Here is a 1,153,433-nt window from a genome sequence, read left to right as displayed (position 1 = left end):
AAAAGCTTATCTGTTTTTTACAGTTGTATTAGACGGACTTAAGGTATGTGGCTTTACTGACAAGCCTTGCCCCATGTATTTTAACTGCATCAGAGAGTGGGACCTGAAGCCCAGGACAAGCCTCCCGCAAGCCTTATGCTTGGCATCAACAGGATTGAGAGTGGAATTAAAGAAAGCAGGAGAAAAAGGCAGGTGGATGAAAACTGCAGTGCATCAATACTGGGATTTTCCTCAGATGAATTTATTCCCTGGAATACCAGCAGGAAAAAATTTCTCCAAATCTACAAGAAAGTCAGAGAGGGCTTTCACCGGCAGCAGCGAGGTCAGTGGCAATATCTTGTGCAACTAAACAAAACAGGCAGAACGAAGCAAGCAGCAATGTGCTTTCTGGTTTGGGTTGATTCAAAAGCCAGGATTTAAGTGGCTGCAGGACTGGTAATCAGTGTTTTGCAGAGCTGTGGTGGGGCCAGGGCTCCCACAGGGTCTCAGCGAGGGGGTGGTGGGGCTGAGCTGGGCACAGCTGCCCGCTCAGCAGCTGGCCCACAGAGCAATAAATGCTCTATTTTATAGCTTGGGGTATGGTGAGCGAAGGAAAAAAATGCTCAATATTTCAATTTTGGTCCTAACCTGACCACCTGCAAACCCAGGGCAGGGCAGGAGGCAGGGATGGGGCTCCGGTACCCGCAGCGGGGAGGACGCTCATCGCTGGGTGGAGAGGACCGGGAATGTCAAACGTCACCCCAGCCTGGCTGATCCCAGTACCCACATCACCGCCGGGAGCCCCCCTGGGCCTGTGGATTAAATTCAGCTATTATAAATGCATGACATTCTGCTGATACCCAGATATCAATCAATGTTATTGACTTCAGTAAATTTTGCTCTGAGCTTATAACTGTAATTTAATTTTGCCCAGACCAGAAAAAAAAAAAAAAAAGAAAAAGCACGCTGCATGAAAGCAATATTCCTAAGGCTTCATTTTGGAAAGACATTCGGATCTCAGAAATAGGACTTGAAGTGTTTGTGGCAAGGAATATGCTTAATTAGATTCATGTCTGAGAAGTCCCCAGCTGTTCTGCAGACAAACAGAAATATCTGAGATTTCTTCCAGCTCTATGGAGACACAGAGATTGGCTCCTCTCCCTGTTGCCCCAGTCTGAGAGATTTGCACGTATGATTATTATCTGGTGCTGTTTCAGACAATACAAGATGCCACACAATCTCTGAGCACAGAGCAAATATTCCAGCATTTTGCTTCATGATTACTTCCACCCTGTTCGCTCCAGCGTCTGAAGAAGTCTGCTATTATTTTTTTTTTCATGCGAAAGGCTTTCTGGAAGTTGGACATAACATGCATTCATTATGAAATGAAAATACCTCATGTGTTCAGGATGGAAAAAAAAAAATCCCTGGCTTTCAAGAAAGCTTTGTGAGCTTATTAAAAACAAGAGTGCTTGCTATGCGTGTCGTTCTGCCAAATGAAAAATTCCCTCCTCTCTTCTCAGGCTTGTAAGCTGCTTTGTGTGCTCAAGACATCTCTTTCCAGTGTCCAGCACATTTTCATGGTTAGTCTCACTTGGAATAAAATATCAGCTGCCTTGTAATGACAGAAGGGGACCACAGAGCAGCCACACCTCGGCTCCATCGTCATCGGAAAGGGATGCTGGGGAAGCCACCAGCAACAATGCCCTCCCAGGCCTTGGACCTTGGGAGCGGACCCCTGTGCCGCGGGGAATGGTCATACCCAAACCACGCGTCTGGGGAGACGCTGAAACAGGAACCGTGTGCCAAAAGCATAGCCGGCCATAAACACCACAGCTTGAGATGCAGCGAGCCGTGACCGCTCCTAAAATCCACATCCCTGGGGCACCGGGGCAAGTTCAACCACACGCGGAAAGATGCAATTTGGGAGCTCCAGCTCCGGCCGCGATTCCCAGGCCCATCTCGCCCACCTGGACGCTTTCCCCTTCTCTTTCTGGCTCCCCATCACTCACCCCACCCCTGGTTTTAGCAGTCCCACCCCCAGCCCCACTCCTGGCGAATGCTTTGAGTCAAAGCTGCAGGGCACGGTGGGGTGGTGAGTGTAGGGGTTGGTCCTACACTGCCTCCTTTCCTCTCACTTCTTCTGCCACCCCTTGGACTTCTCCATAGCCCATCCCACCAGCTGGGCTGGCCTGGGAAGAGGTGCAGATAGGCACTGTGCAAATCAGGCAGCTGGCCACTGCTGACGGAAGAGCCCAACTGGGCACCTTGGCACAACCAGCTGCTGGGTACAGCCCTAAGCACGTGGCATTTTGGAAACGTAACTCTTACCAAGGTTTGTCCCAAGGCCCTGGGGTTGGATACACAGTGGAGCACGAGGACAGGAGAGCATCAAACAGTAGCGACCCTTGGGAACGTGAGATTAACTTCTTGCTGGAGCTACCCACAACAAGGACTCTCCAGGTCCCGGTGAGAACATCAGATAAGGAATATTGCACCGAGACCACTGTGGCTGGGCTGGACCTGACGGTGAACAACATATATTGCAAGGATCAGACTAGCAAAAGTGCGCCTGTGGAGTCACCTCCAGCAGACAGTGATACAAGTCAAGGCTCTAATCGGCCAGTCATTTAAAAATAACTTATTTCAAAAAAAAAAAAAAAAGAAAAGCCTTCCAGAGGGAGAAGCAGACTTCTTGAGCTAGCTGGGAAAAACTGCACCGAGCAGCTCAATCTCACATATCACCGAGATCTCCCTCCCCGCCCAAGGAGGGCCACCCACCGCTGGCAAGCACCCAACGGTTTTGCCAGAACTGGGATAATTTGTTCCCACAGGGCGGAGCGATTCACCCAGCACCGCTGCAAAACTCTGCTTTTCATCTGACTAAGGATGAGAGATGACTAAGAGGAACTAGGAGGATGAATAAACACTTACGGAGCTTTGAAGAGCTGCTCTGGGTAGCCAGCAGGAGCATTCATTATCCCATAACTACCTGAAATGGGACCTCTCAGTCTCCCTGGCACACTTTGAGATGGGTTGGTTGGTTGGTAGGTGCCATTTGGGCAGGCGGGTTGGGAATTCGGGATGATTCAGTACTGGATCACACACAGCTCATTTGCTGTAGCAGATCCCATTCTCCACGTGGATTATCTGCAAGGGTCTCTCCCCTAGTTCTTCATTCCCATTTATCTTACAAGCAATTAAGGCTGTTTAAGAAGATGATCACTTTGGACTTTGAAGCTTTTTTCTCTGATCTGCTATGTTTGTTCCTTAAAATATAACTTCAAATATTGTGGCATTCTGGATGTTTTCTGTTTCAGTAACAGGCTGGTAATTGTAATTAGTTTTATCATGGCGGAAATTCAAAAATCTGCTCTGAATGCGTTCCTTTGAATTTAGTTAAAAGGGGCTTTTTGAGCTGACAATCATTTTGACTGTAGTTCGTGAGACAGACTCAAATTTTAAACTTACGGGAAAGGCTCATTTTACTGCAGGGTTGAGAATCCACTGTCTCAGAGCTCACTGGCATCGCGAGGTGCTAGCGAGAGCCAGAGCAAATATTTCTCTGGGCTTCCACTTTCATGCAGTGTGTTTTAGATTACACTTAAGTGGATTCAGGAGAGGAAACTGGGGGTGGCGGGAGGGAAGGACACAAGAGGGTAAGAATGAGAGGAGGCAGCACTTGGAAAAAATAGGAGGAAACGGTCAACTAAAATAAAAAATGATGCACAGAAAGGGTGAGGAGGTACTGGTAGGGTTGAGAGTAGATCATACAGAAAGCTCAGAGTTATTTGTACCAGACTGAATAGATAGGGCTAACAAGGCAATATATGAGGATATATATATATATCAATATCAATATATCAAAGGATGGCTGCTTGGCATTTCAGGAATGGCTGAGAGTCGTAGAACTACAGAATCACAGAATGGTTTGGGCTGGAAGGGACCTTAAAGCCCATCTAGTTCCAACCCCCCTGCCCTGGGCAGGGACACCTCCCACTAGACCAGGCTGCTCAAAGCCCCGTCCAGCCTGGCCTTGAACACCTCCAGGGATGGGGAATCCACAACCTCCCCGGGCAACCTGTTCCAGTGCCTCACCACCCTACAGTAAAGAATTTCTTCCTGATATCTAATCTAAATCTCCCCTCTTTCATTTAAAACCTCATCCTATCACTACACTCCCTGATACAGAGTGCCCCCCCATCTTTCCTGTAGTCACTAGAGTCACTAGAGGTGGGATGGAGAAAACAGCAAAAGGGGAATGAGCCAGAAGAAAACACCAACAAGATGCTAAAAGCATTAAAATATGTTGAAATATCCAATATACGATTCAAAATATTCAAAGTACTTTTTTCACATTTGGACGACAACGCAGTAGGAGAGCAGCAGTTGAGCAAAGTGCCCAAGAGGGAGGACAGGGCTGTGTCTGGGGGGGGCGAAACTGGGGATGGCAGTGGGGACAAGAGCCAGCCAGGGCTCAGGCTCTGCACAAACCAGCACCCACACATATCCCAAACCTGCTCTTGCCACCCTCCTCTCTCATTCCAGCGGGTACCAAACCTTCCATGGGTGACATGTCCTCTTCCACTATCCAGAATACGCTGCTCCTTTTGAGGATGAGATGGCTCTGTCCTCCGAATCATTTCCATGGCAATATGCTGAATGCAATACAGAATCATAGATTCGTTATATATTACGGTAGCCTGCAGCACCCCACTACTGCTAGTGGGACATACAGCAGATATGAAAATAAAAAATTGAATTGAGCATGAACTTCTGCAGTCAGATCCTCAGATGGACAAGAGCAAGGGCAGCTTTGCAAAACAGCAACCGAGGGCAAGGCTGCCTCTTACTCTGGGGATAATTGTCATGGAAACTACCAGTAAAGTAGCACAAAACACAAGCAGGTACGAAAAAAGTAGCTGAAAATAGCTGCTCCAGGAGTGTTCTTTGCAAAGATTCTAGACGTTAAAAGTCAATTGAATAAATAGTTTAGTAATTTTTGATGTTCTTGGAAAATGGATTTTAAAGGGCAAAATGGGGCAAAGCAGAAAATTATGGCTCAGCGAAAAACTCCAGGAGAAAAAAGCTGAGAGGAAAATGAATGCAAGTAAGACTCCTGCAAGCTTTATTATATGCATACCTTCATATGTATAGATAGATAGACTCGTGCATGTGTGTGTGATTACGTACCGACAGTACAGTGTGCATATATCGTTATATGTATAACTATATAGAGTATACAGTGTGCGTACATATACATGTATACACTGTAGACATACACTACTGAAAAAATAACACTGAAAAAAGAAGCTGGCACAAACCCAATACTTCCTGCATCAAACCAAAGCTGAGAGGGTTTCTCAGTGGTTAACTTGACTGAAGTCCAAGGCCTCGAGCAGGAAAGCAAGTTGTTTGATGAGTTGGACCAGTGTCTAAATGGCATCTGACCAAGGATGGCTATGACCAGAAAATACACACTGAGGGTGAGATCCAGCCACCCAACAGCAGAATGGATGGGTGCCAAAGAGCTGAAATAATCAGAAAACGCATGAAACAGGGCGTTCAGCATGTCTGCAGAGAGCCCCGATGGGTGGAAAGCTGGGGTACAGCCTCCAGCCGACCGGGAGGTATCCTGCAATTAACAGCAAGCATTTGATGGCCACAGACCGGGACACCTTTGTCTCTACTCAAGAGAGCAGCAAACCGCGTTTCACAAAGTGCCTTTTCTTTGCTGTGAGGAACACCTCCCCATGCCAGACGGACGCTGGCACGTCTGGGGTTATTCTTCCAGCCCAAATTGCCGGTGGGCTGATGTACGTGAGCTGCAGGGGCAGGGGAAGGAGCACGGGGTGCCAGCCTGGAGAGCAGAGCAGCGGGTACAACCTCCGTGGGACAGGGCTGGGAACGGCTGGGCAGGATTCAGCGCGAACGTGGAGGAAAATAGATGAAATGAGGAGGTACGGCCATGCAGGTCATGGTAGGAAAACATTAAAGGGCAATTTTTGCACTTAGAAAGGAAAGAATTGAGTTGTAACAGGGAAAAATGTTAGTTGGAAGATGCAAGAAGTAGCAGAATATATGTTTTATCACTCACCAGCACACGCTGCTGGCTGGGGCCAGGATAATCCTACTCCATTTTTTATATCACATTGGAATAAGCAGTGAATAAACGGGAATAATCCTGCAAGAGCGAATGGTGTCCGTGCACTAATAACTGCCAAGCGGTTTGTCTCAGCAGGCAAGACGAAAAGAGGAAAAGAGTCTGGCTCAAGGACGAATATCTGAGATATTCACGATGCTTCAGCATCGCACCGGGTCCACGTGAGTTGTGGGGGGGGATTTTAGAAGCTGGCCATATCCACACCATGTAAAATATAACCATCAGAAACTCAAACTACACCCCGAAAGGAGGCAACAGCAGGAGAACCATCTCATTTACCAGATGAGGTGATTGCTACCACCAAGCGCAAGAACAGGGGAAAAAAAGAAAGGTCCAGAGAGCAAGAGATGAGGAGGGGAAAGTCAGGGGAGAGGTGAAAGGAAAATGGAAATCAAGAGAAAAATAACCCCCACCTAACAGGCAACTCTAATCAGCTACAAAAGGAGAGTTAAACGCAGCCCCAGTTGGGAAATGGATGGATAAAAACCACGGCAGCAAAGGCTGAACGCTGCAGCCAGCCGGGGCTTTACAGGGCACTAACCAGGCATTTATCAAATACCATCGAGGCACAGGTTTCTTTACAGCAGTTACAACATAGCAAGACACCAAAAGGGAAGTAATTACACAGGGTTTTTTCACCCAATAATGTCAAATCGCAGCTGAAGAAGATTAAATATGCAACCAAAAGTTACCTACATTGCTGTAATACCACTAATAACACTAGCATTTATAAAGGGCTAAATCATGCTTTCCTTGCTTAAGGGCCTTCTCTCTGACCTTTGAAGGTTTGATCTTGAGACACGATGTAAATCATCCGGAGAGTTTTCTTCACCTCTACAGGATGAAGGATATTCCCGTTCTGGTAAAGCAGGGTTAGCCTTCCAAATAAAAGAAAGAAAGATACTGGAGGTACTTGGGCATCCGAGCTCTCCCCTTCCCAAGGTCACTCAGACCCCTCCGTGCAATGGTGAAGACATTTCCATCAGCCGAGGAGCATCCTCCACCACTGTACGCAGAGGTGGACTCTCAGTTCCAGATGGTTTGAATTTTCTGCACACTTATTAAAAGCACCATAACCTCCCCCTAAGGTAATAATCCAGCTATTTTCACCCAAACTGAAGTTTCTCAGGCTAGCAATTTGTGCATTAGTAAAACACTTTGGGTGATCGGTGCCGGGGCAGAACAGCACAGCGCTGTGTCTCCCCTCAAATCCCACTCACGCTGGGACTCGTGGTGCACTCAGGGGAAGGAAACAAGAGCAGCTTCTTCAGTTAAATTGATGTTCAAGTCAATGGGCATTTGGTAGACGCTCTCCAGGTACACCAACAGCCCTCATCAATGGCCAGAGCCACATTCCCATATGTTTTAGAGAAGTACCTTGCCCTGTGAACTTAGCAGGATGTTCAGACTGCATCAGCTCCATCATTGGGTTTATTTTAAAAGACAACATGATGTTAAATCACCGCACTGGTGTTTGCATCAAATACCACTTCCCTTGATTAATAAACGTGTGCCTGGTTTGCTACGAGATCTCAATAGAAGTTAGAGAACGCTTCTCAGGCAAGCGCCTCTCTTTCCATGATGTGAAAACGACTTGTCGTTGTAAAGATTGAAAAAAAAAATAAATAAATAAATGAGGCTGTGTGTTTGAAAAGCAGCTGTGGAAAACACATCAATATTTGTAATTACAGCGGCAGCTGCTGCTCTGGGAGCAGTCAGGGATGAAGGCTGCTTTCCCACAGATCCCATACCCCTTCTCCCCACGTCACCCCCATCCCCACCACGGCAATACTCCCAGCTCTTCCTGCCTATGTGCCTCACGCCTATGTATTTCCCATCCCTCCGTGTAGCCTGCGATGGCCACACAGCAGTCCTCGCTGCTGGCCACGTTCCCTAAGTGCCAGCTAAATAAAAGGCATTGCTAGCACGGGGTGCTGCAGCCACAACGGCTGGTCCTCTCCTGTTGGGATCTGCCCTACCCGATCCGCACGTCACTTCAGGGAATCGGACATTGTGGAGAGCTCACGGCATCTACCAAATTTTGTTCAAGTTGACCAAGGGATTCAAACGCATTAGAGAACAGAAAGACAGACTGACGGGCAGAGGGTATAATCGCATGAGACTATTACCTTAGAAAAAGAGGCTTAAAAAATATCATCAAAGGACAAAAGGCACGAAGGCACCGCAGGGAAGGCTGACAAGGCTGAGCTGAAGAGGAGGAAAATGGAGTAACGCCCCAGAGGACTGAAATACTTCAAAATCCTTGCTCTCCATTTCAAATTAACTCAGTAAACTGATAACTATCAAATCAACTGGCCAACAACCTGAGGATTTAAATGAGCTTTTTGCTAACGGCACATGTAAACCCCAATGAATTCCAAACAGATGGTTTATTTAAAGATCACGTTGTGTGTACTATAATCAATATCCAGATTACAGCACAGTTGTTGCAAGGAAAAAGATATAATTGTAGACATGTAAAAACCCTCCAGTTTGGACAGAGACTGGGCAAGAGTAATCAGCACTTCTTAAAGTCTTAGAAATGGAGTGAAAGAGCTGAAGTGTGTGTAATTACCAGTGAGGAGCATTGTAGCAAAGCAGATAAAGTTAATTATATAGTACAGGAGCATTTTCAGTTGATGCAGTAGTAATCGTAGTCAACAGAGAAGTGCCCAACAGAAGGAACCGCATACAATAAGAGCAATCATGTGGTGAAAGTGTACAGCACAAATTACCTAAAAAACAAAGGTAGATACAGACACACAGCTGGAGCTGACGAATCTTAATAAAGATTTGTGGATTTCTACGTGCAATACGATACCTTAAGAAGCAGCAGACCTTACCCCGTGGATGGTAAACCCCAAAAATCGTCACGTGAATCTGGAGGAGGCATCAATATTTGTGCTCCATGTGGGGAAGCGAGGGCCAGATCCAGCACCAGTCTGGGACAATATTCACGCCGTTTGTCATGGGAAACACCGGTTATGTCCTGGGCACTCCTGCTGCGTATGAAACAAATACACCAGCGGGTTGGTCTAGAGTACCAATTTTCTGAAAGTAAATCTGTACTTAGGAGAAGAGACAGAGTAAATAGACCTCACGTTGAAATTCAGGCTCGCAGGCCACCATTTCCTACAGACCACGCAACACCTGCATCCACCAGTCTGCGTTAAACACAGTGAGGCTGGAATACAGGACCTCAAATAAAAGGTTCAAGCATAAAGCATTTGCATGTGCACACGTTTATGCACCTCCACAAACATCTTCTCAGTGTCTCTTGGTTTGATGATGGGACAGACACCAGAATTTCCCTTCCCTGTGCCAGCAGCGACCCCTCCCACTCCCCATTACAAGCCATTTCACCCAGGGGTTGTCTCTTCCCGTATGTTTTCGTGGCACCAAATAAAGTGGGCTCTCACCTGTTCAAAAAGAGCTTTCCCCCCCAAGATTTCCCAAAGAAGTGGTGTTAAATAAATCCAGGCTGAGGCACCAGCACACCATCACCCCCCCTGCACCCAGGGCTGCTGCGGGAGGAGGCTCCCCCGCCGTCCCATCCCCACCTGCCAGCTGGATTTCTCATGGCCCTTAGATATTAATAGCTTTTCAGGTCTCTATTAACGATGCAGTTTTATCCTGCCTTCCCAAGGTAATAAACTCCCTCTAACATACTGCTTGTTGGAACACCCTGACTAACAGATTTTTAATGCTGTAAAAGACTTAATTTGGGGACTACGTGAAACCTTGTCCTTCGAAGCATCCTGATGTGCCAGTGGGGAAGGATTTACTGATTCGAAAAGCTCCAGATAAATAAATAAAAGACACTTCTAATTGCAGTGAAACAGATACCTGGCTGATCAGCTGCAATTAGCAACACAGAGGGGGTGACAAAACACCACCAGGGAGGTCAAGAGATGCAGAAATCCCACTCCAAGGGTGTTTTCTAACTCTCCTTACACTTGTGGCAGGGCTTGTCTATGGCAGCCGGCCAGCGGGACTGCGCTGGCAGAGGGCTTGACCTGTGCCTTTCACTGCTCGCTAACACAGACTCTTAATTTCTGAGAGCCAGGCTTCCAGAGATGAGAGCCACGTTTATGCCAACAATAATTATGAGAACAGGTAACTTTTAGAAGCTGATTGGGAAGAAATCAATGCCTAACACCTGTAGGTTTAGATAGTGCAGCTGTGCGTATCGCTGTCAACACTTCCACAGCTGAAGGATGAAGCCAGACGTGACTCAAGTGCCATCTTTTCCAAAGTTAAGTTAAAACAGCCCTGGAAATAAAATGAATGCATCGGCCTTGAAGTCTGAGGATCACAGCAAGGTTAAGAAAGGGTAATTGGTATTACTGAGGTGAGCCTGCACCTCGCGGTGTGATGGCTGTGCACACGGAGCTCTTCGTGACAGCAGGGACACACCAACCAGCGCCTCCCAGGACCCTTCACGCCTTTCGCGCTGGGAAAGCAAAGTTGTTCAGCAGCACTTGGGTCCCACCCGGGTCCCGTCTGCTGTCAGAGGATGCTCACAGCGCCAGGGTGGTCCTGGGAGAGGAAAGCAGAGGACTTCTGTGACCTGCTGCTGGCAGGTGCCACGTACCCTGAGGTGGGGTGAGCTTTTCTCTTCGCGGGCAGGGAGAGAGGAGCCCCCGGGCCCAGTGGGGTGGGACGAGCAGAGGGAGCGGCAGAAGCCGGGGTCCAGGCTCCACCAATGGAAATCGCAAGCCACTGCCATAGCGGGTGTCTCCCTGCAAGCAGCAAGTCACCGTCTGGCCGGGCACAGGGTCCTGGACACCAGGCGGTGGCTGGGGAGGGGGACACGGCAGGTTTCGGGTGGCCTGTCCCAGCTGTGCCCCTGCAGAAGGTCCCCAAAGCTTTCGGGTAGCGTTTAGCCATAGCAGAGCTTCACTTTGCACGCTGGGGAAAAAAAACAGTCCAGCAAAGCAAGCACCCAGCGGTTGGAGACGCGGCGCAGTTATTGCTCTGAAACACTGTCATCTTGTGGCTGCTCAGCTGCCATCAGACACGCTGCAGCCCATGTGCCTTGATGGACATCAGGGTGGCCTGGGCATGGCTCCAAGGGCGAAGGGCTGGCCAGGACATGACAAGAAGCAACCCCACACTGGGGCATGGGGAGCTGCTGTGCTCCAGGTAGCATTTAGTAACAGCTGTTACTGGAGGAGGAGGAGATCTGAAAATACGTTTGCACTTCCAGCTCCGTCTGTGGCCTCCCACGGCTGCAAAAATGATAACAGGGAGGATGGTGTTCACTGGGATGATCACCTGCCACTGCCGGGAGTGCTGACCATGTAAGATGTGTCCGCTCGGGACCTGCAAGGAGCAACCGAAGCTTGCCGTGTGCACGAGCATCGCTGGGGGTGCGGGGTCTGCACCGCCCTGGGAGAGGGAGACACCGCCACAGGAGGAAAAGTCAACCTGTCTGTCCCTCCTAGACACCGGAGAGCCACGACACCCCTTGATTTGACAAGCAGGTGGGAGACCTCCGCTCCCTGTGAGAGGAGTGCAGCCATCAGCTAGACGAAAAGCAATGCTGGAGAGCAAAGCAGCGGCTAATAACACTATATTTTACTATTTTTAAGCTTGACTGCGTGGCTAGAAGGACTGACAAACCTGTCCTGCTCCAAAACTGCCATCAGGCAGAGGAGACCTCCTTGGATGCCCTGGATGCCATCGGAGCCACTTGTGGGGTTGGTGGGAGCAGGAGGGCAGGCAGGATCAGTGCTTTGCGGGTGCAGAGCCATAGGGAGGTGCTGAGGAGCTCCTGCCAGCTGCTGAAGAGGCTGGCCCCTATTTTCAGCCAGATAACCTGGCTATTTTATGCCATTAAAAGAACCTGCAGCACATCCGTGCTGTCACTCTTCAATAAAACAGCAGCATTAGAGTTCCTAGGAGCCACCACAGGAGCCCCGCCGCATCTTGCAGGGAAGGAAGCAATCACTTGAGGTCCGTTTTGAGGGGAAAAAAAAAAAAAAAAGAAAAGTATTTATTCATTTGGATCCATCTGAATGCTGTAAGGCCACGTGAGAATTACAGTCACCACAAGGCCTTATTTCTTCACATAAATATTTGAGATATAAATATTCTCTCTGAATTTCCTTTCATGTTTAGCAGGGAACGTCACGTGCGCGTAGCCAGCTCCCTTGCTCCCAGTTATTGCTTAAACATACATAAATACGAAAATGCGGGCAAATATTTACAGACAATGAATGCCGGGCTTTTTAATTAACTAGTGTTTCATATGGTTACAAAACAAAACACAACATTTTAGCAACAACTAAACCCAGAAAAATTAAAATTTGCCTCCCTTACTTTTCTCCCACCTAGCAACTTATTCTGGGGGCAATTAACAAGCGGCAAATCCAGAAAAAGGAGAATGAAAAACTTCTTTCTCCCACAGCACGTAACGAAACTGTGGCTTTTACTGCCACAATGAACAGGGGATGCCAAAAACCACAGCAACATTGACCGGGCATGGGTATCTCAGTGGACAGTAAGAATGGCCAGAGCTATAATAGTTATGAATGACGTGAATTTTGGAAGAGATGGGGACCTCCAGCTGTGGCTGCAAACCAATCTTTATTAGGGATCAGGAAAAGAGCTAAGGTGACAGCCAGGTTATCTGCTTACAAGGGAGCTGCACATACTTTCCACCTTCCACCCAGTGCTGGAGAGATCGGCTGCAATAACTGGACGTTGGACAGGATTCAATTTTTTTTTCTTCTTCAATTTTTGTGAGCTAATCTCAGTGCAGTGCCTGAGCGTATGAAACATCAGCCTTACTTAGCAGGAAAAAAAAAAAAACCAACACCCAACCGGCCTTTTCTTCCTAAACAAGGCACGCTAAGAATAAACAGCATACCGCGGTGCCAGAGCACACTCCCCAAGAAATATAGCTGGGGACAAGATTCAAAAGAAAAATATGCGAGAGGCCTAAAAGGGTCTGTCATAAAAAAAATATAATTAATAGGTCTCTGAGCAAATGCAACGGCCAACAGGCAAATAACATAAACACTGCTGCAAAAGATCTACGTGCAGTTCTCCGCAAAGCAACAAAGCAATTCCTTATTGCGCAATCAATACAAAAGAGTTTGCAACTCAAAAAAAAAAAGAAACAGAAGACAAAAAACCCCAACCCTGCTCCTAAAGAAACAACGGAGTTACTCAACTTAAAACACAGATTCTCCTTTATTTCGTTTTGAACCAATAGAACTACAAGCCAATGACTCAAATGAAGGGGAAAAAAAATCCAAATCAACAGAACAAATATTAGCACTTACCAAAAATGCAGCAAACAGTTCCTCCCAGCAAGCTTCTGAATAACTCCCACCCAATATAAAGAAGCCAATCTTAGGAATGCACCATGCCGAACAGTCGAGGGAACAGTTTCTCCCATGACCTGGACCAAAAACCCAACCCCAAAATAGAGGCATCATCAAAAAGCATTGTGTTTCACACACAATTCCAGCAAAAGACATCACTTAAAACCAAAAAGCACCTGGTGGAGCCCAGCTGGGGGTGGTCCGTTGGCAGGACCGGGGCTGATGGGGGGGTGACCTGTGGTGGCCACCCATCTCCATTGCCACCTGCCCATGGGCGCAGCTTGGCCCGCCGCGGCCAGGACCTTGGTACCAGCAGAGGCCAGAAAAGATAGAATGTTTACTAACGAGATGGAGAAACGTTAAGAAAATCTAAATGCAAAGTAGGTGGCAACGTGGGACAGAGACCAGGAGTGACACCTCCCCAACCCGGGTGAGATATAACCAGAACATGGAGGGTTTAAGTCCCTTTTATTTGCTTTTCTGAGCCACGTGCGTGCTTTGGGGTAACACATTCCAGCTTTTTTTCCTACAGCTATGAAAGCTACCAGCCTACTGTTTATTTATTTTCCACAGCAGAAGCGGGGATCCCGTCTAAGCTTCTCTCGCTGCCCCGTGTCCAACGCACCGAGCACCCGAGAAGCCGTTTTTAGACAAACCAAAGCAAAACGCACCGGAGCCGCGGGGACAGGGACAGGGAGAGCGGGGACAGGGCAACGTATGTCCCTCAGAGACCGCGCCTTCAGGCCCCGGTACCCCGCACGGCGAAGCGTCCAGCTCCTGCAGCCTGCACCGGGCGTGCCCGGCCCCTACCGCCTGCACTGTGGGTGCCCAGCTCCTATAGCCCGCGCTGCATGCCCCCGCTGCCCCGCCGGTGCCCGCCGCACCTACAGACACAGTACCCTATGGCCTGCGCGCGCCCGCCCCCTATAGGCCGCCCTGCGCGCCCTCGCAGTGCGCGCGCACCCCCCGAGCAGACACCGCCCTGCGCATGCGCGCCCCCCCCTCAGCACGCACAGGCCTCCGGGACGGCAGGGGGCGCTGCGAGGCGGAAGCGCCCCGCCGTTTCCGCCCGTCGCGGCTGAGTCACTGGGCCGCGCCGCCGCCGCCGCCCGGAGCCGAGCTGCCCGGTCCCGTCCCGTCCCGCCGCCGCCATGCCGCTGGAGAACCTGGAGGAGGAGGGGCTGCCCAAGAACCCCGACCTCCGCATCGCCCAGCTCCGCTTCCTCCTCAGCCTCCGGCCCCGCGCGCCCGACCCCGCCGCGCGCGACGAGCTGATGGCGGCCGTGCGGCTCCACAGTGAGTGCGGCCTGGGCTGAGGGGAGCGGGGGGGAGCCTGTCCCTCCACGGGCTGCAGGGGGGCTCTTTCTGTCCTGTCTGTCCGTCTAGAGGCGTGCGTGAGTAGGCAGGGAGCCGGTCTGACTGTCTGTGTTTATTTGTCTCTGGCGTGGGTGAGTGTTTGTGCGGGTGTGTACACGTTTGCCAGCTGGAGGGCATCAAACTACCCCTGGGGCACGGCCAGTCCGAGAGCAACAGGGGGTCAGGTGGGAGAGGAAGGGGGTTGGACGCTATCAGCGTGGTGCCTTGTCCCCAGCTTTGCCCACTGGGGTCCACTGCACTCAGGGTGGGATAAACAGTGAGGAAAGTGAAGTGGGAGAGCTATAAAAAGAGCGGTGATGGAAAAGAGTCAGCAAAAAGATGTGTGGCAGGCAAGGCCTGCTGAAACACCAGCTCAGTCACGTCTGATTTAAAAGTACCTGATAGTAGAAAGGATGGAGTTGGCAGTGACAATCCGTGGTGTTGTCTTTCGGTGCTCTGCACTAGAAACAGGCACACACTTGTTGCAGCAATTAATAGCAGAAGTCTTCCTGCTTTTCTTTCAGATATGGCTCCATATTATGAAGCCCTCTGCAAGTCTCTGGAATGGCAGATAGACACGGATCTGTTGAACAAAATGAAGAAAGCTAATGAGGAAGAACTGAAACGTCTTGACAATGAGTTAGAAGATGCAGAAAAGATCTTGGGGGAGAGTGAAATCCGAGATGCAATGATGGCCAAAGCTGAGTACCTGTGCAGGATTGGGGACAAGGTTGGTTCATGGCAGAGGCTTTACAGACTCATTCAAAACACTGCATCGTAATCTTCTGAGCTAGGCAGGTTCCAGTGGAAGTTCACAGGGAGGAAGCTGGGTGACTTACAGTACATTTTCTCTTTGGCACAACTGAGACATAGACGGGAGATACGGGAGGGTGTTACTGAAATTTAAATTGTCTAGAATAAAAACAAGTGGCCCTTGAAAGAAAACATTTTTTCTTGAAAGGGGGAAGTTATTTTCCATTTGCAGATGCTATTTTTCACTTTCCATGTGTCTTTAGACTTTTGTAAGCTATTTACGTAGTGCGACTTAATTTCAAGTTACAGATCCTTAGATTTAAAAGATAGATAAGATTGGCTCTTTTAACTTAATTTAAACTTTGATTCTTTAAGATTATTCAGAATACATAACGTTGAAGTTCTATGGGAAACTAACAAAGTCACAATTATTGGCAGAAAAGAATGTGCGTACTTATGACAGACATTTTGTAAATATTCTAGGTGCTTTTAACATTCTTACAGTAGAAAATACTGTCTTGTTAGGAGGGAGCTTTGACTGCGTTCCGCAAGACTTACGACAAAACTGTGGCACTGGGACATCGTCTGGATATTGTGTTCTACCTTCTAAGGATTGGCTTGTTTTATATGGATAACGACCTCATCACACGGAACATTGAAAAGGCAAAAAGGTACTGCTTGGGTAGTTTGAGTGCACTAAAGCACTTTTGAGACAACTGTAACAAAATAAATAGAAGATAAATATCGTGCTGTGAAGAAATTATACTGTCTCACTGGTTACAAGATGGAATCACAGAGTGATGGGTGTACTAGAGAGTTTCCTATTCCTGGATTTTTTTATGAGGGGGAAGAGAAAAGAAAGGTTAATATTTTGTGCCAGTTATTTTCTAGCAGCTGACTTAATTTGTATTTGTATCCCACCCTCCACTCCCACTTATCTGTTCTGTAGCTGTTAGAAGACAAATAACTTCGGGTGTCATTAGATTGTACGATCAAGTGCAGTGCAGGACTGCGAGCTGAGTCCAGCTGCTGCCAGTGCCACCCAGCTGGTTCTGTGAACTGTCAGTGTTTCCTCTAGAAGCAAGAGCCCGGTGTCATCACGGTGTGCTTTGGTGCCGCTCTCCTTCCCTCATTTCCACTGCTAGCTTCAGTGTCTCTGTGCTGTCTGCATTTTGAACATGAGTCGCTCCTGTAGCAAGCTGCGGTTCCCAGTCTCTTTGCTGGTGCTATGAGTAACCAAGGCAGAGGGTCTTCCCAGTTATCATGTTCCTTGTGTTGCCGCCTTAGCAGATTTTGTCTCGGCCTCTGCTCCTGCTTATAGCCACATAAATTTTACGTTAATGTTATCCTTGAGAAGTGGCAACTTTTAATTTTTCTTTCTATGCTGCTAGTTGGATGGCTTTGATTTTAGCAGCATAGGCAGTTGAAATAAGCTGCCACAGCCAAGGTTGACAGTAATATTTACCTGCACATCTCAAAAGACCGTGGTCACAATTTTAGAGGCTGTAAACTTTTCCTTTCAGTTGAAGCCTGCCCTGTGCAAAAGCATCTGGCCTCTCCTGTTCCAAGGAAGCCCCAGGTGTACAAAGCCTGGACTGTTTCAACAAGCTGTAACATAAAACAAGTTATTCTTCTCTAATCACATGGTATCAGTTGATTTACTGTACTTGTTTCATGTAACTTATTACATAATACATTTACATAAGTAAATATTTCTTTTTGTTCTATTTTAAGTCTAATAGAAGAAGGAGGAGACTGGGACAGGAGAAATCGTCTCAAAGTGTACCAGGGCCTTTACTGTGTAGCTATTCGAGATTTCAAACAAGCAGCGGAGCTCTTTCTTGATACAGTTTCAACATTTACATCCTATGAACTTATGGATTACAAAACATTTGTAACGTACACGGTCTATGTCAGCATGATTGCATTAGACAGGCCTGACCTCAGGGAAAAGGTAAGGAAAGCAGATGAAAACACCAGTTCAAACAGACACAGCCTTTCTTTAACTTGTTTATCTCCATGCTGAAAATGATGGTATTTAAACATGGTTCTTTGCTTTCAGGTTATCAAAGGAGCAGAGATTCTGGAAGTGTTACACAGTTTGCCAGCTGTACGACAGTATCTCTTTTCTCTGTACGAATGCCGTTACGCAGCCTTTTTCCAGTCACTAGGTAAAGCTGTGTTCTTTCCTACAACGCTGTTTCAGGTCGTTCAGTTATTTGTTTCAGATCATACACAACTTTTGTGGAGTAGCTACAGTCTAGAACTAGAGCTACTTCATGCAGAAAAAGAAGAGAGGTGTGGGGGTTTTATTGACCAGTGACCTAAAATTTGTTGCGGTTTGATTTCTAAAACAAACAAATGAACCTTCATTGCATACAATAAGCTTTATGAATGCTCCTGCCTGATTAGGTAGAAAAGCATTTTGAAAATGGCTATGGAACACCGTCTTACTTGGAGAGCTGGGTCAGATGGGAAAGCTTTGAAAGGTTTTATCTTTGAAAGAAGCGATAGGACTTGTAGTCTAAAGGCCCTGAAATCTCAACCTGTGAAAGAAATTACATAGAAAGTTTTCATTGTTGTTACCATTGGCTTTCTGGTCTGGTTTCTGGGTGAAAGGGTGACAACTGAAGAAAAACTTCTCAGAAAACTCCCATTCTTGCCAGTATTCAGACTGCTTGTTTTCCTTCAGTGAGATTTAGAATACAAGAAAATAAGGTATTTAGGAAAAAAAAAAAAAAAACCACAACACAAGCCCCACTTCATTTTGTAGAAGTCTAGGCTTGATGAGATTAAAAGCTAAAGGCAGCATTTTTCTATTGTTGGTCTTATCACTAGCTGAGAACTGAAACTGTCAGGAGAAAGTTACTTCAGAGCCTGGAAATCCTTGTAACTAATGTGAGAGCTAGTACCAGAAAGTTAATCTTATTTCTTTACAACTTCGGATAATGATGTTTCTTCAAGTAGTTACATACCAAGTACTGTTTGTTTCCCAGCACTGCGATGCTCCTGTGTGACTGCAGACCCCAGCACGCACCTTTTATGAGGTTGTCCCCTGCAGCGGGGGCACGACTTGCTCACACCCTGGCGGAGGGATTCTCTGCTGACAAACAGGGTCTCATTAGCTTTGCCGCGGTGTTGGTTGCCTGTTAGTACTGCTTCTGGTTCCAGAACTGATACAGACTATATGAGTTTACTTCTCTATAGTAGAATACCTTTCCTGTCCTGAAGTATGCAAGAATACGATATAATTATGTTCACACTGATTACTTATTAACTGGTGTTACGTGTTTTATGTACACAACTGATATTTTACATTTCCTAGAGATTACTGACTCTCTCTTTTTTTTTTTTTTTTTTTCTTTTCAGCTATTGTAGAGCAAGAGATGAAAAAAGACTGGCTGTTTGCACCCCACTATCGATACTATGTACGGGAAATGAGAATTCACGCATATAGCCAGCTCCTAGAGTCTTACCGGTCATTGACATTAGGATACATGGCAGAGGCATTTGGAGTCAGTGTAGAATTCATAGATCAGTAAGTTATTCAGCTTTTTAAGTTCATAAAGCTCTCACTTTACACCTTAATTATTTATAATGATCCCACTACGAACAAAAATCTCTATTCTACTTTGATTCTAAACATACCTAAATTTAAGTGAACCTTACAGAATCATAGAATTGTCTAGGTTGGAAAGGACTTTTCAAAGAAAATTATTTGATTGCAATCTCTCATGATGACTTTTCCAGTGTTTCTTTGACTCTAAATGCCATATGAGAAACTAGTCTTTCATTAATAATTAAGAAAAGCAGCATATTTAGAGCTACTAGAGAGTAGGGATGTATTAAGAGACTTTTCTAATGAATTGACTGGCATTAAGATCTATACATCAGGATAAATTCCGTATAGGAACACTACATGACAGCTGCCTTTGAATTTGAAGAGTAGTTGATGCTAAGCCAAGTGATAAATTTCACTAACTCAAGTGATTCTTTGGCCTGAGAAGAAAATACTAAGACATTTTGTATTCAGATCACTTGAATGATTCTTCTTGTGTGTAACATCCAAGCTTTAATAAGACAAGGATGCATAGGAAAGATAACTTATGAAAATATATAGGCTGTTGTTTCAGAAATATAGCGTGGTGATGATGTTATTTTGTAGTAGCAGGTTCAGTACTGAGTCTACAAGTTCTTGGTGAAACATGATTTAACCAGCTGCCTTTTTTTTTTTTTTTTCCTTAGGGAGCTTTCAAGATTTATCGCAGCTGGGCGATTACACTGCAAAATAGACAAAGTAAATGAGATTGTAGAAACTAACAGGTAAGCTCGCAATTCCTAGAAATCGTTTTTGACAACCTAGTTGAATTCTATACATTTTGATCACACTTATTACAGAAGTGTAAGTACCTCAGTGTAAAACGTGTTCTCACTTCTAAATCTGTTTTTTTTTCCCCCCCACAATTCCTAGGCCTGATAGCAAGAATTGGCAGTACCAAGAAACCATCAAGAAAGGAGATTTGCTGCTAAACAGAGTTCAGAAACTTTCCAGAGTAATTAATATGTAATTTTTTTAATGCAAGGGAATGCAAAATTTAGATGTTTAAAACATTTTGGAAGTAACCTATAAATATATTGTATAACTTGGTATACTGTAGGTAAAAAAAAAATACTAGCAAGAGAGGTAGTGTTTTTGCTTTCCACTTCATTATGTAAACAATGTTCTCTTTTGGTGAATGGATCCCAGTTCATTTATTAAATGTATGATACAGTTGGTGATCTCTTGTAATATACTTTGTTCCTTTACTTGACTGTGTGCAGTATTTAATAGCAAAGCGGGGTCAAGAACAGAGAGAACTAATGGCAATTCTGTGCTTGTTTTTTTAAGACTTCTGTTTTCGCCTTTGATTCAAATACAATCAGTTGCATAATAGTAAAGTAGCCAAAAGTTTTAGTTTGTGCACTGTCCAGGCAGAACAACCTCTTGTTATGGGAGGATTACAGCTGAAGGGAGAAGCAATAAGGATACAAATGGCTGTGGTGAAGCAATAATACAACCACAAAAACTCTAAGGACTGTAACTTTGAGAACATCTTTAACTGAAGCAGCCTCTCCCTTAAACCAACATTTCTTCTAGCTGTTGAAAAGACAGTCAGCACATTAGCAAAGCATTACCTTTGAAATTACTTCCTCTGTTAGATTTGCAGATGTCAAAATGACGGTAGGAACAGTGGAAGATACTATTGCAGTTGGACACAACTGATCAAATACTGGCGGGGGTTACGTTTCTTCCTTCACAGTGTCTGAGGAATAAATGTTTCAAGTGGGCTGCTGCCATACTGATGACACATGGTTTCTGGCCGCAGCGGAGCCTGGCAGCAGCTGTTTACGCGCTGGCTTGGCTTGGCTTGAGGTTTCTTTTTTCCTCCCAAAGAGAGTCTGTGACTTAGTTCTGTTCGCTGTTTGATGCCACTGCACTTAGCAACAGAATCCATTTACTGTCTGTGCTCATTGCGACTTTAATGCTCGAAGTAACACCAGCAGGTAGATACACCCACTGAATGGTCCCGATGTTTGGAAGCTACTGTGCAACAGCCAGGACAGCCTGGAATTTCACCTGCCCCCTCCTCTTACTGCCACATCACGGAGGATCTCCCCTCTTTGAATTGCTGCCACCTGCCCCAGGTTAGACTCCTCAGCCACAACCTTGAGGGTCCATTAATTTTCTTCTCTGTTGAACTGTTCTGAAACCCAAAATATGACTTTTGACTACTTAGTAGAAGCTGGTTTGGTTTTGCGTTGGTTCCCCCCGCCCAAGAAGTAGCTATTTAGCTAGAGTTTAAAGATTTACATTTTGGACAGTACAAACTAGAAGAAAATTCTGATCTTTGCTTTCTTTAGAACAGTGAGAGTAATAAAAGAACGCCCTAGCTCATTTACCATGTGGTCAGATAACCATTTTATATTTTGTGTGTTCACACACATATCACTTCTTATAAAGTTCTAATTCATTTAGGCCAGTATTCAAATTTTTCAGAGCTGCAATAATCTCTCTCAGGTTTTCTAGGTCTCTTCCATAGCAGATAAAATACAGCTAGCTGGGAAGACTTTAGTTCTGCCTGCCTTTTGGTAACGCATTTTCCACCTTCCATACATGCAAACGTTAAGCGTATCAGAAGACCGTACTGCAATGGCGTGAGCCACAGGCATCACTGAATTGAGGGATTTCATTTCTGGTACACAGATGAATTTTCCTTTCCAACATATTTGTACCTGAACTGGCCTTAATTTACTGTATCAAAGCTTCACAAAATAAATCTCAGGATTTCCATTCAACTTCTGTATTACCATATATATTTTTAACTGTAAGTTGAAGGGAATAGAAACTTCCTCAAGAAAACCAGACTAAAACGGAGGCTTCATTCACTCAAGAGAAATCTTGCTGCTCTTTTAGCGTAGGTAAGAACAACAGGAAAAAAAAAAATGGAAATATCTACTTGGTGAGAAAAATGTTACTAAAGATTTTTAGAGTACTGCAAAGATATTTGCAGAGCTTTCATTTTTTATTTTATTCTAACCATCACTATCATCCTGGGGGAGCCAAGCATCTAAAAACTGGGTGTTCTCTGCTCAGGCTGGTGAAAAACCAGAACATTCAAAACATAAGTGCACATATCCTGCCAGAGCAAAGGCAGAATTCATTTTCAGTGTGCCACCAATAAATTAAACCTAGTAGGAATCTTTGTCAAGATGTCAGCATCATCTAGAAAAAAATGTTAATTGCAGTAGAGACAGTTTTTAAAGACCTCCTTTAAAGATCCCGACTTGCCTTGCCTATTTCCTGATCTCGGCCTGTGTCCTGCGAAGGAGGATCCTGCAGAACTTCTTGACAAAGCCTTTGGGGCCAGGCAAGAAAGTTGCAACAATTTTTTTACCTGAACAATTTTAATGCTTTCAGCAGCGGTTCAGCCTCTCAAGCCATGCCAGATAGCGGTGGGATAAGTCTCTGGACAGTTGTAGGGAAAGGCAACAACCTCCTGACGTCCACAGCTGGGCGCACACAGCCACGGCAGCTAGCTATTCTCTCCTGAGAAAAGAAAAAGCGATCCGGCACACAGCCTTTTCCAAAGAGCAAGGATGCCATGGGGGGGGCAGGTCTCAAGCTAACCAATGCCATAATTTTTTCTATGCTGTCATTTTTAATGGCCTACTTCAATTTCCACGTCGAATCAGAAGCAATAGGAGTTCCGCTTCCTTTAAACCCTGAAGCGACTGCAAGTTACCTTTCGCTGTCCTGTGATCTTGTTAGTTTTACCTTTGGTTTATTTCGGCTCACGATTTCCGTTTATTTAACTGCGATTGCGAGTGGCACCGCAGACGCACCCGGTCGTGCCTCAGCCTTGACACCTCTCCACGGATTTATAGTCCACATGCCAAAGTTGTACATTCTCTCTCGTAATTTAAGCCCGTGCAGTTCCTTGAACTAATGCCATTCTCCAATTTCGCTTTGGAAGGCTGACTTCATGCTGGCACCAAGGTAGCCAGAATCCAGCAGGGATTTCAAGCTTACAGCCACACCAGAGGGACAATTTCCACCGGCTCTGCAACACACGCGCTGCCCTGAAGCGGTGGGAGCACAGGGGGAAGGACAGGAGACGGAGCATCGTAGGGTCTGGCACTAAAGTTCTGCTCCAAAATGGTTGAGATCTAGTTTGTGCACAAACCAAAGGCTCCATTTCTTCTCTCGCTGAAGGCTGGGCTCCAGAGTTTAAAGTCCAGCCTTGCAGAGAAGAGACAAGGCACTTGGTTTTGGAAAAATAAGTCACCTGCTCTGGATGGGAAGGGACACGGATGGAGGGAGCTCAGCTGTAAAAGTGGAGGACAAAGGAAACTTCCAGCACCGTGTTGGCGAGCAGCTAAGCCCAGCAGCGACGCGCTGTCCCGGCGGATGCTGAAGGAAGCTTTTGTACCGATTTAGACGTCACCTGCAGTCATTCCCTGCGGGCTGGGACAAGGCTTTTTGCCTGACCGCATCTCTCAGGCCAGTTTTCATCCTTTGCAATGGAGTTTGACTCCAGGTTAGTTTGAACAACTTCACCCAAGGTTTTTGAGATTCCCCTGAAGTTTGGTGGGCCAGAAAAACCCAAACCAACACAAGCATATGCTGCTTTTCCACGACAAAGCTCCCACGCTGCTCGTTAGGAACAAATCCAGCAGCTAATGCAGTTCCCAGCCAAAGCGCTGCGAAAAGCATTCAGTCAAATTAAGAGTCCCACAAGCCACGTGTGTTTGATTATTTGTTGCAGCAGAATGCGATAATAATGAACCAACAGGAATTTGCATTTAAATAAAGCCAATTGCGAGCCCTTGTATCGGTTGTTTCGGTAGCTGGCAGAAGCGAGCGTGGTACAAAGGCTCGGAGCGTCGGGGCTGTTCGCGGGGGCGGGGGGCATGAGGCCGGCTCCATTCCCTGCCTGCAGCGCTGCGGGTGCAGGACTGGGATTGAGGAGTTTTCCCACCCAAGGTGGTTGCAACCTTTGAGCCCAACACATCTCCAGCAGGAGAAGCCTGACGCCTCTGGGCTCAGAGGACACGTCACCAGCTTCCATTTGAAATCACAGAAGTGTCCAGGTTGGAAGGGACGTTTCAGTTCACCAAGTCCAACCATCAACCCAACACTGACAAAACCCATCACTAAACCATGACCCCCAGCACCACGTCTACCCATCTTTTAAATACCTCCAGGGATGGTGATTCCACCACTTCCCTGGGCAGCCTGTTCCAATGCTCAATAACCCTTTCAGTGTAAAAATTTTTCCTAATATCCAATCTAAACCTCCCCTGGCGCAAATTGAGGCCGTTTCCTCTTGTCCTATCTAATGCAAAGGGCATCGACAACACACGCACGTGCAGAAAAGCGCAGGCACAGAGAACCTCCGACACCCGGGTCTGCATTGCCGGCACTATCAGGCTCAGGCTCCTTCATCACCAAGCAACTCTTCCTGGAGATCAACTGGAGTATTTTCCTATGAGATAATCGGTGATGGGAGAGAAACTGCTTTCTACCCACTTCAGGGAAGTCTGTGTCCATGGGGTTCTACTCCAGCACCTGGCCGGACAGGTGACATGTCCCTTTTCCATGACAAACCCCTTTGAACTGATCGAGTCGTTGGGAGAAGCAATAACCCACAGAGCAGCTCTGCTCTGCCCCAGGGCAGGCTCCGGGCTCCGTACCGGTGTCTATCCCCGCAAAGGACGGGGAGAGCGGGGACACCCCAAACCTGCAGAGCTCCGAGACGCCTCAAAGAGCTCAGGGTTCTACGGGATAAACGCAACTTCCCCCCCCCCCCTCTTTCTTCACCTTCCCAGTTTTAGAGGCTACAGAACCCTTTAAAAGCAGAGTTAAACCTTCAGCATTGAAGCAGAGACGGCTCAGAGTCACGGACGTGCCCAACTGATGGCGAGCGGAGAGCTCGGCTCCGCTCCACCAGCTCCCGTCTCCGGCGCCCGCAGCTCACAGGGTGGAGCAGACATCAGGAATCGCTACTGGAAAAGAAGAGGTATTCGCAGGAAGGTGAGACAAGAAAATAAATAAAAATCTTCGATACTAAGTGTAGAAATACGATAAGGACTTGTAAAAAGGCAAAGCAGAAGCTGCTTGCTGCCCGACCCTCCCCATTTGCGTCTTGTAGCATTTATTCCAAATACTAAAGAAAACTTTTTTTCTTGCTGCTATAAGAGAGAGAGAGAATAAAGGAAGCATTGCCATGGATGGAACTATGAATTCCTACCCCACGAACAGGAATTTTACCAGCTCCTCAGAAGGCATCCACCGCACGCGAGTCCCATGCAGAAAAAAGCCCGCAGGAGTATTTCAACCTGCTGAATTCACACCCTGGGTCTTTACACTGTGAAAACATGGAAGATGCTTTTTTTTTTAAGGAAAAAAAAAAACAAAAAAAAAAAAAAAGGAAAAATGATCATGCAACATACCAAATTTGGGGTTGTAAGAGCTGCTTCTCATTAGTCTATTTAGAAAACAATAAAGCATGAACTTTAAATAACAAACCGTCCTTGGCACGGGATAACCACCGCGGGGTCGATGCAGGCACCGCTCAAAACCAGGTCCCAGCCCCGCGGTAGGTGCAGCCGCGACGCCGACGTGCAGCGACAGAATTTGACCAGGTCCAATTCTCTGAAATTATTTCACATAGGCACCGATACAGATAACGTTTTCCTTTAATGGTGAATGATTTTATAATGAAGCAGAAACATATAATGTATTCCATGCAACCAACCTCATTTATTGAAAAGTCCTAATTTTATTGCCTTGTTTAGTAACATGTTTGTTCAACAAACTAATCTTTTTCATGAAGCAAAGCACAACTTTTTCTTATAAATAGTATAAATTATTTTATTTACAGAAACTTGTTACAAAACAAATAGACTATATATTTATTTTTTTCTTTTAAATATCCAAAGTAATTTTTTCTATCCCATGACATTTGTTCATGTACTATACAGCAGCCAACACAGAGTTCAGCTGATCAGATGCTCTTGATTATGTATACAAATTATCAAACTATTCACACATTTTACACAGGAGATTGCTTTTAGAACCAGGCTCAACACCGAGCAAGATGCTTCCGAGGCCTACATTCACATTGACATTATGTAGTGCTCATTTTCAAATTGCCCTTAAAACGTAAAATATCTTGCACAAAAGGTAAAAATGATTATTTTCTGCTGAGCAGTGAAACATTTAAGAATCTTTCCAAGCCCAATTCCCTCCTCCGGGACAGAACGAGTGAAAGACGAGAGAGAGATTCCTTGGCAAGAGAACTCTTACAGGAAGACAACTGCCTTAGAAATGCCATGTGGAAATCACATCTTTATTTTCTAATGGTTTTAAGAGGTACTTACTCGGGTTTTTTTGTTTGTTTGTTTTTTCCTGGAATACCGACTATTTCGAACGTTTTCTAAATTATTTCATGTATGAATTAATACCCCTCCCTTCCCAAAATGAGGCAGTTCAATAAACTGCTGGTTAAAACCATATTTCGGCGTTGTATTAAATATGAGTTATCGATGGGATCGTTCCAACACAAGGTACTCTAATTAAAAGATTTTACAAAAGCTACCAGCATCATTCGCTTTCGTTTGTCAACCCATCTCATTAATTTCAGACTATATATATATATATGTATGTGTATATACATGTACACGCACACATATGTATATACGCGCACACATATATTATATATCGGTGGAAAAAGCAAGCTCCAAAATTTCAACTGAACATTCAAGTCTTTTAAGGAGAAGCTGTCTAAACAGTCCAAGCTTAAAACTAGTTATATCAGGCACTTTCAGTTTTTCCGTTAGTTTTTAAACCACATGAGACCCACACGAATGCGCACGCACACGCACACAAACACTAGGGGGAAAAAAAAAAAAAAAGAGAGAGAGAGAGAGAGAGAGAGAGAAGCAGTGTGTCACTTAACTAAATGTAGTCCTCTGGGAATCAGGCAAGTGGATAAGCGATGCCGGATGGACCAGTTCGGCTCCGGTCCCACGCTCGGGTTCCGGCGGCAGAAGGAGAAGCAGAACCCGAGCGCGGGACCCGGGCGCCGCTTCGCGCGTCTCCACTCCCCCAAGACGTGAAAAGGGACACAAGCTTTCACAAAACGGAGGCATCCCTTAAAAGTCGCAAAGTAGGCATGTTAGCTATTGGCTTGGCAGTGAACCACTTCAAATTATAAAAAGGTATTTGCTTTTTTTTTTTTCCTGCTTTTTTTTTTTTAATTAATTAATAAATAAATACTAGATGATCTCAATTGTACCAAAACTGGATATAAGAAAAAAAGACCTGTGCAAAAATACATATTTAAATATGTACAATCAATTAACAAAATATGTCTTCTGAAATAGGGATACTTCAATATTTATAATAGAACAAGAAATTCCAAAATAAAGATACAAAAGTATGCTTTTTTTTTTCTTGTATAATTCTTTGTTCATCATTGCAGCAATTTTTTAGGTTAAGAAAACTGCAGGAGTCATAACGAGAAGTTGGAAAGACTATAAAAACTGTATCTCTTAAATTAATACCAAAATCTGTCTAGAAACAACCCAGCCACTGCAAATTCAATTTTGCAAGGAAAATTAATTTTAAGCTTCCTTAATTATTTACAGTAAGAACTATGTGACAATAAAAGCTTCAGGAACAACGTTCTGCTTATAACCAAGATCTAAAACATAACAACATCGAAGCAGGTCTATGCTCAAGGGCAGACGGGATTTCGGATGTTCTACCTCTCGGCTCCCAATGGCTTAAACCCGCAGGACACAGGTGACGGCAGACGCTGGCTCCGTACGAGCAGCCAGCAGGAATTACACTTTTTAACGCGTCTGCACGCTATCGAAGGAGCACGAATTTGCCATTTATGCTTTCAGATCAACAGAACCTTAAAAAAAAAAAAAAAAAGGAAAAAAGGAGAGTTTGATCACAAACTCGCTAGCGTTCAATCTCGCCAAATTTGTGTTTCCTTTACCTTTGTGTCTATCAAGAGTCAAATTGCACTTGTGAGTGACGCTATCCTGACGTGGAAGCTCTGCCCCAGGGGCTTCATCAGAGCCTGGATTTCACTCCGAACATGCAGGATTTAATACTCTTTGATTTCTCTTTGTGGCATATCACTTTGGTTCCTTTAACGCTAAACCAATCGCAGTTCTAACAATCCTTTCAACAGGGCATCTTATTAAACACGAATCCTTTTGTTCCTGGAAAGTCGTCTATTTATTATTTGTTTTTGTTTTGTGTTTTGTTGGGTTTTTTTTGTTTTGTTTTTTTTTTTTAAAGTTTGCATAATAAGCGTCTGTAGTACGTTGCTTTCTCAATGGGATCTTTTGTATGGATTCAAAGCTAAAGTGTCTGCATAGAGGCTTCTTGTTGTGTTGCTGCGTAAGAAGGGTTTCGTAGCAAGTTCAGGTTAAACTGAAAGCATCGTCAGGTAAACAACTAAAGCAACTGCTACTCAGAGTGGCTTTGGATTCCCTGATGTACGACTTGCCACCAGAACTGGGGAGAAGGCTGGGCTCCACGAACAACTGGGCAGGCTCAGATTGTCTCTTCTCAGCAATAGCTGGTGCCCCTTTAAGGCAGAGGAAAAAAAAAAAATAATAAAATAATATCTTCTTGGTTAGGAATTTGTTTTTCCTTTGCTTTGCCCCTTAATAAAAGTTTAGTCAGTTTTGAGACTTCACCTGATGTTTAAAAACTTAACAAAAACATCCAGACGGATCAGATCACAATACGGTAAGCCCTTTAGCAGAATTCACTTTTGAGGTGTTTTGAAGCAAGACAAAATAGTTCATAAAAATTGACTGGACTATATAAAACTGTGTAAAGCCCCCTTTATTGGTAAAGGCTGGGTAGGTGTGGGATGACTGATGCATAAATCCGCGCTTTGCGGTGAACTCGGCTGTCAAATTGGCCTTTATTCCAGAATTTTTGGGGAAAAAAAAAATAATAATAAAAATCTTACTGAGCGGTTGAAAGCATAACTTGTTAAGGATTTAGTTATACAAACAAGGCATAAAGTAATTGACTTTTATATTTTTTAGAAAATACTTAAATACTTTAAATACTTAGTTTTAAAAGGGCTTTTTTTTTTTTTTTTTTTTTTTTTTTTTTACAGGCTGGAAGACAAATCCAGCCTAATTTAACCAATAAAATTGTTTATTTTTTTTAAAATAACAAAGGCCTACGGTATACAGTATAGGTCAATAAATACGTTCTTTGGGCATATAGTTTTAGAGGTTATTTTGCCTTTGTCCGTTTGATGGTTTTGGATATTTTTAAAAAACAAAATTTACTTTTATTTTCTTCTGCAATCAAATCTCATTCAAAAGAATAGAAAACAGGTTTTGTATCATGCAAGTACGACATTTTTATACTTGTTTTCTGAGCGATGGCCTCAAACAAGTTTTTCTGGGTTTTGTTGAGTTTGTTTCGTGGTTGTTTTGTTGGTTTTTTTTTTAAACTCCTGATAGCTTCTTATCCCAAATTACTTGCAAAAGGCTGGGCAAAACACAGACTATTTTTTGAATTGTGCTATTTTTCTATTCCATTAAAGGAACATTGCTATAAAAACACTAAAGCCATATTTCCCTTCTTGAGGGCTTCTTTCCATTGTGCCTCACACGTTTTTCCCCCCTTGTCGCGGGGTCCTCTCCGTTGAGGGTGTCTCTCTGGTTAGCTATCACCTACAAAAGACACCGTCAGTATAAAAATAAGTCCACAGTAATGTTTATTTCCCCCCAGAAAACATTCGTTTGCCCAACCAATCTATTGTCAAATAGTGGCAAGATGATGTACTCCTGTAAGGAAAATCTCACAGGTTTGTAGCAAACAGTCCAGACCACCCTTAACACTGATAAGAGCAATTACGTGGCTGAACTTCATCCAGTGTCCGTTTCTAGTATATTCGCTGCTACAGACATGGCTTCAGGGAAATTCCTTGTTTAAGTGACAGTCCAGTAGATTTCCACACCTGAGGACCATGGGAAGTTGGGAAAACTCAAGGCATCTTGGAGTCCAGAAATCCAGATGGAGGTTTTGCTTGTAGTGAAAATTGTCCAGTTGGTTTCTCACCGCGGTGCGCTCAGCTATCAGGGACGTGCCTTCGGCTTTTGGGCAAGCAAAAGAGAGAGAAGGATGAGTGAGCCAGGCTGATAGCGCAGGTGCCCTTAAAAGTCATTTTCTGGATAACCAGAGCATATTTTGGGGAGAATCAGCAGACAATGGAACACCACTAACATGCGGTGGGGCTTCCCCGAGACTTGACAATTCTCAAGCTAAAGCTCCTTAAAGTTATAATGGTTTCAGACATGATTTCCTTCCTTAATTCACTCTAATTATATTTCTCCTGTATTTATACTGCAGTTCCATCTTCTATACTCTCCTCGAGTTGTATCAAATTATTTTTACCCCTCCGAGTGATCCGCCAAGTCAATTTGAATACTGTTATTAAGAATTCTGAGCTACCGGTTTCTAAATTACCTCTCATCCTAACTTATCAAGAACTTTCTCTCCCAATATACAACTTTTCCAGTGTGACTTATTTCAAAAAACAAAACCCCAAACTAATTTTTAAAATGGGATCTCGCATAGTCACGAGATCTGCTTCCTCTATAGTACATCTGCTTGCTTTACTGACTAAAAAGGTTTCTATCTTATTTATAACATTTAATCTTGTTATTACTAAGAAGTTAGCCAATGACACCTTGGGATAATAGGCTTATTTTATCACAGTATCACAGTTCTGTTATCAGCACCGCTACGTTCCACTTTGTAGACTGTTTATTACTGACACAGAAACAAGAAGTCAGGCTGAGACATGCAGCTCAGTTCCCTGGCTGGCTGGCAAGATTTATTTTTGAATTTTTTTTTTTTTTTTTTTTTTAAAATGTGAGGACTGAATTTCATCCGAGAGCAATTCACAGGCAACATCTAAGGTACTTGGAACGTTGTATTTAAGGTTACTTTATAAAAAAGGCTACACTTTATAAGAGTACTTATAAAAATCTTGTGTAAATGTACTATAAAAACACTCAAAATGCGTAGTGGACAAATAAGAGAACTATCTTTTACTTGAACAGGATCCGGAATTGGCTAGCTAATAATTAAGGGAACACATGTAAATAAGCATGCGAAGAGGCACGATCATATTGGCTTAGGTTGAGACAAAATTTCATACCTGATGAAAAAGAGAATTGTTCATCAGTCCTTGCGTCCCTGGGATTGCACCAGTGTGTTTTGCATGAACATTGTTCACCGATGTCAATTTGGCAACTTTGTTTGATTTGCTGCTGCTGCTGCTGCTGTTTATGCTGCTTGAACCAGGTGAGCACTTTCTTTTCTTTCCTATTAATTTGTCAAGGGAAGTATGCGAATGTGAGAAACTGCTGTGTGAGTTTACAGTCAGCTCGCTGGACTGATGAACAAACGGCCCCAAGGAGAGCGTGGAGTCGCTGCTGTTCATCATCACACTCATCCTCTTTATGGATTCTGCAGGGCTTCCAGTCGGAGGACCCCTCCCTGATTGGTCGTGTTTGAGGCTAACGGAGTTAGCTTTGCTAGTCATACAGTTGAGGCCAATGCTGTGGGACGAAGCCGTCACCGAGGGATGATAGGAGGTCCCCGAGTTTCCAGAGTTAACCACACAGTTTTTTCTAAAGGACTCTGTGGAATGAGAAGGTGCTAGCAGTGCGGAACTGTTTTTACGCTTCTTTCCTGAGCCGCCGCTGCTACTGACGCTGCCGGTACTGTTACAGGTGCCACTGCCAGCAGAAGATTCCTTAGGTTTAAAAGATTTGCTGGATTTCATTTTCTGAGGTTTGCTGGGCATAGGTGAAGGTACAGAGGAAAGCACTGTAGGTGTTGAAGGGGACGAAGACACTTGTCTTGATTGCATACTGCAGACAGGATCCACTGCACCCAAAGTAGCAGGATTGGCATTTAGTGTCGTTCCATGTGATGGTACCGATTTATTATTCAGAGACACACAGGAAGGAGATACCAACGCTGGCGAGGACATAACCGTGGTGGGTAAGAGGAAACCTGCCGCGCTGACACCGTACTGTGAAGCAGGCATCGAGTTTGTCCGATGTGGTGCACGAACTGCTGCTGTGTTGCTAGATGCTGGGGGAATTTTCCTGCAGGTGGACAGAAAAACAAATAAACACCTACATAGCTATCATTCTTTGGAGTAACAACCAGTCTAATGATGCTACATTAAAGTGCCTGTATCTTGAGGCCTGTTGATACTACTAAAATATTTTCTTAAATTAATTATTGCAAAAAAATGTAAAGCATAAACTATCAACCCTTGATCTGATTAATCTGAACACAAGATTCCTGTTCTTTAACTGGAATCACAGGCTTCATCTGCAAATACCAAGAAGAACAAGAACTCTTTCACTTCTACTCACTTCCACATCTGTGAATTAAGATGCTTCTCCAACATGAAGTCAAGTGCACATCGAATATGGTTCCACCGCTTGTCAAACACGTAATAACCTCTTCCAATTTGCCGACTACCAAATGTGCAAAACTGAAAAGACAGATTTTTATTGGGGTTTTCTACTTTCCGTAACAACTCTCTGAAGAACAACGCACTTGTTTATAAATAAATATTGCAAAATGAATACGCTTTTAGAAGTTTAAATGAAGGATAAAAAAAATATAAATTAGAATTTTTATTTCTATGGTATAACAAGTACTTTAAAATTTTCAACTTGATATATTTGGATCATTTTCTTATAATCTGATACTTCCATACTTACGACCAAAAGCAGCAGTCAAATTTGAATCCCTCTGACTAAACAGGTAAGGACAGTAGCGTGTGTTTACAAAAACATTATATGTATATATGTAACACCTACTTCTGAGGAGCTATCAACTATCTGCTCGTAGTTTTGTTTTTTTTTTTTTAAAAAAAGATAATTTGATATATAGGCTAGGCAACAAAACTTGTGCTTTTATTGAGACTGACTAGCTTTGGTCAAGATTTAAATAACAACAAATGACTCCTACCTTTACTGTGATGACTGGCACCTTGAGTAAAAAATGTGTATGTGTGTGGGAAGTGCAATAACAAAATCTCACCCAAAAGGCACTGTTTACGTGCCGTCATTCCATGACCACAGCCCTTCAGAGCCATTACCAATTTCACCTTCAGTATTTTGGCATTTTGATTTCTTTTGTATTGGGAAAGTGAGCTCCAAACAGATTTTTTTAGTACGTTTAACTTTGCAACTACAGTTAAACCTTCACTGCCTACTAGGCAAGAAAATATTTTTCTTAAAATCTAGGCAAAAAATTTTCACATATTCAGTAGAAAACCACCCTGAAAACTCCCAAGTAATTTGTTTACAAGTTCAGAGCCAGCGAAAGACCAAGGTTAACTTTTACTTAGAACGTACAGCGGCTGGTTGAGGATGATGACCTGAATAATGACAATCCAGTTTTTCAACAGGCTCTTCTTTTTCATCACATTCTCCCTCATCACTGGATAACCGAGATGCTGGCTCAGCTGCAGGCAAGGGAGGGTGCGGGGACTCGTGGACAGAAGGAGACTCGCTGGGGGCATTTCCACTGTGCTGGGCTGGACAGCCTGGAGGCCTGGGCAAGGCAAGCATAAAGGTGTTATTGAACTAAGTCTAGTTAAAAATTCCAGGCTTAAGTGCTTACTATTACTAACAGAAAGAAATCTACATTAACAGATTTCTAATATTTTCCATAGTCTCATAAGACATCTAGCGAGAGGAAGGACAGGATGGTGCCCCTGGGAAAGAAGCATTGCCCAATCGTTGCTGAACCATTTTCACTGACGCAAGTCAGATTTTATTATTTCAAACATCAAGCCCTCCTCGCTAAGAGTTACAGCTCAGCACGTTAATTGCTAATTGCAGGCAGTCACCAGGCCTAGAGCAAAAATACTGCCCCGTCCAACAGGTGCATATTGCTCTTCCAAAATCCACCTGATGAAGCTATCAGTATTAATTCCATACCATTGGATCCGCAGGTTTTCCTTACCTTGGAAGACTGGGGGGGTGAGGTTTGGGTTTATTAGGTAATAAAGGCTTTGATTCTGTAAGAGTAACTCCATGAGAATTTTGGTGCAGCTCCTGGGAAGTTTTAGTAGGTGAGGGATGTGGTTCCCTGAGAGGGGGCATCTGCTGATGATGATCCGAATGTCGAAGAAGTTCCTTTTCCCTGGTTTTGCTTTTGTGCTCGGCTAATAACACATCAAATCGTTTTCTTCGACCCTGTACAGCCCTCCGCTGGGTTAAGGAATGTGTCTGCAAAACCACGAATAAATCATTAATCCCAGGCTATTAGATTTGTGGAAATCAAACACTCAAAACACGTGTCTGGAGCTCAAAAACAGAGAAAATCATCACACTCATGGTTTAGTAAACAAACGGAAGAATGACTTAGAAAACAAACTTTGAAATCGCTTGGTGGTTGACTATATCTCTGTCTGATACAAAATAACAAAAATCAGCAATTAAGCAAAAGGCTTCTTTTGAATTTCTTTTCAAAAAAGAAACTGCCAAAGTTCTTACAAGGTTAAGACTAGAACTGCAAATCTTTTTTACATTGGTATTTCAATTGCCAACTAGTGCACAACCAAAAATACGAAATATTTACTTTCATTTATGAAAATATTTAACGCAACAATGTTTAAAATCAGACTTCTAATGGGAGACACGAAAAATATTTATAAAAATACTTTGGTTCCTTCTATATACTATAGAAGGAACCTATTTTCCTATTCTTGATCTATTTTTCTACTCCTGGAAAATGAATGTAATCAAATAGGTATTAAGGAATGCAAAAAAAATACAGCAGAATCCACAGTCAGACAGAACCCAAAAGTCCTTTTGAGTATCCTGAATGCTACACAGAGCAAAATGTATACGTATATATACACGGCACAAATTCCAGGTAAAGTGAAATAGATAGAAATTATTTTTCTGAATTGTTAAAGTCACATACTTTTTTTTTCATATGGCAGAAAAGGTTTGACCAGGCTCATTTTAGTAGCTAAAAATTATTATTATGTAATTCAGACACAAATAGCAATTTCAAAAAATATTTTAGGAGTAGGTATAACATAAGGAATTGCTGAGGAATGTTTTTACTTTCTTTCTTATTTACACTTTTGATTTGCATAGTTCTCTTGTAAAATCTTGACGCTCTTCCCTCCTCTATTACCAAAACAATTGCCTCCCCCCTGTAATTCCAAAAGGGCAATGTGTCCAAGTTCAGCTCCTCTGGGTCGTTAGTACCAGCTTCATTTACCTTTGTTCCGTAGGTGGTTTATTTACCAGATGCTTCCCCTACTGACAGGTTAGCTGCTTTGCAGGAAAACAGCTAAATGGTACACAATTGCAGGGGATCTGGATTTTTCGTTCCTCGGGACTAAGCAATACCTCTCTGTCCCCCAAAATTTTTGAGCCGGGGGAAACGCTTCATCTGACTGAAGGTTTTTACGGCTTGTTTAATTTAGAGTGTGACTCTAATCCGTGGCTTTTTCAGAAGACTCATTTCTGAGTTGGCCAAATTTACACAAATACCTCCTAAGTATCTGCTTCAGATTCTGCTGGGGGGAAAGCAGGGGATGTGAAAGGGGAGGAGCTTTATTTATTGAAATCCTGCATAAGCAAATAATACTTTTAATGCTTATGAGGAATTTTAAAATTCATGATCTATGACCCAAAGGTTTTCCCTAAAAAGAACAACGCACCAGGCCCCTACTACCTACATGAGGAGTAACATCATCTGTCCCACGTCAACATCCACGTTTAAAAGGTTTATACAAAAATACAAATCTCCAGGTTACTTTAAGAAATATGTTTTTGAAAAAATAATTAACAACTTTGAAAACAATCCCTTCTTGGTTCTAGGCAACACGTTTTGAGAGGTACCATTTACAGTGGTAACTACTGCCAGCAAAAATTTGTAGTTTTCTGTTTTCTATCATATTCCTCAGGAAAATGAATTAAAACTTTACACGATCTTATTGTGATTAAGATATCCTACCTTGCATGTCAAAGACCTAGTACAAGGTTTCCTGGTTTCCACATCAATGACACCACAGTATATATCAGGATCAAATTCTCTCTCTGTCAAAGGCACACAGTATTGAAAAGTTATCAAAAGACATTTTGAAATACTAATGTTTATTTTCATTATAAAAATTAACTATTTTGGAAACCGTTTTCAAAAGTAACGCAGGCAAGCGTACAAATAAAAATGCACAATGAAATTGTACAAATAAAATTTTCTGCGCTCTCAGCAAGTTTGTGGTGTGCTGAAATACAGATCTTAAGTCTACCAACTGAATAGAGAAATTTACAGCCGCAAGGGACCCCAAAGGAGGAGCAGATCCTGCACGTTAGGATTAGAGGTCACCATCAATGCGAACTGTGACAAACAAATGGGGGTTTCTTTGTTGTTGCTTTTGGTGCTAAGACCTTTTCTACCATTCTACTAACACTCAAAGTTATTGTGTTTTAAAAGTGTAAAGAGCAGACTGGGTTTACATTTTTGAGTTTATGAGGTGCTAGCTGTTCTGTTTTCTATATATATTTGGACCTTCCATATAGTAAGAAGGAAAAGAAAAATCTTTAAAGATAGTAGAAGTGCGCAATTTTAAAACTAAGACTTGACAGGTCTTTGACGTTTGCATGGTTTCTGAAAGCCATAGCCCCATTTCAGGTTGTTTGCATCCTTTAAGAGTATGTCAAGTTATAGATCTAAATTCCAATACACAAAACGTACCTAATTACAAGTAACAGTGTTATAAAAGTGTTCAATTTACTTCTGAAACTTTTTTCTATATATTCTATATAGAAACACTACTAAGAGGAACACAGCAAATAATAATTAAAAACAATTACCTGACAATCTTTTATGTAAAAATTTCCTATTATTTGTATTTTCTTCAGGTTTCTTTTCCAAAAATGGAGGCACAGAGAGAAGACCTTTACCATTCAGTATCTGTCCAGGGGAAGGCAAGGGTGGCTTTGGTATTGAGGGACAATTAAGGCCAGTCTTTATTGAGGAACTCACAGTAGTAGAACAAGTTGGACCAACAGCAGCTTTCAGTTGGGCACCATCTATCTTTGGATGAATCTTTTCCACTTTGACAGATGGAGTCATACTATTATTTACGAAAAACAAAGGGGGGAAAATTGAAAATTATAGTAGTAAATTATCAGAAAATACTTAAAATATGTTATTACTCAACAATACGCTGATCTATGCACAATGCAAATAAACGTAGACCTTCCTCCTTTATTCCCAGTTTTCTTACTCGTATCTTTTTTATTTTCACATTTTTTACGATGTCCCTTCTGTCCTCTTTTCCCCATTTCCTTGTTAAGTATTTCAGGGAGTCATCAGGGACTTCAGAAACTGTTATTTGGATTTACGGATACAGCATACCACCAAAGCAACTGCAACGAGCCTGGTATGTCCAGTGAGAAATGTCCCGTTCTGTGACAGTAAATTATATTATCAGGTTTGCAATCTCCTGTGTGCAGGTCAAAAATCACCTGAACCAGAGCTAAAACTCCCTTATGATCAAAGTATGTTGATTAGATCAAAGAATTAAGAGCCCCTAGTACAATGACCTTTATCATAGTGATTTAAGATGCAGCTTTGCAAGAGTTCTTGTTCAACACAGTCCTGAGTATTATCTATAATCGTAGACTAGGCTGCTGGAAAAGATCGGGAGGAGTTTACAGTGAGTACCTCTTAGACGAAAAACCCTCTGAAACAAAAGGAAATTCTACTGATATAGCAGTGTCTACGCAAGTAATAACATTTAATTCTTTGTCAAAACGCATACTCACATTTTATCATGGGGAACTTTGCTATGCTGTACCGAATGCATTAACCTGTTGTTTCCGCTGATCTGCAGCTTGTCTTTGGGTGATTTCAACAACTTGGAATTTGATGATGGTGCACTAGTACCTCCACTGGATGAACGATTGCTCCCACTTCCACTGCTACCTTTGTTTTTTGAAGGGAAAGATGGAATGAGGGAAAATACTGAAGAGGAGGGAGGAGTCAAAGGCGGCTTGCTGGAGGAGCTGTGTCTTCTTTCTGAAAAGGAGGGAAAAAAGGCGTGTTTAAGCTCCCATACAGAAACAGTTCTTAAATGCTTCCATGTTGTCATTTACTCCATTAACATTTTTCCTTTATTGGCTTGGGAGGTCCCCTGCCACACACAGAGCATAGAGGATTCAAGTCTTGTTGTAATCCATGGGGCTCCAACTCATTGCTGGTCCCGAGCCGGTTACAGGAGTCTCTCTTAACTTTGGGAGCCACCAAAGCTTAGCTTTTAATAACGCTCCCCACTCTCTCTCCATCTTAAAGAACAAGAAAATGAGAATCAGACCTAGACCTCAGACACACAAAGCAGAGAGACCCCTATCCTCAGGCCAAGGAAGCTTAAATATCACATTTCCTCAAAGGCTATCAATTCTCTGTATGTCTCCTAAGGGTCAAAATTATATTGGAGCCAACATTTTAACTTTCACTTCATGACAACCTTTTGGTATGGTCTAATAGACCTTCAGTGCGGAAAGACCCTGAGAACAGCAGCTCAAGTATTGATCTACATTGGGTTTTGGGGTGTTGTAGCCTTTGTTTTGATTTTTTTTCTTCTTATTAATTCTGTAGGATTTCTATTTAGGAACAACACCAACAACTCCTCAAAAGGAGCAACAGATATTCTTCTACAAAAAAAAATAATAAATCTGACCATTTGAATTAGAAGTGATCAGGTTCCATCAATGAACGTGTTCGAAAAGGAACTATTTAATTAACATTAAACCATTAACATTAATGTATTGCTGGCACTGTTTCAGTTTAAATGGTATATATTATACAGGTGGTTCTTTGGAACAATGAATTCTCAGTCACAAAACACCTGACAGCTTCAGGGAGTACCCAGCTCTGCCTACACACGGACACGTTAATTGACCGCTTGCTTGACTGATACTTGGACACCTGTGATTCCTCGATGATCTGTGTTATCAACACCTGCTTAAGAGACATGTCTGGCAATCAACTATATGCAAACCACAGATCTAAGAGAGAACCAAGAATTAGCAGGGCTATCAGGGAGTGGAAAGGCACCTTCCCCCTCCACAGCGGTAACACCTCTTTCTCAGCCAAGTATTGTTAAAAGTGCCCAAATCCACCACCCATCAATCCCAGGATCAGCTTACAGATTTTGACTTAAGTATACTTAAATTGCCAAAGAAGCAGGCTACTCATGAACTTGCAACGACGACAGCCAAGAGTGAAAGTCAAGTCCAGTGCAACCTGTACGGAAATCTGTAACGCTCTGGAAAATGTAAATTCATACATCCGTGTCCTGCTTATATGATCCATTTCCCCCAAATCCCAAATACAGCAATCATACGCCACTCAGACGATGACCAACCAGGACTCCGTCGGTATCTGGAAGCCATGGAACACAACAGCACCAACTCCGCACCAATGTCCTTGGGTGCATCACCTGCTGCAGGACCGTAACAGAGCGCAAGAGCAATAGCTGGGGGAAAAAGTCAAGCTGCTCCAGCAGTGCAAGAGGAAGACAGAGGAATCTAACACCTGGCAAGCTAATTTCTTAATTTCTTAAGAGGTGGGGAAGCAGCATTTTAAATATGTTCATTATCTCGGGGGGGGGGGGGGAAATAAAATGAAAAAGCACAGAGCTTAGATGAGGAACCTCCAGTCAAGAAACGATCTTGGAGACTGAACCGAGTGATGTGTTTTTCTCTGTTTAACTGCAGAATGGATGCAAACTACCCAACGAACCTCCTGCAAATGAGTCATCACTTCTTAATTAGTATTTACCAAAAAGCTCTGAGAGGTTAGGTGAAATGCTCAACAGAAGTACGTAACAAACGCTGCAACTGATCACCTGTCTCAAGAAACAACTGCTTTAAAATGATAGTATGTAGAAGAACTAGTTATCGGTGATGTTCAAAACCACCTACTCAGTTCTCCAGATGCCACTGAAGAGTTTGTAAGTGAAGTATGTTTGCACATTTATGTTCTAGTAAATGGCTGTGCTTCTAATATGCCATACCACTTATTGCCAAACAGCTTTTTATAGCAACGGCAAGAATCCCTGAGCACCTCTGATAAGTTACTATTTGAGAGCCATTAGTTCAGCGATGCTACACCCTGTGAGATTACTCTGCGAGATAATGAGAGAAATTGCTCAATACCCTTCCACCTTCCGTATATTTAGAAAATTCAAAGTCCAAGTTCTTATCGCAGTTACGAATAATCTCTAATAATCCAGTGGATGACTAATGCAATCTTTGGGAGTTTGTTTTGATATTTTCTTTTGAAGGAAAAGAGGGTGTTACTTCCCTGGAGAAAAAACCTGGCAGGTGAGAAGAGAAAGGGACTAGAATAAGACTGAGTACCTCCTTGCATCCCATCATTAGGAATAAACTAGACAAAATATTAATCTGAGCTATTAATCCAAATGATATGAACACTTCTTTTCGAGCAATTTTAACTGGTACTCTTCTGGTACTAAACTGAGATGTGACTAACTACTATTTGCATGAATGTCTCACAGCACCAGTGAGTTAATATAAAAAGAAACTGTTTTAAGCTGCTGATAATCAAAAAATTTGACCTAAGAGAACTCTGGCTAATGGCTGATCACACACCAAGATTACTGTCTACCTGTGAGAGACAATTTCCATTCTACAGACAGACGGATGATTAGGAACACACAAAGCCAAATAAGCTTTTTCTGTACTTTTGGGACAATTTCTGAAAGAGATATTATAATAATTTAAGTCTGTGAAACCTTCACTCGCTCGTCCTGTATGTAGCCACGACTTGTGTAGCTTATCAACAAAATGAGAAGACTTTTCAGCTAATTTTTCATAAACTGCCTGGACCTCGTTTCATGTTGACTTACGTACAAGTAGAGGTAGGGCTGCTACTAGGATTTGCTTATATTTGATGTTTCAATCTTTTCAGAAAATTCATGGTTTTAAGTGAAATCTGCTTAGGGTCTGTTTTGTAAACCATCTGAAGGCTACCGATGTCTCCTTTTATTGGGGAAAGCTAATATTATTTTTGAAACCAGATGTGTGTCAAGCATGGCACACTTGCTCTACTGAATGTATTTATTGACAGACTGACACAGGCTTTTAATGGAAAAATTACTACACAAACTGTCACCGAATAATCAAGACCACCATGCTTATTATGCTAGGCATATTATAATGATAAATTCTACTAATCATCTGCCAATCTAATATGGTTCCCATTTGCCATTAACTCTGACTCAGCCTGAAAACATTTTAAAATATAATTATCTCCAGGTGTTCAGTTTTCAAATTTTAAAAGTTAGCACTCACGTCCCTTCCCTTCACATAACTCTTGAAAGAAAAAACATTTTTTTTTTATGTCATGATTGCTTTTACAACACATCAAAGTGGTATTTCAAATACTGCACCTGTGTGACACGGTTCTAAACTCTAAAATTTGGGGGGGAGGATTTTATTTCTTTTTTTTTTTTTAGTTTTTGTTGTTGTTGTTTATTCTTCATTTTTGTTTTTTTTTAAACATCAGAAAGATGCAAGTTTTGACTTTGGACAAAGAATCAGAAAGTCTTCCTTGATGCCACAGCACTGGGCAGAATCTGACCTAAAATGAAAGCTGCATTCAACACTAAACCTGAACAAATAAACTCCTCCCTAAATATCTTTGTATTTATATAACGTCTTTGTGACCCTAAGGAGAAGGGCTGCACAGAGCACTAGAAAGCTGTGAAAAGAGATGGCAATCCCAGCTCAGTGACCGAGATATCTGTTAACTATCAGTTTGGAAAAATACAGCGATAGTTCGTGCACTACTGGACTTACGGTTGAGCAAGAATTATATACGCAGACTGCCAAAGCACACAGAGCTTCCTGATAAAAGGGATATTGAGAATTTAAATCTCTTCAGGAGCTTTAAAAAAAAATAAAAAATTAACCAGCTTCACTTGGCCCTTAGTCTGGCTGCCAATCTTCTTGTGTTTAAAAAAAAAAAAAAAAAATCTTATTTTCCATTGTATTTTTCCCTCTAAACATGGACTGATTTCTGACAAAACACAAAAAACGTAACCTGGAAGGGGAAGAAAAAAAGGGGAAAGAAAAAAAGAAAGCTTCTCACCATGTTTGGCTACTACTTATTCTTCCATCAGTGAGTAAACACTTGGACTTACTGTGCTTTATAACCTTATTTCTGTATTAGAATAAAAGAAGATATCCTTTTATAGAGAAAAATATTCTGGTTTTCATAAAATGCTACTTTCTTTGCTGTATGCTTAACAACAACAACAAAAATATGTTAAGAGTAAAAATAGTCTTAAAATTTTTCAAAGTGTTCCTCACAGGTCTACACTTAGTTCCCAAAATCTAGGAAGCATTTTGTGCTGTTCGTTCTCTCTGGGCATCAATTAATAGCTTTGGGCAGCAAATACAAGATGTACAGATCAAATTTCATAAACTCCTTTTTTTTTTTTCTTTTTTTTTTTTTTAATGCTGGCTTCTTACGTAAGTACTGGGCAAAAAGTCAAAGTGACCTGTGTCAGTGGGAGCAGAGCCGTCATTAAAAGTGAAGCACACCCATTTGAGCACACACAAGTTTAGTTCAGTGAAACACGTTGCAGCTTCAGTTAATATTCAGAAAAACAGTTTTTAAGACAGGTTAGCCTGGGGGTAAGAGCATCACTCAGACTGCAGAATTAAATCTGTATATTGAAACACAGCACGAAGACAACTTTATGTTTCAGTAATTATTATTTCACATATCTGTCTCACCTAAAGTATAAGCATGATAAAAGTGCAACTTAAAACAAACTTATCTTTTTTTTCCCCCCATCATACACAGCTACTGTTTGGCTTGTCGTTTGAGAAATTATTTACTAGAGCTATATTAGAACAAACATCTTTTACCTGAGGATAAAATTTATTTTCTCTCAGTGTGACTGTTACATTTCTAGAGTAATTGCGGAGAGCTAATTTACTTGATCTTCTAATTTCTCCAGACGGATGAGATCCGTGGCGTGACAGGAGCACAGACTGTGACACTGCCCTGGCAGGGCACCTCACCCTGACTATAGATATTACGGCAGCAAGCAACTAAAATCCCTTTTGCGGCTCTAACGCAAATGCCTGTGTCGGGCTCTGTCACAGTGAGGTCAGAGGGATGGTGGATCAGAGAAAAAAGAAAGAAGTTAGATCCATGAGGATTTTGCAGGGGAAACTCGGGAGCTAAAGCAATTACGGGCATAGCAGGCAAATTACTCCTCCTTCGCTGCCATCCTGGCAGGGTGCAGCTGCTTGGGAGCAACCGCCTGTGCAGGATCTTCATCTGCTGCTCACTCACTTATTGCTGCTTCATTATCCTGCTCTAATCACCGGGCCTAGATACCAAGGATTCTGCCTTAATCTTCCACTGATGTCCTTTTAATCATCCCATCAGTTCTGCTTGCACTGTAAGTCAGGATGAGGTCGCTCCATCTTCCGTTGTCTGGTGTTTAAGTTTACACCCTTAGCTGAGCAGGCAGCATCTAAGCAAAGTTATACTTTTCACTCCAGCAAGAAAGTTATAGAAAAGAACATTTCTGGAGTCCAAGCTACGAGTATGACAGACTGCCAAGGCTTGATTGGCACCAGCACAATCTGCCATGTCTCGAGCGAGAATTCTTCTTACTATTTCATAAAAAACCACTGCTTCGCGACTGGCAGCTGATATTATGGTTTATCACTCAGTGTTAGCAAAACCACTAAGAGAATCTGACTGATAGTCACATATGCTTACGGCACTCCATTCACAGAGAAATAACACTTTAGCAGAAGAGAAAGGGAGGAAAAAAAAGGAAGTATATAATTTATATTGCAGGATACCGAATGCAGGACAGGGTGGCACATACATTGCTTTATGTATTTACATCACTTACCACAATGGTCTTCCTTATCTTGACCAGAGGAGTTCCTCAATATTATAAATAAGTAGTAATAGGTATAAACTAATTACCTAAGGAATAGGTTTTATATAATATCTGTTATACAGGCTATGGCCAAGTTGGCAATACTGATGCAACTTTATGCCCTGCACTCCCTCACTTCAAAAGTATTCAGCACAATTGCAGTACAGACTGTTGTTATCGGTGTAGATACCATCATCTAAGGATGCAGTTAAGCTACAATGATAGAATGTGTTTCTTCTCAAAAATCTATAAAAATGCAATACTTAGCCAATTTTGAAGAGCGTATTTTAAAACCCAAAGGTGACCTCCAGAACTTGAGACGTTAACAGGTTTGCTTTGCCTAGCAGAGATTTAAAAGATGCTGGTTTATGTTTTTACGTTACATCGTCACCACGTACATGCTACAGCATTGTTCAAAGACAGTCTTACATTCACATTGAGACGGTTAATACACAAGAAGATAAAATAACCTTCTTAGGGGCAAAAGATAGAACTGAAGTCACACAGTGCAGAGCAAAGCATAATCGCAGAGATCGATGATTTTTAAAATTCCCTTGAAAATGCTCTTTCACATGAAAGTAATTTGTGGGGGCTTCAGCTTGGTAAGCGCCATGCAACGTTTACGCTCTCCCACAAAAGAAAATTATCTTCCTCTCAGAAAATCCTTTGTTGAAGCCAACAGACAAATAAAGCAAATACATCAAGACCGTTCTAATTGCTGACGAGGTACGCTCCAAAATTATTTGTTAGTTCCTAGAACATTTTTACCTCTCAAATGAGGGCTGTGCCACCACTAGGCTTTACGCGTCATCTCGTTTCTGCATCTTTGTTAAACAGCAGCGTTGGTGTGTGCACTCCCAGCACTCCTCGGGACGAAGGTCCCACTGTTCCAAGTACAAATTCCTGCACCATTCCCTTCTCAATCACCTTCAAAACACACACTACAAGTTTCCCTAAAAAGCATATAAAATCTGGCTATGCTTTCAACTGGGGTGCACTGATTTATTACAAAACCGCATAATTATAGAGAACAATTTTTTTCTTAAGATATGCTTTGGTTACAAACGCTCAGTTCAGAGCCCAAAGCTCTCATACACAGAAATATTTGGGTTTCAGTGTATCACTCCAGTTCCGAAATCCCTTCACAGTAATTCACACCAATTTAAGACAAGTAAATAAAACATATCCGGATGTTTCTGATGGTCCAGCACATTTCACTAATCTTCCTCCTGAAATCCGAACTTCAACGCAACCAAAAGCCACTGATGGTTTTGAATGATGTATTTTTACTTTAACTAAAAGTTTCATGTAACCTACTTCCTGCGAGTCCTGAAGTCCTAGACTGGCAGATTTTAGCTCAACTTTCACTTTGGTTTGTTTTTAAAAGCAGGTTTACCAGAGCAATTCACAGGAAACGCGAGCAAAGTTGGGAACTGGAAAACATCCTCTGAGAAGTATTCCTGGCTCTCGTCTCCCCCAGCCTCACCGCGCCACTTCGACCCCGCTGAAGTTTCCCAACATTTCAATTTGAACATTTGCAACTTATTTACTCAACTCCCAAGAGGTGTTATGATGGTTAGTCAACCACATCCCTTTGAACAGGAACAGAATGCAAACATTAGCTATTATTATTATTTTGCTCATTTCATTACAGTAGTTAAGGAGAAGCACTGGCTACTTTTAAGACTGTAAAACCAATTACTTGACTTCCGATTTCTAAATACGTACATTTATAATTTTTCGCGAGATTTACTTTAGAGAACCAAAATCCACTCACAAGTGATCACTGTGCAACATACGTTAGATAAAGGAGCGTGAAATTCTGCGTAACCAGGTTCACAGTTTTGTTTCCACTATTGAAGAAAATATAGGGAGGAGTGAAAAGCAGGGAATTTTCACTAATAAAATTCTTAATGCCAGCTTCAGTACTTTAAAATCATATTTCAAAAAGGAGATGATCCTGTAACTATGATTTAGGGTATTTAAATTACGCTTTTCAAAGAGTACAACTACAGCGCAGCCAGGATGGTGGTGTAATTCTCTAATGGCACCAGAGTAACGGGGCAGGAACAGCCACCTCCACTACAGTTCCCTGCTGCAAAACGGCCCCGGACCCCGCACAGCTCCCCTGCCCCGATGAGATTAACACCACAGAAAGGAGGGCGAGCAGCAGATTGCAAACACAGTTATTAAGAACCTAGCAAAATAAAATGTATTTAAATAAATAACCTTCAAGTACATCCCTTTCTCTAGCACCACCTCTCCACAACTCTCTGTATACTACTAAAGCTAGTTTTTCAATTTTTCCATATTTGTTACTAATCCTTTCAAAACCCCTTGTATTCAGCGCACGAGTAGTTCTGTAATCAATTTCCACAGGATTTAAGATTCCTCTTTAAAACACACCGGGTTCGCCCCCACGAGATGGAAAACAGCCTTTGAAGCACAAACCAATCCATACTGTCACCCCAAGCCTGCAGACAGACAGGGGTTTTGCTGTGTCGCGCAGTGGCAAACTGGATTTAGGGACGCTCCCACCACGTTTGTTTCAGCTGTTCGGAGCCTCCTGGAGACCAGTAAAACCCTCAAGAGCAATGTCGGAAAACTAACAGAGGCAGGACATTAAATTATTTACAGAGCAGAACCAGAAGCAAAATGGAGCCAGGGAGACTGGCTGTTGGGAGGTCTCCTTTGTCACCCAGAGGAGGATGTTGTCCCCATCTTTCTCCATCCCCCTCTTCGCTCAGGTAAACCCAAAAGCGAGGGCTTTAACATCTCAAAAAGACTCTGGCATAATATGCAAGACCAAACTTCTGGAACGCTTTCCCGAGCGACTTCCAAGAGGTAGAGGAAAGGACGGATTTCTCGCCAGGGAACCGGCCCTGGACCTTTGGGTCTGTAGCCGTCTTGTAAATCTGTCAAGCGCTGGAATATAAATTGTAAAGTTATTACAGAAGGACAGTAGAGTGTCTTAGATGGTAATCGGGCCATGAAGAGATTATAATGTCCACATCATGAGCACTAATCTCTGTGTAGCCTGTTGACGACATGACAATACCTGCACTGTCTGATTAAAAAGCAAGTATTGACTAAATCCTTTTTTGCTATTAAAAAAATTTGTAATTTGGAAAACAACTTTGGAGAAGGCTCAGTGACAATAAACAAAAATATCAAACAAAGGAAACCAGCACAGATCAGCATCGTATGAAGATACAGCATGGGTCAGCTTCCTCAAAAACACAGCTGGAAAACTGGTGTCCCATATACACTTACTCTGAATGACACTAAAGAAAAGCTTCCGTTTTTCAAAACGAGCATACAGCAAATTAAAAATAAAATAATTAAAAAAACATTATTCCAAACTTTTAATAAAAAGTTGAATAAATAGAAGTTTAATAAAGAATTGTGTGTTGAAACCATGGGAATAAAGAATTAAGGGAAGGGCCACCACCTAATTTCTGACTATTTTTTTTCCTCTCTCTTTTTTTCCTCCTTTCTACCCAGAAATCATGTTTACACCTTTAACACCATGTACTTCCCCTTCAGCATCACCAAGACTCCTTACAAGGCCTTATCACATAGTATCATAATATTGTGTAACGTATTCAGATGAGTTCACATATCCAAATGTCTGTCTAGCTTTCATCTTGCTAACGCTTCTATTCAAAGCCATAATCAGGAATTTTAATGTTTTCCCCTGTAGCTATTTCTTTACATGTAGCAAACTTCAATCATCATATGTTGACTTTCAGACTCTGCTCCGCTACAAAAAATTATGCTGAGATTGAAAACTTGCTTAAAAGCTGTTAATGAACCAAAATACAAAGCGGGTTATGGGCTAACTGATAAAATTTCTGCAGAGGGGTGTAAAAAAGAAAAAAAAATAAATCTTGAAATGGAAAGCTCTCCATATGAAAGAGATCAAGAAGAGAGAATTGACTTTGTTTTGAGCAGGAGAATAAGAGGAAATATCACAGGATATACAAAAATAGTAGTGTCGGCTAAGTAAATCACATTCTTTGATTTTGTCATTAAGAAACGACAGGATAAAAAGACAATGAGCACAAATATTTTTCTTACGTACTGTGTGACTAATGAGTGACATCCACTGCCACCCGAATGAAAGCTTTGTAAGATTAAAAAAAAAAAAAAAAAAAAAAAAAAAGAGATAAGCAGGTACATGGGTACTTATAAGTAGCCACACGCCAACTACAAGAGCCCCTCCTCTCCCCCGAGGTGTCACTGCTCACGGCAGCAGGAGGAAACGCTGAGTGACGGAGCAGGGAAGGACGCTCCTGTCGCTATCTCTGACGTTACCCGTCTCTCACCTCTGTTTCCGCACGTACGGCACCGACCGCGCGCACCCTGTGGATGTGACAAACGGGACAAAAGCGTTACCGAGCCTCTGTACCTATGGGCAGTGCCCCCGTGCAGGAAAATCTCGTGGGGGAAATGAGAACGGAGTGAGGGATCCAGGCCAGGCTCCTTTCTGTCCACGTCTTTAAACACAAGAAATGTTGAACTTTTTCAGGATGGAAAATGAAGATGGGAAGCAAACCTGGGGTAGGGCGAATTGCAGTATTTTTAAAGGATGTTTCAGGAGTCGAGTAACTTCCCAAAATTTGAAATATCTTGGAACATAAGTACTCAATCTGTAACATCAATGGATAACAGAGAATAAATATTTTGGTTTCCTGTTTTAACTCAGGTCCTTACGTTATTTTACACTGATTTAATGTTTTTAGGCATTAGTCATTTTTTCAATTATAAAAAAGGATCATAACGGCTTATTTCATTAACACTGGTCAATCACAATTGGCATGAAACAACTGTTTTCATGTTTAAAAACACTGACCAAGTTAACTATACACTAATTAAAATTTTACAGCAGCATTAGCACAGCAAAGTCTCACAGAAATCACTAATACAGTCAAACGAGGGCAAGAACCCACTGTGCTTGCACAATAATGTCTTTCAAATTAAATAAACCAGCCTTTTCACATTACACTTTGAAAGACCCAAGCAATGCTGTAATTAGGATGTGCTAACTAAAATGTTTGTGCAAGTTTAACCTCTTAAATAAAAACACAACTGCACTTGACACATCCAGGCTGCGCCTGCGTTTCCCGTTTCCTCCAAAACGGAGCTGTAATGGCACAGACCATCCTGCCCACGGCCAGCCATCCACAGACCCGTAACAAGGAATGTATTTGCCCTCTGATTTATAAATTACACGGATGAGCGCACTCAGGAAAACAAGCTAAAACGAACACGGTCTTAATAGTTTCTTTCTTTAATTAGCTCTTTGATTAACAGTCGCTAATCCACCCAGAGGCCTGAGAGGATTGCAATCGGCTGTCTATGTTTTTATTGCTGTTTTCTCCCTTTCTCCACTTTATCTGCCAGAGCCGTGGCTTCGGAGCGCTTTTTGAGGATTTCAAGTTCCTGCGGACTGTGTCTGGAGCGGGGCCAGGCAGCGCGGGTGACATTTCAGCAGGGCTCATGCCGGCCGCTTGCAGCACATAATCCCTCGCTGCGAGATGATCCACGGCGCTCGCCGAACTCTGCCGAGGCCTTGTGACACCCGTGGGCAACGCCACCATCCACGCCAGGCCATCTGGCCACCGGTGCTGGGGTCCGGCAAGCATCAGGCACCCTGCGTCAAACAGCTGCCCCCGGCTTCTGGCCAGCCTCAGCTTGCCCTACAAGCCTGCTGCCAACCACGGGCACTGGGGCCACCGAGGTGGCATCAGCACCGGTCAGATACGGCCATGGCAGGACACCACGTGCATGAAGGCTAATCCCCTCTGTGATTCCCCCGGTGAGCTGCCAGGCCCGTGCTGGCAGCACTGGGATGGTTCCTCCAGCGGACGGTTCCTCCACGTTGGGACGGTTCCCCTGCGGCTGCATCACCCAACCTGGGGACATCCAGCATCCCCAGAGCTGCAGCTCCCAGGGATGTTGGTGGCCAGGGGGGACACGGCCCCTCCCGCCCCGGAGACACTCCTGTATTTACACATTCACTCTGGTATTTACTGTCCTGATCTTCCAGATCATCCTTGACATCCTAAATTTCCAGGCTCTGAGGTGTGAACGTCATGGTCTGATTTCCACCCAAAGTCAGCACATGGATACGGAAATCTAATTTTTACCTAATTACTAATTTATGGACCACTTCCTAAGTAATCACTTGTAAAAATTACAGTGTATCTGCTGACAAAAAAAAAAGAGTAAGAAGAAACAGCTTGCTATTGGTTTAAATTACCATAATCAAAATTGAAATTTCTGGTCTTTCCTCCATTATTGAATTACACCCAAAATCGTTTTTAAAACCAAGCCAGACACTTTTTTCAATAAAAAGTTTGCCAAGAGGAAAGGCAGTTAGCTTGTACAAACGCCTTTGTGTACTAGTATCAGTGTGTTAGCATATTACTCTCTTTTCATTACGAAGGGTCAAGCGCAAGCAGGGAGCACCATTTCAGCAGACTGGGTTTTGTTTGGGTTGGTTTTTTTTCCTTTTTTTTAAAGGAACATACAGAAACCTGGAGACCACTGCTCCCATTAACGAGCTTAGAAATGAATACCAAATCTTAAGCTACAAATACTAAATACGACCTTTCCCATGTCTACGCACTCAGAATACGAGGCAGCAACTGGTTCCTCTTTTGCTCTGAATTTCGAGAGAAGTTGACAGCTCATGTCACCTACCCATTAATTGTTAAGGACAACTCAGGAACACAAAGACATTTCCTTGGATTAAGCTGGTTTTAAAAGACATCTCCTTCCATTGCTAAAATTAGTACCAGAGGCATGTGTGTTTTTGGAGGATTTGTTTTTATTGTATACTCTTTTACTTGACACCCATAATTAAAACTGGGTAAGTCTCCAACAGATTTTAGTGGTTCAGAAAATTCTTTACTTTAAAACTACCTCGTGGGGAACCAGCATCGATGCGTTTGTTTTCTTACCAACTATATTTTGCCCTTCCTTAGTCTTTGATTTGGTCTAGTCTTATTTTAGGACCAAAAGGGCGAGTAACTTTTTTTTGGGGTTTTTTTTTTTTTTTTTTTTTTGCTTTTTCCACAAATAAACCGACCAAGATCAGGCAATTTAATTCCCATGTGGAACAATACAGAAAAGCTGTCTTCCTTCTGAGTGAGAACAAAGAGCCCCATCGCTAAGAAACCCCAGCAGCTGGGCGTCAAGGCAGGAGCTGGAATGGAAAGGAGAGGCATGACGGAACATTCTCCCGGGGAGAAAACGGCAACGGCCCACAGGAAGGCACACAATGGCCGAGAGAGAACGCCACAAGATTTTATGCTTCCTTATGCTATAGCAGCAGCATAGATGCCATCCCTCTCAATCTGTGCATTTGTTTTTATTTACTGTTTTCCAATGAGTAAAGGCTTCTAAGTAACTTCATACAGTAAACATTCGTGGGGTTTCATCTTGAAATGGATTGATGCACGGGCCACAGTTAAGTCACATGCTGCAACTGTATTCTGACAAACGCGAAAGTAATTTTACTTAATGTGGTAAAACCAACCCATTATATAAGCCAATGAAATTATGAAGTTCTTTTCCTGGTGCTAAATACCATAAGAGGTTTTAAGTTTTATTTTCTATCAACTTTCTATCAACTACTTAAAGTCATTACAAAAAAATCCCCAAAACACCAACAGCATTAGATTGAATATAAACACTTGTATCATCAGTTAATACCTGAGTTCAGAGGCCTAAAATTAGCCTTGCAAGCTGTGATAATACTTTCTGCAGCTACATGCACAAAGGGACGTACACCTGCGCACGCTGCTCGCTCCCAGGGAATGAGGCCGAAGGCACGGGACTCCTGCTCGAGCGCCAGCTCAGAAGGACAGGACAGGCAGGGCAGAAGGGACAGAAGCAGCTCAATATGCACCGCTGCAGAAAACCTAATTCCCAGCCTTTGGTGTCGCAAGATCATCCGGGAAGGACAACTTGAATTGTGTAGAAACCATGTAGGAAGTTTCCTTCCTACTACTTAAGATAATGTAAAGAAGAGCATCAACCCTCTCCTTTCTTCTTTTCCTCACTGAACACGTGTAACGTGAAAAGATATTTACCTCATGTGTGATGTTATCACTACGTACACACATACAGTAGCTCCCGAGTATGAATGAGTTCTACATAATGTTAAGAAATACCTAAAAAATATATCTAAAATAATCATTCTACAACCTGAATTATTCTGCACATTTTGCATTGCCAAAAAAATAGTTTTTAAGATTGGCTAGAGGATGTTTAATCTTTTACTTACATTATATTTTCTTTTCTGGTTTTGCGAAGTGAGATAAATGCAGCTCTAGCGTGTCTCCTTCCACTTATCTACATTGTAGTGTTCTGTATTTTGAAATGATAGGTTAATTTTAAGAAAATGTGAGAGCTGGATTTGAGGTGGTGTACCCTCCTGCCCCCCGCCCCACACCGACACATGTCCTAAAGATACCGGGGTTTATCATTAGCATTAAAATCAGCATTCAGACAGCAAAGGTAGGACCTCTCAGTGCTCTTATGGAAAGAGGGCAGGAAGATCTTCCCTGGCCGGTCATCACGTGCACACTCCAGCCTAGCTGCGGCATGCCTAAGTCATAGTAAACTGGCAGGAAAAAAAAAAAAAAAAAAAACAGAAAAAAAAAAAAGAGGCAAAACATGCCCTGAAACCTGAAGCTATGTGTGCGCATCGAGCAGGAGGTGTTGCAACGGGTGGGAGAGCAATGGCAAAATACACAGGACAAAGCCACAGACAACCAGGCTTCATTATCTCCACTGCACACGGAACAACTCATTTATCCTTTCGCAAAATTCAGCAATCTCAGGCACCAGTTTCCCAATCGCGTTCAGCTGCTGCAGGCTAACGCCGCCACTGCAGAAAGCATCCCTGCCCTCTCCCCCAATCCCGACCGCTCCGCTTCTGCCTTCCCACCATCTGCTCTCTCCGTAACAAAGAGCAAAACCATCCCTTCAAAGACCTGACAGTCTCACAAACCGCAAACCTTCCCGTGCCAAAGCTCGCAATTAACAGAGCGAGGACCAGCAAGAATTAAAGTGTGACTTGATCCCAGGGAACGGGCTGGAGGCCTGAGCAACTGGGGATGACAAAGAACCGGGTTGTGAGCTGCAGGAGTGATCAGTTTGCCAGTTCCTAGTTTTGAGGGTACATAAAAAAAAAAAATAAAATAATTGAGATTTCCAAGGAATTTCATCTGATTGATATCAACACTGCATAAGCCGGGCTTGCTTACACTGCTGCCTGCTTATGTTTACATTTAGTACTGTCTAACATGATTTTGTTGTAAATATTTTGCTTTAAAGAGATTGTTTGGTTACTAGCTACTATTATTACTCTTCCTGGAAGGAAGAGAATGATGGGCCTTGAGCCAACACCGAAATTCTTCAAGTTGATCAATCGAGAACTCCAGCGTGGTTACTTGGAAAACCAACTTGGCTGCTATGGGGGTGCACGGAAAGAACACTGCCACGCGCTGTGTGACACCACGAAACCAGCCTTAGGTGAAGGGAGCAGCAAAATTCATATCAAAAGTAGTGCTACTGTCTTGTATTTAAGGCTTTGTGTGTCCTTTTTTCTAAAGCTAGGAATGAGTGCTCCAAAGTACCATCATGAATGAAATTCCCAGAACCTCCAGAACCATGGGGCAACAGATTTTGAAATCAGTGGATTTTTCCTCTCTAGCAGCTGCCACTTTGGAGAGTGTCTAACGTGCTACAGAAAACACAAATATATTGGGCAAGATTTCTAGTTTTGGTGTTTTATTTTCCAAGTGAGCATGCTTAGAAGTTTCTCAGGTTTCAGAAAAGTGGAGAGTCTCCAAAATAAAATGGATGACTGAGTACAGAGGAACAACTTGACGGGCTTCTTGGTGCACAATCAAGTGACAGCATTTTATGCCTTAGTATAAACTCCACTTACACAACGTGCTTGTTTACACCAGAAATACAAAATATAACTGCTACCCATATCATACGCGCGTACACACCGAGAGCAAAGGCTGAAAATGCCTTCTATATAGACTTATGCTATTTTCAGGGACTAAAAACCAGAAAAAGACATTTAGTATGTTAGATTTCAAGCGTATAGCCACAGCTATTGTGGACCACTGCCACCTGGATAACTGGGCCAGGGCAGAGGAAATAGCAAGCAGCCCAGGAGCTCGTCAGGGCTTTCAGCACGTCCTAACTACCTGCCAAGCCTCCAGCCTCCCCGGGTACATTCTTGTGGTCCCACAAAAAGGTGACGGGTATGGTCCTACAGGTCAGTACCCATCCTCATTATGAACACCGATCGATCCTATGGAGAGCATGCTGGACGGAGAAAGGAACTGGCCGCTACCAAAATTAAGTGACGCTAGCTGTCATTCTCAATCGTGACAAGTGAGATGTGAGCATCAAGCCTTACAATACTATGCACACGTTTACACCACTTCTATGGCTACACCAAAGCAGTCATGGGTATTTTTAGAAGCTGGCCGGTGGATAGCTTTGTGACCCACATGACCTTTGGTCAAAGAGTACATGGCACTATGATGGGGAAGGGACTGAACTGTGGCAGTTTTAAAACCTTTCCTTTGACCTTAGAGGCCAGGAGAGGGCCAGCATGGCATGCTTCCAGGCTTATACATGGTTACGCGTGGCCTGTCAGAGGCTGTAAGCCAAAATGAAACTGAAGAAAATGAGAGTGCTAGCGAGTCCCATGCCAATGATGAGAAGGGCCAGAGCCCTACGGAGTACTGTAAGGTTTCTCATTGTGATCTAGAAAAGCAAAAGAAATGAAAACAACTACTTCACTAAGTCCATCCTAATGCAGCAGAACATCAAAATGCTTAGCCTAGGAACTCAAATGAAGTCTTCAGCCATGCAGTAACAAAGAAGACACAGCCAATTTTCCTCTTAGCAAGGACAGAAGCTATGAATTCCATGTGAGTGTCTATGGACAATAATGAACAGCTCTTAAAATTATCCAAGTATATCACATGAAACTTCAGATCAGCTCAAATCCAGCTCTACAAATAATCCACAAATATCTGAAAGCTTCAGGCTCAAAGGTGGGAGGGCACACTGGAAGGGGTACACCTTCTACCTACCCCACAGAATTAGCAGAAACACACAGCCCTTTTCCCAGAGCCAGACGTGACAAACAGGTTCTGTGCAACCTGCGGGGTCACACATAGAGGACACGGCACAATGCAACTTCTGCCTGGCCGAGGAAGAAAATCCTATGGGGTAAAAACATAAGAAGGTGATCTGGCTAAAAGAGAAGGCTTCCTTGTGAAAAGCTACTTTATATAGAATTGTGAGTTAAAGCTTTTCTGACAATCTTGCCAAACAACAAGGAAAAACTCAGTTATATAGGAACTGCTTCAGCCCTCCAGGAGCCTGGTCTAATTGCATCCTTCACAAACCAGCGTAAAGAGTGAGAGTTTCATACCAACACGGGCAACTCATTATCTGGGGAACACAGAACAGAGGACAAGAACCTCTTGATGACGGCTCCTCTTTCTCTAATACAACCTGGGGAAAGAAGTTAAAATGTAATTGCAACCTTTGTGGCCAGCAGCGATCTCAGATATTGCAGAAGTTGTATGAGGCAGCAAAATAGGCAAAGTTTATTAGGAGTTTACATATTAGACACAGGGATGGCCTTTTCTCCTACATCAATTTGCTATTGTTCAAAGGATTACCCTGTTGCCCTGCTGCACGACAACTGGAGGAACATCTACATAAATTATAAAGTAAAAATATTGATTTTTATACAAGCATTACATTATGGTTTTATCAGTAGCAGACAATAGGGTTTGGAAGTATTTTGGCTGTTACTGCCCGACAGCTAATGATGGCCTATTTAGTCAATAATAATATCACAGAATTATTTATCTATCTCTGTTATTTTTTACATCTTTAGAAGATATCTGTAATTGTTTTCAAGTTTCACATTGTTATGGAGCTCTTATAGAGCTGGGTACTGCAAGAGCTGATCCGAGACTGCTACTGAAAAGCTGTTTGCATCTTTTTGTTACAGGTAGACACAACACAACATTTACGAATCTGAATTGACTTCAAGGCCATTTACATTACTTGGATATAATTACTTAGTTTTAAACTGAATTAAGCCTAATGAGGAACTTAAGAAGTTGGCGTTAATTGTGCTCTTTTGAAAGTGAATTTCAGGCTGCATTTTTTAACTTACTATGCAAATCGTGTGGTTATTGATTGCTATTCATCAATAAACTTACAGGTTTCATTGTATACAAAGTGTTATACACTCCCTCTTCTGGTAATATCTTAAAAACACAGTTTGTAGACTTTATGTGTATTAAATGTTAGATTTTAAGTGATCATATTGCCTGGAAGAAAACCCACCAAAGCGGTATCACGTCAAATTTGTTTTTAAAAAGCCAGCAAACCAGTCACCAAAAACGAGGGAGTAAATAAATAACAGGTGAAAATTACTTGAGATAATGCCTAAGTAAACTACATAGCAGCCTACCTACTTTGTAGCTGTGCCTAAACCCAAAATGTTATCGGTATCTTTTAATTTGGTAAGAATAATATTGTCTCAAGTTTTTCCAAAAGCACAACGCTCACATACACGCCAGGTTACCGTTTGGTGCACTATTGCTGTAGGGGAGAACAGAGTTTTCAGAATGCTGCCTACTTCTCCTGAGGCAGCAGATGGAGAAGTTCCTACAAAACACTGCTTTTATGTAGGTCCAGCATGGGTAACTGTCTTCCATCTTTTTCTCTCAGCTTGTAGAGAACTGGTGGGCATTCCTCTTACTGCAAAAGCCGTGTGAAAGCTACACGTACAGCCCATGCACCTCCTACTCTCTAAATAATATTATTTAGAGTATGGAAAATAAGACTTTTTAAATAATTTGAGAGTCCAGCAAAAAACAGTAAAAGGGATGTGTAAGAAAGCAAGCACAAGACGACCCATTAATAAGTGCACATACATGCATATATCCACCTACGTCCTTGACGGTCAGTGCCTCATAAAGCCGGGAGAGGTGTCTCAAGTAGGACGCACCACTGTTCCCCCTGCCCCCCACCAAAATGTGCAAAATCCCAGAATGCCATGACGTCACACAAACCACACTAATAAGCATTGCTGCCAAATCATTAAGAGGAAAAACTGGTAAAAAAAGCTTTTGTTTGTTTCACCCTGTTAAACATCTCCTTTCTTTTACTTTCCCCCCCTCAACACAGAGCAATAAAACCAGCCCCATACCTACTTCATTCTCCCTCCCGCAAGGTCATTTTCTCCTACCTTCCTTATTTAGCTTCCTCCTTATTGTCTTCATCCGTTTCTTTTCATATGTGTTTTACTTAAGTTCTTTGTTTTACATTTCCCCTTTTAGCTATTCCCCCGCGTCCTCTCTTTCCCCTCCTCAGCCACACGCCCCCCCAGACTGCAAACCACTTAATTCCAGCTGTGCTGAACCAGCCCTGCCAAAGCTGCCCCCCTCCTGCCCGCTGCCACCCCAGCCAGGTGCTGCACAGCTCTGCGCTGGCAACAGTGGTATCTTGGCAAAAAAATTAATGCAATTGATGGCTATTGATGAGATTTCCTATCTGACCTTTGTAGCTGCAGAGAAAAAAAGACTATGTGCAAATCCTCTCTCTTCCAAGTGCAGCAATTGTTTGAGAGTCGGATGGTGGGATGAGAGGGTACAGTCTGTGCCACTTGAAACTATGTGCTTCCATGGAAAGAAAAAAAAAAAAAAGGGCAAAAAACAACCCAAACTATTTTGTTCATGGCAGTTCAATACTCAACACTGTTTTACAAGCTTCCCAGAACACTTCTGCCTGGAATCATGAAGCGCTGTGGTGTTCATCTGGGGTTTTGCAGTTCTTGGAATAATCTACACAGTTCATAAGAACACATACTTCTCCCCCAAAAATAAATTAGGAAGTCCTTATAAATAATTGATCTGCACATGGTTAGCTTTTGAAAGTAAATTACTCCTAGCAGTTTAATTTCCAACACCAAGTTCACATCTCGATGGCTCTGACACATTCACAACTCTCCTCCACAACGGCAGAAGTCCTGCCTTTTTTTTTTTTTTTTTTTTTTTTTAAACCCCAGTTCAGGCTTCTTCCACCTCCCCAGCTCTTAAACAGGTTGCAGCTTCATTCTTCTGCGCTCAGCTTCGGGCTGCGTGCCAAACCCTGTGTGCCCACGGCCTGCCCTCGCAACGCGGGCCACCTCCGCTGGCCCCGCTCCAGCCTGAAGGAGTGGCTTAGGCGTTAGAAAGAACCCTTTTAGCTGGGAAGGAAACCTTCCAAGGATACGGAGCATGTAAGCCGACGCAGAACAGCCTTCCCTGAACCTGCATAAAGTCCGAAATGATGGTTATGACAGCTGCATTCTGCTCCACGTGCTGTTTCATCACTCAAAATGGATTTTGAATGATGAAACCTAACACTGACTTTTAGATTGGTTAACTCTCTCATTGTCAATCATTTTTAATCGTAGACCTGATGCAACTATTCCAGCTGGCTTCTTCCAAAGTGAAGCTGTAGTCAAATATACGCAACAGCTGCTTTGTATTAGAACTACTTGTTCTCTTTAGATCTTGCTCAGATCTATTGATCAATACACTAACGTTCTCCCTCTTGCTGGACAACTATTTCTGTAAGCGACAGTGAATGCCGCACTGCTTCCTCTTTTCCCACAAAGATAAATATCTTTGTTTTCTTTCTTTGCACTTGTTCTTCCCCGTCAATGTTTACCTCGAAAAGGGAGCAGTCGGTCCCAGTCTCCAAATGCCTGGCAAGAAGATCACTGTAAGAGAACAGCATTCTCATGGAACCCTTGGATAATTTTGTGTGTTAGCCTTCTTTCAAAATACTTCAACATTTTAGTAAGAGTAGAATTAAAAAAAAAAATATATGCTCTACCCAGCAAATAATAAAACACAAGGATTTCTGCACGTAGGTTTTTTGCTATGGCAGAATAGCATGAAATTTGATTCATGCTAATCAAAGGTAAGAAAAGCCAAAAGCACACCAAAGGACTTTTAGAATTTGAAATATTTTAGCACTTATGGTGCTGTAGGTAGAATAACGTGAGTTACACGGTAAGCGGTAAACTGAACACTGAATTTCTTTTTTAAATCTGAAACTGAACATCACCTTTTTCTGTTAGCTGATACTTAAAAGTTGCTTTATGTCTTCAACTAAAGGTTGACAAATCCATGTACCCACAAAAAGGAGGAAGTTTCACTAGAAATCTGCCATCAACTTCTCAAACAGACTCCCTAGGCTTTCATGTAATAAACAAAGACCACAGCCATTAACCTTACAAAAATAACCTTCTGCACGTGAACCGTTTGCAATGTTACGATTAACCGCAGCACCTACTTCATCGCTTCTTAAAATCTGCACGGCAGAACTTGTTTGTGACTTTAAATCCCAAATAGCACATTTGGTATTCAGCTCATGGCTTTGGGGTACACATTTCAAACCCCAAAATATATTTACAGAGTTTCTTTCCAGGTGGTAATACTTCCTTATTTAACAATACATTATTTAAAAATAACTAAATAATCAGCTGAGAAGTTTTTTTCTGAAACGAATCCTGTGCTGACCTCTGAGCCCATTCCCTTCTGGGAATATGCCAAGATGGTTCTTGCAAAAGCTACAGAATTTCTCAAATCTCTGCCAAGAAGAAATTAAACTAGTTGTTGCTGGACCCGGAGACTAAGATCCAACTCCTGGAATCCAGACTGCGCGAACTACTGTGAGAGGGCTGTGTATTTAAACAGAAGCTGCTGAAGCTGCCAATGATAATTTGTTAAATCATATACATCAACTGCAGCCATAATATGCCAAATACCACCTGCGCACGTTTGGCAACACGCTTTGCAGATTACTCCAGCACATCTGTGACACACCACATAATATTCAAGTTTTATTTTGGTTATTAGACTACTACATAAGATTACTGATACCCAAGAAAATTCCTGTGATTTAAATAAAACGTTTTCATACCGCTTTAAAAAGACATTAGCGAACAGTGGACACTTAATTGCTGAAACAAATTGCTTGCTGCCAAAAGTATGCAGGCCATAATGAAAGCTTATCCCTTCAAAATGCAGATGAGCTCAGGCAATCTCCTGTGAGGAAAAAAAACAAAACAAAACCAAAAAAACCCCCAACACAAAACAAAACAAAAAAACCCCACCAAACAACAAACCCCAAAATCCTCAGGTCCAATGGCTTTGGAACAAGATTCAGCACATTCCATTCTTTTCCTATCTGCTTCAAATGCTGCCTCGTACAGACACTTTATCTTTGACTTGGTAATCCATGCTAAATACTCTCTATTCTATTCTAAACAAACACCATCTGCAGAACTTCGAAAAATAAAACTTAAAAATATTAAATACCCATGTTAGATTTTTCAGAACAATTAGCTGATGCCAAGTTTGAGATAACAGAAAGAGGGTAGGACAAATTCAGTTCGGTGCACAGTACATCAGAAGAAACCAAATATGTAACGCTGCAGGGACTCTAGTACTTAAATTACATATGATAGAACATCCGAAATACAAAAGCATATTAGCAGGGATAGTTAACGGATCATTTATCCCAATTAAAATCACAGTAAATATCACATGTTCTCTCAGAATCCAAGCACTTAACACCAACACCAGAAGAGCCCCTTAGGACTAGCCAAAGCAGTAAACCTGCTAACTAAAGGTGGGTGTGAGAACCGGCTGCGGGAGGAAGGAGTACAGTTATACAATTAGATGAAGGAGATTCAGGAGAGCCCTGACGCTGACTTGCAGGATGGAGCCAAGTAACACAAGCGACCATCTTTTTCTACTGTCAGGATCTTCCCTCTGAGTCTCTCCGTGCTCAGTATGAGGTTGTGTGATGACCTCCTCTATTCCAATCTCACAGCTTCCTAGAAATCCCACAAAGTGAGCAAGTCCGTACGATTATTCTGTTTCTGAATCCTACACTTCAGGTTTAAACACGCACCGGTCAGAACCTGAGATACTTAAGCGATTCCCCACCAGCTCAGGGCAGCAGCACGCAAAGCTTGCAGCATTGCTCACCTTTGCCACTGTACGCCAAACCCATGGAAGTTAATCGAAACACTCGGCATAGCTTCTTAATGACTCAACAGCCCGACACACTATCATCATCTCTTTCCAATATGTACTGTATTAATGGTTTTCACAATCACTGCATGACTCACAGGCACTCTCGGTTTAAGTTTTGCCCGTAGCCTTCATTATTACCTGAGAGTTTAACCCCGTTTTGTATTGATGGAAACCAAGGCACAGAGGAAACAAACAACTCCGCAAAAAACCTAGCAAAAATTAGAAGGAAGAAACCAAACATCTCTACACTGATGCTACCTCCAGACCGCTGAGCTGCCTCCTCTCTCTGAGCCCCAAAGCAGCCCAGATGGTGCAGAGCAGCCGCTCTCCTCAGACGGGAGGCTGATAACCACAGGGAGATGCGATAAACCCCGGGAACGGCTGAAATACCAACGAAAGGTCATACAGCCCCAAAACCCACGTCACTTCAGGGTTCCCACGAACAACCTGAAATAACTGTCGCAATGGCTTCCTCAGCAGCCTGTCGGTGCAGCACAGGAACCGTATTTAGCATGTTTTTTGTGGGAAGGAGAGGGAGGAAATAAAAGGGACGCAGACACATGCTGCTGTCTGCCGAGGGGACATTCTTGAGCGTGACAGTTAGCAATTTGACAGACAGCAAAGTCATCTTTACTGTGAGAATTTATATATTAAGAGAGGAAACTGTGCAGGGACTTAAAAAATATACCTGATTTGAATACAGAGGGAGGGTCTACCTGGCATGGAAGTCAGAGAGGCTGGCACACGATCATCAGAGTGTAGGGAAACACTCCAGCTGGAGAAAAATACTGTATTTTCTCATAACAGGTCATCATGACAAGTGATCTCAGGTGCTTCACCATGAGACTGAATGCCTGAACATTATACCTTTCCCCCCCCCCATTTTTCACCTCTGAACTGATCTTGAGCCATCCAAGGAAGATGCTGATGCCAGGAAAGCGTAACCGCTCAAAAAGCGGCACCAAGAATTCTGGCAATAAAGGACTTAAATCACTTGTCCAGCCCCGCAAATAAAGCGGCTGAGATCTGACAAACAAGAGGATTTGGGTTGAAACAACTCTCCTCGTCTGCCTGGCCTGGTTCTGCCCCACCAGATCCCCAGCATCGCTGCCAGCCCAGGCCAAGAGGGGAAAACCATTTGAGTGTCCTGACCATCAGCTGCTGTTCGCAGGCTGGCAGAAATACCAAAAGCAGATTTCAGATATCTCATTGTTTTTAAAATTGCTTTTGAAAACTAACCTACGTCTGGTGTTATGCATACCAAATACGTCACCGAATTTTAGAAATCAATCTATACCAGCAGTATAGAATAAATTATTAAAATGGCAGTTCATACACCAAATGCATGCTTAGATTGCCTCAAAAAGTAGAATTTAATTTTGAATTAATATCTCTCTAGTCAAACCCATGAAATATAAAAGTATCAGTTACATATAAAAATCTGTGATTTGTATCAATAAAGTATTTTACTAAAAAGGTCAAATATTTCGATGAACAAGGTTACATTTATTTCTGACTACTTGTGGTCCAGGGAAAAAAGCCAGATTATGTCCTGCGATGCACTTTCAGCCTACCTAGTTAAGTAGTTCATCACAAATATGCTTTGGAAGAAATTAATTAGCTCATTAGGTTTAGCTAATAGTTTGTTTAGCTTTCCTTTGACAAAACTGACATTTTAAAAGAGCATATTCTACTTCAGAAAACAAAATCCAACATGACAAGTTTCAAAGAACACCAACTACGAGCCACACATACCACCAGGAGTTGCAGAATATTTTAAGAGATTACTATTTCTCTGGTAACAATTAAAAATAATTTTGAAAGACCCTAACAACAACACAAAGGTACGGCTTCATTGATGCACTGTAATTTTTCAGAACTTGTTGAAATAATCTCTCCTTTACCCATCCCTGAAATAAAGCCACAAATACAAGACTTAATTCAGGGAAAACTGACTGTGATAAATCCAAAGAGTGTTTTATTTTGTTATCATGATAGTGTACTTTGTTTTATAAGAACTGTGTGTTTTGAGGACTTCAGCAGTTTCCTTCTCCTGAAGTACAGCGTGTTAAAAAAAAAAAATAAAAATACACCATTGCCTGGTAATCAGTCACCTGCCATATTTAGCAGCTTTCACATTCAGTTTGCTAAAATGAGGGACAACTGCAGAAGGATTTCCAGAATGCGAAGGCTGATAAAAAGCAACGCGAGCTAGCACTACACAAAATCACTAAGTCAACTTTCTTACCTCTCTGAGGCTATTATAGTTTGGCATACTAAAGTCCTTTAATGACGTTCACCCCACCCAAGCCTGTTTTTCTCATCAGAATGACCCCGCCTGTTTCCTCTGCACGCCGCAGCCCTCGCCGAGCGTCTTCATTGTTCAGAATGGGCTTAAGAAATACTAAGAATAGCCTCGTCATTTCCATCCTCTCCTTCCACATTTCTCTCAAAGTATCAATCTGCCATTGATCTAAGGTTTGTATTAGAGAAAGTTTCACATTTAGAGATCACGCTCCTACAACGTGATACAGAATGGGAACATTACACTACTATTTATTTTTTTAATTTTTTTTTTTTATACTTTCCATACCTTTGTTTTGTAGTTCCCTCTTCACTCTGTCCCTTTTAAATGGCAAGTATTGCTTACAGAAGAGTTTGAATTAACTTCACATAACAAGTTTAACACCAGTACAAGCAGCATTACACCTACAACACCCCGTGTTTTCGTGCCCGTGGCCAAGAAGCAATGCCATACCTATTCAGTTCTTGAACCGCTTCTTCAATCTGCCCACACGGCCGCCATGCCAACAACTACGATGCTGGCTCCTACAGCACAGACACCTGTTTGTTAGACAGTATTTGGCGATCAGCTGCTCATTTCAGAGGGACAACCCGAAGTGCCTGCTCTCCATCACTACCCGCCTGAGCCAGTTCCATATTACTGACCTCAAGACGGAAGATTCAATATGCCAACACTCAGAACGGGGTACCATCCAGTCCTCCCCCATAAATTTATTTTTAACTGTCAGAATCAATTTAATATGAAATTTTAGAAGGACTTATTGGACATCCCAATCTGATATTCAGTGACAGGTGAGGAAGCGTGCTGGCAAGGGGTGGACTTGCTCTCAGCTGATACAAAGGCTTATAGCAACCGGAGTAAGAAAAGCTGATACCCTTCTGTTCTTCCACCTCCCTGCAGCTCTGGAGACTTACATCTGCTAAATTGTGAGTTTTTAAAAAATTTTACCACTACTGCCATCCACAGAATAACAACCAAACTAGTAAGAATTATGTCATAAGACCTATCAGATTCTTCTCCAAGACACTCTGTGCGACACGAGTGCAGAAATCCAGCAGCAAGGGGCAGAGTATTATCCATAAGGCATCATAACACAAAAACACCAAGTGAGAGGTGGAAAGGGTAAGAAGTTCACCCTCTGCACAGCATAAGGAAGACCCCTTCCCAGTCTCTAGGAAGCCGCAGAAGTGAGTATGACTTTTCTTGCCAAAGGGCTCGAGTATTTAAGATGCAAGAAAAGTTACCCCTCGCTCTCAACACTGGAAGAGCCTCCCCACCCATATCCAACATTTTTATCCTTTTAAACACTGTAGGTGCACTGGGCTAGGAAAAAAGGGGACACACACAAATACGCAGAGGCAGAAGGAGGGAGGAGTAGTTCAGAAGATGCTTTGCCCGGCTCTTCTATTAGCACTTGGTTAGAAAACATCTCCTGAATTTCTCAGGAAACAAAAAGCTGAATACCCAAAACCTCTCACCCAAATATTGGCATGAAGTTGTTTGAGATTAATTTCTAGTCTTGAGAGGAGTGTGGAAAAGAAGTGCCAGCCTCCCCCAGTTAGGTTTGTAGGAAGTAACGGAGCCCTTGAACTTGCATAGCACTTCACATTTTTGCAGTCCTCTGTAAACACTGGCTAACACCAACCAACACAACAAGAGCTTCCTAGCAGAGTTTATATACAAAGCCATCGGGCCAGTAAAACAAATACAAATTGATACTTTTGAAAATAAATAAGCAAGCTTGCTGGCCACTGGAAACATACTATGTTTTACAACAAAATTTCTAAATTCAGCTTTAAGCTCAAGTTCACAGTTCACAGCGTAACAGAACCCGTGTAAAAATAATCTGTATAAATACACAAGAAGAAATGACACACACAGGTACAAACACACTACACGTACTGTCTGTGAAATACACTATATATATATAGTCATTTCAAAATTGAACTGTATGTACGCAGCATTTCAAGAAGGCATTAAAAAAATTAAAAGGAACAAGATCTTTACATAACTGCATTATAATGTATATAAAATGATTAAACACAGGTTATGTTCTTTGACATTATTTATAATGTTATGATCTATGTACCATCAATTTTAAAAAAAAAAAAATTGCCAGGCTTAATCCTGATTTAACTTCACCCTTAGTTATTAAAAATAGTTAAGCACTTACCATAATGTGATTGAAATGCCTGTGGTTTTACGACCTGATTACAGTGGTTACACATCACCAAATAGAAATCATCATGAGCCGGGCAAAGACCAAATATTGGCATATCTAAAAACAAAAAGACAAAATGGCATCTCTCAGCTGCTGACAATTATTGAAAAACAGTTTAATTACAGAGCCATGACACTAGTGTTGAATCATAATTTTAATACATTTGTATCAAATTTGAAAAGGAGGAAAAAAAGAGCATATAATGCAATAGATAATTTTGTGCTGGAGTATTACAAAAGCAAAAAAATCTTCCTACAAAGATAAACGTAAAATGAGCGATTACTTGTAGAAAACATCTATTAGGAAACTGATTTAGGACTGATTATCTTACACCAGATGCAAGAATGTAATAAAAAAAAAGACTGACTTCAAATGACAAACACAAGATAAGAGGGGACATTTTACATATTCTGAAAGGGGGTTGGATTTTATTCCAATTTCATTAAATGAATTAAAAAATGAACTTTATTTTCTCTTTAATTTTTTTAAACCATTTTAAACACACAGTCGTTTACCAGGCAGTATTACATGCCTAATGGTTTTATTTGTTTAACAGTGCATTATAGTCCAGCCATCTGCTGCCAGAGATCTGGGTAACAGCTATATAAGAGAGAAATAGAGATAACAGTACGTCAGAGCATGTGTGGATTTCAGAGATAACACACATACTTGCAGACTTTTACTAATAAAATTAGTTCCTACAATTTTAAGAATACAGTTTCTTAAGAATATAGCTTAACAGTTAAAACTGCATTCAAGACTACTGAAGCATTAAATACAACATTTACTATGCAACTTAAAGGTATATTACATTTATAAAACTAAAAATGTTATTCAATCATTAGAAGACAAAAAATAGGACACTGCAAACACAAATAGTATAAACTCATTATTGCCAAAACACATGGCTAAGGGATCTAGAACACTATTTAAAGGTTTAAAACTGATATAAGAAAACCTATTTTCTTAAAAAACTTACTCAAGTAATCAATTTATGTTAATAGCAACTTAGAAATTAAGTTAAACTTATTTACCTCTGTGCTAGAAGTGACCCCAGAGTTTTGTTTTAAAGCTACTAATATGCCCATGTGTATTTTTTAACACCAGCCATATTTTTGTTCATTATCGGAACCTGGATTATGAAATAAATTGAGTGGGCTGCATAGTAAGAGTGAATGTGCCATGACCCAAGGTAACCGCTGGCAGCGCAACGCGCTCAGCCCGGCAGAGCCCCACGGATCCACTTTGTTCCTGGCAGACAAAAGAACGTATCCACACCGAACGGCTTCCAGAATTAAGGGCACCCTTTGTAATAAGTATCTTCATAAAAATTTCATTACTTTTCATTTAAAAATAAGGTCTACCCCAAGTTTTGCAAAAACCTGATTAGTGCTACATTAAAATTAAGCGTGATGCCCAATAACAGCAACAACTGGATTTTGCAGTTGGACACAAATACAACGACCGTGGACATCTGACATGGATCTGATACATCAGAGAGCTACACTTATCTAAATCCCAAGCCCCTTTTTGCAACTGAGGTTACATTAAATAAATAAGTTATAAACTGCTTTGCACTTCATGAAGTAGTGACTCTTGCTTATTTTTTTAAATAATATTTACTAGGAAAAAAAAAAAGTATTAAGACCTCAGGCACACCTAACTTACTGCAAACTAGGCAAAACTGAGTACATATCTGCTAGGGTGGGAAAAAATCAGACAGGAATAAACTTCTATTTTTCAATATCTATTTTCTGTAATGTAACATTAAGCTAGTTAAGGGAAAAAAAATAAATATGTCATTGCTAATATTCCATGCAGGAGTTCTTTGGGTATGCCTGCGTAAAAAAGTATCCACACGGCAAGCAAATCCTCCAGCGTCACTGCCATTTGACTAGTTACACACCGTGATGAATGGGACAAGAACAGTGCGCGCTGCCTGCTATTGACACTGTTAATAGCACACAGACAGGCTACTACTGTCTAATACCTAACCAGCTGTGGCCTGTTCTCATAACCGTACCTTTTCAGACAACACCGGATTCGCAGACTTTACACCAGCTCGGAGGGCGCACAGGAAATCGTTAACACGAGGGAAGGACTGCCTGTTTCTGTGTCCCTCACCAGATAAAGCGGCCCTTGACACTAGTCTGAGACATCCCCCTCGCTCTATTTAACTACCCTTTTATGAATATTTGCTGGCAATGCAGAGCTGCAACTTTAAACGACAAGTGAAACAAATCGGCAAACCAGCTGACACAGGGGGGGGAAAGAAAAAAAAAAAAGAAGGATTTGCTGGACACCCAAAACCACAACCGTGATTTCAAGGAAGTCACGCGCAAGACTCCAGCCAGATCACACAAATCAGCGTAAAAGATCTTCTACCCCCCCAGCACTCCCCTACAGCACAGGTAACAGAGCAGCATCTAAACATAACCAGCCAGGGAGAAGCGAAGGTTAGAGTCGTAGAATGATAGAATGGTTCGGGTTAGAAGGGACCTTAAAGATCATCCAGTCCCACCCCCCTGCCCTGGGCAGGGACACCTCCCACCAGACCAGGCTGCTCCAAGCCCCGTCCAGCCTGGCCTTGAACACCTCCAGGGATGGGGCAGCCACAGCTTCTCTGGGCAACCTGGGCCAGGGGCTCACCACCCTCATGGTAAAGAATTTCTTCCTTTTGTTTTCTCATATGAGGTAAAATAAACATCAGCTTTTTATTATCAAAGCATTTATTTAAAATAGAATCAAATCCTTCTGTTAGAGAAACCTCCAGGGCCCCAAGTAAGGCTGGAACCCGACTGCGCCGAGCACTGCACGAACACGAGACCAGCCTGCGAGCGCCACAGGCTGGGTACCAGTGGGCAAGAAGTAGCGTAAATGCTTCACGGGGACCTGAACATTAGTTTTAGCAATGACTTTGGAACTGTAAAAAGTTTGACCCAACCCAGATCAATTGAGAGGACTGGAAGAGGCCCAAATCCGTGCTCCCCAAGCCAGCAGCCCCAGCCTTAGGCAGGCAAAGCCCCAGGCATTTAACGTGCTTCGCTCTCATTTCAAGCAGTGCACGAGCAGGTTTCAGGGAAATTTTATTTCTGTCTGTGTTCCAATGGAGCAAACACCTAAGTGCTATTGTTATGAAAATGACATAAATTAGACCATGCAAATATTAGGGAATATACAGAATAGTTTATCAAAACTTACGTAAGAAGTATGTACCAAAAGCTTAGGAGAAGGATGCCTAATTTTTCTGTTCCCCTTTCAAACACTTAGGAAAGTTCACAAGTCTTGCAGTTGATATTTTTATAATACTTTATACCTATTTCATTTAATGACATGCAAAGTCTCTATTTAAAAGCCTAATGACATTTATAGTATTTCACCAGTGTCATTTCAAATGCACCATTCCTCTGAGTTTAAAGATTACTTTTTGAAATACTTCAGTGCAAATGTAAAGCCCATGCCTCTCAAGGAAGAGCCTAGCAACCGTGATTCACATCTTCCTCTTTCAAAGCTGGGCTTATTTAACTCTCTCCATCTGGGAATGTTTTTCAAGGTCAAACTAAAAATTTAGACCAAGACTACCTCGGACTTTCCATTTATTTTTCCATAAATGCAGTATTTATACGTTGTCAACACACAAATACTGTTACAGGAGCTGCTAGCTAGATTAATTCTATTAACGCCATAAAGAAAAACAACTTCATTTACATAAATAATATGAAACCTCTGAATACTGTGACCTCCAGTATTCACTTCTCCTTTCACGTGTAACTTACACTGTTTTAAAAAAGGTAACTTTAAATAATATATTGCTGCACTCTTCGCCAAGAGTAGAACAAGCCTGTGCCATAGGCAATTCTGAGATATCTTAACTGCATTATTTATAGAACACGTAATAAGGAAAATCCTTCTTATTTGGAAAAGTCCAATATAGCATCTTTTCTAATAAAAAAAGGAAAAAAAAATAACGGCCAATCTGGCATATCATACATCAAGTAACATGAAGCTGAGCCTGTCTATTCTAAAAAAACTTTCTTAAACTGAGCTGCCATCTCTTCTCCAGAGGAATGTAGAAGCACTGAAGACGTCTAGTAATTTCTTAGTATTTCCAGCATTCACTTTCAGGACTGTTACACTACAGAAATTCATGCTTGTGCTCATTAAAATTTAACCGTGTCTGTGTACTCAATTCTATCACTTCAGATCACAGACAACAGCACAAATAAAACAAGTTAAAAATCACGCAGCTAGAGAACAGTCGGCAGTTTGCGTTTCTCGAACCACTAAATTCAGTGACTCCCACAGCTCCACTGTGCATTTTTATTGGATTGGGTTTTTAACCCCCAAAATTGATCAAGTTTCTTACAAATCTTGTTGTCGCTTTTCAGACTGGGACCACTGCACAGTCCATCTACCCTAGCATCTAACAAGACAACATCCCTTCTAGAAATGAAATGAAACATCACCAAAAAAAGTGAGGTCAAGATCTTGTCCAGGACAGCAAACTCTAGAGGAAGAGGGTAAAAGGAGCCCTAATCCTGGCTGTTTGCAGAGACCAGAACACAAGTTTCCTATTTTGCAGAAGTTTGCTCACTGCGACTGCAAGAACGAGGAGGAGAGTGAAAACTGAAACAGAGGAAGAGAAAACAAAACTAGCAAGGGCTGAAGTGAAAGGGCAAAGAACAAACTCCATCAGAGTTAGGCCAAAAGAATAGAAAGCTTGGTCAAAAAAAGTGACAAGAATATGTAGAAGTACTGCAGAAATATTTTTTAAACCATAACACTGCTAATGCTCACTTCTGCCCTACCCATTCCCAGCGTAAACATCTGCTTATTAAGATTATTTTTAAGTCTGAGTTTGATTTATCACAAATATGTACATGCTGCTTGCCATTTAGTGTAATTTGACAGTGGACGTTTCACGCCGATGCCCGACGTGAACAGTAAGATGTGCTGCCTACAAAGATCCCCGTGGCATAGCGTAACGCGCCTTCCGCACAACACCGACCTGCTTATACTTCCAGAATATTTTTAATCACTGCGGTTAATATTAGCTGCATTAAAAATGCGATGCCCTGTACTATTAACTTTACACCCACAACAGATATAACTCCCTAGTATCTTTACAACTCCCCAAACACAGAATTTATGTTTTCTTTTTACTGGGGCCTGATCCAAATCCACCCTAAGTAGGCGTACCAACTTTTATCGATTCCCAAGGCTTTCCATTAAGACATCAGGGAACTGTTCTGAAGGTGCTACATAAGGAAATTGTAAATATATCCTACTATTTTGAAGTGTTGCCAAATCTGGATCGTTTGAACCATTTACTTCATGGACCAAGTATGTTCAAATAATGCCCACAAAAGCTATCTTGAATATATTTGCTCCATACTAGCTGTGTTTTCTCTTCTCTTTAGAAAACAATTAGTCTTGATCCTACTAAGGTAAAAACCATGTGAGTAATTCTTGTTTTAACTTGACTGGTAAATCTTTTTCTCTAAAGTTTTTATTAGAACTCTTCTTTAAGATAATACAACTCGTCACTAGCATCTGAAAAAATTCCTAAAAGGCAAGAACAAACACAGCTGCAGTAACTTAAAACTAGTTGGCATCTTGAAGGAAAAAAATTTTGGTGCCACATCCCGTAATTTGCTTATAACACTTGTCCCAGCTACTGTCAGATCCTGTTAAAGTAATAAAGACATTCCTATTGTTTTACCCTTTATGGTTGTGGAGAACATGAACGTCATGTTAATATCTGAAAGCAGACAGAACCTCCCAAATTACTGTTTCTAAGAGCCTGTGATTTGGGGGAGAGGCAGGAGGAGGGAGAAGGGAGGTGACTAACCAGCGTTTAAGGCCACATGAAACAGCCTGCACCAAACCGGGCAGATGCCAGACAAAAAGTTGAGTTTGGTTACAACCAGATTATCAGATTACAGTCAGCCCAAAAAGCTACAATTCTGCCAAGAATTGCGCACACCAGGAGCCCTGCTGGATCTATTGCTGACATTAGTTTTTTTACAGTAAGTAAAATCCCAAGTAATTTTCAGGTGCAAGGAGCGTCTTAGATGTATGCCTAAGGCAGCAAGTTTTCCACGCAAATAACACTACAAGATATCTTAACGAACTTAGTTATCCTAAGTAAAGCTCCTACCAATTCTAAGTCATATAGTCCCTTATTTTAATTGACGTGAATGTTTTAAAAAAAAAAGTTAGGATCTCAAAGCTTACCTCTCATACACAAATACTTCACTTTCTGCAACTAAGATGTTATTTTTCTACACAATATTTCTCCAAACTATTTTCCAGAAACTCTCAAGTGCTTATCATTCATGAGCACACGTGTGTTTGTATACTTATCAATGTTGAAATTTAACTAAACTATTGGCAGCTTTTTTAGTGTGTACTATGCAAGATGATAATAAAAAAAAAAAAAGAATATTCCTAAATAGATACTGCGAACAAAATAACCAAAACTGGTTTACACAAGTTTTAAACCAAAAGAAGAGATTCTAGTAAAATATACATATTTGAGGGTTTTCTGCAAAACTTCAAGTAATGAACACTTAGGTATTAATAGAATGCAAGTATTTTATGAGCCATATGTGCAGGCATAACAAATTTGTGCTTGCGAAGAACATATGCATAATCAAACAAACCCAACATAAAACGATCAAATTTACATACAGAAACACTTCTTTAAAAAAATCTCTCCCATAAGGCTAGTGCTCATGTTGCCTCAGATAGAAAAGAACCTTTTAATACAAAATAAAGCAAAACAAATGGCCATTCCCATACCCGAGCTGTTTCATTTAGGCTCAGAGGGAAGCATTGCTGAAGTATTTTCTGCAGGGTTATCTATTTTTTTAAATTCTGCTCTGTCCATTGAGTAACTTACATATTTTTTTTTTTTGCACGTGCAGCTTTGAAAGCCCAGCTATTTGAGGGGGCATTTGACAGGCACAGCTCTCCTTGGGTCCTGAGCACAAGTGCATGAACTTTGTTTCACCGTGCAGTCACTGATTGATCGGATGAAGGAAGGAACAGCTGAAGACTTGATTAAATATTTTCGCTGCATTTTCCTCTTTGGCAAATACAGTAATTACACAGCATTTTATTAAAGTCCTAAGAATACCCAAACCTCAAAGTTTTGGCTCAGAGAAATGACTTTCACTTCAAGACCAAAAAAAACCCCACAATCGTGTTGAACTGGGCACAGGAGCTGCATTACGAGATCTGATCGGTCGTAAATCTTTACTAGCGTTAGAACGCTCTATCTCCAAGCGCGGAGTCCTCTCTGCCCGCTCTCCTTTTGAAACTCAAGACGCTCTCTTTTTCCAAAACTACAGTTCTGTAGTTTTTATTTCGCTTTCCCAAATTCAAGGCAGAATTTTGCCCGGTAAAATCTGAAAGGGTGAGGGAGAACCTACCTCTCCTGGCTCACGTTTTCTGCGGGTTCAGCCATGCCGCATTTCCCAAATCCCATCCCCGGCGCCACCCCCTCCAGCAAAAAGGTTTGCCACATGGTGCAGGCAGTAACGCTCCTCCCCGCAAACCCAAGCGGCAAATCCAACCACCAGTCCTTTGGCAAGGCTACGAGCACACGGTCACTCCAGTTCCCCTGTAGCCTTTTCTCCGTCTCTCTCTTTGAGGGTGCAGGATGCACCACGGACATTCGCTACGTCTCCCGGCCTCCAAAATTGAACAGTCTTGGGAAATTCCTGCATCGCACCCACCGATCAAAACCAAGCAGCGGATACCAAAGAGAAGTATGTCATGCACACGTGCACCTGCAGCCTAGCGTGCAGCTGGGAGATCTAATTTTAGGCTCCCACTATTTGAATGTGCCTGTAATTATATCTAAAACACGTATTAAAGCAGACATCTAAGTATTTAGTTAACTTCTTTGTATACAAATTCAGCTACACGCAATTAATCTTTTAGAAAGTCTAACACAGAACGTATGTCAAATTGTTCATTCAAAACTATTAAACAGTTTTTCTAAGTTTATTATACAGAATACTACAAAATTTCAGTGAGCAAGTTTACGGAAGATTGTCTGTACAAAGACTGATTAATAAATTTCTCTGAGAAACACAAGTAATGTATTGAAAGCTTTCCAACAGACAAAAAAAGTCTCCCCCCGCACATTGTATTCTGTTACATCAAGTTTTCATCAGCAATTTGAATTGTTAGTCATCTGCAAAAACTATTCCCATTTACTCATTAATTAGTTTTCAGAGTTGAAGATATTTTAAAGTCCTCCAGCCAATTTGTATAATATTACGTAAATGCTGAACATACAGTTTGTCATGTAAGAAATGTTCAAAGTCATGCATTATTTTTAGGTGATATGATCTCACCATGCCACGGCTGTATTTTAACCAACAAGTTATTATTTATGTTTTTGTGGCAAAACCCCCTATTTATTACAAACCTAACCCTAAAATACCTTAAGGAACCCTCAACATCGAGTTTAATTTTGCAATTACGACACAAAAATTAAAAAGAATTCAGGAAATAAAGTTGGGGTTTACCAGTAATATTAAAATCTGGGGTAATTTAACATGAAAGGGTACACAGAAACACATCACTTATTATGCAGAAAAACAGGGTTTATTACGGGGGGGAGGGGGGGGAATGTTTTGGCCAAGAAACTAGTTATAATCCTAGCCTCAACTAAAATTAACTGTATCATCCAGAGAATCTTCTGAATTGTATCTTAAGTCATATACACCAAAGCCATGCTACTGTTATGAATTGTTTTAATATCAACAGTTTGGGTACTTTTCTCCTCTTTCACACGCAGCACTCCGTGTGCTTTGCAGCAGCTGTACTTTTGTAGTAGGAAAAAGGAAGTTTGTTTTATTTAAATCTAAACTCACAGTTTACATAAAACTGTTCCTTGCAGCAGAAGGATTTTGATACATCGTGACTGCAAATGGCGAACGTGTTCCAAGCTCTTCATCCTTCCCCATCTCTTATCTAGCCTTTTGAGGAAAAAAAAAATTTGGCACGTGTGGTTTTTGCCGTCTTTCCCTAAGTAACCTTCCATATCACAGAAACACAACCAGGCGCTGGCTGTACCTCGGCACCCAGTAGCTGAGGAAGTAGAGTGGTAACAACCGTATACTTTTAAATTTACGCATTTTCTTACTAACTGAGAACTGAAGGACTGCAAGGTACCCATGACTATATATATTTTGTGACAGGAGAATAACGACAGGCCACAGAATAACATTAAAAAATAAACAAAAGTGACATCAGAAACATCACAGCCAATATAGTCTTTAGAAATACAAACTCTTTCAAATAAAAATAAGAACTAGAGACAGTTATGCATCTCTTGCACGATGGCATTATTGCAGTCCTCATATTAAAAGCATCATCAATTAACACATGATTTTCCCTGCCACACAGGCCATGCGTAACACTTGTCTTTAAACCTCTCCCACCCTCCTCCCTGCTCACCACAGCCACAAATCCTGCGCGACAATTCTTTAATTGTGCAAAGACAACGCATCTTTGCACAAGGAATACTCTGCATATATTTCACATCATGCACCTGATACTTGAGGGAGCAAATCAGCATATGCAAAAAAAAAAAAAAAAGAAAAGGAAAAGAATACAGATGACCTGTCAACTGAATTCTATTTCAGTATTTTCTTTTATTAGGCAACCCAACTACCTAAAACCACCCCACCCCTGCCACTCCCATTCTCCATGCACTGGAACATCCACTTCAAAAATAAGACTGTTTCAATCACGTCTAATATAGCTGTAAGGAAACTGATGCCTGTCGATTTTCACATACCAACTTACATTTATTTCCGCACCCCTCTCAATTTGGCAGGCACTATTAGCCTTCCCATTAAAATCGACTTCCTTTGCTTTACAGATTTACTAGCAGTTGATTGGATACAACTAAAAAAAAATAAAATATGCAAGTTGCACAGCAACAGGCATATAAATGTCCTATAGCGGAAAAACCCCAACAGCACTGTGATATTTAATAAGATTAAAAGATAAAGTGGAAAATAAAACAATGTTTTTGTTGTTGCAGTGAAGTAAAAGAACTAACCCACTTCTTATGTATTTGAACACACATGTAGTGACCCAAAGTATTTTAAACTTGGCCATGGCGTACCTTCAGAGAAATAAACATGACTGAGTATTTCAGTTATCTAGCTGAGGAACCGATAACACTTACGTCTTTACTTCTCACAAATGATATATTCCAGCACATACAGAGCTACAGTCGTCAGAGCTTTCCTTCCAAGAGGGGATCTGTCTGTTCAGAAGTCTTAGGCTTTAAACCAGCGCTAGTTGTCTTCTGACACACAGTTGTATTAACTATATCGGTAAGCACTGAAGAAAATCGGGCTACCTGCTCACCGTATAAGGTCAATAATTCCACTGCTAGCTGTTCGGTATACAACACAAATCCAGTTCTGCCTAAAAACTCTTTATGGAAGTGAATATTATTTTTTTATTGTTATAGAATTTCAAGTTTTTCTAAAGAAGAAATTTAGGTTTTGCCTTTTTACATCATTTCCCTTTTAGAATAAGCCCATCACCATCTTCATTTCAAGATGCATTTCTTCACTGTTCGAGTGATTCGCCTTATTTTAGGAGCCTGCCTTCACAAAATTTTCCAGAATTCCATCTCCAAACAGTACGCATAAAATACATGATACCTGTTACAGAATAAAGACGACTTTGAAAACACTGGCTGAGCAAATCTGTACTAGGTATTATTCTTCCATATCTGGCACTAGTTCTCTGCTACTGAAATCACCCATTTCACACTGAAATATAAACAGGTTGGGAAGGACTGCAGCTTTTAATATTTTTAAATTTAGAGATCTTCAAAAATGAAGATCACTTAGATCATATTATACATGCAGCAGATCTGAAAGGGCTGACATGCTTTGAACTAATTTTTCTGCTCTTTCATGGTCTGGCCCTCTATAACATAACCGGAACACCAGCCCACTTGTGATGTACACAGAAGGTAATACCTGTAACAAAACAAAAAGGAAGGAGAAAAGAATTTGCTCAGAGTACTGAATGTACTGATTTGGTGGGTTTGGTCTAAGTCACATTTTTGACAAATATTTTTAAGACTACTACTCGCCTCTGGTCCCTCTGCAGCTAACAGTGCTCATCACACTTGGGAAGATCGTATATGGATACATATCAACGGACCTAAATACACAGGGGGATGGGGGAAAAGGAACTTTTCTCCCTTTTACAGGCCAGCTAGGACGCAAAATGCTCTGCTCTTGGGGGAAAAAAAGCACTGAATTGAGCACACGTTTTAATATTTAGACATCTCATGTCAAAAGGACATAAGAATAAAACCGATTATACAAGCAGCAAGACAGAGAAAGTCATCTTTATGCAGGTACAAGAGGACTAGACATATTTGGTGTCTGACTGTGCAACGAGATGCAGGCAAGAGGTGTCCTGCACCCCCCAAGAGCCCCACAGACCTCAAGCAGTGGTCCTGGCACATCGCGTTACAAGACTAGGCCTGTTTGCAAAAGGTCTGTAGAGGAGATGTCACAGAAGACATATGGAGGCAGTATTAAGCAAGAGGCACAGCAAAAACCATACGGAGTTGGCATTTAAAAAAAGGCATAGAAAAGAACATTTCAGAGCACTAGTTAACTGCCCTTAGATGACTCAGGATGAAAACGGTAAGTAAGATTAAATAGATACCAGAAAACTGAAAGGTAAACAGGATCCTTAGATATTATAACAAATTTGTAGAGTTTACCACCCTCCAGTACACTGAAAACAAACAACACATCCACCTTCCCAAAGCAGACAAAAGATAACCACTGCAAACATATCTAGGATAACAAAACCATGGTTTACAACAGAAGCGGATCCTTTGCCAGACGCAGCAGTTGCACGCACATGAGTTTCAGGACCTAGGCTGAGGTCTTCAGCTCAAACCCGCCCCAAGACTCCGGCAATCTCTTACTGGTGCCTATCCAGGGTAGGCAGGAAGCCAAAGCCACTGCTGCCAAACTTGTTGGGCCAGTCTTCCCAGCGCTGGCCCACAATGCACCGCTTTACGTTTGGAAATCGCTCAAAAGCTTTTGCTTCCAGCAACAGCACTGAGCACTTGGGGAAAGATGCCAAAAGAGTCCAAGAAAGGGTATCACAGGGCCACCGTAATAGTACGGACACCCCAAATGCTCCCGTCAGTTGGTGACATCACCCCAAATCACTGCGATGACGAACAACCCAGCGCTTCCAGCGCAGCCTCGATCTCTACACTACTCACAGGAGACCAGGAAAACTCTTAGCGTGATTAAATTATAAAGAAAACTGCCGATGCTGCACCTTACTGTAATGTCTTCTCAATTTACAATGAAGAGCACCATCTATCCAGACTGTGATTTTGGTCCTTTCCCAGGACAGGGGACTTCCTTCGCATCGTCGTGTTTATCTACGAAAACTCTGCACAGTGTCCAGGAGGACCGAGCATCGCAGCGTTGCACAGAGAACCCCTTTCTCTTCCCAAGCAGTTGTAAACAAGCCTCAGACGAGACACCCTGACAGCCCACTGAAGATTTTTACTCCTGTGCTCTACCTACTCCACAGATAAAAATAGTAGCATTCTTATCCCCAAGGCTATCAAGCTAACACTTCAGATCGTTAAGTTCAGGCCACAAAAACAACAGAAGAGAACTGCAAGTTTTATTCCAGCACAATGGTCTATGCCCCTATATTTCAGGGCACAAGCCAACAGTCAGGCAGAACCAAAAGGAAATTTCCCAAACAAGGGCCGACGCGTTTCGGACTTCTCCAAACACCCCATGGAAATAGCGGTGTTGAAATAACCAGGCAAAGCAAACCAAGTCAGCTGGTTATTAAAGCAGGTCCTACAGAAGGAGCAACAGATAAAGAGAGGGCTCTGCCCAGCCTGGATACAAAACATAACCAAACCGTAGCAGGAATAGTTTAGACATCGGTATTTCCCCCAGTCTAGTAACACAACTGGTAGTAGAACTCTTCCTTCAATCACTTAGCCACAAAAATAGAGTATTTAGGACAAAAATTTGCAATCTATTATATAAGCACATATTACACTAGTTTTGGTAGGCAACACAGATCTATTGAATTTGGCTCAAAACTTCTCCTCTGTAAATTATGAACTACAACATGGAAGAGAAGCTCCTTAACAAGCACGATTGCTAGACCACTGCTTTGGGTAACACAACTTACACAGAAGTGAAAAACAAAATTGCTTTCCGAAATTTGTCTTTAAGTACTTTTATAAAAAGTAAACGCTGCTTATTAGGAAATTCACTTAAGCCTTTCCTCTCAAATATTTCCATTTACTACCAGCGAGAGCAGGACGACTGCCATCTCTCTTAGCAGAGCAGAACAGGTACTTTCAAACACAGAGTCTACATTTTAAAAAACAAGTTATCTAAAGAAAACATGCTAAACCCCCAAATTATATTCCTTAGAAACCAAAGTCCAGCAAAGACTTCTAGTTGTCAGAGGCAAGTTAAACTCCTTTAATACATTTCTAGACCCATTCTAATTGAACAGGATTCTAGACCCGTTCTAATTGAACAGGAGTGAAATAGACAATTTTAACACTTCCTGGGAAAATTCCTGGCAAAGTTGATTATTTTGAAAACTGCTTTCCAAATTATTTTACATGACTGTCTCAATACTCCAGCACCCACACTGTCTCGACTACTGGCAACACTTCTTGCTCCTTTGACATACCCATCAAAAAGTATAGCCAGTTAACCCAAATCTTTGCAGAGTTTGAGGCCTCTGGATATTCCACACTGCTATAGATTTGTTCTGAAGGGATAAGAATATTTGGTACGGTTCACATTTACGTATAGTGTACAGATGATGCCTCTTTCTCCTTTCGGCATCATTTGCAACAGCTCTCCAATAAGAGATAAAAATAAATGGTGCCATAACTCTTCCTCAGCAGAGTAACCCAGATACAAGCGGTATTCTCTCCACTTCACGAAGTTACCAGGAACCACCTTGGGAATTTCAGTCAAAGAAACTTTTCATTTCTATCACCTAGTTTTCCAACATAGCTGATTACTGAAAATAAATTTTAAAAAAATCAACCGTGCAATAAATACTATAAACTAATTCTTACTTGGTGTTTACTTTTCAAAATACACTTACACATTATAACAGATCCTGATTTACACTGCAGTTATTCGCTGATACATCTCTAATGCTCTTAAAGACAACGAAGATACAAGATCTATACCATACAATCACGTAGGTAGCCATGTAAATATCAGATCAGGTTCACTCTGAAAAGATACGTAAGTAAACATGGCCCAATGGATTCTAGGATTACCGGACACAAACATGTGCCGGAAAATTCACTATCTTCTTTAAACAACCATCACCTTGTTTTGGAAAGCAACTTTAAAGTTAGAATGCAACCCCTATTTCACAAATGTTGCACTCAGCAGAGATGGAGGAGTAATGCTTAATCCAGCATTACTGGGAGGAAGTAAAAAAAAAAAAAAGAAAGATTGTAGAACCACACCCTAGGTGTAAACTGATACAGATTTTCTTCTGTATTTTAGCCTGAAACAATAGCCAGAGGGTGTCATTTAGGCTATATACACCTTGACAAAGCAATGGCTACAATATCTAGGGACTGACAATTAAAATGTTTGCATAGAGAAGTACTACCCTGCTGGCTGATCACACGCTTGTAGTGAACGCGGCTGTCTCGCACATGCAAACTCTTGCCCGTCGAGCCCCACGACCGGGTCCTGCGTCCTCCCTCCTGCCACAAGCAAAACCCTCGTTGACTTCAGTGGCTCACGACAAGACCTCACATCCCCAGATACCACTTAATAAACTGGTAGAACTCCAGTTTTCCCACTGACAACATCTACTACGTTGTTTATGCAGTCGGTGAAAAAAACCTGTAGACAGAACACTGAATTTATGAAGGGCAAAATACAACAGAATTTGATGTTAAGGGAAAACAAACATCCAATTTACTGTGTATTCAGTGTATTATTTGCTTTTCAAATTTAACTCTGAGCTTCTACACTTCATTTTAATGCAAGCTGCTATAGGACTTTCAGGCCACCACATCAGTGGGAAATTGTCCAACAAACTTTCTTGCAGACAAAACTGCGAGAGCTCTAGATTTCAGAACAAAAACGCACATCACGGACTTACAACCTCAGAGCTGCTCCCTATTGGATTTTCAGCTGCTTTGTATACATTTTTTCAGTGACAGTTGAAAACACGGCATTTCCTATTACACTACAAGCAGTTAGTGGAAGATGCAAGTCCTGCTTAGCCACTGAAAAGCAGATCGAGAACACTGTGTAAGTTTTCTGGCTGTTACTATCCCAGTGGCAGAGAAGGGAGGCATAATCAATTATCCCTTTAATTATCAAAGAAGTTTGGCCATGGGCTATGCTAAAGCTATCAAAAGTCAAAATCAAGGCGAGGGCGAGCTTGTAAATAAATTATCTTTCTCATGGGAATACAGGTTACCACAACAGCTTATTCCACCAGGGCTGGCAAGCAGCGTTTACAGACAAATAACTGAGCATTTGAGTATTTATAATCTACTTGAGCCGATAACCTAGAATATTTGCTGTCACAGCGACCATTGCCAAAGCTAGCCATCATGACTCCAAGTGATGTGTGAGCAGCTGCGCGTGGAGTTTACTTTGATGAAGTCATACCCTATAGTGTCTGGGTTACCGTGAGTATCTGACTTGCCACGAGAATCAGTTTGAGAGCCACTGGGCCACCGGTGCTGGTTCACAGCTGCACACAGCCTGCACAGGCAGGGAGAACTTCTGAGCGTGCAAAGCCTTCTAGCGACAGGAACACCGATTACAATAAATTAATTGCCTTCCATGACAACTGCTTTTACAGTTGTGCTACTCTTATCCGTTATACTTTGAATTCCCTTTGCCAGATTTTAAACGCTTGCTGCTAAAAACTTAAAGTCTAAGTACAAAGCTGTGTTCATCTCTGTGCTGTCACCTACACTGAAAGAATATCAGGAAATAATGCTGAGTGTCACACATACGGGCAACTTCCACAGCAGTGGTGATCTGTGTGCATTGAAAGGGAAGAGAAACAATTTTTAAGCATCTTATAGAGTATTTAGAATACTTAATGACAAATCAAATGTTAACATGATTTGTGAAACGTGAAATCTTTTCTGTCTTGTAAGTGACAAGAGATCACACGTATCCCCAGTGGGCCTTTGGTAGTTACAGTTGTAGGGTAGGCATAGTCAGAAAAGGTGTAAGAACTATGTGCATGTTCTTTTATAGAGCCATTGCAATGGAAGAAATAGCTTTTAAAAGAGTTACCTTAGAGAGAGTAATCTGCATCCTCTTAACCCAATTTATTTAAAAGTACCCTTCACTAAGCCTTTTTGTCTTTCCTGCTCTACTTAGATGATAGTGTTATCAACTCATATGAAAGTCATATTTCTACACAATATTTGTCACATTGTTCTTCTCTTACTGAGCATTTGTTGTTAAATATAGAACAGAAACTATAGGAAAAGCAATATTTAATCGAGTATTATCAAGACGTCACCTGTTCTGCATAGGGATAACCTAACTAATCATACATACCACTTAAGAAGCATTAGAAAACAGTGAATTCCTAACAGTTATGTGTGTGTATAGGCAACAATTTCAAAGGTTCTTATGAAAAAAAAAAAAAAAAATCCTGCGTCCTCACATATTATAGATAGATTGAGGCAGTTTTGTGGCTGCAGTTCCAGTGGAAGTCCCTGAGGCCTTGCAATATCACACTAACACTGTGGTAATACCTAAAACCTGCAAAGTATCTTTAAAGCATAAAAGATGACACAGTTCTAACTTGCAGCCTAACATCACAATATTCTATTTATAACATGTGACTCATCTCACCAGAAATAATTAAATATTGTAAACAGAACTTGGATAAGGGAAAAAATAACAAGAAAAAGAGGGCCAGTCACTGCAGATAATCTCAAAAGTAGCATCCTTTCAAACTGCATGTTTTTCCAAGCTATCTCATAAAATCTCTACAATTTTCTTAAACAGTTCAATGCACTTCTAAAATCTCCTTGTAATTGTTTTACGATAACAAGTCCACAAATTCTTAAAACGCCTTGTGTAAATAGTCAATTAAAATGCAATGAAATGAAGAGGAGATTTATCTGATTACAGACTGCAAATAGCTATGCAGAATGTCAAAAAAGAAGCATGGCACTTTGTACTGCTACCTTAAAATATTTATTTCAATCTATTAAAAATTCTCACAGTGTATTTGCAGGCAGTCAAGGACCATAGAGCCCTCTAAGCATCTTTAACATGATTTAACACAACAAAAATCAACTCAACTGAGCACCTCCCAAGACTGAATAAAAACAAATTTAAATTTGAAATAAGATGCTGTCTCTTACTTGTATTTACAACTTAATATTGGAACAAAAGTTTCACCAATGCTTTAATTATTTATTGAACCTGCTGCTGGGAAAATTCTAGACCTTGGGTCTATGTGATAAAGATGCTTCTAGTGAGCTTTCCTGGCCTGGTCCTGGATTTCACTGCTCATCCTGCCCGGCACGGGCTCAAGAAGAACAAGGGTTCATTTCGTAGCTGTTGGTACCCTCACAGCTCCGGTAACTTCCTAACATAACGAAATCTCAAAGCTTCTGCTGAGTGCCCTAGAGGTTCATGGAGTCTCTCTTTTCCTGCCTCCCTCCCCAGGACATATTACCTGTCCAAGACCAGGAGTTCAACTGTTATCAGGTGACATGATGCTGAACAGAATTTGCTCCCACCCGCTCTCCTGGCAGATTCCTATCTTCACAAAGTCTTGCTGAATGTCTTCTGAAGGTGCCTATGAAAAACTGACAATCTGCATTTCCACAGAAAATTCAACACTTGCTTTATTAAGACCAGTATAGTCTAAAAACCATAAGACTGGTACCATGCTACATCACCATACAGCCAGCATCGATTCTGACCTGTAATACCTCCGAGCACATCTAATGTATCTCAGTGACCATCACTCAACTAACCCCACCCTACGATAAAGTAACTGCCTTCTCGGCATCTCCCTCCATGACCATCGAGAGGACCACCTCACAGAAAACAGCTCAGTTACGTACAGGGTGCAATCAGAAACTTCCCTGGGATTCTCAGAAGCCCCACGTACAAACCAAATAAATCACTGGCAGACTGTAGATGCTGTAAGGGTGGCAAAGACCTCTTTTTAGCCGAGATCCAATAATCTTGATCAATGACAACTGATCAAATCAAGCTCAAGACCCAAGTTACAAATGTTCTGTCCTCCTATCCTTTGTTGCCAGTTAGCTATAAGTATGGCGACAGCGCTAGTGAAGCTTTTGAAATAGGCAGCACCAAGGGATTCGCCTCTCAAAGGATGTTAAAAAATAAAAAAAGGGGGGGCTGCATCTGTAACTGAAAGAATGACACGCTCAAGCTCTAGTAAAGACACCCAATGGTTTTGGCACGCACCAAATGCACTCAAACAATTTTAAGCTGTCTAACCAAATCTCTCGTCTATTCTCCACGCTTTTATTTTCCATTCTGAGATGCTATAGTTTGCTTTGCATTTTTATTGTTATACATATTTCAAAATTATTTCATGAGTCAATATAAGAATCTAACAGACTTTCACCCCAGCCACTTCAAAAGGGTTGCATACACTAACAAGTGTCACTGCAAGTAACGACGATCTTTGTTAAGAGCAGACAGGTTGTTTGCCTCTGTCACTCCACTACTGCCTTGGGGGGGTGGTTTGGGGTTTTTGTTTTATTTAAAACAACATACAAGATAACTGGTAGCAACTGGAAATTTACTGTGGGGAGAATTAGAGTTTCTCGAGGGGGCGGTGAAGGAGGGTCAAGCCCCCAGTCCCAATGAACAGCTTTAGGCATCGTCGTTTCTACTCAGGGCTTCTCTACTCTTCCACAGAGCGGAATGAGCCAACCTGCTGCCCAATTTTGCTAGAAGCAAAAGTTCACCCTGTTGAAGCCTGTCAGAGTTACCATGAATGAACTCTATGCTTACAAACACAGCTCTATTTAGACATCATCTTCACAACAATAATGGGCTAGAAAAATTTTTTAAAAGAAAACTGAATTCACACAGGTTAGCAAGAATCTCCTGAAAAAATGAACTTGTTCGCCAAAAACGTTTCAAGCGCAAATTACAAAGTTTGACACTAAGAATCATTTTCTTGAAATGAAAAAGTGTCAGATGCTACAGACACATCAACCTCCTTTGAGGTGTGCTGCATCTCCGAGATGAACTGAGTATATGTGAGCACGTTGGCTGTATCTGATGACGCACCCAGCATCACACAAAATAAGTTTAAAAGATGCACTTTGGCAAAGTTTCATTTTAAAGTATAAGAAAAATGCATGAAGGAAGCTAGATTTTCTACGTCGCTGTTTTAGAATGCATTTATAGATTACAATGCAATGTGCTATACTTGCTTCATCAAAGCAAGATCTGTGTGGCAGAGGAATCGCACCTTTAGCTGGTTCACAAGCAGTGAGTAATTAAGTGACTGCATGAGCTAAAAGATTTGGTCACGTGAACTACATATGAAAATAACTGAAATACAATTGCTTCTAACACGCTCTTACATTGATAGGATTGCTCTTCAAAAGAAGACTTCAGTGTACAAAGTCACAGTAAATTATAAAGGGTACTTTAAAGTAAAATTTTCCCATGATGAAGGATGCTCCTTTCTCATTTCCATCTGTTGAGGATTTTCCGTACCAAAAGCGAGCCGGGTCCATTGGGCCTGTACCTTATTTCTGCAACTCTAATTTCTCCATGAAAGCTCAGCGTGGACCGTTACTGCCTCAAAAAGCAACATGTAGGAAAGCATACAGCAAGTTTCTTGCTTTGGTGAAGGTCTGCCAGGATCCCAGCAGGAATGATTGCATATTACGGATTAGCAGACTGGACAGCTTATAAGAACAGTGAAAAAGAAACAGGGAAGCATGAGAGACAAACATTGGGCGTTTGGGAAGCCCAGATTCAATTTCTAGTTCTTACTTCGATGTGAGCTTGGTTACGTCAAGGAGGGTTAGATACAGAAAAAAAGTGTTTGAGACTACGAACTAATTTTAGTTTCCTGATCCCTACATGGAACTAGCATCACTGACAGGTATTAAGGACTCATCAGGCTTCACAACCACCAGCGCGCGGAGAGAGGAGCTGCCCGATCAGCAAATAGGAAATGCCAGTGACAAAGGTGTGTCTGAAATCCTGCCTCTCTCCAAAGCTTGCAAATGTTGTCCTGGAATTACATATTTATGTCCTTTACTCCTTTAAAAGAATAACAGGCATCACTCTTTCCCTTTAAAGCATAACAAAAGGAGGAGCTGGTAATGTTAAGCCCCTTTTTAATACAGCGTTATGACAATGGGAACGCTCGCTCTGCATTCAGGAGACCCAGACTCTGCTGCCTGCAAGCCTGAAATCCACCTCTTGCCGCCAGGCAGGCTGACGATGAAGCTATTCCCTCTAGAAGACACAGAGAAATGGCATGTGGGGAAGGAAACAACTACAACCCATGCCCCAGTGGGTACGCAGGCAGGTGGGGGCCTGACCTGAAAGCTGACAATTGTTAAACAAAGAAAATAGTTCTTGGTTTTGAACCCAATTCTAATAAGTGGACTGTAAAGTCATGTTCCCTCTTTCACTCCCTCTCCAAGCCATGAATATTTAATTCTTTTATGCAAACTGGAAGAGTTGCAATGCAAGGTTAAATTAGCCTAAATAACCTTGAAATCCTTTTGTGAAGTTGGGCCTCTGAGTCAACTCACAATCTGTAGAGAAATAACTTTCTTACACAACGAGTTCTGTTGTTAGCTGTATTTAAAATACTGTGTGGTACCACGACAAAAATCTTGAGGTTAGAGTTGATTTGACAAAATGCGTACCTTTGGTTCACCTTTAAGATCCATGGTTTAGACAATCCAATTATTTAATAAATGTTTGTTCCTCAATTTTGAATGCAAAATTCTTCCTGGGAAAAGGTATCAGCTACAGTATTCTCCAAGTCTCATTTGATAACACAACACACATATATGCTGGCATGTTTTCCCACTCCCCTAGTTCTTTAAGTGCAAACTTAATTAATACTACTTTTTCTTTATTTTTGCAGTAGGCCAAGCTCCCTACAGACCAGCTACAGGTATACGCCAAGTCAGTGTCTCATCTATATGTCATAAAGCAAACAAAATAAATAGACTTCTGGAAGCCTGACAGAGCTACCAGGTTTCACTTTTAATTCTCAAAGTGTTTTATGAACTTTCAACTCACAACCCTATAAATCATTCACATGATTGGAGTCAGTGCAGAGAAGCTGTGTCTCAGTGGTCAGCCTATGCAAAAACAGTTGCATGATCTCTCTCCAGAGGGGAGAAAAAAAAAAAATTATTCTTCACCCTGCCAGCTAATCTTTAAAATCTGGAAATCTTAGATGCTTGTATTTTAAGAGGTAGAAATAAGAAAGAATGTTTGAAAATCCTTATTAGTAAAATCTTTACTAGGATAATGTGTATGCTTATTGTTACAAATGCTGTTTTAGCACTTGAATGATTTGCCTATTCAGAAAAATAAATATCCAACACAACTATCAGATTGGAACTCAGCAATGAAGTAATAAAGTGATTTTTCAAATGCCTAAGAACTTAGACATACACTTAGAAGATGGCAAAATGGCACACGTGATTCTGAATGTCGCAGCACAGCTGTCTATTGCATCTCTCTTACAGGTCAGCGAACACCGACTCTGGTCCTAGAGATTGATTTTTTCCAAAATTTTAGCAACACTAGGAATTCTACAATAAACAGACATTTCGATTGAACCTCAACATGGATCACTGCCTCCCAATCTTACTAGCCTGCATCACCTTGCTTTAGGTTTCATTTGAGGTTTGTAGCTCACAAGTTGAGAAACGCTGAATCAGATAATCTCCTAAGGTCCCTGGCGAGTCCGGCCTTCTGCGATTGTAAACCAAGTTTACAAACTCAGTCTTCCACCTCTAACAGCATCAAATAAATTATTCGGGTCTAACCGATCTAGAATTTAAAACAGTGAGGCCTATTCTACGGCACACTTCTCATAAAGTCCGACAGAAGCAAGCTAGCACCAACAATATTAGGCAAGTTTTAAAACATTTCTCTGCTATAAAACAATTGTTAAACTGGAAAAACAGAAGAAACTGAACATCACAAATGAGAGTCATCACTGTGGGGTTTTTTTCCACTCCTTGTTACAAAGTTACCAACAATCTGTAGCTTTCATTCATCATCTGCTTACAACTTCAAGTAGCATTGTTACTCTTCAAACGAACTGGGCCATTAATGGGCTTTTGCTAATCACAGGTGAAAGGTCACTGTCATTTAGCAGTACATTAAGAAATAAACATAACATATAGGTATATCAGAGATAGGGATGAGTGTTCAAATACTGACATGGATTACATTAAGAATCATATTTTAGCTCAAGAGAAGATATTATCGGTGCTGGTCACACAGCTTCCTCAGGACTATTTATAGTCTTAAAGAAAAAAAAATCCTACTAGAAACACAGTAAAGACAATAAGTAACCTATGCCTTACCTCGTAGTTTTGAGATTATACATTGATTTAATAATAATGCTAATAACACCACTCACTGACAGGCCGCAAGTCCCAAATCCAATGTGACAGGATTGTAGTTTCCTTTCTCCTTCCCATGCACGTCCTCTCGTAACTAGTTACGAGCAGGGAAACTTTTCTCCAAGAATGAATCGCACTCACCTTCTCGGCAAAGTCGCATCGCTTCTCGGTTTCTTCCGTATTCTTTGAAACTTTCTTCTAATGCTGTTCCTAAAACCAAAAAGCCACAAGATCTCAGACCCTGCAGGAGTCACAGAGTGGGGCTGACCTGTAGCCCGTTCCCCCACGGGAATAAACCAGCACATCAGGGATACGCGCTCCTAAATAACAGCTTCGGAGAGTCACCGATCCGCCGTCCCGTCCCCGGGGGTCGGGGGGGGACGCTGTCAGCGGCGGGGGCCACCTCACCTGAAGCGGGGGCTCCCCCCGCCCCGAGCCCGGGCTGAATGGAGGGCAGGAGGTGCCGGCCTCCGGGGACTGGCTCAGACCTCCCCGCACCGTGTCCCGGATTACAGGAACTGGGGCAGGCGCTGCCCGCTCCGCGCCGCTCCCGCGCCCCCGGGAACCGCGTACCGGACAACGAACTCGGCCGCGACATTGGAGGCGGAGGCGCGGGGGGTGGGGGGGACACGGACCCAACCGCCTCCCCGGGCCCGGGACCCGCGGCGCCCTCCTACCGTGTCGTACCGGCGCCCCGCGGTCTGTCCGGCGGCGGGGCCGCGCCCGGGGCACCCCCAGCCCGGCGGGGAGCGGGGGCCGGGCCGGTAGAGGCGGTTGGGGGGGGGGGAGGGGGGAGGCCGCTCACCGTCGTTCCCGTGAAGTTTAGCAGCATCGACCCAGTGGCTCCAGGGCTGCCCCAGCATCGCCTCGGGGCTGGGCAGGGACCTGCGCTCCCCGACGGCCGCCATTGCCGCTGCGGTGGCGGCGGGGCCGGCGCCGCTCCCGCCTCCTCCGCCTCCGCCTCCTTCGCCGTGGCGGGGCCGCCGCTGCTGCCGCTGCCGCTGCCTGGCCGCCGCCGCGCTGCGCTGCTCCCTCCTGACGTCACACGCGGCCCGCGCCGACATTCTTTCCGCTGCTATAATGTAACGAGAAAAAGTCATCGGGCGCTTAAGGTGGCGCCGGGGTTTTAAGGTGGCGCCGGGGTTTTAAGGAAGCTCCGCGCCGCTGTCAACCCGCTCGCTCCTTTCCTTCCCCCACCCCCCCTCACACCCAGCCCCCTCCGGGCGGCATCGACTCACCTCTGCGGCGGCCCGGGGGGCAGGAGCCGGGTGCCCATTATTGTACTGGGGGGGGGGGGGAGGAGGGGGTGAGCTCTGCCTTCCTCTGCACCGCGTTTGCGCGAACAAAGCCGCGGAATGAGGAAGAGGAGGGAAGGAGTAGGGGGGAAGGCTAAACCGCGACCCTACAAAAACAACGGCCGCATCACAACCCCGCCTGGCACCCGCTGCCCCGGGAAAGGGGGGGGGGGAGTGGGGGGGGGGGGGGTGGGGGCGGATCAACGACGCGACGCGGCGGGGTGGAGCCGGGTTTGCGCGTCCCGCCCCCTCCTCGCCGGTCCACCTTAAAACCGGCGCCTCCTTAAAGGCGACGGTGGCGGCGGCGTCCCCCCCCCCCAACCCCTCCCCGTCCGGGGCCGCCGAACGGCGGCCTCGGGCGGGGGGGGGGACGCCGCCGGGAGCGATTGGAGCAACTTTACTGATGTATGTCAAATTACACACAAGTAAAATGGCTTAATTTGGCAAAATGACATCGATTAGCCAACTGTTTTTTTAAAAGCCGATATATCAACTTCTCGGTTTCGAACTCATCGAGGCGCTCACTTTAAAAGCGGGGAAAAAAAACAAACAAAAAAAACCCAACCAGCCAAACAGGTAAAGCGCACACCGCCGCTATTTTGTACAACTTTGATTATCCCCTTTCTTGCTCTTTTTTTTTTTTTTTCCTCTTTCAAACTGGTTGTTGCATTTTTTTTTTTTCCACCCCCCTCCCTTTTTCACAGCTTTTTTCCTCACCCCCCCTTTATTCCCACTCAAGATGTAATTCTGCAGCCTGGGCCTCAGGCTGTCCTTTAGTAAACCTTCTTCCGCTAGTAAAATATTTTCCCACTGTGTCGTGAGTACATCAATATTCCAGTAGAGGGAGGAAAGTGGCAGCAGAAAGATCAGTTCATCAGTTCAATGCACAAGACGCATTAGTCAGAGCACAGGAACGGGGGCAGATGAAAAAAAACTTCATTTTACAAGGACCGGAGGTGGAGAGAATTTTCTTTTCCCCACAAACTCACTAGGCTGAATATGTGTTTTGGGGTTTTATTTAAGCACGCAAGTTCAATTCTCTTAAATTGTTTCCATAGTGCTATACATGGGTGCATTGATGATTTTAGGGAAAACCCTGAAAATCCATCATGTTAGAAGGAGATCAGAATCGAAAACACATGTACAAGTTGTAGACTTCAAACAGAGGTGGCTATTACGAATTTGAGACATCCAAGTCAGGAGTACAGTCATCCAAAGCTCCCTTGGCAATCAGGGATACTTTTGGGATCAGTTTGGTCCTTTCTGCTCCAAAGCACTTTTTGAAGCATCCCCTCCCTTCCCGCTGACCACAGCAGTAGTCAAGGATGACCGTGCGCATAAATTAGACACCTTCATTAGGCATCCAGAATTAAGCGGGACGAATCTGCTCAGGAGTAGGCAGAAGAGTTGAGTGTGGAAAGCGCTGCCCAGAAGCCAACACTCCTTTAAGAGAATAAGCACTGGTCCAGAAACGCTACAATTCAAGGGGCTTAACTGAGGAAGCAAAATAGCCCAAGAAGTAGCACTGGGACTGACATGGTGTGTGAATACCCACGGACTGCTCCTACGCGTGAATGAGAACAGGTACGCAGAAAACGGAGAGAAAACACATGGAAGAGTTAAGTTAAGCACAGATGGAGAGTGAACAAGGAAAAAGGTGGGGCAGAAAACCAGCAGAAAACAGTGGATGATGTAGAGAAAACAGCCAAATAGTGGGGTGAAGAAAGCATAAACAAACAAATGAAAACATAACACAACCTGAAAATGGAAAGAAAGGAAAAAAGGAAAACCCACAGTTTTAAACCTCACTAAATAGATTTAACAACATATTAATCATGGTTGGTAAAACTATGATTAAACGTATGCCTACAAACAGCATGCAACTGCATAAAACTGCAGAGGATGGTTATTTTGTGGCGTGAGACTGCAGGCATTTTTTCACCTGTACCAGCAGGTTTCATTCTTTTGCCGGGTGGTCCGGGAAAGCCATTCCAACAGGGAACACCCAGCTCAGCTGCTCAGTGCGAATCCGCAAGACAGTCTCCGGGTAGGACCTGAGGTACGAGAACTCTTAACGGGAATGAAAAAGGAAGGATGAATCTGCATCTTCTAAGAACAATGATAACGATTCACCGATGATTTTCCACAATGAAAGTGAAAGGATGCAAGAACTGAAGTGGGAAGGGACAGACGGGGAGAAGCTACACAGGTGTCAACTTTATCAGTACTCAGAAGAAAGAAAAACAGTGAATTCACAAAAAAGTCTGTCAAGGAAAAGAACTGAGGGGCATTACAGCATTAAAGAAAATCAAGTAAGTCAATTCTAGCCAAAAGGTACAAAATGATCAAAAAAGGACTTAAAAACTAAGAACAAATATTATTAGTGAAGACTCTTTGGTAGATGAGGTTCAGGATGAAATGACAACTCCCGTAGCTGATGCGCTGAAGTGAAGTCCTGACCCTCCCGTCAGCTCCTGCCGACAGCGGTGGGACTGGGAGTACATTTTGTGCATTCTAAAAATATGTCTCCAGTATGAGAGGTATAAGGATATAATTGGGCAATTAGGGAAGCAAGAGATAAAAAGTTCATATAAATCAGGATGTCCGGATGATGAGAGAACTATCCAGCCATAACAAAACAGACCATTTAATTTAAGACCCACTATAGAAAAATATTAATACATTAAGAAAAACTCATTATGGTAATCTGTAGTTCACTCTCACCTCCAGTGAAATCAAGCAACTTCTCCCTTTATAACTATACACAGGACCGTGATCCCGCAGAACAATAATCATGAGCAGCACACAATAAAAAAATTCTACAGCAAATCATGGTGGTCTATTATCCTTTTCCCACAGATCCTGGGAACAGGTTGATGTGTATAATTTTGTTTATGAGAAACACTTCAAAGGGGAGCTGAAGATGCTCAGAAGTGCTGGAAGACAGCTACTTTAAATACTGGAATATGAAATTATTGTGGATACCTACTATAAACTACCTGTACCAGGGGAAAGAACGATATTGTTAAGATTAGAAGAGTAATTTAAACTATCCTTTTCCGAGGAGAAGGAATAGGAGAACGGAGGCTAATAAATGTAAGTAAATCTGTGAAGAATTCTGCATTAGGATGAGAATGCAATAGATGCCCCTATCTGTTTATGCTGAAGATCGTATAACATTTTTACACCCAAATTACAAGCCAATGTCATTGCCATGTGTTAATAAAATACACAGTATCTAGCAAACATTGCAAACTCTTCCTTCTTTACTTAGCTATCAAATATGTCTTAAATGCAAGTCAAATTTCTGCAAGAATTGATGTCATAGTGATCTAAAGCAGAATAAGGAATACAAGGAATACAGGAAAATATATCTTTGCCCTGCTTAGACATCACCAAATACTGTAAATTCTTGAAGAGAATTTTACAGAGAAAACACCAATAGCGACACAAAGTTTTCAAGTGTTAAAGGTAAATAGATAAAACTGCACAAAATACATCCAGTTGATGATTTGGAAATCAAACTAATGTTTATTAATTTTACACAAAGTATTAAAATCACCTTTTGAATTTGGAAACATTAAAACGATTTCGGCAACCTAGCTAGCAGATGAATCATTTTAATCAGAGGAATCAGAAATGGGTATGACCTTTTAAATTCTCATTTATACAGAGAGAATACAGTATTACAATTTATAATGATTAAAATACACAGCTATTCAGGTCAATTGTAACAAAACATTAGTGCTGAATTTCCATTTATTGAAATCAAAGCACTCAATGGGAACAGTTTGATATCAATGCTCTTCCAGGAAGCTAACTACCATGCGAGGTTTCATAACCCTGCCTGGTTTCTTGCCAGCTTGTCTACACGGCTCCTTGGCAATTCATTGAGGTAGACGACCCAGGGTTCAAGCACGGCCCACAGGACTCAAGAGTTCTTGAGACCACAATGATGCCTACCTATGATGTGAAGCTGCCTGAGACCGCATACCTCAGAATTTTGGCACGCTGATTAACATCAAATCAAGGATCCTGAGAACCCTTCTTCTCACATCCAATTGCTGCTTGCTGATGCTGCCTGCACTGACCACGTGCTTACCAAGTTAGCAACAAAATACCATACAAATTGGACATGGACAGGCCTATGGGACTTGACAGGATGCACGCAAGGGTGCTAAGAGAGCAGACTATGAGATTGCTGGCCAACTGGCTAACCTGCTGTGCTCAAAGGGTGGTAATGGCTCAACATCAAACTGGCAATCAGTCACAGACAGGGTTCCTTGGGCGTTGACACTGGATTCAATCCTATTCAATATCTTTTAAAATGATCTGTGTGACGGGAGTAAATGCATCCTCGCCAAGGCTGCAGATGACACAAAACTGAGAATACAGGTAGATACACCCGAAGGAAGTGCCACTATGTACAGAGACTGTGACCAGCTGAAAGACTGGCCAGTTCAAGAGACACATTAAAAAAACTGGACAGGGTCCAGCAGAGGGATAACAATTGATTAGAAGGTTGGAAAACTTACTAAGAAATGAGAAGGAGTTGGGTTTGTTCAGCCTAAAGAAGAGAAGGCTCAGGTGGGATGTAATCACAGTCTTCCAATAAACAAAAGATAAAAAAGAGAAGATGGAGGTACTGTCTTCACAAGAGACAGTGTCAGGGCAAGAGGCAACAGGGTACAAGTTGCTTCAGAAGTTCTGTCTGGATACAAGAAAAAAATGTTAACTGTGAGAACAATTAAATATCGGAACAGGTTGCCCAGAGAAATGGTGGACTTTCCTTTGCTGGAGCTATTCAATGCTTGGCTTGACCAGGCCTTGGATAACCTGTTTGCAACAGAAGAGTGGACCAGATGATGTCCAGAGGACTCTTGCAATCTCAACTTTCCTATGATTGTATGAAAATATGCCAGGTACTGCAGCCCTATTTAGTGACGAGGAGCAAGGAAGTAGATAAGAACAATGCCAACTTCAGTTTGCAACCCCAGGCACTCTGCGTTCACTAATACAGCCTCTTCTCAGGCTGCTGGAAAATCCTCAGGAAGCATTTTGTTATAGAAACCTCAGATAATACAGTTTCCAGTGTTACATATAGCAAGAGCCACACCATGACAAACATTCCTCACTTTTCTGTAGCCCAGATTAACTCTGATGCTTAAATAAATTCTGTAGACCAGCTCCATGTTAACTGTAATGGCCCTTTCTGCTGCAATCTATTTTAAAACGTATTAAAAGATGATTTGCACAGCAAATACTAGCCAGACTATAACAGACTGGCTTCTTCAAGAAAAATGCAAACTTAGAGTGAAGTCTTTTCTTTCATGATATCAAGCAAAAATACACAGAATAGTGAAATGCGTATGATGATAAAGAGTAGAGATAAGTGTAAGGGAAACAGAAAGAAACAGATACTGTTTCAGTGAATCAGCAATACCTGAAAAAATAATTTGCACTAGCAGCTTTTTAGCCAAAGTTTCTATTTATCATCATCATTTTCTCTTTTTCCTAACATTCTGCCAGGAACGCTAGTCACGGAGAATAACCCCACTGTGTTAGGCAACTGTACAGGCTTTACCTCAGTTTACAATTCTACTTTCTGAACTTGTAAGATAACAAAACTGTTGCAGCTGGTAGGCTATGGTATATACCAGAGCCTAACAGCCTTCAAATGCTTTAAAGTATCATGGAAACATGGAAATAGACAAAAATAATCATTCAGAAAAATAAGTTTACTTCTTCTAAAATATAATAAATAAATCAAAAATTATGCCTGCCTGCCACATCTTACTTGTTCAAATCAATTCATCTAAGTCATTGAGATATATTATCCAGCTCACTTGTATCTTTTTAAGTCTGACTGTTCCGTGCATTGAACTCCCTTTAGGTTGATTGTAAGGTTGCTTTATTTCCCACTGAAACATATATTAAACACCTGCATTTTTAGGAGGAAAAAAAAAAAAAAAGTCTCCCCACTGCATCTGGTAACACTTCAGACTTGCTTTGCAACCCTGCTAATATCCTGTTCTCCACGCTTCTCACATCTAAAGTATGTGAATATTATGCTTAAGGAAAATATTTGGGTAAGCATGTCACAGTACCTTGAATGTATGGTGAATCGCTGCGTTGATTTATCAATTGATCTTCATCTGTTCAGATTTTGGAAGCTTTGTCTAACTTGTACCTGATTAATTCTGAAAGAAAACAAAACAAAAAGCACAGCAGTAAGACATTGGAAACCTTATCTCCATTTCATAACTATAAATGTATCTTTTTAAAAACTAATAGGAAGCATTTTATCAATTTTGCAAATCCAGTTTCTGCAATGGATTTAAAATTGAAAGGTAAGCAGGGAGCTGTTATGCACTCTTATGCACAGAGCAGCCCTTTAAATGGCAGCCTGACATTACCACAAAGGTATGCATTGGATGAAATCTCAATCTTCAGCCCAGTTACTGCACTTACATCGACTATTACTGACCAGATTTCCAAGCAGACGGTTGTGTGTCTGTATCACAAGCTGGTAACACCACAGCGCTGGATTTTCTACACAGGATTTTTCTAGAATGTAGCACGACTCCAACAACAGGGGCTCCCGGTGCACAGTCATTGACATTTTTACCACCATGTCATAGAACGCGGACAGCTAAAAATGATCCCTCACGTAATAGTCATTAGTGACTATTACTGTATCGCTGATGAAGAATTTAAGAAAAATTAGAGAGATGTGCAGATTGAGGCCTTTCCCACGAAAGGAACTTTCATCATCTCAAGCTCAGGTTTTCAAAATCCTTTTGTTCAATGCTTGTAAACTTACTGTTTATATAAACCAAATTTAAGCCCAGTTTGCTTTGGTTTAGCATAAATCGATGTCTCATTGGTTAAAGCTAAACCAAAGCCCTGTTAAAACTTTAAAAAAATTTCAAGCACCCTTGTGCACAGGTTATGTTAAAGATCAAATAATTGATTTTTATAAGTGCTTTGAAGTTTAATTGGTGATTTTTTTTTCATCTACTCAAAAGTCATGAAGTTAGATATAAATAAGCCAATCTAGCGCTGGGACCGGATGACACTTCAGACAAAACTATTTTTTTCCCCTCCAAGGATTAAAGTCCAGACAAGAGGAATGCAGTCCAAGAGGGCACCCAAGCTGTCCCACAGGCTGCAGGGCTCTGCCCCAGTGGAAGGTGCAGAACGAAGCTTTTCCTGGCTTCTGCTGCTCCCCTGGGAAGCTGTCTGCAAACCAAGTTCATGTCTTTAAAGTCTTCTTATGCACCGAGGGTAAAAGCCTTTTTATTTTTTTTTTTCTTTTCTTTTAAACTGCAGCTTAGCAGCTGACGCTATCTTGACTGAGATCACCTACACATATATTTACAACTTCAGAGCTTTACCCTGCTCAGTGACATACTTGATCCTAAGAAACACATCCGAGCTTAATTATATTCTAGTTACTCAATGAAATCCAAAATTTTCTTGTCTGCAGTGGACAACACTTGAGATCAAGTCCAGTACTATTTTCTCTCTCTCCTGTGTAGTCATTGTTCCGCTTTATGGTTAATAAAAGTGATTGTTAACAAATTTCTACACCAGTAGAAGTCTCAGAAAGCATTGTGTTTCCTTATTACACATACAAATCTCATTGAATGCTACAGTATAAAATTTTCTCTTCAGCTCTTGCTGCTCCTCACTGGGAAAGGCAACGCGGCGTTTGTCAAAAATCCTTTTTCTCCTTTGTTTTTTTTAGGACAGGAAACTGAATTCATATGGACCATTCCCTTCACGGAAGATCATTCCATGTTTAGCCTCAAAGTCCCAATTCCTTCAAGCATATGATCTCCCTGCTGTGAAATTAACTCACTTCTTCATTTCTACCCTAATTTCTTTAGGGGGCATGAGAGCTCTGCTACCAAAACACCCCTTCTTTTACCCTGACGTAAATGTTATTTGTTAGATGAAAGGCAAGTTCCATTGCTTCATGCAAAAACGAAAACAAAAACTACCTATAAAACAGAAGACTTCTCCAGAGACTTTAAAGTCTAGGAGCAGGGCAATAAGTAAGTGGTAAGTACAAAAAAAAAGGACCAGATGAGGATGAAGGAAGGATCAGCAAAAATTTCATTCCTATATACAAGAGATCAGAGCGTACTATGTCACCACCTGTGAATTTTGCTGTAGGGATTACATCTGGAGTTGAGTTTGAAGGAAGTTAAGAGAATAAGTTTCAAAAGAGTAAAGTGACAGCTTAACGACCCTTTAAAGAGAACTCTTTCTCTGGATAATGGGTGGCAAAGAACAGGAATGATTCTTGTTGAGAATTTACAGCAGGTCAATTACAACCACAACTGTCAGCGAAGAGTAATGCAAGGAAGCGATGGGATGATTGAGAATAAGCCAGGAGGAGCTCTCTCTCCAGAAGGCAAGCGCTTTGGTACCCTGGAAAAGGGAGAGCCAGTTGAAAGATGGAAAGATGACAAAAATAGCCAAAGCAGCAATCCAAGAAAATGGAAAAAGGCCTGCATTTTCAAACCGGGGAAGCGGACTGAGCATTATGCCACTCTCGATGCCTGACTACCCAAGAAACTTGGTTGCAATTGCTATTTAACACTTTGAGGAGTTACTGATATGCAAGACAGGAAACCACAGCCTGGCAGAGCAAAAGCTACATCCCAGTCAAAATCGTATCTACACAGGCATATATAATAAAAACATAGTTACAATGACTAATGCATATTATCCATTTAAGGGGAAACACATTTCCATGAGAATTGTAATTGCAAATCAACTTATTAAAATAAAGGAAATGTAAACGTATGTGATAAAGCATCCCTAACTTTTGAAAGTATCACAACTAATGCCTCAGCTATCCAAATTCCTTTAAGCCTTTTTCTTTCCAGCTGTCAGAAATCTATGCCAAAGGATGCGCCTAAATTTTGGAACATTCTCGTCTGTTATCTACTAAATATCCAAGTTTAAGCTAAAATACCATGGCTACACTTACACAAAGATTTGGACGTGCTAGGTATAATCACCCCAATACTGGGCTTCATTTAGACATTTTATAATTATGGGGATAACCTAGTGAGGTCTTACTCTGTCCCTTCGAAAAATGCGTGCAGGAGGCGTGCATCGAAAGAACGCGAGCTGGCCAGCAGAAGGCTCGGGGCTGTGGTTATGGCTAGTGAGTAGCTCAAGGGTAAATCAGAGCAATTCTCAGGCTAATCTCATTTGTGCTGGAGACTGACTTGGGACCCACCAACGGCAGAATCTCAGGGGGTCAAAGAGGGTAAAAGAACTGGGAGCTCTACCAACTGCATAATTGGCCCTCCCATTCCCTTCGGGAGACACAATTCTTTACATCTTCATAGATTAAAAAAATAAGTACTAGCTACACGCTTCAAATAGAGACTAGATACTAAACATCTGTAAATACCAAGTACAAAATTGTAGCATCTTGACATTTCATATAGTTCCTATGTATACCAATATAAAATATATCTCTGAATTACCTGATTATTTGCTACTATTTGTGCAACCACAAATGCAACAGAATATTCGGTGCAAAATATAATAATGATACAAGTTATTCTAAAACTACTTCAAACATGCATAGGTATCTTCATGGATAATGAGAAGGGTCAAACTTAAATAACTAATATCTTAGTTACTAAATAATTAATATCTTAGTCAATGGAGAAGCAACAACACCTTTCGGGTATTTCTAAATAAATCAATAAAAATTGTAAAATAATTATGCACAACAAAGTGCACTTGAGGGGTCTTAACTTTGACTACTGTCATTTTCCTTTGTCTAATGGCAACAGGGAAAGATTTGCATTCATTATATTGCTCAACAAATCATGTTATCCCTAATTTTAGTTTTACCTTCCAACAATTTCTCTTTCAACTTCGAAGTCTTCTTTAGCAGCAAGATTAACAAAGTCATAAGAAGCCTTTGGATATTGCATTTCAACAGCTTAAGTACAACCACACAAAGCAAAGAACAGAAAGGTTAAAAAAATACGTGGTTTCAGAATTAATGAAAGATATTCTGTAAGCGAGTATCCTGTCTTATATTTCAAAACACCTGCATCTTGCAGCATGATTTATATCACCATTTGAAAGTTCAATCCATAAAAGACGTTAGCTTACTGCAGCAAACTAAGATAAATAAGGACAGTTGAAATTATATTTATCCATTTCTTTAAAAATGGTATTTATATACATCTATAGAGAAGAAAAAGATATATTCTGCATTTTGTGCCACAGGAATATTTCATACCAATTACAACTTGTATTACATCAGAAACACAAACAACAAAAGGCTGGTAGCAAGCAATAAGACACTGGACATCAGGATTTTCCACTTTTTTAAATAAATAAAATCCTGATTGGCTCATTTAAAAGCGTGCATGAAGTAAAACAGTAGTGTTAAAAAGAATATACAAACGTATAATATAAACATACTTTTCAAGGCAGAAAGGCACAGCTAATCAAGACAATGCAAAGTACATGATTAACATGATTTGCAAAATTTATTACTGAGCTTCACTGTTAAAGGTAATATTATTCAAACTACACTGTCACGGTTATTGCAGATTAAAGATTTCAAATTAGCTCCTCATGTATATCATTATTGTGAGTGGCTGCATTTTATCTGTCTAATTTTAAATTACTGCAGGCAGATGAAAGTCATCTTAAATTCTGACTCATAATTTAGGTACCATACCACTAACCTTAACAGAGATGCTGGTTCTTACACAGGTACACCACTATTCTCAATGTAAACAAAGGACACTGGCATGCACCCCGGGCTAAGGATGTCAGCATTTTTCAAACACCTTTCTGACTGTTCCATGTTATGGTGATGCAATATGACCTACATTTTCAATGGCCAAAGAGAGAGAGAGAGATAGAAAGGGAGGAGATAGAGAAAAGAAAGACAGACAGACCTTTGCTGTCCTTATCCTCCATTAATTACAGCTTTAACCATCCCTCGTGGGGATGGTAATGGGCAAGAATAAAAGCAGAATAACCTTATGCTAAATTCTGAATAAGAAGCTGAAAGATAGGCTAGGGTAAGAAATTGCAAGATTTTTTTTCTACAAGCTTGTGAACAAGTATGTAGTAATACCCTCGATGGGAAAGAACAGTAGAATCAATAATTTTATAATCAGTTGCCAGTATAAAGCTGTCTGTAATACAGATGCTTATTTTACCACCTTGTTTTTAACACCTTATATTTCCCACCCTGTCCCTACTGCTTCATTCCTATGTATTCCCTTTAGATCTCAAAATGAAACACAAAATAATCCACATCATTATCATCATTTCTCCAGACAGAGAAATTGAGGGAGGAGGAGTGATTTGCCCACAGTTACCTACCAGGCCCAAGGCAGGGCTGGGAACAGAAAGCATCACTCTTCATTATCTCTGTACTGTGCAATCTATTAGGGACTGTGATACCTGTCATCCTAATATGTAATCTTGACATAATACCAGAATTATCTCTATCTTGTCTTTCTTGCACATGAACTTCACACAGAAAACTGTACTAAATTACTGCTACCTCTCAGAAAGCTTCCCCTCAAAAACCATAGCCCACATTTCTCAAACTGGCGCGGGAAAGGCACTTGACTGTGAATTGTAGAGCTTTGCTCAAAATGTCAATGGTATTTTTCATTATAAACATGTAAAAATAAAGACATAATTAAAACTTTGGTTGCTTTTTCATTCTTCTGCAAGTAAAGCACCTTTCCTTTCAAAAATCAGTAGTTTTCCACAATTAAAGTAGTACATTAAGAAATTTTAAGCTTGTTGCTAGGATTGTATTAAGGACAAATCAGGATTTGATTTCCAGTTACACTTTCTTAGTGCAAAAAATGTCCTGCAGAATATTTTCAAAGCGCTTACAGGATCACAGCCCCTTTACTAATGCTGGTGGTTAACAGAATACACACTGTAACAGTAAATCATTTTCTTATTATTGAAACAGAAGGCCAAAACTTGATCTTAAGTATATCTCTATAAACCCGGAACGGCTCCAGCGCTTTCCAGAGAGTTTCTGGGGATTTGCATGCATGTAAACAAGACTGTAATTTGGCACTGCGTTGTAAACCAGACATCAATAAAATGTATAGATTAATTCCTGGTTTGGAACTGTATTTATTATAACAATAGCTTTCTTATCAAGCAGTATTCATCTCATGAAGTGCAATCAGCCCTACACAGTAGCGAGTGCTGAGAAACTGTTGTTCCTTTGCTTGGGTGCTGCTGCCTTTTCTAACAGCAGTGTTGCAACAAACTGGTTAGTAGTGAGGAGTTAGGAAGGCAAACAGCACCTCTGTGGAGAAAGGGAGAGAAAAGCCCACCCTAACTTTAAAGAGAAGAGACAGAGTGGAATGTCAAGAGACAGACTGCTAACAAGCATGAAGGAAAGGAATTACCTGCAAAATGATGGGAAGGAGTTTGAAAATTAGGTGAGGATGGACACTGCAAAGGGAGGATGGACGGACAGGGGGTGGTGGAAGACACAAGGTCTTAAGCAAAAGGAGAACTATTTCTTCAATAACAGACGCTCCTGAGACTGTGCGAAAATCCTCACTCGATTAAATGAGATTACGATCACGCATTCCTCCACTCCTGTTATCCCTGGTTGCACCTTGGTCAATCTATTTTACTCTTTGAAACTGAATTTAGCCGGAAACTGGCGTTTCTCCCATTATAAACAAATTTATTTTTATTAATTAAGGACAAAGTCTCACCGATATAAAAAAAGTCTCTTCATTATTGTCAGCATTACTAAAGGTCTCTTTAGTCAATGTTTCCCTGCAACATTTTCTCAGTTTCTCTTATTTTTTTGCACCCCCCCCTTTTTTTTTTTCTTTTCTTTCTTCATAGTATCTCTGTTGCAGGGAGAGAAGCTGAGGTGACACTTTTATTGCTGTCCAACACCATAAAAATTCCAGCCAGAGAAGCCAACCGGTGCAGAGACTTGCAGGGTCCAGGCCAAGCAACCCAGAACGATCCTTCCCTTTGCCTACCGGTGACTGCCATCTAGAGACAGAGAACACCGCCTCTCGTGAAACACAGTGCTGGTAACATGGAGAAAAATGTTACGGCAACGAGGGAAATGTCAATCCCACTCAAAAAACCCAAGAACTCATATTCTAGGAAGTTGCAACTAGCTTAAAAAAATTAAATTCTTTGGGTTTCTCTTCTTAACATGCCTTCTGATTTGGCCCACGCCTCCCTGCTTTTCTCTGAAAACTGCAATTGCATTTTGTTATAAACACTTAAGTTGTACACCTGGGGAAAATATATATAAGATAGCACTACACTGCTTTCCAAGTAAATCCTGTGTTTCAGACTGTTTGCTAAGAAACATGCATGCTAAGAAACTGATACAAAATCTCATCATTAGCTAAAGAAGCAACAGCCGCATTTCAAAGACTACCTGTGTAAAAATGCTGACAAAGCTTTAACATTAATGGCATTGGTGATATCAGTGAGATTAAAAATGTCTTTCTAGTGGCATGAAACTTAATTTAAAAACCTTAGCATTTTCATTTTAATACATTCATACTGACCCAAATATACTAGTGGCTTAAATGTCTACAAAAGCCCACCCAAGCCAATGTCACTTCTTACACACTGTAAATTTGACACATACTTATATACTATATTAATTCACAGCTGTTTATTATACAATATGAAATCATATCTTTTTCTAACTACTACTACTTATGTAGCTATTAATAGTGCACTCAATACTCAAGCATTCATCAACCAACCACTATATACTCTTTAACTGAATAAAAGGAAGGCTTTTTTGTTATTATTTACCTGGAGAATGTAACTATTTGCATTTTAACACATTCCCAGTAGCAGTTACCTTCTCTGCAAACCATACACAGATATGAAGCCACAGCTGTGTAAGTAAGCGCAAGCATACTCTTTAGCAGTGGCTAATAATGCCTTGTCAAGAAATCAGTTCTCCACTTTCCTCGCTCTTCTGCTCATGGTCAAGAAGACAGGTAATGAAGCATTATAAAAACACACGATTTCTTCTCACATTTATCATTGCAATAGACACACAACCGCCAGGTCACACATTATACCTCCTCTTATTGCTAGTCCCGCTAAGAAATTAATTTTTCCTAAGGGGATACATATTCACAGATAAAATGAAATTAAGTGGGATCACAAAGCTTGCTGTTGAACATGGCTGCCTACCTATGAACCAAATGCCAAGCTGTAGTCTAGTGAAATCGGCAATTTCTACCTCCTGCATGCATGCAGCCAGCTGGAACAATTGCTCATTCTGATCCACACTCAGGCCACACTTCTTCCCTACAAGGCACTCCATGAATCCTCTTAGTTTTTCCAAGTAGAATAACAATTCTATAACTGGCCTGGATGCAACATTACAGCAGAGAAGAGTAATTAAATGGGAGGAGAACAGGTACTCGGTACAGCATGGTCCTGCAAGAAACACCCCCCAAAAAACCAAATCCACTGAAAAACATAACCTTCACTTGACACCTACCATAGCCTTTCTTACAGATATAAAAAATTCCAGTTGAAATAGAACCGTTAAACAGGTCACAGAGGTGGAAAATAGGTTTTCGCATGTATCAATTACGTACTCTGATCCTATTAAAATCTGCGCAATGTGTAGTTAGAGGTCTGCTAACCGAAGGAGGGGTGGAAGGAACCTCCAAAGGTCAGACAGTCCATCAACTCAGCCCCAGGGCGTGATAACTAAGCTATCTGGCAGGAACAATACAGGTACTCCAACCTGTTCTTAAACACCTCAGGCAACGGAAGCGCCATTGTCCCCAGAGGTGATTATTCCAACCTTTCAATACTTCCAGTAGACAACAGTGTTTGTCCACGCTGAATCTTCATGGCTGCAATTCAATCTATTTCTTCCCCTACCTGCCATACACCCCCCCCAGCTTTGCAATGCTCTTCAATATATCTGTCTTCTCACCCTCTCAATCCCCTCTTACTTAAGGAATCACCTTCTTTTGCCACTTGTTTATGCATCATGTTTTTCAGATTTTGAAGTAATTGCACTGGCATCTCCATACTTCCTCTTTCCTAATTTCATTCAATACAGACCCTGTTGTCCTGCCTGTGGGCAGTTAATTAGAACTTTATTTCAAAACTAAAGGAGACTGAGCAATTTGATTTTCAGAAACTCAAGATCCTTAATAACATACGTATTTTTTTAATCTAACAAAATTTAGGAAGCTCAGCTGGAACACAGTAGGCACTCCTTCCACATGTAGTGTTTTGTACTTAAAAATAAACCAAGCAAAAGTATACGTAATATTCCTATCACTTTAAAAATTCAAGTCATGTTCCAGAGATGATAAAATGTCATTATTATGGTGTGAGCACAAATATAAAAATGAGGTTGGCCCCATTGCCCTGCAGCAAAACTATGCACTTTCCTGTTGATGTCAGAGCTGGTGCACAAAGAAGAGCTGGTGAAGCACTAAGAACACAGAAAGATACTTGCCAAATGGCAAGAAAAAGGAAAAAATAAATCTGAAAGCATTCAAGTAAATCTTTATAAAATATGACCACATAAAAGTGGGGTTTTTCTTTTATATATCCTCAAATATTATATTCATGTGCATAAACTCTCAATAGCTACATTTTCTATTTTTAAAGTGTTTATATTTCTAAAGCAAATTTTACTCTTAAGCTTTAAACTCTGATAAGAACAGACAACTGTATCACAGTCTCAATATTCCTCTTGATGGGAAGATCTTTGACTTGACATCAGATGATTTTTGGCAAAAGAGATCATGGAATTTCCAATGACTCTTTTCTCCTTTCTCAACCAAAAGGACAATGGAGCCTAGCAAAGTCTGGGCCCTGCTGACAACTGGATTAACAGAAATCATTCTTCTTTTACTACAGTGACACATAGTTAAGGTAATATTTTCCTATTTCTACAGCTTTGTCAAGAAAAATTCACATTTTGACGTGAATTACTATACTACTTTTCTCGAGCGCAACAAACAGCACTGTACCCTACCCATATCTACTAGAAGCTTTTTTGTGCTAGGGCTACCCCTTACTTATTTTTCCCGAAGCAACGACAGTATTGCAGCTGCTTAAGAGACAGCGCCTGCACAGAAGCCAACAGAGGAAAAACTGCTTATTTAAAGATGACGACTATACTTGTCGAATAACTTTCAGAGGCTTCTTTGCAGGAGCAGCACGTTCTGATAGCAACCATCTCCACAGAAGAGCAACAAGGAGAAGCACCACCAGAAAAAAAGATACAGAATAGCAATTGTACTCACTGATACAAGCAGAAAAAGAAGAAAAACGTAGGTTGCAAAATAGCTGTCTTAGAGTTGTAATTCTCTGTGCCAAATATAGTAGGCCAGTCCTAGAAAGACACAATGGGGAGCAGACAATTGACTCTATAAAGAGGCAATTACAAATAAAGAAGATTTGATAAGACTAATCCAGTCATTAGGAAACTCGTTACCTATATTATCATCATATTACAAGTCTACGCCAACATCGGAGAGGACTAGTCAAGTTCAAAATCCCTTCGAGAGCTCGCAAGGCCAGGACTGAGCTCTTTAACGTCTACATTTGAAAACAGCAGCTCTTGAGCTATTTCCTCCCATTTGTTTGATGACATAAACTACAGTTGCAGTCAGTTGCACCTCTTTGTGCAAGTCTTTCACGTAACAACAGGAAAGAAAAACTTCACTAGAAAACCTGACTGTAAATATCCTCCTATTGCAATCCCGGCAAAGTGGCTGCAGCTCAAGCACAATTTAGGTTCTTTTAAAATGAAATTTCAAATTCATGACATTTTAAAAACAAAATCCCATATGTTTTATTTTAATATACGTGCGCACAATTTTATTTCAGGATATGCTATTGTTCAACACCATCCTAACTTTACATATATATATATATATACACACACACGCCCCAAAAACCACAAACAGATCTCAAAAATGAAAAAAAACCCCAAACTGTAACTGCCAAAGCGACACTGGAATGAAACTGAAGTGAAAATGTTTACAATGAACCACTAAATCACAGGTGTACACTTGTAGTTATTATTAGCAAGGCTTTGTTTTACTCTCATCTCTTACAATCCAATCTTTATTCATTTAAGTTATAAAATCCAATTTATCTGCCTTGCCTCTTTTATTAGTTCAATTCTCTCCGTGTATAATCAACATTTAAATTTTTATTAAAATAAAGGCAAAAGGCAGAGGACCAAAACCAACTCCTCCTCGTGGTTTTCAAACATCCTGCATCTAACGTTTTGCAAAAGAAAAAACAAGCAAACCTGAATGCTGGTTTACAACAAGTCTCTACTAAAACATTGTTATAACAAAAGTTACCTTGGGAGTTTTGTAAATACTGTTAAAAGAAATAACATTTTGGACTTAATGGTTTGGGCACACATATAACTACTTTCATACCTCAACTGAAAATTTACGTGTATATGTAAGTACATATGTATATACACACACTTTATATATAACATATTTTGTGACCAATTTCTCTTTTTCCCCAATGACATTAAGTTTTCTTTTTACCTTTTGCAATCCACCACAACAGTTTATGAAGCAGAAAATTTTATTCCACTACTTGTTTTCTTCTGTTTACCTATACTTTTCAAGTCCAAATTCTATTCCTGCTTGCACATAAAATTTGGCAATTACCAGGAAGGCACTCATACATCTTTGAACAGAATCCGATCTTCAGTTCAATACATTTGCCACACTTGCTTGTTTTTCTCTTGCACTTCTGAAACTACTTGTTTGCTTTTATGGATTATTTCCTTAAATGCCTTAGTCCTTGGTCATCTAATATCTCTGTGTTGGGCCATACAGTCGTGTTCAGACTTTCTGACAGCAACACCACCTCATACTGGTCAACAGCCCGGTGATTACAAAATTCACTCTGATGGAAAGAATTATGGGCATTAATCCCCTCAGGAAGGAGGATAGCTGGGCTGAAGTCTCCCACACATGTGGTGAGCAGTCTAGCGGATAACAGCTCTGTTAATGATGAAAAAGGGAACCAGAACCATTGCCACCTCCTGGGTTTTGAAAGCAAAGATTGACCTTTGCTCCCTCTTTGAAAGAAAGGGCTTATGATACTAATTTCAAGAGAGCGTGAATCCGAAATGCTCCCTAGAGAAAGGTGCTTAGCCCTGGATATAGGCAGGATTTAAGCACATTCCTACTTTGGCTACTGAGTAGAAAATGTGCAGATTCATCATTTCCTTCAAGCTGCTCCGGCTGGTACAATTTTAATGAAACACCAGCAAATACTAAACCATTTGGCCCCCTCCACCTTCATGGAAACACAATCCAAGTGGCCTCAACCTTCCCTTTGGAACAACCAGCTTGAAAAAGGCAAGGAAATGCCATAACCTGCATCTGCCCCTTCTCGATCTGAGAGTCTCTGCTGGAAAAGACCAGTTATCTTCACGTCATACACCTCTTGAAATATTTGTTAAACCATATGCTTTCATGGCAACTGAAGCAACAGTTTAGAAGCTACATTTGGCCCACTCGAAAAAGAAACTGAGGCGAGCGTGCCTTCTTCCTAAAAAGGCCACAACTTCTCTTTGGGGTTTTACCCTGTTTCCAGTCACTATTGGTAGGATAACGATGGTCAGAAATAAAGTTCAGCGTTTTCATTCAACATATGACATACTTAAACCTAAAACTGAGCAGGCATCACCAAAGCAGGCGAAAGTGCCCCCAATTATTTCTGTTACACTGCTCAGGCTTGTACTTCACTCAGAAATCAGGGGGTGAGAACAGGCTTCAGTGTATCATGTTTTATGGGAACTGTAAATTGGAGCTGTGGTTAAACACTACCCACTGACAGAGTTACTCTGTTAAAAGAAAATAAATCATAAAATAATCCAAAGCAAACTATAAACCCAATTTAAAAGCAGAAATATATGTTTATTGATATAGACCTGATACTCTCTTCATCTTCTGAGATAGAAGTGTTTCTTCCAGCATCTCTCCATGACGCAGCCAAGCTTAAAGAAGCCTTGTAAAATTTCTAGGTCTTCTTTTACAGATTTGGACTGCCTTTATTTTTTTTTTTTTTTTTTTTTAATAAGACAAAACAAACCCAACCAACCAACTTCTATTAAACTTTGAAAAGCTGACTCAGAAGCTGCGCAATCGCTCCGGTTCAGCTTTCTTAGCCGAGTCAAAGCATCTGGCCACGTGATTCAGAAAACACCACTCTGAAGTCAGGCAAGAGCTGCTTTCCAAAGGAGGAAATGCCTGTTTTCCCTTGTAATTTCTGTGCAAAATTTCCTCAGTAGCACTAACAGTTATTTATTTAAATACCCTATGAGTAAATATGATATTCACAACTCTCTCACTGTTCATCCAATGTTTCAAGCCACAGTTAAACACAAACATTTACCACTTGGCCCAATGCCCGCAGAGACAAATTCTTCTTCTTAGTCAGTGTAAAACCTCATTCAACATCCACCTCTTCCTCTCAAAACTAGCACGCCACCGATGATCCTCACGGCCCAATGTAAATGCTACCAAACCCAAGAATTGCAGGATTGGGGAAGAAAAAAATAAAAATATGCTCTTTTTTATTAGAAAAATAAAATAAAGAAAGCCACACTGAGAACATCCTGCCAACAAACTAAGAGGCTACTAGATAACTGACTAATCCTGCCAACAATAATTCCAAAAGAATAGATGGCTGCTTCCTTACAAAATACACAAAATACAAAATGCCATCCTAAACTTACCTGACAGTCATTTTAAAATCACAGAATGCAGACACCATGTGGGATCTCCGAGGCATTGCACAGGCATCTGGACTACGGTGTTAACGATTTTTAGATTAAAAGAAAAATCTAACCATCTGATCTGTCTGGCAGCAGTTTCATGAGACTGAGTTTCATGAGATACCTGCTAAAAACCCTTGACTTTCTTGCCAAGTGGGAAGCTACCAAATCACCAGTAATAGGTACCATGACCCCGTGGGTGTACCACTTCTAACTTCTGATAATTCCACTGCCTCAATTAAAGCACCTTCTGACACACGTGCGAGGCATGCTTTCATTTGCTGGGAGCATCCCTGCCCCTGTAAGCTCAGTTTTCTACACCGAATACCTAAATTTCCAGTATCATGCAGTTCCAACTTAAGTTTGACATGCTTTAATAAAATGTACAATAATTAATCTTCACCTTCATACATATTCAGTAGGATCCAGATCCGAAATGTAGAAAGCTGTTACGTAGTTCCTGTGACAATATCTGGAAAAGGGCAATATCAGAATGCCACCTGTATAATCTAGATTAAGCAAGAGACAGAGCCTTACTTAGGAAAAAGTTATTTAAAAGGACAATGAAGCACAATTATATTTTTTTTTTAAGGGACTAAGACAAGCTTTTGTCTCCTTTCATTAGAAATGTAGTAGTAGTAATGAAATGTCTTTATAACAAACACAGTGTTTCCAGTACTTGTATTTTTCAACTGGCTTCTGTCCAAAATTCTAGAATTTTACATGCTTCTTTTACTTACAAAGTGAAAAATAAGAAATAAAAATAATCCTGCAGCCCATAACGTGTGGTTACGTTATTATCTGATAGGAGCCTGGTTTTTAAAGTACAGTATTAAGAGTGCATTTAATCAATCTTGGTAACACAGGCAGAAGACAGCAAAATTGATTACTGTTCAGCTAATAAAATGTTGCATTTTAAAATTATTGTTATTGTCACTACAGTTGCAACAAGTATTTTCACTCTCCTTTCCCTCGTTACATTGTAATTCTGTGAAAATGTGCTAGCTCTGCAGAAACACAAGGGTCCGAGTCAGGAAAGCTTTTTACAAGGCTAAAAACCACATTGCTTAGAATCCTAAAAAAAAAAAAAGAAAGAAAGAAAAGAGAAAAAAGAAACCCTACTACTTTTTTTTTTACCACAATCATTGTATTGAAAAATTTCAGTTTTATTATTTTAGTATCTGCAGAACTAGACAGCCAGTGTCTAAGAAATTTTACAGAATGAGATGACAAGCTCTTGAAACACTGATGCTAGTTTTCAGTAAACGCTGAGGCAAGAGAAGGCTGCAAAGAAAATATAACACACTAACATAATTTAAGACGAGAAAGCAGGGTGACACCAATAGGTTAGCTTGTTATCAGTCTTACACAATATCATGGTACACAATCAACAAAGAAATAAAGGATGGTGGTAAAAAGTAATGCTAAACATAGGCTTACAGAAAGTAGGTCTCGCTAAATAAATTTGGTATGGCTTTCTGACAAGAATATAGGTTGGACTGGATAAAAATACCTTGTAGTTTCTGACCTACTATACTTAGATCTCTGTAAGATTTAGCGCCACATAACAGTCTGATTTAGAAGTTATTCAACACGAAGAAAACCTGGAATCTAAAACTACCTCATAAATTATTAGGGAGGCTTAGGAAAAATATTTTAAATCCACCTCATCAATAGTTAAAGCTGTTTTCTTAGCTCTAAAAATCATAGCTCATTATAGCCTGGAATACTATAAAAAGCTTCTTCCCCTTTAACTTTTTCTGCAGTTGGAAAAAAAAAATAACCACAGTTAAAGAAAAGGGGAGGAGGTATAAAGTCACTTTAGACTTTGCCTTTCATAGATTTTTTTTTTTCAGGAATGAAAACTTCAACATTAACAGATTTCCTCAATAAAAAAAAAAATCTGGTGTACTTAAAAACCATTTTCAGCAAGGAAAGGATACTGACAAAAAATCTGAGCCAATTCCGCACACATGTAACATCTTGCAGTACTAAACTTACCTAGCTTATACTTCTTGTATTCAGAGTCACCTGGAAACATTACAGAGGATCATTTAACACTTTTGACAAGGACAGGTGTGCAACAAATTATTATGTATAAGCTGCTTCAGGGTCTTACCATATGGCACACATAAAGGAGTTCAAGGAAAGAGGCAAAACTACATCACATTTAGCTTAGTTGAAAGCTTGCATGCACAGGTACTTATTCCAAAAGAGCTGGCATGGAGTAAGGTGCTATATACCCTGTGCAAGACATTTTTTTCCTACTGCATGAATCTCCAATACTGTTGCCGTATGGAAGGTCGAGTGCTACTCAGTGTTTTTGCCAGTCAACTGAAGGATTATTCTATATAGAAGACTAGCTGATCGAACCTGCACAGAATACACAGACTGGTGAACGACAAATAAATAAGAGCAGGTCAACCCTGCTTCAGTAATCTACATCACATGTGACACTGAATTAATGGAAAAAACATGCTCGTATACAGCCCAGTGCAACATATGCTCCATATATGTGAAACAAGGGTTGTTTCATACTTAGAAGATGAGGAACTCTACTTGGAAATGGAGCAAATTGGAAGAAGAACACAAAGACACAGCAAATAGCCAAGTGTGTATAGAAACACAGCAAGATGGAACTGGCTTCCTCGGCAAAACCATCTCGTGGATGTTTAAAATGGCAAAAGAGAACACGAAAGAGAACAGGCCATTAAATCAACACGGGGCCTTAGTGAGATTCTTGATGATCTATTTACCAAGTTCTACTTCCCTTTCTAAAAGAGAAATGAACATTGATGAACACTGATGATGCCTCAAAGCCCTGTCTTAAAAAGAAAAATAATGGCTTTGTTCCCTAAATTGTGCTTATGAGCTTAAGACCCAGAACAGAGAATCTGTAAGAATCTTGTAATTAGTAACACATATGAAGACAAGAATGGCACAAAAAGTCATTAAATATTATTAACTAATCATATGAACTGCTGTATTCTAAATTAATTACTCAAGGACTATCTATTTGTCATTGTGGAGAGTTTAATAAGACTATCTGACCAACACTGGAATGATGAACACAAAGTGAGAAAAGATTACATTGGATTAAGTGACAGAAAATAACACAAAAGTATTCTAACATGACTAAACAAATAACTGTGGATTTTCATCTACAAGAGTCTTCAGTTCAGACCAACTTCTCTCTGTGGAAGAAACAGAAAGGGCAGAGAAAATAGAAAGAGCTCAGGGAAGGACAAGAAAAACATTAAGTCTTGATAATATTAAGTCTGGATGTGTGAGGATGCTTAAGAATTCCAAGAGATGATCAGTGGGTAAAGAGGGAAAGGCAGCAACAAACCGCACTGTCTAAAATTTATGTAGATAAGTTCAGCTAGGTCTTCTTCTCACCCTGTGCCAAAACACTAAGGCTATGTCATAGTGACCAAAGCCTTAGGAAAAGCAAAGGGTTTTGTCAAACCAACTATATTAAATGGCAACAAATCCAGAGTTCATAAAAGTGAGGGTTTTTAATAGCACATACATAGCTCATGAACTCATGGCCTGTTCTTTGGCCCAAACTCTATATAACTGAATAGAGAGTTATATTTTCACATATAATTATATCACTCACAAATCACATAATAATACGTACAAATTTCAAGAACAGAAATCACTTATCCAGGTTTTCTATATTGGAAACTCTTTATTCTCAAAAGTTTTGGTGGAGTTTTAATGACCGCTCCCTGTAATGCTTTCTCAATAGCACCTTCCAAAGAATCTGACCAGTTGCCTATTGAAGACAAAGTACTGGCTTGAAACAATCTACAAATCCATGAATAGCTGTTAAATGCCGCTATCCAGAACAAAAAAGCACCGCCTAATCACTCACAGCTCTAAAACCAGGAAAGCACAGATTACAGCACACACCTACTTTGTTCTTACCCTGATTTTCTCCACGACCCTAAAATTGCCAATGCAAAGCGCTGAGCGAAACAAGCTACTTAAGTGTCCAAACCACAATGAAGAGGGAATTATGAGGGTGTCAGGCTCTGGACATATGTCTCACGCACCATGCCATGTACTACAATAACATTGCCAGCTTTAGCACTGCCCAAGTGTCAAAGTCTGTGGACCAAAAGCCCATAACTCAACACTTGGTATCGGTAACACCTTAATATCTCTTTTCTCCAGACACCTCTAGTCCTTTTTTCCAGTGCCAGCTTAGTTTTGCAGGGTAGGAAGAAACAAATTTTGTTCCTATCCACTCGTGATAGCCAAACTCCCCAGGAAACGTATCAGAATAAGGATTTTTTGCACACCCCGGGCCTTGCTGCTCGTCCACCCAGCACGAGCAGGGATGAGCCCAATGGCAGCCCAGGGGAGGCCATGCCTGCTCCCTCACGCCTGCGCCATGGGCACGTCCTCCGCACCCTCACCAAGGAGCCATCACCACAGGGCCAGTGCTCCCTGGCCACCACCAGCCTCCAGCCACCACGGCGGGTCCCAGTGCCCTCAGGGTGCCATGGCCACCATGGTGGGACCCATCCACCTGTTCCCCTGCACCATCACCGCCACCGTTGCAGAGACGAGCCCTCTGAGGGGAGGATGGGGCCACCGAAGGTGGTGGCGACGGCGGCCCCGGGAGAACGCTCGGAGGCGGGAGGGCGGCCAAGGTGCAACCCCTGCCCGGCGACCTTCCCGCCGCGGCGCGTCGAGGGAGAGGGAGCATGTGCCGGGGGCATGGCGGGGCGGCCCGGGCAGGGGGCGGCGGGGCCGGGGGCGCGGTGGCGGGGAGGTGGAGCCTGGCTGCGGGCGCGGGGACCGCCGCTTCCCTCCCCCGTCGGCCCCTCACCTGGCGGGGCCGCCCCTCGCCAGGGGGCCGGTTCCACGCGGGGAGCAGGCCTCGCCCGCCGGCCCTCCCCGCCGCAGCAGCCGCCGCCGCCGGGCCGCGAGTCCGCCGCCAGCCGGCTCAGGCCCCAGCCGCCGCCGCCGCCGCCTCCCCCTCCATGGCCGCCGCTCTCGCCGGCTGCATTGTGGGAAGCTGACCTCACTCGCTGCTGCCGCCGCCCCGCCGGCTCCGGCACTCACCGCCATGGGGGCCGTGACCGACGGTGAGACCTCCCTCCTTCCTTCCTCCCTCCCTCCCCGCGCCCGCCGCCCCGCTCCGCGACCCCCTGCCCGGCCCGGCTCGGCTCCCTTCAGCGCCGGGCCCGCCTCGCCTCCCGCCCCTGCTCTCCGAGGAAGAGCTCCCCGCGCCCCGGCCTCAGGCCTCCCTCCGAGCCCGTCCCCCGGCCTCTCACCCCGCAGACGGGCCTCCATCCTGGCCCTGGCCCCGACCCCGCAGTCCCGCTCCCGGGCCCGTCATGCCGGGGCACGCCCGGGCCTTGGGCGCCCCCCGCCCCCAGGCCTTTCCGCCCGGGCCCCAGGGTCCCTCAGCCCCGGGGCCGCCTCCTTTTTAACGGATCCTCCCGGTTCAGCCTTGGGAATGGCTCCCTGAAAGCCTGGGGTGCGACCCGCGCTCGGCCCTGGGATGCGGCTGCCATTAAACGGGAGTTTTTTCCTCAGATGAAGTTATCCGCAAGCGACTTCTGATCGATGGCGATGGTGCTGGTGACGACAGGCGGATCAATTTGTTGGTGAAGAGTTTCATTAAGTGGTGTAATTCCGGATCTCAAGAGGAAGGGTATTTGTTTTCTGTTTTGTTTTTTGTTTTTTAACTCTTGGAACTGATTAGCTTGCATTTCAGTGGAAAACTGGGCTTGATCTGTTTTGAAACAACTCGTGTTAAAATGTATACATCTGCTTTTCAGTATGGCTCTGTGGCGTTTCCAGCACAAACGCCGAGCACTGGCATTAGAGATGGGGGCTACAGAGAAATTGAGGACTAGATGAGGACTACAGAGGGGTCGGAAATTCCTGAAGGCTGCAGGCTGAAATCCGCCCGCGCAGCTCGAGTGCCCTCAGGATTGTCGTGCTGCTGCGTGATCCGTCTGGGAGTCCTGCTATTATAACAGGATCACGACTTGAATATTTTAGTTGGCAGTTCTGCATTTGTTCTGTTAGGGAAGGGTAATACTGCTGGTATTTCTGCTGCTGTGGTTCTGTTTCTCTTTTTTTTTTTTTTATTAAATAAACAGGCTAAAATAGTAAGGGATGAGCAACAGCATGGTGTTCCGCTGTGGGGTGCTGGATATAAATTCCCAGAGGACACGATAGCACTGCAGTATTACAATATGAATCTCGGTGGTCACAGAGCCAGCCCTAGCTGGGAATTTTATAAGCCATGGACCAGCCTGCCCAGTGCTTCAATACTCACTTTGCACCTTTAAGGGCATGGTAGAATTAATGGGTGCAATGTTTCTAACTGCACTTTCAAAAAATCATACATTGAATCTTTGAAATATTTTATTTCTTTAATAATTGTTATTTAACTGTTCCTTATGCTACATGAGGCTTTGTTTTCTTGTTTTGCAAAGGTAGGGGGTATTTTTATGCTGCTTAGGAATAAATATCTTGTCTCTTTGCAGTTACAGCCAGTACCAACGAATGCTGAGTACTTTATCCCAGTGTGAATTTTCAATGGGAAAAACTCTTCTGGTGTATGATATGAATCTGAGAGAAATGGAAAATTATGAAAAGATCTATAAGGATATAGGTAAAGATGAGAAAATATTACTGTTTTCTGTTTGTCAATTTCTCTTATGAACAAGCTTGAGCCAGTTCTGCTGAACATAATATATACACATGATGAGTGGTTTCTTGTTTTTCTCTTTTTAATAGATAGCACTCATACAGATGCTGCAAGCATCTTAGCGGTATATAAAACACATGCAAATAAAAGCTTTTTTAACCTATTGAAGATGATGGAGCTAGCAGGCCACCATGTCACAAACAGCTCTCTATCTTTTTATAGTTTATCAGAGTGGCTTGTTTACACGTATTGTTAGATTTCAATATAACTCTGTATATCTCTTCTTTTTTTTTTTTTTTAAAGAAAATAGTATAGCTGCAGCACATGAGAAGATTTCTGAATGCAAAAAACAAATCCTGCAAGCAAAAAGGATTCGAAAAAATCGCCAGGGTAAGGAGCAATATCTGTATTTACACTGGTTGGTTTCATTATTTTATTGTCTTTTAACATACATTGTATCAGAAAATAGATTGCAAATGTTTGAAAGTGCAAGGGAAATATACTGGCATCATGAATATTATATTTAGTTTGGTGGGTTCCACACCCACTACTGAAAGTTTTTGGTGAATGAGGCAGGCAGGATTCAACCAGTAGATCTTAATGACACACAACATCAGGAAAACCTAAAACAGTAGTTCAGAGAGATGTTTTCAGGCCGAAGAAAAAATCCCCAAAGCATCCTATCACAGTTCATGTGACTTGAGAAGAACTAAAGCACGTTATTAATGGCAAAACAAGAGTTGAATAGACTTACACCCAGCACTGCAGATTATGCAAGTGTATTCCTTCAGCTCTTAAGCGAAGGTAATGTTCTGGCATACACAGAGACGGTGGTGCCAGTTACACACCCAACAACCCTGTGTCTGTCCTTACTGATTACCAGTTATGAGAGGTGTATTTTTTCCCTACTCTTAAAAGTATGCGCTGGTAATTTCAATTGAAACTTAAAGCACTTCCCTGTAATACTGTCTTATCAAAACATTAGCGATCGAGGAGAAGCAAGAATTTGTTTTTTCTTGATAAATGAAATGCAAAAAGAAAATGTTTAAAGGTATAACAGATAAAAGGTTTTAAATACAACTGATCAATTTCGTGGATAATTTTAGACTTAAGTGGAAATTAAAAGAACCTTAACCAGTAGGAATGTAGACTTCTTATGTCTTCACAAACCTAGGTTTGAAGTGTTTGCCTTTTGATATGTTCTGCCCTGAGCCTGCAGCACAGATTTTTTCCATGTGAATGAGGTAGTTGGTACATATACAATCTTACTATCAGGAAGTTATCAGGCTATGTTAGTTGCCTATATAACCATAATATTGTTCTTAATATGTAATACAGTTTAAAAAAGAAATCCTGTTGTTTCTCATGCAGCATTTCATACTTTTTTTCTAAAAAAACTTTAATGTTTATGCGTAACATCTTATCAGCACCATTTTCTGTACATATACATTAGATTGTATCTAAAACCAGTGCTTATGAATCGTACACAAAAGACCAAATGTGCAGCAGTGCAGAGCTATCTAAAGGTTGTATTTTCTGGCCTCATCCTTTACGAATCGCTAGCACTAGGTAAGTTTGAGTAGATAATGTCCTACAATCATATCTGAAGTTTATTTAAAATCTCTTTCAATGTAATCATCTACTTTGAAATGTTATAGCGTGGTATAAATTATATACATTTTTATATATGGATATTTGCATGTACTTTTTAATATATGTAAGGTGTTATGTACAAATTTCAAAAACATTAAAACAGTTTTTCAAGAAGGAGAAAGAATCTGCACCATTCTATGGTAGCTGATTTTTGGGTCTTGAATCAATACTTTCAGAATTATTTAGGCTATTTAAATTTCTTTCAGAATATGACGCATTGGCCAAAGTCATACAACACCATCCAGACAGACATGAAACACTGAAGTAAGTATGAGACTACATTAATTTATAATAAGCCAGGAAGCTGGAATTCACCAGATTTGACATTTCCTTGGTTTCAGTTTGACCTTTCCTCACTTTCATATAATTTCTTTGGACACAAGAAAAACTTGGGTTTCATTTTAAAATTGTGCTCTTATCAGCTTTCTTTAATTAATCTCCATCTGTAGGGTTCAGAAGCATTGCTAATCGTTTTGTATTTGAAATTTTTCCATTGTTAGGGTGAATAAGTGAACTCAGACATAAACACACACCTAATGTCAGTTTACCAGGAATGAGTTTCTCAGAACAGAGAGATAGTGGGGAACTGCTGTAAAGTGTGCCAGCAAGGGATTCAGTAGTCACACAAAATACATAACACACAAGCAAGTTAAGGTAGCAGGAGAGAAAGCTTTTAGGGTTTTTTTGTGTGTTTTCCTTGTGGTAGTTGTTCCTGCATGCCCGGTTATAAATTACTACGTTGAATACCACAGTATAACCTGTCCTGGCATGCAGGTTAGACCTACCTGTTGTCCAACTCGTCTTATGTGGAACTTACAGTATTGTTTGTGTCATTGTTGGATTTGGATTACTATCTGTGCTTTTTGGGCAGTTGTGGGGAGATAATATTTTCAACTCCTATCAAGCCACAGAAACATTCCAGGACTCATTGCATCTATGAGTTTGTTCTTTTTCACCTGATTAAAGATGCAGTGTGGGGTTACTGTTCTCATTGAAGCACAGCTTGCACTTATCCTGTTGCCCACTTTAAGTGAAATTGCAAAGAGAGTCTGTCTTTTCACATTCCATGGTCTTTTATAGCAAAAGGGAGATTTTGGATTATATTATTACCCTACTAATAGCATTTTTATAGCAGTAAGCCACTGAGAATATTTCACACTTTTCTTTCTTGTATGTTGTTTTTTTTGTGCCTTGATTTCATTACCACAACTTTGATTATTACAAGCAATTCTCATGAGGCTTGTCTACTTCTTACTTCGTTAGTCAGCATGTGCCGTTTATCAAGTGAGGTTTCATAAAGACAGTTACCAAAAGTGAAGTTTTTGAGATAAGTCAATTGATTAAGAATGGAAATAACTAAGTGATAATACTTCTTCTCTTAGAGGATGCCAGATTGTTCAGGTTTGGAGGAATTGTTCTAATTTTGCTTAACACACCCAAGCGTAACTTTCTTGAGCAAAGATAGAAATGGTGGTAAGTTACAGCTAGTAGATTTGGCATTTTTTCTTTTCTTAAACAATTTTTTATTACAGTTGGAAATACCAGTGTGTTCATCCACTGGAAGAATGGCTACAGTGTATGCCCTTTTGTCCTTACTCCGTTGTATCTGTAGTCAAAGACACAGATTTGAACTATAGCAGAGTATGATTCCCCCATTTTACAGATGGGGAAATAGCACATAGTAACAGAATGGAACATTTTTAAAAGGAGCTTGGTCCATAGGTATTTCAGCTTTAACTGACCTCCCCAAAAGAGCAGACTTTAAATATAGGAACTAGATGAAGTTTTCATCCAATGTTTTAATTACAAGGCTTCCTTTCTCTCCAGTTTGAGTAAAGTATATAGAAAATCGTACTATGAATCAAGGACCGCCCTTAAATCAGAATGGAGGAAGCCTCACTAACAATGTCACACATTTCATGTAACTCTTAATAACTAAAAACACTTGAGAAAACCTCTCGTGAGGAAAAATGTCATGGTTTATTGCGAGAGTTACATTTATAGCTTTTGCAGCTCATATGGCACAATAGGACAAAGTTCAGAAAAATACTTTCTTTATGCTTTTAAGGTAGTGTTTCTTAGAACAGCTAGTCATATAGCACAAAAGAAGAGAAGCTGTTATCAGCTTAGTGACAAGTAATGCACAGGAGCCAATTCAGGAAGTGACAGGAGCTGAACTACTAAATGGCAGTGCCCACAGTGTAATTAGATGCAGTATCAGAACTGCTAAAAGGACCAAGAAAAGGCACTGAGTCTTAGAAAAGGAGATACAAAAATGAGAAGGCTAGGCAAAGATTCTCTGGAGCGGAAAGTAAAAGTAGTAAAATTCCAGATGGAGCTTGGATGTTACTAGAAAAAAATTGTGTGTCTTCTCACCGCATGCTTATACCCGACAGCACGGTATAAATAGCAAGATTTGTCCTAATAGAAATCTTTCAGGAACTAGAACCCAAATGCTAGAGAAATCACTGTATGAATGACCCTATAAGCTGTTAGCCTGTTTCCGTTATAGGAAGGGATAATGTCACACCCAGCCCTCTTCCAGGCATTCCCTACAAGGTACCAAGCATACTGGCTCAAAAAAAGACAACACCCTCAAGTAGCACTAAACCAGACCTTTTTCCCAGCCATCATGAGTTACTTAGGACTGGAGGCCTTCTTGTGGTTCCCTGCCCAGACTAGTTGCAGCAGCTGTCGGTGCTTCAGGGAAAAAATGCCACCTATTCCCTTGCTGACCCCTGTATGGCTCTGCCGGCCAATAAGTCAGGGATGGTCAGCCTCGGTCCACTTCACCTTGAAAGAAACAGATTGTTCTTATTACACGGAGCATAAATTATGGTAGGCATTGGAGGAAAAGTAGAAGGGCCAACTGGAAGTTTGAGTGTAAGACTATCCTCGTTGGAAAGCTAGTATACATTATGGTACCTGTTACTCTTTGCCCTACCTCAAAAAGGATTGTGGTTGTCCATGGTGGATCCAAGTAAGAACACAAAACAAACAAATGCTTGCAGAAAAATCCTGAAGAGGTGTTGAAAGCTGATATATTTCAAAAGGATATGAATAATAACGAAGATTATGGGTGTTGCATATTTCCTTTATCTCTTAATGCCAGAGGCTAGCAATTAAAGTAAAAATGGCATTTGAGAAGGAAATGAGTATTTTTATGGATCACAGTGGTAAATTCTGTGTGCTGGGGCATAAGCTATATCATGTAGGTTCATCAAAAATGTGTATTATACTACATATGGCTACAGTAAAATCTACATGTTATCCAGTACTCACTCTGGTCAGGCCACTGTCAGAGATAAGGTACTTGACTGCGCTTGGTCAACTGTTGTGTCTGGGAATTGTTGTGTTTGTGTGTTGGGTGTGTAGGTTTATCAAATATGTTCTCTATGGTGATGCTATGTTTTTATTTAATCTACTCATGTCAACATAAAGAAATCTGTGAAGTGGTGAAGCCTGTAAAAATGCCATGGGTGTTTAATGTAACCTACTTCTTTAACTTTAATTGTACAGTCAAGCAAATAACATGTTTATGGCAGGACTGAATTGTTACAGTCCAAATGCCCAATGTACAACTGTATTCAAGCTTGGAGGCCTTGTTTTCTGTAAAGTCCAAGTAAATTACAAGTTTCTGACATGATAGTTTAATATTTATGTCTCTGTCATTTCATTTGTTATGCTTTTTTTACCTATGCTGTTTATTTAATGGTTCTTTTTCCTCCACTTAGTTCAAATCTGTTTTTCAAGAATTCAACAGAACTTTTTAAAAATACTATGACGGTTTCTTTTCAGGCAGCTAGAAGCTTTGGGAAAAGAACTGCAACATCTTTCTCACATTAAAGAAAATGTTGAGGATAAGGTAGGTTTTTAACAGAGATTGTTACATTATTTATTAGGAACATAATTAATGGAGAATCTGCTATGGGTTTTTTGGCTGTACATGCTCTCTGTTTGCTAAACTATATATTTTATCCTTCCAGTTGGAGCTGAGAAGAAAGCAGTTTCACGTTCTGCTGAGCACCATCCATGAGCTTCAGCAAACCCTGGAAAGTAAGTGGTGTTCTTAGGTAATATATAACTGGGTTGGGTTTCAGCGGATCAAAAGGAATCACAGCTTCCAGCAGCGGCCCGGCTTTGTGCAATTGAGGTTGGTGACCTCTTGCATCAGCAGCATTGTTTTTCCCACTAGTAGTCTAGAGCCTGAGACTGCTCAGAATTTTTGGATTCTACAAGCTAGCCTCCATGTAATTTCCTGAATAACTTCAGATTCATCTGTAGGCAGCAGACTTCTTTAAAATGAGGGGATGGAGAACAGCAATTTGAGGTGTTGTTTGGTTTTTTTTAAACAGAAAAAGTGTTTTTTTACAGAGAAGTATTCTTGTGCATAATTTCCAAACTCATTTGTATAATTCCTGTTTTAGTAGTTTTGAACATGTCACTGCCATCATGGTATCGTTTGCGGCTTTACTAAAAAGAAACTGGAATACAGGAAAGCTAAATGACTTACTTCTCAGATAGCGAGTCTGTAACAGAGCAGAGGCTAAAACTGTCATACATGAGCTAAATTCAGGAATTTAGTCATACTCATCTTTTGTTATACAAATACGTAATATTTTCAAATCAGTGCTTACTTTTCATGCTCCAATATGGATAATATTGTTCTAAATATTATTTGCTGGATTTTTGCTATGTCTTTCCAAGATGAAATAATTGGTATAGCCTTTGAGCATGACCTGATTAACATACATAGATGGCTGTAAGAGCAGACTTTCATTCTCTTAAGGCCGTCTAGATCTTCTTAAGCAGAATGAACTGTTAATCCTGGGTGGACTCTAGCAGAAGGTTATTGTTATTATATTGTTACTAACACTTGCTTAAGTATTAGTCTCTAAAATACATTTTCACAGGAATGTGCAGATTACCTTTCAGCTTCTAGAATTTTGTGAAGGAAGTAACATTTTAGTGTAAGGCACAGCTTCAGTTTGAAATAAACCACTAATAGACAAAGAGAAGGCATATAATTTGAAGCAATCCAGTAGTGTTTGCTTAAATTGATACTATAGGATTTACCCCATGTTTCCTGTAATAACTGTTACAGATAACAGCCTTAAAAACTTTGAAGGTTATTTTTTTTGTTTGAATATAACATTTTGTATAATGAGATACTCAACTACACATTTAAGGCAATCAACGTATAATATTTAAGTGGGACACAGTTCTGCAATACGGTCTGTATAACCAAGCATGTTTGACTAATGATAATATTGAATTTTAGATGATGAAAAACTTTCAGAAGCTGAAGAATCTCAAGAAACTCAGATGGAAACAGAGACCAAACAGTAGATGAATACTGACTGGACTATTGAAGAAGGTCTGAGTGTCTTCACTTTGTGTTGAAACCGACAATAAGAAAGACAGAGCTGAAAAATAGTTTTCTACTGCTTCTGTGAATTTTTATACAAAAATACTTGTTTTGCTTATGCTTCAGGGGAAAGCAGTTGCAGATCTGTGCAGACAGGCACTTTGCGTTAATCCACGAACCTTGTAATTTGTGACAAGAAATATATTTTGGTTATTTGGATGAAACTTCTGCACAGTACTTGTGAACTAAGGTGTTTGCCAAACATTGTCAATAAAAGGTGTTTACAAAGAGTTTCCTATTTCTGGTAGGCATTGAGCCTAATAGTAAGTGCTTCTTTACTTACTTGACATTGGACTGAGCACAGTGCATTTTTGCATGAGTCCCAGTTTCCATACCCTTGTCCAGATGGGACCCAAAAATGAGCTAAAGTAGGATAATAATTTTTCAAAATAGCTGCCATTTTAGAACTTATCTGTGAGTAGACTAGAACTTGCTCGTTTCATATAAAACAAATTAATTAGTGCTTGTCAAGGGGTGTAAAACAACAAAAATCATACTGTACTAGCTTTATTTTTTTCCTTAAGGTGATGCAAAGAACTGCAGCGATCTGAACCTCGGTGTGCTGTGTTCTGTGCAACCACATCAAAAGTTACATGTTTAAAAGTGCAATTTAAAAGCTTTGTTCTTGTAGAACCAGGAGTCTAATCCTGATACCATTTATAATCTGCTTCTGGATTTTATCTGTCAATTGGGTATTATGAAATACATTATAGTTCCTGAAATAAATGGTGGAACCCTTCCTTCCTCATGATAACAAACCAAAGCAGTAGAGCGGCAATCATAACATTAAAGAATTTCAGATACTTTTAATATTAATAGGGGGAATGGAATCTATCCACCTGGATCATTCTGCAGTCCGAGCAGTCTGTTGGGAGGTAGGAAATCCAGGTTTCAACCTTCCCAACAAGAGAAGAGACTTGAGTATGCTCTAGGCTTTTGTAAGGCAGGGAGGAAGGAACAAGGGCAGTAGTAGGTCATGTCACTACCTGTTAGCCATGCTCTAAAAACACCTGTTAAATCAAGCCTTCCACTGGTTTGTGTAAAGGAACACATTTTGGATCTTGCTCAGATTGAGTCGTAAGCGTACACGGTTGAAGTAAAATAACGATGTTATACAGAATAGAGCCGCCGCCTCAAACTAGGTGACAGCTGAGGGGGATTTCCAGGATTGTGACTTTTGACTTCTGTAATCTAAATGCCATATAATTCCCGCTCTCAGTGGCTGTGGATCTCTGTGCGTTGGGCTGAGCAGACGTATCTGAGCTTGTTTTGCTCACATTCCAAGTTTGCTAAAGGCAAGCCAGCTGAACGAGAAGTCATACAACTTCAATAGCTCAGCGCAGCCCTGGACTAATAACCTGTCAAAAGTCTTCTGGTTCACAGCTGGTCAGCTCAGAACACAGGGGAAGCTCAGGTTTGCCTGGTAGAGCCTGTGTAGACACGCAGCGCTGCTGGTGCGCTACAAATTTTGCAGATGGGGGGGAGGTGGTAAGCAAACAAAAGGGATTTAATATGACAAATACACTGTCAAAATGTATTTACAGTTCTGTGTTTTTTCCCCTCCTAACAACAGTGAATAGTAAAATATTTTGTAAAGCAGCAATACTAAATTATTGCCAAATCAAGGAGGAGTCACTTTCATGAATGTATGAATTATGAAGATCATAAATGACAAAGTCTCAAGACTCTTAAAGCTTATTAACATTTTTTGTGCTGGAAAGGCCCTCCATGAGCTACCTGGATTGTATTTTGGTACAGAGGTAGATGACATTTACCAGCTAAAAATGGTCTCTGTAACAGCATTGTTATGAAAACCTCACATTTTTCCATTCATTGTTTTACACAGTTTTTTGGAAATTACTTGGCTCACTCAAGTATCTTATCTCAGAACTTGTGCTGCTCTGTAGAGACCCTGACCAGAAACATGCTAGGCTACGAGTCTGTCCTCTCTGCGAAGGAATAATACGCAGAAACAAAAGTTGTACGGTAGAGAAGCAATAGAAACGCACAGCAAAGTAAGGAGTATATTCTAGCTTGAATAACAGTGATGCAGTCTTGAAAAGCAATTACTGCCCTAGACAGGGAAGTTGCCCTAGCGCAATGTGACAGCAAGAGGGTGATGTCACCGTACTGCCTTGGAGAGCAACCCCCCCCCCCAAAAAGCTACATCAATTAATTGCAAATCCAGCCTCAGTGGGACATCCGAAATCTCTGCTCTATTTTTCCTCCATCCTCTTGGAACATTAGATTTGCACCAAGAGAGAAACAAACCCAAATGAAACGCTAATACCAGGCAACGTTTAACCTGCTCTGTTATTAATCCCTAAATTCTAAGTTCAAATCCGCTCTGTTTATGCTGGAAATAGATACCTGTATTCCCTTTGTTCTTCTGTTGAAGTTTTATTTGTGTCCTATTTCCAAGGCACACATGATAGTCACTGTTTTGTCCTTGCTCGGAAAGCTGTCCTGCTATAAAGCTGCTTACCTGCACAAAGACTTATGACACAGAAATTGTTAATTATTTTAGATACTTGTGTAAGTTTTCCAGCTGTCACAGCTGACTTTTACCATCCTTTCTCCTACTTCTTTACTCAAGTCTCAGGTGGTTCTCCTTTTTTTGTGAGTTGAAAAAAAAAAAACAACTTAGAAAAAAGGAATTCAGAAATACAGGCAAGTACTGTTAGTTTTGCTCTGGGAACCTGTGATTTTTGTTTTCTAGAATACGTGCATTAGGGAAATACTATACTAGTGTATGAACCACTTAAATATAGATACACAACAGAACCCAGGGAAGCAAGTTAGCAACAGGGAAGCGCTCTACCTTTTCATGCTTCATCCTGATTGTCAAACGTGTTCTTGGGTTACCTCAGCCTTTGTTTCCCAAGTCTATTTCAATAAGCATGATTATCTGTGTTGCAGAAGTCCCTAGAAGCGCTACCTGTAGCGCAGGGCCCACCTGTTGCTAGGCGCTGTGCACAGGCAGAACAAAAAAGCTGTTCCTGCCCCCATGTACCACAGCAGCGGGGAGGTAAAGCCAGGCTGGGAGCAGAGCGTCCGGAGTGGGGTGCACGCCCCAGCCTGCCTGCGGACCCCCCCCCCGATGTTCACCGTGGCCTGGTGGCATTCACCTGCTCGGGGGGAGCGGGCACAGCCTGGCTGCGTGAGGCTGCTCAGTGACATGCCGAAGGCGCTCGGGGATTGGGATGCCAGGGCTGGGATCCAGCACGTTCCCACCGACCGGGCTCAGCATCCTCATGTGGAGGAGCTTCCCAGGTGTTCAAGAGTAATCCTAATGCCAGGGACACAGTATGCCGTGGTTTTTGTCCAGGTTAGCGAGTCTTGGAGGGAAGGATGAGGGGCCGCTATGCAGGGTGAAATGATGGAGGGCTTGTTTCACAGGAGGAGCTCCAGGTCTGTCCTCGCTAGAAGCAGAGCTGGTTGTGTTGGGCAGCCGCTGCTGGCATTGCTGGCTGAATGGCAGGAGCTGGTATTAACTGAGGGACCCACGAGGAAGGAGTTCTGAAGCAAACTTGTTTTTCTACATCTGTTACGTCTGTGTTTTGTGTAGCTTTCGTGTGTGGCCACGTGCTTGGATTACACAAACTACCCCAGCTCCCGGGCACGCTGGGGCTGCCGGCGAGGCGCTGTGCTGGCTTTCACCACCCGAGGGTTTGGCCCTGCGTGCTCACCCGCAGCTCCGAAACCCCCACCCGCAACGATTCACCGCTCGCCGGCCGGCACCAGCCCCCGGAAGAGTTCGGCGCTATTTCCTTTACGCTAAAGGCACTAAATACCAAATTCCCTCATTTCCATCGGCACAAAACTACCTGCAGGGACCCCGCGCTCCGGCGTGTTTACCACACCGTCCTTCCCCCCCGCACACCCCCGGCATCCCGCGCGCGGACCCGCCCCGAGCCACGGACCCCGCCGCGTGCCGGAGCTGGGGCGGGCGGCTCCCGGTCCGGCCGGCGGGGGGCAGCAGAGGCCGCGCGCCGCTGCCGGCCCCGTTCCCAGCGCGTCCCCGGCTGGAGTGACACGGCCACAGGCGTCGGACGGGACCTCTGGAGATCATCTCCTCCAGCCCCCCCGGCACAGCAGGGTCACCCAGAGCAGGCTGGACAGGATCCGTCCGGGCGGGTGTTGAATATCTCCGGAGAAGGAGACTCCACAGCCTGCACGGGCAGCCGGGGCCAGGGCTGTGGCACCCTCGAAGTAAAGAAGTTTTTCCATGTGTTCAGTTGGAATTTCCCATGTTCCAGTTTGTGCCCGTCACCCCTTGTCCTGTCACTGGGCACCACTGAAAAGCGTCTGGCCCCATCCTCTTGACACCCACCCTTTAGGTACTGGTAAGCATCTCTCTCTCTGGAGACATTCCAAACCCGCCTGGACCTAGAGCAACCTGCTCTGGGTGACCCTGCTCTGGCAGGGGGTTGGACTAGGTGATCTCCAGAGGTCCCTTCCAAGCCCTGCTGTTCTGTGATGAGATCCTCTCTCTAGTCTTCCCTTCTCCAGGATAAACAGACCCAGGTCTCTCAACCTTTCCTCATAAGAGAGATGGCTCTGTTCCCTTGATCATCTTTGTAGCCCTTCACTGGACTCTTTCCAGCAGTTCCCTGTCCTTCTTGAACTGGCGAGCCCAGCACTGGACACAGTATCCAGATGTGGCCTCACCAGGGCAGAGCAGAGGGGCAGGATGACCTCCCTCAACCTGCTGGCCACACTCCTTTTAATGTACCCAGGACACCGTTGGCCTTCTTGGCCACAAGAGCACATTGCTGGCTCATGGTCGATTTGTCTGCATCCTTTTTAAACCTTTTTTAGTAAATTTAGGTTTCAATGGAAATTAGGTTCCAATTTTCCAATGGACAGCCCCACCGGCGTCTGGAATGGTTAAAAGCCACAGAGGGTTTTCTCTGCTCACCCCCAGCCCCGTGCTTGGTTTTCAGTGTCGCTGACGGTAACCAATACTTAGTTTTCCTACTGGTGTCAAAATGCAGACACCAAACCCTGCTAGCCGCTTCTCCCAAGGAAGGGCAGGGAGAGTGGAGCCTGGCAGCGCTTGCAGCAGGGGTCAAGCACGCCCCGGTCCTGCCTCCAGCACACCCAGTCCCAGCAGCCAGAGGCCAAGGCGAGAGATGTTTCAGGATCATTCAATACCAGGATGCTCAGAATTCGCAGCATCACAGTGAGAAACTTGGCAAAAGTTTGCTAAAAGCATTATACGGCGTGAGAATTCCTAAAATAGTCAACAGCCCAGACCCATGCATTTTTAAATTGCTCTCACATTAAGGAAAAATAAAAACCAAACCAACTAAACAACCTTTTTTATGCTTTGCCAGTTTGCTTGCAATGGAAAAGTCACCACTGAGAGAATTTAAAGTGATGATTTATCACCAAGGAGGAAAGGATCGTGCTCTTCTCAACAAAAAGCTGTTTCATCGTAAGTACATGCTGGAAATAACAGCACGCACTGCATGTAACAAACAGGCCCCACTAGTAGCCCTTTTGGAACAAACAACAACATATAATTTATGAGTTGGCAGGGCAAGTTGTCCACAGCCACCTTTCCAATGGCTCTTACATAAAGCGTTACTGCACCTAAATCTCCTTATATGAACCTAAGTGAAATTCATCTTTACATTGAACTTGCTGCACCAAAATCCCCATGCATTAGCTCCTATTCCAGACAAAATACTTTCCCTAAAGCGCTGTATTGTTGCTGAAAAAAACTCCCAAACACCACTACGGTTCAAAGCTGAAACCAAAAGCCTCTGGTTGATTACCAAGCACAAGAGACAAGTTTAGACACAACACGTGAAAACAACCACCGCTGCCCAGAGTAGCTTCTCCTGGTTACACTCAGGAAACTTTTAGGATGTGGTAGAAATTTGGAGATGGAGATGTTTTAACTTATCTGAAAGGAAAGCTGGGGAAAAGGAATAGTCTTGATTTTTTTTATTTTCTCAGTGCCTGTTAGCATCGGTATCTTTTCACTCATTCTGCGTGAACTTACAGAAAGCTTTTGTATCAATTCTGCTTTGCTCTATTATTGTGAGTTCTGGAGACGGGAAGGGCCATGGAGCACTGGGGTCACCACACCTGCCATCCGTGGCATTACTGTCCCCAGTACCCAGCAAGGTCCAAAACTGCAGCGGGAACATCTCCCACGGCAGAAGCATCCACTGCCTGCCTACACATCCACAAACGCCCCAGTGTCAGGAGACAGGTTGTGCCGGACATTTTCCCCAGGCTGGCTGATATGTGCTGGTTATTTTTCAAAGCTTGTAGAGCTGTGTGAGATCTCTGCCCTTCTGACATACCAGCGTGACATTTTATTGAGGTGACTTGAGAAGTGATTGAAGGCAAACTGATGGTCCCGACGACAGAAGCCTTCCCTGGGAGATCTGTGCCTCGGTCAAATAAAATGTGAGCATCAAAACTATTTGCTGGTATGTAACTCTGAAAGAATGAGACAACTTCTGCATCTCAGGGCTCATCCTGTCAGGGGCACATACTCACTCCATATCTCATATATAAAAGCAAGTTCTTCCCGGCGCTCTTTGGTACATTGATGGAGTGATCAAAATCCCCAGGACCAATCTTTCCTGGCCCCATAAAATCCACGGGAAGATTTCTTCCTGTACACTGAGTGGGCTCTGGCGATGCCCGTGGGTCCCTTTGCTTGTGTCTGTGGGACTGAGGGTGGCAGCGAGGGGGCACAGGGACACGGGCAGCGCTCTCCAGGACCTGCCTGGGCGTAAAGGCTGTGCTGGAGAGCTGGGGGAGCAGAGCGCTGTATTCGGGGTGTGTTTGGGTTTGACTTTTCAGTACTACTCATTCAGGAGGATGCTGCAAGGGACAGCAAATCCCTCTTTGAATAGGCAGATTATATTTGTATTTAACTTGTGCTTAAGTTCTCTCCCTTTCTCCTCCTCGCTGCCCAACCCAAACCTGCCAGCTGCTTCACTGAGCGCACCAAACAATGGCGAAGGATCTCAAGGCACATGAGGAAAAACCCTTGTGTAATCTCCTCGCTCCAATACAGCAAATAGCCAGCACATTTACTGAATGTAGAGAGATGTAAAAAGGGGATTTGTGTTCCCCTGCAGCGTCCCTCAAGATGCAGATAGAGACATTCCCTAAGCTTCATAGGAATAAACCCAGCTCCTACAAGCGCATCAGCTAACACCGGTATGCCTATACCGCCCTACACCAAATAAAGTAATATGCAATAAAACAAAACAATTCAGCCGTCTTTCGGGCCTCTCACATGGTGCTGAATCACTAGATATCGTGTAAGGGCTGCAGCCAGCAGCCAACGAGCACTTCTCTTTGGGGACAGAGTGGTGGCGAGTCTTAAGGAAGGAGGAAACTTAAGGATGAAGCAACTTCCTCCTTCCTTAAGGAGGAAACAACACTGGTCCCGAGCTCCGTGTAAGAGACTGTGCTGAAAACGACGCAGGGAGGTTGCAAAACCACTCAGATAAAAAAGTGAGAAAGAACAAAAACATCACAGTGTGGTTTGAGGGAAAACCCTAAGGAAAGCAAAAGCATTTCAGCAGAGTTTTGGCTGTGGGACCAGCAGAACGGCTGTGTCGTGCAAGCCCAGCCTTGGCACCGCAGCGAGGGACCGCGGGAACACGGCTCGCCCGGCACGGCAGCAGGGTCGGTCCAGAGCTGCCCGCTCCCCCAGGCTTGGGCTTCGCCAGTGTTTACTTGGCCTGTGGATGCTTTTTAATCCCATGTCATGGGTTTTTCAAGTGTGCCAATTCCCACTGTAGCCTGCTGCCAACTGATTGATGGTTTATGCCATTAACAGCGCCTGAGGATGCGAATTGCTAAAGAGCAGTGGGAATATTTACTTTCTCCTGCTAATGCAAGTAGCAAGCGGAGGACTTCAAAAACCTTGTAACCTGCATGCAGCCAGCTGCAGACCGAGCTTGGCTGTGGGCAAAAAGAAACTGCGGGACACAGCTCCATAGGGAGAAACAGCTAAAATATAACAAATCCACAGGGCAGAGTGCTCAAAGACAGGCCATAGCATTAAAACACCGCCTTGCCTGTGGGGAGCGACCACGTAAGAGGTGCGAGACAGTGGATTTATTTTCTTAGAAAAGCTGAAATAGGAAAAAAAGAAAGGAAAATCAAGGAAAATTTATTATGAGCTGATTGTCCCTGCCTTATACCCATTCTCCAGGACCAGACCTTTAGCCTCTCTACGAGCATGTATACACACATGTGCATGCACGTACACATGCATACACACACATCCCTGCAACTGGAAACCTTACAGACTGACGGGTATACTGTACAAAAGCACTTTGGGAAACTTAAACTGATTGAATCAACACACGCATCACAGTGGCTCCCATTTTTTTTTGGCTGTGGCTCAAAGCCTCACCACCCATTGCTACCACGGCTTCTCCATCGAGCCAGACCAGAGCCCCTCCGCTTCTCCCACTGCCACACCTCTGCCAGCGAGACACACACAGAGCCACGGCGGAGGAGTAAATACTCGTTATTAATTGGTCTTGACACTTGGGAAAGCACTGGAAATTTCAGCTACCTTGCTATTTCGCATTGTCCCGTTATTACCCATTGTCAGACTTCCTCCGCGTGTTTGCTTTACAATTACTCATCTCTCAGGGGAGCGGTGGGGGAAGAGACCGGGCACAGGGAGCAGAGAGCAGCAATTTCACCGAGAAATAATAGTAACCGACCAAAATGAACTGATTACATGGATACATCAGTGCAAATGAGACAAGAAAGATTCCCGGTTGTGTTATCTCCAAATTGCTACCTGCCTGTTGCTGTGCCTGCTATTAGCCGCGCCAGCTGCCGGGGGACGGGTTCAGCACCCGGTCCTCCTCCTGCTCATTAATTCCAGCAGCAATTCCCAGCCACAGGAGCGGGTTGTGGCCATTTGCTAAAATGCTGTAAAGCTCCTTGGACGGTGTGCTCAAGCCAGCAAGACACTGAGTGGCTCTGAGGTGTCTGTCCCTGGGGCTCCATAGCGGAGTAGCTCCTGGTGTGCATGCAAAGGACCCGGCGTGCCTGGGCGCACTGCGCGGATGCTGCACGTCCCTCCTGTCCCCTCCTGCACGCCAGGTGACCTGCTTCTCTCTACCTTTTCTTAGCTCACAGGTAAAGGTAAAGTACCCGAACTGGATCATTCAATGATTTAGGCTGCAAAGGGTCTTTGGAGGTCTCTAGCCCAACCTCCTGCCCAGAGCAGGGCCAGCTTCAGATTTAGGTGAGATTGTTCAGTGCCTGGACCTGAGTATCTGAGGGACCCCAGAGACAGAGGTCCCACAGCCTCTCTGGACCCCGGTTCCAACACTCAACCATTCCTGTTGGGAAATTTTTATTCTTTACTGTCTGATTGACTTTCCTTCGATGGCCATTGTGCCATTGCCCCTGGTCCTTGTGACCATGGGACAAGCTGTCACGCAGCCAAGCAGCATCTCCTGGACACGACCTCCCTTGGCAGCCCCTTCCCCAGCCTGGACGTGCTCTCCAGGGCTTTGTGTGCCAGGATCTGGCCACCAAAGTTAGCGTGCAATTCTGCTACCGGTCATTTAGACTAAGCACCAAACAGGATAAAAAAAGCTCCTGTATTGATGGCGCTTTTTTTTTTTTTTCCTCCAGCAAAATAGGAGATGGAGAGGTAGGACTTCACATAAGACTGGAACCGAGCTCTCAGACAGCGTTACCACCTCCCCGCCATCAGCACAGCCACCCTGGCTTTCCAGCAGCCAAGGGGAGAGAACAACCCCAGCGCTCACCACGTCACATCCTACTGCGCCATCAGCCTGGGTGGCTGAAAACCTCACCCCAAAACATTCCTCTCTGGAAGCAGCTTTGCCTGCGTGGCACCAGCACGGTACGGTCCTCCTCTGGCAGACTGACACGATGACCAAAAATATTTTATTTGAAAATCGCAAAGAAAAATAATTAGTCATGCTCCTCCTTCAGAAAGCCAAACGATTACCGTGGTGAATGATATTGTAGCAGTGCTAAGGAACTGCCAGCATTTTAATTATAAACTAATATCTTCAGTGGCTGACAATCCAGCTGTACAGCAGACCTGTTAAAAGCGAGATTGCCTGTTCCTGAGTTATAGACCAGCAATTGAAGTTGTACAGATTTATTTTGTACTTCTTGCTTATTAAGATGTGTTTCTTGCCTATTAAGAGCTTTGGGGAAATTCCAGTAAAGTCCCTATGTTAATGAGTAGTGGGCTTTCCTTTAATTTTCAATGATTCCTTGCCACTGCATGAGGTGGGGACCTCCTGAGGCCAGCAAGTGTCTCGCTGGGCTTTCTCTCATCGCACCAAAGCCAACACGGTGCTTCTTTAACACTTCCCGCCTTCAAAGCGCCGGGCCAGTTCCTGCTCAGTAGCACTGAGCAGCTGTGCTGAACCCTGTTTAGAAGGTGCCTTAAGTACCAGTGGGGATTTATTAAGTTGTTACCTAAAATTTAAAAGTACATTTTAAACACTAAAACTTCATTAAGCTGCTAAAAACGCAACAGTTTGCGATATCCAAAATATTAAAAACAAGATGAAGATTGTCTCTTCCCCAGCTTCTGTTTCTGAGCCACTGCAGAACCAAACTGTGGTTCACTTGATTTTTTTTTTTTCTCTTCATTCAGGAGCTCAGACTTTGCAGACTCTGGAGTCCCTGTCTCTGCAAGGGCTCACACGCTCCAAGCCCGTGCTTGACCCGGCAGCAGAGCAGAGCCCACAGCACACAGCCAAGAGGCCACCAGCGATGGGCCCCGAGCGTACGGGTACCAAACACACCAGCATCACCTACTCCATGAGTTTTCTGCCAAAAACTTTCCTACCCTGCAGCAGCCACTGCACATCCCGGGACTGAGTTGGAAGCACCCCCCAGGTAAACGTTGCTATTAGGTTGAGCTACTTCAAGCCAAGCCCAGGCTGAAAAAAATGATAACAAAAATGACAAACTCTGATCCAGGGAAGTCTGCACAGACTTGTATTTTGCTGGCTGGCCCCGGGACAGATGCGCTGCAGCAGAAAACGCCCAGGGCAGCCGCTGTTACCTGCCTGCAAGGTAGGAGCGTGCAGCCACCTCTGATCTCCCGAGGCCCAGGAGTTATGAGCTGTGCTGCCTGGTCTGCACGGGTAGCCTTGTCCTCCCTGCAGTGGTGACAAAAACGCAGCCAGGACACAGCTCCCTCACCACCTCCCTGCCTTTTCCAGCATGGGTCTCCAGTGAGGACCCGTGTACAGGCTTTTCCCTCGTCCCCGGCCTGGGGACACACAGGGATGCTCAGGCTTTGCACAGAGACAGTCACCGCCTGGAAAATCACCCGCACTGGCATGCATTTCTGATAACATATTTCCACCCTTCGGGTCTGGCTCAAGGGAAAGGTCCCCGCAGAGCTCAGCAGAAGCAACACTTGGGAATAACAACCTGCTGAACGAGACGCGCTGTGTCTTAATTACAGTGAGCTGGTATTCCCCAGCATCGCCGACACTTGCACTGGAAGATAAGACGTAAAGCCTGTTGGGCAGGGAGCTTCCCGGAATGCTGCCTGGTGCAGGGATGGCTCCAGGAGCCGGGCTCTGGAGCCCCCGCTGCCCTGGGAACATCCCACACCCCAACGACCCGCAACATCGAGCTGGGCGGCAAGAGAAGAGTTGTGACTTAGCAGGCGAGGGCATGGCATCAAGTTCACTTGGCCAACTCATTCCCACTCCTCCCGCCCTTGTGCTTTGGCTTCCACCGCCCACCGCTGCCTCCCTGGCTGGGTCGCCCGCCCTCCCCGGGCACCGTGCTCCCTTCCCCTCCAGCAGCCCACTCATAAACCAGCAGAAACAACAACTGTGCCGTCTGCAGCAGCCCCTCGGCCTGGGCAGGCTCACTGGGCAGATGTTCAAAGCTTTTAGGTGCTTCCGTGCAGAGAGAGCAGCACCCACTGGGACGCCTAGAAATGTCTTGAGAAAGCTGTGTGACCTCCCCTCCCTCCTTGGTCACACTGAAGATCCCACTCAGGGACCTGCCTCCACACTCAGGCACTAAAGAGCCTTTTAAAAATTTTGGCCCGTGGGGTGGAGAAAACGTCCTTACACCAACAGCACCTGTGGCAGTTCAGGAGGGGCGCACCTCAGAAAGAGGGGGATGGCCCTTCGCAGCAGCAGATATCGCTGCCTGGCCTCATGGGATTTTAAGTGCCGCAAATATACTTATTTGTTTCCGTTACTTACATTTTGCATATATACATTCCCAAACCTCAGATTATTAAGCACGATTTTCTCTGCTGGAGAGCTCAAGTACCTGAACACGCAGGGGAATGCCATAGCACTCATCACCGCACAAATACCCCAGTTTAATCCAGACGCAACCGAGTAACCGCTGTTAGCGTTGTGCCCTGCACTGGGACGGCACGGACACAGTGTCCCCCGGACAAAGCTGATTCCAGGGCTCAGAGCCCGACTCCGCCAGGAGAGGTGAGAGTCCATCTCCATCCTGCAGAAGGACACAGGCGCCAAACGTGCTACACACGCAAGCTTCTAGCAGGCACTAGTGACACTTAAGCTATGATAAAATACTTTTGTTTCCTGCTTAAACCTTATGAGCCATGATTTGACACCTTTCCCATAAGCTTTTGAGGAGCTGTGCTGAAGGAGGGAGGATTAGCCGCGGGGCAGGGCACGAGCAAGGACACAAACTGGGGCTTATTCATCACTCAGGCGATCACTTCTCATTCCAGGGCTGGTTATGCGAGATGTTAATTTGAACTGGCAGCAGATTTTGCATAAAGACATCTCAGAACACCAGTCAGCCCCAACGTTTGCTGTGGAATTTATTTTTCGTCTTCCTAAAACCTTATAATGAAGTTTTCCAGTGCAGATCTTGCTTTAAGCTTTGCTGCGGTGACATTGAACGCTAGCAGAGAATACACTCCCTCCAAAGGGTAAAGGGAGGAATATTATTATTGTTAAGTCTCCTGTGCTTGGCCTTAACTTCTTCACAGTGTAAGACACTAAGAAACATTGGGGTTGCGTCCATAGGATTTGCAGCATCTTTCCTTTCCATGTATGTAACAGCACTGCCTAGAGCTTTTATGCAGGAGCAAAGCATTTACTGGATGTTACCGGAACTATTTCTATGACATCTTTTTCAGCCTAGAATGTACTTATTTTATCCTCTCTTTATAAAGATAGTTCCACCAAAGTGGTTACCACTCTTCAGAGACTCCTCCCGGGACCTTTCCCTGTCATTTCCCTTCTGAAACCATAGGCAGCTATTGAAAACAGCTTCTTTTTTTTAACTGGAAAAACCCCTCTTAAACCCTGAAGTTGCATCTTTAGAAGACCAATGGCAAACCCTGAATTCATTCACTTGTTCTGCACACGCAGCTCTTCAGGCATCACATGGTTCTTTTATCCGCTCACTTTCAGCTCTTTGTTCAAGCCTCCTATTTCATATTTTAAAAATAAAAATAACCAAGCCCAAACCCTGTGAAAGGGCTTGTTTTCCCCTCTGCCTGCGTCTCTCCTGTTTGCACAGGGATGCCTTTGCAAACCTGCCCTTGCCCACCTTCTCTCCGCTTACACCTCAGCAGCGGTTGGAGCAGAGCCCCTCCGGCATCGCTCCCCAGCCCGGAGGGGCAGATCCTCGGCTGACTCACCCGCTGCCGTCTGAGCGGGTTCCTGCACTCGCTGGGAAGTGACCCACAGTCCTCAGTGTAAAAGAAGAGCAAAAAAAACAGGAGAAGGATTGCTGTTCTTTGCTCGCGCCATCTAATTATAGGTAGGACTTTTACACACAGGCACAAAATGTTAATGTCAGGGAAGCACATTTCTGTCCTGTATCTTCCCTTACTCATTCTGCACGCTTCTGAGGATACAGGAGAGAGCAACTCCTACATGCAATTTATATATATCCGTGGATATACGTGTGAGAGATTTTTAATAAAAAGAGGATGACAGTTGCTACAGGAAATTATGAATACATGCATATGTACACACACTCAAACACGCACCCTGAGCCTTCGAGACCTTTCAGTTTCTTGAAGGAAATACTTTTAAAGGGTGATGCCCCTCTGTTTGCTCTTGCTCGAACCAAGAGCTCAGCAGCGAGGAAGGGGGTGAATATGCACCTGAGCCCTCCTCGTGAGCTCTGATCCAAGAGAACGTGTCGTTTTGTGACGTGGGCATATGAATAAGTTGTCTTCGAGCAAGCCATGGCATGGCTACTCTAGTAAATGTGCATTTACCCTACAGTTAATGCAAGGGAGAACATCGGGAGGGGTAACTACTTCATATGATGGTTGGACTCGATGATCCCAAGGGTCTTTTCCAACCTAAATGATTCTGTGATTCTATATGGCAGTTGTGAGCACCAGCTTTCCCCTACAGGAGGGAAGAGCAGGGTTTCATTTCTACTCCACCCTAAATGTAGCCTTAGGTCCAGTCACTGACAAAATACTTCAAGACCCTTGAGCTTTTGTTTTCTTCTAAAACTCCTATAATCGCTACATAAATAATCAGTTTAGTGCAGGATGGTTCAATCAATCTGGCCCTGGGAAAACGCTAAGTAATAACAGTTTTGCGCAAGCTGCAGACTAGTGTCTTTATTAAAAACCTACATCAAAGCCCATGCCTAGTCGGGTCTATTCATGCCACCGCTCTCTTTTTAAACGTGCTCATGCACTGAAGAATCCTGACGGATTGGAGCCGTAGGAGGTAAACCAGCAGATTGAAGAGGTTAAATGTATTTCTTTACTAATGGGACTGATGCTGTTCAAAGCTCCCATAAAAATTCAGCATGAAGAGCTTCCTAAGCTCAGGGGTTTTATAGCCTTCATGATCATTCAACCTTTAAGCAGATACAAAGAAAATTTTTCTCTGCCTCTCTCTGAATATATCCATCTCCTCAGGAGCAAGTTGAAGACTTTTATAGAGAACTTGATAAAATTCCTGAGACAACTCATTAATTCTAGTCACTTCAGCAGTGACTTCCCCACCACTTGTGGAACTCAAAGAGGTTACGGATTGTCTTAGTAAGAATGAATCCTCTTCATTAGCCATTTCCCTGCACTTGCACATTAATATTGTCTGGCCTTATTAAATATAGAAACCTATTCTCTTTTAATCTGTTTTTGAACAGGCTTTTTTTTTCCTGGGGATAGCCATGGAATAATTCATAATGAGTTATCCCACCTCCAAAGAGTTTGTGAAATTCCCCAAATGGCCTCCTGTTGCTGCTGGGGAGGTGGGGCAGGCCAGTTAGCCCTGTGGATGTTCTGCTTCTACCCCTGTTTTGATGGGAAATTTAAAAACTTTTGCGCTGCACACCCTCTTCACCACTTTATGGAGACATAATTTAGTCAGCAGGACTTTTAGCTCTGTTACATGTGTTTTTATAAGCGGGATCCAGTGGTGAGAATAAGAAATAATAGTCAGGAACGGTGCCAGTGGTAGGTGTGAAGGACCTCGCAGCAACCCCTTATCTGCTCTACAGCTCAGCTTCGCACAGCACAACCCAACCAAACACCATCGCTCCCCTCAAGTAACTCAAAAGCAGAAAGGCTTGGCAGCAGCAGGAGGTAACTCGCTACCAAAGAAATCTTTATTCTACAGGGTAAAGAGAGTTCTGTTAATTTATTTGACTAAAATGAGACCTGCTTGAAATCTCCCAACTGTGTTTTATTGATCAAGGGTTTTCATGTAAACAGAAATTTTGAAGGACCTTTGGGAGAGGAGATGTATCAAAGAAAATGTTGCTTTTCTGGCAACAGAAAACTTAAAAGTTTGGAGTTTTCCGTGAAAATGAGGCCTCTTGTGCTGTTAACTAGATAAGGAACAGTGTTATATCCTGAAATGGGATTTTCCGTCTCTTTTTGTCAGCTTCCAAGATTAATAGCTTTACAAGAATCTAATCCTTTCAGAAATCCAGCACAAATATTTCCCTCTTGCATCTTGCACTAGCAAGCCATTCAGCCAAAGCGGACACACAAAAGCCTAGCAGCTAATTTGAGCTAATTTGGTCATTCTGAGGAGGCTTCGGGAAAAGAATTGGAGACAGAAGAATTACAGGGGAACTCTCAGATATTAAGTGGCGGTCAAAACCTCCCCTGGTACCGGCAAGGCACCATGAACCAAGAGCACTTCAAACCCATGGCTGCTGCTAAGCTCCTGGTTGTTGGCGTGGCAGCATTTTCAATATTCATTATAATGAGGAGTTTCTGACGAGCTCTTGGTGCTGTGTATAGCGCAAGGCCAGGTATAGCTCATTTTCCGAGAATAAGTGGCACAAAAATCAGTATCTGTTGCAGCTTTTTGACAACTTATAATTATGGTTAGAACTGAACTGCAGTCAAGCAATTTTCAGACAGGAGAGCAAGTAATTTCCCAGAGTTATCCGCTGGGGCAGCACCCTCCCTGTCTGAACACCCATGGAGAAGAGAGCGTTCCCACCATTCAAGCTCCTGCAGAGTACGTGCATGAGGGGAAAATGCACTTTTTTTTTTTTCCCCTTTGAGAGAAAAAACCCTTCCATTTTTCTATCCTTTGCAATCTCTAGTGATTTTCTGTATGCTAAAAATACACTGAAAATCCCAGCTCTCGAGTAGTGTTCCCGCACAGCACTATTCCGACTGCGAACCCAGGAGTCCCGGCATGCTCCCTGCTGTGTGCCGGAGCCCCGACGGTGAGCACTGCGCTTCGGCACTTAATTCGGCACTCTCAGTGACCTCCACCTTTTTTTATACTGACCCAATATACAACACAGCCATGACAAAAGTCCTTTTCCTGCCTTTTTAGGGACTGACTTGTTTCCCATCCTCAGTACCTGTGCTGGATGCCTGATTCACAATGGAGACAGTTCAAACGCTATCGACGGTGGACCAGGTCCTCTGTGGTTTCAGGAGCTGGCTGCTCGTGGGGCTGTGCAGAAGGCTCTGGGACAGCAGAGCTAGATCCAGCATCCTTTAAATCAATGCTGACTTGAGCGCCGGCACAGCTGAACCTACCCCCGCCAAATTTCTCTGCTACGTTGATGCAAGGCTGACATAAATGAAATCAGAAACGTGATTCATCACTTTCAGAAGCCACTTTGCTGTGTTTTTCAAGAATCATGATACTCTCTCAGCTGAATTTTACCAAGAAATCAATTACCTACTAGCTATTACATTTATCAAAACAGGTTTCCAGTGATGTAAATCATCGTCACCTTGCTGAAGCCGGTAGCACCGAGCCCATCTGCACAAGCCGGGCAAGTAGCCTATCTCCTATTAGGACGGATGGCAATATATGAACCTTGTACAGCTGACAGACGTTTATGGAGGATAATTATGGAGACTGCAAGAATATCAGTTACTTTGACAGGTTAATGGTTTCTTTTTAATTAGATACACAGGCACAGAGGTGATTGCAAATAATTCAGTTGTTGCTGAGCTAACGTGTCTTTACCGGGACAGGTCCCCAGATGTACTTCATTCTGCACCAAAGAGCAGTCCATCAAGTATGAGGAAGCTCTTCAAGCAAGACCAAGGCTGGGAACACCATCTGTGAAGTACAACTGAGCCCAGGTGCCTTGTTTGCCACAAACCGCCCCGTTTGCGGTGGTGTCTAGCCTGACCCAAGCCCACCCCCGGCTGGAAGCAAGGTGGATGTGGCACGTGGCAGCCTGTGCAATGGGACCCAGGTGTACATGGGCTACACCAGGGAAAGGAGGAGAGATATTTGGGGGTTGTGGGCCCCTGGCAGGCCACAGTGAGCTGATTAGTCCCACGCATATGGGACGTATGGTTGAGCACAGTGCGCCGTGGGCCTGGGAGCTGCGCCAGTCACGCCTTTAATTATTTAAACCAGAACAAACAGCAAAATGCCTTGATTTTGTGAGTCTGGGGGATACCTGTCAGCATTTGGCAGGGCTGGAGCAGGCTGGCAGGCACAGCCGCCGGCAGGGAGCCCGCAGGGACCACCTCGCTCCGAGGGTCTCCGGTCCCTGGTCAAGGAAGAGCGCCAGTGGGGGCATCCTCACCTCTGCCATGCCATGGGCTGCCTGCCCTCGGACCTGCCGGGACCGCTTGGCAGGGAGCTGTCTTTGAACAGGAGATGAGGGCCTCCTACATACTATTTTCAGAATGCAATTAGAAAAATAAATAGATAAACGCTCTTTTGCTTTTGGCCTCAGGTATGAATACCTCAACAAACTACCTTTTCATTACATGGAGTATATGGTTCCAGCCGTGCATATTTTTAATAACCACCTATCATTAGTGCTACGGCTTGCTTTGTCAAGCTTTCAAGGTCACTGAGGAGCTAGTTTGTGAGGATCCAACTGAAGTTGCAGGAGTCAATGTACATGAAATGGTGGTATCTGTATAAGGCGATATAAAGCCTTTCCATATGGGAATATTTTTAATGTTAATTCCTTATTTAAAGTCCTTTCTGCAGACCATCTTATTTTCATATCCTGTAAGCCATATTTCACAGAAAATTCAATCCACTTCCTAGAAAATTGGCGGCGAAGCAGCTTCCGCTTCTCTCTCCAGACACTACAGCTGTGATACCATGACTGACCATCTTCCCTCTACTCCATTTCCCCAGGAATTTCGTTTCCCCAGGAATTTCTTCCTTGCAGCCTGCAGTGAATGCCACTGTGTAAAAGCGAGCAGCGAGCTGTGAATTGGTATTTAATCCCTTGTTTCTAGGAGTGGGATGCAAAGTTGGCTGGATTTCCAGGACGGATGCTGGCTCAATTAGTTTTCCCATGTCCTGTAGCAATTCCGTTGGCATACGTTACCCTCTACGCAGACACGATGAGGGCATGTGTGTGTGTAGGAGTGCAAAACCTGTACGTGTTTCAACTTCTCTTTTCTAACGTAAACGAGGATAACGGAGCATGGTGTGGAAAATGGGGTGCTGGCTTCGCTGGGATTTGAGGAAAGGAAAAACTCCCCTCATCCCCCTGCCTGCCTCCAGCAGTCTCCTCAAGAAGGGGAACCACTTGGGTTAGCATCAGCCGTCCCTGCTCAGAAAGACAATTTTCTTTCATAAAGACGTACAATTGCTACATATGGCGTTCACAAGAACAATGCCACATTTAGCAATTTGCAGCATGAAACATTGAAAGGAGTTTTCTCTGATGGAGTTTGACAACTTTGTCCCAAAAAAAAAAAAAGAAAATTAAATTTCTTTAAGCTGCAAATAGTCTTTAACGGAAGCAGATTTAAATACAAACTAAAGTTCCCTCACACTATGCTGTAAATCACAAGGGAAACATAATTCATTTGCAGCAGTTTTCAACAAGAAAACTTGGCAGTCTTTCAGCAAGTTTCATAATTGCTCTATTTTAAACTTCAGCTTGAAAATGCTCAAGATAGCTTTTAGTTTTATTGAAAGGTTAATTTCACACCTACAGAAAAATATCAGCTTTCCATTAGATCTAACGGAGTGTTAAATGCGAAAATTACAGCCCCTTCATATAAATGTGCAAAGTTTGTTGCATTTTTAACCCAACTCGCTTTCCCATTCTTTCCCGGCGGAGCTGAGGCATAATCGGCGGGCACGGCACGCGCCTGACCCCGATTGCTCGTATTTGTGTATTATTCCTGGTACTTGTGTATTATTCCTGGGCGAGAGCTGCAAGACACCAGCAGCGCAGTGGACCTTGGCAGCCCACGCTTGACAAACGCCCCAGCACGGAGGACAAATGGGGACACGTCCCTGGGACAAGCCTTGAACAAAAATACTAATTCTTCATAGATTTATGCCAAGGTGTCTCAAAAAAATAGAAGAAAAAAAAAATAAATCACCATTTCATCTCTGGGCTCACCTTATTGTTATAAGAGCGCAAACAAGGGGCAGGCAAACAAGAATTTTCCCCATCTCCCCATCCCATAAGGTGACTTTTCTTCTGGGGCGAGATGTGCCATGGGGGGCCAGCCTGCGCCTGCAGCCCCTCTCTTGTCACCAGGCAAGCACAGCTCCTCTCCCGCTTGGGAGGGGTCAAATTAGAGCACAGAATTAGGGAAAAAACAATAAAATATTTCTAGTGACCTGTGCACTTAACGCACCTTGGTGGGACAGGGCGTTGCACCGAGTCCATTTCACTGGGGGAAAGTCCCCCTGGAGCCACTCCTGAACAGCCAGAGGAGCACCAGGAGGACACGTCTAAGCATCTAGGGCTAATTACCTGCTGTAATTATTTTGTGACACAGCCTGAACTTCAGTCTCCCTTGCCCTAGACCAGGGTTTGAGAAAGTCCCTGCAAACACGACGCCTTCACAGTCTGCATTTTGCAATCTCCGCTTCCCCAAAACCAGCGCTTCCCCTCGCCAGGCTTCTCAGCTCAGCGCTTCCCAGGGATTAAACACAGACAGTGCTTGTCGCAGTAGTTAGTTAACTCTGACTGATACAGACACTTCCTGGCCCCCAAAACCATCAGTTCTCCAAGCAACAAGCGGGTGTGCGAGCGTGCCCGCTGCCGGAGGGGGCGGAGGAGAGGCAGAGAGAGGGGGGCCAGTTCCTGCAGCCATATGCACAAGGCATGCCATCAGGAAAAAACATAGCTTTTCCCTTCAAGAAAACTATGATTCAGTCACTACTTTAGGGGGGAAAAGAAAGGAAAAAAAAAAAAGTCACACTGAATTTCATTTAGGTATTTTAAGTTCAATCTCACCAGAAACTATTTGTTGAGGGAAGAGGGAAAGGGAGGGGGTTAATTAATCCCAACGAATCCTGGCACCGTGGCTCTGTGCAAGGCGTATCTATGATGGCATGGTGCTCCCTTGAGTGCAAAGCGTGACCCTGCCGTTGCCAGGGGCTCCTGACCGAGGACGGTGCTGCTCGGGGCAGCGGGATCCTCTCCGGGGCTCAGGGGATGAGCAGAGCCACCATCTCCCCCGTCCCACCCAGCGAGGCGCGATGCACGGCCGCCGGCGTGCCGGTGGGATTACAGCACACGCCTGGGTGGGCTGCTCTGTCCCAGGTTCCCCGGGGAACAATTCAATCACTCCTTGCAGACAAAGGACTCAGACAACAGAACAAACAGGTTTATCGATTGCGAGTTGCATCCCCTGTTGCCGACAGCACAGTCCAGGTGTGAGCCTCAAAGCGCCTTCTCCTCCAAAGTACACAGTTCCCACCTCACTGACGAAGAGCTCTGGGGTTTGTGACAGTTTTGGTAAGCAGTGGCAATTTGTGTTGCCAACTTTAGATCCACAGCCCCCCCCCCTCCAAAATCGCTGGGGGCATCTCATTCTCTGGAGCGCTGGCCTCAAAGCCAGTCGAACGCTCCTCCCTGCCGTAGCAAAGCAGACCTTGTGCATGGCAGAGACAGCCAGCCCTGCAAATAGCTTGGGTCTGGACTCCTCAGTGGGCAGAGAGATTTGGAAAACAGCTTAGAGAAGCAGCCTTCAACCAGGTGTCCGGGCATGGAGAAGCCAGGGCTGAAGCAGGGCTTCCTAAGCTGTGCTCCGGGCGAGGTGGCACCTTGCCTTTTGAAGGTTGGGCTGACAAGTGATAAGGAACTGCCAGAAAAGATACCAGTAAAATAACTGGGTTTTCTTTAGCTGCTTGCTTTCTTTTTAGAACAGGTTTCTAGTTTCTCCCCACAATGATGAAAATAAATAACTTGGCTTTCTCCGATTCTCTTGTCTAGAAACAGCAAGAAAAATGTAGCTTGTGAAAGAAGCTGCTGTCTTTTTAAAAATAAGCTTCCTTTTAACATTTGCAAGTGATCAGCATTGCAAGGATCCTGGCAGAGGGTGAGCCATCCTGCAGGAGATGGATGGGCAATTACTGATCAAAGGCTTGTGCAATTTGGCTGAGTTAGTGGAAAGTTGGAAAAAAAAAAAAGAAAAGAGTTCAGTCACCAGCAAGAGCACCTCCAGGCATCCCTCTGAACGCCCCAGGTAAGCGCCATCCCTCATCCAAAAGGCAGATAACCTTTATGCTGCTCTCCGGCATTCCATCTCTGGCCTTTAGAATCGCTGCTCTTCCGATCCTCCCCATGTAAATCATCACACTTCCCCTTTTTATGATATTCTAATTAAGAAAACTGTGATAACAGTAACTAATTATGTCCATAACACATTTTGAAGCGCTCTCTCCGCCTGTCAACACTCAGAATGGGAGTCTAAACTTTGGCAAGGGTCCCGGAGCCAAAAAAGGGTCTGGAGCAAGATGCCACTAACCTCCTGTCATTAATCTTAGATAAAGAAGTTCCTAGGAACAACCAGCGATTTGTTTGCCATCAGTCTCCTTGTTCAGCTTTTCTGATAGAGCTCAGTTACATTCTTCTAATCAGTCGCTCTCAATCATACAGTCACTGTCATTTCACTCTCCCATTTTCCTGAGTAAGTGATACCTGTTTGGAAGGATTGGGTATTAGGATGGACTACAGGCAGTATTTTATCTTTTAGGAGCCTCTGAACTACACCAGTCCCTTAAAAAAACCCAAACTACTAACAGATCAGCGGGATTGAAAAGCTTCCCTGAATACACACAAAACCATCAAGTTTTATTGCCTTGATGTTTCAGCTGCAACATCCTTCTCCCAGCTCGCGGAGCTGCTCAGCCCAGTGTGTGTGCACCAGAGAAAGCACGGGCTGGGGAGCCCTTGTTGCGCTCAGAAGGGAGAGCTTCCCAGAGCTCCAGAAGTCAAGACATAAGGATCTCCAAGCTGGGGGAATACAGTCGCGTTTTAGCATCACCAGACAGCAAAGCTCTGCAGCCCATTTAATAGGTTGAGGAAACAAACACACACCACATCTAAATTTCAGAAGTTCCAGCAATTAGCAGAGACTCTCACATCTGCTTTGCTGGGACATCACCAGAGAGGCGGTGGCCAACACTTCTGCTGGGAGGCGCCTCCAGCTATTGTCATTGCCAACCCGCCTCCTCCATCTCCCATTCCTCCATCTCTTCCACCATCAGCAGCACACCCAGCCTGGAGCTGCAGCTCCAGCCTCCCCCCGCCCCAGTCCTACCTGGGACATCTGCCCGCTGCTTCCCACCCCCTCGCCTCCCCCACCATAAAGCCCTGCTGCCAGCTGGCGCCCTGCAGGCATCTCTGATTGCCTCCATAGGGGATTTTTGTGTTTAAAATGATGGAGAACAGACTCCTGATTTTGCCAATCAGTGGCACATAGTGGGGGGGTTCAAGTCCCCCTGTGGCACCTTTGGCCAAAGTGTTTATACTATTTTTTTCCCCCCCGGTTTAATTCCCAAGAAAATAATCTAACGCACTGGATTTCACATTGCAAAAAGAGATGTAAACCATTTGAATGCCCAGGCTGTACCTGCAACATCGAAGGAAACCCATCATCTTGACGAATAACGAGTGAAATCTGCAGGTATCTGGCTGTCTGGATGGCAGGGAGTCCTTCTCTAGGGAGTTTTAATATTTTAGCCCTGTCAGGCCTGTGAGTTACAGCTTTCTGCAGTGAGTAAATTGATTATGTAGATTCACGTGGTCTACAGAATATGTGCTATGCACAAAAGGTGGCATAAATGTATGTTACAGTGCCAACAGCTTGTTTTATTTCAATGCCTGACAGGTTACAACTGACATTGAAGAGAATAGTGATGAGCAGCCACTTTGCAAGCCCTCTCTGTAAAAGGCAATTGTACCTGACAGTGGTACTGGTGGGACAAACCTCCGCAATTTTCTGCTAAACTGTTATGATGGGGACCTGAGCAGCTCTGCAATGCGGATTCGGATAGTGTCTGCTAATGTGCTTTGTACTCTTCTGCGCTCGCTGCAATTAGGGGTGAGTTATTGGACATTTCTTTTGGATGAACCTGGGCCACGTTTGTGTAACAGACAGTGGAGTCCTACTTGCCATTTAGAAAGCAAAATGTATTAAAAGGACTAAGTAATGAGCCTATTAACAGTGCTGATTTCACTCATATTATCAGGGTTAAGCAATACACAGCTATTGCCAAGCCCACGGGTGCAATCCAGCGTCTGAGAGGCAGTGAGCGTGAATCGGATCACGGCAGAAGGCAGCGGCGGGGTCCACCAGGGCAGCCCAGCCAGGTGATGCTGGTGCTCCCCAGGCCTTTCACAACACGCTTTCGGAAGACATGAAACCCCATCCTCCTGCGACACACGAGGACACACCACGAGGGGCGGCAGACGCAGCCCCCAAAGAGCCTGGTTGGATTTCAAGGGTGTCGTAGCCAAACTGCCAGCACCGTGTGTGGACCGGGCTAATCCAGGCATCTCAATCAGCCTGTTACACCAAGCGCTGTTCTGTGCCGCACGCTGCAATCTGTGCCCACGGGCTGTAGAGTTTGCCTGTAAAGTGGAGACAGCACTGGGATGCAGACTGACCAACGCAATATTAGCCAGCGCAAAAATGAGCAGTTATTCCCTTTTGATGCTATTTTGCACAGACGATCAGCTGTCACAGCAGCTTTTTTAGTTCCTTTATGCCATCGCGAAGTGAAAAATAAAACGTTGCCATGCTATAATAGCAGCCCCTGGCTCCCACCGCAGCTGCAAACAAGCAGGTTACACCTCTGCAGCAGTTTACAACAGCAGTGGCTGGAATTCCCCAGCAAAGATGGCAAGTTTGAAGGTTAAACCCTGGCGGGGCAGCCAGGGGATGGTTTGGCACCGCCAGCAGGCTGCAAAGGTTGATCTGTTACTACACAACACACCTGGAGGGGCGTCACCTTCCCATCCCAGGCAACAAGATGAGGAACGACCAGGTGGAGTCTCCCCCAGAGCAACTTTGCACTAAAAGGCAGGTACCTCCTACAATAATGTTGGTGGGAGGTGGAATGGAAAGAGAGAAGGAAAAATTAAAAGAAACCTCAGTTTCAATCGAAATATATTTAGTAATTAAAGGAAGCTAAAGAAAAAAAAATTGTTTTCCCCAGTAAAAAAGATGTCAGAACATTTTCGTTTCACAGCCATAAAGTATCACCTTACTTCTAGTGCTTTCTACTTTTTACTGAGGAGCTGGAAGTTTGCAGAATGAAACAACTCTGGGAAGTATCACTTAGAGGAAAAGCAAAATTTTTTGCTGAGAAGCCATTTCTGGGAGTTTTAACCATACAATGGGATGCAACACAGCATCTGCTCCTTTGGCAAACTATTGCCTCACATTCGTTTTGGGACATCAACAGCTTTATTCATTATTAAAGATTATTCACAAGCCAAGGAAAGATTGGCATTTCTGAGAGATGCTCAGAAAATTTCTGTGAGTTTTAGCACATGCCTCCTTACTCAAAGTTTACACCAGAAATATGGCATCCACCATCCTCCTGTCCTTAAAAATATTTCTCTCATTCATCAGCGCATGGTTTAGATCAAAACCAGAAGGCAGGAACAATTCCAGCCTGATGGATACACATCCAGGAGAGACGAGTTGTTGATCACTTAGATAAAAAAAAAAAAACAAAAACAAAAACCAACAAACAACCACCACCAAACAAACCTGAAAACGCGTTGTAAATGAACTGCTTATTGAGAAGGAGATCTAATTTGCAGCTCATCACCTGACTGTGTCAGCCCCACATCGATTGCTGCTCCCAGCTTACTGATGGATGGCATTTCTCCTTGACACCGCGGTGCTGCTGCAACGATCCCGCTCCTTGCCAGGGGCCAAGGCACGCACACGCTGGAGGCTCAGCCCCCAGATTTGTCCCCGCATGGGTTAAGATAACAAAGATTATCAGATCACAGAGAAAACCAGACTGGCCCTGGTCCGTGATGAACTGTATGCGAAATATGGGTGTTTCTTAACACAGATGCCCTTGAGCTCTTCCATCGTACCTGAGGAAAGCCCGGCTCCTCTGTTCGCGAGCCCACAGGGTTTTACCCACAGCAAAGCTGGGCAGGCACAGAGAGGTTTTGCCCAACAACCACCCCCGTGCCTGGCAGACCTGGGGAGACAGCACCGCTCTGTATAGGGAAACCTGGCCAAAAAAACCCCAGCAGAGTGGAAGATGTAACTCTTCCCAAGATGATAAGCAGCTGAGCTCCATAGAAGCCAGAACTGATTCAGAAAAGGCAATGAGACACCCGCCACGAGCGAAGCACAGCGCTGACCCCTACCCCACAGGGTCCCAGAAGGCCCCATCCGCCATAACCCCAACCCAAGAATCCCTTTTAAGCCACAATTTCACGGATCTTTTAAAGCCATATATTTGAATATTTTCATGCATGTAAAGATCTGCTTCACTATCCTTTTAGGATAATCCAGTTAACTGAAAACCTCCATCTATAAAAAAAAAAAAAAAGAAATTTATCTTCTGGCTGCAGCAAGCATCAAGACACGAACAGAACTCAAGGCAGCACGAGGGTATATCTGCATAGCTTCAAGCTTGAGCCAAAAGCCTGTGTTTGTAACTCTGAATGCTTGCGCACACATATCTAGCTCTGATTTACCCATGGAAACAGCTCATCTGAGAACGAATGCAGTGCTTGTGGCCTGCTCCCCAGACCCATTCCCGTGGCTGCAACGTCTCCAGCTTCTACTGAGTGGCCACAGCTCCCAGCTCAGCAAACGGAGCCAACTTGCATCGGCTCTGCTTTAACGTGCTCATCTGCTGTGCTCATCAACAGCAGCGGCTCAGCCGCTGCTTTACAGCTGATTGAGATGTCTCTGCCTCTGGCAGGGGGAAAAAGAAACCCTACAAAGCCAACATTTTTGTGAGTTAGAGCCCAAGCACAGGCTTATGTCAGGCTCTAAGTTAATTCACTTCGCCCACTAGGTAGGCAAGGGCTTCTGTGTGCTTCTGCCCCAGCACACGTATAGCCATATTAAGTGTCTCCTGCTACTTCCAAGGATGCTCCATTTGCATTCCTGACCCCCAGGATGTACCTTTTGCCAGGTGACACCATTTACCAAGCGTAGCACAGCGCCTCTTTCATTGGGTCAGGCACAGGACCCAGTATTTATAGGCTTCCTAGGGTACCTTAAATATCTTTCTGTTACTATATACAGAACCAAAGTCGTTTCCAATTTGGAACAGAGCCAGTTGTAGCATGGCTCCTTCATCAGACAGGCTAAAAATGTGTGTTCAACCCTGCAGACAGCACTGCCAAAAGCTGAGACCCAGCGGCAGTGCAGGAAAGATGTATTGTACGTGCCGTTAAGTCTCTGGAGGTACTCGCGGCGTCGACGACCACCTACTGACTCTGCTTACCAATTATTTACACAAAGGTGCATTTATACAGGGAGGGGTCCTTTAGGGAGCAGTGCTGTGATATTTGCGCACACGCTTTATTTGGACAGTTACTCCAGTATTGCAATGCAGACAGAAGCTGTGAGACACACCGGGGTGCCAGCTGTTTGAGGCCCCCCAGGTAAAGATGCCCTATTGCAAATCCTGTCCCAAAGTAACCCCACTTTTACCTTGGCGAGCCTGAGACCCTGTAGACCAAGACATCCTGTCTAAAGTTACAGAGTGCTTTCTGCATTTTTCTAGTAGATGTCTTAAAGTGAGTTATTTGAATATATATATATTGCAATACCGCAAATCTGCAATACTGCAAAGCCTAGATTATTCATGTTTATATTAGGAATCATTTACCCTTCAGAAGAAGCTGTATTACAGAGACAAGGAAAAAAAAAATCATATATAAGGCGGGGGTAGAATCTGTTGCGCTTGAGACTCAGATTTCTGCAATGATTTGTCTGGGTAAAGGTTATTTAATTTAGTGAGATATGTTGTACTCAAGTGTTTAAATTAGAAACCTGCTCTGAGCTGAGGATCTTTGATTAGACAAAGAGGAGAACAGTAATCACTTGAAGCACTGCACACAAGGGGCGAGCAGCCACCCAGAATCCCTAATTTGTAACTTATTTATGCACTGCAAAGCCCAAACACCTTAATGGTTTAGAGAGTCTGCTTTGTGCCAAATGACTAAATGGTCCTTGTGCGAGCAGACAGGCACTCGCAGTCAGGTCATTTATCTTTCAAAATAGCAGCAGACCAATCTTGTCCTCTCAGGTTGGAGGTCTCTCTCGAGGCACGGGCATCTCGAGGCGGCTCCATTTCAATATGCATCATTTGAGAACGTGCTGTGGGCAAGCTCAAGCAGACAGCAAAGTTGTGAAGTTGCGTCGCAATACGCAAACCGTGATCGTTCTTGTATGCTGTGAAAGTACTGACATACCGACACGTCACCGTGTGCAGTCACCACAGGAGAGCTCCTTCTAGAAACACAATTAGAGTTTCCTTTATCCCAGCAACAGACCTGAGCTAATGAGCTTCCTATTCAAACACATCAGCACCAAGGCAGCATCTCCCACAAGCACTTTAACCTGGCCTCTTCCAAGCCCAGCAACGGGAGCATGGGGTCCCCTGACTTGTCTTCAAATCTAGATCTTCCCCCGAGGTCGAATTGCAGATGTGGGAGCTGGGAGCTTCTTTCCTCAAGCTCCAGCGCTGGTGAGTCCCAGCTGCTTGCTGCAGGACCAGAGCCCTCGCAGGAGGGAAGATGCACTTGTTGGGCGACCAGTGCAGGTGGACCACGGCACGCAACAGGCTCCAGGATGGGGTTCACCCTCCACACCTTTAAAAGAAACCTGTCACTGCTCAAGGAGTTGTAACGCGCTGATAAAACCAACCAGACCGAAAAACGTACAGTTGGAGCAAACTCTGGCCTATCAGCTCTGTGATGGAGTCAGAGATGGTCTGAGCCTTTTTTAGCTACACTTTTAATAAAATGCACTGCAAAGCCTGTATTGCCTGAGCTGCAGACACACAAAACCACCCCCATGATCTTTTCAGGAACAAAAGACCCCTGCAGAGAGCCAGGGACCCACGCTGGGAGCTCAGGCTGTACCTGCTGGTGGGAGGCACCTCTGTCCTGCGCACCTGGGAGCAGATCCCCACCAGCCTGCTCCCGTCTCACAACAGCGATGGCTCAGTCCTGTCACAGGGGGAGAAGGGAAATGAAAAGCCGCAAGCGTCACCGTCCTCCTCCCATAGCAGATACTGGCGTTATCTTTATGGCAATTTTCAGTGGCATCCGCACACACGGTGCTCAGCAGCGCAGTTGAAAACTGTTGTGTCTGGGATCAGCAGACAGATCTTTGCCTGCTGTCTTTGCTGCTACATTAGCAAGTCTTACATTAATTCATCAAATTAAGAGCCCTGCAGTAAAGCAGGGAAAACTCGTTGGAAGAAAAAGCTCATTAAATATTCCATGCACTTTTTATTTTCGATACTTTGGCCAACAGCGCCCACACCCTGCGGCACAGCAGGGACAGGGCAGAGTCCCTGGGCCAAAGTCTGGGCTGGGGGGTGTGTGTCAGGAAGGTTCCCCTTGGCACGATGAGCACAAACAGCCAGGAGCTGGGCTCGGACATCCTGAAGCATATGGAAGGAGAGGGCTCAGTGCAGAGGTGAAGGGAGAGGTGATGATACACTCCATGTAGGATATTTGTTCCAGAAGACAGGTGTCAGGGCAGTTTTGTGACTTGTCACTATTAACACAAGCAAGCATCTACGAGCAGAGCACCGGGAGCTGGGATTTGGCTGGGCCAACAAACATTTAAGGAGAGCATATGGCATTGCGCTATACATCTCAGTGTGTGAGTCACTCCAATTACCCCAGTACAGGCACCATCCATCACCAGTCTCTTTCCCAGAGCTCCACCAGCAGCATGGCAGCCCCAGGAAGGTCACTTCCCACGGCATCCCTGCTCACCCTTCCTCACCCCGTACGGAGATTTGGGGGCTCTGCTGGATGGGGGGGTATTGGCTGCTCCTTGAGCCAGTCCACTCGCCATAGGGGAGGATTTAGGGTTGTGCCCCTCCTTGAAACCGGGTTCACGCAGAGCATCTCCAGGACCCTTGTTATCGTAAGTAATGTAAACCCCTTGAGGTTTTGGTCCCGTATTTCTACACAGGCTCCCAAGTCCCAGCCTTCTTCACATCCCCGAGGAGCCATTAACTAATGAATAATTGAGAAACCTGATTTTGGAGCACTGTCTCAGAGCTCGCTTGAGCACACATCATGTGGGACCTGGCATTTGTCTCCCACCACGCGCACCTGTGAAAAGGGGTCTCTCGAGAAGAAATGATGGCTTTTCTGTGGTAATTACCTTCAGTGAGATGCAGTTACAACACAGCAGGGTGTTACAGACCAACCAGCAAATCTCTGCTATTGCTATGACCCCCTTTGCTCTGCCATCTCCCTATAAACTAATGGGTTATATTAAAGCGGAGGAGTTTCTGAACAATCAGATTTAAAATAAAACAGGAAAAAAAAAAAAAGGTGGCTCATGCCAGGAAAAACCCAAACCTTCATGAAATTCTTGCCGCTTTTGGGATGCTGATTGGCAGGGAAAGAGAGAAAAAGAGAGATGCTAAGCTACGAGAAGGGTTGACTTTGTACTCTTTACACTCTTACTGCCAATAAATTAGTCTTCAGCTCATAGAAGAGAAAAAAAAAGTGCTTTTTTTTTTTTTTTTTTTTTTTTTTTTTTTAAGATGTCCAGCCACATATGCTAGCCACAACTGCCTGTGGTGGACAACCCCTCTTCTCGTTAACATCAATACCAGAGACATGAGAAATGACAAATGTGACACTGGGTTTCAAGAGAGAGCCCTGGAGTAGGGGTGGGGGGGTGGAGACCTGTTAGCTTCAGTGCCTGGCAAACAGGGGGAAAGCTTTGTCAAGAGCAGCATCAGCAGCAGGGAGGGACCAGGACAGCACATCGCACCAGCGCGAGAGGAGCGGTGACCAGCAGTGATTGCCTACTCCATTTAGCAGCATTTTAATGCCAAAGGGCTTCTGACAAAGCCCCTCTCCAAGGCCCTTAAAGCTGCTAAGATGTCACAGGATGAGAGGAAGGATCCTTTAATGCATTAATAACTAGAGGGATAAAAAACGCAAAACCCACAAGGGTAGTAATAAGCCCCATTTTTTCCACAGAGCAGGGAGGTACCCAGGGATCTGTACTACTCACTGTAGTCATAAATGGGCTGGAAAGTCATTTGGAAGTAAGAGAAAGTTCGCAGGTGAGGTAAGTCAGGACAGTGAAAACTGGAGAAGATTTTATTTTATATTTCATGTATAGCTTAGATATAAATACCTAAATATTATAGCTTGTGTATACATAAGCCAAATTATATGATCTATTTTTTAACATATATTTCATATATGTATATGACCAAAAATATATATAATGGCCACGCCCTTTCCTACAGTCTTTCCCTGGATATCCGCCACCAGCCACTCTCACAGGGCAGACGTGGAGGGGGGCAGTCGGCAATACCAAACGCAACACAGCGGCATGCAGGGCTCCGTTGAGCAATGGCAGCAGAAGCACCTTCGCAGCAAGTTAAATGCATTCCTTCAGAGCAAACCGAGTGCCAAACTCCGAGCCTGGGCTCTACTACGGTCCCAGCAGCCAAACCCTCCCGTTCTCCCCAGGGAAGCACACGCATCCCGGCTGCATCAGCCGCTTTCCATCCCAGTCAGGCAGCGGGTCAGGCGGGCAGACAACTAGCAGAGCCGCTCAACACCAAGAGTCACGCAACAGCTTCCAGAAGAGCCTGTAAGGGCAGCGTGTGTTTTTGTGAGACATTACAGAGACCTGAGATGTTGCAGCAACTGATACCACGGCGTTTAAAAACTAACAGTTTCCATTCATTTGTTTATTAGCTAATAACTCAGGCTCTAGTCTATTATTATAGCAAACTTACAGGGTGCTTTAATTGATCTTAAAGTACCTGTTGGCCCCTGCTGGCTCACAGTAGTCATTAGGATGCGTACATCTAGCCAGGAATCTTGTTATGAAATAATTGTTAACAGCAAGATGCTCCCAGGTTGCAGGAAAGCATGTGGATGGCTCATGTGGCTTCCAGCTCAAAGGGACAACCCTGCCTTTCCTAAGCTCGTGGTGCTTACAAAAAGAAGCAGCAAGGCCCAACCGGACCTTCCTAAAGCTACCAGGATGCAAACTTTGTGCTCAAGACAGCTTCACAACTGAGTTAGGTCAAGGACACCAACAAACCCCGCACTTTGATTAATACCAGCTTTTGTTTTCTTGCATATTGATGAACCTCGGATGCAAGAAGATATTTTACTTACCTGTAAGACAGCACAGAACAACTCTCCCACCTGCTCAGCCTGGGAAGTCCAGCGCCTCAACTTCTCTCCCAAGGGCTCTGCAGAAGAAGAGCATTTTTCCCTTTATCAGAACTTCTGAGCTGATTTGAAACACCCAGCAGCTGAGCACTTCCAGTTAAATGCTTAAGGAAGAGCTGCTAAACATTTTTCTGGGGTAGAAAAGAGGAGAGAACAAGAACCAAAATGCTCTCTTTTGAAGGCTCTGGCTATAACAGCTCTGGGGTAGTAGGCACGTTGAGTTTCCTTAGGAGACGTTTTCCACCACGTTAGATGTATGCATCCAACAGCATAAGAAAAACAGTCACTTCGGGTTTCAAAAGCCTCCAGACTCAACCTCAGGCTTCCTTCAAGTCTACAGCCCACTCTCCTCTTACATCAGCCATCTCTTTACTCCCAGAGAGGAGCAAACCCCCCCCCCCTCCCCCCAGACCCTCCATCAGGCAGCAGAAACCTGCTGCCTCCTCCACCCCATCTCTGAGGCAGTGCCTGCCTGTCCAGGGACACCAACGTGTCACCCACCTCCCAGACCTCAAACACCCACCCCAGCACACCAAACCCTGCTTTGCCCCCACGCGCTGCCCGGGCTGGGGGGCTCTGCAGCACCACTGCTCCTCAACCAGAGCCCAGCATCCCATGCTTGATATATCCTGGGATTTGCTGGATGAATTCAAATGCACATGGAAGAGCTTTCTTTTTAACCCAGCTCTGCTACAAGGGGCAGCTCTCGTCATCCTCTATCAGGGGTAAAAAGTTTGCAGTTCTCCTGGGGTCTCCAGGGGTAGAATAAATATTGGAGAAGAATTAAGAGTTGCTCTCTTAGTTGATATGCTTACTCACTCTTTCCCTCACCTGTACTTGAGCACTCCCATCGCTGCTTCACCTCAGGCTGCATTCAGCAGAAGGCTTTAGGTGTTCATTAATTAATGCCTAATTTGTGTGGGCCTCTGCTTGCAATTCTTATGCAAATTGCTCTCAAATTGTGTTCTGTTTTCAGCTGAGCTGAATCCAAGCACTAAAAAGCCAGAAGAGGAAAGACAAATTGAGGAGTATATGTGCAGGTAATAAAGCTTTTCTGTTTCTCAGAGGCTTTGCAATAACCTCGGGTCATGTGTACTACAAGCATAAATTTAGAGAAGAGATAAAAAGCGCTGTAATGGCTGAGTCTTGCAGAACAGGCAAGTTAAGAGCTGCTGTTAGAAATAAACTCCTGATAAATACTCACTGATGTGTTGGTTATTAATGTGGTGTTTTTATATAAACTCTTCTTCCCCTAGGAATAGGATAGATTTTTACCAGAAAAGAGCTTTTCTGTATCATTTAATCGTTGTGTATGTTGCCCAGTATTAACACAGCGTTTGACAAAGGCACGTCTAGTGTGATCTGGGTTTAATTTGTGCTCCTTATTACAGTTTGTTGTAGCTGCTTAATTAAAGTTTGTTAGGGAAGTAATCAGCCTTATTTCCATAGTGAGATCAGTTTAATAAGAAGGTAATTTTGCAATTTGTTTTCATTAATTAATTAGGCAAAAACCTTATAAAATCCACATAGTGGGGTATAAACCCAGGGAAGCTGTGACACCAGTTATGGTGCTCAAGGAAAAAGAATGTTTACCTCTTGGTGTTCTGGTCCCGATGTGGTTTTTGCCCCTGCCAGCTTTCGAGAAGCAAACTGTCGTATAATGCTCAACCTGGATGTTTCTGCTAGTGACTCTTGTCTCCAAACAAAGCCCAAAAGAGCTTCATGTGGGGATGGAGGCAGAACAGTTAGATCAAGAAAAATCCACCAGCGGATGTGGGAATTGGGTCAACCTTTGCATGCAGGCTTCCTCCAACAGCCCCAGGTGTCCAAGTGAACCAATCTTGTACCCCTGGGAGAAGGAACCAAAGAAATGTTGGGCCACCATTGGAGGAGAAGGGAAGGTCTCAGGGTTGGGTTGTAGATCTTTCTATGTGTCCCCACTGTAAGAATACTGTTTCCAGTACTAGCCAGCTTTGTTTTTCAAACTCAAGCAGAGACCTAGCATACATCAATTTATCCAGTCAGAGTGGTCCTAGCTTTAGCTGCCTTTCCAGAGAGCTCAGATTTCATTTTGTAACATTGGCTAATACTTAACGAGCCACGCAGTAATCACATGCAGCAAGCCAAGACTTTCACCAAAGATCATTTACCATGATGCTTGTTCTCCTTTGCTCCGGTGATGCTAGAGTGCCCGGAGGCCAACTAGCTGCTGTGTGCAGGAGGTTGCAAGGGTGGAAGAGCTCCTGGTATTCTGTACGTCATTTATTGATCATCTCAGGACAGGAAGGGCCTTGATTTTCCCACTGATGAACTTTTGAATCTGTTTGGGCTGCCGGTTTTACTGGAGGGTTAGAAACTTGCCCACTTGAGGAGCTGCTTCCCTCCACCCAAGAGGTCCTGGCCTCTCATTGATTTCTGCAGCAGCTTCACAGGAGCATGTGCTGTGCTTTGTGTTTCTCTAGACTTGAAGATCCAGCAGATGGCAACCAAGAAACCTTGATCATGGCAAGGGGAATAAAATGAAGAGGAAATCACAAGTGCAAATTGGTCCCTTGGCTCCAGGGGTTGCACTGTGGGTGTCAGAAATGTAAAGGTGCCACCCATCCCTGCAAGGGGCTGCAGCTCATGCTGCCGTCGCGTGAGGAGCTATCACCTGGGGGACAGCTTGGGCAGCAGGGGTCCCTGCCTGACCAGGGGCCCTAGGTACTCCAGGTCCTGTTTGAGACTCAAGGGCTCTTTGGCAAGCCATTACACGCTCATTCGCTATAAAACCCAATTTGTGTTTTGGCCCAGAGGAACCAAGCACCACCTGTGATTCTCTGCACAGGAGATCCTTTCCAAGTTGTCCTTTTTGGGACCTCTGAATGGGAGGAATGGTGACCAAGGAACTACATCAGATATGCACAACCAGCCTCTGCTACAGGCACCTGGTGCTGGGCTTGGGCTGATGTCATGAGTTTCCTTATGTTCAGTTTGGGGGATCACGGCTTCACCTCCTCTTTACGTGCTGGATGCTGGGACTGACTCTCGTTATGGCTATGCATAGCATAAACTCACTCCTACAACAACAATGAATAAAAGATAAGTCCCATGGCTCTGAATCTATCTATGTTTAATGGCTGTTTTGTGCAGTTGGGGCTTAGAGAGACAGCCTGATAGATCTGTCTGCTGAACACTAGTTGCTGTTTACCTTTGCTGGAGGAGGACTCAGAACTAGGGCTATAAACACTTGCAGGATGAGGGAAGAGCAGATGAACAAAGCGAGGAGAGAAGACACAGCTTCACTGGAAGCCTTGTAAACCACTGACTGCAGTAGAAGTCAGTGCAGGAATTAAAAGCTGTCAGTTCAGAAAGCCATAAAAGCACCATCTCTTCTTTATCTAGCTTCCCTGACTGAGCTTGAAACAAAGAGATTTTCTGTTTTCCAGGAGGCGTTTCAGAGTGCTCCTTTGTGGCTCACAAACTGTCACACATTGGAGAGAACATAATTCTGGGACAAAGCTTTTCATCTGCTCTGTAGTGAGCTCCTAAGGGGATGCACCACGTAGCATCTTTCTGAGTCATTCCAACACTCCTGAAGAAGGTTTTCCTACCATGTGGCCACAATTTAACTGCTACCCTGGTGGGCTATGATGCAAACCTCTACCTCTCTCTGCAAAGTGACCTGCTGCAATGACCACTTGAGTGGATGTAGCAAGCAGCTGCTGAGAAGCTTTCATGGGCCACGACGCATGGAAGTACCGAGGTGGGGAATGTGCATCACACAGGTACTTGCAAAGTGTGTGCGACCAAGACAAGTTTTATTTTACATGAAAAAGTAACACAACACTTACTTTGAGGGAGGAGGAGACAGGCAAAGTGTCTCCCAGACTGCAGGTTTTCCTCAGCGCCCAGGCCCTGGTGCCCTGGACAGGAGGGCTTACTGAAGGTGCAATAACCGTGAGATAGTTGCAGACCGTATTTCTTTTTCCTAGAATATTTATGCAAAATTGCAGGCTCGGTGCGTGTGGCCCCAGGCTCCTGACAGAAAGCTCGATGTGCAAAACTCTGCCATGACTCACCCCCTGAAGGTCAAGAGCTGCCCTACGATTTGGGAGAGCACCTTAGAGATTAGACTAAAGCCAGATTTTCAAAACCTTCCAAGTCCAGCAGAGTTAAGGCCAGATATGAAGTAGGAAGTCATGGGGAGAAGCCGTAGGTGTGCTAATTAAAGTAGGAGAATGAACCTGCCTTCCTGAGCTGATATTTGGAAATGGAAGCTAAAGATCTGAGGCTGAAGCTCTCCCTGACCCCCATTTCTCCTCTGGCAGTAATTTGAAAGCTCACGCAACTGCAGAGATGACTCAGACTTTTCAGAACAGGTCTTTAAACTTAGATCCAAGGTCTGCAGAGCTTCCCAGGGTGGCTGTTCGCACCTGGACAGTGTAGCTGCACAAATCCCACCCCAACTCCAAGCCCACAGAGGTCAGGTTTTGACTAGCTGCTCTTCATGCTGCCTTCACTTCTAGGGGGTATCAGGTATTGAGATGATGTTCACACTTGCTGAGGCAGAGGAGCCTGCAGATATCGTCAATTTAGCTGCCTGCTCGGCTCCTTAGCACTTGCGTGGGCTCTGCTATGAGAAATCGATGGTGAACTCCCATTGCTTCCAATAGGAGCAAGCTAGGAACAAAATAAAGCACAACAGTAGCCTTTTAAGCAAGCTTTTAGCCAGCTCCCCAAGGATGCAGCCAGACATGCTGTCTACACCAGATCAGCTTCAAAGCCGTTAGCTGAGAGTGCTCAGGGCAGCCACAAATAGTCTGAGCTAATAAAAGAGCATCTTCCACAGCCAAGCTGCAAACTTCTGCCTACTCCCAACTATAAGAAGATGCCGGGGCTCTTCCAAGTGCGTCCTTTTGCTTTTGAGCATCAGGCGGGACTTTCAAGGGCTGATGCAGATCAAGCCTCGCACACCCCATTCACTTGGTTCAGCATCCCTTGCAGAAACCAGCACGGAGCCTCTTGGAAAGCCACCGTCTTCTGTGCGAGAGGCCCAGCATGGACTGACATCCAGTTCCAGCTCTGCTACATGCACAGGCACTTGGTTTTTCTGCACCTCTGATTCCTTCCCTACCATTTGAACGACTTTGCTATTGAGTTGTTCAGCAATTGCTTCTTACTTTGGATTTTTACTGTGCTTAGCACAAGCTTTTGATCGAAGCCGGGGACTCGGGACGCTGGCTCACAACATGCTGCACTAGAATAAAAAGGGTTTGCATAGGATGAGATGACAAAGTGAATTGATCTGATAAAAGGCCTCTTAAGTCATTAATTCAAGTCATGCAAGATTAAGAAACATTTCAGCAATAACAAAAACTGTGTTAGGGCCTTAGCGATTTCAAAGAACTCTTTCTTAATTGGCTTCACAATATTGTTCCTTTCAGCTTTGTGTTGTAACAGAGGGATATTAGGAAATTCATGCTTTCTGAGTCACCAGTGGCTCCCAAACAAGCTTTTCAGGGCTGTGCCATGGTTTCTTTACTTCAGTAATGGGAAAGCCTTCTAGGGACTCTCACTTTCAATCCATCTTTCTACCCCAGAAAAGGAGCATCAGCTGATTTTTTTTTAAGCTTTCATGGACCTTCGACCTGGCCAAAACCCAAGGCGATGGGGGAAGAGACCGAGCAACAGTAGAAACACGTCATCAATACGAAGCTGTGATACACGCATGGATGAGGCTGCCAGATTAAGTCCTGGCCGAGGTTCAAACCCCCCGGAGCAGCACCTTTCCTGCTGAGCTTCATTTCAAAACCCACCGCATCCATTTGCATTTCTTCTTTCAGCTCCATCCTGTACTGCACAAAGACACAGACCTTCCCTCTCAAAACAACTGGCTGCTGGCCTCCTACTGCAATATGTCTTTCCTTTGCAAGAAAAATCCATTACAAAACACCCTCTTAGCTTCTGGAAACACTGAGACCCTTTTTATGTCGAGGAGTTAAATCTTGTTACTCAGCTGGCATCAATTCCCCTCCTTTAACACCAAAGGTTTTGATCTCTTCCTATTTAAAAAATTATGCACCAAAGCTAAATCATCCCTGTCTTCTCCTTTCTAGAGAAGGAAGAAGAGAAAACGAAAAGGGTTGCACTGTTTTGCCGGCTCACTCAGCTCGACTCCCTTGGTAGAGGCTTGTTAAATGCTTACAGAGGACATTCTGTTCTGGGGGCGTGAAACTGCATTTCGTGCCCCAACGGGATGTCACAGTGGGCTAAACGTTGGCTCTGAGCCAGGCTCCTATAGGTCAGAATCAAAACAAAGATTAGAATGATGAGCATTTAACCCGTGGCTGGGTCGCCAATATCCCTCAGCTCCAATACAAACATTTTATTGGCCACCTTTTTTCCCCACCATCCCCAGCCTGGACCACCTCTTTGCTTATCTGGTTTGTCCTCCCCCCAGTTTCATGAAACAACAGACTCAGACGAGTGACACGTTTAACTAAGTTGTGCCTTCGCTCACACAAGCAGAGCGCTGCCAAAGACGCATTGCAAATGCTGGACTTGAAATTCCTTCCACAGCGGTCACTCAATGAACAGGTCAGCTGGAGGAGGAAATACAAATAAAGAAACGCTCCATTCAGAAGGGTTAATGGTGGGTTGGAAACCACGCAGGCTAAAGTCAATGTTTACCAAAGGCTGCAGCAGATTTTGCAGTCGCTGCCAATTGTGAAACCCATCACCAGTATCGCTCTGCTCGGGGCGGCAGCACACTGGGGCAACTGGGAGACCCTGGGGAGCCGACCTGCCTTGCCATTCATGCTGCTGCCCCAAAGGGAGATGGGACTGCACTTTTTTGACATGGTCTCCCCATCCTTCTCCCCACAGTGATGCGAGAGATGGTGGAGAGGTCTGGGAGAGTGTGGGCTGCCTTTTCCCAGTGTTAAGCTGGGCTGGGGGCTGCACCCAGCTGGTAACTGGTGCTGGAGCCTCGGGACCCACCGCGAGCCAGCCAGCACCCCCTCCCAAAGCACGTACGCAGTGAACGCAAAGCCCTGAGCAGCAAAACTTCACAGACCATTTCTCTAGCGGAGTGAGTTCAGCCAGGTTTGGACGAGACTTTATTCCATTTAAAAGGGACCAGCACAGGGTATCCAGGCACTCAGTTTTATCTCCGCGTGCGGTTCACTCCTGCTTTCCTTATAAAGTGCCAAGCCATTGCTTCTTTTAAAGCACTGATCATTTTGTGGTTTTCACGTTTTTGATCTCCTGCAGCAGGTCAGACATTAGTGTGAGACTGACTAACAAGACCATGAAATCTTCAAAATCAATTTTGTTCTCCAACTCCTCATCCAGGGCAGAAATTATTTCCTGGTACTTGGGTTTGTTTTCTTGGCCCTGTGGAGAATTTTAAATGAAAAGAGATATTAAGCATGCAGTTCTTTTTTTATTGCTTTATAAAAAAAAAAAAAAAAAAAAAGAGACACCTCTGTAAAAATTATTGTATTTTTCTATCTTCCCATTCAGGTTTTTACATCCACATTCATATGAGTTTTTCTAAAGGTATCCAAAGAAACTCAAACAGAAGAATTATTGCAATCAGACAGGAGAACAACCAGCCCCCAAAGTTTCCACCTGAATCCAGAATACGTCTTTTTAAAGACATCTAGTCGTGATTGAAAATCTGGCAGTGACGATGATGTAGCTGGTAACTGATGGAAAAAATGGAGTCCCATATCTTGACAAAACCACAGAGAGGAAACAACCAACCAGCCCTCCTGGCCTCAAGACAGGTCCTCAAATGTATACTGTGAAGGTCTCTGTTGATTTTACAGACATAACTTCAGTAGCTGCTGTTCTCTGTCCTGATGGACATTACTCTTGGAATGGAAGGGATTATTAAAGTTATGTATCATGTCTGTTATTCATATTTCCTTATTAAAAATAAAGGTACAGGAGATTTTTTTTTTTTAGCTTTATAACCTTCAAAACATCTCATGATTCCAAATTTGATTGGCTATTGATATTTTCAAGTCCTTTTCCATAAGGTGCCCAGTTTCTAATTAGGTACCAATTCCCCCTCCCCAACCAGTCATGTTATTTTGTTATTCTTGGAAGCAAAGGTATCCTCAAGAATGCTTTTACTCCTAAACTCCTCTGTCATTTACTTAGTTGAGCTCTTTTTACTAGTCCTATGTAGTTTTTTTTCTACCACTTGATAAAAACTTTTTTATTTCGGGAGGGAAAAAAATCCCCACACTTATCTGCAAGAAGTTTACAGGCACAAGTGCCGATATAGCTGTTTTTCACCACACCTGGCTGCCATGGGACACCCCGGGTGGGTGACAATGGAGAGGTTCTCCCTGCTCCCTTTCTCCCAGGGGCCCCCCCAGTGACCACAGCGTGTGCAGCTCTATGGCACGGGGCTGGCTCTCCTGGTATGGGGTCAGTGCTCTGGCAAACTATCCAACACCCCATTAAACACAACGGGCTTCTTCTCTTCATAACTATAGCCTCTTGTCATCATCTGAGGGGTTTTTTTGTTTGTTTGGGTTTTTTTTTTTTCAGTGGTTTTACAGTGGTTTGTTGCTGCCCCCCCTCCTCCTTTAGCCCTGTGTTAGATTGTTAGATGCAGGCTCAATGTAAAGCAACTCAATTCCCTGAAGATGTTTGTACCCAACCACTGAAGCCACCTGGGATTACCCTGGGGGCTGATGCTCACCCAGCCGCAGGGCAGAGCCCCTGGGGCCATCCCTGCACCCAAAGCTCGCCCATTCCAGCACCACCCGCTCGCCCAAACCCCCTCACCCGTATGAAACCCCCAAACTGGGTTTGTAGCAGGTTTTTGGTTTCAGCTTTGCTGAGCTTGCCCTCGGGGTCAGCAGAGTTGTTATACACCAAAGCCGCGGTAGCAAAAGCTTTTTCAAGGTCTGAGCCTTTTCTTAGAGCTAGGGGGGGAGAAAAAGAAAAGAGAAAAAAAAGAAGTTATCAGCCTATCAGAAAAAGTGGCCCTTCAGATATAATTGAAAGGAATCTGTCAGAACCATCCTGAGTGGGCGGAAATCTGTGTAGTTTCATTAAAGCTAATGAGACCGAAACCGTTTATACCCACAGAGGACCTGGCCCAGATTTTATTTGGAGTGGGCCAGCAACATGCCTCCTGTCCCATGGAAACACACCCCGAAAAGGAGCTTTCAATCGGAGCTGGGGCACGCAGCAGTGGGAACACAAGGGGATGAGTGAGACCTGTCTGCTCTGCCCCCATCCTGGGCACCCAGCAAGGGCCTGCCACACTGTGGGGACAGGTGGCCATTCTGTGATCCTGTGACAGGCCACACCGGCCATCTTTTGGATGCATTTGGACTCCCAGGATCCTGTATGAGGGAAAAATATAGCCCACCTGGGAAGCCTGGCCAAACAGAATTGTCCATGTCTGAGCATCAGCGCTGCACTTCAGCATTACAGTATAGTGGGGATTTTTGGCTGGAATATTTGGCTGGATTCATCCCCTCCCACTCCTGAGCCTCCTCCTAAAGACTGTGCACTCACAGCATTCAGTTGCCATCAGGTACCGCAGATGACTGGGGCTGTGATTTTTAAGGCAAAGGCAAGCAGAAAAGGAGATGGAGATCAACGCCAGGGCACGTTGCTCAGGGACCCACCAGACCCCCCTGTCTGGCACCGGCCAAGGGTCTGCATGGTCTCAGCTGCTCTAAGTCACCAGGATTTACTGATTTACTGCACTTGGGCTGTGGCCTTGGAAGACCTGAACCCCCAAGAGGCAACAGATGGGTCCCCTTACCTTTGACTGACGCCAGCTGCTTGGCTATAGGTACGCTGGCAGGGAGAGAGAAGAGAGGCACAGTTAGCACCCGGTGAATTCTGTGGGTATATATAGTTCCTCCATGAATAGGCTTGCTCATTTCTGTTTCATTTAATCCCCCCAGGAAATCAGGGCTTCCCAAGGGAGATTGGTGGGAAGGAAGATGCAGCGGAAAGGAAAATGGCCTTTACAAGCAGCACACAACATCGCACAGCTCCCAATTCTTCACCTAAGCAAGTGGCCTGGAGTTGTTATTAAAGGTGGTTATTAAATAATTTTAAGAGAGGGACGTTGCTACATCCTTCAAGCAATTTCTTCAGAATATGAAAGAGCTCTGGGAAGTTTCTCAGTTTTAAGCCCATCCCCAGGGAAGTACAGAGGGGTCTGCCATCCCCCACTCACCAGTGCTCCCAGTTTGGAGCGGACACACAGCTTTTATTTCCAGCAGGACTCACACATAGGAGAAGCACCTCCCTGCTTTCTGTTAAAACTTAAAGCCTGCTCTTGCTGAAGTGCTGGAAACTAATTACAGAGCAGCCAAGGTGCAGTGGAAGAGATTGCTTGTGATAGAGACAAACACATCCAGGTAACGAATTTCAAGACAAATGGCAGATCACCTGGGGATGCAAAGAACAAAGCAATGACTTACCGCTTGGGCATGTCTGCTGTGGCCGGAGGGCTTTTTTTGGTGGAAGCAGGAGCTGGCTGATGGACCGAGGACTGCTTGGTGCTGGGAACGCTGGCTCTGCAGCCGCACATCTCGGGGCCAGGGTGTTTGTGATCTCTAAGCAACTCGAGTAATAGCAAACAGGTGAATTCAGGCTCTGCCCTGCCAAAGCCACCTGCCTGCAGCCGGCCCCTATCAATAATGTCAGTGCTACCTGCTGATCACGGAGCCGGCTAAATACATCGGTCTAAAGCAGCCCCTGCAAGGCAGCACTGCTGGGGTGGCAAGTAGCGTGGCTTTTATTTTATGTGAGAATTTGACAGAAACGAACCACATGAATGGAGCCTGAATCCTTTTAGATCTGTAGGGATGTAACTTTGCAGCAGGAATAACTAAGACACTGAATCCATTCGGCTAATACACGTTATCATTTTAACAAGAAACCTTTCTAACGTGGGCTAATGTAATTTGCCCCAAGCTATAAAGTGAGTTGTTCCTATAGACGGGGTCAGAAACTGTGTTTCCCAATGCCTGACACACCATTTATCCCAGGTGAGCATGCTCCTGCTCTAATATTAATTCCCTCGGTGCAGTGCAAAGAGGAGATCTGTTCTTCCTCCAAACCGCTTGCAAAGCAGCATCCAGCACGGAGCCGCTGCTTCCCTGTCTACCCGAATGGATGCTGCCGGCTTCCAAAAGCAGCGTGGAGCCATATGGCAGAGCAGTCGCACATTAGAGAGGCTGGAAGGGCTGCGATGAACTTTGTTATTTATTGGCATGGATATCGCTATTAGAAAACACACAGCTCATCACGCTGCCTATCTCTGTGCACGGCCTCCTTTCCGCAGATCCTTTGCCTACAGGCGTCTAGACAGGATAAGTTCGACCTAAAAGACCGAGCGGCCGTTTTAATCCCAGGGTGGTCTGTTAATAGGTAGGGGCTTCAAGTACCTCATCCAGCTCATCATTCCTGGTGAAAGGATACAATACTGATATTAAAACTGCCCAGGATGAGACTTTATGTAACAGGACACGCAAAGGAGACTGCAACAGATGGCCTGGAGAATTAAAATGTTTTCCTCATTTAGTAGAAGCTAAATTACTGAAGGCTAATGAATAAGGATGTTCACCACCTTACTGTTCCTGGATTTTAATTATCTTAAAAAGCATGGGAAAAGGGAACCTTTAATTTTCCATCTAAGAGTGTCATTACTCAAACAATTCAGAGCCTTTTTCTGAGAGGTTTAAGCTGTCTTAGATCTCTAGTGCATTCTTTAGGACTGGCTCATGAATAAAACAGAGCCTGTAATTGCAATGACGCAGCCAAAACACATATAATCAATGCTCATTATCCCATCAATTAACACACTAAAATTAAACAAGAATTCAGGCTTAGTAATCTGCCATCAGCTAAAAAAAAAAAAAAAGTCTTGATATCATGTTGAAGTGATAATTCCCTTTCACATCTGTTGAACCGTACAACAAGGCATGCAAAGCTTTACAGCCCGGTTAATCCGCAGAATGGTAATGTTTGGTCTTAGCGTCCAAGGTAAAAACGCGAGCGAGAAACAGACTCTGCTGCACGTTTATCAGCCACAGGCAGTGCTGCGAGGGAGCTGGCAAAGCCAGCCCTCTGCGTTTTGGGCTCTTTCCACCGCAGATCAGATTTCAGCTCGCAGGTTTTTTCAACTAACCGCCTCTTGAGAGGCCGAGCTCTAGAACAGGTGATTCGCTTTGCTGGGGTAGTAACAAGTTCAAGCAAGCCCAGGGTACATGATCCTTCTAGGATATACTAATTAGTGCATGCAGGAGCGTTAGTGCCTGACAGATAAAGGGCAGCACGAGGATAACCCTGGCCTTTGCAGATGATCAGCTTTGAAGACAGCAAGATTTTGGCTGTATGTGTTGCTCGTGTATTCTGGTCAGCAAGGTGTGCGGGGAGCCAGGCCATCTGCTCCCTATCTATTTTGATACAGCCTATTTATGTTTGAAATATCCAGGTGCTTTTGTCGGTCAACTTTTAGCACGTTCGACACGCTAACAATATTGTCTGCTCAAAATACACCACCCGACACTTCAAACTGCAAAAATCCTTCCAGGCGGTTCACTTAAAATAATTGCCACTGGCAAAAAGCCGCGGTCTCCACTTCACTTTTGGTATTTTCCCAGGGTTTTCCCACCCTCTTTCAAGTACTTTCTGCAAATCAAGACGAGTTACGTTGCGAAACATTTGTGTGTGGCGGAGCCCTGGCTCCCTTAGAGATGACCGTACAATACTGGGCAGGGGCAGGCGTGGGCATGCCCGCGGTGGGCAGGCGTAGCCGAGGGCCAGAGGCACGAGGGAAGACCTACAACAGGAGGTGCTTTCACACCGTTAGCCGCTCTGACTTCATGTCTTCAGCGAACCCTTTTGATCTTACATAGAATCATAGAATGGTCTGGGTTGGAAGGGACTTGAAAGATCATCTCGTTCCACCCCCCTGCCCTGGGCAGGGACACCTCCCACCAGACCAGGCTGCTCCAAGCCCCGTCCAGCCTGGCCTTGAACACCTCCAGGGATGGGGCAGCCACAGCTTCTCTGGGCAACCTGGGCCAGGGGCTCACCACCCTCACAGAAAATAATTTCTTCCTAATATCCAAACTAAATCTACCCTCCTTCAGTTTGAAACCATTACCCCCTTGTCCTATCATTACACTCCCCGATAAAGAGTCCCTCCAAAGAGCCAAGAGTGAGAAGCCCCACAGCTCCATCTTAGCCCAAAGCAGGACTGGCTGCCACAGCCTTATGCTCTTTTCCTCTTGCTCCATCCCTTTGAAATCCATTACTTAGCATGGGGAAAGCCAGCAGAAGCAGCAGGTCTAATGTGCTCACTGCGGTTGGTCCCTCAACAGCAGCCACAGCCCGCGGTGCTGCCTGTGCCCCTCCTGCCCAGGCAAGAGGGCTCAGCCCCGCTGAGGACCTTCTCCGACTCCTCCTCCGCAGGGCAGCATGCAAGGAGCAGACACAACCCCGCGCAGGTTAACGGGGGGTTTAACCAGCTGAAGGGACTGGTAGCCGTGCTGCTGCAATAAGCAGTCTGCTTCCCGCAAATTTAAGTTAGCTAATGGCCACTGCACCCCTCTGGTCACAGAGCCAACCTGGCTCCTGCTCACCAGTAGCTGGCTTATCCATGCTAGCATACTGCTAAGCATCCTGAAACCTGAACCCTTGCATTTATTCCAGGAGGATAAACAAAATCACAGACTGTTTCCTTCCCCTTAGTTTCTCCATCACCATGCCTTTTGGGGTTCACGCTGCTGCTGCTGCTCCCATCTGTGCTGGGATGGTGTAAGTGATGTTCTGTACATCCCAGGAACATTGGCCTCTTGGCCCATCACAATTTTTTAAAAACATCTCTTCATAGTCAATTTGATTTCACTCAAGGGTGAAATCTGCACTGGTATTTATCTGTATTGGTTGTGCTGGGTGCAGTTTGCTGACCGCTGCCTAATCACAGAATCATAGAGGTGTCCAGGTTGGAAGAGCCCTTTCAGATCATCGAGTCCAACCACCAACCCAACACTGACAAAACCCGTCACTAAACCATGAACCTCAGCACCACGTCTACCCGTCTTTTAAACACCTCCAGGGATGGTGATTCCACCACTTCCCTGGCAGCCTGTTCCAATGCTTGACAACCCTTTCAGAGTAGAATTTTTTCCTACTATCCAATCTAAACCTCCCCTGGTGCAGCTTGAGGCCATTTTCTCTTGTCCTTGATGGTTATGCTGTAACCAGCTCTCCTCCGGGTGACGCAAACCAGTGTCCCGCAGGACACGCTCATGCTTGGTGGCTCCGTGCAGGGGAGACCCCAGCTGGGAGGCACCGACGGATCAGCCCCTCTCCCCTGCGCACGTGCAGGAGATAACCCAGCTCAGCCCGGAATTCAGCTCTGGGGTCATGAACGATTGAAATATTTATGAGTCCCATTGCTGAGACAGAGCAGGTAAAAAGCCGCTTAAGAAAAGCTATTAGAACTGGTCTGTCTGCGGGGAAACATGGCTTGTCATCTCGTGCCCAGGCATTTGTCAGACGTGGTGCAGCACTTTGGACGAAACATGCTTGTGCCTCATACGGGGGCTGTCAGGGAGCAGAGCGGCTGCGGGGACCCCCTGCGCGCCGGCACCCAGCTCCCCCGGTTTCCTTGAAAATCTAACGGATAAGGGATGAGCCCAACATTTTTGGTATGGTATCCGTTTTCAGAGGGAAACCTGAAAATGCTATTACCAAATAATTTTTCCCCTGAGAAATGTTTTATTACAGGACGCTTAGACTTTAAAAAGGCAGCTATATTCATCAAACGCTAAAATCTTATTAAAGAAGGACACAACAATAAAAATGTGAGGAAAGAAACCGGTAGCTAAATGCAACAAATGGGATGCCTTTCCCTTCCCCCCGCTCGCCGGTTCAACTATTACAAATTCTTATCAAAATGTTAAGATCTTCACGCTGAGGATGTATGCTATTGACAAATGATGGGACAATCAGCATCAGATATTAATGCTAAAACATAGATTATTGCTGCTGTTAGAAAAAAAGGAGGAGGAAAAGCTCTTGGGTTTAGTAGGAGGAGGGAATAAAAAGAAATCCTGTAAAACAACAGTTAAGTCAGGAAGAGCATAAGCTAAGTAGCCCATCCATCCACATATATAAAATTTTTGACTCAAATCTGGCTTAAAACTAGTAGACAGAAGGCTAAATGCTTATGACATGATACGGCATAATATGATAAGAACTTTTTCAGAAAAGGAGGAAACAATACGTGGCAGTTTTTACTTGGTAGTTCTTTATCTGTCTGTAATATTAACTGTGAAGCTCTGGAGATACCGTCAGGAGCAGACTATAGACGGATGCAGTGCGTGTTGCATGCAACTGCCTCTTTCATCACTACATCACAGTTTCAGCCAAGAATAATTCAGAGCTAGAGCCTGAATTGCTCATTCCAATTGAGAGCATATACAGATTGGAAATAATTAACCTAATCAGGTCAGGCAATTGCGATATGAATTCATGCAACAGGAGCACAAACTTTCTCCAAGTCCTGGCCATCGCCGAGGCTCTGCTATGGGCAGCTCGATGGCCACAGTGAAGGAGATTTAATCCGTATTGCACAATAAATAAATACCCTGTCAAGTAAGGGCATGGCCCTGTGGGCTGGATTTGCATCTAAATTCTTCTTTGTCTCCTTGATGCGCTGGGCAGGGAGCAACGCAGGCTGCAGAGCCACTGGGTACCCGCAGCGGTTGCTCCCTGCCCTCTCCGTGGAGGGGATGATGCTGCAGCTTTGCAAAGCGCATCCTCTCCCCAGTCAAGAGCAACGGGGAAACCCTAAAACAGGGCGTGAGCACGCCTCTGCCTTGGCCTCTGAGGCACCTGGAGAGAAGGTCCTGTGCTCCCACCTCCCCTGCCAGGCAGAGGTACCTGCCTCTCCTCCCCAGCTCTGCGCTTGATAACGCAAACACGCTCCCGTCTTGGGTAGCTGAGAAATGGGCTATAAAGAGAAACACATGGGAAAACAGGAGGGACAGCACAGAAGATCAAGGAACATGTTTTTTCCCAGGCTGACCTAGTTATTTAACTAACTGGCAGAGATGCTCACTAATGATGAAGCAGGAAAGCAATCAGTCTGCCAGCAGCAGTTTCACAGAGGATGCTCAGGTTTACTCGGCTACCTGTCTTAAACCCAGGAAACATCAAATACACTCTTTTCCATCTTGCGGCTCAACACCTTGCTATACAGTCGCTATTCCCAGTTCAAATAAACTTCAAATTTCTCAACGATTTACAAAGGATGTGATAAGACTCGAATCCAGAGGAACACGGAGGAAATACTCAGATACATTTTCTTATATAGCGCAGGAAAGTGCATGCATCATTTTTTGTTTTCACTTTGTCTGCTGCCATACTATATTAATCTGAAAAGCTATAGATGAAGAGATTTTTCATCCCTTCTAATTCACAGTGAAGACTATAGTCCCCAAAGGACTCAAACCAGCTCAACTGTTCTGCATGGCAGCAAGGAGCCAACAGAACCTGTGAATGGCCGGCCAACTGGGTAAAGCAAAGGGCAAGACTTTCAAGAAAACATGGGCCCCTCTCACTACTTTTGCCAACTATTCCACCAGCTCTGCCCTTCATGAGAAAATCTTAGATTCCGAGTTATGCAAATAATACCCAAAATAAGTCATAATCTTGATTCTGTCCTCAATCTTGTATTAGAAACTGCCCTTTCTCCAGGGGCGTCAGCTCCTGAGGGTTTGAACGCTGCAGTTTCTGTGCTCACATGGTTACACAAGAATTTCAGCTTGTTTGAAATGCAGGAACGAGTCTAAGTAAAACTTAAGTTTCTAACCCTCATCATTGGATAAAAAAGTTTGGAAACGCAATCCGGCTGATCTAGGTGGAAAAGCGGATGAAGAGAAAGCTAGTTGACACAAAAAACTCTATCTGTTTCCAGTGAAGAGGCTTAGATGACTCAACTTGGGATATTCCTGATCCACTAACACAAACCAGATTTTTTTTCCAAGAAAAAGTAAAAGAGAAGTAGGACTATGCGGGAGGGGGCATGAAGAGCATACATCCCATCCCTTGCCACACACACAGATTTCACTTTCGCCTGGCTTGCTATATCTAACTTTTTCCAAAATTAAAAAAAGCCAAGAAACAAAAGAACTGAAAGCCAAAATAAAATTTTTCATTGACCCAGAAAACCGTATTTTGCTCCCATTCGCAATACCAGAACATTCAGATATTCCAGTTTGTCCTCTCTACAGCTCAAACGTGGCCATCCAGCAACTGGGATAGTTAGCACAGCACTGGGCTAGTCCTACTGACAGCTGGAAAGAGGGGTAAAGAGACAGGCAGGTATTAAATTGCACAGTTTTAGTATTTTTTTTTTAAACTTGTGATACTGACCTTTAATGACAAGTGTCTGCAGAAGTGTCCTACTCCACTGCACATTAAAACAATCCTCAGAAAAGTGTTGGAAAACAGTAAGAATATGACCAATAAGGTCAAGCACAGGAATAGTTATTTATCTTTAATGGTTTTCTTCTTAGGTATTTTGCAGTGACAATTTAGCATTAACACACTCTGAAAACGCGCATTGTATGCAATAACTTTATTAGGGTCAAATAGATATCACAATATAGATTCATCCACCGAGTAGCCATAAATTGGTTACAACAATCATAGAAGAGACTAAGCTGTTTTATGCTAAGATGCTTTCAACATTACAGCTCATACAATAAGGTTATAGACTGATACACTTTGATTTAGAAATGCAGATGATCAGTTTTGATTAGTGTATTGTGCTTCCGGCTTTCATTTGTATCAATGCGTCCCGTAGGCTGTAGTGAGGAAGGGCTGAATTTCCCAGGGAGAAATCCGAACGGGCTACAAGTGTGGCTCGGGCTATTTTAGGATGAATTCCTCTGAGCCTGGGTTATTTGGTCAATCCAGTTACATTCTCCAGTAGCACCAAGCTAGCGCTCAGAGCAGCGACAGAACAGAGGGATATCTAACAACCTTGAAACAGCACGGATGGAGAGGTTTTCTTATAATAAGAGGATATAAAGGAATATTTATGCTCTGTAAGGTCACAAAAATACATGCGGTTTTCATGTTTTGCTGTATTAAGCAACAGGGCATTCTCACACACGGTTTTGTATACTGATATCTGCACCTCTGTTATCTTAGTTAAATAAATACCTTTGTAAACATATAACACAGTTACTTGGTCCTTATTTTCCACAGCTCACGTTAAAAGATTCACAAAACATCCATAGAAATAGTGATTTATAGAATGAATACTTAGCTGAGTTAAATGGAATAAACATCGGTCAGGTACCATATATACTACTGAATGCCATTTCGAGGAAAAACATTTTAGTTACAAAGCATTCAGAACCTGGGTAAGCCATATATATTCAACTCTGCAAAATATATAAAAGATGCATACTTCTTTTAAACATACATTTAACAAAATGTAGTGGCAGAAGTTGAGAAGTTCCATTTACGCAGTCCAGACATTTGGTAGTATGAAACCGCTTATCCATGCACTAAATTACAGATGACTCGGTTAACTGAAATAAGAGTAAAATCTTCCGAAACAAAAAGGTATAACCAAAACAAATGCTCTGAAGAGTCACAGACAGGCAGTTTTGAAAATTTAGGTGCGGTATTACATGCATGGATATACAGAATAATCTGTGGAAATAATAGTAGAACACTTCTCGTTTTTCACCAAAATGCAGAAGGAAATTCAATTATATTATGCATATTAAATACTACAGACTTGAGGCTACAAAATGCTTCTACCATCTTAACACATACAAAACTACCATAAAGTTATCTCTACGGTACGTACTACAACACTGACTCCAGGTCACCACCTGCGATGAGCATATCCCCTGTATCTGATTAATCAGGGACAAAAAAGGCCAACTCCAGCCCACCGGCCACCTCCCATCTGTCTCAGGAGGTAGGCTTAGATCTTCAATTGACATTAAACACCATGTTGTAGTATTAATTTATGTGAAACCCTTAAAAATCTGGCGCCGCTGAAACTTGAGACCTGTGAAACCTCTACATGCGAGGGATGCGAGAGCTGCGTGAACCCTAAATTTGATTAGCGAAGGAGGTTGGCCCGCTCTGGCCGTAGCTCTGGGACTGGCCATATTCACCCACCTGGCCGTAGGAGCCCGGCTGGTTGTAGCCACCGGTCGGCCCGTAGCTGTCTTGGTTATAGCCCCCTTGGTTGTAGCTGCTGGACTGCTTCTCCATGGTGTCCGGAGGGTGCCGCTGGCCCGAGGAATGCCAGCCCGTCTCCTTAAACACAAACCAAATGTTGCCTGCCCAGAGGATAAAGTTCAAGAAGCCAAAGACCTAGGTGGGGAGAAGAGGAGCTCGTCACCCGGCAGCCGCCGTCTCACAGCCCAGCCTAACGTTATGGACCCCGCACGCTCCTGGAAGAAGTCACAGAATCATAGAACTGGCTAGGTTGGAAGGGACCTTTCACATCATCGAGTTCAATCATCGCCGCTGCTCTCAGCCCATCCTTCTCCCAAAACCTGCTCGAAAATTTTCTCAGCTTTGGAGCAAATTCTTAAATTCAATTCCCTTAGCTATAGCCCACAAGGTGTCTGTTTTCCTTTTTGTTTCCAAAAAAAAGTTGAGTTTTTAGGCCAAAATATTTTTTTTTGTTTGAAAACAACTTAGTTCAAAGAAACTGTGGAAAGATACAATTTGAAAGAATTTTTTTTAAAAGAGAGAAATTAATTGCTCTGCTGGCCTAATTTTTTTTTTTTTTTTTAACATTCTGAAGACCAATTTTACGTTGCTTTTTGAGCGATTTTTAAAGGAAACCGTAAGGCACAAAACCTTTTCTTCCTAAAGGAGCGCACGGACCCTTTTCGAAAGCGTTGCAGTGAGCAAGTTGAAAGCAGAGAGGCCAAGCGACGCACTTGGACAGACACTTTGTGCTTTCTCCCCACCCCAACCCTGCACGCTCGTCCCGCTCCTGCTCCACGGCGGAGACCTCTCACGGGTCACGCTCTGCCTTTCCCCGCAGCAAGACTCTACTTCCAATTAAATCTTTCCAGCTAACTGGTTTACAGCAGCCGATTTAGGTCAACGCACGGGTAAAAAGAGACGAAAATACGTTTGCAAGGTAACGGTGAGAAGAAGTAATCAAAGTCACTTACAACCGAAGTGTTGAGGCTTGACATAACAGGGCTGCGAACGGGCAAGCATTTGTTGGACTGCTGTTTGCAGGCAGACATCAGTAATAGCACTTCGTCTGGGTCGGTCGCGATCTTTACATCTGACAGTCCTTTAGCCCAAGCAGATGAGCTCACTAGCCACAAGAATGAGAAGACCACTGTCACAATGAAATCCTAAAAGACAAATTAGTTAGAAGCATTATACTGGTGTGTCCGTTGGGAAGAAGAAAACATATTAAAAATCACCAGAAAACTGAAAAGTTGCGTCAGAGGAGATAAAAAACACGAGCTTGCTATTCCGTGGAAGGTTGCGATTACTTTCATCGCCTACAGAGCTAATTTTCAGAAGTGCCTGACGTGCCTAACGGGGCAGAGCCCTTCAGTTGCCATTTGCATCTCTGACCCCAAGGCCACATTCCCACAAGCGTGTGGCGGGTAGCCAGGATGCTGCCTTGGAAATCGGGCTGTTCACGGCACCTGGCTGATGAATCGGGATCAATTAAAAAAATATAGATGCCTGGAAAGGAGCCGGGCCCTCCTGAGGGCTGGCTCCTGCCCCGGGTGCTCCTACAGAGAGCCAGGGCAGGCTCCCAATAGGAGGCGTTTCCATCTGCAGCAGCATCTCAGGGGGAACCTGAAACTGGCTAATCCTCAGCTACCAGATGAGGGGTTTTCTCACCAGCTACAGGTAAAGCCAAATGTCCCCGCTGCACAAGCCGTGCAGCCGCTAATTATCACGAGCGAACAAATAAACAGTGAGACATGCCAAGCAGGGAGACTCCTCAGCTCCTCTCTGTCCTGGTAAAGCACTTGCTCCCGATTCCCATCCACGTGAAAAGAGGGGAGAAGGGGTAGCGGTCCCTCCAGGATCCAGCGCCTCGGAGCAGCTCTGCTCTGAACCATTCTGCTCACTTTTCCCTCGAAAGACTCTCAGGAGCACCCACAGGCATAAACTTCTCCTTGTCTTAGCCAGAACAAGTGGCCAAGTGACACTGTTGTTGTGTGGGTTTGGGGGGAAAGGAGGGAGGAGGTGTGATTTTTCAAGCTTTCTTGTGTCTTGCTAAAACAGAAGAGCCTTTCTGCTGTCATGTTCCATCCCATCTGTCAGCCCACAACAGATGGTAGAGGTGCCAAAGTCTAACATACCACTAACTGCATCGCTGCGTCTTGATATCCCACCTCCCATGGGGGCTGCTTCCCCTTCCCCCTTACAAAGTAAAGGTGTACATGGAAGGAAGAGAAATGTTCATTAAGAACACAGCATTTTGGGTCGCTATCCAAAGAAATAAGCGATCCCTGGGAAATGTCATTCTCCTCTTCTACAAGCACACCTGATATTTGGGGAAGGAGCTCTCTGCGGCACCTGAGGGACGGAGGACACGAGCTTCTTCCACGATGGAAGATGCACCAGTCAATAAACCAGCCGCACAAGTGAGCCATGAACAAAGGATTTCTCCACTCACGCAGATGGGATTAAATTAACTGTGCTTGGATGCTTTCCCAAAGGATACATCCTTCTCTTTTAACAGTGCCACAATTTGTTTTCTGCAGGCCTGTGTCTGCCGCCGAGCTTTGAGCTCCTCTGACCTCCCTCCATGCTGGCCAAATGGGCTCTCTTCAAGAGCGTGAAGCCCAGGAGCTGACAACTGTCTTAACACCCAAAGAGACTCCGGGTAGACAGAGGCATATATAGCCCAGAGAAATTTTTTTTCTCAGGGAAATTTCCAGCAAAGGGAATTATTGTATCTTATACGTCCTAGCAGTAACTGAATGAGAAACAGACTCCTGGAGGCAACAGTTCAATTGCAAACACATCCTAAAAATTCCAGCTGGTAGAAATCCACTTGATGCAACCTGATATGGATTATGATGGGATATGCTCTTTATTTGCTATGAGGCTTGACACGTTTCTACCTGGATGCCAACCCGCATATAGGTTCTGATTGACACAACAGACGGGGACACACCAGAGTTTTGGGGAATACATTTTTTAAATGACAAGCAGCTCTCTCAATGCCACCACACCATCGGACTTCGCAAGCTAAATCAAGCTCTGCAATCAGTGCGTTGGCAATAACAATAAAATAAATGCATAACAGCAGGTAGAAATCTGAAGCAAACAGAGACAAAGTGACCAAAACTAACAGAACGTAGGAGCTTAAACTTGCTAAAAGGAGGGAAGTTTTAAAAGCGAGTGAAGTTCTTCGGACAGGTGACAGCAGCAGAGGTTCAGGCCTGCTGTTGAGCTCGCAGAGCCTGACCCCATGCTGGTGAGGCATTTGCACAACTCGTGGCACTAATGACTGCAAGCCGCACAAGTCCCTCACTCTAATTGCTAGTAGCTCGTGTCTTGGGCTATGAAGTAGTGCCAGGAACATCCAAGAGCACTGTGCAGTTGAGAGTCTGGTCCTAAAGGGACTAAGTATTTGATGTTATTTCTCAGCTCTTGCCTTCTCCATCTCGCCCCATCCTCCAGCCTTCTGCTGACCTCCTCTGCTCCCCTGCACCAGGGTCTCCACACAAGCCTAACTCCACTCAATCCTGCCCTTGCTGCCACAAATTCCCCTATCTGAGAGCAGATCAGAGCCTTGGGGAATGTGTCCCTGCTCCGAAAACTGTAAAGCCTGTCTGGGTGCAAGAAACACACCGAGCCAAAAGGGAAAGATCACACAGCAATACTTGGGGAAGAAACCATCCATCCCCTCCGACCGCTCCCAGAAACACGTTGCAAGACCAACAGCTTGTGAAGAAGATGGGACAGAAAGGCTAACGAAGCACAAGGAATTTTTCATCGGGTGCTCTCACCAAGGCTACATGGCTGGACTCGGGCTCTTGGAGGATTTTTTTCCATCTCCTCTGCTGAGCAAGGAGCAAAATATACCACTAGAGCAAACTTGCATCTTCCTATTTATTTTGAATCTTTGCTAACCTTCAGCTTTGGCTGGAACTTGAACCTCTCCTGTTTTCAAGTGGGTTTGGATTTCTGGCTGAACATTTTCACAGCTCTGGGTGGAACAGAGTTACAAGATAATGACATGCTGAAAATAAAAGTGAATTTCAAGCTAAGCTGTTCTGTGGCTTAATGTCTATCTGGGGAATTTCTCCTTGGTAATTAAAGCCAGAGTGTCTGCATACTAAAACAAATCTTGCATTTGAATGTTTAATATCCCCATAGCATGGGTGATTTTTTTTTTTTTTTCCTTTGGAACAAAGTAATTTTTGTAGTTGCTCTCTTGAAATGGCTTCTACAGATCTCTTCAATGCGTATTGTTGTATGGTTACACCATACTCCTAATTGCGAAGTTTCTTTCTCAGATCTCAGCTGAGATACTTTGGTCTGCCTACAGGTGCCTTTGGGAAGGAGGCAAAATAGGAACATGTAGGAGAAAGCAGAAAACAGGATTTAAAATATGCTGAATATCCAAGGAGGGAGTTTTTAAGAGCCTGAAGTATGTGTAACAAAAAAAATAAATATTCTTGCTGCCTTTTTCAAGTTGAAACTTGCTATTACCGAGTTTGCCAAAAATGCCTACTTGGAACAATTTTATATATTACATGTTTTAGAATAGAACTGTGAATGCCTTTTCTTTTCATGGTAACTGAAACATTTCTCCTTGCTATCAAGTCACTGGCTTCTGCAAAATGCCCTGTCTTTGGAGGGGGCAGCCGCTTTAGCCTCCCGAGCACAGTTGCGGATCCCCCAGTGTCCAGCACAATCTCACCCAGCCAAAAGCATCTGCAGAAGCTGGTTGTTCACCGGGGAAGGGGACGCGTTTCACCTGCTCTGAGCTGGTCGCTGGCTTCAGCAACCCCCGGAGCGCTGTGACACACGTGTCCCCACTCGCCCCTCATGCCCTGCTCTCCCTCCCGGCCAGCGTTGTCCACATTTGGCACAATGGCCCTGGGCAAAACCTCAGCTCTGGCCCGGCTGGAGGGTGCCTGGCATCTCTGCCACGCTCGAGCTCCCTCCTCCCTCCCTGAACCGCAGCTGTTGGCCCCGTAACTGGCTTCCACGCAGGGCTTTCAGTGCCTCTCCGCAAGCGTTTCCATCCGCTAATGCTCGTGCTACAAAACCTTTTCATTTGACAAAACCCTCTCGTACATTTACAGCATACAAGGGAGCAACTCCTCAAACGCCAAAGCCTATAAACCCTCCCAGCCGGAGCCTGCCGAGCCCCGCGGCACTGCCAACGGGTTTCAGGCACAGCCATGGGGGAGCAGAGGGAGATTTCCTTACCCCAGGCGGGGCAAACCGCTCGGACGATTTGCTTTCACAGTCACAACCAACCTAAAAACTCAAGAACCGCCCCAGCGAGAGCCATAGCCCCTGCCCAGGAAAGTGGCCAACAGCAGGTCGCTGCAGGCACCAAACACCTTCCTACGGTGGCATTTTACCTCTTGTTTTGGTTTGAACCAGGTCCCACCCCAGATTTTCTGCAGAATGAAGCTTGGAAAGAATTACACGCTTCTTGCCACGGTGTATGGCCTTGCGAGCTTGCTTCTGGCAGGGACGTGCAGAGCCCTTTGGGAGGCACCCGCGTGTACAGCAAGGTCACCGTGGCTTGTGTTTCAAAAAGGAGATGACAAAAGCAGGCTGAAATGGCTCTTTGAAATGCAAAGAATTACTCAGGTTATTCATAATTTCATTTTTTAACTGCAAAGGATTCAGCCTTTGTTTTTACAGATAGCTCTCTATTCTTTTCATATCTGTTTCTAGAAAGCCGGACAAAGGGGAGGAAATAAAACACGTCTTATCAAAGACATCTCCAAAAAGCGGCCTAGGAGTGTACTTAACTCACTTGGTCTGCAACATATGTAAAGAACCAAATGCCTTTCTGCTTAATGTGATTATTCACAGGACTCCAGATGCAAAGGAAAGATCCCATCTTCTTACACGTAAGCATCTTTATGCACCATAAGAATGAGATTATCAAGTAATCACTATAAAAATGAAAGATCTCTTTTCAGGGCTAGGCCACTCACTTTTCTCGGCTAAATCATTTTCTGCTTTTATATTAATTGATTGGAATACTAATAAAGCGGTTTACATTTATACAAAAACGCAGGGGATTCTTCATGGACAATAACTTCCCAGAGACAAACCTGAAGGCACACAGGGACAGAGTTATCAGAGTGCGGGTTTTAAATAGAGCACGTATGGGGTATAGAAACCATGGGAAAAGAAGTAAGAAGTCTGAGTGATGGGTGCTGATACACACTGACTGTGACTATTCTTTCCTTTATTTTCCCACTCCAGAGACAGATGGAAGCATCTACCCCTGATCCCCTAAATCTTCTGCCCAGGACTAACTGCTGGGTCGGTTACTCTCTGCTTGCAAGCAGCTGCAAACGCATAGGTCCGAAACGGGGCGTCAAGACAGAGGTGCTCGGGGTGGCAGTGGCAGGGTGCAGCTCCTCTCTGCTCTCATGGCAAACCAGCAACGCCTCCCCAGGGCACATGGCGTAACACAAGCGGAAATCAGCTTAAGTCAAGCTTAGAGGTGCGGATATACTGAAAACCGGCGAGGTTTTGTACGTCGGATTCATTAATCTCCAATTAATTTCTTTAAAATGTCTCTGGCTCTGGAGCACTGATCACTCATTTGAGAAACGGGCTTGCACTTGGACCGGCGGAGGGAAGCCCCGGCTCCTCGCTGTACCCGTGCACGGGGCGAGAGTTTGCCACGAAATTAAAATCCCAGCTGTGGCTTGCAGAGCTCAGAAACACATTGCACGTATCTATTAGGAATTTAATCCCTGGTAAACTGCTCCTTGTTCCTTTAGGAATTGGGAATCCAAGGTCCTCTCTTTGGTTTATCTATCTAGTACGAACTCCCCCAAAACGATCTCTCCATGGAGCCGCGGAGGGTGCAGGCAGCAAGGGCCGGCTGCTGACAGCCCCGTGGGAAGCAGGGACTCCCACCTCCCCGGCAGACGAGTAACACACCCGGGGCCCTGTGCGACCAAAAGGAAGATTTTTTTTTTTTTATCCCCAAAACCTGATGGGCAACGTTAGCAACAGACACGGCTCACTGCACAGCGAATAAAACACGCCGGTGCCATCCAAACAGCCGCGGAAGGAGTTAACGGCTTCTCCTGCTGGAAACATTTCCTTGCCATGATGTCTCACTTCACACTGAACGTTAAAATATTTTTCCACAGTTAAAGTGATGCTTCGCTGAGATCTCAGCACATGCAGTTGGGTTTCCCTATATTTGTATAAACAAGGTAAACTCGAAACATTTGCGACTGAAATTTTCTCTGCTACTTTCTTGTGACTGAGTGGTCGTTAAATTCTTTATAATTCATATATTCTGTGTCCAGTCAGACCACTGCAAGTTGGCAATGCGCTGATGGTGCTCTGACTGCCTGTGCAAAGGTTTTTTTTGAAAAAATATTTTAAAATTTCAAGTGAGAGTTGCTTTTTCCCCCCCCTCCCCCCCCCTCCACTTCTCCTGTCATACTCCTTTTTCAAACCCTGAAAATTCGTCAGGAGGAACAGCAGCCAGCTCTGAGAGGGTGCCGCTTAAAGGCAGATGTCACCCCAGACTGAGCAAACATCAAGCCAAGAGGAAGCACAAGGCTTGAAATGGGGACGGTTTTAAATATGAGATTGTGATCAGGCGCTGCAGCAGAACAGAAGCAAGGACGGATGAAACCATCATCTTCTAACTCTTCACGAAGAGGCCAAAAACTGGCAGTCTGGAAAGGGTGCCTGAGTCAGGGTGAGGAGGCTGGAGCGAGGACTGCCCCGCCACCTGCAGCGACGCGTGCCGAGTGACTGCTGGCTGCAGTCAGGCCCGCACAGAGCACCCCACGCTTCTGCAGCACTTTTCTTTGGGAGGAAAAAAAAAATAAAAAAATATCTCAGGGATGAGCCATACTCACACATCTGATTTGATGTACGTGTGATCTTGCCGGGTACGTCAGCTCAGTGTAGCATCTGCCCCGAGCTGGAGGATGCATCGCCTGCCTCCTCTGCACAAGGCGTTACATCCCTTAGGTGGATCCGGCAGCCGTGGGAAGCTGGTTTGCGCTCCGTTTCCCTTGACCCTGGAATTCCTCCTGCTGCTCCCTTGTCCTCTGCCTGAGGCTCTGCGTTTTCCCTACTTCTGCGCCGCAAAGTGGGACTCACCCTGTCCCAACCAGGCTGCAATCATTGCACTGGGTAGAGACCAGCAGGGACGTTGTCCCTGTGAAAAAGGGTCTTTTTTCTAAAAGTACCCAACGCAGCGGAGCTGGCAGTGCAGAGGAGATGCTGGAGCAGGCACAAGCTGAGCATAACCCTAAGCCACTTCCCAACACCACTCACCAGCAGGAGCTGCTTTTGTTGTAGGACACACAGAAGCACCTTTATATTCTGAACAAATAAGGTCATTTAGGCTTGGTTTAAAGGCTGGGAAATTGCAAACAGCCACTTTGGTAACAGACACCGGTTAAATTTAACCTGTAGATTCAATTACCATCCATTACACAGAACAAATTAAATCAATGCCACGTTAATGCTGCAGCGGATTGCACCGTGCATCCTCTGACAAACGCGACTGCAGCAGCTCTATCAGGAAAGTCCTGGACAACGGCAAACGGCCACATCACTATCTGACATATTAGTACTATTTTTTCCTTTTTCCTTTTTCTGTTGCTACACAGGATAATGTAGTTGGGCAAAAGAAAGAATTATTGTCCAAAAGAAAATTAAAGTGGCAGATCTCTGCAACTAACCCTTTGACGAGACAGTCTGAAATGAGATATTATTTGGTATCAACTGAATCAAGCAGAAGGAAGGCACTTCATTTATTTACTGTTTTTGTAGGGACCCCTTTATCTTGCCTGTTTTACCTCTTCTCTGTAAAGATTTCCCCTCCTTTCCTCACCATTTTCTAGGGAGACAGAAAAGGTCACAGCAACCCCCAAATGAAGACGATTCATTTCCTTTGACGTGGAGTGAGAATTTTTCCTTCTGTAACAATTCATCAGGTTTTGAATTATGCAAACTCAAATAAAACAACTCACATCTCCTTTCAGCGGGAAAATCTTTCCCTCAAAACCCCGCACTCCTAAGATTACCTTCCTGCAGTGTAATCTTTTGCTTACTGTTACTGTAGTTATTTCCTTTAACAGGTACAGCCTTTCTGCGCCGGTGATTTATTTTCCTTTCTATTGTATTTTTCTGTTGCTCCCTATTGGTGGCTTTCAGTCATTTAAAGCACAAGTCTCAGCCAAACCTCTGGTTTCTGTCAATCATAAACTTTAGCTTTTTCTTAAAGCCAGAACTTATGCTGGTGCTCACTAACCTCCTACTGCCTTCCCTTTGAATTCCTCCTCACACCAAGACTCCAGAGAAATATTTCCTCTCCTTACCCTCGCAGCCACGGAGGAGAGGGCTGCCTGTGGAAGGGACAGCCCGCAGGCGCAGAGACCTGACCCAACCTCGGTGCAGCCAAGGACCAGCCCACAGCTGCCTGGCCAGACCAAGGGGTGGATGCTGGGGCACGATGCACGACCAGGTAAGGGACACCTAGAACAAAACAGCTCTCCCTGCCTTTACAGTCTTGATTTATAAGTAAACAAATGCACAGCAGCACTTGCCTTTTATCACAAGCCTTCAGGAATCAGTAAAAAGAAAAATAAAGGCACGAACAGGCAAAGATTTATGGGTGCATAGAACGATAACTGGAAAGCGAGGAGCCTCATAAACCAGTGGAGACAGGAATGTGCTGGGAGCTCAGGGTAAGACTGGAAAACCAGCCACGTAATTCTCCAAAGCAAAATAATTTGGCTGAACCCAGCAGTAATTAGCAATAAGCAACCTGCCTGGCTAGGCTTTGGTCAGGGGCATGGTTTCATTCGTCTGCTGGGATGATGCTTTAGATCTCCTCTTCCCTTTTTTCCCCGCCGATGAAGCTCTGCTGTCACACACCCGCGGCTCAGACCCCAGCCCTGCAATCACCCACCTACACCCTCATTATTTGTGTGAACATCGTCGCTGCAGGCAGTGGCAGAGAAGCGGGGAATCCCACCAGTCCGTACAAGATGGAGACCACACTCCACCCACAACAGTCTCTGCTACCCTTGATGTTAAAAGTTTAAATTACCATTAAGATATAGAAACAGGTGAACACAGAGATGTTTGGGCGTCGGGCCACTTGGATCTCCCAGACCACTCCACAGCCACCAAAAAAGCAAGAGATGAAGACCTACGCCTGAAAATGCTGCAAATCCATACTTACAATTAGAGGCCCTCTGTTGTTTTCACGGTACTTGTTCTGGAAGAAGATATAAACCACGGTGGCAGCCAGCGAGTAGAGGAAGGCGAAGACTGCGATGGTGACGAAGAACTCTGCCGAAGAGGAGAAGTCCCCTATCAAGGAGAGCTTTTCTCGGCGCTTGCCTTCACAAGTGGGAGCATCGAAATTCACTTGATGCAACCTGGAAAACATCCCAAAGAACAGCAGGTGAAGTATGGAAAAAGGAAACTGTTACCTGAATACAGATATAAATACATTTTTTCGGTCTCCCTGTCTCCCTCCTGATGCACATTGATTCCCTGCTTGAATAACTGGCCCTGTAAGTAGTCTTCTGGGCTGTGCTTGTCAGAGCTGCTCGTACACGTGAGGTTACTTCCATGCGAGAACCTAGGTGACACTGAGGACCTGAACACATCTTTTAAGCAATCATCTCAGAGAAAAGTTGGTATTCCAGTGGTTTGGTACAACCCCTCTGCCCCCCCCCTCCCCTTCCTCTCTGGGGTTTTGCCATGGCAACAACTGAAAAAGGATGACAGGAGAAACAATTTGATTCTCAACTTTTTACCACCAAGGTGGCAGAAAACAGGACTTATCCTCTATATTATGGCCATGGGATACCTGTATTTGGAAGCTCACAACTTCCTTAGGTAAAACAGCTTAATACACAGCTACCTGCGGCTGTTAGTCCACGGGGCTCTGAGCCATATCGTGCCTCTACGTTAAAAGCTTTTAAAACCAAGCTGCAGCAGAAGTACACAGCTTTGGTCAAAGTTGCAGCCCGCATGCCCTGGTTTAAGCAGTCAAAGCCCTAATCTTGTACTCATGCACCGTTTGCAATCAGCCACCGAGCTGATAGATTTGTAGTTCCGTCTGGCAGCTCCTGCCAGACCCTTCTTTGCTCTGATAATTTTAATTTCTGGTTCAGAAAGAGAAAGGGGATCCTTGGAGGGGGTACTTTGGCTGGTCCTGTCACACGGCCCAGATTAACATCGGTGGGGACACGGGGCCCGATGCGGGGTCAGGCTGTTCTGTTCTGCACAGGGAGAGCGGAGGGGACGAGGCCAGCAGCAAGTTAACGGCAGCGATCAGCAGCAATTAAAGAAGTTACGATCTGGTGCAGAGAAAGGATGAGGCCTTCTGGGAGACATTCCTCTGCTCAAGGGCAATTAACGCACACAACAGCGAGCCAACTGCAGCAGCAGACATGAATATACGACTAAATAAAAAGTTAGGTCCCCAGAGGAAAACAGAGTACCCACAGCAGAAATCACGGAAGATGGATTAATGGACGTTAGAGGACTGCATGACTTTTCGCTTTTCGTGGTCCAAACTAAATGTTCCCGAACGCGTGGGCAGAACCTTTTCATCAGCATTTGATGCATAACGCCGGTTATTTGCCCCAGGCATTTTCTCCCCTGAGCTTCTGTCGCTATCGTAGTGGTGGGAAGAAAACAAGAAAGGCGTCTGCCTGGATTGCAGAGATGAGCAGCGGCTGACTCGCCTCCCCTGCGCGAGCACAGCAAAGCCTGATGAAAACCAAACACAGGAGAGAGACTCTAATGCTCATGATCAGACAGTTTCCTGACTCGGTTTCAAAGCTTCCTGGCATCAGTGCGCGCACACTTTTCGTCAGGGCATATTGTTCTTTCCTAAAGCGGGGGCAAAAAGAGGGGAAAGATTTCCTAGTGCCTGTCATGCCAATCCTACAGCCTGGAGAGAAAGGGGCTTTGCTTTATCCATCGCTAGGATTATGGAAAGATTTGAAATGCATGATTTGCATGGTCAGAAAAGAAAGCTTTCTCTGCTTTCCTCATGTACGGCTGCTCGGGGGCTGTATTGACACAGAACGAAACCGGGAACCTGGTTCAAAACTCCTTGAAAACAGTGGCAGCCTCTGGGGAGTTTTGGATCGGGAACAAACTTGATCCCATCCTTCCTTCCCCAGGAGAATGCAATGTTGGCCGGAGACTGTGCCCACCATCCTCCCCAGGTCCTACCTTCAGGGCTCGAGGCTGGGTTCAAGCCGGGTTTCAGCTTCCACCCAATCCATGGGGCTGCAGCCCAGGACAAAGACACTTGTGATGGTGGGGAGAGCCAGAGCTGGGGACCACCCTGTGCTCCCGTCCACTGGCACAAACAGGGTCCCCGATCAGCCCAGACTTTGCAACTCCACACAAAGGCGTTCACGGTTGGGGTGGTTTTTTCCTTTGTTTTTTGTTGATTGGGGGTTCCCCCCCCAAAGCCACCAAATGCTTAAGGAGCATTTTCTGGTCCTTGAATAATTAGCCATGTTTGCTGTTTGAATGGCCACACTCAGGTACCACAGCTGCTTTTTAAGGTCTCCACCATGGGGTCCGGTATCTGCTTTTCCAGCTGAGCCCAGGGAGAAGGCTCCAGCCCCCCACGGGAAAGCCAGCCTTTGCTGCGACCGTGGGAGCTCCACGGGTTGATGCGACCACGTCCCTCTGCGCTGGCTTTAGAGAATGGCTCTGGCCCTCACATTGCTTTCACAAGCACTAAAGAACTGAGCGGAGCTACATTAAATACAATCCGTTTGCTTTGAGGGGAAAAACAGAGAAGAACAAGGCAATTCCACATGCATTTTATAGTGTGAAACACATCTTTAGGGTGGTTGGGTTTTCCCCCCCCCGCCCCTCCCCTGGAGTCCTGAAACAGTGCACCGGGCGACACACGGTGTTGCAAGTAGCAGTTCAAACTCCTGCGCATACCGAAGATGAAATAACTTAAGGAACGTCTCTATCAAGATTTAAACCAGGCGTTGCTGCCCACCCCCTGCTCCTCCGACTGGCCCCAGCCACCACAGCCCCATCCATTCTAACCACCACCAACCCACCAGCCTTTCTGGAACATGGTAAAGTAACCGAGACCACTCTCCTTTTCTGTTCCAGGTTTTCCTGACTGCCCTTTAGTTCTGAATCACAATAAGCCAGAACAAAATATGTTCATATATTATATTAACATCTCACTCGTGTCTTCCCAGCAGTGCTTTCATGGCCACCCATGTCAGTGATACCAGATCACAGAAGCCTTTTTCCATCAAGTTATTTTTATTCACTTGCTTTTCTTTTTAGATTTCCCTAGCCTCTAAGAGGGTTGGGGCCTCTTGTGGCCACCTCACCTGTACCCAAACAACCCTGATCTCAGTTGTGCAAAGGGGCCCAAAATAGACCATGACTCAGAGCTGGGACGAGGAGACAGTGGCAGGGAAGAGCGACGAGCGAGCCAAGTCCTGGGGTGGTCAGGGTGGATGCTGACTTCGCAAGATGCATTTGAAAAGTTTCTTTAAAGCAGGAGAGGATCAGTGACAGAAAATCCAGTTTTACTAATGGAAACCTCTTTGATCTGGAATAGCATCTCGGAGAGAAAGCTCCGATTCTTCCACCGATGTTGCTGAGTCAGCCTTTCTGGGGGCAGGATGGCTTGGTGATGACTCACAAGAAGTTAATTGCCTCTACCTCTGCCTCCCACTTTTGATGTAATTCTACCTGTTCCGCCTCTTACTTATTCTTCTTTCATCTTCTCTTATCTCTCATTGTTTACACCCCAACCTTTTCCTTCGAGTCATCCTTGGCTGGTGTGTTCCTTCTGCAGCTTTTCCATGCCCAACACCACCCCTGCATTTCACCTTTGCCTCTCCATTTCCTAAACAAAACCAGGAGCCCCAGGAGTGACCCTTTGCAATCACGCCCTTTGCACTTTATTAACATCAGAGCAATACTGTTGGGCTGCATTAGAAGTGATTTTCACTGATTGATGGACAATGCAAACAAGGAACACTTCAGGAATAAGTTTACCTAATTAGCGAAGAAAGCAATGAAAAACCTTTCCCCCCTAAGTTCCTCCAAAAGTGAGCTGGACAGTGCGTTTTGCCTTCTATTGCACTGAGTGTTGTTATTAATCCAGAAATAAGGCTGATGCCTCAGGAACGTGACCTCGCGCCCCACACTCAGAGCAGCACGAAGGTCGTCCTCGCTGCCCATCGCTACTGACGCCGTCCCTTGTTCCTGCTGGGTCTGTTCGCTAACAACAGCCACCATTGCCAAGCCATCCAGGTCTGAATTCCCTCAAATTCACTTGGATCTGAGGCAAGTCCACCAAAGGCAGTCAAGTTTCACTGATGAAGTCACAGTAATTAAGGGCGTCTGAGGTTTCTTCTACCACTTGGCAAACTTTCCCTTGCCGTGGGAAATACGATGACAAGACAGCTGTATTGTCTAGCCTGACAAGATCAAAAGAGGGCAGGAATGTTTTACAGTGAAAAAAAAGGATTTTTACATTGTTCCACAATAGCGAAGAGCAGTTACGTTTTCAGACACTAATTACCCCTGCTCTGAAAACAATACATGAAGCCAGACACGCCGAACAAAGCTACAGCTGCTACATGTGCGCGGGGGAGCAGAAGCTGCGCTCTCCCCACGTCAGTGTGAAGTTGCCTTTCTTTCCTGAACTTCCTCAGCACAATATTCAAGCCACAATTTGCTTTTAATTACAGCCCCTCTTTTTTTCCAAGCAGCCCACTCCACCTGACGATCCTTGAGCCCAAAAATGGTCAGAGCCACCTCAAAGACCCATCTTGTCCCATGTCCCACTCTACCAGCAGAGGCAGAAGAACCCCAAGCAGGAGAGTATGCACCCAGTGATCTAATCTCGTCTGACTCACGAAACCTCCCCCTTTAGCATCGCACACAAGGCTTAGACTTCAAACCAACAGAACATGCAGTTAACAGCAAGTATGCACTCAGGTATTATTGATGAACCAGCACGCTTTTCCTCTCCTGGGCTTTGATCAGCGCCTGGATTAATAAATAACAGATAAAGGTCTGCCTCCAAAAATTCTCAATGGGAGTTAACGTTTCTCCATTCCTTTACTAGGACATGGGGGAAAGCAGGCAAAAAAAAATATAAAAAGCTATCTGTTTTGGCAGGTTGTCCTATTTTCTGAAAATAGCACCTTGTAACCCACCCCCCAACCCGTCTACGACATGCTTGAGCAAAAATCTGCAACACCCACGCACGTGCTTGCAAAAATGCAGATCCATTATCCTTTCATTGGGCTCAATTTCCCCCTCACTTGTTTCTGGTAGTCAAACTGTCAATTGTATTTACCGTCTGCAAAGCAGTGAGAGAAATATGCTGCTGGAAATTAGTTGCTGCAGGTAAGTGCTCGTGGAGGAATTCGTCGTGAAATGTTTATCTTGGCTGATAATCTCCAAAACGAGGGAAAAATGAAATTTCAAAACACAATAGTGAAATACTGAAATGCATAGGGCCCCTTAGAGAGTCCAACCGCTCTGGCGATGCACAATAACAAGACGGGGGTTTTGCCTTTCTTTCTCTGGGATAAAAAGTAAAGGTATTTCTTTTAGTTAGCCCTGACAACACTGTGGCTCCCTCGTTTCCGAGGACTGCGCTGATGAGCTTTCACACCGGTGCCTCCAGCCAGCCGGTCCCTCAGCAAATGCCCCTTCTCAAGGTGCCGAATATGGATTTTTACGTAGGTTTAGTGGAAGAACACTAATAAATGAGAGCCTTTCCTCTCACAGCAGAGCTCATCATTGCCATAAGACTTCCCTAGAGATGTTACCTGCAGGAAGAAAAATACTTTAAAAGCGACCTTTAATACTCAAGTGAAAGCAGAAACCTGCCCGAGAAGGAAAGGTCTTTTCTTTAATGAAATTGAGGTCCACTGACTCTTCCAACCCTCTTCACAGCCTGTTCTCAAGGAGAAAGCAATGTTCACAGTGGTCCTCGCTGCAAAGAGCATCTCCCACGGTGCTGGGCATCCCCACACGTCCAGTGCTAAATCCTGGTTATCTGAAAGTCTGCCCACACAGCAAGGAACAGGCTTCCTTCCAGCCTTCGGGAGGGTGGATGGAACTGGGCTCTGCAGCTTTCTCCTCCTGCCCCCACATCTGCTCTCCGAGGACAGACTCCTGAGGGGAGAAGCCCTGCAGCAATGGAGCAATGCTATGAGCTCTCATACACACCATGAACTCTTGCAGAAGGAGACAGCTAAACAGTTGCCCTCAGTCCATATTTTTTGCCAATTATAACCATTATCCAGTAATTCCCATAGGATCTTTGCACCCAGGCATCCCGGAGCTGTTGAAGTCAGTCTCTTTTGAGGCAGCCAGCCTGTTAATACCACATTTGAACTGCTTGAAGTCACTAATGCTGAAGTTCTCTCCAGCCCTTCAAAGTCAAACAGTTAATAGAGCCGTGGACAGCTGTGGGGACGCGATGGGCTTAGCCCAACAGTGGGACAGCAGGTGCCACAAAGGTGACTGCTCCACGGGCCTTTTGCACCTGTGACGGTCTGGCAAAACCAGAGTTTTCCACCCCTTTGCTAACAGTGACAAGACTGTTTCTCACCCCAATCCTGCCCTCTGACAGGGCTTTTCCCAAGATGAAGAAATTACCATTGACTTGAGCATTCCCGTTCCCCACCCTTCCCACCGCCCACCTGCCACGATGCACATCCCAGCGCTGCCTGCGTATGCCACAGCCGTTCAAAACCGTGAGGTGCTTATCGATAATTCCTAACTGTCCCAGCAATTTTCCATACTTCGCTCTACCAGCCCCAGAAAGGCAACGCCCTCTCCAGATTCTCCAGCATCCAAAGGTGCCCTCAGTACCCTCCTCTCCTAGAGAAGCACATTAGTTTCTACCACTATCCCTATGAAATCAGTTCATTTCTCTCTGGAGATAGGAAACAAAAATAAAATTCTCCAGCTGACTCAGCAATCCTATCTTGGTCTGTTGTTTCTTTGCTTTCTAGAGGAATAGAAGAAAGAATACAGTTTGCTGATCAAAGAGTATTTGAGAGTATTTCACTTTGAACTTCTGTCCTCTCAATGAAACCTCTCCATTTCTTTCAAAAAATATCCCAAAGCCGATATCTCTCTAGAATTATTCAACACTACCAGTAGTTTCACACAAATACATACTTTGTCTTGCAAACATTTATTCCCAGTTCCTGTCCTGGACATTTGAACATCCTAAAGATCTTCCCTCTGTCCCTTCCCTTTCCTGCTTTCAGTGGCTTATACCCATCCAAATGCATGTCCAGAGCAGCATCACCAAAACCCACCAGAAGACTCTGCTGGGAAGCTGACCAGGAAAGCTGTAGCAACCTATATTCTCCTCTGGTTTATGACCAAAGTAATGGAAAATATTTTGCCCCCCTCATATTTTCAATTTCTTAACTTGTCAGGTTCCCAGCCCTCACTCGCATATAGCTGTTGTGCAAACATTTGGCCAGTTCTATTTTCCTACAGTACTGTTTTTAATAGGACAAGCTGTCAGCCACAGTTGCTGTCTCAACACACCACATTGCGTGCGCCGCGCTGGGAGGGGTGGTAATTCCTCCTCCAGCACCAGCAGCTCGGAGCGGGCATGCCGCGATGCCTACCCAGAGCATCGCAACACGCACATCCTCTGCCCCATCCCTCTCCACCTCACATCTCTTCTCCCATTAAGACAGCTGCTCAAGAGACACCCCCCCCCCCCCGGCTCTGGGAGGTGCTCAGGTCTCCAGGAAGGGAAGCTACAAACCCCTTTTGGGGATGGGGTCTAAAGACATAGGAATAGGGACAACCATGGTGGTGGCAAGAGGGCACAAGTGCCACATTCGCAGCTTGGGATCCCTCTTGCTGGACCTGCTCCCACTGATTGCATTCACAAAGTTCTTGGAAAACAGCCTGCGTAACAGCTTCATCAAACTCTGGAGGAAGAAACGCCCCGGACGTGTGCCAGCCACTGAATGAACCTCCCCAGGCTGTGCACGTAGCAGTAATGCAAACCCTAGTACTCCATCGTAGCACCAAAAAAGAAATAAAACTGCTCATTATAGTACACACGCTGCCGGGAGCGCTCGGAAAACTGAGTGGGTGATTCCAACCCCACTTCCAAGCCTACATCCAGACCCAGATTTATCTCCCAAGATATCTTCACAGCTCTTCTCAGAAACACACACTTTCCCTTGCTGTGCAAGCAGAGCGTAGCACTCAAAAGACATGCTCCGCTGGTCTTTACAAACCCAAATACCTTCTCAGATTGGGCACTTGCATTCTTTGTGGTACAGACTGGTGGCATTGCTCTCTGATTTCCCATCACTGAGCTATTTTCTTGGGGTGAACCACTTCCTAGTCACTGAGAAGTTTAGCTCCTATCTCTGAAGGAAGGTAACCCTTGATTATCTTAACAAAAGTCATTGTGTCTGTGGAACAATGCAAGTTAGGAGGCCTGGAAACGCCATAGGCGCATATTTGCACTGCCATACACACAACTGTCCAATGCTACCCAGTCCCACCGAGAGATCCCGACTGAACCCATGGCTCTGGTGTCCCTCCTGCTGCCCTCTCCTCCAGAGAGACACAGGAATCAGCTTCCGCACTAACAAGCCTCTGTCAGACCAGAACAAAAGCATCCATTTGGAGAAAAATCTAAACATCTGGAGATATAACATAAGCGATAGAAAGCATAAAGCAAAGGCCTAAAAAACAGTCATTGAATCTAATAAGACCATTTCTGAGAAGTTGGCGTATCAAGTCCCCGGGCAGTGCTTTTGCATGGAGCGATGCGGGACCGCTGACCCCCACCTTCCTGCACCCCAACACGCCCTGCTGCTGCCGGCATCGCTTCATAACACTTGCGCCACCTCCAATTCACCTTGCCTTCCGCATTTAAATGGACTATGAACTCCACGTGAAATCAATCCAAATTCTTGGGCATCACCTGATGTTCACACAGAACCACCTGAAAGCATAAATCCTTCACCCTGTGAGAAGCAGGGTTCACATACAGTTTAATCTAGGTCTATAAACCCTGAAAGCAGCAATCTCACCTCCAGGATTGGCTGTGATAAATGCAAGAGAAATTACAGAAGATGCAGCAACGGTCATTCTTCTGTATTGTATTTTAACATTAACTTTGTATTTTAACTGTAATTGTCCCAAGTATATTGTCCTAAGGCACTTAAAGCAATCGAATTAAGTCCTCTGTAGAGTATTATGGCATGACTCCAATAAAAGTCCCAGTCAAAATATTTTAATTTGAAGTACATGTGAAATCCTTTTCTCAGGGGGGGCAGGAGCCCAAGCAGACCTGGGGGTCTGCCGAGGGACCTGCCGACAAACTGCCGGCGCCTTCACGCTGAATAACCCATGAATCCAGACAGGAGAGCGAGAGGTACCTCACTGAGCGGGGCTATGCTGGATGGGGTTGGATGCCCACCCTCTCCAGAGTCTACTGAATAAGAAATATTGCATTAAACTCCTGGCAAATAAATTAATGCAGAAGCCACGCGTGAGAGGAGACCAAAGACATCCCACGTATGGAGCTCGCTGCAGTCCTGGGGAAACCTTCCGGGCTGCTGCACAGTGAATGCAGACTTGGGAGCAGAGGGAAGGGCAAGGACGTGTGTTTGATCGTCCCCTAGCTGGGTCACCGCACGCGGTCTGGGGTATGGGATCAAATGCCAAACAAAGAAAAGCCAAGGGGTTTCTGCTTTGGTTGCTTCTGTACTGGCAGCATGAAAATGCACAAAAAGAAATTTGCAAGGGAAGTTGTGAAAAGCCCGACTTTTAGAAAAAGCCTTTGTGGCAGGCACAGATAAAACACCATCATTGCACAATACCACAGAGACTATTCATGAATATATATTAAAAATTCAAATTGGGAAAAGGCTGCATACATTAACAAATCCAAAACTGACTTCCACTTTAAGAACAAATTCTGGCTAAAGTATTAATGAAGAATTTTTCTGTCACCAAAACAGTGTTAAGCATAAAATACAGCTTCTATGAAGCAAAATAAGCCAGTCTGGATCAACACAATCTAAATTCATCAAGAATTCAATTGCTTTGAGTGCCAAAAGAAAAGCTTCTACAATATAACAAAGATTTAAGAAACAGCGTTCTCCCTTCTCTGCAGCAGAGACCATCTCCAGAAAGCTGCCACCTCTTTCCTTCCCCATTTACTTTCCAGCCAGCTGGAAAGTTCACAAGCTCTGTGTTCACACAATGTTTGTGCATGGACGTTCGTAACAGAAGACAACAGCTGACCAGCCTGAAGAGCTGCAAAGCAAGACAAGTCGCCTCTATGGCCCCAATTCCGCATTCAAGGATGTGTTTTCTTGATGTTTCAAGGGATTGAAGTCTACTAAGAGAAGCTGGAGAGCACTGAGGGTACTGCCAACAGAGGAGACCTCAACATCTGGAAAAGTCATGTCTTCTGCAGAGCTGCCACCCCATGAGAAGTCTACTGGCTGGAGCAATCAGCCTCTCCCTGCTTGCGCAATGGACTGGGGACTTCACTGTTTTAGAAATACTGGCAACCAGACCTCCTTCTCTGACCTACTCAAGCAACACACCGCACACAGCCCAACACACCAGCGGCACAAATGAGCAAAGACTTTGCCACTTATGTAGCCAACCCTTGGGCTGTGGCTTCTTGGCTGAGCACAAAATTGTTTGGCGCAGAAGCTGAGCCATTGAGATCAGCTGGCAAATTGTGGGGGCAGTGGATGATCTCTTCCTTCCCATGACACAGTGCATCAGATGCGCTAAGGACCACACGCACAGGGTCAGCCTCAAAGAGAAGGTGACGATATGGTTGTATCAGATTTCTGGTGGTTTTCTACAGATCTTACGCAGGAACAAAGTGTTAAGTGACTGGGAGCATCTCCCAGCCCCTCTCTGCTGGGAAGGGGGTTCTTGCATTCATCCACAGTTCAAACAAAAGTGCAAACTGGCAGTAATAACCATGCTTTGGCCAAGTTGCCAATCTTGAAGATTTCTACCAAGTGGGTTTTGAAGACTGTAATTGGGGTCAGGAAGGGGCACCTGAAACTAGAAAAGCCACAAAATCATCCTTATTTTTATCTGTTTTAATCAGGCCAGCAATGATTTAAGACTCCCTGGCAACAGGGATTGTGCTCATGGACAGACACTACTACAGACCACGGCTGTCCAACTACAGAAGCACAGACATTTTCTCCCATTCTACTGTCCTCTTAGTCTGAAAAAAACCAAAAAAAACCCATCCCACAAGACATGCAGGAGCAGAGAGAAAAACCAAAGACAGTATTCCCAGAGCCAGTGTGGTCCTTGAAGACCCACGGACACTGGAGAACACTGATTTGCAGATTTTAATTACTTCAGTAGTCTGTAGCCATGCACAATTAAACAAATATTGTACCAGGGCTCTGAGTAACAGCATTTGCTCTCTAATAATAACTACAGCTGGTTACAAAAGTGTGCAATATTCTTTCCTATTAAAAACTCTGTTCATTCAAAGCTGAGAAGAAATATATTTGTTCTGCAGACCTGGATCACCTTTTCCCTGGCCCAGGAGACAATGTAAGAGCAAACAGCTCTAACTAAGCCAACAGCTCATTGATTAGAGTGCTCAGCTTGGCTATGCCAGCTCCACGTTCAGGTTGCTTACAACTTGCCTCAGTACAGAGGCTTGACCGAGGTCTCTGATGCCTTCACCACCAGGAAAGCCATGTACTGGGGCTTTAAATAGCTCAGAAAGTTCTTGCATTCATGTCACAGTGGAATAAAATCTTTTTACTGGGTTTCCATTTGGAAAAAAAAAAAAGATTTTGAAAATCTGCAATCTTGTGGACAGCCCCATAAATTGCCAGAACCTATGAATCAACTAAGAAAAAATAACATCTACATTTCCTAGTTAAGAACGCACCTTAATGCTTTGGTCTGCTTTGCATCATTAGGTCACATTAAATATGATGAGACTTTTGTGAAGGTGTCACAATTAGAGACATGTGTATCTTGAAGGATTTATTTCCTGAATTTTGCTCAGCAGGATGCAACATTAGGCTCCTCACTCGCATCATTTCCAGTTTTCACTAACAGTAGTTAAAGCCTAGAAGTCTTTGTTCGGTAAATCTATTAAACAAAAGGCCAAAATTAGGTATAAAAAGCACTGCTGAGATCAGGGTTGGACCATGCAGCTTGTGCTCTTGGCTGCTGAACTTCACCCGACCATCCCTGCAGCTCCTGTTTGTGCAAAAGCACAGCTTTGCAAAAGGCACCAAGTTTTGATCTAAGGAGTTTCCAGGACAGAGATGTCTTCCTTCATTAAGCTGGAACGGGTCATGCCGAGTTTAACCAGCGCCTCTCACCTTCCCGGGAGCTCTGCCAAATCCGCCTGGGAACTGGGGCATCTACGTTTTGGCACAGAGCACACCTGAAGCTACAGCAACTTCTGCTGGCTTGCTTCTGCTCCCGACCACCCGCAGAAGTGTTAGGAGGCCACAATTTGCCTTTGCAGAAGGGGCATTTCTGTATCATGAACACGTGTGAAATAAAACATGAACCTTAGGGAGTTCAACTGACTAGATGACTTCACTCCTCCCCACCTGGCACCCTCAACCATCTAACTATTCATCCCCAATACCCATCTACACCCTCAACTGGTACGGCAGGCCAAAAGAGCTGGGAGAAGAGCCTGCCATAGCTGTCTGAAAGTCAGCATTGCAGGCAACTACTTAGTTTAAAGACTCGCTATTTATCAGCAGCTCCCAGCCTCCCAGCCATAATAGACATTTATAATCTTTTGGCCAAAATGTTTTCCACTGAATTCTGAAGCAAGATTTACTACAAATGGATAATAATAACAAAAAAAAAAAGGCGGCTAGCACACTCTGGCACAGAAACGTGCTAATATTAACCGAGGCTTTTTCCAAAGAAAGATAGTTGCAAAGCACAAAGAGTTAGCTACTTTCTCCTTAATGATCATCTGTAGCTTTTAAGTAGGCAATTTAGATCTGGCTGTCCTATTTCAAAGGACAGACTGGCCGACCCATCACATGCAGAGGAGGCGTACACTTTAAAGGGTGCTCAATGGGAATGTCTTTATTCAAATGAGATGCTTAGCGAGTGAATGAAAAGCTCCCATAAAATACAATTTCCTTTTCCTTCAGAAGCAAGGATTACTTCAAGAGACAGTTTTACTGGCACACTGGAAAGATACTAATAGGTGCTTTACAACAAAATGGAAAACGAAATTTGGTTTGCTCACTGCTGCGATACAAAGACATGCACAGACATATTCTTTCATCAGGCTCTCACGTTAGCACCACCGGGTAATCCCGTTCTGTCCCACCAGTAACTATGGCTCAATTCTCTGAACGCCTACGCACATACTTACCTTAACCACTGCTTAAGTGAGACTGTGTTTAAAATTTAATCGTGTGATCCTCTGGGCCGATATTTTCCAAGTAGCTTGCAGGATAAAAGCCACAAGGAAAGGCAAGATATACTCCAAATAAATTCCCACGCAGCATTTAACTTGGGGATATCCTGTGTTACGTCGGCTGGGCTAAAAACACCTCCAAAAGCTCAAGGCAAAGAGATTTTAGTTCAGGATCTGTCTCAGGACTTAACGGACAGCACATTTATGGGATTGTATGGAATGTTCCTCCCTTCCCATTGCTCTGCAGCCCAACGGCTCCGCTCCTGGTGCTCAGCATCGTCCTACAGCCCGGTTCCAAGCAAGGATTCCTGCCTTGTCCGGACAGGGACCGGCAGCAGTGAGATAACCCCAGAGCAGCAGGCGATGGTATCGCAGATAACACCTCTGGCTGGCAGCGTGTCTGTGCAGTGCAGCATCATGAGAGTGTTTCTGCCACACACAGCTCAGTTTAAATCAGTTGCTGAAGCCCAAACATCTCAGTACAACTCTGCCACTTCCAAGAAAAACATTAAGTTTGTGACATGAACAATTACGTAGCAAAAATCTGCGGTCATCTTGGTAAGTCAAGCCTGACAACTCAGCCAGCAACCAAAATAATTTGCCTTTAGGAGGACTGGTTAAAAAGTACCTCAATATGATGAATACCAGCAACAAATATGTGCATGGCAGGTGTACTATTCAACCACTTCGTATCAAAATAAAACCAATGAATAGTAAAGTACATGACCAGCGGCAAAATGTTGCTGGCATTAGCAAAAAATATTAAAAATAAATAGGACCTTCACCAGGACCCTTACGACAGAAAAAAATATTGCCTCAGGGCACTTGGATGAGTGACAAACCTGATCTGAAAGGGTGATGGACTGCAAGACTAACAAATAATTTCAAGATGTTGATTATTTTTTTCCCCCCACTCAAAGAATCATTACTGGGGTGAGGGTCAAGCTGATGAACACCTCAACGTGTGCCAAATTTGAAATAGATACTGTAGCAAGCACCGACCCTAATGCTGAGGAAACCTGCTAGTGTGGGAACAGAGAAGTTTTTTCCGTATTCAAACTTGTAAAATTTTTTGAAATACATATACAGGTATCCAGAAAAAAGGCTGATTTGTGCTTTAAAGCACGAAGAGGTAAAGAAATCCTTTAAAAGTAGAAGCAGGCAGAAGAAATGAGAGAACATTAATTTCTTCTTGATCTTTAACTGTACCCTTCAAAACTCCCTGTCTGCTGGAACTAATGACTTCTCTTGAATCCATTGTTTGCTGGAGACTTTTGCAACTTGTAGGCCGGGGCTGAGAAAAATCTCAGGGTGAGGAGATGCTCCTTGGTTTGCAGGAGCATCTGGAGCTGCCTGCTGTGGAGTGCAATGCGCCTTCTTCAATACAGCCAGGACTGGCCTGGGGCAGTATCACTCACTGGTTTGAAATCAGCTTGGCAATCCATATGTTTTGATCACGTATCCCCATACCCCACAAGCACTGTTTTTTCCTCTCCTGCATCCCCCCTTTCTTTATTTAACCTGATGGGCCCCAGAAGCACATGGTCACAAGTGATATGTCCCCCATTTCAGTCTGGAAAACTCCCACACCGTTTTGATGTTGCTTTAACGGGAAAGCCTTCAGGCTCCTTCAACCTCATTTCCAAAGCATCCAACTCCTCTCCCTTTGCCAAGCTGTCCTGTTGAGCTTTACAATTTTGTTTACTTGCTTAAAGCTCTTGACACTTACTCATCAACTAGCCAAGGTCTAGCAGTTCAGCTTCTGGGAGAGGAAAACAAAACCTCAGGCTCACAGAAATGGCTTTCTACATTTCAAGTCATGCTGGAAGGCACAGCTCAAAAAGCAGCACTCAGGTATTCGACCACTTCAGTGTCATTGCTGACAGCCACAGCAGCGCTGCGGTGTCAGATGCTCAGCAGCATCTCTCCTTCCACCTACACCTCCCTCAGCAATCAGAAAGCTGAAGTCATTTGAAAGGAAAATGCCATGTGAGCATGGACTTATTCAGACTCGGATGCAAGACAACTGGTGGGAAACTCATCCTACCTACAAAAAACCTACATGGCCACGCAGGCAGACAAGCCTCAGGACCACAGTCTTGATGAGGGAGCCTGAACTTTTTCCGAGGGTATCTTTCTGCTTTTTCCAAGGGTATCAGCTGCTCAAGTATCAGATACTACCTTTTCCAAGTAAGCTCACTTCTGGTTTTAGAGCATCCCCACTGCATTCTGTGGAAAGAGCACTGGAGAAAAGCAGAAAGAGCAAACTCATGAGGAATTCACAGGAATATTTAGACTAAAGAGTAAAATGTCACCAAGTTCCACGGGTAGCACCAGGCCAGATTTTCCACGCACACATTTGCTACCCCACACAGTCTGCACATCTTTGGACAGTCTCTGTACACGTGTCAGCTTTGCATGCAAAGTTCCAAACTGCACAAGAACTGAGTATTTTCATGCTTCTCCCAAAACACCAGCTGGCTTAGTGTCATCTCCCTTCCCACCTGCAGATTACAGGCGTATTTCCACCCTGTGGCCAACCACCCTGCTGCAGATGCCACCCACCCAACCTTCAGGTGCAGGCTCCTCCTCCTGTGTCCCACTGCCCTAAGCACCCCCAGCCACAGCTGGGAGCCACACAGGCAGGTCAAGGGCCGGCTACAGCCCCAGCTGGATCCCTCTGCAAATAAACCCTGTTTTGGATCATCTTTCCAACATGCTGGAATGCCACTATATTCCCAGTTTTCTAACAAGCAAGACTGTGGGAAATCGCAGATCCAGCCACGCCTTTCTAAAAGCAATGGTGGACTTGCCTGGTAAAACACCAGGAGACACTTGCTGGCGACATCTCTCCATTTTATTAACTTTTTACATAAAGTACTATTTTATAATCATGCAAATTAAAAGCACTTTACTGTAGGGTGTATTCTGTAATGAATGCTGGCGAAATGACCTATTTGGAAGTGAATCACATTACAAATCCACATAACTCAATTTTCAGGATCAATCTCACACATACTAAGCAGAAATGAAAGAAAACGCAGACAAGTTCAAGACAAAAAAATAAACATTTGTAATACCAGGAAATGTGCCTCTTTGGAGAAATAAATGTGTGTCAAGGAAGAACAACAGTTCAAGGAATCAAATTCAATTTCCACTGTTTGGAAGATGCTATATTTTAGAACATGTTAAGGAAGTAGATGCTATTACCTCTGGTCTGTGCATAGCAATCATGAGCAAAACAGCATGCGATTTCCCAAGGAGGCAAAATAATTCTAGAGTCATAGCGTACTGGGCTTGAGATCGGATTATGCATTCTTTTCTTAATCATCTCAATTCCTTTATGAAATTACTCATATGGAAGTGAAAGGTTTCTAGAGCGGACTTGACATTTTTAAAAAACAGAAGACTCTGGATGTTCATTTGAAGCAGGATCCTAAATGGCATGAGTATTTTTATATATATACTTTTTTTTTAGCCTCAGTACAGCTTTTGGAGTTAAACAACAAAATCTGTTTTCCTAAATCACTAGGTTCCAAGGTTTAAAGTATTCAGGCACCGAGAGATGCATACAGGCAATTAGTAGAATTTTCAAAAGCATTTAAAAATTATAGTTCAAACTTCTTTTGTCTTTTGTTCCCCCTTCCCCATGGAGTGGCTCTTCCAGGTCCTTGCTACTCCAATGGCTGGGAATCCTCCCTCGTTTCCAGCTTAGTTAATGGCTACATCATAGTCAATGGGTACTTTATCCCCTTTTTTTTTTTTTAACTTGGGCCAATGTGGTTTTGTTCTTTTTCCTTGCCTAGCCTTTTCCACCCCCTGTGGCCCCCTGAGCTGTCCTGGCCTTTACAGGACTCTGGGTACCTGTAATTGCTCTTTCCTCCTTCACTGAGTTCCCATTCCCCAGTGGTTCCCACGGTCCCACCAACACCAGGGTCCAGCCAATTTCTGCACACCCAGAGCCTAAACAACACGGTGAGGAGAACTGAGCAGCCCCAGATCGGTGCTTAATCAAAAGTTGCTACGAATGATGGAAAACCCCACCGAAAGTGGGCTTCACATCAGCCCCCAACGCCTGCCTCCCTGCAGACGCGCCGCCACGGCCCAGCCCGGGTTACCTGAAGGGGTAGGCAAAGGCTATGTCAATGCTGAGGTCACTCTCTGACTTGTTTGCACAGTCCACACTGAGGCGCAGTCCTCCAGAGTACCCACCGCATGTTGCAAATGCAAAGATTGCAAAAAGCTGTCAAAAACAAACAACATTTTTATTTCGTTTCGTTTCAGCAACCACCACAAGCAGATCCACGCAGCGGCTCCCGCTGCAGCGCTGGCCCCATCGGGTCAGGTTATCCATCACTCCCTGCACTCAAAGCATTGCCAGACATTACACCCTTCCCAAAAGCCGACATAAAGAACCACAAAACTTGAAGCTCGGTTGCCACGCAGAGACAGAAACATCACCATTCGTCTGTGCCAGGCATCTCAGCCCTCCCCCTCCTGTCTCGAACCCCCTTTTGGGATTCAGAACCCAGGCAGCTATTCAAATCATCCCACCGACAGGCAAGCTCGGACAAGAAGAGAAGGATGAATATTGACTGAGCATAATGAGTCAGGCTTAACCCAAATAAAACACTGATAGAAGTATTTAAAAGGAGCAACCGGGAGCAGCAATACTAGACCAAAACAGTTCACATGGCCGCCATCCCATTACCTGGCAAAACACAAAATTGTGCTGCCCCTCTTCCATTTCATGTATGACTTGGAAAAAAAACCACAATAATTTTTTATTACTTTTTTCTAAATTAATACCATAACCTAAGAGGGACATAGAGGTGCAGTAAACTCGCACTCAGCAAAACAGGAAAAAAAAAATAAATCAAGACTTAGGATAAGCTCAGACAAACCAGGCAGGAACAAAGAGCTTGGGCGGTTCTGATGGGAACCCATATTGCACCTTAATCTTCCAGGAGAAAAAGGTGCAGGAAGGAGCGTGCAGGCCAGAGACACATCAGTATTTATATTTATATCAGGGGTTCAGACAGAGGAATTGGACACGGGAGTGGGTGTCTTAAAACATCATTGACGTAGACTTCCTGGGAAGACCCTGAGCATAAGTGGGGACAGCTTACTTCTGCAGTTGTAACGTAAATTAAAGGACAGGCTACATTTTGTTGATTGTACCACTCCGGAGCTGAAGTAACTCCATCAGCTTTAACACAGCTACTCGGAGATCTACAGCAGGGCAGATACGGGAAACGAGACGCAAACCCCTGATCCCAGTCACATACAATTAAATAAGCTAAAAGCCAGCAACACGGAGGAAACAAACAGCGCACGCATCTGGAAAAGAAAATGTGTACTTGGACATTGAAAAATTACACAGAAGGCAAATGTAATGGCAAAATAAAGGCCTGAATGATTCACTAAAAGGAATATGGAAACATATAAATAGAAAAAAATAGACCTATCCTCGCTGCACAAGGCTCTGCGAAATACACCATTAATCTGATTTCTCCCAATTCAGAGCATGAGCGAGGCCGGCCGTTTCAGCAGCCTCCTCGGACTTCAGCTTTGCCTCTGCATCTTTTCCCCAGACACCCCCAGAGGACAGGGGCGACTCCCGAGCACTGGGGCTGGGAGATGCTCCCAGGCTGCGAGGCGATGTGCCGAGCACGGTGGAGCACAGAGAACAACACGAGGTCCCACCCTGCTACTCTATTCCAACGCCACCAGGGCATACCATTGGGGATAGGTTTTACAAAGGTATTTAGGCGCCTAATGTTGATAAAAAAAACTTTGAATCAATTCTGCATGCTGAGCTCACAGAAAAAAAGGAAAGTTGAACTTGACTGTGAATCGACTTATTAAATATGTGCCATGAAATAAATGTTCCTACTACAATTTGAACAGTGCCCCTTCATCCTAAATGAGACACTTCCTCTGTAAATACAAGAAGCTTCTGCCCTTACATGTAGCACAGCACTGAAAATTAGTATTAATCATCTCAGTTTAATTTGTGAGGCAATGTCAGACAACAACAAATTACAGAGAACAGGAGACATTAGTGCTGACCTGCTTTCTGGCCTAATTAATGGAGTTGCAAATGCAAGTGTTTTGCAGATACATAAGGAGGCACAAAGATTAATGCAGTGATATATAAAGAAGGAACTGAAGGGCTGTGGTGCGAGACGTGCCATCAAGGAAGAGCCATCACCTCTCAGCTACAGCCCTCAGCATGGGGACAAGCAGAGGAAAGACACGCAGGTGAAATGCATCTCCTTTAATCAAGTACTGGAAACCACCATAAATGTCTGCCACCACGTTTATTCACCAAGGCAATGGAGTCATGCCCTAAAACACAGCTCAGGCTATTCCTTCTCCAAAAGGATCTCCTCCACAGAATCACAGAATGGCAGGGGTTGGAAGGGGCCTCTGGAGATCATCTAGTCCAACCCCCTGCCAGAGCAGGGTCACCCAGAGCAGGTGGCACAGGAACGCGTCCAGGCGGGTTTGGAATGTCTCCAGAGTTGGAGACTCCACCACCTCTCTGGGCAGCCTGTGCCAGGGCTCTGCCACCCTCAGGGTAAAGAAGCTCCTCCTCATGTTTAGGTGGAACTTCCTATGCTCAAGTTTGTGCCCGTTACCTCTTGTCCTGTCGCTGGGCACCACTGACAAGAGCCTGGCCCCATCCTCCTGGCACCCACCCTTTAAGCATTTTTAAGCGTTGATAAGGTCCCCCCTCAGTCGTCTTTTTTCCAGACTGAAGAGACCCAAATCCCTCAGCCTTTCTTCATAAGAGAGGTGTTCCAGTCCCCTCATCATCTTGGTAAGCCCTTTGCTGTGCGCTCTCCAGGGCTTCCCTGTCCCTCTTGAGCCAGGGAGCCCAGAACTGGACACAGAGATCCTAGTTTTTCCTCTCCCCTGTCGAGAGCATCTTTGACAGCAGACTCAGGCACCTGAAGCCTCAGCCAGCTTATTTCTAGCCTTTACTCACCTTTTTCCCCACGCCACGTTTAGCTCTTAACCAGAGGCTTCTCAGACGCTTTCACTCTGAAGGCTTCAGCAAACCCTTCAGCCACCATCCTCTCCAGCCACAACCCACCAGCACCCACCCTCGCTCGGCACAGACTCTGCTCCGAGCACCCAGGCAGCACCCACAGGGCAGGTGGGGAAGGGAAGAGCACCCAGCTGGAGATTTTTATACCCAACTTCAGCAGGGCCTCAGCCAACCCCAGCTTGGCTCTCTGCCGCGGCTGCATCAGATGCTGCTAACGGCTGGGATGGCCCAGCTGCCAGTAACACCACAGCTGTGTGCCGGGGCCACGCAGCACCTTTTGGAAGCATATTTACATTTCGCATTGCAGGAGGGCAGAGCGAGGGCTGTAAAGCAATGGTATTTCCCTGGGGTACCCTGGCCAAGCAGCAGGCGTAATTCTCCTCTCGCCCAAGCAACGCTCTCCCACCTCTGCGTTCTTTCCCCAAGTTTTGCTGCTTTATGTTGTCAGCGGAGCGCCTGGTGTATTAAGCCAAGATTTACTCGTCAGCTTTTGTGCACACTGTAATTCTGTGGCAGTTGCAGGAATGCTGTAAACACCACTGTATTTTATTATAGCAGGATTTGTGTAAATGGCAGTTGTAAACCCCATAATGGGAGCTTTACGGGCCAGATTCAATAAAAGCTCCATCTGCGAGATAATTTTATTGAATCTGGCCTCTCTGAAATTGAAAAGTTTATGGAGAAAGGGAAAGCGTTTCCCTATGTTCCTATTTACTCTTCGCCTATAAATCCACACTCAGCGCTAGTCCCATCTGCAGTGTGCATGCATATCGCTTTTCCCCTTCATAGGAGATAAATCTTCCCAGCACACAGTTACCTCTGGTTATCGCATGGCGGCTGCCTCCTTCCCTGGAGGAACAGCAGCCGGGAGAAACACGGTGCCCCTCAGGCAACAAATCTTGGCTGCCGTGGCCGTGCAGAGCAAAGCCCAGCCATCCCCTGCCCACCCCGTCCCTCCTGCAACAGGGGATGCTGCCCTGTGATGGCCCGATGACGATGCAGCAGGGAGGTTGGTGCCTTTGCACCCACCTGGACCCTTGAAGGGAAACGGAATGTGCCTGTTCCCAGCCTGGATCCACAGTGGATGTGGGATAACACCCCAAGCAAGCATCCTGCTCGTTTGATGTGCGCTATCGAAGCAATTACCAACGATGTGCCTTACCAAAGCAATTTGGACTATAGACCAAATAGGGGAGGTCTCCCCAAATAGGGGAGGGGGAGGAAAGGACACGATCTGAGCTCTGTGTCACAGACCAGAGCAATGCACATCTCCCGTGTCCAGTCCAGCCTGGTTGGAAGATCACCCTTCGTCCACACGGTTTCAGACACATCTCTAACAAGGCAGCACATCTCTGAAGCTTGCAAGGCCTTTCTGCTCCTGTTATGGGATATTCCCCATCCCCTGCTCCTGTTATGGGATATTCCCTCCATGTCTTTGCAGCCTTGGCCTGCGCTATTGGTATATTTTTGTAAGGAAGCACTGGCCCAGGTTGCCCAGAGAAGCTGTGGCTGCCCCATCCCTGGAGGTGTTCAAGGCCAGGCTGGATGGGCTCTGAGCAACCTGGTCTGGTGGGAGGTGTCCCTGCCCAGGGCAGGGGGGTGGAACTAGAGGATCTTTAATGTCCCTTCCAACACAAACCATTCTGTGACTCTATGATTCTACGAAATCAGGTAAATCGCATACTCCAACAGAAATTATATTTATTATGGTACTGTGCAATAATAAGCAGCCTTCACTGTCAGATCAGATTAGCATGTTTTAAAGATCAGTTGGCTCCTTAGCACCCTGAGAAAAAAATAGCAATATCATTTCCAGCAGAGCACACGCTCCTCACACCAGCTCAGGGCAGGCAAAGGTTCATCAGCTGATTTAGGGCATCAGCTGGGAGCCCTCCTTCTTCTGATGCTTCAACGCAATGGCACTGGACCCTCTAATTCAGTATTCAGGGGCTGTTGGTTATCCAGACTCCAAACTCAAGGCTGGTCCGTTCGTTTCCTAGCCCAGCCGTCCTCGGTGCCCGGGGGCTGGGGGTGTGCGATGCCCTGGGGGAGCTGAAGTCCCACCTGTGCATTAGACAGTTGGCAGCGCCTCAGCACGCGACCCCAGACATCAGTCATCCCGCCGTGGAAAGGAAAAACGGGATGATTTCCCATCGCTTCTCCGCATTTGGCTTTCCGACAATTCCCCTCAATGCCTGCTGAGCGACAGGCTCGCTGTGTGCACCAGAAGAAGGCAGAATGGTTCCTGACAAGGCGAGTTAAAAGGGTTATGTAGAGCATGTTACAGCTAAAACATCCCGTTAGGAAGATAACACTGTCATTTAAAATTGATGAAATTTTATATAAACCACTTGGTTTTTCCAGGAGCACGTCTGCCCCGTGCAGCAGCCTTTGGCAGCTCGCTGGCAGACGAGATGGAGCCACCCTGGGGACGCACCCCAAAATCCACGCCGGTGCAAAGGGGAGATCCCCGCTCTGCCTGAGGGGGGATCTCGGTGACTCCTCCAGGGTGGCGAGGTCTTAAAAAGAAACCGTGTCGGTCTTGCCTGGAGCTGTGGTGGCCAACAACAGGCTGTGCGGGACACATAGCTCAATACGTGGGTTGGTCCTCAATGCTTTCACTTGGGGTTGAGGGAGGAAAATGGGAATGAACCTGCTGGATGCTTTCCCAGAGAGGTCCCTCTCAGCCCCCCCACTCCTGCCCTAACACTGGAAAGCCGAGGGGAACTCCTGACGCTTTCAAAGAGCAACCCGAAATATTTGAAACACCTACTCTTTTATTAGTCATTTTACACATTCAAAGTGTTTTACAAAAGACATCTTTTTCTGGCATCGTTTCTGGATGTAAGGCTTCCCTTTCTCTGGATCGCCATAATAAAGAGACTGCAAAACGTTTGCCAAATGTCATATTGCTTTACGCTTTCTGCCGCTCGCCATGGCCAAGGCCGCGCGTGAGAGCGGGGAGGGAGCACCACGTCCCAGGGCCCCGGAGACGTCCGCCCGCAGCCGGCATCGCTCACCCAGCACAGAGCCTCGTTAAACGGAGATTATTTATTTATAGAGCAGAACCAGTAATTGAACATTATTATTAAGACTGTAAAGGGAAGGTTCGAAGCCACTAAATGACTGTACGGGAAAACATTTACTGCAGAGCTGATGGCCCAAAATATGTCACCAGTGAAGGATTAGGAAGCACTCTCTCCTCCAGGTCTCTGCCTGTTTCTTTTTTAAAATCTGGCATTTTTCCTGCGCGGATCTGAGCTGCAGACTTCCTGGAATCACTTCTCCTACATACAAGCCTTTGTGCACTGGAGATTATCAGATTATTGACTTTGGGATTCCTAATTATATCAACTTGACTGGTTGATGAATTGGAGGTGGATAGCATGGCAGCCGACGCAGTGCCGGGGGAGTAGGCGATGACTAGCAGGAGTCATATTCCTCCAACAGCTACACGGGGAGAAAGCTGAAATATATTCTGCTCCTGCTGAGAAATAAACCCTAAAGAAATTGTCCACTAATTGCTGGGATTTAGTGTGCCCCCTTAAAAATAAACAGCAGCATTGCAAAGAATGAGGCCGTGCCTGCCCAGATCTGGTCTGCATGGAGGGGAAAGCCCAGGGATAAGGGAAGATCTCGGAGTTTGGGGCTTGAAGAACCACATGTGCCCCACCTGGGGATCGTTGTATGTCTACCCAAACATCGACCCCGGCAGTGCCTCAGGTTTAGCACACCGCTGAAGGACCACTCAAGCGAGTGTCACACATCGGGAGGCACTTGCAGACCATGCGCACCTCCAGGATGTGGTGGCAGCTGGGAATGAGCTTTTGGTGTCACCATGCTGGAGCTGAGGACGTACACCCTGTCCAGACCTCAAAGAAAGCACCTCATAGCTTTCACTTGGCTATCAGTCTCAACGTTTCCAGCGTCTTCCGAAAGGGGAATATGGCAATGCAACTACAGTTGTGTTGGAGGAAAATCTTTACATCAACAGTTCTGTATGGCTTTACGCTGAGCTACGCGAATGAGGCCCTTTCTTACGCATGCCATGTGGCGAGGGTGGCTATTGCTGGAAAACACCACGTCCTCCAGCCCCCGAGGCCAGCGGGACCCACACAGCGTGAGCCACCATGTCCCCAGCCACTGTCACCCACCTGGAGGAGACCACCCTGCTCCAAGACCTCCCCACTTGGCCCCAAACCTCTGCTTGGCATTTTAGGGCACCCCGTACAGAGCCGCCCTCGATGCCACCGGCTGGACGGAAAGACCTGACCCATGGTGGGCAGGACCCCTGCAGCATCCTCTGTTTAAAGCACAGCATTTCATTTAACGCTTCGCATTTTTAAAATGAAAAAAAAATAATAAATACTTAATTTGATTCTTAATGGAAAGATTTATGGAAATGAAATTGGGGTAGTTTTAGTGAGTAAAGATCATGTTATAATAATTTGGTTCTACAATACTTTAATCCCAAGGAGACAATTTTCTCTCTTTTTCTTTGAAGAAAATGTTTATCTTTTTTATTCATCTTTCATTGATTATTCTAAAAATCCCATTTAGCTCCACCACATAACGGTATGTAGTCTTTTCTCATTATATTTTAATAGAATAAAACCCAACTGTACATGAGAGGATTAGATAGCCATTCGTTGAGGTAAAGAACATTGTTCCTCCAGATGGCCAGACAGAATCTGTGTAATGCCTTTCCTATTTATTAAGTTCAAAATGTAATGCAAGCTGATGAGATGTGTTTCATCCAGTATTTAATGGGTCAGCCATAAAGTTGAAAGCTAATGCTAAGGTTGGCAGCATGCATGGAAGAGTTAACAAGCAGAAAATAAAGACATATTTAGAGCATCTCTTCTTGGACACCGTGAAATGAAAAGTTGTCAGAAGACAAAGCTACTTACACAAGTGGGGCAGAGACGCTAAATTCTTCCAGGCCCTCTAACCATTTGGCAAAGGTTCGAGATAATTGAAGATATTTACAAGGACCTGAGGTTTGGGGTTTTTTATTTATTGTATAAATTGCTTTCTGCAATTAGTGGACACTAACAGATTGGCATCGAGTCTTCCATGAAACAAAATATATCGATACTTGCTGCAGACAGATGTACAAGCACCTGGGGTAACGACTGGGTGTACAGCGCTTCATTTGGGATGTATCCCAGAGCAGGACTTCTGCTGCATTCACAGCCCGCGGCCCTTTTCCCCGTCGCAGCCGGGGAGAGGTCTGGAAGCTACAGCTCCTCCTCTGCAGTCTCCACAACTCCGCATTTGTACCCTCTTCTTTTAAGGAGGCGGGAGCACAAGTTGGGCAGATTTGTTTAGATTTGTACATATGATCCCTGAATAACTCATGTTGTGACATATATCACTTCAGCAGAGACAAGCGCTTCTTTTGGGGCCTGAAAACTTCTCCAGTCCTAGACTGCTGGTACAAAAGACAACCGTGGTGGTCTCTACCGAGATCCACATTGCGACAGTGCCCAGAGCATCGCAAGTGCCAGCCCAGGAGAGCGGCCACCCCCAGGCCCAGTCCCCATCTATGCCAGCCATCCCCCTGCACGCCCATGTCATCTCATGAGCTGCTCTGGCATCAATCACCTGTGACCGACCACAGGCAAAAAGCAAGGAAAGCCACGGTCAGGTAAAGGAGAGGTTTTCTAACAGGTGATGTTAATTCTTATTTTATTAACAGGTAAGGTTCAACAACCCAGCAAACACTCAGATTCATGCATAAATGTAATTCTGTTCCTGCTCCCTCTTGGAAACACAGGTTTTGTGCAGGCTTTACAGGCTGATTATATGGGATTTATTGTGTAACAAGTGTAAACATTTAATTAAAAAATAAAAAAGGTTGGACGGTTGCTCATTTCCTTGCTCACTTGGTGGGTTTAAAAGCATCTGGGTTTAAAATGGCCCATGATCCAACATAAATGCATACAGAGCATGATCCAAGTTATTACTAAGTAGGATTTACTCCCTCTAATAAACACAGGGATTTAAATTACGGCTGAGAGACACCCACACATGGGAAGCCCTCTGAGAAGAGAAAGTGCTCCCAAACTTAATGTCGCTAAACCCCTGATGGTCGATTCAGCCTCAGGGGCTCAATGACAACCAAGACCACACCATACCTCCTCCTGCACAGCATTGATGGCAGGGGACCACAAACCCAGCTTGCAAAAGCCGTGTTGTACACAATGCACACACCGTCTGCCCCAGGCTGGGGCTGGGACAGTCACCTCTCCCAGCCCTGGATCCCAGCCCCATCCCCAGCTCTCCCAACATCACCACCAGGCACCATTTGGCAGGTCAAGGCCCCCGGTAGCACCATCTGATGACTGCTGTAATTGCTTTGTTATCTAATTTGTGTCTTTCTTCCTTCCATTAGCTCCAGCTCCCCTCTCCCAGCAGTACCTGGTAGACCTAGGCTCCGGTGGAGCATTTTCCTGCTCTGTTGACAGATGCTCACAGCAGAAACAAGAGGTGGGAGTGCTCCTCTGACCAGAAAATGCTCTGACAGCTCCGTCCCTGCAGCGTGGCACAGCATGGGGGCTGCAACAAAACCCTCCCTGGGTCAGCACTCACTGAAAATTATTACTACAGGAAAGGCTCCTGTCCTTCAATCACACTGTATTATTTATGACCTAATGATTGCCCATTGACTAGCAGGGATTATATGTTCGCCAAGATGTTTCTGGGTGAATGAAAGGGCATTAACCTCATTATTATCACGTCCATGCTCATCAGAGGCCATTAGTAGCTTCCTCTCAGCTCCCTGTGCTGCTGTGTGCTGCTATTTGGTGTCATCTGCTGCCTCTCTGCCCGCCCGCCCCACACGCATCCATGCCTGCATTCGGCTCTGCCTCCTTTCTCAAGCAGATTTAGGGAAATGGGTGGAAACTATTTAGCTTGGGAAAGGAATCCACAAAACCCTGGGGATTAATAATCCGGTGCAACAGCTTTTTCCCGTGGGGATTTGAGAGTGCTTTCAAATTGCTAAGCAATGGGGCCTCCAATCCGTTCTCACACACCCAGCAGCACTCTTTCAGATGATGTCTGTCCATTTTTTTCCTTTTTTTGAGTCCCACAACGCCTGTACGAGCAGGGCCGTTGGGAACCAAGGCTTTGCTTTTGGAAAAGCGCAGCCGGTTTTCTAGGCAGTATGTCTGCAAAGCCTTCCAGCCTCCAGACCACCCAGCCCTGGCCACTGAGGCCCGTTAGGGGTGTCCTTCATTAACCCGACCATTGCAGATATCCCCTTCTTGCTTCAGACGCAGCCTCTCCATGACATGTTTAGGATGGAGGATGGCTTGAGCCCTCCATACCAGAGCTCTGTGTGGCATCCTGCGCAGGTGAGATCCAAACGTGGGACCCATCAGCTCATCTCAAACCAGTTTTGGATGGAAAATTCCACTGGAGCTGGCTCTGACCTCGGCACCCGCCTCTTGTGCAAAAGGCTGGAAGAAGAATTTGCTCCTGGCTAAACTATCAGCCCGCATGGTAAAAATAATTTCTTTTCTAATAATTAAAATGATGGGCTATAAATGAACCTTTGCTTTGCTGAGCTCTGGGAATTCACAGGGAACATTTTGCGCAAGAAACATTTTTAAAATTAAAACCTCCCTTTCCTCTTCTTTTCCGCCACTCCTCTTAAACTCTATCCCCAGAGATGGCATCGCTCTCCTTTCCCCCACTTAATCATAACAAGCAACACCTAAACATGAACATTTTTAGGAAATTGAACTAAAAAAGTACTCCTTATCTCACTAGCTCTTGACACACTTCATCTGGACAGCTTAAGTCGTCCTGTTTCCCCTACATCCTCCCTCTTACCATGCTCCTCCACACCTCTTGCCTTTCTCTTTCTCTTTTCACGCCCTTTCATTCACGTTCCCTGAAATCTGCAGCCATACCTGCTTCTAAACACACAAAAAAAGGTAACAATAAAACCTTGGCAGAAACCTTGCCTGAATGTTCTCCATTTCCTTCTTGGTTCAAAATACTTAATTCTGAAATAACCAGGCGTTCTTTCCTTCCTCTCAACTGCTAGCAGCTGCCGTACATCTTCTGTGCCACTTCCCAACGTACTTCAAATCCTCCCAGACCCTGGAAAAAAACAGCCACTTGTACAAAACCAATAATGCATCAATGTTTTTGGCTGTTGCAATCTTTATATCTGCACTGCTGGAGATGATTATCTAGCTTTTTTTTTTTATCTGTAGATACAGGCCTGTGGAATAAAACCAGGGCCAATAAAATAAGGAAGCAAAGAAAACACAAGCAGAATGAAAAAGGCAATTGAACATGCTATAAATTCAGAATCAGGTGAAAGCTAATTATGGCCATGCTCACTAAAAAGATGAGGACACAGCCAGGGAGATAGACTTATTAATTATTTGTGTTATGGTAGCACTTAGAAGCCCCAATCCTTTATCTGGGACTAGCTGTGCTATACATGGCAAACACTCAAATACGTCTTTGGGTAATTGCACACCGTTTTAAGGAAAATGTGCAAATGCTCTGTTCTTTCACCTTCAGCAGTTTCTGGTTTGTTAATGCTGCTAAAAGAGCCTGAGTTTACCATCAGTCTTGTTCTGAGCAGCTCATGGGATGGTCTCATGGGTCAAAGAACAATTAATTCAGCATGAGGGTACCCTCCACCCATAGCTGGATTGGGCAAACCACAGCAAACCCCCCCAAAGTGGGCATGAGATGCATCCGTCACCATCCCCAGCTCCTGGCATGGGGGGACCGAACGCTCACTGTTGCCAACAAGGGACGTTTCATCCTCATTGACTCTGTGCAAGTTTGATTGCTTTTCTAATTAAGATACATTTTATGGTAATCTACCAAGCCCCTTAGACTAAATCACTCACTTAATCTGTTGTTAGTGCCCATATGTTTACAGCTTTCCAGCCTGCTGCAGCATATTTGCTTTGCCACGGCACCGGGGAAGTTTAGTGACAGATGAGCCGCCGAACAGCCATTCAGGTGGCGCAGGGCCCTTCCAGCCAGGCAGCCTGCGCACGGACGGACGGACAGACAGACGGACAGACAGAGAGCCCCGGCACCCGGCGGTTTGGAGAGGAGAGGTGTAGTATTGCAGACACTGCACCCCATGCTGATCACCTGTCTCTTCCCCTGTCTCCACAGCAGGGCTCAGCACATCTTTCTCGTTTTCCTTTCTTTCCTTTTTTTTTTTTTTCCCCCTCCACAATAAGAGGTTGTACATGACAGGAGAGGATGGCTGAAGAGTTTCACGGTATCGTCGCGTCTGTGGCACCAGAGCTTGCTTACTGAGGAGTTTCACTGCAGGTTCCAGGGCTCTGAGCATCCCCTCGGACGAAGGGCAACAATCACATTTCCAAACTAAGGACAGGCAGAGTCAGCCCCTCCATCTGCACTGGACGCTGAATTAAACAAAAACCGTGCAAACGCTCCACTGTTCTGCTAAGCCTGGCCAGGAGCGTGTGTCCCCGGCCCCAGCCTCGCCCCCCGCCCAGACACACTGATGGGCACCTTCCAGCTTCTTCAGGGCTGGCGCTTTGCCACAGCATGCCCTGGCCAGGAGCTAGATCTCTCTTTCAGGCCTGCCTGGGCTCTCTAGTAGCCCCATGTCCCACATACGGACACGCATGTGCTGTGCTGGCAGGCAGCAGCTTCAGCTCTTCGTCTTCCATCAGGCTGCCCATGCCGGCTCCCGGTGAAGGGGCAGGGATGCGCTGAATGGGATGCCCTCCTGCATCCCGCGGTGGTACCTGCCCAGGCAGAGCTCGGGCAGGGACCCAGGGACCCCAGTTCTGCTCCGACCAGCTGGGCTGAGCCCCCAGCCCACCACGCACAGACATGTTGTATTGACAAGCGTGTACCACGCTACGACTTGTGCTCAGCTCGCCGAAGGAAAGAGAGCCCAAAGGCAAAATCAGGAAAGACCAGCCTCTGGGTCAAGTTGCCATCTGCCATCCTATGTAGAAGGAAATATTCCCTGAAAAAAATGGTCATATAATTGTACAGGAACTCCTAATCATGAGTGACATGAAGAATAAAACACCACCTGCCATCACCAGCAGTGACAGGCAGCTGCTATCCAATATCAACACAAATACCTTTCCCCCTGTAGAGCGCCTATTGATCTGAACAGGATTAACAGAGGTGAGGAAAGTACTCATTAAGTCTTCCAAGGACTTGGCTAAAAAAAAAAAAAGAGTATCTGGCATTCAGAAGGAGCCCGATATTTAAGAAATCGATTTTTTAAGCATTTAAGGAATTTTTCTAGGAACTGTTTGAGCTGCTAGAGGAGCAGACAAGGAAACAGGTGTCAAAGGAAAAGAAGCTTCCCAGGACACAGGCACCCCTAAAATAATGCTTCAAACTCCTTTCAAACCCTGATGCACCTGCTAGAAAGGGGCAGCAACTCCTCCATCCCACTGCCACAAATCTCACGTTTTCAGCCCTGGCAGAAAGCACCACGCTGTGAACCTGTCCCTGTGGCCACACCAAGCCCTGGTTTGCACATCAGCCTGAGGGCATCTTCCAGAGAGGATCTCACACTCCTGGGGAGGTGGCAGAGGCTGCTCCGAGGTCTGAGAGGTAAGTGGTGGTGGGGGCTACTGGACGGTACTGGACTGGGGAGAAGACTCTGCAGATCTGCTACCACCAAGTAGCTGGAGGTGAAGGACCACCGCACATTGCAATGCCAGGATGGGCAAAAGGCAACAGATGGAAAACCATGAACACCGAAGACTTTTGTACATAGATCATGAGGAGCAGGACAAGCTCTCCTGCCCGCCCCCCCCCCCCCCCCGCCAAGTCTGTGTCAGCGGTATCCTGTAGAGATGGCAGGTAAGGACAAAGGGATCATTTCTGCTCAGCCACAAGCTCCTCTGCCAAGGGAAAGTCTTGCAGTGATGGACTTAACCACATTATTCACTTTGTGCCTTGCACTCCCTTGGCTGCTGGCGATCTGCCTTCGGGGACAGGGGTGAGACCTCTCCCTGCCTGCAGTCAAACCAACCATCCCCGGCCACTTTTCCTGCTTCAAACCTATAAAGATGAGCTGAACAGGCTTCTTAATAAACCACAGCATGCCCAGCTTTCAGGGCAGTCTGGCACCCCTGCTATGATAAGAGTTACATGGCACAGAAACACCAGGCTTTTAGTTTTGCAGCGCAGGAAGCAGGAATCGTGCTCCTCGGTCCACCCTACCCACCTCCTTATGTGCACTTTGACCATCATCCTTCTGCTCACCTGGAGGACACTGCACTGAGCCAGGTACGCAGGCTCAGCGAAGTTAGAAATGCTTAATACAGTCCCCAGGCAAGCAGGATCATGCTTAGAAAGTGTGAGATATGCCTTGCTCAGACACCCATGCCCTCCGCACCTGAGGAATTAAACGACTGTGAAAAAGACAATTATTGTTGTGTACCTTGTTCTCTAAGACTGTGCCGAGCCCACTCATTCAGCTGGTATAAATATATATGGTACCTATGAAACAGGAATCATGCAAAAACCAAAAAGCCACTGAACTGGGTGCCTATTAACTGCATTTTTGGGAAGGAGGCAGAACTGAGCGCGTGGGCTCATCCGTCCAACACCCTGCGCCGGGGGATGCCGCATCCCAGCTCCTGCCCAGCGCGGGCTTGGGCAGCCGGGGCACGGACCCCAGCAGAGCTCCCGAGCCAGCTGCGGAGGGGCACGACGCACAATATTCGCATCGGCTGCTCTTCAGGCAAGGGCAACTATTGCATTTTGGAAAAAAACGGGAACAATTAAAGTGGTTCAAATGACTAAGCAGTTATTGGCAATCTGAATTTTCTCCCTGGAATAGTTTAGCTTGGACAGCCAGACACAACACCCCTGCCTTCTCCTGTGGGTTTAATAAACCCAGTTACAGTCTTCTGATGTCTTATTTAAGTACACTTCATCTACCTATTCGCATTCCCTGGTATCATGAGAGCAGGCAGATTATTCTGGGTCTAACACGTTGATTTTCTGAGCAGGTATACACTCAAGCATGTTCTCACAGCAGCTCCAGCTCGTGCTACAGCTGGAGTTTTTCAAGACTTCTGTAACACCAAAGCGATCGACTCCCATGGATACGATTCAAGTATGAAATAATCCAATTGCCAATAAATAAATCAATGCAGTGCTGCAAATTCAAGGATTTATTATGTAGCCCGAAAGTATTACAGCTATACATCTTGTTTTCCTCGGCCAGACTATCACAATCACTGCCTGATACTGCCTGGAAAGCGCACCGGGAGCTATGACGGGGAGAGATAAATAACTGCACCTCCCTATTATTTACAGGTAACAAAGAGGTCCCCAAGTTAGCCAAGAGCGCTGAGGAAGGAGGCTGCCGAGCCGTACAAAGCAGAGGCAGGGAGCAGAAAGTCAGCGCAACGGTCTATTGACCTGCGTTAATGATGTTACACTCTGAAAAAAATAGAAAAAAAACCCTATTGTCTTAATTACTTTAAAGATTTTCTTTACTTCATTGATACATTTGGATGAGGAGCATGTTGCTGCCAACTGCTATACTTTAGATTGATATTTCTAAGGTAATATGCAGTCAGATATTCATACTTCAGCTTGATCAATATTAAATAGCCCTTACTGATTTTTTTTTTATATCCAATATTCCTGCCTTATTTTTGAGGCGTCTTTGATTTGAAATGCCAGAAGGAACACAATAAATCAGAATTCCTTTTCCTTTTAATCCTCACTCTCCTGTTTCTGCTGCAAAATGAAGTGCAAAACAAGTTTTCGAAGCAGGCACCCCCCTCTGCAAAGCAAAACACAAACCAAAAATATTTCAACGTATCTAAAAACCACGGAACAGTTGGGCTCAGCATGAGAGTACAAAGAAACCAAACCTAAAAACAATTTTGTTGGCTTCACGATTCCTGTAAAACCCCACTTCTCCCCCAAAACAGTACAGTTACACAAATAAATAGAGATGCATATAACTTACCGGAGCAAATATCACCATACACATTTACAAAGGGATTTATAATCCAACTTGCGTCTCCTGAAATAAAGCAAGGTTTGTCTCATACTAAAAATAAAGGCTCCCAAAAGCTTCTCACAGTAGAGAGAGAGAGAGAGAGAGAGGGAGGGAGGGAGGGAGGGAGGGAGAGGGAGCGAGCGAGCACCAGCTCCTTGCCTCGCTTTTTATGAAGCAAATAAGGAGAGCAAGAAAATCAATGCCGAGAGAAAGTGAGATGATATACCAATCAGGCAGCAGCCTCAGCCTTATTTGCAGAGGGATGGCAAAATGCTCATATTATTAGACAATGACTACACACAGCCTAAGCGGAGAAAGCGAATACTTTCCCCCCGGTGAGAGGCTGATTGCTTTGTTGTGGTGCAGGTACCACCACAGCGGGCTGGGAGACGCAGCCCCTTCCTCCCCACGGCTAATGCAGCATCGCTTCACTCCTTGGGCGTGCTCCACAGGAAAGAAACAGTTCCTAATTCCGGGCTAAAGTTGTACTAAGCTTAAAAAGCCTCCAAACCTCTGGCACTTGCAGAGTGTCATCAGAGCAGTGTGTCTTTGTTGCTGGGTTTGGGGGATTTTTGGACTCTCTCTTATATTTTGAGACGCTTTTCACTGCATCTCGGAAAGCTGCCCCACAGCTGCAGCAAGGAGCCCATCCAGAAAGGGGAAAAGACCTCTCACGTCCCCCACGCTTTAACGCGCACCGAGCTCCTCCTGTGCTCGCACAGGACCGGACCTCCAAAGCGTCCTCCGGGAATTTGAGCTTTTGCCCCTTTTTGTGTATCAGAGCAAACCTACGGGAAACCCGTGGGTTCCCTTGCGCCAAAAGGGAAACTTTGCTGTGCTATTAATCTACCCAAACCAAACCTTTGCTGTGCTCCCGTACGCGTTGGAAAGAGGAGGAGAAGGTAGCAGAAGGTGAGCTCATTGCCTCCAACATACAGGCTTGCAAACAGGACGCATCGGTGGCAAATGCGTGCCACTTCTTTGGGAAGATGCCACACTTGCTCGCCCCCAGCAGCGGTACAGAGACACAACCCCCCCACTCTGTCACTGCAAACAGGGGTTTCAAGGTGGCCCTGTGTCTCCTCAGCCCGTTAAGAGGACAACATGGATCCAGGGACCCCTCTCGGCGAGGTGCCGTCCTCTGTGCTCCCCCCATGAGCCTCCGCCATCCCCAGCCCATCGCCCCAGCGCCGTCTGGTGTAACCGGGACTATGAGTCGCCCTCTGTGCCACTTGCTTATCAGCCCTGGATTTATCCCTGTTTTGCCCACTTTTCCACACACCGCATTAAATATATTCAAACACACGTGACTTAACGCGTAAGACACAAGATGAACTTTTATTTGGAGACAGAAGTCACACGCTGGTACACAGAAACACCTGCTGGGTGAAAACAGTTCTCTGCGCAGCAAAACTGGAGCACAACTGCTGTTCCCCAGCGGCTTGGGATTTACATTGTGCAAGAAGAGCTGGAATTCACAGGGAAAATCCCAAAGACAAGACCAAGGAGACTGAATTAATCTGATAACTCAATTTATCTGCTGGGGGCTTGCACTTCTAAGCACAATCCTGGCGCAGAGGAGACTCCGACAGCCCTTCATGAGCGCTGAACCTCCAGGCCCCGTTCCCAGGAGCTGCGTTGCCACGCTGACAGATGTCACCGCCGACGATGTGGCCCCGCGTTTCCAACAGATACAGCCTGATGCCAGCCAATGCTGGAACGAGGAGACACCGTGGTGCTGAGAGAGTTCTCCAGGCTGAAGCACTGCTCTGCTGCTCGGTGCCTTTTAGCGTAGGTGAAAGCATCTGCCTGCTACCCTGCACGCTGCCCGAGTCCCAGCCATGTGGATTAAACAACTCAGCGCCTTTGGGGCTGCAGAGCCGGGCGGCGTTTGCCTCCCACCGCACCGCGAGCAGCCCTTTGATGCCTCATCCACGCAGGAACCACACTCCGCAGCCGGGCTCACACCGCGCAGCCTGCAGCAGCGTCTCGGCATTCACCTGGGTAGCGTTGGCCAACACGCCTTCCTCCCCGAGGACAGGGCTCACACATCCCACCCCTCCTTCCTCGCCACCTCTGGAAAAGACAGAGCAGCCCAGAGGAGGTTTTGTAGGAACAAGACAGACCCAAAGAGGAACGCGAACCAAAAGCCAGCGATGGGCAAAGGTGACCGAGGGCCACACCAAACTTCCCGCCCACCGCATCAGCGCGAGGGGCGATGCTGGCTCTCCCTCCCCTCTGGGAGAGCTCTTCTCCTCCAGCCTGCGGGCACCTGGGCTGCTCCCGCACGTTGGCGGAGGATGGCGGGAGGATGCTCAGCCTGCCTGAGCGCCCCAGCTGAGACATCTCACTGCTCGTGGCCTTTTTCATTGCATTCAGCTCTCCAGCTGGCACTGAAACCTGCTGTATCTCATGGTGACCAGCCTCTTGCTGCAAGGTGTGACAGTAAGTGACATGCAAACATCTCTCATTTTCCAGCAAGATAATTCTATTTTTCCACAGCTAACAACTGCTGTTACTTAAACTCACTGGAGTCTTCTGAAAACTTTGAAAAACATCAGTTAAAGTTGTTTTGCAGAGGCGCCCCTGGGAGCTGCTGTGTCTCAGCCCTCCAAAAATACGTGCCCACTTGGGCCCCGGTGTGGGACGTGGGGGTGCAGGATGCAGTTTTAGCCACAGCACGACGGATTGCAGCAGACGATAACCTGTCCTGTCCCGCGGCTCCTTCAAACAACACCGCAATACGGACTCCATGCCATAAGGAGATCAAAGCCTGCTTCTTTTTCTGAACCAGTGACACACCGTGAATTCTGTGGATCGCATCTAATATCACTGAAAATGGATGTGTCAGTGTCTGCTGACAAGGCAAAACACTTGTTGGGCTGCGGGGGACCCTGCAGCACCGCAGGCTGGTGCTTTCTTCAGCTTTATTAGATTCCTTGGCAAAAATTCATCTGAAATACTGGACACAGCACTCAGCATCACCAAGCATAAAACCAGCCGCTGCCAATGCCAGCGCTGCTATGCCACGTCTCTCTCTGTGCTGTATGACAGCTTTCTGCTTTTAAGTTGTGAGTTTCAAAGCAGACTAAAAAGCTTCATGGGATTTAAGCCCCAAACTCTGGATACTACTGAAAAGCTGTACCCATCCAGCAGATTTCCGCCAGCTTTCCCACATCACTCAGGGTCTGAAGAGATTTAATTCCCACCTACACGAGGTTCATGGCCGACGTAGCTAAAAGGGATGCAGCGACACCAGTAACACCAAGGGCTGCAGCCTGGGGAGAAACTTCTCCTCCCCGGGTACAGCGGCAGTCACGGGAGGCATCTCCACAAGGACGGCATGAGACGGGAGCTCTTCTCCTGGTTCCCCACTGAGCTTTGCCATCTCTTCCCACAGCTCCCAGCCCACCACAGGGTACCTAAACCCCAGGGAGCGGGATGGGAAGGAGAGGGCAGGGAGGGAGCCCCAAAGCACTGACTACTCTTAGACCTTCTCATTGCCGTGTTGCTTTACTCTGACCATATTTTCTCGTATTACCCTGGGATGCCTGTTCATGCTTGCATCTGTGCTTCCAGTTTTATCGATGCCTATAAAATCACAAACTGTGTGGCGGAGATGGAACAGTTTTATTGGTCACACCGCGGAGGACCTGACCTGGTGTTTTCTCATCTCCGTGGTCCTCAGCTCTGTCCGAGGCTGCATCGCACCGGCGCTCACCCTGGCGTGGCCAAGGCAGGAGCAGGCAGCACCACCACGGGCCCTTTGGACCACGCCGCTACATCTGTGCTTACTCCACGTGGAATAATTTAGATGTGGTGTTAAGGGATGTGGTGTAAGGGAGAACTTTGTAGAGTGGAGTTGATGGTTGGACTCAATGATCCCAAGGGTCTTTTCCAACCTAAATGATTCTATGATTCTATAATATCAGAGCTTCCATCCCACCTGGGCTGGAGAGAAAATATCAGTGACGGCAGCAGCGGCTGCGGGAGCAGGCTGGAGCCTGGCAGAGGGGAATCGTCCAACCTGGAGCTGCTGCTACAAATAACCCGCCAGCCCAGGAAATATCAAGACGGGCTGCCTGTTTGCCAACAGGGATTTTCACATTTCCCTCTCAATCCTTATTTAAATTTGGGAAGACGGAAAATTAACGAAGTCTGAGATACATAACTGGAAACCATTTGTTTTTCTTGTGGAAATGGAACATTTCCTAATGAACCTCTCCTCCCCCTGTGCCGTTCGGCTCTGGATGCAAATATTGCTGCGAGTTTATCAATCTGCGGCTTGTTTCACGCAGTTTGCAATGCTAATGAGTAAACCAATTTTGACATATTATGTAAGCCAGTTTCTGAAACAGAGATTCTTGGCAGGCCAAATGTAAACACAGACACCCTCTTGCATCCAATTTAAATGAGCATGTTGCCGAAAGCACTAAGGGCTTGATTCTGTTGACTTATTCCTGATTTACTCCAGTGCAAAGAAAAAAAAAAAAAAAGAAAAACAACAAAACCCTATCTTTCAATTCAATTACTAGTGCAGCAGCAATTTGCAAAATGGATCTAATTTTGTAACGTGGAAATGTGCTGGAATAAGTTAATGCAAGGGGGTGACTCGGGCACTGTATGAGCATCAGCACAGCACACGATCGGGAGCACGCATGCCATTCCAGATGGAGCTAGTGGAGGAGATGACAGCTCTTCTCTCCCTCGTCCTCCCAAGCCAAATTTTGGTCCAGGTAGTGCCCCATGGGTCAGACCAACCCCAGAAGGTGATGCCTTTTGGCCTCCCTGCTCTTCCACCATGGCTTTGCAGAAGGACATTGCCTGCCTGGGGGTGGTGGGAACCCAGGGCACGAGGGAAAGTTTGTCTCGGCAGTCACTGAAGGTCTGCACCACACCAATGAGTGGCCAGGTGCTGAGACCTTGTCCACCTGGCCCAAACCTGGCAACTGGCCCCACCACCGAGACAGTTGGACACTCTGATTAATGGATTATATCCAGTTTGTACAGACTATGATCTCAGCACCAGGATGATGTGCTGGAAGGCACGTGCGTTGGACGGCAGACTGCAACGACCATCAGCGTGCCTTCCAATGACACGGGGATGAGCTGAAGGTCACAAGCTTAGAGTTCGGGGTAGGAGAAAGGAGGGGGGATGCATTTTTAAAGGCCCCTGAGAAAAAAAAAAAAAAGAGAAAAAAAAAAAAAGAAAGGATCTACCAGAGAGATGAACAGGATTTATTAAAGTGAGGAAAAGTGAGGAAAGGCTGGAATCAAATCTGTCATTTGCACTTTTCCCAGTACCATCTGGAGCGTTTGCATCTGCCAAAAAGCACAGTGTATTTCTGTCGACAAGCAGGAGCAAACGGGGCAGCAGCATACCTGGAGGTGGCCTTTGCCCTGCTAATGGCTCTGGGCATCTCCAGAGCGTTTTAAAACTAAAACACGAGCATGAAGTTGAACTGTGATGCTCCTGCCATGGCAGAGGGAAAGAAATAAAATGAGAGACCTGCTCTGCTGTGAGGTCGGGTGTGCTGCTGCAGAGCATATTTATTGCATGTGTCAGAGATCCCACCAGGATCTGGAGCTGCAAAACAAAACCTCACACTCAATCCCCTTCGCAACATGAGGACCAGGATATCATTTATCATACCTAGCTCTTTTATATTGTAAAGCAAAGGAGAGCAAGAGGAAGAATACTTTTAGCCTCCAAGCAAACATCCCACCCTGGGCTTTCAATGATGAGAGCAAACCTGAGAGCTCTTTCCTTTGTGCTCTGTCGCGCTTTCAAGCTCTGATCATAAGCAGCCGACATGCCACACATTTGCTGGCTCATCAAGTTCTACCCTGCAAGTTTGGAAACACACAGTTGTTAAAGTAATTCAAGTTTTTATGGCAGAAGAGAAAACTTACTGCTGTCTAGACATGAAAAAGAAAAGGACAGTGCTTGAAAAGAGGGCGGCCGACAAGTAAGCATCGCTCGGGATGTAAACGACAGGGAGATGAGATGCCTGTACGGCCCCAGCCTGCCAGCACGTCGCCGCACATCACAGCGCCGCACATCGCAGCGCCACAGGGCTGGGGAAGAGCAGCAAAGATTGGGAAGAGACGATGCCCCACAGACCTGAGGGACCCACACAGGTTCTTGCCTGAACCAGAAGTCGTCCAGCTCCTGGCCAGCCAACAAACACCCCCCACACCACTCATGCTGCCATCCCAGCACGGAGCCCGAGGCGGGAGCAAAGCCCAAAACCGGATCATCGCATCGACTCCCACCCCGCAAAGGGGACGAGGGCAGCGAGGGACTGGCGTGCAGACGGATGCACCACAGCACCTCCCTCCCTCCCCCCCGACAGTTCATCTACACGTGGCGCATTACAGTAACAGGCAGGCAAAGGAGTGCTTGCTTTCTAAACGTATCATTTTGACTGTAATTTTAAATGATTTGGAATAACTCCTGTGGTTAGAAGTCCAGCTGTTATCCAGGGTGAGTCAATTTGGAAAGCCCTTGACGTCCATTCAAGCATCCCGTGGATTTCTGATGCTCAGAAGAGAGTTACTGCCACCCCCTTATTCTGAGTACTTTCGGCATTTTTAACATAAGGTCCTGTTTCTGCATGTCTTAAACGCTAGACCCTAAAACCGTATAAAATAATGATCTGAAGGCCAGATGGGCACAGGCTGGATGATGGAAACAGCATGGAATAAAAGGGAATCAGATAAATTTCTATTGTAATTTTTATAGCTATTTAACAGGAAGAAATAAAAAAAAAATCTAATTACTGTCAACTGTAAGTTTTCAGCTACCCAGCCAGCAGAGCGCTGTTATTAAACTACTGTATAATTGCCTCTTTTACTCCGCTTCCCACAGAAGTTGTGTTATTTCACTCATAGTTAAACTCATAATATTGGCTTCATAACTAATCCTGTCAATCGAAATCCCCGGGGGCTGGTGCAAGGATAAAAATAGCAAGGAGTTCTTTCTTCCCTCAGCTTTCTCCCAAAGCCCATTTCTGCAAGTACCGGGGCTGCGGCTCAGCGGTGCCACGGGCTGTTGCACCCACCACCGACACGTCAACGCGGCTCCTCCGGCTCAAGGAAAGCATGGAGGAGAGGGATAGAACCTTCAGCAGACAACTCAACCCCTTTGCACCGAGCGTCTGCCCTGGAAAAGATATATCCTGTCCATCTCTCCCTCCTGGCCCAAGCAGCTCAGGTAAGATATTTGATGCTGAGCCTCACCTCCAAGCCCAGATGTGACTGCCCACCCTGGGACTTTGGGCCAGCCCTGGAGTTCAGCTGACACTTGCAAAGTCTGTGGATGCATGAAAAACACAGGTTTCCTCCTTCCCCAAACACCAAGTGCTGGGATGGCATCTCACATCCAAAATCACATAAAGACACCCAACTACATGTTCAAGCACCAAAGACATCCACTGAGACATCTGTTGGACTCTAAGATCTAAAGGGTCTTTTCCAGCCTAAATGATTCTATGAGACGAGCAAGTGCACAGACAAATTGTACTCAGGAGACTGCATAAAGCACCAGATTTTTATGCATCTGAGTTTTGTGAGCTCTGTCTGAACCCCTACTTGCTCCCTGTGCATTGGACTGATGCTCCTTGCTAACTCCCAGCATGGTCCTTCCCTGGAGATGGTGGTGGATTTGCTGCAGAAGACCCAGGCAGTGTGTCTCTTGCCAGGGTTCAGCTGAGGTTTGGGACAACGTAATAGGGCTGGAAGATGGGAGGGAAGACGGATTTGGCGTCACACCCAGATCTACCATCCCTGTCTCCATCTCTCTGGAGACAACAACCCTGTGCCAGGGTTGCTCTCTGGTGGGCACACACAGAAACTGCTGAGAGCTGGTGAGGAACAGATGGGAAACAACACATTTCACAGAATCATAGAATTGTCTAGGTTGGAAGGGACCTTTAAGATCATCGAGTCAACCATCAACCTAACACTGACAAAACCCATCACTAAACCACGTCACTAAGCACCACATCTGCCTGGCTTTTAAATACCTCCAGGGATGGTGATTCCACCACTTCCCTGGGCAGCCTGTTCCAATGTTTGATAACGCTTTCCATGAAGAAATTTTTCCTAATATCCATCCTAAACCTCCCCTGGTGCAACTTGAGGCCATTTCCTCTTGTTTCCCAAAGTGGTGTCCCAGAGCGAGGGCCCGGGGTGCCCGTGCCGGGAGCGAGCCAGCGCCAGGGCTCTGCACACACCTGAACCAGCTCTGGAGTCATCGCACTCGCCTCTGCCAAGCTCAGCCGCTGCTGGAGGAGCCCTTTGTGTTGTTGTGAGTGACACAGGCAGCCCGACAGCCCAAAACGCACCAGCACACTCACTGCACGGGGGATCACGGGGAACTGCTTCAGCGGAGGTGGTTTTCCCACCATGGAAGAGCCACCACCCTGCCTACTACAGCCAAGTATCGGTGTGACACCACACCGAGCTGCGGTGCTGCAAACTTCACTCATGGTCTGCAGAGCCTCTCAAACTCTAAGCGAGAAAAGCAGAGAAGCAGTTTAAAAATCTTTAGAGAAAATAAATAAATAAAATAATAAAAGAAATCGCTCACCCTCTCCCCCACCCTACAGCAAGGAGGGACCAGCCCCAGCACAATGGCATGAGGCTTTGCAGCCAAATGGAAACCATTGCTTGCCACGCAAGCCCGAGATACCCCTCCCAGATACCCTTACCAGCACTCCGGAGCGACTCCAGGGTTAAAAACCCTTCTGTGTGCACTGTGAGAGCACGAGCGTGTTCAGCACAGCCCTCTGCGGGAACACAGCTCTTCCCTGAGCTGCTTTACTCCTTCCTCCCTCCATCGCATCACTTCACTCTTTGAGACGAGAGGATACAAGGTCTTTCATGCCATTGCCCGGGCTGCCAAGCGGCACCATGGTGCTCTCAGGCAAACCAGGAGAGCTCCCAGCAAGGCCATCCTGGAGAGCCCCGTTGTTCCCAGGGGGTGAATCTTGGTTGGGGGTGTGTGTGTGTCTCCCCAGGAGCCTCAACACCGTGTGTGACTGCCTCCCAGGAGGTGGCCCTCACAGCTTGCAGGCAGCAAGACTGCAGAGGACACCCCTGGGGCCAGCAGGGCCTGCCTCGGCTCACACAGCTCTCAGCAGCTTCTCAGATTTAAAATAAATGTGTCCCGTTGCATCGCTCGTTTTCTCACCCATGGTGTTTGTGCAAATGAGCCCTCAGGCTGATGGAGCTCCTCACCCAGAAAGCTGCAGAGACCCAGAGAAACAGTGTTACAGCCAAAGTCACCCCTGGGAACGGCTCTGTCATGCCAGCTGAACTGGCCAGCGAGCAGAGCCCACAGCCTCCGCGTCTGTGCCAGACACAGAAAGGACGAAGGAGGGAAGCGCCAAAGCATCAGGGCTGAAGCAAACCCATTAGCATGACTGAGAACGATCCCTGAGCCCAAGTACAGGGTGAGAGGAGAAGAGTAAAGGGCAAACAAGGAAAAGTGAAGCTGCCAGACACAGGGGCAGCAAAAACTCCTATGGAACAAGTGTTGGTGATGGCACAGCATGCAGCGAAGCTCAGAGCATCAGAACAGATAGGGTGGCTTGGGCCACATTGCCTCCACTGGAGGTGAGAGCATATACTCCCTCTTTGGATGCTCAGCCAGGTCCTCAAGGAGAGCATGGCAAAGCAACCGCTCTTATAAACACAGGCCTTAATATCTAGATGAACGTCCTTGGGGTCTGATTCTTCAAAGCCTCAAAAACTACCAGGGGCTTCTGATCTTTCTCCATCTCCCCCATAATCTACTACTCATGGTGTGTCCATTTAAACTTGTCAACTCTTCAGCCTCAAAGAAGAGCAATGAGAGTCCCAGGCTACCCTGTGCTCCTCCTGATGTGGGTGGCACGACATGTTTTGACAACTTCCCGTCAACCAGCAGCAGATCCTTCAGGAGGACTCTGGAAGAGAGCACAGGCTGCGTAAGCACCGGGTAAACCAAGACCAGCCCAACTTTCCAATTTGCACAGTGGCCTGCGCAGCCAAGAAAACGTGTGCAGGGTATCACTGTTCCTCAAATTAAAGTACTGAAGGTAAAAGGGTGAAAATGTATTTCAATCGACTCGTTGGCCAGGGGAAAAGGAGAAAAAAAATATGTATTCCTGCTTCTATAATATTTAATTAGCAGTGGGATTTTAGATGCAAAAGCAAAGCATTCATCTTGCCACCTACTTTTCATTTAACATAGTTCAATCGAAGAGGCCACAAACTTTCCTAGAATGAAGTAACTAAGGAATGCAAGGGCTGTTGTGTTTGCTGTTGAGAGGGGAGCCTTTCTTTTGGCAAACCTTATGTCCCTGGACACATCCAACCCATCAAAAGTTTTCAGCCAGCTGTTAGCCCAAGGCTTGTTCCCAGATGTGGGGCACCCCACCGCTCCAGCAATCGACTTCCTACTGCTCCTGCTCCCTCAGATCTGCAATCCTTTCCCTGCCATGCGACTACACCCATTACTGGTGCACTTCTGACAAGTGTGCACCATGCACGGACATGCCCAAGTGCCTGGGTGCAGGGGAGAGGAGTTGTCTGCACGCACCCATCTCGTCATGCAGGACACTCGCACTTTGGCTCTGTAATGGATGGACTTCTAGTCACATCCAGAGGAGTAGGTGGTCCCATGTAACAAGACCAGGGACCACTGAAGAACCTCCACATGGAGAAAGAAGATGGAGGAAAGTAAGGGGTTGGCCATTTGGTGAAAAATTACACCTCTCCACTTGATGCCCAGGCAGGTAGTGCAGCAGAAGACCAACAAGGTGACTGTGGCACTGTGCTGGGTATCTATCTGATAGTTCTGTCTGAGACATGCTGATCACTGAATGTCATGAGGGTATCTTGTATGGTCCCAATGCTCAGAAAAATCAGTCATGCCTCTGACAGCAAGTAACACAGCTGATGTAAGAAACAGATAATATCCTTAACTAAATCCTCATCAACATCGGCTTCAGGAAGGTGAGGTGGTGAGGTACTGTATTTCCCCCGTGAATGAAGGGGAACGGTGCATTTTTTAAGTTTCGCATTAGGCAGCCGCACAAGTACTTTAGGTGGACCTTCCCTGTGGATCGCAGGAGACTGTCCTCGTCCAAGCATTAGAGGGTTTCTGTGCAAATCGGCTCATTGTCCTTGGGCTTTTACACATTTTCGTGCATATAAGATTCAAGTGTTCGTTATTATTTCTTGAAGTGTGGAACCCCCAGGAGCACTTAGTGGGTTTGCACGGAAGACAACGCTCTTGCACACCAGTTATTTCCCAGTAAAGTATTCCACAAAAATCTGGGTGTCCACTACATGCTTGTTGTGAATTTATGCAAATTTATTCTACAAATAATCTTGACAAATAATGCCAAGAGTGAATTTGAGCTGAGACTGTCTGAGATCGAAGGTGTTAGGTTATCAGACACAGTGGGTGGCATGTTAATGAGTTCACTTCTTAACTAGTGGGTATAAGCAAGAGGCTTGATCTACAACTGACAGAAAAAACTGAAAGGAAAATTGCATTTAGAGCACAACAGCTATTCCTGAATAGATTCGCATGTGGGCACTTGTTTTGTCGCAGTGCCTACATAAATATGCATGGAGCAACTGTTTCAGAGTAGCCTTGTGTATGGACAAGCCTGTAAAATTAGGTTTCTGATCTAAATATTAAAATTGACTGTCTGCAAATGATATCAGGTAAAAGACTCTTAAAATATCACTGTTTCTATGAATTTTACTGGCATCACCTTTGTTTATCTGCGTAATATTGGGGGTGGGGGGGAGAAGCATCAAACAGGCCTGAAATCCGGCAAAATAAATTCATAGTTATATTCAAGAGGACTGCTTGTCTCACAGTTAAGAAAATGCACCAGGAGATGGAAGAGGTGTAGGTCCCATCTCTGCCACCGTCTATTTTTTCTGTGTAGAAATGCAGGACGAATTACTTGCACCAAAGAGTATTTTCCCTTACTTCAACTGACTCATTTTTCCACTTACAGTTCTTTGTGTCCTACTGTAGCTCTTTTTTTTTTTTTTTAAACACGGACAGTTACAGTAAAACAAAGAAAAAAGTACCTTTCCTCTTCCTTACAGCGATTAGAGATGTCATTCATATTACCTGCTGGATGCGAATTGAGCTATTCCCCACAGCCACTCAAAAAAAAATACATAATCACCATAATTACTGGTGGCACCTAATTAACATTCAACTTCCTCTCTACAGTAGCAGCTACAGCTGGACAACCCATTTATTCCAACCTAAAACTAATGCTCTCCTAATTATTTTCTGTCACACTAAGCAGCCCACCTGTGTCCGTCTCTGCCGCCGTCCCCGCCTGGCGCAGCGGTGGGAGGGCAGAGCCAGCCAAGCGAGCCGCTCCGCACGCACCCCGCACGCTCGGCCTGCGGCTGGCTCCCACACGCCAGCACCCACTCCCACTAATCACACAGCTGCTGGCTCTATTAGCTTCCTTGACCAGGATTCACGGAAAAATAAAAAAAAAAAAAAAAGGAAAAAAAGGCAAAGGAGCTGCCTACATCAAATGCAAAATATCCCCTGCTTGGCACCATTGCTGGGGCAAAAGGCTGCGGCCACCCCGAAGGACTCGGCGCTCTGGGTTTGGCCTCGTGGGAGAGGTTAAACAAGCCCATAAACCACATGTGCTTCCCTTTCCTGAGGATGCCGGCGGCTGTTTGCCCTTCCCCATGGTCCACCCCGACTGCCTGGGTACCGCAGCCGAGCGGGAGGGCCCTGCCTGCGGCGGGGGCAGCACCCCGCGCTCACACCAGGGCCATGGATCAGGCTGACGGCTGCCAAAATTTACTCCCGTTGGCCAGGAGGCAACGGGGTGAGGGTGGGCACGCTGACGGCCCCCCAAACTCTGGCCTGTCCTGGTGCTGGTCTCCAGGCTGGGGCAAACCTTCTCTGGCCACTCTGTAGCAGCAACAGGACCGAAACTGCTCAATGCAAACATTATTTTAAAAATAAAGGCAGACAGAGATCAGACAGATAAAGAAGCCTGATTTTATGAACTGCCCAGTATCAGGCACTCATTCTGAATAAACTGAAGTATGTATAAATCCACGACACCTCGGTTGTTTCATTCTAGTCTCACCCCTTTTCTGTAGTGTTTTCTACCCCCATCCACTAATCGGGCAACTTTTAAATTCTCTTTTATTCTTAAGCCACACATCCGCTCTCCTGGTGGGAAAAGCAATGCCTGCTGCTGCCATCTAGATGAGCTCCAACTCATTAGCTCCCTGTTTCTTTCTAAAACTCGGCTGAAAACTTATTTTCTCTTTTGCTCACGCCTCTCCATTTTCCTCTCTCTTTGCTATTATCTCTCTAATTATATTATTTCACCCTGTAATAACTGTAGCACTCGTGGGAATGAAGCTCTGAAAAATTACCTTGTATTTGCATTTACATATGAGTGTTCAACACTACACCGACTAGATATATAAAGAGGGACGAGAAGGGAACTGACAGTTACTGGGGGAAGCGCTGGCTGAACTTCTCCCTAACTCAGGAATTACTAATGCCTCTTCCTTTCCCTTCTCCCCCACTTCCATTTGTCACCTTTGGCGTGAAGGTTCGCGGGCGCTAACAGGTCTCTGCTCAGCCCAGCCGCCTGGGGCCACAAAACCTGCAGCGACGCAGTATTTACCCCAAGCCAAATTTGGGTAAGACAGGCTAACGAAGTTCAAAATCTATGGGGAGAAGGAAGGAGCTCAGCCAGCACGATCCTGTAGGCTTCATTTGCTTCAGAGATCAATGAGAAAAATACAGCAGATCAAGAGCTGTCATAGATGGCCCGAGTTTCAAGAGGAAAAAAAGATATAAAATCAGTGCATGCAGACCAGTGGGCTATTTATGCAATAGTCAAGTAGGTACGGTTTTGATGCCAACATAAGAACTTCAAGCCCCAGTTAAGCTCAGAAATCCAGTATCTTTAAACTCTGTATGAATTTCACCCCCACGCCCCATCACCACCCACTGAGTGGTAAAGTGCCTCCAAATTGATTTGTCCGACCTTCCCCAGACAAATTTCCAGCTCTGCAAAAGATAATCTTATCTTGGGAGCTGACTTGTGAAACATTTTAGACAAGGCTATAAGCAGATGATCAAACTTTATGAAAATGCCCTAGCTCTTATCAGTGTAAATCAAGCTAAGGTGGATCAGAGAATTGAAGTCTCAGCGTTTCATAAATCAAAGAGCTGCCTATGTGCTCCCCTGGCTGTCCAGGAGCACTTGTGTTTGAAGGACTAATTGCAAACCAGTGTATTTTTTTTTTTTTGCTATTTTTCCAGAAAAGAACAGAGTTATCACAAAGATGCTATTCTCCAGCCAGCAAAACGTCGCTAAGGTTGCCTAGGTGAACCACTCACTTCTCATTTACCTTCCCAGTGCAGCTCAGGTTTGCAGAGAGGGTTTTGGGCAACCCTGCAGGCACCAGCATCCCACCTAGGGGCTCCCGATACCGGCTGGGCTCAAACCTCCCACTGCACACGGGCTTCTCCTGGGAAAGGCACCCAAGAGCATCAGCAGGAAAGAGCCCTTGCAAACCCCAGAGGTCCACAACCAGCCTGGCAGAGGAGGAGTCTCCGTCTCTGGAGACATTCAAAACCTGCCTGGAGACGTTCCTGTGCAACCTGCTCTGGCAGGGGGCTGGACCAGATGATCTCCAGAGGTCCCTTCCAACCCCTGCCATTCAGTGATTCTGCAAAGGGTGAAGCTGCCTTGCTTCACCACTGTAAGGGCTCAGCAGTGCTGACAACCCACTTGCCACCTCTCGCATTCCGCAGGCTTGGCTCCTTCACGCATGCCCCCACAGCCAAAGAGGAGACACGGCCTCCGACAGAGGCCGTTGCCGTCAAGCCACATGCGATTTGTTGATCGAAAGAGCAGGCAGGTGCTTTTTTTAAAGGCGGGAGCTGGCAGCGCTAAGAAATTGGGGAAAATACATCAGAGCAGAGCAAAGCATGAAGCATCAAATCCCAACGCCCTCCCCATCCCCTGGCTAGCACTGGCAGCTCTGCATTTCAGCCGATTAGACTCGGGTCTGCGGGGCTCTGCCAGCGCACACCAGACCTGGCCCCGCTCTGCTTGCCCCTTTTAATCGCCAACGGAGCGGAAGAAACCGGCTCTTCCCGTCCCCTCGCATTAGCCCTGGAAGCAGCCTGCTCCGGGATGCGATGCCTCGCCACCCAACCCTCCCTTCTCTAGATGCAGCGACTTGTTTGTGAGCACTGGGGCTAAGGAAGGCTCACGGAGCCGCCTTCTCAGTCCTCCCCACTGTGGATTCTCTGGTGTCCATAAAAAATTGCACGTACACTACCCCTGCAGGTATTCTCATCAGGGACAGTGTCAGAATTGTAGGGTTTTATTTATTTACTCTTCAAAACTTCCAGAAATGGGGACTCTTTGAAAGCACACCTGCCCCATTGGGTTGAAGCTGGCCAGCAGGTTCAAAATCTATTTGCACACCTTGTCAGGCTCTGGGGAGCCAGGCACCACACGAACTGAGTCACAACCGAATTATTTCGGCTGACGCTTAAAGACAGGAATTACAGACAATAAAAAAAACCCTCCATCCCCTTCAAACTAATGGCCCTCTCCAAAGGCCAAGCAGGTAGCAACCTATCACTTCAAACCTCAGCCAGCACTTGCCTGCATTTCTAATTGCTTTTTGTCTCCTCTGGAGGCAATTAACTCCATACCCACTCTCTAACACTTTCGCACTCCAAAAAGCAGTTCCCATTTTACTGGCACAGGGCTCTGCATTTGGATCTCAAGCTCCTGTGCTTATTCCCTTTCCTCCGCAAGGCTCTGCATGTGTTTGCGTCTGGGCATGTGTTTTCTCACCCCGATGAATTCGTTATTTATGGGGCTGAAAGAGAAAAGCTGCTGAAATGGGTGTTCGTCATTTAGCTCTTCTACATGTCTCTCAAAGGCATAATAAACATTAAGAGAAAGCAAATATCAGACTCGATGGGGTTGCTTGAGTGAAAATTCAGACATGAACTTGCAGATGCTGTGCAGCGGGTATGCCAGTACGCACCATGCTTCCTCCCTACCCGGCACGGGGCTCAAACCCTCCTACCTGGACGCTGCCAGGTTTCAGCCATTCCCAGACCCCTCGGCACGATGCCCAGAGCAGCCCCAGACAGGCCAGGGTGCTCCGAGGGATGCTCTGGGTGAGGCGTGTTCCCAGGATCACAGATGTGTTAGGTTTTAACAGATTTGGCAAATGGCACTAGAGGGCAGAGCTGTTTACCCTCAGCGTTATCTGTGACAAGGAAAAAAACCCATGACTCTCAAGCAGCATCCGAATTCTCCACAATCTTATCCAATATCAATCGCCTGTTAATATGCAAAAGCCACCCAGCGTATTTCCACTTAGATGTGACAAGCACAGGCATTAATGAGCCAACTGTGAGCCTGCATTTCCTTACTTTGACGGTCTTTAGCAAGATTGGAAGACCTCCAGGTGTGGGCCAGCCTCTTGCCAACGCAGCAGCATCACTGCCAGCCAGGGACGGCCCCGGCTTCTTGCAATCCGGAGTGCAGAGGGCAATACAAACAACCCCCACAGCAGGGAGATAACAAAGCCTGTTTTCTTCCCATCACTGATGTTGATAAAAAGGCTTTACTCATCAGGGAGCTTTGATCACAGAGACCTAAAATTATGGGCCACGCTGATACTCCACTGGCCAGGCTTGCTGCTAAACCTCTCAACAGATGGAAAAAAAAAAATAAAAATAACGCTTCCAAAGAGACAAAACCTTCCAGGCTTTGTACGGCTTTGGTTTCGAGCAGATGACCAGAGCCCATGGGAACCCCTGTAGCTGGGCAAGCAGGGCTGTTTGAGGGCGCATCCACCCCACCTACAGCAGGGTCTGTGTTCCACAGAGCAACTCCACCAGCCACCGATACAGCTGCCGGACTTGTGCCTTGCTCAGGAGGGACCATAACCCCCAAACCCAACACACGTGAGCTGTTACATCCAGAGGTTTTTGGTCGGTATACGATTGCTAACTTTTTTATTGCACTTGGCTGCAGCGTTCCTGGTACCGACAGCTCCCTCGGACGAGGGTGCCAGCCCCAAGAATCCCACTCCAAACCACTCACAAATCCTTTTCTTCTTATTTCCCCAGTGCACACAGTGTGCTTTTCTTTATTATTATCAAAATCAGTCATCTTGCAGGGCTGCCTACTGTTGAGTAGGGGAAGCAAAGGCGTCTTGCGTCAGAAAAGTCACTCTCTGTACCAGAACCCAAGGAACTCGTTCATAACGTACCCAGCACCCGGCTCCGCTGCCTACGATGGCACTTCATAAGAAAATCTCTCCCGAGAGCAGAAAGAAAAGGCCTGAAAATATAACTCAGAGCACAGTGCATTAACGGCTTAGGCAACGTCATCCAATAACACTGGCTATCTTGATAGCATGAAAACAAAAAAAGAAGTCTATGATTAATATTTAAAGAGAAGGAAGGAAATAATAATTATATTGGTTTCAGGCCTCCGTCATGTTTTGCACGTTGCCAGAACTACTTTATTCCACTTCTTCCTCCCGGGCACACTCTGCATCTCCTTACTTGCAGAGGAAAGGCAATGCATTGACGTATTTTTGTGCGGAATTTGCTTTCCATGTCATTGCGGCAAAGAGGGTTGGGGGGAGCCTCAGAGCAGAGGCCAGGCAGCCCATCGCCCCGCCTGAGGCAGGGTCAGCTCTCTCTTTCCTGGCAGATGTTTGTCTAACTTCTGACCCCCAGTGACTGCAACTTCCTACGGCAAATCTATCCCAGTGCTTCTCCATCCTCATCTTAAAATTATATATCCCTTAAAAACCACTTCTTCTCATCCCAACCACCACAGACCTAGAGAACTATCCCTTCCTTTCTGCAGCAGCCCAGAACTCAAACACAATTACCTAATCTCCTTGCAGTTTTCTCTTCTTGGGAGTAAACAGCCTCAGGCTCGCAGCTTTTCTCCCCACAGCCTCTATCCTCAGCTAACTTTTCCTGTGCATTTCTGGACTCTGTGTCCTCAAGTCAGCTCTTCCTTTGAGGATGGAGCCCAAAAAGCAGGATGCTTTCCCAACGTCTAACCAGCACAGAATATAAAGAGGAAGGGATTACCCCGCCTCCCCATCAGACAGCTCCCCCAGTTTGCTGTAGGCCCATACCGATTTGGCTACTTTGCAGTAGCATACTCATTACTTCCAGCCTACGAAGCATTGTGTCACAACCGGCCCCTTTCCTCCGGACTCCCCTCCCTGCAGGGTCCCGCCCCAGGCTGTACTTGTGAAGCTGCTCCCGCACCTCCCCAAAGGATGCTTACACAAAATCTCCAGCTGTTTTCTCAGCAGCAAAGCCATCCCTTAAATTACCTTAAGGAGCAGCTTATCCCTTTCCACTGCCTACATAAAAAGCCATCAGGCTACGCACCACAATTTAATGATCCTAAAATCTCTTGATCCCCTTACTCACCGGTCACTTCAGCTTGCCGTGAGCATATTTTCAGTCCAACACCGCGTATCTCTGCACAGGAGTGGTTTGCCCACGTACCACTGAGGAAACCAAGAGCAAGGAGGAGGCAGGTCCACCTCACGCGAGCACATCATCCATCCTGCCTACATCCGCACCAGCCACTCATTCACGCCTGCCGCTCCCTCTCTCTTCCTCCCTTAAAAGCAATGGCTGAACAAGACTCCACAGATGTGATTAATGATGGTCTCTTAAACTTTCAGCCTGGCTGACCCGAGCTCACCTGCACTGACTTAGGCATTCAGGGTTTGGTGGTTTTATTTCACGCTCACAAATCCCCAGCTCACCGCAGGTGAGGCCAGGCTCCTCCTCAGCTCATCAATCACCGCTCGCGCCCTCCCTCGGCATCAGAGCCCAAGCACAGCATGGGCAATGTCGGCTTCCTGTAAAACTGGAACAACATTTAGATTTGCAGATAAACTTCTTTCACTCCTCTCTGTGTACTGAACAACTTGGCACGCGGTTATCTTCTTCAGAGCTGGGTAGAGCTTTAAGATGGATACTGTCCCCATTCCCCAAGCAATTACTAACAAATTGCTCCTGGAAAGCAGCAGTAGTATATTAATATTAGATATGTTTCACCAGCTGCATAGTCACCCCTCTAACTGCGACTGTGGTTACCGCGTACAGTGGTGTTGGAGCACTGTGCTGGGCTCGTTTAACTTACGCTTTATCTCCAGGTCTGCTGCAAAGTCTCTCGACCAGTCTGGAAAAAAATCTTCTTTTTTTTTCATAGACTCTGATTGTGGATTACAAATCACTCAGGGAAAAAAAGCTTATGAAAATCGAAAGTCATAAACTGTATATGTGTATGAGTAATAAATTGAAAAACAATACAACAGGACTAGCTCCCTCCCAAGCATAACACAAAATACCAGCGCCCCCGCATAAAATGAAATTAAGCCAGACAAGGTTTAAGCAGCGTTACAAAGATAACTTCCCTCTAAAGTTAATGACCAGGACTGAGTCTGGCTCAAGCCACCCGCCAGGTTTTAGCATAAAGCAATTAGCAATATAGCAATTCTTGACTCCAAATCTACCTGCCAAACCTGCCTGGAGGTACTTGCAGCAACTCATGTGGTGGTTGTGCAACAAAATGTCTGATTTGCACATCCAAATTCTCATGAAAATCATAAACACACAATTAGCTTAGACCATTTTTCAGTGCGTGCTCAGAAGCTGTTTGACAATTTAATCATTTTAAGTGTAAAGCACCCTTTTTGTTACTGCGAAACCGTGGCCTGTCATGAGGTTATAAATAAAACACATACGAAGTGCTGTCTGAGGAGTATGAGCCATCAAAGCCAAAGAACACCAAGGCCTGATTGGATTTAAAATCAGAGCAGAGCTAGCATGAAACATCAGTGGTAAACAAGAGTCTTCAAACAATTTCATGCACGAATCTCTACGTGTGGGCATTGGGCTATACGTAGTATATTGCACGTGACGTGCATAAGCATAATACATGTTTATGTAGTATTTAGGCGTAGCTGCCATCCAGGAGGAGCTCGTGGAGGGAGCACGGGTGCCATTTCACATTTCAGAGCAGACTGCACCCATCCTTGCCCGTGCGATGCTTCCCATGCCCGCAAAGGCTGCCTCTCCCGCTGCCCGCGGATGCAGCCAGCGCCGCATCCCATGGCGGGGAGGAAAGGGACCCTGCTCGGGGGCTCCGATGTGGAAGACCTAAGCCTGCAGGCTGGGGAAGGTGCCCTTTCCAAGCAGCCTGACGAGGCAGAGAGCGCGGCGAGGCAGCCAGAGCGGCAGATGGGTGGGAGCAGCAGAGCAGCGGGGACGGGGTGGGACAGGCGGTGGCCAACCCCCGAGCGATGGCCCGGGGCAGCAGGCACGGACGGTGGGAGCCACAGCCTCATGTCCCCAGCAGGTCACAGCAGACGTCGGACTGCTCTCCCCGTGCCCCCTGGGCAGCTGCCTCTGTCGTCTCTCTGCCTTTCACCTGCAGCTCTCTTCTTCTGTCTCATATGGCTGCCAAGTATTTCTGAAGACTTATCTCATCGGTTGGCGGGGAGGAAAGGATTCAAGAATATCGGATGTGACATTTAAACACTGAGAATCACCTTGTAGCTGCAAATCCACATAATTAACCAACCCGCTTTCTCCCTGTCTATGGTGCAAGTACTTTTAAATTCAGGAATATCAGCTTTAATAGAAACATGCTCCATACAGAAAAAATAAATGTCGTTTTATTTGTAATAAAAGTATTTGGTTCTCTTCTCAAATATTTGCATAGCTTTGTTTAATTTCACAGAAACCCAAAATGGAGACCGAGATCAAAGAGACTGATTTCACTCAAGACGATAGGCTTTATCGAGCTCTGTAAAGTTCTACCATGGCCTGAAGACGTTTTAATGCAGGAAAGACCTTTACGTTTCCAGCCCGCCAGTTTCAGTTAAGACTAATAATTATGGCTGTAAACGGACTGCTGGTTCTTACCTGAACTGTGATGTTAACACCCAGGTTGGAGGCGACATTTTCCTGTTCGTACTGGGCAAATTAGGGCAGGGTTACAAATGTTTGTATCAGCCAGGTCACTCACAGCAGATGACACCAGGGGTCACGTTTACTCAAACTGCGAATACTTCACTGTACCTCAAGAACAAAAGAGTAGGAAATAAGAAAAAAATACCTCTAGTCCTATTTCAGCCAGTCACATAGTCTTATACTTTTTTACTACATTTTCTTTTCATTGTTTCTAACTAGAGTTTGCTGGCTTCTCCATAAAAGGATTGTCAGTGTCAAAATTCAGTCATATTCTGCAGTACGTGACTTCAAACATACGCAGGCTTAAACAAGGCTCTGCAGACAGTGATACTAAGGGGTGTCAAGACGAGTGCATTCACTCAGCTTTGGGGGAATTGACACTGTTTCTGACTAAAACTGGTTGCATCAAAATCAAACAGAAGTCAGGCTCTGCCCTCATCCATTTTACATCCATTAAGTGCTGGGAGGTGATGGGGGAAACGGCGTATGATTTCAGCCAGGCCTCTGAAATAACCACGGCACTGCAAAATTAATTATAGTTATTTCTTTCTAAGCCACCACGAACAACCCCCAAACCTCTAAAAACTGACTATCGCGTTTTCCAAGCCCACGGCTAAGGCTCTCTGCTGCCAGCATGCTCCCACACGGACGCCGGGGAGGGAAATGCACTTCCCATGGGGGACGCCGTGCGTGGCCTGACCTGGGGACACGCATCCACACGCTGGAAGAACTCTCGGCTTCTTCTGCAATGGTTTTCCCTGTTTCTCTGGAGTTTGATTATCCTGGAAGGGCAGAGTTCAGTCGCTATCCACTCCATGCCAGGGTGGCTGTACTGCATCTTGCAGATTTGAGCTAATTAAAGAAATAGTGCACGGCGATTGCGCTCTCTCCCCCTCCTTGAGGTCTGGACCCAGGAAAGGTACAGAAGCTTTGAAACTGCCACGCGCAGGACTCCAGGGAAGCGGGGTTTATTTTGGTGCCAGCCCTCTCTGGTGTGGGACCCCCCCCGGCCCCGCAGCGCTCTGCGGGGTCAGCCGTAAGCACGGCCAACGCTCACCGCTCCGTAGGAAAGCGGCCCGAGAGGCGCTTTGTGCAGAGGAATTTGTGCAGAAATCTCACATGCTATAAAAACATGCAGTTCTCAAACACGCCAACCCCTCTTTGAAGAGATTTTTTGTTAAAAAAAACAAAGTTATTCATTCTCCAGCTCCTTATCCTCTCCGGTACTCAGCAGCCCCCTGACCAGCGGGACGCCACCCAGCAATGCACCGGGGCTGGCTCTGCTGCAGGGACCCCCTAAAACCGGGCTGGAGCTGGTCGGGTGCACAGCTGTTTATCTCAAGGAGATCCAGCTCCACCAACAGCGATGACGCTGACCCAGTGGTGAGCGATGGTCTCCTCCAAAGCCTGCTTATCAGTCTTCTCCTCCGCAGATCCACCTCGTTCTCCTCAGGTTTCGTCTCAAGCAGGTTGGCAGTTCCTGTTGCCATTCGGGCAAAACGCTGCCCCCATTAACCCTGGTCCCAGTTTGGCGCTTAGGGAGACAGTGTCAGACCGGAGCCTCCCACAGGAAGGTCAGGGCGGATGTATCACACAGGGCACAGGCCAGCGTGTTTTGGTGATATACCAAAAAAACCCCAAAAGCGCAAAGGCTGCCTCTTCCACAGAGCTCACAGCAATTAATAACATAATGCAGGTATTTAGCGATCTTGTCATTGCTGTAATCCAGGCAAAGTCACAGCTGAGTCCTTATGGTGCTTTGATTTTAAAGCTCAATCCTTGCAAACAAGTTGGCTGAACTAAGGATAGGGATAAAGGCAGTGGGAGGCTTTTCCTCTGCAAAGAGCAGAAAACAGTTTGTCTTGAAAAAATTAATCACAAAAACAGGCCTCTATTTAAGCAATTTCTTTCCAAAATTCTGGAAGAGATTTCATTTCCCCTTGAACTCGACATGAAAGCAGACATTACAGTTGGGTTAACAAGCACCAGAAGTAAAACCAATTAAAATTTTACTGTCACTGAAGACAGAACCGACTGGGTGTAACAGTCTTCCAGATTTCCGTTGATGCGGCGATGAAACACAAATATTTATGAGCTGAACGCTGCCTCCAACATCATTCAGAAAGAGTCGTTTTTGTGCTCCAACAAACGTGTCAGGATTACAAGAGAGGAGCCTGGCAACGGATAAGCTCTTCGCCTTAGCCCTCCCTGCAAGGCGAACACCAGCAGCTGTGCTTCATCACCCCGTGTATCTCTTCCTCATCAGTGTTAGGCAAAGGCAAATGAAAACGTGAGACAGGATAATACCGGCTCAATAAAGAAAGAACGAAAAATCTGGAGATAACTTTGAAGTGATGAATCAAACTACTGCACGGAAGTATGCAAAAGGCAGCCTTATTTGTATCACGGCAATGAGGTTGGTGCATTATTAAAAGGAACAGCCTTGAGCTCCCGATAGAGGAAAATAAGATCTCTTCATTCACAGCCGAGGCACAAGAAGAAACTGCTTGCCAGCGCCTCACGAAGTCTGTGACCCAGCCAAGAACTGAGCCCAGATTTCTCGGTGGCACTCCAGCATCATGAACACATCCTTCCTATCAAAGGAAGGCTGGAAGAAATGCCCTGGCAGCGCAAATCCGTACAAGAAAATTAAACCTACCTAATTAAGGAAATATTCCTCCATGTCTGTGAAATCTATTACTCCAGGTCAAGAGGAATTTGTCTCGTTGTCTCGCAACTGCCACGCTGCTCTGCGCTACCTCAGCCACGTGTTGGTGGGGGTCCAAAGGGATGTGGAGAGAAACATGGCAATCATGGCACAGCGCCAAGCAGTCGCTCCATGCCATCCTCCTCCACGGGGCAAACAGGAATGGCCACCCCGGGGTCAGCCCGCTGGTCCACCTATGTCAATGTCCTTTTTTCACATTGAACAGCTGAGAAATGACCAACAGCAGCTAATACTTAGAAAAAGGGGGAAAGAGGGGGCGAAGCAGGGCATGCACAGACTGATTCTCCCTCTCCCTGCTTCTATCAACGAGTGGGTTAAAGACTGGCTGAGCTGGACACCATCGTCTTAAAACGATGACCGCTTTTTAATTCTTCTCTTCTCTTTGACTGCTCCTTTTTGCTTTCCACTTTCATGCCGTTATCAGGCAATAAATCCTACAACTTCACTCACGTTCCCTCAAATAAAGAGCTATATTCATTCATTTAGGACTCTGCTTCCTAGAAGACTGTTCACCATTGCCTGCTATTACATATCCAGTTACACCCAATTCACACATCTGAGTTTAGAAACTGAAGTGTTTGCTTTCTGTGTCATTTGAAATGCTACAGCAACAGGTGCAGTAGGACTGTTATGTGGTTATGGCTGCAACTGAATGGTTTTCATTTTTTTACATGTTCCATCGCACACGTGTTACATACAAAAAAGCTGTTCAGTGTAATTTATGTCAAAGCACACTATCCTAAGACAGACAGTCATCTACTTCAAACTTCTGTCTTCTTCATAGCATGTTACTCCCATGAAATAAATGGGATTAGGGGTACCGAAGCACTGTTTTCCTTTTAGGGAGGTAATGGGTCTCCATCACAGGACATACTAGGAATGGGTTAGATAAAGCCCTGTCAGGAGTATGTCTTGGGGCAGATCCTGTCTTGGGGCATGAGGATAAAGAAAATAAACTCTGGAGACTGAAAAGAGTGAGAAATAGCTGAAGCACATGGAAAAAAATATTACTGATCAGATGGAGAAAACTGAGCTATTACTTGATTGTCTTTGTGTTTCTCTAAATGTGAAAAGATCCCGTAAAGCCAAGTGCAGTTACACTGATGCGGAAAGAACTGCTCATATCAAGCATTCTATTCCCAAATTCACTGTCTGCGTCCCATACCTGCTCGAATGTAACACTTGCAGAGGAAGAGTAGTTACAGACCTGTTAGGAAAATGATTCACTTAGTTTCTGTCATTATATGATCTACAGTGAGTCCTCAGAAGGCTGTGGAAGAATACAGCAGCCAGAAACCAGAACTGGGCCAGCTATTAAGTTCAAGCAACAAGTTAATTAAGAAAAAAAAAATCCTCCAAATGCTTAGGAGGGAGGGAGGAAAACCACTGCCCCCATGTGCCGAGTCGGTTCAATATCCAACCGCAGGAAGTACTGTGAAATAGGAACAAGAGCTGTGTTCTTGCCTGGGATGGAGCAGGACTCACAGCTTTTGTTTCCTGCCCAGGTCATTCCCTTCTCCATGTGGAAGAAGAAGGTACAGCTGCAGCTTCTATGAAATATAAGCAAGAAACCCCACCTTAAACTAACAGAGGGAGATTCCAGCTTGACCTAAAGGGAAGAACTGAAGGTTAGTTGAGATGCTGAACAAAAAATCCTTTACAATCACCATACTGCTTTTGCCCGTTTATCAGTTTGCATTTTTTTTTTTTCTAATTTCATCAATACGAATTTGCTACCAAACACGTGATCTGATGTATCCAACATTATCGATGTATGAATCTGAAGGCTGGAGCGTGTCACATACCTCACCTGCGGGGGTGGCCGCTCAGCTTAATAACCGCCCAGCCCACGTCACCCCACAGGCGCCAGACAGCAACAGCTTGAGTCTCCCCGAGAGATTCACGGGCAAGGCAGGGAGTGCAGCGTTCAGGAGAGGAACAGGAATTTTCTGACGACCATCAAGAAGAAGGAATCTCGTTTGACGCACCACAGGAAAGCAGAGAGCCTGCCTGTAAAGCCAGGGAACTTGTCACAGTTGTTTAAACAAACACACAACAGAAAACAGATGCTTCGCTTTAAATTCTACTGTGAGAGCGCACCATTTGTGCGCTCACCAAACAAAACACACTAAAATGCTTGTAATAACTACGGAGACCATCAAAATGAAACTATGCAGTATGATGTCAAAACGTAGGTGGCCAGGAAAATGTACGTATACGTAATATCCAGGGGCACATTTCCCAAGGTGTGAGCGTGGGATTACCCACAGGACTTCTGCAGCGCCAGCCTGACTTGGGGGAGCATCTCCCTGGGTGCCGCTTCAACAGCCGAGCCATGACAAACTGGCAATGCAGAGCGGCACTGACCGTAAAAAGCCTGTGGAGATGAGGAAACAATGGCAGAGAGTTTTGCAGGGCAAACCTGCGGCAGCTGGGATGCGGTCGGTGCCGTTGGAGGGGCGGCTATGCCACCCGCCAGACCACGGGCATCCTGCACCAGCTCCACCAGCCCGGGGGTGGGGACAGCCCTGCCTGCACCCCCTTCTACCTGCTGGGAAAAACAGCGGCGAACGAGGAACAGCCAGAGTGATGCCTTCCCTGTGATGCACTTCAGACAGGGCTTTTAAGTAGCTTCTTCAACTTATTTCTAACTTTTCCGACTCTCCGGAGTGAGGTGCGTTTGGCACACACCGTGAGCTCGGCCTGGGATAATTTGCCATACCCAGAAATGCTGGTGTTCACCTCTCGACGCGGCAGCCTTTTTTGCATTGTCCCTCTGGCGCTGCAAACAACTGGGTAATTTAATAGCTCAGAGCACCACGAAGCACAGAAAGAAAGTCTATTAAAAGCAAGGGAGGACTCCTAAGTGAGTTACAGTGCCACTGCTGTCGGGGAAAGCTGCAGTCACCACAGACACCATGAAGGACGGACTCTGAAGTTCATTAAAGAGCTCTCAGCAAACACTTCTTGTGTCAATCCCACTCTGGAGTTATCCTCCAGCCTCCACCTATGCTGGCTGCAAACCTGCTGCTGTAAACCCTCCGGGGTATTTCAGAGACGAGCGGCTCTCGGGACAAGGCACTGCCTCCCTGCTCTGCCCAGGCCATCGGCACCCTCAAAGTGGTGAATGGTGCTGGGGCAGAGCCCGTTTAGAAGAGTTTGATTTTCTCTAACCTGTCTCTGCTTCACAAGCAGCGGCCACTGCCAGCAGCCCAGCTCGGACTGTTAGCGTTTCTCTGAGAAAACAGCATTGGAACAGGGCTGGGGAAAAGACACGCTCGTTCTTTTTGTATTCTCCATCCATGAAGACAGTCCCCTCTGGACCAGGCTTTCCAGCGTGACCACTCCGAATATAACACACACACATCTGTCGAGGAGCGGCTGGATGTGATCCAGCCCTTTACACACAGTCGCTTATTTTCCATCCCTCCTCGCTGCTAGAGAAGGGCAGGCCGCCTCCTTCCTCACCCCCCAGCTTTTGCACCGAGCCCCACGCAAAGGCCATCCTTGTACTTGCCTTTAATATCAGGGTGGTTGAAGTTCCCCAGATAAACATAGATCCTGCTCGTACGGAATTATCCCCCGTGGCACGGGTTCAGTTGTGACAGGAGCAAGAGGATTTAAACGCGGCTGAGAGCTGTGTACATTCAATAAAGGCTGAGCCTTCAAACTCCCCCATATTCCTTTTCTGTCTTTCGTTTTGGTTTAGGTTTTTGTTGGTTTCATGGTTTTGTTTTGTGGTTTTGTTGGGGTTTTTTTTCCATATTCTTACATCACAGACAGCACGTGCATTGGGGATGAGGAGATAAACTGTGACAGCAGGCGTACAGGCACAGGAGTGGGGATTGAGGCACCTACCACATTTTGGATGTTACAGGAGAAGAACGTGGGAAATTGTGGGTTTCTCAAATCCTTACGACTCTACAGCTGCTGCCAAGCACAGGAGCTTGATCTCAGCATGGGCAGTAGGAGCTCAGCCCAGAGGAGGGACAGGATGCACGCAAACCTTCACCCTCAGCATCTCATTGTCCCACTGCAGCAACACGGGCTCCTTTCACACTGAAGTACCATTAAAACATCACTCGTGCCATACAGTACACATAAACGTGCCCTAATCCATGCACAGGCTGTCTCTGATACCAAAGTTATAACTGATAGGGCAGCAAATGGGGACCTGTTGCTCTTCATACCAAATAGCTTTTTCTTGTATTCAACTTCATCACAAGTAGGTTCTTATATGCTAAATTTATGCAAAAAAATGCTATTTTGGCGAATTCTTTTGTCAGCATTTTTATGACAACAGATACATACATAATGCAATGAATCCTCCCCGCTGAAGAAAAAGGCAAGCATTTCTGAGAAAATCAGAAAAACTTAGGGAAAAAATATTCTGGTCTGGAATGACTGCCAGTGTCTTCATAAAATTATTCATTGGTTCCTTCACTGGTGAAATCTATTGCATATGAAGGAAAAGAAAACACAATTAACAAGAAGCAGGTAAGTTTCTTAACGACCACCCTCTGCAAACCACCCCTCGGAGCTTTTACACCACACCGAAGTACGCAAGGATGACAGGGCTCATTTCCGACCTGAGCTTGTGTAACGACCATCAGCAGCAAAGCGTCCCTCTTTGGAAGCTTCCCAAGGCCCTGATTCACCATCACGCACATCTGTGGCACGTTAAGCTGTGCATTTGTTATCTCTGAGCTTTGAGAATAATGTCCCCTATCCGACTAAATAAAATCACATCGCAGCTTCAAGAGGCATCACTGTAAGGGCTTGAGAGCCAGGCAGATCATGTTAGTGGACCTCCTCGGTCCAGCCCCTTGCAAGAGCATAATCCCTTCAGTCAAGCTCTGAAAGACCAGCAAAGTTCAACCTGTCACACCTGGGATCTGCTTAGGGCAGAGATGTTTGGATGCCCTGAGAGCAGGACATCCAGTTTGCCGCATAGATAAGGCCAGATATCTGGTTTGGATTTATTTTTTTTTTTCCTCCCAAACATGTCATGATCTACCGAAATGTGTAATGCCGAGTACAGGCTCTGTGTACACGTAAAAAAGGTTACCTGCTTGATGAAAAGGGCCAGTATCACAAGGTTGCCCCAGGTCATGAACAAAAAGGCAATATCTTTGCTTAAAAATTAAAAAAATGTAATTAAAATTAGTGACTTTCATCAACCTGGTGACGTCGCAATAGCTGTCCAAGCTGAGAGATGAGTTATCAAAAATAAATTCTGTATTAGGAGTTATGCCATCGACATGGCATAACCCAAATCACAGCATTTTTGACCTGAAAAAGTCTCTGCAATTATGATCACATCACTGTTCCCCCTAATATGTAAGAAAAGAGAAAGAACTCTTTTTGGTTTGCTTTTAGCAACGTTTCATGGGATTCAATGTAAATATAGCCACCTGTGCAAAATTGCGCAAAACCAGGAAACTCCCATTCAAAATAAGCTTGATGGCCAAGATGACCCAGCTGTAACACGGCACAGTGAAACACAAACCCCCAGCCAGGAAAACATCAGTTTTCCTTCTATTCCACTTTCCTGACACATGTCCATGAAAGGCCATCTTCCAAACGAGAAGAGGGACAAACTGCCCATGAAACATGGCCTTTTATATCTTCATATTCCATCTGAATAATACAGTATAGAAGTGAGTTTCAATGCTTAATATTTTCACCTTTATTGAGATGAAGCATTAAAAAAAAATCCAATCCATTCAGAATGGTTCCAAAAGTTTACAGCGGTTTCAACAAACACCTGATGGACTTGGCTGGTGTATTATTGAAAATGTCACCCAGAGTGGACAATGTTGCTGTCTTTGACCATCACAGAAACCAGACGAGCTCAAAAAAACATCTCTAAGTATTTTAGACCAGGAAAGCTCTTTATTGACTGTTTCTGGGAGGTATACATAGACTTGACCATGACTGGAAACAGTCGTCCTCTTCATCCATGCATGGGCTGAGCTGGTCACACACTATTATAAATGTGTATATATGTAAAAAAGTAGTATATACTACTGTATATTATAATTTTATATATATATGTACGAATATATATATTCATACATATATATGAACTCCATATTAAGCTTACATCAGTACATGCTTCCCCACTGGCCTCTGCACGAAGAAAACTACACAAGTAAGAAGTTGTAAACCTAATAAACATAGTCATACTACTATACAGAAAACAGCAATACACAGAAAAACGGACACAAACCTATTTTCATCCCAGCAGGATAAACAAAAAGAACACAGACAGAGTGATTTTGATATTACTGTGCCTGGGAAAGCAGGGAGATAATGAGCTGTCACAGCCAGTAACATTTCGGCACCAGTGATGTGGCACTGAACGGTCGCAGCTACCAAATAATAATGTTTACTTCAGCATTTCTGTCGAGATCAACTTGACGCCTCGGGCGGTTTGGGCAAGAAGCACTTAGTCAACATGCAAAATCAAAATTCAACCGGAGGAAACTAATTAAACCGAGAACATAGAAGACTTCCAAAACATTAATGTTTGAAAAAACCACCTTAGTACAACTGAACGGACTGGATTTTGGACAAGTCTCTGTTTCTCTGATCTTAAAACACTGGGGTTTTAGGCCATCCAAGAAATACGTTTGGTAGTTAATCTCTTGCAACAAAGCCATCACTGGAGAAGAACATCAGCAGCAATACCTTCTGAATGATCCTTTCATGTCACTCCTCTGATGTAATGATGCTACACTTCTATTGACCAGAAGATGTGACCGTGACAGATGAAAAGTCACTCCGAAGAAATCTTCATTAAATATTTTAATGGGTTTTCATTTTACAGGGTTTTGGGACTGGTACCTTTATACTCTGAGACACAGCAAGGATCCCAACTGCAACTTCGCTAAGGCTCTCCCTTTGGCTCGGCAGCGGCAAACACCATCCTGAACGGTGGCTGTTCCCCATCCAAAACCTCTGCTCCGTACGTGCACCAGCCCGGCAGGCTCCGGGTGTGCGCAGGAAGGGTGCTCACACCAAAAAGGGTCAGTGACCCCAAACCTCCCTAACTGGGCAAAAGCATTCTTCCCAGTTAGACGCTGGCAAGTACAGCAGGTACGGAAAAATGCAACCACACTGTTATCTTCCTTTTAACTGATTCCCTATGTCTCTATAAGGCGAGCCAGATACTCACAAACAATACAAAAACTTATGCATCCTGATAAGTAGAAATGGCAATTAGTTACTCCAAAACATACCAGATAGGAAGTCAGTTGAGCTTAACCTCTGCTACAATCCATTCTTCCCCAGATTTCTCATCCTGTACAGAAAACACACTCCAGGTGATTTGAAAGGAGGGGATGAGCTGAATTCAAGGCTAGAAACAGGCACGGATGCTCTCAGGGATATCATCCTGCCTGGGCAGGCAGGAACCACACCGGGGTCGGGATGCTCCCGTCGCTGCACGCAATTACCCACCAGGTTTTACCGCTGCAAAACCCTGGAAAACAGTAACTCTAATGTGGAGCATTTTGCCCTCGCCGGAAAACAGCAGCAAATTCTGCAGAAGCACGTTTAAAGGGCAATTGTTGAATCTGGGTCAGGCAGAAAAGCGCATGTTTTTCGGCGGGTTTTGCAGCCGGCCGGCGCCTGCCACCAGGTGTCACCAACTTCTTGATTAACACGGATCAGATCCGAAACTGCTCCTTTATCAGGCTATTTATTACTCAAGGGGATGATTTTCACACGTACCACTAAAACCCAGAAAATACAGCCACTTTCCCCTCCAAAATCGGGTGCTGTTTCTCTCCGTTCTTATACAAAAGAACCGTACTGTTTTCAGTACAGTTGCCTCTGGAAAATTATCTTATGTTTGCAGTCATTCCTACATCCCATCGCCTTTTAGAAAAGGAAAACCAAACCCTACCATGGAGTTTAACTCTTGCCCCCATAAAGGATGGGGGGGGCCGGGGCTGTCGTGTGCTGCCTCTGAGGAAGGCAGACTGAAGCCTGACACGGTCTTTGAGGAAACCCAGTCCTTCAGCCTTTGCTTTACTTTCAAAAAGCAACCCACAGAGCAGTTATGGTCCAGACTACCAGAGGGGAACTGGTCTGGATCAATCCCACAACTCCAGCTGAGGAGGAGTCAGCCCCCAGATGCGTAAAGCAAGGTGTGAGACACAGGAGTTAAAGAGTCCCTTGGGAAAAGGTAAGGGATAACCGTAAAAAGCACAGTTGCCTATCCTGGTATCTGGAGCTAAAGGTGCCAAGACACAGACTTCCTCTGTTAATCAAAAAAAACACAAAGTGGGAGTGACGGAAAGAAAAACAGCTCAGATGGGTGAAATCATCCTTCCAAACAGCCTCATGTCTCCGTGTGTGTGCATGACATCTCTACAATCAGCACAATGTAAGAACTGGAGAGAAAAACATGAGTTACTAAGACTTCTGCATCAGCTACAAAACTACCTGGAAAAAAATATTAACACAGGAGATAATGTACTGCAGGCCCCCCGCGCAATGTCACACGGCGAGATGGTGGAGGCAGGGACACGCACAAGCAGCGCCCAGCACTAACTCTGGGAATGCTGCCACCATACTCGCTGCCTACAGACATTGCCACACTTCGAAGATGATCAACGAGGAAATATTCTTGCAGCATCTTGACACTGCCTCATCATGCGAAAGACGCTCCCGCAGGGACTCAAAACTCCCTTCTTATTCTGATTTGAGCTGCCATGGATACAAATGTCTTTAACTGGGAACAGACCTTCCCTTACTGGTCGATAGGCCCCAGGTCCTTTGGTTGAAGCAAGCAAACCCTTGCAGAGTGACCAAACTTAACAGCAGCCTTGAAACCTTCAGAATCATATGAAAATTATGTTTTCATATGAGAGAAAGGAAGACTTTCTGTTCCTCCTTTCTCTCCCTCCCTCTGATTATCCATCCCAATGCCAGAGCCTTGTCAAACACCCCGGAACTCATAGCATCCATCTGGCGGGCCCTCCATTTCACCATGTTCTTTGAGCTTGTCGCTATAATGGCCACTGAAGACACCATCACTGCAGACACTATCCATTAGGTTCAGGGAGGGTGTTGTCCCTACCTTCATATAAAACAATCCCTGGCATCTGAATTTTTTGCAGATGCTTTATTAGGCCATGCAGATGCTGAATTTGAGAGACAGAGACAAGACCAGAAATGTTTTACTTTATTTTCAAGGCCCCACTTTACATGTCATCCATGCCAGGAATATTTTCACTTGTGATGGCCACCAAAGCACTACGTACCCTACATCAAGCTTAAGCTAAGATCTTCATACCAAAGCTGCCAGAAAGCCTTCAAGATTTTCAACTGCATTTAAAAATCGGAAAGTTTTCAATTCAATGCAAAGCTGTGAGTAAAAATGCCTCTGATCTGTATCGATTTCAAAGATGCTACGTAAAATCTGCAGCCTAGCCTTGCCTGATGGCAACGCAAAATCTCAGGGGTATTGTACAAGGTGTCAATAAAACTCTTGTAATCTGGCACAGCAGAGATTTTGACAGTCTGAAAAGCAGAGGTGCTAACTGTGGTTTTAGGACAGGCATATTAGCTGATTTGTTCTGGTAAGATCTTCAATAGTGAGTGACCTCGGCGTGTTCGGTTCGTTTATCACTGGCAGTCACAAATCTTGCACCTCCCTTGCTCCCTGCAGAGCCAGAAAGATGCTGTATTCTGCACCAGGAAACGCACAGCATGCCTTGGAGCCCATGGCACGTTTCACGCTGCGTATTCTGCTGCGAAAAACATAACACACCACGGAGACGCCCAGGGAGGGAGGCAGAAACGTCCCAGGTTTGGCCCTGCTCCCGCAGTGGCTCAGGGCAGCACCTTCCTCACAAGCCCAGGATCGGGTCCTTTCCACAAACAGCACCCAGAAAGGGCTGAGCGATTTTCTCAGCGAAGGCGCTTTCTCCTCCGCCAGCGCCTGGCTCAAACAAGCAGAGAGGGCATGCGTTCTGCTTTGATTTTGCATCTCGTTATCCCACTCTTCACAGTGAGCAGATGTGAGGAGGCTTTTCACTTTTTGGAGCATTGCTGTATCCAGCCTGGGTAGAAAATACTGCACGAGACCAGACGACTGCCCAAATACATCCAAGTGCTATATCCTCTTATCCTTTAACCTACCGGTTAATCTAGAAGTAATTCCACAGCTCCTCCTCTATTGAACTTTTGTTTTTCTTGCTGCATGATGAAACGCAGCTTTCAGTAGGGGGAAGCATCAGTATGGGAAAGAAGTAGGGGAAGAAGGTTGTTGCATCATTAAACCAAGTGATGGGGATTCAGGAACCCTGGATTAAATTCCCAGCTCAGACACCCATTCCCTGCGTAAGCAAACACCAGCCGTTCCTGCCCCTTGCTTTTCATGCATGAAACAGAGGTGGTGACTCTTTCCCCTGCCTATAAAAGCGGGGAGGATGTTTGGCAGCGCTTACAACGCGCCACGTTTCAATACAGCAAAGGGTGAAGCCAATGCCAAACCCACACTGAAAGGTTTGAATTGTGTTTTTATCAATGGTGAGGCATTGCAAGTCAAGAGCTGTGACAATATACCCTAAATCATACAGGATTACTACACTGTGTCAAACAAACGTATAATTAAGCAGCTTTAATATGTTAACAGTTTGGAATCAGATTAGTGTTGTATTAGGCTAATAGAGTTGGTCCCCATTAATCCAGATCAATTGCTCAACTCCGTTAGTTTATTTAGATTTTTTTTCAGAAATTTAAAAACGTAAATCTAATTCTCATTAGAACGTGCACAAGCTGTAGGGCAGGATGAATTCATCAAGATATCTGGGCACGTGGATAAACCAAGTGCAGCTTAACTGGTTCAACCGCACGATGCAGAACTAAACCCTCTAATCCCCCGTGATGGGATTTTTGTGCCGTACGAACACAGAAGGTACCACAAGAAGAGACGATGTACCCGAGCAGCAAGGTCCTGAGGCAAATGTGGGCACGTGGGCAAATGGCACTGAGCCCTCTGTAGCCTCACGCACCACCAGCACCACGATCGTGTCGCAGACACGGGTAACAGAGGGAATGCTGCTTTTGTAGACAGAAATGCAGGCGTGCAAGGCACAGAGGCACGTACAACCTGCTGCCCAGCCTTCCCCATGCCATCCAAGCTTTAAATACGGCGCTTTAGGGGTCACACACATCACGAGAGCGATGCTGGGATGTCTGCACGTGTTCACCATGAATGATCCCAAATGCAGGGCTTACACTATAGCGGGCTTTGCGAGCCAGCTCAGAAAGGGTCTTTATTTTCCATCCCTAGATTACTTTTAAGGATGACTACATGGACGCATCCAACTGAAAGAAACGGAATACTGGGGCAGGGAGGCAGGCCAAGGGCCAGCCCATATTGCTAATGACCTGTACAGCACCAACGAGATTTAACCCAGCCTCATTTAATGTGGCCTACTCTTGGCACATCAAAAATACAAACCGCAGCAGAGCGACATCCTGCCCCATTAAGGTTTGGCACAGATTTCAAACGCAGAGGTGATGCTTCAAATCCAGATTCCTACAGCCACCCACACAGGCACTCTCTACGTAATTTCTATATATGTGTGCACACACGTGCGTGTGTGTGTTTATATTATCCCTATATATACACATTTTCTATAATCTCTACATATATGTATTCTATATTGCAGCAGGGCAACGACAAGATTTTACTCCTTCAGTTAATGTGGCTAAGGCAAATCACACATTATAGATGCAATCTCTTTAAAGCCAATTCTATATTGCTTTATACTTGCAAAACATGGAATAAGTTCAGGCAAAAATCAATATATCTTGTCTTAAACAGGATCGGTTGTCCGCGTTTTTCTGTATCACTGCAAACAATTTAACAGTTAATTTAAACTGAGAAACAACACATCTCTAACAAGACAATTTCTGAAGTTATTGTCTGCGTCCAAGGTAGCATTCAGCCAGCGAGAGAGAGATTTGATTTATATTGCGTGAGTACTAGTGAGTCACCCAAGCACCCATAAAGCAGGCTACACCTGTCGAAGTTAAGTGCCAAAGAGCTAATTCATCAGCCCCCTTCGGAGACAAATCCTGTGGTGAGGAAGGCAGGATGCCGTAGTCACCTCACATGTGGACACCGAGCTTTTATTCATGGCAAGATGTTATTCTCAGTACAGAGTACCAGGCCTTGAGACACAAAGCATAAATCCTGGTCCCCAGTGTTTATGCTACTGGGGACAAAAATTCTGCTTAGAAATATCGCCGGGAAAATGTCAAACAACAGGCTATCCCTGATGGAATGACATGGAGACGATGGGTTTTGTGCTGAGAGTAAAATGGCAAAACACAGAATGTAAATAGGTTTGGACGGCACTGTTTTTTCCAAAGCCTGAAGCTCAGCACGCAACACTAAAAAGAAAAATCACTTGCATCTGTTTTGTTTATGATGGAGTCATAAACAGCAGTCAGATATTTTTTGTTTGCTATCAAGCACTTCTTGATGTGTAGCTCACCAAGATGAAAATATTTTATGGCAAAGATATCGGTGGGCATCCTTGCCCCAGCGGAACGCTACGCTGTGCCGAAGCAATACGGTACTAACACTTCACATATATTGGTATTTACAACACGCAGCAGTAAAAAAACATACCAAAAACATGGCCATAGGCACTTACCTTCAAGGGTAGCTTCAGCAACGTGTCATTAACATGTATTTGCTGACCATTTGGAAAGCAAGCAGGAAAGCCTGAGCTCCTGCTCTGCCAGCAGACAGCTCACCGGTACAGCTCTACCCCCCTTCACTTTCACCACTTTCTGATGGCCGGGCGTGTTTTCTCATTAATATTAGCTATATTGCTAGTGCGGGACACAGTGCTGCACGAGGGCAGTGTCCCCCGAGGGACAGGAGGCTCCTCTCGATTTGGGAGTGCACCTTTGGTGGAGCACACTCGCTCCGGCCGCTCTGCCCCATAGCTGGTACGGAGGCGCCTGCTGCTGTTGGGGGGTGAAGAGACAGACCCTCGAGGAGGCACCGTGCGAACTTGTACTCCCCAAACCCCGGCACTTCTCCCAAGACCACCTTGCAAATCATAGTTCTCCCCGAAAGGTGCCAAAAGCCTGACCTTCGCTCCTCCTTAACTTTCCATTTGCAGTCAGCCACCCACAGAGAGCCAAGGGTGCGGAGCTGCAGGCTCCTTCATTTCCATCTTTCCGTTTCCAAATGCCTCAACATTTCGTTGCTCTTCAGCAGATAAAGCCACGCGTCCCACTGGGACTGTGACAGCGGTGCCATCAGCCACATCCTTCTGAAACCTCCTGCCTTCTGCTATTGGGGGGGCAGAGGTGGGACATGATGTCCCGAGAGCACGCCCAAGCAGTGCCGGGACAACAGGAGACCCATCTTCCGTCCCCATGAACAAGAGACCGGCTGACCGAGCCTCAAGAGGAATTGCTAGAGGTCTATACTAGCCATTTTCTTTTCCATTAAAATTGAAATAATATGTTAAGCCATGCAGCTGGAAAGGGATTTCCCAAAGAACTACTGTTATGCATGTGTGTTCTCCCCTCTAAAACTTCAATTTGGCACAAATAATTGCAGGCAGGCAGGATGACACATTCTGTACAGAAATTTTTGACATTGTCAAAAATTCTGGTTCTGAAGCTTTCAAAATGAGGAGTTTCGGTTGAAAAATATTGTGCTACAAAATTTTAACACACACAAAAAAGAAAGTATAAAGGATCAAAATCAAAATACCTCAGTTGACCAGATCTGAGTTTCAGGGTGTTGCTTTCTTTTTCAAGGCAAGCAGACTTTGAAGATTTCAACGTTTCTGCCTGACTCAAACCAGACAAAATTTTGGCAGTCTTGCCTTCTTTTGGTGAGATGTGAAGGCTGTTCCACACTTGGCTTTGCCAAGTGTCATTGAGGAAGAAATTACCCTCACGTGTAGGGAGAGGGCAGATTTCTCCTCCCGTGGAGACGGCAGATTGCTCTCTGTGACAACCCCTTGAGAGCGCGGTGGTGGCCGCAGAAGGCAATTCCCAGCTGCGGCAAGCAGGGCCACCCTCTGCCCCATCTTGTCCCAAGGGCATCGCAGCCACCATGATCTCCTGGCTCTCACAGGGCTGGAAGGAACCACGAGGGTCACCGTGCCTCCTGCTGCTGAGGAAGCACCACGTCATCACTCATTATTTTCTCAAGTTTTCTCACAAAACTAGCTTTGCTTTCCTTCTTCCCACCAGGCTGGCAGAGGAGCCCCGTCCTCCCAAGGGCTGCAGTGTTCCTCTAACCTACAGTGTGCCTACGGCCACACAAGGTTGGTTCATTAGCTCAAACAGCTGTTCTCCCCTTCGTGTGTTTAAAGAGCAAAGTCATTTTTAAGCGTGCCCATTATACCAGGAAACCCAAGCCAAGCCTTCTCTTCTCTCCCTCTTGCACAGCAGTCTCCGTTTCTCATCACACCAGCACTTTTCCACACCTTTCCCTGCTATCAGAAAACAATTTAAAAATCAAACACCAGGCAGGAAAGCTCTCCTCGGCCACCTCCTTTGCTCTTTTTGCAAGGTGTGGCCCAACCATAAATGTTTATCTTCCACAAATAGTGCCTAACCTCCACAAATGCAGAATATTTCAGCCTTTTCTGTGCGACCGCTAAGAGATTTATCGCCTCCATCTACTACCTGGCCTATGACACTGTTAAGATTAATTCAGTTTCTAGTATATTGAGAAGAAGACCGTGCTGAGGATGAGTTTTTCCCAGAAATAAGACTCCCGGCAGCGTGCAGAAGAAAGGGAGGTACATGGTCCCCCAAGAAGCACCCCACTATCAGCTCCAGCGAGCCGGCCATGGGTGTCCACGCCACGCCAGCATCCAAAAACCACTCGATGCACAGGGGGAGACCAAAAGCCTGTTGCTCCCTTATGGAGGCACCACAAACCTCACGGGCTTCACGCTCAGCCGGGCACACACGGGTTTGTTTTCCTCATGAGCTTCACCTTCTGCATGTGAAACGGGTAGGAAATGCTGGTGTGCCGCTGCAGCTGGGACGCTCATCACACCTGGACCACAAAACCCACAGCCAAACATTTTATCCCACATAGGGGTAGAGGTTGTGGCTGCCATACCCAGCCCAACCTCCCCCCCTTCGGCACTTACGTGTACTGTTTGAGGATAAAGAGCCTTTAAATCAGTGCTTTTAAGAATCTGCCACTTTTCAATGAATTAGATGGGGTCTTAGTTTGGTTTTATATTTTGAAAAGGAGGCTCTGATATTGCCGAAACACACACACAAAAAAGTCCAACAAAGTCAAAATAAGCCATTTGCTCATCAATATCAGAAGTTTGAACTAGCATTTTATTTGTGTTTATATACAGTGATGACACTCAGGTGAGACTAGTAATAAAGTACTAAGTGTCACAGGCTGAAAAGTAACGTTTTTGAGGTAACAAAGCATTTATGAAGACAAATCTGCATCAGAATTTCATTCATACTCAAATCCGAGGGAATGAGTTGGCATAATCGACAACTCCATCGTTTTGACATACTTGTAATTTGCTTTAAAAAATTAACGCAAACACAAAGTAAAAACGTTCAACATAGAGGATAAAGAAACACACGATCAATGTCTCCCACTCCTCTCAGCTGGAGGCAACACGTTCCCTCAAACACGGTATTTATCTTGGCGTTTCTAAATTATTCACTATTAATTATTTTTTTTTCCCCCTGATGACACGCCAAGGTATTACTTTCCAAATTACTGGCTTCTATTCTTGGTTACCTACAATTTCCATCTCCCGCGAAAGTCAGGGCAGTCACGTGGAGCTGAAGGCTGGCAGCGTGCAGGACTGTTTGCCCACGAACCCCGTGGCTTTCAGCATGCCATGGCTACGGGACTCTTCCAAAAACATGCCACAAGAGCTGCTGCCTGTAGCAAAGGGGCTGAGATCCCATGGAGGGGAAGGGAAACCGAGTCACGGAGCAGTCACTTCCTAGGGATCATCCAGGAAGAGAGGTGGGTGAGGTGTTCTGGCCATCGACCTGACCTTCCCACCACCCCAACGAGCAGGCTGTACGACGGATACACCACCTCGCACGTGGCTACAGCCTCTGCACAACATATTGCTTAAGCGAGTGCCAACTGTTTAGCACTTGCGAGAGATTCGGCCAAGCCCATTCAAAGATGCAAAGATGTTGATGCGTCATCCTCTTGCCACGGTATTTTTAGAGATATCTGTGATTTCTAGCCCTTTCCTGGCTAGAAAAAAACAATAATCCCACTTTGGCCATGATGGGCACACACGAAGGGAAAGCAGCCACATAAGCCCCACTGTGCTATGAGTAGGTAGCAAGTGTCGATACCCTTTTGCTGTAAAACAGAGGGCACAGACAACCAGATCCAGATCTTCTTCCTTCAGGTACCAGCTTTAAACACTTTGCAAGAGCTAAAGCTGCACAAGGATTCCACATTCAGTTCTGAACTTCTCCCTAACCTTTGTGGTGGCATTAGCATAAGGCAAGGAGACATATTTTGACTCCCATCTGTGCAAATCCTCCCCGTGCTGCAGAATCAACATTCTGTCAACCAATTATTTTATGCTGTATCACAGCACCGGGGGGGTCGGGGGAGGGAGATGAGGGGGAATCATCACACCTACAATCAAAAGAGCAAGGTTTTGCAACATAGCATGTACTAAAGATGTCTGTCTTAAGTCAAACTAGCAGCCATATTTTATTCAAGAAGCATGTAAACAAATCTGGCACATTCATTATAAAAAAAATTGTGTACCTAGCATGTTCATCACATTTCAGATATTCCATCCCTCCCTCCCCACTGAGCTCCATGGAGACAAGTCAATCACAGTTAACCATCTGGTAATCCTTAGCCCAGGCTGTGCAGCTGCTACCTACCATTTTTAATCAGGGCTATGTCTTCCATTCATGCTAAATAGGAGGCACGAACAGCTGCTTGGCCAACACTTTCAAGCAAGCTCGCTCGCTCTCTCTTTAGCATTCCTGGCTTCTCTTCCTTTCAGCTTTACATTTTGCCCATGTTTAACGCGCTTTCACTTAAAAAAAAAAAAAAGACAACAAAAAAAAAAGTAATAGTGAAACAAGAGGAAAACGCTTCTGATCGTTATATCTTCAGAGGGTATATCTGCTCTAAACAAGTTCCTGGGGGACACAGACTGCAATCACAGTCTCTGCCTTTGGAAAGTAAAAAAATCAGCGTGTCCATGGAAATACATTCATTTTCCTACCTACAGAGCCCCGCAGAATGGCTCTCCACCGCACAGGGCAGGTAGTGACGTTTCAAGCATGTCAGAGGTAAGATAAATTTAAATTATGAATACAGGAATTCATTTTTAAAATGGGCACAGTAATTTCTCTAGCTTGCAGGGAGGGTTTCCCCGCAGTCTTTACTTTATCCCAGCACCCAAGCAGGAGCCTCCCTGCCCCCGGGAGATGCCGGGCAAGGGCACGTGCCAAAGGCTTGTTATCCAAGCTCACCACCAAATCAGGCTGCTTTGCTTAGACCCAGAGGAGCTGCTCCCTTGTGAACCGTGCCTTAGCTTCTCCTATCCTCCAAAAAACCTTTGGGTTTATTCTTGTAGGAGGTCAAACTTACAGCAAACCACCATGCTTTCCAGAGATCTGTATATTATAGCATCAGCACGGCAGTATCCCCGCTGTGACTCAAAAGCGGCGCATATCCTGCTCGGGCAACAGACACCAGAGTCCCTCATTCTCTCTCTTCCACACATCCAGAGCGGCGGCTGTAAATGTCTTACCCCAGTAACGTGAAAAATAATAATAATAATAATAAAAATAAATAAATAAAATCAACTTTTATCCATTGCAAATGACAGATTTGCTGCACAGTCAAGAAGATGGTCATGGCATTCTACAGTGATGCCACCAGCAGAAATGACTCAGAGAGCATCGGTACCCAATCCTGCATCATTTCCCCCGGATTTTGCAGGTGCAGACACCGAGGTATTCGTTTAGCCTGTTTGTTTAGGCCAACTCCTCCAGCATAGGCTGCTTTCATGAAACATTTCTTCATGTTTGTTTTTTCCTGAAATCCTCCTTCAGCCAAGAGATGCGTTACTTCTAACGGCCTCCTCAGAAGAGCTGTATGTTGGAATAAGGAAACCATCCATCACCTCCAGACACCGTACAACAACAACAGTCACAGTTCATACCCCAACGCTTGTTACAGACAGTGTTATAACACCGCAGAACATTGTTACTCGCTCATCCAAACAACAGAGCAAACCAAGGTGAAGGTCACACTGAAAATAATAATATAAAAAACATAAATGACACGATGCTACAGCTATTAGAAAACAACGTCTTTATTAATGACAGGTCACTGGTGAGGTAAAATCTTGCATGGGCAAATTAATCAGTTTCCCTTAACAGAAAATAATCAGAGGACACTTTCAGTAGAGAACAAGAGCGTAAAGGTTAACACAATCATGCATTCCTCCTAGCCCACCATGAATTCAGCATTTAACTTCTAAGAGTTTGCCACAAGTAAAGAAATACAGAAAAAATTAGATGATAGGATGGTTTTTCATCCCGTGGAGGGAAAATTCCTCCAAACCACAAAACATGTCAGAGCAAATTTTAGGAGAAAATAAAAAAGTCCGAGAAGTGTGGTAGAAATATAGCGAAAAAATAGCTCTAGGACAGTGAGTGCCATCACATCGATAAGGTTCACTTCTCCTTATGGTCTTTATACATACACACACATAAAATTACTACAAACATTCTGCTTTTATTTCTCTGTGGTAGATTAAAGAATAAGATACGAAGCCTATGTCAGCCCTTTTGAGAAGTCTTGTTTCAACCAAAAAAAAAAATAAAATCATCCTCATGCGTGATGGACCAATACCTGTACGTCTCTAGGCAATGATCAGCTGAGAGCTGGGAAAATGAGGCAAGAGAGGAGGGCGAGGAAGAAAAACGGACGGTGAAAAGGACAAGTATGGATGATCCCCTGGCGGGAAAAATAATGCATAATACAGTGGAACAGTTTTCTGCCACAAATTAACTAAACTAAACTGGAATGATGTGCTGCACATCGCAAACTGGCCCTTGCTGGAGGCTGTCTTCTGCTCATAGGTCAATATTCCCAGCCTCCAAATTCTGTGTATGGCCTCTGATAGCACCCTTCCCGCCTGTGCATCCCTCCATGTTAGGGAAGTGAATAAAATTTAAATTTAGGATAGAAAACACAGGAAAAGCCCATCAAAAAATTACTCAGACTAATAACAGGCATCATCGAACTAGAGGAGTATTCGGAAGCCATGAGAGCCAACAGATTTTATGGTACTCACTCTGTGCCAGCTACTCTACCCACTCTACGGAAAAACACTGGGAATGCTGGTGCTTTCCCAGAGGTGACGATATGACAGGAGCTCAGGCTCAGCGGCACCACCTGAACAACTTCTACACAAATACCACCAGCCAAACGAGTGCAGAAACACCTTCTGTTGACTGAAGTAAGGAGTAAGATTTCCTCCATCACTGTAATGCTACAAAGTTGTACAAAGCTAGGCTTTGCAGCCAAAATACTCTTAGATATTATCCTAAGCAGCCCATGCTGTAGCCAGTGGTTGCTATTTCTGGCAGAAAAGCTGATTCTCTGCTGACACTACTGCTACACCGAAAGCGACCGTCTTTTCTGATAAGAAAATGTTTCCCTGAGCCTTTGATTGCACTGTTACAAGAGGAGCAAGTGACGCTACCCCTTCCCCAAGCCAGGGACGACTCCTATAATTAGGAAAAGCTTATGGCACTTAAACCCCGTGATAGGCAAGTGAAATCAGAAACCATTAATCCTCATAGCAATTAATTCAGGGTGGAGCAAGCCCTGGACAGACATACAGCCACCGCTGCAAAGGCTCAGACCGGCTACGGGCTTCCACGCCGGCATAAAACGTGCAGGTCGACCTCCGATTTTAAAGTCCGGTGTGCAAGTACTGGATGTGCTGGGGTACTGAGCACAAAACCCCTGCCATGAAGGGTTTGGATTTAATAATTTAATCTTGTGGGGTGTTCTGTCATAAAATAACAGAACATGGTCCCAATAAAAGAACGCATTCTTCCTCACGTTTCCTCCCGAATAAAAACCAGCTTGGCATCTTTGTTGGTTGAGACAAAACCAAATCACAACCTGCCAGATGCGAGCTTTAATAATGGTGGTGGTGGTGATGATTTTGAGTTTGGTTTTTCTCCCCCCTACCAAGCATACTAGTTAGGAAACAGAGACGGAAAAGACTGAAAGAGAATTTCAGCATCTTTAATTAAGAAAAGAGAATGAACTAGAAATCTGGAAAAATAACTTGTGACTAATATGCAGATTTTATCAGCTTGTGGATCGGAAGCCACAGTTTGCTGGAAGTTGTCTCCTTTTTGCTAATTTTCCTCAGATGAAAAAGGCACTTGTGTTCTCTCTCTCACTGAATGCTTTGCCTCCATGCCTTTTGCAGCATATGCTCAAGTTTGCAGTTACTATTGATAGAATGGGAAAGAATGACAATTCTTAAGATTTTACAAGAATTCTGTTTAAACTCAAGTGCTGCAGAATTTAAACGATAATTCAGATATTCACACTCAAGCACTGGTCCTGGGACCTCCCCTCGCAAAAAATTACTACCATGGATGTAATTTCATTTAAATAAAGGCTGCAAGAGCGCAGGCGTTTGGACTGCAGCCTCGCTGGAGCCTGCGTGCATGCATGAATGCTGGCAACGACAATAAAACAGTAGATACGTTCAGACTATTTTAGGCCAAATGTCCAGTGGGACACTTTGAAAACGGCTAATTTGGAAAAAAATAGACACGTGACTTTAGAGCAAGAAGAGAATTCTGCTCTGTGATCACTAGCTGAAAGCCTGGGAGTATCCGTGCGATCAGCAGAGGGAGCCGGCTTTGCAAGAGAGCACGGGCTGGGAGAGCAAAGCCCCACAAGCAAAGGATACCCATGATCTACATATGCCTTCATATCAAGCGTTTCTAGAACCCACCAGCCCCCGTGCTAAGGTACGAGAAGCTGAAGTCATCGGTAATAACCTGCAAAAGGGACAAAACCTGTATCAAGCACAAGATTACTCCTGCAGCATCGGGGTTTATAATGAATCTCAACCACAGTTTTCTGCAGGGGTCAAACCCCTGGTTCCCTCCCCCCAGAAATGAGAGAAAGAAAAAAAAAAGGAAAAAAAAAGAAGCAAACAATAAAAAAAAAAGAAGTAAAGAAAAAATAAGGAAAAAAAAAAAGAAGCATCTGCTAAAGTGCCAAGGCACTAACGCTGATGGCCTCTGGAGAGCATCTCAGAGGCTCTGTAACAGCATCAGTAGATTTGGTTCCCCTGTGGCAGGGACAACCAACCACCGCCAGAGCATCACCCCAACCCCAGGTGTCGGTGCTGCACTGGGAATTTTGGGGAGAAAGGGCAGGAGATGGTGCATGTGGGCCTCGCGGACAGGGCAGCTCGGTGCCTGCCACGACTCACCCCCAACCCTGCAGCCGTGCCACAGGAGATGGGATGTATGAGGAAAGTGCAGACGGGGCATTACACTGCCCAACCTCTGCGTTTCTTCCTTCTGCTCCGATTTGAGAATTTTGTGAGACCTTTCAATCCCAAAATGCTAATTATGCCAAAATTAGATCACATTGGTGTACCACAGTATGGAACTCTGAATAGGAAAACTGATTTCCACGTCATTAGGCATGCAATAAACCAAAGGCACAACAAGTAGGAATTACATGCATCTAGCTACAGGAATACCTTTGTTACGCTTGAGGACTGTGACTATGCATTAGATCTGGAAACAAAATGTCCATTTCCTATAGACTTTTTCCTAAAGCACCATCATACAGATATAGACACAGATAAACAAGCTCAAGCGATCTCTAAGATGAAGTGACTAAAGCGATGATAATATGTATGACCGGGTAAGAAACATGATACTGTCTCTCAGTTAACAACACGATACAGGAGAATGTAACACAGAAAATGTATTTCTAAAAAGTGTGAAAATATGTTAACTCCTTGATGCTCTTCACAATCCATTATCAGCTAGAGAAGGCACGCCATAATATCCAAATCCCGAGTGTCAAAGATTAAAGACGTGATACACAGCCATAATCAATTTTAATTACATTGTTTCATCCACAATCATCCTGTAAACAGGTCGGGAGCTAATTGGATCAATAAATGAATTCCCATCAAGTGCGATGAGCTGCACATTCAGCGGGATAAGTTATCCCTGCCTATGGCTACGGAAAAAGAGTTCGTTCCCAGCGTTATCGGGACAAGATCCCTTTTAAATTAGCTCAAGCTGCGGATCACAGGATTGCCAGCCCAGCGCGTCCCAAAGGCTCGCTGCAAAGGGCAAGGCTTTCGGAGTGGCTGCAGATAGCTTACGTACCCACCGCAGTGGTCTTCATTATATTCGGTACTTGAAGCATAAAACATTCAACAACGGGATATTTTAACTCCTAAAACCAGTCAATGATGTTTGCTGAATTAGACTCTGTGACTGAGTTGGTAAGCGCAACGAAGGAATGAGAGTGAAACAAAAGCCCTGTTTAAAATAGGTCGCTCCTTTAGAAAATGTTGTAATTACACACTGCAAATGCATTTGCATGTTCAATGAGTAATACATGTTTCTTGCGATGAGAAAGCCTGGAAAAGCTTAATCAAAGCCTAGCTTATCAGCAAAGGCTAATTGGCTTCCATAGTGCATCATCCCGCAGAATCTAGCATTAGTGCAAGCTTCGGCAACCATTAGTTGGCAGAAAATCCCAATTTATTTTGATAACAGAGGTCCTACCTCCGGGGGTTTCCATGACCACATAATCAGGTGGTGCATCACTGGCCCATCCCATGCCCTCCAGTCAGCATCACCCAGTTAATCAACTCGACAGCTGGGAAAGATGGGAACTGACCACGATTCAAAGAGTAATTTGGGAAGGAAGAAAGGTACAAGGGTGATACATAATGAGTTGAAATCTTTTCCTTTTAAGAAAGAGTGCAAAATAGAAACTAATTAATAAACTGCCGTGAGTAACCCAACCCAAAAATGCAAAATAATGATGGACTGAAGTTTTCCCTACAGCGAGCTGTCATCTTGGTTTGTGAACTGTAAGGCTGATTTCCCCAGCGTTATGCAAAGAAATGGCCCTTTTTTTTCTTTTATTTAGAAGTCATATTGTAGCTGCTGAGTCTTCTTTACACTGAGGTGGGTTTGCAGACAAGGAATAAACCTAACCCTTCTCTTCCTGGGCATGATCTGCCTGTGCAAAAATGTGGTAATATTCTGGGGAAGCACATCTTAGTACTACTTCCAGACTTGGATTTCTACCAGGGTGACACATGACAACGAATGACAAAATCTAAAGAAAGTCAGACCTTATGGGGGGGGGGGCAAGGGTTAAGCAGATTTTATATAAAGATGGATTTATTCATTTAACACTCCATCTGAAGTCATCTTACATCTGTGCCACAGCTTGAAATTGTTACAATCAACCTTGTAGAAAGTATCCTGAGATATCATTGGCTTGGTGCGAGTCAACAGCAAGGAGCTAGAAACAGAATTTATTGCCATACTAAATCTAGTATGCAGGAAATATTTTTGTCATTAGAATTCAGTGACTAGTTCAAGGGTGAAGAATCAAATCCCACCAGGATCACCTGTAGGCACCTCACGGCTATTTGCCACCAGGCAAAATGGTATCTTCTTGGAGTCTCATATAGCTATCAAAAAAGCATGTATTGTACCGTGAAAAGGTAAATGAGATAGCTCTATAAGCATTATAGACTCATCGATAACGACTTCATTGCTGAGAAACTGAGCTAATTAGAACTTCCCAATTGACATCATCCCATTGGGATCCAACCCATCCCCTCCACATGGCGTTGCCTGGCGCTGAGAAGGTCCACCAGCTCATCCAGAGCCGGCCAAAGCATCTCTGGATGACGCGTGGTGCATGCCCCAGTGGCATTTGTTATTCAAATCACCCAGCTACAAAACTCCAACTACAACGGTTAAACACAAGCAAAACAATCTAATTTTGTGCTTCAGAAGACCGACTAAGAGTCCCCTCATCGTCTGTAAATCCAAGTGCCAGACCTGGGCGATTAGGACCGCGTGTTTCCTAGGTGATAAGCCTTTAATTTTTCTGGAAGAACATTTGAAATAGAGCATAGGAAGATTAATCCTCCCCAGAGAAGGGAGAGTTCACTGGCTAATTTCTCTTGCATTTAGATGTAATAATTAGGCATATTGATTCTGCTGCTTTGTTCCTTACCATTATAATGAAATAATTAAGACAACTTCAAGGAAATATTTGAAAGCTCATTTCACATTGTCTCTTCAAACACGGGCCACCTAACACTTATGTGCACACTCAAAGGGAAAAGCAAAGGCAGACTCTCGCCTTATTTATCTCCATAATTCATCAGGCACCAACTTCAGGCAGCAAAGTGCTGCCTCAGGCTCCACTCCATTTGCTGCCTATCATGACCATGAACAGCAACACAAATGAGATCCATCTGGTGCGACTGGGACACACATTGCTCTGCTAAGCTCTCACAGCAGCTTGCTGTCAAGGGGGACTGGAGGGAGGCTGAATGAACCCCTCTAAAAGTTATGAAGAAAAGAAAAAAAAAAAAAGCAATACTTGTAATATTTGTAATTCCCTTTGCGGAGCCTCACGGTAGCGTTCTTGCAAAATATTATGCAAATGTTATTTCTAGTTCAAATTTTTAAGTTTAAGATTCTTGAAAGATCACGCTGAAGTGTCGACGCTGAAGAGCACTCATGACCTCCATTCTCTCAGACAGCGGCACAACCAGGTTTTTCAAATACAAGTACGAAATTCTCCCCGAAGGGCTCACGCTTCGCACTGCATCCACAGGGGGAAAACGTATCCCCGAGACGAGTGGTTTTGGGGCTCCCTGATGGTCCTCAGGGATGGACAGCCTGGCTGAATGGATCAGGGCCCAAGCTGTACGCACTCTGCACATCTGCACAGATGCTCAGGGAGAGCCAAAACTGGAACAATTATTAGAAGGATGAATGAAGATATTAAACATGTAAAAAGTTCTGAGAAAAGCCACTTAAATTGTAAAAGGATTTTCTCATGTCTAATTCAACATTACTAATTCAACAGTTGATAAGAGTTCTCTGATCTCTCCAGTATGTCTCAGATTTAAATAATTTTCTGCAATTTTGTATTAAATAGCCTTTAAAATATTAATCTTATAAAAACACAGGAAAACGCATATATATTTTTTACACATGCTTGCTTCAAAAATTTGCAGATACAAAATCATAGTCCACCAGCTGCTGAGGGGCAGAGGGGATGGCTGAAAAGAAAGAGCTCCCTGCCCCAAAAGTGTGCAGATATGCTGTCCTGGAATATGACACCACACGTCTTAGATGTGGACGAGCATTTAGGTCCAACGTGAGCACCAGACTTTCCAGAAGTGAGGCATTTACTGCAGACTGCGATTGCTGGAGTATCTTGACCCAAGAAGTGAAGTCACAGCCTTCTCTGCGTTTTCCCTTCGTGCAGAGCTCGCTCAGGCCCTCGTGACTGGTGTAGCTCTGGCACAGCATTAGCTATTAACATTTAATAGGCGTCTCCAGTATCTAGTGGTCACTCTGACAGCAGGGGACCGATGTCTATGACTGAACACTTCAAACAGAAATCTTAGATGTGGCTACCTCTCAGGAGGAGGAAACATCTGAAGAATGTGTTTCTCTGATATTTATATTCCGTTAGAAATGAAGGGTGCTTTCTGTATGACTCACATCCATGTTTTTCACTTGTGATATTTTTAAACACTGAGATCCAGCACTGATTGGAGTGCAAAAAGTGTGACTTTTCTCCCATCCTACCCCGAAGGGCCTTTCAGCCAGGTACAGGTGACAGTAGGAACTGGGAATAGGTCATCTCCAGGTTTACTATGGGAACAGAATACCTAAAAGAAGTAGCTTTGGGATTTATGGAAGTTAGTCGTATGTGAAAGCTAAAACCTGGCAAATTTAGTAAGAGAGACGTACATAGATCCATTTCCTATGAGAACATTATGTATATTTGAAAACAAAGAGAAAAACCCACCCACAATAAGGCCTTTTTCTCTCCCCTCCACACAAGAGGATCTTTACAGACTAGATCAGAGCTAAAATAATAAAAAAATGCAATTAATTAAACAATTCAAGGAGATATTCTCATGATAAGAGGTCCAATGCAGATTGCTTGCATTAATTTCCTCCCACTCCGCATCCCTTCTCAAATTCAGGATGCTCATACGGAGCATCACGGAGAAACCCGTGCCTGTCACAGCTGTGTGGCAGGGGCTGCACCCACGGCGTCCAGGTCTGAAGTGCCCAGGCCTCAAAGAGCCTCAAAAGATGCAGAAAAGAAATACAACAAATAATGATAAAAGAGTTTCAATGCTTCAAAACCGCTCCCCAGAGTCCAGCTTCTCTTTCAACCTGGAGAAGGCCGAAGGGTTCCTTGCTGTAGCAAGGCTCCCCAGGAAATCTTGTTGGCCAGGCTAAAACGTCTTTAACATCAGGCGAATGTAAGTGCTGCCTTTCTTTAAATACAGTTTAGTTCCTTTATGGCATCATTCAAGAGACATAAATGCAAGCCGCAAGCTCAGGCAGACACAACTAGCTGTTCAAAGGAAAATCACAGGCAAGACTTTGCTCTGGGCAGAAGGATTTTGCTAATGGCTTTGCTTTGCAAAACTTTTTTTTTTCCCCCAGGAGTCCCACAAGCAGTCAGAACAACAACAAAACCTGGAAACCTGAGGAAAAGGTAAGAGAGGGCTTTCCGCTCAGCCGGGGGGACGGGAGCTGTGGGCACAGCATCCCTCACCAGGCTCCTCCGTACTGCCAGTGAGAATAAGCACACGCGCACCACCACGACATCCAAAGCAACTTCTTCTTAAAGAAATAACCTGCACCAGCCTGAAAATCTGGCTAACGATTCAAATCAAAAATCACCACAGAAACCCATTCAGTTCATACAAAAATTTCTCCAGCTCTCCAAGTGGCAGGGGATACACTGCTTTCTTTGCAGTAACCCAGAACGGTACAAGATAGAGAGTTTAAACACATTTCCATTCAGGTAAGTTATCTCTTCCCCTCCCCACCAGCGGCTTTTAAAAGATGCGTCTTGAACTTAACAGCACTGGAGGGTTTCTTTTTCTTCTCAGATTTTTAATTCACTGGCATCATAAAGACCTTCAGCAATTTACAGTGTGAAGAGCACTTCGGCTTGCCCTGCTTTGAGCCGGTCTGTACATTACAGCTACTTCATTACTTACATTGCATTACACGGGGGCTCCTCGCCGCAGCAGACGTGCCCCGGGGCCGGCAGGAGCCAGATGTTTCCCTGGGCCCCACATCAGGCGCAGAGGCTGGGCTGCCCCCGCCTGCCCAACCCCACCTGCCCCTCCGCAGTGCCGAGCCGGACAACATGCTTCTTACCCTCACGCTAGCTTAAAAGCGGGGTAAATCAGAGAAATACTGCAGAAGAGGCAGCCACATCATCAGGCTACGCTAACCAAGGTGTTGCAATTAGCAAAACCGAAAAAAAACCACCCAACAACCCCAAAACAACAACAACAACAAAAAGACTTGTGGGAGTCATTCAAATTCAGTTGAACGATGGAAGGAACTCCAGAGGGACCACAATATATTCTTCTTCCTGCGTCTTGCTGTCATGGTCCCGGCTATTTGTCCTCCTGCAAGTCAGTGGGACGCAAGCCAGACTCCTCAAACCCTGAAGCCACGCTCCCCACGGGTGGTTTTGGTGACAGTTTCATCAGGGGTTGAGTCACGAATTTCAGGTTTAGCAACTGTGACCAACCAACCCGCAAAGCCTCCACCCTGTTACTCTGCCACTGTCTAAGGAAATGGCATCTTGGCCAGAAGATCCCATGGGTTTTTTCCACACATGCTCAAAGCGGAGCGCTCCCACAGCTTGTTGCCTAATTCCTGACCGCTGCTTCTGCGAGACATCTCTTTTCCCTGGGCCCTTCCCACCTATACGTGCTACGTGTCGGCTTTAAACTTTGCAAACAATACAGGTGGGAAAAACCAGAACAGACTGCAAGAAGCTCGCTTTCCTCTTTGAAGGCACCTGCGCTTTCTTGGTAACGCGGTGAGCTGATGAAAAGCCAAGAGGCCAGTCTATAGGGAACACACGAGCGCTATACGTAGCACGTTGAATCCGCTTTCGCTGCGTACCACCATATGGACCAGAATCTCAGCGGCATCAAACGTTTACCTAAACTCCATTAATGTCTTCTCCAAGCCAATATTTATAGCATACACACCAGTAGCTGCTGTCAGAGTGTGTATAAATGTTAAACTGAACTGTTAAAGAAACATAATGACAGATGTAGAGATGCTGAAGAGTGCAATCTATTCTAATTTATGATAATTTATTTCCATCATCTGGAGTCCTATTCAGAAGAGAAAGCTGAATGCATCCCAAAGCGCATCACGGGGTGGAGTGTAAAAATCCCCAGAAAAAAAATAATCTCTTTTAAACCAAGCAAGAGTACTCTTGTCCTAACACCCAGGACATGCTTAGCAATCTCTCTGTGCAGAAGTAATACAGATGTGGGGTACTCGAGCCCTGCCTCCCGGCAGCCCAGTGACAGGCAGGTTTTGTTGCAAGTTGGGAATAGCTGGGAACTGTCTGTCCCGTGAGAGATGTTTGATCATTGCTGAGTCACTACTTTTTAGGGACTAAGCCGCACAAAAAAAACAACATTTATAAGCTCTGTCAGAGCCTCTTCAGCTGCATTAACAACCAACACTGCACCCATGGGCGGCCAGCGCTAATGAGCACATAAACAAAAGGATGGAAAATTATTTAAAAAAGAAAAGTGAACTATACCACGGTGTGTTCTATGGCAGAAAAAGCTTCTCTGTGTCACTGCTCAGCAAGGCAAGCTGTGCTGGATGGGATGTGCCGTGAGACCTGAGCTCCCCCTCAGCCTCCTGTTGCTGTCATTCTGCTGTGAAAACATGATGGAGGGGATGAAAAAAGGAAAAGGGAGGCAAAAAAAAAAAAAAGCAAAAAAAAAAAAGCAAGCAGTGACCGCACTTGGTCCCCGCAGTGGGGAATGCCACTGGGACACAGAGGACCGCAGGCAAGGAGCTCATTTTCACAGCATCACCCCTCCCCGGGAAGGACCATAACGGGCTCCGTGGCGGCAGGAGGCTTTCTGCCACGTGGCACAGCCAGCGTCCCCTGCATATGCTGGCCCGCTGCGAAGCCAGCTCCTGCTGCCTGCCAGGGCCCGGCAATCTGGCCCGGCACAGATTTTGTGCTGGAACGGGCGGCCTCTCCGCAGAGCCGCCTGCCACGAGCGACAGGCTGCAAGGGCAGAGCAGGAGCACCCGTGGAGCCAACGCAGCAAAACAAGGAGGTTCCCCAACGCGCTGCGACCAGTCTCTGCTCCGTGGGCTGTGCTGCCTCCCTGCAGCTCTGAAAAACTCCACGTTTGACTGAAAAGAAGCGCTAGGCACACAATATAAACATAGACCACAATATAAACATAGGCTCCAACACCGATATGCACACGCCGTCTTAAAAGTCAGATGGAAAAAATTTCCGCCAAGACATTTTCTGCATTTTAGGCTTGTTTGTCTTTTTCCAAAAAAGTTGCCATCTTCCCTCCAAAAACACTGACTCTTCTTTGCAAGTCCCAACGCTAAGAGCTTGCAGTATCTACCCTGGGAACACGACTGCTTTGCCTCCAAGGAGTTTGGGCTGGCCCCTCGCGCTGCCCCTGCTCTGTAAATCAGGCTCCATGGCCAGGCTACACCGCCCCCATGTGCGGGAGGGTCACACTTGATGGGATCCATCACTGACTCCTCCAGCAGGAACAAGCCTGGGATATCGCAGGGGGATGCTCCGGGATGCAGAGAGGAGAAGGAAAATATGACCAAACCACTGTTTCTTTACAGAAATATTTTGAGCTGAAATAGCGTAGCTTCGGGCAAAAACGTTTCTTCATACACAATCTCGCCAGAATGCCAAAGTTTCCAATGGAAATTTAGATGAAAAAATTATTCCTCCCCCAAGGAAATGAAATTCCTTTTTCCAAATCAGCTCTACCAATGACTCTTTCACGCAGCGATGACGACTGCTTCCCTGGCATTTAGGTACAGCCCAAATTGCAAAGGACAAATACTCCACACGCTCCTCAGCCACTTGCCCCAGGTTATAAAAAAAAAAAAACACAAGGGAGCTCACTCTCATACCTTTCCTGTGAAAACACTGCACACTTCCAGCTCGCTTACCTCCTCCATCACCACCGAGGCCCAGCCATCATCGGCACAGGGGAAATGTGCAACCACGTCTTTATTTGAAGACTTTTTTCCATGCACCCGTGGTGGAGCTGCTTGCCTACATGCTGCTCGCTATCCACGTTTTGCACGGCTGTGCAGAAAGCCAGCAGCCTCCAAAATGCTCTCAAACCAGCCGCTTGGCTGGGACTCATCAATAGACGTGGCCAGTCAAAGCCATACAGCATCGCTTCAGCTGCCTGAACGAGGGATGAAACTTTATTAATTATCCCACTTGAAACTGACTCTGTTTTGCAACAAAAAAAAAATCTCAGCTCCCAGCCTCAACCCTCTCAATGAGTAATTCCATCAAGGGAACTCTTCTTGCAGCACCATTCACAGAAGGAGATTAAAAATGGGGAGAGAATACGCTGGGAAAGAAGCTCTATTGAGCCATACTCATGAATAATCTCCCTGTCCGCACGCCTTTGCTCACTGATTGGAAAAGTCAGTTTGCGATGCACTCGGTGCTTGGCAGCACGCGGCTTCCGCACTTTTATCCACACTCAAATGCATCCTTGCGTCTGCGTGCAGGATTCCAACAAAATGCTGCTGCGACACAACAGCAGACACCATGTATATCAGCTCGCTGAGATCAAAGGCGCACAGCAGCAAAGAATTTAATTAAAATGTTAAAATTAAACAGGAAGGCATCCATTGTTTAATTTTTTGGCAGGCGTGTTCCGTCAAACCGGGACCTAATTCCACTCCAGCACGCTGACTGCCCTTGGAGATGGCAATCAGGAGAGCTCTGCCGGATTTATCGGCTGCTGGATTTGGCGGTGGGGGAATCCCACGCTTGCTTTAGTTTTGCAAGGAGAGGTTTTCAAGCACAGTCTCTAAAAAAGCACTTGGAGAAACTGCTCAACTCCAAAGGATAATTACTGCAATACACATATTCTGCAGTGATAATCCCATTTCCAGCGTCAAACCTAACCCCACTGGGCTGGGCACGATATCTACCCACGGGCATCATTTCCCCTTACAGTCCCAACAGGGAGCTGTGACCTTGCCACGTCCAACAGCTCCCAGCCACGACTCTTTCCGTACAAAGGTTGTTTTAAATGGGGTAAAAAACTGATGCAGAGCAGTGCTTTTTGTGTGTGTAACATCGCCTCGGTGCGAGGAGTAGCAGGGGGACGCAACTACGTGGGTTCAAACTCAAACACAGCGTTGTTTTGCTTCAAGCGTACCTCCAGCACGCAGCCAGGGAGAAGATTATTCTGAAGACAGTTCAAACAAGGCTCAGGTTTGCTTGTTCAAGAACTGCAAGATATTTTCCGGCATCCTGGGGTATTTTGACTTGGATGCTGAAGGCAGCCATAGGCCATAATACCGCCCACATCAGGGAGGCTGAACCAAGAAGCCGGTTGCCTCCTTGGTTTTTGGGAACCTGACAAAAAAGATTTTGCTACTTCGATAGTATTATTTGGGGAGCCACCTAATACCAGGAAGATTGGCAAATGCCATGTCAAACATGGAGCCCCAATACAAGCACCCAACATGCAAGTGCCAAAGGCTTTGAGCTGAGGTTTATCACTTCAAGCCAAAGATATTTTGGATTTGCATCACCTGAGAAACAACACAGGAGGGCAGAGCATTAACATCAGGAAAAGCGAAGACTGAGGACAGATACGGTACACTTCTTTTTGAAATTCAAACAGCTACTGAAGAGCTGTTACTATAAATTACTTCCCGACGTATCAGTGCTCTTGCCCGTGTTGGTAGCATTTCTTTCTGAGATCTTCTGGGCAGAATTTCCTCCTCAATACTTCAGGTGCATGAGTACTTCTAGTGAATATTCAGCCAGGCTGTTCGCGGTAGGCCCTGGTATTTCTCATGGAATAAAGATCAAGTGACAGGTTGGGCGTTTTGCAAGACAGTCAAATCAGATGTATTTCTGACAGTGGGTCTGGGACCGCAACCTCTCGTCTGAAAATGGATAACCCTTCATTGAAATCTTCCTGCTTCACAGTTTTCCTCCTGCTTCCTTAGCACAGAGAAAGAGAAGACTACCTCCTCCCTGCACACCTCAGTGCTCGGGATGCTTGTTGGGATCTCCTTAGCATAGAGACACCCCCAATCCTCCAGCAAAAGCCCCCTGTGTGGGCTGTCACGGTCTCTGACCACTCTGAAAATACCCTCTCTAACTCCTGCCTTGCGATGACACCACCAAACTGGGGCTGGGACATCTGCATCAGCGCTTATCTGGGAACAGGAGCCCACAGGGCTCCCCGCCGGCTTTTACCCCAAGCTCCAGGCTGCGGCACTCTGCTCCCCACGGCGTTAACCCAGCAGCTCCCGCAGGCTCTCGCACAGCCTTCGCCCCAGATGCTAAGGCATTCTGGAACAGGCACAGACAGAACAGCTTGTTCAGGGAAACACATTAATCTACCCATTAGATCATCACAAAGAAAGGAAAGGTAAAACAATAAAGGGCAATGAGCACATTACTTCAGCCTTTCTCGGCCTTTTTTTCCTGGATCGTGCATGTACCCCGCTGCTTTTAAGGACCAAAGTTGGCATGAGGCTGGTGACACCCTCCTGCTTTCCTCTCCCCACTGAGGACCGTAACGCTGCTTCACGCCACAGATGGCTGCTCATCTGGAAACCCCCCTCTCCTGAGGGGCCACGTCAGTCTAATCCTCTGCTGATCCTCCTCCCCTCGCAGCACGACGAAAATACTCAACCGTGGCGGTAACCAAGCTGGGCGACGCAAGACTCCCTCTTCCCTCCCTCTCGCCACAACCCACCCCTCCGCCTGACCGACGCGAGTTCTCCCCTCACCGTGCATTTCAGCCCAGGTTGGAGCATTTTCCAAATGCAGGCAAATACTACATGCAAAAAAACTCCTGGGCTGTGCGCCGATGGACGTGCCCGCATCCATAGGCTGCTGATGAGGCAACGCCTAGTATTTTTTTTGTTTATATAAAAAGTACTTAGAGAATACTTCCTTACTTAACTGAATGCCATTACCAAACCTTTTCAATGCCATAATTTGTATCTACAATAATAATCACTAAAACCTAAATCATTTTATGCGATTTAAGCATTTCCTTAAGAACGGGCAGCAATATTAGCTTTCCTAACAGAGTGAATTATTCTGACTAGGAAAACACTGCTTCCAAAGACAAACCCAAGAAGTCTCTACGATGGCCAGAAGACAAAAACATTGCAAATTAAACAAAGCAAAAGCTTACAGTGTGCCTATATTCAGTATTCTTTTGCTTTTGCCAAAAAGCAAGCAAGCTGTCACCTTAGCAACTATGTCACACTTTGCAGTACATACGCCACTTTGAACAAACACCTTAAAAGCGGCACCTCCGCACTCCACATTCCTCTCCACAACATTCTTTGCAGCACTTTGCAGATCCCCCCGAGGGTGAAAGCCATTAAGACCCCTTTGGCCAGTTGGCAGACCGGACAGCCAGACCGTTTTCCACACTATAGCCCAGGACCATAATACTACTTAACCGCTTTTATTCGGTGCCGAAGGAGAAGGCTGCGCTTGCAGAGGTGTGGCGAGAGCACTCTGCCGCCCATGGCCGGCCCTGTGCAGGGTCCAGCCGTACCTGCTCCCAGCCTCAGGAGGAGGTCCTCCCTGCTGGAGCAGAGCGGAGACTCCACCAGCAACCGGGAGGTCTCCTGCCCCTTGGGATCGCACGTAGTGCCATGAATCCAGGTTAACTCAGGGACCGCAGGATCCAAATGATGAAAGGGTTTTATCGCCAGCACCTTCCAAGCCTGTCCTCCCCCGACTGCAACATCTGAATCCAGAGATGTCAACACGCAGGGCTTTTACCCGGGGCTCCAATTATGCAGATGCTGATTTACAGGAGTGATGACAGAAACATCTCCCTCATAAAAATTGGCAGAGACGTTAACCGTGTATATCTAATGGCAGAACCCTCTATCTCCATGCATCTTCTTGCTAGTTTGAAAGTCAGATCATTTTTGTTCTTCCTTTCATAGAAACCTGGTTTGCATATATAATCAAATTTAGCATTAATGAGTCTCTCTCTCCTCATCTTCTATTCCTAACGCTTCAAACAGCTACATTCGGATAACGTCAGCAGATTCTGCCATCCAGAAGGTTGCTTACCAGGAGGAGATGTTACCAATTTCACCCAGGGACTTCCACGGAAGCAGGACATAACTCCAAAAACTCCTGCCTCCTGGAGCACTCTATCTCAACCATAAGCGCTAATCCTACATAACTCGATTATACCAGGTCCCACTCTGGGCTGCTTGAGTAACATCACGATTTAAATGAATTGTTAGGTGACATTTTAAAATCAACTCTTCCACGACCACAACATGAGCCTAAGAGGAAAATGGCAGGCACTTTTCAGATGAAGGCATCGTTTATTTGCAATGCGGTCAGGCATCACTGACCTTTTCTCCTTCCCTCCTTGCCTGTACCAGCATTTGTACCATTTTAACACCAACTTTTCAATGGGACAAGATTATTACAGTTCTCAGTTCCCAACAAGATACAAACCCAGATACACATATATGTGAACGGCGCGCAGAACAGCCAGCTCTCTGCAGGCTGAAAAACCACGGGATCACAAGACACATTTTCTTCTCTTTCACTTGTGTTCTGGGTTTTCTGTCTTCAGGGCTTCCATCCTTCTTCTGCTACCCTTATCCAAAAGGGTGTGGTTTATCAAAGCCAAAGGCTTCAGAATCACAAGACTCCCAGAAGCTGAGACTTTAAGACCACAAGGTAAAATACCACATAGGCACCGTTACCGCTTCTGCTGCCTTTATCCCAGTCCCGCTGACACAGTGACATATGGCTTTCACATCTGTCTTCAGAGAGACTACAGAAACTTCTCACATCTTTCCTATCGCACACAACACAGCCTGATGCCTAATGGCAAAACCCACCCCCCAGTTCTTCCTAATAAACATAACTTGCCCAACAGAATTCCCTTCCTGCAGATTACCGATGACCCGATACGCGTTCAGAAGTCGCACATCCAATGGCAGGGACGGATAAAGCCTGTTCGCAGGGCTCAGGTCTCCTGGACACTCACATCCCGGTGTTTCACTGTGGCAATTTTTGTCTGTTCAGAGCTGCAGTGTATTTTGCATGCATTATGCTAAGCTGCCTATAAAAAAATCATCCAATTAATGACAGCTTACAGAGAAGGGCTAGTTACACGGTAATTACCTTTCTAATATTAAAATACCATAGAAATGGATTTACATTTTTTGATTAAGTGGCACATGCTTTATTGACCTGACACTACACATACAAGACCTTTGAGGTAGTAACTGGGCCCAGGTTTTCAAGAACAACTAGGTACCTACATCCCAGACATCAAAAAAAATTGACAATGTGTGTTTTACATGTGTTTGTGTATCTCGCACATCAAGGTGGATGGCCCCAGCACTGAATGCAGCATCTGATCCTGGCATCGCATAAGCAACATCAGCAGGCGGAAAGAAATATTATTTTTATTAAGGTTTTTCTTTCAATATGAGGGTGAAGAAGATCAAACACTCAACTCTTCCAGCTCTGCATCCACGAGGAATGTTAAGGTCACCCTGCTCCATGACCTAAAGTCTCTGCCCATGCCATAGTAGACAGCAGCAAAAACCAAACAAGCACAAGCAAACGTGATGAGGACTCTCAAGCAACTATAAAATATCTCAGGCCCACAATACACTTTACAGAGCAAACTACTAATCACACATGCCTCACACGAGCATCACCTTCCTAATTTTTTTTTCATTTATTTACAGCATCTCAAGATATCTAGGCTTTTCTAGGACACACTTGAAAGCACGCAGCTACTTACGTCCATCCATATGCATGCAAATATAATCCAACAAAAGCGCTCCATGGCCAGACGAGAAATCAGCATTGGGACAAAGGACAAGACTTATTATCAACCTTTGGAGATTCAGATTCTCTTTGCCTTTCAAAGACACATCTGTTTGCAAGGCAAGGGGTGCTAACCCTTTCAGAAGCTACACGATCCAAGCAAGCTTGACTCCTGCCAGGCTGGCAAGAGCCTGGCCTTTTTCCTGGCTCACCAGTCAAATGCCCACATTGCGAAGGCACGGAAGCAAAGCAGGGTTAGTTTGGTCCATGTACACACAGATTTTTTTGAAACTGCCTTGCAATTCCTTTGTCCAATTTCCACCAGAGACAAATGGGGATTTGTTGTCCAAATGCCCTGAACTGCTTTGGAAATGGTTGGCACATCCCATGAAGATGCTCGTAAGCACAGTCATGATCTGCAGACATGCAAGGCCTGGAATGTATTTTTTATGCACAAAGACAAGAATTCAAACAACTCCTCAGACACATTTGGGTTCACTGAACATCCTAATGTCCAACTCCGAGTTGTCCTATCAAGAAAAGCCCCGGTGTCCACCAGATTTGTCCTGCAACATAAATGACTCACATCTGGCCTGAAAGAAGCAGCACTGGCTTAGACACAGCTACTTGTACGGTCTTTGCGCCCAACATACCCGCTCTGCTATGCCCGTACCAGCCTGGACAGGGCTGCAAGCTGGTGGAGCTGGGAGTATTTTAAAACAACACAGTATCTTAAAACAACAACCTGCAAAAAACGGTTTCAAACTGAAGGAGGGGAGGTATTAGGAAGAAATTCTTCACTATGAGGGTGGTGAGCCCCTGGCCCAGGTTGCCCAGAGAAGCTGTGGCTGCCCCATCCCTGGAGGTGTTCAAGGCCAGGCTGGACGGGGCTTTGAGCAACCTGGGCTGGTGGGAGGTGTCCCTGCCCAGGGCAGGGGGGTGGAACTGGATGATCTTTAAGGTCCCTTCCAACACAAACCATTCTGTGATTCTATGAAATAATCAGCAAGGCAACCACAGCACCTCCCAACTTGCAAAAGGGTGGAGTTTCTGCATCTCTGCTCCTTATCAAGGATTACAAGGAAAGGTGTTACGGACAGCACCGCAGCTCATGTTATTTTACACAGAAACCGGACAAATGTCAGGTTGCTTTGGGTCTGTTCGTGACAAATCACTGCGAGGAAGCAGCAGAAGTAATTAAAAACCTCAGCCTAGTGATACAAAGTTTCCAGTTTTACAAAAATATTTTTGCCGGTAACCACCTGAACATACATGAGATAGTTCACATACACGAGATGATAGTTCACATACACATCCCACTGCGATGCGCACAGCCCCGCTTTTCATTTGATTTGCTTTTGGAGGGCTCCGGAGAGGCAACGACTGCGGGAAAAAATACACCACAACTAACAAACTTGCTTGTCTTGCTTCCTTTTGGTGGACCCCAATAAAAGCAGTGCAAACACACCCACAGATCCACGGGACTGAAATTAATCCAGGCAGACAAATGAACATTTTCTCCTCTTTCATCTTTCCTTATTCGTTATTGTCAGGTGCGTGCGTAGGAGAGTCACTTCTCAAGTGAAGTTGTAACAGTGTTTGTGACGTTGCAACCGGTTGTAGTGCCACGGTAGATTAGCATGAGAAATAAGATTCAGAAGGACGCCCTCTTCTCATGCAAAGATCTGTGGAGGAACAGCCAAGGGAATAAAGAGGAGCAAGAACAAACTCGGCTTTTAAACAGCTTGTCCCTGCCCCCAGCACACGCCATGAAGCAAGAGTTAACTCAAAGCTGGGAACACCCAGGGCCTGTCTTGTACAGCTGTGTGCAGTTTTCCAAGCCCAGATTTGTGATCCGCATACTCCCAAATACAAAATCTATTACCAAGGTAGAGTTCAAAAAATCAAGCAAGTCTTGCTTAATTGCTAGAAATCACTCTCCACCCCCCCCCCGCAACTTTCCTGGGCCTGAGCCAATGTTGTCTCTTAATGCCTTCTAAATGCAATTTCTTGGCTGAAAATAAGATTACAAAGTACGCGAGAAATACAAATGAAAACACATTACGGTGCTGTGAATATTCAGGAGAATCAGTCTTAGCTCAGCACCTTCTTTCCAGGTGCTAGATAATAGTCAAAGTAGAAGATGGCAGACCAGATAAACTCCGTGCTCCACAAGACAGAGGTCCACGCCTGAGCCAGACCAGAGGTAAGCTGGAACTTGCACACCTACAGATTGCTTCTGCAACAGTTACAGTTTCACACCTGAGAAACCTACCGCCATCCCAGGTATCTCCAGACTTGCAAAGATTTGCGCTCGTTTATACACAAATTTCAGCAGCACCATTGTACAAGAGGTTGATTAGCAAAGACGCGCTGACCCCTGAGCCACCGTGGGCCTACCCAAATCGCCCAAAAGATGAGAGTGCAAATTCAGGGCTGGACTGCCTGGACCAGCTGAGGACGTTTTTCGTCTATACCATCATCTCCACCCTCCCAGCCCTTCTGAGGAACCCCCCCACCTCTGCCATCTGTGCTGCAACACCACAAAGGCTCCCGCCAGGCAGGAGAACCACCCAACGCCCAGAATGGGTGCCTCACCAGCTGGGCTATGACCTTTACTTCTTTGAAGACGCAATCTAGGACTCAAGTGGGAGGTGTTAGGAGGTGCCATGAGTAGCATATGGGCTGTAGTACACAAACAACGGGGCAGAAATGCCAGCTTTCCCTCTTCTTAGACTGCAGAAAGGGCTTTCCCCACCTCTGTGCCCTACCTGCTTGCTTTTCACACTAGAAATCCAAAACTTGGCCTTCTGGGAAATACGCATAAAAAAAAGCCTAAGTTTTCCAAAAGCAGAAGCTTACACCTCCCTTTCAGAGGACAAATAAGCCAAAAGAAGGCAACATTAAAGTTACACGCACTTGCTTTCCCAAACCCTAGAACTCTGTAAAACAGGGTGATCTGATTCAGCTCGACGTCACTCACACGATACTGATCCCACCCTCCAACAGGTGATTCCTGTAAAACTCTGAAAAACTCAACAGCCTTAAAAAGAGCAGGTTTAATAAATTCCACTGTCACCAGCACTTTTGGCATTAAAAAAAAAAAAGCCCTACTCACACATCATTTAACACCCGAAATGAAACAGCTGTAAATCCAGCAATTAGCGGTGTAATTTGACTGTTCTGATCAAGCGCACCGAGGGCTGTGAGGCTGCCAGGGAACGTGGAAGCAGCCACAGAATCTGCTAGAGCATTTGGGTTTTTTTAAAGTTTAAAATGATAATTAGGCTGAAAAAATGAGTCCGAAGGAGAGGTGGACACTTAGCTGAATGAGATGGTGGAGAGAGGTGGATAGCAGTTGGTAGGGATGGCGAGAGGAGGACGAAGATGGGAGCAATAAGATGAAGTGAAGAGAGCTGGAATTTGGGTAATCAAAAAAAGTATATTAATATAATAAAAAATGTTTATTAAAAAAAAAGAAGTCTGCCCCACTCTGAGATATCACACACTAAAATACACTTAATTTTACTTACACATACACATCAAAAGGGGGGAAAAAGTAATTTCTCGGACCATTTTAAATGTTAACACACTCTGCACCCTTCTCCCACGTTCCCTTATTGCCAAGGACTGACACATCTCGGCCGCGTCAGAAGAGCTCTGTTTACATACAGCCGCATGTGCATTTATATATATACACAACCAGGCAACGTGCAGATCGAGCTGCCAGAGGAGTTCTACGTGCAGCTTTCAACCATGACAAAAGCAGCTTTTGCATTCGGCTGTTGGAAGAAGTTACAGACCTAGGAAAGAGCCAAGAGGAAAGAGTTCCCGCTTGCTGTCCTGAAGACAACAGCATCCTCGAGGGCACAGTCCAAGCCTTTCCCAACCACGACCAGACCCGGCTTCACCAGGCAGACAGTCAAGCAACCACGCTCCCAGCAGCTATTTGCCATAGAAATAGCTTTGCTCCGCATTCTTCTGCTTTGTGGCGAGCACTGAAGAGTGGGTGAAGCACCCCCCAGACCGGTGTCCAAGGCTCAACCGCTGGGTGTCTTGCCTTCTCCTTGGGGTAAGAGCAGCAGCGCCCAGTGGGTCTGTGGGAGCTCTGGGCCAGGAACACAACGGACCTTGTCCACCCTCAGCATGCAGGTCACCCTGCTCCGGGGCCACCTCGTCCCAAGCCCACGGCATCGCCACATCCCCATCACCCAGCTCCGCAGGACCTTCGAGGCGCCCAGCAAAGGTGAAGAGCTGCTGGCCACGGGCAGGGCCGGGGTCCGGGGCGAGCAGCTGCCCCCAGCACGCCAAAACACCCCCTGGCAAACACCCCGCGGCCGGCGGGTGCGAACATGTGGATAAACCCACCCGCGGGGGGATGCGCCCCCCAAAATCTGTGGCTTACATAATTCCCCAGCCAGTCGGTGTTAGGGGAATGTGATTAATCCTCCATGACATGTTCTGAACTTTCCGTTCAGAGAGGCTCCCTCCTCCCGCAGACCTACTGGCGATGAATGTCATTTGACCTGCAGACTTCACTACGAATGAGCATCAGAGCAACAAACAGTGACATTGCTCCGCAAACCAATTATCTGCCTCCTTCCCCGCTCGGCCCAGAGACAAGTTTGCTAAACGCATAATGAGGATTTTTATTCCCCCCCACCTCCTTTTTTAAAAATAAATAAATAAATTGGTTTACATCCAGCACAAGGATGGGGGGGGGAGCACTCGCGCACCCAGCCCGCCCCGCCGGCCACATCGCTGTCCGAGTCCCCAGCCGCAGCCCCTCGCCCCCAGCCCCCGCCGCTGTCCCAGCCCGGCTCCCACCTGTTCCGCGGGGCGCAGCGCCCGGCGCGCACTTTGGGGACATCCCCCCCTCCATCCCCCTCCTCCTCATCATCATCCTCCCCAGCCCACCCGCCGCCGGACCCCCCCCCCGGCACTCACCCACTCGAGCACCCTGAGGAAGGCCAGCGGCTCCTTCACTACGCGGAAAGTGCCCGCGGAGGCGAGCTACGAGCAGAGAGAGGAAGTCAGCTCCGCGCCCGCTCCGCGCTGCGCCCCCCTGCCCCCCTTCCCTTCCCTTCCCGTCCCGTCCCGTTCCCCGCCCGCAGGGGGTTCCGCGTACCTGATCCACCGCCTCCATGGCGGCGCAGCCCCGCGGAGCGGTGCGGAGCGGTGCGGAGCGGAGCCGCCCGCCAGCCGGGGATGCGCGGCGCCGGCGCTGCCCCCGCGCAGGCCGGGCGGAGCAGCCGGGCGGGGCCCCGCGCCCCCCGCACCGCCCCGCGGAGCCGCCCCGCGCCCGCGCAGCGCCGCGGCCGCCCGCCCGCTTAATTACTATTAAGATATATTATTTTTTTTAAATAATTTTTATTTCGGGACAGGAAGGGAGAGGAAGGCGTCGGGGAAATTTTAAAAAAAAAAAAAGAAGAAAACAAACCGCCGCCCACCCCCCACCCCTCCCCTTCGCCTGGAAGAAACTGTTAAATATTTTCGAGGGTGGCCCCGCGCCGCAGCGTGTCCTGCTTTCCCCTCTCGCCGCCCGCCCGGGGAGGGGGGAACTCGCCCCCGGCCCCCGCGGCAGCAGGGCTGCGGCTCCGCTCGCCCGCTGCCGGAGCGCTGCCTCCCGCCTGCCGTTGTAGCATTTCCTTGACAGCAGAACAGCGTTTTCTGCCCGGCGTTGCCACCGTTCTGGCCTCGTTTCCCAACGTAGCCTTCCGAATGATAATCCGTCCTGGGTGGCACAGCCCGGCAGGAGCAGCAGTTCCCCGTGTCGGGCCACGCTGGTGCCGCCCGCGCTCACCGACAGCGTTTCCAGTTCCTTGTGGCGTTAAAACATCTCCATGAGGGTTTACTGATAAGCCAGGTTCTGCCCCAGCAAAGCGCCGAGGGCATCGCCTGATTTAACAGCACATATCCGGAAAGTAGATTTAGGCCCCGATTCTGCAAATATTTGCATACTCGCCTAACTGCCACCCTGACACCCATTGGGCCAGCAGAAGGACACCAGTGCTCAAATAGGATTTGGGCCCTAAGTAGGTCAGCGACTGCGATATCTGCCTAAAAAATACCTGAAGCTTTTACACCTTGTAAGGCATCAGCCACCTGCAAAAGTTTAAGAAGTCAATCAGTTTTGCTCAGACTAAAGCTCTAGTTTTAAAAAAAAATAATCCAAATGTATTCTTGGAGTAAACAAGACGCATGTGGTGATTTTCTGAAGGTTTCATTGGAATTTGAGGTGAAGAATTATGTGTCAAAGTCATGGATATGCAACAAATCTAGCTGAAGTCTGTCATAGCAACAGGACTGGGTCCATTTTTATTCTTTTACTTTAATCATCTTTTTTTACCTCATCGAAACCAGCTTTGAGTTCAGAATTACAATTACATTTCATTTTTTCAAGGAAAAACAACCCAACAGTTATTGTATTTTGTGCTTTCCTTTCCTTTTGCTCTAGGAGAAAAAACAGGAAAGGAAAACGGAACACTTTTCCTTACAAAATGTTGTCAAGTAAGCTTTTTGAAATTTATTTAAATAACAATCTCTAAGAAAAACAAAACCCTTCTCAGCAATTTGCGTAACTGCCTGCTGGTGGCCTAGTGCCATGGGAGGCAGAGTCCCTTCACAGAGGCATAGGGACCGAGCATCCCTAAGTCTCCACAAAGACACAAGCAGGCAGGGAAACAAAATTTGCCCTCTGACTTTCAGCCGCAGCTTCCCCCACTGGTGCAGAGATGCAGGGCCAGGTCACCGCGAGCCACCTGCCGTCGGCTCTCACGCCCGAGGAAGAAATTAGCCGAGTCCCCGAGAAGAGCAGGGTGACCATGCTCCCTCCCGCAGAGATTCCCAGCTCTGGCGCCTCAGGTACCAGCCATAGTTAGTCCAGCGCAAGTAACCACTCAAGTTCCTGTCTGGGGGGAAGTTTCATTGCTTGTGGTTTTCCGTGACTCTCATGTGCTGTTTCCTTTAATGGGTTTCTTTCATGGAGAGACTTACAGCTGTAGATGTATTGAAGCCGTTCAGAAGCCTCCTGAGAGACTAAAAAAAAAAAAAAGAAAAGCAAACTGAAACATTTAGTAAAGGCATAACTGAGCAGTAGACTGGGGAAATGTGGAGGATCTGTTTTTCTTAATTTTATTAGTAGAATATTCTGGAAAAAAACCCATATACCTAATCTCCATTGACTGCCGTGGAGAACTGGAAGCCTAATTCACTCACCCTGTTATTAATTACCTCCTATTACAGTCCTGAGATTTTTAGTAGCACTTGAACTTCAGGTTTCAAAAATTGCCAAAGGCAGAAAAACAAAGGCAAATATTCTTAAGCCCCTCATGACCGGCAGGTTGGGCCCTCTTGAAGACTGGACGGTTTCCCCACTGCCCTGTAGCTCAGCATACTTGGGCTTGCAGCAGCTACCGGAGCTCCTCCCTCATGCTGTGTTTTCCATTCCCTTTCTACCATCCCAGCTGTGTTTTGGCTTCAGCGCTCGGCCATCCCCACCTCAGCTCCCCCTCTGGCTGGAAATCCTTGCAGAACCATGGCAGCAACCCGATTTTATAGTCAGTGCTTGGTGCTTCTTCTAGCCATGATTAAGTCTCCCAGATGGCCATTAGCATTTGTACTCCAATGTGGCAGCGCATCTCTCTCGACTTTCGCAGCTGCTCTCTTTACACACGGTCCCAGTTAGCTCAGAAGAAAGAGCATCTCCTCCTCGGTTCTTGAGCCTCCTAGAACAAACCTTGCTCTGCAAATGACATTAGAGATTGACACCGCATAATAAAGCACACTCTGAAACGTATATTTAAACTATCAGAGATGATATGTCTGCAATTATTGGAGATACAGCAAGGACCTGTGCACCAAAGTACTAAATTGCATGCACTGTTCTCACACCTGCGTGACTGTGCTTGATAGGCATCAACCAAAATACGTCATAGAGGTGCAGTTACAAATCTCCAGGATGAATGAGAAGTAGTCTGGGGAGACCAGAAGTGTTTCACAGGGACGAGACCTCGCACCATGAGCATGCTCCCCGAAGACAGGAGGCTCCCAACCTTCCCTTTGCTCAGAGAGGGTCCACCAGTGCTGGAGGGGAAGCAGCAATGCCGGTCCCGCATCACTGTTGGGAGACAAAGTCCTGTACGCTATTGCTTTAGTGCTCTTCCCTTTTCACTTTGGGAAAATAAATTTAATTGGCACAAATCCTGATACGGCAAGCTTAAAAGGTGAAGTCCTCAAGCTTGTCCAGCTACAGGCAGTGATTTCTTCCCTGTTTCTAGGAAGAACATACCCTGATTTTTCATCTGGGTACAGAGAGTGGGAAGCTTCCCTGATTAATGGCAAGTGTAAGAACTACATCTGTTAGATGCTCTATATCAGTCGTAAAAGCAACAAGAGGTGCATACTTCTCACTCTTACCTTGGAAATGTTTTCTTCCCAGAGCTTTACCAGAAAATCCATGTTAGACTTCTTCTGACCTGCCTGAACCTGTATTTTGGCAAATAATTTCCTACTGCGTCCTCCAAAGCACCAAATCAACTAAATTCAGCCCTTTTTGCTGCACACCCGTGGAGGGCAGACCCCGCTGTGCTGGAAAGCATCGGATCAACACCAGCAGCAGATCAACGGGAGCCCGGCTGTGCCAGCACCACTCCTTAGCACATGGCTCGGGGTCAGGTTGTCCCCGTGGGAATGGAGAAAGGGTCATTGCAAGAAGGGGACACTAACTTTGGGGATGGCAGTGATGCTGCCCCCGCCCGGGGCTGCCCGCCGTGATAAGAGCCATGACAACCTCGAGGGACTGAAAGAGGACACCGGGGATTTGTCTTTGCTTGGGACATCTTTGGTTTAAATCTTACTTCCATGTGCTAATGAGGTAAGGAATGATCTCTGGTTCTGCTAGACTGGACATTAAATGTAAGCCAGACATACTTACATACATATATATGCGCATGCATACCTATAAAAAAAAATAAATCGTTGAAAATGTGTTTCTCCTTGCACGTGACGGAGCACAAAGCCTACGACCCGTGGGTCGTCCAGGCTGCAGCAGCGAGGACCAGACGGTGGGGTCGCCCAGTTTGAAGTGAGTTTAAGGCAACTGGTGATCGCACCAGTGCTATTTTTTTGTGAGCAGTTGGGTGTGGAAATGAGGTCTCACACACGCGCTAGGAGGACCATATGGCGCTTAGCACACCAGATTTCCCAGCTCCAGCCAGGCCTCAGTCTGACACCCTACCTGTCACTCTTCTCAAGATCCATACTCTTGAGGGTCATTTCATCCTCTTGGGGGTCTCCATCAAATTTGTTTGCAATACATTATCCCCAGAAAGGGAGAGCTTGGTGCCATCTCTTGGATCTTTCTGTTGTTTTTAAAGCTACCAGTCATTTTGATTAGGTTACAATATTTTCCCCTGGGGCTGTATTCTGCACCAGGGAGCTTTTAACCTTTTCCTGGCATGGGGGGAGGCTCACTCTCCCATCCTAATGCCAATTGCCAGTCATTTCATGGCTTGGCTTTGTTTGTTTGATGCCTTCACTCTAAAATTTGATAACAGATAAGCAACAAAATGTGAGGCCTTGGGATAGCCAAGAATTGCCTTCCATGTGACTAGGAACCACGTGGGGGGGGCCCAGGGGAGAGACCGGTCTCCGCCCCTTAGGTCCCAGCCAGCTCCTGCACCACATTCTCCAGCACCCATGAGCCTCCTGCCTTGTTCCATTTTCAAATTCTAGGTTTGCACCCCCTACCTATAAATAATCCTTAATAAACCTAATTTCCCAAGGGACCTCATTTCCCATTTCCCAATTTCCCTTGTGTCCAGAGGATAGGGCCAAGCAGGGACATCAATCCCCCCCACCCCATGTTAAGGTCAATAAACTAAAATGCCACAGTATTGCAGAATATTCCACCCTCAGAAGCTGAAGAAAGTCTGCATACAGAAACCCACGTGCACTTGTTTCAGAGCAAAATAGCGTGGAAAAAAAAATGCGTGTCTCAATTTGTTGCCAGGTATGTAACAGGGAGCCTTCAAGGATTCAGTTCAGTAGAGCGATGAGGCCATTGCTCGTTATTTAGCTAAAGGTACAAAAGTATCTTTAAAAGGAGCTTTGTTGAATCAGCATTTGTTTTTCTAGCAACATGCACAATTTCTTTAAGCAGGGTCATTTTCGGAGTAGGGTATGAAAATAATTACAGCACACTTTCTAAAGGTTCAGTGATTAAGGCAAGCAGGCAGCTGTTTGGCTGCACAGCTGATGTTGACCAAAAAGTACCATGTCTACAAGTCAAACGACCTTAATGAGATTTCGCAATTTCATACGAGACTTCCAATTATTTCTCTCCTGAGCTAAGAATAGCTGCAGAAATCATCTTTGGTGTTTCTTTTTTGGATTTCAGTTAATGTGCACGTGAAATGAAATTAAAAGTCATATTGTTGAAAGTCAAGTTTTCCCTGAGTCCAAAAGGCTTGCCCGACTTCGCTGCAACCTTTGTTCCGCGTACAAAGAGCGATCCCGATTTCATTTTAAAAATTAATCAGTCATTTTTCTTTTCCTCCTTAATCCCTCACTGACATCAAGTCTTGTCATTTTTGATCCTAGCTTCCCGAGCGCATTGTCTGGCTTTAATCAAAAGCATTCTGTAATTAGGTTCCAGCTAATTTAGCTTAAACTATTTAAAAGCAAAAAATAACCTTGCTTCCTGGTAAAACCCAGCTAAGTTTCAAGGGAGCTGAGCAGGGGTAGCTTCACTTCATAAACGTATCGCTGGCAACCAAATCCTTCCCTTAAAAGCGTGGGGATATAATTTCTCCTGGGCATTTTGAGGGGGATTTTGTACACAGGAACACAAAGAGCACAAATGAGCGTGAGAAGCACCGCTGCAGTCATGTTCTGTCTCTCTCCAAAAACCTGGGTCTGGAGCTCTAGAAGGGACGCTGTCAGGGCCGGGATCCTTCAAATCCGACCTACTTTGCTATTTCATCCTTTCCCAAAGCAAATGTTTAAATGCTAGATTTTTATTTTTTTTTTCTTAAAGGAAGAGGGAAAACGTCAGTGCGCCGTCTCCCAGGTACAGCTGCAGAAACCAGAGCTGCTTTGGGATAACCACAGAAGGTGGTGTTTGCACCACGTCCTGCATGGAGACAATGCCCTCGGCTGTCCCCATGAGGGACACCTCTGCACATCCACGCTGTGCCCTGGCCCTGTTTGGGCCACCAGAGCAATAGCAAAACCCTAAACAGACCTTGCTGCTGTTTTGCTTGAGAAAAGCTCTTTTTGGGGTAAGGGATGAGAGGGTCAGGGCTAGCCGGTGCCAGGGAGGATTCACCTTGCCAGCTCCAGGATTGAACAAGACATACCGCAAACCCAGACCCTGCCCCTCAATACTGGTGTAAGGGACAGGCACACCACTCCCATCCTTAGGAAGGGATGAGGCAGGCATGCTGCATGCACTTCTCCGTACCCCAAGGGGTATTTCCCCTTGCTAGGGCAGCATCTCTTTGCCTCCCTCGGTCTGGGTTAAAGCTCTGCAGTTTGACAGCGCAGTGGGCGCAAATCTCCCAAAACGCGAAGGGGAAAATCGAAACTCAGCAAAATCCCCAAATTCACACCAGCACAACCCTGTAAGTTGGAAGGCGTTTTTCACAGCTGGCTGTGTAAGACAGCTGATAAAAATGCAAAGGATAGGAAACATCTCAAAGACCATCACCCTCCAAGGTTCCCCATGGAACTCCATGTGCACCCACAGCCTGGAGTTAGGTGCTGGGGCCCCATCGCTTCAGGCAGCGACGACAGCTCCTTCTTAAAACTGCTACTTGCCTTTTACCTTGCTGGTCTGAGCTCTCACGCAAGGCATGGGAGGAAAATTCTGTCTTTTCTCCATCCAGAGAAAGTTCACAGTCACATCATCCTTCCCGGAGGGTGCCCCAAGCGGAGGGCTGCAGAGGAGGCAAAGCATCATCTGCCGCAGCCCAGGCAAGGTCACAGCAGCCAGGGGGATGCTCCAGATAAGATCAAAATACTCAAGCAGGTTTCACTGGTGAAAGCCTCACCATGGTCGGCATTAAAGACAGTGACCCACTTAGATGTTCTTGTAAAAAGGCATCTAATTAGTACTTGATGGGTGGAGGGAAGAGTTAAACATGGCACCCGTTACCGTAATCTGCAACAGGATTTCTAGAAACTTTTAGGAAATCAGCAGCTCTCTACATCCTGCTTTTTGGGATGAGAAACAGAAAATGTTTCTGTGTAATTATTAGAAAGCAAGTGTAAATTATTAGAAAGCAAAAACCTACAGATATCAAAAAGAGGCTGCCTATAACATCCCTGAACATCAACTGTTCATCAGTCAACATCAACAGGCAATTCACACGTTATCTTTGCTTTCCTCACACTGACTACAGTTATCCCAACTGATTGTTTTAAGCTTTGGGGTTGAACAAGAAACAGTGCTGTAAACCTTCAGGTTTTAATAAGGAGTTTTGCTGGATTAAATTGGAAATTTTGTTAGCGATATGAATAGCTTGCCAGCATGTGCCGAAGGCAGATTATCAGTAGCACCTCAAAACAGAGGATTTATTACCGGTCACTAAGAGAACTATTTAAAACAATAGATAATCACCACAAAACAACTGGAGACCTTCCTTTTCATAACAATTAACATAACATCCCTTACTCATGCTAAACTTTATCCAAATTTCCTTTAGATCTTCAATCCGGCTAAAGCCGTTTCAACAGCCACACTGGTTGCTGACACACTATTTATAGCTCTGTTGAGAGCACTGAAATCCATTCCCTCCTCCCAGGCCTATGTTTTTAAATTTGTGGGGTTTAAAAGTTGCATTTCATCAAATAGAAACTAGTAAAAAATTCAAGGGTTTTTTTACGGTTTGGTGGAAGGATTAAAAGGCAAAAAAAAAAAAAAAAGCAACTTTTACTGCCCATTCCCACGCAGCGCTGTGCTTTGCAGGACACTGGCAGGCAGGGGTGCAGCTCCAGCTCTCCCCAGCCCAAGATGGGCAGCACTGAAGTGTCCTCCCCCCAACAAGGACTTCCAGGTCCTGCCGCATCCTCACGGCAAAGGAAGACTCAGGTACCCACAGGTAAAGCTGGCTGCGCAGCTTCACAAGGCGCCCATGAAGCTGTAACAGAGCCTGGACCCTCACAACCAGACAAACCCCGAGCAGGATCTCCTGTGGCACAGGGGTATTGTCAAAAGGGAGAACCCTTCTTCTCAATTTGTTTCTGAGGGAGTCCAATTAACACTCCTGAAGTTATTATTTAAGCGCTGTAAAGCACAGAGAACCAGCCAGTGTATTATTCCTACTTACCAAACAACACCCAGCTTTTATCAGGATAAATAAGCTTTCCCATCTGGTTAGAAATAGCCTTTTAGAGTTGTCCAAACACCCACAGGCTATGAAATTGCAGAGAAAATTAATTGTCTTTTGTTTTGAAGAACTTCAACCCAGCTTCTTTGCTGGAAAGGGAAACACCAGGGGACCCTGCAGGACAGGGAGCAGGCAAAGCCCACTAACATAAAAACCCTGGTGAAAGGGTGTTACCAAACTCAAGAAACAGCATGAAAACTGAACTACAAAGGTAGAACAGAGAAAAAAATGAAGTAAAAAACGACAAATGAACTAAAGGCCCAACTAAAAAGAAAGCAGACACAGCCCAGCACAAGAACCTCAAGTAGCTGCAGTTGGGCAAAAGATACAGAGAGCTTTGCTAGAGGGAGGGATTATATTGAGTTAGCTCCTCCCAGAGGCATCATTAAGTCAATTAGTGAGGGGTGGGGAAGGCTATGTGTAGCGCTTGGGAGCTACTGCTGCCTTTTTTTGTTGGGGGAGAGAAGAGAGGCAGGCCAAGCTGTGTGTGAGGCAGCAGAGGGTTATGCACTGAGCTATTCCAAAATCTGGTTAGATCTGCTGAGGATTTCCTGGTTTAGTCATCTTTATAGGCATGTGCTTCCTAAGAGAAATAAATTTTCTTTTCTTGCTGAAAGTCATTTTTCTTAGAAATGTGAAAAATCTTGAATTTTGAGACCTTAAAAAAAAAGGGGGGGGGGAGTAGTAGAAGCGTCTTCTCTCCTTCTGTTCTTCTCTTTGAGTTTTATCACCTCCTGTCCCCCTTCCTCAAACTCTGGCTTTTGGCTATATTTCCTGCTGCAGTTTTCAGAAACATTTGAAGTCCTGCAAGGACATCTCTTCAGGTGCGGAAGGAGCTGGGGGCTATGGCAGCTCTCACAGAATCAGTCTGGGAGATGGAAAACAAAGGCTTGAGTCTCTGAAATAGCTTATCTGGGAGAAATGAGAGGCTCAGGCTGTCTGAGAGCATTTGGTAGGCCTGAGGAAGAATGGGAGGCTGGAGAAGAAAATAAAGAAGGTTTCTTTCCCCCCAGGCTGTTGTCAACAAAAGGTGATGTGGTGACATTGCACTCCTTTTCTCCAAATCTGCCTTGGCAGAAGCAACTTCTAGAGCAGCTTGATCTTTGTGAAGGCCGTATAGTTTATTTCAATGACCTGTACGCACCAGAGGTTCCTGGTGAAGCTGGAGATCTGCACAGAAGTCCCGTGTGGGTGTATACATATATATTTGTACATATACCTTAGTGGGTGACAGTCCTAACACTGAAAAGGAGCGGTGACTTCGTTGGCAGTGTCTCCCCATAGTAGTGTGAGTTGAGGGGACACGTGTGGCTGAAGAACCAAATCCAGCGGTTCTGGCCTGAAACAGGGAGCTCAGCAAGCGTGACTAGAAGGAGAGGGTCTGGCTATTCGTGTGTCAGAGGACAGCTGTGAGCCAGCGGCATGATACAGCCATGAAAAGGCAGCCACAGTTATGGGCTCTCTCAGGGTAGTTTTTCCAGTAGGGATAAAGGAGGGTTTGTACCTCTGTACAGTCTGGGATGTTGTGTCATGTGACGGCCACCCAGGAATGAGAAACATGTAATCACAGGGAAAGGTGCAGAGAGGAGAGTGGAAGAATTTAGCTGCTTATCTGAGCAAAACAAGACCTGCAAGGGAGTGTTGCTCCTACCCGAGTGTCCTGAGCGTGCAAAGGCTCGAGTCTCAAGCTCAGTCTCTCTGGCCGGGAGCAGCAGTTCCCACACACCTACTGCTCGGCCAAGAGGCTTGAAAGCAGCCCTTGACTGTCTACATGCCTCCCTGGATAGGTACCATGGCATGGGAGCCGTAAGTCTAGGAAAAAAATGGGCAAATCAAGGCTCCAATGGGCAAATTTTGGTACTTCCAGCCGGGGAATTCACCACGTGCTTCTTCTCTGTTCCTTTTCTCCTGGTTCTCTGGCAGCCGTCACCAACGTGGGAGCTAAATTTGTGAAACACTGATTGTGGGGTGAGGGTTTGGTGCTGGGGTTTGAGTTCAAACCTGAAACTGAGTCTGGTTGAATCAGTTCCTGGCAGAGGGGTGCCCTGGGAGGGTACTAGGATCATCCACTGAAACTTAGGCTGTTTCTTGGTTTCTCTCTGAGGATGGATCTGACAGTGCCGCTAGTGTTTAGACTGAAAGCTCAATTGTGTTTTGACAACAGCTTTTCCTGGTGTGATGGAGAGGAGCGTATTCCAAAATCTGTTTTGCCCAGGCTTGTGTCTCAGCGGTATTTAATAATCTGGGTTTGGATGCTCTATAAATAAAGCAAAAGTCTCATGAGTCTCCCCAAGACAGTCTCCACATGAGTGAAATGGAGGAAAAGGGGAAATAAGTGTAAAAACTGAAGAATACTTTGCTAAATCAATGAATCTTTAATCCAAAAATATTATAGAGGTCTTAAGCAAAGCGGATGAGTATGTGTGTGTGCACGAGTACCTGATCCGATCCTGCTGTGCCGGAGGAAAAGATTTAAGAAATCCACCGTGGGCAGGTAACAGATTGAAGGAGCAAGAGAAAGGATTCCCCCAGCTGAAGAGCTGACCTCCCCTGCCTTCGTTATGCACTGTCCGAGCACGCAGGCCCAGGACCCACAGGAGTCGCTAAATTTCAGAAGTAAAAATCATGGTAATTGATATGAAACAGTTGATATCAAATGCCTTATTGTGACTTACTGATTTAAAGGCGAGGCCATGTCTTTTACAGCATGGTATTAAATGCTCTATCAATTTAAATATTTGATTAATTAAAAAAGATACGGGTCAGGTGATTAAAATACTTTTCAAAAAGTAATTCATAACACGTTCCTTTGCTTTGGTTTATGATAAAATCTGTTGCCACACAGAACCATGCCACTAGATGAAGAAAACAATTAAGTCATTGAATGAACCAAATAGAACAACGTTCTTTGTGTTTTTAAGAGGCATATTATTTTTTTGGCACAACCCTTACCAGTATTGAAAATTATGTGCATATAACAACAGGAGGAGATAGGTTCTTAGGAAGAGTTTCACGGCTCTCAAGCGGGACATCGAGTGCAAAATCTGCTCTGTGCTGCTCACTCCAAATAGGAGCACGGCAGGATTTGGGGCTCTTTAGTTGCCTTTCATCTACTTCTTTTAGAGCAACTCTGTTCGTTGTAAGGAAATCCATGGTCATATTTCTTTTGTAAAAGTAAAACATTTAGATAATGGGGAAAAAGCATGAACTGAGGACTATTGATAAGCTATAAACGTTTTAGCAAAACATGTTAAAGGTCATGAGTTTTGCATTTTAATGTGTCGCTTCTCCAATATTTTCGCTGTCTTTCATAATTCAGGTGAAGTATAATTCCATTTCACAAATCAACAGTTCATTCACAATCCCCATTTGTACAAAAGCCTTTTTACACCTTTTTGGTGTAAAGCAAAGAGGGCCTGAAAATGAGAGTAATTTGCTGGTATGCCAGAAAGAATTCAGCATGAGTAAGAATCAGACCCCTTACCTAAAATGCGTCAAAAAGAAAAGCCTGCTTGTATGCCGTGATGACAGGAATAATTTTTGCAAATAATGGCCTGATTATATGCATATTTACATGTTAATCTGAGCATGCAAAAAAAATGTAATGTTCAAAGTGAAAATCAGGGCAGCCTAAATATTTTTTACATATTAATTTGTTTTTTGCTTTATTGTGCAATTTGTCACGGTAGATATTTTTAGTCAACCTTCCTCTACGTTGCCATCATACTGCCTTGACATGCCTGGCAACACATACTGGTTACCTTCTCCATTTCTCTGCTGCGTGGCCATACCCAGCAGGGCAGAAGAGGGGCTTTTTTCCACCTCTGCCTTTGAAATTCTTAGTGGGTTTGGGATGACAGAGAGCAAACAAGAAGACCAGTGTCCAATTATGGAGGAAAGGATCAGGGGGGAGAAAGCTGTCACTCAAAATCTTGAAATCAGTGCTGTGAGCTCCAGAGAGAATGATTTTCAAACTGTGGGTTTTGAATCAGGCGTCAGGTGGCGAACTCACCACCCTTCCCACAGGCCGTTTCCAGCACCGTTTGCTGCTGTGGGGCTGGGATGTGCATCAAAAAGTCAGGGTGAGCCAAATTTCTACCCGGGGAAGGTTCATTTAACCAACAGAAAGCCCTTTCCCATGCAGCATAAGGCACCGAAGCCATCCAGCCGCCCTGCTCCCACGGTACCCTGAGCATCCTGGGCTCTCCCAGTGGACCACCGGCCCAGAGGATGCTGTAGCACCCACTCGGGGCTGCTCAGTGCGTCGGGGCCAGAAGTCTGCAGCAGCTGCAGCCGGTCTCTTTCTGATCCGCATGGAGCTAAATCTGGAACAAGTCCTCCGAGATCAGTGGCGTTTCCCTCGCACAAAGCCACTGTACGGGCAGGCAGATTATCCCAGACCAGATGTCACTTTCCGCAGCCGCTGCTGGCTCCTGCACAGTGCGGGTAGGACTGTCCACACCTTTCTCAGCTTTTACTGGGCTCTTGCACTTACTTGGCTTCAGCATGAGGACCCGGGAGACCATGCTGTCATTTCTTGTTTGTCTGCCTTATTTTTCAGGAGCTCAGTTTCATCATTCAAACTGAAAGAGGGGAGATTTAGATTAGATATTAGGAAGAAATTTTTCACTCTGAGGGTGGTGAGCCCCTGGCCCAGGTTGCCCAGAGAAGCTGTGGCTGCCCCATCCCTGGAGGGGTTCAAGGCCAGGCTGGACGGGGCTTTGAGCAGCCTGGGCTGGTGGGAGGTGTCCCTGCCCAGGGCAGGGGGGTTGGAACTAGATGGGGTTTAAGGTCCCTTCCAACCCAAACCATTCTGTGATCATTCATAACCATAGGCCCGGCACCTTAAAACATATTTTGCTAAAATAAAGTTAGGATTGTTCACAGGAAAATTTAGGATACGCAGGGGTCAACGGTTTTGACATTCTTGAGGGCTGAAGACTTCCGTTTCATCAAACAAAAGCCTGAAATTGTTCCTCAAGCCACAAAAATCTTGATGTATTGCAAGGCTTGTGATTAAATCATGAGATCTATCAGTACTGGAGTGTGCACAGCTGCCCCTTTTAGTCTCTCGGCCAAACATGATCATTGCATTTTATCTACCATCCCCAGCCCTGCTGCCGTCCACAGTCTAGTGACACAAACCTATTTTCTCCTATTGAAGTGACCCTCCATCAGCAGCAAAGCATCCTGAAGTCCCAGGCTCCTTCCAGGAGCATCGACTCTGCCTCTCCCGGAGGACAAGGGCAAACAAGCCTTGTACTGCCCGAAGCCACTATCTGGACGATTCACCTTTTCTTGTGAATAAAGGAAAGCTTTGCCTGGCTCTGCACGAGCTCATGAGTTTGGAAGCTGGCTGTGTTTAAGTGAAACCAAGATGGGATTTATTACGTGTATTGGAGAGTAATTTACAGTCTTGGTCATGTGCTAGGAGCTGTAGGAGTGGAGAACAGAAATGCTCTGTTTGAAAGCTTTGCCAAGAAAGCCAAGTACATACTGGACATTTAGCGGATTTGATATTTGATTTTCTTCAGTTGCGTTTGCCATAGGCGATTGTGTAGTTGCTGAGGGAGAAAAGATGGTTCTGTAAGAACTTGTGGCACGGATCAGAACACACTCCTTTGTGAAAGAACTCTTGAATTCGCACAGATAAAAGCTTCTTCCTAAACATCTGTGCCGTCAGACACTGTCACACACACTTCCGTGAGAAAATCAAGAGAGAGAAGGTGAGCCAAACATGGCTAGATATAATCAAGATTTAGAGACTGCAAATATATTTGCATGTCATTTGCACACTCTTGGTCCCGCTCTAATCAGCAGTGTAGCATCTGGACCTGTATTCTTTGGAGGCTTTGAAGAGCAAAGCACTTGTATGTCAAATGAACTTCCCTTTTGCGTCAGTTGCAGACAAAGATGTCAAAATAACAGTAGGTATAGTAAGGGGCTAAAGTATACATAATTTTTCATTGTATAGATGCCCTAATCACACTAAGCATATGCTTTTCCTTATACATTTTATAGCTGCGGTGTGAAAAGCTCTCTTTGGAGTTATTTTGTGCAGGTAGACTTTGATTTGGGGGAGAGAGGAACGGAGCAGACATCTGTGCTCCATTAGGTAGCTTGAGTTTAATTTTGAACAGAGAGAAACGTAGCAGAGGTCTGTGCTCTACGATATAGCTAGAGTTTAATTCCAGGGAGGGAGAACAGAGATCCAAGCAATGGTTTTCCCCTGCAAATTCATAGCTATTGTGCCAGCTGAGAGGCAACATTTACCCACGTTCCTCCAATCCCTGCTATACCTCGACCATGTATAACCTCGAAGGGAAAGGAGCGGGAATATCTGATATTCTCCTCCAGCATATGCCGTATTTCACAGTGTGAGTTTAATGCCTAGCCATAATATTTTTCTATAACCCAGCATGCAAGTCAAAATTCACAGTGCTTTCAATTACCGGACATCTGAGTGAAGAAAATGCTGCTGATAGGATTAAGAGTGGTGCAGGGTAAGTGGCACGCAGTGACCCGTGGGGACCTCGGAGCGGTTCCAGGAGCTGATTTCTGCGGCAGGAGCAGGACTGTGCGGTGGGTGCCGGGTGGCCGGGGTCCCGCTCGTCGTACCAGGGTGAGCCAGGCAGTTGTAGCTGCTGATTTGGGCAGGGACGGAGTATTGCGTGCTGCAGGAGCGGCTGCCTGCCTGCATCCTGCATCTAGAGCGGGTGAGAGCAAGCCCAGAAACGCCGGTGGTGGTACAAGTCCCATGAATTTGCTGGGGGCAGGGTTGGGTCTCCGATCCTCCGCAAGATTTCAAGCAAGATATTGGATCTTCCAGCTGCCTCTGAAGGAGGCAGCCTAAGTTGTCTCTTGTGCTTATAGATGCAGCAGTATGACCCCCAGAAATCTCATCTGATGTGATAATATGCTGCTGGTTCTGGGAACCGTAGCAGGTCTCCATACGTGACTGAGCAGCGCAGTCGCGCAGCGTACATGTCAGGCTGCACCAGTGGCGGCGCTCCTTTGGAATGATGTTGTATGTCATGGTAGAGGTCTGTGAAAAACAACCCAGTTATCACTCATCCAAGATAAACGGCATGATTATAGTGATCACATATAGCATGGGAGAGCTATCAAAAGGCAGAGCACAATACGTCACACAGAGTTAAGGCTCTCTGGCTTTGTTTGGATGGGAGCTACCTATGTCGTTTGTGCTTCCCAGTGCACAGAGCATGGTTTCGAGCACAGAGAAAAAAGGATCCTGTAGATGGGCTGATGCCTTTTTAGTCTGGATTTAAGAATAAAAACTGATAGTGCAAGCGAATATACCCCAAAACATTTGCATCGCAAGGAAAAGCAGCACCGATGCTCACCTGAGGCAGGAGGGGCAGAGAGCTCTGCCTGCACCTCACACTGTCTGAGGCTGCGGAGAATTTACTAGGTGTCAGCCCCAAGTATGGTTTTGGTATTTGGTTTTGCCTTGCACACAAGTTTTACATAATACTTGATGCAATGAGTTCCCAAGGGGGTGCAGTGAGGGCTCCAGTTTGTGGTACCTGAGGGAGGCAGAGGGAGGGGAGCTGCAGCCCACCTACTTCATCTTTACGAGCGTGTAAATGGCACAGGAAAAGTCAGCAGAGGTGAGAAGCCTCTGCAGCCCTCAGTCCCTCATCTCCAGCAGAAACACAATCCAAAGAGCTTTTTATTTTGGTCAAAAAGAATCAAAAAAGGCGTCAGAGCATCATAAGAAACAAAGAAAAAATTAACTTGATGGATGACCCACAGTCAATAATAGGAATCCAACCAGTAATCTCACCTGTTGCAGAATTTTCAGTGGTCACCACCAAATAAAACGCCTGCAGATAACACAAGTAAAAAACGCTTTTTGAAAATGACTTGCGCGGGGGGGATGCACAGAACTGGCGGCTGAGGGGCAGCAGAGCTGCTGTGCATCGGCATCTTCTTCCTCAAACTCCCTAGTGCCAAAAAGCTCCTTGCTACCCTTAGGTGGTTGGATGCCTTAGGGGTTTAACTGTAATTACTGGTCTAAAAGCTGTGTTCTGGAAAGATGTGATTATAAGAAGTCTGTAAACTTTTCTAACTCCTCAGTCCTGTGCTGGGCTGTAGCAGGTAGCTTGGGTTGTGCGTTACACTTACAGGCGTTCCCAGGCTGCTTTTCAAGGCTCCTTTTGCACCTCTTTCTTCAATTTTCCTCTTAACAAAATGCAAACTTTTCATGATTAACAGCCTGAGGCAAAATAACTCACCCCTGTTTCGTTACAGAATGGCCTGAGCTCGTAACCTCCCAACAGGGAGAGTTCTGCCCCTGTGTTTAATATATTGGACGCCTTCTTGTTACCACTCTGTGGGTAGAAATATCCTTTCAGAAGCAAAATCTGTATTCCCTCGCCACAAAATTCAGCAATCAAGAGTCTGACTAGCTCTTAGTGTTTCCAAAACGGATGGCATAATTAAATGATTTAAAGCCTGCTGTAATCAGGAGTGCACAGTCGATGAATATTCAAGCTGCTCGCATTGTTAGGCATGATAAAGAAATGTCTTCGCTTTAGGTGGGTTGTTTTTTATTGTCTAAAGAGTCATCCAGAAGATGGTGCCACAGTTCTGCCTGTAAAATGAACGCCAGCCCAGAAGAGAGTCCTTGCACGGAAAAAAAAAAAAAAACAACATAGAAATTTAAGAGCAAACTTATTTTCAAGGACAGTTCAGAGCTCAAAACCTGACATTTAGTCCATGTTAAGGCTCTTATTGAAAACTAGGGCAATTTATCTTTATTGCTTTTGCTCTGTGTCACTCCAGGCAAGGTCAGCCAGCACGACGACGAAGAAAAAACCCATCCCATGTCCCTGTTCCCTTCTGGAAAAGGGACAAGTCTTTGGGTACTTGTTAACCTGCTCTTTCTGGGTAGCAACAAGCCATCAAAGACAATAAGTAAGATGAGGACAAAATAAGCCCGTCTCTGGATGCTTTATGAGGCTTCAAGTGGAAGTAGGAAGTGCAGCATAAATAGAGTACGGAGCTGTTTCTTTCGGTTAAGGGAGGGAGGCATTTCTGAGGCTTTGTGTCACTGAAGAAAACGATGATGTCAAGCCTGCAGATCCTTGTAATCAGATTAAATAATCTGATTTCCATTTCACAAAGCTTTGCACTAACGTAGAGGGAAAAAATGAAATCTGAGATCGGTACGAAGCAAAATCTTTGCTCCTACCCAAAGCGGGCATTTAATTTTTTCTTCCATTACAATTTTCTGTTGTCTGAGGTCTCTTCTCTGTAGCTCAAGCAATTTGTCATCCGATTAGTCTGATGAAGCATAGAGAAGTCATTTGAACTGTAAATTTTCTGCAGGCAAAATAAAATGCAAACAAGAAGAGCTTCCTGTGCCTGCCAAAGTGATGATACTCAGAATACAAATAAGAAAAAGCCATGCTGACAGCATAAGCTATTTTTACATTCTGTCATTGCCTCCCGGGCATGGCAGTTTGAACAGGACCGCATCTGTATTCCCAAACCCAAATAAACCATGTAGTCTTAAGTGAAGTTCATGTCTTACAGAATAGCTGTTTAATCACAGTGAAAGGATACATTGCAGGAAGGATGAATCATGATGTTGATTCACACTCAAGCTGTACGTTTACTGTTCGGATCAGCCCGGACGGAACAGCTAAGGAGAGGAGGGTTTGCTGCCGCTGACACCAGAAGCGCCGTGCCGTGCAGGAGAAGCCAGCAGGGATTTTTGTGCTGGCAGCAGGAGCTGAGGGCACTTCACGTCACGGCTCAGTCCTGGAACTCTTAGGAGCCCACATCAAGACCTGGCTTGTTGTGGTGGCTGGGCACAGCTGCTGGGCACGTTCAGGACATGGATCCTCTGCCACCATGGTGGCATGGTGACTTCCCAGCTTCCCCAGGGTGGCCGGTTTCATCGCCTAAATGTTACCTCCAGGGCAAAACTCACCCTAGGACAGCTTCACTTGGATGGTCTGAGTGTAAAGGGTGTTAAAGACGGTGGTGCAGAGGAATGCCAGGCTAGGTCTGTCCTTTCCCACAGCCTTAGCATCTCTCAACCTCACCCTCACGTGGATCCTCTGTGAAAAGCAGCTGCGGCCTCATTCCCTTCTTTAAAACCTGAGGCATTTGGAAAACACAATCTCTTTTTCAACACTCTTAAGCTGCTGAATCATTGTACAGACATATTTCATGTACTCATTACCTGCTAGGATGCGCTTAATGGCTCTGGCTAATTGCAATAGCATCTTGCTCTCATACACCGTTTGCCATCGCTGGACCTCAAAGCCTTTTGGGAGGTCAGCATTAGCATTAGCAACAGGCAAGGTTTCCCACAGAAATCAGAGCCTAAAGGAGAGCTAATAGGACTGTAGCTAGCAAATGGACCGTGCAGTCACACAGAGGCCTTGATCCTGCAAGTTGTTCCAAAATAATCCTTTGGAAAATGTTATCAGAGCAATAGGAGACTTTTGTGATGCAAAGGAACTGCTGCTTATGAATTTCTGGAAAGTAATCTTTCTTTCTCTAGATGAGCATCAAAGGGGGACTTCTGCCAAGCCAGGGAGTGTTTTACTATCCAGGCACTATTAATTCACCACCACGCAATATTATTTAAATAACGCCATTAATTCTCACCTCCTGAATTAGAAGACGACTCTGATCTCTACAACATATCACTTTGCGAAGCCGGGACCTTGCCTGGGTTTGCACAGACAGTCCCACGGCACTTTGCACTTGAGGAAACCATCGTCCTCTGCCTCAGCAGAGCTCAGGGCCACTTCCCCCTGGGGCTGAAATCAGCTGCCGTCCAACCCAGGCAACGACCCCCAATCAATTAGAGCGGGGGTAATAACCAAGCCTATCATCAAATTTAAATTTAGTTCTTCTCTTAATCAGGAAAAGTGTCGGAAGTCTTTGCTTCTCCCCTCGCCGGCCCCGGCATTTGCTTGGCTGACTGCTCAGCAGCTGCTTGGGCCATGTGGTTTTTTGGCAATGGCAGGACGCTCAGTCAAGCGGCGACTTGAGTGGCACCAACGGCCACGTGGCGAAGGGATGATTGATAACCTGATCGGAGCCACGACTGCGTTTCCACCCACGCTCGCTGCCAGTCCCTTTCAAGAGCAAGACGCCTCTGTGCCGTGCTTCGCTTTTGATGAGCGAGTACAGCAAAACACGCGGCGAGATGAGTCCATCAGGCTTTTTACAGCTTTGGACAAGCCTGACTATGACTTTCTCCCAACTTTGCTTCTGAATGGCTGAGCATGTTGAAGGATGCTCCCAGCATGTCCCAAAGCCAGGAGCTCTCTGGCAAACCACTTCCCACCCTGGATGCCCGGGATATACAGCCTGGGTGTACAAGACTATAAAAAGCCTTGCCTGGTGAGGATGTGGAAAGGGCAGGAGATGTGTCCTGTGTCCTCAGTGAGTGATGCAAACCTGCGGCCTCTAACATCAGTACTCTCCCAGGCCCCAGAAACCTTGTAAAAGCTAGCAGAAGTGAATAATTCCCATGCATTTTGAGAAAATGGCACTTCTTGGTAGGAAAGAAGTTGACTTTTTGTTTATTTTACTTTTTTATCAGCCATTTCGCTGCAGGAGGAGGTGAGAATTTGGGAGTCAGGCAGACCCTTGCTGGTGCTGGGGACTGGGAAGATGCTGCAGTTAGGAGATGCCAGTGTTGCGGTGACTTAGCCAGCAGCACGGTGAGGGCTTACGGGAGAGCTCTGAACTGTAAATCCGTTCTCGCTGAAATCCACCTTACTCAGGTTTGAAAGAAAGGAAGGGAAAAATAATACCCAGATTATTAGCAGTGACTTTTGCTTTTTTCATTAGAACTTCACCCCGCAGGAGAAAAAAGGGAAGGCAGAGCTAACGTCATGGATAAAATTGAAGCCCAAACCTGATTTTCATGCTCTATTTATTACAGTAGATCAGAGGTTTTGTCTGAGATCCTTGGGAATGTAAAGAACAGTGAGTTTGCTAGAGCAAAGCAGCAGTTGCACATTTTCTCCTGCCTCAACAAAAAACTCAGCTGTTTTCTTAGACTGAACTGGGTCCTTGTTGAAAAACTGACCTCAGGAATTAAGGTCCTCAACGCTGGCTGAGAATTTGACCCCAAATGCCTTCCACACACACCAGTTGGCGGCGGCTGGGCTTTCCCCTGCGTTTTTCTCCTGGAGGATGCATCCCCCCGGGTGCCGCAAGAGGCCGTATCTGATACTCAGGCGGTGCCGGTGCCAGTGCCAGGCTCTCCAGCAGTGAGGACACTGGGGCACAGCTCAGGTCACCTGGAGACCCCCTGGCTGGCTGGATATGCCATGAGCATCCGTGATGCTAGAGCCACCATGGGGTGCAGGAGCAGCCGAGGCACTCCGCAGAGCTGCCCGCTGCGGGCAGACGTTGTGGCAGCACGGCGAGGAGGCACCCAGCGCCCCACAGCACCCTCCGAGCACCCAGGAACAAGGGCCCTGCTTTCTCCCTCCAGACAAGTGATTTCCCCAGCGATGCTATTGTTTTCTGGCTGCTATTTCAGATGCGTGGTAACTTACTGGCGCAGCGGTTAGGCATAAGCATCCGCTCGTTTTCTCTTTCCAGGATCCAGCTGGGTGCCTTGGGGGCGTTAGAAATCCTCTAACATGAAATTAAACCAAAAATCCCAGCTCTCAGTGAGAGGGCTGCGTTTCTAGCCCGAGCTTTGTCTTTCAGGGAAAATGGCCTCACTTAGCAAGTTATCTGTGAGAGCGCGTAGGCTGTGTGCCAGCAACGCTATCATCTTGCTATCGGCTGCGTGCTGAATTACTCGCTATTCAGTGACCTTTTAGCAGATTATTGGAATTATATTGAATTTCAATGGAGGTTGCTGGAGCCTGCATGGCTTTCAGGCCTGCTCTCTCTGCCCTCGGTTAAATCTCCGAGCTGGCCAGCACGCACTGCTGGAGCCAAGGCAATGGGAAGAGTCCTTCCTGGCATGGTGGCTTTCCATGTGTGCAATCCATCGGAAAAGTTGTGCTCTGAATCCAAAAGCAGCAAGACTGTCATGATCAAGATTCAACAAAAGCTGGTTTTTTGGTTTTCAGTAGCGGAGGTGCAGGTTTTTTCTTGTGGGCTACTTCATGCTGAGGTAGACGCAAATCAGCTGGTCTTTTCTTTAGGTGTCTGCATTCATTTGCACAGAAGAAGTGGGTTTTAGACTGATATTTCCTTAAATGAACATAACAGAAGGTGAGGAGGAGAGAAAATAATTAACAGATTCAATCACAGAATGGCTTTCAAAGCTCTTCACAGGTATTTGAGAAGGAAAGTACCTAACTGAAGGGAAGATTTTGAGTATGCTGATGGTATTCATAAATGGTGTCAGTTGGTGGAATTTAACCTGGGGATCTCTAGCTGGAGTTGGAACTGCTTTCCCAGCTGGATAGGCCCCTTCTAGTGATGCCAAGGAGCCATTTCATTGCTGACAGATCCGTACATGGAGGAGGGAACATAGCTCACGAGCCACAGCAAGGGCTGCTGGAAACTTTTGTCCTGTGCGAGAGTCTCACAGACTTTCTCGTGACTTTCTGTCCTATGAAGATTTCTTGAGTGTACTTGAAATGGAGCTGAGCTGGGATGCAGGGACTTGCTAACAGCAGAGCCTGTTCTCTACTCGTCCCTACCCGTGTAGGCAGCTTTAGAAATCAGGACATCAAGGATCTCAACTATTTCTTGATTCATTACAAGCCCTAGGATTTGCAGCCCTGTACAGCACTTCAATACCAGTAACAGCATCATTTCTTATCCATTTACTGCTGTGACAACGTTCAAGTGCTGAAATACACACTTGCGGTTTCTAAGCCTGTAGTTCATGCGGTGGGTGATACATCTAATAATCCAAAAATCATTTTGCCCTAAGCTCCCAATAGCGGGAAACTGTATCTGCAAGGTTGCACTTGTGCCCCTGCCTGGGTTGTTTTGGGGTGAGGGTCAGGGAATGGGGTGATTTGCAGCCGCGGCTGGAGCTGAAACCACCCACATTGCCTTTCACCAAAACTGTATCATTTGTAATCCACTTCTGCAGCACATGAGCTAGTTGTGCACTCTTGTGTGTGAGGCACAGACACGTACTGTTACCTTAGCTACCTTTCTAAGCATTACACTAAATAATTGCATATATATTATACTAGAACCTTACAAACCTGGCAATGCTTTCAATGAAGAACAGCTATTATAAATAGTGGCACTCAGAAAAAAAAACAAATTAGCACTTTTTAAATTAACCGAATGGAAAGTGGCTGTTTCTAAGCTTCCCCTTTAGCAAGTGTAATCATTTAAATCGGTGCTGCTAAAAACGGCCAGTACCCTTTTCGTTTGCAAAAGAGAGTAACGTTGGTAAGTCGGATTGTGGCAGGGCAATAGGAAAATGAAATATGTAAATACTTAATCCTCAAGTACAACCGACTCTGCGTTTTGCTGCATTTTGCTGAGCTGCCACTGGATGGGGCCGAACGTCTCCTTTTGCGAGAGCCGCCTCTCGGCTTCCCCAGCCGCTGCCGGGGCCGAAAGCTCACCCACCATCCAGTCTTCTGAATCCACCGCCGTACGCCGGCTCTGGCATTCTTCTCCAAATCCCTCTGTGCTTGCTTTGCCTCTTCCTGCACTACTTCGTGGTTGCACTGAAACTGCTCTCTGAACCCCAAGGATAAAGACAGTGGTACCAATCCCGCAGCTAACGGCAAAGGGATGCGACGGGTCACCTGGCTGTTTTGGACGGGTCAAATGGTCTCACAAAACGCACATGCGTGGACCTGACTTCCCCAGAAAAGCCAAGGGAATTAATTCTCCTAACATGTCTTGCTAAGCTGTGGCTAAGTATGTGTCTAAAATCTTCCACGGAAGCCTGGCCAACAGACCAAGGGAAGTTATTTTCCCCCTCCCTTCAATGCACCTGGTGCAAATCATCCAGTTTGGTGTCCTCCAGTTGAAAAGAGATGTGGAAAAAGAGGAGAGGGACTCCTGGAGAGCTGCTAAGATGGCAGGGCCCTGGGGCACATGGTGAGGGGCATGGCATCAGAAAATCGGAGCTTGTAAATCCATGCCTTGGTGCTGCTGCTGAAAGGAGCTGTTGTGCTCAGTTCCCTTCGTGCTGGATCAAACAGCTGTGGAGTCACAGGATCTCAGCAGACCTGACCACAGGCCATCCATTTTTATGGCCTTATGCTTGCTAGAACTATGTGAAGAAAGTGGTGAGTGTCAAGGGTGGATGAGAAGGAGTGCATCCAACCCCAGGCTTTGTACAGCTGTACCTGGGAAAGCCACGTGCTCAGGGAATACGGCTCCACTTCTGCCCTTGTTATTCCCAGCAGAGCCACAGTTTTCCCACCTTGAGTGAGGTTTGAGATACCCACCTTTGGGCTGCTTTCCTGCCATTCCAGTACCAACTCGCAAGTATCAGGAAGGCAGGGGGGTATTTTCTCGATTCGGAAACAGTTTGAGTTCTTTCAGTCCTTTGTTCTCTGCTGACGGAGATGAACAGGCTGCAGAAAAGGTACAAAGGCACTTGGCAGTACCTCTGTCTGTGCCGGTGGCCAAGTCTGAGTCTCACACATATTCAATAAAAAGCCAATATTTCATTACATGTACTCTAATCTAGAATCTCCTTGGCTGAACTGGCGGCTATATGAATGATATGTTAATGAAGAATAACCATCTGTGTCTGTGCACAGGTGGGGTGTTGAGGCTTTGGGAGAGGGACTGATTTTGCACAGTATTTTAGTACTTCCATCCTCCCAAATTACCATGCTGTGCAGCATTCGTGGTCTGGTTGAGGGTGAGGGCTTCGAACTTCCCACTCATTACTTGGCATTGCTTTTGGAGCGCGCCCCCCCAACTGGGCCAACGTCGCTATCTTAATACTTCGCTGTCTGTAAAGAAACTCCCTTATATTGTGCAAACATGGTGTATGCTGGCAGGCAAAGGAGTGGTGCTAAATTGCATCAACTCTGAATATGAGCTTAAACATACAGCTCTTTTTAGAACACCAGAACCGTCTTCGTGTGATGAACGCGGAGAATGTAACTCATTACCAGCCCGTGGGAGGGACGAGGCTGGGCCAAGGGACCATGACTTGCTAGGGATGGGCTAAACATGGGCCTTTTCCTCCCTTGCGTGATCACAGCTACTTGCAGCCAAGCGCTTCTCATTGCTTCCACCAAAGTTTATTACCTTGAACTACTCAACAGTGAGTTGCACCGAAGTGTCCAAAGATCTGGGAAAAAGAGGCACTAAAGAGGTTGTCATCTCTGTCAGTCAAATACAACAGTTGATTTGTAACCAAGAGAAGTGTTGCAGGGTTAACAGGCTTGGACATGCGCAAATTGCTTGCTCATGGTGTCCTCGGGGAGATCATTGGTTATAATAAGTAAGAAAGCGCTCACGTGAAAACTGGGTGATGATTTCAAAAAGTTGGATAAAGGTGAGAAACCAGCATCTTTTTAGCACAACATCAGACTAAAGAGATGGTAAAGGGGCTGTTCCTCAAAGAGCCGCCCAGGCTTGAGCCTGTTTCATGTATTAACAGCCTTTGCAAGCAGTGCGTGCTAATGAAGTTTAGCAAGGGAAGCAAGCTGGAGGCATTTTCACCACAGAGAAGGTCTGACCACAGGGGAATAAATATGGGATGTAATTTAGTAGAATAAAAGCACCAGGTAATGCACTTAACGAGCACTTCTGCTGCAAGTCGTGGGCATATTATTTGGAAATGATTGCTCTCCATGTATCTGTTGCTAACAGATTGAGAGACGCGAAGTATGGGTCAGGGAAATGGGATCCAAGGATGCAGCAGAGAGCTTCTTCTAATGCTAAGATGGATCTAACCGGGCACCGGTGAGCCCTCATCTCAAACAAAGGGGTCCTGAGTGGGATTATTCAGGTGCTGGGGGTATATGAGAGAGGTCTATGAGAGGGTGGCTGCTTTAGCGAAGCAAAACCAAGGCTATGTAGGGTGCTTGAGGGAAGCACCACAGCCGGCAGCCCCAGCCGCAAGCGGCACGGTGTCCGTGGGACCTGCCCAGCTCAGAGCACGGCTCCTTGCCTCAGCAGGTGATGTAGGTGCTGACAGGCAGCGTGGCACAGCATGGCACAGCACGGCGTGCCACCTCACTTTGCCCCTCCGAGCACACCTCCGAGTGATGCTGAGACCTGAAGGCTTTGGTGGCCATGGGGCCGTGTGTCCAACGGGGAGGCTCCTGGGAGTTTGCCAGCACTGGGGGGCAGGGGGGAGTAGGAAATTAGGATAATTGGCAAAAATAAGCAGTAGTAGATTAAGTACAGAAGAACAATATTTGGTTGATTAACTTTCTCGGACAGTGAGACTGCTGCAGCTGAAGGGGCAGAGCGAGTGCCTCTTCCAGACCCCTCAACTCCATCCCCAGGTGACAGGGACACCGTGGGGCTCACAGATGCCTGTTGCATTTGCAGCTGAGACCATCGCTCTTTTCTGCCAGTCCGTCTGTACCTCCCCTCTTTTCAGAGCGCGGGGCTGAGAGGGGAAAGCCCCCACAGAGGGGTGAGCAGCGCTGCACGTTGGCATCCAGCTTACAAGAGCAGCGCCTGGGGGTTCCAAAGCCCCTGTGATGGGGCTGCTGGCTCCGCTCCTTCTTCCTCACATTCCTCCTCCTCGCTGTGCAGGCAGCTCTCATCGGCTGGGCACTGCCTCGGGGAGCGGGAGGGATGCAGGGAGCCCGAGAGCGAGGAGGGATGGCGCTGCCAGCAGAACTGGAGAGGCTCTTATCAGTGCAGCACAGCAGCCAGCCATCCATATTCATTTCATCCCCAGTCATTTTGATTTTCTCTGGATTTGAGAGAGCTAGCAGAGGGCTCCCCCTTTGAGAGAAAGACTTAATTATTTTCTTCCATTCCCTCTCTCAAAATTCCTTCAGAAACAAAGGATTTTCCTGGATATTTTATATACACAGTGATTTGCTTGGTACCATTTCTGAGGTTGGCCTGGTAATTAAGATATTTTGAAAGGTAACTGTCTTTGACCACATTATTCCAGGCAAGGGCTGCTGGGTGCCTGGTCATTGAAAGGCTCCCTGGTCTCTGACTGGCTTGTAACGCTTTGGGGGCAGCACACCCAGACTGAGGGGGTGTCTGTAGGGGGGAGATTTTAATGAGAGCAAGTCTCATCCACCTTCATTATCACCTTCCATCAAGGGGAATTTAAGGACTTCCAGAGTGTTTAATGAAAAAGGCTGTAATATGATCCCTATCTTAATTAAATATATGTAGAAACCGCCAAAAATTATATCAGCTTCATAGAAGCTTCTGTGAGCCTTCCTGCACCCCTGTCATGGGCTCTGCCAGTGCTGGTGGGCTCCCTTAGTTGCCTGTAAACACTTTTCCTCCTTCAAAACGTTCCTGAAATGCCCCTCAGATCCTATGTCTCAGAAAGCTGAAGAAATTTCAGAGAGAAGCACTCAACAGAAGACTTGGAAAGCAAAAGAGAAGAGCACCAAGCTTGGCTCTTTCTCCAAGTGCCTTGGTAGGGTACAGCTCTCGGGGTAGTCTCTGTCCTCCTCCTCCCAGCAAGCCAACACGCAGCTGGAGAAGACCTTTCTTGCCAAGGAGAAGGATGCGTCATTTTGTTGGGTGCCCTCTAAGGGCAGAAAATGTCAGCACAAGGGAGCACGTTCCCAAGTGCCTGGCATGGTGTGCAACTTGGCTTTGGAAGACTTGGCACCGCGCTCAAGGAGATATTAATTTTGGCCAGTGCCACTAGAGCCTGCGCTTGCCTGCACCAAGCCATGGGCAGGGCGTAACGCCAGCCGTCGCAGAGCAGCCCTGTGTGGCTGATGCCGGTTAAGGGTTTATTGTCAGCTGGACACAGGGCTTTTCTTTTGATGTGGTGGTGATGATTATTTGAATATTGAAGCATGTATTTTGAGGCACATTTACCGTAATATAACTGTTAGATATTTGTTAAGTACCCTGATACCTACGGTACTACCCCATTGACTTCAACAGCAGCTGAGAATAAAATAGCAGTGGAATTTTTTTAGCACTTTCTATACAAATACCATTCAAATATCTGCACACTGTCCAACTATTCATCGTAATGTTGTGCCGAGTTTAACAAAGTGGGAGGTTCACGCACTGATGCACTGACAGCTTGCCCAAACTTTCCTGCCCCCAACTTAGGAGCTGGGGCCCAGAAAACTTGCTTCAGCTGGGCCATCTTTCAGGGCTTCGGGAGATTCATACTGGAGTGTATTTATTTTTTCTGACTATTTTAATGAAGCATCACTAAAAAGTCAAGGGAACACGAGCACACACCTGGTTTAAGCACTGCTTGAGCCTGTTGGTTGATCAATAGTATGCGTACAAAAATAGCAACACCATGACCTATTTCCCCACTCCTTTTTGATCTGTGTTTCCTCCTGCTCCCTCATCTGTCAGGAACCACCTCTTGACACTTGTCAGCTCTTTGGAGTAGGTGCCTTTTTGCCCTCTATGTTTGAGAGTATGGGGCAGTGAGATCCTACCTGTGCTCAGAAAGCAAAAAATATACCTTTTTGCATGGAAACCTGCCAAAATTTCCTAGAAAACTCTCTTATCCAGGGCAGGTTCATGCCTCGGTTGAGAGAAGGCAGCTTGATTTCAAGACAGAATGTTTAATTTGCCCCTGTTGAGTGAGTGCATGATCCCGTGCCTCCAGGCAGGGATGCTGCCCGAGACAGGGATGCAGGAACGGCTCCTCACCAGAGCACTGCAGAGGTTTGCCCTGGCCATGTATCCAGGAAAGCCAGTTCTCCGCTTCTTCTCGGCTTCTTGTAGGAGATTGCCATCTTCATGGAAAGTATTGCTGCCAAACAGCTTCTTGTGCCTGCTTCGCACAAAACACATGCTAAAGTCCCTTTAAAAAGACCTCTCCATAGCTGCTACAAAGAGATGAGGAACAGGGGACTTCTGAAGGGTTGACGTCATTTCTCTCACTCTGAAGTGGAACAAAATTTGAAACGAAGGGGAAATTCTTTCACCATAAGGAGACTGCACTGATTTTAAACACACTGATTTGTTAGGGGGAAGTAGAAAGAGTCTGAAGCTGGGAGGTGAGGGGGTCTCTCTGTCTTACATCTGCAAACTAATTATTTTTTTTTGCTTACCAGAAAGAAAATGCAATAGGAGGGATCAGAAAATTCAGATTTGGTTCAGTTGTGCCCTCTGCTGCTACGGGGCTGAAACAGGGTCCGGCATAATTCAGGGTAACAGCATGCAGCGTCTGATTTGGAAGCTCTGCTTTGGCTTAGAGGCTTGGAGAGCTAATTAAAACCCTTTCTTGCTTAGAAGACTTTCCTGGCTCTCTTCCACTCTCTTCCCTCCATCTAATAAGTGGTGATCCTTCATTAGATCAACATTATGCAAGAGGTATCACTTGAGTACCTTGCTCAGCCTGAGAGCAACTGCTGCTGCCATCAATATTGGCAAAGAGACTAATCCAAGCCATGATGTATTAGTGAGGGGCCATCAGAGAAATCCTTGCATAATTTATTTGAAGAAGTGGAGGAGAGCAGCTGGGGAGGAGAGGGAAAAGAACTGCCTTCCTCTGGAGGGGGTCCTCTGCTCAGACAGTGCTTACAAACCTTCAGCCAAAACAAAATGCTTTGGACTTTGTTTACTGAAGAAACCCATTTACTCCTCTCAGAGCACAAGTTGTTTGCGGTATTTTCATTCATTTTATTTTTCGTGTATTTATTGATGTGTACAGGTGTTCAACAAGCATCAGCGGGGAGTTTCACAGGGAAATAGCTGGTACGCAATATCCCATATTCAGGCACGTTTGGGCTCTGCCCACATGCCAAGGGAAGGAGGGACTCCGCTTTTGACCTGCAATTTCTGTGCCTCTTTGGCTTTTCATATCCCAAGGCTCTCTGAACACTTGGTTCCTCATAAGCTATCGTCACTCTCCCGAGCTCCTCAACTTGTTGTTCTTGACAGATCTCAACACCAGCAAGTTTTCTTAAGAAACATTGCAGTACAAAGAGAAGACGACTCAGAAATACTGAATTACCACTCCTAAAACCTGCTGGGATTTAGGGAGACAAATGGGTAGACACCGCAGAACGTTACAACGAGCCCCAGCCATATGAGCTGTGACACATGAAAGGCAACTGAAGGGAAAATTGGGAAGATGCATTAAAAATACTCTGATGAGGATGTCTGAGATGATGAGAGTCTCTTGGAATGGGAAAAAAAAAAAAGGAAATCTATGATAATAAAAGATGGAAGAAAGAAACAGTTTGCCTACTGCTGCTGGCACCACTGCGCCATGTGAGACTACCAAGACGTGTTACCCCAGCCCGTGCGATGCTCGGGGACTTAGCGCTTTCACAAGCTGACGGCCACGGGTGCAGATCAGGGCAGGAGTTTATGTAACGCAGGAACACACAGCACCGATTTTCAAACCTGAGGGGACTTCGGCGCCTGTCACCAGCGTCTAGGGGAAACGTTCCCCCTTAATGGATGATCACATGTGATGTGACGTGGATGTGACAGCTTCACGTGTGAAATAGCACCCAGCTTGGCTGAATCTTTGAAAGGCTGATACAATGGGGGCAGCTTGCATCACGTCTGAGCAGAGAAGGAGAAAAGATCCTTGTGTCATTAAGTCATCTCAGTATTTTACACTTAACAAACATCAAGGTGCCCACTCTCACACGTTGCAGTTCATGTCAAGGGAATGCCTGTAGAAGAAGGACAGATCAAATGTGACAATAGGTGAAGAGCTCTTTTTCTAGCAATGATTTAGCAGTGTGGGAAGCCTCTTGGAGCCCAGGGTGTGTTAAAGAGGTGCAGGGGAGGAATTTAGCTCATGAAAATTGTGGGTTTAACCAGAAAGCGGTTACGGAGAGATGTGAATGAAGCCGGGAGCAGTCTGGCGTTAGGCAGGATCCAGGCTGTCCCCTCTCCTGTCCCTGCACACACACAGGGACACACAGGCATAGACACACACAGATGCACAGAGCCACACACAGAGCCACTGCCAGCACAGCTGTGCAGTTAGCTTCTGCTCCCCCTCCTCACTTCTTCCGGAGGAGACAGCCCAGCTCTGCAAAACTAATAGGGAATCAGGGTGGGAACGGGCGGTGTTTCTCGTAGAAGCAGCAGAGAAGAGGGGGGGAAAATAATGAGAAGCTGTAATGAATTGCACCTCTCTCTCTTCCGTTTGCACGCAGCTGGTGAGACGCAGACTGGGCGGCAGCGATGCGCGACCCGTGGCCAGCAGACAGGGCTGGGTGGCCGGAGCTGCAGGAGACGGCCACCGGTCGTGTTGCTGCTGCTGCTGCTGGGAGGTGTCAGATGCTGCTGGAATCCGGGAAACCGAACGCACCGGCAGAAATGGGAGCACAGCAAGAGCGGGCGGGAGACGCTCTGGGCGAGCAAAGGCTTCTTGTAAAAGGATGCTGGCGAGGGTGGGCTTTGGTCGCCTTCGCGTGGTGGGCGCTGGGTACTGAGCTGAGGGGGAAGAGCTGCAGCAGAGGGGAGCAGAGCACTGGGCACAGCCCTGGGGCCGGGGACAGTCAACTGAGGTCACAGATCTCTTTTTTGATTCCGGGTAACATTTTCCTGTATAAAGCCGAATCCTTCTTACCTTCCCAGGGTGGAGGACGTTTGTCTCTGCCAACATTAGGCAGCAGGAGCCATGCCTGGGGTCTCCCTGGGGTCTAAAGTCAGTGGAGAGATGCAGGCTCCGTGGGGATGCTTTCTGCAAAATCCATCTCAGATGTTGGCTCGGACACAGCCCAGACTCCGGGCGCTGTGTTGCCCTGACCTGCTCGGGGAGCTGAGGCTTCCTCCAGCTCCCACCCCTAAGGAGGCAGAACTGGGCCGGGGGAGCCGTTTCCTTGCACAAGCTGTTTCTAAAGTCTGGGGACCGAAGCGGGACGTGATGCTGCTGCAGGTCACTGGGGCACCGTGCTGGCGAGGATGCCCACGCTGTGCACAGGAACGTGCTGCACAGTCACCTTCTGCACCACCCTGGAGGCTACACTGGGGCACGCAGGCCAGGATGGTGCTAGTGACTGATTGTCGGCTTTGTGAGCGGCCATCACCAGATGTTGATGATGAACTGAGCTGCAGTATATTACAAAAAGCACTCTAATTTATTTTGCTGTTTTTTTCTTGCATCTCTCTGCTTTTTTCCCCTCCAAGTGCATTTTTTCCACACTTCATCTTCCTATAAATTATACCGGAGGGATAGCTGTTATTTTATGAATGGACAGTGCTGTCAAGTTAGTTTTTAAAGATCACCATTTGGTTCATGGCATTTTAGGAATTGTGCAGTTACATCAGGTGTTTAAAATGCATGGGCCTCTCCTCGGACGTGCTCTGTGCTCCATTTTCCCACAACCTGTGAAAGAGCCGAGTGGCTCTGCAATGGCGATAGAAAGACCGTGCAGTCCCTTCGCAAGTCTGCAGGTGAAAATGAGCCAGTTTCATCTGAAAGCCTGAGAGCCTGGGAGCGACCTCAGCCCCGGCTAAGGCTCGTGCTAATGGATGCTTCACCCACGTTTGCAAGCTGAGAGAGACAACATTAGCAGCGTTTCAGAAAAGCAGCATACAGCAGATGCCTCGTAATCTGGAGGAGAAGACGAAATGTCTTCCAGAGGCCCATTTTCGCCACCCTGCTCTGTCTGAGTTTGCATCTTCCTGGGAGACAGGATTTGGGTCCCAGAAGGGGACGGGCGCGAGGCTGCTGCTCTGGTGATGCTCTCGGGTTTGCACAGTCTCCATCTCCCCCCACATCCCCAAAATCAGTGATTTCTGGCTGCTTATCGTCTCGGCCTTAATCACCCTGTGACATTAGAGGCATTATTAATATCCATGCACCCAGATGGCTCCCGGCCGCCGTTCCCGGCTTCCCATCGAAGCAGCTTGCTCAGACCAACTGGCTGCGCTGGGTATTATCTCAGAGACACCAGAGAACCAGGGAGATGCAGCAGACACTTTCCAGCAGCAAACACCCGGGCTGCAGGCTGCTGAAGTCCGTGCAAGCACTGTCTTTACTGGCAATAATCTTTGGATGGGGCTTTAAGCACGATAATTACTGAAAAACAGGGATTTTTATCCCAGAGCCTCATTTTGCATGTGATTCAGGCTCTCTGTGAGCTGATTCTTACTTTATTTATTTGTCTGAGAGAGAAAAACAAGGGAGGAGGGTGTGTGAGGGTGGGTAGCGTGGCACGAGGGCCAGGCTGGGGGTCGCTGCTCCGCATCCCTGCCCTGAGCCCGGCAGGCAGCCCGTCTCCCAGACGAGATGCCCATCCGAGGGACCACGTGCCTTTCTGTCTATTCAAGGCAATGCAGCGAGTCTCACAGCAGGCAAATCTGAGCAGATGGGGAATCTTACATCATCTGAATTTCAGGAGAAATACAAGGTTAGCTGTGCCTTATAACAGGCAAACTCCATTCTCTTTAATCTTCTAGATAGCCCTTGTGAACAAGAGATGCTTCGGCAGCACGCTGGATTCAAATGGAAGCATCTTCATCCTCACACTTGGCTTTGTGAAATATTTGGCCTTAATTTCTGTTTAGATGTGCAGTTTGCAAGCTATTTTATCAGTAGATGTATTTTTATTTTTTTTTTTGCCAGAGCACCTCCTTGAGTGTAGAAATAGTCAAATCGCTTGTAAAAATTGTGAAGCAGAGCTCTGTCCTCCAAAGATGCAACCGACTTGTGGGGTCTTTTGTGCGAGGTACTTCTTTTTCAGAATCATCAAGGCTCACAGCTTTCAGAAGGGTCTTTACCTTTTGTTGTATGGATTACAGGGCTTCGTAGTTAAAGTATCTGATCCCACATTTTAAGTTCTACCACTCACACGGCTATTAACGCTGCAGTTAACATCTGAACCACCTTAATGTTGCTCTGGTGGTTTCTTGTCTCCTTTTGCCATGCTTCGAAACCAGTAGCGGCTGCACTGCTGCAAGCCTGCAGATAAGAGGATATTTTCCTAATTGACAGTTAACGTCTCCCCTCTCTGTCTTTTTGCTTTCGATCAATTTGTTCACTGGTTTTATCTGTACAGTTAATTATCTTAGGAGCTCTTATGATAATGGAGGTCCCCGTTCTGGCAGAATTTCTCGGCATTGCTGAAGATAAGAGCACAAGGGCGCGTGATGCTCTGTGGGTGAAGCCCATCTTCTTGCCATCCCTGTCACTGCTGTCGCCACCGCAGCTGCCATCCCTGGCCTCGGCGGTGCAGGAGCTGGTACACGCAGGTGGATTTGCTGATCTACCCAAAGCAGAACCGAGGGCGCCGTATCTAAACACGCTTCACACCATTTTCTTGGGCTTGGAAACGTGAAAGGTCTTCAGGGCAGGGGAGTTAAGCAGAAAGAAAAAGCCACCCTTGCATATGTTAACATGGCTGAAAATTATAACATGCTTCAAAAATTAGATTTTTTAAAAAATGATCTTTTGTTTTAAAATATGTTCAAGGAGGAGGGACCATCTATTTTGGAAAGGGCTATGATTTCTATGCCAAAAAACATGTACATCAGAAAAAACATCAGGAAAGCATGGGAAAATATGCAATGTGCCAAAACCCCTCACATTTTTTGAAATATTTGCGTTTAAACACTATACTTCTGTAAATAACTTACCTTCAGATTTTCATTTCTATAACCTATGCGCAGAACATATTGCGAAAAAGGGAGACATTAGAGACTGTAGATACAGAGCCTTTGGACTTTTTGTCCTGCAGATGAAACCGCTCTCACCTGGACGTGCACATTCAAGGTGACAAGTCCATCAGGGAGGAGGCCGGTCCATCAGGGACCAGCAGATGCTTCGAGGAAAAGCCGGGCGGCTCGGCAGCGCTGCCGGTGGGATGCGGTGTGTGGGCAGGCAGCTCACAGCCCTGCCCGCGGTCCGGCTCGTGCGTCCCTCCTCTCCCACTCCAGCACACATCCCGGCCGGGACCCCGCAGATATTTCGGCAGTGCTGAGGAGCGCGCAAAATATTTCCCAGACTTGTTCACAGATAACACAATTGCAGGCATTTGTCTCCCAAACTTCATTAAGAATTTTCTTAAAATCTGTGTCTGCAGCGTTCCATCGTTAGATCTAATTAACAAGTGTGCTGTGGACAGGGGTAACCACTCAGATCAAAGCCGTTGCAGTTTATTTTTTCTGTTCCAAACAGCAACAATCTCCAGAGCTCCCCTGAGTCGTTCCATCTTTATTAAATAGGCAGAGCATTGGCTGCTGAGATTTGATAAATCAAGGGCCAAGATGTGGGCCGAGGTGCAAGCGTGTATCTCCTCCAAACATTCAATCAACCACCAATATAATGAAGGGAGGGTTGATAATTATAGAAACCTAGTACATTAACTGGCAGAACATTAACGGCAAAGAACAACATACAAGCTTATATTCCCTCTGGCTGAGAAGGTAAATTGCATTTTCAAGTTATGGCAAACTTGACATTTGTTATTATCTATTATTATATTATTTATCTGCTTTAAAGTATCGTTTAGAGGCCTCAGCTGTGGTCAGAGTCTGACCGTGCTCTGAAAAGGTTATATTTTAAGTCCCTGACATTCAAGATAATATCTCCTGCTGCCTTGGTTCTGCCAGCTTTAGCAGAAGTTAATTGGGAAAACGTCTGTCTGATTGTATGGAGCAGTGCGAAATGCAAATGTGAAAGATGCCAGGTATATATTAGGCAGCATGCCGCCTAATGACCATCGCAAGCACTTGCAGAAGGCCTCCCTGGCAGGCGCCCAGGGTCCTCCCCACCCTGGGGCGCGTTCCTCTGCCGGGCGCCAGGCTCTCCGATCGCCTGCACGCGGGCTGGCGCGCACAGGGAAAGGGCTGGCTGAGGACTAGGGGCGCATCGAGGTCCCACCTGCACGTCGGGTACGCCCCCGCGTCAGCCCAAGGCCGGGCGGGTGGGAATGAGCTGTGCACCCCGCCGTTGCCCCTGTGCAGCGCCCTGGGAGGACGGGTCACCCCCTCCCGCCTCCGCCTTTCCCCAGCTCCCCGCCTGCAAGCGCCTTTCTGCCGGCTGGACCAGCCGTCTCCAACCCATTCCTCCCCATCGCCACGTGCCACCATAATTAACAAATGTGATTACGAAGTGCAGATGTGCTGGTGTTGCACCTTGTCACTATGGCAAGCGTTTTCTTTTCTCACTTGGTGTTATGAGCTAATTATTAAAGCTTTATATTTTTAGCAGCTTCGTGTAATTTAGGGCCAATTTGTTGTGGCGTTCCCTAATGTTCGCTTCATCCTCATGGTACTTAACCCAGGCTGCTGCCACACCAATCAGTAGTGATTTTGTTCTTAATTACTGCGTCTTCAAATGACAATTAGGTTTAACATTATATTGTATAAAAATTGTATAAAGAAAAGAAAATGATGTTATGTTGCACATATCCTTCAGGCTAATAAGAATGGATGAACTAAAACTCTATTCTCCCCATTTCTGGTTTTACAAGGTTTTTGTAGGTTCTTTTCACAGAACCATAGAACAGCCCAGGTTGGAAGGAACCTCGAAAGATCATCTGGTCCAACCTTAATGCCAACCACACAACAAAGAGCTCCCAAACTGTCACGATATTTCGGTTTGCAGACAGTACGTGGATGTAGGAATAAAAATGGTTTAAATAATTATTTACAGAAATAAATAATCTGAAGTCTGTCTTGCCTACGTAGATGTAAATAAGAATTCAGAAGAGGAATTGCTGAGAGTTTTGGGGCTCTCATTTAAGATATAAATTGGGGGACGGTGAACTGAACTGAATAAAAATAAGAGTGAGTACCAAGCAGCTCCTGAAAGTTACCACGACTGAACTTAAAACACAGTGATTATTGCACTGGCCAAGTAATTCTGGGCTGCAGAAAATCAGTATCTCACTGCCAGGAAAGAAATCAGTTACCTCAGGTGCAGTATAATATTTCAGCTTAATTTATTTACAGGGGAGTACAGTCATGGACAAGTATTAGCGTATCAGAAGGCCAAAGTGAATCATGTAGGGAAGCCTTCCAAACTCCAGAAATCAGCTTTTTTCCCCGTTGCAGGAAAGGTACACCGACACCCATGTCTTAGCTGAGGTACGACCTTGAACCTGAGCCCCCCGACCATATTTTAATGCAAACACATAACCAGCTAGGTCCAGAGCTGCTGGGCCAGTGCACCTATCCTGCTTCCCAGCCCGTGCTGAGTGCTCTCATCGTCGCCTTGGACAGGGATATTTGATCCAGGCACTCAGGTGTCTGCTGCTACTTACAGTTAACTTAATGAGTTGTTAACATCATCTTTGAGTTTCACTGCAGGTATTTCGTAAGGCAATAGTCACTGATTACCCAGCTCTACTGCGTTTGCAGGGACCTCCATGGAAATCGCCGGGCAAGGTGCCTATGGCAAGTCAGGTCCTTTCTTCTAGCAGTGCCACCACTGCACCAGGGGACTCACCACGGGAAAGCCATGGGAGCCAAAAGTGTAAATGGGTTCAAGTGGAATCATTTGCGTCTGTGGAGAAGAACTTCATCTGTGGCTGCTGAACATCATGTCTGCCTACAGCTTCCAGCCAGGATGTCCTCCCAGTGCCGGTGTGCCAAGAACAGAGAAGCCCCTGGTGGACACTCCTTTCTGTAAGTTTTCCAGGTGCAGCCAGGACTGGGTGTGCTGGACCTTTGGTCTGTCAAAATAAGGCCATTTTTGTGCTTTTCAGGAGAAAAACGTTGCAGCAACTGCTGCGCCGACTGTGGATCAGTCGCTTAGCACTATGTCTTTTTGTCATCTGCAAGTCCCCTCTCCCCTCAGGTTGCGCTCCAGACAAGGGGCTTTATTATCTCCTGCAGTCTGATTAAAACAGCTGACAGAGCACTGCACAGGACCTTGTGGTCCTTAACCTTAACTTAATTACAGATCGCCCCAGAGAGCAGCTCAGCCTCCCCCCTGGCAAACACTGGCAACCAACCACCGCAACCAACCACTCTCCAGCCAGGTCTGCACATCACAGACACGTTTTTGCGCTGCACCAGCAGCTCATCCAGCCCCAGCCTTTCCCCTCGGCTGCTCTGGTCTAGTCCTGTTTAGCCCCAAGCTAAGCCCATGTTGCCTGTGAGGTGCTTCATGCGTGGAGAATTAGGGGAAAAGATCCTTTCTCCTGCAAGTATCTCCTTTTGAAAACCCGGGATGAAGTGAAACGCTCATGCTCTTCCCAGTTTAAATCATACCATCAGCATCTGGCTCATTTAATGGAAGGGCAACGGCTCGTTGCACCACACGGATTAGCGAAAGCCTCCATTTATTATCATTACGTCAGTAATGTACCTCATCCACGCTCTTTGCTAATAGCTCCAGCAATCATCCCAGGACGAGCTGCTTGACTGGGACAAGCTGGGGTTTGTGGGTGTACGAGCCCTTCGGGACCCTGTGACACCCAGGGGCTCCACAGCCTGTGGGGTGGGCAGAGAGGCTTCATCAGCAAAGCGAATCGTGTCTTGCTGGCACACAAAATAACTTGTGTATTAGCATACACCATGCAATCTCATCTAAAATCCACTAAAAGCTTGTGGATAAGCATAGCTGCAACTACAGTGTGAGCTTAGCTAGTAAAGTGTAGGAGGGTGGTTTTGGTTTGGTTGGGTTTTTCCCCTCATTTCTAGCTTATTTTGTTTTGTCCCTCATTTCTAGCTTATTTTGTCATTAAGGGGGTTTTAGGTTCTGGGCTGATTCTGTCATGCCTGATGGCCATGATGATGGGGCTCACGTCGAGGGGCCTGTTCCTCCCACCACCCCTGACCAGGTCTCCCCCACCCGAGAAGGACACGTGGACAGAAAGAGAACATCCTGTGTGGCTTAACTGTGCTACTAGTGCATTTAATACGCTGGATTTTAGACAAAAACAAGCTGGCTTAACCTTCATCTCCATTTGTTGGGACTCCAGTACTTTAATGTGGAAAAGTAATGACACACGGGTCAGGTGAAGCCCCTGGCTGTGTGGCTCCGAGGACAGAAGCTGCTGCAAGCGGACCTGTGGGATCACCCAGGATTGGGACAACTACGCTCCTCTCTCCAGGGACCAGCAATGGCAATCTTTGGGGAGCATCTGAGCGGTCACCTAAACCACCTTCCACAGGGAAGGGAGCAAATTCAGGCTCCAACTGACTTTGATGGCACTGCCAAGCCCCGCTCTGTGACAGCACCACGACTAAGGACTCAATCCTACATAAAACTTTCAAAATGCAACTAAACCCCTCGCTCCACTCTATTTCCTCCAGAAATCAGCGCAAAAAAAAAAGCACACAGTACATCAACTTGGGCTTCACAGCTTTCCTCTCCTCCCCAGAAGGGCACAGAGCCAAAAAGCCAGTGAGATCCATCATGGCCTTTGGGACGTGCTCCAATTCCCTGTGTTTTGGAGGGTGACTGGGACTGGGAGGGGAGATGGGACAGGGCAGCGCTCTGATGGGTGCCATATCGGGCTCACCACACAGACTGGCTCTGGCACAACCACTGACTGCACCCGGGTTGCGGCAGCTGCTGCACGGTGCCCACTAAAAGGCACTGTCTAATTCTTGGTCTGCTTCTTTCATTTGAGACTATTAGTCCTTTGTTCTCAGCTAGCATTGTTTTAAATACTGTGTTTTGCAGGGGCTTTTTATGAAACTCCTTCGGTGACCTACTTTGAGTTTAAAATAACCTTATTAGTAACACAGTAATGGTAGTTAGCCTTCCTACATATGATTCGTCTTCGAGGCGTTGCTCCAACTTTAGGTAATCTTCACAGTGGTTGGGAGAGGCAGGTGCTCACTGCAGTATTGTGAGACAATTCTGTTAGCAATGGAGATGATGCAACAAAAACTAGTTGATTCTTAGGCCTGTTTTCCACCTGATTTTTTTAAAAGGTCTAATACTAAATTCTGTTGGAAAAATGAGGTCCTTAAGGGACAAGGAGGTAATGGCCGTCCAACATTTACCCAGGAGAAACTTTCATGTATGAGTAGCCAGAATAAAGATAAAGCATCTGCTCAGTCTTTACTGGCACCAAGACCGTTCTCTGCGTTTCAATCCGTCAGAGGCTCTTTTGGGTAATTTGACATAATGAAGCAGGCAAGAACAAGCTGCAAGCCCAGGAGAGCATTTCCAAACTCCCACTGGCTCCAAAAAGATTTGAGAATGTGGCTAAGTGCTGAACAAGTGAAAAAAATGAGTGTTGTCCTTTGGCTACTTGCTCTTTCCAAGGTCCCTTGCTAAGTCCTAGACTAAACCACATCCCTTGCTTATGGGGTGTACTCGGATCCGTTGCACATAAACCTTCCCCGGCCACCTCTGAGCTGAACACCAGGTCTTGCCAGCCTCCATGCACTTTTGTAAAGGAGTTAGAAAACATCCAGGGAAAAGCAACTGCTGCTCTTTACTTCTGTGCCATCACTGCAGTTATGTCTGAGTAATTCCCTGAGCACCCAAAAATCCCTTTGCTGTTCAGTATTTGGACAATGGTAAAGCATTTGATATGCTACCATAAGTTTTAGCCTAGAGACAGGATTGAATGTCAAGCCAAATGGGATTCTATTCATACAAATAGACATCGTATTGGTGCATTTTAAACAGACGCAGGACCTGAGCCTCATGGAGGAGTAATTGAACAGGAAAGAAGCGAGAGGAGCTCCCCTGAGCTTGGTGTTGGCTGATTGGGCTCTCCAGTTTGAAGCAACAGGTCATCTATTAACCCAAAAGAGGAGGCGGTTTTATGCCTCTATGGCAAAGAAAGAAATCTTAGTTTTGTATAGTTGCTGTATACCCTGCCTCAGGGCACGGGCTGATCTTAGGAAAGATTTAAAACTGGGGGAGCTCATCATTCCAAATTGAAGTTAAGGTATTGACGTACGCCCACAGCAGTGAGCCGGCTTTCCTCCGCGCCTGTATTTCATTTGAATTCCCTGGAGGTGAAACTTAGATAAGAAATAATACACTTTGTGATTCACTGCTGCCTGGGTGTGGGGGAGAAAATACCGCCGCGAAGAGCCCTGCACGGCACCGTGCAGCTCCCCCCTGCACCAGCGGGTACATGGGGCTCCTGGGAGCATCCACCTGAACCAGCAGTGACGGGGAGGCCAGACCGACCTTCTTCCATTTGCTCAGCAGAGACTCTGTAACACCTCCTTACTAACCAAAAATCCTTATTACATCTTAAAACACTTCTTGGGGAGGTCAGCATGACACGGGAGCAGCCAGTACTTGCTGCAAATGCAGATGCATTTGGGATTTTCCTACCTTTTAATTGATCAGTTCATATCCACTTTAATTCTTCAAATCTCCCCCTGGTCATTTGCTACCAGCCACTGTGGGAGATGGACCTCAGTATGGCTTGCCCCGCACTTATGGCGAAGGAAATCGATGGACATAGTGATTCTCATTTTGGAGTGCCAGGAAGTTCTCCATCTCATGATGTTTTCCAAGTTTTTATCCAAATGAGAACATTTTTGGCTTGTCAAACTGTATAAGAAACCCATTCAGAGCAACTGAGTTAATTCATTTTCACTAAAAAAAAAATCCCTTTGAAAATATCTTTGCATGGAGAAGGCTGAGGTGAAGAATTACATGGACTTGAAGAATGCAAGTTGTTTCAAAATGAAAATTAAAGTTGCGCTTTGTTCAAACACAATATTGCAGCATCTACAAACGCATCTTTTCATTATTTTTGTTGGAAAAGCTTTTTAGAGCAGGTTTCAGTTTTGATTAATCGGTTGAAAAAAAATCCCGAGATGATTTAGCTGGTCTTTGTCTCATTAAGTTTAACAAGAGATGGAATAAATGGACAAATCAGGAGGGGACATATGTGAGGGCGCCTTGCCCGGGCCTCTGGGAACTTGGCCCATGCACAATTCCAAAACTGACTGTTTCCCTCTATGGCATTTGTCATGAATTGAAAGATTGTCTCAAAAGAAGGGAACATGATGCTTTGCAATTCAGCTGCTCGAAGACATCCACCGCTGCAGGATTCCCACTGGTGTCCGTGGAGGCTGGCGTTGCCCCTCGTGTGGGCACAGGACGTGCCCCAGCCCACGGTGCGGCAGGACCCCCCAGGGACTGCTCCATATTTGGAGGGAGGAGACAGGCTGTGCAAGCCACAGGGGACCACCCTGCCAATCTACGGCCTGGTTTCTCCAGGCAGGTCCTGTGCTACACCTTCAGAAAGGCTTACGCTGGATGCGTCACCGTGCTTAAAAACAGAATATGGCACCATGACTCATTCCATATAAACCTGTTAGTCCTAAGGCACAAAGAAATGCTTAAAAGTGTTTGCTGGAAAGTTTATTTCTCTGTTCACAGAGCTGAAGCAAGCGCCATGTCACCGGATAACCCTTCCACTATTCTGTGCATTCGGTTTTTCCTCACTTTGCCCTGCCAGTAACTTAAAATGGGAAATACCTGCAGGAGACCTGGTATTTTTAGTTGTGCCGTGGATTATCGAGTGCATTGGAAGGCTGACCTCTGAGACTTCCAGTACTATCAATAAATTGTACCTCTTTGAAAGCCCTGTTAGCCCTGCATTCTCATCCTTGAAGAGTCATTTGAGTGGTTTCTACATAATGAAAATTACAGCACCCCATCGGGCTTAATGAAAACACCTGGTGCCTGCCTGGAACTGCTTTTATTGTAGCCAAACATCTCAAAGTATATTTACAAAGATGGGTTAACACTGAGATTTTCCTTGAGAGAGGAATGATCAGGGAGCGAAGGCAAACTGTATAAAGCCAGGCTCCCCTCTGCTCGGTCAAAAGCAGCAGTTGTCCGTTTAATGCAGGAGAGCTAGGGTACAACCATGCACCTTCAGGCATTCACCCACAGAACAGCTTATACCGAAATGAGTCGTGAACCATCTGTCCCATCGCTGCTCTGGGTGGCACCTGGAAACCTTTGGGAAATGTACCCAAGGGTACATTTGTACTCTGTAGGATGGTCTTGGTTTCAGGACAAGAAACCTGCTCACATTTGTAGGAAGGGAACCAAATCCCTGCTGTGTGAGAGCCTGGGACCTTGCTGCTCCCAAAACCAGGGTTTGCAGAACCAAAAAGGCAAAGCAGAGTTGCCATCCTCTCAGAGCACGATGTGGACATGCTGGGAAGGTGCTCAGCAGGAATTAAGAGTGTCAAAGGTCCATGTCAAAACCCACCTCCCCTCGCAGAGTGCAAGCCGAGCGCCCAACGCCCCAGCTCTCCATGTCCACCAAGAAGGAGCGGGAGGGAGGGAGGGAGGGAGGTACCCGTCACCTCTGCACCTGTCTGCTGGCGGCATTGCCCAGGGACCTGGCGTCCAAGGATGCCAAAAGCTGCAGAGCTGCCTCCAGCCTGCTCCAGGCAGAAATCCCAGAGAGCCTCTATGGGAGAAAGATGTCTCTGAGACAAGCACAGAGGAAACAACATTAATTTAAACAGAAAATGAAATTAAACAGAAAATTTGAAATGACGGAGATTGTTGGCTGTCTCACCAGGAAATTACTGTCCCTTAACCTAGTTAAGCAGCCAGGCCCCAGGGCAGCTGGGCAGATCGCCTTAGACACCCAGAGCACAAGGAGGTGTGTAAAGGGGGATGCTCAGGATGAGTCCAAGCACTGGAAGGGGCAACACAGGCACAGTTGGACAGTGAACTTAGACATGGCAGACGCCTAAAAAGAATCAGACCAGCCTCCTTCCATTTGTTTACAGGAGTCTGGCAGGAGAGGGCTGATGTTCCAGCATCAGCAGGTGACAGTCCCTGCGCAGCCCCAGGACGCCCCGATGCATGCCATCCCCTCTGCCCGGGGGCAGAGGTGGCATCTCCCTGCAACCCTCCTTGAGCCTGGATGCAGTTGGGGTTGTTTCTGAGCCTTGAGGACAGTCTTCAGATACATTTAAAACCAGAACAGCTTCTCCTCTGCGAACGTGTCCCAGCAGTGCCCATCCTCACCGCCTTGCAACGAGCTGCCCTCCCTGGTTCTTGCTCAGACTGGAACTTTTGGGGCGATCGGCCGATGGTCAGTGTGTTCACTTTCTCCTGTGCCATCTCTCCAGGGAAGGGGCTGCAGAATGAGATTTTCTCAGCCCAAGAAGGGAAGGAGCTGGCACAAGGCAGCACTTTGCACTAGTGCTTTGCCGGGTTCATCCTCCTTCATATCCCCATGGGCAGCAAGCATCACCTAACCTGAACCTCGTGCTGAGCCTCTCTGCAGGTCAAGGTCCCTCCGACCCTTCAGCTCTCCAGCAGTTTTAGCTTTGAAACCATGCAATGGAGTACGGCTGCTGAAAGGATGGGGCTTTCCTCACTCCTTCCTGGGAAGGCTGAAAAAGTTGACGGCAATGGAGAGAGGAGATGAAAAGGCCCCTGAGTGGGTTCATCCAAACTGGCAGCACAGCCCAAGCTCAGAAATTCTCCAAGGACAGACTGGATTAGTGATAACCCTCAGGAACATGGAATAAAGTTCACTCTGATGGTAAAAATGTCAGCAAAAATATCTCCTCCTTTTCACCCTTTGGTCAATGTTTAATGCTTATTTCCTATTAGAAATGGCAGGTAAGTTGGAAAAGGTCTTCTGGCAGGTTCCAAGCCTTCTATAATATTTGAACGTATTTCACCAGTTTAGAGCTATGCTCATATTTATGCTAATAATCCCTCTTAAACACCACATTAAACACAAATTCCTGAAGCTGAAATCAATTAGGTATTTCTGTAGATGAGTGCCGAACATCTGAGAACTTGCATAGCACATATTGTAGTATGAGAACTAGCAACAACCTAATAATACTAACTGCTTAGTAAACATAATGGAAATGAGCAGAGAGCATAATACAGCTCCTTTGGAAGTGCTGAAGACTGCTTTAAAACTGTGGGTAAGGAGGTGAGGGCTTGGCAGCTTATTTTAAACAAGGTAAAACATAAGATGTTAAATTATGCATTTCAAGATCCAGAGAAGTCAGTGAAAACATCTTCAAAAGAAAGACTTATGTGTCAAGATTCCCTGTTTGCTGCCTTCTGCCTATACGCAGGCAAAATATATCTTCATCCCAGCCTTATGTTTGGTGGAAATTTGGATTTATCATACCTTTTGCTGAGTTCATGTTGGAAGGCAATTAGTGAAAGAGCTTGATCAGAGGCCATCAATATTGCTCTGCTTGATTAAAAAACCCATCTGGAGCTGGCAGTGAAGTAGCCTGCTATTGGCAGGGGTTATTTAGTGCATCACTGTTCCTCTGCAAAACTCTGCCTTTCTTCCATTATCACAGGGTGAGATCCCTGTGGGTGGAAACCTGGGAGATAGATAGTTTAAAAAGTGAGTATGAAATGGTGTGAGACCGTGACACTTGTCAAAGAGATCAGCCCTAGAGGCTGCTGGCTCCGAGGATTTTGGTACAACGCATCCAACTGAGACTTCAGCAGCCACTGGGGTTTAGCTCATTGTTTACTCCTTTATCTGCTCATCATGATAATCAAGGGTGAAGTACCTGTGATTCCTGTGTTGTAACCCCAGTAGTCTAAGGACATAAATAGGACAAGACCTGTAGGGAGAGGTAACGTCTTGGTTTACATCATCTCTAATAGCTGGGAAAAGAGGCAACACGAGCTCTTTTTCAGCTCTGAAATCTTACCGATGTAGGGCTGTGTGGGCTGAGCTCTGTAAAGAGAACAAAGAAAGGTAGAAACAAAACCTACCTTAAATGAGCCTTTATTCCCACGTTGTTCCTTTCCCGGGTCCAGTTTGTCTTTGGAGTTCAGTCTTCGGCCCAGAAGAAGGGGTTGCCTGCTTGTTCCAGCTGGACCAGCTGCTCCCGTAAAGGTACTGCCTCCCCCTTACTGGCTTTCTCCTCATCGCAGTTTTGCGTGTATGCAGAAATCCATCTAAAATCTCTTGCCCCGCTCCTCTCAATGGGAATTCCATTCCTGGTCAAAGGGAAGTTGAGTCACGCATGAGGTACACAGGAACCCCTTGCTAGAGGGGTCGCACAGGCTGGCCAGGAGTTTTGCCCAGCATTACGTACCGGGCCTAGGGCAAAACTGGGCATTGAATGTATTTTCCTGAACTCTGCTGTTGGGATTTACACACACCGTCCTCACGGGCGGATCGTGGCTCTCGCTAGTAAATGGGTATGTTGCGTGTTCATTCCCTCTGGTCCCTCTTGTTTCTGTTGCAGCTGCGGGAGAAAAGCCACAGCAAAACGTTTCTGGCTGCAATGTGTTTCACCAGTTTATTAGCACGATACAAGGCTGGGGGGTGACTTGAGCTCCATGTTTCCCAGCCAAAGCCGGTAGTGAAGAGGTGGTGGCGGTCAGCATTTTAAAAGGTCAGCCAGGAGCCAAAGGTCTGTTTCCCCTGGCAGGGGACTATTGGTGACTGAGGAGGTCCATGGTTGAGAAGGAGGAGGAGAAAAAAGGGAAAGTGAGGTGAAGTAAAGAAGTTAGACACAGTGGATACAGTCTCATCAGTACTGGTTTTAGGTGCATTTCCCATTTTCATTCAAAACAATGGATTCCAAAGAAAGCTACTCCCAGGAGTGGAGCCCTTCAAAGCTGAAATGCTTTATCTTGGGTGAATCACTGAGTCATTAACAAAGGAAACCAGCTTGACTGCTTATTTTTAAACCTGCTTTTCTCAGACTCCTCTGGAAGTGGAATTTCACAGCTCCCACAGCCCAGCTTTTGCTCGCTGCCTGCAGCCACCTGCCTGGCAGAGCTGTGGAGCAGCACCTCCATCACCTTCCTCTGCTCAGATGCTCAGAAAGCACCGCACTGCCATTCACAGAAACATATGGGCTATTTTTCACCAGTGCTAGGGCATTATTAAGTGCTTTCCAGCTTGAGGCTGGTACGTTTCCCTTCAAGGTTCAGAACCCGAAGATAAAGAACTGTGGAAAAATTCTCCTTCAGTCACTGCTGGGACAAAATCCTTGGATTTGTTCAAATACTTGGACACAGATTTAGCTCTGGCATAACAGGGCATGGCTACCGTTCAAGTCACTCGGTTTGGATGCAGGATGCTGTCAGTCCTAACGACTTCAGGCTCAACTCTTCTTTGGCCAGGTGGGGTGGGAGTACAAGGACGGATGTGTCTACTGTGTGTTATTAGTTGTCACAGTGCTTTCCTGTATTATTATCTGTATGCTAATGTGATTTTTAATGGGCAGTATTTTAATATGTATAATACTTTACTGTAGAGTTTAGACTGTCCTGTAAACCTGTCCAAGACTGCAAGAACTGAGAGAGTGTGCTGCAAATTAAAAAGAGACTATTTTCTTCTAACTGACCATGAGCCAGTTCCTGCTCACGTTCAATGTCCCTTGGCCATTTGAAGCTCAAGTATCTCAATAAAGGCTTGGGATTTCAGGAAATTCTTGTGTGGAGTAGAAGTGAGAGTCCTTGAGGTGTCCTGGCACAGACACTGGTCCCCATGCCCAGCGCCAGGAGGGTTTCTCTCTCCAGCTATTACTTGTTGTTGAACGTGATGGACATGGTGTTGCGCCGTTACAAGAATGCTCTTTTCAAACACAGGATTGTAGTGTTTTTAATCTCTGAGTCTACAGCGCACAGAGCCGTAAAGGGTCACGCTGCAGCTTGGAGCTCGTGCCCAGAGGAAGAGTATCGCTGTCGTCCTTCTGTTATCACCCTGCTCCTTCCTGTTTGTTTTCACTAAATGATGATAAAGAGAAGAGAGTCCCGGTGCCACAGAACAACTGACTTTACAGAGCACCTTGGTCTTGTAAAGCAGCAGGAGAAGCAGATGTAGATATGCAGTGACTACACCTCCGTGTTCCTGCATTTCTGTGCTGGCTTGGATCGGGCCTTTGGCTGTGTTGGGAGAGGAGTTAGACGTTTCCACCTCATGAACCCCATAGAGGTGGGATGGCTTAGCCAGGCACGCCGGCCTGGAAATCAAAGCCTGATCCCACGAGACCGTCTCCCGAGGAAGGGAGCGGAGCACACGCACGGCGAGAGCCGTTTAATAATAGATCTCAGACGACAGCGCAGGATGTCATGTGGAGGGATCTTCTGCACTGGAGAATGATGGAAAGAGAACTGGCTAAGCCTTTTCCCCACCATCTGTTATTAAAGCGTCTCAGTTTTGCCAAGATCCTTCAGTTATCTGCAGAAGCCTCCCCACAATGCTGCTTTTCTCTCCTTGAGGGAGCTGAGGATCCTGCAGGGCTTAAAATCTGTCTGGACCCTTCTGTTTTTGCTCAAGATCATTCAAAAATTGCGATAATATGAGCTTTATAGAAGCTGGGGCTTTGGTCCTGCTGCCCAAGGACACTGAAACACAGCACGTGTGTCACAGGTGAGGGCACTCAGACATCAAGGGAATGCAAGACATGATTTAAAAAAATACAGATTTGAGTTAACTGGAAAAAAAACACCTGGAAAATAAATATTTGTTCTTCACCTTTGATCAAATTTTGAAGGAATAAAAGGACCCCCAGGTCATTGGGTCCTGTGGATCCCATGTTGGTTTGTGAACTCAGGTGTCAAACCATTTCCCTGGGTCAGATGTCACCTTGCCTGGCAATGCTATGGTGAAATAAAACAGCCGAAGCAAGACATCATTGTTAGACCATATTCACGTAATTTTTACCCCTAGATAGAAAGAAGTCTGTCCTTACTCATTACCTCTGTGGGCCAGGCCAAGTTCATCCCATGTAGGAAGACCATTACAGACAGACCTATTAAAATTCTTTTCAGCTGAAGATTTGCACTTTAAGACATAGACAATCAATATGTTAGAGTTAGGGAGAAGTAGGGAGCATACCATTAACAGAAATTGAACTCTTCCTTCAACCTACCGCTAGAGAAGTACCTGGGTATTTCCCCCCCCCCAGAATTTCCTATGCTCCCATCAGCTCCCACTTCCATTTTTCTTTAGTTTTCATTGATTTTCTCCATGCTTTTCATTAGCGACAGGTTTCCACTCTTCAAAGACCCCACCAGAGTTTGTTAACAGACACCGAGGTACAAACATGCAGAAATGCAGGACAGATGAAGTGCATCACGAAACCTCTCTGGATCAGACTCCCACCGGTGGTTTCAGTGGAGCAATGCCACCTCCCACCAGACAAGAATATGACCCTGCGTTGCTCTTCCTTCTCATAAGATAAGACACCTAAATCACACCACAATATGGTAAGGTTGAACAGCAGAATATGCAAAAAAGGGGAAATTACTGAAACCCAACTGGACTGGTTTCCCAGATGGTATTACAGAGCTGGCAACAGACATGGCTTTGTTGAATATACTTACGATCAAAATGAACTGAAAGGCATTGGTCACACTGGATTTTAATTAGTCTAATGGCCATGCCTAAAATGCAGTCAGGTTTATCAATTAGAAATCCCTTTAGCTGTCCTATTTTGTGAAGCACTAATGCTAGACGACCATTCCAAAACAAAAAAGACATTACTCATACAATATATGTAATTTAAATACAGAAATTGCTTCAGGTCTTAACTACACAGAAAATAGGAAGATAATTTCAGAAGTATTATTTGACCAATTTATTTTTATTAAAATATTTTTTTAAAGATTAACAAGCTGCCTGGGCCATATTGCACTTGCAGCAGTGAGGGCATCTTTTTTGAAAAACCCCTGGGATCATTCCCAGGACTATTTGCAGGGAGACGGGACCTGCCTTTTCCTTTCAAGGGTCATTGACTCTGTGTGATTTTCTTTATTTGCGTATTTTGTAAGGCACAGTTCCTCCCTCCACCTCTACTGATGTTTATTATTTTCAGATCAATGGGGTATCTATCTACACCACCCATACAGGTAACAAAAATTTTTATTCCTTATACAATCAGGTTTTTCTCCACCAGGCTACATTTTGCTTGTGTTATCTGTCAGTTGTAGTCAGGGAGATGCGATAGCAAGTACCATAAATTAATGAAGAGCACTGACCAGATTCAGTTCTGGGTGAAGGCCCCCAAAGGCCACCTTTGGACTAGATGCTGGTGCTGGGGCTTGGCAAGATGCTCTGCTTCTGAAGGCTTCGTCTAGCATTTCTTCAGCAGCTGAACTTGTGCACGTGGCAGTCACTGGGGACACTGGTCAGGTTTTCAGCTCTGAAGAAAATCCTGAGGTTTGTTTTCATTCTAAATGCAAAAAAAAAAAAAACAAACCACCACAACAGAATTTTCCTGTAAACATGTTTTTTATTTTTATTTGGTTTGGGAACTGGGAGTGTTTCTTTTCACTAATACTAGACCATGTAATTCTGAAACAGCACTAACTTTTGTTGCAATAAAACCAGTGATAGTCTAGTACTTATCCTACTATTACAGCTAATATTCTACTATATCAAAGTCCAGGTGAAATAGCTTTAAGCTATTATGAAGCAAAGTATTTTGACACAACAGAGAAATGAGTAAGTCAAAATGATTCACCTCTGATTACAAAAACTTCATCCAAAGCCACTCTTCTTTAAAAGAGCATTTCTAAGGCAGAATCCCGCTACTTTGGAAATGTTGTTTATTAGCTGGTTATTTATTAGCATAAAATCCCAGCCGCCTTCTGCAAGCCTAGAGCTGCGTTTCCCAAACTCTTTCTTCTCCTGTGTCTGCCGTGGAGAAAACCAGCCCTGAGCTGAGGGAGTCAATAAATCGTGGTTTGGTGATTCAGTAGCTGGAGCTGCCGTGCTGTGACGGGGCTGCTGGCCCGAGGGACCGGGCAAACGCCGGGTGTGCTTTCAGACTACAAGACAACATACCACACTGTTTCCAGAAGTCGGCTGTGTAATGGAGGTGAGATGACTTGGAAAATAATAATGAGATTTAATCTAATTGAAAAGATTTTCTTTACCTTTGGAAAGGTTCAGGTCCCAGCTCAGCCAATGACCTTCAAGATCTATGGTGGAAAGTCCAACAGCGCTGACGATCGTTACATAAATTATCCTTCCTGAATGCAGAATAATCACCACAGTTAATACAGTTCACTAGCTAAATTTACTTTATTGTATTTCACACAGCCCTATTTACACTTTAAGACCCAATTTGTTCCTGTCTATTAGAATACATATTGATTTTTTCAGTTTTAGCGTGCTGCAGAGCCTCTTGCAGGAGTATTTACACCTGAGAGCAAGCCCAGCTGTCCTGGAAGATACTCTGTACGGCTGGACCTGAAGGACTGAATTTTATAATAGTTAATAAAAGCCAGAACAACATGAAAAATGGCATGTCAAGAGCCAGCAGCCAGTCTATGCACTGATGGTTCATTTTCTAAGCATTCATGTAAGGGATTCGTTAAATACGTCAATATTCCAGAGAAGGATAAGGGGTGATTCCCTGGCTTCGAACCCCCAAAAGTGATGCAGCGGTGTGAACAGGGGTGCATCAAAAGACAGTGACTTTCAAGCTGTAATTTGAGGGAGTGCTTTCATATGCTGTGCTTCTTCACTGTCATTAATTATTAACAATGCCTTCAAACGGGAGATTTTGGAACTGAAACACACTAAAAAAAATCAAGGTTTTTAACCCCAACATCAGTTCAAAACAGAAGTAACTTTTTAGAAATGAGTAAATGAACTTAGCCCAAATCTTATCCAAATTCTTAAAGCCAAGACTACATGTTCTCCAATAGACAGCCTATAATTTACTTCTACCCTCATTTTGTCCCCAGTCGCCTTGATGATTAAATCTTTGGAAATACCATTATGATCATTAAGGAGCAGCATCCACCCATGGCAGATTCTTTTGATGTAATAAAGATCGGGAAGAAAAAACAAAACACTGAGATACCGTCCCTGCCTATGGAGAGCTTGTTGATGGCGGGCGAAACATGGAAACCATTGCCATGCTTCCGTCTGGCTTTTGCTAGCATTTTAGCAGAGGTTATTTTTTGGATAATGATCTTACTTGTTGAAATATCTATTAAAATCTCTGCACAAGGTGCATTTTGGAGCGAAAAAAAACTATGCCTGTGAAACTTTCAGCTGAAAAGAACTGGGGTGGGCGAATGAGGGAAAATATCGCATTTTGTCAATTTTAAAAATACACAGTTTTTGGAAATGCAGAGTGTATTGTCTCAACACTTTCAAACTGCTATTGGACTCCTCATTTGAAAGAACAGCTTTTTTTCTTTTAAAATCTGACCTGAATTTTTAATGGAAGAAAATCATTAAATTGTTTACAGTGAACGAAATTGCTTTTCGTTCCAAGCCAAACCAAAAAGTTTCAGGCATACTCAAACAATTTTTTTCTTTAATTGTTTCATCTAATGGTTATTATTCTCATTTTAGTTAAACATGAATTACTTTGCCCTTGGGAAGAAGAATGTATTAGTCTCCCACTTCCACCTGCAGGGTTTCAGGGAGGGCACATGGCAATTGCGCTTGCGCTGTGAGGGAAAAGATGTGACGAGGATTTAGAATTTGAGATCTGCCTGGGAATAACAGAGACAAGAGACAACATTACACCAGATATTACTAGTCCCTCCACTTTTCTCATATTAGCTGCTTAATGCTGTGACTATCAGCAGCTGTACAATGACATCCCTTTTTAAATCTTTGATTTTAAGCAACCTGGGTTCCTCCAGGTGCCCATGGGAGCGGGGCCATGTCAGACCTGCGCCCCTTCCCTGGCAGTCCTTCAGTCTGGGTCCCGGTGTCCGGCCAGTCCCGTCCCGTGGGTGCTAAGTTGTGTATAAGTTGTCATGCACCATGCAAAGGTAGAAAGTACAGACATTGGGATATATGTAACTGATTGGCATTTATGTACCAGCATATGGCACCAAATTTTTCTTTATAACACAGTAACAGCTTCACTTGACTATACTAGAGGGGATATTTGCATACTTAAGGGCAGTATTCGGCAACACATTACAGTTTCTATGGAAATACATGTTTTTATTTGCTTGGTATCTGAAATATAATGGCAGACATCGCAAAATCCACACCAGAGGCTCGGTACTCTGTATGGCACTGTGACTGTGTAATCCCATGCCCCATGGAAGGCTTTATTGTGTGATATAAGGGCTTACTGGTGTTCACTGTTTAATTTGACTCCAGGGAAGCAGAGAAGACTAATGAGCCCCTGGATGGCTGAATGCTTACAGTTGCTATTACACAGCTATTCCTTTCCCTGAAATGTAAAGATTTACATTTGTACGTAAATTCTACTCAAAATTGGCTTGCAATATTGCTAATAAAACATGATGATCCTTGCCACAAGTTATCTACAATTTTAACATAAGATGAGATATGGAAAATGAGAAAAAAAAAATGAGGAAGAAAGATGACCAGAAAGAAGTGACGATGATGTTTTTATCTGATAGATGAATTTCATGGTCAAGTAATCCATGCATATCGCACCTCAGAAAAAAACTCCGTGTTGTGTGTGACTCAAATCTCTGTATAGAATGACATTGGCAATGACCAAGGCAAAATTCCTATTGAAATCTGCAACACTATTATGGATTTAAAATAATCCTGTTGCAATGCACAGAAGATGGCAATTCATTTCCAGAATCAGCAAAGCAACTCAGCTTTCTAGAGTATATAAAAATGTCTGTGTGGGGACAACCCACAGAAGCTACTTTCCTAAATGAAAATGGAATTGAAAAAAAGAAATATTCTGCCCATAAAAATAAATCCCATGTGGGAAGCTGCACTGACAGAAAAAACAAAATTGTCGCAGATGACTCTTCCGCACTATCAACACTAAAAACCACTTGAAAAAAGGAAACCTCAGCTCAGCTCCCAACTCTTCTCTGGAAATAGCAGCAACGGTAAATTTTAATCTCGGCGCTGATTGCATGGGAGAAAGCGAAAATAAGAACCCTTCCCAAAGCTGTTACAAAGCTTGGAAAAGAAACAAGGTTTCGTCATCAGTTCTAGACTTCCTACTTCCATCGGTGTGCAGGTCAGACCCCGAGAGCTGATGCTTCTGCTGAGCTGACTATTCCGAGGGGTAAACCAAGAAATAAGGGTGACGATAACTTCTGTGATGTGCCCCGAGCAGGACTGAACCCTGAACGTCCCATCTGAGCTGGAAAAGCAAACTCGACTTTGAAAAATTGGGTACTTTTCATTCATAGACATTGCAAGCAAAATTATTAGGTGACTATGATCCTCAAAATGATCATTTTGGGGGGATGGATCATTTCACACAAGTTCCCTGATGCTGCCAGCAGAACTCATTACCTTCTTCGAAACAGCGTTGGTTGCAGGGTAGCAGGTTGTCCCAGGGCTTGCCGTGGCCTCCTTCCCAAAGAAAACAGTTTTACAAATATCATGCCAAGTATTTCTAGGGTTTCCCTTGCTATCAGCCGTCAGTTACACTACACCACGGTGCGTCACAGTCCCAAGCAGGAGTGGCCCAACTGTCCCCTTCTCTCCCACCCATGTAAAGCAGCCCCCTGCGGCACTGCCTGAAATTCTGCAAAAATCATTCTGAATATCAAGTAACTGAGAAAAAAATCCCTTCCCGGGCCATTCCAGATGAGAGAAAAGAAGCAAAAAAGAGGAGGAGGGGTTTGGATAACCTCAGAGGGGTTGATGCTGGCTTTCCCACACCCATCGCTGCGATGGGGAACGTTCCCACACCAGTCTCGATCCTGCAAATTTCTGCTACAGTTCTGGGCATGAACTTCTCACATGACTGAGAACTTGTGGAAGATTTTAAGAAAAAATCCCAATGTAAATGTGCTGGTAACACTTAAAATATGGCCCCAGAGCTTTATCTGGAAAGTCTGAACAAGCCATCATGTGGTGACGAGGTAATGACCACTCTGGTCCCCATTTCTGCATCCTTAGTCTGCATGACCAGCCGTGTCCAGAATACAGCAGCATGCACCAGGCCTCAATACAACAAAGCTTCTGAGAACATTTCACCCTAAGCAGACACTTAAATCTTATATTAGCATCAGTGGGACATAGGCAGCTGCTTAAACACTTTATTGAACGGGAATAGACTTAAGCAAGCACGTACATGCTTTGCTCCATCAAGACATAAACTAGCTCTGAAGCAAATCAATGAATTTTCCCTTCCTATATGCACATGCATAAAACATGCACCCTAGCTGAAGGCTAAATCAGAACGTACTTTCTCCCCTAGTCTAAGTAAATTCTTGTTTGCTCCAGACTCAGTTCCTGCCAGATATTTTTCATTTCGGCTCTGCTAACAGGCAGAGCGGTCTCAGCTTCGGTGTTTTTAACAAAGTTATTTTGATGGGCACGATGGAGCACATTCTGCGTGCGGCACACAGAGAAATCGGTATGCAGGGCCCATTAACAACAACAATACCAGTTTGCCACAGTGAGTCTAATAAAATAACACAGGTGGAGAAATTAGAATCATTAATCTGTCTCTAGATCCAGACTTCTACCAGTCTGAAAACCAAGGTCTCCGAATTATGAAACTTTCAGAAGTGCACCTAGCTTAATAACAATAAATTAGCTCTCCCCTATCTGTTTTTCAGCCCAGCTGTCTGGTGGGTATACACAGAGGCACCTACTAGCTTTGCTGCGGCTGAGGCTTTGTCAGCATTACCATTATTAAATCCTGTTTTCAGAGTTTTATAACTTGCCTGTGAAAATTTACTCCAGGCTCAGAGTTGACATTTAAAGTGTCAGCTAAGAAGAGATTAATTCCTGAAGTGTATTTTTGAATGCTGGGGTTTTTTTCAAGTTGCATGAAAATAAAGGGAATTGGAAGATGACGGGTTAGGATGCTTTTGCAAGTAATGTTTTCAGCCCCCCTGGGGAACCTTCCAGTTTCGTTTTTATTTAAGGCATAGACTTTGTTCTCACTCCCCAAGGGCTTGACCAAAATCAGCTCATTCACTTCAGATGAGCCATTGGGGGGTGGGGGGTAGAAACTGGCCTGACATGCCAGATTTTAAGAGGGAATCACTCCACAAGCACAATCTTCTTACCCAGCAAAGCCCATGCAGAAGATGCTCCATGCAACTAGCAGGGGTCGGATGGCTCCAGTACATCCTGCCCACCTCCATCCATGGCAGGAGGGAGACAAGAGTCCCACGGGCAGCAGAATGCAGGTAAAAGCCCCCCGGGAGGTTTATGGCAGGCACCTGTGCCCTCATAAGCACAGAGGAGCAAAGAGAACCTATATGCAAACCAGTCTCCTTGCACTGGTAGTGCAGGCAGCCTCTGCTCCCAACCTGAGACCGAACCCTGTTTAGCACACATGTGAATACTTCTTACCATGGGTCTCTGCACTTTTACTCTCCCAAAAATATAAAATCAAGGATCTCAAATCCAATTGCTTACAAAGCACCAGAAATTAACATTTCTGATGTATGTAGGAAGGTCCTTTGAGCATCCAGTTGATCCTACAGGCTCTAAGAGGAGTATTCCTTTTTCCCATACATGGCTAATAAAGCCTAGGTGATCAGACACTGCTCCTGCTCCTGCTCCTGCAAGCAGTTTATACACTGGTGCCCTTAAATCACGAAGGTTCCTCTGTAAACTGTGCAGCTTCACAAGCCCCTGATGCTGATGCTGCACCTTGGTGAGACACTGTGACACGGCTCCTAGTGACTGCAGCAAGATCAAGGTTTCATCTCTCCCTCGCTCACTGATACCATCCTCTGTCTTTCGCTGTCCTTGTGATGCAGCCTGGACTGTCATGATACATTTGCTGGTATATATCTGCTTTCCAACATTATCTTCCTGCCCCAAATTCTTCTCTAAGGGTCCTCCTTGATGTGAATTGAAATCCACGCTGTAGCTGCTCTTTACGAGAAGCCCCCTTGCCTCCCACGCTAGTGTACTCATTTTGGGTCTTATGGTTGCTCAGGAATGAACTAATTTAGCCAAGGCCAATCTAAATGACAAAGTAAGTTTTTCTCTTGTGGGCATTTAAACTTTTAAAAAAGCAGAATGATTGTAAAGACAGTTTAGAGCCAAGCGTCTGGCAGGCATTGTATTTGTCACTAGGGAGACAAGGGCCATCAATCTAACTAAATTGCTGTGTCTATATGAAATACTTGGCAATAATCAGGCAGTGGAAAAAAACAGAAAACAAGCACAAATTGTAGGCTTTGCACCCCCAGCCTTGTAGGAACGAAAATGAGGAATTTCTTCTTGGGCCTTTCGCTCTGCCGTTTTGGGCTGTGCGCTGCTGGTACAGTCTGACCTTTGCTACCCACCCAGGGTACCCAGCAGCGCGAGCCTGCGCGGAGGCAAGGAGCATCGCTCCCAACCAGATGGCTGCAAGAGAGCCAGGAGGGACATTTCCAGAGCCCGTGAGGGATGGTATCGCTTGGTAGCATTTCAGTAGCCACAAGGGCCAGGAGCCCACCCGCAAAATTGTTTCACAGTCCCCCAAAAAGAGACAGTCCCGCTCCAGAGAGCACCCTGCCTTGATGGACAAGATGAAGGCAATGCAGGCGGCAGGACTAAGGAGTTGATCCAGATTTTCTGAGCTGCAGTCACAAATAACTCCCCAACTGCATGTCTTCAAGGTCCTAGGAAATCAGCAGCTCTCTGCCTCCCTCTTCCAAGTGATCTTTCTTTGTGAAACATGCTGGACCAAATTCCCGGTGCTTTCCGGCCAAAGCAACTTCAGTGATGCTCCCCTGCTGCCTGCCCCTGGCAGGGGCTCAGGAAAGCTTGTCCATGACGGTGAGCATGGCGTGCTCACCTCCGTGCACCAGAACTAGCTTGCACGAGTGATGATCGTGAGGGCTAGGTGTTTAAATCCCTCTGCCTGATAACAAAAACACCCCTCCTCCCCAAACAGTGCTATCTGTAGCCTAAGTTCCAATACCTCCCTCTGCTGAGCTGGCCTTCATGAGTGGACTAGCTCACGGCAGATGTATTTTGCAAAATGCTCCTGTGCCAGGGAGTGGGCACCCAGGGCACCCTTCAGCCATCCTGGCCATGCCAGAGACGGCCAGATACTTTGGCAAAAACTGTTTGGTTTTCATACGTACCTTTCAGTAATCCACTGCTAGAGTATTTTGCAATGGTAATGTACTTACTCTGCTCGTATTTAGGGGGCAGGCTGCTCCCAACGGGGTCAGAGCAGCCCTGTCTCTGATGCAGAGTGGCTGCAGAGTCCTGCGGGAGTCTGCTGTGCTGAGTCGCCCTCCAAATTAGGTTTCACTGATGGCTCGTGGAGTATGGTTCCTGACTGCTTTTGCCTCCTCTTCCCTTGCCTTGTTGAATACCGGAATGCAATCTCATTTCAGGCAGGCTTGCTCAGCTTCTACACATTTGCTTTCTCTTTTCTCCTTGTCCCAAGTATGCAGGATGATTACATTAGGGTTACTTTGAGCATTATTCAGAGAAATTCAGCCTTGGTCCAGCCTTCTGCTTCTGCTGTGTGTGCCCTCCCTATCCTCTCCCTCAAACTGCCAATCCGATTTGTAAGTGATATCAATAGTTTCCTTATACCACTTTTGTCTTACTTTGTAAATCATATTCCCTTTGTGGCACACTGTCAAACGCTTCCCTGAAATCATGATAGATTGTGTCCTCTATTACATACTTATCTAGCAATGCCCCAATGTACTCAGAGAATTCAAACACATTTGTCAGGCAGAAGCCTTCCCGCATGAATGCAGCAGTCACTCAGAAAGTCCTGTTGATACCTGCTCCAAGCTTGGAGGGCATCTATTCTGCTGCAGATTTGCTCTGGTTTTGGTGTCTGTTATGTATCATTTCACGGGGCCCCATTTTTCAGACGGTGAGAAAAGAAAACAGGAGGGGTATTTGGAGGGACAGAATTCTCTAAAAAGAAAATAAGGACAAACCCCCAGGTGCCAAATGCTGCTTTTCCAATTCCCAACAGAGACACATTACCATTTCTGTCACCCAAACTGTCCTTTCCATCTAGCAGACTTGTACGTGAACATCTCACCAGCACTAGTGGCCGTATGTTCCCCAGAGAGTGTGGAACACCTGCAACCAGGAAATGTCAGCGATTCGGTGTGGAAAGGCACGTCTTTGGGTGGATGAGGCCCATGCAGTGCTCTGGGCTAGACCTTGGCCCTCCAGGAGGTCCTAATGCCAAGGGGTCCCATGGGAGACCAGCAGGGAAGTGGTTAAGAAAAAGCATTTCCAAGATGACAAACAGCAGAGCTGGAAAACCTCAAAAGCCCTGCAATATGTAGGCTGGCATATGTTGGCTCCTCATATGGTTGGTTAGGTTACGCTGTGAGTGATGATGCGTTTGCATGTAGAAGTCACTGTAGACATTAGAAGTGCCATCTGTATCCTCGTGTGACAACTGTCCCTTGTCAGAGCCTGTCCCACATGTACTTCCTGAAACTACCCATGTCGTTTATGTAGTTGTTGCTCCCTGGAAACACTTAGCCTAACTGTTCTAGAAATTTGAGCAGAAATTTAGCCTTGTAGTGCTTTTCTGCTCCTTTTCCCCCTTAGAGGAAGGAGGTTTGGCCCACTTGCAGATATCATAATTTGGATACAATATATTGCAAATCCTGAAGTATATTAAAAAAGTAACTTCCAGTGCCCCATTTCCTATCTGCCAGGACCACTTTCATTTCATCAGCAGGTTGGTTTAGCTGATTAGGTAGAATAAGGTCAAAGCAAATCAAAGCAGCTTCCTTGGAGGCCTCTGGTGGTGCTTAGCAGGAGAAAGGATTGCATCTATTCCTCCACAGAGGGGAATTGCAGCGATTTCCCTCCCAGCTGTGGGAGAAGGGTGCAGGCAAGACGTCTTGACTCAGAGATGTGTCCTCCAGGATGGCTTTTGGTGGCGAACAGTTTCCACAGCACCTCTCAGTGCATGCTGTGCCTGTGGACAGGTTGAGCTCCTGGATACTCCTGGAGGATAAAAGATGGAGGGTTTGGTGCTTCGCCTGCCTGATACAGTCTTGTTGCCTACCGCAAGCACAAGGCGGAAGAGACATACGGTAGCGCAGACCGCACCAACTGCCTGTCACACCCCGTATTGTTTTTATTTGAAACAAATAAATACCTACCAGGGCTTTTCACCCTGCTGGAAAAGATGGGCTCTCCACATTGTGGTGCTCAGAGAAACTTCCCAAAGAAGCTCTTAGCATGCAGCTCAGCGTGCCCAAAGAGTATCAGACACATAGATCAGGTGTACATGGGACATGCCCAACCTGCAAGCTACCTATTATTTTTTATGTGTATTTTGCCTGGAAGACATTGTGCAAAACAAATGAAGACAGAAATAAGATGTGACCTGGATTGGCTACACTAAACCTAACCTCCAGACCAAACCTGCACTCGATCTTGGTATAGAGAATTGCTCCAAGGGCAGGCCAGCAAGGTTTGGTGGCACCTCGCGAAGGCTGGCACGTGAGTTTAAAACCATCCGACGTTCTTTGATCTGAACTGAATTATCCTTACTGAGAGCTGTAAGGAGAACAAAAAGGAAAACGCCTTCTGAGAATGCTCTTCTGTGAACCCCTGTATAAGGCCCACGTGGGGACCAGCCCAAGGGCAGCATCCCATGGGTGGGACGTGGATGGATGCTCTGGCTCTGCTCCCTGCCAGCTCTCCCGGGAAGGCAGCTGAGCCCCCACAGCTCAGACTCTGCTGCCTGCTTGCTGTCCCCTGATGTACTGCCTTCTCCGTATGCTCCACAGACATCCAAGGTGGGCGCAAATTAATGTATGGAACGGGTAGTTTCACATAGCTTCTGGGAGCAGTTGGTTTGGGAACAGAAGAGTATTTTAATGACAGATTACAAATTGAATTTTAATGGCAAACAAATGGTGAGCTTTGTTGCTGCATCAGCGTTCTCACGAACAGGCTCTTGACCCTATAAATAAATGCCGGTTGATCCTCTTCATTAAGATGGTTAATCACCAAGGAGCAACTCTGCATTTTATGCCTGCTCCCAATAGGTACACCCATTTTGGCACACTGTCTCTGTGGTGGGTCTGGATGGCTGTCACACTCCTCTGACGGACAGGGTATCCTTGGATCAGTGCACGTATCGCTTAAGCTCTCATCAAGTGACAGAAGCAATAAAAGCAATTATACAAAGAGGCCTAATGGGAATTTTCATCTTCTCTCTTCTAAATGATGATGGATGCCACAAAGGATACGTGGAAGAGAATATTTTTGAGTGAGCTTCCTATGCTGTGTCTATTGTTACGAACAATTTTGAGTTTGTGGAAAGTTTATCTGGTATTAATAAAGCACAGTACTTAGTGGGACCAACCAACAAGACCAAACAAGTCTCCAGACTTTCACTAGCTGCCATGAGAAGGTTTCATCTTCTCATCTTTCCATGTCTGATTGATTTCCTTTCCTCTGGTATCTGTCTCCAGTGTTTACAAACCAGCGAAAAGCAATATTAGGAAACAGTTTCATTACCTGTGTCCAGTGCAATACTGAGACTGGATTTTCAAAAGCACTTGTTGGCTCGGGAGTGGTGGTGTGTGTGGGGGGGTGTATTACTGAAATCATTTGGCTGTAGGATTTTAAAAATAGACATTTAACTTTCTATGTAGAAAGTTATTCACCTCCTCCTTGACAACAGAAATTTACTTCCACACGTTCATTAAAGCTTACAAAACACCTTTTATTTTAAGTCAGCAGTTTGTAGCATACGGAGTGATATCATCCCACCTCTGGATCAAAGGCCTGAATGGACATTTTGGTGACATCCCAGTTGCTGTCCTCTCATTCTAGTGGCCTTGTGAAAATCAAATGTAAAACTCCCTGTTTCCTCTAAGAAAACTCCCAGCTGATGATTCCCTGATGGCTGAGTAACAGCTGAGGAAGGCCATGGTAGGGAGGGCGTTGAAGATATTGTGGCAGAAAGACTGAGCTAACCAAGGCACTGGAATAGAAACAACATTCAGGTACAAAATTAATGGCAAAGCTGATTAGTTACAGAGGAAATCTGTGCAGGAACTTGCAAGCAACGAAAATAAATTCAGAATGTGAAATGTAGAGAGTCTGTTTCCAAATTGGCCTGAAAATATTACCTTCAAAGCAAGTAAAGGCAACACCGTCCCACACCCAAACAGAAACCTCAATAGCAGAAAGGGCTCAAATTCAAAGAAAAGCAAAGATGAGAACAAAACACATGGACTCTAACAGAAGAAGAAGATCCGTTCAACTGCAATACACACTAGAAAGCTCATTACATGAGGAATTAGCCCACTTGAAGTCAATCAAATTGAAGAATCCCAAATTTCTAGGGCTGGGCTTGGGGTTAGGGTAGCTTAGGTGAGTCTGTGAGGCTGTATATCACCTTACGACTGCATTATTTCAGCAGAAATCTCAGAGACTTGCTGAGGAGAGCTAAGATGTGTGTAACTTAGCCATGTTGGTGTCAGATCAAAACAAAATGCAGCTTGGGTTTTATTTACCCTGATCTTACACACAGAAGATCCTCACTTCAGTGACTCATCAGAAACCCTCTAGACAGCTACAAAACATGAAACTTTAAACAATTTTCACTGCCACTGCTGCCATTAGCATAGAAAATTTAAAGCAAAGGTTAGCCATTTGTTCAGACGTGGTCAATAGCCTGCCTGGTACACGGTGCAGTGCAGGGACCACCACATGCTGAGGTTCCCTGAGACAATGTGTTTCCACTGGGACCTTTTTCAGTTCCAGAAATATCCAGCAAAGGTCACCATGGATGGGATTTGGGAGAGCAAGGGTGAGTCAGTGCCTAAAATATCTCTCATATCTGGGACTGTGGCCTGGGATGCTGGAGTGGGATTCAGCATGCATGAAAGAGCAATTTATTCCAAGTGAAAAAACTGGAGCAATAGTGCTAAAAAAAAATAAATCTTAGATCAAGCGAATGTTTTGGAAATAGCAGATTTCACTCAAGAATGGCAATCCCCTCTTTCATTCTTCTTCTTGGAGCAATTGCCATTCAACACCGAGCAAAGCCATCATCCCTATCTCCCAGGTGGCTGTTCCCAGGTGTTCATCCCAGCACACTTCCCTGTCCCACTTTACATGGGGCTCCAAGCCATCAACAAGTTTTCAACCAGCTGTGGTGGTTTTCCTTCACGTCCTTCATCGCTTATTTAACTCCAAAGCCTTCCCTACCCCCTTGCAAGTTTTTCTTCTGGTATGACTCGCTCTGCAAATAACCTAATCTGATTTCTGCCATCCTGACTCAGCCGTGCCACTGCAGTACGGCAACCACCAGCCCCTGGCAGGCAGTGATGGAGGGGCTCATGCCACCTTCCCTGCAGTCCTTGAGATGGCTCTGGGCCTGCAGCATGAAGGGTGCTGCAGAGAGCCCAGGGAGCTCATCCCTCTCGCACGTCACCAGAGTCTATTCTTCCTCAAGTACTCCCTCCTTGTGACATATTATGACAATTTTGTGCTGAATAGCAAGTACACCAAGTTTAATAACCATTGAACAGCTCATAAAAATTTAAACAAAGTCATGAGCTGGCGGTGGGGCAGCTGTGGCTGGATTTAATACCTCAGCCCAAGAAAGCTAATTTGTAATTATCTGTCTAAAACACCCAAGTGGCCGGGTTTTCTACAGCAGCTGAACGTGCTGCTATTTCCAATGTCTGCTCAGAGCACCTCCTGGTTTTGGGCTGGCATCCCCATTTTGAAAGCTGCTCCCAACCCAGCCTGCCAATGTCAAAAAAAACTCCTTGAGCCAATTTGAATCACTGACTGGGACTCATGGGAAGCCAGCGCTGCCAGTGGAGAGCGGGGGTGGCAGGGGCAAGAGCAGCAGTGGGGACAGCCAGGGCTGCAGTGGGTGTACGGGTCTGTCCCCAACCCATGGTCCTTCTGCAGCCCCCTGAGGCCCATGCACGTCTGGCTGCCCATCTGCTCTCCAGCAGACCTCAGACCCAGTCCCTAAGGAAAGGGGACTTGCACCCAGGCAAGGGTCCCACTGCTTTACGGGAAACCAGCTCCTCTTCCAGCTGACACCCGGCCTCGGAGGCTTCAAGGCAGCAAAAAGTCTTCTGAACCCATTTCTGTAAATAACACTAGTTGTATAGAAGGGTATATTTTTAAAATTTCTTGGATTTTCATGCATGGTCATGCTGTAGGTGCGTGCACAGTGTGCTCTATGAATCTGCATCATGTGCTGCAGGTATCTGCATGTTCATCTTCTTTCAGACCATCTCCTTGTAATCCCCTGGTAATTCCTGGTGGCAAAAGGAGCCTGCTCCGGGGGAAAGGCTCTTCCCAAGCTCCAAGCTGCATCAGAGCAGCATGTGGGAGAGCTTCCCTCGAGGCACAGACCTGTAGAACAGACAGTTTTGCTCACTCTGCAACTGTTTGTATATATTAGGCACTACGCCTAGAGGACTGGAAAGGTAGAGACACACATATCAGCTTAAAATGTCTCTTATCTGACAAAATCTGATATGTACTACTAAAGTGACATAATAACAAGAGGAAGGTGCTGAGGGTTCAAGGGGGAGGCAAGCTGGCCGGAGAAAATGTCATGTCCTTCTTCTCCTCTTTGACCTTGAGCAAGTTACTTATTCTTTTGGCCTTCTCATCTGGACTATGGGGATGATATTTATTTGCCAGCGTTACTGTTAGCACCAGAGGTAAGGTGAATGGAAGATGTCCTAAAAGCCCTATTTGGATTCAAGTAAGTAGGAGGAAATGGTGGGGTTTTAGGTCTCCAGTTCTTGCAGACATTTAAGAAGGAAAAACCTGAGAGTCTGAAGAGGGACTCAGCTCATCTTCCAGGGCTATAAGGAAACTTTTATACAAGCTACGAGGAGGTAAGCCTTGGAGGACTTCAACCCCAAATGCAGTGCTGCTTCTTTCATTTTTCATGGGAGCTGCAATGATGTTTTCTTCTCCAGCTACCAGAGAGAGGGGCACTATATGGGCAAATAGAGAAGAACATTTTCTGCAAGACCCTTCTGTAACAACACACTCTCTCAAGCTGTTTCGAAATAATCCAGGTCTCTGACCTTGATTTATTTCGTTGTCAGGGCCAAGGGGCTGTGCGGGGCTGTGCCTGCGGTGGGGGATGCCGAAGCACGGAGCACTGCTGTACAGGGCTTGCTCTGCTCCCAGGCCCCTCCTCTCCCATCAGGACAGCTCAGAGGGAAGGTGTTATGGTCAGGACAGCAGAAGAAGCCCTGGATTCCCTGAGGCCTGGTCCTGAACATGAACCTCTTTCCTATCGGAAAATTAATTCAGGAAATTGCCATTCCCATGCATTAATCCAGGAAATTGCCATTCCCATGCATTTCCCACTTCTGTCTTACAGTTGCTCATGAGAAACACTCCAAGGTCACACCTAAAACCTCAAAGGACATAGACAACAAATTGGGTTTTTGACAGAGTAATGGGATGATCTTTAAGGTCTTAGTGATATTAAAAGTGTTAACAGTAATATTTATAAAAGCTTTTAATCCCCCTTTATCTTGTGACATAAATCACAAGCACCTTTATGGTAGGTCCTATTTCCTTTGTGTTTGGAAAGCACCGAAGAAATTCTAATAGGGACATGACTAATCACTTGCTAATCACTTATCTCTTGACAAATTCCTAGAGACACAGCAAGAGTCATACACGTCTGTGCCCCATGAATATCCCTACTAAATAAGTCTTCTAAAGGATTATATTTAATTTTTCTGAACATCTTATATAAGATTTCCACAGGGGAAGGAAACCACATTCCTAACAGTCCGTGAAGCAAGGCAACTCACTTGCAAATGTGCCACACAGAAGAGGATGCGGGAGGATGAGGAAAATTGCTCAAGGAGTCTGTTTTGCCTACTTACATCTTCACAAGCCTCAGAAATAGTCTAGTAGCCTGACCCAAAACTCAGTCTGGTTTGACAGCAAGCTATCTAAAGGAATTTGGATGCTTCAACAGCATGGATTGCAGAGGGATTCGAGTAGCTAAGGGCACAGAGTGCCCATGTCCCAAAGTGCACAGAGACCCCCTTGCACATCTGTAACCCCATGTGGCAGCCCAGCCCCATGCAGGGTGTGCCCAGTGCCTGGCTGAGGGTCTGGCGGTGGCCCCCCGGGCGCTCGGGCAGACGTGCCTTGTGACTCGTGGGGCTCATGGGCTGCATAGCCACGCAAGCCACGGGGAGATGCAGGAGAAACCGTCAAAGACCTGTCCACTACTTCTTCACATGCAAAAGTTGCAGTCACAAAAGGTTATTTTTCTCATCTACCAAACAAATTTCATATCAAATCATCTTTGCCTGAGGAGGGCAAAGAGGAACAACATTTATTCTTTTGTTTTTGACATTGGGAGACCTTTGATTCCCTTGGGGTAAATCTCGGCAGGAACCCAGACCAAAAAGGAGACATGTCCAGTTGTTGATTCAGTAGGGTTTGTGTCATTTTTTTCTGTTAAACAGCATGTTTTCTTTGGAAGCTCTACTGTTTTTATACTGAATAATGGCTTAGCAGCACCGAATTCTTCCAAGGAAAGTGGTATTGACAGGTCTATTTTAAGCCTCAGACCAACAGGCTGGTAGGAGCATCTATAAGCAAGGTAAACCTTTGTGGGGAAGTCAAACCACTGAGATGTGCATCACACGACTCGAACATGTCAGGTGGGATCAGAGAAGCCCAAGATTTTAGAGGGATATTAACTAGATAGATAGTCAATAAAATTCTTTACGTTTCGTGAAAAGTATCATTTCAGTCTAACTTTGCAAGTGTGATACCCTGTGCATGATGGTATGACAGGAAAGGAATGGCAGAGGGCAAACAAATTATTTCTGATTTCTAATTAATGAAAAAAGAGAGAAGTCAGTAACTCTGAGAGTCCTGAATGCAGCTGGCACAAGCCTCACTGATTACAAGCTGACAGAACACAGTTGGGGTCTTGGGACAAAAGGGGGTTGCTGTCACCCATGGGAGAAGGACCCTTACGGATCATTTATGGACAATTCCACATGTATTTACAAAGATTCTGTAAATGCTCAGTTTTGTTTGTAAAGGTAGCGTTTGCACCTGGTACTCAAATTCCTTTAAATCTGACTGCAGAAATGAACACTTACTGTGAATAATGACTTTGACTGCCTCCACCATCAAGCAAGGGTGAGTATCAGGACCACAATTAAACAAAATTGTTTCCAAAATTGCTTCCACAATTGCTAGTTTAAATTTGTGAAAAACTACCAGAGCTGAAAAGATCATTTAGAAGAAAAGCACGCACCTGGCTTTTGCCAAGTCAGGTAACGAAATTAAAATTTTCGTAAGGGCAGTGTTCCCAAGGAGGGATAGAAAAGAGTTCAGGTCTTGCCTACAGCTTAGGGAACGAGGAAGGATGAAGGTGATGTTTCTTCACCATTACACTGGAGAATACACCACTGCGATTGGGGTATAAAAGCTCTTTTAATGGGGCACTAAAAAGATGGTCTGTAAAATTTAATGAAGAGTGGTGATCACTGGAAGCAGTATTGGAGGGAGCTTGGAGATCCCTGGGGTTTGCAACTGGCCTCACCTTGCCTTGCTGGGATTTAATCTTCCCTGGTCCCAACCGCTGCCCCATCCATCATTGCGTCGGTCATCAACCAAACAGCCCCTGACGGTCATCAGCCATCCTGCCTCCCGGCGCCGGCATTTCTGCCTTTTCCTGCCGAAGCTGCAGTGGGCATTTTGTCCCTGGGAATGTTATGTCAGCTGAGTCATTCCCGGAGTTACTGCAGGAAAGGTCAGCTGTGTGCCAGCTCTCCCCCAGCACGGTCGCGGGAGCTCCTGATCCCATCATACACAGCGGCCAGTCACTTTGGGGTTATTTGCTGCCAAATGGCCGTGGTCTTGCAACGCAATTTAAAATAGGTTTAAAAATTCCTGTGTCCACAGATGCTAAATGAGACAAATGATACAGATTTGACATGCGTGCATGTTCCTGGCAGTGGCCTTTCGCTGGCAGATAGTGCTCATGGTGTCTGTTATGTCATGGTCATAAACCTTTTCACGCTTGCAAAAGTGTGGGCGACAGACTCCCTGCCCCCAATTAGCTAAAATCCAAAGATTTGATGTCTAAACAACAAGGATAAATAGGAGGTAAGTACATTTTGTTAATTTTTAATATATCCGCATTTTTATTTATCTTGCTTCAGGTGTTATCTTTTGCTAGCCAGCATGTCACCAGTGAAGATATGGCACAGGCCAAATATTCTTCTTTAACGGGACATGTGTGCTGACAGCTGAAATTCTGCTGTTCCTGTGGTCAGGCAGGACGTGCATTGCTCTTACAACTGACCACGCGCGGACACCCACGGAGCAGGGGAGAGAACAAGCAGAGATGGGGGCCACTCTGATTTCTCCAATGTTTGGTTTCTGTTCGATGCAATTTCTCCCACGTACAGTTTCAAACCTTTTCCAAGGGCCATTTCAATGTCTGCAATGTGCCTTTTGTTCCTCCCCTCCCATTTTCCAGAAATCCCGCCCTCCTGTTTTTATCTGGAAGCAGCTATTTTGGACATCAGTATATTTACAGGTAGCACTGGGACCTCCCAGCTCCCATCCATGTCTTGTCCAAGGATTAGGCCAGTGTGAGCCCAGGCCCCCTCCCACCGCAGGGACCCCTCCTGCAGCTTGGCTCAAAGCCCAAAGTGTCCAGTTGGTTTGGGAAATGCAATTCTCTGCATTTCCAACCGAACTCTGATTGATTTTGAGTTTCTTCTACCCCTGGTTAATAACATAAATCCAAAAGTGCCTGGTCTTGGAAAGTAGTAAGACAAGTTTGTAATGCTTATAGAAATGAGCATCTGTTTAAGTAACTACAGACAGATTTCTCCTAAAATTAAGCCTCAGAAGTGCTTGTTGGAAGCCCATTAGAGCCATTCTGGGCTGTGCCAACTCCCACTACTGTCAGGGAAGGTCTTTTTGTTGACTTGAACAGGCACTGCAGGAGCACCAGAGACTAACTTTGCTGCTGTTTGCATACTCAAATATAACGATACAAACATTGCCCCAGCAACAGAAAGGACAAACCCGCTCTGAACAAGGCAGTGAATGTGAGTGGGGTTTTCCATTTTTCCATTTTTTTGTCCTGTGGGAGGCAGGGTTATGGCCAGGCTGATGACGTCCTCAGAGCAATTTGGTGATGGGGGAGCTCACAAAGTTCTTTTGAAATAAAAAATGGGTTTTGAGCAACTCCTTTGGAGCTCTGCATCCCAAGTTAGTAAGAAACGATGCTTGTCTGCTGCTGTGGCAGTCAAACCGATCACTTGATCTCCTGTTCCAGCAAAACCTCCGCCTGGTTATGAAGAAGTAGGGACAGAGAACTTGAAAATGGCAAGTATTGCCAAGTCATTCTGCTGTCTCTAGATCTCTCCTCCCCTTGCATGCAGTATTTCTTAAAAGGGGGGATTACAGGGTAGTTCTAGGGGATAATTCAAATAATTATTGAAATGCACATCAAGACAAGTTGGTGATCAAAGTGAAACAAGGGCTGTCACATAAAGGGAGTGTCTAAATGCAGTATGATAAGGGCAGTTACTCTGACCTATTTAAATGTTTCTGGCCTTGGGCAGCAAAGCTTCAGAAGAAATGAAATGCATAACAATACCCAAATGAGATTCACCTCTGCAATGCTAAATATGCTTCAGAGCTGGAATTATATTTATTTTAATTCTAGTATAATCACATTATCTCAAGTGTATGGTATATTGAAAAGGAAAAAAAACCCAACAACTTTATTATACATACCAGCAGCGCATGTTAGGATAAAAATCTACATATATATAGATATGAATTATTGCATTACTGATATTTCTCTGAATTTTATCTGTTCTACCTTACTCTTGAGACACAGCAATTTGTGAATATATTGCATTTCCTGGATAGCCTTGAAGATTAACATCTCAGTTCAGATGAAAGGAAAAAATAAATACAAGGATAATGTGAAATTCAGCTCAAGAGTGCGAATGCTCTTGGTCTGAAGCTGCCTCTCCCAGCAGCTGTGGCATCCTCAGAATTGGTGATACAACAAGCAGCAGAGTGACCTTTCCATGCAAAGAGTCAGAAGGATATTTTTAAAAACTGATGTCTAAATTTTAGATCCTAGGCATCTGAACACTAAATAATAATAAGGGCTGCAAATAGCAGTCAGCAGAGCAGATTTTCCCCAGCTGACTGATTACAGCCCCAAAGATCAGTGCATGTAAATACTGTATATTCATTGCTGCGGATATTTTAGCATGTGGTTACGTGATTACCAGTGGTCTGTGGCTCCAGTCTAAATGTCAAACAGACCTGGGGCATTTGCACATCATCCACAATGCATAAGTCAAGGTCCTTAAAGTGAAGGTGCTTCAAATACATATTCAATATAAATTAAAGGGTAAGTTTGTGTGTGTGTTATGTTGTGTTATTCCCCCTGCGCTTGGGACTCTGACATATCACACCTCACGCCACAGCTTCTGAGACACAGTAACTGCTGGTGTGCTCTTAGCTCAAAGAAAATCTGAGATAAAAAGGCACTATCGTAACCTCTGTGAAAGAGGTCTAACACTGATTCATCAAAATTGTATTTTAAATGACACATTTTTGGAAGTCTTGTCACGCTTCAGCTAAGTGCCCCAAAACATAGCAGGCACTTACTCAGAACTGGATAAACTGCAATATTGAATAATGGCTAAGATTTAGGGAAATCATCTCCCCACGGGCTGTACTGTGCCCATCCCATTGATGAAGAAGAGCTCGCAGCAGCAGAATGACTTGTGCTCCCAGCGCTGGGTTTTGGATCCGGCCACACGTCTCTGTGGGGCACGGATGAGTCACTCCCTGTTTCACTAACGGAAGGGGCATTTCTTCATGCAAAGATGATGTTCAGACAACTACGTATATTTACTCATTTCTTCACTCCTGGCTCAGGATGGGGCTTGAGAAACACAGTGAGAAAAGCTTTTTCTTTGTAGACGTCCTACTGGCAAGTGTAAGAGAAATCTTGTTTGAGTTTTCGTATCTGATTTTTCAAGTTTCAAGTTAGAGCTGAGCACGAATTATGTGGTTTGATTATACATATATTCCCTGGAAATAGTAGGTCTTCACAAATTAAACTGTTCATGGGAATGGACTAGTTTTGCTGGATTCCTTAGCTCAAAATAGACTAAAAAGTCCCTGAAACTGTCCAAATATTTCAGCGCTGATGTTTGTCATGCAGTACAAAATCCTGCACTCCATCTTCCAAGCAATTTTAACGTCAGCTGTGAAGCTGGTTATAGAAATAAAAATTTTAATAATGGTTGTTATCGAGATGCAGTGCTTTCAATAATTTAAATTAATAACCAAAATAGGTTGCCTAGTTTCACCATAATTGTGTCCAGGTTTTGACATTTAGTCCCAGGGTTTGCAATTATATATACATAAAGTATATTTACATAAATTTATAACTATATAAATATATATTTTTTAAAAATATGTGTGTTTATATACACAGGTACGTGCATGTGTGCATGCACGTGTGTGTAAATATACTGAGATAGATAGAGAGATAGAGAGATAGAGAGATAGAGAGATAGAGAGATAGATAGAGAGATAGATATGTATGTATAGAAAAGTGTTCTTTGAGCAGATGAAGTCTCCTGAAGAAACGCCTGGATGTAAATCTGGATCCTGATACCAAGCCCACATCCTACAGGATGCAGCTGTAAAGACAAGGTGACGATTGCCACCGCTGGTCCCCATGGAGATGCTCCCATTCAGAGTAGAAGGGACGTGGGCTCCAGGCTGGGACTGGCATACCCAGCTCCCAGACGTTTAACTCTGAGCACGCGGTCACTGGGGTATACGCAGGAAATAAAATGGTACTAAAACAATGCGTTTGCATTAAATAAAAATGCTAGCACTTAATGAGCCTCATCTTTTTCTGTGAGATAGGAGTGGAGGAACAGGAGCAGTGTGTTTATCATGCTGAAGGCATTGCAGGCTTTGACAGGAATGGAAATGAGAGGAAGAGAGGAAAAAGGATGGAGGTAGGGGAACAATATGCAGAACATGGAACAGCTTGCCAGCTTCCTCCGAGGGTAACAGGGGAAGAGAGAGATTTTCATTAATGGATAACTGGCATTCCTCTACTTTTCAATTTTAACAAACCTTCTAATGATAATTACAGACTTTCAGTATTTATAGAGACCCAGTGCATGTGTAGACAATAGCGTCATCTACCAAGTCCTTTCTTCTGCCGCTATACAAATTCAGCCATTATCTTTCATGCCCTTCATTAAAATATGAAAGGAGATAAGCAATATATAGCTATGTCATTTCCCAGTAGTAGGAGGGGAGGATCAGAATTAACTCTGGCTAAGGAGACCCAGAAGAAAATCTGAAGAAAGTGTTAGAAAGAAAGGTAGGTAGAGCTGTGCTCGCACAAATTCCTGCTGTCAGCACTGGCTAATGCTTACGGGAATGATCAAAGGTGGAAAAAAAATGAGCGAGGACTATTAAGCCACAAGGTTTTATAGAGAAGCTCCAGAGGAGACACACGGCCCATGGGGGTCTTGTCCGCACTGGCCATGCCCAGCCAGGCAGAATTCCTGTATAATCCTTTCCCTTGGTCTTCTTCAACAAACAAACACCTTGGTGGGATAAAAAGCTGGATATTTTAAACCTCCTGTGCTCAGCAGAATTAGTCCAGTGCCTCCTGTTTGGATTTATGGAGTAAGAAGGGGCACAAATTATAGATTTCAGCCCAAAGGACTGTAGAGGTTGCTTAGCATAGCACCCATAGCAGACATAGCACCCACAGCAGACACCTGAGCTAAATCAGGCTTTGGAGAAGTGCACATTTCTGGTTCTATCTAAACTTTTTTTTGACTTTCATTAAAAGAGATTTAAAAAAAAACTTCCCCCCCCCATTCTTATATGATCTCCTTTAGTGATTTGATGTTGGTGAGATTTTAAAAAAAGCTTAAGAAAATTGATTTTAAGGAATTTCTCCCAACAACAGGCATCCTCATGTGCTTTCAGATGCCACAGACTCACAAAATTAGTAGGATTCATAGAGCAAAGAGTCTTATGCCGGAAATGTCTGTCAGTCTTGTATCTCTACCAGCATACCAGGAAATTTCCTGTGGATCCTGGACATACTCTCCAAAGCTCAGGCTCCTGCCTGTCTCAGGCTTGTAAACCAGAGCAGTCATCATTAAAAGGCACTTTAATCTTGGCTCTAATTTTTATACTGCAAAAAGCATTTGGATGATCAATTTGCATTAAAATAAGTCATCCAAAATATGGCACCTGCAGCCTCAGAGCTGTACGGGAAAGTCACTGCAACCGGTGAGCACTGCGAGGAACATCTCTGGGGAGGTCATCCCTATCTCTGGCTTCCCTAAGGGCCCTCTGGCATTTATCTTGTGCTTTTATTTTTTTACTGTCCTGTTATAAAACCATAACCATCCCTCTGCTCCCAGCAGCCAGAGTACATCTCTAAATCGTCCCCTTTCTGTTTACCTAAAGCAGCCTCTCCCCTTTCCAATGCACAAATCATGGTTCTGGGTAGAAGGCACCCCAAAAATGTCACCATAGCATTTGAAACATCAAATACTTTGCTTGCTTTGTAAAATCTGTGAAAATAAAGGGAAACAGCTTACCATCAGCTTTCTATGTGCTTATAGACTATCTATAGTATTTTTCAGGAGCAGGGAAGGCTCAGAGGTATCTTCTCTCTCTGGAAAGTAGTAATATGAATAAATTCATACAGATGATGTCCTATAGCATTGAAATTGCTTTGCTAGCTCTGAAGTGTAAATATTTTCATGTTCCCTGAGTGATCCTAGCCGTGTATTGCTGTTTCTTTTGGAGTGCTGAATATTTGCTGTTGATAGCTTGGGAAGAAGATGCAGCGAGTGATGAGAATAACCCCTTGGCTGGGGGGTAGAATGGGAGCCGGAGGGAAAACTGCGCTGTTTTGCTGAAGAGCCTCTAGATTTTGACGGCAACAAATCCACTGCAGCAGAGACGAGGCAGAGCCTTGCATCCTCCAAAAGCGCTGTAGAGGTTGCTGTGCAGTCAGTCATCGTGTGCCACGCTCCGGTGACGGCATTCGTCACCTGCCCTTCAACAAGGTTATCTAATGATAGTGCTTTTATTGATATTCCTAATGGTCACAGAAGAGGACGTTTGGTGGCAATTCTTCAAGAATCGGTTAAAAATAGCAACGACGCTACAAGGCTAGGCAGGAAGGTTGTAAGGGATCTTACAGAGAATTTCTAATCCACGTCTGCAGTTTCCTTTCTCAGCCTTTGGTGACTGAAGTGTTGTTCCTTTCTTGTGACTTTATAAACACCGTCACAGGGAAAGATTTGATGCTTAAGTGAAGGAAGTGATGGGACAAGGGGGAAAGTAGACTGCAGAAATGACTGTGTATTTTCTGCTTTCTGCCAATCCTAAGCACTTCCAGAATTATTTTTCTGTTTAATTTTGCCTTTCTCGAAAGCTGAGTACTTCCAAGCTAGCTGGCATTTCCATTTTTATTTAGCATTTGTCCACTTCGTCATTCTTCAGTTTGCATTTTAATAACATTACCAGAGGAGGCTATTTAAAATGAAAAGTAACTCATGTTCTTTCTTCGCTAAGATAAAAGTATTAAAGGAACTTGAGCACAGAAAGTGAATGTGTTATTAGGGGATGACATTTCTGAGCAGTGAATAATGATCGTTGCGGCTGTGGCTTATTGTCATCGGAGGAAAGAAGTAGTTGACAGTTCACTACTGCTGTAGTCCAAATTTTTGTGGCCCCATGGACAACTCAGCCAATGTGTATTGCTGTTCATTGCCTTTTCTGCAGGGGGAAGGGGTGCCTCTCTTTGTCCCTTGGCTTCCTCCCCCCCCTGCAAGGGCACCTGTGGCAGACACGGAGCAGAGCACTGAAGGGAAGGTGGATGCCAGATGCAAAGGCAGGTATGCCTGTTTGGATGTTCAGTTCATGTTACAGCTGTTGCTTGATGACTTTGTTTTATATTAATTTAAAAATGTGAGAAACTGTGTTTCCTCTAGCGCTTCTGTATGGTGGTGATGCGCTGCGGTACCCTGGCCTGAGAGCAGAGGTCCCTGGATAACAGGGAATTGCCCAGCGTGGAGTGAATGTAAATGCTCACGTGGCCCCAAAAAAGCAGAATGTTTTTCAAGGGCATGAGTGTGACACAGTGAAACACTCCTCCTGAGGCTGCCAGGGGCGATGTGGAGGCAACAGCAGTTATTTCCTTCCCTGCGTTGCTGGTCTGAGTCTGAAAAACCTCAGGCAGGAGACTTCAGCCTTTGCTTTCTGCTTCCCCCATGCCAGCCACAAGAGCCCTTAGGCAGCAGGCTGGACACCGTGGCTCTGAGCAAACCCTGCCAGCTCCCTGTCAGCACTGTGTGTCTCCTCCTGTGGGGCTGGGAGGCTCGGCCCCGGGAGCCCCTCACACCAGCACCTGCTCAGCTGCCTCAGCCCTGCCAAAAATAACATTTCGGCTCAGGAAGGATGCGACGAGCGACATTTTCTCTGGTAATGAGACTCACTGCAGGATGAAAAACACCCTTCATCCTCCCTATCCTCTGCATCATTATTTTTTAATTGCTAAATGATTTCATATTTTTTTTCTATATATTTCTCTTCCTTTGCTCCTTTGTGCCTGGCGCCGGGCTGTTGAACTGTAACGTTACACAACCACCGCCAGCCGTCTGCCTCGGGGAGGCTCACCGTAACCCAGATGTGTCACATGAAAGGAGAAGTTGGGCTTATGACAGTCGGAAATGCTTTTGCCTACTTCTTAAAAAAAAACGCAAACCAACCTTCCCAGCTTCTTCCTAATAGTAGAGCTCAGAGTAATCCCTGCGCAGTGCTCCCAGCTGCTGAATGAAAAGGATTCCTGTTGCTGATTTATGTTGCTTTTCAAAGAAGATTTGGGTAATTAGGAAGAAAGTTGAAAACTACAGCACTTGGAAGACAGCAGCATCACCCCCCCACACCCCTGCCAGGACTTGATCAGTTGAATTTCTCAAAGTCATTGATCTAAACTGATTTCTGTTGGGCTCTCCCCACAAAATCCTTATCAAAACATTTGCAGGGGTTGATCCATCTTTTCTCATACAAGAGGAAGCTCTGCTTATGCCACCGAGTATGGCAACCCATTCCCGTGTCCAAAGCAAACTAGAATTAATACTAAGAAAATACCAGTAGTTCTGACATGTATATCCCAAGGCACTAGGCAGTTCAGGCATTAGATATATAGTACAATGAATGATCCAGGAAGAAATAATCTTTGAAGTGTAATGCAAAAGCAGAAGAAATGTCAGAATAAATTGCCACATGAGCCAATAAAATTTAAAGTCAGACCCAAACTTATTTGAAATCAGTGAGTCTTCTCTCTGATTCAGTGAATAGGCTTTGAATCAGACCATAAATGAATCTCTGTGGCAATCTTGATGGATATCAGACATAAGTCTGCTAATGAGAATACTAGAAGAAAAATATATACAGCTTGACAATATCCTCCTGTGATTAACTCCTCCATGCCATTGTATAATGCAAACAAGTATTTTTTGCTGTTTAGTAAGACTTTGGCATAGTTAAAGGTACAAATGACTTTTAAGGAAATTACGTTATCACCAGTTCCCGCTCCGCATCTCACTGTAAGTTATTTCTTGTCCCAAATAATGACTTCTGATCCTGTCAGCCTATGAGTATAACAAACAGTCCATACCCTTATGGCAGATCCACTTAAAAAGTAAATAAAACTCCAGTGAGGTCTGTCTCTGTTATGTGGAAGGGAAATCAGTGCATGCACAACAAAAACTCCTAGTTTAAATGACCATGCATCGTACTACAATCCGGGTCATATTCAGGTCTGTTGGCTGGTGACATTCACAGTGCAGATAAGAGCGACTGGCAATTATTTCTTTTGCATAATTGGATTACTAGCAAATACATTCTTACGGCTTCTTGTTTTCTGATATCATAATCAATGGTGTCACTGTGAATTTGCATGCACAGAAACACTTTCAACTCTGTTCAGTTTCTCGAAAGGAAAAAATTCCTTGAGCTTCTCAAGCTGCCAGTAAGCAGGAGATCTTTAGACGTGGCCTCCAATTTATTCCCCTGCAAAAAATAATTCACAGTCTTATTGCTCCCTCTGTTTCCTAAGGATCAGGGCAAGGAGAGTGCAGCTGTCAGGGAGAGAGGAAAGCTCTGAAGCCACGAGGCACAAAGGTGAAGCACAGATTATGCCTGTGGTCTGACATATTGCAAGCATCCATCTTTCAGTCCATTATGAAATTCTTCCGCTTCACTTTGCTCTCAGGACCAGAGGACAAGTAGTGCATGACAAAAATGGATAAGAACTTCATTTCCACCAGGGTATGGGATTCCAGGGGCAACCCTACAGGCCTCTGGTTCTAAAAAATACTTTGGACAGATGAAATAACCCTCCTTCAAGCTTTTCAGCCTCTGGCTTGGTGCTTGGCTACTCCAACAAGAGAAAGGAAAAATAACCAGTGTATGAAATGTGCCTCTTAATAACAAACATTTATATTCCTAGAAGAGGATTTCAAGAATAATTTGTGAGTAAATTGGCTGGAATCATCTTCAGATTCTCTAGTACTGGCACACACTATGACACATCATGGCTGACCTGACCCACAGGTACTCAAGCCTCTCCAGAGCTTTGGCGTTAATTTCTGGATGAGGATGAGAAGAAGCAAAGTAGGATGAATCCCACTCCCTCCCTGCAGCCCTGACTCATACACTTGGCTCCCTCAGCCAGGATGGAGAGGTGCTACACAGGGAGTATGGCTTTTTACATGGAACTTAGTCCTTTACTTAGCTAGAGGCAAGAGATGCTTCGACCTTCCTGGGCCAGGGTCTTTTGGTGGATGCGGTGGTGGGCAATCAGTGTACAGTCAAGTCAGCCCTGCAGGGAACGGCATGTCAGCCATCCCTACACACAGGCTTCATCTGAGGCAATTTACTCCCCATTTTCGGAGGGCTGAGGGGATCTGTGTGATCACCTGCCGTAACTGAAAGCCTGTGAGTGCCTGGGGCAGCGGGAGGCTGGTGCTGGTTGGCCCAGCGAGACCGAAGCTGGGGAAGAAAACTCACTGGGATGGCAGGATACCTGTCAGCACTGGTGCTGCAAGGGGCTCTCCAACCGCTGCACTGCATCTAGGACGGAGCCCAGGAACTCCTGGAATCGGAAAATCAGCCAGATTTGTTTGTGAAACATTATCTGACACTCCGTGGCAATAATTCAGCAGTGTCCCCTTCACTCTGCACCATCAGTTCTGAAGGGCTCTCTTTTTACTCCTTGAAAAGCTAGAAAACCACGTTTCATCATGTCACTGGGGAGTTCAATGAAAGCTGGTGTATTAATTAGACTTCCCTGCAGTTTAATCAATCATTGCTCCAGGCTTGGGATGGAAGCATAGCAATTAATCTTTTTTTCCTTGTGGTTTTTTTTTTTTCATCAAAAGATAACCATTTCAGTATCTCTTGTTAGCAGGAGAATAATCTTGCACTCAATTACCACAATTATTACCATTATTTACGGCTTTACAACGTACCTTGCAAGTGACTGCACTGCCCATACAACAAAACAAGCGGTGTGATTAGGCCAGCTAAGGAAGGGCTGGGATTAAATATCAACTTTAATTCTAGTCTTATAAGCAAAGCTACGGGAATGAAAGGGGGAAAATAGTGCCATTTGACTTTAAAACTGAGACAATTCATGACTTATTGCAGTCTCATTGACCCTACTTACCGCTTTTTTTAATCCAAGCAGTGTTAAACAAAAACCTTTGTCCAGCAAAAAAAGAGGAAAGAGCCCAAGTCATACAGTGAGATATTGGCTAATGCATATAGTTAATCACCATTCCCGCAACTTCAACCCTGTGGGAAGCCCTTTATGTCCATATGGATTTCATGGGGGTTTTTACATTCTTCATTCCCATTTTCTCTGGGGAGCTGCTTCTAGGCGATCTTCTCCACATCGGCCATAAGGACTGCTGGGAATGAAGTGCTCTGGGAAGAGCTAATGACTACAGCAAAGTTTTAGATGTCTCCTTAACTTATGGAGAAGAGAGCGGGGCGGCTGGCCCCACGCCAGCGCTGCCCTGCGCCGGGGCTGTGATGGATCTGCAGCCACATGCAAAGTTCAGTAGCTGGTTTATTCGGGCTGCCATGCTAATGCGTTGTCTTGACACCGCCACAATATGCTTGAAATTACTTTTATGGAAAAAGCAGAGTGACTGATAATTCCAAGGAGGAATTATTTTAGGTTTGGCACCTTCCGTCCATGCAATTTCCAGCTGCTCTGCAGATTAATATTTTGCATTTTAACCTTTACATCCATCTTCAGATACCATTGTATCTGAAAGAAAATGCTTTGAAAGAAATTACAGAGCTAAGCTGGGTGAAAGACTTTAAATAATGTAAAGCTCTTAAAGAACAAAGAGTTCATTATGTAGGTTTAAAACTGTTCATTTATTTGTAACCAGGACGTTAAAGAAAAATCTGTCAAAGTAAACCCAAATATATCACTGCCTGAGTAGCCCTAACAGGGGAGGGATTTTTTTTCCTTTTCAATATTGCATCAAGAAAGCAATCTCAAGCAACCAACGAAGCATTTTCGCAACAAGATTCCTAAGTACTCTCAAACAGATTGAAATTAGAAAATGAAAATTGCTGATGAAAAATGAGAAATATAAGTATTGTAATGCATAATTCGTATTTGCTTTTACTTTATGCGGCATTGCTTATGTCTGGGATAAACAGCATATTTCAGCTATTTTTTTACAATGTAAACATTTACAAAGTGGAAGCATATGAATCAGGCTGTTGTTATTGCTTTGTCTTTAATATCTGATTACTTCAAGTCATGGTTTGTTCTAGGTATGAAGCAAAGCTGAGGTCTATATTCTACCAGTCTCCCTCTTAATCTGCCTAATCTCAGCCTTCACTGTAGCAGCTGTTTCTGTAACAGGAAAAGGCCCAACTCACCCTACAGCTTTGGAAGCGGTGACAAAATTGCTGTAATGGGAATATTTCCCTGGGCGGCCCTGTGCCCTTGTCCACACGTAGTTTAGTGAATTTGGGGTGAGATGTGCAGTGATTCGTGTATAATGCATATATTCATTTTAATATAATTTTGTGTTAAACGCACAAAAAAGTGGGTCAGAATCTGCTTACTGCCATGAATTTCTGAAAGCGTCTGGTATGGCAGAATGTCAGAACTTGCATACAGGTAACGGATGCTGAGTTGAGAGCGGTTAATAAATGGAAGGAACCTGGGATGGTGCATGGGATCTGGGACAGACCCGAGGCTGGGGTAGCTCAGACCGTGGCCTCGGTGGCCCCACACTCCCCAGGGAGCAGAGCTCTGCAAGCTCCCAGCTCCACAGGCAGCACAGATTGGGCTCTAACAGGTTCTAATTTATTCGTAATTTTGTTACCACAAGAAGCCATTACTTGTGCATTAGGTTACCCGATATCTTTGCAATACTGTCATTTATTAGGTACTTCTCTGGATAAATATTTATTGTTATTGCTGTGTTTATTATCATTCTAATGGTTATTGATATTGTTATGCTTATTTTGTGCATCATGAACTTCAGTGTATTAGCATCTGGGGTAGGACTATGCAAGGTCTAGCATGAAGCAACTGTGAGCTGCAGGGTTTTTAAGTGCTGGCAGCCCCGTGCTTTGCCTTTGAGGGTCTCGGTGTGGGGCTGAAAAAGTCCTGCCCTGAGGTCAGCTCATGGCAGTGGACACAACCATCAAGAGGCACTGGGAGGGATTTCCCTCTGCTGCAATCCCCACGAAGGTCCACAGGGAAAATGATCCCATTTTGGATGGATGTTGGGCCCCGAGGTGGCTAAAGGGCATCCTCAGACTGTCCCTGGGATCAGGATCCTTTCAAAGAGTTCACCAGCATTCAGACAGTTCAGCAGCCGAAATGCAGCACCGAGGTGCCCATTCATGGTTGCATTATTCATAGAACAGAATCATAGAATCACAGAATTGTTTTGATTGGAAGAAACCATCAAGTCCAACTGTTAACCCAGCACTGCCAAGTTACCACTAAACCATGTCGCTAAGCACCACATCTACCTGTCTTTTAAATACCTCCATGGATGGTGACTCCACCACTTCCCTGGGCAGCCTGTTCCAATGCTTGACAACTCTTTCAGTGAAAATCTTTTTACTAATATCTAATCCAAACCTCCTCTCGCACAATTTCAGGCCATTCGGAGCAACTCCATTCCCACCTGCTCTTGGACAACTGAACTGCAATACATCGCACCCGGATTGCTGATCAATTAACTCTCCATAACTGATTCTTGGCTCTTCTCTTTAGTGCTGTTTCAGCCAAACCTGCTGCAGAGCCCAAGATGCTGAACTAAATGAAGTCTGGCTGCTGACACGGTGGCATGTAGCAGCTCGGCTGCCACAGCTGGGATCAGACCCTGCTGAATGGGATTTCTACTTTTTATTTTACTTTTGCTTATTGAGCAAGTGGAATGGTTATCAGCCTGGGCTCAGCCCTGCGCTCCTCCTCAACTCAGCCCAATTTCTGAGCATCCCCGTCTGCTGATGATTCCCAGCCCAAGTCTTATAAAAATTTAGAAATATCTGTATTCATAATTTTCCTATAGGAAAAGTTGACAGGGAGATATTTTGATAAATGCTGAGTCCTTATTACAACCCATCAACACCAAGGAAAGTCCTGCTTGCCAAGAGGAAAGAACGAAATCACTCCCTGGTCTTAAATTACAAAAAATGTGTTTGATAACTTTTAACTGTAATGATTTTCTGGTCTTCACTGCCATAAATGATCTTGACAGTGTCACTCAAATTTATTGAAAGTTAGGTCAAGCAAAACATATTAGACCAGCAAATTAAATTTCCTTATGAGGAGACTGACAGAGCTGAGCTCTGCCATTTGTCCTCCTTCTCCCCTCTGCCTTATCAGATGGCCAGAGTCTGGGTTTGTGCTTTTAGCTGGCTTCTTTGGGTGACCATGGGGAGCAGTCACCCGGCGCTTCCCTTTTACTTTTTTTTCCACGGTGATGCATAAATAAAGAGTTGGAAAAACTTCAGGTCAGAACATGAGGTGGGAGTTCTCAACTTTCTAGCAGAGTCACTGTTCAGCGAAAATGTTCTATTTCCCTTGGTTTTATGACTAAAGCAAGCAAAACCTCCAATATTCAAATACTAACCTATCTCATTCCCAGTATGAACAACCTTTTTAGAGATTTTATGGATTTCCACGAACTGTGAGTTTCACTGGAGGTTTCATGTTCTCCTATGCATTTTTCAAAAGCTGTAGTTTAAAAATTTTCAAAAACCCATGGCCAGCAGCGCGTAATTATGATGCCAAGTGACCTGGGCCTCCCAAGCCTGCACCCCCCAACCCCAGCTGCACACCCCAAGGGTGCCACTGGAGAAGATTACTGTTAGATGACACAGGTCTTCGCAACTTGGTATTTCTTGGATGCTTTTCTGGCAGTGAGATAAGGACGAGGCTGATAAGCACGTGGCGGGGCTTTGGCAGCATCCTAGCCCCTTGGGAAGATGTCAATGCCTTATCCACACTGCTGCTCCTGAACCATTGCCTTGAGCCCCCTGCAGAGGCAGGCATGTGCTAGCGAGGTTGGTTATCTATGGCTTATGCTCAGACATGTGTGCGCCACTTGTACTATATTTGTATCTTCTCCGTGATCAATATATGGAAGAATAAATAGATCTGTCAGTTAATTTCAGAGTGCAAAACATTTTGTTCCAGCATCTTTCTTTCCTTAAGGCGGTTGGAATATAGCGAAGGTATATTAATTTTATTCAGTGCTTGAGGTTACAAGACAAATTAAAATAACAGCGCATTCCAAATGAGATTGCAATATATGTATTGGGTTTCTTTCATTTGATTTCTTTGACTGGGATATTAAATTGAACTGACTAGTCACATACTTCACAGGGCAGTGAATTATTCACAGGAAAGCTTGAATTGCAGTTAATTTAGCCTCCCGCAAACCCCAGTTAGACTGTCATTTTCATGGACCATGACTCAGGGTCTGGAGAGCTGCAGCTTTGGATCTTCTGGACTGGATGTTTGCAATGTTCAGCACTTAGGGGTCCAGGGCTCCCGCAAGGACGAGGGCCTGATGTGAAGCTGAGATAGAATATTCCCAAAGGGTGTGCAACAAGGGGTTAGCTTGCTTTGCAGAAGAAACACTGGACCTGGCTAGAGTTTGGCTGAATAAAATCTCCTAAATAGTATCCTGTGTACTAACGTGCTCTCAGTGCTCGCAGAAGTAATGAGAACTGGAGTTAAAAGTAGCAGATGCTCGGCTCTGCTGAAAATTAAAGAGACTTTATCCTCCGCCCAGACAGTCCGGTGCAAAACAAGGCCTTGCTGTAACAGAGACAGATTTCAGTCTTTTTAGAGAAGGCCAAACCCCTCCCGCTCTGCGCTTAATACATCCCACTCCAGCTTTCCTCCGCACCCTCGGTGTTGCTAGACCCTCCGTTTCTGTTGTCTACATAAGAAAGCAAAAAATAAAGCAGTCAATTTTGCAGCTCCAATTTTAGCAGTATTTTCACAGTTACTATTGTGCCAGAACTCCACATGACACAAAGAAATCTAGTAGGTCAGCAGCTTGAAAATAAAGTCTAATTTTATATTTAGGCAAGTTATATAAGCATTTGCTAATTAAGAAAAGTGTTTGCCTATCATTCTCCCAGAAGAGAAAAACACACACAGTACTTGAAAGGTCCCTTAAAGTTAAAACCAGAATTGCTCAGAATTGCCCTTTCCATAAAAGATTTCTAAGAAATTTTCACAGGCCACATCAATATTTAAAAATAAAATCAAGTGTTATGTTTGAAAACATAGTGAGAAATGTGTTGGGTTTTAAGTAGCACAAGATGATAATGTTAGCACCTCTGCTAACAAAATCTCTGAAGCACTTGAAAGGACCCAATTAAATTAACAGGGACTTTTTGTTTTCGGCTTTTCATGCTGTAAAAGTAATTTGGCTGTCCTTGGCTGGTGATTTCAATGGAGCTGAACCAGTAACCAATTGGCCAGCAAGAGAGAGGCAGTAAAAATTTTAAAAGGCCTCCGGTTTTCACTCTACATGAATAATTAGTGGGATTGCTTTTGGAAAATAAACTACATTCTGTGATGCATCTTCAGTCCATGTGGAAAAACACCACGCACAACAGCAACATATCTGCTCCTGGCTGGAGGGTGGAGCACCAGACTGTACATTTCTCAGCATGGCAGGATTGGAAAGGCACTAGTCAAAAATCTCCTTTTCCTCATAAGAGATCAACCCAGGCAGAGCCAGGGAGACAATCACGAGGTGACTGGGCAGAGTAAGCAGGGGACCGCGTTATTTTACACAGTGGTGGTGCGGACGCTATGGCAAACAGCAGTTGTCATCACACTTAATAGTAAAGGTGAATTTCTAGATTATAAAGAACCAGCTGTTAGTTTATGAATCAATTTTACAGACTCTCAATCAATCAATTTTACAGACTGTCAGAGTTTATCAACTTAAAAACTTCTTTAAAATCATAGTTAATAGTTACCTATATTGCATCCTATTGATGGGCTTTAATAACCATCAATACCACACGCTCGTTGCTTGGCTGTGCTTTCAGCTACAGGATTTAGCTTTGAGCTACAGGGTGAGTAACATGCCCAGTGAGCCAGCTTTCATCCAATATTAGTATCTGCTTTAACTGGAGATCTTCATTAGCTGTCTGCTCATCGCACAATATTGGCAGATGTTGCTGGAATTTGCCTTTTGAAATGGCCCTGCTGAAGCAGCACAGGTTGTCTTTCTAGTTCGATAATTTTTGTTGCTTGCAGGCTTGGCTGAGCAAGAGCATTGCTCTCCTCCTCCCTTTGTACCACCGCTATCGTTAGGGTCACCCAAACCCTTGCACCACTGCTGACAGATCTGGCCACCTTCACATGTTTTATAGGCTTTTTTCTTTCATCGAGGTTTCTGGGTTCACTTAATTAATCATCTTTGTTCCAGTTCATTCTGCTTGATAATTAAGTCCATTTATTCTAACCAGCTTTCTTCAAACACAGGGAATTCATATGCATGAAGGATACCTCTCAGCAGCAAGAAAAAGAAGCTGCTGAGTGCTTTGGCCACATTGCCAGCAGTGAAAAATGTCATTTTTGATTGTCTTGCAGGGACCCTTCAGGAGTCATCAACTAAGGAAAAACTGCTAAAACAGTGAACAAATTTCTTCTCAGACCTTTTCAACTAACACAAATCTTTTGTTTAGATGACTTTACTGACATTGTTATTATACCTTCACTTTCCTCAGAGAGAAAAACTGCCTTTCCCTGAACATCCTGAATTTTCTTGTCCCTCCAGTCTGCTTGGCCTTTTCTTCTCCAAAAGATCCTCACTCCGTGCCACCTTATGCCTGTGGAGATGATGTCCTCTCCCAGAGCTCGATGATCGCAAACCTGTCTGCCTTCCTCAGGCTACTTCTGAAAATGAAAATTTTGCAACAAACTGCTCAAAATAAACAAACCTCAGTACCAAAATGGTATTACTGTTAACTCTCTCCTGTTACTTTGCTACCACTGTCAGAGTCCAACAACAATTTTATGGGGATCCTTCTTTAATGCAACTCTTTTGCACGTTTTGCTGGCTGGAGAGAGCTTTAAAATGAGTGTGAGCTATAGCTAATCTTCCCCTAAGGTCTCCAGACCTACTGCGGCACTCCTCATTTGAATGCACCCCACGTCCATCACTTAATTTCCTAACCAGATGAAGCACAATGGTTCCTGGCCCGCCTGGCTCTGGAGCTCTCATTACAATAGCAGCCTGGGTATTAAAAAAAGACAAATACCTCTGAGATCCTTGTCAGTCTAATACATTCTTACTAGAACTAATAAAACACACGTAGTTTAATAGATGAAGACTTACTCATTCTCTGAAAAATATCTTGGTGGGAGTGATGATAAAACTATTCACATTCTCCCGTTTTGGGCTAGGCATTATTTGTGTAGCTATGAATCACCTCCGCCACCGAACAGGGGACAGGAAAAGCCGGTAAGGCTCCTGCAGGCAAAGACTTTAGCTGAATTTGTAGGAGGTTTTCTGTGTTTTATGGTTTTCTGGGAAGTATTTGTATTTGCTGTCATTTTCACCAGTGCCGAGTACATGGAGAACTCGAGCGACAACAGGCCTGCAACATCAGGTCTGCAAAAGCAAACTTCAACCCGTGCTTCCCACGGACGACATAAAGAATTTATGAAGAAGACCTCTGGTTTATAGTGTGCAATTCCATCCTTGGGAAAGTGAAGAATTAATAATATTCAGAGAAATTACGCAGATGTAACCCAGTGGTGATATAAATCAACGGGCAGGCCTGCATATTCTGAAGAGGCCCGGCCTGCTCGGCCTGCGGCGGTAAAGAGGGGGAGACCTGAGGGGAGAAAGCAGGTCAGATAGCTTCAAGCCAGCAGCCACAGCTAAATCTGGTAGGGTTTGTGAATCAGAGCAGCTTTGTAACTTAAATCCTACAGGAATACCACCAACAGCTGGGATGTGGCCAGTGAGAACGCATTCCTCAACCCTTGCCATGGGCAGTCTGTCAGATTAGCCTACAGTTAGCACTGAAGATGTGACACCAGCCCGTCATGGGGAAAAGAAGCAGGCTGGGAAGTAACTCAAGTATTTTCTTTTGCAAATGGTCTTTCCTTTTTTTAAAAAAAAAAAGCTTTTTATTTCCTTCTCAACATTTTCCCTCTTTTCTCCCTCCCCTCCTTCCTTTCTCCTTTTTTAATGTTGTTCTTCATTAAATAGATATGAAATCCTGCTCTTCGTAACATTTTAACGCCTCTTCATACAATTAGCAACAATTTTTTAACCCTGAAGATGAAGAGTTCACGTTCTGTGCTTTGTAGTGTTTTAGAACGACAAGCCGGCTGTATAAGCCTGTGGGCCATAGAGTAAAACTGAAATAAAACCCCCTTGGAAGCAGGAAATTACACCCGGTGAAAAGATCGTTGTTTAGCAGGCGTTAAGTAAATTACTCATCATAGTTTGTGGGTTTTCTGTGGAACAGGTTAGCTACCAGGACCCCCATGCACACAGGGCATGCCATAAAGCATAAAGCATAAAGCAGCGCTCCATGGTGCCAGCCTTAATGACACAGCAGGGATGTGGTTTTGCTGGCTGTTAATTAGGGAGCAGGAGACGACATGGTGGGATGCTGTATTACAACCATGACACGGACAGAGGAACAAGGGCTTTGGGCCGATCCAGCTGTGCACAGAGAGGCTTTGGCTTTGCGAGGAGCCGGAGGAAGCCGGTCCGTCCTCCCAGCTGGGCTCAGCCCCAGCTCCCAGCACTCTGGGCACCTCGTGGATGGACCATCACCCGCTCGGGCCTGATCCATCGGACCTCAGCGGTATGGTCTTCTGGACATTGCCTGTAGCAAGATGCAGAGCTGGTTCAGACACCGTGAAGACCAGTATCCCGTGCTGGGCACCAGTCACCCGCTCAGCTGGAGCTCATGGGAGTATGGAAGCAACAGATGTAACCCAGCGGTGGTATAAATCAATGGACAGGCCTGCATATTCTGAAGAGACATCTGTAGGCCCTTTACTGTTCCCGATAATTTCCAGGGTCCATCACTGCCATCCTTACTCCAGTGGAGCTCCTCCACCCTAATAAGGCTGGGAAAACCCCAAATGGCTACATTCACCGGAGACTGGAAAAAAAATTAAAAAAAAAAAAAAAGAAAAGAAGGTTCATCCCCATAATCCAGTCTGTGATGGAAGAAGGTGACAGCATTTATGGCTGATTAACATGGCCTTCTAGCACACTTCTGAGGAGCAGAAAGCCCAAGTCTATCATACAATAACTGTTTGAAATTTAAAGCCAAATTGTTTGATGTTTGTGTTTGGAAAGGCAGAGGGCAAAGTACTTTATTCCAATAGGGCAGCTAAGTTTACATTCAGGTATTTGAATGATAAAAATACTTTCTTATACAATATGCTTAAATTCTGATTTATGAAGCTCTTGCTTTGCCATCCCCTCACTTCTTTTACCCTGTTTGTAATTCAAGCTCTCATCTCACATTCCTCTGGGAATTTTTTTTTAAAAACAGGGAAAACTCTTTAAAAAGCATTCTGCCTCCACTTCTTTGACTCTTACCTGTTACTGATATAAATAGAGGTATAATTAGACATTAAAAAGTCAAAACATTAAGCTTCTTAATTAATTATGATTTGCCTATTGAGTTAATGTCCTTGTAAATTATTCTGCAGGAGATGTGATTGCTTTTTCCAGACATAATTGCATTGTTTATCCTATAGAGGCTTTCCATAGAGTTCTGTAAAGCTGAAGGTACTTGTTAATGGTAACAACACCCCATGCACAAAGCAGTCATTTGCATTGTCCTTTCTTGCTCGTAACTTCCGGATACGGAGGCTGGAAATCCCACAAACTGCCCATTTGCATCTCAGGCACATTTTTTTCATCTATAATCTAATTTTAAATATCCTGCAATCAGGTATGTAGACTTACAGGCCATAACTAATACACTTTGTATCTCATATTTTTTGGTTCAGTGTCTAGGCTCCAGTGCTTCCAGAACTCAGGCCGTGGGTTCAAGAAGTTATATTACAGCTACCTGTAGCTGACTAAAAGCAGCACTAGTGAATTTTAAACTATTTCCCTAGGCCGCAGGAAATAAACAGGCCTGTTTACACACTTCCAGAGGACAGCAATATTCCCTGTGAGCCTACACACATCATCCGTCTATGAAGACTACTAATTAACAGGGCACATATTGATGATACTACACAGAGTTTTGCAATGAGTGGGGCCTCTGGAGATCATCTAGTCCAACCCCCCTGCTAAAGCAGGGTCACCTAGAGCAGCTTGCACAGGAAGGCGTCCAGGCGGGTTTGGAATGTCTCCAGAGACGGAGGCTCCACCACCTTTCTGGGCAGCCTGTTCCAGTGCTCTGCCACCCTCAAAGTAAAGAGGTTCCTCCTCATGTTTAGGTGGAACTTCCTATGCTCCAGTTTGTGCCCGTTACCTCTTGTCCTGTCACTGGGCACCACTGAAAAGAGCCTGGCCCCATCCTCCTGGCACCCACCCTTTAAGTATTTATAAGTGTTGATAAGATCCCTTCAGCCATCTTTTTTCCAGACTGAAGAGACCCAAATCCCTCAGCCTTTCTTCATAAGAGAGGTGGTCCAGTCCCCTAATGATCTTGGTAGCTCTCTGCTGCACACTCTCCAGTAGTTCCCTGTCCTTCTTGAATCCGAGAGCCCAGAACTGGACACAGTACTCCAGGTGCGGCCTCACCAAGGCAGAGTAGAGGGGGAGGATGACCTCCCTCGACCTGCTGGCCACACTCTTCTTGATGCACCCCAGAATGCCATTGGCTTTTTTGGCCACAAGGGCACAAAGCATCTTCCCATGCTGGGTTGCAGAAGCTGCACGTCTGTAATGGCTCACATAGGAGGGGGCTCCTTTGCCAAGCTGCCAAGAGATTCATCCTCCCAGCTCTTGAGATGTGGCTTTGGTTTGCTCCTGAAGGCCAGCAGCTCTCAGGTATGTGCTCCACCAGGGTCTGGGACCATGGAAGACCTGATGGCAGGGCTCCTGGGGCTGCTCAGTGGGAGGCTCTGCTCAAACCCAGTTGCTTTTTCTAGATGGGAATTCACATACATTTCAGTTGTATGCACTGCTCAAGGGGGAATTTATTTGCTTTAATCTGGCTGTTTGGATGTCTTTGTTTGGTGGGTCTTCAAATACCTCTTGGGGAAGGAAGCTCCCACCTGCACTTGTCTTGTTGAATCAGGTGGTGTAGGCAAATTCAAGTGATTGTTTTCCCATAAACTAGGTTCCATCTCAAAGTCAGGGCATGGTGGTAGCTCCATAGCCTTGATCTGGGGGAGTGGAAGGGCTATAGTAATATCTACTAGCATTTGAGGTTCTCTCTGCATTCTCTGCTATGCTTTTTGTTCCTCTTTTTTTCTCTTAAGCATATGTGGTTTGATGATGAGAAACTTCAGAAAATTTCTCACTGAAATTCTCTTTATTTCACCTTTTCCTCTCCCCATTTCCAGGACTGGGCAGGTTTGCTGAACCCTTTGTGTCTTCCAGCTGATTCCTTCTGCCTCTCCAGTGCGCTCTTAGCAGGAAAATCGTCCTCCTCAAATCCTCCTCCTCCTCTTTTCTTGCAATGTTCAGAAACCACGGTCGTGGGCAGAAGGACTCACTGTGCTGAGTTTCATGGGCACTTTCTGTGGTCTGAGTTATTTCTGAGACTAATTATCTTATCAGGTCATCTTGACAAGATTTGTTAAGTGTCTGCTTAAAGAAAGCAAACAGCAAAACTTTGAATCTTTAGAGAGATGTCAAGTTGGGGTTTAAGCCCAGGGAACTCCCCTCCTGCAGTTTGACAATACTTCCCTGTGGATCAGCTCTTCCTCTGGCACCTGCCTTGTCTCAAATTGCTGCGCAAGATGTGCAAATGTTTTTTTTCCTTTCTGCTGTCAGCTCTTTTCTCCACATCATTTACTACTTCAAATAACACTTTGAAAAAGGAACTCTGATGTCTGCTTTCAGATGAAAAATGACAATCCCTGGGTAACCTGTTCAAGCACATTGACAGGAAAGCTGTAATTTCAGGATGGCATCTTTCCCTCTGCAGTCATGAGATTTATTGCAGATGAATGGAACAACTGAGAAGTAATTTCTTAGTCACAAGTTTCAATAGATACAGAAGGAAATGCCCTGATAGTCCATTGAGGAGCTGCATTAGGTGTAATTTGTGCAAGTGCTCTCATAGCTGTGTATCTACCTTCTTACTAGCATGAAAACATACCTTCACAAGTGTATCTTTCCAGGAAATCTCAAAAAGTTATTTTATTTTGGTTTTGTAAGATCTAATTGTTTCACTTCTTAAGTTAAACTACTGTGGTTTTTTAGGCTGTGTGTATCTACATGCCTTTAGGTATGACTATAGACACCCCTGTGCAAAGGAGAGAATGCAATTCCTGCTCTATTTCTGCAGCAGGCTACTTGGGGGAAATCAGAGAACTGGAAACAAAGCCTAAACACGTGATAAGTCAAGAAAATGTGGAAAGCTGTTGTGAGCATGGTTGTGCACAGGAGGGTCGTTGTGCAGCAAATCCAACCAGCAGCAACTGGGGTGGTAGATTTCAATTTGACCTGGAGGATTTCCTTAATGTTTCAGCTGGGCCTAAGGCCTTTCACATAAATGGAAGGAAGCCTTTGAAAAAGAAATGGTGCCCAAAGCATATGCAGCTTTTTGGCTCATTAAAAATATAGATTGTCACTTAAGAGGTCATGATCAGCCAGGTGATTTTATTGAAGGGCTAATTGTCATAGAGATAAAACTTGGTGGCACACAGGACACAATTGAAGTGCTGGCAGCCCATGAACATGGTGCCATTTCTGCCAGAGTTACGATAAACACTCTGAAAAGCATTTCCAGTTATTTTAAATTACTTTATTCTCTGCATCCCCGAACTCTGATCACTTGCGAATTGAAGTGCTCTTAAAAACTTTAAGTACTCCATTAATTTTCAATTGCTCTAAACTGTACAAGCCCAGAAACCCAAAGCACTCTTGAAATTCTGAAGCGCTACAATTACTTTGAATCACTCCAAAAATGTGGGTTCAAAATCCATTTTATGTGTTTATTTTTTTCACATTCATATTTTCCCTTACAGGGCAACAAACAGAGCAGAGACATAACATCTTCAGCCTACTAGAAAAAAAACCCACATCATTCTAAGAACAAGTCTTCACTCAAATTATTAAAATAAAAAAGGAGCAACTCTGAAAAAATTCAATAATACACAAGGATTGCAAGAAAATGTGTGTGCCTTCACACACTCCTATCTACCCCAAATCTTAGGTACAGGCAGACATAGGCTATGTTGTTTCCCTGCTACTGGTGACTATATTAAATTTTTGAGGAGGCTGATGCTGCTTCCTTGCACCCACCAGCGGCACCCTGGGCTACTCTGCTGGTCTGTAGCTGGTAGCAAAGCTCCTCAGGGGCTTCTGGGCACTGGCCGCTGCCTGTGAGCACAGAAACCTTTCTGACTTCCTCCTGGATTGACAATAAGCTTCATCCCTTAAAAACAGTACTGAGATTCTGGTCAATATTTTAATAAATCCTATATGAAAAGAAAGGCAAGGTTGATAAGGGCCTAAAGGCAGGATGTGTCCACAGGGCGTGAGTACAGGGGAGGTGAAACTCTGATGTTTCCCACCCTTGGCTATTGCACACTCCTAATACACACTGGTGCAGCCTCCTGCTGTGGCTGAGATGCTCCATTGCCATTCCCATCGCATCCTTGACAAGTGATCATCGTCAGCTCAAGCCTCTGGACCAGCTGCTCACCCCACAGACACTGGAGCTAGTTGTGGCCATGCAGGTGCCTGGAGGTGTGCACACCAGCATGGATGTTTGGCAACTTTAGGGCTGATAGAGGCTTTCAAATGTCATAGATGTCGTAGAAGCAGATTCAGTCTCCACTTAAAGCTGCTGCCATGCAAGTACTTGCATTGCCTTGTTGACTTCAGTGGTGCTATTCCCATGCACAAGCGTCTGCCTGGTAGTTTTAGCGAGTGAGAGTTGTGTCCTTAACCCTGTTACATGCAATCTACTACCAACTGCACCCCACACCGAGCTGCTCTGGGTTAATACTGCCATAGCTCCCATCAAATCCTGGTGCTTAGGCTGTATCTGAGCCAGAGAGCCCCAGCACTCACACCCACCACCACGGTGATCCCCACAAACTATTCAGACCTGACTGAACATATGTATTTCTAATATCACAGAATGGTTTGTGTTGGAAGGGACCTTAAAGCCCATCTAGTTCCACCCCCCTGCCCTGGGCAGGGACACCTCCCACCAGACCAGGTTGCTCAAAGCCCCATCCAGCCTGGCCTTGAACACCTCCAGGGATGGGGCAGCCACAGCTTCTCTGGGCAACCTGGGCCAGGGGCTCACCACCCTCACAGAAAATAATTTCTTCCTAATATCTAATCTAAATCTCCGCTTTTTCAGTTTAAAACTGTTATCCCTCGTCCTATTGCTACACTCCCTGGTAGAGTCCCTCCCCATCTTTCCCGTAGGCCCCCTTTAGGTACTGGAAGGCCACTATAAGGTCTCCCCGGAGCCTTCTTTTCTCCAGGCTGAACAACCCCAACTCTCTCAGCCTGTGTATATCTTTATGCTGTGAATCTTGTATATTTTTGCATGAAATATATAAAATACTGTCTCTCCTTTATATGTTTCCCAGTCTGCTCTCAGAATGGGAACAAAACTGTAGTTTTCTGGGCGCTGCCTGACATCTGTGCAGGTTTCCTTTTCTCAGCGTCTTCCACTGGGGACAGAGGACACAGTGTGCGGTCCCGACAGACTCTGAGTATTGGCCACCAGCCATGACAGGCAGGTTTCAGATCCAGGGAGGAAAGTGTCATCCCATTTAATAGCAAGGTTGCTATGGACAAGACACTTAAATGTAAATGATCTCCAAAGAACATCTGTGACAGGCTCCTGGCATATGCTGTGAGCCTCTTCCTGCAAGTGGGAGAATACAAGAAGAAAAGCAACAGCCTGAGTGCAGCTGAACGAGAAGGTGAGATGGCTGCAGCTCCATCCCGCCTGGCTTCATGTCCATGGCTGGACTGCATAAAAACCAGGGCAGGGGACTTGCTTTTTTCATGCAGATTTTATGAGGTCACAAAACAAAAAGGAAACCTCCTCCCAAAACACCAAACCAGGATTTCATACCCTACTGCCACCTCCGACCCACGTGGGTACCAGATATTTAGGTAGAGTTTCTCCTGCTAAGCATGTTCCCCACTTCAATGGCCAGGACACCTGGATATGGGGTAGAGGAGGGCAGAGGGTGTCTTGAGACCGGCTCAGGACATGGTGGCTTTGGTTTGCCTCTTTGGGGAAGGAGGAGGAGCGGAAGGTGCTCTCCTGTGACACTTGTAGTTGCATGGGGTAATAAAATGAGCTTGCATTAACTGAAATACCAGAGGAGTCAAGCTCAAAGGTTGATGCGATGCCTTGCACTCCTGTGTTTGCAGCTCACGCTGTCCTCACCCATCCACACAGTGGCGGGAGGTGGCAGCGCTGCCCTCCCTGGGAGACATGGTGTTGCAGGAGGGCACTGGGTCCAGACCGCGGAAACTGAAGCGGTTTGTTCACATACAAACGCTCAGCAGCAGAAAGCTTTCCACAAGAGAGCGCAACATCAAAAGCAGAAGTTAGTTTTGAGATGAGCACCTCCAGAGACTGGCCAGTGCACCAGGCTGGCTGCTGGGCTGGCTGGGAACTGTATATATTTCTTATTTACCAGACCACCCCTCCTGCGAGAGCGGGGACCCTATTTGAGACTCTGCTGTGGTTATCAGGCCCCTGGGCTGGACCGGGGGAGCGGAGCTGGGTGCTTTCCGCCATCCCGGGAGGAGCTTTGCACTCCCCCGCAAACTCCTGCTTCGTTAGCACAGCAAGGGCGACGTTTAGGAGGATCCTGCCGACGAGCTGCTTTCAGCTAATATCTAATCAAAAGGAAATACCCTTTTGGCAAGGCGTGGGAGGAGCAGCACGGCACTGTGCTTCACTGGGGACAAGTCACACTGTGATCTTCAGCTGCTGGAGGAGAGTTAGGGATGACTAACATGTAATAAAGCAGCACAACAGGTTTAGCCCCCTGGTGAAGCCTTTGATGTCGGTGGCAGCCATTGACAGATGAAACTAAGAAATGCTTCGCATGCTCAAATAAAGCTGTCTGAATACTATCATAAATAGAAACTTTAAATAGACTTTTCTTTGCAAATAGGATGAGAAATAATAGCGATGCAGGAGAGCTTTTGGGGATCTCTGTTAAGTCATTTGTTTTGCGTTTGTTTTCCCAGAATTTTTTAAAGTAATATTTATCACAAAGTAAATAATTCAGCGTCTTTAAAAAATAGAAATAAAATCTCTCATCATTACTTCCAAGAAAGAGTATCAAATATTTAGGTTTTCCTCCTTTCTAAAGTAACTGTTTCTGTCACAGGATTGTGGCCTCCTGTGTGGCTGAGCAGTGCAATGCTTTCATCTTCAGTCAAAACAACCATCAAATACTTCTGCAGCCCTCCCTGTCATCGGGCAATCTGCTGTTTAAAAGCTCCCTCTACTTTTAGGCTCTGATCTCTCTGCAATGTTCATGTGGGGAAAAAAAAAATTAAAAAAAAAAAAATTTGAAAAGCAATTTTTCATCTCTCCAGGGAGATTTTCCCTTTGGGAGCTCAGCATCCTCAGTTGCCTGTGGCACAGCCCGAGTTCCACAAATACATCAAGGTCTGACTTTGAGCCTGTGTGCCCCGCAGTGTCCCCAGGACTGTATCTGGGGAGGGATGTGCCGCCAGAGGACTCGTCTCCGGGGCACCCTGTGTGGGATGCCATGTAGCCTGGAGGTTCTCTTGCTGGGACCAGCGGCAGTCCCAGCTGGCAGCAGGAGCCCAGCACATCCCCAGTGGGGAAAAGCAAAGGCAGCCGGGTTGGTGCAATGCTTTCATCGTTACTCCCTCCTTATTAATGCCGTGTAATCAGTCGGTCCACAAGTGATTAATAATGGCTCTAATTGCCTTTCTTCTCCTCCACCCTCCTGCTGGCAGATGCATCTGCACAGACCCGCCTTTGTCGAATTCCACACCTATGCCCCAAGACCGGGCGCGTGTCACCCCTGCATGGGTCTCATCCCCTCAGTGCCCAGCTCTGTGCTGGCACCCAGCGTGCCATTGGGTGGGCAGATGATTTCTTTCAGAGCTCTATGTTGTTGCCAAGGTCTCATTTGGTTTATTTCTCAGTGACGGTAGAGGTTGACTTATTCTTTAATTCAATTTTAATTAACAGGCCCTCACCCTAAAAAGCTATTGGCTGGTCTGAAGGCTGTGCGTATGCATTAGAAATGCAATAAATGCCTGCACTTGAGCATTTTTGTTCCCAAAAGAAGCAACCAAGTGAAGATGGGTTGTTTTCCCTGCATGGCACTCGGCAGCATGAGAGGACAGAAAGCAAGAGCAACGCAGCTGTGATGTGGGACCCCAGCGAGATGGTCCCCCAGCTTGCCCAGAGGTTGGGATGCAGCAGTGCCAGCACTGCTTCTCTGCAACAGGAAGGACCAGCGCTGCTGCTTTTCTTACTGAATCGAAATCTGGGGGGTCCAGCAAACGTTATGGTGTGGCTTAATGTGCCAGAGCCCAAATTCTCACTCTTGCCACCCCAGCAAATCAGGTTAAAAATCAGTATCTTAAAGCTGCTGCCTGACACGTGAACACAGCAGATTACTGAGGGTGTTTTCTGTGGCTTTGTTTAAAGAGTAGCAAAAAGACAGGGGAGGAAAAAGGCTGGGGAACACTTTTGAACCGTGATTAACTTAGAAACAGCTTGCTGACATAACCTCAGTTATACAAGGGGTGATATTCTGGCTTCAGGATAGGTCTGTGACATCCAAACCTTCATGAGAACTGAGCTCAGGATACTTGACTTCTACCAGCTATTCACAGCTCTTGATAACTTAAGAGAAAAAAAAATTAAAGACATATGTGGAGTCATGGAGTCAGGGCATACTTTGTAATTATTTTGTGATCCCAAAGGAGCGGTGGGCCCTGTGGGTGATGTTGTTCACCTTGTCCGTACCAGCAGTGTATCACCCAGGTGAACTGCAGCCGAGCCTTGGGTGCCGGGGTGCCCAGGGCCCCCGAGCAAGGATCTGTGGTTAGTGGTCCAAAGGCCATGTGAAGTGAGCTGCTTGGATGCAAATGCCTCTGAAAGCACTTTAGCCATCATCAACTACTAGAAAGAAAAATAACCCCAAATCCATCATTACTGCGTGGAAGCCAAATGACTGAAAAATCATTACATGTGCCAGCATATTAAGTGATGTGTGATGAGGTGCTTCAGCAGTTGATCATGGAAGAGATGAAACCACACTATGAAACAGAGGGGAAGGGGGATGACAGAAGAATCTGCCCACACCAAACTGAGCGCTCTCCAAGAGATGAGGCACTGGTTTTGTTGCACTGAAGGAACTGCTAAAAAAGAAAACCGTTGAAACTGATGTTGGAAAAAATAGAGATCTCGGTTCAATAGGTAGAGTCCTGCAGTGGCTGCAGTCTCCAGCTGAGCTCTAATAAAAGATCCTGTTTTTCACTGCAAAGCCTGATGGAAACATTTCCACTGCGAGTGGACCCACCTCAGCACTTACGAGTGTGCCCTTCCACCGCACAGTGTTTCAGAAATAATTGTCTCAGTCCGCCCTATGTTAGCCCTTTAGCCATTTTATACCTAATTACCCATCCTCAGACCCAAATCCCTCTCTCAGAAGCTGATCTCCTGGGCACAGCTCCACCACATCCCCATTCTTGCCAAGCACAAGTGCCACAATCTCGTCCACCATATGATCTTACCTACAACTAAAAGAAAACGTGCACGGTTTCATCCCATTCAGCTAAGCAGGAGACACCTGCCCCTGCATCAGGGACCTCTCCTGTCCACTGCTCACCACTTGCCCCAGCATGGGTCAGCAGGATCCGATGGGATTTCATGTGTTTTTTTCCAGGTAACCAGTAAAACATTGCCTGGCTCGGGGCCACAGAGTGCTTTCTGCGGAGATCCCACTTGAAACATACCCACATCAACTGGTCTTTGACAAGTAATTCTTTTAGCTCGTATTTAATTCACTTTGTGTGCTGTGTTGATTTTGTACTGAACTGGCTTCTTGAACGTTACATTGTAGAATACTAAGTCAAATATTTTACAGAAGCTTAAATCAACACTATTTCCTTTATTAAGCAAAATTGTAATCTCATTATAAAAAAAAATCCAGTTAGTTTCAGAAGATCTATTCCTCATCAGCCCCTGTTGATGGGCATTAATGATATTATCCCTTCCTATTTTTTAGCTTCTGCAGTTGTTTCTCATTGTCTGGGATCCATTATCTCCCCAGGATCAAAGCTCAGCAGGCCTATCAATATCCAAATCATCCAGCTTTCCCTTAAGTAGCAGCTTTTCTTCTCCTGCTGTAACTTTGCCTGTACTCCATGATCTGTACCAAAACAGCATTAGCAGTCCAGAAAAAACCCAACAGTAAGTTCTCTTCAAAACACTTCTATGCAAATTATTTAGACTGCTGATCGGAAGTTGCTTAGCTGTTGTAACTACTGCTTGCTACCCCCTGAACTTCTGCTGTTATGCAAATTGTTGTATCATCGTCATCTGATGGGAATGCATCATTTGTGGTTGTTTTTCTCCCCAGGTTCAGAACAGGAATATTTGTTCATTAAAAACATTTGCCTTTCTGCATAATTATTGCCATTTCTATAATTTCAATTTGGTAACGGTCCAAAGACATTGTTTGGCTTCTCTTCATCCCTAGTATATTTTAAAGACTTTTTCTTGCTGGTCTTTTCTCTGGAGCTGTAGCCTGTCTCTTGTATTCTTTTCCTACCCTTATCTAATTTATCCAGTTTCTAATTTCCAGATTACAGTAATTGCAACTTTTCCCTTTTCTGTTTGTTTTCTGTTTAGGTGCAAACAGTGTTCCTTTCATTGCTTCTCTGAGACACATCCAATTTCTGTAACCATCTCAGGGATACTTTGCCAGCGGAAGGACTGGGGCGTTCAGAGGCTTTGGTTGCAGGAGCCTACAAAGGTATTTCTGTATTTTCTGAGTTCTGTTTCACAGTCTTCCCTGATACATAGTTGTTTTGCATTAGAAACCGGCTTTTTCAAAGTACCAAATGGATGTGTGACTAGCTGAGATTTTTTTCCAGCTTGCCATGAGTTATGATCAACACTTGATCTTGCTTGAGGAGCACCCTGAGCTGCACACATTTGCTGGACTGGGAGAATAAGTGCGCTCACACGAGCAACAGCTTATTGCTGAAAAGAGGATGCCCCAAAAATGCAGTTTCTCCTTGCTGGGATAACGGGGCCAGGGCTTTCTGACTTTGGCTTTTCTGCATGGGGTTAATTTGTAAATTGATGAGCATTTTCTGCTGGACGGGCAGCATGTTTTCTCAATTGTTTCTGTTTCTTCCTTTAGGTAACAGACCTAGATTATCAGAGGTCATCCTATGATTTTAAGGATGTGAGCCTGGCCCAGCTGCTGCTGTCAGAACCATGCAACATTCTCAATGGTGGGATTTTGAAAGAGGAAGAAAGGTTGACAGGAACCTCTTGAGGTAGGTGACGATATGGTCGTCAGGAAGAGTGTTCACCTCAATGATAGCTCTACCAAAGAGCAAGGAAACCTGGCAGCCCATCCAGCACTCGGATGTGTGCCCCAGGGCTGCTGCCTTCCCCGGCCACCTGGGATCACAGATCCGGGACTGGATTTGTGAGGGTTGGCATCTGTTGTCCTGAACATTTCCTCTCTGGAATGCCACCTCTCCTCTTGCGTCTCAGTCAAAATCTGGGGACTTGTACTCCACACACAGTGCCAGCCTTGAGGGAACTCCCTTTTTAGCCACCTTCCCAAATACAGGCACTCTAGGTTTTCTGTGATTTTCTCAAATACTGAGTTCCCAATGCAAAACTCAGCACATCTGGATAGCATGCGAGCTGCTCACACACCCTGCTGGTGATTTCAGCAGAAGACGAAGGCCAGCGAGCCATGAAGACAACACCCTCCTCTCTGATGGAGATGCCTTTCTTTGCATTTTGCTCAGATTGTTTAAAGTAAATTGCATCAATTCTCTTCACACTGCACAGTCTGAATATTAAAAAATAGCACTTTGGGGTATCAATAAATGGAGAATAACATGTTAGATTCCTGAGAAGTTTTAGTCTTCCAGGATATGGCTACCTGCTTTGATAACTGCTTGTTCCACACAGGAGCCAAATAAGTAGTTCTCCAGTAATTTATGTCACTAGGTTGTAGTTATTTTCTAGTAATACTCTTGTGTGAGGCTCTGTATAAATACAAAATATAAAAATAGCCCCTGTGCTAGGAACTTGCAGTTCAAATGACATAGAAAGTAGTGCCATATGAATGAACACAGGGTCAGAGTGGGCCTTGTTTATCCATAGTTAGCCATCAGATCAGGCTTATATTAGATAAAATACAATTACTTCACAAGCATCATCTCTGACTGCTTACACTAAAATTATTATAGAAAGTCACATATTTACTTAAGAAAAAAAAAACACCAAACACCCCAGAGTCTGTGTTAAGTTTACTTTAGTGCTAAATAGAAAAAAAAAGCATGCTATTGAAGCAAAGCCTTGCTAGCATCTTCTTCTTCTTGTACACCAGTCCATGCATTTCCCAAGCATTGAGTTTCTCAGGAATGCTGCTCTTCTTGATTTACACTAAAACCTTTCATACAGCGAACCATAGCTTGCTCTGCAGCCAGCAGTGTTGAGCGTGCTCTCTGCAGTGACCAGTTGCCAGGTGAAGGGATGCTCATGGTACTCAGGGGCCAGGGAAGCAGCCATGTTTCCAAAGCACATGGCACTGTGTGCATCTGCAGCATCAAGGTCCTTCCCAACAGGCTCTCACAGGAAGACATTTGTTGGATATTTTGCATTCTCAAGATGATATTGGAATCTAAAACCTTCTTCTCTAACTGAACAGCATCTCCAGGAGCCCATTCACAATGATGACCTCTACATGCACAGCAAAATTGATTAAATGTACACTTACTTCCCTGCAGCTTCAGCAAGGCCAGCAGGTCAATCACATTAATATCAGATACTCTGTTTTATTGGAGATTTCTTGCAGAAATAAATGTCAGCATGGCTGCAGTCCAGATATGTATAGATTCACTGGAGAAGTCAAACATAAATGGATCATATCTTGCGGTTTGACAAAGCTTTTTCCATTGATATTTCTCCCTAGGCACCTCAAGCTATGGATGCGATATAGGATGTGTTCTGTGATTAGGAGAACCGTTTTGTCACAGAAAGTGTCTTAGCACAACACAGAAGTGAGCTAAATGGTGGCTTTTGGGATGCAATACATCTCCCCTGACGTTGGAGACATTATTGTAAACATCTTCATCTCCATTAGTGGCATGGGCTCCTTTCATAACTAAGGAGACAAATCAAGACTGCTAAGGCAGGGTCTATCAGACACATTTAAGACACCTATTATAAAAGGAGATGGACCGTAGCCTGAAAATGCCTGTTGCGCTGTCGTCTCTGCAAAAGATGGTCCTTGTTTGTAAGGAGCCAGCAGTTTTGGTGGTAGACGGTTCCAGAGGGTGCTTGCAGCACGGGATGGCCCTGGCCCGTCAGCCCTTCCACTCTTTCTCCTTTGGCAGACTCCTGTCTGCAGTTCAGTCTCCATCTGCTTCCTCCATCGCTTTCCTGCCCTGAAACAGCCCCTGTGCCGTGATCGCTGTCACTGCAGTTTTGCCATCATGGGCGCATGGGCTGGAGCGCTAGAAGCAGGGGAGTGCGGGGATTTATTCTACTTCACTTTAATGCCCCTAAACAGCCTACGGATTTGACTTCCATACTGGCTGCGAAATCCAAAACCTCCAGGAGATTTTCAAGTTTGCAGTAAATTAAGGACACGCCACATATTCAGATTCATAACTTCAAATATCGTGGGGTTACAGAAGAAGGTGGAAATTAAAGGGGAAGAAAAGGGGAGCGCTTGAGTGGTCCTGTCCTCTCCTGCCCCAGCACCGCACAGGCAGTGCGAGACCGAGCCTGCGCAACCCATCAGAAAGCTCAAGTACCTGTTGAAACCAGTGAAATGACCAAGACACGAAGCTACTAGAACAGGGGTGTTTGTATGACTGGCAGCTGCTCGCTAAATTTCATGTTTTGTTTACTCATATTCATCCTTGTCAGATTAAATTAGCTTTCAAAATGCTTTAAAAATGTTGGACAAACTCAGTGCATCATTAAGGGAAGATTCATTATCTGTGCGGCATTATTAAACTTATATCTTATACCCTTTTTAGCACCAGTTTCCCGTAAGTTAATTACCTAAAGCTTTTCTGCACCAAGAACACTAATGACACCCCTAATGGGCTGCAATCAAGCAAATTTTTTGTTAATGTAGGGAATTGCTTGGATTTATGTTTAAAGGCAAAAAATGAAGAGTAGTGCCAGATCTTTGAAGAATATACATCATGTTTGCATTTTCAGAGGCCGGCTCATTCCTTGATTACTCTTACAGATGGGGTGAATGTGGCTGCATGAAGACAGCGGTTTGCCAAGGCCCCCGCGGTACCTGTAAATCACAGGCAGCAGCAATTGCTGCTTCTTTTGTTTTTCCCTGTGGGTCTCTGAAATGTCTGCGGTCTCAGCTGTTTCCGTGACTGGTTGGGGGCCAAGTTGCCATTTCGAACATCGTCCCGCAGCCAGTCCCCAGCGGCTGAGCCGGCTGGCGAGGCACGGCCAGCTGCGTGCGGGGAGATTTGCGGGCAAAAAAAGAGCATATATAAAAAGGCAGGCAAAAATAGAGAAACGACAAGAAAAATGGCCCAGCTCTGTTCTTTGGCCAGAGCGAAGCAGAAACGGGAGAAGCTCTCAGAGTAGAGTACAAGAAGACACATGTTTTGGAAAGAAAATAAACCAACAAAGGCTGTAAATATCAGCACGATGGGGAATATGTTGCAGTTCCCTGGGAGGGAAATGGTGGCTTGCCGTCTTTGTCACGGCCACCTGGGGAGTGTCAGCGTTGAAATGCTCAGCCCGTCTCCCCATGGGGGCTGCACATCCCAGCGGGCACCGATTCCCTGCGCATCTCCCCAATAGCGGGGTGCATGGACAGGTGAAACTGTAAATCTCATTAAATGCTGCAGATTGTGAAGTTTTAGAGTTTCTCCCTCAAAAACCCCCCTCCCATGTGGCAGTGATGTTGGGAAGGGCTCCCTGGGAAGCCTCCTGCTCCCTGCCCTCCCTGCCTGCCAGGACAATGCTCTGCCAAGGGCACCGGGAGCAGCAGCTTCTCGGCTGTGAATTACCATGAGAAATTAGACAGCGAGAGGCAGTCTGCTCGTGGATGCTGTGACATACGCTCTCAGAGGGCTTGATAAACTGCAGCAATATTTACCTAGTCACCCACTTTCTATTTCACAGGGGAAAAGGGCAGCAAACATTAAGGAAAGTGGCCCTGTGAGAGCTTTCCTTCTCTCACTCCTCTACAACTGTAAGACTTTTAAGAGACGAGGGACAGTAGGAAGGCTAGAAGTAAACATGGTACCTTTATAGGTTCATACTTTTTTAGACAGAGAAACACGTTATCTCAAATGTAGGAAAAATTAAATAAAAGAAAGGTGTATTTGCCGTGCTGTAGAGCCTCACATAAAGCAGCACAAGCATTGAATGAACAATCCTGAGCTTAGTATCTTTGGTACCTCGGCATAATTTACTGCCTTTTAAGAGGGCTTGACCAGAGCCTACACAAGTCTATGCAGAGGGAATATATGATGCTGCCTAGCAGAAAATAGTGCAATGAAATGGGAGCCAAGCCCAGGCAAAAAGCTGAAAAAATGGCACAAAATGTTTGATTGAGACAATATTTAATAAGCTATGCAGATACGCCAGCTTCCCCCGCACTGCAGGGCTTTGCGTCGGGACTGGGGATCCCAAACTAAAGCACTGCTGGAGTGCAGGCACGTTCAATCAGGAATTGCTGGGTGACATTCGGATTTGGAGGCTGCAATCATCCTTGAAAATCCATTCTCATCACTTTTGGCCAAAAAACATTTGGTTGTATCCTTCGATTTCAGCTCAGGCCTGTCATTGCAGGGCAGGGAAGGCTGGACATCTCTCATCTGCAGAGAGGTGTCCCTGCCTACCTGTCCCTGCTTTTCTAATCATGCAGGAGCGTGTACAAGCCCAGTACCTCCCATGTAACAGCGGATCAGCCCCCTGAGGCTTGTCATTACTGTCTGCGGTGACAGACACATTCCTGCACACACAGGATGGCACTGAACGGTGATGGGATCCGGCAGGGAAAAGGCAAAGCACAAAGGCTGCTCAGGGACAGCTTGCCCGGGTGACACAAGTGCTGGCTCCTGCTGTGACTGGGGAGTCTGCTGGCAGGTTTGTGTAGTTACGGTTATTCCTAGTGAAGAGCTTCTTACCTCCCCCTGCGCTTCAAGCTGCAGACTTTAGCTGATATTAGCCTTTTTCCAGCTGTTTGTAATCCAGCGAGCAATGCTGCTTTTCTTCTCCCCTCTGCCATTGCCGGCCTCCTTGGGGAGGGAATACTTTGGCTGTTTTCCCACCTGAAGATGTGTTTGGAAATTTGGATGAGTCCAGGGAGCCAACTGTCTCACTCATTCAAATCACAAATACCACTACAGTTATCAGGCTTCGCAGTTATTTCCATCTCCACGTACTGGTGGTAAAACTGCCCGACCCTCAGCGGTGGTGCTAACCCTCCTGCAGCTGGTCGTCATTAGCATGAGCTGGGACTTGTGGTTTTCACGTTGTGTTTTTGCCAGCCCTGCTTCCACAAATGCTTTTAGAGGCAAGCTGGCCCTCCCTGTGCTGGCTGAGCACCGAGCAGGGGCTATGCCCGTAGCAGAGATGGCATGGGCAGCACAGTGCAGGTACAGCGCGGTGCACATACAACATGGTGTGTGCACACACGTGCAGCACGGGGCACGTACGGCTCAGTGTACAGCACAGTGCAGAGGCAGCGCAATGCACATACAGCACGGTACACACAAAGCATGTAGAGCATGGTGCGCAGACGGCACCAAGCACATACAGCGTGGTGCTGGAGTACTGCATCCAGCTCTGGAGCCCTCAGCACAAGAAGGACATGGATCTATTGGAGCGGGTCCAGAGGAGGGCCACAAAGATGATCCGAGGGCTGGAGCACCTCTCCTCTGAAGACAGGCTGAAAGAGTTGGGGTTGTTCAGCCTGGAGAAGAGAAGGCTCCAGGGAGACCTTGTAGCAGCCTTCCAGTACCTGAAGGGGGCCTACAAGAAAGCTGGGGAGTGACTGTTTGCAAGGGCATGTAGCGATAGGATGAGGGGCAATGGTTTTAATCTAGAGCAAGGGAGGTTTAGATTAGACATTAGGAAGAAGCTCTTTACAACGAGGGTGGTGAGACACTGGCCCAGGTTGCCCAGAGAGGTAGTGGAGGCCCCATCCCTGGAGACGTTCAAGGCCAGGCTTGATGAGGCTCTGAACAACCTGATCTAGTTGAAGATGTCCCTGCTGATAGCAGGGAGGTTGGACTAGGTGGCCTTTAAAGGTCCCTTCCAACCTAACACATTCTATGATTCTATGGTGCAGAATGCCCAAGATCACAAGCCTCCATTGGGTCCCTCTAGAGCTTGGCTGGGGACTCTGAAGGAGCTGAACTCCCAGCAGACTCAGTTCTGATGGCTCCGACAGAGCCAGCCTGCCCTGTGCAGCTGGGTGTCTCTCCACCTCGCTCTCAGCCCACCCGAGGACCACACTGCCTTGTTCATCCTTATCCCCCCATCTCACCGTAACGGCATGGGGCTGACTGGAGCTGTTTTCTTCTACCCACGCAGCCCGAAGAGCTGCCGAGGAAGCACACAGCCTTTCCCTCTGCTCTACACGCAGTAAAACAGCTGCAGTAAATCAGCTTGCCAGAGATTATGCCAGGGAGGCCAATAAAGCAACGAGTGTTCAAACAGTGTTTCAGCCCCGCTTTTCAAAATCTGCTGTTTAGAAGAAATGAGCTCTGTCTTGATCAGCGCAATCCTCTCAGAAAAATGAAGCCTGGCTCTGCGAAACTGATGAAGTTTAGGACTTGTCCTAAAGATGTGCGATAGATTGATACACAGAGGGCAAAGAGGGTCTAGGTGGAGAAGCTCCCACCAAGACTGACGGGGAGCTGATGGGTGTCCTGGAAAGCCAGCACCCGTGTGGCTGGAAGCTGGGATGCCCTTGTACCCAGAGCATGTGCGGCCCTCGAGGCAATGCCAGATGGGGAGAGATGCATTAGCGCTGGGAGACCGGAGCGGCTGTCCCCGTTCCATACCAGGGCTTTGCCGGTATCACAGACCAGCTGCTGCAAACCACCTGCTGAAATAGGATTTTTCTGTAGGACAAGCCATGCCCTGGCTGAGAATGATGGTAGAAGCAACTCAGCAAGTCTGCAATCTGAAAAGCTATGTCCTATAACGCTGACTACCTGTTGCCCCTTGATTTGCTGTTAAACAGGATTTTTTCTCTTTGTGTGTTAATATCTCCGCAAATGGTGTTCAGTTCAGAGCACCGCCAAAGACCAAGGCAGTAACGTGCTCCTGTGTATCACAGACACCATGGTACAGGAGAATTATATTTGTTAAGCGATCTGACCATTCTTATAATTTATTTAAAATTAGTAGTGTCCTAGGATCATTACAAAGAACATAAGCTTTTTAATTAATAGGCTGAGACAGTTCCATAGCAATTTTGTTGCTGTTATTGTCTTCTTAACCACCACTTAAATGTAGAAATATTCATTTGTGTGTCTCTCTATGTATGTATATATATACGATGCTGGATGTGACCCCAGGGTCAAGTTTCTTGGTGAAGGAGAAAATTTTGCATCTAACCTGAGAGATGCTGCCTGCAACAGAAATACTTGGGGAGTAATGGGAAGTGCTAAGACTGCACAAATGCTTGGAAGGGATCCAAAACCGATGCTTTTAAAACCTACATCAAACCCACCCATTCTGTTGCTGCTGCTGTGTGATATCACGTACAGAGATGTCAAATTACTTAGAAGGCTGAAATCTGTGCAGCTCGGCACCTTTCCCATCAGTAAATTAGGGAATCAAAGTGTAATCAAACTATTAGAGGAGGATTCCATGGTGTAAAGAGGCATATTTCCCTGCATTAATATGCTTTTAAGGCACAAATTCACCCAGCGGTTTCTTTACCAGCTTGTAAAACGCGCAGTGTGAGCGCAGCCAACACTCACGGTGGTACAGACCCAGCCCCCTCGCTGCTCAGGAAAATCTCTTTCTCCGCACAAACTTCAGCAGCTTTATCAGTCTGTAATTTTACCAAGGCTGTGTTTGGCTGTATTTCTCTGTGAGCCTGGATCAGCTGCGTCTCGTCTCGGTGAGCACATCCCCGACTCAGGGCGGGGGGTTGCGCAGGGGTGTTTTATAAGACAGAGTTTTCTCGTTTGCCTTGCCCGGGAAGGCAGAGCCCACCGTGGGAAGGGTGAGGTGGCAGCAGGGCTGTGCCTGCGGGTGCCAGACGGATGTCCACAGCAGCACCTCGTCCAAGGTGGCTGCCTGCAGCAAATGGAGAGGAAAAAGTCAAGCATTGTTCTTCACTGACTTTGCAAAGTCACCCCAGGTCTCCTGAACGCAGCAGCCCCCACCGCTGAACCCACAGCTGCGTGCTTCTTCAGATTTACATTGTAGTGCCCGTATTCATCTGTATGGGCTATGGGTTTCTAATTTATCCATAAGAATGTGGACATAGCTGAGACATTGAAATATCTAAGTGGTTCAAAGTGAAACGCATGAAGCTGACTTTTTTTCTGGTTTGGTCTAGCCAAAGTCTGCCTTTTTTTCATCAAACTTGGCAAGGGATTGGTTAAAAGCAGCTTTCAACCTCTTTGAATTTGTGGGAGCCTAAAACTTTCCCAGGGGATCTCTCCAGGAATTTCACAGGGACCCTGGCTGTGGCATTGCCCATGCGAATAATTAAAAAATGATCCTTTGGAGTGGTCAAAGAGGAATTCCTTTGAGAAAACTTAACCAAATCCAGCAATTGCCAAACAGCTCCGGAGGGGACACAAACACTCTCCTCCCAACGGGCCTTGGTGTGTCAAGATACTCACCATCCTTTCCAAAATAACCATAGGAGAAAGAGCCCCTTTCTGGGTGTGTTCAAGTAAATCCCCCCCCCCAACATCTGCAAACTCTTTTGCTCTTCCCAGCCACGGCCAAGCTCCTGGATGGGACACTCCATGTCGCATCCCATCTGATGGCAACAGCAGAGTCCTTAAGGAGCAGCACGGAGTCTGCTTGCCAAGCACAAGCCGGCCCTTTGCTGAGTTAATAGCAGAGAAAATGCAAAGTGCTGCAAGCCATGGTCGTGCCACTGGCGAGGATGCTCCGCAGCACCCGAGCGGTATCGCGGGGAAGCGCGCAAGCAGCCGGCTGGTATTTGTGTCAAATTGTTGATATGTAAGCAGGGAGCATGCTGTGCATTTAAATCACTTTCACACTAAATTTGGAACAGAAATCATTAAATATTTATTCTGTGCCTAAAATACTGCTCGAGCGTCCTACTTACTGATATTACATATTAATTCACATAGATTTTGCAGTACTGATAATGCGTTTCTTTTAAAATGGTGACTCTGAGGCATTCATTATGATTGGGCTGTTTAATAAAAAGTGAGATTCATGTCCCCAGAGGAATCCCATCTCGTCACTTCTGTAAACCTGAGGAAGTGGCTCGTGCAAAGAGAAATTTAAGGGTTCATAATTACCGTGAAAACAAGCACTAGCTGAAAGTTTTTTAGTGATCTGTTGAAGACCAGTAAAATCAGCCCTTCCAGAATAAAGACACTTCAAAGCCTAGTAGAAATTAGGAGTTATTTCCTTAGCAGTGGGAGTACTGTACATTCAGAGAAGCAATCACTCAGCCAGAGCATAATTGCTACAAATCGATTGCTGCCTTCTCCGGCCGCTTTCCTGAAATGTGAGGACCACTTGAAAAACTACCATGAGAAAGTTAAAAATAAGTAAATAGATGCACCTTGACTTGCTGTGACCCCGGGGATGGCAATCGGGCACCGAATGGCAGCAGGAATCCAGCCCAGGTTTTGTAGGAGCTCTCTGCATGCTGGAATAGATCAGCTGCAATTATTTCCAGGCTCTGGGCTAGCAGAGTAGGGTGCATTTAATAAATCTCCCGTGGTCCTCCTATCTGCAATAAACCTCAGTCATTTTTAATTATAGACGCCTCAGAAGCTGGGAGCCAGTGTTGATTGGGCAGCAAAATATTGCTACAGCCCTCTCGGTAGTGTTTGGCAAAAGGATTTCGATGCTGAACCCGAGACGGATGCGATGCTGCCAGTCTGGCCAGAAAGCAGAGATAAACGCCTCGCTTGTGGATTTTGCTGAGTAGCCACAGACATCAAATCTCCCCTCCTTCAGGTCCCGCTGGGTCGGGCTAATTTTGTGTTATTTATTTTAACACCAGGTGTAATAAACCCTACGAAGAGACTGCAAAGACGGCAGCCAGCGCCAAGCGCATCCCTGATGGTGAGCAGGCCCTGCTCAAGCCCAGGGGAGGAGAGCAGCCGGGCGTCCAGCATGTTTTCCATCATGCGGTGGTCAAATTTCCCTACCTCCTACCCTGTGTTACGAGGTGGCAATTCAACCTCTCCTCCTCTGCCCCTGCCTTGATGTGCATCTCATCGTGCATCCCCCCTTCTCTCCCTGCGGCGTTTGCTCTCCCGGTGCCTTGGAGCAATAGCAGGTGCCTGGGAGAAGCACATCAGGTGGAGCATCACGAGCATCAGCCTCAAGGCACAGAAGCCACCAAGGCTGATGTGCTGGCTGCCTCCTTCCCACAGGAGGACCGTGGGAGGCAGAGAGCTGGGGAGCGACAGCATTGCCTCCGGAGGCCAGGGCTGCTTCAAACCCAGCCACCAGCACCCCACACACAGCAGCGGCTGCAGCGTGTCTAAATCCAGTTACAGGGTGGAATAAGCACTCCTACCTCAGCACACCCGGCTATTTCTGATTCTGGAGCCCGGCTGTTGTGGGAGGTCTCATTTCCCTGCAGATGCTAATCAGGTCTGGAGAGCAGCCCCCGGCACCTGCAAGGGTGGGGAGAGGTGAGGGAAAATGACAGCTCAACCGACTTTTTTGAGGGACTGACATGCTTTCCCAAAGCATCTTCAAACACACTACCCAGAAATAGATTAGGAGGTGACCTCATTGCGAGCCCCAGTTTCCCGGCGGTGTGGCTGGCACGGGACACTCCATCTCTCCTGGCAGTCGGGCTCTGGCAGCTGCCACCGAGCAGGACACAGATAACCAATCCCACCACGGAGGAGGGACCGACCCTCAACCAACTGGACGCTGCCCCCTGAGATGGCAATTTGTTGAAGGAAGGAAACTTTCTTGCCCATGCTGTAATTCAGGGAGCTCAGTGCTGTACTCCATGCGCAGGGCAGGGAGGATGCTGAGCAGATGCTACAGCACTGGTAAGAGAAATGCAGAGCTGCAGCAGCATCACCCCGGCTTTTGGGGGTCCAGGGCCTTAGGAGCTGTAGCAGCTGGGTCTCCTGCGGTGCATCCGTTCTTCATCCCACGCTTCCCCAATGCCGAGGGGTGAAGCGAGGCCAGCAGCACTCCCTGGCCCCTGCTTTGCTCCCAGCGCAGCCCTGATGCAGCCAGGATCCCAATGTAAATATTAGCTGAGCTTGTGTGAAGGGGTGAAAAGAGCACTGGCTTAAGCCATTCTGTTTGGAAGACACAGCAATCTATATAACGCTGTTACCAAGAAACGAGGATTGTTTTCTGTGCTATTTTAGGAGATGGTGAAATAAACGGAGCCTAGGACACACCAGGATTTCTGTTTCCCCTCTGTAAATTAGTGTTATTACTGAGCGGCAGCGTTTCACAGGGGCACTCTGCAGCCGCAGGCCGGGCTCTATTCAAGCCTAAAAGAAAGGACGTGTTGCTCAAACCTGCCCACTTGCACGCTCTCGTTATCCAGTGTTGTAACCGCTGTTCTTTAATCTGCCCAGCTGCAAGGTGCAAACTGTCTGGCCCCTTGCAGCATGTGTCCAAGGAGATCACAGCAAGTCCTCGGGAGAAGGTACCATTTACTCAGCACTACTTGGTGCACAGCCTAAGCCAGGCTGGCCCTCAGCAGCTCCTCTGCTTCCTCCTTCACTTGCCACTGAAATTTCCCATTTTTATGAACTGGGAGATATTTTTAAGTAGACTCTTTGCCACTTCCTTTGTCTCTTTTTTCCCCTTCCCATGTCACCGGCTACCGTACAAAATTCAGACTTGTATTGCAAAATTGCTTTTTCCAAAACAAGAGGTACAGCTGAGCAAACACTTATTTCAGGTTTTGACGGCACGTTGCCAAAGGGACGGGGTTGTGGTGAGTAACAGCCAAAAGAACAAATGATCACAGATGTTGGACTCCTATACGCGCCGAGAGCAGCAGCGGGCAGGCGAGGCGTGATTCCCAGGTGGCTGGCACTGGGCAGTGCCGTGTCCTCCTCTTCATCACCCGAAACCAGGAGCGGCTCTGCTCGTCCAGATGGTCTCAAAGCAAGGGTGAATCCTAGCCCAGATCTCAGCACACCCCTCCAGCATTTTCAGATCCGTCCCCAGCATACTGCAGGTTTAAGGCAAATCATCCCTGGCTCATTTAATCAACTCCATCCCAGCTGGGCTAGGGACAGGAGCTAGCGGGTGCCATAGGTGACCAGTGAGGAGAAGCAGTGAGTGTCCCAGCAGCTGCAGGCTCACCTCCATTTCTGAATCTCCTGTTCAGTGCAAGCAACTTTCCATGGCCATGAGGGATCTCAGGGAAGGCTAAACAGCACGAGAGATGTGCTTTACTCTCTCTTTTCCCTTCTAGATCGTCTCCATGATTCGCTGCCATTGGTGCACATAGATTTTACAAAGGCTCTAATTGCTTCCAGCTTTCATAAATATTCTGGTTCAGGCCTTTAACCAGGATTAATAAAAAGACCGGGGATTTGTTTGGTTTTCATGAAAATGTGAGCCTCCCTGTGGGAGCTATTCAGTTAAGCTCTCCCAAATGACTGCTTTAAATGGAGTTTACTCTTTCTGAGGGTTTCTTCCAGACGGTTGGGTCCTGCCAGTCTGGTGGCAAAGGCAGCGCTGCAGCACCCGGTGCCACGTCCACAGCCACTCTCTTTCCAGACGAAGGGCTTCTGCTTCAGCTTTGCTTTTCTTTACAGCCATTTCCACAAATCATTATCTACACTGATTTCCCCCATCTAATGGGAATAAATGGAGAGGGATACGAATGCTACAGCAGTGATTTTTTCTAATATCAGCAGGTTCTTCCCTCTGACACCCTACAAAATGGAAACAAATCTGCAACCTTTCACAAAACACTTTTAATATTCTTCAACTGAGGCTGTTTGCAATATCTGAGGACACCTGAGGTCTCCTTCCCGCAGCCGCGGTGGCTCCAGCCAGGAGAGGTGAGAAGCGTTACGGTGTCCACAGGGATGTTTGCTGCTCCATGTTTGTCGTGTAAACGCGAGCAGGCACCAAGGTCCAGTATTCCCACAGGGTGTGCACTGCCTCTTACTGGAACCCGCAAAAGAGCTGGCAATGCGGACACTTTGGATCTCATTAGGTAATTATTCTGGAAAGTGTTTTAGAAGAAGCAATTACTTCATGATGCTGGGAACAAATAGGTAGGGGCAGATTTTTTGAAACCTCCTGGAGCCTGCTACAAAGTGATAAGCTAGAAAGGGCCATGGGTTTTGCAGCTGTGTTGCATCTTGAAAACAAACTGCCCAACATTACGCATCCTTTTAACCCAAACAGCTTCTGTTTTAGTACCCTGAGCAAACAGCAATATACACCAATATAATATCAAAAATGACTTAGCTAATGCTCTCATTTGTCTGCATTTACCCACTCATAATGGGTAATTACACAATTACCCACCGTGAAATATTACCACTGGAAGTTACGCACACATAATTTTTATGATCGCTCCACTTGCGCTGCTTCCCTACCTACAGGATGCCGGACAGTCGTGCTTGTTGTGCAGTTGCTTTGCTGGCTCACCCAGCCGTGTTTCAGATCATCTTTCTAGATGCAAAATTCAGGGTTCACACGCCGTTCAAGTGTTTAATGGGGCAATATTCCTCAGGATGTTCCAACACCATTGAGGAAGCCCTCGGCTCCTGCAAAAAGTGCCACAAAGAGGTGCAGGGAGGCTAACAATGAAAGCTTTTCAAAATCCTACTCTTCTGGCTGCCAGCAGAAGATGCTGTAATAGTGCTGCTTTAGGTTAGGATGCAAGCATTCGTAAGTGGGAGATGTTTTAGAGGGAGCTGCATACACCTTTCTGGACAAAAATGGCATTTGGAAACAGAAAGCAAGAAGCCTGAGACTTTTTGACCTTGTTTTTCCCTTTACTCAGGAAAAAGCATTAATGTTGTAACCGTACGTTCGGACTTAACCACTGGGAAAACAGAGCTGTGTGAATTAAGGACAGAGAAAGTGTCGATCACTCTGAGGGTGATGCGTCCCTGCTCCTCTGGACCAGCAGCACTTCCAGAGGAACCTTGACTAATCCATGCCTGGATGTCTCGTCAGGCCCTTTCAAGCATATCCAATTTCAGAGTTCTCCGGTGAGCAAAATTGCACCCACTAAAGGATAAATATAATTCTGAAAGCTCCTAAAGAAGAACACATTTTTTTGGGTGGTTGTATGTATCTATTTTGCATCAATTAATTTAAGAAATCTTTTCTGACAATCTGTCAGAAAAGTCAATCTGTCTCTATAGATAGACACGGAATGTCTGTGATGTTCCTACCAGCAAAAGTTGCTTCTGTCATCCCCAGCTGCTTTCCTCCAGCGAATCCACCTCTGCAGAGTTATCTGTAGCGCTTCCAACGACCTAAACAGTTCAGAGCAATCACCACTGAAAGAAAACCTTTCATAAAAAATGGTCCAATTTTCCTCTGATCATCTTAGAGAGCTTCATTGCTGTCATGTCTGGGACCCGGAAGACGGAGAGCTGCAGCTTTCCAACATCCAGCTCCTAAACTATGGGGCACCCGCAGCCTCATGACATAGAAAGCAATTTCTCCATTCTCCAGTACAATAAACAGCATTTCTTTCTTGAAAACCCTAAGAACAAAGGCTTCTCCTCTGTTGTGGTATTACTCCTATAGGCACTGACGTAATTGACTCTGGTTTCTTTGCCTTCGCAGTTGGCACAACTGGACTCAGGGCAGTGAGGTTTTAAGGATGAATAATATGAAAATTGCATCAATTTTAAGAACCTCAAAAGAGACTTTAAAAAATAAGAGAACTTTACGGGTGAAGAGATCTTTGAGATGTTCCCATCACCCTTGTGGTAGTCATCCTTGCGCTAGTCATGCTAGGACACATGTGCCAGGCAAAATGGCACTAGGAGGTGCTGTACGACCTGTCCCCATCGCAAGGGACTGGCAGCACAACTACATGACACGACCCTTGCGTGAGGAGAGGTAGTCGCATCACAGCAACGATATGGTACTTTTATTTGTTTGTTTGGGGAGACAATAAATAGGCATGAAGTGAAATGATCCTGAAGAAGGCTGAGAGGGACTGAAAAACCTTTTCCCAACCTCAGCTTGGCCCAGCCTCTGTGTCCCAACACCACACCATGTGAAACAGGGCTGGAGCTGTGTTTGCCATGTGTATTGGTGCGTGTCAGCACCGGGCACTTGTAGGACCTCATCCACACCCTCGGCGGGTCCAGGGTTCCCCAGGGCTGTGCAAAGGTTCTGCCTTGCAGAGTTCACCCTGACACCCTGGGCAGGATGCCCTCCGTGAGACTGGTCGCAAGGAGATTGAGCCACGGACATCCCCACACAGTGCCAGGGGAGCGAGGCTCCAAATCCCAGCCTTTCGAAACAGGATTCCCAATGGGAATCACAGGGAAAACTTTGCTTGCAGGAATCTGATGACTTTACTCTTCGTTGCAGGGAGCTCAGCACCGCCAGGACTTCCCACACCATGCCATGCAGAGCCACAGGGCTGTAGCCGGCCACTGGCCCCCCCTGTGCTGCCGGTGTCCCTGTGGGAGAAGAGGCTCCCATGGTGGTGGCAGTGAGCCTGGCCACCAAGCGTAGTTGTTCCTGCATGTGTAACACGCAGGGTGGCACAGCTCCAGCAGATAAGGCTAAAAGCCATTTTTCCCCCTCTGCGACAATTTTTCAGCCGCTCCTCGTGGCTTTCAGAAATGCAGGGCCCTGAAGTTTTTCCAGACTCATCTGCTACGCTGAGTTTTTAATTGGAAGTGGGCAAGGAGCTCAGAAAGCTCAGCTGATGTGACAATCCCAAAACACGTGGTCTGAAGCAGCACACATCTCCCCTCCCATGAGCTAATCTCACAGCCCCATCACCAACAGTCGATGTTTATCTATTCTCCCCCAAAGTGAAACAAACATTTATTAACGTGTATCACAGGTGACAGGTATTTTGACATTTACAAAAGAAGTGCTGCTAATTGAGCAGAAAAAAAACAAACCTTGAAAACACCCACCCACCACAAATACACATGTGCGTGCAAAGGAAGTCTCAATCAGATCTGAAAAGCACCGAAAATTAAAATATTGAACGCACACGATGTCTTCACTGATTCATCCCTCAGAGCTACTCTTGAAGTCCTCAGCTCGCTCCAGGTAATCTTCAAAGCAGAACACCACGATATCATTACACATGTAATAATTAGTGACTTGGGTGAAATATTTATTAGCGGCATCACTTTTCAATTAAGATTTTTAGCTGTGCTGAGGCGCAAGAAGAGCTGCTTGGTGGAAAGCAAACTTGCCAAGAGCCTCAAGTCTGCAGGGAGTCGTGTGGCTCACGCGGCTGGGGGGACACAGCAGTGGCTGTGTGTGGCTGTGGGGACACTGAGAGACAGCAGTGTCTGTGGGGACACTGTGGGCACAGTGATATCTCTGTGTGGCTGTGGGAACACCAAGGACACAATGGTGTCTGTAGGGACACCAAGAATACAACGGTGTCTGTGTGGGGCTGTGGGGACACTGAGAGATGGCGATGTCTGTGGGGACACCGTGGGCACAGTGGTATCTCCATCTAGCTGTGGGAACATCAAGGACACAACAGTGTCTGTGGGGATGCTGAGGAGACAACAGTGTCTGTGTGTGTCTGTGGGGACACTGTGGGCACAACGATATCTCTGGGTGGCTGTGGGGACACCAAGGAGACAACAGCATCTGTGTGGAGCTTTGGGGACACTGGGAGACAGCGGTGTCTGTGGGGACACCAAGGACACAGCAGTGCCTGTGTGGGGCTGTGGGGACACTGAGAGACAGTGGTGTCTGTGGGGACACCGTGGACACAGTAATATCCCCATGTGGCTGTGGGGACACTGAGGACACAGCAGTGTCTGTGTGGGGCCGTGGGGACACTGAGAGACAGTGGTGGCTGTGGGGACACCGAGGACACAGTGGTTTCAGTGTTGGGCTGTGGGGACACCGAGGACACGGCGATGTCTGTATGGTGCTGTGGGGACACCGCAGGCACAGAGAGATCTCTGTGTGGCTGTGGGTACACCAAGGACACAGCGGCTTCCGTGGGGACACCGAGGACACAGCGGTGCACCGGCAGCGGCCCACCCGGCGGCCGACGAACCCCCCGGCCCCCCGCGGCCCTGCTGAGGCGAGGCCCCGGGCGGCGCCCCGGGCTGGGCCGCGCCCCGCCGGCCGCCACCGGGCATGCGCAGCGGGGCCTCCCGCTCCCTGCCTCGCCCCCCGCCCTGCAGCACCGCGGCCAGCGCCCGCGCGCGCGGGGCGGGGCGGGGCCGGGGCGGGGCGGGGCGGTGCGGGGGCGCGCGCGGGCGCGGCGGCGAGCGGAGCCGGAGCCGGAGCCGGGCAGAGCGGCGTCGAGCCCAGCCGAGCGGAGCCAGCGCAGCCCAGAGCCGGCCCGGCCCCGGCCGAGCCCACCCGCCGCCGCCATGCTGGACCCGTCGTCCAGCGAGGAGGAGTCGGAGGAGCTGGTGGAGGAGGAGAGCGGGAAGGAGCCGCTGGCGCCCGCCGCGGCGCGGCTCTCGCCCAGCCGCCCCGGCGAGGGCCCGGGCGGCGGCGGCGGTGGCGGCGGCGGTGGCGGCGGTGCCAGCGGCGGCGGGGGGCTGCAGCCGGGCGGGCGCGGCGGCGGCGCGGCGCGGCCCGCCAGCCCCAGCCCTTCGGTGGCCAGCGAGAAGGAGAAGGACGAGCTGGAGCGGCTGCAGCGGGAGGAGGAGGAGAGGAAGAGGAAGCTGCAGCTCTACGTCTTCGTCATGCGCTGCATCGCCTACCCCTTCAACGCCAAGCAGCCCACCGACATGGCCCGCCGGCAGCAGAAGGTACCGCCGGGCTGCACGGCCGGGTCCGGCTTCCCCTTCCCCGGCAGCCCCCGGCCTGCCCCCTGCCTGCCCCTGCCCTCCTACCCCCTGTCAGCAACCTGCCTCCCTGCCTGCTCCCCCAGCTGCCCCTCTGCCCCCTGCTTACCTCACCCCCCTTCATGCTCCTCTGAATACCCCCCTGCTTCCATCCCTGCTTGCCCCCCTGCCTCTCCTGCTGCCCCCCAGCCTCCATCCCACTCCCCAGGCAAGCACTCCCCAGGCCCGCAGTTGCCCGGGCACCCCAAGGGCAATCCCGGCGAGGGCACCTTGGGCCCACACGGGTGGGCTTTGCTGGCAGCAGCCCTGTGCCGGGGCATGGGGAAGCCCCCTGTCCCCTTGTCACCCCTCTGTGGTCTCCCACACAGAGCCGGTGCGCTGACATATGGCATTGCTCCTAGTTATGCAACGTCGGGATTTGGGAAGTTTGGGATGTTGGCCATCTAAAGGTTGTCAAAAGGAGAGAAATGGGTTATATTGCTGGAAAACACCAGGCGTGTGCCCTTGCCTCCTGCAAACGGATTCTGCAACTCTGTGCTGGCTGCAAAGTTTGCTTAACTGGGACTGCTGGCACTGACTTGGGGAGTTACCGAGTCTCATTTCAACTTCTTGCAAGTGTTTATGCGCGGCGAGCTCCCCAACGCCAGCTTCCCGGCAAAACGTGGCAGCAGAGCTTTGCAATGAAGTCGCTGCCACAATCCTGACTCTTCCTCCCTGAGTGCGTCACCGCAGCAGGGCCACGCGCTGCTCCAGGCAGAGGCTGGGCTGGAGACCCTCACCGGGGCTCCCCATCCCGAGGAGACGGCTTGGAGCTTGTTTCTCCGCTAAGGCACAAGCTCATGGGCCGGGGCAGGAATTAAGTTTCTCTGGGATGCGGACACGGGTGCCTTTCAGCCAAACGCAGCCAACTTTTTCCCTGTAGTAGCCAGAGTTAGGTCTGTGATGGGACGTAGCTCTCTGGAACGGCTGGCTGATTGTTTTCCCCCATTTTCAGTTGAATTTTTTAGACTGCAGTTTTAGCCTTGATATCGTTGTGTGTTCACAAATGACCTTTATAAATCAGGCAGACTCCTGGATGTATTGATGCAAACGACATTCAGTTCTGCTACACCACAGGACTATTATTAGTCATTGCAACATACGGAGGTAGGAAAGTGTATCCGTACTGCATGTAGTTTAAAGGCAATATAGGACAATCTGGTGTTGCTGGAAGGTTGAATGATCTGCTTTTGTGTGCTGAGCAAAGATATAGTTAGGTTTGAAGAATTTTTAATATGTATTTTTGCCTACAACCCTTTTTTTAGCAGACTGTGTATTTTCAAAGTCGTCTTGGCTTTTGTTTCCTGTGCAGCTTCTTCGTGTTAGAAAAAGAAGATGGGATTTAAGTAATTGCTAGTTTTGCAGAAATTAAAACAAACAAACAAGCTCTGCAACTGTTTCTCACATGAAATTGAAAGGAGTTTTTCTAAAGGAATAGTCAGAGTCTCAGTGGTCCGGAGAAGAGTGGCTGGGAAGAAGAGTGATTCATAGACCCTGAAATCAAAATACTGCTCTGTGAAGGGACAGAAAGAGGGAAAGGAAAGAGAAAAGCAGGGAATAAAGTACAGGTGAAACAAGAGAAATGAGGAGTAATGAGAAAAAATGATAAACCGGCAGCAATAGTCAAGGGAATGGGGAAGGTACACAGGATCTTGGGAGGAAATAATCCATTCTCTGTAAAATGAACAATGTAGGGAAATGCATCTGGCTTATTTATACAAATAGCTAAAATAGGTGTGTCTCGGGGGCTTACTATCTCCCCTCAAACTTAGCAGTGAGATAGTATTGGGAAAACTAAATTTAACTTGACAACACATGTCAAATTGAATTCACCCTTTTAAAGGTGAATTCATTCTGGGTTTTCTTCTTCTGTATATCCCTGTATTCAGTTGTCATGCTGGGAGTAAATCCTTGCCCTTTTTCCTTAGCCAAGACTCCTATTAAAGTCAATTAAAGGACTGCCAGAGCCTGGAGTTTGTTGCTGGACTCCTCTGCTTTCCTGGCGCATCCCTCTGGGAAAGCCCACCCTTCCTTCTCTGGCTTGAGGGGAACCGGAGGGTGAAGGTGTGGGACTCGTTCCCTCTTGGGTACCGAGCCTCTGTCATGGTGCCTCGGCCAGGTTGAATGGTCTCTCTGGGGACTTGGTGTATTGGTGGACCTTTGGTAATGATGGAAGTACCAGATGCTCCAAGACTCATCAGGGTGGAGCAAATGCATTTTGCTCCTTGGGGAAAAAGGTTGGAGGAAACCAGATTTTGGTCCTGCTCTGATGGGAGCTCTTGCCTCAGTTTCCTCATCCGCAGAGGGGGGATAAACTGCTTCCTTCTCCACGTGCCATTTGCCTCTCCACCCTTACAGCCTGCTATTTGCAAGGGAAGGGTTTTGTCCCAGGAGAAATGGGATGCAGAAAACCCCCAAGCGTTGTGGTTTGCAGTCCCCACGCCGCACGGGGCCAGCGCGCAGGACCGTGCTCCTGCTTCTCCTGCCAGTGCCGGATGGAGAGGCTGCAGAGGGAGGTGTTTGATCCGCTGCACGCGTGGGCACCCTGGAGATGCGAGGGCCTGACTCTGCCGATCTGCCCGCTGCAGTCACTGCCCATGGGCAGGACACCTGGGAGCCCTGCTGGGGCTCTGCCAAGGCATGGGGGGCTGCCGGCTTCACACGAGGCTGCTCGGACCCCACTCCTGCATCAGAGAGGCACTGGGCAGCCACCACAGAGGTGTTTTGGCAGAGCTGTGCAGCAGTGAGGACTGGTGACCTGTCCCCAGCCCCCCTCAGCAGGTCCTGCCCGGTGCTGGGAGGATGAGCTCTGGCTTCACCCAGCCCACAGCACTGCCCTGTAGCATGGGAGATGCTGCCACCTCCGAGCACAGCCCGAGCAGGATGACCATGGCTTTGCAGGCCAGGCAGCGAGGCTGTCACCCTGCAGAGCAGCTGCCTGGCACAACCCAGCGACTCTGGGTTACCCAATAAGAGCCAACCCGTCTCCACAGGAGGACCACAGGGGCCTGAGATGGGCTGCATTGCATGCAGCACCCACTGAGCTCCTGGAGCCTGGGCTGCTTCTGTAGTTCTATCTTCTTCTTTGCAATTTTCTTGGAAAAAGAGAGCGATTGATTTTTGTTGCAGTCATGGCACTGAAGTTCTTGTCTGGGCTGAAGATCCCCTGCAGTAGTCCCCTGAGGTGTGTAATCCTTCCTCCTTGATCCTGCAGCGCTGCTGTATCAGAGCTGGCTGGTCCCCTGCGCGCCAGGGGCCAGGCGTTCCGGCGGCGTCATGTGCCGGCACCGCGGGTACCGCCTGTGTAGCAGCACACCGGTGTGTAGTCCTTGGGAGCTGGAAAATGCAGCCTGGTGTTTTACAGCGCTCGTGAACCACCTTGGAATAAAGGGAAGTGTGTACTTAAGGTACTGTTGCAACAGAGAGATAATTACCTGGGGTTTGATAAATTATAACATACATGAGAGCAGTAGAAATGCGTGAATGGGCGACACAGCCGGGTATATACTGCATGTGGGCATGACAACGTTGCTTGTTTATACCAGTAACAAACTCTGTTTTGAGTTCAAGCAAATGCCACTCAGAGCTGGTATTTTTCTGATCCTGACACCCCAGAAATTCCGGAAAAAGAGTAAAAATTGTTTTTTAGATCAGTGTGTTCAAGCCTACACCTCTGCTTCAGCTTTATCTTATTTATTTGGTAAGGCTTCACTTGAGTAACTACACATCTGTGATGTTTACCTGTAAGTTCTTTTATTTACATCTCACTAGCATTGTTTCCTAAGGAAAAAAAGAAAAAGGCTTATTAGATACCTGCCTGTGCTGTCTTACTTCCCGCTTGGGTTTCTTTTTTAAGCTGCTACTGAATTCCAGGCACGTTTCACAGGCAGACAGTGGCCTGCAAGACACTTGTCCCTGAAAAGCTTGGTGAAAATAGGAAGATCCGTATTTATCTCCTACCCCAGGTGGCAGTGTGCAGGCAGCCCTTACTAGACACTGGAGAATCTGAGCAAAAGACCTACCGAATGGGTGGTCTGCAGAGAAGAGCTCCCATCAGAGATTACACCTTGCTGGACACCAAAGGCTCCAGCCTCGCGATGCAGCTCAGGAGGAAAGCGGCTGTGCCAGCTCCGTTGCTCTCAGAACAACGTGTTTTAGTACCGCAGATGGCACTTAGCTTGGTAATTGCTTGCCCGGGATGTATTTAGTCTTTTCTCTAGTTCACGCTGACTTGTTGGAAGTAGAGCTGAGATACCTGGCCGCGCTCTGTGCCTCGCCCCGCTTGATCCCAACGATCTGAAACCTTTGGGAGAATAGCTCAGCCTGGCGAAGTCGAGCAACGTGTACATCTCTGTAGCGGTGCAGATGAAGCACCCTTGGATGTGGGTTATACTTCTTGCTAAATACCTCCAAAACACAGCAGCCAAAAGGCACAGCACAAGCCAGGAACTGGCATTTGCTCATTCAAAATAGCGCAAACTGGGAGATCTTTTCCAGATTATCACCAGCCCCTTGGAAACGTTCATTGGGGAAGGGGCAGCAGGAGGAACTTGTTAGGAGATAAAATGTGGAGAGGTCGTTAGGTCAGGCATCGCTGCAGTTGTGGTTGCCATCACCTGCTTTTCCCTCCCCGCGGAACGAGGGAGCAGACAGGCGGCACGTGGGAGAGTACATCAGTTCCTAGCGGGATAAATGTGGGATGAAAGAAGTTCCAGCTTAGTTGCAGATTACCGGAGCTACTCCTGGGAGAAGTGGCTTGCGATTTGGGTCCTTGTGTAAGCCGGTGGGATGACGTTGGGTGCATTAGCAAAATTCTAAGTCAAATTCAGCAAAGCGCTTAAGCTTGTGCTGTGCTGAACAGCGATTGATTTAAGCGCAGTGCTTAATGCAGAACAGGTGTGAGGGATCAGAAACTCTGTTAAATCAGTTACGATGTATCTTAAAATATCATATTTCTGCCATTTTGGCCTGCGTGCAGATGCTACGGCACTTAGGAACATAGTAGAGCTAGTGCAGCCTTCCAAATAATAACACGCTTCTTCCCTGTCGTGGGTTGGGTTGTTACTCTCATGCCATATTTACATGAGTTCTCTGTTTAAACCACTGACACATTATTCTTCTGGGACAGACCATGACTCAGGTGGTGTTGGGACTTGTTTTAGCAACTTTCTGCTGGAGGAACTGTGATTTTCATGGTCAGATTCTGCCCCGCTGGCCCCAAGAACCCTTGGAGGTGCGGTACTCTCAGCTCTGCAGGAGAGAAGAGGTACAGAAGATGCTCTACTTGTGTTTTGTCTGTCCCCCCGTTGCTCTCTAGTGCTGGTGAAGAAGGGGATACAAGGTCCAGGCAGGTCTCAAGCGTGAGCTGGACCCCCTGCACAGCTCTGTAGTTGGAGCAGAGCTTGACACCATCTAGCAGTGCTTGCAAGGTAATTATTAGTGCTATGCCCATAAAAACCTAGAAGAGTAGTTGGGGGCTGCCTTCACCACTTAGCTGGCTTGGTGGGGGCATTGGCCACTGCCACCATCAGATGAGAGCTGGGCTCTCAGCTGGGGCTGTCCCCAGGTCAGCTCTGTGCTAACCCACAGTGAAGATGAGCCGGCTGCTTGGAGAGCTTTGCTGTGGGGGAAAGAAGGTCTGACACATCTGAGATGCCGTGGTCCTTAGCAGGGTGGAGTGCAGAATGCGATCATTGTGCTCAAATTGTCTGGAATCTGCAGAAAATGGTTACTTTCCATTAAAACGCTTATCGTTTATTTTGCCAGTGCCTTATCTTAATTTAATTCTAGCAGATATTAAATATTTGTCATAGTTTGGCTATTTATGTACTTGCAGCTTATTGGATTGGGAAGCAGGTAATTAAATAGGAGGTGAGCTTGGTCTTTGGCTGCTGTAGAACTTCACAGTTCCTGATCTGTGGCCCGACAATTCAATTATTGTGGGTGGCACCTCTCCGGCCAGAGCCGTTGTGAACTAGGAGTCGAGAAGACTCACCAGATCGTGCAGCTCCAACCCCTGCTAAAGCCTGTCGTTTCCAAAAGGTATTATTTATGGCCTTGCTTTGCGTAGTCTAGACGCTCTCCCTGAAGCACTTTGCCTTTTGCACAACTTGTAATTCCTTCTGCTGAATGATGAGTCACTCGTTCTCCATTCACCTAAGTGGGAAGCGGTCAGCAAGTCATTTCCCTGTGTAATTTTGTGTTAGCTGGAGAGGTATTTAATTTGTTTTCAGTGTGGTTGAGCAGTAAGAATCCAGGCATCACAATGCTACTAGCGGGGAATGCATACAAACCCCTTACAGTTACTGACGACGCTTTAGTCCAGCGGAGCACAAGGTATACACCCTATATCTATTTAATTACGTAAACATGATTAATATGGTAAGACCAATCGATATAGTATAATCAATAAAGCTGTCGCTTGATTGGCGTCCATGTGAATTCAGCTAGTGGCTCGAGCAGCTCCAGGGTGATCCACAAAGTGATATCTAGTAACCATGTATATTTTAGTGTAGCTCTAAAAACTAAGACTAATTAAAATGATAGAGTTCCCTTAAAACAGCAGATGAGGGGCACCTTCCCTGGTGGTGTGCAGGTCCTCTCTGTTTGTCACCCAGGAGGATGGGTGGCTCTTCAGAGGTGGGGGTGGGAAGGGAAGGTGACACCTCGCTCCTCAGCTCTCGGAGAGCCTGGTGCGGGCACGGGAGGACAGGCAGAGTTCATCTCCTCGCCTTGGCTGCTCCACACAGCAGGTGGCACCACTGGCTCCCAGCGGATCAGAATCGGGCCACCCTTCTTGTAGGGCATGCTTTGAGGTCCAGCAGTAAGGTCCAGCTGCGTCTGGGAGAGGGGAGATGCAAGAGCTGGCAGGTTCCTGGGGAGTTTCCCTGTGTCGTTATCTTGTACGTACTGAGAAAAATACACAGAGCATCCTAACCTGGTGCTTGCTTTGGAAGAAGTTATCTGTGGGTACAGGATACTTGGGGTGCTTTAACTGGTTTTTCTTCTCTATTGGGTGGGCATCATTCTTGAAACTGGACAGAAGTGCAGTCGCTGAGTGTTTGATGTGAATGTGCGAAATTGTTGTTTGAAAAGGTGCTTTTAGTGATAATGTTTGGTATTGTTTGTCTGTGATTCAGGCTGATGTTTTCTAGAATTTAAACACCTGAGTCAAAATGTCATGCAAATGTTGATTCAGCTTGGGGTAAGCGATGCCATGTTTGTAGCTGTCATAATTCAAAACCTCTCTGTCTCTCAGTAAGGTTGTGAGCTTGAACTTTTAGTAGTGTGAGGTATGTGACGACCCATATGAGGGGACATTAATACAGGCCACCTCCGGCCTGGAGGGGTTGGAAAACTGCTCCAACATACAACTCAATGACTTGGGCCATGTGCTTCAGGACAGTCATGTGACCTCTCAAGTGCTGAGCATCTGCCCATACCCAAATGTTAGTGTTTGATGAAGAAACTTAATGAAATCTGGATTTACTCATATTTTTCCTAGTTTGGGCTAGGATAGGTTGGTTTTTTGTTTGTTTTTTTTTTTTAATGGTATCACTGCAGTGTTTATCTTTGGGGACTGGAGATGTGGTGTGCAGATCTTGAAGGAACTCCACTGACTTTAGTGGGACTTTGGGCTGATGCCAGACACATTTGTATCAATACCCTGGCAAACAAGGCTGCCTGCTAATGGTCCAGCAGTGGCCTTTTGTGATCTCATGTGCTGAATTAGGGTGATGTTCACCCGAGGGCAGGGTGCTCCTTGTCCTCAGAATATGATGAGACGATCTTCACCTCTAGCTTTGTCTGTAAACGCCCTATTTCTATCTCCTGCTCCCACTTTGGGTGGGATTTAGATCCACACTTGATGATTTAGGATGAGCGCTGGCTGTGAACTGGATCTGGTCCTGTATAAGCATGGAGCAGAGTGACCCCATCCCTGCAAACCCGTCGTCTGCTGTTTGTCTTCAGCCTGGGGAACGACTGGGGTGGGGGAAGAACTCAAACTTTTTTGCAGTGGAAAAGAAGCGCTTGTTTTGGATGTTGTCGTTGCCTAACGTACTTCTGCAGGAGAAAGAAGCCCTGCATCCATAGCAGCCACAGCACAGCAGCGTGCAGAGGCTCAACTTGGTCCCTCCGAGCACGGCTCAGAGGGGGTGATTTTGCTTCCAGTTGCCTGTCTGGCACAGGGAAGGAAAGTAATAGGGAGGAAAGGCCAATTTCCAGGCTCCCACCCTGAGGAACTACTGATAGAAGAAGTCTCACGTGTTGCCTCGTGAAGAGCGTCAGCGGTGTCTGCTATAGCATCTGAATTTGACCCCGAGCACCCGCTGAGCTAGAGAGGATGGCGCTGGGAGTCTGCGGATGCTGTAAGTTCGTGGTAATCACTGATGTTTGTTAGTCACAATGCCTGTTTGCGATCGATGAGGTGTTGCGGGGGCACACCGACTCCTATAGGAAGTGATTCTCCCTTCCCTGGGGAATTTATCGTGTTACCAGTCCAGATGATGCGAAGTTGGCGTTGCCCTGGGATACAGAAGGTTGTGTGTTGGGGTGCAGGGTTTTGCCATCCTGAGCACCCCAACATGCAGCTCTGCTGCATGCTCCGCTGCATGTTGGGGTGCTCAGGATGGCAAAACCCTGCACCCCAACACACAACCTTGCCCACCTCCGTATCACAGGGGATCAGCCCCTTGCTTTCCTTGGAGCCACTCGGAGAGGAATGGCAATTTACCTGTTTTGGGAGGGATGTTGATGCATTTCAGAGTCTGGGGGGGTCACAGCCGCCGTACAGGCTCCTTCTGGGAGCAGGAGGGGACAGGCTGGCTGTGCTCTCTGCCTGGCTGGTGGCACCCTGGCAAGACAAGGGTACTTGGGTTTATATTTGGCTGTCAGAGGGAACGTGGATCGGCACTCCTAAATACAGGACCGTGCTCACTGGAGTGAGATACGATGTTAGGGAGATACCACGTTAGCTCAACAAGGAGGCAGGTTTGGGGTCAAAATCTTATTTTTCTCCTCCTGTATAAGGGTTGCGTTTTTCCATAGGTGTCCTCACTGTCCCTTCTACCACCCATCTCATTTCCAACAGGACTCGTGCTTTGCTCGGAAACAAACTCCTATCCCAGGGAAGACATTTGTGGGGGCCCTGTCCAGACAGTTGGCTGAGTAAAATGAAATACTTGCAAAGGCACTTCGGGAGGAGGTTTCTGGGCTCACTCTGGCCCACCTTCGCCCGTGGCTGGTGCAGGTGGCTGTGGAAGGGAGAAGTTCCTCTGCGAGCAGCCGGCCAGATGCAGCCCATGTGCTGTTCAGTGCTACCCTTGGATGTCCCTGTCTCATGGGTGGGGGCCAGGAAGGAGAGGGGGTTCAGATATTACGTTTGAGGGACAAAAAATATCTGAAGATATGGGAGCAATTAAGTGAAGCTGTTTGGCAGTTCTCTTGGGACCGCTGTTGATGCTGACAGGGGCTAGCTTTTGCGAGAAGGGGGTTTCACTTTGCCTGGTGTGCTATGGGGAGGGTCAGCTGCTCTCGCACCTCAGCAGCAGAAGATTTAGGCGGCTGGGAGGTGCAAGTTTCTTTCTTTCTATGGCTATTTCACATCTCTGCTGCCGGCACCGCACAAGCGGAACGTCAAGCAAAAGGCAAATTTCCTCTAAGACGCCAAATATCCTTCCCTGGTTCAGCAAGAGGGCACAAATGCTTTGCGTATTGCACATGCTGGGTTTGCTTTTATTGCCTACACCCCTAGACTTCCCCTCCCTCCTTGCAGGCTGCTCCCACCCTTCTTGCGACCGGAGGCGACAGACTCATTGCTGCCTCGGAAGGAAGCTAATGGGGTGACGCAGCAGGAGCCAGCTGCTTTGCTACCTGCATGGTGACAATGCAAGGATGAAGGAAGGACACAGCCAGCACTTCTCCAGCCACGGGCGAGCCTGCGTGACCCGCCAGCGGTGCGTGCTGCAAAAACCAGCCCTCTGCCTCCCACCCCCAGCACTGCAGACCACCCTCTGCCAGCGAGACCTCTAGGCAGACGCCATCTGCTGCTGTTATCTGGGGACGTGCAGCTGCCTGAGCCGCACGGGGTTGTGTTTTGGTGCGTAGCCAAGAGCTAGCTGGAGTTAGGACTGCAGAGACTTTGTGTGTGCTCAGTCATTCGCGAGGGCAGCGTGGCTCCCGCCTGTGAGCCGATGCCGACGCTGATGCTCTGCGGTGGGAAGGAGCACGGAGCTGGGAAGGGCACCAGGCCCGGCCGAGGGAGCAGGGAGCTGAGAAGTGGCAGCTTCACTCCTTCCCTTCCTCGGGCCTTTGGTGCTTCATTCTGCAAATTCACCCCCTCCGGAGGGTATCTGGGAAGGAGCCGGGGCAGGGAGGAGAGATTGCTCGCAGCTCCGAGGTACAGCTGCATTTTCCTTTTCCATCTTCTGTTTTCTCAGCAGCAGGCACGGCCCAGGCCCATGCAGGGATGGTGGGGAATAGCACTTTTATACCCAATAGCTGCCTCTAGAGAGAACTGATGTCCTCAAAAAACTCAAGTTGGTCATGCAGTGGTGGTTGACGTTGGCCAGGGATCTGCCTGGTACGAATTCTGCTCATTGGCAGGTTCTGTGGACTTCAATGGTACCTTCTGCTCCTAAAGATGTTGATTGTGATGCTGCAAAGACCCTGCCCCTACCTTCACCTGGGGTCTCATGGGTTTTACCTGCTCTGAGGGCTCCTTCTTCCCTAGGACCTCTTGTGGCATGTTCTCCCGTGGCCTGAGCCGTGTTCCTGGCAGGGAGAGAGCCTCAGGACAGTCGGTGCCTTTGCTCCAGCCTAGCTGGCCTGGGGCAGGGAATGCCATCAGAGAGCTTGCTCTTTAAATAGTGAGCCAGCTGCTTGCACTGGCTACCGTGAGCCTGTACGGCCACCACACGGGCATCCCCCCAGGGGTTACACCAGCCCGGGGGGAGAGGGTTACGTGTCCGCGGAGCAGAGCGAGCACACCTGCGGCATGGGCACTGGTGGCAGCCTGAGGAGTATGCTCAAGTGGGTTTGGGGTTTGAATTCCACTTTTAAACCTCTCTTTTTGCTTGCTGTTAAGTGTTGTTACAGGTGTATGTGCTCATGCCGGGGTTATGAGCAGAGCAGGTCAGGATCTCCGTGGGTGCTGGAGGGCCCTGCCTCCATCAGTGGTGGCAGCCACTGGACTGCCCAGACTCCAGTGCCATACATGTTGCCGGCTGGTATAAAATGGGTATTTACTTCTTCCTATGGCTATTTCACATCTCTGCTGCTGAACTTTAGTTTGGAGTTCCTCAAGCTCAGACCTCCGAAGCCTCTGTTGTAAAGCACCTGCTTGATGCGTGTTTCATGCAAAAGGATGTATGTGATTGATAGAAATTCCTCCTGTAATCTCGTCCCTCTGTAAACTCTCTTCTCTCAGCTTCTGGCTCACACCAGAATATTCCTGTCTGTGCAGAAGTCACCCCAAAAGTGAATCAGATCCTGCTGAGCAGGACAGTCTTGCCACCACCTATTTATAGTGCATGCAATTACCCTCCATGCATCTCAGAACTCTAATTGCCTTTTTATTGCTGTTTAGCAGTGTGTTAAAGGTTTTTGAATGCTCGTGCCTTGTTTTCTCATTAGCTCTATTTATTCCTCCTTTGGCTCCCTTCCTCAACCTCATCAAATTTAGCATCTTCTCCTTGCCTTCGGGGCCTTGGGCAGCTCTGCCACTTCTTCCTTCTTCTCCTGTGTCCTTTCTCACGATGCTGCTCCAGATGCTCTGTGTTCCCCAGTCTGGCTCCGACGTGCTGTCGGGGCCCATCTCCTGGAAAGGGCGCTGCGACACCCTGCCAGCGGCCCTTGTGCTGGGCAGGATGGCTCAGACGAGACGCCTCGGTGTCTCCTACGGCAGCTGCCGCGTGTCAGGCAGGGCTGGTTAGCATGGCGAGGCCGCCTGGGCAATTCGCAGCAGGTACACGATCTGGGAATGGGGAGCAATGGTCAAGAGTCTGGAGGGGAGCTGATAACAGGGGCTGGGAGTTGGTAAGCAAGGTGGGAGACCCAAGGTGAGGTCCCCTGTGTGGATTAGTTTTGCCGGGGTGGCCCAGGAGCTGCTGTATCACCAGTGGTCCCCATGTGGCACGGGCCCTCTCTAAAGCCACAGTGTGTTGGGCTGGGGGCACCTACAACTGGTATCACTGGGATTGCTTTTTGTAATGCTTTGTGTGTATCCCGTACTTGTTTTCACCTATCTGCTCTCTCTGATGGCCACAACAACGTGGGCTTTGTGCTTGTACAGTGCCTGGCACCCTGCGTGGGTAACCGGGAGCAAGCAGCAGCCTGGGTTTGTCTCTCATCGTCTCCGAGTGCAAAGTTCTTTCCAATGTTATTTGCTTTATGTTTTAGCCTTGTTGTGTGGCATTTCCATAGCTCAAATTAATTTAATTATCCCCCGAGGTGCTTGCTTGCTCACAGTTGTCCGAGACTTTATTGCCCTCCTCTTGTGTATTGAGGAGCCCACACAACTCTGAATCATCAGTAAATGTAATCGTGGTGCTTGATGTTTGTTCTTCCAAGTCCATGATATATACAATAAATGGAACTGGTCTTAATATCAATCTGTGCCTCCCCTTTCGGCACCTGTTATGTTCCAAAAAGCTTCCGAGCTGTGTCTGGCCGCACCACTCAATCCTAACAGCATTCCTATTGACTGGAGAGATTAATATTTTATGTAAAATTGGATCAAAAGCTTTCTCACCCTATAGGTAATTTATGGCCAGAGCTTACCTCCAGCAGCCCTGGCACATCTGCTCAGCGTGGTGTCAACTCGGCGAGGACTTGGTGACGGGGCCAAGTGCAGTAGCCTGCGGCGCTCTGCGGGTCGCAGGCTCGGGGCAGGTGAGTGCACTGTGCTGCCCGCCCGCATCCCTGCCTGCGGCCAGCGCTTGCCCACGGCCAGCATTTGCCTGTGACCTGCCGGTGCTGGCGACATGTGCTGTGCAGCGGTGCCCTAAGCTGGCATCCTCACCAGCGTGCTCCAGCCGAGTGCGGGGGTTCATTAGTCAAAGACCAAATTACTGAACTGAAGCAGGGATCGGAGCTCCCTGGTTTCGGAGGGGGTTTGCTGTTTCGGGTTCCTTGTGCTCCTGGGCGAAAGCAGAGGCAGAGCTCGTCAGTTTGGGCACTGGCTTGGGTTTGGGCTGGGGTACAGGCTCAGCTCCCTGCTCACTCCTTCACAAGCTCACGCAATTCTCCACATCATTCTCAAGCTGCCGTCAATAAAAAGGTGAGGAAAATATTTCTCTTTCCTCTGTAGAGCGCTGGGAGACGGTGAGAGCTTATGAGATGCTGAGTTAATTGCTTAGCGCGGGATGCGTGGGGCCCCGGGAGCACCAGGACCGGACTCAGCGAGAACGGCTGTGCTGCGGCTCAGACACACACAGACACCGAGCATCCTCGGGCTGCCCCGTCTGCACTTGCTCTGTCCTCTGAGCAGCCTCTACAGCTGCTCCCTCTTATAAGATGACAGTTAAGAGTCTTGCATAATTCATGCTTACAAGCTGTACGCACTTGGTGATAAAAGGAGATGATGTTTAATATACACACGTGGGGCTTCATATAGGTCTTAACTCTGTGCACAATAGCTGTGCACCCTTTCCTCCTCTCGGCTTGCGTCTGGGAAGGTGGGCAGCAGGCTGCTCGCTGTTCCCATACGCAGGGGAGTGCATGGTGTGCCCTTGTCTCGCTCCTCTGACGTCTCCCAAGCTCGTCACGGGCGCTGCCATCCTTTGGGAGGGTGCAGCAGGGAGATTTGCGCTGTAATGCAGAAGCAGGACAGGAAAATCCTTCAGCCTTATTTTCTCCGCTTTTCTCTTTCCTTTTAATGCTCTCAAAACCCAACTGCTGTATGAAAGGAAGGCAGCCTGGAGCGCCCAGCCCGGTTTTGCATCACGGGGAGTCTGCGGAGCGAGGCTCCGCTCCAGGCGGGCGCTCTCCGGGTGCAGATGCGTGTGCCCCGGCTGCCCTTGCTTAGGGCGCTCTCGGTGCAAACGGCAGCCTCCAGATGTTTGTCCCAGATGTGGTGATGGCTAAGGCTTGCAGGGACAAGCAAAACGGGACTAACAAGAGATGGGCAGTTAAACTGGCGTCACAGCTCAGCTGCCCCCGTTTAAGCCCATACGAACAGGAGGAGAGTAAGACCCCCCCATTCTTTCCTGTCAGCTGAACACACAAAATTCAGTGGTCAGCCAGAAGCAGATGGTTTGCTATTTGTGTGCCCTTTCATTTGATTGCTGCAGGTCTGGGATGGAGTCACGGCTGTTCCAGTAGTGTGGGAAATCGTCTCCATTTATCTTGCAGTGTTACGCCTCGATGATGTCAGATGGTCTCTTTACATTGCGTATATATTCAGCCTAAGCAAATCGCTGTGTTTTTGCCATGAATGTTTAATGATGAAAGATGACATGGACTATAAGTGATTTTTTTTTCTTTTTTTCTTTAACCAATTGTTTCATTTGCTGTATAACCCTCAAGCTAATGATGATAATCTTTCCTTGACGTGGCTCAGGAGAACAGATGTGCCTTTCGAATTTATTTTTTTTTACCTAGACAGAATTTTCTTCTTTTTCTTTTTTTTTTTTTTTTTTTTACAGCTCTGATTACTTGCTTTGCAATGCTGTGACCTATATTCAAGGTGAAACTTGTGATAAATATTTCCTTTGGGGAGGGAGGCACAACCATGTTTTTGAGAAGATTAAGGCCCGTCAGGCAGCAGCCCTCATTTCAATTAGACGTCAAAATGCAAATCGTTCAGGCTTCAGAGTATGTCAAGGTGAGAGTAGAAAGGATTTTAATCCATTCTGAGATTACGTAGAAATCCTTGTGTGCTTTAAATGTTCTTGGTCAATTATGTTGGTTAGGAATGGTGTGGGGATAAGTCAAAGTTGTGCAGGAAAGCCTTTCAATGGTATTTTTGTCATGCCTTAAAAGGCTTTGCTGGCTCTATGTAGTACTTGCACGCTCAAAGGACTATTATCCCTCAAATTATAAAAAAATGACTCTGAAAGTTGTGACTGTAGTGACGGCTCCCCTGATTTTAATAGGTCAATTATTATTTATTCATTTTTGCATGGGGTATTAGCAGGTAAGTGGTGCATGAGCCGGGCGGCAGCATGCCTGACGCAGGGGCACAAGGCTGGGCTTTTGGGTTAGCATCTCTGCATCGCGTCTGGGGGGCGTGTGGGGCAGGATCTCCCCTCCACCCTGCCTGCATCGCCCTGGGCAGCCCCAGCTCCTGGGGATGCGGCAGTGGGTGCCCGGGGTGTGTGGTGTGAGGCCATGGGTTGGATACGGAGGATGTCCCAGGCTCTAAGTGTTCCTGTCTTCCTGGTGATGCTGCTGACTCTGTGTGTTTTGACGAGAAAAACAGTAACAACAAAACCCAGAATGTTTTTAAGGCTGATGTTGTGGAGGTGCGTCCTGGTTTGGGCATCCCTGCCAGCAGCGTTTCTCTAGGTTGCCTCTCGGTGCTTTTGGTTAAATCAGCTTCTTTCATGGGGGGGGGAGGTGTGGGTGTCTTAAAAACCAGGCACTTTCTTAAAGCACAAAAAAAAATTCAAGCAAAGGCAGGTGCAATATGGGTGCCACGGCTGGACCTCCCCAGGTGACCTGTGGGACCAGCCACCCCTGCGTGACCGACCCTGGTCCCTGTCCCAGCCAAGAGCCGTGGAATGGTGGGGGAGCTGGTTGTGGGATGGCAGGACATGGGAGCAGCCCCCTGGGGCTGGTGGCAGCTCCTCTGTGTGCCCCATGGCTCGGACGGGGCAGCAGTGCAGAAGTCGAGGAGCATCAGTATCACTAAAGAGCAGGACGGGAGGGTTTCCCCCAGCACTGGTGCCTTGGGGAGAGATGGCACCTGGAGGCGAGAGCACAGCTTGCTAAAGCAGAAAGGGGCACGTTAACCCCAGGACTTTGGGAGCTGGAGGGAGGACTTGGTCACACAGATGCTTGGTATGGAGCGGGCGGGTTCTTGGGAGGCTTTTCATCCCTTCACTAGCTTTGAAAGGGTGAATGAGAGAGCTCAGGAGCTCAGGTGGTGGGAAGATTGTGAAATATTTTCTTACCCTCTGCTTGGAGAGACAAGTTAGTTTTACAAAATGTAAGGTAAATGAAAGATGATGTTCCTGCTCTTCAGTCTTTCTCCTTTTCATATATCTGCTTATCCTTCTGGCTTCTCAGCAAGCATTAATGAATAAATTGGGGGTGAGAACCAGCAAAAAAACAGCTTGGCCCTGTTGAAACCATGTGTACGAGGTCAGAGCTGTTTATGTAGCAAATCTCACAGGACTTGAAAAATGTCCTTGGTGTCATCTTGTGCAATTTGTCAGGGGTGTTTATGGAGTCACAGCGCTACTTTGCACCAGAGATGGCAACCATACGCTACGGTTGTACATTGTGCATCTTTTTGTACCCAGCTTGGATGACTAAGATTTGTAGATACGAGGCTCATAAGCTCAATGGAAAAATAGCAAAAAAATGTGAATTATGCAGCTATTTCCATAGCAAAACACTTAGTTATGGTTGCCTGTAGACTGCACTAGAAAAAACTGCTGTAGACAGAGAAGCTCTATAAATGTCCGCGTTCTTGGGAGCTGGAATTTGCCTGAAGGGCATTCACAGGCACCCCACATCACCCCCATTCCTGAGGGAGCGGAGCACCCACGGATCCCCCTGGGGCTGGCAGGCTTTCCCCAGCCCCACAGGACAGACCTGGGCATTGCTCTCGGGAGCTGCTGGCAGTCGGGGACCGAGCCGAGGTGGGAAGGGCCGCAAGCAGGGAGGCAGAGGCCAGGGAACAACCTCCTGCATCACGCGGGCGGCTGCTGAATCACTGTTTACGCCGTTTCTGTACCTGCTGACTTGATGCGTGGAAATAGGGTACCTCTATTTTTAGTTCTTACCTTGTGCATTCATGCACACGCGTGCTGAAATTAGACTTTTTTGTGATGGGAGCGGTTTCTTGCGTACACAGGGAAAGGATTTCAGAGTTGTGGCACAGTAGCGATTCCCGATTTCTTCCCTTCCTAACATCATCCGCAGGAGGAGCGGGGCGGGAGAGCTGCTTGCTCGGTGTAGTAGTAGTAAAGTAGCGTAGGATGGACCCGAGTGCCTTCGAGCTGCCTCTGCCCTCAGCACCATCCGGCCGCGGTCCTGCCCCGCTGCCTTTCTGGCACCAGAATTGCAGCTGCCAAACTTTATTCCACGTCCTTTACTCTCTCCGTTAGAGCTGATTTGGTCCCTAAACATGATCTATCAACTATTGCAGATGGACCGGAGTATTTTGGTTTGCTGCTGTCAGTTTGTACTCATCTGTGATTTCCTTTGCCTGTCTCGTTGCTCCTTGATGCTGGTGGAGCAATATTGAGCTCTGTCAGCACAGGAGTAGGGCCCAAGATGAAACCAGCACATTTGTGTTGGCAGGAGTTGTGTGTTGGCTGTTACCTGCTGCTACAGTTAATTGTGTTGTGAAAACAGGCGCTGCTTTTGCATACGAGCTGGGACATTGAGGTGAGGTAAAGCGGTGACTCGGTGGTGGCAAAAAATCACATCATTTTCACTGGGGCCAAGATCTGGTTTACTTTGTTAACACTGCATAGAGCAGGACTGCAAAGGTGGTTACTGGTGGAATATTCCAGCGAAAACAAGGCTTTCTCATCCTAGCATATCAGTATTGACAATGGCATTTTGGGAAGAGAAGAAATGAAAAGTGCTCGGCTTTCAAAGGACTCTGTCATCTGCGTGGCAGCAGCTCTGTGCCACTGTGTGTCCTCAGCCTCTGTGACTTCAGAACCAGACCAGGATTCCCCGGAGCTGATGAGATTATTTGACTTAATGCATCTTCTAAATAATATCCCCCTGCCCTCCCTGGTGTCCTCCTGGTGCACAGGACGCTGATCCCTGCCACCAGAAAGCCTGGGAGTGGGTGTTGTTGCTCAAATGAGTGAAATGGCACGTACTGCGATAGCAAACTGGTTTGAGTGCCGAGTCCCAGGTGCACAGGGAGAGTGGCAAAAAGGCTCGTCAGGATTCCCGCCTTAAAATCCCTGTTTCCAAAACTTTAATGCCATATTTGCATCCATGACGTGCTCCCGACTGTCCTGTCGGGTTTGCTGTCGGGAGAAGGCGGCCGGGGAGACCCTGCTGCTCTCAACTGCTGGGCAAGGTTTGGCGTTGGCAGGTGGGAATCACAGCTTTGACCCCGAAGTCTCTGTAGCTTTGGTTTCTGGAAAATCTGGTTGCTCAACTGCCGTCTCCCAGCAGGTCTTGTGTCCTAAACGGCTTGCAGCAGACCCTGCAGCAGTCTCGCTGTCCTTACCCGGCTTGTTCAGAGAGCTGATTTCCAGAAACTAGCGTTGCCTGCAAATCCAGATCTGTTCCTCAAATCATCATTTCTCTGTGCTGTAAGAGTTTGGGCAGGCTGGAGAGAATGACTTAGTCATTGTGGTACTCGCTCTGGCCCAGTGATGCCTGATGTCTTCTGGCTCCTTTGCTGCCCTTCGTCATTGCCATGCCTTGGCACCCGCACCCCAGAGAGCACGGCATCCTTGTGAAACCCTCGCTGGGTGAGTTCCTCCCTTCGTCTCTGCGATATCAGGGATGAAGCAGTCACTTGCTGCCGAATAGTTTTCTGCCTCTGGAGCTGCGCATGGAGCTGCTGTACGCGTAGCCGCAGCTTTTTCCTGGTGAGAAAAACCCTGCTGAACTGTTCTCAGACTTCACAGTAGCAAAGAGTTTTGTTTCTTGTGCTCCCTCGTGTTTCCAGCCCAACTTGTGAGCTGTTTGCCAGAAGTTTGTGCGTGGGTATACAAATGCGATGGCATCACATGGACTGGTTTTCCACACGTCGGCGGCCGCCCTGTGGAGGGGCATCACCAGTCGGTGCTGGAAACCTCCTGTGGCAGAACAGGGGAGAAGGGAGCCGAGGAGAGGTGGGAGGAAGGTGCTCATGTTGAAGGAGAAAAACACCGTTTGCTTCTGCTTCACCTGCCTGCAGAGAGATGAGGAGGGCCTCTGGGCTTTGCCAGGACACTGTCCCCAGCAGCTGGGAATAAGGTAGGGCAAGGAATCGGTGCCTCCCAAGGGTGGAACTGTGCTACCCAAGGGCATGGTGGGTACGGGGTGGGAATCCATCCAAATCCTTGGCCCAGACATTGGAGTGTGGTGCCTTGTACCCCAGTGCTCTTGGTGCTGTGATCTGGCATGCAGGGACGTGTTCCTCCCCGCGGTTCCCTCCTTTCTTAGAGAGCACCAGTGATCTTATTAATATCTCCTTAGAGGAGCAGGCTTTGAGGGCTATTAGTAAGTTTATATTGGAAAGCCTATTTGCTAGGTGGGGTTTCCTAAGCTTTTTAGAGACAGATCCACAGTACCTCTCTGTTTTGGGTGGGGAAACACTGAAGGTTTGGGCACCTAATGTCCTTTTTTTTCTGGACCCCAAACTGAGATGCAAATCTTACCTCTCCAAAGATGGTTAAAGCCAAGCATCTCGAGGCTGAAACAGTATGCAGGGAGTCCCAGCTGTCCCTGAGACTTTGGTTTCCAGGATTATTCAGAGATTTGCAAATTAGAAGGGTGCTGAAACCAGTTGCCTTGAACTTTGGTGGAAAAGTACTTGACAGTATGTGGTATCTTGCAGATAACTGCCCAGGCATCTTCCTACACTGGTGGTACTTTTCCACCACTGATGCTATTGGTGGCCAGAGCTCTCTGCTTGGCTTATAGCCATCCTCTTATTTAAGGCACAGAGAAACCAAGGAAAAGGGAAGAGAGGCCGAGCACAACCTGTGTGGGAAAGGCACTCCCGAATCAGTGCTGGGCTCGAGCTCTTTCCCTGCCCAGCCCAGGGAGATGCCAGTGGCTGCGCTGGGGATGCTCCGGTGCTCGACACAGGGTACGTGACGTCTCGTCAGTCTCCTGTGCAGAGGGTCAATACCTCATTATTGCAAATCCCTGTGTCTGCCTTGCCTTTTTGCTCTCTATTTGCAGCCTCCTTGCTTCCTATCTGCATCCAGTAAGCAAGCTGACGTGATAGTTAATTACTCTTCTGGGTCGAGTGCTGTATTATAGTCGGTTCTGTCAATACTAATTGTTTTATAGAAATATGAAGTACCACTTTCCCTTCCCTCCAAGGACTTCGAGATGTGATGTGGGCTTTAATGATATCATTTGCCCTTCTGTCCAGTGCGAGCAGGAAAATATGATCTCCCGTTTGCAATGGGCACTTAGGGTTATCTTTCGGAGAGCCGCGAGCACTCTGCTTTTGGGGTCTGTTCCAGTGCCTTTCCAATAAAGCTCTTTCCCTGTGTATTTATAACTAATCAATCGCAACCCAAGATGAGAGCAATGATTATGGTTTGTCCTGGTGAATCCAGGCAATCCTTCCTTACGCCGTTCCCTTCCGGGGTGTAGGGTTCCCTCTTCTTGCTTTTCAGCCTTTGGTTTAATAAATAGGTTGTGCAAAAGAGTAAGTGAATAAGAAGAGGTTGTAGGAGGGCATCTCCTGAGAACGCACACAGTAGCATGTAAGGCTACCACGTAAGGAAAACTCCCCTTCTCATGCATGAAAAATGTCAGCCCTTGGCATTCAAAGGTATCTCTGCTTGCTTGCGCTGGCTCCGGTGGTCGAGGTCGGCATCCACTGGTGGTGGTTCTTTGCAGGGGGATTTATAACTTTGGATGTATTTTTATTGCTCTGGTGTAAACACCAGATAAACCCACATTCATTCATAATTAAAGAAAGGTAAATTAAAATGTGCCCCGTGTGTGTTCTTCAGGTTACGCGGAGTGTTTGTAGTGACTAATGTTTTGGGGCTGTGCTCTGGTTCTGTTTCCCTCGCTGGAGGTTTTGCTGTTAGCTTTTGTTGTTAGCGGTACTGCGCAGAGCGGGATGAACTCCCAGGTGAGCGCCCGAGATCTGTGCCAGCTGTTGTGCAGAGACGAAACTGGGAAGAGGGGTGTCACGTCCCACTCCCAGTAAAGAGGGGAGGGTGAGTGACTTCAGATTCGTTAATTCTCAACGGTGCGGACTAAGGTGAGAAAATGTCACGGTCCATATACAAACATTTATTGGCTTCCCAAAATGGTTAGTATAGGTCTTAACAAGTCCATGATAATTGGTTAGGTATGTAACAAATGATGGCAAGTGGTGAGGTGTGCATTGTGTTACTTAACAGCAGGTATAGGACAACTTGTGGCAAGCAGTACTTAAGGTCATACTTAAGGTCGTTACTTAACAACTCTAACTGTTACTTAACAATTCTAAGAGAAAAGAGAAACTGAGGGATAGAGAAAGGAAAAGCTGGAGAAAAAGACAGAGATAAAGAGATCACTGGTCCTGGTTCCAGCATCTTTTTCAGGGAATCTTCCCAGGCATAATCTTCTTTCTTGGGAAGAATCTTCCCAGGCACGGTCGTCTTCTATTGTTTCTTCTTTGTTCCCCCCTAGGGGCACTTATTTTCCCCTTGTATGTTTGCTGAATTAGCATGGTCCACCCCCCTTGCTAAGGACAGCCTTATCTCAGGTTTCTCCCTTCTCCCAAGTGACACGTAGCATGATTTGGGTGGAGAGACGAGTGCCATAGTCATACATGTTTAGCATGATCTCTGTAATCTTCATTAGCACATGCAGGGGTGTGCGCTTTCATAGGTATTTCGTGGATAATGAAGCAAAGGTCACTCATAGGACACAATGGCCTTGAGAACTGAGAACTATCACGCTCACCACACGAGTGGCAGAACAATCCTGTCTTCACAAGACAGTTCTCCCACACTTTCAGGCGCCAGAAGTGTGAGCCTTATCAGTTCTTTGAAGGCCAGGCCTGCATGATTTATTTCCTTGCGAGTGTTTGAGGCATTCCATTGAAGGCTTGGAGGGCCTCCTGCCCCTCGGCAGGGAATTTACAGTCCATCCCTTACAAGGGGAAGGGTTCAATACCTGGCTGTGGGAAAGGCCCTTCCATCGGGATGTTCTAGACCTGATCCTGACTCCTTTGCATACCCACAACTTCCTGCGGAAGCCTCAAAAATGAGATATGGGTGTGTCTGAGGTGCTGGTGTGATTTTAATGGAGGTGGGGAGGGTTTGTTGGCAGAAGGTTGGTTGGCAATTACATACCCTGGTGGGTCAGGGAGGATGAGAGGTGTCTTAGCCCTTCCCTGCTTGGCATGTGCCTCTGCGTTGCTCAACACAGCTGCAGGTGCACGTCTTGTCACGTAGATCAAGGCTTCATCTGATCTTGTCTGGCTATACTGGGCAAAAGGAGACGGGCTGTGCAGGAGGAGGGCCAGGCGCAAGGTTTGATGGTGTCCCTCCGTCCTCCCAGGGGTTTCATGGAGCAGAACCATACTGAATTAGACTTGCTTTCAGAAAACAGTGCAAATTCTGTTGCCATCAACACTTTTCAGTGGCAAGCATGGGACTTGGTCTTGATCCTCTTCATCTGTGTTGAGAGCTGGTTGGTTTTGCACCCTGAGACGACTTGTTTGGTTTGGAGTTCCCGTACATGGACTTCCCATCCCAGCTGGGCACCCTCAGTGACTTCTCTGCTGTTTTTCTCTGCAAGCGTTCAGCAAAGTTTGGTTGTACTGCTGGTGTCACCTGCAGAAAATCCTGTTCCGTGACTTTAAAATGCACCCCAACTTCAAACCTGCTCCGTCAGGGGCCTGAGAAAGCCTTTGCCCATGTCCTTTCTGCCCTATCACCCAGGCTTGCTGAAGGCTGCATGTAAATTGGTCTCTGAAAACAGTTTTCTGATCTCAGCCACAAATCTGATTATGGTTACATTAGGGAATGGAAGCATGAGAAGCTGGGTCGTTGCTTTAAATTTTAGCATTAAAGGTCAAGTTCAGTTGATTTTTAATCCTTTAACAGCAGCAGCAGCAGCTGCCTCCCATTTCGTACACCTGTAACTTCATGTGTGTCTACCAAGGCACAGGCAGGGACTGAGACATCGGGCACCAGCAAGGCCAGGCTTTGCTTCTGGGACTTTTCTGGGGAAAAGAGGCAGGAATGTCTCAGCTCCCAGTTAGTTTTAAGACAAGAGCCTGGAGCCGCTGTTGCTCAGCAGGACCTGGCGCTGCTGCTTTGTGCCCGCTGTCAGCGGGATGCTGGGGAACGCCAGCGCTGTGCGCAGACCTGTCCTGAGCGGGAGCGATGGCACCTCATTGTTGGGGACCAGCGCCTGGAAACCCATGGAAAAACAACCACAGGCTTCAGTGGGAATGGGGTCAGCTTCCAGGCTGGGTCTGCTTGGAGCCTTTAGCATGAGGACGTGTGTTTTGGGAGAGCGCGGGGTCGCCTGCTTCAAAGTGGAGTGAGGCTCACACATGGACTGATAGGACCATAGAATGGTTTGGGCTGGAAGGGACCTTAAAGATCATCTAGTTCCACCCCCCTGCCCTGGGCAGGGGCATCTCCCACCAGACCAGGCTGCTCAAAGGTCCATCCAGCCTGGCCTTCAACACATTGACTCGGGGATGTGCAGCAGCTCAGGATGCCACCAACAATAGCGCCGGCTTGAATATTCATCTCCCGTGTTTGCAAATCTCGGCGTGAGCTGCAGATTCTTCTGTTAGTATTTTGGGACTGTTTCCTTCAGTTCCCTATTAAAATGCATGTGTTTTTCCTCATTTAAAAAGATCATCTGTATCAAAAAGCTAATGATCACAATACCTGGCTTCCTTTTCCCCAACAAAGATGACAGCAGTGATATAAATCATTATGTTGCTGATTGTAAAATTGCTACCTTCAGGCACGTCTTTATTTTAGGGTTGGATTTTTTGGCTGCCACAATTTACAAGAGAAAGACAGTTGGAAATTTTCTCCTTTAATATGTAGTTTTCACAGCTCTCAAGTCTTTTTATCGAGTCAAGCTGCTTTGGCTGCCAGGCTGGAAAGAGCAGAAGATTAAAGTGCCTTTTTTTTTTTAATATGCAGCTGTGCGTATAAGTATATTGTGGCTTTCCTGAGGTAAGATAAAGTCATAAAGATTTCCTGGTGGGCTTTTGCGTTGCTCGGCTATTGTGGTCCTTGCTGCAGTAGGCAATGATTATCCTTTTCTCGTGACTTTTTGCTTGCCTGTTATAAGCCACCGTCACCTTCCTGCGGTTCCTGGTGTGGTTGTTGTGGGACTATGGACCCTCCTAGCCCCAAGGTGCAGCGGCTCCAACAGGGTCCTGCTGAGGGTTTGGAGCCATCAGGATTTTAGTTGCTGGTTTTCAGAGTCAGATCCCAGTGGGATTTTAATGCCGCATCATATGGAAACACTGAGGACTGGGCTTTTTTCATTTTTTTTTTTTTTTTTTTTCCCCTCCCACCTCTGTGGGGAGATGTAACTGCTTGTCTAGGAAAAAGACAGGAGCTGCAGAGAGTATCCGAAACGCCATCTGCCTGCTTTCCAAACAGCCGAGGTCTGCGCTCGGTGAATGACGACAGCGGGCCCTATCAAGGGTATGGCTTGTATTTAATTCTGTGTTACAATCCCTTTAATCTAGGATTATATCCAGTTGTTTTCTTCATGCAGGGTGTATGCTGTCAGATAAAAGCAATAGCAGCTGGGAGGAGAAAAATGGCTTTGAAGAGGGGCTGAAAACCTTGAGTCTCTGCAGATGCATTTGTCGGAGGCATGAATGTATCTCACACCAAAAAAAAAAGTCCAGGCAGGTGCAGGGGCTGACAGGACCCTCCAGCTCTGATAGATGAAGACCCTAGGAAGGCTACTGGTTGCAAATGAAATAGTAATTGCTTTCCCCTCGCTGAATGAAATCTTCTCTGAGGCGATTACACAGATTAAAGCTTCCCACTGCACTGTACCAGAATAAATATAGCCTGCACCTCTTGCGAGGGCCGCTGCGGGGTGCCTCGTGCGAGGAATGGCGGGGTAGCTGGAGTCAAGAGTGTAGAAATTCTGTAAAAATAGGGCTGGAAGGACCTCGGGCTATCTGATCATATTCCTCCCTTGAAGCAGGATTGAGTGTGCCTCGGTCGTTCCTGGTGATGCTTGTTTGGCCGGTCACACTGGGGATGCGGGGACACGGGCTCCTGGGCCACCTCCTCCCGCGCATCTGCATCCTTACGGGGACAGGGCTCTGTCCCCACTATCCAGCCTGGCTTCCTTGCTGTGACACATACCTCTAATTTCTTGTTGTGAACACAGGGAATGAATTCTTTTCTTCTTTGCGGCAAATTTTTCCATACTTTGAGGACTCTTGTCCTCAAAGCCTTTCCCTCTCTGAGGTTTGTGTGCAGTTCCCACAGCCCTTGCCCAGGCTCACATTTCTTGCCTGGCTCCCGCTCCCTTCTCGGGGACTCCCTGGGCGCTCAGTGCCAGCCGGAGTGCCCTTTCCCTGCTCCAGGGGAAGGAGGGCACTCCCTCTGCCCCTTCCCTTGTCTACTCACTGCTATGTGATGCTTTGGGTTTTCAACACACAATACACCTCCCTTTGGTTGTGCTCAGCCCGTAGTCCACCGACAGCTCAATAGCGCTGGGCAAATGACTAAATGCACCCCCAGCCATGCACTTCGCGTGTCGACTTAAACCATTGCCCTCAGTAACGGGTACGTTTTGCCAAGTTGATAATTTGTAGTAGATGCCACTTTGACCAAGGTGCAAGGGAGACTTCACCGTGCCTACACAAAATCATTTTCCTTGCTTATCACAGCACGATTTGACTGCCTGGCGTTGTTAGTGTTGTTTGATTAGGTTACGTGCTATATAATTCCAAGTACAGTGTGTGCATGGTAGTCGCATAACACAAGGTAAAAATCTCCGAAGTCCAGGAGTCATACATGTGAGAATCATAGAGATCCTTCTCCACTCTAATCAGCTCCCTTCCAGAAGAGAAGAAAAAAGGCATTAAAAAAATGCAGCTCACTTTTAGTGCGTAGTAAAAGATAATGCCTTGTGTGGGCTTGGGCAGTGCCACATGACGGAGCATCACGCTGGGTGGTACAAAGCTGTGTCTCTTCCCTGCAGCAGTTTGCTCCCATGAAGAGCTCGCCTTTTTTTAAGGTCGATGTCAAACGTGACGTGGGCAAGCGCAGGTACGGTGGGAGGGGGGGATGCTCTCTCCCTCCCCTGCACCCAGCTTGTCCAGACCCCATCAGCGTGAGCTTGGGCTCCCCTCCCAGAGCTCAGCATCCGTCCGTGCCCAAGGGATGCAGCCTTGTGTCCTTGATGCAGCTCTGTGAAGGGGCTGCTCCTGGCTCTCGTGGATTATCATGTGAAATTATTTGAGTTACGAGTGCCTTGGGGCACAGGTTGGTGGGGTTTTTCTTTACTTCCCTCCCGCATTGAGCGGTACAGGGAGGCCATGAGAGTCTGGTTATCGGCAGCAAAAATAAACCCTGGAGCTGAGCTGGGTGAAAATGGGGCAAGGCAGGTTCCCGGGAAGCCCAGGCTGCTGCGGAGGCTTTTGCAACCCCAGGGACTTGAGTGAGCTGTAGGGGAACACTCAGCAGTGCTTTGGATTGTGAAGGTGATCTCGGCACCATCACCCCCTATCGAGTGAATCAGCAGGAAGAAAAGTACTTCTCTGGCTCAGGGCTGGTTAGTTTAATTAAAGGTCTGTTGCTCTTGCCAGCAGTTCAGGCAGAATTTGATGTAGCCGGCTAAGTTGGTTGCTTAAGTGATGTAATGTTGTTATGCCTATTTTTCCTCGAGTCTAAATTTCTGTGGCGTAAGTAAGAGGATGCAATGATCTGTTGCTGTCTGCAGAGAGCTGCTGAGAAGCGTGGGGTGGAGGTGGTGGGGAGACACTTCAGGCTGGCAGGGGGTCTGCTGTGAGACCTGATGGTTTGGCTGCAAATTGCAAGGGCCAAGGATGTGCCAGCCTTGTCCGGCACGCTCGACAGTCGGCCACCACGGGCTCAGATCCTCCTCCTTAAAACGTTTTGATGAAAATAACCTTGACATCTAGTTTATCTGCTTTCAATGGACGTGGGTTTGTATCCGACTCTTTCTCTAAAGAATAAAAATCTACGTTTATATTTTGGGGATAAATTTTCTTTAGGCTTTTGCATATCCAAAAGCCTCAATGACATGAAGCGATGGTGTAATGGTGGATTTTTCCTTCTATCTGAACTGCTGGACCATAATGGGGGATGTAAATTAGTACCTTTAGGATGGGATTTGTTTCTTTAAAGGTGCAATGACTGTAGAATTGCTGTCTGTTAAAAAACGATGAAAATAAAAGCACCTATCTTTCCCTTGGTATAATGAATTTAAAAGGCGAAAATAGCACTGAAGCATCACTTTGAAACAGAGGTAGGCACAGCTCAACCCTAGGGTCTCGATGCAGTGCTGTGTTTAAGCAAGGGTTATTAACTTTTTCAATCAAAATCTCAGTTTAGGAGATCCTGAGCTTTGAGGGCCCTGGAAACTACAGGGGTGGCTGCAGGAAGCAGAAACCTCAACAAGGAGGTTGCCCAACAAGGACTTTACAGGCTACTCCCAAGAATATGTTAATGTGTGTTTAGCTGGGAAGCAATAGTACTTCTTGGTGGTTGCTTGTTACAGAGCTGTGCAAGTCAAGTTAGATGTAGCCCCCCAAAAACCCAAACCAACACCTTTTGAGGAGAACAAGCCCATGTTCTCCCATATCTCTAGTTTTCGTATGGACTGTCTTATATTTCTTCTTGTATTATCTTCTGATTCTAAGCCCTTATTTTTCCATACCTATACTTTTCTTGTGAGCTACCGTATATTTCCACGGGGGATAGAAATGCAGCCTCCGTGCCCCATCCCAACGACCTTGGCGGTTGTTGGCAATAGCCGTTCCTGGAGTAGCCACAAGAAACGCTGTGGTAGCCACCTGGTTCCTTCCAGCTTGCTCCCAAGGACTGTAACCAGCCGTAACATGGATGCTGGACCAGGCTTACGGCATTGCTGACACCCTGATGGCCGTTTGCACTGCTCCAGCTCTGATTCCGCTTCCCAACCGGGATCCAGCCTTTCTTTGGAGCTGGTGAACTCTGAGTCCTGGCTGTTTTCTCACACTCGCAGCAGCGATCGTTTGCGTGATGCAGCTGCTGGAGCTGACTTAATGCAGTTCTGTACTTATCAAAGGCGATCATCGAGATTGGAGGCCTTTTTGGCTTCTTGGCTGCTGTCAGTAGTTCCTATTAACACTAATGGAAATCACGCTCTGGCATCAGCAGCACAGCACCCCCTGCGTGGTGTCTGACAGCCTGATGCTGCAGGATTCGCGGGAATGGGATCGTGGAGGTAATTCCTTCTGCGTCACGCAGAGATTTTACTGCCAGGGGTCTTGCTATTGCTTCATACGTACTGTGCCAGCTTAATGTTCTGTTATTTTCTTTCTTGGGAAGAGCCCGTAAAGCCAAAGAGCATGGTGGGGGTTAATGCTGGTTCTGCAGGCACCAAGAATAAGGGAAGAAAAGTCATTTCTTCTGAACTCTGGCCTTTGACGCGGTGCTTCAGAGGGTTTCTCTGTGGCCACACGTCGGTAGGTCTCTCGTCAGCAGCACCAGCAGCAGCCCCCGAGCAGGGAAAGCAGCCTGTGTCGCCCACCCAAATGTCAGCCCGTAGGCAACAGGATTTGTGCACAGGCTGAGCAGAGAGCTCAGCTACCAGACCCGTTCCGAAGTCTCCTTGGTCTTCCAAACAGGCTGGTGGGTGCCCTGTTCTTACTGACTCATGTTGGCCAGACTCCGGGTTACTCAAGATAAGCATCTTTATTCTATCATGCGCTTTCTGCGTATGTCTGTCTGCTCTTAGCCTGCAATGTGGCAAAGGCATCTGTCTTTCTGTGTAGCGTTGGTTTTTTTTTCTGATGCTATCTGCAATTTCTTTTCTTCTCTGTTGTATCTAGATGAATTGGGATTTGTTTCGCCTGCTTAAATTACATTTCTGTGAAAATTGCCTTAGGAATTAATCCCAAAGCTCAACAAAATAGTACATGGTTTGAAAAGAAATGGTCACAGTGTAGAAGGTTAAAGGAAATACAAAATTCACTTTGCCCTCTAAATTTAAGGGGAGCTTAGGTGTACCCAGCATGGGAGAGAGAAGTGAAATTGTGAAGACAGGTGCATATAAACCAGGAGGAGTGACTTGTGTCCAGCAGTTCTGCATTCAGACTTGGGGAGATCTGCTCATGATGAAGATTTTGACTTCTGAGTTGGTGAGGGGAACAAGCATCTCCTCCCGGACCGACGCTGCCTGTTCTCTTCCTGACGGGCAGTGGTGCTGGAGTTCTCAGGTGGCTTCTATTGCCAGCTTCCCCGGCTCTTCTTTCCAAGATTTCCTGGGGGGGAAAATTTGCTGATTTTTTTTTTTTGTTTGCCACAGCATGCGTTACCTCTGGCTTTCCAAGCCTGCAGCCGGGGTTTCGGCTGGAGCCTGGCAGCTTTCTCTGCTGCGTGGGTCACGCCAAGCGCTGAAGCCTGCCTGGGAACGAGCTGGAGGTGGAACAAAGTTTGACGCCAGTTTGTCCTTCTCTTGTCAGTGTGGGCAGGATGCTTCCCCACTCAAGTAACCACGGTGTGTAGGTCTGTGAAGTCTGGAGGACGAGGAGGGGCTGAAAGGCAAAGTAAGGCTGGCATCGCTGGGGAAAGCCTGTGTGAAGCCGTTGTCGCACTGAGGGGCACGGGCTGTTCGTGCTGCTTCACCGGCGCTTTCCCTTCACGCATACCCCAGCCTTGCCCGGCTTTCTGGCCAAAATCTGCGGGGTCACAGTTCAGCTTGGTCCACTCTCCATTACGGGTCTTTGAGGCCACGTTGGAGGAGGTAACGCAGCCAGCGCTGTGGGTTTTGGCAGCGCCTGCCTTCCCCTGCGCCCCCCGAGGGCTCCCCGCTGCCTCCCCATCTCGCAGCGTGTCTCCTCCCTCGCCCGGCTGCCAGGGAAGCTCGCTGCCGTTATCCCGGAGGGGTGCGAAGGCATTTGTCTTCAAGACAACCGTCAATCAGGGCCGCCTCCTCCCCAGCAGGCTGTGTGGGCCACTTCTGCAATATGCCGCCGGGCCACATGCCTGGGGAGAGGCGATCGCTGGCTGTGACGGTGCCTGCCCGTCCATTAGCGCCGGCAGCGAAACTCCCCTCTCCTCTCCTTCAAATATTTTGGGGTATTTTCAGGTAAAAGACCAGATTCCCAGATCCTCAGTGTTGCGAGGTTTATTTAAGATCGTATTTTTCCTTCCGATTTCCACAGGTAACAGTTATCTCTAATTCTTTGGCGTAGGCTGAGGCTTCTAATAAGAATGTTTGAGTTTAAAAAGGAAAAAAAAAAAGCAATCCATGCTGTGGGCTGAGGTGAGCTGAGTTGCTGGGACTGTGTGTACATGTACGGCACAGCGTGGGATCTGTTTTGTGGGATTGAAGCACACGGGGTCCTGCGGTCCCACAGAGCTCTGGGATGTGCCACCTGCACGGACAAACTTCCAGGATACAGCCTGTTCCTTGTACTCGCCGGGAGGAGGGAAACAAGAGTAGTGATTCAATGCATTGTGTTCGTTTGGGGAGCTTATTTTGCCGCTTTTTGTGATTTTTGACTCTTATGGTTTCAGTGACCTCTTCCAGGGCACCTGTGAGCAGAAATGAAGCTCCAGGATAGAGAACATGGTAGGCAAATTCTAGCACAGCTGCCTTTTATGAAGAATAATTTGATTTTTGTCTTTTCCTCCTTTTAGGCTTTCTTTTTTTTTCTCCTCCGTGTTTTCTGCTCCTACAAACACTCCTCTGAAATTATATGCTTCAGATCTGCAGTAGCTGTGTTGCTTTTTGTGGGGGTTTTGGCTTGTGCTCTCAATGTGCAGACAAACTCGTTACCAGATGTAGTAACAGGCAGTTCTTCCCTCCTGCCCTTTAGGAATGTGCTGCGCTGCCTCTGTGCACGGCCCGTTCTCTCCTCCCTCCTCCTGGGCTTTTTCAGCCAGCGATAAGGTGGCGTAAGAACCATAAGAAATCTGGATTTGGGGGCCTGGACAACGTATTCTGGGGGTGTGTTGGAGAGGGTATTTGCTCCACGTGTTACAGCCGGTTCTGCTGCAGGTCACTGCTCTTGTAGCATCACTTGCGATTCTTCTTGTCCACGTGCACACAACCCGCAGCAAGAGGAGCACAAACAGCTCATCTGACGGGAAGGGCATAGCATGGGGTAGTAACCCCCCCAGCAGAAATGCCCAGAGCTCATCATCACTCAAAGCCCTTAAAAAATATCCTGCCGTAAGGCCAAAGAAGAAAGATGACTCTCTCTCCTTTTTGAGACAGCCTTCAGTATACTACATTGCACAGGCATCCCTAAAACAGTTTTCCTAGCTCTTGGTTTTCAACTAGAGCAGGGCAGGTTTAGATTAGACATTAGGAAGAAGCTCTTTACAACGAGGGTGGTGAGACACTGGCCCAGGTTGCCCAGAGAGGTGGTTGAGGCCCCATCCCTGGAGACATTCAAGGCCAGGCTTGATGAGGCTCTGAGCAACCTGATCTAGTTGAAGATGTCCCTGCTGATAGCAGGGGGGTTGGACTAGATGGCCTTTAAAGGTCCCTTCCAACCCAACACATTCTATGATTCTAAATGAGAGGGTTTTTAATGTGTAGTCACGTGATTTTGGAAAGGATCTTTATGTAGGGCCATGTGCAACTGTTGTGTTGAAAATTGCCAGGCTTCAGGTAATTAATATGTAATAGTGGTACCAAACTTTTTTTTTTCTGGGTTTGTTAGAAAAGATGGATGTTTTGAACTAGTATCTCTTACATTTGGCCCAAAAAAGAGGCACTACAGGCCATCAAAGGCACAAAAAAGGCTTTATTTGTCATTTATTTTTTTTTTTTTTTGTACTTCCAGCTCAGTAGCACTGTCTCCGTCTCCAGGCTGGGTTGCAGACGGGTGCTGGGGAGGCAGGTTGGACCCAACCAGATGTGGCTGCATTTGCTGTCTGTGCCAGGGAGCCGGCGTGAGGTGTTTGTCCAGTTGGGTCCTGCCACGTGGGGCTGGATGGCTGGTTCTGGGTCACAGCAAGCAGCTTGGGGGGGTGTTATTTAGCTCTAACTAAACTTGGCAGGAGGTGAAAGGCAACAGACAACCAGCATGCCAGCTAGAGGCACCAAGGGCAGAGGGATAGTCCCTCGGGGAGCTAGGATGTCCCTCTTGCCCCTGCCAGATGCCCCAAGGGATGGTTCCAAGCACATGTTGGTTATGGCTTTGCTTCTTCCACTCTACTGGTGAATTTTGCTATGGGGAAGCTCCTGGTGCCAAACCGTGGGCGTCTGGGACACCTCACCCTGGAGATACCTGTCCTTCTACCAGTTCCCTGGCAGATCTCTCTGCATGTTGCAAGGCTCAGACCTATCGCTGCAGACTCCAGAGCCAGCAAATGGCCTTTCTCTTATCTTAAAAACCATCATCGAACTCCACACCTAATTTCGTGCAAGCAGCTAATTGTCCTCTTTGCAGATGCGAGCGTGGGACCTGCACACACCGCACGCACACTGCACGTGCACCATAGTAAACATGATTTCCCTAGCTACGGTTCATTTATATTTACAGCCCAAAGCTGAGAAAAGGCCACTGCTCCCTCCAGCCTCCCCTGCTGAGTGAACGTGCTCTGAGCCTGGAAATCTGAGCACTTGCTTGCGCTAAACTGGCCTCCAGGGGTATGTCCCCATGGGGCCCTCACCTCGTCTCTGTGATGCCTCAGGAGATTTGCCCCGTTCATTTTCAGCCTCCTGATATAAACTGAGTCCAAAGACTGGGGCTGTGGGGGGAAAAAAATGGATAATTCTAACCATGCCTTTCCTTAAAATAAATAGTAAGAAATGACCGGAGTGAAACATTGCAAATAATGTTCCCTAATGTCTTTGAAGGAGCAGACATTCATTCTCAGCTATTTCGGGTACATACCAGCCACCATGCAAAGGTATATTCCCATGTCTCTGCACGGCAGCGGAGATGGAAAGTTGAAATGCTCTGTTTTCTTGCAGTAGTTTGCTGCCTCAGAACAAACTACCTTTTACCAAACTTTTCCTTCCAGCTCCAAACAACATGCCCTTGTAAAATCTGAGATTACTCACTTTAGCAGGAAATGTGAGGAGGAGGAGGAGGTGCACTACAGTTTCACACCTTTTCTCTCTTGTTTTTCCATCTAGAAACAAGTTCTGTTCTGCCTTGACTGATTGATTGAACCATTTTCAAGCGCTGTCTGAAGGAGACAGCTTATCTTTTACTGGATCAGAGATGCGTTTGGCTCACAAACAGTTTCTCTTTAAGATCTGGGGTGTTTTCTTTCTTTTTGTTTGTTTCCTGGAAATCATAGCACATGCACAGAATAAGGGAAAATGTCAAATTCGACAAATTGTACTTAGCCAGAGCGTCGGCTTGTAATAGGTCAGATCTCTTGGTGGACTGCTTTGAAAATGTGCTTTCTTTGGAAAAGGGATATTGCTCAGACCTGCGTGTGCTTGCCCTTCCACCCCACCAGCCCAGTTTCAAGTTGTTTTAGACAGCAGCCCTCCGTTATGGGGGGTGGGTGTTTCCCCCAGCTCTCTGCGAGGGGCGGCGGGTGCGTGCGGGATGCCCACGGCAGGGCTCAGCGTTTCAGCCTTGCCTGCCTGGAAGCTTCTCTCCTTTTCTTGCTATCTTATTCAGTCCTATCGAAGATACTCCCTTCCCTGCTAACTTTGCCTGGCTGAAAACAGCCCTTTGACAGAGGCTGAGGCACACCAGGAGTCCTTGAGTCTTCATTCATTTGTCCCTCGCTTCTGCTCTGTAAGAGCTGTTTTTAAAATAGCTTGTGACATGGAGGAGAGCGAGAGCTTAATGATGAAAATGGTACAAAAATAATTCCAGTGATGGTGGATGTACTTTTTTTTTTTTTAAAAAAAAAAAAGAGACAGGACTGGGTTTTTTGTTTGGAGATCTGAAGTATCGGTAGGAGATCTTTAGCTCTGGTTGTTTAATGTTTTCAAGTCAGCATGAGCCACTGTATATATTAACCAGGAAGGACGACTAGCTTCTGCAGCATGTAAGGTCTGCCTGGAGTGGGAACACAGAGATGAAAATAGTTCAAATAGTGATTTATAAAAGTGTCTTTCCAAAAGTAGCCTGCTTTTCTTCTTGGATAGCCCACCGTTCTAGTCTGTGAGAGGCTCTCAGTCTTCTCCTGCGTGTAGCCACTTCTGGAGAGAAGCGAAGTGCTGTTAATTCTCCTTTCACAAAAGCAGCACAAAAGGAGCCGATGGCTGGGCTGTTGGAGAGCAAGCGCTTGCCTCGGTCCTGGGACACTGCCCTCTTCTAAGGGGGACCCACCAGCATGGGCCAACTTGTGTTCCCACCCCATCCCTCGCCCGCTTTTTGGACTCAGTTAGTTTATGGGTATTTAGCAGTCCTTAGGTTGTGCCTGGGATCTCCAAAGACGGGATATACCAAGCCTTGCCTAGTCTCTAAAGTAACCTAAGAGCTGAGAAACTTGTGTAGTGTTGGCAGCACTATGGGTTACTGAACTTCAAAGTATTGTACTGTCCAAATAACACTGACCAGGGTGGTGGAAAGACGTTGCCCGCTGTTAGTTACTCCTCAGGAGGGGCTGGGAGGGTCTCCTTGGTCAAAGGGGCTCTGGCCACACTGATCAGCTGAGTAAAACCATTCACTTCTATACAATTCTTTCTTTTGGGCACTGTGGCATCATTTGTGAATCTGCCTTTTTAGAGCTTCTAGGAGACTTTGCACAGAACACTTTTATTATTAAATAAATGCAGTATCGGCTGTCTGCTGCAGCTGGTTGAACTGGGAGACTTTACGTTCCTGTCTCAGTGACAGAGCAGGAGGCATAGGGCTTTGTGGTCACTGGGCAATAGATGTGCAGCATCCATACCCCAAACTGACTTTTTTACTTTCCTTGTCAGTAAGGCTGTAAAACGTCCAAGTTCTGGAAGTTGTCCTCAGAATATTCTGAAAGAAATACAAATTCTAGTAAGTTCATAGCCCAGCCTGTCCCTGACTTTTCCAAGGCACACGGCACATTTGATTCATGGGAGATGACCTGTGATGTTCTTCAGCTCCACACCATGCCCTTCCACTGTGCAGCACACCGTGGTCTTGCAGGATGAAACATCTCAGAAGCTGGGTCATGTCAACACTCACAAGCTTCAGGAGACCATGTGTCGTTTTCCGTCCAAAAGAAAAAAGAGAAGGAGTGAACACGTTACTTTTCAAGACTGCCTGTAAGGCTTGAGAGGAGAAGGAAGATCTTTCCTTGATCCTTTTGCCTGGGCTAAGTTTTGTGGTTTTTTTGAAGTCCCAGAGCAGCAATAGACTGTATCTACCACACGTACTGCACTGTTGGAGTGAAAGGGCAGGCCGAGCTGTTTCTGTTGCATTTGCAAAGAGCTCCTATGCCAGTCAAAGCAAATATGACTTGACCTGCACCTCTGACCAAGACCCTTGCTAGCAGGATTTTCCAGAGGAGACCGTGTAAGTGGTTGCATTCGTGGCCCTTGAGACTGGAGGTTAACCAGGAGGTGACTGGGAGGGAGCAGGGAGAGTGTTTGGGCCAGAGAGAAGAGGAGAGAATCCAACTGCAGAGTCCAGCCTGGAGGAGACCGCATGGGAATAGCGGGATTTGTCCCCTGCCTGAGGGGCTTTGCGCGTCACTCCGACAGCCTGCATTCTGTTTGCCTCCTGGTTTTATTTGCTGGCTGTATTTCTGCTAGTATTTTTATGGGTTTGTTTTTTCTGTTTTATTAGCAGAGCAGCTACGCTTTTATCACAGGCAGGATGATGCTGGGCTTTCTGCTGAAAGCTGCCAGATCGTGATGATGTGTTTTACCCAGCAGAGCCCACCAGGAGAGGCTCCCGTCACAGCAGAAGCCACCAGGGAGATTTCTTAGAGCAGCAGTCGCCTCTCAGCCCCTGCTCAGTCACTGGCCTACTATTTCATCGTTGCTATTTCTTGCTTGTATTTTGTGCTGGCTTCTTCGTTCTTTTGAGATCAAAGTCATATTTTTATTAATCAGTAAAAAAAATAGGGGCGCATATCTGTTTGATCATACACAGAAAAATACCCAGCAGGGCTGGCTTTAGTCTGTTGGATCTATTGCAAACTCACTCTGCTAATGGCTTGCTTAGGTGAAATAAGATCAAAGTTGGGTGAAGTTCCAGGTTTTCTGTGCGTTTGTCAGGTGTCTCCGTCTTGGGGTTATTCACTTGCACACTGGCGGCAGAGGAGGGACCGGACAGGAGTTGGAGACAGCAGGAAAAGGAGACTTGGAGAGAGGAGCAGAAGTTCCTGAAGCTGTCAGAGCTGCTTATTTTCAATAAGTGAGGTGGATCTTCAGGGAAAAGGGGACCCTTTGCAGGGGGAGATGCAGGGTTGGCATGTGAGCATTGGATGGACACAGCTGGTACAAAGAGAGGTATCAAGAGAAGCAGACAGAGGCAAGGTATGTTTTGATGTGTCTTGTATCTAGGCTTGCTCTGTGGTGGCAGGTTGCAGAACGAAGGCGTAGCTTGGAAAGCACCAGGGAGAAGGTCATCATGGCAAATCCTGGCTTTGCTTTCCTCTTTTAGTGTTGTGCATTACTATGTTTCAGAAAGTAGGAGCAGCCATAATAACGTTTTAGGTCTTTCATGTATGTCAAAGAAGCATGCCTGGCTGGCAGAGTGAATCATAGAAAAGAAATGGACTTGGGTTTCAAGAGGACAAAAAAGAGCATCCACGTGTTTCAAAGAGAGTGGCTCAGAGCCTGTGCTTTGTCTCTTCTGATAAACCTGCTGCCGGATGTAGTCTGGGGCAGTGGAAGGGAGAGATCTGCTTTGCCCGATCCAGAGGCTCCGTGCCTGCAACTGGCCTAACCAAAGGGATTGATGTTTTACCTTCCCATCACTTATCCAGCAATGCTTGAGCCTCTTTACAGAAGAAATGTTCCAGCAAGTGCCAAAATCATTTAGCACTCGCGGCTCGTGCTGCAAAGCTGCTGGAGTTCGCCTGTAATAACAGAGGTAGCGAGAGGTCCTGGCAAGGATGGGAGCTGATGCCCTGGTAGGGCACTGGTTGCCTGGCAGCTCTGCGGCTCGGCAGAGGAGGGGGCTTTCTTCCTTTGCAGGCAGCTCCTGGGTTTCAGTTATGGCTAGGTTGGGAGATATTATAATATTATAGTGTTGGACTGCTTGAGTGAGAGGTTGGTTCGGCCTGAGCTGCAAATCTCTGCTGGGCTGGTGTATAAGGACCCAAGGGCTGTTTGCATTGCTTGTGCCCAAACCCAGCCTGATTTCTGAGCCTGGGATGGGCAGGTACATTGGAATGTTGCTCCTTGGAGGGTCTCCATCGCTCTGGCCCATCCCCAACATCGCAGGTGGGGAGAAGGCAGGGCACGAGCTGCTGCAGGCGGAAGGGGTGGTGTGTGTCCTTCACTGCCCTGTGTGTGTAAACCCAGGCGTGGCGATGGCATGGTCATTTTCTCTGCAGCAAATCAAGTGGGCACCTCTTCTGGGAGAAGAGAAGGTGGCACCAGGGTCGGTGGCCAGGGATGTGACCAGTGCTTTTCTTGTTTGCTGTCCACAAAGGATGAGCGTGGCTGGAGAGAGGGCAGGCAGCCTGGATGCACCAGGGCCCGTAAATCATGGTTGGAGGGGGGAGGGCAACAAATCAAGTGTCCACGAAGAGGGAATTGTATAGGCAGCCCATAGATCAGTGAGTGTCCGTGTATGGTCAGACTGCAAGGGAAAAGGACGTGCCGGCTCAGTACCCCTGGAGAGATGTATTGTGGCTGTCAGAAGCCAAAGCACAAGGAGCTCTCTCTGGTAACAAATACTAAACTCTTCTGAAACAACCACAAACTACAGTGTTAGGCAGCTGGGAAAAGTTCCCCGAGACTGATGATTAATACCGCTCACTTATGTTAACAGCAGAAAGCCAGCGCCATTCGGCAGTTTGCAAAGCAGCCGTGACTGCCCTGGAGAGTTTGCAATTAAAACCCCAAATGCTGGGGAGGAGAGTCACCCCCTGTGTAGTACTCTCTCCTGTCAGGGGGAAAGCAGCATCGGCGCAGGGAGACCCTGATGTGTTTTCCCAGTAGAAAATAACCTGAATGGGTGAGGGTTTTTTTTTTTTTTCTAGTCTCATACCCATCGCTGGGGCCCCTGGCCTCTCCCCTGAGGCCATTGCTCGACTGCGCCGGCCCCACGCACCTCCCTCCCTTCCACCTCGTCCATGTTGTGGCTGGTTTTCTGACTGGGGAAGCAGTGACGATGAAGGATGCTCGTTTGGTTGGCTGAGCTTTTTTCCTAAATCACCTGGTGCTGAGGAGTAATAAAATATTTATGAGACGTTACAAAACGAAGCCCAGAACAACAGCACGGTGAGCAGTTAAATATTCCTCCTCGCAGTGGTACCTGAGCAGCAGGTGCCCTAAGGATGAAGAGCTTTATGCTGCTCTTGGTCGTGTGCTGTGAGCTGGTGTCTATAGGCAAAAGGCAGAGATGCTTCCCCTGGGAATTACCTGCAATCCCCAGCTGAACCGATTCCCGCGAGACACGGGTGATACTGATGGTCCCTGAGCCACGGGGGACCAGTGGGCAGCGCCGCGGAGCATCCTCACCTCCTGGATGCAGGGAGACCCTTCCAGCGGGATGTGCTGGGTGCAAGGGCACCATGAGGCATCAGTGCACCGAAACACCCAGTCCTCAATCAGAGGTGTTCAAGCGTGGCAGTAAAGGGGGGGTCTCCTCTCTACCACAGGGGTGCCTTTCACTTGAAAACCTCCTTCTGTAGAGTTAAAATCTGATTGCTATTCCAGCCACCATCACATTGGTAGATATGGCTTTATTGGCTGGTTTGAGTACCTGTACAGCTGTGGATGGGTTATTCTGTAACCTGCCACTGACAAATCAGTGTTTAGCCCTAAAACGTTTGGCAATCTACGATCTAGGATATTCTCTCCTTGCAAATCTTCTGTTGGGTATGGTACTGCCATATCATAATGTAGGTTGCAAAGAGCTTCTGGAGGTCTCTGGCCCAATTTCTCTGCTCAAAGCAGGGCTCCTTCCTAAACCAGGTCATGTTCATGCAATCACGTTGTGAAAATTTGCAAGGCTGGAGATGCCACAGCCTCTCTGGGCCCCTGTCTCAGTGTTGGACCACCGTCATTGTAACATTACGAAAAAAAAATGTATAAATTCTTATGAAACTCTCCTTTCTACTAGATTTCAAGGCATGTCATCTGTGGCTCTTGGACGTTTAATACTGTTGATGTGCATCATACAAAGCTTGGAAAGACAATGGTCCTGTGTGAGTGCAAGTCATCTTGTTTTCTTCACACATGCAGATTTGAAAGTTCACTTTAAAAGAGTGAAAATCTGCAGAAGTTGTTCTAGTTCTTCGAAGTTCAGAGCATGTAAATCTGAGACTTTATTTTGAGCCCATCCGTGATAAAGTGTGGCGTACAAAACGTAAATCTGGCTAACGTTGTGTTATTGTGTAATGTAGCCAGTACAGCAGTGAGCTGTACGGCTGGTTTTGTTCCGATGTGCTTAGACACAGCAAAGCGTTTTGGAGAGAGGATGCATTAGTTAGGCAGGTTGCCGTGTATAACTTTTTTCAGGGAACTTTTCTGCGCCAAACAGCTCCTCTTTGCAAAGCTTGTGCTCCCCTGGTGTAGGCGAAGGAGGCTGGAGATGATGCACAGCGATGGTGCCGGCTGTTTGCCGGCTGGAACAACTCTGGAGAAGGTGCCGTGGCTCCGTGCATCCAGGTTTGGCTCTGAGTCAAGTGGAATATGTGCAAAAATAACGTGTAGCAAGAAAGCTGCTGGTGAGCACTTGTCCCGTGGCAGGTGGTGCGCTGTTTGCGGAGATCTGAATCAAGCAAATTCAAGAAATTGCCACTGTGATTTACTTATGACCGTGGTGGGGACATGGTACGTGTCAGAGATTGTTCCACCCCATTTCTGAGGTCACAAAATTGTGTTGTGCGGACAATTTCTCTAATATAAACCAAAAAAAGCAAAAAAACCAAGCCCAAAACAACAACAACAACAAAAAAGTTAGACCAAGAAGGTAGGAAGCATTTGGATGCCCAGATCTAGTCACTGGTGAGCTCTTTCCCATAACTTGGTCTGTTATGGAGAACACCTCTGCCAAGCTTCTAAAAAGCCATGCAATCCACTAGGAATGACAGGCCAAAGCTCGATAGGTGCCCTGCCTGATACCTCTGCCAGGAGTTCATCATCACTGACTCAATTAATTACGTTTTTAATATGTATGTGTATATCTGGCAACTTAAGTACTCATATGCTTGAGACAGATAAAGGCTGTGAGACACTCTGCTGCATAAACACGCCACAACATTAACGCGGGGGAGTTCGCCTGGGTCCAGAGTCGCTGTATGCGAGCGGGGTGCTCTGTCGAATGCAGACATGACTTTTATCTCTTTAAGGGCTGTCACACGCTGAAAGCAGTCATAGGGAAAAGCAGCGAGGGGTGGAAAAGCGAGGGAAGGTAAATAGAATAAACCCCTTCTACCCACCAGAGTACTCCTGCTTGCTCCCGGCTCTCTGCTTCTCTCCTGTGCGGATTTGTGTTCGCATCAGGGGCAGGGTTCTCTGCCCCCACCACCTCGCACCCGCTGGGCTTCCAGCCCCACAGAGTCTCACCTCCTGTTGCAGTTGGTGCAAAGGCTGATATTGTACTGACGTGCTTCAAAGGGGAAGTAATTCTCTCGTTTTCCGCTATTTGTAAGCACACTGTGGAAGGTAACTAAGTGAGAAGTGGTTTGTGTCAGACCCTGGATCTCAGAAGCTTTGGGCTTGCTTTATTTGGATTTCTAGCTGGTCACTGGCCTCTAATAGCGAGAGATAAAATAACACCCCTGCCTTTAAAGCACTTAAGTTTCCAGGTGAGCGTTCAGGGCACGTGTTCTTTTAAGCCCGTGGATGGGTTGGTGGCATTGCTTGGTCCTGCTTAAAGGCTTTGGAGCGTGACACTGGGGCTGAGGCTGCTCCCTGCCCCGGTCCAGCCTCTGCCGGGGAGGTGCTGGTGTTCGGCAGCGATGCCCTTTGCGCCTGATGGGGAGGGGAAGAGGTATAAAATAGGAGGTGGAGCGTATTGGGCAGATTTCGTTGACCCGTGGGTCTGACCGCCCGCCGCGTCCTGGCTGGTGCTGACTTTCTGCACCAGGCGGCTGCTGCTGTGCTGCAGAAGCTCACTTTAATATGAAAGCAGTTTAATTTCAGCTCAGGTTGACTGTTTTCTTGATAACATCCATGACAGTGGCACAGACAGATCAATACACAGGTGCGGTTTCACAGTCTGGAGGGGATGGAAGACCGAAGGTCCCGTTAGCTGCAGCCTGGTGGGATCACCAGCATCTCCTTGTCCATGGACAGGGAAAATACTTGCATAGAGCTTGGGGGCAAGGAGGAGGCAACTGACACTCCAGGAGAGACAAATCCAATGATTCATTTCCACAGCGCCCAGGGGCTCACGCGTGAGCTGCGTATTGGGAGTTTCTAGGAGTTTCAAGAAGCATTGCTCGTTTTGAAGGTGGCCCATTCAATATTGAGGAAGGAGCAAGGCATTATAGGAATTGAACAAGCAAGGACATCTGGGCGTTGTCCTAAGAAATAACCTGGGGAAGAAAAAAGCCAATTAAAAATGCTATGCACATTGTTAAAATCCGAAATGAAAAGCCTCTTAGCTCAGAGTATCTGTGCTCCTAGTGTGTCTTTCCTTGTGCCTCAGCACCCTGATTTCCATGTTATCTGTAGTTTTCCTGTTTCTTTTCGTGGTTTCTTACAGCTTTTATTGCCCTGTTGTTTCTGCCTGATGTTCACAATGGTTGCTAATACAAAATCGTCAATACATTTAATTAACATCCTGCTTTTCTCTTCTTGCAGATAATTAAATGCTTAATAAAAACAGACCTAGCGCCTTCCCACAGGTGTCTCCCACTCGATCACTACATTGTCTCTGGCTCCTCTTATCGCTGACCCGGTTCTCTTTTCAATTCCATCAGGGGCTTCCACCCGCTCAGTCAGGTTTGGGGTCTGCTTTACGTCTGATGCTGTGCATATTGCCCAAGGGCTCGTGATGTCTAGGGCACTATTGGCAAATGCCACAAAGAGTTTTAGGTGCCTGACATGGCAGATGGACTCTGTAGCCAAAATCTAGATCCTGCCAGCCTTAAAGCCAGGAGGTTTTAACAGTGCTTTTCCACAGGGGTCGTTGCAGATGGTGATCAAGGCAGAGGTGGGCCAGGTTAGAGGGGCGGTCCTTGCTCCAGCCCTGTGATGCGGAGCCTTGTTGCATGTGTCAGATGCTATGAAGTGGGGGCAGCTCTTTTGGAGGTGGGAATGACCCGTCTTTTCCAGCGCTCGCGGGAATGGCAAAGGCTGTTCCATGTTTCCTGAAGCAGAGCATATTGAGTCTTGCTTTATGTGGCTTTGATGAACACCTCTCCATAAGCACCAGGATAAACTAATCCCAGATTATCACATCAAATTGCCATTGCTCACTAACCCTCCTCAGCGTGGTGTTGCAGAATTAATTACCAGTATTCATGATGTTCGTTACTGCAGTCCCTAAACATCCCACGTGGCGCATCATCTAGATCTAGTGATATTTATCGTTGCATTTTCCAAGTGGTCCCTCTCCTGCTTTTTATCACTAGCTGTGTTTACCAGGCTTCATTATGCTTTAGTTGTTTGGATCTCTGTAGTTTTTGATACTTTATTCAAAGCCATTTAGACACTTAGAGCAATTGGTTTTATTTTTCTCTTCCATTCTAATGGGCTGATTTCTTCTGCTGGCATACAAGTGAGGAAAAAAACCAACCCTCTTCTCTGACCTTTTGGTTGTTAGTAAATAGTTGTCCTAACTCTTACTGCTCTCTTTGCCCTTTACGTTTGAAGTTGTCGTATATACATCTTGTTTGCTTCCTTCTCTTTTCTCTAAATTAATTCTTATCCTCTAAACCCAAAGTAGCCACGTGGTAAGCCGGGCACAGCTACAGTTAAGTGCCTGCAGTGCTTCCGTGTGAGTGTTATCTGCATCTTAAGTTGTTGTACTGGCATTGCTGGTACATGATTTAGGTGCCTGCTGTGACTTTGACTGTGCTACAAGCTGAAGGGGTGGGCTTTTTTTTTTTTTTTTAGCTATATCTGGTTTTAAACTGACAGATAAATTGGCAAAATAATGCCATGGTATCTTACAAGGCTGGAACAAACCCTTGTAAACTTTCTATTGATGTCATTGTGCCAAAATTAGAACTGCCTTGTAAGTTATAGCAGCTGCATGCTGGACAGGAACTGTTGTGAGCAGCAAAGAGACAGCAGAGGAAGTCCTTGCTTGGATGAGGAGAACAGGTTTGCCGTCATATGATTTCTTTGGCACTAAATGGCATTACATTCCTTCAGCACTGGTCCTGACTGGTGTTTTATGCCTGACAAGCCAAAAGAAGTTGAGCAAGGAAAGAAAACCAAATGAGGAAAGACCAAGGCCCCGGAGTGCTGATGAGGGCTGTCTTCAACAGCCAGCTCACGAGGCCACCCATTCGGTGATGAAACCTCATCATCTTCTGCAGGGGAGGAGAGGCTAAATGGGTCTGAAAACCCCAGTCTTTTCCAAGGATGCACAAAGCAGCTTGCTCTTGACTTAGGTATGCCTGGAGCGATAAAAGTTCTGTGCGCGTTTAGTGGCGGCAGAGTTGTTTAGAAACGATGTTCAGGGTGGGTTTAGGTGCTCATGGTGCTTAAATGAACTTTCCAAGGTGAAGAGCGCACGTGTGTGTACCCACGCGTGGCTGATTGCTCATCTCTGGCTGCTGTCCCCGAAGGAGAGCAGAGGTGCACATCATAAGCACCCCAATAAGGTATTGCAGAAGAATTAGTGGGGTTGTTTTTTCCTCATACATGAACATTTCTTCACTAATTTTCTCCTTTTGCAGATAAGTAAGCAGCAACTCCAGACGATCAAAGATCGTTTCCAGGCCTTTCTCAATGGAGAAACCCAGATTGTGGCAGATGAAGCATTTATAAACGCCGTCCAGAGCTACTACGAGGTAAGGAGAGAAAATACGCTATTCATATGAATCCCTGTTCTCACCACTATTCACAGACAGGGTCGAATTCTGAACTAATGGATTGCCCTGTATCAAACAGCACAAACCAAAGGCAAGTGCGAGGCTTCTTCCATCTGGTGTCTGGTACATCACAAGGTTTGTGGGGTTCAGGGTTTGAATACACAACCGTGGCAACCCCTACATCGTCGTGTTATCCTATAGCTTGATTATGGGCAAGATCGCCCTTCCTTTAAGCAGAAGAATATCTTCCTGATACTTTTAAACAGTGTACTCTAAAATAGGGAAGATGGCACAATATAAAATAAATGTCACATGCTCCCTATGAAAAATACCGAGAGAAGACTGGGCAGCACATTCAGTTCTTGCTGAAGCTTTTGCGTTGTGTCTAATTGACTTTGGGATTTTCAGCAAGAGCCTTGTCTTTTCTCTTTGGTGTGACAAGTGCTGCAAAGCAAAGGGGGAGGGAGGGGGTGTACATCTACAAAACTAGATGATACCAAAGAACATGAAGCATCATTCATAATTGTGCAGAAGAATAATTATGCACGTCTGTCTTTTTGCACCTCTTTGTATGCAGCCCTTAATGCGGCCTTTCATATCTTTTCTCAGAAGGAAAGAGCTTCTGTTTTTTGAAGGAAATCAGTGCTTGTGATTTGTATGAGGAGTGTCGCTTATTTTTTTTTGCTAGCCTTTCTGCAAACCATTTCTCTTTCTCCCTAGAGCTATTCTGTCATAAAAGGTGAAGATTTTGAATTGCCTACATAAAATATTTCTCTGGAAGTGATATCTAAGAGGGGACCAAAATCAGATACTAAAACTGAAGAGAATTTTAACTCCCTAAAAAATGGCAGCAGCTGCTTCTGTGTAAGGAAAGCACAAATTATCTCTGGATTAACTCTATTAAACTGGCCTAGCAGTTACTGCTCCATCATTCTCTGTACAGGAAGGAAGCTGAGAGTAATTTACATCTCTTATCAGAAAAGAAATTGCCAAGGGATCATCAGTTTATCACAGCTTCACCGAACAGATGCTCTCAGAGAAAGTCTTCAAGATGGCGTGAGCTGCATTTTAGGTTGTAAGAGCAGTGTAATGTGTTCAGAAAAGACTATTGGGCAGCAAAGGGAACTGCTCAAAAGCAGGCAAAATACATCCCCGTTTCACTGGTGGGTCTGGCTGAAAGTGTGTCCTGACCAGCTCTAGAAGCTCGGTGCCGTATATTTACCCCAAGTGATCAAACTTACCAAGAGCAGTTGATCAGCACTAGATGTCTCCAAACCCTATGTCTTCAGTTCAACTGGATGCTCTACTGGCTCTGTCCTACTTAAAACAGGCCACAAAAAGCGTAATGCATCGCTCCGTGTCCTGTAGCGCAACTTTCTTTTTCTTCTTTTTAGCTGTAGGTCTCCTTTGATTTACGGCTGGGTATTTTCAGCTGCTGTGCAGCTGTAGCGTGTGGCTGCGTGTGTCCTCCATCTGCGGTGGCACAAGGCGAAGCCTCTGCCCCCTCCGAGCGCCTGAGCAGCATTCCCTGCTGACGCTTCTCCTGCCTCCCCTCTCTGCAGAGAGGTGCCCACCCTCGGTTCAGCCACGGGGCAATCGCAGCCGATCCTGCTTATCTCAGCTCCTGCCAAAGCTCAGGGGTTTGTGCAATTAACTGTCCCTTGGATGGGTGCCATCTAGAAATCGGCGTTTAGGTACTGACGTATAAAGCTGCGTGATGGCTTGGAAAATACTAAAACTTGGGGTTTTTGCCCAGCTGAAACTGGCCATCCCTGTGCAGGTCGCGTTTCTAAGGGGTCCACTTACTTACAGTGCAGAATAGGTTCATTACCTGGGGAACGATTTTTTTTTTTAATTTTTTTTTTGCTGGAGAAAAAGAGGTAAAGGTGACATCGTAGGCCAGGAATGCCTTTGCTCTTGCCCTGAATGTGTTTGCATGGCCACATTCTGCTGTTAAGTCTGCTGTCAAGGGGTAAGCGTGTGGTTGTCAGCCTTAGACTAGTTCACAGGCTGCTATCAAATTAAAAGATTGAGTGATCTGAGCGGGCTCTGCTGCTGGTCTGCAAAGCACCGCTGTGCCTGCAGGGATGCTGCAGACCCTTGTGTGCGAGACAGGCCCAGCACACGCTAAGAGACGCTCCAGGAGAGCTTTTCTCATATCCTTTCACTTCTGATGAGTAAAGCTTCGTCTGTCAACCAGCAATTTATGCAGCAGTCCCTTCAGTGGGTATTATGGAAATGCTTCGTTAGACCCGTTTCCACTCTGCTGTGGGCAGATAGGGCCGGGGCCACGTGTGACGTGGGAGGCATATCTATGGATGTGGCGGGAGACGCCTGACCCAGCTCACGGAGGCCAGTTCCCTTCTGCACGTGCTGGTGTACGCGCCCGCGCTAGGATTTTGCTCCAGCAGTTCTTGACTCCTGGCAATCCTACCGGGCACTCTTACAGCTGGGCGATTGACCTGGTATTTTCTAAAGAAAGCAGCTCGCTCTGCAGGACAAAACACCTCTTTTATCTTTTTTTAATCTTCCTATTTCACGGTCTTTTTCTGCTGCTTTGTGTCTGACTGGCGCTCCCCCGCGCCTGCCTCCTCCCTGCCAGCCGCAGCCCTCCCTTGCTCTGCGGGCTCCTGCTCTGCTCCCAGGCAGGATAAACCCGGGCTGAGGGGAGATGGGGAGACGGGTCCCTCTGCTCACGGTGCCGTCACCCCTCCGACGGGGGTGAGGACCATGGGTAACAACAGCCGCTGGTGCTGGCGGCCATGGGAAGCCGTTAGCCCTGTCATGCAGGGTCAGGCCAAAGGCGCCTGGAGCGGATGATTAAAGAGGGGATGCAGGAGCTGAGGATGCCGCAGCAGGGCTGTTCGCCATGACCTCCCACCATTTCCAGCAGTTGGTGTGCTTGGGACTTCCTCGGCTGCACCGGCAGCTTGGATTTTGATAGCTCTCACCTATTACCTGCAAGCACCTGCGCGCACCCAGGGTGTTATCACTCATATTTAAGCTCTGCAAGGAAACAAAACGTATGCTGGTATCATTTCAGCATGAACTGAAGAGGCTGTTGGTGGAATCCTGCCTTTCTTGTCTGCAGCGAGCGCTCCCCAGCACAGTGATGTTGGAAGGAAACAGCCCTGTTCTTCCTCAGCGGCATTTCTGGGCTGGTCCTGGAGCAAAACCCACTACTACTCCCGACAGCTGCCTGTGCCATCAAGCATCTGGGAACACGGAGTGCCATGTTGCCGAGTGGTATAAAAGAATCTGCCATGTCCTTAGGTCATCCTCAAGCTCTTTAATTATTCAGAGCTGACAGATACACCCCGGTGCTGGCACAACTTCTTCCCAGCCTGCTGCATTCATCCATTCTCAGCATCATTTATAAAACAGCAGTTCTCGCTGGGCATCGATTGCTCTCCTGTGTTCAGGGCTTGGGAGAGGAGAGCCAACGCAATAGCCCCCTGTCCCTCTCTCACCCTCTAGCTCTGCATTGCTCCCATGGCATCTCCTGGTCTGCGGGGGTCTGTTATGTTTTGACCCTTCTGCTGCTCCTGCAGTGGGAAGAGCATCTTCATCAAACGCCTTCTGCCTTCCTCCTGCTGTTGGTGTCCTGCTCCGTGCAGGCTGCTCTCTCTGCAGGGCCTTCCCAAGCCGTGCTGAACCATCCCAGGCTACTTCAGCAGAGCGGGAGCAGGAAGGGATTTGGCCTTATCCACCTGTGGCCATGGCACCTTCTAGTCATCTGAGTTGTCTTGGTGTTTACCCATCAGTTTGCAAAGATCAGGCCATTTGTCCCTGTCCTTTCCCTAGGGTGTTTTAATGGTGCTCTTCTAGTGCTGGTTCCCAAGTTGGAAAGCCTAGGGTATGGGAGAAGTGAGGAACACACATGTTATTTAACTGAAGGTAACACTACATTAATGAATACGATGCAAATACAATACAGTCTGCAAAGATCTCCCCTGTGTTTTATTTTCATGTAAGCCTGGTCCATGCACTGGTCAGAAGTTTCCAAGGGCTCTGGCCACCAGCATAAATGCAATGCCATGCTCCTGACTTGGGTAGGATGACTGGGCTCCCTCTAACAAGGCAGAATTTGGCTAGGTGAACATAATTGTGCAATACCTTCCTTATTAAAACATCTGATAGAGCAAAATATAATCCTGCTTTCCCAAAGAGCATTTATGTATCTGTTGAGGTGCGACCTCAACACCGCATGAAGTCCTAATTGCATCAAAACGTTCCCACTTCAGTGGACACAAAGCAGAAGCTTCGCCTGATTTCATTATGCTTCCCAAAGTACAGATGAAACCTCTGTCCATCTGGCAACACGTGGTGGTTGAGTGGGGCGTTGGAAAGTGTACTGGCAGCCAGTTAGTGGGCTTCCCAGCAGTGAAACTACGTTTACTTCATGGTTTCACTTGTGGTACTTCGGGGGGATTTATTTTTTTTAACTGACACCATTTGAAATCACCCCTTTTTTTGCAGGTATTTCTGAAAAGCGACCGCGTTGCTAGAATGGTGCAGAGCGGAGGGTGCTCAGCAAATGATTCCCGGGAGGTCTTCAAGAAGCACATTGAGAAGAGAGTGCGCAGCCTGCCAGAAATCGATGGCCTCAGCAAGGAGACGGTCCTGAGCTCTTGGATGGCAAAGTTTGATGCTATTTACCGTGGGGAAGAGGATCCCCGCAAGCAGCAGGCCAGGATGACGGCGAGCGCTGCCTCGGAGCTCATCCTCAGCAAGGAGCAGCTCTACGAGATGTTCCAGAACATTTTGGGGATCAAGAAATTTGAGCATCAGCTTCTGTACAATGCGTGTCAGGTAAGGTCCTTCTCCTGCGCTGGGTGGGAACGGAAGGGGTTTTCTTGGGGAAGGGCTTGCCAATGGGAAATACTGCTGTTATGAACTGGAAACTCTGGCTCTGACCGAAGTGTCAGAGAGAACTTCCACTGGGGAAGGGGGTTTTGGTTCATGGTGGGACTTCTGCACTGCTGTTCTGGCTGTCCAAGTGGGCCTGCTTCTCTTGCTTATGGTTGTTTTCTCTTGGTTGGTTGCTCAGGGTTTTCTGCAAATGTTTTAGAAGGTCGTTATTTAAAGTTTTCTTTCCTGAAATCCCATAGGATTGCTGAGATGGGAAAATGTTATTCCTCCAGCTCAGTGTCTGGATGAGCAGGTCTTTGATGGTGCCTTAAGTGAGCCGTTTTGCTGTTACTCGCGTGCCTTTCCGCTGTCACATCACCAACCTAAATGACATAAGTACGTTCTCACAGCCTACAATAACCTTAGTAGTAGCTGAAGCTGAGATGCCCCTGGGGGTGGATGTCTTATGCAGACTCACTTATTGAGGTTGTACGGGTTCTCCTTACGTAGAGGGAGCCTCTGCGTGCCCGCGGTGGAAGGAGAGAGAATCCCAAAGCCCCCATGACCTCGGGGCAGCTCTGTGTGCTCTACGAGTTCCCAAACAGATGAAAACCTTTCCTCATTGCTTCCTTTTTTTCCCCCAGTAAGAGCCAGTTCCCCAGAGGTGTGGAGCTGGGACTCTGCAGCACTGTTTGCGTTTCCAGCAGCTCTCGCTGAGGGCTGTCGGTGGCTGTCCAGGCTGCCGGTGACCCAGATTACGGTCCCGTGCTATCGGATATAAATATCGCAGGCGGGATAAAGGATGTCAGAGTCACGGGGAGGGTAAGGTAATGCTGTGGAAAGTTTTTGGAGGAGCAGCAGATCTCAGTCTCTTCCCTGTAATTCAGAGGTTCAACTTCTTATTGAAATTAATACATTTGAGACCAATTCTGTCTGTCTTCTGTCTAGACATTTCCAATTCTTTTCAAGACATAGAAAATTATGTTTGATCTGGTTTTTTTTTCTCTCCTGTAAAGAGCTTAATTATCTTGCATTTGTTCTTCTTCATCTCAGACCTTAATGGCAGAGTGGGGAGGGGATAATAAATGTCCCTGTAAGGCGCCTTCATAGCAAAAAGGCAACAGCAAGGACTGCATCGGTCCTCATAAATTATGTTTACAAACCAGATTTCGTGCCTTCATCCTCTGTTGGAGGACTTCTTAAAAATCAAAACCATAATGTTTTCAGTGATGTGTTGAGAGCTGAGTCAGTTCTGCGGTGCCGGTTTGCTTTAAACTTAAACCATGTCTCTCATCCTGCCTTGGCCTGCGCTCGGCTAAGGAACTAAGGGTGGCTTTGTGTGAGCATGTGTGTGATCCTGCCCTTGTTTTGTGGTTCCCAGTGATGCAGAAAACGGTATTTATGGCTGCCCTGCTTTGTGGATGATCTCTGCTTACGAAAGCCTCGCTGGCTGACACCGTGAGCCCAGTGGCTGCTCCCTGCGAATTGCCCTGTTGCATCGAGCAACCTGTTTCCAGCAGTAGGTCCTGGTTTTACTCTGAAAGCGAAGGATTTAATTTTGGGTCTTTTCTAAATACTCGGAGGCGGCAAACCTGTAATTTAAGCTTTTAGAGAAAGACATAATTTCTGTTGAAAGTGAGTTATTAGCGCAGGAGTTACTCTGTTTTTAATACCTGGATAGCGGGGATTAGCTATGCAGAAGGGAAAGCCCTTTATACAAGGCACGTCTCAGAAAGCTGCCAGGCCAGCGATTGTTCAGCCGTTGGGTGTTTTCCTGGGGTACGGCGCGGGTGGTTGCGGTGCCCCAGTGCCGGTGGGGTGGGAGCCGGCCCTGCGGGGAGCGGAGGTGGGAGCAGGTCACTGCTCCCTCTCCCATGAGGTCTGCAGGGAAGGCAGCAGCGGGGACCTGGGGGAACGGCGGGCTTCGCCGTGGGGACACTGATTTCGGTGCTACCTGTGGTCACATCGTCCGGGCTATACCAGAGGGATCTCTGGAGCTCTCCGGTCACTGGCAGCCCTTAGGAGAGCTTCTGTCTTGCCGTGAAGCACCAAAATTGCTGTTGACCACTCCTCCTTCCCACAGGGTCTCAGCCATCACTCGTAGCCAGCCTGTTGTAGGGTATAAGTAAAACCTATCAACTTATAAATTTTTTTTGTTTGCTTAGCTTGTATGGAGAGATCCTGGCAAAAGTCGAAGGTGCATGCCCCTTGGGAGGCATGTTTTCTGCAGCCGAGCTGCAGGGGAGAGCAGAAAATGATATGCCATTTGGTAACGCCCCGCTTTCCCCCATGAAATTTTCCTTCTGATCTCTCACAATGAAGCATTGGCATCAGCCCTGAAAAAGGAGTTTTTTCCCTTTTCCTCCTAAACTTTAGTGGCAAATTATTTCCTACTCCAAAAGCTCTTGGTGTTCGCACAGGGCGGATTTCAAAGCCGGGACAGCAGCTGGGTGCCGGATTGCTGCAGGCTGGAGATGCACGGCAAGCCCTGGGCACTGCCCTCTGCGTGGCTCGGGAACTCTCCCGTGCCGTCACCCCTTGGACCGTGCTGAGCCGCTCTGCACCGGCAGCATCTCCAGGATGGGAAGTCTGATACCAATTAGGGAGCCAGAGGCACCCGCCAACATTACAGCCCTAACACCAGAGACGTCTGGAGAGGGAAGAATCGCGTGTACAGGATGGATGGGCGCTGGGCGGGAGAGGACCCGGGGCAGCTGGTGGGGAGGAACGGCCGCCGGCTTTGCGTGTACGTGTGTGCTATGGGCATGGCAGGGCTGGGATGTGCTTCTGCAGGTCTTCCTTCCAGCCATGGCGCTCTCCCCACCACCAGCACTTTGCATTTTCATAAATTTTCATTTGCTGCATCTGTGTGTCTCTGTTTGACAGGCCATCTTCTGTAAACACCTCTGCCAGCCCGTCCTGGAGTCCGCAGCGAGCTCCCTGCCCCGGCTGGGTTTGCAAACACCTCTCAGCCTGCGCCTGCAGCTGTACTGTTGGAGTTTAGGGCACTGGCCCTATAACCCCTAAAAATGGTCATTTATTTCCATCGTGCTGTTTTGTTTCAGTCCGATTGCGTTTCGGTCAGAGTCAGCCTAAGCAGTGCTCATTTCCCTCCCTGTGAAGACACCCTGACTCTGTTGGTCTGACTCTTGTCTCATCAGAGTTAATTGGAAGTACAACTTAAATGTTTTCCTTAATAATTTGGTTGAAGGCTTCTGTCACCTGTTTCGTAGAACAAAATATTTCATATATTCTGTTTGGGAATAAGTTTTAAGTAAAAGGAAAACACTGTCTGGTGTTTTCCTGGATGTGCTGAAATTACAGTATTCCCAGAAATGTTGTGCAGGCTCAAGTTGCGCGTATGTGGGTGGTTAATACATTTGCTTTCCTCCCTTGGGCAGCTCCTTCCAGAGCCCACCGCGGGCCCTGGCTCGGCAGCCAGCCACGGTGCCAGCCGCTGGCTTTACACTGAGACTGAGCAAACCTCCCGAACAGACCTGGGGGCAATCGCGACCTGCCCAGCGGTGGTTTGGCAGGGTTATAAGCTACACTATTTCTTGACTTACACTCACCTGCCGTGCATAGGAGAAGTTGGGAAACGGAGCCTTTTCCCTGGCAGTCTGTCCGAATGCCATCACTCTTTCTGGAGCGGCAGCTGTTAATGCAGTTTATCAGTCAGTCACCTGTGCTTGGAAAAACAAAGCCCATCGATTTCTCCTGTTGCTCCTGTTGCTGGGAGCGGAGGGGGTGGCTGCTCTCCCTCGCTTTGGTGTGCAGGGTGAGACTGCCCCGGAGGCTGTGCGAGGAGGCAAGGGGTAAGGAGGCTTTGCCTAGTTATTGTCCTCCTAAAGCATGAGCAGGAATGGTGCCGAGAACCCCAAACACTTGCTTGAGCTGCTTCTGTGGTCTGGAAGAAGATGCTTTTCTCTATGTGGCCGCCTGTTAACATCATACTCACTAATTGCGTAATGATTATATCACTGGGACAGCATTTCCATTCACTTCTGAAATAATATTTTGTTTGTGCAGAAGGAGGATGATTTCTAAAGGGATTTTTTTTTTCCTAGTACGATATGCCCAGGTAGTATGAGATAAGTGTATTCTTAATGTGATAGAAGTGATACAGCAGGATCTGAGATAGCAGCAGAGCAAAAGGGATTGATGCACTTGGAAAAGCTTTTAGGAAACAAAGATGGGAATTGGTGTTGTAGCCGAATGGTTGTGGAGATAACGGTGGTGTTAAGCACAACCTCTGACTAGAACATTGTAAATAATACACAGAGGCTTAAGTTTTTTGCATGACACATGCTATGTGGCTTGGTGTTTCTGCTCCGCTGGAGTCAGCGTGGAAATTGGGTATCTCTGGCTCCAGCAGCGAGCTCCTCTGCTGTGCAAGAGGCATCGTGGAGTGCAAAGTGTGTTTCAGTCTTGGGTTTCTGGTCCAGAACCCATTGGCAAGGCTTGAACTTAGCTCTTCTGCTTTGTAATTAAGCTGTGACTGTGGAAGAGGCATACAGGAGCTATTTTCTGTAAGTGCGGGGCGATTCCAAACTTGGGTCTTTGCTGCTGCCGGCGCGTCCTTGGGCACGAGCCCTGTATTTCCCACTGACCTTCATGACGGCTGAATTGCAGCAGCGTCTCTGAAAATCAGGCTGTGGTGTTCTCCCCGTCTTGTTCTTCCCCAGCCGTAGGGCGGTGATTTACTTTTCTATCTCAAGCTGTGTTTGAAAGCAATTTTTAGCTACAGTGAGAAGAGAAGGAGCTAGTACGGTGCTGTTCAGTTAACCCTGACCACATCTGTGATGAGCTGTGCACTTCCATCTTCCCACTTCAGAGGGAGTCCTGGATGCTTGGGCTGTCCCTGCAGGACTGTCTGAACTCACAGGCTCCACAGTCAGACTTTTTCTTCTTTCCTGGGCCTGAAGAGTCCCGTACGCTGTGGCATTCCTGTTAAAGGTGCAAAATACCTGTGCTAAGCTTCCAATTTCACCTGATTCCCTTAGATATTACATTTATATAGCTAAATATATGCATGGCAAACCTGCTGAGTAATAACACGGTCGTGGTTTTTCAGCATATATTCCTGTCCATCCAGGTAGAAGGTCAAACATCAGAGAAGCGTGCGTGTGTGGGTGGGCTACAACACAGACCAAGTCCCCTCGCTGCCTGGTGGCTATTTCACGTAAAGGGATGAAAGCCTCTAACCAGCGCAACTGGAATTCTTTCGCAGGTTTTGGGGGTGTGTGGTTGTAGCTAGCAAACATTTCAACCCAAATTTTGCCCACCAGCGCTGGCTTAAAACTAGAATTCACTGTTTTGACATTTATTTTTGCAGCTGAATTAGGACACTGTGTCCAAAGGCTGACATTTCTCACAAAGCCGAAAGTTCCTCTGCCAAAAAAATCAGTTCCAGAAGTGTTAGCAGAAAAGCTATTTAGGATTTCTGTCCTGAATCAAATGTTTGATTTTAGCTCAAGTCAGTATTAGAGGTGATTCGCTGAGGTGGTGTCTCGCCCTTCTGCCCCTCTCTCCGCTCTGCAGTTCAGGTTTGCCCAAACTTCGTTTCTGGACTCGCTGTGGCGCATTGAGCCCATTGCAGAGGTGCTGCGGTTGTCCTTGGAAGATGCAGGCCAAGTTAGGGGAGAGGCAACTAAGGACAGAAACTCACGTGAGGCACTGTAACAGCTCAGATGGCGAGGTGAAGGTTAAGGTGACCTCAGAATAAATGTTCAGTTTGCGTGTATCCTCCCCAAACCAAGCGTTTCATTTGGTTTGTTGCGATGAAAAATTCCCGGCCGTGCCTAGCAATGAGAATTGAGCCCAGGGTCGTTGCGCACGGCGTGGAGTTACCTGTCTGTGCACATCTCTGTGTCCTTCCAATTCAGAGATACAGGGGTTTAGTATCAGATCACTCCCTTCTGCTCCTGGTTCATCATTTTTTAAGAACATACATCAATTCCTTTTTATTCTAGCTTCGTCTGGAAGCTCAGCAGTTATGAAACGGCCATCTGCAGTTCTGGGGATTTAAGCACTAACGCTGGCTATAATGACCCCTCCAAAAGGGCAGGAGGTTTGCTCCAGCCCCAGAGCCCCTGCAAACGGACCATCACGGGGCGGTGGTGGCGAGCCGGGGCTGTGGGCAAGGACCAACGAGCCTCTACGGGCTCCTCTCTCCAGGGCTGGAGACCTGGATGCTGCGGACAACCAGCAGCTTCGGCCAGCACCGTTGTCCCCCTTGCAAATCCCCAGGGCATCAGCCAGACCCCTTGGCTTTTCTTTTCCCTGCCTCTTTCACTCCTTCAAAACACCTTTTGGTTGCTCTGCCTATTTCCACACTGTGAGCGTTATTCCCCCCCCCCCCCACTTAAAACAAAGCCACGACCAATAAAAATTAAGTTAAGGTGGTTTTGAGATGATCAAAAGCCTCAAAATCCATAAAGCATCATACTCTGTTTTCAGTAATTCAGTATTTATTTCCATGGAAACGGAAATGGCAGCCTGGAGCCTTCTGCAGGGTTGTAATTACTTCTGTAGCAGGCAGCGGCAGCCGCAGCATCCCTGCCAGGGCTCGAGCATCTCCCAAAGACGGCAGTGATTTAGCGCCCAATGGGAAACTGAAAAAGGAAAACACGTTGGGAAGTGAATGAAATTTTCCCCTTTGTAGTAACACGACATAGATACACGTGGTCCTTTGCCGGGTGAGGGGTAGGGGAAATTGCCTTTCTTCGTCGGCTCGGGGTGTGATATTTTGAAGAATGACGTTGGCATGGGAGGGAGGAGAGGCCGAGAGGGACAGGGTGAGTGTGATGTCTGGCTCCATACGGGAGAAGTTTGCTGATGGAGTTCACCCAGGAGGTACAGAGCAGTTCCCTACAGTGACCCTAGAGGTGATGCATCATTTAGTGTCTTTATAATTAAGAGCAGGAGAGGTGGTTGAGATGGGATGTCTCTCTCCTCCAGCATCCGACACCCGGTCTCCTCCAGCATCCAACGGAGAGCTGTGGGGAGGAGCTCAGCCGGTTGGAGGGGGACGTGGTGGTGAGCGGGGTGGCCCTGCCAGCCTGGCAGCGTGCCGTGGGGCGGCTGCCTTTTGGAGGGGAAGATGCAACGATCGCTCTCTGCCAGGGTGGCACCCGCTGCCCCGAGCTGTCGGCACCACATGTCCGGTTTGCACAGACACGTACGGACCTATGTGTGCCTCCATTAGCTGTAGGATCAGCTTGTGTTCTGTGCTGTTATGGACTTTGAGAGCAATCTTGGCCCCTGTAATTAAATTTAAAGCAAATTAGCTCTTCTATTAAACAAAATAAATCTGATGTAGCCTAATGCTGTATTCTGTAGCTATGGCTGATCAATCGCTCCTGCAAAGAGAAGGCAAATGCTGCTGAGCAGATGGTCTTGGCTGAGGCATGGTCAATTAAACTAATTAAAGATGCTTTCATTTAATCAGAGGGTGTTTTAACCCTGTTAGCTGCCAGTTGGGGATGTATGTTTTCGTGCACTAGGAACTTGGAGTTCTGGCCCTACTATGGACATCTTCTGGTTGTACAGCCCCTTTACAGAAACCAGGCTAGATTATGCATCTGAAGAGCAGGCATTTAGCAGAGAAATTATAGTCCATGCAACAATAGGGAAGACTTGCAGAGGAAAAGTCAGTTGTTTTCTTCTAACACTAACCAGAGATGTTTATTGGACTGAAGAAGTCTTCTGCACTGAGTCCTTCCCACGCTTTCTCCTGCCAGCCTTCCCTCGGGGTCTAGGGGCATGGATGCCTCTCTGCAGCCTGGCCAAATGTCACTTCTTCTACCAAAACAAGCAGCGGCTTGTTATGGTGTATTATTTAAGGGATGGAAAATGGTGTCGCCATGCAGACAGGTTCAAGAATTGAAGAGCAGCCTCTTATTTCTACTCTTTCCTGCCACACAAAATGTTTTGGCTGCTGGGATCCCCTCCGCCATGGGGTTCTGGAGATTGATTTAATTTCTGATTTGCTGCAGAAGTCCACAGGGTCTCCTCTGAACCAAAGCCCTGATTTAGTTCGCTTAATCACAGAACGGTTTGGGTTGGAAGGGACCTTAAAGATCATCCATTTCTAATCCCCTGCCCTGGGCAGGGACACCTCCCACCAGACCAGGCTGCTCAAAGCCCCATCCAGCCTGGCCTTGAACACCTCCAGGGATGGGGCAGCCACAGCTTCTCTGGGCAACCTGGGCCAGGGGCTCACCACCCTCACAGTAAAGAATTTCTTCCGGATATCCAATCTAAATCTCCCCTCTTTCAGTTTGAGGCCGTTACCCCGTGTCCTATCATTACACTCCCTGACAGAGTCCCTCCCCATCCTTCCTGTAGGCCCTGGTCATTAATTGTCACAACTGGGCACCCTCGCCATTTCCCGTCCCCCAATCCAATCTGCTCCCCTGCCCTGTCTGTAAGGGGTGATACCACTCGCCCGCCAGGTAAGTGCGACCAAGAGAGCTCGTTAGTCTAATGGAAACACATGCAGAATTATCTCAAGAAGCAGCAGTACCGTAGTGCATCCAGACCACTGGCGACCCCCCTCACTGGGCAGCACCGAGGGGCTGCAGCACCCGGGACCCGCCGTCCTCTGCGTTTCCAGCAGCTTGTGCAAATTAAATTAGAGAAATTGTGCTTTATCCAGAGGCCACATGGGCAACTTCACGCATCAGACCGGATCTGTCCTGCTCCAGCAATATTGATCCCTGCAGGTACGTTAGGGCTAAAGTCAGGATGATTTTCAAGATGTTCATCCTTTGTGAAATGGTTTTTATTCGTCTATTTAGCAAGGGGGTTTTGTGGTATAATATCAGCTGAACACTCTTCGTTGTCTGTGTGGACTGATTAATTTCCGCAGTTTAAGGTTTAAATTACCATCAAGATATCTCTTCAGTTTTATTTTTGTTTCAATTGGCCCATGAATACTTTTCATCATCTGCATTCATGCTGCAAAGGAATGCATAAAAAATAACCATGGTTACCTTATAAAACATCAATAACTTGACATTTTCAATCTACCTTAACCCCTCTATTTAGGGACTGCTAATTCTTTTCTCTCACTGAAAATCTAATTGTTGGCATGACTATCCTGCTTCTTAGCCAGATTTTTTTTTTCTTCAGATCGGGACCCTCATTTCAAATGGATGTTTATTAATACAATTGTGTTTCCTTGCCGCCACCTTGCATTTTGGAAAGAATAAGTTGAGTGGTGAGTTCCTGGCTCTAGGTAGGAGCAACTGGGGAAAAGTAGGAAGGATTGAAGTAGCTGATGATCTGCTGATGCTGCCGTTTGCAGACTAGCAGAGGTCTCTGGGAAGGGAAACACTTTAGCCCTGAGATAATTAACTGGGAGAGCTGTTCTGGTGTCTGCTGCCTCTGCAAATGCCTGGCTGCTTCCACCTCTGAGCTTTGTTACAGAAGATGGACCGTTCCCGGCACAGCTGTGCAGGGGGAGATGCTGAGGCAGTGGGGAAGGTTTTGTAGGAGCTAAAGAATTAGGAAAAGTTCTTGAGCATCGTTAAAAGTGACAACATTCAGGAATTATAGCTTAAAACCATTTCAGTGGAGAGGAGATTTGGGATGGCACAAAATAGAAAACTCAGAGGTGTTCCCTTTATGTTGGCAGAGAGGAGGCTACTGATGAGAAATGAGGGAGCAAGTGCAGAGGAAGTTGCAGAATTCAGGGAAAACTCTTTGCAGTGAAAAACCCAGCGATCTCATGGGGCACGTTGACACTGCGCAGGGTGGCCCAGCCTCAAAACACCTGATGGGTCTGCCCAAGGAGAAGCCAAGCCAAACGTTGTCCATCACAAGGGGCTGGTAGGCAAAGGTGATGCATAAAATCACATGTCTGTTGCTGATCTCAAAAAAAAAAAAAAAAAAAAAAAAAAAAAACCAACCTAAAATGTAACTGCAATGGGTTGTAGGGTGCATTTTGAGTTGGGCTTCCATGCAGTCTGGTTCCCGGAGGTGGTATTTGGCTCTCAAAATGCCATGCTTATTTTGAGCAATCTCTCTTGCTTCCCTTACATTGAATTTGGTGCAAGCCATCATTCGTAAAAACCACTTCAGCTTCTCCTGTGTTTTGTTAGGAAAGGAAAATGTCACTCCTCCTCTTTGCCTTTTCCTCAACCAGAGATGGCAGGCAGAAGATGTGACAAAGAAATGACCCCACTGGCCCCCTCCAGAGAAAGTAATCTTGTTTTTCCTTTGAGCAGCATTTGTTCCCTGCAGTACATGTTCCTGTCAATCAGCCCAGGAGGCCCCGGGAGACAGAAGGGGTGTTATCCAGACCTCTCTCTCTTTAAGCGAGGAACTGCTAACTGCAAAAGAACCCATATGTGATGCTTATCTTAAGGAAGGCTGGAATACTTAATAAGACATAACTGGTGCATGACCCTGCGCTGTGTCAATGCCTCTCTCTCTCTCTCTCTTCCTTTTAACTGGAAATACAATGCGGCCCCTAGAATTTAATTTTGCGCATGGGCCTTTAAATCTAATTTGAATTCCATATGAAAACCTGAGTGCTTTGCAGCGCTTCAACCCCCACTCGTGTATTTCAGCACTGAAATCCCAGTGCTTTCCTGGGGAACTCCCAGTGCCTGTCTTGTGAGCAAAACGTAAAGATACCGTAGTAGTTGCACATAGAAGGGGGTGTATGTGGTCGTGGTGGAGGCTTGTGCCAGAGCTCCGGTGTCTTTTGTTTCAACAGCAACGTCTTGTCAGAGAACTGGGATTGGTTTTCACCGAGCTGCGCTAGCCTAACGACACGTGCTACTCTTTCAGTTTTCTTTTTATCATCTTAGATTATTCTCATGACATACATCATCCACTAAGCGAATATTTTGAAAGTTCTGTGTTAATATTTTACTGAATTTCTCTAATCTTTATTTCCGAAAGACGTGGCTTCTCCAAGGCTGCTTCTACCCCTTTGCAATCCATACTGTGTTCAGCGTTCCAGAAAAGAGAATTATTTAAAAAAGATGTGTTATGCACTAGTCCTTTCCTCCTCTACATTTCATCCTTCAGACTACCAGTGTTTCCGTGTTATTTGACAAATGCTTCATGCCACAGCTTGGGATGTGATAGACAGTGTCATTCTAATTCAGAAGAAACTTTGGGAGTCAGATGGATCAGGCCATAGCAAGTACTGCATGAATATAAAATACAGCTGGGTTAATCTTCCAGTTTGTGTCTAAAAAAAGTACCAAAATAAAAAGAGAATAGGTATATTTCTTAAGAGAAATGAGGTGCCAAGAATTTTCTTCAAAAGGATATCAAAGTAGGCGCATGTTTGTTCCCAGTGAGCTGACTATAAATTGGGAAATAACCAACAAACTAAATTTCATGCATTTCAAAGGCTCAGTAGCAATATCCCAAACTAGAGGGAATGCAATTTATGTAAGCTGTTCCTTACCTCTGTTTCGGTGTTGAGTTTTCATATTCAATATACCGTGTTTTTTCTGGAACATCTGATTCTACTCATGTTTTGTGAGAAATTAGAGTGCGAGTTCAATAGGGAATTGGATGCAAGACAGCTTCAAATACAGCCTCTCATGTATTTAAAAGGCAGCTATAATAGCTTAAAGTCGTATAAAAACTGTGCTGGCCTCCGCCACACAGACTTTGCTGTGTAATGCAGGGCGGCAGCGATGTTTCTAGCAGGAGTGCCCTACGCATGCGTTTTTCATGTGCTGTAGCCTTTGGGTCCAGTTCCTTTGTCTCTGAAATAGAGGACAGTAAGAAGATGGGGAGGAGATGGCGCAACATTCTTCGTCATTCCGTGTGAAGCCTTTGTAGAAGTGTCATTGCAATGAATGAGGGAGAGTGGTTGCATTTAACAGAGAGTGTGGTGGCGTAACAGCCATTAAGGAACGCTGAAGAGTATTTTGAGATTAAAGGCAATATTGAGCTGAAGTTCCCCGTGTAGTATGGGAAGACCTGGAGAGAGGCGTAAACCTCTCGAGCAGCCACCTTGAAGTCAGACCTCAGGGGCACGTGTGCTGTGCTGTAGATGCGGTGAAGTTGGAGACTGTGGGTGTTAAACATCGATAGCCGTGGCGGGGAAGCGAGCGGAGTTTCCCAGCACAGCCCTGAGTGCTGGTGGCCCAGGAGACTACAGCATGGGTTGGAAGTTGGAGTCTGAACATCGTGACATCCTTGTGTCACCGGGCTCATGTAAATGCACCTACTCGTTCTCATGTGCGCCGGGACGTGCCCCGTGCTCGTTTCTGTGTCTTGACCGCTACCACCCGTGTTTACAGCTGTGCTGGGAACAGCAGTGATCTTGCAGGTCTCCAGTCGTCATTAGTCCACAGGAAGGGAAATTGGGCAAGATCTATACTGAGCGTATTTTGCTCCAGGTGTCAACATAAAAAAGGTAAAATGTAGGACCAAAATGTAGGACCAAAAGCAAGATACCAGGTCACCAACAAAGTTAGGAGATCCTGGCAGGTAACAGATTGCAGTAGGATGCTGGAGGGAGGCATCGAGCGTAAGGCTTTACTCCTTGGCTATTTCTTAGTAGCAGGAGCATCAGTGAAGAGTTTTCTGGTTCCCAGGTTGAGGACCATGAGATGTTGGCTTTTGTGGAGGGTTTTGCTAAACATAACTAGCTCCTTTTGTGACCTAGCTAAGTCCAGAGACAACGGTGAGAAAGTCTTTTGGGTGGTTTAAATTATAAAATTCTAATAGTAGAGTAATTAAATGGTCTCTTATTTGTTCTTGACACCCGTCATTTATCCTGCTGGTATTTCTGCCAGTTTGCTGGCAAGCTCATGTTGTACAACATTGTGGAAATGAGCTGCAGGCATGTGTTTGGCTGCCATTACCAGGAGTCTTGCGCGCCCGCGTGCGGAGCTGAGACCAGGGATGAAAAAATAGCTGCAAAACAGAGATGTGGTTTCATGGAGAAACTACTGACACAATAATTTTATTAAATCAGGTGTTGCCTGTTACGTTTGATGAGAATGTCCTTTGCCAAATGCAGCACTTTATGTTCTAAAATCACATTAAAACCCAGTGCTCTTTATTTCTGATGCAGGGTGTGCTATCAGCGACAGTTCCTCATCGCTGTACCCACTGTCTCCTTGTGGCTTGGAGGCTCACTCCTTCCCCTCCCTCCCTGTGCATATCCAAATTCTCAAAAGTGTAAGATATCGAGCAGCCGTTTTCAGTCACTTTCTAACTTGGTTCTTCATTCACCTTTCTGCTTGTGGATTTTCTCTTTGCTTGGCCTTTTTCTCCCTACCAGCGGCTTTTGGCTGGGAACAGTTGTGCTCAGGTGGTTAAGTAGCAAGGGAGGGTAAATGAGCTGAAGGAGCTGTGGCTGTCACTATCGAAATGACTCCAGAATAACTTCGTGGAGGAGAGTGATTGACAGGTCAGACAGGAGCAGCGTGGTTTGGATCTGCTTGGGGGGATCAGAGTTAGAGAGGATAATACAGGTTAGATTAAGAGAAGAGCAATGTACTCTAAATTCTGCCTTATGCTATCAAATAAAAGTTACGGTGACCACTCATGAGTTCGCTGCAGCATTATTTGGGAAAGGGTCTGTTTCAGACTCTGCGTTTCCCGTGAACGTGTGCAGCATTTGTGATGAGGACCGCGTGGTTTCTTCGAGGTTGGTCCAATAGCTTTCCTCTGGGAAGTCCCCACCGACAGCATGGTCCTTAGCAAAGCGAGAGGAGAAAACCGCCTGCCCGATGGTTTGGGTAATTGACGTGTTGCTGTTCTCCACCAGCAGCGCCTGGTCGGTGGCAGGAGGTGACTCTGCTCCTTTCCTGTGCATCACTTTTGCCAGCCATGGAACTCCTGATCTTCTTCATTACCACTTAACGTAGGCAATTGTTCAGGGTCATTGCTTGGTCAATCTGTTCCGCCTTTATGTATGGTGATTGCAAAACAGCTGAGGATGTCTGGCAGCCAGTAGAAGTTTTATTTCTATGGATGAAAATAGCCAAAGATACGTTCAAGAAGATAATTGGGATCATTAAACTTTCCTATCGTAATGCCAGTTGCAGTTTCATCCATTGTACGGCTAAAAACATAAGCAGCATCAATGAACAAAATAAAAAAAACATAAATACCTATTTCTATCCCAAATGTACCAGCAGAAACACTGGCATTATAATGTCAGAGTATGGGTCCAATCTAAGCATTGTCATTAGTGATCTTGGGACGACCTGGTCTGCTTCAAAATAAGGGTGATTTTCTGGATGACGACAATCAAAATACATTTTGTTTTAGGCCGGATCAGTGGTTATCACTGTCACATGAAGCTCCATGTGAGGCACTGCAAATCAGTAACTCACCCTGATATCGGGGAGAGCTGGTGTCTCAACGCCTTAAATTTCGTCTCGCCTGCAATCCGGGTAGCACTAGATGGAGGAGATGATTTGGGGAAGGGCAGGGCGGGATGCAAGGGCAGGAGAGCGAGCACATCTGTCTCCCCGAGGCTTCCTGCCGTAGCGCAGCAGAAGGGAGTCTCTCTCCACTGTTGCGTGAAATTACTGGATGCCAGACATCGATCAAAAGTAAATCGCTCCTGCTTCGAAGACGGAGAGTTCATAACAATCATTAATAACAAAACTCCTGTGTAGAGGCTGGGGTGGGGGTGGGGGGGAGGGGGTGTCAGACAGCTAGTGAGGGCTGCTGGTGAGCAGAGGGAAAGAAAAATGGGTCAAAGTCCTGCTGGAAAAGGAGTTAATGCCCATCGATAGCATTAAATCAGATGTAACTGGAAATCAACAGGGATGAACTCTGTTGGACGTGATTTGGCCCATGCCAACACGATCCCTGCAGAAGGGAAGAGCGATGCTGGTACCGCAGCCGACAGCAAATAACAGCAAGGGCTGGGCTCAGGAAAATTCTCCAAGCAAAGCAGAGTTCAGCATGAAAGGGGAACATTGCCTGTCAAAGATGACAGTAGCTGTCTGCTGTAAAGCTGCCTTCAGACTGTAATGATTCCTGCCTTAAGATGGAGCAAAACCCATCCCTCTGGTCTGACAGTCGTGTGGAGAGCTTTTCCAGCTGCCCTCGGGTGTCCCGGTAGGGGAAGAAAGCCCCATCTGCCCCTCCTGGGGAGGGAGGACACGTGGAGGCATTGAACTGGAGATGGGGCCAGTCACAGTGGTTTGCTTACTCTGGTTTTCAGCATCTGAAACAGCTGTGCTACCTCTGATTTTCTCAGGATGCAAGCCTGTAACCTCCAAGATAACTTCTAGCAAAATTTAGAGTGAGATCAGCTCCTTGTTTTATCTTTCCCCCTTCCTCCCCCCTCCTCCTTTTTATTTTTCTTCTTTCTGCTTCAAAAGAGACTCTGGAGAGGACTTAGAGGGAAAGCAAGCGAGGAGGAAGTACAAGCTGTCAGAAACAATGTTAAAGCAAAAATCAGACTTGCAGTGAGGTAACAAGATGCCAGGGAAGGTGGTGACTGAGTTGTGAAGGGTTTTCAAAGTGCTTGTGTATGATTGATGCCTTGGGGGCATCAGCTGAGGGGTCTCGGGGCGTTGGTGGAAGCAAGGAGTAGAGGATACAGCCATAGCGTTGGTGGGCACGCTGAGGTCCCCAGCCATGGTGCCTGGCCTTCAGCACGCGTGAAGGTTTGGCTCTTGCCGGAAAGCATGAAAGAAGAGCCAGGCTTTGAACTCTGCGTGTGTGGAGCTGTGAGGAAGGCAGGGTCAAAGATGAAATGAAGACTGAAGGACTGAAGAACGCAGTGGAAGAGCATGTGTCTCCAAAGACAGAGTGAAGGGGAAGAAGAATGCTGAAGAAGGGATGGGGATGAGGAGGGTGTTTTGGAGTCTGGTGAGTGTAAGGTGCTAACCAGGGCAGCCTCTGAAAAGACTGTGAGGACAATTGTCCATGAATGAGTCTGAACTCATGGGCGCTTATATAGCTCAAGTCTTGGCTAGATAAGCAGAGGAAACATCGGGGAAACTCTGGAAACATTGGGGGATACTGTTATCCTTCTATAGGGCAGCACAAAGACCTCTACTGTATCCAGATCTGGGACCCTGTGCTATAAGAATGTGTTGGAAAGGTCTTGGGAGTCACATGGAAGGATAAGAACGAGCTAACAGTTTGGCTTAGCTGGGGAAACGGTCCAAGTAATTTGATCTGTTTGCAGATGAAATTTAAACTTTAAAGTGAAAGAGGGGAAATTTGGATTAGATATAAGGAAGAAATTCTTTACTGTGAGGGTGGTGAGCCCCTGGCCCAGGTTGCCCAGAGAAGCTGTGGCTGCCCCATCCCTGGAGGTGTTCAAGGCCAGGCTGGACGAGGCTTGTAGCAACCTGGTCTGGTGGGAGGTGTCCCTGCCCAGGGCAGGAGGGTGGAACTGGATGGGCTTTAAGGTCCCTTCCAACCCAAACCATTCTGTGATTCTATAAATGTATGGGAGCGATCTTTAACCGTGCGTGTACAAGTGCAGTAAAATTGTGGGATCAAAGCAGATGCTGTCGGCTCTGCTTCTGATAGTCAGGGCTGGAAGATCTGGGCAAAGGTTGTGACAGCCTTTCTCTCTCCTGAAGGATACACCGGATATTTTTCTATCATATAAGCTTGATTTTGAGTGGAGGGTACAGCCTTAATACAGCAACCGTTGGCTGAGATTTGCTAGGGCTATACAGCAGATTGCACGGGAAGGGGCTAGTAGTTAATTTGGGGCTCAGAGCCCCTCAGCCTCTCATGGCTGGGCAGGTTTTGGACACCTGCACAGAAGTATCAGCATTATTGCTGAGTCCAGAATCAAAATTTGTCTAGGATGAGTATTTCATTTGAGCCTGCAGCAAAGTTGGGGTGGGCTCTGAAAAGAAGTCCTGCAGGCGGGCAGATTGGGGCTGTTCCCTCGTCACCCGCAGCCAAAAACCTTCGCTGTGGTAATTCCCAGGCAAGGGAGCAGGACTGGGATGCAGGGAGCGCTCGTGACGGCGCGGTGCAGATGAGGTGGTGGCAGATGAGGGGACACTGGTTCGCCAGACGAAGTTTGTTACAAATTCCCATCTGCTCGGAAGCAGAAGCTATAAGGTTTGTGCCGGGCAAGTAATTATTTGTTATAAGTTTTTTAACATGAAATCTGGTCCAAATGGCAAGTATTTTTAGCATGTGTCACTGTGCAGTCAAGAAAGATGCCAGCAGCATAAACCTGAATAACTGGGTGACAATCGGGGTGGGGACGGGAGGTGATTACCCTCGCTTCAGTGCCAGCCTTGCAAACCAGCTATTGCAGGAGGTGTCCCCTGTGGTCTTTTGGAGGGCGCCTGCGAAGAATACGCTTCCTAAGGAGCGGTGGCAGGTTTGTGCCAGGTTTCTGTTTGTCCTGCTAATGCCGGGGAGCATGGCGGGGTGTGCGAGCAGGACCGCAAGTGGGCATCGCCTCTGCTGCCTCTGCCTCGGCAGTTGGCCTTGCCCGATGGGCAAAGGGGTTTAGCCAGAGAGGAAAAATAAATACATTTAAAGAGAAGGATTTTCTGCTTTGCCCGTTTTCCCCTCCCCACGATTAGGTGCTCGTCCCCTCTTCAGCTGCTCTCCGTCTCTTGCAGAGCCGGCTGCTTTCTCTCCCGCTCCATTCATTTTACGTGTGATGGAAAGCGCACATCTGGCACATCTGGGAGGTGTTCTGTCGGGTGTGCAAATGGCTCTGGAGAAGGCGGGAGAGGATTGCTGGTTTTCTCCCGGTGGAACAGGAAAGAGGCAATCTCGCATCTCTCAGTTTTCAGCAAACACATCCCAGGGAGCGAGCCTGCATGCAGTTTGTAACGAAGGCAGATTTGGGATGAATGAAGCATTTCTTAGATCCTAAAGGAATTGGTTGAGTTGTTTCAGCAATATTTTACCCTCCATTCCACACACCCCCCTTCCCCTGCCCAAAGGAAGAGTGAGAGAATGGATTTGAAATGGATCTAAGCATTTTAGAAACGGAACGGCTTAGGTTTTTTAGATTGCAGAAAACGTAGTAAGGAAAACTGTCTGAAAATTAATGCTTTTTGAGGGCGTGGGATCTGTTGTGGATTTTGCTCAGCCAAATGATTCAGTTATTCCCTTAGCTTTCATGCAAGGTCACAGCGGGATCCTCAGTTGATTCTCTTGCATCTACGAAGGTATTAGAGCATTTCCCAGCTGTGCACTCTCTCACTCTCCTCCACCTTCCTTAGCAGCTCGCAGCATTTGGGCCGTCAGTCCCGTGGGAAGCTGCTTTTTCCTGTTGTTTTTCCCCATAACTCCAGCCGGAGGGAGAGGGGGATGCCAAGGGAGCTGCTCTTCTGCACAGGTATGCAGCCAGGGCAGCCACCTGAGTGCCCTGAGCACGGGTGTCGAGGTTTGGCTTCCTCCCCTTGATTTCCGTAGAGCTGCTTTAACAAACTACTCGATTGATAATAAGAAATGGAGGGGAAGAGCTTCAGCTGTAGGTCCCATATGTACATTCCCATGGATTTATAGCCAGTGGCATCTGATGCTACCTTCATTTGAAGTAACAGGGTGGCCCTAGCAGCGCAATTTTGACCTGGTTACGGAGCAGAATGCAAAAAAAGCTGAATCCCATGGGAGTGCTGCAAGCGTTGCTTTTCTCTTTAATCTCTTTACTGGTGTTTTTTCTTAATATCTAAAAAGAACCACGGCTGCCGTCTGTGATGGGCAGGTACCCGCGCTGGGGACCTGCAGTCGTGGTTGCGCACTGGCTCACACCTGGATTCCAGCTGCGTATTTTGCACTACTCTCGTGTGTGTCTTTTCTGCATATGAAGTGCGTTTCCCTCAGTGGAAGCTTAAAGGGAAGAATGCGGGTAGAATACAGATGAAGCAGGATCAGAGAGCAGGTTATCAACTGATTTTTTGCAGTGCCCTGCCATTCAGAGAGCACCGAGAGACCTCAACAAGAGCAGAGACTATAATGCCGGACTCTGCGTCCAATATATTTTCCCTAACTCTGTAAGCAAAAGCCTTCTGCCCTGGTGACAATTTCAAAGGAAAGAGGTCATGCCTTGCTCAGTGTAGCTCAAAATAAACCGCATTTCCTCAAAAAGCGGGAGATGAGAGCGCTCCTTGCAGTGGAGCTGTCGGGAAGAGTTACCGTGCAGCTGCAGTGAGGCCTGACCCACCACCCAGCCCATGTCCCATCCTTAAATCAATCGTGTTTTGCTCATGAAACTCTGCTGCGGACGACTGTGCCGTCTCCCCCGACATCCCAGCCCTGTCCTCGCCTGCCCGCCCGGCGTGGGCTGCCCCTCGGGTGTGGTGGGTCCTTCTCCCTCTTCTCCAGCTGTGGAGCCGGCATGTGCCAACGCTGAGGTTGTCCAGCCTGGGTTGGGATGGAGCTGTTGGGCAACTAGTGTTTTATTTGGCTTTAAATGCTAAGAATAATTAGTGAAACAGTGTGAAAAACAGCTCTCCACCTTATGGGGATGGAAAGGCTTTGCCTGGAGGCTTCATCCGTACTGAGCTCTAGGGAATGATAATTAAGAGGCAGCGGGTGAAGCCTGGAGGAGGAAAGTTAGCCATGCTTTCATGAATGACGTGTAGAACCCTCAGGGTGGCACCGGACTTCTTTCTGCCTTGGTCCTCCCATAGGCAAGATGTTGGTGTCCATGTCTCAGGCGGGGTCCATGTCTCACAGGGTGCCCGGGAAGAGCCTCAGAGCGAGCTGCGTGGGGTTGCAGACAGCGCTTTGAAATGCTGGCCAGCAGGCTGCCTCCACTCGCCATCCCGTGGTGGTGGCTGGCTGGGGCTGGGCGCGCAGGGCGGCTTCTGCAGCCCCAGGCGGGCGGCAGTGGACAGACGGACACGGAGCAGGGCTGCGGGCAGACAGCTCTCCTGAACCCCCCGGGAGCAGCTCGGAGCTCCATGTAATAATATTCCATATGGAGAAGGATGTTAATGACAGGGAACGTGATTGACTGCCTTTCTTCCCTGTCGCTGCTGTATTATCTCTATTTAAATCAGTTCACATTAACTGCAGTTATATTTAACGCTGTCTGTCTACACGGCTGCATTTTTAGGTTGTTAATTTTCAATTGCAAATCGTTTAATTATGTCTTGCCTTTTTGTAAATATTTGTAACGTGAGTTAATATTTTCTATTACGTGTGATACGCATTCTAGGGAAAAAAAAAAAACAAACCTAATTGTTCTTGCTGCTGCACACCGGGTCTGGCGGGAGCTGCCGAAGCCTCGGTGCTCTCTTATCTAAAGGCCTTTTACAGCTGACGTGTCAGAAATCGAGGTCTGTAGCCAGCACTGTCTGTGTGTTCTGGTCAGGGAAAGCCATTAGGAGATATTTGGCTCCCCACCAAGAAGAAAATAAAATGTTTATTGTCTGCGGCGTGGTAACACACAGTGAAGACTCCGCGCTCCTGATGCTGTATGTATGTGTTATCAATGCGCTCATGGAGCCCGCGCTGAAGCTCCGAACATCAGTGTGAGATGTGGAGGGCGATGGCTCTTAGCCGAGGAGGAATTTTGCACTGTACCGTTTTCAGGGAGTTTGAACCCTAGGACCCGTGTTCTTGCAGGGGGATGCCTGCTGCCCACCCTCCCCTGCCCGGGCAGAGCTGTGTGCGCTCCGTGCTCAGCAGATACGGGTATTTGTTTCCGTGGGTCTCCTTCAGGGTTTACGTAGTGAGGGGTAAAAGACGGAACATCTCAGCTGTGCATCTGCCTGGTTCTCGGCTGCGGCTCCTCTGTCCGGGGGTGCGCTAAGCAAGGGTCCCCGGGGCAGGGAAGCAGAGAAGTGCTCTCCTGGCAGGTCCCCAGCCGCGTCCACCGTCAGACTGTTCTGCGGCGCAGCCTGGGAGCCTTGTCTGGCACACAAATGCAGCCGTGCTTGAAAAACCTGTGAGGTGCCAGCCCACGGCAGCAGCTTCCAACCGCGGGAAAGGAGGGAAACACAAAGCCACCGGCTGGAGCTCCCTGGGTATATCGCCGTTGGGGTGTATCTCCCTGGGGAGCAGTGCCCTACCTTCGGGGTGCACCCTGTGCTGCTGGGGGATGGCAGCGGGTCCGGCTGGAGCCGGTGAGCATCGGCATGGCTCTGTCACCCGATGGGAGGGTGTTGGGGGTCAGCCAGGCACGCACCGAGCCCAGATTCAGGCTGGGACAGAGCAATACCCACTCGGTATCCCAGCTTCACAACTGCGGTGGTTTGAGCTGGTTAGAATAAAGCTATCGCAGGGCTGGGAGCAGCAGTGCTGTGCTCCCCAGGCTGCCTTGCAAAGGGAGGTGGGGTGTCCTGCCACTTCCAGGCTGAAGCATCTTCTTCTGTAGTTGTTGTAGTATCTGTGCACATGAATTATTTAATCTTCCATTTAATATGGACACATAACAGCATTTTCCATATTGCTTAGACGGCTTGCGAGGCTGACCATCCTCACCAGCAAGATAACAAGGACGGCGTACCCCATGGGAGGACTTGCCCCATCTGCTAAGATCTCCCCCCACCTTGTGCTGAACTTCTCCTCCTCTCACCTTACAGACTCGCTGCTTTTAACACCATCACGTTTTTGCTCCCTGTGTTTGTTTCTCCATAGCTCTGCCTCTCACTGTTTTTCTCTGTCTACTTCAATTCCTCTCACGCTCTTGATGTTAACACAGGTGCCAGAGCATCTCGCAAGTGTATTGTGCAGGGTTAAATCCCACACAACAGCTTGTGGCTCCTCGCCGCCTTTCTCAGAGGTGCCGTACATCCATTTTGTACCACTGGTTCTTCAGGGGGAGAATGGGTCCTGTTGGAGGGGACCAGGCAGTAAAAGAGGTGGTAGATGTTCCCAGTTAGTGGAACTAGGATTCCAATCCCTGTTTCTCATGGTGGCTTTTTTCACATTGTTGAATGCTAATTATTTTAAAAAGAAGTGGCTTTTCTAAAATGCAATGATAAATTAGGTAGGATTGGTATGGCTAAGAGTATTGCTTCTGTATAAAACCAGGAAATTCTCCCCAAGGTAAATTTCTCTGAAACCTCTGAATGACTCAGAGCACAACTGTCAGGGCACTGTTTTAAGAAAGGCGAGGAATTGACCTTTTAATTAGCATAACATAGTAAATTGGCATAATAGTAATGATTGCTTATTAATCATTAATAATTATTGTTGTTGTTCTTATGTATTGATCAAAGGGACTTACAGATGTGAGGTTTCTGCTCTGGATTTTGGTAACGCTCCACTAATTGCTATGAATTTGGGTGCAATCTGGAGGGACTGATGATAGCCGGGTCTGCCGTGGTTGGCACTTCCCTTCCAGCTCTCCGTTGCTGCAGGAGGGGGTCTAATGGCGACATATACAGAGATTTCTGGAGAAGCGTGGTCCTAGTCATGGATGGGACCAGCAATTCAGCTCCCTTAGGATGCCGTCCCCTGAGAGCATGTAGCGACCTCTTCACGTGCTGAGGATTTGCTGCCCAGAGGATTAATTCCCCCAACTGCTTTCTCCCTGACCTCATGAGAAAGTTTGCTGCGTCAAACCAGTGCGATACACATCAGCCTGTTCAGGATAACGGTCTCTTTAGGTCTCTGGCTGTGATAATCTAAATTTCACGAATACAAAAGTGAACTGTAACAGGCAGTACTGCAATTTTTGCTATCTTAGTCCTTGAAAAAATGGGAGCTGTAACCTTCCCTCTACATCCCCTCTCCTCCATTTCTGCTGATACCTGGTTGTTTGGCGTATAGGGGAACCAAAGCCTTGCTCTTTGTGGCCAAAGTCTCTGTTTTGCCAGTTCTTTGCTCTGAGCTTCTGCAGAAAAGCATCTGTCACTGTGCTACTACCAGAACCAGTGCTGCAACTCAAACTCCAAGGTATGCCCCGACATCCCACACGTATTTATTTTGGAGAACGGCCGTCCAATTTCAAGCTACACTTCTGTGGCAGGCAGGTTTCTTTCTGAATATGGTTTTTCTTTCGATTTGATGTTAACTATTTTTAATGAATGAAAGTGATCATCATTCACATGATCTGTAGCTTTTGTTATCTACGCGTTCACCTGTATCATCACCTCTACCAGTTGTGGTGCTGGTTGAGTCTCTGTTTTACCACCTGGGCTCAGCACCTGAAGGATATATGCTTTTGTGTCAACGTGGAGACCAGCTAGGGAGTTTTAAATTCACGGCTCAGGCGTGATCCTCGAGCTGTCCTCAGAGCTGGGAATGAAGCGTTCTCGGCCAGGGAGCCAGCTATGAAAAGACCTCCGTGGGAACCCAACACATCTAGTTCAAAAGGGCTTCTCCCTGCAGGAGCAGCGTTCTTCACAGGACACCTTCTCATCCCCAAATACTCACCTCTGCCAAGCATCAGCAAGTAGAGGTTTTGACTTGAAATGTGTAAATACACTGTGACTCTGTGAAGCCCATCAGAAGGTGCCTCCTCGTGTTTGTGGAAGGCTTACGGATGCCGTGGCCATGGAAGGTAGTCGAAAATCCCTCAATACAGTGATGAAAGAGCAAGAAAAATCTGAGCTCCCTGGTTGAATCAACAGGAATTGAGACCTCGGCGCCGGGCGCGTTTTGGCACAGGGTGGGGGGAAACTTTTAAAGGAGGCGTGGGTTCCTGGGGAAGAGCCTTGCCCCGGCCCTGCCCGTTGCATAGACATCGTTGGAGACATTCCCACGTCTTATTCCATTACCTTTAATCCTGGCGAGTGACCACATACTGCAGCTTTGCTGGAACAAGTCCTCGTGCTTTAGTTACAAAGGCCAAAGCCCATTAGGAGTTATGTGGCGATTATATTTATCATTAAGCTTTTAATCAAAAGACGAGGATTGGAGGATATGTGGATCTTTCTTCGATGTTGTTTGGGATGGGTTAATTGCAGCTAATTCTAGCTGTAAAAATTACTTGGAAACAGAATAATAGTTTATTGTTGTGTGTTGGCAATTCAGGTGATTCTCTTCCTGTTAACTGATTTGAAATTCAGCATACGCTAAGCTGTGAGGAAACACAAAGGAGCTAAATGTGGTGATCTACCTCTGGCTGCATCCACCAGTTTCTTTCGGGTGCCGTAGCTCAGAGCGTGCTGCCCACACGCCTGCGAGCATCCTTATGCAATGCCATAAGACGAGAGTATTAAGGCATGCTCAGAGGTCAGAGCCTCTGGACAGCTTAGTTTTTAAGCCCTTTCAGTGTTGTACACCTCTCACGGATGATCTTGCAGAGGGATTTGCGGGGTACAGAAGTTCCCTGGCCGCAGAAAGGACATGCCTTTCCAGTGGAAGTGCTCTGCCATCCCTTTTCTTTTTTTTTTCTTTTTTTTTTTTTTAACAGCTTGCAAAATGTTTGCAAAGGCGCTTTTTCTTCCCTTCCCCATTTTGCTGAATCTGGTTTTTCATTTGCTTTGATTTATCATTACGCATCAATCTGGAGGTATCTTTGCACAACCTGCTGGAGAGCTGCGGGCTGGGTTTGCTTGTCTCAGCTTTCCTCAGCCCTTGCAGAGCTGCAAAGGCGGGTACGGTGGTAGGCAGGTCGGTAACCGAGATGGCACGGGGGGATGTCCACTTCTCCTGCAGGAGATCCGTGCTGAGCACCTGGCTGCCCTTGCCGCACCACGGGTACGTGCTGGTTGATTCGGCAGCGCTGTGCAGATGAGCAGGGGGTACCCGTGGGCACTGCGGCCGGCACCATGGAGGGCATGAGAAACCTCTCCCCGCAGTGCCACCAGCGCTTCTCTTGAAATATGCTGGAAATCAGCTCAGCTTGTGGGATAAGCAGCTATCCAAAAGGCAGCGTTTAGACGGGAGTTAACTCGAGGGTGGATCTCTCTTGACCTCCCCTGGTGAAACAGGCGCCGTCCCAGCGCCTGCCTGCGGATGTGATGGGCGGGAGCCCGGGCGGCTGGTGGAGCAGAGATTTATTGCGGTGTTATAAGATTCAGCGCTCGGGCAAGAAGGGGCCACTGTACATCCCGGGGAATATTTTCACCGCCGGGTGTAGTGCCACCCTAAAGCTTGTGAACCGTGAAATAAGATTTCTCTTAGAGAGGGAAGCGTCAGCTCTTGCCGAATTATCCAAGTCCCTTCTGCTTTAAATCACCCCCCCAGGACCCCCTGACTCAACGGCAGCGGTGGTTCATTAGATAACCCAGGAGTTGCCGGGATAACAGGAGTGGGCACCCATCCGCAGCAAACGACTGACAGTGTGCAGCTGCAGTTGGGAGCGACTGAATTCCTGCAGCAGGGCTGATTTTTACCTACACAGGAGCAAAATGGTGCAGGGCTCTTCTCCAGGAGAGAGGGTTTGTCACCTTTTGGGATGCTGGAGCCCCACGGCTGTGTGAGGAGCTGGGGCTGATGGGAGGGGGAAATGAAAATTTTGGTGAAATAATAGGCGCAGATTGTAATTCCTTGGATTTAGCACAGTGTAAAATTCCCCTTGAAATATTCTGCATGACTCTGAGCCTAAAAGATTGATTTTGGGGAAGGGACTGGCCAGGGCAGAGGTAGCCTTGAGCATCTCTGTCATGCAGTGGCACCGGGAGAGCGGTCCTCCCGGGATGCGTGGGGATAGTACAGCGTTGGAGCGTGGAGAGAACGTGTCGTGCCGCTTCCCTCTGGCTGTTCCAAAATCCTCCCTCAAACCGCATCAGTGACAATTGCTGAATCCATGGTCGTGCTGTGCTGATGCTGCCGGTTTTGCTGACCCGGGGAGGTGTGTAACATGGGGAAGCTGTTCTTGCTTCCTCTTCCTCGCTCCCATTTCAGATCCCAAGGCAGCCGGTGGTCCGTGGGTTGCAATTTGCCGCTCAGAGGTTGACGTGTTGCCCAGGGCATTAGTGACTTACGCTACCGAGGCAGCTTAGCATCGTTCCCGTTCCCAATTCGAAAGGGAGGTCAGCATCCCACCTGCGGTCGAGGGAGGGAGCGCTCGGATCCTCCTCCGCTTTCTGCTTCAGAGACGTGGGCAGAGTCGGGGCTGCGGGCGCCGGGCTGCCTCCCTTGCCCTGCCCTTTGCCACTCAGAGAGAATGACTCCATGATTCTGTAAGAATATTTACTGTCAGTGGGAAAAGGATGCTACAGGGCAATCCGTGACGGTGGCACGGAGTGTGGCCTAGGAAGCTGTGTGCGGTTCACGGTGCCACTCTGCCCTGTCTCGTGTCACTTTATCTCCTAGAACAGTGGTTTTCCGATAAGAAACCGAGGGCTTTCATGCAATGAGTCACTTCGGGGGCCACGTGTTTCTTTCAGCTGGAGCACCCCCATGCTGCTGATGCCACAAGTTGTGAGTACACCTGGACTGATAGATTAATAATTAATTGATGGGGGCTTATGAATTTTTCAGTATTTTCTCTCATTGTGCGTCACAAAGCGAAACCACCTTTTATGAGACAAAGATCTCTCCTAAAGCCCTACATCAGAGCTGGAAAATTGTCACCCATATTGTGATCTTGTTCAGCTTTCACCTGCAGCGTGTTTGCTTTGAAATACTTAATCAACCATTTGCTGAGCTACAGAGCTCCCAGCATGTCAAAGGATGAGCGCCTTGAAACTTTCTCTTTGAGGCTTTTGGTACCTATAACTGTACATGACACGGGTACTTGGCTGCGTTTATTATTTTGAGAGGACTTAAGCCAGGCTTAGGAAGGACACGAGTGGGTCACAGCTTTTGTCCTTGTCTGCCACCCCGGGAAAATCATTCACAAAGTGGGATTTTCAGAGCCCCCAGCTGCATGGTGGTGTGCTGGACACAGGGATGGAGACGATTAATGTTGGAGACCACCAAAAATGCCCCAGCCAGGGCACTTGGTAGCAGCTCTACAGGAGGGATCGCCCGTCCCCGGGTGCCAACGCTGCTGCGGGGGAAATGGGCACATGCGGTGGCTGCGGATTTCATGGAGACCTAGACTAAACGCTTTCTTTTCCAGCAGGTGAAGAGACATGTTTTTTTTCCATTCCCAATGCAGCGCCGAGCAGATTGCCGCAGCTCAGCGTTTGCTTTGCCAGAGTGTTTAAAATGTGGTTTTCCAGAACCCCGTTGCAAATGGCTTGTCCTCTACAGGATTGCGTGGCACCGGGGAGGACGGCTGGGTTCCCCACTGCCCCGGAACCTTTCTCAAAGGGAGAGGAGATACTTCCAGACAGGCTTCAGGAATGGGGATGTTGTGACTCTCGCCGCCCTTGCTGGGAAGCAGGGATGAGCATTAGCAGTGACTGGCAGGGAGGGATTAAACTGTTAAACGGTCCCAGTGTTTTCTGTCTGGGGCTGGTGGCAATTATACCAACAGTACCTGTCACGTCTACAGCGTGTGGTGTAAATGCCAGGCTGATCATGGACGGTCGTATCTGTATGTTGCATCCTGTCATAAAACCTTGTGGCTTACAACGTTATTTCATTATAAACCCTTCTAGCTTTCAGCAACATTATTTCCAACAGTGCTGAGCTCAGACCGTGGCTACAGATCCCACACGTGTTTACGTCACCTGTGTCTGTGACATCAGTACACGTGCCCCATCAGTACGTGTTTGGTGGCATGGCCACCCTTCTCTTACCCCCCAGCTGAGTGCTGCGTACGGCGTGTCACTTGTGCCAGGGCACCGTCCCCAGGCTGGGTGGGTTAGCCCTGGTCACAGAGCTCTCGCTGTGGCTGATGGCACGAGGGCTGTACCCTGCTCGGTCCCCAGGGTGGGCCTGAGGTGTTAATCCAAGCAAAACTGCTTTGGGCATAACGAAGAAGGGAAGTGGAGGGCAGCCTTTGCCGCCCCAGCATCGCATTTGGAGCCAGGGCTGCAATTGTACGTGGTATTTAATGGTATATGGCTTTGAGCTGGAGCTTTAATTATATAACATTTTGAGTCCAAAAACATGGGAATTTAAAGTCTTCCTTAACACTGTTCATGTCCTTGAACTGCCTCCGGCGTTTCCCAGGGCGAGCGGAGGGGAGCCTGGGCTCCCGGCTTCAAAACCTACACGGCTCAGGGTGGGCGATAGGCGGGAGGTCTCCGACCCACCAACCAAACGGTTTAGGTGTGGATTTGGTGGGTGCCTGTGTGTCTTATTGCAGATCTTATGACTTAATTAGGTTGGTTTGTTTACCTCTGCTTCTGCCTTGCAAAGGTGTAGAGAGACTAACTTCCATCCCTCTGGGATGACACGAGGAAGAGTCTCGCTGTGAATTTGTTTCAGGGTCGTGGAAGCAAGGGAATTCTTCTGCAGACCAGCGGCTGGCTCTTACTGGCGATTAAAACTATGAAACGCGCACGATGAACATTTTTAACCTTTCTTTCATTTACTAGCGCCCATTAAAAATTATTCCTTATTAGCAGTTTATATGCTTGTCTCCTGCAAGATCTTTTTCTCGCAGTTGAGCGGTCACCGGGGGTTAAAGCAGGGACATGCCCTGCAGTGCCTTCGGCCACGGGCTGGCTGCCATGCTGGGCAGTTTGGGGTTCCACTCAGAATCTGATCTACAGAATATTATTTCATTTTTATTGTTTTACTTTAGCAACCGTTACACCAATGTAGATAATCTCTGCAGGGCAAGCAGAGAGAACTAATGCCGTATGCGAGCAGACGTATGAAAACATCTAATTTACCAGCAGGCAGTTGGGTAATGATCAGTTGAGAATTGCAAATTATGTACGTCATATATTTGTGGCATGCTGCTGAAGAAAAGCCCAGTGCATGTGACAAATCATATGTAAAGTGAAATTTATAATACTTTTCACATTTAATTGGCTGGGGCAACCTTATGATTTATATCTTTGCTTTATTCATAGCACACCCATAACATAGCCATAATGCAGAACGAAACTAATTCAATTTCTCTTTGACTTTGTAAATCATTTATATATTCGGCTGTCAAGTATTTGAATGTAAAGTGGGCATGCATACGGCAGAAAATAAATAGCTGATTCTCTAGTTAAGAAATTGAGTTTTAATGATATTAGGGACTGTGTTGCCTTACTTGAATGTTTAGTCTCGCTTAGATAGCACGCCGTATATTTGCCCCTTGCCTTATTTCACAAGGAAAGTATATTTTATGGGCACCAGCATTACTCTTTTAATGGCCCTATATAGTGTTATGACTGTGTAAAACGTTCTTGGCGTGTTTTGACGGCGGCAGGAGCCCTTCCCGGGCTCAGGAGCAGTACGTGGCTGAGCTGTTGGGCTGCTGCTCTGAGTCACAAGTTCCTGGCTGGAACGTGCCGGGAGGACAGGCAGGGACTGCAGGCAGGGGCTGCCTCATTAGTGCCATTCTGTACATAACAAGAAAAAAACGTTATGTTGGCTTTGCTTTCCCAAAGATCAGTTTTTGCCATGGAGCTGTCGTGCAGAGTCATGGAAAATACAGCCTGGAAAGATCTTTGTTTGTTCGTTTCCTTTAAATACCAGGTTACCTGGCTTGGCATCACTAATTAACCGTGGGAAACCCAGCCCTGAAGAGCAATACCTTACCCACTCCACCACAACCAAGGAAGCTGCCCAGGGTGCTTGTGCCTCCTAAGAAAAATAATCTTTTGCAGTCAGATCTTTCCTTCACATGGTTTTTGACACCTGTGGCGTCACCGGAAAACATCTGCAAAATCAAGATAGTGCAGAAAGTGTGAGGCAGTTTGCTGGCTCATTATCATACCGCAAAAACAGCTCTCCTCCACAGCAGCATCCTTCATTTCTAAATTTAGCGCGCGAGTTATTTTGGGTAGTGTGTGATTAACCTCAATTACTGTAGCTCGGATGGAATTCAAATAATGCCCCCTCCTTCAGAGTTGCAAAGAAATGGAAATCTGGGACTGTACATTTCCTACCCTTTAATGAAGCAGCTCTGAGAGATGCTTGCGCGTTAGTGGAGGTCAGCTGCATGATGCATTTGTTTGTGGAGAAATTGATGGAGGCAGGTGATTCCGGAAGGTGCTGGTGGTCCGTGGCTCTGAACTGGTTTTGGGATCAGGAATATGAAGATGAAGGCAGCAGGTTATGTGGTACAGCTGGTGTGAATGAGACGTGGATGGCCACAGCAGAGATCACTGAAGCTTCAGTGGATTTGGATCATGGTCAGGACACTTGGTAGTTTTCCCGCTCGGGTTAAATCAGTAATGGAGGCTTTCAAAAGCTAATCAAAAATATACTTTCCCTCAATCTCAGCCATAATGAATGTCAGCTTTTTGGAAAATAATCGGTGGTGAGGCAATATGCAAATACCCGCCTGCACGCGTGCAGATCTCCACGAGCGTGTGCGAGGGAGGGGAGATGCAGGATGCGCAGGCAGACGGCCGAGAAGATGCAGTTGTGGGAAGCGGTGGGTCTGGGGGAAAGCGGCATGTTTCAGCCCAGCCAGGCAGTGCTGGCGGACGAGCTCCGTCATTTGTCAGGCTGAGAATCAAAACTTTTGTCATCGCTGTAGCTGTAACTTTCCAGACTGCACTGCACCAGCCGAGCCTTTCTTTTGTCAAGCAGTTTGTCTCCAGAGGAGGATAAAACCCAGGGAGGTGGTTAGCGCAACCCCAGTGCAGCAAATAAAGCTCATTTATGAGTAGCAGTCAGTGGGAGAGCTGACCTACGTTGGCTTGTGGCAATTGCATTTGCTGGTAGCCAGAAGTGGCCGGTACTTTGCAAACAAAGGTGGCATTTGGATGGTGGAGCCAGCCCTCCCATCTGAAGTCATGGTTGCACAAGGGGGTGAACCAAAACTGTGAGGTTTTGCACCAGGCTGAGCTTGGGTTTGTGCCTCGGTGGAGCAGCACCGTGACGCCCCCGCTGCCACGCGTTTCTAGCCTTCTGCTGTGGCCAAAATGACCCCGAAGGAGTCTAAAGAGTGGTTAGACTCTGGAAAGCAGCTATAAAATTGCCACTTCATTACAGCAGCTATTGGCTTCTTCAGGGGCTAGTTTGATTTTGTGCTTTTTTGTTGTTCTGTAATTTATGTCTGTGTATTCCTGCTAAAAATAACAGATCTGCCCCGAGTCCTGCCACTGGGAAACAGCTCGCAGCGGTCACCGTGCCTCTGCTGCCTGTGCTGTAATTGCGTGCTTAACTGGCAGAAACAACATTTTACCCTCAGAAGACATTTCGGGGCCAGGCAGATGCCGAACAGTGACCCACAGGGCTGTGGGCAGTGTGTTGCGCAAAAAAAAAAAAAAAAAAAAAAAAAAAACAAACCAAAAACAAAGAGAGAGAGAAAAAAATCTCTGCTGAAGGGTACAGGAAAACTGATTGTGTGAGTTGGGTGGTAGCGCAGGGATGCAGCAGTAGGGGAGAAAAGGGAAAGAAAATAAGCAAACGCTTTTGTTGTGCATTTCTGAGCTGCCTTCTGTCTTTTTCTGGGTGGCAAGCAGGGACAGGGGGTGTTTGTCTTGGTGATCTGGAGCTGCTGTGCGTCCTGCCCCAGCACAGGGGGGCTGTGGCTTCCGAAGCACTGGAGAAGTCGTAGCCTTCTGGGGGGCACCCCGCTTCTCTGGGGTTCAGAGGGCACTGCCCCTCTGCTATACTTAATTGATAATGTAATACAGATGGTCAGCCTGAAGAACTGAACTGCTTTGAGAGGGTGCTGCGTTGGTTAATTTTTCACCTTGATTTGCTTTTTGTTTTCCATACAGCTGGACAACCCAGATGAGCAAGCAGCACAGATCAGACGCGAGTTAGATGGACGTCTTCAAATGGCAGAGCAAATTGCAAAGGTAAAAAAGAAAAAAAAAAGTCTTCCATATTAACAAGCTCTTCATACAGGAGCACATAAGCAGTTTGATGCAGCTCCCAGGTCCTGTCCTTCCCTCACAGGTTTCTTCTCCCAATAATCACCAGTTAAAAATGAGCAGATTTTTAACTACAAACAAAACAAGTGCAGATGAAGCTGTGGTGATGTGCATTTCTTGGAATGTCCTGATGAGCTGGGACAGTTTAGGTTCCTGCAAAATCCCTTATGAATCCTCTGCAGTGGGGAAGAAATTGTCCTGAAGTACTCCAGTTACATCTGCAAGCGCACGCCTGAGCCCTCTTTGGCAAACTGACATGCTAGGCAGTGAAGTGGGTTGATGGCATGTTAAAAGGAGCCAGGAATTGCCCTGATGGGGTTTTTGCCATTCACTGGGCTGCTGGGAGCCCCAGTTCCCTGCCCATAGATAGATGCTGCCCCAGTGAAGATGCTTCAGATGTGCCGTCTCAAGCACATATATGCGCTGCACGACAGCAGTCAGGTTAGCACTGCATTGTGCGGACATCACTGCCGTCCGGAGCAGCAGACACGGGACCCCAAACCAGTTTTCATAACTAACAGTCGGCTAAAGTCCCCAGAGTAAGGAGACATCTCCCTAGGAGCAAATCACACCCTCACACAGTGCAGATTTATGTGGCCTCCTATAGACTATAGACGGAGAGAAACCCTGGATCCTGTTGACATCAGCATGGCCGAGATTTTATCCTTGCCTCTAATCAGATGCCCTGAGTCACTGATAAAGCCCTAATGGGGCTGAAGTCATTGCGAATGATCTGTCTGACTGTTCTTGATAATCAAGAAACCATTACTAGACGGAAAAGAAAAAGGTCTAATCAGAGAGACGTAGCTCAGGCTGGGGACCTGCCTTTCAGCAGCAGTCCTCCTGGCACAGAGCTGTGCCAAATGGCGGGGTTTTAATGAAAAAGGTAATACCGGAGCTGTTTGCGACCACACTGAGATCCCTGGGTGTGAAACGCAGAGCACGATCATTTCTGGTCGGGCGATAGCAAGGATGCTGGTAGCTCCTGCGCAGTCACTCCTCACTAAGGTTTCTGTCAAACAGCTACAGTCGCTACGTCTTTGGGGAGGCAGGTTCTGTTTTTTCCCCTCTTCACTGACAAAAACAGTGAGGTGGCCAAGGACCAGGTGGCCAAACGATGGCGCAGCAAAACAGCGAACTGACCGCAGCGCCTTTGCTCAGCCCTTGGCCCTTTGCCATTTTATCGTCAAGAAAACCTACAGTATTTCTTACTCGTGGCAAAATGTAAGCCCCAACGCGGAGCGCTGCTGCTCCGGTTCCGAGATGAGTAGCCAGGCACTGGGTGCCAGAATGAGATTGCCTGGTTTTGTTGTTTCATTTTCTCTTTATGGCATGTGGGACAACAATACGCATGGCTCGGTAGCAGCCAGCAGAGGCTGCGGCTTCATGAATTATTTTTTGCAAACGAGAATTTGCCATTTCTCTTTCTCCCGCGAGGAGGCTGGAAACAAACCGTGGCACGGCTGGCCCTGGGAGAGACAGTCAGGGGAAAGTCCTCAACACAACCTGACATTTCCCCGTGCAGAATTCAACCTTCAAAATGCAGCTGTGCAGCTTGGAGGGTGGTTTAGAGTAAAAGTGACTTACCTGTGATCCAGTTGGCAGGTATTGATATTTAATCTCCTTCACATTACTGCTGCAGGCCTTCTCTCCAGAATGTCAGATCCCACCAGCCTACGAGAAACCATTAAACCATTGTTCTTTCAGACGCATGAATACCATCTTTTGGAGGCATCCAAATGACCTTTTGAATCCTTCTCTGTATCCTCCTTTCCGGCCAACGCTATTTTCCCTCTAGCATAGGGCGGGTTCACAATTCAGCTCGATGAAAGGGTAGCATTTCCAATTTTATCTCCAATTTGCAGCTTTTAACGCAGATTTGCTGCACGGGGAGACTTATTGTGCTTGTGAAACCAGCCCTGAGGTGGCCATCTTGGAGATTCCATGCTACAGGCAAATTAATGCCTTGTTAATAAATTAAGAAATTCATGCTAGGACATTTGTACTTCAGAGGCAACGAAGGCTAACGGGACCTGGGATCTCAGTGTTGCAGAATTGGTAGCTTTGTAAGCCCTTGTCTGACCTGCTGTGTGACACCAAACAAGTCACCGTGCACGCCAGCTTTCCTTGGTGACCGGTTCCTGCACCTGGGAACCAGGGCACAGCTCTGGGTCTTTTGACCCCGTCGTGTGCCCAGGCGAGTGCAGCCTGGCACAGCACGGGTGCAGCGTTCGGCAGAGTCCCCTGCTGAGACTGAGTCCATCACAGCACGTAAGCCCAGCCGTGGCGCCAGCCAGCTTGAGGATCGCCCTCAGAGTCAAGCAGATGTTTTAAAGCTGAGTCTGGACGGGCTTTTCACTCTGCGTGTTGTACTTTTCCGGCAGCTAAACGAGAGCAGCATTACAGCTGAGAGCTCAGTGGTGCCAAGGCAGAGGTATGTTTTTCTCTGCAGTAGCGAGTGCTCTGCTGTCCCGTAGTGCCTTTCCCCCCTCGCAGCCACCTGGTCTCAAGGGCAAGGAGGAACACGTGTAGGGGCAAATAAATGAGACCTTGTGATGCTGCCAGAGCAATATGTCCATCTGGGGCTGGACCCACTCTGCTTCAGCCTGCTGGACTGGTCATTCCTTGCAGTCTCTTAACTCTGCTTCTCTCCATGCTTGTCCCCATTTCTGGTCCTCTCCCTGCTTCAAGTACACATGGAGGTGACTAGCATCCTTTCTCACTGTTGTCTGCATCCCTTGGTTGAGTCTTCCTCCAGACTTCCCCCAGCTCTATCTCCAGTCTGATGGGTAACTTGGGACCGCTCCTGCAGCTCTGCATTTCCGTCATCAGACCCAGTTCCAGTTATGCATCACTTCAAACAAACTGGTTTTAGCTTTAGTATGATAAGTTGCTGGTGGCACACAGTCTCAGTCCTTGCTGCATTTCTGAAGAGGTTTGAAGGGTCAGTGCCAAAGTTGCAGTCCCTGGAGAGACAGATACAAGCAGGGTGAAAAAGCAATAATGTTTGAACATCATTGCTTCAGCAGTAGTTCTCAAAATCTACAAAACAGTTGGCTTGGTTTTTTTCCTAGGGGTTGCTTGCTTGCAACTTCCGTAATTCATAGACAATAAACCAGACTGATTAGGTAGTTTGTCTTATGCCAGGTCTAATTTACATGAGGGAATTGCTTCCCAAGATTGAGACTGGAAACAGAAGACTATATTTTAACTGCTCGGTACGAGTGCTGCTGTGAGCTTGTATTGGGCAAGCTATTGAGGACTGATGCAAAACTAGTGCGGCGGGGTACTTTTTCATCAGCCTGATGACAGTCTTCTAGAAGAAACATGACCGTGTTTTCTTTTCTAGCATACATTTTATGAAAACTGCTTTTTACAATATTATGAATTACCGCTAAGATACTTTTCACATCAGCCTCAAGTTCCCGGGCTGCAGACGCTGCCTTGCTGTCGTACGCCTTCAACAGTCTCTTGTAACCCACGGAGACGTTCAGACCCTGAGCCAGGTTCAAGGCATGGGCAGAGTTGTCAGAAGACATAGGGCTCCGGCCAGTGATCCTAAGGGAGCTGGAGCATGGGCAGCAGTTCACAGCTGAGAACGCACACCGGGGAACATCACGTTTTGCTCTCACTGTCACCTTTGGTTATAATGTTTAAACGTCCTCTTTACAAGAAGCAGCACTGGAAGGTCTCACAGTGAAAGGTGGTCTTGCCTGGAGGGAGACACGGGCTCTAGCAAGTAGTGGAAAGTGCGTTTTATCCCGTCTTCCAATTGGGACCATGAATTCCTGCCCACGCATTGCTGAATTTCCCTCCTTGGGCTCCTTTCACACCTAGAAAACTAATGGAGCAACTGCTCAGAAGTGTTTTAAAAAGATCTGGCACATTTGGGAGACTGGAAAACAAGTCTCTAACTGTCAGCATCCTTTGAATCATGTCAGCATCCTTTGAATCATTAGTAAATTGCTGTCAATCACAAAGTTCAGCTGAGATCTGGCCTGGAGTGTTGGTAATTGTGAATACATATATATGAAAAAGGCCATTTGCAGATAGAAAAATGAATGAAATGCAAGTGCATGCAAGAAACAGTAAAGTTGGATAAGTACCAAGCAGTAATTCTATGGGAAGCTAACAATAATGTTTCTACATTACACAGGGGGAAGCTGTAATTTGTCATCTGGTTTGTGGGAGTTCCCTGCTCACAAACCTCTCTGCAGATGCTCCTGGGGGATTCTCCCACTGCAACAAGTGGTTGCTGATTGTCACCGCAATTCATTCTGTTGTTTTTGTTTCCAAATCCAAGGAGCGCAAGTTTCCGAAGTTTGTGTCCAAAGAAATGGAAAACATGTACATTGAGGAGCTGAAGTCGTCTGTCAATCTCCTGATGGCAAACTTAGAGAGCATGCCTGTGTCCAAAGGAGGCTCCGAGTTCAAGCTGCAGAAGCTGAAACGCAGTCACAACACCTCAATAATTGACATGGGAGAAGAAAACGAGAACCAGCTTTCCAAGTCGGACGTCGTGTTGTCGTTCTCCCTGGAGGTAAGCTTCACGCACACGACAGCGTGCAGTTTGTGGGAACAAAAATCCCAGCAGCCGACTTCTGCTCAGTTCACACTTAAGTCAGACGGACAGAGATCAGTAGAAACCACTTTCTGATTTCTGTGGGGAGTGGCTCCTCTCTGAGTTACCAGAAGCTTTGCCTGGGGTCAAACACTCTGTCCTTTCTGGTGTCTCATCATCTTGTTGGAACAAACTGAATTAAACCGTCTGGCATTTCCTGCTGATGTATATCAAATGGCTCAGAAATCTTTATCATTAACTGACCTCTTCCTATGGCTTATTACTCAGTGTACCCCAGTGACCCTGAGCCCGTATTGTCCCCAAAACCAATACAATAATGCAAAACAATGAATACCAGAGTGTTTAATTGTTGCCGGTTAGGGATGTCACTGTATTTCCCTGTGAGCCTTGCTTCCTCTTTGGAGAACTGTTAAAAATTGCTGGGGTTTGAATGCACCCAACAGATTGGTGTGCCATTGGTGTGGAAATACTGTGCCTTTGCTGGCTTGTCCTTTGCTTTGGGTTGAGCGCTGACTTTCTGCTCAGGGCTGTGTCGAGCAGTTTGTCCCTACAGCCCAGGCGAGGCAGGGTGCTGCAGGGGACCCGCCGTTACCTCCGACACAGGCTGTCTCGGTCCTGGAAGCCGTGTTGCTGCAGTAGCTGTTTTCAGCCAGCTTAATTGTTCTGCGCAAACATATTTGTGGTCTAGGCAACACATTTACTCCAAGGAGTCACCAGCACACCCATACAGAATTGTTGTTGTCTGCCAACGAGTGGGTTTATGTTACATTGTCAAAATGCAGCAGGATGGGGTCAAAAATGTAGGATGGAGAAAAATCAGAAATTTCTATTTTTTGCATAGTTTCCTGTTTATTTCTCTTCCTAAGGGGTCTCTTGTTATAGATATCATGCTAATGCAAAACTTAACAACACCGGTCGTCCAGTCTCAGAGTTTAACTCATTAGATGTCTGAAACCATCTTTAGAACGTTCAGTTCAGTCTTATTTAAAAATAGGGCTATGAACCCCGAGACAGCGCCTTCAACAGCAGCATCAAATAGAGCCTGACTTCTGAGCGTTCCTGTACAGAGGAGCAGGGAACAAAGCACTAGACCTCTCTGTTGGAAAAGCCTGTGCAGCGCGTATAGCCGTGTATAAAGGGACTTGCCCTTACAACGGGATGTCTCAAACGCTCTGCTCCAGCTGAACCCCGTCTGGTGGGAAGCAGAAGCTCAGTGAAGCACTGACTTCAGGAGCTGGCAGCTCTGTGCACTGCTCTGTGCACGAAACTCTTGCTGCAAGAGAGCTTTTACCGAAAATGTGTGCTCATCAGAGGGTCTGTGGAGCTCTGTGTGCCAGGGAAGGGATCCTCAGTGCGAGGGACAGATCAGAAGACCCGAGGAGAGGAATTTTAAACGCCTGTGTATATACTTCATAGGTAGGTGTAATAAAACACGAACAGAAACTCCCACAGTGTTTTTTGTAGAAATGTTTAAGGTACATGCTTAACAGGATTAATCACCTTTTTTAAAAAAAAAAAAAGTTATTAACTTGCAAGAAACTTAGATGGCGATTTCTTAATAAGAAAGATGGAGAAAGACTTTTTACCAGGGCCTGCAGTGACAGGACAAGGGGCAACAGTTTTAAACTGAAAGGGGGTAGATTTAGATTGAATATAAGGAAGAAATTCTTTATAATGAGGGTGGTGAGACAGTGGCACAGGTTGCCCATAGAAGTAGTGGATGCCTCATCCCTGGAAGTGTTTAAGGCCAGGTTGGACGGGGCTCTGAGCAGCCCGGTCTAGTGAAAGATGTTCCTGCCCATGGCAGAGGGGTTGGACTAGATGATCTCCAATCCCAAACTGTTCTATGATTAGTCTTGAAAATAGGCTTTTGGCACAAGCTGAGTAGCTATGTGCTTTTTTTCTGGATTTCACATATTAAGGTGCTTTTAGGTGGGGCCGGAACATGTCTGTGAGGCCCATCACCTGAAGCTTGATATGGCCCCAGGGGTTTCAACAAACCCATGTGTGGTCAGAGGGACACCTCCCGCTCTCCATGCAGACCTTGCTGGCTGCCACGGTCCCCACTCAGCATGGGCAGTGGTGCCACCATCCGTACCCACCTGCCACCTTGAACATCCAGCAGCACATGGAGGACCCCAGCACTGGCTGAGCCCACAGGTTCAGCAACCAGAGCAAGGTCTGAAGGAGGCAGCTTCTTTTACACTCCTCTCTCTTTGCCCCACAGGTTGTCATCATGGAGGTGCAGGGTCTGAAGTCACTGGCCCCCAACCGTATTGTTTACTGCACCATGGAAGTCGAAGGTGGGGAGAAACTGCAGACTGACCAGGCTGAAGCCTCAAAGCCAACGTAAGTCTTGCTTTGCCTTTTGCTCTCTCCACCACGCTCTCCTCTGCTCCATCTCTGCGCTGCCGAGTCCCTGTGGATAGCTCTGTCTCCTGCACGGTGACACCAGAGGGGACTTTGAGAAGCAGAGGAGGAGCGCGGCCTTCCACATATGCAGAGCATCGTCTTGCGACTAAGAATGGCACATAAGCCCTGATTGAGAAAAAAAAGTGTTAATGACAGGCTTACGTCTCTTGTAGCCATAGAGACATAAATTTGTGCCTATACGTAAGTACTTTGCTAAATAGGGATGGAGTTAAGCATGTGCTTAGATAAATACTTGCCTGAGTGTCCATCTGAACTGGTGCCATCAGGTGTAGGTACATAATCTCATCCTTGCTGTCAGGATTTCGGCGGCCCTATGAGAAAGGGAAACAGCTGGCGGGGACATGCTGCAGCAGCCACAGCCAGAGGTGGGAGAGAGGAGCCGGAGAAAGCTTCAGGTCACTCAGTTACAGCTTTATCTGAGGCCGCTTTGCCCTGGTCCAGTTCAAGGGCAGAGTCTTGTTCTGTCCTCTTTGACCTGGTCCCCGTATCCCCAGCTTTGGCCCTGTACTTTTTTATCACACCCAGATGTTCGTGTAAGCCTGCTGGTAGTGATTGATCTTTGTTAATTTGGAAGGAGAAAATGATGAATGGCTTATTTCCTTTCCAATTTGTGAGATTAGTTAACTTGAAACACTATCTGTATGGATTCTGAGGCAGTTTTCCTCTGGTTCTCTGCAGAGATTTCACGCTTAAATTATTAAATTCTCAGTGCGCATCCTCACAGTGGAGAATTGCCAAGGTGATGTGAAGCCTCCTCCGGTGGTGGGGAGCAGCGCAGGAGGGGCTGCTGTTAGGATGTTCCCTCTCTGTTTCCATATCCCATTCCCTCCGAGTGACTGTCCCCCAGCGGCGTTTCACCAGGACCTTCCCAAGGTCGTGGAAGGAAAGCCAAAAACACCCGGCTGCGTTACATGCGAGTGCACAAGTTCGAGACGAGCTGATGCAGGCAGGGGGAGAGCAGAGCCGAAGGCTGCCTTCCCTCCGTGGTTGTTCTCCCGCGGAGGCACAGAAACTGCTGATGCCTTGCGTCCTGCGCTATATACTGGAAGAGCAGGGATCTGCAGTAAGCGCTTTAAAAACAATATTCCCAATCAGGGAAAGTGCTGCAGCCTGGCTTACTTTTCAAACGCTTCCAAATCTGCTTCAGAGAAGGAAGTAGGAGAGCTGAGCTTAAAAGAAAATTTCCATAAGAACCTGCAGTTGTCACTATTTTAGGTATTTTTGTTGCTTCAGTGGAGAAAGTTGGCTCTATTTAGGGGAAATTACTACTACCCATGCTGAAAAGCACACTTCTGCTGGGTTACACGTGCTTGTTTAGCTTGGTCTGTTCATCCCACGTCTGCTCAAAGGGCCTGTCCTTCCTTACGCAAGCCTTCTTGCTCTCAGCCCTAGGACTGTTTATACAAGTGTTGTTTTGAAAATAAGGGCTGCAGGAGTGAGCTCTTTAATTGAGTGGGTCTTTTTATCATAATGAAATGTACAGTGTCTGGGCATGAAGCCATCAGCCCTCAGGAAGACGCAGCCAACGCTGAATGCTGCAGCTTGATACGAGTTATGCAAGTCCATCACACTCATCCTCTCTCTGCACTGGCTTCCCATAGAGGTGTGAGTCAGGCTTGAGGTCTTCGAGGTTGCTCCAGCACTTGGGCTAATACTGATGGAAATGCCTTGGGAGGGGAGTAGGTTTGACAGTTGCATTCCTTGAGGGTCCTGGGACTTTTTACTTCCTCAACCCAAGACCACCCAAGCCGATGCTCTAGAATAACCTTGCACAGAAACCAGAGGCAATCACAGAAAGCTTGTCCTTTTTTCCTCGCTGCATTAGAAGTGCTTCTTTCACCTTGTTTCACCTCCCAGACACGGAAAACCAAAGCCCTGTGAAAGCAATGTATTGCACTTAGATTCTCCTCTTCAGAAGAGAAGGAAAGAGAGAATGAACCAGATGTGACATGTTTGTCTTGTTGCTTAATACAAGACTTGAAGGCCCTCAGGTGCTCCGGTGATGAGGGCAGTGATAGAAGCAGCTCAGAGAAGACTTTGGTGCATTTTGGAGCTACACTGCCTTGCAGACAGAAGATTTGCGGTCACTTCTGGAGTATCTCTCTACGTGCGGACGTCACTCTCACCGAGGTCATTCACATCACGTTTGCTTGTGTAGTTTTTATCATAAGCAAAACACTCATTGATAAAGGAAATAGATCAGCAAAAGCACGATGGACTCCTCCCCGTGGGACCTCGCTCCCCAGGCGTCCCAGGTTTTGTGTGCTTCGGCAGGGATGCTGCCTGGCCTGGGCATGAGGAGCTGCAGGGATTTTCAGACTCAGCACTCTGAAACTGTAAATACTGGACATCCCAAAAGTTTTCTATCTCAGAGGCTCAAAACCAGAGAAATGCAGGTTAAGTGCCTGTACTCAGAAGATGCTGTGAATACAGTTCTGGAAACAGGCAGTATTTTCTCAGATTAAGCTGTAAGTCTTCAAACTGTTCGAAATTCAGTTTTGCCATCATCTGGGTGCTCTACGGGCTATAAAAGACTAAATTTCTCATAAACGTCAGGGGAAGAAAATTACATTTGAACAGTAAGATTCACTGGAAGAGTTCCCTTGTTTACCACAGCCCTATGTCCCTGGGGAGGTGGAAAGGAGTGTGTCATGGGGCCACACGGCCTTGTAGGACATCTTTTTATCCAAGAATGACTCATGGAGTTGTTCACTGTATTCTCATGTGTCCTTGAAATGCCAGCCCTCAGCTAAAACACCCAAGTCAGTCACAGCACACTGGTGGCAGTGGCTGCTCTTCAGCTCGATGCCGTGCCAGGGTGCTAACCTGGGCTCCCCAGCCCTAATGGAAAAAGGCAATTTCCCAGTCAGGAAACGATTTCCAACAGCACTGGTCTGGGTCTGTGAGAGATTCTCCTTTCATCTTCCCTGGTGCAAAACCAGCAGGTTTGGAGAATAAGGTGTTTGAAAGCATCTTAGTGATTTTGGGGCTCGAATCCTGTTTGTAGATCTGGGGAGAGGCAGGGTAGCGGCAGGCTCAGCTGCGAGGCGATCCAGGCGATCAGATGAGTCGTGTGTGAGCAGTCTGGCTCTCAGGGCGGCAGTAAACGCGGGTCTTCTATTTCTTCTCAGGCTCCCCGTTGGATTCCTGACGTTTTAAGCCCAATCCCTTCATGTGAGGATTATCTGCCTCAGTGCGGGTACAGGGGATGGCACAGCTCTAGAGAAAGCCAGACCTGAAATAGCAAGGGTTATTTTAGATCAGGCTTGCAGAGTATTATTGGTGGTGCTTTTAATAAGTTGTGTAAGAAAAAGCCTTTGTATTATGCCCTGACCCACAGATGCCTCTACAAAACATCCCAAATCCCAATGTGAGTGGGATTTTACTGCTTTTTGTGCTGCAACTGTATTCTTGCAGATCGTTGAGGAGTTTATACCCTTCCTTTTCCCTCACGTTGGCCTGATGTCTGCCCTCTGCAAAGCACGGAGGCTCCGCACGTCTCCGACACAGCCCTTCCAGGAGCTGCATTAGGAATGCTGCTGTTTGCACGGCCTGAGAACAGGGTTGCCGAGGGGTCTGGGAATAGCACAAAAGGTCCAGCCACAACACCCCTGTCCTACGGTCCCTGAAGAGGCTGCTGGATATATTTAAACAGTGACCTGTGCTTGCGGCAGCGCTCACGGGCTGTACCAGGGATTCATCTTCTTATCATATCACCTTTCTCTGACACGGGCAGAGCAAAAGAAAACAAAGAGAGCCAAACAATGGCAAGGTCCTACGTGCCTTGTGAATAAACGCTATATATTCACCTGGATGTATTTCAGCATGCGGATTTCAGGGATTTCACCCCTGGCTCACAGTACTGAAAATCAGGGGTACCTGCATTGAGCTCAGCTGAACCATTTGGGCTAAAAGGAGTAAATAACTGGGGCGGGGGGGAAGAATCTGGCCAACCTGTCTGGGCATTTTGGCATGCCCGAGAAGGGATGCAGGTGTGGGCTGCTCCTTTGGCTCTGGAATTGGCTTCATTTTGAGGTTCTATATCCCCCCGTTGCAGAGCAGCCCCTTCAGTCCTAGTGCAAGGGCTGTGCAGTAGCTCAGAGCATGAGAAGGGAGGATGGAGCTTGTTGCTTTTGAAGGAGAAAAGATCGCTCTTTATTGCTTGGTTTATTTTCCATGGAGTTTTCTTGAGCATGTGCTGTAGGGCAGTGCTGGAGAGAGGGCACTCATCGGGTCTCATCTGACCCCATGTCACTTCTTATGTTGTTTGTCATGACCGAGAGCTTGGGCCTCGTGCCCTCCCCAGAAATTCACTCTTGATAAAGTAATGTCTTTAGTAAATTTTTAAACCTCTCCATCTCTGTTCCCTTAGCCGCAGCGCTAGCACACAGGAGTGCCCTCTTTTATCTTCGTGCTCGCTCCTGATGCCGCTCCCCGATGTGCTTTCAGGGTGCTCTGACAGCTCAGCTGCTTATCTCTGCTGCGGCAGGCTGCCCTTGTCCGGGTCCCTACGCCAAACCTCCGAGCTTATCGCTCGGCTCGGGTCTTCGTTTCAAATAAGTGTGCCGCATCCGGCAGAGCCTGCTGCCCGACGGCGAAGAAGGAGAGGAACTGCACAGCATCCTTCCTCAGCGCCGTTCAGTGACCGTCTCCTCCTGGGAGACTCCTTCTGGGAGACGGGCACTGAGCAGCACAGGGAGAAGCTCTGCGGGGAGGGGAGGCTGGCGAGCAGGGATGCCCTCTCGCTCTTTGCAGAAGGGGAAAATCTGGTCTTTTCACTGAGGAATCCCCTGCCTCAGGCCCTGCTGTTTGAAATGACGCTCAGTGGCTTTGCGCGGAGCAGGAGCGTGCTAAGAGCATTTTGTTGCAGTCAGTGTTTCGCTGCCACGGTTAGTTGGGAGATGCTGTGAACACTTCCCCGTGGTAAAATCAGAAAAGGTCCTTTTGAGATGAGCCTGCATGCATAAATCACAAATAAATGTTCCGTACACTGTAGAACTAATTTAACTCTGCTAAACTGAAGGGGTTTATAGTGATGTGAGTGGGAGTGGAGTTTAGCTCATAACTGATATTGTGTATCGCTCAGTACAGCCGTTGGTGCCGTGCCTGGTAGGTCTCTTCCAGATGTGTGTGATTGATTCAGCAGTCCAGGAGGTTGGCCACCGCACTCAGCATCGCTGTCCCGGCTGCTGTGACAGCCCTGCGAGCTCCGCAGACAGGCAGGAGGATCAGGAGAATCGCCCTAGACTTCCTGGCATCACTTGGGTGCTCTGAGCCCGTGCTACCTTCAGGGCGGTTGGTGTGTTGCAGGGGTATCGCCCCATGGCAAAGCTCAGGCAGAAGACCTGTGTGGCTACACGTTTTTAAGCAGTCAGTCATATTTAGGTTTCCACGCCCTGTGTAAGCAAAATTCATGATGCGGGGTAAAAAACAAAGCAGAAGGAAATTTTAGGAGTTAGCTGCTTTTTTAGCTTTTTTTTTTTTTTCTCCTCCATCTTCTAGTTGGCTTCAGCATTAAATATAAGCTGTCTTAATTACCCAGGCTGATTGGCTTGCCTTTCCAGTTGCATGGTTTCATTTCACAGCTGTGCAGATGTCTACAGCTCTTTTTTTCCTCAGGAAACCTCCAGGAGCCTTATGAATGTGTCGAAGTAGGTGACTGAGCCCTGGGTACAGCTGACGTCAGACACTGTCACTTCTGAGATACATTCCTCATCCCTGGGGTGAGGGTCTGAGCAGAGGGTTGCTCTGGCCCGAGTCATCTGTTGGGGAAACATCTTCCAGGAGAAATCTTCAGCGTTGCTCTCTGCGAGCACGGTGCGGATGCTCTGAGCCCATGATGCTGCCAGGCTGAGAAGTGACAATAACAGGGATGGGAACTGCAGGGGAGCTGCTTTTAGCCCCTCTACCTAGGGCTGAAGGGTACAAAGCGGTGTCCAAATCCCCTACACAAGATTTCTTCACTCACAGCTAATCACCATGTCCAGGAGCCAGTTTTCCAGTGAGGCTGTGCATGGTTTTGCACCTGAAGGGTTCAGCTGTGAGTTCGGTCTGACCTGTTCTTCAAATCCCCTTTTGTGCGTGTGATATTATTTCCATAATGCTTCTGAGATTTATGCTATGACGTTCCCACTTTAGAAAGCGGAGGCTGTGGACAAGTCATTAAGCACAGCAAAAAAGGCACTAAAAAGTTATTACCCAGGTGCAGGCATGTGATCTATTACGGGAAGTCTTCACACAAGTGGTTTAGTGGTTTTTTTAATTAGGAATTCAGAACCTCTTCTCATGCTTCCTCGTAGCTGCCCTGCAGGAGTGGTTCTTACACGGCTGAGCTTCTGCCCTGGGGACCATGGCGGGGACAAAAAAATCTGCTTTAGATTAAGCAGCTGAGTTTTTCCCCAGAATAAAGGCGAGGCCCCGGAGGGATTCCCTTACCCCAGGTATCGCTCAGATACACTGCACTGCCGTGGTGCAGCCTCCTGGGCAGCAGTGCAATAGTCTGCTGGGACCGCAGGTGGTGATGCCGGGTATGGTGCTGCTCCCAAAGGTCCCATGTGCGGTCCTTCCTCTCTCCTGTCCTATAAACGTTACACTAGAAACAGTGTTGAAGAATAATGAAGGCTTGTTTCATTAGACTTACCTCTTGTAGCTGGGTTCTCTGGTATCAAGTAAGTGCAAGCTCTGGCTGTTTTCCCGGACCTTTAGAGCATACATAGCATTGCTTTCGCATGGATTCTCTGGTGTCTAGTAAGGGTTGAGCTCACGCACCTTTTCTTTCACAGATGAATGTCTCTCTCTTCTCGCCAGCTGTCTAATTTCTTGAGTGTTCCTATGCACTTGGGAATTATGTATTCCTGTGATAGCACATACATTCAAATTTAAGTATTCCAGAAGGTGTGATGATGCCAAAGGCAATTTTCATCGACGCCCGTCTGCTTCATCACTCCTATGCATGCAACCTTAAGATGGGATAGTAAAGACCAAAAGGACATTGAAATGAGACTGAGATTCAGTGATGTGAAATAGTGCTAAATTAAGAGGAGGACTGCAAAACAAAAGTCCTGGGGTACGTTCAGTCTTCTTGTTTAATGCTCATGGCTGGCGTTTTTAGAAAAATTAAGCCATGCCTTAGCGGAAGTTCTGCGCGTCACTTGCCGAGGGAAAGGCAGGGGATGAGACATATGAAAAGTGCCCAGTTGTTGGTTTATTTATTAAGTGCTGTGTACAAGTAGAGCACATTGTTATTTAATGAGGAGTACTGCTGTTGCTGGTTGCAAAGCAGAGCAGGGAGATAGAGAGCGTGCTTTAAAGAGTTGGTACTGTGCCTTCTCCTGCCTGGACGGAGCTCTGGAAGAGGGAATGGATTAATGGGAAGGGCGACCTTGGCAGTGATTTCTCAACATTTTAGTTGTCCTTTCTGTGAAAAGAAGGTAGAGAGACCTGTTGCCTTTGTGAATGTGCTAGGTCTCCCAGTGAACAGCAGCACTGTGTGTGAAAGCACTTTAAGGGAGCTGTGTACTGCTGTCATTACATGGGCAAAGAGGACAAGGCATGCTCACGAAGAGAGGAGCTTGCAAACGTGGCTGGAGTGCAGAGGCACACGGCAACATTTTCTTGAACCCCTTCCAGAGCAGCTCCAAGGTGTTTCAGATTGAAAAAGTCCATGAAAGCCAGGACACAGCACACAGGAGTGTCTTGCCCACCTCAATGGTCTTTCACACCTTTGCCAAAAGGCCTGGTAAGCAAATAAAGCTGAGAGCATCTGCAGCGACGCCCACTCCATGGCTTAGAGGAGGTGAGAAGGGGTATGCCAGCATCTGCACACAGCCACTGCAGTTGTGGGATCCGTCAGGATGTGGGAAGAGGGCTCACCAGCCCCTGGTGGTTGCTGAAGGAAGGATGAAGTCCTACAAGTCAGGCTTTGCTGAGCCCTACCATCATTGTCTGGCCAGAGATGCAAAATGCGTGTCTAGGGACAGATCTCCCACAGAAACAGAGGACGTGGTGTTAGCATATTTGCCCTAGCTCTTCTCAGCAGCTGTGTGTCAGTCCTTGCTTTGGGTGTCCTATCCATGAAACCAGAGCAATGCTTTTATTTCACAGCAGAGAAAATGCCCATGACCGAGATGGCTGAGTTGGATGGGCTCCATCTGCTGGAAGTGTGCACTTGTACCGACTGACCCAGGAGATGCCAGGAGGACTTTGCTTCTAGTCATAAGAAGCTAAGCAGGACAAACCCCATCCCAAGTGTCTGGCTGGATCTGGGCTTCCCATCCTGGCTTAGAACAATATAGGACAGCAAAAATGTGAGTGGTGGCACAACAAGAAGAGATGGTCTCACACCTCTGGTTCATCTCTTTAGCTGATTTTGAAAGGGTGCCTTGTGCCATTTTCTGCTCTGTTTGCTTTTAGGAAACATTTTGCTGCTTTCCTCTACTGAATTTTATAAAGGAGGGTCTAGATTATGTTGGTACAAAACCAGTAACCTGCATTTTCAGGCAGAGGATTTCTCTCTCCTTCTCCATGGTCTGTGCTAGTGAGACACCGAGTTTCTGTGAAGCTGGCAGCGCATGGCCTTCGTCAGTCTAAATCATGGCCAGGCCTTAACTAGCGGCAGTCCTTCACAGTTGTGTTTTCTTCCAGGGTGATAAGATTTGATAGAAGTGATTAACCACGTCTGGGTTAAATAATCATTCTGTGAAATGAGTGGATCCGTGGCTGGTTGAGTGGAGGATCTTTGGCCAAAGGAAAATTTGATTAGCGGGTGCGTGGCATTGCAGTCACCTTATACACGAAGTGGTAAATAGTAAATGCACAGTGACCCATTTCATGAATGAAACTCGAACTCCTGCTGTATCCAAAGCAGATATACTGATAAAGCACGTACAGTAGGCAGCCCTTGTAAAAGCAATTATTCTCTCAGTTGAGACCTCCCAGTAAAGGGTTGCTGGGCTTACATTTCCGTTTCCTCCTGCTGAGCTTTTCTCCTCTAATTGTAATATCGTAGTATTAAGCGAGAGCACGGGGCATTTGGAAAGCAGTCGTCACTTAAATCATACTAAGTAATCACGCTACTTATTTTCCCTGTTAATACCCCGAAGGTTGCGGTGAATAGCATTGCCATCAATTCTCATCCAAAGCAGCGTCGGGATTTCTGCAGTAAAGCGCAGCCGGGGGCGAAGCAGGCTGGGAGGAGAGAGTGGTCCTGGGCAGAGGAGGTGATGCTGGGCTGGGTACGGGCATGGCAGAGGGACATCTCTGGGGCAGGAATGCCATCTCGTGGCCGTAAATAGCTATTATGTGATTAAATCCGCCTCCCATCCCTTCTTACAACTTCCCCATAACACCTCCCCTGTGGCTCAGCTCCGCTTAGGAAACACTTCATGCTGAAATCAAGCTCTGCGCTTTCTGTATAGCAAAGATCATCCTTTTTTGGGTTCCCAAAGCTGTGCTGTCGGCCTCAGCAGCTCCCCTTGGCTGGGGTGCCCTGGCAGCCGAGTGACACAGTGCTGGCACGGGAAGGGGGTCTGTGGGGGCTGCCTGTGAGCCGCACGCAGATCAAGAGCAGACCTCCACAGGCTTTGCTTTGCTGCAGCCTCCGTCAGCTTTACCCTGTTCCTTCTGCACCTTGCGCGCTCAGACGCAGATGTGATGCTCTCCCAGACATATTTCTCTCAGCCGGCAGTCGTAGTGTTGCCGTAGCCAGTTTGAGGATGTGGGAGTTGCAGCTCCTGGAAGGAGAGATGGTGCCTTTTATCAGCTGTCTGGTACTGCTGGCTGCATGATGTTAAGCAAGATGGTGTCTGCGTGCATGACACTTACAGCACGTCTCGGAGCTGTGGGAACAAAAAACGGACAGTCCATGAAACGCCAGAGGTTGGAAGACATCCTTAGCTGCTGCTGGGAGGAGCCCGGTCCTTAGGGACCTGCTGCCTCTGCTCGCCTTTTGCTCACCATCATAGTGCTTTCTGCAGTGGCATTTTGGGGTAAATGAACATCCTTTTCGTAAGCAGAATAATTACTGATGATGTATTTTTAGTGGAGGGAATATTACATGCTTGGCAGGAGTTAGGACATCACAGGAAATGATGGGTTCACTGAGAGAGCCCTTGGGTTGTCCCATCAGAGCAGATGTCAGAGACGTGGCCTCACTTGGTCACTTCCACAGTATCTGCATCGGTGGAAGCAGGTTTTACTGTCGTTATAAAGTCTGCGCAGGAAGGTCTAGGAGGAATCAAATCTGTTTGTGCTGTCACTCCCACTTCAACTCAGCTTCCTCCGAGGGGATGGGACCGAAAGGCTGTTCTGTCAGCAGAAAGGGAGGAGAGGAAACAAATGTGAATAAAAATAGGCCGCGTTGTCAATCTGTGTCTGATGACTTTGGTTATCCTGTTCTGAAGGTGAGTAAACACATCGAATTTCTGCCGTGGGAGGAATCCCAGAGGAGGCTCAGCAGCTCTTGGGAATCAAGCCGTGTTATGGATGCAAACCATTCTCAATCCGTTCCTACAGGCAGAGTGGAAAGGTACCTTTCTTAGCACTTGAAATGCATTTCCTAGCCCAGGACGTTTTTGCATGAGCAGAAACACAGCAGGTTCTCTGCATCTATAGATATTCTTTGAGATTTTCATTTCAGATCTTTTCTGTGCACCTGCAGCAGTCGCCTCCAGCACCCCTCTTCAGCAATGGAAAGACAGGGGCACTTTTAGGGCAGGCTTTGTTTCATCTACTTGCGGCCTCTAAACTGGGATGAGGCAAATTAAAGCCTAACTCCACTGATGATTAATTAGATCACTCCTAAGCCCAAGGTAGGTGACACGGACTTGTGTACGTGGTAGTACAGTCCCCTAAATATGTGTTTTTCCACAGTTGTGATCTGTCTCATATCTCTGCATCCTCTCCTGATAGCTAAAGATCGAATCCTTGGACCCGTAGTTCCCTTTGAGGCCCTCTATGGCATGTGAAATCCAAACTCAGTGCCACAAAAACCGCCAAATGGATTAAATGACTTGCTATTTTGCCAGTGGGTGGCTGCTGCTGACGGGAGGAACTGACACCTCCCGTACTTCATCCACAGCGAGATGCACTCGCTGAGCGCTGCGGAGCAGGCAGAACGCGATTTCTTCTTTGTTTGCTGTCTTTACACCCTATTTTGTTTCTGACTAAATAATTTCTTGTCTTTCGATAATGATACCTCTTGAGAAGGTGTATCGCCCACTGGGTTATGTTTCTTGGAAGAATTCAGCTGACCTCAACCGAGGTTTGTAGTCCTACAGCAGTAAGTTGAAAACCAGTTCAGACTGTCCCCGGCCCAGCATCCCCAAACTGGCTGTGGTTTATGGGCATTCCCCACCTGAAACTGAGTTGTGTGTGGAGCTGCACCCCACGGTCTCCAGCTGTGTGGGGTTTCTTGGAGACCCTAACAGAAAAATCTGAATTCTCCTGTTGCCTGTGGCTTTTTTCAAATCCCAAAGACACAAGCCAAAAGCCTATTATCCATTGCCGTTACCCATGAGAGCTGCAAAAAATAAGTATCTCGCTGAGGGCTTTGGGATGTCCTACTTCCTTTTATTACTGCTTTGTGACCCAGCTGGTGCAGGTGTGAGCACCTCCGCCACGTGTCGTGGACACGTCCATGCTGCCACATCCCCTGCCAGTTCGGTGCCTCACCAGCGTTGCTCCTGCCAGTGCCTGCTTGTGAAGGGCTCAGCACGTCGGCAGCATTGTCTCATTTGTGTCATTCCTAGAAGTTCACAAATACCCATTTCTGAAAATGAAATGAGCTTTTTCATCCCAGTGGAATTAATGCCATCCCTGCATCAGGTTTTGCTGTTGAGTAAGAGTAAGTAAATGTGTGCTCCATTATAATGAGCTGCAGCCTCAGAGTATGGGCAAGGGAAGTTCAGAGAGATCACCGATAACTGTAATCTTGGTTGTCGACTTCTGTTTCATGTTTTTGGATAGCTGGTATACGTAAAGCATTAGAGAAAAAAAAAACCAAAAAGCTTTCCTGCGTGCTTCTTCACATATAGTTAACTGTTAAACGTGTTTGAAACCTGTTTATTTTCCTCCTTGCTGGTATCTCAAGAAACATATAAAAATGAAACACACCTTAACATCACATTAGAGAAACAGGTGTGGCAGACTCCGTCAGCTGCGTGAAGGTAGGTTAGCTGGGTGTCTGGTGTGCTGCTTCTCTGGCTTTGTTTTTCCCAGTGCTCGAGCTTTGGGCATACGTGATTTATGGCCCAAGATTTAAGGCTGCTCCCCGGCAAGGTCTCCTCTGGGAAGGGAGGCGTGGGCTGAAGAAATAAAACCATCGTTTGTTAGGCAAGATTTCTGGAAGAGCTAAATCAAGGCTGTACGTAGCATTCCAGTCTCCCGGTGATGAAACAGGATCGGACCTCTCCATCCTCAGAGTGGGATCCATCTCCAGCAGGCACCGTGGCTGGGCACTGCCTTAAGCTGGGAAACCGAGGCTGGATTAAAAGCATCACACCACACAAGGTGAAGCAGTGACCCAGCAAAAGGTGACTTTGCTGACAGTCGTTTCCTGAAAAAACAGGCAGTGTCTATCCAGCTGCTGTCTGTCCCACTTTCTTGATGTGCTTCCTTCCACCAGCTAGCTCGCTTTGGAGACCAAACTACAAATACACCAGGAGGGACACAGACACACTGGTGTGGGTGCCAGGAGAGAAGAGGTGAGGGATGTGGATGAAGAGAAGTGCGTGAAGCACAACCCTTTCCTGCGCACAAGGGAGGCAGCCGGAGCTGTACATTGAGTGTAATGCACGCCTGGAGGGAACCCACCGAGGGAAGAGCGTAGTTCTCCTTTAATACACATTTTTAGTTTATTTTTCACGTTTATTCCATGCAAGCTGGAAAGTAAACCCGTTTCAATAAATATATCTGGAGAGGGAGAAAAGGTGTCCTCTGGCAGTTTTGAAGCCCATGAGAACTGGTCATAGATCATGTTTAAATGTCAACCCCATCGAAAGCACATCACTCTCCAGCTGCTCCCGTGTTAGCCCACTGACAGGCCGAGCTGGTTAGCAGGGCTGATTCATGGCCCGGCGATCTAACTCAGTTGGGCTTGTTCATTATTTATAGAAATCACAGGCATCGATGTTCTGGCCAGATGAAGTTATCAGGGCAATGGTGGAAGAAGGGTTACTGTTTCCATCAGGCAGGCGATAAGCAGACTTGCTGGAGACAACAGCACAGGAATGAAAGCATTTAGCGGATTCGCCTGGGTACGAACATGTATGTTCACTTTTGGGAAGGTCATGGGTACTAAAGTTTCCTTCAGAGGAACTTACACAGTAGAGGTGAATAGAAACGATTAAGTCAATGTCTCTCAAGGACAGCTGAGGAAATTGTAAATTAGGCCATGTAAATGGGCTATCGTGGAGGAAAACAGCTGGAGCCGGAGACCGTGCTGCCTGGTTTCATGCAACATGTGAGTGCAGTCAGGACAAGGACCTTTGCAGGGTTTTGCTCAAGCCTTATTCATACTCCAAGTAGTTTTTTAATCACACACTTTAACATAATGGGGAGAACTTTGTAGAGTGGGGTTGATGGTTGGACTCGATGATCCCAAGGGTCTTTCCAACCTAAATGATTCTATGATTCTGTAATGCCATGGTGTTTGAATGATTTTGGCTACACAGTGATTTGACTTCATCATCCCTGTGTCTGCATTTTTGGTAGCACTCAGAGGCTACAGCCAAAGATCAGGATATAAAGCACTTCACATCCGTAGGATGAAGACAGCTGTTTCTGCAGTGACTTGATGGTAGGAAAGGGTAAGATCTAGGTACAGCAGCAAGGTGAGGAGCCTAGGTGGTCTTGCTTGTTTTGTCCATAAGTTAGGAAGGGCTGAGTAGCATCAGCCTGAAGGTTTGCCAGAAGATCACCTATGTGTTGCTTGAAACAGCTGACAGCAACTTGGTCTGAGCAGCCGGCACCTCTGTCAGCAATGGTATTATTTTCCCTCCATGTGCCAGTAAGGACAGTGCCTGCAAGAGCTCCCAAATGCTCCTGGAATCAGGCAGGTAAGCCCATCCTTCAAGTGGAGGTAGTGGAGGACAATGGTGACTTTCTTCCCTTTTTGTCTGCTCATGCTCTCTGAATATGTCTCATTTTATGTTTCATTCAGAAAAAAATCTCAGCGCTTTAGGCCGATTGGTTAACCTGTGATGGCACCTCTAGCTGAGTCCATAGACAGAAAGTACACCGTGATGATCTACTTATTTTGCTTGTAAAAGGTAAAACAAGGGCCAGGATTTGTAAACTAACACCTGGGGCATATCTCATCCTCTGGCTCTTTGCAGCTGCCCCATCCCTGGAGGTGTTCAAGGCCAGGCTGGACGGGGCTTTGAGCAGCCTGGTCTGGTGGGAGGTGTCCCTGCCCAGGGCAGGGGGGTGGAACTGGATGATCTTTAAGGTCCCTTCCAGCCCAAACCATTCTGTGATTCTATGAGTTTAGCTACTCGTCCTAAGTTTGATGTGTAAATAGAAACCCTGGAGAAGCAAGTAGATCCTAGTGATGTCACTGAACCGCAGAGATGCCATAAATAGGGTGATAATCCTAGCAAAGTCCCTGTGCACGGCAGCATTTCTTGGTCAGCTCCAGGTTTTGGGATACACTGGGCAGTAAGAGATGCCAGGCTGAGGGTTCCAGGTGGGTTTCAGATAGTTAATATGATCTTAACTGAGAAAGTACTGTCATGATTTTTCTGCTTGTGTACTTTTCTGTGGCATGTAGAGATATATTTGTATGTACATATTGTTTTGGCCAGAATGATATTATTTGTCCTCATTTGCAGATGTATTATTGCTTTGAAGTGCCAGCATGAGCTCTGCGATATGGGGACAAGGTAGCATGGCTACTTCATGAGAGTTGTCCAGAATGGGTCCCAAGGCACTTTCCCAACACATAAACTCCTACAGTGATAACCAGCTTAATTACTAAATATGAAAATGAAACCATTACATTGTTAGTCCCTCAGAAGATCCTAATACCTAACTACTGTCCAGAGCTAATTTTCTGAACAATAATTTAATACACAGCACAGATAAACTGCGTACTTAGGTTGAATACAAATGATGTTTCAGTGACATGAATTATGGCCTTATGCTGAGCATCGCTATGGCAACTAATGACATCACCGCAGGCTTCAACCTGCACAAAACCCAACTTCTGAGGGTCTCTATTTGTTGGTGCGGATCTTTTCAGGGCTTTTGGGGGGTATGAATATGTAAGCACCACAGTGTTGTCAAGGGTTTGCTATGTATGTTTACTGTCATTTGAAACATTTATTCCCTTTGTGGTTGATGTTGTTCTCGTGAAGGAAACCTAATGAAAATTACTGTTTGTATTTGGTTAGTAACATTTGTTGATAACATATGGTCTGGGAATGCTTCAGCAAATAAGAGCTTTTTAATAGTAAACAGAGATATGAGTTCTATAAAGCAGATGCTGTCAAAATACACAGTGTAAGGTTGGATATTTTCTTACTTTTTCCTCTTACCCAAGGCAAAATTACCTTTCTGCTTTCCCTGCTGCTGACGATGCAGTTTTTTTAAGAGAAAACATAACCTGTGACCTGAAGCTGCTATTAGAAAATAAGGTTGTTTCTCGGTTCTTATGTTTAAAATGTTTATTATGTGGCTGATGGATCACACACGAAGAAGATGTAATATTGGGGACCTGACTGGACCTGTAGTGCTGTAGATAATTTATGCCGAACCTCTGCTCCCTGGCACTGGTGGTGGTTTGGTGCATCATCATAAAAGATGGAAGAAACACGTGGAAGCGGGAGAGAAAACTTCAGAGCAAAGCCGATGAAGAACCCGAGTTCGTTAATCAGCTCTGCGCTGAACACGCTCATCTGCGAAGCCCAGTTGGACGAGATTTGCTCAGTGGAGAGCAAAGCGTAAACCCATACTCCTTGTGCACAGGAAGGAGTGAATTATTTTTCCCTGATAATTTTCCAAATGCAAAACCTGCTGTTTGGTATTTATGTTTGTAGAACATCTAGTCGCTGGACCACATGGCATCTGAGCCTTTTCCCGGTCATTTCAAGGGAATTGCCTTTCTTCAGCAGAGGATCTAGTTCAAGGACAGTGTAAAATGAGAAAGTGTCATTAATAGCTTGAGGGTGAATAGAAGTGATTAGTGGGGTACTGTATAATCTCTCTTCTGACTTGCAGTATTTTAGGTCGCAGTGTGTGTTCCATCACATCATTCGGAGGTTTCTTCTAGTTTACAAAAAGCACCTTTTCTGTGGTTATCCTTCGGGCTTGCTTGTACCCTTTGCATGAGGCTGGAAGTACGATAAATTTTCAGGGTCTCTGGGAATAACATAGAGGTCTATCTTACAATGAATTATTAAAAAAAAAAAAAAAAAAAAAAACAAAGAGAAAGTTAAAGCAAAAAAGAAAGAAAAAGAAAAGAGCATTTTTATCTGCTAGTTTCATGTTGGGCCTCTGCATGGTCAGATGCTTGGGAGCATCCTCCTTGCAGTGGTGCGCTCTTCCCCAGTCCTCCTCTGCTCTTCGTCTTTTGCTGAGCTCTTCTCTGTTTTAGGAGTGCTTTGCGTAGCTCTGTCTGTAACTTTCTGTCCGTCTTTATTTTAATAAGTTTCAAACTTTCTAAGCTGTAGAAACAAAGCTTGAAACATGGCTGTGAAATCTCAAACATAAAAGCATCGTGACTTTTTACCCCCTAGTGTAGAAGGTATTTTTTTCCTTTTCTCTTCTCTGCTACTTTCAAAATTGTTTAAAGCTTGCAAATAGGCATTAGTTCCACCTAATTTTTGTTCTGTGACCCTCTTCAGTCTGTGCTTATTTGCCAGAGGGGGGAGCGTTTTCCCGTGTCTCAAAAACCTTAGCACAGTTGCACAGGTAATTTGACATGCTGGTGTGAGTGGCACCACGTGTGGAGGCTCTTCATGAGCCTATTTGAAGAGCCGTGACCCTTAGGATGTTGAACAAGCTTGATGTTTCACAGGTTTCTTTTCCCTACGATCTCTCTACATGAAATCTGACTGCTGTGTAAAGTCTGGGTACCTTTAAGAAAACCCCATGAGGATGCTCGCCAGCATCCTCGCCAGCTCAGGTGAGCTCTCGCGGGTGTCACCAGGCAGCAGCTCCAGCTGCAGCACGCTGCTGCTGGGACAGGAACAGGTCCCAGGAGGAAAGTCCCTGAAACAGTGCAATGGGCTGTGGCCAAACTGGAGCTCTGTCCTCAAAGCTTCAGCAAGTGTCCAGGGCCAGAGAGGAAACCCCCGGCATGACGTGCTGAGGTCCATCACCAGACCTCCTTGCGCTGGGCTGCAGGGCTGCTGTGGTTCCCACACTCATGTGGGGAACATCAGCTGCAGGGTGGGCTCCCCTTGGGAGACTTAAAATGGCAAGTCTGGCCATAGGTGTCGGCATACTGTGGCTGGGACCCTGTGCCTGCAGGATCCTACATGGAACGAGTTCACATTCTCTGCACATTCAGGCAGCTTGTGGTTGCAGGAGCTTGGAGATGTCATCTAGAAATGTGCCTGTCTAGAGGGGGGCGTTTCTCATACTGTGGGTCATTCAGCCTCCATAGCACAGTTTTCCAAGCCATGAGGCCAGACGGGGAATGATTCATGGAGTACAAGTAGTAGACGGTGGTCTTTGTTCATTGTGTAGTTGGAGAAGTGGCCACTCTGGCCACAGCCATCCCATCCCCAAGGAGTTGGTGTCCTTCTCTGCAGTCCCAGCAAACAAGGATTACTCTAGACATGATTGAGTTTAAACATGGGCTGGAGGGAGGGCTGGGCTGGGACTCGGAAGAGGACCCATGTTAAATTGGGGGTTCTTCAGAGAAAGCAGATCTCACTGTCAAGCTGGAAAGGAGAGGTTAATTAGCCAAGAGGAGAGCGGAGGCATGAGTGATTACAGATGTCCTAGGTGCAGATGTCCTCGATCCTCCAATTCTGTTGTGACTATACAGGCTGTCACTGCAGGAGACATATTGTTCTTTCTAAACAAAAAAGTTCTCTTAAATTTTGTTTCATACTGCTTCTGAATACCCTTTTTTTCCCTGAAGAACCATCATGGTTTTTCCAAACATCTGTCCCACGTTTCCCTCAGAAGATAATTAATGCCCTTGTCACTCAGACAGCCCAGCAACTTTGGCTGTTGCCAGACAGGACGTTTTTGGGTAACCATCGCACGTCCAAGGTGTAGTGCTGCTGACCTGCCAGTGGAGCTCACCATCTCTCTGTCCTTATCTTCACAGCTGGGGCACCCAAGGAGACTTCACGACAACACACGCGCTTCCTGCAGTGAAGGTGAAGCTGTTCACGGAGAGCACGGGAGTGCTGGCTCTGGAGGACAAAGAGCTTGGGAGGGTAAGGAGATTTTGAGTTTAATAATGTTTCCTTTTGGCCCTGCTTTTCTAGAGAAATCTCTCCTGTACGGAAATATCTTTGGAGCACAACATGCTCTGCTTTTTTGCCAAGCTTCAGGAGGGGAGGAAAAAAGCAAGCTCTGCACTGCTGGAAAGGAGCGCATCTCGCATGCTGTCTTTGTTGTGAGTTTTTAATGGCAGCATTTCAGCTGGCTGTGCCTGCGCTCCGCAAAGGCAGAGGATCTTGTGTGCGATATTGGCAGGCCGGAAAGCCTTAGAAGTTGCTTACGGAAATGGACATTCCTGAGGCAGAAAAGGGGATTATGCTGAAGCGAAAAAGAAGGGATTTAAGTTTGGCAAGAGAGTGTTAAGCTGCTCTTGTATCTGCTGAGCAGCCGGTGCACGGTTTGAGCATTTGAAAGCACTGACTGCGGTACTCGCTGCAAAGGGCTTGAAATCCTGGCTTCCCCTGGGGATTGTGGCTGAACTGGTGGCTTCAGTGGGGGTGGACTGGGAACTGAAACATGGGGGTTCATTGCCCCTATCAATGATGTTAATAGCTCAGATTCCCAGGGTACTGGCCGCAGAACCGACCATCTCTGCCCATCACCTGTGGTCCCTAAACTGGGGACTGGTGGCCCTCCATCGCTGCAGCCCACAGCTCAGAATATCTGCAGACAGCACTTTTCTGTGGCTTTGGGACATTTCAGTTAGTCTTTGTGGATTTTTTGGCAGCTGTGTAATTTGTGTTGGCCCCAGGCATAAGTGGCAGCAACCTCCCTGCCATGCCTTCCGCAGCTCCTCAGGGGTGGGAGATCAGCACGGTGAAGACCCCATGAAAATCAGTTCAGGGTGAGATGCTGCATCTCACACATGGGCTTGGCATCTCCCGTATCACGGCTCAGCGCGGCCTGGGCGATCTCCAGGAGCAGCCTGGGCTTTGCCTGGCTCCGCAGCACACCTCGCTCTCTGCCCTGTCTACGTGGCTATGGCCAAGAAAGCCACTGATCCTGTGGCAAGCCCAAGTATGGTATTTCCAATTACAGACTAACCTGTTGGGATGTTGCTTGCTAACTCCATGTCTGCTTCTGCCTTGACACAGGAGAGTCTGTGTCCATACAACAAAGTTTTTCCTAATTAACGTGGTTTTCTGTTCATGCAAGTGCCGAATGTTCTTTCAGGTCCTAGTGAGCTATTGATTTAATTTATATCTTTATGGTGCAGAGCACTGCCTGTGATTTTGTCGCATATAATTTATGTTCATTTTAACTATTTGTGTTTTCACATTCATGTAACATCCTTTGTTCTTGCACTTTAAAGAGAGAAAAGCAAAGCTACTCCTCCTTGTCTCTTCTCAGTCTTCTCAGAGAGAGTCACAGCCCCTTCGGACTTTCCTCATCCACACCTTGATCCTTCCTTTCTCCCTGTTTTTTGACAAAGGGGATGACCCCGCTAGGCTGCAGTACGCCAGCCGAAGACCCACAGTTGCTTTGCTGCGCAGCATCGTAATATTTTCAGGATTATTTTCAAAACCTTCTACTTCAAACAGCCCGGCACTCCTGCCTTTATCCGCCGCAGCGTGCTGAGCAGAGCTTTTCACCCAGCCGGCCGCGATGCCATTCAGGGCTTTTTCCCCTGAGTGGTTACGCTCGGTGTAAACCCGCTTGCTTTGTGAGTCTTGTTTCCACTGGCAGCCATGAGCGGTGCTGACTTTGCTGGTCTTGGGAAGCAATTAGTTGGGCATGTTGTTCTCAGAAGGACGTCAGGCCCCAAAGCAACCCCTCTTGCCCTGAAGTGCTGATGAGCCAGCCCCGCCAATGCGCTTTAATTCCCGGTCCAGCGGGAAGCCATCCCTCAGCTCCGGCCGAAGGACGTGGGCCAGCAGCGGCAAGCGCGGGCAGCCGGGCGGTGATTTCCCCTGGCCCGTGGCCACCAGCGCTTTCAGTCGGCCGAACTTCAAAGGGACGCTCGGTGTGCCCGGAGCGGCCGAGAGATGACGCGTGTCTGCTCAAGCTGCATCAGGATTTCTTCTTTAATGAAACAATGAAACCGGGAGCGTGTTAGTCCCCTGGTTCAGCTGTTGGAGTGGGCACGAACCTGTCTGCAGGGAGCGAGGAGGGAAGCAGGTTTTATACACAAAAACACCCATGTTCAGCCCCCCTTTGAGAAGCGGCTTTGTGCTCTGCCAGGCGTGTACAATGCCCACTTTCTATTGCGAGTGTTAAATTGGCAACCGGCCGACACTCCTCATTTCGCTACTTTTATCAAAGGGAAAAATGCTCCCAAGCCCTAAACTGCTGGATGGGCAGCTGAAGGCATGGGAATACATCCTGGCCCTATTGAAGCCGGTGGCAAGGCTCCCGTGGGTTTCAGCCATGCCAAGACTTCGTCTACTGAGAGCAAAGAGGGGAAGAGCCATGAATTACAACAACACTGAGCAAAGTTTATGCGCCTTTTGATGAAAAAGAGTTAGAAATCAAAGTAGGGAGCATCCCAAACACCCTGAGTGGCTGCTGCCTCGCTAAGAGATGCGGTTTAGTGTAAGTCTGTGTGCTTGCATGGCATGTGCTTGCAGTGGGGGTCCTTGGATACTGCTCAGATTTTGGGTCCATCCCTGTTTCTAACAACACCCCGCGTGGAGGACTCACTGTTCATCTTCAGGATTTGCCCACCGGTGTTTTTTTCCAAGAGTGATGCAGTAGAGTGCTCAGTTATCTGTGTAACTAATAACAGCTTCAGATTCCTGCCAGAGAAAGCATTCGTCTAATTCAATAAAAGAAGTGATAAATAATGTTGATGAATAAGGGTGAAGTCAAGAATCTACTGATGTTAACCTCAGGCTTTGGAGGAGGCAATAAAATAATTTTTAAAATCATTCATCAGAGTGTAATAGCGTCAAGGATATTTTGGTGGAAAAGAGCCCCTAGGTTGTGGACTCAGCAGTAAAGTTGAAGAGCAGTACAAGATTATAGTCTGGGCTGGGGTTTGGCAGGAGCACGGATAAGCGTGAGCAAGGAATGAGTGATGGCAGCACATCAAATGATGAGGGTGAATGCTGCCATTTGTGAAATAATGTGCTTGTGTAAAGTTTAATGGATTCAAAGGAGATTCATCTCACTACAGGACAGTGGAGACTTGAATGAATTTGTGCCAGGCAAAGTCACCTCTGAGAGTGAAAGCATCGGAAGAGGAATGGGCGTAGGACAGAGTGGGTTAAGCCACCTCAAAGGACACATATGGAAACATCAGGAGAAGATGGTGGATGTGGTGTAGTTCTGGGAGAATACTCTGTGGGCCACTGTCTGAGGGAGCTGGTCTGCTTTGTAGAGGGAATGGGTGAGTGGGAAAAACACAGCTATGATCAGGAGAGATTACTCGCCTCTTGGAGCCTTTCCGTTTCTTTGATGAGCCAAGCACTTCCATTAGCGTTCAGCTGCACGGCTCCACTGCAGCCGATGGTGTTGCACTGATTTACCCCAGCTGGAGACGGTCCCAGCATTTCCTCACTGCACGAAAACGAAGCAGAGCGTCCTGCAGCCGCTGATGTCATGACACGGGATGCAGATTCTATCTGCTGTCATAGTGCAATCAGACACACCAGCCTACCTGAAAAGCTGCCTACTCCATCCAGTCTTGACAGTAAGCAAAAAAATCAAGCCAGCTTCCCCGCAACCTGATAGCAGCAGTAAACGAACCATTTTAGGTGGAGCTTTCTGAGCCCTGGAAAAGGCACACCTCATGTGGGAAGTGTCGGGAAGGCTGGAGGTTGACTGAGTTGTATGAGGCTGAAAGTGGGAGATTGCAGAGGGCAACCTCAGCAAACCTAAGCACGTTAGTCCACCATCACTTCTAGACTGATTTACCTGGACAGTTGCAATTTTGTTTACCACAATCTGTCCTTAACCGGTGGGAACTAATAATGCAGTTCTGTTCTGTACAACCCCATGAACAATGGCACAGGAGGTAGAGGAGCTAAAGAGCGTACGAACTAATCTCAAAATAATAAGCTATACTTTAAAAAATCCACCCTTGCTGATGTGAATAGAATTTTCCAGACTGACCTCTAAGGGGAAAAGCAGCTCATCTGATGTGCTTTTGCTCCCCATTAAAACCCATTTTGTGAATAATTTGTTCCTTTAAACATTGTTGCTTTTGACACTTGCAGGTTGTTCTCCATCCTACTCCCAATAGCCCAAAGCAATCAGAGTGGCACAAAATGACTGTTTCCAAAAACTGCCCGGATCAAGACCTGAAGATCAAGCTTGCCGTGCGAATGGATAAGCCTCAAAACATGAAGCACTCTGGGTAAACGCTTTTCTTGATCTGAACTCAATTTGTTTTGAATGTGCATTAGAAAACTTCTCTTTTTTAAGATTGGGGAAGAGAAACTCTTTTTCTCAAGTTCATGGGAGGTCAAAGAAAGATAAATATAAAAATGGCATTAGTTCAGTCATTTATAATGCACTTTCTGTATTCTTAGCATAGTCTTTTTGATGCATATCAGCCTAACAGCTTAAATATTAAACAGTATTTCTCAGGAAATTGCTAGGTTATTTTTTTTCCTATAAGGAAATAATAGGTGAACTGCCTGACTCTTACTGAGAACGGTATAATTTCGTAAATTATTCTGTGTTTCCCTGTATTGACTTCTCAGAGCGCCTTCTGCTTGAAACAAACTCCAGCGTCATCGTCATTATCTATACAGAGATACACAGCACAATTAAATAGCGGTTGCCTGGAGTAGGACTAATGATCTGGAAAGTTAAAAGGGAAACCTCTCCCCTCGAGATGTGAGCGGCAGAGGATCTGGGACCAAGGGGGATCCCTCACCCCCACCCCTGGCTTCCACCTTTGTGCTGTGCAATTAGAATTTAGATCATCCTTGGGAAAATGTGAGGCTAATGGCGAACGGCATTGGCAAGGCTTTCCTCTGTTTGCTTTTCAGAGCTGAGGATGCGATAAAAAATAGAAACTATCCAGGAAAGTCACTATTTGGTTAACTCTTTCTCTGGTATGTTTTTGGTGCTGTAAGAGTGACTTTGTTTCGTTTTTATTTTCGTAGTGTTTTGTTAGATTCAATCCACTATGAGGTGGTTTGGATCACTCATCTTTTTTTTTTAATTCCTTCTCCTCCTCCTCCTCGTGTCTTCTCTGCTAATGAGATCAGAGCCAATAGGCACATTTTCTTGTGGCCCATAGTTTAATTTTTCCAGCACGACCACAGGCACCAAAAGCAAGAAAGGACAGTTCACATGTCATGTTTGTTTCCCTGACTTCAGCAACAGGGCTGAGCTGAGCAGTCCTGGCTTTTCTCAGGTGTTCTTGAACTAACATTTGATGTACAAGATGATGCTTAAAACTGTGTGGTTTATAATACTAGCTTGCTATCAGAACTGAGGTTGTCTTTCTGTTGATGTTGGCAACAATAGCAAAAAGAGCAATTATTACCCTGTTCTTGAGCTAGCCAAGGACTCGGTGCCCACATTAGCATGACTTGGAGTTTTGTGGCTGAAACATTCACCAAGAGTATGCTGGATCTCTTCTGGCATAAGGAACCACTAGCATAATGAAAAAGAAAATGTTTTTCTATTTATTGAGCCAGAACTAAAGTAATTATAAGGATAAATAAAACATATTAATGCTGAATAACGTCCTTGAGTTTATTATTAGTCTGGTGCTGCCACTGTTTTTGCCAGTGTTTGTAGTACAGTGTCACAGCAGCAGCTTCATCACAGAGATTATATGCTAATTTTGACATTAATTTTAAAAGTTAATTCTTCCTTTGCAGAAAACAATACATTCACTCCTCCTAAGAAATTACTCAGTTTGCTTGAATATCTGTAGCCAAGTGATTTCTAGGGATTCATCTTAAGCTGTTCAGTGCACTGTCCTGGTTTAGTCGGTCCAGTGTATACTGGGATACCGGGTGCTGGTTTTGATGCAGTAAGTGTCCCTCTGTTTGACAGCTTCCCTCAGCCAAATAGTTTTGTGAAGGCTTAAAGCAACATTTGGGGTTTCTCTCCCTTAATTCTTCCATCACAAATGTATTCTTCACCCATGTGACCATGTCATAGCTATTCACTGGCACTGAATGGCTCCTAAATTCTGAGCAAGTTGTGAAAGACAAAGAGGAAGAGAGAATTAATACTGTGCAACGTTAAGACCCTGGGAGCTTTTTTTTTACAGGTTATTTATTCATGCTAGAAATAAACACATTCATGAATGCTGCTGAGCTTGAGTCTTGTAATTACTCCTGCTTGTGCATTAACTTCAGTTTCTAGGTGTGAAGAAAACATACTGAAAAGCAAGAGAACAACATATAGTCACTTGTGTACTGAATTCACCTATTCTTTACTCCTAGGTATTTATGGGCCATTGGTAAAAATGTTTGGAAGAGATGGAAGAAACGATTCTTTGTCCTGGTGCAGGTAACAAATTTAACTAGAAGTGATCTTAAGTCACAGCGTGGAATATTTAAGTCTTTCCTGTGGCCATTTTCAGTGCTGTGTAATTGATGCTGAGCTGTGGTTCTGCATAACGTGTCTGTTACCTCATGGATTTTTTTCTAAATGTATACATCTTCTCAAGGATACCCCAGTTGCAGACCTCTAGCCAGGAATTTCCTGATGCACATGAATGCTTTGTGAAATGGAGAACCAATTTTAGTGAGGAATGAATGAGACGGGAAGGAAGCTCGGTTTGTCTTGGCTGGAGGTATTTGGGTGCAAATGCTCCCTTTTGAGCCTCCAGGTAAAATTTGAAGTCCATTGAAATCTACAGAAGTTTCACCACTGGCTACATCAGAGTCAGTATATCATTCTTGACATTTATCTTGCCTTCGTGTTCATTGCTGCCTCATGGTCTACAGCTCTCATCGTTCATTTTGCAATGTCTTTCTTCCTTTTTCCCTTTTTTCTTCTTTTCACTTTCTGTCTTCCCAGTTTCAGTAGACCTGTATATTTGGCTGTGGTTAAGAATTTCAAGGAAACAGGCAGAAGATGTCCTCTGTGACCTAAAAAGGTCTGGTTGGTACCTGGTGTGTTAGATCTTCCCTCACCTTCCCAAGGACAACTGAAACCACTGCATTAGCCACAGAAGTGTGGGGCCCCAGTTTGAGCAGCTCCATCTTCACACCAACCTGATAAAGCCACAGAGTCCTCTTGGATCCGTCTCTCTCTCCCTCCTCTCTGGGTTCCCCAGAGCGTGTTGTCTCCAAGTATGAGAGAGAAAAGCTTTGTGCAGGGTCCTGTGATGAAATCAAGACAGAGATGCTCTGATGGAATAACATGGGATCCAACTGAGATCTTGTGCCAGAACAGATCCAAAGTGATTGAATAAGAGGGTGGGATCCTACTGCTGATGAAGCAGAAGGCAGGTCTGCCAGAGGGGCTGGGATTTCACCAGTGTGTAGGAATAGAGATGGTGTAAACCAGGTGCACCAGGCTCCACATTTGGGCTGGGGCATGCTTGTATGCTGTCTTTCCTGTGCCAGTAAGGGGAAGAGTCCACACAGTCCATCTCCTCACCTTACACAGCTGACTTCTCTGGTCCTAAATCACCTAGTGTAAACTGGTTAGTTTGTTTTGAGTTAATTATTACTCCAAGTTCAACTGTCTCGTTGCATTCCCTGTTTATCCATCACTGCTGGCCTCCGTAGCACTAAACTATGTGGCAGATAAGAAAATAAATCCTGGGGAGGTAAAAGGGATTTATGACGTGCATGACACATGTAAGTAGGAGCCTATTTGGAGAGGCCAGTTGAGTACCTAGCCCAGTAACCACATATGATCAACAGCAACAGTTTAAGTGCTCTTTTTGTACTCCAGATGGGGTCAAAACAGCCACAGAAGTGGGGGAGTTAGTGTAGAACAGCCCCAGGAGATGCTTTTGTCTGCCCAAGCAGTATATTTAGATTTAGGTGAAAGTGGTGGGTTTAGGATCTGTGTAATCCATTCCTAGAGGCATCTGGTTGGCAAATGCACCCTCCGTGCAGGGACTGGGGAGGTCCCTGGTGAGGAAGGGTGCTTGGCACCTCGCGGGGGAGCCCAGCATCTTGCAGAGCTAAACTGCTGGAGGAAAATCCCAAACTCTCCTGCATAAGTGACAGCAGAGGCCATGATGAAGGAAGGGCCCTTTGGGAACATTATGCAGTGACCCTGTTCTTGGGTAGGGATTGAGGGATTGCTTTTCTCTCTATGCTTCCTTTATTATGTTCTGAAATTAAGTTAAAAGTGCTGTGACAGTCTGCGATCACCTGTAGAGCAACTGGTATTGCTTTTTCCTGAGAGAAAATTCATTCCTATTAGACCGAGTTCTCAGTCCCTTTTTCCCCTGTGAACAGGGATTCTCCAAAGCAGAGACTCCTCTTTCCTAACATAGCTTCTCCCATAAATAAATCTGTCGCTACTGTTCTGTGCGAGGGTTTGCAGGTTTGGACATGGATTCCCATGTCTCTCTCAAGGAGCCTTCTGGCCATTCTGTGTGGTTGCAGTTCTCTAGTTTTCAGTTGCTATATATTCTTCAGCTTGTTGTGGAATTGAAGCTCTCAGAGTTATTCCATGTTTTCTCATGTTACTAGGTCTGTATTCGTCAGTTGGCATATAAGAGCAGAATTTGGCCAGAAAAGCAATTCATTTGAATAAGATGAGCAGACTTTTGCCCCCAGAGAGTCTCTGTAGCCCACCTCAGAAATTCCAGCTGCCACTGCAGCTTCTCTGTTATGTTACCGTTTGCTCAACATTTGGTGCAATGTAAAGTGTTCTGCCGTACATCAAATATAAACAAGAAACACTCTCTATGCAGTCCCTCAGATGTAGTTTGAGCATATTGAACATGTCAGCAGGCAATAAAGATGGAATAAAAATACTTTGCTGTCCGTATGTTTGTCATTTGCTTTTCATGCAATGCAAAGGATGGGCGCTGATACGAGCAGGGATTGGCAGCAAAGGTGTTGGATGTCCAGGATGCTCTGAACTCTGCTAAACCGCAGACAGAAAATAACCCCCGCAGGAAGGTGAGCTGGCTCCATCACGTAAAGAACAGACAAGGAGCAGCCCCTGTTTCGGGAGCTCGCTCATCTGCTCGCTCCTGCTTGCACCAGAGCCAAGAGATGGAGTCCAAAGCATGAAGTCCATTTGGGATATAGTGGTCTGCTCAGTCCGGGACACTGCCAAGAGGGCAAGGCTGTATATTTGGATGAATAATTAAACATTTCCTTTCTGATCCCTTATCTCTGTCCCTTACCTGTAGCATCTTCTGTGGCAGCTCTGTCTCCTCTCTCGTTCCTTGCAGATTAACCTCCTCCTTCCCGGTCCTGCGCCCTCTCCTGCCCCTCTTTCCCTATTTCAGGTGGACGCAGCCTCAGTTCCTTCAGTGCTATCGGGTGGTACCGCTCTGCCTTCTGGTACCAGCGGTTAAGAAATTCATGGTAATAAATACTCGAACTCTTCATAACCACCTAAAGAAGGCACAGGGGTGCCAAACTGCATGGGCGGCACCAAGGAGGAAGGTGTTGATGGCAGTTTGTCTCTTTTGTGTCAGTGATGCCTCGCCGGTATGAACGGAGGCTTTGCACGCGTATGGAGAAAAAGGAGCTCTGCAGGGAGCATTTCCAGTGCTAGTTGGCTTGTGTAAGCCCTGGCGAGGAGGGGAAAGGAGCAATAACTGCCTTGTAACTTGGGTGGAATAATCCCTCGCACCTTCTGTGTCTGTGTAGCTGCGCGGGTTGTACAGGAGTGGAGGTGATTTGTTTGGGTGTAGTGGGTGAGAGCGGTTCCTTTGTGCCGTTTCTAGAACTGGGCCTCACCTCTCCGGCGCGGGCGTTGCTGGGTGGCCTTGGCTCACCCCCTCGGGGAAGGTCTGCAGCACGGGGCGGCTGGCAGAGCTGCTGCCGATGCTCCTCCAGCACCCACCCCTGCCTTAGGAGGGGATAGTTTTCTCTTCCGAATGAATCGCAGTCCTCCCTGCGCGCTGCCCACCCTTCTCGTAGACACCCTTTGAGATGAGCAGCAGAAGAGCAGAATACTGATTAGATGTAAATTACATGGCAGAGACTCGTTACTTGCCTAATTTTAAATCCTGAGATATGCAGCGTGAAAGCGATGGCAGAATATGGCCCTGAGCTTGGATGGAAGTGGTCGGCAGCATCACAAGTGAGGAAAATGCTTCGTAAAGGCAACAGTAATGCCAGTGGCAGTGGTAAGCGAAAGCAATGGAGCAATTTAGGGCAGAGTTCTCTGTGACTGGTTAGGAAAGAAAATGTACATCCATCACAGATGTTATCAGTGTTTCTTAAGTTGCCATATCAGCTGCCTGCCTACAAATTTCAGCCAGTTTGCCAATGAGACCCTTGATCGTGCAAAAGCTGGGATTTTTGATAGCTGACAGAGCTTGTATTAATTCTTCGCAAGGTCTAATGTGCTGTACTGGCAACAACACTATTGTTGGTTCTGGTGGCTTTGCTGGCTTTGCGATAGGAAATTTCTTATAAAGATTCGTAAGGGCAAGTGAATTAATTACATTGAGATTTCAGACTGAATCTGTTCTTCTCTTGTCATAACCCCATTTCTGTGCTCTGGCAGCATATGGGAAGTAACACTCCATGGTACCTGGATGACATGTCTGCTGAGTAGCTTGAAGCAGTTTTCAGCTGATTGTGTCTGATGGTGTTTGCAGAATGTTGTTGGAACCAGATCAACTCTCTGCAGATTAAAACCAGTTGCAGTGTCTACGCCTGGATCTATTGTTCTAGTGACAGACTCCCTGGACTCATTATAATTTAGACTAACAGTGACAGTTCCTGCTTTTAGCAAAACTCAGATGACTCGGGATAAAATGAAATGAAGTAAGTGTTTGCTAACTCCGAATAACCGACAGAATTTGAAAATAATTTGGCAAAACTGCAGTATTCTACACCAACGGTCCTAGACTGTGGTCCTCAAGTTAAGTTAAATGACCCATAGCTAGTCCCCATAATCATATTAAATCATGTTTTCAGTTAGACCCTCGCTGAGAATTGGGCATAGGTGGCGATTCGTGAGAAACCTTGAGCGTTGGTGGTAAATACCAAATGTTTGGGAACTGCTGGTTAAATAGATGCCACAGCTCATTACACCTGGCTGTGGCAGGTCCTGCGTGTCCCATCCGTACTCGCACAGGATGGCTTCCCATCACACAGCCCTGCCCCAGGACAGCACAGGCACACCTCCTGCTCGAAGGAAGAAGTTAGGACAACTGCTATGTGCAATTGTTTAGGGCTGAATGGACATGCTGAGATGTTTTCACTGTTGTTTTCACATTTGTTTCTTTAAGCTAGATCATTTCCTCTGCTCATTTGTGTCAGGAAAGGGCTCGGGAGGCAACGTACAGCTGCAACCAGAGGACAAGAGTCTCCCATCAAAGTGGAAAGCTGTATTACAGCTGGCAGTATCTTAACACAGTTTCTCTCCCTTGGGACAAAATGCGTGCTGTTGATCTAGGAAAGGTCCATTTAAGAATTTAAGCAAAGTGGGGCGTGTTATGTCAACAGTGAGGAAGGGGGAGGCGGGTGACTGAGCTCGGAGTGCAAGGGACGACAATTAACAGGTTTGAGCAGGATCCTGGGGAGGGCGGCGCTCGCTAGAGCAGGAGTCTCTGGTGGAAAAACAAGGACAAAGTCAGGACTGGTTAATACATATCTACTGTATTTATTAATCAGGCGGATTATATAGCTGGTGACAGAATATGGTCAAGTGCCAAGAAAGTCAGATCTAATTTAGCAGCCTGGGAATAGTGAACTTTGGCATTTGTCTCCCGCTGTCTGCTTCCCTTTTCCTGAATTTCTTTGTATTTTTCTCTTTCTTCCCACTTTCTTTTCTGTGTGTTCTTTTGTCTCAAATTATTCCTCAAAGTGTTTTCCCTTTTTTATCATGAACCAGCCAGGACAGCCTTGGATTATTTCCCTTCTTTTAGTTTCGCTCAGTTCAGCTTCCTTAGATGCTCCTTTCTTGGCCCTCATCAAGTCCCTGGATGAAATCCCAGCTGCTTTGAGAGTTTGTCCCTCACTGGGCAGAGATTTCTCCTCTGTCTTCCTTCAGTTTCCTCTCTGTATCTGTGCTTTTTCCAATTACTCAAACCATTCATCAAGCCCATCCCATCTGCTCGCTCGCTCTCATACTCAGCTACGGTTCGGTGTGAACTCAGCAGGCTGTAAGATTAATTTCTGCTGTTAACTGTTTCATTTGTCTGGCCACTTCTAAGCTTCTACAGAAAGCAGGCTCTGTAGAGCACAGTATTTTAGAGGACTGATGAAAGGCAAGCTGCAATCTCCACTTGACCCTACAGTGCTGTTCAGCAGCAGAGCACGATCATGACATATCGAGCTTTCTAGAATCTCATTTTGTCGGGTTTTCCTTTCCCACTGCTCATAAATGGAAGGAGCCACGTTGCACTGGTAGCCAGGACATCGGCTTCTTTCTGACCCCACGCGGTAAATGCTTTAGGCCACAGCATGGGACAGAGATGCTACTGTGCCAGTCCTTGGAGTCAGTAGCTTGAGTTGTTTGGGTGCAGGCACCCTGCATGGCACCATTGGCACCTTTTCCAGAGTCCGTGGATAGCTGCCTCCTCCCTCCAGCCTGATCCTGGCTTGCCTCCTGCCAGCAGGCTCTCGGGCAATCCTGAGCTCGGGCTTTGGACTTAAGTGAGTAGAGAAGAAGTAGGACACGATCCCAGATGAGCCCTGGCTCTTCGCACGTTGTAGATCCACCTGTAGATTTCTCTTAGAGGTCTCTTCTAATAATCATGTAGAGTGGCTTCTTCTGAGGAAATCATGTGAATGCTAACAGGAGAGACCAGTTTGCTTTGCCTCTGTCCCAGGATGGCTTCACCAGAGCCTACTGTCTATGTCTGTCTTGTATAACTTTTAACACAAGAGGCATAAGCTCTGAGATGTGTTTCCGTACATTACCGTCGTGTTGGAACGGTTGGCTTATTGATAGGGATGAAGAATATTTTCTGGGTCCAAAGATGAGAGGAATTATTTGTACATGAAGAAGAGCTTGAAATTCAGACCTCGCGTTCAGGGTCAGAGAAGAAGAAACTGAACTACTTTTACTGAATGAATTTTACCTTTTGCTACAGAGTGTAGACGAGGAAAAACAACATTAGTTGTATTAATGTTTTCAATCAATGTCAGCATAGTTTAGCACTGACTCATTTGAGGAATTAAATTTATCACGCAGTCCCTGAAGTTCAGGCTGTCTAACAGAGAAACCAAGCTGTCCTCCCCGCTCAGATGAAATCTCTGGGATCTTACTGTAAATAAAGCACATTCAAGAATTTCTCCAGGAGATGGCAGCAATATACTGCAAGTACCACTGAATGAACGCTGCAGGAGTCGTCTGAATGTTGTGCTGTGGGGCACTCGGTTATTTTTAGATTTCTTCGTGTTAATCTTTTTAATTTTTGTGTTGCCGGTACGATGGTATGCATTCAAAGTTCATAGCATAGAATGTGCACTGGTGTGCTCCTGCTATTGGTCTGTTACTTGTCAATCTTTCGTCAGTGCTGGTAGTTTTAAGGAGGATGCAAGATGCTTAAAGCATCACTTTTAGTCTTACTCCCACAAATGTGTTAATGATAGGGTTTATTCTTAGGTGGCTTTTGGAGCTGTTCCTGGAGGAAGGCACGGTGCAGGCAGGGCTGCTGAGAGCAGGCTGGCAGATCCCAGAAGCCCGTAGAGGGCAGCAATATACCGAGCGCCGGCTGGGAGACGCTACCCCAATAGACGGGTCCCCTGACTTAAATAAATGACATTTTATTAGCGATACATACTACCAAAATAGGTTCTGCGTGTGTATTTGTAGCTGAGCGATCTGTCTGGAGTTTGAAGGCAAAATCCCCCAGCCCAGCCGCTCGCCCGTCTTTCAGGATCTCTCCCGACTTCCAAAAAATGAGGAGCACGTTCCATTGCCACCCACCAGAGTTTTAAAGTTTCCTCCAGAGGTCAAGAAAATGTCCAGATGAATAAAATTACGTCAGGCGTCCAGGATGTGACACAACCTTAACAAAGTCATTTGAAATCATTTGACAGTAAATTTCCCCGTGAGTTCCTCGCCCGGGGCACGGAGAATCCTCTCCTCTCCTCTCCTCCCCGGACGAGCTGCTCGCCGACCATCCAGATTGCAGCACGCCGAGTACGCGCAGGGTCTTGATGCGGCCTGATGGCCTCCTAAAGGCGATTCGGGAGCCTGGCAGGGCCCCCGCAGCTGAGTCGGCTTCCGTCAAGAGCTTGACATTGAATGTATCGTGTCATGCAGATGGTACCTCAGAGGAGTGAGAGCTGCCATTTACAGCACTGATGACAACAACTGCCGAGATCAGTGGGATCTTAAGATTGCTTTAATATGACTGGCACCTAGCAATTTAGCTCACATTGTTTGTGACAGGGTGTCACTCTTGCACTTGTCTGGGGATGAATGATAAGAGGGTTTTAAAGCGTGGAGCTTCCTCTTTTGGAGGAAATTAAACCGCTGTATGTACTGATGCGGAGAATTAGATGCCTGCCGCGGCAGGGTGTGTTAAGAGAGGGCTTGGCAAAAGCCCGGCCAAAAGTTTAGTCTGTCTCGTATGGGCAATGACCGTCAAAATTACCCCACCGCCCCCAGCCCCTCTGAACACGCCGTCGGCGTGCGGCGTTTGCGAGTGCTTTGGATTGCCTTGTGGTGATCGCCCGGTGCCATCTTAGCTTTGTGATTTTCTTCAGGTTAGTCAATATACATTTGCTATGTGCAGCTACCGGGAGAAAAAAGCTGAACCTCAAGAGCTGCTGCAGCTCGACGGATACACTGTGGACTACACCGACCCGCAGCCAGGTACGGGGGCCAACGGCTGGTGGCCCATGGTCGCCACGCTGCCCGCGGCCCCAAACGGGAGTCCTCCCTCCCTCCCTGCTTTGCAGCTGAACTGTGATCAGCATTATTATAAATATGTTTGTGTTTAGACTGATCGTTAGCTGTGCGTGACTTTACTATAAATAGATCTAAGGAATTGAGCTGGGAGTTGCACCAGAGGAGGGAAAGACTCATCTTCTCTGGGGAGCCTAAGTGACGCTTAAATCCCAATGAAATGTGGTTGTGAACCAAATGCTCAAATCAGGTAATGATCCTAACCTGTGCCTTCAGATTATATTCCCTAAATAAAAGGTTAGCAACTATGCCTGTCTTTGTTGTAGAAAATACGTATGGGACCAACCCAGCATTTTTGCCTGCCCCATTTTCTCTCTGATGGATGCGAGTGGAAGGGAGAGGGGCAGAAAGCCCGGGGTACCTGGAGATACCTGTTGTGTACATGGTGCTGAGACCCTTCTTCAAATGGAGAAGCACCACATTTCTTTTATTTCAGTGGGGCCACACGTTGATCGTCATGATCCCCACCGTGCCCCACATAGTGGTATCCCCAGAGGAGATGAAGAAAGACACAGTAGGCTGGTTGTTCAGACCTTGATTCCAGATTGATTCTGATGTTAGGGAGATGGGAAGAGGGGTGCCAAATCAGGGCAAAGACAGAAAGAAGCACATCAGCCAAGCACTTTTTGTGCAGTGTGAGCACTGATGTACTCACTCTAACGGGCAACCTCCCACCACATGCCTTCAAAACCCATTTTTAATGGGGCTCCAGCAAGCGCGACCCACATCGAAGCTGCACAGATGGGACTGTAGGTGAGGGAAGCGTTTAATCCGAGTGTATTGGGGCAAGTTTTAGTAATCGCGGTCCAGGCTGCTACCTGGGGACCTGGCGGGCTCTCTCGCAGGTGAGTGTGGGGCAGGTGAGTGTGGGGCAGGTGAGGGGACTGAGCTCAGCCAGGAGCCGGGGACAGCGCGGGGCTGGCTGGGGACAGCCGGGGTGGCGGTGGAGTGAAAGCATGGGGGGACCCCCTTGCTGGCCTCAAAGTCTGTGAAACTCCCTTGTCGCTTCCTCTCCTGCCAGGTTTGGAGGGCGGCAGAGCATTCTTCAACGCTGTGAAGGAAGGAGACACGGTGATTTTTGCAAGTGACGATGAGCAGGACCGTATCCTGTGGGTCCAAGCCATGTACCGAGCCACCGGCCAGTCCCACAAACCTGTGCCGCCTACCCAAGTGCAAAAGCTAAATGCTAAAGGAGGAAATGTACCCCAGCTAGACGCCCCAATCTCTCAATTTTGTAAGTAAATAAGTTCTCCTAGAGAGCAGAAGTCTTTGATGGGAAGATTTTCTGCACTAGATGTGAATCAATATTCGCACACATGTTTCTGACTGCCAAAGTGAAATTTTTTTTCATTATCATTAAGCTGCTTTTCATGTCCGTGGATCCAGAAGCAGTTAACCTGTGTGTTTAGCACAACCAAACCCAAGAAACAAAATTCCTTGGGGAGCTTGTCGATGAGTATTTTAAAGTGCAATACTTGACGGAGGAGAGACTGGGATCTGGGAGCCCGAGACCCAGCTCGCTTTCTGCAGACGCGTGTTTTACCCACACACAATAAACTGCACGCCCAGATCAGAGCGATTCATTAGCGCCATTAGCTGTCTATCAAATGCATCACGTGCTCAGGACTACAGGTGCAAATCTTGCAAGTATGAAATGCACACACAAAAAGAGGTCTCCTGTTGAATATTCAACTGTAGGAAAACATATGGTATTTTTAACAGGTTGCTTTGCAGGCCAGTTAGATGTGAATTTAAAGCAATCATCTTTTAAGTCGTAGCTATGCTGCGTGTCCTGTGCAGTTATACCCAGTTTGCTTAATTTGAAATTTAGAGCAATTTCTTTTGTCTTGCAAATGTAATTTGATTATAAACCAGACGAATGCCTCCTCGCTCATTTTTCTTGAAGGTCTTGATCGCGCGTCTCGAGCCTCTTTGTTATGCAACATACAGCAGTTCTGGCTAGTTTCAGCAAAATTTAAGAATGAGTATCATTAAATATAAGTAAAATAAGGAAAAGTGGTAAATAATAGCTAGTTCTTCTAATTAAATCAGATTTTAATATTTAGAATAGTCTCTGAAAAGCTCTTGGGGAGTATTTTGTTGTAAGGAACTCCATTTGCCCCTTGCTTATCAATATCATTTGACTGTCTTTTATATTGGTTTAACTTCTTCACGTCGGTATTTATAGAAAATAACAATGCAAGACATACAGCTGTACGATCAATGTTAGAGCAGAAAACCTCTGCTTGCTGCTTTTGGGGGTTTTTTTTGATATCCTCCACATGCCTACATATTTTGAGCTCCCTTCGCCCTTGCATTGCTGCTGCTATGAGTGAGACGTAGCATGATGCAACGTGGGAAACACATAGGCCGTATTTTTATTTCGGTGACCCTCATCCTCCTCATCTCAGTCAGGTCACTGACTTCAAGGGTGCAAGGTGGAAAGGATCGGGGTTGGGGAGGAAGGATGCCTCTCAGGGAGCCAAAATGGGAGGTTGGAACTGGCCACTTGTAAGTGGCTGTAAGTTCACTGGCTGCGACCAGCCTCTGGACGTGGCTGAGTTGTGCTGACCTGAGAGCACTCCTGGGGATTGTACGTCCCTCTGCCCAGAAGGTTTAGTCAAAGAGTTCTTGGAAATAGCGAGCACGGGTCCTGCTGCTGCTGTTTTATGTGCTAAAAGTCTTCAAAGTGTGGCAAGGGAGAGCGGCAGAGGGATGCTGCTTGTGGCTCCCCCCCCGCCAAGCGATGCTGAAGGTTGTTACAAAGAGGAAGCACTCCTGCTCATCCCAGCATGATCCCTGTGGATCAGGATGAGGGCAGTGAGAGAACATTAAACTGGGGAAGCCCTTCAGGCTTCTCCCATCCCTGTGGACATCAGGCCTGGAGAATTTTTCTGTTGGGTTGAATTCCTGATGTTTACGGAGCTTTCACTTTGCCAGACGAATATGTGGGGGAGTTATGTGAAGGGTCCCTTTCCCAGACACATCGTAATTCCCTGGCAGCAGCTGGAGCAAAGTCTGACGGGAGTTTGGGAAGGGAAAGGGGATGCCCGGGGCCATGGACCTTCGGGTGTGTTGTCCCCATGCCCAGCCCTGCTTTAGGTTACTGGGATGGGGAAGGGGCAGCTGGTTTGTCCTAGTCCTTGCCAGGGAGCAGCGAAGTTGGTGGCTGAGCCCAGGAGTCCTCTCTGCACATAACCACAGCCCAGCACATCCACCGGAGACGTGTCCTGCTGCTCGTGGTCCTGCAGACCTGTATCAGCCTGCCTGTGCCCAGAGCTATAGAAAAGCCACAGGTTTGACCTTGCTTTTTACATCTCACTTGCCTGCCAGGAGGCAGGGATCCCTCATCCTTGCTTCTGGTGAAAACAGCCAAGGTTTCACCCCCTGGTCCCTCCAAGGCGTCCGAGGGGGTCAGGATCTGACCTCAGTTTCTCTCACTTGTTCTCATGCCGATACCAGCTCCAAATCCAAACCATTCGGCTTTTTTTATGCCACCACCTTTTTTCCATCCACAATGTGTTTTCCCATAAGCTGGGCTGCTTCAGGCTCCCCTTTTTCCTGCGGGCACTGGGAAACCCTTTCAGTTGCGTTGTTCCACAGCGTGGAATGGGGCAGCCAGGGGGCTCCTCAGTCTGATGATGACTTGCCACTTCAGCATCCTCTGGGCTAGTGTGTTTTGTCATCCGTCTTCCTTCCTCCTCCTCCTCCCTTGGATCTAAATCCCTCTGAAAGCTCTTGGTGCACAGGACCTTCATCCTCAAAGAGGAGGAGGGCAGCACGCTATAGTACACCTTCATCTCAACAGCGAAGGCTACTCATTTTTCATATTTCAACGTATTTACGTGGCAATGCTCATTGCAAAAGTCATTGGACGCAGCAGTGAAATAATCGGAAGCAGCAGTGAGTCACGCATGCCACACACGATGGCTTATCGGGACTCGTAAATGCACAAATACATATCTCAGCTCCTTCAGTCTTGAAATTCATTGAATTCAAGTATTGCATTTTTAAAAGGGTCTTGGTTTGTTATTGGGTTTTTTTTGGCTTGGGGTTTTTTGCTTGGGGTTTGTTTTTTTTTTTTTTTTTTGCCTGCAGAAAGGTAAGGACTTTTGCAAGACATTTTATCCTTGTACATTTATCTTTATACCTGTCGTATTTTTTTGTGCTTATTAGAGGCTATGGTGAATGAGGATGTGCAAAGAAGTAAATGTTAACCCATTTGACGAGTAACTGTTGTTATAGCTTTCATGTCGTAGCAGTCCGAGATGGCCCATGCGCATGCATGCACACGCAGAGAAAATCCAGCCCTCCGCTCCTGCGATGGAGCTGTCTGTTAAAAAGAAACTCGAGAAGAACATATTTTGCTGGTGGGGAAGCTTGGGAGAAATAGCGAATCCGTTTGGTTCCCACCTCTTTTGACTTAGTAAACGCAAACTTCAGCAGCACTCAAATTCTCATCCGCAGTTCGGTAGCAGCGCTTGACTTGGAAGTAAACAGACAGCTCCCAACCAGGGTGGAGTTTATTTTATTTGCAATTTAAGTACTGAAAAAAAAAAAATAGATCCTGCTATTCATTAATTTTTGTATGACTCTACAATCCCTTTTATGTGGGTGAACAATACCTGTTAGAGTGAAAAGTTTTGCTTTTTTTATTTTGCTACAATTTAAAAAAAAACTCCATTCACGCAAAGCTGTGCTTTTCTCCAGTGTTCGCATTATAAAAGAAAAAACCCAAAACTGTTCTTGTTTACTGTTGAAATCATGCACAGTATTATAGTCGATAATGCTGCCAATACATTACACCTTTTGGCAATATTTAAGCTTCATAAAAGTGGTCACTTGTCTGAAAGTACCAGTCTTTGTTCGTTCTGTGTTAGTGATGCATCAAACAAAATTCCCAAACATTCCTAACATTCTTTTTTCTTTTTTTTTTTTTTTGAAACCCTTTTTTTTTAACATGAAAGATTGGTCTGTACTTGTTTTACGTATCACTCGTGGTTATATTTCATTTTTCAATGTCTGTTTATATTTAACGGCTGTTAATCACACCATATACAAAGAGTTGGTTGATTTTGAGAATTTGTAATGATTTGTTCCCCCATAATTAGTAGCAAGGTTTATTGAGCTGCTTAAGAAATTTTCAGCTGTAAGTGGTTTGGGTTTGGTTTGGTTTTTGGTTTGGTTTTTTTTTTTTGGTTTGTTTGGTTTTCTTTAAGTTTCTTTTTCATTCTTTGCTTGAACCCAAATATTTAGCTGCTAGGTTAGGGCTCCTGTCTGCTTTCCTGAGCCTTATTGCTAGTCTTTATGTTATTCTGGTTTGTTCCTTCTTACCCTGCTAACTTCTAGCTGGACTCAAGGGTAAGTGCTTCCCTGTAGCTAGCACAGCTCAGATAATCAGACTAGATTATCTGACACATGCAATGTGCTTTTTTTTTTTTTTTCCTCTTAAATCTTTCTCATGTTTAGATTTTGTAGTACAAACTTTCCATGTTATTTTCCTGAATTGAGGTTTGAAATGTAAGTTTCCATACTGAAATTAGGATGCATGTGATGTTTGCATAATTGCCTTCTCTCCCTGGCTTTCACATTGGCATCAAGTGATCCTCTTAGTAAAGCCAATCATTAACATTTCTATTTTTTCATTCCAAGATGTAAATATTAATTAACATCACAATAAAACTGTAAATAATACCTTCTTTTGTTTCATGGAATTTACATCTAGTTGACTGCTTCCTGCCTGAAAACAGATCGTTTTGCACTCTGACAATATCCTTTCTCTCCGTGCCGATGATTAGCTTGGTGCAGCGCACCAGCGTGCGGGGCTAACCATGGACACCTCAGAGCGTAGAAAGGTAGGGCAGGAGACCCAGAGAGACCTAGGCGAGGTGCAGGACTCCATAGCAGCCCCCCAAAACGCCCCTCCACACAAGCCTGAGTCCTTGAGGTTTGATAGTTCCCTCTCCCGTAAACTCGGTAGGGGCTGATTTCGGCATCAAGCGGCAGCTCTCTGGGTCACCCTGGCTTGGGAGATGCTGACCCACTCCGACTTCAATGCATTAGTCACGGAGGGGTGCTGCTGTTCCCCCAAATTATCGTAAATTGATGTTTTAGCGTGGGTCTCAATCACCAATCAAAGCAATGCTTGCCAAAGGATAAGCCAGGGGAATTATTATTTTACCTTTTCCCACTGGAATACCTGCTTTGAAAAAGATAAGAGCCCAAACTTGGCTGTAGAAGAGCTTCTCCTTAGTCTTTGTTCAGTCTTAAATACACCCCGTTCAAATCCTTTCTTGGTGTTAAAAGCTGCTTCTCTAATACCTGGTGAGTGCCTGCTTTCCTTAGGAGGGAATAGCATCGGTGGGTCATGAGAGCTGGCAAATATGTATGCAGAGTATCTGAATGCAATTATGAGAAGGAACAGGCGGTGTCATCCCTCCTGGCCATCCAACAAGACTCCTTTTTTCCTTCTTCCTCCTTTTGTTTCTTTTTTCTTCCTTTTTTTTTTTTTTTGTTTTTCTGTGTGTGAGTACGTGCGCGTGTGTATAAACATATACCCCTGGGTAGCAGGCAGAATTTCCTTCTCAGCAGACACTTTCTTTTTTCTTTCTTTTTTTTGTTTTCTAAATGTTTGGATTTCCAAAGAGGATTCTTATCAGACTTTACCACCAAAACCAAAAAAGTTTAATTTGATGGAAATACAGATTTTTGCCACTTTGAAAGAAAGAAAGAAAGAGTGAATGAATGAATGAACTTGGGTCTGGCAACATTACATGTATTTGCACTACAATGCATCGCTATCCTCTTAGATTATTAGTTTTGTGCTTTAATTGCTTTATTTTTTTTAGATAGTTAGAGATATCATGAGAACGCTGCTGTGTCTTCTGTATTGTCAACTTGCAGATGCTTCATTGCAGGAATGCAGAATTAAAATGTTAATTCAATTCTCACATAACTTGCATGAATTTAAAACTAGCCTGTAAATCACTTCTACGTGCTTTAAGAAGCATGGGCTTCTAACGTATGAAATACAAATTCATAGGTTTCCGCAGTCATCCAATTCAAAATATTTTTAAATAGTTATAAAAATGCTGTGAAACAATGCTTTATATTATAAATAGCTGTTCTAAAACCGTGTTTTTAACTTGCCACGCAAGGAATTATGTAAGTGCATACTACAAATTCTTATTCATTTAACTACCAAACGCTAGGTAACTTCGATTGCAATTTGGTGATTTACAGGAACATTCATAATCATTTATTAAAATTGTAACTCGAGCAGAAAAGAATTTATTTGCAGCAGGGGAAAAGCCATAAAACACAGGAATAAACTGACGATTAAATTTAAAGCTGTCTTCTAACGTGGAATAATATGGGGGGGGGGGGGAAAGAGCTCATAGGTATCCAGCTGAGAGGCGAGTGCAGCCTGTGCGGTGTCCGCAGCTCGGGGGTTTGCAGAGCTCCGGACACACACACACACGTACACACACACACACACACGTGTACACACACACACACACACACACACACACGTATCACTTTTCAGAGGTGGCAATGCCCTAGTGCACGGTGAGGAGGGGACTTGGGAAGTCACCAGCCGGCACCGCCAGCAGCTCGCTCACAAACAACAGCCTGGCGTTTTTAAGTCCCGGTATGGGGGTTTTTTCCCCCCCCACTCCCAAGAACACCGTGTTTGCTAGCGAAGCCTCTCGCTGCACAGGGCCGAACAAACCGAGGTTTCTAGGCGCGTTACTCCGGGTATTTCTTTACCCAAGCGTCTCCGTTGGCTCCGCTCAAGTGGGGACATGGGGAGGGGACCCAGCCACCCCGCCGAGCACACGGCCGGTCACGGTGGCCATGCCACCATGCATTGCCGGCCACTACTGCCCGGGATGGAAAACTTCTCCCACTTTGCCTGGCCAGGCCAGCGAAGAGTTTTCTAGAAATATCTGTAAATGAATAGCTGCCATCAATCATTGTCATTCCTTTATTTCATGTCTCCTGATGAGGTTGACTAGTGTCATTGTTTGTTACTGTCCAAACCACATCTTCATTCTTGTAATGTCAAGCAGATATGACAAGCACACATTTTCCAGATGAGTAAGATACAAAGTCACCTTTTAATTTACAGTTGTTTGGTTTTTTTTGTTTGTTGGTTTTGTTGGTGGTTTTTTTTTGTTTTTTTGTTTTTTTTTTTAATAAGCAAACGTGTCGTAAAATTTACTGGATGTTCAGTTGCCTTTGGTACTAAAACAAAGTCACTCATTAATGAGAAAGAAATAAATGCGGAGTAAGTAATTCTTACAATAAAATGGCTACCTAAAGCCTTTTATAACAAGAATTCTTTTATGGAGCTTGTCCCCCACTATTAACTTCACCGCTCTTAGAGCAAAATCTGCCAAAATTGTTGCTGGAGCAAAAGAAATGCAGAGGGCAGGGAAATACATTTTAAAAAAAAAAAAAAAAAGAATGAGAGATTTGACTGGTTTGTCTCTTCCTTTTTAACTAACAGTTAGATAAAGAGAAATACAGCCCTCAGAGGACCAAATGGTGGGACAGTCCTTTGGTTTTCATTATTGTTGTTGTTGTTGAAATCTTTGTGTTCCCGACAGTGGCAGATTTTTAAGACTCTGATTTCAAACACCGGTAGGGAGTGTGTGTGTGTGACAGGGGGGCTAGCTAAGGGAGTCAGTATAAAATGCAAACTGGATGAAAATGGAACAAAATAAACCCAGCAGTATTAAAAAAAAAAAAAAAAAAAAAAGAGCATAATGTAGGTGACCGAGTGTAATATAAAAGGCCAGAGTCTGCAGTTTTCCAGAAGAAAGGTTCGGGGAGTCCGTGCGGCCAATGTACCTCCGCTGGCAGCCTCCCTTCGGAGACCACCATCGAACACCCTTCAGCTGCACTTGGCTGCAGCTTGGCTAAATATGTAAGATAACTTCTGTGGGCCCGCAGCAGCATTTTGGCTGGGGCCCCGAACAAAGAAGCACCAGCAAGCTTGGCACGGCACCTTGGGAAGGGATTGTAAATTACTGGAGCATCATATAACTTTCTTTCTTTGGTTCCTCCTTTCTTTTGAGCTAGAATAACGGAGCGGGGTCAAAAAAGCAACCGTATTTGACTGAAACAATTAATTTAAAGTACTTGCAAATTAGCTGTACAGTTTGGTTGTGAATATTAGCCATTCTCATTCTCTACTTTGTTTAAAATCTCATTCAAACTGTACAAGCCATCTTGAAAGACAGGTTATATATAAAATGTACTTCATATGCAGATGTCAGCATTATTTTAAATCTCAGATCAGCTGTCTGGAGCAGAGGAACAATATATTCAGATCTGTCCTTTTCTTTTTGTATTGTCTAGGAAGCTTAATGCTTTCAGTATAATTTGACTCCTAAATTTCATTTTTTAAAAGCGAGTCCATTGGAAAAATCAACATGCAAAAATAAATTGCAAGATGCATGGCATGTTTATTTTCTAACAAGTAATTAAGGGAAGGTGAGCTTAGGTGTAGGACTGTCCTTTTTAACCTGCTCCTAGTTATTCTTAAGAACTTTAAGCATCCACCCCAGAGGAGATATTCCATTTAAGAGAAGTACGTGGGTGAATTACTGTTCTCCAAAGACAACTCCAGGTCACACCACATCAGCTTTATCCCCTGCGTGGGCGACATGCACCCACCCAGCCCTGCGCTCTGCCAGGGCAAAATGGTTTGACTATGCAAGAACTGCCGCAGGGAGAGCTGCGGCGGGTCATCTTCCTGCCCATGGCAGAAAACCACATTTTAAACCACCGACCGAGCAGAAGTCATGCAGTTCATACTTTTTTGCTCATGCAGTACCGTGGCTGATGCCTCTCTCTTCGTGTGGTTGTTCCGAGATGGGGAGATTTGGGGCAAATGGGCTTTTGAGCAGGCACCCAACGGGATGCCCAGTAAGGTGTGGCTTCAAAGGGGGTAATGAAAGGAAAATTGCCCCTGGTTATGGACAGTCGTGAAGGCCGTTTAATCGCTGTGTCCATTCTCACACTTGGCAGGGAAGTGTCTGTGCCCCTGCCTTGGGCAGGGAGATCTTCAAAAGCCCAGGGCAGACCCTCAGCTCCGTGGAAGCCAAGAGAGGTTCAGTCGGTTCACACCAGCTGAAGGTCTGCTCTGTGCCCACCTCGGTCAGAGAACATAAAATGAGGAAAAGCTTATTACTTTGCAGTAAAAAATAATCATTTCAAACATGCTTTCTAGCACATCTGCTCAGAAGGGTTCACCAGCTAAAGGGCTAGAGGACTCTTCAAATTTCCAGCTGATTTACTCAGCTCTCGGAGCCTCGTTGGCTGAGCAGGAGGATTGACAGTGTATCAGGGCTCCTAATTGAAAAGTAATAAAATCGCTGAGCGAAGCTGGCAAATGAAGGCCTCCAGCCAATTTGTCAGCTTGCAGTCAACTCCGAGGAGCCGGGCAGAGCAGCAAGCTATTAAAAATAGTCTGATAATATCTGCTAAAACATTTTGCGAGCGGTAAGGATGGAGTCGAAAACAGCGTAGGCAAACTCTTTGGGAGCGAGCTCAATCAAATCGGTCTTGGCCCAGGGGGACAGAGACGATGGGGCAGAAAGCTGGCAAAACAGCCAGGAGCCACCCCTGCCGTGAGCGCCGGGGTGGGGTGGGCTTCGCATCCCACCCCCGAGGATGCCGGAGAGGTGCCGTGGAGGTGATGCTCGTCGGGGACGTTGTCCCCGTATCCCTCATGCTGCCACATTGCTCAGCTCTGGCGGCAGCTTCTTCCGTCCCCATGCTGCCGGCGGAGGCAGCGGGGGGGGGTTGGGACCAAGGCAGGGAGGCAGCAGGACGCCCAGCACACAGAGGGAAACGGGGGAGTGGACCCTCCAAAATTAACCAGCTGTAGGGGAAAAAATAAAAATAAAAATCAGCGTTTATTCAGCAGGGTTTTAATGAGGAAAATTGCCAGCTACTGCTGAATTAAGTGTTGCTAGCAGCTAATTGAAATGTTACATGTTTTAATTTGTCTGATTTCTTTCCAGTGGGTGATGTTATTTATATAGTTTGTATGTAGCTAACGACAGACTATACAGAAAATATGAAAATTGCTTTCAATGATCAGTAATATCTGAGAGCACAGACATGAGCAAGGTATTCAGGAAGACATGCCATTCTTCACAGCTTAAGATTAAATAGTAAAACATATGTAAAAGAACACTGTCTCATTACCATTTAAAGCTCTTTTTTTTTTTTAATTTATTTTTTTAAATTAAGAATTTTTGTTTCTTCTGGTAAAGAGGGATTTTGTTTTAAAACAAATACAGTTATACTACTATTGCGGAAAACTGCATTTTTGTGTCCTTTCAGCCTCATTGTTTCAAGGCCACCCAGTTCCCCTAGGAGGTTATAAACAGGGGAAGGATTTAAATCCTATTCTCTTTGTTGAGGATTTGGCAAGAACCCATATAGTAGGAAGCTGAGCACGGACAAAACCGAGTGAAAGGTGTCCTTTAATTCCCCGGCCGCTGGTAGAACAAAGCCCGCTGCCAGCGGGGTCCTGGCTGGCCGCACCCAGGCCGGCTTGGCGGCTTCATTTCAACCCCTGAATTCGGTGTATTTTTGGTTAACCATGTTGAGATTAATTAATTAGCCCCTAGGAGTTAGTGCCTGTAAACGTCACCCAAAGCAGAGAAGTGTGAATACGTTAAGGCTGTTAATTCACCCAAAAACGGCAACTCGTAATCCAGGCGGGGGAAATTCAGTCCCTCCGTCGGGATGACTGGCAGCTCCGCCGCGCTATCGGGTTACTGCCTCAGTGACAACAAACTACATCTCCATTTAACTTCTTAGCGATGCTTAAAAGAGCAGCTTTTTATTTTGGTGAGGTAGCATTTGAAGTTGCCATTAGGAAAAAAATTGCCGTGGGGAGACAAACATTGGCATTCGGATAAAGAACAACGTAACTGGTCTGCTACCTAGAAAACCTAGTCAATGTAGAGACAAATGCTACAGCTGTAACTTCATTAGAATGGCAGAATCTATTATAATTAACCGCAACTACCTAAATAGGAGCTAATTTACTTATGTGAGCCAAAATTCTGCTAACTCGTAGCGTATTGTAAGATACAGAGTAAGTTCTTGGGTTTGTGTTCTAGTTTTAAGTACAGAATAAATGCACTATAATGAGCAGTTACAAGATGTTAATTCTAAAATCTTTCGCCTAAATGCATTAAGGTAGTCCATAACTGATGCAAGTTGACAATGGGAGGTGAAAAGTGTACCGTATAGCCTGCAAAGAGAAAAAGTTAACGGCGATGTAGGGAAGAGGAGATATTTAGCTTTCATGCTTCATACTGTATATTTTTTTCTGTTGTATTTGTCAACTAAAATGTCTTATATCTCTCTAAATGGTGTCTTTCTCTATATGTATAAATGAACAGATGCAGATAGAGCTCAAAAGCATGGCATGGATGAATTTATCTCTTCCAATCCCTGTAACTTTGACCACGCTTCACTCTTTGAGATGGTTCAGCGCCTCACTTTGGACCACAGACTTAATGATTCCTATTCTTGTCTGGCAAGTATATTCTTTGGTCTCTAGTGATATAAACATCGAGCAGCAAAGTCAAAGCTAGCGCGAGTCGGGGCTAATCCCCCTGTTGCTGGAAGATTGACTTCTGTTTACACCAGGTTTGAATTTGGCCCAGAGGTATTTTCTTTTGAGAGGCTACCTGCAGTGAGCTGACTGCTGTTCTTCTCCAGTTGCACTGTCTTTACCATTTCTGTTTGCAAATGCTTAAAATGTTTCTTCCTGCAAAAACAAACGCCAGTGTGGGGATGTGGAGTAGAGAGCAGTGTTTTGCAGCCTCCCGCACTGCCTTCCAGAGTCTTCTGGATGAAAGAACAGGGGAAAGATGACGGTCTGGGACCACCTCCCGTGTCAGTGGAGTCCCACCAGGAAGGACTGTGGCCCAGCTTTGTGTCTCTTTACGGGCAGGGATCCCAAGCAGGTAACAGATGGGACTAGGTGGATAACTGCGGTGATGCTGCGGCCTGTCCGTGCTGACGTAGTTGCATGCCCACCCTGGGTATTCTCACGAGCACAGGTTGCAGCTCTCGGCCCACTCCTGTGTAACATGATCTATAGGACAGTGGCACTGAGATGCTCCAGGACAGCTTGTAGCTTTTGGCTGGGGTGCAGTGCTTGGGGGCTCTTAGGTTTAAATGACAAGTAACCTTGAACAATACAACTTGAACAATTAGTTTTTAGCAGTTTCAGTGAGGAGGATGAAGAGGCTCTTAGATTTTTGAGAAAATAACAGGATGAAGCCTTTCGAGAGGGGTCTGAAACGGAGGTCCTATCCTGAATGTGGCATGGGACAGATCCTGACCTGATGTCCTCCTAGTGTTGCACAGAAACCTCTACACTGGGGTGTCATCATGGGCTTCTTCAGCAGAAGGACCACCCCATGCCCATAGCCTTCCATCTTTTGCCAGCTGTGCAGTCCCTGGAGCTGGGTCTCTCAAGTGGCTTGCTGTTAAAAGCAGCAACCTGGGAACACAACTGAGCCGTGGCCAGTGAGGCTGTCAGTCTCAAACCCTGTCCTCCATGCCCCCCTCCACCTGCACCGCATGCAAGGGCTGATCTCCTCAGAAAGGCAAAGATCCAGTAAATGCCATTAGCCGTAGTGAGTTGTCACCTTCCTGGTGAGAGGCAGGGCCAGGAGGAGCAGTTGTGGACATCCCCTGAGGTAAGGATGGGGTGGGAGGAGGCTGTAGAGTGCACTTCACTCGCAGATACCCAAGTGGTACAAGTAGGCTTGGTGGGAGCATTGTCAGACCTGCAGCAGGTTTCTCACCACTTCCATCGAGGTCTTTGCTCCGGCGGGCAGTGAATTTGGCATGCGGCTTCTGCTCCCCACGCATGGCTGACCCTAGGAAGACCATCCCCATCCATGCATGTCTGACAGGTTGGCTTGCAGCTGGTTCGTCTCTGTGCAGCCTCGGGCCTGATGAGAGAGCTGTGGCTGTTGAACTAAATTTGTGGAGAGGTGCAAGGCTATCACTGAAAATGATTAACAATGTTTCTCTTCAAGAAACCCACCAGCCATACTTCTGCTTGCTATTGAGGTGTTTAGGCCCCTGCTAGAAGCTACTGGAGTGGTGGAGCTCCCTTCAGAACCAAGACTTGTGCCTCTTCGGAGCAGAGCATCATCAATTAACCATCTTCTTTCAAATCACCCATTGCAGAGTGTTATAAAGAAGAGAATAACGGGCTGTGTTCACCTACGCTTGGATTTCACATGCTTCTTTACTTATTTTAATACGGTTTTGTCCTGATTATGGCCTAAAAAACCCACACTGACCTCAAAATTTGAGTTCGACTGCAAAGAGGTCCTATTGCTCTTGATGTGTCTGTGGGACGTTGGTGATGCCACTGCGCTGGCTGGCCGGGAGGAGCTGTGAGCCCGTGGTAAGCCTGCTCTGTCCGCTCTGTGTGCCGCTGGGCAATTGTTATTCTCCCTACAGGACACTCCCATGCAAGGTCCCACAGAGTTTTGCCTCGTCACACCTCTTTTTGTTCTCAAACACGGACGTGGAGGTGCCAGGGAAGACTTACCCAGACACGGTGGCTTAACCCTGACACCGAGGATAACTCAGCGTTGCCTTCTTTCCGTGGAACCAGGTTAAACAACGTTATTGGGAGCCCACTCGCTGGCGGAGCCAGGCTTCCCTGTGAAAACAAACAGGCTGGCTGACTCATCTCAGCTATGGCAGAAGGGATGTTTGCTGGCAGAGAGCACCGTGCTGGGGAAGGGGAAGAGCCTTGCCTGCAGAGCTTGCTGAGGGCTCCTGCCCATCATCCACAAACTGGTAGCACAGTCTCATTCACAGCTCTTCCTGGACTTTTGGGAAGAGTACGCAGCTCTCCCAGCTTAGTACGGACCCCCACACGTGCGTGGGTCTTCACTCCTTTCTCTTGGGCGCGTGAGTTGTTTCTGAGACTGCCCTCCAACTCGTCCCAAGACTTCCCAACCCTCTGCTGGCATCTGGCTCATGCAGCCAAGTCCCCTACTGGAGCTGTATTGTCCGTGATGTATGTCTCAGCATTCCTGGGATTCGCGTAATACAACACAGCACGTACCGAGGAGAGGTGGTCTTCCAGAGTGCCCAGCCTAGCCGAGATGATGTGAAGGAGTCAGGTTAAAAGGTCCACAAAGCAGGCCACCAAAATGAAATTTTTTGCTTTTTCCAATGGTAAATGGGAAAATTCAGCTACTGGAAAGTGAAAGTTTTCCTTCTAAAATTCTGATTTTCTCCAAAGATGCATTTGCCATTAGAAAAACTGACCGTGTTTCACCAACCCTGACTGAGCCTTGCTTTTACCCAGCTGCAAAGCCCCCCTTGCACTCCCCACTGGTGCCTGGGACGCGTGTCCCCTTCTCGGTGCAGTTCAGCTTGTTGAACATGGTCATTTGAGCTCCCTGTGCTCTGTGGCCTTCCTCTGTTGTCCCCTCCAGTTTCCTCATGGCATTGAAGACCATCTGGGAGATCACACTGAGCTACACCTAGCTGCGTTGGGGTGAGACACCCGGTGTGTCATCGCTTCAGCTGCGTTTGCCAGACTGGCTGGTTGTCAGCTGGTTGTGCCAGGCAAATCTTGAGAGCCAGGATCTGCCTGAAGATGTGGGGGATTTGTCTGAATACCACCTTTCATGAAACCTTAGATTTTTTTCTGGGGCTGTGGGAAGCAGCATTTGCTGCTCCTTTGGAGCTCCATTCAGCAGCAGGGTGTTTTATTTCCTACCTTGGCCATGCAAAAGACCACCTGGTCCTCCTGGGCTCTGCATCTCTCCACCCATAGTCTGCTTGCCAGCGCTCTCATGAGGTGTGAGGCTCATCACTGAACTTCTGAGCTTCTGCTTGGGCTTCCCCTCACTGCCATGGCAGTGATCTTGAGTGTTTGCCCCCATCCCTTCTGTCCGCCTGAGGACCAGCACCTCTCGGTGCAAGGCAGCAACGTGGGGTGCTCCGCATCGCTGGGTCCAGCCTCCTCCTTCCTTCATCCCAAACTCTTGGCTCCAGAGACATTAGTGCTAGCCTTTCCTTTGATGTCAGTAGGGCCAAGATTTCACCCCATAGGGAGGACTGAGTCCGTTGTATGTCTTAGGTGAATATCACAATTTCGGCTGCATTTCTACCCCAGGAACCAAATGCACTTTTACCATGCCTGATCGCCAAAGAACTTGTGTGAAGAGAGGCAAGGTGAAGAAATGATCCGAAGATGTAACAAACAGGCAACGTAACGAGATCCGGAATCAAGCATAATACCACCGACCGAAAAGCAAACAAAAATACCGTTAAAAGCTGTGAAGGCAAATATACCCCTCCCAAAAAATAGCCTTCCGGAGTGCCGTCCCATCTGCATTGTTCTGTGTCTTCATTTTGAAATGTGCACTTCTAGTGATCCCAGCACTGTAGCTACTCCCTATATCTATCATTTTCCCCTCATTATTTTAATTCTTTTCTCAATCTGTTTTGGAGTTGGCCCAATAAGGATGAGCAAATCCTTCTCTATGTCTTTGAGCTCTTAATTGATATTTCTTCAACTCTTTTCAAAGCAGCTATTTTGGCATCTAGAAAAGATTTGGTGTCATCTGAGTGGTAGAAAATATATTTTAATCTTTCACAGCAGTGTTGTTTCTAAGATGTAGCATTTGGGGTAACAGATGGGGTGGCAAAGAAGTTGCCTATAGGGGCAGTGCTCTGCCTCAACTACTCTCCCGCCCGCTGCAGGAACTTTTCAATTAAACGATGAAAGATTTTGCAGCTTGATGCATTCCAGAGCTGCGTCTTAGCAATTGTTTAGCACCCAAATTTCCATGTAAATATTGACGGTTTTGCAGCATTTCGAAAAGCAATCTACAAGAATATTCTTGTTCTCGCTCGTGCCTTTCCCCGAAGGCAGAGGCACGCTCCGCTTCGGCTGTCCCGGGATGTTCGCCGCAGCCGTCCCCACGTGGGGAAGGGTGTCCTTCTCCAGAGCACGGACATGGCACCGCGAGCCGTGTGTCACCAGGCCCTCAGGACTGACAGACAGAAATGCTTTGAGGTTTCTGGATGCGTAAAGAAACCCTGCTCATGAGCAGAGCTTCCCTTTGCTTCAATGCCGAGGAGGAGGTGGGCGATGGCAGAGCACATCGCCAGCGGGACGCAATAAGGATGGCGGGAAATGTCCCTTTCCGATACTGCGGAGCTGCCTTCCTCCGTCTACAGGACGTTCCTACCTGCCAGATGCAAGAGGAGTCATTATTCAGTGCAATCCTCCATGCCCTCCCCCAGATCAGTCTTCTTGCTCCTGGCCCAATGTACAATCCCATCCCCGAAAAGAGATTACTGTTTCACGCTGTTTAAATAACCAAACCTTTGTCATCTCTTAAAGGTGCAAGTCTTTTTTTTTTTTTTTTTTCTTTTTTTGCTAGGCACTGACATGAACTGGCCTAACTTTTCAGCATTTTAAGTGACGTTTCCCTTTGATGGTAGCATAATATGGTTTTGTTAACAGTTGCACTGGGTCTATGCTGTGTTTGGGTGATGATATACAGACTGTGTTGTTTAAGAGTGACCTCTCTCCTTTTTCCTTAACGTAGCCTTAGGTTTGTATTTCTCTTATTAGAGCAGTTGACCACTACACCTCCAAATCTGATAGCCTTTGTATTTAATAACTTATATTTAAAATCAAGTCTCTCTATTTCTAAACAGGGCTGGTTTAGTCCTGGCCAGGTCTTTGTGCTAGATGAGTATTGTGCACGTAATGGAGTGAGAGGCTGTCACAGACATCTCTGCTACCTCAGAGATTTGCTAGAGCGCGCAGAAAACGGAGCTATGATTGACCCCACCTTACTCCACTACAGCTTTGCCTTTTGTGCATCACATGTTCATGGCAACAGGTAAGGAATTCTTCTCGGCTGGCAGCTCCCTGCCAGCAAGGGATGACTTTGTCAAATACAGGTTTCCTTGGATAATGCACAACAGTCCTCAATTTGTTTTCACAGGGGATGTTTGGCAGCAGCGCTTCTAGTGGCATAGTTGGTTTGTTTGTTTGTTTCCTTGCTTGTTTAATGTAAGCAATAAAAATGCACGTAGAGGATCCAGAAATGAGGGGTTTTAACTTTCTTACCCAGGCACCTGCTAGAGGCGGTTCTGGACAAGGTAGAGTTGAAGTACACGTGGCTGTCACAGGTTGAATAAATAGAAGTAAACGATATACTGTGCTGATTTAATTGCTGCGCGAGAGGATCTGACAAGTTGCAGCAGTGAAATTTTCAGCAGTATCAAACTTCAGTGTTCAGAAGGGCTTTAAGCCCTCGGGCGCCCATGTCTCATTTAAAGTCCATGTGACGTCAGTTTGGAAATCGCTTAGACATAACTGAAAATTCTGTCTCGCTGCTGTTGCAAAGCAATTTCAATTTCGAAGTAGCCCGTTCCTTTCTCTCAAATGTGGCAAACCTTTGGTGGGAGGAACTGGAGCTAAGCTTTTTCCTTTTCTATTTATTTAGTTGACAGCTGTAGTTATCTATTGCAGCTTCTTCTCATGCTTTTTTCTGTTAAGTTGCATTATATGCTTGGAGATATCTCTCCTTATCCCGCATATGCTGCTGAAGGAAGGAATGTTATAAAATAATTATGTGTTTTCATAAACCCTCTGGTAAATACCATTCCAAATTATGACACACATTGCCCAGGTTTCGTGTTGCAAGGCTGCCGCTTGCTTTTCCAGTTACTTTCATACATCTTGTCATGGAAACCGAGTTTTTGCTTCCTTAGTTTCTTTTTTAGTTCTGACTTTCTTTTGCTCGTTCGTTCCTTCTTTGCCAATTGTTAATTTGGTTTCAGTTGTTTGCTTTCAGTTTAGTTTCCTTTTGTTTTCTTTCGAGGTTTTTCATGCTTTCTTCTTGTTTCTTTCACTTTTGCTGCTGGCCTTGCCCCCCGCCTTTCAATCACTCCCCAAAGCCAACACATGGCAGAGTTACTTGGTGGGTCACAGCCAAGTGCAGAAGGTGAGGGGGGCAAAGTCTCTCATGCCCCTGCCGCTGAAGCCGAGACAAAAAAGGATTCCAAAAAGGAGTCCAAAAAAAGGAAAGATTCCAAATCCCAGCCGAATCCAGAGCCGAAAAGGTAAGTGAAAGCGGGCAGTGCGCAGGAGTGCGTTGTGGAGGGCGCTGGGCTCCTCGGTCACCGAGCACAGGGGGCAGTTTGGGTCCCCGCGGCACGGGGAGACCCGCTGCGGCACCGGCATTCGGGTCGTACGCTCTCCTGGGAGCTGGATGGCGTTTGGGCACCCAAGTAGGGAGTCAGGGCCTTGAGATTTTTAGGCAGTTTAAGTTTTTAGGAGATTGTTGACACGGCATGTAGGGGTGGAGAGCGGTCAGGGGACGCTGGCTGCCCCCATCGTGCCTCTTCCATAGGCAGGGCTCATCCTGGCAGGAGGCTGTTGTGGGGACAGGACTTGGCTCAAAGCCTGTTTGGCCCGTAATGGAGAGGAGGTTGGATGCTGGTCACCGTGTACATCTTCTCAGGGTCCAGCATAGCCGGAGCTGGAGCCTCCTCTTCCTCAGGGTTGGTGGCAGGAGGTATCTCGTGGTACTGGCCATGGTGACACCCTGTCATTCACTCCCCGTGGGGCTGGAGAGTTGTGGGGTCAGGAAAATGTCTTGCATTAAAAGCTGTGCGGTGTGTAGAGCCCAGTCCTGTGCCTGTACAGCTGCCGAGGGCTGCGTGTGGCTGCTGTGCCGTGCCGGGAGACTGCTGGGCACTGCCAAAGGGGAGCTCGGCCACCGCCGGGCTATTGGGGTCCTTTGTCTAAAATATTCCAAGAAAGGAACAAGGTGTTTTGCTATGACTTCACTGTCTTTAGCTGATGGTTGACTTCACATCAGAAGGCTGAAGGTTCATATTCCTTCTTGGTCGCTGCCGTCTCTCTGTTGCCTGGGGATTATGGGAGCTGCGAGGCTGTAGCATTGCGCTTTCTGGCCGAGGGCAGGCTCTGCGTAACGTCTGGGAGCCGGAGGAGTTTGGTACGGAGACTACAGAGTGTGGTTTCTGGTCTCTGCTATCGGGACATCACAAAAGGGACCACAGGGGGTCTGAGAGAAAACGCGACTCTCTATCTTTCGTGTCTACACTCAGAAATCTGAGCAGAAGAGTCACGATTTCTCTTCAGAAAGCTGTTCAGGCCACATGCATCGTGCGTTTGCAAAGCCAATATTTACCCATGCAGTCCTTACTGGCGGTGGCGATGTGCGTAAAGCCGGGTTCGCTTTTGCTACGTCCCTTCCTCCCACCTGCTGCGACCATACGTTGCTCATTGCCTTAGGGCTGGCCGTGCTCTCCCCGGGAAACCTATGGCTTGTGGCAGAGCTGAAAAACTTTCCGTGTAAAATTTGTAGAGGTAGGAGCACGCCTGCTCCGAGAGCTGGCGCAGCATCCGACGGAGCATCTCGCAGCAGCCGTACATTGCGTTGTTATTGGTATGCACCGTGGTCTGGGAAAGATTCAAGTTGCGAGACATTTTTCTGCTTAACAAAGGCTGCTTTTTCTGTCGAAACTGAGAAAGTGTTGATTTTCTTTACAAAAGGAAGTTCCTTCACTTTTTCGACAGTAAAAAAAAAAAAAAAAAAAAAACAACCAAGCGGGTGGTTTAGCTTTCCCCGGAATGAGGTTGGCTGTCAGTCAGAATATGCCACCCCGTAATGAAGGTCGAGCAGGGAGATAATTCCATGTGGCTATCAATCTCCGGTATTAGCGGCAGACAGTGATGGAGCTGAGGTGGGCTGTCTGTTTGCATCGTGTTTGCGGAAGGTCAGGCAGCGAGACAACAGTCGCTGGCAGTCAGCGGGGAAGTGCGGGCAGGCTGCGGTGCGGATGCCGGGGACAGCCCCAAGGTCAAGGCTGACAGGATGACAGGCGTCAGCGCGGGAACGATGCCTTCTCGCCTGTCCAGCTCCCGCCTATGCCGGCACGGCCACCGCACCACGGCCACCGCACCATGGCCGGGACGGGGGCAGGATGGGTGCTGGTGGAAACGCACCTCCAGCTTGGAGCTGCCCCCGCGGCCGCAGCAGGTGAAATGGTCAAAATGGGGTCTGGGGGGATGTTTCGGAGCCCTGTTTCTTGATATGTCAGGGTTTGGTCTCCCCCCCTCCTTTGGGCTCATGTGGCTCATTCAGACCCCTGAAAGCCTGACACAGTCTCTCCAAACCAAGGCTGTAAATCACTGCTATTTGCATTGACAGTCCCCTTAATTTTTCTGTTAATTTCATCCTTGTCCAAGTAAAAATGGAGTTAAATGTAAATTGCTTGTCCAAAGTTTCACTTCCAGCAGATAACACCTGAGTGTGTAAGGTGCAGGCTGTCGGGAAAGCAGGGACCAGCCAAGGACTGTGAATATCTGCGTGGTTTTCTGCCGTTACCCAGGTACTTGCTCTTCACTAAGACTAAGGAGCTTGAGGCTTTTTCACTGTTTTGGTCACGAGTGAGTCAATAACAGGGTTTTGTCCACCCAGGTATCACTGGATGCCTTTTGTAAGGTCCTGCCATTGTGAAAGTTGTTGTGTTTTCTGATGTATTTACCTACGTGACGGGTAAGAAAGGCATAGAGTTATTCAGGCACCCGACAGCACCCGCTGTGTGTTTATTGATGTCTGTTTGCTTTTGGTACCACCGCTATAGTATTGAGGCTGTTGCTTTCCTTTAGCAACAGTCCTCCAAAAAACTAGCAAAGGCAAGAAGCGGGAATGGTTTTGAGAAGACATTGTGATTTGGGATAAAATTGTGAAAGGTCTCACATGTTCGCCCAGGTCTTTCCCTGCCTTCTGTTTCCGTGTTCATCGCCGTTCTCGCGTTGCAGGGCTATGACAGTACGGGAGAGCTGTTGCGAGGCAGAAAGTTGAGCTCCGCTTTCCCAGGCCCACAGTCAGTGCCTAAACCTTCAGCAGTGGATCCTGCCCCGTACAAAGGAGCAGCTTTCGGGAGGGGCCTTGGTTTCGCTGTGGCTTTTTTGCATTTAGCCAGATAATAACTTCCTTTTTAAACGTTAAAGTTGGCATCAAAAAAGATTCCTTCTATGCTTGCTAATCCCAAACTTTAAAAAAATCTCAGAATCACAGAGATAAGACTAAAATACTGATTGTGTGCATGCTAAGTGTTAGCAGACATTGAGATTACCAAAATCAGGGTGCCGGACTGAATCCCCGCCAGTTTAATAACAATTGAACACCATCGTTCCCCGCGAGTTGTTCAATAACTACTTACCCAAGGTCCAAGCAGCTACAAGTCTCTCTATTAATTAATTTGGTATATTAGCGACTTGCCCTTTCCTCTGTAAGCTGTATTTTACGGCATCAAACTTGTTTTCAAGAAGTAGCTCTTTTGTCAGCCAACATTACCATTAGCTTTTATTAGTTTTTTACAACTGTAAGCCAGCAAAAGTAATGTTATTGTCATAAAGCTCGAGGAATTGAAAAGTCTGCGTAACACGTTTGTAATTTTTTCCATTGTATTCTGATTACATATCTGACTCTTTCACATAGAGGCAAGATTTCCATACGGCTAGTTACTTAAAAAAAAACCAAACCCAAACCAAGACTTTTTTGGTCCCTTAAAAGAAGTAGTAAATATCTGACCACTTTATCACAGTATCTGCACGTCCTTCCCTAGTACTTCGTGTTTAGTTTCCACGTCTCATTCAGGTGTGTAGCCCCTTCTGCGGTACAGCAGGTTAAAATCTGGCAGGGCGTCATGCCGTAACCTTGCGTTAGGTGCCATCTCCGTGTCCCGACCGGCCCCGTGATGAGTCCGCGGTGAGACGGCGTGCGTTACGGCCGTCTGTCGGATGGGATCCGGCGTCTGTGCTGAAGGGCGGTGGGTTGCCAGCCACCAGCAGATAACCAGCTCCGTGGGGCCGGCTGACGTGATGCGTTACAATGGGTGTAGGATGGCAGTGCTCAGAAACCATCCGGTGCAGCCGCGGTGCGTCAAGGGTGCGGATCGCACATGAGGAGCGATGAGCCGTGACTTGGCTCGGCGCTGCGGCGTGGAGGAGAGCCCCAGCCAAAGGAAGGCAGGAGTTGGGAGGATGAAATGGCTCCCGTGCTCCGCAGCGTCCCGGCTGGGGCAGCGCCCAGAGGGCCGGGCTGAACAAAAGGGCTTTCAACCGGCGTTTCGCGCACGGTGTGAATTCCCAGAAGAAAGGGGAATCAGGGGGGAAAAAAATCGATGTTTGCTGAATAAGCTTTTTTTCCGGGGAGTCTAAACAGGTGGGCTCTTTCAGGTCAGATTCGCTGGGGGGATGTAGGAGGCGGCAGGCAGGCAGCTGTGGTCCTGCCCACGTCCCCAGAGCCGGTCCCCGTGCAACCGGTGGGACTTCGCGCAGGCAAGTCTTCCTGCGAGGGATCCTTTGAAAGCCTATCCTGACACATGCCGTCCAAGGCACTAATCATCGATGTTTACTGTATAGCTCATATGTGCTGCACCTGGCAACCAGCAAGGGAGCTGAAGGCAGCACGTGTTTTATATTTGAGTTGTTACTTAAAAAATCAAATTATTTGCATCAGTTTTTGACATTGTTTTTTTTCCCTTGGCTCTGTGTGCCAGGGCTCACAGTGCGTGCAAAGATCTGTTTGCTACGTGTAAGCAATATTTTCCCCAGTAAAAAAAAAAGTGTAGACAAGTTAAACATAAAAGGTGTAAAAGATGGTATGTCTTTTCATTTATAAGCCGCCATGGTATTTCATGCAGGCTTATGTCAAAGAGATTAACCCACTGGAGCTATACTGTACGTTTATAATTGCATACAAATGCATGCTATTGCTTCATATATTAGTCTTTGTTAAAAAATCATTTTGATATATTTGTTTTAGCAGCATAACTAGCCCTGGGGGCACTGGGTATAATTAGAAAAGGGCACGGGGGGAGGCGGGGCTTGTAGAATAAAGCAGTGGCCTTAGGATCACAGGTCCTAATTATAATTTATAATTAACCCCAGAATTTGCACAAACCATCTAAGCTAAACAAGGACTATCATTTTTGCTGTTTGAATTGCAACCCTTTTTTCTAATTTCACCACCTGCTTTGTTGATGTTGTTGTTTTCGTGGCTTAAAACTTAAAAACAAGGGGGGGATTAGGAAAGCGGCATTTAAAACTTTTCATATGAAATATTTACAGTGGGAATTTACTAGTTTAGAGCCAACATAACGAATCTGCAGCAGAAGGAGTGATCTGAAACTTGTTTACTTATAATTACAATTTTCCTTATTTATTTTTCTTGCCTTTTTTGCCCTTCTGCTTCCCTCTCTGCCCACAACTTCTGCCATACACCTCAAGTGTCCGTGAGCAGGAGCTTTAGGGTATCGGATGAAGCTGCGTCTCCACACAGATGGAGAGGTTTATGTTGTTTGTTGACCCAAATTCATAGACCCAAACCCATTTTGTCCCTCGTGCGTCTGTATATGCCACGTACATGCAGAACTTCGTTTCACCCTTTTGCCCTCCCCTCGTCCCCCATCACGGCTTCAGTGTAACAGCGATTGCGTGTGAGGACATCGGCTTCCCCCAGCTGCGCCCTAGCTAGCCTTGCTGCGGAAACGCTGCTCGCTGGGGGAGTCGGGGCTCCTGTCCGTGAGATCAAATAGCGAATATCCAAGTTGAACCGGAGACCTTTGCTGAGAACAAAATTGCCAACAAGCATCAGAACGAGCTGGTGCGACTTGAGCTTCTCCTGGGGAGTTTTTTCAGCCCCCATCAGCCACGCACTAGAATTGTCTAGAGCACAGGAGTGAATCTTAAATTACAGTCACGCTAAGCTATATACCCTTTGTGTTCTTGCAAAAGGGAAAATAAATATGTTCCCTCAAAAAGATTACATTTTCAAAGTATATTTGACTTGAATATTTAATTAGGTTTCAAAATTACCGAGCTAATAAATTAAGTGCAAGGCTTTGGGGTAGTGTTTTTCCAGTTCTATGTATATCCTGCATTTGTCACTAATTAATGAGTTCCTAATGCTTCAGCTTCTGGGAAGATGAGCAACAAAGATTAACATAACTAGTAAACCCGAAGATGTGCAGCTGGGTTATAGTATTTGAAATTTGACAAAAACATTGGAAGTATTATTATTTGTGACATGGCTCAAGATGGGGGATTGTGAGGAAAGCAAAGATGACAGAACTGGTGCTAACCACTGTGACAACAACTTGAAAAGCAGCCGACATGACATCTTTCCTATCATGCTGCCGAAAATGTCAACTTTGTGAAGGACAGTGAGAAAATGGTTTGCCGAAAATTTGAAAGGTAGATTCAAGAGATGCTCATCATGTCAGATGCGATATAGTCCACAGCTGGGTGAGAAAGGGAGTCCTTGCCGTGGTGATGGCTCTCGGTTGGCAGGCCCTTCCAGACATCCGTGCTGCTCCAAAAATGGCTACAGCTGACCTGTAGATTGTCTCAAGTTTGCAGTAGCATGATACGCGAGAGCGGCGTGTGTTTACACCGCACGGCGGGTCCTGCATGGAGGGAGTGGTGGCCGGACCCACTGGGTTGGGTGTCCTTTTAGCTCACAAAGACCCTGAGAAAGGCAAAGACCCAGGAGTTAAGCCTACATGGTCTACGTGCGCCTCGGTGGTTGGGTTGGCATCCCTTGGGACGTTGTGACTTGGGTGAGAGCCGCCTTGGCCAGAGGTTTGATCTCCAGAGCCCACCCTTCGTCTTTGTGGGGCAGTGTTTTTGTTGTCTTCGTATGGGTCAGTGTTTTCAAAGCGATGCTTCCAGAGCCGCCACTGCCCGGCTGGGACGCGGCTGATGCTCTCACGTCAGCCCGTTTCGGGTGTCCACCATGAGTCGTTATGTGCCAAGTGCTAAATGACCGGTTCTGGCAAAACCGAAGCCCTTTGAATACAGTGAGAAACTGCGATTTGTGTGAAAGGGCTGCAACCCAACCCGAGCTGTCAGATCCCGCCATTAAATCTCACTGGTTGAGGTTATTGACCCAGCAAAGGGTAACATAACTTTCAGACCATTTCCAGTCCATCAGCAAATCACTGCCAGGGCAGGCGGCTTTTCCTACCTCGTTTGTCAGCGCTGATACAATTAACCCAGTGACACTCTGTGAGCTGTTATGGGTACAGCAGGAGAACCGAATGCCAAAAGTCAAATGAGGGCTTCAACCCTGCCCCTCGATGTACGGCGTTTATTGCGGCCTGCCTTGAATCATCTGCTCCTCTGCTTGGGAGCAAAGCAGGCGCTGCGAGGTGCACAGCATCACAAAAGGCATGAACATCTCTGGCTGAATATTAAATATTTTATGGAACTTTGGAATAAAAATATATTAAGCATGTTCAGACATTAATTTCTGCTCGATATCTAATTTGGTTTTTTTGTGGCTTGCTCATTTCTTCAAAATAACTAGTCCTAATTAGGTACTAATGAGACCAGATCCATACTTCCAAAACTGTTTATGAAATGTGTTCCCCAGCTGAGACATTTTATCCAAGTTTCAGCCTAAATCTTTTTTCCTTTTTTTTTTCCTTAATACACAACCGAAATTGGCAAATAATCAAGTAAAGATTTCTGATTAAATGCTGTTTAAATTTAAATACACCCCCTGGTATTTGAATCTTTTTCTATGTCCACGTTGCAAGTTTTATTTAATGTATATTTAGCATTAAAATTTTGCAGTAAAGATCATGTAAAGTTTTCTAGTTCCTCTTTCCGAAATGTTTTAATGGTTTATTCACCTGTATTGGAATAGCAGAGTTCGTATTTATAATACTGAGAGCTGACTAGATGCAGGGTCAAGGAGAAGTGATTGTACCGATTTTATAGCTTTTAATTTTTTATAGGTTGGTTGGTGGTTTTTTTTAAGTTTAGGGCCTTTGATTCTTTAAGAGGAAAATAAAGCCAACCAATTAACCCCTGACAGGAGGTTCATTAGAAGCTTTGTAATCCCTTGCCAAGTCTTTTGTATAGCCAAACCAGTCTAGTACTGCGGATTTATGCAGCTTAAGCTGAACACTGGAGGAGGCCTTTAAGTAAGAACATTTGTTCAATTTTTAAGACGTCTTACATTACCTAAAGAGCGCCTGTACCAGCAGAGTTGCCCAGGAGTACACAAATCCGTAGACTTTGCTCGCCGGCAGTGGGGAGCGGTGCCGTTGATTGTCTGCCCGGCCGATTCCTTTGGTGGATGGATTAGACTCGCTCTCTCTTCTCGCCCGGGATTCTGCTGCGCGGCGGGTTTTTGGTTTTTTTTGCCGTGTGGGTGTGGGGGAGAAGGAGGGGATTGCTGCTTTCGGCTCTCGGATGGGTTGGCATCCGCAGAGGTATGGGGTGGAAAAGCAGGGGGACCACTGCATCATCCGGCCCCGGGAGAGCTTCAGCTGTGCTCTGTGACAGATGAGAAACACCCCAGGGCAGCAGGACCTGGGTGTCTCCCAACGCACTCCTGCGCACTCCTGAAATACCGGAGTGTCATAAACACTCCAAGAAAATCTTTGATAAATTATATCAGTGTGTTCATCTTTATAAATTAAAATTAAATGACTGAAAAGGCATTGCATTTTCAAATTCAAAATGCATGTCTCGTGCATATTCTGCTTTTCAGCAGAATATATTGAAGATGGGTCACTTCAAGAAATCGCTATAATGGGGTGATTCAGCGGTTATGAAGGAGTGCAGAATTTTATATTCCGTTTGTATATGTGCCTGTTGTCGGTATTCTTTTATACTGTGAACTGTGTTAAATTAGCAGCTGAATTTTTCTGCAGAAATTAAGTCCCTATTTTGCCAGCAGTGGGCCCGATCCTGCAGTGAGGGCTGGCGTCACGCTCGCTGTCATGTACCTATATTTAAAAGGGGATTCTGCTTTTTCTGACTTCTCTGTCACAGAAAGAATAAAGGGCGGGGAGGGCAGGGGGGCTGTCCACATCCAGATTATCACTCTGAGAGGGGAGAATTCTTTATTCATTTATTGTTGAAACCTCGGCAGCGGTGCTGCCGTGACCACCCGTGTCTCGGCGTGGCACATCCTCTGTCCCCGGTTTCATGGTTGGTGACGTCCCCTTCCGAAAGCTGTGGGGATGAGTTACCGGGGTGGCGAGGTGGAGTCTGAGTCATCCGTGGCATTTCTCCTCCAGGCCCGACGGGATAGGAACTGTGACCGTAGACGAGAAAGAGCGTTTCGAAGAGATCAAGGAGCGGCTTCGTTTGCTTCTGGAGAATCAGATCACGCATTTTAGGTAAAGGCAGAGAGCCCAGGCTGAATGCCAGAGGACTGATTTCCTCCCAGCTCCCTCCTATAAGCAGCAAAGCCAAAAGGCAGGTTTTGAATGCACACGGGAATTTTGTGTAAGTGGCACAGACCTACACAGGGCAGAGAAGCTTGCACCGTAGCCTGTTTCTAGCCAGAGAGTCATTTTAAATATATAACCCTTAAAGGGTATTTCAAAACACCTTTCTCCCATAGGCATGGTAATGCTGCGGATTTTTTCTAAAATATAACAACAACAAAAAATCCCTTGTCCTCTGATTTCTCTCTTCCCCTCTGCTCGGTTATTGCTCATTTATTTTCCCTTCTCCCTAGGCAGGCAGGGCTTTCTGCAGGAATGTCGTAGTTATGGAAAGGATGGCTACTGCCCACACACAAAGGGATGAATCGCTCCTGCTCACCAGCGGGGTCCTGGGCGGGGGGTGAGTCCCTGCGTCACCCCTTTGGAGCTGCCGCTCACCAGGGACGGTGGGTGCTTCAGCCGCTTACCTACAGCCTGGTGCATCGCCAGGGCTCCGGCTGGCAGTAAATGTCCTTTCCAGAGGGGCTTTTTTATTTTTTTCCCATTTTTACAAAGAGATTATATTTAACTCTCCTATGAGATCTAAAAATTCTCCAGGTGACACCCAGATTTAACAAGTTGCCAAAACTATCAACTTATTACTACCCCGTATTCTGTTTTGCTGCTTAGCATCCACGCCATCGAAGCCTTTTGGAGAGTTACCCTGTAGAAAGACTGCTCCTTCCGGGCAGAGGGACCGGTTGTTGCTTGGAGATATTTAGGAAAACATCTTTATAGCGCTGGAAAGGCTCGTTTGCATGCACCTGGTGTGATGTTAACATGATGTGGTTTTTCTAGGTACTGCTTTCCATTTGGCCGTCCAGAAGGTGCACTCAAAGCTACTCTATCGCTGCTGGAAAGGGTAAGCATAAGACAAACGGAGAGTAGTTAAAATTACCTGTATTCGTGGATCTTTCCGTCTAGAAGAGCTTGAGGAACTGTTGTTCTTGCATAGGATGTGCAATTAATATAGTTAATATTGAGGCGTGGGGGTTTAGGTGGGGTTGTTCTCTCTCCTGCTTGAGCTCGGAGGCAGGTGTGCAGCCTGGCCACTAAAGCAGCACAGCCTGCCTCTGTCTTGGTAGTTAATGGTGGAGGATCTCACTGGCACGCATCTACGCCGCAGACCCTTGTAAATGATGCCTGGCTGCTGTCTGGTGAAATTCCCATCTCGGGGCATACTCGTTCCCCCTGGGCATATGAAACCTGCTCACCATCATCCTCCCCATCCTTATTTCAGCCTTCCTGCTGCTCCGACATCCTTCTCACCTCTGCTAACCCGCAGCTTGGCCAAGCCCAGACCCAAACCCAGGTCAATCAGCAGAGCCCAGGAAGGGCATAACATTGCCTGGCACTGGGGGAGTTGTGATAGATCTCAATGTCATGCCCAAAAAATCAGAAGCACCGATTTCGGGGCATGCCATAGGGTATAGATACAGAAGGGAAATAATACGGCAGGGGTCGGTCCCACGTCTCAAGCTGGCCAAGGTGACCTTGTAGTGGATCCTGCGTATTGTACGCATACCCCGAGAGCCACACAGCGCTAGTGTAGAATGGATGTATGTGCTGGGCTGGGAGAAAAGCAGTTCTGTGTGCCCGATGCCACAACAAATCAGATTTTCTTGTGTCAAGGTTCTGATGAAAGACATAGTTACTCCGGTCCCTCAAGAGGAGGTAAAAACAGTCATCCGTAAATGCTTGGAGCAAGCAGCTCTAGTCAATTATACTCGACTATCAGAGTATGCCAAAATTGAAGGTAAGGCTCTTTCTTTGTGAGATTACAATTTTGTTATATTTCTAGGTGGCAACTGTGGCTGGGAGCTATTTAAAAGAAGCTCATTCGCTATTTATTCTCTTGTCAATAAAACTGATGTGATTCTGCATCATTTTCGTGGTGTTGGCTTCGGAAGCAGTTAAGAGTGGAAGCTATGCAAAACATTTCTTTTTCTGGAAAAGAGAGAGGAAACAGTTAAAAGGAACTGTAGCTTTTTTTTTTTTTTTGATCGTTAGTGCATTTGGCCAGTGGTGTAGTATTCAGACTCATATCGTGGTTTTAAAAAACAAATTGAGAAATACTTGGGATGTCATCTTTGCAGCTGAAGGTATAGTGCAGCTAATTGCTTGTGACAGTGGAGTTCAGGAAACAAACGAAAAATAAGATGCTGAAAAACTGTTTAATCTATGCTTAATCATTTGTAGCCAATTTAAAATGTCTTTTTTCTGGGAGTGTTTCGTTGTTGTCTTTGCAGTTTGCATAGCAGTCATTGATCAGTGATCCCATACTTGCATCAGATTTCTTTCTTGTCACTCTGAATCCGACATAGCTGATATTATTGACCTTTTAAGTTATGGGAGAATAACAACCAGTGACCAGAGACACATGTAGCCATCAAAAAGACATTTTAAAGCTTGCTAGAGGATATGTGTTAGCTGAAGCTCTATGATCCAGTTGTTCTTTACATGTTAATCAGTTTACGTTGGTACCTTGTTGGCTCCTCTTCCCAACTCGAAACTCCTTCCCAACTTCACCCGAGTTCCCAATTGTATGTTCCAGATGGATGGTATGTTCTGCTCTAGACTTTGGGTTTCTGTCATGTGTGATGTGAAGCTTTCCCACAGCTGAGATTATTGTTGTATGCCTCTAGGACAATATTGAGAGGAGGAAAAAAAACCCCAAAACTCCCTCTGATTTGTTCTTAGTTCTTGTTTACATAAAAAATTGGGTTATTATATGACAAATTGTCCAGGTTCTGTACATGACATGTCCTCTCTTTTTCCATTTTTTTTCTGTCTAACGATGCAAATTGTGTACCAGTGGTAATGAATTCATTGTTATGCATCCAGTGAGAAACACTTAAGAATTGGGCACTAAAAGGATGTTTATCAGCTCTTGACTTGGTAATGAGTGACAAAAATAGAGAAGGAACGAAGGTTTCATAAGCACTGTATTATCAGGCAATTTATCCAAGTACTCAACTTCACAGGATATTTTAATTGGTGTATTCTGTAAAATGCAATGTTTAAATATACTTGACGAGGATGGAGAAGGACTGAGAATCAAAAGCAGCTTTTCTGTTGTTGGATGCTTCTACCCAGGGCTGGTTCCCTTAGGTTCTCTGTATAAATATCACTAACTCGTTGGTAAGATTTGCTCTCTTCTTTCAGATAAATCTATGCAAAAACAAACTTTATGATCTGTAAGTAAAAATGCATTCATTTCCAAAGTAGAACAGTTAGTGTGTACTTTTCCTTTTGTGCCTCAATTCTTCTTGGTTGTGTTAATTACCTGCCCTCTTTTTCGCACTGTGACTTTTAGGTCTGGGAATACTTTGAAGCAACAAACCTTTTTTTTTCCAGCTACCTTTTCAGAGAAATAGTTCATTCCACACTACCTGCTCTCTTCTGCTTTTCTCCTCCTTTATCCGTGATTGGCCACAGCCACTTTTTGATACTATCTCTATAAAAGTGGTTGTAACACCAATTTCCAAGCATGCTGGGATTGTTAATTTGAACAACCCAACATCCGCCAGCTGCATGCATCAGGTTTTCTCTCATGAGCATAGTCCACTACGTGTTCAAATACTTCCTTAGAAGAGCAAATAACAAATTTACCTGGGTCGGATGCGTTCCTGCGCGCTGTACATGGCTTTGAAATCTTGCTTTTTAAAAGCTGACATTGGAGTAGCCACATGTTTGTCAGAGATGCAAAACCAACTCGGTGGCAGCGGTGCTTGAGGCTATGCTTATGAAGAAATACCTGTGAAAGCCTTAGATACTGAAGGCTGAAATCCTTAGTATCTCGGAGCCTTAAACCAATGAAATTCTATTTCCCTCTACTCATGACGTTTTGATCATTATATTCTTGCGAACAGTTCAGAGCAAACCTCTAGAGTCATGGTCACAGCCTCTCTTGTGACTCATGGGCATGCTGAATGGTTAATCCAGTAGATCTCCAATTTTAACCCTCCTTTCTTTTTCCTTTTTTTTTTCGTTTCTTCCTTTTATCCTGTGTGTATCCCAAAATACTCTACGGCTACTTTCCTTTTAACCTAATATAAAGTTTTCCTCTGACCTATAGCCTGTAACCTCTTTACCTCTGACCTAAGCCTCTTGCATGCCCAAATCCTCTTTTATAGGGAAAAAGAGAGAAATGTATGAGCATCCTGTCTTCTGCTTGGCCTCTCAAGTGATGGATTTAACCATTCGTGAGTACCTACCACCCTCCTCTCCATGCTGTCCTCACTCTTTCTGTTTTCATGGCCTCCAGAAAGTCCAGATCCAAACCAACTCACTCTCCTTGCTTCGAGTCTTTTAGCATTGGCTTGTCTGTTGCTTCTGTCTGTGAAACCCAGTGTGAGAAGTCCAGTCACTTTTTATCAGCCTAAACCAGGTTAGGCAATTAACCCATCTGTTTGTGACGAACTCAGACCGTCTGTAAGTTTTTTCAGTTCTTCTTTATGTCCGTGACCTGAATGCATTTTTACTTTGCTTCTGTGTAACCCCAATTTGTAAAGTGCTTGTCACTGGTACACAATCAAAAGGTAGCGGCTACATCGGGGAGCAGTGAGCTAGAGGTCAGATAAAGGACACTTGGAAAAAGCCATCCCTTTGCCTGCGTACAAGATCTTTACCCAACCCTGTGTACAAGATCGTATAAGGCTGTCCTTTCTCTGTACATCAGATCTTACGTGTCTCCTGTCTGTTAGCTCTCGAGCGGAAGGATGCGCTTTACTCGCTCTCCTCCTCGATTTTTTTACTGACTCCTTTGCACCGAGCTCTGGAGGGGACATCCCGGCCCCGCTGTCACTTGGACATCCCCTCTGTGTCCTCAGGGCTCGCCCTCTCTGGTTTTCTATTTGTGCAGCGTTTTCTTTTACCTCCGTGAAAGGAGCTTCTTTTGGTAACCCCATGCTTTGGGGGGGGCGGGGGGCGAGACGGGGCGACTTTTCTTCTTTTCAAATGTCATATATCACGCATAACTGGGGGGCTGTGCGATCCACTTGCTCATTAATCCTGCATATCTGTTCTTGTTTCTCTCTTTTCTCTCCTTGTTGCTTTCTCTCTTTCATATAGAGAATCAAAAGGACGCAGGTGAACAATTGTATATGCATTATAAATTGCTAGGACTGTTGAGTTATATTTATTTTGTTTTCTTTTTTTCATAGCTCCTTAAGATATGTACTCCTTCAGGCTGAAAATGGAGATGCATTGATACTTAAGGAGTTAATTTGTGCTGTCTACATAATCTCCTTTTCCTCCTTCCTTAGAATAGAGTGTAGATTAGAACTACCTTGTAGAAATAGCGTGTCTTTTTAGGAGACAGTTTTAGAGGAGAATCTAGCCTTTGCAAAGAGAAAGTTTCTTGTTTTCCAAAAGAACCGCAGCTCATTTTTGATGAAAAATCGTTGGTGATTTGGCCATTAATTTAACACACCTTTATACACATTTATAACTAAACTAACGTTCATTTTTGTTTTTCATATCTTCTGTTTGATCCCCTGATGGGAGAACTGGGTTTTTAGTATTTTTTTTTTTTTTTTTTTTTTTTTTTTTTTTTTGTTAATGTGTAACAAACGATCCGGTCAGACAGAAGTCGTGTTTGTCTCTCGTTTATAACCTGTGGTGACATGTAACGAGGCAAAGGCTCAGCTCAGACCCGGGCGCTTCGAGTGCCCATCCCTTCGGAAGGGACGGCGGAGCTCTGCAGCCCCTGCTCTCGTTTCTGTTGTATCCCGGAGTCCTAGTTCCAAAGTCCTTGAAACCTGAACTGTTCATTTCTTTTTGTGAGTAGATTGTTCTGTTTTGTGGAGGGGAAAAAAAAAAAAAAAAAAGGATGGGGTTGATTTCTCTGTGTGCAAAGGGAAATTGCTTTTAAAAAGCAGTACAAGAGGTTCTGCCCTGGCTTCCCCAGGCCTCCACAGCTCAAATTTGGCCCAGGATCTAGAGCGATTGCGTGACACTGAAATTAATTGTGAATAGAAATAAACATTTAGAAAACGGAGAATGATTTTTCCCTATGGCTACGAGAGGTGCAAGTAAGCGAATAGAACAATCCCCGCTATTCCCATTCACTACAGCAGATTAAAGGCTGGTGTGCGCTGAGCACGATAAATGCACTGAGCATCGCGCTTGCCGGCCGCGGCTCATCACGTGCTTGCAGTTTAGAAATTCGGAAGGACGTTTCTATGGCCCAGCTCTTTTAAAAATAAGACTGCTGCTTCTCGATGCTCGGAGCGAGTGAAGGGATGCAGGGAGCTGTGACTCCGCTGCTTCATGCCCACAAATCTCCCATTATCTTAAGCGAAAAATTTTCGGGCAAGGTCAGCAGGACTCAACTTGAAACCAGTTCCTCAGCTTAAGTGGAGTCAAAAGTGACTGGGTTTTGGCCTGACTTTTTATTCATGTTGCCAAAAGCAAGAATAAAAATAAGATACTGAAAACAACTTCTTCTTAAACACAACAATGTCACCCTTTGATGTCCTTTTCTCCTGAAAAGCTTTTAGTCTCTTGCCTCACTTTTAAAAATATTGATTTAAAATAGAACATTAAACAGAACATTATGCTAAAACAATTAAAGATGAATGACTTGTTTTAATTATTAATCAGACAAAACTACTAACACTCAGATTAATAAGTGCAACCTTTTAACAAGCGTTCGTCTGCTTATTTATGTAAGTCAGGAATGCATCGTTCCTTCAGAAAAGAGTAACTTCTCCATCCCACGAGCGCAGGATTTGTGATGTGTGCTGCCCTGTGCTGGAGTGCGGTGGCACTGAGGGACCCCGTGAGCACAAGTGCCACTCTGCGCTGCTGGAGCTGGGTACCGGCAGCTCTAGAGCTGGTCCCAGCCAAGGCGATACTTGTCAGTTTGGCAATTGGTTGTGTTTAGTATAAGCCTTTTTTTTTTTTTTTTTTTTTAAAGTTTTCAGACCAAGTATTTCTCGTGTTGTGCTTTGGTTTTGGTCTCTGTAAAGAGAGGCTTCTGGTGGTAGTGCTGCGTTGATGCGCAGAGGTGAGAAGTGGAGGAGAGGCGGGGATGGAGGCAGCTCCCTCCTGGCTGCCGGGGCGGCAGAGCAACGGGGCACGGGCTGCAAGCGGAAAGTAATGGAGAGCAGAGGGGCTCCCTGGAGTCCTATCGCTCTGTCACCAAGGGAAATCAGCTACTCTTGGGCTATTCAAAAATGTTGGTTTCGTGCTTGTCCAGCAGCCTCCCCAGCCCCTGGCCAGGGAAGCAGGGCTCCGGAGGCGCAGCATCGCACCATGCTGCGTGGCTGGCACGCACCGTCCTCCCCAGGTCTGTCCGTCCCGGCCGGGCTGGCGGGGAAGCCTGGCTTCCCTGGAAAACTCACCCAGCGGTGGTGCCGGGGTGGGTGCAAAGCCAAAATGTGGTCAGTGCCAGGGTAGCTGCATCCCATGGAGCGGTGAGGGGCAGCTGCAGTGCCCCTGCAGAGACAGACGTCTCTCAGGTGCCTGCGCCAGGCTGGGGACCGTGGTGCACCCGCAGGAGAGGGACAAACTTGAGCATAGGAAGTTCCACCTAAACATGAGGAGGAACTTCTTTACTTTGAGGGTGGCAGAGCCCTGGCACAGGCTGCCCAGAGAGGTGGTGGAGTCTCCATCTCTGGAGACATTCCAAACCCACCTGGACGCGTTCCTGTGCCACCTGCTCTGGGTGACCCTGCTCTGGCAGGGGGTTGGACTAGATGATTTCCAGAGGTCCCTTCCAACCCCTGCCATTCTGTGATTCTGTGACAAGCACAGTGGCTTCGGCTGTGCCAGCCTCAGCTGGCAGCGGCCGTGGAGCATCTTGCACGTCGTGATTGCCCCAGCAGGCGCGGAAAGCATCCTCAGCCGAGGAAGAGGGTGCAGGAGGGGTCGGGTTTTGACTAGAGCAATACAGCCGGTTGTTAAGAAGCAGTGATATTTTTCAAGGCATTCATCCTGGCCCTTGTCACAGTCCCTGTGCTCACTTAATGTCACTTGCCTTCCCTGTTTCTGTGCACGTATCCCTAACTCTTCACGAGGGCACTGAAGGGTTAGGGGCTGAGCCACCTGGTCCAAGACAAGGAGAGGTCCTGTGCGACTTGTCAGCCCAGCCACCGCTGGGCAATCACTCCCAGCATTTGTGATAAACCACAAAGCCTAAAAAAGAAAATAAAATTACATTCCTCAAATAAATAGGGATGCGAAATGTATGAAAACATCAGTCTTTGTATGTGGGAGCGGAGACTGAAGTCATTGATAAATCATGCACTTTAACTCAGGCGTGACTACAACCTGTATTTGTGCGCTGCTGAACGGCGGCTTTATTTGTTTCATTCCTTGAAATGGCATTCGGTTGTATTTAACGAAGAATCATTATGCAGCTTTCAAGATTTCCTCTTGCCCTTTCCAAGGCAGTGTGTAAAGCAGTATCAAAGTTATTACAAGGGCTGCAGGAATCACAAAGATCTGCATTGTGCCATTATCTTTCCGCAAGTCGCTCACCAACTGCAGAGCAACTTGCTGCCTGAGGCATGAGATACAATTCAGACATGCAAAAATTCTTCACTAGGCTGAATAATCATCAGAAAGTCAGAGGATCAGTTCTCTTTTCAGTATGTTGAGTTTTGAGAGCTGAATCAGAGTCTCTTTCTGAGTTGAAAAAAAAAAAACGTTCCTATGAATTTTTCTAACTTTTAAGATAACACATCTTATTTTGAAAGAAAAAATGATATAATCACTGAAATCCCTTTCAGATACATGCAAATTCATTTCACAGATATAATAAAAGGCTGCTTTGCCTCATCCTCAGGCTAAGTCCATTATTCTTTATAGTTATCTTGAGAACAGCAGCTCTTTTTATCATTTTCATTATTGTCTCGCAAATGAGCACACACGTAACGCTTATGCACCAAAGCCTTTGGCAGGGGTCGTATATTTTTAATTATTACAAGGAAATCATCGAGTCAGTGGCTACGCTTTTAAAAAATGTGAAAAGTCAGTAATACTCTTCTCTTATTGCAAGTGTAATTCTCACCGTTGCTGATGTGTTAGTAGCCCATCTAACAGAAATCATGGTGCTGGGTGACAAGTACGCAGTTTGAAAACCTTCCATTCCGTAAGGAGTCGCACACAATAAATTGTATTCAATATACATACCCGGGGTACCACAGATTTTTTAACATACCTGTTATACTCATCGCAGGCTGAAGCTTATTGCAAGAAGAACCCCATAATTTGCCAAGTAATTCGAGTTTCTGCAATTATTTAATTTGCAAGTATCATGCAGAAACGCAAAAGAAGTTTGTCCAGGAAGGCACTTGGTCAGGTTGTTAGTAAGGAAGAAGCTGCTCCTGCCTCTGGTGTTTAAATCTTACCCGTTTGACACACGTGAGCAATGACTACAAGAGCGTTTCTGATGCTAAACTGGCTGTGGCGAGGGATTAGAGAGGAAAAGGACAGGGAAGAAAGAAAAGCCAAAGTGAAACAAAACCTGCCACACACGCTGCAGCTGATCGCTGGCAAGTGCCGTAAACCCCATCCAGCATCACGCATCTCCCTTGCTCCCAGCAGGAGCCGAGACACCCCGTGAAAGGGACCCACGTGTCATCTCCGAGACCTGGACCAGGAGAAGCACGTAAACTCACAGGGCAGTGCCATCACGGCCCCATTTGTATTTAAATTTACCGATGAAATTAATCGCTTCCCTTAGCCAGACCTTACTCTTTTAAATTTTCTTGCAATAAAGAGGCAACAAAGAAAAGTGTGGGTCGGGGCTCACGAGGTGTTCAGTGTCCCGAGGAAGGGAGAGAGCTCTTCGTCTCCTCTCCTCTCCTTCAGCTCCAGGTGGTTTTGCGGCCATCGTACAAGAGCCCTGGATTTGGGTCTGCAAAATTTAAATGAACAAAAGAACCGAGTATTTGTGCAGATTGGGCCAGATCAGAATTACATGGCGAGTTTGTTGCTTAACCTGCTGTAATCGCTTGTGGAAGCTTGTTTTCGAGAGCCGGCGGGGGCGGAGAGATGCCAGGAGCAGGGGTAAGGCACTGGGGGGGATCTCTGGCAGGCCCCCCAGAGAAGTGGAAGCCACCCCGGGGCACTGTGCTGACAGCTGCACAGCGGGAGTCTCCTCCACGCTGTTTTGTTCCCTGCACTAGGGATTCGTGAAGCCCCGATGCTGCTGCATCTCTTGCCCCTTCCTCCTCCTCCTTCGCTGCTAATGACCTTTCCCTAGGACACAAAACACTTGCACAAGTCAGGCCCATTCGACACGATGGGGTCTGGTTGTCCGTGAAGTCTGAAATCTGTTTTTTGATGGGCAGCTGTTGCTGGTGCAGGGGCTGGACTCACATTTAAGGGCTCTCGAGGGTCGCAGTGCTGAGGGGGGCGGTGGGATGCAGCCCTGGGATGCCATTTTCCCCTGGCTTTGATGCTCTTAGGAGGACCTCTCTTGACTCTCCCAACTTCGGAGCCCGACAGACTGACCTGTGTGGCTTCTCACCAGGCGGTTGCCAGATGCGGGTGGGAGGACATGTGGGGTCCCCTCTCCCCACCGTCCCTTCTCCTCCAGGGCCCCTGGCACAAACAGCCCTCCATAGGGATGGGCAGTAAAATATTCTTCCTACATCTGCATGTTGAGCTCAGGAGCCATCAGTGAGTAGCCAAATTGAATTCTTGCTTATGTTTTAAATTAGAGTGAAAGTCATTAGGCCACTGCCCAAAAAGCAGTTATTTTTGTCACTTGAGGCTGAGAGGTTTGTTTCTGGGGACAAAGCCGCCCTTGGTAAACACTGCACAAGGATCAGGATGATTCCAGACATGAACGAACCCTGTTATCAGAAAACAACAACAACAAAAAAAAGCCTGAAACCAGTATCTTGCATCTAAGAGTCTGAATTAAATCATTACACAGCTTAAAAGACTCAAAATATCTGTGTGCGTGTGCGTGTGCGTGCACGTGCGTGTTGTACGTGTGTCTATGTACGTATGTATATCTATCTCTGTGTATGGAGAGGGGAACAAACCTAACTCATACTCTTCAACTAACGGTTTACTCGAATATTCTTTATTATACTTTGATAAGTGTTATAATTCTGTGAGAGTTAAAAGCAATCAGAAATCTACTTTGCACAAGCCAACCGCTTTTTTTTTTCCCCCACTGGAAAATGCAAGCAAAATGGCAAGGACTTTTGGCAATAGAATGTCCAGATAAATATGCCAAATTCCCTGCAAATGGCATTATTAAAAATAGTCACAATGCTGCTAAAAACTATTATTAAATGGAAAAGAAACTATTGTGTTAATATATTCACGGTATGTAATTTATTCTCAGAGTGTATGTAAAAGGAAAGGCTATTTTCTTTGAATTTTTCCTATGCTGATATTGTAAACTATATGACAGATGGGTCAAGTCCTGATTGCAGTATTCTAACATTTGGAATAGCAAGTAACATATTTGATAGAGCTGGCAAGTTTTTATATATGATTCAACCCAGAATATAAAAGCCACTAGAATTCCAAGTTGAAAATAATTAAATGAGCTGGAAACGATCAGGAACCACACATTTTTAAGTGACAGATTTTTTTACATGTTTAAATTGCACAAGAATATTTTATAGCTCCCTTTAACCAACAGTGACGTTTAATTCTAAAATGTGTAATTGATATTTGCAAAGCAATTAATTCCTGTGGCTCATTATTCTATTGCTAAATGTACCTAAGCACTGGGGCGCTGACTTAAAGTCATCTTTTTTAGTTTACCTTGTCTGAATTCCAGAGTTTTAACTGAATTAACCTATTCCAGTTCCCTCACGTGGCTGCGTGAAGTGCAGTTTCATGCTTGCATTGGATTTTTAGCTTTCTGATTGCACAGAACCGTAGGATGTTCGAATCTGCTGACTTCTAGAATACGTGTTGTCAAATGGTGTCATTGCCGTGTAGTACTTCAAGTACCGATAAGCAAAAACCCAGCAGCTTATTCCATTTGTATTTGATCATTTCTGCTTATGTTCCTTTTGAAGTTTCCATCTTTTTGTCACTGTTTATGAAGTCATTTGTCTCTTTACTTTTGGCGTCTCTCTCTCCGTCATGCACAAGCAGCCCGTCCGTCCAAGCCTAAGCCACCGGCTGGGCCACCATCATCTCCTCAAACGCAGACTAACATGATAAATCATATGCTCAAAGGCATGGCCAAACAGCCGCCAAGTACTGTAATAGTCTTCCTTCCTTTTATTCAGTGGTTTTCTAGTCTAGCAGTTGCTTGCGTAGCAGTAGAAAGCTAGTTCTCATGTGCAGCTTTGTACAAAACACCTAGCGCGGTCTGGTAGCTTGTAGAGACTTAGAGGTAGCATTGATTTCAAAATGTCCACATTTTTTTGTCTAGCAATGTCTGACATATGCAACATTTTCAAATATCAACGTCAGCACAAAATAACATTGTTGTTGCATAACATTTTGCATGAAAACTATAAATATGTATGAGCTTTACATGATGTTGGATGAAATGTTTGATAAGTATATCGTATACGTTTCATGTAACTGTCAGTGCTCCAGCTATCTTAGCAGAATATTCTGATGTATAGTAACTTAACCAGGGAAATATTTAAAATAAGAAGAAAAAAAATTAAGATTGACATCTGCTGGCTGCCAAAGTTGTATAAGCATCAATATTTTCTTTAAAGACAGCATCTCCGAGCAGTTGTTCTTATTAACACTTTTGTCTTTTAGTTGTATTTGAGAGCAGATCAGTGTTGCAAATGAGAATGGGCCTGATGCTGCTCTGATCGATGGAAAAGCTTCCCCTTGGCTTCGGAGGTGCAGAAACAACCAGAGTTTACTAAGGGACATGTCTTTGGACTTCTTTTGCAAAAGGAAGAGGTTTCTACTTCTCGCAGCCAGTGAGATGCTGGATTGAATAGGAAAAAGAATGAGGAGTTAATCAGCAGTTCTCCGGTTTCAGTATTTGCCCAATAAATTATATTAAAGGGATTTTTTTGTTTGTTTCCAGTGATAGAAGAAACAAAAGGAAAACTGGAGAAGAAATCCCTAAGGCCATGATCTGTGGCATAAATCAGCAAAAATGTAGAGTTAATTCGCATGGTGCTTTACCATGCTGCATCTCTCAGCCGAGCTGAGCACCTGCAATGCCAGGCTTCAGCTGACCGGGCTGCTGGGCTCCTCTGAAAACCAGCCATGTACCCCTCCCTCGGCCACTCAGATGTGGCCATTCTGAAAAACACGGCTTTCCTTTTCATGGGAAACTTGTTACCTGTAAACAGGTAATCAGGGAAAACTAGGAGTGGGCAAGATTTTGAGGGGGAGAAGTAAGTCCTCGAAGCTCACCCAGCCTTGAGCCAAGGCAGGGACCCCTCGGAGCAGAGCGGTGCCATCTGCCTGCAACCACAAGTGTCTGTCCCGTCAGTAAAAAAGACCTAAACGCTAGCAAAAAACCAGTGCGTGCTGCTGGCTTGGCTGGGCTCCTCTGGAAATCCCGGGGGGGGGCTGCGAGTGACGGCGCTTCAGTGCTTGCACTGCTGGCGTTTTGCTGCGCTGGGGACGCGCAGTCGGCTGTACACCGCGAATTGCAGATGGATGTGGCTATTCGGGTGGGTTTGGTGCTTCACCCATTTATGAATTCTCCAGCTTTCGTATCCTGGAGAGTTAAAAATACAGGTTTTTGACTTTGCACACCTTGGGACATGAGACGCGGTGTCAGCGCACAGAAACCTCCTCGGTCGCACGCGGCCAGCTCTGCGGGAGCTGTCGTTCAATGAAAATCTGACAGTTTTCTTTTTCTCTTTACTATTTCTGCTGACACACTCTTAAATGTTCCAGATTGTTACCACCTCAGCTCTTTACTATGTTAGCAATAATATAAATTACCTAGAAGAATATAATTTGATTCTTTTTAAAAGTCTTCAGAAAACGCTGCAAAATAGCTGAATATGGCTAAAGAGCAAGCTCCAGGATTTAAACTCTTTGGTTTGTTTGCGGGATTTTTGCTGTAAAGTTGCATCTCCTTTCCCATATAAATCTTACCTATGAACGCCTTAGTGGGATTTCCCACTTTCCACTCCCTCCAGCATGCGTAACTCCTTGACCCTTGTGGAGTTAAATCCTGGAGCAAGGCAGACCTGCAGATTTTGCTTTCAGTAGCAGGTGACATTTAAATTGCTCAAGTCTGACAATTTATTGGAAGTGCAGACAGATTTGTTTGAACTGACCTTCTTAAAAAGAATTTTAAAATAATACACACATGATTTCTGTAATAGCATCATCTACACTGAAGGATACATTTTGTTCATTATATTAGTGGCCAGATGCTGTCTTTAGGGAATGCGATGTTCTTATTTGAGCTAATAAAGTGCCGCCATCTCACCATAAAGCAAAACAACTCTGACAGTATTGTGAAATTTGGAGCTGGAGCACTGTATTTTCATAGTAAATAATGAATGTGGCTTTCTGGTTTGCTCAGTACTAATTATATAAGCATTTAACATATGCATGAAAAGATCTTTAAAGCTGTAGAGTATTATGGGATTATTTTATATTTTTTTTTAAACCTCTAAAATAACTTACTGTACGTCTAGCTTTTCATTCTGCCTGCCTTTTTAACTCGAGTTCTTGTACTACAGAAAATGTAGGCCGGTTAGTCACCCCAGCTAAAAAGTTAGAAGATACAATACGTCTGGCAGAGTTGGTAATTGAAGTCCTACAGCAAAACGAAGAACACCATGCGGAGGTGAGCAGCGGCACTCTGCGAGGTCGTGTCCCCCAGGTCCTCGGCGGGCTCCGGCGGCTTGCTGGCAGCTCCGTCTGTTGGTGCGGTGTCCTCCCAAGCTGGTGCTGGGTTATCATCTTCTTTAAAAGCCAAAAAGGATTCTTAAGTAACGGTGCTCGAGCGCGAGGAAGGCGAAGTTCAGTTCAGGAAGATTGCTTTTTGCCGAGGGGAGGGAGGGAGGGCTAAAGGAGGGATTAATTAAGTTCTGCTCTCCTCTACGTCAGCCTGCAGCCTTTCATACAGCGCCAGCAGGAGCCGAATCTGGCCAAATATATTCGCCACCAACTGCACACAAGAGCAAGCCCCTCCACTTTTGAGAAAGGTCGTGTTTCCAAAAAACGTCCTGTGTTTGTGCCTGCAGACAGCATTAGCGGGGTCCCCGCAGCAGCTTACCACTCCTGCTGTCCAGAGCTGGAGCAAAACCATCGCAAAACAAAACAGTTGCTTTTTTTGGTCCCTTTCTGAGCGTTCAGGTTGTTTCCGGGGGTTTCCCTGGGCCCCCGCGGTACATGATTAACTCACCTGGTTTCCTGCTGGCCTCTTCTGCCTGGCTTGTTGGGAATACCTCAGTTACTAGTCACGGAGGTTAGGATGAATTATCCTCATTATTTGGGTTATCTAAGCCTAACGCAACTACTGCTAACTCTTCGAAGCGCTTTAACGGAAAGATACATGTTTTAAAACCACTGAAACCGTGTCATAGTCAAATATAGAGCAGAAAATCGCGAGGCTTGATCCTGGAAACGCTTGACCCCGCAGGCAGCTGACGTTGCTGGCTGTGGTCCCTCTCCCAGCACACGGGGACATTTCTGCCCGCGCAGGTGACGTTGCGTACCCGTGTAAGTATTTGCAGGATTGAGCCCTCTCTTCTCTGTAGATCTGGGGCTCTTGGATACATATTGAAAAGTTAATCGGTTTGAAATTCAGAGCGAGCAGTAACTGTGTATGACTGTAGGTAATGTAACACTCATTCACTATTTTCTCTTTTCCTTCCCATTGATATATATATACTCACTATATTTTGCATTAAGAGCATTTGATAAATAATTTCACAATCACCTAAAAATCATTCCAGTGTATATTAAATTTGCAGTATAATTTAAGTTATTGATAATCCACAACAATCCGCAACACCCAACTAATGCCTGATTGCATATTTAAATTTCCTCCCTGTTTTTCTACTGTTCATTCAATCTTGGATGATCCTGGCAGGGGAAAGAGGTATGTGACTAAACCGAATGAAACGAGTCACTCCTGTCATATTCCGTGCATGCCCTCTCAGTGCCATGTTTCCTACTGGGATTTTACCCGGGTTGCCCTCGCTTCCGTTAACTTTGACCGAGGAATGTAACAGCAACTTCCAGTCGGCTGCTTGCGGAGCTGGCAGCCCGACACAGGAGGGTAAATGTGGCATAGCAGTCCGGTCCATGCATGTAGCAATGGGTATATTTTACGAGCGCTGCAGTTACATCCCAACACAACCCTACCCGCCTGGACTCTCCTCAGCCTGTTGTTACCTCTGTCGTTTTGCATTCACCCAACCTCTGGTAGACCGTGGTGGAGACGGGCCAAGTACTACACGAGTGCCTAGAATGGTAGTGGTCTTCCTCTGGTTTTTGTCTGTATGTGCCTTGTACTGGATATACAGTATTTATATGTAGAGAGAGAATATACGGGGTGAAGAGTGAAATAAACTTCGGTGTTACAAAAGCGAGGGGGTGCTTGAGGGCGCCGCGCTTGCGCGCAAATCACCTGTCCGAGGATAACGAGTGTTTTATTCCACTCCTCACCAGCACAGGCTGGATGTACAACCAGACGGGAAGGAGCTGTTATTAAAACGCAGGTTTATTTTGAAAATAGTAGACCTCTGAAGGAAGCAGTTACAGGGCCGGTCGCGTTCAGCCAGCCACGCTGCCGAGATCCTCACCAGGAGGAAGACTCAAAACTGTTCTCCGGCATCTTTTGTGTCACAAGGTTTTGATTAGAGACAGAAGGTTAGTGCCAACACGGATAGGAGGCATCCCGGTCCCTTGTTCTGAACGCTGACCTGGAAGGGTGAAATTCATCTCTCTCCAGAAGCCCGGCACACTGTCGGTACGTTATTGAATCCCTGTCCTGAGGGTGGCTGTGGCATTTCAGCAGCGCACAGGCAGTTGGCCAGCTCTCCGCACACTTGGAATTGCACCCAAAGGAAGAGAGAGAAGAGGCTGGGTGGTTTATCACTATATTTTTATTACGCTTTGTAGCCATGTTATGCTCTCACTGTGCAATGAGAATTGCTGAGGTTTTGTACTTTTTTTTTTTTCCCCAAATTATTCCAGGTGAGGTTTTTTTTGACATATTGTCCTTTCACCTGGAGAAGGTTCGACTTGCGGGGTGCGACTCTTTGGTCTACTTTGGATGTTGAGCAGAAAATTAAATCGCACCGCTTACTGAAGAAGTGCCCTAATTTACTGAAAACCAACAGTTTTGGCAATTAAAACATGCCCCTTTTTTCCCCACATGGACATCCAGGCAGACTCCCTAGTGAGAACCCAGCGAATAAGACTCAGAGCATGGAAAATGTTCAAAAAGCGTTCCAACAGAAGTACTGTGTCTAGCCGGTTGGGTTTGTCTTACCCGTAAGAAGGAAGCGAACCAGCGCAGGCAGAGATGCAGCAGAAACCGTGTGCCTACGTCTGCGATCTGGGAGAGCGGGAGGTCTCTGTCATTGTGTCATCTCTCCCATCAGATGTCTCCCACCCTTTCCGTTCCTCTGGATGACTGATGACAAATGCCAGAGACGATGCCATTCACCTATTTTTAAACTTGTGTTTTCTCTCTCTATGTATACGTATGTGTATATGTATATATGTATTTTAACTCCTTGAGGTCATACATATATACATGTGTATCCATGTGTAAAATATACAATAATAGGTGTGTTTGGCTAGAAAGCACACTTTTCCCCCCACCCTTTACATTGTGTTTTGAGCAAAGCAGGTAAGTAGATGGTAAATAAATTAAATGTTACCATCTTGAAGGAGATTTTCAAGGTATGGTGTTACTGCTCCCACCACAGGAAGGTCCTGCTTGCCAAGACTAGGGAGGAGGAGGTTGAGGATCCTGACATAAGTTAGAGATGTACAGAGCTAAAATTTGACTTTTCCAGCAAAAGGGAAACTGTGACTGGTTTGGGCATATTTTTTTTTTTCCGCAAATGATCACATGCTTTTCTTCACAATTTCTCTTAAAAATAGCTCTTTTTTTCTCCTTTTTCATGGAAGCAGGTTTTTATTGCAGGACTCTGCAGTGTTTATGTTGGGATTTGTTGCAGAAGATATTCTTTGGCCTCCCCTCTTTTCCCTCCCCCCAAAATGCCGATTGCCACTGGTCCTTTATAGTGACCGCTCTTTGCCCGCAGCCCCATGGGCAGTGTCTGATGGGGAGACAGCCTGGCAGGCTCTTGGCAGGTGGAGTCACAGACGGAGAAACCAGGTCCGTGCAAGGACAGCCCAGCATCCTCCTCGAAAACCGCAGGCGAGAGCTACCAATTTTAAGAGGACCCTCCACAGCCCCATGGCTCAGCGTCTGCTGGTGTCCCACCTGCGCTTTGGGGAGAAGGTTTGAGCAGACATCAGGAGCAGACCTGGTTCTTGATGTTTTTGGTTCCTGTGCGGTTTTGCAGTGATTCGACCCCCCAGGCATCCAGCCATGCGCTCAGTTGGACACCAGCACCAAGCGTGGGAGGAAGATCTGAAGAGCATTGCCATGCATGAGGGTTCCCTCTCCTCGATTTCGCCTTTTCCAGAGTAATGACTCTGCACACACCCAGGGCCACCAGCACATCTGAGACTGAGCTTTCTAAGCACCCCGGGGTGCTGCAGCAGTGCCCGACGGCTTCTTCCATGTTCATGGGGCTGGTGGCAATGTACAGGCAAAGGAGCCCAGTGTGGCTACCTTGTCCTCACACCGTGACCACGGGGACACTGTAACCTGCTGGTGTTGCCCCTCAGGCACAGCGTTTGCCCAGGGCACAGCCCGCCTCATCCACAGCTTCACCCCTGTGGCAGGGCAGGCCCCATACTAAGATTAGTTTGGGAGTTATTGACTTGTTTTGATGATTTTACATCTTGGATGTGCTCTGGGCACCTAACGCCCAGTGCCACATCCAACCTATGTATGTCTTAACACCAGTTTTGTATCAACTCATGGAATAATAGCAGGGCAATGTCAGTCTGCTTTATATTTTGGGGTAATGAAGGAGTGGGAGTAGTCCCAAAGACCCCCTGCCCCATGGCAGCTGAGAAGTCAGGCCAGAATAAGAAGAATTAAAGGGGTCTGTGGCAGTAACCTGGTTTTGGGGCACTGCTCCCTCCCTGCAGCCGAGTGAACCATCAGCTGGAGCTGTGCCCTGCACATCAGTGCAGTTCTTCATCGGTGAATCAGAACCGAGCCCTGAGAAAGTGAAAGTCCATCTTGCTTATTCATGTCTGCTAAAATCCGCAAAAAATACCTCTCCCTGACTGGCAGTTCCTCTTAGAACTGATTCATCTATCCCCAGTCTTTCCCGTTTCATCTCCGGTCTTGTGCCTATGCTGGAGGTTTCTTTTTTCTTGCAAAGTGCCGGAAAGCTGTTTCTTAGATACTTTTAAGTCCCTGAGTAATTTCCTATCACTTCGAAATGACAGCACATGGTCCTAACGACAGCACTTCTCATATTGCATGTTCCCCGCCAGAAGTGATTACTAAACACGCATGCATGCGTTTGCAGCATTCACATCTGAGCCATGTATGATGTGAATGTCACGTCAGAGAGCCCGAACACTGAATTTTAAGGACCCACGTGCATGAGAATGAGTTACTTCACTGATATTTTTTGATTTTCAAGTTTAGATATGATTTTTTTCCTGCCTCTGTGAAAATACAGGCTTGCCGTAGATATATTTTTTTTTATCTTGGCATGTTGATAATAGAGCTTTGTAATCGGTTTCCTAATCAGTAGCGTTATGAAGGTGGTAATGTGTTTCTATGGATGTATATAGCTTAACCATGTAAAATGAACAGTGCTGTAATAACTTTTACTGGTGATGCTTGAAATATTTCTAAAGAGCGTGAGTGATTTAGGACAGATTTTAATGTCTTAGGCTTCTGGTTTTTCGAGACAAATAGAAGTAGTGAATCCAAAGAAAATTTAAACTGTTGAAAAGTGCAGCAGAAAACCCACAAGCGCAGTGAAGACACTCCCAAATTTCTATACTTCAGAATAAGAATTAGTTGATTTTTCTGATAATTAGTGTAATTAACGATGAATGAAGTCATTTATTGTAAATTGAACAGACGAAACCTTCTCTGCCGTGTTACAGCTGCGTGCCTTTGCGGTGGAGCTCTGAACAGATCCTCTACAAGAAACCTTTGCGTTCAAATAGCAGTGCCTAATTCCTGTGATTAGCACTGTCAGTGCAGGCTAGCGCTTTAAAGCACTGTTCTCTTTACAATAAAGGTAGTTTCCATGGGATGCACTTCTTTTTTTTTTTTTTTTTTTTTGAGATATGTGGCCTAACATCTTTTCCTGTGCTCTATAAGAACTAATATACTTCTCTGTTATCTTTTTCTACCAACTCTGAAGGCCTTTGCTTGGTGGTCAGACTTAATGGTCGAGCACGCGGAGACCTTCCTGTCCCTGTTTGCAGTGGATATGGATGCTGCGTTAGAGGTGCAACCCCCAGACACCTGGGACAGCTTTCCGCTCTTTCAGCTCCTAAACGATTCCCTCCGTAGTGACTGTATGTATTGTATTTTGATCATTTCTTTTTCAGTGGGCAGCTCAGGTTACTGACAATACTTTCAGCCTCTCCGTACTGCACAGAGAACTGAGATGGGTAGAGATTTACAGTACATGCTCTTTTAGCATCAGCTTGATTTTGTTCCATTTCCACTAGAAAAAAGGCACACAGACACCCCTTAAATCAAATGCCTCGGTCGAAGGTGAGAAGTTGAACTTCTATTTCGCTTCATCTTCTCACGTCTCTTGGTAATGGCTGCCTGATAAGCAGGGAATTAGGTACTCTATCTCACTGTCATTAAATGTGTGTGTATCGTTTTATATGTGTGTACTGCATTTATTTAACATGGAGTAAAACAGTCCCTGCTTAAAAAGATTTTATGGAAGGGAGGAAAATTTTAAAGTAAAATGGAAGCAGGAGTAGTTCAGAAGAACGGTGCTTTGTGAAATAAGGCTCCTCTCCAAAGCACATGAGCCCATGCCTTCAAAGCCCTTGGGGACCTGGCCCTCTCCCGGCTGGTCCTGCCGCTCCCCGGGGAGCTGGTGGCAGAATTGGCGTTGCCTGCAGTTAGGTCCCAGACCAGGGCCCCAGTAAGACCACGTGAAAAAACCAGGGACTCACCCTCAGAGACCATTTTCCAGCATCACGGTCGTGAGTAACCAAAGAAGAAATGATTCTCCTACCTGCTAAAGCCATAATGTTTGCCATGCTGTATTTCTTACATCCATTTGATTCACAGGAAGTAATGACGTATTTGTAAGTTTGACATTAATGGAGAAGAAGATTTGTTGTCTGTTTATTTGTTTGGAGTAAGAAGCCATTCCCGCTGTCTTTGTCGTGAACATTGGTGCCTGATGCCAGCTCCTGTTATGTTCTTGAAGTTTCTTCTTGTTTGCTGACAAATTTGTTGTGTAATGAAGTGCCACGCTGTGGTTTGTTACAGAGCTTTTAGTAACAGTAGTGTCTTACTATACTTTTATTTATCTATTCTAGATAATTTGTGCAATGGAAAATTCCACAAACACCTCCAAGACCTGTTTGCTCCACTTGTTGTTAGATATGTCGATCTGATGGAGTCCTCAATTGCACAGTCAATTCACAGGGGCTTTGAGCGGGAGTCATGGGAGCCAGTAAAGTAAGGAAACCTCCTTTGATACAATCGGAATTTGGGTGCAAATGGATGGAGATTCGTACAGAGATGAATTAGCAAACATTAGACTGGACATGCAGAAAGTGCTTTAGATTTTCTAGTTTAATGCTGAAAATAGAAGGCCTGGTCTCTTCAGGGTTTTCAAGTTAATGAGGGAAATGGTATTTGCTTTTTGAAATGCATTGCTGCCTCAGTTTCAACCGTGTGCCTTTGGACATGGAAGCATGAAAATGTGAAAACCTTCTTAGCTGGCATGGCTTTTTGGATCCCGTTCTAAAAGGCCTTTTCCAATGCTGCTTTTGAACTCAAATAGCTTCTTTTCAGAACAAAAAAACCAAAACCCTTCCTTCACTGTGTTCAGCCCAGCCCGGTAACCTGTGTGAGCCATTGCTGTACTTACTCTTCCCAACACTCATTTTTTCCACCCGCCCCATGGGGGGACAGTGCCACGTTGTGCTTTTCGCATCAGCCCCGCGGCTGGTGGCTCTGCGTGTCCCCGTGTCCCAGGGCAGCTCCGCCGGGTTCCAGCTCCCCGGCTCGTGGAACGAGGTGTGCAGAAACCAGGGTGAAACACGGGCCAGGTGATTCGGGCAGAATCAATTACGAAATTTAGAGAACGAGGGATTTACCAGCAAGAAATGAGTAGCCTGAGAGAAACCCAAATTGAACTCGAGAGCTGGTGAATGATAAAAACGTGGCATGTGCTTTGGATTACTGTTGTTATTTCACAGGTTTTGAAGCATCGCTGAACCCTGTCATGCTTGCTCTAAAGAGCCAAGTCAGATCCTACAAAGGAAAAGAACTGCCTTTTCCTTTTAATAAAGGTATTAAAAGAGAAAGATTGACGCTTGGCAAACAGCATGAGTCTGATGGTGGCTCAGACAGGGGATTTGGACCAGGTGACCTCTGGAAAGACTATTTTCCTTGCTTCTTCTGTGATTCTCTAGGCGAAGTTAAGTGGCACTGCACTCTCAGAGGTTGCTGTATAAAAGAACGTGTGGTCTTTCAGGGCTTTTCACACCAAATATGTTCCGTTTACAAGGAAAAGAGATTTTTGTTCAGCAGCCAGCCTCCCATATGCAACCTGGAGTCTGAGTACCCAGGTTTTTTCCTTTCTTTCTTGTGCATCTTCAGCATCCGTAAGGATTCTGCCTGCCAAATCTCAGGCCTTTTCTTGACACCTGATCATCCCCTCTGTTTCGAGTGGGGTTAAGTGGCTGGCATTCAGGATTCTCTCTCACTTTCCATTTGCTGTCTTTGGTCTGCAGGCTAACAAGATTAAAAATCCTAAAAAATCTTGTTTCAAATAAGCAGATGTGACCCAGAAAACATACAAGAAATAGATCTTTCGAGTAGGAGAATGCCATTTTTACAGCCACTCCTTCAAGCAGAATTGCACTTTGAAGTTAGCATTAACTTTAGTTTCAGAGCTCTGCTTTAGTAATGAATATGTTTGTATTTCCGTGTCTGTTATGAAGCAGAGGCAGTTAACTCCCTGTATCTGTCCGCCTCAGTCAGGCAGTCAATAAGCAGTTTGTTCTGCTTTTTTTCTTTTGTCAGAAGCTGACATCATTTTGGCTTTTAACGACTTTTGTGGCTTAACTATAGATGTCCGTAAATACTTGGCTGTGGTACTTGCCTGTCAAAATGCTTTATCCCTGGGTATGCCATTATCTATCATTTTCAAGTTATCTTTGATAGTTATAAAAGGTCTTTTCTTACTTCTCTTGTAATGGTTGTTCCCTTCCGGAGTTCCAGTTCCAGAGTGCTTTGAGCGTTGCAGTTTCAAGCGAAAGCCCAGGACGGACTATCTGTCTTACAGGCTTGGGTATTCAAAAGATTTCTTCCAGCAGGAAAGTGAGTGCTTTTCACAAGAAGCTCGTGTCCATCTGGTGAAAAGATGCACTCCGGCTTTGGGGTTTGGTTTTTTTTTTCACTAGTCGGTATTTTGTTCTTGTGTCTCGCACACAAAAGTGCGAGTTGCAAACGCTGGCTTAACGCGATGCGACCCGGCAAAGGAAGATACCGGCGAACGCACAGAGGGTGGCACATACTGTGTAAGGGAAAAGAGGGGTGTCATTCCTAGGATCTTATGACAGTTTGGATGTTCTGTTCAGAACTAAATGTTAAGGCATCTTCATCTTTTGCCTCCTGGGCAGACCACCTGCTCCTCTTTGTCTGATCGACAGTGAACTTGCAGAAAAACTCAGGTCAGAGACTTGCTGTGTTTGATTTGCCTTCATGTATCTACCTCCTTCTTCCCCTGCATGTCCATACTGCAGCACAGTTGAACTTTTGGCCGTTGATTTTCAAATTGTTTAGACCAGCCGGTTCCCATCCAAGGCATGGCCTTCCATTGCTGCCTCTCCAGCAAAGCTTTTTTGGGAATTGGGAACACTGTGCAGTATGTTTTTCCAGGGCTTTCCTCTGCTTTGAAGAAAGCCCTTCACATTGGCCAGAAAAGGTAGATCATCATGGCTCTCCCTTCCAGCGAGCTTACTGTTGTCCTGCTTTGGATGTCTGCAGTGAATTGTGAGAAGAAAATCTCATTATCTCCCGTTAACCAAGAAATTATTCCATAACATAGAGTCTTTTGAAAGGGTTTCTCTATGCTTGTGCTTGCAATCGAGGCTGAAATACATAGCCTTCCATAACCTGACCAGATGGCAGTTTGCAAGCATGTATTTCTTCTATTTTCATTGCCGAATACTCTGCACCTTATGCTACGAGGAGTTAGGTATAGAAATCGCAACCAGTGAAAGAGATACTGTTAAGTATTGAAAACATGGGGGGGGGGAAGCATCGATGTAATGTGCTCATGAGGGCTCTGTAATCTGCCTCTGCAGAGCTGCTGAATTTGCAGGGGGTCCGTGCCCTATAGCTAGAGCAGCTGGTGTGCTTGTGTGAATCCACGCAGAGAAATGTGGAACACTTGTCCTTCGCACAGTCATCCAAATACGGAGGATACAGAGTAGGTCTGTTCTCTGGTGAGTTGAGAGGTCTTGGAAAAGTAGGGTTTGCAACGGTGTGTTTTTTTTCACGCTAGCTTCTCAGAGAACGCTGATTTATCTTGCAGCCAGCAGACACGTACGTGTGTGTGTGCGTCTCTGTGTGTGTGTCTGTGTTGAAAGATCTTTCCGAGCAAATGCTAAAGCCGGTGCAATGGCAACCAGTTTCGATCGCTTGACTAGGACGTTACTCATTGACCTATGGCTGTCTCTACCGCACTGTAGTCCTGGCTTTAGCATCTATTAATTGCTCGCTAACCCTTTGCAAACTATTTGTAAATGTATCATTGATATAAATGTGAGAATTTAAACAGTACGATTATACTAATTGTTTTATGAGGTTCTGCTCCTACAAAATGCTAGTGAAAAATGTTGCCCCTTAAAAGAAGCACCGTTGTAGTGAAAATGAGTATTTTTGTTACTATTCTGGGTGTCAGTCAGAGGAAGAGCACAGATTTGACTGCCTACTTCACTGTCGAGCTCTTTGCTTCACATCAAGGCTTTTGCGAAAAGATTTGCTCGTGAGCATTTGCTCAGCCTAGGCAGTAAGGTTGTAAGCATTTACAGTGATGGAAGAGACAGGCGTTTGCATCTTCCATCACTAAACCATTTCAGGCATCCCATAGGAACTGAGCATTTAAGTATGGACAAGGCTCTCGTTTTGCTCTGTTCTGACACCAGGGAACACCTCAGTAAAAGTACTGTGATTTTTCTGCCCTCCTTTGGGTGCTAGGGCAGCTCTACGGGAGCAGCCCCTGCGCAATTGGACGTGTTTTCTGTGACCGGTGCTACAGTACGGTGTGAGCGTTGGTATGTTGTCCAGGGGTATGTTGCCAGTCTGTTTGCACTGAGAATTTCCCAGCAGACAGCACAGGTGAAAGCCATTTACACGGCTACGAGACACAAACGGGGGTGAATCAGAAGGAGCCAAGAAAACAAGCGATACAGCTCCAGAGAACGCGTCTTTTATCAAACGTATCAGGATCCAGTCCTGAAGCTGAGTCGTCTTAAATCAGACAGCCCTCATCTTGTTGATGCAAATGCCCACATTCCCTGCCTGATGGCTGAGGTTATATTTAGCCATCTATATTAAATAGGCATGGCTGGCTTCTAGAAACAGTTTCTCATCTTGGACCTGTAGTTTTATGGTCTGAGCAACTGCGGGCTGGAACATTTGTTGGGAATATTAATCATTTTTTACGGGTCTCACTGCAACTGTTAGTCAGATAATTAGATTGGTTGAACCTGCAAAACTGTGCATGTCAATTCAGGAGAATATTTTTAAAATTAGTTACTGTATGTTAACATAATATACTCCATTATTTTGCTGTTTTGTTTTGTTTTAAGAGTACTAACTTATTCTTGCAACATATCCTTGCATCAGCAAAATAATGTGTTGTATAAAAGAAATATGTTTCCGTGTGAATATAGTATACTGTTTACTCTAGAAGTCATATTTTATTAATACAGTGTTTTTATTAATATAACACTGTCACTTCTTGAATTTTAATATTAAAACCAAAGGTCCTCTGATTTATGTATTTACCATCTGGCTAAGTTATTTAAGTTGCTTTCCCTTATACATTTATATGTTGTCCACCTCTTGCTATTTCTTTATTTATTCCATATCAGTATCTAACCACATGCACTGCCGTTTCTGAAGATTTAACACTCTCTCAATCACTATGGAGTCTGTGTCTCATTCAATAATCATATCATCTTAATAGCAGACACACTATGAATGGAAACAATGGACAGCTTTGTTACGTTAGTAAATTCTCGTATCTGCTTACTGCCTAACAAAGAGAACGAGCAGATAGCGTGAAGTCAGATCTACTAAGAATCACAGAAACAAAAGAAAACAAGAACATGCTGCTTTTTTTTTCCCACTTGAAAAAGACTTTGGATTCTGGTTTTTCTCCCCAGCAAGGGATTTTTTTCACAAAGGGAGGATAAGAATAAAGTCCATCCCCTAAGACTTGCCACCAATGACAAGCTGAGCTCTTGCAGAGATGTGGTTCTGTTCTTCTGTTGCGTGAGGAAGCGTTTATTCAGTATAGCCAGATCAGTTCCATTACTTCGGGTTTTGATGTACAAAACTGGCAGTAAGAAACGGAGTTGAAAATATGACTCGAGGAAGTTGCTAAGATTTTAATATTCCTTGAAAGACATAGTGTATAATTCAATAGTTTTCCAAGAGTCCAGAGAATGGTGCCAGCACAGTAACTAATTTCATCCAGGAGCATGGGAGAGACCTCCTCTGGTGGCATGTCCCGGTGCAGTCACCAAGGCAGGGAGGTCTGAACACTGAAGCTGTGCCCACGCACATCCGTGGAAAAGCTTTTGGTACCTTCAGCAGTGCAGGGTGGAGCTGAAATCCTGAAGTCCTGATTCCATTTTGACTCAGCCCAAATAAAGATACCGAGAAAACGGTGTCAAAGCACCTGGTTTTGTTCCTCAGATGGGACTGTAAAACCGTCTATGGATTGTGTCCCCGTGTGCCATATAGTATTACTAGATTAATGCAGAAACCAGATATGCTTCTGAAACTGGCTTCTGAGTCGCGAATCCTATACATTTTTATTTTGCATGTAAAATATAGCTTATTAAAATTCAATTAGACAAGTGTAACAACTAGAGACCTAGCCCACTACAGTAGGTCAGGGTGTTTCGCAGGCGTTGGGCATGCCGTGCTCTTACACCGCGCAGAGTTTCAGCAGAGTACGTCGCATTCAATTAATACGCTGGCCCACTTTTAAAAGATCTCTTTTTGCAAAACGGTTGCACATCTGAAAATATTTATTGAAGTCGTGACTCCCAAGTGCACACACTTCATAAATTGACCTTTGAATGTCTTAGTCACCCCATGGCCCTTTTCCAGCCAAGGAACGACCACATACCAGTCCTGGGTTTACTACCTGAGGTTGGTTCGCAGGGCACACACGGAGCTGGGCGACCTGCGGGACCTCTGTTCTCCCCACCCAGGGACACAAGGGCAGGCTCAGGGCACGAGTCTTCACTGAGGATGGACCTTGTGGTTCACCGTTACGTTGCTCCAGATCAGCCCATCTTTGTTATTTGCAGAGCGTAAGATAAACAGGGAGGTTTTGGAGTGAGATCCCAACTCGGTTGAATTTGGTGGCAAGAAGAACTCTTAGGGACTTCTGAAGGGCTAGAATTTCAAGCTCTCTGTTTATTATTTTGAATGCCAGTTCCCTAGTAGATCCCTTAGTTTAGCTCTTTCATCCGGCCCAACTGAGGGTGTAAGAACTGAGACTTGCTTCCTTACGAGAGAGATTTTTCCTGTGGAAACGCTGCTCTCTGCACTCTGAAATGGTATCGGGACTTGAAGGTGGAGGTATTTTCTGTAGGCGTTTGAGTTCTCCGTTAATTTGCTACTTTGTGATTCTTCTTCTTTTCATTCTGTTTTTTTTTGGTTTTTTGGTTTTTTTTTTTTTAAGTAACTTGCTTTTTATTGCAGACTGCAAACCCCAGTACACTTAAGCTTCCATACTCATGCTTCTTCCTGAAATGTTTTGCTTTAGTTTTTTAACTGTCGTCGTGCTGTGAACTTTGCAGATTTGTTTATGAGTGTCACGTGCTTCTGCTACATCTGCATTGTCACTGTTATGGTATTTTTTCTTTCTGTCTGTTTCTTCCACAGGAGTTTAACAAGTAATCTGCCCAATGTGAATCTACCAAATGTGAATCTCCCTAAAGTACCAAATCTACCAGTTAACATCCCACTAGGCATCCCTCAAATGCCTAGCTTTTCTGCACCGTCATGGATGGCTGCTATTTATGATTCTGAGTGTGTATTCAGTTCAAATTAGATCTCATTTAAATTTAAAGTAATCTTGGCATGGATATGTATTGTTTGTTTCTGTGCATTATATAAAACTTTAAAGAGTGATACGGTTAATTAGACGTTTTCTGAATGAGACATGAGTGAATTTCTGGCATGTGTATTTTGAGGGATTTTTGGTATAAATCTTGAAAATTTGTCTTACTCCCACTGAGAGTTTGAGCAAGTATCTTGCTTTACAAAATAGCTGTCGACAATGGGACATGGTCTGAACAACATACGAACCACAGAGCTTATAATGCGACATTATGTGTCTCAGCAAAGAGTTTTGTCCAAAAGAGAAGATGAACCAATTTCAATGCCAGTCAACCAATTTCTGTGGACCAGATGTAGATCTAAAAATGAATTTTATTTAATGCGAGCTCCGCATTTCCCAGATAATAATTTTTGTCTTGATTTTGATGAAACAGTTTAACAAAGAGGAACACCCTGCAACAGTTTTTATTCGTGTTGGGGGAGCCGCCAGAGAGCAATTGAAGCTCCACAGCCGTCATTACAGCCTGAATAATGCCATGACCAACTAAAGAAAGATATTTTCAATGTGAGCTTTAGATTATGGCCTGGAAAATCGGGCACGATGTCAAAGCAGTCAATTTGTAGGTCCCTGTCCGAGCATCCCAGGGTTCACAGGTGGAGCTCAGGGGCAATGTATTGCAAATCCTGAGCACACATTAGGGACCTGCTGGTTTTATAGCAGATTTCCCTTAAAAGTCCCAATGTGGAGGGTGGTACACAGTGGGCTCGGCCGAAATCTCGGCGTTTGAGGTAGCTCATCTCCCGAGATGCCCTAGCACAGGAACTGAGATCTTGCCAATCTCCATCTGAATTCCTAGAGGGTTGTTTAGGGTTGGCGTGGGGTGATCTCGGCCAGCCCGACACAGATGTGTTGCTCTTTCCCTACCTTCTCACTCAAAAGATAAAACTGAGGAAGCCCCCCAAAACTACCCCCATCGCTGTTCCTGAAACACCCTCGATTACATCTACACCTGGAGTCCACCAAAATGCCTCTGCCGTTTGCCTTGTGCAGGCTGTATTGCAGGGCAGTGGTAACGAACCAGAAGTAAAACAAACACTGATGTTTGATTTTTTTTTTTTAATAGATTTTTAAAGCCTTTCCAATATCAGCACGGTCGTTTACGTTTCAAAGCTATACAACTCATATTCATGCTAAGATAGCTATATTAAAGGCTAGCTTAGGCAGTTGTCTGTAAAGAGTACTTGAAAGTTTTAATCTTTCTCTGTGCATGCTTTGTGGTATTGCCCTTGAAAAGATAAGAATCATGTCATGGCAGAAAATTGGATAATCCCTCTGAAAACGCTTGAGCATCAATGGTGTATTGCAAGCTGCCTGTGTGATGACAGCAACTGCAGTGCTCACAAGCAAGGTATTAACAGTGCCTCTTGGAAATTAATGTGCTACATTGTTTACTTGCACGGAGCCCTAATCAAAAATGAGAAAGAGACCAAGAATAATACTTTAAAAATTTTGCAACCAACTTCAGTGTCATAATGTTGCTGCAGTAAATACCAATTATTGTATTTGTATGTATTTAATTATTTAAACCATAAATTCATGCAGTTCCAAAACTGGACGTAGACTGTTGAAGCTTACTTCTACCCAAGCATAGGTTTGAACTGGGCGAAACTGAAAACTGGTGGTAGAGGAACGCTTGAGACTGGTGTACAGACTGGTCCCCTGGTTAACGGAAATGCCTGATTCTTTATCTTTTCATCTCCCTGGTTTCCTTTTACTCACCCTTCCCCTCCATCAAGGACATGTTTACCTGTTGCTTAGTGTCAGATACGTTTCTCCTACAACCGAGACGATTCATTCTTTATCTCGTTAACTCTGTTAGCACAGGACCCCGCAGGACCCCTCTAGCATGTTGGGACTACGGTTCTCACCTTGCGGTAGCCGTGTGTGCATTAGCTCCGACCTCCTCTAGCATTAACTCAATGCAGCTGGCATCTGTCACAATAGAAACACCCTCCCTCACCTGTTTCTATAGATGATGTCAGCACGAGTGGTAATGCATGGCGTGTCAAATATCTTCTAAATTACCGTGTTAGCATTAGTGGTATGCGAGGAGGGGGTTGAAACTCTTGAAGCTCCCTTGGTAATTGTTCTGGGGGAAAAAAAAAAAAAAAAAAAAGCGAGGGAGAAGGAGAGAGGGAGAGAAAAGGGTTATGGATGCATAAATTTCTCTGCACAAACAGACCGCAATCCAGTTCTGTATTTTTATTCCGTAAGTGGAGGTTTGAGATATAATTATACTGTGAAAAGAGCCGGTGTAGCTACACACTGCAGGACCAAAGACTTCCATCTGGGCAGGGGTGTGGGTACGAGAATATACGCTTGGGAGAGAAATTCAGAGTTTTGTGACAGACCAAAGATGTTGCAAAATAAATTTAAAAAAAAAAAAAAAAAGGAAATTTGTTGTCCTGTAGATGCCTTTGCAAGAGGCAGATCTGTGAAAAGGTGCAGCGGTCAATCCTGCTAAAACTCCTGGATAAGAGATGCCTAGTGCCCTTGGCTCAATTGACTTACCCCGATTTTTTTTCAGCTGTTCAAGAGATAAAGTGTGTCCTCGCTCACCACTTGTTAGCACAGTCCCTTACCTGGCAACGGGGGCCTCACTGGGGGGGACAAGGCAAACTCAAGGTATAATTCGGAGGGGGGAGAATTGCATGAAACCCAAAAACTTAATAACTGCATACAGTCTAGTATGGCAGTTATTACTGATCGAGGATTTTCTGCCCCAATTTCTGGCCTTAATTCTTAATAATCACATACATTAATGTGGTTATTAACTAAGGCTGATTTTTACCATACACACATTCTTCCTGTTAATATGTGTAACTCATAATGTTGTCTTACTCATCTGGTCTGGAAAGTTTTGTGGGTGATGACAGCAAGGTAGATTAGGCAACTGTATGGTAAAACTCAAAATCCTGATGGTGGAGATTGCCAGCGTTGTCCTGTGTATGAAACTACTGTCTGCTCTACACTTGTTGCAGGAATGGTCTCCACATCAGGTTACAAAGAGCCTGATGCCACTTATGACTTTTGTTCTCATTTTGCCCTGCCAGCAATGGATCAGGCACCTCGGAAGATCTGTTCTGGAAACTTGATGCCCTACAGACCTTCATTCGGGATTTGCACTGGCCCGAGGAGGAGTTTGGAAAACACTTAGAGCAACGCTTGAAGCTCATGGCGAGTGACATGATCGAGTCCTGCGTGAAAAGGTACGTGCCTGTGAGCGAACTAGTCACGTTTCACATAGGAGCTCACAGGATGCAATGTTTTTTTCTGTCTTACTGTCAATGAAGCTTCACTTCAACCACCACTTATTAGTGACGCCTGCTCACCTCTGCCCAGCACAGACGTGGTGGAAAGCCACCCTATTGCTGCGGTTTGTGGCCTCTCCCAATCGCTTCTCTGTTGAGATTCTGGAGGGTGCATATTCATGATAAGGCAATAAATCACCCATTCTTTCAAGCTTTGTAAGTAGTTGCTTATTTTTGGTGCCGCACACGAGGTCAAGTCTTTGTGAATGCAGTTTGCTGTCGACGAGGTTGAGAGCTGAAGGCGTAGCCCTAAGTAAGAGCCCAGCGCCCACCTGAAAAACACAAATCCATGGAAAAACAAGGAAAAAAGTGATCCCAGGGAGGGGATGGTGTGTAGCATGGCACACAGGTTTCACACTGGCTGCCTATTGAGAAAAGCTGTTGTGTCATCAGCCACATTATAGGATATTCACCTGCAGGGGTTTCTTAAAACACTTCTGAACATACAGGCAGCTGTCATTTTGAAAGCAAAATGTTGAGGTTAAATTTCCAACCTTTCCACAGTAATGTATGTCCATTTGGCATCAGAGGTGACGAGGCAGAAGGCAGAAATGAGCTTTGCATTCCATTGTGCAGAAATTAATAGAAAAAGAGATGAACCAAAGGAAAAATGGGTGCCAAATACAGCTGGTGGATGCTAATATTAGCTGCAATGTGTGATGTGATGTACCACAATTGCCTGGCCACTCTGCAAGCGCGAGCGTGGCATTTATTGTTCATACGTTCCTCACAGTCTGGATACGCCGTGTCACCGCAGGAGAAGGCACGTTCGGTCCCCGAGCGGCAGGCAGGAGACTGGAAGAGAGGCAGCTCCAGGCTTGCTCTCTCACCATTCTGGAATAAACCCCAGCGCATTTTAAGTGCAATGAGGTGGTCGTGATGTCTTTGGCATTGAGCAAGTCCCCCTTTATTGCAGCAGCTCATCTTTGGTCCTTTGGCTGAGCTTCAGTTGTCCTCCCGTTGTCAGACCGTCCTTTAGGAGCAAAGCCAGTGCTGGAGCTCTGCTCTCTGCTCTGCCCCTCGCACTGCCAGCAAAACACTTATTTTCTCTTCTTTTTTTTTTTATTTTTTTGTTGTTTAAATTGGAACCAAGGCACCTTTGCTACACCTGCAGTGCAATTATAGCTGCCATGATCTATAGAAATCAAACCAGGTTAGCTCAACTAACTGGGAAAAATAAGCAAATATCCAGGTACATCTGAAGAAGAGCTTGTGTGCCGGGAAGCCAGGGCTTGGTTTTTCTTCCCAACTGCTTCAACCTTTCTACAAATATGTTGCCCCTCTGTAAAAACCTGGCCCAGCTTGTAATGATATGACTATATATAATGGTTCTGAGCATAAGTAAGTAGGAACATGCTCATCTCTGCGAGGAGATGGAAAATCCCAGACACTTTGGGTCCTTTCAGTAATTATCAAGATTCTAGTCCCCGAGTCCAGGCTAAATCTGGCACTGGTAATTAAATCAGTTCAAATGCCACTGCTGATGTAAACCAATATGCTGCCTTCCCTATTTATATCACCTGCAAACAGGGCCTGGCTAAGGTTTCTTTAGCAATTTCAGTTTGACACAACATTTTTCTTCGCGTCTGTCTCTGAACTGTTGAATACCATGGAGGAGCCACCCCGCCTTCCGCACTCGGTTGTATTTCGGTGCTGTCAGGAAAGCAGCCCTTGCAAGGGAGGCCGGTTTCGCTAATAAATCCGGGCGGGAGGACCTATGCGCCAGCCCAGATCTCATCCCGAGAACGGGAGTTTCACATTTGTAAATGAGTTTTCATTTGCATAACCCTTGGGGGGATCTTTCAAGATCAGAGTTATTCCTGAGCTGCAGCTGATATTATTTATTATTTCTAAATTCTGTGTTAATTTGTTGGCAGGTTCTCTCTGATGCGATAATTGTTCCGTGTTAGGTTAGATTAGTGAAGTACCTCAGGAATCTGCAGAGGGGCTCCAGAGAAAGGCAAGGTGATGCCCGCCGTACGGCAAAGTATTCCCCATGACAGAGTCACAGGTGCCTTGGGATTTTAAAATACGACACGGGATCCAATCCTGTGGTCTTTGGCCCAACAAAGCTCTTGGTGTAACACGGTTTGTAACTGCCAGGGATGTCAAATCTGAGCCCAGTGAAAGCTCAGGAGAGCAGAGAGGTGCGGGCTGGGGCGATGCATGTGTTCGTACCTGGTGAGTACATAGGCTTCAGAAAAACCACGTCTGCAAACTTATGAGATGATTAGGAACTTGCAGCAAGCGAATAAAATGATGTAGACCTAAAAATGCAGTGATCTGGCAGTGTCCTTTCAGTCAAGCGGTGAATGTGCTTCTGTTATTTGTAATTGGTATCATGGAGCAATAGGAGCTTCCTTTAATGCGTCAGGCTTGCTATTTGTCTGTGGTTATAAATCAGCTAATGCAATCAAATTATAGGTGTACGTTGACACTGCTGTTTGTAACATCATCACACTGTTTATCAAGCATGAGAAAGTCATGGTTTCACTGAGGCTGTTGCACACTTTATAAATAGTGTGTATTCTGGAAAGTGGATTTCTCTTTAAACTGGAAAATCGTTTTTAGTACAAGCACATTTGTAACAATTGCACTACAACGCTCCCAGCAGCATGTGGCTTTCTGGTTTATTGAACTCTTCTCAGCATTGTTTCACATTATTACTAGCTTCAGTATGTCTAAAAGCAACTGAAACGTCTTTTTCTACTTCCCTTAACAGAACCAGGATTGCATTTGAAGTAAAGCTGCAGAAAACCAGCCGGTCAACAGATTTCCGAGTCCCTCAATCAATATGCACCATGTTTAATGTCATGGTGGATGCCAAAGCTCAGTCAACAAAGCTTTGCAGTATGGAAATGGGCCAAGAGGTAAAAATGCAGGTTCTTCCTTTCACAGCTTTTTAAGGCAATGATGTCATGAATTTTCCTATCTCCTGTTGTGCTAGTGTCAGAGGTGTTACCAGTTGTGGATTTACCCTTTCCGCATAGAGCGTGCAGATGAACGTGCAGGGGGTTGCTCTCAAATAAATGTAATTAATATACACATTCAGAATTGCTGGCACTTAGGAGTGACTTTTTGGAAGGACCGTGGTGTGCATAAGGTATCTCTCAAGCTTGGTTGATGCATCGTGACCACACAGATCAAGTCATTAACTGCACCTTGGAGCCAGGTGCCGGCAACACACTTTCTGTATATGACTATTTTCTGTAGACAAACATAAGGCAAACAGAAGTGTTGTTGCTGTGATGCTTGAAAGAAAAAAGAAAACAACAAACCCAAAACAAAACAAAAAACCACCAAAATAGATAACTTCCAAAAGTAAACTGAAATTCCAGCTGCTGTGACTTCCTTGAGTACTGGCTATGATCAGCACACTTGATGGTCCTGGAATTCCAAGTTCTTAATGGCTCAAGTTGGCAAACAACAAACCTGTTTCAGTTAACTGCTGATATATCTTTTTCTTCTGAAGCCATTTTTTCTTCTGAAGTTTCTGTGAATTGATCTGTGAATTAGAAAGACATGGTAAATTGGACTAGATTAAATGCATCATAATGATCATTTTGCTACAGTGGCTTCAAGCCAAATTAAATATTCATATACCAGTCTAGAATAAATTCACAAATACTTGTTGGCGCCCCTATCCTGCTGCTTGTCAGCATTTCCTGGATAAGCCCTTTCGCTACAACTTTCCATGGTCAGATTTTGCAGTGAATCATTGCCAGTTGTGTTTCGTTTTTCGGTTGTTTACCTCACCCTGTTCCTCTGGGAGGACTTGCTCCAAAGGCCGCTGGATGCAGCAGGGGTCCTTGCCCTGGTGTCAGTGGTGTTTGGATCAGACCCAGCTGTTCTTTTTATTTTTCTTATACATGTTTCCGTTAGGACATTTTATTTGTGACAGTCACCTTGCAAGAGAGGTTTCAGGCTGCTCATCATCAGGTTTTTCCTTCGTCCTCCAGCTCAGCTGAGGCAGATCTTGAGTGGGATTTTGTTGTCTGAGCCTGGACATGAACTTCTCCATCATTTTCTGTTCCATATTCATACCCACTTGTCTCCCCAAATCCCTCAGCCCGCAGCTGCTGCAGCATCTGCCCTGGCAGCGCCCCGTCAGCCAGGAAGGTCCATGGTTGCGATTCTCCCCACTGCAAACCAGGCTCAAACCCTTGTGCGTTACACTAGCACAGTCCCTGGGGACCAGGATGTTTTGGAGATCAAGCAGATTCCAATATCATGACAGAACAAGCTCATTGCATCCAATAAATTGTCAGGTTAAGTATTAATTACTGACTTAATTGTCAGTATTAAGTATAACCGATGGCACGAGACTGGTAATGTTAGCTGCGTCTGGATATAGTGTGACAGGGCACTGGCTGCATCTTCCCATGCTAACTTGTGATGCTCAGTGCTTGCCACAGTTTCCTCCAGATTTTGAGCATCGGTCGCATTGCACGTTCGGCCTGAGTCAAACCGCCAGCGAGAGGGGAGCAGGTTCTCATCCGCAGCCGGGGTTCGCTCTGCAAATCTGCCTGTGCCGCTTCCAGAAGGTGTTTGGTATGGCAGCCTGGAGACAGCCTGTCTCCTGTGGCAAGCAGAGGTTTTTAACAGATAGCTGAACTAATAGACCTGTAAAGCAGATGTAAATTATCGGTGCATAAGTTACCATTGAGGGCTGCAGTATTTTATACACTCTCCCTTTTTCTTTCCTTCCTTTTAATGAGCATCCTACCTCCCCCTCCATTCGTTCGTGCCACTTTGTATTTCGGCTACCTCCATCTCCTCTTCTTGAAGCTGTCTAAGCCTGTGCACTGAGATGGTCGTGCTGGGGCGGGGTAAAAGTTAAGATATAGATCTGTCATTACAGCCCACGAGGGGAGGACAAAATGCCACCCCGCCTCTTCCCGTCCCCGGTGGAAATGATGAGACAGTCAGATAGACAGCAGAACGATGAGAAAGTGGGTTTCGAGCCTGTGTTTTCCTGCATAATTTGGGGAGATGGGTCTGTGATCGTGGAGTCCCTCAGTCCCCCGTCCCCGGTGCGTGAACACCGGCAGCCCCGCTGGGGAGGGAGGGCCGGGGAGGGAGGGATGGACGCTCGGTGCCACAGCCACCACCTGGCTCCTAAAATACACGGTCCCTTTGCAGACAGTTCAAAAGCAGCAAAAAGGGCTCAGATTGCCCACCGCGGTGCTCAGGCAGGGGCGCCTGCCCAGACCTAGCTGGAGCAGACGTTTTGGTTAGATACAAACCACTGATTTTTTCTGACCAAGCTGATTTTTCTGATTTTTCTGGTCCAAGCTGTACGTGAGCAGAGACTCTCTCGACACGTTATTTGACCTGGCTCCTGCGGTTTCCCTCCCACCCCAATGGCCTTCCCTTTAAGACCACCTTCAATGACACTCAAGTTGACAGATACTTGAATGCATTTTGCGAGCATTACCCTGTGAAACAAACACCCATCGTTTCATTTCCATTTCCTTGTCTCTAAAGGCAGCTGTTAAAACATTTGGTAAACATACTTTACCATCTTAAATATTTATTTTTCCTCTGAATTTTTAATACATCTAAGGGGATAAATGTATGTATTAAATGTTTCTCAGTTGGTCTAGTATGTTTCTATTTAATATCTAAGGTCAGATGGTCCTTAGAGAAATACAACGTACACACAATCTGTTACATGACAAGGCAAGATACTCATCACATAAAGTCAAGTTGAATCATTGTAGTGCACTGATTATGGATTGTAATAATTGAGCTAATAGAAAGCTGCGATGAACTCGATCGAAGGTGGGGGCTATGCTGGGTAAAGCAAACCAGTTATGCGATCTTTAACCTTGGGCGTTTTCATAAGAAATGCAGAAGGAGCTGTTGGAAGCGCTGGTTTACGAGCCAGGCGCCTGTGAAAGCAGTACCAGGCAGTGGTTTTCCAAACCTTCACCTTCTCCAGCCCCGTCCTGGCCAATGCTGGTCATCCCAAGGTGGAGCTGGGGCCGCAGGGTGGGTGGCGATGGGTGCGCATCGCTGGGGCTGCCCAGGGCAGGACCCACAGCCTCTCGGGCCCTGTTCTGCACAGCCACCGGCCCTGGCACCGGGTCCAAATCTGCCCTAGGGACTGCGGCCGCAATGGGAACGAGCGGTCAGGGTCCTACCAACACCGCACAAGGCCCTCTCCTGCTCCCAGAGCTGCGGTTTTATTCCGGCAGGGCTCTTAGTTGCTTTTTAAACAAGCTTTTGGTGGGAAATGCATTGGTCAGTGCATTTCCCAGTGTATTGTTTTGCACGTAGCTAGCCAGTTTTGAGTTAAAACTCATGATTTACCCAATGAAAGCAGTTAGCTGACTCCTTGGTTGCGAGGTCTTCCATGCACGCAGAAAATGCAGCAGCAGCAGGAACACATCATGGGGAAGACACCCCCACAATCCCTTCTTCATCTCCCTTAGGAGGTCCCGGCTGTGTGTGCCAAGGATATCAGCAGCTCCTACCCGTACCCAGCTGTTACAGGTCCCTGTCATCCCGCAGCTACATCTCCAGCTGTGCTGGGAACGGCCAGCTCAACCCTGGGAGCTGATAAGGGCTAATGCTACGTTAAACAGATTAATCATAGCTATGGTCCCTGTGAGGAACTCGTGTATATATATATATGTCTGACCTGCAAAGCAGGACATGGAAATAGGAACTGCAGATGCAAGTATCCCTTACTTGTTGATGTACGTTTTCCCCTGCCCGTGGCGTGGCGGTGCCAGCCTGTCCTCCTGCGTGGGTCAGGCTCCGGGTGGCCCCAGCCGGGTCCTTGGCCAGGGAGAGCTGCACCGTCTGCCCTGCCCTACCGCCGGGATCGCCCTCGGGCACCTCCCGTGGAGGGTGCACAGCTGCCCCGATTCTCATCCCTCCCTGTCCACAGCCCGTCGCCTTCCCCTCACAGCGAAACCAAACCATAAGAGACTGTCAGCGGTTAGGTACAATCCCCTCCCTTCCCCCGGTGCTACCACCTGCAAATACTACAGGTAGCCATCTCTCATATTTCAGTGAAAAGAGGCTTTGATCACGTTTCATTTTCCATTGCTTATTCTTTCTGTGCATGATGCTGCTGTTCTCATATGTCCCTTTTTCTTTTTTAAAGATCTTCGTTTATTTATTGTTTATCTTCATATGTTCTTTTTCCTGTCTTTTGCACTTTCCTCTTTATTTCTGTCCCCAATCATCTGAAAAGTTTGCTAAAGAGTGGGTAAGTGCGTCCTACTTTTATTTTCTTTTTTTCTAAATTCCTGTATTAATATGTTACTGTCACAAAAAAAAAAAAATCCCCAAACTGTGGAGCAGTTCAGAGGCTGCCGATCAGGCACTGAGACCAACATCTAGCATTTGTAAAGCCCTCGCAGTCTTCCTTCCCAAAGTCTGATTAGTATTTAAAGCAGATTTGTCTCTTTCAATGTGATTTGATGTTAACATTTTAAAACAATATTAATGCCAAGTGGTAATGAATATAGTGACTAGCACCAGTGCTTGAAATGTTTGACTGAAAAATCAAATGTTTTGTGTTGGAAAGCAGTCATAATCAGTATTTTCTCAGTCCATTGAAAATAAGAATATACTGTATGTTTTCACTAATTAAATCTTGTATTGGAAACAGGTCTTTTCTAAATTAGTGGAAGACTGTATTTTAGTACCTATTCTAGCCATATTGCAGCTGATTGCGTCAGAGCTCCCGAGCTAAGCGAGGTTTGGCATGTGCAGAAATTGGGTTGAAGACTCGGGAAGGCTGATGCCGCCGGCGCTGCCGCTGGTCAGCCGGTTCTGGGCTCCTGCGGCCGGATCTGCTCACACCCGGGGGCTGGGGGCCGCACCGCCTGCTGTCTTTTCCTGGGACGGAAAGGCTCGTCTTGGTTTGTTGGGAGTTTTATCTCTGTCCTATAGTCACCGAGCGAGGCGTTTAAACAAGTGCTTAACTTGAGCCGTGTGCCTGCTGAACGCAGCGTGTAAGCTTCTCCTGAGTTCAAGGTCTCTCCTGTAGGTGTAGGTAATCACTGGCCGCTATAGCAGAGCGCAGGGTAATAAGCTGCATAATTCTTCGGTTTAATACCACGTATTGCAGTTTACCGAGGGAAGAGGCTGACAACCGTAGAGCTCTTGCCTGTGATCAATGCTAATATTTTCCTCCCCCTCTCCTTTTATTTTTCTTTAGCACCAGTACCATTCAAAAATAGATGAGCTAATTGAGGAAACCGTCAAAGAAATGATAACACTCCTAGTGGCAAAGGTAACCTTCGGCTTCAGGTGAAGTGATTCACTGTTAACATTGCGTTTTTAATATGTGCGTTTCCATTAAAATGTGACACATTAAGATGTTGAATTGGCTTCTTGTTTCTCACAGGCAAGATCGTACATCTCCCAGTCCTTTCGTGGTGACTCTTTGATGATTAGGAACTGCGTGAGATGTAATATGCTGCTAGCAGGATTGCCGTACTGGGCCAGCAGTGGTTTTAAGGGATGGGGGTAACACCCCGTGGTCAGCATCACCCCGCGGCACCGAGGGTAGCTGCAGTCAGGGGGTGGCACTGCTAAATGCTTCTGCGTAGACGTTGGGGTGGCACACCGAGGTGGTCACCACTCCTACGCATAGGGTTGTGCGGACAAAATAACTCGTCTTGTGCGAGATCGCCATATGCTCTTCTAAGAAATTAATTTAGAGGTGACGGTAGTGGGAAATACATTCCAAAATGTCAGGTTTAATTGTTTGGAAATTGTTTTTCATCAGAGTCGGCTCCTCTAGCTCAGCTGCCAGCATTTCCCATGGGTTGTTGTGTAGGTCTGGTGTGCTGCGCTAACACAGAGGGGAATTGGTACGTAGGGAGAAAGATGGTGGGGTGTGTTTTCCGCTAGTTTCAAACTTTTGGAGAACAAGTCATCCCTATTATACAGTGGAGACCTTTAAACATAATCCGCCAACATATGCCAGTTCGATTCTTCTGCAAGAATACCCAACTAGCTGCGTGTTTGACACTGTGTACTGGGAGCAAGAGCCACCAGCTTCCCTGTCCGGAGAGGCTGCACTGGCTTACCCCCACATGGCAACCCACCTCCTGTCCCCAGTGTCACCCACGACACCGAGGGGTGATTCCCACCCAGCGAGATGTAGCACCCCAAAGGCAATGCTCCGTTCTCCCCGCTCCCCGGTCCGCTGTGCTCGGGGACAGGTTGGTGATGCTGAGAGCTCAGCTGACTTCTTTGAAGCTGATGCTGATTTTTACGCCCTTGCTCAATTATTAAAAATAATTGCAGTGTTTTTTTTGTCTTCATAGTTTGTCACCATTTTGGAAGGAGTCTTGGCCAAACTGTCTAGATACGATGAAGGAACTTTGTTTTCTTCTTTCCTGTCATTTACTGTAAGTACAGAAAATATTTGCCTTTCTTCTTTTTTTTCCCCCCTGAGTTGTAATCTCCTGCTCTCCCAGGACTAGATCAGCTACATAATAACTCCGACATTCTGTGATGTTTGGACACTGTAACCCCCCCATGAATACACATCCTGTATGCAGATATACAGTACATAAACACCCAAGATGCACGGGCCATCTTATTGTAGGACAGTGTAAAGCTATCTCTAGTCATCATTCAGGCCGGTGGAGTTTATTCCATTGAGGATGAAAAAATAATGGAAAAAAATCCTTGCACTGTACACGCAATTTCCCTAACTAAAGAAGTTGCTTCATTGCCACCTTGCCTGGCAGGTGTGTTCCTTTCATGCTTCTGGCCATAACAGTGAGCATCTTAAGAAGTGAAAAGCAAAATAAGGGAGATTTAAGGAGTGTCTTCGTGTTTCTAAAAGAGAACAAGGTGGAGGAAATGCCATGAGATTACGCAGCACGTGGTGCCTCTCATGACACGTTTCTCCCCAACATTGCAGAACCAATCCACAGCTCATCCCATTACATATTTCCTAGAACAGCACAGGACAAGAACAATATCCATGCAAAAGTGGCCTCACTATCCACAAGGGTTTAGCAATGTGAGCTGTAGTCCAGAAAAGTGTTGTGACAACTTCTTGGGACAAACACGTAGCAGCTGAAAGGGTTGTCAAGCATTGGAACAGGCTGCCCAGGGAAGTGGTGGAATCGTCATCCCTGGAAGTATTTAAAAGATGGGTACATGTGGTGCTGGGGGACACGGTTTAGTGGTGGTTTTGTCACTGTTGGGTTGATGGTTGGACTCGATGATCTGAAAGGGCCCTTCCAACCTGGACACTTCTATGATTTTATGATTTTCAACGGTCTTCTGGAAATGCAAGCCAGAAAGTTTATGAGGGTGTCTCTTTGCAAGCGTGGCTTCTCTTAGCTCAGCTCACAGACTGGTCTGCACCCAAACGCCTGTGTCTGGGCTTGCTGGGAAAGTTGCAGTAACACTTTCACCCCCCGGCCCCGCTGCCCGCGTGTGCAGCCTGTCCTGCCCCGGCTTGTTGACGGAGACTGGGCGGGCAGCAGAAGGCACTGCTCTGCAAACTGGGAAGGGTTTCCAAAATCTCTTCCAGGCATTGTCTGAGCTACTCGCGATTGTCTGTTGTTTGCTACTCTTGGGCCCTTTTTGCGGAGTGTGAGGTCATTTTGTAGGATCCATCGGGAAGAGGGATGGTAAGAAAGGATGTAGGAGGGCTCACCAGCTGAGGCCAGAAACTGCTCGCAGGCAGCTGCGTGCACACACAGTCTGGCAGGTTATCTACGCCGCCATGGGGTTCAAACTAAGCGTCACTACTTCTCAGGTGTGCTGGAGGCACTTTGTTCTTCGGAGAAGGAGGGGAAGGAGGGTGTCCCACGCACTGCCCTGCGGTGCAGCTGCTCTCCCAGGATAACCCCTGCGTGGTTACAGCCCCGGGGGTGCAGGGGATGGCTTGGGGTGGATACCTTCCCTCGTCCCAGCGCTGCTGGGGGTTAGGAGATGCTCGCGTGCCAGCAGCAGAGGATGCGGAGGCGGCAGCTTTTCAAGCATCAGAAGTACCAGCATCAGCCCGGGTAGACAGTGTAATGTGCAGCCCTTCCTTCTCCCCGAATCCAAGCTGTTCCACGGTTGATGCTGCGTTGCTCCCACCACATCCTACTGTTTACGCTGCCGAGTGCTGCTCCCTTCGATTGCTGAGCGAAGCCCCCGGCCGCACACGGGCTCTGGGCACCCGTGGGGAGGCAGCACGTAGGTACATGGGGGTCAAGCATCCTCACTCTGCTGCTCCTCAGGCACTTACTGACAATTAACTGCCCCAGCAGCAGCAAAAGGGTCTGTCCTGCTCCGACGGCCCCACAGCCCTTGAGCCCAGCTCCATAGCTTCAATTTCCTGAGATTCCGGCTGGGAAGGGGTGTGCATCCAAATAGTTACTGTGCACGTCCCCAGGAAGGTGCTGAGCCCCCAGCCCCAGCAAGGAGGCTGGGCGCACTGTGGAGGAGCAGGATTGCTCCTTTCTCCCTTTGGCCCCCTCGTTTACTGGGAGCCACTGGGCAGCACCAGCGGCAGGAGGAGGCAGAGGAGCAGCCCTGACCCCCTTGGCACTGGGCTTAGAAAGTCTCCCTTCCCTCCAGTAGTAATGGGATTTGCTGTGTTTAGTCTTTGCAACGATAAATAGAGAAACTCTCTCTTGTTACAGCATGCTTGCACCACCTCCCACGTTTTCCCTGTCTGAACAAATACAACAAAGTGTGATGGTCCAAGCCGCTGAGCTCTAGAAAGCATTAGTCTCCCACCCCCTTCCACTGACTTCTTTCATCGCGTGTTTTCCAGGCGCTCTGCGAGTGACATGTAATCGGGGGTCTTGTGACAGACAGTTTTATCACCTAGTAGGATATCCTCATTTCCAATTCTTGCCTCGAAATTCAAGATAAAATTAATGCATCTGTTGTCCTAATAAATTCTCACTAGCCACTTCTCCTTGCAGAGCACTTTGAGAGGAAAATACCCTTCTAAATTTGGCCAGACTTCTTTTTTTTTTTTTTTTTTCTTCTGTTTGTTGCTACATTTAAGTGCATCTCAGCGGCAGCAGCCCAGGCCCTGGCTGGGCGTCTGCATGTGCAGATCCACTGAGTCACAGGAATGACAGCTGCTAAAATTCCCTTTAATCTGGATGGCCTCTGTAGGCGGGGAATTACACCTACGGTAATTAAAACTAAAGACTGCATATTACCCGAGGAAGACAGAAGTAAAAGATCTTATTTTTGTTCTGCGCAAAATTTGTATGGTAAACTGAGACGTTTCATGGCAAAGTCACATACTTTGTGAAAAACGGCAGCCTAGCAAAAATCACACAACATCCGGCAGTTTGGAAATTTCACTAAGTGTAGCCAAATCTGACTTTAAAGAAAAACAAGTAATTATTCTGATTAAAGGGGAGTGGGAAGGAGAAGCAGCTCGGTTTTTTTGTGGGTGGAGAGGGGAGATCGCAGGAAACCGACTGAGTTATACTTGTCGCCTCTTGGCTTTGGGGAAGAAGGCAGCTTGAGACGGTGGCGCCGGGCTGGACCTAAGAGTGCTAAATCCACGCTCGGATTGCAGGTTCCCCGGGGTGCCGCTGCGGTAATTCATGCCTCGTGTGATATTTGAAGACACAGGCGCATGGCACAGTGCGGCCCTGAGCGCGGACCCCAGCTTCAATTCCGTGGGCTGTCGAGCCACGTGGTTTTCCGAGCGTTCTTCCTGGTTGTTTAGCTTTGCCGGCTCAGAAAAAGAGCTGGTGTGGAGAGAGCTGGGGCAGCCCTGCTGGCGGATGCTCCACTCCAGTGCCGTGACCGCCTGCTCCTCCGGAGCTCCACGGGCTCCACGCATGGAGGCTGGGGCTCCTCTGCTCCCCTTGGGCAGGAGTAAGGGATGGTACTTCGCTGCCTCCCAAGAAAGTTGTGAGGATAAATGCAGTGAAAAGGGCGAGGTGTCCAGGCAGCCGGCTGGAATGGAGGAGAGAGGAGCAGTCGCTCTTCGCTGGGAGCGAGGGCTTGGCGCTATTTTGGTCCCTCCTTTGTAAACTCGTGCGCTGGGTTGTGCTCCGGCCCCTCGGAGAGCCAGACCCCGGCGGCAGGCGCTGGGTGCCCTCCTCCTGCCCTTCCCTCGCTTCTTGCCCCCCGGCTCGGCAGCCCGGGCGCTGCCAATACTTGCAGCCTTCACCTCGGCAATTACCACCAGTCTGGTCTTTTGTATCGCCTCATTGTGCTTAATTATGCACCCCCCACACACACCATATGAGTGCTTCCACCCACTCTCACATTCTGTCTCACACATACATTCATTCTCTCATTCGGGACACATAATTTATTCATCCCAAGATGCAACTGTGTGCGTGTTATATTTAGGCTGTTTTAATGGTAGCTTTAGAAATATTTAAAAGCAGGTGAGCTTTTACACCCAAACAAAGATGGCCGGCAACGCTTCCCCTAATTAAAAGCAGAAGCGTTGTGGAAAATCCCAGCCGTACTCTTTCTAGACAGGGTGCCTTATGCTACAGTGGGAAAAAGGTCTCTCTGGCCAGCTGGGCGCTGCTCAGTTGGAAAAGTTGGCCCTGACGTGGGGGGCCACCTCGCCTCCCGTGCCAGGCGATGTGCGCCCTGCGGCATGGCAGACCGGGGACAAAGTAAATCTGGGGTCTTGCAGCCCCCGCCGGCTTGTGAGGACACCGCAGAGTGCAACGTCCTCCCTCTGATACCCTCCCTCCGATACCCTCCCTCCCTCAAATGACATCTTTTAAAAGGCAGGGGGAAAAATCATAGGAGACTCCAGTGTAGCTGTTGTGGTCTGGGAAGCAGGAAACCTTTGGGGCACGTCTCTGTGGGGCGGCGTGCGCACGCTGCCCCAGCACGGTCTGCGAGCTCCTGCCAGCATCAGCGCCAGCATAAAAAGGGGAAAATAATGTCCCAGGCTGCAGCATGCGAAGCCAGGGGAAGCACGTTGCGTGTGGGACTATGGGCAGGGGGCAAAGTTAAGGTCCTCGGGACACTTTCTGGTGGCCACCCTGGTGCAAGTACCTGCTGGCCCCATTGTGCCCACGCTGCCGGGGTCTCCCACGGTCTCTGGGATGCGGCTCCCGGTGGGAGAGACACGCGCTGCCTTCGGAGACACGTGGCATCGGGCGGAGAACGAGGCCTCCGAAGAAAATAACGATGTCTACTTACGAACCCCGTCTTCCCCCGCTCGCTGAAGTAGAAGAGGGAGAAGCACAACTCCCACACTATCATCTGTTGCTATTAGAGCGTTAGCAGCAGTAAAGTTACCTCTCCAAAACAACAACAAAAATACCACCCTTGCCTATTCTCCTAGACGGGAAACGTAGTTTTTATCACCCTTTTTCCCCCACTCAGCATTATGTTGTCCCAAGTCTTGGCTGGAGAAGCTCTTACAGGTGTTTGAAGAAAAGCAAAGACCTGAAAATGTACTGATGGTGTAAACTCTCTTCTTGTTCCTTTTACAGGTGAAGGCTGCTTCCAAATACGTGGATGTACCCGTAAGCACAATTTAAACAACTTCTGTCATAGTAATTTGCATTGTGCTTTGGTTTATGGCATGTGTAGCAACCCACGTTATGCATTAACAGCCAAGATCGAACCATGGGCCTTCACACTTCTAACATTTGAACTGGAAAGAATATCTCCATGACGTTAATAATGAGCAGTTACCCTCTTATGGAGACCCACAAGGCTGTTTAGGCAATAATTTGCAGATGGTGTCAAAAAGGTACCATATTTATGCAATTGGCTTGAATCACATTTAAAAAAAAAAACGGGAGCAGTGCATTCTGTTAATTCTTCATTTGGACTTGTACAAATACAGTATAATTTCCAAACAAAAAGGTCCAGACATGTTAGAACTGAGCCAACACACATCTAACACATTTGCTAATCTATTTTATTTTTGTTCTTCTAATTGTTGGTTTATTTTACTCTTTTGGAAAATGACTTTTTTATTACTTTGGGGAAATGGTGATGAGCTAGCAACATGTGCTTGGGAAATTGTTAATGAAAATAATTTTTTCCGTTTTTCTGTAATTGGTATAGGAAAACTGTACATCGTCTCCTCTAATTAGACCTTGATTCATAAGGAAAAGAGCCCTTACTGTTCTTAGACAGAGCACTTAACTTGCCAGAAATTTACGTTTAAATTGAGTTGAAGTGTAATGTATGAATGTTGGCTGGAATAAGGGGCTACCGTAACATTTACAGGCAGAGAGTTCCTGAGCAATTACAAGTGAAAAAGGAGTAGATTTTAATATACCACACCGGTTCCTGCATCCAGTTAGACTGGGCAGCGTAAATCAAGAATAACTCAGTTGAGTTTGATGACCTGTATGTATAACGTATATGTGTACATTCAATGCAGATGCGATTGCTCTGCATGTTCTCACATGACAATGTGATAAATTTGTCGGATATCTTGGACCACATCATCTGCGTTCGGTGTTTCCATCCCCTTAGCCCAAGATAAACTTTGCCTACAAAATTACCAGGTCTTGAGCCCAGCACGGAGGCAGCAAACTCTTGAGCAGTAAGAGATCTTGCTTGGTTTGGTAAAATTGGTAAAATATGCCAATGCAGAGATCAGCATGCTGTTGTCTTTGAGTAATAGAAACAAGATACTGAGAGCATTAGGACGGGGGGCTCAGAATTAATTTCTAGCCTAGAAAACGTGGAGATCCTTCAGTTGAAACCCCTAGTCATTTGAGTGTATCTTAAATATTTAGTCATCATGAATTTGAGCACAGAACAGTTATTTTCAAGTAACTTCTAGGGCAAAACGTGACCTTCTCCGAGGCCTCTATGTTCCTGGAAAGTAAAGCATCTCTAGGGAAGTGGTCTCGGTAAAGTGCTATATAACCCTTTCAGGCTTTTCCAAAAGCATTTTCTCATCGTACCTGGAGGCCCTTGGGAGGTCCGTGGCATCGTGGCCGTGTGGGAAGAGCAAGGCTGGGCTCCTGTCCTCGGAGCCAGTCGGACGCTCCAGTTCTTTGTGTAAAATAGAGCAGAAATCGTTCATCTGGGTTATTTTCTGACTCTTTCCCCACCTGCCCCTGGAAACGAAGTCACGTTACAAGGGCTTCCTTGACAGCCCCTGCATTTTTGATTAAATCAACCCCAGCCCCGCACAGCTCCCAGACCTTTGAGGGGAGGCCACCCCGTGGTCTGTGAGCCACAGGCTTTGTGGGGGAAGGAGAAAGAAAAACCTGTTTGGTTAGAGGCTCCTCTTTTAGAGGACAGAGGGGAAATCCTGGTGTTGAACAGAAAACCATCAGCTAAATCTAATTCCGCAAACGCTGTTGCAATTGTCTGGGTACAAACCAATCCATTTAATGCCACCTTGAAATGGGCACGATCGGCGTGCTGAAAATTGCTTGAAAGTGTAACACTTGACTACTGCCACATTTGTGTTGTCCTCATTGTTTTTCAAATTAATACCTTGTCATTGTTGCAGTAGGTGTTAAGAAATGTTACTGGCTTCCCAAGGGCCAAGCACTGGCCCTTTGCTTGATAATTGTTTGCTTTGTATTAAAAAACTCCCTTCCTACTGCTTTCCAAACTGTCCTCATTTTCACCCTGGAAATTACACAGATGTGTTAACTAACTTCAATTTACAGCGGCTGACAATCGTATCTTGCAGAGAAATGATACTCTCTGATCTGAGGTAAATCACAGTAACGGAAACTAATGACACTAGTTATTAACAAACTTACAATGTGCCATGGAAATTTAAGATTTTGTGGCAGCTCTTGTAATGACTCCTGTTACAGTATTTTAATGGGTTTCCTTTGAGGTAAGTTTGATTCTAATGTATCAAGCAACGTGAACTCAAACAAGATTTTTTTTTTTTTTTTTTAAGTAATTTCCCTTCCACCTGCTTGAGTTCCCATTTTCTTTGAAGAAATGCTGTGGACCCCAAAATCTTGCACGCTTGTAGTTTGCAGTTTAAAAGCAGTTAAGTTCCATAGAGAGCCGTTAGAGATGTGACAGCTTCCTGCAGTTTAGCAGTGGTTTAACCGTTCATGTAGACATCCATTCCCTGACTTACCATTTACCTGACTTATTCTTAAGAGCAGCACTAAATGTGAGCTAATGTCAGGGGACTAAACAGAGAAAGAAAGGTGATTTTGGCATGCCTCCTGCAACGCCAGCTGCTTTCTGCACACATCCTCCCACCATAGAAGAAGAACCAAGAGCCCAGCTCTGGCTGTTGGCTTTCTGCTTCAGAAACAAGAGGGCTTGCATAGAGAAGATGACCCGAGAAGACAACAAATGCCCAGCCCAGCTTGCTGGTTCACTCGTTAGGTCAACCAAAGGTAGCAAGACAACTTCCCAGCATCGGTATGTCGAGGAGGAGCTTTATTCCTCCGACCAGCTTCGCTCCAGGCAAAAGAAGAGAAGGAGCAAGTGTCTTTGCGTGATCTTGTATTTTGCTGGGCAAAGCAGCGGGACGCTATGTCCGTCAGGTAAGGAAAGGGCGAGCTGCAGGAGGACAGCAGGAGATGCAGAAGAAAAAGCAGCGACGAGGCTACACGGAGGAGCTGCCCCCTGCACGCTATTCACGTTTCTCTCTCTCTCTCTCTCTTCTTCTCTCCCCCATGCAGAAGCCGGGGATGGATGTTGCTGATGCCTATGTGACATTTGTCCGCCACTCTCAGGATGTCCTGCGTGATAAGGTCAATGAGGAGATGTATATAGAAAGGTTATTTGATGTAAGTAAATGCCTTCTCCTCCTTGGACACCAAGCAGGAGAGACCCAAAATGTGACAAAATAAGACAGGAGGATAAGTCACATTTTGAGAAAATTTATTGGTTATAGCTTTAAAAAATAAATAAATCTTTCCTTTCTTTCTGACTAAGGCTCGTATCTGCTCTCTGCCTGCTTTAAATCTCTACTCTAGTCTACTGTGTCTTGGTCTGTCTGTGCGTGGATTTTAAGGGAACAGCATCTTCTAAGAGAGCCCTTTACTATGTTTAAGCTTGTGGAAAATCTCTCTGTATCAGAACATCTTGGTCATTGTTCTCACTGTTAAAATTTGAGCCGGGTTTTTGGCAGATGCACTTGCTAAGGGCCATCTCCTCCGCACATTTTGCAGTGCGTTTCATTGACAAGCACTCCAAAACTGACAGTGAATTGAGTGCACTAAATTTTAATTTTCAAAGCTAACCAAAACAGAGCTGATTAGGAATAGACCTTTGTATTTCAGGAGGACCGTGTTGTGGTGTCTTAACACCAAAGGTAAAGTTGAGACGTGGTCTCCTTGATGAAGATGGCGTGGTAGGAACTGACCCAGATGCTCAGAGCTATTTTTTTCTGTTGCACAAGATAAATTCATTGGACTGTAAGAGAACAGTGACCTGTGATGCCCATTTGTTTTGGATTTGGATGCATGTTAACCGATATCTCTGTTTCTGTTGCTCTTGTTGTGTCCTCGTAGCTGTTCTATAGCGAAGGTTTTCTGTTGACGGCCAGCCTGTAGCATTAGTGTTTCAGTCTCCTTTAGGGTATTTGTCCATATATCGATTTCTGTTTGAAGCAGCTTCTCTTCCTACTTTCCTTCCTTTCATCTCTCAGCAGTGCCATTTCTCAGTCTCCCGGCTCTGGAACTGTAACAACCTTCCTCGCTTTCTTTACTCGCTCGTTTGCTTCCTCAGTGTGCAGGGAAAGCTGCTTTTTTTCCCAACCAGCCTCCTCCTTCACTCGATACCTCTCTTTCTGCGCATTACCTGTCCCTTAGAAACCTCTTCCTCCTTTACAATTCCCACTCTTTCTTTCCCCCGTACCTAATCGGATTAAAAATGGAACTTATCTCTCATGTCAAATGTTTTATCACATTATATCAAGTGGCATGAATTAGAGTCAAATAATCTTACTGTGTACATCTACTAGCATGACCCATATCCACTGAGAATGCCTCATTCATGCACGGAGCACGGCGGTGCCTCCTCCGGGCGCCGCGCGGGCTCGCTCCGGGGAGAGTTTGCAGCGCAGAGCACCAGACGCACATCACCCATCAAGCAGGCATGGGGAGAAAAAAAAACAAAACATAAAACAAAAGACTGTCGCTTCCATCTGCAGCAGGCCTGCGAGTGCATTGCTCGTTTGTGTTGAAATTTATTCCATGAGCAGTTAAATTTCCAGAGCTCATCTGGACTGTTCTTTTCAATGCCCACACTGCCTTTTTCCCTCATCCTTTCCCTATGAATCACAGTTGGTGTGTTTGTACCCTTTGGGCCATTATTTCCAATTTTCAAAAGGCTGTAATTAGCACAAATATTGATTTCGGTTTGATCTGCTTGTATTTAGTTTTACCAAGCCATATTTTAAACAAATTAACAGTTGACATGAAAAAAGAAAAAAAAAAAAAAGAGCAGCTACCTTGGTGGAAAGCAAAAAGTGCCAAACCCTTCTTTCCCTCCCTGCTTTCCTCAAGTCTCCCTGGTCCGTGTGGAATAAAACAATCAAGAGTAGGTTTTTTACATTGCTCCACCTGGCTTGACCCACGCTGGCTGCGGGCAGCAGCAGGAGCGTGTGGGAGCTGTTCCCGTTCCTATCCCCATCCCCATTCCCATCCGCATCCCCATCCCCATGCTGGCGGGGCGGCGTTGGGACGTGTCTCGCGTACAGGAGTGTGTGCCTGCGAATGGGGTGAGCTGCGGGGTCCTTGGTTTGCCAGGAGGGAGAGGGATGTGCCGAGCCCTAGCCACCCAAAAACTGGAATTATGCTTTGAGCGGTGGCGTGTCATCTTTGCCTGGTTGCGGCTGAAGAAGCGAATTGCCCCTGAGGTCGGCTCTTGGCGCGGCTGAGGTGCTGCTGGCAGGGTTTATGAGTACATGGGGGTCACCTGGGCCCAGACCCCATTTAAATCGATGCCGTGTTCGCCTGTGTTTCGGTAAGGACAGGAGGAAATGCTTAACGCAGCGAGGCAGCGCGGAAACGGGGTCTTTAAGCTCCTTTGGTCTCTGCACTGATGGTTGTGTTTTCCAAGGGCGCTTTAGGTGCTAGCTACCTTTTTAATATGAAAGAGAAGAGGGATAATCAAAAAAGGTATTTATGATGCTGAATTAGACTTGGGCCTGACTTTATTCTTGCTCCCCCCAGCACGGCAGAGGAGCAATCCTCTTAGCGGCAGAGTTTTTCCAGGCAATGAGATTATTAACACTTTCGAGGCCGACTCCTCCACTGGCTTAGTGCAGCAATGCTGGCTTACCCCAACCAGAAGCTTTGTCCAGTTTTAGGATGTTATGTGTTAATACATGCGGCAATGGCAGGTAAACGGCTTAAATCTGCCTGCAGGCAGTTCCTCTGGTCTCAGTGGGATGACGTTAGAGACACTTGCAATATGGGGCTAAATCCCCTTTCTGTGCAGTCGGGAAAAGACCTCTTTTTTTGCTGTGAGGAGTGCAAGAGCAGAGTTGCACAGCGCAAGGTTCCCTATCACGCGTTCGGAGGTGTTTGCAGCTCCCAGGATATTCCTAATCCCCGCATTTCTCCGCAGTCCTGCACAGCGTTTCCATTCATTTCCCCTTTGTTTCCTCCCAGGAGCAGAGTCTGCAGAGTGTGTCAGGCCATCTCCCAACAGAAGCTGGGCTAATATGTCTTTTTTGGTCTTTCCCATGATTTCTTAGCTCAGAAACCATCTCTCTTCCCCTGCATCGCGTGCCCTGCTCACACCTGCAGAACAGGGCGATGGTCTTCGGGAGACACTGGTGTTTATGGAAGATTTTTGCAATATTTCTGTGTGGTCTGTGTGTTAACCCTCTTAATTCTGCAAATTAGTCAGGGGGTTTTCTTTCTTCCCCCCGGAACAGAGTCATCTTAATTTTAAAAATCTGTATTCTTAGGATCATTGAACGAACAGATTGATCGTGGAGTTCCGCTGGTAATCAAAACCTAACTAGCTTTTTGGCAGTGCTGTTTAATGCAGAGTAACATGACTTATTTACTTGGCCTGGCTCACTAATTTGATAACATTTAAAGCTAAAACACTGTAAAAAGGCCCGTTGGTAGAGGGCGGTGGGAACAGAAGAGTTTCAGAATAGCATCGTCGCATCCTCTCCCTGCGTTCCCGCACGTGGCTGGGTGCTTTGGGATGTAAACTGCTGTGACGCTCTGCGTGCAACGTTAAAGGATCACAAACTCTGGGTAGTGCCTGGTGAAAAGTAAAATTCTGTCACTTTTTCCCAGGAAAGGGGGCAGAGTTGACATGCAGAATGTGACTGTTTCTAGGAAGGATGAGGCAGAGGCAGGCAGGTGTATCTTAAGCATGGGAAAATACTTTCAGAGTGATCTCGAGTCTTTAGATCAATCCTGCCAAATTCAAGTCCCCTTTGGCTCAGGACACTCAGAATTTTGTAGGATCAGAGCTTATAAATCCGTAATTTTGTCTGAAGGCAGTGGGCGCTTTACTTGTCAGCATTGTGCCCTTTGGTGGAAGTTATTTATACATATTTGTACGTGTGTTTTTCTTTACACACACCCTTAGATACTCACCGTATAGGTTTCAACCCGTCAGAACATATGTGATCCAGAAAGTCTATGACTGACTAGTAGATAGCGTGAATGCCAACCTTTCTTCCTTATAAATTGGTAAACAGTAATGTAAAACATACCGAGAATATTTCCTCCCCAGCCGCAGGCGAGTCGCACGTACACAAAAGGCTACTGAGCGTCGAGTGAGCTCCCCGAGATCCTGCGAATTCCAGCATCCTGATGCAGTCCTTAAATAGCGCAGATGGCATTTTTCTCTCTGATGATTAATTCAATATCTTACCAAAAAAAACAAAAACATGCTTTTGATATGAGAGATCAAAACACCAAGAGAAGCTCCTAAGATTGCAAGGACCTAAAAAAAAAAATTAATTTATTTTTTTCCTCCTTGTACTTCTTGAAGACACCAGCCTGAGTAGAAGATAAGGATTAAAACAGATGTGCTTAGTGCTAGTTCATCTGCTTAAATCTAGCAGTCTCTGAGATCAGTGATTAAAAAGCCATCTCTAACTTTGATGAAATCCACTGCAATGGTAATACTGTGTCTCTGATCGCTTTCTTATGGGCCTCATGTCTGCCTAAACCGGACATAGAAAACATTTCACTGGAGATGATACATGGATTATATGGGTCAATTATACACTTAATCTGCCTTCTGGGGATTAAATGTGCATAGATTGACCCTGCGTATTTGGCTTGTCCTTGGCAGTTATCAGATCAGGAAGGGTGCCTTTACCAAAAAGTCTGGGAAGAACTTAATCACGCAGTGATACAGCCCACTGGGGTGGCAGGAGTCACCGTGCTTTTTGCAGGAGGCAGTTTTACCACTTCGCTGTCACTCTCGTGTGTTCCGCGTCCTCGAAGGTCTGTGTCACAGCCGGGATACCAGACGGAGAGTTTTCTCCTGAAATGAGGAAGCGAGCCCCTTCGTCTCTGCGAGACAGAAGTGGTTTTTTTGCCTTGATGGCAGGGTGGGATCGCTGGGGTCCGGGCGGGCGCAGCGGGGAGGGCGAAGGGGGAGACCAGGGTGTTTGCTCTGCCCTGTGCCATCCTTGGTGCAGAGGGATGGTCACTCCAGGTCCTCCCCCAGCAGCGAAGGAGAAGCCAAGCCTCAAATGAGCCAGCGTCTCCTTCCCATTGCCCTCGGGCAGGCAGAAGCCCCCAACTGGGGCTCTGGGGCCAGGTCCCGTCCCTCAGGCTCAGCTCAGTTGGGTTTTTAGAAAGCCCCAGCGATATCCCAAGGCTGATGTTGCAGCTGGTGGATTTTTGTGGCCTTTCCCCAGCCCAGAGCCCAGCAGAAGGGCCTGAGGACGTGGCTCGGGACTGTCCTTGTGTTTCCAAAGGTGGCCACCCTCGCTGGTAACTGACTTTGGAATATCAGAGATACCGAGTAAGGAGGATGCTGGGCACTGTGCGACTCACAGGCTTCAGCAAAACCCTTCTGCAAATTCCCAGGAACCTGACTGAGCACTTCTCACTGGTTTACTGGAGGATCCACAGGCAGCTCAGCATATGTTTCAGTACCTACTGATTTGGAACCTGGTATCACACCTGAGTATACAGAAAATATTGCAAAAGGCAGACTGACAGCTGTATCGGTTAATTCAGTAAGTCCTCTGCAGAGGCTTGGGCATTAGCTTATTCTTAAAAATCAAAGCTTTTGACTTCAGCGGGGTTACCCACTTGAATTTTGGCAGCTCCTTCAAGGCGTGCTTGCAGGATCGTGGCATTTCTTGCTGGAGCATAAGACTTGCACAGCGCAATCAAATGCCAAAAGAGAGCCCTCCTCACCCTCCCTTCTCCTTCCCCTCCTCGAACCCAAAAGCCTGGTCGTGAGTCAGTGGAGCTACTCACTGTGAGTTAGAATTACTCACAGGAGGACGGGTTGCAGGATCAGGGGAAGAACGGATATCAGACTGTGCGCCGGGCTCCCATCTAATATCTGCTTGCAGCCACACTCACCGCTTTCTCTGAGACAGACAACAACCTGTTTCCCTCCTACACAGCTAGACTGCTCATTAGGGCACTAACTCTCTCCCACTCCCATCCTGATATGGCCTCCACTGAGCTATTTCTTCTGCCTTGTTTTTTGCTTCTTTTCTTTTTTTCTTTTTTTTCCCCCCCCGCTCCCCCCTTCCCGAGCGAGTTGTGAAATGAAGACAATTAGGCAGATTGATCTCGAGGAAGTGCAGCTTGCTGGGTTGTTGGTTTTTTTTTTTTCCTCCCCCTGCATCTTTGGAAGAGCCGGAGCAGCGCAGCGTTTGCTGCAGGGGCTGCCGCAGCCCTTGGCTGGCTCGGATGGGCTCGGACCCGGACCTGCAGTCAGTCCCACTGCAAGGACCTGTGCTGGGGAGAAAAAAAATAAAATTGTGATGGTGATTATCCGTGTATCATGTAGAAAGGGACAAATTCCCTCTGTCCTGAAGGGGCACAGCGTGCACCGTCCTTCCCCAGCCTCTTTTTCTCCCCGTGTGCCTGCTCGGAGCCACACGGGAGCGGGGAGAGGAGCTTAACACGGGCATCGCTCACCAGAGCCATCCCTCGTCCTTTTAGACTCCCATACGTGAGCTTCACGCGGCAGTGAGCATGCCCTCGCGTGTGGCCTCCCGCCTCTCCCGCGTTCCCCTTGGAAAGGTTTCTTTTCTGAAGTGTTCATTTAAGTGGGCTCCATTTAATTTATTTTAGGGAGAGTCTTAATAAAATAAGTCCTAGATCTGTCACTGGATTTTACATGCTCGTAAGGGGTTTTTTTCCCCCTCCTAAATGTCTTTATCAGAACAGCTTTTCATGTTCCAGTAGACATTTGGTTGAAGACAGTTAATTTGATTTCTTTTCCAGAGGAGATTTTCCATTAATCATTCTAAGAAGGCGGACTGATTGCTCTGTTACGTTAAGGTCAGCATAGGCTTGCTAACATCATCCACACAGTGCTTTTGAGCGTCGGAGATGTTTGTTTTAGGGCAGGCACTGAGTGAAAGATCATTTATTCCTGGGTCGACATGAGTGGCCAGGGTAGGTTTTGGGGAAGAGGTGTATTGTATCATGCTGTATTGCGGGCAGCCAGAGAGGATCCGAGCAGCCTCTCTGCCCCCGCACCGGGAGCTGCCTGCGCACATTTATAACTGTGCACAGGTCGCGTAGTACACTCTGAGCGAAAGCTGCCTTCCAGCTTCGTTTAAGAGTCCTTAGCTAATTGGAGCTCCGCTCCTGTGGGTCGTCAGGAAGGAGAGCCTGAAGGTGCTGGCGTTCCCCGCCAACCCCATCCCAGGCGGGTGCCAGCCAAGTCCAGGGGATGTGAGGAGCGTGGGAAGGGCCGGGATGTCCCGGTGCAGGCAGATGTGGGGGGCTGCCCCCCCTCAGCCCGCCGGGGCACGGCTGCCGGCAGCTTTGCTCCCTCCCTGCGGGCTGCGCAAAGGCCCTTTGCCCAAAGAAACTCCCGATGCGCGCCGGGGTGAGCCGACGGCCCCTGCGCGGACAATGACAAATTGTCCAATTTCCAGCAGCGCCTTCAATCCCTCTTTTCCTTTCCTCCCCCCGCCAGCCAGCCACACACAATCGCTGCCGCTGCCCGCGCCGGCCAGCGGTGCGTGCGAGATTAGCCGTCCCAGGTCACTTCGTTTCTCTTGATCTGCGGCTCTTTTCCTTTCCCGGTGCTCCTTTAAACCTCGCCCTGGATGTATGATATCAGCATTCAAAAATGCTTAGCAGGACTCGGGCAGGGAGTGCGTTTTCTCCAGTGTGTATTCCCAGGAGCGATAAAGGGGAGCTGCTCCCTCCCGCGTTCAGGACCGAGGTGCCCTGGCAGCCTCTGGCTACTTTTATTTTCAATTTGCAGGCTATAAAAGAACCAGCTAAAGTCTATCGAGTCCCACTTCACGACTGTTTTCAATCCAATCTGATAACGAGTATAATTAAAGTATTCCATAGCATGCATTACTGCTTCTTATGGAGCAACTTTGCAGCCAGTTATACCGTCACCGCCTTGCGCTAACAGGGCCCTGGAGTGGGGACAGAAAAAAGCAGCACACTGGGTGGGTATTGCATTTTACTAAGCTGCTTTATATAGAAACTGAGATTTTTAACATGTCAACTTCATTTCTTTTTTGAAAAATGGAAATAAGCAGAGAATATTTTATAGGTTAAAAAAAAACAGCATTTGGGAACGAACATCCATACAGAAGTGGCTTAAGCGTGTGCCTTTATATCTTTTTATGCAAAAGCTCTTTCATTTAGGAAAACTGAGGTCTGCAAAATCCTGCAAAGCAGAAATTTTGGGGGGGGTTTTACTTGACGGTTCCCAGCAGGCGATGTGCAGTTTGCTGAGCTGTATCTACAGCAAAGGGAGAGAGGCCCCAGCACCCCGAGCCCCGCTGAGAGCTCGGTGCCCTGCCTGCAGGGACACGGGATGCTGAGGACCAGCACACCCTGCGGAGGCAGGGGCTGCCAGCTCAGGGACATGCGTAGCCAGGACAGGCTTTACCTTTGTCTGAAGGGCAGTGTTTTCTGCAGATGTATAGCACGGTGCCCAGGATTGGGGCTGTCCCGTCTCAGAGGGGAAAGGAGGCACTCACGGAGGCTCGCTGCCTGCAGGTTTAAGCGTGGGGTATCCCTGGTTTGAGGGTGTTGTGAGTAAGAGAGAAGTTGGAGGTGCTGCCAGGACCGATGTTGGGGGCTTCCTTCCCAGATCACAGTGAGCATCGGCTACTTCATCGCTCCGAACGCCCTGCCGTAGATAAATAGCTGTTCCCACGCAGGTCTCCCTCGTGGTTTTCTCTGCCTGCTGCCCTCCATCCAGCCCGGACCAGCACATGGATCGAGGGGTTTGCCCTCCTCAGAGCAAGGGTAGAGCACATGGCCAGGCTTCGGAGATGGTCAGCATGCGGGCTGGCATAGGAGTTTGCTCACATGCTGGGACCGGGACATCCCCGGCTGTAGGAGGAGCTGAGCCAGCGTAGGAGTAGCTATGAGATCAATGAGATCTCCCCAGGGGAGGAAGCTCAGGGAGACGTTGGCATGTCCTGCCTGTGGCTGGTCCCCAGAGCTGCCCTGCCATCACCTCTACTAGGGATGCGAGTACATGGCTTTTGCCCAGGCAAAGATTTTGGCGTGTGGCTAGTGTCTAGACCACCCTGACGTACAGCTTGGGAACGCCTGTGAAGTACAAGCCATTGTATCCCCACCAGCAGAGTTGTTCCTCCTCTGGTGAAGGTGCTGTACCGTCCACAGGTCCCTTTGTGCCCCTGCCTGGCTGTGTGCCTGCCGAGGGCAACCTGTGCTTGCATGATGAGCGCATGGATTGCCCACAAAGCCACCGATGGGCCAAATAAACAAACCTGCTCCCACCGCGGCATGTGGGGCTGCAGTGGCACAAAACGCGTGTCGGTGTGAACTGACTTTGTGCAGCACTGAAAGCAGAGAGTGTTAGAGACGATCTTCTTGGGCATCTTTATTTGCTGGGGACCTTGGCCCTACTGGCACGAAAGATGTCGATCCTCCTTTTCCTCCTCCACAAGGAGTACAATTAAGGGCGGAGGGAAATTTGATGAGTTGTGCCCTGTTGGTGAGCAAGGAATTTGTGCGATCCCACCGGCGCACGCAGAAAACGTACCCAGAAGGAGCCCCGCCGCCTCCCCCCCCATTAACACCCGTGGCACCGACCTGCCGAGCCCCGTCGGGTCCGACGTTAAGCCAATTAAGGGTGAAGCGCCAGCCTGAGCGCGCCCTGTTGCCGAGATCCCCAAACAGTGGGTGATCGCAGGTACCATATGTACTGCAAAGAAGCGTGCGGCACTTCAACACGCCTGGGTCTGCGTTTCAGCTTTCATTCTGAATTCTCTTCCCTGTTGGAAGGCAGAGCTCTTAGGCGATTCAAAGTTTTTTTGTGGTTTATTTTTGGGAAGAGAAAAGGACCGGGGGGGGGGGGGAAGATAATGTAATTCGGTGATGCCATTTGCATCCCAGACAGATGATGAGTTGCTCTGGCTGGCAGCTTAACCCCGTTATGCAACGCTGGGACCGTGACTTTATTAAATAATAATACAAATTATTTTAATATCGAGCCCCTTTGACTTTGTAACTTCCTCGTATAGCTACGTTGTCAACGTGAATGAAATTTCTTAGTCCAGGAATGTAAAATAGAGCAAAAGGCATCCAGAAATCACAGCGCTGGGGTGGATGTTGAAGAATACACTGCGTGTACTTGCAGAGATAGCATTACAGCGATAAGAAAAATCCCAGTGCAGCCGTTTATTTCAGTAATAGCTCAGTGTGAGTGTGACCTGGGAGAGCCTAGGCAGATCCACGAGACTTTGATAGAATAAAGTAATAAAATTTAAGGAGGGGGGAAAAAAAAAAGACCCTGGGGTTTCAGGGGATTTTTATTAAATTGTTAGCACTTTACTAGATCTCTAGAATTTAATGCAGAGTTTAATAGAGAGGTTTAATTCAGAAAATGAGGGGCATTTTGCCTCTCGTGAGGACTGCTTGCCCGTGCGTGGGCAGAGCCCTGCCGCGGCACGGCGGGTGGAGGATTTGCTCCTACGGGCGAGATGCAAGTGTAGAGTCCGGAGTCTGGCAAAGAGTTCACGTATCCCGAACACGTCCGATTTGTGCACTTTCTTTCTGAGCACACCAAGCCGAAGACCCCACGGAGAAGTTAAATTAGCAAGCGGCAATCTGTTACCAAAACTCCGATTTATTTTCTGAAAGAGAAGATACTTTCAAAAGTGTGTGAATTTGGGGGGGCGGGGGGGGGGCGGAATTACCTTTCTAATAGCAAACCGTGGGCTGCCGAGCCCCCTCGGGGTGCTTTGCTGTTGCGTGCTCCGTAAAGCTACACCAAAAGACCTACTTTTGATGTTGACTTTTGCATCCCTAACAAGAGTATACGCGCTTAAAGAATTACGTGCACTAGAAAAGCTACCTAATGATGGGACAGTGTTATTATCTGGCGTGCGGCAGCGTAGCGGGACGATAACTATTTATTTACTCTTTGCGGATAATGTTCTGTTATTTTCTAGTCTTTGGCAATAGCAAGAGAGCATCTGATATATACAATATTGGTGTGTATCCAATTGTTTGTGAACATCCCAAGTTTTGAAACATGCTCGTGAGAGAGGAATATAAGCCTTAAGCTTGAAAGGCTAAAAAGCAGAAAGCCCCACACGTAAATGCTATTATGCACTTAATGAGGCAGGGTTTAAAAAAAAAAAAAAATCAGCCACACAAGTTGGTTTTATCAAAGAAAATGTATAAATAACAACCAGTGATTCAAACTGCCTCACAAAGGGAAAAGCAGGGACGGGAAGCTAGCACTTCACTTGTGGCATTCAGATAATAGTATTTACTACACTAATCTTTTGGACTTAGCAATTGACAATCAATATATTATTATCAACAAGCGTTAACGCAAACAAAAAGCTTCCATTTCTTTTTTAACCGTGTTCCCCTAAGTCCCTTAAATTTAATTAAAACTGGACAGCTCTCCCGCTAGTACAAATTAGACTTAAAATCATATTAAATATTTGTTCTACGGGAAAACAAAAGTGTCAGCTTGCGCTACCAGGTTTGGCTGCCTTTCCCCCCCCCCCTTATTTTTTTTTACACACAGAGGGGAAAAAAAAAATACCAGCTACTCAAAGTTAAAATAAAGTCTCTCTCCCTCCCTCCCCGTCTCCCAAGACTACTGTCTATAACATGTTGTTCCTTATAGAAAGTGGGATATGGTGGCATTTGCTTGATTAACTTGCTCGACAAAAGTGACAGCTGCTGTGGGTGCATGTAGCTAAGCTGCACAGCGCAGTTCCGCCTTTGTACATCTGTCAGCAAAAAAGGAGGAATAAAGAGTGAAAAGAGACAAATTGGTCCCAAAAGGCAATCCATTCAACTCAGGAGGTTTGCTCTATTCAAGCACTCGCTGGGAATCTCAAGTGCTAGGTAGCTTATTCAATTTCATTCATTCTTTAGAATGAGCCCACAAGTGTTTAATTTCTTATTCTGTTGAATAAAAAAAGGGGAGCTTTTTTTTTTTTATTGGAAGCATTAATTGTAAGACTAGCTGATCAATGCCGATGATATTAACTCATTGCTTATTTTCTGGTTAGCTGTGTGCTCTTAGATCCACAGCCGTTAAACTTCATTTCTGTAACGCGGGCAATGTCACACCAATTTCTACGTCCCAGGCGTGCTCAGAGGTGCAATATGTGATCCCCTGAGCCTCGGCCCCCGCAAGGCTTGGGGGAACGGGCCAAATCCTCAGCAGGTGTAAATCGAGAGAGTCACTGGTTTATTATTGACGCCACCCATGGCCGTGGCCAGGACACAACTGAGCCAGATGCTCTTTGCCTGTGGGGCTGAGCCCCTGACCCCGCTGCAGGTTCGGCCCCCTGGGCCGGAGGAGGTTTTGTAGCTCAAAATGCTGAACGGCCTTTGGATGGCTCTTCTGGTCCCCTGGCGAACGGCAGGGAAGGGGGAACCCTTAAGCAGGGCACTGTGGAATGATACCCGGCACAGAGGATGTTTTTTGTTGAGGAGTGGGATGAAAAGGTGATGAAGGCATGGGATGGGGATTGCTGCGCGGGCAGGTCCCCGCTTGCCATCCAGAAAATGCATGCTTGCAGGGGGGAGATGCTCCTCTTCCTTCTTCATCGTGTGGCAGGTCTGTCCCCATCTCCTCACCAACACTGGGGACCAAAGCTACGTGTGCGCTTGAGGGACCGCAGCTCTTCACCCGCCTTGGCTGCCATGTCCTCCTCCAGGGCCACCACCATGTATCGTAGCTCAGGAGATTCAGACAGACTTGTGTCACCAAGGCCCTGTCCCTGCTCTTTCCTCACCCTCCCGGCCGTGGATCAGCCTGGGGGATGGCACGTCACCTTCTGCAGCAAACAAAGCCCAGGATCAAACTGGGATCACCTATGCTGCCGTGTACATTTAGGCTTGCTGGGAACATCTCTCTTTTTTTTTTAAAGAAAAGAGTATGAAACTGCATTGGCCATGAGGCTCCATGCTTCACACTTACTGTGTTTACCAAGTTTTTGTAATTGCAATGACCACCTGGGATGAACAGCGAAAGAAACATTGAGGGAAGGTGGAGAAGAACACCTTGGTGGCCACAGAAGACCAGAGGGACAAGAGCGGTCCTTCCGTGACTGCCATCAAGCAGCCCGGGCTTTGGGTTGCAGGCCTGCAGACAGCTTCGTGGGTACAAACCTGGCCGCGTGTGCGTACGGGGCACACCATGAGCAAACACAGGAGCACGCATGGTCTGTGGGCAGGCAGACTTCACCAGAAGAGCTCCTGCTCCTGTCCACCCAGAAAGTCTTCAGCTGTGAGAGCAGAGCTGGTCCCCGGAAAGCGTGGTCCTGAGCTGCTGCGGCTGCATCCCTACCTTCCCTGTGGAGACAACACCTGCCGAGGGGAGGTGGCTGCCGTGAATGCATGTGACAACACCGAATACCGAATTTGATCTCAAGAGCTGCCCAGGATGGGGATGGACACGGCTCTGTCGGCTGTCACGTACTGTCAGCAGTTGTAAATCAGCACATCCCTGCTGTGCCTCCCACAGCTGAGCTTCTGGCCCATTGGACAGGGACGCAGACAGAAGATACAGAGAGTCGGTAATTTTTTAATCTTTTTTTTATTTCTGGCAGATCAAGTCGTTTTGAGAGAGGGCTGCTGCCTGAGAGCAGGTTCTGTTTTCCTTTGGGAACTCAGGCTCACAGTCAGCCTGTTCCTCTCTCCCATCCCACCTCTGTGGTCCCCTCCCTCCACGGTGGCTGGCTCCGGGACGCTGTGGAGGCGCCCAGTCCCTCACCTTTGAAACACCTTGAATTGAAGGGTTCATTTCAAAGCTGCCTTTCAGCATTTCAAAACAAGTCCGTGTCCCGGACAAAGAGAGGGAGCCAGCCGGCGTTCGGAGCCTCCTTGTGCAGTGCGTGTCACCGTTTTAAATAGATTTGCCCTGCTTGGATTGGTTCTGGTTGGAAAGCGAGTACTGAAATGAGAGGTCATAGGGGAGAGTTACTATGGTAATTGAGTAGTATCACCAGTAGTTTTGCTCTTATGAGCATTAAAGCACATAATAATAGACAAACAACAGTGGTTAAAGCAAGCAGGTAGGATTACTATGTTCTTTTGTCAGAAGTATATAATGTCTTGTAGTCAGTTTTAAAGACTTCTCAACCCCCAAATCCACCCAGCAGTCACCTGCTGAGTAATTTTGTATGCCTAATCTCTAGCCCTTAACTACAAGCTTTCTGCTAATTTGAGGCAAATGGGTATTTTTGACACTAAATAGGGCAGTAAAGAATCCCTGACCTAGAAAAACTCCATTCCAAGGCACTGAGAGCAGAAAAATATTCTTTCAGCATCCTTGTGAGACCTTTGGAATGACATAAAATAGCTTTGACTAAACTGTGCTGCAGCCTTCGATTAATGGTTTGCAGAAACTTGCTTGAACATCCCTACTACAACTTCCCCCATAAAACTTGTCACTTCAGATTGCCATCAGCCACCACAACAATAATCATTTCATGCCTATTGCTAATTGCAAGCACAGCTGAGGCTCAGCGGGGTGCTCTTGCACAGTCCCAGGCCTTTATACCAGCCTCAATCTGTTGTATGGCACTTGTTCACACACAAAAAAACTACCAGTAAAGGCAGAAAGAGGCAGAGTCACAGGTTTCTTGTAATCCCTCTGCTACCCTGCTGACAACCCAGCCCTATAAGCATTCCTGGTTTTGTCCCACTCTTTACAAAAGCTGAAGTGACCTTAAGCTACTAGTATGTAAGCTTTTGAATGAAGAATACAGCTCCTTCAGGTGCCTTAAGAAGCGGTGTTGCATCTGGCTTAGGAGATTCTGTTTGCAGCACCCCTGGGGTGAGCTGTGGCTTCCTGTAACATGTAAAATATGAGTGTGAACTCAAGGTTCATGGCAAGGAACAGGAGGTCATGCTTCCATTCAGCTCACACCAAAGAAGACGGGGGTTTGCAGATGTTCCTGGGTATGTGTAATGACACCACCTCCCGGAAAGCACAGGAACCCAGCGCAGGGCTTTTTTTTTTTTTTTTTTTTTTTTTGATGAAATGTGCCGCACTCAGTGTGTTACTTGCAGATTTATTCATATCAATTTTTGCAATTTATGTATTCAGAGACAAACTTGCTATTTCAGCAACTTATTGATCATGCTTTTGCTTTCAAAAAAAAAAAGAAAAAAGGCGGAGGGCGGGGGGAGGAAACAGGACGAAGGAGCTTCTTGCTCGAGCTGGTCGGGGTGTTGCACGGGCAGCCGTGGAAGCCCACCCCTTGGCATGCTTCAGCTCCTCTAACGCCTGTCCAGGAGCACCCCAGCCAGCCCACGGCCCACCTCATCTGCCCAGGCTAGCACCTGGCATTGAGGATTGCTGTGACAGACAGACGGGGAACAGGAAAACTAACCTTAAAGAGGGATTAAATTCCTGGCTGGGCAAATACGGTATCTACTTGCTGTTACTGGGCTCTGATAGCGTCTACGGAGCATCTGTTTGCATTTCCTCTGCTGTTAGCCAGGCCACACCGCACAGCAGGCCGCAGCACGCCTCCGCGGCAGCCCTCGTCCCTTCCCTGCTGACGTCCCAGTGGATGTGTGGCATCCACCACGCGTCCACCAGGATGCGCCCTCCACAGCCGCCCCTCACCCCGCGCCCCCACACCGAGTGTAAATTGTCGTGTGAGCGATGGGCAGGGATGCCAGCCACCATCAGTGACATGTGCGCGCAGCAGGTCGTGTTGGGGTCCATGGGCCCGGGAGCATCGAGGAGGTCTACTCGTTCTTTACAACCAGGAGTGAGGAGTTTTGAGCCTAGCTGGCCCTGGGGCTCCAGAAATGTGCCTGAAATGCGTTGCAGCCCCATGGCAAGGCCCCAGAGTTCAGCATTTGGGCTGTGCCCTCGGCACCTTGTGTATGGGGACAAGCAGCAGGGCTGGAGCTGGAGCCCCAAGGAACCCTGCATCCCCGGCATGCTCCCTACTGCCCTTTGGGGAATGGCAGCCCCACACGGGGGGAGCGAGGCGGCCAGTGTCCAGACAGGACCACACCGTGCTCTTTTGTCTGAAATCATCATGTTTCCATTTCGGAGCATTTGGCTTTGTTGTTGTTTTTTTTTAATAATATAATCATATGCAAATGTTAACTTCTTTGGTAGGTTAGTCATGAATCAGAGGGCTTGTGCGTCTTATAGCACATCAACACTAGTGATAGCTAAAGGGAACATTTAATTTATGGGCTAACTTATTTTTATGAATATGCAGGGCTTAAATTCAGCAGTTGGTGTGTGCTCTATGAAATGACGTGACGGTTTTGTGTATCAAGATCAATGAATTAGACTTTGTCTTTTTCTGAAAAAAGCAGAAAGTCTTTGGAGTAACTTAGCTTTGAGAAAGAGAGCTCCTTTCCTGCCACCGAGCAATATGCCTGGCCGAGCCCTTGCCCGCCGGTGCTCCGGAGGAGAGGGGTACAAATGGGATTCGGCTCGGAGGAGTTTGCGTCTCCCCAGAATCCAGCGTGTTGGAGTGCCTGCCAGACACACGGCAAAATGTTTAATTTAGCTAATCTGAAGGTCTCACAGCAGCAAAGTCACCTTGCTGATAACTTCCAGGCAGCGGTTATAATTTCTGTTTTGGATCCATACAGCCGTGTAGGTGTGTGTGGCACGGGACAAACAGAGATGGCAGGACCTGCCCCCGCCAGGGACTTCTCCTCTCATTTAGAGGTGACAGACACCTGGCAGGTCATTCTGTGGGAGATGAGAGGCGGCAGTGGAAGGGAGAGGGCCTGCACATGTAACATACGGCCGCTTCGTTCCTCTGTGGGTTTTGATTTAAAGAGGTGGTGGAAGGAGGTGTTTGGGTGACCCGGGCATCCCTGTGCCAGCGCAGCCCTGGGTCACAGCTCAGGTCACTAATGTGACTCATTAAGTGTTTGCGTTTTGATTGCAGAAAAGTAACATTATAAACATTAATGATTTCTCTCTGTTTTGTCCACGTGGGCCCCCAGCATTACAAGGGAGACTAGCCAGATCCCCCAGTGACGGTGCTCGCGTTGTGCCACACACCCAGCTGGGTGCTGTGTGGCCTGAGAGGTTTTCCCAGCACCCACAGGTAGCCCGGGCTCTCTGGGGGATGCCTAGGGATGCTCTGACCTCTCAGACTAGTCTGAGGGATTGGGGGGTATAAAGACCCACTGGACCTTCACATCTATGATTTTGGTCAGGCCTACACCAGCGAACCAGGGTGCTTCACTCGCAATTCAACCCCAGTCTGACACCAGGACCGCAAGTGACAGCTAACAGTATCTGAGCTTGATTTCTGTTATGGAGAAAGCTCCTGCTTTCCTACATTAATTAGTTTCATTCAAGCTCTTAGCTCCTGCCAGGTCTCCATCCCGGAGATGAAGGGCCAGCAGGAATCTCTGGTACAAGTTGCACAGGGTGTAAGCATCAAGCAAGAGATTGCCATGTGCCATTTCTTTGGTGACTCTTCCATCCCTTTATTTCCTCCAATTTATTAAGCGGTGGTGTAGAACTAGAAATACAGGAACACCTATCTTCATTGAAGTGGGGGAAAAACCCTTCCCCATGCAGCATGACTAACCTCTGCTGTCTGCTCGGGGTTCAATAACGTGCGTTGAGCCCACATTTTTGTGCTGCTGGGCTGGTTTAGCTTGGACTCAATCGGTTGCTCTGGTCAGCCCCGTGCCAGCTCACGCACTTGGGTTGTGGGTGCTCCAGGACGGCAGTGCCTGGTGCTGCCAGCTAAACCTTACGGTGTGGGAGCCGTCAGCAGTGCCAGCCACACGCTATCGGCAGCGGGGCGCCGGCCATCAGGGTGGAGAGGAGCAAGTCACCGGCCTCGGTTTTGCAATTGCAGAATATTCAGTTGCCTTCATTCGGTGTCAGCGCTGGCAGCTTCAGCAGCGAGAGGGTGGAGGGCATGTTTCTGCCTCAGAGATGTGCCCGAAGGTGCAGTGAAGGGAGGCAGTAACACCCGTTGGACTGGTGCGAGGGTTGGGGGGAGCTGCATTTCAGACTAACCTGGATGGCGCTTGATCAGGATTTTTATAAACGGATACGGTATTATTTTTTTTTCCCCTTTAACTGGTTCTAGAGTAATTGCAGCTGATCTACAGGGTAGGTTTTGATCTGTGTGTGCATGTAAAAGAGAAGGATGTGACTGCATACAGAGGCGTGATGCGTTTCTGGACGCAGACCGCTTTGTAATCAACTGTTTTTGTGATTCCCCCACCACAGCTCCAGCTTTTCCTTCTCTTGAGGGCTGGCTGCTCGTCTGCGTGGCGTCAGACGTGCAATGCCAGCCCTGCGTGAGCAGGGCGCTGATCCACAGCCCACCGGAGCCTTCCTGCACTGCAGGGCTGGCGGGCTGCTGCTGCCACACAGCTGCAAGTCTTTTTCACAGACGAGCAGCAGAATTTCGGCCCCTGGAGGGGCCCTGTGAGTTCAGCAGCGTGAAACAAGCTCGTTTGTTTGCTGCTTTTCCATCTTTCATAATTGTGAGAGTGAAACCAAAGCATTTCCCACACAGCTTGGGCAGGCGCCTGTAGGTGCTTGCACCAGCATCCTCACCCGCAGCCAAACCTTGTCCCGCACCAGCCTCCCCTCCGCTCGCCGTCAGGGAACCAGACTCGCCCCACGGCTGGTTATGTTTGAATTTCAAGAGGGTAAGTAGCTTGAGTGTGGGCCTGACACACTTAAAGGCAGGACTGTGCTCTCACTGGGGGGTGGGAACGGCTTAAAAAAATGGATTGGGCCAAACGCACACCACTGCCGGCAAAGTCCCGTCAATGGCAAAATCAGCTTGTAGAAACCTTGCAGTGTTGCTGGTGGCGTTACCCCTCCTAATAAGTTTGTTGTTGTTGTTACTATTAAAATTTAAAAGTTCATGCATGAAAATTCTGTGTAAAAGGGGGTGCCTGTCTGCCCTCTAAGTCTGTCATGTCCCACGAAGGGGCTGGCTGGTGCTGACTGCGCTGGGGGTCACTCGGGGCACGGCGCGCAGCCCCGGGGCGGTGCTGGAGGAGTCCTGTCTCTCTTGCAGCAATGGTACACCAGCTCCATGAATGTCGTCTGCACCTGGCTGACGGACCGCATGGACCTGCAGCTTCACATTTACCAACTGAAAACTCTCATTAGGATAGTAAAGGTAATCGGCCAATGCGTTTTCGATACCATCTTGCTTTTGGAAGGAGTGTGTGTGCGCGCGCCTGTGTGTGTGCGGGATGTTCTCTTATACAAACTGTCACCAACAAATAAATTAAGCCTTTCATTAAAATTCTTAAAAATTAAAGATACTTGTGTATATGACAAATATCAAAGGATAAACAGGAACTTGAAACACATACAGATGCAAAATACAGGTATGCAAAGACAACCAAAGTAACTGCTTGCATGAAAAAAGGAAAACTCTTGCTATTCGACCCTGCCTGCACAAGAAGCGCACCAAAATTAGCCTTTTTGTGGACAAACGTTGATCACAGCAATGAACTCCAGTGTTAAAATGGGTTAAATCAAACCAAAAGTTTTTAACACTGTTTTACTAGAAACATTTAAGCCCAGCTATGGCTTGTGATTATTGTCAGAATGCAAATGAGGACTGTTCTCATAGTTAATTGAAGTTGTTTCTTTTACAATGGGTGTATATAATCAACTCTAAGAGATCACAAAGGTGAGATAACATACCCTGAAAGTAACATTTTTTGCCTTGAGTGCACGTGTATGTGTATATGTGTGTGCGTGCGTGCATGCCTTGGACTAATGATAATTATTTCAGTGTGAAATCGCAGTGGTTTACATGAAATAATAAGATCACAGAAGGGGGTAAATATATTTTTGATCATTTTAGGTTCTATCTAATGCTTTTTGGTCTAGTATTTTATAATGTTTATGGTCTTGTGTGCAGTGAACACATTGAAGGCATGAATAAATTAAAACTGAAATGTATTAAATGTGCTTTTCGTAACTGAAAACAACAGGCACAGACAAATTATTTCTACTTGTCAGTTAGCTGAGGAAACCTTTCTTCCTTGTGCTTTATTTATACCAATATTACATCCAGAAGCAGCTACAACAAATCCAAGGACTTTCTGAAATAGCAGAACAGTAAATAGTTTCCACGCAGAGCACAGAGCAGAATTAAATGAACTACAAGGCCGGAGTTTTATCTCAGTCATGAATTTTTTTAAACATAAATTCAAATGAGAGATATTGATCGTAATAACAAGGGAAATATAGCTAACTATGGAAATACAATCCCGAGTTCAGAATTAGGTGAAGAAAGAGAGATTTAGGAAACACATGCCGTGTGCTTATGTTTATACATCAACAATTTTCCCCAGTATCCTGGACTTAGTTTATTTAATCCCAATACTGTATGTGGGATTATTTAACACAGAGCATTCCGGGAACGTGTAATCACGTCTGTGGTTATGAGCGATCAGCGTTCTGCTGCATGAAGAAAAATAACTAACGTTACAGGCAGATGAATGCACCCAGAAGCAAGGATTTAGTTGGGGCAGAGCCCCTATCTGTTGCTTCGATGTCTTTTTAGACCCCAACCTACCGTATGCAAAGCTCCCCTGAGCAGCTCCCAGTACATCCCAGCTTTGAAGCCTTTATCAGCCGCACAGCCCGGCCGCCCTGCGAGCGCTGGAGTCACAGAGCTGTGATTTCCTGCTCAAGGCACCCTAAAGGGACCTCTGCCACAGCAAAGCGGTGGCCAGCAGAGACACCCCCCCCTCCATGGCCTCTGTGCTGCCCGGGGCAATGCAAAACACCTGTGGGGCTGAGATTTCCCTGGCATCGCAGCCTCTTCCATCAGTGGCCCCAAACCCCAGGGAAGTGGGGGCACTGGATGACTCCTGGGGGGTCAGCCGGTGTCCTAATCTCTGTGCTGTCTCCTCCTTCCCCTGTGCCTCTCCCCACTTTAGAAAACGTACCGGGATTTCCGATTGCAAGGCGTGCTGGACTCCACTTTAAACAGCAAAACCTACGAGACCATCCGGAACCGGCTGACGGTAGAGGAGGCCACAGCGTCGGTCAGCGAAGGCGGAGGGCTCCAGGGGATCACCATGAAGGACAGCGATGAGGAAGACGAAGAGGACGACTAGGGAAGCTGGCCTGGAGGAACCAGCTGGGGGTCGCCTGGTATCCATGCATGTACCTCGTCTGTAACTCAGTTAGCCACATTAGGAATTTTTATGTCAGCTCTAAATGCCCATGAGAAGTTTACCAATACAAATGCCATGTTAGCTGTGTGGTAATAAGATTAGCACCTCTCTTTGATTCATCGGTTTCCTAATTTCATATCTATATGTTCATAAGCAATATGGAGCACCATTGTTTAATACTGTTAATGGAAAAACTACATAGAAAACATGCTAGGTGTGTCCCTGTTATAATTAAAGTTTAAACAATGCTTCATTAATGTACTGTATATACATTGATGGTAAATTGTTGTGAAGATGAGTGAATCGAGTCCTTTCATTTCTTTGTTTCTCTTCTGTGGATGCCAACTGCTTAAAATTAATAAAAAAAACAGCTTTGTTTTTAAATGAAAAACGAGGCAATTACAAATGATTTTTTTGTTCTCTCTGTTCATTTAAAAACCAGAAAACAAACAAACCCAGACAGCCGTTTGAATCACTCTGCATCCTTGTTAATGTACCAGGCTCTTCCCTTCAATATGCAGTTAACTCCATAGAGGCTACATCCCAAAGGATTAGTCATTCTAATTGCCACACCAGATTAATCCTATCATTATGGATATATCATGCCACATTACGAGTCCAAAGCAGTTGTTTTATGTTGACGTTTGCTCCTCTAAATGTTACATTTTTGTTTAAATTTCAAATAACCGTGTATGTACAAAGACAACTTTAATTACAATCTTAGACTATACAAATGTGTTTATAATAATATATTGAATATTTATTTCGGTAGATTGTAACCATAATTTACAATTCCTCTGTTTCACAATGGTTTTTATATATGTCATGTACATTGCATTTTGACCAGTAACTGCATGTCCATCAGTCCCCCCTCCAGAGCTTTTACTTTCTGTGTAAAATAGTGATCCATCTTGCTTTTTTTGCCTTATACAAGCCGACAGTTGTAAAAGTGTGAGAACTGTGGCTTCTCAATAAATAACTATTCAGATGTCCTAAGAATAAATTACGGAGTCTTTTTATGTCTGCCTTAGAAAAAAAAATTACAAGCTGAGATGTAAGAGCCCCCACCTCTCAGAATAAAGGCATTTTCTTTTCTCATGGGTGTTTTTACAGTTTATTAATTAAGAAGATGGTTTCCTGATTTGCTCCCAAAGGTCAGGGTGGGAGCAGAGTGACTATTCCCCAGGTGCAAGGACATTTCTGCTGTCACCTCCACTGTTTTTTTCCACCGTTATCTGCTCCCTACATCCCGTGATCTGTCTCTGGATGGCTAATTGATGGTCTGCTCTGGTACAGCCCCTCTCGTTACATGGTCATCGACGTTACCCAACACTTACCTTCCACCAAAAGGCCTCAGTTTGTATTTTAACTTCCCCCAAAGAAGCCAGTTGCAGCAGCCTGCAGGGCACTTACAAATGCATGGCAGGGGGGCAGACCCCTAGCTGAAATTAAAAAGCAGCCATGAAATGAAAAAGCAGGCTGGTTTGATGGAAAGCATATCGGGTTGGGAGTTTTCTGAGAGGTTTTGCAGTCACTCCCTCCCAGCAGCCAATTCAAACCGAAAATGACTCCTGCGAGCCTGGGTTTCAGTCATTTGAGAGAGAAGCAGCAGAGCTGATGTCCTTCACCCCTAAACACAGCAACCTGTTGCCACCTTGGGGAATGAGGACAAGTGTTCACCACCCACAAATAAAAGATGGGCAAATGTTGGAAAAATGCTCTGCCTGGACAAACTTTCCTGATACAATGAACCATTAAACTAAACCATCTTCCAGTGCCCAAGAGCCATGAGACACTCTCTGGACTTATGGGAGGAAGAGGAGACCTCTGGGAACAGCCTGTGAAGGGAGTGTTCAGTCCCAAATGGGGCTGGGATAGTGATAGAGCCCGGAGCACATTCACCTGCCATGAGGAATTTTTGGGGGCCTTCCCTCTGTGGCAGAGGTGCTCTCCAGCCCCATCTGGATGGCCACATCCTACACATTCAACACCCACCTACTCATGGTGACCTGTGTACACCACCTCTCTTGGAATAGGGACATTAGCAGGGTCTTTAGGAGTGGGTGGTAGGCACGCATGTTTATCACCATTTATGTCTTGATAAGCCATTTGTTGCACTAGGATAGACAAGGTTTGAAACCTGACTGTAGCCCAGAAGATCACTTCTTGGCTTTTGTCTTGCTCCACAATGCTGGTAGAGGGAAGCACTGCCAGGAAAAGCCACGTGTGAGAAGTTAGGCAGGAACATGGCCTTGTGGCCACTGACACAGGAAGCTCTTCCCCCTTCTTACTCACCTTCCATCTGTGCAAATACTTGGTCCTAAATACCCAGAGGAACTGAGGTAGCAGTAGAGTGTTTAAGTCATATTGAGTCCAACAGAACCAGTTCAGGTGCCTCTGCAGGTCTGTCACTGGGATGTGTACAAAACCCATCAATATCTTCACCATTATGCTTGGAGCCTTCAATCACACCCCAAAGCCCTCACAGGACTTGCTGACAAAACATGTCTCACAAGACATAAAGCAATGAAAAACCTCAAGCACCACCTGGTCCCTTCTTTCTAGGTGGTTGAGATCCACTTGAGACCCATACACATAGTGATGCATACTTGTGCTCATGCCCTCTTCATCCTCTCCCTCAGCTGTCACAAATATTTATATGAAGGGCAACAGCTCCAAGAGGAGGCACTGGGAAAGCTTCACCTGGGATGGTCACCAGGCTGGTAGGAAAGAGCACTAGGGGAGACCCAAATTTGTAGTTCTGCTCCCAGTCAAGCAGAGCAGAGCTGGAGAAACAGCTTGATTCTTCTCTGGAACTGGCTCCCTCTTTTTTTTCCTAACATGAAATATTTATTGGATAAAAACACAGCCCACTTCCACCTGCCACCTTTCAAAATAGTGAGCCCTGCTCAGTTTTCTGGATGAAAGAGAGTGGGCGCAGCCTTCAGGAGATGATCCTTGGCTTTCCATCGCTAACACACATAGGTGCCTTCCCGAAACAGCAGTGATGGACACCCTTGTCTGAGTTTCTCTGTCATTAGCAATGACCTTATAGCCTGTGGCAGCTTTTTGCATGTCCTCAAACCCCAGTAAAGCACCTCAGAGACTCCATCACAACCCTGAGGATATGCCAGGCTTGACCACGCATTCAAAACAAGGAAGAATTAGCCAGCTAGCTTCTTTTAAGGAGTCTGGACCCAAATTATGAGCTTCAAGTTACAGACTTTAGTGTGAGCGGGGAGAAGAACTCACATACAAGCAATGCTTCAAAGCAGGATTTAACCTCCCACTCCAGAGACTGCAGCCTGTGGTTGAGCAAAAGAGTGCATTGTACCTTGAGCCCCACTGGCTTTAACCCTGCACGTGGTTATGTGGGTGCTGGCAGCCCGACCCTGTCCTGTATGGGTGCTGCACCATGGTAGCAGGAGCGAGAAGTGCCAGCTTGGGTTAATCCTGCAGAAATGTTGAATCCAAAATGGTTTGGTTTTGTCTGAAAAACATACATCCAGGTTAAAGCTCTCCTGGCCACAGACTACACTTTGGACAGGACTCAGGCTCCTGCAGAGCACATCTACGCCTCGGGCAGCATCTAAAAGGGCTTGCTGACGGATGGGAGCACTCTGGCAAACCCAGCCGAGGAACGCAAAGGTTTTGCTTCAACCCATTGCTGCAATGAAACGAGCTCCAACAGTCAAAGGACTTTCTGCCAGTACAACTGCACCTAGATGAAGAATCTGCCAGTACAGTTATGTCAATCAGTTTTGGGAAAAGAGGAAAATTTCATTCCTCTGCCAGCAAAATTTTAAATGATAGATCAGGCCAAAACTTCTCTCGTATTTACAGGGAAGTCCAGCGAAAATATCCTTTTTTTGACAGACTTACTTAAAGCATGTGGCATGGAGACTGAAAATGCTATCAACTATTTGACTGACAAGTGTCAGCAGCTGTTCATCCAATTTGTTTTATATTTCAGCAACTAACAGATTCTTTCCCCTCTGCTGTAATGCATGTCTCCTGGCCCATAGGCATCTTAGAAATTGCTTTTCTGCCTCTCTAGTGACCAAAACGTCAAAAATATTAGAAGACAATTTGTGTTCAGAAGCATAAACAGGCATGCAGCAAAGCAAAGATGATTTTGTCAGTGTTCAGGCTGTGTTCTTTTTTAAAAAGTCACAGCAAACCTAAGGCAAAAATTACTTCTCTAAGCTTTAAAAGAAAAAGCTAAAGCAAACAAAGCGTCCCATAAATCAGCACAGGTTAAACCATCATCTACCAAGGGAAAAATCACTCATCTAACGGCCAACCAAACCGCAGCTGAGCCATATTTCAACCTCTGCACTTAGCCTGTGAAGTTCACGACTCTGCACTACCGCCACCGTCACCAATGTTTGTTCAAAAACCTGCTCCATGGTGTCACGATTCAACAGAGCCACCGCTGCATCAAGCTGAGTCCGACTAGGACAGCCCCTTAAGCCATTCACAAAACCCAGCCGCCTTCCTCTTAGGTCTAGCAATGCTTTCAGAGACTCTTTGATCCCTGACTGCATGTAATATAAGTTAGAATTATTGCAGTTGCCACCCATTCGGAACTTGCTGGACTAAAAAGCCTGTGTGACACCTCTCTCCAGTGAGCGGTATTCAGCTGTATTTCCTTTATTCAAGCACATTTAGGCTCTTGAGCTGAACCTGAAGTGATTATTTTCCTCAGCCTTTCTAAAAGATGCATATTCCATTTCAAGTTGTAAATCTGCATTTGTTGTAACTATGCAAAATATGGGAGAAAAAAAGTGCAGAGATTATATGCAATCTGCCAGCAGAGTTGTGTGCCATGAGGAAAATGCCTCACAGGTCAAAACAAAGAAAAACACTGAGCAACAAATTAGTTGCAGGCAGTAGCTAATATGGAGATCAAAAGATTAAAATCAACATGCAACGATGAAATCACTGGAATAATAGGAGCACTTAAGAAGATTAAGTCAATAACAGAGTCCAGTAGTACAAAAATAAGATTTTGATTATACTGTAAAATTTGATATTGGGAGAGCAAAAGCAATTACAACCACGACATGCTTCGCTCTCCCCGCCTTAGACCATCTTGGCTCATTTCCTATGCAAGGAATACAGTTGTTGAAATAAACAGAAATGTTATGACTCAAGTGCTCGATTCAAAAACAAACCAGGTGGTCAGATCAGATTGGGGACTGACAAGACGGGATCTGTAAAATGAGGACTTGTTGCAGATCCTGGAGGATACGACAGCTGGGGGCGGGGGGGGAAACAAAGGCCACACCGTTTAGGACTGCTTTCGGCAGAGAGAGCTCCACAAGCAGCCGATCTTGGGGGGCTATCCCAGGCTGTCAGCGGGAGAGGAGAGGCATGCTCTGGAGGGGAGGAAGGAGGAGAGGAATAGCTCAAAGGCTCGAAGTGAATGTGGTGGCGAACTCTGATGACAGGGAAGGGGTTTTGCTATCCAGCTAAACCACCAAAGATTGCAGGTTTGGTTTTGCGATGTGCATCAGAGGCAGAGCACATGGGAGGCTCCAAGCCCATCTGGACCCCCACATAAGGGACAGAGACATGTCCCAGAGACATGTTCTCACCAGTGCTGGGGGTCACCCAGTAGCACAGCCCAATGGGGATGGGAAGGATGACCCGCCCAGAGGTTGCTAATACTCACCACAACAGATCTACCCTTGGCCAACCCAGCTGTCTAAGCAGGAAGAGGCGAGACAGTCCCTCCAACACACACTGGCCATGGGACACCAGCCTCATCCATGGACTGCGGAGCCAAAGGCCCATAGCTCCCCCAACGGAGAAACCTTCACCCTGGTAGGGACCTCCTCTCCCAAGAAGTCTCAGAGCCCTTGGTGGGTTCTGCAATGCTCTGCGTTTGGTGAGGAAGAGCCTAAGCAGCTCCCCTGCTCCCCAGAACTGATGACTCGCCTGGGCTTTTCTCTAAATTGGTTTGCAGCAGCACCAACTTCAGCCCTGCCCCCGCCCCCACCCCAAAATCACAAGCTGGGCTCATAATTAAATCAAATAAATAAATTATCAGCTATTTTTACAGAATTTGTGGGTGTTCTTGAACATTCAGGGAATACTTGGGTCGCGCATAGAAGATTTTTCCTGCAATAACAAGGGCTGGATTTTTAGTTTGGGCTCTGATTGCTGGGGGGATTTTTAGTGGTTCTTCTAGATCATGTCTTCTGGAGTGAAACTGGCACTTTTCTTGTGCCCAAGTGGCAAAGCAGCAGTTTCACCAGTCAACCTAGGGGTCCTGCCAGGCTCTCTCCAACTCAGACACCATGACCAGGGACAAGGATGCGGCAGCCCAGCAGGTCCCGCGTGGTCTGGAGGAAGGAGGTAACATGCTGCCGTCCGCTGTTATCTTGGTACCTCGCAGACCATGGAGTCCTGCTCTGCAGCGGATGGGGACATCTGCGACAACAGTTTGAACAAGGGCACATACAAATCTCAAACAACATAACATGTGGCATAACCAGAAAGATTGGTCAACACCGAGTGGGGAGTGAGTTGCAAAATGACAGTAGAAAGACTGGCTTTGGGAAGATTCATACTCTATTTGACTTTTGTCTTTGAAAAAGCAAGTACTTTTGAAAATTAGATGGTTTTCTATCTCATTAAGGGGAGAATAATTCAAAACACGTGGGGTTTGTCCCACTTTTTTTTTTTTTTTGCCATCCTTCTTTCAAGCAAAAAAGGGAAGGAATAGGAACACAAAACTGAAGTGGGCTACCACCCGTTTTCACTGCTTCTTGCTCCTTTTTCTGAAACGTTTTCAGTAGGAAAGTGAGAACAAGGCCATCCCCCCATTATATTCTCCTTCTCTACTTCCTCCCACCTTTTCTCCTAAATAGAAAATAAATAAGGGGAAAAAACACACAAAACCAGAAAAATTTTAAAGCTCCCACTCTTTCAAAACAAAAAAGTACAACATTTCAAAACATTAGGAAGGGACATCTTTCAATTTCAGCATTCAGAAGTGATATGCAGCATTGCTCCATTACCGCAACGTGGAGAATGACTATTTCCAACAAGAAGGATGGAGAACAGCAGCTCTCCCCTCCAACAATTTCTTGCTTGCCTTACTGGCCAGGTTGGCTTCGGACATGATGTGGACTCAGCCAACTCCTCGACTGTCTCCTGGGCCAGACCGGTCTCGCACTGGGAACTCTAGACTTCACCCATGATGTCTCTTTCCACTCCTCACAGGCAGGCAGTGTTTTTGGGGCATAAAGCCTGGCTGGGATCGAGCCGTTAGTTACCATTCCTGTTGACAGGCAAACTAGAATAGGCTCTGGCTCACTTTCTCCGAGCTGCGGAAGGAGGAATGAGCCGAGAAAAGAGTTCATTCAATTGCTTCTGTTTGGCAGCTCTGCAGGACTCTCCGCATAGACAGAAAGATGTGGCAAGTGAGGAGTTGCCATTTTTAGAATTACATAAGCCAGTTTGATTGCCATCGAGGCACTCTGTGCAGCTCCTGCCACAGTGCCCTGCTGGTTGCTCTGCAGTGGGGCTAGATTTCAAACAGCTTTAGGAGCATGTCAGATACCAGCTCTTAAAATTAGACTCAGGTTAAAAATGTTCATGTTACCTGCCATCACTGACAAATTCGACCAGCACAGCCATACAAGGACTCTGGGCCAGTTCACTTCCAAAATTCCACTAACCACATTTGCTCTGGGACCAATGCAGTGCTCCAAAACCCAGCTCCTCAGTAGTGTTTCATTATGCCAAAAAAAACCCCAACCCTAAATAAAATAAACTAAAATTATCTGCTTACATATATGCAGCAATGTGTGCATAACCCAGTGAACAGGCTGAAAAAATAGTGTGAAGGGACTCAACACCTCAGCTGCAGCCAAGGTGGCTTCGCCATGCACTGCCCCTGCCCCATGGATAGTCGTGGCAGTCTCCATTGGGTGACATGTCAGTGGGGTCACCCCACTGACCGTAAGGGTCCTACAGGATGACAGGGACTGCCTGTGGGGGCTGAGACATTGGTACTGCTCCTGTTACACAAGGTACCGTAGTTTCAAAGGGGTAACAGGAAGCAGTCAAATGGGTAACAACCCCCTCTTCACCCCAGCCCCAAACTTTGCTATCCTGATTTCCCCATTCATTGCTTCCTAATTTGCCCAAAAAGTGTCTTTCCCTGACCACTGCAAACCAAACTACGGCCAAACACCTTGGGGCGATCCCCGGGCAGCACTCTGAGGGTGTAATTGCTGCCTTTCGCCAAGCCAGACCCAAATCCAGCCCGGTGGGGCCAAGGCCTGGGCAGCACTGCAGCCCAGCTCTCCTCCTAGCCTGACCCTGGGCCCCTTCGCTGGACCTTGCACCAGCCACAAAGCTACAAAGCCACATCAGAAGCTGCCCCCCCGTCTCACAAAAGGCAGCTCCATCCTAATTGCCTGCGCTAGTGGCTTGCCCAGTTGTCCGTCACCTCGTGCTATTTAAAAAAAAAAAAAAAAAGAAAAAGTGAAAAAGTGTTGAAAAAAATACATATAAAAAGCAAAGCAGCATAGAAATCAAAGCCACCATTTCAGAGAGATCGAAGCATAATGCTAATAACTTTCGGCAGCTTCCACTGTGGAGTTTAAGCAGCTGCCAAGTTAAATAACTAGGAGGATCCTAAGTTATCTCCCAGTGGACCATAAATGCTCAGCGCCGACTACCCCGGCGCGGGCGGCCCGGGGGGCGCAGGGGGCCAGGCCTGCGGGGCCCTGCGCCCCCCGCCCGGCCGGGGCCCACCCGGGACGCACCCCCGGGAACCCCTCGCCGAGCGGGTCCGCTTGTCGGGAGGCGAAAGAGAAACCCCCGTCCGTTTTCGATGTCAGCGGCCGGGGAGCGTTTGGGGCCGGGGCTGCCGGGCGCTTATGGGACCAACTGATGAAAAGAGGCGTCAGATGAGCCCCGTGGCGAGCCCGGCGTGTTCGCGAGGGGTGGCCGGGCCGTCACGGCTGTCCCGGGACCGCAGTCGTTTTTCTCGGGGGGGCAGCTGCGCAAAAATACCCATAAGAGCGATGGCGTCCGCGTTGCGAGCGGCTTTGCGGCGTGCGCCTTCCAGGGAAAAATCCGCAAACCATTTCTCCCCTCCGAACGCCAGGGGTGGGATGGGGGGGGTGGGATGGGGGAGCGGGAGGGGTGAAGGCTTAAAACCCCACGGGACAACAGCCTCCACGGGAAAGGCAGAAAACGGCGCCGAGCCGGGACCCCCGCAGCCCGCCCGACGTGCAACCGCTCCTGCTTCCCCCTCCAAAGCCGTTCTGGGCCATCTCGACCCCCCCAAAACCCGCCAGCCCCGTTGAGGGCTCCCGGCGCAGAGAGGGGGCGAAGGCACGGCGGTGGGCAGGGCGGCGTGGCGGGGGCAGCTGTCTCAAAGTCAGTCATTTGTTATATGCTTGCCGGAACTGCAGAAGTCGAATCGATAGAGACAGCCTCCAGCTGTGCCTAAACCTGCGATTTCAATTAAAATCCTGAGCTCCGATGCCCGGGTCTTAGCTGGGATCCCAAAGCACCGATACACAAGGCGTGCGGTAGCGCGGTTCCTCGCCGGCCAGGAGGTAGCGGCACGGCCAAGGCCGGGAGCCGGTACCCGGCCTCGGGCTCCGCGGGGGCTTCCCCAGACCGTGAGGAAGGAGGCGGCCCCGGGGCTGCTGCACGGGGTGCCCGCCGCTGCTCCTCGCCCACGGCAGCCCCGAGGCCTGCGAGACCCGAGCCGGGCGGTGGGTGCGGAGCGGCGAGCCGGCAGCCGTCCCCTCGGCCAGGGCGGGAAGGAGGGAGAGAGCCGGCCCAGAAAACACCCCGGCAAGGACGAGGGCGGCGCGGGGAAGCTGGCAGCGAGCTCCCGGCCCCGGCTCCGCAGCCCTCTTTTATCCTGCCCGAAATCATCTCGTTTACAGAAAATATTTGTTTGCACTATTAGTTGGTACTGGAGTTAATTACTCAACGTGTGAGCGGGGAGTAATATGGATAAAAGCAGCCCCAGTGTTTATTGTGTGGGTGAGCTGTTGAGCGGTGCTTGAATAAACTGCAATTAGGGTTAGATAGAGATTAATTAACATGTGAGTGGCAAGGTGTAAAATAGTTCCCAACCCTCCACTCAGTATAATCTGCAGGCGAGGAAAAGAAGTTTGTGGAGGCTAATTAAATACTTTGCTAAAGCCGGCGAGCCCCGGGAGCGAGCGGAGCCCAGCCGCCGCCTGCCCGCTGCACGGTGGAGGCGCGGGCAGTGCGGCTCGGCGCGGCTCCCTGGGGCTCCGCCAGGCTCTCCTGCAGACCAGTCACCGCAGGCGGCTTGTGCCGGTGCACGTGGCTCTCTGCGGTCCTGTCCCACCCTCTCCTCCCAAAACCGGGACCGTTTCCCCCCTCCCTTGCACGCTGACCCATCAGACCCAGGCGGGGAGGATGGAGCGGGCAGGGCTGGGGGGACGCCAACACCTGATGCTCTAGGCGGAGAGACACCCCGCCCCTGCCCCCCGAGGAGAGGTGTCCCCCGGGGGCAGGGCGCTCCCCTCCGCCCGCCGGCAGCCCCCGGGGCGGTCGCCGCTTTCAGAGTTTGTTTCTGAAGCGTGTTGTGGTTCGCAGGTGAAAAAGCCTGTCTGCAAACAGCCGCCAGCGAGCTGCCCCGGCGGGGAGAGGAGGCGCGTCTTTGTCAGCGCCGCACAAAACCCCCGAATTCCTCCAAACTTTCTTAGGCGTGCTAGGGAGGCGGAAAAAAAAAATATATATAGGGGCCTTTTCATTGCTTGCTTTACCTCTGGTCAGGCTCAATCTAAACCCTTCGCTCCCCCCCTCCCTCCGCCGGATAATCCTCCCCTTTATTTTAGAAACACACAAAACCAGGTTCCACGCAGCGCTATAGTGGCTACAAGTGAAAGAGAATTGAGCGCCCTGAATCGCTGGGGGAAAATTGGTTCGGCTGAATAGCCCCGGCGAGGGATGGGGCGGCTAATCAGGGCCAGGGGAGGTGCTGCCGCTGCAGTCGGGCCCCCCCAAAACAGGTGGGCACGGGACTCTCTCAATTACCGCGTCCTCGCATCTGAGGTTTCTGCAAATCCTCCCCTCACGCATCAAGTCGTTTTAATTAGAGAGAGGAAGCGAAGAAACCCTGGCGTCCAGGCGCTATAATGTAGCGTCGCTTATTTTTTTGAGGGGGGGAGTAAGACGAGCGTGGGGGGGGCACCACCAGGGCTAGAAGGGAACGGGAGAGCCGCCCCGCTGCCCCCCACCCCGGGAAGCCGTTACCTTTCGGGGGTGACAATTTGCAAAACTCCCGTTCGCAGCGCACGATTCCTTTTTTTTTTCCTTTAAACAGCGAAAACCCAGCCCTGGACTCGACTCCCTCCGCGTTTATTTAAGGCTAATCACCAGCTACCCTGAGAGGGGAGGGGGGTGGAATTAAACTTAGTTTAATTAACATTAATACACTGTCCTAATTAATGGGTTGGCTATTAATTTATACATGCTGGGGAGGCTCGCAGATAAGTGACAATTTATTAATTATCTTCTAGCTCGGTTGCAACGGAGCTGATTGCAGATGGGTTGCCAAAATAACTCGAGCATGGTTGCGTGGTAGTTGCTTTCGGGAAAAAAAAATCATTCTCCCCCTTCTTAAAAAAAAAAAGGAAAAAAAAAAAGGAAGAAGAAAAAAAAATCCTCACGCTCACTCGGAGTGGCTCTTCTAACCCCAGCAAGAACTGGAGCACTCTTTTCCACCCAACTTGTGAATCGCACTTGCCTTCTAATTTGCCACATGCAAAACGATTCCTCTGCTTTGCAAGTTGCTTTTTAAGAAGGGAGAGAGAGAGGAAAAAACCCAGCTCGCACACGAGCGATTTGTGCGTCTTAAACTGGAAGGAAATTGTGCGTGGAGAGGGGGGGGCTCCTCTTCCTCTCTCTGCCCCAACCCACCGCGCTCCAGCCCGGCGCCTCGGCTCAGGGAAGATCCATGGTGGCATCCCCATGTCATTCTGCTCGAAGTGACTTCATGTGATGTCAGCTTTAAATGTACGAGACCGTGATCTGACGCTCAGGAAGATGTTTGCTATCAAAATCTGACTGTGGCCACACTGAGCTGCTTGGATGCGTCTCGCCGGCGCTGGGCAAAGGTAAGTGGTCCCAAGGGGAGCCCCGCCGCCCCTCGCCGTGCACCCCGCCCCTGCCCCCGCATTTCCCGGACCGCGGACATCGGTGGGGCTGGGCTGGGTGGCATCGGTCTAGGGGAGGTTTTTCTTTTTCTTTCTTTTTCTTTCTTTTTCTTTTTTAAATACTAACAAGGTCTAGCTTGCATGTTACTTAAGCGTGTTCCGCTTAATGAGCAGTAATCTGGTACCCTACGTGCCATTGTTCTTGGATATGTTCATTTGAATGTAAATAGGGAGGGGGTGCCGGTGGGGGGGTGGTGATGGGGGGGAGAACAAGGTGCTTATTAAATTGATTTGTCTCCTGGCTTTTCTGGAATGCAGAGCCGAGAGCGGGAGCGACTCGCTGCTCATACCAAGTTCCCGCACGGCGGAGCGACATGGCGAGCTCGGGGTCGCTGGAGACGGTCATGCCTTCTTCCTGCCCCCGGCACGACGGCAGGGCCGCCGCCGCTAACCCCTCCAAGACCCTGGCCTTCTCCATCGAGCGGATCATGGCCAAGACGTCGGAGCCCAAGCCAGCCTTCGAGCAGAGGCACGGCGGGCCGGGGCCAGAGCCGGAGCCGGGCAAGAAGCCGCTGAGCCTGTGCTCGCCCCTGCCCTGCGTGATTCCCATCCCGCCGCTGGGCTACGAGGTGCCCTCCAAGACTCTCCTCAACTACTCGGAGCTGTGGAAGAGCAGCCTGCGGGGCGGCGCGGGGCTCTGCAAAGCCAACTGCGGCGTCTGCTGCAAGGCAGAGCTCGCCCTGGGCCAGCCCAGCGGCCGGCTCATCAAGCCGCAGGTCATCCATCAAGCGGGGACCGTGCCGGCAGCCCCCCGCTCCCTCTACTACTTCAACTACCTGGACGCCGCGTACCACCCGGCCGACATCCTGCACGGACAGCTCTTCCCCGCCGGCCTGCTGGGCGCCCCGCCGCCGGGGGGGCTCTCGGCCCACCAGAAGCTTTTCCTGCTGGAGAACGCCAAGCTGGCGGGGCTGGCAGCCGAGAAGCTGCCGCAGCCGCCGCCCTTCGCCCACAAGGAGCGGCTGCCGGGACACCTGGACCAGGTGATGAAGGAGGCGGCGGCGGCGGAGCGCGGCGGCCCCCCCAAGGGCCACGCCAAGTTGGGGGGCGGCGGCGGCGGGGCGGCGGAGGGCAAACCCAAAAATTTCACCTGCGAGGTCTGCGGCAAGGTAAGGGGGGCGCTGGTAAAGGGCGGGGGGGGGGACGGGACGGGACACGGGGGGCCGTGCCGCGCCTGACCTCGCCTTCCCGGCGCTTCCCCGCAGGTGTTCAACGCGCACTACAACCTCACCCGCCACATGCCGGTGCACACGGGGGCCAGGCCGTTCGTGTGCAAGGTCTGCGGGAAGGGCTTCCGCCAGGCCAGCACCTTGTGCCGGCACAAAATCATCCACACCCAGGTAGGTGGGAGTCAGCCGGGGTGCGGGAGGCGGCGCCCCCCCCCCCCTTCGCTCTCCGCGGAGTCCCCCCTGACCGGCCTCTCGTCCCCCGGTGCAGGAGAAACCCCACAAGTGCAACCAGTGCGGGAAGGCGTTCAACAGGAGCTCCACGCTCAACACCCACATCCGCATCCACGCCGGCTACAAGCCCTTCGTCTGCGAGTTCTGCGGCAAGGGCTTCCACCAGAAAGGTGAGCCGGGCCGGGCCGAGGGCCCCCCCGGGGCCTTCGCCCATCATTAGCGGGGATTAAACGCGGCAAGCCCTGCCCGGCTGGGGGACGAGAGGGGCGCGGGCAGAGCCGCCGCTGCCGCTCCCAATTACTTTCCTCTAAGCCGGGCCGCATCGCCGGGGACTGCTGACGGTTCTCCCTAAATGCTTTTTAAATGAGAGGTACCGGGCCTTGGTCCTAATCCAGAGCCCTCCATTTGCCGCGGGTCAGCGGGCTGACCCTGCCTCTCATTTGTGCCGTGCCAGTTGCACGCTGCTCCGCGCTGACACGGACCGAGTTTGACAAGTCGGACGAGGGTGCGGGGGGGAGACACTTCCTAACAGTCGCCCCCCGTCCTGCCCTGCCTTACCTGTCTGCTCTATGCCCTCGGGTAACCCCCTTTTCCACCCTTTTCCTCTCTCGCAGGCAACTACAAGAACCACAAGCTGACCCACAGCGGAGAGAAGCAATACAAGTGCACCATTTGCAACAAAGCCTTTCACCAGATCTATAACTTGACTTTCCACATGCACACCCACAACGATAAGAAGCCCTTTACGTGCGTCACTTGCGGGAAAGGATTTTGCAGAAACTTTGATTTAAAGAAGCACGTCCGAAAGTTGCACGACAGCGTCTCCAGCGCTCCGCCGCCGCCGCGGGACCCTGGGCGCAGCGGGCAGAGCTAAGGGCCCGGCGCAGCCCTCCCCGCCCAACTCGGACCTGCTCCACCGGGCCAGCACTATTTATCCAAACCAGCCTTTGCTTCTCTGTCTTTTCCCCAGCGAGCTCAGCCGCCGGTAGCAAGCGATCCCGAGCCGCATTTGTATATAAGAGGAATCTTATTTAACGGCGCCTTGCGCCGCCGGAGCGGGCCAGGAGGGGCCGGGCTGGCCGCCCCCCGCCCGGCGCCAGGACAGCGCTCTTTATACGTGTCTGTAAATCTCCATTTTAAATGTACGCTCGAATAAGTGAGGAATATATATATATCTATATCTATCTATCATGGGACAATAAACCGGCCCTTCGCAGGTGTCTCATTTCCCACCTCGGCCCCGGTCCGAGCGAGGACCGGGCTGAACGGCGATACATGTCTCTTCCCCCGTGTAAAGACGGCTTGCGGGAGCTCTGGCAGCCAGGCCGGCGGGAGCCTGCCGCTCCAGGGCCCGCCGAGCGCCCCGAGGAAACAAAACGAGGGCGGGAGGGGACCGGGCGGCTTCAGAGGGCTGCTGCCCCACCGCCCCGCGCCACCGGAAAGGGGCAGCGCCGGTGCGGGACCCCCGGCCGGCAGCGTGAAGGGCGGCTCGGAGTTTCCCAGCGCCGCTCTCCGGGGTCGGTTCATTACGGCGTGTTTAAGCCGCTCCTGAATGACTATCTTTCCCTGCATGCAGATGAAATGATCTCACGCTTGCTTTCCGAGTAATGACCCAAATTAAGAGAGAAAACACAGACCCTTCAAACCGCATTACATTAATCTAATCACTCCCAGCAGGCCTCAGAAACTCTTTTTGATCAGAATATGGATAATCAAGCACTTGGATTACACTAAATATTCCCTTCTCATCTCCCCCCCTCTCTCACTTTTAATATGCAAGTGTCTATTCCGGCCACGTCGTTAGGAACAATATTATTCTAGCGGAGAAAGGAGATTGAGCCGGCCGTGCGTGTGCGTGCTGCTCGGGCCGGGCTTGCCAATGAAGAGGGGAACGAGCGAGGCACCAAAATGCCTGGGGACGGCGTAATGGGGAGTTCACCTTTCCCCGCTTAATTGAGTGGTTAAATGGTGGGAGGCGAGGACGAGCACAGCTCGCCGCCGAGCGCAGGAACGGGAGGCGACCCCTCGCTCCGGCTTTCTGGATTAATTATTCGGCTGCGATGCCCCGTGCTCCCCGAGGAGCGGGCCGGGGCCGGGGGGCTGCCGGGCCCAGTGTTCCCGCTGGAGGGACGGGGGCGATTTCAGAGTTTCTCGGGGTTTGCATTTTTAAGCGCCACAAGTAGCGTTTTGATGGTCTGGGCCGGGTGAGGAGCGGGAAAGGATGCCCAGTGATCCTGGCAGCGGGGGAAGATCGTGCCGGAATTTGTTAAAAAAATTTTGGGAGAGTTTCGGGTTAAAAGTAAATAAAAAAAAAAATAATGCAACCCCCGTCGCCGTAAGTCACCGCTCTGGGAATGTTGGCGGGGGGTTGGGGACTGTCCCCTCAAAGGGAAGGGGCTGTAGCTCAACCCCTTGCAGGCGGGTCGCGGCTGCGAAGCGCCAGCTGAGCCCGGCTCTCCCGCCGCCACGACAGACGGGACGGGACAGCCCACGGGCCGGGGGCCGCGGGAAGGGACCCCCATCTCCGTGAGGACACTGTTGGGGGGAGGCCACGGAGGACGAGGTGCCGGAGGAAGGGAGCGGGGCGCGGAGGCGAGCGGCGTGTCCGGCGGGGCGTGCGGAGTCGGTCCCGCTGCCAGGTTCGGGGGAAGCGGCGCTTCCCCCGCACCTCGGGGGCTGGGAAGAGGTGGCGGTTGCCAGCCGAGGGCCGAAAGCGGGAGCCCGGCGCAGCTGCGGGCCCCACAGGCAGCATCCCCAGCCCTCCTGATGGGCGAAAGCAGTGCAAAACCTGCTCCCGGGAAAGGGATTAAGGAAGCGCGTTATTTTCGCATTTTTTATAAAAAGCGACGTTGTTTACAGAGCCGTCTGTGAGAGGGGGAGCGGCATCCTCGGGGCACCCCGAAGCGCCACGCTGCCCGGGTTTGGTGGCCTCGCCCGTCCTGGGGAGCGGTGGGCAGCCCTTCCCGCACCGGGTGTCGCTCCGGCTTCCCCCCGACCTCGGACGCACTGGGAAGGGGCCACCGCAGCGCGCTGGCCACCGGCAGGCCCCGGCCCCCCCTACCCCCGCCCGGGATCTCACCCGGATCCCGGCACACACAAGCCGCAGATCGCGGGGGAGGGGCGGCTCTGTCAGACACACACACGCCAGAGACTCCAATTATCTTCTCCCTCACAAGATGTTTCTGCTGTCCACGACTGCTCACACTTCGGCACTCTTGCCAGCAAGCCTCAATAATAACACAAAACCCGCACAAAAAAAAAAAAAAAAAAAAAAAAAGAAAGAAAAAAACACCAACCACCAACCCTCTCCCGGCGCCGCAGCCGCGCACACAACAGATTGAGCGGTGCCGGTGCCTCGGGGGGAGGGTTAGAGGTGCCTCCGAGCAGAGAGCGACGTGCCAGCGCCGCCGGGCTTCCCCCCTCGGCCCGCCCGGCCCGGCGCCTCCCCGGGACCGGGCGGCACCCAGGTGCGTCCCGCCGGGCACCGGGAAGCGAACAACCCAAAGGCAGCTGCGTTGCCCTTTTCCCTGCACTCCGCTCTCCAAACGTCTGAGCAACCAGTTTGCTGCTAGAAACATGTTAATTGCCAACGGAGCTCATTAAGGCATGCACATGCAAAACACAGCGAGGGAGATTAAATGGACAAAAGCGCAATAATGAACTGTCAACAATCGGACCCATCTACACGACCAGGAGCACTCAAGAATGAGGCATTTAGAGGCAACAAAGGATTGTCTGGGACAGGAAGAAAGGACGACCTAGACTTTTGTTTAGTCAACACAATTGATTACAAATGAGAGATTAACAGGATAGCTTCAGAGTTTTTTTGAAGGAGGCAGAAGAGAAAAGTCCAATTAAGTGCACCGAATGTTAACTACATTGATTTCCACGGCCAGCCCTAGAGAAATTCTCATTAAACCATCCCTGGCGATCCCTTTTGGAAAGTAATTTGTCTCCCTGATGGAGCAGAGAAAGGGAGCCGTGTAAAGAGAAAGAAGCGCTAGTTCTTGGCACAATGAGCTTAGGAGACACACTGGAAAGAGCCAAAGGGGGAGTTAATGAGCATCTGACAAGCCGCTTGGACCCGGGCCTGGAGAGCAGCGATGAAAAGATGGAATTGGCCAACAACTATTCTTTATATCAAACATAAAAAGGCCAATCTGAAACAGGGCTGCTCAAAGCTGGTGGGGAAGAAAAGAAAGGCCCCCACTGGGGGGTGGAGTGGAGGGCTCAACTGCCCCATTGGGACGGTGAAAAAAAAAAAATGCACTGGCATGTCCCTCTCCCGAGTGAGCAGAGCTGCCGGACCTCGGCACCAGCCCCGGGCCAGGCCCGGCCGAGAGGGCACGGCAGCCCCGCTGCAGCCACCCCCGGCCCGGAGGCGTTTGCACAGCCTGACCTCGCCCCACACCGCCCCCCGAGAAAGGGGACCCCTGGCCAGCCGAGCAGGGTACAGTTTTAAGAGGTTACATCCCGCAGAGAGAGGTTATGGGCCATCCCAAATCACATGCCTCCTGCGGACCAGGAGGCAACGCCACTTCAAAACACACTTTCACCCTCCCCGGGGTTGTCCTCGCCCACCTGCGCCGACCCCCTCCCGCTGCTCAGGGCTACGGTCCCCCCCGGAGACCAGACACTGCGCAGTGCAGCGCAAGGCAAGGCAACGTGCCTCCTCTCCCCTCGTGTAGACATGGGTCGCTCGGAGGCTCTTAAATCAGATTAGAGCTCGTTAATAACAATTTTGGCTTAAGTCTGTATTGACTTAGGTTTAGGAATGGCTTAGCACTTTCGCTTAAGTCAACACTACGGCTAAATTGACACATGCCTTTCCCAACCAGCCGGGTCCCCGCGGATGCCCAGATGCCCACAAGGACTTGTCCTTCTCCTGCTTTAAGCCATTTTACAAGACTATTTGCATTATTTCAAAGCGATCCCACCAGGCCTCGAGCGTGCCAACATGCTGCCGTGTGTCATACATGAGGGTCCCCCCCATGGAGCCTCCCAGGGTCGGGGCATTGCTATCCTTCGGGCTTTCGCCCAGCCCTCGACGGCATGGTCTGTATCCCCTCCCTAACGCCTCTCTCTGCAGGCCTGCTCTACCCTTTCAGATTTGGACCCCGGACACCCCTCAGAGAGCCAGGGGCTGCACTGCCACCCATGCCCGAGCTCCACAGAGAGAGAAAGGAACCGGAGGGGAAGGCAGCACTGCAGGCCCCAACACAGGCATCGCCCTTCAGCCAGCACTGACAGCGGCCTCGGTGAGGACTACCATCTGGGTTTGACCCCAGGAGCAGCCACGTGCAGGCAGGACAGCAAGGGGGCAGGTAGGACTGAGGCTGGGCAAGCAGAGGGGGTGAGCGGCATGCCACAGCAGCAGGGATGGGCACCCAGCCCCAGGCTGGGATGCAGTCACCCCATGTCCTTCCTCTCCTGAGGGCTCCTGCAGGCAGATCTCACGCCATAGATGGCTTCACCCCACACCATTTGTCTTCCTGCCCTTCCTCTTGCTCCCACCCTCCCCACTTTCTCCTGAGCCACCAGTCCTGCCACACTCCAGGGCAGCCCCAGTGCTGCAGGTCCTGCCCTCCCACTGACCAGCACCTGACACAGCCACAGGGTCTTTCATAAAGACACAAAAAGAGAAGAAAAAGCTCTTATAAGCTCACCTCTACCATTCTCCCTGACTCTCCAGGTGACCCTTCCCCACCTTCTTAATCCCACTCCTGGCCCACTCTCACCACTAACTCAGCCAAAGCTGCAGGCTCACGTTATTCGTATTTATCACATTTATCTCTTGCAATTGCTTTATTGATTGAATCACGGAAAGGTGAGCCCAACACGTGTCCTCAATTTAAAAAAAAAAAAAAAAAGGCAGGGGAGGTATTTGGACTTCCCTGCTCTCTGTTTTGGAGCAGGTGACTTTTCCTTGTCAGGTAGATTACAGGGAGCCCCCGTAGCACCGAGATCCGCGGCTTCCCTTTGTTCCCTCCTGTCCCTCGGCTGAGAGTTTTCAGCGTGGCTGCCGAAAGTCACTGGTTCTCTTAAAATCCGTTAAAATCTGCTTTAAAGTGATTCCGGTAAGAGCGTGTTTTGTCATGGAAAAGCCTTGTTGTCCCCAGCGGGGATGGGGACAAAACGCTGTCAAACACGGAGCGCAGAAAAAAGGCGTTGTCTCAGAGTTTATAAACCCGAAACAACGCAAAACTTGACTTTTTCTACAAGTATTTTCATCTTTGCCGTCTGCTGCCTTTACAGAAGACGCAGGCTGATGAGTAACTTTAAAAGCGATCTGGTCCGGGGGCAGAAATACTTCCAGCCGACGGGGCAGGGACCGGGCACCTCGCCGGACCCGCAGCGCCGCGGTGTAGGGCAGCACCGCGACTTCGCCTCTCCCGGCTCCTCGCCGAGCCTCTCGGAGCACCCCTGGCCCCCTCCGGGCCACCCCAGCCCGCGGGCGGTACAAACAAACCAGGCCCCAGCGGTGGTAAGCGGGGTCTGCCCTGGCAGCCCCGGCCGGGACCAAAACCCTCCCCTAAATCCAACGGGGATGGGCGCTTTGAAACACTTGGAAGACCGAGGCCACCGGGAGCCAAATATTTCCCCAAATCACCGCCGCTGCAATGGGCGCGATTGTCCTTTGAAGGGCGCAGGCGTTTCAAAAGCACAGAGAGCACCTGAGACCGCCCGCAATCGCGTTCCCAAAGTCCCGCTAACTGTCTGATACTCCTTCTACTGTCTTCCTCCCTGCTGCCAGTTGCCAAGATATTTCACATAAATAGAAGCTTTCTGATTTATAATCAGCCTCTTCCTTCTGATTCATTATGTTAATGAATTGAGATATTACCAACATTGGATTATCGCATCATTGAATGAATCCAGCAAAAGAAAGCTGATTATAGAGGAAAAAGCCAAGTATACCCGGAAACTTAATAAAAAGAAACGTCCGAGAAATAGTGTAAAAGCGTCTGCATTTGTTTAAGCTCACTCTAAACACCGTTCACAGATGACGGGGGAATGCGGCAGTTTCGTTCACATATACCAACCTTTCCCCTATGCATTTACGGACATGTTTTCCACCGTTACGGTTATTATTACGAACATTTCCAAGGAATCAAACCCGCTGCCCAGAGCTTCCCTGGGAACCTCGGCGGACACACGCAAGGTGCTTCTCGTTCACTTTCTCAGCAGCCCCACCGCCCCCGAAACGGCCGCCCGCCTGTCCTCCCACCCAGCCCTTCCCCGCGGCCGGAGCGATCTCGTTTCGCACTGGGAAGCGACAGAGAAATGCTGGGTTTTTTTTCTTCCCCCATCCTTTCTCCCTTCCACACAGCCGCTCGGCTGAGGCTTCCCCCAGCCTGGAGCAGCCCTACCCCTCGGGCAGAGCCCCGGCGCTGCCGGGGAAGCGCAGGTACGATCGCGCTTAACAAAGCTGCAGGCGTGTGGGGCGCTTAAGCAAATTATCCTCCGGAAGCTTTTATTGAGCAACAGTTAGAGCACCGTGAATGGAGCTACTGGGAACACATACAAACTAAATGGGTAAAGAAATGCAAGTCTGGAAAGCAAAATTACGTTTCCCCAACACCGCTGTGAGGCAGGTACTAATTTGCTGCGGCTTCAAGCTATGTAATTAGTCAAGGAGACTGTAATTTACTTAGAGGACGGCAAAATTTTCCTTTTATTAATTTGCGATATATTTGTAAAATAATCTTACGGCAGCTGGCTCTGCTTGAATCTGTTTCAAAAGTGTGATGTAAATACCGTCTCACACTATTTTGTTGCCTATTAGGGCTTTCTGGTAGGTGATACGACTGAGAGTAGGGAGAAAGAACACCACACATTTATTTTTAAGATCATCATCACTAGCGATAAAACTTAAGAGAAGAAGCGAGCAGACTTCCTATCTGTATGCCTTAAAAACGTATGCAAAGTAACTCAAATGAAAAAGATACAACTGGAAGACTACACACACAGCGGGTACAATTTAGGGCATTTTCAAGAGCTGTTTCAGCTGTGTTTAAAAGGAGCAGCAAATTCCCAAATTAAATCACTCTATTTACGGCAAAGACAAAGAGCTTCACACAGCAGGAGGATGCACTAAAGAACCGTTCTTTTTTTCCACCTGTTTCCTTCGCAAAGGTTTAAGTATCTCTATCCATATCTTGCTAGTAATCACATAGCTGAAGTAATTTAGCACACAGCTATTGTGAAACAATAGGAAGAGTGCAAATAATCGATCTGGGATTCATTACATTTGGAATTTTCAGCAGTAAACTTCTGAGATTCTAATCTTCACGCAGCAGGTTAATATTTCAGATCAGTGTCAGAGGAAAACTGAGGAAAATAAACACCATATCTAAGAAAAGTATTTACCACTAGCATAATCATTGTCCACACACTTGGCTATGGCAGGCACCAATTTACATCCAACTCGTATGTGCAAAACACTAAAATTCAAGAGGCAGTGGCTAAAGGATCAAAGCTTTATTCAACTGTAACACAGTATATCCATGGATTATAATCCTTGAGCAAACAGAATATTACAGTAATGAAGACCTTAGCATTACAAATATGTTAAAACAGCTTGCATTTGGGGTGATATTTAAGGTCAAGTTGTATCTGAACACAACTATTAAAATATTATGAAAATTACCATTATGGAGTAAATAATGTTTTCTTTCAAATGTAACCTCTAAAAGTACATTCCATTTCAAATTTGGTTTTCCTATTTTTCAGTACCAACAAGCTCCAGCTGAGCATCTACATCCATGACCTGCTCTATGTAAATGAAAAAGACAGGAATGAAGAACTATGAGCTCAGCCTAAAATATAGCTCCCAACTTCTATGAAAACATGACCCTGAATAAATACAATCAAGAGGATACCATAGCAAGTGTCAAATATCACACATCTAAACCCTCTTATTATTTCATATGTACTCTCAAATGAAATTAATAGGCTTGAGAAAGATTCTGCAGAGTAAGAAATTTCTTATCCTAGGGAAAACTAACATGCCTTCTGCTACTGCCCCCACAGCCAGAATAACTGAGAAAGTAAAAAGCTCGGGAATGTGATGGTAGAGGTGACAAGATGGGTGAACAGGCTGTGCTCCTGGGTTAGTACTGTGGTTACTCATCTGTGCATAAACCTAAAAAAGAATGATTAATTATTTCTTCGTGTAAGACACTCAAAGATTAATTTACAAAGAGGCAAAACCTTTGGTTTTCCTTACTGCTCCTCTTAATTGCTTTCCCCTACCCACCAGAAAAGCAGCAGCAGCAACAGGCTCTTAGGACCACTGCAGTTTACACATACAGGTATTTTAGCACAAAAGGGAGAGCAGCAAGTCAAGAATGCAGAGTAGCAGATTATGTTCTGAGGAGAAACAAAACATTTACCCAAGATGGGAAGGAAATAACGTAAGATAGATATATATATATACACATGATATATATATTATACACATAGAAAAGCTTGGGATGAGATGGGGGATAACTACATAGAATCAATATGTTTGAAGTAATAGCCTTGACTTAAAGAATATCCATTCAAGATTTCATTTAAAGCCGACATTAAACCCTATTGGTATCAATCAGGTTTTGGGATTAAAAAAAAAACACAAAAAACCCTTTGGTTTTTAAACACTTAAGCTTAACTAACATTTGCTTTCTCAAATTTGTAGCCATAGAAATGCAAGTGACAAACTAGCTCAGCCATAGTAGAAACTGTGCACTCAACAAATCTAACAAGAGATACCATATAATCATGTTCCCTGCCACTGCTCGTCCCGAGGTCTGTGCCAAACCAGGAAACACTTGCTCCTGTACCTTAATAGCCCTGCTGTGTGCTTCCCTGCCCCTACTGCTGTGCTGTTTCACAGTCGTATGTAATTGCATTTATTTATATCAGACCACAGGCTAACAAGACGGCTCTTGTCTCTGAGAGCACTCACCTATACACATTCCTGCTTTAAATGTTTCTCTTCATTTTTTCCTTTTCTGGATATATTCCTATATAATTTTCCATGCATTAGCTACCCTATTGCTCCTAAAGCTACGCTGCAGGAAGAAAAACAAAAAATTCCTTCTTCGAAAAGAAGATAATTTAATTTCAATCTTAATTTCTTTGCACAACTATACTAGCAAAATAATCAGAAACACAGTATCCGAGCAGTTAACGGTAGCACAGAAATGACACTAACACTGCTTGCAGGTGCCTTTCACAGCACGCTCCCAAATCCCCACTCGTCCAGCTACCATGCCCTCATAGTCCACACGCTCAGCTTTTGTTCCATGGGAAATCAAAGGGGGCAAGGAGATAGTGAGCATCTGCATTGTGTCCCAGTGTTTAGGCGGAGTCCAAAGAGATAAAGACCCAGATTATGCACACGTATAAAGTATTTAGGGGCCCAGATTTCAGTTTAAGTGATTTCACTTTGGATGCAAACACCAGGATGAATCCTAGTCTTTGTTAGCAACTAACTGCTCACCCATCCCTTCATTTTTGGTATGGTGCGTAATAGCTTTTTCCTTCTTGTCTGCTCAACTGGGTCCAATTATTTGCTTTTTAAATGTGAGCTCTACAATTCTAAGATCCATACACATTCCCGCTAAATCAGATTGAGAACCACATTGTGATTTTACAGAAGAAAATATTACCAAGTTGTCTTTGTGACAGAACACTGAGTAGGTATAAAATTGCAATGGTCTCTATGCCAGGTTTTTTTTTTAAACTCTCTGCTTGTAAGATGAAAGCCTAATTTGATATTTTTGTAGTTATATAACAGTTCTAATATTTTGTGACATTTTGTATTGTGACACTATAGATGAAATTGTCATCGGACTGACACCCTTTACTGTTTATTCCTTAATTACAACTGTTAACAACACTGCAGAGAAGCGTGCTAATCTGCCATCACATATTATGAAAACAACGTTATTGTTACAAACACCAACACCCACTCAACAGGATATTTCTAAGATGGTAGTTTCTGTAAAAACTTATCAGTTTAATGGACACTTCAATAGAAAAAGTTTTAAATGAACTCTTAGTATTCCCGTTGAAAACATACAACAATTTTATATCACAGCTGAAGTTTTGATTTTATTGCATCAGCGATTCTTCAGCTAATTTAAATTCAGACAAAACTGAGTGCCTAATTTCAGGGAGAACAGGGTCTGCAGATTTTGGTACTTAAAGACTACCCAAACTTCCTATAGTTTTCAGGTAGAACTTAGTTCTCTAACTCCCCATGAACAGCTAATCAGTGAATAACTTAACTCTGTCTAATTAACTTAATGAACTCAAGCTTTTAGTGCACTGATCCAAAGCTGTCAGGACGCTTATGAGAAGTGTTGCTAAAAAGTACCCCAGTTTCAATAAAAGTCATTAAAACATTATATCTCTCTATAAAAAAATTATATCTCTATGTAGCACGGAGACGCATAGACCAGTTCACTAGAAAAATTTGTAATAATTACATTTCATATCCTCAAACACTGACAGAGGTAATTTTTTTTCCTCCTACTTCCAGGCTGGAGGTGGAAGTTTGTTGTTGTATATGAGATCAAATTTTAACAATATATTGACTCAAGTCCAGGTTCTTATTCTAAAAAAAAAAAAAAAAAAAAAAGGTTTTTTTTTTCCCCTAGGTTTCCTTTGCTTAGGAAGGATTAAATTTCTGCAGGCCAAGTCACACACCTGGAATGATCTTCCACTGAACTGATACTTTAAAAAGCACTGCACCAGAGCAATGAAATTTTCATACGGAGTTAGCCCACTGTACAGTCAAAACTCACTGATACTGCACCTCTGTAGGAAGAAGCAGAAGAGCTGTTCAATGGCTCAAAATGAAAATACTATCTCCTCAACTTCTATATATGCTTGGTTCTTGGACAGCTGCTGCCAGCTACCTTTCAGTTTGCTTCTTTCAAACTTTTTGTGCCTAAGCAAAAGTTCTCACTTTTAGATTATGTCTATGTAAAGAAAATAGCACTAAGAGCAGACTAGAAGTAGTAAAAAACCCTAGAGATTTGTTTAGTTTTTCTTGTCTTTATCCACCCATTAGACAGGAAATACAAAGTAGGCAGCAGGAGGCTGGGAAAAGCAGCAGTGGTTACTGGGGTGAGGTGTAGAAGCAATGAAAGGGGCAATGACAAAAGTCAGGGAAAATGATGCAGAAACTCAAAGTGTTCCTTCTACAACTGCTCTCATGAAGGTTTTTACACAGGTTCCTGTTGCTAAGCCAAGACTACTCTGATGTGAACAACCTGCCTTTCCAGTAAATTCTTCCTTTTTCCCTCATCCACAGAGACATATAGCACAGATGACGGCGGTGAAGAAAGATAATGCATGAATCTGTCTTTACTTATCGTGCTTATATGTAGAAGCGGAGGATTAAAAATAACCTAAAACTCTTCTCATACTGAAAATGCAATTGCCTTGGTGGGTTTCTATACACCAGTGTTTCTCACTTTTGATCCTAAAAGCCCCTTTGAGCGTTGCTTCTCTAATACAGAATAAAGAATTGTACACAATGCGACAATGGAAACAAATTATCCAATATAGTTCATTTTCATTTAAATGATTTACATTACAATTTAATGGCATGGTATTCCGTTGCCTGATCTGGATGATCTCGTCTGCTTAAACTACAAATTACAAAACAAAATGAAACTAGAACGTTTATTTTTGTGAATCTTCTTCAGGGTAGCTTATGTTCAGTTTTGTAGTTTTCATTTTCGTAAAACCAATAGGAACTTCTGCTCTTCCTAAAAGAAACTGTTCCCACTTGGGAAGAGATTCTTTTATTGATGCCCAATAGAGAGTCTGAGAAAGATATAAGAAAAAATAAACTTAATTTCAAAATCTGTATCAGCCTGTTTAAAAACAATATAGATATACAATGCATTATTAAATCTCGCCTTACGAGTGAAGCATGAAATTTCAAATCTCTTGTATGATACAAAATACCAGCTTGGAAAGATTTCATTCTGCAGCATCAACTGTGAAGTGACTGAATGTGCCCTCTTGTGGTAAGCAATAGATTAGTTTAGACGCTCACAGCAGTTTTAATAAAATATTTTCCATGATAATAAACTTTTCCAAAAGCAGCTTTTATTTTTAAGTACATATGTTACTGGAATTTAATTTTGAAGTGGAAAAAACTGTTTAATGTTATAAATGAAAAGTGTTATGCAAATTGGTTGTCCTATGAAAGTTTGCAGTAAAGTAGTTCAAAATATTTGAGTAAAATTTTAGACGTGATAAATCACTGATGAAGTAATCTGTTCCGGTATTTGAATCACAAATTGTAAAAAAAAAAAAAAAAAATCTGTATAATTATCCTGTGGTCTAGGAAAACGACTGTGGATTATCTAATCCCTTCTCTGCGTTACCCTGTGTCTCTGAGTAATAAATTTAATGTTTTTATCTGTGGAAAAGACATACCGTTCATCATTTTTGTGTTGGTGTCCTAAGGACAACTTTGTTGTTTGTAGGATTTTGAAGAAAATTTTAAGTGCCACGTATCATCTTTTTCCAGAAAATAAGGTGATCAAAGAGCTGTATTAAAGCCAACACTTTAATCCATCTACCAATGTAAGTATTTTTAGACATTGACATCCATTCAGAAAAAAGTGATTTTATAGAAAACATTTATGGTACATATGTATTGAGCCTTTTTTTCTTTACTTGTTTAAGTATATAATGTAGAAGCAGTGTACCACAAAACTGAACATCTCCCTGCAGAGTATTAGATTCCTGGCTAATCATTTTGATCTTTACATATAACTCAGATATAACTATGGCTCTTGCAGATTTACAAAAATATTTTCTTCAACAGATTTACTCAAAGAATCTTTTCTGACAAGCATATGTGCTGTCACACAAAACTACTCGACTTAGCAAGCTGGGGATCCATTATAGCCATAACTTTCAAAGTATATTAATACAGACACATATATGGCTGAGCGAAATATGCTCAGAAGTGTTTTGGAACAAAGCACGTACAAGAATTTTGTACCACGAAAGAAAGTTTTCTTTTTCCACTATTTATAGTACTCTTCTCTAGAAGTTTAAAAAAGGCTGAAATAGGATCTTCTCCTTCAAATAGTATCTCTGTTCTCTCTAAAATTCAACCGCTGCTGCAGAGTGTAGACATCTCTGCAGCCATAAGCAATTGCTCTGCATTCTCCAATTTGTGTGGAGTTTGGTCTGTGTGCCACAAATGGCCGAACACCTAACATAGGACAGAGGGAGAAGCAGTCCAAAACTGACCCAAACAGCTCTAGAGGTGCCTTGAAAATCCTCGAGGAGTCTAAAACTACTTCTGAATACAGTCAGAATAGGTTCAATATTAGTAGCTTGGCATCTTTCTTAGCATCATTCAAGATGTATAAGTATCTAGGAAAAAATGTAGACTTTTGCCTAAAAATCTCTAAAAAAAATATTTTTAAAAAAATCATTGAATGGGCATACTCAGCGTGCATCCTGTCACAGTGATAGGAGTAGGCTATTTAAAAAATGCAAGGACAGACAAAAACTTTAAACAGTAACCAGAACAAGAAGTGATGCCTCTCATTTAAGTAATAGCCTAAGCATTACAACACTTGCCCAGCAGGTGTGAAACTCATGTAAAATACACCTCTCTTCACAAGCTGACAGCACTAAAATCTATACCTTTCCCCTCCTTTGACAGTGTCCTAGCACACAAACTAGTGTGGGACACTCCGTGTTACTATGCCTGTGGAAACTAAGCCACCATACAACGAAGAATACACAAACCACTGGTGCAAGAAACACAAGTGGGAATCTGACGTAGTGGCCCTGTGGTTGTTTAGTTTGCAGCAGGAAGAGCTGTGCTCCAATTCCTGCTCCCAGGACTGTTTCTGTCCTCATCATTCATTCATCACTTCAGCAAAAATCAAGCGTTCCTACTGTAGTAGTACTTTTCGTAAGTTCCCAGACAACCATAAAATAACCCTGAGAAGTAAAAATTTCTCTGTTCATGCTGATAGACTGTTGACCCTGAAATGTAAAAATGACAGTCTGTGGCAAACTGAAAACGGGATGACCATATAAAACAAATTAACTAGATCTGACATAAACACAGTAATCTTCTGATATTCATAATATTCATTTTTATATTTGACTTCATTTTTAAACAGAAGTTTGTATAGGTCTGAAAGATGCTAAATATTTCCACCAGTATGCTCCAGAATCTAGGGACCTTGCCCCAGAATTTAGGTTCAGCTTGCTACACGGTACACAGGCCTTTGGCTATACCAGTCACTGGATTTTAAAATCAATTATTTTCACTTTAAGAACATGCTTCAGGGGGAAAAAAAGCAAAATATTTGGTAAACAGCAAATGAAAAGACAGAATTCTAGGACTTACTTCTAACTTAACAGTATCGGGATGTGGAAATAAATACACTCTTTCTTGCAGCTTTTTTTCTGCTGCTTCTATATCCTAAAACACAGGCAAAGCACATTTTAAAAACAAACAAACACTGGCAATATTAAAGGGAAAATGCACACTCACATGAAGACATTTAATTAAATGAACTCATTACAGCTAAACAGCATTCAAGTAACGCTGAAGTTCACATCTTTCTGTTTAGTCAGTCTGAAATCCAACTTGTACTAGTAAGACTAACATCTTACAGTTTCTAAATATGTTTGCTGTACCTTTTTGATACAAGAATAAATTTCACAACCACGTAAGTTGCTGCACATTTGTTGCTGCAAAACACCATTATTTTTTCTGGACACTAGGATATATTACAGTTAAACTCTGTTCTCTAAAACTCAAAAAAATGGCGGGGGAACAGAATGGTTTTCTCTGTGCTGCATGAAGACTGAAGTATGTGTTCTAGCTACTGTAACTGTAAAGTAACTAGGCAAATTATGTGCAAGATCTTTACTCCTCAAGACAAAGATGACTTGCTAATATGCATGCATAACATGTGCACAAAAATGTAGAGCTGCAGCAAGCTGTTCACCAGACAAACTTGGATGACAATGCACCTCACATAGCTTTTTTACAAAAAAATCAGTATTTGGGTTTCAGCTTGTCCAGTGGATGTGTGCTGGATTCACAAAAGCCTAAATACATTTTTAAAAAAAGAAACAACCAAAAAACAACATTAACAAACAAATCAAAACATCCCCCCAAACTAACCGCCTTCCCCCTTTAAAGTTCTGACCCGTTCCTGTGGGCTTAGTTCCATACCCAAACATTGAAGAGATTGAGTGGTGGGCAGATGAAGAGAGACAGAAAGGGACGTGGGAGTGGGGTGTGAAGAAGCCAAAGCTGAACAGAGTGGAGGGGGAAAGAAAGTATAGCAGATGGCAGAGTTGGGAGCAGAGAGCGGGTGTGAAGAGTACAACAGAAAAACTAAATGAGAGAGGAAATTCCCCAAAGGGACTTCCCAAATATTCACCACCACTGCCGCTGAAAAGAAGAGTGAGATTCTGGAGGAGCATAAGAGAGACCAGACATGATTACTGGTACTGAATATTAGCCAATCTGAATACATCAACAAGTAAACAGTGCTCGACTCAAGTTTAGTTCAAAAAATATGACTCAAATTCAGTAGAGTATGATTAATAAAAGCAAAAATCAGCCTTACTGTTAGCTGAAGTTCAACTTAGTGATACAGACACACTCAGTTCATTCAGTTTACAGTGTTCATCTTATTCTATTTCATTAATTCCTTGTACGGCATGATTGTGTGCTCTTGTACATAAGTACAAATCAAATCTAAGCAAAACTGTTCTCCCTTTTCTACAGCAAAGTGCAAACCCTTGTAGGAAGTTAAAGGATGTCTGAGAAAGAGCAAACTAAGTCTCAGATTTATCCAAACCCTTGGAAGTAGCAAGCGGCTGCTGCTTTTCAGGTGAGAAAAGACAAACAGGCAGTAAACGTAAGGGGGGGAATATGGGCAAAGATGAAAGCCATTTGAAGTCACAATGTCAAAATAACAGAGGACAATACAGACTTAACTAACCTAAGCAACGAATTTCACTGTTGCACGTACTTAGAACAGATATACCACAAATAGCACCAAACGAAGCTCATATCAGTATGGCTCAGACCAAGTCTGGAGAAGTTATCACCATACTGAAAAGAAGGACCAATCAGTAATGTTCACTTCAGATTCCTTCAAAGGATTTTCCTCCTTTCTGATTCCTTCTTCCTAATTCCTGTAGAAATTTTCACAGGAAGGAAGAATACCAATCAAGTTCACTATTTTTTTATATACTCAGCAAAGTCATTGGAATATTTACGGTGATAGGAAATGAGTGTCTTTCAGGCAAGAAAGGAGACAGCAGTTGTGCATATATGTTTAGTAGAGAAGGTCACTTTGGCATAGCCTAGATATTGGATGTGTCTTTTCGTTGCTCACTCTAGTTTGTATGTTGTGCAGTCTATTGTCATTCAGAATACTGATTTAATGACAGACAGTGAAAGAAATTTTTGCTGGAAGGTGTAGCATGCTTTAGAAAATAACTGGAACTACTGAAAGATTAGATGGCACTTCTTGTGTGTCTATACAACTGGTGAGCTTGTAGGAAAAAGAAATCCCTGTCATCAACATAAAAATAAATACATCAGCAGCGTAAACTTCTTCGTAAAAACCAGCAAATCTAGTATGTCACAATACTGAAAAAAGAGAGCATCTTACAACGCTTCCCCTAAAACCACAAGGACTGGAATGAAAACAATTCAAGACCCTTCCCCAGAGGTAAAATTGAATGCATGACACATGCATCACTTTTAGGGGACCAAATTCAGCTGTCACTTATATTGACTTCAGTCTGGCAGAATCACACTTAAATAATTCTAGAATTACAGGCCTGTGAAAGAAAGCAAATTTGGTCTAAATTACCTTCCCAATACTAACAACTATATAGTATATTCTTTCTTTTCTATTTCATGTTATAAGCTGTTGCACAGTAATACATATTTCTAAACACAAGAAATATTACCGACAAACAAATGTCATAAATTAGACTATAAATACTAGTCTAATTTCTGCTTTTATTATAACAACATTATATAAGTACCAAATGATACGGATTTCCCTAATCTGCAGTCTCCCTCTAAACACATCAAGGAAAATACTACAGTGATTATGTTAAAATGCTGAACAAGTGCTTATAATGTTAAAATTTCTATTTAAAAAAAAATATGTTTAGTTCCTTGCTTCCTACTGATTAGTAAATAAATTCATTTTGAAATGCTTTCCTGTGCATAAATATCAACTAGCACAGAGAAAGAAAAATGTCTTTTGCTATGATCGCATACTGAAAACAACTGATTTTGCTTACATGCAGAAAAACAGAAATGCAAATAAAAAAATAACACTTCATCATGTCCATGTATTTTTGAGTAGGCCAAATCAACAACTCTCCACATGGTAACTGTGAAATGTACAGTGCCTGGTATCAGGAACAATATTCTGAAGCTGGCACATTAATCAGTCTTGTTTTCAAGCTTCTCATATATTATTCTGCATAGATTTTTTTTTTCCCTGTTTTCTTCTGTTATCAGAAAGCATCTGCAGGAGTGCATGCCTGTTAAAACTAGTATAAAATTAATAGATTTAAACTGATTTATGCTACTTTATCCTGCAACAGAATTTGTTTTGATACATATGTTTTTGCTTTTTTTCCGTACAAACACCAACATTTTTGACACTTGAAAGGAACAATTTTGAGGATGTGACAGAAGATGGCAAATATCTGTTTAACTGCAAAAATATTTACACTCTGTATATGTCTGAGCTATTGTTAACAATCCCAACACAACAAGATTTCAGCATGCAGAAATATACCTTGCATTTATTATGTTTGCCTGTATATGTTAACTGAGAATGCATTTATAAAATACAAATACTTTATAAAAAACTACATTTATGAACTAAAAATCTGTTATAAAATGGATATGGAAAATGGGAGTCATAATGGCTGAAATTACTAAATTGATGGAGCATGAAGTACGGAAAAAATAAAGAAACCATCCACCTCTCCCCAGCCTTCCTCTGAAGCACCTATACTGGTCTATATCCACTACAGAGTACTTTGATCGCCCCAGCCCACAATGCATCGGTTTACCGGAGTCCAAGTTGAAAAATCTTCCTTGTCACAGAACAGTTAAGAAGGCATCCCTGATTAACTGTTCTGCCTTGTCTCCCACTCCCTAAATATAGCTTCCATTTAAATACAAAGAGGGCCTGCAATAGAATTATACCCATCCGAAATGCGAACATTTTAAATCTTAACCAGGCTCTCCATGAAGAAAAAAAAAATTTTCAGTAACACAAATTAATCACGTAATTTTCTAAAGTAAAACCTACTGTTTCAGTAAACACAATACATGCAATGTGGACCCTTAATAAGTAAGAGTTTAAAGAAAATGCATGACAGGTATGGGTTTCTGCTGTTTCCTGAAAAACCGACGAACGTTTTTCAAATGTGTGCTCATGTCAGCGGAGAAGTGCAATCTCTTCAAACTCTTGTCTAAGTTAGAGGTTCCAGAAGAGGCATTCTAGTCCCCGCCATCAAACCTAGATCTTTTTAATGGCCCGTTCTCAAACATCTGCTGAATTTACCTTAGGAAACGTAAATCTTACCTAAATACGACAATATGTATGTAGAACAGCTATTAACGTGATTAACAGCATCATCACTAGGAAGAGCCAGAAACACCAAACACTCCTTTAACAAGCTCGCAAGTCAGATTCTACACCTCTTTAAAGAAAAACATTAAACTGAGAACTTCTTCCACAGCTTCCCACAACCACAGTGGGAGAATAGTTCTTACCCTGGACTAAAAGCATCACAGGCTGGTCAGCCCCTATTTCCAAACATACCCCTATATCTTGAATCAAACTGTAAAGGTGCGGTAAGTCTTGTCAGACTAAGTTCTCTTAGGCAGACATGGAATAGCATGTGTTGCATCTCTACATGTACTTTAAAAAAAAAAAAAAAAAAGAAAAAAGATAGTAACAGCTGCCACCACGAGGCTCATACAAGAAGGGCATGGGAAATAGGTAGTGATGCCACCAGATAATAAAGACTTGTCATTTAATGCTTTGGTCAAGTTCCAGAAGAGGGAACTGTATATAGGAAAATTCAAATGATAACTATAGAGCAAACGCTTTTTAAAAAAACCTTTTAAGCTACATAACCATGACATTTCAATGCGGTTCCTGGTAGTTGCAGAAACTTACATTTAAAAGTGCTGCATTCCTTTTACGAGCTGCATCAGCTGCTTGAGTTTGCCATGTCTTTTTAGTCTTTTTGTCTCCTAGATAAGTCTCCATCTGCTGTAGCAGCTCTGATCTCTGAGACAGTCTACAAAGGAAAACATTTTGCTAAGTGGGTAGAACATTTTGCTCAGGAGCTAGAAAATAACCTTTTTACCTTACCCAGTTTTCTCAAAACTATGGGGCTAATTAAGCCGGCTGTAGGGTGGGTGTGCTGGGGGAGGGAAAAGGTACAGGCAGCCACCACCTGCTGTGCTTGCATGAAGCTATAATGTTGCAACCAGCAATCCTCATATGCTAAGGTGCTTAGAAGCACTGACTCTCCCAGAACAGGAAAAGCAGGGTGCGTTGGGGTGACTCGATCAGTACTACTCTTGCTCGTTGGCAAGTACTAGTTGTTACAAGAAAAGCAGATCTTTCTGAATCATTACTGTATTTGCTTTACAATCTGAGTTTACAGGGCAACAAAGAAGCAATTCTATAATTGAGGCACAGAGTGAGAGAATCCAATTACCTTCCTCAAATAGGAATTTCATGGTGACAGGAGGTTAACGATGGAGAACTTAAACCAGTACCACCATTGGAAGTCAAAACTCTCATCAACCTAAATACCCTTAACACCAATCCAGGATGCTAATTCCAATAGTTCATGAAGGAAGAGTGCCACCTCCTGGAACACCAACCCCTTGTTGAAATACCACCATGCTCTGTACAGAGCTCGGATTCACCGTTCACAGGATGGTTGTGTGCAGTGAGGGAGGTCTGTCAGGACCACAACGCAAAATGGTGCAAGGCAGGCCGCAGCTCTGAAACAATTACTTACATCTCTTCGTGTCTTCTAGCAAGGTGAACCTCCTGAGCCAAATAGGATGACATTTCCAGTTGCTTGCCCCAGTTTTATCACTGTATTAAAGGAAAACCAAGTGAAATTAACATCTGTGAAAGACATACATGAACATACACTTTCCAGTATTAAATAATTCCGTGTTAAAAATCTGCACGCATTATATTTATGTATCAGCTATCTACACAAAACTTATAAATTTTAATATTCACTACAAGATATTAGTACATTCTGCTTTGAATACATGCACGCTACTAATGTTCACATGTTTTAGTAAAATCTTACTGTATTCTAATAATTAATAGAGAACTAAATTTGACTTTCACATTCCAGATTTCGCATTAAGTTTTCTCAGGTTTCAGATGTTTACAATCCCCCACGGAAACTGTGCTTGCATAATTTGTGTATTCCTGTTTACATTAGTGATTTCTGGCTTTTGTCACGTTACCCTGAACACAAAGTTATACGTGCAAGTATCATTTATAACTACCTCTTACAGACACAGTGCCCTGTTCATAGGAATCTATGTTTAAGTACGGACAGATTAAACTAAATAACTTAAGCTACTAAATCAGTTTAATTTTTGAGTGCTTGAAAAATTAAGTGAAAACTTCCTGAGCTCAGCTCTTCAGCAGTGTAACACAGTACATGACAGGACACAGTTTAAATTGTTTACACCTTACTGATTTTTTTTGAGATAAGAAGGAAATCAACTGCCCACTGCATGCAAACCAAGCTCCTCCAGCACTTTTCATAGGGCTAAAAGTGTTTTACAGTCTACTATTTATTCACCTCAGAGGTGACTGCATTGTTGTCGCATCAAGTAAAATTAAAGAAAATAAAAGACCCTATTGTATGTTCACAATGTTGAAAGGTGGGAGAACTAAAAGATCTCATCAAGATACAAGAAAATTAGGAAAGGCCTCCTCTCTGTCAAGAGATCCACATGCAAATGTGAAGCAAGTTGTTTACATGTGTACCCTAACTTCGGGAGAGCCCATGTGCTACGGATACACATTTCACCACACCCTGAAAAATATTTCTATGCAACTGGCATAGTGCTAAAAGCTTCCCCTTCATTTAATAACGTGCACACTCCCTGTGTGCTCTTTCCCTCGTGCCATTTGCGAGACCAGGCTGGATCCCCACTCATCAGGCGAGGCCTTTACTGGCAACGGGAGAAACTAAAGCAGGGGGAGTGCAATCGCACGCACCTCTTTTCTTCAGGGGAGCCTAGCTTACGAACAATATAAATAAACAAGCAGCCGGTGCGGGCGCCCCCCGCCCGCAGCACCGTGGGACGACCACTTCACAGGCGTGAGGCAACCCGGGCCGGACCGCTGCGGGCCAGGCCCCGCCGGCAGCCCCAGGCTCAGACCCCGCCTGGTCGAGAGCCCTGCGGGGAACCCTCGGGTGTCGTGTGGGGTCGGCGGGGCCGGACCCTTCCCCTCCGGTCAGCGGCCCCCGAGAAAACAGCAAAGGAGCCGCCACAGGCAGCGCGGGCCAAGGGCAGCCAGGAGCCGCCCTTAGCCCCTACCATTGGGAAGCGGGGGGGGGAGGGGGAGATCTACTAGCTCCTCGGAATGTACCATCCTGTTGGACCGAGAGGGGAGAATACAAGAAAGAAAAATGAATAAATACACAGACCTAGTTTACCTTCAGCCTCGCCGCCTTCGAAAAGGAAGGCAACTGCCCACCATGGTCTCCACGACGCCTTAACCGTCCCCACCTCCCCCGCTGTCATGGAGACGGCCGGAAAGGTGGAGCCTTGCCGTAGGCGCTGATTGGCCTCGTGGCGCCCCGGTAGGCGGGATCAGGCGACGTCGGGATCCGCCTTCGCCCCTGGGATTGGAGGAGCGAGAGGGGGCAGAGCTCAATTGTTGCCGGCGGGCGGTCTCGTGCCGTGGCCGTTAGCGCTGAGGCGGCGCGCGGGGGCTGGAGGTTGGCGGCGCCTCGGGCAGCGGCCGCCGTGAAACTCCAGTGTGGAACCGGCCCGGTTCCCTGCGCACACGCACGCCAGATACGGCTATAGTTTGGGCAGACTTTTTGGGCTTTGCGGCCCAAACACGCCCAGGAAGAGCGAACCTGCTCCGAGTGACGCTGAGGGTTGGCATTGCCTGCTCTTGCGCCTTTCGCAGCTCGGTCATCACGTTGCCTAGTGGGGTAGACCTGCGTTTGAAGGCAATTGTTGCTTTCCCGCACAAGGAACAGCATTACGTTTTTTGGCACGGGAAGCGTGCAGTGAATGCCAGCCAGATTCTCCACATGCGTTTCCAAACCCTGTGGTGTGGATCTTGCCCTCTGTATAATTGAGAGCAGAATTTCTTCCAGGCCTCAAAGCCAAAGAGTTACTGAGGCTCACTCTAGTCCTTCATAGTCAAACTTTAATCAAAATGTATTTTTAAAACACAATTCATCCACCTTTCTGGTGAATGTGTTGTCCTTTGCAAAAAAAAAACCCACAAAACCAAGCACTTCTAAGGCAAATACAGCTGAAAGTTTATTTTTCTTCATTGTTGCCTGATAGATTTACGCACATTTGCAGCTGTGGGTGATTTCTAAAAGCTGCTCTGAAAGAGCTTCTCTTGCCTGTTTCCTTTCTAAACATTCTCTGATGATAGTGTTTTGAGACGCCTCATCACAAGCCTTTCTTACTGCTGATCAGAAGTTCTTTCTTGTGGTTCTTCAGCTCTTTATCTTTCCCTTTTTTTTCCATTCTCTGGTTTTATATTTCTGCAACAAACTCGCATTAATTCACTTTATGACATATAATTAAGTAGAAATTCTTTAACGTACTTGTCAACTTACCCCTGCTTATTGCATATTGCAGCAGTCAAGATAAATAGTACTTAAAATCTTCCCCCCTCTCTCCCCTTGTGATTTAAAGGCAAGACTTCCCAATAAATGATATGGAGAAAGAGGAGCCCGTCCTCATTTTTAATGGTGTGAAAAGCTAACGGTTACGGTCTCACTAAATTTAACGGAAAGCCTAACTGTTTTGCATATCCTACTTTGAGCTACACCAGTTCTCTGTAATGGCAGTGATCTTTCTTTCTTGTAGCATTTAATGAATTTCAGAAAGAATAAAGACAAATTGAAGTTTGGTTTACATAAACCATTATATATGCCATTTGTGGAGAGAATGCAAAGAGCATTTTAGTTAAGCTACAGATACTATCAATTGTTCAGTGTTGCGGAAACAGACAGGATGGAAACTATAATTTCTTAATGACTGCTTTATGTGACAGTGGATGAAACACTCTGTATGTTCATAGCTAATGAGCTATAAACTCTGCATTTATTTTTTTCAGTATTAATGTTCTTTTTTCATTAGAAGAGCAACCTAACCTAGATCAGCTCCCAACTTGTCAAGAATATAAGCTTTAAACTATTTTTAAATAAAGATGTCTGCTAGTAACAGCCAGAAATCCCCAATAGCAGGCTGTTTTGAATAAGTGGTTCCTTGTATCTGCAAAGCAACCACAAAGAAGTCAGTGACAGTCATTGCAGAAACAGGGCTTTATAGATAGGAGTCACTTACATGGGGAAAGACACTCTCTTGCATATCTTAATCCAGTGGCATCTAATCATAGTGTGCTCTATAGATTGTGTTACGTCGTTCCCCCCCCTTCCCCTAGTTTTCAGTAATACTGTGCATCTTACAGAAAAAAATATTTAAAAGCTTTTATATGTGTGTGTCCTCACTAAATACTTCTCTTTTTGTTTGAGCTTACTGTTGGATCACTGGTATAAAAAGTTGAAAACCCGTATTTACTGTCCAATTGTGCTAATTGTACACTTTAAGACCAGAGTAGTCCCTCTGTTGTTTGGTCAGAGTCTGCAGTAGAAGTGTTAGGCCTGAGATCGTGCACTCCATGACTGCCTAAATACGGATTAAGAATTTATGGTTAGCACTGAAATGTGGGCATTGTGACCCTAGTTTTTTCTTAACCCTGCAATTTGGTTTTAGTCTAAAAATGTAGGAGAAAGGTGTTTCCTGAGCGAAACTGGTGAAATATAACACTAGGTGGCACTTAAACACAGCTAACAAAGACTTAAATCTTGCAACACACAAAAACCAGTCAAACACATTCTGTTCTAACATGCAGTTAATTATATCCTCAAAATGATGTCTTGGATTGATATTACTAAACAAACATGTATAAAATGTAATTACAGACAAGTGAAATAAATACTGTAGGCTTATAATTGCAAGATATGTTTTTTGCTTGTAATATGCTACACACCTGTGCATAGTTTATATAGCTAGTATTTTATTTTGTCATTTTTACTAACATTTAGAATGGTGCGATTTAGCTTTATGTGCTTTTATTTACTGGTACCAATTTTTGCCATATGTCAGTTTTTAAAAAATGGTATGTTTTTATCTATTGGGATTTTAAAACAGGAGTATTTCAAAGGAAAAACAATAAAAAGAGAAGTTTTTTTTTTTATGAAACCACTTCAAAACATTTTTTTTTTAAAAATGCATATATTTTAATTTTTTTTTCTACTTGCTTTGCTTTCGTCTTCTTTCTTTACTTGCCTTTTGGACAAACACCTCTATTGCTATAGTAGTTTAATACCCACTTGGAGGTCCAAAGTCTATCTGTTCATAAACGTTTCTTAAGTGATACCACTGGTAAAATATACCACGCCTACGGGACAGTCTAAGAGCCGTGAAATCCCATCAGAGCAGCTTGGGGCCATCACCTTGGGTTCTGTCAGTTTTTCCCCATCAGCTTCAGAAGTGGTCTGCAGCATTTCAATCAACTGCACAAGCCCTGTGTGAAGCTGCTTTAAGTTACAACAAGCTAAAAAGGCAAAGGCACCCAAGGAAATGTCCTCCCAGTGCAGGAGCAAGCGAATAAAGCAGCAAACTTAGAAAGTGAAAAAAAATGGATTTCTAGTTCCTCTTTCCCCTCACATTCCAATATTCAGGGAGTTGCTCTCATCCCTACTGTTGGCAGGTCCCATACCAGTCTCTGTTGAGGGTTACAAAGAGTTGTCTTCTCTGTGGTAGTAGGATTAGAGCTGAGATGAAGCTCATAAATGGTAGGACACTCCCATATTTGCATGTTGCTATTTGGCAGCTAAAGATGTGTATTTGGTGTGGGAAAGACTGGTACACATGTGGAAGTCACACTTTGTTGAAAGAAAATTGCCAGTGCCTTACTGTACGCTTTGACAAACTAATGAGAACAATTTGTGTGTCCTTGTTGGAATTGCCCTCAGACATCAGGAGACCTGTTTCAGGTGAACCAGAACCCAAACAACACACTGGGATGGGCTGAGCACCCACCAGCCAGTGCAAAAACAGTTGTCCAAACTAGAGACAGTTGGGTCAAGTTCAGAAGAAGAGTTGGAAGACCTGTGGGAGAGGAGCTGTGAGTGTGAGGACACAGAGGTGATGGAACTCCAACTGGTTTGTATGTCTGTGAAAGTGCGCCATGAAACTGTGGATCAGGCCAGGCCAAAATCTTTCCGGCATCAAAGAGAAAAATAATGGTTGTGGTAGAAGGACATAAGGAAGAGAATATTTTCTTTATGCTTTGAGGTAAAAACCTGATAAACAGGACAAAGCTAAGAAAATCAGTAGTCAGCTGCAAATTATTTGGGTTTTATTTGTTTGTTTGTTTTCTTTTGAGAAAGATCCTTTTAGGTTCTGGAACAGTCTTTCCAGGTAGTAGTAGGTATAACTGAAATATAAACTAGCCTAGACAATACTTGAAACAGTTTACTGGTACACCCATTCAGTGTCATCAAGGGGATGCATGCCCCAGCAGGTGCTTTCCATCAGTAGTTTCTATGGCATAGCTACTTCTTTTTGAAGATTTCAATAGTCTGGCCCTTGAGTAATAACATTAACTCCTCTCTTAAATAAAAAAAATAAAAATCTACAGGCCTCGATTGACTTTAACAGATGTACAGGTAGTAGAATGTTTTACAAGTAATTATAAAAACTATTTACAGTAATTAGCTTGACTCTAATTGCTTCTCAGCATGTTAGGATAGTAAATTACAGCTTTATTTTAAACAACTCCTGTTGTCTGTTTTCCCTAAACTGAACACAGGAAACTCAATAAAAACAAACACTTGGAGAACCACCATTCTCAGTTCCTGTTTGAAGTATGTCAAATGGGGATGCTAAGCTTTGATCTCACAAGCAGAACTTCACTTACCTGTGTAGACTACATCTTTTTCCCTTGCGCACTGAGAACGTGCTCTTCCTGAGAGCAGCAGGAGGATGCATGTGAACAAGAGGGACAGAAATACACCTTTTGGCTCTTAAGTGAGAGAGTCACATCAGAGGGTTTATACATGAGAAAGCTGATTTTCCTAGACTCCCTCCCTAACCCATGCAGGGGGATAAGCTCTCCTGGACAGTGACGCTGAGCACGAGGCTGAGCATTTGGAGTTGCTCTGAAGGACCAGAGGTGTCTTTCTCTATGGGCCGTTTAGGGAGTTTTGAGAAACTGTCTTCCTCAGATTGGTGCCTATAATTACGTACCTGATCAGCGTCTGATCATCTGCCTCAAACCCAGCCACAGCTGGTGTCTGTCACACCCTCCTGGAGGTTCACTGGGCTTCCTGGAGACTGATGTTGCCTGCCACACAGACAGAGAGCCCAACAGCTTTGGCCTGATTTGGGGTTCCTCTTTGAAACCGTGGCAAGTTTACTGAGAAGCAAGTCAGTGCCTGCTAATGTTCATGTGAATCCAGTCACATGCAGGCTCTGTTGGTTATTTAAACAGTCTTCCAACTGCTTTCCCACACTGCTTGGAATGGACTGGACACTTTTAACTTTGTGTCCACTCTCGCTCTGGGATGATGGTAGACACCATCTTCAGTTTTAGTCTGTTTGCACTGGGGATACAAGCCAGCCTATAACTTTTATCTAGATGCTATTGCCATCTGGTCTTACAGTAAAATTGTATATTTCTGTAATGATGATACATTTACAGAAGCAAGAAGTACTTTGAATTTTAATATATGCATTTATGTGACTGTCAAGATGCCTGATATTAATAGCTTGACTTTTACTGTAAGCAGAGGTAGAAGAAACAACACCACCTTCACAGTTCTGGCACAGTTTCCTTATGAGCTGAATTCTCAGCCCATAGTTTCTGTCTCCAGTTTCTGCCATACAAACCTGAGCAGGAGTGTTCTATTTTTTATTTCAGTTTAGATTTTGAATGCTTTTATTATGAGTTTCTTCAATCCCTGAGAGAAATTAGAGAGGCAACAATGCTTCTCTTATTGCATAACACCAACATTTATCGACAATAAAAATAACTGAACTTGCACAAGAAGCCAGTTTCTAATAAACCCTTTTACTAGGTTGTTGTTATGAAGGTTGAGCTTTTCATTTTTTACAAAAAAACCCACTCTTTTTAAAGAAAGGTCAGTCAATCTTTATAGAAAGATTTAATAAATGACTTTTTCCCCCTTACCCAATTTAGTCTTTTGTTGAATTGTTTCAGTTCCTATTAAAGCTTCACAAAAATGTACCTTCTATTATATTTCTTCTAATAGGTTTCTCAGCCTTATAACTATAATAAATTTGTCAGTCTAGCTTCACTGAACACTGGACTTGAAAATCCTACCACAACAGATTATAAATATAACCATTTCTAAACCCTTTCAAGAAGTTTTACCCTTTCTTTCAACACATTTTATGTACTCAGCAATTCAGTGAAAATAACCTTTCAGAGTCATTCTTTAAACTCTCTTTCTTGGTGATAGCACAGTCAAGTCATTTGATCAGTCACTCAGAAACCTGAGTTCTGTTCCTGTCTCTGCCAGGGTGGATTCATAGTCTGAACCAACTTGCTTAAAGCCAATGTTTTCTTAAGTGTTCATTCAGAGGAAATGACCAACTTGACCCATATAGGGCCTGATTTTCAAAGTAGCTGACTGCTCGGAACTGCAATTTAAATCATTTTAAGTGGTGCCCTTAGCACAGCTAAAAAAAAACCCAACAAAACTCTAGTGGCATCTTATTAAGTAACCAGAAATGAAGACCATCAAAAGTACCTTTTATAGCAGATTTTAAAAGATACGCAAATTTTTTTTTTTGACTAATCTCTTTCCTTGATTTTGCTTCTATGAAATTTTGTTGTAGGTTTTGGATTGTTTTTTTAGGAGAGAAGTTACATTTTTTTTTTTTTTTAGAAACACAAAATACTGTTTTGATAAACAGTTCTCTTCAGGACATGTTTTAAAGCTTGAATGAATGAATGTAAACCGAATGTTAACAAAACCTTTAGAACATTAATAACCATACTAAAAGCAGAGAAGCAAGCAGCATGGTCACATAAATCTAAGAAAAGCAAACAGAATCTAAATATCTCAAGCCCTGTGTCATAAAATGAATCAACTTTGCTTTATAACACTATGTAAAGAATAAATAGCAATGCATCATGTTTTCTTTTCTGGATGAATGGGAAGCAGAGAGAGGCAAGGGTTATCTAAGTAATATAAAAGCATAATTAATACATACTTCCAAGAGACACAAATAATCTGCACTAATCCCAAACTACAGCACGTACTCTATCCTGCAATTTAAACCCCCTTCCCAGGTTTATCCATAAGGAGCAAATGGAGGAAAAGATGGACTTACTCACCCCTCTTTCCTTTCGAGGAAATTGTTCAGCTGAGTTCCTTACAAGTGGATTATAGGTCATTCTGCTTATTTGACCAGCTGTGATAGTTATGGTGTGCTTCCAGTCACCTGAGTTCAAGAAAAATGAAGCATAGAAAAAGCTTTTAGGATGATCAAAATAGAGGACCAAGCTTGTTTTGTGAAAAGATTAAAATTTTTGTCTTATTTATCAAAACAAAAGCAGAATGAGTCTCTAATTGATTTCTGCTGATACATGAGTAGTGCTAACATCAGAGAAAAAAAGCTTTTTAAGCAAAAAGATAGACCTAGCAGAAGGACAAATGGATGTAATGAATAAACCTTCTCTTGAACAGGGAAGTTTGAGGAAAGTGCTTGAGCATCAGACAAGTGAACTTCTAGGACAGCCTCCCAGAAAGAGTAGAGAGGGAAGGAGAGCAAGAAAATGGATTGATTTTAATACAGACCTTCATCAGTTTGTGACTGGGAGTCTGCAACGTGGCTTTCTGCACAACCCTCAGAGGGTCTTTGCAATGGCACATCTTTTGTAGCAGCCACGTTCTGCTGAGCAGTGCTGGTGAAATGCCACAATCACATCACCAGCATCAATATTGTAATCAGCTGCTAGTCGTCTTTGAGAGAAAACTCGGAAATTAAAGCTCCAAGTCACCTGCTGCTCTATGCCTCTGGCTAGGAATAGTATTGCAGAGGGAAAATCAGCAATAAACCATGTAACGCAGAACTTCTGCGGTCTGCTTGGCTTTGCCTGCCATGCCAGCCTGCTTGCAGTTGACATCAATGCTATGTAGGTGTGTAGAGTATTGCTGTACCATTCAGGCATTGAAAGGAGAATGTTTTAAACAAAATATATCTGTGTTGGGAAGATCTTTCTGTCTGTATAGGCTTCCTAATGTAAACTTCTATTTGCTGTGATCTCACTATGAGCTTTATATTACAAAGTCCTACATGACATTATTTGTAGTTGGCTGTTTGTCTGAACCTATTTCATAGCCTAAGGCACAGAAAGGCAGGTGAATTTAAATTTTAGCTTTCAAGTTGGTTTTCAAATGCTGTCAGTTTAAAATATTAAAATAACAGCAAGTTCTAACAACATTCTCAAATTTTCTTGCCCAATTCACTGTCTTTGAGTTTACTGAGCAGGGCTCTATTTGTGATCAGAGTTATGGACAGCACTATAGAGTCCAGGCTTTAAAATAGCAGGAGGAAAGTGTCAGTGCTGCCATTGATGTGAAAAGGGTCAGTGCTTGGTTTTCTGTCATTCGTGTTTCAGCTTAGCAATAATGTAGTAAAGGAGATTTTCTTTGGAAAGATGAAGCAGTAAGTTAATTAAGAAATATGAGAAAAGAAATACATTCCAAGGAATGAGGAAATTACTTTCCTTAGGGAGTATCATCTATTTTCTTCATGAAACCATGTCACAGAAGGATATCAGTTGATGGTTAGATCTTCTGAAAATGGACTGGCAAAAGCTGTAGCATCACAGCAGTTTATATCACTTTTTTAAAGAGTATGTTTTTCTAATTAAATGAGCCTTATGCGGTCATGCTCTGTGTGCGTGCATGCGTGCGCACGTAGCTGTGCATGGACACGTCTTTCATATCTCTCTTTTCAGTAATTTTTGAAGTTGACCAATTGCAGCCAAATTCAATACCAAGGTTACTAGTGCCAAAGACATTGCTGTTCCAGAAGTTTTGTGAACATAGATGGGTGCTCAGAGAAAAAGAAAGGCTATAAGGACCCCTGTCAGAAGGTCAATGTCAGATTTTTTGCTACCAACTCAAATCCATGGGAAACCAGGCTCCTTGGTTCTATTATTCATAGAGCTGCTTATCTACTTACAATTTTTCTGTATTTAAAGCAACTGAAATGAAACCAGTTTATATAAGCAATCAAGCGATCTGTTGCTAAAATATGGACTGCTGTATAAATCAAGCTGTTAGTGAGATGCCCTAAATTTCCTCTCTGGAAATGGCTCTCTGTAATTGGCTAATCTCTCAAAATAATTTGTGATACCTTTTTAAACATTGTGCCAACTGTAATAATCAAACAGGACTGATTAAAATTATGCTTCCCCAGTTCTATTTTAAAAATGTAGTTCATAGCTTTTATATACTTTGAATTGGCTTAGACTGTTATAGACTCTGAGAAGGGACCGTTGTCTGTGTACCAGAGGACGCATAGCCAAGTGAAGAAAATGGTTATTCGTCTCTGTTCACGTGTGAGAGACTGTGGGTGTTACTTGTAGGAAGCACCATTGGGATCCATGGCCTGAATCCTGCGCAGCATCTGAAGGTAGCAAGGTACATCACAACAAAGTGCTGAAGGTACCTACCAAAAATGTAATCTGCTTCTTCATGTAATCTTTTTTTTTTTTTTTGTAGTAATGTGACTTGGTTAAATATGTAATTTCAAATGTAATCCTGGCATTAAAGGATCATTTTCAATGTAGCGGCAGCATTATTTATCAAGACCTCCTGGACAGTAGTGGAGTAATTTCTGGGGCATATCTTCCACTACAGATACAGTAACATTCATTTAAAATCAGAGACCAGATGAAGAAAAGAAACTATATACGAATTAATTCTGAAAGGGAACTGAGTATTTTTAATAAATAAAGAGCCAGCTAATTTAATTTGGGACAGTAAAGTTGGAATTATACGAGTCAGGAGCTATTCAGTCACTGAGTTTTTCTAGAGATGCGCTGTGAGAGAGAACCAAAATGAATCAGTAAAGACAAATTTTAAAGGACTTTAGCTCTTCTCCATTGCTTTTGGCTGTTCAGCTAACTGCTCTTTTCCATGTGCCTTCAGTGGTGTGGCAGGTGTGGAGAAGAGCACGCGTGCCGAGCCAGGTACCCACACCAACACCCACGACCCATGCTGACCAGAAGCTGCAGCTGGTGAGAGACTTTGTCATTCCACACCATCTCACCCTGGTGTCTGTGTGTGTGATAAAAGCAATGTATTGCTCTTGTTCTTCATCCTCTTTTGTGCTCGATGCTCCCAAACCAAGGGAAACCTTAAAGGCTAGCAGCCACCAGTATAACGTACAGCAGGATGTACTTGGGACCACAACTTGAGCAGCGCCTGGCCAGGCAATCCCTGCTCCTCCATGGGAGTCTGCAGAGCTGAGTGTGTGATCCCAGGCTGTGGGGCAGTGTCAGGAGCAGCTCTCACCATGAACTTGAACCAGCAGCTATTGTAGAATTTGCTCCTCTCAGCTGTGAGACCATTAATTGCTAGTGTTTAGAACAGAGCAGAAAGGAAGTATCTATCTAAGGATGTGCTCTCCACCTTGTTGTGACCCGCCTGCCCTGTTCTTCTAAGCTGAGGTGCTTTTACTGCAGAACCGCAGTGCTCCTGTCTCAGCCTGATAAGTAACTAGCAAACCGTGGGTTTGCAAAGCCCACACAAGCTCTGAGAAAAAAAAGGAAGAATTCTTTTCCCCTCTAGTTTACTGAGAGTTTTTGTTTGTTCTCGTTGCATGAGGAAATACAACCCTTGGAAGGCTGGGAAGTTATGATAACATATGCCTTCCTTCTCATCATCATTCTGGTGTATTCTGTGTTTAGATTTCATTCACTTGCTTAGAGAAAAGCAATTGGATTAGTTTTAGAAAATGACTTAGCATGATATGGAGAGTGAGGAGAAAGAGAGGCAGTGAAAGATCTCATAGACACAAGATTGAGATTTACAATAAATGTGGCTTGGGGAAAGTATTTGTTTACTTTGAGTAAAATTTTTAAAAGGCAGTTAGGTTACTAGCTACTTTCTAGGCCAAAATACGTGCCTGAAAACCAGATTAATCTCAGTGGAAACACTAAGTAAGAAATGGCATCATTGTTTTTAAACTGTCAAAATGTTCTGCATAGCCCCATTTGTAGTTATGAACGCATAAGGCACACTTCATAGAGGTGCTTTAGAAAGAGCCATCCGTTTGCAGTCAGGGTGCAGGATACAGATCTGTTTACCATGCCACCACCTATGTTCCAGACAGATCTTCCCAACATAACACAGGCAGTAAAATCTGTATTACTGAGAGTGTAGGAATATTCATACTGGAGGGGACAGTATGGGGGGGGACAATAGAGGATATCCGGGGAAAGTGATAAAGAGCAACAGACATTAATTCTTACCAGGCTCTGAGAGTCTCTAGACTAGGCACATCCTGAAACAGAGATCGTATCCACATCTTAGTGTTTACTCCTCAGTTTAAAGTCCTTTACATAAATGTCTGAGGATAAGGTAAAGAGTACCATACATAAATAAAGAGCAAACCCGTCTCTTTATTATGTGGTGACACACTGCTACTGATGATGCACATGGGTCCACAGCTAAGGTCCCAGGATACTGCTACAACAGAATAATTACTCTTCATCATAAATATCTTTGTCAGAAGATTGAAATAGATATGCCTAAAATTGCTCAGGAAAATATGCAGTAATGCGGAAAGCCAAGAGATTTAGTGATAAGGTGACAGTAAAATCTTGGCTCTGCTAAAGTCAAAATGAACTTTGCCAGTGGCTTCAGTAAAGCCCAGATTTTTGCCTTGAGAATCTGCCCAGACCAGCTGCTCTTCTGGATGTCCTGAGAGCGTCTCCTGCCTGAAGGGGCTCCAAGGAGAGATGTGCTGCTGTGAATTCAGAAAAGTGGATTTGAACGAGCGTGTGTGCACCATGAATGGCTATGCTACTCTTCTTGTGAACAACCTACTCTTTCCAGCTTTGCAATTAATTTTCACAAAGTCAAATACTGCAGCTCAGTGTTCACGGTTGTCAATGTTTGCATTCCACCTTGTGAGGGAGAACTGGCAAAAAATATTCAAGTGCAGAGGATTTTGTAAAAAAAAAAAAAAAAAAAAAATGTTGGCTTGCTATTTAGATAGCACTGGAAAGTGACCGTTGTGAAAAATGAAAGACTAGAAGATAAACCACTTTTTTTCCCCAGACTTTCCATCTTCTGTACATACACATCAGGAAAAGAACCAGTCCCAGTTCTTCTCTGGCAATTTCTCCGGTCTTTTTAATGCAGGTGCTTTGCTTGTAGTACTTTATGTCGTGGCCATTTTAGTGAAATAAACCTATTAAGAGCATGTCTGACCTGTAGAGGAAACACGGTTTAGTGTACTGGTGAAGCTGTATCTTCAGGCACTAGACAGAACTCCTGTGAAAGGAGGACTGAAGGAACCAGCTCAAAGATGGGGATGAGAGCAGAGATGTCCATCCCCGTGGCTTCGCCGCTGCACTGAGACCCACAAACCTGTGTAGAGCCCTGCTGACTTAGAAGACTATTAGCAAACTCTTGGTCTGATTCCCAAATCTGTCTATAACGATACAACAACAAGAGCTAAGCTTCTGCTACAGGCATCAGTTGCCACGTGGGGAAATGCAGTACACAGATTATTGATAACCACGTCCTAGGAAGAACTGGAGCCTTCCAGAATATCAACAGCATGTGATAAAATCTAAATGAGGAACGCATAATGAAGCTGGGATTAGCTGCACAGAGAAACTTCTTACTGCTTGAGTACTGCCTGTTTGTGCTGTAATCTGTTGCAGTCCATACTACAACCTTATAATGAGGTTAGTTTATAAATTATTAATAGATAATATGAGCACCTAACAGATAAGAATAACATGAGTTACAAGCTCATCAGCAGATAATACTCTATTGCAGTAATAATCAACCTGCTGAACTCTGTAATCACCTATAACAATTGAGACCTATTTGTGAAAATATCTATTAATTCTTACTAACTATTATAAAAGGAAGTTTAATACAAAACGTGTCAGTAATGGGCATATAACATGAGATCACTTTTTCAATACTATTTTATCTTTCAGCACTTGCTCATGCTTGACGAGATCCTTCTGTAAATAGGAGATGTGTCAGCCAGAACTCAGGTGTGTGGAGAGGGAGAAAATTCATTTTTCTTCTAGCATTGCATTGTTAGGAAGGTTGGGTTTTGAGCTGGGCAGAGACAATAATGGTTTCATGAAGAATTGTTTGTTACAGCAGTACGTAGAACAGCTGTGCAAGTAAGCTGGGTTACGTGAAATGACATCCCCTGGATGTCACCCCCCTGCAACAACTATTCCATATCAATCAAATCATATCCCCTAACTGTAGGTGGTGAGCTGGGTATGTACGTGGGGCAATGCCTTCCTGTGCCAAGCTGGTCACTAAGTACCTCATACCCACCTTGAATCTCAGGTTCAGGTGGATATCTGGGAAAGACTGTGGGGTTTGTGTGCTTAACACAAAAATCATAGCTGCAGGAAGGCTAAAATCCCACTCTCCTGAAGCTCATGACCTTCTAAATTGCCTCAAGTCTGGGACTCAAAATAGTGCTTTTGTGCTATGGTGTAAGCTATAATAGTTGCAATGGCATGGTGTGAAACCAATCGTCGTCCTGTTTTACACAAGCTGAAAATTAATTTTTAAAATGCAGCAAGAAGTTAAGAGTAAAAATAAAATATCTGGAATTCTTTTATTTAGAGGCCTGCAGCCATTCAGCTCAGGAAGACTATGGATGTCCGCAGTGCTGTGGAGTTGCCACCATTGAGAAGCTACGGATTTAGAGTCACCATTTTCCAAACCCAGTGTGGAGGAGCTGACTATATAGCTTTGCAGGTATATATATATCTATATTCTCATCTCCTATGAGAAGCTGAACTGCAAGGATGCTACCTGCTCTGCACTGTGGCTGGGACAGACACTTAGGTGTGTGGATGCCGCCTACCTTTAGTGGAATAACTGTAGGACTTCCTTCATATTGCTTTGCAAAAGTACCTTGTATCCTTCACCGGAAACTGAAGTCAACAAAGGAATGGATAGGAAGGATTTTAGTGAATAAATTGGCTTATCTTCTGATATTACAGCACTAGATAAAATTAAAGAGAAAAAAACCCAAACCCACAAAACCAGAACAAACCCCTTCCCCCAAGCAATAGCATTTCCAGTCATTATGCTGGGAATAACAGGCAACAATAGGATTATGATGACTGCAAATGTACCATATTGAAATAAAATTAGTTTAAAAGGCAGGAACAATATCATCATCAGGTAGCTTTCTTGCAAGGTGGAAAATAGCTTTAATAACTTTATTGGAACTAGTCTAAAAAATAATAAAAGTTCTCCCCTCCCCCAGTACAACAGTGATTGTGTTAAAAGCAAGACCTCTGGGTCTAGAGGGCCCTTTTGGTGTTCCCAGCCTATGAAAAATACGGGCTATGGCATGCAGCTGAAAATCAGATATGCAGAGTGTTGAAATCTCATTCAGAGATGGGTGTATTTCAGAGTACAGAACCAAATGGGAATATTCATTATATGGAAAGTTAATGCATCACGCTGCCTAGGAAGGATGCTGAGAGGTGGCACAGGAAAATCAATAAAGATTGAAGTCTCTATAAGTGCAGGCAGAATGTGGAATAAGAGCTCCAAAGGCAAGGAATCCAATTGCCAAAGTTAATATTACCTTTTTGGGACATGCTTTTAGGACCTAGTAAGAAGGAAATAACATAATGGGAATTTGCTCTCTATTTTGGAAAGGGACCACTGTATAGTCGGAGGAAGAAAAGGGGGTGAGACGTGATTCAGGCAGAAAATTTGGGCAGGGGTGGCTGCGTGCCCAGGAAGACATCAGCCCTGCTCAGGACTGCTCATTACTGAGGTTGTGACAAAGTGCCTGTTAGTAACAAATACCTGGTAAAAGCACCCAAAGTGGTGGGTTTCATGCCAGTTGAGAGAAAACGGACTTTCCTCAGCTGGTGTAAAGTCTGTGGGGATACTGCTCCCCCCAAACAATTTTTGGAACAAACTGGAAACCGCCAGGAGGGCATTGGACTGGGTGAATATTTTGCGCCATGAGTCTGTGACTTTGTGATCATTTGCAAAACTAGCTTTATCATGTTGTGAAACATGGTCTTTCCTCCCAGTTACGTGCAGTGGCAAAAGTACAAAACCAGGGATCATCTGAAAGAAATAAGGGCATAAAAAGCAGAGAACAGGGGGGAGGACTACTAATATCCCTTACTTTCGAACTTTGGTGTAATTTAAACAACTTTATGCCATTTATATTAAATCACCATGTCCTTTTTGCTTGTCATTGTAGAGCTTATTCTTTTTCTTTTTGTCATACCTTTTATGTGACAAACTCCAGCTTAATATATTTTTTTGGCAGTTACATACTTAATCTTCCCGATTCCTGTGGATACCAGCACAACAATGTGTTTCATAAACTATTAAAGGTGATGAATCAGAGACCAGTCATTGATCTTTGCTGGGGACTGGAAGATGCTGAGCCCTGGCTGATCAGGCGCCCGTGACTCAACCTGGGGAATTAGGAGGAAAATTTTGGCAGATAGAGAAAACCGTGTTGCGACAGGGGCTCTGCTTATCTGACTGGGTTAGGTTGAATCTGTTATTCTTCCTACACAGCCTAAAATGTTCTCCTGGTTCACCGAGTGAATGATATGAAGATATAATGACAGGAGACCTGGCTATGGCACTCTGCTATTGTGCAATTGTTACGATGCAAGAACAATACAGGACATTTTTTAACACACGTAAATTGTAAACACAAATAATAAGATACACAAATCTTGTAAAACTCTTTAAACTGATACCTTGCATGAAACCAATTAGGTATGTTTGTGATGCGCCTCATTCTTTCCAAATACATTACACAGTAGACTACTATGAGATACGTAAACCTATCGGATGAATAAAACCCTGCCTATTACAAATGTACTTGTGATGACAAAGAACAAAGATTGAGGAGAATTTAAGTTTTTTGTTACACGGTGGCATTATCAACAAATGCAGTCATCTGAGCTTCATAATACAAGAGCCTACTGCTACAGATTTCAGGAGCTACACCACTGCTAGGAGTTCAATAGCATTTCTAAAGTGCACACAGGATCTATAACCTGATAGTGGACAAGCCACCTGCACCCTTTTTGTTTTAGAAAAAGAAAGGAAAATAGGAAAAAAGAAAAAAAGAAGAGCAAAGATTTACTTATGGCCAATTTCACAGGCTGCAATCAGTTTACAGGTCACTAGGAGACACTCAGGCAAAAGCATAACATATGTCTAACAGGCTCAAAGTAAGAGGCCATCTAGAAAATTGAATTTAAGTAATAAGGAAGCTTATTTAAAGCACTAAAATTCAGAAGGCAGAGCCTTTCATAACCTAAGTTACTGAACTTAGAGTTTTTGTGATTCCCCCCTCCCACTGATGGTGTTTTTCAGCTTGAAAGCTAGTATTAGCAAAACTAAGGACATTCTTTGCTAGTTGCAAAATGTGATAACCTTTCTGTACCTAGCTAAATACAGTGTTAAATAGCTTAACCCTTTTATTCTCTGTCACCTGTTTTTATACAGCTAGGTATATTCCAGCTACAATAGGCAACAGGGTGTTTCGGTCACAGTCACACCCATGGCATTTGAAAGCGCCGGACATTCTGCAACCTGACGTTTTCTACAAATGCCAATTCACAATGTCATGAACGAAATTACGTTTAATTTAAATGTCATTAAGTGATATTTAAATTTAAACTATAGCTTAGTTTCAGAATGTTCATCTGATGATTGGACTCAGAGTTTGTCCAGCAGTTCTGACACTGAGCCAATACTGTTAAAGATAATGATTTGAGCCTGTTGTTAGGAAAAATTCCTGGAGGGCGAAGCTGTGTGGTGCTGATGGTCCCATCAGGCTGCATGTAATGAAGGCCTCAATGCATTCTTTTTCTATGGGTTTCTATTCTTCTTGATCATCTGCTGATGAAACCTGATAAGCACCTTGTTACAGAAAATTGCTCATTTATCCAGTACATGCAGGACACCCCCATTCCATCCCTCCTGTGCACCAAGTAGGAACCTCTTCACAGAGAGAAAACAGCCAGGCTTTCTTTAGAGATCATCATTTTCCTCCCATGCATTGGCTGAGAGAACACTGAAGATCTCATTTTATCCTGCAATCAACGCTCGTCAGCTCTCCCCTCTTTTTCCTTCTCGGCAAGGAACTTGAAGCGGGTTGCAGTCTTCCCTCTCACAGAAAGAAGGGGCATGCAGCATCTCGGAGCTCTGCTGCTGACCTGCAGAATTTGCTGTGCCATGTGCCAAATGGATACTGTTTGAAATAGCAGTCTCTCTCCCTTGAGCCTCATTCTACAAAATTCATGGCCGATGTCATTGTCACCAGTATTTCCTGCCTCACTAAGGGTCTGTGTGAAGGAAGCACCTCAGCCAATAGATGGGAACACGCTGACCACCCCAAGTGACTGTGGGGCATGCTGATTTCTTACTCTAGCAGTCTTCTATGTCCCCCACACAGCCTACTGATTACCCAGTGTGAAGTTAGTGTAAATCAATAGAAAAATGGGCTGGTCAGATGTTACTGCTGTCTCCACCCAAGTAGCTGCTGGAGCTGTCACATGCTCCGTGGCAGCACATGGAGATGTGGCCAGCAGCTGGGCAATGGATGGTGCAGGGGTGGACTGTGGGTCTGTGTGGCTGAGAAGCCACAATTTCATTATTAGGATGTGAAAATATTTTTCAAGAATCTGTACTAGGTTTCTTACAGTGTCTGGGGTTTATGTGGAGCTTCTGGCTGTTGCCTTAGTGTCTCATTCACCCAGGTCTGGTTTTGAGGGCTAGTGTGACACCAGCTAACAAGACTGCACGTTACCTCTGCACGCCTGTGGTACCTCTGACCAAAGCAGCAATGCATTTTATGGAGCAGTACCAAAAGTAGCCGTCAGCTGTCTCAAACTCATACCAGATTCACACGTAGGAAAAGCTTTAGTGCTCTGTTCACTCCTGGCTGCTGGCGTCATCCCCTGATGGACCCAGAGAAAGCTGGAATCCACAGACTCTAAATGGTGCAGAAAAACATCCACATTACAGAGGAGGCTGGGCGATCAGAGCCTGCTGGCCCTCATCTTTCAGATGGAGCATCATTTTAGATCATAAAAAAACAGCAAAACAGCTGCTGGAGGGTTGTGCCACATTCCCTTCTATCAAGCCTTGGGCTTCCAGCCAATAACACTATCCTTCCAAGACAAAACACACATACCTTCTGGCTTTCTTCTGAAGTTGACTCAGAAACTTTCTCTTTCAGCAGCTCCCTGGATACAGGAACAAAGAATTTATGATTAGATATTGTGCAAGAATATCCTGTGATATGGGACATATGACCGACAGGGTTTGAATTTGGGAGTGACAGAAATTATGAGCCATACAGAAAGCATGGCTCACGGACACAGAGACAGTGAAATATGAAATATTGGAAACCGCTCCCATAAGAGACATGGAACTGAAATGCTGAATCTTTTCAAAATTCAAAAACATAACATAAAACACCAGCAAAGGAGGCGTCAGCTCCTAAACAAGGATTTCAAGACATAAGGAAGATAACAACTTTAGAAAAGAAAAGCGAGCCCAGTGACTGTCAGATTAATTGAACACAGTGTCAGGAAAGATTGCTTTGTGAAGTGTTGCTTCTTAAAGCATTACAAAGTCAGAAAGACATCAAAAACATTGATTGGCAGCAAAGGGGAAACAGAAACCACAAGTGATCAATAAGGCAGCTGCCAGCAGGTGGGGGTGACACGTCGGTGCATGAAGGACTTCGTGGAGCTTGAAGTGGCTAAGTAATAGGACTGGGACCAAACTATTGATCAAAATTATTTTTATGTTGCAAAAGGTCTTGAAAGTACACCTTCTGGCATTTGAATCCATTTAATAAAAATGCTGCGATTATTTGTGCCTGCTTAGCATGACTGCGAGCAGCCTCTGGAAGCCTTAAAGGCTAAACTCATTAGCTATTGATTACAGAAGAAGGAGTTGGGATCTTCCAATACCACCAATTAATTCAGGCGTGTTGTTAGGAGCGGGAAGGGCTGGTAAATCATATCTTTGTTGCCAAAGTATTAATGAACTACTTGCTACATGTTTCCACTGGATACAGGTCTCAGCCAGGCTTCTCCCCCAGCACCAGCACAGGACCGGAGCACTTTCTCCAAGGCTTTGCCTTTTCTCCTGTCCTCCACTCCCACCTTTGTTGCTCACCAAGGTGGCTCAGGATGACCAGGGACTCAAACGCTACTCTGCCAGGACAGTGACAAGGTTTGCGGTGTAGGGGCTGCTGAGAGCGACGCGAGGTGAGGGTAAGTTTGAGACCAGCCACCCCATCTCCCGCAGCGAGCTCTGCCCCGCGTTTTGTATGAGCACGTGATGGCCTGGCGAGCAGCAGGGTGGGGGCTCTGCCTCAGAGCTGCTGCTTTCTAATGAAAATGCAGTTTTTCATTTAAGGGGCACGTAAGGAGCTGCCTTGAGTTGTCCTGATTTCTGTAGCTGCTACAGACAACTCTTTGTTGCATCGCTGTCCCAGGCCCCTGTCTTCCTTGTGGCTCTTCAAGCTCCATTTCTTGCCATTTCTACCAAAGATGTCGGGAGGTTATACCCTTCCTTCAAGAGTGGTGTTTTACATACCAGAAGACCAGCCCCACAGCCTCTCCTCCACCCCTGCCTCTCCCAGGCCGCCCTCTCCAGCATTTCACTAGGCAACATCCTAGCTCATCCTGTCTTTGCTCAGAGGCTTTCCAGATCACCCACCATTCCTGCTGGATGGTGGGGCTGTCTTCAGTGGGGTTTCACTTTTTTCCTGTGTGGTTCTCCCTCCCTTCAAGATACAGTTTTAAACCTGCTGTGGGTAGGGTGGGAGGGTTTCCTTACCTGGTCCCAGGTTAGACCCGCCAGCCCTGCATTCGTCCGTCTCTTGCAGCAAGTGGTGGTGACTCCTGTTCAGCTTGCCATCAGCTCCATCTTCCAGGCACTTCCCAAACAAGGGGTCATGGTTTTAAACTAAAAGAGGGTAGATTTAGGCTAGATATAAGGAAGAAGTTTTTTACAATGAGGGTGGTAAAACACTGGCCCAGGTTGCCCAGAGAGGTGGTAGATGCCCCATCCCTGGAAACATTCAAGGTCAGGTTGGACGGGGCTCTGAATAACCTGATCTAGTCGAAGATGTCCCTGCTCACTGCAGGGGGGTTGGACTAGATGATCTTCAGAGGTCTCTTCCAACCCAAACCATTCTATGATTCTTTGCAGTGGTATCTAAGCGTGATGTTGGTGGTATTTCTCATACTGTTGTTATGAAGGGCTACGTACCCACCTACCTTTGCGTGCAGGGGCTGCTGTCTTCTCCATGCGGATATGGCAGCCAAGCTGGGCAGAGGAGCCTTTCCCAGGTGCCCAGCTGCAGCTGCCTGCCCCTGGCCTGGAAGCCGTGCAGGGGGCACTGCACTTTTCTTGCTGCTATAGCATCCCCCGGGCAGGCCGGGAAGCGGCTCCCTGCCCTCCCACATGGGCTCCCTGAGCAGCAGGGCAGGTGGGCCCAGCCTGCGGGCTCCTGTTGGGCTGCTACCAGAATGCAACGTGAGGCAGTGCCTGGAGCAAGGGCTGGAGGAAGCATGTTACCAAGTCAGGGGCGCTGCAGGAGCCAGCAGGCTGTGCTGCGGTGTCACACGAATCCCAGTCCCCATCTAGTGCCCAGACTCCCTCTTTCTCCCAGTCAACCAGCATGTGGACCTTACAGGTGAGAATGCAGCAGCACAAAAGGCGGCAGGCATCTAGTGTATTGATTTTAACCAGCAATTTTATGTCAACAAGCAATTTCAGTTATTGACGATGTTTGTCCTTGTGCAGGGCGGTCATGTAAGTATTGCCACTGGAGGCGGGGTGCTGCCGTGTTGCTGAAGGCTCTGGCAGCCGCCCTCCCACACTCCAGATGTGCCCCCACAGCTCGCAGCTGGTAGCAGAGCGGAACGAGGATGTGTCCACAAACCTGTCAGTTTTCCCACAAGAACAACAAAAGAAGTAACACACGCGCCCAGCGCAGAATCAGCGCGGGAGGTGGTCTGCAGAGCTGCCGAGGTTTTATTGCAAAACACGGAGCATCGATGGGGTAACGCGTGCCCGTTGCAATGACAGCTCTTGGCTCGGATGCAGCGGGGAGGTATGACTACTAACGCTCTCCATGGGGAATATTTGCTGCTTTATCTCTAGGATTTGGAACACCTGTCCCTCCCTCCCAGTCTGCCTGAGATGGGGATGAGTTTTTCTACCTGCTTTTTCTGCCGCCGCGCCGGGGTTGGTTGAGCAGGGAGTAGATGCAGGTTAGCACAACGGATCAGGCGACAGTGGCTTGGTGGAAGCCCCTGTTCCTCCAGGCAGACATCTGCTGACAAACCGGGATCAGACCTAAGGAAGGGCACACCCAGTGATGCTCAGGCTGTGAGGCCCCATCCTGAATGGAGACGGTGCCCCTTCCGAAAGGGATCTGGATGGGTCACAACAGCCCGGGGAAGCCCAGCGGTGGGGAGGGATGGGGGGTACCGGCACCTCTCTAATGTTGGAGACAAATAAGAAAGGAACGGTGATCTCCACTGTCGAGTGACTGAGAGACAGATCCCAGCTGAGCACTGCTTGGAAATTTGAGATCTAATTAAAGCAGGCCTTGGATCTCATCATTCTTCCCGCACGCCTGGGACAATGAAATACTGACTGGTGCATCTGTTCTGCATGCGTATTCGATGCAAATAAGGAAGAAGTCTGTAAATACATCAAAAACCATACTTTATTTTATGTATAGCAATACAATTTACATATTAAATAACACTATAATAGAATGATTTGATATAGTTTTAACATAACAAAAAGAAGATTCTTCAAGTTACAAAAAACCCCCAAACAAAAACCAAAACAAAACGAACAAAAAAACCTCCCTCAAAATACTCCCTCCCACCCTCTCCCCAAACCAAACACCACATTTTTTTTTTGTTTCTGAATGGATCAATGAGACAAACGTATCCAGTGACTGGCTAAGTCTAATTCCTATTGCACACACTGACAATGGAATCCAAAAAAAAATAATCCAACTTTCACAATCACTGCCCCAAAGAAATGACATGTGTGGAAATCCTTTTTTGGAGTGTGATGATGGTGTCTCACTACCTCGATACACAGAAGGTATGCATTCACATAGCCACCACAGAACTAGGAAGGAGGTGAAACTAGAAAAAAATTAGCTTTATATGAAAATATAAAATTCTATGATTATATACCATAGATACAAAGTTCCCAGAAGATGCTTATCCAAGCAACAAAATATTTACAGTTTTAATGACTTTGCTATTTTAAAAATGAAGGAAAAGAAAACAGGAGTACACATGAATGCTTCGGTCTTTAGAAACAATGGCCGCTTGCTAGTTTCAAATGTTCTAACAAAACAAAAAGAGTCACTACCCCAAATGTTGGAGAGTTGTGACATTGTATAAAATTGACTATCTCCTCTTTTGGAGACATGTTTATTCTTAAAACTCAAGACATTTTTCTTGAAATTAATTATCCTCTGTAGAAAATGCTTCCCTTTGCAAATAGTTAACAAAAACACTAAAAACAGTTAAACAGCTAAGACAAAGTAGAGGCCTAATCTCTTCATTACAGTTCCTTCTCTCTATTTTTGCATTCCTTCTCCTTTAATAAGTAAAGCCAATGTAGTTCACATTGTTAGAATGGCAACAAAGAAGAAGAGCAAAGGGGTAACAAGAGTTGAATTACGTCTGTAAAAAAAAAAAAAAAGAAGAAAGCAATGCAGTGGATTAACAAATATGCATTTTCCCTTCATATAAAAATTCACTGGCACCATTTGAACATAAACTTCAGAACACAAGATCTGATGTCAAAAGACATGGATTTGAGAAAGACTGCTAAATCTTTAAGACAACTACATTTTAATTTTTTTTTTTTAAATTAAGTTGGTTTTGTTTTGCTGAGAATTAGTAGTATGTATCTTTGGTAGAATCGTTATCTATATTTTTTAGCTTTTAAATAAAATATATCAGCCTAAAAAAAAGATTAACAAGAAGGCGGTTGTGCTGTGTCATAAAGATTCTTCTCCTAATGCTCCAGTGTATCACTCTGGGTTCAAGCAATTCGAGCAGTCAGAAACTGGAAAAACAACTGAAATTTTGCAGATCCTGTAAATGATTCCACTAACCTAGAACAGACCCACGGTACAGAAACGGCCACACACAAGAAGTAGTTTAAGGGTTTCGTATTTTTCTTTTTCCTGTTCCTAAATTAACGTTGGGAAACAGACACTGTGAAATACTAAGGACAAATGCTGTTTAAAATGTATGTTTTTTTAGACCTTGGTCGTGCAGCAGGGTCGGAGCTGAGCCCGCACGCCCCAGCACTCCTACCGCTCTCCCAGAGCTGCCCGCCCAGGAGCGCCCGCGCAGGAGGGGCCGTAGGAGGGGCCGTTCAGCTGAGACCCTCGCCCGGCTCAGATGTTAAGCTGACACAGCAGCTTTCCAAGCATTCCCTCTTGGAAAGCTTGGCTGCTCTTGTGGGCTCAACGCACAGAAGTCTTTTATGTCTTTCACATGGTCTGCGGGCGCAGCACGCATGCGAGACATGGAGAAATAACATGTTCTAAATGTAGGCAGACACACGCACATGTACTTCAGTCCTTCATTTCCTTATTTCTCAGGGCTGGTGCCGAGGACCACACGTTATAGCGATGCGATATACTCAAGTTCTTTTAATTTGCAGGCCTGCGCATTGTCTGGCAACTTCTGCTGCTGGGAAGACATCCCAACCAAACGCCGAGAAGCGGTTACAGCGGGGGGCAGGTTGAAAGCGCGGTTGCGATGCACAGAGCGGGACTTTGGCCAGAGAGACCCAGGAGAGCATCTCAGCAGAGCTCTACGAGCACGCGTCTCTGAACACATGCTCGCTCCTCCTGCCCGACTCGCTCAGCCCCAGGGAGAGGGTGCAAATCCGCGGGAGAGAGCAGAACCGCCGCTGCTCACAGTAGGATAGATTTGGCTCTTCCGCGCTCTTAACCCTGACCTTCACAAGCAATTCCGAGCTTCATCCACTTCAAGCCTCATGCATCACTACGATCTACATTGGCTATCTGACTGTCAGCACAGCACTTAACGCACAGCTTGAGCCCCCCCCCCAAGAAAAAATCCATGGAGAACTCGTAGAACATCAGTGTAATTATTTCCCTGTGGATTAAATCCCAAGCAAGTATTTCAGGTGAGGGAAAATGCCAATGCAAATGCATGGATTTCCAAAGTATCTACCAAAGTTCAACCCCCACAGCCTTCTTTCATTGAATTTTAAAACTTGCGAGAAGGTAAGGGATTAAACCAAGGATATTCAGGCAGCGTGTCACGAACCACAGTTATCTTCCGTCACGCCACTGAAATGAAAAGTAATCAGCTGCAAGTACTGAACAAATCCAACCCTCTTGATGCCTGCAGTAATCTTTGTGTCACTTAGCTCTTGTCAGGGTTTGAATACTTAACTTCTCCCTACACCTTCCCAGGAACTTAAATACTTCAAATGGAACTGATCCAACTCAGCAGAGTCCCTCTGTGCTACCAGCCGGAATTGTCTGGGGCCAGAATCACTTGCACGGGGGCTCCCCAACCTCCAACGCGGATGGACACTGGCCAGGAGACCACTGGGCAAAACCTTCCAGCCCTCGCAGGCAGCAGGACTTGAAAACTTACTTAAACAATCTTGTTACTGGGGTGTAGCGACTGGAGGGCCAGTCTTAACTCCTACCAGACGTTAACTGACTCCCTCCTCGGTGCTGGGTTGTCCCAGCGCAAAGGAGATGCAGACTGCAAAGCAATCTTTTGAAACATTTTGCACAATTTTTTTATTTGGACTAGCTGTTGCTGGACATGGGTTTTCCTTACTGAAATCACGGATATATTACACCGTTCAGCATTAGCTGTTATTTGGATCACTTGTGTGAAGGGGTGCAACCAACTGAGAAGTAAAAGGTGACTGTGTAAAAGGTTGCTGATGAACTCTTGAACGCTCTGGTGTTGAATTAATCAGGTGCATCCACACCAGGAAACCTTTCCCTTATTAAAAATCAAAGGCCAGCTGTTAGCACATACCAGTTTGCATAGCTCCTCTGCTCTCAGCGAGGCCGCACAGGTTGTACCTCGTGAGGTTCTGAACCAAAACATCTACTCTCAATATAATTTTAAGCAGTTTGCTTTCAGCTTCCTTGTGTGTGAAAACGCGCGGAACCTTCGCTAAATGTCTGAATTTCAGCAAGACGAGACTGACAGAAATTAATAGGTTTACATTCAAATGAAAAAATATGCTGTAACTTTTTGACAAGTCCTGAAAAATTACAATGCATGTTTTCTGCAGTCGAAATTTAAAAGTAAAGAAATTAATGCCATATATAAGGGATAGTGCCTTTAACTGTATGCCAAACGTCAGGATGGTTGAAACGACGTATTTCCTTTTCAGGGCACGTTCAATAACCCCTCCCTACTCAGCCAAGCTGTGAAGGACACGATTAGCTCTAATTCTCAGGAGAATTAAGTATGTGCTTACTACTTTTGTTAAATAGGGATGGACCTTGCTGAATTGCGACCAAATACAAAGGAAAAGGGAGCCAGTGAGGATGTGTACTTAAATGCTCCAAACAACAATTCAATTATTTATATAATCTGGGGGAAACCGTTTTATTGGTGTGGGAGGGAAAACACAATAAGCTGGGTTTGTGCTAAAGAATTAGTCTGGCAAAAAAAAGAGGGAGAATGTAACTTTATAGGTAGTTTTTTTATTAGTTTGCTTCACCAGTAAATATGGATCAGTACTTTATGTTTTAGCACTAAAGTATGAAAATTACACACCTGTAAAAATGGCATCTAACAGTTATGAAATTAAGAAACGCCTGTCATCATGTAACATACCATTAGGTGTGAGGTCATATTCAAGAAATAGTAAGGAAATTAATGTGTTTAAAATATTGAATAGCTTAGTAATGTAAAATATTGCTACCTTCAATATATCTGAAAACAGGTCTGATTTTGGGCTGTAGTAGATTTCTCACTGCGTTGGCTCTGACGAGAATAAAACCAAAATATTTTCCCATCATAGGGCTGGTTAAAAACGAAAACTGACGTTCTTCTGAACACACGGGGAAAAATTGTAAATTCAAAACCTATCACTGCGTCCCGCATACGAATTGCATCTAATTCATAATTATATCGTTATGTCATTTATATATTCCACGTGAAGCAAGTCTTAGGCCTGTAAGTGTACAAAACAGCAATTTGAAACCATACAGAACAAATTGTTTCAGCTCCACAAGGCTGTTACACCTTCGCTGCAGCTAATAATCACCTGCCACGTTTTGCCAAGAAAGGATGAACACTGCTCATCCACTCCACTGGAATGCAGAATACCGTTACCAGAACCGTGACATAATCGTTAAAATAATAAATATGGTATGAAGGGGTACAGTATCTGGTGTAGAAAGAATCCATCTGGCCTAGCATTCAAGATTTTAAGATTCGAGGGTCACTGTAGTTAGCAAAACTTCACTGCATTTAAACAAAACAGAAAAAAAGCGTATGTGTGTTGTCATGGAATGTCACATCAGGGCTTGTCTTGTATTAGAATATTATAGGCAGTAACACTGATCATATAGTGCAAACTAGATAAAATTGCGTTTCACTGTGTGAAATAAACAGAGGTGCAAATGCTCAGTAGGATACCATTAAGACATAAAATGGCAAAAAATAAATATCAAAACTTTTATCAGTGTAAAAAAGTAATTGGGTTATTGTATAACCTAGAGTCTGGCAAAAAAGGCCTCAAAAAAGTTCACTCAGTCTTCAGAAGTTCTACAAATTAAGTGCCTTTTCAGGTTTCCAATTAGACAAGAGACTCCATGCTTTCTGCGGGATCAGATTCGTCACTGGCCATCACAGCACCGTTTTTGTCCAGTGTCATGGGACCATTTCCATTTTCCTTAGTGCTGACCAAGCTTAGCATTGCCTTATAAAGAAACTGGTACTGTTCCTGGAAAAGAAAAGAAAAGAAGAGTGACTTCAATCCCTTCAGTGTACATAAGCGAGTGGCGCTTAAATTTGGCTTTTCTGGGGAAGCTCATGGATACTCATTACTAGAAGCATACATATAGCAAAGAAAATAACTTATAGAGCAATTACCTCTGTTGATCTAGTTTAACCTCATGAACCCAAAATTCCCGTTTGGGGTGGGTTATATTATTCCTGAGATATTATTCAACACTACAGGAGGGTGGGACAATACCTGGGGTTGTTCCCTCGTCCGGCAGAGCCTCGCACGCTGCGGCAGGGGAGCTGCTCTCGCTGCACACCCAGCGAAGAGCCCCCTCTCTGGGTGAAGCCTTATCTCCCCGCAGCTCTACCTGCCCTGCCGCACCCCTTCAGACCACCGCGCGCCAGGTTTAAACTTAACTTACAGGGCTGGCAGGGTGACAAGCTGAAAGGTCCTTCTCTGCCAGGGCTGCCTGTACAGGGGTCCCCTAACTGGATGAGAAATACGCTTAACTGCAAATCAGGGACTTACAGTGGGGCTTTGAGATTTATAAAAAATGACAACTATACAAAAAAAAGCCCAAACGCAAATTCTGCTTGGTAGCAGATGCAGTAGGGCTTGATAACATACACGATGTGTGTCTTAGTTCATGCCTTTGGTCTCAGATGAAAACCTTGTAAGCTATCCATTTATATTCCATTTAAAGACTTACGATGTCTGTAAATACTCCAGGCCGCATAAGATTTATCATCTTTGCCACCTGGAAAACATCGACAGCATTTTCATTCTCCAGCTGCTGGGACAGAGTGGTAAGGGCACATAGCGTTCCTGCTGACACAGCTCCGTACCTGAAAAACCACACCAAAATGATAAGACATTCAGAAACATACAGAGAGACATGAAAATGTCGGTGCAGTCTTATTTGATTACTCTAGTTTATCTTTGTATCTATTAAATGCTTGTTTTACACTGGTTAATTTTTAGTCATTTGCATTTATAGAGGAAATTTGATGGTACACCAGTCAGGTCGGGGTATCTGCAGCGTTCAATACAAAGAACTGTATCAGCAGAAGAATGAGAGCCACTTAAAAACACCCGGCCTGGAGAGTATAACACTGGAATCAGTTCTCACATGCCGCATGTACTGGAAGCGTCCGTATTATAGCTGAGTGTATTTTAAATTCATTAGTGGGAGCTCAAGCAAAACATAAACGATTAGAAAGAAATGAGACTTTGCCTCTTCCTCCACACCTGACAATTATATAAAGCTAACACGGATATGAGGCGCTCACAAGTAAATGGGGCACATCTCAAAGCGTTCCTTAGGTCTGATTCATCGGGAAAAGGCAACATCCGTGAGTTGGGCACCCAAGAGACATTAGGGATTCTGAAGAGTTGAGCTGTGCTGTCATTTAGGAAGAACCTGAGCCACGGTTGTTCCTCAGGAGCACAAATCAATGTGTCCTTGAGATACTGGTCAGGTAGAAATCTTACTGCTGCTAAATCTGTGGGTACGCTTGAATCACGAAAGCCGTTGTGGGGCGTGGGATAGAGGATCCAAAGCAACAGGGGCTCGTAACCGCTTCTGAGGAGCCTCAACTATCCTCTGCTCTCCCAGTACTCAGGAGACTGAAACTCTGCCCCAGCTTTGCTATGGGTTTGCTCTGTGACTCTGAGAAAGTCTGTGTCTAAACGTCCCCACCTGCAAAAGGGGACACTGGCGCTGACTTGCTCTCTAAACCGTTTGGAGAGCCGTACATGAAAACTTAAATAATCGGCAAGTACTGCAAAGCCATCTGGTATCATAAGATTACCACTAGGATTTTTTACAACATTCCTGTGGAAATCAAGACATATGCTGACTTAATTTCATATGATTTTTGCAAACTCCATTTGCCTAGAAATGGGAACCAGAAATCAGATCACAATAGATCTGCTATATTTGATGAAAAGTCTGTAGAAGCAGCAGAGCTTCTGCCGAACCACATAGATGGCTGTGACTGATCATCTACGGCGACAGCGGACAAAGTGGCCGACGCTCGTGCCTGATGGGACACAACTAAATGCCTCCGAGGGTCTAATGGCCTCATTGTTACTTGGGCTGATCACCTCCAGCTCCTAACAATCTGAAGGCTTTTCTCTCAGAAATTTAGGCAGCAAATCTTTATCTAGTTGCCTACATATGGGCAGTTAGATTTAAAAATCTTTACAACTGTCTCGAGTTGGAATTTCTGAACTTTGAAATGTTGTTATCGAGTTCATCCCACCATGTACTTCCTAAATACCGCATGCATTTAATATCTGCAAATTCATATATTTGGAATTAATCCGCAGTTGTAATTATTAGTGGATTATGTGATATAGTTGTTGCATGTAGTAAAGGGAAATTTTCATTTTCAGCTACATTTGCCTAGGCTCCAATGAAAAGCAGAATCCACATTATGTATTAGGCATAAAAATAAAATCATTGAATATGACAAATAAACCAAAAAAGCAATTTACAGAAAGAATGACTCAGCACTGTTAGGAATGCGATTTTGATTTATTTTTTTTTTGGTCTAGCATGAAATGCCCAAATCAATAATGGTTCTAATTTTGTAAAACATAATCTTAAATACTGCAAGAGTAGCAAAAGCTCACTCCAGACTACCCAAAGCATGAATATTAAACCAAGCCTGGAATTAATCAGTGCTGGCAAAAGGCAGCAGAGCTTACGCTGTGCATTAGCAAGGCAGGAGACGGTGGGAGAAAAACTACTTGCTGCAGCCCAAGGCACCGTTTGCAGGAGTCTGTTGGGAAAAACCTGTTGCAGCAGCAACACACGGGTGTGAAGAGAAAGCCCCTTCCGCCACGGCAGATACCTTCATGCAGTCGCACATCAGTACAAAGGCCGATCTGACCACGGAAATACCAGAGTACGGTAATAACGGTTTTGGACAAAAGGTGAAGATTTCCAAGTCTTTCCCCCTAATTCCGTTTTGTAGCGATGACAAAACGTCTAATGGACTTGAGCGCAGGGGGGTTGCAGGTATCGCAGTCGTTTATGCTGGCTTGGTGTTCGCTCTAAGGGCAACTCAAGCAGTGCCAGAAATTGGGCTTCCTTGGGATTTTAATGGCAGAAGGACTGCGGGAAGCGCTCTGCCCGCCAGGAAACAGTCCCTCCAAAGAGGTCCTGATAGACCCAGGCTCCAGCGTCACTATAATGGTATTCTGCAGCTCCATGTGTGCAAAGTAATAATATGCAATGCAATATTTAGCACCCTGTATAATTGGGCATTCAAGCACACCTGGCAAGACAATGCTCACTACTGCACTACAAAAGAGACAAGTGCTGGGGCACGCTGGCCCTGTATCAGCAGGTTCTCTCCCTCCTGCTTGGCACCATATGGGCCCCTTGGAGTGTTTTTGGGGGAACAGAGGGAAGAGAAATAAATCTGCTCTCAGAAAACCTGTGTCCTTTGTCACAAGATACTTCTGCCGCTCATCCTGAGACACAGCTGAGCCAAGCTTGTTCTGCCTTACACGGCACATTAAACCTGAGCTCTTAGACAGGAGTTCAGGGCTGTTTTGAAACTGGTTTCCATAAGCCCATATTGGGCTGCTTAGAGCCTTACCTAAACCAGGGCTCTGCTGGGTTGTGAAACAGGTTGTAGGACTTGTTTGGGACACTTCCAGGTGCAGAAGTGCTTACAACAAAACACACACAAAGCAAACACAGCCTCACTTTTTGAGTCCACCCAAGTTGTGACCAACATAAAAACTACACTAAGCAAAACACATTTGCCCTCAGATGCCAATTGAAAACTCATCCCTGGAAGTTTAAATATTCTGATCCCGTTCCCTAGACCACTAAACCACATCCACTCCGAGCAAGAACGGACATCAGTTCTAACAAGTGTTCTGTAGCCGAGTAACTCCTTGTACAACCTGCACACGAATGGAAGAAGAGAGATGACATACTCATCATGAACTATGGTGGGGCCATCCCTTGTTAAGGCCTCTTCCTTGATTACATTGATAAGTTCAAAGGTACTGCTTATGGGAGCATCTGGGTTTGGCCATTTAGGACACTGAAAGTGGCGGACCTCCAGAACGTAGTCATCCTGCAATGAAAAACCGGCCTGGGCATTAGCTACTTAATTTCACATTTATCCACTGCAGGTAGAAAGAGGGAAGAGCCTGACTACAAACCGAAGAGATACCTTCTTCCAAAGAGTTTGTACAGAAAGAAGACGACAGACACACAGCTCTAGCATCTCTGCAACAGCAAACACCCTAAAATAATGCAACTTTAACAAAATGTTGAATTGATACAAGATTTTGCATTTGAGTTCACGGCTTAGATCCATATAAACCTTCTCTCAGAGCCCTTATAGCTCAAAAGTCAAACAAGAGAAGAGCAACCAAGGAAACCCAATTTGAAAGGGTTTGCAAACTAATGTTTTGCAGCAAAATCCACCTGCAACCCGATAGCAAACTAGAGGCAAGTTTACAGGTCAAAAGAAACATGCTTAAGTAAAACCCCTTAATTAAGACCCCCCCGACAATTAAACTATATATCTGAATTTTATAAGCAGAATAGGACAATAAACCTTGGTGTACTTTACAAAGAATAATTCAATCTACTTGTGTGATTTCAAAATGAGAAACCAATGTCTTCGCTTTCAAATAAGACAAATAATTAATACTACGGTCTCACTAGCTAGAGGAACCTACCTGGAAGCAGAAGATATGAGAGGGAGAAGGAGCCAACGCAAATACCTTTCCCCTGTGAGCAACATGCATGCACATGCATTTACAAGCAAATCCTTTTCAAAATGTTTCTGAACTCCTCTTCTTCCATATTTAAATGACATCGGTAACATTTTGGTGAAAAGCCAAGACCCACATTTGTAGGTTTATTTTACCTGGGTAGCTTCAAGGATAAAGTCATGGATGATAATTTGCTCTTCGTTAGAGAGGCACAGTCTGTCTTTGCTGATAAGGGTCACAGTAAAGGCCTCGCAGTTCATGGATTCCTCGCGACTTGGCCAGTACACAAACTCATCTTCTGCCTGGAGGAATGAAACAACACACTACTGCAGCCTTTCAGATACCTTGTGTGTGACTGAAAAATGCAGTGGATCAAACAATTGGTTTGATAAATAGAGATGATCAGGACCTGACCTTTAAAAACCATTTCTGTCTAAACCAGATTTACTATTACAGTAGGCAGTAAGCCTGCCAGATCCTTCCTTTGTGCGTCCAAACAGGTAACGTCTGCTTTTTAATTGGTTTCATAGGGAAATGGTTATCTTAGCTCACTCATACTTAACCTTTCTATTGTATCCCAGGCTTTATTACCTCCTGCCTACACGGTTTTGCATGGAAGTCAGATATCTGTTTAGAAAAAACTCATTGACCTTTAACAATTAATTGCTTATTATTTTTAATTTGTGTTTCTTGTGGTCTAATCCAAAAGTCAGGGTCTGTGGATCAGGTCTAGGTAGAAGACTGATGGATACTTACGTAGGGCTTGAATTTTTAGGACTGAGGGGAGGAGTGAGGAGGAAGGAAGAAAGCCAAGTACTTTCAGCCTTGTAAAAAACCCTGGCTTAACTCAATGCAGTTTCTCCAGCCAAAACTCCTCTACTGAAGGGACACTATAAAATCTCACGGCGTCTATGAATGGTAGAAGCGGCTCAGTGCTGAAGTAGCCTAACTGACAGGGTGTAGGCAACATACTGTCAAAGCTATTCTTTAAAAAATAACTGTGCATTCCTCATTCACTGCAGAGAAAGAACATTAAGCTCTGTAACCACACACATGCAAAGCTTGTTTCTCCCCCTGGCTTCAGAGGACTACGGTCCCTGGAGCGTAAGCACAGAAGCCACCCTGGCAGCACGCACAGCACTGCACGCCTGCGTCTCTGAACAACCTGCCTTTTACTCACGAGAAAAAAAATAGAGCTATGAACCCACTTATCCTGCTGCGGCCACGAGCATGTCTCTAAACCCAGATTTAGTTTTGTGGGCCTGCAGCCTTCGTGCACATGATGTGCAAGATACTGTTGAGATTTGGGCCTTAAGTGTTTATTCTGAAAATGGGGCTTAGGGTCCTAAGTCCTGTGAGTGCTTTGAAAATTCTGCCCTCGGCGTGCAGAGATGCCAGCAAGCAGCGCAATATTGCTGAACACCAGGGAAGCGACCTGTCCTGCCGAGTGACAGGTCCCCGTGCAGCAGCGGTGTGCATTATCATCTCATATTTGGCATTAGACGTTCAGCGCCTGGAGACGGTCTCAGCCCTGTGCCACCCCTCCCTGCCAGGCAACAACCCACACCAAACGCTGAGCCAATGCACGGATGCTACTGCCCTGATGGCCAGCCTCCACCCCGGGAACGGTGAAGGCGAAAGCAGGGACCAGACGTCCTTGCAAAGGATGTGGCCGAGTCCAGCGCTCCTGCTTTACCTTTTAATCACTATTGTTCTGCAGAGCTATTTCATGTACTTGTGAAGACAAGATCAGCCTCTTCATTTCCACCTGACACACTTTCATTTCATTAGTGCTTTCTGATTCGATTGGATTTCTCTGAACGCTCTTCGCCTTGCAGTGCCTGCAATCCCTTTCATCGCGCCGCACACGGGAAGCATATCGACTGCTGCCTCTTTAGTAGCCCCTCATGACTGCTATTTTCCTGCTGTAATGAAGGTGGTTTCTCTTCCACTCTCAGCTACAATCGTCTATTCACCTCAGTGACGCGTGCATGAAAAAACGAACCGTTTAGTTCTCAATCCTTTTCAACGCGCCCTCTTGAGACGTGCTAGTAAATCTGGTAGCAGCGATTAGCACTTCACCTGTGCCTCCTTTTTCTCTCTCTCTGTCTGTCTCATTACTTCCACTTAAATTAACATACATGTTTGCTTTTTACTTTCATCAAAAATAGCATTTGTAACCTTGCACAGATGTAGTCTTGCATGGCCTGAGCCCTGGGCAAACGAGCAACTATCCTGCTGTCCCTGCTTTGTGTTTTTGTTCCTCTCAAAGTCTTTGCCCGTGGCCCTGCCCACCGAGTAACCACCCAGTAATCCCAGTGTCCTGCACCCTGCCAGACAGCCAGCCCTCGGCACCTTCGCAGAGGTCGTCATCACCGGCGTGCTCCCTGTGAGCACTGTGGTCCATCCAGCTCAGGGTGTCGTTCCCAGGGGCGAGTGCAGAAGGGGAGAGTAAAGAAACACGCCCCACGTCTCAGAACTTGTCTTTTTGTAACAAGCTTATGGAAAAGTTTGAGAAGGTGGCTCAAAAATTGGCTTTGCTTTCAACCAGAAAATAGCGACAGCACTTAATGCGGCGACCCTACGCTGGTGCCCAGCTGGGATAAGTGACTGCGGAAACCGCGCAGGGAGGGACGCGTTTAACTCACCAGGCTCTGGTTGTCCGGCAGCATGACGATGATCTGTGCATTGTGATCCCAAATCATGCGCCAGAAATCTTTAGTCGTATGTGGCAGCGGATGTTGGGTTATGATGAACTCGTTACTCCTGTAGTAGCCCTTTTGCAGCAAAACAAAGCACACAGTTACTTACTGCCTTCAATACTTTTAAAACATTAATTTCATCTTTGGGGACACATAATGACCCTATTTCATTTTATTCCACAATATTTTCACACAGACTATAATTTTATAACTCCATTTCCATTCTGCAGTCCCTGTTGTTTTCATTTACTCTAAATACCAGTATTTATTTGACTGTATCTCATGGAAATACACATTCCATCTAAATGCATCTTGTATTTAATTTTTTTAGGCAACGATCTTTAATAAAACACATTTAATAGCTTTACATTATAGGGAAGGTGTTAAAATCTCATCTGTTAATACACAGCCATTACATACAGAATTAAAACAATTATAGGCATCTGGTATTTAGCACCTTAGAATTGATTTTACTTTGTAATTAGGTGTTGGCTTCCTCACCATGATATAAGAGGCATTAATGTAATCTGTTCCCTTCATTCCAGGCAGCGGTGCCAAGCCCACTCTAGCACGCTCAGCTATAAGATCAAAAAAAAACAGAGAGAAAAAAAGAAAAAGAAAAAAAGATCAAAGTCTGGTCATGGCACAATGCAGAAAGTAAGAATTTCTCTCTGACGTTAACAAACCAAACAGTGCTCAGCTCCCATCTCCCGCAGGAGCAGGCCAGCACTTTAACTGCGTTAAAGCATTGCCTGCTAACACAGGATATAAAAGAGAATGTTGCACAATATTCCCACAAGGACAAAGTAATTTCAAGAATCAAATTTTACTATAGCAAAGATTTTCACAGCAGGCTGAATTACCAAATAACAGTATATGCAGTGATAACAGGGGATTTCAGGTAATTCTTGACTGTAGTGTTCCATTTGTCTCCAGCAGCACACAAACCCAGCTGATTTATTTTGTTTTCCCTACCACTCCGGAGCACTGCCATCACTCACTCCTCCCAGCTGGAGGGGGAGAGAACCTCCAGAGACAAACCCCTTCCCTACGGGTAACCACCCAGAAGCGTGTGTGCGTGTTCTTCAGCACATCTACACTCCTCCCTCTTTGAGGGCTGGGTTCAACAACATCCGCAAACCAACTGACGCCCCAAGTGCCAAACTGAAATCACTGCAGCTACGTGACACAAAGTGAAAAGTTGTATAGACTATTTCTGCCCCGTTCACATTTTTTTTAAGAAATATCCTGATGACTTCCCTTTTTATTAACAAACTTCACGATAGACTGTGTCTGTGCCATTATTACTTTGTGCGAGCTTGGCTATCAGTTGTCCCACGTGTCCTGTACTCTGGGCAATGAGATGGCAACGACGTTGTGCCTATGCTTGGTCTGGTGCAAATTCATGCTGCTGGGCAACTAGGCACAGATTCCATATTAATCACGGAATCACAGAATGGCAGGGGTTGGAAGGGACCTCTGGAGATCACCCAGTCCAACCCCCCCGCCAAAGCAGGTTCACCTAGAGCAGGTTGGACAGGAGCGTGTCCACAGGGGGTTGTGGGGAGTCTCCAGACAAGGAGACTCCACAGCCTCTCTGGGCAGCCTGTTCCACTGCTCTGTCACCCGCAAAGTAAAGAAGATTTTCCTCATGTTGAGATGGAATTTCCTGTGTTCCGGTTTGTGCCCTTTGTCCTGTCACTGTGCACCACTGAAAAGAGTCTGGCCCCATCCTCTTGACACCCGCCCTTTAGATATTGATAAGCACTGATGAGATGTGAAGCATTAATGACTGTCAAACTGTGTCCTTGGGCACTAAATACCTTCAAATCCAGGCAAGGCTCACACGCAGAAACTGAGTGTAGCAGCTGAATTACAAACAACTTGTGCCAATCACACTGGGAGATCTCACCTGAGCTGGGAGCAGTATCAAAGCAATTCTCTCAGTATTCCATAGATATATCCCCTACCTAATTATTCAAATTCTTAAGCGCTTCAAATTAACATTTCACTTGGACAGTATATCTGGCTGACACTGTAGCTATTTTCTTTTGTTCAATTTCATCAGGGTAATTCTGAAAGACAAGGCAGCTTGGTCTGAACAAAAGATTACATTTCTCCTTCCTACTGGCTATGCCTTTTCATGCAAAACACCGGGAGAATTCAGTACAAAAAGTTATGCTAGGCAGTAATCAAACCGAAGATGTGATCTTACACGGCACGACTGATGAGTTCCTGTTCTTCTCTTTGTTGCAGTCTTTCTGAGCACTGAAGCATTCCACGTATTTTGCATTACACTGTGTAACCAGCTGAAAGAGAATAAAGTAGTAAGTCAGTCCTCACAGCGCTCTAAATGAAGAGAGGAGGTTTCTTTGCCAACTCCCGCGAAGATGCATCAGTAGAAGAATAAACTGCATTGTTCAACTTGTTTAAAGTACTCAAGATGCCAATGGAAATCATCCTTTTCATACAACATGTTTAATGGACAAAAAGATCTCCGCAGCTCTCAGCTTCGAAACATCCTGAAAATGAAGTTCCATCAAAATGTATTTTCACAGAACACTACGTTTAGTTATCTTTGAGAATATATTTCAAAGACTTGCAGATATGTTCAGTTGGAAGCAGGTCTCAAGGAAGAAAAGCTAGCAAAATAAAATAACAACAAAACTTCTATGTTTTCTTCCAAAATAAAAGCCAGACCATTCCTGCAGAATGTCTTTTTCTGTCAGGCCTTTGGGGAACCCTCCACTCTGAGATCTGAGGCCACGGGTTACATTCTCTGGTCTGCCAAGTTCATTCGGGGCTGCTTATAAGGCACATAGAAGAGGCAGGGAGGCAGGTTTGTACCTTAACATTCCCCCAGTGCATGGGGAAACTCTACCAGAGCAAAGAGGGTGAAGGTGGCTTTTTTGTCTCCTGCACTAGCCACTCATTACTCAGCGTAAATTTACTCTAAGATGGTTGAATGTAAACTACGGTACCAGGGCATGAGCACAAGTTATTTTCTGCCGGCTCTGTGATAGCAGCAGAGACGAGAAAGATTTAATAATTGCTGCTGGTCACGTCCCAGTTTCAAATGCACTCTAAACAAGATAGCACTCAACTCATCTATGTACTGGCATAAGCCCCATTAGAAGTTACGGGGTTTCTAAATACCTGTGCAACGTTGGCAGAGAAAGTAATTTCTGAAAATGCCACTTAGTTTTTGAAATTTTGACATGAGTCATCAGAAAACATCTTTATACATGTAATTTAGCATTGTCTGTAAAAGTGCAACACTTTTTTTAAAACAAGAAATCTTTTTCTCCTGCTGCATTTTGTGTGCATGTGCGCGCGCTTGTGCTTGTTTCTTTAATTTAGTAATTAAGCATCTGGAATGTCTTGACTGATGGAGAAGTATATTGAGATTTCTACAAGTGAATTCAGAGAAGAGCCTGTTCGTTTTTTGAATAGCTTAGCACCTGGTATAATTTAACAGTTTCAGTTCCTTAGGTAGTTATTAACTGAGTGAGTTTAGCTGTGAAAACAGATGTCACGTATAATTTTCTTATGATACATAGTCTCACAGAATATTTTTATATGCATTCAAATAAAATGCGATCAAAAAATCTGAGGTTTCAAATAGGAGATCTGGGCAAAAAATTTACTTTGGCCAGGATGAAAGCAGCTATGACATAGCAGGGAAAAGCAGCAAGCATAGTTATTAGCAATGAGAAAGGTATATTGTGTTTCCTGGCCTTAAAACATTTCTAATTCTTAATCTACAGTGCTGAAATAGTAGGTGGTGCTAAGAACCTCATTTCCTGCCTTTCTCCATATATATGCTTGAGAGCCACAGTGTGGAGGAAGGCTTCCAGCCAAGCTAACAACAGGCGCGGGAACATCCAAGGCCCCTTGGGAACAGGGAGACCAGCAGCACGCTCCAAATCAGTGTCCATGTCCCTCTTCTCACCTTGACTTCAAGAGTGTTGGTGCTGGTTTCCAGCAGTGCAGCTAAGAATGTTGAGGACCGAAGTTCTCAAGATGCTGTGCTAATCAAGTGTTCCGGTTTGGTTCCTTATCTATGACAACTGACAGTGAAGACAGGCCTTACGAAAGAGGGCAGGGAAATGAAGTCCCTCTGGATGTCAGCGATAAGCCTTACCTTGAACTGTTTTTCTAGTCGTGTCTTCCCTCCTATGCCAGGTATGAGGATGCTGTTGACATAACTATGCAGCTGGTTTGCAGATACTTCAGTCTCCTTCCCAAGGATGGCTTCCAACAAGGCATCATGAATAAAAATGTACTGCTCCTAGAAAAATAACAGCATGTCACGTAGGCACTTGGAATAAACTAAACAGCTGGCTGTAACTGAGGGGTAGAGCACACTAAAGGAAAGGGTGTGCAAAACAAGCCACCCATGCAAATACTGCCAAATCCAGAATAAACATTTACAAGTGTAGCACGTACAACTCTGAATAAGTCAAAAGCAAAATCTGAAGTTTCTGGTCTAGAAAGACATTCCAGTGCAAAAAATGCCTGGTCATATATTCCATTTTTACAGGGACGTAACTGAAAAATCCATTTCTTTTTGATTGCAACCAAAAAATGAACATAGCTTCATATTCAACCCCACTGCGATCTTTACCTCTGTCTGGACGAGGTAGTTGCGCTGTGTCCTGATATGTTTCAGGAAACCCAGGACATTAACTGTGCTTTTGTCTTTTATCTGTTGCAGCATACTGTCTATCACAATGTAGGTACCAGTTCTGCCAACACCAGCACTATAGAAGACACAAGAGAAACCACGTAAGACAGACGGACCAAAGCAAATGTTCCCAACAGCAGAACAGCAAATATTCCTGTTCACAGACTTTCGTTTCCATGCTAGGCTCAACTGTTAAAGTTTCTAAACAAAATATTCTGGTTTTCTGGGAATTTTACTGGGTGTATATTTCACGATCTGACACTTGGCTGTCCTGTCTCCCCTGCTGCTGTTACCGGTGTTGGCTAGAAGAAGCCACATAGAGATCCACCCTATGCCAAACTGCTGCTATCCTGGACCATCATGGTTGCTCCAGGCTGCGGGGCTGCCCTGGTTGGCTTCAGCCTTGAGGTAAGACTTAAGCTTCACAAGGAGCTGCAATCCTGCTCGGGAAATGCAGGTGGTACCAGCACTACAGCAAGGTATAAGAGGGGACTAATCCTGTGGAGGCAGGACTCCTCGAAGGGGAGAAGGGTGTTTCTGGGCCCAACACAGAGGGAGGAGAGGGGCGCTGTTCAGAGCTTCTCAATTTCGGCTCAGGAAGGAGTTCCAACCCCCACCATCCTCTCCTCTTCACCATGGTGCTGTACAGCCCCCTCACACCCAGGGATGACGACCACATCCATTTAAGGGAAATCCTCTCTTGACTGCAAGCGCTGGTGAATGTGAGTGTGGTTCAGTGGCAACTGCGTGCCCAGGTGTCCGTGTATTCACATGGTTGGTTGCCAGCAGAGGTAATCCTGCTCTGCCCACTCACTGAATGGGCAGGCTACAAAGAAGCTTCGCACAAGGAGCTGCACAACCACATCAGTGCAATGCTCAGCAGATCAGTATCGTGGCACAGCGCCTTGCTAGTGCAACCGGGAAGCTTCTGCATTGGAGCTGTCTGAAGATGTAGGCAAAGCAAGCTCATGTCTACCTGCGCTCCATGGGGCTGGCACACTCCTGTGTTAATAACCTAGGGCATTTCTCTTAGCTGGCATGTAAGAGCACACACCGTGCACTAGGTATGTTTGCCATGAAGTAGTTCATCACACCCATCGTACCTGCAGTGCACCACCACTGGTCCCATGTCTGGGGTTCTGGCTGCGGAGGATCTCCTAACGAAGGTTAGCACAGGCAGAGCGTACTCCGGCACACCCATGTCAGGCCACTGAGTGTAGTGATACTGAATAACCGTTCTCTCGTTCTGCCGCCCTTTGGGGTTTCCCTTCTGACCCTGCGTGCAAAGCGTGCGCAGAAAGAATAGAACGATTAGGGAAGAGAAGCATGGAAAGAGACTCAATCCTACTGACTTGCTCAGATGAAAAAGTGCTGGATTCTAACGGAAATCTTCTGCAGCTCTGCCTCCTGCTAGGTGGAGACAGAGTTCAAGGAAAAATACACGTGGGAACAGGTCATAACAACAATAACTGTGACACCAAAGCAGCAGTGAACTTGAGAAAAAGACAAACAGGCTAAACCTTTCACCAGGTAGTCCTGGTACTTATTTCCCATCCACCTGCTACTTCAAGTTGCCTATGCAAACGCCGAGTTTTGCTCCTGTGTGCCTTGCACCCGACACGAGCCGGAAGGCATCTGTATGAGAATAGCGAAGGCTTTACTCACCTTTTTCATCTTTGTGTTCCTGACTGTGAAGCGGCGCACAGTGTAGCAGGCATGAACGTTTGTGCTCTTCAGCGTGACGATGATGTTGCCATACTCCTCGCTGTTCTCCGACGGCCAGTACTGATCGCATTTTCTCTGAACAAAGACAGAGTTGGGTGAGTTGGCTGAGGGTTTGAGCTGCTTCTTTACATTTGTGTTTAGAGCATTTTAAAAAAGTAAAATCGTGGCTGGCTACGTATGCCTTAGTTATGTTAGTGATTTATTATACATCAACATATATCATCCCAAACCATTTAAAACCAAATTCTGCCCACGTGATTTGGGGAGCTGGTAAGGAGCAACTGCTAACAAACTAGAAAATCTCTTACTCGTCCTTTTTCAACAAGGTTTGTGATCATGACAATGATTCCAGTATTTTGTTCCCAAATCATCCTCCAGAAATCTTCAAAAGTAGACTTTAAAGGTCCCTGGGTAGCAATGTAGGCTTTTGCTTTGTTGTAACCCTTCAAAGAAAACCATAACGCCAAGTGAGATGAAAGCAATATCATGGCAGACATATTAATATTTTAAAGGTAACAAAGAAAGGTGCCTTTCTCATTCAGAATAGCGAGGAATTCGTAGCAAAATTATCAGGTGAAGTTGGAAAACACCACCACTTCACAAGTGGCAACACTTCCTCCTTGTGGAAGGATTCAGAGTTAGAGAACAAAAAACAATTCAAACAACTTACGTCAACATAATTAGCGTTAATGTAGTCACTGTGCTTAGAATCTTTTCCTGGTAAAGGCCTTAGCTTCACCCTGCTGTGATCATCTGCAGGATAAAAAACAGCAGAGAAGCATTAAGGAAAACACGGTGCAGAACTGCAGGTAAACATCCCGTTTTCTAGGTATCAGAGTAGCCCTTATTAATACACGAAACAGATTGGCCTTGGATTGGAGCCAGGGGATAGGTGGGAGTATCTGTTCTTGGTCATCTGTTCATGGTAGCAGGTCTTCAGGCTTCACATCCCTTAAAGTACGTGGTTCGTGCTGGCACAGCTTCTCTTTAGAGCCTCAGGAGCACGATCTCTAGGATCATCCCCATCACAGAGTGTAGCGGGATGCAAAGAGCCAGGGCACCCCCACAGGGCTGTGGGCACCAAGCGGAGACACCGGCTCAGCTCTCGCAGGCAGCAAAGCTGCCTCCGCTTGTCTCAGTGTTCGAGCTCATTACCCTCCACTGGCTGCTGGGTCTGCGAGCTGAGTGATGTCCTCACTCCCTCACCACCCTCATCATCACGCCAAGAGGACAGACTTCAGTCCATGCTCTTTAGCTCCTCTTTTTGTTCCACCCAAATGCTCGATTTCTAGCTTAAATCAGAAAAAACATTGCAGTCCTCCTCCTGCTCCTAAGCAGCATTGGGCTGGGTAGTGCTCCCAACACATGCAGAGATGAGACATGTTGGCTAACTTTAAGCATGAAGAATCTGGTTTCAGTTGCCTTCCTTGAGCACCAATGGAGAGAGAGGTTCCTCCAAGGGCAATGTGGAGGACTGGAGCGCCTGCTCCAATTCTCCTCCAACGGTACTTCTTTCTCTGTGTCTAGAGCGACCAGACATCTATGTCTACAATCAGAGCTGGGACAACCACAATGAATCCCCTTGCCCAAGGCCATACAGCAAGTCTTTTACAGGTCTGGGAATTAGTCCTCAGCTGGCACCTTGATTACTCTGAGAATCTGTAAAAGACAGACATTTCCCTTCTACGCCACCAAAAATATTCAAGAGTTGTTGCAATGCTTATGAACATTGTGAACTTTTTATCAGCAGCTCTCCATCTTTACTCCTAAACCACAGCGAGTGCTGCATCTGCCATTCGTTCTACATCAGAGAATGATATGGAAAAAGTTACCGCATTTCCGTCCCAGACCTGCAATAATTTGCATTCTAGAGCGGAGCCTAGATTTGCAGTTCTCAGAGGAATACAGGCAAAGCCTGCACTGTGCTACAAAGATCACTGTTTGTCCAAGTCATACACACAGCTGAAGCAGTTTGAAATACAGCAGATACATTCTGTAAGATTTAACACCTTTGGGATTATAAGGGAATCCCAGGGATCATCAATAAAACTCTTTGCTCCACCACGCACTTCCCTTAGGCCGGTTTTCAGACATTAGTGGGCAGAAGACCTCTGATCATCAATTTATCCCAGTTATTCCTTCACAAAATTTCATACCAAACTGATACTTCTAAAACTGCACTTGGAACATCAGCTGCAAAATATTTTAAAGCAAAAGGTGTTGTGGAATCCTGGCCCCAGAGAAGTTACAAGGTCCACTGCCTTTAGTAGGGAAATGATCTCCCAGCCACACTTTCACAGGTTTATTAATTACTGTGCCATACTGTAATTTGAACATTCCTTTTCCAGTCACACACAGACACACCGTGACAGGAGAGCGCCTTTCCGGGTTGATTCATTGTGCTTACTTACAGGCCAGGATGTTGATGTATCTGTTCTTGTGCTTGTTGTCGGGGTGGTTGGAATGCTCTGCAGTGATGTTCATGTCGGCCGTACAGCGCTGCACTTCCTAGGCATAAAAATTATTCAAATGGAAAAAGTGTCAGTCCAAATAATTTAAGCTTTATCTCCTTTTGCAACAGCTTCCAGAAACCATGGTTAAAATATCGGTATCTTAATTGCTGGATTGAACGCAAAGTCCTTCAGTATTGTCCTGAACGACACAGTCTGCTTAAACCCAGCCGCGTTAGCTGCTCCTTGGTGCGCGGTTATGCTCCTCTCCACGGACTTGGTGACACTTTGGGCACTCTGAGGGCCGACTGACCCCTCTGACCAGCACTCCATGCGTCTTCTGGACTGCATCTCCTGTGATGCCCCACTCTGTCCCCTCTTGGGAGGGGAAGACAGAGTCCCTCAAAGGCAAGAGCGGCCAGTGCAGTGTAAGAAACTATGCTCAAAAACCACTTCAACAGAAGCCTTTGACCGCTGAACAACTTATCCGCTTATAACCTCTCAAAACAGGGTTTCTGACATTTAAGTTTAGCACTGACCTTTTGTTAGTTCTCTGCAGAGAGGTGCCTTTTATAAAATATAAATAAAATAGATCTCTGAAGATAACAGCGAGCTCTTTAAATACCACTGCTTGGACACTGATTAACAGCCCGCGATATAGTGAAAAAGATAAAAGGTTGTATCCACGTATATATACATTTCCAAAGGAGAAAGAGGCCAGGCTGGCCGAGGTGTTCATGAAGCTAGAGATGCAGATTTCTGTCTAGTTGAGGCTGTAGGTTAGATACCTAATTCCCATTGATTTTTTTAATTCTTAACCTACCCCTTACTTACACCGTCCAACAAACAGAATACAGGGCTATTGAAATGGGGCAATGGAGGGTCTTTTCTCCGACCCTAGAGAAAAACAGCTGTTCCCCTTGGCCACACTGTCCTGGAGAGTTACACACTTCAGAGACATGAATCGCTACAACTCACGTGTTATACCACCTCCAAGATAGATGTATTTTTTTTTTCATATCTATTTAACCACAATCTTCCTGAAAAAGCTAAACCCCTTTTTATCACTAGCATAGAAGTTCTCAGTTTAAAAACACATTTTTGAAAAATATATCAATGTTTGGAGTTTACAAAGTTGTGGAAGAAACTATATTTATTCAAATCTTCTGCAAGTCCCAGAAATCGCAGCAAACAGAACTGATTTTCCCCAAGGATATGTGGGGAAGTGCCAAATTACTTTGTACTTCAGGCTTTAAAAGTAACAGTATAGAACCTGCCTAAGAGGGAAAGTCATTAGGAGCTCACAGCTGCTACAAAGATCACGAGCTAAGTGACAGAGAAAAATTATCAAGAGAAATGCTATACAAACAGCAGATGTAACAGAGTTCAGCATTATGCAGACATTTCACAAAGGACTTGCATAGCAATTTTGCTATCTTCCCCAGCATTTACATTTTAAAAGTGCAAAGTATACTAAAACCTTGCACATTTTATAGCTTTTATATCGACATGACACTCCCAAATAACAATTGCTTCTCCCCCCCCGTCTGCATAGGGAGAAACACACTACATTCAAGGAGATGAGCAAAGACAAAGAGGAATCAAGCAAAACTCTCAGCTGGCCCTAACAGAATTTTCATAGTTCCATTTCTATCACGGAAATAAAAAAATACGTTAAAGCGTGTGCTTCTCCTAATTCTGCCTGTCAGCTCCAGTAAGCAAGGGACTGGTGGTTACACAATGGGCAGGATCAGTTCAGCCGAAATCATAACTGGAAAAGCAGCATCGCTTACATGTTAGGTTGATTTAATGTAATTTCGTTTTACCTTTCTTTTTGCATTTAAAAATCATATAACATCACTGCTGTACCATGGTAGGTCACTCCTAAAAAATAACCCCCTGCTTCTGAAAAGCCTCACATGAAACCCTACATCCCTGCATCACTACAAAAATCTTTTTAGAAGTTATTAGCATTGAAACACTTATGCCAAATGCTGTAGAATTTAATACAGATGAATCCAGTAAGGTTCTGTGGAGAATACTCTAAAAAGTTATAGAATTTAATAGGGAATTACCTCCCTGCTAAGGAATTTTCTCTGACAGTTTAAATACTACATAGTAAATGTATCACTTTCTATTAAATTCTATAGGATTTTTCCATAAGGGAATTGTTGGTGAGGTTAATCATTTTAATTAACCTTTTTATGTTGATGCCGACTGTTTTCTCAACTGTACATGTTCCCAGCTGGCCAATATAAAGTTAATAGAAGAGGAAGATTAAGCTAAAACGGTGAAAAACACAGCAAGGGAAAAGAAGGTCTGACGCTGTGAGAGCTGATCATCTGCAAATGGCTTTTCTTAACACGTAACATTCTAAATGATTTTTAATACTCTGGAAAGCTGCTGTAACGGTGGATTCCTATGTCTGCCTCCTGCAAAAGCAGAGCAAAAGGAGACCGTTCAAGAAAAGCTTCCCCCTTGCCAACACACCTCAACTATTTTTGTCTTTTTAAGAATCAATGTAGAACAATAAAAGGCCATTTTGAATTCAGCCCCCCCGCTTCCCCCCAGTCTAGAATACAACCGACGCTTTGGAACATTGAAGTTGTCCAACAAGAAGGAGCCTGAGGAGATCCTCCAGCTCTGCGTGGGCCACTGGCAACGCCTGGCTGTGCCGCAGGGGCAGAGCAGGCTGAGAGCAGCGGGCAGCTCTCCGCTCTCTTACCCTCCTCCGTTCATCTCTCCAAATTCTAGTAGCAAATTACTAAACCACAGGCTCACCCCACCAGACGGTAAGGCAGAAGTTAACATTCCTTTGTTATTAAAGTCAAGGTGGTTGTCTTTCATCAACGCACAAAATGCTGCAAGAAGACAAGACTAGTTGCAGCCTGTTATCTGTGCCTCTCTTCAGGGTATTATTTACCCTTTGGCAGAAGAGGACAGCCCGGTGTTAATAAATATCATCCTGGAGAAAGTTCCAAAAAGTCAACATCCTAATTATGCCATTTTACCGCATTTATGTACATTACATATTCACTTTCCCAGCATTTTCTATTGCTTATGCAATGAACACCCTGGGATTACTAGCTACCAAGTCCTTCGTTTGCATTTAAAACATCATTATGATTATATTATTACAACAACTTAAGTTTGCAGGCAGGCCACCAGGTCAGGTCTGATCCCAGGCTGCTCATTGCAGCCTAAACAAACTCCTCTCCAATTAGCACAGCACTGCTACTGGCACCTTGGTGCAGGCCAGGTAGCGTCCGTATCACCACATCCATAATTCATCCACAAACTTTTCAGCTCCAGAGTCTTTTCTTTGGCTTTCCCTAATCCCGCTTAGTCTCTTGCACTGATTTTAAGGGCAGCTGGCTAGCACACAGCTGCTCTTCATGTTTAACTTTGCAGAACGCATTACTGTCCAAAGATGAATGGATACAGGCTCTTATTCTGTCCTTTCAACTTATCATTGACAACCCAAGAAACCAAAGTACATGGTTTCAATTGACCGTTAGTTACTGTAAAAAGTGTTCTAGTCTATGCTATTATGGCTAATTTACCTTTTAATTATATTGTCCATGCTAATGCTAATTGCAATTTGATACACCCAGGTTTAACGACCCATTTTCATTGCCTTTCTGAAACAAGTTACAGATTAGTTTCTTCTAAACTTCAAAGAATTTCCATTTAAGTGTAAAATCAAACTGCTCCAGCGTCTTGCTGGCAATATTAGGTTCTGAGCAAGAATTTTTGCTACAGTGGCTGAGCAGGAACTCGGTCTCTTGATTTGGTCTTATGCAGTGCTGCTGTTGTTTCCCATTACTGCAGTCTGATGTCCTAGCAGGGGCTGAACTGTGAAAGCCTATGAATAGCAATGAGGAGGAATCATGAACAAAGAAAGGTTCCTAACCTGAAGGACTAAATTAGAGAAGATCCACAGCTACATTTTGATATTATGGTGATATTTTTCAGCATGAAAGCAGCTAGTTCATCCACCCCTAAAATCATTTTTGATCTATCATTTTAATCCCAAATTAGAGAATTCTGTGGTAGTGCTCTTGCTGTTTGTTTTATCACAGCAAACATGGCATACCAACAGAGACAGCAGATAGTATCTGAAGACATCCCACAGGAATAGTGTGGATTTTTGCAATAATTTAGCACTAGTATAAACTCTCAGATGGCACTCGAGAGAGGTGAGCTGGGGACAGCCTAGAAAGAAGGGAAAAATAAACAAACCAAAAGGACTCAATACAGGAATAACAGTGGAGGAATCGTGAATAGAGCGCTGGAAAATCATGTAAATGAATGCGAAAGGAGAGGATGGTGGAGGACCGTTTGCTTGCGGTGTCCTGCCCTTCATTAGGCAGGGAGGTGTCAGAGTCCCACCGAAACCTCGCGTTGCCCTATGGCTCCTCCGAGCGGGCCTTCCAGGCAGAAACTTTGGGCATGGCCGTGGTACTATGGATAGTAACAGAAAACCCATATGTCTGAACTTCTTTGTTGCTTCTCTTCAACTTTATCCCTTAATTCACAATGCCATTTTCTTAGGGTAGGTCAAGCAGTGAGATAAGAACAGAGAACTCCAGAAGACCCTCTTCTGCAGCAATCCCTCCTCCTCCAGCTTCACAGTGCTGCTTCCCTTCGGTTTCAGTACAGCAGTGCACAGGCTGAGAATACCTCAAAATTATGGCAGTTTTGGGCCGGGGTTATAAAACATTTCCCAGTGCAGTAATGTCTGCTAGCAGCACGCTTTTGAAATGGCATCTTTCTACTGCCAAGTTCCTTGGTGTAGATGCAGGTATAAGCATGTGTCTGGTGTAAGCTGTGTCTAATCTGTAAGGGATGCCAGTATAACTACACAGTGGTTTTAGTGTCTCAAGAAACGTGCAACGCGCAGCTTTATCTGTCTTGAACGCAGCCCTTCGCTAGAGAATAACATTCTGAGGTCAATGGTCAAAAAGAGCTAGTGACCCCTGCCCCGAACAGCAGCAACCATGAGAGTAACGTTAGCAAATCCCTGCCACATCACTGAAGATATAGATTTATGTTATTTTCTTACATTTCAGGACATTTAGAAGAAGGTGCCACTGGAGTATAAAGATATTTTCAATTTATGTGATGAGGGAGCTAGACAGCCTGCCTCCAAGTTCAGCGAGCCTGTTCAGACTCCAAATGGGCAATGAATCATTACACTCACACGGCCACAGGCAGGAGAGGTCTGCGGAGATTGCATTCACCCGCTCTAATCACTCCCGCAGCAGCACTGACCAACCCACTCCCGAATTAGGGAGGAGGGAAGTAAAATTGTCTGATCTCAAAAAATCCAAATACTACATTATACTATAAAAATTCACAGATTTGGGGATGGAAGGTGATTTCTTGGCTTAGTGTTCCTTTCTCAGAGCAAAAGGACACGACTACTCAAAAAACTTACTGTGTCATTCCAGTAACCGGCCAGGGGGAGGGAGTGAAAAGCTTTACCGTGGGAGGTGGCACTTCACGCTCTTTTTGAAACAAGAATTTGGAGGGCACCCTATGTGGTCAGGCTATCGGGGAATAGAAGATGACAAATGCAACGTCAGTTTTTAAAATGAGATCCAGAAGGGATTTCAGGCACCAAAGCCCACTAAATCTGACTTCTCTGTGGGGCGAACTGCTAGACACTGTAATAAACAGCAGAGCTAGTGAACGCCTCTAACACACTGTGGAGACGTCTCTGAAGAAGTCCATAAGGAGTCTGAAAGAGAATAGCATATCTGGATTTCCAACATGTTTGTGAAAAGGCCTCTCAGAAAACGTTACTTAAAAAACCGATCTGTCTTCGAGCAAAAGGAAAACTCGCCTTATATACCAACAGGTTAAAGGTGGGACTCGCAGCCCCTGAATTGTCAGTGTTCAGATTTCACCAGTGGGACCTTACGGGGACCTAATTCTATCCATAAATGGACTGCAGAGGAGACAAAGTCTGTTTATGATACAAAATTATTCAGGATAATTAGAACAAAAGCTGTTTGTGAAAGGAAGCAGAACAATCTCGCAATACTGAGTGACTGAGTGATAAAATGGCAAATGAAATTCAACGTTGATAAATGCAAAGTGATGTACTTGGGAAAAGCAACCCTAACTATACATACATACTGACAGGTTCCCAATTTGCTATTGCCATTCAGTGACGAGACCTTGGGGTCACAGCTGATAGTTTTCTGGAGGTGTCAGCTGAGTGCTCAGTAGTTGTTAAAAACCAAATAGTATGTTAGGAAGGCGGAAAGTAATAGAAAAACCAAACAGAAAACATCACTTTGCTCCCACAGAACGCTGCAGTAAACCCACTCATTAAATACCGTGCACAGTTTTGGTCTTGCCGTCTCAAAAAGGATATGGTAAAGGAAGAAAAAAAGGTACAGAGGGAATAAGTCATCATGAGTCTAAAATGGATTCCTCAAACAAACAAATTAAATAGTTTATAGACTTCTTCAGATTTCAAAACAGATGATTAAGGTGGAATACGAGTGAGGCAGGCAGAATCACGCGAGGCATTTAAGTGAACCGGGATGTACTTTGTAATGCAAAAACTAGGAGGCACCAAGAGAAATTATTAGGCATGTTAAAAGCAAAAGGAAGTCCACTCTTGTGGAACAAATTGTAGAATTCATTGCCATGGGATGCAGAAGTCTAAAAGGGTTGAAGAGGCAATTAGAAATTTGCGGAAGATCTATCAAAGTCTATTAAAGATAATGATGCCAAGAAAATCTCTGGCTAGACAAGGTGTAGATATAATCTCTGGCTCAGGACGCCTCTCAATCTCTGTTCAGTCTTGCCACTAAACCCTGCCCCAGTGCTGCCCTGTAAAAATGTGGAACCTCCCCCTCTGTGCCATAGCAAGAGGGTGCTGGAGCTGCCCCAGAGCAAGCCAAAGACCCCCCTTGGACTTTTTTCCGTATTTGGCTGAACAAATTCCAAGGTGGAATACAAAAAGTAATATCAGAGACCAGCACTGGTGATGCAGGATTGCAGACTTTATTTTAAAAAGCTATTTGTTGTTGTTCAGTGTTAAATTGGGCCTTATATTTCTAGTTTATATCAAAAATTGAAAATTCATAGGCCTCAAAGGAAATCTTAACAACTCTGTATATACAAGAAAGCCCAGCTATCACCAGACAATAAAGCTGGCTACTCGCACTATGATTACCCAAAGGGAATAAGGATTCATTTTGGATATACTTTCCAAGGAAAGATTTGTGAGTTCAAAGTCCTTTTTCCCTCTGCACATAAAACGCTTCCTAAGCACATTCACAAAATATTTACCTGTAATTACAGCTCATTTTAAGAGAAGGGAGTATTTACACGATTCACTTTCAAAGGAATCTTCTTCATGTAAAAACCAACTCAATACAACCCACGGCACGCTGCCCGAAACACAGGAAGAGACTTACACCAAAAACTAGCAACAAACAAATAGGGAATGTTTACTTTCTACATTGGGCAGAGTATGCGTGTGCGTAGCTTAGTCTTTCCTTCCACAGGTTTCACCATCAAAACCTCCTCCCACAGAAACTTCTGAAGAAATTTTTTGATCCTTTTCTCATTTTAAAAAATCCCATTCCCTGGCTATCTTTGGGAAGATTCATTTTTTCTATAGTATTAATCACATTTTTTCAGCATCTCCTTGCCATCCCTCTTCTCTCTTCCTTTTAGCTGTAAAAAGCAGATGTTTTGTAAAAAGTCCATATGACTGCAGAACCTAATACCTCTTTTCAGAAGTTCCCCAGGCATGATATGGCTGTGGTACTTTCCACCCAAGGCGAGCAGACCTGTGACACTGGATTTTCTGTTTCAGCTGGAAGCCTACTGTTTCTCCATAAAACATTAGCTAAGCCTTCACTCTAGCTGGCAGATATGATTCCAGCACATACACCATGGCTGGATCTGACCAGACGTGAGAAGTTACACTGCTGGCCGCTTCCAAGAGCTGCTGTATAAATGTAACCTCAGGCTCCTCTATCCCTCAGCCACTTTCAAAACTGGGATTCTGATCTCTGAGTCAGTTTAGGCACTTGAGAAAGATTTAACCTGCAGGCTCTGTGAAAAATCCTGGGTTTCACTCTTCTGTCCCATCACTGTCAACCATAAGGAAGAAAATCAGGCCTCCGAGGTGTCAGCAGGGCAAAACACAAACAACGAAGGGAGCCGGATGGTTTATCCCAGACAGTGATCATTTTGCTCCTATTCCTTCTCCTTACTCTAGGAGATTTCATTACTCTTTAGAAGTCGAGACCTCAGCTACAGAGAAATACATCTGGAGTAGCTATACTGACTTCAAAGGAGATGCTCCAAATTTTAAGCCAGCACGGAGAACAGAATTTGGCGTGTGTAGTGCAGTTGGCGGAGTTTAACTTCCCTTCAGAGGGGACCCCGCGCTCCCCAGAACAGGACTAATTTGCCAAAGCATCTCTCCCGACTGGCTGCCACGGAGTGGCACTCGCAGCAGGGAGCTCCAGGAGGAAGGGAAAAAATAGGGCTATTAAAGCATTGTTTTTCTTTGCTAAAACATGGGCGGAAGGTGTCCAACATTTGTTAATAGCAGTGATTTTGCGACAGCTGAAGCAAAGCCTGCTTAAAGCCAGACCAAGTTTACAGATGTGTTGCTGATTATTTTGAATAATTAAATGGTGTAAAACCCAGCTGTGATGAATAGCACTGGGGTCGCAATTCATAAATAATTGAGAAGAGTGAGTCGCATTTGATCATCCTGATCAAATTCTACTCTCTGGAGAATAAATGTTTGTCCTGAATACCATCAACGTTGTTAAATGCCTCAATATTCCTGCTCAGCCATCCAGCCAGCAGTCAATTGAACTAAATCACTTTAACACCTTACACATTTGCCTTCCTCATGAATACAAAATGTTTCTAACTTACACAACGGCTTTTGGGCATCAGACAAAGCAGCCACTCTTTATAGACAGTAACCAAACAGCAACAATAAATGTTTTAAATGATCCCATTAAAAACAATTCCTGCATACAGTCTTGTCTTTACTGCAGTAAGCGAAGAAGCTGTAGATATTAGGCCACCAATTTTGTTTCATTGCCTTGTTTGTAAGCAGAGCTGCCTCTCTCATCCACGTGCATCGCACAAACACACCTTTTGCTGGCGGGGACGCCAGTAGCACAGCTCCATGCAATCTCCTGTGGCTCCTCCTGCTTCTCAATACTTCCAAAAGTTCAGCAGTGACTGTGATGAGGCTGAATGAAATAAATGCCTAAGAACTAGCCAGACAATACTGGCTTGAGCTTATTAAGGCCTGACTCTACAGCCCATCTCATACTGCATGATGTTTACCGTGCTTGCACAATATAGCATTGGTAAACCAGAGGTGAAAAACTGTTTACACTTCATTGGAATTACCTCCAATTTATAGCAGATTTAGAGCTCAGAATCTGTCCTGAGTAGGTAACAAGACGCAGAGTTTAAAATAGTCTCATTAGGTAAATACTGCCAAGTAAATCCTGAAGCCTTTCTCCTTGGTTTTACTGGAACAAAATAACCAACGACTTATCTTTCCTGGCTGAACAGAGGATGAATAAGGACTCCAGGAATCGACCCGTAGTTTGGGTTTTCACAAAAGACCAAATTCTACTACTCTTACTCATAGTGAGCACTACTTTACTCCTTTTGAGCTACTCAAGGGGCACGTGACTTCTCAGTGTGACTAAGAGGAGCAAATTCTGGGCCAACAAGAGTAAAATAAGCTGCAGAGTATAAGAAAAGCCTGGAGTTAAACACATCTGTTTTTATCTTCATGTCATTCCTGAGGGGATTGCAGGCAGCTTTTCCCATTTTAAAAATTCGTAGAAGGGTCCCCTGTTAAAGGCACCAAATCTGTGGTGTTTAGAAAGCACCTGTAAATGTCCAGTCCCACATTGCTCATACCTGGTGGCAAATTAGTATTTCCCTATTTCTTCTGATAACGTTTGAGCATTGCATTTACCAGACATGACAGCATCACGCAGACGTCGCATGGTCCCTAACTATTAATACACAATTAACTTTAGGAAAACAACGTTTTATTGGCGGATCATTAAATCGTACCTCAAAGTCTTCTGAGAACCCATGCTGGTTATTAGAATACAGCTCACTGATGTGTTTAACGAACTGCTTGACTGGAATTGCTTCCATATCATCTGTAGAAAGAAAGAGATATTCAGAGTTGCTATATGTATAACATAAAACTTCAAGAGATAAAGTCTTCACTCAATATCACTTAAATCTGAGTTTCCAAGGGCAGAGCTAGTTCCATATGTGACAATAAGAAACCTTGATGAATGTGGCCAATTTTTAAGTAAACTCTTCGTATTATATTTCTAATTCTAAGCACTGCAGTTGTGAATACTGGGAGTCTAGTCTATTCCCCATGATAATTTACGAAGTCCAACTGAAGTTCAGGGATCATTTAGTTCTTGTTTGCAGTTTGAAAATGGCTGTGGATGGGACGAAGAGGCCTCCTCTCCTTCCATGTTGTATAAAAAGAACAGAAGGGACTCGAAATATGAACGTATAGTTGACAATTGCCCCCAGTAAGTTTTTACCAGACAGAGCAGGGACACAGGCTTTTCTGCTGAAAGTTAGTTTTACACAACGATGGAGAATCCAAATGGACTTACCACGAAACTGTCTCCGAGCAAAAGAACAGGCAACACAACACCCACATTAATTTGAGTTCTCTCATGCCAGACACTGTGCATAACATTGAATATGTATTCCACTGGACCATTTGTTCTTGCTCAGCACAGTGCAAATTTCACCCAATATACCAATAAATCACCCACGGACGTTTTTGTACAAGAAAAAAGTCAAAGGCTTGAATTGAATTAAAGACAAACAAGACTGTTTTGAGCACCTGGGACTCCGGACAGATTCTAATAAAGCTGGGGTGTAGGATGGCTGCCTTATTCCTCTTCCTTTCTCTCTCAAAAAAGGCCTCGATGTTGTTATAACCACCACTGCAGTTGGTAGAAACACTGTGCTTGCCAAGATTCATTAGTTAATATTTTTCAGCCTGGCATTTAGGAAATGTAAATTGCTATACAACCGTGATTAGTTTCAGCATGTGAAATAATCTATTGCCTGATGGCTACTATTGTCTGATTGCATGATTTTATGGCAATACTATGGTATTTATATATCCCATTTAATATTCTTCTGAAGATCGCATCCAGTTTATGTTTACTTCCAGTAATTCAGTGGTGTATTTTTGCTCCCATTTAGCAGCCATATGGTTTGGTGCTACAGCTGCATTATAATCTGGATTCTTTTACTTTTAAACATCTACATTATGATAGAAAAAATCCAAATATTTCTACAGATACTTAGCAAAATTTAACGATAAATAAATAGATGTGACATTTACTGTATTCAGAGTGAAAGATCTTTGGCAGCTAAAACCTCTAAGCTGTCACATATGCTTTTCTTAGCAAAGGGTAGGAAGATCTGTATGTGTAAATGAGGTTCTAGTTTGGCAAGAATTTTATAGATCCCTGTCAATCAGATTTCTCTCCTTCTGATGGCAGTTAATATTGACCACATCATTACTCCTCTACTCTTATTTTATGAGGTAATGCTCTAAGGTAGCTTTTTGTGTCTACCGACATTCTCAGATTTCAATCAGCTCTCTTCGATTTTATTTACAAAAGCCAATTGCTAAAGATACGTTTGCAATCTGATCACCTCCCAGCATAGTAATGCTACTTTAATTAACCACATGCTCATTTACTGGATAATACAGATTTCAAAACATTTGACAAGTGTATGCTCATCTTAGCAAAAAGCTGCAGCGTGCAGAAATACTGGCACTTTACGCTATTTAAGTGATAACATTTATACTATATAATATTGAGAACATCATAATCTCATAACAACATTTGTATTAATATTTTCGCAGCCAAGAAACCTGAATGGAATGATCTATAGGAACAGCAGTCAATAGTGAGAGCCTGTAGAACAATCTTTCCTCTCCTGAAAAGTAACCCATATGCCCTAGATTTCCTTAAAAATAACTGCTGCTATGATAGCAATTTCACATACTCGCACAAGAAAAGTTCCCTAGTTATCATTTGGTTTTTTTCTTGAGTAGTCTAGCTCAACTGAGACCAACCAAGATCAAGGATTCACTGCAGCAGACCAGTGTGTCCAATTTAATTTTGCAGAAGGCAGAATTTAATTTTAATTGTGATCTGTGAGCCAAAAAATACATTAGAGATACCGTGCTCTCCGGTCCATTGAATTCCCACCAATTTCAAGGATGGGTCTGCACCAGAGATCCATGGCAAAATATGGTTAGTTTTCTTTTTATCATCATCACTGCATGGTGGCAGTGTGTCTCCACCTTTACAGCCACTGCTAATTCACCTCTCTTGTTCACTGTCCTTTACTGTTTCTCCTCCCTTTTTCCTCTTCTGCATTTTCACTTCCGATTCCCTCCAGAAGCCTTAACCCAATGCAGTTTCTTGCCCTATTTGATATCATGGGCAACAATTAAACACTAAGTAAATTAAATAGGAAGTACTCTTGACATATGAGCTCACTGGGTGGGAGGAAGCTTGTGTTGCTGAAGCTGCCCATGAACTCAGGAAAACCATGGTGGTGCAAATGTAATTGTTTCATATTACGAAGATTAAAATCAGGGCATTACGAACGTTAGAAACTCAAAAAAATCGCTGATGATTTCCAGCTTTCAAACTGCTGGGATAACATGGTCCTACTGACCATGCAAGACCTGGCAGCTCCTGGGCAGAAGCCAGGCGGAGGCCACCCCTTGAGGGGACAGGCACAGTCCCGAGGGGACAGGCAGCCCGCAGCCGGGCAGGACACGGCTGCTCCCTGGCTGCACGCCTGTCTTGTTCCCTGCCCATAACCACAAGAAAGCAGCTGTACGTAAGATACTGTTTATTACACTAACCAATGAAACAGAAAAGTACTCAAGCAATTTGGACCCGTATTTTTCTATTCGTGACCTCCAACTCCAAACTCCCAGCCAGGAACACACCTTTCTTTAGCTGGGGTATATTCATGCTTAGCCACGGGCAGCTTGTCGGACCTCTGTTAAAATATATACTAATATACTCAGCACTCTTGAATGATATCTGCTCTGACGTTATCTGGAGATGGCTGTGGCCTTCTCTAAGAAAACCAACAGATGTAGCTAGATGCACGGAATGTGCTTTTCCTTGCACTATCTTCAGTCCAAAGGCTTTGGTTAAGCCTTCTTTCCATCTTAAGACAAATGGACTTCAATGACTATAATTCTTTTAGTCAATTGAAGAGATTAATGGAATCCTATAATGGCTAATTAGGAGCTCTCATAGTTCTTCTGCACATATTCCCTTTTGCGCCATATACTTTTTCCCATCCAAAAGCCAGAGTGACATTTGATATTGTCGGTATGATGCTTACATTTTGCAAGACCTATACATTATTCAGAGAAGAGGGAAATGTTTTAATAACATACCTTCACCTCTAACACCGCAGATATAATTACAGTTCTGTCTAGCTTGGGTTTCACCATCTGTTTTATCAGTATCAATAAAGTGATTCTGAATTTATGTCACTACAAAATATGAGCTGAATCTGGCACCATACTAATGTACTTACCCTTTGTGTTATGCAGAGAAGCACGTAATCTTAGATGGACAGAGGCAAAAGTCTCCAGAACTTTAAAACCATTATGTGTATATATATTTATTATTATAAATAATATAACTGACAAGAATATTTTTTATAATCAGACACTACTCGAGCTGACACGTGGGGGTATGTTTAATTACTATGCTAAATATTTAACACTTTGGTGAAGTTCCCATCTTCATTTGTTGGTCCAAGACAAGCACCTGAGATGAGTATCAAAAACACGAAACCGAAGGGGACCACTGTGCAGCTTATTTCCTGCCGCAAAGGGAGAATGCCAAGAAGAAAGTCGAGTTTGTTTAAAAAAATGGTTGAAGAGGAAAACCTTCACTTACACCTCATTTTCTAGGAAACGGCAATTGACAATGCAGAATACTTAAGATGTTCCTTCAGAAGACAGCCACCTTCAAAAAAGCCCAAAGTGTACAGGAACAATAAAGTTCAAAGAGGGTTACATTTTAAATTTGGATAATTAGTAATCCTACCAGGAAGGATTTTCCCCTATCTCACACTTAATAAGCTGCCTTTGCAATGTTAAAGCAATAGGGGCCAATTTCAAATATAAAATGGGATATCGTATCAGAGATGGCATTTCCACATAATAAGATCTCAGATTCATTTCGATTCATTTACAGCCTGAGAGCTCACTGGATAGTTTAGTGGCATTGGATTGGAATAGATGGTTTTGGGTCAGGAATTAATCCAGAAGGTCAAAAGCAAAGTGCTTCCTCATATTACCCTTGTCTAGTTTGGATCTTTGGTGCTTCTGAAGACCAGATGTCTGACACACGTGAAGAAGTCTTGGTAAGATGATTATCTTACGTCTTTCACTCTGTTTGTAAATGCTTTCTGTTTTTCAGCTATTATCCTACCCAGCATACTAAATCCAACATACTCCCTGTATCTTATGCCTTACTTTTAACGTGAAAGCTTATTCCATTTGTTCGTTAGTCACTGCACTTCAGTCTCTCATTTGCAAAGCCACCTGGATTCACGTGCCATAGCTTTCACGTGGCTTGGCCCATCTGCTCCAACAGCAGCCACTTACTGCACTGCTCAGCAACCCTGTGCCATCCCTTGTGTCTCAGAAGCACCTCCATCAATTCTCAGCGTGCTCTTCACAGCTGGCTTCAGCCAAAGGACGAGGGGATTCTCCCACTCCCTTCTCCCCGCCTGTGGAGCTGAGCAGTGAACTGAATCCGTCTGCTGATCTGACTGATGACTATAAGAAAGGATTAATTGATTTGTGGGGAAGCGGAAGAAGGATTAGTTGTCAGTGGGGTAGATGGGCTGATCCTACTCATTACCGTGAGGAACACTGAAGTGACAGGGAAACTGCCCTTTCTGAAGGCCGCACAAACCTAACCTGGCTTATGACAATCATGAAACCAGGGACATTGTTAGTGACATTAATCCTGGAGAATCCACTCTCAATAGAGCAGCCTCACAGTTCTCATCTTCTGCAAAAAAGTTTTCCAGCTGGAAAGAAATATCTACCAGTAGGCTCATAGTAGGACTGGATTTGACCTCTTAACTCACTGAAAAATAAGATATCTGACGAAAGTTTTCCCATATCCATAGGAAACAAGTACCTTTCTGTTCCCAGCAGCACTTAACCCTGGGATGTCGATTCATCTTCCACCCTCTCATTCTCCACTGCTGGAGAGAACATTGAATGCAATCCCAGGACTTTTCTTATAGAATATTTCTTCTTTTGTTAACCACGTTCAGTGTGGTTCATGGGTTTTTATTTTTTACAAAGAGGGATGGAAAATTTCTGCAAGCAGCTGGAATACCCAGCATCAATATTTAGGATGCATATTACTTAAAACTGAGTCTGACAGCCATTCTATAAGGTGCAATTCGTATCAGAGTGAAGGCTGCAGAGCTATAGGAAAAGCTCACCTTCACATGCAGCACTGCAGCGGAACCATGTGGAGAGTGATTCCAACAGATTCATTTCCACAACGCGCAATGGGGCACTCGTACCACGGATTTAAATAGGATCTGCACAGCTGTACCACGCAATATGAGCGCGCGCACAACTCAGTGCTAAATGGGGATGCAAAGCCCAAATATGTCTGTATTTGGTCTGTCTCTAGAAGAGTGGCTGATCATAAAGAATATTGCAAGGATTGACAGCACATCCTTGGGTAAAATTCTGCCCCAGTAGAGATTATGGAAAAACTCCTATCAACTCCACTAAGGTCAGGTGTTCACCTCTACAGAAAAGCTTAAACAAAAGTCTCTAAACCTACAGATGGAGCATACACTCCGAAGTGCACGCACTAATAGGGGTCGGAAACTTCACACACAGCTCAAATTTTGGCCCTGATTGAATTTGAAATGTTTGAGCAGGACATTCCACAGCCAGATCCTGCCCTAACTTATGCGGATACTGGACTCCACGAGTAATTCCACACGTAAAAAAGGGCAGTGCCCAGTTTTATTCAAACCACTTTAGATTTAATGCATTTGAATTATACACATTTATATAGTCAGAGCTTTTAATTCTGCAGTATACTGGCTTTCCTTTCTTAACTATTTCAAATAAGAATGCAACTGAAGCCACTGCGTTTCATTTGGAATAATTAATTTTTCTGACTGATCACATTGCTTGGTGTATAAAAAATGGCCAGAAATATAAGCACAGTTTTATTTGTATAACATGAGTATCAATTAATTTATAATAAAACAAAGTCATAAAAAACCCTTAATATTAAGGTGTTTGCTTTCTGTGGAGATCATGTCTGTGTAAATACTAAAAAGGCAATGCCGTAGGTTTCTTTCTAGGAGCTCAAACTACCTACTGAAACCCTTGAAGGTTGGCATCCTCCTGAAGTCACTGATCTCACTAATTAAGACAAATTATAAATTAAAATAAATTAAGATAAATAATAAATTACTAAGAGTTGGTTATTGGGGATCTATTCCTCATTAATGCTCACATTTTTGTAATCATGTGTTTATGAAGTACTGTTTTTAATTAAAAAACCTTTCAATATGAAAAGGCATGGAAAACACTTTGAATACATTTGAAAGTCCTGGATATGTGGGCATGTTGAGAGAAAAACACAGAAGCCCTTCCAGCAAGATAATTGCTATCTATGTGTTATAATTGAGTCAAATAAACACAAGGGCAGGTTTCTGATAAAGGGGAGACACATGAAAAAGCAGAATATGAAAAATCACCTGTGTAATATTGTAGCTACATTCATCTCTCTTGCTTCAAGATTTAATCTACTACAATGCTATTAGCCATGTGTCAGTCAGGAATATGAAGATGTTAATGACAAAATTTTATATGTGTCAAAATAAGAGCTCAGTTTAAATCTGCTTGTACAAATCTTAGATTAGGTTATCATTAATTATAAATGTAATAGCAATACACTTCTTCCCTTTAAGCAAAAAACCAATTTCAGTCCAAGAGAATGAAATAATGTGAATTTTCCTTTAGCACAGACATTAAACATGATCTTATTTGGTATTGCCTGCTAAGGAACACAATTTTCATCTCACACGTTTCCATCCTCAGGTCCCAGTCCTGCCATCAATTACACACATGCCTTACATGTAAGCACATGAAGGTTCAACTTCAGGACTCTCCGCAGCCCGATGTGATGGCTCTCAGAAAAGGATCTGTCCACATTTCACATCGCCACCATGAAAACATGTATTCAGGTGATTTAGCCAACTCCTGAAGCTTCCATTCTGAGTATCATGATTAGATATCAAACCACAAATTCTTCAGCATGCTGCAGGAGCAGGGCGGGTAGCAGATAAAAAAGGAAAGTGGATGTTCCCTAAAATACCTTGATATTTTCTTGGCTTCGGAGGATGGCTGTGTTTGCAATATTGCATTCACGAATTTAATTGAAGCTGAAGATAGGTACAATTCACAATATGGTGCTGGAACATAAATCCGCAGGGAGCAGAAAGTGGAAATAAAGTTTTAAACAGCTGAAGAGCACTACCTCTGTGCTCAGTGAAGAGCTTCATGCCCTTGAGAAATAAGTCCTCAGCTGCAGTTAGCACTTTTCCCTGTACCTCGCCAGCCTATAGCACAGAGGATGGCTGCGCTCAGTACACTGTCCCTGTAGCAGCCACAGACCTGTCCTGGTGCTCTGCTCTTTAGCTCTTGGGATGCAACTTGAGACAGCTACATCTTAGCAGAAACCAGTAAGATACCAAGCCTCTGCTGGAACCCGCAGTTTCCTTGTCCAATGAGATACCTCTTATTAGAGTCTCTTAATAGAAACAGTTTGACGCAGGGTGGATGCTACCAGAATATGTCAGAAGTGCAGGAACCGAGCTTGTTAAAAACTGTATCAAATCTAACCTCTGGTGTTCATCAGGAAAGGTTAAGGCAACCATGGTTATTGAAGGAATAAGGAAGAAGATTTCAAAATTCTGCAGAGATTTAACAGAAGCTAAGAGTTAGTAAGATGGACACTTGATGGGACTCCTTCTCGTAACTATGAGAAGACAGAGGGAAATGAAGGAGGATCATCGCTGCACTGGCATTCACACCCTCGCATGACTGCATGAGGTGGTCAAGACACCTTTCCACTACAATGTACTTGGCTACTCCACTATGTCCTGAGCTCACGCACCCACACTGAGTCATTCTGGAAGAAGCATGAGAATGTTTCTCCATCAGATTCTGCCACAAGTTAGTTTAAATACACTAGTAATAAACTCCAGTACTAGTTAAAAAATTAATTTACTGCCATTTAAACCTAAAACCACACACACCTTGACCCAAGAACTGGGAAGTGCTCCTTAGTCTTGTAGTCCAGACACAGCTGAAATGACTGGCATCACATCTGAGACATTTTACTTATACTAAAAATGGTGAAAGACATCTGGAATAATACGCTACATGAATCAGCTGCATTGGCCAGCCATTGTGTTCTTTATGAGACATGTTTCTCTGGACTTTGGTCAAGACTACACAGAGTTTTGAGTTTTGACATAGGTTCAAGCCTCAACTGTCTCTGTGCTGATCTCACAAGTCCTGCTGACACCAGTGCCACGGCATCCATTGTGCCCATGGGCTGGGCAAGGAACCAGTAAAGCCACAGCAAGATGCAGAACAACACACCACCCGAGAGCAGGAAAGCTCTGAAACAAAGGAGAAGAGGAGGAGGGTAGAAGTGGAATTTGTGCTAGTTCCACTATTTGATATCATCTCAGTTGCACAGAGGTGCACTTTGGCATTGCTGTTGTGGAGCAGGTCTTGTGATAAGAAGAAAGGAAAACTGATAAGGGATGCATTTTGTTTTGCAGTGCTGCAAAACATACAGGTCTGCAGCTATGATGCTGCTGTTATTCTTACTTATCCAACTCTACCAAAAAGGATCAAGTCCACAAATGTTTTAAGCAGATACTGACCCAGCTATGGAAAAAAAACCAAACCCAAACAGGAACAGGAGCTGGTTTGTTGTCAAAGAGATCTTGCCAAGACCAAATGATATAGTGACGAGATCCAGACAAAGATGATACGGACGTGGCCAAAATTAACTGAGCGCGGAGGCAAAGAGAGAAGATACGGAGAAATAATTTTGTTGGGCTGAACGGCAGGGGAGTTTCAGAAATCTGCCGTTGATTACAGATGCATTACTGTCAAGCACAAGGCTTATGTGAGTTTAGATTTATACCTCAGTTGTAATATCCAGTGGGTGACTCAGTTAATGATATCTCCTTTGTCCTGTGTTTCTCTAGATCAAGCAGTGCAGATAATTATGAATAATGATAATGATTTGGGTCTCAGAGCAAATTTGCACAGATAGGCACACGCCTATGGGTGATGTGGCTTCATGCACAATAATTAAGCACGTACGCCATGGGAAGTGAAATAGAAAATGGGTAAAATCATTCCTTTACAAGAAGATTTTTTTAGATTTTGGACCTAAAAGTTGTACTGTGTGCCTATTGCAGGTAGCTCGCAGACTGATTTTAGTGTTCATAGACCTGAGAAAACAGAGGGCTTGCCCAAACAAGAGCAGAATGTGGTGCAGAAATAAACACAAAAGCTACCTCTGAGCGTGCCGACACATCAGGGAGCAGAGCGGTGGCATGCAGAGACACCAGCGCCGCTTCTGGAACCTCTCGAGCTGCATCAGGACATCGCTGCGTCTGGCTCCCAGACACCTGGCAGAGCCACCCCACACCTGGGCCAGGACCAGCCAACCCAAACCTGCTCAGCTTCCTCCAACCGGCAGCTCACTGCATGCTGTAGATGGGCCCTGGCAGATCCACTAAACACCTTTAGACACATGGCTCTGAATTGCCATCGGTGTGGCTGCTTGCACATAACTGAGAGCAGAAGTCGGCCCATTGAATTGTAGGAGGTAGATGCATGGTTCCTTCTTTTGTAAGGAGAAGGTTTCACAAGATAACAAGGTTACTTTGAAAAACTTGCTTCTGTGAAAATGCCACTTATATTTTGCTTCTAGGATCAACACGGCAAGTAAGACTTTCTCACACCCTCTGGCAGCTTCCGGAGGAAAAGTTCAGAGGTTTATCATTTCATCAGTTGCAATCAGTTCAAAGAAGAATTTTGTCATTTAATGTTTTTAAGGCATTTCAGTGGGCTGCCTATGTGGGAGCAGCAGCTGATGTCAGAGAAGACTGTCATTTAGCAACAGGTATATGGGGAAAAAAGGCCTCTTATACATCTCCAAAGAAGGAAAATATTTAGGAGAGCTTCAAGATCTTTCTAGGCTGTATCTCCCATCTTTGGAGAAAGCCAACATAGAATTTATCTCTACTAGCTTTGACCCTCACTAAAGACTCCCTGTACAGGTAATAGTTAATATACACAGAGAGAGGCACTTCCAGAGGGTGATTTGGCTTTTGGTGGCCTGAATAGCTTTACTGTCAGTGCCAAGATGTTCGAGTTCATCAGTTCATTCTCTCTTGAGACCTTCTGGGCATGATTCAGCTTCAGATTAAGGTGCCTCCATTTGTATGTCTGTATGCAGGTGTCTAAACATCCATTATATCCACAAAAATCTTGTCTTTAGATTGGGAATTTGAGGGCTGGATCCACCTTTGCATCCAACTAAACTAAACCTCTGTCTAAGGCCCAGTTCTTCACGTGCCTTAGAGCTCATCAGCTGTGCCTGCAGATTTTTAACTACAAAGCTTCTCAAGGTGTCTTGCAGCACTTGCTTAGCAGGTGCCTTAATCTGCAGTGCCCATTATCAGGGGTGAGCAGCACTTTCTTAGCTTTACCGAGCCTGAGCAGACCAGAGCGTGCACTGCAGTGATGGTAGCATCATGTCCGTCCCAAAGCTGCTGTGGTCCAACAGCTCGGCTTGTTCTAGTCATGGGAAGATGTCCCCAAAAGGCAGTGTTCTTCTGTTCTCAGTCACTTGCTGTTTCATGCTAGAATGGCTGCTGGAGAAGCGCTAGTGCATGTGCTGGACTTACTGTACCTGCCACCTGCACAGTTTTAATGGAACTTCCTCAGCCTATATTACACTTTACATGAATGCCATCCAGTCTTTAAAGGACCGACCATCAAAACATCCCCATGAAACGGGGAAGAACCACTGTCTCAACAACACAGACTGCGGCATGAGAAGATGAAGCTTTCTGATGGTTTCTTTACCTAAGAAAAAATTGTCTCAATTACAGTAAAATAGCTGTACATTGGCCAAAGAGACTTCTCTCTGAGGGGAGAATTTCTCTCCTCCCCCTGCATTTGCTCGTTATCCCCTGGATTAGCCCACCCTCCCCTTCCTCACGAGCTCTAAGCAGGTATCACACGAGAGCAGGCACGGTGGGACCATTAAATTGCCTGCCAAAAGCGGCCCCAACAGGGAAGCGCTCCTGATTTTAGAGTAGGAAGAATGAGGTTCTCCAACTATTTATGTTCTTTTGTGAAAATTCATTGCAGGTGATCTAAGACGAAAACCTCCCATCTCCTGTTACCCTGCAGGAGAAGGGTGGCTCCTTGCTAAAGAAATGAGGTGGCAAGGACACACATTTTAGTCTGCCATAGAAAGGAGAGGAGATGACAGCGTGGTTTTTTTTTTTTTCATTTTCAGTGGCACAGGATCAGACTGCCAGGCAAACTGCCTAACGTTTTCTGCAGCAATGTAATAGCTAACCTTTCATATTAGTTCCCATGGGTACTTTGAAAGACTTTCTAGAAAGGAGTTACACGTCTACTGAATAAAATCAAGGAAAATGTAACTGGATTCTTTCAGTGTTCTAGGACACGTGTGTCTTCAGTGTCTCGGAAATGGCTTTGATTGCTTTTTGGTAAAATGAATCTAATTAGCTGCAGATTGAATCCTAGACCAACAACACAAATTACAGAATATGACAAGGAAACTTAAAACACCTTGAAGCAACAAGTACAAGCGTTTGACAGACTGAGGTCAATACAACAATTTCAGTATCTTAATTCTGCCTGTGAAACTGAGCAACATCAAACACGGCAGCAGCTGCAAAGGCCACTGTAACGCCAAGCTGCTCTCTGTCGTCGCAGCTTAAAGGGAGCTGGATCCTGCTCTTAATAATTCCCAGGGGAAATGCCTCATGAAGCCAGTACAGTGCTACCTCTGCTTCCAGCTTCGCTCTTAGTATAGCCGAGAGGAGAATTTGACCTTTGGTAACTTGATTAATACCAAATTAACAGATGGCTTAGGACTTGAGATTGTTTGCGTATCTTTGTGCCTTGCTGTTCTCCCCGAGAAGCAGCAGACCCCACCTCTGCACACGCTAAAAGCGGGGGGCAAGTCCCCCAGTCTCGAGAGAGCAGCGGAGCTGCATATCCCTCGTCCATAACCTGCCCTGATGGAGCAGCTGGTTTCACCCTGGATGCAATGCCTTAGCGTTTTTAAGAAGTGTTGCTCATGTTTTTGACATTTTACAAAGGTTATTCCGAAATTTCTATTAAAGTAATGTGGAGAGGTGCCTATGGAAAAATACAGCATTGGCATTCAGAGCCTCATTGCAAAGCACCTTAAATTAAATGAAGCAGCACCGATACAACAAATTTCTACCAAACCCCCATGATTTATCACAAGCATAACCTTCTTTATGTAATTAAAACAGACTCCAAATAGCGCAAACACAGGAGATTAAGCCCATCTTACCTGGAATAGGTATAATGGGAATACTTTCATTGGGGACCACACGGGGGGAACTGCTGTCCTCCACATAGAAATGGGCAGTCTGAAAACACTTTCTGTTAAAGGAAAAAGAAGAAAAATAGATTCAGGGTGTGAAAAACTGCCCTCTGAAAAAATAGCTGACAACTTTTGCACGTGTTCTGCTTCTCTGTTTCTGTTCCATTTCTGCGCCATACTTTCAGACGTTATAGTTTTAAAACATCGATGCATCAAAACATATGCACATTTTCTACAGTTACAATCGTAATTCCAGATTCTGGTGTGCTCTAATTCATTGACATCTGACATCCAGCCATCATAAATGCCTCTGTATAGTATTGCTACGTACCATTGAATATGAAATTGTACTCACAAAAGTCAGTGGTTGCAAAACAGGTTTCAAACGCATCATTGAGAAAGAAAATTTGCACACAAGAAACATTCAGCATACAGTTCAAGCCAAAATCCACCTAAGACGCTAGCATTTCCAGGGAAAACACACTACTGGAAAAGTTTCTGCTGTGTAACAGCCAACAGACAGTAATACCGCATCTGTAACTGCTGCATATTGTGATGTTCTGCTATGAAAGTTATCCTTCAAACATTACAGTTTTTTGTTTGTTTGTTTTTTAACGCTAAAGCCATATCACCCTCATCCCATCCTCCTCCTGCAAACTTGTATTACATATGCTGCTACAGAAAAATGCAATAGCCACTTAGCTTGGGCCCCAGGACTCGTCTCTGAAAAGGCCTATAAAGAAAAGGAGAACTTAAATCCACCTGACTCTTTTTTACCTGTATTTAATGCAAAGCAGAGAGCACAAGCTGGTCATCACAGAAAAGGTACTGGGCAGAATAACATCAAGAGATCCGAGGAGACTCTGCATGGTGATGTTAACTGAGGCAGGGTTTTCCAACACCAGCGTCACTGCTCATTGCTGACTTAATGAGCTGCTTGAGGCTGGAACTGAATATTTAATGAGTCTTGCTTGGTGTGAGCAGCTATTGTGGCAGGAGAAGGGTCTGCTCTCATCTGTCGGGGCGCTTAACAATAGCTTCCCATTGCAGAAAGATCCCCCTCATTGCAGCCCTTAATGAACTGCTCCTCAACACCTGGGCAAAGTTTGCAGGCGGCCTGGTGAGCGGTGCCTTTTTGTCAAGTTGCCGGTTCGCTTGCTGAAACATATTTGCACATCGTGGCTTATAACTTTCTGCCTTGCAGTCTGCTTCTCTGTAAGTCGGGCATTGTGCTCTCCACGGAGAGCCCACTCTGCAGAGCCGGCTTCGCTGACATCGTCAAAGCCATTTCTGCTCCCTTTGTTTTCAACATCCGTACACGCCAGAGAGCAAAAAAGTCACTGAAAAATCAAACCACCCTCTTAGGCGAAACCAGAAACTGAAATAATCATGGGCACTCGCATTCTATGTGTTTGCACTTCCTACCGCGCAGTCCCAGTGCTTTATAATGCAATCACATGTGATGGCAGCACCAGTACAACTTAAGACAATACAGAAGCAGAAGAGAGCAGATTTCACAGCATGGAGTAACTGTCTCGGAGCAGCTTTCTATTTTCAGGCACGATGTCTCGCATTGTGCTGAAGTTATTTATTTAGGGGGCACGCTTTTGTTAAGAAACACCATAAGGTGAATTCACACACGAGGATGCAAGACGTGCAATAGTCTCACAGCATTTAAAAACATCGGCTGAACTCCCCCCACCCTACTTGCTCCCCGTTCTCATTTTTTTTTTTTGGCAGCCTTTATTTTGGACAATGCACACCCTGGGGGCACGCAGCAGAATAAATCAGTCACACATAAAGAAGAAACTATGAATATGAAACAGGCAAAATGTTCCTGATTTTGATGTATTTGGGGCTCTTTCCCTTGAGTCAATACTACAGAAATCCTTGAACGGCTTCTCCCGGTAATGAAGGCCTTAAGAAGGTGTCTGATAAAAAGACAGACCTTTACGTAGGGATTTACAGGGTATTTTTAAGCTGATGATACTTAAGAAAAGCAATTATTTTTTGTAATTTGTTATTTTATACTCTGAGAGGCTGTGATAGGCTGGCATTATGATTTTTTATGCAGCCATAAGAAAGCTTTTACTTAATAGCCTCAAAACACGTAATTGTGTTGGATAATCACATTGCCTGATATTGTAAGGCCCACGATGGTGACAGCTGAATACCCAGTCCAGCATATCTCTGCTGAGCACAGTGTTGGAATAACAATGTATTAAATGAATATTTCACAGAGTAAAGTTTTCTGCAATCATTAATGTCATTAACAATTCTGAATTTTATTCCTGGAAGACCTTCTGTAGTTGTTCTAAAAAGGCAATCACCATTGAATTTGACTAAAGGTTTTCTCAAGTCACAAACATCATGCTAAAATACATTCTTGTCTTATGTGTACACATATATAATACAGCATATTCATTACTTTACAATACTGAATTCTGGCACATCAGGTGAAGACAAGCCTCTCAAACTCTTTTTTTTTTTTTTTTTCCCTACTTGCTCATAATTGCTGTAAATATTCCAAGTTTAGCCTCTACAGCTGAGCTCACTGTGCACAGGGCATCACATCCCTGTCCTGGTGACTCCCTCCACGTCTCGGGGGCTCCCAGTGACAGCAGAAGGCAGCACTGACAGTACTATGCAGGCTCAAAAGCAGGATAAAGGGGATTGATCTTTAAAAGACCTTTTACAATAGGTTCCACAAAATCGCTGGATGAATTTTCCAGCAAGTTCTGCTTACGGGGTCTGTTTCCCACTCTTGCACCTCTCGATCCATGCATCTTGGGGCACCGGGCAGATGCCTCCAAGCCCCCAGTTTGGATAATGTCCATTATTCCAGCCTGGGACTGACTGGGTTAGGAAATGCCTGCCCCCTAGAAGAGCCTTTTGCAAACTTATGTTCTAGTTTGTAGTAATAAATACTGATAGTTGGATCAAGGCTACTGAAAGGCATTTCAGACAAGTTAGTATCCGCCTTCTCCCCCGCTTTAGGATGCTCCCTTCTCTCCCCTGGCATTTCCCCTACCCATTACCTTTCCCTCCGTGTACAAACCTTAAGTGGCAGCAGTTGCTAAGGCTACAAGAGGCTGCAGTAAATCTGTGTGTGTGTATGGGGAGGGACGGGTAAAGGAAAAGGATAAGAGCAGAAAATTGCTTGTTTCGAGTCACTGGCCAAGCAGCCATGGAGAGAGGTGGGAGTGGATGCAGGGCTAGACAAGGTGCAAGTCTACAACTGTTTTCACATGAGCACTTCAGCCTGTAACTTTGAACCCCAGTGTGTATACACGTGCAGGTGTTTGCACCTGTGTGCCCATCTGCTCAGGAAACCAACACCATCAGCAGAAAAAAAAAAGATATTTTTCTGACAGACGCAGCCTTTAGTGAATGAGCAATTGGGACTTGTCAATGGCACAAATGATTATTAAAATCTTAACAACTGAAACACTAATTTTAGAATAATTCTTGCATTTCTGCAGCCCTGATTGAGGAAAAGCAGATTACAGCCCTGATTTCACTTCCAGAATATTTCAGAGAGCCCACATCTTTCCTGCAAAATACCAAAGAGTCTGTTGTCTCTGAAATACGCCTGTGTGCAGTGAAGCACACCGTTTTCTCTAGCCCCATATGTTTTTTCGGCTCCCTTTCCCTGGGGTACAATAACTGTGCGAGATTGTGGTGATCAGACACACAGTTGTCACATATGGACCAAAATGCAGAAAGTAAAACACTTCGAGATTAGCATCTCCCTGGAGAAGGAGCAGAGGCAGGGTCTGGAACGCAAAGCCAACAACGTGAGCGAGAGCATCCCCCTGCCCAGAATCTTTTTGCAGAGATACTGGCAGCGGGTTATTAAAGCAAGCTAACAGGATGCAAAGTCCAGAGCAGCAGCACCTTATTATCAAGCCACACACATAAAAATATGCCAAGAGATGGTCCTGATTAGCTGGGTTAAATGTTTGTTCCATCTCCGCTGAGCAAAATACCAGATTAGCTTCTGTAGAAGAAGAGATGCCTCATGAGATTTTGACACTCAAAACAGGTTTCCTTGGTTATTCGTTAATAAACCTCAAGCAGCTTCTCCTTTATGCTCATCTAAAAGCAAGAGGGAGAACCAGATCACATAATGGCCTGAAAGCATTTTATTTTTGTGTAGAAGATAGCGCCTCAGTGTTTAGTTAATACTGCCTTCCAATACAAACACACAGCGTGCGCTGCCGTCAATGGGAGTACTGGGAATAGCTCTGAGGGCAGCGTTTGGCCTTTACTCCTCGGTACTCGGTCTCGCGCGGGCAGCATCCCCTGATCTGTGCCGACAGGGATCTGCGCTGCTCCAGAGCAGCTGAGGCAAGCAGAGAAGGAGCAAGGGGTTATTGCGGAGGGGCAAGGGATTGCCTCCGCAGCGGCTGGCTGAAGCCACCGCGACACAGACTGAACAGAGGAAAAAATCACAGGGGAATGCTTCACTTTCTGGGGACACCCAAGAGCCGCGTCCTGCCTCACACGCTGAAGAGACTGGCACATTCATTGCTCCCTTGTTCATTAGGGACCTACTCCTTCTTCCAGGCGTTCCTGTTGGCTGAAGCAGCACGTATTCCCTCTCCAAGGCTAGCCAGATTTATACTGCTTAATTTCTCTAATAGCATCTAGGAGCTCTAGGCTCCCGGTTTCTTGCAACTCTCTCTTCTTGGGTCATTACCTCCTAAAGCATGACCAATTCAGGGGCAGATGGTTTGAAAGGATCCTAGAGGCCCATTTACTACTGTCAGAGCAGGGCAAACCTTGTCCTCTGGGTACCCTTCCTCCAGAAACAGCCTCCGACAGACAGGAGCTCTGCAGAACGTACGTTTATTAATGAAGAAGCCAATAGGCCCTGCAGTCACCCTACTTCCACACCCAGTCCTTAGCTGGTGGGCAGAACAGGCAAGATGAAACACGAGTCAAACCAGGATCTGTAAGGGACCTCTAAGCCAGGACATGGCTTAGCCTTCATCAAATGCAACCTGGATGTAGGCATTCATTCACCATGCTCCTCCATCACGGGAGGGTCTGCAAATAACTCCCGAACAAGGATCCAAAGACAGGAAATGATCCCTTTCACTACCTCTGCACATTCATTCTCACTTTCAATAGAAGAAAAGATGCCTCAGATTCTCATTGAACTGTTTTGCATGTTTTCCAGGAGACACAATTAAGATTGCCTTCTGCTGGCACCAAAACCAGAGTATGTATGCAGTCAAGTGTACTGGTAACACATGGCTCTGCACTTTAAACTAGCTTCACTATTCCTTGGCAAGTATTTGTCACTGTCAGAATTGGCAATGACTCCTCAGAAAAGAGCTGCAGACTACGGAACAACAGAAGCGCTGCAAATCACGACCATGTCACCAGCAGAGCAGTGGATGGGAGCCTGGACAACAGCTGTCTGCAGTCTGCACTGCTCTAGCTGGGGTCATCAGTCACTGATTTTTATGAGCAATAAAACTGACTCAAGCGTTAAGAAGAAAAAGAGAAGAGAAAACCACACGAAAAAAGCTGATCTTATGAATATGAATAAGTGACCAGCATGGAGCAGTGATATTACCTTCATTGTATCAGAGGGGCATCTGCATTTACTCCTTTTTTTGGCCAGAAAATGGCTTATATTGCCCCAATTTTCTACAATTATTTTCCTTCCCAGGTCTTAACGCTTAACGATCAGAATTCAAAAGCTGAGTTATAAAAGAACCTATGCTACGCTGGAGCAGTAAGGCAGTGAAGGCTGACCGAACTTGAGCTACGGGAGGATATACAAAGCAGGAATGCATAAAACCCAAGAGAATAAAGGAAAGCTGAAAAAGGAGGAAAATTTCCCTACAATATAATGCTAATTCTCCTGCATATCCCTCCCAAAGATGATTCACCTTCTCCCCACAAAGCAATTTCTGCCTGTAATCTTCTTGAGCAGCGTTAAGCATCGCACAGATATGATAACTGGATACTGGTCTAGACAGTACATGGGTAGGTTTCAGAAGTTCACAGTGTGCCAAGTCCTTGGCATCCTTTCCTAGACAGAATAGAGAGAAGTAGACTGTCCCTTTTCAGGGGACTTCCTCGGGGCAAGGAGAAACGCTTTTTCACACTAGTGAGTTGTTGCGCACCCACACAGTCCCACAAAAGCTAAAAGGATCCAAATGCTAATCACCAGTCCAACCACACACACTCACAACCACACATTCTGCAGTAACATCGAGAAATAAAGATGGGAAAAAGGCTGGGAAAAGGCAGATGGAAAAAAGAGAAGGTGGACAGAACTTTGGGACAGTATTTGTGATGAAGAATACACACCACTAGTAAAATTGTCCATCTAAAAAACTAATCTACAAACGAGACTAGGGATTTTTGACACAGAAAGACAGCTAATTTAATATTTATGGCCTAAATTTGCCAGCTGACTACACAGCTCTCCACAAAATTAAAAATCCTCTTCTCCCGATCCTCTGAGATCCTACCTGTCACCAGAGACTAGACAACCCATTTATATCACATACGGTATGGAACTCAGACATTATACAAGAAATAATAATTTTTAGAAGGGTATTCAAATAATTACACAATTAAGAAACGACAACACACACCAAGATGAGCTGCTTTCCAGTCCTCCCCCCTTCATCAGCTGTGTGACCAGAAAGTGCCCAGGTGGCCAACGCAGAAATGCGCTTAGAAAGCTCTTTAACTGCAAATTGTAAGTGGATAAATCTTAGTTCAGCTCAGCACAAACATTTTCCACGCTTCCTTGTCCCATCCTCCTGGTGTCCCTGGAGAATAGCGAAGGCGATGGTGAAACCTTTTTTGCGATGCCACTTGGCCCTGTAACACTTGGTAGCTAATTACTCTCCTGGTGACCTCTGACAGGGCTAGCAGCATCAGACCTTCCCCTCCTGCTTTAATCAATACTCACAACAGCTGTGTTGGATACACTCAGCAATTTTACAGATGACTGAATGGGTTTACTCATCAGTATTTTCTACTGCAAGAGAACAAGCTCCCTGGTTATATGCATTACCACTCAAAACTTTAACGTCTTCAGGCAAAAATGGGGTAGAGAAACCGATAGGTGGTATCTTAAAATGGTTTAAAAATTAGGCATGGTTTTAAAAACCAAAGGGAAGCCTAACGTATTCATTTTCCTCTCCCTCAGCCAACTATTTATTTAATGCAACATTCATAACAAAGCCTAGAAAATCGCAGAGGAAAACAAAGACATGCCTTTTCCAATCAAATAATACCTTAGGCAGTTCCTATAAAATGCGCTCTTCCAATGCCCTAAACATCATATAATATTAAAAAGGAGCCTAAAACTTTCTCACAGAAGGAAGCTAAATTTAACCGAGTGAAGAGTTGTTCTGTAATCACAAGAACTGCAGCAATCAATGAAGATTGCCTCTTACTGGAGAGGAGCTTTTAGCAGCACCTCTAAGAAGTCAAAATCGGGCATACTTGATATTACCATTTCAGGACACGAATTCCCTTTGGGACGAACCTCAGGAGAGGAAAGCATAAAAACAGGGTGACACACTGCGAGGTTAAAATACAGCTATTTTTAAATGTAAAGTGTAATTCACCTGGATTGAAATCGTGTTATAAGAAAAACAGTACAGAAATGATCCCAACTAAGAGAGGACAGCAGAAACTGTCTCTTTCTTTGGAACATTCACCTAAATGTTCCTAGTTACTCCCACCTAATTACTTTCAAAATAAAAGAGCTCTGCTCTTCCCTTTGCAAAAATATTCTTTCCTTCCTCCAAATGGGACTTCGGGACATTCAATCGACAATTATTTTAGGTATCCCTAACCACAGCCTGGGACCTGAACATTAACACAAAAATGTCCTAAAAATTTAGGCACAGTTTTTTCCTCTGTTTTGATGGACCTGCCCATCTTCAGGCAGAAATGCCAGTTTGTTAAATATAATGAAATACTCAAAGGGAAGCTCCCTCTTTCTCACATCAGACATGTCCACATGCACCTGGACTAAAGCTGCATGGGAGAACTAGGAAGATTTCCCAATGCTGCTGGACTTATTTCATGTTTAGCTCATTTGGGGCCAGGATGAAATATTTAAAGTGTGATTATTTCCTTTCTCTCTTCATCACCGTGTGTTTGGAGGGTGGGCTTTTTTCATTGGCCATTTCAAACGAAATAGCTACTTAAAATTTTTTATGGTCTCTCTGCTAACTCTGTTTAGGACGCAATTAGAAATGGTACAAAAAGATACCTTTGGAAGCAGAGCACAAAGGAAAAGAAAAGAGCAGCTGGCACCAAGAGCAGAGAAGCAAATTATTTAGTACCTGGCAGATAATGAGAACACTGAAAACACACTACTTAATGCTAGTGCTCTGACAGGGCTACGTACGTCACCTCATCACGCTAACACAGACAGACCGGGTGGCAGCCAGCTGGTCCTCCTTCCCCACCCAGCTCCCTGAAAGCAAAGATTTGTAAGCTGCCAAATAATAAACCTGGACAGAAGTCTTGAGGATCATTAATCTCGCTATCAATCAACCCATTTGGAGATTCGCTTCTTGCTGTCGCTGATACTAATGTGGCAGTGACTCGAGAGCTCTGGGGAAGCCTGGAGTACGCGTGTCTGAGGAATTGCTTTAATGAGTTTCTTGCATTCAAAGGTTAACAAATGTGACAAGGAAACACAAATATCAGAGACAATAAACTACCATTCCCTGAACCAAACCACTGAGAAATACCGTGCTGTGTATTCTGCGGTGGTATGCTGAATACAACATCTCTAACTCGCTCTGTGAATCAGACCCCAGTGACCGATCTCCGATGCCAGGAGAGATGCAGGCATGTCAGTGCGAGCTCTGCCTGCTCCAGTACTCCTTATCTGCTGGGCGAAGTACCTTGGGCATAGCTCTGCATTAATAGAGCTATCCTGCAAAGAAGCAAGTTGTATTCGCTGAAGTGGTCTTCTGCTTAAATCGGACAATCACTGCGGTGTGAACATATCCACCGGGCTCCCTTTGCTAAACACAACAGACCCACAGCAATTAATACATCAGAATAAAAAGTCCCTGCATCAGTAGCATCCGGCCAGTAGCACTTGCACTTGACAAGTGCAGTATTTTCTGCAAGAATGTTTCTAAAAAATAAATAGCATCAACCATAGCAATAATAGCAAACAAATCCCAAGATCATTAATACCATAAGAAAAATCTAATTAATACCAAAAAGCAGTAAGCAGTATTAAGCATACTTAGGCATAATAAAGAAGCATAGAAAATAAAAACAATGTACGTTTCAAATTACCACCTCCACAGACCACATAAACCACAATAAAAATTCTAGAAATATTATAAGTAAGTAACGGAGGTAGAATCCACTACACCATGAGGCAGAGGAGACTAGAAGGATGACCCTGAAATGAAGTGAGCTTGAAATGAAGTGAGGATGAGTTCCCTTTTCAAAATGTTTGTTAAGAAAAGGACACCTTTGAAGTTTCAGGCTATAACCCATTTGAAGCTCCTTGAATTTTAGTGTCAAGGAAATACACATTTATTACAAAAAAAGGACGCAAAGTATGAGGCATATCAGAAAAGTTACCATAAAGCCTATTAGCTGGCACCCAATTATAGAGAAGGGTGAAGAATTGAAAAATCAGAAAGTAACAGATGTTACCTTGCCTTTAAGAAATCAGTCAAAATTATTCTGAAAATTGGAAACTGCTTTCATCCTCACGACAGACTTTTCAGTAAGTATGCACTCGGGCAAATAATCTATTGCTTTCCCCTTGTCTTAATCAGTGTGTAGAAACATCTAATAACAAAAGTAATCACAGTGAGGAGAACATTTTGATTCAAGATAAGAGTTCATTGCAGATAGGCAAAACAGGAGAAATTCAGTCAACCTATGTTAATTATTAGACCCCTTAACACCAGATACAGTTTAATATGTTTTCTATTTATAGACTCTTCTCTTTATTTGCACTAGTTCCAGAGCTTTAATCTACCTTTTATTAAGCTCTTCATCACCTTTCAGTGTTGATAAATGCGGGACTGGGGAAAAGGAGAAAAAAAGCCCACCGGAATTGCAGTTTGCATCTGAGCAAAAACATACGAACGCTTCTTAATGTATGAAGAAACGCGCCTGGATCCATCAGGCGCTTGCTCAGAAGCAGACGTAAATTAAACACAAGCTCCTGGCTCAGTATTTTCCTTTTCTTTTACAGCTCATGAAGCGACGTGGCTGCACAGGCAGACGTGCTGTCCTGGAGGAATGCAGGAGACGTCTGCTCCTAGGTGAACGGTGCAGTGCTGACACCTCTAGCAATTCATTTTCCTCCTGCTGTATCTATGCATTTCATTTCCACGTTCTGATGCGATCTTTGGTGGTGCTTTTGCTGCCATCAGTGCAGCAATTAGCGAGCTGGGGAGCAGAAAGGACATCCGCAATCGTGATGGCAAGGCACGTTCGGGTTCGCAGGCAAAGGGCGACTCCAGCGTGGACCGGGGTCCTGCTGTCAGACCCACCACAGCTATTTCCATCTCTGCTGGGAACCGGGAACCGTAGTAACAAGTTCCTGTTTTATTCCAGTATTTTAATTCAAGGAGCTTTGCGAGCTAAAAATGTTTAAAATGCAGACTAAACAGCAGAGTATTTTGCCACTATTTCTGGTAGTTTTGTCCCAGACATTTGGTTTCAGATCTGTGATTTCCTGTCGAGAACACACAAGTGTGAACTCCTTGTTGATCCATTTATTCATTTGCCTCCTGGCTGATCGTAGCCATTTTGACAGAATGGATAAATTGACTTGCTCCTTGTTGTTTGGTTTTGGTTTTTTTCCTCCTTTTTTTTTTTTTTCCACATGCTTCCCCGTCAGCCTGGAAGCAGTGCCCCAACTTCCCAGATGCTGTGCTTAGGTCTTTATCACTCCTGCACCCTCACTTGACAACCTGCGCCCTCCTTTCAGAGGCTCGCTAAGCCAATTCCACACATTACCCAGGTTATCTGAAACGCCACAACCTCTCGCTATAGCAGCTTCTGCAACTCCACCTGCCAGATGAAAATGAGACGTAATATTTAAACTATTTTTGAACAATTCAAACCCAGTGAACACTTTACATCACTCTTTAGGTAGGACATGAGATATATCCGTGGCAATTGCATTTGGTTACTCCAGGCAGCATTTAACCATTTATCTATGGCACATCTCAGCAAATCATCTATTTTTCCAAGTCATGAGCAAACACTGCACTTTGGAATGGGAACAACTCTTGATCATTCTCATTGAGGAAATGGCAAAGGTAACAGCTTCAAGTGACCAGGCAAAACCCTGTAACATCAGCAGAAGATTTCCAATGCAAAGTAATTTCAGCAGGCTAACAAATGAGTCACTTTTCTCCGACAGACATGTAGCAGAACACAGTGCATTTAATTGATGGGCCCTTTTATTGCAAAACATACTGTCTCCCTCCGGTTTGACTGGAGCAATGGGACGCAGCATTGCCAGGAAAGAGCTGAAGAATGCAAACTTGGCACCACATAGTAACTAAATGTTGATTCATGGAAATTATGAGACATTCAAGGGGACAGGTCCCAGGATCCAAATTATGTTCCACTCTTGTATTGCCCCCGTGTGATTACAGCAAGTTTGCTTACAGTTTGCTGCTCGCTCTTCTAATTGGATTCCTGCAAAGGGCAGTTTGCCGTGCCACGAGCTTGTCACTTTCTATCCTGCTTTAACTCCAAACCACTCAATTAATATTAAATTCCATTTATTATAAAAGCATTTGTTTCTACCCATATGATGCTATCAGCAGCCATCTCATTAATATTTATTTGCTCAAAGCGGCCCACTGATGTTAAGATCTCAGATACAGCTAGTAACTTTAAAAGGGGAAAATATGTGAAGCCAAGAAGGTCAAAACCGAACATGAGCTGTAACAGAAAACATCCAACCCACGTGAATTTAACTCCTTCGCAGAAAGCTGAGTAAATACAATAAAGTTGTCAGAGAGCAACGACAATGTTAAAGTTAATCCAGTCACCAGAAAAAAACCGAGGAGCGAGGCTGGCAACAGGCCTCTCTCTCTGGGGTGGGGAGCTGCTGTCTGGCGCACCAAGGAAAAAAGATGCTGGAAGGAGGCATGGAAGGGGAATGCTCATCTGCTGCCTTATTCCCCCCTGAGCTGAGCTCTCTACTTTCCAGGCTTCAAAAAGACCTGGAGACCTGCGGGTAACGTTAAACCCTGGGCTAGGGTTGGTATAAAGCCCCTTTTCTTCAGCATCCTTTTCTGTGCTCAGCACACAGGGAATTGGCACAGCCTGTCCCAGCTTGACAGTGTGGAAGCCAATGGGACCCCACACTTGCCATCCAAGGAGCAAAGGAGGAGAAGGCTGCAGATGGTTTAAATGTTTCAAAAAAGCTGGTAAAAAGCTCAGGGATTCTCTTGGACGCTTCCAGTACAAGGAAGCATTGCTAAGGAAAGAGAGGACATCCAAGCTCAAATCTGCAAGAGATCTGAAGACAAGACCGCAACCCATCAAAATCTCAGAGCCGCAATGAAACACAGACTCTTCATTTCCCTCTGGGCCGAGCTGCAGCTTGGATTATCAGAAATGCCGGTGAAATGGGAGCGTTCCTTGTATGTTCAGAAGCGCCCAGCTGCTTCTCATGCGGAATGCTCCTGAGAGTGAGATTACACATTCAGACACGGTGAGATGAAGCAGCTGCTGAGAATGTATATCAAATACTGTGATTTCTCCTCTTCAGCTCTCTTATTGCATGCACCTTGAATAAAACTATGCTGCAGGGACAACAGGTCTCTTTCTAGTAGTCTCCACCTATTCCTTTAAACTATACAACAGGGAACTTGTTCCATGTAGCTCTGTGGATAACAAAAGCAGTCATGTTGAACTCTGACCTTCTGCTACCACAAAGAGCTAAATTAATTCCCTACAGCACATCAGCGCCGCTTTTGAAAAGGCCCAGACTCTGCAAAAAACAGATGGAAACTAAACTTATGGGCCTTTAAAGATGTCAAGCACTTCCTCGCAGTGATGGCATAAGAATCTTTCTTCTTCCCATCAATTTTTTTATTAATCAGAGCACACATGGCAACTCCCCATGTGGCACCACTCAGGGCTCACCCCATCAACATAAAACTGTGCGAAATTATCACCTCGGGTTTACCACTGGGATAACAATACTTTTATACCTAGAATTAAAAAGATGAATTGTCACAGCCTGGCAAATCAATATGCAACGGCAGACACCTAACTCCAGTACTATTTTGTTGCCCCTTTTCTTCCCGCACGTCGTTCCCACATTTGCTACAGGATCTGGTTCGGAGACCCAGAGAAAGGACTCCCATCGTAGTGTTGTCACCTTCGTGCTTTTGCTTTCAGGACCACCGTTTTGGAGATTTTGAAGCACAAATGCGTTCTGGACAGCAGCAAAGCCAAACCTGCTTTGACAGCCAAATACACTCCAGAGACCTGCAGAGCCCTTGTAGGTCCCCAGATTCTCATCTCCATCACCACGTTATGTGGAATAGAAGATTCTTGATGGCCCATTTTCTTGAATTTGTTTGTGTGAGGACCAGAGTCAAGTTACTCTTTCTCCCCGGCAAAGAGCTGAATTGGCTTTTTTACCATCAGGAGGGTGGTGCGGTTGTGAAGTGCCCAATCATTTCTGAAGAGACATCGGGCACCTGGTGCCAGGTCCTTATTCACAGATGACAATCATTACCGTAAGCATAAGGAAAAGGTTTCTGCCCTCCTGACTGCAGCCAAGTGCTCCATGTGCGTTGGCTTTGCGGTGATAAATGTCACGTTTACAACGGGTTTTGCAACATGAAAGTCCATAATTTGCTTTCCAGGGACCTGTGCTTGATTATCAGGAGAGTTAGAAGCATTCACTGAAGTCTAATGAATAGAATTAACACATCATTTAAACAGGGACTAATATGTATGCAAATGAGAAAAAGTTAAAAATAAGAGTTCAAGCCATAATTTCAGAAAACGTAGACTGCATCCTTATGAAATATGAATGTTTCAATTCACCTCATATCTTTACATCTATGTTAGCTGCTTTGCATGTGAACAATAGGGTGCATCAAGCCCATTTTGATTTTTATATTTGAACTTGGACTTATAAAATGGATTATATTGAAACATGAATAATATATATGCTAATTAAAGACTCCATTTAATGACATAAATAAAGACAAAGACTAACACAGGCTAATTTCCATTTGCAAATTTCCTAATTACTGTATTTTCCTTTGGAAAGCAGAAACTTTATTTCCACAGCTTCAGAAAAAAAGAGAATATTTCCTTTGCTCGAATTATTTTAAAAATCTTTTCAACTTTTTTATTCTTTAGGCTTGATCTCCACAGAGATACAATTGCTTTGCGTAGATAGATTCAGTATTAAATATCACCTGAGTCAAATTACGGTGATTTGTGCATGCAAATGGTGTTATTTACTTTATTATTATTAGATTTTTCTCTAATAAGCCATTAGTTTTGATAAATATAAGGTGTATCCACCCCTCAATATCGCAAAGCATGTTCAGAGTAACTCTGGCAGATGTAAACCAAGAAAATGTCCTTGATGCTTGCTAAACTGTTAATCTCTCTCTCCCTTCCTCTTCCCTGCCCCCAAAATTAGACGGAACAAGGGCACAGGACAAGCGCATAGTTGTAGGGAGACAAGGCATTAGCAGAAAACGTGACTACAACTCCTGTCATGCAAAGCCTACAGAAAAGCTTGCTGAAGAATAAACAGATCGCACAAAAAGCCCTTTTAGGTTAAAAGGCTTGTTTGTACGTATAAGAGTGAGGGAAGTGGTGAAAAATAGTTCATTCAAATGAATATGAAGCCTGTAATGATATCAGGGCCAGGAGAATCTTTTTTTGCTGTTGTGTAAATGTCGGTTATGTGGATAAAGAAGCCTAGATTCAGCCTTAACTCACAAAACCAGCAGCATTTGCAGGCTCTGAAAAGCAAACTGCAAAGCAAACCCATTTACTCCCTGACTGAAATAGCACCCTGAATGCTTCAAAAATAAGGAGCTGTATGAATGGGAAGAGACTAACCATTCCGGTACGTTTATGTCCTAGGCTTTTATTAAAAAAAACAAAACAAAACATTCCAAAAAGTATCAGGTATGAGGACTGCATCTTCACAGCTTTCACTTCATGTCTGTAATACCAGTTGCTATTACCAATGAACACTGAAATTTAGGAAACTTGTAAGACCCAGGAGTAAATGGTCGTAATTTTGGGTTACGATGTGGTTGGAAGTCCCCCATGCCCCCAGTGCTGCTAGCTCTGTTCAGCTGCTGCCATCTGTATCCGTAGCATGGCTGCCGGGAGCACAGCCTGGCACTGCGGGGCAAGAGGCTCTCCCCGGTCCCGGCTCCCCATCCTCTGCCCTTGTGGTGCTCATCCCTCCACACTCCTCCTCTCAGCATTAAAGGAACCAGCTTGGGGAAATAAATACCATAAGAAAAGCTGGAAAGCAGCTGGAAGGGTCGCAGGCCAGTTTACTTTGATCACTTCTTTAACAGCATAAAATCCTTTTCTCTGACGAACCGCTCAGCTCCTAAGAAACGGTGAGGTTGGCAGATGTAATTTCCCGTGACGGGTTTAGGAGATGCACTCCCCCAGCCTGCCTTGCAGAGGGCTATTCTCTGACTCCCATTCGAACCCCACAATTATGCCAAATATCCATCAGCAGGGTAAACTCCATTCCCTAGCTCCGTCCCCTGCCAGCAAGGGATTTGCTCCATCTGAGGAGCACCTGTATCACCCGCCTTGTGCCTGTGCGAAAGGAAAGATGTCCCTGTATACATGACCTGGACAAGCCCCTGTCTGCAGGGATTCAGCATCGTAGCCCTGAGTCCAACCTGTGGCATGACAGAACACGCCTCGATCCGTAACGGCTTAAAACGCGTTTGACACGGAGGTGAATGAGATAAGCTCATGCTGCTACAAAACGTGAGGAATTTTACCAGCACTCACTGAAAACTTTCTGATGGTGGTTAAAAAACGGTTTTAGAGAGTGAATCGCTGGACAGAAATATATCCATTTAACCGATAATTTGATCAGAAGGAAAATAAAAAACAAATTTGACCCTTCAGAGGATAGAACATTTGTCACCATCGAGAAATGTTGTGATTTCTTGTCTTTTTTTTTTTTTAAAAAACATTAACAATATTTTTAAAATTCAAATTGGGCTTATTTCTATTACTTTGTAAATGTCACTTCGTAGGATATTTCAAAACGGTTTTGTTCTATTTTGGAAAAGACAGGATTTCCAAAACATGACACAACCCAGCAATCAAGAACCAGGCAAGCCACCTACGCCTGTTTCAGCTTAAAAGTTAAAACTTAAATGGATATTAACCTGTAAGTCAGTAGAGTAAAATACATGCTGTTCATAGCAATAGAGGAAATGTTTTCTTTTAAACAAACGAACTCAGCGCTCTGCAATAAACTGAATGAATTCACATACTAGCAACATTCGTCCTAGCAGCACAACATGTGTTGTGCATTCCAAGGCGTTGTTTTTTTTCCCAAATTGCACAGGTTTTAAGAAAAGTAAAATTAAGTCCACCCCTGCTTGTTACTGTTTTCCTAGGCTGCTGATTCCTAGTATTTATCCAAGCAGTTAAGATTGCTGAATTGATTTAATATTCTTACCCTATAATTTTACACTCAGACCACATCCTGCTGTGAAATAGCGAGTGCTAATGATAGCCCAAATGCTGCTGTGGGACTCAGGACAGCACAGGGCCCTTCAATAGCTATATTTTATGGTTACAAGGAGAGAGAAAAAATATAATTTATCTGGTTGCTGTGGTTAATTCACAGTTCCACAGTAGAGGTATACTGTTCCCTCCGGGTACATCTACTTGTATTATAGGATATTTCATTGACAGTTTGTCCGAGACATTCCTCTAGCTCCGAACCTACCAATTTATGAGAGCGAATCGACTCCAGAGATACCTGTACACACTTTCACACATGCTCTTACCTGCTAAGAATATTATAGAACTGATACAAACTAGCAGCAGATCAAACAACAAGTTAATAAATTGTTTCTTCAAGCCGAGAAGGGGAACAGAAAAAGAACGCATCAATCTTCTTAAGAAATAGTCTTTTTTTTAAAAAGTGATTTAATTTCACAAAAAGCATTTGTGAAATTTGTTTCTCTTTTAAAATACCTATCATAACTTTAAAAGCCAAAGTTCAAGAGTTTTAAAGCTGTATAAAAGTTTCCTGTAGAATAGCTTACAAAAGACCCAACAGACGAGTAGGAGAAGCCAGTGGTGCCTGACGTCCTCTACCGCTGTGCTCATCAGAAACCCCATGCTCCTCATGGCATACTATTTCTCAGCACCTACAAACCAGTTCTTAATGGAGCTTGACTAAAACATTTGAATATTTAAAAAATATTCGTTCAAAATTATGCCTTGTAAACTACTGCCTTTAATCCAGTTACTGCACATATAAAATCTTGCTCTTTTTTCAAGACCTCACCATTACAGCAGCACTGGGGAAGGCATTTCCAGAAAAAAAATGCCTGCAATTAATCCATTTAATTAGTTCCACAGAAACAAAACACAAAGATCAATTGCAGCTGTGCCACAGATCCCTCCTTGCCTGCCCTCGGCTGCCCTTTGCTCTCTCTGCAGAAGGAGGTATTTCTGGAAATGTTGGGGAAATGTTGTTACACCTCTAACAAAGCGGTGAGGAGTGTGTCAACAGCAGTTTTCCAACTTGCTGCCAAGACTTTTGCATAAACTTCACCCCCTTTAGGGATGGCCTGTGTGGGCCTCTGGGCAAAGCATAGCCTGAATGTCTCAGCTCTTATGGGACACATCGTGTAGCAAATTAAAAATAAAAAAAGAACACTTTTCTTGTTTGGGAGTTTTCAAGGTCACCAACGTGGTATTTTGAATTCTAGTCTTCCACAACTGAAACACTTATTCTCCTGTTGTTTGACTTACGATTGCATGCTTGACATTATCTTTTAAAATAAAGGTGATGCAGATCTGGGCTCCCACTGAGCTCAATGGCCACATCCATAAAAGTGCCTGCAGAAAAGATGTTCACACAACTGACCCACATGGTAGTCACCTCCTAGGAGCTGAGGACCAGTTTCAGCGTGAGAGTTCTCATTTAAAGATGCTGTTAAAAGTAATCACAATCCAGCAGGCACTAGGACTGGTGGGGCCGGGATGAGTGGTTTCACAGCTGTGAAATCTTGGATCTTCGAGCGATTGCCATTCCCCATCTCCTTTGCAAGGAAATACTTTCATATACCAGTCTCTGCACGGATGTTTAGATTTGGTCACCCTGGGCATTTGCTCACAGGTTCTTTGCCCTGGGCACCAGGGGTGGCCTCACGTGGCACTCACTGCTGGTGATGGGGCAGGATTGACATGTGCAGTACAGATGGTCCCTTAGATAACACACAACAGGCACAACAAAGCGCAGCGATACCAACCCCTTCTCCTCTGTTGTATTTTTAAACTTCAAATCATTGTTTTACTTGTAACTCTTCCCCTACTTTTAGGCTCCCTGCTGCAGGAGAACAGATGGAACAAAACTCCAAACAGATTTTTTTCCACCAACCTGTGGATCTCCTGACACAGTTGTCCTCTGCAAGCTGCCTTTGCAGTTTCTTTCCTGCCCATTTTTATCTTCCTTTCACTCTCCCTCCAAAGCTAGAGCCCTCCCTCTCTCCTCCCCCCAGTTCTTAGATGTGCTCTTTTATCGGCTTCACGTTATTCACTTTAAACATGATGCATTTAAACTGTGTCTTCCAAATGCCTTTTCAGGCTTCTAGTCCGCGATTTACAGGACAATTTATCACACTACACCATTCCTCCTCTTTTCTCACGCTTGCATGTGTGCTTTCAAGTTTGCACCGCAGAGCTGTGGAGAACCCGCCTCGAAGCTCCCGTGCAGGATCAATGACTCCTGCAGTGCTCCTGACGAATGGCTGCTTAACCTTGTTTTGGAGCCTAGAAACGATGGAAATTCTGTAGACCACCGCTTTCTTGTCTTTCCTATCGTGAAGCTTTTTCTACTGTCAAACCTAATTTCTCTCTTGCTGCAATTTAAGCCAAAGACTCCTCATCCTCGGAGCGCAGAAGATCACGTATTCCTTGCAGACCCCTTTCACGTACTAGAGCACTTGCTTCAGCCCTGCCTGCCCATCTGGTCTAACCAGCTTCCTCATAGAAGAGGTATATCACACAAGAACATCCATAGTCCTCTCTTATTTACACCTGGAGATAAACCAGCCTGCTATAAATCTGGATTTGCTTTTCATTTACAGGATAGTTGAGGGGAGAACATTGCTTCATGAAATTCAGATGAAGATGGGACATGCGTGTCACAGGAAAAAGCTGGCTTCAAATACCTGGCATGAAGTAACTTTTTACTGCAATTGCATACTCTCAAGAACCCATTTAAGGTTCTTCAGTCATGTGGACTCAAATTTACAACGGCAAGGTCTGATTTAGCTGATACCGTTATTCAGGAGTCACTCTGTTAACATTAATGGGACTGCACAGGTTTAAACCTAAAGAAAGATGTAAACTGTGCTATTTCCTTAAAACGAGACATTCCTGGGTCAAAATGTGTTTACTGATTTTTTTATGTTGCTCCTGAGACTGTATAATTAGGATTAAAAGTACCATTTTCTGAGCTTTGTAGATATCCAGATAGTTCTGGAAATCACCACTGATCTGCATTTAAGCTTGGCAAATCCCTCTCCAATTTCTTTCCTTTCTCAAGACAAAAATTGCTGGTTTGTAAAGCCGCAGCTCACTACTAGCCTCACCAGCGACGAAATGGAAATCTTGCAGAATTCTGGTTTGCAAGAAAAAGTAAAACTAGTGTTAATTAAAGAAGAGTAAAAGTAACAGGCATATAATGAGAGAACATGCCCCTTTCCACAGTCTAGCTCTTAACAGATCATACAGCATGCTTGAAAAGCAACTTTCCATCTGCAAATCTGTCTCTCTCTCTTTTTTGTCTAATGAGCATGAGTTAGTCTGTTCAAAAGCCCAAATGGGCATCTCAGGGCCAATTCAGCAGCAGGGGGTCCGTTACTATAACAACTGACAACTCCTGTGATTTCTGAAAGGCCCTAAAGTAGCCATTTGCGAAATGGTTATTGAGCAAGAAGTTGGGAAGGAATGGCTGTGCCGGGGTGCAGGTCCCGGCCTCCCCTGCGCACAGCTGCGCTCGCCGACCTCAGCCCTTCACCCACGGAGAAAAACCCGGTGTCCCACCACCCTTGCAAACAGCTGGGTCGGATTCAGCCCCCTGCAAGCGGAGAAGAGAGGAGGCAAGGACAGGAGGCACAGCGGCAGCACGCTACGCTTTGGCGTTAGCAGATCTCCTTGTGGGCTCTCCCCCCCTTGCCCCAGGCTGCACGTTGCCGGATGAAAGAGCAGAGATGCTGTCAGAGAAGTTTTCATATTGATTTTCCTCGTAATGGAAGAATGACGAGCGCTCAAAGGATACCGAGAGCTACAACAAGTAACCGGCAGCTGCCCTAAGCTTCAGGCTTGAAAGCGAGCTGCCTGCCGTCGGCACAAAGGACGGGCTTGGTTCCCCGCGCGGGAGAAGAGGGAGCTGATCACAGGCCTGCTCCCCTTTAATGAAAACGAGCAGCACTTTGAGATACAGCACACAAAAGGGCCCAATATTTCAGTACTTTTAGCTCCGGCACTGGCAAAATCAAACACAACCTGGATCTTCTGCAATAAAAGCTGAAGTGCTTTTCCTGCATTGCCTGGGTTGAGGCAGGGAGATCAGAGGGCTCCGAATCAGGCTGGGCTGCATCCCACTTGCCAGGCAATGATCTGCCTTATCTCCATCCCTCTGAGGCTGTCATCAGATGAGACTAGATGTAGCCATTCCCAGAGGAAAATGAAGGCAGGGCCTGTTCAGCATGAGCAGGGCACATCTGGTCACTAAAAAGGTAATGGAAGCTGAAAGAGGTTTCAGGCACAGACTCACCTCGTCTCCCCGTGGCGTTGCCTGTCTCCCAGTTTAGGAAATCTCTTGTCCTTGTCGGCTAATTCTCCTCACCGCCTGTGATGACATGGGTTGTGCCCTGGGGCACTGCCATCCCCAAGCGCCCGGAGGTGGTCCTCAGGCATCACTGGGGGCAGTGTTGGCATGAGCATCCTCATCCCTCCTGCTCATTCCTGCCTCGTGCTGGTCCCCCAGTTATGCTGGTGCAAATCTGGTTACTGCATGAACCAGATTGGGAGCTCATTTGGTTTAAATCAGGGCACGAAAACCCCTCTCATTTTTTTTTTTTAAACATGGATTGTTTCTCAATCCAGCCCTTCGCATGGTTGTACAAACATTTGCATTGGTATCACGAGGACAGAACAAGGGCAGGAACAGAGGAGGCTGCTTCATGCATCCGAGACATTCTTAAAATCAAGACACAGGCTCTCAGAAAGTGTTACCACCTAGCATCCTCCGCGAGTGAGAAAATGAGCAGAATCACGGATATTTTAGAGTAAGCTGAAAGCAGCTTTTATCATTGTAAGCAAGCAATTTTACAATGGTCTGTAAATTTGCAATGTTCCTTTTTCAATCAGTACAGTAGATGAACAACACATTGTGTACTCATAAAATAAAACCTAGAGATAGGTTCAAATAACAATTTCAGCACTTTTTACAACCTGCTACAGGCAGAAGTTCCTTTTTTTCCCCATTGAAGTTTTAACACTGTCTTAGCTATGGAGCAGTGCAAGTTCCCCAGAATTTAACACCAAAAGGCAGTTTTCCAAGGCACCGTTAGTAGATATGGTAACTGCATCAGTCCTTGGTCTTACGTTGCAGCTTCCATTTCTATATTACAAACTGATTTACAGATACAGACGACCAACCTCCTTCAGTGCTATTTTACCAGTGACGGAACTCAGATCCTGAAATATCGAACACCTGAGCTTGTTCCCAGTGAGGTCTTTGCCACAGAGTTCAACAACAATACTGTCAAACCGTAAGTGACTTGGCCCCGGGTCACACAGAAAATCAATGACAGAGTCAGAGAAAGAAGCCACATCTCCCAGTGCTCAGTGCCGTTTCTTCTGCACAGAAAGGCAGTGCCAGAGAAGTACAAGGCTCTACCACAGGACCCGTCCCAAGGATTCTATTCAATTCAACAGGATGCTTAACAAAAACCTAAGAAAACTCTGTCTACTAAATTCTATAGGGTTTTGCCTAAGGAAAATTAAAGGCATCTTTTTCCCAAGCTGTCTCATATACACACACGACTATAAACAAGCAATGCAAGCTTGCTTGCTCTTTGAAAGGCAGCAGCTGTGTTGTTCCAAAAATCCCTCCTGAACGTAAACATATTAGCACTGTATAAACAGCTTGATTTAATAAGAAATGCAGTACAATATTCCTGTTTTGTCTTTGGGATCACAATGTTGATGGCGGCAATAATTCAGAGGTGAATTATGATATCTGCTGAAAAGAAAGAAAAAGAAAACTCTCCAGCTATAGTTGTGAATTAATTTCTCCCTCTTAGCTGAAAATGAGAAATGGCTATAATTTAGTTCCCATTTAAAAGTTGCTGTTGGCTAAACTCTAAAATCTTAATTGCTTCTTAATATTCTCTGCTTATTTTTGCCTTTGAAACCACCGTCTATAGCACTGTAGTGTTTAGATCAAAAATCAAAATGGAAAACAACAAGCGGAAGGTCACCAGTCACTCCTAAGATACGGTTGTTTGTTTTTTTTTCTAAAATGCCAGAAGTTAATGTGTATCAAAGTATTTTAGTTGATTTCCCAACTTTAGTCACCCTCCTGCACCTCTGCGAAAAAGAAAGTGGCACTGACCCTGGATTTCCCTTGAAGTGTCAATACTCAGGACTTGTTCAATTTGCAACAGCGTATAGTGGAAGTGCTAGAAAAGACAGGTTTCAAGCCATATTATGGCTCAGCATGCTGTAGGATCCTGCCTTCTTGCAAAAAAACTGAAGTCACACTCAATCCCTAAATAGTTTGGAGGTCACTACCAAACACACTGTGCAATTCTCAGAGCTCGTCGAAAAGGCTGCGAGAACAACAGTGGCAAAGACTGCAGACAATCCAAGTCAAATTTTAAACTGACCTTGAAGAAGTGCAGAAGGATCTCATGATGCTGAGTCTGGGTATAAAATCACAGACGCAAACAAATGCCCAGAAATGCAAAAATAACGTGCTTGGGAAACTGCACCTTACGATACACACATTTTAACAGTCTCTAGATGAGTAGTGCTCCAGCGAAAGATCCTAAAATCCCAGTGAGTAGTTGTCAGGAATACTCAGGGGTTTCCCCTGCAGCACACAATTCCAGGAACCAGTACGAAAGGAATGAAAGCAGCAAAAGAAATACCAGTGTGGCGCTGCAGAAGCAAATGGTGAATGTTGAGGAAAATGAGGATCTGGTCTCCTCACCTTTTCTGCCTGCTAAGACTCAAATTCTCGACTCGATGCTAAAAGAAATCAGTTTCAAGCACTAGAGGCCCTGGGAGCAACAGTCCCCTTCAGCGTGCTCATGACAGCTCAAGGATCAGCCAGGTCAGCTTTTCCTCAAGAGGAATCAAAGATGCACAGAAGGAAACTTAAATTACAGCCATCATTGTCCCTCCTGCCCAGGAAGCCCAACTGCCAACCAGCCCCTGCAAACTTCGTGGCTCCTGGTCATCCTGCGATGGTGCTCTCCTCATTGTTCCGGGATAAGAGGCAGCGCAATTTTTGCAGCTTCGTTATGCTGACCTAGTTTATTTTCCACTCTACCAACTTAAAAATCACATAGCCCTCTTTGCACAGCAGTGCCATTAAAAGTCCCAAATTCAGGAAACTTTAGCTGAAGGGTAATTCACAGCTGCTGCTTGCCTGCAAGTTCCCATCCCTTTTCATTACTGAGGTGGCCATCATGCTCAAAAAAAGGAAGTGACCCTTTCTCTTCAACATCAATCATATTCTTTCGCCATTTGTCCAGGATCCACATAGAAAAGGAACTGAGAACAGCAAATTACCTCTGCAAATAAGGGAGTCTCGTTCAGAAATTGCACAGATCATTTCCAAATATATTCAATTACAAGAAGTCTCTAATGAACACAGCGTGGAAGCTCAACAGATAAAGAATGGAAAAGCTTCATCAAACAGTGACCGCTTCCTATCCCTCTCCTTTTCAAGTAAAGGGAACAGAAAATGAAGCTTCCTTACAACGAGACATCATCACAAAACTTATTTCATTGCTGTATCACAGAATGAGCTACAAAGGATCCAAACAGATAAATGCTTTGCCAAACCTTCACAGGCAATCTCCCCAACTCCTTGTTTTGGTCCCCGGATAACAGGGCATTGATGCAATGCAAACAAGCAGAAGGCTTTGCTCTGCTTCATTGTTCTACTTATGTCACCTCTGGTCTCAAATCATCTAATCCCACAGATGCTCAAGAACACGAAAGTGAAAATATCATTTGTTTTACCCTCAAAATGTATTGCCAAAGGGTAACCATGTCTCTTCTGCATTTTCTAGTTCTCTGAGTTTTGTTTTGTAATGCTTTTTCTCACACCAAAACAAAGAACTGCTGTGCAAGAAAAGACCCCTTGGTCCAACACGGCTGTCCCCTTGAGGGTTATCCTTTCATAACAAGTGTTTCTCTGCTGTGCACTTCAATACCATGTTTCCCTTACTGAAAAATCTGTCTCAAACTCGTTTTCATGCCATTGGCTTTGATGGTGTTATTTAGCAAATTATTCCATATGTTGCCCATTACATTTTAAGCTAAGTATTTCTTCCTGAAAATCCAGATCACTGTTCCTTTCAAACTTGTAAATTAGACTCTGTGGTGCTTGAGGATCCATTTTTTCCTTACTTTAAAACACTCACAGAGAGAAACACTTTATTTTTCCTAAGGAAAGGTAATCACACTGAAAAGGGCACAAAAAATGCTGTGTTGCCACTTCAGTGACACGGTCTGCACAACGTGAAATGTTACTGTGGACTATTTCTGTTCTAGTTGCTTGTTGTTTTATCCTAAAACACACGTTGACATTTTTATACATTCTCAGTATTTGTTAAAAAATCCTCAGAACTCTGAAGGTAGACACAGGAGATTATTTTGAAGGTAGTACATGTGTGCTCTCAAGTTTGTTTATTGTTCCTCAATTTGTTGCTTAGTATTTTTCAAAAACTTTTGACTGCTACATGACGTACTTCCCATGTCTATATTAATTTTTAATCTCCACCCTTTTTAAAGTATCAATTATACACAAACAATTGATCCACTGCTGTCAAGGGCATTAATGACAAAGCTCATAATATGACCAAAGCCACTGATGAATGTTACCTACTCGTGCATATTATGGAGAGCAGATAAGAAACAATTGCTGTCCATATGCAAAATAGCAAACGTTACTGGAAAAGTAATTTAGTTTCAGTTAAAGTCTTTGTTCATGTATATTCCTTAATTTATGTGCACTTTTGTTACTACGAAGCAAATAAAAATTTTATGAGGTGGATGGTTAGGAATTTTGAAGATAAAAAGTATTTAACTTTAATTAACATATCTTAATTTTAGACTTGAGTAATATTATGATCTATAATAAAAGTATTTATCAAAAATGAGTCCCTAACTATTGGTCACTAAGCCAGCACTTTTCAACTTTAATATCTTCACAGGGACGGTATTGTTACTCTTTGAGTGAATTAAACACTAATTTTGCAATTATTTCTCTCAATCCATTAGTGAAATTGCAGGAAATGGAAATGTTTTCCAAACAATGAGAGGCACCAACATTCTTATTGATAATAGCTGCTAGCATTTCATTTCAAAACCTTTCCTCATTAGAAGAGCATTTTGTATCAATGCAAGAGAACTATTACTAACCCCTCATTACAGTGCTTCAGGATATACCGTATCCTTCAAGGGCTTGCCTGGTGTGAATGGCACCGAGTTTAGTCCAAGAATGAAGAAAATATACACTGAAGGAAAGGACACTACAATGGGATCTTCGGAAACTTTCCAATTTCAGTTTTTGTGCACATATCATGGCAATTTTATTGACGTTAATTAATTGCAAATGTTAATAGAAATGATTTTCACAAGACTATTGTCATCTATTTATTAATACTGTTTCAAATGTTCCCAGCCTCAACAATTTGGCCAATTAATTGTCAGCAAAATGAGTGTACTGAAAAACAGCTTGGTAATTTTTTAATTGATTCTGCAAATATAACAATCCATGGACTGCTATTTCTCATCAAAGCTACTTTTCCGTGTCCCACCTAATCAGATTTTGAAATAATTCCTAAATACCTTCTACAAGGCTAATCCCTGGGTAATTTTCACTACCAGACAAATGCGGTGTCTCTGGGTTCTTATTCTGGCACAAGAACCTGCTGCAGGTTTTAATCTACTCTAAATCAAATAGAGATGGATTTGTTGATGCTAATCCTAGTCTCCACTACTGAACCAATGGTGTAAAGGACGGTATCTCTTTGTCAGAGGCAATCTTTACTTTCAAGACCTTGCACGTTGCACTTCTGACCACTTCACCCACGCTAAAGAACTCCTACTCAGAGCTTTGCTATGTAATGTGGAAAAAGCGCATTCCCCTTTCTTGAAGTACAGTAGAGGAAGAAAAGAACTGCTTAAGATCATGCAGGAGGTCTGTGGCAAAGCCACCCATGGAACCAAGTCCAGTCTCACTGGACTTTTCTCCCAAGACCACCCCTCCTGAAGGCCAAGAAAAAGATACTTTTTTATAGCTATATTAGAGGGACTAATTGTGAAAATATTTATTGGCATTACAGCTGACTCTGCCATTGCTAGAGATCTACCAAGCTCATTTTCATGACACAAAAATCAATATTTAAGACAGCTTAATAGTTAACCAACAGAGCTGTTCTAGCATCCAGAGAGTTATCTGATGCCATCTATCACCGTAACATCTAATAAAATGAAAAACACAGAACCATATTAAAAACCACCACCTGAAATGCATTTTAAATGATAATCGGGTTCCAAGGCTCACCTCCAGTAGACAAGCACAGCAATGAGAAGAATGAGGCACACGAAGGTCAGCGCTGAGACCACAATAAGCGGGATGATCCATTCCATTTTGCCAGGAGAAGGTCTCGTGGCCATGCTGGAGCTGTTCTTGTCAGCTGTGTGTCAAACACATAACAAAAACAATCATTAAATGGAAAGAGAATTACTGTATGGAAAAATATGTAAGCAAAACAAATAGCTTGTCCATTTTACATGGTATGAGTAAACAGAGCAAAGATCTTCTAACTGCAGGGTGGGACTCCATTTGTCTTTAGTCTGAGACATGAGAGCACAGAAGTATGGTGTTTATTGCCACATATGGCTTGGATTTTACTACTGCCTGTAATTACACTCTCATAGACAATTTTAGGACTCTATCATGCAAGCACCTATTATCAGATGTGGAGTACCCCACTGAGTCATTTCACCACGGTAACAAAGTAAATGCTTTGCTCGGTCATCAGTGTTTGCAGATAAGTGCACTCTATTTCTCAACACTACAGGACAGCCCTGTTTGCAAAGCTCAGTGTAATACTCTGCTTCAGAAATAAATTTCTTGGTAACTATCTTAAAATAAAAAATCCTCAACATGTTGGGTGTCATGTCACATCATTTGCGGAATTGTCACAATCTGGTGAGTTACTGCATACGAAAGCACTTTTTAGCATATGGATTGTCAAGATGGATGGATGAATGAATGGATAGGATGTGTTGTAACTGACAGAAGAAATCATTATGCCACAGCTTTTGAACAAAATTAAAGTTGGTCAATATCCCGAGATCTGGCCGAGTAACTTCATTTCACTTTTTGCATGACATCTTGTTAAAATTACTGTATCATATATAAGATGACTATCTAGAGATTCTGCAAGTACTGGAGCCAATGAGCATAGACATTGTATCAACATATTTCAAAAGACATCTAATTTGTGTAAATTCATGTAGACTTGATGAATAAATTTTTTTAGACAGAATGATAAAAGAAAAATACAGAAGCGGATCTGTATCTTATTCATGTTTCCTAACAAACAGGCAGTAGTCGATCAATACCTGTCAACAGGATGAAATGGGAAAGGATTAGTGTAAACAGCTTCAGATTTGAACCAGGATTGAGACGTATGCACTTGACTTCTACTTTTTAGCCTACGTGAATCTTTCCTTACCAATGTGCTTCCTTGCCCTTATTCAGTATTGTATTATCATATCTTCTGAAACTGCTGCAAATCCTACCAGAAGAACATAATTGCCTTTTCACTGTAGGCAGGCAAAACACAGATAATTGGAAGTCACCAGATGTCACATAATATGAAGTCATACTCTATTTTAATAGCATTTAGATTATACTCCTCCGTAGGCAGGAGTAAAATTCAACTAACATGGAAGTAAAGGTTAATTGTAAATGCTTTTGCCTGACTGCTGAAAACAGAGCAAGGCTGCAGGCTGCTGCAAGCCCAGCAAGAAATCTTTCTAGTTTTAAGAACTAGGCTGATGGAGGTAATGCCCTTTAGCAAGCAGCCTAAACGAGGTGCTAATCAGAGGGATGTTTGGGGGGAGTGAGCGTGCACTGAGTATAGAACGGATCAAGAGCGAGATGAGTAGCCAGTTGTCTCCAACTTCAGTAAGAAAGGCTACCGAAGGCACCAAAAGCGCCACTTTGCAGAATAGGCACACCACCTTGTACCTCGAGCACGTGGTGACCTTTCGTCTTCACAGCACACCAGTAACGTACAACATACCGTTTTTAAGACAGGTCTTTGATTTTCTTGACTAGCAAAGAATAAGGAAAAGGCTAATTCCAGAATTAGAACAAAGGCTTATTCTCTATATTTGCCAAACTTGCAAAAGTCATAAGTCCTGAGGCATCGGTTTTTATCAGCGCATTTCAAATCATTTAGCAGCATGAAAAAATTAAGCCTGTTGAGGTAAGCGTTACTAATCAGAATGGTAAAAGGAACAAAGCAAAAACCCATGCAATGTAAGAAAATTAGTAGGGGAGCCAAACAGTCCCACCACCTTACATCCATTAGGGTGTTGCTTCATTTCTCTCCAAGGACAGTATTCTGTTTAGTTTTACCTCCACATATTTCTACACAAAAACATATGTTTCTGTTTGCATGGGAAGAAAATTAAATTCCATTTTAATCACAGCATGGGCTGGAGTCCCAATGCACACTATTAAATTCTGCAGCGCTCACGATGCGCCTCTTACTCAGTCTACTGTGGAGAACACACTTATCTGACCCTGCCAACTCCCAAAGCCACAGATGTGAGGATAAGAAAGCGTTCAGTATGCTGAGTGCTAGAACAGCAAATGCCATTCCCACATGGCTGGCCCCGAAATTCCAGTTGGGAATGCCCAAGCAGTGTCGTGCTTCAGAAAAAAAGGGCCTGTTCCTGTGCCGTCTTCGAAGAAAAAGTTCTTAGGTGTTTTCCGCTGCTTAAGCAAAGTGTTGAGAGAGCTTAAACAAACCAACGCCAATAAAAATTGTACTAGAATGACAGCTGGGGCCAGAAGTAGAGCAGTACAGCTGGAGTGCTGGCGCCTGTCTCGCGAGTGTCATGGCAGAAGAGAGCCAAGAAAAGGCAGCACACGGGTTAGCTTGGAAAAAGAGTTGAAGAAAATAGACACAAAAAAAGACAGATCTGGTCCTTTAGAGCTTCCTGTTCTCCTACGTAACAAAATATTATAAAATAAAAAAATAGTCAGCATTTCACTCTTTTCCAAGATTGTTGAGGCTTGCTAATGTCAACAGTATATCCTTGTAACGGTGCCCACCATACGCTGTACTCTCGGGGGGAAAGAAAAAGAAAGCTTAAAAAATGGACCAGGAAACTCCATTTTTGCTAAGAAATGTAAACAGTTTCCAGTGGCATATGCCTTCGTTGAATTAATTCAGTTTGCCTTTTTACTGGCTTGGAATTCATCCCAGTAGGAAGGAATAAAAATTATTACAGCATATCTGTTTCAGGAGGTCCCACATGATACAAGCGCCGGCACTGCTAAATCCACTCCTGCGTCTGGAAAAATCCGTAACTCCTGTGAACAACCCATTCAGCAGCTCCGTGCGGGCCCTGCACGGATGAGGCCCTGGCACAGACAGCATCAGAGGGCACTAGGCAGCGAGGGAGGCTTTGGTAGCGCAACTCTTGCACAAAGGTCAAGGCACAAAAGAGGCATTCTACAGTTTGTGAAATGTACTGGTTTTCCGCGTATTCTTGGTAATTGGTTCCTGAGACTAGAAACATGCTTATTTTCCTTAAGTAACACTGCTTGCTATAATAAGCAACTATAGCTGTAATATATAACCTATCTACCTTTATCTTCCATTGCACAAACTGCCAGGACAAAGTTCTGTTTGTTGTACCGTTACAGATACCGTTAGCTACGACAACACGCGCGTTCTGCAGGCCAAAAGAAAACCCCCGCTGCCAAACTGCCTCAGATTATCTGGTCACTTAAAAGATCTGATTGCATTTCCTTTCAGTACATGAAATTATGGATTTATACAAAGGAATCAATTAATTGTGGAACATAACGTTGTCCTTATTATTCAACTATGAAAAGGCAAAACCCATGTGTTTTCTAAAAAAAGTATTACGTTTGATACAAGCCTTATGTCATTGTGCAGCTATTTTTTCCCTATTTCTTTAAAGCCATTCCTGCAGCAGTCATATTGACAGGCTGTGCACAACTAAGCATGGCTTTTCACTGCTTTGTAAACAGATGCCAATCATATTTAATCCTGATGTCAGATATCTGGAATTCATCGTGTTTGCAAACATCAAATAATTCAGTCCTTTTATTTTCAAGCCATTCTGCTGTTTGCTCCTCTAAGCTGCCATGCAAAATGGCTCAAGTGCCACACGAAAATACAGCTTAATAATCCTTGCCATGTATGGAGAAAGAAAGAATTACACAGATGTTTAATTATCTTAATGAGGTTATCCCCAAAAGGCTTTTGTAACCTCAGACCTGGCAAAGAGTGTTCTAAAAACCAAAATTCAGTCTCTGCTAAAAGCGTACACCAGGCTTGAAATTTAACCTTGCACATCATGACCACTCTACAAAGCCCCCTCGTGGGAGGAACTCGGCAGAAGTGGGTGAGCACTGAGGGATGGGAGGACCTGGGTGAAGTTCAGATTAAGGGCCAAACCCACGTCTCTCTTCTCAGTTCCAACTCATGACTCAGGCAAAAGCCCCAACCGGACATCCATTACTTTGTTCGCAACAGCCCATTCATTATCTCCTGTCCAATACAAAGGATCTCTTTAATTGTCCGGCACAAGAAACCAAAATTCTGTGGGATAATATCTGCCCTAGCCTGATTTAACTGAATCATGCTGGTTTGCCTTTTTTTTTTTTTTTTTTTTTTTGGTAGAGCATCATTCTAATTGCTGTTTTTCTAATTTTCAGGTTTCAGAGTCACGGACAATGCTGAGCAGCTGCGCGTGTAACAGTTGCAGATCAAAGGTACAATTAGTCTAATGTGGGCACCAAAACAGAGAAAAGGATGATCAGGAAAATGAAAGAGGAGAATGCAAGCAAGCGTTCAGTGACAGAAGAAAATCATTAGTGTTGGCCGATACCACCAGACAAGAAGAGGCCAATGCCATTTGGAAAATAATGACATGGCCTCAGGAGAGGTGTGTGTGTATGTGCGTGTGAAATAAGCACTAAAAGAAAATGAGCCTTGCTGTACTAATTGGCCTCGCACTTTCCCCGTAATTTCTCCTGTGTTCCCTGTTCTCCTCTAATCATCCACACTCATGAGTACTTCCCCATTCAGTTATCTCCTTACAACTGCTAATTTGATGCTATATAATTAATTTTACAAGTGTACATTGTTATGAAACAATTTTCTACTCTTTAAAATGACTAAACTTTCTACTCACAAAAACATTTTTGAAATCTTGACAGCTTTTTAAAAACTGCCTTCCTGGAGAAAAGATGCATCCAAACGTTTGTGCCCTCTACGGAACACAGAAAGCTGCCGGGATTCCTTCTGGTCACTTTGGAGGGTGGCCTTCACCCTCTTCTTAACTGTCCTGATGGTCAGGAATAATTTCAGACATTTCTGGCAACGTCCTCTTGGCTTTGCTAGTCGCCGTCTTGATTTCAGGTTTACCTTATTATGGAAAACCTTTAAGGCCCTTTCTCATAGGAAGAGGTCTTGCTTATGTCTCTGGTTTCACTGAACTCAACTCCTTTCATGAGCTAGGTCAGGTCTGTCTGTCTGAATTGCAAATTTCCATATTAGTATGGAAAACAATTAAGCTGAAGCAACTAGTCTTATGCTTTGTGCTGGTGCCTGATGGGCCAATTCACCATCTGTGGGTTTTGCTGGCATATGTCTTTGGTAACCTAGATCCAGCTTGGAGGAAAGCTCCTTCTGCATTCTCAAGAGTCTTCTCACAGGGGTAGCACTCCCAGCAGGCCAGCCAGGCCTTACTCAGACACATCTAGTGAGATATCTGGGCAAATTTCAGGTTATGTAGACCTCAGCTATCCACTGCAGAAGCTTGGGGACAGAAGATGCAAAGAAAAGAAGGACTTGACTGGAGAGACTTTGAAGGACAAGGTCCTCATATCTGGTATAAAGAGATTCGGACTGAAAGCCTCTGTCCAAAAGCCAGTAAGAAACATCACAAAATGTTCTCAGAGTTGAAAAAAAGTAGCCCTTTGTCTGGCCAAGGAGTCACCACGTTTGTGCCCAAGCTAACTTCTTCTACCTGGAGGTCAAGAACAGGGAACGAACCTCTACCCCGAGGAAAATGGCACAAGTGGGCCCTTCTTCATCTCTGAATAGTCATTCCCAGCCCTTTTGCTGCTGAGCATCCTCTTCAGTACACTGAGGGGGCTGGGAGAGGCTTTTCTGGGAAGCTGAAAATACGATACAGTTCCTTCTCCTCATCCTGGGTATGTCACCAGGGGTTTAACTAAGATTTCACTAAGGCTAATTTGGGTGAAACAGGCAACTCTCTCACTTATCTTTTCCCCCAGCTAACGTGCTGGTTATTTCAGATGCCATTTTTGTGAGACACAGTGATCCAAGTAAGTTATCCTCCCTCCATCTATAAGCATGGAATGCCTAATTTGCAGAGGGCTTTCAAGACTGATCATCTTTGTGTGCAGTCTTCAGGCAGGGTCACTTCAAGCCTGCAAGTGAGCAGAGCTCTTAAAAGAGGCTGTCTAGTAGGAGGCAAAGCTGTATTGAACCACCTTCAGTGATAGTTCTCTGCATGCTAAAAGGAGACAGAAATCACTACCGACTACGGGGATACAATTCACAATAACCAGTAAGTAATTCTTAGCAATATTAACAATATTTCCCTATTCATTGATTTTCATTGTTTTCATCTTAATTTCACCGTGCAATAAAAAACAATCTAATAACAATCCCTTCGTCATGAGCTAAGAAACAAGACCAACTACCCACCTTTCCTCCCATTTATTAGGCTGGGAATAAGCTCTGAGGCCCTTCTAGGTCTTGTATAAGGGACATTGTGCTTGGGCCATCCAAGAAACTGGCACACGAGAAACAGTGAAGCAGAAGGCAGGAAAAACGTTAAGACAACTACCCAGAGGCAGGTTTACCCAGGCAGATTGAATTGCCAGGGCTTGAACCTAAATGGTGCTGAATGCTTATTCCCAACATTGCAAACGTGGCTGGGACAAGCTCCCTCTTTCCTGATAAAAAGGTGATTAGGGCAAGTGGAATGTTGAAAGCTGCCTGACAGGCATCTCAGACCATACTCAGTGGAAGTACTGGACTTTGAAGAAGATTTCCAGTTGAGGAAAAACTGCAGTGTATTTTTTAAAAAATCAGCACAACCTGGTGCAGGTTTCTTGGCTTCCTCATTGTTCATCTGTTCTCTTACAGAACAGTCATGATTCACAGCATTAGAGTCAGGTCAGCATTTCTGTAACAAATGTTATTAAAGATTGGATATAGCTTTGTGTTTTAAATTGGTTCTGAGCTATAACTGAGTGCACAATGCCGGCATTTTTGTGTTTATAAATGTAGGGAAAAATAAATATGTAAGGTTTTTTCACAGTACTCTAACTCTAGAGCAGCTTTGATGGAAAAACAAAATTACAAAACAGTCTACACATTAGCAAAATAAACAATAACAGTAAAAAAACCAACCAAACAAAAATGTGCACTATCTTATAAATGCTGTGGTAATATGACATAATCACTCAGATAAACTCATCGCCTTATCTAAATCTCAGTCCTTACTCTACAAATAAATCCATACGCATGTACTCCATTTGCTCCTTGCAGTTATAAGATCTGTTTTCCTCACCAGTACCTGGAGCTTCCCAAGCAGAAACGTGTGAGTACGCATTGGACTTCCTGCACAGTGAGCTGGAAGCACCATAAGATACGTGTTTGCACAGGCCTGTAAAGCAAATCCTGACCACGCAGAGCTCGGTGCACGTGCAGATTACCTGGGCATGCTTCCAAAAGGTCGTATTTGCTGTGTACAGGCTGTGGAGCGGGTACATACATCCAGAGTTGGTGTGTACAGGAGCATCGGTAATTCTCATCAGGACAAACACAAATACGTGAACTCTGCCTGGCTAAGTTTTTGTTGTTGTTTTTTTTTCTCCACAGGAAAAAAGAAGGTAACCCCAGTGCAAAAGGTGCCTTGTCTTGGAAGATCAGAGCATGTAGGTTTTGTGGTGAGAAATAAACCAGCGATGATCCTGTATTTGGGAGAGTATCTCAAAACCCAATCAGGGAGAATCCTGCAGATAAACTAAATTAACTTACAGCATATATAGCAACCTTCCCATGAAACACCAGCTCAGCACAGCAACCACTCTTCCAAATTAATTTCACAGCTATAGTTCACTGCATTCCCCTCTCTCCTTTTTTTTATTTAAAAAGCCTCAAAATTATTACTGCAGTATGTTGGGGGGTTAACATTTTTCCTTATTTTCTCTTCCACTAAGCAGTACAATCTGCCCCTATAAAATAAAAGGATGATCCTTCCCTCAAGTAACAATTTGCGGGTTGCGTCCTGTGATGACCTGCCCATCGGAGGAAGCCAGGCATCACAAAACTATTGTATCTACTGGAAATCAATAAGGAATTTGGTTTGTGTAACTTTCCAACAGTCTTATGCTGATAAAAACAGTTTCCCTGGAGGTCACTCACCTGGGTTAATGGTGATGAATTTGTTATCTGAAGGGTATTCCTCTGGAAATCTGTCCTCCTTTGGAGGAGGTTTTCTTGTTGTCTCTGGTCTTCTTGGGATCTTCCCCAGGTAAAGTTCGTTGGTGAACGCTGGCGGCACTTGGGTGGAAGGGAGCAGCTGGGGCTGAGTGCCTGCTTCGGCAAAGCTCTCCTCCTTGGGACCTCCAGCTGTGGGGGCAACATTTTGGTTTGTCTCTTCACCTGATATGGTTTTATTTCCTTCCTCCTCAGCAGTCCGGTTGGGGGAAGCCGTGGCCACGTTGGCCTCTGTGCTATTGCGTGCCTCCGTGGCTGCTGTCACCCTGTTTTTCTCCTTCTTTTCGGCATCCTTTTCTTCCTCTTCCTCGTGCTCCCGCTCCCCATCCTCACTTTCACTCTTTTCATCCTTCTCCCCCTCCTCGGCTCCCTCGCCGTCCTTTGTCAGCGCCGAGTCCCGCTCTGGCCCCGGGGAGGCGGCAGCAGCAGCCTCGGTGGCGGCCACCACTGGCCGTCCCGCCTGCTTGCTGGGGGCGGCCGCCGCAGGGAGCCGGGTGGGCCAAACGCTGCTGGGGAAGGAGGAGATGCCACCACCGCTGAAGCCCAGCCCTGCCAGCAAGGTGCTGGTCACCACTGAGGCCACGGTGGCCTGGCTGCCGCTGGAGGAGGGCCCCATCCCTGTGGCCATGGACACGAAGGAGAAGGGGAGCCCCGAGGAGGTCCAGGTGGAGGAGCCAGAGCTGATGGGAGCCATGTCAGCTGAGGAGGCAGGAGATGCTGTGGGCTTGAGGAGGTCACCGGCAGCAGAGAGGAAGAAAACACAGCAGAGAGCATCAGCAGGTGTCCTGACATGCTGCCTGGGGTCATTTTTCTTATGCTTTTCCCTCCCTTTTCACACACGTGCCATTCTGGTTGCTGTTCTCTTAAAATGAGAGATTTACACCAGCTGGATGCAGGGCCCAGCCAGGAACGGGACATGCCACAGAGCTACATGGCAAACCACGAAGGGAGGAAACCTCCCTGCATTCACCACTTCCAAAAATCATTATCATCAAAAACATCTTTATCCTTATCTTTATTTTACAGCGGGACATTCTCCACCCACGTCACCGGTGACTTGTGAGTAATGTTTCCTCTCAGGGGTGAGGAGGATGTAAAGGAGTTTAATGAGTTTAGCTGCATTACTCATGGTGCTTTAATCCTCAGAATACAGAAGTTTAAAAATACAGCATTACATAAGGGCTGTCCCAAAATAAGGGCCTGTGCTGCCAACGTGAGCATCCACGGCTGGTGGGTCTGCTCTGACAGGGAACTCTGGGTCTTCCCACACACGTTGTGAGGGCCTTGAACGGTACTATTTTTATTTCCTTAATTTACCCATCATCATTATTCTCCTAAGCACTGGTGCTGCAGTGAGGCATTGCTGTTGTTAGGAACGACCTGCAGCACGGCCAGCTGGGTACTCGTGAAGGACTTGGAGAGCATCAGCAGCCCTTCAGCAAGTCACCACGATCTCTACCAGGACCACCAGGCTGCGGCACACACATATAGACTCAGCTTTCCCCATCCACAGGGCTCTCCCTGGCCACCACCAGCGACCCAGAGCCAGGGCTGGCACTGCCCACTTCCCTCAGGGAGCTGAGAGGAAGCAGGGAATGAACCATGGACTTTGCATCTTCTGCACCTGGCCACTATTATTCTGTCAACCCAGTGCATGCAGGCTCACACGTGGGCCTCTGTGGACACACATGTATGTTCTACTGGGATTAAAAAAACTTAGTATACACTTAAACAACTAGGCAAGTCAATCCCCTTCATGAATTACATGCAGAGGAAGACACTGAAGTGAGCTGACTAAGGACAAGGAGTAATCCTGTGGAAGAGCCGGGGTCAGTAGTTCTGCCCGGACAACCTGACCAGGCTCCCTCTGAAATGCCTCACGTTACTGAATTCATCAGGAAGAGGAGCTTTAGCTGGAAAGGTACACATCAGACAAGGACAAACAAGGGTGCTACTGAACGTTGAACAAAACTGTCAAGTGTTTTTTTTTTGGAACTGAAATTTATAACTTAACAGTATTTCTGCATCTCTCTGCAATTCCTGGTTTCAGGCAGGCCGTGTAGCTGAAATGCTGCAGCAAATCAAGAAAGGCTGCTTTCTCGCGTTATTTTTGACCAGCTGCAATCACAGAGAACCTGAGATCTCAGAAGAAAACCTGTACTTCAGAGATTTCAAGCCAAAACTTTAAATAAGCATCTAAACATTCGGGATACTTATCAGTGCGAATCCCTAAGGCACTGTGAGATTTGCTTTTCGCTGGCATTTACAGTCTCAAAGCTGGACTGAATATTAAAATTTGACAGCAGATTTTCTACGTCCAGCATACCTCTATACATCATTAAACAAACATTAATCATTCAAATTCAAGCTTTGTATATGTTATTTGCTTACTAGGGAGTACATCAAAATGGAACAGGAAAAAATCAGAAGCACGTACTTAGAGTAAATTCAATAGTATGAATTCGGTCCATAAATTTGACTGAACAATTCAGCATACCAAATACCAAGAAATGTAGGTTATGTATGGTTTATGTTAAATAACCCAATAAGGCGCTTTCAAAACTGAAACACTGTATTGCAGTTTTACTGTAAATGTATCAATATTTCTTATTCTGGAAGACAAAAGTCAGCTTCAGTGACTCGTTAGAGCCTCACCTGAGCTACAAAGAGCTTGTTAAGGCTTTATTCACACAAAAGCAGGTATCCTTAGAGCACTGGAAGATCAAAGATGCGTGAAGTCTTACTCCTGTTGCATATATTTCTGGTCATATAGTTAATAAAAGAAATTAAATTTATTTCCACAGCCATCATTAAGATTACAAATGAGCTCAACAGGTATTTGGGAAGATTTTTTAACCCTTGATTCTCCAGTGGTCAAAGCCTCTCGGAGCATGAAGCTGGAAACCCAAACCCCAGTATCTTAGGGACGTTATAAAACCTTTTGTGGAGGGTCTGAACAACCACCTTCCCCAGGAAAGCCCTCTCCTGCCGCAGATTTACAACATTGTGCTGCCACCTGGTGGGAATGCCGCCCTGAATTCCCGCTGCCCATCCGCGCTCCGCAGGGATTTATGGCCACGACTTACCACTCCTGTTTTCACAATTCTGGTCCCCTCGAAAATTCGAGTAGTGTTAGCTGAGAAGCAAAGAACAACTGGGCGTCAGCGGACTGGGAAGGGAGGCATCGCTAAAATTGCTAAACAGTTGCTCAATATTGCTGCTACAAAATAGGTATGCAGGTGTCAGTTTGGAGTGAAAGCAATTCCGCTTGTTTTTGGTATTACTTACCTTACTTTGTACTTGTGTGTAAAGAGAGATTTGTCTGTCTTTAAACCTGGCAATGCCAGTTTAAGTGTACCGTCAGAAAACACATGCTCTCCTTCAAACCCAAGTTGGATAAAACGTCCTGACTCACAGGAAGCCAGAGCAGCTGATGATAATAGTTTTTTCTGCCCTTATGATAATATTATCATTATTTAGTGCTGTTTATCTGAACTACAACTATAATCAGCCTCTGAAGAATGTTTTGAAAGCTCAAGTGGATTCCTTTTCTAGGTTAGATCTTGGGTACAGCCAAAAATTAGAAGACCAGGTCCTTTTCGGGGAGATGTGGAAAGAAACGCAACATCTATTCCCATTGCAGATGCCTGTGTCGCTTCCAGTGCTTTGAACGCTGGGCTAGAGTACCCAAAGAGTATCCAGCAAAACAGTCAATAATGATTTGCTCTTAACAGTAATTAAATAGGTATCATGGTCAAATTTCAAAGAATTTTTCCATTCTATCATTTGCTGAAAAAGGCCATAATCAGCAATATACAAGTTTCTGACTTCTGCTTGGCACTTAAAGTGAAGCCCAGAACACTATGCTGAGATACTCCGAAACTGAGAGCTGTATGAGAGATATTGCTTGGATAGGACATTTGCTGTCTGATCCTTGCTCTCCCAGCAATGCTGCTAACACTGTGGCATGACACCGGAACAGAACTAAGTTGTGTCTACAACCTGATATCCTTCAGATGCTAAGTGCTAACAGAGTAGGACTAAAACCTCCACATTTTCCAAAAATCACACTTAAAAATGCTCCTCTTATTTTGTTCCATACACAACATCAGACCCAAGTGACTTAACTCTTTGCTTCACCTTAAGTATTTAAATTTTTAACTCTCTGCTTGTTTTGGTTTTCCATTACCCCTTCCAAGGTTTCTATATCTGTAAACTGGACTGGGAGGGAGTGCTCTCAGCAGAGTTGAATTTTGCCCTACTTAATGAAAAAAAAAAAAGGTAGTAATAAATTCCTAGGAAGTAGCAAAACTTCAGCACTTAAAAAATCAAAAATCATCAAGTTCTTCTACCAAGTCTTAGCTTTACCAGATTTCTCCGATAAACTTAAAAGGCAATCCATGACAAAGGACAGCTTAGGATCCAGTTCTTCAGCTTTCGTTTAAATTTGTATGTTTTGGAAATCACTGAGGTTGTGTGCATGGTAAAACCTGAACATCTCCACATGTGGTTGTCAAGGTAGGACTGATCTCCTTTCCTCTTTACATAAAACAGGCACCGATCAGACTCACATTCTGCTATAGCTGTGCCTCTGATGAATTTGTTTTAGAAAACTAGTACCAAGAAAAGCTCTGAATTCTCCTCAGACCTGATGAACCCTGCCAGCAGAGATGTGTAGGCAATCCCCCATCACTAGAAATAGGACTCTGACAAAGTCACTAGCCACAATCTGAAATTAGCATTGCCTACATGCATGCATACATCTTCTGAAATCACTCCACACCATATTGCACTCTGCAAAGAAAATGTTAAACACACAAAGAGTCATAATGTAAAAATATGTATGTGGGTTTTTTACCTTGAAAGAGCATAGTCTGGCTAAAGTCACTACGCATTTCATTTCGGCAAACTGCTTGAACTCTGAACAGATAAAGGATGTCAGGTGAGACATGGCTAATGATGGCCTTCTGTTTAAAAAAAATAGATATTATTCAGTTTTTTACCCCCACAGTACTGTCCACGATCACTTTGAAATATAAAAAGCATTGCACTAACACAGGACATTTCTGCCACATAAGACAAACTCATTTCTAAACAGAAATATTCACTGGACCCCTGGAAGAGGGTAAGACCAACGTCAAAGGACTTCCCTGGGATAAAAGTGATGCACCCAGACTCTGCTGACTCTGCCCGTGAGAAAGAAATGAACACATCCCACATCTACTCTCATGACAGCCTTCATGCCTGAAAATTTCTGCTCTCCTCATTAAAAACTGACCTTACAGGAATCAAAATGAGGTTTCGGTAGGTGGAGATCCAAGTCCCAACCTGGGATAAGCCCAGAAAAGTCACTGTATGTTCAAATGGACTATTTATTTTGCGACAAACTCGCTATGGCGATTTGATGCTGGTGGCCTGTCTAATACGATGGCTTGGCACCCTGCAATGGGAGGTCCCTGCGTACTTTTACACCCGAGACACTGCCTTGCTGCCTTGCAGCTACTCTTTTGTGTGGCCTTAGTCCATGATCACATCAGTTCACGTCTTGCAGCAGACAGCGGCAGTCACTTGAAGTGCGTTTGCAATTTCAAAAAAACCTGTGGGTCACTTGAAATACCAGTGATCTCTTTAGCAAAACACTGTCTAGCTCTGCTTCAAGACGGGACAGCCTAGCTGCCTGTACCAGAGCACTGAAAGCAAATTGCATTTTCCTCTGAAAAAGAGGTTTTTTTCCTTTTGCCCCTAAAATAGACTAATCTGTCATTGCTTTCTTAACCTCCAAGCTCTGCTGCACCGCACAGGGTCTCACTGCAATTTATTTTCAAGCTATCACTCCATCACATCCCCTGCACTTTTAATTATTTCTTTTACATAAAACAGGATGCTGTTACTGTGCCCACCTCATTTTTGCTGATTAAGGCTCTCCTCCTTATACCTGATTAAAAAAAATCTCCCTTAAGAGTGTGAAGTTATGACAAGAGAGAGGTTACAATACATCATAACCTTGGGTGCCTTTCAATAGATTCCTTTCTGATTTCGTGAGGCACATCGTTCCCTAAAGTGACCCAGATAACAATGTCTAGTGGGGAAATTGAAAATATAAATGGAAATGAAGTAAAAGAATCTTCATCTAAGGGAATAAGAGAAGTATTATTGTATAACTGATTGAATGGGCCCAGAGGACTGTGTATGTGAAAAAAAAAATATGATAACAGTCATTAGGAATAACACTCTGTGCTGCTGCATTTTTCATGTGCATATACAATTACCAATTTCATTATTCTAGAGGCTTTCTTTGATTAACAATAAACGGAGGCCTTTCAAACCTGAATATGTCACTTTGATTTTATATGCAGAGAATGTTAAAGACCGGTACAATACTTGCTTCCACTTAGACAAGAATGACAAGCAGATCAAATCCTAAATGGAGGAGATAGATCAATGTTTTCCATCTGTTCTGGAACTGTCTTGCTCTTCCCTTCTTTTTCTCCCACCGCCAAACGTAGGCAGTGCTTGTACAGGGCCACTCCGCATTTATCTTCTAGCCCTGACCATGCAACTCCTACTGATGGTGGCACGCACTGCCAGAAACTGCTCCAAAGACTGCATGGGGCTACACACAGTGAAAGGCCTGAGCCTGGGAGCAGATTTTGGGGGATCGGGCTTTTAATGTGAAAATCTGTGAGCTGAACACAAGCCAAAAGGTATTAAGTGCATAACTATTTCCTGAGCCAGCTGCTTCTCAGCAACAGTATATGAAAAAGTGTCTGCAGATTTAGTCCTTTATGTACTCACATAAACTATAAATTCACACTCCAGTGTTTTGGGTAGTCTGTTACACAACGTTCAACTAATGCCGAACATTTTAATAGCAATTCAGTGTGAGTTAAACTCTAGCCTATCTTGAAGGTAACAACTCCTTTCCTCCTCTACTTCCTTCCACTGAGAAAATAACAATATAAGGATAGCTTGATACATATGCCTGGGGCTGATGCTGTGGTTTTACCAGGTCCTTGTCACTGTCCTTGGTGAAAGTCTTCTCTTTTTCATCTTCATTTTTAGTCCAGCTGTAGGAGATCATGTAGTTCATGATCGGAGGGTGGTAGATGGTTTCTGGTTGGTTCCAGGTTACAAGCAATGCCGTCCTGTTCACAGGCTGCACTTTCATGTTGACCGGGGGAGTGCTGCAAGCTAAAAAAAGAAGGAACAAACATGAAGCTCTCTTAAATAAACGAGAGATAACAAATAGGAAGAACTGTGCCTCACTCTAAGAGCCAGTTTTTTTCTTTAATGCCCTTGCCTACAGTAATAGCTTAGACTGCAATCTACTGAGACCAATGGGATTTAATACCACCTGGAGCTGCCTTCTGCTCTCCAGAGTAAAGGGAGTGAGAGAATCCATTCTCTGCAGGCAGGTTGCTTAGTTCTCGACTTCTTTCCTAGCCCACAGCCTCCTGCTGTATGAAGGGGATAAATAATGTGGTGTGTTCTGCAGGCCCTGGAAATAGTTGCAACATCTAAAAATGTGACGCTATTGGGTCAGTAAGTGTTTTCCTCTTAACCCAGTACATTTTTGCACAAGAGCAGAAGTTACTTTATACTCCTCTTTCTATATGTTTTCCTTCACAGGTTCTCAACTGTTTGTCAGTAATATATCACCAGCACAGGGAAGAGTGGCACTTGATGGTCCTTGGCCACCTCCTTCTCGTAACAGGCAGGGGAACTCCCCAGCCAGGCTCCCAAAGCCCTGCCTTCCTAACCCTGCCTGCAGTGGGGAGGCACAAGTTACCTCTCACCCAAGATTAAGTTGGTGGGGACATCGATCGGCAGAGGAACAGCTTAACCAGCGGGCAAAAATACGGCTTCTGCTTACTGTAGACACCAAACCCCAAACTTCTCCAGAGAAGACCAAGCCCAGGCGCAAAGGTAGCCCGTACACCCCAGGAGGAGTGGGGTGCGCTCAGCCCACTCCCAGACGCTGAAAAAAACACTTTTGAAGCCACTGAAATGTAAAAGTCAGGGTACTAATGAAGAACACTAGAGGGCACTCATATGCTACCGAAAAACTATATCCTGCGCTTCTCAACTATAAAGAGTTTAGATTTTTTTCTGAGCTTTAAAAATCATGTTTAAAATACACAATTCAGGACAGATTCTCACATTCTCTTTCCCAATATAAACTCTGAACCAAGAAAAATCACTTGCAATGATACCTAAACACATGTGCCGTGGCAAAGGAGCTGGTCTCTTCTGCCAGGAAAAGTCAAAGTGTCACCCAGCCCATCACGCTGACACTCTTTGCAGAATTATTTTTCCCAATACGACTTTTCCGTTTAAAGCCAACACATTCAGCTTGTTTGCACTCTGCAGGTACGCGACTGTGTGTATATTTGGCCATTATTTCACTTCTGAAGAGTCCTGGCAGCACTGAAAGGGAGAAATATCTATTCCTATGCCTGGACTTGCAGGTTGGTCATGTTGCTCTGCTGTTACATTACTGAAATAGCTACAGTTCCTAAATAAAAATGATCAAATGCTGTAAACACAAATATTACCAGTACAATAGAAAAATACCTGTCAAATATATTTGTGCAGCTATAACTCACATGTTTGTAGCTAGCCCGAACAAGAGAATATATATTGCAGAAATATGCTTGGGCAGGAAAGATCTTTGGTGCTTGCTCCTGCCATGAGTAGTGACAATCTCGCAGTTTGCCAGTAGATCCTTCTGCTCAACCCAGAAGGATGATCCAGCAAAGCAAACAAACCTGCGGTACCTCAAATTGTTGACAAAACCAACATGAGTTTCTATTTACACTGAGTTGAAGGGACCAAATAGGCATTCTGCTGGCAATGCCACAAAGCCAGAAGCAACACCTTGGTCTGCTGCCTGCAGACCCCTTCCCTCTTGGTCTCTGCAGGGAGCCCACAGAGCCAGGGTGCTGCAGAGCACGGCATGAAGGTGGCCAGGACCCGGCCGAGAGGGCACAGCTGAAAGTAGTTGCTGTTGTCACTATTTACAGAGCTTCAGGATCCTTGATATGCCTCTCCATGCTCACCTCTTTCTGCTGAGATAGTCAGATCAATTCTCACTGACATCACTGTTTATTGATAACTGCACCAATAAATCATAACTGCCCCCTTTGAAGCCCTTTGTCATCACAGAATTAACGCTTCAAAATGCCAGGCCAGCCTTTATCGCTCTACCTAATCAAATCCTATCAGAGATAGGAGCGCAGGGTGAAGGACTACCGAGACCCAAAAGTCTTATCCAGTCCTCCTCCTCCAGATTTAAAGTAATCGCGCATCAAATTGTTTTAGAAAGAATTCACCCAGGTAACCTTCACGAGAGACAGGGAGATCTGCCTTAATTGCAACAGCCCTCTGAACCATGGCTAGCCAGCTGTTTTTCAGACAAGGACCCCAAGCCACCCGAGGGAGAAGGGACCGTCACATCCTCTATTCCATGCCACTCCTTTGATGCCATTCAGAATAGCTCGTGCCAATCAGAGGAAAGAAGTGGGTATTTCCCAAGGGTAAATAGGAGACTCGCAGACTCAAAGTTAGGAGACCCTCCCTGTTCCTGCACCCTGATCCAAGAAGGTCATGAGCACTTTTAAGTGGCTGAGTGACTCCAGTGACTTCACTGAGACAAGTTGTGATGAGGACAAACCTCATTCACAGTCAGCTAAACGGAGACTGAATTCACAACACTGCTATTTCACAGTAAATATCAGAAAGTTTTCATGACTTAGTATGACTTTGTTCCAATTACTCCAAGGCACGTCACAGTACCTAATGTAATTAAGTAATAACCAACCTTTTCTGTTCAGCCACTTTTTTGCTTTTTCTTAACAGATTATGAATGGGCAAAAAAGAAATTTTCTTTATAAAATGAAACATATGGTTTGATTAATTTAACCAAACCTGCCCAGGACACAATGGAATAAAAAAACATTTAATCCAATAATTCAATTTGATGATTTAATTAAAGTGATACATAATAACATAGCAAATGTCTGAAAGGCAAGAAAAAAAGTGTAATGATTTGACCATCTATAAAACAACTGGCATTTTCCAGAGATCTAATTTTCCTTTCAATACCCTGTGTGCCTTGGATTTTTTGAAAGAAGACAGAAAGAACTGCAGGCTCCTTTCTTTTTTTTTTTTTTTTAAGGTGCTAAAGAACCTCTACTGATTTTGCAAAACGTGCAGCTGAAAGACAGAGAAATGCAAGAAGAGGTCAGGACATGGAGGGTGAAGTGTGTATATTCCTCTGAATTGAATCAGGACACCCTAAAGAGAAACACAAGCTTTTCTTTTTTTTTAAAACCAGGCTAAATACGCAAAAAAAGCCTGTGAATTCATGATTGCTTGAGGAAAAAAAAAAGAACCGAAACCAACAGCCAGCATGATTTCACACTGAAACAGCATTTCAGCTATTTTTAGAAAAAAATATTACTAATGCCCTCTTTTAAATTCAGATCCTAAGGGAAAATAAAAATATTGAGGGGGCTTTCAGGATGACTTTCTGTGGTGTAATGCAGTACTGAGCAGAGAGATACCTGAGCTGGTCCTGCGAAGGTCTAGTGGGACACCAAATCTGGCTAGCAGATCGCCCGTGCCAGGACTCCTGGAGGCAGAAAAGCTTTGCCAAGGCCACAGGGCTACACTAGAGGCACTCGACAGGCAAGCGCGTTCGCGGTACCAGGGACATGATGCCTTGCAGCAGGCAGCAATGCCCCGAGCATGGCACGCCTCAGATCTCTCGGAGTGGAAAAAAACCCCATCACCCTCCTGTTGGGGATGACCTGAACTGGGAACCTGGCAAATGTGCTGGCTCCTGCCTTATGGAAAAGTCCTGCAGAAGAGGGAGGGCTGTGCGGGCGCATCTGGAGATCTGGAGGAAGCCCTCTGACCTGACACAGGGCAGCCTCAGCCGGCATTTCCAGCTGTTGGCCATGTGCGGGGCTGTCTGCGAGCTTGACACAGTCTTTTCTCTGCAGATCAGCCCGCCGGGGAAGGCAGGGGGCAAGCCAGCATCTTGGCTAGCCTTGTCTTCCAGGGCTCACTCAAGCCTGGAGAAAACCTGTTCGCCACTCGCAGACAAATGTAGCATGCTAATACAGTCCTAAGCGCTGGCCAGGCCAGCCATACAGCAGAGAATTATTTTCTTCATGTTAAAAACATTCCAATGGGCTGGAACAAACAAAATTAATTTAACAACTCTGCATTCATCTCTCCCATAATTTGATTTGTATGTTGTATTTGGCTACGTAACCTCCACGAGGCTTTCCTAACTGAAGCCTGATAAAGCTTAATCCAAAAGCTCCTGGCAGCTCCATTTCAAAGAGCTGAAATCAAAAAAGGGGGCTTATTGTTTTGCAAAAATTAACCACTGATAATAAGATACGCTCAGGAAGATACACCATGCAGAAAGGGCATGTAAGAGGTATTACAGCTTTTTTTTTTTTTTTTTAAAGCAGTCTACATTTCTCTTCCAAGGACAGAAATGCAAACCCAGGCAAACTTTCTGGGTTTCATCATGCTTTTTGCATATGCTACCTGCGATTATAAAAAGAGCTATTTAGGGAAAGGTAGAAAGAGCATAAGAATATTTGGTTATTTCCTGTATACCTTCTCCCTGTAAAACAGGTGCCTCATATGATGAATCCAGCGGCACTGGGCTCAGAGGGATTTATAAAATCCTCTAAAAATGTTCTAAGTTACCTGTTCCATGCATAAAAATGTCACCACTTTAAAGGCAGTTATTTCTAGCTGTGCTATGCCCTCTTTTGGAAAATCCCACTCTCTCCCTGCTGCTGCACGTCTCAGCAATGCAAAACTGCCGTTCCTCTCTTCGGCACAGTGGGATACGCGTAGTGTGATGAAACCCTGACAATTTTCAGCACAGAAAACCAACATGACAGTGAAGACCTGAATCCCTTGTGGCGAGATGGGCAGGGATCTTCTAAGGCAATTCATACGTGGAAGGAGGAAACGTCAGCATCAGGATGTGCCCAAAGCACGTTACTGGCTCAGGACTGCTCAGAGGTAGCTACAACACAGGGACAAGGGTCTGGTCTTGCTCTGGGTGGCAGCTCCCGGCCATAAACTGAGAAGGGGATTCACTTCTCCTCCTTTTTCTCATGTGCATGGGACGAGTGGCAGGAAACAGTGTTTCTCCCTCACAAAGGAGGGGCCCAGAGGATGGCAGACGGGGCATTTCTTCCTACACACTCAGTAGGGGAGAAACTGAGAGGTCAGTATGGGGGTTTCATGCCTTTCTTCCCCATAAGGGCAAACGAATTGGTGGCCAAGCTCTTGGGCAAAGAGGGTGTTTCTTTCCCCTCTGCCCCGGCACTGGGAAGGAGCTGGAAGGGCCAGTCCTGCGGGACAGAAGGACCACTTACTGCTGTTACCGTAACGACACCCAACTCAGACACAAGTTTTTCTCCCAGCTGATTTCAGAAAAGCCTGAGAACTGTCATTGATGTTCTATTGGCAAAATACTGCATTGAGTTCACTCAGCTCTGTGGCCCCCAGGAACCTGACTGCAGACAAGAGTGATGCCAAGAGAGAAGGGACGAAAAATACTTTCAACTACATGCATCTATATACACATGCATATATATTCCTTTTCATTATTAGATGCCCAAACTTCAAATAAGCCCTGAAATGCAGAAATACGGGCTATACTGCAATGAGAAAACTCACACTTGGTTTCAGTGCCATGCCATCAGCGCCATGGTAAGGGAAGTGATAACAGTCCCAGATTCAGCTACCTGGCATTGGCGTGACTCAGTGGAAGTGCCTGGGAAGAGACTCTGATCCATAACAAACAGCAGCATTCTTTGGGCTGTCGGATTCAATCTTAGAGTTCAGTGAGGGCTGTGCTCCCAAAGGATAACAAATAGACTACGAGGATCATACGCAGAGACAACACAGGCTTTAACACATAGCAAAGTGCTAAGAGGCATACTTTACAACATTTTCCCCCTTCTCCTTTTACTAAATGTTTGCAATTTTTCTTGCTTTGCTTTAGTGTACATTGTTAACTTCTCAGAGAGCTTATAAATGACATTATTAATATATAAGGATAATTGCTTTAAAGAGAGGCACACATTTTTCCTTTACCTTTGCCTGCACTTTGCCAGTAGGCATTTGCAGGCTCCGGAGCATGCCGCACACACAAATATTTGTGTTGATCTACTTCAATCCACAGGCAGAATGTAGCTAGGAGACAGACTATTTATCTTCCCTGCTCTTACCTTTCACTATGCTTCAAACAGACAGGGTTGTTTCTTAAGGTGTGAGGGACACGGACAGACGCCGCACTTGTTTTATGAGCCCTGTGAAATAACCTCAGGAGCAAACCGGCACGTGGGGCCCTTCCGACGGAGGGGCTCCAGCCAAGCTGAGTTTTGCCCCCCTGCTGCCTGCCCGCTTCCCGAGGTGAACGCACAACCGCCGTTTGGATTCATTCCTGTACGGCTTGCTTCGTAGCATTTGAGTTTCCATGGCATCACAGCAACAGACCCTGTTTTACTGAAAGGCATGGACTGTGTGTTTTACTACGCTGTGTCTGAGCCCAAATATTTCATATATTTCACAAATACTGTTTCTACAGCTGTGGCCTGAATCGTCAGCGGGTGCAGATCGGCCTTGCACCATCAGATACCACGCTGGGCTAAACCGATGCCCGCCAGGGATCTGCCCTGCAAGTTTTGTGCTTATATTGCACCCGTGCACACGTACACAGAGGGTGCCTTGTATTTAAAATGTACACCCGTGTCCTTATTTATGTAGTGCGTCTGATGCAACATGTGGGATCGCATTCTGTAGCATGTGCTGCATCAAGTGGGGGAGAAAGGAGGATTTTCTGCCAGAAGGACATGTATTTGCCATGTTAGCCAAGCCAACCTTTCCAATGTCCTGGCGAGGGTTGCTTGGACCGGGGAGCATAGGAAGAACAAGCCAACAGGACTGGTAGAGCATCCCAGTACGTACCTGAAGGATGCCCAAAATCAGACCGGGAAAGCAGCTTCCCTTTCATAGCTTCTGGAGGCTTTTTCCTACACAAGGGATGAGCTGCGGGCACTCACGGTCCAAAGTACTGTCAAGACTGAAATTAAAATCAGTACTTATGCTGGACCGGCAGGTAGGCAGTGCAGAAAGGAATTCCCTGCAGGTGTAAATGGAATAAATCATCAAGCTCCCTTACAAGCACTCAGCCTTTTCAGCTTTAGTGGCAGCTGTGAACCCAAACCATACTTAAGCTTTCGCACTTAATTCCTCTTGCTCTTTTGGTTTGGGCCCTTTATAAACTCTAGAAAAGTGCAGCACTTACTTACTCTTTATTAATAAACCTACTGGTAAGCTGTCCACTACGTTCAGGCAGAGACACATGCGCTGCTCACATTACAACCGAAGTTACTACAGGTGAGAACAGAACCCTGCAGAACAGAGCCACTGCGAGGGGAAGCATGAGACCTATGTCAGACATAGGCACCACACCTTTTTGTACCTGATTCCCCCTCAAAATGGGCAGGATTTTTTTCCTGAAATGCTTTGCTTTCCACCTGACTGATCTGAGACTCTTTGGAAGGCTGCAGCCTGTCCTTTCCTGCCTTTGCATGACGTGCTCCAAGACAACTGCCCAGATGAGGACCCAGTGCTGCAGAGCAAGACACGGGCGAGGTGGAAGGGATGAGATATGCAGGAGGAGGGCGCTGGTTTCTGCCTAAAATGTCATTAAGGCAGGTACTTGAGGTGCGCGTCAAAAGAGACCCTCGCAGCAATAGGTGAGTACGTTTGCTTGGTGCACGGAGGCTTCGGGCAGCTGGGCAGGTCCGCAGTGCAAAGAAGATGCAGGGCAAGCAATTAGCAGCACGGTGTTACCACCCTCAAGTGCAACCTTTCGCACCGAGCCAGTCCGCTGCACCAACAGAAATCCTGCTAATGATACACAGATTCATCTGCACCAGCACGCCGTAGCAGCGCGCTGACCTGCTTAAAGGGGAATGGAACCGGGAACGGATAATCTTCAAGAAAAAACGAAATAAAAAAGGAAAGTAGGAAAAGTCTAATTATCCAAGTAAACTGGGAAGGAGCTGTTAATCCATGAAGAAATCTTCCAAGATTCTTCCAAAGGACAAAACCATCAACTGTAATGGTAAACATATTGTCAATTAACTTTAAAAGGTTGTTGCTTATTGTCGTTTTCCCTGAGATATTTAAAGAAAATAAATAGTTATAATTTTGTTTTAGCAATCCCAAGTTAAGATTTCAATTGTATATAATTTTGAATTTACATTTACTAGGTTGTTGTTTTGGACAGATTATTGCTATAGAGTATTTAAGTTTGGTAATTTCGGTTTGTGGTCATTTAGGTTTGACTAAAATACATAAATGACATTCTGCAAGAGCCGAACTTCTCTGCCTAATGCTCTTCTTGGCCTCCCAGAGAGAACCCGAGGGTACGAAGAGACTGCAAAGTTGTTTGGAGAGAGTCCTCATAAAACACGGGCGTTTAGAAAGCAAAAACAAATTACTAGGAGTAATAACAGAGGCTATAAATGAGACAAATAACTTGTTCTCATTCAGAAACACTGCCGACAATGCTCTAAACTAGCGGCCTCCAAATGATGATGTCACTGCACTGACTCTCCAGAACTTGGGATGCTGCTGCAGCGGAGGTGCACTCCAACGCAAGGATGCGGAAAAGGCAATACTCTCGTAGGAGGCCTTAGTTTCATTTCTGATGTCAGAAGCCGTGAAATAGTGAATATGAACTGAACTGCTTTGCTTGAGCAGTGCTGTGCCTTTGACTGCAGGTCGATAGCTGGAGCCATGCCTCCAGCGCAAGGCACGCGGGAGGGAAAATCCAATCCAAATATCTCCTATCCACATTTTAGTGGCATTAAGTTACAAGGACTTCCAAACTGCGTATCGCTACCGCTTAACAAAGAACAGTACGGAAAATGATTGCCCGTACACTACTAGAGAAACGTCCCAGCTGTTAATTTAGAGTCCAAAGCTAAGTAAGTTTTACTAGAGTGAATTTATGACTGCTCGTTATTTAACTTAGTCTAGGATCATAATTAGAGATGGTACTCTAAGGCGAATTCCCACTGATGGGAAACAGCATCATTTGAGACTCCAGCAAAGAGTAATCAGACACCTTTGGGGAAGTAATCAGGCATCTGTGAAAGAAAACTCTGATGTCAAGAGCCCCTCACATGGGATGCTTGTTTAAGTGTTGTGAGGCTTGCAGCACGTTTAATGAGACAGAAAGGTTAAAGGTTTGGTTTTTTTTTCCCCAGTGTTAAAAAACATAAAGAGAAAGAAACGACGTTTGATGGTCCTAATCAGCAGCAAAATAAAATGGGAAAATATTGTTGCACATGGGGTACAACCTAAAACAAGGAAATGAAACACCTTTTCCTCCCAAGCTTCAATGCCTACACCTTTACTGAAGGAGGTGGTGTTTTGTAAATGCATCTGTGCTTGATGGGACAACATGTCAAAGTAGGAAGGAACATGCAGACTCAGGTCCTTGAACTGGATGGACTTCTATGTAAGAATTCTGTCTATTTGTCCCTGAAGAGCAATGTACTCTGATAAGAGCAATGTAAACTGATAAATAATTAGGAATCCCTCTAGCACAACTGCTTGAAAGCAGCCCACAAAAAGGCATGAGCACAGTATGTGATGTGACAGAGCAACACAGTCCTGAGCCACCGAGGACAGGCCAGAGAGCAAAGGAAGCAATTTTAACATGGTCATGTGCGAAAAATCAAACACTGCCACTGTCACTGATACTTACAGTATCTGATGAATATTTTACAAATACATTCCCCGTTTAATATGCTTGTACGGAGAACTTCTAACTTTGCAAAACACTGATGAGCCCTCTTTTTAAATTTTACAGGCCTGATGATCTGCATGATTTAACAGCACGATCCATTTGAATCTCTGAAAGTTTAATCTTCTTAAAAAATAGTGTTGTATGATGGTTTATTATCAGTCCACCAGTTGCTACAATTACATAGCTGAACAGCATTTAACCTGAATGGTATATTTCAGAAGTAAGATATTTAAAGATGATCTGTATGGTTTCTTAAAACAGCTCCAGGGTCAACTTAAGAATTAAGCTCAGCTCGTGGGCTCTGATTCAACAGAGGGCTTATGTGTATGCTTTTATTCCAGGCATACGAGCGGTCCTCAAGAGAACTGTTTTAAATCAGCTTTTGCCAACAGAAGGAATGAGATAATGGAACGAAAGAAAACTCTTCCTGCTAAATACTAGCACAAAAGAAAACCGGAGTTTTCACTCCCAAGTGAAAAATTAGCCCTCTACACTACTTCAAATTAGCTGAAATATTTTCACCATCTTGTATTCTGGTGATTGAAAACACTAGCCCTCCCTTCGTTGCCTCTTTAAAAAAGAGGAGGGAGAGGAGAGTAACTGCAAAACAAAAGGCTGGTAACGTTCATAATGGCTAACAAAATGGATCCAAATGCACTGACAGTTTGGGTTGACCTAAAATAGCCTTTCCCAGAACGCATTTTATTTACCAAATGCCACCACTTCCCGGGCTCTGCTAAAGAAATACTCAGAGGATTGGCATAAAGTGAGAAATAGTTTTCCTCCAGTGTATCTGCAGGTTATGCTACTGGTCACGGTTCTGTGACCTGAGATAGCTTTGATAGCTGGGAGAACAGACATTCCTGTTTGGTGCCAAACTGCTCAGGATGGCACGTTTGTCAATGGACAACCGCATCGCTGCATCGCTTTGTGCTGATCTGAAATTCCCTATTCACCGGGGAATTCTGAAAATTATTCTGAACATTATGCAAATTGTTCTGGGCACATTTTCCTCCAAAATAAGAAAGGCTTACATAACGAACGCTACACTGTTTTCTAGATTAGCAGCACTGCCCACAGACTTAATAGAGTGTGACAGAGGAAACAAATTGCAAAAATTCACACCGACAAACAAACCCAAACTTCCCCTCCAGAGCTGAAGACCATCACAAACCATATCACCTTGCAGCAAGTAAAAGACACATTTTCGTGACCTTGCCTTTTTCTAAAACCCACAAATCTAAGCACGGGGCGGGTAGACGGGAGCCAACATGTGACAGCCATTGGTCACATTGCTTAATGCAATGTGGAAAGCATCGAGATGCAGCCATGAGGTGTGCAGAAGAATCTGCATAAAATAAATTTGTTATGCTAACCCTACACTCCTATATTTGTATGCTAGACCGTCTGGCCGAGAAGCGCTCTGTGCACTCGGCTCCTCAGTACTTTTGCATGAATGACACTATATAAAGAGGTACTGTATTTACTAGCTGAATAAACAATAGGTTTTGCTTTCACTCAAGTATTATGACTTCAACTCATTTTATTTATATGTCAGTAGTTCAGAATGTGCAGCGGACCAGGCACATCATCACTGTTCACCTTTGTCAAAGTAGGGGCCAGAAACATCCACGTTGTTATATCTCTGGAACAGCTATAACTCATCCCTGTAACCTTTGGAGGATACGCTACAATCCATTTTGTGTTAGCAACACTGCAGCAACCTATTTATTTTTAAGTTCATGAAAAAAATGCACCTATTTTCAGTGTCCCCTGGTGTGCACACAACCCAAAAAGTGACAAGTTGACAGAGCCGGTACAAAAAGACTGGCTGCCCAGCCATTAGCCTCCGAAAGCAAAAGCTCAAGGGAAAAAAAATTCACTGACTCTAGCATCATCCCTGGCATTAGATGGCATGCTGAATGCTGTCAGATCACAAGAAATGCATGTCCCCCACCTGAGGGTCTCTCTTGAGCGTGTCGTAAGCTCAAATTCCCAGGCAGGTATGAATCCAGAGCATTACAGTACCTGGACACGACGGGAGATGACCCAGAGAGAACCTGCTCGGGAAATCAGTCCCCAAGCCTGTACGGTGCCAAGTACCCAGGGACTGAGCTATCTAAACGTGGAATAACGGTTGTGCAGCTCCCTTGCTCCTGTAGACTGGCTCACGTCATGTTAACTAAGCCATGTGCGCTTGGTTGACTCCGGGCCTTAGAGTTCTTAAAGATCAAAGTCAATGTGAATCTTTCTAGTTATTCAAGTGCTCCTTCGGTACCAACACTTCCAACTTCAAGATCAGAGCTTTAACTACAGATCTTAGCGTTTGTAACACTCTGTCAAAATTGTGGGTTTCAGCTATTTACTCTGGCGTTGAAAATCACCTAAAGCATTTTTATAATCTTAAAAACCATCCAGTGAGGCGAGGAATATGCAGGCATGTGGCCAAAGCAGTAAAATCTTCTTGAATATTATACCACATGTACCAGAGGTACCTTGGCTGCACTCAAAATAAAAACTAGTCAGTTTTGTCACTTTTAACATAACGTAACCTATTAACTTTCATCACTGTTCTGGGTAAGTAATATGTACGCAGGATATAACTGAAGAAATAAATACTGACACATGTTGCTGTTAAAACACTGATTGAAAACTGCAGGCCAGAGCATCAGAGCGTAGCAGGGTTTCTTCATTCCCCAAGATCTCCTTCTCACTTCTGATGTAAATTCTCCGTCCCAAGGCTGCCTTTAATGTACATGAGGTTTGTGTACGTGTATATTATATATATATCTAAATAAGCACGCTCACAGAATAATAAGCCCTGAGAAACACACTCTTCCAGCACACTCTTGGGAGGGTGAGGTTGCTGAACGCAGCTGTTTTCATGATTCATATCCTCTAAAAACTACGTGTTCTGTGCCTGGCCAGGTGAAAATGCCAGGTACGAAAGGGACGCTTGTAAATCTGCTTAGCTGCTTCCTTCTGGCAAACTGCCCCTCTCTTCTTTACCCAGCACTGGTTAAGCACCAAGCACTTCTCCAGACTGAAGACTGGGAAGTACACGTCATCCCTCCTACCTATAAATAACACCATTCAATAAAATAAAGGCAAATCAAGGTAGTAAATGATATTTATTTCTAGTCTTATTTTATCCAGTACACATTTCTCTCAGAATTTTTGATATGCTCCTCCAGCCAGGGCTGTCTGTGCCAAGGCAACGACTGCAACCTCCCTCCCACCCCCCTCCATCCAGCTCATTATCCAGTGTCTGACAGAAGCAAGCGCCAGCTGCTCTACAAAAAGGCACATGAAACACTTCAGCAAAACAGTAGAAAATCACCTGCCTATAAGGAAGATTTTTTTTTCCCCCCCTGTCACCATTACCAACCAATTGATAAAAACGTTGAATTAAAATAAAAGGTCGACAGTTCTTCAAAAGTCTAGTTACTGTAAAAATGAAACCCTTAAAAACATCTGGATACTCCATTTTCATTCAGACACCAATGAGTCAGTGCTAATGGGGCCAAAATTTTACCTCTGGCCTTGTTCCTTCATGTTTCCCTTTTGTCAGGCATCGCTAAGGCCCTACAGCGAGTCGGCAGAAACAGGGACATCGCCAGTTTGAGACTCACATATTCTGGAGCTTTATTGCCACGGCACCTTGTGACAGTTTCACAGTAATTTCAGGCACCCACAGGATTAGTTAATTTATTGACGCATATCAACAAGGAATGCCTGCATAACCCGCATTATTTCTTTGGTAGCTCACAGCTCTCCTCGACACCATTTGATGACAAAGCAGACCAAAAAAATTCTCCTTTTAGTCAAGTACAAAACTCATTAAGTGTAATCTACCTTTGGAAGCTTCTGTGCCAAGTGGATTTTCCAAGATGTCTGTCATATCTTGGCTCCAAGCATCCTTCACGGCAGACTTAGACACCTTCCTGTTGTTCAGGCGTTGCTGTGGTCGGAAGTTATTCCTCAGGTACTCCACGGACTTGACGTGGTCTTGCTGTTCAGTGGTGAATATGGAGTAGAACGCCTCCAGCTGATGGCGGCCATCATGGCAGGGGAGAGAAAGGACATTAATTAGAAAAACAATGTGGTGAAATCTGGATGGCTGATAAGAAAGTAAAATGGCAGGAAGTAAAATGTTGATGCCAAGACTGATAAGCCACATGGGAAGTCCGGCTGCCCCCTGAAATCACTGCCAACCGTCTTATCTCAGCACAGTGCTTATCCTGTCCAACAAGGGAGAAGGCCTTCTAGCAACCTGTGGACGTCTGCCGTGGGCAAGGAAACATTTGCCCTTCGACCCCTCGTCTGGAAGGATTTTGTGTGTGAACACAGCCATGCCAAACCCTCCTCACCGCTGGCACCATTCTGTTTCATGGAATTGCATCAAAAAGTGCTTCCAGGTCATTCCACGCCAAGAGCCTTCTCCAGGACAGGGCAACCGTACCTTATCTCTGAATACCTTACAAAGTTTAGCTGCCAGGCTAAGCTTCACAGCCAGTTCTTGCAGCACTCCTGCAGGAAGGTCACTGCAGTTGTCACACCTTTACGGGATGGACACTCGAACCCATGAGCCGGCTTGCCCAGGAGCAGGTCAGTAGCAGAGCGGAGCAATCTCAGGACAGCCAGCTCCAAGGGCCCTGACCTCCCTACCAACCACTGCTCCCTCTGATACATAACTACAGGATGAGAAAAAAATAACACAGAATAAATGTATTTAGGCACAGTTAGCATATACTCCTCTGGGAATAAGTTTTCTCTGTTGGATTTAGATCTGAGCTATTTTTAATAAAATGTATTAACTTGTAAGAAAGAACTGTAATTGGAAAACTTTCCTGTTACTTCATATCTTAGTATTTCTTAGAAAGGAATTTCTAGCAAACTAAGGTGAAAGTATTTTCAGCTAATGTTTTTCTCACAGGTACCAAGGTCAGTATAGCATTTACCAACAGCTTGTTGTCATTCAGGTCAAGAACTAGAATTAGTTATGTTGCTGCTGGAAAGACTGAGCAAGACAGAGCAGAGAAGGATTCAGTCCTGATAGTGTTTACATCAACATCAATTACATATATCAATAGTGCGGATTTGGGGAGTACAGAATCTGGCCCAAGACTTTAAAAAGGGACCTGAATTACGCTCATAGCTTAATGACAGGTCACTTCGAAAGCTACATCCTTTTCATTAAGTGCATGTGCTCTAAAAGCTATGGAAAAGCGTGTGAGTGTCCTGAAACTTGCAACTGGGAAATGCCATTGTAGCCTCAGTTGATAGTACTGATAAAAATAATCAAAGGAAGCTGTAACAGAGCAGCTGAGCATTCTCCACTGAACCAAAGGGCACTCACTACCATTATTTAATTTCCTTTCAAACCAGTAATGTGAACCCCCCTTTGCTGCTGTTGCCCAGCTTGCCCAGTCTGCTGGGCGCGACAGCCCTAGTTATTAGGCTTACAGCTGTAAAACTTCTCTCACCCCCAGGGCAGCAGAAAGTCAATTTTTACGCATTTCATTTCAACAGTAAGTCCCCTTGGAGCGGGTGGTGCGTTGAGCTGGCTAATGGGGATGTGTAGAGGAACATTATCACTGGGAGCAGCACGTGGATAGTGGGAGGGAGGAAGGATGGACCTCACAGCTCTAATCCTGAGTTTGGCAGCTCTGCGCTAAAACACAAAACCAAGGGGAATGAGTCCCGCTACAGGCAAACACCTCCAAGGTAACAGCACAACCCAGGCTTGTACATTTTTAGCAGTAGCTTCCCCCTAATTACAACTACTTTTACTGTACAAGCAGGGAAACTGAGGCAGAAGGACAACAGGTGACCAGCAGGGAGGGGTGACAGCCAGTGAGGAGTTCCCAGCACAGGCAGAGAGCTCGGATACTGTTCCCAGCCTTACAGATACTCATGGTGGAACTTGGATTGGTTTTGGGGTTCTTTTGCATCTTAGATGAATGCCCTATTCCCTGGTTCCAGCTGCAATTCTCTCTCTGATTCTTCAGAAAAACATCTTGAAAAATCTTGAAACCTGTTTCCTAATTCTTAGCATTGGCAGAGGGGTTAAAAAAGGGGTAAAGGGACTATTATCTTACACTTCACATAACACGTGATCCTGCTATGCCCTTCTATGAAAGCACAGACCAAAACTCTTGTGAATATTTACGTATCTCTTGCACTTCATGCACTGGAAGTAGTTTTGATGAAGCCAACTAACAGGGCTTAAGGTTACTTTATAAAAGCTCAAGAACTTGGGTAGCAACTGCTTCTCTGAAGTCAAGTCTCTAGGCTTACACTTCCATGACATTAATTGAATTTTTAAACTTTCAGAGAGAACTTTTGAAATATTTTCTTCTGCCGTGCTACCTTGGGGAGGTATAATTGCATTTTAACAACTGCCAATTCAAATGATTTTTAAACTTCCCCTTTTTATGTGTTGTAGTATGTATAAGTAATTTCAACTTCATTTTTACTATAAAAATATTATCTACCACAAATAAGAAATTAATTTATCGACAGCTGCCAGAAAAAAAAAATAAATTAATATATGAACTGCAGTCAAGGAGCTACATTCATGTTCTTCAAGGAGTACAAGATCTCCCCGTTCAGAAGAAGAAATGAAAAGCTGTTACAAGACTATTGTAGATACAGGGAAACCTGATCTAAAACTCCGAGTCGTGTAATTACAAACCATTAAAGCCTGATGTGCACAGTTTTCTAAGGGTTGGATATACAAATGGCAATTAAAAATACTGAAACCGTTATAAGCACAATGAGATACTCTGAGGTATGCATGACGAGAGATAATGCCGTGCTTTGGGTCATTGAATGCACTTAGCTTTACAATGCATCTGCAGGGTGACACGGCTTGTCCTGTTTTGATGTCTAATTATCGGGAAAGATGACGATGATGGAGCACTGAGAATAAAATAGAGAAGCCTCCTCAAATGGACCACTTCAGTACTGTCCTTTTTACAACAAGGTATTTTGCACAAAAGCAAGGATTTAATTGGAACAGCAACAAAGCTTAAACAATATCACTTTCCTCCTCTGGGATTACAGGCTGCTTCATGGGGTTTGTGATAAAGAAGGTTAAACTATGGCAATGGATTACGTTGCACCGTTTCTGTTAGAGGAACAAATAATAATCATAGCAATGGCAGGGTGGCAGGCTCTTAAAATACACCCATCTAGAGCTGCCAAGGGGAAGAATACTATTATTTATTCCACTTGTGTTGTAGTATCAATGAAAGTCTGTCTATACACAGAATTCCCATCCCTTCAACCGCACATGCATGCATAAAGCAGCACAACGCCAAGTTTTAAAGGCTTCATTTGGCACAGTTACTACCACACAGCACGGAAAGAAGCTATGGCAGGATAATGTACCTTTCTACCATTAGAATGATGGCCATGATTGGTATTTACCAGTTTATTTGCATTTGTTAAAAAAGAAAAAGAAAAAATGAAGTCATGACCCACCTGATGCGTATAGAGGGTATAAAACTGAGCGTGGGCCAGGCCTCACAGCTACCAAATAATAAACAGTAAACTTATTGATGTAGTGAAAAGCTACAAGGGATTGCAAGTATCCCGCAGGCAAGGACAGAATTCAAAATGATCTCGACAATCAGAGAAATAGCCTGAAAAAAACAAAGGGTCCGATTCAACCAGGACCATGTGCAAAGAGTCCCAGGCTTCGGCCAGAGCCGTGGGCTGCATGATCGCGTGATGTGCTCAGCACTGCCAGAGAGCACCCGGGGAAAGCCTCGAGCAAAGGGGTTCCTGCTGACCAGGAACGGAACATGGGCAATAATGTCACACTTTTGTGAAAAAAGGCAAAATAATGCCAATGGGGTGGCCGGACACATGAATCCTGCCATGTCCCTCAGCCACAGGAGCACCCCAGGTGAACCGCTGTGAGCGGTTTTGAACACAGCACTTCAAAATAAAGATGAAAGAGTCCACGGGATAATCAATGGGATCTAGAAAACCTGAAAAAAAAGCCTGGAGCAGGGGGGTGGTGATTGCCTACCACCCTTTTGAAATCTTTGAGAACCAGCACCTGTCAGTCGTCATCACCCAGCGAACTATTCACTTCTGCTTTACAGAATTGGTGTATTTAAAAAGTTTGGTTTTTAGTGGCTTACACCAGATGAATAAAAGGAAAGACTAACTTCAGCGGGATGGCTTTCTAAACACAACAATCTTACAATGTCAAAATACACTTAACTGGTAAACAAGTGACTCCATCTAGCCATTACTTTATCGGGAGCGTTCTTCTCCAGACAAATCCCAGACATTGCGTCTATTTGCATTAAAAGCTGCTATGTGCTAATTTTAAAGATTTGTGCACCAGCTCTCTAAGCACATAATGGCAGCTTTACTGTGTTATAAAAACAGTTAAGCATGGAGAATTAATGGAAAGACGTCTTTTCTAATGTAATTAGTTCAAATTACTAAATCTGAGAGAACTGAAATCGCTCTCTTTACTTTGAAAAGAAAGTTTCAATTAAAAAGAATAAAAAGGAACGCCATATAAATATTTACACCATTGCTTAATTTAATCTTAACAAAAACAATACCAAATAAATCATTGAAAGGAAACTGGGTTTCATGTTGTACTGTCTTCTTAAGACTGATGGCTCATGTTCAGAAACAATATTACTTAAGAAAAAAAATAAAAATCACCGACACTTCCTTTTTTGTCAACAGAAACATTTTTGTTCTCAAAATTAAAATGTCGGGTTTTGAAAACACTGTCTTCAAGAGGGCAAATCAAGAGATGGACTTCACTAACAAAATAAACACACCTGATGGTAAGAAATGGGAACGGGCTTCCGAAAAACGATCCACTCCACGATCTCGCTACACGGAGGAGTAGTCAGAGAACCTGCGTAGCGGTAGTAACTCCCCAGCGATGTCGGCAGAAGGTCCCTCAGCACAAAGGGATCCAGAAAGGTCTCCTTCTCTGTAGGGAAGATTGACAAGGAGAATGACACTTTCTTTTTTCATGCATCTTTAAAACAGACATCACATTGATAGGCAGCCTAACAAGGTGTAATGGCAACAACATATTTTATCTCATAGATACATATATATATATAAAATGGAAGATGAAAACACCCTATCAGGAAGGCTCTGTAAGAGTTGATGTGTTGATTATTAAAAGAGCAGCCAAAATGCTAGTCAAACCTATACCAAACACGCACACTCATATTCAGAAGGCACGCAGGTGTGAAATGCCCTTGTTATCCCACTGGTTTATGTTAGCATAGAGATAACACCGTATTCAGTCGTTTCAGCACTCAGTAAATGGCTCTTCAGCTTGATGTCAGTGAGGGTTCACCAAGACCCAGCAAGGACATGGCCAGGACCCTCTGGTCCTGCTCGCTGCTGCCTGACCAAAGAGCATCGGGTAGCGTATCTGTCCCGTCCCCACCACCGGGGAAAAGGGATGCAGGAGTGGGGTCAATCCCTCCATGAGTTGCTGAGATGGAGGAGGCAGAGCCATGCTGCTCAGCCAAACTTCTCCAGGAGCTGCCAGGGGGACAAGCTGAGGAGCAGGGCTGCAGGGCACCTCTGAAGCTCAACGTGGTGCTCCAAGCAGCATCCAGCCAGTGCTTGTTGGGGACTGCCTGCACCCGGACACACCGGCATTGCCGGGGGTGCTGCTGGGTGCGGTGCAGTCAGTACAGCACCAGAAATATGTTCCAGGGGTAAACCCGCTGCCTCTTCTCCCTAGTCCAAGAAACTCCTTCCCAGGGTCCAACAGTCTGGGGACAAACTCTTTCCTCTGAGAAGCTCCTTGGACAGGCTGAAACACAAACCTAAGCACCGAAAGCATTTAGCTTCAAGTAACAGTGACAAGCTGGTAATATTTAACACTGTAAAGAAAAATAAGTAAATGAAAGGAGGGAACAGCTGCAGGCAAGACAATTTCCCTGCCATCCCTGAGCATTTATCCTCTGCAATTTATGTTGACTCACAGGCCGAAGCTCCCTCTCAGCCTGTGCAAAGGTGTTCACTGCCTCAGGGCACGCCGACACGCGAGGCTCTCCCATACATCTCTATTCCTCACTTTCTGTATTCTTCGTGCCTCAAACAAGAGTCCACACTTGGGTAGCAGGAACTCTGCTCTGTGTGTCTCATCAGAGCTGCTAAGCAAGCCCGCTCCCCCTGCAGCAGAGCGGAGAAGAAGGTAGGCTGATGATTGACACACACATCTTCCAAAATCAAAAGGAAAAGGATGAAGTCTGCAGAATTCACTTCCACAGCATCCCACAGCTTTCTAGAAGCCTTGATAAAATCAAGAGCTGCCTATACCTCTCAGCAGCAGTCTGATAATCAGGGGGACTTTTTTCCTCCACCGCTGCTGCAAGGTGCAAATACATGATGCACTTCAGACATGTTCTATTCTTCTGCACAATATCAACAGGTGTGCAATGTTTTCATAGCCTTTAGCATTCCAAAAAATGAGTAATTCTATTAAAGTCAAAGTATACATTGTAACAGAATACTGCAATCTCTTCATTAACATTTTCTTTCCTTCTAATCCAAGCAGATACCAACCAGTTCTGCATCTCCAGAAAGGAAACAAATAAACCACATTTTTTCCTCTTCATAGCATACCTCTGGGAAAAAAGCGTGCTTAGATAATAAATAGTAAAATATATATGATTGGCCAAAGTTCAAAGAGATTCTAATCAAGAAGTCATAATCACAGCAAAAGGTCGTATTTAATTTGATTGGCTTATTTTTATGCAGGAAAAATTGGTTAGAAAAACTGCAAACTCAGTCACAGGATTTGGTTTCCAAATGCAGCACACGCACACCTTCACAGCGAAACGACATGGGTTTGCTATTTAAAAAACTGCCTCTCTCTATACGGAAGCTGAGCACACAGCGGACCGCTATGAATCCGAAAGAGTATTTGAACATGCAAACCATCCCCTTTGCATTAGCAGCCGACGACTACGTATGAAATAGATGGCAGGCAGAGGCACGTTCTGAAAAGAGCTTTCCTCTTGTATTTAAGAAAAAGATGTTTCAGTTAAAATTAACAATTTAACTATTTTTAACTTTTATAACCTTTTATTTAGAATGATGGAATCGCTTAAGATGCCGGATAAACACTCCGTGAGAAACTGAGAATGTGGAATATCCCTTTATCAAAGGATGGCAGAAGGAAGCCCATTTTCCACTTTCAAGGATTTTTGTGCCATATGCTGACAATATTATATTTTAATAATTAATTGTTCATCAAAGGAAAAGATGAAGAACAGGGATGCTAAATTCAAAGTTATTCAAATTGCAAAAATGAATAATGCATGACTTTTATATTAAATACACACTGTATTAAGTAGTCTACATTTCATCCAACTCTGTCTTTCATTTTTAAACATTTTGAACTACAATATGAATAATCAACCAAGGGAAGCTTATTTAGACAGAGAAATACCTTATTTGAATGCAAACTGGAAGTATCCGAGTGTGATTGAATTTTGGTTATCAATTAGGGAGGGTTTTTTCCTAAGCATTTGGAAAGTCTCAGTCAGCTGCGAAAAAGAATAGTTCTCGAGGAAAAAGTAGCTTTGCTAATACCCAGTTTAAGTAGGGCAGGGTGTACTCGATCTAATTTTTCATGGCTACAAGCAACGCTGTAAGTTTTCAGTAATGAATTCCAAAGATTAAAATTAAAAAATACATATAATTGGATTAAATGACTACTAAAATAGATGGTAATCAATTGATTATGCTTTAATAACTTTTGAAAAACAGATAATTCACTTGTATCCCTTCTATCTAGACGCATGGCGCAGAGTTTTAGAAACCAGAGTCACAAACAGATCTTCAAGTGAAGCTTAAAGAAAAAGGGACTTAGAAATTCAGGAGTCTACCTCCCTTATCCTTCAAGAGCATATAGAAACAGTAAATGCCATGAAGTTATGTTCCTAAGAGCTTGAAACATTTTTGAAAATGGGGTTTTGAAGTCACGTCATTTTAAAAATTTCAAACCTTAAATCGGTTATTGCAGTTGGTAAAACTGTAAGGAGAATAATTTGCAGCTAGGCAATAGCATTCACTGAATAGGGTAGAAAAATTTTATATGTATATACATACATACAAGTAGACGTATAATTCCTACTAAATGGGAAAGAACATGGTTGGAAATAATATCAAGCCTTTCTACAGTGTCTTTTATGACCAGCTCCTATTTCCCATTTTCAGTGCTTGGGGCAGGCACGAGTTGTGCCCAGGAGGCTGGGAACAGACTGAGCGGGGTGAGGAGTTTCTAGGAGGCAGAAAGCGGACAAGGCTGGGAACTAGATGATCTACAAGACGGCATTTGCTGACAGGTACTGGGAAAGAACTGAGAGACCAAAGCAACGAAATGCACCAGTAAAAACATGCGTTCACCGGCAAATACCTGTGAACCACTGCAACCGATGCTGCAAAACCGATCCACGAGCCACCTACTTGTTCTTATGCATAAACCAGAGCCCCATACCAAAGCAGTCTCTTCTGCCGCTCCTCGTCTCACTCCCATCTCAGCACCCAAATGTAGTCGGGCACCCAGGCAGAAAAAGAAACAACCAAGAATCCGGAACCCCAGAGATCATGACCCTAATGACAAGCCCTTGAACTAGGGAGCAATTCCTCTGGGTAATGCAACCACAAATATTCTGCTGCGGCCACCACTCCTAGGCGATGCAGAAAAGAGCAGCACCCACAACACCCTCTGAGAGGCCCCACTAATGCAGTACAGCCGATTTTATCGACAGTTAACAAACAGCGATTCTTTGTTTACAGCACCAAGGCTCGTAAAAAAGTATTTTTTTACGAGGAAAAATTAGCAAGTACCACAGATTCATTGTTGACAATTAAGACGATGAATGTGACATTTAAACTATTGAGTATTCCACAGCATAAAAGGACAATATTGTATTTTAACTCTTATATTCACAAAGAAGACTTAACAGATCCAGCTGGTAATATATTTGACCTTCTGATCCAATATTCCTGCCTACCTCCCATAACAGCAATCTGAAAAGTAATGTCCAGTATATTCTTTGTTTGGGCTGGTAAACCTCCTCACTATTTTGCACGGGCCATTTTTTGTACAACCCAAGCCAAAGGCGTGCTTTTAAAAGGTAACCTATTTACACTTTTTATTTGTCAAGGCATCACCAGTAGATATGAACTAATACTGAATTGTGCACAATAGTTTTCCAAGCAGAGGAAAAAATCAGATCTTAAAATAGATACCAGTAGCGGATCGCCACCAACTACTGCAGTTTTTACAAGCTGATGCCAACAAATATTATATTGCAAGAGCCATCAGTTTGGAGTTCAAAGACTGACTTACTAAAAATATATTCTGTAAAACGGTAGATAAAGACAGACCTGAATTTTAACCAAATCACTGCAGAGTAAAAGGCTTCTTGAGATATGCAGGTAAACAGCACACAACTATCGGTGATCAAAACCCTTTTTAAATCTAACAGGAACTTGGATTGGAGATCACAAGAAAATAACTATATGCCAAGTCCATTTATATCTCATGGAATGCTTTGAGACTTTCATCATGCTTTTCTGTAAGAAAACAGGAACTTGGCTGCATTGAAAACAATATCTTAAAATGAGCTTATTTCCAAAATTAACGTATGTGCAATGCCTGATAGGTGGAAACGTTACCCAGCTACACTTTGAATAACTGAAATCTGCAATACCAATACAAAGAGCTTTGAAATTCTCCCAAATTTGTTAAACAATGTTACTGCCAATTTCATTTTCACAATGAGCCAAATCATTCTAAAGCTTCTGCATTCAAACATTTAAAAAGCAAGCACACAAAAATAATCAAAAGGACACCACGCTGCACACCCGCCGAGGCAGAACTCCCCAGATACAGCACGCTGCACACCAGAGCCAGGGACCAGACTCATCCTGGTGATTTTAACGATGAGATTACAAATATTATATGTTACTTTAACCAAAAAGATCAGCAGATGAGTGTAAATCCAGCATGAAGAGCAGTTTCTGACAGTCCTCTGTACTCAGGGTAATTCTTGTCATTTATTGTGCAATTATTTTTCTCACTTTTATTTAGTTTTTTAACAATCAGTGCCTTTGCTGAACAATGTAAGGAACCGTAAGGACACAGAAAGCACAGCATGGCAGGGAGGAAGGGAACAAGATAATAACATAGTCCTGCACACTAATTTAGTCTGAGACAACCAGTGAGTGATACAAAAAAAACAGGAGGAAAGAAAAAAAGACAAGTCTTCCCTGCAAGAAAAAATGATATTGAAGTTGAACATTTCCATGCCAGGTGTCAGTCTCAGGCTTAATTTTTCTCACTCCCTTTCTTAAAGCAGCTTAGGATGAAAAGGGTTAGCTGGGGAGATGAGGTCTTCACTCTTTAAAGAAGTAAAAAATAATTTTGAACCTTTAATGCTTAAATACTGCTGATGCAGGGCTTGGCAGAGCGGCAATTCTAGACTGGGGTGAGACCTCTCCAGGTTTCGCAAAACCTAACTGGAGGCAGAGGTACGTGTGGAGACAAGGCTGGAGGGACACAGAAACTAACAAAAAACAGAATGGGCACCAGTGACAGGAGGAAAACGAAACCGTGATGAGGAGTTTAGAGGGGAAGAGGATCCCTGGAGCAAGCTGGACCCTGGCAGAGGTAGGGTGAAGTGAGGCAGAAGCGGCCAAAGGAGCACGGGCTCTTCATGTCTGGTCCAGCAGAGCCAGAACAAAACCACATCTTCTCAGATGTCACCATCCCTCTCTTCTCAGCAAACGTCCTCAAAACCCACGAGCAAAGCACCCAGCTCCTTCCCCCTGCAGATGCTTTGTTGACATTCACCATCAAGCTTAATTCTTAACTTTTTGAGTTCTCATCCCTGCAATCTTCTTTTTGTTAGTTTGAATTAGTATTTCTGTGCAATATATTAATTTTATGTCAGCTCGCCGGTCTTTACTCAGCCGTGACCAGCACTGCTTTCCACAGAGCAGACCAGTGAAGGACCAGAGATTTTCAACACTTCCATCATTTATTCTTTTAAATGATACAGACCCCTGCAGCTGTGCACAGAGCTGTCCTATATAAAGGTGTGAACTTATCACCTCTGCTCTCATCTTCATTTCCCACTTCCCTCCTCCTCCCCTTTGCTGCACAGCAATCGTGTCCTGGCCCCTTTCACATGGCTACTCTGACTGTGAACACAAGAAGAGATCAGAAAACAAAAGAAAATATCCAGATCATCCCTGAGGACAAAGAAATGCTCCTCCACATTTCCTTCTCAGTTTAACACATCGTGCTGCTCTCCCTTTGATGGCCTTCCTTGTTCCAAATTGGGCTACTGCTTTCTTCAAAGTTTTACTTTAAAAGACAGGGTCCCATGGTAGCACATCTCACCCTCACCCCTCTCCCCCGCCTTTCTTCTCTACAACCCCTGGATATTTGGTGCAGAAAGCAAACAGCTTGTCAGGTGGTGTTATGGTTAAAGTTAAAAACAAAAGAGAAAACCTGTCATGCTGCTAATGGTGTTTTCTTGTTATTATGCCTTCTGGTGTGATAGATCCACAGGGTAACTAACACTGTCTGGATTGCTTCCTTTTTAGTGCTGATTTATTTTAACAGGTTATTCACTGCCTTTTTGCCTAGGACAGCTGCAGAGATGTGTACATTTATTGTCCATCCTTTTTCGTTATTAAAGCATTTCTGTTTCCACTGTATTTTGATACAGTCTCCCCAGCGGACCCTGAAACTTTGGTGGTCACCACCAACTTGCCTGAACACCTCTCACCCATCTCAAGGGAGACCCAAGATCACATTAAGCTCCGTGCTGAGCTTAAGTTATGGCATTTTAATAATACAAAGGCAGAAGAAGAAAGCAAGATTTTTTTTTTCAAACTCCCTTTCAAATAAACAAAGGTTCCTCTCTTCCCCTCACCCCACCCCATGTTCGCAAACAAGCAACAGATGCCATCGATTCACTTTGTACCTAAGCTTTTGATCTGGCTGCACTTTGATTTTCAGTGCTCACTTTTGACAAGGAAGGGAATAAGAGCCCCATTTTTGTGACATTAATAGAGGCTTTTTTGCTGTGATAATTTATTTGTGCTTTGCTAATAATTTTCTGCTGATCCATGTAGATTCGTGGTGACAGACACAGAGAACAGGACAGAGCAACAAAACATGGTTTCCATCACCATGTAAGACTTTCCAGGGACCTGGGGCTGCATGGGAGCCTGCTGCTCCCCCTGACAACCCTCTGCCTGCAGGGGAAACCAGGACTGCATGGAGTGTCTGTGCCCAGGCTGGCAGAGGGCAAACGCCGCGCAGCCTGCAGCACTGCCCTCAGGACTGGCATCGGGAAAGGAGACTCATTTTAACGCCTTTCAGGCAGCTGGTAAGAACAAGGAAAAGGCATCTCTAAGAGGCTTACATACAAAATGGTACTAAAAAGGGCAAATCAAAGACAGCGGAGGTGGGAAAAAGCAATGTTTCTGTCCAATAGCTCCATCCTGCTAGGTGCTCCTCTGAGATCTTGCTGAAGCATGTGGCAGACAAAAGCTTTAGTAGCCATTTTAATGCAAATCAACTGTTTAAGACATAACCTGGTATTTCACATTCTGCTATTCCCGAAAGGGCATAATCATTCCCTCTGGGGCCTCAGGAGCTGCCTCAGCCCTTGCACAAGAGCAGCTCCATCCTGCCCCGTGCTCCTCAGCATCACGAGGAAGGACGAGGAGCAGAGAAGGGCTCAGGGCAGGGCACCCACTGAGCACATCGGCAGCAAAACAGAGGCAGAAAAGTCTGATTTGCAGCCCCACAAGTGGGCCACACGTGGTGCAAGTGCAACCAGGCACCAATGACTTTATTACTTTACCTAATGATCCAACTTCAACTAAGGACGTGCATCGTCCCACCAGCCCCAGCACTGCTGGAGACTTCTCCCACCAGCTTCGATGATGAGAAGAGCGTTTGAGGAGGAGCTAAAAAAGAACCCTCGGCGGTCAGAAGTGAAAGACACCAGCAAGCTGGCGTCAGGAGATTCGCATCACGCCCGCCCGTTCTCCATCCCTTCTGCAGAGAGGGCTGCCGGCTCCCAGCTGCCAGTCCCTGGCGGGCGCCGCGGCAGACACACACTCGCGGCAGGGAAAGCAGGAGCGAGAATAGCAGGCACTTCGCTGGCGGGAGGTGTGACAAATCCTTGGCAGAGCACAGAACCAAAAGCCATTTTAAAATCAGCAACAGGCATCTGACAGCTCTGAAAAGAGCCTCCTTGGCGTTCCTGTGCCTTTACAATGCTCTGTGCGGGCGGATGCGGGTGCTGAGGAGCACTGATGTGATGGGAACGTACTGTTCACCGGGAAGATGCGGGGCAAACCGAAAAGCATTATCATTGATCCAAACATTGTTAGGCTGTTTGGTACATCACTGGTTTTCCTTCCAGCTAAGAAACTTTATACGGTTGCTCATGTAAAATTAAGCTTAATGTGGCATTAAGATTCTACAAAATTATGCCTGGAGATGAGGGAAAAAAGTAAACTCCGAGCAGCGACTAAGCCTGTATTGATTTTTATGCGTGCGTTCCTCCAGCATTGTTACTAAGCTGGTGACACTGTGAAGGGCACAATTATTTATGTTCCATCAAATTAGTAAGTAATTCAAATCCCTGACGAAATCTCCAGCAAAAATTGTTTTCACTTCCACAGAAAGTCCTTCTGACACTTAAATCATTCGCTTACCCCTGGAAGGGCACAGTAAGAATATGCGAACTTCACAGAAAAAAACCAAAAAGCTATGCAAGAAAAGTGAAAAACCAGCTCTCCGCTCATCAGTATCATCCCTACGTCTAACTGAAGGTCACTGGAGCCGTCACCAACACAGCATGGATAGTGCCCTATACTGCCAGCAGCGGTAGGGCCAGCACGGGTGCCCTGTACTGCGTGGTGCAGGGTGGGGTCCCCATACAGGACCAACCTTCTAGTACCAGCAGAAGGCACGTGAAGAAATGAGGATGAGTGTTCGTGTGGGTGTGTAATTTCCTCTTTGAAAACTGAATGATTGTGAGGAAGGAGTGACTGTCCAGCACAACTCAGGAAGGATGCTCTGCCGGTTGGAGGGAGAGGGATATGGAAAGCCAAGGAAATCTTACTTCAATAGTCATGTTGAGATGAGGCACATGGGAGGAACAAAGCCAAGGGGCCGGTGATCTCTCCAGCCAGCCGAGATACACGAACATGGTCTAATTTTAAAGCAAGGCGGTTATCTCAACATTCATATATATTCTTGATTTCTACATTATAGGCGTGTGCCTCTGTATTTTGATGATCACCTAAAACCAGTGCAGGCACAGAAATATTATAAAATGCAAAGAAACTTAAGGTTTCAATTTTGCCTTTCTCCAGCTCCTTTTGTTGGCTCCCTGCTTGATACAACCACTCTGTCCAAAAACCACAAGAGTTTTCCACTGTATTTCAGCCAAAAAGTCTGTGTTGCCTTAGGGTCCCACTTGAATGCAGCCAAATGGAAGGCAGGAAGAACTTTTTCCGATAAATTCATAAAAATGTGCTCACGCAAGATGTAAGTAAATTACATGGAGAAAAGAAACGAGGGTGTCTGGAATAAAAGCTCACATCTTTACTATTATGCTATATAATAACATTAAAAGAGAGATACGATAGGAGAATTCTTCACTGAAGCGTTCCATCAATATTTAACTTGAAGAGAACAATTTCTTTGAACAACTACTTTGTAGGAGGAAATTCCCTTACTCCAGCCACCAAAAGAGCCTTAGAAAAGGCCTTTAATCAGGGCCTTTGAAACAGGAAGGAAAGCCAGATTTTCCTCTTTTTCTTCCTTAATGTTTTGAAAAGGAAACAAGCTATTGAAATATATCAAGCGATTTCCTTTACTTGAAACACTAGCAGCCTTCTGTGTATTGTGAGCAAAACAAAAATAAATGCCTTTTATCCACCCAGATTTTGCTGCGGGTAGGCAGCACCAAGACGGACTAATCATTATGCGGTCAGGGAATCACAACCTCAGGACCGTGTCACATCCTACCCAAACAATTATTTTTGGGAATGGAATAATACTCCTAGGAGACATCAGTATGATTATCCACCAGTGGCTATTTTGGCTGCAACAGCAAGGAGCAAGAGAGGGAGCAGAGAAAAACCAACGATGAGATGGCTAAAATACTGTCGTGCTTGCAGGGGGTAGAGAGTCTCGGAAAAGAGGGCAGGTAGAAAACAAAGCCAAAAAGAAATCCCGGCCCAGTTAAATGGCAACTTAACTTCAGTGTCAAATTACACAGCCACTGAAAAATCCTCACAGCCCAAGTCGTCCTCACTTTATTTTTGCTAGCATGTTTTGTTACCCGGTGGGAGCTAGATAATAACATCTATTTTTGTGGAAAACAACACAGTTTTTCAGCTCAGTGTGTTGTTTTTATTTCACAGCAGAACACTGCAATTTATAAATAGCAACACCTATGGAAAATCCTCTAAATGAAGGACTTTATGGTATGTTATCATTTAACCCCTATTTTTCACTTTCATTGGATTTATTGGTGTTCCCAGTTGCAATGTTAAATGACTCTGAAAGTAGAGCAATTAATCCAAAATCCTATTTGTTTTAATCTAACACTGTCAACTAGTTTTAGGTTTGCAGTCAAGAGAAAAAAAAATGTTTGTTAAGCTCTACAGCACTAGCTAATGTCTAAAGACAATCCTCGGAAAAGGTGCAAAGATGTTTTATCACAGCACTATAGATGGGACGGAGATTTATTATAGTACCTAGCACCATTCCAGCAGATGCCTTTTGAATTACAATGAGATTATTAAAACTTTACAAATCATTATATTAAAACCTGACAAGAGTACTTTGGGAACTGGAGCATCTTGATGTCATTGCTAATGATGCATTACCCGTGATAAGGTTTCAGGAAAATTCCTAAGTAAAAACTGGTTATAAAAGTATAAAATATATTAATATTTATTTCAGTACCTGCTATAAGTTCAAGGATAATAGGTTTATATGCATCAGAACAGCCGAATGATCGTATTTATGTCAGCATTAGAAAGATGTTCATCTGCTGCAAAGTTTAATTAATTTTCACAGATAGTTAATTTTCTGTTTCATTATCAGCTCCCTAAATTTGAAAGACAAATAATTTATAAACAAATAGAAACTTCAGAGAGGAGTATTTTTAGAGCAAACAGAAGATAAATAGCAGGAGTGGAGCATCGACGCTGCCTTCGAAGGACTAATATGAATGATATATTGTAGTAGGTTTTGATTGATAACTTACACACTCTAGAGCACTGACTGAAAAGAAACAAATTGTTTATAGTTAACCCCAACCCATTTTCAGGTAACAAATGACTCCGATCTTTACCAGTCAAATAATGGCTGTGATGCCCTTAAACATCAGCAAATGAGGAATGTGCAGGCTCACCACGTCCTTCCAGGGGTGACCTGATCCCTTAAGGACAACAATTCCTGCCCTTCTCCCCTTCCTGGCAAGAAGAAAGTTTAAGCAGCTACTTACCGTGATGTACGACGCCCTTCAACCCATGGATAATGGGATCCAGTGCCGGATTGTCCCTCTGACTGACCTACATGCAAAGGATACAGGATTGGTTACATCTATTCTGGCATCAGGTAGAACAGTCTCAGTTTAATCTTCTAAAGAGAAAAAAAAAAAAGATGTTATCTAACAAGCTGCTTAGTTCTCACATTTACAATGCCTCTTCACCAAATGCCAAAGATACATGTTGTAATAAAATAAAGTAAGGAAGGTTAAATCAAAAGAAAGCATCCTCTGAATTCATTAAAACATTAGCTGTATTATCAGCCCAGCAAAGCCTAAAAACAGACAGCTGATTTTTCTCCATCTAATTCTGCTTTCATAGAGGAAAACTGCTGTGATAAGCAGAAGTTATCTCAGTCCAGTTCATCCCTTACTGATACGGGAATAAATCTGGTGCTGCCACTGAAATCAGAGAAGTTGGACCCCTTTCAGCTGTAATGGAGTTGGGCCTTGGCATCTCTTTGCTATTCATGTTTTTACATTTATTTAATTTAGTGTCACTTGGACAAGGGAGAGGGGAAAAAAGCTTTGTGAGAGGATCTAGAAGAAAGCTCTGATTTTTGACAATGCAATTGCCTGCACTGCCAGACCAAAAACTGGTACCCTGCAGTATTTCTTCTATCACCCAGCAATCACTTGTGTTCTCTGCAACGGTGAGAACCAGCACCAGAGAGAGGAGGGGAAGGCAGCGGAAGGATTAACCCTGTTTAGGACCACAACTTCCAAATTAAACCCATCACTTCAGTCACTTACTTGTAACTCAGCCAAGGATTTTACAAACGATAATGCAATTTTTTTTAACCTTTTGCCTCTTCAGAGGTATTGAAGGAATAACTCCCAATTTCTGTGAACATGTTCCTTTATTTAAGGTACTTGCCCATTTACTTTTGGGAGATAAATATTGGCATATACCTCATTCATGTCTCGTGTTTTTCTTTTTCTTTGCCACCAGTCAGTATCAGAAGCCTGAGCAGTGTTGATCATTTTTGGATGGACTGTTCCGAATGGGCAAACACATTGAATGCAAAAGAGCTCCTCTGTACTTTGCTGCCTGCCCAAGATCTCAATGTCATGAGTTTAATCACTTTATGTCCGTGTATTAACAGATGAGGAAAGGAGCAGAGGCAAAAGAAGAAATCCCTGAGAGAGGACCTTGTGCCCAACAGAGAACATGTTGCTGCATGAAGTGCAGAACCAGCTTGGAGTGCACTCTTAGGAAGAGGACATCATTGACCGCAACACATCCAAAAAATGTGTTATTGTTAAAAAATCACAAATTTTAATGGCCTGAGGAGAAAAGTGGAATCACACTGCCCAAGTTTCACAAGCATGTCTCTCCTCGTCCTTCCTCCCCATAACTAGTTAGGAATCTTAGAAACCTCATTATCTTCTTAGCCAACTGCATTGAGAAAAACCACAACAAAGCACCTTTCTTTTTGCTGTTTAGTTGGCCTTTGAACCACTCTGCTGTGTTCAGGATACAATTTCATGCTCTTGTCCAGAGACAAAATGGTTTGTTTTGGTTTGGTGTTTTAAATGGAAATTGAAGATCCTTTTCTCATCACAGTACTCCAGAACTTGCAATGATCAGGTAGGGTGAGATATGCAATAAAATCGTGAAACTAGCAACAGCAGCTTTGAAATATATACAGCTTAGATGTTACTGGCAATAATATTATTAGCCCTGAAGGCTGTAAACTCTTTGAAGCATGAACTTTTATATGCCCAAAGGGGTGCTCTGTACACTTTGGATTCTGTATAAATAATAATCACAGTACACTGAACCCAATGACCCACTTTGTCGGTTCCGTCTGGCTTCTGGCAAATCAACAGTAAACACTAAAAATGCAGAATTGTTGCAAGACACATTCCCGCGCCTCTTCCATTTATTCAGGTTTCTCCAAGCGATGGCTACCGCTAAAAAAAAAAAAGCTAGTAAAGCTAGTAAAAGACTAGGAAAAACTCGCACTGGGCTTGAACGATGTTTTATTTATTGCTGCCTAACTATAAGTTGTAAAGAGTTTCATTTCATTTGCTTTGTTTTTATTTCTGGTGACAGCTGCAATCAGTTTGAAGAAACCGAATAGATGGAAAGAATCCTAAAGGTTAAAACTCTTCCTTTTGGGATTTTTCTGTCAAAGTAGATCAATTCTTAACCTCGGCCTTGGCAGCACCCCTTTAATCTGCCGAGGTGGTATGCCTATATAGATCCAGCTACGCAATCTTTTTGATAGCATATTCTGCAAATGTGCTGTGTTCTTCAATAGCATGAAATCAACAGTCATGTCATTTCTTTGGGGGCTGGAAAGCAAATGCTCCATGCATCTGTAATCATGTTTTCTCCAAGGGTATGGGGAGTGGGATCTCATGTTTCTTTAAAAATCACATGCAAACAAGTACCACTTGTGGAGATGTCAGTTCAGACCTGTATGGGATTATAGTCTTATTTTCCTTCCAGATGCTTCTCTCCTTTTTTCCTTACGCTCACACACTGTTCTCCCACACCTCACTACAACTGTTTCAGGATGTTGGCAAGACCATTAGAAAAGTGCCCAAAAGTTTTCTCATTTTGTGGAATGGTTCAGGCTTCAGAACAAAACTTTTTTCACATCTTTTTTTCTTCAAGTTCTTAAAAAAACCAAAACCACCTTGAATTTCCTTTCTATTTTTTTGCACTTCTCTGTACCCTTTTTCTGCCTGTGTTCATAGAGAAGAGGAGGTTTCTGAAACCCAAAATGTCAAGTTCTATCCCCATTGCTGTACGTCTCTGGTTTAACTGGCCTGGAGCTACCATGCTGGTTGAGATCAGAGATTCACCCATACAAGAACCCTGCCTCTGACAACAGCTGATACTTAAAAGGAAAGGAGGGCAAAAAAAGCAGAAGGAAAAAAAGGACAAAAATCCCTAGAATAAGAAGTGTCCTTCTGACCTCCTTTATGATTCCTTGTCATGAAGCTTAAGCTCACATCCTTCTACAAACTGTTTTTATCTTTCTCTGTTATATAATCTGTATTGCAGCAGTGTATTTTTTATTATCTTATGAATATATCCTGAAGGAAAACAGCAATGAATTCTTCAGATTGACTTTACGTGCCACATTTCTCATGATACCTTGGCCGCAGAGTTAGAGAAAGACCATACATCTGTAACCGGGTCTCAGCGCTTAGGCTTCACCCCACACACACCTGCCAAAGCTGAGCACAGCTTTTCTTTTCCTGTAAGAGAAAAGCAATGAGTTTCCCCCTCCTCCTTCAAGAGGCTAACACAGAAGAAACATCACGAATGAAAATTTCTCAAGCACAGGAATTTCAGGCACAAACACAAAGCTGCTACGCTGCTGGCCAGGAGCGTGCTGCGCAGCAAGTATTAATGGGACAGATGGAAAACCATCCTGAAATTGCCCTAAAATACCCACAGTACCACTACTGCAAATGTTGTTTCCTGAACAAGATGCTTTTACTCAAGACTGACTAACACTCCATAGGTCTGCAGTAAACAGGATAAATAATGCTTGCGTGCATCATTTATAATTGAAAAATGCCTGTAATCCTCTTCAGCAGAAATAAATAGGTAACTATCATGCTAAGCGCAAGGGAAAAATAAACACAGAGATATCATTAAACAGTTTCCTGTGCTAACAGAGCTCTCACCATAGGGTAAATATGGGATGAACATGACATGAAGAAGCAAAATCTCTTTGTTTATCATACCCTTTGGGTGACTTCGATACCTGGTGCAGATGCCATTCTGAGTAGAATGAATGGCTTGATGTTAATGCAATGAATAAAAGAAGCATTTGCAATGTAGGAAAAGGTAATGCACAAATGACCCCATTCTGCAATCATAAAACAGAGACGTTCTTCAAGCGAAGTCATGGTGCAAATCATTACCCTAGACAGGCTGCATTTACTTACAGCTCCCACATCTAATGCGGGGACTGAGAAATGATTGATTCCTCAGTGAACAACAAGGTTGATCAGTCATGAACTCTACTGACAACAGCATTAACACCTTTCAGCAGCACAACCTGTTGTCCCCTTGCTTCAAAGTGCTGTTCCTACAGCCTTACCCTCGGAGTCGACAGGGTAGGAGGCAGGCCAGGGAGCTAAGCATCTTCTCAGGATAATGATATTAATACTGCAAAGAGGAAAGTTCCAGCGAAGGAGCAGAGCAGGAGTGTGACGAGAAGATAGACACCACCACAGCCAGGCTGATCACGCCCGTACGGGCACCAAGCCACAGCATGTAAAAATAGACTTTACTGGGCACGGTACTACTCTACAGAAAACCCCTGTGTTACAGGAGTAGTAAGCTCAGCATGTCCTAGTGAGTTAAAAAAAGCCCAACCAGTTCTCATTCCCTATAATTCATTGCACATTAAGTAGCCAAAGTTCTCTGCTCATCTGATTATTTTATAGGACAAACCCAGAACCTCCTGAAGTCTCTGATTTCACAAAAACCATCAGAGTTATAAAGTGTTAAAATTTATACCACATGCTATATAATTTAAACCATATGCTAAAGTCATATAAGTAAACCATGACCTGTCTTTCTGCTGGAAACAGTTCTAATAAAGCAGAAAAAAAAAAAGTCTCAGGCAAAAATTTGGAGCTTACCATGCTTATTCTAGGAACAGTAACAAATAACACCAGAAAAACAGGAGAAGCCCCAAATACACATTGAGACTGTCACAGAGGTCACACAGCAACACCGGATCTTACCTCCTAGACCCCTCCCCAAAGGGCCAGACTCCCCCCATTTGCCATCGCTCTGAGCAGCCTCTCCAAAAGCCAGGTTATTCTCCCACCGCCCAACACGAGAAGGGCTGGGGGAAGCACCACAAAGCCCTCTAATGCTCATGGGTACCAGCCACCTTGTGAAAAGCAGATGAACATTAACAGCTTGAAGAGCTCAGGAGTAAGGAATACACTTTCCTTTTAAAAATAGGTTTAAATAGATGTGTTGTATTGAAAAAAAAGGGTGTGGGGAAAAAAGAACAGAAGAACCCCCACCTATCTGGAATGATACAAAATACAAATTTCTCTCTCATTTCTACCTTAAAAAAAAATCTGACATTTAGACTTATTAAACTGCCATAACTTTGCAGCAACTGCTTTCAAGCTCATTAAATGGGCTCACAGACAGTATTGCAAAGCATCTCAAAACGGAGGAGAATGCCACAGTCGGCTATATTGAAAGGTGAAATGACATGCATTTTGTGCAAGTCAGAGGAAAATGAATGGCAACAATTTTGTGATACAGTACCTGAGCCTTTCCCCTCCGAATAGTGATATAATTTACTTTTCTCTCCCACTGCAACATTTGGCCCTTGACTTGGAAACTAAATCTTCAATCTATCAAGCCTTACCCATCTGCTAAGTAAAATGGCCAAGACAATCTGCATGCCTTGAATTCGATATAGCCAGCTGCTCCCAGAGTGCTGTGGCATTAACATCCAGAGACCATCCTCTTGTGCTGTAAAGGACAGTGTCTGCCAAGGATGAATGACTACATACTTAACCGTGGCAGCTAAAGCCAGTGACAATGGCTGACACAGAGAGACGCCAATGTGTCAAATTCTACTTTCAATTACAACGGTGAAAGTCAGGGGTAATATTCCCCCAACCGCACGCCTTCAGCTCCCATTCAGCTTGCGGTTAAGATCTACAGCTCACCAGCCAAAAATGCAAGTCTCCAAACACTCTGTACAAACAACTAAGAAAACTATTCTAAATTAACCAGGTTGCAGAGATTAAATTGTTCTGTGGGGTTTCAGGACAATCAACATGGTTAAACAATTTATTCTCTTATCAGCTCAGTAGTGTTGGACAGATGCCAGTCCTCAATCTCTACGGGAAATGACCTGATTTTCACTGTTTTAGAACAGAAATGAGAAGAATCCCATTAATACGAACATTATGCCACACAATATGTATTTTAACATCACAGCAACAGCGTTTCAAAGAATCCAAGATAATCACAGTCAAAAGAAACATACTTTTCTCAGCAAAGGGAAAGTACTTGGCATATTGCTTGTGTAACTCTTCAAATTCATGTCCTTGGGGCCAAACTATTTCAGAGTTCGCTAACAGCTTGGGTAGGTCCCACTCCTAACCCTTCTGAATGATGGTGCTTTAACCCTGCATCGGTCTGCAGCGTTGAGAAAGGATACACATCCTGGCTTTGTGGTATGCACCCTTGTGCTCGGCACAAAGTCCATTGTCTCACCTCTCTCTTTTCTCCCTACTGAAGTCCGCATTGTAAAATCTGGTTGCGGATAAATATCTCATTTCTCAAACATTTCTGAATAAAAGGAAGTGAAAGATTTCAGCCAGATCTGAAATGCGGATGAACAGATATGAAAAGTTTACATGTGCTTTGCTTTGAAATACAGTAGGAAATATTTATTTGGACCTTTTCAAGAGAACTGATGGGTGAGAAAGGATACTGGTCAACACTACAGCACACTGAGCTATCTGTGAAGGCAAGAAAACGCCTACAGAGCTTAAACGCAATGATAAGCTAGATTCGGTGCTCTAAGTTTTTCACCTTCACAAGCACTAAATGATCCAAGAATGATATATTCCTTCTCCTCCACAGATGATATTTTCTCCCATCTCCCCCATATATGCTATAATTGCACATCTCCCATATGAGCTGATGCAAAAGGACAAATCTGGCCAAGAGCCTGCAGCCTGACAGAGGTGAGCTGGGAGATAGAAAGCATTTGCCGTGTAATGAATGGACTGCCCAAAGTAAGTATCCTGCAGAATGTATTTGTAAGGGAAAACAAGAAATGGAAACAGCCCCCTTAATACTTCAAGTTGCTGCTCATGTGTAAAATCAGAGAGAATAACAGGTACCCAGGCAAGATGTGACACTGAACCTTATGCTGGCACACACACTATTTCACACAGATACTGCCATGACCTTTGATTTTTAAAAAATGTGAATTAGAGCTGAGTTTGCCTCTGCCTACAGCAAATGGTTTCAGGTTCAGTGATTTGAAGGCAAATTCTCTTGAGTTAAATCTGGGTTTTGGCCATCAGGTGTTAATAATCTTGCTATGAATGAAAATATACTGAAGTCAGATAGGTGCATATGCTGGCGGAGGGGATGTTCTTAGATGTCTCATTCACTATGTTGTTTGGAAAGCGGGGAAAAAAAGTTAATGAGTCTTCCAATGATTATTTTAAATAGAGTAATGGGCGTGCATTGATCCTTCTAGCTAATTCCACTTTGAATAATACATCATTCTGACTGAAAGCTTGCTAGTGATGTATTAACTTCATATTTCATCACAGCTTTGGAGGGTATCTACAGTGAGATATTAACTAGCAGTGCCAAAGAGGAAGCTGCACTTTTTCCCCTTTTTTTTTTTTTTTTTTTTTAAAGTCCAAAATGGTTTTAAAAGCTATTGAACTGACTTTGGGGTCAGGTGTTCTGGCTGCCCCTCATCTTTGGTTGAGTGCCATGCATCTACTTGCAACCACAGCTCCTCTCAGCCTTAGCTCACCTCCGTCTTTGCCTCTGGACCCGAGTTAGTTACAGACAACCTGGGAGAAGGATGGGACAAACTAGGTGATAGATCAGCACTTTTCCACTTTTATTATGTCCAGTAGGGATGCTTGAAAATACAAGAAGCACAAACAGTGAATCTTATACCAGAAGGTTGGCTGAAATCTCAGTGTCATATAAAGAGCGAAGGGGCAGCACGGGCTACCTCAGAACATACAAGAGAATTTACATCAGCACGTCGCGAGGCAACATATAAGACACTGTCTCAAAAAAAGGAAGAGCATGAAACCCAAAGGTAGAGTTAAGTACTGCTTAATAACTCAGCTCAGAGTACGCTGTGTTTGTGCACACCGAGTTTCTTTGTTAGCGGATAGAAGCATTGATCGGGTATTGTACACCTGCTGGCAGCTGACTGATCAGCTCAGCGGGCTGAGGACGACTTCGCAGCCTCCCCCCGCAGCATTACCTCCATTCACTACCACAAGATTTGCAACCACCAGGATGGTAAGGAACAGCCAGCAATGTATTTTCCTTTCTTTTCGTAAGCCCAGACTTTGACTCGCTCCATTGATAAGGTAGGCATTAATTTCACCAAAGTATTCTTGCACTTTGAAAGCGCGATGCAGCTAATTTACTGCAAGTGAATAAGCACATTTAATTAATAAATTAATGAAAGATCTTAATACGCATATAACTGAGGAAAACCAAAAGATATCTGCAGCCCAAAAGCACAATCTGATTAGCAGCAATAGAATAGCTAAGATACAAAGCTCTGTAAAAGAAAAAAAAGTAATTGCAACGCAGAGGAGAGACAGCTTCAGTGGCAGATTCTCAAAGCTGGAAAAGCTTGATTGATAGACTGTACCATCTGCAGCTGCGCAAGAAAAGGCTAGAGTAGCTGCAAGTTTATTTAAAGCAATTTTGGTGCACTGAGCCTACTTGTTCTCCTTTGAGAAAATAATATGATTTCTTCATAGAGCATGTAGTCTACTTATTTAAGCAGCAGTGTGCAAGATCTCTCAATCCTACCAGCAGTTCAGCTGGAAAAATGACACACCAGGGGGTAACATTTTATCAGGATGGAGGCTATTTTATAAAAACTGCCATCAGTTATAAACTGTTCTCACCATCTGAGCTTAAAAAAAAAAAAAAAAAAAGAAAAAAAAAGAAGTGGGTCTCTTTTTAGAGTTTCCACTATCTGTCCAATTTAAGGGAGTTTTTAGGTAAAAATAACCATTTTGACCTAGGTAGGGAGGAAAATGAAATGGTGTAATGAAAAAAATATAACGAGCACTACAGCCAGATTATCCCACAGCACCCACTCTTTGATATACAGCTTCACACATTTGGAGAGGCAAAACTCCAAACTGCGAAACCAAGAATGGAAGTTAGCTTTCATTTTCTTCTGCTTCTAGCTTGAATTTGGTACAAACATGTCCAACTGAGAAAAAAATATCTTCGGGGGTTTTTTTGGTTGTTTTGTTTTGGTTTTTTTTTAAACTAAAACAATGAAATCTGGTGGCTAAACAAGAAGATAGAACGTGCTGGGCAAAAGCAAAGGGTGGAAGGGAACAGCTCGGATGGCTATCTGGAACCCCAGCATTTTGCAGGGGTTTGTAATTTAATTGCTCCAGCTAAGCTTGCCTGGGACGCAGCAGATTTCCAGCTTTTTTCCTCTCTTCCAGCCAACACAAAGGATTTTGGGGAGAGAGGTCACAACAATCACCCCTTTAAAATGAAGAAAAGGAGTCGTCTCAGCTTCCTAACATCTTTCATTCATGCTACATGAAAAGTCCTCATTTTTTTCTCTGCCAGCATCGCCCTCGGCTCACTTCCCCACAACAGCAGTGCCTCCCTCCAGCCCGCCAGTACCAGATGACTCAAGTCGGCATCTATGAGTCACAAACACAAAGGATGCAGAAATGTCAATTAAGTTACACAGCCACTTCCCCCATGACAACCACACCTCAGTTCACAATTCAATTAGAAATCCAGTGAAAACAAATTGTTGTAGTGCAGTATTTTTATCTCCTGCTTTGGAACATCAAACTCCAATGTAGTTTGCTTGCTGTTCCTTTTACTTCATTTTTAAGGAGGTTGGTATGAACTGATCTATTGAAACTGCTGCAGGAGTTTTTGCTACAGCAGATTCCCCATGTCTGATGTAGCAGCCATGCGCTGGAAGGGCTCTCGGGCTTCCAGGCATCTTTGCAGCACAAGAACCCAATGTTAGACCAGTGGAGTTCACTAATAGCTTTCTGGCACAAGAGGACAAGCCAGTCTGTCAACTACAGTACATTTTTGTACTTGTAATTCTCTTTCAAGCAAGTTCTTCCATTTTTACTTATCTTTTGTAAATTTTCAGTGTCATTTAAGTTCTTGCAGATGTGCGCAGCTTTGCAAAATGCTATGAACTTGCACAGCTCAGTGCTTGTGGTACCCAAGGCAAAAAGCACAAGCTAATCCTCAGAGTTTCCTCACTTCTGCCTCCACGCTCGTTTCTGAGCTGCCTCCCTCTTCCATCCCCCACCTGCCACATCCTCCTCGCTCTCTCTTCCCACCCAGTGAGCTGTTTCTGTCTCCTCCAACGCTACAGAATCTTCTCTTCCCAAAGCGTTCCACATACCCTCTTCAAGCACCCTTGCATGGCTCTGCACCTCCCCCTGCACCACCAATGAGGTCCCTGTGCCCTCCACCCCCACGCGGATGTACTTCATGGAGACAGGGAAAAGAAGTAGCCTTGGCTACTGAGGGTATTGAGTGGGCTTGTCCAGGGGCAACTTGGACACTAGCAGAAAGGGTGCAGTGCCCAGCTGCAGGACTGCCAAGGACTCCATAGCTAACGCGCATGAAGTGCAGGTGCACCAGGAGACAGGTCCTTAACCCAGGGTGGTTCCAGCAGAGCTCTGAGAAGCAGGTGAGACGAGGCAGTCCTCACCTCAATCTCCTTCAGGCCACTGAATTGAGAGTGGCAGGATGTGGCCTGCAATTTTCTTTTCAGCTACTTCTAAGCTACTCAAGCTCCTGCAGCAACAAAAGTACAGCTCAACCCCCCCCGATTTCACCTGGTGTAACACTACACACAACAGTGAGGATATGTCAAGCTGTTTATTTTTCACTTGGTTAGAATGACCCAACAACTCACTCAGTTCCTTACAAAAACTTTTCAACAAGTATCATGGCTTGCATTCAGAGGAAATGGGGAAATTGTTGTGCAGAAAAAAAGCACTTAGAATACAAGTGCATTAAAAACCTGGGAAACATTCAGTTTGTGGCAGCAGTTTCTTCCTCTTGAAATACAAAGAAATACAAAAACTAACATGACATGTATGCTTGTTTCAAGATGTTCTACATTTCAGCAGTGGCAAAGTGAATGCTATTCAATCACTGTGAGTAGGTGATAGTCTTAAAGCCACAGAACTCCTCAGGATGCTCTAGCCTTCATGCCTCTGCTCCACAGGCTTCTTAAAGCTTTCCGGTGCTCCTGTGGAGCGTGACCCATCTACGGAGGGGGTTTTCAAGCTCTGTCTCTGGTCAGGAAGCCCTCCTCCTACACAGGATATAACTTCAAAATTGCCAGAATCTCAAAATCTCAGGGAAAGGTACAAGAGAAGAAATAAAATGCAACTGAATACTATCTAAAACAAAACTTAAAACATGGTTAGAACAAAAGGTTCTCTTTGAACAAGTCTAGTCTGACCCAGAGCAGCAAAGACGCTTCCTGCAGGTGCGTGCACACAGGAATGTCTCAGGAAGAGTCTTCCATCTCCTCTCCTCTCACGCTCTGAATCTGCTTGCCAGAGAACCTGCCTATTAATTTGAGTTGTTTAATTCCTTCTTTTTAACCTCTTTTGTTCACACCCCAGCACTTTAACTTCTAGGTGTCCACAGATCATGTACACTGGTTATGATCCCATCACCAATGCTGTGTTCAGTCAGCTGGACCATCCGGGCTCCTGGCACATGCTTTGCCATGACTCCAGTTTGGTATCCACCTCAAGAAAAGTTTCTTACCTCCTCAAAACCTGGCAGGCTTGCATGATCCTTTGATGGCATCACCCTCACATGACCACCTGCGACTGACACCACAACCTGCGTTAGGCTTTCCCCGGCCAAAAGCTTGAGCGGTGTGGAGCAAGCTAAAAAGCCAATGCTCTGTAGGGCAATCCTCAGAGGCTTGGCACACAGGGACATGTTCACTGCCAGGCTGCATGGGCAATTCTCCCCAAAATGCCTGAGACCCAACACAGTTTGAATTCCAGCCCAGCTGTAATGTGCACACAAGGAGCACTGTTGGCTGCTGTGAGGATGAGAAGGTTTCCAGAACTAACGGCAGCAAGCACCAGTGCTTGAAAGCTTGATGCTGTAGCATCCCATGTTCTCTGCAGACTTGCCTGTAACCCCAGCACGCTGGTAGGACACACCTGCGTTTTTGGCAGCAAACATTTTAATACAGGGCATGAGAAGGAAGGCATAAAAAAAATCTTCTGTTTTTCGGGGTAAAACACCAGTTATATGCCTCAGATGCAATGCAAGCAGCAACGAAGGAAGAAAGAAGGTATTTCCTAAAATGTAGGCATAGGCTGGGCACTTACAAGATAAATGCAGCATTAAAAAAAAAATTGCTTCTGACACGAGAACAGCTGATGGAGATAATCTCCATAGCTCAGCATGAATTTATATAGCCTTTCAGCAACTCTATTAGACAGGTGTGGTAGCAGCCAGCTGTACTGTACTGCATGCACAGACCGCGTTTCTCTAACACCCGAGTGCCCATATGGCCCTGCAGCACACCGAGGTGGTGCCACCTGCCCGGGCATCACCCCCCTCTCCCACCACCATCTGTCCACAGAGAGGTATTGGTATCCACCCGAGGGGGCGTGCCGAGCAGGTCTAGATAACGAGCGAGTTCAGACTCAAAAATGATGAATGTTTCCATCCACAACACAGGGACCACCAAACAGCTCTACCGAGTCAGGTTTAAAAGCCAGCTTTACCTCTGGCCTTTAATTCTCGGTCCAAGTTATGAGAAGAGATAAGTCTAGCCATAAGGCGGGGTGGGCCGCTTGCTATTAGAGAAGGTAAGCTTATTAGCTGAAATATAATAAATCTCTGTAGATATCTGGAGTAGCAGAAGGCAACAGTTCGCTTAGCCATATCACTGGTAATGAGTTGGCAAGAGGAGAGCATTCCAAAACGTTAACCTAAAGTTTAATTTGACTGGTATGCACTTTGGGAGAGTATTTAAAAAGACTGGCTCACCCGAGATGGGGAACTATCTGTCTGCTCATGTCTTCCACAAAATGCAGCAGGATATAAAAGCACGTGTTTTTAGCAGTTTAGAATACAAAACGCAGAAAAAAAAATAATCTTTGAAAAGTGATTGATGTAGTCTAATCATGTTTCACACAAGAGCATTTCAAATTATGTTAGATGTTTTTATAAGATCTAAATATGATAAAGAAGGTTTGCCAGGTGGCAAGGTAGGCAGGGGGGAGAAAGAAGTAAGGAAATAATTTTATGTTGACTGCTTCTAATACACAGGCATGTGCGTAATGCCATACAAACCACAGATAAAGTACACACACACAAAAAATTACTAGCTTAGCTGTTAGGGTTACGGAGCTGTGCTTTCTAATCAACGCTTACTCATATAGCTGTTTTTAAATATTGATCTGGTAGCGTGATCCTGAGGGAAAATAAATATCAAAAGGGGTGATTTAATTCAATCATCCCAATTCCTGCATAGCATGATCCTATTTGTTCAAAAACCCAGAAAGCAGTAAATTAAGTGAAGCTTACAGGTCAGCTAATATATGTACAGCCTTAAAATAACATGAGACACACGATAAAATACACTGAGATCCAAAGTTAATCTCTTTTAGCAATATTCTTGCAGCAAGTAAAGATGAATTTTACACTGAAAAAAATCCATTTTATCAGGAGCAAGACTGAGCTTTCTAATAACCAAGCTACTTCCTAATGTGGTACATCATTTTACTTTATTCATAAAGAACAGTTTGCCAAATCTCCAGTTAGGCTTCATTTGATACAGTGCAGATGTTGCAAAACCAATACCTTCTTACAGAAAGTCTCTTTACTCTTGATAATGACAACATTACAATGCATTTTTGATGCGCAGAAACAGTACGGTTACAATCAGCAGCTAAATACTTTTCTGATGGTATCAGCCAGGCAGCTTTTCTCTGCCTTCTCAGTGCTCCCAGAGCTGTGAAACAGTTGCAAACACTGTAAGCTCAGAGGAAAAAATCCTGCTCCATCTTGCAAGTCTCTGAAAACTCACTGCTCAGAGGTGCTGTGAACAGATTTAAGCAATCTTTATTTAACACATATTTCAATTTTCGGCATAGAATAAGATGGTGATTGGCATTCTTGACTCTCATCTATCTCCACTAGAGATTAACGTGCATAAAAGCACATCCCAGCTTCTTTGCTGGTTTTGTTCCGGGAACTCTGATACAAGCACACCTGAACTTAAAACAAAGGGAGGTTTAATATTACTCAAACTGGGACCATTTAGCTCATTTCAGACTCCTCCCCTCCGTTGGATTAGCGTGCTTTGCAGTGAATCTCAGATGTAGAAGAAAAGTCTGAAAGCTACTAAAATGATGCTGTAAAAAGGTTCCCAGGTTTACACACCCTCATCTCCACCCTATGAACTTGAAGATTTCTGATTTAGATTCACAGGAGGTAAAACATCAGATACAAGGATTGCTCTGGGCAAGCCGCCATCTCGGCTGCAGAATTATTTTGGGGGGTGATATGCCATCAGCATTATCAGTTAAGCCATCAGCCATACATACAAATGTCTGCCTCTGTACAAAGACATAAAGAAAGGGACCAGACCAGACTCTGATTTACTTTCCTTGCCTTTCTTTCACCCCTGGAAAGAAAAACACCAGCTCAGAAAACCCTCGATAATTATCCCTCCTACGGTTGTCCTGCGGCACAGAAACTACAGATGACAAAAACCAGCAACAAAGCGACCCGCCGGCAGTAACCTCTAACACTGGATTTACAGTAATTTATGATAGATTATAATTAAATTACTAAGAGATATTTTCCTGCATGTTTGCTCTGCATCATATGTAACGTTTAGGAATTATCCAGGAAACCAAACATATTGTTGGTAATTGGGGTGGTGCTTACATGGACATGCCAACCCGACACCAATCCATGCTGGCCCAAAAGGGGTGGGCAGCATCCTCTGCCTCCAACCGCTCCTCTTCCCTCCCTTGCACATCACATACTATCTGGAGAAAAACACGGTGACATTTCAGCTGGACCCTGCTCTGTGCCTTGGCTAAGGATGGACAAGGTGGGCAGCACTGATGAGGGCAGAAATAGGATGACTACGTAACCACCTCCGTGATTGTACAAAAATGACACGTTTCATTTATTTGTACAACACAAGCCCTAAGTGATTCTTACATCTCACAGCAACCTATTAACAAAAAGAGACTTTGTGAATGGGGTAGCTGGGTAAACATTTCAAACAAATACATAAATTATGCATAGTCGGTATACTTTTTCTACCTTAGGGATCAAACTGAAACGAGACTAAAGAACTATGTTTTATTTGTATTAAAAATGTATTAGCTGCTGTCCGAGAAGGTTTTCTAGAACATTTGGTATGCTACCCAGGAAATTCTGTCTGAAGCTTGCATTGTTTATTATTGCCAATACCAGGAGAAACTTGGCACTGCTATATCTGAGAACTACAGTAATAATTCTTCAGGCAGAACAGCTTAAATTTAATAAGAATAACTTTTTCATCTGAGCCAGAAGATCTAAAAGCAAAGGAAGCCCCAATTTTGCCCATCTATTTTATATATTCAGATTTTACAACCAATCTCTCCTTTATGACACAAGGTGAAACTAGGCAATCATTTATGAATAGATGCTGTGCTCACCTTCACTTAAAATGTGCCATAACACTAACTGGTAACCAGAGACATATGAAGACTCTACAGTTTCATGGAAGATACAGAGGATGAAAACAAGTGTGATTTTTCTAAGGGGTGCACAAGTCCTGTGCAAAATCCTGTAGAACTGGGCAACATGTGGACTGGTGAGTTGTTTCCCAATTGAAATGTTAGATTTCTCCATCTACGTTCCATGAATGTAAACCACATGTAATATACCTGATTAGTCCTCTGAGAGACAAAGGAGGTATGAGTCCTGGATGGCTCCAGAGGATGATTTTTGCAGAAAAAGAAATCAAATTAATTTTTAAAAAGAGGTAGGCAGACAGGCAGAAAAAAAACTATCTTCCTGGAATCCAGGCTGGATGTCTAACAACAGGGAGAAAGCAGGGACTTATCAGAGGCAGCTGCTGCATTTGGGAGAGAGGAGAAAGGAAAGGAGATGAACGTACAGCTTTACATCTCCTCTGATTCTGTAACTAAGACCAGTTCTAGCAAAACTCTCCAAAGACTTGGATAGCAAAAAATACATGCTTTACTTCCAGCTACTCTCTCTCTCTCTATCTCTCTCTCTCTATCTTAAACAAAAAAGGTCAAGTCAAAATGCACCAGATTTGGAACATGTAAGAAGGAAGGGATGAAGCAATTGTTGCTAACACAGAGAGGAGAAAAGGTAGCGGCAGCAAAGAAAACAAGCCACGTTCAACAGCTTCTCAATGCTCAAAGATACAAAGAGACTCTACAAGGGGCTGTTGTGCCTTCCCTAGAGCAGACAACGGGCGAGTGAAGGCTGGGGGTCCCTCCACCTTGCGTCAGCTTTCATGGCATCCAGCTCTGGTCTGCTTTGTGATGTTTGATAAAGTGACAAAGTGATGCATCAACAAAGCGCACCAGAGAGTAAAATGCAAAAAGCATTACTGTAGTTAGGGAACTAATTTGTTTTTTAGTCTAATGGTTATAATCAGCAGACTTCCTGAGTATCAATCTTCCTGAACCACAGAGGGGGTGAGATTATAGACTGACAACTGTAATTTTTACATATTAGACATCTAAGTGTCATTTTCAGAAGTCTGGTAATGAAAACTCCACAAGATATTTTTCTATCAATTTAAAGATTTTTACAGCATGGCTACAAAAGCGATTATTTATATTTTTCTAAGACAGGATATTTTAAAATCACAGAGAAGTAAATTACTGTGTTTAAGACACTGACACGAGACACAATAAATATTCCTAAACTGACTCCACTTTTGAACGTCAAGGGTGAGAGGAAGGAAAGGGAGGCAAGAGAATACACAAATGCATGCAGATCATAGGGCAAGTTATTCAAATAAAACCACTAAAATATAAGGGGACAATTATGAAAATTAAGGCTAACAAATTGGTATGTAATTTAATGAAGCAAGTTAATAATGGCATCCCACTTGGGATTAATTGTAATACATTAATCAATTAAGAAGCATTGGGAAAGCAAAAAAGCTGCAAGTCAAAAACATTTATAATGCTGTAAACTGAAAGACAGTGATCCTGACATTCAAATGAACATTAAACTTGAAGAGCACAGAGATGTATTCCCCATGCAATGCACACAACCAGCTCTCATTAACGGTTACGACAGATAGCTCAAGATATTGAGGAGAGATCCCACAAAACATACAGAGAGTGTTTTTCAAATTTGTAGCATTGCACAACTTTGGAGTCCAAGTCTTCTCAACAGCACACAAGTTTGCAGTTCCTTCCTAGCATCAATAATTGTGATGTTTCCATTAAATACATCAGAGCAAAGCACTGTGATTTATCACAAAAGGCAAAAGCCACTTGATAACCCATCACCGTTGTTAGCCACCCTCCTTGCTACTGCAGCCAAAGCAGAGAAGCGACAGCACAAGTTAAAAGTTATGATCTCAGACTCTGCAGCTAAGAAAGCATTTATAGGGCGTTTGGGGGTGGGGGGGAAGGATCTTATTTTTACCTTCAATTAGAGTTTTCTCAGACACTTTGGAAGTTGCATTTCTCTAGATATATCTGAGATTAAAAACAAAATAAAAGTCAAAGGCTCTGTGTGCATTCTGGTATTTCGCTCTGCAGTGTAAAAAGAGCTGCATGACCCCGCACTCTGTACAGCCCCTATCCTTTAAAACTCAACCTCACAGAAAGGCTTTAATTGAAAGTACTGCATTTTGGTGGTCATCTGACAAAATCAGGCTCTTCTGCCTTACTGGAAAATACCATGAACGAGTTCACAGAGCCGAAGAGAAGAAGGGAAAGGAAGACGATTGCTTGGGCACTGAGGAAGATAAGTGCACATAAGGTAGATTATCTTTCTCCACTGCACAGTCAGCCTGTGGATAGAAAAGTTTCAACACAGCAGGTTGCAGCCATCATGATCTAGAGACTGCAAATGCCTCTTGGCAGAACACAGGGAAGCAGAAGCGGAACGATGTGTTTGCTTCCAAGAACGATCTGTTTCAGCCGCCCTGTCAGTCTGTCTGCCTCCAAATCCAGCCCCGCTTTCGCTCACGCATTTGTACCTCGTTCCTCCAAGCACACTCGCTCAGGGTGCTCAGGCTGCTGTGAGAACACCTCTGCTCTCAGCAGCCTTAGATTTAGCCACGTGGGCTCTTGCTCATGGATAAGCCGTGACAAACATACAGCCATGTGAATGAGAAAGCTTGAACCCACTGTACCCTGCAAATCAAGAGAAACTTTGCTCGTGTTTGTGTGGGATTTGAAATGAGGGATTACCACCAGCCCAGGCTCTGCATGGTGACCCCAGCAGCAAAAGTCTGTATCAGTGCCGTTGTCAACGGACAGAAAATTTAGAGTACTGAAGATTATCTGGTCAAAAAAACCCACAGGTGAAAGGGCCAGTGTTTCCTCAGTGCAATTCAGCTCACTAACAAAGTCCTCATTTCTTGAGCCCCACAGCGAGTGATGAACATCACTGGGCTCACAGCCCCGACCCCTTCCCGGCTCCCTGTGCTCCCCAAAGCACTCCTGGCTTGTGCTCGGTGAAGTCCTGGGGCTGGTCCCAGCAGCCTGCTGCTTCCTTCTCTCCTCCTCTGCCCTGCTGTGAGCAACGATCTTCAAGAAAGGGATGCAGCTCTGCTTATCTCACAGCAGCATCTCACTCCACAGCTAAAAACCTTCTGAAGCTTCTCCATTAAACTCAAGACTTCATCAGGAATTGTTTGCTTAGTACTCTTGAGAGTCCGCCTACTCATTTATGTACTAAAATCAAGGAAGAAGAACCTTATTACAAGAAATCCTTATTTTTAAAAAAAATCTCCGTAGTAAACAGAGAAAATTTTACTATTAAACAACATCTGGTACACGACCAATCTGGACAAAGGTACAGACCAGAATAAAGTTAAAGTCTCATCGTTAAGTACTTGAAACTCAATAAGCACCAAAATTGAAACTGGAGATATATATATATTTTTTTACTCACAGAGCTATTCCCCATCTGTTCTCCCCTTTCTTTCTTATTTTACATAAAATATTCAAAAATATTCATATTTCCCAAAGAAACTTTCAGCAGAAGTTGAAATAAAAATCTGAATTTTGGGCTTCGTTTAAAAGAAATATTTTTGTTTTCTTTAATGGAAAGGCAGGATATATTTTTTAGAAACAGACACTTTTCATGAGTTTTTGTCTTCTACCCAAAGCCAACTTCCAATCAAAAGGGTTTCACGGCAAATTTTTTGATCAGCATAAATACTTATTGTTAGGCACCGAAACTTGCATGTTTTGGCTAAAGAGACCACTTTTGGAGGTTCAGTGCCATTCACGTACTGATCTCAATTCAAGTCTAACAGACTTCAAGCAGCTCTCACAATTTTATATTTAAATTCTCCATGGTGCAAAATCACTTTTGTCTTTTGATAAATTTATCTCCACTTATTTACTGGAAAATTAGGAGAATTGCTTTCTGCTCCAGAGATGCTTCAGTATTACTGTGCATCATTACGTGTATCGTACATGGTGTTTCTCAGGAAAAAAATGTACTCTGGGTGCTTTACTGCGCACATCTACCTACCCTGACTCGCTCCTCTTTATATGTCAGGGCAGCTACTTTGTATCTCTATATTATTCTTCAACCATTTAAAGGCCCTAGTATTGCTTTTATTCGCAACAACTCATCATTTTAAACAGCTGTGGCAATTTCAAAATGCTAGGAAACCGGACTTAGTGAGTTAGAACACATTTCAAATTGTTTTGCTTGTCTTCTTTTACACGGAGAGTTACCACTACATACGCATACACTTTGACAAATACAAATCATGCTTTCCAAAGGCATTGAATAAGTAGCTTTAAGCCTGCACACTTTTCATGTTACGAAGATAATAAAAAAATACCTGTACTAATTACTAAATAATTCCGCTAATCAATAATAACAGTTTTATTATTCATAAGCTACTATTAATAAAACACCACGGGTTTTAATGTAACCATTAAAAGAATTAATACTGTAATTTAATTTTAAGGTCTTTACATGTATCTGAAGTCTATTAAAATAAATGAAAAGCCTCTCAATGAGTCTGGATGATGCCCTGCATGTTAATGATGCTACATGTTATCTGAACTGCTGCAAATCACCTTTAAGATATCGCCTAAACACCGAGGCACTGATTACGTTTCATGTAGGTGGATGTAATGTTTCAGGAAAAGCGCACACATCCCTCTCCAGTCTCATTTTAGAATCAAGCTGGTTTTGCACAGACTTTCAAAAATTAGGGAATTGCCAGGAATTGAGAGGGGGACGTGGGAATCTGGTCTCCTAGCAGATATGGTTTTCTCAACAGCTACTGTATTTAAAGCACTTATTCACCGAATTTATTTGTTTGTGATGGCAAATGCATGAAACCGTTAATGAAAGGGAAGATAAAGGCTTCTAGGGACGTAAAAAGCTGAATTCTGTTATTTGAGAAACACACATTGAAAAAAGCACATTTGTGCCAAATATTCAGTGGCTTTGATGGTGTTCCACTGATTTAGTCTGTATTTAGCTCATTTAGGTCCCTGTGAAAAGTGAGTTACTGATTGCCTTCATGAAGCATACCAAGAACGACTACCAAAAAAATCTTACAAAAAGTAAGGCCACAATTACTATTTCTTTTACTGAAGAACAAATTTCTGCATACTTGAGTTTGAAGTAAATATAAAAGATACTTAAACACAAAGTTACTTATATAAAGATACTTAAAAGTTAAGAGTGCTACACTATTTTTTTCAACAACCTTAAAAAAAATATTAGTATTGGAAAAGAAAATTAAGAATGGCATCCCAGCAGAAGACCTGTAAAACCCTTGATTTTCATCCCAGGTACTTTTGAAAATACTGTTGTATATTTGCTGCCAAGTACCTAATTACCTTTAAAAATCTAGCCCTGCCCTGCTAAAGCTCTTGAGTGATCAAGGTATCGACATCACTCATCATTATGAAGATAATTTTAATGATGAAAGCATTGCTAAAAGTTATTTTAAAATTCATTTTTACTTTAACTTCTTTAGAGATGATTTGTTTGAGTACCTGAGATACAGTAACTAATCACTGATGGTTTTCTTTGCAAATAATAAAATAGATTTATATGCCTTCCCTGTAGGAACAAGAATTCCATCACCTCCTCCTGAATTTCTGAGCTATCGAATATTTGATGAGTGCTTAGGGAATCAGTATTGTGTCTTTTCACAGCAGTAATCAAGGAATGAAGTATTCTCTGCTGTAATGAATCTACCGCAGGCCCAAAAGATGAATATTTCAAATGCAAAAGCAATATGTTTGTTTTGAACACATTTAAGTTTGGCTTTAATAAAGCAAGTAGTGAAGTGTGCAATGAATTATATTGTTAGATGGTTAAAACAGAGCCGTGCAATATGTCTGAATGCATCTAATCCAAGTAACTACTCATTTTAAATGCGACTTGTAAATATGTATTACGTGTATATGTATGAACGGATGACCCAGGAACCAGTGAGAGATCTGGGCCTTCCCTTCCACTCCTCGTCTTGCTTCAAAACCGGTTCAGCCTGACAATTAACCAAGGCCTGGAGCCAGAATATCATTAAGTTCAAGCCGAACCTTATGCAGGCTGAAATAAAGCACTTGTACTAACTATTCCAGTTAGGATCATTTAAATCGAGACCGAAGTGCCCTGCTGGACTGGGACCTGTGACATGTTCCAGCAGATCAGTGGGTCTCACCATGCAGCCACAGGCAACTGTTAACTGGTCCCCAAAGCAGCGAGCCCCTGCAGACAGGTCCCCCCACCGCCGTGTCACCGTTCCTGCAAATCCAGAAGCCTTTACTGCAGACCAAGAGGATATTGGCGGAAGGTAATGGGTATGTGAAGTTAAATGTCTCCCACTAGCACCAGCTTCACTATGAGAAATAGCAAGTAACCCCAGCACTGACAGGAATGGTCATATTGTTTTCTCCTGAAAAATGTGTCAGGAGACAAAGAGAAATGATTGGCATTACCTCATTTGTCTCCAGAAGATTCGGATTTTTTCTAAGTAACTAGTGAGTTCTCTTTAACAACAAAACAACAAGAGCTTTTTGACTCACATTGCTGTTTAATACTCTGATCCCCCTCTCCCTCTTGAAACAGCCTGACTTTTTTCCACAGACATTCCCACTTCAAGAAAAAAGCCATTTTTCCCATTGATTACCTCACCCACAGTGAAGCACATTTAGGGGCTTTAATAACACTAAACCCGACATCAGCAGGCTGGAGTTCCCTTCTTTCCTTTCTCGCCTTGTTCCAGTTGAATAGCTTTTAAAATAATTTGAACTAAAAAGATCTGAGATTCCTAAGTCACTTTGCTCCTCTATTACACTCACTGTGGCCTCAGTGAGGACAAGGGAGATCTTGAAAGAAACACCACGGCACGGTGCAACGTTTTGTTTGTTTGCCATTTGGTTTTTACAAAGGAAGGCGCCTCATTCTGCCCCAAATACAGAGCTACAGAAGAAGAGCCTGCAGGAATTTTCAGCAGTCACTCCCCTGGACGATGCTTGCCCCCAGCACGCTGCTTGAAGTGGCGCTACAATCAGAAAAGGGACCAAGTATCATGGGACCCTTTTCCTCAACATACCTGTTCACTTTACAACTGCTGCTCCAATGCAAAAATCAGCTTTCAGAGCCCAGCTAGAGACTTCAGGCCAGCTCATCTCATTTGCAAATTGAGAACACCCCACAGTGCTATTTTATGTGCGACCCTCTGAGTGTCTATCCACAATGAAATACAGAGATGAGCAATTAAAGCAGTTTGTATATGCAATAATTGTTTCCCGATTTCAACTAGAAATTTTTTTTTTTTTTATTTGTCAGGTCAACTGACCTGCAGCATGCAAACAGAAATAGAATTCATCAACACAGTTTACAGTGAAAGCCATGAGAAAAGCATAGATTCAATTAGCAATTACAAAAAAGTTCCAAGTGCTTCAATTATCCAAGTTCAGAACCAATGTACTTTACCTGGAAATTGCCCCTGAAACAGTGAATTCAATAAGGAAAATTCTTATATAGTTCATGTTAAATTATTTAAAAAGGAGGAAAGAGGGTTCTTAATTATTTAATGTTTCACCAATAATTATATAGTTCAGTATAACGTTCACTCACTGGAGAACCTGATTTTCAAAGGAACATTTGTGAACATCAGTCAAACAAAAAACACCTGCCAGACCATAAATTCAGTCAGTGCCATACACATTCATTCCAACACAGCATTAACGCATTAGCAAAAATCCAAGTCTTGACTTAATGGCAAATCCATCCAATCATTTCTGTGTTAAAATATTTACATAGAAAAGCATGCACAATTCAGTTTTCTAATGTATTTGTAAAAAACAGTATGACCTCTATGGCTACAATTTTTTAAAGCTGTGTTCTAAATAAATGAGTTACAGATGGGACTACAGCTCTGGAAAACAGAAAACTATAAAATTCATACTTGAATAGTCAAAGCTGCCAATCGAAATGTGGCCACGGACATCTTAGGGACATTTCATTCAAAAGTTACTAAGAATTAGTTTTAAAAGACAGCTTTTAAATTAGTTGCATGAAATACTAGCCACGGCAAGCTTATCCGCATGGTGCCCTGGGGAGCAAGGCTAAAGGAACACCAAGTATTTCTGAACAAAACTGTCTGTAAAGGTTTTTCCAAGACGTGGTTCACCAGCTCCAGCACAGGATACGCAGCTGAGGAACTAAACTGACACCTTGGTCAAACACAGTACAGATCTGCAAAGGATTAGCACCAGCCATTAATAACCCTATGTACACAAACTCTGGCTCTACAGGACGAACTCTGGAAAACCCTCAAGATGGCCAAAATAGCAGTTGCTGCACTGAAGTCCTTCGAGTTCACTTACACAGGCCAGAATTCAGCACATGCCCTTCCAGAATGGGGACTTTGGGCCCTACAAATCTTCCTCGGCAGCTTTCCATCTCAGAGCTGGGCTACCCAGAAGGAAGACCTGATACACACAGAAACTCAATGGCACACCACGGATTTATCATTTCAACCCAAAGGCAAGGAAAAAAAATACCAAAAAGGAGAAAACTATTTCCTTGCAGCCGCAAAACAGGTTGTCCCTGGGTCACTTTGCCAAAGAATTATCTTACCCCCAACTCTCTGTAAGAGATCAGAGACTGTTTATCAGTAATGGCTTCAGATTTCATGGCTCCTGGAGCAGAGGAGCCCAGCTGCACCATCATCCAGACTTTACAGCCTAATGTCCTACGGCCTGCAGGGCTAGAAATGATGAAAAATATAGATTTCTGCTTCCCTGAGGGGACCCAACACTCGGTTGCGGTCTTAAAGAGCCTGAGGTCTCTTACAATCAAAGATAGTTTTTTTTTAATGGCATTACAGACTATTTTAGGTTATTTTTAGTGAGTTTAATGGCTCCCTCGGAATCGTGCAAAGTGGGACTTGCAGTAAGTGCAGCACCTGGCTTTGCAGGTGGGGAATACAAAACAAAGTCCCACTACAATTTTAAGATCCTCTAAAAACAAGGTTTATGGAATAAATGTCACATACAGACTAGGAGATGGTGCGACATGGGGCAGTGCTTCACGTGGCTTATGTGAAGCCACATCAGGGTAATTTAGCAATTAAATTCCAGACGCGTGATGCCACAACATGTCTTGCACACCCTGGCGTAACACATGCTCCTCCTGACACGGCACACGCACAGAACGTGCAGCTCTTCACTGCGGTATAAATCAAGTAACAGCGCCTTTGGTTGTTCTGTTTCTAAACTTCTGCCTTCTAAGGCCAAATTCGATTTGCCCAATGCTCCCCACAGCACATCAAGATTAAGAAGTCTGGGGAATCATCCTGCTATGCCACTGTAAATTATCACAGCTCCACCAACTTTACCCTAACATGAAACGCCACAGAAGTGCTCAGAATTCAACAGTGATGAATTTAACATGCCTACTTCCACTAGCCTGATGTCAGCAGAGTTACGGCAAATTATGCAATACAAGGATCTGTCCTTTTCTCCTTATCAAAGCATTTGATCAAAACCAGTGACATGGAAAAAGACAACCTTACTTAATTTGAGCAGCAGAGTCAGGCTTGTCACTCTAACATCATAAGAAAAAGGGAGGTATTTACATATGGGTACTTGTATATTCTTTTTTATCTGGCTTCACAAAGATAACAGTAAGATCATTTTCTTCCACAGTAAAAACTAGCGTGAAACCTCACAGAGGACCACCATATTCCCTTGCTCTTCCCTCCCCCTTTTTCTTCTCTTTTGAAAAAGGAGCACCTTGAGATATTTCAAAATCTTCATTAGCCTCTTCTCTGCTTGTGACAGCGTGGTGGTATGGAGTCGCTCCAGCTCACTCCATTCAAACCACCCTCGACTCAAAGGAAAAACTCCATTTCTGATGCAATATGACAAAAAGCCCAACATTGCTGAACACCACCTGCCATGTGGCTTGACCCGCCAGCCATCACAAGCAACAGTCGCTACCCAGCACCACAGTTCTCGAGGGTGTCGAACCAACAAATGAGCTAACCAAGCAGTCACGCTCTCGAGGATCCATTTTAAAAAAGGGGATGCATAAATTCACTCATTCGGAAACCTATCTGTTCAAGAACTTGTTACTATGACAATTTAGAAAGAAGCTGCTAAAGATAAGATTGATGGAACTCATTGATTAATTTTCTCTCAAGCTATGTTGGAATTTTAAGTTTTCTCTAAGCAGAACCAGTTCACGTCGGTTTGTTAGTATTCCAGGAACCCCAGCAATGTGCTTCAGCAGTGAAGGAAGTTCCATGATAAATGTGTTCTCCAATCTGCATCTGTAAAGTAGCTATAAAATCAAAACAATTCATGCAAAATTTTTCATTACGTTTCTAAATATACTTATTTACATTTTAAATCACACTTAGACAATATGAAATATCTTCCACTTAGACAGGTGGGAACAAGAAAACAGATGCATCCATTAAGCTTGAAACAATTCAATGAATTAAATAGTACTTGGTGAATGCTTTGGTTTATGGATATAGCCCTTGTTTAAACTTACTTGAAAAAACACGGCCATGGCTCCTACTACCCTGTTTTCTAGTACTGCTGTTCCAAAACTGTCAAAGTCATCAGGATTGTAGAAGTAAATCTGCATCTGTAAAAATTAAAAACAACAACAAAATCACATTAGTGTTGATTCATACAGCTTTCAAATGAGGTAATGCATACACGTCGTACGCAAACCCAGTATTATGAACCTGAGATACAGGAATTCTGCTGAACAATATTGTTTAACTAGCATCTTGATTAATAGCATGACTGCCCTACTGGGACAGTAACCAGGGAACAAAGTCAATGCAATGCATTTTAATAACAAACCCAAGAATAAACAGTATGGCCAGTCTGTTTAGATGGTAAACTTTGTGCTTTCTGACAGGATCTCTTCATTTCTTTGCTCATTGCAGGCTCATCTCCTGCTCTGCTAAATGCGCTAAACATATTTATCTCAAAAACCATAGAGAATTTTTGAAAAGGATTTCAACGTTTAGAGTTATTCCTTTACTCCTAAAGCAATTTGTAAGATAAAAGTCTGTCTCTGTAGCAATGCATTTTTATGAGCCTCTGATATCCAGAACTATCAGTTAGGGTCAGACTTCTCCCTGACTTCAGTTAAATTTCATGACTTTTATTTCCAAAGCGTTAGCGCTCAGCAAAAAGTATGTGAGACAAAACCAGATATTTTGATGTCATTTTAGGAAGAATAATAAATATTAATAATTAGGCAAACCCAAAGTGAAAGCAGGTGAGAACAATGATTACCCCAAAGCAGCAAACATCTGAGTTACACAAATACAAGAGAACCGAGAAATAGCTTCCTCCATACACTCCGCTGTTGAACAATCCCGCTTTACTCCAGGCACATGCCACGAATAAGGGCAACTCACAGAGGCCCGTGGGCACTACTGCTCTTAATTTCCTCTATGGTTCTCATTCCATTTACGGCATTAGCTGAGCTCCCACTTCTGCCAGCCCTCCTAACACCCTGCTGCTTCCCCAGCAGTTCTTCGACCTCTCTGTTCCCAAAGAAGCCCCTAATGTCAGCCCATCTGTATCAGCCATGACTTGCTCCAAGGATTTGGTTTACGTCCAAAACATGCAATGCTCCCTTCTCAACATTATACCATTCAGGTGTGTACATTTTCACAGAGTAAATTCAGGATTGGTAACATTTGTTGTATGCGTGCTCTACACGTAACAAATTAAAAACACGTGCCTGATGGTAACAGCCAAGCACGAGAACAGGGCTTCGCAGCAGTTGCTCTTAGGCCCCAGTGAGGGATCCTCCCGGATGGATTTCGAAATCCAAACCAGCCTGGCGTGTCCGTGGGGGCAACACTACTGCACTACTTATGCACACTACTACTGTTCACCTGTGCACATCGACTCTGGCAAAAAAATCATTTCCTGACTATGAAACAAGAATGGACCCATGCGGCTTCTCTGCCACTGGCCTCTTGCCTGAACCTGCACGGTCACTCCTGCTTCTCTGCTGCCCGTCGCCTGGTACCTGACCTATGCAGGCTTTTCACAGCATTATTAGGTGATAAACAGCCGCTCCGTACATAGTTAAACAGAGACTAAGGTCTAACTAACCATGCCTCCTGACACACTGCCGGTCTGACCATCGCTCCCTCCTGCTCATTTGTCTCCAGGCAAATGCTCTGCTGGCACCAATAACTTGTTTGGGGCTGTTTGGCTTTTTCCAAGATTGTGCTGCATGACACCCTACCTTATTCACAAATGCAAGTATTTTTCCTGTATCCTGAAGTTTTGTATAATGCCAGATGAGATGATACCCTTTTTATCTTGCTCAGATGTGTTCCTGCTCGTATTTACTGATTCCCAGGCTTCTGACTGTATGTATTGGCTGTAATATATAATACTGGCAAAGTACCTATACATCTAATAAAACATCACCATATAGAGAAAAGGCCAAGATGAAGATCAGTCTCTCCAGAGGTAGGGGTACTTTTTTCAGCAGGAGGATAAAATAAGACCACAGTCCAAATGGCTCACAAAAAATGAAAAAAATTGTCTGGTACTCACTCTAGCTTCATAAAATTTGAAAGCAATTTTCTTCCCCTATTTTGGCCTTCCTATTCCTAATGTATTCACAGCACATACAGAGATGCTGGCAATATCTCACAAAGTTGGTGGTGCCTCCAGGTTCTGACAACTCATGCTTTGAACAAACGTAGACTGAGGTACAGTCACTCATCGATGTAGAAATTAGAAACAGTTTGTTTCCGGTAGAACTGCTTAAACTTCAATTTAGCCAGCACAGACAAAGCTCACAAAACACTCACAAATTACTTTTTACTCTACTTTAAATGAAGCCTAAAATTAGGTATACCTTATATAAAACATTTCACTATATAGTCCTCATAGGAGCTTATGAAGAAAAGTATCACTGAGTGAGTTCCGCATATGCCAAAATCATTTTGGATCAATTTTGCTCATGGCATTTTAAGGAAATTAATTTTCACAATACACTTTTGGATAGCAGTGCAAAGGGCTTTGGTAAAAAAAGTGCTTAATTCAGATCCCTCGTCTCAGCAGTGCAATTTCACAGACTAATCAAGAACCACACTCTGCCTTGATTACCATACACATTGAAACGTTTTCCCACCGCTCCCTGGTGTTTTTCCAGAGAGCGTGGTTCCTCTCTCTGCATCCATCAAGTCAAGGGGAACTGTCTTGTATGAAAAATTATCGTCATCTGTCATACAGTAGCTTCCTTATGTGTTCATACAGCTAGAATGAACATTTTAGGAGCAGAATCTCCCAGGAATTGCTCTTATATAATTTACACACGCATAAACTGCAAAAACAATGTTAAGAAGATGGTAAAGTTACAGCCTCGAAGCCGCATGGTTCAGGCTGATCATAAAACCACACCTGTACACCGTTGAGCATTAGTATTATGACAATTTTCTAATTATGTGATCACATATTGTTCTCTTCCATAACAAACGCTCATCTGTTTCCCTGCAATTTACAATAAAATGTAAATGTATCTAATGTATTTTTGTTCTTTTATACATAATATACATAATCTTGAATACATTTATCAGTAGATATTTAATTTAATATTTTCTACGGATGGCATAATGTTCTTTATGTACAAATCAGGAATAAGACAGTTAACCATAAAATTAATTTCACCGCATACTTAAGTGGCCTAAACATGCCAGAAAATTTCCATTATTACTCCTTATTATATAATTAGTATATACAATATATGGCGCATTTTGCATATAAATGACTTCTATAGTCTCTGCTGGGTACATACAAAGCAGTAGTACAGAATGCAACAAAGGGGCATTTAAGCTAAAGAAAATTTGCATCTTATTATGATATTTGTGAAATGCAGAAGGGAGCATCATCCAAGCTTGCACATCCAACCTGAACTGTGGCACTGCCTGACCTCAGCATCATAAACCACCATTTTCTCGTACATCATCACTTGTGATTTCGCAATGGCTTCTATTTTCCAAAATTTTAAAAAAATATATAAATTTTTAAAGGCTCTGAATGCCTTAGCACTGGGAAAGCCCGGAATACCCGTTGTAGTTTCTATAGTGTAACACTAACTGTCTGCAGTCAGAATGCTCTGTGCCGCACATCCCTGCTGAAAGTGCTCCAAATAGCCGTCCTGGTGGCATAGGTCCCAGAGGACTTGAGAGTCCTGTTCTCTATGGCACAATACACTAGATTTATGTGTCTCTCACATCTAGCCCCATTACAACTAACAAGGCTGGGAAAGGCTTACACAGACTTCCTTAATCTCAGGTGTGCAACACAGCAGTATGCTAGCACGTACCTTGTAAAGACCTGTTATAAAAAAAGCATGTAGCGTCCAAGCAACTTGAAATTTTCAGTATTTTGATAAGGCTAAGCTGGAACAAACCGTCCCTAGCAACGCAAAGGCAATTTCTTGCAGGAAGACTCACTCCATCCTAAAATGCTACCAACAACTACTGCAGCTACGGAGCTTTACCAAGGCAGGGAGAGGGCAAGAGCTTGCTTTTAATGGAAAAAATTTATGCTTTGACACTCTTCACACTCTAAAAGAGTAGAATTGTTTTCACTCAAACTTGAGAGAGATTTGTTGTACAGAACAGATTAAGCCTGAAAAAATCTCACTGAAAGGGAAAATCTTCAGAATGTTACAAGTGCCTTAAAACAGAGGATTAGAGAGAAAACCCTCATTCTGCCATAACCCAGGAGATAATTGCCAGTCACCCTATAAAACCATGTCATGTTTTCTAGTCTCTTCTGCCCAGGAAGCTTCAGTGCCCAACCATTACAGTTTCCAAGCACTCCGGGCCTTTTTCCAGCTGACAATGCTTACGCAAATTAATACATCACCAAGACCCGAGGAATTCCCCAGCGTGGAGGGTCTCTGCCTCCATGCTCCTACCACCCTCAACACCCTCCACCACGACGTGGGGCAGGCAATCCCCTCTTCCTCGGGGCTCAACCTACTCTCTGCAGAAACACCTTTCTTCAACTGCATTCTTCCAACCTCTACAGAAATCTGGTGTTCTCCAGAGCTGACAAAAGATCAGGCCCTGCTCTGTGCTTAAGAGATTTTGACTCAAAACTGGGCTGCCACCACGCTCATCTTGTAAGGACAAGCTGTCCAAAAAGTGCGTGTGTATTACTGAGAAATATTGCCCACCAGAGATCAGTTATGATTTTATTAAGTCCAATTGCCGCTGAATGACTAAACCCTCTTTATGAAATGTCACTGGCTTGCAAAAACTGAGCCTGATTCAAATGAATGGCTTCTTCCTGCCACAAATAAAAGGCCCCAGCTCTCTGCTCGGATGCTCCTCCTCTGCTTGGCAAGAGAGACATCCAGACAGAAATCACCATTCCTGTGCATGACATCTTTTTGCTCTTATTACCCCACTACCAAGACAGAAAGTTTACATCCAATACAGACTATCATGGCTAAACTCATTCAGCACTTATGAGAGAAAAGCCACAATGAGCATTTGATAGATCCCAGAAGATGTAAGCGAGTTCAAAGCAATTCTAAGAGACTGGAAACCAAGCAAGTACATTTTCCATAGACAGATGCCAAGTATTTTAAAAATAAATAATTGAGACTTTTAAATTGGACTGTTATCACCCTGTGCAACCTCCTACAGCAGATTTCTCTTCAGATTAAAAAATGAACAAAGGCTCATTGTGCTTTCACAGATGTGGAGTACAGAATATTCAATAGTATCAGGAATTCTGGTGGAAGGGAAAAGATCATCAGAATTAGCTTTCCGCTCGTTTCCTTCCAACAATCCAAGGACTACCATGCAATTTAAAGCTAAAGAGAAAAAAAAAAGGTTTTATAGGCAGCCAATTTTTTGATGAATCAGGCAGGAAGATGCAGAGGCAACAGATATGTGGTTTATTGTGTACTGCTTTAGAGACAGTATTTTCAAAGGAGCAAAACACTCAGGCATTGCAGGTAGATTGCAAATCTGCAGAGTGGCAAAACAAAAATTTTGAAATGTTTGCTTTAAACGATGGAGTTAATCACTGAATATACTAATTCTTAATTAGTACCTTTGCTGCTTATATTGTAAGAATAAATTATTCTCAGCCACTTTTATGGCTGGATTTAAAACCTCTCGCACAAAAACAAATTCTGTGCTAAGATTATGAATCATACATGATTTTTCTTAATTGAAAGCCCGTATGTAACTTACTTCTGCTTTAAAATATGTGCATAGATTTCTAGCAAACTGGATGATGTGATCCGTTTGGCTGGAATAAAAATTTTCTACAGACATAATGTAATCTTCACTGCAGCACTGAAAATTCAGAATAACTGTCCTGCAGTCTGTGTGTTTACTGGAGTGTGAGATGTACACTGGGACAATGAAGTCTGATGTTTGACTCCTCATTATATTCTCTTTAAAAAAAGCATGAAACTTATCATTTATAACATATTCTAAATCTGCTTAGAAAAGGCGGGGGGGAAGAGCGAATCGTGATGTTTTCCAATTCTCCTACTAGAGCTTGATGTAATAACATAGAGTATACTGCATTCTTTTAAAGATAAAGTTGAACAGGAGCAGATAATGGCATGTTTTTCCTGCCTAGTCTATTATTCATCAGTGAATTTTTAACTATAGTTAGGCAGGTAGAGAGATGTATTTTGAATGTCATAACTTAGTATTTCACAGTGCCTAAAAGCGTGCTGGGTAAATTGCAAAACAAAGAGTCAGACAGAGTCTTTGCCCTAAAGTAATTGCAACTTGATAATGAATACAATGCTAGGCTGAAAAAAATGGAAGGGGTTGAAACAACAGGAAGAGCAAAGATCATACAAACGATATAACAGAATTTAACTCAATTTAGACATTCGCATGCCTTAGAAGGCATGCAAATTTCCCTTTAATCTTTTTTAATAGTAAGCATTAATTATTGCTTTGTTATCTACAAACAACGCAGTAGGTGTAGCTATGCTGTAAGTGGAGGCTAAGTGATTTCATAGTTGTTTTCAACCTGAAAGTTGGTAGTTGTTGCATGTTCTGCCTCTAACAGCGTTTAAACCTGTGAGTGGTCCAGTAGGAGCCCAGTAGGAGCAGCAAGGCAACACCATGCTCATCGGATTGCCCTGGGCTTCAATGCATTGCTGGATCGCGGCCATAGCACTCAGGACCTTGAGTGTTAAGTCCTGAATGTTAAGAGAGAAGTACCTTGGCAAGACAGAAACCTCCCTGATTTCTACTGCCAGAAATAAATACCCCTCAGGCCCGCTCCCCTCCCAAACGAGAAAATCCATCTCATGTATGTACACAGAGTCATTACACAATGAAGGCATATTTGATGCTAAAAAGCTGTATGTCGCATTCATTTGTATTTCCATAATATGAAAATAACGGTTTCAGTGTTTATGCTTTCCGTAACATGAAACTTTTTTGCAATTGCTTTGTACCCCAAGTAACAGCCATATGATTCACCATGAAATGAAGTCTGGAAAATCGTTTTGGATAAATGGAACTATAAATTCAATAGAATTTCCATGACAACATAGATTGCAACACTCCGCCACAAGTAAAATGTTATAAATCATTCAAAACCAACAAAAAATCAGCAGTAAGTCTTCTCTTTCACAACACACAAGACCCCTGAATTATAGAGCTGCGGCTATTACCTCCCCATGCAGTGCCTCTCATTTCTGATCCTCTTCCTTGTTACAAATGTTGTTTCGTGTCTGACCTCCTTCCAAACACAGGAAATTATAATACTAACACTTTAATACTAAGATGTAAACAAGAATCGAAGCATAATGAGCAGGAGGCTTTTTTGAACCTTTCCTCCTCTTCTCCTCTTCTAAAAATGTTTAACCATCTTCATCCTGTGGTAATTATACCTGTGTATCCAGATACATCACAGCATCTTGTTAGACTCACAAATTTAGAAGGCTCTTTTTCTGGAAACGTGGGTGGTAAGTGTACAATAGGGTGCTCAGTCAGCTCATAAAAAGGATGAGAACCACATGTCCAAGGGATGGAAGAGATCCAAGGAGAAGAGGAGGTAAAAATAAAAAGAAGGATAAAAGATTACACCACACAGTACTGCTTATTCATACTCCTCCATCAGAGGGTTCCTGACATACGGTATTTCACTTAAAGCCCAAGGATCTGGAATGAAGTGATTCCAGGAGGACCTTCACTGCAATTTTAAAAATCACTGTGGCTGCTGCCTTCATGTCTGTGAGAAAAAACCTTGAAAATGCTAAGCTCCTTCCCTCCTGAAAAGATTAAGAAACCCATAAAACCAAATGAGAGACAAATTGCTCAGTATTCTGATTTTTGGGTAAAAGTAGGAGTATTCCTTATATCAGGCCTTCTGGTAACTTGAGAAGAAGCAGCAACCCACTAGTCCTTGGACAGCAAAGGCTCATCTTCCCAGACTACTAGAGAATTTCTGCTGTCTTGCATAAATCACTGCCCATTTCTGGGCATTACCCATCCCTCCTTTAACTGGATGATTTTTGAAGAAAATTATGAAAGATTGGGAATAGATGGGAAGAATGACAAGCAATTGAAAAACATGTAAGATAAACTACCATTTGAAAAAACTGTGGGGTTGCTGTTCATTTGCTCGATATTGCAATAAGGAAGAGTCACACAAGTACCTCATGGAGACAGTACATTGCCTCTTAATAGTGGTACCGACTTCTAAACAGCTCATATCTGACATAGAGCTGATGTCGCAGGAGTTCAGGGCAGATGCTTATTGCGCGGCACTGCATTCACATACCCCTGGAGGGCATCTTCCCAGGCTCCTGGAGGTCAGCTGGGGTCTTCCACTGGTCTTTAGCTCTGCTACCAGACTCTGACTCTGCCAGAGACTTTTTGATTTCTTTATCGAGTAGTTCTGAGTCTCACCTGCAGTGGCTTTGTCTAAGCGTGGCATATCCCAAAGAAGACAGCAAGCCCACGCGTGTGGGAACAAGCGATGCTGAGACTCCCATTTCAACGAAAGACAAACTTTGCTTTCTAAAACTGTCCAAACAGAAAAATTAGAAGCAATACTTAGCTGCTGGCAGGGGTGAAAAACTGAAACAGGCAATTTACGAAGTGGCTAAGCACCAAACACCACAGCAACTAAACCCAAGCTGGATGGACTGACTGCATGAACAGAATAGCTCTGAACTCAACCCAAAAGTGACTGCTTCAGATGTCGTCTTCATCTGTTTCCCATGGTCTTCCCACAAGAAGAACTAAACTACTGAAGAAAGAGTTTTAAACTTCAAAATACCCAAACTGTCCATACTTTAGCTTGTCTTTATAGAATCCATTTACTTTCTTAAACATCAAGAAGTGCTGCCAGAATGGAAAGAACTGCCGGGATTTCCTAGCAAAAACACTCCAGTGCTCTTCGGGGAAAAGAGCGGAGCTGCACTTTAAAAATAAACCCTACAAAAGCACACTTTTCCTAGCATGTGTGATTAATACAATTTCATATACCATTCACTTTAAAGATACACTAGCACAAGTATTCATTCCTCTGAGAGCTCACATCTTAGCGCAAATTATTCTTTTTGTACTGTGGAATTCAGAACGCCCTGTGTGGTTTATTTGGGTTTTTGTGGGTTTGTTTTGTTTTTTTCCTTTTTTTAAAATGGGAGAAGGCGAGCTCTTCCACGAGGTTTAATGATCTTCAAAATGCCTCAGAACAAATTTTGAGATATTTATAGTTTTGTTGCATCTCTGGATTCAAAGCCATGCAGCAGATGGGGCACGTTTTCAGAAGCGTTTTGCTGGGCGAAAGGCCATTCCTGTCTCTGAGGGGATGTGAAATCCTCCGGGCTGTACACTTGCAGAGTTATTTTTATTTATGAACTGTGAAGTATATGGGCAATTACAGCAGAACCAGCCCGTGAGAAGAGCTTACTTCAAGGGCTTCATAACAGAGGGCAAAAAAAATATGGGCTTTCCCATATTTTGCAGAATACACCTCTATCTAAGGCAGCATTGTAATCCCAAAGATAAAACAAGCAGGGTGCTCAGCATCAGAGGTCTCAGTAGCACCTTGCAGATTACTGGAGGAAGGTGGGACAGCCCTGCGCTGCGGGGACGGCACTAGTTCTGCCACAGACTTTCTGCTTGAACATAAGAGGGATTTTTCCAATGCAACTGCTTAATGTGGGTGTGTTACTTCAAGTTTCTCAAAAGTGCTTAATATGCAAGGAGCGAGTACACGATATCCTTTCTAAAACTCAAGATCTCTTGAAAATGCGTAAAATTGAAATCTTTCCCCACCACGGCGTGCCTACCCAAATTCCCCAGTCTCCTGGAAGACCCTGCATGTAATATCTCTCTACTCTGTCTCTAATTTTCTAGCTTTCTTTACCCTTATCCTCTGACTGTTTTACTGGAGGAGAAAGAGACGTCTGTACACATCTGAAGCGTGGTGTTAAGAAATTTGCAAACGTCTTGTCTGAGCAACTTCGTGTACAGACACACACACAGAGAGTGGCTGAACACACCACCTTAATGGCATCAGCTTGTTAAGGACATGATTCTGTATCAACACTAACAAATCAAAAAGAACTGGACTGGGACCATTTCTGTTTAACGTCTTCATTGATGATCTTGATAAGGACATAGAGTGTATCATCAGCAAGTTTGCAGATGACACCAAGTTAAGCGAGAGTGTTGATCTGCATGAGGATAGGGAGGTTCTACAGAGAGACTTGGATAGATTGGACCGATGGGCCAATGCTAACGGAATGTGCTTCAACAAGGCCAAGTGCCAAGTCCTGCACTTGGGCCACAACAACCCTGTGCATCGCTACAGGCTTGGGGCAGTGTGGCTGGAGAGCTGCCTGGCAGAAAAGGACCTGGCGGTTCTAATTGACAAGCGGCTGAACATGAGCCCGCAGTGTGCCCAGGTGGCCAAGAAAGCCAATGCCATCCTGGCTTGTATTAGAAATAGTGTGACCAGCAGAAGGAGGGAGGTGATTGTCCCCCTGTACTCAGCACTGGTGAGGCCACACCTTGAGTATTGTGTCCAGTTTTGGGCACCTCAATGTGAGAGAGATCTCGAGGTGCTGGAGCGAGTGCAGAGGAGGGCAACGAAGCTGGTGAAGGGCCTGGAGAATAAATCTTATGAGGAGCGATTGAAGGAGCTGGGACTGTTCAGTTTGAGGCTGAGGGGAGACCTCATCACTCTCTACAACTACTTGAAAGGACACTGGACTCTTCTCACAGGTAATTAGTGATAGAACAAGAGGGAATGGCTTCAAGCTGCAGCAGGGTAGGTTTGGGCTGGACATTAGGAAAAAATTCTTCACAGAAAGAGTGATCAGACACTGGAATAGGCTGCCCAGGGAGGTGGTGGAGTCACCATCCGTGGATGTGTTTAAGACTTGTTTAGATGTGGTGTTAGGGGATATGGTGCAGGGGAGAACTTTGTAGAGTGAGGCTGATGGTTGGACTCCATGATCCCAAGGGTCTTTTCCAACCTAACTGATTCTATGATTCAGCACAGCAAGAAGCAAAATATTCAAGTAACCAGCGAAACTGATGGAAAGGTTAAAGTGCTAGAAATTGTGCAGCCTTTTAAAGTTAAAACCTTGTCCACTGTCACATCTGCAAACCCATTTGCAAACACATTCTGTAGTGGTTCTTTGCTAAATGTCAAAGTTATTCTTCCATGGCTGTGAAACAGAAACAAATCTAACTCTCACCCCCTCCCACGCTGGTACCTGTCTGCAGATGCCGTGTCGAGACTCCCCTGCTGCATCTGACTCTGCTGCTCGCTCGTGGCATCACCTTATAGAATGTGAGTAAAACAACCTCTCAGCTTTAACACCTCCAATTTTTTAAGGGTTCCTTGATGTTGAAAGAAAAGCACATTGAACTTCTTTGGACGCCTGATGAACATAATAGTGACAACAGATTGGCATTTGAGTCCAAATTTGACAGGCTTTGATTCAGTACAGTTTCAGTATACACTCCCTGTGGGAGGCACGCACAGTTGTGCCCCTGCTCAGCCAGGCTCTGCCAGCTCCATCCCTTCCCTCTACTCTGCATTTTATTAATAGAAACGAGTCTCAAGCCAGAGTCGCATTTCCACCCTGGCTCACACCTGTGTATTCCTGAAAGCACCTCTTCTGCCTAAGCATCTCACATTGGAACAATTCACCTGGGTAATGGGCACCATCTAAGTTCTGGTTTTCAGTATGACAGCGGCTGGCTTTTCTCCAGACTGTTGGTGCCTTTGGCCCTAGAAGTGCCCAACCAAATTAATTCTTGCTCACGCCACTGCCGTCTCCACCAGCCCAGACCCTCGGTTTGTGCCTGCAATGAATGGAAACTGGAAATGCTGCAAAATGGTGCAGCCTCTCCCTCTCACATAACATGGAGAGCATGTCCCACACCGCCTGGGGCCAGGGCTGGGGCTGCGGTGGGCAGCGGAGGCATCACCTGCGATACAAAACCACACCGTTGTACGTGTTACCGGTACATTCACCTCTCCTGGCGTTGTTCTGTCACAGCATGAAATGCCTCAATGGAACTTTTGAAATACGGGAGTTGCACAAGTAAAGTCTTTATCATAAATCTGATAATTAACCTGCATAACTAATTTCCCTTCTGGCAGCAGGCATAGGTTGGAATAAATAGTCTATTCAATACCTACTGAGAGAAGACTCCTATATTTCATGTTTACTTTCAGCAAGTATAAAACCTAGGGACAAAGGGCCTCAAAGAGTCAAATTCCTTGCAGTTTCAACAGAGTGCCCTGAATAATACATAAAGCAGCTATGCTCTTATCCCTAAAACCACAGGTGTGAACCAGATGTCATGCTTATCTTCTCTTGAGATTACAGCAAACAATTGCACACCGTCAGAATATAAAGTAAGCTTTGGATCAAGAAGCCTGAAATATATTAAAAGTGTGGCACTGAAGTTAAAAATTCAAATATTAACCTACAAATCACTGATTCATTTCAGAATCTGTTTATAGCCTATGTTCTATAAAAGTTGTATTTCTTTTATTTAACCTTTTTATAACAAGATACATTATGAATCACAAATCTGAGATAAAACCACTTGCATAAATCTCAGTCTTGGTCAGCAAGGTATTGCCAAAAAGATTGCTCAAATATACCACCACCTACTTAAAATACACCACGGCTCAAGGAACAGAATTAAAGTTAAAGCCTCGATTTAAATTTTAAACTTTCCTAGTATTGCAATAAAAGTTTAGAAAAAGGTGAGCATATGCTGCACTGAAATATTGAAAGGAGATTAAACGCAGAATAAAGTTCTCTTTTAGATACCAAAGTTAACTTACTACATAGTAACACGACATGGTGCAAATGGTGCTCTTCTAACCATACAGCCTTGATGATAACCTAAGAGTGCACAGCCAGAGGACATTCCAAATGTCCAGTTTCAAGAAAATAATTATCTCCTCACTCAAACAGTGAATGTCACTAATATGCTAATGTTTGTTACTGGGGGTATTTCAGAAAAAGAACAATAGGGTGTTCCTCACCAGATGCACAAAATAAACATGTCCCAGCACGTTTTAAAGATCATATCCATATCTCAGTATTTTATCTCTTAAACTAGGTCCAGGCACCGCCTCCTGTCTCCTGTGTCGACACCTCAGGAGCAGTAATGCCTGCTGCAGAGGGTGAACGTCTGTTGTCTCTGATAAATGGTTCTTGTCCTATTTCAGTTTTTTTTTTTTTAGCTTTCCTCTTCCACCCTGGCTAGCTTCAGTCTTTAATCCAGCGTGCCTGGTTTCCTTCCACAGCATCCCCTGTCAAACACAAACACTCCAAAGTCTGTCATCATCTAATGCTAATGCTTCACTGAGAGAAGTCTTCCAGGTCAATTTATGACAGAAATATTGCAGGTTTGTAATCAGAGCCCTAGATAAGAAAGTCTTATGTTTACTCAATAATCCCCATATTCACTTAATAAAAGCATGCATCTTGCTCTCGTAGCTGTACAGAAAAGGTGGTGAAATGTGACCTGAATCCAACAGCTGTAATGTCATCTGCTTGATCCTGAGGGAGTCGAAGTACCCTGTTCATATACCAGTATCCACCAGTGACCCAGAGCGTCATTCTGCCCTCCAGCAGCACAGCCTGTGGCTCCAGAGGAAAAAGCATCCAACAGCTTGGCTCACTCACGTTAATAAAATAAAGCACGAAGAGTTGGAGGCTAAGGTGTTAACATGACCCTGTCTGTAATGCTGAACAGTCAAACTTGGTTTGAGCTGAGAGCACAGACCCGGGCTGCTCAGCTCCATGGCAACCCTAATGATTTAAACATCTTTATAACCTTTCATTAAAGATATAGGATAAAAGTTAAGAACAGTACAGAAAAATAAAGAATTTCAAATATAAACAATTAAGTCTTCGAGCTTCACCAATGTGCCTTATCTCCATCTCTGTTAGCGAATGGGATTTTCTTAGAAGGACAATCTTTGGATGTTATTAAATGTGGTGACAGATATTCTGCAGAGAAACAGGTGAGATAATCTAGAGTAGTCCTGGAGTCCAGTCCTAATTTCTGCAGACAAAAAAAGTAACAGCAAAAAGAAAAGAAGTGCAGAGACAGATAAAGCAGCTTCTGCTACTGATGCTTGCAACTTCATTACCGTGGAAAACAGGCAATGAAAGCGGCTGTTATCAGCCACTCCAACACCTGGTAACTCCTGTCAGGTGGCACAGGGCACAGCTTCTCCCTGCCTCGCCGGTCACGGGATCGCAGCAGTGCTGCGAAAGGGCCTCACTATGCCAGGCTTGCATTAAACAGAAGGAAGAAAGAGATAGGAAGGAAAAGAAGTGAGAGGGGGGAAGAAAAGGAGAAAGAAAGAAGAGACAGCATCCATATCTCTCACGCCAAAGGGCTGTGGAAGATTTAGGTGAAGTCAGTGGCAGCTCTGGTAGCTTCCCACACCGCTGCTCTCAGCAGGTCAAACCACGTTCAGGATCATGACTGTCTTCCCAGAACACCCAGTCACGTGGTGGTTGGTGTGTTGGCATTACAGGGTCCTGAGATCCCAGGAGATGGTGAAATTGCAAGCACCGTATTTTATCTCCCTCCCTTCATTAATATATCATCTGGCCCTTTCACTCTCAAGAGCTTCCTTTACACAAACTGCCAGCCAAGGGCTATGGATGGCACAAGCGTATCCATTAATTATGTCCACCAATGATTTACAAAACACCAGTTTTGATCCGCTGGTTTCCAGTGCCATTCCCTTCTCACTTAAGCACGTACCTCGGAAGGTATATCAATGCTTTTTAGATTATTTCAATCTGCCCTCTTTCTGCAGAGCTTCTTGTCTAGAGCAGTGTTGCCATGGATGTTGTCTGACACTTCAGGCTGCATTAATATAGCCCTGGAGAGCCCTCACAAAAACACTTGGTTCAGGCTACAGGTGCATCTAGCTCTGTATCCTGTCTCAAGTACCAAGCACTAACGGAAAGTAAAAACAAGACAGTGCATGTTTACATGGACAAACAGCAACTGTCCCCCCCTTAGCTACACCCCTGCAGCTTCCAGCAAACCTCAGAGGCCTTTCTGAGATGGAAGCTGCACAGGGACCATCCTTTGACTGGTTTGTCCAAAACTCTGTTAAATCCTCTTCCCAACCTGTATTTACTGCTGATCGCTAGAAGATCATTTCACAAGGGGTTCCACAATTCAGGCACTTTGATACACTCCATGAAAAGTGTTTCTTTCTGCTGAATGTGCACTTGGGTTCAGACCCTTGGTTATATCATGCAGGATAACAAGTAACATCTATTTAACTTTTTTGAGATCTCACAGACCTTTGTAATCATATGTCCTGAGTCATCTTTTCCAAGCTGAGATGTCACAACAACCATTTAGCTTCTTGTCTCATGGAAGGTGTTTCGTATCACTGAAGGTCCTCTGTGTTTTTGGGACATACAAAGCATTTTTGAGGGCGGGCAATCAGAACTGTCGAAGTCATACGTACCATGGAGTAAAGAATTTTCCTCATTTTTACTCATTTCCTAATAATATCTTATCTTCCTATTTGCATTTTTGCTACTGCTGAGCAGAGCTCACATGTTCAGACAGCTCTGTGTAAGGACTCCGGGAACACTTCCTTGAGTGGCAATAATTAATTCAACGTTCATTACTATATGTGCAAACTCTGAGTCTTTTTTTTAACCTACTTAAACTAGAAAATGAAATTGGTATGATCCTGTTTTGTGTGTATGTCTGCATATGACAAGTCCCTTGAAATAACGTTAGAGCGCGTTGACCAGTTTCATCAAAACCTGACTGCTCACTCGGGTTCTCAAAGACTTTACACCTTTGCAAGCTCCTTTGCAACAAAGTGGCAAAGTTGAAGAGAGACCCAATTAGTTTCACAAGAATGGGTCAAATATTGAAGACTCTCCCTGTCCTCCTTTCACAAAGCCCTTCATCATCACGCCTAGTATGGGCAGCTGCCGCTTCAGCCGCTGCCACGTTCCCTCCAAACTCAGCAGTACTGTACACAGGTAAGATGGGGCTTTTTTGACTCGAGAGCTGTATTGCATTCATTTCTGCACCCGAGGAGAGGATGTACCAGGAGACACACTGTACCTACTTCCGTTTACTCAGTGGGATTGACATCAGTAGGTGCAGATTCCCACAAGTCACTGAGAAAATACCAGCATTCGGATCTAAGCACGCACAATATTAATGGAAATCCACCATTCTGTTAAATATTGTAATATGGAACTCTAATCATAAAGCCTCTCAGTATTTAAATACTTCAGGCACTGTAGACATTTATACAACTAGCAGTAGATGAATTTTCAAATAGATACTTCTGAGTAATTATCCTCTTGAGACAGCACCAATCACTAAATAATGCCTCAGTTTAATAGCACATAGCTCTTAAGAAATGAACGATTCTGGGGACTATTAAATCTCTCAGCAACGTAACAAAGATGGTGATAAATACCTTGCACTCTGTTTTAGTCCTCATGTGGATGAGGAATTGGCCATTTTTTTCTCACCTGTTAGCTGGACTTTAAATACAACTCCTTAGAAAATTAGGGGTTAGCCCCTCCTACTTGCTCTCATAAGGCAGGGTATGCAAATTTGTTCTTCCAGACATCAGCAAAAGGCTCTTTACAAGCAAAATTAATACTCAGACTCACAGGGAAAGTTGTCTTAGAGAAACATATCAGAGGAAGAATAATTGGGTGGGATAGCTGAGTGGGAACTCCTGAAAATGCCATAATCCTTACAGATTAACTGGAGAGAAATAATTGGTCTGTCCCTCCAAAACATCCCTCTTCTGTGGAAGAATTGCTGAGCAGAAAAATACAGGCAACAGAAAGAGTATTCAATCCAAACTCACACCAGTGAACCCAGGCCTGGCTGGGGAGAGCGTTTTCAGAGGAACCTGCTTTTATGTAACACACAAAGCTCTAGAATATCAGGAAAATGCAGACCTCTTGTTCATATAAAATGCTGCCCTTTATTCATGCTCCCTAAAGATGTTTTTCCTAAAACTCCGCCTGCTTGCATATTACTTACTGCTAATAAAAGAGCCTAGGGAAAGAAATTTGCATTCTCTGGTCACCAGAGGTCTCTGAATAGAGTGATTCAGCATGTCACTCCACAGAAGAAAAGGTTGCCTTTTCACAGTCAAGAGCAAAAAGATGGAAGCAAAAGGCATAAAAATACTTGTCTCCTCATCCCAACACCATTTTACCTCTCAGGGGCATTCAGAAGCCTTTAGAGATGCCGAGCTCTCCAAAGCAAAACATAGTGTTTACCTTCATGGTAGTGCATTCAACGTCCCAGCTTCATTTCAAAAGCAGCCATTAATAATACACAGAAGAGGCCATCTCCTTATACGGAGAAAACAGAAGTTAAAATTACTGCAATAAAGCCAATTTGTAGCAGCTGACTATCTGACCCCAGGTATCAAGTAGTTTCATCATCATTTGACAGTGCGTCATGAAATGCTCCTGTATTTAATTCTGCTTTGAATGACGAATGAAAATAAGATGAATGATTTGATAACTTGATGATCAAAAATTTCCATTGTACTCTCTTCCTCGTTAGAAAAAGTTACATTAAAAAAAAGAGAAAGATTAATACAGAAGTGCCAGATTTTAAGCAATGATTGAGCACTTTACATAAAAAAGCTCAAAAAGTAAGGACAGTGAAGTATTTTTAGGTATGCAATAAAACACAGCATTTTAACATATATATATGTCACTTCGGGTTCAGCACGCGATAAATTTCCATTAGTATCTCACTGACAATTGAAGCCTGGCTGAATACTAAATAAAGCTGCGTGGCTGTTCCGCTGAGTCCTGTTGTGGAAAGGAAAGAAGGTCTGAAAAACATAGGAAAAACAGTCTGTGTGTGAGGTTCAATCACAAACACTTCCTCTATGGCCACTACAGGAATAGAATTGGAGGGATACGGCCACCCAAGAGCAAACTCCCACCGCATGGTGTAATTACATGTTCTGGACTTAAATACGGCCTTCACCTGGACTTGTGAAGGGTTTCCCTCCAAACAGCTATATTATACCCAGCTTCAGTTTCTCTGGGTCAGTAAATCATCAAGAAAAAGAGAAGCAGCAACTCCCTGTGTCTTCCCATCCTGAAATTAATTGAGATCTAATAAATGCATAAGATAATTTTCAGAGCCTTACATGGAAGAGGCTTCTAGAGTCGTTGTGCTAAGACCTGCTGGAATGAAGCTCCGACGTATTCAGATGTAAGTTGGTACTGATAAAATCTCCTTTGAATGTCATCTTACGATTTCAGTTAATGATGGTTCTAAGACAGGATACGAAGGAAGACTATGTCCTCAATGAATACAGTGACTTTATTATTCTGATGTCTGGACCCACCCTGTGAGGTTTCAGACCCGGGATTTCTGTAGCTACAGGCCATTCCTCGGAAAGCCACACTCCCATTGGTAGATGTACAAAAGCTGAAAATCATGCTAAAGCAAAAAATCATGCTAGCTATACTATGTGACATCAAATTTAATCTTCTAGACAAATGCAGGAGTGTTCGTGGACACATATTCTGAGTCCTGCCTCTATTAAATTACCTTTTCAGAATGTAAAGCATTTGACTAGTGCCACCCGACAAGGGCCAGATGAATGCAATACGTTACAAGCAGAGTAACACCGCACAATCAATAGGTTTAGGTACGTTGTCCTAATTGTATCACTTAGATATTCCTTTTTTTTACCCACACACAGATAAAACAAGTTAAACCAGTGCTATGCAAGACAGGGAATGAATCTTTGAAGTTGGATGCTGGGAATAAAATCAAGGGTCAGTGAGAGCGAGGGCTCATTGCGGGAGGTTCAGTCTGAAGCCACCCCCTTGTAACCTACTTGGACCTGGGGCAAGGCTCCTCTCTCAGTGTTTGTACAGGATCCAGCCCGACAGGCACGGAGCATCCTTCAAAAGATGCTACAACCGCAGAAGCCAGCAAACCACAGAACTTCTGCACAGTATGTTCAGCTCAGATAAAAGAACCTTAAAAAAGGGGCAAGAATTACTTGGATTTTCTCCGGCATAACTAGACACGAAAACATTTCTGGGGGAAAATGTTGTAAAGACGACCTAATGCATAACATAACAAACTATTGGAGCCGACTTAACTTAGGTGAGATTTCCTCCTCCTTCCTTCCACATCACAGCCCAATTACAGTCACATACAAATCTGAGTTTGTAATCACTATCATCTTGCTCTTTTCCACGTTAACAGCAGCAAGGCATAAATAAGGATGAACTTTCCTCCACAGTCATAACGTCAGGCATTTTACTAAATTTGTGATATAAAGAACTTTCCCCCGCTGTTAGATCCTCCTTATCACATGCAGAATTTTGTCGTCTCTCACCAAGAAATAGTAGTTATATGCATATGGTTTTAAAAGATTCAGAGTTTCCACATAAACAAACACACACATCCACCCACAAGCTTAGGAAACAATAGATTTTTTTTTTCAGCAGGATGCTGTGAAAAACAATGTTTATTTCCCCTTAAATGCATGAAATTACAATAACTGATTGTCAGACCACTAGAGCCTACTTCGAAAACTCTGAGAAATTTTAGCTGTTTGCAAACTAGTCTTGAATGACTTCCGACGGCCTTTGTTAATGCCTGTCCCCAGAGAGGATGGAGATAATGCAGGAATCCTGCCCGCCGCAAGAACAAATCGATATTTTAACTTTCTTACAGCAATACTGTTGATCCAAGACCTCACAGAGAGCCACCAGTAAAGTCAGCTGCAGCATATTCTGTAATTTTAAACCCATCACAGACCAAGATAAAGCTGTATACCTGTTATTTTGGTTATTTTTGCCTGCATTTTCCTAGCATATTTCGCAGATTGGCATCCTTGTCACTCTAGGCTTTTAAAAAAGCAGTGACAGGCAGTGATTTGTTTGACCAGACCTTAACTCCTCAGATTCCAAAATTTGGCTTTTCTAGGAGTTATAATTGTTGGGGGCAAGAACTGAAATGAAGTTGTCAAATGACAGTAATGGGCTCTCTTTTTCCCTTCCCCTCTTCCCCAAGACTGATGCTATTCATTTAGAACAGGTCTATACACAAGACCATCTAATCTAATCTGCTGAAACCTCAGTGAGGCCTGGCAGTATCTCAACTGGAAAATAGTTCTAAAATTAATAAGACGACGACCTTTCAGTTTAATGCCGTGGCTATCGCAGATACCTGATGGTGCACTCTGCACAAGTCACACTCAGACACTGGCAGCAGGAGAGGAACAAAGACAAGAATTACAGTAAATTCCCTCACTGCCATGCAAACACAGCCACTTTAAATGCAGAGTTACATACCAAGCTGCCAATTTTATTTCACAATACATTCTCTTTCTGTGAGGCTTGATCTCGGTCTTTGCTCAGGCAAAAATGTCTTAAGACAATTCAGTGGGAGCAAAGGCTCCTTCTCTGCTCTACAAATACAGATAAAATTGAGTTGAGGCTTGTCCAGGGACCGCAAGACTGAGGTGACAGGGCACCACTCCCGAACCCCATCGTTTCCTACTAAGTAGGAAAAAAAAGAATGACTATCTTAATTTGTTAAAATCCAATTAATTATAATTCAATTTGGCAAGCCCTAATACAGGAAAATGTCTTTACTTTCCCATCCTGAAAGTTTTTAGAAGAATGTGAGACTATATGATTGATGGAAGCTTCCAAGCTTTTAAGTAGTGGATACTACAGCTTTTTCCTTAGATAAATTATTTCCCCGATGTGGAAACATTAGTTTTAATGAAATGAAATAGCCTTAATTGGTTGTGATGGGAAGTAAACCCTGAGATAAACACTGCATAAATAATTCACATTCTTCCATCTGGGGAACTTCTTCCTGAATTGCAAAGTGTCTCCAGTCTGAAATGCTATAGACGTTATTTTAGCAGCAACCAGAAAAACGCAGACTTCTTCCAATACACTGCATCTGGAGTGGAGAGCATCTGCTATTCTAGAGTTGAGTGCGTATTTTAAGACTCAGTTTTAGAAAGTTTTTTTGATTCCGGACTAGAACATTTTCTCTTAACACATGGTCTTCCACAGAACTGGTCTCCGCTCTAACAGGATCTAACTTTAACACCTTGATCTATCTGTGGAAATTCACATTTCCCATGCTGTCCCAACTGCAATATGTAAAACCTTTTTCCTCTCTTCATTTACACCATGCTGTGGCCAAGGCAGCATCTAAAAGACATTTGGAGATAGCGCTGTAGCATATGGTATATGACCCTAATGTTCTTTTATCTGCACTTACTGCTTATTCATTTTAAGAGCTGGTCTCCTGTCCAGGAAGAACTTCAGGAACAACTTTCTCCCTAAGGAACTGCTGCCAAGATCTATTGCTGGCAAAGGCCCTCAAGGGGGGACCCCTTGTTCTAACAGAAAATACGTCTGATTGCAAACTCTCTGCAGAATTTGTGGCAATTATTGCACACTGCACAAAAAAAACAGGGCGGGAGTATAGAAACAATGAAACCACAAAACTCATTTACACTATTTGATTTGATGCTATAAAATTCACTGTGGAGAACATAAGCAACCATAGCTTCTATGCAGTGATCTTCTGGGTGTTCTGCAAATGAAACCTAATAGCACATCACAAATGATTTTGTTCTGATCACATCTCTTATTCAGGACAGCTACTATTCCAGACATTTGTGGAAGCCACGAAAAGTAAAGTTTTTCTTTGAAGGCATTATTCAGGAAAGATCACAACCTCTGATGAAAATAGTGTTGATTTAAAACATGAATGTGTGAAACAAAACCCTCCAAAATGAAAATATACTCTCTATGCATAACTTCTTAAAAGTACATCTATATTTAAATCAACAATAATATTCTTAAACAGGGAAAGTGCTAGAGACCTTTTTTTCTACCTGTTGTACAAAATAAATATGGAAGCATAATGAAAGAATATATTATGCTTGCTTGTGTTCATTGTCACGGTTTTTATGGGATCAAATCAAACAAACAATGGAAATGAGTTTTGCAGTTTCACTATGCCTTCTGGTTATCAAGTGATAAGTTCCTAGCTGATGACCATTTTTTTTTCTCTTTTAATGCAGACTCCAAAATAAACAATTCCAACACATAGAGTGAAACTTTTAAAAATAGATTTTCTTCTCTCTCTGCAAAAGCTTACAAACGATTGCACTTACAAAACAGGGTAGGATATAATTTTTGTAGAGGATTCACTCGGATCGTTTCCATTTCATACAGCAAAGCACAACATACCCTGGGAATGGACTCAAATGGCAGTTTACTGAGACTGGCCCTACCCACTCTGAAGTCTGCTACGCTTAAAAGGTTTCTCCAGGCTTGGGTAGCTCTTAAACCTTGAATACAGAGAAGCGCCACTAGATGAGTCAAAAATCATTTAACAGGATTCTGCCCTGCTTCCAGAGAGTCGCCAGCAACGCTCGTAGCTTTTTTATACCTATCATAGAACATCAGAAAGGTGCTGAGATTCTCCACCCATGGAAAGACTAAGAAAGGCAACAGGGATTTGACATGCCAGGATTTTTGGTTGCTTGCTCCCACTGAAGCCCATAGAGAAATGCACCTAAAATACCTGAACCTTTCACGTGTCACTCCACATAATTAGCTTTTAAAAGGCAACCTGAATTAATTTTTCTCTATTATTTTCATGCAACATGGGAAAGCGGGAAAGACAAAAAAACGTAATTTTCAAACCACAATAGTGACTCAGAACAGATACCAATTAGAAACAGCAAGTTCAGGTTTTGAAACTGCCTCGATTCCGCTTGGCGACGTCTGTATTAAAACGGCTTGCCGAGAGAGGATGTGCACAGAGCCTCTTTTAAGTTTCTTCATTCTCAAAATCTAAATCTTCAACACTCAGAGCTGCTCAGCAGTTTCAAAAGGAAAAAAAAAAAAAAAAAAGCCTTCCACGCTCAGAGCCATTTTGCAGAAAATCCCCAAACTACAGAAAAACAATTGCTTAGAACTTACATTTACTGTTAAGGGCTATTCAGGAAATGCAAAATGTTTTTTTTTTAAAATGCTTAACAATATAAACAGCGACTGAGAAAGCATTTCTTATTAAGCATTTTTATGGTTACAGCTACTCTGCTGCTGAAAAAGCAACTACTTATAAAAATAAAGCTAATATTTATGGGCACTATAGCTCAGGAAGGGACCTCTTTTATAAGACATTTACTGCAGCAACCATTGCAGCTGAATCATGTTATTGCACAAAAATGAGGGTTTTTTTTAAACTCAGGCTAACATTTAACAACTTTAAGTAAATGATAACATACGAAATTAACTTCCAACAGTACTAAAACCAGAATAGCAAGGACCAAATCTGTGAGATGCTGATCATCCTCCCACCATGTAAGTGCCTGCAATGGGGCCGAGGAGTAGGGAACGTTGCGACCACCACAAAAGCAGATGATTTACAGAACTATGCAGACAATTAACGAGCTACCGTGCACAGGACAGCTCTCCTTGAGTGGCTGCAACCCCTGCGAATTCAAAACTCCCCTCCCCGTTGCTCTCCCCCACTATGAAGCACTGGATACAACTCATCTTGGTTTACACTGTGAAGTCTGAAGGTAAAAAACCCACCATCCCCGTTCTCGAGGAGTTATGTCCTGATGTCCTGCGCCTCTGCTTGGTAAAAAACTTCTGTTCTACAGCACTCATTATAGAAAGACCTAATTACAGGAGTAGGGAGTCACCCTTCCAGTCCTAGATGGCATGACCTTTAAAGTACAAGTTCAAGGTCATACTTTAATTCACCCAAAGTCCCCAAGATGATTATCGTACAACGTATGCACTAATCAAAGCCATGCTTTAGGATTTGGCAGACAAGCTGTTCTGTCTATCAGAATAACTCACAGATGGTATGTATGTGACACAACATATTCATCATGTTATATTCTTAGTATATGCAATTTTTCCCCTTGCTAAATTTTCCGGCGTTCAGCAAGGGCTCTAAGAAACTGCTGGTGCCTTGGAAGAGATGCCCTTCCAGCCTTGTTGTCTTTAAATTAACTGAATAAAGAAAGAACATAAAGCTTGAAGAAACTCATTCTCCTGTGTAATTGTAAAACATATTGAATTTGATTTTTTACCTTAGGTACTATTTTTTAACTTCTATTTTGTAGCTCATGTTTGTTTTCTGCTCTTCAGTTCACATATTGTACTTTCTTTTTACTTGATGTGTGCCATATTGTTTTAGCTTTTGCTCTTGCTTCTGCTTATTTATGATCCTTTTTTGACCAAAATCTCAGTAAGATTTGCTTTAGGGGCATTTTTTTATCTTTTTTTCCAGGTAGTTGCATGCATAAGTGAACCATTAAAATTGAATCAGTTCAGTGAATCAAACTGAATGACAACAAACTAAAATGAGCAGAAACATGCCTAAAGCAACAACCAGATTACTTATTTTACTTATTTGTAATGGTGCTCTCTTTTTTTTCCTCTCCTTTGGTTCTTCTGATGAAATACAGAACCGCATATTTTTTTGAATACTGGGAGGGGTTTTCAATCCTGAATGCCATATAGATTTTGTAAAGGAAAATGCACAAAGGGAAGATGCACCCACACAAGGTTAGATTTCAGATGCTGGTCCAGCAGCCTATTTTAAAGCTCATCATCTGGAGGAGTTAACCAGCAAGCATAGGCAAGAGTTCATGAAAATAACTTCCCGCTCCCAATTTCTTTTGCTCCTATTACACCTGTCTGTCATTTGCTCCTGCTTTGCTTGTGTTTTAGAGCCTCAAGAACACAAGTCACCTCTACCGCTGATCTTTGTTTTGTACGGTGTCCCGGCTTGGATCAGTCCTTGTTAAGTGAGGACAAGAGTTGAGAGAAAAATAACTGAAAATCAGGTTCAGTGCCCTGGAAAGCGCAAACCAACAGCCAGCATGCAAGCTACCACACTTCCTGATACAGAATGAAAAATGTCACTGCCATGGTCAGAATTTTTCAGTGGTTTTCAGTGTTTTAGCTTTTACGCTGTAAGCCAAAACATTAATAAAGCAATTGAAGTTGTAGGCATATAAGTCCATGAATGTCAGTAGCAAGGTTTCACATATGTCACTTTGCAGTAATAAAAGACTTCATATATAGTGCTAGGACTGGATGTTACTATTTTTATTTTTTATATGGGGAACTAAGGACAGGAATGCAAGCAAATGGAGGAGAAAAATGAAGGCAATTCCAATTAATCATTCTCCCTAGTGACATTTTAATGCATTATTGTTACAATTATTCTAAAATGTCCTCAAAGGATCATCACGCTAGCTTTTCAGACTTCATTTTTCACCAAGTGAAATTTTAACAAGCAACCTTTCTGAAAAGTTTCAATCTCTGAAGGGCCAATACCTGTTCATCCCTCTCCCTTTGTGGGAAACAGGGCTACTACATGCACTGAAATACCAGGTGTGTTATGTTACAGGGGCCTCTTTTCATTTCCTTATATTTTCACTGGCTTGAGGTTTTCTCTGCTTTGGTTTCTTTCTTATTCACTCCCCAATGACCTTCTTAGATTCTGCATTTTCAGAAACCAACTCAAAATACGGCAAGAGAAAATGTATCAGCCAGGCTGTGGGGGGATGGAGAAATGGTGTGGTTTTTTTAAGTTATAAAGTTACTTTAATATTTTTTCCATTTTACAACATATGAGTAAAATAACCTCTTCTGTCTCAGCATAATTAGTTCCCCGGTCCTGGCATGCCGAAGTGCCTCGTGTTGTTTGGGGTGCTGTTTGCCAGGGAACACTTAATATTCTCATCTATCACATGAATCAATAAAACGCAACCCTGTTTTTCACAAGGTGGCAGTGTATTAGGAAGAGTCATATGGGCTGAGTTAATTTAAAAGTAATAGACTGAAATTGTCCACATTACTTTTATTGAACTGACAGAGCAAGTCCAGTGCTGCTAAGAAATTAATCCCATTTCAAGGAACCAGAGAGCAAGGCCATAAAAGTTACTGGTTTATCTTAAAAAATAATAAAAAAAATTAAACTCAAGCTCTGACTTTTACTTCCAGAAAATGAGGATTTTTAAAAGACACTACTCAGGAAATGAATAGGAGAATTAGAGCTATGCTAAATCAACCATATAGCCATCGGGTTAAATTCACATTCATCAGAAAAAAAAAAGTCTCCCTGCTGATTACCAAAAAGTCAAAGCCTGAAAATTAACTTCAGGCACCTTCGACGCGTGTGAAAGCGAGGAGCGGAGTTCCCATAAATTCATGTAGTCCTCGGTGGAAGGAGAGGGTCCCTTCAGAGGGCAAATGATCCCAAGGGCTTGGTGACCCTTGGGAAGGTGCAACTTGTCACTGAATGAAGAGGAAACCCAGGGTGAAGAGTCTTAAGTTAGGGACCTCACTTTGGTCCACCTACCTGGGCTGGTCCTAAGAGGACAAAAAAACACAGCAATAAAATCTCCCCTAGATGGAGGGCAGGCAGGATGCTCGGTGCTATGCCATGTTGGAGGCCTTCTGCCTGCAATGATAACTCAGTCCCCAGGCCCGTTTTGGTTTGTTAACACTTTTATACCTTCAACATGTTTTCATGTTTTGTCCTGAACGGATTTTTACCGTGCAGGAGACGGAGGAGGCACAGTGCCAGAGGGGAGCGTGGCAAGCACTGCAGGACAGAAACAGTATCAGGATCTGCGTCAGCAACGCAGATTTCACCTTTGGTAAAACCTGTTTTTTCATTACTGGACCCTGTATAGGAAGGAGCCTACCAGGCAGGAAATCTTCACTGCAGCACGTGGTGATGGCGCTCATTACAGCTGCACCCCCACACCACACCCTGAAACTTTGACCTTTGTTTTCCTAAAAGTTTAGTCCTCAAATTGATAAATTTCCTCAGACATGAAATTAAAATCTTCGGCACCAAAAATATATTTACATCCAAGGATACATGTCATTTCTCATATCTTGCTATTTAAATCATTTGACTTTGAGTGAGATATGGGAGAAATTTAAGTTTCAGTACATTTTAGTCTCCATCACGTCAAATTTACAACCCTGGAGTAAATCACACTGCCAAGACAAATGTCTTCACTTAAATCAGATTTGTTGCTTCCTTCCATACTTCAGAACATTAATAAAATTGGAGTTCTAGTTCATAATAATAGTTTCATCCTCACTGTGCCAGGAAAACCACAAGAAGTTCACAGGAACCTTAATTCACCCTCCACATACTCACTTCTCTAGGTTAAGCAATTATAGGCCCTGATTTTTATTAGCGATGTGAATGCATGTGCATCTGACTGAAATTCTTACAAGTGTATCAGCATGCACACAGTCAGTCCATATATACTGAGATTTTCTTTAAATGTCTCCTCTAAATTCTTATCTTCAGACTTCCTGAAGACTGGAGGCACTAAAAACAACAAACCAGGTCTCTGGGAAAGGGGCAAAGGCACCTAAAAGCAAGCAAAATGGCAGGAATGTTTACATCTCACTGAAATTACTTAAAATTTCTCCCCTAAGTAAAAGAAATTTCTAACAATTGTTTCTCCCTGTCGTCTTTCCAACAGAACTTACATCTGCACTCTCAAGAGAACCAAGCCCATCTTCCATTACTGGATCTGGTGCACAACTGTGGGAGCTGCTACTGACGAGGCTTACAGATCCAGTCCCTCCAGTAAATCCAAAGGAGATGATCGTTTTATGTTTTCCCACTGCAGCACCACCCTCAGACTCCAGTCAGAGGCCAAGGCACGTTGCTTTAGCCTTTTTGCAAGATTAAAAAGCAGCCCCCCACTGAGGCTCACAGCAATGGGACAGTGGTGGCGACGAGGGTATAAACTGCGCTTGTGCAACAGCACTTCACGGAGCAGACATCTCAGCACGTAAAAAAGGACATCGCTTGAAGCTGTTTTTTTGACCCACCGCTTTCCTAATCATTATTCCTAAACCTAAACACTAATGTAAGATAGGGTGAGTGGCACAAGCCTGGATTTCTAGCAAGGGATAAGGGACACGAATGCATCTTTCTAATTGCCACTCATCGAAAGCTCCTTTGACACACGCGGCTCCGGCGTTACATATGGCTTGTCAAGAGCCCTCCGTAATGGGAGGCACATGTCAGTGGAATGTTGCTGGGAGCTCCGTGTGATTCAAAACGCTTACTGCAGCATTATTACAGTAATCTTTCAGCGTGCTTTTACTCCCCAACCTCTCCCCATTTTAACAAAACAATCCTAAGCCTGTATTAACAACAGGGTTTAATGAAAACCATACATTTCATGATGAGTGTTTGGTCATGCATGGGAGATTTGTTTGGAATCAGGTTCACTTCTCTCTAGGAATATGACAAGAGATTAAATCATTAAAAATGTATAGTCTGTAATTAGTTTATCATTGCCAGAATTGCAGGAATATTTTACAACATAAAACTGATGCCACCAGCAAGAGATCATTTTGAAAGATCAATGTTGCTGAGGTATCAGAAAACAAAGTAATTAGGAGACAGCATGCATGCTGTTCTCCTCTGTACTTTTTTTTTTTACATACACAGACACGCACACACATATATATATATCTATATAAACTATATAACCCTCTCTTTATAAATCCAACCAGTGATGGGACGGATTCTGTGAGACACAGAAACAATATTAGTGATTGCTTTAACTGACATGGTGATGTGAGATTATTCCGAAGAACCACCATCTTCTGAGCCTTGAGGATTTATACTAACTGCATATTTCTGGAGAAAGCAGCACAAAGCGCCACAAACAGGATCTTGGTATTAGTTAATTATGGCACTGCAATATTTTCACCGGAGGCATTTTAGAAAAAAACTGCAGTACAGTGATGCTGTTTGTATTGCAATAGTTAAGGTGGTTTCAGACCACAAATTATAAACCTCATTTTTCAGAGTTTATGACAGGCCTATAAAAAAGGAACCGGCCCTAGCCAGTTTTCTTTTATGACATAAAAAAATTAGCTATTTGAAAGCTATACATTTATGCATGAGTTGAATGGTTTCAAATGATTTTTACCCTCCCACGCTCTTCTGTTTTCAGTACGTACAAAGCCATGGTCACATTTGATGGCCATTCTCCTCTTCCTCCATACTGTGCCCTATCCCCTCAGATGTATTACCGCTTAAAATCAGATTCTTTTGTTTTTCAGGGGGAATTAGCAATCTTATATGAGTCAGCATCCCTGGACAACTCTCTGTAACTATTTAGTACGGAAATATTAGAGCTGTCATTTTCAATATGAGGTTCACAGACCCCTGGGGGACTAATTTAAAGGGGTCTGGAGAAGATAATTAAGAAAAGTCAGTGTACTGTCAGTAGGCTTAAACTGACTGAAAAAGGGCCTGCACTTCAGCAGGAAAAATATTTAGGAGACTCACAAATGAAAAAAAAAGTTCATAACTGCACTGAAATACTAGATTATTTTTTTCCAAGGAGAATATGAATTTAAAGCAGCGCAGAGGGTTGATGTCAGCTTCCACTACAGACAATTTTATTCAAAAGCAGATGTCAGCCTTATAAGCTCAGAGCTTACATGCAGCAGTCGTAGCAGCGCATGCCAGCAGCCTTCAAATGCCAGCTCTGCCTCTGAAAGGATCGGTGAATTTGCACCATACCCCCTCCTCCCCTGCCAAGGTCACCACTTCACCAACTGTCACAGAGCGCTCCACCTCCTGCTTGTATATACGATCAACCAGGGGTAAACATGTCAGCTTAACGCCCTTTTGAGTTGAAATTGAGTTGCTTTCTGGATCTCGGTTTCTTTGGAGTCGCGTATCAGAGGAAGAAAACGTCCTCCACTGTTAAGAACAACTCTGCCTTGTATCATCTCACCCAAACTTTGTCCCTTTGGACTGTGGTGGGACAGGCTGCCTGAGAGAGACCTTTCTCTTTTTAGATACTTCTTTGCACAGGAGAGCTAGACTATGAACACAAACACATACCCAAAGGGGAAGATGGCACCAGAAGTTGAGATAGGGCTCTTTCTGGACCAATAGTTGTGTTGGTGCTTGTGGGCTTGACTTGCAAGAACTGAGGAGGCCACCATATATTGACCTGAAAGTATTTAGGAGCCATGTACCAAGTCATTTTGCAAACGGGACACAGGATCCTAAGTCACTTATACACTTTTTTTTATGTTCTTCCCTCTGCTCATTAATATTGGCAAGGAGCTCTATGGTATTCAGTTGGAAAGCTCTTCAAATGCAAAATGTTCTATGATAATCAAGCAAGTCTTTTAGCATACAGTTTGGTTTTATGCATGCTTTTCATGCTCATAGAGTTAAACAGCTCTAGGCAGCAATTACTTTGTTAAAGATAAAACAGTAGGTAACAGTAAAAATATAATCATTTTTCCTCACCCAAAAGCTGATTGCTAAAGAAAACCAGTTCAGCTGACAGCTTGGGAATCCTTTTCTGATGAACTGGGATGAAATGCAATAGTTTTCCTTCCTCACAATTACACTTCCACAGCTAAGTACTTTCAGCCATGGCCTAATCCTGGCGACCATTACATACTTGCACCCACGGGTGCCACAGTCGAGCCCGACCAGCCTCTCACCCCTGCTCACCCAATGCACCTTCTTAGTGTGGTGGCAAATCACAACCGAAAGAGTGTCAGCACAGGTAGATCTTGCACCTTCACCTGGCAGCGGTAAGCAACCATGCTCAATTGTCTTATTTGCCCCTCTGTCAGCAGAGAGACCCTGGAGACCCCTGGAGGGGTGTTTCCGTTCGGGCTGTGCATTTCAGACTGTGGCACACACGGCAGGTGCCCCTGAGGGGCAAAGCCCTCCCCCTCCTGCCTTCAGCAAAACTCTGCAAGAAAAGGTGCTTGGCAGATATTGGGGGAAATCACCTTGTTTTCAGAAGCCACCTCTCTGCTCCTGCTCCCTCAGCTGGTACCTGAGTTAATAATGCCCATGTTTATGTGGATATTTCTAAAGGGAATAACTGAATCCATTACTCAACTTGTGAAAACATTTGCAGTTTAAACAGAAACTACACTCAGCAAGAAAATCCTCCTCCCTGTTGTGGCAAACACGCAACTCCCATTAACCCCAGTGAGAGACACAGGCTCTCAGAAGGGTGAAGCCCTGAGTGTTTGGCTATAGCAATATCCTGCTGCTCTACAGAAACACAAAACTACAGAAACAGTAAAATTTACCACCCCAGACTGACACTGACTGTGTCACCAAGACCTTCTAGGTGCACAAACATCCTGAATTTATATATAATCTATATGTATGCATATATGAGATAGAATGTAGAGCAAAATCACTTATCAGGTATTAATCACAACTTCTTGAAAGGGATATGATATTTCTGTTTGAACCACACTTTAAGTACTTTAAATTGAGATACCGAAACCTCTTCAACATCATTAACCTGGACTGAAAATAATCAATAAATAATCATTTTGCGTGTAAGTATGAAAGGCAAATGTCTGATACATTAATTGTGAAAGCCCTTTCTGTACTAATGGTTGCCATAACCTAAGGGATCGATTCCATTATGGATATTTACACAGTGACCTATTAGGAATACACGGAAGTATCATTTTTTACATTGATTATCCATCCTTAAAACAGATAGTAATGTATACTTAAATGCATGGATTGCAAAAATCATTTTTAACCTTTATTACGTACTCTTCGTTGAAAAGGAAATCGTTTGAGCATCATGGTATGAAGGACACAATTTCAATTTATGTCTTAAGAACAGAGGACAATTATGAATGCATATAAGAAAAAAATAAAATTGTTTGGAATAGTTGGGCAGGTGAAAGCTACCTAGAACGCAAATGTTTCTAATCTGAACCCAAGCAAGCAACACTGACATTGCTGGGCAACCAGAAAATAAATACATATTAAACTTTCACAAATTGCATTGCCTTTTGGAAATGCCTGAAGCAAAATCCCCCTTCTAAGTAGCTCCAACATAAACCAGCATAAACTCTAATAAGTATGCCTGACGCTGGAGGCAGTGCTTTTTAATTTGACAGACTTGTCCTGTGTCCACTTTCCATGGTGAATAGCAGGGCTGTGGGGAAGATAACTGCAAATCCAGCCCGGAGCCGCACAAACGGCCTAAAGGTTAGGCCTTAGAAACGCATATGAGGGAATTCACCTCCACCTACCGCCATCTGCCACCCCGGGCCACAGTGCCTGCCCTTCTTTTCCACCCCGCAGCACTGGTCCTGTGCCACCAAGGACAGGAAAAACTCCGCTTTGTGCTTCAAGTGGAGGGAAAGCCCACGGGTTACAGGACCAGCTGGGAACTGGAGCAAGGCAGGCATAAAAGGCTTCTAGTGAGTCAAAGGCTGCCTGCAATGCTGATGCTCTCCACCTGGTGAGGGCAACAGCGGTAAAATACTACAGCCCCGTCGAGGGCACATAAACATTACAGCCCCAATGGTGACAATCACCACTATCTGGGCATACCTGGAGAAAGTGGAGAGCATTTAAGCCGGGACAGCAGCTTTGCTGTACAAGTGAGGTCTGGTCATCTTCAGGTGAGTTTTAAACCAAAGAAGAGAAACCGCTTCTTTTATTTGACAGTAACTCTGTATAGAGCTCTTGCCGGAAAAAAAAGTAGGAAAAATAAACTAAAACCTCCTAGTACATTTAAAACAAGCTGTCACTAGGTTAACCGAGCCCCAAAGAAGGCACGCAGTACCTGCTCTTAGCAAATTCACTTACTGATTATCAAATCAATTTAGCGATTCACCGAAGTGCCCATCATCCCTCAAGGCCGTCGCCACACCTGTCAACAAAAACCAGGCACCGACTCCTCTCTTAAGGACATAACATGTGTCAAATTGAAGGTCCTATTCAAATCACCGCTTCCTGCCAGTTCTGATCTCCTCTTCCATCTTTCACGCCATAATCTGCTTAAAACGAACGAAACCCACTGGTTTTGAAAGAGCTGAAGGTTCCGGCCGGCAGCGAGGCCTGTGGTGGCACGGCAGGGACGGCCCCGGCCCCTCAGGCTGCCGCGCGAAGAGCCCGTCAATACCAAGAGACAGAGGCAGGAATAATTCCTTCCAGGTGCTCAGAGGGCAGACACTGATCTTTCCAGTCGTTATCAGAAAAAGGATTTTTTTTTTTTAAATTGTTGATGTTGTTAGATAAATAGGTCTTTTTCAACATGAGTTTCTCCCTTGCTAGAGACAGAACATATATGTGGTGCAATCACTGCAATAATACTCCCCTGCTGTATGTCTCCTTTCCTTCACAGCAGCGCTCATTAAAAATAAAATTTCCCAGTCCGGTTTAAATTCTTTCAAAATGTATGTTTCTAGGGGAAAACGGTGAGTCTATAGAGACAAAACATAGACCTAGATCTCTCTCCGTACTTATATATACGTTACTTCTCTGCATGAGCATTATTTCAAGCATGCACGTGCTATTTCTGTGTCCTGGGTTGTCCATCACAGTCCCACAAATAACTCCCCACGATGTGAAGAGATGTGGACCAGTAAGACACATGAACAGAAAGAAGCAACATTAGGTTTAACCCAGCGACACTTTGGCATTATTAGCCACACGAGTGGCTGGGCAGAATATCAGCCTACAACAGCAAAATCTGAGCTGTGCCCAGCTCCCCCTTCCCCTCCTCGCCATGACGTGTGCAGAGCCAGCACCACGGAAGCTTCACGTTCGAAACAGCTCTCGCACAAAACCCCCTGCCATTGTAAGCACTGCAAACTCTCAGACCTGTTCTGTCTGAGGCCTCATTTTAATCTTTTGAGCATCCTTTCTTTTTCAAACATAAGCAGATTAAGCTCACTGAGCATCCTTCTTCAGCAGTCATGGTAGATGCATTAAAATACAGTAAATGAAGAAAGGCCGATAAGGCTGTAATGAATGCATTATCTCAAATCCCAGATTGCTATAACTTTACAGAAGTAAAGAAATGAACCTAAGAACAGACTTTAAATACCGTTTCAAGGATAAAGTATCGATGTATTGATCTTATGAGTGCTATTATCAGATGGCTATCTCTGGGTGTCAGGTGAATCCATTCACTGCTAGAAAGACACGCCAGGTTGTCAAGGCCCAAAAATTATCCTTGCTAATTATTTCTCTCCTACTGCCCTTTTCCAGTTCCAGCTCCTGACTGCTGCCAAATTATTCCTTGCAGCGTTACCAAAACGTTTTCCACTTCTGTCTCACTTGATCATGATGGGAAAACATCTGAACTAACTCTGCTAATAATGCAGCAATATTATGTCAGAGATCATATATGGATGTTTTGCTACCTCAAGTGTTAAGCAAGTTTTGCTAACAAAACTGTTTGCTAGGAAGCTTTCTTTGACATGAGAACTTGCTTTTCTTCCACAGAAAACATTAATTTCCTCTTACGTGGTCTCACATTCAAACTCCTCAGAGTTGAGCCCCACACTTGAGCTTTCATATGTTTCATATATATTTCATATTTCTTTTATTTAAAATGGACCAACACAACAGCTGTTGGAGCTGCAGGCATCCAGAAATTGCTGTTTTCAGTTTCTTGAAAGACTAACTTGTAAGATAGTAATCCTTTACCCTGAAAATACAGCAACTCCCTTCCAGGCTATGCACGCACAGCCCCTACACTACAAAGGGAATAGGAACGTGAACATTTTATCAGAAGCAACATAAGGAATACCCGTTTTTAGTTTTGACCAATTTGGGTCTTGGTCTTGCTACTACTAAACTGTCTGATAAATCACCATATGGTTCAGTGGGAGGGCTAGCAGGCCTTTCATAAATGGTATGCCAGCAACAACAGCATGTAGCTTTCAGCCTTACTTAGTAAACAGCATGTGGTTTAACATCAGTGACTGATATGACTGAAGGTATGTACTTCGGGTATTTCCTTGAGGCAAAGGCCCCTAAAATTTTTCCTAGTTAAACGGGGAGCAAGGGGAATATTACATGAGGTTGAGGAGAAAGACATGAGCATGGATCTGAGGATGGGTGACTCGATTTATGTTCAGGAAATAATGGGTTTTACTTTTACTCTCTTGAAATTTCATCTTTTGAATGCAGCTCATTAAGTTAGAGCTCACATTCCTGCCTCCCAAACAGAATGAGACCTCTCAAGCAAAGAATTTCAAATGAATCTTTTTTAAAACCTTCCCGTTATCTGCAATCTCCTATTTTGAACTGGATGTAATGACATTTCTTTTTCTTAAGGGATATTATGGTCCTGCCTGGTATGTGCCATCTCAAGATTAAAAGTGTCACTCAACTCTCAGCTAGCCACCTTCCCCTCCAGAGCACTAGCCTGCCCTAAGAGGATCTAGTCCTCAGTGCAAGGAGAACAGAATCCCCCCCTCCCCTCAACCAAGGGTGATAAGAAACTAAAGAAAAGAGGCTTCCTTTTCTTTTTGGATGAATTTTGTAATTTTGGCTACTCATCCATGGGTGGTTTTGCATTTTAAAAAGTTAAGTCTGCTACTCTTTGAGAATCCTTAAGCACTGCATGCAGGCATTGAGCACTGAACTTATCTTAGACACTGCCACCCTGAAGGAATGGAAGCGCTCTATGTAGGAACAAAAAAAATAAATCAACTGAAATTACCCTTACAGCAATCCAGTTAAGGTAAAGAGCAAACACAAGTGGTGTTGCAGGCACGGACTTCAAAACACAGTTGAAAGCTCTATAAAGAAAAAAAGATACAAAATTCAAGAAATTTAAATTTCCATCCCTGGCATGATCAAGGCCCAAAGATCTCTCTCCAGATGTGTGACAGATCTTGTGCTAACAAGTATTTTTAATTCTCAAGTCGCATTCACCACCCAGGGTGAGCAAGGTTGCCTCTCCACCCTCTATTTGGTGTCTGAGAGTCCATTCAAAAGTTGAATTTGCCCCCAGTCTCAGAGAAGAATGATTCATCCTTAACTTATTTGGGAGACACTTTCAATCTTCTTTTCCTGGACATTAACAGCCCCCTCTGGAGACACTAGCACTCTTTTGGCAGATCAGGTGCCGTTTTCTGTGCTTAACTAAACTATTAACAAACTGCTAGCCCACTGCAGGGGGCAAAGCTCTTTCCCACCTGGTAACACTATTTCTAATTCTGGTGGGAAGTTAATTTTTTTTATTTCTTACACATGTGTAGATCAGAAGTTATGTCTTATTAAAAAAAACCCAAAACACTCCCAAATGGTCAATGGACAAGGATACCCAAGCCCCCTTTGAGGGATGGGATAACAAAGGCTTTCCTGCCCAGGCAGTGAGCGCGCTGGAGGCAGCTGCAGGCAGGAAACAGAAGGGGTTGCAGATTTCCTGGAAATATGAGCCCACTTCGCCTCCTCTCTGAAGCCTGAGGATAAAGGAAAGCCCCCTCTGAGGACAGGCAGCCTCGCTGGGATGGTGATAGAAACGAACATTATTGGCCTTTTGAGGCATTTGCTGAAAAGCCCAACTAATTAGAGAATACAGAATTTTGCTTATTAAGCTGGATAGAAAAACAGGGAGCAAGAGGACACACTTATGCAGGGATACAACTATTTTCCCCCAATTGTTTTTTCTTTACAGATAGATGAGTGCCATGTGTCTCAAAGCATGAGCAAACACATACCTTTTTTTCTCGTTTTCAACCACTTGATTGTTATTTCATTTCTACCAGAGAGTAAACTCTTACTGTGTTTTAGATCCTTTTTCAACTTTAGTTAACCTTCCCATCCTGTCTGGAAATACAATGCCTGTGAACTGGGGAAATAACAGGGACTACACTCATATTTGCTGCCTGATCTCTTACATCATGTGAAGCTTTATCATAGGAAAAACAAAGCAATTCATCCCTGCAAAGCCTGCGGTTACAGCAGCGACACTGCTGTATCCTGAAGCAGGAATTCCACCGGGGCAGGCACTGCACAAACCCAGCAAAGAGATACTCTGTCCCAGAGAGCTTTTAAACTCAATCTAAGAGACAGCAGAAGGATTCAGGTGGGAGGGCAAGAATGTAAGTACAATACTACTGACCAGCACAATCCGCAGTGAATGCATTTCACAGCCTGCCTCCCCCCAGAATTAAAAAGCCTTCTGGTGACCCACATTATAAAATAAATTTTAATGAAAACCTTTTTGGACACATGAATAACTGAATGGCAAGATGCACCTTCCTTTCTGGCTTATACAACCTTTTGGCCATCATCCCTTAGAAAACAGTTCTTTAACGTGTGATAAAACAGAAAAAAAAAAACCCTGAATAAATGTACCGAGTTTTCTAACTGTGAAAAACATGTCTGACGTAATTTATTCTCTTGGCATGAAATTATAGCAACTGTTTAGAATTCTTCAGAAAAAAATATACAAAAATGCAATCAGTAAAAGCACTAGTATAATAGACAATTTAAATCATTTCCTGCTTGCTGCCTTAAATCATGATTAACACTGGTGAAATCTATTCCCACTGTTTGAGACCCAGTGAAATGACTTCCATGGGAAATACTGGCAGACAAACTACCAACAAGCCCATTAACCACATTAAGGTTTTGTTTTGATTTTTTTTTGCGTGCCAAGGAAATATTATCACTTCTTAACACATTTGTGCAATGTTTCTTTTCTTTTTTTGCCAAATGTTATCTATCTTTGTTATTTCCAGAGGGCCTATGGAAATAACTACGAAGGGTCACACATCTCCAGGGGAAGACGTCCTGAAGTCCCAGGACTGTTAGACTTGTCTGAAGGAAAGAGGCAGTGCTGAGCACTTATCAAACCACGTATTTTTTAACCAGTGTCCCAGGACCCTTGTGGACAGCCACCCGGGCACAGCATGGCATGCAAGCAGCCCCGGGACACTTGACCAACCTGCAGCTTCCCTCTCCGTAAGCCTTACGCACTTCATGGCTGCGCATGTGACTGAAAAAATTGCTTTCCTGCTTCTAAGTTCCCCAACTTAAAAAGCTAAGAGCAAGTTTGGAAAACTTGGCTCCTCTGTTTAAGACTGAGGTGGCCGTTTCCACTGAGAGCAATAATATAGCCCTCCAGTAGCTCTAGAAGCAAGTTTCTTTCTACAGAGTTACTGAAGTCCCTGTATCTAGCCATACTAAATGAAGTGGTGCTTCTGTCCAAGATGTATTTGCACAGGGGGACGCTGAGGTTCAGCCGACTCCTCGCCCCTCCTCTAACCTGGGTTAGAAAGCCTCCACACACAGCCTCCCTATCTGCGCCCGCCTCTCGCCATCACCACTGGGGGAAGGAGGCTGACATGGGCATACCGAGAAGAGCCCCTGCTAAACATCCCTTTGAGTCTATCAAAATCCTACCCCGTTCCTTACAGCTCCGGACAAATGAAGTCACCTCCTCATAATGGAACACTTCACCTTGCAGAGGCCTGCCAGATACTCTTAACACGGCAGCTACCCAACACAGTAAAGCAGCAGAAATAGCTATTACCTGCTGTCCCCTTCCTTCTCCTCCCATAATCAAGTAACTATTCCAGAAAAACAGAATTTAGCAAGCTCCCACACATGCTTTTTCCCCTTTACTTGCCACACTAAGCATCCACAGTGAATGCCAGTAAACCCAGTAGCCTAAGTACCCAGTAAGCTCAGCACGTAAAGCTCACCTTTACAGCTGGGGAGAGACAGCCTCATTTTTTTAACTCAGACAATCCCACATTTCAAGTAACAATCCTATTGAATCTGCTACCTTTCATTAAAGTAGCTCTTATAACTCTGTCAAATTCTCCAACCTTTGTATTGATTTTTTCTCCTATTCAAAATAACTCTCCTTTACAACAAGAGCTGGCTGTCAGCCTCTTATCTCTTATTTTCACCCATCGGATCCTCCTTCTCCTTGTCAGTCTTTCCAGACTCCAATTAATCATGTAGAAAATCAGGGATTTATGCTAAGAGGAATGTATAACTCTTAGCTCATCATTAACACACTGTAATTGCAGTGTAGTGCTCCTGCCTCAGACCTTTTCAACAAGACAGTGGAAATCCTTTGGGGAAAGCAGGACATTCCCACATCCAACCTGAAAGGAGTTATATCTGGTTCGTGTTACTGGATAGTTATTGCAAAATAAAACTCTGGATGCACTGTAACACTTGCAACTCACTCTAGAAATTACTGGGGCCTGGCAGGCAGCAGGAAGATGCTGCCATAAAACCAAACTGCTGTTACATCCCTAAATTTTGTCTGGGTCTCTATGCGAACAGTCCCAAGATACGCTAACCCCTCCACTAAACATATTTTAATTTCAGACCATCCTCCCATGTTTCTTCTTAATTATCACGGGGCATTCACAGAAAAGATCAGCCAGATGGAGACTAAATATTTCACTACTACAAGATGAAGCATTCTGCACTAAAACAGAACCTTGATTGCAATAAAGTCATTAATTACAGTCTCAACTGATTCTCCTGTCAGTATATGGGAGGCACTAAAGACAACTGTGAGGAGACAGTGTATCAGCTACACTAAAGAAAATAAAAGAGTAAACCAGACAGTTATAAGACGATGTTTAACTTGCACTGCTGACGGTCTTTGCAGTGCAACAGGATGGAAACTCAGCCATGTGCTCAATATATCCACCCATTTTATGTTTTAAAATTATGACACACTGATTTCCTGACAGTGAGAAACCCGACAAGTTTTAAAAGCGGTGAAGAGCAAAGAGGAGTAAAGTTTGGAGACTCCTGGAGTAAAATCTCAATTTACTGGTGGTAAGACAGAGCAGCTTTTTTGGCTTTTTAGCATCTTGTATTTTTGGAGTATTTTATGGCTATCTGGACCCCCAAAGACCGTAGGGAAAGGGAAGACAGAAGACTGTAAGAAAACACACTGAAAAAACATCCTAATTGTCAGTTTAAAAAAAAGAGAAAAAAAAATTAAATAATTAAATGTGAAAATCCCCAAGCCATTTCCTTGTCTGAATGATTAAATCAGGGGTGCTGTAAGGGAAACAGACAGAATAAGCAGCGCATGCTAAATTCCCTGGACACCCTGCAGCAGAGACAGCATGAGTACGGAGCCAAATCCGCACCCGGAGTTTCACCAGCACATCTCCCATCAAAGTCACTGGGAGCTCTAAGTATCCCCCTATAAGTGTGGGTTTGGTCCTTGGAGAGAATATTACAGTAAAATTACTTCAGACAGTTGAAGTCTCTCACTGTGATATATTCCCAGCGGCCTTCTTTAGGTCCCTCCATCATTTATTGACTTCTACTTTCCTACATCCTGCCAGATGGAGGCAAGAAATTTGAAGAGTAACTACGAAACGAAATATAAGGAAATAAAACCAACGCTGGCTCCCTGTTTCACAATTAGTCTTCACTTATGCTTGAAGCCAACACCAGAAATCTTTGCAAAATTGCAATTACCAGATATGCTGGATGCCAAAAATAATAAACCCAGCTGCAACACGGTAACATAGGGTGTTAGTTCTCCCTGTACATCAGGAAGACATACTGTGATACATTCATCTTTTAATATGTTAAAAAAGCACACACAAATCTAAGCAGGCTTTCAAATGCACCACAAATAGAACTAAATAACAGAAAAGGCCCCAATTCTAACATTATAAATTAAATATCCCTTGCCATTCACAGGTGGACAAAAGGCTGGACATACACTGTAGATGACTCCAAAAGCGATAGCAAGACTTAAACATTCAGGATAAAAACAAAACAACCCACTAACTTGTCTCACTTTATTTGCTACAGTAAAGGGTTTCACGCACTGAATACCACGTGTCTTCTACATTAACAACACTGGTTGTCTTCTGCCTGTGATAATATAAAGCATCAGAATTTAAGTGATATAATGAGAGGTAGGATAGCACACAGTGCTAAACTTTGGCAAGGAGATCTGAGCATTCAAATTAGAGCAACTAGCTGTAGATCTAGACCACGCTGAAGTTAGTGTGTATAGTCAAAGGGAAAAGAAAGAAAATCAAAGAAGTAGCAAGAACAAAGACACCATTAGAACCTGGAAAGTCTTCTAAGAAACATGCTTAAAGAAGCACAAGAACTGTTAATGCAAATGATTGTTTTGCAATAATAATTTAGGAAAATGAATCTATCAACATAACGTAAAAGCTTGTTAATTGACATGAAAGGGTGTTAGCTCTTCATTTTCTGCTGGGATGGTTTGTGGGGTTTTGTTGAAGGTTTCTTTTTGCCTTTTTTTTTTTTTTTTTAATGGAGAAGAACTGGAGATCTCTAAAAACATGCATGTTGGCACTTGTGGGTATGAAATCACATTGCCAAATTGATGTTCCTGTTACCAATTTGGCCTAGACACTGCAAGTTTGTTCATGTAAGATTAAAGGGATGAGGTCTCTATGGCATATTGCAGTATGGTCCTTGGAATAAGATTCTCATTTACTAAATAAATTACTGTATATTACTGTATAATGGTGTTCACATTATAACTGACAATTAGCGCCATTAAAGAGAAAGCTCATAAACAGCCAAAGCTCACATCAAATTAACACAGTCATGATTAAAATCACTCTTCTGATTTCTGCTCTTCACAGAAATAATCAGCATTTTGCATAAAAATGAGTGCGAAGCAACTAAAAAAAAAATAAAAAAATAAAATCACAGTTACGCTAGGACGTTGGTACCGAACTCCTCCAGCACAGCACTGCCACGTCAGCTCTTTGCTCGCCTATGAAATATTAAGTGCCGGGTTTCCCTGCGCGCAGGCAGCCCACACGGCGTGCCCTCCCTGCCACAAGCTCTGCGCAGGCAGGGCTGGTAACCGGCGCAGTGACACGGGAGATTAAAGCACTGCAATTACTCCTCTTGGCTCTAATGAGGGGAACCTGGGCTCTCTCCTGGCCTGAGGGAAGCTCATCATCTTTATTTTAATTTTGTCACTTAGCCATTTAAATAGTTCCTAGCATTTGCATGTTCATTTATACTGTTTCGACTTCAGAAAGAAAAAGAAAAACCTGAGTAATTATAGCGGAGAAGAACAATAACAAAACACAAAGGAGTCAGCAATTCATTAAAATTTAGAGAATGTGATGTTAAAAACTTTTCTTAACTTGAAGGAAAAAGGAGAGAGACTTTTTCGAAGCTGGCGCAGAGCCCACATGCTCATTAGGATTCGCACTCCACTCACACAGCAATACGCTAATGGTATCGCTTTAATCTTCAGCATCGCAGCACTAGTTCCTGGCCTCACCCAAGATGATTGTGCTAAAATGGGAAGAAGGAGGGTAAAAGAAACTTCAAGCCAATGCTGATCAGGCCTGGTATCACGAACTGGAACCTCGCTGTGGATGAAAGTTTGAGGCACGTGGTCATCTCCATTCACGAATGCTACTTCAGAGACAGCCAAGCTCATAATGGCTTCATAAGGCTCAAGTATCACCAAGGAAAATGTAATCAATAAATAAGCAATCAAGACCACATAATGAAAGAACACCATTACGTATGCCATGGTTTGAAAATGAATCACAATATGCTACATATGCGTAAAAGTACTGCAAGATAATACGCCTTTGATCCAACATGCCTTTAAAGCAGGAAACAAAAGGATGTTCTCATATATCTTACTAACTAATTTAACATATAAATCACAAAAAAATATGATCCAGATGGGCTTCAATGAAGGAAACCAATTAACGTAGACAGCCTTACCATCTGACACATTAGTTGTAATAATAAAAACCAAACAACATGGTCAAACAATAATGCTCTGTATTATATCTGACATTTCTAATTAGTTTCTGCATCCTCTTCAAGAAAAAAGACTACCAGCAAGCACTTTGTTTCCCAGAGGAAAAAACATCTAAACTTCATGTGCACAGAGCAGAGTCTATGGATGAAGCTGATCTATCGGCATTCCCTTGGGATGTGCTTTGGAACTAATGGGTTTTGCATAGTCCGCATCTGGTTGCACAATTAGACTGAGAAAATGTTTCCTTTCAGCTGCATCCCCACTGTAACTGCTGCAGACCTGGAATGCCAACACCTGCGGGCTCCTTAAAAGCTTTACCTACGTCACATGACCTGGGCTATGATCTGGGCTTTGCTTTCTGTACGAAAAGATTTTGTTTTTTCCTTTCTACAGCTTTCCTAGAAATGCCACTTCTCAAATGAAGTACAGTATTTCTGGCACAGACCTCCCAGCATCAGGCAATTAGGGTTGCATCAGACAGTTGTAAGCTGAACTACAATTAGCATCACAAATTAAAAGCTACACTATGCATCCATGTACAGTTACTGTTTGAGAGGTCCAGTCCCAACTATGAGGACTATTTTTGCATGTATTGGCAAGAAGTTTCATCACCTTAGACCTACTGGACCCTTCAAAATCCACCCATGAAAATTCTTTCCAGCACATGAATGAAATTTGGAACTCTTGGGCAGGAGGTAGGTAGCATCACAACGGGGAAAGGCTTGGTTTGGAAACTGCTCTTCCTTTAAAAAACAGTAAGGGAAAGGCTGTGGGAATCCTGATAATGCCATCATACCCACGAAGGTCAGAGAACAGAGGTTCATGTCAATGCAATGAATACCAATCATTTGGAAAATTACATTTTCATTATTAAGATTAACACTAAACCTATCTGATACAGCAATTTATTTTGCACAGCATTTATAAACAAGTGACCTAAATTCAGAAAGGCAGTCTCCTTCCCCCCCTCCCCAACTTTAAAGTAGCAAAAATTAGTATTTCAGCCAATTAAAAAGAAAATGAAGAATACTTAAACGAAAGGAAAATTATTTCTTAGGAATTTGCTTTTTCCCCGAAGTAAAATAGCTTCCATTCATCCAGTCAGCATCAAAGAGCCTTGGCATCATAAGAAAGAGTTTCTGAAGTGGAAATACTATTTCTGACACAGGCTCCTTTAGCATCTCTCCACTCCCTGAAGTTTTAAAGAGGAGTTGACTGGCTCTGTAACTTCCTGAGTGCTGCTTCTGCCACCCAAAAATAGGGTTACAAATGTCAGTATTGCCAACTGAGACAGAGCAGCAAAACAATGTTTGGGCCTTTGCTCCATGTGCTCAGGGGTGGCCCCTTGTAAGAATTCACAGCTACATCAAGCCAGAGCTGTTGGAAAAACTTGTAAAAAAGTTAAGAAAATAAAAAATCTCTGCCTCACAGATCATTCAATGTACAGGTTCAGAACAGGGAGACAAAAAATGGCTTCTAATTCTCATGTGATGGTGCAGCTGGAGCAGGGAGGCGAGAATCAAAGGATTTGGTCATGTATCAGAGTATATTACAACCTCACTTTGTGCTTTGGAAGCCCCTTCCCACCTCCTGAACAATGACTTTGTGAAAGCCACATATGAGGAACTATGGCAAGCTGGGGGCTGAATCAAGTTCTTGCAAGATCCAGCTCACAAGACAACCATTTCTGCCCACCCACCCACGAGCTTTTGGGGCATCTCCCAGCTCCGTGCATCCTGCTCACGCCCATATGCCACACTCTGGAAGTGCTTATCTGCTTACTGACAGGCAAAGGTAATCCCAGACAACATCCATTTTATCTCACCATGCAAAACCTTGAACGTAAACTGAAAACTATCAACAAACTCTATTGACACAGAAAATACTGCACTGCCGACACGGCGACGCAGAGCTCACAAGCCAAGACCCAACCGCACCAGGCTCCACAGCTGCCTGCGGCACCGGGACCCTCCCTGACGTCTCAAGGCACGTCCTTGTGGTCAACTGCAGCTGGTCGCTGCAGCTCAAAGCCCCGTGCTCTGAACAGGGCCACGTTCGCAGGGTGCTGTGCCTGAGCCGGTACCCTGCTCCCGCTGCAGCACAACAGCATAGCTGGGCGGCTGGCAGCCAGGGCGGGCTCGGGTCCAGCTGGCTCCCGTGCAGGCAGAGCAAATGCAGGGCTGTTTGCACAGATCTATGTAGACGTCCTGTTAGTACAAGGCAAGGGACCGCAGCTGAATACAGGTAGAGAGCGGGGCCGTACGCGTGCAAGCAAGCAATACTGATCAAAGACAGCGGTCTTGGCACGGCAGCTCCCAAACTGCTGCTCTTTGTTTGTAAGCGTCATGGGAAAGAAAAGATTTGGAGGACAACGAGGTCACTTTGCAGATATTTGCAAGGAGATCCTCTCACACATGGAAAGCTTATGGGAGAAACCAGAAAAGTGGCTGTTTGCAACTTAACCCATGGGACGTGAGAGCTAGCAAGGCTAGCAAAGCAGAGCTCAGAGCTGACATTGCAAAAGCACATAAGAGATGATAGATAGAGTGCTGCGAGGGCCGGAAGGGCCTTGAAAGTGATATGTTCGCTGAAGGAAACATTGCACTATTTCACAGTCGTCTCAAACTACAGCAATACATTCTGATTTTATCTTTTTTCAAGAACATAAGCGCATGTCTTTCCACTCACCTCAACAGGGAACCTCTTGCCATTGATGCTGTGCTCAGAGCCAGCTGATCCGTTGCTTTGACCCCAGTGAAACTCCACTTTCTCTGCCTTGAATCTGCCCGGCAACCCAGCACCACTGACAAAATAATCGTCCTTCAGCAGGATAGCAACTGCACACACAGAACAAGGAGAAGGATGATCTTAGCACAGTTTTTCTGAAGCATTTACAGTTTTTTCTGCATTATATTAGAATAGTTCTTCTAATGCAAGTAAAACGTCGGGTCATCATTTTACAGGGATTGGTTTTAAAAAAAAAAAAAAAAAAAAAGAGTCTACAAGTAATGCTGGCTAATTATGGAAGTAATTATGAAGTTACATAGACTACAGAAAACCACAAAGTCCAAATTTCTCAAGGACTTTTTGCCCTCCTCATTGGACTTTGATTAAATTTTAAATGGTAAACTCCATCAAAACTTGTTTAATGTGGTTCCAGGGACTACTGGCTGACCATGTTCCTTGGCCCTGTAAACCACTGCAGGTCTGCAGATGACAAGTTAGGAAAAGAATGGATCCTATGCTTGTTGGATTTCCTCTGTTTTGTTGGGGGGCGGGATGGGACAGACCTCCGTGCCCTGTCCCACCTCTACTGCTGGACATGCACGTACTTTCCTTAATGTCCCTGCTCCTCCTTTCTGTAAAATGGGGAGAGCGACAATAACATTTTTGAGACCCACTCATGAGAAGTCCTCCGTAAAAGCTTGGTTTTTATTACAGTAACTCTGACATTATTACTATGTGATTCAATAAAGGTCAAAAGGATCTTCTCTGTATTTTCTTTTCATTTCCAAAAACCTTTGTATTTTATGTAACAATAAAAGCTGTAAGTCCAAATAGAGGGCAAAACCACACGGTAGAAGCTAGTACATGTTACAGAGGAGGTCTAAGGTCCAGCTAAGAACCAAATCCATCTTTCCAAAAATTCCTGTCTGCTGCTCTCACTACAAGATCACCTGCCTTTCTAGCATCTCCCATTTTTAATATGCACGATTCCTAAAATTTACTCCTTACAAAATCCTTTCTTCTCATCGCTTACAAAACTGTTGCTTAAAAACAGAACTAAAATTAGATATTTTTTCTTGTAAAACCATTGCACTGTTTGCTATGCCCAGAATCCTGTGATTAAAGTTTTTGGTTGTTTTTTTTTTTTTTTTTTAATTTTATTTTTTTAAATGGGAATAGCATAACCCACAAGGATTTCTCTGTGTTCTCAAGCCAACTATGTCATCACAATGGGAACATTAATATAAATCCAATTTTATTATGTAAGAGGGAGGATTTTATTCACTGCTGAAAAAACAAAAAGGGCTAGTTGTGAAATAAAAGTTATTCCTCTGTTGGTGACTCAGTGGCAGGCTCCGCTGCAGGCTAAGGCTTTCTGCCGCGCCAGGGCTGCCCTCCCGTGAGCGCAGACCGTTGGCTACAGCAGCCTCATCTCGGGTGCAATTTAGAAATATCTCAACTTTAAATTGTTTATGTTAAAACCACCTACATGTTAAGTTGCACGAGATGTTCAGATATTTCTAAATTGTGCCAGTGACACTGCAGGGCTATTTTTCTTCCAGATTTCTGGTTCTCTCAGCACTCCCTTTGTACCCAAGTGTTTGTGTAGGAAGGCGGGCGGTGCAGGACTGGCTACAGGATACTGCCTGTGTCAGCCAGGGTACTACTGGTGGCCACTGTTGTCTTACGCCGAATCTGTGAAACGTAAGTGACTGAAAGCACCTCTGCTCTCTTCCTCCCTTAAAAAATTCTCAATGAGCTCAGCAGTATTTTAAATAATAAAAATCTCACTCAATTGGTTATAAATTCCATAGATAAAATTGTAGAGGATGAGAAATACAGGAAAGCAGATTTGCGTGCATCTGTTAAAAACCTCTGTGGGGATTCAGTTGCATCTGATAAATATTTGATAGTTCCTAAATCATTTATGGCTCTGTCAGGGGTCATTTTACTTGTTTTAGATGAATAATTAAAAGGATAATTAGGAGGATGTACAATCTGAAATGTTCATCTAATTGTTCATTTTACAGTATTTCTTACACTGCTGAGCTGTACAACACATGTTCCCATCACCTTCCTTCTCTCAGCAGCATCCCATTACTGACAGTGATTTGGGAGCTTCCCTCCCCCTCCATGTGACTTTCAGGACTGGAATAACCAAACATCACCTTACTGGGCTGTGGCAGCCACTGCTTTTATCCAATGATTTCTGTAGAGTGCACAGCAAGGAATCAATCCCCATAGCCCACTAATTTAAAATACTATGTAATTGAGATTACAAAACCAAAGGAGGTGGTCCACAGCCACCAGGATCGCAATCGCGTGATGCCACTTGCAGAATCAGGGATGGAGCTGTGTGTCTGTCATCTTCTTGAGATCAAAAATAAACCTGGATACAAAGCAGCTCTTCCCCTGCCTTAGCAGAGCAGCTCTGATGGTCAGGACCAGGCAGAGTGATGCACATCACGTAGGAAACGTACTTAACAAAAACACACTCTGGCAGAAATTTTAGTAGCTTTCTCTAAATGGAAGGTGTTTTTAGAAGTTCTCAGTGACCTAAAAAGGGGTAAAGTGGCAACGTCTGTGTAATGCTGGCGCGGGTACTGCTCCTGTGGGTGCTCTTCCCATGGGCAGGTTGAGCTTGAAGAAGCTCATCAGCCTCAGGCCCGGCTGACACCAGCTAACACTTAATTATAAGGTAGCACAAGCAAAAACAACTAATGCAAAGACAACTATGAAATGTGCTTACAGTCTCCAAGTGATCTTTACCACTTGGGAGCCAGCTACTACGGTGATGAAATCAAACCCACATTAGTGCTTTTGCCAGTGTAATCATGCACAAAAGCATCTCTAGTAGAGACAGGGACTTAATGAATCCATTTCCATTTTCTGAATGAAACGCTGTTTTCTGTACATTGTCTGCCCTTTACCTGATATAGGGGAGGGGAAAAAACGAGAAAGAGCACAACGAATCCAAAGAGCAATAACCTCTTTACCTTTTAACATTTCAGAGCATAAAAATAACTAATTGTTCTATCCTAAAAAAAATTCCTAGGTCCAATAGCAATAACAATAACCCAAGTAACACATTTCCTGCCAGTTAATGAGCATCAAGGTTAAGGGCCTTTGGCTTTTCTCTCGGACCCCCGTCTCTCTTAACCAGTCATTAATTGCTGAGAAATGCCCTCTACATCCGTCACCATTGCTTAAACAGATATTTAGTTTACTGCCTCTGTCAGTCTGCAATACGAAGGTCTCATGTGGCCATCTGCTCCAAGACTCTGCTGCCAAAATGCATCGCAATTTATGGCACAACCTGCCTCTGTGTTCTGCCCACAAGCCAAAACATCCGACTTGGTTTGCTGCTCTACCAACTTGCCACCCTTAAAAATTAATCCCAGGCAAGTTTCTTCAAAAGGTCAGAAAACCAAGCAAAGGAACGGGACTTGATAAAATAAGGGAGGAGTTAAGGGCTCGGCAGAAGAAATCGGGGATGACAGCAAGGCAAAAAGAGTCTTCACGTTACCAGTAAAAGGCCGTAAGTTACCAAGAAAAGTGACAGTTAGTGTTGCTCTGCGAAGCAATAACTTGTCAGCAAAAATCCATACCCCAATGGGTGAGGAAATCAAATATAGCAGCAGTGCTAAAATCACCCAGCAGAGGAGACTGAAGATACAGCTTTCATTGCCAACTGCGTGGAGACTGGAAAATTTGCTGGCACGTTTCGGTTCAACATGGTTTCCTATTATATGTGCAGCAATATGTTCCTATTACACATACGGGATAGCATTAGCGGCTTTCTTAGAAGAATCACTTTTTCGTGGTATTTCTAATTACGTTTATTGCTGGTTACTACAAACACCCCTCTGTGACCAAAAGGGCAGGGTGCATAACATGAATAGACTAATTAAGCACCAAATTTCCATGGCATTCAGCCTTGCCTGAAACTCACGCTGCTACAAAGGGCAACAAAGCCAGGATTTCAAAGCAAACAGGAGCATTTCTTAGTGAAGCTGGAAAAATCCCCTCAGTAATGCATCAAAAACCCGAGCTGTGCTTGGTGGTGGTTTACATGAACTGGATTTGCTTTGCGGTGAAAGCAAACAGGATCACAGCCTGTCACTCCATCTCATCTGAGGGGCAATAACTCTCAACTCCTGCTAAGATCCCGAATCGCTGGAACGGGATCTGAAGTGCTTGCTCGGACTCCAGGTTGTGGCTCAGATCCAAAGTCCCCTGGCTGCGGTGGCTGTGTCCGAGGTCACCTCTATCCGTGCCCAGCTGTGTTGCAGACTCCTGGAGCAGGTACATGCCCTGGGTTTTGCCAGCAGACCTGCGACTAGGGACACGTTACATAAAGCACTAGAGATGCACGTCGAATGTTAATAAAGATAAAAATATACTTCCAATAAATAAAATTGAATTAATTAGTGGTTTAATCCAATTCCATAAAAATATGTGACCTTGTCAAATGAAGAGGGTGGCCTTATAATTTCTGCTTTTTACATTTTTAGAATTAAATAGTAATCAAATGCATGCGTCTTTGCATATAAATCAACCTTGACCTTTTGGTGAACTGTTTTGGTAAAAATAAGCAGTACTCTGACTGTTCTTTTCTCTAAAAGCCAGAACAGACAGAGCAGAAGAGGATTCAGTTCAGTGAAGAACACAGCGCTATAATCATATCAGAAACACATTAATAAGCGCCCACTACTCTGAGCAGTTACTGCTCTTTCTTCTCTAAAACCTTCCAATTTCTAAGACTTCCCGTTTCCTACAAAAGTCTGAGCCTTGCGTCTCAGCGTTCTTTTGGATTAGATGTTACAGCCTCCCAAAGCTGATAATTCAAGGTTACACCTTGAAACACTTATACAGCTTTTTATTCTGAGGAAGAACTGACTACCATGAGAATTATTTTATACTGAAAACCTAAAAGAAAAAAAAAATTCCCTTAAAAAAAAAAACCACCTTAAAACCAATCTGCAGAACTAGCCTTGCACAGAATGCAGAGGCAGAGATAGGTGGCTGCTGCTGGAAAAATATATTTGGAAAAAAAAAAAAAGCAGCAAAACCCAAACAACAGAACAATGAAAAAGGAGGAGGGTGGAACATGGCTTGAATTTTTAATTGACTGCAGGCAGGCTACGGAGACAAACAGAAAAGAACATACCCGTTTTTCCTGTGTTTTTCATCCAAGTCTTGTTCGAAGATTCATTGTCAAAACCATCAAGCTGCAGTTCTTGATATTCATCTCCAACGTGCGCCTGATGGTCTATGATGTCTATGGGAGACTGGTGAGACCCTCCACACTTCTCGCTGGAAGTCACCCAGTGCTCGGGACCGTAGGTACCTGTTAAAAAATACCAATGCCAATTAACATTCCGGTGGCTCAGTAGTTCCACGTAACTCTTAAGCAAGTGGATGAAGCACTTAAGCTCCCCAGGTATCTCCACCACAGTTACGCTTCCAGCATTTGAAAGAGGTTAAAACTTGTAAACTTAGGGTAAGATTGAAATCCATTAGCTTTGCGCAGTACTCCCAACTTTGCCTCTAGCAGTAATGAACAATGGCCTTTTTTTTTATAATTACTATTCTATAAAACTATCTGCAATTCCCAAGTTCCCTAGTGCGTATGTTATGAATTAGCATTGTGTTACAGGAACTTTCCTAAAGCTTCAGCCTTAATATATTGGTATATCATTTACCTTTTCACATAAGACGAATAATGTACCAGTTATCCATTACCTTGTGGTTGTGTAATACTCTGCTAGATAATATGATATTTATTAATGACCTTTCTTTTGGAGGTTTTGCAGCCAGAAATTATGAAAATAAAGAACTAAGCTAAACATATATTAGTATTTTTGAAGAAAACAACGAAGGAAAAAACCTGAAAAAAAGACTCTGGGTGGAAGAGGTAGAGAGGACAACGACCTGTCAGGAAAATACTGTCGCTTTCTTTTGCTGCTGCTCTTACATGAGTTTCCTGTTTTCCTTATTAGCACAGCCTCTTCTCACCTGATGTAAACTTCTCTCTCCAAACAAGTCAAGTCAAATATTAGCAGTAAACAAGAAGCTCCAAGGACTGACGGGCAGTGTCTTGCTTGTGCGTCTGTACCCAGGCACGTCAGAGCCATCCGTATTACCTGACAAGTAGCCACAAGCAGACACAGAGCCAAACACTGTCACCTCTCCTCCCCTCAAGAGCCCTCTCCTCTCTTTTTTGATTTAAAAAAATTACAGGGAGGAGTTTAAGTTCTGGAAAGCAATATAGGGTTCTGTAATTTGTGAGCGCATCACTAGCCATGTATCTCACAAAGTCAGTAGAAGAGCATGGTACAGCTGCAAAGAGAAATGACACCAGCAGCCTCTGTCCCCAGCACGTCTGTCCACCCAACCCACAAAGCACAGGAGGAGGAGCGCATCCTGCTCCCGTTCCGGAGCTTTCACCAGCTCCAGATCACTTTTTGGTGTATTAATGAGTCCTCAACCCCCAAATTGTTTAACTAAATTCGGTGACAGGATTGCACCGGCACTGCTGCTGGGAGGAGGAGAGCAGCAGTGTCTTACGGTGTAGCAGTGGAGCTGCAAGAGGCAGTATCACAAACCACCGCTAAATCTGCCAGAGGTTGTTTGCTATGGCCCTGACTCACCCTGCCCATTCTGTGAGGGTCCCCAGCATGAACAGCCAATAAAACTGATACATAAAAATAAAAAGTTTCAGGCAAAGACCTTGTCATACCCACTGCATCCCAGCCCCAGATGCAATGTAACACCAGGGACCCTCGGGCAGCACACACAGGAGGATCTCCAGTGAATTTCAAATTTTTCTTGTGACCTCCCTCTCCAATTCTTAAATTGTATTAACAGAGACTAAGAGATTATCTTCTTATGAGTGCAAACAGTGGCTTAAGCTCCCGAAATAACAGCACAGAGTTCTTCTAAAGCACTTTTCACTCACATTTCTTGAAGTGTTTTACAGCAGGGATCAGCATCCCTGATCTTTACCCTCATGTAAAGACAGGGGAATCGATGGCCTGAGAAGGGAAGCGATTTGCCCGAGCTCATCTACCAAAACCCAAGTTGCAACCTAGAGTTGAACTCTGCTCTCCTGAGCCCCCTGATGTCACACCTGTATCGTACCTCCAAACTACACAGTCAGCATGTCTCTTCGAGAGGCAGCCAGCAGTAAATGATGTGCCAATATGCATTTATTACCCTTGCATCTGAGAAGCATACGTAAATTCAATTAGTGCCATCCAAACCCGGCAGTTGTGAAGGCCAGTTTCTTTGGCCCCTGGGTTTTAATCTGTCTAGCTGCAAAATGCTTTCTTCCCACCTTCCCATGGGCTAGCGCAGGACACTTAATCAATAGTCAGATTTTGTGCTGTACTCATCACACACAAATGCTGAACGGTAACCAAAACAACAACAAGAAAGTGTTTTACTTTCAACTACAATTAGGCAAAATCACAACATCCTTTAAAAATCATTTACATCATCTGCCCAGGTTAAAAAAATCATTTTCATTTATCTCATGGTTCAACTTGTATTGTCAGCAAAAGCCACTTCCAGTTAATTTCCCAATGTACCACGGCCAAGGAGAACAGAATTATTAAAAACCCTACATGGGGAAAACCAGATGAGTTTCACTCAATACACGGATATTTTTCCTGATTCAGGATGCTCTTGGTAATTGGTTTGCAGTGAATTAATTGGCAATTCAGATTTACTTTTCATATAACCTTGCATTTACTCCATGAAATTTGGGAATTTGCTTTAAAAAGTTTAGTACTACACATAATCATCAAACCTGCCAGCTCTCGTTTTTTGGCTTTGTTATAAACATGGGGTGAGCTTTTCAAAAGCACTCTGCTCAGAGAGGCTATCGCAGTGGTTTCAGCTGTGCATTCAAAAGGAGCTGTGCACTCAAATTTTTCTTTTCTTAGTATTTTGGTGACCCTTCAGTCAATGGGGAGATTTTTTTTTTTTTGAATAGGCGGATTCATCTTAACAAGGACTGTAGGGTTCCTTCCATCCATCCTGTCACAAAGACTTTCTTGGGGTTTGGGGGTTTTTTTTTGTTTGTTTTGGGTTTTTTTGTTGTTGTTGTTGGTTTTTTGGTTTTTTGTGTGTGTGTTTGGTTTTTTTTAAAGTATAGCCAGTTCTCAACTAATCTGCAGTGAAAACTGTCTTGTCAAAATGAATAAAATAAGCCATAAGGGTAAACAAACCACCATGTTGAATCAAAACCTCAAGTGACTTAGGTACCTGGACTGACTCTCACTGAAACGTAGTTTTTCACAGACCTTTAGAGGCTCGTATAGCTTTGTATCATTTAAAAAAACAAAACATCAGATCTGCTTTTTTAAAATTAAACTTGATTGGATTACTTTAATAGCAATACATCTCTTTCTATAAATACAGCAGTTTCACTTGGTTCTAAATCTATAATTTACCAAAAAAAATCCTAGCAGTATCTGCTGTCTTCATGTAATAGTATTAGTTTTTATGCACAAAATGTTTCCATGTTGGTGCTGAATTACTAAAGAAAAACCTAATGCAATGAAACTCTCTCAGCAATTCAAAACCCCGACTTAGTGCTGGTGCAGTGACTCCGAGTCCTGACATCCCAAATTACAGGCGTAAGGCTAAACTCTGATTTAGAGGTTCAAGACCTGCTAGTTAAAATCAGCAGAGGATTTTATAAACGGCTAGGTTTTCCATTAATTTCTTTCAGAAGTTTTTGATATGCAAATTGTTACATGCAATATGACCTACACCATTATGGCAGCGATTCGAGACAGAAATAGAGGCCGTGACCCCAACGTCTCCATTCCCAGCTGGGCAGGATTGGGGCCATCCCAGCTTTAACAATTAGCGTGAAAAGGCGAAGCGGAGCAAGGGGGCTGAGAAGCAAATGTGTATTTTTGAGTTTGAGACCGAAGTAAATAAATTATATCCCCTACCCAGAAAAAAATAAGCTCAACAACCTATAAAATGTAATCAAGAATAGTGCAGTGGGATTCATTTACTCCCTGATAGCCATCAGAAGGTTTAAGCCTAACTGCCTGCTTTTTTCTATGGACATTCAAGTGCAGTTTTAATTGAAACTGATCTTCCACTACAGATTTCAAATTAATTCTTCTTCCAAGTGTCTCATGCTCCAGACATCCTTGCCTTGCAAAAAACCCTATATCATTAGAGGAGGAAATAGAACACTTTTTCTAAGCTTGCAGGTATTGATTACCTATTCCTTCCATCAAAGCACAATTGCCATTCTGCACTGTATAAATCTCTTCAGCGTTAGACACTTTATAAAGTACTGAGAATTATATCATTAATCATTTGCAGTTGCACCTGTCTTGCTTTATTGAATTCTTTGTTTTTTAGAACTTTAAATAAATGCTTTTAAATAAAAACATGACACTAAATAAAGACTCTGTTTCACTTAAACCTAGTTAAAAAAATCCCTTCATTCTCTGTATGACATTTACCCATCTGAAACAGAGTAACTTACGGCTATTTGTATTTCATTTTTCCAGCAGTAAGCATCGTGGCTTTAAGCAAATAAAATTTGGAATGAATTTGAATTGGCCTTTGAAGAGCTGACAAATAATTTGGTTTTCAAAACCCAAACAAGTTACGAGCCCTTGCCTGTGTTACTAAATCATACACATTTCCATCGAGATGGTGGGACGACCTGCAAGCAAAGGTAAACACCAGACAGCCCCATCCTGGATCTGGAGTGTTTGATCACAGAATCATAGAATCACCTAGGTTGGAAGCGCCCTTTCAGATCATCGAGTCCAACCATCAACCCAACACTGACAAAACCCATCACTAAACCATGTCGCTAAGCACCACGTCTACCTGTCTTTTAAATACCCCCAGGGATGGCGATTCCACCACTTCCCTGGGCTGTCTGTTCCAATGTTTGATGACCCTTTCAGCGTAGAATTTTTTTCCTAATATCCAATCTAAACCTCCCCTTGCACAGCTTGATGCACGAGCAGCATAGACACAGGACAGACTGATAACATCCGGCATCTGCAGATGCTGAAATCATCGTCCTGCCTCCAGGAAATCATGCCATCAGGTCCAACAACTAATTGCGCACACTGGGGAAGGAGGGCTGTATTCCCCTACCCCAGGTCAACCAAATGCATGGCAGCAAGGCAAGACGGCGGCTGGAGAACTCCTGATTGACGGGATGGGGCTGAGGAAAGCAGTGAGGAAAGGGAATTTGGCCACAGTGCTGCCCTGAGCGTTGACGAGAGGAGGCCACCCTCTCCCAGCTGTGTTTTCTCAGGGATATTTTCTCCTCCAGCTCCACCACAGAGAGCTACACGGACACTCGCTCAGTTCCCTGGCTCGGGCTGGCACAGGGGACAAAGCACGTCTCCACCGCAGCCCCAGTGACTCCAGCCCCACCAAAACCCTGCCCCATGCCCACTTGCGGCTGAGGGACCTGCAGAGCCCATCGATCTCCTGGAGCTGGCAGGCCCGCCAGCTCATTCTGGATTGCAGCCAGGTCTCTGGGGACGTGACCTTACTCCACTGAAACCAGGGGCAAAAGGGCCGCTGGCTTCCAAGGCGTGAAAGTGGAGCTGGGGTCAGGAACCTCAGCAACACCGCCGTTTCTCACACGCCATGTTTCAAACAACATGTAACTCCAGAGATGTTATCATCCATCCTAGTCTGAAATTACTTGATGCTTCCTTGATGGATTCTGCGTTCTTTTCTCATGCAAAATCTTTCTGCCAATGACTGCAGTATCTTTAATAGTTTTTTAATGCATCGGCTGCTCTTTAAATAGAATCCAAGATTACATTTTTTCTTCTTTTTACTGTACAACCAAAACAATGAGCAGTCTTCATTAATGAAAAAGCATTAAAATAATGTATTCCGCCAAAATCTAATTAAAGCTTGTATAAAAACTTCCACTTTAAAAAAAAAATATTTAAAAATCACATGTATTTATTTTTCTTCCACAATCTTTTGTATGAAACATCTCTTATTAAAATCACTGGCATTTCCTTCATTTGAAATCATTTTCCTATTAATGGATCAGCTACTCTGATACAGAGTGGTGTGTAATACAGGCCTTTACACAACATCCACATATAGTTTAACAGACATTAACAATTTTTGAGTAACATGATTTTGATCATTCATTTACAAGTTGTGAAAGAGGTAGAAATATGAACACTTAGGGTTTTTTAATTTCACTTGATTTTAACACAAAAATCTGACTTTAAATACCAGGCCTGGCATGCAAAGAATTAGTTTAGGGGTTTTAATTTTTGAGGGTTTTTATTATTTCTTATGGTTGGTGGGGTTTTTTTGTGGTGTTTTTTGTTTGTTTTGTTTCTTTTTTAATGAAATGATCTCAGACAAATCTTTGTCTGTATCTGATGCCTCTTAACTTTTCATTTTTGAATGAAAATGGTAGTAATGATTGCAAAGCAACCGAAATCCCTCACTTCTGCAATTAAAGCAAATTAGCTTGCTCACTTCAGGGGGACATCCTATCCCATCATCTTAATATAGGAGATCGTTCGTCTGTGATTATGTGCAAGGCAGATATTTGCAGAGCCATAAGAAAAAGGGCACTGCAGAAAGGCTTATATCCCTCACCCCTTTCTACCCTACTTTGTCCTCACTGCCCCACGTGCAGACGGCTCTTGCTGCTCACTTGCATGGTCAGTGTTGTAACGCCAACAGAAGCTACCCTCATATGAAGACATGCTAGGAGCAGCATGCCTATAGTTCATGTAAAGTAGCAAAGGCTCATTTCTTGCTGGGTTGGAAAGATGTGGGATCAGCTCATCCAAAATAGGGCAGAAGACCTGCGAAGCAGTGGCCTGGTATCTTCTTGGATGGCAGCGGTATTTGGTCAAGTATGTTAGTGATGCCAAGCAAGCTGGTTGCCTCTAGCATCTACCACAGGCTGCCTTTGCGCTTAAAGCACAAGAAACAAAATCCAAAACGCTTTAACTGCTTAAAAGCCAGATCTCACTTGAAAGTCAATAGGGATAGCCTGTGACACAGAATTTCCAAAAGTATCTCGCTATTTCAGATGTGTGACAGTGTTGTGCCATTCAGCACAAGTGGGTATAAAAGGGAAAATTCCAGGCTTCTCTTGTGGCAAAAATCCAACCAGTTATTAAGGACGGATGAAATGAAATAGCATTTCCTCTTCATATAAAAACCTCCCAACCTTTCCTTGCTCAGCTCTGGATGGGTAGCTTAACTTAAAGGACCACAGCAGGTAAGAGCCTCTGCAAGTTTTATAGGCTCTGGATAGACAGGGATGCTTTACTTTGCATGGACTGGCACCTATGACCTGCCCGACCATCTCAGGATTTCGCTGAGCGACGCTAAGGATGTGGGTCTCTGCCTCTGAGTCCCTGTCATACTTGAACTGCTCCATCACGAGCCAAATCTCAAGAAATACTGAAAAGAAATGTCACCACCAGTAAACAAAATGGGTTCCTTTTTTTCACACTGAGAAAGAGCAAGGAAGTGGTGCCCTTGCTCATCTACAAAGCAATGAACTTCAATAGCAGGCTGAATTTTCAAACAGGAAAAAAAAATTGTTTAAAACAATCAAATACCAGCAAAATTCACTACAGAACTGAACGCACTTTAAGATGTTTCAAAAATCTCAGTCTGGGGCTGTTAACCTGGGACAAAAAGATCAAAAATGTTACTTGATGCCATAAACTAAGATTTCACCATTGCTTTTTGCCATTTAAAAGTCTATCAGTAAGTCCAGGAAGGCACCAAAGGAAGGTGTTTACGCCATGTGAGTTATGACAGGAGGCACAGCACATACTGCAGATCCAGATCGGCCGAAAAATCAGCTCCCCTTCACCCTCTCCTCTCACCTCCAGTTCCCTCCTACAAAGAAGAAATAAAGTGAACCCTGTAGGATGAAGCCTAGAGACTGCATTCAGATATAAGGCAGAAAAGAATGATTTGAATGATGTATTTCTTGCTGAGTGATTTACCATGAGGCTGCAGGGGTAAAGGTATAAAAATCTCTGAAAGCCTTGATAAAAATCAGTGGCGTCTTTCAGGGGCCTTCCCATGGCGGAGAAAGCAATCGAGTTGTTGAATCATTATATTAGGGGGAAAAGTTGCTGAAATTATACTGTCTTGCTCTAAAATGATGGCATACCAAAAATCAAAGCGATGGAGAAGGAGAGCCCATAGTTAGAGTTCACAGTGCTGTTGTGAACAAAGATTTCAGGATTTCCTACCCTGAGGGAAAAAGGCTTTTCATTTTATTATTCTCTGTCATCACTCTGTTTAACATGAGACAATCACGCTCGCAGAAAATTCCAATTACTGATTGAAAAATGATACCAAATACCAAAAGCAAGATCCTGAAGAGCTTGCTGAGACCCAAACAGGTCTAAGCACCATCCAGTCTGCAAGCTTAGTACAGAAAAGCGTGTCTAAGACATGTGAGAGTCATAAACAGCCAAGGACAGTTTTTTTGAGAACTAAAAGAAGCTGAAAGAAATTTTTCCCAAGAACAATCTCCGATAAGGGATATCTTAACCGGCAGTTGTTGGAACAAACACAAATACAGGAAGACGGAACAAAAAGGCTTTGGATTTAGATAACCTTTAAGCAACTGCTAGCAGCAACATCAGAAGCACCAACAACTCCTTTCTGCACCAATGCCACCACACCTACAGAAGTGCCCAGCCATGGGGCTGTAAAAGCAAAGCTGATCTTCAAAACTGATTTGTCAGCGATACTGTCTCACTGCCAAAACGCGGCAGATGCAAAGAGAGAAAGAAAGGCTTTAAATGACGCTCCTAAATATAAACTATCCTGTAACGTCTGCAGCTTTTAAACCTTAGGACAGAGTGAGGTGCACGTTCTCCTGAAACTTTCACATCCTCAGATGCTACAATTATTGCTGGGTTCTTTAATTAAACCTTCTGACCTTCAGTTATCTTTGGCAAAATTTTTTATGTATATGTTTTCAAAACCTTCACATTCTTTAGTATGTATGTGAACATCTGTATTACATAGTCACAAACACACTGGGTTTATATATATATATATATTTATATATACACACACACACCCCCTTTCTGTGTCCTAATTTTGTTCCTCAAAAAAGTATGAAGCTGCCATGAATCTTGTATGAAGCTCCCACTGTACCTATCAACCTGCCAGCGGCACAAATGTATGATAAATATCCAACGTCAGGAAACACCAGGACCTTAAGACAAATGTTGCAGGAAGCTCACAATAAAGTGGAGTAAGTGTAATTACTAAAACAAGCTTTTTCCATAAACATTTCAAGTTTTAGCATTTGTGAGCTGAATAATTTACCACCACACAAAAGTGAAAATGGTACTAAGTTTAGCTGGGCTGGCAAAATAGTTCGGGGGTTTTTAAGGGGCATCTCACCAAATAAACTCTTGATAGACACGACTAATGACCTGTTGGAGTTTTGTAACTCTAATATTTCAAAAATATTTATATTGAGCACAGAGCACAACAATATCAATGAAATTATTATGCAGAACTCACTGAGTGGGAGGATAAATCGTGGTATAGAAGGTGCCGGCTAGTGGCAAGTGACTGAGACAATATACATCTCCATCCTCTGTTTTTTATAATTTTCTGCATTTTTAATAAATGTATCTGACATCTCACACCATTCATTTTATAACTGTCTGAGGCCTTTTTAAAACTGCTCACCCCTGAGCTACATATAATAAACGAGGTGATAACTTACAATATAAGGAGAAAACAGGAGATTAATTTATATGAAGACATTGTAAATTAACTTTCTTCTATTCCTATACTAGTTGAGTAAAGCTCCGCGAAGGCTAGGGACAGACATAAAAATAGATTTTTTTCCTAAATATAATTTCAAAAAGTATAAATCCTAATGGCAATTGCTGAATGAAGATGTATTATGAATCAATGCAGTAGCTCAATGGCAGCACTTCGCCTTGCTGGGAGGAAGACATACATTTCAGTAATGGGTGCCTCGGACAGGGCACGGCTGCCTCGGACAGGTCATGTCCGGGACAACTTTCTCTGCGGAAAGGTCTCTCTCTCACACTATCCTTTTTTTCCTTTACAGCATAATACCTGTATAACGATGGACCTTGACAGCAGAAACAGTTATGTTGCTGTAGAAGGGAGAAGAGATCTCCCTTCTCCAAATACTGCAGAAGGGAGAGGGGGTCCATCCTTCCATGTACAGAGCAGCAAACAGCTCCTGCCTTGAAAAATCTTACAATCAAATAATGCAAGACAGAGCTGCAAGCAACCCAACACAAAGCATCTCAAATTTGAAAACATGCAGCCTTCCTAGGCAAACCTTCCCTATTTTGTAACAACTTTGTTTCATGCTCTTTTCTCCAAAGCCATTTCCCTGAGCTGCATAACCCACTAGCACACCAGAAAGGCGACCAACCTTCCTTCCCACGGGACAGAAGAGAAAAGAAACACCAAGCCTTCCAAAGAGCAGAGATAAAAGAAAAAAATGAGCCTGGTGTTTCATGGAATTAAACAGACGAAGAAGGAGCACAAGAACATCTAACACGATGGAAACTACAGTCCCATCTGGGCGACTCCGAGGAGAACGCACAGCGTGAATAAAGCTCTGAGAAAATAAAACAGAGGGAACGAGAGGAAGAAAATGGGCAGGAAACTTTCCCACCCAAGAGTTGTTAAATGTAGATGGAGGCCTGGGGGGTTTCAAGACGACTTTGTTGAAAGAAGAGGAAGGAAGAGGATCTGAATTTGGCTTGGTGCTAATTACAGCATCCCTTGCCAACACCCAGAGCAGACAGAAGCGAGGGGGCCGAGCAGACAGCTTGCCGCTCTGTGCCTGCGACCTTACCGCCGGATGGCGGGCAATGGCCCTGTAGGACCCAGCCCGAGCTGAAACTGGGCAACAGCCTGGGAGCGGCTGCTGAGCTGAGACTGTGGTAGGGAGAGTCCAGCCTCAGGCTGTAGGAGGCGAGAGGAAAACCTGCCAGAACAGGCATGGTGGGCTAAGGAACCCTTTTATGGAGGCATTTTGTCTTTAAACCACAGATCTCAGCTTGTTTGAGGGCTTGACTGAGACCCTGCCGAAGCATCAAAGCTCCCGTGCTGCTGAACCTGCCCAGCGGCTCAGAGATGAATGCTGAACGACAGTGACAGTAATAAGCCGTGACATTTAAGTCAGGAAATCTCAAATTCCCATCTTGCTTCTCTGTCTCCTTCCTACCACCAGGAGCTACACGCTCCATTTCACTCCCTTCCTTTATAAAGGGAGAAGTTCACCTGCCTCATCAGAGCATCTGCAAGGATTGCTCAAAACTTGAGAAGAGCTGCAAAGATAAAAAGCGCAGCAACTGTGCAAGACTCCACTGTCCCACTACGGACCTCGGTGCCAGGCTGCCTGCAAACACACTTAGGGAAAACACAGTTCCAATTATTTCTCAAAGCACCACAGACTTGAATCCTACTACTTCTCACATGTACCCTTAATAGCCTTGATCTCACCAAAGAAACTGCTAACGTAAATGATGCCTCACTGTAACTTAATTACCTCCAATTTAGGTGGGTACGGGAACAGAAAGTACCTTTTCTTGATTCCCATCTGTTCCTCGTAACTAACCAAAGGAGCCTTCCCTAGAGCTCTGTCTGAAAGCCAGCATGAAAAAAAAAAAAAGAAAAGAAGGAGGAAAGAAAGGAAAAAATTGTATATTTTTATTGAATTTTTGCAGGATGCAGGTTAATAAAACACCCACAGAGAGCACAGAGCAATATAGAAAGGGAATAAAGGGAGGGAGGGCTGATATCAATAAAGCCTATCCAGAGGCACTGGTAGAGTGAAAGTACTCGTGATTTCAAAAGAAACCTGCTACAAAAATGATTCTCACTTGTTGCTTTGGCTCAGGTTTAAAATTTACAAAAAACAGAAGTGTCCTAAGCACAGGGTGGCTTAAAAAATAAAATCAGGAAGATAAAATTATCTGTTGCTCAAACACGTCACCTTCTGCTTTCCAATACACCTTGTTGATCCTAACCTGACGAGAAGACAGCCACCGTACTAGGACCTTATTTTTTAATTATATCACAGACAACACTGCAGTCCCCGAAATCACTCATTAAACCTTTACAAACACTGTCTTTGCTATGATATTTTATTTTTAGGCAAAAAATCAACTTTTGCCCAACTAAGTTCTTAACGGCATCCCTGTTACAACAGCCTTCTCAATCCAGCTGTCCCTTTCACTAACATGCACCAGTAAAATAGCTCCCGGGAGAGTTTCTGGGAAATTGCCAGCTTTTACTTAACGACACATCGTGAACCCTGGCCTCAACTTCCATTAACATTCAGTCTATGTTTCTACCATTAATTTAAGAGCATCAGGAGTAGGAATAAATAGGAAGACAATAAGCAGCCAGAGCGTCCAGCCTGAGGTACTCTAGCAGACAGCACTGCTACTGCAGCTGACAGAGAACGCTCACAACCTTTTTTCTCATTTTTGCTCCATATCTGGAGCCATTTCCAGTATGCTACGTTAAATGGCTTAAACTGTTGAAAACCAGCTTTAATTTACCAATTAGGAAAGTCCGGAGTTTAACAAAAAGAAAAAAAAAAACCAAACACAAAATAAACCCAAAACAAACCAGAAAAAACAACAAACCCCAACAAACCAAACTCATGTTCCTAAGGTGGATCTTATTCCTTCGCACCCCTCCTGCCTGGATGCGCTTTAGGTAGAAGCACGTTAGTGCTGCAGGAGAGAAGCAGCAGCACTGCTTCCCCTGCCCTGCTGTCCCCTGGCCCCGCAGCCGTGCCCAGCCCCAGCAGGCAGAGCCTCTCTGCTCCTGCCGGCACTGCCCTGCGGCGAGGAACCTGCACGCAACGGCTCAGCAGCTGCTGTGGGGAAAAACCAGCTGCTGCAGAGAGTTGGCAGCAAAGCGACCGCTGTGATGGATGGAGTCGGGGTGAGCCTTGCAGGAGAATCACTCCCACAGTACCACTGGTGCACACTCAAACACCAAGTTAAAAAAAAAATAAAAAAAAATACTGGGATAAATGTTCTTTCCTCTAGGCATTGCACGAACACTTCGTTTAGGGACAGTCACCCTGGCGTGCAGCTTTCAGGCTTTGAGCTGCAGCTTATCACCAAGATGAATTTTCCCCAGGGCATGGTAAGAGCATCACCTGTCCCTTCACCTCCCTGCCTGCAGCTCACGCAGCTGCCCAGTCCCTCCGATGGGAGCATCTTCACGTACCACCACCAAGGATGCTCGGGAGCAAGGCAGGTGCTTTCTACAGCGCTCCCTGCCCCTCTTGCCCGATGCAAGGAAGGCAGCAGCCAGCTCTGAACATGCTTCCCGGTGCTGTTTAGTCACAGCAGCATTTGGGCAGCCCACGGTGACATATACCATAAAATGGAATCTGGAGTGTATCACTTAACTGTGAAATCTGTAAGATATTGGATTTATATGGTGTCTGCAGAGCACATTAGAAGATCATCATCACCATGTCTTTTCAAGACAGCCATAATTATTCAGGTTGTTATTCTATCTCACCGGTGCTTTTGAGAAACTATTTAATATTAGCAAACCCTCACTAAAAACAATGTTTTGGTTGAGGGACTAATCTTCATATCAGTACACAGCCATACCTGGTCTTATCTACATTACCAATTCCCTGCTGATTGAGCGGATTCATTAACAACACAATCTCTGGCGACTGAAATGAAGTCTCATTCTTCGTATCACCGGTGCCTTGCTGTTTGCTTTTCCTTCACAGTGTGCACACAAGTAATTAACTTACTATGCTCTGCTAGCTCCTGACACATTACTTGGCATAGAAAAATTCACCAGCAGGTAGTTAAGCATGCAAAATATTTTCAGTCAAATGAACTTCATAACAAAGCCCTACTTAGGAGAAATGCGGCTTTTTCTGATACAACGCTAACACACAGCATACTGCCCCTACCAACAGGAGCTTCTCAAGCGGTGAGAAAAAAAATGCATCATTTTTATCACTTTTGCTCAATATGTAGGAAGTTTCTTTAGGAGGAAAAACTAGCAAGCAGTAAAGATGAGCACTGAAAGGGTGAGCATGGAGATCAACCTGAGTGGCCCTTGTGAAAGTCTGACATAACAAGGACAGACACAAGATCCATATGGTATAGAAGAAAAAAAGGGGAAAAAAACCCAAAGCAAAAAGGAGATTCACTTCAGTGCAGCATTACTCAGATTACTGGTGTCTGGAAGTACAGAAGAACAGTGCATCTCAACTTTTTTATCAAATAAAAAAAAGATAATTTGCTATTTTAAGCCTAGAGTGCTTTTAAGCCTAGAGTTCAATGACAGTGAAAACTCCCTAAATAAAAGCATGCAATTTATTATACGGCCCATCTAAAAGAGTCCACCCAGGAACATGACTTGAAATATTCAGGTAACCTCAGTAACTGGAGTGAAGTTACTCACGTACTCATCTGTCTGTAGGATGAAAGGTTATGGCACAAATAGATGGTGAATTACTGGGTGCAGAAGGAGTGCTGGGATCCCGGGCTGACCCCAGCGCAGACGCGCAAGATGAAACACGAAAAGAGGTCTTTGCCTGAAGTGACAGGACTGGCACTGACTTTGATAACCCCAGGACTTTCCCTTGGGAATATATAAAGACACCAGAGCCTTCGTGGAGCGCTCCTCTGACCTGAACGTGCTCTAACCTATGACTTTAATTACCTTAATAATTTGCTCAGTACCAGAGACCAGGAAGCATGCGATCTTCATGCCACGCTGGTGTAGTCTGGCTTGTGTCGGACAAAACAACGTCACCTGCTTTACACTGTCTCAGTCCTTCCTTTTGACCAAAAGTAGCTGAAACTCCCAAAACGTACATAAAAACACTTGAAAAAAGCAGGAACTTGTCTAGGATAAAGGCCCATTCACAGTATTATTAATCCCAACTTTGACCTTTCACGACAAATTCTTGCTCAGGAGCTCTATGACTGTGTTGACCTAAAACAGTGGAAATTGTCACCTTTAAGTTTCCTTCTAACACAAGAAAAAAATCCTTCTGAAGTCCTGGAAAATGAAATTTTTCTTTTGCTCAGTTTTGTCCAGAAGATATTTGTTCCTTTCCCCTTCACATGCCACAAGGCGTGTACCTTTGCCAAACTCAGACTGTTGTTTCGACTCATTCCGTCACAGAAGTTAGTTCCTCATGTTCCATCGCAGCAATTTTCGCTTGTGACAAAAGAAACAGATCTGCAGAGGACAGAATTCACCGTGCTTTGTGTATATCGTTTTCCTCTATTCTTGCACTGCTTTCAACTCGGCTCATTTAAATATAGCTCCTGTCATACCCATCATTTTCAGTTCACCTGTTATGCAGAACCACACACTCCACCTCCAACGGAGCAGTCTTCACTTGGCTCCATAATTTATACAGATTCTCTAACTTATCTCGAGGCCTGAAAACCTTATTCATTTACAAACCAGATGTTCCTTAAACAATATTTCCATTTGCTTGACAGGCATACTAATGCATGGAATAGAAATCAGGTTTTGTTATTTCTAAATTTTCCTCAAAAAATGAATGCTCTCACTCAATCGCCACCGGCATCTTTGATAGTTACTCTGGTCTGTACACAGTTCACCACATCAAGGAAAACTTTGTTATATCTCCAAAAGGCTGTTGAAACCTGCTGTGTTCCAAGGGATGGAATCTGAGGTTTTGTTTGGTTTTCCACACTTACGGTATCAGTAAAAAGTAACAGATTTTGATGCCAGAAGAAACAGTTGGATAACACATACTGACACGATGAGCATGAGTCATTACACTCCATAAAGCTGCCTCTCTACAGAGCCTTAAAAACAGTTTTCACCTTGTTCAGAAAGGTTTTCAGCACTGAGGAAGTCAAGACTTAAGAAGTCACTGTTTGGGGGGGTTTTGTTTGTTTTGTTTTTAAAGATTCTTTCAGTGTTTAATTGCTCTCCAAGTTTCAATCTGCAGCCTACTTCTATTGCCAGCTCATCAGGTTTCCAGCCCCGTCTTCCTTGTAGAGTCCCCACCTTCTACTTGTAGATTGCGAGAATCTTCAGGAGACAGCACTTTCACATGACGAAGGTGCACGCTTCTCAAGGGACTTACCCACACACTTGCAGAGTGTCTTGATTAGTAAACGCAGTTGGGGCCTCACAACTTTTCTCCTGGGGGAAGGTCTTACACTGCCCAGAACTATCGTCCAGTGAGGACATCAGCCAGGCTGGAAATTCAGTGAAAACAGTGAACTGACCTAAGCAGAGCCCTCCACTACCTTAGTTAGAGGATGCTCCTTGGATCAAAGATAAGTAACGGAATCCTGTCCCTCCTAAATCACAGATATTCTGCAAAAACCTGGATTTCTTCTTTTGGCTCTGATGAAATTTGCCAATGGACTTGCAGCAGCCGAAAGGCAATGGAAGGGGAAAAGAGATAAACAGATGCAGACTAAGAAACCCTTACAAATATTCACAACAGTTCTTTTTTTTTTTTTTTCCTTTAGGTCAACCCTTAGTAGTTTCACCTTCAAAAATCCGGATGCCAATGAAGCTCGCTATGGGAGTGAGATCACTTCCCACTACACTAAGCAATGCTGCCCCACTACACCACTGCGCTTGTCTGTATTCCCGCGTTATCTCCCAGCTTACGCTGCAGCCAAAAGCTTTCTGAGGAGCAGACTGACTTTCTGTTCTCATTTTGTTCAGAGTAAAATATAAAATAGATTTCAATCCATGACTGGAATTGCTTACCAGTACAAACCTGTAGGAATGAGTTAGAGCATTCCCAGTATCATAAGGTAATTGCAGAAGCTGTGTTTGGGAACATGGACCAAAATAAGTAATTAAACACAACCTTCCTGATTATAGAACATGTCTTAGGAAATGTAATGCCTTTATTAAAGCCATAGTCGGTGGACTTGAGAGAATGCAGTCTTTGTCTTATGAGAATTAATTATGTCCAGCTTTTTAAACTAGAAAGTTTCCAGGCTCTGTGGCTTCAGAAGAAAATCTGAAAACACAAAAGAAGAAAGGTCCAGGAGCCAGAAGGCAAACAAGAACCTTAAAATTACTATCTTTTTTCAATCTCCCCTGATTTGTTTTGGTCGGTCTCATTACTTTCATGCAACTGATCCTGGCAGTACTCCAGCGTACCTGAGTTTATTGACAAATACCAAACAGAATCTAATGCCAGGGGAAATAACAAAAGAACCCAAAACCATCAATAGCAAAAGCTGCGCTAACACACAGGTGCCCAAATGCCAACCACCCTTCAGAGCTTGGCTCAGAGCCACTTCCAGCATCTTCATAAGCAACAGGCTGAAAAACCACAGACTGCTATTTACTTCAGGGTGCCTTTATTCTAGATGACACCTGTATGCTTCATACTATCTAGCAAGAAAAAAGGTGGGGCTTTTTGTAAAATCTGATGTATTTGGCCATTTCCCCCACCTTTTTTAATGAATATTTTAGAAGCGCATGTAGCGCTCCTGTTTCTTCTTTGGTTGTGATGTGCCCTGCTCTGAGACACAACCTGGTGATCGCTTTTGCGTGGAGATTATTTTCTGAGGGACAGAAGCTCACGCAAATAGTAAGATTTTTTGAGAGTGGTCACACCATGTTTTTTTTTTTTTTATGTCTCTTTTTAAGTCTCAGTGACTGATGCTAGCTGACTTTTACCCACATGATACACCTTCTGGTCTCGCTGGTCTTGTCAGGTTTTCACAGCGGCAAAATAGCAAGCAGGGCTTATTTTGAAGTAAATTCTGGATGTAACCACTTGTAACTCCACTAACACAGAGAAGCTAGTAAATCAGTAATAGAAGTTTATTAATTTAGTAGTTACTGAGACAGATCTTATTGATCTCCACTCACACTCAGCCTCTAGAGTTTACCTCACAGCTCCAGTTTATGCCTCGATTAAGTGGTTCAGAGAAGCCTCGCGTTTTATAGTATGCACATCATGCGCACACATAATGCTCCTGCCATGATGACTTGCAAACTAAGCAGTGGATTTATCACCCTAGAAGAGACTCCAGTTTTACTCACCCAGGGCAGCCAGCACAAACACTCGAGAGCAAAGCTCACAGTCTAGAGCTTTGCCTGATCCGTACAGCGCTAACTCACCCAACAACAGTCTCCTACCCAGCTTTAGTTCGCTTGCGTTTGCGACACAATATCAGTTCGCTAGTGATTAGTTTCCGTTTTCAGCATTCACATGTTTTTGTGAACATTTCTTTTTATAGGCTCTGATTCAGCAAAGTACTTAAGCACATGCTTTACTTTAAATAGCTGAATAATCCAATGTCTTTTCAGCAAATGTTTAACTTTAATTGTGTGAATAGTTCCAGTTCAAGGGCTCCTCATATCTTGGACACTGAGCGCTCACTTATGTGCTCTATTCATTGCACAGATATAATATTATTCATGGGCTTCACATCACGCATTTACTTAAGTGCTTTGCTAAACAAGGTTCTAAAGCAAATATGCCACAGTCAGAGTTTATTTAATAACGCTTGTACAAATTCAGTTCTAAACTGTCAAGCATTTTAAAATGGAAAACTAAATAACCATAGGATTTATGGCAATTTCTTTCATACCTGTACCTTGATTTAGCACCGACTACAATTGTGGCAACATGATTCAATAAAGCATTAGGATTTTTTCCCCCTATCCATTTTAGGACATGTGTTTGCTCCTTAAGCTAAAAAATAATAGTAATCTAAAAAAAAAAAAAAAAATAAAAGTTATCCTGTGTTAGAACTACCTCTGCAGAGGCTTCTCCCCAGAGCCCACAGGTCCCGCAGAGCCACACTCTGGCACGGGGCTGCAGCCAGGGCTACATCAGGAAGAGGAAGGGGATATTCTCTTTGGAGAACTTGCCTCTCGACGCACAGTATCCCCAGTCCCACCATGCATTTCAGTCTCCAAATAATAATATTGGATTACAAAAATATGACCACTGTGTTCTGAGGGTCTTTTCGTATGACTTTGTTTTCAGTCAGAAGGAAATACTTGGGACAGACTTTCAAGTTCCTCTCCCATAACCACTGCTGCATTTTCACATGGAAGTTGATGAATTTTCCTCTCATTAGAAGACTCCAGCAGCTGCGGCTTTAAGAAAAACACCAAATACTGTGAGACGGACAATAAAACTACCAGACCTGGCAGTGCTGCCTTACCCCTTTGGGCCATTTCCATTCTGAGCGGCTCCCCACCGAACCACACAATGCAGGGCCCCTTACTAGTTAGTTAGCTACTGCTTCAGATGTTTCAAAGTACGGTGTTTTAAATTATTAGAAGGCAGCATGCCAAAAAAAAAAAAAAAAAAAAAGCTGCCAAAAGCACAACTTTCTGGAAAGCCAGCTCTCTAAATTTGTTAGATAAAAAGGCAAAGAATGAAATTCCCACTTTACAGACATCTGCTCTCAGATCAGAACACCTTCCTTGCCCGGCATTAAGTCCCATTGTTTCAGATGAAAGCCCCTGCCCCAGGCCTGCAGGTAAAGCGGGTTTATGTTCTAAGCTGGCTGGAGAAGCCAAATTAAAATGGGTAAAAAATGTAAACAGAACCAGATGCACCTGAGAAAAGAAAGAAACTAAAATTGTCTTAAAAGATAAAAGGATTAGGCTCTTCTGACCAGTAGCTGTAAAATGTGTAATGAATTTAGACATTTCTTTTCCAAAGAAAGAAAGATATTTAATGAGATAAGTGTTATTAAGATAGAGCAGAATAACTGTAATGTAGAAAACTGCTCATTAGTTGGGGCTTAATTGCTCTTATAGTTGGTGAAGAAGCAGTAATTACTGCACCAAAAAAAAATCTATATTTAGAGATAATTTGTTTTTATGTATGGACAAGAATACTATTTCAATATTAACCAAAAATTTAGCCAGAACATATCCAGTGTCATCCCTTTGGAACTGAGCATTGACAACTGTATAACTCTGCAAAAGGAAAAAAGAAATATTGATTATAAAAAGGAACATAATTGTAGTTTGTTCTGAAACAGGACTTCGATACATTTATAGTTTGTTTATTTATTCACTGTGGTCTCACTGTTTGCCTGTTGTGTTTATAAATATTTACCATGCACTATCTTCATAAAATAATTATTATTCAATGTGCACAGTAAAGAGAAGACATTAGAGATCTGGCTGTGTGTTTTTCAATTCTAATCTGTATGACAATATTTTAATTCAGTTTTAACACAGGAGTCCTTACAGGTGAACGTCCTGAGCTTTATTTCCCAGGTTATGCATGCAAACATTTACAGAAAAGCAGTATCTCTGCTCGTGGGGCTGCCCATCTGACACAGCTCAGAGGATCGTGCAGGGATCCCTGCTGTGGTTCACCAGTTCCTGCAGGAGAGCTGATGTTCTAGGACATTTTGGGGACATTATAGAGGATACCAGTGACTGCAACATTTTTCAATCCCCATAAGCACTCAGTAATTCTTTACAGGGGTGTTTCAAGAGTCACTTAAAAGACAGGTTCTTAGTTGATACACAAATTAAATCTGCAAGCAAGTGCTGACCAAGGAAAGGCTTCACCCTGCAATGCTCCCATGAGCAGCTCCACCAAAGTTCAGGATGGAGAAGAGGAGTCCATCATTCCCATGCTAATGGGGCATTCACACCAGACTCACATGGTGCAACATGTCTTCAAGTGATGACTGACCTAGCACTTTGGAGCAGGCAATGGTTTGGACTTACCACGGAAGGCATAGGTCTGCCTCCCCTTGCAGACTCGCAAAGGTTTGGGTAAGCACTACAGACTCAATCTCTTTCAGGTGTACGGGACTCATCAGAAGCTGCAAACACCCTTCACAGTTGTTAGAAGGACATAAGCTTAAGAAGCATGCCCCTATCCCACTCCTGTCCCAAACAGCATCCAACTTCACTAATGCTAAAAAAGATAAAAGGAAAATTTCTTTGGATTTATCATCAGTATCTGGCTGGGATCAGCAGCACCAAGATGAAGTACAACCAATTTGGTGATATATGTATCACCTCATTCTCTCATAAATCATGGTTATAAAACAAATACTGGCAGGACAGCCAAGGTTAGAAACAATAAAAGACTTTTAGGCCAGCTTTTATTTAATTTGATTGTATTTCAAGATAATGATACCCCTTTAACTATGGGAAACATGCTCCATCTGTTCTCCAGATCCTCTATGGGCTTGCAATTTCCTTCCATGTGCAATTCCAGATGTTAACCAGGACCCTGAAAGGCCCCTACGACCCAGGTTCCTTGTTCTCACTCCCTCAACAGCAGAGGGGAAGCCTGCAACAGTGATAGAGACCGCATAAAGCTCCAAGCACCACACCAAAGACTTAAATGAGAATTTAGCAGTACAGAACATCTTTTGCAAATCCTCATTTGGTGTGAGCAGATGAGATTAGCAGTATTCTGGCGTTCTGAACCCAAGGGACCAGGGCAGGGTCTTCTAAATGCTGGAGCAGCATGCCCAGATCTACAGCTCTCTGTCTGTCTTCAGCAAGTGGAACCAGAATAATCTCACAGGCATGGCACAAGGCTTTGCCCTACGTGGAAATATATAAATGTGTTTTTTGGAAGTCTGGAACTCACGTGAACGGTATTTCTCTGAGCAGCTTTTAGTAACTGACACCACACAGGTACCTGGCTTTTTTTTTTTTTTTTTAACCTTGCACATATTATCAGCAATTGAAAATAATGTTCAAGGAAAGTGAAACACTGGAGATTTCCTCTGTGATTATATATTGAAATGTATAAATATTATACACCTTAAACACCATTAAAACATTTTTAAAGTAGATTTTGCAATCCCTCCAAAAAAAAAAATAATCAAAGCTCTGATGTGCAGAACTATGAATTCTAATTCCTGGAAGATCATTCTGTGATAATTACTAATTCCCCTCTATTGCTCAGGTAAACGTAAGGGAAGAATATTCCAAAGGAATAGGTAACTGCAGGGTAGTTTGCTATTCTGTTTTTACAAAGTAGGAAGCTTTTCTAACTATATTCAGCATTGAAACTTGCATAAAAATAAATTCCAGTCCAAACATTCTTTATACTGCTTTCAACTTCACATTGCTTGCATAAATCAATCTTATTCCTTTATATTTATAGAGATTTTTTAACAGGCTCACCATTAATAGCATAGCAGATCAAATATTATTCCAAATTTAAATAAAATCTGTTCATCATTATGGTCATTAGCTAATGGTTTTATCTTCCTTTGGGACCATAGTAAACATTAAAATTCAATTTATTTAACATTTACTTCTCATAAAACAAAAAAGAGCATTATTTCCTTGCTACAATAACAAACTCTTGGGGTCACAAAACTCATGAGAACCAGGTTTAAAAAAAAAAAATAAAATACATCTTTTGAAGACTAATGAGGTACCGAAGAAAGGATGCAAATACACACAGGAGCTCTTACATGGGCTATGTGCCTAATCCTGCAGCTACTCATTTTCCTACCACTGCAAATGCTGTAAGGCCCGGGGTTTTCAACCTTTTCGATTTGTACACTGCAAAATGTCTCCGAAGGGGGTGCAGATCCCAGTAATTGGGGATTTAAGCCCATTGATAATCAGTTTTCTTTTCTTAGATACCATTCACGGACCCTCTATAAATCCCCCATGGATGGATTCCTGAGGGTCCACAAAGCCAAACCTGGGACAGCTTACAGCAGGTACACATCTGTGCGCGTCCAGTATCGCCAAACATCCATAACACAGACACCAGCACAAACAACTGTCCTTATGACAGCCACAGCACTTTTAAACAGCTGTGTGAAAACCTTTGTTTTCCCTTTGATATATTTCCATTTAATCAAACTCTGATAAATGCATTCTTTTCACCTAAATTGATTTTCTTTTCAAAGCTCCCTTTGTCAGCTGATTTGTAAAGTGCTAGAGGACTGCACATCTTGCTGACGGGTGCTCCCCTGTGGATTCATTCTCTTTACAGGTTCTCCTGCAGGACTACCATGATTTCACTGATTATTTTTCAGTAGACACTTTGTTAGACTACTTATAAACATACTGACCTAATTGCTTTTAATTATTCCAGTGGAGTCTGCTTTTACAGTGGCTATTTGCCTCCACACAAAAGGAGAAATACTACTGTGAGCAGCATTGAAAAATCCATATCCCGGGCTTCTCTCTGAAGCCTAAATCAATCAGAAGTTTAATGAACACTGTAAATGTTTATGTGCATGTGTATCTATTGTGCATGTATGCATGCATTATATAGGCCTATTTTACATCTATACCCATCTGTGTATCACATAAGCCAAACGGGGCTAAGAAGAGAGCAAACCCATTTAATTCTCAGTTTCAGAGACGAAGTGTTTGCTTAACAGCTCCGTGAAGGATCCAAGCAAATTGGGTGTTTTCACTTTCTTTCCCAGCACGTGTTTAGAAAATTGTTTAAATTTTAGATATCCATCCAGCCTGTTAGTATTCACATGTATATTTCTTGTGTGCTACCCGTATTAACGATGCTTCTTGAAACAGATGGAAAGTAGAGCTACCCAAGAAAGCCAGTAACTCTACATCTACCCTTTTAGCAGACAACCCATCTTCAACTGCCATAAAATCTGCAAAATATCTCCCATGAACATCAGGATGGGTTGGACTGTTAGTCTGCGTCTGTCCCATACAAACTCCAGAGTGAGCAGCAGGGAGAAATCTCAGTATATTTGGAACTATCCATCAAGACCCTTTTTTTAAAAAAAAAAAAAATTTGGGTTTTAAAATTTCAACCAAGAAAAAAAAAAAAATGCAGAATAGTGATAACTACAGCGGATGGTAGAGGCACCAAGTACCTTTCTGCTAACTCCTCATTTTGCTGTCCAAGGACTGCGCAGTACACACAGGACCACAAGATCTAAAGAGGAAATACCGATTCTGGTAACAGTACGTTGCCCATAAGAAAACAAGATCTTCCTTCAAATTGTACATTCAAATACCAAAGGAAAATTAGCATTGTCCATAAATAGAAATAAGCTCACTTTTGAGAATCTTTTTCAGGCGGAGACTTCTGTGAAGTAAGCAGCTTGTGTGTTATTCTTATCATTCAGTTTAATATTTTTCAGCAAGCGAAAAAAAAAAAGAGGCAGAATGTAGCATTTCAATTAAAACAAACAAATCAAAACAAAACAATACACACAAGATGTCTGTGAAACTGTCCCTCCTGGTATGGAATAAGATAAGGTTGAAACATCCTGCTAGCTAAGGTTTTCCAAATCTTCTCCGTAAATGTTTTACAAAATAGTTTGCTTGCAACAAAGCAAATTCTTATCTTGACCATTACTAAAACATTTTCATGGCGTTTTAACTCTTAAATAATATTGTTCTGGTAATAATCTTCTACTAAAGTTGCAAATAAACATTTCGGCACAAGACAGCATTGACAACTTGACTATTACGTCAGTCAGTGCGCCATTTCCGTGGTTGGATTATTCCTGGCACATAACTCAACATATTGGAAGAAATGTCCTGAAATCCAACCAATGTCATTCCACATATCTATCATTCAGAAGAGGTGCAAGTCCTGTCAAAAGGGTTTTTGCTATTTGTATACTCTGAGAGATTGGATCCAGCCATCTGGACAGCTCTGTTAAATGATGAGAGATGAAGGTTCATACCTTCTAGTATCCATAGTGAAGGGATTTCTTTGAAAGTCAACTTCTAAAAGCTTTGCCAAAGCCTTAAACTGGGGACTGAACATGGCCTGATCCCAATCCACTTGCTCCCTGTGAAATCCCACAACACTCAAAATATCCTCAAAACCATTTTTTTTGGCAGTCTTTCCCTTGAGGTCTTAGTCTTCAATTCTAGCGACTGACATGATGCGAGATCAACTGAATAGAAAAAAGCTCCCCTTCACCAGCACTCAGGCAGTAGGAGCATGATTCACATTTAAGATGCAAAATGTGCTCTCTCATTAGTGCATCTTTTGGGTCTCGAGCCTTTCATAACTGCTGCTATTGTACTATTGATCACTGCCCAGCACTGTAATATATAGTGATCCTTCAGGTTTGAAGAAAGATATGTGCCAGTCAGGTTTATGAAGCCTATAAAACTTTTACTGTGCTTGTAGCATAACCAAAAAGAAAGAAAGAAAGAAAAAAAAAAGTCATCCATAAATTTAATTATTCCTGGCTTCTGTTCTTGGAGATATCTCTCCAGGGCATAGTCTAAGATTATTGAATACCACTCGGTTTCCTGGATCAAGGTGATACAAGTTTTTCAAAACCTCAACGGCAATTAATAGAACAATTTCCTCCCATACACGAGCCTTTCCTAAACACGGTGATGTTATTCCCTGACCTCGGTGCGATCAGGCAGATTCGTAGGTGGAAGAAATGCCAACAAATTCTGCGGGGCTTCTTCGCCACGGCTGGCTCTCATCACCGTCCACTGCCTCCGTTAAGCCACTGGCAGACACTGACTGATGCCTTATTTCAGGCATTTCTTGCAACTCTCTCTCTAATAGGGGAACAGATGCTTCCCTTTAACTATAATATTTCGACCCTGCTACCAAAACCACCTCCACCTGATCTGCAATTAGGGATTCAGCAATCCCCTGTTTCTCTGTCCCACACTGTATGCCATTCACTTGGAACTTCTTTCTTCCCTTCTGAAATGTTATTTCATTCTCAACAGAAGACAAGAGCAGAAGGATTTGCCGTAGATGCACACAAGTTGGTCTGTGGGGTTTGTTCACATACGGAGTTTATTTGCTTAAAAAGGCCTGTTTGAACTGGACTCCAACAAATCTGATTCAAACTAGTTGAATCTGATGAGTATTTTCAGCTAAAAAAACCATTAAAATTTGAAAAGCTAACATTTTCACTTTGACCAGCCTTAAATTAAATGTCTTATTTTGAAAAAATACTTATTTTTGCAGTGGAGTTACATTTTTGAAAAGGATTAAGGACACCCTTTAAAGGACTATTTTGTTCATCTGAAAATGTTTTGGTTTGTTCTACATTTCAGCATGAATAAACGGCATTATTCTTTCAGGATCGATCCAATACATTTCCCATCTCCAGCCTCCTCTCCCTTATGTTTTCTTTTTGGCCACTGTCTCAAGAAATGAAAAACTGACACAGCTACCCAGCGAAGAGATAATCGCAGCTGCAAAAATTTAGTCCAAAGACACAGTGAGATAAAAGATTAGAGATCTTCATTCAAAAAACAACCCAACAGGCATTATGAGGAACTCGCACGGCTTTGCTACATGGATTAAAACAGATTCATTTTGAACAGCCTTAATGTTTAAAAAGAACAAAATAAAAACCATAGGGAAAACAACCATTACAGTCAGGGATTACGGAAGGAAAGTGGAGTAGGAGACCGCGCGTTTTTTGACTCTGAGGACACAGCTGACATGGTCCTGTCCTTGTAGGCTACACTCCTTCCCATGGACTGGACTTCAGCCTTCTCCTACCAGTTACACACGAGCCAGAGCCTTTTCCCTCATCCCAGTACATAAGTTCCAGCACCAAAAATATACAGGTTTCTACTTTGGCAGCTCAACGGCAGATGAGGATATCAAACAACAAACAGATATATCAGGTCTACAATAATTAATAATTGCAAAATTACCACTAGCTGCCAAATTCCCTGTATGTTGGCTTTCTGATGAAACCTAAATCATGGTTTCCAGTAAAAACACAAAAACTAGAAGTTATTCTGGCTCACTCTGAGTCTTTCTGTTCCTCAGCAACATTACCAATAGTTTAATCTCATTTCCTTAGAAATAATCACCACACTATTTAAATATTAAGTAGAGGAAAATATTAACACATTGTTGGGGAAACGAGACGAAGCTGATCCCACACCCAGTAAAGCTTCCTGTCCTTAAACAATCCTAAACCCTATTACACCCAAATCAGGACTTGGAATTCTCAGAGCACATTGGCTCAGTTAAACCAGCCAGCAGACCTCATCTGACATTTGGGTACTGTCAAAAAAGGTGGCCCCATTTCTCGCTCCTCCCAGTCCCTGGAAATTTGCTGCTGCAATAACAGAAACCCTGTACGTGTCTCCTGCCCTTCCAATTGCACAGAGGCATCTACATCCCCCAGTAGCAGGGAAGATTTCTGACATTCTCTTGCACCGAGAATCTCATCATGTGAAATCCTTTTACAACATCCGATTTTGATTCTCACATAAGCTCCTAAGGTATTTTCACAGATTAATTGAAACTGAATAAATTTCCTTGACATTGTAAGCCCAGGTACTTCATGAGGCAGTTTGCCATCACAGCTGGCCCAGCAGAGCACAACTAAGCTTCCCACCAGCAGTGAGCCAAGGTCTCCAGCCTGGCTGAAGACTCCTGTTTAAGATTCCTCATACAGTGAGAGGCTGCAAAAGCAGTGTTGCTCTTACAGCAGCCATGGTGTTGCCGTCCTCCTCCCTAAAGGAAAAAGAAGAAAAAAGGTGCGGGACGCAGGACCAGCCACAGCAGACTGCACAGCTGGTAGGCAACTAGGAAGAAAGCCAGAAGAATGTGGCAGAAAGGGAGCCTTTTATAGCTGGGAAGAAGCACCTGGAAATGTGACACTAGCATGCAGAAGATGATGGATAATTCCAGAACAGAGGTCTGATAGGATGAGGTTTGTTGTGGTGGGGAAGAGGTACCACCAAGAATGGGGGAGGACGCTGAAGCTCAGGAGGAATGAACGTGTGACCCTAAGGGGATTCTTCTTCGCTGTTCGAGTTACACGGGGTGAAACACAACACATCCAGTCCTGCTTCTACCTCCCTGCTTTGCCCCCAAACACATCTGCCCCAGAGAAGGAGATGACATTCAGGGTTTGTTGTTCCTTTGGGAGCTGCATTGTCATCTGAGCTTTCCAGTCTTCTCTTCCTGCTTACTCTCCAGCAATGACCATCTCACTCATATTAGTGCTTACATTTTTCAGTCTCACATAGGTGGCACAATACTGTCAAGTTTCGCTTTGAAGATGGGAGATAAGGCCCTTTTTCACAACATAAATGCCACGAGGAATTCTCCCTGAGAAGCTTCTGAGATGAATTCTCTCCCTGCGGTCCAAAGAAAAAAGGTTACCTGACAACAATGCAGCTTGTGTTTGCACATGTTGGTAGGAAAAGGGAAAGAAATCCCCATCTAGACACAAGCAATATCTATTTTTGCGTTACAATCTTCCAAGTAATAACTGCTCATGCCAACAATACCAGTACATACTGGAATGAAAATCTGCTACCTCCACCAGAGGCAGGTTCATAGCAGAAGAAAAGCACACAGTCCAATATGTTGGAATAGCACTTCATATTTTAGAGGTTCAAAGGCTCACAAGACTTCCGTACAAATTCACACCAGCAGTTCCTTTGAGAGCTAGTTTTTTTCTCATTGAAGGTCATTTCTGACCTACTTTCAAGGTCTTACAAGACCAAAGGGGTGCACACACAGACCATCGTGTAGTACTAAGGCTCAGACTTTCATAAAACCTCATAGCCTTAGTGTTAGAAAGCAGAGAGACCCCAAGCTTGTACATGTATGTATTTGTATCCTTGGAAAAGTTACTAAAACAACTATATCACCTTCTAAAAAGTGCTCAAGATGCAGGAGAGGAGGGAGAGATGGGGACAGGAATGCCGGGTTTTGTTTCTGTGACTCCACCTTGTTCATCAGACATATTCAAGCCAGCGTTTCTTTCTCTCCCAAGTGAAATCTGTTTCTATAATTTTGCCAAAACTTTTATATATGGCAGTGGCCAGCTGGCTGCTTGGAGAGCCATGTGTCAGTGGTCCTGGCGAATGCTTAATGTGTGATATGGATCTGCGCAAACTGCAAGCACTTGGTTTGCAAACATTCCTGTTTTATGCATTTAGAAAGCAGCTAGTGAAAGGAGAGGCTTCTGAAGCAAAGTCATGCAACATGGCAGAACACTTACATATTAAGGCAATTCCTCAATATACAAATATATTATGATAAGTCGTCCTTTCTCCTTGGCACGCTCTGCCCCCGTGGGCTGCAGTCAACCTATGCTGTCTCTCCCTACAAAACAGCATCACCTCCACTGCGACCATTGTTTCTACAAGGGCAGGAATTCAACACTGCCAAGGTTTCACTAACAAGACAAGATGTGGGAAACCTCAGCAGCCTGTCTCCAGGCCTGCTGGATGGTTGGATCCCAGGAGGACCAGTGCCAGCAGATGTGACCACGGGTGAGTCTCCTCCTATACCCCAGCTGACGGCACCCTGGCTCCTGGGCTGCTGCTAGAGGTCTGTTTGATGAAGCCGACATCCACCCGCGGAGGGGTCAGCACAGCAAGTCAGTCCACGCAACTGTGGGAATCAAAGGGGGAAGGAGTAAATCAGGACAGAGGCAGGCTTTGAGTCAGCGTGTTTTGGGGCTACGTACTTCTGACTATACCATCCCAGAGAAGAAGTGAGAAATGCATCATGTGGGTTTTACAGACAAAAAAACCCCAGAAGCTGACTATATTGGAAGAGGTCTGTGGCTACATTCCCCATGTATATAAAAAGTACTCATTACGTTTAAGGCAAGCCATCTATTTAGGGATTTGTTAATGCATCATCCCATGTAGTCTGTAGGCCTGTGTACAAGAATATATATGGCTTATTGACTAATGTCAGCGATAATGGACTTCCCACCCTAGATTAAGTTTATCACAATCTCCGCAATCAGCCCAGTGAGCAAAAGCACAGGTGATAGATGAGCCTGCCACAGTCTCCCGAATGCCAGCAGATACCAACTGACAAGCCACTGGGGGAAGCTAATTCCGAGCTGAGGCTGCTTGAGTGAACAGACCCTCCTCCTGACATGTAGCAAACGGGCCTCCCGTCGTTCTCCTCCATCCTGACAGCTCTTGGCCCCAGAAGCAGTCTCGCCAGCCAGGCCCCAAACTACAAAGACCACCACAAATCAGTATCAATACTGTTACTTGTCCCTAGAGATGAAGGAGAAGCCAGGCTGGTCTCCACACCACTGCCAGGACAGGCTCTGTACAGCTGCAAACAGCTGCCTTCTGCACTTCAGCCCAGCCATCACGTCTGGGGCTAAGGGTTTACAGTTTGAGATGAAGCAGACAAGGGGAAGCTGGAGTGGAATAAAGCTTCTCCCTTTCCCAACAAGTAGAATCAGTTGATTTTAACATTTTGAATCAAGGTATTTCAACACTTCAGGTCAAAATTACCAAAAAAATCAATTACAAAAGCAAAAGAAAAGCATAATGCAAAATTGAAGCCAGAAGTTTTAGTTTGTCCCAAACATTGCAGCCCAAATCAAAGTTTCCACAATCTGCGCACCAGAGTGGTGCTCATGTTTTCTCCTCAATATTTGCAAAATAAGAATTCTGGTGACACTTCCAGCAAAACTCATAGTTGTTTACGAACCCACCATAAAAATCAAGTCAAATCTAAAACATAAAAACCTAAGAGTAACTAAGAACGTGGATAAGCAGTTCATGTAAACTTAACTGTCTAGAGACGGAAACAGAACACTGTAATAGACGTGGCGTCAAAATTAATCTTGATTTAAACAGGAAACCAATATAGGACAGCAGGTAGGACGAAATGCTGGTGTCCTCCAGGTTATCATTAAGTACTTGCTGCAAAGAATCTGTTCTTCTTCAAGATCGAGGGTTCCCTTTTCTTTCATTACATTGCCTGAAATCTTCTTAGTAGCACCAGCAGTTTGTAAAGATGAAAAAATGTGTTTAATCGGTAATTGCAATGGATTTAGGAACTGCTAATAAATACACACGGAAGCCTGGAAGAGGAACACTTACTCATTCGAAGTCACTAGTGCCAAAAAAGTCAATTCCGTACATAGTGGTCAGCCATATGACCGAACGGATTTGCCCCAAATCAATTATTATACAGAAAATGCTATCTGTTGAATTTTTTTAAAAATCCAGCTACAAATGGAAACTTGCAAAGCAAGAGTGTCTACTGTCAAGGTGGGATTTCAGTCTCAAATTTAAACATTTCATTGTTCCCACATTACAGTTGCACAAAATTTTGGCTGATGCCACTATAAAAGTCAACCTGATAAACACGTTCAGCACTAAATCCAGCTGTAGTCTCAAGAGGAGCTGTGTAAGTCACGATGTTTATGAGTTGTATCTATTATGTGGCATTCTCAAAGCCAAAAGTGGAAATACATGCAGAAAACCCAAAAGGAGGCTCCTGCAGATTAAAAATGACATTCAGCAACACAGAAGATGGGTCGTTAGAACTGTGAAAAGTACGAGAACGAGCTGCATAATAAAATGGATCAACAGCGGTGACAGAGGCAGCGGGGATTACAGCTGTCTGCTCAGCCTCTGCTACTACATCTGGTTACCGTTATGTGCCCTATGGAGGGGAAAGAAAAAAAAAAAATATAGTCTACATCTGATATGACTGCTTTGCCTGTTTAAGATTCAAAAGCTCCATTGAAAGCTTTCACAAAGCTGAAGGGAGCATGATTTATACAAAGAGCTACAAGCATTTTACAGCCCATTTTGAGCAGAATGGACATCAGTGCTACCTCTCTTTTGAGAATAGTGTTTCCTATTTTATTTACATTTGCTCTTCATTATGCTTTTAGAGTAACTTACCAATGCAGCCAATCAATTCAAACTATTTTGCAAGCATTTCAAGGCATTTCTTAGCATCACCCCGTAGGCACTTGCTTCTATGTAATTATAATCATTTTTCTGCAGAGATTTTCTTCATTCAAGTGGCTTTGCCAAGCAACAAGAAACAAAAGAATAACCATGACTAAAAATGGGTAGGAAAAAAGTGTAGGAATCCCACAACTACTGAATAGGGTCATCAGGAAGAGAGCAAAGGATAAATGTCTCTCCCCATGACCTTCAAGACTTTGCTGACAGCCCCAAAATAGTGCTGTTCAATATTTGATCGGTATGGCTATATATTATAGCTTAAACTTATTCAAAAAAACCCAAACCCTATCTTAAAATTCAGCACTTTCAACTCTTCTTGGGAGACCAGAAACAACCTGGCTAGTTGGTGCTTTTATCATCCTTCTGTTGCAGAAGCAAATTTAAAAAAAAGCCACACCATTAAAAAAAAAGTGCCTCACACAGAAAAGTGTTAAAATTTTGCCCTGTTCAGGTATTGGAAAACTGTGATCTCTTTCCTTCATTTTAGCAGATAAGGTGGCATTGGACTTGAATTAACCTGTCTGCTGAGAGGGGCATTGCTCCAGACCTGCTGCTCTCACACCTGATCAAGACGCTGAAATGTGAAGACAGAGATTTTAACAACGCAAGCGCAGAAAAAGGGGACCCGGAAGAAAGCTGCAAGCCTTGAATCCCAACAATCTCCCAATGGAAACAAAAGATAATTCTTTTTTAATTCACCAAATGTGAGTTCCCAGCTGCCCCATGATAATTTCTAGTCCAACGTTTTTCTTAAAAGTAGGAGGTACTATTTCCTCGCTGGCAGCTCCGCTCTCTCTACTACTTTCACATTTATTTGAGACTGACCTAGTCAAAACCTTGTAAGCTATCGGCAGCACCGAAGTATCCCACAGCACCAGCCCCATCACTAGTTTTAGGGCTGCCTTAAAATAAAAGCAATCAGAGCACGTCTTAAAACTCAATATCCTCCCCCCACCCTACACGTTGACGTGGTCACTAAATCCCGCTGGGTAATCTCCAGAATCCATCTGTTCCTTTTCATTCGCATCCCGAGAAGCCTCCCATAGCCCCTGATTATTTCTCAACTTGTCTGAAGAAATATCCTGTCTTTGGCTTCCCAGACGCTTGCTTCACCCCCCTCTCCCCAGAGGTTTGCTGAAAAAGGCAGCTGCAAAGATTATCCACTCCAACGTCGTGCCCAGGCTCTCTTCAAATCCCTTGAAGGAAGAGACATTTTCTCTAAAGGGGAAACTGTTTAACAGAGGAGAACAAGTGTCCTTCAAAAACAAGTTTCTTCCCAGTTTCGTCCTGGAAGCAAGATCCAGATCCAGATACCTTTTAAGCAAGTGTCTCTTAAAGCATGGTTAAGAGGAGTTACAGGTCCTACACTGACCACATCTAGACTCTCCACCAACAAGGAGGAGACAGACGGTGCCTGGGCCCCGCTGCAGTAAAGCACTGCATTACACAGCAGCGCGCGGCAACGGGCTGAGAGGTACTGGGAACGTTCACCAAAGGTCATCATCAAATAGCAGATGTAAGCACAAAAACGATGACATTTTCCTAATGACCACAAAGCAGCCAAAATGACAGGAATGCATATCTTCTCCTTTTCCAGGTCAATACAGCCGGCATGTCTGTGCATTTAACGTATCAAACGCAGCTGCACAAAACACTCTAAACGCTTCTCATTTAACTTGAAGGCTGTTAAAAGTGGTGGAGGAAAAACATACCTCTCTATTACTTGTGTTGATGCATAAAATCGAAGCACAAGAAACAAAGACACAGAGGACTTGAGATTTAATTGTTCGGTTGTATTTTGTTATTGCTTTATTTGTAACTTGAAGGCCCTCCAGGGTTATGGCTATCGTACAATTTATAGATTCCCACCAGCCCTCTACATGCTCCCGCACCAATCAAAGGTACCAAAAATCTAAACAGCAAACAGTAGTCCACAGAAGGCTTTTGGTTTCCTTAAAATTTCAACATTACTGCTGCTCAAGTTTAATTCCAAGATTTATGGGGATGCCAAAGAGTTAACTTTGCTTGAAATCTTCCTATTTATCGTCATTCGCTTCAAATAAGGCAAGTACTGAAGGAATTTATGATGCCCAAGCCTGACAGTCACTGGCTGGCTAACAAATCTTTCCTTCTGTTTCCAAAATAGTTTTGTGTTAATCTCTCAGGTCACTATCAAAGACAGTTTAGCATCTAATTTATCACCTTTTGGGCAGAGATCCATGCTGAAAAATTCACATCCAAACTGTAATTTGGTTCAGTTAATGGTCTTTTCTCAGAGGAACTGGACAATTAAAAACATATGGAAATGGAATAAGCTACTCACTTTTCAACTAAATGTTTGCTCTATGTCTTGGGAAATAAATTTAGGATGAACAAGCTGAATTCAGTCAATAGATTAAAAAAGAGGATTTGACTACTGTTATAAATCAGTTGTCCTCCTTTCACAAGCCACATAGCAGTATTTTATATTCTTTTTTTTTTTAACAGAACATCATATCCAACAATGGAGAAAAACCTCCAAGAAATTGCAGGTTCCAACAGGATTAGTGCTATTTTAAAAAAAAAAAAAAAAAGAAAAAAGCTCTTTACGCACTATAAACATTTGACATATTTAGGCACCTAGATACAATAATCAGAAATGTCAGGTTAAACAAGAAAAGCATAAAGGCAAAAATAGTTTAAAATGTGTGCATCAATGTACACTGGCTTTCATTATAGTGGCAATCAATCACGGGTTTTTGGTAGAACTATGACATTCTATTATGTCTCAAAAATATCATGGTACAGTTGACACCTTTACAGAAACACAAAGCTTGGAAACATATATGGCATTTTAGCAGTGTTTCTTTCTCTTTTTTTTCTCTCTGAGAAGTGCCAGTGCCCCTGTAACCATTCACAAGTGACACAAGCCCCGGATACGCATCCTGCTGAACTCCTCCCATGGGCTTTAGCGGGTGCTGGATGAGGACAGAAGGAGAATATCAATGCCACTGACATTGCTTCACTGGCCAGTTATTTTCCTGTATTCAATGCCCTGAACGCTGTCACTAGCCATTATGAAAACTCATTTGTGAAATTCAGCATGAATTCGTTTATTCATTTTGTACCTCTAAGTGAAGTACAAAATTTAATCCTTGTCTCCTTCCCAGCCTTAGACACATCCCAAAGTGGTAAAGTCTTCCATTATATTCTAAAGATGTTCTGGGTCACGTACCCTCTCACTTCTTAGTCACACGCCCGCTCTTAGTCATCATGCCCTGTGTTTTGCCAGCTTCAGTAGCAATTACAGCTACTGAGCGCATCTCTCTCCGTGAGCCATAGGAGACAGACCCAAGGACCTCCCAAGTGAGGAGCACGCGCTGAAGATGAAGGCCCTGGGACTACATCTTGTTGCAAATTGCACACAGTCAACATTACAACAAAAAGAAACTGGAAAAATAAATGACGCTTATCATGCTATTTTGCTTCTAACATTGTTTTGGCCAAAATAAGGGACTGAAGTAGTGACTTCCAGAACTAAAATGATTACAGGTGTATATTCCAAGCTGAAGACCTAATACTTTTGAAGCCAGCTCTGGCAGGCCAACGTTCTCTAGGGGCAGAGCAATGGGAACACACCAGCGCACGGGTTGCACTGAATTTTTCAATTAAAAACAGAAAATGTAGCCCTTAGCAACAACAGACACAGGATAAAAATAAATAATAATAAAAAAACCCACACGGGAAGAGAGTGGAAGGTGCACCCTTGAAATGCCTTTTGATGTTAATACACTGCAATGAGCCTTGGCATAATCTGCTTCATGAAATACTGAAAGTAAATAAAAACCAGGAACACAAGCTTATCTCCCCTCACCTTTCAAGAATACCTAACGCCTTCACTCTTCCTTACCACTGCATGGGTTTTTTAATTTTAGCCAGTGTGAAAAGGCCCTCAAAATACCCTTTTTAATTCTTCTGTTCAATGAAGAATTGCTGATAAGATCAATTAAGTGAGATGAGCTGCAAAACCCAGGCTGTTGTTTCGGCAAGTCCTCTGCTTACTGTGTATTCCATAAAGACCAAAGGTTTGATGTTAATTTTCTGTGATGCATTTTCCAATAATCCATGAGTATGAGCTTGAGCACTGACAGAAAGAAGCGTTGTATTTCACAGCCACACAGGAGCAGACAGTTTTAGGATCATTTATTTAATTATGCAAATTCTACTCTTGTGACAACAAGAGACAGACTCAAGCCGAAACCATACATTGGATAATAAAGTTCATATCCAACTGAAGATTCATTACCTGCCGCGTCAACTCCAGCTATTACCACATTATTATAGCTTATGCTACTGTGTAGTTAAAGTTGAGATAACACTTCCAATCTAAACTTCTATTTTTAGGACAGTTAAAAGTAAGTGTTTGTTATGTATGTTTTCTTTAATTGGCTATTCTGTGAGAGACTCTGAATGTACAAATTAAAAACAAAACCCAACCACTGCTCTGAAGCTAATCACCGTTGAATAAACAAAGAGGCTTTTTAATCAACATAAACTTCACTTCTTTCCTGCATTTTACAGCAACGTATACCCAGAAGACATGTAGCATTTTCCTCAGTTCTCCTCACCAATAGGTGTATTCAAAGCAGCCACAAACACCACCTCAGCAGAAGACTCACGCATCTCCCAGTGTATACAGCGGCCAGCACACCGACGAGCAGGGAAGAAAGCAGCAGGGGCTGAATTCATTTTCAAACCAGTATTCATTCAATCTGGCAATCCTTTTACCACCTTTCCTAGAGCTGTGCTGCAGCCAGTAGCAAAGAAAGGACCATGCTACAGGAATGGTCCTTGGTCCTACCTGCTCCTTCCAAAGAATTACTCTGACTCAAGCACAAAGTGAGTGTTTATACTCTCCTACATACCTGCCATCCTCTCCATCGCCCTGACTGCTGGGCTGATCCCACAGGGGCCCAAAACTATTCCCTTTTTTTTTTTTTTCCTAAGGTGAATTCTTCCTAAAGAGAGTAGAAGAGGGTCAGACCAGCAGAGCCACCAGAGCCCCGGGAGAGGCAGCAGCACGTGGCTGGGGCAGGACAGAACCGTGCCTTCCAGCAGTGGCACGGGCTTGAACCAGCTCAGGTGTACCATAAAACTGTGACTCTAAGGTAATTACATTTTAAAAACTTCCCAGTGAACAAAAAAAGCTTTTGCATGTAATGGAATGCTTCTTTGCAAGTGATAAATCAGCAGAGGATAGGAGGCACATTTCAGCTACACCTAGGTGTTTAAGGCTTAAAAGCTAAAGCATTTTATCTCAGGTACCACGTACACCATGAGACTGGGCATGAAAACTAGTCCAACTTCTGCAGCACAATTAGTTTGTCCAAATAAAACAGCTGTCTCTATCCACAAATCTTGAGCTGCTTAAACTACAAGATTCAGGGGTACTCTAATATGTAGAGTTGACATCTTTTTAATTACTTATATTAAAATACTACTTTTCAATATATCACAGTGTATAAATGTCATTCAGTAAATATTTATGCTAGGCTTTTGTTGTTGTTGTTTAAATAGAAAAAGGATTTTATTATCAAAGTGGTTCTGGTAATCTGCAGCTATTGCATGCCAAACACTGCGCATGATATACCTTCTTGGATAGAAAGATTAATGTGCTTACCATTATTCTGTAGACGATTTCTTTAATGCCACTGAGAAATAAGGCAAATACTTAAATACAAAGCACCAAAAAAATCCATCCCAGTCTACATTTTTCAGGGCTGAGAAAATGCTATTATATGCATGTATGTTTAGATACACAGTCAGATCTACGGTTATGTAAAGAAAAACCTTTCAACAAGATGAACGATATACAGAACACACATCTGATCTCCCCGCTTGAAGAATGCTCTCACTGCCGAACTCCCGTCTCTGTTCCTTACGAGCGCCTCGCTCCCTGCTCCCCCTGCTCTGCGCAGCAGGATTCCACCCAGCGCAACGGCTGCTCAGGATGCAAGCGCCCGGCTTCATGAAATCCAAAGGTAAGCAGATCCAAATCTCACCAGAGCTAATGGATTTGGCCCTTATCTCCTCTTGCTAAAGCATCCTGAGTGCCAAGAGACTTATCTAAGCGTTAGGAATCAATATTAATATTATAACGTAATATTCATATATTATTCTCTCATCAGTGTTTTAGCTTATATGCAACACTTCAATGTAGGCACTTGCTCATATTATCGCTTTCTCATCTATCTTTTTACACTTTTTCTACTGAATATAAGCAAAAATATCTGAATACATTAGCTATGTCACCTGCCGAAGTTTGGTGAAGAAAAGAGTGATTTTTAACTGGGACAGTGCCTGAGCCAGTTCATCGTATGGCTCAAAAACTGGCACGAGAGGAGTGCACATGGCTGGGTACAAGCTGGGGGAGGAGGGGTGAAAACCACTCACACCCAATTTGTCACCAATAAATACAACCTAAAGCAGAGAGAAGCTACAGGCCCAACGCAGATATCCAATTTTACAGACATACATTGAGTGGGGATGTCAAGTGCACTTCTGTAGCTTAGGCGCTGTTTCCAGCAAGTCCATGGGATTTAAATACTTCCAAACATGGCCCTTATTGACTTCCAAAGTCTAAGCAAAAGGTCAACAGCAAAATTCACAGCAGAACACGTGGCTTCCGAGCCTGGGATGGGAAACAGCCCAGCTCAGCCCAAGCCAGCAGAGCCACGCCAAATTTCACCATCCCTCGTGCTCACATCACAGCGCCAGCTATCACAATTTGTCTGCCTCGACAAAAAGAAAAACGCTTAGAAAGTTTTACGTAGGAACAGAGAAGAAGATGAAGCACCTCAGGTCTCTCTTGAGACTGCGGGTTTCCCGTACATCTTCAGATGAAAATGCAGCTTGCAACCAGGGGCTGAGTGGGAGCTTCCCTCCGCGAGCATCAGGCACCGCTTCAGCTCAGCACACGAGACCTGCAGGACGAGGGGGAAGCTCCAGGAAGCGCGGCGGCTGTACGGCACGCTCATCGCTTAAACACTCTATTTCATCCCAAGGTTCCAAAATGATAATAGACTTTATTCTAATTGGATTGTCTGCAATGAGCCAATTTAAGTGCTAAATGCTGCGAATTATTCAGCATGACATAGCAATGCAATGATCTGAGCCACTGCAGGGCAGGAGGCTTGTTGAAAGCTACAGTTCCTGAAGCATAATAAGGAGATGCAAGTCTTACTTGGCATGTCTCCACCATCCAAATTCATATTGTTTCAACAGCTGCAGCGTGCCCACTAAGCTTTAACTAATGCTTTGACCTAGAACGCAACCACTGTCAGCCAGCACACCTGATTAGATGATTTTTTCTGAACGCACCTTTAAAGTCCACATCACTAATTGCTGGCTTTCAAAGAGACTAAGTACCTGCGACATCCTATGTACACTACACAGGGCTGTGAAATATTGATCTAACCGCAAGCTTTAAAATATTTAACCAACAGAGTCTGTACCGTCGTCGTCAGGGTAAAAATGTCACATTTATTCAGAAAGATTTAAGGGACAGGAAGAGACAGACATTTAAAGCTTTAGATTTTATTCTGGTGCAATTAGAGCAACATGAATTACAAATGCAAATGAAGGACTCCTGCGTTACTGCTTCGTCCTGTGCATAACGCACAGTTCAAAAGACAATTATTTTTAGTAATTATGTTTAAAGTGGTTTTCGACACATAGCTTCAGTGTAAAATGTATTAAAATTCTGTTCCTGTTAGCAAGGAAGAAAAAGTGAACTATAGGGTTCTCTTCCGATTCCAAATTTCGGATTATAGCAATGATTCACAAAATGGAAAGAAAAGAAATAAGTAAGTAATCCATGAATCATATTCCCAATTTTTAAACAACACTGTCATTCTCCTGCACAACCACCACAGGAGGCCATCCAGAATTCCCCGGTAACTTGAGAGTTTTATAGGTCTTGAGGTTAGTTGCAATTAAAGTCCAGGCTCAAACAACAATGCCTACATTGTTGCATTTACACAGCATGGAGTTTTATACCTGATTTCTGGTCCCCGAACTCCAATCCCACAGAGCTGGAGAGACAAGAGCCTCAGAATAGGAGGGAGCGGCCTCACATCTTGCCTCTCAGCTGGGTATGCGTCTCCTTCAGAACAATTTAGCAGCACTCATCCTTAGTGGAAATCAACTCCTCAGCTCTGCAAGAACTCTTGGATACAAGTTATCTGTCCCCACTGATATAAAAGTGATGGATTTTAATACCTTCTGTCCAATATCATGCCTACTTGTCAGCGTGATGGTACGTAGTTAATCACCAACATCTAATACGAATACATCATCTGATTTACTGAACAGAAATATTTATTAAAAATTTCAGCCCTAACTTGACTTTGCTTCTTGGCTTCTGGATTTATTAGAATTAACTCCAGTAGATGAGCAGTTTACTGTATTTTATTTTCCCACATATTTTCTAATCCACAGAGGCACAGGAACATTAATTCAGGAATTGGCTGCAATTATTTTTTGCTATTCAGCTAGGGGCAGTAAACGCAAACAGAATTGGCTGCAGTTCAATGTCATTGCATAAGATTTGCTCTATTGTTCCCTCAGATGCAGATGTTAGGGTACATAATGCTAAATCAAAATAGTGACAGTGTCATCCTATGCACTTTCTAATGGCTTCCCAGTAGGCTTGGGTTTCTTGCTGGAAAATTAATTTCCTTTTACCTAAAAACAATCGTGGAATTGCAGAATTAAGACCACTTCTTCCATCACCAAAATTTGAAAAGGATAGAATGCCTCAGCTGTTCATTTCTCGTACAAAGCTCAGAGTGCACCACAAAACAAAGACCGCAAGCTTCAAGCATTCACCTTAATCACGAAGGCAGTGAGAACGATAAGATAAATAAGATATTTCACATTGCTATTTAAACAATGATTCTTTCTCTTGCAAATGCCAATTCCTTTCACACTGAAAGCACTAGAGAGGCTCGAAAAACTTGTGTGTTAATCAAGATTTCAGCACAATTCTCCAGGTTCTCAAACCAATCATCAAGAAATTCTCTCGCTCTTTGGAAACGCTGAGGACAACAAAAAAACAAAGCGGAGGCAGCCTCTCCTTTTCTGCTCTGTTTGTTCAAGATCATTGTTTTGTCTTTTAAAAGAAATGCAGATGACACATTGCTACTGCTGCTATTTTGGGGGGGGTGCGGGGGGGGGAGGTAGTAGATTATCTGCAGATCGATATTATTGCTGTTTATCACACAGAAGGCTCTTCTCCAAGGAGCAAGTTGTGTGGGACAGCACAGGGATTGAACAGATATTATAGGTCCTCGCTGCTGTAGACGTAACCACAACGGAAAATACCAATTATCTTCCCAAACAAAGCTCCTCTGAAGCTGCAGCAGCCCAAAGAGGGAAATAACGCAACACCCCTGAGGGCAGACAGCCATCTTTTACTCATTTCTGTTTGCTCGCTTTAAATGCTGGGGAAAAATTAGAGGAGGAAATGATGAGATTAAAAAAGAGGCTTTCACTGCTTGCCCCTCCCCACAGAAATAAAGATACAAACAAAATCCATCTATCTTCCTTCTGCTGGGATGCTCCCGACAACAGTTATTACAGCTCCCAGCTGGGAGCTCACTCTTCACCACCTTCTGAAGACTGTCACAACTGCAGGTTCCTATCAGATCAGCAGGAAAAGACTCTGCCAAAATTTCCTACAGCACACCGTACGTGCAACCCTTCACACGCCGGCTGAGCACTGCAAGGCAGCTGCGAACAGCCCCAATGTCAAAAAGAAGCCCATGCAAAGATGAGCACACTCAAGAGATAATGAGCTCCCCAGGGAGGAATCGAACATCCTCGCTTGAAAGAGGTCCGCCTAGAATAAGTTTTTATTTACACTCATTTCAAATGTCCACAGTTTTTTACTGCAGGAAGCTATAACCTTGACGTTCTCAGGTGTTGGCTCCCACCTTTCCAAGGCTTTTTATTACTGACCTTCAGTGGCTCTATAATTGCAACTAGCACTCTTGATAAAATTAAAATATATGTGTTAATGGATCAATCTAGCTTTTTAAAATGAAGATGAAAAGCCATGGATTCCAATGGAGAATCATGGCCTGGCCGCCCGATCCGATCTTCTTGGTAGTTATTTTCCACTGCAGTACTGCAGAGAAAGCTAATGCTTTCAATAAAATTTCATTGCTGCATTTTACTTAAACTTAAAATCAGTTTGGGGTTTGAAAGCAGCTGCAGACCAAGCAGAGGGAAGGCACCAAGTCTCCCTGCCCTGTGTCGGGCTGAGCCCCTTCCTCCGGAGCAGCACCGCACAGTCACAGCACACCACCACGAATTCAGCCATAAGGACTAGGCACCTCTAGACTGCAAAAAATTAATTACTTTTCTTGCACATTATTAAAAGTTGACAGGGCACAGCCCATTTCAGGACTAAAGTCCCTAACTCCCCCTACGGACTTCCGCAGCTCTGAATTGCACAGAAAGGGGCTACAACTCTTCAGTATCTTCGAGCTGTAGCTTAAGCACAGGGAAAGGTATTGCAGAACATGCACAGAACAGGAGGAAGAGCAGCATCCAAGAGGAAATTACCAAATTCAGTAATTATGAAGCTAGATAAAACTCATGCCAACAAGATTAACTTATTACACTATATGAATAAGCTACCTCTTAAGAGTCTGCTTATTATCAGACTATTAGAGGAGAGTCAATTTTTTGCATGCAACATCTTCCACTCCAACAACACGTTCAGAAGGTAATACCACAGAGCTGTTGGTTAGAAGCTGCACCGTGCCCTTCCATGCAGACCTCTTCCCTATGCTACAAGAGCTTCTCATTTGTTTATTCCTTTCAGTCTCTAAAGGAAAGTGTCCACAAGGCATCAGCAAAAGCATCTAGCAAAGCAGGAACAGCACTTCAAGTGGGCAATTACTCTGCAATATGCGCCCGAATTAGCTATGGCAGAACCAAAAACTTGCTTTGGGGAACAAGGCGTAAAAGGGAAGAGACTACAGGCAGGAAAGGGTCAGACGTAATCACCCAAAGTAAATCTCAAGCAGGGACACGCAAAGAGCTAACAAAAGGTGAGCGAGGGTGTGAACGTGGAAAACATCACCTGCCAGCGCTGACCATCTTTTAGAGGCCAAGTGCAAAGCAAACAGATCCTCCTTCACCGCTTCCTAAACACACCTCTTGGTTACTGTAAGGGCTGTAAATATAATAAAACCATAGAGTAGATGTCCTCACCTGGACATTTCCTTGTGCATTCATGCCCTGAGTTTCCAAGAAGGCCTTTTGTTACATACTGGGGGGGACCAAATGGGCTAAGGATGTCTTTTACCAAGGTGATTATGCAGACACTAAGAAAAATCTAACCAAAAGAAAGTGTAACAGTATACAGAGGTAGAGCAACTGAAAACCCAATGCTAATAAACAGTGTTTATTGAATAGATGATAAAGTGACTGAGAGCTTAGCTAAACATAATTCTCTGAAAAATCAGATCAATGTGGGACTCCCACAACTTTATGCATTTTGCTGAAGAATCTCCGTTATTTTCTGCATTGCAGAAGTCATTCTGACTGTATACTCTGCCAACTTCTGCAATGATTCAGAACTTTACAGATCTATGATGATTTGTTAAACAGAAAAAAAGAATGATTACAAATGTTTATTTCTCTTTAAGCTTCTAGTCTTGATTTAATGTTAAGGATATGAATGAAAGAATGAAAATTGTCTTTATTGTTTTATGCACCATTCTAAGAGAAAATACAAACATCAAAGTGTCTTCAAATCTCACTAGTTTTTAGTACATTCAAGTCAATCATAGTGACAAAAAAATCTGTAATCTGAAATTAAAGGGCAATTGTTTTGTCCTTATGTGAAATTTGTGGTTACAGCTGAATAAGGAAAAACTAATGCTAAGAGATGACAAACTCTGGAATGTGAATCTGTAACTAAATTTTAATTTAAAAAGGAAGCAAGAAAAAAAGTCTGTACAGTATCAGTTTGCTTTACAGACAAACATTGGGGTTTTTTTAAAAAAAAAAACAACAAACAAACAAAATTAAACACTTATTTTCTCAGTGGTGCAAAAGCACCAACACTTAAATATAATCACTAGCTGGTAGGTAGTTATAAGCAGCATGAAATACCACAGGAAACGTTTCTCCTCGCTTAAGACAAGAACATCCCCAAATTCCTCCCCTGAACACTGTCGCTTTCCAATATTGAAGGAAACCTCTTGAAGAACATTAATACATAAATATTTAAGATTTAAATGCCACTGGGTCAAAGGGTTAGTGTAATACAATATTACTGTTACACTTCGCATTATTATCGTTATAGCTATGCTTGGTTTGCATTTTTACAGCATATGAAATCAAATTAGTGTGCTCTTCTGCTAAGCGCACGGTTCCTGGTGGCCATTAGTGTGACTTACAGGTCAGGAAGAACATGGATTTGGCAAACGCGTGTCTTATTTCCAGAGGCTCCTATCACCTAGAAACCTGACTGAAAAGAGTGAAGGGAAGAATAGCTCAACATATTTTAAAATTAAGCTACTGCTACCCGAGAAACTTGGAACTGTAAAGTTACTTGGATCTGTTGGATGAAAAATGAAACAGATTCAAAGCATCAGAACCCTTACAGAACGAGCATCTCTTACTTATCAGAGCAATGAAATTATCTGGCCCGTTTCCTGGTGAGCTTTCTTTGCATATTATCTTGTGGACAGAAATGTTGCAGAATTCACAGAACCCTCGCTACAAAAATGTTGGGCAGTTCCTGATGCATTCTCTAATAAATAACCATATAAATACAGAAATCCTAATGAGACCTTGCGAATACACCATACAACTATTCCATCCCTGCTTGCCCTGCCTGAGATGAGCAGATACAACGATATGACCTCAAAAGGAGTTTAGTATTCAGGTCACGCTGATATTGCTTAACATTATTTTTATATCAGTATCATTCATTTTTAGGTAGATTAATTATAATAAATATGTGCTATATCAACAGACTTTTCATTATGGTCCATTTAACCTCATAAAACATAATTGATTCCTATTTGCTCTATCTGATCGATGCTTAGGGCTCATTGCTGAACTGTGTTAGTAAAAAAGACCAGGCAGAAAAGGGCCATCTCTGTAGGATAAATAGCATGGTTCATATCCCGTGTAGCTCTGATTGTCTGCATAAATATGTCTGTGCGCTTATAGAGAACACGGAAATTAATACTGATGCTTTATTAACTCAAAAATCACATCCAAGAAACCTATAATTTATAAGTCTTTAGTATTTACTAGCTTGCATCTTCAAGTCATGAGCGCTAGAACTGGACTTCCCATTCTACATAAATAAAAGGAATACTAGTACAATATTCAGCTTAAAGAGCTCCTTTCTTTGGCTCACATTTCCTGCAGTGCTTGGGAAGATTGGTCTAAAAGGAGGTGTAACCTTTCTGTCTGCCGAATACGTCACAAAATGCAAGATGGGGAAAGGGAGAGGAAAGTATCTGGTTTCACCCTACTGTGCCGTGCCCCATGCTACAGACTGCTGTGTTCTCAGTAACTGAAAAGCTCTGAATTTAATTTATGAATAAAAGAATAGCAACCACTGCCCTATGTGGACCTTCAACACACAGGCCTGCATTGAAAAGCAACAGGAAGGACCACGTGAATGAATGAACTGCAGGACGGGATTCACGCAGACTGCGTTACTGTAGTCCTTCCTTCTGCATTGGGGGTTTTCTGACAGATGTTTAGATTCTGGGAAATCAAATCAGTGTCACAAGATGAGCAATGTAGGAGCTGGTAGATATGAAAAACTACTCTGATTCAGGCAAGGCTGAAAGACATTATTTGCATTCCTGGGATCACAATCTGACTTTGATCTCTCATAAAAAGATGCATGGAAACACGTATAAAATTTAAGTGCTTTTCCTGAAAGAATACAACAACGGCACATCCCTTTGATTCCTCAATTACTCAAGACCATGAACAGAACTCAGCACTTTTCTAACTATTAGTAAGTAAGATCATTATAATGTATATTAATGCAATCTGCTGGAAGTAGAACCTTCCAAAAATATTTCACTATTAAGAAACAAGACGTTAACTTCACATCACTGAAGCTAATTGGATATTCAGCTCACCTCTTTAAAAAGAAAGCAAGTTTGGGATGAAAACCAACTTTTTTTTAAAAAACAAAGATGTTAGTATAATGCTCTTAATAGTGGGTAAATATTTCATAGACAAGTTCTTAATATTCATATTTAACTAGGAAGGAAGGCTATCCAATATTTTTAGGAAGAAATAATATTTTGAAGGAGCCGACTGATTTACTACTTGCTGCATAGAGTTTTAGTGTGACAGACGGGAACAAAACAAGCAAATAGATATATAAAAGGAGAATTTCAGAATTGTACTTCCAACTGTTTCTTTCCATAATTTCTTCATTATGGAAAAAGAGGAAGGTGTGTATTTCTCATACAAACATTGGGAGTGGAGATTTGCCCTTCGGGTCAGTTAAAACCCACTTAATTCAAATCTGAAATAATTTTCAACTTAAACTTACGTGAAGATTTATTGCTAACAAAGACTTGCAGTTAAACAGGTATGTCAACCAAATTGTTCTCCGTCAGTTTCACCATGTGCAAAAATAGTCTCCAGTACATATAAAGTATATTTAATGTTTCTGAGAAACCATTATTTGAAAGCTTACCTGCCCTGCATTTCTCTTAATGGGTTTATCAATTTTTAGAACACCCAGGGTACAGTAATATTTAATACTACGTACTAAATGTTAACCAACATTTCAAAGCAATAAAAAAAAGGCAAGAGACAGTTTCAGATTTCAAGATGCCAAGCTTGTCCAGCCAGCTAATCATCTCACAGCACAAGAAAAACAACAGGAAAACAGCTACGGCACCAGGACTTGGTGATTAATTTAACTCTTCCAGGTAAGCACTTCAGAAGGGAAGTCTAAAGGCACAATTAAGGGATGCTGAAGCAGGATTTCTGGAGAATCCTTGCTGTGAGATGATGCTAGACCCAAAAGCTTTTACTTTCCTCTCCATTAAAGCAGAAGCAATTGCCTTTGATTAGGGACTCCAAAGGTCTCTTAGGTCAAGATGAAAGATCTGTGTTTTTTTTTCTGGGTGAATCCGCCATGCCAATCACCCCGCCGGCCTCAACGGAATAGCACTTGGCAACTGAGGCACAAAGCAGCAGACACAGCTGGGCAGCAGCTCTTCAAGGGGGGAGCCTAGGCAGGGTCTAGAGACAGTCAACCCACTCCAACCATGACGATGCCCGCACGCCCCCCCCAGGAAAACTTCACCACATTTCACAGGGGCCTCGGTCAGGGAACTGGCAACAAATCCTGCTGGTGTAAAAAACTTGGGCAGGGTTCACTCTCCTAAACTGGGAAGTTTATTCTAGCAGGAGGTGAAGATCAGGTTGATGTCTCAAGACATCAGAAGAAGAAAAAATGAATTTGATTTGTTGCTATAGCACTCTGGCCCTTTAGGAATGAGAAACAGCTACCCACAGTGTCCTTTCCTTGCTGTAGCCATAGCTGCTATAGGGTAGGGAGCATTAGGGCTATAGGGCTGAGGGTGCTCACTTCAGTTTGGACACTGAATTACTCTCACACGAGAGGCACAAGTACCCACATTCATGTACTACAGACTCAGGCAGCTGCATGAACTCTGCAGGAACGTACTATACATCCGCATGTACGCTTTGCTTTTAGCAACCAAAATGTGGATTTTACTGTTTTACTTGAAAATCTGCAGTTTGAACAGAAGAGCAGTATTTCGCCAGCATAATGCCTCCATGGGTTGTCAAAGGCAACCTCAAAGGTTATACGGGGTTAGAAATTGTAGGTCTTAGGCAAGTAAAAAAAGGGGCGTCTTCTGTCCTCACTGTTCATCTGCTCTTGTCCTTCAAGAAAAGTATTTCCTGATAGCGTCTCAAATCACACCCACAAATAATTCAATACTGTTATTACTGAGATTTTTCCCCCACTCTGATTTCTTAGGTAGATAAGCATGTCAAGCTCCCTGAACTGTAGCATCAAAAGAAAAGGAGAGAAAAGCCACCAATAGTTTGGGCTATTCCCTCCATTTCCCTCTCTCATCACTGTAGAAGGGGAATTATCGTTCACTATTTATCTCAACAAAGCCGCCCAGTTAAAGAACTTGCATCCACCACATAAAAGCATTCCCACCCCCAGGGTCCCACGCTGTTCAGGATGGTCCCTGTCTGAGAAAGCCCCTTTGCAGCCAGTGACAAGCAGGACTCCAGGGCTAAGAGCAGGTCTCACAGCACCTCACACGCCCGCGCGCATCCCCGAGCGGAGCTCAGCGCCCATCTGACTTTTCGCAGGCTATAGTCAAAGTTTCCCACGTCCCATATCCAGTGGGTGTGGGAACTAGCGCCGGAGCAGCAGAACTCATCTTCCGGCATCATCTTCCATCTGCATGAGGTCAGAGAGTTGTATACCAGTATATGGGGTCATAAAACTGAATTTTATCTGAATCTGCTGGGATTCACACCTCTATCTGCACAGTTTATTTGCCCTAATTGCTCCTTTGACTCAGAGATATTCCAGCATTTGTCAGTTCAAACAAAACTTTTTAACATTGTTTGAATGTATCTAAATGCATTCAGGAACATAATGAAGTCCCGCTTCCCCCAAAAGTCTGTGTCTATTGCCCCTAAATAGTTCAGTTGAGGATTTATTTGAATTTATAGGCAGCAACCAAGTCATATATTGCTTTCTTAAATGCCTTGTATAAGCAAAAACACATAACTGAGACATGAGGAGTTCAGCATAATAGCAAACCAATGCTTCATAAAAAGCAGTAATTTTATAAAGCATCCTTTTAAAAAGAAGCTTTCAAAATAAACCACTCTTTTTTCTTCAATAACTGAAGATGATCAAAACCAACCTAACGAATTCCCTAAGCTACAGTATTTCTCACAAAGCACTGTCTGGCCATCCCCTCTACCTTGCTGTGTATCCCAACACCCATTACGGAGCCGCCATTAGAAAGAAAGTGCCACAGAGTCTAGAACTTAAGTGGTAACAAATTTCTGTGTATGATTGTCTGACAGCAAGGCAACACGTTAACGGTCTACCAAAGAAAAGTCAGCTCTTGAAATACGTTCTTACGCCCTAAGCCTTTCTAGGCTTAGGGCTTTCATTGAGGAAATGCAAGGTCACACGCTGTGGTTCAATTTACAAGGTTAGCTCCTGATCATTATTTGCACCATATCAAAATTGAGAAAATACGTGATGACTCTCATCCGTGCCTCTGAAAGCAAGGGAAAGGCAAAGAAAATACTTAAAATCTAATGTCTACAAAAAGGAACAAAATACACAACAAACTTTTGATTATTTTCCAAGTTCATGATAACCTGCAAACATATAAGACTTGGAGATGGTGTGGGAAGTTAAATGGGAAATTTAATTTTACCAAACTTGCCAAGATCAGCTGATTTTATGTAACGTTTTCCAGTGCTGGCATTGCATGCAAATGAATACATATGCTTTTTCTGGAGGGAAGAAAAAAAAAAAAGAAAGGAAGAAAAAAAACCAGAGTTCTAATAACTCAGATAACAGCTTTTAAATTTTAAACACACACAGATATAAGCATGTGCCAATGAAGGCTTCGTCACCTCTACAACATCATGTCCCTAGGGTATTAAATGCTCTTAATCAACAGTTGTTGATAATGATGTGTCACCTATCAAGATAAAAGTCTGCATGCAAAAACATCTGCTACATTCCTTTGTTAGGAAACTGGTAACATAGTTTTTGAACACATAAAATTTGACTTTTAATTACCCTCTTACACCTTCTGTACAGTTATTAACCAGCATTAACCCATAAGGACATTTAACGTATTAAGAACTATAAAACTTACTCCTATAATGTTTCCATTCCATGAACAGAGAAATTTTAATATAAAAATAATGTTATCTATTTTGTAGTTTTGAATCAAGTTATGACTTTCACGTTGGACAAAAGTAAATCATGCTACCTTAGGTAAAATAGTTTAAAAAGCTGGACAAAAATACTGTATTAAGTTTTAATTAAAATAGTTTAAGTAGCAGCACATCCCAGTAACTTAAATAGCACAAGGTAACTTCTCATAGTTTTCTTTATTATTAAAGACACCTTTTAAAACCATATTCAGCAAGCAGGAAACCAAACAAGTAAGCAAACAAATTGAGAAGTGATGTATGTTATAATCACAGCCCATGTTGTTCCCTTTCTTTTTACTCGGGCTGAGCTCTCCATTCATAGTTACAGTGATAACATAGATAACTACACAAAACACTTTTCTTCCCTTTCCAACACCTGCTTGCAGAGAAATGTTTCACAAAGACGTCAGGAAAATGCAATGCCTTAAAAAAAACCTTTAAAAACACAAATGTGTATTTCAACAATGTGATGTCTCACAGTAGTTTGAGAAAAAGATTTGCCATGCCAGGCTGAGAGAGTTGGGGTTCTTCAGCCTGGAGAAGAGAAGGCTCCGGGGAAACCTTATAGCAGCTTTCCAGTACCTGAAGGGGGCCTACAGGAAAGGTGGGGAGGGACTTTTTACATGGGCATGTAGTGACAGGACCAAATCCATGCTTTTCTATAGCCCAAGCAGGGAGGATGCCCCCTAGGCAAATGCAATTGCATTGCCCCAGCCTCAGGTTGCCAGCCGGGGTCCAGCCTCACCTAAGCTGCCTACAAGAAACATCTACATCGTCGTCTAGGCTTCCTCCCAAACCAGCAGAGAGAAACAGGAATCTAGCTAGAATAAGTACCTAAATCTTTGTTACCTTAGGAAAAAAAAAAAAAAAGAAAAAAAGAACAAAAGGTATTTCCATCATTTTCTGCTCTTATGGTAACACTCAACCAAAACACAGTCAGCTCCAGTTACTGTAGTTGGCTATTTCAAACTCTGGTATGTCCAAGACCTTACCTTGGACAGATTTAACCTTCATCAGTCTTAAGCCCACAGATACATAAGAAGAATGGAAACAAAAACTGAGGTCATTAATAATGACATTGATCATCTTTTTTTTTTTTTTAAAGTAGTGCTAATATTGTTACCGACGTCCTCTCCATGCGCATCAGTTCTATCTATTGATAGCTCCTTGCTGCTTGACAAAAAGCACAGTACGCTGCAATTTCTAAAACTTACTCCAAGCACCTAATCCCCCAGTGATTTCATGAGAAAAAACCCAATCACATTCCACCATTACCACGTGCCAGCCAGGAAATGCACAAAGGAATGATCTTCTGCAAAAATCCCTGAAAGCATTGCTAGGCTGCAGGGAACACAGAGCCCACAACCACCCAAAGGATCTGCCATGAGCTGTGCAGCAACAAAAGCCATAGCATTACAAGTATGAAATATCTTGAATATATACATACCAGCTTTTGCTAGTAATGAAAAGAAAAAAAAAAAAGAAAAAAAAAAAAAAGAAAGCCATTTTTGTTAGCCTTCACTTACTTTTCCAAAAACTCTCAACAGCAGAAATGAACGTTTTTAAATGTTGGAGCATTACTCAAGTTTCCACCACCAACGAAATGAATGTTTTTAAATGTTGGAGCATTACTCTTAAGTTTCCACCACCAACTGCAGCAATAGCCTAATGGCTGTAGAACTATATAGACTTTTCATCAAAGCTAAAATACGAAGGAATATTACTATGAGATTACCAAAGGACATAATTTAAAAGTGCACTGCAGTTATATTTCCAAGCGGAAGGCCAGGAAGCTACTTCTTTTATATTAAAAATGAAAGCTAACATGTCTGTACAGTCACTTGACTACAGAGAAGTTCAAGGTCGCAAAAAACAAGGATTACAATCTTCGTGTAAGGGAACTACTTCTAGTGAAAGATATTAACATGCTCATCCACTAAATCTAGGCAGGGGCAAGAAGGGGTCATCTGCTGGACTTCCAGATACAGAAAAATAAATAAATATGTATTCACTGTGAGAAATTGGGGGAAATCTAGGCAGAGCATGAAAAGTTAAAGGAATTTGTAAATTCTTCCCCCCCCCCCCTTTTAATACTACTTGGGATAATCAGTAAGAAGATAAAAAGGCTTTCTATTTAATACCATATTAGTTCTTACAGGACACATCTATATCCAAGCAGTCTGTGGCTGCCTTCCATGATTCTGTAAGACTGCAACCTTAAGAATTCACAATCTCATTGCTGGAAACAAAATGATTAAAAAGTGTCAGAGAAGAGCAGTGAAGAGGTCTCCAATTTCTGCTGTACCTTCTCTGTCAACCTCTCTGCAGACTCCAATTCCTGTATAAATCTCAACCCTATGTAATCCCTTTCGGAGTTCAGTGGCTCGTGGCCAACGCAGTCCACATTACCCAGCGAACACGACAACAGATACATTCTTCACCCTCACAATACACTTAAACTTAGGCTCCCAGTAATTTGGCCAAAGGAAGGCTTGCATTCATCCAACTTCTCAAGCAACTCCTTGTCATTTTGGCACAAGCACTTTACAACTCAATTTACAAGAAAAGTGGCGGTTTAGTTCCAGCTGCAAAGCTCCAAGAGTAATATTAGGAAAATAGGAACCATATTTCACCTTTTATTGGCAGGGTACACATAGCACTTCATTAGTTTACTTAGCACCCAGGAACTGCATGCGTGTATCGATTGGTGCTTTGATCAAGCTTTCACTTATTTAAAAGAGGCCAGACCCTCCATAGATCAATTTCTAGCACAGACCAAAAGCAAGCATGTAAATAAACAAATAAAAGCCCAGAAACCTCAAAAAAAAAGAAAAAAAGAAACAGGCAATCACTTATTTACACTTAATTAAGCGTAAAATAACTCCCCTCCTCCTTTGGGAAGGATATAGATAAAATATGAATGGAAATAAAAGAGTGGCTGAGTAATCACTGCAGTTCAAACAATATTTCACAAGCAAAACAAGTGTGATAAGATTCAGTAGCCTGTGGCAGATGTTTGTTTGAGTGAACAACAAGATCGTATTTTCATACTTTTGGCCATCTATGTAGTCCAAGGCAAACCGCCAATTCCTACTCTCTACTGTCAACCCCCAGACCTAATGGAGATGAAAGGCAAAATATAGCTCAGCTCCAACTGCATTATTGATTCCAGCAGGGCCAGATTCGGGCTGACAGGGCTGAGGTCATAATTTAGCCATTAGCACTAGGAACGGCAGGATTCGTCTACCCAGAACTGCAGGACTATGGGCCATGCTCTCTCTTTTATGTCTAATCAATATTATATTTTGCAGTTGTCTCACTGGGCTAATGGAAGAACAGCCGCAGCACTGGTTTGAAGAACAGTGCTAGCAAAAGGCAAAGACAAGATTCTCCTTGTAGACTATCAGCAGTGGCAAACCTTGTCCCACTTCTGTTTTTCTGCTAGAATCCCTCAGTCACATTAAACTCTGTCTTTTCTCGACATAAAGTCCAAAAAGACCATACAATACATTAAAAAAAATTGTGCTGGTAAGAACAGCTCTGCAACACCTTGGGGTTTTCATACCTCTGCAGTGCCGCAGGCAGCTTCTCGTACCTAAACATGAAAAACCTCAAACATAAAATGCCATAACCCAAAGTAAGCACTATTGCAATATAATATAATGACATTTGTGGCACAAATGCAATTTATCACATGATCCTGCAGTTTTTTACTTGCCTGCAGGCAGCCAGAGATACATGTTCCCTGCAAGGAGCTGTTTCCACAGCCATTCCCACATTTGACATGGAGCAAGAGGCCTGCAAACCCACCTTCATTGATTTCCGCCTGGAACTACGTGTACCTTCTCATGTTTTCCAACAACTTTCAGGTGATCATTAAAAATATGTCCAAATGCAAGAGTATTTCCTTCCCAACTTAAATGGGCCTTCCTTGCCAGGGTGTCCACTAGAGGTGGAAAGTCCCATGAGACAATCACTTCTTGCACTCATACGCTCTTTGCCGCCTGGCCTGGGACATGACTTCTTCCAAGGGCTGTTAAGCGGACTATGTGTACTGAGCAGGACCAAGCTAAGGAAACTCAGTCTTACGCTTCTACAAACTGCAAGATGATACTTGGTTTTAAATACCCACTGAGGATGAAAGCCGTGTCTTCCTCACAGCTCCTCAACTCAGAGACTTACAACTTTGCAATTCTCTTCTGTGATTTCTCTGAGGGCCTTTCATTTCCCTCCCCAACCTTTTTAGATCCAGCCTGCTTTCACTGGCTTCATCAGAGCCGATAAAAGCAGGGAGAGCTGAAGATTTTGAGCATTCATGTGACACTGGTTGTTTTTAATTGGTTTTGTTTTCAAAATTACAATATAGAATGACCAGCATTATCCTGACTTTAAAATTGGCTGCTGTAGTTCACCGCTCTTAATTATTTGATGAAGAGAAAGAGATCTCTAAATGACAGCATCTGAGATCCTCTAAAAAATAATATATGGTATGGTTTTATTAAATATTGAAATATTAAGCTGAATTCAGTGACTCAGACAGATCTAGAGAATATAAATTCAGAGCAGTAACTTTATATATTAAACAGCTGCCTTAAGGCCCGAATTTATTTAAAAATAAATTTTATTGATTTTTTTTTTTTTTGCACATTTTGGACTTAAATGTTACTGTCAGCTCCAAATATGCTCATCTCTGTAAAGGTATCTCATGTTATCAACTTAAATTAAATTCTAATCCACTCGCATTAAACTGGTACAAATCCTGATAAGGAAAGTATGAGGGTGAATGAACTTAAACACATTCCCACTTAACTTAATTTGCAACAACACAACCTACTTTTACCTCAAATAAGCACACCCTAGGTGGGGCAGCACTAATGTATGAAAATAAATACATGTTCGCATGGCATGTTAAGTTGATGCAACCCTGTTTAAAAACAGAAAACTGTGGTAATAAATGGACAGGTTTTTCCATGGAAGTTAACACTGAAGGGATTCCCACTCAAGAGAGATGCTCAAATCTTAATTTAACTGGGAAAAGGAGTTTAGAAGTTACCTGTGGATAATTTAAAAATAAACAATTCTGGTGATCAGCAGATCTTGCCACCTGTCTTGCACCAAAAGTGACTGCAAAGAGTTGTACGAGGATCTCACAACACTGCGCAATAAATAGCAGATGAAATTCAATGACAATCAATGCAGAATCAACCCTAATTATATATACAATAATGGACTTGAAATTAGCTGTTAATGTTCAGGGAAGATTTCAGAGTAATCACTTAGGCCGGCAGTTCTCTGTGTCACCTCCATGCTCCACAGCAGTCTGAAGGCAAACACAGTCCAAGGAATTACCATGAAAGAATTCGAGAAGAGTGAAACACCATCACAACCTCACAAACCTCACAAAGTCACATCCCAAATACTGCAAGCACGTCTGCTTGCTCCTCTCAAAAAGGATGCAAAAGAGTTACCAGGAAAGGCATGAAGGACGAGCACAAGGATGCGATGACTTCTGTTCCAAAAAGGAAAAAAAAATGTCTGGGCCTGGAAGAGAGATGATTCAGGGTGGAGAGGGAGGAATATACTAGTAGTCTTTAAAATCAGAAATTGCATGGAGAAGATGAACCCAGAGCTACTGTTCACGCTTTGTGCCAACCCAAGAGCTCCAGAGCATCAGGTGTAACTACGAAGCGGTAGGTTTACAACAAAAAAGTGCTTCTTCCTTTTGCCTAATTCATGCATTGCCACAGGACATTGCAGAGGCCAAAAATATTTAAATGGTGCAAAAAGTCCATTAGACAAATGCTTGGGACAAAATCCAACCAAGGGCTATTAAAAACAGTTATGCAAATACAAGCTCTGGCTGAAGAAGCCCCTCAACCACAGAGCATCACTGTCTGGCAGGGCAGGCCGCAGACGCCTCGCCGCCTTCTTAGGCTCTTCCCTAATCAGTAGCCCACCTAATTGAGTTAACAAAAGACACAAAATACTCAGCTAAACAGACCCCTAGTTTGCCCTCTATGGCCATTTTAGTATTTTGCTAAAGATGAAGCTGAGACACATTTAATTGTGGTGCAGTGGGATCACAATAGTGATCCCCACAACTCCATCACCTGCACTGGAATAAGCAGAAAACGTAAAGAGCCACTTTGAGGCAATGTATAATTCATGCAAATGTTGCCATCTAAGCTCTTCGGGCTTTTCTTAAATAAACAAATAATTCATTCTCCACATCCTTCTGCAATCTGAAGCTAGTACTAATCATGCTGATATTCTTGCAGAAGTTAGACGCTCAGCTGAACCCAGGGTCCATTGTGTCCTGTCTTGTCTCAGCAAGAGCCAGCAAGTAATATAAAAAAAAAAAAAGAAGGATAGGGAAAAGAGAAACAGAGATGAGGCAGCTCCTCCTCCTCCAAAACAGAGAGTCAGGAACAGAATTCAGGTATTTTCAGTTGATGTCTGTACACTTCTCCCAGATTGTTTCAAAAAGACAAAGAGACAAGATGGGATTTTTTTCCACACAGGCATAGTAACTACCGTGGAGAAGCATTTGAGCATCTCATGCAGATAATATGCCACATCTGAAGAAATGTGACCCACAGAAACATTTTAATTTATTTCACATATGCATAAACCATGACGGACACCAACAGTAACTCTCCTGTATGTTTCAGGCAATTTAAATGGAAACCATGTCCATTAGTCTTGGGCTAGCGCTGTGAAACCTCTAGAGATAGGAAACACAAGTCAGAAGGAAGAAGTACAAGATGTATATGTAAAGACATCTGGTATAGCTTTCTCAAATTTCAGACTTGAGCACTGTCAGCAATGAGCACAGCAAGTTTCTTTTCTTGAGGAGTCTGATTCTTCACTCTTTTTTTATCATATAATTTCTACTGTCCCGAGGCCATCACAAAGCACATGATAAAGGAACAGACACCGCCTGCTCTATAAATCCAAAAAGATGAGGCTTCAGAGAGGAGCAAAATATCCAAAGTCAGAGAAAAATAACAGGGTCTGCAGACATGTCAGTGGTTTTTTGAGGGCCTTTTTTTTTTCCCCTGACATCAGCTTGTATTTGCGTAGCTAGCTTACACCTTAAGCAATGGGCAACACAGATAAGGTCCCAATGGTGTAAAGCAGCATATGATTCTGCACAGAATCAGCCTCAAACTCTGCAAACAAGCTGGTTAGCTTTTGATATTCTTCTAGCATTTTTGGTATAGCCTTTGACATCTAGTTTCAAGCAGTCTAGAAGCGACATGAAGCAGCACTGTTAGTATTCCAATCTGAAAAACAGAAATATGAGATCCATCGAGATGATGCAGTCTAGCATTGCTTTAATTTAGGTGACAATATGAATGAGTCACAGGTAATTGCCAGGTACCACGAGGAACACGATTACCTTCAGTCAGCACCGTAGTCCCACTGCCAGCTACGTGCATTGGAAATAGTTTTCTGCAGTGGGAAAACAACTCAGAGAAGCAGAACAGAGATAATCAGAGTCAAGAATTCATATTAAATATGAGTGAAAATATTTGATGAAAGGATTTCATTATTACAAATAAATCACAATAGTATTCACTGTAAGGTTCCTATTCTCCAAATTAAGAAGAGTAATTACTTTGCAACTATCACCAGGAAGAAAATGGATACACACCCCTTCTTAGAAAAATATTCTCTTTCACTGCTCAAGGCAGTACAAATTGCACACTGCTTTTGTCCCAGTTTTCTCTGAAAGATCTGCTAGATCGCAGACACGTTTCTGAGCAAGATGTGAAGTCCAACTTCTAGCATCTGGTAGAAAGATGCATCAGTATCTCTTTAAATATTTGGTTTCCTGCCTAAAATTAATGCTGGAATATCAAAAAGAGCCCTGTGACACCTCCAGTGAAAATTTTCCCCTAGAAGACTCCCAATTTTAACAACAGAGATCTCAGGAACTACTTCTCTAACTTAATGAGCCTTGGCAGCCATTCAAATTAAACACTCTATTGTGCAAGGAGCTAATTATGCTGAGATTAAACCCAGAGAATGATAGGGACATTTACTGTACTTCTGGCAATTATAAGAGCTCTCAGTATTGGAGAATACAGCTTGTATTTCATAATTCTGAAAGATGTCCTTGCTAATCCAATAAAAAAATTGCATGCACACACATATAAGATTAATTGAATTTTAAAAACATTTTTCAACTATTTCCGACACATATACATCCACAAATTATTATTATTAATATTATTTGTTTGGCCCTATTTCTCCTGTATCTGAATGTTCGTCCTGTATCCCACATACTCATTTGTCATAATCCTCCACCATTACTCTGAAAGGCAATTAATGTTAAGTTATCTCTTTTCCTAGGAAAGCTTAAGTAACGACAGTAAGATATTTGCTCATTTAGTATTCTAATTAACTTTTCCAGTATCTTCCTTGATAATGCCCCTTTCTTTCCCAGAAAACCAAGTGGTCAGTTATCTTTTTCACTGCTACCCAAAGACAACGCACGCAAATATATGGAGCTTTCCTTTCCTGGCACACACAGGCAAAAGCACTTTTGAAATTTCACGACTAAAACCTGTCACAGGATGATTTCCCATGTCGTCTTCACTAATGCCTACTCAGACAAGGTTCGATTATGCAACATAAATTCCTTTAAATGCCCATAAGAGCCAAGACAGGCTCAAGGCGAGCGAACATCAATGATCAGACTCTACTTTAGCTAAAGGTGTTCAGCATCTCCTAGGAATGGACCCTTGCACACACGATGGGAAACTGGGTAGCAAAACTAAAGGAACTTGGATTTGCAATGGATTTTGCGTCTTGTGGTTAGCTTCACCAGTGTCTAATAGTGTGTGTAATCTGATTTAAGGTTCCCCCATCCCAGAGTCAAGGCACTGGCAACAGCTGGTTCCCCAGGGGATTAGCTGATGTCTAATGAAAGCGCAGTCCCTGCAGCACCATTCCTCTCAGGGCTGGGCATTAACAGAGCTCTTTTTCTCTACCCTGGCCTCCGTTTTCACAAAACTTGTCAAACTGCAATGTATTCAACACTCCTAACCCCACTTTTCCTGTCCCATCACATTCAGGAGCCTTTCCAGCAGATGCAAAGATTTTTGGGAGGACAGACAGGTGGACAGAAGCATCAGCCTGAGAAACTAAGCCACTTGATCCACGCTTCAGGTTGTGATATTGGTCGAAAGCAATTTTTCAACTTTTCGGCCAAAACCAATCACCGAGCAGAAGGAAAGCGGTCCCCATTACCTTGAGCCAGTGGGGATTCCCTTGAAGAAGCCGCTCCAGAAGTTGTGAGGCAAAGCCCTTGTTCCCGGTGGGCAGCATTCATACACAAATCCTTCTGTATTTCTTTTTCATGTTCTGTTCTCTTCTATCAACATATTGTTTTGCTTAAAGATGGAAAACACAAATGTGAAAGGCCTGACCTCACTGGGGCTAAATGGGTGTGAATCAGGGCACAAACGAGCGGCATCTGCAAGTAATTATTACTTAAGCAGGTCTCTAGAGGGTTGGAGGCAAAGCAAGGCTGCTATTATTAAATGTAGCTTACTGTAAAACAAGATAAATCAGAAAGAGTTACAGGTAATTATTAGTATGTTGTCATTGGTCAATCAACAAACAGCATTTAAGAAACTGTGATAAAGTGATTTCATAATTAACTGCTCATCACCAACACTTTTAGGGAGAATAGTGGGGGTGAGCTAATTGTTTTAGTAAAACCAGAAGATAAACAAATTACAAGTGTCAAGAAATAGATAGTACAGCAATACACTGAATGAATGCATTTTCTAAGCTTGCACTTTGCTCTGATCTTTATATGGTTTTGTTTCTATTGCAAAGCAGGGACGTATAATGCACTCACTAAATCTCATTCCATTTATGAGAAATATTCACACTCAGAAGCATTCAGGAAGCGGTCTCTGCATTTTCCCTACAGTAGTATTTTAACCCAAAGGACATTTCACATTTACTTCTGCTTTCCCTCACATCACCTCCTGCTGCCCCCCGCCAAGTTCCCATATTTCTGATGACACGAGGTGCTGGGAACAGAGCAGGGACAACTGAGCCCAGGGAGCACGACCCTGAGTGTGATACCATTTCCCCTTCCCGTCTGGGGCTCCATTACAAGGGAACCATTAATTACAGAAGCCGCATTAGACTTACTACACTGTGGGACAATCTCTATTTTAAATTTGTACCTTTTTAATTCTAGAAGAGCCATGTCCAAGGGGGTGCAGAGCCAGTGTCCATACTCCTCCTGCTTTGCCAACAGCCTTCTCAGAATACACCCTTTGGCTGCTGTTATAATCATGACCTTATTAATACCACCTGGAAAACTCCGGCCACAAAGTTGTCTCAGCTGAACATACAAGTCGTGCTAGCTCCTCCCCTCCAAGGTTTTAAATGATTGCTTTTAAAATAGAGATAAATGAAAAATGCATAACTTGAAGACAAGTATCTTAGCAGGTTAGTTTCATAAAATCTTTGTTACATTTGAAAAAGGCAAAGATTGCAGAACAACAACATTCTGGAAAACTTTCCTCTCAATTATGTAGTCAAAAGATTTCAAAAAAGGAATGAATTTGCTTAATTAAAGATTTACAGAAGCCTTACTCGCCACCATTCCCAACAGTTGCTTCTCCTGCCAGGATGCAATATCTGTGTTTTAAAACCTTTACATAACTTCTGAATTTTTCCATCTAGCTCCAGCGAGCTAATATAACCTAACTACATAGTCTGCTATGTCCCTGTGCACGTACTTGCAGTGAAGTGTGAATGCTGCATGGGAATAGTTTAAAATATTTCTTCAATATTTTATCATAACTTTGGTTGATGTTCGTTTGTGTCCCCTCCAAGCCCAGGAGTTTTTCCCTTTTTAACTACCAGGACTTGGAATTTTCTGGTTTGTTTTCCTCTACTGTGGATGTATTCTTATCTAAATATATTTCAGTAATTTTTCTATTCCTGACCCCTTCCTTAGACTGCCTACTTGCACAGTGGTTTGTAAATAATTTTATTTTTTTTTCTCCTTGGATAGACAGACAGACAGATTCTAACATTCCTTTCGTTGTAAGACTATTATATGTCATTTGATAATTATCAAGATAGGTAATTCTCCTATATCAGTATGTGGATTTTCAATTAATTTTCTTTTTTTTAAAAGACAAAGACATTAGAAAACAGACAAAATTAAATAAAATATAAATATTCTATCAAAGCCATACACCAGTAAAACGTATCTCTTCATCCATTCTCCAGTCTGCTGTAATTGAAGCACAGTTTCCCAGATTAATAGATACAATATCACTATTTAATCCTCTCCTCGGTGACAGGGTATAATGATGTGATGAACATGCTACTTAATGGACTACCTGAAAGTGTTCAAATACCATGGTGATGAACACAGGCTAGAAAACTATCAAAAATATAATAGAATAGAATGAGAATTAAGAAATAAATCAGCATGTAAGGAACAAAATTTATTCAGGGATGTATGGGGCTTTTCCTTTCCCATAGGCATTCCCATTTTTAAGTCCTTTATTAATATTTTTATTTTTCCCACAGCTTCATGTGAATGCATAGGAATTGTACAAGGAATAATCTAAATTATCTTGCAGAGCAAGGTTGATGTCTCCCACAAATTAATATTAGCTCAGTAACTTGGCAAATTGTGTGTATAAATCACCGAAGATACATGGTGCCTCCCTGTTTCAGTATAAATATATTTTACCATGAATTTATTACTTATATTACGATGCACCCTCAGCCTGTAGCATTTATTTATTTGTTTTTAATTTCAATAGGGCAGAAATTAATTTGCCAGCCATACAGGCTCCTTCAGCAATAGTTGACCAGTGGGATCTAAGAGCTCCTGGAAGACATCCAGTTTTAACCTACTCCAGAGAGGCTGGGGCAGAAATCAGCTTAACCTAGCAGCAAGGGGAATTAACCAAGCTATTGTAAAGTCAGCCTGTAGATAAAAACCGTGTTTATGCAAAGGACAAACATTAGCAAGGACTATTTGGCTTTGAAAGTACTGGATGTGTTTTTATGTGTACCCTACACAGGGACTCAGACTACACGATACTTACAGTATCCCTAGAATTTATATGAAGAGGAAGATACTGGCATCCAGTCCCTTATGCAACAACACAGTTCTGTAGGGTTCACTACCAACCACCCGCAACCACCTACTTCATGATGCCACCCCCAAATAAAGCTTAAAAACCCCCTAGTTACACTGCATAGCACACACTACACATAGTCAGACCTGCATGGATCTTGCCACCTGTATGGTTGAGTCGAAATCAGTTTATCCAAAGAAAGAAAAACGTTAAGAAAACCCCATGGATATAAGATTCAACTTTTTGGAATGACTATGAAATGCTGTTGTAAACAAAATCTCCAAAACATTACCGTTCTAGAGGGGGAAACATTGAATTATCAACATCCTTACATCTCAATCAAGTACCAAGTTAACTTTGTTTTTAATTACTGATGAGATTAAGACCATCAGGACTGATTTAATATACAAACAGTGCAGAATCCCTTTAGGTTTTGACAGCTTCTATATAAAATTATAAAAGGACATATAAAATAAAGTCTTTACGCCCAGACAGTAATCAAAAGCAGAAGAGAGCTTATGTAATAAAAATCGAATCATTAGAAACATTTTGTAAACCACGGCTCATATAAAAAGCCAATTTTTAAAATACATTCACAATTAGATTGTCAATTTACATGCACACACACGCTGTACCATGCAGAACTCCTACCCAAGGACCACCATGTGTCTTAGCTTCCAGTTCAACCTCTGTGTAAGAGGAAAGACATCCATCATTTTCAGTGGACACTATACCACTTCCCACGTGTCTTATCCTTACACACTTCACTCATAAAATATCTACCACTGTCCCCCTGACGAGCACAGAGGACTTCATAGAGGTAAGCGAGAATCCATTTTACCAATATGAGAAGCAGCACCGGCAGCAGAGAAGAGACTCGAGGTCAAGGTCCCAGTGTGGGAAGGGACCTTAGACCTACCAGCAAATGTGCCCCCACTGAAATACACCCTTCTATAGGGCACTAAAACATTATCCTTGATGTACTTGGCCCACAGTAAACACTCCTCTATCATACTTTTCCAAATTAAAAAGCGGGAGTAAAAATATTCATTTAAACAGATGGACAAAATATTTTCAAATCACAGCTCCTAAGGTTGAAAGTTAAAAATGTTATATAGGGGATTTGTACTTTGTACTACAAGGAATGAACAAGAATAACATGTAACTTAAAGCATTCAATTTAGAAACTTTTACTAAGTTCAAAACAGGACTATACTTGCATGGTTACTTCTACGCGACACTTTCTCAACATAATCTTCACTTTTCTGTTCCAAAAACTACAAAAAAAAAACCCCAAACCTAAAAACCCTAACAAAACAAAAAAAGGAAATCCATCAAAAAAAATCAGAATCAACAAGGCTTTCAAAATACAGAGGTGATGAAAGACTGCTGTCTTATTAACAACATCATCCTTTCCTACCTATTAGAATGCATTTGAAGAATCAGCATTTTAGCCAAGTTTATTATTAGAATAAAAAACATGCTTTGCAATTTGTTTTTTATTTTAGTCACTAAAACACATAATTATATTAATTCACTTGCAAAAATGGAAACCATAGTGGTTTCCAAATCCTTTGCTTATTAAAAATACCATAATCACTTTACAGCTTTACTTAGATTCATTTTGTTATAAATAACTGTGTTTAATTTATTTCATAGATATATAGCCAATGATAAACCACTTAAACATAGCCACGGGTATAAGGTTATAAAAAGTTACTGTCAATAAAGTATCTGGAATATGACTCAATATGCATAGTCATGTTATTTACAAACAGGCAGAGGGCAGGAATTAAACCGTACAGCTGGCCTGGCATACAATTTATCAATGATTAGCAGCAAATGCATGATGCTGAATACGGGTGTGAATACACGCAATCCCTTCATGTGTTCAGCGCCTGCATTAGGAGGTGAAGTTACAGCAATAGAGTTGTGTCCTTATGCAGAAACGTAAGATGCATTACCATGAAAACACTTAGAGATAGCAGAACTGCCTTTTGTCAGCTCATACATATTTGGTAAGTTAAAATAATGACAACCCCAAGTTTTATTTCCAGTAACAGATGCAGCCTGAGGGAGACAGTACAAGTTGTGTCTTATGTCTTACTATCCTGTTTACCAGCCTCCACGCTGATCTCCATCTGCTTGGCCCTTCCATTAAGGCTCTCTTTGGATTTTAATGTGTGCCTTTCAGCCAAGCTTCTCACCAGCTGACAAAGACAATCCTGGGCTCTACCACTGGTTCAGGACCTAAGAAGCCGCACCAGGCAGCCAGCTCGCATGTCCGGACTAGGTAACCCAGAGCTACTGGTTAATAAAGGGGCTTATTAGCTCAAGGGCTTCACAAACAAATGGTCCTAAACAGGAACTCACTCTCTAAGACTGAGAAGACCTTGGAAGAGACACCCAGCTCTGTTCTGCATTAAGTCAGGGGAGGGAACTTTGAGAAGTGTTCCCCAGTTCTTCCAGTACCGTTGGCCCACAGTCATCCTGCGGTGCATCCATCAGCAAAAAAGCACATCCAGGGCCTCAACACCTGCGCTCCTGGACAGATGACACAAGAACCCAGGAACATGAGAAACGTCCCACTGGCTCCGACCAACGGTCCGCAGCCGTGCATCTTTTTTATTTGTGGGACTTCAGCTTCCGAGTGCTAGTTTTCATTCCCTCTCACACACATTAAAAGGCCCGCAGTGTTTCCTCCCCGAAGAGCTGCGTTCGTGGAAAGTTATTGTCTGCTCCTTTTTGAAAGGGGGCTAAAACATCACCCCATTTCACACAAGTCACTGAAAACGTCGAACAGCACAGCTAACATCATGGCCAAAATTAAAGCAGTGACAAAAGGACAATAAATACGTGATTTCCATACAAAGAAAAAAATTTACTATCATAGCCTACTATAGGATCACGTTTCATTCTCAGAAGTTTGAAAACATCTTATCAATACATAACAGATGATGTTAAGGTAGCACATTGCATACAACTCACATTTCCCATCTCATAAAAAAGATGACTCTATCACAAACCCCTTTTGATCAGAGAACAATGGCCTGAGCAGAAACAGCTTCCAGGGTTGTTTGTCCATATAATTACAAGACTTAACTCAATTTTCAGTCAGCTGCATTTAATGACAAAACTTGTGTCCCTGCTCCACTAGCTAATAACTCAGATTATCTTTGAAAAAAATATCCTGAACAAAGGTTGCTAATATGTTAACCCACTCTGCAATATTTTATTTAATTGGTAACCCCAATAGTTTTGTGTATGGCATGATATCATCCTTTGAAATCAGACGCAGAGACGTGGAGATAATTGGGATTGATTACAGCACTCAACAAAGTAGGAACAAAGACAGACAAATTATGGTCTAAGAGAAGAAATGGGAGCTTTTTCTGACTAAACCATGAAGTCACACAGAAGTGAGAGAAATATATACTGGATTGTGAAAGATCACATTTTGTCTAAGAATCATTTTCTGCTCTACAACTGCAGGACTGAGGTACAGTAGTATCATTTTGTACCTGTAACAGGGATGCTATTTATTATATTTTATTGACTTGAATTTTATTAACTTTTACTCACACAGACTTTAAGCACAACCAAGTCACTGCGATGAAAAAAAATAAAATAGTATATGCCACTCCAGGTGATTCTGCAGGGTGTAGAACAGGAAACTCTTACGCAGATCAGCCACGGTCAATGGCCAGAGAAGGGTATGATATTCTGAACAATGCACAAAAGAGTGGGCCAAGACAAACTCTTGTGTATGCTCTCTAATGTCAGTAGCATTTTTAGAATAACTATCTACCCTAAGTAGTCAACCAGAGGATTTGTTCCACTGCACTGGAATTTAACTACATGCGCAGGCTTTTCAACCCTCCCAGGAGTAGGCTAAGCTGAATTTGACCTATGTTTAGATAGGTGAAGTGCGTACCTTGGATGTCTTGAACATGAGGCAAGGATAATTATTTCTTACAAACACTGTTATAACCAGATTCCCAAGTACCTGCACTTTTGTAAAGCAATCCTGATCCCTTCTCAACTTCTTACAGGAGTAGTTTCAATTGTAAAGCAAGCAGACACCACAAATAAGCAGAACAAAGAATAAATCCATCTCTAGCCAAGCTTCACCAGTCATACTTCAAGCAAACAGCTACAGAGCAACTCAGCAAGAGCGTGTCTATCAGTGGGAGTCCACCACCTCTTCCATACAGGTGCAATCTTCCTTCTGCCAAATTCAATTCTCGGGTAGTAACACTTCAGCTAAACTGCAAAAAGGAGGATATTCTGAATTATAAGAGATTTGCAGCAGTTTAGCTACAGCAGTATGATTAAGACAAGTAAACCCGCTGGCACTTTCTTAAATTTGCTAGGCAGCTCCTGTTGTGTTAGCCATGCTACAGGAGTAACACATGCTCAACAGATGAGGACAACAACCCAAAGGCTAAGATAGCAACTAGTTCTCAGGTTCTTCCAGCAAACCTAGGAGCGTCAGAAGTTTGTGTTTTCAAGGACTGTTTCAGCAGAAACAAGACAGAAGCTGGAATAAGGCACACAATCAGCTTGAGGCTCTCTTAAGATGAGTAAGTCTATCAGAAGTGATCAAACCTCCTCTCCCCTTGTCTGGCTGCTGAACTGAGTATTTTTCCCTTGGAGAATCAAACACCAGTGACCTATTTCTGACTTAAGATATCAAAGATACTAGACACATTTCATCCATGCTATATTGCAAAGAGCATGGCCTGAAATGACAGAGATTGGGAGAGGAAAAGTAACTTAGGTTTCTAATGCTGGAATCAGACCAATGAACTTCCTCCAGATTTATAGCAGCGTAACTACAAATGAAATTGGACCGTTATCTCTGGTTTTATAGCCGTTGGAGTGGCATAGCAGGTATCGGGCCAGCTGCCACAGACCGTATTTGTTAGGGAGGGCTTCTTTCCCTCATAAACCATATGAACCAATTTCACTAGTCAGAAAATAATTATATGGGTTTGCATACTTCAAAAGCCTGTGGAAAAAATTATACGTTGGCTGTCAATTTAGAATTAGAGTCTATTGTTTTACTTTATTTTGCTCAGAGTATAAAGCCATTACATGACTAAAATTAAATAAAACTGTTTCCTTGAGAGCTGTTTAAAATATTCTAATGTATTTGTCTTAGAGCTTCATTAATCCATTTCTAATTCATTCTGCAGGTTTACTCAACAGCTGTGCCTGATGTAAACTACAAATCTGGATAAAATTAAAGCTGCTATACCACTAAATCACTTTATTTTCAAAGACTTAACAAAAATCTTCTGCTCCTTTGGATCACAATGGCTTACAGGTTATTCTACCTATAGGCAAGAAAAGGTATCTTTACTGTAACATAAGAACAAACAAGGACAAATACTAGAGTTTAAGAATGAAATTAATTTAGATATCAAGCACAGAAAGTATTCTGCCATCTATGCCTTTTTTAGGTTGGAGATCAGTCTTCATTTTTAAGCTTCCATGTGCAGTATTGGAACAAAGCTGGAACTACCATTTTATTATTATTTATAGCGTTGTAGCAGCTATCACAACCTGCAGTTTTTCTTAAAAGAGACCGGATTTCACAGAAAAGCAGCTGTAACTAAGTATTGTTTACGTCAAAGATGATGTACTGTAACAAACAACCATTCCTCTTTCTGTTTAAGTAAAAATATAATTAAGGAGCCTAGTTATATAACATCCTCTAAATAAATGAAATGCTGCCTTTCAAGCGGTTTTGGTTACTCTCAGCACTGCAGTACCTACAATAGAAAATCACGGTGGGTTTACCATTCAACAGTGTCTTGGGGTGCAAATGTTCAAGTAATGAGTTACTCTGCACCCTTCAGGCTTAGCTATAGTATTACTGTATGGCAGAGCTTCTTTCCAATTTAGGAAATGTTACACTAATTGAGTATGCAGGCACACGCTCTCCCCATCCCTGATTAATTAGCACCACTCTAGCTCTTCACATCAATCTTGTGAAAACCACTGTGACTGATCTTGTCTCACTTGGAGCTGAAAATTACTTTGCCAATAGCATAACATAATACTTTGGTATAAACAACAACAAAGACGGGACTCTTTGGTGGCCCCATGATCGTTCCCTTTATGTTGCACATCTCTCCAGTGCTTTTGAAGACAAAGGACAGGACTTGAAACAGCAGACAAACGCAAGTCAGAAAAATTAAGATGGCACGCTGGATGCCCTTTATTTTTACAGTGGTGTCTCTGATCAACAGCAATGCATCTTTTGCAACCCCTGGTTCGACAAGATCGTTTCAATGGTCACTTTTGCATCCCCACCCTTCCTTTTGAGGAGGAAAAGGCCTGTTTAGGAAACCATTCTGGAGTTTCAGGCATTCCAGAGTAATTCCTGGAGGATTACTGCTAACTCTTGACACAGCCAGACTACACAGCATGACCCAGGGCCACGCTGCTGCACTTCCCTTTCTTAAACTTTGGAAGAAGTCTTTCTCTCCCTTGCCCAGCAGCCATTTTGAACGAATGCAAAGGAACAACATGAATTGCAAAATGTTTTTTCTCACGTCGTCTTTTGCTACTGACAAGTCAAATCGTTGAGCCAAGAAATGTCAGCAATACAGAGATGAAGGCTGATGATTTCAGGGCAGAAGTGAAGTTTTCAGGCAGAATTTCCCTACTGGACCAGGCTGCTTTCATCACATGCATCGCAACTCCCAGGCTAGCCTAAGGCTGCGTTCCCAGCCTGCTTCCAGCCCCATTGTTTTACACATTCTGCTTTCTCACAGTCATCAGCCCAGATTTCACAGGCCATATTGTCTGCCTCTGAATTCACTTACGAGTTTTAACCCAGAATTTACTAAGCTCCTCAAGCTGTATGTTTCTGAACAAAACCTCAAGAAAGGCTTTGTGGGTAATACCAGCCTTTCTCTAATCTCTTTGGAGCTGCTGCCCCCCAGCTGAGCGTCCTTCTATCATAGCCTCATGTTCCAAGATATGAAATATAACAAGTCAAAGGAGATGAGATCTACCCCAGTTCTTCCACCGCCATATTTTAGCGACACTACCAGGAATTTCTGCACGGGGAGACGTGAAGGTGCAGCACACCAGTGGGAGCCACAGCCGTCCTCGCCGGTTCACGCGCGCTGGGTCACTTCTGTGCCTGTAAACCCTCTCCCTCCCCTCAGTCCCAGTGGGAAGCAGCTCATTTCAAGGAGAGGATGTGCCCTCTGCCCGCAGCGCTGCAAAAGCAAACAGAGCTCCCTCCCAAAGAGGCGTCGGATCTCCGCGAGGTTGTCGCTGTGATCCTATTTGTGCTTGTTTTGGCTGTCTCCCTCACCCAGTACTCCAAGGAAAAGTCCTATGTTCCTTTTATAGTCATAGAAACTGGGTGAGAATCAGATTTGCCATTAAGTTGAAACTGAAAGGATTTTAAAACCAGCCATTACCAGAAGGTTTACAAAGGCTGAGATTTTGAAAGTGTCCTGAGGGAGGCAAAGAACCTCTCAGAAATTAATGGGAATTAAACATCCAAAACCCATGGGCGATTCTGAAAATCCTATCAAAGTATCTAATACTTCTATCTGCCAAAGACACTAACATTTAAAACAAAAGTGATTTTATCATTGGCTAAGAATCAGTTTTCAAGTGAAAGAATTGCAAAATATTAAACCAATTAGTCTGTTTGACAACTTGACGTGATTTTTCCCAGATGATGAGAAGGCTGCAGCATGGCAGGAAATAGTAAGATCATGACATAAAAGGAGAAGTAACTTCTAAGAAGTCTCAGAAATCTATTGGTCAGAGCTCAGACCTCTGCGTGAAGAAATAAGCACTTCTTTGCATTTGGCAAGTATAATGTGGGTATTCACTACCTAGGCATAACATTTATGATCCCCTTAACTACTCGTTAACTTGCTTTGAAGTGCTTAGGTTTTACAAATGACGTGATAGCTAATCACTTTTTTTGTGGTTCTATCTTCTTTTTTTGTTGCCTAAAACAAAGGTCTCATACATGCAATATGGATATTTTAAAGTAGGTCGTACTAACCTTTCTTAGAGCCTTTTCTCATATAACTAGCTCCAGCAGATTACTCACTCGAGGCAGGGACACTTGTTCAGCTTCTGTAAGTCCAAGCCATGCCAGTGTGAGTGATAGGGGAAATTTAAATTTAAGCTTCATTTCACATGGGGAAAAAAACCCACCACATTAGAGAGCTATATAAAAGGTCACATCAGTAAACAACAGGGACTCAGAGACATAACTGTTAAGTGTTCCCTAAGCAATATAACACATAGAGTTTCTAAAAGAAACAGAAAAAACGGTGACATTAAGAAACACGTTTCCCGCTACTTCAACCTCGCTTCCTTATTTGACCTATGAAATTAAGCTACGTGCCTCCCAACCCACACACGCACATTTTCATACAGTCAAGGTTTATATGAAAATGCCTCGTTTGCTGTTAAGAGTGACTTGCCTACAATTGGTTTCATGGGGACCCAACGCAGGATCATCACCAGCCCAGCCCGGCAATGAGAAAATGCCAAAGCAGCGTTTTACCACAATTCCCCAGACCTCTATTTTCAACTACTCTGACGTTGTAAGAAAGAAGATTCAATTAAACAGATTCTTTAGGCTTACTCATCCAGCATTTTATGAACCATCTCACTTCTTATCAGGCTAAACCAGATATTTATTATAACAATAAGGAGATTTCATACTAATGTTTCACATTCACTGAAGCCCAGAGATATTAAACAAGATCATTTACTGCTGTCTGCTGCCATTTAAAAAAACACATTCAGAAAACGTGAGGTGTTCAAAGGTTAATTTGGATTAATGTCAATAGATTTTGCTAACTTCTCCCAATCCTTGACTCCTGTACTTCCTCGAGGCCATAGAGGCCTTTGCAGTTCATGTGGAACAGATCCCAGCCACGCGGAGACAGAAACGGCTCTGCCCCCACTATCTGCTGTAATGCTCTTGGCCAACCCAACCCACTCACTCCTTCCACCCAGCCTCTAAATAGTACCTGAATTTTCGAGACGTTCAAGCGGAATAAAGCAGAGACTTCTGGATTTCTTTATAAGCCCGCGTTACCTGGATCCCCGCGCTGCGTCATATCACTCCTCCCAGCATGCTCAGTCCCGGACCCATCCCTGACCACCTTCACACAGCACCCTCCGCTCCAAAGGGTTTATATCGCAGCCATGGCTCTCCCCTTCCCTGCACCACAGGGGACTAAAGGAGGTTAAACACAGCCTTCAGCACGGGCAGGTGCTGGCATTGCCTTGTCCCTGCAGAGGGGAGTCACAGGGAAACCTCTCGGACAGCAGAGTTTCTGGGAGCACAGCTCCTGAAAATGAAACGGCAGCTCCGCACACAGACCTGCCCCAGGGCTGGCCAGTCTACAGGCTGCAGCAGTTTAACCTCTGCTCATGCCACAGAAAAAGCGTATGTCTCCCTGCTGCACAAAGGGCTAGAAAGCCCCCAAAGTTTAGTCAGCAAGCAAAAAACAACACCCCATGCAGCGCATGTGTTTCCTCCACACTGAGCTAGCAACCGTCAGCAGGCCCTAACATGGAGTACAACCAGACAGGACCAAGAAACACATAAAAAATAGAAATTAAACTAAAATCTGACTCCAAATAGAGAATGAGTAACTACACAAAATTAAATATGGAATTTCTTTGTCTCCCCTTCTGTACAGAAAGGTGGGCTAACAATATACAATAGGCCAGATAATGAGAAAGCCAGATGGCTGGATCATGTGGAATTTGGGAAATGAGAAATGAGAGAGGAAAAAGCAATAGTATTTAAAAACCATTCTGCTGCTGAAGACAAATTTAACATATTAAAACCACATGCTTTTTCTTCCTATAACAGTACCAGTCACTAGGCCCCTGAATATAAATCATGCTATACATGCTTTATGTACTAGCTTGGCCTCTATTGTTATAAAATATCAAGTATCCATACGATAAGAAGACACCATTTCCATGTAAACCAATCACCACCTTTATATTTATTTTCCTTTTGGTAAATCTTCTAATGTCATCGTTACTTTCCTCCTATCAAACAAAAAAATCAATGTATAAGCATCCATACTATCATTTGCCCCATTGTATCTTGGTTCTTAGTAGAGCTCCTGTTGGCACAGCAGTTATTTATGGGAAATTGCACGTTCTTTTTTCCTCCAGCTGCTCAGCCACAGCACTGCTAACAGGCTGCAGGAAGGATTTTACTCATGAAAGTCGGTTTCAGTTTAAAAATAAGCTGTACTTTACTACCAGAACACATAACCAGTTTACCATGGCAATTAAACTACGTATTTAGTAACAAATAAACAGAAGTGTTTTCCTAAATTCACACTTGTAATTAAGTATGAGTTTCTTCCATGGGACATATTCTAGGTCAGGCTGCCTGTACGGGAGTGGAAGATCATCACCATCACACAGTTTTATAGCTCCCAACGCACACTAGATTCATCCCACCAGAGAGGGAAGGGAAGGGCCGTCTCCCCCACTCCCTGTGCACCCCAGCGCACCGTGGCACCCAGCTGCGGCACCGAGCGCCGGTAACCTCAGCGCTGGTAACCTCAACGGAGAGGAGCCGCAGGAGAGGGAGAGTCCTTCAGGAGCAAAGGTCACTTCAGCAGACATTTTTTCATTTCATAAACAACAGAAGTGTAGCTGGGGAGGAGATTGTGAGAGGTAGGTGGGGCAATACACAGGATTTCTGTTTTGCGAGGAGACGAGCTACACAGCAGGGTGCAGCAAAGAATGCATTTGGCTGCCCAGTGCATAAATTGCTTTGGTGGCTCCTGAAGTGCTTAAACCATGGAAGCGTCCTCAGACAGCAATGCAAATTACACTGGTATGCGAGCGCTGTCCCACTGTGGCAATTGCAAAAGAAATTCATGTTCAAATGCCTCTTCCTGAGCTAGTGAACGGTGAAACGAGTCTCACTTTTGCAGGGAATGGAAAGAGAGAGGAAAGCAGGCACTTAAGTCACTTATCTGGCTAAGAGGGTAATTCCATAGTACAGAACACATAACATAGATGTGGGAGCATAGTATGAATATTATTAATATAGTGTGCCCTATATGCCACCATTAGCATTGGGTTTCCGTGGGCTAGATGCTCTACAAACATGCAAGAGAAAAACTCTGGTAGAAGGAAGCGCAAATGAGAGGTAATCTGTAAGGTATTACACTCCTTTATTCAGTTGTATTGTCTTTTAGAAGGCAATAAATGAATGAAGACTTCAGAAAGCATCTAGTAACCAAAGTAAAAACAGCTTCTCTGTTACAAAGCCTTTCCGTTCCCCATTTAGAAATAGTCTTTTCTTCCCTCTTCTGCAGAAATGTCATAGTATAAATCTATGGCAGCAAGACACATGTCTGGCCATTGGGGAAGGAGCTCAGCCAGCACAGCAGCTCAACCACCACATATTCCAACCCCCTATTTTTCATTCTTAACTTAACCATCAAATAGTTTCCAATGCCAGACAGCATTTACTGCCAAAAAGTTACTTTCTGCTTTGTATTCATCGTTCAAATAAACAAAAGAAGAAAAGAAAAGGAAAAAGAGGTTACCATAAGGTTCTGAAGCTCCAGAAACCAGCAAAAAGTGATATGGTGTTTTCTAAAGCATCCTTATCTAAACATCATATAACACATTTTAGTGGTTTGGAGAGGTAGGGTTTTTTGGCTTTTTGTTCCCGCCCCCCAAACTAACAGAAAGCCGGGACTCTCCTTGATGAGTTCTTCCATGGAATATGATGAACCAAGAACATACTAGAAGCAAAGTTCAAAAGATTATGTTCCACTTCCCCTCCACGTAGTTCCTTAGTAAGAAGCTTCAGGCTGTCTTGGGCCCATCGGATATAACTAACAGTCTCTTTTTAATAAAACAGTACAAGTTCTCCTAACTCTGCAATCCTGAAGATTTTCAGTAATAGCACTTTTATCTTCAAATCATGCACTGCATGTTCCTGCAATCTTGCCCTGACACTTCATCATCAAGGGCATCCACTTTGACTAAAATTGCTAGTTCGAACTTGGCAGATACTAGGAATTTGGCTCTAGTGCTGAATCATGTTAGTTTTACTGTATGGGCTGAGAAAAAAGGTGTCACAACTCTTTTGTCATCCTGTTGAGCAAAGATGGAAGTTTCAGACTTGGTCGCAGTCTAATCACCTATGGTCCTCAACACCCAGAACAGCAAGAAGAAATACGAGGTCCTCTGCCCATGCAATACCGCTTGGATGCCCATGTGTATCAGTGTGCATTACATGTACTTAGTACTCCTCAGATACAAACTGAAGTTTTGAGAAATTAGACAGGCATTTATATCCGTTCTCAGACCACGCTGCATGATTCCATGTGCAAAAATGCTTTGATATTCTGCAAAGTTGTGGTTATATTTAGTTTGTTAAGTTGCGGTTATGTTTAGTTTGCATTCCTGAAGTGTTTTTATGACCTACACTTATCAGCAGATACAAAATGAAAAGATTCAGGAGAAAGCTCAAAATGTTTCTGTGCGACACAACTGTGAATATTTGTTCCTTTAATTCCATCACCTCTTTCCTTAAAGGCCCATACTTTCATCTCTAACCAAAGAGCTTACCTTCTTTCTAACCTATGCTTAAACCCATTACTCTCAACGCTGACTAACCACTACGTCTACTTCCATTTCTTAGGAATGTTGGTTTTGCATAAGGAGTTGGTTGTCTTAGCCGTTCTTCAAGTAACAAAAAAAAGCTTGCAAGTTCAAATACCATATGTTCAATAACGAACTTGAAGTTGGACAATGGACTAAACTCATTTATATAAAAAGGGTAGAAGGGTAAAACAACTTATAAATTACTATCATAATCTCAAATCATTAATTGCGGTTAGTAATTTAAAACAGGAACTTTATCTATTTTCATCTTGAAGAAATTTAGGAGAAACCATGGTTTCCTGTTATAGGGTGTTGTCCAAAACTGCTCAACAGAAGTCTGCAAAAATAATCTTTCTAGTTCTGTTTGAAAAGAAATACTTGGAGCTTTTCCCATTAAAAAAGGAAATGGGCTAGTCTGAAGTGCAAAACCTTCATATTCTTCAAAGAATACAAACAACCAAACAACTTAAACCTTTCTTGGGGGAGTCCAGGGAAGAGAAGGGAAGTGCGTATAACAAGGGATGACTGGATTTTTATCTCGATGCCATAAGTAGACTTAAATGTGCAGTCTGACTAATATTTGTTTAACTCAGCTTCACTAAAGTAATCAGTTTAATATATAGCACAGTTAGATGACAAAGCAGCAGGAATGTTCTGTTTTAAATACAACAATGAAATGAAACTTTCCCAAATAACTCCTAATCTTTAAAGATAAAACTGCTATCTAAGTTTACACTAGCAGAATACAAAATGGTTTCCTGAGATATTCTGGTCAGTAACTATGTGTTATAAAGGAGCTGCTAGACAAGAGCCATTTTTTATTTTAAATTACCCCAGCCAGTCACCTCTCTGCATTCTGAGGTTTCTCTTGTTGCTATTCATTCTCTTGTTTTAGATGCTGTAGGTGGTTTTCATCATTCTGGCACTGCTCTTCAGGAACAGAGAATGCTGCAGGCAGGAATGGAAGATGACTCCGAGTCTGAAAAGTGGCCACCACTCATACGGTCCTAGAGAAATCTGCTGCTCAAGCACAAAAGAATTGGTCCATGTACATAGGTGTCTGAGACGGAGGGGATGAAACAGTTCTGCCTTTCATTGAAGCATGCATACCTGAGGGCTACGTGGTGCAAGATAAGACTCAGGACGCACTTCAGATTTCTCATGAACTGTCTCCCCGAGTTCACACTTCCCTCTTCATTAAGAAAAAATGTATATGCTTTCTGCCAGCCACCCTTTCACCCAAAGGAAACCCCAATACATTCATACCTCTACGTAGGAGAGATTGGGTCTTCTGCAACGAAGCAACCAAAAAAAAACACCCAGGGAAATCTCAGCAGCAGAAGACTACCTCTGTAGGGTGTAAAATGACTAAAAGAAAAGCTAATGAGTGCCCAGGAAGAGGGCCAGCCATAGCTGAGAAGTATAATCTGGAACTTGGAATCAGGGGTGCTTTTGCTGCCAAACATATGTCATGAGCTGTTCCAATGACTGTCTGTCTGTTCTTCTATAGGAGCCAGCTAAAAAAGGCAGTCAGGTCCCTGCAAACATTCTTCCAGTTTTGACCTAGAGACTGCAGAGGGATTACTCCATTTGCATGAAGATTGTGCTTGAAGCAGTTATGAAAAACTGCAGCAATGAAATTCTAATCTGCTGATGTATTTATAGCTGAAACATGGCTTGCAAATAAGAATTCCCAAACAAAAGATTCTTGCAAACAAGGACAATTTCATACATTTCATATGATTTCATAAAGACACAGCACCATAAAAATGAATCGTAAAACCGGTGACAAAGCCAACCAATTAGTTCATCTTCTTCATTTCCTGCTACAGCAAATTTTTTCTCAAGAGTATATTTAAAAGCACATTCCAGATCTTAACAAAATTAGTTAACCCTACAACTATGTGCGACATAGCAAGAATAAGTGGTTTCTTGCACAGAAATAGTCTAAACATTAAGGAAATAAAATTAAAAAAAAGGTAAAGATCTCGCTTGCCATGGATCTCTATGTGCTATGAAATCCCAAAATGCACAATTCTGGGATACCGCAGCTGCCAGAAAGTCTGTTCAGGTTGCAGAGCCAGCCCATTTCACAAGGTTACGAGAAGCATGACAGAGGACACTGAAACAGCAAAGGACTTCAAAGGACTCTAGTGAATGGGGAGTCTAAAATTTTCAGAAAGCAATATATTGAAAATTCTATGTTTTAATCAAACGGTCAGAATTCTGCACCTAACTTTAACCCATTACACCTAGTACATATTCTATCACTAAACAACTCTTTAAACAACTGATAAAAATCCCTGCATTGTTTAGTGGCCCTTCCTGATCTCCCGCTCCACAGAAATTACAAATCCATCTCTACAACGCAGGTTTTCTATTCTTCCCGCCTCTGTATGTTACTATCTTCTCTCTGAGAATAAGACAAGGATCTAACTCTATGTGTATTTAATCACTTCACCTGTAAGCATTTTAATCATCTTTGTATTGCTGCAACCTCCCCTGCACCGCTATGCAAGAAAACGTTCCCTAACAAATGGATGGGACAAGGTCTCTGTTCACTCGGGCAATGCACAGCAGACGTCCCCACCTTGCTCTCCAAATACATGAGGCTCATTAGCCTTTGTGCAACTTCTCTGAGGGTGCCCTTGCCCTTTCAGCAGGACCCATGAGATTAATGACACAGGGTTTGTACCCCACAGCTCCTTCCTCAGGCGAGAGCTGTAAAGGAAAGGACCCGGTTCCGCCTGAATTTGAGTCAGTAGGAATGCAACTGCTTCACTGAAAGGGAAAAATCACAATGCCAGATATCTTCTCCTCAGCGCGTTTTTGACAGTGCTCTCATACATCTATATTGACTTTCCACCGCACACAGAAATGATTTGGCATATTCTGGAAATCCTGTAAACAAAGTAGTTCTAACATTTTGCCTTTTAATGTGACAAAGCAAAGCCAGAAGACAGGCAGCTAAAAGAAGTTAAAGGTATTTACAAAAGAGGTATGTCTGGGATATTTCTGTTGTCAGCTTTCATTTAAATCCCTTGGTGCTGTTAAATAGCGGGCATTCCAGTATGTGAAAAATACATACAGGATATGAATGTTTTTCCTAAGTGTGTAAAGGGTTCACACTCTCTTTCTCAGAAGAACATTCTTGCTGTCTTTCATGTTGTAAATCGTATTATGTAAAACAGACTGTTGTGTAAAATAAATGATGGTGCATGATCCTGCAAGAAGCTTAGTATCCATAAGTCGTTTTAAAGCCAACAGGAGTAAAGGGCACTCAGCATCAAGCAAATTTCTATCATGAACTTGTGCTAGCCAGTTACTGAATGAAAAACCTTATGAGAGAATAAAACTTAATGTAAATACACCTTGCCCAAGCCATAAATTGGCATGCTTGAGAAAAACCTGGCGCTGAGGAAAGATTTCCCAGATCTTTCAATTGCTCAGGAAATGTCCGAGCCACCAGGAAGACTGCTCCTCTTCAAAATCGATGTAGCAAGAAACTTGCACACCATTAGCTTTACACTGTAATGCTCAGGGGCCCAATGAGAAGACATAGGTCTCATGAACATGTGCGGTAATATTGAGTCACTGCCAAAAGGAGCTCGCAAGGTGAGCATCATTCAGCTCTATCAATAGCTGTTTGATGACTAAAACGAAAGATCTTGAATTCCAGATCCATGGATGCCAGTGGCAAAGCTTCCACTGGCGTACGGAGGACCAAGGGCCATAAAAAAAAAAACCAAACCAAAAAGCTTTAATGAAAGTGCTATATTGCCTGTGAAAAGCGATAGATTGATTTCACACTCAACTGGTGCTGAGCTTGGAATACAAGCTGTTGCACGGCAGTCTTGCCTCCAACACTCTCATGCTCTCCTCAGAGTCAGTGACTTGCAGCGGCAGAATAGTTAATCCTCTATGTTGTTCTACAAAAAGGCACAATTAGAGCAAGCTGCTCTATTAGGAGCTGGAGTAGAGCCATCAGTTCATTTTTACTGTCCCCACAGAGCCAGCATTGATAATGGCTGTCCCCTTTCTGCTGCCGCTAAGTTAGTGGCCCAACATGGGAAGACAACTTGAACGACCTACCAAACAGTCCGTCTTTTTCTTTCCTGTAACAGGACCCCAGCCACTTCCTGAAAGGATAAATATTGTGAATCTTCACCTTTCATTCTGGGCCACAGCAGGAGACCATGACCCTGCCACAAGCAGCAAGCTTGTATTTACCCTGCTCCGTGGAAACGACGTATGCCAAGCAGATACTTATTTTTAGCTGGTCACTTGGCATAAAAATGATCACACCATGTTTATTTGCATTTTTAGCTTAATTACCTCTAGCCTCCTGTTATACTTGAGAGTTCTAATAAGATGTTAAGAGAGAAGCAGTTCCCTACATACATTGCCTCAGGTTAGTTCAATGCCCCATTAGCCCATCTAATGCCTTCTCATCTGCAAGCTTGTGTGTGGGTGTCCTAAAGTCAATGTAAAGAAAAGCACAGAGGCTAAGGGAATATAACTTGTTTTCCTGGACCATACCTAGTCAGTCATGCATGTTTTAGCTATCAATAACATTGTTGGTGAGAGTTAAAAACTCACCCCAATTAAGATACTAATAGATAGCAGCTACCCAGAAAGATAAATTTAAAAAAAAACATAGCTGCTTTTGGGGAAAAAACAGAAACCCAAAACACATATACATCACTTATCTTAGGAGAGTACCTTTTTCCATGGTATTCTCACTAGGTGATAGAAACCATCATATTTTGTTATTTGAATTCTTACACGGCAGCTTCATCGCATTGCTCTCGGATACGAGAAGGGTACTTGGTTTTTTTCATTGCTTTTGGTAAGGGAATCCTTTCTGGTTCTACTACGGTAACAGATCCTGTTCTATGGTGCTCAAGACCAAGACTAAGCTGCTTATAACTGATATTTCCCACAGAGAACCACAGCAGGAATTGACTTTGTTCCTCATCCATTCTGATAGCTCTGTGAAATAACTTCTAATCCCTACCACCTTCTCACCTTTCACTGTACAGACCAAGTGGGAATAGCAGAAAACATGACATGTTTAATGTCCACTGTCCTACTGTTCAGCAATGAATAACTGAACTTCTGAGCTCAGCTCAGGAATGAGCAAGGAGAAGGTTCTTTGCTCTGCAACAGGCAGGGGACTAGAACATCCTTGCTATCAATCATCGCAAGGCGAAAAATCAGAGCTGTGCTCTGACTGTTGTCTTTCCGCAATGCATAAGATGTTGTTGCATTGTCCCTCACCTGGATGTAGGAAGAAATGGCAAGATGGGACAGAAGCCCAGGCCTCAGTACTCTGGTTCGTGACTTGGCTTGTCAATACAAATATGCACTATTGCTGCCAGTCAAAGCCCACGCGTTACGGAGTGGCCAAGGACCAGTCCTGCTGTCTTCTACCAGCTCTGGGACGGCACTGATGATCTCCAAGAGAGCAGAAGGGACAGCCGTGCCGTCAGCTCCATCTCCACGTTTAGGGAAGATATCAGTGCAACAGCCCACAAGCCTGAACAGCAAGAGCTGTGGTTTCCACACTCTGCAAACCCGGCTGTGAGAAAGGAGACAGAAGTACGCGACAGGGAACAATTTTCTCGAGACAAGATCCAGTGGTACATATATTCTCTGTATTCTGACAAGGATGGTGACACCACCCTGCTTCCCAAATTACAATATAAATATCAATACATTCCCTTATTTACAAGCTCCCTCAATTTCAAACAATTTTAAAAATAACTATGATCAAGAATCTGAAAGTGCATTTCTGAACCTAATTAGATGGCTTGCCCCGCTTTCAACACATGTCTTTCCAGAGAATTCACCTCTTTTACTGAGACATTACAAAGAATCAAAACCAGCAGGGACATTGCAGCCCCGCTTTCTTTCATTCATTTAAACAAAACCACTTCCAGAGTTACATATTTAAGCACCACTTGTAGGATAACCCAGTTCATCCCCATAAAACACTTATTAACTGCTGTTAAATCAACAGATTTATAGATTACCAGTTCATTATTTATTCCAGTAGGAGAAAAATAACAATCAAGATGCATTTAACAATCAAGATACATTTATTCAAAGCATAATTGCACACATAGGGTGTGACCTTCACAATAAGAGGCACCTCTAACTCCAAGTGGTTTGGGTGTGAGCAGGGAACAGAATAAAAACCAAAAACATCCCAATAAACCAAGCCACCAGCAGCATGACTCCTCCCTAGCAAATAAGTATTTTTCCTGTTACAATCACTTATAAAGGAAGAAGTAAAACATTCACTCGAATCATACTGCAGTTTGAAAATACATATTTAATCTATATCACTCCAAATCATCTCTCCATCCCCTTGCAACCCCAGATATATCAATATAATGTTTTGTGTTCTCCCACAAATCTTGCACGTTACGTTTTCTTGAATAATTTATGATGAAACCTAAAAAACATACAGAGTATTCTGCTTCATGGAAACTACCTCACATACCTGGAGTAGCGTTTGGGTAAGTGCAACGTGTACAATTCTCCTGACACAAAACCTAGTAATCGAAAAATATCCCTGTTCCTTTTTAATTCCCCATTTTTTCTGACTCAGAAGTAGAGGGAATGGTGTAGTAAGAGAAACACTTTCTAGACATCAATTCATAACATCATTTAACTTTTTTACAGTGTTTTTGAATTCACAAACACGTAAAATGTTGAAAATAGAGACCAGTAACATTATCTAATGTGTTTCCTGAAAAGCGAGGCAAAAACTCATTCCAAGTAACAATTACTCAAAGGAAAAGTGAGTGAAACATTAAAAGATCCCCTTAGAATACCAAATACTTTTAAGTTTCTCGTATTTGAACCAGTTCTGCTGGATATTTTTGCAGTACTAGCAGCAATATGATTTAACTTTAAATGTGGCCAAAGAAAAATTTGGGGTTTTTTTTGACAAATAAAGGAAAAAGAGCTGTGTAGTAGATGTTACACAAATTAAGGTGAAGACAGTATAATACTGTGGTTTTCTGCAAGCATAGAGCACAGAGAGGCTTTAAGTATATCACAAAAATCACCAGTTTAAACGAATGAATATAAAGCAGCAGACTTGTTGAGGTTGGCAGAAACAGGCACAGATGTAATAAGAGCCAAAATCTGTCTGTTTAGTTCCTGGGAGCTGGTCAGATATTTATGCTAATATGGAACAACCTTGGGTATCTGAATGTCACAGAGACACAGGATGTGTGTGGAGAGTTGAGGTTTTGGATAACCGAGGTAATTTTCAGAGTAATTAACTAATGTCAGGGGACATGACCGTGTTCCAAATAACAGGGAAGGTTAGATAATCGAATGCTGCTGTCTTACTACTTATCTTACTGAATACTGTAAAGGTTTTTATTGAAAAGCTTTTACTGAAAAGGAGTTCAAGATCAAATGGGCAGAAAGACCATTAATTTCACATGCAAAAAGGACTGCTACAAGGTGTTTTGTGCCAAACCACATACTGCTCGTCTGCCAGGCAACAGAAAAGTGGTTTGTACCTTGAAAAGTGAATTCCTCCCTCTGAAGAATCTACCACGCACCTCATCCCTTCAGCAGCAAGAGCTAGAGCAGCACCCAGCTCCCCAAGCCCCAGGGTAGGAGCCCACCAGCTTTCCTTTTCATCTCCAAAACCAAACCTCCCTGCGGAGCCTTAACGGCAAGTGCTGAATTTGCTGGTCTCGGCCTCACAGTGTCCTTCAGAAACACCCTGCAGAATCTGGAATTTGCTGGTCTGAGGCTGCAAATGCCATTTAGAATAACAAAAGCTTTCCAGGAACAAGCGGGGTTGATACAGCTTTGCCAACAGGCAGGAAGTATAAAGTTACCTTAGTGCCTGCTCTAGCTCTGCACAAACTCAGCCTGGACCATGCGTGCTGCTGCAACTGCAAGCATGGCCCCGAGACCAAAATTCTCTCAGTAGTCTTTCCAGTCCAATGATCTGTGTTGAAAGAAGTGTGAGTGCCTCCTGGGTCGTGTTCTTACAGCGGAGAAGACATTCCCATCCGTGTCTTTACACACGTGAAATGTTTTCTGTAGTTTTCGGTTCACTTACATGACACTGGCCGAATGCTGCTCTGTTGCGGTCTACCATCTCTCACTACTTTTCTTCAGCTACCTTCCTTGTTTATTATCTCTGAAAAATTTGTAATAATACCAGCATAACGGCAGCAACGCCATTGTGCCTATTTTATAAGGCAATAATCCACTTCCCTCCTTGAGATAAACTACTAGGGGGAACAAGAGCTGGGTTATTGGCTTGTAAAACAGTGTGATGATAGTATTATTGTCTAAATTAATGCCATTTAACGCTTTATACCACAGTTCCAGAGGTCCCACCTCAAGCATTAATAATGCATTTTGCTTTTTAACATGCTGTACAGGAAAAGACCGACTTCTGACATCCAGGGATTGCATCAGTAAAACATAACTAATTGGTGCAATCTGCAAGAACAAAATAGGAGACCTCGATTGTTCCTAAGAACAGTTCAGTTACTTCACTCTCCCACCCCATCCTAACCTCTCCCCTGCCCTTCCAAATACAATCTTTTTTGTTCTTTACATTATTCATTTCTGAACAGTATGAGGAGCTAAAAATGTAACTTCTTCATATACCTCTTCTGTGCTAAAAAGTATATGCATTACCTCTTCTGAGCTACCTCGTTCTCATTCATATATTCTATCCCATTTATCAACGTAAGAAATTGAAGCTTTACAAAGGAATCACCAAAAGAAAAAAAAAAAAAGGACAACAAAACAGGCCCTGCATTGCTAAGACACAGTAAACAAGCCCCTGGCTGATAAATTTGCTTATGACAATATTGGCAGTAATTTGATTCAAATTCCAGAAAAGTCAATTTTGAATTATAGCAGCCAGGGACAGAAAATAGCTGTTTTTCTTTGCTGTTAACCCCATAAAAACTCCTTTTTCGAACCATAACATAAGTCCAAGATATTTCCCTGGTGGTGCAGCTTAAACCAGTGATCAGTATAAGTGAAGCATGATAAATAGCTACTGCACTACACCCCCATCAGCTGAAGTCTGCACAGGTCTAGCTGTGGAAACAGAAAGGTCATTCATTACTCAGTGTGAACAAACAGACGGCACATTTGTGATAAATAATAGCTATTACAGAGCTACAAAACACACTGAGGCTTTCTGCTCCGTAGCTGCGCATGGCTTCCCCTGTATTACTCCTTAAATAAAATTATTTAAAATCGGCTTCCTTGATAAAGACCCCCATGCTGCTGTGGATTGAACTCATAAACCTAAGCGTGAATATATATATAGAAATCTCTCTGTGTGTATATATATGTATCTACACACACGTATATTTTTAAATACATTTGTATAGTAAGTGGGGCACAAATCATTGGTCTCATCTACTACAAAATACAGAGGATACTAGTGGCATATTTGCCTTTATTTTCACTTCCCTCATCAGTCATGATGTGAATGTCAGGATCGTATTAGAAACAGTAATTAACAAGGAGTTGCCTGACCAGGGGTTGGCTAAGATGTCGGTTCTCAGTGGTTGCTTGAAAAAACCATACCAAGCAAGCAAACAGCCTCCACAAGGTTTTCTCTCCCTGCCATCACGACCAGAAGGACAGGTTATACCAGCACAGTTTTCACTTGCTGGTCAGTCTTCTCAATAAAACATCATTTAATATTAGTTCAAACCTGGTAAGCACGGCAGGTGCAGAGTCGTTCTGACACGGGGAATGGACAGATCGTCCTAACTCCCACAACATGAGCAACTGCAAAAGCCATCATCTAAGTCTCATCACACTGAGGAACACTGTACTTCCCAAGTGTTCCTAGTAAAATAAAGGGATTATTTGAGACCTTTCTGTGAAAGAAATCACTGCCATAGAAAGTTAATATATACATTTTCTACTTATCTACTTTTGCCCAGTATGAAGTAAGCAGAAGTGTCTGCAGCGTCTGCTGCCCGTTCTCCCTTGCTGGGGCACAAAGAGAGAAACTCCCCTTTAATTACACCAATTTAGTTTACAAATCTGCTAGCTGTACCGGCTCCCTGAGCACCCCACCTTGCACTTTAGCTATCTGTGCCACAATGTGAGCAATGCCTGAGCACAGGGCAGATGGACAGCTAACTTTTTTCAAACCATATTTAAAATTTGGAAAGATTTTTGGAAGTGTTTAGGATCAAATTGTTTTCTTTTACCAACATACCTGGTCAAATGTGTTCAATTTCACAAGACAGCTTGTACTTAAAGCAGCATTAAATGTAATTTTGCAATCTCTGCTGGCCTCCAGCCCTGCACTTCTGTTTGTTTTGGTGGAGGACAATTTGCCCTGCTTATGAGGAGCACCTCCAGCCACACGCGTGCAGGGGAAATTAACTGGTCACCGCGTGAAAGCAAAGACATGAACGCTTGAGTGCATGAATCTGATCACAGGAAGAGAGTCCAAGCAGTTCTGTGCTCCAATATTCAGCAGGAAATTAACTCTCCTGCATTTCCATCTCTGGTCTCTGCTGAATATGTAGCAGTAACAATTAACTTTTACAGAGGTGGGGAGGGAGGAGAAAAGGGTGAAAGTTCTGAACTTTCACCAAACTTAGACCATTAATCACAATCTGTAAATTCAGATGAAGAGCCCAGAGAAGCAAATGATTCCCTGTAAGTTCCAATTCTTCATTTACATGGCAAACAGAAAACACAGGTCGTAACTCACAGCAACTGGAGTGCAAACTATCAAATTAGCCCAATAGAGTATGTCATTGTGCAGCTTCAGAAACAAACAACAGCCAGCAACGAAGCCTCCTGAAAGTCAGAGATATTCAACTGAGCATACTACACAGTGTGCTAGGATGAGTGTGGTGATTACTGGGAGTAATGACATGAATAGCAAAATGATACAGAGCATTTATTTCAACCATGGAAATCAAGGAAGCCTGCAGCAATTTAAATTTTAGGCTTTACAGCTAAAGGCAAAGCAATCTCTATAAAAAAAATTCCTAACACAAAGAAAATTACAGCTCCTTACCTTTTGTTAGGTATATATTTTTCTAGTTCTCTGTGGAAATGGTGCAAAAAACATGAAAGACAATGTTCAATTACAAAACTTTCTGATAGCTACATATAACATTTTCTCTCTATATGCAGGACATACACGTTAGATATACTGTATGCATATAGCATCTCTGCGGATGTGCGTGAATATGCACGCAAGTGTACACAACTGGGTTATTCCCATAACTTTTTTTTTTTTTCCTTCAAGTAAAGCACGTGTTCTTGATGGGCAACTGATGGAAAGGTTTTCAAGAATTTCTTCTGCTAGGTTCCTTTCTGCACCTCTCTGGGAATAGTGCTGAAACAGGAGGTTCAAAGGAACAGGCCATCAAATCTCTTTGACACCTCAAAGCTACAGACAAGTTAAACAAAACAAAACCAAAAACTTCCAAGGTTCAGAAAATACTCTTCCACATAATTTAAGAGTAACGAATCTCTGGACCACTAGCTCTAATAGCACTCGTACAATGTAGAATATCTGTCAGGATCTCTCACCTGAACTGTCTCCTTTCGCATAAACACCTGATTTCTTGTCTGGTTGGTCCATGGAAAGGTTCCTTGGAGGCCACAAAGGATCCTCCTTTCATTTGCTTAAAAGAATTCTTTGCAGAAGTAACGAGATGCTGTTCTGAGAGGGTTATTTTAAAACTCTTAGAGGGACAGTTTTAGGGGTGAGAGCTGCAGCCCTGATTCCTACTTTGCAACCAGGTTGACTGCAATAAGCCTCAGGCAGGAAAATGCAGGGAGCAGGCTGGCGAAGTGTGGACCTTAGGATAGGGCTCATTTACATTAAGATTATTTTAAACCACTCCCAAAGGGCAAAGAGCAGCGTAAATGGCTTCTATGTGGGAGTAAATTACAAGTGTACAAAGGATCAAAACAATGCCAACACTATGCATACAAAGTGACACACTTCTTATTCAGAATTTGAAATTACTTTCATCTCTACCTTGCTTGGAATTCCTCATAACAGGCCTCTTTTTTTTTCCCCAAAGGAACTGTAGACATACTTCTGCACAAACCCTTATTTAACGATCGTATTCACTTGGTTTTCAAATCTTTGCTAAAAGAGAAGAGCTGAAACATCCATACAAAGTTTCTGATGGTTCTTTGGAGCAAAACGATACCGTTCTAGAAAACTTCAGTTCAGTTGCCTTTCAGCATATTCCTGGCCAACACAGCCAGAAGCATGGTTTTAGACTCCAAAATACTAATTTAATGATGAATTTCTACATACCCCAAGTCTTGCACAGTTTCCAAGCTTTCGCTCTTGTTTTACAAATCTGTATTTTCAATACAGATGAATGTCTCAGCCATGCTCTGCTTTAAAATAAACTGTTAAACATGAATGTTAATTAAATTAATTTATTCAGTTAGCTCAGTTTTTAGTTCACAACATGAGCAAAGCTGAGAGGACTCAGATAAATCCTTCTAAGTACATGCTTTGACTGTAAGTGTACGAGCAGCCCCTTAGTTCAATGGGATTTAGGACCACCACAAATACTCATTTACTCGCAGAGCTGAGGATGAGTCCATTTCCCCACTTCAAAAGTCAGGGCCAGAATGCCGCGGTGAGGCGCAGATAATACACTGGCATTGGGTTCTGGGTTATTACTCTGATCTTAATGACACAGTTACAGCAACACAAGCGTATAGTGGAAAAGTTAACAGAGAGACACAAAAAAAATCCTGGGCCATCCAAGAACAGAAAACGATTTTCCCCAACGAAGGTGCATGCCATGAAATTTAAGTGGGCTAGCTTTGCTTATTCCCAAATCCTCTTTCATTCAACAATCAAAATCTGGAAGAAAGAGGCTTTTTTGTTTGCCATTAGTGGGGGTGGTTTGTTTTACGAGTAAAATAAATTACACTGTGAAGAACAGTGCCTGACCACGAGCTGGCATACCACCAGCTTTTAATGGCAGTCTGAATGGCTCACACACTTCCCTTTCAGTCCAAGTGTCTTGATACTCCTTTTGGAGTTTGTTCACAGATTTCTTTTTAAAAAAAAAAAAAAAAAAAAAAACCCTGAGGATTTAAAAAGTTTGCTATCTGAGTCATCTCTACATGATTTGGGTGAGTGAGTCTTTCATTTCCAGTCCTTTTTAGAAATAAAAACTCCCTAACGGAACGTGGTTACATCTGGAGTGAAATTTGCTGTTTGATCAACTAGAGATGTAGAATAGGGAGGTCTGACAATGGCAGATTGACTTTGTGCTCGGGGTAACTCAAAGTTCAAATTAGCACTGAAAGAAGCTGAAGTAAGGTGCAGAAGTATGGTCTACTGGTTAAAGCACATGCCTGGGACACAGGCCTGCAACGCTCAATTCCCAGCCTTGCCAATGACTCACTAAACCCGGTTCCACAAAGCGCTTGCAAACGCTCAGGATGCGGATAAAATTCTTGCACTTCCTAAAGAACCTCACCGGCTCCAAGCCTGGATGACTTGCATTTGATTTAACTTCTCTGTACTTCAGCCTGTGGTGTATGCAGTAATTCATTTAATCTGTAATACGATTTGAGATCCCTGAATAAATACGCAATTCTCATAAATATTAATACTTTATTATTAAGTAAGTACTTCTTGCTTGTAACTGACCTAGTAAGTTCTGAAATATCTGTTGCTGACATCAGTGGGGAAATTTTTTAATTTACATGAAAACCTGTTAGCAAGTTCAAAAGGTATGAAAAATCTGCCGCTTCGCTCTTTTTACAGCAAATTTTACTATACTGATGGCAAAACCCAGAAACATCCATTTTCCATGCTGCACTTTCTCCTCAAACGCCCACAAATCTAATGCTAAAAACTCAAGACGTAGACACAATTCTGGCCGTCCAGACCACCAACAAATCTGACGAACCGCCAAATCTGTCAGCACTCCTTGCTCTGCCCAACACCCCCCGATGTCCCAGGAATAAAAGAGCAGATGAAATGCACTGACAGAGCCTTTCATTCCCCTCACTTCACGCAGATTTCCAGAACAGCACAACACATTTGAGCAGCAGCTGGAGGGTTGCTGGACACATAACTGCACCTCATAAAACAGCATCTGACCTCCTGCACTCCTACCACTAGAATACTCTTAATTAGCTGTAGCCTGGGAATGGCTGGAGATTCCTGAAATAGTCAGTTAATGAAGACTGACGTGCACCAAACTGTAACAGCAAGGAGCGTGGTGAACATGGCAGCTAGCTTGGGGATTAACGCATCGCACGTGTCCAGGACTGCTGTCAAAGCTCCAACACTTTTCCTGAGGTATATGACCCTCCATAAAACTAAAACAAACAAACAAACAAAAAAAACCCCACAACAAAGTTTATTTCCTAAGTTACTTTTGTGACATTAACAGTTTATGCATAATGACTCACTGGGTACAATGAAATCACTTACAGCATCCATATGTTTATGTAAGAGTCACTCTCAAAAGCATGTTTATTGCCAGAGGTAACCAGGAACCTTTATCTCAGAATCTCTTTCAACAAGAGGCAGCAGATTTAAACCGTAACAGTGTAATCCACAATCATAAAGGCAAAAGCAAATAAATAAATGAAAACAATAAAAAAATAAAAAAAAATCAAGGGTCACACTGCTCAAAACTTCAGACTGAAATTATTACAATTCAAGACATGACAGTGCATAAAAAGAAATATATAATTTCAAAGTACGGCAACTGCAAAGTGTGTTAGTAACAGACAGAGTAGATGAGAGAAAAAGGTCTCTGTTATTAATCAGAATTCATATTTAAGAAACAGTGGTTGTTAAGTAACTCCTCTGAATCCTAATCACAACCAGGAAGGTACCAATTATCCTGACTCTCTGTTACTATTCATTAATATCACGCTGAAATCTTATTTGCTTTTACAAGCTGGGGGTGGTGGTGGTGGGTGTAGGAAGTCAACTTTGAGGGGGTTGCTTTTTTTTTTTTTTCCCCACTGCATCTGTACGTGAACCAGCCGAACCCACTGAGATCAGGTAATCAGGGTACAAACGAGAATCCACATTTGACTAATTGGAAGGTCAGGTAAACAAAGCTCCATTATCATAATATCAAGATATGTACTTCCTTGCAGACTTGCCATTATTTTTATGCATCTCTCACCCTAACAACAAATAAAATCTCTACTGAAATGAAAGAAAAATTATAATACCATTCCCTACATATTACTTTATGAAAGGCTTTCTCCCCTCCAAGATTGACCTAATGCTTAATTAAAGCTACACAGAGCAGCAGAGAAAGACCTAAAGCTCCGAGCCCGTGATGACTAGAAACTGTTAGATCTGATTTCCAGTACAATTATATTCTCTTATTGGCACAGGAAAAACAAACAATCAAACACGAGCTGTAATAATGGTCAAGGTATGTTAACACATTTTGGGGAAGGCTTTTTGTTTTTGATTTTAAGCCTCTGCCATTTTGGAAGGCAGCCAAAGTATAATTCTGCCTCCCTTGATTGACAAAGCCTGCTATACCTTTAATTAAATGTGTGACTGTATGCCACCTTTTTCAGTAAGAATAAGAAATTAAAAATTAATTTGCTAGAGGAAGAACCCCTTCTTCTTACAGACAAACAGTATAATTTTTTAAGAAAATATATATATATATATATCATGATTAGCTGAGATTGTGTGTATGGCATTTCCAGAATAAAACTAATCAGTGTTACTGTGTGCATCACACTGCTCTATTTGCATTTTTTCCTGGAAGGCTTCCGAAGAAAGAGGAAAATCTGCTTAGGAAGAGACAAAATGCCCTGAACGTACCGTGAGGGGGATGACCAGCAGAAAACCACATAACTGGAGCCTGCTAGACCTAAACTTTCCTTCCATGCTACAAATTGTGCCTCTCTGATTATTTTTATGAGAGCCTCACTGGACACAGGCAGATGATGTTGACCTGCAGAGCACATGCAATGACAGCAGGTCCACCCACACCCCTCACAGCTATGGAGGGAGGAGCAGAGCAGAATGCCAGCTCACAACACACTGACCACCTCCATCCTGGGGATGCGTCAATGGAGGAGTCCACCAAGAGTATTGCATAGAGGAGCTTCCTAATGAGATGTGGTCTGAGGGCCACCATTTGCCCAAATGCATGACAGACTGCAGTCATGGCCATAAACTGACCACCTTAGAAGAGACGTGTATTTTGGCAACTCCTCTTCAAGCTTGTGACAGTCAAATGAAACTAACAGAAGATACTTCGTACCACATTTTGGAAATGCAATTGGCATATATGTGTCAACTTCTGGGATCTTGTGGTTATGGGAGGATCTTACGAGCTTCAAGCCAGACAATGGGGTGGGGGAGATGAAAGTCAATCCTTTCAAGTTTCACAGAAAAGCTAAATAAATACCACCCAAAAAGAATTAGAGAAAAACTCAAAAGAAAAATCAGAGGATTATTTTTTTCTTCCTTCCTCTCAGCATTGTGATTTTTAATGCCAGTCTCCTGATAGATTGGGCTTTTCATGGATTAGGACTGAGAGAACTGCCAGAATCTGAATAGTTTCAGCCTCAATGGAGAGATGGGCAAGATACCAGAAGGAGGAGGGAAAGTCTTCAGGCATCTTTCACCTTTATTATGGGATTATCAGATCTGCAAAATCCCTCTACTTTCATGAGTACCTAAGGGAATAAACAAGGTAAGGACATGGGAGGAGAATCCTGCGCTACCTAAATTGTCTCAGAAGAGAAGAAACCTCATCCTAAAGCAGCAGTGAAGGTCACTAAGGAATCAGAGTGAGGGCTTATACCTGTGCCTCTGCTACTACTGGCCCTCTAGAAGATGAAGCACTAATTGCACCAGACTACACTGCAGCCTCAAAGTGCACATTTTTTGAAGAATGGGACAAAGTCTGGTGCTTCAGCCACATCCTGGCAGAGAACATTTGCTCCTACAAGCAATGACAAGCAGTTGCCAAGTGACAAACATGCTCATGAGGATCAAATGTCAGATTCATAGGGTGTGAAACAAACCTGACATCAGCTTTAAGTATGAAGTTCCCCAAGGTATGTTCTGGGGCCTCTTTTGAGCATTATGTGCTGAATTTTGAACCAAAGTACTGCTCTGGGATGCTCTGGAGGGTGGATCGAATGCAGCTTGTACCCACAAAACTCTTCTCACTGAACAGCAACTGCAACAGTTTCTCCATAATGTAGATGCCAGGATTCAAAATGAAGGTCATACAATGTGAACCTTCGTGATTAAAAAACTTAAATGGCATTCCTCTGTTAAAAGCAGCAGAACAAAGTAACATTTATTTACCTGTCCCTGTCACAAGCTTTGCTACTGCAGCTCATCACTGTAGAATCTGGGATTTTTCCCACAGAACAAAACTGCTGCAGACAAGTGGACAGGAGACACTGAAGAAACTTCTCCTTTTTCAAGTTTCAGCTCTATGTAAAGTAGAATCTTCTTGGCTAGGGAAGAAGGAACGGTCTGATGCAACTACTTTCTTGAATGGAGAGCTTTGCAGAAGATCTTGAGGATGGCTGGTCTTCAGGTTTCTCCAACCTCCAGAAGTTTGTAAATATGAAGTTAAATATTCAGCTGCTATAACCAAGACGCTCATCTGATAAACTGTAATTTTATCTAACTAGTCTAGACCTTGATGTGTTTAGTTCCCTGCAGTTACCTGAGAAACTTAGTACTCAGCAGCTGAATAGAGAAAGGAACCTCACACCCCTTTTTTGAGGCGGATAGAAAAGGAGATAGGTCAGAGGGAGGAGGACCACACATTGTCTTATAATACATGAACTGTGATTCAAAATACAAAAAAAAAAACCAGGAGTTGAACGAATTCTTCATAGTCTTAGGATCCTGATGAACTTTAAAAGAATTTGCTCATCAACTACATTTACCCTCAGAATTCACAGTGATACAATCCTATACTCATTCTCAGGAATTACTTTCGCCTCCCCCCCCAGCAGCTGTCAGATTCTTTTATTTCCAGATACTATGCTAAATTATTATTTTAATTCCTTGAGAAATCTGAGACAATTTTATTTTGATCTTCAATGTACAGCAGAGACAGTGTTTGTACTACTTTATACGTGATACAAACACACATGAATGAAGAAGTTAAAAACAGGGAACCAAAATTAAAAACTAATCCACACAAAGGAGGCAAATAACCTCAGTTCTGCTCTCTAATGCACACTTAGTAATATCCACTGAATCACCCCCATCCATCAAGATTCTGTGCCTCTGCTGATGCCACCGAACTCCACAGCAACACTAGACTTCGCCACAGTTCACCAGTGAATAAATACTAAACATGGCTTATTTTCATCCCAGCAAGGCTGATTACCTGACTCCCTACAAGCACCTTTCATGGGAAGGGGGTCGCCAGCACGGTGCTGAAGATTTGACCATCACCCATGTGAGGTAACACAGAGTTAAGAGATCCCATCAGCTTACACAGCTCTGTGACAGCAGAGCCCTTTGACATTCAGAACAGTCTCAAAGAAGCAGGAAACTGTATTCACATAATTCTCAAGTCAAATGTTGTGTCATATGTGCTTAAAAGCTAACAATCTGGACTTGCACACCTTGCTTCCTTGAGGAACCAACCGCCACATTTTCCAAATGATCTGACAGTCCACATTCAATCCAATATACGTAACATAATTAAATTCCTGATCTACTCTCTGGGGTGAGTAAGCTCATCTGCTGGAGCCTGCAGTGATTTTACAAACTACAGGACAAACCAAATGTGTAAAGTCTACTAACAGGCCAGTTCTGGCAAACGTTTTTTTCTGAGGATAAGGAGTTAGAGACCCCAGTTTCCATCCCTTCTCTGTGCTGGCAGCTGTCACCCTTGAGCACTGCCTCCAAAAGTTGTCTAAATAGATAACACATCAATCTAATAAGCAACAATGACAATTGCTAACTTGTTTCATTACCAAATTAATATGTGCATTTGTGAAGCTTAACACACATCCTTTCACCATGTCCAAGCTATTTCCGGCAAGTTCAAAATAGCCAGAGCAGAGGATCCACTGGTTGGAAGGACATACAGGCGAGAGACAATTAGCTCCAGCACTCAGACTCCCCTATTACCGCTGAAGCTAATGTCAGGGCAGTAAAGGAAACAGATTCAGATTTCTTGTGTCTCATCTTTCAAACACGTATGCCCATGCGTAAGGCAGTCAACACAACTGACACGAGCAAAGTTGTACAAACACTTGAGCAATTCTGGGATCAAGTTCCTAGTTAGCAACCTGACAAGATGAGATCTTCTGTACCAGCTTTCAACATTTCCCCCCACCATTCCACTTCTCTTCTGTAAGCTACAATATTTAAAGAATAAAAGTATCTCTTGTTTCACTCAACAGCCCATCACTACAATGACCTGTTATAAGCAATGAGATTCTTCACACAGCCAAAACTGCCTTTTTTCAAGAGGTTGGCAGGTTTTGATTTTTGAAATCAAACAATTAGTTTTCTACCAGAAGTTCTTTGCACTCAGAAGGCAGCCAGCGGGTCATTTAATTATTTATCTGCCAGAGGTCTTCTAAGGTGACTCTTGGAATATCTGAGCGCCTCCATTTGAGAAAGTATTGATTAAGACAAAGTCATTAACAAGTGAATGTGTAACTGCAGGAAGAACCTTGGCAGGTCTGTAAGGCATACTCAGCCACTAAAAAAGGGTCTAAAGAGTATTTTTAAATATATAAACAACAAATATATATATATAAACAATATATAAATATATATACTCTTTAAGACTTTTTAAAAAACAATAAATTTTTATTCCTTTTTTTTGCATAAAAATTGTTACATGAAACTCCTTAAACTCAGGCCCCTATGTCTACATTACTGCCAAGTATTATACATTATATTGTTAATCATCTTGAATGTTCTGATATTTTCCTATGTGTATATGAGTGAGTAATGATTTTCTTTCCAGAATTTACTGAGAGCAGTTTCCTTTTTATTTTCTTAAAGGTATTGATGAATTAAATCAAAAGTATCTTCAAAGATAGGCCTGAGATATAAGCTAGGATACTGTTTTTCAGATTGAAAGACATGGTTTCTCTGAAGCTGAAAGATTTCTTTTATGTGTGGCACCACTTAAAACAAAAGCTAAGAGATGAAGAAAGGAAAAGAAAAATGTTCCAAAACAGCAAAAGCACAAGGCTTACATCCAGTAAGGTATTTAAACACTTAATTTTTATTTACACATTAGTTGCAGAAATACACAAAGGATTTAGATTTCAGGGACCAGCTGGGAAAACGCTCCCAGCAGCCTCCAATGCATACAACACTTTTATAAACCTTCAAGAAAATGTTGCATTGAGTTTTGTACAACTATACATTAGAGTGGGCTACTTTTTATAAATCCTAACTCATGAACATATCCTCATTTCTTAAGCCATCAAGTAAGCAAGCGGTGTAACTGTTTGTCCTTCACTGGTGACAACATAGCCTTGACTACTGGTCATGAAAAACCAAGAGGAAAAATACAGGATTTCTACAAAATGTTGTGGAAACTTGACAACAGGCCAGTTTGAGACAGAAGGGGACGTCATGTAAAGGAGATGCAACTTTTCTGTGTACATTTCCATCTGCACATGAAAAGTGTATCAAGAGGTGCTCAGACACTCAAGTATTTTGGGAAAATAACGGCCCTGATTCTTGTGAGGACTTTGGAGGATACTGCAAGGAGGGAACCTCAGTTTACTGAGGCAAAACACTACTTAATATGACGTTGTCTCTACCATTCACATCCCTCAAACTTAGCTTTTTTGCTTCTTTCGTGCCAAGTTCATCTCATCTGCCATATGACCTCCACCAGAAGTAACCTGCCAAGCTCCCTCCAGTCTCCGCCAGCAGCACCTGTAGATGAAGGACTGGATTCTGTGTGACTCGTAACTCATCACAGCTTAGGTCAGAAGGAAAGGCCTGTTTGTAACATAAGTCTCTTCTGCTGTTCCTTCATTTTGTGTTGCAATTTCCTGGTAATCAGTGCTCTTCCCTTCTTTGTTTTAATCCTTTCCTATTTGAAATGGGGACAGGTAGTGGGTGTGCTACACATAGGAACCATGTGGGGTATCCACCCATTAGTGAAGAGGCTTTTCATCAAGAACAAATTGTAATTACTGTAATATTTTTAAAGATCCTCCCTTTCCACCCTAACAGCTTCCTTTGCAGACAATGGACGTTTAAAAAAGAAGATACATCTCTCAAATTTGAAAATCATTGAACAGTGCCAGAGTCTTAACTGCCCATGCAGATGCTCCAGGACAGGGTGCACAATACTGCTTGTTACCACGTCTCTCTTCATGATTTTGCTCATGTTGTCAGTCAACCAGTTTACCAGCACATCCTGCAGCCATCTAGTTTAGGAAGATGTATTACTGTCTCTTGACACACAGAGGCAGCATATATAAAGGTTAGAGAAGGAGACTGAAAGTCACCACTGCTGGGCTCCACCAGTAGCTTTCTTGCTGCCTCATAGTGCTGGCAGGGTCAGGTATTTAAACCAGTGATTTTAAATTGTGGTCGGTGAAACACCAATTGCAGAAGGAGCATTTGCTGGTTGATGTTCTGAGAAATTGGCTGGCCAAGTACTGCTGGCTCTCCTTGTTCCCACACATGTATGTGGGATTTATTGCCAAGGCAAAAGCAAAAAGGCATCAGATATTTTCCTAATTATACTCCACATAAACAGCTACTATTGTTGTTTGAAAGAGTGTCATAAAATGGCAAATGGCTAACCCGTGGAATATGGGACTTGTGAACAAATATATTCAGTCATCAGGGAAAAGATCACCATTCTTCCTCTAAAATATTCCGAGCTTCTATTTATTTGTATAGAAAAAAAGGGTACATTTCTGACATGCCTAATGGGAAGCTATCATTCTTAATTGAGTTCTGGTTGCTCTATCCTTTGAAAACCACAGGGTTCGCAGAAAGAAAACAAGTGTTTTGTGACCATAAATGCCTTCCAAAAGCCAAACTGGGAAATAAAGCAAAGATTCGAGTAGGATTCTGCTGAGCTGATGTTACACAAGGGCTCATCTGTGCTGATGCGTATCAGCAGTGCTCTATTGATTACATTGATTTTACCCAGCTAAAGGTTTGACCCACAGACTCTGAGGAAGAGCTAGAGCTAAAAAACCTCTAACTAAGACCAAACAATAACTATCGAGGCAATAACTATCTTTAAGAAAATAAGAGGGATCAAAAACAATGACCATGCAGTAACGGCAGCACAGGAATAAACAATACACATACCTAACCCATACAGACAGACCCAAACCAGAAAAAGCTCAAAGTGGGAAAAAAATACAATATGCTGAGAAAACATCAGAAAACTGAGGTACTAAGGAAAAAAAAGTGTATAGAAGCAAATGGCTAACACTGATCCTGAACCAACACAATTTCATCTAATACTGAAGTACAACATACATCTTCATTATGTTTCTCATTCACACCAGGAAATCAAGACTAAGGACCACAGTCTTCAAAATCCCTTTTGATACATATTTTAAATCCCCAAATTACTTTCCATCTATCAAACTTGCTGCCAGTATGAGCATCAGCCCTCACAGTTTACAGACACGTCCATGTCCTTTTAGGGCTTTTGCCTAAGCAGTATCACTGCCTGTGCCTGCCGCTGGCCCCAGCACAGCTTATTCCTTCAGGGGCTCACCCGGTCCATCCCAGCTCAGGACTTGCCCAAGCCAGGTTCAAGACTCCCAGTACTCACTTTGCAACAACAGCTTGTAGCTTAGCTGTTCCTTCACTACTGGCACCTAACTGGGGCCTGAGGAGCTGTTGAACAGGAAGCAATTTGGAGAGTTTTTCCTTATACATACACAGGCCAGTTTATACGCACCAATAGCATAGATACGATAGGAATACAGCTTTACACTTGCATGAAAAATGATTGTCCTTGCTCCTGCTAACTTATAAACGCTACAATTCCATGCTGTTATCCTATTAAAAAAAAACCAAACAAAAAAACGCCAAAAAGCAAACAACCCACTCAACGCCCCCTCTCCCCCAACGCTATCTATGCTCTATTCACATTTAATCTTTCTGTAATACAATAGAATTCCTTTAAACAGATCTGTATACAAAAACATCTTCTCTAAGGGCAGTGCCATATATCTTTGTCCTGAGCTGAGTAACTGATTGCATACAAGTTCTGTTGCATCTCTTCACAGAAAAAGGCCTATTGGTAAAATCAGCCTGTATTCTATGCTCTGTCAGCATGAAATGACATTGCCAGACACATTTGCTGACCATACAACTATATCTTCAAAAATACCGAGATAAAACAGATGATCAAAGCAGCCTAATGTTCAAACATAAGTTACGCCCTGCTGTTTCTTCTCATTTGGCTTTGGTGAAATTTTACTGTGACTGGGTTCCAGCACGACACTCTTTAATGGGCTGTATGGACAGAGGAGATGTCCTGGCGGGTCAAAGTGATGCTCAGGCAGCCTGCTGTTATCGCTCCAGCAACTGAAGGAGCTATTTAGGAAGTGCACGAAAGCATATTGGATCAGGAATGGTGAAAGGTGCCTCTCTGACAATTCCCATTAGCTCTTGTTCACAGGTCTGTTCTTTTAGTACTGTACCTTTCTCAAGGTGCAAAGACCAGAACTGCACAGAGCACTCAAGATACAGGGATGCCAAGGTTTTATGTAGCAGCAACATAAAGTAAACACACAATAAATCTTTCAGAGACCTCCTAGGCTGGCTGTACTTCAACTGTCAGGAGATTATGGTTATGTATATAGCATTACTATGCTACAATAATGTCTATCGACTCATGGCTCTACTGCCACCTGATGAAGATTACTGGCACAAAGAACAGTAACCACTTTAAGCCCATTGTATCAACGATCTTCATCTTAAAAGGTCTCTGAGAACAGTCTTTAACCATCCCACAGGACAGCGATGCTGTATATTCTGCCCATGAGCCAGATACTGAGGCATTACCATTAAGGATCATAGGAGCTCTAAAGGCGCTGTTCCGGTCCACAGTCTCGGTGATCTGGCATTAGAGAGTTCCCAGACAGGCCTTAATACGAGCCTTTAATGAGCAAGTCACAGGTTGTTGTGTCATATCCTACTTGGGGACACTTTAGTTCACGGATCACTTAAGTGAAAGGCAGTAAAGGCAACTCTTCAGAACTTCTATCAACCAGCCACTCATGCACGACCGCCACCTCCTTTAACCCCTGCAGAAAAATTTAAAATCCTCCCTGTTCTTGCTATCCTTTTTCTGCTGGTAGAAGGGAACCTATATTACAAATGAAGAATCCCTTCCCCCCATCCTCCTTTAGCCACCAATAGATGACAAGAATGTAAAAATACCATTAATAACTAGTTTGCTCACTGTAATTAACACCTTCGCAGTCTTCTTACCAGGGAAAAAATGGCACACTTAAATACGGCTCAGCAAGGTGTTATTTACTTAAGGAAAAAGAAAACATTAAAGCTTTATGTGAAAGAAAATTATCTGTTATCTCTCATGGCTCTCAAATACATTTACAGCAGTGACTTTTCAGCCTGTGTTTAAAAAAAAATAATAAAAAAATTCACCAACAAGAAAAGCATCCCACAAAAATTGAAAAAAAACCCACCTTTTTAAAAAATCCATTAGGAACTTAAAGTATTATCTACCACTTTGCTACGCTCACCCTATTGAAACTGCCAACAAGAAATTCACAAGATTGTTTTTTGGGTTGCTTATTTATTTATTTTTCCCTGTGCTGATGACAGAGACAAAAGCATCAATCATATTTGACGTTTTTAATGTCTCATTCACAATGGCAGCCTGCAAGAATTCACAGCTGCCCCACCAGCCCATTTACAGAGGTGTTACACTCAGCCTCCCCTACAGGGATGAGAATGGTGTCTGGGATGTGAAGATTGCGATGATTGGTGGGACATGATCCTCTCGCACCGAGGCAAGTCTCCACCACTGTGGGGATCCTTGCTGGACCGTCAGAGAGGAACTAGAGAGCACCCCCAGGCTGGTCACACCAAAGGCCCAGCTCCTGGCTGAGCATCAGCGTTCTCCCTGAAAACAGGATTAGTTTTGTTTACAGATGAAGTGAAAATGGAGAAGTCAAAGACAGGACACTATTGATCTCCACCCAACATGGCCACATCAGGCAGATCCCACTGGAGGCTGGACCTTGAACTCTCAATTCCTCACGGTAAATGGGAGAAAGAATTTCCTTATTCTAAGGGTTTGCTTTCACTAAGGGTCACTTTCAGTGAACTTTTCCTGGTTAGTCTGGAATTAGCATCTCCTGTTGTCAAAGGGCATACATCTGCCACCTACTGAGACCCATGTTTCCTCTACGCCATGAGTACGATGAACCTCATATATTTATATATACAACTTGCCTAAACCCAGGATGGACATCTGTTAACCATTTAAGACCAAACAAACAAACAGGAAGATGACAACCCTTTATGTCTGGACCTCCACCAAGGCAACCAAAACATCAAGCCATCCAAAAATCATGTACACAGCCCTCCCCTAGCTTGAAGCAAAAGCGCGTATGTCATGGACAGGCTAAGCTGGCAAACCAGGGAGGCTGGGGCAAAGCTGCTCATTTCTTCCTTCTCTAGTGGTCACCAGAATCCGAAAGGACATTTTCACCAATCTGTTGTTCTTGTTTTCGTTTGCATTCTGTCTGTGCTGTATAAGAAAATACCTTTTAAGAGACAGAGAGTCTGTTTATATAAATCCAGAAGATAAACCCCCAGAGATTATTATAATTTCAAATGTTGTTTCTGAAGTAGCTGACTGTATCCTTTTTTAAAGGAAACAACACCTTCCCCTACTTGTACACAAAATATAAGACATTCAACCAATTTTTTCAATATATTCGTACAAACAAGGCAATTCCATTCTAGTCTCAGTAATGGCATGAAAGCATAAAAACTTCTCCCCTCTCTTACTGCTGCACAATTCCAAGTGACAGGCAGCTGATCATTACTGCAACCAGCTGTCAAATATCACAATGAGTTTTCCCCCCTTTCATGAGTTAAAAGGGCTTATAAACTACAAAACTGTGCAAAATACAAAGTGCATTTAAAAAAAAAATAAATCAATATCTATTTAGATATCCTCTTAAGGAAGCTTACTTTTGATTAATTTTCTTGACTCTTGAGAAAACTGGTAACAGGAACAGAGGAAGAACACTTGCATTTATAAATTGGTTTGTCTAACAAGTTTGAAGATTTTATTTTTTTCAGCTCTCATTTTGCATATAAGTGCTTCTCCTCCTTTGCAGAAGATCCTCTGCCATATGTTCCTGTAAAAGGTGCTCTTTTGAAAGCCAGAAAAAATAAATCATCTCCTATTCAAGCAGTGGATTAGGTCTTACAAGCTACCCCTTTTTGTCAAGATAGCAGAGAGGTATCATGTTTTTAGCCTGGCCAACGACCACATTAATGTAGCTTGCCCTATATATATATATGGGAATGGGACATGGAGACATAGGATTTTAAAGGAGCCGCAAGACCTCCCAAGTTCACTGCCAAATTCCCAAAGATTGAAAAAACACACCACACAAACAAACAGCCCAATAACAACAAAAATATCCCAGCAAAAAAAACCCCTCAGGGTAAGTTCACCTTTTGCCCTGAATATTTAGCAGCATAACAAGAAAGGGATACCAAATCCTGTTCCCACCACATCCAACGCAGCTAACCACTACAGTTCGGCTCTCCCAAGATTTCAACTCTACAGTTTAGGCCTTTGCTTGTGATACAGAGCAAAGGACAAAGTGCTCTTTTTGGAGCAGGACAGTGTAAATGCATATAGAAGATTCATCTAGCCAGCTACAGGTTGAGTGTTTAATTCAGGTGCTAAGTCTACTTTGCAAGCAATTCACTGTCATTTGTAGATAAATGGTAATTTTGGTATGTTTTCCTCCCAAGAAAATGTTGCATTCTTTACCTAGTATTCATGGGATCCAAATTACCCTGTCCTATAGTCTCATCTTACGCCTCGTTAGGGGACGGCATGCTCCTTTCTTAAACCAAGGGGGCAGATCATCTTCATCTAACTGATGGATACCAATTCACAGAACTTATCATATCTTTTCTTTTAGGATGACAAAGGATAATCAAGAATTTGAACACTATAACTTCAAGATTTCCCTACCCAGGCAACATAGCTCAGAGAAGACAGGGAGAGAGGGCAGCCAATGAACCAGTGTCAAGAAATCCTTGCCACCACAGACTGGACCTCTGCCTTGTAAAACATCCATGCATGACTTTTTGCATCTCACATCTGGAAAAGATTGAATGGTGACCTGTATTAGGCTAGTATTTTGTGTTAAGTGTATCCATATCTCACGCATTGTGTTAGATTTGGTCCCTCCATATTGGAGAGGCAGCAATAATTTTCAGTCCTTGGGACACAGTTTTAATTTGAGAACTAAGGCCATTAAGAAACAAATCAGGTATTTTCCCCTTTCCTAGTTCAGTGCTTTATAAAAACATGAGGCATTAATCTGGTGCACAGAACCAGCTGAAGGATGGTCCAGGCAATTCTACTGTGGCAAGTATTGACAGTGGTTAATGCTTAAACAATATAGTTTGCTTTAGTCAGAAGAAACTAATGGTTCATGACCTATCAATTCTTTCAGGTGCCTCACTCCTGAATTTTCCTATATATTGTCTGTATAATACCCTGCCTCTTTCTGCCTTAAATATTTGTCAGCGCACAAATGCATTTCTACCCTATATAATCATGGCAGGCAGGGACAACATATTGATATACAGCACTACTTTAGACCAAGGTATGAATATTACATTAGCTGAGTTATCACTATAGGGTTCTGACCTTCAACTATCCAATTTTAAATTCATTCATTTTCAAACTATTAAACTCTTCTCTATCACATCACAGAAATTGACACTACGATGGTAAGTTTTCCTGACAGTGTTTAAGTCAAAACAAACTTTGATGCATTAGTAGAATTTGTAAAAACATGTTTGTGCTATTAAAAATCTGGAAGGATTCTGCAGCCTGTGGTCATGGTTTGACCCCGAGTAGTCAAGCAGAGAGAAGTGTCGGGTGTGTGACCCGTTCTTGTTCTTCCCACCCCACACCTGACTGTGGATCAGAAAGCTCCGCTGTTCTGCCAGACAGAAATCTGGGCACCATTGCCTTTCCCTACTCCTCACTGAAAAGTCTTTAATGTGCGGACATGCCCTGTTCTCAGGAGTGAGTCCCAGACAAAAGAGCAAACTATATTAACAAAAAGGGCAAAGGGAAAAGGTTAAATACATTACTGGCAAACAGTGGGAAGATCAGGGAGCTAAGAAAAGCCTGCTTCCTCAGTTTGCTGCCCTCAAATCTCTTCCCAACCTGGTAACGTGTCTCAACATACACACTTTTACCCTACGTCAAATTAAAAGGCAGAGAAGTTACTTCTTACAGAAACCGATAATGCTCTTCTGGCATCATGCTAGAAGGGGCTATTTTATCTTCCTGAACTATAATGCATGAATTTAAAATGAAAAAGCCAAACCAATGTAAGATCTCCATCAGAACAATACCAACTGCTTGCAAACAAGCAGCAGGGAAGCATTCAACTCTGTCCTCGGCAACGTAAGAGTTAAAGAGGAAAGTCTGAAAGAGCAGCATCACCACGTAATACGGGGGGGATCTGCCAATATAGCACTTAAATACAGTTACACACCCCCTTGGCTTCTCAAGCCCTCCTACCTGTGCAGGCCGCTGAAGCTAATTGTTCAATAACAGCAGGCTGCCGCGGCAGTACGCAGACATCCCTAACAGGCTATGCAGGAGATGTGCATGAGTCTTTAGATGCCAATTAGAGATATTTTTTTAAGCATGCTTGAAACAGGCAGCATCTACATCCATCAAAAGTTTAAGCAGTGAAAGCCTAGTAAAACAATAAATAAAAATTCATGCAAAATACAAGGGATTGGATAGGAAGGTGTGACATAAAGTGTTCTGACAAGCATCAGAACAGTACTGACAGAATAACACAAAATTTTTGCTTCTCTTTCACTTCCAGAATCAAAAGGACTCAATGAAGCAAGTTACAGGGAATGAGCCACAGCAGCTTTACTAAGGGCCCTACATCTGATGACCATTTCCCTCCATTCAACAAACAGTGCCTGAAAAGACAGAAATATATCCACATGGGAACAGAAGCCATTATTTTATCAAATCGATTACTGCTGAAACCTTTGAGCTCTAAACAAGTCTTCACTGAAGTCCTATTGGCATCTAGGTTAACAATTATCTTTTTACAAGTTCTGAAGACATACTGAAAGTAATAGCACCCCCTAGTTAACGGAGAGCTAATTGATGCAAGAAAGATAGGCAATGGGATTCTGGGATGCTACTGTTAAAAACAAATCAGTCAATCAGTCTAAGTTGGTCCTGAATAACAGCAGAAGAAAAGAGATTTTCAGGAATGACTTGTAAAGAAGGCACCACATACGACAGGAATGGGAAGCCTTATGAAATCCTAGACAGCCCAGCAAAAAAGGGAAGCCAAAACAATGGAAATGTCAGTCTAGTTTAATTATAAAAAGAGAGAACACAAACCCGAGAGGGGGATTTCCCTTTAAGGATTCAGGCTCTAGGCACGACAGAGCTCTAGTTGTCAGGTTTAGGTGGGTGGCCATTTTAATCAACCTGTTTAGCATATTTTGCATGTCTATATTAGAAGTATGAATTCTTCCTAACTGCTTTCTGAAAAGTCCTTTTAATTGAGACACTGTCTCCTCTGCAACGTCTCCTCTCAAGAGTCAAAAGTCAATGTCCTAGAATTACAGGAATCTAGGCTAAAAAATAAACTCTTCTACCTAATGCCTTTCCACAAGCACAGGAACTTCATCTCAACTCAGAAAACAACAGCAATTCTTGAATTTCAGTGTATGGCAACAAAAATTTCCTGCTCAGCTGAAGATTTATCAGCTCTTCAAACTACAAAGCTGTCTTCCCCAATCCACTCCTCTCTTTTTCTGCATCTTGCTCAGACAACACAGCTTCTTCCAATTTTTATAACCTTTTTTCTAAGGGGTCTTAATTTATGCCAAGAAAAACACTGTCTGTTAAATAGCATCATTAGACTCACATGATTTCTTGTGGTGCATATGAAGTTTTTGGTCTCCTGCATACTAAATGATCCTTACAGAACGAAAGAAATTGGTATAAACAGCTGCTTTATTTTGTGCTCTGATAACTGAGGAAAAACAGCCCTCAATGAAGAAGTCATCCTTCGCTTGGGGGAAAGTAAATGGGCAAGTAAGAAGTACATGAATAAAATTAGCAGATTGGGCACTGATTTCTTCACCACCATGCGTGTGGTCTGAAGGTGGATATCCCAGCAGGTATTTTCACAAGTAGAGCTCTACCTTTTCTCACAGATTAATGTAAGATAAGTCTCTTCAGCTGCTTTATTTCATTGCCCACAAATAGTCTGCAGATCAAGAAAGAGGCAGCAGAATGAGGAAACACAGGTTCAGATTTCTTTTGGTTTCTCTATTCAGACGTAGGATGTGTTGACAGCAAGCCCCAAACTTCCGCCCAGCCACAAAGTCACAGAAAATGGGACAACAGCCAGGTATCGGACTTCTAGCAAACAGCCTCGTGATGACAGCCACTGGCAGTCTGATGGCACAGGTTGGTAAAGATCTGCAAGAAGTTTTCAGGGTTTAGACAAAAGTAACTGGGGAATCACTTCCCTGAGTCACCAAATTATGCATTCAGTGCCAGGGAGCAAATGGGGAAAGGAAAGAAGTGAAAAGTGAGAGCACAGAGGAAAGAATAATATGAAGTCAAACCATTACTTTCTTAAGAGACTAGAAGTGACAGGCAGGGAAGAAAGAGTAGCATTCTTTTTCTACCTCTTCTGAGCACAGGGCACACAAGAAGTTTGGGGGATAGAACCCAGACTTATCTGCAATATTCTGCTGCCAAGGAAGCATGTTTCTCATAAACATCTAAACTTTTTTTTTCTGGCATGCTTTGGGTCTGATCCAAAAGCCTGACACAGCCACTGGAAATGGTTATTGGATTAAATTCTTAGACAGCACAGAAAATAGCAGGCTAAAGGACCTTAGCAGACTTTCCAAGAGTATTCATTCATCTCTGGCTTGGGAAAAGCTTCTGAAGTGTCAGACGGAAGGAGTATTTTGCCAGGAAAATCTGGGTTTGAATCACAAGAATGGCTGGCTAGAATAGTATTGCCCAGAGACATATCAAACAGGTGCTATAACAAAAAAAAATTAAAAAAATGTAAACAAAACAATAAAACGAAATTACTTACTGCCCTGGAATTAAGTTTCTCTATCATGCATAACAAAGCAACAACTCAGAAGAACTTCTGAAAGGCATAAATGTCAATTCAGCACCCCGCTCAGGCTGACCTTTACAAAAGAGTTTTTCATTTTCACAACCATTTTCTATAGGAATAGAGAACTCCCTTGAAAACCTCCTCCTGGAGAAGCACAAGGCCTGGGAAAAGAATAAGATGGCCTAATAACCCTAGTCATCGTGAATTTCCAAACCTGCCCGGCTACTTGCAAACTCTGTCAGTGATTTGGGCAGGGGAAAATCAAGCCTCCCCCTTCTCGTCCATCTCCAGCTATCCTGGTCTCCGTATCCACTAGGCATCTCGGCCGAGCCGAGTTACACCGCGGGAAGAATTTGCTCCAATGAGTCAGGTTTCTCCACAATAGCTAGCAAAGGGTGAAACAACAACAGCTTTCAAAATTCCCATAGCAACAGCTCCTTCTCTCTGCAAACTCTGACTCCGCTGGCAGCCCTAACGCGGCACAAAGTAGCAGCATATGTACAGGGGCGATTCAAAGCCTGGATCAGGTAGTGTTACTTTTATTTAATAAAAAATTCACAAGCACTAACCACTGACCATGGCTGGAGATGTAACCTTGAACTAAGGCACCTAGTCGTTGCTCCAGTATGGATCCGTCTGTGTTCCTATCTTTCCAATAATGGGCTTATCTAAAATGTTGGAAATGAGGCTTTTAAGGTTAGTAGGAGACCTTTAAAAGCTCTCCTGATAGAACCGAGGTCGTGACTACTTGTGGTCATTGAGGTTACCGCAATTTTTATAAGTACAGGAATATTAATCCCAGGAGCCTGACAATTTCAATTTTAATAATGACATTCTGTCCACCTAAAACTTTTAGTGAAGTTTAATATTCTTCACTTCACGTACTGATCTGTTTTGTGCTGTTCTTAAGTGTTGTTAAACGGTTGTTTCATTTCACTGTGGAGTTGGCTGACCAAATTTCAGCTGTGCATGGAGCGAACTCTGTATATTGTAGCATCATTACTCTCAGAGGATCCTAGGTAGTTGGAAAATACTGTAATTTGGTTTTCTTTTTCTTTAAAGCAACTACATTTTGAAAGAGCAGCCAATTATTTCTAGCCCTGGAATTAATTCAATTTAAAAAAAAATAATTATGCCATGCAGTGTTTAATTGAATTTTAAAATGGAAAAGGTCCACTACAAAAACACCTACTGTATTGGTAATGACGTTACTTGGGTTGAATCAATAATTTTTAAACAAGCTCGAAGAGGATTACAACAGTACTCTTATTTATTTCTTGCACAATTAGATGCTATTGCCCTGACGTCATTAGGAGCACATATGCAGTGTAATTCACATGAACAGTTTTACAGAATTATTGATATGAATTGAATTTCATGATTGCTTAAGCGACCACAAAATTTAAGCTCACGATTTTATTCTATGTAAGTCGGGTATGAACCAAAATCCGTAGAAATTTTTCCAAATTTAAATGCTTCTGTACTGTAGAGCAAGAAACACCTCCCCTGAGACATATTTGGCTGAAAAAAGGTGTCCTCAGCACAGTTAACAGCATCAGCATGGGCATCTAATCTCTGTATCGTGCTAAATATTTTCTTCTTTGAAGTGATAAAAATCCAACTGTCAAGCACTGCTTGATCTGACGTAACGCCTGGGGAAAGCTAATCAAAAGGAAGTCTTATAGGTTCCCCCTACTTAAATCCACCCACAAGTTAGAATTTTTATGAGGTAAAAAAAAAAAAAAAAGAAAAAAAAAGAAAAAGAGATTCTGCTGTCACAGCCCAGTGTTAATTGGCACAAAGGTTTGAAAATACCTTAGTTTTACTGAACTGCTTTGATTTCTAGACTTCTGAGCTGAATTTTCTTGCTTCTTTATAATCCTGTCTTAACTATCACTGAGTTTGAAGTGAGAAAGGAGCTTAGACAGATCTATATCAGTGTTCATTCATGTCAGACTGTTGCATTTTCATCACAAACAGGGTCTGGAAAAAAAAAATTCAGATTGAGGACAGGAGTAGCAGGGGGAGCACAGGGAATACTAATCCCCTGTTCAGCTCTTGTGGAAGCAACAGGTGATGATTAGTCATTGGCCATCACGTCAATGGCCTCTTATTTTCCTCTCTGACTATTCCAAGAACAAGGGGGAAAAAAATAGAAAAAAAACCCTCATCCCCTTCCCCTCCCTCTCTGGGTTTGTACAGCAGATGCAATGGTACAGGCAGCGTGCATTTGAGGCCTTTGCAGGACCATCTCCCAGGACACTTCCCAACTGCTGTGTGAAACAGGAACATTCACAATTTAGTGGTGAAATACGCCAAATACAACAAAAGAAGATGCAGTTCTGGTTTACTCCCATCCCCCAGTTTTGTTCTGGTGGCCCCTGGCCTCATGCCTCTAGCCTTACAGTATTTCATTTACTTGTGTTAAACACTCCTTTGCTGTTTGAGTTCCCAGCCGTGCCAGGGTACTTCAAAAGTCTGGATGTCCTCTATTTTTATCGAGTGAAAACATTATTATCAAGACTGTATAACACAAATCACCGCAGGTCTCCACCTCCTATTTAAAAATAAAACCCAAGATGCAAAAGCAGGGGACCATGCTACACCCGGGTGTGTGCTTCTATCTGATACTAACTGGCTTCAGAAGAGGTGACGAAACCCCAAATTAACCCTGCACTACAGTATGAACAGGAGGAAAGGTCACTAGCTTTGAGAACTGACAGATGTTTTGCAGATTACCTGGAAAACTGTCAGTGAGGGCTAAAGAACCGTATTTCATATGTAGCACTCAGTTTCAAGAGTTTGGTTTTTTTTTCCTTTTACATTTTCAGCCACACATAGACATTTTACATTATAAAATTCCCTCTGTGTTTACAAATGAGCTAATGCCACTTTACCTGATCCTCACACCTTTGACTAATCAATGAAAGATTCGAGCCATCTTTAGGGTTAAGAATAGAATCTATAATTTCCATAAAATTACTTCCTGTGGGCTTTCATTATTTTTTTTTTAAAAACTTGAAGTGTCTGATGAAAGGATTTTAGTGGTCACACTTCCTACCATTTACCATGTAGCTTTCCGTTTGTTTCAATTTGTTTTTATTTATGCACTGAAAGGGATATATTTTCTTCCTCCTTATTTTCATAGAGCTGCCTTTACTAACAAAAATATAAGATCCCAATTCTGCTGGCCTTGCTTATCATATTAGAGCCAAGTGTACTGAAATGCCTGTTGGACAAAGATTTTAAACAAGGTACCTAATCACTGTCATTTTCATAATATTATGCTCCACTAATACCTTTCTCCCAATATTTTCTCATAAACTTATTTAAGCCATAAAGCCTTGCAAAGATTGCCCACGTTTTACAACACACAGTACACAAACTTTAATCTTATTTTACCTTTTTCTTTGTAAGTACTCATGCAGCTTCTAGTGTCTAGTAAATATTATGTCTTGTCACATATAACCAGCCATTCAACTAATTGGAGATTTCTATTAAGATTTCTCCTAAATTCTCCCTTCCAGTAGTGTTTTTTCCTCCAAATTCATCTCCCTGAAAATGAAGTCCTGCACTTTCTCTGTATCATCAATTTCTGGAGGAGATACTGGTATCATTTTGGATTAAACAAGCAAAAAAGCTTTAAGTCTGCAGCATTTATTCATACCATAAGGTCTTGAAAGAGCCTTCTTAAGCCATTGAAGACAAAACTCTCGATCTATTTTAGTGCTGTGGAATATATATTCCTCTTTTCCGTCAATTTGCTTTGCTTTAATATCCAATAAAAAAACAAGAAGGATCACTGACTATTAGAAGAGAAACTGACTATCAAAGGAGGAACTTCATTTAAATTAATTTATAATGCATTTCCTATATAAAAACATCAATATTTAATTCTTTATCAGAGCATTAAACACAGAAAACCTAATTTCACATTCATACATGAGTCACTTGTACAACAAGAAACGAGATAAGGTGCGCACAAAACTAAACAAACGTGCTTTTACTGGCTGTCTATCCAGTGACTTCCACCTGCAGTGGCAATGGTACATTATACCTGTGTCAATTCTGTCAACACTAATTAGTCTAACAGTAACCTTTCCCCAATCCTGTCTTCAGTATTTTAAATGCAACCGTTATCTCATAAATCAAAATCCTTGTCTGATTGTCCTGGAGGTCTGTATGCAATAAAATTCCACTTATAGAAGCTGCCTGTGGGAGAGGCTTCTTCCTTTACCCGTCCTTTTTGTAAGTGAAGATGGACCCAGTTCCTGACAGTTCAATCTGTGTGCCGTTTAAGTCTGCAGTCTAACAGTTTCATATGAACCGTGCTGAGTTTTGACTCAGGGTTTTGGGTTTTTGCCCACCTCCCCGTAGCGGAGGGAGTGAAATCCTCCTGGAGCCCATCTTGACACGGTCCCACAGCCCAGCCTACCGTAAAACAATCTCTATCAGCACACACTGGCAGGCTGCACAGGTTTAAATCACACCAGGAAGCAGACGGGACAGGTGGCTGCAAAAAATATAGGCTTCCAGGGAGCCAAAACCTGACTTTTTGGAACTGATTTTGTTTAAGAAATAAGCTTTTCCTGTCAGCCTCCAGGAAGGTAGCTCGCTTGAGAAACACCTCTCAGAGGCACTGGCTGGCAGGACACTATCAGATTGTTTCCAGTACTTTGGTTTAAAACCATACAGGAATAGCATTTATAGTTTCATTGATTAAAAATAATTTTCCCTTCATTTAGGGAGGCAGTGTCTTTGCATCAAGCTAATGGGATCCAGTGCCTAAAGAGTCAGCAATATATCCTTCTGTGAAAGCGAGTCTCGCGGAGAAAGGGCACGATTATTCAAAAAAGTGTTTGCAGGAGAGACTGAACAGCGTAGCTGGCTGGAGATCTCAGCCTTGTTACGGATATTCAAGGAAGAAAGGTGTGTGGAGGCAAGGAAATTGAGGATTGACGAGAACAGATAATGAGACCCTCTAGCTGAAGCCTGACCTAGGCTGAAAAGAAGCAGAAAGCAGAACTGCCACACACCGGGCAACAGAGGTCACCTCAGCTGACTCTGCTAAGCACCCTCATCTCGAGAGACATCAGTAAGGCCCTGGAGACTCATATGAAGTCTGACCTGTCTCTCCACCGGGTCGGAAACCTCTGATTAGGACAGGGGCTCTCTGATAGGGTTAGGCAGGTGACGCTTGGACTGCACATGTATGGAAAAAGGACTCCTGCACCTATTTTTTCTTGCTTCTTTTCACTAGTGCAAGGGTCTGAATGGGAGCTGCCTGCTTCACACCATCACTGCTCTCCCAGTAAGGGTAAATTCAGCCAGCAGCACATTATCATATTATTTATTCATGCAAACACTCGACTGCAAGGGGTCACAAAAGTCATGATCCTCCAGAAATAATATGAGACTGTGCCCGTATAAGGGCATTGGCATGAGGGGGTGTATTTGCTTTCCCCAGACAAGCCAGAGGATGTTGATAAGGGTACAAGGCTTTTCCAGGGACAACAGGAAGACTGGGGGTTTATTTATTTTTTAAAGACCTGAACTGTGCAAACCCTCGGGAGTGATTTAACGAGCAGAGGGTTTCTAAGAGCCCAGCAGTGCCCCAAAAATGCTTTTAGATAAAGGTATTAAAGTTCAGTGATTTGCAAAATATGGATAGGTTATTCTAACCTGCACTGCTACAAGGGAGCTACAAAGTATTTTGGAGCTTAAAGTTAAACAAAACACTTAAAACACAACCTGAAGCTATTACAACATGTTATAAAAAAAAAATAAATCTAAGAGTTGTGAATGCAAATGCAGTCCTGCCCTGACTGCAGAACCACCCCAATTTGGAATTCCCACTTCCACAGATCCAACACTAAGAGGCTGGGAGCTTCCTCCTGCCTGCTCCGCAGCTTCAATAAATACCGCACTGCAAGAATAACGGCTCCTGCTCCAGCTATAGCTGGAGCCTCGCTGATGATCAGAAAATACACAAAGCACCTGCCGCGCTGGGTGGATCAGATGAGTGTGCTACCACATACAGAAGTAGCCTGCATCTTGAAAGGACGATGCACATCCACAAACCCCAATTTCAATTCCAGTCTCAGCTTTCTCAGTCTTCTGGATGGCTCGAGACAAGAGAACAGCTTTATTTTCTCCCTTATAATGATGGGGGGACCACTAACCTCTGGCCTTACGAAGTGCTACATACAAGTAAGGATATTTTAAGGCATTCCCTCAATGAAGTCAAAGTTAAACATAAGCCACTGTGAGCTCAGTGTAATTTTTATGGCCAGTCTCTACCTGAAGATTTTATGGTAAGAAACAAATATTTTCCTGGTGAAGCAGCACACTGGAAACAGAAGTAATGGATGCACTGAAGATCTTTAAAACAGCATTATTGCTGTGTTCCGGGTTAATCAGGCCCATACAATTTGGTACAAAATGAATCATCTAGGAGTGTAGTAATAAAGTCTCACTTGGAGGCTGCATCTCTGCCTGGCAAAGGTCCAGGCATGCACACTATGTCAGATTGCTGAAAAACCATGGGGAAGAAACAGAAATAGTCATCTTCCCTACCCAAGTGCCTCAGGCATTCTCTCCATCACACCAAACAAGGAGACACAACATCTCCCGTCACAACTTTTGCTGGATTTAGTGCAGGTACAAGACATTTTTCTGTGCTCTTTCAGTCATGCAGCAACTAAGAGTTTCATTACAATAATGTATCAAATTTCTATCACAATTAGCTTTATTTGCTCTTAGTTCTTGTTCCCAAAAGGCACACTAGCTACTAAAATAGATAAAACTGGTCTAAAATAAAACATTAACTCTTATTGACTGAATAATTTTCTCATTGACAGTGAAACAAATGCAAACTACATAAAGTTAAACAGTAATGACTTTCCTGCGAAACTTCTAGTAAATGAATATTGGTGCTGTTAATTGCTATTAATTCTAGCTTAGTTATAATTTGTGGTGTAGGCACAGTTGTAGTACTTTTCACCAAAAATGCATCAAACTCCGACATGCTCTGTTTCCTATTAATGTCATCTCTCGTGGAGCTGGGGGCATACACAGACCGGAGGCATCTGTTACCCACTGCAGAGGGCACCGCCTGCTTCTCGGCTCAGGCAGCCAGTGCGCAGGGGTAGGCTGCTGAGGGAAAAAAAAAACCACGTTTCAGTCTTACTGTTTCTCTTACTCCCTTTCAGCTCCAGTGAGGATGCCAGAACGCCCTTGCCTTTGCATGTCGGGAATGTCAGGAGCCCGAGACTGCTCTCGGTTATCATTCTGGTAACAAAATATTTAGAAGCAGAGGATAGAGGAGTATTCATGCCTTCTTCCTTTCTTCTTCTCATCATGAGCAGGACTAGACATAGGCTAGTCCCAGCTCTACACAGTAATTTAAAATCAATATAATCACAGTGAACTTTGTCACCTCTGCTTCAGCTGAGTAGGTTTTTCATTTGGGTCCCTTGCCATTTTTCTCCCTGAAAATAAGTTCTTCAGTTTCCAGTCTGCCTTGAAATGAAATAAAGCCATCCTTGGCCTCAACATAGCACGTAAGCAGTCTCTCAAGAAATGGAAGATACTGAGCAAACTTCCATCATCCGCACATCCCTACATTCAAGCACAATGATTTCCATTAAATATTTAGGACTCAAATATTTATATCCAGTCAATTAAATTGAGCATTACTTAACCTCATTGGAATTCTTACCCTCCCTCCACGCAGAAGAGAGGACCAAACTGCACTTCCTATACTTACTAATAACACAGTAACACCTAAGGCTTTAAAGAAACCTTCCCACTAGATGCAAAGACCTTGGAAGCAAACATATATAGTATCAAAGAAGATACAAAGATCTTGCTGCTAACCAACATAATCAAATGATCGTCTCTGGCCCACAGAGCTTACAGTGTAAGCTCCAAGAGACAGTAAAATGTGGGGAAAAAAGGTTAATGATGTAGGAGATCTTTTCCAAGGATTTACCTTCACTCTGGAATACAGGCAATTGGCAAGTCTGACAGGCTACGGAATAATGTCCCAGGAAAGGAACAGCCACTAGTACCAGAAGATCCTACCACCAGGCCGTCGCTGTAGGTCCTAGTGGGAGGATTTACAGCTAGCATTTCGTACAGAAGAAATCACCAGCTAGACTCTGTTAATCGTGTTATCATGCGCACTAATTCATACATCTCTCCTACAGCAAAACCTTTTTATTACAGAATTTCAAAAACCAATACTTGAATTTTAAACTTTAATATGAACTTACATTTTAAAACATTAAATTATCCATCGAAGCGGACGTGAATGTGAAAAAAGGCCATTTCCTCCATCATTTCATTAAATTTGAAAGTACTTATTTATTTTAATAAGTTGAGATGTCCATATGCCAGGAAATTAACATCAAAGAATGTTAAATATGCCCAGTATCACTTAAAAGCCTATGGAGTATTATGCATTTTCAAAAATAGCATAACTCAGCAAAACTACTTTTCCAGCAGTTACTTTTTATTATAGTTTCCAACAGTACTTTGGGGGAAAAGAAGCTGAAAATGTTTACTGTGCTCTGCACTCCAGTTCACACAAAAATCATAAAAGATGCAATGCTGAATCACGTGTCCAGGCACCACACCACCACCTTCCCTAATGTAAGGTCTTCCGTTAATGCCAAACAGATGGTTGTCTGCCATACGCTCTTCCAAGGGCTTCTGTGCAGGCCTCCTTCACTGGCATATATGATTAAGACCATAGATGGCCTCAAACGGAAAGGTTGCAGGGACTTGGAATATCTCCTGTGAACAGTTATTCTTCACTTAGCACAACAGGGCAGAATTGTGACTAATATTTTGATCGCTTGAACTACCCAGACATACTCCAGTCTTAAGAACCCACCTGCTGAAATTGCAGGGTCTTCCTTGCAGAAGCGGGACTTAACTGGCACGTATTCTGAAAAGCTACCCATGAGAGCTTGCAATTTTGAATAGGGGCCCACAACGGATTAGCCTAGTTTCCAAAGGAAACAGGCTTATGCATTTGAGCCTTCCATTGCATCTGGTCTACCAATTCCCCTTCCCTCCCCCACCACTTTGGAACCTGCTGACTGACCAAATCTGAGAGAAGGGGGTGATCTTACAGATACAGCAGAGCCACCGCTTTTGTGAAGCGCAAGCGTCAACACAGAAAACAGTGGCAGGAAGCATTAGTGAAGGCCACGAAAGAAGCTCAAAGCTTCTTAGGCATTGGAGACTTTTCACAGCAGCATGAAGCACACTTAGCTGCTCACAGAGCTACACTGTTCTGTTTTTTTTAACAGAAGAGAAAGGGAGGGCTCTTAGTACCTTCTCCAGCTCATAGTCCTCACCTCATTACACCCTGCTTCAGCCATTCATGCATTTAAAACCAAGCCATCTCTCAGATGGCTTGTACAAATTTTAGGGTAGAGGTAACTTTTCTTTGTTTGCACTGAGAGCAATTAAGTCCTGCAGACATCTGGGGAGCCCTCGTGCAATATAAACAGTAACTGAACTGCATACACTGAACCCTTCTTTACAAAAGTCACATCCAATTCCCCCTGCAAACTTATCTTCACATAGCAGATCCCCTTCCTCAGAGATCAGCATATGATAATACTATATCATGCAGATAAGTGTCTCAATTTCAAGTCTCCAGCAACAGAAATAAAAATTAAAAACATGATCTGAAGTGCCACAGAAGCTTCCGAGTTGGAATCTATCTGAAATGTTCATGTCACCTCTGGTTAGGAGCAGACTAGCATCTGGCTTGTAAAATGGCTTTTCAGACCCCAAGGGGCCAGAAGGCTTCAGCAGCAGCCTGAAACACACCACCACACCTCGGGAGCAGAAGACAGTATGTAAAACTGAACGTGAAGTGATCTAAGCTCTCCATGACTTTACTGCCACCATTACCTCAGGGTAAATCTTATTTCTGTATTTGAGAAATATATTCACACAAACACAAAGCAAATCATGCAACACTCAATTCTTCATTCTGAGTGCGTCCACTTACTGGTTTGCTCATGCAGGAGCTCAGCACATGGGACTGACCCCGGTGCTCAAAGACCAGATGGTGTGAAATACAGCAAAGGAGTCCTGTGAAGTCCCGATCCAGCACGGTGCAAAAGCACAAGATCAACAGCGTTTAAGGGACCTTCGTCACGTGAGCTCTAGCTGTGAGTGTATTACGGGCAAGTTATGAAGCAGACAGGAGACATTTGTTTTACTATTCCACATAGGAAAAGCAAGAGAAACTGCAGTCCGCATGCCAATACTGATCACCTTCAGGCGTTCAATTGCAGGGTCGTTTCCTCTTTTGTTCATTTCCCAGGAAATTTATACACTAAGACAGTTGAGAAGGTCTCGGAAGTGAGTCAGAAATAAAGAACCCCATGTGAAACAGCTCCTCCTGAGCTTTCTGGCAGCTGAACAACTTAGATGTTGGCCTGAATGCTCTAATTACAGCAAGGAAAAAAAAAAAAAAAAAAAGCTGTACGGGCCAGCTTCAGAGGCGTCTGTTCAGGCCTCTGCTCAGCCACACGGGGGTAATCTGAGACACAGCACCCAGCCTCTCTGCGCCCTCCTGGTCTTTACAACTGCGATCACAACATGACCTCACCTTACAGCAGCTATGCTAGGAGAGATGTGTATCTGCGCACATGCCTGCAAGGCTGTGATTCTATAGCAGTGTGGAGCAAACACGCACGAAGCAAGACTGCATTCAAAGAGAAAATGTAGAGGAGGAAGGGTTTGCTTCAGCCATGGGTAGAACAGACTGGCTGAAGTACTGTTTGGAAGACAGCAGGCAGGATTTTCTTTGAGATGGAGAAAGACAGAAGGCCTAATACTCATGGCAGCAAGGACTCCTTTGGTGGAAGAGTTGCTTGCTGGTCAGGTCAGTCCACTTAAGTATTCTTAAAGCAGTCACACGTCTTAAAGGTATCTCACCCTACTGAGGGTTCAACCCTAAGGACTCAGTCAGCCAATGCCCAACAGTCCATACTATATCAGCTCAAGTTGCAATCTTCATATCTCTGCAACAGGGATATAGGGCTCTTAATTCTTCATGAATGAAATCAGTCATCTCACTAACTGTCCTGAAAACATTATCAACCCACGGTCCCACTCACCTCACAACTGGGCAGTGTGAGGAGATGGCAGTGGGTGGGAACACATACTTAGGAAACATTCATTCAGGGTTCAATTGAATTAAAACCACTTGCTTTTTCAGCTCTACAAAAACAGAAGCTTGATACTCAGGTTCTCAGTAAGGCTTGACATTACTTTTATACCGCAGACCAACGTACCTCTTCAATAAATCAATCTAGTGCCAATAGCCTCCCTCAGATAGGAAGGCTACAGAGATGACCCTTAAGAGTTCAGAGGAGAGTTAAAAATGTTTCCAGAAAATCATTCAAGTGCTGTTTAAAGATGTAATTTATATGCACAGCTCTGCACTCCATTGCAGGATTTCATATTTATTTAATTTGATGGTTAAAAGTGTGCCCATCCAACTCCTTGGGCATATGCAGTCTTTAGTAAAACTTTGTAATTTAGAACCAAATGTTCAGTGTATTGATTAGGAAAAGAACATCTTCTTACTCAAGCCCAACGTTGTCTCAACCCCACTGGAAAAAAAACTGAGAGCACCAAACAAACCGAGAGCTTCAACAATGCAGCCAGCACAAGGAGAAGTTCAGTTTGCTGCTGAAGGAAGAATTAAGTTCCATAGCTGGATCACCTCCAGGAAGGCCTCCTGTTAGCTCAGGAGCTTCTCAACACCTGTGCTATTGACATGGTCTCCCCCAAGAAGGGGCAGTCTCCAAGGCAACCAAGATCTCTTCAATTAGCCTTTGATAAGTTTGGATGTGTGGCCTAAGAAACAGTGCACAGCACCGGGACTCGGGCTGAATTTCCAGCTCTGCTGTTTGCCCCATGGGGTATATCAAAGAAGTTACTTAAACTGCTCTGTCCTTCACTTCCCACCATGTACCTCAGAGATATTACAAGAATTAGAACTCCCTCAACTGCCGAGCACTCATACTGCAGCACCGATGGACACCTCAGAACATACATAGATTAGACTCCTCTTAATTCTACCTTTCTCTAACAGGGATGTGATGTTCAACATGGAAGAAATGCATGGCACCTCTACCCACCTACAGCAATGGGCTGGGTGGGAATGCCCTGCCAACAGCCCACCATGGCACTGCTGCCGCTCGCTCTTCCCTTCGCAAGGGAACCCAGCGGGGCAGATGTACTCCTCTTGCTGGCAGGGGCTGCTTTTTCAAGGATAACGATTAAACACTGCAAGGCTTTGATGCCACACTCTGCAAGACAGAGACACTTTTTGGGAAAGGGGAGAGATGAAGCAATTCCTGGGCCAGAGATACTGAAAAGAATATTATCTTCTGAACAGCAACTGGAATGACACAAAGCAGCCATCTGACAACGCAAAAATAATAGAAATACTTCTACATCTACTGCATCAACTGCAATACCAGCCTTGCTCGGCCCTTTTAGACAAAGACTCCACTTATATCCTGCAACTAGAATTCTGATTAATTTCTTGATTATTTCATGCTTGGGCTATTGCAATAATGTTTGTGCCAAGATACTTTTTTTTTTTTTTTATCCACACACTACAAGGCTATTCAGAGCTTGCTTTGTTTCTCACTTCAGTATCCCTGCTGTTCGCATACTTTTCCCCCCATTGTTATTTTCCTATATGCATTCAATTACACATGAAATCAAGATTGGAAGTTCAATGTATTACTGCAATCATTCAAGAACATCAAGGGAACAGCAAACTCCAACTTTCTGTGTATTCTCCAGTCCATTTGCTGGGCTTGTATCACAGCTGCTACCTAAATACTCCATCTTTCTTTTGCATGCTTAAAATATAGGTGTTTCACATGTTTTTATGTCTAAAGAAGAGCTTGAAATATTTTATACTGTTTCCTATTTCAATGCCTAGAAAACAGCTAAATTGACAATGTTTTGCTGCTCTTCAGCACACTTCCAGTTTTAGGAAACAGTGCACTGGTTGTTGCCATTCCAGAGGTTTTCTACAAATGTCCCAGTGTTCACATTGAAAGAAAATGCAACAAAAAGCAGAGTACATGGCTAAAGAAGTGAGGCCCCCCCTCCCCAGCAAAAACAGCTCTTTGTGCTTCTTCATTTCAGCATAGATAGCCAGAGCACCGCAAAGTAAAAATACTTTGATGTGGAATTGGAACAACTATTTCTGAAGCCCTGAAGATTTCACCTAGCATCTGTTGCAGTTAGTTTATACTTCTGTGCCGTGGCAGGGAAAAAAACTTCATAAAAGAATAAAAGTTGACGGAATGTTTGGTTCTTTGCACCTCATATTTAAGCTTCTTAAAGCTGTTCAATCTGCCAATGGCCTACCTACTCAAAAACAGTAAAGAAAAAATTCAGAGTATTCAAAAATCAGAAATTTGGTTTAATGTATTTAAGTCATGAAAAACAATCAACTTCCAGAGAGAACCTTGCCAAAAAAGGAAAGAAGGCAATTTCACCATAACTGTGTCCAAAAGTTTAAAAATGTAGTCAACTATTTCTTTTTAGACTGGATACCAGGATTGACTATGACAGTACTTGGAATAAACTGTAAGCGTGGCACACAAGAAAAGGTGGCAAGAAGACAGAGAAAACAGTATTAATGGTATTCAATAAGGAAATTGTGTCTGTGTCTAAGTAGAAACTAAATTACTATCTGAGGTTTTCTTAGCAGATTATTTAGAAACTTGCCAATAGACAAACAAAGTAAATGACAAGACTCTCAATCAGAGCTGTGTTCCCCAGCAATATGGCTTAGTAAAAATGCTACAGACTACTTGGACTGCTTCTGGCAAGGCTGGCTCTCCTTAGAGGACTGCTAATGTTAAATACTCAACACAAGCATGTGACTGTGAATTCCTTATTCACACTAGCTTACGGTTAGCATGATATATTCCTGTTCTCAGGGATAGGAATTTGAAAACTTATTTCTTCATTCTCATAAAAAAACCAAAAGATAGCATTTTATATTTGTTGTTGCACAAGGCAGAATAGCTGAAGAAAGATTAAAAGCATTCTTGTTGACATCCTCCTAGTAAGCGCACATTTTGGCCCAGGTTCTGCAGAGGCGTACGTGTGTAGCACACATTTGTACACTGCATACCTGGCTCGTGGACATGGAGACTCATGACCCAGTACCATCAGAATACAAACAATCAAAATATACGCATGGTATTTCCTGTTTATTTTAGAAACAGAGCAATACACCACTTGCTTTAGCTGTGCACATTAAAAATCAGGGTTCATGCTTAGACAGTAACAGCACACGCTCGAGCTATGGTTTTCCATGTTCCTGTTATGAAAGAATGTAGCATTGATTTCTCTAACAACTGTTACTCTAATAAGATTGCACATGGAAATGATGCATCACAGCTGGTTTCAGCAGGGTTCAGTGAAGACTACCATTCCTCTGATGAACGCAGATAAAATATTCAAAGCTCAGTTTACTAATCAGATCAGATATTAATGGGAATGTTTTTCCTAGTTCTTTCAGCCTAGATCCTCTTTAGAAAGTCAGCTTAAAAGAGTAAGGAAGGGAGAGAGCCAGAACCTGCTCATTTTGACCATCCCACATTTAATGGAGATGAGTACTCTTACAGGGGAGTGATAACCGTGCACACGGTATGCCAGAGTTTTGGTCAATATCAAGATTTATTATTCTGAGGGGCAGAAAGAGTGAAATACTGACCACGGCAAATAGGCCATTAGTTACCTCTCAGTTCAATAAGTCTTGATGCTTTCCCTACTATGTGCTGATTATTTCCTGTCCAATTCACATTAGCAGCTTATTTAATGAGAACAATCTAAGCAAAGAGAGAGAAATTCACACATTTACAAAGGACATCACTAAGTTCCATTTCATCGCGGTTAACACCATTTGCTATTCTTTCAGGAAATAACCTTTACTGATCTTTCCTGTTTTAATACCAGCAACTGCTTTTGAGAAGAACACTCAATTCTTATATTCACCACCGCTTATATTTTAAATAATAGCATCTTAAAGGACAGCAATAACTGCCTAAGTATTGTAGGACAAAGCATTCACACACTGACAGTGTCCACTGGCATGAAAACGTGGCCACAGTTCCTGTTCTTAATGGACGCTTTTCCCCACTCACCGGGTCATCCCTGCTCTTGTGAAGCCTATTTTTCTTCTATTAACTTCTACTAATGCTTATGGTAGCTGCACAGAATCTTGCAGAGAAAGGATCCAACATTTTAGACAGAAAAAACCATCAGTAAGGACACGCATAAAGAACAGAAGCATCACAAGTAGTGCTAATAATTTCACGTAGAAAATGAGAGATCAAACGTACAAAGAGGAAAGAGATGCCTTGAATACACCATAAGATTAAAGAGAAAAAACCAACTGTATGCATTTTCTACATAGGGTTCTCTCTATAAAGCCACAGTTAAACAAACAAGTAAAAAGAACACATATGCATCCTTGGCCAGTGTCTGCTTTTTTGCTCTTAGAGAAGCCCAAATGTTTTTGATTACTTAAAACAGAGAGTTCCTTGAATGAATCACCTTGCAACACTGGGGCTGATGGGCAGAACAGCCATCAAGAGAGCAGGGTACACCAGCCCCGCCAGTGCCAGCACCACAGCTCACTGGGAAACTCCAGTGACAAAAGCACCATCGCCTACAACATCCTTCCCCAGGACAGGGCAGCCTCCCCTTCCATACCCATTGATCACACATGGTAATACTGGGAATAATGAGACATCACATCTTACATCTGAAGACTCCAAGAGGAGTGCCCAATTTGAGTAACAGAGTAAGGAGCAGTACTTCCCCATAGCCACTTCTGCTTTTCCACAATCTCATGCAATGATTGTCACCTTAGTTTCACATAACAGTTTTTCAGAAAAACAGATAGGAGTAGGTATAGGCCCCTCAGAGCTACTGGCACTTAAGATACAAGCTTCTGCGTCAGCATCTCATACTGTAATCTCCTAGGCTTGACCCTCTCACTACACATTTTTTGGGCTACTGGCAAGGCAAAATAGGGTCTGCGAAGGTCATCTGCAAAGCGTTCTCAGCACTGACAAATGCAACACTTGACATTGAGAGGCATCTCTAAATGTCTGGAATATTATGCTTTGTGAAATAGCATACAGTACACAAGGGAGGGCCAGCCAGAAAGCCCTGGCTTTCTTAAACATTTCAACTGCATATTTCTATAGGATTTCTTTTCAAGTTTTGGTTTTGGTTTTTTTGTGGGTTGTTTTTTTTAATTTGTTTGTTTGGGGTTTTTTTTGTTTGTTTTTAAAACCAGCTTATGTATTTGCAAAAATGTTTTCACACTGATGACAAAGCACCTAAACTACTATCTGTCACTATTACGAGTATTAGAAACATACTGAGTTCTATGGCAATTATAAGGATGTGCTAAAAATCATTTCAAACTTGTCCATTCAGTGGTTAATATAACAGAAAATATTATTGTGAAAAGACAAGACTGCACTGAAGCACTTTCAGGATCCACACCTACTTCTTGCTTTCACTGTGCTGCACCTATTCCACATTCCTGTTACACTGCAAGTAACGTGGCCAGTTGCAATTTATGAATTCTTTGGCGAACCGTAGGACATGATCATGGAATAAATACTTTGCCAAAACATACATGAATGCACATGTGCAGAGAAATCCCCCTAGAAACGTAGTTTGAGCTTCCTGAAAAATCCTAAAAAGAACATCTACGAGATCTCAATCTCTGTTCAGTCTTGCAGTTCCTATTTAAAGTCAAGTTAGTCTTCTGTTTTCAGTGTTTGCTCACTTCTGAATTTGGTTTAAAGAGCTGCTAGCGTAGACTTAACGAAGTTTCTTCTGAAAAGCTGACTGTGTTTCCCTCTGTCTTTTTGACAGAACACATTTAAAATGGGCCTTCTTCATTTAATTATCTAGTCTTTATTTTTGTTGAGTTTTATTTCTGAACTGGAATAAATGGTATACTCAGAATTGTGTCTGTAGACAACAGGCTTATTTTTAAGGCTTAAAAATCCTTCACAACTGGACAGTGAAGCAAGAGCTCTGTGGTGCAGGCTCTGCGGCTTTGTCCATGGCACAGGCAGCATGAACACAGGGCTTTGAAGCTCACAGGGTCCTGTCACAGGGACATTTAGATATGTAAGTGCCTTATACAAACGTTACAGACCCGAGGGTTGTCTGAGTCCTGACCAAAATCTGAAGTTTATCCTCTCTAAACTCCCGTGCCTCAGAGGAGCAATATTACCTGGCTTTACATGGTAATGCCACAGACAGCTCATGAAACCAGAAAAATTCCTGATCTCCAGAGTTTAAACCAGCTCCTGGACCATTCACCATCCACATGAGCATGGAGCAGCAGAAGGGTTTCCTACAGGCTACAGAGAAATTACTGTAAAAGCACAGTATAGGACAGATATATCCTGTGGAAGATAAAGACTTGAGGGCTCTCTGCAATATGTCTGTGCCCTTTTTCCACCCCCAGCAGGAAAAGCACAGCTGCCTGGCTGCCTTCAGACCTCTCCACCCCCAACTCAGGATTTATTACAGAATATTTACGCCCCAAAATACAAAAGCTCTGCTAACAGACAGGCACAGCCACAAACATAGATAAGCCTCTGCGGCTATAAATCAGTACATCTCAATTGAAATGAATATAAAACCATAGTTCAGCCTAACGTAGGCCCAGCAGAGACACGGGCGCACTGGTCGATGTTGGGGTTCAGCAGACGGCTGTCCACTGATGGCTGGTAGAAGCTGTCCTGGTCTTATTTACTCCAGGTGGCAAATTCCCTTAGAAGAAACTTCAGATTCACCAGCACACAGTCCAGCATAACTCTCTTCCTTGCCCACAATTGCTGGGGCTGAGCCAGCAGATGTACAAGTAACCAGAGGGGAGCTGGCCTAACCGTTTGAGGATAGGGAAGGGAAGCAGCCTACCAGATAATGTCTGTAATAGAGCTTGGAAACCATTGACATGGACTAATTGCTTACTGCAGAGGAAAGTTTCCACTCTCTGTAGGCTCATTTGACGTAAACTTCCTAGTCATGTCCAAAACCTTTCCCGCAGGACGAATGCTGTTAGTACATAAACTGCTTCGCCAAGCCCTGCTCAGGGTTCCTGGGAAATATTCTGGGGAATGGAAAAGCAAGGAGAAGGAAACAGATAACATGATCATCCTCCTTACTGTGCTCAGCTAGAAACAAACATCTGTCTGGCATCTGGGCTCTGCCACCCACCATTTATTCACATCTTCAACCTAAATGCAGCAGCTAGGCATTTTCATTACCTCTGGCCCCCTCAGTGAGCAAACATGGACAAAAGACATCAGGTAAGAGAGGGTGAACTGGCTGAAAAATCCCACATGTAGTTGGAAGGAACCAAGTGAGGAGAGAAAAGAGAGAGAGAAACTCCCACATATGAAAAGCCATGACAAAGCAGCCTGTAGAAACATCCAATTTCTAACAGAGCACAGCCTCCTTTCCCCACCTAATTGCTCATCTTAATTTCCTTTCTCAGGCAGATGCTGGCAATACTGATGCTCCTGCAAGACATAGCATCAACCCTGGAAAATTCCTTTAGAAATAACGATGTCTTTCCCAAGTCTCCACTTGCATTTGCTTTTTCCCTCTCAGACACAACCCAAATGGTTGCCCACATCTCCGCACTCACACTTCACGCATGGCCCTGCCCCTCCCTGCAGGTCTCCAGGCACTCAATATGGGGCTCGGCAGGGCAGAGCTGCTCCTCCTTGCAGGCAGAAACCCCAACGTGGCTCAGGTGGACACCAGATCTCCATCCATTCCAGGACAGGCTTGCTCAGACGCAGCATACACACAACCCGTACAGCTGGGACATGCAGTACCTAGCCTGTGTGCTCACACCTGTATCTCATGTCACAAAAGCTTTGCTGAATACCCATTTGGAATACTCGGTCCCAAACCACATTCCCCCAGAATGGCATTTCAAGTCACTCCATTCAAACAGTAGCCTGACAAAGCATCCTGAGAAAACAATACTATATCCTCTTCTGTTTTCTTGACAAGTGCTGGTAAATATATCATTTCCACCTTTTCCATCTCCTGATTTACTCCTTTTATCAGGAATAGTGACAAAAAGGCTCTAATTAGATAGAGCTAATCAGGTAGAGTGGCACATGATTGACAGCTGAGAAGTCACTATCTGTTCTCTGAAAAACAGATTGGTTATTTTCCTCATAGAAGCAGGAGATTTATCAATAGACAAAAGGACGCAAAACCCCAAAACGTAAGGTATAATCACACACCAGGACTATGCATTTTATTTTGACATTAATCTAAAAGTATTCGTGGGTGGTAAAAGCTTTTTTGGAGGGGTGAACAAGTGATATTACTCATAAAGGAAGAACAATACCATCACAAAAATAGAATTAGGAAAACTGCCTATGCATAAACTGGTGTGAGGTGCGTTTGTGGTTTTTTGTTGCTTTGTTTGTTTGTTTGTTTGGGGGGTGTCTGTTTGCTTTTGAGCTTCTCCCACCCCCACCCTCTTTTTTTAAACCAGAACTGAATAAAAAAAAAATCCAGTAACTCAAGCAAAGAGTTTTGACACATATGGAACAGAATAATTCCACTAGAGTTTCACCTTTCTTTAAAAATTTTCATTTAACTACCTGCAATGAATATTCCAAATACATTTTTCAGTAACAAAAACAAAATAAACCTGCCAAGTGGCACTTCACTTGTAATATTTTACATATGACAGCAGATAGGAATAGGCCATTCATTCCAACATACACATTTTTCCTCTATTTGCTTATTTCTACTCTGTGTGTTCAGGAGCTTAAAATCTAAAAAAGTTATTTTAAGCTGCAATATGGTAGTATATCTTTGTGGTAGTATATTCGTCCATCTGATAATCTCAAAGTTTACCAAAAAAATGGTCATTTGTCCTCATTACTAAAATGTTGAGGTTTATTTTATTTGTGTGACCTCATTTGCAAATGAGATAGCTTATATTTTGAGATCTAATAGAGAAAACTTGTGACATCTGGTATTTTGTGTATTAATGGAAAAAACCTCTAAGCTTACCTATAATCGTTCATTTCCAATGAAATTTATGGTCAGTATAAAAGAGAGGAGTTGGCAGTTAAAAATTAACATTTGCCCGTTTACCTGGTATCAGTACTCAGACTTCTTAGAAAGTAGTATTTTTCCTTCAGCTAAACCTAGGCCTGCACAATATTCCTCTTGGATGAGCACCAAATGTTTGAAATGCATCTCAGATCTTCCAAAAAAGCACTCAAGTTCATTATGATGCTTGAAATCCTCATAAAAACTTTCTAGATATTAGACATTTTTCCATACAGTCAACATAGCTATTAACATGATTTCAAGTTGCTGTTTTTTTTTAACAACTTCAAATACAGACCTGGAATTTTCTAAACCTGAATCAACTGTCAAACCATACATCAAAGACATCATTCTGAAGTATATTTTGATTTCTGGCATTTCAACACTGTGCAGACACACCAGGTTTTCCATAAGACTTGCAAGAGCAGTGGGACAAACAATAAAATACCCTCCCAACATCCTACCTTCTCAGCATCACATATCCTGGTGTGATGATGCACTGATATGTCTCACTGTTGTCGTTATACGCTACCGCAAAAATAGATGCACACAAAGAAATAACTGTAAAAATTTCTAGTTTGTTTTTTTTTTAATCTGGATGTATATCTGGATGCTTACAGTCTTCCTAGAAGGCTTAACAGGGTAAGCAAATGGTGAGCTTGGAAATGTACTGATTGGATGGGAAGAGTGAAGAAGAGTTTGTGGGAGTATGCCTTTTTAAGGGTGTGTTAAGAAACTAAAGGAAAACTGAGAGAGGGAGCAGAGTAATAAGGCCAATCCTGCAGGTAAATGGCAGCAATGCAAGAAAGGAGAGGATGCGCGTAGAAGGAGTTTGCAAGGAAGTCAGCAGAAGAAAATACACCATAAAACTAATTTAAGCTATTTCTGGGCATAGCAATAACAAAAAGCCAGTAAACAATTTGATTTCTGAGATATTTCATGTTTCAGTCCTCTGAAGAAGTTAACTCACCCGAGTATGCCCAGTAAGGATCCCCCGAAGCCTTCCGCCTCCGTATCTGCACAGAACTACCATGTCTGTTTTCATGGAGAGAGCCAACATAACCTTCAGTCAGAGCTGGGAAGAGAAGAAGCAGGAATCGTTAGGAAAGTGGTATTTACTCCCTGCAGTTCACACTCTACAGCTTAAATCTTTGCTGAGCAGAGACTACAAACTTGGCATTGCGTAAAAAAAAAAAATTTAACAGGCATGTTCCTCACCCATGAAAATCCACCATCCAAAGATGGTTCACAGAAGTCAGGACTCACTGATGCCATTATTCCGACCCGGCACATGCCTGTGTAACTCCAGTAATTGCCATAAGGAAACTCTGATACGCACAAGCAGACAAGTATGAGCCAAATGACCAAACTTTCTCTGTCTAGACCCAGAAGTTAGCTTATTTTGCTAGTGACTACCAAATTACTAATTGTAATTCAAAACAAAAATTATCAAGAACCTTAAAAGAATACAGATGCAAGTGCGTGAAATATGCGGGTACTGTGTTGTCCTGGTTATTATAACCGCATCTATTTTAAACCATACCTTAAAATCCCGCATAGAACAGTTTCACTCAGGACCAAATTAATCTCCTACGTGCACAGCCTGCAGACCTGAGCCCACGGCGTGCTGGGTAACAGTCTCAACGTGACCAAGGCTCAAATAACATCGCCTCATATCATTCACTCAAGCAAGGCAGACGTGTTGCACTGCCTTCTAGCCAGAGGAAGGCTGCGTATGTCAGGCAAATATCCAGCGTCCAATACCAATGCCTTATGATATGGAAAGGGAGAGGCCACTAACAATGAAATCCTTGTAAAACTTCACAAGCTAGAAGGAATTAAATTCATAGAATGGTTAGATTTGGAAGGGACGTTAGAGATCATCCAGTTCCAGCCCCCTGCCCTGGGCAGGGACACCTCCCACCAGACCAGGTTGCCCAAAGCCCCGTCCAGCCTGGCCTTGAACACCTCCAGGGATGGGGCAGCCACAGCTTCTCTGGGCAACCTGGGCCAGGGGCTCACCACCCTCACAGTAAAGAATTTCTTCCTGATATCTAAGCTAAATCTCCGCTTTTTCAGTTTAGAACCATTACCCCTTGTCCTGTCCCTACACTCCCTGACGACAAGTCCCTCCCCAGCTTTCCTGTAGGCCCGCTTTGAGTACTAAAAGGCCGCCGTTAGGCCTCCCCAGAGCCTTCTCTTCTCCAGGCTGAACAACCCCAACTCTCTCAGCCTGTCCTCACAGCAGAGGTGCTACAGACCTCTGATCATCTCTGTGGCCCTCCTCTGGACCTGCTCCAACAGGTCCATGTCCTTCTTATGTTGGGGGCCCCACAGCTGGGTGCAGCACTGCAGGTGGGGTCTCACCAGAGCAGAGCAGAGGGGCAGAATCACCTCCCTCGACCTGCTGGCCACGCTGCTTTTCATGTGGCCCAGGTTATGTTTGTCCTTCCAAAACAGAAAAGAAAGCATCCTACATTGTGTCCTAGGATTTTTCTTTTATACCCCAAACAATATACAATATATTTCTTTTCTTATAAAGGAACACTTAGCTTCCATGAGGAAGTAGGTTGTTTGGGGTTTTTATGTGCAAGTTTTGTTTATTGTTTCTATGCATCTGACTGAACCAAACCAGAGGCATATAAATTCACAAATGTCAGTAAAAAGTCTGTAATAAATTCAACTACCTTTCTCAGTGCACTACAGCCAAAAACTTCTGTGCTATAATACACGCACACAAACAAAAAGCCCTCAGATCCGCAGACATGGAATGTAAAGAACAATTAACGCACCACCTGTCTCTATGGAAATTCAACTGATCCCAAATCACTTATTTAATCAGTAAGAAACTAGCTAAATAATTCAAATCAAAACTTTAGAAAACCATGTAAAGCACTGCTACCCGTATGCAGTCATCAAGCACTGTATTCCCTTCTGTTCCCAAGCCAATTACAGCTGGGCTGAAACGAAGCTTGTAACAGGACTTTATTGAACATCAAGCACCAGTAACTCAGAATCTGGCTTTAGAAAAGCTTCTGGGTGACACCCCCTTTGTACCACAGTAGCAGAGAGCACGCTGTGTCCGAGGGCTATCCACGTACGCCGAACAGCTCTATAGACAGCCTTCACTCTGCAATGTGCATCATGGGTTTCTGCAGATTTTGGAATCCTGAAGTGGTAGGAAAAGTCATGCAGTCTTCAGAAAGGCATTACAGGTTTGCCCCTGCCAAATTTCTCTTGTGCGAGCAAAGGTACTAATTGTGCAATTTATTACGAGCCTCTGATTTGAATGAGTTTTACAGATTTCTTGGCAACTTTCTAAATGCTAATTCTCTCCAGGCTGTGAACTAGAAATGCTGGAACACATCATGCTACCAGGATTTGTAGGCAACATTATATCACATACCTTATTTTCCTCTTCTGATTTACCCTAATATGTCCACCTCATTGGGAGGCAACAGGTGCCCATTTCAACAGGTAAGCGATGTGGAGACCCAAACACTCTTGTCAAAAAAAAAAAAACAAAAAAACAAACAAAAAAAAAAACCACAAACCAAAACCCAAAACAAAACAAAAACCAAAAACCAACAACCAACTCACAAACCAACAACCCGAGCAAAGATCAGACACCATGAAAAACCCAAGGAAGAGAACGTAGAAATAACCTAGGTGGATGGCTGGAAAAGCTACCAGAAAAAAAAGGCCCAATTATTCATTTAAAAATCACATGTGCTGAGAAATAAACGTAAGGTTCCTCCTTATTACAAAATGAAAGACAACAGCAACTTTCTTTCAAGCATCCTCTACGTAGAGGAAGCAAATAGTTGTGGGGTTTTTGTCACCCAGAGAAATTGATTCCTGCGGGCAGAAGGAAAATTTCACCCTGCCTCCTCCAAGGAATAAGGTACTCCTGCAGGTATCTGCTCAGTGAGACCTTCTGGGCACCTCACCATCAGAAGAAAGAAATTATGTCTAAATAATCTATATTTGTTGAAGGTAAAAAGGCTCGGAGTCAGTGTGAAACATGTGAAGTTGTAAAATCCTTTGTACTCCTAGCTTGAACCATCAAAAAGCCACATGGCAACCATGGTACGGCTATGAATCATACCATTGATTTTCAGTATCCTCTGTGCAGAAAATTAAATTATGCAAATCCAAGCCTTTATGAATGCCTAACTTTAATGTGAAATTGAACATTTGCTTCAGTCAGCATCTTATTTATGCAATTAAAAACCTGACATTCTTGTGAAAATATGCAGTTTTCGTTTCCTGCATAGACACTTAATAGACTTGTATATTTATCTATACTTATAAATTGTGAAGAGCCACGCTGTACACAAATTTATTTCCACCAGAAGAATGTTCCAAACCAAGAGGGGAGCTCAAGTATTTGTCAAGAGAACTGTGGGAAGAAACTTGCTCGTTATACCGCTAAATATCTTCCGTAGGACTGAAAAAGAAACAAATTGGAACATCCTATTCTAAATGAAATCCTGCATCACCGTTAGGCAGCCCAACATTAATGTCAATAGCCCCCTTACAAACGTGCAATAATTCAGTAGTCATTAGCAATTTAGAGAAGATATATGTTTACTGGATAGCTGCAGAAACTCTGGGAAAAGGATGATGGGTCAAGATCTCTGGCCGTGCTGTGAACTGGAAAGGTAACAGTCTGCCTCTATCAAAAATCACGACACCATCTTCCTCCCTAAGCTGGCTCTGGTCCCCAGCCTGTTCACAGTATGGTCATGCGTTTCTGCATGGGGCCACAAACACTCCAAGAAAACACTGTGGGAACAAATAGCTATTGTTGGCAATATCTTATACTGGTAAAGTCATCAGGAAAACAGAAAAATCTCACGGTGCTTTTGTTTTCTGCTGTCAACTGGGGTCAATGGACTCTCTTGTACTGAGGAGGTGGCCAGTACAGAACAGAGCATACAGTGGCTTTTCAGATAAAAGTTTGGAAGGGCCAGAGCATTCAAGTCAAGTTATTTCAAAAAAAGAAAGTGCTTCATATATCAAAACCATCTTATGTTTCAGGCAGAATTGTTACTTTTTCCAGATTTTGGGGGGAGACTGTAGACATACCTTCTGACCAAAACAACTCGGTACCACCAATGAAAATTTAACAGGCATCTCAGTGTTGCTGAATCTGCCTCTTTCACTGAAAATATATACAGATAAAATATTTTGTTCAGCTTCAGCCATTAGAGTACATTTATTCATTTTTGTGAAATGCTCCAATTCCATGGTTTCAGAAGCTATACATGCAAATAAGTAACTCAAACTCAACTGACATCTTCCAGCGTTTCCAAGTTCCAAAGAAGTTTTGGAGAAAACATTTAAGAAAGTTAAGTTATATTAGCACCAATAGCTACAGGTTTGCACAAGTCTTTTTCAGCTGGTAGACAGTTAACAGCTCGAGAACAGAGAGCAGCCAAGTGGTTTCCTGCTCCGCTCCTGCAGAACTGGATGCTGGAGAAAAGCCAGCAATTAGACGGGCTGGTCCAGCATGGAGCAAACACGGGGAGGCTCCTCTCTTCTGGGAACCCTGGAAAAGTTGTGGAAGTGGAAATCCACACAATAGGAGGGGCAGGAACATGCTCCAGGAAGGCTCAAAATGGAGCAGCCAAAATAGAGGGGTGGGGTGGAATACAGGCGCACACACAGAGCCAGAGGCAGCGAGGAATAGAAGGGACAGCAGAAGCCCTTGCCCTGCAAGGTTTCATTTGAAACATCAGGCCAGTGCTGATGGCAGAGGAGTAATGAATACCATAATATATGGTCTGAGACTTGCAGATACACGATTAAAAGAGAAGGGGACCAATCTTACACTCAGATACACAAGCGTGAAATTAAATCCTGAGCAACTCCTCTGGCTGCTGGTGCAGTATTGGTGTCTCTGAAGCGTAACACCTGCAGTCAGTGGAGTTGTGCTGCGCCTATCAGAACTACTTCTGCAAGGAGCAGACCATCCTTCAAAGCTAACATGGAGAAATCTCTTACACACAATTTCATATAATTTTAATCGGTACTGAACGCTACATGATTTTAGATGATGTGCTAAATGAATCAACCCATGCCGCATATCTGCAGACAGCAAAAGCAATGCAATACTCGGATATGCCTTAACATTCTGATCAGCTTTCCATTCGCTCTGTCTCAACGTATTAGCTTTCCAATAAAAATTACTTGATAAGTGCCCTCAAAGGTACGATAAGGTAATTCCTGCCTGAATACCATGCTGGTATTCATAGTTCACATGAAAACACAAAATTTTATCCCCAATCTACCTTAAATATAAAGCTATTACACTATTCAGAGAGATTATACCCTCGGCATTAGTGTTTAAAAGGTATCAAGCCATCAGCTATGTAAGAAAAATCCTTTAAGGTCGATACTTTATGTCTGAATGGTGAAATCATTAGTTATGATGGTAGATTAACTAGATTGTGTGCCAAACTTGGATTCTTTTAAGCCTTCTCTGAAGACGAGGGTTGCACACTAATCTGTTTTCTGCTGTTCTGATTAAAATGGTACAGTCAAGTCAAAGGTACACACATTGCTCAGCTCATAATCATTCTGTGACTGCCACTGTGGACTACACGGGCAGTTGAATCAGTTTTAGTCCTAGTCCCTAATGTGGACACACTTCTTAACTGATGTAGATCACTCTGGTGCTACTGCTGGAAAACAAGGCAGCCTTTGGAAACTACTGGAATCTGGAGTAGTGTCACACTATGGAAACTCTTAAAGCAGGGGCGTTAAAAATAAAATCTTGTTCGTGTGTAGCAAAAAAGCACTCAATCATAAGGAATGCTAGCAATTTGTTCTGTATCAAATCAATGCCTGTAGAAAGGAAATTTTTCAAAAACAAAAACCACTGTTTTCTTGAAGATTGCACAACACCACATTTTTAAAAGGAGGACGGGGCGCAAGAAACATTACTCGAGGAGCTTTTGTATCATCTCTTAAATGGAGTTTAAGAGATCAGTGAGCCGAGACCCTTAGCCATCTGCAAGCCTAAAACTTCAAGCAAGCCTCACCAAAAAAAAAAAAAGCAGCATCTTTACCTAAGTGCATTTACTGTATTTTTAATTGGACTGTGCTAAAGAGAGGCAGGTAAGCTGAAGACACTGCAATGCTACGCACTGTAACACACGCTCTGCTGAAAAGGCTTCCAGGCAATTTCTTAGAATAAATGTTGTCAAATGGGCCAGAAGGGAAAAAGAGAGGAGAAAAAAAAACCCACTGATAGGAAATAAATTTATAATTTTAAGCAATTAGAATATTTTTGTACAATTAAAATAAATAATGGTTAAATCCATCTCTCTAGGCTCTTTCACAGACAACTTCCTAAACAAAACTAGACTATTTGCCTTAAATATTTTACCACGTTTTGACAGCAAATAAATCTAGAAATATTTCAGGCACAGCTAATCCATTTTGATAGTGCATTACTTTTAAACAGACTCTTCAGCCATGGATTCCCATATTTTGCAGATTATTTTATATCTTGCCAAAGAAGGATGAAAGTTAAAACAACATATGGTGGTCAGACAGCATCAACAAATTATATTCTGAATGAAACTACTTCCTTTGATTACACTGCAGAGATTTCTTCTGATTATGACATAAAAGGCAAACTCTATCCTCCTATGAATGCACATGCAATTTTCACAGCTTTCCATTAATAAAATATGGGAGTTACAAATCACAAGTTTCTCGCGACTAAGTGAAATAACAGACACCCGGATGCTACATCTGCCAAGAGATGTATATCCCTTTCCCAGATGACAGTCACCCTGGCAGCCCCTTAATTCCTGTGTGAGCACAATCCACAGGTCTATTCCTAAAAATGACATGGGACTTTTCACACTATTCATTCTCTGTTGTTCACGTGTGTCTGATAGATGATGTGATAACAGCACAAATCCGAAGAACAAGAACATAAACACGGAGCACAGCAGGCCTTTACAGGAACTAACCAGCAGACTGCAATTTGAAGATGAAAAATAGTTCAGGGAACGTGCTGTCAAACTGTGGGGATTAAATTAACTATCAGAATTAAAAGCCCTTATCCCAAACATGAATACACCAGTCACTAGGTGCATTAACCCTCGGTAACCTGTTGGATTCAAAGCCAGCGAGTTAAGTGCAATGCAATCTTACATTACTGCAATGTATCACCACAATGCAAGTCCCAAAGCATTACAGCTGATGTAAAGAAGCACAGAAAACAGATTTTCAGTGCAGTCTTTTCCTTAGATTACAAGGGATGGAGTTTAAGGGTGACAAGAAAATCTCCTACTTCAGAGGAAGCATTATGCCAAACCAGAACAAGGACACGCAAGTGTATCGCAATGCCCAGTGCTGCCAGCTGCGCTCCAGCGGAGCAGATGCCCTCCTGAGGAAAAGCAACCCAGTCTCCTCAGTCATGAGATCCCATCGATCCTCCTCTCAGTCTGCCTGGCTTTATAAGCAAGATGAGCAAAGCTCATTAGCAAGACAGCAAGGCAACTTCAAGTTGCATTAATGATGCCCCATTAAGGGACTCAGAAAAAGCTTGGGAGGCCAGGGAAGAGACAGATGCTGCTGGATGATTAGAAAGGGCTTGATTTTGTATTTTCATGGCTTACACTCTGCTGGCATCAGCTGTGCAAGATATGACATAGCTAGTGAGTCTGGACCACTGATGTCAACTGGCATCACCTGCAGCACTTCTGCTAGGAATATGCAAAGTCAGCCAAGATAACCAGCAGTGCCAACAATTTCCATCTCATGACAAAAACACACAAATTAAACCAAATGCAGCATCCCCCCAGGAGGACAGTGCCCAGCAGCAAAGCTTCTGCCAAAGAACTTGGGGAATACCCTTAGACTAAGGGTTCTCAGACTGCAGTACACGGGCTCAGCTCTACCCACGTGTGAGGAACATGTCATGAAAAAAACCCCAGCCTGCTATATTTTCCCCTGAGAAAATGCGGAAATGCTGAGCAGAAAAAATTAGCCCGGACAACTGCACTCCTCCGCCAGGATGGAGAGGCTGCTGTTTATGTCGCACTGCAAACAGCGTGCAATAGTGATAGCTGCATTAAAGAAGTTTGAGGATCCCAACTTCAGAAACACTTACCCCCATCACTGAGAACTACAAACACATCAAAACCAGCTGTGTTTGATCCAAACCCAGAGTAAAACCTTTAGCCCACTGAGCTGTTCCTAGACGCTTCCCCACATGCAGAAATACACTCCATTTACCAAGACAAAGTTTTCAAACAGACTGGTATTCTAGGCATCTAAGTTGAGATACCTCAAAGAAGAGTCATGCACTTTACATCCTAAAAATCTGACTCCTTTTAGACACTTCTGATTTGGTTAGTCAGAGAGAAAAATAATTGGGAGCACCTGAAATCTCTGTAACCTTGAAAACTCTTGCTCTGTGCATCCTTCACAGTCCTTCAGACTTCTGTTAACCGTCATTATCTGCATTTCTTAAAAGGAGGAATCCTCATCCTTGTTCATCGCCTCTCCATGCTGTACTTCAGAGGGGTCACGTCACCTCTGAATTATATTCATAACAATGTGTGATGCAAACACAGAAATAAAACTTCAGAGCAGAGGTTCATAAGCAAGGCTGACCTCCACAGGAAAGCTGATGCTCTTTCAGCCAGTGCCGACTGAATCACAGCAGCCATTAGGGAGAAAACAGATAAACTCAGTTCTCCAATATCTAGGGTAGCCTGGTCAGAGTGAACCAAGGCAACGAAAACCCAGGTATCAGGGCAAAATGACGGCTCACACAGCCAGCTCCAATGTCTTTGCACTATTTCCCCAAGGGCAAGCTTGAAGTTAAGTTTGCAACAAGCTGGAATCCAGAGGCAGCACAGTGTATTTGTGCAGAAGAAGGGACTTGAATCCACTCCCACGGGCACACCGAGAAGGGGCCATCTTGGTCTCTTCGTTCATGGCACGGTTTATGCAGGAGACTTATAAACCACACATGTATAATGCATCCTTATTTGCACAATGAATTAACAATGGCAAAAGGGGGCTTTGTTTCATTTCCTGCCTTTATCGCAAGTACCTAAAGCTCAAGGGTTTGACAACAGAAAACACTGTGGCTGGAACCACCTGTCTCCCGCCCATTCTCACATAATCAGGGGCCACAGCATGCACAGTGTTACAAGAGCAGCCTCTGAATAGCAAATAAATGTGACCTTAATGGAGTTATTTTGTACCTTCGACTCCTTGTTTAATGCAAAAATCATACCCTTCTCATTTCCCTGAACCCAGTAATACTCAAAAACACACAAACTCATGCAAAAGCACCAGTTTCACCTTTCTGCTCTGGAAATAATTTGCTTGTATCTACTGACAGCATTTGTCCTAGTACAGTCTTATTAACGTTTTCAAAACAGATTCCCCTAAGTCACACAGCAAGAAGTGTCTTGATAAAAAAAAAAAAAAATTGACTAGACTCATCCAAATAACCATAAGCAAGGACCTTGTGATGCAGACCTGCTCTGTCCACCTGGGCTGCCATCTTGCCAGACGCATTCCTGCTTTCCCCTAGGTAGCCTGCAATTTCATTTACTCATGTCATCGTGCCATTAAAGCCAGCTATGCATTACATCGGGAAAGACAAGCCTATAACTACAAATCAGGGCCTTCCTTGCTAAACTTATGCAGAATCCCCAGGAGACTCTGCTCTTGCGCAGGAGCGTGCCAGATCTCTCCTGGGGAAGAGTTCAGCATTAACACTGCATGGAGTCCTCACTCCAAGGCATCCCTCCAAACTCACCTGCCTCTAACACTGAAGGAGCAGCCAGCCCAGCGTTCATTCAGCAGAAAATGCAGGGCACGGTTTCATTCATGTGGAGAGCAGCGAGGCACTTGATGAAGCCAACAGAGCTGCTCCCACTGCATGGCATGAGATCAAACTTGCCCCATTATAAAGTCTTCAGAGACAGGGTCTCTGTCAGCTAATAAAAATCCCTCATTCTTTATACAAAATGATTTTTTTAACCTGTGTCCTTTGGCCCATTTAACAATTTATTGACTGTGGGAAATAACGTGAGGCCACATCAATCTCTTCCTGGTTATTTGGTTCAGGCTCTCAAATTAACGCAGAAGGCGGAAAGCTCAATAAAGAACTATTTAAGAAAAGAAAGGGGAAATGCTCTAGTCCCACTGTGAGACGTCTTCCTCTCAGTTTGCAGTCAGGTCTCGCCATCTACGGCTGCACAATCTCCTGGAGGAAAGATGGAAGGGCATAAACCAGCATGCTCCCCCGGATCAAGAAAAAATAACTTGAGATTTGTTTCAGTCTGCACTGAAACAGATCAGCAGCGCTCAGGTAGCCAGATTTAGTGCCTCCAGCATGTGACAACAATTCCCGCCAGATCCACAAAAATTATTTTAGGATCAAACTTAAAAGCTGAGTAGAACCAAGCAAACAAGCATCCATTTTTATTTGCGTAAAACTATTTAATTTGGCTTATGATCTACAAAACAGGGGTTTTTCATCTTTCTTTTATGCTGACAACTTGCATTACATACAGATTTTGTAGCAAAGGGTTTCATCCACATTTATTTCCCAAAATATAAATCTAAATTAGAAACTGAGACAAATAGAGATTTTTTTGTGCTGACTGAACAAGTTGTTAGTCAGGGATACATGCCCCAAAAATATGACCTACCGTTTTGAGAACTCTCTCCTTTCCTTCCAAGTAAGTCGCATTGTTCAGAGAAAAGACACTGTATAAATACTGCAGAGTTGGTCTGTAAAATGTATCAAACTTCCATCTTTGCTTTGCAATTCCCCATTAGTTTTTCAGCCAGGCAAGATTTTTTTCTGGAAATTTCCCAGCAGGAGGGTCTGATGCTGTTTAGGGTCCAAAACTAATACTTGGTTCCTTGGCCATTTGTCTCCAGAGAATGCAATAAAGATCTTGACAGAAAACCTCATACAACTAAGAGCGAGAGCACTAAGGCCTTTGGCAGCAAGAACAAAAAAGCAGTAATAGAGCTCAGATGAAGTAAATAGATAAAAATTGCCAGCAATGGTGCACACTTTGTAATCATACAGCGATGGTATGCAGCACAGTCTGAAAAGGCACGGGGGTCACTGCTCTTTCCTACGCAACCAATTTAACCATCTGGAGGACAAAGCTAACGCCACACTCAGTGTAAATGATGCTAAACCAAGAGGAGGAGAACCAAGCAAGAATGCCTCAAAAATATTCAGCTGTTCGGCAAGCTCAGCGAAACGGGCTGATATAAGTGAGACATTCCACCGAAGATAGATGTAAGGCAATGCAGTTGGGGAGAAATAATAATCAGTGCAGGAATGAAGTGAGAGACTGCTGTTTAGAAAGCAGTAATGCAGAAAGACTTGAGCATTAGGGTGGATAATGAATTAGATGAAAGTTCATGCTGCAATACCACTGCAGAAAAAGGCAATTGCTATCCTGGGGCACACGCACAGAGATACTGGAAGCAATAACTCAGTTTTAGACAGTCTTTGGCCAGGCTGTCACTGCAGTGCCACATGCTGTTTGAGACCCATTACTCAAAAAAAGAAGAAAAAATCATTTTCAACCAAAAATCTAAGACCTGAGGCGTGGGGGGGACACGACAGGGGATGACACACAACACGTGGAATGAAACAAAGCATCTTTAACACCAACCTTGTGCCCTACTCTGCACTGGCCTGGGCAGCCCCGCCACAGGCTGGCTCAGCCCTGCCTGGCCTTGCCTTGGTGTGCTCATGCTCGTACCCTCTCAAGTCTCAAACACTCCACTCCACTCTCTACCTCCTTGTTTCATACATCAATTTTCATAACAAGCCTCATAAAGAGTTAGATTTTAGAGCACTCAGAAGCGTTGATCTTCAGACAAGAAGTGCTCTCACAGCACAAGAGTGAAAGGAGGAGATGAAGAGCTCCATAAGGAACAAAGGGATGCTTTCACCTTGTGGCGGGCATGGCGGAAGCTCAAAAGCACACCATCTTTTAAGCAAGGGGCAGGTTTGAGAGGAGATGCTCAGTGCACACAAGTGCTGGGAACACATGCTTCTCTCGAGTGGCACTGCAGACCAGCTCTGGCTGAGAACAGAGACCATAGCATAAGTGATCATCAGCAGAGAGGCATGCCGCCCTGCCGACCAATTTGAACAGGCGCCACATTGCCAGGCCAACAAGAGAGGAGTCAGCTCTGGCAGTTCTGGCAGGGGTAGAAGAAAGCTGAAGAGCCGCACGCTTGGTGCCCAAGCTCTGTCTTCCCCACAGCACCTCTTCTCGGGAAGGCTCAGGCACAGAAGCTTGCTCCCTTCCTATTCCAGTCTCAACCACTCTGCAACATTCCCCAGCTTCCAGTGTTACTAATTCTACAGTTATTACACGCACTTAAATTACTAAAAAACACAACAAAGGCACTGTGCCGTGGAATACAGATCTAGTGTACAGCCTGCAGCCTGACAAATGTAATTGTTTTCTTAAGTATTATAAGAATCCTCACGAAGACTTCAGCCCACCTGCAGAAAGCAAGGCTGTCAACTGCTGCAGGTTTCTCACTGCCCAAGCAGATCAGCTTGGCTATTTAATTACAAAACAGCTTTGTACTTAGTCCCCACTTGACTCAGAAAGCCCTAGAACGGTCCTCAATACCCACAGAAAGTTTAATTACTCAAGAAAATAACTTCCCCCAGGCAAGTTAATTTCAAAGTTTGTGCATGTGTTCCACAGTTTCTAGTTGCATTTTTTATGCTTCTTCTTTTATGCTTTCACTGAGAACTGTAACAATATTCTGCCTCCCATACAGCCAGTGTCAGTGTTAAAAAAGAGATTCATCCTTTTATGCAATGCTTTAAAGATTTCTTCATGGCAATATCCTATGCTCGAGTTTGTCCACAAAAAGGGGATATTAATATCACAACAGATATTCTCTCTCACTCTAAACAATTTAAAAATACATTATAATAAGGAAACAACTTTTAAAATAAAAAAAAAACATTAAACATTGACAGCATGTCAGTGCTTGTTCTGTGACAGCTTAGTCCTATCCATGACAAGGATCTGCAAAGCTGCATCTTACAGCTATAAAAAACTTCTATCAATACTGCACAGACTACCAAAAATGAGTTTTCCTCAAAAAGGTTGTTTGCCATTAAATATGCTTTTATTGTTATTCTTCTTCACATTCTCGATATACACCACAGTCTTTGCTAGAGAAATCAAAAGTAAGACTATTCATAAGAAAACCTTGTGTTGTCTTTCTTTTTAACCCCCAACTCATATTTTGTAAACAAGAAGCTCAAAGCAATCAGTTCCAGTCAGGCTTTTCAGCTTTGGATTTAAATCCTTTCATGACTTCTTCAAAAAACATGCATCAAAATTTTAGGAAGGGGGGGAAGAGGACTCTTGACATTGTTGTTCTCTCTGATGAACAAACTGATGTATTACAAAGAAGCATCTATATACTCAAGCTACTTACCAACTGACAACCAAATCAGATTTGAACACAGGACTTTAAATAGCTATAAAAAAAGTTAACAATGATTAGTAAAATATCATCTACTGTATGTGATTAGATTTAAAGCTGCAGGAAAATAAAGACTGATGTAGAGCACATTTGACAACTGATATCATCCATGTAAACACACGGTATTCAAAGACCATCTTTGCCCACATGGAGTATGTCCCTCATTACTGCACTGCTCCAAAGGGAACTAAAAGATACAAACATGAGATAAGAAGTTAGTTTAAGCAGATCTGCTGAAATACCAAGAAACTGCAAGAAGCTTAGCCTCCAGCAGAGCTGGCTCTAGCCGTTATCCTATTAAGATGGATACTAGGACTTGCCAGGATTTTGGAAGTCCAAAACACAACTACCCAACACCCACAAAAATCCCAGCAAACAATCCTCATTTTCACCTTCAAGCCCCCACAGAATGCCCAGAAGAGGGGCACAGAAGCTGAGGCTTCAAAACTGAACAGCAGCAACGGGCCAGAGTCAGCTTCGGGGGGAATCGGGACCTGTGGGACAAGACTGAGCCACTGGGAATGTGAAGGAGGTTGGTACAGTAAAGAAAAAGGTCCCAGACTCAAAGAGACAGGCTTAAAAACCAGTATTCCCAGACACAAGAGCAGCGAAGATCTTTCATACTGCTCAGGGACAAAACCCTGGAGAAGTATGCAGCTGGGTGGATGGGAAGGAGGACTATTTCTTAGAGATGCCAAGCAGAAAGAACCTGAAATGCTCAAGAGACAGCACGGCTATGCTGAAGAAGGTCTAGCTTGAAGAACACATTCAGGTGAGCAGGACAAAAGCACTGCTCACAGCAGTCAAGAAAAAAAATAGAATGTTTTGTGACAGGAGCACACCAGTGTCTTCTGGCCCCAAACAGCTGGAGCAGAAGGGCAGGGAACATGAAGCCAAGAGTGCAGAGAAGCACTGCCATAGCAGACTGGAGACAGGGCAAGGAGGAGAGAGCCCAAAAAAAGGACAAATTAAATAACAGAAAGCTGAGGAAAGGCCAGGGAGAGACAGGGGAGGTGATCCGGTCTCTATTCCTCAGAAATGCTAGCAACTTGCCTCTCCCCACATAAAAAGGGGAATTGTGGAGGTTTACCCCGACATAGTGGGGTATACATCCTGAGCCCAACATAGCTGCCCATCACATAGACCAGTATTCCACTTAGGGCCAGGGACTGCCAAAGTTATTGCTGAGTAATCTTCATGAATTTCTGATGGCACTGATTATTTTCTCATCAGTAACCCGCTCATGTAAGTCTAAATATTATAATAACAAAAAAAGACACAGAGCAGGAGGCTGCTTTTGCAATTTTTAGCCACTCCACTGCAGCAGAGCAGTGTTAACTGCAAATGATTCAAGCCCCGATTAATCTGGAAGCACTTCATTTGAAAATTTTATTGTTAGTGTAATTTATTAGAGCCCATTAAGCAACATGCAATCAGTAACTAGTCGTTATTTTCTGTACGGGTAAAGAAAGGAAAAAGGTGCTTCTCAGGTCACTGTAAGGAATATGTCAAGTCGGGAGGAAAGGAATCCTTGAAAGAGCTGCACGTTCTTAATTGCCACTGAGGTCTAACGCAGCTGAGATATTCAGTACAGTCTGCATCCACACCCCTTAGAATTAGGTAGCGAGAAGGTGTTACACATACACTATGTCATTCACAGGTGAGGACCTTGGGCTGGTGAAAGTTTATTTGTGCTATATAAAAGGCAAGTGACGGCCAAATTGAGACTTTTAGAGATTGTTCCTACTCCACAGTTACAAACAATGCAGATTATAATTACGGGGGGGAAGGGGGCAGGAAAAAAACCATACATCTTCAACTCTTTTTATTTACATTTGAATAAATTTTAAATTAAAGAGCATTTTTTTAAAAAATATTAAAAAAAATATATATCATGGTGCCAGAATATGCTAGTAAAAGCTTGGCACTATCAGAAATTAGACTTCTTTAAAACACATCTACTTTAATTTGCCTTTTTAAAAAATGACTATGCCCTAGTAAAAATCTGCAATTTCCAGCCCGCTGCATTAATATTTCAACTTAGTAAATTATTCTTTTAAAAAAGTTTCTAATAAAGTAGCACTTGCTGCATGTCTTTTAATAAGATTACATTTCTATTTATGATGTTATAATACATTGTATTAAAAACAAAAGAAAGATTACCATGGGAGGAATAGAGATGTCTTCCTTCATTTTAAATTTAATTTAAAGTGGAGGAAAAGGATTTTTCTTTTAAATTAATATTTCCTTTGCAGCACTATGAATCCCAGCTTCAACTATTGAATGAGGAGCAGGAAAGGAAACTTCACCATTTTTATGCAAAATCAAAGAAAACGCAAAACTAAACTTCATTAAGCCTCACAGATACCAGAAAGCCAAAACTTGCATCTTTGCATAGTGTAAGGGCAAAGGTCCTAAGCCAAGATGCATGTTCCTCCTGCTGAAGTGGAGGATAACCGGTAGAGCCTACTGCTCTATACTATTATGGCCATCCTTGTGCCAGGTGAAGCGCAGAGCAAGGGAACAGAAACCATCCTCAAATGACTCAAGACAGTCAAAGGAGAAGCAAAATACCTGCAGTGCCCGTCCAGCCCACTCCCTCTTCCATCTGGAAGGCGGGCACGTCTGGCCTGCAGTGCCAACAGAGGTGAAATTCCCATAAATATCTGTGAGATATTTATAGTTTATGACTCTGGTGGGCGAGAGCAGTGGGTACACACTGGAGCTCACAGACTAGGAACTAGTAGCAGACGGCCACAGAGTTGGTTTTACTCTACCACTTGGTCAGCAAAGCAGAACCCAAAAAGCCGTCCCATGTAGCACTCCAAGACCTGGCCCACACTTCTGCTGAATTGATTAAGCATCACCTTATTCCACACAGCTCACACCTCTCACAAAGTGGAAGGTCTCATTCCCTTGCTCCCACCAAGCCGTGGAGGCTTTCTATTGCAGCTTGATAAAACTGCTCTTACATAGTCCTGTACAATGTTAGATCCCATAGCATTTTGCAGAGGTGGTCAGCATTGGAAAAGCAGAGGTGCAGAGAAGAGAAATCATTACTCAGTATCAACTGATGGCTATCAGCCAGATCAGGATTAAAATGCAGGATCAGACCTGAACGCCAGTGGAATATTCCACCCAGGCAGTTGCACCAATTTGTCCTTCAAAAGTTAAACACAGGGCGATGACAGAAGTTCAAAGACTGCACTAGTTCAGAATGTGCATCCCGGTATTCAACCACAGAAGAACCTGGCTGAAGATGTACATGAAACAAAGGAGGTTTGTGCGGCAGAAGGATAACCTTATGCTGCAATGTGCTTGTGTAACACTTGCCTACAAGCAGGAGAAGTATTTCTATGTAAATTTGCCATATTGTAAAAGATTATGTCTTTTTTTCTTCTATAAGGTTCCCCCTATAGTTTGCAGGAATCTTCTAGCCCAGACTCAAAATAAAGTAAAGCTCTGTTAGCCATTCAAAGGCACAAATACACTCTAAAATAATCACCTATAGCCTGAAATGGGACTAAGGGGCAGAATTACTGTCTCTGAGTAGAAACCAAACACGTCCCCAAAACCCCTTCTGAACAATTGAGAATTCACAGAATAAAATGAGCAAGTGTGCTCAGGAATTAGCCGAGCAACGTATTCTTGATAAAAATCAATGCCCGCGATACACACCCTATCATGGAAATGACCTTTAAAGAGCCACAGTCTTGGACAGCAGGCTGCAACTACGCTTAAGAGGAGGGTGGGGAAAGAATGAGACAAAAAAGGATGTTTTTCAGATAGGTCTTTACTGGTCCTTGACGGTCAACAAATTTATAACAGATGTGCCTCATTCTGAGTGTGGAGAAATGAGTACTGGTAACTGTTATTGTCAGGACAAATCAATTGGAGCCATATGTCTGCAGCGGCTGACAGCACCATGAAAATCTCAAGCAACACGCAGACATTAGGATGTTGCTGAAAATAAGAGCTTTCCCATCGTGTAAAGGGCCTTTGGGAGATGCCTCTCTCTTCGAGATAGGTTTGTGGGAATTAGCTTATATATTTTCATTCTTTCAAATGCTTGATAGTATGCCAGACTGTGCCCTCTTACTGATTTCCCAGACAGTAGGTTACAATTAACAGGAGGCAAAATGCTACAAATTAGTCATAGGACATATCTCTTTAGGATTCTTATTTTATCTAGAATAAATGGGAAGCTGTCATGACAGAGAATGGGAAGTTTCCTAACCTTTCCCGCTACCCCACACTCCCCAACCAAATGTCAACCATTATTCCCAGTGACAGAACCCAAGAGGAATGCACAACACACGGCAAAACCATAAGTGATAGTAAAAAGGAATAAAATGCTAAGATCCCATTCTAATAAACTGAAGTTATGCTTTTAGAGGATTCCTCCTACGGTGCATTTCATCCATTTTTTCAGAATACTGGTTAGTGGTTATCAAATAGCTGTACTGTAAAATAGGAATTAGACACAGTAGAACAGGTCCATGGCCCATTTTTTGGCCAGTATGCTAGACCAAAGCATTACAAGAAAAGGAAATAACTAACATCGTCAAGTCAGCAGGGTCTCGTGTAGGTTAAAATGTAACGCAAAATCAGTGCCATAATTATCCACACCAAGCAATTTTTTAGTTTATTGACTACGCTGCAGTTCCTGAATTTATGTCTCAGGGCTTAAATTGCAAAATATTACTGCAACGTGGCAGATATTATAATCCAGGTATCAGTAGCTATGCAGGAATGCTTGGTATTTCTCTGAACAGCCAAGTTTCTCCAAAACCACTGCCTTTCTTTTACCAATGAGGAAATCAGCCAGAATGCAAGCATGTCTGTTTCTCTAAGACATACATAGAAAGACCAATATTTTCAAGGAAGAATTAATTTTCAAAAGAATTGTAGCTAGCTCACAGACATCCAGCACTCACGATTTATACCACGATGAGTAGCAGCTTGCAAGTTACAATATCTACATGTTCTCAGTTTCCCTATGCTCCTTCCCCACCTCCTCTATACACCACAGCTCTTCAAGGCTCTTGCCATTTAGGTCAACATTTCCAGCTCATCTCAGGTCCACCTAGCTGACAGCCTTTACCATGAGATGGCTGCATTACAACATTTGGTAATGAGCAGTGTTGATTAGCATTAGGACGAGGGGTAATGGTTATAAACTGAAAGAGGGGAGATTTAGATTAGATATTAGGAAGAAATGGGACACGGGAACAGAGAAGTTGTGGATGCCCCATCCCTGGAGGTGTTCAAGGCCAGGCTGGACGGGGCTTGGAGCAGCCTGGTCTGGTGGGAGGTGTCCTTGCCCAGGGCAGGGGCTTTTGAATTAGATGATCTTTAAGGTCCCTTCCAGTTCTAACCATTCTATGATTTGTCGGGTGTCTCATCAGGACAGCCAAGCACACCTTCCATTCCTTTGAGCCAACAGGACCTTCACCATTGCCTTTGCTGAGCACAGGGTCAGGCAGCACAAGCAGAAAGCCTCTCCCCTGTGCTATTCCAGAATAACCAAGTAACAGACTTCAGCAGAAAAGGAAAAAATAAAGTGCATTGCAAACTATCCAATCCTGCAAGGACAGGGCCTGGACATAATTAAGCACACACTTTGGATCCTTCCCAAAATTCCAAGAGAAGGGTGAGAAGACAGGCTGACCAGCCTCCTGATCTGAGATTAGCCTGAAACTAAATGCAAGCCAGAGGCAGTGAGACAGTGAAGCTTAGAGAACTTGAACTAATACAAAAAAGTACTGCTAGTCACTGTTTTCTCTCACAGAGAAGGAGTACCTCATTCTCCTCATGAGCAACAGTGCAGGTAAGGGTGAGTAGATTGTTTGGTCCACCTCAAACTGAAAATATAACAACTATCCAAGAGCCCACAGGTGAAAAAAGCACCGAAGTGAAACTGCTATAACATTCAGTGGATCATCTTGAAAGCGACTATAAAGATTTTTAAAACAAAAATCATCGTTTTGTTCTTGACTGTTCTCTGCAAGTGAAAAAGACCGTGTTCACACGTCCCCATGGAAAGCTTGCTGTAGCTGTAGGAAGAGGCTTGGTTCGAATGCTAGCGGTATTCTCAGCCTTCCAGATCTCTATCAGGGCAACTGCAACAAAATATACTGCAGTTTTTCGCCCTATCATTAGGAAGTGATGGGGTCAGAATAATGACTGCCGCGTGCTGTAAAGCAGTCCTGAAACTTGAAGCATCTACAACACGTATCTGCTTCAAATGTCAGCCTGATAACATGGGAGTAACGGGGCAGAATTCTCTGGTTGGGGTTTTGCAGGAGGCCAGACCATAATTTAAATAATCACTCTAGCCTTCACTTTTAGTTATTTTGTACTCAGGCAGGCACGTGGGGATATATCATGTCTCAATCTTGCCAAGAAAGAAAAAAAAGAAAAAAAAAGGGAGGAATAATCAGAACAGACTCAAGACATTTTGTGAAGAATGAATCCACACAAATAAACATTTGGCACAGGGAAAAGACCACATTCGTATTAAGAGACTCATCCATACATCTGCTACAACCAAGTTTTCCTTTCCTTGGAGGTGGAAGTTTCCATCACTTGTGCTGGGGCTTGGGCTATTGACAAAGTTATTTTTCCTCTGTGTTCTTTTGTTGACATATAGTTTCAATGCTTTACTGCTGTATTAATCCTATTTTGTCTTTCAGATAATAAGGATATTGTTGTTACTAAGTACTATGCTAATTGTTTTTGTCTAGTATTAAAAATACGCTGCACTGCCTTATTCTAATTAACTTGAGATTATTATTGAAATAATGGTTTTATTATTTTACCACCGGCATTTTACTGCCTTGGAGTGTTAGTTGTACTCAAGCTATTATGACTTTGTAGCAATTGACTAACTACAATTATTCCATTATCCAGCTTCTAACATTTAATTGGGTGAGTGCAGAAAATACTTTCCCATTACAAGATCTTTGCTTTCTGATTTATTAGAATCAACCTTCAATATACAGAATCTAGATTCAGTTCATTTTTCCCCTCTTCTCAAGAAAAATCCCATGAGGATTACCGTAAACTTCATTTGGTTTAATTAGGAGGGGCAAAATTTAAAATATGTTACGAGATTTATATTGATGCCCTCCAGCACACATTCTTCATTTCACACTTTATGTAAGATTTCAATAGCCAATACTCTCGCCTCCTCCCTGAATGAGAACACACCGCAGGGCAGGACTGTTAAACGTCATTAGCATGAACTATTTTTTATATTGATTTTTGTTGCTCTTTCTCCTCTGTCCATTTGGTGCGTTGCAGAGTTCAGATTTAAGTTTTAATTGAAATACTTGGAAGCCTTAAATACCTTACCAGGCTGCATTTTTCTCTGAGTTCCATCTACAGAAATCCATGGGGTTTCACAGTGCTGCGTAGGTACCAGCAGCAAAGTTTGGCTGAGTAGCAATTTCAGAGCGTTTGCTGTTGTTTTTACTGATCGTAAATACAGATATTCTTAAAGGTTCCAAACAAGACCATTCCACTTGGTGTACTCTTACTCCCAGTGGAAAACCAGTTAAGCTACCAGCTGCCTTTTAAATAAAGGAATAAGTGATTGGCATGCTATGAGACAACTCCATCACGGGTTGCCAGCAGGGGCAGGGCAGGCACTGACTCTTGGCTGAAGCAGCGGTGCAACAAGCAACGTGCACAGAAGGTGCCCAAAGAACAGCACAAATTGGCAAAGGAGATCGGAATATCAAAACGTTTGTGCACCGGCCACTCTGAGGACGTTTCCCATCCTCTGATGTGTGAATAGCTAGTTTAGAATCTGGGCACAATGTGTGCTTTTCCATACAGCCTGGTGCAATGCGGGGCTGGGGGGCGTGTGTGTGCGTGTGTTTGAAAAAACTAATAAATGGGTAAGCAAACAAATAAACCAACCAGAAAGACTGAAGGCTAAGGAGTGCTACACTTTGAACTCTTACACCCTCATTTCCCGCTTTTATTGGCATTAAGTTAGGTCATTAACATTTTATCAATACATTATGTGTATATAACATTACTGAGATTAATGGACACAGGCAATGCCGTTCTAAAGGCAGAGTTCTGTAATAAGTTACACGCTTGCTCTTCCAACAAGCTGCTCAGTGGTAGGGATGCATGGATTTTTAAACGCCTCAAAATTTAATAAGTTAGAATTAAAAGTGTGACTACACTGCAGAAGTAACTTTAAAAGAACAGATAGCTTAACCCAGATTTGTATGCTGCTCCTGACAACTGAAGTTTTGAAACCCAAGTAGTTCAGACTTCAGCATATGCTCTAAGTCAATATGTATTGAACTCCAAGCCTCTGCTGCAGCTGATTAAGGACAAAGAAAGGACATGATACAATGCTACAGGAATCAAGACCGTTCTTTTTTGTGTTCCTGAAGAAAGAACATTGCTCATTTTTATTAAGTCTTAAACTTTCTGTTATCTGGCTACCTAATACCAGGTATGTTTACTGCCCTTGTTCCTGGTTTTAAGCTTGAAGTGCAGAGCCTCAATTGGCATTCTGCTCATCTACTCTCGTTACAGGCTGCTCTCATTTAGTACATATTCAATTATCCAAGTTTTATTAGATGCCCAGGCAAAAACCCACTGCCTTCCTTTTCCTCCTCCGTCTCCACTCTCCATCCTGCTGGTGTAGGTACACTCCTATGAAATATTTTTAAGTTTATTACTAGGATAATTTACAATACCTGGGGGACACCCTGCAGCTTAATATGTTGACATCGAAGCAGTTAACTATTAAATGCCCCACAGTAGCACTTAGGATTTACATTACAGAAATGAGACAAACTCCTTCCTCCTGGTTGACTTCCAACCACCGCTACAAAGGACGGGAACATCTCTAGTCACAGTGATACAGCATAAAAGGAATCTCATGTCACACTATAACAGGCAACAGCATGATGTATTAGCTCTTTCTCAAAAGTCTTACAGAATTTTCTCCTTCGACCACAGAACACATTCATGAAAAAAATTTTAATTCAAAACCCTAGGGGAGGAGACTCACCGTGGTATCAGAAATACTTACTTTACATATGCTTTTATGGCTGCCTTAACAGCAGGAACATCTTCCTCATTCCCACAATACTTGGTGACAGAAATGCCGAACAGACTCTGAAACCTCATGGAGAGCTGTTAATCAAAGCTTCCTAAATAACAGACGGCAAATATGTAGCTCATTTTATCCAGAGCTGCCTGCAAACCCCACCTGTGCTCCTCCTCATAGCCCACCCAGGCCTACTGGTTCCCACTGGAGAAACATGCTGATCCCATTTTCTTACAATACTTGACAGTTAGGCAACGCCACACAACCACTTCCAAAACTATCTCATCACTGTCCACCTTGTCTCCGACTCTGCCTACTAGTTTATTCACACTTTTCATCCAGTGCTATGTCCCATTATATTAGCATGGAAGGAGAGGAAAGAACTAGCTTTCAAGTTAAAATTGTTGCTTGGAAGATAAATTAGGATACTTTTCCTCCTCTTCAACATCCTAGCCCCATTCTGATTCACAAGCTGCATTCCCTAAAATGAATCATGTTGAATAACAAAGGTTCCCAGGCTGACTCAGATAACTTGGAAGAGGGAGTCTTCCCCCTCGACGTTTTTAAAGGCCGAGTTCTAAAATAGCAGTTCTGTTTTTTAACTTATGATTATCTTAAAGGTTCAAGAACAGTTTAATCAGTGAATTGCCTGATTGTACTGAGTAAATCACCTAAATCTCATCACAAGCACTCTCACTGTCCTGAGAAATTTTTCTCTGGAAAGCATTGTGAAAAATCAGATTGAGTTTTCAAAAGCTTTTGGGAAGTATTTCCTATATTTTAAGAAATTACCTCAAAACACTATCCAGTATAACACTGATTTGAGAAGATCTACACAGGGCTCTCAAGCAGCCAGTACTGAATCAGCACTCGGTAATTTTACCGTCACAGTAACTCCCTGATAATGGATAGGTACCTTTTCTCCCCCTCCCTGGGTTTCCCAACAACTCCACTGCCTCTCACCATTCAGCAGTGCATCTGACACCCAAGCGATAGAGAGAAGGTCACAAGCATCTGAAGCCACAGCACAAATAGCTAGATTATGTTTTCTGCCTTGTCCGTCATAATCCCTGGATTTCTCACTATGACAGAACAAGGAATAAGCAGAAGCAATCAGTCAATGACAGTGCAAATGTATCTCCCCTGTGATCATAATGACATAGTATCTAAATCTGTTCATCACAGCATAGGTGTATTAAAAATATGCACAGATGTGTCTTTCACACCACCCTAGCAAGATACTCCCCCTGTATTTGCTACATTATGAGATGATACCAATTTGCATTTATATTTTGATTACATCTGACTGAATTCTATAATGTTCAGCAATCTGCAATGGATGAAATCTGACACCATCAAAATCAGTGGGAGCTTTGCCATTGACTTCAACAAGGATGTGATTTCGTTCTAACTGTTCTGATAAGCAGAGGTCTAAAGAAACAGAGGACCATGGCTTTTCTAAACTGCACAATTTTGAATCAGGATAACCCCGCTGAATCTACAGATTTATACCAATAAAAGCAGAATTCCCCAAACCATTGTTATACCTCAGTTAAAGTTTATTGCATTACAGTTGAATGATATTTCACTGCTGTGTCTTATTATGTAAAATGTCATAGATTGCAAGTGCAGCTGGGGTCTCCTTTCATACCCCTGGCCCCCCTCCTTTTACTTTTACCAACCTTTGCAGTCTTCTTTTCAAAAATCTTGGGAGGATTTTGCATTCAATGCCAGTTAACGAAACAGGGGAGGACAACAGAGTTTTCATTAACTAAATCTTGAGTCCCTGACGCCACCAATATATTACAGCCAGGGGCAGCACTACTATCCTGGTTGCTGCTTGCAAAGCTCCAGGTTAACTGTAACTCAATTTTAGAACGTGTTCTAAGTATACTACTCTGATACAGCATCAGCCACTTACCACCATGTAGGTCCAACATGGTTTTGAGTAGCTGCACAGATCCCTTGGGAACCTGAGCCCAAGGTCAGACAGACTGAAAGCACACTTGGAACATTTCAGTTTAACTATGAACAAAAAAGATTAAGATGGATATGCAGCATCTCACGTATCTTACACTTCAGTACAAGAGAAGGTTGAGAGACTTTTTCAGGACCATGTTCTTCAGTGATATCCTGGGAGCTCACCTGATATCAGTTTACCTATCCAAGAGATGGGATCACATAGTATCTGTTACCAGCTTCCAAGAGTAGCAACTTTTTCAAATTCTCTTCTGACAGCCCCCACCTAAATATCTTTGTATATTTTTATACCTACATATACAAACACATAAATATATCTTCCTTTACTGTACTTTTCAGCAGTGCCTTTGACAAAGGAAAAAGACTTGAATGGTTTCAAGTTCTGCTTTGTTTTGCTTTTTTAACCTCAGAAGAGTTTTTCACTACTCGGACAAACAGACACTCCAGAAGAGCACCACCCTAATTGCCCCAGGCAGTTAGATCCATCCAAGCTTAATGCTTTGCAATTGCTGGTCTTATGACTGAATCCACTTGTCAGGGGGAGAGCCGAAACTGTCTGCTCCTCTCCAACAGCCCAACACATCACTTCTGAAATCCAATATATATGCCAGTTTCTGAGAGCTGAATCAATAATTGCCATCAAGCATTCACCACCGTGTTGCACTGAGCAGCCCACCTTCCTGCCCAAGTCTTCTGTCCCCATGAGACTGCTGCTAGCTAATTCAGAAATCAGCCGGGTTCAGCCATAGCTCTAATTCCTCCTCTGCTGAGTGCCCCATACTGTACCCACCACCCGTCTGCCCTCCTTCCCAGGTGTCCCCGACGCTCCTTCCACTGCTCCTCAATCTCAGCTTAAGTAGTTCTGCATCATCTCCTGTCCCCTTCTTCAGCTCACACCTAAAAATAAATGCACTGTGAGCGGGGAGCACAGTGATCCCTGCTATTAGCCTTGTCCCACACCTAAATCTAATTTTCCATTGCTTGGCCAGGTTTCAGTCCTGAGCTGTGAGGCAAAAAACACCGTGAAGCTTCAAATCTCCTGGAATATTTAACAAGGTGGGAGTTTGTTATTGGGCAAGAGTTTAAAAGGCAATTAGAGAGGCAGAAACTGGACATCTGCTGGCACAGCAGTGCCTAAGTAAAGGTGAAACAACTTTTCAACATAGTTTAGCAATAGCATAGGGAAAATTATTTTCATTAATAAAAACAAAAGTCAGAGACTCTTTATCTGGGTATCTTTCAGCAATGTTCGTGCTGAAGTCACAGAAAGCAGGCAGCACTCTCCTGTAAGTCACGATGTGGATCCCATTCCTACTAGCCTTCACACGGAAGATGCCTAGGCAGAAGGGCTACGCTGTACCAGACCGAAAGGTCAGCATCTTCCCAGGAAGCTGCACTGCATTCGTTTATGTTGGAACAGCTCCCGAAATAGCTACTAGGACTGCTGTTACCTCCACGTGGATTCTTATTGCAGAATAAAACCATTTAAATGGGATACTGGTACAATAGCAGCAACATAAATAAAAACCAGTACAACTGTATTGTTTCATTTCCTTGAGAGGCCTTTAAAATGATAAAAGCCTTCTTGTCCTCCAGAAGACAAGAAGCTGGTGTCATTTTTTAATACATTATGTACACAGAATATTTCTGTTTGGACACTTCGACATGTAGAGAATCCTTCTTAAAAAAAGCTTCACCAGCTCAAACTCAATACACAGAACAGCTGTATTCTATTAAGTATGGAATATAAATATGTTTTTCTAGTTAGGAAAATATCATCATGTCAAACACAGTGCTCCTGCAGGTAACAAACACAGGGAAACTAAGGTATCTAACAGTTTTTTCCCAGATGTCCCAGCCCTGTCTGGAGAATAAGCTTGTTTATGAGAATAAAAACCTCACAGAGTATCTCAACTAAGTTGGCGAGAAAATTAGGACAGCGGAAAAAAAACACTGGGATTCTTTTCCCCTAAACAAATGGCTTCATCTTTCAAACAAGCACAGGAGATGCCGGGAGGGCTGGTGACAATCATCACTGATGCGAATGATGGGATATGTCAAGGAGAGAGAAATGTCATGTGGGAAATGTAATTAACCACTATAGAAGGGGGGACAACACCTCCCCACCTACTTACATGCCAAATAGCAATGCCCAAAATTTATTACAGCTCCTATTCACTCATTTGCTGTTTGATATTCCTGTACCAGACATATTTATAAACATATAATGCTTTCTTGGAGCACCACAGTGTTCCAGTTACTTCCAGTCCAGGTATAGTCACTGTTCATTCTCCCTAAAGACGCTTACTCTAATGGGAAAGGGACACAAACAGATCAATTGTTCCACGTTTGTTTGGGTTACTCTACAATAAATAAGTTTCTTTCCTCATCAGGGTTGCTAAAAAGGCAAAATGTGTCCATGGCCATGAAATTTAAGGGATTCTTCCTGTGCAATAGCTTTTTAGACTTAGCTGATGTTACCCACTCATTAACACTGTCAGATCGTGTAAGCATCTTTAACAGCAACAGCAGAGTGACAGCTGCATTTTCTATATTAAAGACCCCTGGCCAGATTTTCTGATGTAGATTCAACAGGTTTGTTGACAGAAATGAACCTGGCATCCTTTGTATCTGCTCAAAACTATCTGATGTTCACAGGACATGGTTGAGTGAGACACTCATATTTCCATTCCAGGGAGAAATGGGCAGGGGAGGGGCAGAAAAATAGAGATATTGACCTTTCAGAGTTAAGCCAGAGGTATGGGCGCAAGTTTTCCCCAAGGTGCTTAGGAGGTATCCTGGAATCAAGGCAGGCACATAAAGCACACATGTGCTGACATGACCTTAGAAGATGCTAAAGGCAAGAACCCAGCGTCAGGCAGCCCATCGCAGCGGTGCATCTCATAGTTGTCACAAGCTCTGTAATCCCTTACCCTAAGCCAGTCTCCAGGCAGACCCACAGAAACTTAACAGACTTAGAAAATTCATCATCTCCAGCATCACAAGAGGATTAGTTGCCATCACCCTCTCTCTGCCTCCCCTTCCTGATATACTGAAAGAAAATAAGGTTTGAACCACCTCCTGAATTCCTCAAGCAGGTAAGCCAGGCCTCAAGTCACCATAATATTGGTGCAGTAACAGTAACTGGTACCGACTTGCTCAGCGTCAGCTTTGTCCCTGTGTCAGCTTTTGTCACCTACTATGCTCCCAATGCTGTTAAGATTTCAGCGCAGACAATGGAATATATCTCCACATCCTATTTCTTTTGGCAGGAGTAAACTCCACCCAAAAATATATCCCTAGGGAATAATCCTTAATATCATCCTCAGAGACAAGCAGAAAAAGGTCATTTTTTACTAGAGACTGTACTATATACAGAAGGCGACATGCTCCACCTTCCACAAGTTTGCAGTCTAAATAGTTATAAAGCAAGAGCCTTGTTCAGAGTCGTCAAAAGCCCAGGAGCTGGCCCAGATTCTCGGATTTCCATTAAAGCAATCGAGCCATGTTTTCACCCTTGAAACTCTTCCTTCCTCAAGAGCAGCCCGTGCTCCATAAGCACAAGAACGTGCCACTTCTCTCACTGAGCCTGGGTCAGATTCACCCGTCAGACACTTCCTGGACATCCCTACAAAAAGCCAAAGCCCAGTGACAGTGCAGAGGTGATGCTCCAACACAGAGCAGCTCAACCCCCTCCATGCTGGGGGGGGTCGCAGTGCGGAACTGCTTCTGCCATGGCACATAACGAGAGCCATGAGGAAGGGGAAATCATGCATAGCCACCTTCAAATGTCACGCAAGTAGGCTCCAGCAGCACAAAGAAAAGATAATTCAGACAAAATTTGTTCTAAAAAGGTGCCTATAGTTTCCATCTCTGAAGAAAAACCTGCATGGAAATTATCTAAAATACTCTTCAAATGCTTCAGTGCTCGTGTAAATGGGGTAAAGGTGCACTGCTTAGCAACGTCAATGCACTGCTATTTAACCACTTTCTCCCTTTTTTAAATACAGACCTTTGACTATTGTTTCCATAATCCTTCTCCTCCTTCTCTTACTACATCTCTATCAATGTTACTTGATTCTTTCAAATACACTTATTTGGAGTCATTTTAATTTTTAAACAACGCAGGGGAAAAATGACTGTAAATAACGTCCTTGTAAATACATTTGCCAAGAAACTGATTACATGCATCCATGAAACGTGCACCCAGCCATAAAAACTAGTTCTAGAAAATGACTCAAGAAGCTTGAAAAGATATAGCCACTCTAAAATTATTTATTTTTTTAAATTGTATAAACCAAATTGCTCTGTTTCAAGTTCTGCACAATTATGTCACTATGCTGTCTTTTGGGCGACTTGTTATTCAGTGGACATAAACGTGAGAAATTGCCTATCAAAATGCTGCATGTTCTGACAAGGCCACAAGCAAATATATAGTCCCCAAAGATTCAGGGGCCTTTCCATACAATCCTATTAATTGCTAGAGGAAGGCAACCATATGGCAAGCCACTAGCATGCTCTATGAGCGCACAGTGGGAGATATGTAGCTTACTGGGAACTTTATAAAGGACAAGGGGAAAGAAGACAGAAGCTGCTAAATCTATAGATTATTCATTAGAAATTCAGTTATAGACTAGTGCATTTCTAATTACTGAGGTTCATTAAAGAATGGGTCTTTTTCTAGATAAACTAGAAAACTTTCATCCTTATCATTACTAGAATAATTGAAATCTTGTTTCCATTAAAGTTTAGATGGCTTTAAATATCTTCCTTCAAAACTATAACAGCATGTAATTTAATGCTTACATAGGCGACAGAATACAAATTACACGTTTGCCACTTGACAGACAATATACCTGCATGCTACATACAGCCTCGGTGGCACACCTGAAGTCGACGGCTTCCAACGTTGTTGTATTTGAGCCATTTGCTCCGGGTGTGGGAGCCTTCGGGCTGTAACAAGGCATGCTTTTTCTGGCACAAGTAAAAGTTCAGGCATCCTCTGAGCCCATTCCATTCATTCCTCTCCCTGCTCAAAAACCCAGCTTGGGCTGGTACAGCTGTCTGTGGGTTCAAGTGGGGAACCACACTTAAGCCAAAAAAAACCTTCAGCAAAATAAGTTTTCTTTAATGGTTACGTCTAGTTTAGCTCACTTCATTGACTGGGGTCACTCTGCGGGCCTATAAACATCACGTAGCGCCTAGAGTGGTGCCAACACAACTGAAGAGGAGGCAGCAGCAGATGTGAACATGCATTGCCACCATAACCGTGGCAGCGAACCATGCCCTGAGCAGGTCGATAATCAACTCCTGCGTTTCCTCTTGGCATGCGTTCCTGGAGCAGACAAGAAAGAGTTCCCTCCTACACCTTCATAGCACCAATCGCAGCCACGACAAGTTCCCAAGAGAAGAGCTGGCCCTCACAGCAACTGTACAGATGCAAGCGCACCCTTCTCAGCACTCCAGCACGTAGGTACGGACTCACCATGGCATCCTTGGATACACGCAACAGTGGGAGCAAACAGACACATGGATTTTATAAAGTCTTTCAACACAACTGTTGGTATTGGGATTGAACAAAAGTATGAATACAGATAAATAAAACATGTACCCCCTCGTCTCAGTTTGCCCAATGTTCACAGCATCACTCCTTAAGCTCCCAAGGGAGTAGGCTTAGTGAGCGCTTGTCTAGGTGGCCAACGACACACCGAGCACTGCTAATGGTGGGTTCATTCACAGAAAGGCAGTAATTCGGCAGGGCTGTACCATCAACTGTAATTCACAGAGAAGAGTCGAAAGGCACCGAGCTTACCATAAACCTAGCAGATCTCACCCGCCTGTCATTAAAGGCTGTCAAACATTAAAGTCCTCAAACACTCTAGCCCAGAACTTCCCAGCCTTACCATTTGGCTTTTCCTTGTACCTGACATGATTAAATTTAAGCTTCTTGCATCAGGAATAGAACAGATTTCGCTCTTGAAGCCTATTATTGCACCTCCTGGCAACATTCTTCAGGGTAAGGAGCCTCAAAGTCAAGACAACTCAATCACCACACCTTTTCCCTTGAAGATCAGTGCCCCAAACCAGCCACAATAACTTAACACGGGTCTCAGGAACAGCGCAAAGCGGAAGGATGATGCCAGGCAGCCTGCACGCAGTCAGTGCAGCCAATGTGACTGCTGCATTTCTCACAACAAGGAGTTTTGATTTCTGTGAAAAGTGTTCTCACAGCAATGGCATTGCTGACTCATGTTCAGCTTGTGACATACCACAGCTCCAGATCTTTTTTTGTAGGCCTTCTGCACAAATCCGAGTGATTGTTCCTACGTTTGTCTTCAATGAATCACATCCAAATTTTTTTTAAGATTATTTATGTGAGGTATTTATAGACCGTCCCCGCTTCACGTCATCTGCAAGCTTAATAAGAACACTCCCTTCTGCATCATCCGAATCATTATGAAAACAGAAATACTGAACAGAACTGGTGCCAGGACAGACCTTTTCCGAGTCGTGCTTAGTACGTTATCCCATACGTTTTGGAAAATAAAACACTCATAAGTAAACCCTCATCACCATTACATAGCCAGGTTTGCATCCAACATCCGCCAGTAGTTCCACAGCAAGACACTGAAGTCAAGATGTGTAACAGCCACTTCTCCTTTTTCCACAAAGGTTATTATCCTACTGTAGGAAAAATTAGGTTGGCTTGACATACATCTGTACTAGCAAGCCACGATGACTGTAGTACAGATATAAGTTGGTTATGAAGTTACACTGAAAATTTAGATGAAAGACAAATGGCCAAAGCAAGGCGGCTTGCAGAAGTCTCCCACAAGCAGCGTGGGACACACCGGCACCCCAGCTCATCCCGCTGCACGGAGGTGCCACCGGAGCAGCCCTTTTAGCTCTGTCCTTCACGCAGCCAGTGGAGAAGGGCAGTATCAGCAGGCTTGGTATCACTGCTCTGGAGTATACGTTAGGGATGCCATTTCAAGGAAAGACATGAATTAATTATACAAGTCTAAACATGAGGTTCAACCATCCAATTCCCCTACGTGTAGCATCACCACTGACTCCAAGGGGCAGTGCAGGCAGAAAAGCTTGGTGCGAGCCTCAGTCACACATCTGCCATTCTGCTCCTCGTTTCTTTCTATATGTAGTTTGCAAACGCAAAACCAAAGCAACAAAAAAACCCCACCACAAACACAACACTTAAAAAGAGGAAAAGTAGTGTGGTCGAGCTACTTTTAAGGCTTTGTACAATACATTCTTTCCCATTTTCATTGGGAAAGCGGAGCTCACAGGGTGTTTCATGGAGCACTGTGGTGAGGCCCTGGGAAGTCTTTCCATACTTCAGCGTAATACTGTAACACACAGATTCACATCCTATGTTCAAGTCTAGACACACAAATATTCACCACAGGAAGCCTAAATATATAAGTATATGCAGGATCAGGGCTGAATTTCTCAAATTGAAATAGCTTGCTATGTCCCAATAGACAGTATGTCTTACAGTCCTAGGAACTATTCACCTGTTTGATATTCACTCATTCATTTCATATCCAATAATGAATATTTATAAACAATTTAAGAAATGAAAGCAAAATAGGAAGCCTTAGAGACCGCAAGGGCTAGATAGAAACTATACATGACATTTTAAGACTAGTGGTGAGCTCTGGCTTCCTGACAGTGCTAGTGCCTCCTAACTCCTTTGTTCTTGAAAGAAAACTAATTTCTAATACCACTGCTTTACCCAGACATCTCCTCTCATGTCACCTTTTGGCCTAAGCCATGCCTTTAGTACCCACTGAAAACAAGGAAAGAGCAAGACTTGCTAATTATCCGGTTTCCAGCGGAGGAACAAGGACGGCAAGAAATTAAGTGGTCAAAAAATGGTTTGGGCCATGTCTGCATCACTTAGTGATTCTTCCCACTTCGTAATCTCTTTCCTTCTCCGCTCAGCAAGACTTTTGGACAGACACATGGCCCCACATGCCGCTGTCAGAGCCCCTCCTTGGAGAAGAGGAGGGTGGCTTTGCTCTGAGCCCACACAACCCGTTCCCCCATGCTTGTTACTACAGTGTCTTGAGCCCTGTTGCAGAAGGGAAACACCTCGGAATCCGTTCAGTGCATTAACCTTATTTTAGGAGCCCCTTTCAAGCTGTTACTCGCATGGAAATCACTGTGCTTTCTTGTTATCAATGAGACTCTTTGCTGTTCTGATGTTTCCCCCCCTTTGTTCTCTTTTTGTTTCAGTGAGTTAAGCTTATCTTTTGCTTTTGTTTTCCTACAGTAGTAAAACTCTATTATGATGCTTGGCAGACAATTTAAGCTACTGTGACAATCATCTTTGAAAAGGGAATCGGCTTTCATAAACCCTTTCTACATGACTAAATATTCATTTCTGAGCTAGAAGCAGGCAAAGATTCCACCCTCCTCACTATCTAGCTCATGATTTTAAAGCTACTTAAAAATAAAAAGAGGAGCAGCAGCTGTTCGCAGAGGAAAGGGGTTTTTAAGATGTGCACAATACTCCCCTCAACACCACTTCACCTCAAAGGTTTCTTTGTTATTTCTCCCCCTTCCTTTTTCTTTTTGCAAAAGGGATAAAGCAATACAAGAAGATACAAATCTGCAGGGTCTGCTCCGCGCTTACCTCCCAGGGTACACTACAGCCCTGACCCCCACAAACATAGCTTAAAACAGTCTCAAGAAGATTTTTTTCTTGTGTGTTTTTATACAGAAATATTACATTATTTGTTTTAATTTCCCCTTCCGGTTTTGAACCTTATTGGGTGACATTTTTTAAGCTTTTCTCTAAAGCTCTAAGGACCAAAGGATCTATTTCTACTAAAAGGCAAACAACTCACACACAAATACAAAAAACCCAGACAGGCTTCTCGTATAATCCCATGTCTCCAAGAGCTACGGCTTTCAGGGAAGCAGTGCTGTAGGTTTCTGATTAAATATCACAAGAATTGGCACAACCCATACCAAGGAGTCAAACCACAGTAAGTCATTAAACCCTGGAACAGCTTCCTGCCTGTCCCTCTGTCCTGCTCCTCTACGATGAATCATTCTGCACTAACACACAGGAAAAGCGCTCTGTAGCGTCATAAACACCACACCGGGGACTTCCCAGGAGAACACGCAACAATTTTGGCACCAAAGGTGGCCCAAACTTCTCTCCATGACTTAGAAAGAAGCAGCAGCAGCAACACACAGTAAATAACACAGAAGCAGCAGAAAATTAGTTGGGCATAGAGGGGGTGCAGGGAGAATAGAAATGTGTTGAATCCCTACTGGTAGGTTATACAAGAAAAGATGGAAAGCTTCGCTTAGTGCTGCACACAACTGGCTGCTCGCACCCCAGGCCTGTTCTCAAACAGACAGACGCAGTTGTGGGAGTCCGACTGGATGGACAAAAGGAGAGAAACAAAACCAACAGCAACGCTTTTTACTGAGCCAGAGATCTAAGGCAGCAAATAAAGATGTACGAGAGTGGTGAGAGTAAGATTCTTTAAATTTGAGGATCCCACGCAGCCTAGCTTAGGTCACATATGAATTAAAAAGGAAAAAACACCCAAATAGGTTAGCCCTACATTAAAATGAACAAACAAATAAAACATCATTACAGATTAACACTTTATTATACAATTGACAAGAAAAATCCTAAAACTGTCCACATTGAAATATTAAATTGGCAAGGAAAAAAAAATGCAGAAGGATCATCCGTTTTCTCTCCTAGTAGTATTTTTCTAATACTTTGCCACTTGTTTCTGTTCCATCAGTTTTTTTACTACTAGTTATTTCATTAGTGAATGAAACACATTCTTAAAGATGAAAGCTCGCAGGCTCTGCCCATGACCAGCAATCCACCAGGCTCAGTGTTGCATGGCCACAGAGACTCAGGTGCCCTCCCAAGGAGCCATTACTCTACTTTAAAAGCAAAGGTAGTGGGTGAGGATGGCAGAGGGGAGGAGGAGCAGAGGACCACATCATGCCCTTATCTAAGTGCTCAGTTTAGGTCAACACAGTGAGGGAGAAGGTAAGAACTTGACGGACTTGGTAAAAACATTTGGCCATACTGGCTGGAGGCTAAGATTCAACAGCAGATAAATTAGAAAAGACAGATTCATGGGTCACTAAAAAAAAAAAAAAAAAAAAAAAATTACAACAAAACCAAACCAGGCTCAACAAACTTTGGTACAAACCTGTGAGAGGCGACTGCCTCTGCAAAAACCCCAGCTCCATAATTACAGTGTAGGTTAAATTCCACTCTGATTAATTTTACAGAGCTATTTCATAAAATTTCAGTAGACGTCACTGGACACTGCACACTGATTGCTCAAAACCTCAGTACCTTTAAGTTTCTCCGTGTTTATTCAGCCATTCTTTCTCCCTGGAGTGAATATTATCCTGTCTTAAAGGTTTGATGTAAAATCAAACAGCATGTTGTTTGGCCAGGCTTTGGTCTTCCTTTTAAGACTGCTATTTCTCAAAAAGCCATTTCAAAACACAAATATACCAGGGCATCTAAATATAACTGACCCTACTTGGACATAAGTTCTCCTCACATCTGTCATCTCTCCCTCAGATCTTTTTAAATTGCACCTACTGGGTAATAAACTATGCTCTCCCGCTGTACAAAGGCGCTGCTGCTTTCTTCCCCCAGTTTGGCGAGAGGATCAGCCATAAGCTGTACAAAGACTATCTGCTGAGTGTGTGCTATGTAATCGCTCCAGCAAACGTTTGGCTTAGACAAACTCAAAATTATGTTTAAATTCCCTTCAAAAAGCCCCCTCAGAGTCATGGTTTTCTGGGCTAATTCTAACCAGCAGCACAAACCCGCTAAAGGCCCTGGCTCAGGGAGAAATTATCAACTGGAGCCCAGTACTCCAAGCTGGCGGTGCCACAGGACCTGCAAAGCCTTCGGTTGGAAGTGCCAGGTTTGTGCACCAGGCAAGATCCCGAGCAAAGCTGAATCCTCACCTTCCAGATGACCTGAGCTTCTCCACAACCAGCTGTCCATTAGTTTAAGCATACTGAGCTCCAAAGCATCAAAACAATGCACAAAACCATACGCTTTCTGCTGTTTGATGGAGATCTCTCAAAATAGTAAGGCACGAATTAAAAAAGCAATGAAGGAAACCTGGGAGCAACTCACTGCTGCCTCTAGAAAGCTGTTTCTGATGCACCGAACTATCAAACGTTAATACAAAACTGGGACAAAACCGTGAAATACCCCATCTTTGCCCTGCATCACTAGACCTTTCACAGTTCAATTCTCGCACTGGTGTGGATTTGAGTCAACAGCTTCAAGGCTTTTACCACAGATAAGAAGGTAAAGCTTTCTTATTTGCAGAGCCATTTTATCAATTGATTTGTGAGATTACATCATATACTGCTGAATATTAATATAATACCTCAAAACTGTTTCTGTAATACTCTCTTCTGTTGCATAACTAAGTGCTAAAGGCATTCAAAAGCAATCGCAGTGAACTGTTCTTATCACTTACTAGTACTCTGTTCCAAACAAGTTTTCCTACAAGCACTGACCTAAACATTCTTCACTTCTGTTAATCTAAAAAGGACAGTTCTTCATTATTTTTTTATTCATATGAAGAAGCTCTACCACCTAAACCTAAGTTACTCCACCTTTACAGATGCTCAAAAGTTCTTGACTAAGCTCCTTTTAATAAACTCAATGCCAAGCAACTCTACTGGGATCCAGAAAAAGAGCAGGGAGCAGAAATCCAATGCTCCCCGCTTCCATTTGGGGAGCCCAGATGACTGTCCTCTGAGATGGTTTATCAGCACACAATTGACTACTTATTGGACAGTAGAACTAAGACCATTGGACAGTCTTGGTTCTTAATGGGTGAGCTGAAGTGGTAAGATATGATGAATATTCTGGGTTACTTTTCTGGAGGATGGTCAGAGGAGAAAAATAAAGGACAAAATCCCCACTCCTTTACCATGGCAGATGCTTTCGCTCTGTACAAGTGTACAGTTGGAATTCTGGTTTTGGCTGAAGGCAAGGTTTTAACTTGGGATTGGGGAGTAGTTCGCTTTAAAGGAAAATGCTTGGTTAAATTTCAAAAGACAATGTTTCAAAACGTGCCAGCTCTGATGACTCTTCCAGCTTAACCAAATCTACTGAATTAATTTATTTGTTTTGGGAAGGGTTTTTGTTGTGTCCGTCATTTCCCACCCCTGCCTTGACAAAACAATTCAGAATTACTGTTAGTTTCAGCCAAGATAAATAGATGGTCTTCAGAAGAAAAAGTTTTCTTCAAGTCTTTTTGATCTAACAGAAGATGTACGCATTGTATCAGCACCTTCTTTCAATGACTGATGAGTCTGAGCCACCGATTTCAATCCAAGGGTATGCAGAAAGAATAACATGCTTACTGGTATGTTTTATTGTTTCCTGCAGCACTGCTAACAAGATGATCGCCAGACTTGCTTGTTCACGGAGGTACGTGCTTATTTGCTGAGAAACGTCTATATTCACCACCATTAAAAGGAATAATTAATAGACAGTAAGATAACAGGTTTCAATCCTGAAAGTCCAAGACTAGAGTGAAAAATATCAGACTCTATCGTCCAATGAAGACTAATTATGACTGGCAACAAAGGCAAGCAATTTTCTTATATAATCAAGATATTTTCCAAGATAAAAAGCCCTGTGGCCTATCGCAGTGTGCTCTGCCATGCACTGTCTTTCACCAGGTATCTCAGGGCTTTATAAAGTAAAACAAAATACCACACGCACAAGAACTTTGCTCCATTACATTTTCCTCCGAAGTCTTTTTGTTCACTCCAAGTTAACAGTTCAGTACTAGCCAGAAGTGGTTGCTTGACAAGAAACTGCCATTGAAACACACCTACGTACTGGAACATACAGCAATAACATTAATTTATTATTACTTTTGCATCAGCTAAGAATGTAAAACAATAGAAAAAGATTAGCCGCTCCTTTTTGATCTAATTTCTTTTATTTCCCTCTTACTACTTATACTTCAGAAAGAAAGGGGGTATGGCAAAGAAAGTAATGGCTATAATGGTGTTTGACTCTGTACAGGTTCTTCCAGCATATCAGAGATGCCAAGTCATAAATTAAGCAATATAATTTAAATTATCATATACGGTGCAATCTCATTTTCATGTTTTTAAAAAAAAGTGCTCGGAGTATATTGGAGCATTTCAATCTTACGGTTTTTTGCATTAGCACTTCCCTGCTCTCCCAGGCCTATGTAGAAGTAAGAAAGGCCTTAGAAGTACAGGTGACTCCTGTAGCATAAGCTGATGAGGTCCAAAATGGTCCTTTTCAGCACTAAAGTTACTCTTCCTCATCCCTCCAAGAATTAAAAAAAGACAAAAATGCAGGTTTAGGGAACATAAATTGTGCATGAACCGAACTCAAATTTAAATAAGCAATTATAACATTCACCTGGAGACTCGCAGGTTTAAACTTCCTTTCTGGCAGACCTGGATCTCCTGCGCACCCAGTGCCCTTACTGCTGAGCTACAGACTATTCCAAGGGCAGACAGGCGTATCAAAGCTACTCGCTCTGCCTGACTAGTACTTGCAAAATCAGGTGCTGGAGCTCTAGCACCATCCTGTTTCCCCACTACCAGTAAATTATAATAAGCATCAGCATATGAAGTTATTCTTGTTTGCTCACTTGTTCTCAATTAATATATAGCAAATATTTGTATAAAATATTTAAATATTCATTGGATCAGGAAAAGGCTCAATTGCCTGGTACTTTGAGAATTTGCTAGGGGCAGAAAAAGGGGAAGAGGAAAGAACTCAAGTTCCAAGTTCTGCCAAAATAAGTATTTAAATTAAGCAGAGTAGAAGAGTAGAACAGCTTCCGTGGAAAGGAACTAACAAAAGACCTAACCTGGAAGAGCAGAAGACACATTTGGTAGGCTTCAAATACTTCACGTCCCTGGAACACTACTACACTAGGTTTTCTATGGATGTGCTAACTTATGCCACCTTCATCCAGACAAGTTGATGACTTCATCCCAATAAGTAAATTAAAAACCAAACAACAGACACCTGTCAAAATACAAAACATTTCTTGTCCCTCTGACATAAAGAGACCTAGAAATCATGCATAACCCAGATGGAAATTGTGCCAAGTCATTACAGACAGTGGAATCTGCTGAAGCTAAAATGCTATTCTACACAGCCTTTCCACACCCTGATCAGAGACCACACGTATAACGGGGTGCTGCAATGACAACACAGAAGGAATAAGAGATGAGTGAAAGGGTGAGTTTTAGTACCCAAACTGATTTGCAGTGCCCTCTTGAATAAGAAAAGGGACACCCTTCAAAGCTCCTGAATTTGACAACGGGTATAAAAAGAGAGCAAGGACAAAGAGTAAGAAAGATGACTAGTCAAATATTTTGAAAAACAGAGCTAAATTATTTGACTTACCCAAATCACATGGGAGAGAAGAGCTACTTCCCTTGGGGCCAAGGAAGAGAGGAAATATACTTCACTCTTCAAAGTAAGGCCAAACCGTATTTTGCATTGGCTTTTCATTTCTGCCGCTGCTTGTGGTGCAGCTGATCCCTGTCCCGTGAACTGCCCATGGACAAGCAGCTACGAGGCTTCTGCATGAGGAAGCAGAACTGATCCAATGGACAGTGTCTGAGGGTACTTGGACCTGCATTGAAGTACAGGTTCTTTATTACCTTTCCATCACCAGAGCCATGTTCAGAAGACGCTCCGCATCCCCACAGCACTGCAGCTGCTGGAGCGTACATCTCCTCTATCAAATCATTGGGAGCAGCTGCACTTACTGCTCTAGTTACTCACAATCTCTCAAACTTACACAGTAGAAGACCTTCTTCTAAAAGAGGTCACTGGCACTGCAGACACGAGGGTGGATCTTCCCTTGCCATGAGACAGCAAGCCCTCAATCCAGGTACATATTTAGAGGGAAAACAAAGATATGCAAAATCTGGCAGGAAGCAAGTTTACTATCTCCTTCAGTCTCCAAATTCTTGTTATTCTATCAGGAGAATGCATCCATTAATGTTTCATTGAACAGTCATTGGTGCCCCAAGGAAGACTTTGAAAAAACATTCTATTTACAGACAAGCCTGTTAATGTGTCACCTACAATATGCCTCTCTTACTCCTGGGAAATCTGCATGAAAAGAGGATTGTTATTGCTCTGACATTCTTGTGTTCCTAGTGTGTATTTCTCACTGGAAGAGGAATGCTACCCACCCCGCCATCCCTGCACACCCCGGCTCCCACCAAAAAAATTTAAGGGAGTTTTAAGTGCAATTCCACTGCAGTTTCAGCTCATGTTCCTGAAATCCCAGTTTTAGTAGCAGGGAAGCTCACATGCCAAAGGAAACAGATGCTATAAAAGCCAATAAAAAACAAATAAACATAAATAAATAACATTTTGTCACCATTAGTGAAGGTTTGTGATTATGTGAGTATTCAATAGGAGCAAATACATTTCCAACCACAAAAAAGCACCAACGCAAAATAAACCAATGAAATTAAATGGAAAAGGCTGATCAAATGCTCAGACAAGAGGGTAACAGACTGTCATTTAAAGCTAATATTTCCCACGTACGTGATTTCTGTACTATTGTGTGCTGCCACACTGAACTAAAGTCCTCCTCTTCGTGGGGGTGGTGGGGGAAGAAGGAAAGCATAAAGTGGATTTAAGGGGAGTTAAGTTAGGAGGACAGTGACGATTTACCTACGCTTGATGGGTCAGCACTAGTGGGAGGCTTCCATGCTTCTTTCATTGCATTCCTATCTCATATTTTCATAGTTAGGTGTTAATTTTTCTGCATTTTCAAAGACATACATTCGCAACAAAAAGGATCACAGAAGGGTTTATTGTTTAAGCCCTCATTTGAAACAGACTGATCCGCAACGTCAGTGCAGCTGCCTCATATGCAGCATCGCATTCTAAAAATCCTTATGACATTTCTCTTTAGACATGAATCAGCAGACTAACAGATGTCTCATTCACACCATGTTTGAGTTTCAGTTTTACTAATGAAATTAATTTAGGGCCAAATTGCATCTTGAGTCACACACAGAACTCTTGTTGATTTGCATGTCAGCCAAATACGTGCATGGGAGAATGGAAATCTGACCTTAATTTTAATTTGATCTTTGTAACAGATTGCTAATTTAGAGAGACAGATTGTGATGCCCCTTCCTTGTGTTACATACTACCTTACACCACAAATAATCCCACTGAACACAGAAAGATTTCTGGAGTACCATACTCCTAGGAGGATCAAGATCTCACAACCTGCCTCTGAATCTCACGCAGCCTTCCGAGCTCCTTTTCTCTGTGTGCAAACAAGTGTGCAGTCCCGGTACGACCTGCTGCGTTGCTGCGGGGTTTCGTCATGCAATGCTGGGTACAGGCGGCGTTTCTCAGAAAGGGAGATGAAGAGGCAGCAGGGAAGCCTGCTCTTCCCCGCAGGTTGTTCACATCATCTTTTGCAGGCAGATACAAGCTTGCCCGCACCAGCGTCCGTGCAGTCACGATGCCCACACTGGACTTACTCACTTTGGCCACTAATCCACTGTTTTTACCGCATGATCACAGCTACCTGTTAAGAGTTCAGAGTGTAACCACATCCGTTTGAAGCAGAACATGAATTCACATCTGTCTGTAAACGCACCCTCAGTCCCTGCCTGAAGTCATTTCAAGAAACAGAGCTGCTCCATGAGAAGCAAGCCATTGTACTGAGGGTCTGTGGGGTTTGGTTTGTTTTCATCTCCCCATTTTTTCAAGGGGATGACCGAACCATGCCCTCAGCAGATCTGCTAATGCGTAAATAAAAAAGTGCTTAAAATCATAATGTGTTACCACCTCAAATACCTTCCATAACTCGGTAGAGAAGAAATTCTGTGCAAGTGACATTATGTTAACAAGAAAAAAAATCCAAACCAAGAAAACCCAACAAGCCACTGAATGACTTCAGATCCTCAATCGCATTACGTTTCATAGCGCTCCAGGAACACACCCGCATTTGTAAGTCCCATACTGTCTCTAGCTAATCACAGGTGTTTATTTGGAATCAAGAGAAGTGTTTTCACTATTATTTTTTTTAATGAAACTTTGCAGTTAATTCTAAGGACACAGTTGTACAAAAAGCTCGTCACGTTCCAACAAAGTGAAAACAAGATTCCTTAACAGGCAGGATGCAACAAGAGCTGAGGACAATTTCTTACATGAAAAATAAGCACGTAGAGGGCAGTAGGTTGTAACCACTGACAGGGCTAAAGACAGTGAGTACTTAAAGTACCAGGGCAGTGAACTCCATGCGTTCGGCATCATAAGTCTCTATCTTTCTCAGGAATATCAGTGGGTTTTTTTGCTTAAGCCTGGCAACCAGATGTTATTTCTATACTTTCACAGTAGGCTCACTCCTCCCGTGCTTGCTTCCCACCTAGCTAGCAGCCAGTGCTTACTCAGAGCTGAGATATCCATCCTCTGGTTCTGGCAAACTATATAAAAACCCACACCAAAAATCTAATACTGGTATTAGCAACATTCAGAGAGTGATTCCTGATTCACTTACCAGCTTAGGCTGATTCATTCGCGTTTCTCTGGTGACCTTCAGTTATTCTCTCCACCTGCAGAGATCGCTGAGCCGTATTACTGCTCCTTTTCCATAATCTTCTGAGGTTGAATTCAACCATGACATTATGATCGATAGCCAAAAAACAATGGCACCTTGAATTTGTGGTTGGGTTATCCATTTCATCATGACTACATAGAGATGCAGAAGACATTGTATGGCATTAGCCTATCACAAAGTAACTGAAAGGCGATTTCCCTAAGCGTATGGTTTTCACCATTTTAAAAAATTGTTCCTGTTTGTATGTCACGAGATGGGAATCCATGCAATGGTGGCCTATAACCTGCACTACTACACTGTGCAATTTAAGAATACCAAGCCAGAGGAAGAAAAGTATACAAGAAATCTCAAGAACTTAAAGTCTAAACATTCCAGCAAAAAAAAAAAAAATGCTACAGACTCTCACATGTGCCCAGTTCTCCCAGTGTTTTTGTTGCACCCCTTCTTCCCCACGCTGCCGTTCATATCCTATAACCTTCACTTTGGTTTCATGTCCTATTTCCCATTACATTTTGAATTGTTGCATTTATATTTAAAATCAGTCTCAAATACTTCCAACATATATTAATGACATCTTAATAATTTAGGAGGCATTCAGAGCATAAGGTGCCTCTACCAGGTACTCCAGAACTCTCTGACAAAAGGTCAAGGCTTTGGATGGTCTGAGCAGATGCTGTCTCAACATCTTTTCCTTGGCCTGTGTTAGTTCATAAGTGGGTAAAGGTTTGTCTTTCGTTTTGTACTTTTTTGGTTTGTACTTTTAAATAACATGAGATAGCTTTCATATAATTTTGAACAAAAAGGAGCTGAGAGTATTGCTATTTTCTCAGCTGCACCTGGGCAGACTCAAAGACATAACATCCAATTCCAAGTTGTTAGCTGATACTGTCTATCTGTAACTTGCTTGGACTTTACACACCACCTCAGACATTACACACCCATCAGAGAAATGCGAAGTACAAACACAGTCTTCTTGAAAAAATACATACAGTTGCACATACATGCTTATATCTCCCCAGGTAAAGTAGAACCCTTTGATTCACTGAAGCCTGAGCTCTGTCCAGATGAGTGAAAAGACATTTTTTTAGGACCTCCAGGAGAAGCAAAGAATGTATTTTAGACCTCAGCCAGGTCTAAGAGATGTTTTAGAGACATCACAAGCAAAATAAATAAATTAATTAGGGAAAACGCTAAGTGATGTATCTGAAACACAAGTCCTCACAGGAGCTGCACCAAACCTTCATCCAAGCCCATCCTGCCATGAACATGTAACATCCCCAGACACTATTTGGGATTTAGCACACTTCAGGCAAAAAGCTGGCAGTTGGGTGAGGGGAGCTGTAATCATAGAGCAAAGAGCTCTAAGTCCTAAGTGCGGCCCTCTCTGAGGCACAAATAGCTCACTACAGCACGACTGCTCACTACAGCAGACATACGAGATGTGCAACATCAAAGTTTAAATGTGGTGGATTCCCCAACATTGGGCACTTTTAAGATTCAGCTGGACAGGGTGTGGGGCCGTTTATCTAGACCATGCTTTTGCCAAGAAAGGTTGGACCAGATGATCCTTGATGTCCCTTCCAACCTGGGATTCTATGATTCTATGAATTTTTTTGTCATTATTATAAGAGATCAATGATCTCTCGCCTATTTTTAAACATGTGCCACACATAATTACAACTGCCTTAGCCCAATAATTGCTGCTCATTACTGCTGATTTCTAGCACATAAGTTTGATCTTTAGCATCAGCACGAGAGCCCAGTGTACTGGAAGACGGCTTCCTCTCAAAATACACACAATACTGCTTCAGAGGGGTTTATGGGGGAGGAGACAAGTGGCTGTGACTGCAGTAGGCTGGTATGTCCCCAGTGGAAGGGGCCAGGTATCGTACCATAGGATCTACTCAAAAATCACAAGCACAGTTTTATGGCCATAGTGAGAGCAAACAGGCTGGTTTGTGTTTAATAAATATTTGAGACATAGCTTTGGTTCTTGACAGTCTTCCATATGCATAAAAACCAAGAGTTTATAAAAAGATGTTGGGATTGCTAGCCACATGGCTTCCCCAAGCCAACAGCAGGGAACGTGTCCCCATTTTACTGTGTATCCATAATGCATGACCAAGCTGTAAAAGCCGGAATAGACGTTGCTGCGTTATAAGCTCTAAGCTATAACACACCAGATTTGCCTGTGAAGTTCCATGCAGATCCTGTAAACTGTTTCAAAATGTGCCCAATAAAAGTTAAATTTTCATTTACAGTTTAATTTTGTCAACAAATCCTGATTTACTATATCTATCTGTCAAACACTACACTAGTCCCTTTCAAATATTACAGGAACTAAAATACAAGTTTCTAATTAACTTTGTCACATGAATAAGAGTTGTTCTAGAACTTCTCTCTTCAACGTACTGAGATTTAAAGTAATAAATATTCCTTCAGAAGTAGGCCAGTTTGAATTTAATATGCACCAAATAAATATTCCCTCAATTAGATGTGTGCAAGTAAAAAGCTTTATGTTATGGCTTATAGCAATTTCAGATAAAGAGCTTGTGTGATGGAGTGAATCCAGCTACGAAATGATTGCAGTAGTGCAACATATTTTTAGCACAGGATGGCACTCATCTCAAAAATAATTCTGAGAGTCTTTGCGATTTTGAGATCACACTAGGTTTTCAGCAAGACTACCATGCTTAATAGATTTCACAAATTAGTCCTAAAAAATTAATAAGGCAAATTAAGGGTCCTTGTAATGAATCATGTAACTTCTCATTTGGCAGAATTACGCCCTTTTTCTCTTTGTGCAGAAACCACCGTCTAAGTTGTACCATTAGCCACAAGCCTGACTAAAGAGGAAAAAAAAAAAAAAAAAAAATCACCCATTACTGTGATAAAACTTCTACATTATCACTACTTTGATATTCCAAACAAAATTTCTACTCATCAGTTTGACTGAAACCTAAGTCTGTCTTCATGGCTAATGAGGAGCACTGTTGTTACTTACTATTGCAGAACAGTCTTACTACCAACTTTTTTGATTAAAGGGTGCAAGTTCAAAGAATACTTATGAAAGAATCTTTAAAAAACAAACCAACATATCATTCACAACTGAACTAAGACTTTTCACATACCAATCACCATGAAACTCCCTTCGGTATTACATCTTAGAGCAAAATACTGGCTATAGTATGCTAGATACCATTTGGACTAAGTTTGCTTCTAGCAAACATTACCAACTATTTTTTCTTTGGAGTGTTGGTGGCCCTGTAAATACGAAAGTACTTGTTCAAGGGCTTACACAGTCCCTATTGTACATATACCCAAAGGTCAGCAAAACTTAGTCACTTAGGGCAACTGCAGGTACCGGTGCACAGCATGGCTAGCCTGGGCAGGTTGTGCTACGAGCCACTGAATTAAGTGATGGTTCCACTAAGTCTTGTCAACAGATCCATAGATGTTGCCAAAAATGAGGTCTTTGTTGGAAAAAGCGTCTCTATCAGGAAAAAAGCAGTGGCAGAATCTTCCAAAGGTCAATAATGGTCTCTTTAGAACAGGGAATTATTCAAAATAACAGCGACTACTTCAAGCCATAAAAGTCAATATTCGGCCTGCTGACTTCAGCAATACTACACTCATTTTTACGTGAAAAGTCCTCAGCCAACAGAGCCTTTGACAGACAGTTGCTGGAGGGAGCAACTGGGCAGCTATTCCCAGCCAACACCTTAACTGCTGTGGGAGATACATCTGGAGAGACTTGACTGATCAAAAAGACAAGAGAAAACATACTGTACTACTTTGTTTTCCTTTATTTTTCTCCAAGATCTGTTATGCTGGCCCAGATCACCTTCTCCCTGCAAGAGCTAGTACCAGTTTTGCACGTTGAAAATACAGCACTGAGACAATGCAGCCTTCACTTGGTTATTTGAAAACGTGCGCTGCTGACTGTCAAAGCATCCCTTCATTTTTACCTTGGTTCTGCTTTGAAAGCAATCACACGAAGACTGAAAGATAATTAGTGCTCTATATACTGAAATATGACATCAAATGAGTACTAATACTCTGTGTTTCCCCTAAAATAGTTTGGGGAGAACCACAGCTCTGTAAACTAGGGGAGGGAGGGAACCAACAAAAACACTAAACGCATGTCTACAAGGTTAACTGTAATAAATTGAGGAATAACATAATTTAGGACTTTCAGTCCTGTATTACAACCAGAAACAAGTTTATAACTTACCCAGGGACTGCAGACCCCCACGTTTGTGTCACGAATGCTCGCAGATGCTGTGACCTTGGACAGTGGAGATCGCTATCAAAGTCACCCCAAGTTTACAGAGGTATCACTGTTGGTAAACATTCCCAAAGCACGAAGTTACCACGATGGCCCCTTACTTCTAACATACTGAATTTATTCCTTCTGCAGCTAACGCTGTTTCTTCAAACATCAAGAAACTTTCTGACACAGCACCCAGTGCTGGGTTTGAACATGTCAGTGGAACAGCTGAAGTGAAAATGACAAGTGGCTTCGGCATTACTTTGGACCAGGGCTTCTGGGTAGAGGCAGAAGAAGAATTTCTGGCAATGTTTTTCAGTCCCTTCACAGCCCTTTGTTCTGGAGGATCACTGCGTGTTATTAGCCTAATTCAAGAAATTCAGCTTTGTCTCATTTACTCTTAAATGATTTCAAATTCATCTTATAAATGGAGTACAGTCTGCTGTGATTCAGAGCTGCAAGTCTACATCTACGACACTAAGATATGACACGAAGTTCAATCTTAGGCCTGCTCATAGCTTCACTTTTTGTAAATTATTTACCATCTGTTCACAGTCCTGTCTACTTAGACAAAGATGATTCAGCCATCCATGCCAGGAGTTACAAGTGGAGAAGCTGTACCCAGAAGTCAGACTGATTTCCACTTCAAGTATTATTACTTTGTGGGTGCTGCCAGCCGATATAGATGCGAGGCATTTTCCAAACACTTTTCTGAACCTTGATTCAGGGAAGAGTCAGCAATTTGTACATCTGTCAGCTGGGTTCACTGAGCAGCACGGTACACACAGGTCTTCAAGAAGGACTTAAAAAGCAGACAGGATAGGGACCTGCACAGATGAATGCAGGGAGGTCACAAATTAACATATAGGGAGCCACAGAGAAGGTGGCACAAAGATGGATCATGAAGTATCTGACAAGCAAGTTGCAGAGCAGAAGTGACAAGAGACCTTGGAAAGCCTGGCAAGTGAAGCTAAATGGAGAGGGTCACAGTTATGTATAGCTTTCAAGAGTGACAAAAAGTATCCATCAGATGCAATAACTGTAAGAGAAGTTTACAGGGGATTTCTAAGAAAGGAATTTCATGGAGAAGTAGGTTAGAAGAAGTGCTTTGGCTGGACCAACAGGAGTAATGAGTATGACTGAGAGACGGATTTACTTCATATATATTAATCAGAACAGGTTAGCAGAGAAAAGCCTGAACAAGAAAATACCCTGGAGAGATGGAGGAAATTCAGAATACCCTGCCTGGCGTGGTCCTGAGACAAAGGAGATATTGAGGCCTCTGTAACACTCTATTTGCTCCGAGAAGACATTTGGAAGGCGTTTTACAGAGACAAACCAATATGCAAGATCGAAAAGCAGAAGCTTAGCAGAGGACAAAGAGACACTTTTACAAGTCATCTGCACAGGGATACGATAGCCTCAGCTATCATTGATTCAGCTATGAATTGAAGAAATTACCTGAAGATCAAGGTGATGAGCAAAGGGGCCAAGAACAAAGCCTTAAGGAACAACCTCTTCCCTCTCAAAATCACTGGGGAAAGTAGCAACTGAAAATAGCAGCATCTCATAGAAGAGGAGAAGTGTCAAGGACCAAACACTTGGCCATTCAAAACAAGCCTATTATGATTTTTATTACAATACATTTAATCAGTAAAAACAGATGCCTACCCACTGTCAACAGCAACAGAACATACGACTACAGCTGTCCTCTCTGCCCTCAAAAATTCCCCGCACCAAACATAGCATAAACAGCTGACCTCTAAACACTCAAAACACCCTTCTTCCTGGAGGCACTATGCAGCTTAATAATGTGGTGTCTCCCTTCCCTTTGCCTAGTTATAGTATGTTATTACTAATCCCATGGAGAGAGCACAACAGCAGCAGCTCAGAGGCTGATAAAAGGAGATAACACATATCCCCTCAAACACAGCACAATTTTCTCAGGGATGTGAGCCTATTTATTAGGCATCCTTATGCTGCTTGGGAGATGGCTACATCTGCTGTGTATCGTACATCTGACTTCTTTGCTGAAGTGTGTCTATCGATTGTTGCAAGTTGTTACATTTAAATAAACGTGGTTTAGAAGTGTTCCTCCATCTACTAATTATTGAGCAGAGAACAATTCTAAACTAAGGCACATTATCCTGTCCACACAGGATGGCAGCTGTCACCACCACTCCAGGTTTTCTACAGGTGAAGAATCATACTAATGCAAGGAATCATGCCAATCCAGACACACAAAATAGCCTCTTACAGGTTTTGTAAATTCCTACTGCCAAATATAAACACACACACTCCCTCTCTCAAAATACCAACATAAAAGCTTATTGGGAATGCACAAAAAATTGACAAGTTGCAACTGCATAGAAAAATAAGACATCATTAACTGCTGCATATTCTAAATTCCTTGGGGACACTGAAAAAACCCAACAATATATACATAAGAACAAGGAATTCCAGCTTGGTGGAGAGCAACAAGCTCCCTACCAGCAAAAAATTAAGCTCACAACCCCATTTTAACAATCCTGCGAGAAATAAAACACAAAGAGTATTCTTTCCCCATAATAAAAAACAAACAAGCAGAAGTTGAAAGACACAGTAAAAGTACAGATACTTGAAAAAGTTCTTAGCACAACCTGCCACAGGCAAGAAACAAGCGCCCATGTAAACAGAAAAGGCCAGTAAAAACATGTATATAATGACAATACTTCCTGAATAGGGAAAAATAAAGCTGGAGCATCAACCAAAATTATGCCTTGAGTTAGTGGCTCATTGCCACCCAGATCCCATCAACTGAGCAGCAGAAAAGAAAGCTGGCTTGATCCAAGATGCTGTTCTCATTTATGAAATGCTGATATTGGTACCAAAGCTCATAAAAATGAGTTATGGATGATGAGATCCAGTTTTGCTTATGTGGTACCCAAGCTGTGCCAGGTTCATTCTAATACACAGATGAAGATATTTACTGTCTCCATCAGCACACAATCCAGAAACTGCATGTCTTATGTGAGCAGAAAACACAGGAAACTACATGGTTTCTCACTCACATGCCATCTGAGATGCCCTCAGGTAACTCACCGGGGCTCTAGAGGCTGCTTCAGAAGGACCTGGGTATCCCATCCTTCCTTTGTCAATTTGCTGACCCCGAAAGCATTGTCTCAAACACCCTACAGCATTTCGAAAGGTCCTAGATGCGTATGTATGCTTATGCAGCAGAATTGCGCCCAGACTACTCATTAAATGGTGTATACATGGTTTAAGCCTAGCTTTCCAGAGCAGATTAAAATAAGTTTAAGAGTAGTCCCTCTCCTTTTTCTTTCCAGCTAAAAGAAGTTAAGAGACAAATCTCCCCTCTGGTAACGGGACCTAAGAAAGCCCAGGTGATGAGAAGGTTTCCGAGGTCACAACACAGACTCCCAGCTGAGACAGCACCCTCCACATCCCTTTGAACGCTGAAGCCAGTGTTAACTACAGCATCTCAACTGAACTGGCTCGGTCAGTGTTCAGCAAGGATGTGCGTGTGGTGGGGGTTATTTCCTACTTTCAGTGTATGGATCTGTTTCTGGGTAGGCACTTAATATTGTTTGGTTTTCTTTTTTTTTTTTTTTTTTTTTTTTAAGCTAGTATCACCTTTAGAAGATGAGAAATAACACCAGAAGAGTAGGCAGGAATATTTACCCTTGCATTAGAGCAATGCCTCGGAGCGCACTGGCAAGCTCCGAGCCCCGCTGTGCAAGGTGCAGGAGGAACAACAAGAGACACCACTTCCCTTTCCAGGAACTCGCTGGTTCCTGGCCAAGACAGGTCATAACCCACCAGGCAGACAGGACAAGCTGGAGACTAAACATGCAGAAAGGGTAAGAGGTATTGGGAGGAGGCGGAAACAATAAGGTGAATAGCATCTAACAAAAGAATTAAATAAATACCAAGAAGAAAAACTCATAGTAGTGAGTGCTTAAATCTATTTCTAATCTTATTCAAAGGATGACAAATATTCTCAAGGGAAACAACAGTTCCTGACACCACACCCACACATCATTATGCTAAAGCTTTAGCATTTTCTGGCTGCTCGAAGTCATTCCAGTTTTAAAGAAACACAACCTGGAAAATTCAAAACACAAGTTGGAAGATTCAGGCCCTGTTTCTGCTCCTGCAGCCCCAGCCAGTTCTCATGTTTCATAGTTATTTCACTCTCATTTCAAATGCCTTTTTCTGCTGCTGTACAAGACACACATACTACTCTAAAAGGACAGACTACAGAGTACCTACATTGTAAATAGATATTAGACTCCTGCATTTTGTAGTACTGTTCTAAACTATAATATTGATGTTAACAATAAAATTTTTTGTGGCTAAGGAACTGTCTAATGTCAGTGGCACCCTTCAGTAGCAAACCAGACAGGTTTCAGAAGCTCAGCCCATAATCCTCCAAGCTTTACTTTGTTCGCAATAACCAGGCAGCAACTGCTTGTACTACAAATTGACCCACCAGCCCAGCCTATTTCACAGCCCACAGGACACCAGAACTTCTCAGTATCGTGTCTCACATCAGTCTGCCAAAGCACAGCACTTTCAAAAGCAGTGACTAAAGACAGCAAGATCCAAGTCTATCCACAACATCTAAACTTCCCATGTATCAAATCCCCCTTTCCATACAAAAATCGAGCCCCGCCACCCTTAACCAGTGCTTCCCTTGAAGACTCAACGAAAGCATTGTGCCCTCTTTGCATGGAGATAGGAGAGGGAAAAGAGAAAGAAGGTAGGCCAGAGAGCGCTCACGGGGGGCATGTTCCTTGACCTGCCAAGGACACCCACTGCTTCCCAGTATGAGGCCAATGAGTCCTACAACAGAGCCGGGCTCCCCCAGTTCACCTCCACCAGCCGCTCCACCGAATACAGCACTCTGGTCTACAGAACCGAGTTATACGGCATTTGCTATTGTATTTCATGTAGGTGCGTGCATTTACAATAAAAAGTATGCAAGAGGACAGCCTGGGGAGAACCCAGAGTTGATATACTGGAAGTCATTGCTCAAAAGAAATTCAAAACTGTGAACATAATCAGAGGTGTCCAGCACTGCTTTCAGCATTGTGCCATATGCACAGATGAAGCAGACCGTAAGTGCTTGTCTCCGATTCCATCTATTCTCTACGATTTGAAAGACAGAAGTAAATTTCCAGCCTAAAGAAACAAAAATACTCTTGCATCCTAAAGAGGATGGAGTTAATGCAGCAAAACAGCATGAATTAACTTGAATTTTATACCCTGTAACTTGCATGTAAATAAAGCTAACTTTATTATGGCCCTTGTGTTAGCATACAGTCTCTGAATACCTCATCATGGATGGAAACGGAAACAACTTAAAAATCCCATGCACATGATAATAAGGCTTTGCAACATACTCAAAGAATACATATTCACAGATTTAGACTCCTTGTTGAAAAAACGGATATAAAACTGGAACAACTTAGAATTAAGCACTAAGTTTTAAGGAGGAAAGAAAATCATCATTCTTGCTTGGGGTTTTTGTGTGATTCTGGGTTGAGCTGGGGTGGGTTTTTTTTTTAAGGTAGAATTAAAGAATCAGAATTCATATTAATACAGCTATTTACTAATCTAAATTACTCTACTATCCCTTTCCCGCAAAATCATGCTGAGATAGTCCATTGAGATCCAAAAGCAGAATTACAGTAACAACAGTAATTACAGCAGTAATTGCGCTTTGGACGGGACAGAATTTCCTTGCATTCCCTCTATTGCTAGGCAGAGTTCCTTCTCAGATGGGTCAGCTTGCTCCAGTGCGTCACAAAATAAAGCTTCCCGTTTTACTTCACATTAAAAATAGGAGTAAAACCTGCAGAAAAAAAATATTCAAAACTAGATCCTGGAGTGTTTCCCACTCTTGCCACATGTCTTTTTGCAGCAATTAACTATAATCAAACAGTATTCCTTTAAAAGCAAAATCTTTTTTTTTTTTTCCTTTCCATTCACACAGGCAGAGTCCAAGATAAATATATATCTACTCTAAATGCAAGATACTGGGGGGAAAATTTTTGTTTTTCTTTTTCCCCCTACATTCTTACTTCTTATGCACACACTGCTTATTATGTCAACTTAAAAATCTGTGCATAAGCCATCAGCAACGTGGGGAGCAGAAAGAGATTTCTAGCTCCACACTGAACAACTACTTATAAAGCTAAATGGGAAGGTCAGATTTTTCAAACACACTCCACCTCACTTGAAAATAATCATTTTTACTTTGAGAAAGCTACCCAAAGTTGTAATCAGACTCCCTGCTGGGCTAACATATTCCATGTGGAAGCCGGTACTACCAAAGTTCACGCTTAGTGGTAGGTGGGCTACCTACGTTAGAGCTACGCTGTAAATGCCTGGAAATACTGCAATCCACTTTTCAAGTGCAGCATAACCACAGCCTCTTTAAGTAACTGCAGGATTCTCAGCACATTCGCAGAACAGCCCCTGAATATTTCAGAAAGCATCTGTATTAACATTGCAACGCTTTTGTATTTTTGGAACGAACGCAGTTTTTGATTCCATCTTAAGTTTCAACTCAAGAACTGAAAGAAAATGACGTGGTTTTTTTTTTTTTTTGAAAGTGAGAAATGTGTTGCTGCTGGCACTTATCTGGAATCTCTGCTCGATGCTGGCTTTAGCCAACGCCAACCGAGATTCCAGATGGGCTGCTGAGTGTTTTTGGTTTTTAAAAAACATGGCAGCCAATGCACCCATCTGGCTGCATATAGAAGTGATGCAGGAAAAGAGACCAAGCTCTACCACTGTAATTGTGGTTGATAAATCAGGCGCTAAAATTGTGCACAGCAGGGAAGAAATATAAATGTATATACAGAGAGAAGAGCAAGCACAATTTATCTGCATCATTAGAGTAAGTGTTACCATTGAGTGACTGCCACCATGTTCCTCTCACACAAAAAGAAACTTTAGACTGCTGAATCACCGTTCTTATGTGAATGAGTTTTTAAAACATTTTTAATTGTATTTTAATGTAGTTTACAGCAAAGATTAGAAGCTTAGATGTGTAAAGTTCCTACACAAAGAGCAAAGCAGCAGACAGTACCGGTTCATGAATTTGCCCTCCAGGGGAAATCAGGGGTCAAATTATCTTTGCATTATTTTCAGCAGTGCTAAGTTACTATAAGATTATTTTTTTTTCAGCCAGCTTACATTTACTTGCAGCAATAAGCAATTCCAAAAAGAGCACAACAGTAGAAAGCCCAGCAGGTCTAGCCATGATTATAAACTCAATGGCACAACAGATGAAACCAAAGACCTCAAACTATATAGCTTTGTATCCACAGCAGTAATTCTCCATGTGGCCAGATACTTCACATGTGGCCACCACAAAAAAGCACTGAGTATATTTTGTCATTAATCCAGCCTCCATGTACCCTCTATTGCCGTGTATTGGAAAACTCTTTTTAGGTTCCCTGAAAGTAAGGAAGGTGAGGTCTCAAGGAGACAGCAGATCACCATCCACTCACAGTATGTTTAACAAGATGCTCACTAAAAAGGTCTCTTCCTCAAGATGACCCTGTCCTGACTGAACCCAGATTTTTTGGGGGGTTTTTTTGGGCGGTTTCATCAGGAAGGGCAGAGCAAGAACCACAAAAAAAACTCAAACAAGCCCCCCAAAACCCAGGCCAGTAAATGTCACTGCTCTTTGACCTTCAGTTTTGACAGTACTTCATAGCCTGAGGGAGCTGCAGTTAAGCCTGTCATTCAGTTTAACACTCCATTCTCAGCTGCAAACCAGCAGACCTGTTATTTTTCAAAGCACCATGTTAAAAAAAACAAACAACTAAAGTTTTGTTATTTTTATTTGTATAAAATCAAGAGGCACAAGTCTAATTCTCTTCTTACTTAATGCTGATTTAGTTACTTCAACTTCAGTAGAGTAACTTCTAATTTACAGTGGCATAAGGAAGAGGCAAGTGAGAATGACAAAACTCTCTGGAGGAACGCTGATTAAGTGTACTCCTGGAGAGGTCTCTAGGGGTCCAAGTTCACCGTCAAGGCGTATGACCACCAGAGTGTCACACTCCTTCAGCTGCTGTGCAGGGTGATTGTCGAGTGACAGTTGAAATTACATGGAGTTTGCTTGCTCTTCTCCTTTCCTTGTGCAGTTCATTGCAACATTGATAGGAGGAAAAAAAAAAAAAAGTCATAGCAACCAAGACACAGAAGGAAAAAGCCCAAGCATATTGAAATCAGTGGGAGTTCTGCCATCCAGTTTGCTGGAGCCAGGATTTCATGCATTGTCTCATTCTATTAATATTAAAGAAATAATGAGGACAGATGTACCCAAAAGGACATCCCACTCAAACTCTTAGAAGATCACAGGCATCTTCTAAACAGCCAGCCAGATGTTCCCAGAATCCCATGTCCTTTGCATCCTAAAGAACAGAACCATTTTATGCAGCACCCACTGAAGCATTAACATAGAAAGGTTCTGGCTATACTTTTACCAAGAATCATACGCGTTTGTCTCACTAAAATGGCAGCTTGCTTTGAGGCTGCATGTGCAGCAGTATCCAAGGGAGATTCATACTTATCAGTAGAGACTATTCTCTTTTCTTTACAGCGTTTTAACAAAGCACCAAGAAACAAATGAAATTCTGGATTCGTGGAAGGCAATAACAAAAACTCCTTTTTATATTACTTTTCCAATCTAATAAACACTTTACAACTAATATATTACTTTCACAGAACCATTAAAATTAGAAGCTAGACAACTACTTGAGTGATAAGTAACAGTATGATAAATCCTAGGGTCTTCTGTTTGCCATTTCGTCTCTACCTGAAGGAGTACACCGATTGCCAGCCTCAGCCCAGAGGCACTGGGGAAACATGGCACATCGTATTTGTTGAACGCAGAGCTTTTTCTTTACTTTTTTTTTTTAAAGGGTATCACTTGTTAACTAGGATTCAAGATTACTAAACAGAGAGTGTTGCTCTATAAAGAGAGACAATGAAATGTTGAGTCTACTGTCATTCTGACAACTGAAAACATCCTGCTGAGTTCGGACTGTCAGACCCAGAACTGTACCAGCAGCAGCATTTGAGCCACATTAGCAGCCTTCTCAGTGCTCCTCCAGACAGAGAGATGACATTGGAACCCACTGTAATCAGCCAGTTAATTTTTTTCCTATGTTAATAATATTTTAATATACTTTATCTTCAGCTAGGTCAGGGCACTAACAATCTCTTGTAGGTAGATATTCTTTCCAGGAATTTCAGCATATCTTTGTAAAACACACTTCAGTATCAATATTTGATTCCATTTTCATCTTGGATAATCTGGCATCTGTGTGCCTTCTCCACTTTGAGGTCCCAAATGGATACATAGAGATATGGGATTCTTTCTTTTTAATTGATTTTTAAGTTTCAATAAGCCTTAGCTGCTCCTTTGTAAAGCCACCAGACAATGAAAAGCAGTTCAAAGGTGAACTAGTAACTTTAAATGAAGCCGGTCCAGAAATAATGGACTTCTGCCCCAAATCATTCCTCTCTATACCCTCTGAGGGTATAGTACTGTATATATAACATAACTAAGGGTTTCTGCTCCACAGAGGTCACCCAAGAAATCTCTGCTGGTACTAGAAGCTCACTGCAGCGGCTGCAAACAGCTTAGCTGGTTCTACATAAAATAAAGCCAATAAAAAAAGCGTGATGAGGTACAATAATCATCCTTGTCACCCTGCTCACCTCCCTGCCGTGTATGGCAGGAGGAGGTCAGGGACCTCATGAATGTCACAAAGAAACACTTTGCTCACTATTTTCTGTAATCGCTTCATATCGCTCAGGACACTCACAGGGGTGATACTGGTAGGATCCCATATTACGTGAAAAAAGAAGTGCAATTATCATGGAAAACAAATCTTAAAAGTCTAAGAACTAAAAAAGGCACAAAATAGTTGAGGCAAATAGACCTATGCAGGCTTAGATATTATGAACACATAGGGCAGAGTCTGGGTCAATTTTGAGAATTTGGATTTGGAAGTTCTGGGCTCTCCTTGGAAGAAGAGCCCAGTTCTCATCTGATCTGAATGGACTCGCATTTACACAGACGTGTATGAAGTGCATGAAGCCTTGTTTTTAATTATATCAATAACGTTTATTTTTAGGGCTCAGATACAGAAACACTGATTTCATTGTCGTTACACAGCACTGCCAGTAAAACCCAAAGTTAAATACTATATCAGAAAAGAAAAAAAAAATATTTTTCCATAATATCCTGCAGACTTTAGGCAAATTTACGTACATGGAGGATGATCAAATTTATTAGCAGTTGGTGGATTATGTGGGCTTTCATGAAACATCTCTGAATTATGGTGCAAAAAAAAAAAAACGGTAAGTCAGCTCCTCAAATACCCATTTCTTAACTGTTGTCTAGCAGAAACCTGAATTATTGTCAGCAGCAAGCTGAGGAACAGCTGGGCCCTTGAGTTGTTCTTAGTTACTCTTCCTTGGTACATCTCCAGTATTCACATTCCCAGTAGCTAAACTTTTTTGCTTTAACATCCAGAGGGTGTTCCACGCAGACTCCTCCATACCAGCACTATCACAACCACCCACTCCCATTGCCTTTGTCCCAGTATCTGTGTCTGGCATTATACAGATACTGTTTGAGTGGGGAAAGAAAAATTCAAATGGGATGGGATTTTGCTCTCTTCCCAGAGCTGCGAAAATAATGCAACTGTTTGAATTCACTACAGGGTTCTCATTGGGGAATAACAACACTCAACATAAAAGATATTAAATAATTAGTAGCCAAAAGAAATTGTTCTAAACACTGCGCGTGGCTTGTTTTACCCCACCGGTGCAGGCGGCTAACTCTGGTAAAGCAGTTCCTCTGTCAGCTGGGACGGTAAGGGTGCATCCCTCTCTGCCAGCCAGCGACTGAATAACAAGCCTCCTGAAAAACAAGGGCTTTGTACTCAAGGTGCTCCACAACAGCACTCTCAATTCTGCCGCACTGATTGAGAGAGGCTCCTCTGCCTGGCCTTTCACTGCCAGACAATCCCAACACCATCCCCAAAAGGCATCTGTGGAAAACACGCAGCCTCCCTTGGGGCGAGCTGAGAAAGGTCCTTACACAAGGGCAGCGAGCGCAGAACTGACAAACTGCACAATGAGAGGAACTGAATGAACAGCATGAGCTCGATTTAACAATGCTTTTACAAATCGAAGGCTGAGGAGCCAGAGGCAAAAAAGGCACATATTAGACGACTGGGTCAACGCTAGCCTGATAGCGGGCAATTTCACTGTAAGGAGAAAAAGAAATAAGGAGCACTGTTTTGGAGGTAAGATTTAGTAACATCTAGCTCCTGCACTGAAAAAGAACAAAATCTATCCGAAATGTGTAACCACGTAAAATTTGTCCACCAGACATATAGAAAAGAAGAGACTTAACACACATCAAGTCCTTTGTGTGATTTATCTTCAGCCGAGGCTACTGAAGTCATGTATCAAACCATTCATTCACAATTACCAGGACGCTCCCATATGAAGGGGACTTACTGACACATTAAATACAAGCCAGATAAGAACCATCAGTTTTGCAGCACAGCTTTTGCTCACAGAAAAGTTTATTCATGCACACACACACACAAACCTGAACAATTAGAGCTACCGACATCACTTATAAATTCTGCTATTCATCATCCCAAATGTTACATTTGGGAGCTGGGGGAGGAAGGAGCCTACAACCAGTCAGATTTAATCATAACATCTGCTAAGAACTCCCAACCTTCCATTTCATTCCAACGAGAAGTAACCTTTAAGAAGAACACACAAAAAAAAGCTACACTCTGTTCAACAAAACCCACTTGAAATATTTAATGTCAAGGCACTGATAAATTTAAGAGAAAAGGTTGAGATGTTTCAGTATCTGCATAAGGCTGTTGGAGCAAGTTGCAGATTTACGGTGTCTGGCCAGAGCTGGGGGATATAGCATTAAGGATAAAGAGGCTCAATCCAACGTGCTGCTTCAATCCAAGCAAGCTTTGATTTATATTAATTCCTTCCGATTTTAAAGATTCTGTGCCCATCTAATACCTGGCAGTACATTAACTGGCCAACTCACCGGGGAGACACTACAAGCCAGGAGGATGTCATGGTGGGGGCAGTTATCCTCAACCTACATAAAGCTTGGGAAAACTGTCAGTAATCCAGCGCAGATACAGGTCAGGAACTACCAAGTAAATCAATGACCAGGCAGAAAGAAATGAGTACAACAGAAGCACAGAACAATGATTACCCAGGCGGCTACGGCCCCTGCCAGCACGAGTCTTGCACTGACGTTTATCACAGACTTTCCCCCGACCCCGTAACTAAGGAGAGAAAGAAGAAGAGAGAAAGAAGAAGAGAGAAAGAAAAAACACACCACAGTTCTGCACCTTGGATTGCTCATGGAGAAAAGGGGAGGAAATGGGTTTAAAATTACAGAGGAAGGAAAGGTCTGCAGACCAAGAAGAACACTTTTTTTCCCCTTCCAAAAAACACACAAGGCTGAAAGTATACAGTTCAAAAGTTTTATAACAGCTTGAACTCCACAAGCTTCCTTGCACCCCACTGGAAAGGGACGTTCCTTTAACCATAGCCTTTAGCAACAAAGCTCCTCCATAAACTAGTCAAATTTCCACTAGAAATATATCAGGATACACTGCAAATATGGATTAACAAGAAAATCCCATACAATAATTTAGATGGCAGCACATAGTCTCATCTTCAGTTAGTTCAAACCAGGTGAGGTCTCCTGCGGCCACCATTAGGTTCAAGGTCAAACACCTCCAACCCAGGCACATGCAACTGTAATGCCACCAGCATTTAGAGGCCAATGGAGAACACCTAACGAAACTAATCCAGATTCATTCCCAAAAGATTTCACTTTTTTCATCCCCCGCCATCACCACATTACATTTCCAGTTTAATTTTGTTTCAACAATGTGCTTCACAGACTAAAATATTACACTTAACATTTGACACTAATGTGTTCGAACAAAGTTGACGCATTAAAAGGATTACACATTTACAGATTACTGAGCCGGTTCTTCCTGGATGTCTGCCGAAAAAAATCCTGCAAATATTCTGGCTCTAGGGTCTCCCGGTTACACCCAGCATTCGTCTTGATAGGTTAGTGTAATCGGTTTGCATGCCACAGAATGATCTGAAGCAAGCAATTGGGCTGCGTTTACTAGCGCCAAGCAGAGTTACAGAACCTGAATAAATTAAAGAGGAGGTTAAACATCAGCTAATTCTACTCGCAACACATTGCTGTTTATTCTGGTGCTTTGTCAATTTAGTAATCCAGCAAAACCATATACGTGACTTATCTTGTATGTGCAAGCAAGAGATTATTAGGAGGGAAAGGAATTTTAGTTCTCTGCAATGACAAGCCTTGAACATTCAGAAAGAAGAGAAAAAGGAAGAAAGGAGAAAGTTACCAGATAAATTGGGGTTGCAAAACCAAAATAAAGGTTTCACGTTTGCTTATTTTTAAGCAGTAGGAATTCACATGTTCCAAAGCCAATTTACTTCTGCAGATTTAAGTACTGAAAATGCAACGAGAGAAGAGTCATGCACGTATGCCTCGCGAGCTGCCGACTCACGGGTCTCTTAGACATAGGGACAAATCTGAACTAGGTTAATATATATTAACAACTTATACTTGCCATTTCAAACTTGTAGTGTTAATTTGAACTTCTACTTGCTCAGGGGGAAAACATGAATTTTGAAATAAGTCTTTAATCACATCAGGATACAACCATATGTTCCACCAAGAAATAAGTGTTTCTTTCAAACTTAGTATGGGGCAGAGAGGAAGTATTGTTTTGTGTTAGTAACTCATCTGAGAAAGAATTATGAAATAGTTAAAGTCATACACACCCTTCCTGCCTCTCTGGGAAAGGAAGAGTGCATTTATTTATATATTCCATTCAGAAAGCTATATTTGAAAGCTATTTTAAGGCTGCAGATTGAAGTGTCCAAGTGGCAACATTAAAGCAATTTGGACAAAAGGCACTTTTTTGCCTGCTATATTTGCATGATACTATAGTCTTTAGATGAATTATCAAGTGATATATTTTCAAAAGATTCATGCCACGATCAATGCACAAGTGGAATGGGAGCACTGAAGAACACACCACCACACCCTCAACTGCCTACAGGTTTCATACCTGCAGAAACAATCCTCCACCAGAGCACTCCAACGCTGTTTCAAGTTGTGATCCATTTTAGAAAGCTCATTCCTGACAGACCTCATGTTTCTGCTTTTTTTCCAATTAGTTTTATGACCTTATCTGTTGTTTTTTTACATACTTACATATTGCTTGAAAAGAAGAAATTTCTAAAGGTTCTATCAGTAGGCGTGAAGGAAGAACTTAAATCCTCACTGTTTGATGAAAATGTCATCAACGGGAAAGCAATTCCTTTATACGCTCTCTTCAAACACTGAATATTTCCTTCAGTGTCATATCGAGGGATCTTTGCAGATCCAACGATGCTGAGTAACAAGTGATTTTCTTTTAGTTCCAAAACAAACAACAAGCTCCTATTTGACAACTTATGAGCCCTTGGTGTTACCTTCAGTCCACAAAACACCCTAAATTCTGCTTTCCTTCCCTGATTCGTTCCACCACTAGCCTTTTACTGCATCCTTCAATTTTCAGCACCAACCAAATTAAAAGAAGTGTTCAGAACTCAAACTGCTAATCACCTGCTTGTAACTATTGATCAGCAGCTTTTATGACCTACTACAGCTGAATGAGAAACAACCACAGAAATTTAACAGCACGCTACATTTAGACTTTTGGAAGCAGACATCCTCCCACGCCTTTCCAGTAGTTACTTCCCCCACTGTTTCAGCACAGCAGCTTGAACAGCTGTGCAACGCACCAGATAGATAGATAGAAACAGATCCATCTGGAAAAGGATGCATTTCTAGGGGTTTTGGTGTTTCCTCCCAAAATCTGATCACTGCCCTGACATGGATGATACTTGTGCCAACACAGCACGGAAGACTCCACACAGAGCTAAGAGTGAATAGCCAGCGCCAGGCAGAGCGGCAAAGCCTCCGGCAAAAACGCAGAGCGCTACAGTCTGAGAGACATTAGAGAAAGACCATGCATCCATCCATCCACTCCTCTCCTTCAAGACACAAACCAATAAATTTGCAGTAATAAAAATTTGCAGAGTCTGTATTGATCAAATACAGGGTAATCAACTTCAAGACTCCTGGACAGTCAACATCTGTGGGGTTTTGTTTGGTTGCTTTTAATGGTTTTCTTGTTTCCTAATAGTCCTAAGAAGGCATAAGCCACATTGTGGCAAAACAGCCACATTATTTTCCTTTCATAGATTGCTGTTACATGCCACTGGTTCAAGAACAGAAAGCTTTCAAGCCTTCAGTGTTCACCCACTACCTTCAGAATGACAACAGTTAAAAAAAAAAAAAAAAAAAAAACCACAAAAACCAGCCTCCACAAAAGCAACTGTGGGTAGGAAAGGGAGGACAAAAAACCCTTGCTTGAATACTTTCCCATGAAGTAGAAAAGAATCCTTCCTATCATTTCCTTTCCCCTACAATTCAGTTTTGTTTTGGTTTTTTTTAAATAAAAAAAAAAAGAGAACACCCTAAGCAGCTTACATATTCATGAAAAAAAGGATGCAAAAAAGTCTGCCTTTCTTAAAACATACACTCTATTTTTCTACAGTCTCAAAAAGCAGACAATGTATTCTTACTTAAATTCTCAGCAATGTTATTCTGCACTAAACCCCTATTTGTCAAATTGGTACCCAAAAGAAGATATAATGCCCTAGGAGGGTCCATTTAGAATGCAACTATTTACAGAGCCCCAACTGCAGCAGTCGCTTTGTACCTGGGCTATCGTGTATTTGAAAGCAGTTTATCAATGAGGAACAGACTACGTGCATTTCTTTCCCTGAGCTCATTACCGTCCCAAAACCTGCAAAGGAATGCTTGTCGGATACAGATGACAAAACATGAAAATCACAATAAAATCCAACCATCTAATTAAAATAAATAAATAAATTAAAAAAAATCATTTCATGTATCTCATCACTCTCTCCTCCAATAACGACAAAAAAAATGTTGGTTATACAGCAGGTAGGGAGCCACCATATCATATCAAATATAAAACTAAGAAGTGACCAGCCAACAACAGGCAGACAGTGATTTCACATACCATTAAATAATTAAAGCTAAGTGTCCAAAGATTCTCGTAACCACACAGTTTGACGGGTTTCAGGAAGCACAACTCAGTGTTTCACCGCATATTCAAAAAAGAGCTCATGTGTGTTTTACAAGGTCTCTGCACTCCTGTGAACCTTGTCCATTATAAATACAGGCTTTAGATATATTCTCACTTTGAGATAACTTACACAGTTGACTATTTGCAGGGCAAACGAATGCAATCAAACACTAAAGCTTCAAGGAGATTAGAGAGCTGCCAAGGTCTGAACTATATCAACAGCTTGAAGTCCGCTCATTCAATAAAGCTTTGACAGTATTACACTGGCAAAACAAACAAACCCATGGTATCCGCACTGGACATAGCTTCCTGTTGCACTAACTCTTTCTACTCATGTAAGCGGGAGGGAAGAGGCATCTCTTAATTGCCATTGCTAGAGAAAGAACGTGATCCTACCATCACAGGAATACTACAACAGAGAGCTTTTGGGCCAGCACCCAGAGTTAGAGCCCACTGGGGGTACACAGATTAAGCATTCTTGCTTTATTTCAAGACCAAGTTTGCTCAGTTTTAGCTATTGCTCCCCTCCTACCGCACCCTCTTTTTCAAGTTAAGCTGTCATGTGGAACTAAATCAAATGTCTTAACGAAATCAAAGTATATCACATCACTGCATTTCAGTAAAACTTGAAGCTCTGCTGCAGAAAGCCTGACTGGTTCCCACAAAACAGTGATGGTCAGCATGAATTACATTACTCTCTTCTACACACACTATTCATTGTTTCCCACATCCGCCTTTCCTTGTTTTGTCTGGAATGGATCTGAGGCCAACACACAGTCCCTGGTTCATCCATATTTTAGCCACCTGAAAATAACGTCTGTTCTCTAATCCCCTCATGTTTCTCAGTGTTCTAAAATGTACTAGAAGTCTTTAATATTTTGGGGGCATAAACTGCTACCTTAAAATGTTTATCCTTAACAGTGATTGTTTAACATTCTCTTTACTTACTGGAGAAAAGTTACGTTATTATTCTTGCAATATGGGAACACAGCATCTGGTTCCCCTCTTACTACAAAACAGACATTCATTCAGTATGATATAGATGAGTGGGTATTGGCAAGTTTACCATCCTCATTCATAATATTTCATATTTGTTTCTTCCTCACTTCATTCAAAACGTTTCTTCTCATTAAACATAAATCAGTTGACCAGTAATTCTTCATAGATGCCTACCTTCCTTTATCAGCTGTGTTGACTGCAACTGCTTTGTTTGGTTTTTTTTTCCCTGTAAGTTTCCCTTTTTTGTTATTTGTACTTTCTAGTCCCTCTAACCATGACTTTTATTTTGAAAACACAATTATTTTTTCTCTGAGAAGAACATCTGGTTTTGAAGGGTGTATAACAAAGCATTTTAAATGGTTTCCAACTACTTCTGTTTACACTGATTTTCTTCCCAATCAGTAAATTCTTCATGGCTTTTAAGTATAGAAATAACAATTCTTCTAAAACCTTTGCATATTACTATATGCATGTGTGTCTAAAAATACACACTCAATATCTCAAACTTCGGTTAACGTTTCATTTGTACATAAACTTACTGGCTTCAAGCTCATGAGACTTGAAATACATATACAGAACCAGAGGTGCTATTACCTCCTTTCTTTTGAGAGATCTTCTACATCTCCAGCAGATTTTAAGTGGCTGGAAAACCTGCATTCTACTTCCTTCTACAGGTTTCACAGATCCTGTCTCCCTACTTTTTGTGCTCAAGCACTAAAAAAGAAACTAGGCGTTAGAGTACCTCAGGTGTTCTGGAACGCCGTACAGCACACAAGGGCCAATACACAGCATTCAGTGTTTAGAACCGCAGCATTTCCAAGCAAACCTAAATCGCCAAAGTTCAGTTCTGATTCAGTACCTCTTGGCTTATTATTTCGATATCCAAGAATCTGCTTATTCGAGTGCTGCAGATTTATGCATTAATGATAAACAAACTTTCATTTTCAGAACTATTAGAAGAGAACTGCAGGCAGCGATAGCAAAATTGGGAGCTGGTGAAGCTTTGTACCCGGAGAACTCAAAAGCAATATACCGAAGAGCTGTATTCTCCACGACCTACAAGAATTCATTTTACTTACTGTGTAGAGAACACTTTCATACTTGGGAGAAGGCAGAATCTCCATTTCTATAGCTCATTAGTAAGCAATTTCCATAGTTCATTAGTAAGCAAAAGGAATGTAAACCGACACCTTGAAAAATTGTTCTGTGCTTAGTAATAAACTTCTATTCCTTTCCAGGGTTAAGGCAAATATGCACAGTACGTACGCTTCAGATTTGCATTTCATGAATTTAACACTAGTGTGGCAGAACAAAAATAGAATAGCTTTATTCGTCCATGGAAGATAATATACTAGGTTCTAGCCTTCACTAGAAAAACCAATCACTTCTCTATCAGGTTTTGGACATTTTAAGCGCTTGGGAACTCACAAAATTGTGATTCTTTCCTCTGGAAACTATAGAGCCTAGCAAAACACATAACCTACTTAATACATCATACTTTTTATAAAAAAAAAAAAAAAAAAAAAACTTTCATTCAGGGCTCTCTGAGCAATTGCCAGGAGAACAAGATTAAACCTTTGAGTGTTCCTGTGAAGGACAGAGGTGCTGGAAACAGACCTTGAGGTAATAATAGTGCCAGGCATGACTATTAGCCCATCTCCTATGGTCCACACATCCAAAAGAAATTAAAAACAAAACGAACTGAAAAAAGCTGTTTATAAAAATCCTCCATGCTTATTTCTTAAAAATTTCCCTTCTCCAAGTGACTATTTTAGCGCGTACGGGTTCATGGAAACCCACGGTGCAATTAAGTGATATTTCAGCAGCAGAGAACACCAAGAATGTCCCCCCGTACTCTCCATACAGCGCCAGGCACTCGGGACAGTTCGTACCTGAACATCAAACGCAAACCATCGGCCAGTTTCTTAAGTAGTGAAAATAGGCACAACTCCACTGACTTCAGCAGAAATGTGCTTATTTTGGCTGACGGTAAATTTGATCAAGGCTCTGCAGGAAGGCTCTGTGTTCAAACAGCTGCTTATTTTAGGGCTATCACCGTGTTCATCTAGCAGTTGCAGAGTCAGTTGCCCTCCCCTGTAAAAGAACATAGAAAGACACATTTCTCCCTTTCTTCCACTGAAAAGCACCCAAGCCAACAGAATCATCACTGGTAACAACACACCAAGCGATCCTGTCACGTTGAGGAAGTGATTCATGGCATATTGTGGTTTTAAAACTGCTCATTTATACCAGCTGAACCAGACAGTTCTTCTTCTACCATTTCCTAGCAGTATTAATTATTGTTTTAACATTTTAATAATAAATTCTCATCTCCCCTTCACTTAGAAATAATATTTCTGCTTTTAATGCTTCTCTGAATCTTTAATCTTGTCTCCAAGAACATTATCTCTTCCATTAAAATGATGTGTGTGAATATACACACAAATAGTCATTCAATCATTCCTTATAGTTTTACTATTCTAGAGATACTCCGGAAAGGCTCTTTCCATAGCTGAAATTTTCAGGTAAAGCAGTTTCTTGACAGCACGATACAACATGATCCGTTTGATGAAGCAGGCAAAAAGCTGAAGTCATTTACTTCCATAACACTGGTTAACATTGGAAGTCTCACTGAGATCAATTTTAATCTGCCATTTATTACTACTTCGAGAACTCTACATGCCTTCAAGAGAATCTACAGTAAACCCTTGCCCTTTTTATCTCCTTCATACCTGAGATCACAAAACTAATATAAGTCACAAGCTTTAAGAAGATATTGCTTTCCTGTTGACTCAGATTGCTTCCAAGCAGCTTTGCACACAAAGGTATCATGGCATTACATCACACGGACCTTTTAAACTTGCAGTAAAAGGCAGCAATAATGCATACAAAACAGCTGGAGAACAGGTTTCATTTCAGCAAGACATTTTGGCGATCCTCTTTAGAGGAAAACCTTTGTCTTCCTGCTAATGGATTGCTACCATAAATGTTTCACGAGCATAATGTTTTCTGCGGGTGCTAAGTAAGAAAAAGACAAAAAATACTTGCCACTTTCCAGTAAAACAACTGAACCCTGAGCCACTGAATAAGAGTACTCAGAACAAATGTCTGCACATACATAGACACACTATTAAAAATAGTTTCACTGATCAACCAGAACATTGCTGGGTTGAGAGCCGCACCTTCACGCTTCACAAGGGAGCTGTAGCCATGCAAACCTCTACTGAGCTGCAGCAGACAGAAGACAACCCACCTCAGAACAAAACAGAAACTTCACAAGAGTTCTACCCAAGCAAATTTGGTTTCAATGGCACTTCAATTTTCTTCCCTTTGCAGTGTGTGAAAGGACGTTTATGATGCACATGCAGCAAATTATTAGAGCAACAAATATGCATTTTTGCCAAAACAGAAGGGGAGCACACCAAGCAGTGCCGTCACTCATACAGCTTCATAACGAATTTACTTGCAATTTTTGTAAAAAATTTAAAAGAACAATAATCTGCTTGTTTAGTGAGAAGCTTCTCACTTTCCCCATTTTGGCTCCAATTCAATAACACACTTAAAGAATCCAAGAGTGAAGTTCATATTTAAGTACGTTCCTGAGTTAAAGCCAAGGGGTGAAAATGGGCTGTAGAGCCAATGCAGAGGGATCACAGCATTAAGCCAACGGTACCGACGGTTGCAACATAACGCACCTAGCTGGACAGGCACAGAGTATGAAACTTAAAAACATGACGTATGAGTCTCTCCTACATTAGCTAAGAGCTTCTGCTCCAACAGTCAACAACATAATGGTTCCAAAGCACCTTTATTTGGCTGTGCCTTGAGCACAAAGTCACAATGTCACATCAGCTATCTGCAGGCTCGTGCCACCTGCGAGCTCTCATGGCTTCCACCAATGCCTGCGACTGTGCGACTCCTCAAGAGACACCCACAAACCCCGTGTCAGATAAGCTTTACAGCTACCGGCGTCTGACCGTTCACACTGCTCTCTGCACTGGGGTCAAACGGCAAAGTAACTTTTTAGGGGTCCACCTCCCCTCAAGGTCATGTTCATTAAATGTGCAAATTACACAACAGCCTAGATGATTCACGTTTGTGAAGCAGTGCTCTAGAACTACTACAGAGTAAGAAGGAATCGGCTTGTTTAGTAACCAGTCCTAAATAGACAAAAAATAAGATTAAGTCTGTCACAGAAAATATACTCCATTGTAACCAACACAAGAGATTAAAAAGATACAACAGTATTTTTAAAATAACCATTGGCAAATCTTGTTTTACTTTAGCATTTGAAAAGTCAGAGGGGAAACGTTTAGCAGTTTCATAGTCAAAACAAAATTCTTTGATTCTTTCAGCACTTATCCTTTAAGTACTCTTATAAGGACAGACCCAGCACAGTTTTCCTGGATTCAAAGGTGACTATTAGAGAGGGACAGGCATGTCTTTATCGTTGTGTAAAACGGACCAGAACAATGGACGAGGAGAGGAAACTGCCATCCTTCACAAAGGAAGGAGACAGAGAAAAGTATCGTTCCCTTAATGCTATTTATACTGCGGCAGCACTCGAGGCTCTGGAGAGGTCTGCAGTGCGTTGAGCGCTGTACAGCCAGGGAAACAGTCTCTGCCCCAAACGGTTCACACAAATGGGATGTCACCCAGCCCAAGTTAGCCTCGCTCCGTTGTAAAACAAACCGGCAGCTTCCAAATGCCAATATTTAAACAAGCAGAACCCCACCCGCAGCCCTTAGAGCTGTCTGGCTCTTTCTGCCTTTAGCTTATCAGGGTAGCAAAGCCAATTAGAATAAACAGACTTATGATGCTCATGGCCTTTCTGCATCAGGACCATCCATGGAATGCTTGAAAGAAAAAATAAAAACACAAAAGCAGTAAGGCCTGTAGCCAAAATAGCTGAAGCTAACGGCAGGAAATCCTGAAGGGATGCTGCTCACAAGAGGCGTTTCCCGCGGTGCCCCAGCAATCCCCAAGGTGCCTGCGCTCCCCGGGAAGGTCCCACAAGGATTGCGGCACAGCTCGGCTGCAGAGCATCACCCCAAGCTCTTGTTCAGAAAGCTCATGCTTTAATCAGCAGCAAAAGGGAAACAGGGGAAATATTAACTACAGGTAAAAATCAGTGCTGCTTTTCCCCAATGCCTCCTTTTTTTGCCTTTCTACAGCTTGAGAGCTGATTTCTTTACATGGGCATGTGTTTCAGCCTTTGCATCTGAACCACTGCCTGTATTGATTTTAAATGGGAGAAATTTATAATAAGGAATGTATTTATAAAACCAGAAGCACTTTTCCTATACTCTATAATTACTTCTATTCATACTTTTAAATTATACGGCATTTAACAAGGACTATACTCCAGTTAAAATGGAAGGCAGTTTACAAGCGTGACGTTCACTGGTCCAAAAAAAGAAGTGGAAAAAAAAAAATAGAAACAAGAGGAAAACAAAGCCAAAAATCCATCCACACCACTAAATTATCAATTTCCTGTCACCACCAGTTTGTTCTGACCACAGGAACACTGGCTTGTCATTCTCCCCTCGCTTTCACAGGAGGGAAGACAGAGCTCCACTGAAATCAGAACAACATGGAAGTTACCATAAGGCACATAAAACTGCACCCAGGACATACAGAAAATTCTGCCGTCCCCTGGCAGTCCGAATTCAATTTCGGACCACAGGCTGCAGGGGTGGGGGGAGGCCGGGAGGGATTGTCACCCAGGTACAGCTACAGCATACAGGAACAAAAGTACCTAACACAGCACCTCGGTGTAATGCACATCACTTTGAACACAGACTGGAAATGCTTCAGGGCAAAGTCTTTTTTTATCTAGAAATTGTGCAAAGTGTCTCATACTTTTGCTGTGCTAAATAAAGCATTTACTAGGTTGATACCACAAATCCATACTTTTTTAAGAATTAATGCCAAGGTACACTTTCTTTTTATTATTTCTTATATCTCACAAAGAAGCACTACCTTGACCATTTTTCCCCCTCTTAGGAAAATAAATCATAGCATCCCTTCCTTCACCTAATGAAGTCTGTGGGAATGGGTTCAAGCTCAGACTTTGCATGCTTATTATTTGCCATTAGCTATTAACTCCCACTCAGAGTGAACCTATGCTACTTCCATAGTCACCTGCATAAATATGTTTTGTCAAACCACAAAATTGCAGGAAAAAAAAAAGAATGAATGACCATTACAAATCCATTTGGGCTACATCATTATCATTTCAGACTACAACCAAATCCCATTTTCCCTTTGCAAATTCAATTCCCATCAATAGCCCCATACATCAGTGGCTGCTCATGTTTGTGGCCTCATTTTTTACATTAAAAAAAAATTGAAAGATTACTGCTACTGTATAATAGGCAAACTGCATTTTCAATTCCCAACACATGTGCTTCAGGGAAAAAAAGAAACACAAGGTAAAGGGAAGAAATGCAAATGAATGCACTGCTATCAGCTGTATATTACCCTAGTGACATTACCATACTTCATATCTCTGGTTGCGTACTTCAGAGGAAAAACACACCACTACATTGTCATTCAAGTAAATTCTTTTATCATTTTACTGAATATTAGTTTACTTCTTAGGTTCCTATTTTGTTTACCCAAAGGCAACAAAACCAAGCGGAGATGATGTTTCTTTCTGCATATATAGTTCTTATGTACTTTGGCAAATTTTTTTCCCATGACCAACACGGGTAACACAAGCTAGGTTTCAGCTGAAGTGCTGCTTTCCATGTGACAAGACAAAAATCCAAAACAAACAAACAAAAAACCCACTACCGCATACATGTATTGAAAAGGTTACACAACTCCTTGGTATGCCAAACCTTCTTTTCCACCCATTCTGCAGAGCATCACAAGAGCAACGAAATCTGCAGGAATCAAAACTCCAGGCTTCTCAGAAAAAAAAACAACCCTGTAGTGCATCTTTATTATAGCTATGAGTATGTGCAACTCGCATTAAATTTCAGCATCCGTGCTGCATGGATAATTCCGGCGCGCTAGCTGGTCGCGTCTGGTAAACACTCGTGTCATTCGCCATGCGCTGCAATGCAACAGAGCAGCTCTTTAGGGAATTAGAGCAGACAGGTAGTTCCTGCCAATCACTTTGAGGGTCCATTCTCACACCAACAGACAGATGATTCAGTCGCAACTCCAATTAGTGCTAATTGCAGTTCTCTCCAAGTCCCTCTGCAGCCAGAGATGACAGAGACTTCATACATGGTTCTTAACGTAAGTGGCAACGTTAATTTTGTTCACTTCAAAATCCTTTCTGGATGCAAAGCTCTAAGCTTGGTAAATAAGTCTACCAAGCTTTCAAATGGCAGAAGTACCCTGTGTTTCTAAGAATTCTACACAAATATTTTTCTTAACCCCGGGTGTCACAGCTAACTGAGTAGGAAATGGCTGTTTTGTAGGTTTGCATGCTGTTTTTCCCTAAACACGAGGTTGTAACTCTTGAGAGACCCTGACAGGATTTTAACAAGAATGATAAAGTATATATTGAGAAGTCACGTGCCACCCTGCAGCTCCCCACTCTCAAACCCCATACACAGCCCCCACGGGGGACATACTCTGGTGCTGCACATGGGGCGAAGGGACCTTCTCCAACGGTGGCAGCATCCAATGCTGCTCCAAACAGGCTGTGTCCAAAATACTCTTGGGGCACAGCAAAACAGCAGGGCTGCTGACAGACAGACCTGGAGTTTCTTTCCCTCCAGTATCACCGTCTTCTTCCCTGGCAGACTTTTGCTGGACGCGCTGGTCTGTGGAGCTGCAGGAGCCCTCCCAGACACACGCAGGGGTCTTGATGATAGGAGCTGCACACCCCAGTTCCTCCTTCCCTCCTCTGCAGGCATTGATCTGCTCAGCTGTAGGAAGAGCAGCCCATGGCTTCCTGAAGGGCCACGTTGGTTAACCACAGACAGAGCACAGCAGATCAACAAAATCTTGCAGAGTTAAATTCAGGTCAATACGGTATTGTCATATTCATCAATGGAGAAGTTTAAAGGCAACACTCATTTGGTACAAAAAAAAAAGGACTCATTTTTCTCCAGTGAAGCATCTCCACCATCTGTGAAACCCACAGTGAAAGACAAATACGGTTTAAAAAGGACATTTTGGGATTAGAGTTTTTACACCGGAATTTCACACCAATCCTGCAAACAGGGAAGTCTGTCTACCAAAGATGCTCAAAAGTCCATCCATACAGACAGACAGAAAAGTCAAGTAACTGATGCAACTCAGACTAAAACTGTGTTTGCTGCCAACGTTTCATGCCTTAATCATTGTATGTTTAAACATACACATCTACAAAACAAACGTCAGTGTCCACAGACTACAAGCTTATAAACAAAAAAAGGAAAATGTTAAGTTTTAACAATTAATTAAACCAGTTCTCATTACCTCAATTTCCATCCGCAATTATAATCATTTCCCATTTAAAATATCTACCACATTTTATTCTTAATTAAAAATGACATCCTTGCAATGAAGTGCAATATGAATTAACAATTCAAATGTTATCTATGCAAATTTCTTAGGCCTTTGATTTCCCCCCCCCTTTATGCAAAGTCATGTGTAGGTTTATTTTTATTAAGCTTGTATAACTTCACTCAACGTCTTCTGCTCTGAACTCTACACATAATATTTCAATCCAAGGACGCAGAAATAAGTTGTAAATGGTGCAATTTCTTTTCAAGTCTCATACCATTAAGAATCAATACATATGTGAAGAGGTATCTTTCCTAAATATTTTTTTTTTAAATTCTGTGCAATTTTAAGATTTAAAGACACTTTATATTTCCAATGGTTTTAACAACAGCCATTTCTTCAGGCCCTGCTGTTTAAAGCCAATGTGGAAATTACTGCAAAACAATAAAACCCCATCTTTAAATCACCTTTGTCTACACCTAGAGTTCCAGTGACTTGAATCCTCAAAATGACTCTCTACCATCAACCCTCCCACGGGCATCTCCTACCTGATTTGTTTTTACCTCTCTCGGCAGACTTCTGAGCTTTCACCCCAGATTTAAAATTTCTCCCTGTTTCATCAGCCAGGAGCTGCCTCATCTCAGATTCTCTAGGTGAGCAAACTCAATGCAGAGTATTAATGCCTTAGAATATAAACTGTTTGTCCACTTTTTCTGTTAATTTCAAGGGAGTTCAGCAACAAAGTAGCACTAAAATAGTAACTTTTTCCCCAAGTCTCTCTAGCTGTTTCAGCACCCATTTTGTACTGAGAAAATTCAAGAGATGAAAACCCATTGACTAAGACTGTCATCAGAATAATACATTCATAATTGCATACACATCCTACCAACACTGACCACTGCCTTGCCCAAAGCTACTCTTCTATCCCCATCGAGCAGGAAACACTTTCAGTGAAGGACCATCTGAAACAGCGTCGTACACGTACGATGCTAAGGGATTTTCTCAGTGAGGATCAGCCAGCTCCAAGAGGAGGACGCCTGCGACTGCTGTGTCCCGGCTTCCCTGCCAAAAGAGGGCATCCTGCACCTGGGAAAAGTTAAGGCGTCATACAGTAAGGTTTTTTACCACTGTATGATAGCAAAACGAGGTTATGCAGAAGAGCAATTAGCTGTGCATACTTTGCAAGGAAAGCAAGCAAAGGTGGCCAGCTGCTTCACAGGTAAGATCCATGCAGAGATTACCATTACAGACCGAGAGGTGAATTTCTCAAGGTCCGGAGGGCAGTGCAATGGCTTTAAACTGACTATATACTTATGAGGCAATTAGATGCATCAATATGAGGCACAAGAAAAATGCAATAGATCAGAGCAAGATCTGCAGTTTACCAAATTACAAGGACATATCTTGAAGTCAAATTACACAAACACAATTACACAAATTACACTGTAACCTTCAAAGGAAGAGGTCTTCATTGTATTCCAAAAACTTCATTGTGTTTTATTAATAAATTCTGGCAAGACAGAGTTTGAAGTCATACATTTATTCCACTGGCTACTTTAAAAAACCCTTTATTCAATGATCTTTTTCTGTCATAATCTCCTTATCTAATTTAAACAGAGTGCATTCTCTTGCTATGAGTGTAATTTTCATTTAAGTTGCTACAACTTGTGCACAAAGGAATATGTCAATTCAACTCACCAGCTAATGCGTTCTTCTGTGCTACATGAGAGCAAGAAGTAGACTATTTGTACATCCCAATATGAGGGTTGAGGGTTGCTTTTTTTTTTTTTCACCACTTTTCCTTATGAAAAGGCCAGATGGCATGAAGCCCCACATAGCACACCTGGGAGAAGTCACATGATGGGGTTTTTCCCCCCCCACACACAAATATTAATTCTGTTTTCTTCTTTCTTTCCCAACTTGCAAAGACTAATTGAGATTAAGGCAACCAGAAAGATGTCTGAAGGCAGCTCCCTGGTATTATCTTCTCCTTATCCCTCACACTCTTTGACAAGCAAGCACGTATGAAGTCTCTCTCTCCCCCTCCAATTATGTCATTTGTCCTCTGCTAACTCTTATCCACATTAAAAAAAAATTCCTTCTATCCAACTTTGTAATTGGAGGAGCTTTAAATAGATAATTTAACCTTGGGAGGATGTTCATTTGCACTGAGCATATCTCTCCAATCTATGAAACAGACAAACCCTTTCACCTGAGCATGCCGTTCTTTAATTGTGACAGCACTGCGAGATAATTCATTTCAAATAGCTGATCAACCCAGGGGGAGTATGAATGCCCAAATATTTAACAGACAATGATGCTTTTTAAAATGAAAACTCAGGCTTACAAAGATGGTTGTTGCATGATCAACAACATACCAATACCATAACCCAGAGAATTTATTTTACACACCAAAAAGAATTGCTTTTTCAGAAGCTATTCAGTAATTAGTGGATATATCATTTTTGATCCGCCTCAGCCACTGCACATCAGTTTACCAGCTCCTAGCCTCTCTCAGAAGAGAGCTATCTGATTAAAGAAAAATGGAAAGACTACTGCTATTTGTCCTCTTTGAAAGAAATTCCACCGGCTCAGTATCAATGCTGACTTCATGATTATGGAGCTCAACAGCAAACCAGATTTCTCCTGAAGCCAGCCTTACAGAAGCTCAAAGGGTAAAGGTGTAGCTGTAATGTCCTCTAGGTCAGAGAAACTCAGATAACGCTGAGGAAAGGCTTCTTTTTTTCTGAAGTGTAGGGTGGTCTGATAGGTGCATCCAAAAGGAACTCAAGCCATGAAAAGAAAAAACAATTTCTCTGGGGAATACACACCATCTCTTCCTCATTGTTAAGGTACTCATACTCAGCATTGTCAGACATTAGGACCCTTAAGGATGTCTCCTAGCCTGATAAACACTGCTACATCACAAGCAGCTTGGATCCACTCAAACAGATCGATCTACTGCTGTGCAACATACACTTCTCTGTGTTGTCATTCCCAAGGAGAGAAATCCGCTAGGCTGGTACCTGCACGTGTAGCTCCCAGGCCAAGGCGGCTTTCTGTCAGCCTGACTTCACCGATGGCATGGCAATGCACCAAGATCCTGAATTCCCCACCAAAAAGGTGTTCCACCCTCGCAAGATGCAAAGAGCTCCACAGTACCCTGGATGCTCTCTCGCTCTTTGTCTCCCCAGGGATTAACGCAGGAGGAAGTCTTGCCATTTGATACCTAAATTCAGCTGAGCCCAACAAACCGGAGCACAGGAGTTCACCTTCTCCTTTGCCACAACAGTGAGAGAAGCCAGCCTGGCTTCAACAAGCTGGTTCAGTCAGGCTTGATGGCATATGCCTGGGCATGCAACTGCCCATCCTTGTGCAGCAAGTCTTGAAAGCACCATCAATAACTTTGCCAGCACCCTGCTGAGACAGAGTGTAGGAGGGAAAAAGCGCAGCCATCTCCTCAGAGCTTCTTACCCAAACATACATCTTCAGTTATCCAAGCTCCCACCAAACCAGAACCCTCAAGCCACAGTCACACAGCTGTGAGAATGCAATGAGGAATCTCACAGTGTTTCTCTGACCAAAACAATCCATGTCACCAAATGCAAGGAAACAACTGGATGCCTTCCGTAGTGTCTGCTTTCACTGCAATGTTTTAAGCGTCACAGAACATACAGGAACATAAGGAGCCAGGACAGGCTGTGTGTATGGGTATATTGTGATGAACATGGTCCAAACTGTTCAAATCTAATTAAACTTAAGTTCTTCTCAATCTGGAGCGACTTTGGTCTAAGGAGAACAAAGGAGTTCAGTTTGCCAGTCACAGGTGGGATGTGTTCACACTGGCCTTCATTGCAAGAAAGACAGGGTATCAGATGCAGCTTTTCTGTAGTTGTCAGATCCAACTCCAGTAACAAAAGCTAGTGCAATTCAACCTCGTTCAACATCCTGGAAGTGATGAAAATGCAGACTGTCATCTCAGAAGTGCTGGTTACACACAAGCCAACTTAGAGAAGGTATTTTTAGCATGTTTGTCCAGCTTCGTCATTTCAAATATAGCTACGGCCCAGGCCACTGGTGCCCTTCTCAGGGATACTGAAACATCAGGAGACATTGAGGTCTTTAGGGGCAGCACATCCCATCGCTCTTAAAGCCCTACGTCTCCTCAAGGTAAGGTTCAAACCAGGACAGTACAAACTATCAAGTTCAAGATTCTACAATACACAGTCCCTCAGAAACAGTTTGTTCGGTTTTGTGTTGTTCCTGCCCCCCCCCCCAAATTATCATCAGATCCCTTCAATTATTTAACGCCTTGGGCAAATCACCTATGCTCTGCTGTATTATACCATGCAATTTCCTTATTTTGTCACTTGCAGAATTCTCATGTGTTGCACAGTAAGAATTCTGGGCTTCACAAACACTCCTGGCATGGAACTGAAAACAGCTGAACTGGGGAAGAAGTGGCAAACAAAAATATAGCTGAAGTTTATGTTAAAATACGTGCTAAAATTAAACTGATTTTTAGAACACCAATATGTATTTTACACAGACTGTGTTGCCTCTGTTTCAATTGCTTTTTCAGTCCTTTTCTTGAAACACTAAAGAAAATATATAGTGGGTAAAATGGAGCCCAGACAGGAAGAGGGAGCAATCTGACTGTGAACATGATTGTACAAATAGCTTCCTTCTTCACTGGTTTTCCTCAATGAAAAAAACGTGTCTATAGGCATTAGTGTTTGAAAACAAGCAATCTCCACACATTTCCCCTCCACGACACAAACTGCCCAAACTGATGAAGCAACACGTGAAGAATAAAACATCAATGCCACTGTAGCTTTTCAGGGAAGAAACTGCAATGAAGTATCATTGTCCTCTATCAACGCATCCCGTAGTAGATAGTTTTTTCTTGTCGACATTGCAATAAATCACTCACTAGTCAGATTTCATCTGATGTTGCACCACCACACTCAAGGCAGAAATCTCCACTGAACTGAACAGGGAGGGTCTTTTCCAGACCAAAGCCAATAGTCCTGTATAACTAATTACCTGTTACTATATAATATAGCCTTTCTCTATACCACTTCAGCTCCACTGACAACAGGTGCTATCAGTATTTATATGCTTACATACATCCCCAGTTTCAAAGTTTACAAGAAAGCATTAGCAAATCCAGTTCAGCCAAAGGAATCACAAGGCCATCTGACTTCCGTATCACCTACCAAAGAAGTTTCCTGCCCTATAAAGTAGCCTCATCTGTTCTTTGGACAAAACTCTTCTTCCAGAAAAATATAATCTCACAATTTTGTCTATAAGCATGGATTCAGACACACATTATGAATCCCCAATGTGAACTCAATCCTACTGTACTACTACAACGTCTGCTGAATATTTGTTCTAATCCACCTACTAACTCCTTTACTAATGGAAGAAACCTCTTCAGGTATATAATTCCTAAGTTTAATTATTATTATGCCAGGTTTTAAAAGCAGTAGTATTCATACATAAATATATATATAGCAACACATAGCAACTTGAAGGCAAAACAGCACCTCGAAAGTACTCAACAGACCAGACAGAGCAGAAGACTGATCCTAGACCATCAGAGCATCCTCCTTACCACTGAGGGGGAGAAAAAAAAAAAATAAATCTGAGGAATCAGGTCCTGATGTCCAGAAGATTGCTCCAGCTGCTCAGCCACAATGGGATGAACGACACAGCAAGCCTCAGCTTATGCATTCAGGCACTGACGATTCCTGATTGAAGCCCACATGAGGTCTGGATAGCACACACCGCATAAGCTGAGGGCCCAGCTACACAGGAGAGGGATGAGGCAAAGAAAGGAGCCCCCAGTCCAAATGGGAGTGCTCATGCAAGTGAGACAGCAAAGACCATACAGTGCTCAGGAAGGCACTCTTGCTGGATTTTGGTTTTGCAGCAAGGAGAATGGCTCAGGAACCCACAAGGCAAAGCTTATCAGAATAACCACAAAGGCCGCTGACTATCAGAACAATTCCTCAGTGGAGGACAGTCAAGATGAAAGAGCAAAGGAATGCCAAAAGCAGCTTTATAAAGATATAGATAGTTCTGAATAATAAGACAATTCTTCAGTGTAAGCTTTTTTGGAGCATTATAAGCTCCTGCATAGAATTATAGAACGGTCAGAGTTGGAAGGGATGTTTTAAAGGTCATCTAGTTCCAACCCCCCTGCCCTGGGCAGGGACACCTCCCCCTAGACCAGGTTGCTCAAAGCCCCATCCAACCTGGTCTTGAACACCTCCAGGGATGGAGCATCCACAACTTCCCTGGGCAACCTGGGCCAGTGTCTCACCCTCACAGTAAAGAATTTCTTCCTTATATCTAAGCGGGAGTGTTGATCTGCATGAGGATAGGGAGGTTCTACAGAGAGACTTGGATAGATTGGACCGATGGGCCAATGCTAACGGAATGTGCTTCAACAAGGCCAAGTGCCAAGTCCTGCACTTGGGCCACAACAACCCTGTGCATCGCTACAGGCTTGGGGCAGTGTGGCTGGAGAGCTGCCTGGCAGAAAAGGACCTGGCGGTTCTAATCGACAAGCGGCTGAACATGAGCCAGCAGTGTGCCCAGGTGGCCAAGAAAGCCAATGGCATCCTGGCTTGTATTAGAAATAGTGTGACCAGCAGAAGGAGGGAGGTGATTGTCCCCCTGTACTCAGCACTGGTGAGGCCACACCTTGAGTATTGTGTCCAGTTTTGGGCACCTCAATGTGAGAGAGATCTCGAGGTGCTGGAGCGAGTGCAGAGGAGGGCAATGAAGCTGGTGAAGGGCCTGGAGAATAAATCTTATGAGGAGCGATTGAAGGAGCTGGGACTGTTCAGTTTGAGGCTGAGGGGAGACCTCATCACTCTCTACAACTACTTGAAAGGACACTGGACTCTTCTCACAGGTAATTAGTGATAGAACAAGAGGGAATGGCTTCAAGCTGCAGCAGGGTAGGTTTGGGCTGGACATTAGGAAAAAATTCTTCCCAGAAAGAGTGATCAGACATTGGAATAGGCTGCCCAGGGAGGTGGTGGAGTCACCATCCCCGAATGTGTTTAAGACTTGTTTAGATGTGGTGTTAAGGGATATGGTGTAAGGGGGAACTTTGTAGAGTGGAGATGATGGTTGGACTCGAGGATCCCAAGGGTCTTTTCCAACCTAAATGATTCTATGATTCTAAATCTACTCTCTTCCAATTTAAAACCATTAGCCCTCATCCTATTGCGACACTCACTGATAAAAAGCCTTTCCTCATCTTTCCTGCATTAGCATAATTCCCAGAAGGATCTGCTCCATGATCTTGCCGGGCACAAAGGTGAGACTGACTGGCCTGTAGTTCCCCAGGTCTTCATTTTTTCCCTTTTTAAATATGAGGTTTATAATTCCCCTTTTCCAGTCAGCAGGAACTTCAACAGACTGCCATGGCTTCTCAAATATGATGGGTAGTGGCTTCACAACTTCATCTGACAGTTCCCTCCGGACCTGCAGATGGATCTCGTTAGGTCCCACGGACCTGTGCACCTTCAGGTTCCTTAGATGGTCTTGAACCCCATCTTCTCCTACAGTGGGTGGTTCCTCATTCTCCCAGTCCCTGCCTTTGCCTTGTGCAACTTGCGTGTGTGGCTAGAGCACTTGCCAGAGAAGATTAAGGCAAAAAAAAAATCATTAAGCACCTCAGCCTTGTCCAGGTCCTGGGTGACCACATCTCCTGTTTCCTTCCGGAAAGGGCCCACATTTTTCCTAGTCTTCCTTTTATGACCCACACACCTATAGAAGCTTTTCTTGTTGCCCTTGATATCCCTGGCCAGATTGAATTCTATCACGGCTTTAGCTTTTCCTGTTAAAGACACTAACGTGTATTATCCTTAGAGTCTAGCTGGAAGATCTCTGGAGCTTTGTTGGTCTGGTTTTGGTTTGGGGTTTTTTTTTAAATATATCCAAAACCACAGCATTAGCTCCTTCACAACCAGTTTGACACCACTGAGATGCCACCCTGGAAGGTAGGACAGAAGTCACATATTTTTATAATGCGAACAGTAAGTAGACCTCTCATGTGGCACTTGCGTGAGGACAGCAAGGTCTTAAGCAGCAAAACAAATCAAGCTTTCTCCACTTTACTTGCAAGCATGAGAGCTAGCAGAAAGGTTCAATTTTTGTTGATGCTGCCTGTATCGATCACAGCAGAAGTCACCGAAAGGCACCAAAGGAAGGACTAAACAATTCATCAGCTTTCCAGGGCAGAGAGGACAGTGCTCCTGGCTTTGATCCTTTACTGTGCTCAGTATTGTATGGCCCAGACAGTCAGTGATAACAGAAATGGTGTTCACCATAACAATGTATTTTATTTCTTATCAAAACAGAATACTCTTAGTAAGGCCCATGTGTTTCAACATTATTTCCAAGGAATGCAACAAAACGTAGCAAACTCCAGGATGGCTTCTATTTCACGAACAGAAGCAAAAAGGCAAATCAAACTATAAGCCCTGTATCTCACACTCAGCGTACGCAGTTCAGAAATGTCTGGTTTTACAAAGAAAGGGAGCATTGCTTTATTACAGTGGGTACACATAGTTGCAGTTCAACAGAAAGCACAACTGTCAGGTAAATTAAAAACTGAAGATCAGAACAGAATTACTTAGTAAGTGAACTTGTTACTAATAGAGTGCAAATGAGACAAGCTGGAGTTGTTACCCGTTGACAGCGTGCATCTTACAAGCCTCATCTGGCTCTGCAGACACAGCCTGCACCCAAAACGCCTGACGATGTCTCCCAAATACAGAAGCAAACAGGGGAATGCAATCTCAAACTACAGAAATGAAGAGTCATTGATCAAGATAGCAATCAAAACTGTAAAGCGTGAAGGTGTAATCAAGACTACTGCAAAACTATAAGACTCCTCAGATCCAATGAAAAAAAAAAAGTTAATTTTCTTCCTAAGTTGGTTTTCACCTTGAAAGCTAATTGCTGAAAGAGAAAAGGTCACGCTGCTTAATAACATGAAATAGAGAAAGCAGTACATGCAGATAGTGTTTGACATGAGTTATTAATTACCTTTTTGACAGGGAATCTGTTTGTGCTGTAATGTATTACTCCTTGTATAGAACTATGGCTTGGGATTCACTTACGATAGGTGTCACTAGCGAGTGGACAAGTCGCTTTTACCTTACATTCCTGGAACACACTGTGCACTCATATATTTCTAAACACAGCTGGCTTCCTGGCACATAAGCATAAATTCCTGTGTGGCTTTATGCAATTAGTTAAAAAGACATGGTTTGCTGTTTTGATATCAAATTCAAGCAATTCACACGCAACCCTTAAGTTGCCGTTGAGGATGAAGGAAACGTGCTCTCCATCAGTGTCATCTAGTTACTAATTATGTTTTGTTCCTACAAAACACTGCTTTAGCAGTTTACTTAAGGGAAAAGATTCTTGCTTTGATTACCAGGGTAGCCAGATCTGCCTCTTTTTGCCCTTGGTTTGCCCTCTTCCTTGACTCATTAACATATCTGAATCGAAGCAAGTGGAAGCAAAAGAAAAGGTGAGGGAAAACTGAACCCGAGAGATTAAAGTAACAGGTAGCTCATAATACTCGGGATCTTCAAAGGGAAGTTAAACACAAACACAAAATGAGATTTAGACCATCCAAAAGGTTCTTGTATTTAGAATTAAGAACTCCGGGAACTCTTAAACATTTCTGAAATTATGAGAGGCACTGGGCAAAAATCACAACAACCCACCTGAGAAAAATATTGGCGTTCACTTTTTCAGGGACTAAAGTTTCAGCCCACACAATTTAAAACAAGATGCAGAAGAATATAAATGCTCATATAGACCCTGGCCCAGCATTGCTAGATGCCGAACTTCGCTTGATTCAGAAGAGGAAATGCTTTACCAAAAGCTGCCATGCAAGGGCCAGGTTCTCCACCACAGCATCTGGTCTACCCTTTATGGAAATGCTATTTCTTAAGACATAAACTAATTCTTCCAACTGGATAGCCGCATCAGTGACAGGAAGCCTTGCCAGTGAAAACTGAACCTTCATATGCTTCATAAGCATAGAGGACAACCATTACACAGAAATGTGTCCATCTCCATCCAGTTGGGCAGCCTGTACTGCAAACGAAAGAGGATGATTTTCTGCACCCTGTGATCAACTCACCAGAGCAGCAACACATCTCATTATGGACACTTCATCAGAGCATCACCTTTAGATATTTACTCTAATATTATGTTAGGGCTCACCATTGCTTATCTGGGAAGTACCCGCATTGCTTCAGCCTGAATTCCATGTTGAATTTGACCCAGGTTAATTGTTATTGCTGGCAAACTGCTGGCTGCGTGGTAAAAGCCAGCTGACATCATGACAAGAGCTTCTTACATGAATTTGTGTGATGTGGATATATCCAAGCCAAAGACTGAAGGCACAGAGACCCAGACTCTGCGTTTTCCACTGGAAGTCATCCCTGCAGAACACTGCCCAGATGTGCCAGGGGAAGCCTGTGCTACCCTGCCAGCGCAGGGCTCCTGGGTCAACAGCATTCACCACAGCCCCCAAGCATATGCTTCCCCTCAAGATGGTTTTAAGCTGCTTTACTTTTAATTGCCAAGTATTTTTTACTGTATTTACTTCGCAGTGATGATTTAAAATAAATGTTTATTTTTAAATCATATTTGACATTTTGTTAGGTACACTGGAAAATGAACCCATTCCTACATATGCAAAAATTAGGAATTAATGAGGTCTGGCAATTATCTTGATGGAAAGAACCAAGTGACTTAGCTGAACATAGAGGTTTACTAAAAAAAAAAGCCTCCTCTAGTAGTTAAAAAACAAACGAAATTGCTTCTTATTGATTTTAATTTAGGTTGAAACACTAGCTGTCTCTCCAACAAAGCCAGAAATGGAAACAACTATAAATGAGTACAAGATGCGATAAGATAGACAGATTCTTAGGCAATCTAGTATAGAGATGACCTCCAGTTTAGACAGTAGTTAAAATATGATATCATATGTATGGATCAATAAGTAAGTTTGCATTTGTCTCAGCTCCAAAAGCTGGAAAGCTAAGTCTTTTTTTTTTTTTAAGTTACTCTAAAATGTTGTCCAATTAAGCTATACTGGTAGGGTGTTTTGTTTTGTTTTTTTTGTTGTTGGTTTTTTTTTTTCCCTTACAGATCCTCTAGATTCTAATTTACAAATAAAATCAAGAGAAGCAATTAAATGTTAAGTACTATCAGCATGTTTCCCCAAGTGATGCACATGTGCAACAGAACAGAAGTAGTCCAATCTTGATACAGAAGGCCAGGTTACAAATTGAAACACATTTGTATTACCATTACTTGCAGGCTTCACGCTCTAGCAAGTAATAACACTGGGCATCACGCTCCCCTCCCGTGCGGAGCAAAAGCTCTTTGACCACGAGTCTCCCATCGGCTGCAGCAGCTGCAGATTCGCTTTACCCTTCCAGCCTCCAGAAGAAGCACGGACACAGAGCAGGGGCAACCGGGGGCTTAGGGGGGCACAGTATGAGCACGTGTGGCACAGAACAACACTGAATGGCCTTCTGTTGACAGCCATCTAGTCCATCACTTTAAAGGCCAGTTAAAACCTTCCTGGCAGAGCACCTAGGCATTCCTCCCGGCTCTCCGGGCAGCACATACTGCCAGGGCCTGCCTGCCTCAGACTGCACTCTGTCCTCCCAAAGCATATGAGAGCTATCAGTATTGATCAAGCACGATTAAGTTTATGGTCCTTTCAGCATGCCAGAACTTGATCCAATGGTATGACCAGTATGGATCAGGTCTTCTCAGTGGGTGTCGGTGAAGACTCTCACATTTGGAAGACTGGACTCCCCCTCTAGTCGTAAGGATCTCTACCTTCCCATCTACCTTCACAGACGCCAGCCTCTTCCCAGACAGGATATTAGCTGAGGGAGAAGGAACTGGTTTTCCTCATTTGGTGCACGGTGCAAGTTTGCTCAAAACAAACGCCTTCAAGGTGGAAAGCTAAAAGCATCCAAGGGAGGCCACCCTAATGGAAACAGGGCCACAGTAACAGAGCCGATCTTCTAAATTCTTGCGACTAGCTCAATATCCAGTCCCCTCACCTGCATCCAGCAGCAGAAGAAAATGAGGACACTACAAGAAACACTTTTTACCAAAACCAGCAGCATCATCAGTAACGCTAATGGGGTGAGGGAATGGATGGGCAAAACACACATTCCTAAGAAATCTACAGCCTCCTTGGGGTTCCTTCCAAATCATAAGTTCCCGATGAAGCTCAACTGTGAGCCACAGCAGTGTTATCACACAAGGGTGATAACTGTGACCAGAAGGTCACAGTCATGTTCTGGAGCTGTGTGAAGATTTCAGTTTACAGTGCTCAACAGAAGCCAAACCCTACGATATCCATTTTAGATAACTCCACAACAGGTACTTGGACTATTATGGGATGCAATGACTGCTGCTCCCCTAAAACCTGTTGGGCTACAAAAGGAAACGAGCAAAACCAGAACAAAAGGATGCATCTAAGAAACTAAGACTGCAGAGGACTAAAGTTCAGAGAGGGCTGTCTGTCTTTCTATTGCTAAAATTGTCATTGTAGCTGTGTTCAAGTCACATTAAGAAAAAGGAGATCCATTCCAAGAGTTTATTAAAATAAAGTTAAAACCCCTAAGAACTAGTGATCCAGGGCCCATCCACTGAGCAGCAGACTATTTTGTTCAGCACTGACCCCAATAATGATCAAGAAGTCATACTAGGCAAACAACCAACATGAGCTTTCTTGCAGTGGCAGAAAAACAGGCCACTGAAAATCCTTGGACAAACAGAAAGGGCAATAGCATCGTGCATATACGATATGAATAAAACCAGTGTTCAGTTCTGGTGTGCACCTTTCTAAAAATAAGTTGAAAAAAATTGGAGAAAAGGCAAAAAAGATTGCTACAAAAATTGCTCAAGGACTGAACAAAATCTGATAGCAAAAGGCTCGTGGAGTTCAGGTCACTAAGTTAATCAGGACATTGTAACACGGTTTTACTGTAACGTAAATATTTTCATGATAAAATATCAGAGGGCTCAGTAGAGAAAAGTGAAACACAAGACAGTTGTTAAACTGGCTGTATATTTGCAGTTCAAGCTTCACAGCTACACTGAATAATACAAACAACCACTTTTTGGGTGGTTTATTTGTTTTTGTAACTATTCAAGGAGAATTTGGGTATTGCTTCAAAATGGGCATTAAACAAATAATTGATTTTAAAAAAACCACAAACAACTGACAGCTGTTGACAGCTGTGAAAACTTCACAAATTCCTTTGCAACAGTCACAGCTTTGGTCAATAAAAATAGGTACAGCCCAACAGAACAATTCCAGGACTGACACACATGACAAGCGTCCCTCCCCAAAGCCAGAATTTTAACAGAAGCACTGGACACCTCTGCTTCACAGCAAGCAGAATCATACAAAGAAGTGGGTTTGCATTTCACCGCACAGTAAAAACCCTCCCCGAAGCATAAAACAGCATCAAAACTGTGCACCTTTGACACAAAGCCAGCCTACAGAAATACTGAAGGGAAGATGCACAGTTGTTTTTCGGAATAGTGTCACAGTGAGGGTTACGGTGCAAGTCTCACCTGGTGAAAGCTGCCACAGAAACAGTAGCATCAATCGTGCTACCACAATTTGCAGCAGCTGAGGACCTGCCATTATGCCAAGATAAAACATTATAAACTCGCACATTTTGCACCCCAGGTTTACAAAGATAACAGTGAATTAATTCGCAGTAAACAAAAGAGAATCACTTTACAATGCATAAACAATCTAGTAAGAAACAATTTTAAAAATCACAGTTTCTGAAACTGCTGTCACTGAGCCCATACTTTTAACACTTACTTAAATAGATAAAACTGCACAAAGGTGTTGCTCTGGGTACACAAACAGTTATACAGAAGCCATATAATCTGATGCAAAACCCTTGGGCAAGGAAGAAAGGAAAAATAAACAACTAATTTTAGAACCTGAACACTCCATTAGCAATTCTCACCAATTAAAATATGATGCAACTGCTGTCAACAGGCAAATTTTAGTTGTATTTTAAGCCTGGATTTAAATACAAAATACACGAGCTACTGCATAAGAATAATAAGTAAACTAGTTACAAGTAGCACGGAGGCCAACAAGAAGAAACATCTGACTGGTTCTCTCTGCCTACCTACTAACTGGCTGCAATGTCTGAGGGACTGTCATGCTGCACAAACACTCATTTCTACTTTGACTGCAGTGAATCTATACCATAACCTCCAGAAGTCTGAAAGCACTTTAGGAATCAAAATACCAATGAACGTCTATCGAAAATTTAAACCCTAAACTCACTTGTGATAGCAATGTAGATCTGTACTTAATTATTTGAAAGCTACTAGGTATCTTTATTGTCTCAACTTGGAGTTGCCAGGGAGTGGAGGGGTAGGGGAGAAGGACAGATGGACACAACAGCCTCATGCTGGAGCCCACTAAACTGACTTATATAAACTTATATAAACTAAACTGGCTTATATAAACATACACCCATCCAAAAAAAAAAAAAAAAAAAAAATCACTAAACTTGCTCTAAATAGCTCTTAGCCAAGACTTACCTATTTTGAGATGAGTATCACTAACTTCACTACCTCCTAAGATATAAAATGAGTTATTTTAAAATCCATGAGAAAAAAAATTAAAGAAAATTTAAAAAAAAAAAAAAGAAAGAGATTTTTGAGGAGAGCAGAGCATTTCTAAGCACCCCAAACTGACACAAAGGCAGGCACTGGTCTTCAGCGGTGCAGGGGTTACATCCTTGTTTTAAAGGATGGAACGAGGCCCAAAGAAAGTAACTTGCTTACTGTTTAGGATCAGCAAGGGCCAGGACAGAACTGTTTCCGTTTACCTCTGCAGTAGAAAAATCGCTTATCCAGTTCATTGGCACAAGTGATTTTCCCTTCATATGCTGCTTATTCCATGTCCACCACTTGTTACAGTGAAGTCCTAATGGACCCTGGGACAACGAACACTGCCTTTCAACCACCTTGACAAACTGACCAAGGAACTCCAGGTCTTAGACTTCAGACCGATAAAAACCAGTAACCCAAATTGTGAATGCTTTTATAGGAATAAGGAAATGGCAAGGCACTGCTTTGATTAAAGCAAGGATTATAGCATTTTTTTATGTCTGTTACAAGCCTCCTGCAAGGACAGAAGATGGAAAGAGTGAAGTGTGGGAAAACTGAACAACTAGTCGCTTTGCCTGCAAGGAGTTATCAGATAGCTTTCCTTTACTGTCAGCAGAATAAACTGACTCCCAACAGCAGAACTTTAACAGCACTCTGTCAGGAAGACAGGCACATTTTATTTCGAAAAAGAGAACAAAACAGCTGCCACAAGACCAAATAACATCCCACATTTTGCTCCTAAATGCCAATGCAGCTCTTCCGGGCTCAAGGTCTCATTCATTACATATCTGCAAGCAGAGAAAAGGATTTTTCAAAGCAGCTTTCCTAAGCTAAGCATCCAAGTCTCAAAACACCTAGATTTTCTTTAGAAAGGCCTCCATGCTATGAATGCAAAGTCCCTCAAAGCAGGCACGGGCACAGGATAAACATATTCAGGCATCACTGCAGCATTTATGCATAGAAAACTGCAACACCCACGTCAATTGAGATTTTATGTGTCAGTCCTGCTGGCAGGTGCACTATGCGGTCAAGTTTTAAGTTCTAGAAAATGGTTCATCATTATTCAAATGACTTGATAATTAAGAACGCTAGTACTTCAACTCCCAAGCAAACTTAGAGATGCATAATAAAACCACATTAAAAAAAAACAAGGCCATGTAATAACTGATTTTACTTTAACCATAGTTCACTTGAAGACTAATTCAAATTGCCATAAGGTGAGCTCATTCAGTGTAATAAAAACATATCTTACAGTGATTGCACAAACGTCTTAGTTTGCTCACTGCCCTGTGTCCTCCCTCCTCCTCCAGTCAGCTGGGGAGTTTATTCACCACCGTTTCCTTCAGCTTCCCATTAATACTGCGAGCCATCAGAGAAAAGGAGAAAAGAAGCAGGAACAGCCATACCCATGGAGTATCGCAGCATCACCACTGCTGTGCTAGCAATCGGCACCCTCGTTCATCGGTTCACTTTCTGCGTGGGAAGAGCCTCTGCTTAGGCTACGTGTATGTTGGCATAAGCCAGGAATCCATTGTGTCCTGGCAGCTGTGCCTCAACAAGACATGGTACACGGAAAGGCAAGCATTTGAAAACGTGACCAGTGTAGCCCAGGTTCATCTAAGAGTACACCTGTCCTCACTGAAGTGGGGCAATATCACCTTGGAGAGGTGTTAACAGCATTAAAACAAAGCAGCCAGTTTGACTTGCCCCCAGGCAAGTAATGTGGATGGATTTGTGTAGCCTGCAACACGAATAACATGATCATCAGCACTACCACAAGATACTGAGTAATGGAAAAATTAACAGCAACCAAGGATCATTTTTCTGTGATTTTTTTTTCTCTAAAGGTTTATTTACGCACAAATGTAAAAACTAGCTGCTTTCATCAAAAGTTATTCTCTAGTTGGGCATCTCCAGTTGGCCACACCCCAGGTTCCTCTACTAAGTATGAAAGTGTGCATTAATTTACATCTTCCTTCTCTGCTTTGCTTCCAACCCCTGCATGTCTCTACAAAGCTGATACAGGCCAGTTCTTCCTGGGAATAACTCTGGCAATCGATGAAGTCACATTCCTGTCAACCTGGTGCAAGAAGGTGCAGGTCCCCAATTTTCACTTGGAAGGAACATTGACAGGACTTTACCTCATGAAGAAGGGAAAAATTTGTAAAGATATTTAGGCACCTGAAGTAGCACGCAGTTCCCAGAAGGGATACATAAAACCTTAAATTAACCCATTTGGTGCCTATCTGCATCCTCAGACGACTCCATATCTTGTCTCTACTGATGAGTTTCCATTTCCTAAAATACTTACGAATTGTTGCTTAGAATTAAGCTTTAAGTAGCACAGCATGTAAATATAAGTAATTACAATTCCGTCAACACGCAGGAGCAAGTCTGATCTTTAAAAATGGAAGCACAGTAACTTAGACAAACAGAAATTAGTCTCATTTTTTCATGATTTCTCAGATTAAAGTTATATATTAGCTAAAGTACAGTGCTATTACTATACCCTTAGGCTTCAAAGCACATCATGCCACATGTTCATTTGGCTGCAAAAAGCAGCAACCAAATGATTAGCACTTTTTCCAAGGACAGCTGAGATTAATAGTTCGAAGTAATTTCTTTAATTTAACCATGAAACTTGAACATTGAAATTAGAGTCAACGTTAATAACATCTTATTTCAGAAAACTCCAAGTATGTTAGTCCCTGAGCACTGATCATAAGATGGATGGCGTCCTCACTGTTATCTGTCTTTTCTGTAATTGGAAACAAACCCCAACTATTAAACTTGCACAACTTGATAACAGTACAGCTTTAACAGAGTGCATGTGCATAACTTCAGACAACACTTTTTCCCTGCAAAGACTCAGAAACTGGCAGTGAAACTGTCACCCCACTGAAATCAATAGGTGTTTCTCGGTGATTTTTATGGGACCAAGCAGGACCTATTTGTTCAGCTGAGGTTCCCAGCGTGGATGCAGGAGAGACAGGTGAACGACATGACATCTCTGTGCTAGACTCACAGAAGTTCCTCACTGCTCTGACCAAGACATCCATTTTCTGAACAGGATCAAAACCCCTTCCATCCCCATTTCCTAGACAAAAAGGAGAGGAGACAGGACTTCTATTACTGCTCTCTCATCCCCTAACTCACAGGCACACAGGCAAAAACCCCCCTCAGTCTTCCAAGAGGAGCAATGTCCCCAGCCTGAATACAGGCTTTGTAGACATTGCAAACACCCCAATGTGACTGAGGGAATTCCAGTTACCCTCAAATTGCGCTCCTTTCTTTTTTGAATACTCCAAAATCCCTTCCTTCCATGATGCCTCTTTGTCCCTCCCCAACTGTGGAAGCCTCTTACTCTGGCTGCTAGTGCACACAGCTGCTGTGACTACTTGAAGACATTTGAAAGCTGTGTCCAGGCTCTGGTAACCACGAATCAGCTCCTGTAAACCTGCTAACGGATAGCAAAGCTCTCCCTTGAGTTTTCCCCCCAGAAGCGTACCAGCAAGCTCAGCTCTCACAGCCTGGGAAGGCTCATTTGACATTCTTTATTTGCAAGGACTCCATTAGCAACTTCCCGTAACATAAAGCATATTTTAAAAAGGCACTGAAAATAACGGATAATTAAAATGTAAGAAGTGTCATCTTCATAAAAGCCACAGGACTAAATAAAGTCTTGGAGGGCCCTCTCCTGTACATTCCGTATTTCTCTATGTGCACAACGCACCTTCCTCTGTAAAGTCTTTGCTAAGCAAAGCCAGTCTTCTCCGTACCTTTAAAAATATCTGAAGTAGCATTTGATTAGTACATTGAGAAAAGCTCCTAGTATATTTTTCCTCCAAGCAGAGGACATTACAGGCAAAATTAACTCTCAATTCAGAACTATGAAGACTCAAAATCCAAAACCCATTTACAGGCAGTTACCAGGTCAGCAACAATTCGATCCATTATCAAAGAGCTAATCTAGACTCAAGAAAATGACTTTCATTTATGCATCTAGCCTAAGAGAATGCTAACAATTGTCACTCCTTAGATGACAGGATTGTCACAGCAACAGCTAAGAACTGCAAAAATGTGTAGTTTTTCCTTTACAAAAAAAAAATATTTATCCTCTCTCGGATGAAAAACTACATAGTAAGGATATCATAGTAATGTTAATATTTATGTCTTACTGATTTTTGGTACTGTGAATTTAGATTAATGAGCAAACAGACCCCATGGAAACAACCTCTCTTACCTTGTCTTAGTTTGATTTATTAAGCAATGCAATTACCAGTGACAAGCCCACAGAGAAATGCACTAAACTTAACACTTCAGAAAGAGCAAAACCTTACCCACATATTTTTTGTGCAAGAATGACTCCTTCCTCTTATTGCAACCAAAGGAACAGCAACAAAAATACCTACTTAAACAGTGAAAACCTATTACAATCCTCCTAACAAAGGAATACCGCAAAGACTTATTTTCTACATGGTTCATTTATTGCTGCTGAACAAAGGAAAAAAATAGCCTTTATGTTTCTTCACAAAGTAAAGTGATTTGCAGGGGAGAAAATAGTGACCTCTCTTTCATTTAAAGAGAGCTAGATATGAAGCGGAGGGAAGAAAGATGCTTGTAAATTAACACATAAAATAACAAATACATTAATTCTCTAATCCTCTCTAGAAAATGCCATGAAAAGGTACTGAAACGTTTGTGGTAGATACTAAACAGTTAATATCTAGCCGGGATTCCCCGCCAACACAAATTCCGATGATTTGCCATTGGATGTTGTCAGCACCGATGTCCTGTTATAGTCCACTGAGATCCTCCCTGCAGCTTTCCAGCCTCGGGCATCTCTGATGTACCGGATCACAGTCTGGAGTGTCCCGTTTATCACGATGTTTCACTTACCACCCCCTTGCACGCACGCACACCAGATATTACTGCTTTTCAGAAGAAGGCATAAGAGAGTATGGCAGTCACTGAGGTCTAACACGGGAGCTCTGTACGAAAACTAAATGCATAAAAGCCCTTCTGGAAAATAGTTTGCTTTCCAAGCAAGCCCTGAGCGATGAGCAGCCCTGAAACATTCCTAAATATTACACAGACGTTTTACGGCTTCGAGACTTCACCTATATGCAGCCAATGTCCACAGACCAACTCCTCTCTGCTTGCATTCATCTTTATAGTCAAACCATAATGCAAATATTAGCTGGTTCAAACATCACTGATCTAAATCAGCAAGTCGTACAATACTGTCATATTAAACCTACATCATAGCTTGTTTTCCTAAAGCGTTCCTGGAGCCTGCCTTCTAGATGTAATTACTGTACAATATATATCAGAACCAGAGAGAAAGGCTTCATTCTGAGGGCTGAAATTGAGAAGAAATCAATACAAAGAAGATAAATGTTTCTTCAAGAGCTGCAGAGGTATTAACCCTCTCTCCAACTTATTTTCTTTTTGCTTCAAGTCATTTTACCATGTGAGAAGCTGCTGGAAAGACTGGGATACGATGGGTCTATCTGCTTATCGCCGTGTTTGGGGTTAGAAAAATAAGTATATTTTAGAAAAAGGAAAAAAAAAAGGGGGGGATGGGAAACAAAAGCAGAAGTTCCTATAAAGCTTCCACAATTTAATTCCTTCTTTTCGCACTTGCACACCTGGACGCAGCCGACAGCCCGGGCTGCATCAGGAGCCCCCAGAAAGGACAGGAGGAGTCGCGGGGCGAGGACCTCACGGGAGGACACAGGGGCTCGCTCCGCTTACATCTCACCCACCCCAGGCAGGTCACACCCCACCGCGGACCCCACTCCGCGGCCCCCCCCGCCCCATCACTGCCAGGAGCGGGGGGGAAGCCCGGGAAAAAGTACATAAATACACCACTTTTTTGGGGATGCTAAAGGCGTTTGCAGGAAGAGCCTTTCAGCCGCAGAAGGCGGGGTGCGGGACACACACGACACCCTAAAGGCAGCCGGGGGTGCTCCGCGGGGGCTGCGCGCAGGCGGGGCCCGCGCCGCGCGCCGGCGGAGGGGGGCGCGCGGCCCCGCGGGGGCGCCGGCGGGGCGACAGCGCCCCTAGCGGTCGGCCGGGGGCACGGCGGAGCCGGCGCCAGCCGGAGCCCCGCGCGGGCGCTGCGAGTTCCCCCGGGCCGGGGGCGCTCCTGTGGGAGGAAGGGGGAGGGACACGGGCACGACACACGGGGTCCCACCGCGGGGCAAGCGCCCACCCGGCCCCTGCGTTTTGGTGGGGGCGAGGGCGATGCAGAGACACAAGCCACGGGGTGCGAAAGAAAGGAGGGAGTTGCGGGGGGGGGGGGGGGGCGGGCGGAAAGCACGGTTCCCCCCGCGCCCGCGTAACGCCTCTCCCTCGGGTGTGGGGTGGTGGTTGCGGAGCGGGCGCGCAGCCCCGCGCCCCCCGCACACACACTTCCCCCCGCCCTGCCAAGGTCAGGGCGCCGGCAGGGCGAGAGACCCACGGCGGACACGAGTGGGGCGGGGAGGGCAGAGAGCCGCGCACAACTAAGTTCTTGGCGGGGGACGGGGGGCTGCAGCGAGGGAGCGGAGCGCGGAGTCCCGCTGCCCTCGGGGCGGCGGTCCCGCAGCACAAAGGGAGCCCCCCCAGGCAGCGCCGCGAAGGAAGGGCAGCGCGCACGGAGCCCCTCCGCCCGCCCCACGCCGCCGGGGGCTGCAATGCACCGGAGAGAGCGGACACGGCGGCGGGAGCGCGGAACCGAGCCCGTGCACCGCTCACGGCCCCACTCGCGGGCAGCGCTGCCCGCAGCCGGGAGGGTGCTGCGGGGCTGGGGGGAACCCAATGCTGGAGCCACCCCGTGAAAAATGGGGGCCCCTCGGCGCGACCTGGCGCATCCTCCGCGCTGGCGGGGTGCCCCGCCGGGACCCCACGGGGGTCGCGGACACGTGCGGCGGAGGCAGCGGGAACCCACACCCGCCCCCTCCACAACCGGCCACGCTCACTCACCGGGGAAGCACACCACATCATGGAGCACGGAGCTGGTGATTTTCAAGAAAAAGATCCACCAACACGGTTGCAGTAGCCTCCGCATGTCCAAAGCCGCACATCGAAAGGGGAGAGGGGCTAAAATAATTAACGCACAGGGGAGGGGGGGGGGGGGGGAAGAAAAAAAGAAAAAAAAAAACCCAAACTTGTTGAAAATAAGTTTCTCCCCGCACCCCTCTTCCTGCGGGAGAAAGCGGGGGGCTCCCGCTCGCCTCCTCAACGCGGGGTTGGGGGGGTGGGGGGAAACCCACCCCGGCACGGGGGGAGGCGGGAGGCGGCGGGGCGCGGGGTCCCCCCGCGGGGCGGCGCGGGGCGGCTCAGGCGGGCGGCGGCGGCGGGGCGCGCGGCATGCCGCGGACGGGGCGCTCAGAGCCGCCTCCGCGCACGGGCGGGCGGGCGGCGGTCAGCCGGGGCCCCGGCGCGCTCCATCCTGCCGTACAGGAAGTGGCGGGCGAGCCCGGATCCTGGCGGAGACTTTAAAGCGGGGCGAGGGAGAGGGAGAGAGGAGGGAGCGCGGCGCGGCGGCGAGGCGAAGCGGCGGCGCGCCCGGCGCCCCGGAGGCGCGCCCCCGCCGCCCTTAAAGCGGCAGCGGCGGCCGCGGGGCGCGCGCTCTCGCGTGCACGCGCCCCGCACCCGCGCCGCTGCCCCGCGCACTCTCCGCGGAGCGCGTGTCGGCGGAGGGAGGGGGCGGTTTGAGGCGGGGGGAAGCGGGCCGTTGAGCCGAGAGGTAATTCGGCGCTCGGGATTTGGGATTTTGCGCTCTTACCCGAGCGGGTTCTGCGGGAAGTTACTGGTGTCATTGTGGCGCCCTCGGTGCGTGCTGCAGGGGGACGGGGCTCGGTGTTGGGTGTCCGTGTCCCCCCTGTCGTGTGTGTTCCCCCCCCCCCAGTTATGTGCATCATTGCCAGGGGTGACCAGTCCCCTCCCCCCCCGAAATCATCTCGTTCTCCTCCGTCCCCTCGGTACTGCATATTGCCAGAGGTCCCCCACAAAATCATACCGCTTTTTTGTTGTTTAGTGCTGTGCTGCACGTTGCCAGAAACTCTCACCAAAATCCACAGCTTTTTTTGTCCCCCACTACTATGCATCATTTTGGGTGTTGGCAGAGGTGTCCCAAAAATCACACACCTTTTGTGCGTCCCCCCACCCCCCGTACTGTACTGAGTACAGTACTGATCTCCTCTACCCATTCCAAAATCACAATTTTTTCTCCCCCCAGTAATATGCATCATTCTGGGTATTGCCCGAGGTGCCCCACAAAACTGCTGTTCTTTCCCCCAGTATTGTGCATTACACGACGTATTTCCAGGGAGCCCCCTCAAAATGAGATAGTTGTCTGATATTTTTGCAGAGTCAGGTGAAGGCTGTCCCAAGGCACTCTGCATCCAAATCTTGATCCACACACATGCACCCTCCCCCCGACAGCAGTTTCTGAGTGATTGATAACTTTGCACAGGAAACAGAAGCAGAAAATGGTGTGAATTCAGGATGAAGGGATGGTGCCTTGTACTTGGCATTTCCTGGCGATTCTGTGGTCTGCTGAAGCTTAAATTTCATTCAGAAGTAGTTTTTGTCTGTTTCTTTGGTAATTATTTCCATTACGGGGATTCTGTTTCAGAAGGGAAAGGGTTTGGCAGGGGTTTATCAGTGTGTGCTGTGCTCAGCTCTGGCTCTGTCATTTGCTGTCACCGTCTCCTCCTTGTTTACCTGCAAAGCTTCCACATCTGTGGTGTTTCCAGAGGAGAGGAGATGGGCGGCAGGAGGAGAAACAGAGTAGGAAAATTCAGAAGCCGTATTTATTCAGTGGAACGGCAGTGATTTTCTCTTCCCTTGCCTCAACTTAGGCATCGCTAGAGCAGAGCCCTCAGGGTTTGGGTACTTACCACTGCTGCGCTCCGACTTTTCTGGAAGCGGCTGTGGCTTTGTGTCCATCCAGGTTTACCCCACGCAGCACAGGGTGCCAAATCAATGGATTATGCTGCAGCGGAAGGGCCCCTAATTAGGGGGCGCTGTGTTTTCATAGACTTTCCTTTGATTTTCTCTCCACATCCCAAGTTGTGCCTGCTGGAAATTACAGTTGGAAGTTAAGAGTGCAGTCCTTACTAGGTGAAAGTGTTTATCCCAATAGGGATTTTACCAGGGTAAGGATTTAAGGACCTGATTAGATGTTCTCTGCTCTTGAGGGCACCACCCTTTGGGGAGTGCAAAGACTGGAAAAGGTGCTTGCATGAGGATTTATCTAAACCAGAGGAAAAAATGCATAGGCCCTAAAGAAAGTTCTTATGCAACCTATTGTTCATTAAATCATTTCCCAAAACAGGTGGATTTGGAAGGTTAGTTTCAACTCTCATAAAAAGAAAGATAAAATTTTAAGAGTTAAATCTCTGTGAATTTTTTGCTCCTATGAAAAACAAAAATCAAATCCCCACCTGCCTTAACCTTTTGGATTCTGCAGTGGCATCTGTGCTCAGTTACTTATTGGGCTGCTCCACAAAAACCTGCAAAATATTCCCCTTTCAGCAATGGATTCCTAACTTTCCTGATCTAATGCAATGGGGAGATAGGCAGGTTCTCCCCCAGTATGGAGGCTTAACCTCTTCAAATGATGGCACCCCGGTATTGTCCAAGGCAATCTTACAGTGAGGTTCAACAGGTCTTATTACATGAGAAAAGTTCTTAAACACTACTGCAATCTCACAAAAGAAGAATAAAAGTAATAGATATTTTTCAAAGAGCAGTTTGCATCAGTGTTTTTCTCATTGATTCAAAATCCTTTCCAAAAGCTGTTAATTACACCATTTTGTATTTAAAATATATTTTTACATTAGTTTAGGGTTTCCTATCCTGGAAAGTGACAAATCTGAAACTGCCCCCATATCTTGGAATTGGAGGAATTCTACATTTTCCACTTTCAGAGAAAACATGAAAGTAAGATGCAGAATACTGTCTGATGAGGAGCACAGATGACTTCAGACCCCTGTAAGCTGCTAATGAAGATTTTAGAATGGCAGTGCTCCCATCAAAACCCAGAAGTGTTCAGTCTGGAGTCCCCTCAGGTCTGAACTTTTAAAAACAAATCTGTGAAACGCCAATGTCGGCACGGACGGCTTGGTTCAGCATGCTGTGGTACAACATGTACAATGACCCACTTTTCCTGGAGTGGCAAATCAATCATTGCATCGTCACACATCAGTTTAGGAGCCGTCGTGACGGAAGTAGCTTTGTTTCACATTAGCAATTTGGGTGGGCAAAGAAATGGAAAGATGTATGATGGAGATCCAGAGAACAAAATTAAACACGGTTAAATGAGAATCCATTTCCTGCAGTATCTCTTTGCCTGCGGCACACTGTCTATCAACAGTACACAGGTACAAATTGGCCTGGAGATGTATCTTTAACTATCCAAACAGAGAAAACTGCATTAGCAGCATGTTGCTCTGCCGGACTGGTGCCACGTGACTGGGGAGCGTGTACATTCAACAGGACAGCTGATTCTTTCCCAATGACTGAAGTACTGTGGTGCGATTAAAATAACTGCTACTGTATGAAGAGATTGTAAAGGGACATTATAATACAGTGCAGTTAAACCAGATGATTGATGGGTGTTCTGCAAATCTTGCAATATTTACCGTTAAACATGGTGGGCGCTGTCAAGGTGAGAGGAATAAGATCAGCATCTCTGGCTTGCATGGAACAGTGAATAAAAGATGACTTTTATCTTTTTTTTCCCCTCCTGTTTGAACAGGTAATATTTTTATGCTGCCTTCATCAACATATGGGCATCACTCCTGGGAAAGAAATGAAAGTCTGTTAATTTATTTGATCAGACATGAGAAATAATAGAAAACCGAAACGAAGACTTGCATTTGTCATATGTTTGAATTAGTGGAAAGCTGAAGAAAGCAGAATAATATTGCAAGAAGTTCAAAGATGAGAGGGTTTTTTGAATTAGAAAAATATTAATAGCATTAATCATTTCCAAAACAGGCTTCTTAACATCTATAATGACTATATAAAGGATTGGAGAAATAAAAATCAAAGAAAAAATCGGATATAGAAAGTTACACTTTTTTGTGTTTAGAAAGAAAGGGATGAGTTTTCACTGATTTACATCCAGCCAGCCTCACCGGAATAGTTAACCTGTGGGGAAAATCCCAGATGAGGATGTAGCCCTGAAAGGATAAATCAACGTGAAGTACCTGAGAAACAGCTACAGTTCAGATTATAAGTAATGTGAGGTATAAACTTCCAAGTTAATTCAACAGCCCTAGTTCCTGTCTAGCTTTGCATACAAAGGAAAAAAAGAATGCTGAACTTGGAGTTTCGTAAATTATATTATTGCAGAGTTACTTTACTGTAGCCTCAGGACAGATGCATTCTTCTCACAGTATGCTGTGAGGCTTTGAAAATCTTAACATGGCATCTGAGAACCTGCTGAGAAACCGAGGTGGACGGCAAGCAAAGTAGCTGTGAGTTAAAAAAAAAAGACGGCTTTATTTTGATATAATCATAGCAATGGGCTGTGTTGTTTGATTTATGAGGACATAAAAATAGATTAACCCAGAGGAGCAGGTAAAGCAAAACATATGAAAAATGTTGATGGGTGATGCAAACTCTAGGTAAAGACATGGGCCATAGGTCAGAGATTACTGCAAGTATTGTTAGGCTGCACATCTGTAGCAGTACCAGCATTACATGAATGAGGGTATCAGAGCGCTGACTTGAGTGATGCTCCAAGGTGTCCTGTCTGGGCAGCGTCCCACAGGGTTTTGCACAGGGTTCTTTGGAAGACCCATACATTTATTTTCCTGTGGTCTATAAAAGGAACCTCCACCTTAGGGTACCCCTAGGCTAAATCATTCATAACAGACACTTGGTCACATGCTGAAATACCTACTTGAAAGCTTCATCTTAATCTAGAAGTCATACAGCTCTTTTGTCTCCAGAAATGGCCTCAAAATTACTGTGTTCTGTAAAAGTGTGTGGAGGATCAGACTGAGCAGCAATGAGTTTCTCTCTTTCAAAAGCAGCTGTAGTTCAGAGTCTTGTGGTATGACCTTGCTAGGGCTGTAAGCGTGTGTTTAATTCACAAATCCTCTCCTGTTAAAAGAAAAGAAGAAGAAAATCTATTATCAGCGTAGCAGTGAGCAGAGCAAGCATATTAATGACTGGAGCTGAGGGATGAGCATGGAAGACCCATCTTATTGTCCTGCTTGTCTGTTGCCATGTAAGTAGCTCACCAGGAACACACTGCCTTTGCAGAACTTAAGGTGCAAACTAATGAGACAACAGACTTACAAACTTTCATTTTGTTCAAAAATTGTTTGTAGGTTTCAATAATATTTGAGTTCAATTAAAGTCTTAGGAACATCAGTTGCAGAAAAGCAAAAATCCTTTTGACTGGGAAGGCTCTATCCAGCCTCAATGTTTCTAACACTATCACGCAGCTTGCCAGGGAGATAACTGCAACTGTCAGGTTTTTTTCTACACAGTAAAGTTGACTCAAGGACAGGCAGGGTTTGTAGGCAGCATGAACTCAGGCTGAATATAAGCTGCTGTAAGGAACAGCATGGGTGCAGTGTGCTGAACCTAGACATATTATAGACACAGTTAATATAAGCAGTCTTTTTGTCTCTAATAACCTCAACTTGCAGACCCCTTGTCTTCCAGAGAACTGCAGAAAGCCAGTATCACAATGGGATATCTAGTCTTTTAGAGGCCTCGTGCATTACAACCAAAACATCAGACTCCACCTTTCCCCCTGTAAGTAAATCAGTGAGAATGAATACATTTATTGAAGCTGGAATTTCTGCTATTCCTTTCCTCCTCTTCCATTTCACTGCTACTTTCTGTCAAAGGAGTTAGTGCAACATGTTCCTGCCTTCCTGCATGGATGTCAAAAAGATGTGTCAGAACCTACTTGTGAAGGGTAAAGTCACAGACGTGCAATAGTCCCAAGGGGGAGAGGCAATAATGGCTCTGTAACAAGACGTGACCTTCTAATATAAACCCATTGCAAATGGTGTCCAAAGCCAGGCCTCTGAAATTGCTCCACAATGAAGACCAATCAAGCACACTGCAAAACATACTTTCCTAGCCAATCCCAGGAGAGCACTTTAAGGCAAAAAAACCCCTCTTCTCTAAATAGTAGAACCAGTCTCCAAATCTGTTTAAGGCAGGAAGAGAAAGTTAAAGCGGAACATTTGACAAATGCATATTCTTGTGGAGATACATTCTTTTTGAGTGCAGGCCTAAGATGATGTGCAAACTTGTCGGTTCTGGCTGCCTTTTTAAATTGGTAATATCTTACAACAGCTTGTATATATGCAAATAATTACATTCCAGAAATTAATGCAGCCCCTGGCGGGGGGCGGGGGAGGCCTTAACAGAACAAGGGAAGAAGTAATATTTGTGTGTTACAGGGACAAATAACTCTTACTTTATTTTAGGCCCCGTGTGTTGCAATAGAGAAATGCAGGTTGCAGATTGCAGCATAGTTCTGTCTTTGCCATTCCTCTCTGGTTTCACAGATCTGTGTTTGTTGGGTTTTTTTTTTTTCCTATAACATTATCAGTTACTCGAATATGGGCTTGTGTGAAGCACTCTGGATTTGAGTGTGGACAGGCAGTACATTAGCTAATACGATTCCATTAAAAAGGGATTCCATAGCCAATGCCCCAATTAAATGAAGAAGTGTCAATATTAATAAACCTTTCAGAGAAAGGGACAAAATCAGATACCCACAGTGACCCCACAGACACGAGTGCTAGTCAGATCAATACATACCCATAAGCACTGATGGAAATAGCTGAACAACAAAAACATATCTAGGCCACTGAGATTTGCCAGTACAGCACAACCATGAAGTAAGTATCCTCTGTTTTCTCCAGTTTTGCTTTCCATTCCCTTACTCTCTAGCCAAAGATCAGTGTCACGAGCATGAGCTACCTGTCTGCAGACTGTCTTGCTGGAGTTCATCCTGTCTCCTTTTGATGCCTGGTCTAAAAAGGGTTTCCTGGAAGTGTAAAGATGCTGTCCAAAAAGTTGAATAAGCACTAATCCATACCCCTGCCAGCTTACATCCCTAATGCAACTGAAATGATTTTCATTCATTGTTTCAATTGTCATCGTATATAGATCCACTGTAGCTGGGCACAACTCCACTGATGTAAATGACTGGGCATTCACTTTCTTGGAACTACACCTACTTGGATCCAAGACAAAGTTTTGCCAATGCGAGGAGGGATGTGACCAAATACCACAAAAATGCAGTTGTTACTTTCTACAATGTTTCGCTACTTTGGAAGTGTTGCAAGGCTGTGCCCTTATCTTTTCTACCCAGATTTCATGTTCATGATGCATATCTTTGTGCCATCAAGGTCTAGTGGTTGCAATGCACTGTGCTCACAGCTACGGTATAGGAGGGTTTAAAATGTTTTAGAATTTCAGCATCTGTTTTATGTTGATTTCAGGAGGAGCATGGGAGAAGAGGATGCCAAGTTCCAGAGAACAATAAACACTTTGGGCCAAATTCTCCCTTCGTCTACGCTGGTGTAAATCTACCATGTCTTCATCCAGCTGACAGGTAGATTTGAGCCAGTATAATATAGGGCAGAGTCAAGTCCTTTAATTTGGAAGAACACAATTGCTTCCTCTGGCCCATGCCCAAGAAAATATATTTAAAAAATACAATAGATACTAGAAGAAATTTTAATTAACAATCTTTTTTATGGGGGTATTGGGTAAAAGCATTCCATTCCGGACTGAAAACTAGGCTTTCAGAACTGAGCCAAAAAGGGGAATGTTTATCATAAATGCCTTAAAGAGGAGTACAATTAAAAAGTGCTTAGAACCTTGAACTGTTCTGTTAATCAACATGAACTTATAGTTCCAGGTTTTAAAATAACTAATGATGTCCAAATAGATTTTAGCATCTCTTAAAGGTATCACCTTAAGGCACGTTGTTGGGGAAGAAGGAAACTGAGAATAAAGTTGTAAGACTAATTCATGGTAACGAAATATGAGGCCTCATAATTCTTCCCAAAGCATCACAGTTAGTAAAATATTATGCTTCTTTTTCTGCAGGAGAAACACAACAGAACAACATTATTCTCTAGCGGTCAACATTAATTGCAAACTGATGGCCACTTCTGAACATGGGAGTCTTCACTGGGCCACATTTAATTATGTTAACTGCTGACACGTCGCCCGGCCAGCCCCGGCAGCCCGGCGAGCGGAGCCGCTCTCAGCCGCAGCGGCCAGAGCGCTCGTACCACACGGGGGAGTCTCTCCGCACGCACGGAAAGGTTCATATCTCATAAATCACTCGCTCTGAAACCTGATTTCTCTGTGCTGCAGCTTTGTCAGTTTGTCTGAGAGATAACACAAGATCTGCAACACTTGGCAGGGCAAAAAAACAAAGCCTGAACTATGATGTTTCTATAAATGAATTGCTTATAAGTAAGGTGAGAAGGATTTTGTTGGTGCGGAAATCTGCGACAAGCACACAGTCTTTATTAAACACTGTTTAAGACACCAACTTGCCTGGTATTTCCGTATAGAACACTAACAAAAGTTTGAGAAACCTCAGCCATCAGTTAATAAAATACTACAGATTTTATTTAATCATTTTGGAAAGCAGAAGGTGTGGTACGTTCATTGCATGGCATGGCAACATGTTATCTCAGCACAGTGAAAATGGAACAACAGTGCTGGAGCAGGCTTCAGCCATTTCAATATCACATTTTTCATTGCAATGTATAGCATAGCCTTCCACCATATAGTTACAGGAATAATGCACATGGACTATGGTGTGGGCAGTCTCTGATGAAACCTGTCCTGGGATTTAATGAGCCTGGCATCTTGACAAACACACCTTTCATGAAGTACAGGCCATGAGCAGTGGACGTACGGCCTGAAAATCATGTGACGTATCTTGCGGGGTGAACCATCCTCGTTCCCCAAATCCATCTCAACCCAGAGGACACAGCAGTGATGAGGCTCCTGAACAATGCACAAAGGGAAGTGCTGACAGAGATCTCTCAAGGTGGCACAGGTTTTGTAGCATCAGACCATCCTAATGAGCTTTTTCTTGGATTTTTGTACATCATTCTTATGACCTTACCATGCCACACAGGAGACTTACTTTGCCAGCTCATTGTTACCTGCTACTAATACAGACTGCTGCGAGCACAATATACTATTATCCAGCAAAACAACATGTACTGACAAACACTGTTTAGTGAGTATTGGCTACCAATCTGAGAAAGCCAGGGTCACTGCTGAACAATACCAAAAGAGGTCTCACTAGCTTCTTCTCCCTCCTCCATTGAATGAGCTGTTAATAGACAAGCTGTTATAGAGAAAAAGAACTAAATAGTTTACAAGCTTACATTTGAAGGCCTGTGAATTGCATTAGCTGAGCCAGCTGAGTGAGAGCCAAGGCAATCTCCCCACGATTGTAGAAAATGTGGCATTGAGGCATGTGGAGGCAAAGGAAGAATGACAGTGACCAGGTTTACAATATGCAAAGCCGGAATAATTACTGCTTCCTGTGGCATAGAATTTTTAGCTGAACTGTGATGTGGAATAAGCATCTCCTTTAAATGCACAAGTGTGTGTGTGTGTGTGTGTGTGTGTGTGTGTGTGTGTGTGTTCAGATTTTAACACTTTCTCTCTTTTATGCAAATATTAATTTACAGCCTTAATAGAAACTCTTTGAAGTTGACTTCTAATTTTTCCCCACTGGACCTTCCCTCTTCCTACCCCTCTTTCTCTACTGCACAGGCCGCTCTCAGTATGAGCAATGACCACAGTTCTTTTTTATTACTCACACTTTTCTTTGGGCCTAGCAGTTATGAATTGGAATGTGAACCACTTCCAGTTCAATTAGCCGGGCAATTATTTGGGATCAGTGGAACTGGAATGTGCAGCTGAAGTTTTTGGGACCCTCTGGTTACCAGCCAAGAGACTGACTGTGTTCTTCTTAAAATTTCTTTCTGTTCTTTAACTTTGACAGAGACATAAAAGTTTTGAGAAGTGGCAGAACAAGAAAAAATACTAATAGAGAAACAGCAAATTGGAAAGTATAGATCCTTCAGATCATTCATTTTAAAGATATTCAGTGACAGAAAAGAATGAAGGAAAGATGAAGGAAAGGACAGTTAAAAAAAAGCCACCACTGTACACTGATCATTCAAAATTTCTAATTTTGAGAAAAGTTTCAGGTTAAATATTTCAACCTGCTTACGAGTTTCCATCTTTGCATTGTCCTCCCAATTTTATAGTCTTTGGTTAGAAACAAGCCAGGTGAGGTCTCTAACCCATTGCTGCAATGACGGCTGTCTGAAATACTGCAGAAAGAGCTGAGGTAGCCGGTTTAACGCAGCCCTTCCAAACAACCCGAGGAGAGCAGGCGATGGCTGAGAGGATAGTCAGCAAAGCATAGCAGTGGCTTTTGCCTTAACCTCCACTAATGGCAGCTATCTTAGAGAGCTCATTTACAGTCCAGTTAAACCAGACAGAAATCAGCCTGACAGAAAACACATTTTTGGCTTTTTAAAAACAGATTTCTTGGTACATTATCATATAAATCGTTCACAAACTGGACTAACCTGGGTCAGTGATCCAGATAACAGCTTTTCTAGTCAGACTTGAGCTCTGGCCATTAACTTTGTCTCAGAATCTGAGTATCTTTACCACAGAGAAACCTTTCAGTCACGCTAACTTAGAGTATCAGCCATCTATTGCTTACATCCGAAAGGAGAGCATTAGCCTATATTCAGAAATCCAACATCTCTCTATATGGGGGCAAAATTTCTGCCACCATTTTAAGGCCAACGGCAAAACTCATGTTGACCTCAGAAGGGACAGAGTGACTTGCTGACTTGATAGATATTCTCTTTGGCTTCCAGTCCTACAGCAACAGTGTAGGTGAATCAGATTCTGGAATTATATTCACCTGAGATCAGTACAGTTTATGCATTTTCAGGTCCTTGATTATGAAACTTTTTCAAATGCAGAGCTCACTTTTTCAGGGTATGGCTTACAGTTAGTTAATTTCACTAGAATTTCTCTTCATCCTTTCGGAACTCATGCTTTGGCATACTTCAATAGATCACCCTTTCTTCTGTATTATGGGGACCTAAATCCTGAAGTCCCGTCTCAGTATTTGCTGAGCAAAATTCCCTGTAAAGGCTTCAGAGAAACCATCATGTCAAGGGCAGTTTGTTTCAGTGAAAGGCTCAGGATTTATTGAATCAAACCTGGGAATTGTCTCCTTTTGTTTTGGTGGGTTGGTTTTCCTGAGCTGTTCAGTTTGCCCTCCTGTTAGATCCTTTCATTCAAGGTAGTAGTTTCCTCAGGTTGGCTGATCTTTATTTCTGCTTTTAATATTCTCTATTGATTTTATTGTAGTGTACTTACATGCTGTTCAACGGTCCCCTATTACTGTAAATAAAATGAGATAAATAACTTGGCTTTCTTTCTGCATTTAAAATGTTTGGCAGCAGCCATCTCCACCCTTAACTGAGCATTTGACAGTGTTACTGCCAGTATCTGTGAGGGCAGCTCCTGAGACCTGCATGCCCCTCACATGTCACTAGTATCCATGCTAGTTAGATAAAGCTAGCTTGGAGACTGCTGATATTACTGGCTGGCTTTATCTAGCAAGCAGAGGTACCAGTAGCATCTGTGCATCTGTTGGATGTGCCGATGGGGGCAGCTGCCCTCTCAGACACTGGCAATAATAGCAGTGTTAATACGTGCATCTATGACCAAGCAAGATACTGCTTATCTGCGGTATATGTGGAAGTCACTGAGGCTCCCATTTTCAGATCAGGTAGGAGTTATTCCTATCTGTCACTTACAGGCTTTGCCTTAACTGGTCACTTAAATAATAATGATAAGATACAAAACACAGCTTCATCTTTCTTGCCCCTTGTGAACTGCTCTTTGCAGGCATTCCTCTGCCCTGGCCTGTTTCACTGTCCTCAGGGAAACAACCAGCACAGTAGATGTATAGACGGTGCATTCCCTTTGGCTAGCAAGAGTCTGTAGAACACCCCCAGCACCCACACCCCCTTCAAACTCCTTGGTGTCGGTGCTATTATCAGCGCACTTGGAGGTCAAAGCAGCTGCTGAAGGGCTGGGGCAGCTTCTCAAGCGGAGCCTGCAGCCCGTGCTGGGCTCTGCACCGTTGCAGTTTGCCGACTCGGTGCTTGCCGTATGTGGGCTGCGGGACAGACCTACCTCGAGACTTCTGTCCTGAAATGGGCCTGCCCTGTGAGCAGACACGTTACCATAGCTTATTCTAGCTAGTTGGAGTATTGATAGCGTAGCAGCTGACTTGGACTGCTTGAATGAATGCCAGGATCTGCTGGAGGCTCTACAGTCTGCTTAAGCCAGCATGGGGACATCTTCATGGTTATTTCACCCTGACCGAGACAGATTGGTCTGGCTGCTGCCTCCATGAATTTCCAAGACTGACTGCACCAGGTCTGAGCGGGTCAGTATTGATGTCCTCTACCTCTGCCAAGGTTAGAGATTTCAGCCTTACTGTGGCTGATGCTTACTTGTCTTAAAGCCCTTTCTTTTTCCTGTTGTGTCTGTAAGCTAGCACTGAAGATCGAACCTGGGCGGAGGTTCAGATCAACACTGCCAATGGACAGCTTTATTTGATCTCCAGAAATATACACCCCCTTGCAGAGGTGTCTTCCTGCTGTGCTTTGCATGGCTGCAGCCAAGATGGCCTATAAAACAGACCTTCACATGGGTATGTTCACATCCAGACTTGCCGAAACAGCACCAACGTTTTCTCCAGTGTCCCAAGTTCTAAAGGGTTCAGTGTGGAGTTACTGGTTTTGACTCACTTTTACTTAAATATACGCCTGAGATCTAAAAAGACTGTCTTCTTAAATTTGTTCTTGTAAAAATAAATCTATTTCAATTAAGTAATACAAACTATTTTAAAAAGGGCTGCGGAATATCCTTGTAAATATACTGTGAAAACAAGTAATTAAAATAGTCAAAATAATGAGTAAAAATCACATGATTTTAAGAAAGCACATAAAGAGTAATCAAGCAGGGTAAAAGCAAATACGATTAATTTAAGTTAGAGACTCGTGTATATGGTGTATTGTATTCTTTGGACTGAACAGAAATGCATGCTGTGAAGGGGTGTTCTGAACTCCATTAAAGCGTAATCTTTGTACACAACAGTAGTGCTGTGCAAATAAATGTTGTGAGGCAAAACAAATAAGTTTTGAGAAATGAATGACTTTAGCAGTAGTTTGCCAATTAATTAGAACAAAGAGGGAAGTCTAGCAGACAGCACAAAGAGATAAATAAGGAAGACTTCAAGTTGCCATAACAGCTTTTGCTAGTCTCTCACTATACTTCTTGCTAATTCCTCTCACAAGTTTTGTGGGATTTTCTTTGGAGGGGGAGGGGAGCCAAGAGGATGCCGTAGCAATTTTGCTCTCTCTTGAAATGCTATCTCAGGGTCTTAACTCAAATAAGGTTAATTGTAACATGATCCTTGACACAATTTGTTCTAACAGGGTGATGGGAGTGTGAACTAGAATGGAGAAAGAATTAGAGAAGATTTAGCTAAGTTGCATATACACTAGACAGCAAGACCTGTTCCCCTACAGCAGTTAAGGAATTAACCAGTGCAATTTTGTAATTATTAGTTATCATCTCTCAGAACCTCTCAGAGGATAGGTCAAGTCCCAGAAAACTGGAAGAGGGCAAATATAGTGCCTGCTTTCAAGAAAATGGAAAAAGGAGTTCCCAAAAAACCATGTATTTCTCAGCTATAACTGGAAAGAATAAATTAGAGATTATAATATTTGTGAATGACAACATCTTGGAAGGGACTGGAAATACTACAGCACCACAATTGGAATTAGTGCTCTCGGTGAACCAGGGAAATGATCCCAGTTCAACAAGGTCACATTTAGTCAAGTGAATTCAAAAGAACTACATATAAGCAGGAGAAGCCAAATCTCCACGTACCAAAAAGGCAGCAGAAGTCTGGAGGATCTGAAGGTGATAACATCCACATAAATGAGAAGCGAGATGTTCTTGTAAGAAAGCAAATCTTGTAAAATGTACTAACAGTAGCACTACCTGTAACATGCCAAACATCGTTACTCTGCTGTGCTCAGGACTACTGGATGTTTACCAGTTTACATTGAATCTGACTTAAGCATCATATTTTAAAATAAATTGTTCAGTCCCAGTGGACAGGAACAGAAATAAATAGAAAACTATAAACACATAAGCTATGAGAAAAGTTTGGAGAAACCAAGTTTATTTCATTTACACAATCGAGGGGAGTATGGTAACAGACTTCCAGTGTGTAAGAAGCTACTGAAAGAAGATAGTAATCCATTACCCACTGAGGAAAAATTGTTTTAATTTACAACAAAGGAGATTTAGGTTATCTTTCTAAGTATAAACCTAGGGAAGCACTGGAACAGGCTGTTGGAGTGTCTGTAGAATCTCCATTACTTGGGGTTTTAAAGACCAGATTAGATAAAACACCCGTCAATGTTATTTGGTATACCCGATCTGCATACCTCAGCTGAGGTGGACTTATACCAAACATCCTTTAAGCTCCTTGCCAGCCCTACGTTCCTTAGCTCCTGAAATGCTGTAGTTGCGTAGTTTTGTAGTTGCATATACACCCTAATGTTAATTAGAAACAAACATACAAACAAACAACAAAAAAAACAACCCAAAAACAAAACCAAAAGAAACTTGAAAATATGGATCCTAGCATTTCAAAGATCAGAGGTAAGTAAAACAATTCAGTGTCTGGAATCTGATGATTCCAGATTCAGCTGTGTTTTAACAGAGGTATAGGATTTAGACAGAGAAGGAGGAAAGGTGCTGAGGGTGGGGAAGGCAGAACTGGAGAATAAGCAAAACTTATTCTGCTACTCACCCTTTAAGAGCCTTCCCTGCATCTTTACCTCCCGGAAAAGTTGGGAAGCTCTCATTCTGTTTTTTCTTGTCTCTGCTTTTGCAGAGTCCAGGGAGAGTTCAGGAAGGAACCCTATGAGATGCATGAACAAGAACTTGGTTGAAGCTGAAAGGAGCTCACCAACAGGTCTCTCTGAACATCGTGGCCAGCATTTCCATGTTCTTCTCCAGCATCACACAGTCAGTGGTTTGAGACAGAGGATCCCCAGAAGGGAGCTCAGAGGGTATGTGAAGGTAGCAACAGAGAAAAGCAAGAGACTGACTTGTGCAGATTCCTTCCCCTGCACTGAGAGAACCCATTCTCCATGCAGTGCTGTCCTAACACAGTGAAATTTCCAGGGACAAAAGTGGCAGATTCAGCAAACATTGGAGGGTAGTTTAATATTGCTTCAACTATCCTCAGGCACTATTTTTTTTCTGTATGTTCAATTATGCTGTGGGTTTATTGATAAATAAGTCAAGTCTCTACTTTCCATTTGCACATTGAGGGAAGCCACAGTTGAGTTGCAGAATTTCAGGAATACATTCATCTAAGCATGTGAAATTCTCTTTGGTCTTTGAATCCTCTTGCAAATAAACTACCCTTCTCATATTTATGGAGTACCAGCTTTTCAACACTTAGTTTATAATCCATAGTCCTCTGCCCTTTTGCAAATAACTTCTATTTTGCCCTGAAAGGCAGTCTGTCTCAGCTCACACAGCCTATGTGTTTGTGCCTGTCTGCATTATTTATATCTCCAATAAAGACATTCCTCTTTTCCATGTTCTTATAATGGTGCCTATCATGCAATATTTGGACAGCTACTTGCCGTTGCTGTTGAGAGTCTGTCCACTGCTCCCGCCTTTATGGTACAAGCTTTCGCACACAGTTTTGAATTGTTGGCCCCCAAGCAGAGTCCCAGTAGCATTACCTCAGCTTTGTGCAACAGCAGCAGATCTCTATTTTGCAAGTGAGTTATCAGTTATCTGGTGATGTTTGGAGCTTGATCTCAGCTTTTCTGAATTATGCTTTCATTTTGAAAACTTGCAGTGTTGATGTTCACTTCTAAACCATCATAGTCTTGTGAGTCTCATCCAGCAAGACATCAAAGATAGAGCCTACACCGTATTTGTCTTGCTCGGTTACACCAGGAAAGATGTAGATTCTCTTTAGACAAGCTGTACACAGTAATTCCTACATATTAACTCTATTAACAACTATTCCACAGCTGAGGGATGAAGAGGACAATATTGCCCTCCTTTTCTTCCCTGATGTATCTTGACCTTAACTAAGAAAGATCCTTCCCAATCCTATCTGCGCTGAGGCTCAGAGAAGTGCACTGTGACATCAGGCCAGCAATTGCTACCCGTTTTGTCTCCGCTGTCAGCCCTGTGACGACAGCTTAGTGCTGCTGGCTAAGGGTGCACGTGAGAACCACAAGCTGTCTTAGTGATTAGACTGGCAGGAGGCGATAGCTCCAAGTTCTCCTAGAACCCCTTAGTTTGTCATGCCCTGCAGAGAGATTGTAACCATATTTAGATTTCTAGCACAGCACCTTCTGGCGAGCTACTTACATGTGAAAGTAATGCCCAATCCCTATAGTAGGATACACCTGGGAAAAAGTCTGTTCCCAGGAGTTACAAGGGAAAAGCTCTTGGGTTTTCAGTATAAATATTTTAGCAAGCTGTACACCCCCTGAGGAGGTGTTTGCTCCCCAATTCAGTCTGTTGATACTTTTGTCTGAACTAACCAGCTCTGCTTTTCACTGTCATTTGTAATTACAGCCTATAAATATTTTATATCTACTTTAAAATCAAGTTTTAAAATATTTAAATTAATTGGGACTGGTGAATTAGATAGCCAGGAATTTGAAACTGAGCTTGTCTAATCCTCTGTGCTGCTTTTTTCGGCTTTTAACTGTAGCCCAAACGCTCCCATTTTCTGCAGGATAAACCAATGGGAGATAATTTTACTTGTAACATACAAATGGTTTGATTCAGTTAGCAATGTTTTGTGTTTTCTTGCAATTATTTTAGCTAACTGAAACTGGGCTAACCAGGGCCCCTCTGAGTATCCAGGCTGCCAAAGTACGGATTTGGATGGGTGGGCACCACAGAGGATCTGCCCGAGCCTTGTAAAATTTCACAGTTACAACTTGGATTCATCTGTGAAATGGGAACTTATTGTGATATATCCTGTAGTCATGCTACGTGCTGGGCCCCATGCAGCACCCCCTGTATTCCCTAAACTCTACTTCAGCAACAAAAGGATCCAGGAAATTCTCAGAAGATATCCCTTTTCGTACTGTGTCCAGTGACCACTTTAGGGCCTAGAAAGGATGTTTCCAAAATATTATGTATCACAGATATGTTGTGGCAATTGCCAGTATGTCCCATGCTAAGTCCTATAGTGACTAGTTGTAGGAATAATCCCACAGACTGCATGCTCAAACATAAGTTTTGATTTGACATCTGAGATACATATAAAGGTAACTTCAAGAGCTGACTGCTATTACTTATAATGTGATGTTTCGTTTTACTTGGGTAGTGTCCATGGAAGATTTTGCATGGATTGAAATGATTCTGCAGGCTGTTCATCAAGGAATAAGTAAGGCAACAGTTGAAATCTCTGAGAATTTAGAGTAAATAAACCTGTTGAAAGTATAATTACTACAGAAGACAACTTAGTGGCCCTGGGTGCAAAAGGTGAGGGAAACTATTATGCTTATCAGAGTTGTTTTTTAGGAGGTTTTTCTTTTCTTAAGAAGCTCAGACAAGTAATTATCTTTAGTAATTAGCTACTAGTCTGAATTTCAAACCAGTTACTATCAGTTTTATGCAACAAAGCTACCCATTCATCTACCAGCTTGTGCGGTGAGTGGATCTTTCCGGAGAGGAAGAGGAGAAGAAAAAATCATGGAGGAAGGTACATTCCTGCAACGTCCATTACCATTTATGGACTTACCTCTTATTCTTTTTAACCACAAAGTGCGGGATAATATTTAAAAACATTTCTGGTATGAAAATCAAAGATGCTGAATAGTGAAGCGCAACAGATACCTTTCAATTCTTTTAGTAGAGTTTAAGCAGGTGTAAGGCCAGTGTCTTGTCTCACACACTTGGAACTCCTAGAAAAAGAGGAAGTTTTGGGCAAGCACATATCTACAGTCTTTGCCTTACATCCAGATCTTGCACGAGATTATTACCTTGTGTATTATCCATAGGCTGAAGCAAACTACGGTTTCCCTTAGCATCCCACTTAAACCCTAGAAATAGGGTTTATTTCACACACAGTGACTAGATGGGAGCAAGGAACAGTATGATTGATTTTTGCTGTGACAAAAGCCACCTGGTTCTCCTGGAGAGAGGGCAGGGAGGAGGAACCAGACTCTCTCTTAGCTGAGCTCTTCATCTGTTTCTGCTCTACTAAAGATTATCTAAGGTCATTTTTTCCCATTTTGACTCTGTGCAAGTCATGCTTTGCATGCAAAGGAAATTTGTCCCAGGACTGTAATCATGGCATAAATAGACCTATGCAGGGCCTCCCTGAATCTGCATTCACTGAAAAACGCCATGCCCAGCACGTCTATGATGAACCATTCAACCAGCTGACTAAGTGCATACAGCATTTGAAAACACTAGCCTTATCTCCTCAAGAGTCGACAGCAAAATGTATGGCCACGTTGAAGTTTTTGGCAGTTCCAGAAATAGTGCCTGCTGAGCAAATAAGGTCAGAGTGGGTGGGTGAAAATAGATTGTTCTCAAAATTTGGCACATAAAACTTTAAAAGTGCTTTATGAACAGAAATCATTCTCTCAGGTCTTGATCCTGCAAAAACTCATGTGGGTAGACTTCTCAAGATCATAAATTTAAAGATCTGTTTATGTTCTTGCAGGGTGGGGTTTTAGACTAAATAAAAGAAGGTGAAACATTAGCCACAGGAGGTTTCACCTTCAAAGGAAGATATCTATGCCTTTCTGGTTATTAGTTTTCCTGAGAGCAAAACAGTTGACTAACTCATTTTTTTCATTTGCTCACCCTTTCAAAACTTAAGAAGCAGCTCCTCTAAGGCACTTGTTTTGATTTTTCCACTTAGGTATTCTAGGAACTTGCTTAAATCATTTGACGTTTGTTTTAATAACATAAAATCTTAGTGATCTGAAATCTTTATATAATTAAGCAAAATAATACAGCTCCCTACATGGAACTAAAGTAGTTCGGGGAAATTCTCAGTGGAAATAAGGATGAGTCATTCCTCAAGCAACACCAACAATTAAGTATACATAGCTATCAATTCCCAATTGGAAAAAATGGGGACATTTATATAATAAAGGGCTTTCTTAATCTGCATGGAAAGATGATAAGGTATTTGTACCAGCTGAGATTGTATTCAGGAATATGTTTACCAGTACTCAAGTTTATTCTCAAGAGCAGCATCCAGTGAATAAGACCATACTGGTGGTAATTTTAAGCCTCACATATTTGTAAAATCATTAGGCTGTCAGTCCTTTCTGATGCCAATGTCTGCATGCTGTGCATTTAAGATTTTAGAATGAAGAACTGAAAAAAAATTCTACATTTTGATATTTAGAACTGAACAAGAGTTGCGATTTGGGCAAAATCCAAAGAAAGAAAACCTTCTAAAGAAAAAGCAGCCTTAGGTGTTACAAAATCATTATCTTCCTGGTAGAGGTATATAATTTTGAAACTCTATATCCCACTCAGCTTCTTCCTTTGACATCAGCATGCCCCTTTCCTTCACTTCATTTGTCATGGCTTGAATCTGAGGTCTAATCACAACCATGTCATTGCATGCCTTGTGCTGGGTGATGGACATTGTAAGCAGCCACACAAAGCCTGGGATGCATTTAGATCACCTCTGCTGCTTGGATTTTTGCCTATCCTGCTGACAGAGAGATCCTTGTGTGGAGAAACTCAAGAACTCCTAACTTAAAACGCCACCAGAGGTCTGTTACAAATTAATCACGTACAGGCAACTCTTTCTGCTCCAGACCAAAGCTAATCAGCCAGTCCCCATGGTGAAGGCTGTGAGGGCCCTTAGCATTCACAGATAGGTGTCAGTGATATTGGCTAGCAGCACTGCTTGGTGTCCCAGACCCTGTTTTTCCCCCAGTACAATTTGGAATCCCACATTATTTATCTCTTGTGGTATTACACCCTGTTTCCCACTGAAATCTCATATTCTTCTCAACAGGTGGGGACCAAGGCTGAGAGGAGAGTCAGCCAGGGTCACAGAGAAGGCTGTGAGGGCTGGAACAGTCCTTTGGCTCCTGCCTACCAGAGCTCCTCTCTGCACAGTGGGGCAACAGCATTGCTCCACCGCAGGGGACATACTGCACCGTGAAACTTTCAGGTACTACAGGGATGGGACTGCATGATGTCCAGAGCCAGGCACCTTTTTGTAACCTCTCCGCTGCCAGTGCTTACATCTAAGACCTGCTTAGCTGGTAACAACAACAGCTTTACTGAACCTATCATGGTTTTAGGAACATCAGCACATCATCTGTTCTTTCATCTTTCGGCTTTTTAGAGGCAGCTTGTCAGGAAGTGCAGTGTCTATTAAACATGCAGCTCGACAGCTACAGCTCTCTTGATAGCTAACTTCTTACACGTGTGTCTCTCTGCTTACACGATACACCCAGTTACACTGCTTCTTTCCTAAAGAGTGAGATGTTTTTTTAAACCGACGCAAGATTTGATCCACCGTGTTTATAGCACATATTGGATGAACCCTAATTTGCAGGAAGTCTTTACAAGTGGAAAACCTTGCTAAAACACATATTATTGAATGGATATCTTGCTGTGCTTGGATCAATGAAGCTTATACTGTGGCTTAGGCCTAATCTTACAACAATTCAGCAATTGAATCCCCTTATGTTAGGCTACTGGCAATGTTGCAGGACGCATTTTGTATCTACTGATTAACTGTGTTCAGTTTGTGCATAAAATGAAAAAGAAATCAATGAAAACACTTAGAAAAATAAAACAGAGAGAAAGAGATGGACATATCAAAAAACAAAATGAAGAAACAGACCAGTAGATTCTGTAGTGAGGTGGAAGATTTCTCTGAGTTAGTATCTTTTTCTCGATATCCTGGAAGGATTCTTAGGTCATCACACTGAAAATTTAGGTTTTAAACATTTAGTGTTTCAACTCTTAAAATAGTGGCAGCTCTTTACGTGTGGTGGCTTTATGCAGGACCACTGCAAAAAGTCCACTGGAAAGCCATCAGCCAGCAGACAGGATTGTGATGCTTAATAACGTGATCAAGCAACGTTTCAGACGGTTTTCCTGGGATCATGCAATTGTGGAGATGAGCACAGGGATGGAGATCTCTAACTCTTACAGCTTTCATACACAGGCAGTGAGAGGGAAGAGGTGATCCTAATGCTTCTGCTAAGGGGAAAAAACTTCAAACACATCTCGTGCCTTATTAGATATTGGGAACTACACAGAGGCAGTCTGAGTGTAATCCACAGAAAAACAGGCAATGTTAGTTCAGGCTGCTCAGGGAACTACTTGTTATGAACACAGACCTGAGAATTCAACTCTCCCGGTTTAAGTATTTTGGAAGTGATTTTCACTGTTGGATTCATCTCCAAATGGGAAAAAAATGTAGGCATAGTAGCCTAGATTTTGATCTTGCAAAGCATTCCCAAGATCTGTGACTTGGTTCTTGCAAACTGGCTTCATATATCTAGGGATACATCTTAGCATGTGTATTTAATGCTTTTGAAATGTGCTTAGCTGACAGTCTCAGAGGATGATTCCTGGACACATTCTGCCTTCAGATATGTGCAAGCGACTCCCCTTGATATCAGTGAGAACTGCCTTTGCTTATGAGATGTAGGTATCTTACTTTTTACTTCTGTCTCTCCTCTGTTACTTTGACATCCTGGCAACCCTGAACCTTCCCCTTTTTAATTATCATTTTTAATTCTTACATGGTTCTTACACGATCGATCAAAGTGTGCCTACTGGAAGTCAGTGCTGGAACTGCAGCTGTATGAATGCAGCTTGCTTCATCATTTTAATCTTTTTCTTTAGACTAGCCTCAGCATCCCTTGATGATTTCTATAATTCTCCCTCAAATGCCCCTACTGAGTACATTATTCTGTATTTGTCTGTGTTCTTACACCTTAATCTGATGCAGAATTATTTCACATTGGATTTGTGTTCTGGTGTTTGTTTTTGTACTTGCATCTCTTCCATTGCTTTCCAGATGTGTCTGACTTGTTAAGTTCCTGTGTGGGGACTACTCCTTCCCCTCTCAAAGATCTGAATTTGCTTTTGTTTCTTTTTTTGTCCATAGGCATAGCTTTCCAGTTCCCTCTGTTTTATTCCGGTATCCAGTGGTACCCACAGCACCATCCAGATTGAGCTTGGGCAAATAAAAGCGAGTACCTAGAATGGCAGATGGTCATTGGTGTAAAAACTGCCAGAGCTTGGCTGTGAGACATCTCTCTATTTTGCTTACCCCAGAGCCATACTGACAGCTCCTTCGGATGCCACAGGAGAGGACAGGGCAGTCAGGAAGGGTGGGGAGGGAGCAGAGGAGGGAGCAGCACCATTCTCCCCACTCCTCCCACAAAAGCAGAAGGTGCTGCCTTACTATCCACAAATCTCTCCCTCCTCCTCAGTCCCAGCGATTTTCTTCAGAACAGCAAAAATCAAATTTGCCTGCACTTCTGAGAAACCAGGAGCTTTCTTCTGATGCATCAGACTGAAGCATTGTCTGCTCTACACTTCTCTTAATATTCCCTTTCCCGTCCCCTTCCTTCCCATTTCTTAGGCTTTGTCATTATTTGAATCATCTGCTCTCTGAGAGTAATCAGATTAAAATATTAGGTTTCTACTTTTGAGATTTCCTTTCCTGACATTCACAGAAGAGAACTGCAAGATGAGGTGGTTCCTCAAAAATTGCTATCATGAAGTTCTGTATTTATCCAAATTGAGTTGAAATTCACATTGTCTGTACTCTAAGCGTCACTTTCATAGATTATTTTACCATTACCCTTAAAAAACAATGCCAACAAGCTCTTCTTATGCTGTACTGATTTTCTAATTTATTTTCTATTTTAATTTAAGCTAAAAGCTAACTTTCACTAACACTGTTCAATCTATTGCTTCTCTGCCAGGAAATCATATTCTGCAAGTGTTGTACTCGTGATTTAACAGCGCACAAATCAGAAAGGAACTTTTGGTTTCCAGAGTCATGCCCAATGGTTAATACCTGCAGTTTGTAGTGCCAGGTACTTTTTCCTGTGATGTTACTGTGAGCACACAAGGAAATCCTGCTTTTCTGACTAGTGGGAAAAATCAGATAACCCCAAGTGGAAATCATACTAAATCTGCAAAGATGCTAATGTGCTAAGAAGCTGGTCAGGCCTTAGACAAGATGAAAAAAGGCCTCAGTTCCCTAAGAAATAAAGATGCAGGTGAAGAAGATGAACAAATTCCTGTGTATAAAATGGAAAGTAAAGATCTTTCTCTTGTTTCCAATAAAGTGCTGTTAGAGGGTCTCCCAAGAGAGTGTGTTAGTCCATATATTTTAGATTCCTGCGGTTAGTTGTTTCAGCACAAAAAAATTGAAATAATATAAACTGATGTCACAGCATATCCTTTTGGCTTGGTATCAGCTGTCTGAAGTCTTTAATTTTGACCAATGTACTACATCTTATTATTTGTAGCTTAGTTTAGGTTCACTTCTCATCACAGAGCTAATGGATTCATTCAGGCTTGCAAGCCTGCGGGTGCTGGACAGGTGGGGGCTGGCAGCCACCCCAGCAGAGATCCATGATGCACGTACAACTCAACTGCTTTCCTATAGTTTGATTTTGGATATTGTAAAAGCGCATTCTTTCATAACAGTTTAGTGCATCATATACTTAGTGCAATATTTTACAAACTCTGATTAATAATTACTTCTTTATCAGTAAATGTAGCTACATATACACAAAACTGTTTATACATTAAACAATGCTGGCATGAACATGACTATGTAAGTGTATGTGTCTTTCCTGTAGTGCATAAAGAGTAATTTTTATTGTGTTTAACTGCAACACCTACGTTTTTATTAATTGGTTATAAATTCCCTTCGTACAGGACTTCTCAATTATTATTAATTGTTCTTATCCTGGAAGAAACAAGCCCATTAGGCTCCAGAGTGCTGTCTCATTACCACTGTACATCTGTGCATAGATTGAAGCTGGGGAATGGCTCGGCAGCACTCAGATGACAGGTGCACTCAGCCTTGGCTTCTCCTCTATGGTAATATTTATAACCAAAAAGCCAACAATCAAAAGGTAAAAGGGTAACAGAAGGTTTCCGCCAGAGTCGCATCCAAACCCCACACCACATCAATGGTGGGGTCTTCCTCTTCTATTTCCCAGGTAGCTGTTTTACAGACCTTGATTCAAGTGTGAACGTTTTATGTCGATAAGCTGTGCTAAGTGATAGCCAGGCTGCAGCCCTTCCTCCTGCTCTGCTGGGGAGTGCCCTGGTGCAAAAGGGAGAGGGGTATTTGCCCCTCCTTGGGAACATGAGTTGTTGGGTGCAGACTAGGAAATACTATTTCTCAGGCATCCTAATGTCTGTGAAGTCTACAGGTTTCCGACTGCCCTGCAGTGTGCTTAATTATTCCCAGCACAGGTACATACAAGCTGCCTTCACCCATGCTGCGGTATGGGGGTGCAGCAAATTTGTTCCCATTTCTCTGTGTAATAGGTAGTAAGTGCCGAAATGATGTTAAAGTTGTGGCCTTTTCAACATGTCCAGGCAGTTTGCTGCTGCTGAGCATGAAGGCAATGTTCAGCTGCTGTCCTGCTGCATACCATGCCCGCTTTTATTTGTCCTGGTCCCACCCACATTCATCCACCAGTTGTTGACATAGGTTGACATCAGTTCCTTCTCATTTCTCATAGCTGTACTCTGGGTTTAGCAAAATCTTAGCTTTTAATCATCTCAGATGATAATTTTTCAGAAAGTAAGAGTTTCATAAGCAAGAAATAACCCTGAATTTCTGGAATTAAGTGTAAGTGATTTCATGTAATTCTCACCTTTCAACTACTACTTTCAACTTTGCCTTTTATTCTTTTGAGTTGCTCCTTGTCATGTTCCAGTTCAGAAAACATTAAAAGTAACCTTTTCCTAATGTTACAAGATATCAGGAGACTTGTCTGCCTGAGTAATGGAAGTGTTTAATTTGGGGGGGGGTGGGGAAGTTATCAGCTGACTAATACAAAGGAAAAGAATTCTGTCTAGAGGCAAGGTCCCTGGACTGGGACTTGGGGAGTGTCTCTCTGTCTCCACTGTGTGAATTTCTTTCTACTCTGTTTTCTCTTTTAAGCTTTATATATCTCATCTACTGGAGTACCACTCCTATGAAGACAGGCTGAGAGAGTTGGAGAAGAAGCCTGGAGAAGCCCCTTCCAGTACCTAAAGCGGCTACAGGAAAGATGGGGAGGGACTCTTTATCAGGGAGTGTAGGGACAGGACAAGGGGTAACAGTTTTAAACTGAAAAAGCGGAGATTTAGATTAGATATCAGGAAGAAATTCTTTACTGTGAGGGTGGTGAACCCCTGGCCCAGGTTGCCCAGAGAAGCTGTGGCTGCCCCATCCCTGGAGGTGTTCAAGGCCAGGCTGGATGGGGCTTTGAGCAGCCTGGTCTGGTGGGAGGTGTCCCTGCCCAGGGCAGGGGGGTGGAACTGGATGGTCTTCAAGGTCCCTTCCAACCCAAACCATTCTGTGAATCTATGCTTCTAGTCAGTGGCTTAGTGTAGGAAACAGACAAACCACATAGCCCCCCCGATCCAAACCCACTCCTAAAGGCACTCTGTTCACCATCTTAGCCTTTTACCACTGTCTGAAGTTGGTTCTTTATATGTTTATGCACCAGTAAAGTGTATGCTGAAATTCTCATCTACCTCCTAGGGGTGTTATTAGGTTTAATACATTAATATTTATAAGTACTTTTATATGCTTGGATGAAAGTAACTATAGATATAATAGCTATATAGTAATGCTCTGCATTAATGGCAAGGCTTAACATTAATAAAGCACTATGAAGATGGAAAAGGGGCCTTGCATGTAAGATACAGCCTCTTTTGGGGGCAGCATGAGCCAAAGGGGCATCCCGGTTGAGGGATCTTATGCTGGGAAAAACATGTATTCCTGGAACTGAATGAGACAGGAACATGCCAGTGAGCAAGGCTACGGTGGGGAATGTGCTTGCCACTCAGAGCTAGAAGTACTGCACACAACTGTCCTTCCAAATCACAGAGCTGCAGTCATACAGCTACCATGCTTCTGCAACAAGAAGTCTAAAGAGATTTAATTGCTCCAGTTTTAGAATTGGGTAATTATAGCTGGTCAAAGTGTTTTGGTACAGAAGTAATCATCAACCATGTAGCGCACTGGTTCTCCAGACAGCCCTACAGTCAGTCTTTGCAAAGCTGATTTCCTCCTTCTCTACTAATATGCATTTGCATTAAAATCTATGCCACTGACCTTATGTCTTAATGACCATTTGGGTACAGGAAAAGATGCAAGTCAGAACCCCAGAGGTTAAATGTATCTAACTGCACAGCAAAAAAATGCAATTTGGTCTGGGAACTAATTTCAGTTCACTCTGAAAAAGAAAAATCTCTATTACATGAGATGATTTTTAAATGCCAAGATCATCTATTTAGAAAACTCATTAAAAAGATTTTGTATTTCTGAGTTCCTAGTCTATTCACTTTATAGGCACTAAATGTATACCAATTTATTTAAATTTCAGATTTCAAAAATTCTCCTTGAGAGCACTATGTAACTACAAGTCCCTGTAAAGAAATTCCTAGTGTAAACAAAGAGTCCAGTTCCTTGAGGACTGAAAGAAGCAGCAATAAGATTGGGTAGATGTGGAGCTATGATGATTTTGAGTAACATGTCCTCTGAGAGAACAAAAAGACAGAAGAAGGCAGAGTTAATGAAGCTGCCCGCCTGTCTGGGACAAATCCTGCAGACACAAGATATTTGTAAGATGCTTTGTGGTTATGTTGTGGTGGATTCATAGTTCAGTTCAATTAGATTAAATACCTGGGATCATCAAAGCCTTTGTGAGGAAAATAACGAGCCTGTGTTGGCTGTGTGCTTACAGGAAGTGTTTGGAAAGGACAGAAAGATCAAATTGGGTAGTTTTCCGCAAATGGGATCCATCCACTAAACGGTGTCATCTGTGTTTTATAAGAGAAAGAGACTGCTCTGAAGGAGGTGACATATTAGAAGTCAGAACTTGTGAGTCCACCTGGATAGGAAGAAATCCTCCATAAAAAAAGTTTTGCAGCAGTTATTAGGTCTCGCACAACTTAGAATCACTTCAACAACAGAACTAGGCCGATCCCAACTTTCTGTTGTATTTTGGGTCTCTAGAAGCTTGTAATGAAAAACAGCAATTGCTCTTATTTCGGCAAGTAATCCAAAACCACACTGAACCCCTCAGCCAGGGAAAGGTGAGGTTCTGCATCCAGGGGAACCGACGCTTTTGCTGGAGGGTAACCTGAGGCTGCTGATAACAGCAGTAGGCTGCTCTCCTTTAGCAGAGCTGCCAATTATAGATGGCATTCACACTCTGTTATTGCCATTGACAGATATATAATACTAAAGAAAGTTTGTTTTGTACATATTGTTGTTCAGAGACAAAGTGTTCTGAACCCTGACAATGAAATCAAAGCTACGGAGTTAAAACATTATTGAAATGGCTACGTAATGCAAATATATTTACAGAGAATTTGCACAAGTTACATTCCAGGGCTGCACATTGCATTTCTGCTTGCAAAAAAATGCTCATTTGGAAAAGGAGAACAGGAAATATCACTATATTTAGTGCATTGTTCTACTGAGGAAAAATAACCTATTTAATTAAAGTGAATTGACTAATTTGAAGATGTCTGGAAGCTATTTCTGGACAATATTTAGGTGAAGGATAAAACATATAGTTTATAGGGAACATGGCAAATGCTATCTTCTCTGATGGTTGTCTAGAAGTATTTGATATGAAACATCCGTCTCTTAATGAAATTGTTCCCCAAAATAATGATTACAAGGTGCTTCAGGAAATATTTAAGTCTAATTTAGCTTTATTACTAGTGTTCTAGGTTAATGAAAAGCACTCCCTATGCAGCTGCACTCTTCCTGCTGTGTATTTTCTTATTATATATCTCATGACATAAGCCATAAGAATATTAAAAAAAAATACATGCTACAGGGTCATAATACACTTACGAGCTGGTGGAACAGTGTTAGCACAGAACGATCTGGCTATCTGCTCCAGCACTCCTCTCTGATATCTGTGACATTAGCAGCAGAAAACAGGTACAATTATTTGTGAAGCATTATCCGTATTCTTCATTTATGAAAGGAAAAAAAAATAGTGAAACATCCCAATTAAGGTGCTGAAGCACTGGAGAGCCATTTACCACTATAAGTCCTTCCTAATGGAGATTTTTTTTGCTTTAAATACTGCATACTGCATTATGTCTCTGCACTTTTCAAAGAACACCGCTAAAGGTATCTGTAATGCAAAGGAACAGCCATTGATATGGTAATCAAATGTAAATGTCATAGTAGGTTACCTGAGATTATGTATTTTACAACACAATTACATTCTCATTAAATTAATACAGGAATCTTGCATTAGCAAGTCACACTTGGTAGCAAATAGCTACTAAACGGTTGTCTGTTACAGTGCAGAAAAATGCAAATTTTGACTGATGCTGAAATGCACTACTTTGTTTTAATAGACAAACAATAAAATTCTAGCTGATCTAATTATCAGTGGTTTGTGGGTTTATCTTTTCCTTACCTAATTTCTGGGTTTACAACCTAGGTACCTAATACACTGACCTGTATTTCAATATGTGATTAAAAAAAACAACCCCAAACCTAATCACTGGGAGAATGTATAAGTTTTCATGTCTGAAGGGGAAATGTTTGAATGATTTTTCTTTCTAATACTATGCCCTCTTTATCTTCAGCACACATCTCTTAAGTTCCAAACTTAGCAGTTTCCTGACTTAGGATTTTGTGTTGAAAACTTAAAAGTAGAACAACTTATTGTCCTTTTTATACTCTTGAGTCTACTCTTGTCATGCTACAAAGTTCCCTACATTAAAGATTTGCAACTTCCAGTTGACAGTATACAGCTACGGGAATTTGGCAGTGAACATACCAATTGCACTGGGTTACTTGATACAAAGGGCCGGAATTGCTTTTTACTTTTTTCTTGCTGCAGCAATGGAAATCCCTACTTTTAGCTTCCCGACTTGCCAGGACAGATGGAGAAAATCCTGTATCCTGATAAGAACTCCAGGAGGAATTAGTATTCTAAAGATTTCCACCCAGAAGCTGTCCTTTTTCCAGAACTCTACAGGACAAATTGGTCATCTGTTTAAGCTCATTATGTTTAACTGGGCTCTTTGATACACTGGGAGACATTCTCACTGTCTAACCTTAAGTGCTTTCAGAAGACATGCTGGATGTTTTCATCTTTCTCCAGTGGCTGGAAAGAGACTGCTGAAAGTCATGGAGGCCACTGCAAAATAAAAACAATATGTGATGGAAAGTTGGGGCTGTTTCCTTGACTGTGGTAGCTCAGAATAACTTTCACAAAGTCAATACTGCTACGCTTAATTACTCTGAGCAAAAAATTTTGGTCCGTATTTTCATCAGCCTTCCCAAGCAATAGAATCTTTGTCGCCTACAACATAGCCTTCATGGTGGCATACAACAGAATTAACTATGGCCATGAAAACAGCACAGATCGATCACTGAATTAAAAAGCCTTGTTACTGACAAAGACAGACTTGCATTAAGTATGCACAAATCATAGGCTGAGTCAGAACAGCCTTTCCTATAGCTACTGTCAAAGGCAATGAAACAAAGTATTTGTGTAGGTTCACTTCTCATCACAGGTATTCATGCATCCAAGTCCTTTTTGGATTCCTTTCTACAGCCACAAACCTTAGCTCAGTCCTTAATCTCATGATTTAGCCTCAAAATTATAAAAAAATTTGGTCATGTAGCATTTGCAGCTGGCTGCAACATAATTTGTAGTAGAATGCTTGATTTATTGATGGTGCTCACTTAAATCTTCTGTACCACAATGGATTGCATCTCAGTAAAAAGGGCCAAACCAAAATGGTATTTGGATGAAGTATAAAGCTTTAGACCCTGACCTGAGCACATTCCTAAGACTCAATGACTTCATTATCCAGCCATTGCTAAATTAAAGAAGAAGAGTGTAGGAAGCTGTGCGTAGCATATGCAAATGTATTTTATATCGAATATGCTAACTTTGGCTATCAGTTGGTATTGTTTGCACACTCAAGGAAAGTAAGATGAATTTATACAAATTCCCTGTGGGTGTAGGAATTGCACACTCATTTAATAAATGAAACTATATATATTAAAATTCAGTTTTCTTGGAATTTAACCAAATTAATCTCTGTGGACAGTATTTTCATGTACATATATACACATATATATAAAAGTAGAAAAAATAATCAATTGTCGTCACAGTTCCATCTTAAGAGATCCATTATATGAGTTAAATAGTAGCAAAATGCATAAATTATATTAAAAACGCTGTGGTGATGTCCTTGTATGACAAAGACTGAATGTATGTAAAGCCAAAGCTGAATATATTTATGAAACAGGGAAAAGTTTTAATGTCTGCTCTGGAGATGAAAAGAATTGGAAAACATCTCCTGTATGTTGAGAAAGAGGGGAAACAGAAAGAAAATTTGAAAGCTGCCTTGTACAGTAAGTAACACTATCTGTGATCTACATTTTAAGAGCATCTTCAGAAAGAACCAAGTCAAAACAAGGATGATCAATACAAAAGAATCATCAGCAAGGATAGAATTTTATGGGCCTCCTTCCATGCTTAGACAAAGAGAAATAAACTTGTAAGTAGGAGGCTGAGAAAAGATTATGACATTAAATGGAATAATTATGCTTTTATTTCCACATGTAATCAAATGGAGAAACAATCGAGTCCAACTCAAGACATCCTTGCTTCTTTTTCCTTTTGTCTGTTGCTCTGATGAGGAAATTACAAATTTACAAATGATGAAAAATTCACAAGTTATTCCTCCATTCAGTGCCAGAACTACTAAACTGTGTTCATTTATGTAGGTATTGTGAACATCTGGAGCAAGGATCGTGAGCAGGCCTGGATTTGTGAACAGACACAAAGGGCCTCCACTTAAGAAATGAGAACATATAAAGAATGACTGCAAAAAGGATAAAATATATGTACATATGTAAATATGTATGTATACATAAATATGTGTATATATTCATTCATGAAAAGCAACATTCAGTGATGACAATACTATTGTAGTTACTGTGGCAGTGAACGTTGCAGCTCCCATCTTTCTTCACGTACTGCTTTTAACCCAATTGTAGTTTCAAGTGTCATTGCCCATAAAGCCCTGACCAAATGTTTCAAGGGGACATTGAAATGCTTTGGATATCTTTTTCACCTCATTTTTGATGTACATGTGTTAAATCGTTCTTAACTCTTGCTAACAAAGAGCTTGTATTTTTTCTATTTTTGTATGAAAGCCTCTCTTTTTTATACAAGCACATACACTTTTACTCATCGTATTTGACCTAAACCTTTCTATTTTTATTTAACATTTTATTTATATATATCCATTTACTATATCAAGATATTATAAGTTAATAGAAGAAGCATTTACATTATAATGAGGATGCAGCTATTTCAACCTGATTGACCTTGTTACAGCTTGTCTTTCAATTTCTTAATTGAAAAGGTGCAATTTTGTTTCCATAAAGCACCTATGGAAGACAAAGTTCTGAGCCAAAAATAAACTAAACCTCTTCTGGAATTTATTTATAAGGAAATCTCTTATCATATTCCAATGTGAAAGGTCATTGATTTACTGTCTCTGACTAATCATAATTAATTTGGAAAACAAAATGTTTCTTACCCTCACTAATATTTTGCTTTATATAGGGATAGAGGTCTGTGGCTTGGACAAAACAAGAAAGGTCATAAATGTACAGCATCGTTCTTTTTCTCTTTTGAGAATCTACTGAAGTCCTCAGAGAGACAAGGTATTTAAGAATGTACTTAAATGTCCCCTGTCAGTAAAGCACATCAGCACATTCTTCTGTTTGCTTGGAGATTTAGGTATCTTTTTGCTGTGCTTGGTTAAACCAAGGAATCTTTCTAAATTCAGAGATAGAGCACAATTTGTACTGTAGGAAGACAGGGAAATATAACCACAAATTCCGACTTCCTCATAAAAAGGAATCTTAGCATTATTTGTTGACTCCATTTTGCAGGAATGAAAATAGACCACTTACTTACACATATTTGCAAAATGCTTCTTTGACAGTGGTGCTTTGCAGTAAGGATTGCTCCTTGATGTTTCCTTTTCAGAGGCCGGTAACTATGAAGAGCCCAGCTTTGTCTGATGGATTGTCCCCCAGGTCACACCATTCATAGGAGAAATTCCATCTATAAAGAAGATGGGAAGTTTTGAAAAGCAGCTGCCAGGCTTCCTATCAAAATGGTAAGGAGATAGCATTTTGAGGAGCAAAGGATATACTACAACTGGTTTATCTAATCCAGCCAAGACCAGCAGTGTTCAGTAGGTGCTGCCAAAAAGATGTTACAGATGTTGTGTCCTGTTTAATTGTTAAGGTTCTATTACTTTCTACATAATTTCATAAGCAGTTTACAAGAAGTAATGCAAGACACTAATTCAAGCATTGCACTTGCAGTTTGAAAATAAACTCAGGACTGTAAATGTTTATATGTGTTAATAATAACATCACCGATGCAAATTAAGGACAAGCAAGTGTAATGTTGCCTGGTGTATATGATATTACAGACCTGAGTGAAAGCCCTTAGAAATCAATGGCAGTAAGTCTGTCCACTGACATCGGTAAGCTTGATCAATATCGAAACAAATGTGGGTCACTGTGGAAGGTATTTTTGTCTGTTTTCTCCTGGATAACTGCATTGTGGCACTTTTAATTTTTCCGCAAGAGTCAAATAAAAATGAATGCAGGAGGATGGACTTTTTGCTGAGGGAAAAGTATCTCCTTGATCTTAGATGATTATAGATTTATTTACTCATTTTATTAGTTGACACTGCTCTGAATGGCAGTAGTCAAGAAAATATCAATCACTGTTTAAAATCCAGCTTCAAGTATTTGTCTGCAGGTAGTTAGCAGACAAGATGGATGGCAGAAGATGGAGAGGAAGACTGTGCTGCAGGAAGTGCCAGGGTTCTGTAGAGCCTGTTGTTCGCAACAAGAGTTCCCATTGCACAGCCCATTCCATAGGCTCTGCACAGCAGTGATTTTCTGCAGAGCACAAACCGAGGGAATGACCTTTGCGGTGGTGCTGCACATAGCAAAGATGAGAGCTTTCGAACATCATGTGTTTATTTCCAGCAAAGGGACGCCCTTTCAGCCACTGTCACAGAATGACACTGAATGACGTCTAATTCATCCTTGCCACTAGATGACAGCACAGCAACACACATCTATAAAGTAATAAGTATTTTGCTACGGGTTAAGAATTCCTACACAATCAGGTTTCAGGAGTTTTAGGACTAGATTCATAGGAAGAAGAGATGACATGAAATTTCTATGTCTTTGGACTTTCTAAAGTCTTTGGACTTCATCATCCAACATGAACGTTGAGAAAGAACTTGCATGACTTGTGTGCTGCTGAGCGGGACAAAAAGCCTCACATACAAGGGAATGCTCTGCATCTGGATGGTTTCCTTCTGTTTGCATAGATAAAGCAGGAAGTATGAGAATGTGGTGGCTAGCAACTCTCAATGCCAAAACACAAACATGGCTACTAAATCCAAAGGATGTCTCCAAATGTCTAAGGAAGGTATTTGGTATGAGAAGAAATTATGTGCATACTTTTGAGATCAGATGACTTAGGATGTTTTAGTTTAACAAGTCTTTTCTCAACGCTGATCTGGTGACTCCAGTGATACAGTACACCTGTAGTCTACACATTAAAAGCCTAGAGAACTCTGGTACTGATGGATGCTTTTGGCTGGAAAACAACAATAATTCCGCCATTATTTCATGCACACTTCTTGACACAGTCTGCACTTTTGGTAAAATACTTGAATTTTGTCAGTTGTTCTGAAGAGAAATAAAGATGATTAAGGGAAAAAATCCATAGTTTCATTTTCACGAATGTTAATTCTGGAGAGTTTACTGGAGCAAAGGTCTGTCTGTCTTCGCTTTTTCCCTACTCCAAGTTACACTATTCTTCCAAAGTAAGTGGCTGTAGTTTCCAACTAGGGAAAGGAGGGAGCTACCACACAAACAGGTCCCTTCTCCAAACTGCCAGTCCACTCGCTGTGCTCATTGCAGGGAGGTGGACTACAGGACCTCTATCAAAGTGGTCCTTTCCAGTCCCATTTTTCTTTCTTAAGTCATTGTAGTCCTTGAGTTTGAATTAATACAGTATTTAGCTATATTAATCTATCAATCCCAAAGGAGGGAGATCTAGCAGTAAATCAGTATGCCCATATCACAAGACAGGGCCCTACACCAGACTGTGTTCCACTCTCATGGTGGAATAACGTAGAAGTAATTAACTGCTTCTTTAAATGAAGTCTTAGATTGGTCTCCCACTCATGTGCAAGCACCCTACCTTCAAAAGATTCTGGGGTCACTCCCAGTGCCTTTCATCCCCCCACCTTTTCCCAGAAATTTCTGAACCTAAGACATGTTTTGCCTGTCATAAAATATGGTACACTCCTGTGAAAACTTTTGGCTTTGACAAATCACTGTTTTTCCAAGAAACACTGTTTTGTTTCTAAATTGTTTCTAATCAACAGCTGGAGAGAAGGTTTATGATTTTCTGTGTGGCAAAAAAGAAAAATTATGGATTTAATTTGAATGTAAGAGCTTAAAATCTCAAAAAAAAAATAAAATTGTCCTCATCTGTCCTTTCTTAAAGGCGTACATGTCTAATAATCAATGAAAACAGTATTTGCTCCTGCTTGCCTCCACTTTCTGTCAATGTTCCTGATAATTAGTGCTAGTGCATGTGTATGTATTCAGCACATACAGGTTGTGACACCACAGGACTGTAATATATTAGCATTTTGTGACCAATTCTTAAACATGTTTACAATTTTCTTCATAATTCTGCTTTCTTTCAAAGGGCAAGGAGAAATTACAGCCCACTGAGAAAAGGAGGAGAGAATAGCTGTGTGTGGGCAGAGAATAAGTATATTCCAGGATTTGGTGGCTTTTTCTTTCATCTATTTCTTTCCATTTGATAATACAGATGGTGGATACCATACAGGGAGTACTTTATCATTGGCAAAAAATGTGTAGGAGAAAAAAACCCCAAGCACGCCATTAATTGCTTATAAATATATGCTCTCAATCCTAGCTATCAGCCTTCAGGATTTCTAACCTCTGAGTTCTGTTCAATTCCTTCATTTGAATAAAATTATCAACTTGTATCTTTTCTAGCTTGATTAAACACATTGCTTGCAGGGAGATTATGATTGAATAGAAAAGACTTGCATTTGTTGAAATACACATTCTGTGTTTCTCTCTGTAGGTGTGTCTGTGCATATATATGCACCCATATAAACTTAAACACATATACATACGCACATGCACATGTGTATATCCTTTTGTCATACACACTTTTCGTACATACACACATGTGTCTGTGTGTACATGTCTGCATATCAACGGGAGGGTGGGGAGCAGGAAAAGAGCAAGGGAAAGAAAAACCAAAGCTAAGTTAGATGGAGTCATCTAGATGTTAAGGCCAGATTTTTCAAGGTTCTGCACCCAATTGCGTGCACCGTGACGTTCAGAAGAATTCAGTACTGGGTTTCTCAGGAAAGTCTAACACCCGAGATGCTAAGCCTTTCTTACTCTTCCAGCTACATAGCTTAAGGAGCTCAGCTGGAGGTTGTTATTTTTTACCTAGAAGACCTGTGTTTTAAAAGCAAGTAGGAAGAAAAAAGACGCTCTCTCAGCCTGCTGAAAGCTTTTTCTTTAGACAGTCATGCCTGGCATACAAATGGTTGCACCTGCAAACACTATAGGCACACTTGTGCGGGCCTGTTGAAAAGCTGGCCATAAAAGTAATTTTCCCCAAAGCCATGGCTATAAAAAAAAATTCCTTACCAAAACGTTACGTGCTTTTAAATCTGTTTTTATTTTCCTTACTTATTATTTACTGTCATTCCTGCTCCTGCCTACAGAGTACCAAGTAACCAATACAGCTGTGCTTGCAGACAGACATAAACATTCTCTTGCGTTATGATCTGATTCTGTAATGTGTTCTGATATTACAATAATAAATGAGAAAATTAAGCGCCTATAATACAACATATCAGTATATGATAGGAAAAAACACTCGAGTGATGGTAGAAAGGGAAGTATCTCGTGTCTGCTAAATGGTAATTGGGGCTGAGGTGAGCACTTTTGCTAATCATATGCTGCTTGTGGCAACTGAATCTGAACTTCATATTTCCATCACTTGGATGGTTTAACACTGACAGAACAACAATGTGGAATTACAGCCAACTGACATTGGTAAAAGAGGGGAAAATTAAGCCTCTTCTGACTACATATCATCCAGTTGATCTTCTTTTCCTCACAGTCTCTAGCTTTCCTCTGCCTGTGGCCAGTTAAGTTGGAGGCTCCTTGTCCTTCTATGAGGTTGCTCTTCATCTTGCAGTTACAGCTGTCAATCAGCTTCATTTGGTCCCATAGGACCAAAGTGCAGAGAAATTCCATGTTATCATTTTCCCTTGCAGTCTTTTATCATGAGAATCAGGAGTTTATCATGTTAATAAGATTATGGTAAGAAGAATGTTATCAAGGCATGACCAATTTGAATGTCATGGGACCCATACTGTTAGACAGTACAGCTTTTCTCTTCGTTCATTGATTTGTGTTACATTACTGCCGAGAGACTCTACTGTACTGCTCAGTTGAGAAGCTTGCAATATACATAGGCACAACAGATGAAATATAGGAAAAAGTAGAATCATGATTCTAGACAGACAGACCTTCTGTGTCTCCATGAGATTAAATGATTTGCCCAAGGCCACACAAATACTCTGTGGCAGTGCCAATTTTCTGTATTTCATACAGTCTTTCATAAACCTCTGTGCTACACCGCCAACAGGTTTTCAAGCTGCCTTTTGATCTGGTCTTTCATATCGTGATCTTACGCTTCAAAATAAGGCCATAACTATGATAGCAAATGTGATTGAAATAGTGTAGACAGCCATTGTGATTCTTTTGGCCTAACTCTTCATAGGTAAGTTCCTCTTTGATTCCTACCCTACGCAGGAAAATAATTTAAGGTAAGGTAAGTAAGGTTTGGTCTTTAAACAAGGAGCAGATGAATTTCCACATCTTTCTTTTATACACTATGCTACATTTTCCCTCTATATTTTTCATTAATCCAAAACTACTGTAGCTTTAACTGAAGAACGAACATTTTTAGAGTGAATTTGTCAGCTGAGATGCACACCTTTATGTAAGCATGGTTAATTTTAAGTTCAAACTGGCATCTATGGTCAGAATTTTTCTACCTCCACCGTGGCACAATGGGACACTTATTGCACACTCAGTTTCTAGCCTTCAGTCTGAAAGCAACAGTTATGACTGTCAGACAGCCCACATCACATATACTAATAAATTATATGAAATTAAATTTTCTGCACTATGTATGTGAAATGCCATTGCTAACCTGATGCTTAATTTAACGTCAGTAAGTAGGACAGGTTTACCTTGCTTAGTGATTATGTGTCTTTTGGATCAATAATAAAGCTAGCCTGAAACAGAAAAATTCAGCCGAGGAAGTTTGATAGCTTCCCAAACCTGGGAAATACCGAACAGTTTCATTTTCTGGCTAAGCTCCCTCAGAATTTTGTCGACTTGGGCGGCAGCACAGTGATGGTACACCAGTTTACTCTCTGAGCATCTCATTCATGCATTCTCTCGGGCTTTGCAACCTATTGGTGCAAATGTGTCACTTTGTGATTCTGTCACCACTCAACAAGAGTCAATGATCCTTTGTAGTAAATGAAATTTACCTCATTTTTAATGTGACTTTTACAAAGATGAAAAGAGACATAAAGTTAAGGACTAAGAGTAGTTTTAAAAATTCATTTGGCAGCAACAAAGCAAAAAGATTTCAGTAAAGTCATGTATGCTGTAACACTGCTGATTTCAGGAAAATTGTGCTAAATAAATTTGACCCATTCACTTTTCTCTTTATGTGAGGGGTAAGGGATACTTAAAAAAAACCAAACAAACAGTCAGAAAGGATTAAAACAACCACAGATAATTCAGATAAAAGGAGCTTAGCTGTAGAGCTGATCCACAGCTGATTAAGAAGTAGAAATGGCTGACAAGAAAAATCCAGAATTATTTGGGTATTTGCATGGATTGCATTTAAAATGTTTGGGAATGGCATCCATAAGGTGCTAAAATTCTTTAATAAGCCAAATGTGTATTTGGGTATGGTGGAAAATCAGTTGAAAGGACTAAGAAAAGGTAGTTACACATATGGGGCAATGCTAGCATGACAGATGGTATTTGTTTTATTTATGTCTTCACAACTGTGTTTACGTTCTTTTAAGAAGCCTGTCTGGGTGGAGCCATGCAGAGAGGTTGTGCAGACTCCTTCCTCAGGGAAGCTGTTGAGTATGTTGAGACAGAAACAATTCCAGGCTTCATGGGGCAGGCAAAAGATACACAGAATGAAGACGATGACTGGAAGCTCACGCAAAGACACTGCAGGGATGGGAAGGATGCAGTGAGGCAAATCTCACTAAAGATGAAGAGACCCTCCCAGGGACAAGAGAAGAACAGAATTTGCTCAGTGACTTGGGAAGTCAAATGAGTTGGCTGGAAGCAATCAACGGCCTGCAAGGACAGAGGAACATGGGATAGCTGTGTACAAAACATTGCAATGCAGTTCTGTCTTCCCCAGCTGTTTTAAGTAGTATTTAATGAAAAAGTTTCATTTCCAGCTTTTCTTCAAATCAATGTTGGCTTTTCTGAATTTAAAACCACTCTGTCTGCCCTGGGGTGAAGGTCTAGGCACATCAAACACAGTGCTGTGGTTGACTCGCTGTCCTGTCAACAGTCAAAATATAAAAAGTGTTAAAACAACCTAATATAATGCAACACCTATTAAACATTTTCTGACTTCTTGGGAAAACAGAAAGCAATGGAATTCCTCTAGTGATAATGAACCCTTAACTTACTGTTTTGGTCTTTAAACCTTTTTTCAAGACCAACGGACTACATTTAGAAAAATATCTTCAGTAAGTACTGTGCTTCAGGAAGACTCACTCTCTCCTAACAGAAGTTTATTTTTGCCAAATGTTTTTAGGAAACGAAGTCCCTTTGGCTCAACTGAATTTTCACTTAGCCATAGTTCCATCTCCAGGTAAGTCTTTGGAGCAGATCACTAAAATACTGTTTATTCTTGTTGGTTCTTCAGATAACTGCTTCAGGTGCTTTTTGGCAACTGCAAAATAGAACTCCTTTATGGTGAAAAGATTTTGTTTTTTTCTGGATATTCCCAGGAGAACGGGCTCATTCAGCTGTCAGTTTCTGTTAGGTAAGCAGCATATCTTGGACCTTAGTGCAGAAGTCTCTCATTGCTACTACTGCATATAGCATAATGCAAGCAATTTATACTTCCCATTTATGTTAATAGCGATTTATTAAAAATTCATCAGAACAACTGAAGCTGGCAGAATCCCTCAGAATCACTAAATAATTAATAACTCTTCACAAAGGTGACCTAGGCTCAGCATGCAATACGTATTTTTTGGCTTACCACTGGAATTTCTTGTCCCCTACTAGAATAAATAACTAGTCTCCCTAGAACTAGGAATCTCTCAAAGCTACGTTGGTGAATAAGATGCTGCCTAATGTAACTCACAGTAAATGCCAAGGAGAGAAAAAGTTATTTCCTCATCTCCACTCTTTGCTGGCATTTTCTCCCCTCAGAACTTCACAGATATGAATGGCTCACCCTCTACTTCAGATCTCTTCTCACACAATACTGCAAGAAGAAGTGGTGGTATTGCCACTACTTTTTATTTAGGTGATCTAGGGTTAGAGCGTGAAGGATATGAAAAATACAGACTCAAATCTCTTTTTATCTTCACCAGATTTTGAGACACATCGTCATCCTTCTGTTTTCCAGCAGCCTGGTTGATTTTGAGAGTTGTTCTCAGTTTTGACTTTTATCCTTTCCATTTGACATGACCTATCTTAATTAAAAAATATAAACAGTCATTGGAGAAAGAACCTAGGACTCCTCACTCCCAAGTTGAGAGACCGATTTTAGATGCACTCACTATTTCTCTCTCTCTCCAAATACATTGAATTTTCAAACAATATTCAATTTTTCCATGCAGTGTTCTAGAAGTTCAAGAGATGACTATTCTCTCTTAGAATAATCAATAATTGGGTTTTGAGAACAACATGGCAGAATTTGCAGGGTCAAGTCCTCCTCAGGAAAAGAGAAAACTCAATATGGATCTGTCATGTCTTCAATTTGTGCATTCAAACATTTCAGCAAATTTGAGACAGACTGAACCGTTCAGCACTGGAAAAAGGCATTTCTGATCATGATCAATTACTACGTGGCTGTTTATGAACGTGATCAATTACCAGTGGACAGGTTTTACATTTATAGACTTCAGGTGGCAACTGAAGAGTGAATCTGAGAACTAAATGTGGTGTGAGCGTCTAAAGTCACAGCTACGTATCCATGTCCAGTATAAGTGCTTTAGAAGATCTTTCTCTTACTGGATCGTTATCAGGTGAATAACTAGGGCTGTAAAAAGCTGTAATTCTGCGCTTTTCATACTCTTACCTATGAGTAACTTCAATAATTTCAGTTGTACCAGTTGAAAACAGAGGGGCACCTTCATTTCACTTCTATAGAATGGGAATTATAATTTATTTAACTTTTTAATATTTTATATTATTATTAGAACAAAGACTAAAAAAATACAATCATTTTAATTAACAGCGAAGGTCTGGAGTCTGTTACAACTAACTATAGAATACAATACTTTCTTTTATAGCTATGCAAGTGAAATCAGTGCAACTCAGATTCTAAGGTTTTGATCAGCAAATCTTGTCATCCAGTATTTTACCTTTTTTTCATTCTATAAAACAGAAGTATCCATAGTCCTTCATAGCCATTTTAAAAAGGAACATTGAAATGTATTCTTCCTTCCAAGAGGTCTGAATTACTAATTCTGTTGATTTGCCAGTACAATAATGTTGAAGTAACTCACTAACTGCTGAATTTGAGCCTGCCACAATGATCAGAGGTTTTTTGGACTGCCAGACAAATCAGTATTAACAGCATATGTTCGTTTCCAGTCTCTAAAAGTCTATAAGGATGCAATACATGTTTGCTTACTCTTAACAACTTAATGACAATCACTAAACACATGAAATTCTAACGGTTATTTGAGAGGACACATATCTGGCCAAGGAGGATTGGAATATTAAATGAAAAAATTGTTGGCATTAGAAATTATTGCACAAAAGAATCTATTGTGTTGAGGGATGTTGTAAAGAGATAAAAAGAGGCCAAGGGTGACCTTTTAACATTCAGACTAGAAGACTGCCATATTGTAACCTGTTTACTTAGGCACAGGAAGAATCTATTTGTTTAGCAGAGGAAAAGAACTCTTGTTTGTTCCTCAGATAACCTCCTTTTTATATGCCTCTGTGACATATCTATCCCCTAGCCTTGATCCTATATAGGAATCACAATGAAAAAGATGATAAAGAACCATAGAACTTATATCCTATATGTTACTATAACGGGAATTTGCATGACTTTAATACTCCTTAAGAGCTCCCTTCATCAGTAGAGTGGCACATGGAGCTACATGGCACAAGGGAAATCAAACAATAATCTGGATCCCCAAAAGAGAGGGAGATCTGTGTAAATGAGTAAGTTGCTCTCCTGAGTGAGTTTCTTCCCCCTTCAGTCCTTCTTTTAGACTGTGATCTTTAGCACTATGTGCTTCTCAGAGGTGTCTGGTTCTCTCTAGCTGAGTACAAAGGTAACTTTAACACATTTATGTCACCTTGAATTCTACTCTATTAGAGTGTCCTTGAAATCGCCCACAGAAAACAAGCCTAACTCCTCATAATTGCTTTGTATCAAAGACTCTCAGAAGCTGGAACCACCCCGACTTCCTGAACTGCACCTGTCCAGGACTGATAGCATCCCATACATGATAAGGTAATCAAAGGTGACTGCAATACTGCAGATGGAACTAGATTTTATACACTATGTCTTTTCATTAGTATTCTCTGTCTCTGTGTTTTCCTCATTCTATTGATGCATTTCAGCAAGTGTGGGTTTTTTTCCAAATTCACTGGGATGACGACTTCAAGTACTTATTGACAATAGCCCTTACATATTCTTTTTCTGGTCAGTACTCTGCACAACTTTTATATTTAATAAGTACTTCCTACTTCCTTACACAAGCCCAAATTACCTGTATTGCTGGAGACCCTGAATGTCAGTTGCTCCTAATTCAAATACAGTTTATATCCCCTGGTAAAAGCCACTGAATGCCCCTGTGGTTACCCAGCTATGTAGCTTTCCATTATACGCCCACTGACTCATAAGAATTGCACATCCTGATACCCCTGGTTGATGAACGAGGAGACAAAGAGGAAATCATCTTCCTTTGTCAGACAATGTCTAGGTCTCAGTGTTATTATTACTGAGCCTGCACTCTGTCTCCCTTGCTGCGAGAGGCAATTTTTTTCTTTAAAGAAACTAACATCTAAACAGACAAGATAAAGGATGGAGAAAGGAAGAATATATTACCCATTTTATAGATAAGTAACAAAGGTACAGGGAAAGTAAGATACACTCCTGTGGTCACACAGGAGGTCTTTGGCACAGGCATGTTCCAAACAAAGCCTTCAGTCTTTGGTGAGGCGTCTATGAACTGTGAGTTGCAAGGATGTTAAAGCTCTTTTGTTAAATCACATTTTCTCTTTTAAGCCACTTACAGCGGGGCTTTTTATGAGACTCTTCTATGACGTTCCAACTAATCATCTTCAGACATATCATTGCTGGTTCAGTATCTGTATTTTCATAGAGCTGGCATTTGGTTCGGGTTTTTTTGGTTTTGCACCTGAATTCCTTCAGGTGCTTTGTTTTGTTTTTATTAAGCTTCACTGTCCCCCTATCATTGCCCAATGTCCTTAGCTACATTAATATTGTCTTTACTATGTGTGCAACAGGTATCTGAGCCAAGTAACTGGTTTGTGCACATAGTGAGCAGAGTTAAGTGTTTCTGGTGCAGACTGGCTATATCTGCACTAAATCTGGGATAAAGTGAGAGTGTGAAGCTGGCTGTTACCACTGGAGTAAACTTGCCTCAGACTACACTTGTCTACACAGTGTAACACTTCCCTTTAATCTATATTAGGGTCTCTCTGTCCAGCAAATGAGTTGGTTTTATCCAGAATGGGGTTAGGCAAGAAACTAGTATGTATATAGTGAGGACAACTGGGAGGCTTTGCCTTAGAGACAAACAAGTGAATCAATACAGCAGCGTAGCTAACGCTAATTGAATCTTTCCACTCAGCACAGGGATTAGTTTTGGTTAATTCTAGCATGGCCTTTTCCCTAAGATCCTCACAGTTGTCTTGTCAGCAGAAAGGATTAGTAGAGGACAAGCATGGAAATCTGTCTGATGGCACCATTCCTCTTGTATTCCCTTCTCGATTCATCCCAACTTTAGAGCATGGCCTGAAACCTACCATTAGGCAGGACAAACAAATTCCCCAAATTATTTGCACTGTTAGACATCATCAAAGTTTCCAAGGGGTTCCCTGTTCCAGAGGCCATGGCTACCAGGATGAGTCAGGAGCACAGGTGGACAGTAACATGAACCTGAATCAGAATATGGTTTTATTTGGGAATGGTGAGAATCAGGGATAAGTGGCAACACGTGATACGAAAGACACAAAAATACTTAAAAATACTTACAACCATGCTCTTCTTAGGGAACAGTTTTTGTCTTGGAGGCATGGTTAAAAATGGGACTAAATTTGCATGTGTGCTTATGATCCCAAGAGTGGGTCAGGGCCTTTCTGTACAACAGAAGCACAGAACAGAAAAGCAGCCACAAAGAGCCTACATAAGAGACAGAAATTACTTTTCTGTTCCAGGATTAAGTGTATTCATCACATCATCATAGCTAGAATTTTTGTGGCTTGGTTTCCTTTGTTTGGTTGCTTTGCATTAATATTAAAGGATGATTTGGGGGAGGGGGGAGGAAGAGTGTCTCTTGAGAAACAGAAATGCAAAGGAAAAAAACCTTTTGTTTGCAAGTGCATCAGACCTTATAAAAGTATATAATCCATGGATCATTGGCACAATCAACTGTAATGGCTCCAAAAGAGCCATTGTGTTAATGTAGCCGATGAGCATGAGTACTGCCTCTGCATACTAAAAATCCTCATGAAAATTTTAACAACATGCAGATAGTGGATAAGTGCAGCATGTAGTTGTTTTTAAAATTGAGAACATAGTACTGTAAGTTTCATCAAAATGCAGAAGAAAAACTAAAATATATCTACCAGCAAAATGTAACTTTAGTAACGTCTGGTATTTTTTCTCAGATAAAGTAACTGATTTTTGACAAAGGAAATGAAGTAGGTCTCATTCATCTGGACTTCATAAAGGTTTTTGATATAATACCATTTGGGAAATTACTAGTTAAGCAAGAGAAGTTGGGGAATAGTAAAAGAAGTCTAAAGCAGGCAAGGAAATATCTAAAGAAGAGATAACAATTTAAAGGGAATGCGTTGCAATGAAAACAGCATGCTAATAGGGCTCTTCAAAGACTGATTTAATATTTTCATTAATAAGCATGACACGGAAAGGAAAATTGTGGTAATGAAATTTCCTGAAAACACAAAATAGGGAGATATTATCAATACAGAAGAGGACCAGAATATCATGTGGGACAACTCAGATGATTTGATGATCTCAGAAATACAAATAGAGTGGCATTTAATATTGAACACTGCAAAGGCATGGGTTCAAAGACAAAAAGAAGAATTTTTGCCTTTAGCTGGTGGAAGTCCACAAAGGGAGATCTAGGAGTCTTAATCGGCGGCAAGATAACTGTAAGGATCAATGCAAAATAGTAGTGAGAAAGGAAAATATCATAGGAGGTATCAGGAAGGTATGGGAAATGGTATTGCATTTAGACAGTGATGTAAGACCTGATCTTGAATATGGTAGAGAATCACGGGCTGAAAGAACAGGATTACAAACGTGATTAGAGAAGATGTAAAGAACCTGACTTGTTTAGCCAGCAAAACAAAGGCTGAGAAAGGTTCTGATTAATGTCTGCAAATACTGCAGAGAGGTAAACGCCAGACATAAAGGGTAGTTTTTTTAAATTAAAATTATTGCCGATAATGGACAGTTTCACATTGGCAATGCATATTTTTAGTTGGAAATTAGAAGGACGATTCTGGTCATTGAAGGAGTGACATACTGGAACAACTTCCAATACGAGTAGGTATCAAATACTTAGTGTTTCCTAGTATAGGATATGAACAGTTTGTAAATCGGATGAACAGGAGATAGTGGTGGCAAGCCCACAAGATGGGAATCACCTTTGCATGCCAGACTGTTATGCTATGCAATAATATATTTTGAATAGTAATCTTACTAACTAACCTCTGAGTGAAAAGTGTGATCTTGGCACATGATTATGTGATTCAAACAGACAGCTACTAACTCAGAATTATGTCATATCTTGCATTGCAAACCTGTGCATTTAAGAACTTCTGTACTTTAACACAAATGTGTAATTCTAAGTAATTTTCTTTGTAGCCCTCTTTATTGTTTCCTTTTATAATCTCTGCTCTTTAACTTTTCAGTTTCTACAAATTTGTAGTGAAATATTCTGGTTTACTGTGTAAACAGTCTATTTATTTCCAAATACTCTGGGCTGAGTTTTTTGAAACTCATTAGCTTTTACTTTTATTCAACAATGATTAAGAGTGAATTACGTTAACCAAAAAGAGAGAGATGGACAGAGACACAGAATTTACAGCCTCAAAAGTATTCTGATGTTGCTGTGCATTAAACTATATACTACTAGTTATATATTTACTGTGGTATTTTGCATGGTTGGGAATAGTGGGAACTTGTTTGGAATTCTCCATTTTTTACCTTATTCTGCCTCCTAAGATTCATCCCTCTTTAACCCTTTGGTACCTAACCTTTTTTCCATGAGGTCTCGAAGATGTCTGTCAGATCCTTCTCAGCCAATTCCTTAAGATCCTTTGCTTGAATATGATTTAGATGCTCTGAATTATAAATATTTAAATTATCTAAGTATTATTTTACCTGCTTTTTATTAATGCTGCTGCTAGATATTCCCAAAGCCTCATTAATATTTACCTCACTGAGCTCCATGCTTCCCTCTTCTTTTATATTAAATACTTGAAAAAAAATATTTTTGTCTCTGGCCAGTATCAGTTGACCTTTCTTTTGATTTAGGATGATCTTTGTTTTCTTTTGTCCACAGTGTATTTATTTTCTTCATCTCTTCTCTTGGGTTACACCCTTAACTTGAATTCTGTTTTGCCCTCTCCTTCCTTTATTATTTCTATTCTTCTGTATTACAAATGTAGCTGCTTGTATTTTTAGCTCTTGTCTATTATTCGTTCTTTTCCTCCTATCATTTTGTAAATGGACTGTGTTGCCATATTTATGACTAAGTGATGTTTCTATGTGGAACTTGTATATTAAAATGGGACGGTCTCACAAAAATATGAAAGTATGTACTTTATATATTTTTCATATGTCCAGCTATATAAGAATAATGTCTGTTCAGCTTTGCTAATTTAAATTAATGGAATTTGAAATAGTAATTCAAGGAGGGTTGTTAGATGCAGGTGTTTGAATATGAACACTGTGGGATTAAATGCTGGCATCATTGTAGCCTATGGGAATTTTGCCATCGGCTTCAGCTGGGTTAGGATTTTATTCTGAGTCTGCAGTTATACATAGTTTTAACTTTAAGCCTAGAACTAGACTCATGGACTTAGTAGAAGTTGTAAAGCAGTAACATTATTACTCTGCCTAGGAGTTTGCTGAACTGGGGCAATATATTCCAGGTAAGAAATATTTTTATACAGAGAACGAATCAATATAAAATTAAGATGTTCCTATTTTAGAGGTAATGAACACCCTGAGTGAATTCTTCATGTGCATCTGCTAAAAAAACAATATAAAAATACTTATGGACAATATATTCTTTTAAGATATCTTATATATCCACATTCTCATTTGTATAAACTGCCTTCTGCAGTGTTCCATCCATAAGGCTCTTCAAAGAACAAAGTAATTAAAACAATATTTTATTAATTATCATTAAGTAGTAAAAAAATCTGTAACTTGTGACATTAAGGAACCCTAATTCCAAAACAGAGAGACTTAAGTTTTTATTGTTGATCTTTGTTGATACAGGTTGCTATTTTTGGAATTCGGGGGTAATATCCTACAAAAAATACTACTGTTATGCTATGACTACTAATACAGTTTAGGTGTGTACATATATATGGTTTGTTTTTTTTTTAATTATTACTCCAGAGAAACAAAGCAAAACAAAACCAGAGAGGTTTGCTAATTGTACGTCATTCTGCAGAAGGTCATGCAATTGGTGCTGATATGCATTTGTAAGTGTGGCTGAAACCTAATGTGGGACGGTGTCACATTATCTGTCTGCAGACATGTCAGTTAAGGCCGGTCCAAGAATATAGCACCTTTTTTTCATCTGACTTTAACTTATTGGTAGGGAGTAGTTCTTTAAACTCCATCATGAGTTTTTAAGGAAGTTGTTTTCTTATGCTGTATAATTAGAAGTCTCTCTATAGATATGACAAAAAATGTCTTACTCTTTCAGGTTCTTTGTGCTGTTACTTACTGCCAACTCAATAGATACTGAAATTTTGAATTTCTTAAAAATTAAAGTTAACATGGAAAAAACAGATACTATATTAACTGCACTGAAGCCAAACTTTGTGGTAAATATCATGGGTCCAGCTGTAGCTTTTTTCTTGTAAAAGCTATCTTCTTAACTATTTGATTCAGAATCAATAATGATAAATAAAACAAGACCTTCAGACACTACATAAAAGGACTATACGTAGACTACATTTCAAAGAGTCAGTCTACCTTTACAGGTTATTAATATGGATTGCGATTACCGTACTTTTAAAATTCAGTTTCCATCTGGTTTTACCTTATGTTCTAGAAAATGCATGTTTGGATAGAGATCTTTAGTATCTGTCTTATTGGCTAAGCTGCTAGAAGCTGTAGTGCCAGAAGAATGAATGTGAAAACTGACATGCTATGAAGGCTGATAAATAGAGATCCAATAGCATGAAAATTATGGTTATGAATAAAAGATTTATCCTCAAAATCATGATTTTTTATATAGTTTATATCATCATAGTATACAATTTTCCACTGTCACTTACTCCTCACTTGTGAGATTCTTCACAGAAAAGTAACTGATACTTTCAAGTCAGGAATACCAGCAATTGTTCAATAGCTAAAACAGGCAGTTGCATGAGAAATGGCCGTAACAATGAGCTGGAGCTGCTCATCTGGGATCATTTTGTTTATATTGATCTCTTGCCAGTGTTTGCATAGAATAAAATATCTTAGCCAGTTTGTAGCATGGAAATAAATATAAGTGTCTAAGGATGTACCGTCTGTATCCTTTCCCAAATGTTGGTGTGCCAGCAGGACACTTTCCAATTTACTTGTCTTCTTTCTTAATTCCATAAAAGCCCTTTTCTACCAAGAATAATTAAAGTAACAAACAGACAGATTATGGGGGCCCAACTAAATATAAAATGAAGATTCCTAAATATTTACTAAAGTTTTGTTGCAAAATGGCAGTGATATTTAAGTAAATCAACAAATATGGCCACCACTATTAAAAAACGAAACACATATGAAAAATTAACTGAATCACAACTACTTCTCCACTGGTGTGCAGCTCTAACTCCACCATTGCCTCTAGCGTGGCAATGCATTTCTGTGCCCTGCTAGGTGTAATACCCAAGTAAATCCAATGAGGCCTCAGAGTCTGCTTCTTTCTACCATATGTTCATATGGCACACTCACCAAACACCATCGAGTGTATGAATGTGTCAGCTAAAGGTCATATATTACACCTGCTATCATATCATAAAAGGCTTGCTTCGCAGCTTTCTTTCACTGGTTTTATGCTAGTGAAACTCCACTGAGTGAACAGTAATCTATGCCAGGTAAAGTGAGTTGAATTTCAAGCCCACCAGCTGCCAGAGGTTCTCTGTTCCTATCAGAGGAGGGAGTGGAAACAAAACAATGCCTGTAATGACCAGGTGCTATTCTGTCTTTGATAACAAGTTCTTTGTTAGAGTATAATGTTTAAAACCTCTGATCAAACACTGTGCTCTGGTTCTGGACCATTGTTTCTTCACTGCATGTCCCTCCACATCTCTGGGGAGATGGGAGGGACATGCAGAGGGGAGAACCTGATGCAGGTGAATTCTTAAAAATCACCTCTTGCAGACACATGTTGTATCTTACTGAATATTAAATACAAAGCAGATACAATTTATGTTGTGCAGCAAAAATACACCACACGCCATATTTGTTGTATGGTTTTTTCTAAGTGGAATAGTTCACCGTGATAACAGTACTCTGTTATTTAATGCTATTCATGTTTGATTACAGAAAGAGTATTGACTTGAAAGTTAAAACCCCCATTGCACTTGAGTTGCTATGTCCAGCTCATTACAAGAGATACTGCATGCAACATGCTTCCTATTAGGCAAGATTATGAAAATCTCCTTTCTCCATTAAATTCTTCAGGCTTTTCTAAGTCATGGGTGACCATATTGGATATTTCAGAGAAAGGTGATTTTCTAAAGTGAGTTGCAATATACACAATATATACAAGAAAGGCTTCTATATATTCTAAGGACAAAAAAAAAAAAAAAAATCTAAACCTGAATTTAACCTGAAAATTCAAGTTAAATTTATCACTCAGACTCTAGTGATGTCTTTTTCACTGGCTTGTTTTTCTGAAGATGGGGTACGAAGATTTGGACTTACTCTAAATCTTAAAATTTTTCATCAGATTCTGTTTGACTGGGTAAAATTTGTCTTGCATTGCTTAAGTTGATCTCAGTGTGCAGGGCTCAATTATGATTTCTTTATATATTTTTCTATATATTTCGTATTTTCTACAACCTTGCACCTTCTACAACTATGCACCCCAAATAATCTGGCAACGGCTGCTCTGAGTTTAGTAACACAATAAACAGCACTTTACAGGCTTATGCTGCTATTTTGGTAAACATGTCTGTGATAAGCATATCATTTGGAGAGAAGACAGTGGTGAAACATAACTGGTATTTGCTTACTTAAAACTTCTTGAGGTGGATAACTTGCTGATAACTAGGTTTTTTGTTTTCCATAGAACAATTTTTCAATTGATTTAAATCTGGGCCCTAATGAATGCCATTACTTCCTCAGCATGACACTCAGTCAAAGGCCATACTAAAGCCAAATAAAAACAATTTTGATTGTTTCCAACCATTTGATATTTTATATAAAGAAACCATCTAAACTACTGCCTGGGGATTGACACTGTAAAAGCAAAAAACCAGACTAGTTAGTATTTTTTAACCTATCACTCTAATCTTGCTTTTGTGTACTTACACATGAGGAGGTAGTACACAGAGAGTAGCTATAGAAGAAATTTAAATAAAGAGTCCTGTCATAAAAATCAGCAGTGATCATTCAAACTTCATTTTAAACTAGACTAATTTTAAAATATTTTTATGTATCTAAGTATTTTTCAGTTATAATCCTTCATAGCATTCAAATGGAATGTCTGTAGTTTTTGTAATACGGGAAATACCTGCACAGGGATAGGCCTTATATGTTATGCTAAATATATTAAAATTCAAATGACATCGTATGGAAAAGAGACTGAAACCAAAAGCCATTTATTAAACATCACATAAAAATTTTAGAGCAGCCAGGGCTAGATTCTGCTCCCCATGGAGTTAGTTCATAGATAAAGGGTAGAAGTGAGAAAGTACTTATTAGCAAAAAGCACGTGGACTTTCTTTTTCAGCACAATAAGTTTGTTACGATTTATCCTCTGTGCCCAAGGATAGGGCTGCATTCATTTGAACACTGTGGCTTCAAGATGGAATAGTCTTTTTCTGACTTTCTAGGTAACCTATTATCTATATCCTATTCCCATGCTACCCAGTGTATTGTTATGGTGTTACCAGATCAAAGTGCATGCTGGTTCTGTTTCAAGCAGAAAGTAGCTACTTCTGCATTTTAGAGACCAAGTGAGGAATGAGTAAGGACTAGAGAATCCTTCCCCATCTTACAGGAATCATAAAACATATCAGCTAAGACGTCTTTTTGCCTATTTGCCACCTGAGTGGAACGCCAATCTAGGTTAAAGTTCTGCCTATAGCTTTTAGCCATTCTCCTCTACCAAATATAATATTCTCCTCTACCAAAATAAAAGAAATATTTTTTTCCAACACTTATTTAGGCAAGCATACTACATTGCATTTAAATGTTCCCATGTGGCCTGATGTTTGTGAGACTGGAATTTATCTGGATGTTTTTGTTGCCATTCTGTTGGCAGTCAGTATAGGCTTGCTGTCTTGCCAACTAAGCGATCTTAATAGCACTATCTGTTTCTTGAGTAGCACCATTTTTCTCTGTAATTCTCTACTTGCTTCTCATGTTAATTTTCTGTTGCTTAGAAGCTTCTTGTGATAGCTATGCAGTTTTGCTTTGTACTCTAATCTTTTTGCACAAGAAGTATGAAAGCAGAAGGACAGTTTAAAGAACTGTGAATTTCTCTATTGAATCATTATGTTCTAGAAGACGAGTGACTTCATAATAGATCCAGTTGGGAGGCTTATAAAGGACTGAATCTAAACCTCAAATACCTTGCTCTTCCTCCTGAATTTAGCAATATAGCTTTTGATTAATTTATGCAGCTTTTATAAGTTTAGTCTCAGTTGGTTCAGCTCACTTCTGGACAATTGGTAGGGAGCACACAGAAGACACAGCCACAGAATATGGACAAAGGCAAAAACAGAGTGGCAGTCTATGGTTAATTACTGTAAATCATCAATAAAACCACTTATCTTTAGATTCTCCCTCTCTCCAACCAGCAGTAGAGGCAACTCATGCCATGCTTCTTTTACTACTGCCTTCCTGCTTGGAGGCTACATTCCCAGATTAACTGGTATAGAATCATAGAATCACAGCATAGTTTGGGCTGGAAGGCACCTTTAAAGGTTTTATTCCACCCCCCCTGCAATAAGCAGGGACATCTTCAACTAGATCAGGTTGCTCAAAGTCCCATACAACCTGACCTTGAATGTTTCCGGTGATGGGGCATCTAGCACGTCTCTAGGCAACCTGTTCCAGTGTTTCACCACCCTCACTGTAAAAAATGTCTTCCTAATATCTAGCCTAAATCTACCCTCTTTTAGTTTTAAACCATTACATCTATTGTAACAAGCCCTGCTAAAAAATTTGTCCACATCTTTCCTGTAGTCCCCTTTTAAGTACTGAAAGGCTGAACAACCCCAACACTCTCAGCCGGTCCTCATAGCATAGGTGGTAGAGGGCTCCAGCCCTCTGATCATCTTCATGGCCCTCCTCTGGACCCGTTGCAACAGGTTGATGTCCTTCTTATGTTGGGGACTCTAAAGCTGGACTCCCGGTGGGGTCTCACCAGAGCAGAGTAGAGGGGCAGAATCACCGCCCCCGCCCTGCTGGCCACGCTGCTTTTGATGCAGCCCAGGATATGGTTGGCTTTCTGGGCTGCAAGCACATATTGTCGGCTCATGTTCAGCTTTTCATTCACCAGTACCCTCAAGTCCTTCTCAGCAGGGCTGCTCTCAATCCTTTTATCTCCCAGCCTGTATTGATACTGGGGGTTGCTCTGATGCATGTGCAGGACCTTGCACTTGGCCTTGTTGAACCTCATGAGGTTCACACAGGCTCACTTCTCAAGCCTGTCCAGGTCCCTCTGGATGGAATCCCATCCTTCAGGCATGACAACTGCACCACTCAGCTTGGTGTCATATGCAAACTTGCTGATGTTGCACTCGATCCAACTGTCTATGTCACTGATGAAGATATTGAACAGTACTAGTCCCAATACAGGCCCCAGAGGGACACCATTTGCCACTGATCTCCATCTGGATATTGAGTCATTAACTACTACCCTCTGGATGTGACCATCCAACCAATTCCTCAACCATTGAACAGTCCAGCCATCAAATCCATATCTTTCCAATTTAGAGAGGAGGATGTTGTGGGGGACTGTGTCAAAGGCCTTAAAGAAGTGCAGACAGACAACATCCATAGCTCTTCCCTTGCCCCTGATGTAGTCACTCCATCATAGAAGGCCACTGGGTTGGTCAAGCGGGACTTGCCCTTGGTAAAGCCATGCTGGCTATCTCGAATCATCCCCCTGTCCTCCCTGTGCCTTAGCATAGCTTCAAGGAGGGTCTGTTCCATGATCTTCCCAGGCACACAGGTAAGGCTGACAGGTTGCTAGTTCCCAGGGTCCTTCTTTCTACCCTTTTCAAAAATGGGTGCAATGTTTCCCTTTTTACTGTCATCAGGGACTTCACCTAACTGCCACGACTTTTCAAATACCATGGAGAGTGGCTTGGCAACCACATTAGCCAATTCCCTCAGGACTCTTGGATGCATCTCGTCAGGTCCCATAGAATTCTGTATGTTCAGGTTCCTCGGGTGGTCACGAACCTTGTCTTCACTTACAGTGAGAGCGATTTTTCTCCCTGAGTCCCTGCCTTGCGGTCCATCCTCTCAAGAGGTGTGGAGAGAGAGGTTGCCGGCAGAGACTGAGGCAAAAGGGTTGTTGAGTACTTTAGCCTTCTCCTGATCCACTGTTACCAGTTTGCCAGATATAGATAGCATGATGTGTGACCAGGGAGAGACTGTGCTACTCTGCGGACTCCCTTGTCCCCACTAGTAGCCTTATAGATGCAACTGTCCTTGCAACTGTTCAGAACAATCTTGAGAAACAGTCGTTTGATGATTCCCATTTACCAAAAACTACAGTAATAATACCAGTTCCTAAAGACTTTAAAGGTCAGAGCATGCTGTAATAAAAATGACTATCAGACAGAATTTCAGCATTGTTTAAAACTTGTTAGTGTTTTTTCTAGCATTTTTCCTTCATTGACTGCATAGGTGCTCACAGAGGTATGTACATATACAGTTTACGAAACCTAGAGTCAATTCCAAACCTTATTCCTGCCTTGCAAAAAGAAATCACCAGGGAAACTAAAGAAAAAGCAGGTATCAAAAAATACTGGAATTCCCCTTACCTACTTAAATTGGAGCATAAAGAGGAAAATATGAAACATTTAAGCTATTAGGGGTGTGGAAACCCTAGCTTTCTCAGTTTTCTGTCCTCTGATCAAGTAAGATTGGAACTGCATTTAAGTAGCTGCTGGCACAGCTGTTTTCACCACTGAATGTTTTTCACAAGCACCGAGAATAGCTGAAGAATGAGTTATGTGTTTGTTGATACTTTGACATACTGTTCTCAAGGTAAAAATCCTTCAGGTAATTTATGGATTCAAAGGACAAGTATTAAGTTGGGACAGCAGAACTTGATTTTAAAAAATAACTGATTCAAATCAGTTTTATGTGATTTAGAAAAAAGGTCCCTAAATGACATTGTATCACTGACATATGGAAATTTTATAAAAATTACCCACTGAAAGTGAACCCATAACTATATATAGTTCAACATTAGTCTGTGAGCCAATTTAAAATACATTTGAGCAAACTTACGACTGGTTTTGTTACTTCCAGTGAGATGCTTACAATAGAAATTTAGAGCATTTTTCTATGTAAAACAGAGCTCTAAATCAACTTATCTTATAGAATGTTTAGGAGGAAGAGATAATTTGAAGCTTACCGAGACAAAACCACTTCACATAAGAAATTTTAAATTTAATCTAAGTTCTGTAATTCCATATGAGTGATATGCCTCACAAAGAGCTTGTGTGTGAAGACCAGAGCTAGCCTGGAAAAGAACAAAGATTGTAACAATGCTTACCTATGCTGCTTTAAGTGCTGTTAGTATCCTGCAACTTTTCTGCCTTTTGCTTCTTCCTTCCTAGTAAAGCAAAATACTATATAAGTAACATAGTTGGTAAATTTTGAAAACATTTTCTAAATTCTTTTGACATGCCATGTGCCAAAACAAAAGTAATTTCCCCTTGATTTTGCAACAAGTACTCCACTTTGATATATGCCCTTGATAGTATCACAATTCGAATATTCTTTGCATTAATATTCCTATCCATTGTTTAACAACTTTTGAAGCTAACATATGTGCTTCCCAACCTTTACTTCTGTATTTAATTATTGTGATATGTGTTTCAGTTGCTGTGGTTCCTCACAAAATTGACTAGCAGATTGTGAAGGTTAAATGAGTTTTCTGTAGTATGAGAGCTTCTTTGGTTTCTTTTTTGTCATAAATATCCAGTTCTTTTTATATTAAAATGATCGTGCTTAAGGTGTTGTTGCTCTTTTAGTTAAACAGGCACCATATACCATCTTTTTTCATGCATTGCAGAAGGAATTAAAATAAAACCAGAAACTAACAGAAAATCTTTATCCTTGTTTTTAAAATAGGTAATGAACTGTCATCATAACAGTAGGGTAAATATTGAAGTCTTGATGTACAAACCTGTTTCTTTTTCTGCCTTTTACACTGATATTCTACGTATCATCCTCTAACAGTCTCTGAGGGTATTCATCACAAGGTATCTTTTGAATAGGCGCTCTGCCCACTCAGGCAAGCAGCATTCTGAGAAACCATCACGCCTACAGTAAGTACATATACCTCATATACCTGTGATTTAGCTCACTCAATGTGTCCTTTCCCAGTAGCTTATGATTGCAACATAGGCAGAGTTATAGAGCTAGTAAGGTCATTTAATAAAATAAACAATTGATAGGCTTTCCCTTAAGCTAGTGCATCTGTACTAGCCTTTTTCTTTCCCATTTTTTGTCTCATTCTTGGAACTATGAACCAGTTAGCCTTCTGAGATGTGCTTTCTTCTCAAATTGAAGGCTGGTACGTGTCAGCTCTTCTTTTCACATGTCACATATTTTTGCAGTATCAAATTCATCCAGTCTAGATCTTTTGAGAAAGGAGTACATGACATAAACTGTGAGAAAACTAAACAAATCTTTTATGGCTCTAGGCCAGAGTTCTAAATAGGTAACTTTCATATTTTACAGAATAGGTCAGTTTTTTCCTGCCTGGTTACCTGCTTTACTTGTAAGTTCCATAATAAACATTTAGAAGGGGTAAAGAGAAGGGGCATAAAGTTATGTGACCAGTTTCTTCCTTCATTTATGCCCATGGGGGCAATTTTAACATCATCATCAATCTGGTGATTTCAGGCTAGAGACACTGTATGAAGTGACAAAACCTGGGGTTAGAAAGCTCCCAAATGTTCTAAAGGTTTTACAAAATGAATTTTTAAGAAAAATATTCTGTCTTCCAGAGTTGCATACAGGCTGCTTTACTTAGTGCAGAAGTTGTGGAGGGTGCAAATTTATGTGAATATCAGTATCTTTATAGGTTTATTGGCTACATGTTCAGCTTATTTACTCAACATAGTATATTTCAGGTTTTTATGTGAAGAAACATGCTCCCAAGGTTTTATACTTGTTCATTGCAATTCTCAAATTCAACCCGGCTAAGAAATTTATGCAAGAATTTGAAGTAATTAAGCATCGAATGGAAGAAGTTGAAGAAATTTGAAGAAAATCTGGGTCTGGATATAGCCCTTGCAACAATTATAACTCTTTGTGTCCCTCATGTAAAGTGAGTATCTTCAGTTATTAGAATTGTTTGTGTAAAAAATACATTAAGGAACTTCATTGTTCATTAGTTTCAAACCACAAAATCGGCATATTTGAAAGAGAAGTTTCCCAGTATCAGGAGACAAAGATTGGTCTTTGCTCATTCAAAATACATTGTTAACCATCTAAAGAATTACCTAATTTATTTAGTCTGCATTGATCAACTTCATTCTTGATGGAGACAGCTGCTATGGCATGTGATGAGAAACAAGATTCCTTGCTATTCTGCAAGTTTTCTGACTAAATTGGCTAGTTTCCCACTAGCCTCAATGGCCACAGACAGCAAGAAAAAAAAAAGATGAAAGAAAGACCCCTTAATGAGTTAGAAAAATTTTAACAGTTCTCAAAATTTTTCCTTCATCTTTACCAGTTAACTGAGGGATTGTAATAGAGGGTTTACTTTGTGGGGCTTGGGGTTGTTTTTTTTTTTTTTTGCTGTCTCTAAGATTTGAATTCAAGTTATCAAGCTGCGTTGATTTGAAAATTGGTGTTTACATTTTATTTATTGTATTGTATGCTATGACATATGTCTATGACCCTACATCAATTAACCAGTTTCTTTTTCAAGATATGAGTGTTGTTTCAATTATCCTTTTGAAATTTTATTTGTGGCATGCTGTAATTATACCTTGCACATATATTTTGTAAAGTTTCCTGTTGAACTGAGAAACTGTGCATTGTGTTCACAAAAACCAGTTTCTTGTGTTCTCTGTATTAAGCATGCTGTGAAAGCTTGTCCCTTGTGCTCAAAATGTAAATTGGACATAGTTAATTGCATCTACTGCTGGTGATCATGTTCAGAGAGTGCAGATTTCTGGAGGGAAGTGTGCCTACGCCTCTCCTCATGCTTAGATATAACTGTGAGTCCTCCTTCAGATATGCTTTATTATTGGCAGGGTTAGTCTTCATTGCCAGCGCTTCTTAGGAGAAACAAAAACATTTTGTACTCTACTTGTTGATCTAAACCTGGAAATGTTTCTCTGTGTTGGATGTAGGATACTTCTCATTACTTTCTGTGCAAAGCCCATTTCCTGAAATCTTAAGTGATGAAACTCTATCCTTAAAGTAAAAGTAACACTACACTCTTACGCTGTTTGTAGGCTCTTTCAGTCAAGAGAGAGGTACAACACGTAATGTAAAGAGAGGCTGCAGTTCTGCGGTCAGCAGCTGCAGCTGCTGAGGTAGTGAAGAGGAAAGTTCATAAAAGGATGTGGCGCTCTTATTGAAAATACAGAATCATTTGTGGATGCCTTGTGGGTGCAGTCACGGGAAATGCACAGGGTGTAAACTCAGCAGACATCTGGTGATGACAAGCTACCAGAGAGGAATTAATGACTGGCTTCACAGAAGGGGCTGTTTTGGTTAGATGCAGTATCATTGTTAGTCTGCCAAAGACATGAATACTGTTCCCAGTTTTGAGGAAAAGAGAAGTGACTAATAGTGAGTTAGAAGAAACTGCCAATTGGTCTTAAAGAAGTAGTTGTTGAGTTGACCAGTGGATAATACATTGTGGCTTGAAGAAAATATTTAGTGAGAGCAAACCTGCAACACAGTAATAAAGAAGTAGCCATGAAAGTGAAACTGTATTAATGCACATGACCCAGCCTCCGTAAAACAGTGGTAATCCAGCACAGTATATTCTCTGGATTCTACCTAAAACCAACAAAAGATAGCTTTAGGATTGAATATTAGAAAAAGAAAACAATGAAAACTTCTTTCAAAAGTCCTATGATGCTTTGTTGCTTTTCTGACAGCTGTATACTAAGGTCTTTTCTCACAGATGTTTGAGGATTGTAAATAATGTCATTTCACATAGAACAAAGAGATAGACACACACTTTAAATCTCAGGACCCAGCAGAAACAGACCATAAGAAGAATAACCTGATATGATAGATGACAAAACTGGAAGATTTTGATTTATTAATACTATTGTTACTTCTTCAGGACTACTGTGTTCCTACTTCCTGGATATACAAAAAATATTAAAACAAAAAGCAGAATAAAGTTTGTTTGAAAATACACGCTACGTAACACCATGGCTCTAGGACTCATCACTTAAGATAAAAATAGTTTCAGATTAGAAACCCCAGAATTCACTGAAAAATAAACTAAAATTCCCATGCATCACAGAGCCAGACAGACGCTCATGTATCACTTTGCAGGTAAACCAGTTTTTATAAGGATGTGATTTACCGAAAGTATGAGATTGGCAAAGACAAGATATTAAGGGCTCTTGTTCCTGCTAAGGATTAGAGGGGAAAAAAAAAACCTGTTTCTGCATAAGTATAAACCAGCTCAGTATAAAGGAACAAAGTGAACTGTACCATCAAACAAATAAGCAGTAGTGAGCTAAAAGAATGTTTTCCTGGGATCTCTACCCAGCTTTTCTTCAAGAGGAGATTTCATGCTCAGTTGAATGTTAGAAGCAGATTATCTAGAAACACACTTCACTTTTGGTTATGTATTGCATTTGTTTTTCTCTGATAATAACAGAATATTAAATCTATTTTTTGGTAAGCAAAGGCTTCTGCTATAGCAGTAGCCCACCTCTTCATGTGCTTTTTACATATTTTAGCAGTTGCAAGTATTTATGTAACACATAATCTCTAGTTACAGACAGAGGTTGCAATGTTAGAAATGGAGAATTATGACTAGAGGTATTCAAAGAGATTAGGATTTGCAGTTTGTTTTCAATACTGTTGAATAACATTCAGGGGTTTTTTTTCTTTCTGTTGGTTTTAAAATTTTCTGACATATTCAAGCAGATTTTCTTATGTGCTGCTTTACTGAAGTCTCAATTCCTTTCAGCATATGCTTCAGAATAGTTTGTTTTCACAGTATCACAAGTGTGTGCCTGGGACAACAAAAGTCTTAAATTTTTATCTTTGTTTGCAGACCTCAAAAGAGGCGATGTTTTTGAACACTATTTTAAAATACTGAGTAAACAAGGGACAACACACATAAAAGGATAAATGAGCATATTTTCATCAGGGTGTGATGAGCACATCATCTCACATGGTGCTCCTTGATTTGAATGGACTTCCATCTGCAAATGTCAGTGAAACTGCCTATATAGAAGTCTGATAGTGTTTGCTTTTCCTAGTGAGAGTCCTCCTTAACAATTAATGGCAGTAAAGCATATAATGAAGGTAAAAGTAAGAATCTTTCTTACAGGGGGGGATGACAAGAAAAATCAAATAACTTTAAGGTAGCAAGGTGATGCAGATTAGGCTGCTGAAGTGAAGAGACAGGCTTCACTGTCTTCATGTTCCTTAATGACAAATTGAGTCAATTTTGGGAAACATAGTCACTGCTATTTGCCTGCTGTACTATTACATATATTAACTCAATTCAGTGAGATAAATAAGACTTGAGGAAAACTACCAAATCCGTGCAAGGTAATAAAATCAATGCACAACTGTAATGTTATTAAAAACACTAGGACTTCATGCTCAGACTTCAGGAAATACAAAGGGAGTCAAAATGTACTACACAGAAATTAGCATGTACAATGACCCGGAAATTTGAGGGAAAGATCTGCCCACTATCCAGCGTGTAACTGCAGAAGATAACTAAGAAATATACAAAAGTGACCCTGCAATGGCAAAATACTTCACTTTACTAGATATG

The 1,153,433-nt window shown here is 44.2% G+C and overlaps 9 protein-coding genes and 1 long non-coding RNA gene across 32 annotated transcripts; 4 read left to right on the top strand and 6 right to left on the bottom strand.

The window, feature by feature from the left end:
- Positions 1-14,484: 14,484 nt before the first annotated feature.
- On the top strand, positions 14,485-20,374 carry PSMD6 (proteasome 26S subunit, non-ATPase 6). The gene is made up of 8 exons (XM_074603109.1): positions 14,485-14,772; positions 15,357-15,562; positions 16,111-16,256; positions 17,320-17,539; positions 17,648-17,756; positions 18,955-19,123; positions 19,831-19,908; positions 20,057-20,374. Exons 1-8 carry the CDS (start codon positions 14,628-14,630, stop codon positions 20,151-20,153), a joined length of 1,170 nt encoding a protein of 389 aa, XP_074459210.1. The 5' UTR covers positions 14,485-14,627; the 3' UTR covers positions 20,154-20,374.
- Positions 20,375-22,544: 2,170 nt separating this feature from the next.
- LOC141749521 (uncharacterized) lies at positions 22,545-25,723 on the bottom strand. The gene is made up of 3 exons (XR_012589387.1): positions 25,397-25,723; positions 24,994-25,131; positions 22,545-22,672 (listed from the first exon to the last, which is right to left on the bottom strand). It is a non-coding gene; the product is annotated as an uncharacterized LOC141749521 (long non-coding RNA).
- A 145-nt stretch (positions 25,724-25,868) lies between these two features.
- On the bottom strand, positions 25,869-115,270 carry ATXN7 (ataxin 7). 11 transcript variants are annotated; one of them, XR_012589383.1, is made up of 13 exons: positions 89,833-90,034; positions 89,400-89,669; positions 88,736-88,804; positions 65,833-65,937; positions 38,014-38,266; positions 37,057-37,319; positions 36,197-36,279; positions 34,184-34,449; positions 33,571-33,769; positions 32,578-32,699; positions 31,344-32,301; positions 27,898-30,273; positions 25,869-27,281 (listed from the first exon to the last, which is right to left on the bottom strand). XR_012589383.1 is itself a non-coding variant. In XM_074603104.1 (13 exons), the coding sequence occupies exons 3-13, from the start codon at positions 89,656-89,658 to the stop codon at positions 30,256-30,258; spliced, it is 2,595 nt and encodes an 864-aa protein (XP_074459205.1). In that variant the 5' UTR covers positions 89,659-89,669; positions 95,997-96,089; positions 115,024-115,270; the 3' UTR covers positions 25,869-30,255. The 11 variants fall into 11 exon arrangements, 7 of the variants coding, with proteins under 7 accessions (XP_074459205.1, XP_074459204.1, XP_074459206.1 ...); XR_012589384.1 differs by having other exon boundaries at positions 25,869-28,049; positions 28,137-30,273; XR_012589385.1 differs by having other exon boundaries at positions 28,137-30,273.
- Positions 114,702-123,725, top strand: THOC7 (THO complex subunit 7). Its single transcript, XM_074603111.1, has 8 exons — positions 114,702-114,834; positions 115,289-115,406; positions 116,251-116,378; positions 116,718-116,804; positions 118,274-118,331; positions 121,866-121,932; positions 122,054-122,123; positions 123,349-123,725. Exons 1-8 carry the CDS (start codon positions 114,816-114,818, stop codon positions 123,414-123,416), a joined length of 615 nt encoding a protein of 204 aa, XP_074459212.1. The 5' UTR covers positions 114,702-114,815; the 3' UTR covers positions 123,417-123,725.
- A 37,929-nt stretch (positions 123,726-161,654) lies between these two features.
- SNTN (sentan, cilia apical structure protein) lies at positions 161,655-166,210 on the bottom strand. Its single transcript, XM_074602809.1, has 4 exons — positions 166,056-166,210; positions 165,386-165,420; positions 164,392-164,531; positions 161,655-162,981 (listed from the first exon to the last, which is right to left on the bottom strand). Exons 1-4 carry the CDS (start codon positions 166,163-166,165, stop codon positions 162,823-162,825), a joined length of 444 nt encoding a protein of 147 aa, XP_074458910.1. The 5' UTR covers positions 166,166-166,210; the 3' UTR covers positions 161,655-162,822.
- A 7,008-nt stretch (positions 166,211-173,218) lies between these two features.
- On the bottom strand, positions 173,219-283,726 carry SYNPR (synaptoporin). Of its 2 annotated transcripts, XM_074602647.1 has the most exons (6): positions 283,577-283,726; positions 283,396-283,461; positions 202,444-202,568; positions 185,066-185,264; positions 175,818-176,009; positions 173,219-174,999 (listed from the first exon to the last, which is right to left on the bottom strand). In XM_074602647.1, exons 1-6 carry the CDS (start codon positions 283,592-283,594, stop codon positions 174,733-174,735), a joined length of 867 nt encoding a protein of 288 aa, XP_074458748.1. In that variant the 5' UTR covers positions 283,595-283,726; the 3' UTR covers positions 173,219-174,732. The 2 variants fall into 2 exon arrangements, with proteins under 2 accessions (XP_074458748.1, XP_074458747.1); XM_074602646.1 differs by lacking the exons at positions 283,396-283,461; positions 283,577-283,726 and adding an exon at positions 218,365-218,811.
- Positions 283,727-399,303: 115,577 nt separating this feature from the next.
- Positions 399,304-620,879, top strand: CADPS (calcium dependent secretion activator). 7 transcript variants are annotated; one of them, XM_074602917.1, is made up of 31 exons: positions 399,304-399,795; positions 443,808-443,921; positions 448,422-448,754; positions 480,323-480,403; positions 484,782-485,018; positions 487,288-487,409; positions 505,774-505,885; positions 510,050-510,189; positions 512,246-512,312; positions 520,628-520,736; positions 521,851-522,063; positions 533,264-533,400; positions 538,587-538,774; positions 539,838-540,002; positions 549,015-549,116; positions 550,005-550,068; positions 550,839-550,962; positions 553,343-553,411; positions 554,280-554,297; positions 563,822-563,928; positions 569,576-569,732; positions 570,726-570,867; positions 577,555-577,701; positions 580,846-581,001; positions 583,826-583,973; positions 589,283-589,357; positions 590,400-590,483; positions 595,530-595,562; positions 598,674-598,781; positions 617,654-617,758; positions 619,542-620,878. In XM_074602917.1, the coding sequence occupies exons 1-31, from the start codon at positions 399,409-399,411 to the stop codon at positions 619,719-619,721; spliced, it is 4,224 nt and encodes a 1,407-aa protein (XP_074459018.1). In that variant the 5' UTR covers positions 399,304-399,408; the 3' UTR covers positions 619,722-620,878. The 7 variants fall into 7 exon arrangements, with proteins under 7 accessions (XP_074459018.1, XP_074459012.1, XP_074459014.1 ...); XM_074602911.1 differs by lacking the exon at positions 539,838-540,002 and having other exon boundaries at positions 619,542-620,879; XM_074602913.1 differs by lacking the exons at positions 539,838-540,002; positions 553,343-553,411 and having other exon boundaries at positions 619,542-620,879.
- A 10,676-nt stretch (positions 620,880-631,555) lies between these two features.
- On the top strand, positions 631,556-636,660 carry FEZF2 (FEZ family zinc finger 2). 2 transcript variants are annotated; one of them, XM_074602918.1, is made up of 5 exons: positions 631,556-631,915; positions 632,273-633,123; positions 633,220-633,354; positions 633,452-633,584; positions 634,029-636,660. In XM_074602918.1, the coding sequence occupies exons 2-5, from the start codon at positions 632,329-632,331 to the stop codon at positions 634,286-634,288; spliced, it is 1,323 nt and encodes a 440-aa protein (XP_074459019.1). In that variant the 5' UTR covers positions 631,556-631,915; positions 632,273-632,328; the 3' UTR covers positions 634,289-636,660. The 2 variants fall into 2 exon arrangements, with proteins under 2 accessions (XP_074459019.1, XP_074459021.1); XM_074602920.1 differs by lacking the exon at positions 631,556-631,915 and adding an exon at positions 632,006-632,176.
- A 6,751-nt stretch (positions 636,661-643,411) lies between these two features.
- Positions 643,412-656,288, bottom strand: CEP15 (centrosomal protein 15). 3 transcript variants are annotated; one of them, XM_074602921.1, is made up of 5 exons: positions 656,179-656,285; positions 654,511-654,590; positions 653,652-653,775; positions 648,809-648,883; positions 643,412-646,239 (listed from the first exon to the last, which is right to left on the bottom strand). In XM_074602921.1, the coding sequence occupies exons 2-5, from the start codon at positions 654,561-654,563 to the stop codon at positions 646,096-646,098; spliced, it is 396 nt and encodes a 131-aa protein (XP_074459022.1). In that variant the 5' UTR covers positions 654,564-654,590; positions 656,179-656,285; the 3' UTR covers positions 643,412-646,095. The 3 variants fall into 3 exon arrangements, with proteins under 3 accessions (XP_074459022.1, XP_074459023.1, XP_074459024.1); XM_074602922.1 differs by having other exon boundaries at positions 645,056-646,239; positions 656,188-656,288; XM_074602923.1 differs by lacking the exon at positions 656,179-656,285 and adding an exon at positions 655,746-655,879 and having other exon boundaries at positions 645,062-646,239.
- A 21,497-nt stretch (positions 656,289-677,785) lies between these two features.
- Positions 677,786-1,093,161, bottom strand: PTPRG (protein tyrosine phosphatase receptor type G). 3 transcript variants are annotated; one of them, XM_074602189.1, is made up of 30 exons: positions 1,092,944-1,093,161; positions 1,092,654-1,092,770; positions 998,629-998,733; positions 871,673-871,852; positions 866,464-866,612; positions 821,099-821,194; positions 795,040-795,106; positions 783,277-783,434; positions 778,313-778,505; positions 764,594-764,778; positions 762,446-762,554; positions 760,674-760,723; positions 757,513-758,311; positions 749,331-749,463; positions 722,210-722,301; positions 709,506-709,597; positions 699,369-699,465; positions 697,628-697,710; positions 697,266-697,400; positions 696,898-697,032; positions 696,336-696,508; positions 695,173-695,308; positions 694,690-694,836; positions 692,761-692,854; positions 691,047-691,123; positions 690,492-690,620; positions 687,999-688,145; positions 687,052-687,194; positions 683,804-683,939; positions 677,786-683,091 (listed from the first exon to the last, which is right to left on the bottom strand). In XM_074602189.1, exons 2-30 carry the CDS (start codon positions 1,092,736-1,092,738, stop codon positions 682,945-682,947), a joined length of 4,272 nt encoding a protein of 1,423 aa, XP_074458290.1. In that variant the 5' UTR covers positions 1,092,739-1,092,770; positions 1,092,944-1,093,161; the 3' UTR covers positions 677,786-682,944. The 3 variants fall into 3 exon arrangements, with proteins under 3 accessions (XP_074458290.1, XP_074458291.1, XP_074458292.1); XM_074602190.1 differs by lacking the exons at positions 998,629-998,733; positions 1,092,654-1,092,770; positions 1,092,944-1,093,161 and adding exons at positions 930,499-930,641; positions 931,452-931,535; XM_074602191.1 differs by lacking the exons at positions 998,629-998,733; positions 1,092,654-1,092,770; positions 1,092,944-1,093,161 and adding an exon at positions 931,452-931,525.
- Between the last annotated feature and the right edge of the window lie 60,272 nt (positions 1,093,162-1,153,433).

The sequence above is a fragment of the Larus michahellis genome, chromosome 10 (genome assembly GCF_964199755.1).
Source record: "Larus michahellis chromosome 10, bLarMic1.1, whole genome shotgun sequence".
NCBI lineage: Eukaryota > Metazoa > Chordata > Aves > Charadriiformes > Laridae > Larus > Larus michahellis.
The sequence above is the reverse complement of the archived record's forward strand: the minus strand, read 5'-3'. Positions and strand labels throughout refer to the sequence as shown.

Bases quoted from the DNA above. Each gene is read 5' to 3' on its own strand.
- PSMD6 (XM_074603109.1), top strand. From the start codon at position 14,628: ATGCCGCTGGAGAACCTGGAGGAGGAGGGGCTGCCCAAGAACCCCGAC. The intron at 16,257-17,319 runs GTACTGCTTGGG...TTCTATTTTAAG, and splicing joins AACATTGAAAAGGCAAAAAG to TCTAATAGAAGAAGGAGGAG. The intron at 19,909-20,056 runs GTAAGCTCGCAA...CACAATTCCTAG, and splicing joins GAGATTGTAGAAACTAACAG to GCCTGATAGCAAGAATTGGC.
- ATXN7 (XM_074603104.1), bottom strand. From the start codon at position 89,658: ATGTCGGCGCGGGCCGCGTGTGACGTCAGGAGGGAGCAGCGCAGCGCG. The intron at 38,267-65,832 runs GTAAGTGCTTAA...CCTCCTTTTCAG, and splicing joins GGCATTTCAATCACATTATG to AAAGAAGACACAGCTCCTCC. The intron at 36,280-37,056 runs GTAATTGTTTTT...TGCCTTTGACAG, and splicing joins TTTACATAAAAGATTGTCAG to AGAGAGAATTTGATCCTGAT.
- THOC7 (XM_074603111.1), top strand. The intron at 115,407-116,250 runs GTATTTGTTTTC...GTCTCTTTGCAG, and splicing joins TCCGGATCTCAAGAGGAAGG to TTACAGCCAGTACCAACGAA. The intron at 122,124-123,348 runs GTAAGTGGTGTT...ATTGAATTTTAG, and splicing joins GCTTCAGCAAACCCTGGAAA to ATGATGAAAAACTTTCAGAA.
- SNTN (XM_074602809.1), bottom strand. From the start codon at position 166,165: ATGTGCGGCTGCAGAGCCAGCGTTCCCAGCACCAAGCAGTCCTCGGTC. The intron at 165,421-166,055 runs GTAAGTCATTGC...TCTCCCTGCCAG, and splicing joins ACAGCAGACATGCCCAAGCG to CGTACCTATAGCCAAGCAGC. The intron at 162,982-164,391 runs GTGAGGGGGTTT...AATTCTCCACAG, and splicing joins AGTTTGGGGGTTTCATACGG to GGCCAAGAAAACAAACCCAA.
- SYNPR (XM_074602647.1), bottom strand. The intron at 202,569-283,395 runs GTGAGTGCCGGG...TGTTTTTGACAG, and splicing joins TCCTCAGGGTGCTCGAGTGG to CTTTTTGCAATCTTTGCATT. The intron at 175,000-175,817 runs GTAAGTGACTTT...CTCCCCACCTAG, and splicing joins CAAGCCTCAACACTTCGGTT to GTCTTTGGCTTCTTGAACTT.
- CADPS (XM_074602917.1), top strand. From the start codon at position 399,409: ATGCTGGACCCGTCGTCCAGCGAGGAGGAGTCGGAGGAGCTGGTGGAG. The intron at 448,755-480,322 runs GTAAGGTCCTTC...TTTTCCATACAG, and splicing joins TTCTGTACAATGCGTGTCAG to CTGGACAACCCAGATGAGCA. The intron at 583,974-589,282 runs GTAAAAATGCAG...ATTTTTCTTTAG, and splicing joins GTATGGAAATGGGCCAAGAG to CACCAGTACCATTCAAAAAT.
- FEZF2 (XM_074602918.1), top strand. From the start codon at position 632,329: ATGGCGAGCTCGGGGTCGCTGGAGACGGTCATGCCTTCTTCCTGCCCC. The intron at 633,355-633,451 runs GTAGGTGGGAGT...CCCCCGGTGCAG, and splicing joins ACAAAATCATCCACACCCAG to GAGAAACCCCACAAGTGCAA. The intron at 633,585-634,028 runs GTGAGCCGGGCC...CCTCTCTCGCAG, and splicing joins CAAGGGCTTCCACCAGAAAG to GCAACTACAAGAACCACAAG.
- CEP15 (XM_074602922.1), bottom strand. From the start codon at position 654,563: ATGTCATCCTATTTGGCTCAGGAGGTTCACCTTGCTAGAAGACACGAA. The intron at 648,884-653,651 runs GTAAGTTTCTGC...CCTGTGTTTTAG, and splicing joins GGAATGCAGCACTTTTAAAT to GATATAGAAGCAGCAGAAAA. The intron at 646,240-648,808 runs GTAAGTCCTAGA...TATCTTTCTCAG, and splicing joins CCGATACTGTTAAGTTAGAA to ACTCTCTATTGGGCATCAAT.
- PTPRG (XM_074602189.1), bottom strand. From the start codon at position 1,092,738: ATGCGGAGGCTACTGCAACCGTGTTGGTGGATCTTTTTCTTGAAAATC. The intron at 764,779-778,312 runs GTAGATTACACT...TTCTTTTTTTAG, and splicing joins TGGCACAGAAGCTTCCAAAG to CTTGCAGCACTCCCCCGGTC. The intron at 697,711-699,368 runs GTAAGTAAGCAC...TTTATCCTGCAG, and splicing joins ATACATCAACATCCTGGCCT to ATGATCACAGCAGGGTGAAG.